The sequence below is a fragment of the Lissotriton helveticus genome, chromosome 6 (genome assembly GCF_964261635.1).
Source record: "Lissotriton helveticus chromosome 6, aLisHel1.1, whole genome shotgun sequence".
NCBI lineage: Eukaryota > Metazoa > Chordata > Amphibia > Caudata > Salamandridae > Lissotriton > Lissotriton helveticus.
In genome coordinates this window covers 1,375,199,806-1,376,343,742 of record NC_136067.1, presented here as the reverse complement: position 1 = coordinate 1,376,343,742, position 1,143,937 = coordinate 1,375,199,806, and the positions used below count along the sequence as shown (strand labels likewise).

Below are 1,143,937 nucleotides of genomic sequence, written 5' to 3'. Positions count from 1 at the left end.
GGAGAATACATTTGATTTGAGTGACTGTCAGGGCTCAGTATAAACTGAGCAAAATCCTTTTTAGTGCCCCTCACCCAGTACACAACACCCTGCGTATTGGAATTCTCCTTGACGTGGCATAACAACCCAGTAAAGTACCTGGCGATCTGGAGCCACAGGGACTCTAAGGTGGTGATACAATGCAACTGTGGCAGAATATTCTCTCAGATCGATGAACAGGTCCATAGATGGGCACATCTGCCACTCTCCGTGGCCGACAGAATAGCCGCCACCAAAATGATAATATTGCCAAAATGTCTTTATCTATTTAACACAATCCCAATCACCCTCACACAAGTGTTCTTTAAATCCCTCGACTCCCTCCTAACCACACTGATCTGGGCTGGCAAACAACTAAGAACAGCATGGGAGATGCTCACTATGAGGATTTACAGCCCTGAACATGCGGCTCTACTATCTATGCACTCAAGTGCAGTATGCACCCTACTGGGTCTCCCCCCTGGACTTCACCCTGCACCTAGCTATTGAATTTGAAGCTGCACATCCAATACTACTCAGAGCCCTGATCCCACATGATATTAATGTTATTGGGTTAACAGAAATCTCCACATTACACTGCACTACTAAGGCGTGGCAGCAGCTAAGTCAAAGAGCAGGCAAATTCCCACTGTAGGCGAGTGCATTACCGCTGACTATTCACCCAGTTATATCGGTCGCGTCGGAAGCAAAGGCGTTAAACTTACTAGCTAAGGAGAAACTTAATGATGGGAGACCTGTTCCCGTACGGCCAGTTTATTGAATGGACAGTCATGACTTAAAGAGGACAAGGCTCTCTGCTGCTGCACTTTATTTACCTGCGACTACTTGCCTCTATCCGTAGCTTATATTCACAATTTCCGGATGAACCCCCAGCACTGTCAGCGCTGCAGATACTTCTAACCACCCCAATCAGACGGGACTTGATTACTAAGCTCTATAACTCATCATCTTCCGACAAAGTCCAGCTCAAAAATCCCCCTAGAGGCTATTGGAACGAGGTCCTAGATAATACCCTAACCCAAGCAGAATGGGCATTCTGCTGCACACAAACAGGGGAGCTTACCTCAAATGGGAGCCTGCGCATTATTCTTTTGAAATACCTCCATCAAAAGTATTACACACCACTGTGACTCAGGAAATATGGTCTTTGTGAAGACGACAGTTGCTGCAGGTGGGGCTCCCCGGGGGCAGACTTCCTGCACCTGGCGTAGAGCTGCCCCGGGATATTCCATTTCTGGGAACAAGTAACGCATGTCCTCACTGAGGTGGGGGCAGAGCCTGTACTCTGTACCCTGCTTACTAGGATATGTGAAAACATTGAAACCAGCTTCCCATAAGCTCGTAGTGGTCAGTTTTCTGCTGGCTAAGTGAGGGGTTGCAAAACACAGGGGACAGCGGACCTATCCTAAGGTGGAGGTATGGTATAGAGATATTGCATACTGCAGAGACAAACTTTGCATATATGCGGAGGGCACTGCCAAATGCCTCTAGACCAAATAATTATTGGATACTGATGACAGAGTATTTGCTTGCACTGTATGGAAGCCCCCCGTTCACATGTAATGACTCTTGCGATGTATAGTGGTTAAGAAATAATGGCTCTTTTCTCTCTTCTTCTATCTTTGTGTCTTAGGGGAAAACTGTGCTGACCATGTGGCAAGATTACAATGAATGTAAAAAGATATGTGGGCAATTGTTGCTTTTTTTCTGGTCTGTAATGTGCGTTTATCTGAAATGCAATGAAACAAAAAAACCTTCAGGCTTGGAGGCCATTAGCTTTAAAGCCTCCCTCAAGGGGAGGCTGGTTCAGGTGATCACGGACAACGCTAGCGCCTTGTGGTACTGCAACAAACCGTGTGGATCGGGGTCATCGACTGTGCAACGATGTTTTACACCTCTGGTAATGGCGTGATCACCAAGGAAAGTTCTTGGTGGTGAACCACCTGGCAGGTTCTTTGAATGCCAGGGCGATCAAACTCAGCTGTCAATGACTAGCGGCAGTTACAAAAAGAGGTGGTGCAAGGTCTCTTCCGTGAATGTGGAGAATCTTGGCTCAATCTGATTGCCACCGGCAGAAAATCTCAATGTCAGCACTTCTGGACAGAGGAATTAACAATGCATCTCTTGCTCGGACACCCGTTCCTCCATGAGTGGTACTTGACACTCCTGTATGCTTTTCCACCAATGCAACTCCTGCCCTGCGTTCTCAAGAAGATCAGGACAGTCATCCTATTGGCTCTGGATTGGGCACGGACAATATAGTGTCCAGATCACCTGGGTTTGAGCATCTGTCCTCTGATCAACCAGCCCATCCAGGGGGACCTACTGTTGCAGCAACAGGTAAGGGTTCTGCACCCAGGCATAAGCAATCTCCACCTTCATGCTTGAAGATTGAGTAGCGACAGCTAAACACCTTCCATTTTCCTCCAGAAGTGGCTGATGCCATCTTAGCAGTCAGGCATCCCTCTACGAAAACTGTATTCATCTGGTGTTGGGACAAACTTGTGGCTTGGTGCAGCACAAGCCTGATTGACCACCTCCAGGCCAAGTTAACTGACATTCTGTTGTTTGTTCTGTCTGTTGCCTGGCAAGGCTTTGCATTGGCCACAGTTAGGGGTTATCTTTCTGTCCTTTCAGCCCTCTTACAGTTACCAGGTCAGCCCATTTTGTTTAAATCACCTGTTGTGATACTCTTTCTGAAAAGGCTTCAATACATGTTCCACCCTTCTTCTTTGGTCTTGCCCCAATCGGAACTCAATCTGGTCCTGACTTTTTTGCTGTACACTCTGTTTGAGCCACTTCCCAGCTGTCCCTTATGACTCCTCTTCATTAAGACTGTGTTCCTTGTCGCTATCACCTCGACATGGCGAGTCAGAGAGTTTCAAGCTGCTTGTGTAATTTCACCATGCACTACGTTGTTTCCAGTCCAACTGTTTCTGTGGACTCGTGTATCCTTCCTGCCTAAAGTTGTGATGCCTTTCCACGCTGTCCAGCCCAACACCCTGCTGGTGTTCTGTGCTCTGCCTCACCCCTCTGTGGAGGTGGAGAGACTCCATTGCTTAGAGCTTAGAAGAGCACTGAGCTTCTACCTTGATCCTACCAAAGAACACTGAGTGGATGATCAGCTCTTTGTGGGGTTCTCTGGAGCAAAAAAGGCAAGGCTGCTCAGAAAAGAATCATCTGCTTGGGCGTGCTCTGCATAAAGATCTGCTATACACTGGCTACAAAAACAGCTTCCAGAGGGAGTGCATGCTAATTGTGCCAGGACTAAAGCTGCTGCCACTGCACCTGAAGTCCCAGCCCTATACATCTGGAGAACAGCTACGTGGACGTTCTTCTACACGTTCAAGAAGCACAATTGTCTGGACAGTCAGGTTTACCGAGACAGGCTTTTTGCCCACTAAGTCCTTCAGGACTTTTTGGTTTGAGTCCATTCACAGACCCACCTCCAAATAGGTACTACTTTGGTATCTGTTGAAAAGGTGAGTAATATGCAGCTAGAAGTCTCTATCAGAAGGACCATTTACTTACCTTTGCTGTTGCCGCCCCCCGCTGACGAGAACGCCGCACCACGCCACAATGCCCACGACGTCCATCGAAGCGCCGCCTTCAGGAGCCCTCCGGAGAAGCGCGGATACCGGCCGCGAAAATACGGCTGAGAACTGTGGAAATTCGGGCTCAAAATGAGCCGTAGTCTAACCCCCAGAGCGTGCGCCTTCTAGAAGGTTGCTGGCAGGTGCTTGGCAGGCGCTTGGGACCCCTGAAGCGCAACAGAGTGCCCGCCGGTAAATCCCCGGTGGTACCTGGCACACGCTGCTCTCTGTTTCCCGCTGGCAACCCCCTGCTTATAGAGAAAACGCAGGGGGGTAGGAACAGGAGAAGGAGCAGGAATAGGAGGGGCAGCCTGCCCAGGGAGCCCCGGGCAGCCGGAAAAGGAAAAGAAGGAAGAGATCCCGAAAAAAAAAAAAGGAAGGGGATTTTGGAAGAAGCACACAGTGGCTGGCGTTGCGGGCGAGGCAGGATAAGGGCACAGCAGAGGTAAGTGTGTGGATGGCTTCCATATCTTTTTAGTAAATAAAGAAGAAAAAAAGAATGTAATTTTAGTCAAAACTGAGTAAGGGGCCATAATTTAAGAGCTGACCAGAGAGCAAGTGGGGAGCAGGTGGATTACCCAAAAACTTATAAAACCCAAATAAAAGACTAATGGCTCCAAAAAGGAAGCAGAGAAATCGCAAAGAGGCCTTAGAGCAAAGCCCAGTGGGAGGAGAACCCTCTATGGAGTGTAGAACCCTAGAAGAAAGCCTGGAGAGCCCCAAAGAAGTGGCCCAAAAGAGGGAAAATATTAAAGGCTCTAAAACTACAAAAGGAGCTATACAAAATAATAAAGGAAGCTCAACACCCTCCAAATTAATAAAGGACTTTGTAGGGAAGCACTACAAAAAATAGTTTCTTCTACCAAGCCCATGGAAGGGGAAGAAGAGCAGCAGAATGAAAATGGTTTGCTAGAATCTAGTGAAGAAGTAGTAGAGGTATCGCAATCGAGGAACTATTCTCTATATATCCAAAACGAAATAATAACAGGACTGTGGCTCTCTTTGTCACCGAAGTTACTCTCACTATATGGTCAGGAAATGGAGGACCAGGAAGTATCTGGCCTAGCGAAAATTGACAGCGAAGGCCTGAGATGTGACCGGGACGATGTATTGGTCCCAAAGGCGCTTTGGCCACACACGAATATAATCCAAACGCATCAGCAGACCTCGAGAACAGAGAGAAGAGATAATTCTGAGAGGAACAGTTTACATGACTTTGACATCTCTGCAACTCCCTCTTCCTCAATTATGGACGTACTTTTGATGCTTCAAAAAACCCGTCAGGGGATACTAGAGGTCACAATGTTAAATAATGGGGTGTTGAAATTACAAAAGGTCCACTTGCAAAAGATAGAGGAGGAATTGCAAGGAATTAGGGGGCAAATGCCTACCTTGTTGAGCCCTGTTCTAGATCCACAGGTGACGGAAAAAAACGGGGGTATAGGAATAATAGAACCGTCACACAGTGTATATGTATCCAAATGCCCAATGTTGATAAAAAGAAGAGAAGGCAATTAGAGATACAGTCAACCAAGGCTGAGCGGGCTCTTAAAAAGAGAGTTATAGAGAAAGAGAAAGAGAAAAGAAAAAGTAGGCAAAAAGGAAAGTAAAAAGGAAAGAGCGGAAGAATTTAATCTAAAAACAACACCACAGAAGGTGACACCTCTTAAAAAGGCGAGAGTAGTGAATATGAGAAAGGGCCGAATTATTAACAAAAGGGAAAGTGTTACCAAGAGACCCACGATGGAGCTATTAAAACCAAAACCAGCTTTAAAATCAATGAATATGGGCAACAATATACAAAAACAGAAGCATCAAAATTATGAGAAAGTAGGACAGGGGCAAGCGAAAATGGAAGTAAACAGTAAACAAGGGGGAACTGGATGGAAGAACCTTAGAACAGATTTAGAATCCCCAAAGAAAGAAACAGAACTAGGTGATAATAGGTGGTAATATTTTGAACCGGCTCATTTAGCAAAAAAAGGGAAAAAAACAAGAAAGCTGGTACCATTAAATAGATCCCAACTCCTATACTCATTCGCAAAGTGCCCAAGCCTGAGGGGTACTGGAACAAAAGATCTGAGACAGGTGGGATTTATAGAAAATATCCAAGGAAAGGAATTCTCAAAAGTGTCTGTTTATTCAGCTTTAGTAAGACTGGCAATTGAGAAAGCAGAGAGGGAGATACTACAGGAGGGTATAAGGTTAGTACCCGAGAAAGAACTAGAGGTAAATATCAACCAAGGTAGAGGCTTCATAAGGTGCCATGCAGGGCTTGGCAAGAGACAGGTGGGGATATGGGAGGAGAATGAAGGGGGGGGGTAGATAATCTGAATATAGTACTAAATAATTCAGCCCTTGGCAAATCCTGGGGTAATTGGAGCCAAAGAAATAACTCAGGTCCATCTCAGTGGCTTCAGGGAGGCATGGAAGAAGAGAGTGGACTAAGTGAGTTTGAATAGGATGATGGGGTGTCGCATAGCCTTAAGTTTATATCATGGAATATAAATGGTCTTGGGGAGTTGACAAAACAAGAAGCTATAAATAAGGGAGCAAAAAATGTGGGAATTCTGTGTCTGCAAGAAACTTGGCTATGCAACGAAACCCCAATTTTTGATGGGTTCATCCAGCTCAATCGTTCAGCTAATAAAAAAAGGTTTGGGCGCCCAGCAGGAGGAATTATGACCCTCCTGTCTACAAAAATTGCAAAGAATGTGGTAGTAATAAATGTAAAATGTAAATGGCTAATTGCATGTAGGGCTTCCCTGCTGTTCTCAAACAAAACTTATGAGAATGTTATTGGGGAGACACCGAGGAATATGGAACCGAAATGAAACATTTTAAAGAAGATCTTGACTCATTATGGGAAAAAGTATGGGTCGGATATATTTTTTATTATGGGGGATTTTAACCACAAATTGTACCCAAAGAAGGTTGATATTTGGCATAGTGAAATCTTGGAGGTATATGGAATAAAAAATGCATGCTTTTTAGCCTGTGATCCCTCAAGCCAGGACTTGGCATTGGGAAATTATTTAGGGACTAAGGGTCTGTTCAGTTTGAATGGAAGACTTGAAAACGATAGCCCAGCACAGAAAACATTTTAAAAAGGCAATCAAAATTGTCCAATAGATTATATGTTTATGTCTGCATGGAATTTTTCCCTCATAATAGGATTTGAGGTACTCCAAATGGAAGAAAGCGATCATAACCCCCTGCAGCTGGTGCTGCAAGGGGGCATGCTGTACCCCCGAGATAAAGTGATCCCACAGCAAATTGAGTACCCTAAAAGAGTGACCACTAGATTAACGGCCGAATATACAGAAAAATTAGAGAAGTTACAGCAGAAGGTAGATTTGGGAACAATAGGGGGGAGAACAGTAGAATGGTATGAGGAAAAAATAGCCCACGTGGTGCTTTGCCTTAGAATCGAATTAACAAAAGATTAAACAAATAAGCACAATCCCATAGTAAAACAACATAAATGGTTTTCTGTGGAATGCCTAAAGAAAAAAAGAGAGATAAGAAAAATAACTAGAAGTATTAAAGTAAAAAATGATGGGATAAGACAACTCTATCTTAATAAACTGAAAAGAGAATATAAAAGGCTAATTACCACGGCTAAAAGAGAGTATAAGGATAAATGCTGGGAAAATCTTCTGGAAGCCATTGAAACTAAGAATTTATGTGAGTTTTGGAAGCTGGTAAGAACTGGCTCTGACCACATGGTGGGGGCAATGAACTGTGTGGTAGAGGAGGCAGCATGGGAGAAATATTTGAAGGATCTTTATAGCCCTCGTAGAGAACCTGACGAAGGAAGGCCTCAGCCCTGGCAAGGGCTAATGGAAGAATTAAAGGCAGACTTCACAGAAAATAATGTAAGAAATACAATAGTGAACCTAAACTTAACCAGAGCAGCAGGCCCAGATAATCTTCCTGCAATAATAATAAAAACTGAGCTAAATTGGTGGGCGAGTTTCTTTTCCCACATGTTTCTTGTGATCCTTGAGTCAGGTAACATACCTAATAATTGGAAAGGGGCAATAATAAGACCCGTGCACAAAAAGGGCAATATGAATGCACCACAAAACTATAGATTAATTAACCTATTGGATATAGGTGTAAAGGTGTTTTAAAAAATAGTGCTGCAAAGACTGAAGGACTGGGTGGAACAGTACTCGATTGTACCGGTGGAACAGGGGGGTTTTAAAGAAGGCCACTCTACGATCGATCACTGCTTCGCCCTCTGGGCAGTGGCTCGTAAGTCAGTTGAACAAAACGGTAAATTGTGCTGCTGTTTTGTAGATTTCAGAGCCGCATTTGACTCAGTTGACAGGAACTGCCTCTGGCAGGCATTAATAAAGAAAAACATCCCAGAGAACTTGCTGGCCATCATAAAAGAACTACATACTGGGAACTGGGCGCAGGTAATCAGAGACACAGGAGGTTCACTGACGCCAAAAATAGCAATTGGGAATGGGCTCAGGCAGGGCTGCGTACTGCCCCCCTGCTCTTTGCAATCTTTTTGGCGGACTTACCGGCAACTCTAGAAGTTGAGAGAAGTGCCAGTCCGAGAATGGACGGTAAGAAAGTGTCCTGTCTCCTGTATGCAGACGACCTGGTGATCATGGATCAGACTGAAATTGATCTCCAGAGGAAGCTAGATGCTTTTAGAGAGTATTGCGAAGGGAGATTTTTAACTATAAATATGGACAAAACCAAAATCCTGTGCTTTGGGAAAAAGGCAACTAGTTTTACTTGGTTCTTAGGAGACCTGCAATTGGAAACAGTCAAGGAATATCTGTACCTTGGACTGTGGTTTGATAGGTCTCTTAAATGGGGCACTCACCTAGAAGCACAGAATGCAAAAGCATTTGTATCAATCTGCGGGTTGAAAAAATGTAATTATGACTATGGAAACATGTCTCATAAACCGGTACTAAAAGCATTTAACACGATGATCCCGTCACAAGTCCTGTACGGAGCAGAAATTCTCTTTTTAAGCAGTATTCGTGACTGGGATCTAGAGGAAGGGAAGTGCTTGAAAAAATTGCTCTCCCTACCCCGTTCATCAATGATCCAGGCAGTAAGAACCGAGATAGGCTCAACTGCCTGGACCATACAGTCTCAAATGCTTTTAATCCGTTTCTGGAAATGGTTAGACACAGATTCAGTCCATAAGGTATCTCAATGGTGTAGAAAGGAGATAGAATCCAGCAGCCTAAGATGGGCTAGAGAGGCAAGAAAAAAGGTATTGTTGACTAGTGATCATCTAAGGGTGCCAATTTGCCAACTATCGTTAAAGGTAGATTTTACCAAGAGCGACCTTAGAAACCAAGGACAAGAAGTGTCTAAAAAGCTGATTTAGAATATCTGAATAAGAAAAAATCTGTTCAATGTTTAAGAGAATCATGACTAAAGGAAAACTGTTTTCCTTATTTGGATATCCTACCTAATCCAGGTCTCAGACAGGAGATCTTAATATTAAGAACGGGCATTAATCCTTGGCTGATTGATGAAGAAGTAAAGGTACAAATGCTATCTAGTGACGGATTATGTAAATGTGCGCTGCGAACTAAAGGTTATATAATGCACATTTTACTAGACTGTCGAACACTGCTAGACCTCCGTAAACGGTACCTATGCCCAATATTTTTAAAATATGATACAAGGCTACGGCTTCATGCGGCAGCACTATTAATGGAACTACCAAATATAGCGATAGCAATTGCATTGGGTAATTACATGAAGGCAATTAAAAGTCCCCAAGAATGGTTTAGTCAGCCTTAAGAGTTTTATAAATTGCTTTTGAGTTTTATGTTAGGTTTTATGAATTTTATATAAACATGAATGGATTGGGTTTTAGAGTCGTATCAAGCCGGGTATAAATTGTATATTTGTGCCCTGTTTTTATTGTATAATTGGTACTTATTTCATTATTGTGAGTGTATTAAGCTCCTTGGTGCTCCGAGAATGTACAAATTGTGCAGTAGTAATATGTGTAATGAGTTTTCCTATTTGATTAAAGACTATGGTCTAAATAAATGATGACTTTGACTTGACTTGACTACTTACCTTTGATATCTCTCTTTCTAGAGAGGCTCTATCCGCAGATTCCTCATCAACCCTCATCTTTTGCGTTCTGTAATTGGACTCTATCCATTAATAAGATCCCAAGTCTAGCAATCTGCACACTGTCAAACAGTTTGCTTTAGACGGCATGGACAGTCTAAAAACAATTGACATCCGGGAGCAGGAGTGGTGCTTATATAGACCAGCACGTCATTTCCAGAGATGAACCATGTCAGTGCTGAGCTTTCCGGCATGCAAGGTGCCGCAGAAAAAGTTTCCGGATCCAAACTAATACCTTGGGAATATTAAAATGGTGAGGAATCAGCAGCTAGATAGAGTCTCTACCAGAAGGAGCATTACCAAAGGTCATGGAAAGCCCTATAAGGATCTTCTAAAGCATCAGGATACATGGTTCTGAGAATGGGGTAGCTACTAGTGTTCAATGTAATTGCTGAGCACAGCTCGGCTGAGACTTTGTTTGCAAGCACATGTTATATTTTAGCACTGTGTTTGATGCAAAACATTTGGTTAACAAGCACTCCTGTGAATGAGAATTGGAAGAGCATTGATCTTTTTTGTTATTCGGACTATACCAAGCCAGGTGCTCTCCGCTAGGGTCAAAAATATTGTTTGGGGATTTCAAATTACCTACCACCTGAATCAGAAAATTTACCCTGAATTTGGGTCACTCACTACAGTCCGTTTGAGTTGGACTAAGTGATTGGTTGAGGACCAGGATCATTCTGCAGAAGGGGCCCATAAATCAGTGACCCGAAAAGGTAGGAGATGTCGGCTGGAGGAGCGAACTGCCCGGCCGTGTGGCGGTAGTTCAGCTAGGACTGAGATTCGGTCAGACTGTTTCTGATTCGTTCAAACTTCTGCATTAAATTTTCCCAGGCATGCTGGAATTTGTGGTTTTAATTTTACTACTGGTTGTTTTTTTAATTAAATTGCAATAAAGAAGCATAATCTGAGCCTCCAGTCTTCACTAACATTCATTTAATTTACCCACAGTGGTCGAATGTGTATTTTTTAACTACTTCAGTCGGGAACAATTTATTTTCAAACAGTTAATCTGAAGAAAAACAGGTGAGTTTGAACAGAAGTAGCACTGTAATGATGCCATAATTAAATGTGTTTTGTTTTCTGCGTAATCCTCATATGTGCAATCTTTCTATGCCCTTAGTGGCGGCTTTTCAGTGTTTGTACCACAGTATTCTAAGTAAACATACCAGTATACCTACGGGATGGCTTGCATGCATTCTTTAGACATGTCATCAACTTAGGTAGGTTCTGCGCTTTTTAGGTCTCACCTTGCGTTGCAGCACAAAGCGCTACTCGCTCGGTGAGAGATTTTTTGGATAAGGGGTTTTCAGAAAGGGACTCGAATCCCCACCCCTCATTTCCCTTGGCTTGCGCCACCGTTTATGCTAAACTGTGGCCTGCCATTGGAAATGAGGGTTTTTTGATGATGCCCTTTCGCCTCCGATCCGGACTGGGTCACCTGCTTTGCTGCTGTCGCAAAGCATTTTCTTATCTTTATGGGGCCATGTGTTTCTAATTAGCGTGGAGGAGCGCACTGTCAAAGGAAATAATCTTGGTTTTGTCAAGCTTTTTTTCCTTTGAGTGGTCGGAGGCAGTGCGTGCCTCCACACTAATTAGAAACTCATGGCTCCATAAAGACAAGAGATCGATGCTTGTTCTTTATTGACCTGGACAATGGCGGCCATTTGTTGAATATGACAGCGATTCACTCTCCCTGCCCCCTCTGTCTTCCTGAGGCCCTGTCGGTGTCAGCACCTCTCTCCCAGCCTACCCCTCCACTTCTTGGCTTGATATACTGTAGTGCCAGTACCATTGCCCCTGCAACTTTCTGCTTCTCCTTTCTTGCAAGGCGCTAAATGTGACAGCGCCTCTCTCCTTTCTTACGATGTGCTGTATGTTGCTGCATCTCTCTCACTCTGCTCTCCTTCCCTCCTCCTCTCACCTTCCTTTCGAGGCGCTTTATGTGGCTACATCTCCATCTCTCTCTCCGTCTTTCTCTCCTCATCCTACCACTTTACTCCCTCCACCTTTCTCCTTCTTCATTTCAAGGCGCTGTCTGAGCCAGCACCTCTCTTCCTCTCTCCTTCCTTCCATCCCTCTCTCTCTCTCTCCTGCTCTCACTTTCCTTCTGAGGCGCTGTATGTGGCAGAAGTTCACTTTCTTGCCCCCTTCCTTTCGAGCCCCTTTATGTGCAACATGTCGCTCACTCCCTCTCCATCCGTTCGAGGCGCTATATATGACTGCACCTCTGCCCCTAACTGATGCAAGGAAAGCGGCCTCAGCGCGCCATCAAGTGTGCGGCATACACCAATATCAGCACGACACACATTTTCTACTTTGTATTCCTGCACATGAAACGTATTATGTCTTTTGTGTTAGCACCCACAATATTGTTACTGCACGATATGAGTATTTTATGCAGCTCTTTCCATTGTTATTGGATAACCAGCTGGCTTCGTGGGCATAGCTCTATTGTGCCCTCTCGGCCTTCAGTGCTGCCCTTCTGCCAGCTGTTTATTGTTTACAAACCCAAGACCTGGTATAGCGCATGGTGTGGTACATCTCTGCCATTGCACTGCCCAATTTCCCGCCACCCGTTCTCACAACCTCTGAGGCAACCTCTGCCGCCCATCATGTTGGAGAGGACGACTCTGCTGCTTATCCTTGCGAGGTCAATAAAACGTTTACAGTTATCTTCAGTAATAATTTCTGTGGTCCGTGATCTGAGACCGAGCATGGTTCCGCTGTACATTACAGATCTGCGAATAATATATGGAAGTAGGGTTGCTTATCCTACATGCAGGCATTTTAGAGAAATTACGTATTACGAGCACCGCATCGCAGTCTGGCTGTGGCCACGGGGCCTCGCACCAGGGGCGGTAATTTCATTACAAGACCGGAGGCTACATTATGCATTTATCCTTTAATAGCAACTCACACAGCCGCACTACATCACAAAGGATAAAGTTCTAGAGTCATAACAAAGGATGTATCTAGGAGATGATCTGCCTCTTTTAAAAGCGGCTCGCCAGCAGATAAGTCACTACTATTACTTGCTCCTTGTTTTTAAGCCTAGACTTGTATTTTGCTTTACTCTATATCTCTATGTCGCTTTATTTGCATTGTATTGTATAACCCAGGTACTTTTATGCCTATTTGGACCTATTTTCAGCGTTTTAAAACTGTTTTTCAGCGTTTTCTGGCAACCTCGCCATGTTCTTCCTTTAACTCTGTGCCTCAGCACAGATCTTAATGGTGGTGGGTGGCGCAGGCTTCCCCCCTCCCATCCCACCCTCCCTACCTATGGACTTCCAATTTATGGTTGTCCACCCCCCTTCTCCCCTACAAAACGCGCGACCGCGCTTCCCCTTATACCGTCTTTCTTACTGTCCTTCCGCCGCCTTAAACGCGGATCTCCGCTTCATTCGGCAGAGGCGCGCCTGAGATTTCAATCCATTTCCTGACTTTTGGATTAGAGGAAAGCACGCTCGCGACACCCGCGTTGCGTGCCTTCCCTGCCAAGCCACTTTCCTTTCCCCCGGCGGCTGAGCTCGAGCACGACTGATTTAGCTTGTCAGTTGCTCTGCTTCAGCCGCCGGGGACCTACGACCACTGCGCTCGTCTCCCTGACTCACCTAGGAATATTTCTAAACACGCTTTTAAGCGTCCCTTCATTTCACCAATACTTCCCTTCTTTTCAACAATACTCTGCTGTAGCCTTAAACTTTAACTTCCCCATTATTTCATTTTTGATTATGCTGTTCACCATAATTATACCCCTTTACCTATAAATAATTACCTTTTAATTACCAAAAAAAAAAAAAAAAAAAAGGGGGAATAGCCTGAGGCTTCACCTGCAAAAAAAAAAAAAAAAAAACAATAAAAAAAAAAAAAAAAAAAGAGGAGTAATAGGGGGATCTGATTATTATCTTACCTGTTAATAGTCTTTCATCACCACACCATGTCTGACGTGGATTCTGATGATGCCACTGCTAGCTCACCTGCCCCCATTGACGATTCGCTTAAAAAATTTCTGCAACAAGAAATTAAGTCTTGCATGATGTCCTCCCTCAGAGATGTCATGCTCTCTAAAAGACCAGGTGACCCCCAGGATCTCCCCTTACACGGTAAGAGACCCAAAAAGACCAAACATTGCGAAAGCACTACAGGCCCTAGCGCCTTTCAAAACATAGGAGGTCCTAGCACCTCACTTTGGATGGGAGGCCACCGCGCCCCACTTGAACCTGATGTCCCTCGGGACACTCCTTTGACCGGTGCCCATGGCGGCACAAATGTGTACGGTGCCCCTCGCGGCTCACTTTGGAATAGTGCTAATCAAACAAATACAAATGTTGGTCTTGACTCCTCTCCCTCCTCCTTGGATGACAACTCCTCCAAAGACCCCTCAGACGAGTTCGTCTTTGACCTGGATGAGGTCCAACATGATCTCAACTCCCATTTCGATCCGGAACCTACTCCAAAGAATATTATTCTAAACCCTATTGGGGAGGAAATGTTTTCCCCCCTAAACATTTCTCACCCCAACAGCTCTAAATGGTTCCCGCAGGATCATGTTTCCAAATTTGTGGCACGCTGGTTGAGAAACCTTCTGGATAGAAACACCAGAAACACAATGAGGTCTGAATCCCCCAGACCTACCATTGATGACAGAGTCTGCCAAACTCCAAACCTAGACCCTAGCCTCATTAAATTCCTATTTAAATTAGGACGTGACCCCAGAAAAGGCTTGGAGAGGGCCCTCAAGGGCTGCCAAGACCGACTCCTGGACGTCCTGGGACCCTTGGTTAGAATCCTAGATATGGCGGAGCAGTCCCACCTCTCCTCTACCCCCTTGAACGTCGACCTCGTTCGAGGCTGGAGCCAAAGGGCTATCGTCCTCCTTGGCAACGCCAATTCTGGTTTGAACATTGAGAGGAGGAGATCTATCCTGAACAAAATCAACCCCAAATTAGGTGACATGGCGGAGAAAGAACCCTCCCAGAACCCCAAAGGCCTCCTTTTCGGAGAGGACATAATCAAAGAAATTGGCAAATACGTATCCACCTTTACTGCCCTTGATAGAGCCCAGAACAACCTGAGACGGGTCTTCAACACCAACCTTTTTGGCCAGGCCGGCAGAAGGGGTCGCTCTTCCGGCCGAGGCAACCAACGACCCTACCCATCCTTCAGAGGAACAGGAAGGGGCTTCTACCCCCCTAGACAACCCTTCTTCCCCCAAAGAGGAAGAGGCCCGAGAAACCGTGGTTCAAGAGGCCGAGGCGCTCCCAACACCTCCAACTCTACAAGTAAGTACTACTCCTCCTTCTTCTATCCCCATAGTAGGGGGCAGGCTAAAACAGTTTTATCATGTTTGGGATTCAATTACCCAAGACCCATGGGTTTTAGAAACCGTCATGGGCTTCAAGATAGACTTCTTACAGATTCCCCTCCAGTCACACCTACCCCACCCCTTTGTCCTCTCAGAAGATCAAGAAAAGATCGTGGAGGAAGAAATCGCTTCCATGCTCGAAAAAGACGCAATAGTGGAGGTTCCCTGGTCCGATGCAAGGTTCATAAGCACTCTGTTTCTCGTTCAAAAAAAGGACAAGGGTTGGAGACCCGTAATAAACCTTCGAGAAGTCAACAAATTCCTAGTTTATCGCCATTTCAAAATGGAGGGTATCCACCTCCTGAGGGATCTCCTTCTGGAAGGGGACTGGATGGCCAAGTTAGACCTGAAGGACGCTTACTTCACGATTCCCATGTACAAGGAACATCAACCCTTCCTTCAATTTGCTTGGAAGGAACATCTCTACCAGTTCCAAGCTCTTCCCTTCGGCCTCTCTTCTGCCCCTTGGTGCTTTACCAAGATCATGAAGTGTGTCGTTACAATTCTAAGAGAGAGGGGTATCCGCCTCATCATTTACTTGGACGATATTCTTATCATGTCCCAATCCCGTTCAGATCTCCTAAGAGACCTAGAAACCTCCATGAACCTGATAGAGAGCCTTGGGTTCATCATCAACAGAGACAAATCCATGCTCTCTCCCTGCAGAACTATAGAATTCCTCGGCTTCACTCTAGACACCACGAAATGTCTCCTCCTTCTTCCGGCCAAGAAGATTGCCAAGATCCGGAAGGAGATCAGATCTGTTCTGAAACAAGAGTCTTTAACTCTCCGCGAACTAGCCAGACTTCTTGGGCTCCTCTCCTCGTCCATCCAGGCCATTTTTCCCGGCCCTCTGAACTACCGCGCACTTCAGAGAATAAAAAGGAAAGCCCTCAATTCAGGTCTGTGGTATGGGGACCTTGTCTCTCTAGATCCGGATGCGAGAACAGAGCTTTTTTGGTGGCTAGAGAACTTAGATGCCTGGAACGGCAAAGCTATCTTTGGCTCATCCCCGGATTTTGTCCTAGAATCAGACGCCAGTCTTCATGGCTGGGGTGCTCGCTTTGGAGACCAGGACACCGGTGGGGTTCGGACCCTATCGGAATCCTCCCAACACATACATTTTCTGGAGTTGATGGCTGGTTTATACGCTCTTATGAGCTTCAAACACTCCATCCAAGGGAGGTCCGTTGTTCTGAAGATGGACAACGTCTCCGCTGTGGCCTATATCAATCGCCTTGGAGGGACGAGATCTGCGGATCTCTCCAACCTTGCCAGGAGACTTTGGATGTTCTGTCTGGAACACAAAATCTCCCTCAGGGCGGAATATCTCCCCGGGAAATCGAACATTTCAGCAGACTGGAATTCGAGATTCCTTATAGACTTCTCGGACTGGAAACTCGACGTGAACGTCTTCAATTCCCTCTCCCTCTTTTGGGGTCCCATGGACGTGGATCTATTCGCCAGCAGGCTCACCTTCCAACTTCCCAACTACTTCAGTTGGATGCCAGACCCGGGCGCTCTTGCTGTGAACGCGTTTCTCCAACCCTGGTCCCACTTCCTGGGTTATGCCTTTCCTCCTTTCGCCATGATTCAGAGGGTCCTTCAGAAGGTCAGATCGGAGCAATGCTCCGTGATCCTGATAACTCCCTTTTGGCCGTCCCAAGCCTGGTTCCCAACAGCCCTGGAACTAGCATGCGACATTCCCTTTCTCATCCCAGCCTCTCCAGGCCTGGTCTCAAACGCAGACGGGGAAGATCACCGTCTTATTCTCGAGGGGAATTTGAACCTTCTTGCCTGGAAAGTGTCAGGCAATCTAACGAGCTGTCTGGACTTTCGTCAACAGCTCTCTCTCTCCTCGGAGAATCTTGGGCACCTGGGACACACCTTAGATACAACAGCATTTGGAAGAAATGGTTTCATTGGTGCCTGGAAAGGAGTCTGGATCCCGTGGAGACTCCTGTCGTGAATATCGTTAATTTTCTGGTCGAACAATTTGACAGAGGCCTTTCCTATCGCTCTATTAACTGCTTCAGATCCGCAATCTCTGCTGGTCACGCTCCTATCAACGGTAAATCGGTAGGTAAAAATCCTATCATTTGTAGGGTCCTCAAGAGTATAAGACTAAGGAGACCCCCTAGGCCTAAATACCAGACCCTTTGGGATGTCAAGTGCATTTTAGACCTTTTTTGTTCCTGGCCAGATAACTCTTCCCTTAATAGAAAGTTTCTCTCCTTTAAGCTTGCTACACTCTTGTGCTTAATTTCCTGTAGGAGGGTTTCTGACATCAGAAGTTTAGACATTTCTAATAGATGTTATGATATGTTTGGTGTCAAGTTCGAATTACTTAGAAGAACCAAAACGATGTCAGATTTTATCTTCTATCCTCGTTTTGACACCTTACCTAAACTTTGTGTGGTTGCTTGCATGAAAGAATATGACGCTAGGATGTCTCTCCTGCGCCCCAATGGCGCAAATCAACTCTTAGTTTCCTTTGTGAAACCTTTCAAACCTGTCTCTTCCACCTCCATTGCTAGATGGGTTAAGTCTACCATGAAGCTCGCTGGTGTTGACCTCTCTAAGTTCCAAGCTCATTCTGTCAGAGGAGCTATGGCCAGTAAGTCCTTCTGGTCAGGTGGTAAGTTGGATGATATTCTGAAAGCTGCTGACTGGTCAAATGCTAATACCTTTGCTCGTCATTACTGTAAGCCTATCGAGCATATGTCTGAGGTGGTCCTTCGGGGCTACGAACATGCATAATGTAGCCTCCGGTCTTGTAATGAAATTGCGATTCTCCTATTAACATGACCAGAGAATCTGGATTTCATTAAAGACACGGAGGCTGACATTATCCCTCCCTCCTCCCTTTCACAACTTGAGGGGTGTCAACTTATTACATCTACATCTTTGATGTATTGTATTTGTGCATGATTTTATGAATTGCTTCAAATGGTTTTAATCTTTGTTATGACCATGTGATGAATTTACTCTTCAGGCTCTTGGTTCTTACTCATTTCTTTCTTTCAGGCAACTCCGTTTAACCGGCTGGCCTTTGACTTGCTGAAGTTCCTTCCTTGATGTTTCATCTCACGAAGTTGTTTCCCGTTACCGGATCTCTCAGTTCCTTTTGAAGTTCTTCCTGCTGCGATTCTTTTAAAAGAGGCAGATCATCTCCTAGATACATCCTTTGTTATGACTCTAGAACTTTATCCTTTGTGATGTAGTGCGGCTGTGTGAGTTGCTATTAAAGGATAAATGCATAATGTCAGCCTCCGTGTCTTTAATGAAATCCAGATTCTCTGGTCATGTTAATAGGAGAATCGCAATTCAATAGGATCCCTCAAGAAACAACGTCAGAGCACAGCACGTCGGGCAACCGAGGAATGGGAAATTGTTCACACTGACAAAGGACGGGTCGCCTGTTACCCAGTAAAACCATAGAGCCGTGTTACAGATTAGCTATTTTTCAGGAGTCCGGCCCTACATTCCTACTATATTTAAAGAAAGGTTGAAACCCCAGGACGTTATTTCTCGACAAGTTGACACATTTTTCAAAAAGCTGTTTTGAATCTGTAACTCCTTTGAGTCGGTGTTCTTCGGGACTCTGCCCTACGTCGGCCACAGCAACCATCAGTGACACGTCACCACCAAATGACGGTCTGCTGAATCAGGGGTTGCCAACATTACAGGATTACCAAATAGGCAAAGTAGGCACGGCCTATAGGCCCCACTCCTTTTAGGGGGCCCTGTGACAACAAATCACAATAATTGTGATTTGCTTTTGAAAAGAAATTACTATCAAGCTTTCTTAAACATTGTTTCAAAAGATAGAAAAAAATGAATCAACTCAAAAAAACGAAAACTTCAAATTAAAGACTCTACAGAGAAAATATTGTATTAATGTAATGTACCCATTAACTTAAAGTACATAAAACAGAGACATCAGATTCACATAACAGTTTGTCTCTTAAAAGTTCACCTTTTGGAAGCTGTCAGCTTATAAAACCAAGCATTGAAAATGCAATAGGTCTCGCCTTTGATTAAGTTAAAGCCATTTGCTTTGCTAATGGTATTGTATAGCAAAGCAAATAGCTTTAACTTAATCAAAGGCGAGACCTTTTGCATTTTTAATGCTTGTTACTGTTGCCTTGAGGCGCCATTTAATTTATTTTTATTTTATTTATTTATTTTGAAGGTTTTATCTAGTGCGGACAAGACCCTTGCGGGTATCAAAGCGCTTTACAACAAATAAAGGAAATAAAGGAAACACACATATAGATACAAAAATATTATTTTTTATATTAGGTCAAACAACCATAACTGTTCCAGCATAGCAAATATCTATTATCCTGCATCTAATAGTTCAAGTGAATTTTGCCAGGAGAATCGATTTAACTTTGTTTTTAAAGGGGTTCTGTCTTGTTTTTTGGGGTAAGGCATTCCAAATCTTAGGGGGCCATTCCTGGGAATGTGCGGGTATAAGTTTTCTTTTTGGTAAATTGTTGTGGTTTCAGAAGAAGTTTATATGAAATCCTGTTGGTTCTGTTGCCGCCCAATGGTACTAGTTTCTCTGCAAGGTATCGTGGTATTTTGTGATGCAATGCCTTGTGTGTTATACAGGTGATTTTCTAAAGGATTCTGGCCTCAAATGGTAGCCAATTAAGGGAATGCAAGTGCAGGGAGATATGACAGTTTCTTTTGGAGCTTGTGATTAGTCTGGCGGCTGCATTGATTGATGCTCTTAGTGGGGCTGTCGTTGTTCTGGGAAGGCCGCAGAGAGCGACACTCCCATATTCCACTCTGGGGATTACTAGAGTTTGGACTGCCTGTTTAAAGTCTTTTGCAGGTATGAAGGGTTTCAATCATCTTAGGGTGTTCATTTGAAAGGCTGCTCCTTTTGTTGCTGCGCTGATGTGCTTCTGCATATTTAGCTTATTGTCCAGAGTAATACCTAGCAATTTTGCAGAACTGATCATGAGCGGTTGGTCGTCTAGTGCTCTTAGGTGCTTCATCCATTCCATGATGGTGGTTGTTTGGTTGGGGGCACTATTAGGAGGAATTCTGTTTTTAGGGTGTTTAATTTTTAGTGGTTATTTGCCAGCCAGGTCTGCGTTTTTTGGAGCGTAGAGTTGAGGGACTTGATGTCCTCAATGTATTGATTTTGATGCAAGCCTGATGTGACATTCTCTCTCTATCAGACCCTTACCAAAAGGGCTGCTTGTGTTCTTCTTAAATGCAAACTCCAGATAGTCTTTCCGGGCTGTGCGAATTATCTTCACCCCCATTATTCAATTTTGGTAAAATTTGTCGTTAGGTGTGTTAGAGAGCCATCCTAAAGACATAGCATGAATTGCTCTTTTTCAGGTCAAGGTGTAATATTAGTTAAAAGAATTAGCATAAAATTTATTGAAAAAGAGGAACTAATCAAAGGAAAAATCTCAGGGAATGAGGAGTAAAAGAGGGGAGAGAGAGTGTGTGTGAATGTGTGTGTGTGTTATTTGATTTTGAGAGGCAGTTCAGTATTAGATAGGTAGCAGGGCAGAAATGAGTGCAGCGTGTGCAAGTCATGATAAACTGTTAATACATTTTACAAATACATTTTTTTCACACATTCATCCATCCAACCATCATTCACCCAACCACCTTTTCACACATCCATCCATCCTTCATCCACCCATCCTTCATCCACCCACCCTTTCATCCATATCATTCATCCACCCACCCTTGGTCACGCAAAACGGTGCCACTGACTGATTATGAAGCAGATTGACTCCAAGTTACTATGCATCCATTTTAAGTGATTGCACAATCCATTATACTTGTACATAAAATAGAAATATATCTGTTATGCAACTGGTAAAGAAACCGGTGCACTGACCCTTTTCCAGCTACGTTTACCTAAACCTAGATTTGCAGACAGTCAATACTGAATCTCTGCAGCGTAAATTCCTTGTCTTTAGAACTTGTTGCTACTTAACATAAGGGAACATACAAGAGAGTGCAGGAAGATAGCGGGGGCAGGTTGTATGGACCTGCCCCCAAGGAAGGTGTTTTCGCCTTCTATCAAGTGTCGCGGGAAGCAAGGGGGTGTAGGGGGTTGCCACCACTACCGTCACCAGTGTTTTCGTGCACTTAGGCTAAGTTGAGTAGGAGTCAGGGTCTCTCCCTCCCGTTACACCCCGCCCCTGGGTCCCTCAGTTGCGCGTCTTGCTCCGTGGGCTGGGCCGAGCGAATGATCTCCTCCTCTGACGTCTTCCGTCTTGAAGCCGCAGGGGTCATGTGACTCCGTCACATGACTTGGGAAGCCCAGTGCCTTAAAGGAACAGTACTCCTCTGGGAAGGTCTGTGACTATAGAAGGGGAGATGGGGAAAGATAATGGGGAAAGTGTTCCGTGGAGGTGTCCCAGGAATGCGCGTCCTCACAGCTAGTAAGTTTAACGACTTTGCTTCCGACGCAACCGATATAGCTGGGTGAATAGGCAGCGGTAATGCACTCGCGCACAGTGGGGATTTGCCTGCTCTTTGACTTAGCTGCTGCCACGCCTTAGTAGTGCAGTGTATTGTGGAGATTTCTGTTAACCCTTTAACCTTAATATCATGTGGGATCAGGGCTCTGAGTAGCATTGGATGTGCAGATTCAAATTCAATAGCTAGGTGCAGGGTAAAGTCTGGGGGGGAGACCCAGTAGGGTACATACTGCACTTGAGTGCATAGATAGTAGAGTCGCCTGTTCGGGGCTGTAAATCCTCATTGCGCGAACGGGAGAGTGAGCATTTCTCATGCTATTCTTAGTTTGCCAGCCCAGATCAGTGTCGTTAAGAGGGAGTCGAGGGATTTAAAGAACACTTGTGTGAGGGTGATAGGGGTCGTGTTAAATAGATAAAGAAATGTTAGCAATATTATCATTTTCATGACGGCTATTCTGTCAGCCACGGAGAGTGGCAAATGTGACCATCTACGGACTTTTTCAAGGAGCTGAGAGAATGTTCTGCCATAGTTGCATTTTATCACCACCTCAGAGTCCCTGTGGCTCCAGATCGCCAGGTACTTTACCGAGTTGTTATGCCACGTCAAGGCGAATTCCAATTCGCAGGTTGTTGTGCATTGGGTGAGGGGCACTACAAAGGATTTTGCTGAGTTTATACTGAGCCCTGACAGTCGCTCAAATCGAATGTATTCTCGGATGATTGGGTCCAATATATTAACGGGTCCCTGACATAGATTACCATATCATCTGCGTACATCGAGAACATTGAGAACGCTATTGGACGGGGTCTAAATCGCTGTGGTGTGACTCTGGCATATTACACATGCCAAGGGTTCCATGTTAGGGTGAAGTGGATCGGTAACAGGGGGCTTCCTTGTCTCGTGCTTATGTGTATGAGTAGGGCTCCAAATGTGATCCTGTTTAACTTGAGACGTGCTACCGGATAAGTATATAGTAAGCGTACCCAGTGGAGAAAGGCAGGAGGCCTCCGGAGTAGTATGGTGAACAGGTAGGACCATTCGATTGAATCAAATGCTTTTGTGGCATCAAGTAAGATTGCGCGGCCTTCAAGGAGGGGTCTAATCGGTAGAAAAATGCAAATATGGTGCACAGGTTCAGGGCTGTGGGGCGATTGGGGATGAAGCCAGACTGGTCAGGGAGGACCATATTGGTAAATAGTGGTTGCAGCCTAGTCGCAAGTATTTTCGCTAATATTTTGGTGCCTATGTTAATTAGGGATATCGGCCGATACAAAGAGCATTGGTTCAGGGGTTTGTCTGGCTGCGAGTGAGTAGTGGAGCGATTGCCTGCCTTATGCCTCTGCGTATACCTTAAGCAAGTTCTGGGCCAGGAAGTCTGCAAACTCCTTGTAGATTTCGCCTGTTAGGCCATTTAGACCTAGGGCTTTGAAACAGGGAGGGAGCATACTCCTGACGTCTCAGCCGTGTCGCCCCTTCGCATTCTGGTAAATGCAGTTCATAAGATTTAGGACAAAGTTCGTAAGTATTACACCAAGGTTGGTGCAAGCAGGTGCTTAGTATAAGGTGTCTCTAGACACGAGACATAGCTCGTGTTTCTGGATAGTATCCTTCATCAGTAGAGATCAATCTGGGGTGGCTAAGAGGCTGCCAAACAATCCAGGCTTCGTTGCCTCTCGGGCGCCGAGGTGCTTCACCTATAGCTCGTCAGCTACGGAGGCTCACGGGAGCCCTAAACAAGAAACAGGGAGGGAGCACACTCCTGACCTCTCAGCCGGGTCGCCCCTTCACATTCTGGTAAATGCAGTACATAAGATTCAGGACAAAGTTTGTAAGTATTACACCAAGGTTGGTGCAAGCAGGTGCTTAGTATAAGGTGTCGCTAGACACGGGACATGGCTCGTGTTTCTGGATAGTATCCTTCATCAGTAGAGATCAATCTGGGGTGGCTAAGAGGCTGCCAAACAATCCAGACTTCGTTGCCTCTCGGGCGCGGAGGTGCTTCACCTATGGCTCGTCAGCTACAGAGGCTCACGGGAGCCCTAAACAGGAAACAGATGAGAGTCCAGTTGGGGTGGCACCAGTTTATATGCTATTAGCCGGTGGTAGAGTTTCTCTCTCTCTTGTTCTTTGTAGCTGCGTGTTGTTGGGGACCAACCGCTTATGGTGTGTCCGCTGCTCCCCAGGTGTTCTGTGGAACATATATGGTCAGGGGGGACAGGGCAAGGCAGGGGGCTGTGTCCCAACGCAGCACTTCTCCGCAATGGGGCCCCCTAGGCAGGTACTTGCGTGGGAGTTGAAGGTTCTTGTGCTCACAGGGCATAGAGGTTTAATGGCTGCCAATATCGTGACGTGGGCTTCAGATCACCCCCACATGCCATGGAGGTGCAGCGTGGCCTCCTACTGTAACGAGGGGGACTGGAGTCGTCAAGGCCCCATGAGCCGCTGGTGCCCCAGGTATGAAGCGCTCTGCGATCCCAGGCCAGTCGCGTGAGGTCCCAGAGCAGCTCAGCTGGGATCGCAAACATTTCCTTTCCAATCCTCCTCTTGGGGCCACTTACCAAGCATTTACTGACAGCTCCACCGCTAGTAGCCGGCGCTGCCACCAATGATGAGAGCAGTCATTTCTTGCAGGTCGCCCACACTTGGCCTGCGTTCAGGCCGTGCCTCGCTCCTCACCTCACTGAGGACCATGCACTATGGCCCCCGTCAGCTGTTCATCAGGCTCTGCATTATTCTTTCAATCTCTGCTAGCTCCAGGGGACAGCCGTCCCAGTAGCAATGTTTTTTTTGGATTGCTGATCTCTTTGATCGGATTATTGGGCAGATGAAGCTCCCCAATCTGCAGAGCCACTCTAGGCTGCGGCCATCTTGCATCGGGCTCTCTAGCGCCCATTCAAGCCAGAAGGTTGATGTGGAGCCAAGACTCCACCGGAGGCCAGAGGTCTCTGATCTTCACCTCTCCAAGATAGCTACCCCATTCCAGAAGTGATGCATCAGTCACCACTGTCAGCTCTGGATGGGAACTAGTGAGGGGTCTGCCACTGACCCAATTGTGGTCCTGCAACGACTGCAGATCTTTTGCAGTCTCTTCTGAAATCTGAAGGTGGTCGTAGATGTCCCCTTGATGGTGGGCCCACTGGGACTTGAGATCTCATTACAGCGCCTGCATATGCCACCTGGCCTGCTCGACCAGCAGGATGCTGGAGGCCATCAGTCCTAACAGCCTCAGAGTCGACCTCACTGAAATCCAGAACTGAGGCTGTAAGATGGGAATCATAAGCTGAATGACCTGGACTCTCTTTCCCGGGGAAAAAGTATGAAACTGAAAGTGTCCAGAATAGATCAGATGAAGGAGAGTGCCTGAGAAAGAGTCAGGTGTGACTTTGGCATGTTGATAGTAAACCCCAAATATCACAGGAGGTTCTCCATAATCTGGAGGTGGCTGACGAATACCTGGGGTGAACCTGCCTTCAACAGTCAGTTGTTGAGCTAGGGGAAGACTGGAAAAGGGAAGCACAGAAAACTGGAAATGCTCCTGACCACAATCCGCATGTTGCACCGATGGGCAGACAGGCTGTGAATATGAAAACTGGCATCCTTCATGTCCTACGCCACCATCAAGTCTCCAGGGTAGAGGGCAGACAAGACCTGGGCCATGGTGAGAAAGACATTGAGAGGACACCCCTCTTATATATGCTAAAGTCATCCGTCCTTCTTGGGCTCCAAAAAGTAGCAGGAATAATAACCATGCCGCACTTCTGGCACCAGCACCCTCTTGACATCCTTTTTGGGCAAAATGGCTGGCACCTCTTGCCTTAAAATAGAGATAGGGTCCTCCGTCAGTCATTGGGGGGTCTGTGAAAGGTGCTTTAGTGACTAAATGAGTGGGAGAGCATACCTCTAGCGTAATATCTGCAGGACCCACCTGTCCTAAGTGATTATCTGCCAACCCAGAAAGAATCGCTTAATTCTGCCTTCCACCGGGTGGCTGTGCTTCATCAAGTGCAAGATAAAGAGGTTTGGCAGGTGGGACTGCGGGGACAATGGTGGATTGGGCACCATGTGGGCGGTGGGCACCTCTGTTGCAACTGTGAAATTGCTGGGTCCCCTTAGGGGGCTGGCGGTAAGGGGTGCCTTGTTCAAAATTGTAAAAAGGAGCATTGGAACTGGTGCATTCGGCGAAGCAAAGAGAATGAGCAGTAGCCCTACTCTCTTTATATTGCTTGAGAGTGGAATCAGCCCAGTCAAAGGGCATGTATATCAGGGAGGACTGGACCTCAGCAGAGAACTCAGTGGGTCCCAGTCACGCATGGCAGCGAATGGCAACACATATGCCTATTGCTTGTCCAAACGAATCAGTGATGTCTATCAGGTCCTCCTCCTCCTCCAGTGCAGCTGGAGTAGGCATAGACATCGAGAAATCTGGGGCTGACACAGGTCTTGAGGTTAGAAGCGGGCCGGAGGCAAGATGGGCTCAGAGAATCAAACTGGTGCGAGGGCGAACCTGCCAGCAGTACTCCAGATGGAGTTCCTCGAGGTTTCTTTGGGCTCCGAAGTGCACCAGAGGGAGTCAGTAGGGTTTCAAAAAGCTGGTGCATGGCCATGTGGAACTCTTTGATCTAAAGCAGGGGGCATTTGGCACCGGAAACACAGTTTGTGTTGACACAAGTTGAGGGACTGACTTCAAAGTTGGTCGTCTTCGGAATCGAGAGGAGTGGAGCTGCCCCCCAACTTCTCAGGTGAATGTGAGTGGCGAGAGGGAGTAGAATCCCACCTCAACTTCTTAAGTTTCTTTTTAGATGAACGTGAAGACTTGGAGTGAGACAAAGACCAGCATCTCAAGAGGCTCAGATGACTCCTTGAAGGAACTTTGGATGCGGACCGCAATTTGGGGCAGCCCAGACACAGAGTCTTCTTATGCTTGGCAATGTAGATTTTCACCTTGCGTTCCCTGATCGCCTTCAGATTAATTGACACATACCTGATGCAGGCTTTGGAGTCGTGGCTCGACCCCAGGCAACACAAGCATACAAGGTGGAGATCTGTTACAAACATTAGTGAGAGCTTCAACAGGGCTTTATACCTGTATTGTTTGGGGTTGACATCCCTGGCACACTGGAAACATTTTAAGGTACAATGTCTGAGAGACCCAAAAAGGGAGATTTGACCTGCACATGGTGGTGCGGAAAGAAAAATAAATTAACATCAGTGCACTGAAGTAGCACCTATATTATTTAATATCTATATGGTCCCACTGGGGCTTATTGTCAGATCATGCAGGTTCAAGGTTGTGCCCTATCCCTATGACACCCAATTAGTCATCTCCTTTGTGCAGGATCCAGATACGGTGAGACCACGGTTGGTGAACTGCATGACGAAAGTTGCTGACTGGATGACTAACAACTGCCTCCACTTAAATGGGGGGAAAAACAGAGATAGCGCCGTTTGGCAAGACTCAGGAGCACTGGTTGACAGATTGGTGGCCTGGTGAATTAGACCCAGCCCCTTGCTAAGAAAAGGTGGTGAAAAATCTTGGCATCAAACTGGATCGGGCTTTATCCGTCATAGACCAGGTCAGCGCAATCTGTGGTACTTGTTTTTGCCATGAGTCTACTCAGGAAAGTCTTCCCATGGCTCCCCTATGCATCGAGCAAATGAGTTACTGCTAGCCAAGCTCCAAGTTGTGCAGAACACAGCAGCTCGGCTGATTTGCAACCTCCCGTCATGCTGGTCCTCCGCTCTGACCTTGAAAGCCCTGCACTGGCTACTAAGCCATTTTTAAACTATGTTGTCTGGCACTACATTAGACTCAGCCTCTACCAGCCTAAGCGATTGCTCAGGTCTGGAAATCACACTTTGCTAAGGATCGCTCGTATATGCACTTACTTCCAGGTTTAATTGTAGATCCTTCTCATATCTTGCCCCACTTCACTGGAACAAGCTTCCTCTGCAGGATCAGGATCCGTCCAAGTAAAAAAAAACAGCAAAAGACGTGGATGTTCGATTGGTTCTAAATTGCACTTTGCTGACTGAGTTGCAAAGCGCTGAGATACCACTTCGGGTGGGAGTTGCTGCGATGTAACAAATGCCTATAACATTACGTAACATAACGTATATTCCAGCATGCCATTTCCAGCGCAGAACAGCGTCAGAGTGCAGGTGCAAGGTGCCACTTTCAGGAGTGGAGAGGTACTGCTGAAACAGTTTGTGGATCTAGTCCGATGTCTGGGGAATATTTAAAAGGCGAGGAATCTGCGGCTAGAAAACTCGAATCAGAATGTTTGATTACAGTTTGTCATGTCCACTGCACATGCTCATCCTATTCTGTGTAATAAAGGAAAAGTGCTGTTCCTACATTTGTTCTAATAACTAAAAAAGAACTTTAGTTGGCAGATCTTTTTTTAAGACCACTTATTCCCTAGTATACTATGTTGACACTTTAATAGTTTGAAACCTGATCAGAATACCTTCAAACCCAGACTCATGATTTGGCTCTTTTGGCAATTCTGTATTGTGTTATCCTTCCCCTCACCAAATTTACATTTTCGTACCTTTCTTTGTTTCTTCATCAGTATCAATACACTTATAAAAAAAAAGGGTGATTTGTAAAAGATTTTCAACTGAGTCTTTAAATCGAAAGTTGTATCTGATGTTGAACCATGAAGTAACAGAATGCGCCTAATTTTATAAAAGTAGTGTCTATATTATTCCACTTATTTATTTTTCAAATATCAGTCAAAGTCTAAAAAAACAAACATGTTAAATAGAGGAAAACATAATATTTAGGATAGATGTGATAGTTGCAGGATAGACAGCTTCATGTAAATTGAATGATTTTGTCAGACAGATTTAGCAGACAGATGATTGGCCCTTCGAGAGAACAGTTGAGGTACTGGTACTTCGGGTAATATACATGTTGCTAAAACCTTTCACCATTTGCACATGACAAGACGTTTTAAATTGAACAACATTCCATAGAAGTTTCAGCCTTGCAAATGTTCCTTCTTCAGGACTTCCACAAAAGCATGTGGCCCATGTCTGTGCAACCAAACCAAAGGGGACTGGTCCAAGAGACGACTCGGAACAGCAAGATGCAGCTATTTCACATATGTGGTAAAAAGCAGAAAAAAATGAAAAGAATGCCTTTAGTTAGTTTAATAAAATTATATTTATTGTAATTTAAGGTTTTACTTTAACAAAGCATTCTTAAGTTGTATATTATCTTTCAGGTCAAGAAGATCCCCAAGTTCACAATACCTGTAACAGAACTAGCTTATTTGGTACATCTTTACAAGTAATATGTTATATTCCAAACCAATCTGCAGATCCACAGAAATAGAATTACAGTAATCTTGAAAACCATTCCTGTTGGCAGTTCATTGACACCCATTCCCACCCATACCTGTGCATCACTCAGGGTGGTCTCAGGAGAGGAGGGACTCAACCAAACGCAATAGTCCTCTCTCTTCTATGCATTAAATTTCAGCGTAACGTCAAGTCTACCAAGAGTCTGGGCTTTGAAGTCATGAGTCCACAGTTCCGAATAGTAACTTCTAGTAGATTCATAAGCCGCTACATTTCTCATTTCTGTCAAAACAAATGCAAGCTTAGGGGCTTCCTTTGAATGCTTTGTGCAAAGACACTGCCCATGTGGGGTCCCACACGGTTTGAGTCAAAGCTTTAGTGTTTACTTCTTGGACTTGCTTGGTGACCCTAACACAGAATTCCTGTACTACAATCTTCGGTCTCACAAAGTACAATGTCACTTAGAGCATTAATGCCAAATAAGCCATAGTATCTACTGATAACTAGCCTTTCCATACAGTTAAGGGCTACATTGTAAGACAGATCATCCCCATAACAGGTGTCACAAAAAGAAAACATAGCACTCTGATGTCTATGGATGATTAGGATGCACTGCAACAAAGTCAGAAAAATTTATCAGGAACTGAAAACTACATGAGTTTTCCACAGTTCTGCAAAAATGACCAAACTAACATGAGATTTAATGTCAACATAGTAGCGGAAAGTGTGGAGATACTTAGCAGAAGGTTAAAGGAAACTGAGAAATTAATAAAAGAAGTAGGCAAGGAAGCATGGGATAGAAGTTGAAACAAAATAGATAGTGACATGCAATTAATCCAAATATAATACTACCCATTGGTAGTTACTCTATTTTCACCTCAGGAATCTCATGTTATGAGAAACCATTGATAGAACAAGATTCTTGTTACTGATGGATGAACATACAATGTTCACTGTACAAATAAGGGACAATGTGCAGAGAAGAGCCCACTATCAACTTCAGCTCTGAGGTGCACACTTTACCCGACCACGGACGCTTACACTACACACTGAAGAATGCTTTCTAAACAATTAAAGCTCTGCAGAAGTATTCTTTGTAGGATTACAAGACGAGTTTGTGTTACTGGGGCATGGATTTTCCAGTCTGGGTGTGTTGAGTAATACCAACTGGTTCCATTGTACCAAATCAATATAACAACTCCTATGAGGCACTGATTTTGCAAATGAAAGGCCCGGACTGGAAATGTAGTGCCCGTGTGACACAGAGCCCTCAGGTAATTCTTCTTGTGTTTAACTCAAAATCATTTCACAATTAAGAAATAATACAATTTGTTTCACAACAGACTCCTTCATGTTTCAATCCTATCAGCAAAAAGCCCACCTCACCCTGAAAGTAAATTAAAATAACATCCAAACATCTTTGAAAAAGTAGCACGTTAAATAACGAGACCTGGCACTAATTTGCCTATTATCTTTTTGACTCTTAAAGTACTATTACAAATTTACATGATTATTTAAATTTAAAATTTAGGAATATTCAAGATGCGCCCCAAAAATGTTTTCATTTATTTTAGGCAAAATAGATTAGGTGGTACACATCAGGCAGGCCATACTCTTAGTTTAGGCCTTGTTTGTAGCTGGTCAATGTATCGGCTGCACTTACTGCACCCTGTAAACACATTCAGCCCAGGCTGAGATATTTACCAGATGCTGTAAATACTTCCTATTTAAAGGTTTTAAATTAGAAGTAAGGTTAACATGTGGAATCAAAATACAACACACTGAATCCAGAATATTTTTTCTTTTTACCAGGCATTTTTCTCTGATAAATTTCAGAAGGTGTGACCTGCTGAAGTGTATCGGGGGAAGATTGTGGAAGTGCAGTGCTCATTACAAAATCTGGAATCTGATACCTATGCATAATCCTGTTTGTGCAGGGATAGGAATTCTGGTGCAAAGTCAGAATAAGGACCTAAATATTGAGCCATAATATGCCTTAGATCAATCTGTTAATAAAAACACAGGCTGCCTGGTAAATTACTGAGTATAACAGTCTTACTGAGTATAACAACCTTCACCGGCTTAAGGTGCTCAGACTTTTCTAACATAACAGGGGCTTAAAATACCTATGTTTATCTGCTCCAATTGATTATTCCTTACAGAAATGATTCAGTCTCACATTACAATTGCCTTAAATGTGATTACACTGCTTCATCAAATCAGGTTACACCTTTCTACAAAAAGAGCATGTGTTCAAATGGCCTCAAGATCAAAAAATGAAACTACCAAACATGAACGGGATAGGGAGGAAACTCTTTTTTGTAGGTGACAAACCCTGTGTAAAGATGTACAAAAGATGTCTTATTAATTCAAAGAAATGGCAAAGGAGGCATCCATATTGATGAGATTAGGAAAATATTCACAGAACTTATAGAGGCCACCAGTAAGTGATGTCACAATAGACCTCAAAACCTAAGCTGTCAGAATGGAACAAGGATGATTCTGGACTACCTAGTGATAATGGTTATTAGCAATGCAGCACTTGGTAAAGAGAACCTTTTTAGGTTGAGCCTAACTAGTGCAGGTGCTGCTCTGCGAGGCACGCTGTATTCAGGTAGGGAATTGAAGCTCTGCCCTTTCTCCACCCATATTTTTCATTGGCTTGTGTCACTGTCCACTGGAAACTGTAGCTGTTCATTGGTCAATAGGCTTAGTAGTCTCTCCTTAGTACCGCCTTGTCTTATTTTGTAACTTCGCATGGTGAAACCCTGTTACGTGTGTTGTTACTCGGTAGGCTTTAAATACAGCCTCCGAAAACAAGGTTTCTCCAATAGGTTTGCCCTGCCTGCTGTTGCAGGTAGGACATGCTCTCTCCTAAAGCTTTTTAAAAAAGCTTTTTATACCATGAACGCATTGCAATAGGTCTCCCATTTGCGAGAGTCAATGACAATGCCTTTTATTTATCTGTTTTAAAAACAACATATAAATTGTCATTTACAATGCCAATAGCTCAAACTGTCCTAAATGCGAGATGTATTGCATTGCAATTGCTTGTTTTCTACAGTTGATGGCCCCTTTAGAAGTGCCAAAATGGCAATTTTGCTCAAAGTATTCCTTCATTAACAATCTTCCTCTAGTTTTCCGAAATAAAAAAGTAGTTTGAACCGCAGCAGAAGCTTTTAGAAAAGTGAAAATTAAACCCAAACTATAGACTCTACTGTGAACTGTAATCCACAGGGAATCATTAAAGAAAATATAGTCATCCCTACTTTTCTAGTCATGTAGTTTTAAAACCTGTCATTCAATACTTTCAAACCATAAGTAATTTTTCATTCATTGGATCATATTTTTCCCTATGGGTTGGTTGGTAGCCATGGGGTAAGGTGCATTATTGCTATGTTTTGGGATTCTGCATGGCTTTGTGAAACTGTGACACATTACATTTATAAGTTTTCTAGACAACAAATGTAAATGTTTTCCTTCATTATGTTTGACAAATATACAAGCCTACTGAGGGTTGACCGATTTACATCAGAATTGGGCTCTAATGTTGAGAGGACAACCAAATGTCACCTGCTCTGTGAGAATGACTACTGCCCCCTCTACCCAGGATATATGTGTGTGTGTATGTGCTGTCAGTAGTAGATGCATAATCAGTAGTCTGGGGACAAGTCTTAAGGGTTTCCTTGCGATAGCCGAGGAGGTTCTACACAGCGGTGTCTGAAGATCCTGTATTACCTCCGCTGACTGCTACACTCACTCAAACTGGGAAGAAGCAATATTGAGGCAGTGCACCGCTGCTAACCTGTGAAGAGAAGCGAACCTATCTGACTGTGTGAGACATTTGACGGAAATTCACAATTCATCTACACTCGAAAGCCAGGTCTACTTGAGTGAGAGAAACAGTTGATAATAGCATGACCAAGCACGACTGTCCAGGATCCACACTTTCACCCTTGGCAGCTTCCCCATCAACGCCTAATAAAGCACCACAAGATCTAGGACCAGGGGAGACTTCATTGCCCCCAGACATCAAGAAAGCGAGCAAGGTTCATACCATGCCTCCTTGTAAGATGTCTGCACCTACCTCAAAAGTCATCCTCTGAGGTTGGGGAAATCCCGACTGACTTTTCGGCTGTCATCATGTACCAATGACTAGATTGAGACTTAGTGTTTGATAAAACAAAATCTAATGACCTCCACACAATGGCGGTATGCTCTCATGGTGTGGGCTTCATTTAAAAGTTTTTACTGTCCCTTACAGCCATGTTTTTCATGCCAGTGAAAGTAAAATTTGGCCATTTGACCGTCCACTCTAAATCGGGCGGGTGGTCCAATGGCAAAAACCTCCAGCAGCTCTTACTCTTTTGGGCCGTTGGAGAAGTAGGTCAACGATGGAGTTGTAGTCTCTAATATGAGTATACTTAAGGTACGCCTGTCTGTATATCAGGTGGGTGGACCACCAGTTTGGTGGGGTGGGTTCTCCGTCGCTGTTGCATTGAAGACCCTTCTCCTCCAAACTCTAAATCAGCCCCATTGTTTTCACTTGCCAAGTGCAGATGGGGATTTCACTGTTGGGGCAATTCATGGACTTCGTAGCAGGAACATTTATTTCATAGCAGGTTCACCAGGCGCACTTCAGAGCAAACATGGAAACTCCAATTGAAAATAAATCACCACTCTTTATAACCCCAAAAACCATTCCATTAGTCTTCATAGTGCCTCTTGAAACAAAGTACTGTGCTTTAGTGCTGCAGCTGCAGATCCAAGGATCCCTGAAACATCCCCCAAAGATGAAAATAAACCCTCAGGTTCAATGTTATTTCTATTTCTAGTGCGCATAGTAGATTTTAAGGCTACTTGGCATTACGTTTCTGGCCCAGAATGTGGTAGTCCCTTCTGGTTTTCATTATTTTTCTTAATTCCACCTGTTATTAATGCCTCTTATGTTTAATTAAGCTTTTTGTGTTTTTAAAGTAAAGAGCTGCGTGGACATAAGCCTTACTATCCACCAGTACCTGCTATAATTTATTCCAACTGTATAACTCTACAACATCTCCTTGAGTATGCCTTGGTTCCTCAGCCTCACTACCTTATGAGAGTCAAGTGCTAAATGGAATACCTGATCCTCAAGTAGGACTGCGGAAGTGTGTGGCACCAGTGCATCCGCAGTAAATTACCTCAATTGTTGTAATTACATTCTGGTAACCTCTTGCAGTCCTGGTGCCCCAATAAAAGGCCCTACAATATAGTTGTCCCTTTTCCTACAGTTCAGGATCAATTGTGTCACACTGGACATAAGCATTATTCATATTCACCCTCTTTGTGACATCCAAATGCCCGGTGTGGATGACTGCTTAGATGCCAACAGCACCCAATTATTTCCGGGTCCTCTGGCATGTCACAACAGCACTACACTCAACTTAAGAATGGATTAACAAAAATAAATTATTCCCAAATCTTTCAATGATATAGGGGCTTAATTAGAGTATGGAGGGGACTGGGAATCTTCCAACCGGAAAATTATTGTGGAGGAAATTTAGCCAATGGATTCATATTTGGAGTTTCCTACAGAAATTGGTGGATCTTTGGTTCCCCCAAAACTCTAAATGAGGACTACAATTTTTAGCAAGCAAACCTAGGGAAAAAGTGTTATAAATAAGTGTGTGGCACAAGAGTATGTGATTTACTTTTTATTTTTTATAACATCTGAATAGTTTTATGATCTTTATGAAGGAATGTTGTTAAGAATTTAAAAGAACTGCAGGTGCTGAGAAATGATGCAGCTTGACTGGTTTCCTGGAATTCAGAGTGGTCACTCATGGAACCAATCCTAAAAAGACTACATTCACACCCTGTACACGAGTGGTACCTAGATTCTCACTCTCATGCTTACAGCTCTGTTATGGACCTGTTACTAACTATCTTACTATTATCTGGTAGTTTCAGGTGTATTCACAATTCTATTCTGTTAAGGTCCCAATGCTGTTTAGTCGTCTTCCCCAAAGTCTGGTACTAAGAAGGTTTCAGAGTGATAAAGAAATGTACTCTTAAATACAGCATTTCGATAAATCTCCAAATATGGTCTGTTGCCCCCTCATTCTTGTTGCATGGGTTAACTGCTTGGATGCCTGGAGATATTAATAATGTAATGCTGGATTAGATCACATCAAATCATACATATTTACACCGGTGGTAATATGCAGATCTTCCGAACCCTGCCCATAGGTTCTATAATATTTATTTTCGACTGCTGCTCATATTGGCATGAGTGTAAGTTTGGGCAAAGGTCCAATAGGAGGGGCAATTAGTTCCTCTTGCCTCAATAGCCTCAGCAAGATTTTCTTTATGTTCTCAGGCCACATGTAAATGTGGGTGTTCCGGAGCCAAGTTGGGACGTCCTCCTGCAAAGAAGAAGGAAAATAGTACATGGTCAAGTCACTTTGCTCAATGCTTCAAATTTATTATAAGATTTTCACATGGCACACAGCTTTTTACATTTCAGTGATTAATAAATGAAGTACAATTATGTTATGATAGGAAACTGCAAATAAAAGGCAGCATCATGCACTTTTTAATAACAGACATAATGATCGTGCTACTAATCCCGGTGCTGTGAATGGAATTTATAAATGGTTATAGAAATAATTTCATATTTAAAAAGAAGTGTTTCACACTCATAAACCCCTATTCTGTAGGCAATGCCTGTAAGAAGCAAGCATTAGCAAAACTAATAGGTCTCACCTGTAAACGACTGGCTCAGCAGATAATTTGTAGCCATGCTGCACAGTATCCAGAATGCTGTGCAGCGTGGCTTAAAAAACAAAAGCCCTTGACTAGGCCCCCTGTGTCATTTTGTAGGTGACCCACACATGTGCGTGCCTACAAAATGATGCAGTTGGTTTTTCATTTTATGTAACGAACCAAATCGGATAAATAACAAAAAATAAAATAAAAGGTGCAAAGTGTTTCTAAAGCGGGCGAAAAGGAAACAACACGGGGGTGGTGGGGGTAATGGTAAAGTGACATATGTGAGGGGGAACGGTGAAGCAACAGAGGGGTAGAGAGTGGGAGGGGGACCGAGAGAAACACAGGAGGGGACTTGAAATAAACAGTGGGGATGCAATAGCAACAGGGGGAGGGTGGGAGCAAAAGCAGCACAGGATTTAGGGGAAAGCAACACTGAGGGTATCGGTGGTGGATCATACAGGTCAAAGAGATTGTGAAGAGGCAATGCTCCATGGGAGGGACAAACACAAGATTGACAAGCTGGTTCAGGAATAAGAAGCAGGCAAATGAGAGTGACAAGGAAAGCCTACCAATGATAAGCAATGGACAGGCTCGTAACCCTCTTTTTTCTAAGTGAGCCACAATATGCCTTGCAGCAGACAGCACATGCACTCTTTAGTAGTGCTTGAATTAAAACCTGTTAGACTGGGGGAATAGATTTGAAGTGACTACAAATATCTGTCTTTAAAGTGGTTTAGGTTCTTTTTATTTCATGATAGTTTACAACGTCAATAAGAGGTGCACAACTTACTTGTTTTAGGGACCACTAATAGTCCAGGATGTTTAGACAGATTGAAGAAATGTCCCATACATTTTTTAGCTCAATCAATGTGGCATTATTTGATAATTACTAAAGAGTCTGAATATTCTGTAGGTCAGAGGAATTGAGACATGGGATCTCTGGACAGCCTCTCTTAAAAAGCATCTTAAGTCATGGTCAATGGAACCAAGACTAAATGAGCTGGGTAAAAATTCTCACCAACTGCTGGAAACTCTCTGCTTAGGTCCACCTCACAGAATTCCAACCCACCCCAAGCACCCATAACCGATTTTAATGTCAGAATATTCGTACACAACAATAGGGAAAACCGCTTGACGCCATGCTCCAGATTGGAATCAAGTAGGGTTGTGGCTGCTCCTTTAAGAATTGCACAATTTACACAAATACGATTATGAAGTATCTGGAAAAGAACCCAGTAAGGCAATAAGGTTGTCCTTTGACCTTACCAAATGGACCACCTATTTTTACTGTAGAATTTCACTGTACATCAAGCTACAGTTATTCCAATTAAAAGAGCATTTTGTTTGGGAATTATGAAAATCTGGTCATGCTAATTTGGTTGTAGAAAGAAGAAATGGCCTTTCAAGTATTGGTCAATTAAGTTTTTCCATTTCAACTGATGTATATGTGGTGATTTATTTACATTACATTTACTTTTTGGTGATTTATTAGGAGCTGTGTGCCACTTACAAACTCCTTCAGATCTAATCTTCGCAACATTGTAATCCTGTCCAACATGCTATTGAGGTGTTACCCAGTCTTTGAAAGAATCGCCTATATGCCAAAAGTCACAAAATATGAATTTCACTACAAATTAATATTTTTCTAGGGAATATCCTTTTCCCACTGGGGTAAGAAATAGATCTCTAAAAGAGCCAGACTATTTTAGACTCTGTGTCTTCGCTAAATCCCATATGTCCTAACTAGTAGAACAGTTGCAGAGACATTCCAAATGCCATGCATTTACTTTATTTAATACACAATCTATCCAAAATAGATTTTTGTACTCAAACAGAAAAAGAAGCCAGAAAAACCAGGAAATGTGTAGACCCTCGCCCACTGAAGAGGGCAGCAATAGGAATGGAAAGACTTGCTGGAACCATGGGCAACTGAACCCACCTTCACGATTTTAGGCAATTTTAATGTTCACCTTGGAAATCACTCCGACACTGACACAAACACATTACTCTCAGATCTGGAAGCAATGGACCTCTCACAACGAGTTCTGAACGCTACGCATATAGCTGGTCACACTTTAGATGGCCTATTTTCCAACTCTGAAGCGACCTTCTTAAAGAGTATTCTCCCTTTGGTTTGCACCGACCATCACTCGATTACTTTTAACAATCAAATTGATAAGAAATCTACCCATAGCACCCTATTAAACACGCCTGTCGTAATCAAAGCCTGGAAGAGCATAGACCACCAGCTTCTCAAGACACATCTATCCCAAACTCAACCAGACACCTCCTCAGATCCCAATCTTGCCACAGCAAATTACTCTAATTGGCTGCATAATGCATTTAATTTATTGGTGCCAAACAAAACACTCTCGAAAAATCGTCAGTCTCCATCAGCCCCTTGGTTCTCTGAACCTCTCAGAGCCCAGAAGAAAGTGTGCAGAAATTGTGAAAGACAATGGCGTAAATTCTATAATAGTCAAGAGAAATTCCTTTATAAAGAAGCACTCACTAAATACAAACTAATGATTGCGCAGGAAAAAAGCAAATACTACATTGCACAGATTGACTCCGCGCAAAACTCTAACAAACAGCTTTATCAAGTAGTCGCTAAACTATCAAACATCTACTTGTACCCCAACCCCTTCACAAGCACTATGTGACTCTTTAGCGAACTACTTTTTTGAAAAAGTGAATGACATTTATACTAAATTCTCATCCCAGACTAATACTGTTGATCAGCCCTCAACTCCTGATACTACTGATCATTCACTAATACAATTTGACAACACCACACCTGATCAGATTGCTAAACTAATCTCCACTATCAAATCAGGTTCTGCCATTGACACTTGTCCCCCGGCTGATCTTAAACCAGTCGCAGAATTGATCGCACCTATTCTATCTAACATCTGTAATGCTATGTTTAACTCAGGCATATATCCCACAATTTGGAAGAAAACCCTCATTAAACCCCTGTTAAAAAAACCTAACATGGACTCGACTGACACAAAGAACTACTGGCCAATAGCTAGTTTGCCTTTCCCCGGCAAAAATCTTTGAAAAAGTGATCAACATTCAATTATCTAAGTATATTGAAGACTATAAATTGCTAGATGAGCCTCAATTTGGCTACCGTAAGGGCCACAGAACAGAAACAGCTCTCATCAAAGCCTCTGAAGATATCAGAATCATCCTAGATCGGGGAAGGACGGCTGTTCTTATATTGCTGGATCTCTCAGCAGCCTTTGACACGGTCGATCACACCACTTTGATCGACCATGTCGCAAAAATAGGCATCCAACACAAAGCTAGAGCCCTGCTAACTTCTTTTCTCACCAACCGCACACAGTCAGTAAATGTTGGCATTTTCAACTCTGCCCAATTGGCCCTCCCGTGTGGTGTTCCGCAAGGTTCATCCTTAAGTCCGACACTTTTTAACATCCAAGTGTCGGACTTGGCTAGAGTCATCAAAGCACATGGGATGGGCCTTACATCGTATGCCGACGATACGCAACTAGTGCTTACCATACGCAGCGATGGTGAAAAAGTAGCAGCTAATTTTCAAAAGGGTATGCTGGCCATTAGCAGTTGGATGACCAGCAACTGCCTCAAGTTGTACTCTGATAAAACAGAGGTAATGATATTCGGCAAACAATCCCCTATCTGGTCCTCTTCCTGGTGGCCTCCCTCATTGGGTCTCCCCCACACCCAGTGACCAAGGTGAGGAATCTGGGCGTATTATTTGATGACAGGCTGACTTTTATCCCTCATGCTAACTCTGTGGTTGCAACTTCTTTTCATAAATTGCGAATGATAAAGAAGATTCTACCATTTCTCCCCTTGAATGCGGGAAAACATTAGTCAGTACATTAGTCATGGCCACCATTGACTACTGCAACGGGCTTCTATTGAATGCCCAAAGTAAGGTCATCCATAAGTTGCAATCAGTTCAGAACGGGAAACAACCTTTACAACGCAACTTTTACAACGCACTACCATTACAACAAAACTTTTACAACGCAACATCCATTACATCGCATGCCATTACAACGCAACCATTACAACGCATGACACTACAACGCATACCACTACAACGCATGTCATTACAACGCATAGCATTACAACGCATAACATTACAATGCATAGTACCCTTACACTATCCAACACTTACCCTACTGTTGCACCCCCTAGAGTTAGAATAGTAATTTCTACCCCTACACTATCCAACACTTACCCTACTGTTGCACCCACCTGGAGTTAGAATAGTAATTTTTACCCCTACACTATCCAATACTTACCATACATGCAATGTAATGTTATGCGTTGTAATGGTATGCGTTGTAAAGGTAGTATGCGTTGTAATGGAATGAGTTATAAAGGTAGTTTTAAAAAATTCGTTGTAATGGCATGTGTTGTAATGGAATGCGTTGTAATGGATGTTGCGTTGTAAAGAATGCGTTGTAAAGGTATGCGTTGTAAAAGTATGCATTGTAACGTCATACATCCGTCCAGAACGCAGCAGCCAGAATGCTATCAGGAACCCCTAAATACAAGTCTACCTCTCATGTCATCCAGCAGTACCATTGGCTCCCTGTGAGAAACCGTATAAAGTTCAAGGCCTTGTGCATTGCATACAAGGCTTCCCGCCACTCCAGACCTGTGTTTCTAAACAGAGAGCTAGTGACCTATACTCCAACGCGGGCCCTGCGCTCTTCTACTGCACATCTCCCCAGGGTTCCTCGCACCAAAACTGCCTCATAGGGCGACAAGCGCTTCATCGTTGTCACGGCAAAACTCTGGAACTCTCTTCCAATTAAGATCAGATCCAGCCAGTCCTTACTAATTTTTAGGAACATGACAAAAAACTGGTTGTTTAATCAATAAGCCCGCTGTTATTTGGTATAAGTCCGTTGTCCTTAGCGCCAAGACACCCACGGGTATTTGAGCGCTTTACAAATCTCCCCAAAAAAAAAAAGATAAAAATGAAGAGGTGGCAGGATTGTAGTGGAAAAAAGAAAGATGGGACAAAATCAACTTTGAGATGGTAGGTATTGCAGGGAAGAGACGCTAAATAAACAAATTCTTGAAGAAACAGGGGAGAGGAAAGACGTGATTAAAGGCAGCATAATTAATGACATATTTACTGTGAAAAACATATTTTACAGTCAATATGCATTTAAAAGTAAATTGTGATTATTCTCTATAAAGGCCTCCAGGAAGGTATTTTGTTAAATGGAATGTCACAGATTACCATAGTAGGTACAGATTTCGTTGCTTGTTAACCTCTTTGACAAAGACTGGCTTTAGAAGATTTTCAATGTGATCATTTTTGGGCCTTCACAGGAAAGATATTTTACTATGGCAAGTGTAATTCTTTATACATTGGAAATTCTTTGGTTGTATGCCTGATCGTTGCCCTGGAGGACGCTTCTGTTCATTACAATAGGATTGAGTTGGCGTTGGTCGCAATGCAATGATAAACGCTCTAGACCTCTTTGGCTCACTGAGAAAGATTATGTGCATAGCCAAAGGTCTGATGCGTTTAATACAAAAACCTGTAAAAAATAAATATGGGCTTATTTATTATGGGAAGTTATTTTTCATTTTTTTTTTCACAGAGGCAACAAAATAAAACAAAACACCACCATATTGCAGATATTATTAGCTGAATTTTCAGAGCTGACTTTTACAATTGCCATCAGGGCATTGCTATTGCCATGGAGGAGTGGGACCTGGAGACCTGGTCTTTTCTTCATTCTCTCCCTCCCATCCCCCGAGGCTTAACTCAACCCCAGCCTTCCACTGTCTCCAGGTATCCTGCTCCACCCAGCCTGTGTTGGGGCAGACCCATGTGCCATTATTGTGAGAAGATTTTGTTACTTTAATAGTGGATTTATATCATTCTGTGTTACAGGCTGTGGTTAGGTACATTAATACATGAAATCTCACGGACTACTTTAGTTTGCAACAATTTTTGTGTTGGCCATCCCATCTGACAAACCTTGGAGGTAGAGATGTTCACCAAGATAATCTTTGTTAGTATCTTTTGAAAGAGGTTGTAGATTGTTTTGACAACTGTAATTCTGTATATATGTGTACTTTCATAACTGTATGCAGGATGGTTGCCAGCTCGTTTGCACTTTTGGTAGGTCTGTGTTGGTTATGGTGTCACACCAGTGGTAAGAGCTATAGGCCTCATCAGTTCTTTGGAGAAGGTATATCAGATTCCATGGGTTTGATCTGTTTATTAAGAAACGTTTTGACAAAGGCAGTAGACCTGACTTGCTTATAGTGAAAAGTATGTGTTGAAGGCAATAGTGCTTTAAGGGTGGCTTGTTATTACAGTATGATAAAGCCTGTAGGAATTTATTTTGCTACATGGAATGTTACAGTTCACTATAATAGACGAGGGTTTTGTTGTCGCTGATCTATTTGGACAAATCATGGGGATAGAATATTTGGACTATGTTAATACTTAAAAGGTACTCTCAGAACTGAATCTCTATTGTTTTGACGCCTATAATGTTGTAAATGTGTAATTTGATTGTGGCATACCAAAACGTATTCTCAATACAGTAGATCTGAGTTGATTACAGTGAGAAGGCGATATGCCTGTTTGAATTATTGGGAAAAGTTATTTCAGATAACAATGGTCTGATCTGCTCATTATGAAAAGTTTGACAAAGGCAGGAGGCATGCTTTATTTTTTTATGAAATGTTTATGTTAAAGCAAGTAAGGTTTAAGGTTCGATTGTTACATCACTGTTTTAAAGCGTGAAGACATTTATTGTGTTACATAAAATCTCACAGATTACCTCTGTATGCAAGGATTTCTTAGTATTCTTTATCCACTTTCATAACCCCAAGGGTAGAAGATTTGCACTGTAATAGTTCTCTCTAGAATCTCTTTAGAAGGCCTGAATGGCTACGTTGTCTGCCAGGATCTTGAAATACACAAATGTACATAGATACATAGACAGGCTTTGGCTCAGCCCTCTTCTACCATTTGAATGAGCATCATTTACATTCTCCTTCCATCCATGACAGCATATAGCATGAGGCAATGACTCAGCTCAATTACGCTATTGGATCTCTGGCCCTGTGAGTGAAGGCATTTGTTTGATAACATATGCACATGTGCCTGAAAATAAATCTGCTTCAATGACAGAACTGGTGCTCAGTCCTTTAGTTTTCCATTTGTTTCCTTTTATAGGCCCCTTTCATTTCTTTCCCTCTCCTCTTTCTATATTTCAGACCATAGTATAGCTTCCCAAACAGTACTTCCTGCTGCTTGCTTGCTGCTCATTTCACCTGCAGTGCGCCTCATCCCACACGGCCACTGTCTCTAAATCTCTAAGACTGCCCTGGCCATTTTTAGGTCTCGGCTAGAGAAACGTGCGAAGCGCGTTCTCGCCAGAGAACTATAGTAATCGTTTCAGCTGACAAAATCCGGCAAAACGAGACAAGAGCTGTGCACGCGCCCAGCATTGTGAATGGGAGAGGGAGCGACAAGAGCTGGCCACGTGCAGATTTGGTCGCGCGCATGCTCACGGCGCCAGCGTCTCCACCGCGCGCCGATAACTGCTCTCTTCCTGGCGCGGGTGATAACTTCTCTTGCAGGTTGTCAGCCGTTCCAGAGCCTTCGCCTTTCCACCGCGTTCCAGTGCCGTCCTAAAATAAACAACGCCGGTGCAGACACCGCAGGGCTACTAGCAATAATTTGCTTTATTCCACAGTAATATCTGAGCTGAACTGTCCTGTGCTGCAGCGAGACGCTGCTTCATCATGTAACTGCGAAGCCGCCACCGTGTGATGGATTCAAGGGGCGCCCGCGGACAGCGGAGGTGCCAGTAAAGGCACGGTGCGGCGCTCTATTTCATCTCGTGAATCTGAGCCCCCTCTCGCATCTTTTCGGAAGAGGAGATTTCAAAAGCAATTAATGCTCTGATTTAGCTGATTCAAAAATAGTCTGCGGTCCTTGCTGTTCTGACAGGGCTCGCTGTGGAAGTCCAAAAGCGCCGTCGTTAAGTTGATGAAGAGCAGACAGCGGCCTTCTCAAAGGTGATCCACCGAGGCCTTCCTCCTGAAGAACCAGCGCTCTTTGTTATCCGTAATGGTAAGCCCAATGACTCCACTCGAAACTGTAGAAATAAGACAAAAGTTCAGTTTCACTGCTTCCGAGGTCTAACACCTACCTAGGGAAATGGGTCTTCGGCTATTATCCAAGTTTAAATAAAAAAAAATAGAAAGGTTCAGGCGTGCAGGCATTTAATTGGTGAGTGTGTCCTATCAGTTACTCCCATTGGGAACTTTTATAGAGAAACGGATGGACAAATTGATGGCATCACTGACGGTAGATGGCTCTAGAGGAAGTAATTCAAAAGTAAAAAAAAGCCTCCCTTAAATAGCACCAACTTTCTGGTTAATGAATTGTCTCAGTGAAAGGTAAGCTCCGTGAGCTCAGTTTGTTTATTACAAATGGCTGAGGCGGCCTTGAAGTATGTTCTCACCTGGTCATTGCTGCCAAATGAATTGTTGATGCACACATCCAAATTTTCAACAAATCGGTAAATGATTGCACTGAACTATGGAAACCTCTACCATTCAAAAGTTTCCATTGAGAATGTTTCCAGCAGAGAGGGAGGTGTGGGGTGGAGGAAGGACAACTGACCAGTCTGTGATCAGTTTCATCTGTGGAGAGTGGGATTTCGTTTTCATTGTGCTAAGAGGTGGTGTCATGACCTTTTATCTGAAGTCCATGTGTGGGAAGTTGAATGTATCTTTGGCCCCTGTCCTCACTTTCCCTGGTCACCATGATCTTCTGTCCCGTTGTTCGTGCCTGTTTTAATGAAAAGCAATGAGCATGTTTTTTTACCGTCTTCCTACTTAATAGCCTGAGCTTTCTCGTAAATAATAATAATAATAATATACACACATACATACACAGATGGCACCGCGGGCACAGGGCTGACGCAGTTATTCACACAGCTCTGATGATGCACCTCGGGCACGGGGCTGACCCAGTTATTCACACAGCTCTGATGATGCACCTCAGGCACGGGGCTGGCTCAGTTATTCACACAGCTCTGATGATGCACCTCAGGCACGGGGCTGACGCCGTTATTCACACAGTTCTATGATGATGCACCTCGGGCACAGGGATGACACAATTATCCACACAGCTCTGATGATGCACCTCGGGCATGGGGCTGACGCAGTTATTCACACAGCTCTGATGATGCACCTCGGGCACAGGGCTGACATAGTTATTCACACAGCTCTGATGATGCACCTCGGGCACGGGGCTGACACAGTTATTCACACTGCTCTGATGATGCACCTCGGGCACAGGGCTGACGCAGTTATTCACACAGCTCTGATGATGCACCTCGGGCACGGGGCTGATGCAGTTATTCACACAGCTCTGATAATGCACCTCAGGCAGGTGCTCACAGCTGTTATTATTCACACAACTCTGATGATGCACCTCAGGCACGGGGCTGATGCAGTTATTATTCACACAGCTCTGATGATGCACCTCAGGCACGGGCTCACAGCTATTATTCACACAGCTCTGATGATGCACCTCAGGCACGGGCTCACAGCTGTTATTATTCACACAGCTCAGATGATGCACCTCAGGCACGGGCTCACAGCTGTTATTATTCACATAGCTCTGTTGCGCTCTCTAATACTCTTTACTAATAACTCTCTCCTACTCACTATCGACTTCTCTACTACTTACTGTGTGTGGGTGCTAATGCAATAGGTCTTGCATATGCACGTGATGAAGCTAATGGCAATGTAAATGACGATGCCATTTATTTATGATTTAAAAAAAAAAAAAATATTGAGCAATGCCAATAGCTCTACCTTTAATGCTGCCGAGACCATTGCATTGTCAATGCTTGTTTAGGTTTATGGAACCAATCATTCATTTATTAATTTTGAACGACAATCCTGCCGCATTAGTATTACACAGCTGTATGCTTACAACCATAGAGGCCGGCAGCAAAGTCGCAGACACAATGCCTAAACACAGCTTTTTGCCTACAACCCAGGGGCCAGCGTAGTAGATTGTATGTACCAACATGACAACAGGAACAAAAAGATATACAAATGCCCACAAGCAAAAGGAAAAATCCTTTCCTCCGTCCCAAAAAGAACAAGCATTAGAAGTGCAATCGGGCTCGGATTTATTTGATTTTCAGCTAATGGCATTGTAAATGGCAATGTGTTTTCACCATGTGTGATGGAGTGTGTGCATGTGGTGTGTAGTGGTATTATGTGAGTTGGATTGTAATTTTACCAATGGTGTCATGCTGTGCTTTAGATGAATATGTTTAAAAGTAAAGTGTACCATACTGCGATTGCTACAAAAGTTAATTGTGGATGCGTTAATTGATGCGTGCACTGATGGCTGGTGGTGTGTGTTTGGTGGAAAAGTGCACTGGCGCCTGGAGGTGTGTGTGCCTAGTGGAAGAGTGCACTGACGGCTGGTGGATGTGTGCTTAGTAAAACAGTGCACAGATGGCTGATGGTGTGTGTGTTTGGTGAAAGAGTGCACTGACGGTTGCTGGTGAGTGCGCCTTGTAAAATAATGCACTGACGGCTGCCTGGTGTTGTACGCCTGATGGTGTTTGTGCTTGGTGAAAAAGTGCATTGATGGCTGGTGGTGTTTGGCCCTGGTGAAAGGGTGCACTGATGGCTGGTGTTATGTTGTTGTGTGTTTGTGTGTGTGTTTGTGTTTGTAGTGGTGAGTCTGTGGGGGTGAGTCTGTGGGGGTAAGTTTGTGGGGTGAGTCTGTGGGGGTGAGTCTGTGGGGGTGAGTCTGTGGTAGTGAGTGTGTTGTGGTGAGTTGTGATGAGTGTGTGGTTGTGAGAGAGTGGTGTGTGTGTGGCACTGAAGCCTGATCTGTGCTGATCTAATCTGCAGGGCTGCTCTGTGTCTTCATCCTTCTTGGGTCTGCAAGCAGCCGCTGCCTGCCACTGAAGCCTGATCTGTGCTGATCTAATCTGCAGGGCTGCTCTGTGTCTTCATCCTTCTTGAGTCTGCAAGCAGACGCTGCCTGGCACTGAAGCCTGATCTGTGCTGATCTAATCTGCAGGGCTGCTCTGTGTCTTCATCCTTCCTAGCTTGTGGTAAATAAATAATTAATTACCGGTACTATTTTTGAATACATTGAATAAAACAGATAGCTCAATAAGTAAGAGACAGGATTCGAGGTATCTGAGTCTAACAGGCTTTAATCAGGCATAAGGGAAGGGACAGGAACGGGATAGCCTGCACGGAAATAGAATGGATGGCAGCTGCAATGCCTCATCGACAGTGCAGCATATATATAGTATAATACATTACATTACATTGCATACAATAGGCGTAGCAGTAGGCGTAACTCGTAGCAGTCGTGAAAGATAAGCATGAATGGGTGTAACAAGAAGGCGTGTACAGGGCGTATACATAGACATGTGGTAGGAAACGTCACAGAAATGTCATGAGTGGGTGGAAACATGGAGGGGGCTACCTGAGAGCAGCTGGGACCTTTAACCTAGTGGTGCGCGCAAACGGGCAATGACGTGTTACCAGGGAGAACTGGGGGCTATGACTTCTACACTAGAAGAGGAGACTAAAGTCTACGGTGTCAGGACGACATGTACCTATAGCATATCTGGTATCTGGTGTTTGGAGTACATGTTGATAGAATCCAAAAGTTATCAGGGCAGAGGCTACTTGACACTAGGACTGGTGCATGCATTATTCTACATGTATTGCATGAGCTAGGAATATTCTACGAATATTAATACAGTATTTCTCTTACATGGAGACAGAAAGACTAGACCATGGCTGGAACTGTTGATGCAGTTCAGTAGCTTAGGAATGCAAAGACGAGAGGCTGGACTGATAACTAGAAGCATAACATACTCTTGGCAGACTGGCAGGCAGAGCTGGGCACCGCGCTGCGCGAAAGGAAGTAAGTGAAGGGTCAGGGATGCAGGTGGGGGCTGCATCGCTCCTCGGAGTGAGTTCAGGAGACTGGAGCTTGAATCTGGTGTCCGGGCCCCTTTTGAGGCCTAGAAACGGGGACAATTCAATGAATTAACGTGCACACTGTAAACGTGGCAACATAGACCTAATACTTGTTGCTTTCACGAGAACTGGAAACTGGCATACTAGAGTTGGACACAACTATAATTGCGTCTTTAATCGATCATAGGGGGATACATATGCATATTTAATCATGCACATATAACATAGGATGGCGAACACGTAGGCACATATAACATTGCAAAATTTACTTTTCCACATTCCCTCCTTGTGCCCTGCGTTTCCATCAGGAAACATCAATATTCATGATACCATCTATCTGTTCATATAGCATCATTTGCTCGTCTCGAATTGTCTTGGAACGGGACTTAGGACTAGGAATACAGGATGTAGCACACAAGCCGCAAATCGCAGGGCCACATTGTAAACAGAGGCAGCAACTGAATATGATCATTACTGCTATACCTAGGAATGACAATACTTTCCATCCCCAGGCAGATATGATACTCCAGAGCCAACCGGACCATGTCCAGGTGCCTGGATCTTGGTGTAACTGATGGGCAATTTTATGAAGTCTGGTTATAGCTGAATAAACAGATGGCGCGTTATTAGGAATGAAAATGCAGCAACTAGATCCGATGACTCTACAAGCTCCTCCTCTATCGGCCAGTATGACGTCAAGAACGAGACGATTTTGGAGCACAACAAAACGCATAGCAGATTGCTCTTCGGTTAAGTTACCTAGAGCGGAAGTAGTCTCATTCACTACTGCTTCAAGGGTTCTGGTTAACCTACGTATTAACTTACTATTCTGGACAGGGCCTATAAAGAAAAAGAAACCTTTATTGAAGTCTTGATATTGTTCTAGAGTAGTTTCAGTTTGATCGATAATTGGGGGCTCGATCTCCCTTCTATGTCTAACGTGTACTAGATGTGTGTTTCTGTGATAATCAGATGGGGCTAGGAAAACTGGTGGCAGTAGGAAGGCAATGTAACATGTTCCATCCCAATCGAGGGGCAGACGAACATATGCGGTCTGACCACAAACAAAATAAGAATGACGTGAGGCTTTGAAAATAGATTTCCCACTGTCACTATACTCGACCACAGTAGTACAATCACTATGTCCTACATGTGCGGAACCGTTCTTTCTGACACATAATTCGCCTTTAACTGGTAGAACTGAAATAGCAGGCAAATCTGGAGTAGTCTCGGACTGAACATTCAAAACCATGAAATTCGAGGAATAATTACCTAAATCATATACTTCATTTTCTAGATCTAACCCTGTTCTATGGGAAAGACCTTGCTTGTCTGGGAAACATGTTCGATTCAGAAGGGACATATCGGTGGAGGATGACGTTAATGTGGACCATGCTCCACACGAACCATTGTGTGAAAACGGATAAGGAAAAAGTGGCAGAACTCCCTTCGGTGTCTGGAAAGGGGGGAGTCGACCACACACCCAACAATTAGTGGCATTGCTGGTCTGGTGTGAATAGTGTAACATTCTGATAAATGTGTTATTACGCATAGCAAGACGATAGGATAACTCGTGAGGAGGCAGGTCACTAAATGTGTGCTCTACTGTAGCATTAGGAAACATATGTACATGTGAAATAGGAAAACATAAATGAAAAGCATAACTTATACATGTAACCATAAGACTCAAAAACAATAAAAAGAATAGAACGATAATACATCTTTTAGAGTTTTGACTAACTCTCTCACTATGTGGGTCTATCTCATACATGTCAGGAACCTGTCTAACCGCTTCACCCGAGAGGGACTTAAACAATTAAACTGGCTGACTTATTTTACTAGACCGGAGTTTTGCTTTATACTCCTGCTGCGGAGTTTTCTCTAACAGGGGAAGTTTAGAGTCTGTGTCTGGACAGTCCTTAAGAATGGGGCAGTCTTTGATAAATGTCTTTGGCCGCAATCCATGGAATTTCTTGATATGGCTGGTATGCACCCAGCCTTTGCGTCCCTCGAGCTTGACGGCGGTCCTTGTTGTCAATAACACCAGCTGGGGCTCCTTCCAACGGGGCTCCAACGGACTTGAACGATCAAAATTGCGCACCAGGACGAAATCCCCCGGAACGACTTCATGCGGTTTCACCTCAGTGTTGTCTGGAAAAGCAGCTGCAACCTGTGAACGACAAGAGTGTAGGGCAGACATCAAGGAAGCTAGGTAATCTGTCAACATATTACTGGAAATGTCTGTAATGTTTCGGGGCATAGGTGTACCCCACATATTTGGAGGACGGCCGAATACGACTTCGTACGGGGACAGACCTGATCTAGAGTGTGCAACCATTCTCATATAAAAAAGGGCAACTGGCAGTGCTACCAACCAATCTACACCTTTTTCTGTACATACTTTGGCAATGCGGATTTTCAAAGTCTGGTTATGTCTCTCCACGAGACCGGCTGCTTCAGGATGGCGTAGACAATGGAACTTCCACTGGTACCCTAACAGAAGGGATACTTGTTTCATGAGTTCAGATGAGAATGGCTGGCCGTTATCTGAATACACGACCCTAGGTAAACCATAGCGGGGAAAATACTCACGAACCAACTGCCTGGCAGTGGTCGCGGCAGTGTAATCTGGAACCGGATATGCTTCTGTCCATCTGGACAAAGCGCATACAACTACGAGGACATACTTAAAACCTCGACATCTCTCCATCTGAATATAATCCATCTGGAGGACTTCAAAAGGGTGGTCAGGAGGTTGGAATCCACCTTGTTCCACCGGGACACTTTTACCTGGATTGAACTGACAACATATCATACAGGTACGTACTTTTTGTTTGGCTGCTGCTCGTAAATGCTTGTTGAACCAAATGTTCTGGATACTGTCTAACATGGCCTTTTCTCCTAAATGTGCTGGACTATGTGCGGTATTAATAATGACTTGAACCATTGAGTCGGGGAGAAACCATGTGGCTTTTCCCTTCGTCAACCATCCTTGATCTGTCTGGACCCCTCCTTGTTCGGACCATTTCTTGATTTCATCTGGAGTGGCATATGACTGTATATCTATTACATCTTGTGTAGGGTCCTTAACTGTCATACAAGTAGTCTGATCTGGAATGTGTGTCGATGTCTTGTTAACTGGAATGTCTGGAGTCTGAGTTGTAAGCTTGGCTGTACGATCTGCTAGATCGTTACCTTGGGAAATGATATCAGTAACTTTCGTATGTGCTTTGCACTTCATAATGGCAATAGCTGTCGGTAAATGTATTGCATCTAACAGAGCTTGAATGAGGAGACCATGCTGAATCTTAGTTCCATGAGAAGTCATGAAACCTCTCTCTTGCCAGAGCACTCCAAAGTCGTGTACGACTCCGAAGGCATAACGTGAATCTGTGTATATATTTACTTTCAGGTTCTTAGCACGTATGCAGGCTTGGGTCAGAGCGACAAGCTCTGCTGCTTGGGCGGACAGGGTGTCAATACGATGTGTTTCTATAACTTCGGTTTCAGTAGTCACTACATACGCGGCTACTAGTTCTCCTGTACTTGTTCTCATACATGAACCATCCACATAAAGTGTCAGGTCGGGATCTGGTAATGCAATGTCTGTCAAGTCTTGTTTTGGCTTTGTCATGGTGTTAACAATTTCCACACAGTCATGTGTGGCAGGATTTGAAGTAACTGACGGTAACAGTGTAGCGGGATTTAAAACGTTGCAGCGTCTGATTTCTATGTGTGGCTGAAACAGTGTCAGTTCATAACCTGTTAAACGTGCAATTGTCAAGTGCTGAGTCTGTGTTCGGTTTAAAAGAACTTCCACGGAGTGTGGAACTTGTACTGTCAGGGAGTGTCCTAACACTATGGAATCACTTTGTCTGATAGCTAGAGCTGTGGCTGCAACTGACTTGAGGCACGCAGGCAGAGCCTGGGCCACTGGATCTAATGTGCTAGAAAAATAAGCACAGGGCTTGTATTGTCCTGCTTGATCTTGTGTGAGAACAGATAATGCAGTACCATCACGTTCAGTGACAAAAAGTGTAAAAGGCTTACTGTAGTTCGGTGTTGCTAGAACAGGTGCTTGGCATAAGGCTTTCTGTAACTCATTAAAAACAAGTGTATGTTCTTGGGTCCAAGGGAGGACCGTCGATACGGCTGCCTCCTGTGTCGTTAACTGTATCAGTGGCTTGGCTAGATATGCGTACTGAGGAATCCATTGTCTACAGTAAGAAGTGAGGCCGATAAAAGCTCGTACCTCCTTCTGAGTCTTGGGTTGTGGAAGATGCGCTATTAACTGGATACGGTCAGGTGTCAACTGCCTACCCCTCTTGGACAGTAAGTGTCCTAAGTAGACCACTTGCTGGACACAGAATTGTAATTTAGAAGGGGACACCTTGTGCCCCATCTCGGCCAGAAAATACAAGACTGTCAGTGACGCACGTTCGCAGTCACGTTCAGAACGGGCTGTGATTAGTAGATCGACATACTGGAGTAGGGCAGTGTCAGTTGGCATGTGAATATTGTCTAGTTGTCTTTTCAGTGCTTGACTGTAAATGCTAGGACTTTCTGTGAAACCTTGAGGTGCTCGTGTGAATTTATAGCTTCTTCCATTTAAACAGAATCCGAAAAGGAACTGGCTGTCTGGATGAATAGGAACACTAAAGAATGCGTTCTTGAGATCGATAACTGTAAAGAACGTAGCTTCAGAATCAATGGCTGTCAAGAGTGATGAAATATCAGGGACTACTGGGTACTGGGGTATGATACATTTATTAAGTTCTCGAAGGTCGATCACTAATCGATATACTGGAGGTGCATTTGGATCGGTACGTTTCAGGACTGGAATGATAGGAGAATTACATACATTGGAGTCAGTTTCTACAACCACTCCTTGAGCAATAAGTTCGTTAATAATTTTGGATAAGGCTGCTACAGCCTCAGGTGGCAATTTGTACTGTCTGATTCGTGGTAAAACAACACCTTGCTTTAGAGTCACACGATGGGGTGTGATATGCATACAACCTACATCAGTTGGACCTTGCGCCCATAAATGCTGTGGTACATTCAATAATCTTGGATCAAAATCACGTAATACATAATGACCTTTAAAATCACGCAAGAACAGTCTTACTCCCTCTGGGGAGCAGCATATGACTGCTCCTAATTCTTTCAATGTCTTAATGCCTAACAAATTTTCTGGACAAGACTTCGTAAGTAACAAATCAGTAGTTCGGGACAGTGGACCAACTTCTAGAGTAACTGGTTTCGATATTTCATTAACAATAGGCTTTCCTGAAAATCCAAGGGAAACGTTTCTTGAGCCTGAGAGCGGAGCCCCGGGAACCTCGTCATGACTGATGGTAGTCCTACTTGCCCCTGTATCAATCAGAAACTTTCTGTCTTTCCCTAATACTTGACTATGCACATAGGGACCCTCTTGATCTACAGGAATCTCGATGAGCGGCAGGCCTACCTCCCTCTCTAGGCTGTTTCATGAATACGGCTGATAATCTGGATACTCTGACTGTGCATACTGGTACATTTGCTGTGTAACATGCTGTGTTGCAGCGATAGGCTGCGGTGCTGTAACTGTCTGCTGTGCATTCTGCGGTGGCTGGGAAGTCTGTAAAACTTGTTCTTGTCTAGGCGGACGTGGTCTTTCTTTGGTTTTACCAGTAGCTATGTTGTGTTTCAGAACCGCACACTCGTTTATAAAATGACCTGGCTGTTTACAGTAATTGCATGTCCCTTTAACGGGAGCTGTAGGATGACTGGCTTGATTCGGACCCCTCTTTTGACTGTCTTGTGGAACAGATTGTGCAACTAATACTTTAATTTTCGTGTCTTTCATACGTCTTCTTTCATGTTCCTGCTCTTCCCTGATTCTGTTCTGGTGATACTGGAGCATCTGGAGCATCTGTGACGGAGTATTAGCTTGCCAGGTACTTTCGACTTTCAGGACTCGATTTTTAACTTGTGGACTTGAATTCTCGACTAGTTTGGTAACAAAAAGATGGGGGTACGATTCACTACTTGTTTTCAGACCACTATTAATAATAAAACATTTCTCAAATCTAGAATAAAAATCACTAGTATCTTCATCTTGTTTCTGTTTACAGGCTGAGATGGCATCCCAGTCTTCCTTTTTCGTGGCTAGTAATCTTGGCAAGACTTGTATTAACAGTTCGGGCAAAACCTTAGCTTTATCCCCAAGACCGGTACCTGGTACTCGTGTATTATCTTCAGCTTCTAGAGCTGTCCAATCTATCTTTTTCTCTCCCACCTCCCATTCTTTTTCTTTTAGTTTTTCATATATGCCCGCAGGCAACAGGACCTTTAACATTTTAATGATATCAAGATACGTGTATTCTCCCATACGGAGCATGTCCTTTAATTCACGGTGGAACCCTGCTGGATCTTTGTCGTGACAGGGAATTAACTTTTTCATTTCTAAGAGTTCCATTTTTGTGATAGGGGTGTAAACAAATACTCGTTCTAGACCACCACCCTCTTTCTTGACTGGATGCACTTCTCGTAACGGATTCTGTCTATCTATGTAGAATGACTTCCTTACTGGGGGTGGAACGTGAACAAAATGTGGATTCAGAAACGTTCGGTATTTGTGGCGCTGTTCTAGAATGCCACTAATTAAATCGGTACCTAGACCTTTCCATCTGTACTGTAGTAACTCGTTTAGTACATCATGTAGAGGACCTGGATCAGAATGCTGAACCTCATACAATGTGATGAGGTGCTGAATCATATACATACCCACCAGACGCTGCTCGGCTGGGGGCAGTTTCAGGAACATTTGTGCCACGATTTCATCTGGAAACGTGGTAGAATCACTAATCCATCGGACTGCTGATCGGGCTAGTTCTTGTTCATGCATGGTATTAAGTTCACTATAACCTATTCGTGATTTCAGAATTTTATCGGTAGCTTGGAACACTTGCTCAAGAGAACATTGTTCTGGCACTGGAGGAGAAAAACTTTTCTCGTAATCTGGACGTGAATGTCTGTCGGAAAGTCTAGTTCTACCTACATACGCTATTCTGTCGGGATTCTCGCTGTCTACCTCTTCACTTGAAGAGTCATTCTCTTTCTCGGTTGCTTGTTTTGCTTCTCGTTTCTCGTGTAATTTTATTATTTCCCTACGAATTTTCTTGTACATACTCTCTATACAGTTTGTGTCTTGTGTTTTCCCTCGGCTATATTGTCACTCCACCTGGTCAGGACTTTCATTTCTTCTTGATCTTTTTCCGGACAATCTTGCTCTCTAATTAAACAGTTAATTAGAAACTTTAAAATCATGAGCTGAGTCTCGACTTTTCTTTGAACCATGGCTTCGTGAACACTTTCTGGATTTGCTCCTGTACAGATAAAACGATATATTCTGTCTAGATGGTCTCTCATATCGGGCAGGGTGTCCAAATAGTCGGTCACCCGTCTTAAACGTAATGAATATATGACCATATGACCTTCGCCTGGAACTGGATCATAACGACATTCGGTAAGTGCTCGCTTGATATCTACGTATGTATTCACTTTTGGCGTACGCTGTAATGCTAGTTCATGTAGCGTCATACGTCTGTGTTGAGGCGGGGTACCAGGAGAATCTCCCCCCGCGGCTCCTAAACTAGAATCGTCAGTGTGTACTGTACGTGCTGGTAGAGTGACTGACGAAACGGGTACATGTACTGTGGGCTGGGCCGGGGGTGCTGTAACGGGTGCTGTAACATGAACTGAACCCACGGAACCAGCAACTGGAGGAGCAGGAATTACATTATTAACGGGAGCAGGCGGAATGGGATTTGTATATTCTGGAACTGTATCGTCCAAATAGGACGAGAGAAAAATTTCAGCTGCGGTCGGTTTATGACGTAGCTTAGTCGGGACTAATGGTGGCGGAAAATTACTGGATGCTTCCGGGGTTGCCTTCGGCAAGCCCTCGGCAAGAAGAGGATACATACCCTTAATAAGGGCATTCCTCTGTCTGTCTGACTGTTCTGCTCTAACTCGTTCACCTACTTCGATTAATTCCCTTTCTTGGGCTTTTTCTGCGGATTCCCTACTTAATTCTGTTTTTCTGAATTCTTTTTCGGTTCTTTTATGAGATTCTTTGCGCCATAACTCGATGGCATCTTTCTGGGACTGTCGGGCTTTCTTTTTCCATAATGCCTCTTCTACTCGCATGATGCACTCGGCATCCCATGTACCTGATACAGGCCATCTATATTTCTCTTCTAGATCCTTGGTATAGTCGACCCATAAGTCTAGATATAATATGGCACTTAAGCCATGCTTATGATACATAAAATGTCCTGGACTGTCCCTAGGCGGGACAGGAACTGATTCTTCGAGTAACCCTTTCCGGGTTCCTATCTGACGTAACTTGGAAAACAGAGGCATTCTAGACTTGAATCCAAACACAATACAATACATTATAAACACAGTAATGAATAGCAAAACAAATCACTCATACCACGATATTAAAATACATTAATAACATTAATAACAGTTCGAACAGAATATTACCTGGTACATTTTAAAACAGAACACATGAATTTCTCGAGAACAGACTTACTAGAATTACTGGATGCACTGCTAAAACAGTACAGAACATACCGGTCCCATAAAGAGACACGTCGGACCCGTATCCACCTAGGTGAATACTTCGGACTGGATCTGTGTACCCAAACCCATCGGACCAGAGACAAATTAATTGACCCTGTCTAGATACTACCCCAGCAACGGTACTCACCGGGCAGCAAGAAACTGGAAGGCCTCGGACTGGACTGGACTGCTACGACGTCGGACTACGAACTTCGGACTTCAGTTACAGGTGGGCCTCTGGATACCTCGGACCTTGTACTCTCGGCTTGGGCTCTGGTCGGGACTCGCCGCATTCCTCACCGCCTCGTCTGGATGCTGGACCGCAGTCTCCGTCTCCTCCGTGGGCCTGAGGGATACTTGAAGCAGAAATATCTGCACGTGCACGGTATAGTTCCGTCACGGCTGCAGAGGGTCAGGGGGCCTGCGTGGCTTCGCCGACGCGTGGGGAAAGGGCAAGTCCCTATTCGGGCGCCATTATGTGGTAAATAAATAATTAATTACCGGTACTATTTTTGAATACATTGAATAAAACAGATAGCTCAATAAGTAAGAGACAGGATTCGAGGTATCTGAGTCTAACAGGCTTTAATCAGGCATAAGGGAAGGGACAGGAACGGGATAGCCTGCACGGAAATAGAATGGATGGCAGCTGCAATGCCTCATCGACAGTGCAGCATATATATAGTATAATACATTACATTACATTGCATACAATAGGCGTAGCAGTAGGCGTAACTCGTAGCAGTCGCGAAAGATAAGCATAAATGGGTGTAACAAGAAGGCGTGTACAGGGCGTATACATAGACATGTGGTATGAAACGTCACAGAAATGTCATGAGTGGGTGGAAACATGGAGGGGGCTACCTGAGAGCAGCTGGGACCTTTAACCTAGTGGTGCGCGCAAACGGGCAATGACGTGTTACCAGGGAGAACTGGGGGCTATGACTTCTACACTAGAAGAGGAGACTAAAGTCTACGGTGTCAGGACGACATGTACCTATAGCATATCTGGTATCTGGTGTTTGGAGTACATGTTGATAGAATCCAAAAGTTATCAGGGCAGAGGCTACTTGACACTAGGACTGGTGCATGCATTATTCTACATGTATTGCATGAGCTAGGAATATTCTACGAATATTAATACAGTATTTCTCTTACATGGAGACAGAAAGACTAGACCATGGCTGGAACTGTTGATGCAGTTCAGTAGCTTAGGAATGCAAAGACGAGAGGCTGGACTGATAACTAGAAGCATAACATACTCTTGGCAGACTGGCAGGCAGAGCTGGGCACCGCGCTGCGCGAAAGGAATTAAGTGAAGGGTCAGGGATGCAGGTGGGGGCTGCATCGCTCCTCGGAGTGAGTTCAGGAGACTGGAGCTTGAATCTGGTGTCCGGGCCCCTTTTGAGGCCTAGAAACGGGGACAATTCAATGAATTAACGTGCACACTGTAAACGTGGCAACATAGACCTAATACTTGTTGCTTTCACGAGAACTGGAAACTGGCATACTAGAGTTGGACACAACTATAATTGCGTCTTTAATCGATCATAGGGGGATACATATGCATATTTAATCATGCACATATAACATAGGATGGGGAACACGTAGGCACATATAACATGGCAAAATTTACTTTTCCACAAGCTCTGCAAGCAGCCGCTGCCTGGCACTGAAGCCTGATCTGTGCTGATCTAATCTGCAGGGCTGCTCTGTGTCTTCATCCTTCTGAAAGCAGCCGCTGCCTGGCACTGAAGCCTGATCTGTGCTGATCTAATCTGCAGGGCTGCTCTGTGTCTTCATCCTTCTTGGGTCTGCAAGCAGCCGCTGCCTGGCACTGAAGCCTGATCTGTGCTGATCTAATCTGCAGGGCTGCTCTGTGTCTTCATCCTTCTTGGGTCTGCAGCAGCCGCTGCCTGGCACTGAAGCCTGATTTGTGCTGATCTAATCTGCAGGGATGCTTTGTGTCTTCATCCTTCTTGGGTCTGCAAGCAGCCACTGCCTACCACTGAAGCCTGATCGGTGCTAATCTAATCTGCAGGGCTGCTCTGTGTCTTCATCCTTCTTGCTCACTGGTGCCTGCTTGTCACACTGCTCACTGGTGCCAGCTTGTCACACTGCTCACTGGTGCCAGCTTCTCACACTGCTCACTGGTGCCAGCTTGTCACACTGCTCACTGGTGCCAGCTTGTCACACTGCTCACCGGTGCCAGCTTGTCACACTGCTCACTGGTGCCAGCTTGTCACACTGTAACTGGTATGGAACTAAATTGCGATTTTTTCTGTGGGTACTGTGTTAATGGGGCCTTTTATTGTATGGCATTTCAAAACATTTGATGGCACAATTAAAATTCTACAAGTTTGTCCGTTCAATTTTATTTTTTCCTTATGTACAGTGTTTTTTCACCCGGGATATTTAAATGTTCTTGTGCAGGTCACAGTGCTAAATAACTCACTACTAAGATTTCATATAATGTAGGATATGGACCGGAGTCCTAAAGTGCTCGAAATCAGTGGCACCTTTACATCTCGGTGCCACTGCCAACCTCTTTCACAACACACTAGTGCGACTGTCTCACAATGGTCACCATTGCTAACTTCTCACACTCCTCTCTGGTGCTAGCTTCTCACGCTGTTCACCACTGATAGCTTGTCACACCGCTCACTGGTGCCAGCTTGTCACACTGCTCACTGGTGCCTGCTTGTCACACTGCTCACTGGTGCCAGCTTGTCACACTGCTCACTGGTGCCAGCTTGTCAAACTGCTCACTGGTGCCAGCTTGTCACACTGCTCACTGGTGCCTGCTTGTCACACTGCTCACTGGTGCCTACTTGTCACACTGCTCACCAGTGCCAGCTTGTCACACTGCTCACCAGTGCCAGCTTGTCACACTGCTCACCAGTGCCAGCTTGTCACACTGCTCACCAGTGCCAGCTTGTCACACTTGTCACACTGCTCACTAGTGCCAGCTTGTCACACTGCTCACCAGCGCCAGCTTCTCAGAAGAGCTAGCTCTGGTATTGCTCACCACGGTTGGCATTTCACATCCCTTCTGCTAGACTCAGACCCTTAAATTGGCACTCCGAGGCAGATTACCTACTATTCAGGAGAGATGTGGCTTAGCAAATGCTTCCAGTCTGCCCCTTTTTAGGGATGGGCCAAGGCGGATTTACATATGGTTCGGCCCTCTCTATCACATCACCATGAGCAAAAAATAGGTGGAATGGAATGATGCCAGTCCGTCTCAGTGACATGGGGGTACTCAGACATCGGACTCATCTTGTGTCACAGTGACTGAAGTTGCACCTCACTAAGGAAGCCTAATAAAGCCCAAAGCCCGAGTCTGCTCGGCACGTGCTGGTCACTCTATTTAATTGCAGAATGAGCACAATATGATTGAATGGAATGTGTTCCAGAATAATTCCCAGTATTCCATCCACCGCTTATGTCTGCCCTTTCAGACTGTCCAGACTATTTTTTGTTAAACTATGTATAATATACTTACATCTTTGTGGGAGATGTTTTCATCTATTGATCTTTTTAAATAGTTATTGGAACTCTGCTTCGGCTCACCACAGTTCCCAGCATGGAGCGATGGATCAGCCTTCTCCTGCCACTGACTCCCCTCTGAGCGAATGATGGTATCTTACATGAAATCAGTACCCTCCAATGTCAGGGGGTGGGATAATATGTGGCTTTTGACAAAAGACATCTATCCTTTTTAACATATTTTTTCTCATTTGTGAGTGCCTGGCAGAAACTCAGACTCTGCTACCGGGCCACAACTGCTGGTTGGAGACTGCCACGCCTTATGCGGGTACTGTGGCCTGCACAGGACGTCTTAATCTTGTTATTAATCAGAACAAAAAGTGATACAGCACTCCAAGAGGAGCAATGGTACATGTGCAAGGATGCTGGAGACGCCACCTTTGATTTTTTGTTTGTTTTACTTTTTCAAGATGTCTTCCCCGTGTGTGCACGTCTACAGGTCCACAGGCACCATCGCTGAATAATTGTCCTTATACACCTACAACGAACATTCTGAGATGGCTGTCTGTCTGTGTGTGCACTCATGGATTGCCGTCTCAAAATGTTTTGTCAAAGTATAACAATAATAATCTATACTTGTAAAGTGAAAAAATATCACCCCTTAAGGTTTCAAGGTGGTGGGGGGCTTAGGGGAGATTGAGTGAGGTGTTGCCCAGAGTCACATGATGCTGATCTGAGCTGCCACCGGCGCCGGGATCGAACCATGGCCTCTGCGTTCTCAAGTCAGCCGATCTGACCTCTGCGCCACACCTCTCCTCAAAACTTTCCAAAGATATTTTGAGCCTATGCTATTCTTCTCCACCTTTCCAACATGGCTGTTCCATTGCTTTTAAACACGTTGGCGAATCCTGGATTGGGAAAGAATTATAATATATGCCAAAGCTAACAAACCTCGGCATAGCAAGTAGCTCTGAAGTCAGGTGTTAAAGGCCAGACCTTTAGGATTTGCCAATGCTTGTTGATCTTCTAACGTGAAAAGCAGAGCTAGTTGACAGAGCACTCAATGTTGTCGGGACGGGGCAGAAAACGGTGAAGCACAGAGTTACATTAATTCTCTATACCGGTTTGCCACATGAAACCAAACAGAAAAGCTGTCCCCATCTTAAAATGTCATAAGGTAGTAAGGTTCCATTCAGGCCCGAGCCCAAATGCGGGTTCTCCTGGCTGACGTAGGGTAAATGGGGCCATATACAGGTAATATTGCCAATATAAATTAAATATTCCGATGTGCGATACAATCCCTCTATTTTTAGACCATGCTTGCCTTTTTATTCGCCCTCTTATGAGCGCATGCTACAGGGGCAGACATGTTTTCACCGCTATGTATCTGACAGATCAATTCACGGGGCGCGCTCTGGCCATAAATGAATAATATATTCCTGGTTCCTTCTCCCGGAGCAGCTGCCAGCGTTTTAGGACAAGCACTCCAACAGAAATCTGTTAATATTTCATCACTTGCCCCTGGCCATGCGCCTTGTTACGCTTCACTTACAGCCAGGCGCTTGACGCTGGCCCTCTCCTGAAACCTGCAGGTGACGGAGCGAGACGGTCTTTCAACAAAGTTGCTAGCCTACCTGCTTCTAAAGTAGATGGGTGCGCCACAAACTGAATTGAAGTTGTCATTGTTACCCAACTGCATGAAATTCAATTAATCGACCTCGGAAGAACGAACCACTGAGTGAGCCCTGCAAATAGTGATTGATCTCACAATGCGGAGTTATCTTTTCCCCATACCACCATTACCTTTAAGAGATGAGAAATGCAAGTAATCGAAAGCGAACGCCACCTACAAAAAAGAAGAAAGACAGTGTGGACGAGCACGTATGAGTCATCTTCTGTGAGCCTCGCCTGCTGCCTCGCCTCTCGTCATTTTACATTGAACGAGCTCACCGCTCAGACCATCTGGATTGCATTACACGGGCACTCTGACAGCTCCTAATTAAAATTAATGGTCTGCCGTGCGCGAAACCGCACAGAATATGCCAAAAATGGCCGACTAACATTACATATGCCCTATCGCATCAAGACTACTAAAAAAACAGCACCGCGACGACCAATCACTATTCAGATAATAAAATAGCGCACTGAAAATGCACGAGCAAAGAAGAATTTATCCAGCACGAAGGAGAAACTCGCAACAATACGGCTCGCAGCTCCTCCCCACTTCGTGGTGACGTCGCCGAGCCCGTAAAAAGGGGTATCTGCACCGGCGAGCATTCTACTTAATGCGGAAGCAATTCTCTACCCTGTTAAACCGTATCTCACGACCCGGCCCTTTCCTTGTGGGATGTTACTGCGTCTTCCTCTGAGGGAAGCAAGTGTAGTATTTGGAGATATTTAGGGCATGTTACCTCTCAGAATTCTGTGGACAATATGCATATGAAAGGGGCCCATAGCTCTGCATATTTCTCCCCTTTGTGCTTCTGAATCAATGAAAGGGTTCCATGGCCAGAGTTAACCAAAGCCGAGGTAGCCATGCCCTATGGTCAGGAACACTCACGGTGCCCCACTGTGCCAAAAGTGTCTGTTGGGCTGCCAGTCACGCCAGCGCTATCTGCCTACCCCATAGTGAATTCAGGGGAAATGCCAGTGCGTTTGAGAGACCCAGTAAGGTATACGCCAGAAATCGTGGGATCTCCATGTCAAAGGCATTGTCTATGTCATTCAAACTCCTTCCCAGAAGCGTTCTAAACGCGGGTAATGCCGAAGCAGATGTGTGAGAGCCAGTGAGACCACATCCCCGCCAACACTCCTCCGTGTGATTTTTGTCCCAGCTATGAATACGTGCCGGTGTGAGATACCAGTATGATGCAACTTTGAAAGCCAATTCGGTACCAGCAGTACTGTGCGCTGTGTGGTGAGCCCTATAATGGATATTCTCCCACTCTTTGTCCGTCAAGGCTCAACCTAATTCCTCCTCCCACCGGAGTTGTCCTTTCGTCCGTCCCCCTCCCTGCCCTGTGGCCAACATGGTGTACAGATCTGAGATAAGGTGCTTATCGTCCGTTTTGCTAACCAGCCATTTCTCGAACGGAGTAAGCGGTCTTGAATTTGCTCTATTTATGATGAGGAGGTAATCCAGTGTGGGAGAAAGTGGTATTCATCGGCTTTAGGCAAATCGTAGTCGTGTCTTAACTGCTCGTAAGAATGCTACCCTGGCTATCAAACAGCGAACCAATCCGCTTACACCTTGCTTCTCTCCATCTCTGGAATACCTCAGATGTACAGCCAGGTGGGAAGTCAGGTTGTCAATAATGGGGGACATTGGGGATGGAAAAGTCTTCAGCCCCCTTCTGAGCGCCACTGTGTCCCTTCCTTCATCATGGCTGCAGTGACTGGTGACGAGTAAAGACCCCAAGTCCTCAATTTGAGCGGCAGCCAGGCCTCTCTCCAGATGTTAATCCCGGCAACCACCTGGTCCATGAAGGTCCAGTGCTTTTCAGACAGTGGTTGATTCCACTCCACAATATATCTAAGGTAAGCGGTCTGTAGGTATCTTTGTATTATAGGGAAAGCTGCACCTCCCTCCTGCTTGGGATTTGACATTTCCGAAAAAGGCAGGCGCGACTTTTTCCCTCCACAAACAAATGTATTAATGGCCAACTGGAGGGAGCGCAGTACCTTCGTTGTCTGCTCTAAAAGTGCGGAATAGTTTAGCTCCAGCTTCCTTGAGATCGTCGGGCTAATAGAATACCCAGATATGCTATCGGCTGTGAAGCCCATTGTAGGGGGAATCTCTCACGTAGCGACTCCTCCTGCTCTGGCGGGGTAGTGAGGTTGAGCACATGAGATTTGCCAGGTTAACTTTAAAACCTGAAAGGGTCCCAAAACTTTCCAGCTCTACCAAGAGAGCAGGAAGGGAGGTGAGTGGGTCCGCTATGACAAAATCACATTGTCTGCGTAAAGGCTTATTTTATGAACGTCTCCTCCAAAGCACAGCCTGTTTATTTGGGGATGATCCCTGATTTCCTAGGCCAAGGGCTCCATATATAGGACAAAGAGGAGGGGTGAAAGCGGACACCCCTGCCTCGTGCTATTTAAAAGGATGAGGAAGACGTCCCATTAACTCTAACAAAAGCTCGAGGTGTCTAGTATATACATCGGATCCACGTCATGAATCTCTCTCCAAAACCAAAACGACGTGAAGAATCGAACAGGTAACTCCACTGTACCCTGTCAATTGCCTTTCCCGCGTCTATTGACAGGAATAGGGCTCTCCTTCCAGAGCATACGCTGTCCATAAGATGGAGGAGATGCTTCCTATTGTCTCCACCTTGCCTAGTGGGAATAAACCCTGCCTGGTCCGGGTCTATCAGCACTGCCATAATCGGACCAAAACGGGCAGCCAGCGCCCCCGTAAATAGCTTCACGTCTAGGTTAAGTAGGGAGATTGGACGGTACGACCGGCACAGACTGGGGTCCTGCTGAGGCTTGGGGATCACGGAGGTCACTGCTTCCGCCATAGAGTCAGAGATCGTGCCACTATCCAGAAAGGAGTTAAACAGCCTCGTGAGGAGAGGGGCTGTTCTACACAGAAGTTCTTGTGAAATAAGGCTTGGTACCCTTCAGCCAAGCAATGGCCAATATGACATCTTCCGGGCGGATGGGCTCGTCTAGTTGACTCGCCTGATCCTTGGGAAGAGGAGTGATATTGTACGTTTTGAGGTATTCACTCACCGCCAGCTGCCCGGTGTTTTCTACGGTGTACAAGGATTGATAAAACCGTTTAAATGTGTCTGCTATCTGACTATCTGCGTAGACATCTTCCCCCGCTGACGTCTTTATCATGGTTATCGCCTCTGCTAGTGTCCGAGTCCTCAACCGATGAGCCAGCATCCTCCCACATTTGTCGCTGCTTAAGTAAAACTTATGTCCATTTTTAAAGTTTAAACTTAAAAACGATCATACACTATCTACAAAACCGCTGCAAGATGGCCACCTGCTGCTGTGTTAAATTGTATTTCTTACAGCTAGCATATGCCTTCCATGTTTAAGCAGCAGCTTATTTTCTTTATGATACTATAATTCTTTTAATTGATCTTGCAAATGTTGCTGTGTGTGTGTGTTATTGTAGTTGTGTAAGTGAGTGCAAGCAAGAATGAGTTGGAGGGTGGATGAATGAATGCATGAGTGTGAGCATAAGTGACAGAGCGCAATAACAGTGCTTAAATCAATTAATGCCTGAAGAGGCACTTGCATTTATTGGCATTGTGAATGCTTATTAACAAGATTTGTCCTGCTTGTTTATAGATTTGTAGGTTGACACCCAGCACAATCTGGTTCACGTACTTGTATTTTCAAAGGTATGATGGGCTCCGTTTGTGGTGTGTATTGTGGTAGTGCAAGTGCAATTATTACTATTGTTGACATAGTAAAGTTTACACTGGCTGCTAATGTCTTCACGGTTTTTGCCTCAACTTTATCTGCAACCACACAATGTTCACAATGATAGAACTTGAAGAAAACTGCATTCACTACAGTACTGAATCAGAGAGAGTGACAGATATTTTTCCTAGAAGATTCAGACCACACCTGCAGTTCCCTTGTATCACTGTTGCTGATATATGGCTGCTTGCCAGAGTTGTCAGGGGAAAAAGGTGATTTCAGAAATCATTATCCCTGTGACACCTACCTTAACATGACAAAGTTAAGGGACATTAAGGCACTTGACACCAAGCCAAATGTTTTTTTTTTATATGAACACAATTATTTTTCTACATACTTTGAAGCTATATTTTGGAGATACAATTTTGTGGGAAGTGCGATTCAACCACCATGTTCCTGCTGCATTGAGGCATTTTATGCACTGGCCCGAACAGGATAACTAATTTGCAAACCCCACCTTCAGTCTGAAAGGATATCAGGTACAAATGCTTACATACAAATAGAGCACATGAACAACTCACCTTGGTGGCATTTGGCAACAGCACAGGAATAAATCTAAAGTTCATGCTTCCTTGATTTATGAATTCAATCTGCATCTAAAACCAGCAAAGAAACCGGGTTAGACCCTACAGTTATCACTGTTCAATGCAACATGGAGTATTAAAGCTACTTTTTGAAATAACAACCTGCACTCATAGGTGTACTGCCACCATGTGTATACAAGCAAGGCCCTCAAAACTGAAAACAGGTGGCTCTATTCCACCCGGAGTGGTAACTATGGGTGAATCAGCCATTCTAAGCGTGCTGGGATCACAGGCTATGAAGATTCCTCACCTGAGTGGAGATATCGGACCCCGATTGACTAGGTGATGATGTTCATCCAGTGAAACCAATGCAGGGACTGAGGAGAGGAGCACAGCCCAGCCCTTGCCTTACCCCTGAAGCACAAGAGAGAGGGGAGTTCAACGAGGAGTTTGGGAGTGAGGAAAACAATGGGCTTCCCGGTCAGCCCCAGGTACTTCCCTTCTCCCTCTCCTCACCAAGCAGCAAGGATGCACCAACCAATATATACAGAGCCCTATGCCAGTGACTTTAGCTTGGGAGAGACATAGCCCCCACCGCACTTTACCAGACTCCTCTACCCCAAGGAGGAATAGTAGAAGACCAGTACTAGGGTCAAGGGATGTGTGAACCCCCTCCTAATGTACAACACTGGGAAGCAACAATGCTCCTACGGCCTTGCCCCAGCATGCTCTAACCCGCCAACCACCTAACTCCCACCCCTGAACCACCAGCTGCCCTTCCGCTAACATCTGCACACCTGCACTGAGTCAATGGAAAATGTCAGAGGATCTTTACCTGTAAACAGAGAAAAACAATCCGAAAATTACTTGGTATTGCTGGGCCAGTGTGTGTACCCCAAAATCGGGGAACAAAACTTGGAATATCCAGAATTTGGTGTTGCGATACCAGCAATAATCAAAAATGTCCTACCTGGATATACTGGTACGAAACTACATCAAACTGGTAATGAAGGTCTGTGTGTCCCCCAAATGATTTACAAAAGCAAGCCTTTATGAATCCAATATATTGCTTTTGCGTAGCGATCACACATGCATGCACATATTTTATTTTATTTAGGAAGTTTTATATAGCGCTAGCCAGACCGTAAGGTATCGGAGCGCTTCACATAATTACAAAGCGGTGCAAAAGAGAGCAAACAAAGCAAAGCACAATGCAGTACAGTACAACGAGACATTCAGGGTACGAGTCGCAGTAGGAGGAAGAGGGAGAGATCCATTACAGGGTTTTGGCAATCCCCATCTGGGCGGGGAGCAGAATCTCTTAAGACATTCCAGGCTGGTTCTATCTGATAGTTAAGGAGCGATCAAGGAACAGGATTTTAAGCTGACTTTTGAATTTCGGGAAGGAAGGAATAGTTCTGATGTGGGGGGGGTGGGGGGGTGGGATAGAGTTCCAAATTTTGGGCGCATTACCAGCAAAGGACCGGTCCTTGGTTTTTTGTTTTCGAGTTTTTAGTGGGATCAGAAGTAAGGTGTTAGAGCTTCGGAGGTACCTGTTCTGACCTGCTTTTTTAAGTTTGGACGCCAGATATTCAGGTTTGCCAGTGTGAAGGTCTTTGTGGGTGAGGCAGGCTGTTCGAAAGTTCGCCCGCAATTCTATTGGTAACCATTTGAGTTCCTTTAGTGCCGGAGAGTTGTGGTCAAATTTCTTTATTCCAGTGACCATTCTGGCAGCCGCATTGAGGGTTGTTTTCAGAGGAGCAAGATGGATTTTGGGTATTCCAGAGAGGATTGCATTACCATAGTCAAGTCTTGACAGCACCAATGCTTGGGTGGCTTGTTTGAGATCATTGGCACACAAAATATGAAATACCAGTATTTGTAAAGTGCACAGCTACCTCCGAAGTGGTGTCCCGGCCCTGGGGGCCCTCGGGAAGATTAAGCAAGCTATTGCCCAGAGTCACATGGTGCTGGGCTAACCTGCCGCCGGCACCGAGGATCGAACCGTGAACCCCGTAGTCCAGAGACAGGCACCTGGCCGCTGTGCCACATTTCTTCCACAAACATGTGTGTGCGTGCCCACACACACATCCACACACACACAGTGGAGGTAAAGTATGGGCATCCGTACTGTAAGCTTCCCTCATATACAGAGGAAAGGCACATAATTGTCAGAGCAGTTCAAGCTTCCCTCCAACAGAGAACAGGACAATACCAACTGCAGCCGTTTAAACACCACCCAGGCAAGGTTCATTTGCAGAAAAACCCATACAGTGCAGGCAGCAGCAGGACACGCTTCTCTGGCATAAAGAACACCTACACTACTACCAACAACAGTAGCGCAAGCTTTCTTCACACACAGAAGAACACTACTAAGAGTGGCAGAGCAAACTTCAACACCATGCTCAATAGGTACAACACAGGCCAGGGTTGTAGTAGGCCTAAATTAGAAGAAACCAACAAAGGGTCGGTGCAGACAGCAGCATCGAGAAACACACACACACACACACACACACACGCATTTATCACACCAAAGGCAAGGGAGATTTTGTCTGGCTGCATCATAGCCAACTAAAACTTACCAGACACTTTACGGGGGATTATTCTTATTATCATTCCCTCCGAAGCACCACATGAAGCCCTCCCCAGCCCCATCCTTGCCACCTTCTCCTCGGAAAGATGTTTCCCACGATGTCTTCCACACCACAAGCATTCTAAGCAATGAGGTACCTAGCAGAAATCAAAACCCCGAACTAGACTCTACTTGTCCTGTGCTGTTTTACAATGGATTCTTACACTCCCACTTCTGCTTCACATTTGCCTCCTACACTCTCGCCTCTTCCATCACTGTGAAGTGCAAAAGGCATCTTGAAAGGTAAAAAAATACATTTACTACATGTGTAATGATGCACGTCATTGTCGAACCACTAGGACTGGCTTTCTACACTGAAACATATTATATGATACTTGTTCTGGAGATTGAAACGCTTGCAGTCTTATACTCCTGTCATGACTAAAGGAGGGCAAATAGGCAAATCGTTAAATACTCTAAATGCTGTGACCACCAAACACTTGGCTAATTTGGCTTAATGGCCTGAAAGAGGAAGTGTAGTGAGATAGCTAAAGTGAAATAATCTTAGAAGGGAGCATTAAAAATAGAAAGATTTACTGACCTCTGTTTAATGAGATCTTCCCTTTTTTTATAAAATGATCCATTAAGTAAAGATTATTTAAAAAAATAAATAAAGCATATGGCATTTGAGCATCCGAGCATTTGCTCCACTGTACTAGGTTTCAAGCTGCACTGCGTCAACCGCTTGAATTAAATCAAGGACTGTTTTGCAAGTGGAGAGGTGTGGAGGGCTGGATTGCTGTTAGTACTGGGCCCATGTGGTCTCAATGGTGAAGAAGTCACTACTGCGTCTTTGGGTTCAACATGTGTCCACAGCGTCTACAAGCCTTACTCCTTTGCTTCCTTATGCTCTTTCTTTCCGTGCAGGACGTTAACATATTCAGGGATGGACAAGTAACAAAACTCAGTGGACAAAGCATAGTATAAACAGGCTCGGCAAAGCCAAGAAGTCTGGCCTTGGCGGGCATGCAAGGATTGTTTTCTTTGCAACCCTATACAATGCAGATTGAACGTAAAATGATTTCGCCAAAAGGGGCATATACTTTCGAAGGGAAAAAACCTACTAAAAGAACCACTACAGAGCTTGGCTGCCAGCTCTGGCACTGAAGCACGCTATTTTTAGGTGGATGTGCACATGTGATCACGTTAAATGACGCAACTCAAAATGCAATGCAGCCAATCCCTGAAGTGTCTTGAGTGCCTGGCCTAAACTGTAAGCTGTTGTGGACGGAAGGAACATGTGAATGCCTCTTGAACAGACCAATGGATGAAGAGGGCTCACTCAAAATGCACGTATTTTTTATTTACGACTTTTTTGATTGCACAAGTAAGGCAAAACTACTAATTCTGCTGCTAGGCCACGCAAAAAACACAATTTTTTTTTTTGTGGCTCTGCAATCTGGCTGGGTCAAGGCTGGACATAAGGCATCCTCACAGCCTGCACCATCAGCTCATACTCTCTTAGCACTGTCCCCTATTCTGCTTTCTGTGGCTTCCAGCAGCATACCAGTATAGCTGAAGGCGCTGTATGCTATAACGTCAAAGTGATGGCAGAACCAGTTCCTTCCTCTGTCATATACAAACAAGCACTGGCATAGCCAATAGGCCTCGCTTTTGGACCTTATAAGTATGCAGCACAATATCCTTGGTGCAACAACACCAACCGTTGCATGGCTAAACACTTATAAGGTCCCAAAGGCGAGACCTGCTTTTCTAAAGGACTTGTAACAAATGATGCATGCGCGTACCTCTAAAATGAAGTTGCAGCGTCATTGCGCTCTTTTCCCTTTTGATAATACTGTACAGCATCGGCGTTTTTTACAGATGCTGTCAAGGAAGAAGAAAAGGGCCTGGCAGAGACAATAGTTTCCAATGCAAAACCTATTGCGTTTGCCAGTGCTTGTCGACTTGGGAATCGCCCTACAAGTCTTGTCTCTAAGAAAAAGTCCCTTATGGAAAACCCTGCGACCACTGCTCGAAGTGGTTTAGTGCAACTCCAACAGGCGAGACGTCATCGCTGGTCCTGCGCAAGTATAAACCCTGCTACTAAAAAATACAACTTAAACTGCACGCTCTGGAAACACGTGAAAATACGAGGCGTACGTAGCGTACATTTTATGCTTCAAAGAATGTAACTAAAATTAAGAAAACGGATATTAATCCAACCCTCTGTAGAAATAAATCACTGCATCTGAAATGTCCAGTTAAGATTACCATAGGAGCATCCTGTCGAGGGGGTGTCCCATGGAGATGAGGTAACGTCTGGGGCGGTACCTGCAGATGGCGCAGTGCAGCCTGCTTCTTGGGGCTGGCCCAGCAGGGAAGGGGGCTCTTCGAGTGACCGGTGAGAGGATGGGCTGTGCAGTTACTTATGTGTGTTTCAGGGGGCTCAATCTGCACTTGAGTCGGGGGGACTTACTCTTTGTACTAAGGTGGCATTGTCTCTGCAGGTGGTACTTGTCGTGGGAGGACGCAGGGTGGTTTGTAAGGATTGAGAGAAGATGTAAAATCGTGTCTGGACACAAGAACTGGAGTATTTTCAATATTATATACAACAACACTGTAGTTGTTGCTTATTTATCCTATGTAAGTAACAACCATTGACAAAGCCAACAGTCCTGACTAGTTGTAGGTGTAATGCTACTTGTATTAAATATCTGGATGCATTGACAGAAGCAGCAAAATAGCAGTCAAACTGCACATTATGCTAAGCACATTTTTTTGCATACCTGTTTTTAAGCCACGCCCTTCATTACTACAGACACACCCTTTGAGAGGCCTGACCTCCCCACCCCCAGTTTTTTGCATCCCACTTAAAGACCTGAACACTCCTCTTAGACGATCCTTAATGGTGACGTGTGTTGGGCATGTGTTAATAACTGATAAGAGCCTCGGATGGGTGCTGGGCCAGGGACGTGGTGCGGACAGCGCCCCTCTTTGGCGCTCGTCCTGAGTGTGCCTGTTGCTGCAGAGTGAGCGGGGTGTTAGCCGCCACCAGCCGAGTGCACCTGGCTCGTTGACTCCTCTTACCCGGGCTGATTTCCTGCGCGAAGGCCAGCGAGATGAGCAGGATCGGTAGCCCGACAGCCATGCAGCTGATGATCTTGTCCGCGGCCAGCTCCTGCCGCAGCCCCTTGTACTTGTTCTCGGTCGAGACCTTCAGCAGAAAGTCCGAGAAGACATACTGGGCGGCGATGTGCGCGATGGCCATGACTGCGGGTCAAGCGCGACTGCCTGTCCTGGGGGCTGTGGGTCAGGCGCGCCTGCCTGTCCAAGGGGCTGCGAGTTGACTGCGCCTGCCTGTCCCGGGGCTGCGGGTGAAGCGCGCCTGCTGGTCCCAGGGCTGCGGGTCCGGCGCGCCTCCCAGTACCGGGGCTGCGGGTGTGCTGCGCCTGCCTGTCCCGGGGGCGGACTGGGTACCTCTGAGAGGGGATGTTGCGGGCTTTGGCTGCGGGGCACTGACAGAGCACGTGTATGTCCCATACACGCTCAGTGGCTCACCGCTCTCCGCCTCAAGATCTCACTTTCACCTCAGCTTCCCTCTTGCTGCGGTCTGCACATCTTTCACTGCCATGTGTGCTGCTTACAAACCAGCACAAATCAGTGTCTGTAACACCGATGCTCAACTCTCTCTGCCAAAACTGCCCTCTAACACGTCCAGACGCCGACACATGGTGATGTAGAGACCAGAACACAACTACCACAACAAAACCTTGTTCTGAACACTCAATTGATAGTCGAATATAATTGCAGTTTCCACCCTTTTATCTCATGTGCGTGGCACGATCATGTCAACAAAGCTCAATGGTTTAATTATATTCAATCGAACTTTACAAATTGAAATGACGGTTTATATAAAGGTGCAGCCAAAGTTAATACAAGGATTATAATCAAGGACCAACAAAGCAGGATCGGCACCCATGGTATTAAAGAAAACAAACACGCGTGCCGACTCGCGCTAAAGAAGGAGGCAGCAGGGGGAGGGAAGACAGGAGGGGGCATGCGCCTGTTTCGCTTCCGGGAACGAGCAGGGACACCATATGTTTGCAAGTTAATTACAAACATTTGGTGTCAAAGCTCGCTCCCGCAAGGGAATTGCCAGACGTGCATGCGTTGCCATTAAAAGCAATGCAATGCGTGCACGTTTTTGGCTGAAAAGGCACATCGATGGCTAAAGGTCTTTCTCCTAAGCAGCGCATGCGCGATGCGTAGGCAAAACCTAAAAAGTAAGCTTTCAAATAGAGGGTTTTAGATTAACTTTACCATTCCTGTGGCACCAATGCTTGAAATGGGGGGGGTTGACACAGATAAGAAGTGATACATATGTAGCTACCACTGTAAAGGGATTTACTACCAGTACAACCACCTCACCACAGACCATTCACCTTTTAAACTGCCATTCAATAGCCCAAAAAGACAAGGCAGTCGTAATGCTTCTATTTCTTGGTCAGAAGACCTTGCTGTTCTTTATTTTCTTTTAACCCCTTCAATGCTGATGACGGAGCGGTTCCGTCATCAGCATCGGTTGGGCTGTGCTGATGACGGAACCGCTCCGTCATCAGTACAGCCCTGGGGGGGGAGCGCTGGCGCTCCCCCCCCCCCCCCCCCCTGTGCAGCGATCTTTTTTTTTTTTTTGCAGGGGTGGCAGCGGAAGACTTTCCGCTGTCACCCCCTGGCCCCCCCACGCATCCTGGTGACGTCATCAGGAAGCGCTGGACGCGCTGGAAGCCATTTCTTTCCAGCGCGTCCAGCAAAGAGGTTCGTGTTTGGTGCTTCGGTGGGGCCGGTTTTCGGTGCCTTGAGGCATCGGGGGGGAGGAAACTGTGTTTCCTCTCCCCTGATGTCCCAATGCACGGCATTCCTGGTGCACGATCGCACACAGCGTCGCGATCGTGCACCAGGAATGCCCCACTAGACACCAGGGATTGTTTTTTGGCATATTTATTTGTCGAGGAAGCGACCCCTTGGGCAAGGGTCGCTTCCTTTTGGGGCCAAATAATGTTTCAGACTTTTCTGCCCCCCCTGGGGCAGATCGGCCGTTTTGTTTGGCCGATCTGCACCCAGGGGGGGGCAGAAAAGCCCACTAGACACCAGGGAGTGTTTTTTATTTATAAAGGAAGCGACCCCTTGGGCAAGGGTCGCTTCCTTAGGGGGATATAATATTTTTCAGACTTTTCTGCCCCCCCTGGGGCAGATCGGCCGTTTTTTCGGCCGATCTGCACCCAGGGGGAGCAGAAAAGCCCACTAGTCACCAGGGATTTGTTTTTTATTTGAAAAGGAAGCGACCCCTTGGGGAAGGGTCGCTTCCTAGTGGCCCTAATATTTTTTTAGACTTTTCTGCCCCCCCTGGGGGCAGATCGGCCATTTTTTTGGGCCGCATCTGGACCCGGGGGGGCAGAAAAGCCCACTGGACACCAGGGATTGATTTATATTTATAAAGGAAGTGACCCCTTGGGCAAGGGTCGCTTCCTTAGGGGGATGTAATATTTTTCAGACTTTTCTGCCCCCACTGGGGCATATCGGCATTTTTTTTGGCTGATCTGCACCCAGGGGGGGGGCAGAAAAGCCCACTAGTCACCAGGGATTTGTTTGGATTTGGAAAGTAAGCGACCCCTTGGGGAAGGGTCGCTTCCTAGTGGCCCTAATTTTTTTATAGACTTTTCTGGGGGCAGATTGGCTGTTTTTTTTTTACCGTTTCTGGACCCAGGGGGGGGGGGAATAGAAAAGCCCACTAGACTCCAGGGTTATTTTTTTTTATAGGGAGCGACCCCTTGGCCAAGGGTTGCTTCCTTGGGCCCATTTGTTTTCAGTATGTTCTGCCGTGTCTTTATTTGGCCTCTCTGCCCTCCGTAGGGTTGCTTCCAGGGGGCCCACGTTTATAATGATTTATAATCTTACCCCCTTGGGGACAGACACCCCATTTGTGACATACCCTGTGACATAGCCTGTTGTAATGTGTGTTTTTGTTTCTTCTAATGTGTATTGTTTTTTTTCTCTTTAGATTGTTGCAGTGTGCGGTTCTGTTACTGGTGGTTCTGTTGTTCTGCTGTTTCTGTAGTTGCATGTGTTTGGTAAGAGACCTTTTTTTTGTTCAATTGTAATGTAATTGTTTATTTTGCAAAGTGTGTAGTAATACGAGTATGTTTTGTTTCTGTTTGTTGTGATTGTAAAACATGTTTTGCATTTGTTTTTGATGTGTCCTTCTGTAGATGTAAGTTTTTTTTTCTTCTTTCTAGTGGGATATCGTTGCCTATTTGCTGTGTCTTTGCAGAGTAGGTGCTGGTGAGTGTAGTTGTGTCTTGTAAGTGAATTGTATATTTTGTCTAAATACAGTTTTTTGTGAAAAAGTCTTACATTTTTTTATCTTACTTTGCGCAGTGTTGGGGTTGTTGAGTTGTTTGTGCAGACTCCTTTATTTGTAAGGATAATGGCTAGCCGCCGGATTACTGCTCAGCAAGTTGTTGGAATGCTTTTTGAGTCTTCCTCTGACCATGGTCCAGAGTCTGACTCTGATTCTGAGCCAGAGGTGGGAGGTGAAGATTCAGGTAGTGAGTTTTCTCTACACATGGCTTCATCTGATGATGAAGACACTTTGAGTGCTGATGAAGCTACTTTTGGTGTGGATGATGTGCCTGTGGTTGGGGAGGACATTGCTGTGGTTACGGTTTGGGAGGACATTGTTGTGCCTGTGGTTGCGGAGGACATTGATGTGCCAATAGTGCGGCAAGAGACATCTGGGCTGCAGCCTGGGGCTGCTAGACTTCCAGTTGGTGTAGTGAGACAAGAGGCAGCTGGGCGGCGGCCTGCAAGACTTGACGATGAAAGTTCTGACCTCTGGGTTGCACCAGGCATGGTGCAGCCGGCATTGCCTGAATTTACTGGTGTTCCAGGGTGTAGGGTGAACACTGAAAACTTTTTGCCTATTGATTTTTTCAAGTTGTTTATGGATGATGTGTTTTGGCAGAGATTGTAGAGCAGACTAATTTGTATGCTGAAAATTTTTTGAGGGTGAACAGTGCCAGCCTTAAGCCCCACGCTAGAGCTACCCGGTGGACTCCCACAAATTTGGAGGAGATGAAAAAGTTTTTGGGTTTAACTTTTTTGATGGGCTTGCTTAGGAAACCATCAATGGCTTCATATTGGTCTACTAGTCCCTTGATGGCAACAGCTATATTTCCGGCAGTCATGAGTCGTGATAGGTATTTGCTCTGCTGCGGATGATGCATTTTGTTGACAATAGTCTTGCTTTGCCACGAGATCACCCTGATTGTGACCGTCTTTTCAAGATTCGGCCTGTCATTGATCATTTGGTTGATCGATTTTCTGAGATCTTTTATCCTGGGAAAGAAATTGCAGTGGATGAGTCTTTGCTGTTGTTCAAGGGCCGCTTGGTATTTCGGCAATACATTCCTAGTAAGAGGGCACGCTATGGAATCAAACTGTATATGCTGTGTGACAGTGAGACTGGATATGTCTCTAATTTCAGGGTGTACACTGGTAAGGAATCCAGGATTAACCCCCCTGGTTGTCCGTCGACTTTTGGAGTGACTGAGAAAATTGTGTGGGAACTTGGTCGTGGATTTTTTAACAAAGGCCATCATTTGTATGTCGATAACTTCTACACTGGTGTGCGGTTGTTCAGGGAATTGGCCAAAGTGGACACTGTTGCTTGTGGCACAATCCGCTCAAACCGTAAAGGTTTCCCAAAAGAACTTGTTTGTCGAAAGCTTGCTCGGGGACAGTGCAGTGCATTGCGTTGTGAGGAGCTTCTAGCTGTGAAGTTTACAGACAGGAGAAATGTCTACATGTTGACTACAATACATGATGAAAGCACTGAACTGCGGACTGTTTGGGGTCAGGTTGCAGAAGTGCGCAAACCTGTGTGCATACTGGACTACAATAAGTACATGGGTGGTGTTGACAGAGTTGATCAGAGGTTGGAACCGTATGCTGCTCTTCGTAAGGCTTACATTTGGTACAAGAAGTTGGCTATTCATCTTTTCCACTTGGCAATCTTTAATGCTTTTATTGTGTTCCAGAAATCTTGTCCCCTGTCAAAGATGACTTTTGTAAAGTTTCAGGAGTCTGTAATAGGCAGCCTTGTTTTAGTGGAACAGGCAGGTGTTCCTAGAGTTGGAGTGGTGGAGGATGTTGCCAGATTGAAAGATCGCCACTTTCCTGATACAATTCCTCCTACAACCTCAAAAGACTTTCCCAGTCGGAGATGTAGAGTCTGTTGGCGAAGAGGTTTGCGGAAGGAGGTTCGCATGTACTGCCCCGACTGCCCTTCAAACCCCGGGCTGTGTGTACCTGCTTGTTTTAGATTGTACCACACGCAAAAGAATTTTTGGGAGTATCAATGAGTCGTAAAGTGAACTGGTTGGTCTTTATTCTGTAAAACTTATTGGTCAGTTTCAAAGTTTGTATTTGTGTAGTCTTTTTAGATTTAGTTGTCGAGTAAGTAGATTTGTATGAATTTGCAATTTGTTTTTGTTTCTCTTTTATTTAAAAAAAAAACTAAAGTATGATGTTGGTTTGCGTGTAGTGTCCATTGTCTGACTGTGTGCATGGTTTGGCGCTTGGCTGCCGGTGTCTGTGGACTGGTGCTTGTCTGGCGGTGTCTGCGGACTGGTGCTTGACTGGCGGTGTGCGTGGTCTGGTGTTTGGTTGGCGGTGTGCGTGCTCTTGCGCTTGCCTGGTGTTGTGTTTGGATTTGTCTTTGGCTGGTGGTGTTCGTGGAGTGGTGCTTGGCTGGCGGTGTGTGTGGAGTTGTGCTTGGCTGGTGATGTGTGTTGAGTGGCGCTTGGCTGGTCGTGTGTGTGGAGTGGGGCTTGGCTGGTGGTGTGCGTGGAGTGGTACTTGGCTGTCTGTGCACGGAGTGTTGCTTTGCTGGTGTTGTGTTTGTGGAGTGGCGCTTGGCTGGTGGTGTGTGTGGAGGGGCGCTTGGCTGGTGGTGTGCATGGAGTGGTACTTGGCTGTCTGTGCACGAAGTGGTGCTTGGCTGGCGGTGTGTGTGGAGTGGTGCTTGGCTGGCGGTGTGTGTGGAGTGGTGCTTGGCTGGCGGTGTGTGTGGAGTGGTGCTTGGCTGGTGTTGTGTTTGTGGAGTGGCGCTTGGCTGGTGGTGTGCGTGGAGTGATGCTTGGCTGGTGGTGTGTGTGGAGTGGTACTTGGCTGTCGGTGTGCGCTGAGTGGTGTTTGGCTGGCGGTGTGCATGGTCTGGTGCTTGGATGGTGGTGTGGGTGGACTGGCGCTCGGCAGGCGGTGTGTGAGTACTTACTTTCTGTTGGTCACTACACACACTGCTAGTTGAGTGACACTCCACACAGTCCATCATTTTGTGTAGTTGCAGTGTCAGAAATGTGGGCGTGTGAAAGTGATGGGCCCTTGAATGGCGCTGTTTGCTGGAGTGAGTGTTGAAATGTGATGGGTCCGCGGCTGGCGGTGTGAATGTTTTGTATGTGTCACGCGTACGAAAGGTGTATGAATGGCCTGTAAAGAGGTTGGTGCCTTGACGTGGCTTTACAGCTCACGAGCTGTGAGTCAGTGGTTCAGTTTATCATACTTTCAATTATACGCAGTGTATTTCATTTTTGATGAAATTACTTGCGTATCCAATTGTATATACTGAATCATCACTCACCCTCGTGCCAAATCCAACCTGTATGTGTGTGTGCTTGCAGATTAGATGGGTGTGCAGTAATAATTGTTTTTTTTCTCTTTCTGCAGTAGGGTGTACCTTGTCCCTTATTGTGATTGTTGTTATGTGTTGCTTTTCCATTCGGATGGTGTCAATGGTCTGGTTTGTATCAGGTATGAAAGGTGCGTGAATGGCCTGTAAAACGGTTGGTGCCTTGTCGTGGCTTTACAGCTCACGAGTTGCGAGTCACTGGTTCGGTTTTTATGCATTTATTTATTGACAGAGCATTTCATTTTTTTGAAATATCTTGTTAATAAAATTTTATGTACTGAACCATCACTCGCCCTCGTGCCAAATCCAACCTGTATGTGTGTGTCTTTGAGGAATAGATAGCCGTGCTTGAATGTTTGACTTTTGAGTAACTCTGTTAAGGTGTGGTATCCTTTTACTCGGGAGAACAAGGGGAACGCAGGGTGGTAGGACATTTTTGCCGGCACGGCGATCCCACGCCAAAAAGTTTGGAAAAGTGCTATTTTTACCTAATTTTAAGGTTTGCAAGGACTTCTGGGTAGGAAAACATTGGGGGACCCACGCATGCCATACCTCCCTGGACTCTCCCGGGTGTCTAGTTTTCAGAACTGTTTGGGTTTGCTACTTTCCAAAGAATACCACCCAGCCCCGGGCCAAAAACTCAGGTGCCCCCCCCCAAAATCAAAGTTATATTGCTTCAGGGTATTTTAAATTCACCACCGTACGATTTGGACCTTTTCCTGTTGCAGCCACTATGGCTACCCACGCAAGTGAGGTACCGTTTTTATCGGGAGACCTGGGGGAACGCTGGGTGGGAGGTAATTTGTGTGAGCCCAGTGATGCCACGCTTTCCCAGACTACAACGTGCGAAAAAATTTATTTTTTTCTGCTAAAATTGAGGTTTGCAAGGGATTCTGGGTAATGGAACGTTGGAGGATCCACGCAAGCCATACCTCCTTGGAAGCCCCCGGGTGTCTATTTTCAGAAATGTGTGGGTTTGGTAGGTTTCCATAGATGGCTGTCTCGCACGGGGCCAGAAACCCAGGTAACCCCTCTTGCAAAAGCTGGTGAATTTAACAATGGTGAAAATGTCAAGTCCACCAGCTTTTGCAAGAGGGGTTACCTGGGTTTTTGGCCCCGTGCGAGACAGCCATCTAGGGAAACCTACCAAACCCACACATTTCTGAAAAGTAGACACCCGGGGGCTTCCAAGGAGGTATGGCTTGCGTGGATCCTCCAACGTTCCTTTACCCAGAATCCCTTGCAAACCTCATTTTTTGCTTGGAAAAAAACAGTTTTTTCACACGTTTTAGTGTGGGAAAGCGTGGCATCACTGGGCTCACACAAATTACCTCCCACCCAGCGTTCCCCAAGGTCTCCCGATAAAAATGGTACCTCACTTGCGTGGGTAGGCATAGTGGCTGCTTTAGGAAAAGGCCCAATTCATACTTTGGAGACCAAAAAATTACCTTTAGCCAAATAATCTTATTTTTTGAGGGGGTCACCTGAGCTTTTGGCCCGGGGCTTGGCGGGCATCGTTGGAAACTACCAAACCCAAACAGTTCTGAGAACTAGACACCCGGGGGAGTCCAGGGAGGTATGGCATGCGTGGGTCCCCCAATGTTTTCCTACCCAGAAACCCCTGCAAACCTTAAATTTTGGTCAAAAAACCCACTTTTCCGTACTTTTTTGGGTGGGATCTCGCTGCCGGCACAAATGTCCTACCACCCAGCGTTTCCCTTGTTCTCCCGAGTAAAGTGATACCTCCCTTGTGTGGGTAGGCCAAAGGCATGTGACTCAGGCTGGGGGGCTTAATTTGTAAAACTTAAATATGACTAAAAACTACTTTTTTCAAAATTCATTTTTGGGGGGCGTGGCCAAGATGGCGGCTTGGTAGGACGTGTCCCGCGGAGGCTCCCCAGGCCCGATCCCCCACCAGGGACAGTAGCGGACCACAGCCTTGACTGAGCCGGCCACAGCGAGCAGACAGACACCCGGCAGTCCTCTGCAGCCGGGGAGCCGCAGACTGGACCTCGATCCCGAGTGCGGCGCCGTGAGGCAGTGAAACCTGGCCGCCGCCGAAAGGCGCGAACGGCCCCGTCCCGCACCCCGGCACCTGGAGGCCCAGCGGGGCCGCTCCACAGCATCGCGGGAACGGGGAAGGCGAAATCAGGACCCCCGGTGACATTCGCGGGGTCCGGACAGCGAAGCTCCGAGCGAGGCGTCCCAGGGTCTGGCGGAGAGGAGGGCGGTGCCAGGCTCCCGGCCCCCAGATCTACGCAAGGCCCCGGCGTGGGCCTGGTGGTGGAAGGCACGGCCGGAGCAAGTTAACGGCCGGCGGCAACAAGGAGCGAGGCCCAGGAGGCGACCGAGAGCACGAGCGACCCCAGCACCGGAGGTAGGGAGTGCGGACCCCCCCCCCCTGCGAGGCAGCGAGAATCCACGGGGCCCGGGGGCAGGGGCGAAGAGAGAACAGTGCGCAGACCGGGGGAAGCGGGGGAGCGGCTGCGGACCTCCCCCTCCCCCCCTCCCGGCGAGAGCAGCGCCGCGGCGCACACATAGAGGCACAGACATCCATCGGACCCATATGAAGAGGGGGCCGTGACTCAGAGACACAGGAGGCCCAGAAACTACGGCGAGACTAGGCCCCTGGAACTGCTAGTGAGGGCGGTGGACCCCGAGTAGCGCAGCACGAGGCGGGAGCCGGTGGGGGACCAGGCGGTGTCTGTGGGAGCCGGGGAACGCAATCCAGCAGCATCCAACTGCGGCCCTACGGACAGTGAGGTACCGGGCCAGCCAGCCCTCGGTGCTGAGGGAGGCCCCGGCGTGGGTCCGGTGGAGGGTGCGCGGCCCTGCTGCGCCACGGGCCGGTGAAGCCGGTCGGCGCCCACAGGGGAGAGGTGAGAGGTGCTCAGGGGGAGGCCAGCGACTCACAGAGACACACACGAGGCGGCGGCACAACTGCGCCTTGGGGACGGCCCGTGGGGGCGGCAGGCCCTAGGAGGTGGTGATCCGAGCAGGCGGACTGTGGCCCAGAGTTACCAAGCGGGCATCAGGCCCTTCATCGCGAGCTGGGAGAAGCAGCAGTATAGAGGACTTGGGGATCGGCCCCAGGGACAAGCTATCGGCCCCTCTGGTTTACGGCCGGAGCACACAGGGACCCCCTGCGGACGTACCTGGAGCATCGGCCGGGCTGAGGCCTGCGGTTGGGTTCACCATGGCGAACCGCAAGGGGAACCGCAACATCTCGGAGATGCTGGGCAAGGGACCCCCAAAGCCTGACAAAAGCCCGGACAAGCCAGCGCCAACGCCCCCCCCTAAGGGGAAAGACATCCCAGTTGGCGAGACACCAGCCACCAAGGAGTTTATGGAAACCCTCTTCGCCTCCCTGAAAGAAGATATCCAAACCTTCCGGCAGGAAATGACCGGGGAGCACAAGGAACTCCGACGGGACGTCGACGAACTGGGGGAGAGAGTAGCGGCCAACGAGCTCTCGGGCCAGGCACGTAGCGAGGAAATAGAACTCCTTCGGCAGGAGATCGTCCGCCTTCATGACCAGCAAATAGATCTCCAGACCCATGCGGAGGACCTGGAGAACCGCTCCAGGCGCAATAACATCCGAGTCCGGAATGTGCCGCTTAAGGCGGAGGGGGACGACATGGCGGGATACCTGCAATCGCTCTTCCGAATGGTGCTGGGGGAAGGAGAGGACTTCGCGGTCCGTATTGACAGAGCCCACCGAGTGGGCCCGGCCCGCCGGACCCAGGGCCCCCCGCCGGACATTCTGGCCTTTCTGCCGGACTACCCTTTAAAGGAGCGCATCTTGAGGGAGGCTCGTCACAAGCAACCCCTCCGCTTCCAGGACCACAATGTGGAACTTTTTCAGGACCTGGCTGCGTCCACCCTACAAAAGCGGAGGGAGTTTAGGGTTGCCACAACTTTCCTGCGTAAAGAGGGGGTCCCGTATTCCTGGGGACACCCGTTTCGCCTGGTCTTTAGGTGGAATGGCGCCCTCCACCAGCTGCGTTCCCTACGAGACACATGCACGGTGCTAGGCATCCCCCACGAGGACCCGCTCCAGGACGACATGGCGGACCGGCAGTCCTCCGGGGCCGGGACAGGCCCCCCCGGGACGTCGAGGGACGGATGGCGGACAGTGCGGCGGGACAGACAGCGGAAGAAGCCTCTCAAGCCCGATCCAGACACGGTGGCCCTGGAACAGGCTGCAGCAATCCATGAAGTATCCAAAGACACAGGCACAGCCTCCTAAGTGGATCCTGGTGAAGGTCGACATCAGCTAAGTTTTGGCTCCTGGTTGGGGGGGGTCGGGGGGCCACGAGCCGCCACTGCCACACACCCACTCATTGACTCATCTACCACAGGCCTAGACTGTCTCATGATTGGCCTGGGACTACGTTCACCAGTTGGGGGGGGAGGGAGGAGGGGGAATGTTGGGGGGGGAGTTGGGGCTTGGGAGGATGGGAGGGGGGGAGCTCGGTGTGTTCACTATCGATTGGCATCTGGTACCAGAGGTTGGGCTGGCTGGAGGATTGGGTCACGGCGGGAGGGACGCACGCATACTTATGGCTGCTGACAGCATAAGTATCCTCTCACTCAATGTCAAGGGACTCAATAACCCCATCAAAAGGAGGGCAGTCATCTCTTTCCTTGAGCGTTCTGGGGCTGAATTATGTCTGTTACAGGAAACGCATCTGTTGGCGAAAGATTGGCACCGTATGAAAGCTAGGGCCTTCCCCCACCAATTCTACTCCGCGACCAGCGAAAAGAAAGCGGGTGTAGCTATACTAGTGGCCAGACACTTCAAAGGGCGGGTTGGGAGTAAGGTGGCTGAAATCAAGGGCAGGCTCCTGGCACACACGATACACGTAGGTACCTCTTCCTTCACGCTAGGCTCCATTTATGCACCCAACACCAAACAGGAGGTTTTCCTGAAAGGTGCGCTGTCTGAAGCGCTTTCGGGCGATATGAGGCTGGTACTGGTGGGAGGGGACTTGAACCTGGTCATGGATAATGAGAAGGATAGGTCCGGGAAGAGGTTTGGGGACTCCGGAGCGCTGTCGGCGACAGGGAAGCAGTGGTTAGGGGACAGGGGGCTGACTGACATCTGGCGGGACAAACATCACACTGCCCCGGGATACACCTTTTACTCTCATGTGCACCACACATATGCTAGAATAGACCACTTCCTGGGTTCGACTGACATAATACCCATGGTTCGGGACATTGACATTACACCGGCGGCACTTTCAGACCACGACGCGGTGACCCTTCAACTAACCGTCCCGCGCACTCCTCCACGTAGGGGCAAGTGGCGACTCAGGGAAAGTTTACTGGCCCGCAAGGGAGTTGTGCAGCAACTGTCCCAAAGCATCACCACTTATTTGGACCAGAACGACACGGGAGAGGTAACCCAGGCGACACTATGGGGGGCACTCAAGGCGGTCATTAGGGGCGAAATCATAGCGATCGCCGCGGCAGAAAATAAGGAGCGAAAAGATCGGAGACGGGACCTGGAGACGCAGGTGTTAGAACTGGAGCGGGTTCACAGCCGGACGGGAGCCCCCCGGATTTGGCGCAAGCTGAAAGCGGTCAGGGCGCAACTGGCGAGTCTAGACCTAGATAGGGCGGAATACGCGGCGCTCCGCCTCCGCCACACGTACTACGTGGGGGGAGACAAGACGGGCCGCCTGCTGGCTAGCAAACTCAAGGCCAAAACCGTCCGCTCCCAGATCCCTGTGATACGCGGAGACGGTGGCGGCGAGGTCCGAGAGGATGACGGCATAGCGGAGGCATTCCGGACTTTCTATGAGCAGCTATATGCCGCCGATCGGACCGTGGGGGAGGAGGCGGGGAAGACCTACCTGGAGTCCATGGAGGTCACCGCCCTTAATGACGTGAACTCCGCCGCGCTGGATGCTCCCTTCCGCCTGGAAGAGGTCATAGCGGCCATTGCCCGTCTTAAACCCCTGAAGGCTCCGGGCCCGGACGGCTTCTCCTCGGGCTTTTATAAAACCTTCTGCCCCCTCCTGGCGCCAGTCCTTACAAAGCTATTCAACTCATTCGAGGGCCAGGGCTCAATCCCGAGGGGGATGTTGGAGGCTGAGGTCGTGGTCCTTCCGAAACCGGGCAAAGACCCCTCACGCTGTGCTGCGTATAGGCCGATTTCGCTCCTCAACGTGGACCTTAAGCTCTTCACGGGCATCCTGGCCTCCCGGCTGGGCCCGTGCCTGCCAGGCGTTATCGACCCTGACCAAGCGGGCTTCGTCCCCTCCAGGCAATGCGCGGATAACACAAAGCGCATCATGCATGTCATAGACAAAGCGTACGCCAACGCCTCGGACGCAGCACTGCTCTCGGTGGACGCCGAGAAGGCGTTCGACAGGGTGGATTGGGGGTTCCTGGAACAGACGCTGGCCAAATTCGGAGTGGGTCCGCGATTCCGCTCCTGGGTGGCGGGATGCTACACGTCCCCGAAGGCGACCATCAAAGTCAACGGGGTCAGCTCTAAGCCATTCGACATCCAGAGAGGCACGCGGCAGGGCTGCCCACTCTCGCCGCTCCTGTTCGCCCTTTATATCGAGCCATTTGCCCAGCGGGTTCGGGACAACCGTGCCATAACCGGGATCAGGTTTGGAGGAGTGGAGCAAACCATCAGCCTCTACGCGGACGACATTCTGGTGGCGGTGGATAACCCTCGGGTCTCTCTGCCGGCCTTCCTCTCGGAAATGACCGCGTTCGGGGCAGTGTCGGGCTTCAAAATGAATATCCAGAAGTCCGTCGTCCTGCCGCTCGGTAGCAACACCCGACCGGCTAACAGGGCTTCGTTGCACATAGGAGGGCTGGAGGTCAGCACCACCGTGCAGTACCTGGGGATAGACCTGACGCCGTCAACCGTTCAAACGGTCGACCTTAACTACACCAGGCTGCTGTCGCGAGTTCAGGGGGACATTGCGAGGTGGAAGCAACAGCCGCTTTCGTGGCTGGGCCGGGTGGCGGCCATAAAAATGTCCCTGTTGCCTAAGATCCTTTATGTATTCCAGACCATCCCGGTCACTCCCCCACTGGGGATGCTGAAGAAACTACAGGATGCCCTGCATCACTATATATGGGCGAATAAAAGGTCCAGACTGCGGCGCGACCTGGCCACGAGGACGACAGCGGAGGGGGGTCTGGGGGTTCCGGACCTCAAGCGCTACTTCCACGCGGCTCAGCTTAGATTCCTACTGGAGTGGTCCCGACCGACTTCGGAGAAACACTGGTTGTTCCAGGACAGAGCCATGGCAGGCCTGCCCCTCTGGAAGGTTCCCTATTTGGCGCACCCAGACAGACCACAGTACCTCAAAAGATCCCCTAGCACCAGGACCCTTTTGCAAGTGTGGGATGCTACCGCGGTCCCTAGGGGCCTGACGACCTTTCCCTCCCCCATGACGCCTCTGCTGGACAATCCGGCGTTCCCCCCTGGCAGCTCCCCGAGCTCATTCCCACAATGGCGACAATCCGAATGTCGCTCCGCGGGCCACCTCTTCGACACGGAGGGCTTCATGACATGGGACGCCGTGACAGCACACTACTCATTGGATAAGCCACTCCGCTACCAGTACTTCCAGCTTAGGCACTGGCTAACGCACGCTGACGTGGCGCCTTTGGTTGGACGCCCCCTCACCCCCTATGAGCGTTGGATTGTGACCAAGACATCGGACACAAGGTCTATCCCAGAGCTGTATCAGATGCTGTCCCCGCCCCCCCCTTCGGAGAAATCTGCTGGGCAGAGGCGCTGGGAGAGGGAACTGGGACGCGCTCTGTCAGCTAAAGAATGGCGAGCCGTATACCACCGTGCTCATCACACGTCCAGGAATACCGCTAGCAGGGAGGCGGCGGTCAAGATCGCCTACTACTGGCACTTGACCCCTGAGCGTCTGCATCAGGGGAATCCGAGCAAAGACCCTAAATGTTGGAGAGGGTGCGGGCACACGGGGACCATGCTACACATCTTGTGGGACTGTACCGAGGTACAGGAATATTGGACAGCGGTACTTAAGGACATAGACACTCACTTTGACACCGACATTCCACGATTCCCAGCTTATGCTGTTCTCGGACTGCCGAACGACCTGACGTTCCCCCTCAAGTCCATGAGGGGAAAACAGATGGGACTGGCAATTGGGGCAGCGACGCAGCACATCTTATCACTCTGGGGGTCCACCAGGCAGCCCACACACACGGGGTGGTTACATCGGTTATGGTACATCATGGGGATGGAGAGGATACAGGCCTCGCTTACTCAGTCCTCCGACACCTTCAGGGCAACATGGCAACCACTTATCTCTCTACTCTCCCAAGAATTCACGGAGCTCACCTGCCCGAGGTATCTCCGGGTCCTGAAATTGGCGGAGGGGTTTAGAGATGAAAAGACCAGAGCGGAACATAAAGTCTAGCCTCTACACAGTACAACCGACCTTAGGCGCTACAGGGAACACACCGGGCGGGAGGAGGGAGGTTGGGGGGGTTGGTGAGGGGGTGGGATACCGTTGGGGTTGGGCGGGAGGGGGGCCTGTTGGGGAGTTGGTGGAAAAGAGTTCGGATGGTCGCAGGGGGGCATGTCCCTCCGCCAAGCAAGCATACTAGGGCGCCCGGACTTGCCTCACTTTATGGACACTCAGAGGGGTGCGCTGCTGGGTCGGGGACGGGCGCCTAGACATAGCTTTTTGTTTCTTCATATACTGTATGTATAACATTGCTTTGTGGAACTCAATAAAAATATATTTGATCAAAAAAAAAAAAAATCATTTTTGGCGTGTTCTGCTTTGGGCACCCACACAAGTGAGGTATCCTTTTACTCGGGAGAACAAGGGGAACGCAGGGTGGTAGGACTTTTTTGCCGGCACGGCGATCCCATGCCAAAAAGTTTGGAAAAGTGCTATTTTTACCTAATTTTAAGGTTTGCAAGGAGTTCTGGGTAAGAAAACATTGGGGGACCCACGCATGCCATACCTCCCTGGACTCCCCCGGTGTCTAGTTTTCAGAACTGTTTGGGTTTGCTACTTTGCAAAGAATACCACCGAGCCCCGGGCCACAAACTCAGATGCCCCCCCCCCAAAATCAAGGTAGTTTTGCAATAAGGTAATGTAAATTCACCACCGTACGATTTGAACCGTTTCCTGTTGCAGCCACTATGTCTATCCACGCAAGTGAGGTACCATTTTTTTCAGGAGACCTGGGGGCACGCTGGGTTGGTGGAATTTTGTGGATCCACGCAGATTCCAGAACTTCCCACCACAGAAATGTGAGGAAAATGTGTTTTTTTTGTGAAATTTGTATGTTTGCAAGGGATTCTGGGTAACAAAACCTGGGGGTAGGCAGACGAGTCACCCCATCCTGAATTTCTCTGGGTGTCTAGTTTTCAAAAATGTATAGGTTTTCTAGGTTTCCCTAGGTGCTGGCAGAGCTACGGCGCAAAAAGAAAAGGTAGTCTTTTTGTCCAAAACGTGCTAAATTTCACTGGGAAATTGAGGTGCGACCATGCTGCGTTTTGCGCTGTTTCATGTCGCAGCCACTATGCCTACCCACGCAAGTGAGGTACCATTTTTTTCGGGAGACCTGGGGGCACGCTGGGTGGGTGGAAATTTGTTGATCCACACAGATTCCAGAACTTTCCACCACAGAAATGTGGGGAAAATGTGTTTTTTTTGTCAAATGTTTATGTTTGCAAGGGATTCTGGGTAACAAAACCTGGGGGTAGGCAGACGAGTCACCCCATCCTGAATTTCCCTGGGTGTCTAGTTTCCAAAAATGTATAGGTTTGCTAGGTTTCCCTAGGTGCTGGCATAGCTACGGTGCAAAAAGAAAAGGTAGTCTTTTTGTCCAAAACGTGCTAAATTTCACTGGGAAATTGAGGTGCGACCATGCTGCGTTTTGCGCTGTTTCATGTCGCAGCCACTATGCCTACCCACGCAAGTGAGGTACCATTTTTTTCGGGAGACCTGGGGGCACGCTGGGTGGGTGGAAATTTGTTGATCCACACAGATTCCAGAACTTTCCACCACAGAAATGTGAGGAAAATGTGTTTTTTGGGTCAAATTTTTATGTTTGCAAGGGATTCTGGGTAACAAAACCTGGGGTTAGGCAGACGAGTCACTCCATCCTGAATTCCCCTGGGTGTCTAGTTTTCAAAAATGTATAGGTTTGCTAGGTTTCCCTAGGTGCTGGCAGAGCTACGGCGCAAAAAGAAAAGGTAGTCTTTTTGTCCAAAACGTGCTAAATTTCACTGGGAAATTGAGGTGCGACCATGCTGCGTTTTGCGCTGTTTCATGTCGCAGCCACTATGCCTACCCACGCAAGTGAGGTACCATTTCTTTTGGGAGACCTGGGGGCATGCTGGGTGGGTGGAAATTTGTTGATCCACACAGATTCCAGAACTTTCCACCACAGAAATGTGAGGAAAATGTGTTTTTTTTGTCAAATTTTTATGTTTGCAAGGGATTCTGGGTAACAAAACCTGGGGGTAGGCAGACGAGTCACCCCATCCTGAATTCCCCTGGGTGTCTAGTTTTCAAAAATGTATAGGTTTGCTAGGTTTCCCTAGGTGCTGGCAGAGCTACGGCGCAAAAAGAAAAGGTAGTCTTTTTGTCCAAAACTTGCTAAATTTCACTGGGAAATTGAGGTGCGACCATGCTGCGTTTTGCGCTGTTTCATGTCGCAGCCACTATGCCTACCCACGCAAGTGAGGTACCATTTTTTTCGGGAGACCTGGGGGCACGCTGGGTGGGTGGAAATTTGTTGATCCACACAGATTCCAGAACTTTCCACCACAGAAATGAGAGGAAAATTTGTTTTTTTGTTAAATTTTTATGTTTGCAAAGGATTCTGGGTAACAAAACCTGGGGGTAGGCAGAAGAGTCACCCCATCCTGAATTCCCCTGGGTGTCTAGTTTTAAAAAATGTATAGGTTTGCTAGGTTTCCCTAGGTGCTGGCAGAGCTACGGCGCAAAAAGAAAAGGTAGTCTTTTTGTCCAAAACGTGCTAAATTTCACTGGGAAATTGAGGTGCGACCATGCTGCGTTTCCCGCTGTTTCATGTCGCAGCCACTATGCCTACCCACGCAATTGAGGTACCATTTTTTTCAGGAGAGCTGGGGGCATGCTGGGTGGGTGGAAATTTGTTGATCCACGCAGATTCCAGAATTTTCCACCACAGAAATGTGAAGAAAATGTGTTTTTTTTGTCAAATTTTTATGTTTGCAAGGGATTCTGGGTAACAAAACCTGGGTGTAGGCAGACGAGTCACCCCATCCTGAATTCCCCTGGGTGTCTAGTTTTCAAAAATGTATAGGTTTGCTAGGTTTCCCTAGGTGCTGGCAGAGCTACGGCGCAAAAACAAAAGGTAGTCTTTTTGTCCAAAACATGCTAAATTTCACTGGGAAATTGAGGTACGACCATGCTGCATTTTGCGCTGTTTCATGTCGCAGCCACTATGCCTACCCACGCAAGTGAGGTACCATTTTTTTCGGGAGACCTGGGGGCACGCTGGGTGGGTGGAAATTTGTTGATCCACGCAGATTCCAGAACTTTCCACCACAGAAATGTGAGGAAAATGTGTTTTTTTTGTCAAATGTTTAGGTTTGCAAGGGAGTCTGGGTAACAAAACCTGGGGGTAGGCAGACGAGTCACCCCATCCTGAATTCCCCTGGGTGTCTAGTTTTAAAAAATGTATAGGTTTGCTAGGTTTCCCTAGGTGCTGGCAGAGCTACAGCGCAAAAACAAAAGGTAGTCTTTTTGTCCAAAACGTGCTAAATTTCACTGGGAAATTGAGGTGCGACCATGTTGCGTTTTGCGTTGTTTCGTGTCGCAGCCACTATGCCTACCCACGCAAGTGAGGTACCGTTTTTATCGGGAGACCTGGGGGAACGATGGGTGGGTAGAAATGTGTTGATCCACGCAGATTCCAGAACTTTCCACCACAGAAATGTGAGGAAAATGTGTTTTTTTTGTCAAATTCTTAGCTTTGCAAGGGATTCTGGGTAACAAAACCTGGTGATAGGCAGTCGAGTCACCCCATCCTGAAGTCCCCTGGGTGTCTAGTTTTCAAAAATATATAGGTTTGCTAGGTTTCCCTAGGTGCCGGCTGAGCTAGGGCTCAAAAACAAAAGGTAGTCTCTTTGTCCAAAGAGCGTAAGATTTCACTGGGAAATTGAGGTGCGACCACGTTGCATTTTGTGCCGTTTCCTGTCGTAGGCACAAGGCCGACCCACACAAGTGAGGTACCATTTTTATCGGGAGACCTGGGGGAACGCTGGATGGGTGGAAATTTGTTGATCCACGCAGATTCCAGAACTTTCCACCACAGAAATGTGAGGAAAATGTGGTTTTTTTGGTCAAAATCTTAGCTTTGCAAGGGATTCTGGGTAACAAAACCTGGTGGTAGGCAGTCGAGTCACCCCATCCTGAATTCCCCTGGGTGTCTACTTTTCAAAAATTTATAGGTTTGCTAGGTTTCTCTAGGTGCCGGCAGAGCTAGGGTGCAAAAACTACAGGTAGGCACTTTTCCAAAAAAGGGTCAATTTGTAACTGCAAAATTTAGTTGTGACCACGTTGCATTTTGCGCCGTTTCCTGTCGCAGTCACAAGGCCGACCCACACAAGTGAGGTACCGTTTTTATCGGGACACTTGGGGAAATTCAGATTTGTAAATCAACTGTTATTACCAATTGAGCTTTCATGCATTTCTCCCTTTCAATGAAAGACATTGTGTAAAAAAAAAATCTTTTTGAAAAATGACCAATAATTCTCATGCTAGTATGAGTATTCCCAATTTTGAAAATGTGCAATTATATACTGTTTCTGAACTCTATAATTTATACCCAATTCAGAAATACATAGGTGTCTTTCATACAGATTATTCCATGTATACATATTCCAAGACAAAGTGCTCTATACCCAGAAAATGAAAAAATACCATTGCAAGTTGCTGCTCAGTTTTTGGATCTGGGTTCGTTGGGTTCTTGGTGAAACTACAAGTCCTATATATCCCCACAACCAGGAAGGACTAACGGATGTAACGGTATATTGCTTTCCAAGAGCTGTCAAAATTAGAAAAAGTTATAGGTGAAAACGTTGAGACAAAAGGCTGTTTTTTTCAACAAATGTTCAATTATTCCAATATCTAACTGTTAGTTTCTATAACGAAACCTTCATGGATTTAGACAAATGACCCCTTTCTGAATTCAGAATTTTGTCTACTTTTCGAAAACGTAAAGCTTTCCAGGATCCATTATTGCTTTCAAACTCATTTCTACCATTAACTGGAAGGAGGTGGAAAGCTCTAAAAATAGCAAAAATAGGCTATGTCCCAGAAAAATGCCAAAACTGAGTAAAAAATGTCGGTTCTCTGACAAAAGACTGTCATTCCCTAAAAGCTGAGAAAATGGAGATTTCAGCCCCACAAACCCTTTTTTGATACCATTTTCAGGGAAAAACCCAGAGGCCTTCATTTGCAGCCCGTTTTTCCCATTTTTCTGAAAAAAACAAAAAAATCACTATATTTTGGTTAATTTCTGGGACCCCTCCAAGGGAATCTACAAACCCTGGGCGCCTTTAGAATCCACATGATGTTGGAAGAAAAGGACGCAAATTTGGCGTGGATACCTTATGTGGTCAAAAAGTTACAAGGGCCTAAGCGCGCACTACTCCAAAACACCAAAAAAAGCCTTAGCACAGGAGGGGAAAAGGCCTAGCAGCGAAGGGGTTAAGAAGAATCTGCCCACTTACCATCCTGTGAATGTACTTTGTATGCAAACCATGTTCATCCTTTAGAAGCATGGCGTCTTCACCTTCAACATCCTGTTTATATTTCGGACTAATAGCAATGATTATCATCACAGCTTTCTGTAAAAAGCAGAGAAAAAAACATACATGAAAACCAGGAAACGTTTTCTTATTTTGGTAATGAAAATTGTACACACAATTATAAAAACAAAAACATTCTAGCATTTTGGTTTGTGCTGACATTATGGGGAGACATGAATATACCAAACTATCTACGACTATGGATAATACTGGGTCTATAGTGGCAAAACGGAATATAGCCAGCCGGTGGGGGGATTCGGTGGCTCCAGAGGTAACGGAATCGGAAAATGACAGGGGCTGGTGCATGAAAACCGAGGGTGGTCTATGAGGGAAGAGGCTGCTCCACAAAGTGGGAGAAAATATGGTCTGTATGTAGGTCCTTTCGGGGGGTTTAAATTAGGGCTGCGCCACTGACACCTACAAAAGGAAGTACTCCAGGTTTCATAACTCCAAATGTGCAAGTGGTGATACATTGTTATTGTACCGTTTACTAAAACTTAATAAAAATATATATTTTAAAACATTCTATTATAAGGATCAGCATGAAAAATGAATAGAGTGACTATTCAATGATTAGCCTTTTCATGTCATGGGAAGCAAAGTGATGGATGGGTGAAAAGAGTGAGGCTGGGTCTATGGGTATCAGAAGAGTGATTTGTACAGGTGGTTGAAGCTGGGGCGCACCAGCACTGAGTTTTGGGGACCAGGACACATTTTTCACCACCAAACTTTGATCCAGAGTAAGAGAAAGAAAGGCATGAAAATGAGTAAAAAGATAGGAAACTGTGACGAGGGGAGAAAGGAGGGATGAAAAAGAACCTCCAGGGGTAAGATAAGGACAGGAAGTGTACGTTGGTGTAAGAAAGAGGCACGAGGTGGAATCAAGCCTAAGCAGCCTTGGAATTCAGCAACCCCAGCATTGGGAAGACCTGGCGACGGGATCCTGGGAAAAAGTTTGGCCTCCCAAACTTATTTTTTCCATTTAGCACTGAATACAAAGTTGTGGGAGAAAAATAACTGGAGGTCAAAAACAGTTCAAAATCTAAGACAATTGCTTACAGATGCAATGCACAAGAGAACTAGGCCTGCTGACCTGAAAGTGTCAGCACTGAAGAGGTGTTGCCTACATGGCGAGTGGGCCTGGAGTCCACAGTGCATTTCTCCCCTTGCGGAGTCTGTGGGATATGGCACCCAGCGTGACAGTATTGGCAAACCCATGAATCTTCTCAAAATATTTTACACTCCCCTCAGAAAACGTTTTCTTGATGTGGTTTATTGGAGCCCTAACATGCAAATAGTCGATGGAGCTAGGCCACAATATAGCTCTCCTGGTGTATCTCTGCAGACTATAATTGTAATTGAGTTAACGTAAGGCTTAGTTAGGGATTAGTCGCTTTTAATATAGTGCCTAATTGATGTATCCTGTCTTTTGTTCTAGCCTGGTGATATTCTATGCTAGCCTGGTGTGGAGTATTGAGTGATGGGAAATGTGTGATGTCAATAGGGTGAGTGTTCTATCCCTGACATTTGGAGTGTATGTCTACAGCTGGGGTCTGAGCTTGTTACATTATAGCTCCTGCTGGGGTTCCCTTATGTCTAACTTGCTCTTCACTGAAGTAACTGGACATGTAACTGCCTGCTTCCTTAGTCTCCTTAGCAACATGCAAACCCAAATGTTACACTAGCCAAGGAGTTGAATGGGTGTCTAATATACTTTATTCATAGTATCAAGACTCATTTTCCCCATTGGATACTTATAACAAACACAATATACAGTATATGTACCTGTGGAGTACAAAACACAATTGCTATTTTCAATTATGATGCTTGATGAAATCTTGGACATGGACTCAGTACAGCTAAACCTTGTGAATCCATTAAGTATGAGAATCCATTTAGGGGAGCATTAATATGGATCTGAGTGGGAACCCAATCTCAGATCCTGCCCTCGAGCATCGACAAAGACGGTTGATACGCCCTCCTCCCTGGAAACCTAGAAGGATCCCCCATCGTCCTTGCCTGTGTCTATGCCCCTCATATGGACCAAGCCTTGTATTGGGCCTCCCTATCCTTACAGATGGCGCAATGAGCCGCTTCACCTTGGGTTGTGGTGGGGATTTTAATTGTGTGTGAGATACTGTACTTGACAGACCCTTCTCCCCCTTCCACAGGGTCCTAAGGTGTATAAGGCTGAAGACCTGGTACACTTGCTCACACATTGGACCCTAACAGATGCTTGACACCTCTGCAATTCCAGCCATAGGTTATCTTCTTTTTTACCCACGCCCTCTATGATCTGTATGCACGGCGCAATTATTCACACAAGGCGCATGCAGCCTGAGATGCTTGAAGATGTGACATTCTGCTTCTCGCTGCGTTCAGTGATCACGGAGTTCTTTGACTACTAGAGCCACAGAATGGGAGCTTTTAAGGTCTTCATCAGGGGTAAAGCATAGTAGCCAGTATGGGCGCGCAGTGCAAGCTAGAGGCGCAGCTAAAAGGTTTAGAGGACTCTCTAGAATCCCTTGAGAAGGTGCAATTGGGACTGTGCACTGTACTTCTCCCCCTAGCGCAGGCACGCACTTATCATACAGAACCTTTGTTGCACTAATCTTAAGGCATATATGGAGCACACACACTTCGGGGCAGGGAAGCCCAGTGCCTTACTAGCCTAGCTGGTGAGACCAGATCAAACCCAGTGTTGCAGGGTTTCTGTACTCACACAGAACTGTGCACAGAGGAGTGGAACCTCGGCAAATTAGGGTGTCCCAAAACTTACCTTAGCAACCAACTCACCCCTTACCGAGCTAGCTACAGTGTCTCATTGGACATATCAAACACCCAATGTTTAGACAAACCAGAACATGAACTTACAGTACCTCAGGGTACGTGGGACTCATGAACACTCTTTCGTTATATTATCATTACAAACCAGAACATGGAGTAAAGAAGACACATGTGCATTTGAAATGTTTATTTACTAATGCCGTCTTCTCAGGCGCAGTATCTTTGATAATACAAGTATACTTATTATCAGTAGCAAAATTATCAGCATAGTTACTAAGACATAAAAAGCGAATGGTGACAGCATGTTAACATGCTGTAATGAATAAGAGTTAACAACACTTATATCTCACCCTCCCTAACACATATATTATATTATTATCTAAGAAGGTCTCTTTGGGTTGTTTTAGGGCGGGCCCATACCTTAGTGTCCTAGCATGAAGGAATCACATCAGCATACACCAGCTCTCTCTGCATGTGCACCGCATCAAGTGTGTTAACAATTCTCGTGCAAAGCAATATCAATCCCGCCTCAAGCCCAAGTTGGCAAAGGCTGCACTTGTGTTATGACTATGAAGGCGTGGAGATCAGACCTCATAACAATTCCATATCGTGTTGCTCCTGAAACTTCAGCACTCTCCGTGCAGACATGTTTTATTAAACAAAGCAGATATCAGAGCAATAACATATTATTCTCACATTCACCACGCCAAACTACTAGGTTGAAAGCTAAGTCAACAAATGAGGGTCGTGTGCAGAAGTTGCAAGAAAGGAAAAATGGCGTTTAAATCTCAAACGTACCTATGCTAACTTAACACGATATAGGGATATATAGGAGTTATACAACACCCCCCCATGATCCGAGAACGGACTAAATAAGGTAACAGAAGTGCCATCACATGAGAGCAGAATCCATTTATAAACGAGCATGAATAAAGATTCAAATATAAAAATTAATGCTAAAAAAAATAGCCCACAAATATACTGTGGCTCAAGCCAATAGGCAAGCAAAAAATAAAATGTCTTGACCAAAAGTCAATAAAATCAAGGAAATGCTATCAATCAGCATGTCAATTTGAGGCAGTGTCTATGATAAGACCGTATATGAAAAGTAAGCTGCAACAGCCTCCAGGAGGAAGTCACTGTCCTCATCAGAAAACAGTTCAGCCATCCAATTTAAAAGATGAAAGGAACATACGTGATCTTCCAGCACCGGATCCTCTATAACCATCAGAGGACAGCTCGGTGGGTTCTCAAGAAAACTTAGTTCCAAGAAATTCTGCGCTGCCGACAACACATCCCAGGGACCCATTAGTCCATGTGCCACCGCCAAGGCCATAACCCTTTCGTCAGAACAAACCAACTCGTGAGCAATGATAGGACTCATCAGTTGATCAAAATCGACGTCAGAAGATGCTGGTCCGCAGAGACACAAATCAATGGCCCAAAGGAAATCACAGGTCAGACAGCGAAATACAGGCTGGACACAGGTGAAATAGGAGAACCGAAAGGATAATCCAAACGCCGTGCTTAGAGTCGCTAACGGCAGTGTGCCATAGTAATCAAGCATGCGGTTGCGAAACCGCGTCAGTAGTAGCCGTGCGTGGTCTTGCACAGGAAGGGCATCCATATTTAAAAAGGCAGAAAACCACCAATGCGCCAGCCGCTAATGCAAGCAAAAACGGGAACCCTCCAAATAAGGATGAAAAAATAGAATGGAAGAATGCAGGGATGACTCCAAATATCTTCTCAAAGGAAGTCACGAGACCACCGCTAACAACTTTAAAAAAATGTGCTAGGCCCGTTGTGGAGGACGCGTTAAAGATAGAACGGACCATGGCTCCGAAATGCAAGGGCAAATCAGTGTTTAAAAGAGCCTGAACCTCCGTGCGGGTGTTAGCAATGTGAAGCACGAAAGTTTCACGGGCCGAGCTCAAGGCCACCTCTTTCTGGGACAATAGAGCTCTTATTCTAGCCATGCCGCTGAATTCTGCTCCCAAGGTCGGTATCTGTGGCCAAATGGAAGACTCCCTATGTTCACGTGTGGGAGGATAAAGAACATTTCTGCAGCAAATAACTCGCTCACTAACCGTTACTATGAAAGCTATACCTTTAATTAAACCACAGCAGTTTTCATTATTGAGCATTAAATAACTACCATTCTCTAACAATTTAAACGTGGGGATGATAGCAGGAACTGGCGTGCCCTGTAAAACGCAAGCCATATTCGGTCTGTCCCTGTTACATGAACCGTGTAACTGTATGTGTCTACACATTAAAGAATGATCTGGCGTCTCAGTACACTCATCCCCTGTTAGATAAACCTCCTGTTCATCCTTGAAACATCTGTATGTGTATGGGAGTGACCAGACCTCATGAAGAAAACCGCTACCTAAGGGTTCAAAACGACCTATTGGCACATATTTCATACAATTTGAAAACTTATATAAAGCAAACGGCAGCGTTATTAAACCGTGGATAAGCCACGTAGCAGCAGTGGTCTCTGCCACAGAAAAAGGTAAAGATTCCAATCTTTCAATATGGAGCATAGAAAATGAAGCATCACGCATTGAAAGCAAGCGTTGTTTGTCTGTCAAATTAAACGGTGCAAATAAAGAGGAAACATTCATGTATCCCCAGGGAACTTTACCCATTTTTAGAGTCTGTAGTGTCCATGCAAACTGCATGATTGAACGTAATTGATTTTGACCATGGTATAATACAGACACTTCATCATGCACAATATCAACAACAGACGACACAATATTATCTAATGTGTAAATTCTAGAGGAAAGCACGTTAATGCTATTGTCAACCACTGCAAGCACTTTCTCAAGATTTGCCTGATCAATAGCCCTAAGGCGTGAAGCAGCCTCAATCTGTGAGAGTTTCCAAATTTCATTGTAAACACCATATAACCACCTTTTAGACCTGCCACTAGCTGGGCCCTTAATGAAATCATTCAAATCCACGTCTGCATTCAGTTTGGAAAGGTGATACTTAACCGCAGGTAAAGTTGAATGTTTCAGCCAAGCTTGACACAACTTGCCAACTGAGTAAGAGGTGACAGTATGACTCAAATCAAAACGGGGATCAGATCTAACAGTCTTAAAACCGTCAGTTATATTTAAAAATCTCTTTTGGCAAGAATCAGCACCACGGTGCCAAAGCAGCCAACCCTTGGGATTCATACTGGAAATGTTAAAGGAGGAATTCAGAAGCAGAGCCTGTATATCTCTAATGGACAATTTAGTAAAATTACTCCAATTCTCATATTCCTCCAACTCCGGGAAAGACGGGGTGTTTAACCTTTTAGATGTAGCCAATCCAAAGCACGTGGTCTGGGAAATGGTTTCATTTAAAAACCACATATGATCTGGGATGAGACATGCACGGTGCAAAGCCTCAGTGCCTTGTACCTGCCAGGCCCTTGAGCCCCAAACTGATTTAAGGTCTATGGTATCCTTCCATAACTCATACCCTCCAGTAACTAATTGATCCAGGAAGGCCTTTGAATATAACAATTTTGTATTTGTAAGTCGAACTTTGGACAGTGGCTGTTTGTGAAATTTAAAATAAAAGGACTCGGGATTGGACTGATTAAAGTCAGTGAAATAAGTATACTTTTTAAGAAACGTTTCTGAACTCCCTTGTGTTGGTGCTGGGCAATGTTCCCACTGAGTAAAATTAACCGCATCCCTTCGGGAAGATGTCTTGTGTAAGAAGTGATTGCCATAATGTTGGTAACAGAACAATTCACCATAATTAGCAGATTCTAAATATAAATCTTCAGCATCAAAAGCAGCATAATATTTCAAATCAGAAAACAAACTTTCCACAGCATTAACATCCCAATCATCAGAACGAATGTTTTGTTTCACCACATCCCCCATATTAACTCTTAGTACATTAGGGACATTAACGACTTCCGTTGGACCATGTATCTGAAAACGAACTGCATCCCACGCGATTCCATCCAGAACAGGCCACGCTGTGATGTTAACCAAAGTCAAGTCTCTTTTTAATCTGTGTGTAGAATGTGAAGAGGAAAGTGGGGCCAAAGTTCCATTCAAATGAGTAATGCAAGTTCTCTCCTCGACATAGTGTCCATTCATAATGCGAAAAAAATAAAACACAAAACCAATTGACATAAAAAGGTAAACTGAAAAAAGGACCAGCCAAATGTATATCCAAGGAGGTATCAAAAAATGTTTTTTAAACAGGCTAGCATATACTGCAATTTTAGAGGGTTTTTCCGAGGCAAGGGAAGCAGAGTCAAATGAAAATCTGGATTCCGTGGCTAAACGAGCTTGCATGTCAGGCATGGACAAATCAGTGGGGTATGTATAGTCTGTCTCATCAAGGTTAGTTCCTGGTAAATTATTCAATAATGGACTGGAAACAGCAGGTAATTCGATGGCCACCTCAGGTTCATTATTAGAAGCAGTGGGCATAATTGAATTTCTCACAATGGAAGGACAGGAAACAGCCGGTGTCATGCTAAGAAGAATCGGCCACTCTGTGTATCTTGACATTGTCAATAGAAATAAACCTGTTTTCCTTACGACCTGGAAGTGGTGGTAAAATGACTGTTCTTGTGCCCTTCACTCCAAGCACTGGGACCGGAGCTCGATAGGAGGGACCAAACTCTTTCTTGTTGTCGATCTTCTCTCGAACCAGTTCTCCAACTTGGGGTAGCCAGCCAACTACCGGGATCTGCAACGCATCATCCGATGTGGAGGGCAAATGTTCCTTTGCAAGAGTGTCTCTCGTCTTTTGTAGATTCTGTAAAACATTGCAATGTTCATCTGCGTCAAAGGAAGTGGCGCGAACCACCGAGTCTAGACCGTCAAGGTCAGGGACGAACATCTTGATGCCAAAGAGCATTTCGTATGGGGTCCGCCCACCCAGAGACCTTCTAGGGAGATTATTAAGAGCACGCTGCACGCCATAGAGGTGAGCCAGCCAGTTTCTGCCAGTGCCTATAACTCGGGCTGTCAAAGATTGCTTTAAATCACGGTTCATTCGTTCAACTACACTATTACCCTCGGGTCTGTAGGGTGACGAAAACTTGACTTGGACCCCCATCGAAGTCATGGCATCCTTATACGCCTTAGAGGCGAAAGCCGGACCCTGATCCGAATGGAAGGTACCACAGGCAAAAATCCCTATAAAGATACGCAAATCTCTGATGACAGTCCGGGAATCAGCGCTGCGATGTGGCCATACCCACACAAAGCGTGTGCATGAGTCAACTGCTACTAAGATGTATTTATACGCAGTATCAGATGAAAATGGACCGCAGTGATCTAAATAAACACAGCCTAGTGGTTTATTAGAAATGTACAACTGAGTCTGAGGCGGACGCGTAGCAGTTGAAGGTTTAATCTGCTGGCATATGTCACACAGAAGGACATAATCACGCGTTTGTTTGTACAGTCCCCGCCACCAGAAACGTAATTGTAATTGAGTTACAGTGGCCGAGACGCCCGCATGCGCAGACGCCACACCTTCATGAGCCGCTGTAATCAAGTCTGCTCTGCGATCCGAGTTGGGAATCAGCCGTTCCCCAACATCAGGAATTGTCACAAAAGGAACCTTTTCGGGACTTAAGTGGTATTTATACTTCGAAGGGAATCCCGGAGGATGTTTACTTCCCTTCTCAGAGGCAGCAATCGCTGCCAAGATGTCGCTATCAATCTTGGTTTTAGACCTAGTAACTGCTGCAACTAAGTATGTAGATACTGCTGATTTCGCCGCTTCATCAGCAAGCGAGTTGCCAACAGCGTGAACTCCCACGCGCTGATGACCGAGAGTATGAATCACATAAACGAGTGGCAACATAGCCTTAAGCTCTGCCACTCGAACCCAGATCATTTTATGTTTTATTGTGCTACCCTTGGAATCATGAAAATCATTTTGAATCCAAAAGAACAAGTTTTCATTGTAAGACTGGACACAGTAGTAAGAATCACTTACAATTAGAGTAGTAACACTTGGATCTGCGTACTCCAAAGCTAGTAAGAGAGCACGAAGCTCTGCCAATTGTGCGGTGCAATCGCCCAGGGGCAACGTGTGTACCTCCCTGGAAATGAACTCATCATTCAACATAGCACCGACCACAATGGCGCATGCGGAAACGTAGGCATGTTTAGAGCCATGCGCAACCTGCGCCGACCCATCAGTGTAAATGATGCAATGGAAGTCTTCCAAAGGTCGCATCGCCAGAGGAGCAGGATGAACGAATTCATACTGCAAGTACTCCTGTGACCGTAAGGAAGCGTCAAAAATAAACATGACATCTGCGGATGACAATGACGCAGCCCACTGTATCCACCGAGGGTGCAAAGCCTTTGAATTTGGTACACTGGCTTTCGTGACTGCCTCTAAATGAGGACAGGGTGTTACCACTAGCATGCGCCTCCCCTGCGACAGAGCTCGTTCCTTTAGAATAGCTATCTGTACAGCAGTTAAAACCTTTTCTATGGTGGGAAACCGCATCTCAGCCGAGGTGTACAAGTGTGACTTGTAAGCAATAGGTACAGTGTCACCTTCATTAAAAGTGAGGTACGTGAAACCCACCGTCCCAGGAATTATTCTTATGACCAGGTTGGTGTGGTTATCACGAGTCAGTAAATATTTAGAAGCGAGCAGATCAGCCTGCAAGGATTGCAAAATGGCTGAATGCTCAGGCAGCCAGCATGATTTTGAGAAAGTTGGTTGTATCAAAGCATACAAATGCTTGATACGCTGGGCATATTCCGGAATGTAAGTTCTGCCGAAATTCAAAAAGCCCAGTAAGGATTGTAATTTTTTCAGAGTTGTTGGTGCGCGCAATTGTGCGCACTTCTCCAAGAAGTGAGGCGCCAAACCTCTACCTTCATTGTTGAGCTCATAGCCCAAAAACAACACTGTGTGTTCAGCAATGTGCGATTTTGCAAAGTTGAATTTGTAACCCATGTCTGCGAAGTTGCAAACAAGAGAATTCACACGACACAGATGCTCCCAAATATCGTCGTCTGTGAGATATATGTCATCCACATACGAAAAAGCATCAGGGTCAAGTGCCTCCAGAATAGAGACAATTCGAGCGGTAAATACACCAGGACTATTCTTGTAGCCCATTGGAAGACGCCGGAATTGCTTTTGGACTCCAGCGCTTGTAAAACTGGTCCATTGGGAGCTAAAGCTGTCCAATCTGTGGGCATAAAAACCATTGGATATGTCAAGCGTTGTCTTGAAACGCTTACGCACGAGACTATCCACTAGGGCAGAGCCGTGGGTATTCTGTACTGCACAGTTACGGCAATGCGAGTTCAAATGCCGGTAATCCAAAACCAAACGATATGATCCGTCAGGTTTATTCACAGTAAAAAGGGGATTATTCATCGGTGACACACACGTTTCAATAACTCCCTGATATTCCAATTGTTCAAGGATTTCCGCGACGGAAGATTTTGCTTCACGTCGAATGGGATATTGAGGTTGAGGCTGCGGCTGAGACCGCAACGGAATTTCGTGGCAAGGCGACAATTTATCCCAACCACATTGGTTACGGTACAGAGCCGGCGCGAGAGCCCGAGCCCACTCTTCTGCAAAATGCTGCGCATGCTCTTTCGAGACAGTGTTCGCGAAACTGGGTAGGATTACCTCCTCCCCTCGCGGCGCCGCGAGCACAAAAGGTGGGGGCCAGTCAGCCTCCGAAAGTAAAATATCATATGTAGAAGACAGATTTTCCCAAAATACACCTTTAACGGTACGCTGTATGTCACCTTCAATTAACAGGACAATTTCATATAGTCTTTCAGGGGGAGCAAGTCTCGTATCCGCTGTTTCTATCACAACGTAGACTTCAGTCGCTGTCACCCTCAGTAGTGGACGCAGCGCCTCTCTGACTATGGTTATCTCCGCCGCGCTGTCCAGCAAGGTCAGAGCCCACGTCAGATTCCGAAGCCGCGTTCTCACTATCTGTGGCATATCGATGCGCTGTTAAGGCTGCGACTTTCTTTTTCGCAAACTGCGGACGCCGAGGCGTAGAATCCTCCTGCTTCACTGCGCCGTCCGTCTGGCGGGACTGACCACGTCCTTGTTGGCCACCACGTCCACGTCCACCCCCTCCTCCTCCACCGGTTTTCTGGGCCGATGTGTCCTGAAAGGAACGAGGAGAGCGTTGATCAGAACCCTGAAAACGATCAGGTGATTTAATCATCGCGCGGTCGCGCAAATCATAAACTTTTTCGGATGGCGCAGGAGCTTGTATTGCAGGAAAAGAACCCTGAGTCTGCATTGTCTGCTTCCCCTGTGTCTGTTTTTTAGGCCAATTTTGTTTCTTGGACTTTGGCTGGGCATCTGTCACTGCAGATTGCCCCTGTGGTTGTTTTTTCTCCTTCACTGGAAAATATTTCAGACCTCTACTTGTGCGGCCAATCGTTTTATAAGCGGCCACCACAATCTTTGCTAACTGGCGGGGTTTGTCGGCATCGGGCAGAGCAGCCAAAGCATTCGACACCTGAAAGTTAACTGCATCTCCTTTAACATTGGAGAGAATGAGATCACTTACAATCTCAAAAGAACCACACAGGCGCATACCCAATTCAACCGCTGCCTCTGGACCGTGATCATTCTGAACACGTCGAACGATTTCAGGCAGGGCAGTCATAGACGGGGTGCCGAAGCACCTTGTATAAACTGCCGCAAAAGTTTTTCCCCAGCTGTCACAGTCAGCAAGTTCAGGAGTAATATCCTTCGGTAGAGTAATCGTCAACATTCTATGTTTATCAGCAGGAGTAGAATTCGGAAAAACCGCCTCCAGTTGATCAAACTTCTCCGCTAGCCAGAATGGGAAGTCATCGTTGTCAACAGGACGCGCACCAAAAACCGAATTTACCATCACTGGATTGAGACGCATTCCGCCTCGTTCCATGGGAGCGGCCGCACCCCCCTGGGGACCACCAGGAAGATGTCGACCGATGTATTGCACTAAAGCACGAATCACGGAAATGGAAACTACATGAAGCCTGCGAATTTCTGCCAGGGTACAAGCCCCGTGATTCGGGTGCGGGGTAAAGCCACCCAATGCAGGCCAATTCGTACCTGGAATCGAGAGTGGACCTAACCTCGCACGGGACAAAGAGTGGGGGAGGGCGCCATCAAACCAAACTCGATGCTGCCAATGATCAATAGGTATTTCCAATGCCCTGTATGGCGTATATTCAGCCGGGACATCCGAGGCGGTGTAGGAGTGGAACAAACCAGAATTAGCGTCCACAGCCGGAAACGTAACCCAAGAGTAAAACAACTCGTAAGGAAACGCCGGATCTGCACTTACCACGAAAATCACAGCCATCCCATCTACTGGGACCTGGTACGTCTGAAGATGGTTGCGTACCGCTACGCGACTATGCTGCGCAATAGCCACCGCTGCCGCCATTACAGAATTGGAAACAAGAAAACACAAAGAATACTTTGTAGCACAACTGGGTAGTAATTCAAAGAAACCGTTTAAGTAAGAATCAAGCTTGAAGAAAGACCTATTTCAAAAAATAGGTAGGTTTCACCAACACCCCGTTTTCCGGAAACGGATGTGAAGGGGTTAAGGCATGAATGATAAACTACTCGAGTGTCATGATATAAGACCACCGAAACCGTTGGGCGCCATGTTGCAGGGTTTCTGTACTCACACAGAACTGTGCACAGAGGAGTGGAACCTCGGCAAATTAGGGTGTCCCAAAACTTACCTTAGCAACCAACTCACCCCTTACCGAGCTAGCTACAGTGTCTCATTGGACATATCAAACACCCAATGTTTAGACAAACCAGAACATGAACTTACAGTACCTCAGGGTACGTGGGACTCATGAACACTCTTTCGTTATATTATCATTACAAACCAGAACATGGAGTAAAGAAGACACATGTGCATTTGAAATGTTTATTTACTAATGCCGTCTTCTCAGGCGCAGTATCTTTGATAATACAAGTATACTTATTATCAGTAGCAAAATTATCAGCATAGTTACTAAGACATAAAAAGCGAATGGTGACAGCATGTTAACATGCTGTAATGAATAAGAGTTAACAACACTTATATCTCACCCTCCCTAACACATATATTATATTATTATCTAAGAAGGTCTCTTTGGGTTGTTTTAGGGCGGGCCCATACCTTAGTGTCCTAGCATGAAGGAATCACATCAGCATACACCAGCTCTCTCTGCATGTGCACCGCATCAAGTGTGTTAACAATTCTCGTGCAAAGCAATATCAATCCCGCCTCAAGCCCAAGTTGGCAAAGGCTGCACTTGTGTTATGACTATGAAGGCGTGGAGATCAGACCTCATAACAATTCCATATCGTGTTGCTCCTGAAACTTCAGCACTCTCCGTGCAGACATGTTTTATTAAACAAAGCAGATATCAGAGCAATAACATATTATTCTCACATTCACCACGCCAAACTACTAGGTTGAAAGCTAAGTCAACAAATGAGGGTCGTGTGCAGAAGTTGCAAGAAAGGAAAAATGGCGTTTAAATCTCAAACGTACCTATGCTAACTTAACACGATATAGGGATATATAGGAGTTATACAACACCAGCACCCCATCACGTCCATCAGGGCAGGCCTGACTCACTACGCCTCATAGAACAGAAGATTCTCTCTGACTTTATTTCTCATTATGGGGACTGTAAGCTTCATCTAATCCCACAGTGGGGTCCTCAGTGGCTCGCTACCTCGATAGTGTGCCCTTGGCATGCATCACCCCTAAGCAGCAGCTGGCTTTGTATGCCCGATCTCTGCAGATGAAATTAGAGAACCATTTGTTCGCTAGTCACCCGGAAAACTCCTGGCCTATATGGACTCCCTTTCGAATTTTACAGAACAGCTGCCACTGCGTCTAGAAACAATGTACAATGCTGTGCTTGACCAGGATTGTAAAGAACACAGGAGTGTGACCCATAAACCAAGTCGGGATTAGGGTTCAAAGGTGTATAAAAATACAATATCCCAACAGGTAACATTCAGAAAGACAATTACTGTGATATGCAAAAAGCATTACACAAGCAAGCACATAAGGAGACAGAAATTCAAACGATTTATATATAATATTTGCTTATATATTTGATTATCTTTAAAATGTCGGACAAGGTCAATTTGAATAATTAGAGCAGCACAGGGATCAACAATTCCAAATGACAACCGAAAGTAGACTTGGTGCTCAAATATATACAAGTGGTGTAAAGCGACGCAAGTGATGGGGTGAACAGCGTGGACGGCGCAACGTGAACAAGGTGAGAATATTATACAGTGAGTGGCTCAGTGTGTGACATAGTTAAGGTGACTTAGAATCACAAATCACAATTTCAATTGAGCCAAGCTGAATATTGCGTCATAAATAGCGCTGTGGGGTCGACGACGTTTAGATCGCAGAACTAGAGAAATTGATCCTAGCAGACACCTCCCTCACAGATGCAAAAAACCTACTTGATAAAATCAACACAACTATCGCCACCTGCAATACTTTCGAACTCAATAAATAAATAAACAAAATACAAAAAGACATTAAATCCTATAAAGTTGAGCAGACATATCCATATTTGAGTGACGAATTCTACAAAACTCCATACACCCTGGCCAGAACACGTAGTTTCGGGACGCTACCGCAATAACCAGCTTATCACATTCTCTGACTCCTCCAACACCTCTGCAGAGGATTCTGATACTGGCTTCGGCCCTGGGATCTCTGGGACCAACAACAGACCACAACCACTGCTGCCGGCTGGTTTTTTAGGACGGGGTCGCGGACGCGGCCAACCCCCACCTCCAAACCGCCCCACAAGAAGTCGACAGTATCAACCAACGTTCGCGGGCGAGCGTCAAACGTGCAATCGATACTACCAATGGGGACCCCCGCAGTAAACACGAACGAATCTGGAGATACCACCCATCTATCAATACCTATTTTCATTTTATCAGACCACACTCTGAGTCACGAGGAAACTTCCCTTCATTCCAGTTGTCTCACGTTTGTTCCCACTGAAAGAACAGATTTCCTGGAACTCCAATCTAATATTTTAAAATTCTTCAGGCGCATCAGATTGAAACAATTTTTCCTCGACAAACCCAACTCTGCAAACCTCACAGTGTCCCCATTCCGCCCACCTTCGACATTCAATCCTCCATCGCATTGCATGCCACTTGAGATTCTCTCTTTCGAACGCTTGGTGATGAAAGACGTCATGACTCTTAAATCACAATCACATTTCACGCCATATAATCTCCCCTTGATCTAGAAACAAGGCCTTCTCTCATTGAAAAACAACGCCAAACTCGTCATCAAACCGGCCGATAAAGGAGGCGGAATCGTGGTCATGGGACTAAACAAATATGACCAAGAGATACAGAGGCATCTCACCAACCACAACCATTACAGGCCGCTGTCCAAAGACCCGCTTGAAGACATCAGATCCAAGATACTTACGATCACTAATGAAGCAAGGGACCAAAACATCATTACAAAGAAAGAATTTGAGTATCTGAATAATCCCAGTCCACGGACGCCGTCCTGTATGTCCTCCCGAAAATCCACAAGGACCAACAGAATCCCCCAGGACGCCCAATAGTTTCGGGTTGCGGATCGATCTTGGAACCATTGGGCAAATATATCGATTCTATCATCAAAGAATTTGTCCCAATCACGGATACTTTTATTCGCGACGCGATGGACCTCATAAACACCATAGAGGACCTACCATTTGATGTAACCTCCCAACTGTTGGTTAGCATGGATATCGAATCCCTTTACACCAACATTCCACATGATGAAGGACTACGAGTTATACAGACCCTGCTTATATCCAGACCCCAACCCACCAAAATACCCACGGAATTCATCATGGCCCTCTTACGCATTGCCCTTCAAAACAATTATTTTTTATATCGTAACACTTTTTATTTGCAGATGAAAGGCGTCTCAATGGGGGCTTGCTTCGCTCCCAACTTTGCGATTCTGTTCGTACACAATCTGGAAAAATGCTTAATCCTCACTCCCACGAATCCCTACAATCAGCATATAAATCTGTGGCGATGATACATCGACGACATTTTGCTCATCTGGACCGGGGATTCCATAACATTGGACTCCTTCGTCACATGGCTCAATCAGGCACAGGAACATTTTAGATTCACCAGCGAGAACAAAAGCAACGACCTTCCATTCCTGGATGTGATAATCCATGCAGAAGATGGCAAACTTGGTACCATACTCTATCGTAAACCCACGGAGAAGAATACCTTACTGGAATACTCAAGTTACCACCCACGTGGCCTACGGGATGGGCTTCCCTATGGACAATTTTTGCGCATCCAACGGAATTGTAAGTGGCGCAAAGATTATTTCAGGGAAGCCGAAATTCTCACCAACAAATTGATCCACGGAGGCTACCCACGACGCTTAGTTACACAAGCCAGGAAAAGGGTATGGTAATGCCACAGAGACAATCCGCTAACTCCACAACCAAAGAAACCAATGGCCAGGATCCCATTCGTGTCCAAGTTCAGCCCTGACAGCAACACAGTCAGTAAAATTATCAAGAGAAACTGGCCCATCCTCAGGGCCCACGAACCATTCCAAAACCCACCCCTGTTCTCATACCAACGAGGCCGGAACATCGCCAGCCACCTGGTCCATGCGATCACATGGCCCCAGCCCCCTAATGACAGACAGACTATCACCGCAGCCTGGGGACTAGATCCTGTTATCGGACACTACAAGTGGCAAAATTGCAGCGTCTGTGATCTCACGCTAAATACCAAGGACTTCACAAACAAGGAACGAATATACAAACTCAAGAGCCACACGAATTGCAGAACACAAAACGTGATTTACGCTATCAAATGCCCTTGCGATCTGGTCTACATAGGACAAACCACCCAGATGATCAAGCAAAGGATCATCCAACATAAAAGCAGGATTAATTGTAAAGTTACAACGGCGCCACTTGTCCCCCATTTCCTTGAACATGGACACTGTGACATTGACATCAGGTGGCAAGTAATTGAAAAACCCACCCTACCCACACGAGGGGGTGACATTAAAGTTCTCTTAAACAAAGCTGAATGCAAGTGGATGACCCTGTGTGACTCAGTCGTCTCTGGCTTAAACACCCCCCCTTTTTCTTTCCCCCTGATACTATCCCCAGCTTTCATTGCTTCCTCTCTCTGTATGTAGCCTTTCCCTAGGCCTTCTACCATCCACACATGGTCATATCCATCGGGGTGCTGTATCGTTTTGATCGCGTTGCAGCTTAGGCACTGTATTTAGCAATCATGTGCCCAGTCATTGATTTCTGAACACTGCTTCAGGGGCTTTCTTGATTGTACATCCTGACATCAACTAGAGATGCTGTTCCTTTTGATCGGTTCCACTGTTCATTCCTTGCATTCATCGATTGTGCTTTCCACTGTTTGCCATATACACACATGTACAATTTGAGTGTGTATATCATTGTCCCCCCTGTACCATTACCTTGTCTAATGTACCCTGAATTAGTTCATTTACCGTCCATGTCTAACTTGTTTTTTTTTTTACGTGGCTCTTCTCTGGTTCCTTCCATTTATGTCAATTATGCTTGCCTTTGTTGCTATGCCTTTCATTCCTTGCATACAGTGATTGTGCTTTCCACTGTTTGCCATACACACAATTGTATATTTTCTGAATGGGTATCCCATTGTCCCCCCTGTACCATTACCTTTTCCAATATACCCAGAATTTGTGAAATTACCGTTCAGGTTCAACTTGTTTTATGACGTGGCTTATAATTGTTTCCTTCCATCCATGTCAAAACTGCCTGTCATTTAAGTCTCCGCTTTTCATTCTGGCTCCACCTAAAAGCTCTGTGCTCTTCGAGCCGCCCTGCCCCTTCAGGCCATACTCCGCCTCCCCTCTCCCAGTCACGCCCCCCTCGCCAATCAGCACTTGTCCTTAGAACTACCCCGTGACTTCTATACGCGGAAGCCAGTGCTTGCCTGATCCTTCGCTAGCACCACGCCTGGATTCATTCGTGCTGCAGACCCGGAATTACTACAGGTACGATCGAAAATCCCCCCCTACACCCACGATCCCCTAGCACCTCAGTCTAAGTATCCCGCTCACCATTAATTGGTTCCCTATATGCCCACAGGTTCCATCGGCCGGAGAGACGTGACTGCTGCCTGTCTCCATATGCCGGACCACTGATGTTATAACCGAATACCGATCACGATTGGTATGCTTGTAGTTCCATTCCCCGCTTCCTGATTCCTCTCTGCTCTTTTCCTGCCATCCTGATTGTGGCTTCCCCACTTCTTTAGGTCCCGCCCGCCAGAGCCCCTCCACTGCCTTGACTGCCTAGAAGTCCGCGCTAAGGCGCTCCGTCGCTTCCTACTTCGACCTAGGTAATGCGTATTCTGACTCCCCCGCCCGCCCACCCCAGGTTCATTCTCTGCACCCCTTTCTCCAACTCTGGCCTTTTGCCTCCTCCACAGATCCACCGGATCCATCACGCGCACCTGCTGACGCGCAGGTCCGATTTATCGCCATCTCTACAGGTACTTTTCACCTGACGCGCCCGCTTTTTCTGCCTATCCTGCGCGGTTCCCGCTGGCCCCTTTGGTGCGACCTACCGGCCTTTCGCCCCCGGCTCCACCAGTTACTTCCTGGATCGCTCTCACCCTCCATGCCCTGCTCCACCTCTGGGTGCCCATCCTTGTAGTTCAGCCCACTCAGCGCGGCTCTTGCTGACCCCTTCTGCGCGACCTCCCTGGCACTTACCCCGGGCTCTACCAGTTACTACCCAGACCGCTCACACCCTCCACGCCCTGCTCCAACTCTGTGCGGCCAACACCTGCCCTTCTATGTGAACTACCGGCCCTTATGCCCCTGGTTCCACGTGCTCTCTGCACCATGTCCCCCAGGTTACATTCGTTCTCCTGACCTCCCCTGCTAGCTGGTAGTCGTTCCCTCCCCTTGTCCTTTCTCAGTCCCTTTCGCCACTCTCATCCTTTCCCTTTCGTCCCACAGCCTTGAAAATTAGACAACCGCGTCCTGAAGATGGTCCTAATTGATCAGGGATCTAAACGTCGTCGACCCCACAGTGCTATTTATGATGCAATATTCAGCTTGGCTCAATTGAAATTGTGATTTGTGATTCTAAGTCACCTTAACTATGTCACACACTGAGCCACTCACTGTATAATATTCTCACCTTGTTCACGTTGCGCCGTCCACGCTGTTCACCCCATCACTTGCGTCGCTTTACACCACTTGTATATATTTGAGCATCAAGTCTACTTTCGGTGGTCATTTGGAATTTTTGATCCCTGTGGTGCTCTAATTATTCAATTTGACCTTGTCCGACTTTTTCAAGATAATCAAATATATAAGCAATTATTATATATAAATCGTTTGAATTTCTGTCTCCTTATTTGCTTGCTCGTGTAATGCTTTTTGCATACCACAGTAAATGTCTTTCTGAATGTTACCTGTTGGGATATTGTATTTTTATACACGTGCTTGACCAGGAGACACTTCCCGCCACCTTGCATGAAGCGGCTTTAGTTTCCATCCTCAAGCCGGGCAAAGACCCTGTAGACCCACCATCCTACCGAACGCTGGTGATATTAAACACGGAGTATAACATTTTGAGTCGGCTCCTGGCGGACTAACTCACCCCCCTTTTCGCCCACCTGATTCACCCAGACCATAATGGCTAAGAATCTGGATACAGCACATCTATAAATATTTGCTGTATATTTCGGGTCATGCAGTTCGGCCCAGATCTGCATGCCTTCTATTGGACCTGCATAAGGCCTTTGATTTGTTGTACTGGATATTACGGTTTACCCTCCCTTATCGTTATGGCTTTGGTGGTTGGCTGATTTGCCTTATTCAACTGCTTTATGCACAACCCGTGATGTTGGTGCGCATTGTCCGGTATATATCTGATGTTCTCCCAATTGAGAGGGGTATGTGGGAACACTGTTAACTCTACGCCTTGGTGATGGAACCTGTAGCGATAAGGGTGCGCCTGGGTGGAGAGAGTTGGGGTATTTTACTGGGTGACAGAACACATGCTGTCTCCCTTAATGCAGACAATATGCTTCTATACTTATGTGATCTCTCCGTGGCCTTGTGAAACATAAATCTGCCCTACAGGAGTTTTATGCAGTCTTGGGGTTGCATGTAAACTGGAAAGTCATGCCTCTTTCTACTTTTCCAGAATGCACCTGCAGTTCAGCAAGCTCTAGACCAATATATAGTGCCCTGGAAGCTCCACACCTTTTGCTACCTAAGAATACACGTTTATCATTCCAAATGGGACCTACTAGATTGACAAATTATGCACACAATCACGACCCTCTGCGGGTAGATATCCTCTGGTGCTCTTTACCCCTGTCACTGGCAGGTAGGATTGCTCTGTCTAAAATGATTATGCTTCATCGTCTACTTTGCTAACCTTCCTCTTTATCTTCCCGCCAAATTCCTCCACCACTTATATTTGTTGTTTGGCAAGCTAATTTGGAATAAGAGTCAGTGCTGGGTAGCACTAACAAAACTCCAGCGACTCCTGAGTATGGTAGACGGGGCACCCCTACCTTTGAGTATTATTACCTTGCCTCCCAGCTACAGTGGTTGACCCGCTGGCTGGCTGCGAACCAGTTTGATGACACCATCTCTGCAGACAGGGCCTGGAGTCTAACAGAACTGTGCCAAACTTTTTGCCCAGTAGGCCCCTCTCCACGCCCCTCCCCCAGGCATGTGCGGGTAGCTCATCAATAGCACAGGCGAGCCCTATGTATCCCCCTCTTATGCAGCAACGATACTGCTGCAAGGACTGCAACACCTCGAAACTCCCTTACCACCATTCCTACACTGACCAGAGAATCCCTGCTCCCTCTACTGAGACGTGTTAAGTCGGGCTCCCCAGCTGACATCTGCCCGGCACGCATTCTCTGTCAGATTTTTACTGAATGCTCAGCCCCCGCCCTTACCCTTCTGAATAACTGCCTCACGCTTGGTTCTGTCCCTTCTCCTTTCAAAACTGCCACAATTCTTCCCATACTAAAAAAAACGGGCGCTGATCCATCCTCCCCGGCAAACTATTGCCCTATATCCCTTCTCCCTTATTTGGGGAAGGTAGCTGAGTCCCATGTCACCCAGGTGCTCAGCTCTTTTGTAGAGGACAGTGATTATCTTGCACCCTGTCAGGCGGGCTTTCGTCCCCGCCACTCCACTGAGAAAGTGGTTATTTCGGTCATGGACCAACTCAGGGAGGGACTTGACACCAACACTCCTCAGGCCCTGGTCCTCCTAGACCTGTCCGCCGCATTTGACACGGTGGACCATTCCATCCTTTTGTCCCGTGTCAAGGCGGCGGACATGGGGGAGCAGGTACTAACCTGGATAAGTTCCTTCCTGGCTGACCGTACTCAGGCAGTCCACCTTGCTGAATTCTCCGCCCCGCCCCGTAGGGTGAATTGTGGCGTCCCTCAGGGCTCTTCCCTCTCTCCCCTCTTATTCAACCTGTACATCTTCCCTCTCATTTTTGCACTGCAACAACTGGAGGTCACAGTCTACAATTATGCTGATGACCTCCAACTCATTTTTAATTTCTCTTCCCCCCTATCAGGCGCCGCTAGCTTCCAGTCCGTCATGCTGTTTATCCGGGATTGGATGAATGCAAACCATCTCAAACTCAACCCGGATAAAACAGAGCTGATCTTGACTGGAGGCAGTGGCAACCCCTGGTCTTCTTCCTTTTGGCCCCCCTCCCTTGGTTCTCCTCCCACCCCTTCTTCTTCAGTTAAAACCCTTGGTATCACTCTCAATCAGCATCTGACACTTCACTCTCAGATTAGCTCTGTTGTTTCCTCTTGTTTTTTCTCCCTGCGTATTATTAGGAAAGTATCCCGATTTTTTTCCCCCTCTGCACTCAAACTGATCGTAATGGCCATGATCTTATCTAAGATCGATTACGGGAACATTATTTACAATGGTGCCCCTGCTTATGCTCTTCAGCGCCTCCAGCTGGTGCAGAACCAGGCTGCCCGCCTGGTACATGGCCTATCTAAATATCATCACTCCTCACCCCTTCTTTTTACCCTTCACTGGCTTCCCATTAAACAACGTGCCCTTTTCAAACTTGGCTGCCTCACTTTTCAAGCTCGGGCGGGAACTGCCCCTGCTTTTATCAACTCTACCATCACCAATTACTGCCCCACTAGAGCGCTACGCTCCTCCTCTAAACCTTTATTAGTTATCCCCCGCTTTAAGAAAAAAAGATCGGGAGGCCAGAAATTTTCGGTCTTAGTGCCCACCTTCTGGAACTCTCTCCCGTCCCCGGTCAGATCCTCTCCTTCCTATCTCGATTTTCGCAGAGTCCTCAAGACTTTCTTGTTCCAACAAGCTTTCAGCCCATAGTCTCCTGCGCCCTCCCCAGCCCAGGATCCCTCTAGCGCCAAGAAACTGCACAGTGAACGTGCGCTTTACAAATATTTTAAAATTCAAAAAAAATTCAAAATGAGGCCCTCGCCCCTATCCGGCAGTGGCGTGCGCTGGATTCCAAAACCTATGCAATGGATTGCCTCCTGGCACCTCTGGCTGCCTTACTTGTCTCATTGTAGAAGTAGCTTGGGAGCGTGTTCAGTGATGCAGAGTGGAAATGGGTCCCTGCATACCCATATACAGTGACCAGGAATACCTGTCTGAAGCTCATACAATTTTACATGGTATCCAGGGCCTAGAGAAAATAAACACTCTTATTCTGGGAGCCGACTCCTCTTGCGCACGTTGCCACCACATCACTGCAACACATGATCTGGTAATTCCCGAACTTCAGCAATTTCTGGGCTGAAGTTACTAACCAACACCGTGACTCTTCTGAGCAGTCAGACCTCCAAAGATGGGATGCATGTGCCTAGGGCCGCTTCCACCGGGCGAGGTTCTACAGGGCCCTCTCTCGCTTTGTCAGCTTGGCCTTCAGGCTCGCGGTTCGCTCTGTGGCGCATCTTTGGAATGCGCCTACCCCTTATAGAACTGAAGCCTGGCAGTTGGGGCTCATTGCATGTGCAGGGTCAGACGATGCTCTGCACGTTAAGAAGTTTGTGGACTTCGCAAATACCTGAGGTTGATGAATTGGAGTGTTCTCCTTAAGGCGTTCAGACCCAGCACAATAAATTTCTCCCGCCAAGTTGTCCCCACACAGTTGGCAACTACTAGCATTACTGCACAAACTGCTCTGACCCCCCTCTGCATCGTTTGCCTTGCGGAGGCAAGAGATAGCTGGACAGACACTACTCCTCCCCACTACTGTTGTATGTGGATCCCGCAGTTGCACGAATAAACTCTTAGGGGCAGATTTACAATAAGTGATGCATCCCTGCATATCAGCAGGGATGCGCCAGTTATTGTGCGTCACGGCAGACACCTCTTGCGCCACCATGGATGCGCCGCATTTATAATGCGGCGCACCATGGGGCAAGAATAAACAGATGCGTGACGCATCTGCTGCCGAAAAGGTGACGCATTGCTGGAGTTGTGTCGCAAGCGTGAAGCAGCTCCAGCAAGGCTCGGGGTGCCCCTATGCCTAACATGCTGCGTCAATCCTTACGCCTGCTTCATGTAGGCGCAGGATTTTGATGCAGCATGGCCCTAAAAGTGACTGAGTGAAATCTTGTAGATAGCAACTGTAAGGAGGCGTTCCTGCGCCGGAACGCACACATGTGGCACACGGCTTTACAACGGACCTATCTCCCTAGATGCGTCACGTTGTAAATACCCCCCAGCAACGGCGGCGCAAATGTTGCGTACGGGGCTTGTAAATCTGCCCCTTATGCTCTTTGCCTCATCATAATCAACAGTGGCACATGTGGAGGAGGAGCCTAACCGACAACCATGATGGCCGCCTGATTCCTCGGCTCCGCCGACCCTCTCACCTTTCTCCCGTTTTCCGTTTTATCCTGTTGCCTATCCTCCTATTGAGTAACGTCGGCGGAACCGGGAGGCGACCCCGGATCTATTGGTGTGTTTTCTTGCTCGATCCCGGCAGTGAGAATACTGGAACGTCTCCGCCTCCTCCTGGCGCTGCGCGGCTGTGGCCGGGTCTTTGTTCTCGGATTGGGGCCGGCCCTGCTCATAATGACGGCCGCCATTACCGGCGGATCGGACACGACGGCGTAAAACTCGCCCTGCTCCCTGCAGCCTGCTTCATCGCTTCACGGGCTCGCGCGCCACTGATGCGGGGAACACATTGTATCGTGTCCTTCACCCGGAGACGTCTTTGCTGGATACTTTGTCTCTCAACGAGCTGGGCTGGGCGCCATCTTACAGCCTGCTCTCCTTTCCTGGGACAGCGGACCCTGGGCTGCAACCGACGACACTGCTGTCTGCCCACATCACGCTGATACTTTGTGCACATGGAGTGTGCTTCCCCTGTGCCTCAAGCCTGGTTGTGCCGGGGCTCGTGTCTGCGCGGTGCCCAGCTGCCTGCGAGGGGTGATGGTGGACGGCTTGTGGGACAGTGCTGCATTAGTTCGCCTTGCGTGCAGAAGGCTGCTGAATCCTCTCTCCCCGATGCACCAGTGCTGATCGGTGACGTTTTGGGCGCCCTAGTTGCTCTGAGAGCGGCTCTACGTACTGCTGCCCGTGGGTTGGGCGACCGGCTAGATGTGATTTCACCTGCGACACCATTGCTTGATCATGGATGCCTCCGGGAGCAGGACACTCTGCCACACTCTGCTTCTGCCTTCTGTTGTTCCTCCTCTCGGGCTGCTATCGGCACGCTGAGGGAGCGAGATCCTACTATTTGTGAGGTGCCGGCTGTACTATCCTTGGGGCGACCTAAAGTTTCCGGAGATGCGATATGGCTGGAGCCACGCAGCCGGGCGCCATGTCTAGCTGCCCTTCCTGAGGTCCCCGGCACGACTTGCTTCCCCATCCTGACGCGGCTCCTATTGACTGGGCTTGTCGATTCTGGAGGATCTTTGTTGTACACTGTTCCTGCTTGTGCCACTGATATCTACATGGCTGTGTATCAGATGGACTTTCCTGGTCGTCCCCCCACTCGGATCTGGATACTTGGCTCGCTCGCCTCCTTCAAGATGTCTACCATGAGGCTGGACTATGTCGCTGCTTCGCATCGCAGGGGGCAGGGTTGAGTTTGCCTCCCATCCTGTCGGGACTGTTCTCACTTGTACTGCTGGGACACTGATGGACTGCCGGGGATCTCGACCATGGGTATTGTATTGGTCGCGGGGTCTGGGATCGGGCGGCCGGAGTGATATGTGATGGTAGTTTTGGGAGTATCCACTGGCCCTCCTCCGGTCTTCTGTGTATTATGTTTTTTCTTTTTCTTCTCTTCTTCCCTTTTCTGCTCTAAATTTCGGGTTCGGTTTGTGGGCGACAGGCACGCTGCTAGGGGGGGGTAGGCCGTAGCCTCTGCATACGTGCAGGGTGGGGGGTTGGGGGTAGGGATTTTGTTTTAAGTTTCAGTTTCTATGGGCCTTATTTCTTTTGTCTTTTCTTGGTCCCTTTTTCTTTTTCTTTCCTTTGGGTCAGTCAGGTGCTTCGGGGTAGTGATACCTATTCTCTCCGCTGTTGATACTGTCACTTTTGTGGATTTGGGTGTACTGAGTCCGTGGGGCGGGCGATGGCCAACATGTACTGTTTTATTGTGCAACTATCCTGATGATTATTCTCCTTTGTTGCTTTTAATTTCTCTCCCTCGTTTCGCTGCTAACTTGCTGGCTCGTTGCCTGCCATTTGCTTTCGGTGGGTTGAATGCATCTGATCCTTCTTATTTACATAACTTTTAAAAATTAACCTGATTCCTCCTGTTCCTAGCGGTCCCGTCTTATTTGAGTTACGTCTTGGACACTTATCGCATGGGTTTTCTTTGGGGCTGCTGGGTTGATCTATTCTTACTTTTTGTGCTACTGACTGCTTTCGAGGCCGGCCTGTATGGTTGTGGGCCCGTATTTGTACGCTTACTATGCACAATAAAGGTTTTCAAAAATTAAAAAAAAAAAAAAAAACAAACAGTGGCACATGTGAAAGTGGCACAGATCTCCTGACATTACCCCATACATACTTATCCTTTACTTACTTCCCTCCAGGCTTGGCTGCCCCCTGCTTCCTCTAGTGCAAGTTACACGGGCATACCTTCTGAGTTACCTTGCCGTCCTTCCCGATAGTTCCCCTAGCTGTTCCTGATTACTGTTCGTATCATAATTCTTGCTTCATTGTCGCACTGGCTCTGGACTCTATTGCATGAACATACTGATTACTTTAATTGCAATGTCCTGTTCTGTCTTTGCCATTTCTTAGCCATGCTCTGATTTTCTCTCTGAGTGTACGGAGCACTGTATTTCCTGTTATTTTTTAGGAAGTGAACAAAATATTAAAAGCATGATAACCATTAAGTACAAGAAACAACATGTATGGAAATAATGAATGTATGTTCACAAAAACTAAATATTGCACGAAGTAATAGAGTCATTAATCATCAAAATTGGTGAAAATAGCAACTGTGTTTAGTATTGAGGGGTAGATAAGAGTAATCAGTTGAGTCTCCCTGCGCTTCAGCATGAGAGGAGGATGATGGGCTCAATTGACTTGGTGCAGTAAGTAAGAGTAGGAGGCGAAAAGTGCAGGGATTAGACAAAAGTACATTTTAAGACGGTGGCAGATGGCATCTGCAATTTACCCCCAAACAGGCCAAAAACAACAGAGCCTAAAGTTTTTTTTAATTTAGTTTTTATAAATCTTTTTATTGGGATTTCATCACTATATTTACATTTGAAACTGCATAAAAAATGCATAAACAATGCAACTCTTGCCCAAAATTGTTTTTGTCATAACTCAAAGATAGCTTATAGGTAATCAACCAGCGAGAGAGGGAGAAGTATAAGGAGTCTCTCTTGATCCCCCTAATAAACAACAGAAGAGTGCATTAAAAAAACAAGACGAAGCAGCAAGAAAGATCACTCTTGTTTGTTAAAAGAACCCTCACTGACCAACCTAGGGGCCGATTAGGATGGCGGTGAATCCGCATCCTCCGGGCCGGCAGAAGCCACAGCCGGCCTGGAGGATGCGGATTCACCGCCTTGGACAGCGAAAACACCACCAGCCACATTGGGATGGCGGTGGGATCAGCGGCGGACGGCAAGTCCGTCCGCCGCTGATCCGCGGTGTGTGTACCCAAATATGGTGGCGGTGTCTGCAAGACACCGCCAGCCATATTATGATGCGGGCGGAAACATGCTTTTCCATGGCGGCTTTTCCGCCGTGGAAAAGCATGTGGTCTTTTGTGTTTGGGGGCCCGTTGCGAACCCCCAGGGTGTTGGGGGGTGGGGGGTGCACATGGGGGGTACCTATAGTACTCCCCTGCTTTGGCATGCACAAGGTGGCAGGCACCACGGGTGCCTGCCAAGTTTGCATGCCAAAGTAAAACATGCATATTTTACATTGCGGCGGGTGCTGCTCAAAGCAGCACCCGCCGCAATGTAAAATATACGGGATGTGACCGCCAGGGTGGCGGTCACATCCTAATTGCTACGGAGGGACCGCCGCTGCCCCTGCGGTCAGTCCCTCTACCTCGGGGGTGGCGGACGGACGCATGTCCATCCGCCATCCTAATCGACCACCTAGTTGGTGACATGCTTCATCATTGGGTTCCCACCAGAGAGGCCAAGTGCCTCCCTGGTGTACCACAACGCCTGATTACAGCGGAGCATGTTTTTCTAAGTGATGCAAGTGTGAAAAAAGTGAACGTAATTTTAATAGTGCTTAGTTCGTCCGTTACCAATTTTATTTGTGGAGAACTAGGCACCACTTAAAAACAGTGTGGTGGATGTTTTAGAAACTGGCTAAATTGACCAGATACATCCGTAGTATCAAAAAAAGGGGTGTGGTCAACATGTTTCTGCCTCCATTCGCTTTTTGCCAGGCTTTCTTCAACACCACGGCGGTATGCGCACGCTAAGCGTACCCTAACCTGTGGTGTAGAAAAAACGATACAACTTACGGTTTGAGTAGAGCCTTCAGCATTATTGAAAACTGTATGTATGTGTGAAGAGAAAAAAAACATACAAAAAGACAGCACAAATCACATAACAGTACATACATTGTGGTTAGCATACTTGGATAATCCCAATGTGACCATGCTCGTGCCATGTGTATGGTGCTCGTCATACTGCCACTACGAGCTCCAATCTGCAAGAATATAGTGCCTAACTATGTTCGTGATGTATATGTAGTTAGCTCTGGCACGTTGTGTTGTTCATGTTCTATATTAAGGTACCAGGCTGTAATTCGTGAGCTAGTTCCTGCGTGGTGTTTATAATCAGAAAAAACGCGTCATAGTTCTGCGCGCTAACACAGGCATTGCCAGTCTTTAAAAGTAAAGCGTAAGGACATGACTGTAATTATAAAATCACAGGATATATGCAAACATGAAGCTCATGTTAGCCTTAGGCTAGGCAGACTAAAAATACAGAGAAAATCGGGCTTACTCAAGGTATCAGGTAACCTTACACCATGGGTCCAGAGGGGGGGGGGGGGGTAGGCGGTGGCTTATAGTCACACGCTGTTTACTCCATTTGCAACCATTATTTTACCTTCACAACGGCTGAAGAGAAATGTGAATCGGTACTCACTACGCCAAAGCTCAGCGCCCGTATGGAACCTGCATACTCCCTTCCTGAGGACCCAGTGGATATCACCACGCTGGGTCTGGGAGTTTTTAAAGCAGCTGTGTGACCTGAACCGCAACGGGGAGGCTTGCGGGGCGCGGGCGATCACGTCCCGGCATGCACATACGTCAGAACTGCGCCCATAACGACTAGACTGAAACGCTTAGAGGCGCAAAGTATTGAATTTAGGAAGCTTTATTCAACTAACATTCGTGAAGAGATGTTAAGTCACAAGTGTTTGCTTACTGTGGGTATCCTCCGGGTAGGCGGACTACATTTACAAGGATTGCGGTCTAGATCTAATGCTTACTTCTCTGAGTATGCATGATGAAAATATTATTTTAATGAGCGCAGTCAGAGAAAATAATTGTGATAAGACCGATATAAGCTCCCATAACATGTTGGTTTGCTATAAGTACGAGTTACTTACCTTCGGTAATGACGTATCTGGTAGAGGCGATTCTAGCTGCAGATTCCTTAACATAGAATTATCACCAGGCGTAAGACTGTATCCGGAACCTTTTTTGCCCAGCAACCCTGCGTGCCGGGGGAACGGCATCACGCGGCTCCGCCCAGGTGTCGCCCACGTATGTGACGTCAGCGAGGTCATATTAGTCCCACCTATGTCAGTTTTCTTCAGAGAACTTTTCTGCGCCACAACGTGGAGCCATCAGATAAAACTGTGGGAGTATGGGAACAGTGTGCGAAAGAGCAGAAAAATTGGAAAAAGGAATGCTGACAAACAACACCAAAAAGAGCAGCATCAACACTGCAGTACCCAAAGGCACAGAAGAAGAAAGAATAGAGCGCAGCCCTGAGCAGCCACCCTGCCAGCATGTAGACAGCCCCTCCCCCAGAGATAAGGAACATAGCAAAATGTCACACAATATGCGGCAGAGCCATGACCCCAACCAAGAACGATGGGGCACCAGTTCCAAGACAAACAGGAAACGGCAACCTCCAAGGCAACCCCGGCACAGAGTGCGACAACCCTCCTAGGGGCAAAGAGCAAGGCACGACCAGGGGACCCCAACTCAGAGGTTAGCAGAGGCCCCAGGACCCTTAGTAACCAAGAGGGAGGGAGGATGAGAACGAGAGGAAAGGCAAGCCTCCAACCTGGAACAGCCAGAACAGAGGGGCACAGGATTATCTCTAGATCCATCCTCCAAAGCGCCAATAGAGGAGGAAGGAACAAGAAACAGGACAAAATAGCCTATCAAAAAAACCAAAGAATACACCCACCAGAGACATAGTCACCCCCCGGGAGGTGAGTGCAGAAGACCAAATGAAAGGTCCTCACAGAACGAGGAGGAAGGGCAGGCCGTGAAGGAATCTGCGGCTAGAATCGTCTCTACCAGATACATCATTACCGAAGGTAAGTAACTCGTACATCAGATAGAGACTACTAGCCGCAGATTCCATAACGTAGAATAGATATCCTAGCTATACCCCAGGGGAAGGAGGGTCTGCAAAAGGACCTCCCCAGCCTGGACATAACAGAGGGTCCCATAAGGGACTAGTCCAACAGACAGGCGAAGAGCTCCTTCCCCCCAGGCAAGGGGGAGCCCCCACAAGCAGAACACTACCGACCCCAAGGGAGGCGTGGGAAGAAGAAAGAAAAAGAAGGAAGCCCGTTCACCCTCAACAAAGGAACCAAGGGCAAGCCAGGGGAGGCCGAAGCACCCCACCCCCCTACAAGGTAACAGAACCTCCAACCAATGCCAGGGCAAGGAGGAGGAAAAGAATAACCTAGAGGGCCCAAGGAAAAAAGGTGAGCCCACCACAGTCCGAAGGCAACAGACCAGACAGAACGGCACCAACAGCAAGAAAACAATTGGAAGCAGGAAGAACAGCCCGGAGCCCACACCCTCCCCAGAAGACCGGCCAGGCTACACCAGGAAGTAGAAGGAGGAGGAACACACCATCACAGCCTCCAAGGTAGAGAACATAAAGATGAAGAAAGGCCCGGACACACCACAGCGAGGGGTCCGTGCACACAACAGAAGCAGAACCAGAGCCACGATGCTAGGTCGCAGAACAGCAGGTCAGACCTAGCACACAGCACAGCGACCCTGAGGAAGACATCCCGGGGCACCACCAAGACAGTCTAATCCAGCAAGGGAAAATTGCACCTGCAACATACATAAATGCCATGGAGAGCAGAAGCCCGAAGGCGACCACAACCCCCCAGCACAGCATAAGCTATATAACAGCTATCACTAACCCACATAGGGTAAGTTAAGTCCCAAGACATGGGAACCCCCAGCAGAGGACAACAGAAAAAAGTCACAGGGAAAACCCCCCACAGAAGGCTTATCAAGCAGCCCAAGAGAAAAACAGAAGGCCTAATCTCAGGGCCAATCTGGGGCAGGTAAAGCAAAAACACACACAGCAAAGAAGGGCAGTCCAGCAGCCAACAGAACGACTGCCTCAACAAGGAGGGCTTGAGTGGCCATAATACACACAGAACTACAACAACGAGGGCGCTTCGCCCAAAAAGGGCATCATCAAGAGCTAGCCCAACTCACCGGTCACTGAGGGGGGGGGAAGAAGGAGGAGGAAGAGGAGGAGGAACACATTGTCCCGAAGCCACGCATGGCGGCGAAGGGCCACCGAAGAAGCCAAGGCACTACCCAGCTCCTCCGAGATGTCCAGAGCGGAGCGCAGAATAAATGCCGCCAGCTCCCGGCCATCTAATGCATGGTGTCGCAAATCTACACCAGCACCCTCCTGAGAAGCTGCAGATCCGAGGGACTACGCCGAGTCCCACAAACAAGAGGTGGCCCTAGCCGACACATAAAAAGTTAAGGGCCCGCAGATCCGCACTGGTCGAAGCAAACATATTGCGGCCCCAAGAGTCTAGCCAGCAGGCCTCCCGGGAAGGTGGAGCCAACAGCGACGGTAGGGAAGGAAAGGCGGTCCGCATCAGGGGCCCACTGGCAGAGGGGTGGAGGAAAAGACACGCGGGTCACGTGGCGCCGGAAGGTGTCGATAGAGAAGGTGTTGGGGCACTGAATCCCCCGTGGCGGGGCACCCCCAAGTCCCCGTCAGTGAAGAATGGAGCGAACCTTCAAAGGGGAGTCGCAGCTCCCTTCCATCAGAGCCCTGGTGGAGAACCTCCAAAAGATGATCCGTGGGGAAATCGGCAGCCGGATCTCCCATGCGCAGAATTCCCACAGCCGTGGAAACAGCGCAAGTGAAGGCTGCACCCGCCTCCGTAGGGCCCCGTAGTGGAAAAAGCAGCTCCTCCGTGGGCAACGGCTGCAAACTAAGGCGGCCGAAGCCAGCCCGAGTGGGCAAGGGTCAGGCCCGACAGGGAGAAAGAGGCTCTGATGAGTGGAGAACTTGTGGGGCCTCTGGCGAAAACCACGGCCGCGGCGATGTCAGGGAGCCGTCCTTCGATGACGCCGGGGAGAAAGCCCTCTGACCCCTGCGGCGACGCCGGCCTTGACTCGCACCGACCTCCGACGAGGCAGCCGCCTGCGTGGAGGAACGAGAGGGGCCCGGGGAGGGACGAGGGGGTCTCCTGCCAATCTCAAACCATGACAAGACGAAGGGGGTCCACCGATCCCTGTTGCGCCGCCAGGGCCAGCAGCTGCCGGTGCCGTAGCGGCGTCACCTCGGCCTTAGACAGGATCACCTTGTCAAAGTGGTCGAGAGGGGCTCAGGGATGTGACCCGAGCCCCGACGACCTCCCGCGACACCACAGGGACTCCTGTAGGAGTTTGTGGTGAAGCAGGGGCGCCGTGGTCTGAAGGAGGGACCCCCGAAGGGCCGCACCCCAATGGCACCACATCCTCCAAGCCTGGATCCGAACCAGTCGGTGCCGCCGCGGAAGGCCTTGCACCGTGCAAGGATTCCGCTGACGTCCTAGGAGGGTAAGGAGGAACCAGCAAGGCCTGCAAAGCCACCGCACACGCCTCCATCTGGGCTCTCAACGCCCCCTCACCGGGAAACGGTGGATAGGGGGACGATACACGGGGCTGCATCACCCACGGCCAAATCCATTGCAGACCGCCATATGAGGGACTGATTGTTAGGTCTGCCATCTGAGAACGGTAATCATCTATCTTGCTGCAATTGCACCTGATCGTCAGATATTGGTCATAGGTGAGATAGTCCCGTAGGGGTCTTGGATGAAAGCTGGAAAACTCTAGTAAGTTGTATTTAGCTGTAGGTTTATTGTAGGTTTTCGTTAACAATTTCCCTTCCGACTTGCTGATGACCACATCCAGGAAGATCATTTCCCCACATGAGGGGCTGTATCCTGAAGGTACCTCACCCTAGGTTGCCTCCCCTCTTCCGTCCTGAGGAAGACCCGCCTGCAGAGGATATCAATTACCCTCATTGCACCAGGGTCGAAACGTCAACACTCTCCCCCAGTGGGCCTGTACCTAATATCATCCCAGCCTGCCTTTTAACAGATTAATGTTCTCTGTGCGTCATCAGAAAATCATGAAATGAATATCTGTAAATCCATAAGGGACAGGGCTATTTGTAAAACTGGTGCCATTATGAACCACAACCAGTTTTACTAAGGATACCAGAATGTGTAATTGATTGGTTATTGAATTTGCCTTTTGGTTTCCCCTCCTTTATATCTGTCCTACCTCATGAGCAGTTTCCTTTTTCACACTCCCCTTGGAGCAACCTCTTTCTCTATGTGGAGCATTGAATATGGCGATCGGTTATAAAAGTAACTAAATAATAAACAGTCACTATTGGAGTGATATTTTGTGCCTTTGTGTCTTTTGAGGATATATACATGTTTGCATTGTAAAGAAAATGGTGGTACATTAATGATACAATGCTAATTCTGTGTGTACTGGATGCCCTTTGACTAATGAATGTTTTTCATAACTGAATTGTAACTTTAAAGAAGTGTAGGACCATTGTTTCTTATACCACACTTCAGGGGACAGCTCATGTCGATGTCCATCGTGCTCGGCGAGTCGGTTATCGGGAAGATAGCTGATTTTTGCCAGTTAACTCTGAGGCTGGAGTCTTTCCCATATTTTTTATTAAATGTTCATAAGGCAGGGAATTGAGTATTAAGGGTGTGCTAAATACAACAATACGTTGTCTTTGTGTAGAGCTATGTGGTCTTCGTGAACCTAGTGCACATGCAGGCCCCCATACCTGCACATCGTGTCACACCTGTCCTCCCAAGGGTCTATTGCGAGCACAAAGAGGAGTGGGGGTAGGAGGCAGCCCTGCCTTGTACATCTATGTTTTGGGAAAGAGACAATGTTACCCCACTGACTCTTGCCACCGCCAAGGAGTTTTACATACGCCCCAAGCACCAGGCTGATGTTAATTTCTCGCCAAGTCTATAGCGACCTGAAGATGTCGGATGCAGTGCTGTGTTCACCTGCCAGGCATTAAGACATTTTGGTTGCAGAAGACAAGGGCTCAGATCACTTCCGTAAATTGATTGGCCAATACGTTAGCCAGGATCTCTCTTTAGTGTTGGCCAATACGTTATCCAGGATCTCTCTTTAGTGCGTATCCGAAAGATGGGATTATAGAAGGAGCACTCCCCTGGGGGTTTACATTGTTTGTGTATGACACAATAGCAGCCCCCGAGACAGTATGGGAGGGTTCCCATCAGAAGTGCCTCCTCGAACAGAAGTTTCAGCTGTGGGAAAAGATGGGAGGCGTAGCACTTAAAAACTCTGTGGGGAATCCATTGAGACTGCTGATGGCTCCCGGAATTCCCTCCTCCATAATCGGGAAGTCCAGTGTCAGCCTATCCCCGGGCCGGTAACTAATGCAGGGGGAGGTCTTTGATAGTAGTTCGGTCTAGCATCTGAGTTTTATTTCCAGTGACCGGGAGCGCTCACTCTGTCTGTGTTCTGGGGCGTGATAGGACCAACCAGCCGCACTCCAAAAGCCGCTTTACCCGCGGTGGGCTGACTCACCCTCCAGCATAGAAGAAATGAATCAGACATGACGACCCCCTTGATCGGGAAAGAGTGCCGGTGTAAGGAACTACTTGTTGCTGCCCAGTAAAAGAAAGTTTTAGATTAATATTGAACTACCAAGGAACTGAATATACAACAGAATAATAAACTGGTGAAAAAACCATGGTCTACCTTTTTAGTGGCAAAGTCACTTATAAAAGACTACGGAGAGAGGTTCTACCATTAGAAGTCCTTTCTCCCTGTTCTGAACAAGTGAAACAGAAAAAATAAAAAAAATAATAATGGGTGGGGTGCTTGATTTATTCTCAGACACTATTATTTACTCTGGGCTGCTTTCTAGTCCATCAATTTGTTTTTCATTTTTTGCCACTTGAGACAACCATCCTTATGAAAATCAGGCTTGGCACTGCTCCAACAGGAACAATGTAGCTACAATTACTGGGCCAGGTCCTCTCTAGATGGGAATGTGAGCAACTCCAGACTAGGTGCAGTCTATTTGGGACTCATCTGTGAGGTGCAGTTTGATTACTATGGCACAGTGTGCACAGGGCTCAGGTCTGGGCATACCGGTCACCAAAAAGGTGGTGGATGGAATGCTTGAATTAATCTCAGCTACTGTTAATTATGCTCACCACATTCCATTCATTTTTTTTGTTTTGCCCACTTTGCAACTCCAGACAAGAACCACCCTTATACACATCAGGACTGGTCCTGCTCCAACAAGAATAGTACAGCTCAAACTGTCAGATGTTACACTTGGGACATCACACGGAGACAACACAAGGATGATTCCCTTTCAGAAGGGATCTGGTCTGGGAAATCATGATGCAAATTACTACTTTGTTGCTAATGCAAATACAGGAGGCTTGCATTTAATTCTACCTCCGTTTACTAATGGAGTCATGCCCCTCATTTTAACTGGATAGGCTAGCAAGGTCATCTGCATTCACTGGCAATTTGTAATTACTCTTGAATTTGTAATCAGGACTACTATGGACAAATTCTAGCCTTTTCCAAAGTGGAAGCTCTCCATGATGGCACAATTTTATTATGAGTGGTGGTAGACACCTGGCAGAGAAGCTAGTGGTCCCAGTGAACAATATGTGGTCACTGGTTGTTTCCTGTGCCTTAAAGCATCATATGTCTCTGACATGTTCTCTTAAACCAATTTATATCATGCCTGTCTGAGAGCGCCTTCACATATAAAAAATCTAACTGAGATCTTCCTCAGAGAAGCAACGGTCACAATCGAGGCAGCAGTGCAATGTGAATGCATGCAAGCGATGCCTAGGGCACTCGTCAGTCCCCAAATGTGGTACAGAAGGGGCTGCAAACTGTCTATTGACTATTAATTATGAGTGTTGGCTGTGACGCTTTGCATGTGACCTGCCTGAGAAAAGCCCGATCTATGGATTCAGAGAATGGCAAACAATTTTTACAGCTGCATTGCAATCATTTCCAATCACAGTGTTGGGCTGTGATAAGGACAATACAGGTTAATGTGGCTCTGTTTAGTTACTGTACATAATTTGACACATCGTGTGTTAAAGTCACATTATGAAGGTCACATTTCCTGATTGTGAGGTTAGTATCCAAATTATAATTTTATTGGATTTTTTCTCTTGAATTGTCATTAAATATTGCACTTGCATTATAAATACCACAAATTATTGAGGCCTGTGTTCCTTTACTCTCAATATTTTTAGTAGCCATTTTTCTATTCTTAGCACGGCACTTGTGATTTCTGACCTGCAACCACTTAGTCCCAGAGGTACTTACTTAGCCACAAAGGATTGTTTTAGCCAGTAATGTAGTCAAAACGTCTCAATGCAGCATGTAGCCATAAGAAAGGTAAACACATAACCAGATAAAACAAATGCAGATAAAGAAGATTTGTAAACAATACACTTGTCATTCACTTACGTCACAGAGGTAGCGCTCCATCCATTTGATGTTGTCGATGCCCCGTAGAATGGTCTCAAACATGTCCATCTGAAAGAAAGTTAAGGTCTGAAATGTAACTTTGGATCACTTGGCACCTAGGAATTGTATATCATTACTCCACTAGGGTGTTAGTAATAAGACCCTGTGAATAACCCTCTTGGGACAAGGGGATCATTCACAGGATCTTATTACCACATACCCCCCTATTGCCATCAACACCCCACTTGTTGTAACTAGCTATTGCTTACTGGCGGAGTGCAGTGAAGTACACTGGTCAGAGGTCGCCGTATGCCCCCACTATTTCACTACTGGGTATCCCTACACGCTCGGGACTGTCCGCACGCTACGAGCATGCGCTGAAAAGGGAATCACCACAGTGGGGGAGTTTTATACTGAGGGTGTATTAATGCCACATGAAACTTTTGTACTTGTACATGGCGCCCCCGACACGCAGTTCCTCCTACATGCACATATAACCAGATACATATGCTCCACATGGTCCGCCGAGGGTATTGAACCTGCCACGAATGCACTGCTTACCATGCAATACTTAATGTGTAATGGGGCACGGCTGACGAAGTGGCTAACCCACGGAATTTGCACTGAGAAAATGGTCTCCTTACAGCCGCTGAGTGATAACTGGGAGGGAGACGTAGGCCGTGCATTCACTGACAAGGAATGGTACACTATACTGTGGTACCCCAAGAAGATTTCTCGAAATCCTAAGTTTAAATGTATCCAATTGATGTTACTGCATAGGCTTACCTGACCCCGCACAGACTGAGCATTATGTTTCCGGGAGCGGACGGTGCCTGCCCGCGATGCCGCACGCCTGATGCGGGGTTGATACATATGCTGTGGGATTGCCCTAGACTGGGACACGATTGGGCGACGATCTGTAGAATACTGACGAATATAACACCGGTGCGCCAGAACGACACGTTGGAATACTGCATACTGGGTCTAGGGCCCCGTGACAAGAAGGGTGGCTCTGCCTGCCTTTTCACCAATCTCGCGCTCCTGCTGGCCAAGAGAGCCATAACTGCTAGATGGAAGGCTACTAGAGCCCCGTCCCTGCAGGACTGGCAGACGGAAATGCTGAGATGGGGTAGGGTGGAAGGGACTGAATTGAAACGTGAGGAATATAGAGGCCTAAGAAAAACACAGATTTCGATGGGATGGTATGCAATGATAGAGGAATATGCTGCGATAGACGTCTTGTCCTGTTGAGGCGGGCTCAGATTGTTATATAGGGGTTTACTCCACAATGATGGGGCCTGTGAGCTCCTCTCGACCCTTGTGGGATATGCTGTGTGGATTGACAGGACTATGCGGACTGCCTGAATCAGTCCTCGGAACCAAGGTACATACAACTGCGAATGTGAGAAATGTGCAGATACTACTGGTGGGTGTATAGGGCTGAGCATGCAAGAGGGGAGGGAGAGGGTGGGTGTGAGTTCTTATTAGAAATATTATGATTGTATTAGACATTGATAGATTTGTTTGATCATGACACGTTGGACCGGATTCTTAGCATAGGAGTAACTGCTAATAATTCTTCGTAACAAATTTTTTTGGGACGCATTAGTGACATTAGAGAACTAAATGATTCCACACAGGGAATATCATGGAATGTTCGATATTGATGTGACGTGATATTGTACTTTACTTTATTAAATCTTTATGTCGGTTGCAAAACCATAAAAGACAGCATTTCATGTGAACAATTAAAAAAGATTTTAACAAGATTGTTAAAAGAATAAAATGCATTGATAAAAAAGATCATTCGCAATTAGTCAAAAATCACAGATAAAAAGATATATTTCATTAAGGTTTTAAAAATTGCATACGAGCCTACCACATAGCAGCAATGAATCGTGAGGTAGCAAAAACTATATGCATACTGGTGTCATGTTTTAAAAGCCTAAACACATCTATACAATGGATGGCACCAAGGTTCTTGCATACTTGCTGTAATTCTCTTCTTCTAATTTTAGAGTAGCCGTGGCATACAAATAAAACGTGCAATTCTGTTTCCTCAGCTAGATCACAAGCAGGGCAGGACATGGGGGCGTCCTTAGACCACTTATTAAGAAAAGAATGCAAGGGCGGCAACCATGACGAAACTGCAAATAGAGTTTCCTGGCAATGGTTAGATGAATAAAGTCCAAACACGGCTCTAATTGGTATATGGTTTTTATATCCAAGAACTGGTGAGCTAAAGAGCCAATTTGGGGTCTTCTGAGATATTATCAAAGTTTGCCTTTCTAAAACCTAGTGGTTAAATATGTTCGCGTGACCCTGGTGTGGGCAATTAGAGGACTTGTCCATAGCTCGGGACAGCCTATCTCATTTAAGCTTTTTTTGATATGCATAAGCCAGGGAAGCTTCGCGGCCCCAGGTAGGCTAAGTACCTCTTGAAGTTCTTCTCTGTACTCCGCTAGCTCGTTTGTTGTCCACAGACGTCGCCAGTACAATAGCGGGCGCCTTGCAATTTCTTGTGCGATTGGTCTCACCCCCAAATCCATGTACAAGGGCAACAATGGCGAGGTTCGCGGAAGCCCTATCAGTTGTCTAAGAAAATTGTTTTCAGTATGCGAAATTGACTTAAAGTTCGAGTGCCCCCAGAGGTCAGCCCCGTAAAGAGCTGAGCTTCTGGCATGCATCTTATAAATCTCTATGGCAGGGGTCAGGGGTTTATGAAAGGACTTTCTATAGTGCTTGGCCAAGCCCCCAGCTGTCTGTATTACCCTTAGATTAGATCTGGCCACTTGGGGTTTCCATGTCATATTTTCATTTAGGGTAAGACCCAAGTAATCCAATTCTGTTACCCTTTCTAACAGAACACCATTCATGCGGAGATTAGATCGAACATTCTTACTGGGGTTGAAAACTATACATTTTGTTTTTAGTACATTGATTTCTAAACCCCTATCCCTGCAGAAATCACAAAAGGCATCCAAGATTTTTTGTAAGCCCATGGGGGATTTTGAGAGGAGCAAGGTGCCGTCTCCAAACATCATTGCAGGTATACTCTTGTTTGCTAGCTTAGGGGCGTCGATGTTCTGACATTTGTTTATAACATCCACCAAGCCATTAATGAAGATGCAGAACAGTGTGGGGGCTAACACGCATCCTTGCCTCACTCCCCTTTTGACCGGAATCCGATTAGTATGTTCCCCGTTCTTACCAAATCTAATTTGGGCAAAAGTGCCAGAGTGTAATTTCCTAAGTAGGAGTATGAGATAAGACGGAAGACCCAGCTCTTTGAGCACTTTCCATAAGGCCTCTCTAGGAACCAAATCGAAGGCACTTTTAAGGTCAACGAAGACCAGATACAGACTGCCGCCCCCATCCTTACTGTTTTCCAGAAGAAGAGCTGCAGCCTGAAAATCTGGTCTACCGTTGACATTTTGGCCCTAAACCCCGCCTGTAGGGGGGAGAGGATATTATTGTCCTCCATCCATAGTTGCAGGCGATCCAAAATGATCCTGGCAAAGACCTTCTGTGAGACGTCGATAGTTAATTGGGAGAAGAGGCGAACCCTTTTTGAATATTGGTATCACCTCTGCACCGAGCCAGGTCTCAGGATCCATCCCTTCCAGAATGGCATTAAAAACTACCCACAAAGAAGGACCCCAGATCTTAGGTTCAGCCCGATACAAGTCGCCAGGAACCTTATCAAGGCCAGCTGCTTTCCCTGGGACTATCCTGTCTAAGGAATTATACACTTCCTTCAAGGTGATCTTTATGCTATCTGAATCTGTATCTGGGAGGACTGTGGTTTACTGCCCCTGGCCAGAGCATTCTTCTGGACTTTGTGCATATAAGAGTTTAAAATGGGCTTCCCACTTTTCAGCCGCTATATTGGGTTCGACAGCTCCCTGTCCTCTTGCAGTCCCTGAGCTTACTATATTCCAAAAAGATTTTAAGTCTTTATTTTCATGGGCCTGTTTGAGATTTGCCCACTGGTCTTCACCCCACGAGATTTTAGCAGCATGAGTAGCATTTTTATAAAGAAGCCTTGCCTTTTTTATTGTGGTACTACACTTTGATTTGATGGCCTCTATCAAGGCACTTTTCATTTTCCTACAGTTTGAATCGAACCAAGATTGCCGGAGTTTGTGGGCACGAGTCCAACGACGTTCTTTCCAAAAGACATCTTTCAGCCTCAGGAAAGCTTGGTGATTGATTTCAGCAACCTTACTCACATGGGGTGCTAAGATATCATAGAGCTAGTATTCTAGCATAGCCTCAAGATCTGGGATAAACTCCCTGTATAAGGTGGCCATTTTTTCCTGGGAGTTCTCTAGCCATGCCCATCATCTTGGTCGATTTGGTCCGGGCTATGTATGGCTCCTGGGGAGATTGCAAGATTTAGCATCAGCCCATTATGGTTGCTGTCCTCACGTGGTATAACAATAAAATCAGAGGCTAACGACCATACTCTAGTCTCCAAGAGTATATAGTCACGAATTGAGGAGTGGGCCGACCTGTTATAGGTAAAACAACCTGGGGAATCTAGTGGGAACCGCCCATTGCATGCTCTCAGTGAATATCTGAGAGTTAGCGCTTTGATTTGGAGGGCTAAAGGGGACTAAGCTCTGATCCGAGGGATGTTTGGCTCCGGAATGGCCCATATCACGTCCTCTTCTGCACTGTCCAAATCCCTAGCTTCCAGTAGGGGCTCAAACTGACAATTCAGATCGCCTCCCAGGATTATCGCAGCACCCACAGGGATATCCGAGAGGAGATCTTCTAGATGTGCTAATATAGGGGACTCTTTACCCATCTTAACAGGCCTAGAATAAATGTTAATTAAAAAGAATTTAAGATTATTGGAAAACGATACTAAAAGGCAGAGGATGTCTGGACTATGTGAGTCTACTTGGCTAACGTCACAATTCAGATGGCATCCCACCCAAGTACTTAGACCACCTGAAGGCCTGCCCCTAGTTCCAGCAATGGCAGGGATATTGAATGATGCAAAGCCTCTATGAACAGGGGAGTCTGTGGCCCATGTTTCTTGAAATAAACATATGTCACAGGAATCTACAAAGGCTCCCCATTCTGGACAATGGAGTTTGTTTTAAATACCAGCCACGTTCCAAGATAGTAACTTGATTCAATGGAGTGCGGTCTGATTGACAGCTGGAGCCTCCATAGCTAATTCCCTCATGGGTGGAACCAGAAGATTATTTACAGGAATTTGATTGCAGGAAGGACCAGCCGGCACTGTAGTTACTACTGAAGTTACCATCTGCTCAAAGGTAGATGGAAACTTGCACGCTGCCTTTCCACTTTCAGTGACAATCTCCAATTTTCCCACTGCCCTCGCTGTATCATCTTCAATTGTTACTAACCCAGCGCTGCTACTTGGGGGCCCTTGGATCAAGAGTCAATCCACCTCCTCCAAATTCTCAAATCTGTTGGAATGGGGAAAGTCAAATTGTTCAGGCCGTTGCATGCCTACCACCAGTCCCCTCCCAGATCGATGAAAAGGCCGTGCTCTAATACCATAGCGGGACCCGACCCCTATACCACCAACAGAACCATAGGTGTAAAAACAAACATTGGAAATGCAATAGGTCTCGCAGTAGGAAAGTTAGAGCTATAGGTGTTATATATATATATTTTTTTATGTATGTTTTTTTTTGTAAATAGCTAAAATCCTTCTTTACAAAGGTAATAGTTATAATTTTTGTAAATGTGACACCTCTAGCATTTGTAAAGCAACATGTTTAGTATGTACGTGACTTTTATGTATTGATATTAAAAAAAATCAATGGCTTTTAATTTTTTTTAATAATTAATACGTAAAAAAAATGCATATTATTTTATATTGCTATTAGCTTAAACTTTATTAAATATATTTAGTGAAGATTTTGTTTATTTTATTGTGGCGAAAATCCAAGAACAGAAGTGCATTTTTAAGATTTAGTTTGACATTTTGAATATTTTTTGTAACATTGGCAAAACATATTTGAACTATTGATGCTGTGTTGGCGCTGAGTGATGCTGTGGTGCTGAGTGATGCTGTGCTGCTGAGTGATACTGTTGCGCTGAGTGTTGCTGTGGCGGTGAGTGATGCTATAGCGTTATATGACGCTGTGGCGCTGAGTGATGCTGTTGCGCTGAGTGACACTTTGACGTTGAGTGATGCTGTTGCGCTGAGTGATGCTGTTGCGCTGAGTGATGCTGTGGCGCTGCGTGATGCTGTGGCGCTGAGTGACGCTGTGACACTGAGTGTTGATGTGGTATTGAGTGGTGCTGTGCTATTTAATTGTTTTATTGAGTTGACTGTTGTGGCGTTGATTAGTGCTGAGTGATGCTGTGGCGTGGTTTTTGTTTGTGGCATTGAGTGATGCTGTGCTATTGAGTGTTGCTGTGGCATAGAGTGATGCTGTTGTATGAAGTGATGCTGTGGCATTGAGTGATGTTGTAGCATTGAGTAATGCTGTGGCATTGTGTGGTGTAGTGTTATTTAGTGTTGCTGTGGCATTTCGACGTGCTGTGGCATTGAGTGGTGCTGTGGCATTAGGGTGTTGTGTTTGAGTGTGTATTTGGAGGATGTAGTTGTTGGTGAGTTGATGAAATGAGTGTTTGTGTTGTTTAGGATGTGTGATGGTGAGTGTGCTATTGCGTTTTTAGTGTGTGAGGGTGAGTGAGGATGTGTGAGGGTGAGTGTATATGTTGAGTGAGGGTGTGTGAGGATGAGGTGTTGAGGGTGTGAGGGTGTGAATGAGTGAAGGTGTGAGGGTTTGAATGTGAGTGAGGGTGTGTGAGGGAGTTTGTGGGTGTGAGGGTAGGTGAGTGTAGTGAATATTTTGTTCAGTGTATTTTAGAGGGTCGAAAATCCAAGAACAGAAGTGAAATTTTAACATTTTTGTTGACATTTGTAATAAAGCTTGAAACTTTGAGAGAACATATTTGAACCAGCGAAGCTGTGGCGATGCTGAGTTATGCTGTGGTTGCGCTGAGTGATGCTTTTGTTAAGCTGAGTGATGCTGTATTTTGCGCTGAGTGATGCTGTGGTTGCACAGAGTGATGCTGCTGTTGCGCTGAGTGATGCTGTGTTTGCGCTGATTGATGCTATGGTTGAGCTGAGTTATGCTGTTGCGTTGAGTGATGCTGTTGTTGCGCTGAGTGATGCTGTTGTTGTGCTGAGTGATGCTGTGCTGGTGCTGATTGATGCTGTGGTGGTGCTGTGGTGGTGCTGTTTGATGTTGTTGTGGTGTTGAGTGATGCTGTGGTGGTGCTGAGTGATGCTCTGGTGGTGTTGAGTGATGCTGTGGTGGTACTGAGTGATGCTGTGGTGGTGCTGAGTGATGCTGTGCTTTTGAGTGATGCAGTGGCATTGAGTGATGCTGTGGTGTGGCGTAATGCTGTGGCTTTGATCGATGCTTTTTTTGTTGTTTCTGTGACGTTGAGTGACGCTGTTTTTTTTGTTTTTTTTGGGCGTTGATGGATGCTGTGCATTGAGTGGTTCTGTTGCGCTGAGTGTTGCTGTGGTGTTGAGTGACGCTGTGGCATTGAGTGAGGTGTGTGAGGGTGATGGGGTGTGAGGTTGATGGGGTGATGGTGAGGGATGGTCAATCAATCAATCAAGGCATTTATAGAGCGCACTACTCACCCGGAGGGTCTCAAGGCGCTTGGGGGGGGGGGGGGTGCCGCTACTGCTCGAACAGCCAGGTCTTGAGCTTCTTCCTGAAGGAGAGGTGGTCTTGGGTCAGGCGAAGGTCGGGAGGGAGGGTGTTCCAGGTCTTGGCGGCCAGGTAGGAGAAGGACCTTCCTCCTGTTGTCGCTCTTCGGATGCGGGGGACGGCGGCGAGGGCGTGGTTGGTCGATCGGAGGTGGCGTTTGGGAGCGTAGAAGTTGAGGCGGTTGTTGAGGTAGCTCGGGCCTTGTTCGTGTAGGGCTTTATGTGCGTGGGTGAGGAGACGGAAGGTGATTCTCTTGTTGACGGGGAGCCAGTGCAGGTCTCTCAGATGTCCGGAGATGTGGCTGCGTCGGGGGATGTCGAGGATGAGTCTGGCTGAGGCGTTCTGGATCCGCTGGAGTCTCTTCTGGAGCTTGGCGGTGGTTCCGGTGTGTGAGGGTAATTGGGTGAGGGTAAGTGGTTGTGTGTGATGGTTATTGTGTGAGTGATTGATGGTGTGTGAGGGTGAGTGGTGTGTGAGGGTGATGGGGTGTGAGGGTGATGGTGTGATGGTGAGAGATGGGGTGTGATGGTAATTGTGTGAGGGTGAGTGAGGGTGTGAGGGTGAGTGTGTGGGGGTGACTGTAAGTGTGTTGTATGTGTGTGTGTTGTTGTGTTGTTGTGAGCTTGTGTGTGTGTGGCAGTGTGAGTTTGTATGTGTGTGCGTTTTGATTACGGAATTTTGCATAGTACTAGAATTAGTCCCTTTTCCCTTTTTTTTTTGTTCGTGCGTAAAAATTGCGGACGCTACCCTGTGCCATAACGCTACCTATGTTATTTAGGTTAGCGTTCTAGTTTATTTTGCCGATTTACCTTGGATTTTGATTGACGTGTATTCCGTCCAATCAAATTGCAACGTTTTCTTACGTAGCGTTGCAATTGCGTCACGTTAATTGGGAAACTTCCAGATCTTCAGGAACCGGCGTATGTCTAAGGCGCGTCATGCTTCCCGCGTTGTAGCCGCGTCGTTTGACAGGTAAGTTGTCAAGCGAATCATTTTTTTGTGTTGTTTACCTAGTGTTTCTTTACTATATATATATTTATTAAGTTTTGTAATGTTTAGTAATGTTTTTTAAAGAATTAACTTTGCGATCGTACTTGGCTTGTGTATGTACCTATTGTACTTTTATGGAATGTTTCTAATTTCTCTTAGTTAATGTATTTTTGCTTACTTTTATGTAATGCATGTTATAAAGAAATGTTTTGGGATGTACTCTTTCTACATGTTGCTATATTTGTTTAGTTGACAATGTGTTATTTAGACGGTACTTTTTTTTATTGTTCCTTGTGTTTTGGTGTTGATTAAATTGTATTTATGTTTTCTTTGTTGTTTTGTTTTCCATGTACTTTCTGAATTTCGCCCACCTTTAAATATTTCTATTTATTGTACTGGTACGTAAAAGCTATATTTGCTGTATATTTTGAAACCTACATGTTTTTGCTGCTTTTGAGCACCAATTCCTTATGTATGTTTTTGTAAGTACTATAACATTTTAAAGCAATACTTATGGAGTGTAAGCTTATACTTTTCAAAACCTGTATTTTTTTATCAAAAATAAATGTTATGTTTTCAATACCATTTGAATGACTTTAAAGTACTATGTATGTTAATTAATGGTCAAGTATACGTATGAAGCCACCTTTATTAATTGTTTATAATTTTTTTGTTACTTTGAGTGGAATACTTTATTGTAGTTTTGGAAGAAGTGCAATTAGGCTGTGAAGTCTCGTGCTTTTGTGATTACACACTTTGTTTGTGTTTTGGTTTTATTCCGGCATTGTTTAATGGTTTATTTTCCCTTACTTTAGTAAGTGCTTTCTGTTGTGAATTTGTGTCCTTTAGATGGCTTTGTCCACTTTTAAATTGTTGTATTATTTGCAGTGTATTCAGATGTTTCCCTATTTTGTGTGCATTTATGTTTTTTGTTAAAAAAATGATTTATTTTACAATCTCTTTCTGCATTTTTGTGTATTAATTGCTGCACTGTCCTCGCGATGCATTACGTTTTTATATTTGAATAGCTACTAGTGTGTAATCCAATTTTTACTTATTAAAATAAATGTTGCCTAACGCTATTTATGTGTGGAGTTGGAGGGTGGAGTTGTAGTTGGAGGGTAGAGTTGTAGGGTGGTATTGTAGTTATAGGGTGTAGTTGGAGGGTGGACTTGGACGGTGTGAGTGTGAGGGTGAGTGGATGTGAGGGTCCGGGGGTGTGTGCTGGTGTGTGAGGGTGATTGAGGGTGACGGTTTTAGTATGAGTGAGGGTGTGAGTGTTGTGAGGGTGTGTGAGGATGAGGGGGTGAGGGTAAGGGGGTGTGAGAGTGTGTGATGATAGGTGTTGGTGAGTGAGGCTGAGAGTTTGAGGGTGAGTGTTGTATGTGTATGTATTTTGCGGCACCATAGGTCAGAATAGTGTTGTTTTTGTTCTGCTATGAGTATGTTCTACACTTAGCGAAGTTGTAATTTAGTAAAGCGCCACCATTAAGATTGGTGGAGATAGAACATGGGTGTTTTGATTTTTTTTGGCTGCACACTTCTTGTAAACGATGACGACTTTCCTCCCTCTTTCTGACCATAAAAACCTTTTTGATAGTACTTTTTGCCTCATCTGCTTTTCTTCCTGCCCATGTCTATAGCAAACATACATGTTTTGAAGCGGATGCCTGACAGTCATATGCTGGACCCCAAACTGTGGTGTGTGGGCGGCTGTGGTGTGTGGGCGGCGGTGGTGTATGGGCGGCTGTGGTGTGTGGGTGGTGGTGGTTTGTGGGCATGTGAGAGAGAGTGTGCGTGGGCGTGTGAGAGAGAGTGTGCGTGGGCGTGTGAGAGTGTGCGTGGGCGTGAGAGAGAGTGTGCGAGGGCGTGTGAGAGAGAGTGCGTGTGCGGGTGAGAGAGTGCGTGTGCGTGGGTGGGTGAGAGAGAGTGCGTGTGCATGGGTGTGTGGACTTGCTGTATCATTCAACTACTGTAAGAGGTACATCTCAAGGTTGTACATGCTGGAGAATATGCTAACTCTGGGCCTTACTCCAGGGCTTGTGCGTGGATTCCAGCCTCTGGAAGACGGCAGCAGCAAGTGCAATAATGCAAACGCTTTTTGTTTTAATGCTGAGTTGTTGTAGCTTTGGACTTGTATGGTGGGTGCTTATACTTCCACACAATGACCGCACAGTGCTACGAATACAATCATATAAAGGCTGCACTCATATGTCAAGCATTGCACTTGCTGTCCGGAGTGATATTTGGTTCCTCCAGTCTGCTCCTGTATGCATATCAAATCCCCCGCTTTTGTAACAGAGTCAATAGAGGACATCAATGCTTGGTCAGTTTTTGCAAAGTTTACTTTCGAAGATGTAAGTGAGAGCTCAGGTTTTGTGGATGTTCTCAACACACACCGCTGCTCGCCATATCACAGCAAATCATTTTGTTTTTCTCAAAACAGATGGATTTTTTTTCAATCAAAAGTATTGTGATGGGCCTGCTGCCATCTGCCTCTTGCAATCATTATGTGCTCAATTTTTCATTGCATGAGTGGATTTGCTTTCATCAGTGATTATTTGTTTGTTATTATAAGTGATTGCCGTTAGTGTTCTGTTTGTTTTGTGAGTCTGTAACATTGTATGTATTTTGCGGCACCATCGGTCAGAATAGTGTTGTTTTTGTTCTGCTATGAGTATGTTCTACACTTAGCGAAGTTGTAATTTAGTAAAGCGCCACCATTAAGATTGGTGGAGATAGAACATGGGTGGTTTTATTTTGTTTTTGGCGTCCATAGCTGTCCATAGCTGGTGATTTGCTTAGATTTCAGTGGAAATTTGAACAAAACAACTCTGAGTGATAAAACAATCATCACTGAAATCCACTCAGTATGGAGAGGGAGGAGGTGGGCTGCCTGCAACTCGAGCGAGTATAGGGAGGAGGGGGTGGTCTGCCTACTAAGTGTAATGCGTGTGGCAACAGAGGGAGAGCGCGGCGTGCGCTGGAGAGGGAGGGGGTGGGATGCCTTGTCACTTGAATAGCTTTGCTCTGTTGGTAGTGGTTGTGCAGGGAGAGAGAGGGGAGGTGCTGGCGGCTGGGGAGGGGGAGGAGAAATGCGAGCCTGGCTGTGTACGGGGGGAGGTGATGGCGGCTGGGGGCTGGGGAACAGATGGCGAAGGCTGGCAAATTAAAAAAAAAAATAGTCTGTTATCTCGAGTTGTGCAGGCTGAGGCGGTGGCGCTTGGAGTCGTGGAGTTGCGGGTTTAAGACGAGATACGGCCGTGAAACTGCAGGGAGAGAGAGGGGAGGTGCTGGCGGCTGGGGAGGGGGAGGAGAAATGTGAGCATGGCTGTGTGCAGGGAGAGAGAGGGGAGGTGCTGGCGGCTGGGGAGGGGGAGGAGAAATGTGAGCATGGCTGTGTGCAGGGAGAGAGAGGGGAGGTGCTGGCGGCTGGGGAGGGGGAGGAGAAATGCGAGCCTGGCTGTGTGCGGGGAGAGCGAGGGGAGGTGCTGGCGGCTGGGGGTGGTGATAGCCGTGGGAGAGAGCCTTGTCGCTTTCATGTGCACGCGCTTTTAATGTCAATGCGCTTGCGCATTGAGCTTAAATTTGACGGGCACTGCAAGGAATCGCCACGGAATCGCAAGTTGGTTAAAGTCTGTTTAAGCCCCTATAGTCTCGCAAGCTCAATGTGCATGCGCATTGACAGGCGAGACCTAATAAGTGAGGGGAAGAAGTCTGATGGTAGAATCCCCATTGCTCCGATTTAAGACTTGTTGTACCAGGTGGGGAGACCTTAAGTTTACAACTACACAATCCCCATTAATGTCCTTAGCCCGATTGCCAATCTACTTTACCCTTCGAGTCATCAAAATGTCAGCTGCGTTGGCATTTGAAAATTGGTATTGCCTGGCCAGCAAGTGGAGGCATTTGTTTTTGAGCTCCAAATGGGTTTCAGTTTTGTCTTCACCCAATGAGGGCACACCAGCAAGGACTAGAACATATGGTACGCTAGCAGGGGGCAGATTAATAAGAGGTAGATCTTGGCCTCGATGACCGTGTAGTATGGGTGCTGCTCCCGAACCTGTGGCGATCTCCTTTCGACGAGCAGAACCGTCTGCCTTTGCCTCAGTACTACTGGAGGTTACATTACTGGAGCTTACTGATCCCTTATCTGCAGTGGTGACTGTAGATCCTTCCCCTCTGCTTTTCACTGCAGATGTATTTCCCAGACTAGTACACAAAGTTGGTGCCATATTACTCCCATGTGTGTTAGCAGGGAGCTAAGTATTAGGATGGGCCGGGTCTGTGCATGTGCAGGTCTTGGATGTAGTGTCCAAACAGGCATGAATCAACGCAAATTCTTCTTTTAGGAGCCCGCTAATTTGATTGAACAATATTTTGAAAAATGAAGCAGCCCATGCAGGAGGCGATAGATCCATATGAATTGGAGGCTCACATACTCTCTGGTCGACTACTACTGGGACAGCGGTTCCATTTTTGATTTTCCTCTTTTTACCCCCCATAGTCTTAGGTTGAGATTGGTGCTTGGCCACACTTGAGTTAGCGGTGGTTTTACTGCACCCTTTGCTTCTGGTAGATGCCCTACATGTCGCATCTATAGTAGGTCGGGTGACTTGGGTGTAGAAAGCTGGCTTTGAATACTATAGCCCCTATCAAGGGGAAGCGATAGATTAGATGGTGACAATGCCAGGGGAAGGTCCGTTGTTATAGACAGTCGGCGCTCAGTGCGCTGGATTTCAGTGGCCACCACTCCTATCGCCCTTTGTAACATCTGATCGATTGATGTCTGGGGCAGAAGTTGGGGGGAGAACAAAGGGGGGGCATGGCATAAGGCTTTTGCAGTTTGTTTGCCCCTACTCTTCTCTATGGTGTCAACTGAGTTTGTAGGGGCTCTCTTGATACTATAAAAAACAACTAGCCCAAAAAGACAGCTTACGTTGGCAAATAAATGATAGAACTTACAGTTGTAATGCTTTAGTCCTTCCTGCTTCTTCAGATTGCAAACCAAAGGGGGTGGCCTAGGCCAGGCTCTTCCGGCCACTGACGGCCAAGGATGGGCCCGCCCTTGGCCCGGGCTTCGCGACGCGGGAGCCCTGTACACCTTATATGCGCCTCCTGGCGCTTGCTGTGGGTGTGGTTGGTGAGGGCGCCGCGCTCGCCGCTGGTGGAGCCGGGTAATGACCGGTTACTCACCGGTAATATTCATTACTCCGAGTCGTAGCCCTCCCCGTCCCAGTCCTAACTACATGAGCATAGCTCCTCCCACCAGAAACTCCCAAGCAACTTGAAACCCATCCCTTCCCTCCAGGCCACACCCATACCCTGAGGCATATAACCCTGTGACCTGCCAATCAACAACCTGTACCCAACAAGCACAAGAAGCCGAAACAGGGAGGGAGGGATGGGAACCTGGACTGGGACGGGGAGGGCTACGACTCGGAGTAATGAATATTACCGGTGAGTAACCGGTCATTACCTCCTCGTCAGCCCTCCCCGTCCCAGTCCTAACTACATGAGCAGATACCAAAGCAATAATCGGCTTCACTCAGTAGCAAAAAACAGACTTTATTAAAGCACAGAAAGTCACACCACCGGAGTAGAACGCAACACAGCGTCCCCAAACCCAGCAGAATCAGTCCCCCCAACCACCAAACGATAATGGGACATAAAGGTGTGCGGAGAACTCCAGGTAGCAGCCCTGCAGATTTCAGCCATGGAAGCCCCCTGAAAACAAGCCCAGGAAGCCGCCACCCCCCGAGTCGACCTTCCCTGAACAGACCCTGGAGCCAACACACCACAGGCCTCATACGCAGCACCCACAGCCCATCGAAGCCAACGACTGAGGGTAGCCCCAGAAGGCTTAAGACCCTGACCAGCCAGGCCAAAGGTCACAAAAAGGGATTCCACCTTACGAAACGGCCCAGTACGTAACAAATAGATCTCAAGAGCCCGCCGAACATCCAAACAGTGCAGCCGCACCTCAACCTCTGAAAGAGGATCAGGACATAAAACAGGCAAAACCAGATCCGCAGAGCAGTGAAAAGAGGAAGGGACCTTGGGAACAAAGGAAGGATCAGGTCGCAGTACCACCCGATCAGGAAAGAAACGTAAAAAAGGGGCCGAACAAAGCAAGGAGCCCAATTCCCCAATCCGCCTAGCTGACGTAATAGCCACCAGGAACAGCACCTTGATCGTCAGAAACCTCAAAGACACCTCCAGCAGAGGTTCAAAGGGAGCCCCCTGCAAAGCCCCCAAAACCAGAGGCAGATCCCAACTAGGAGCAAAGGACCGAATGACAGGCTTCTGAAGGAAGCAACTCCGCAACAAACGGGACACCAGGGGAACCACCGGGTCACAGACCGAACCCCGAAAGGCCCGAACAGCAGCCCACTGAGCCCTCAGGGAGGACACAGCCAGACCCAAGTCAAAGCCGTCCTTCAAAAAGTCCAAGACCAATACTGGATCCACTGCCAACGCAGACCACCCACGCGCCGTACACCAAGACTGAAAAGAAACCCAATGCCGGGCATAGGATTTGAGAGTCGAAGGGCGCCTGGACCTCTGAATAAATTCCGCCACAGAAGGAGAACACCCCAACGCCACAAGGTTCATCCATTCAACAGCCAACCCGCCAGCCTCAGGCGGACCAGACACTCCAGAGACAGAGGGGGAAACGACAAGGGACAAGGGACCACTGGCAACCTCCAGCAAGGCCCCACTGCCAACTTCAATAACAGAGGGAACCAAGGCCGCCTGGACCAATCCGGAGCCACCAGGATCACCGAAGCCCGATCCAACTTGACCTTCAGCAGAACACGCGGCAGCAGGGCAATAGGGGGAAAGGCATACATCAGGCCCCCCTCCCACCGGAAGGACAGGGCATCCACCCTCCAAACCTCGGCAGAGCGAACCAGAGAACAAAACGTCTCCCTCAAGGCGTTCCCCGGGGCCGCAAACAGGTCCACCACAGGGACCCCGAACCGGGCCATCAGGCAGCGAAACACATCCTGAGACAGGCACATGTCCGACAGGGAAGGAAACACCCTGCTCAGGCGATCCGCCTCCGAGTTCAAAATCCCAGGCAGATGTAAAGCCCTCAGAGACAACAAGTGAGACTCCGCCCACAGGCCTATACTTTGAGCCAACAAATTGAGGGAAGCCACCCTCGCGCTCCCCTGGCGGTTGATATAACACACCACCACCGTGTTGTCGGAACGCACCATCACATCCCTCTGGAGGACCCAAGGCAGAAAATGAGACAACGCCAACTGAACCGCCTTCAATTCTCGCCAATTCGAGGACATTTCCGCCTCCGGCACAGACCAAAGACCCTGCACAGACTCCTGACCCAAGACCGCACCCCAACCCAGTACGCTGGCGTCGGTCGTCAGGACCAACCTCACCTGGGACACAAAGGGCGAGCCCTGCAAGAGGTTCAGATCCACCAGCCACCAGGACAACTCCCGGGCGATGGACACACCCCCCGGAACCAACAGCTCGTAATCCAGAGAGGCCGGATCCCAATGCTCAAGAAGATGATTCACAAGGGGGTATAAGTGTAAACGGGCCCAAGGAACAATCATCACAGTCGCTGACATCAGCCCCTGAACACGCAACCACTGGCGAGCCGTGGAAGACTTTGCCCCCAACACCTTCTTCAGTTCGTGCACAAGAGTCAGTCTGCGGGGCTCCGACAGGAAGACCTTCCCCAACCTGGTGTTGAACACCCCCCCAATGAACAACAGTTCCTGAGTGGGGTGAAGATGGGATTTCTCCAAGTTCAGAATCCACCCGAACCGTTGAAGGAGACTGCAAACCTCCCGGGAGTGTGACTGAGCCTGAAGGAAAGAAGAGGAAGAAATCAGCCAATCGTCCAAGTAAGGGAAAACCTGTATACCCTTAGCATGCAACAAACCCACCAAGGGCGCCAACACTTTAGTAAACACCCTCGGAGAGGCAGACAGGCCAAAGGGCAATACCTGGAACTGGTAGTGATCCACCCCCACACAGAAACGCAGGAACCTCTGGGAATCTGCGTGCACTGGCACATGAAAATAGGCGTCCCGTAGATCGAGAGAAGCCAGGAAATCTCCCACCGACAGGAAGGGAAGAATCAACTGCAGAGTCACCATTTTGAAGGACCGATGAGGAATACACAAGTTCACCGCCTTCAGATCCAGGACCGGACGGAAGTCCCCATTTGGCTTTTGGATCAAAAACAGGATTGAGTAAACCCCCCGACCCTGTTGTCTCACAGGCACCCTCACCACAGCACCCTTTGACACCAAGTCCCGAACTCCGTCCAATAGAGCACGACATCTTGCTAGAGATCTGGGAACAGGGGTAGCTTTGAACACATCCACCGGAGGAGTCCCAAATTCTATTCTGTAGCCCAGCCGTACCACCTGTAGAACCCACAGATCCCGAACGAACTCCTCCCAGACAGGTAAAAAAGAGGTGAGGCGACCCCCAACCGGCACCTCCAAGGAATCCATCACATAGTCACGACTTGGAGGGACCTGCAGAAGAGGAAGCACCATGTTGACCCCGGGACTTGTGGAAGGAAGGGACACCCCGGCCACGTCCCCTACCACGAAAGGGCTGAGCAGCCATCTTAGATTGAAACGCCTGCCCAAAAGCCCGCTTATAACCCGCAAACTTCCCTTTCTGAGAAGAGCGGACCGGAGCCAACAATTTTTTGTCCTCAGCTGTCTTTTTAATCAAAGCTTCCAACGGCTCCCCAAACAGCTTAGAGCCCGTGAAGGGAATCTTCATCACGGCCGCCTTCTGAGCAGCTTCCGCCTTCCAAGACTTAAGCCACAACTGCCTCCTAGCAGCAACCGAGGCCCCAGCAGCCGCCGCCGCAGCACTAAGGGAGTCGAAGGACAAGTCAGCCATGAAACGCAACTGCTGTTCCAACATGGACAAAGACTCAGAGGGATCCTCTTCCTGCATGAGCTGCGCAGAAATACCCTGACAGTCCTTAAGAAGCGACTGAACAAGATAGCTGGTGTAAGCATCAGACCGAACAGCCAGATTGGAGGCTGCAAAGGACCGCTTCAAGGCCCCCTCGACACGCTTGTCCCCAGGATCAGAAGGCACCGCATCTTCAGACACCACCAGGCTCTGAGACGCCATACCAGCCAGCAGAGAATCCACTTTCACCACAGCCGGAAACTCCTCCGCGAAGCCCTGCAAGGGATACCTCTTAGCCAGAAACCGGGGAAAGGCATGCCTGTCAACATCCTTCCACTCCCCCTCCAGCACCTTCCTCACAGACGTATGAATGGGGAGGCTTTCCGGATCTTTCTTCAGGTAATTGGCGAAGAAGTCTTCAGACTCTCCACCCTCCACAGGATCAGGGAATCCCAGATTGTCTCGAACATGCTGCATAACACAGCGAAGGTCAGCCCCTTGGACAAAACGACCCTTCACTTCCTCATCAGAGTCAACGTCCGGATCCACCTCAGCCGAGGCATCCAATTTCTGTCTCTTAGGCCCCTTGGGAACATGAGCCACAAAGGCCGCCGCCACAGCAGCCTCAATCATTTTTTGAATATTCGCCATGGAAGGAGCAGTGGAAGAACCAGCGACCACCTCCCCATCCTCACAGCCGAGTTCACGCACGTCTGCACCTCCACCCTCCATGTTGTAAACAGGAGAACAGAAATCCAGACCCCAAGATATACCCAGACCAATCAAAGCAAAAATCCCCAAGGGCCAACCAGGGAAAGCCACCTAGACCTGGAGCCAATCCCTACACAGGACCGAAGGCCGGCCTTCAAACCGCCCTATCAGAGAAGACCACCAAACTACAAAAGGAAAAGACTGAACAGGGCCCAACTGTAAGGATACAAAGAAACCCAGAAGACCCCGTCCCAGGAACCAGTGAACCCAGAGGTAAGAACTCCCCAACTCCCCAGCAGAACTCCACAGCAGAGCAGCAAGAGGCCAAGACACGAAATCAAGCCCCATGCAAATCCCTCCAGTAAAAAACGGCAATAAAGCAAAATTGGACCGCCAGCAGAGGGAGCTCCAACAACAGAAACGCGGGGGAAGAGAACACTAACCCAGGAAACAATCAACAAAGTCGGACTGAACCTAAATATCGGCCCCCCACGGGCCAAACAAAGGCAGTCCCCCCCCCCCCTCCCCGCAACCCCAGACACCACCAAGGATTGCAGGAAGCATAAAGAAAAAGGGGTTAAAACACGGGCTCGAAGAAACGAGCCCCGAGAGTTACAGACAGAGAAGCCAATCCGGCACGCCCTCGGCGTGCTGAAAAAGCCAGCCACACACCCCCCCTCCCTCCCCGGGTGTACCGGCTAGAGCAGGGAACGAACCCGGAAGAGGGGAGGCTGCAGCAGGGAGTCACCACCCCACAGCAGGCAGTCAGGACCCCCAACCCCACGGTCAGGGCCGGTCCTAGGCCTTCTGAGGCCCCGGGCGAAAGGGAAGATGCGAGGCCCCCCTTGTTGCATATTGCGTCACAAGAAGTGACATCACAGAAAGCGACATCGCAGTACTATTGATCTTATTTGGCATCACTGAAGCTAACTAATGTGGATATCAGTAACATGGACAAAAAGTAGAGGGGATTGAAAACACGTGAGCAAATATCAATTTATTATAAAAAGTAGATAAAATTAAATATTGCAATGAAACAAGGTTGAGAGAATGAACACAATGCTTGTTGCAAAATGCAGTGAGGTCACAAACTCCAAACCAGATCGCTTGTAACCACAAAAATGTTTGAACATCTGGCCCATGGCTCTTCTAGCTGACAAGTTAAAACTTTTTGATTCTGCTGGTTTTAGTTTGAAAGTGAAAATTACATAGATTGGTCCAAAGATCGCCGACCTTGCACCAGGAAGCTTAGCACCTACAACAGTGATTACTCAGGATCAGGCACGTTGCCCATTGGGCTCAAAGGGCTTCAGCATCTTTTTAATTGAGATTTTTCAAACAAAGAGTACAGGCACAGTATAGAAGAAAGAGGAGCAATCGCATAGTGGGGTATGAGGACTGTGAGACGGAACAGCATGCTTTGCTATCAAGTTGTAGAGTCAAGGTACCATCATGACGTAACATAACTTAGTAACATTTAATCTTAGTATCCTAGGTCATAGGTGCTTGAGATGAGTAAGGAGCTATAAGAGGACTGGCGAGTGTTGAAGCGCAGAGAATTCTAGAGGAGGCCACCTCACCTACCGGTAGTGAACAGCAATGTAGAGCAGACTTTTTGTGCAGTGGCGAGCGTTACTATTACGTAATCTTTAAGGGTGTGTAATATACCGACCTTGGAAGGTTAAAAGTGTTAGCTTGCCTAGGCACGATTTACGTGTAGGAACCGCAGGTCAGGAGTGAGCATCTGATTTACTGACACATCTTGCCAGTAACGCATAAAGAGCATCTTCTGGTCCATGCCGTACTTCAGGACTAGAGGATAAAATGCATTTTGAAGCAATATGGTTGAGAAGTTGATAGCATGGCCATCGAAATGATCACTGCAAGAAGTCACTCAGCACCACCACAGCACCACTCAGCACCACCACAGCATCACTCAGCGCCACCTCAGCATCACTCAGCACCACCACAGCACCACTCAGCACCACCACAGCATCACTCAGCACCACCACGGCACCACTCAGCACCACCACAGCACCACTCAGCACCACCACAGCACCACCACAGCACCACTCAGCACCACCACAGCACCACTCAGCACCACCACAGCATCACTCAGCACCACCACAGCATCACTCAGCACTACCACTCAGCACCACCACACCACCACAGCATCACTCAGCATCACCACAGCATCACTCAGCACCACTCAGCACCACCACAGCATCACTCAGCACCACCACAGCCTCACTCAGCACCACCACAGCATCACTCAGCACCACCACAGCATCACTCAGCACCACCACAGCACCACTCAGCACCACCACTCAGCACCACCACAGCATCCCTCAGCACCACCACAGCATCACTCAGCACCACCACAGCATCACCACTCAGCACCACCACAGCACCACCTCAGCACCACCACACCACCACTCAGCACCACCACACCACCACTCAGCACCACCACACCACCACTCAGCACCACCACAGCATCCCTCAGCACCACCACAGCATCACTCAGCACCACCACAGCATCACCACTCAGCACCACCACAGCACCACCACAGCATCACTCAGTGCCACCCCAGCATCCCTCAGCACCACCACAGCATCACTCAGCGCCACCCCAGCATCACTCAGCGCCATCACATTATCACTCAGCACCACCACAGCACCACTCAGCACCACCACAGCACCACTCAGCACCACCACAGCATCACTCACGGCCTCCACAGCATCACTCACGGCCACCACAGCATCACTCAGGGGCACCACAACATCACTATGCGCTACCATAGCATCACTGAAAGCCACAGCATCACTCGTCGCCGCCACAGCATCACTCGTCGCCACCACATCACTCCGCGCCATCACAGCATCAATATGTGCAACCATTCAACAACAACTGGTTCAAATACATTCTCTCAATGTTTCAAGCTTTATTACAAATGTCACAAAACGATGTTAATATTTCACTTCTGTTCTTGGATTTTCTTCACAATAAAATACACTGAACATAATCTTCACAAAAGTTATTTACAAAAGTTTAAGCTGTTGCCATTATAAATTACAATCACTTTTATTTAAGTATTAATTAATTAAAAAATTAAAAGCCATTGTTATTTGTAATATCAATACATCTAAGTCACGTAAATACAAAACATGTTGCTTTACAAATGCTAAAGGTGTCACATTTGCGAAAGTTATAACTATTGGCATTGTAAATGACAAAGCTATTAATTTAGCTATTTTCAAAACCAAGACATAAATAATAAAATTGTCATTTACAAGACCAATAGCTCAAACTTTCCTAATGCGAGACCTATTGCATTGCAAATGCTTGTTTAAAAGGTCCACTATACTTAAACGGCAAGGTGCTGTTCTACTAGTAATTTATGAACGTGGTTTCCACTGCAACTGATTTTGCTTCACTTACTTTTTCACGTCTCTGCTTCCTGCCCAATAGCCACCGATGGCTACAATGCCCACATTACAAAGATGATAATTTTGTAGTCCAGGACAGGCTCATTGGAGGCATACATTGCCACCTTCACTAACTTGCCAAATGTATCACCAATATATAAATGAGTCCTGCTTAAAACCTACACTCTTTCTGCGCTTTCTGAAACAGACACCGAAGGCTACAAGGCCCAGGGAAGGGGGCCCCCACACCATGACCTTCCAGCTCGACACAGTGCTATGAGGCCCTGGGAGGGGGCCCCCCTCCCCTGGGCCTTCAAACCGTAACAAGGCACTTCCCAAGACACTGCAGAGAGCTCATCAGAGAGCAAAAAAAAAAAAAACGTCAGCTGAAGGGGTGTGCTTCAATTGTAGCTGTACCTAGCTTAGATGGCAACAGTAAATATATTTTCGATGTGTATGTAATATTGCCCCCCTGTCAGATCAGTACAAGTCAAATATTGCTTATGCATACATTTTAAGATACAAGACACTGCCCTACCAAGATTCGAAGTATAACAAAAGCCAGTTGATCTGGCTGCTCCCTCCTCCCCTCACCCACCTTCTCTTACCTGTGTCCGGCTGGTGCTCGAAAGAAACAAAGGGGCCTCTGTTGCTTGGATACAAAATGCCCAAACAGAGCCGAGAATGGCCGGTACTTAACCAAGGCGCCCGAGGCGCTGCCGGGGGCCCTGAAGTGAGCTGTGAAAGTGTGACCTTTCACAGGGGCGCGAGGCCCCCTGTGTTTTGCTGAGCGCGAGGCCCTGGGCGGCTGCCCACACTGCCCATGCCTAGCGCCGGCCCTGCCCACGGTCCCGCTACAGCAGGGACTCAAAGCAAATGCCTACAAGGTAAAAGAAAAACAGGCACAATAGGGGTTAAAAACGGGCGCTTAGCATCCCGTCTCACACTTACCAGATAGGAGGCCAATTCCAGTGCCCCCCTCGACGAAGACTGCTCGGAAGTGATTCCGCAGAAAAAACAAACAGGTTGTTGATTGGCAGGTCACAGGGTTATATGCCTCAGGGTATGGGTGTGGCCTGGAGGGAAGGGATGGGTTTCAAGTTGCTTGGGAGTTTCTGGTGGGAGGAGCTATGCTCATGTAGTTAGGACTGGGACGGGGAGGGCTGACGAGGAGGTAATGGAGTCCTGGTATGGCGGCGCTGGCGGCCGGACTCTGCGGCGGATGGCGGCAAGATTGTGGCAGGATTAATGGTCGGTAAGACGTCCCATCAAGCAGACAGGGTAGTAGTTAGTAGTTAGCCTACAGGGCAGCGGGACCTCCCACAGCTGACGCCACGAGCGCCAAATCATTGGCAGCGGGGACAGGAAAGGTTGCGCCGCTATATCACCATCACCATGTCTGTCTTTCTTTCCAAAGCTGAACCATAAGCCCCTACCAAACAGACAGACAGTTTAAGTAGCTTTGAACAGGTCCCTTCTTTCATGAAGTCCAGTAATGTATTTAAATCATTCGCCTTTTAAAAGCTGTCAGCGAAATTAAGCCCTTCACATGCCTTAGGATGCCTTAGGGCGGCCTCCGAGCCCTCCAGAGCTAAATCAGCCTCTCGCAATGTACCACCGCGACTCGCGGCCAGACGTCTTCCGAGCGTTTCGGACCACTTGAAGCACTCACCGCCTCTGTCAAAGCAATGCCCAGCGGGTGCTGCCAGAAGCTCGCAACAATGTCCTCGCTTGGTTTTCCAAATCTTCCAGGGAAAAGCGGAAGACCTGGGGCGGATTAGCACGAGACTGGGCACATTGGAAGCCAAAAGCCAAAGGTGCAGGACAGCTCAGCACGACCGCTGCCCTCCGCGGGATCCAAACGAGCCATCATAGCCTCTGATTCTGCCCTCCATCAGGCCTCAAAAAACAGACTTTTCAAAACTGACGCCACATCGCAACAGTAGAGCCCCCGATGGATGCAGGTAACATTGCTTGTCAACCTGTGTACTATGCAATGAAATTATGTGTCGATATATTGCTGTATGCTGTCCGGCTTAATGCTGTGTGTCATTCAATAAAAAAAAAATAAAAAAAAAATCTCTCAACGGGGAGCAGAACTAGTGCTTGAACAGCCTCCCTCATCCTTCAAGTCCTGCAGTATTTCCTCCCAAGCACTAGCCGTTTCCATGGAGTCCTGTCCTCTTTTATCCTCTTTAAGGATGTTAACACCTTCGCATTTAGCCTATCAAAGAAGTTCAATTTTCCATTGGACTATTTGAGGGTTCTTTGCCACCTTCCAGTTCATTGCAAGATGCCTTTTTGCTATAATCAGAGCCAGGTGTTAAACAAAACAATCATGTATTTAAAACCTTCTCCACCATCAAAAATGGGGGCTACATCCTACGGCTATAATTCGTAAAGCTTCCCTAGGGCAATCAGGACATGGATTGGGAGTTAGGGGGGATGGTAAGTAACTAATGACTTAATTGCACCACAACACTCAGGACACTTTTATTCACCCTCTCAATTTCAGAATCCGCACCCAATCACCAATAGTGCTCTCTGACCCACTTTCCTTTTATTTTTTACTATCCTTAAATGACCTTCATGATTAATATTTAGAATGCATTTCCTTAGTTTAATAAGGGGAAATGATTCTGTTTCCTCTCAATAAAAAACTTTATTGGTAAGCTCAGCACTTACATCTCAGCAACTTTGCAAATCAGTATCAAGGTAACATTTTTCAGGCCAACCGTCTTCGGTGTAATGCCTCATGTTCCACCAATATCATATGTTTACCATAACTGTCGATCCTTTCTTCTTTGAAGATTGCACTCTGTTCTACTCAACTTACACTGGCTAGTGCATACTCTTCTTAAACACACTTACTACATTATTTTACATGAATAGGAGCTCTGCTGAGCAAACAACAGCCAAACTATATAAAGTGCCGCAAAATGCAACAGATTTTTTCCCAAAATAGCTGCTCTGCATGATTTTGGTTGGTTTACAGAGAAGGCGGAAAAGGCCAGAGAGACTCTTCAGCCTGAGTGTCACACTTTTTAAACAAACAGAGGAAGAGATATGCATCAAGTATAGGCTAAGTAGTTCAATAATCCTTGATCTAATTGTTGATGTAAAGCCCAGCTTGAGAGACACTCCTTATGCAGTAAGTCCATCTCCGCCAATGTACAGGTGTTATGCAGCTTGCATCTATTAGCATCTGGTAGCTATCAAGATGGGAGTACAGCGGCTGGTAGTGTGTCCCACAGTTCAGTGTAGCGGTTTCCCCATTTATTCCTTAATGCTTTGCTAATGAGGCTCCAATTTTATCGCATAGCCAACTTTCCCAATGTTATAGGGTGTGTAGATGGTACACATGTGTCAATCTGCCCACCTCCGGCACTGAGTATCTACTCCTCACCAGAAAAAATACTCATTCCATGAATATTCAAGTGGTGTGTGATACCGAACATGTAATTACATAGATAGTAGCAAGTTTCCTAGGGAGCACCAATGATTCATTCATATTCAGACACAGTGGCATTCATGCAAGGCTACCAAGTGGAGAATCTGATGACGCACGTATGTTGGGTAATAAGCCTATGTTACATTTCATTGCGATTTTAAAGCACAAACATTTTAACTTTGATGCGTAAAACTATACACTACTGTTTTAGGTGATAGTGCATATGCCATTCGCCCATGGATAATGACACCATATATGAATCCATCCACATGCAGCGAGCATCGCTACAATATGACACATAGGAAGACCTGAGGTGTGATTAAGTGAACATCTGGAATACTGAAAAGTAGATTCAGATGCCTGTACAAGAATGGTGGTGCCCTACTGTACTCTCCAGAATTCTGTTGCAAGTTTGTAGCCACATGTGCAATTCTTCACAATGTAGCAACTTGCAGAGGCCTACCAGTTACTGTATCTAACCCTAAACTGATGATGAGTCAGCCACATATTCCACATGATGCATTGGGAGCAGTAGAGGGCCCACGGTGCTATGCTACCATAGCTGATGATTATTTTTCTGGGTAAGTGAACTATGGGCCCAATACTATTAAAGCAAACTCAAAGGCATATGTGCAGGAAAACAGGAACCAACTTTTATTCGTATGGTTTGCTAGGTATGTAAGCATACTAAATTACATTAAATTATGTCGCTGTGAGTTCTGAAATATGGCTTGCCATATGCGTGCAGACACACAACAAATACAAAAATATGAGGATATCAGGCTATGATTTGCGTTGTGAACAGAAATGCTGTTACCCACATTTACATCTCCAGCACAGCTATGCTTGGTTTCACGCACACTCATGGTGTCACTGACAGAAATACTACTGACAGCGGTCCTCACTCTCAGGACATACTACCTGGCTGACACCTGCTATCGGAGTGGTTTGTAATGTCTCTACAGTATTCGTTATCTGTATGAGTCAACGAGCCACTTACCTCTGTAGTGCCCCATTTCTACTTGCAGGTTGATAGTGCGCCCTGACAAGACATATTGCAATTGCAAGTCTGTTAATTGGTCTTGTCAATCCATCAGTAGGCAGACCATAGAAGTTCCCTACATCTATGTTGTACATGGGTGGTATTTCGATCTATGCATAGGGTCTTCAAAACTTCAGCGAGAATGCAGGGGCGGTGGGTGACATTTGAAAGTGGTGGGGCGCAAAGTGATTTGCATACAGCACCGTAGCGAGCGCAGCGAGCAAGCCCGAACCCCAAAAGGGGGGTTTTGGGGATAACCCCACCCAAGAAAATTTTGAAAAAAAAGGAGAAAAATCGTGCATTTTCAAGTAAATTTGAGAAAGCAGGAAGGTTAATAAAGCAATTGTGGAAGTGCAGTTTTTACATTAATAGATGGCATAACATAGGTAGCTGCTTATTCAGTATAACCACAGAGCTTCATACATTCCGTCCTATTATGCACAGGTGCTGAATTCAGACTATAAGACTTTCATGTAAATCTGAGCTCTAGATGACTGTTAATAGCTCGCTGTTGTGTGTTAGGATTATAACTTACAAACTGCAAGTAACAAAAGGATTTCTCTGACAATCATTTGTAAACCCCAGACAGACTGATCATGATGTGTGTGTGTTCATTGTAAGCTCCTAACATAAACTGAATGAAAATACAGACTGTCTGCGGAGGATGTGAGGAATCCCCGGCTGAATAGAGAGAAAAAGAAAGGAAAAGGTGGAAAACAATGACAAAGAAAGAAAGCAGGGATGAAAAAGAACCTTAAATAGTAAGATAAAGGTGCAGAGAGTGCCTGGCAGTGGATGAAAGAGGCATGAGGTGAGATCAAGAGGAAGCTGCCTTGGTATTTGGCATCAGCCGAAATTCAATAATACCAGTAGTGAACTTCTCAGCAAAACGTTGGGCCCCGGCACTTATTATTTTACAAATTAAGCACTGCCTGGCACACTTTGTAAACCTTGCTGACCACGGCTCACTCTGTGGACGCCTCTGACACCTTACACACATACACGGCAAACCCAACATATCCAGTAAAGCCCCATACCTCTGACGAACTGCAAACCAACTAACCCCCTCACATACACAGCAAACACCAACCCACACAGCATTCTGCAAACCCCACTGACCCAAAACACAATGCAACATCCACCTTCCATGAGAAATTGCAAATCCACTAGCCCCCTGACACTCACCAAACCCCAAGGACCCCAGCACAAACTGCATACAGTATGACATTTATGCCCCTTCGTTTGTAGCACCTAATATACTTTCGGCCAACCTGTGCTGTGCGTGTAACAGAAGAACAAATATTGTGTTTTCATTTGGAGACGCAGATATGTCTTTTTTCAGCACTGTAGTGAGAGCACGGTAGTCTTTTTGTGCTTAATTTATTTATTTGAAAATGTACTTTGTCAAAACCTTATGCATCACACACAAACTATACCGCACAGAGGCCAGACTTTCTTCACAACAACAAGCGTCCCGAGTACCGACGTTCCCATGGAGAGACCACCCTCAAACCCACCATATTCAAAACAAGAACAGGGGGGGGGGGGGAGATTGCGCAGTGCTCAGATGTCCTTGCTTCCTGACACCTCTCCTTCCGGAAAACGATAAACGCGTCGCGTGGCGAAGAGCCATAAAAAACATGACTGACTGACACAATGCAAAACAAATCACTTTCATAACATATACACAGTAAAAATAATATTTGTAAGCCATCTGCTCAATGTATGAATGTCGTAATGACCAGCCGAGTTGCATAAATATTTGTCTACATTATGGCGCAAAAACTCTCAGAACATGCTGCCTTCCTGATGATAAATCCGACAATATAAAAAAGAACTGCAAAAGTTAAAACTGTTTTGCATACAAATCGTGCTGCCAACATCGTTAATACTTGTTTTCATCTACCACATTGCCTCGTATTTGAACAGAACAAAACCTGTCCAGTTTGAACATTGATGGCACACAGAGCGAAATTTAAATTGTGCTCCCAAATGCTCGCAGGAACAGATACAGACAAGGGGTAAAACAGTGGGCTTGTAACAAAGCCACGGGGCTCTGATTGCACAGGCTGTGCTTAATTTTGACATAGGTTCCTGTAATTGCTACTCCTCCCAGCGGGACTGCAAAACCCATAATCCCCTTTGGCAGCCTTGCGTGTTTTAATTTGGTTGACGAGTATTTTATGTGGGAGTTTAAAATGAAGGTGCTCCTTAAACTGATAGTCTGTGCCATAAACCAGGTAATTGTTCACAAAAGAGGACTGAAATCCAAAGTCAAGGGTACAATTACGCAAATGTTGCAAATGTCAAATGTTATTAATAACGAGCAGCATGAAGTATAAAATAGTCATAGGCACACACGGGGCTCGTGCTGCTTAACACCTGCAGTGCAGGGGTGCTGGTTTGTTGGTGCAGGTGTTAAGCAGACTCAGGCCAGCAGTATCTCTTCGAAGCTATCTTCCCCCGCACCTGCTGGGAGAGCGGACACTTCCAAAAAATAGCAACGCGGTCCGTTGCATTACGAGTCTCCATTGCCAAACTAGAAGTCTCGTAATGCAGGGTAGGCCAGGCCTTAAACCTGCAGCCCCATCTCACCCTGAGTCAGTCCAGCCTACAGCAGCCGACAGGGGGAGGGAAGGCCTCTCTCAGCAGGCCCAACAGTTATGGCGCTTCTCGTGCTGCTGTGTAAGTTTTGGCAATGATTATGCGCGCCTTAGCACACCAGAGACAGAAGAACACTTCATCATGACATTAATTTAACAATATGTCCTCCGCTCCACAAGAATCGATTCAATTGATATATAATAACTCAAATATTACTCACTAAAAAAAGAAGTCAGATTCGAAGAGAAGTCGTCGAGACCAGCCCTGGTCGAGACGAGAGTACTCTCTGTACAGTGTGTACAGTCAGTGTACTACGGTAGTGCACTGTGGCAGTGACGATGAGAGTCGGAGCAAAGCTGAGCTCAAGATAGAATGCGACCACTCTCCACACAGCAGAACACCACGAGGCGAGTCGCAGGGGCGGAACCAACCACGTCATCACCAACAGTGCCGCAAATGGCCAATCACTGCCAGACTACAAGAAGTCAGGCACAGTGATTGGCCATTGTGCAGTAACTGTGAGCCACCCACGCGCGGCATCCAATGATGGATTGCCCTGGCGGGTTGCGCGGTGACCGGCCAATCCTGGCGCTGCATGCAGCGCCAGGATTGGCTTCAGTTAGTGTGCCCCCCAAGCCATTGGCTTGGGGGGCACACTAACTGCTCGCCCTGTCGCCTTTGATAACTCCGGGGCTCCTGTTAACCAGCACCCTCCCCGTGTCATTATTGCCAGCATGGGGGGAACATACATGCGCATGCTCGGGCAAGTTTCCGCCCTGAGCAGTAGTTGCGCAGCCAGTATGCAGTGTCTCAGTGGACTATTGTGGACCCTGTCAGTCAGTACTGTCTGTCACACTTAGACCAGCCCCCAGCCCAGCCCCGCCGCCCGGCTCAGCCAGCCCCCTGCACTCCTGTTTCCGTCGGGTGCTGCCGGGATTCCCGGCATAAATCCTGACATTTAAATTTAATTTATACACAGTCACAAATTTAATTAAACGTGCAGCGGCGGGTCCAGGGGGCTGGTGGCGACTTTTTTCAATATTTGTGAATTTTTTTGTCAACCCATTTTTTTCCCTCTATAGCAGGTGCTGAACTTTAGGCATTGATGCTTCCGAGACACCAAATTCTGGGAAATTTTCACTGCTTGCAAGGGATGGAGTATTGGCCACATGGCGAGTACGACGTCTATGTCTTCCCCATGGTTCTCTTGGCCAGACTGCAGGTTCCTGGCTCACATTATGTGTGCTTCCTGCACCCACTACTTTTGCTGGCTATGGGTGTACTTCACTGTGGGACTTATTGGTTGCAATTGTGTGGTTGTATCATGACTCATCATCCAGTGGCTCATCAGGCTGAATTTGGGAATCCTCAATCCCCCTAGCCTTCAGAAACATCACTCTCATGAGCATGGATATATGTTTGAAAATGGAATCATTATTATTTTCTGTGCTATGGCTAAGTAGTATGTGTTTCATTTTGTTGTGTTGATAAAAAAAGTTTGGGAAAATCACATCAGCATGAATGTACTACAACTCCCAGGATGCACTGTGAATGTGCAATGGGTATTTAGTTTCACTGCAATTTATATGTGGGCCGTATTTTATACGCATTTGTTGTTTGATATACACCGATTTACACATTTCTATGCTATATTTAATGTGCTTAGGCAAAGGCTATTATGTATTTGGTATAGTTATTAGAGTCTTGTAGTTAACTTACCTATGATGTGCAAATTGTGCCGAAGAAGTCCACTGACTCTGGTTTAAAAGTTGCTTCTCAAGTTTCTCTTGTGCAGTGGGACAGTGGGTTGACCTCCTCCAGTTGCTGCAGGCTCAGTAGGACGGCTTGCTACCGTTTCCTTTTTCCTGGATCTGAGGTCATACCATCTGTTAGGGATTTCTTGAATCATGGATCTATGTGTGACTCCCCCTGCATTAATTTTCTGCTGCATTGCCTTTCATATTTTTGGGGGAGAATAGGGCTTTCAGAGGGGCAGCCGACCAGCGGGCTCAGTTGGGCTGGTTGGGCTTTGTGGGCTTCTTTTGGGCTGGGTGGGCTGGTTTTGGGCTATTTTTGGGCTTGGGGTATACTTAACTGGACATTTTGGGAAACTACCCACCATTTTGGTGGTAGTGACCCAGCAGCCGGTTGTAGGTGACCTGTGGGCTTCTATATTTTGGCCTTTATATTTTGGCGGCTGTAATTGGCTTCCTATTTTGGTCTTTATACTTTGGCGGCTAAATTTGGCTTCCTCCTTTGGCTTCGTGATCCTGACCGCTAATTTAGCTGTGGGCTGTATACGGGTGTGGTAGCTGTTGTGCCTGGAGCTTTTGGGTAGCGGTGCGGCTGGTGATAGCGGCAGGCACGGGGTACCTGTGTTGCGTGTGGCTCCTTGCGCAGAATGGCGGGTATGGAGGATCCGAGAGTCGTGGAGGCCCTCCGCCTCCTTGAAGAAGTGGGCCGCACGGATATCCTGCGGCCCGGTTTGAAGGTAAGGCCGCCGCGGCGAGCAGTGAGCGACGCCGCGGCGCTCCTGTGCTGGCGGCAGAGTTGCCACGTGTGAGGCGGCAGGGGGCATGGCCAGAGGGAGGAGGATGGTGTGCAGCGCGGCCGCAGGATGGGAGAGGTAGCGCCAAAGGTGAGGCGGCGGGGGGAAGGCGGGGCGTGACCTCGCGGCCTCAGCGACAGTGTGTGGAGGGGGCGGGGGGGGCACCACGAGTGGAGAGGGCATCGGGAGCCTCATTACAAGAGGGGCGTGGTTGTGCACGGCAGCGGGGGCGGGGCTCCGAGGGTCGCAAGCAGAAACAGCGGGAGCGGGTGGGGGGATGCCCCCACGCATTAGAGCGATGGGGGGCATCCCCTCTATTGCTTGACAGTTCAGAAGGAGAGGTGGAGAAGGAGGTGGGGGTTGGGTATTCGGGGGGGTGAATAGGCCGCGGTCCCCTGAGTTGGGTGGCAGTGAGCGCGGTTCTTGGCTCGGGGGGCGCCGGGAGGAGGATTTGGCGGAGAGGGGCCAGGGGCGGGTCTGGGCTGGCGGAGCGCCGGACACGGGCCTGTATACACTGTGGGGTCTAGGCTCGTGGGGGCGGGTGAGGGTTGGGGTGGCCAGTGGGGGGAAGGGGGGCTAAAAGGGGGGTGAATGGGGAGGAAGGCGGGTGTGGGGCTCTGGGGGAAAGGGGGGAGGGGTGTCGGTGCGGCAGGAGTTGGAGTTGTTGGTGTGGAGCGATGGGGAGCAGGAGGGGGGTGGTTGGGGGGCGGGGGGTGGGGCTGGCGGGGTGCCAGAGGAGCGCGGGACATGGCGGGTTAACCCGGCGCGGCGGGTGGGGCATTCGGCGGGGTGGGGAGGGGTGCCAGAGGGGCGGGGTGGACGGGAGGCTCTGGCGGGATGTGAGGACTTTTTAACCCCGGGATGCTGGACTCCACCTATTTATCTCGACAGGAGCGGGTGGTGAGGTGCTCGGGAGAGCAGCATGCGGCTCCAACCTGCTGAGAGGATGCTTTATGCAGGCGGTCCCGCTCCCACGAGGGACCGGACGACAGCGTCCTGCGGGAGGTGGGGCAGTAGGTCTCCACCAGCCCCACCCCAAAGGGTCAAGACGGCCGCCGGGGGACGGGGGTGGAGGTCCGTCAGTGCTGATCGGGACCCCGAGGTGGAGCAGGAAGAGAGGAGAAGAGAGAGTGTGGACTTGGGTGAACTGTTGCATCATTGCAGGGAAAGAGCTGGACTCAGCCGGCTGGAGCCCATGGAGGGCGGCAAGACATGGATCTGGAAGGGCCTCAATTGGATTATGACGAGGACAGCACGGAGGAGGGGGAGATTCGGGAGGGGTCGGGGGCGGGACGGGACAGGGGGGAACAGAGTAATGTTGTCCTAGTGTTTTACAGGCCCACAGAAGGTGCAGATCAGAGAAAGTGGTGGCCTCCCTGCTCAACTGGTTAGGCGGCGGGATCCGGTGCGGACGCCGACCTTGACGCCAGGTAAGGAAGGTTGCGGAGCAGGGAGCGGGTCGGGTGGGGCCCCCGGGTGTCTGTGGGGACAGACGCAAAAGGGGGGAAGAAGGAGTGCGTCTTAATAAAGGCACGTACGTGAGGGACACAGGGTGGGCCCGGACGCGGCGGGCGGCGGTGGGGCCGGGGATGCCAAGCCGGTTGGGGGAGGAAAAGGGGGTACCGGCGGGAAGAAGAGCCATGACATACCGGTGCGCAAGCTGCCGTATATGTGCATCACGAAACCCTTGGGGGCACACCTGTCCCTGACCACCAAAGAGAAGATTTGGAAAAGGGATTATGTGGATATTTTGAAGCTCTTACATCGTGAGCTGATGGCGAAGGAGGGGTCGAAAGAGGAGGAACAGGAACTGGCTAAGTGGACGAAGGTTCCTCTAACCATAGAAAACTGGTCGGCGGGGTTTTTGATCTTCACCAGCGTGTACTGTGAGAAGTACCCAGAGCGGGCGGTCGCGCTTTTCAAACATATGGAGGTGATCCGAAGGGCGCAGGACATGTATGGGGGTTACGCGAGGTCGCACTATGATGAGGAGTTCTAGGCGCCATTGGCGGCGGACCAGGAGGCGAAGTGGGGGAGATTGATTTGGACTTGTATCACCAGACTATGGGGGGGGGGGGCGAAGTTTGGTAAGATGATCTATACGGCCAGCGCCCCTTTCTGGCCCACCCCACCCATGGGGGGGGTGGGGCAAGGAGAGGGTGTCGCAAACACCGCAGTCGGACGTGTTGGGATTACAACAAGGGGCGTGTGGCAGACAGTATTGCCGATTCCGGCATGCATGCTCCAAGTGCGGGAAGCGTCACCCGGTGGTACACTGCTGGGGGGTGGGGGTCGGTACGCAGGGTCAGCAGCCCGCGACCGCAAGCGCACAGACCAGGGGGCAGGGGAGGAAAAGGGGAGCGGGGGCACTGGGAAAAGGCTCATACGCCGGTTGAGCTGGAGTGGCTGGAGACCCTCCTAGCGTCTTATCCACGGACCGAAGATGCGGGTGTGTTGCGCCGGGGGTTCCGGGAGGGTTTCTGTTTGGGATACGAAGGTCAGAGGATTGCCAGGTGGGCCGAGAACTTGAAATCGGTCAACGCACACAAAGCGGTAGTGCGAGACAAGTTGTTCAAGGAGGTGCAGAAGGGGCGGATGGTGGGCCCATTTCAGGAGGCGCCCATCCAGGATTTGATTATTTCTCCTATCGGCGTGGTGCCGAAGAAGGAGCCGGGGCAATTTCGTTTGATTCAGCATCTGTCGTGGCCAGAAGGGATGTCGGTGAACAATTACATATCGACCAAGCTGTCCTCGGTGTCATACTCGTCCGTGGATTTGGCACTGCGGCTAATGGCGTCGGTAGGGGGGGAGCCCTCATGGTGAAATGTGACATTAAGTCAGCATTCAGGCAGCTGGCGGTGCATCCGGAAGATCACCAGTTGTTGGGGATCCAGTTTGATGGGGACATATTCGTGGATAAGACGTTGCCCATGGGGTGTTCGATTTTGTGCGCCTTATTTGAGCGCTTCAGTACCTTCTTGCAGTGGGCTTTTTCCTGGCACACTGGTAATGAGACGGTGATTCACTACCTAGATGACTTCTTGGTGGGACGGCCTGGTTCGGCGGACTGCCAGCAACAGCTGGACAGTTTTACAGAACTCATGGGCTACCTGGGTGTGTCCCTGGTGCCAGAGAAGACGCAGAGTCCCAGTACAGTGCTGTCATTTCTGGGAATGGAGCTCAACTCCTTGGCCATGGAAGCACGCCAGCCGGAGGACAAGAAGGTGCATATGATGGCATTGGTGGACGGCATGTTGAGGAAACAGAAGGTGACGGTTCGGGAGGTCAGATGCTGTTGGGGCATCTGAATTTTGCGTGCCGTGTAGTTCGGGCGGGGCGTACATTGTGCAGGCGGCTGGGTCTGGCGCTGTCCGAACTAACTTTGCCCAATCATCACCTCCGACTGCCGGCAGGGACGAAGGAGGACCTGCGCATGTGGCGGGCTTTTTTGGAGCGCTTCAATGGTGTGCCCATAGCGCCCCCTGAGGACTGGGAATGGGATGTGACCATCTCGTCAGATGCGGCGGGGGTGGGCGGTTTCGGTTTGTACTGGCAGGGGAGGTGGGGTGCGGAGGAATGGCCGCCGCATTGGCAGGGCGGGGGACGGAGCATTGCATTCTTGGAGCTCTTCCCGCTGGTGGTGGGAGTGACAGTGTGGGCGCGTGAGCTGGCGCACAAGCGGGTGATTTTCAAAGTAAAATTCCCATCAGCCCACCTTTCTGGTGGAGTATCGTCACGTGGGAGATGTATCATAAATCCAGTTCTTACAGCACCTGAAGTTGATGCACAGAAGGATTTTGAAGTTCTTTGACCACAGTGATTCACTCGTGATGCCAATGGAGTGCAGTGCGCGTGAAAAAAATGAAAAGTGTGAGATAAAATTGACTCAAAGAACCAAAAATCGGTTTAATTGGTATGGTGCTCTGGTCAAAACTAAAAACAATACCTCAATAGTTTAAAATAATAACTATTTGTTTTCAGATTTTCAAAGTAGACAACATGGCGGTAGTGCAGGTAGTTAACAGACAGTCCGCCAGGGACCCGCAGGTGCTCAAGTTGATGAGGGTGGTTATTCTGAGATGTTTGGAACATGATATTTTGTTTCAAGCCCAGCATGTACCAGGGGTGGACAATGACATTGCGGATGCTTTGTCTCGTTCACAGTGGCAGAGGTTCCATGGGCTAGCCAGCGAGGTGGATGAACACAAGACGCCTGTGCCTTTGGGGCTGTGGTCAGTGGGAGAGACCGGGTCGTACAGCTGGTAAGAGCGTTGGTGGCTGTTTCTACCTGGAGAGCGAACGAACAGGCATGGCGGGAATTTCTGGAGGATGGGGCAGGAGGTTGTTGGCGTCTGAATGGCGAGTGGGGACGGGGAAGTTTTCTGTCCGGACGACCGGGGCAGGGTGACGGCGGCTCAGCTGTTAGGGGGTTTGCGGCATGCCCTACGCGCCATGGGTGAGGACCCGAGGGTTTTTGGGACACATTCGTTCCGCATTGGGGCAGCGACAGATGCGGCAAGACAGGGTTGGGGAGGGAGGAACTCATGCGCTTGGGGCGTTGGAAGTCGGACTGCTACAAGACGTATATCAGGCTGAGGGGACTGGGGATGGAGAACCACGCTTGATGGCGTCTTTCCCTGTGGCTTACATGTGTATCTTTACAGGTGCGGTGGCGGGGTCGGACGAGGCTGTCCTGTCTATCCTCATTTTGGGACATTCATTCGTGAAACGGGCAGAACGTGCAGAGTGGGATAAGAACCGGAGTTTGAATCTGGGATTGGATCCGTGGTTGTTTGTTTGTCAGTGGCAGGGAAAAGGGGGCATGAGGTGGCATGAGCTGTTGCCAGCATTGAATAAGGTGGTCAGGAGGGAAGTGTGTCCGGATGTGCTAGTCATCCACCTGGAGGAGAACGATTTAGTTCAGTGCAAGGGCCTCGCTTTAGTGAAGCAGATGAAGAGGGATTTGTTGGAGGTATGGTGCCAGTGGTCAGGCTGCCATGTCATATGGTCAGAATTTATACTGAGGCGGATATGGAGAGGAGCGGAGCGGCCAGCGGCCATAGACAGGGTTCGTAGGAAGATTAACAGGGAGAATAGGTGTTTTTGCGAGAAGGAAGGTTTGGGTAGGATGGAACATCTGGAACTGCGCTATGGGGCAGTGTACTTTTTTCGGGAGGACGGGGTCCACCTATCTCGGTATGGGATGGAGTTGTACATTGTGCAATTGGCGGAGGCGCTGGTTAGGGCTATAGGGGTATGCAGATATCCAAAGAGACAGGATGCCTAAGGGGGGTCGAAAGCCGTCAGGACGACTTTCGAGTTACGTTTTTTCCTAAAAGTGCAGAGGGGATTTTATGAGGTCTGGTTTACAGTTGGGGTAGATATAAGAAGTTATATAGTTAGGTAGGTAGGAAAGTTGGAAATTGCAAGTTGGTGTTTATAATTGTTACAGGGGGATCCATTTTTAGGGGAGGGGGTGCGGGGTATGTTAGGAAGTATATATTTAGTGAGGTTTAGTTTTGTACGGCACAGGCCAAGGGTATGCATTTGTAAGGTGCACCTGTTTCCAATAAAGCGGCCTTTTACACATCAACAAGCTGGTCTGTCGTATTTGTTGCCCCCCACCCCATTATGGGACAAATAGAGCTTTGGGAGGGGCGGCCGACCAGCGAGAGGCCTGCCCCTCCCGGGGGGGGTTTGGCATGGGGGGGAGGGCAGCCAGCACCTTAGTTGGGCTGGTTGGGCTTTGTGGGCTCCTTTTGGGCTGGTTTTGGGCTTGGGGCATATTTAACCGGGCATTTTGGGAAACTACCCACTTTGGTGGTAGTGCCCCAGCAGCCGGTTGTAGGTGACCTGGGGGCTTCTATATTTTCCCTCCCGCCCGCCCTTTTTTCCCTTTCCTTTTGGGGGGTTGTGCTTGGTAGTGGGTTTGTGTAGGCTGGGGATTGATGAGGTGGTCTTGTTGGGACCAGGTGCATCGGGGGGTTACATTGTATGTGGTTTTCGTTGCTGGAGCAGGTGCTGGTGTGTTTCTGCAGGCCTTTGTGGTGGCGTTTTTTCCTAAAAGTGCAGGGGGGATTTTATGAGGTCTGGTTCACAGTTGGGGTAGATATAAGAAGTTATATAGTTAGGTAAGTAGGAAAGTTGGAAATTGCAGGCTGGTGTTTATAATTGTTGCAGGGGGATCCATTTTTAGGGGAGGGGGTGCGGGGTATGTTAGGAAGTTGGGGGCAGATTTACAATAAGTGGCGCATCCCTGCATATCAGCAGGGATGCGTCACTTATTGTGTGCCATGCCTCCGCCACCATTGATGCCCCACATTTACAATGCGGCGCACCAATGGGCAAAAACTCCAGCAATGCGCCGCTTTTACGGCACAGATGCGTGACGCATCTGTGCCGTAAAAGCGGCGCATTGCTGGAGTTGCGTCGCAGGCGCGACGCAGCTCAGCAAGGCTCTGGGGGGCCCTATCTTGTTAATGCTGCGTCAATCCTCACGCCTGCTTCAAGCAGGCGCAGGGTTTTGACGCAGCATGGGCCCCAAAGTAACTGAGTGAAATCTTGTAGATTTCACTCAGCCACTTTTAGGAGGCGTTCCTGCGCCGGAACGCCCCCCCTGCGCAGGAACGCCTCCTTCTGGCGCAGGGCTGAGATGCGTCACGTTGTAAGTACCCCGCCCCATGGCGCTTCTTTTGCGCTGCTGCTGTGTCACAAAAGTGACGCTCCGGCGGCGTAAAAGGGGCGCAAGGGGCTTGTAAATCTGCCCCTATATATTTAGTGAGGTTTAGTTTTGTACGGCACAGGCCAAGGGTATGTATTTGTAAGGTGCACCTGTTTCCAATAAAGCGGCCTTTTACACACCAACAAGCTATGGTATGTTCTGCCCCCCACCCCATTATGGGCCCAATATAGAACTGCAAGAGATGCTTTTCCAAAGAACGCATCATGTTGGGAGACACATTCTTCCATAAGTACCTATAGTTCTTTTTCAGAAGATGTTATTTTTCACTTTGAACAGCAATCCTTTCCACTTTTTAATAGTAAACTACTTCCTGGATGTGATGTCATCAGACAGGAACAAAAGCATCATTCGCTATGTGCACACTGATTCGAACTGAATGAATCCAGATTTAAAAATTCAACCGCAACTTATTTCATACATACCAAATTGCGAATGCCAATTTGTGATTTGCAAACATTTGCAAATTGGTAATCGCTATTAAGGGGAGAGGGGTTGGCCTAACGGCTAAGGCGCTCGACCTCGGACCTGGGGAACTTGGTTCGAGTCTCAGTAACGACGCCAAAAACCCCCTGTGATTCTGGGCAAATCACTTTATCTCTCCGTGCCTAAAATGAAAGTGTGTCCTCATGTAATGTAACTGGTGCTATGTAAAGCGCTCTGATAACTGATTCGGTTCGGTTCTAGTTCGCGCTATATAAAACTCTGCAAAAAAAAAAAAAGGAAATGTATACATATGCCCCTTTATGTCCTAAAGTAATGACTGTTTGTATGGAATTTACATTTCTTGAATCCTGCAGTCCATCCTTTGTTTTCCAACACACCCAAAACTTTCCTTAATCACTCATCACGTTCCATTATCAACTTTCCTATAATCAAAATATCATCCTGAAAATACCAAATACCTTCACACTTTTTGAAAAGTTGATACATTTACCTTCAGAAGACAGTTGTTGCAGAGGCCCAACAAAAGGCAAATGGCCAGATTTGAAACATCCAATTGGTGCAATAAAAACAAGGTCTATTTTGGAGGAGGTTTGCATTGCATTTGCACCACACAAGGTGGTACATGTGGGACGCAAACCTTAAATAAGATTTATAAAGCTACGCAAAGCCACTTCGGGTAACCCTGAGTGGCTTCATAAATCTGGAGTAATGCAAAACAGCGCACATCGCTGTGCTGCGTTACTCTGCCCTGGGAAGACGTAGAAAGAGGAATACACCTCCCAGGATTGTTTTTGTGCAGGAAGGTTCCCCCTACTGCACAAAAAAAATCCTGCATGCAACACACGCACCCTTGCACCATGGTGCAAGGGTGCCTGTGTAAGTGGTAGGCAGCCAAACGTGCACCAGTGCATGGGCAAGGAGAGAAATGTGCCTTATTGCCTTACATGAAGCACATTACTGCCATTTCCCTCTCACATACTGCACTGCAGCTTCTTGAGTTGCTGCACTGCATGACGTGGTCATAAATAAGCTCCATGGTTTCTTGCTATCTTCATGTAATGGTACTAGGTGGTATGCAGATGCCAAGTTGATTGCGGAGAACCACTTTACCCCTTTGGTCATGGTCAAAAGTTCAATAATTTTAGGCCAAGTAAATTTATCCACCTCAATATTTCTATTCAGGTGTCTTAAGGTCCACACACAACCCAATGTTCGAGCCAGTTTGTTGTGCCATGGCCAAAGGGGAAAGTCATTCTACAGACTCTACTGCTTCTATAATACACTGTTTCTATAGTTTGTCCAGCTTACACTCCACTTCGCCTCTGATGCCTTGAGGAATATGCCTCACCTTATAAAACATGGGAACACCGCCTTCTTTGAGTATAATCCTAGGGGATAATCCTTCCAAGAACCTTACTTTCCTGAAAAACACAAGCTTCTCCCAAACTGATTTATCAATAATAATAACTGGTTAGCCAGAATCCGCTATAACTTCAAAATGAACCCCGCAAATCTTCATTACACACACTGGTTTGTGTCAAACAGATTGATTAAGACTTAGCACATCATAATTAATACAGCTATCACTATTTACTTACTCTCCAACTGATGAGTCAGCCTCTGTTTCTCCAATATGTAATGTAATGTAAAAGCGTACTTGTATAGCGCTACTATCACTCCAAGGAGCATCTTGGCGCTTATACGGAGACCAGAGGTGAAGAAAAAACTGCTTACTGCTCATAACCGAGAAGGATGAGGTATTCAGATCAGAGTTTTGCACAGTATATCTGGTGCACTATAAATCCAGGTTTTAAGGGCCTTCCTGAAAACCGACTCAGAAACAATCTGGCAGAGCTGAGGTGGACGTTGATTCCATGCCTTTGAACCCATAACTGCCAGTGGTTTTCCTCCCTTTGACACCAATCTAAAAGTTGGAATGGTCAACAGATTTGCGTTGGATGATCTTAGGCTACGGAAGGGAGCATAGCGCTTGAAGCCGGTTTGAAGATATTGTGGCCCACGTGAATGAAAGGCCCTAAAAGTAATATTAAAGACCTTAAACAGAACATGTTTGTGAACTGGCAGCCAGTGCAAGGAGTCTAAGGCAGCAGAGGCAGATGATTTCCTAGGCCACTTCAATACCAGCCGAGCAGCCGCAAGCTGGACCATCTGAAGCTTGCGCATGACTGATTTGTTGGTTCCTGCATAAAGGCTATTACAGTTGTTCAGTCTAGATGTAATGAGTGCAACAGCAAACGTTTGCCTGGCTGAATAAGGGAGCAAGTCGAAGAATTTCTTTAGACTTTTTATAATATGGAAACATGTGCCTGCAACTGCCAAGGATTGTTGTTTGAAAGATAGAGTGGTGTCAAACTTTATTCCTAGGTTTCTAGCTGCACTTATAGTATTAGGAGGGGGGGTGGCATTTTCTGGCCACCAAGATGTAGGCACGAAGGGGTTTTGTTTGTCAAATGGCAGGATCTCTGTTTTTTCCGAGTTACACCTCAGGTGGTTGTTATTCATCCAATTGAAGGTCGCTGAGAGGCATTTTTTGAGGTTTTCTCCCGCCTCTGTAGTGTCATTATCCAGGAACATAATAAGCTGTGTATCGTCCGCATATGAGATGGTATTGATCTTGAAGGATGATATTAGCTTAATCAGGTGGGACATATACACATTGAAGAGTGTCGGGCTCAGGCTTGATCCTTGAGGAACCCCTGATAAGAGTGCTTTTCCAGCTGAGTTATATTGTCCTAGTGTGATCACTTGATGCCGATCTCGCAAAAAATTCTTGACCCACTCGAGGACATTCCCAGATACGCCAGATGATGCAAGACGGTCTAAAAGGATGGTATGTGAGACTGTGTCGAAGGCCGCGGACAGGTGTAATAGCACCAGGACTGCTTTCTTTCCCTCATCCAGGGCTGCTCGCAGAGTTTCTGCCATATACAAAAGGGCAGATTCTGTCGAGTGTTGGGCTCTAAAACCTGACTGATTAGAGTGCCATACATTTGTTTCCTCTAAAAACGTGGTAAGTTGTTTATTAACACATTTTTCAGTTAACTTACACAGGGTGGGTAAAAGCGAGATGGGTCGTAAGTTAGAGAGGGTCGTAGGATCAGCCAGTTGCTTTTTCTGGAGAGGTTTTACCGCCGCAAGTTTCCATTCTGGTGGAATCTTGGCTGTGAGAATCGAAGAGTTTCTAATATTGTTGATAATGGGGTTTACAAAATCAATAAGAGCATGTAGTAATTTGGGGGTGCATGGGTCAAAAGGGGATCCTGGTTTGATGGATAAAATGGCCAGACGGGATTCCTAATTTGTCCAGAACACGAGTTATTAGATTGCATAATAATTTGGTCCTGAATTCATTCACCATGAAAAGTACCAAATCTGCAAGGAAAGCTAGGATTTTAATACTGCAATATAGTTATCAATTAGTTTGGAAACACCCTGTTTATGTTTAACTATTTTTTAGCTATCCACAGCTTTGCACACTGATGGAGAAAATTACAATTTCAACTATTTTTAAGCATAGTCTCTCCTGGCTTTTTTTTGGGGGGGGGGACCCTCATCTTCTATTGTGGAAATATAATTCATAAAATATTCTCTCCACTCTGGCCATTTCATAAGTGGTTCTCTCAGACCAGGTAGCAATGCCAGAGAAGGAGTGAGAGAAAAAGTCTGCTCTAAACACATAATTATTCTAGCAGATCAACTTTGTATTTGCTATGTTCTACCAGCAAGAGATTGTAGTGTGCTCATAGCAAGAAAGGTTTCCAAAGTTGTTGCTAAGGAAGACTAGGATTGATCAATAAAACCTCCGACAGACGATTGTCAGCCTGATCCAACTCGATGAAGCTTGGAGAAAAAACAAACAGGGTGGGACGCTTGGAGCATGTTCGGATGTCAACAACTTCAATTTGCAAATCACTAATATGCACGAAACTCTATGCGCGTCATGGGCACATTACAACTAGGCGATGACAAGCTGGACAGATGTTCAGTAATTGAGGATGAATCTGTTGACAGCACAAGCAGTAGTCACGTGAGCTTAACTGGATAATGCTTCATCGTAGCGTGAATTCCTGAACCTTGAAACACCTCTGTGCATATTGACCATTAGCATACCACTAATATCATTAAGACGAATTAGATGTGAGGTTTCTCTCTGAAAGGCTGAATAGCATAGCAGCGATCATCGGTATACCCTGCGCTCATAGAAAAGGGGACAGACTGTCGTCCAATTGTAATGATGATGATGATGTAATGACAGGTAAGTTAACTTCAGGATTTATTTTAAATAAAGAAACCCTGAAAACAGCAGGTGCTCAAGGAAATTGCCTACACAACTGTCACAGGTGAATTATCTTCCACTATAATTCTAAAATAAGAATCTTAACCACAGTGGTGAGAAGCTAGCGCCGTGAGGCTAAAGCTAATTGGCATTTCTTTTTTAAATGCATTTTTACTCTTTATTGCTTTTAAATTGTTATTTCTTGTATTTGCTGCGACCCACTTACTTTTGGCACCATTTTCTCGCTGTCCCCCGGTCGGTCACAGCTTGTTAGTGCCGGTTGAACGGAGGGACGCAACTCCTCCAGTGTATTACCTCACTTCCTGCCGGCTGAGACGTGTATTTAGGCAGATGGGGGCTCGACCGCGCAACGGAAGCGCGCAGCTGGCGCGCCGCCGGCGTGCCGAAGGCAAGCCCATCTGCGCACGTCCGCGGCCGTACGGGCCCAGGGGCCAGCCACTATGCCCATTTTGTGAGTTACTCTGCCATGGAGTTGAAAGAGCTGTATGGAAAGTATGAAATAGCTGATAATATCCGTCTCAGGTTAAATGAGCCAGGTATTTTTAAGCAGAGACTTACTCACCCTGAAATCCTACACAACTCTGCTCCCCCCCCCAATAATATTGCATGCCCTCGATACTTCCCAGAGCAAGGAAATAAAGGGTGTTTTAGTCATGTATCTGAATAGTCGGTCCATGGTGATACACCAACTCGAAATTTATCAACTTCTAAGGTCTAAAAAGCCAGATATTCTTCTTCTTACTGAAACATGACTTACTGAAGAGTCTGTCCTTGACACCTTAGCGGCAGTACCAGGTAACTACTACATCTTGCAAACTAACCGTCCCCCAGGGAAAGTGGGGGGGGGGGTTGCAGTTATCATCCATAAGGATCACCAGTTTAAGTCATTAGGGGTTACCGGTTTTCCCTCTGTTGACAGTTTAGTTCTCAAATTTGAATCCCCTCAGTCATCTTTCACTTGCGCTATTTTTTACAGACCTCCTTATTATATGCCTAATTTTCCCCAGGCACTGGGCAAAATGATTTCTCACTTAACCATCAACCACGCCCGACATCTCATTATTGGTGACTTTAATTATTGGCCCTACGACGAACAGGAGAGTGCCAGTTCAACAGAACTGTCAGATATTCTGTCCGGAACGAATTGCACCCAACATGTGCGCAAAGCTACTCACATAAAGGGGCACACGCTGGACCAAGTCTGGACAGCTAACCTGACGATCTCGACCCCCCTGATCTCCCTTTGTACTTGATCGGATCATCATTTTATTTCTTTTACTCTTTCTGATGTTCGCCCCGCTTAAATCCAATTGACAAAGAACTGCAAGTCCAGAAATTGGAGAAGTGCTAACATTGATTACCTCTGCACACTTTTAACTGCTACGGCCCGTCTGTACCGGAACCGGGTCAAACACAGGCAGAGAACCTCAAGTTATGGCTTGAGTCCGCATGCGACTGCATCGCCCCTCTTAAGTCAACTAAGATTCTGAGACCCCACGACACACAGCGGTGGTTCTCTAATGATCTAAAGACTAAGAAGCTGGCACTGAGACAAGCAGAATGCAGATGGAGAGTTCATTATCTTGCAGAATATAAGACCACTTATACTAGCTTGATGAAAGTTTCATTCTCCAAACCAAGGCAGATTATTTCTCTAAGAAGGTTCTAAACTCAGCAAACAAGTCTAAAGATATTTTTTCTATAGTAAATGAGCTTTCTAAACCAGACAGAATCACGTTGAAACCGACCCCCTCACAGTCCTTCTGTGATTCTCTCAACTCATATTTTATGGAGAAAATCATTGCCATTAAGGCTAGTATTCCGACCTCCGCCTCTTTCACAGATGTTCCCAATATTTGTAGATCTTCGTCCCAGTTGATTTTGATTCTACCCATTTCTCAGGAGACCTTCCTAGGTTTACTTAAAAAAGTTGGCTCTGGTTCCCCAACTGACTGCTGCCCTCCTCACGTCCTTCAGGAGGTTTTTACTAAAGGCCCGGATCCCCCACTTTTTCTTAACAATTCATTTAAGTCTGGCATTGTCCCTAACCTTTTTCAAAATTGCGAAAATTATACCCATTTTAAAGAAGCCAGGCGCGGATCAATCTATTCTCAGTAAGTACCGCCCTATTTCCTTACTACCTTACCTTGGTAAGGTCCTAGAGGCATACGTTTGGACTCAACTCAGCTCTTTTGTCGAACAGTCCCATGTTCTGGACTCTCACCAGGCTGGGTTTCGACCCGCCTATCCTACAGAGTCAGTCATCTTGACAGTTATGGATGATCTTAGAGGGGGGCGGATAGGGGCCTTAACCAGGCTCTGGTTCTACTGGATTTGTCAGCAGCTTTTGACACGGTCGATCATAACATTCTGATTGACTGTGTCAGCAATGCCGGGATCCAGGGTCTGGCTCTGAAGTAACCGGTTTCAATCGGTACGTCTTGCTAACTTCTCCTCTAAGTAAATGGCATTGACCTGTGGGGTTCCCCAGGGGTCCTCCCTTTCTCCGCTTCTTTTCAATTTGTACCTCCTTCCTTTAATCTCCTCCTTGCGAGAAAGGAAAGTTTGGACATATAATTATGCTGATGATCTTCAATTGGACCACACCTGCTTCCAAGCTGCCCCAAAACGGACTCACGGACCTTTCTCCTGCCACACCTGCAGCTTCACCTGCGACAGAGCCACCAAACCTCCAAGGACTGGACCCAACCACCTCCGCTGCATACTCTTCAACACCCGCTCCGCATGCAAACACGCCATCGTGCTCTGGGATCTGCTCGGACACCTCCGCCCCAGACGTGACCTGGTGGAACAACTCCTCGGCGCCGACATCGCCATAGCCATCCCGGACGGCTACAAGATCACCCGCAGGGATCACGCCAACGGAATCGGAGGAGGAATAGCCATCGTCCACAAGTCCACCTTCAAGGTCGCCACCCACGCAGACGACACCCTCAACACCGCTGAACACCTGCACTTCCGGATCCACACCGACCCCAACACCACCCTCAGAGGAACACTCATCTACAGACCGCCCGGACCCCGAGCTCAATTCAGCGACTCCATCGCCGACCTCGCCAGCACCCACGCACTCGCCTCCATGGACTACATCCTCCTCGGGGACCTGAACTTTCACCTCGAGAACAACAACGCCAACTCCGCCACCCTGATCGCCAACCTTGGCCTCAGACAATTCATCACCGCACCCACCTACGCCGCTGGCCACACGCAGGACCCCGTCTTCTCCACTGACACCCACGTCACCTTCGACTCCACTGGACCGACCACCGCTGCATCCATTTCACCTTCAATAAACCAACCACGCACCACCGCACCCAACAGCTACCTCGCCGCTGCTGGAGAAAAGTCACCGAAGACCAGTTGATCACCACCCTCACCCAAAACCCACCCACCGACCCCACCAACCCCACCAACCCAGACACCGCAGCCCACAACCTCAGATAGTGGATCGACAACTGCGCCAACACCCTTGCCCCACTCTAGAAACCCTCCAACAACCACGCCAGCAAGAGAGCCACCTGGTTCACCGACGAGCAGCAGACCTCCAAACGCGCATGCCGGAACCTGGAGACGGTATGGCTCCACGAACGCGCTGCGGACAACCACGCAGCCCACAAGGACGCCACCCGCAGACATCACCACCTCATCAGATTAGCCAAGAGATCCTCCTTCAAAGACCGCCTGGATAACAACGCACACAACAGCAAAGAGCTTTTCAGCATCGTAAAGGAACTCTCCAACCCCAGCTCCAACGCCAAAGACATACCGCCCTCACAAGAACTGTGCAATTCACTGGCCATCTTCTTCCACCGCAAGATCGCTGACATCCATGACAGCTTCAACACCATGACCGCCCCGACTACGCCAGACCCCACCTCCCCTGTGAACACCACCAGCGCCAACCGCCTGACCTCCTGGTCCAACGTCAACGACGACGAGACACGCAAGGTCATGAACTCCATCCACTCAGGATCTCTGTCAGACCCGTGCCCACACCACGTATTCAATAAAGCAGACACTGCCATCGCACCCAAACTACAGAAGGTCATCAACATCTCCTTTGAAACAGCGACATTCCTGGAAAGCTGGAAACACGCCATAATCAACGCCCTACTCAAGAAGCCCAAGGCGGACCCCAAGGACCTCAATAACTTCCGGCCCATTTCCCTGCTCCAGTTCGCAGCAAAGGTCATCGAGAAAATCGTCAACATGCAACTGGCCCGCCTCCTGGAAGACAACATCTTGGACCCGTCCCAGTCCGGGTTCAGACGAAACCACAGCACCGAGACAGCCCTCATTGCCGCCACAGACGACATCAGGCGCCAACTAGACAACGGCGAAACTTCAGCCCTCATCCTCCTGGACCTGTCAGCCGCCTTCGACACGGTCTACCATCGCACCCTAAAGACATGCCTCCTAGAAGCCGGAATCCACGAGAAGGCCCTTGACTGGACCACGTCCTTCCTCTCCGGCAGAACCCAGAGCGTCCGCCTCCCGCCCTTCCGATCCGAGGCCACCGACACCATCTGCGGCGTCCCACAGGGCTCATCCCTCAGCCCGACCCTGTTTAACGTCTACATAGCCCCTCTGGCACAAGAGGCCTGCCAACACGACCTCAATATCATCTCCTACGCTGACGACACCCAGCTCATCCTCTCCCTCAACAAGGACCCGCACACCGCCAAAACCAACCTCCACGAGGGAATGAAGGCCGTCACCGACTGGATGAGGAACAGCCGCCTGAAGCTGAACTCGGACAAGACGGAGGTACTCATCCTCGGACCCACTCCCTCAATCTGGGACGACTCCTGGTGGCCGACCACACTGGGAACAGCACCGACACCCACCGACCATGCACGCAACCTAGGATTCATCCTCGACTCCTCCCTCTCCATGTCTAAACAGGTCAACGCCGTCTCCTCCTCCTGCTACAACACCCTCCGCATGCTCCACAGGATCTACTAGTGGATCCCAGCCGAAACAAGAAGAACGGTGACACAGGCCCTCGTCAGCAGCAGACTGGACTATGGCAACGCACTCTACGCAGGAATCCCAGCCAAACACCTACGAAGACTACAACGCATTCAAAACGCCTCCGCCCGACTGATTGTCAACGTCCCCGGCCGCAGCCACATCACCACCCACCTGAGAGACCTACACTGGCTCCCCATCGACAAGAGGATCACCTTCAAGCTCCTCACCCACGCACACAAAGCACTCCACAACGCCGGACCAGCCTACCTGAACAGCAGACTCAGCTTCTACACCCCCACCCGCCAGCTCCACTCCGCCAGCCTCCCCTCACCGCTGTTCCCCGCATCCAATGAACAACCTCCAGTGTCAGATCCTTCTCCTACCTCGCCGCCAAGACCTGGAACACCCTCCCTACCCGCCAAGACCTACTCGCCTTTAGAAGACTCCTCAAGACCTGGCTCTTCGAGCAGTAGCGGCACCCCCTCCCCTTAGCGCCTTGAGACCCTCACGGGTAAGTAGCGCGCTTTACAAGTACTCTGATTGATTGATTGATTCGACATCAATCTCTCTCCATCCTCTGTGTCTCAATTTCAAGAAACTATGATCTTCATAAGTGAATGGATGAACGAAAATCAATTGAAGCTCAAACCTGATAGAACTGAGCTTATCCTCACTGGCAGGCTAGCTAATCCATGGAACTCAAACTTTTGGCCTTCTATTCTGGGCGACCCTCCCTTCCGGTCAGTTCAGCCAAAAGTTTGGGCTTAGTGATAAGCAACGACCTGTCCATGAAAGCTCAGATCAGCTCGGTGGTCTCTGCTGTTTTTTTTTCAGCTGCGTAGAATTAAGAAGATCAGCAGATTTCGTTCTGGGGAAGCCCTGAATTTAGTTATCTTGGCTTTGGTCATCTCCCGACTGGACTATACCAACTCACTCTATGTAGGCATCCCGGCTTACCAACTCAGATGCCTTCCGCTAGTCCAGAATCAGGCTGCTATACTGCTCTTTCACCAACCTAAATGGCATCACGTCAGTCCACTGATAAAAAGCCTCCATTGGCTCCCAGTGGCCATGCGTTGTGTATTTATGTTGGGATGCACTATTTTCAAAGCTCTCCACGGCAACAGTCCAGCCTTAATCTCTTCCAAGATTCTACGTTATGCCCCCACTCATAACCTACGATCCTCCTATCTGAATCTGTTAGTCACTCCCACTTTTAAACGCAAGAAATATGGTTTCTCCCGATTTGCAGTCTTAGCCCCCCAGTTCTGGAATTCGCTCCCTGTGGAGTTGAGGTCTGTCACTTCCTGTGCACTATTCAGAAAACAGCTGAAGACCTGGTTGTTTTCCCAGGCATATGACAACTAGGCTTCTCCCCTCTGCTGCTACCTTACTTCCACTCCAGCGCCAAGAAACCGTCCGGTGATAGTGGGCTTTATAAATACCTTTAACATACCATACCATAACAATTGCAAACATGCATGTGTACATAAATTACTAACATGACACATTCCAACTTAAATGAGTAATTCAGTACACCAACTAGCCCCAAAGGGTTGGCCTGTGTTTAGTTGAACTTCAATGGGCTGCGCTCGTACACTGGACTGGATGCTGTCCGTGCTCGCTTAAAAGATAATGTACTTATTTGCTAGTTTTCAGTGGGAAGTTTGTTGCGCTGCATCCATGGGCATTTCCTGGGCTTGGAAGAGTTTTGTGGCAGATGCATCAACACCCCAATAACATTCCAGGAGATTAATATATGATGTGCAATGATTTACATTTTTCCTTTGGATTTCAAAAATTTACCTTTGAAACATAATTTTAAGATTCTGAGATATTGCGCTAGCGTTTCCATGATCCGTTTGCAAGGATATTGGTTGTTCGAAAGGCGCAAGTTTGGGCTTTAAAAGCACTTTCCATTGGATAACATTTGCCTAATGTTAAATCTTTTCATACCACCTGGTGATTAGTGTTATAATAGTTTTTGGGGTAATACCTCCGGCTAGGGCTGGGAGACTTCTTTTATATTACTCTTAACTCTACACTAACCAACACGGGGAAAAATGCATACATTGGGGGAGGTTAACAGATAGATTTACTAATACAGTTCCAGTCCAACAAATTTTGAGAGAGCAAATATTGTGGTGCCAGGCATGGAATTAAAATTTACTAGGGAAAAGTGCTTCCATTTGAGTGCGGTCAGGTTTACTATTCCAAAATCAGTTTATAATATCCTTACTCCAGCCCAACAAATACTACAGAAAGTGCATAAATTTGGGACAAGGGGGAGTCAGAATTACAATTCCCGCTACAGACCAACAGAATATGGGGGAACATGTGTATTTTGAGGGACAGTGGTCACATTGATGGCGCCCAAGTAATATAAGTAATCCATTAAAATTGTATCAGAAATAAAAAAAAACTTCTAAAAATCAAAATTTTTACAAATATGCCAGAGTAAAAATAGTTCAAATAAATAAATTACCAATATTTAAAATAAAGATCCCACAAATGACCATTAAGCACACAAACCTAAAAGAAAAGTAATACAATATATTGTGATAATAATTTACAATTTTAAAATGTTATTTTTATTTAACTTTTTAATGGATTCTAATGTAACTGAAACAATACTACTGTCATTCTCCAAATATACCCAGCGACCCATAATAACAATGTAATACAAATTTTTTTTTTAATAAACATGATACAAAATTCAGTATATTTAAAAAAATACACATTACATAAAAAACAGCACAAATAACATAATATATTAATATATATTTAATTTAAAGACTACAACTCAATCCACCAATAAACCCCACATTCCCCCCCAAAAAATGTAAGGTTATAATACATGTATACAAATAAATATTGAGGTCAAACTCTAAAACATTAAACAATTACCAATAATGAATACGTACTTTAAAGATAACACTACCCATCAATACTGCAATACACTTTGCAACCAATAAAAGAAAAACTATTTTCACAAAAAAATAAACAAATAGTTTTATGTTGTAAAATTTAACATAAAACATTGCCAATTGAAAATGTCACATTAATCAGTAAATATCAATTTCAACTTAACAAATCAATAACATTTAAAATACATCAAATAATTCACATATAAATCACCCAATCAGTCCTGTCAAAAGATATACTTATCTGCAATACTTTCAGCCATAATATTTGTAAAGTGACAGTATTTTGACCATGATGTTATTGTCAGGTTTATACGTTAGAGTCAATATTAAGGTGGAGTGCCCTCCAATATATGCTACAAAATCTACACCTTTTATCTGTATCACCCGAGCTGTAACTGATGCTGTAAAGTTTGCAACCTATATTTTAAATATAGTTTACAGGGAAAACAAAGGATTTAAACACATTTATTTCAAAGGCAAACTACCAATTTAGCTATCAGGCCCATTCTAAAGGGTTCAGGGATTAAAGGACCAAATGGGAAATCCTTATAGCACGTATTGACTGTTGACCATTTAATCAAAAGAACCAGATACACCTCTTGACAAGCACCAATTGCAGCTTTCTTTTTCATGGGATGTGCCCAAGTCCTAGTAGGCATATTTCAGGTTTCAGAGCTGAAACCTCCCAGCCACCTCTCCACCAATTGCAATAATTTTTTCTGAGAACTCTGTAATATCCTGGCATGCCCAGTCCATTTTATAGAAATCGTACCTCCACATGTTGAGCAGGAGGCGTTACGAAAAGGGTATAGTTAACAGAGGGTTGAATGTTACTCTTGTGAGATACATTATTATTATTTTTTTATATTATTAGGCATTCTGGGGCATATTATCAAGAAGGGCGTTAAATTATTGCAGCTTTAGCGGCAGGAAACTGCCGCTAAAGCGGCGATAATGGGCTTGATAATATGCCCATGAGAATCCCAATAGAAGCTCATGTTCACACCAGAACAAGGGCGTCTATGGGAATTCACAAGGGCATATTATCAAGCCCATTATCGCCGCTTTAGCAGCAGTTTCCTGCCGCTAAAGCGGTGATAATTTTTACACCGTTTCTTGATAATGTGCCTCTCTGTTTTATATTTACATTTGACATCAGTATCATCATAGAGTTACATATGCTATTTTGACTCATAAAACTATATGGAACCATGATAGAGAACTCAGACACTTAGCAAGGTGTCAGACCTGAAAACCTGAAATGTACCTCTATCATAAGGCGTCAACAGATTTAAGATGTATCCTTACGCGCACCAGAACTTTACATCATAGAGCCCTGACGAAGTTCCACGATTTTATTTTGGGAACGAAACACGTTGGCTGGGTATTCTTTGAATGAGCATGACTTTTTGAATAAAGATATTTCTTGAAGAATTTCTATGGACTGAATCTACTTTCTTGGTGCACCTACGTACTTTCATCATATATAGAAATCTGTATTCAGTGGCACTAAAGGGCGACAAATGCTAGATGATTTGTGCACAATTCTCAATGACTAAAATTGCAGTAATTAAGTGAAGTGCTAGCAAACTAGTCCATTGCTCTGTTCAGCTTCGGTTTTGCTATTTTGACTCATAACTTGAGAGATTTTGACTTAGGTTACAGGTATACAAGAATAAAATGTTGCTGTTTAATATGTGTTGAAATATCCTGAAAAGTACCCCCCCCCCCCCCAAGATTGTTGATCTGCCTGTGTTGTCGTCAAGGTGGGTAATTGGGAATGGTTATTTGCTTTCTAACTTGGGATTAAACTAGAGGTGAGTAATTGAGGTTGGGGTCGGTGGTGGGTAAGTGCGGGTCTGTTTTTGGAGGTTTTGACTTTTTTTAGTATGTTCTGTCATAATATGGGGGAATAGGTTTCCTTAGGGATTGAGTGGGGCATCTATGAGTGTACTGTTGAGGGGGGTCTGCCGAAACAGCGGTTCATTTGTGTCGTTGGTCAGGGGCTCCGGGTGTGGTGTCCCTGTTGGGTTCGTGGTGGTGTGTGTGGTGGAGTTACTGCCATTTGTTGTTGGAAGCGTTGGAGGAGTGCGGTCCATTCTGTGGAGATACAGCAACAACTATTTCCTCGTACCTCCTAGTATCTTATTGCGTCCTCTCTTCCACTGTACCCCATTTCATTACTGTTCCCATCCAGGCTGCCAATGGGGGACTGTGTGTGCGCAGAGGTGCATCGTGATGCCTCGCTTTGCCAGCAGGAGAGCCAGCGATGCAAACCGTATCTCCACTTTAAGGTGTCTCCGGTGTTGGGTCACTCCTAGTGCACTTGTTTCCCAAGTGGCCATGTCAGTAAACCCTGTAATCTCTTGTAATGTGCTGTGGACTGTACTCCAATAGGGTTGTATAGTATGGCAACCCTAAAACATGTGTTGGAATGCTGTGTTGGGGAGCTGGCAGTGTGGGCAGAGGAACTATCTCTCAGGGTAGAAATGTTGGAGCTGTGCTGGTGTTAGGTATGTGGGGTGCATGATGTAGAATTGGATATTTTTGAATCGTGGGTTTATGGACATTTTCTTTGGGTATTCTAAGGCATGTTCCCACTCCTTATCATGTAGTGGGTGCCCAAATTCTTCTTCCCTTTTCTGTCTGAGTTGGGTAAGTGAGGTGGCTGTGAGTTTTCGGATGGCTTTATATAGCCATGTGATGAGGTGTTGTCCTGAACCCATGGATAGGATTGTGTGCAGTACCGGGTTTGTCGCGGGTTTCCGTTTGGTTAGGTCCTACAGTTGTCGACAGTCTGAGGCAATTTGTCTGTGTAGGAGGAATTGCCCATGTGGGAGTCCGCTGTCTTCTCCTATGCAGTGAAATGTAAGGAGTTGTCAACTGCAAACAGGGACTCTGTCTCAAGCAGTTTGTGATCTGTAAATATCTGCATAGTTTGCGTTGTGTAGTGCCCGCTGATACAGGGCAGCCCCGCTAATGGTAGCAGGGGGGGGTGTATAATGGTGTTCCGCAGGATAGGCGGTAAATTGTAGCAGGCAGGATCTAGCGATTGCTACTTGTATGGAATGAGTCTATGTCGGTCGAGTGCCGGGCAAGAGTAGGTGCTGCAGTGCTGGTATCGACAGGGGTCCCATCTCCATATTTGTCTCTCCTAGATTGCGCCTCACTATCCAGCGTGATAGCCATTGGAGTTGGGTTGCCAGAATGTACGATTCAAAAGATGGGGCTCCAGCCCTCCATAATCTATATGGGCAGCTTTGTTAGGGCAACCCTCCGGCGACCATTGCCCCATATCAGAGAAGTTAGTAGGGAGTTGAGTTCTCGAAAGAAGGATCGTGGGGGATAACTGGCAGATTTGTAAAATGATAGAAGAGGACCATTTTCGCCAGGGGTATTCTGCCGACCTGGGCCAGGGGTAGGGATCGCCAAAAACCCACTTGGGCACCTATGCTTTTTGACGCCTTGCGGAGGTTGCCTTCATAGAGGTTTTTGGGGGAGTGATAAAGTCTAATCTCTAAGTAATGATGGGCCCTCTCGCTCCATGTGAGCCTGGCATTACAGACGTTTATGTCCCGGGGGGGGGGGGATCATGGAATAGTAGATACATGGTGGATTTTGTCCAGCTGACTTTTCAACCAGGCCTTGGCAGTGAAGTCTGAGTGTGTGGCCCACAGGGATGTGAGGCTCATCGTGATGTCCCGTACGTATATCAATAAGCTACCGGCATATAAGGATACACTGTGGGTTGCGTCCGTCAGAAGTATGCCCCACGCCTTTCCCTCCTCTCGAAGGTGAATCGCTAATGGTTCCATTGCAAGGGTGAAGAGGAGAAGGGGAGAGCGGGCACCCCTGGTGTGTGCTGGGCTTCACTGGGAAGGGGGCCGAAATGCTGCGGCCAAGACGTATCTGGGATGTACGTTTTGTATATAGCAGCTTCGTGTACGCCATAAGTGTGGGGCCTATTCCCACCCACCGAAGCACCACGAATAGGTATGGCCATGCTAAGGTATCAAATGCTTTCTCCAGATCCAGGATCAAGCAGACCACATTAGGAAATCGGTTCTGCACCTGATCCTGGACATGAAGCAGCCTACGGATATTGTGGGAGGTGTTTCTGCCTGATACGAACCTGCATTGGTCTGGATGCACTAATCGTGGGAGAATCCCGGTGTATTGATCCGCTAGGATCTTACAGAGAATTTTACAGTATGCCAACAGCACTGTGATTGATATGAGGACAAGAGCAGGGGGTCGCAGTCCGGTTTTAGTAACAACACTAATATAGATTCTCACATTGAGTCAGGGAGATTTCCACCATCTTATGCTGCCTTGTATACTGCTTCCAATCTGGGAGCCAATTGTGTGGAGAGTGTGTTGTAACACTCTAATGCTGCCTTGTATACTGCTTCCAATCTGGGAGCCAATTGTGTGGAGAGTGAGTTGTAATACTCTAGTGGCAGTCTGTCTTCGCCCAGTGCTTTATTTCATGCCAAGGCTTGGACCACGTGTTTCACGTCTGTTGGTGTAATTTGTGGATCAAGAGAGGGTCTGTCTGAGAGGGCGACTTGTGGTATGGTCAGAGGAGTAAGAAACCTGGGCCCGGATTCCGGATTCCGGATCGTCTTGTCCTGGGATGTTGTACACCCCGGCGTAGTAGTCGCGGAACACCTGTAAGATCTTTGCTTGTGTATGAGCCATGACTCCTGCAGGGTTAGCTCTTGTTGCCATTGGTTGTGTGTTTGTGCTTTGCCGGATTAGCCAGGCTAATAGTGTTCCGGATTAGTCCCCTTCCCTGTGTGTCCTAGCTGCGTACGCCTTCAAATTGTATCTGCGTAGATCTGCCAAAGCTTTACTTCTGCAGTCTGTGACGGGGATGCCCTAATGGCATCGTTGGCCTTGGACAGGGTTGCCAGCTTGTTTTCAGTCGCTTGCATGGTTCGGTCTAGTGTCACGCGGAACCCTGTTATTTGTCGAATACATGCTCCTCTAATGACTACCTTAAAGGTCTACCACTCTAGCATCCATGAGTATGCTGTGCATTCTCTGTGAAATAATTCTGTATGTTGTTGCCCTGTTTATGGTGGAATACTGGGTCCTTGATGCAGTATTGGGGCAGTTGCCATGTTGGGTACCAGGGCTAGGGGTGGGTGCCACTTGAGAGTCATAATGTGTGCATAGTGGTCTGATAGGACCAGTTCCAAATAGTCATTACTGTGCATCATGGGAATGATCATGGGATGCATAGGATTCGGTCGAGTCGTACCTGCAGATTGTGGGGGATGGAGTGGAAGGAGTATAGCCTGGTTGTCGGGTGTCGAGTCCTCTAGGCATCCAGGAGCGACCGGTGGTTTATCCATGTGTAATAATGTTCTGTCTGTGTATTTGTCTGGGTGATGGGATGGGGGGGTAGGATCTGTCCATGGAGAGGTCTAGCACGCAGTTTTAATCTCTGCCCAGGACCATGGCTATTACATGAATTGGGCTAGAACGCCCGACAGAGAGCCTCATAATCTCCCCTGTTCAGTATTCGGTACATAAATGCTGCCTAATCTATCCATTGGCCACCTAGGAGCCACTCTACAAATGTATATCGCCATTCTGTGTCCACCACCCTACAGGTTTCCTGGAAAGAATCCCGGGTCTGATCCATATCAGCACCGGTAGCCGTGTGCTGAGTACGTGGTGACGCAGAAGGTGCCTCACCAGTGCCTGTGGAGTCTGTCTAGTTCTCCGGCAGGGAGGTGTGTTTCCTGAAGCAATATAATCTGTGCCTGTTGGCATTTGACAAGTAGGTTGCATATCACTTGTACGCTGTGTGCATTCCTGGGCATTCAGAGTGATGAATTTAATATGAGTTATGAGGGTCATGGGGGGGGATGGGTGGTATTATCCCTGTAGGGGGAGGTATTTTTAGGAGTGTCATGTGGATTGTGTTCTTTTCTGGATATTCCCCAGTAAAAGTTTGTTAGAGGCAGCAGCCCATTATCGAGGTTTGCATTGGGAGGTAAGGGAGGACTGGGGAAAAGGCAAAAACTGTAATGGGATAGGGTCCCAATACTGGGGAAATACTGCAACAGGCAGTACGTCCAAACGTAGGGTCATGCGAGCGCACTAGTGTATTATGGGGTGGCGTTCGTGCAAGGCCAAGGCTCAACTGTTGTGTAGTCCATGGAGAATCTTGATGCCCGGTGAGGGTTAGGAGTGTCAGAGGTTGAATTAGTGTGTATGTGCATGTGGTTATTAGTGTGTATGTGCATGTGGTTTGACCTTGCGTGTTGGGGTGATGCAGTGAGAGAAGGGTGTAATGGAAAAAGTAGGAGTCCTCATAGATATCCATAATATGAGTGTGTCCACCGTTTGCGGGGTTACCAATGGCGAGGTGACGGAGTCTGTGCAAGAGGTCCTTGAATTACTGTGGTTCTCTTCTGGTGTGAAGAAGTGGGGCTCGCCTTCTTCATCTGAGATCACCGGGGCGTTGCTCAGTTCTGCTGCTGCCTGTAGGGCCCTTCTTCGTTCAGCAATAATTTGTTCCAGGTCAGGTGATCCTATGACAGTTCTGTGTGATGGAGACCTGGGGTGGTGTAGTGTTTCCTTCCCACGACGATATCTGTTCCAGAGTTCCCATGATGGGGCTTTCTGGGCTGCCTCAGGGTTTGGGTTAGTTCGTAGGTGTAGTTCCAGCCAGTCGCATGCCCTTGAGATGAAGCAGCTGTTTTATCTCCAAAAAAGAATCACCATTGGCGCTGCACTGTGCAGGAGTAGTCTGGGAAGAGCATGATGTACTTGTCCACCACTTTGATGGGTCAGTTTAGTCTGGCAGCTCGCTGTACTGAGTCCCTGTCACAGAAGTGGAGGAGTTTTGTTTGTAATGGTCGTGGAGGAGATCCTGGAGGTAGTTGTCTCGCAGGCACTCGATGGGCTCTCTCCACGGAGAAGAATGCAGTTAATTCTGAGCCTGGTGTGAAAGATTTGAGCCAGTAATTCTGCACTCAGATGAAGGTTCAGCACTCAGATGATACTCCGTCTGGAGTGACCTTCAAAATCGCCTGTTCTCCCTTCCAGCTGTGTAACTTGGGACTGGAGGTCTTGTATAGTTTCCTGTTGCACTTTTTCGCCAAAGGTTGCAGCATGGAGAGGGCCCTTCCCCCCTCTGCAACTTTGTCAGCCAGTTTACGATGGTGGTCTCTCAATAAATCGAGATCCATGGCTAGGTCACAAAGTGATTCTTCATGGTGACCCTCAAGTGTTCGATTGCGGCAAGTACCCTGTCAAATTTGTCCGTTATGGAGGCAGTAGGTAAGGGGTCCATTGTTGTGCGATGGTCTTTGGCTGTTGGGGATGGGTTCTGTGTTGTATTTGATGCTTGTGGTCCCACAATTGCACGCAGTCTCCCCATGATTTGCAGAAGGAGAGGTAGCTTACTGGTGTTCTACTGAGTTGTTGAGTTTGTTTCTCCTTCCTGGGTTGGACTTTGTTCCTTTCAATGGTTCTGCGAGTGCTGGGTTCCCCGCCAGTGCACCGGTCTCAGTTTGGAGTGCAAGCGGTGTTCCCGGTATCTCTTCCCTGTATGAAATTGCTAGTGTCTGGTTCGGCAGGGTCCAGACAGCATAACTGTGGCGACTTGTAGGATTGATGAGGCTACGCGTACTACTATGCCTGCTCACCGATGTTAGGGGTGGTATCCGGCTCTGGCCCCGCACCAATACAGCTGATAGTGGGGCTTGTGTCAGTTCATGATTAAGGTGGGGCGGTGTGGACTACCTTCTTGTGCTGTTAAACATGTCCCGCGACCCTGTAGAGGTGTCAATTCAGGGCCAAAAGAGAAGGTCCTCTCCTTTCTTACGTTCTCAGAGGTTTCAGAGCTGATGCTATCTGGGTCCCTGGCGCCTCGGTTTTGGGGCTTATCGGATCCCCTCCATCAATTTCTGGAGGCCTCCTGGCTTCTCCTCCAGCCTTTTGATCTGTATGTCGGGATTGTGTTGTCCGATTTTCCCGCTGCTGCGTGTGTTGGTGGCGTCGGGTGTAAGTGGTGGGCCGCTGGTTTTTTTGTTGCCACCCGTGGAGCGCCTATACCCTGGTTCTGGCTGTTGGTGGTTTGAGCCCTGCAATTTCTCCCCCCGGTGTGTTTCGCGGCCCGTCACTTAGCTCATGGGCAGGGGATGTTAGGGTCACTGTTTTCTTGAGGGCCTCGATACTTCCACAGTGCTGGCAGTCCATATCTTGGGTTTCTGGGCAGAGGGTCTACTGCTCCTTTTGATCATATACCCGCAATGGTTGTCCCTCTGTGTCTGAATGTCATGGGTACCGCCGTTGGGTGGGGTAAGTGTACCGGATAGGGGATTACGACCTATTGTAAGTTATTGTCTTCCGTCGTGCCTTCCCCCGCAGTTCCGCTTCATCTCTCCGTGGATGAGGGCTGTTTTTAACCCCCTTCGCTGCTGGGTCACTACCGCATGGCTTTCGTTGCTGCCTGCCCTCTGGATTCTGGTTGCGCGCCTCCAAAGCCTCGTTGGTTGGGGTGGGTGTGCCACATAAGTTGAATGGTTGACCGCAAGATATTTTCTTCCGTCATGCCTTCTCTCAGCTGTCAGCTCTGTTCCTCTGTGGACGGGAGCCACAGTAAGTCCCAGTGTGGAGTTTGACCGCACGGCCTCCGATGTCGCCTACACTCTGGCTCTTTGCCGCACATATTCCTGTGTGTGTCTGACCAGGGCTTCGTGCTGGATGGGGTGATGTTTATGTGGTTTTGTCATGGTGCTCTAGGGGGTCTCTAACCGGTGGTTATGGCACTTCAGTTTACCGCGTCACACCAGGTAAAGGTTGCAGGTTGCTAGGTGTCACCATGTTGGGAGCGGATGCTCTCTCTTCTGTTGGCTTTCAGTATTGCGGCATAACTTACCTCATTAGCTTTAATGTGACTGCTGGAGTGTTGGTATCAGTCTGCAACTGGCTCGCTGCTCTGCACTGCCTCATCCGTAAGAATGGATTTCGATGGCCGGGCTTAAGCACGGTGCCTCAGAGAAACGCATCCGCCATCGTGGCTGACTTAGCCACGACCCCTTGTGAGATACATTGTATGCAGACCTTTAAATTGCAGTAATGTAAAACTCATGTTTCTGAATATTTTAGGAGGATGTCTAAAGATCACTTGCCACTGTCCTTCATTCAGTTCTCTGTTAATGTCAAAAGACAATGTATCTTGCTGGGCAGTTAGTGCACATTTAGGTATGTCAATTAGAACATGATATAACAATAATCATAGTTCTCCTTCCAGGTCAAGCAACACGTTCAGTACTGCATGCGTGGGTGATTATGAGTGCTCATCTCACAATAATGATTTGGTCACCCCAATGATTTCTCCTTAAGTGAGCTGGTCAGCCTGTAGCTCAACACCTTAAATTAGTTCCTAAAACATCCTGAGCACTCTGGCGTGCTGCTTCTGTGGGACTCTTACATAGGTGCCTGTTCCCACAATATATAGATACAACCAGTAGTTGGGATGCCTCCGCTGCTGAACACTTTGGTTTCAGAAACAGACCAATAAGTTTGATTCTACTTAAGACAGACAACATGAAGTCCAATTCCAGAAGAAGCAAGGATTTGCAGTGGGCGGGGGGCAGGAACACCGGAAAGCCAATGTGTCAGCCACTGCAGATGTGCAGCTGTATAGTAAAGATTATAGTCTGGGACTTCCAAGCTGCCTTCAGAGGTCTGATGCCAGAGCATGCGCAGAGCAAACATGTTTATGTTAGAGCTCCACGTCAGCCAGTGGCATAACGAAAGGTGAGGGAGCCCCCGTGAAATGTACACAGAGGGGCCCACTCTCCTGATTTAAGCAGGAGCTTTCAGGCATGAGTACTATGCCGAGGGGGCCCCCTGCAGCTCGGGGCAACCCCACACAGCGGGGGCTGCGGGGGCCTGTGTTACGCCCCTGACATCAGCATAAAGAGAATAGAAAACAAGTATTTCAACTATGTCTTGGGCAATTACACAAGTATGTTAGAGAAATAATATAAAAGTTGCAGTAGTAACAGCATTTTGTCAATGATATTCTGGATATCTTTATTAGAGGGAGAGAGCTCTAAAAGGCAAAACAGGCTCTCAAGCCTACCTGAGCCTCTCTAATATGTTTGTCTAGGATATCTGACTTAGCATAAAAAATATGGACACCATAGTAGTGGAATGTGTCATGTTCCCATCTAATTGTGCAACCTGATGATATTGCAATAATGTCACTGAGATCAGGAATACACAGGACATAGACCAGTTCACATGAAGACCAGAAAATGTCCAAATTGCTCCATCACCTTAATTGATAGATTCAGTCCAGGATCAATATTTCTCAAATACAGTAATACATTTTCTGCATATTACAATATGGTATGCACAGTGCTTGCAATAGGTGTGCCTCTGCCCCAGTTCGCAAGATGTTAGCAAGGGTTTTCATAGCCAAGACAAAGATCAAAGAGGAGAGGGGGCGTACATGTCGAGGCCCACCCTCAATATTGTGAAGACTCAATATCACTAGGCCAATGCAAAACCCTAACTGTAGGTAGAGTTCTTAGTAGAGTGATCCATTTCATCACATTTTTGCCCAGGACCAATAATCTAAAAAATGCTAAAGTTCACTTAAAACTGATTGTGCCGAATGCTTTTTGCAAATTAATTGCTATCAATACAGGGCAAGTCAATGTAATGTGTGTCCCCATAAGCATATGGAAGAGACATTTTACGTTATGGAAAGTGTAGCGCCCAAGTATCAAACCACTTTGAATAACAGAGGGTGAAAACCTAAGGATGCGACTGCCGATAAGGTTGCTAGATTTTGGCTCACAGGCAGGATATTGACCACCCATATCCGGTTCTACATTTCTCCACTAAGTTCAAGACCTCATTAAGATCCTTCAAGATGTATGACTTATCATCAGTTATTATCTTCAGCTTTGCTGGTAACAGGACCATATATAGCATCCCCATTAACCACAGCTTGCGTTTTATTACTAGAAGGAACAGCATGGATGATGCATTGCCATAGAACAGTCCACAAAATGATGACCTTCTGTTAGAAAACAAGGCTCTTTGCAGATGCCCCCCCCCCACACTTTTTGCCCCCTTTTGGACTACTAGGTGCTGGTTTTCAACACTGACAGTGAACTGAAGCCTACCAACTAGTAAAACTGTTTATGCGACTCTGCCCCCTTATAAGCCCCTACGGCTGCAGCACAGGCTTGTGCCACCCTGGGTGACCCAAGTAAACTACTGACAGCATCCCTGCCATTGCAGACTGCAGAGCAATGCAAACTGCTCAAAGTCGACTGTGCCCTCACCATGTGTGGCACTGTTAATACTCTATCTTTTTATATGTAAGGCACCCCGAAGAATGCCTCCTCAGCGCAGGAGGCAGGGTGCACTATATTATTAGTGAAGACATATAGATACAAGCCTATACGTCCCTACAGTGGGGTTCCCCATTGGAAACTATAATAAGTGTTACTGGTCCATAGGATAACATAGACTGCCACCTGGGCATTCTCGAGGATGGCAGCTCTATTATGGTACCGCCAAAATATGTCATGTTTGGTATCAAACAACATGACTACTCACCCCTGACACAAATGTCGTGCCCTGGGTGACATGGCCTGCAATCATGTGGCTACCTTAGAGGTTGCCCACCTGGTTGCCCCAGCTTGTCTGTGCTCTGGCTGGCAAGCCAGAGTTTCCCACACCTGCTGGCACCAAGGCAAGATTCTGACCTCCTACCAGGCAGTGTGATCACTCCCAGGAGTCAGGAGCAAATGATTAGACAGGAAGGAGGTCACACTTCCCTCCTCCCAAGCAGGCGAGTGAAGTGGCACATCAAGGCTGTGAGATTTAAAGCCTACCCGTCTCTGATATGTATTAGGTTGACTCCCAGTGGAGAAAACAGCCCTCCTCCTGCTTCAGGCCCATTTGCAACCCGGCGGGCTGGAAATTAGTTATGCAAGGAGGTGTACACTCTTGAAAGGCTAGCCACACCTTCAGTCTGAGCAGCCTGGTCTGTACACTAAAATGTTATTCCTGCCACCTCTATGAGTGGCAGAATAGAGGATTCTGGGTAGAAAAGGTGACCCACACCCCAAATGTGGTCATCTCAGTGGCGGAGTAGCTAGGAACTAGCTGTACATTGGGTACTAGCTCCCAACCCCCTAAATCCCCTAAATCTCGGATTGAAAGGACCCCCCCTGACACCAGGACCTCAGTTCCCAACAACTTATATCAAAGAGGACAGAAGAAGTGCTCTACACCAGCGACAACAAGACTTGGCCAAAGCAGAGGAGGGATACCCTGCACCTGTGGCAACGCTCGCAGAAATGCATGATCGAAACTTGCCCTAGGCTATCTCTCGCCCCCCCCCCTCCCCAGCTAGAGGGACCCCTCTGGAAGCCTGAGGTATCCTCAGACTTCCCTGGACTAGTGGCACTAGTCCCCAGCAAACTCCAGGTTAAAACAATGCTCTGAATCAGAAGAATTGCTAGTCATCGGGTCCTCCGTGGGATCGCCCAATTCCAGATGGTCTAGTGCATTGTGGGAACAGTAGTCCTGCCTTCCACGAAGTTACAGGCACCGACCGCATTCCCCTGGGCCATCGGACATGGAAGTTACTTTCAGCACTGCTTAACCCTGCCAAGGCTTGTTAGTTGCCATTCTTGCAACTGACCCGTTTACTCGCCCTTACATCAAGATAAATTCCATTGGACCTTTGACCGGCATCAGCACCCATACCGTTATTGTCTTTTTGCATTTTTTTCCACCACAGCACCATATCAGTGGTAAAAGCAGCTTTCCCATGGCAACCGCTCAGCATTAAGGACAGCCAGGACAACTCTGCTCCCAGGCTCCATGGGCCAGGTTAAATTGAACTGACTGCTGTGGCTTGGTCCTGGGATACACATCACCATTACCCGGCAAAGGTACAATGCATTTCGACCTTCAAGTGACCGATTGTCACTAGTGGTTTGTCCCATTGACCGCAATGTTACATTTTCGCTGAATTATTTTGCATTGATTTTCTATTAGTTCTAAATTCTATAACTCCAGTTGTATGTATGCAATTCCATTTGTTTTGGTGTCTAAATTAAGATTCAAATACACTTTATTTTTATAAATTGATGTTGGATCTCAATTACTTATCGCCCATGCTGGTGCTCTGAAATGCTTAACACATGTTGCTCTAGTAAATCCTGACTTCTCTTTGTCACACTATCAGGACTGAGCTAAGGATTTATTAGTGTGAATCCAAGGACCATCTTTGGGGTATCATGATAATATTAAATGGTGCGGACAAACACCCACACCACATAATACTCCACTTTCCCTCACCTTGTTACTGTCAAACAAGTAAAAGTCCAGGTCTCTGTAAATAATGAGTCGGATCACTACTTGCCTTGGAGGTGATACTGACAGCAGCAGACACACTGGCACCCTTTACACTGTGTATAATTTAAAGAAACTGTGAGGTGTGATAGTTTGAGGAAGTAACACAGTGGTTCCCAAACTTTTTCAACCTGTGTCTCTCTTGACCCATTGACCATTGCCTGTGGCTCACCAAAGTTCATTTTTGGGGAGGATGGTGGGGGGGGGGGGGGGGGTAAGCCCTGCCTTGGGAGTACTTGCATTTTTCTTTCTGAAAATAATTGGTATGGAGCTGATAAAGTTTTTATGATCATATATGCAGGGTGTTTCGTATTACTAAGGCGGCGACTCTAATAAAATATTCCTAGTTACCCTTCTTTGTCGATGCTTTTTGAAGAGCTTCCTGCTCAAAATGTGTTATCCCACTTACAGTGGTAGATAGCACCCCTATGCATGTAGGACCCATTGCCAAAGTGTTTCAAAACTTGAAGAATATTTGCATGCACTTCCATTTCTACCCATGTCATACGTTCCAAAACACTTGTCTCAGCAGGGTGACTCACGATCTTTTAAACCACACACAGCTTTATTTTTGCTGTCTCCTCCCTAAAATTGCCCCCAAATCAATGCAAGTAAAATAAAATACTCTGATTTTTTAAAACGTCCCTCTTTCTTGCTGCCAAATGTTGGCATTATGCTGTATATGGTGTTTTACTTCCCTGTGCTCAAGGAGAGAGCAGGCCTGTCTGGAAGTTTGTGTACTGAAAGAAATGTGTAATGGACGTACCTATGGTTCAAGTACAAATGTCAATACTTAATAATACTTAGTATGCTTAATAGACAGGACAACTATACTTTCCTATAAACTTGCATTGGTGTAAAATGCATTTGGGAAAAAACGAAACTATTAACAAAATAAATCAGGCATCTTCCGCTTACTTTGGAAGTGTTGAAACGTGGGGATAAAGTGAAATATAGAGGTCATCTCCCTCGACATGCCATCAATTAAGCACTACATTTACAGCTTTAGGCATGTCACTTACAAATCATCAACATCATGCGTTTAAGTCTAATTTGTCTAACTGAAGCCAACAGACCCTTCAACATTAAATGCATTAAAGTGCTTGGTGAGCGGCTCCCCTGGATAGGTTTGACGGCTCCCCAGAGAGCCTCGGTGCACAGTTTGAGAACCAGTTCAATAAAGGCAAGGATGGCTTATTCTTCAATGTTTTGGGAGAGGCCAATCACTTGCGCATCATTTCACCCGTAGAAGCCTTCCGAATCTTTCAACCTGTACTTACAAAATCTTACCTGTTCAGCGAGGTGTAGTACTTTTTTCTGCAGTTTGTAAGAGCTCTGAGAAAATTCACCCAAGAGGCCTTAACTTTTCTAAACGTCCTCAGCGAGCTGCTTCTGATCAGTCTTCAGGAACCCCATACCCCCATTATTGCATATTTGTTACTACTCATATGTGCTCTTTAGTGTTAACAATGACATAACGAATACTGTTCATTTTTATCATGTGGGGCACTTTCTCTTGCTTCATCATTCCAACTGGCAGCTCCTATGAGTGCTCTCAATCAAATACTGTTTGTTTAGTGTTTCCAGGGACTTACCGGGGTCACAGTTAATTTCTGCTGCCTTTCTGGCAGGTGCCACACCAGGGTTAAGCACGCCATGGGTTTAACTCCAGGATTTTTTCCTGCTCTTCTTTCGACAGACACACTGCCTGCACGACACCAGATCAGTGGACACTGAATCAACTCAAACTGTGCTAAAATCATATATCTTCCTATATGTTACAAAAAGGTTCCAAATTATCTCCCTTCCTTCACTTACTGCCCACACCTTTCCTCACTGCAGCAGGGGCTGCCTAATGATCCACAGTTGCTCCTCTTCTGTAGAATGCTTACCTCAGCCCTCTCTTGAAAATTATACAACTCTAAAACCTCTTTCACTACAACTATGCTGATGGCAGCCAAATAATCCTCAAACTGGACATGTTTTCAGACCTAGATTCTTTCTCCCATGATCCTTATCTCTTAGGAAAGAAGTAATGGATGTCACACAATCATCTACATTTCAATTCTTAAAAATTAGGATGCTCGTTTACAAAAAATATGTCTTTGCATCAAGATAGTGCTCACTGACCACCGGAAATAAGACTATCCTCATCCACTACCTGCAAAGTGAAGCATCTAGATGTGATTATGGACTTTGATCTCTCTGTCTTATTTCAGTAAACCAGGTCACCAAAGCCTCCTTTGACACGAGGATCTTGTGATTCATGTAGTTCAGGACACCATCACTTTTGTTCTCTCTTGCCCAAGTGATGTTAATGGACTGTACCTTGATGCTGCAGTCGAGCCCAGGGCAGCAAATCATGCTGTCAGCAGAGCATCTAAAAGTGTTCCAGTTTTGAGTTATTCATTTTTAGAACTAAAAATGGAGAAGTGTTATTTTTAGAAGTTTTATTTCCAATGTTTGGAGGTAACACCGATCAAAACCTGGATTAGTGCAAAGATCTGAATTCTTAGCTAGTTTGTTAATCCGCTGGGTTCTCCTGATATTTCTGTGTGATATTTTCCAAAAACAATCTTTCAATGAAGGCATAACAATATGTTGCAAACTATGCACTCTAAATCTTGCCACTATAATTAGCACAACATTTTGCAGAGACATACTTACTGCAGCTTGAAATCCATTGGCGCGGAGTAAATTATGCACATTTCTCACTTCACGCGCTGCATCCCCAGAATATGTGATGAAGACCTTGCCTGCGAGATGAATGCAAGTCATAAAGGTTAGTACGCCATTGAAAATTGACTAAAATACACTTTGATTTAAGAGATTTAGGGCCAGATGTAGGTGGCCCAATAACGGTCGGTAACGGGCGAAATTCTGTAATTTCGGCCGTTACCGACCGGTATTGGGTTTTTGAGATGTAGGTGGCATTTTTTAAGGATTCGGTATTTTACCGAATCGGTAATTTAAGAATTTGGTAAAATACCGAATTCTTAACATACCGATTCTGTAAAGTACCGAATCCAGGATGTAGGAAGCACTCAAGTTAGTGCATTCCTCAGTTAAGGATTCGTTATTTACCACCAACTAGAAGTTGGTGGTAAATATTGAAAACCTTTGAAAAAGCATTTTTTTTGCTTTTCCAACAGTGCCATGTTGCAGACATACATGCCCTTAGGGCATGTGTGTCTGCAACATGTGCAGCCATGCACAATTGAGGGGTGCAACAGGGTGTCATAGTGACACCCTGCCACCCTTCAATGTTTCCCCCAATTACCGAATCGGTATTTACAGATTCGGTAATGGACATTCATTCCTATGGGCCTCCAGGCCCATAGGAATGAATGGCAATTACCGAATCGGTAAATACCGATTCGGTAATTACCGAAACTTACCGATTCGGTAATTTTTTGGGAAAAATTACCTGCATCCCATTTGCTTGTTCTTAAATACCGAATCGGTATGATTCGGTATTTAAGAATCGGTAATCTGGGATTACCTACATCTGGCCCTTAATGTCTTACTTTAGTTCTGTTCCAAAATTGATTTAACACTCAACTCGCATGACTGAGAGTCAAATGGTAAGAACGTACGAGACGACCAATAGTGAGGCAAGACAGAATGGACACCACTTTTTCGTTTACTATCAGAACACTAGAATGTTGAGAGCTGCAGTGAAGACAATAAATTGTCTCCTGGCCAATAATGGCTGTTACAAACCGTCTGCTCCAAAGTTTTAATGGTGCTCTTTCTGGTTCTACTGGTTTACTTTTTACAAAAGTCTATACTAGTGGGTGTAATATTCAAACAGCACTACAACTCTGTTATCACAGATTATATCAGTTGAGAAAGGCCCTCTCCCCTGTATAGGCCCTCACCTATGATTTAAGCCTATAACTCAGGAAGAGGGCTTAAAACTACCATACAGCACTGTGTAGCTAGTCATAATGCTACATTACGGCATGACCGCCTTACCTGCTGGACACAATATAATAACTGAAGACCTACAGGCTTCTGTTGTGATTGCTCTTCACTGTCCAGTGTGCCACAATAAACACTTTCGACACCACACACTTTTCTTCGAGAACACTGATGAGTACTCCTGAGCATGTAACACTCCATAACAGCTAGGACAACTTGACACATTATTACAATTCGGGGCAGGAAAAGACACAAGTATTAAAACAAAAAAAAACTGTATCCTACAAAGAATGGACCAAAATGGGTGTTGATATTTAATTTTATTGGAACCCTAAACCCTGGATTCATGGGATCAAAGCAAATCTAGACATTTTATTGTCTAAATTTATGTTGCACATGCTTCTTTGTAGAGATTTTCATAGGTTTATTATTTTCTTTTAATGTTTTGCAGTGGGAGTATTTCACTACGTTTTTGCAAGCGGCAGATAATATGATTTCTTATGTAGCAAAAATATAAATTCTCATTCTTAATGGGAGTATTGTTAAGCATTGTTAAAAAAAAAAATTCCGCCACCAAATCCCCTTTACAGAACAGGTAGGAAAACTTGCATGGCATCTATCGGCCTTTTCCTGCCTGACTGTCTCTCTACCGTATGTTTATACCAAGGCAGTGAATTGACAGAGCTTATGATTCCACAAGGCTTTACCTATAGGCTGTTATCTTTCTGGCATCACCCCAGAAAGACTACCTTCTACATGGCTATTAGTCGGGATTTTGATTTTACATCCCAGGGATCATGTTGGAGCTCGAGAAAGGATTAGCCAAGTTGACAGTTTGCTTGTGTCTGCCTTTGCAGTGTTTCCAGTGCTTGCAATGTGCCTAATTTTGCATTTTCATGTTTGCAATGAGACATATCCATCCATGCCTGCCATGTGTCCAAGTGTGGCATTTCCATGCTTGCAGTGTGTCTATGGGCAACATGCCCATGCTTGCAGTTTATCTACATGGTTTTTCCATGCCTGCATTGTGACTGTGGGTAACTTCCATGTTTGCAGTGTGTTTATGCATGACACTTTCGTACTAGCGGTGTGTCTGTGTGGTGTTTCAATGCCTGCAGTGTGCTTACGGGTAACATGCCAAGGCTTTCAGTGTGTCTAAGTGTGGCATTTTCATGTTTGTTGTGTGTCGATGTGTGGATTTTCCATACTAGAGGTGTGTTTATCTGTGACACTGCCATGCATGCAGTGGGTTTTAGGTATGACCCCAGACAGGGCAGAACTAGCAGAGCCAAAGCCCTTATGGCCACGTAATGTTGTTCATTTTAGAACCTACCTCTTTTTTTGCAATATTGTTTTCTACAGAAGGAAACACATAGTTGTGGCAACCCTAAAATGCTTTAATATTGTGCATATTGCAGACAATCTGAGCATCTGCTGACCAAGTGTCTATGAAACATCTTGGCTTGGAGCACTATCAATAATTGCCAGCTGGTTTAAGTGATTGGTGAACAAAAATGAGTTTATTGTTACAACTTCACTTATGATTTCTTTAATTTCCTTTCCTCACATACTGTATGTATTCACTCTACAGCCACGTTTAAGTCCAAGGAATAGCACTATCGAACAGATGGACAGTTTTAGAAGTATGGGGAATGAAGGTCTTCCTTCTCTTTTCCACATGTATTTCACTCCTGTACTCACAGGGACCACGAAAATCAGGTGCTCCTCTTACCTGTAAGTAAAAAGAGGGGGCATCAGGGAATGGACCCTGTTGCCAGCACATCTCCCTTCCCTCATCATTCATATTTTTACTGACCACCCACCAGTAGGCCTTTTGCAAATACGTACAAATAGGTGTCAGTGCATGGACCCAGATCCCAAGCACTGAAGCTAGGACAGGAAGGCTTATGTGGGTAAGTTTGAGGTCTAAATCCCACCCATTATCTTATTTCAGGGTGCTGAATGGTTAATTACTGACTCACCCTTAGCCAATGCCACACCTCACAAGTTGTGCTGGCATTGCTCCATATAAAAGAAGGAACTCGCCATTCTTTAAAATTGTAGTCACGTCATTTGGAATCTGTAAAAAAGATTATTCAAAAAGCAAGTCGGAAAATTAATATTGTTGGCAAGTATTTCAGAGGCCTTAAGGGCAAAGGGGCTGGCTAGGCAGAGTGTGCCCATGAGCATAATCAATGGGCTATGAAGTCCCATGCGGCATGTGGTCTGCAAATGGTAGCTTGTGCTGGCTCTACCTCGACGGTAATAAGAAGGAAAGAGGGTGCAAAATCTTGTCTAGGATGACCATAAGGAGAGTCAGGGGGAGACGCCATGTTGGACAGGGCACAGTACCAAAGAAGAGTATACTTACTGATGTGTGCACCATATTCACGTTCCAAATTTACCAGTGAAAATAGGCACTGGCTAAAAAACACAGATATGATAAAAGTGACATACGGATCAACGGAAAATCATTGACAATTATCATTGTATAGGAGGTTGTTACAAATGGAAGTGGAGGAAGCAGGGATGATAAATAAAAAGCGAGGGGAGTGCCATTTTGAAGTGATGATTCAAAACTTGGTGCAGTCATTATTACTCCAAATAAAAGCTTGGCAACAAAAAAGATCGGAAGGACCTATGGTTCTGTAAATTAGGCAGGTTATTTGGTTCCTTGAGAGACTACTAAGGGAGAACGAAAGACAGGAGCAATGCAGTGGCCTTTTATGTAAAAAGATGGTAAAAGCTAAACAGACAGAGGAGAACAGGTGCGGAATAATGCTAATTGCATAGAGGAAGTCCTCATGTCATTGAAAACAGTTTCTGAGTACACATGGCAAACAACTGCTTAATTATCTTTAAAAATAAGATTTTAGGAAACTATGGGGCATATTACAAGGGTATTGCACCACTGGCGCGTCACTTTTTCCGGCGCTCTGGTGGCACAGTGCCATGCTCCATTATTTACAAGGTAGCGCTGAGCCACTTTGCGTGGATTACAGCCATCTTGTAAATATGGTACTTCTCGACACAATTTTCTGCAGAAAATGGGTGTGCAATAGGTGTTGCTGTGGGCATTCCCAGGCAACTCCCATTGCTTTTTGACACTGCCCCAGATTTACAAGGATCTGTAAATCTGAGCTAGTGCCAAAACCTAACGCCTTCAAAAGAAGGCGTTAATGTAGGGCTCCGAGGAGAAATACTTTTATTTTCCCCTGTTTCTTGCTCCTTTTATGTGTGCTGCAGAATGTTCTATGTCTATTAACTCAAAGCTCCTGTTGTGTTCATGTCCTCTTAAACAAGCATTTGCAATGCAATAGGTCTCGCCTTTGTGAAAGTTTGAACTATTGTCATTGTAAATGACAATGCCTTTCATTTATGTGTTTGAAAACCTGTACGCGATACGTAAACACGCACTTTGTACTAATAGCTGGCAGACTATAAGTACAAAGTGTGTGTTTACGCACCGCTTGCAGGTTTTCAAAACACATAAATAAAAGGCATTGTCATTTACAATGCCAATAGCTCAAACTCTCGCAAAGGCGAGACCTATTGCATTGCAAATGCTTGTTGTTTTTGAGTGATTGCCACCTATTCTTTTTATTTTACTTTTACAACTTTCCCATTTGTATCTGTAACGTGTAAGTTGGTAAATTTCCCCTCATGTATCGTACTTGGTTCTATTGTGAAGAGCTCTGACTTTTTTGGGTATAGTCCACGCTGTATAAAAATGCATTAAATAAATAAATAAATCTTTCTACATCTGTCCCTTTTCCAGAGCTCACGCTAGCTCTGTCCCTTCACACCAGTACTACCTCTGTCCCTTTTTCACTCCATCACTAGGTCTGTCCGTTCTTTGGTCCAGCACAAAAACACTGTTCCTTCACCCCGGCAATAACCGCTTCCTTTCCTCTATCAAGTTTTAACTCTGTCCCTTCTCGCCTACACCAGCTGTGTCCCTTTTTCAATCCAGCACTTTATCTGTCCCTTCACAATTGCACTAGCTCTGTCCCTTTTCACTCCCGCACTAGCTCTGCCCATGTTTGACTCCAGCACTAGCTCTGTCCCTTCCCCCTGCACTAGCTCTGTCCATTTTTCAATCCAACACTAACTCTGTCCCTTTTTCACTCCAGCACCAGCTCTGTCCCTGCACACCTGCACCAGCTCTGCCCCTTCAGACCTGCACTAGCTCTGTCCCTTTTTTCACACCTGCACTAGCTCTGCCCATTCACTCCTACACTAGCTCTGTCTCTTCACACCTGCACTCGCACCAGCTTTGTCCTTTCCCTTGCTCACTATCTCTGTCTTCTCTTCGCTCCACCATTAGCTCTGCCCTGTCTTCAATACTGTATTAGCTCCGCCCCTTAACCACTCTCGAACGTACTCTGTCCCTTTCTCTCCAGCACTAGCACTGTCTCTCCATCCAGGATTACCTCTGCCCTTTCTTCACTCTGTGAAACAGTAAAGGTATCGGATCCTACATCTGACCAACCCGGATCTCAACAATAGGAAAAACAGAACAAGGTGGCTGGACAGGATTATTCGTGAAACAATTCCCCAGACACACAGTCAATCTGTACCATGTGACCACTGGATTTAATTTCCAAACAAGTTTATTTTTCTTTTTTACTTTTATCAGCAATTTTTTGAAACACAAGCACAAACAAAACCACTGTCAATTCAAAAGGTTCATATATACAGTATCTACAAATGCACACATTTACAAATTTACAACAAAGAATCAAACAAAAAATTGGTTAGACACACCAAAAGACAATAACATATGTATAATAATTCAAATAAATTGCAATTATATACAGTGCAGAGATTAGTCCATAAGCAAACAAACGGGCACCAGTCCTAGAGATTGAAAAAACCAAGTGACAGGCGGGGTTGAGATCGAAAACAAGCCTGCCTGTCAACGAAAGCCTGTGGTGTAATGTTAAATAGGGTTGCGAGGCTAGGATACAGAGTGGTGGTATGATTTACATCCTAGCGGCACCCTTTGTTGTAGCCACAGGGTGGTATTGTCGACGCGTTTCGAACCTAAGTATTCAAGGTTCTCTTCAGGACAGGGACTGGGAAACAGATTCTGCACGCGGGCACAAAGATTGCCGTGGCTCTCCCAGGGACAAGCTGTCTGTCTGACCTACAGACAGCTTGTCCCTGGGAGAGAGTGAGCAACACGGACCTTACTGTGGCTTGATTACTTCATTCAGAAAACGGGCCAACTTTAACTGCCGGCCTGAACTGAGGCCAGTGACCGGCCGCTTCCCTCCCTGTGGTCTGCATAGCCAGACCTACACGCGCAAAAAATAATGTGAGCCGCCCTGATACCCGCAAGCTTCTGAAGCCTGACACCACGCCTTAAGTCCTGCTCTGCGCCTATTGCAGGTGTGAACACGATATACCTACGCCACGGCAATCTTTGTGCCCGCGTGCAGAATCTGTTTCCCAGTCCCTGTCCTGAAGAGAACCTTGAATACTTAGGTTCGAAACGCGTCGACAATACCACCCTGTGGCTACAACAAAGGGTGCCGCTAGGATGTAAATCATACCACCACTCTGTATCCTAGCCTCGCAACCCTATTTAACATTACACCACAGGCTTTCGTTGACAGGCAGGCTTGTTTTCGATCTCAACCCCGCCTGTCACTTGGTTTTTTCAATCTCTAGGACTGGTGCCCGTTTGTTTGCTTATGGACTAATCTCTGCACTGTATATAATTGCAATTTATTTGAATTATTATACATATGTTATTGTCTTTTGGTGTGTCTAACCAATTTTTTGTTTGATTCTTTGTTGTAAATTTGTAAATGTGTGCATTTGTAGATACTGTATATATGAACCTTTTGAATTGACAGTGGTTTTGTTTGTGCTTGTGTTTCAAAAAATTGCTGATAAAAGTAAAAAAGAAAAATAAACTTGTTTGGAAATTAAATCCAGTGGTCACATGGTACAGATTGACTGTGTGTCTGGGGAATTGTTTCACGAATATTCCTGTCCAGCCACCTTGTTCTGTTTTTCCTTTCTTCACTCTAGCACAAAGCTCTCCCTTCCCTCGTGCACTAGCTGAGTCCCTCCAGCGCTCTGTCCTTTCACTCCTGCAGTAGCTGTCCCTTTACCCCAGGGCTGCCTCTGTCTCCTCTTCACTCCTGCAGTGTTGTTGTCCCTTCGTCACTCCAGCACAAAATATCTGTCCCTTCATCTGTCTCTTTACTCCAGTAATACTTCTGTCCCTTCGCTCCTGCACTCCTACCTTCGCTCGAACACTAGATCCGCGCTTCCTTCGCTACCACACGCTGACCTTGGCCTGCTGTGATCTTCCATCCTTGTCCCCTGTAGGTGTCTGGGGGGGTTCTCCTCACCCCACCTCTGTCCACGGTTTACACATTGCATGTCCGGAGCAGATGCGTTAATGAGATGAGTTGGGACATTTGCTGTGTCTCAGAGGTTTGGACTGAGTCCATGGCATGTCCGCCTGCACGCGATCACTTGGGGACAAGGAGAGAGACAGGCCCCTTGCTTCACAATTGTAGAGAGCCACCCGGCCTCTGAACAACATTGTAGCAACATACATACATGCACGCCTTCACCCTCGGGACGGGCACGCCCCGAGGTATATAATAAAAGCGCGGTAGACCGCTCGGGGTTCTTTCCGGCGTACCTTATCTCCTGTGTCTGTGTCCAGTCATTGTGCCGAGTATATACTGCACGAGGCCCGGACCCCGCGCACTACACTGGCGACGAGGCCGGTTCCGCCCCCGCGCGTGCCTGGCCACCCTGGAGCTGCCCGCTCCTGTCCTGCTGACTGCCGCCTGCTGCAGCTTTCCTGGCATCATCTCAGGCCGCGGAGCTCGTCCGCCGGCCTGTCACCCCAGCTCAACGTCGGCTCCCGCCCACGCGCCTCCTGGGTCGGAGCGTGTTCAGCCGGCGGGAGCTGCCCGGTGAGTCCTTCCCCGCGGCCCTGCCTGCCCCCCCCCGTGCTGCGCGTGCTGCCGCCTGGGGGGCTCACCCTCCGTTCTGCGCGCAGCGCGAGCGCGCCTCTCTAGACGCGCTGCCCCGGCGGGGGAGGGGCGAAGAGGGGAGACGCTGCACGTCAGCCCCAGGGCCCGTTCACACACGGTGCCTCCACCGCCTGTCTGGCCCTCTGCTCCGCTCACTAGGACCTGCGCGACGGTGCCGGCCTGCTCAGGCCCTGCTCACTGTGGGAATCACTGCTGGAAAGAAAAAAAAAAGAAAAAAGAGAGAGGATAAAGAGGATAGTTAAAGAAGGGGTGATTGGACTAATCAAGCACTGGCAAGTGCAACTGCTGCCTCGCCTGGGGATAGTCACCACACGGTGGCTGATCATCTACAGTCCACGCCACTTCCACTGGACGACGCCCGTGAGCGTCCATTTGCCCTCACAGAGCACTGGTCACCTGCGCAACCGTTTGCCCACCTAGTATCATACTGTACAACCTGCGCAGGGGTGGAGTGATCTATAAGACAGGTCGCCAAAATGTCCGACCCCGCCACGAGTGGCACACCCACTGCGCCAGCCACAACGGCCGCGGTGCCAGGACCCGCTGGCCTTCCTCCACGGCAAGACGCGGGTTCCCACGTGATCAGTCATGCCCATACCGGGGCGGCCCCCATCCCGCCGTTCAGCGAGACTGCGGACCCTGCAACTGCGGCGCCGCGATGGAAGGCGTGGTTGGGGCGTTTAAACCTATACTTTAGAGGAACCCGAGAAACTGATGACACCGTAAAAAGATCACTTTTGATCCTCTATGGAGGCCCTGAAATATACGACCTCTTCGAGTCTCTCCCAAACACCGGTGAGGATGACGACTATGATGCGGCGGTAGCCGCACTGAACACCCACTTTGACCCCCAGGTGAACACCGACTACGAAAAGTTCAAGTTCAAGCGGGCATGGCAGACTGAGGCCGAATCTGTGGACATGTATTACGCGAGGCTGCGCCGGCTGGCCAGCAGCTGCCCATTCGCCGACCCGCGTGAGGAAATCAGAGACCAAATCATCGTGGGGTGCAAATCGAAACTGCTCCGAAAGCTCATACTCAGGCAACCGGGAATCACCCTGGACGCCATTCTTGTCCTCGCCCGCTCCCACGAACTGTCGGATTCCAGAGCAGACGAAATGGAGCTGGCGCTACGATCTCCCATCGCCCCGCAGGCCGTGCCCAAAATGGCGCCCATCAAGGAGGAAACCGTTGACGCAATACAAAGAAGACCGTCGGGCGGAAGACCTAGGCAGTGGCAACCCCGAGACGCTCAGTGTGCATACTGTGGAGGAGACCATGCCGCGACCGCCGTGTGCAACGTAAAAGGAAAGACGTGCTCGAAGTGCGGCAGGCTCAATCATTTCGCTGCCGTGTGCCAAGGAGGAAGATACAGACCCAATGCACAGAGGTCGCGAGGCGGATATGGGTCTCGATCGGCGACATCAAGAGTGAGACAACTATCACTAGAGCCAGAGCACCCGCCTCCTGACACGCAGGCTCAAGGCCGGGGGCCGTATTATGAAGACGAGGAGGACGATGAGGTGTATGTAGTATCCTATGTCAGCAGGGTTGCCACCAGGAAGAGGCCACCACCCATGTGCACAATATCCGTGGAAGGCTCCGAAATCAGAGCACTTATTGACACGGGAGCTTCCGTGAACGTCATGGACTCTGACCAGTATGACCAAATGTCGCCCAAACCCACTCTCAACCCGTCGAACGCCCGAATATACACCTATGGGGGCACAGAACCCATGCCGCTGCGCGGCGTCATCAGCACCACCATTCGCAATGGGGAGTACACGACAGAAGCCAGGTTCCACATAACCGAAGGGAAGAAAGGTACTTTGCTTAGCTGCAACACCGCAGAAGATCTGGGACTGGTCTTCTTCGCCAACCAGGTACACCAATCACACGCCGATAACATGCTTGAAGAATTCCCTGCGCTCTTCAGTGGTCTCGGAAAGCTCAAGGGCAAGAAGGTCAAACTGCACATAGACACTTCCGTCCGTCCTGTCGCCCTGCGACACAGAAGAGTACCATTCAACCTCCGCTCTCAGGTGGAAGAAGAGCTGAAGAAGCTCGAAGATCTCGACGTCATCGAGAAGGTATCGGGACCGACCCCATGGGTGTCTCCACTGGTGGTAGCCCCCAAACCCAAGCAGCCCGGCGCCATCAGGCTGTGCGTCGACATGAGATTGCCAAACACAGCCGTGAAACGAGAGCGCCACATCACGCCCACCATGGACGACATCGTCGCTGACCTCAATGGGGCGAAGTGGTTCTCTAAGCTCGATCTCAATGCGGGATACCACCAGTTGGAACTTGAACAGAGCAGCCGGTACATCACGACTTTCTCCACCCATGTCGGACTTCGGAGGTACAAAAGACTAAGCTTCGGAGTGTCGTCAGCGGCCGAGGTGTTTCAGAACGCGATTAGGGAAGTCCTATCCGGGCTGAATGGGGTCATCAACTTGAGTGACGACATTCTCATCTACTCACACACGCTGGAGGAACACCATGCTCACCTCAGGGCCACCCTACAAAGACTACAGGAGCACGGAATAACCCTTCACAGGGAGAAGTGCTCGTTCTACCAGGAAGCTGTAGACTTCTTCGGCTATCGCTTCACGCGCGAAGGGCTCCGGGTTGACCCAAAGAAGGCGGAAGCCATCCAGAATGCCAGCACGCCCCGGAACTCTACAGAAGTGAGGAGTTTCCTCGGGATGGCCACGTACTGTGGCCGATTCATACCCAACCTGGCCGACTTGGCCGAGCCCCTCCGCGCACTCACAAGACAGGATCAGGAATGGGAATGGACGTGTGCCGCGAACCAAGCCTTCCAGGAAATCAAGGCAAGCCTCCTGGATAAGGCCACGATGGCCTACTTCCAACCTCGTAGGAAGACCGAGTTGGTCGTGGACGCCAGCCCGGTAGGACTCGGCACAGTTCTGCTGCAGGAGTATGGCCAGAATGAGTGGAAGCCAGTCGCGTATGCGAGCAAGGCCCTCACGGACACCGAGACACGATATGCTCAAATCGAGCGGGAGGCGTTAGCCATCAAGTGGGCCTGCCGCCATTTTCACTTATATCTCTGTGGCCAACCTTTCACCGTCGTAACCGACCACAAACCTCTCCTACCCCTGTTCGCTGGATCCTCCAGGCTTGCCCCCCCCCCGCGGATTGAACGTTGGGCCGTTCAACTACAAGGCTACAATTTCACTCTGGTCTTCCGGCTGGGCGCCCACAATCCAGCGGACTATCTGTCCAGACACCCCAATGTGACCAGAAAAGCAACCCCGCTGGCGGATGGTCAAGTGGTGGAAGAGTTCGTCCACATGGTGTCCATGGCCGCCTGCCCAGAGACCCTCACCCTGCAGGAGATAGGAGAAGCCACCTCTGAAGATGAAACTCTGACCCGAGTCAAGAAAGCTCTGGAGAAAGGAAGCTGGACTCGATTTCTGGATGGAGCACAAGGGCTTCGACCGGAAGTCAGCCATGCCAGACAACAGCTATGGCAGATCCGCCATGAGTTGAGCGTGGGAGATGAAGGCATTATACTGCGAGGACATCTCATTGTGGTACCGACAAGTCTTCAACAACAGATGCTCGCGATCGCCCACACAGGCCACCAAGGAACCGCCAAGACAAAAGCCCGTCTGCGCAACAAAGTATGGTTCCCCGCCATGGATCGCATGGTGGATGAAATGGTGCGCTCTTGCCATGCCTGCAACATCACGGGGTCAGATCCAGCTCCGGCCCCAGTCATCACCGAAGAAGCGGCGGACACACCCTGGACTCAGCTGAGCATAGACTTCGGGAGTTTCCCGGATGGCCGGCACACGCTGGTGGTTGTAGACTCTTTTTCGAAATTCCCAGTCGTGGAGTTGCTCTCTTCCACGGCATTCGGACCCGTCAAGAAAGCGCTGGACCATGTCTTCGCCACGATGGGACTCCCAGAGGAGGTGAAATCGGACAACGGACCCCCGTTTCAAGGGCGAGAGTTCCAGGCGTATCTGGAGGGACTAAGGATAAAGCACCGAAAAATCACACCATTGTGGCCGCAAGCAAATGGCGAAGTTGAGAGGCTCATGCGGACCCTCAACAGGGCGCTCCGCATCGCTGTCAACGATGGCGAAGATCCAGAAACAGCACTGGACCAATTCCTGAGTGCATACCGACAGACTCCGCATAGCACTACGCACTGCGCACCTGCACATGTCTTATTCAAAAGGGCACCAAGAGGCAACATCCCTACGTCCTCCACGTGGACCCCGGAAGAGAGGGACAGCACTGCCATCCAGGCGAGGAGGACTGTCACAAACCAGAAAGCAAGTGAGAGGAGACATGCAAAACATTCTGGGCTGCAGGAAGGAGACACCGTGGCGGTGCACGATCGGCACCCCGGTTGGAAATTTAGAACCCCGTTTGAACCGGAAAGATGGATCGTTGAGAAGGTTCGAGGAACAATGGTGACCGCCCGTCTCGGCCAACAGACTGTCACCCGCAATGTGTCCTGCTTCAAAAGAGTGGGGACGCCGGACGGTGTCCTCAGGGACATTGATGAAACCATTGATGCCGGCTCAGGCGGTCTGGACGATGTAAGAACAGGGGACCAAAACTCAGTGCCCCTCCGGAACCAGGACCAGCCACGAGAAGACAGACGACAACTTGTCAGGCCCCAAAGTGAGACACCCGGACATACCTCTTCCGCCCGAGATGAAGAAACAGCCCCGGCTGGGGCTGTTGGATCTCCTGTCCGGCAACACCACAGATATCACCTGCGGCCCAATCCTGGGCCCAGCCAAAGACTCCGAGACTTTGTGTGCATTTCCCCGTAGCCAGGTGTGCGGGCAATCTGAAGCATGAACTAAATTGAAGGAGGGATGTAGAGAGCCACCCGGCCTCTGAACAACATTGTAGCAACATACATACATGCACGCCTTCACCCTCGGGACGGGCACGCCCCGAGGTATATAATAAAAGCGCGGTAGACCGCTCGGGGTTCTTTCCGGCGTACCTTATCTCCTGTGTCTGTGTCCAGTCATTGTGCCGAGTATATACTGCGCGAGGCCCGGACCCCGCGCACTACAACAATCTTTCGTATGACTCAGACAACCTGGCCAGGTGGAGCTCACCTGGCGGGTGGCCACAACGGTGAGCATTGCTCAGAAGGGTCAGAGGTCAAGACCTAATGAATCCAACGCAGAGCCTCCTCATCATGTGAGTCAGGGTGCTTTTGTGTTAGGTCATCTGTAAAACGAAGGTTTTGTTAGCATGCCCCCTGACGCGTTCTAAATCCCACCTCGCTTCGGGTTTCCAGATTCTGCTAAGATTTTGTAGACATTTTATAAATCAGAAAAAATACACAGGCCACGTTTAAGAAACTAGTTTTAGGGAGCTACCTTGTACATAAAACCAAACATGTCATGAAGACGATTCACCCCAAAAAATATATAGAACTTCGCTCATGTATGTTCCCACCCACGTTTTGGGTTAAACTTCTGATTTGTGTGAAATCCACTCCGCTTCCAAAAGCACACCTGGGAGGCTCTGGCAGTCACATGTTCCAACCACCACCATACATGCACCCCCTGCAGGTGTGTCCATGTCAGTGTCACTGAAGTCCCACAGGGAACCCTCTCATGCGGCGGTTTTTGTTCCCGCCTCTTTATGATGGGCCCGTCATGGCGGCTTTTCACCCGGGCCCCTCTTTACTGCGCCTTTCACGGCGGCTGACAATGCTCTAGGCGCTGTTAATCCAGGCACTATTCACGCCCAGGATGTGGTAACAATGCGACATATAGACTCATAACACCACACCCGGGTTCCGCCTCAAGAAAATACCGAGAATTATATTTCCTTCCTGACTTGCAGAAAAGTGGGGATCTTTCAAGTGGAAAAAAATGAAAAAAAGTAAAACAAATAAAAAACATTTTTGGCTGACTACTCGAGGTTGACTCCTAAATACAAAGAGGTGGCATGCATGTCATCCTATTTATTGATTTAGGAGCACAATTTTCACATTACAAAAATAAATATTGGTTTCCCGAATGTGTAGCAAACACACTACAATCTAAAGTTATTAATGACACCAGACCCAGTGTAAACAGCCGTCTGAGCTGAACACGAGGGAGGCCGGTGGGGAGATTTGGTGGCTGTGCTGAACGTGAGCAAAGAATAAAGACCTCTTTATGTAGCTGTTCATGCTTATCTTAATGGCACTCATTTTATCGGCCTCAGAAGGATGACATGCTGAGATGGCTTTGCCAGGACTCACATCGCAGCACTGAAGATACCTCCAAATGTCAGCTACAGTTGTAAGGTACAGGTTGTAGCAGGATCTAAAACATCTGTGAGAGGAACAGAGAAGGTGTGAAGTAATCTTTTACCTGACACAAATGAGTTAGACGTGATTAAAAATGATTAGAGTTTTCACAGCTGTGAAGATGTGCACGCAGGGACTGCCTTTACTGGCGGTGAAAAAAGTCCCCAGAGTATCACGCCGCCAGTAAAGCATCCAATCCCTTGCGTGCACATCTTCTGTCTCCCTGCGTGCACGCTTTGGAATCAGTATCGATTCCAAAAGGCCCTCGTCATGGCGAGAGCAGCGCATGCGCCCTGCTAATGCCAGACAAGGCCTAAAAATGTTCTACAAGAAGTTGTTTCGTATCCGGCTTGTAGATATAATGAAAATGTTCCTGAATGTGGATCTTGAATGGGTAAATGGTGTTACCCAAGTAGAATTTTTGGCATGGCCATATGATTGCATCGATAGTGAGTGTTCTGTTGCAGTGAATAGTTGATTGAGTATTGACATCCTTTTCTTAAAATAATCTCTTGTTTTATTCATGTCCAATTTACAGATTGAATGGTCTTTGCATATGAAGAAACCCTTTATGGATTCATTGGGCTTAATCTGGTTATTGGGTTTGTGGTTGCAATGAGAAGGGTATAGTATTTATTTGAGATTGCAAGCTTTTCTAAAACTCATGTGTGGGTAGAATGCAACACACATAGAAGGAGCAAAATACCACTAATGATTGTTTTTGTGCAGGAAGGTGTCCCTTCCTGCACGAACACAATCATCCCTGCAACGCAGGCACCATTGCATCATGGTTCAAGGGTGCCTGCACTGGTGCTAGGTAGCTTCTTTTGTGCAGACGCAAGGGAGAGCACAGGGGTATGCCTATTCTTAATATGGCACATCTCTGCATGTTTTTTAAATGGTGCGGCTCGGCGCAGCTAAATGGCTTGCAGCCCAGTGCTGCACCATTTCATTGTAAATACGCTACACTGATTCTAATTTTAATACAACAAGGTTTAAGTACAGATTGCAAACAATTGCTTATTTATCTTTGAAAATAAGGTTTTAGTAAACTATGATTTTAATTATAAAACAACAAGTCTTTACGACATTGGTAACATTTCAAAGGACATATTGCAATGATTAGCGTACATGCAGGAACTATTGCAAACTTCTGAGTAATCATCTGACGAAATGAATACAGAAATCAAAAGTTCCATTAGTCAGTACCAATGATGCTGAAAGTAATGCTGCAGAGAACCTCTATTAGTTCCAGTGGTTATTAAACGTGAGACATGAGCTGATTGAATTTTCATTCTCAAATTCCAGTTGTTAACCAACTGAATAATACATTCTCTTCCAAAATACTGGGAAAAATGACAACGTGCTGTGCAACGATGAATCAAAGTGTTGCTATAGATAAAGTTGGGTAGGCCAAGTTTTAAGTTACTTTTTTTCTACAATGCTTTCGCTAAAGTAGCCAGTAATGCATTTCGGCATACTGGGTTCAGTCTATCTTGACTCATTCTGTTAGTAGAATCTGTTGACTTTCCTTCTGTCTCAGTTTCTGTACTCAATTTCAATCTATTGTGTTAGGGAGGATATGTTCTCTTTCTAATAACTCAAGCTCCTGTTGTGTTCATGTCCTCGTAAAAATGTTCTACAAGAGGTTGTTGTTTCGTCTTCGGCTTGTAGATATTCTGAAAATGTTCCTGCATGTGGATATTGAGTTTGCGAGTGGTGTTACCTAAATGGAATTTTGGCATGGCCATATGATTGCATAGATAGTGACTGCACTGCTGTAGTTGATTAATTGAGTATTGACATCCATTGCTTAAAATGATCTCTTTTGTTTTATTCATGCCTAATTTACAGATTGAATGGTCTCTGCATATGAAGAAGCCCTTTATTAATTCGTTGGGCGTAATCTGGTTATTGGGTTTGTAGTTGCAATGAGAAGGGGTTAGTATTTGTTTGAGATTGTGTGCTTTTCTAAAATCCATTTGTGGGTAGTGTTCTCTCAGCGCAGAGTGGTTTACTAACAGACGCCAGTGTTTTTTAAGGACATTCCTGATTCTTGGATGACCACTGTGGAGATTAGTTATGAAACAGATGGACTCATGTTCTACAATTTTGATTGATCCCAGTATAGTTGCCCAATCAATCTTGCGTACTGTATGGTATTTCCTGCCATGTTTTTGATGGATGTAACCCCTGACTATAAGGCGTTGTTTGATTTCCTTGCTAGTGGGATACTTTGCCCAGCACATTTATTCACAAGTTCTCAACTTGGAAAATGTTCTAAGATTTAAGTGATTTGAATAGAACTGTCTACTTGACTGCTGAATTCTCCTCAACATCTATATATGTCTTAAGGCATTCTTGCTTCTGGTACCTTACTTGGTTGAATGAATATGATTCACTTCAAGCATAGTAAGGAATGGGGTCAAGGTTAACCGCTCACATCTGTCTCATGCCTTGACATACTGGGGGGGGAAACGATAGGGTCAGACAAGATAAAGAATGAAGGCGAGTCAGCACAGTGATACAGGGGACATTCTGTCCTAACAGGTCTCTTTTCAGAGCAGCGTCACTGTGCCCTATTTCTGGGTAGTAGAGGCTTGGTCAACTGATTGAGTAAGCCAGTGTGAAATCTTTCCTTCATTTCTATGCAACGGTATTGCCTTGGGCTCAACAATGACATTGCAAATGGACTACTGGAGGAAATTCATCTTCTTGCCCTTCATAGGCATCAGCTACTTTACTCGGTGAGATCTGTCTTGACCACACATTTAGTCCTAAAATATACGGGCCTGACACTTCAGAAGGCCCAAACAAATGGAAAAGTGCTCTTTCTCAATAGCAGTCAGTTCTCCTCCATATGGAGCAGTTGGTGGCTAATATAGGCCACTGATTACCCTACTTTTTTTTGTTTTGCTGGGCAAGAACTGCCTCAACACCAATATCTGAAACATTTTCCAGGACAGTGAAGACCTGATGCTAATTAGGGGGCTCCAAAATAGGTGGATGACACAATTCACTTTCTTGGGATTGTTTTGGGAAGTTAATGCAATCAAAGAGGCGACTATGGCTGCATAGATCGCTACTATGTTTCTGTAGAACCCAGTGAAGGTGAAAAAAGTCTCACCTGGATCTAGGTAGTGGGATCCTCTCCGTCCATAAGTGCGGGCATTATACCTCCAGGGGTAGACTCTTCCTGCAATCCATTTGATGTGAAAGCTAAATGTAAGGACTCACCAACACTGCCCTTATCTTTCGAAAAGAGGTTTGGAAATTTACACTCACAGCTTTACACCTACGTGTCAGTGCAGATTGACGAGTTTCTGGAAGCCCGAGAGGTTGGCAGATGCATTCCTGGAAAACTGTAATTCTGGCTTATAACACCTGGCAAACTGGCCTATAACACCTACAAAACTTTTCAAAATTCGTACTTACCCTAATGAAAATGCATTTCTGCTTGTGAACAATCTCGCATGAGCACAACGACACATTTTAATTTAGTTTTTCTTGTTGCCTTCATGAGACAAAAATATTTCCCAAGGAGAAATCTCCCCCAAAACACCTTCCACGATTACAGGGGTCTTCCCTTCCCACTTACTTCAAAGAAATGAATTCCCACGAATAGGAGTAAAATTTCCAATCATTTCAAGAGTGGGAATATATGCTTGTGAATCCCTAAAAACTCACAGATTTGTGGGTGGGCACAAACCTTCCAGGTCACCCCCCCACATTGGAGCTCATAACTCTTCTCCTTTGGGGGCAGATTTTATTAGAAGATCCCAGGCTCCTATTATACAGTCTTTTCTCACTGCTTTTATTGTAGTTGGCAATATTTATAGCAAAAAAACATAACCCACAGTGCTGCTCTCCTGGGCAGGAAGTAGAAGAACAAAAGGCTGCCAACCCATTATAAACAGAGGGTGTGACAAGCTAAAAGTTTTGCTTTTTACTGCTGAACGTAAATAATCATTTCTGATATGTTTCTTTCCCTCCTTGTCTTCCAGCCTGGCTGCTTTGTTTATTCAATGGGCAGCTTGATGCATTGTATTGGACTCCTTGCTGTGTCTCATATCCCTCAGGCTGCAGATTGATGTTGAAAGAGAATTCTGTATATGTCTGCTCTTGGAGCTGGAGAAATGAGGGGGGGGGGGAGTCAGGGTTCTAATCACCTATGTGTCTAATTCTGTAATTTGAAATTAACTTTGTTAAAAGTTTCCGCTTTGTACATTTGAAGAATATGGAGTGGAAATATATAACTACAAGTTGGGGTGCTGAGTTAGGCAAATAATTCATAAAGAAAAAGTTATGTGATTCTTATTTAGATGTCTTGGTTTCTAATGCAATACAAAAGGCATCGGTGTCATCTTCGTAAAATGTGGCCTCTGGTTTGAGCACCTCTGTTGCCAAACGGATTTCCGATTTTATTAGCGCCAGCCTGCTGGTAGTAGCAGGTTGCACCACCAATAAATAGCCAGGTATCTGTTGGAATAACCTCCGGCTGTGGGTGACTGGAAAGTATGCCCAAGCTTTCTGAGCCCTTTACAAAGCAAACTCCTCCCTTGCCTGAGTCTTTGGAAGGCAGATCTCTACGAGTGCAGTAGATACAGATTGACTCTTGGCCATTCCCTGTACAACAGCAGGTCCATACAACATGGCAACAGAATGGTAAGCGAGGCTAATTTCAGACTACCGTGATTGGAATCTACATTTGCAGGTCTTTTCAGCCCTCAGCGAGTATTGAGGCCTCTTTGAGAGATTTTATGCTCCCTGCTTGACAACTCACTTGCTTCAATTTTTCAGTTGGAAGCCAGATCCGGGAGCATTAGCAACAGATGCTTTTTTGTAAGACTACTCAATGCATTTCCTCCTTTTCAAAAAGATATTCATGACTCTTGCTCAGGTTTGCAGGTAGGCTGCTCAAACTGTTCTAAGAGTGCCGCAGTGGACGACGCCACCGGGGTACCCCTCACTTCTGGAATTGTTGATAGATTTACCTGTTCTGAGTTCCAGCATCAAGGAAAGTGGCCGTTTGTTTGCCATAGCCTATATTTGTACCCTACTGGTAGCCTTTCTTTTTATTGCTACATAAAATTTAGGAGAGTGGTATTATGGATTATGCAGTTTTGCTTTAAATATTAGGCTACAGAAATAAAAAGAGCACTAAGAGAACTGCATAATAGTCACCTCCGTGACTTTAATAAAATCAGAACTCTCCTTCACTAATCAGATAGGTGGCCTTACAATGCACATTTTAGGGGTGACTTATAAATACATAAAAATATGCTTTTTCCATATGGCCAAGGCACTTTTTGTTTAATTTACTGTGCTTTTCTATATGCTGCTTCACCAAGTGTTACTGGAGGATTTTAGAGTGTAACAACATTTACATAGTACAAGAACATAATATGAGTGCAATTAACATTGTTTATCAAAACAATAAACATGAAGCAGGAGGGGGAAGGGGGAGTATACTACCCAAAAGCAGTACATCAATGACTCATAATGGGTAGTAAGCACAATGTAAATGAAATTACAATATTGGCGGCTGGATGTCTTTACTGCGAGCAATGGGAGGAACTTGAGAAAGAGGATGTGTCTCTGCAGTGGAGTTAAACTGCAGTTTAGCCAGAGCACAACGGTGCACCAAACACAGATGTGGAATTCATATAGCCCGACGCCCGGGACATATTGTTTGGGGTCAAGGGCAACAAGTTTTCATGTGTATTTTGTCCTTGGGACAAGTAGGGCCAACCCCCTACAGTACAAACCTGTGGCTGCCAGATTACAGTGCCACATTAAGGATCAGAGAAGGGCATTGTCTGCAGTGAAGGTAATATTTGTGTCCATTTGTTGATGCTGTTCAAAATTGTATTTATGGCTCATTAATGCAAAGTCTTTATTACTAGGGTGAGCGCTTTAAGTAAATGTTGTAAGCTCCGACTGTACTACTGACAGTGGTTCTGGTATAAAAATGTGCACAGACGTTTTCAAAATTTAGAAATATGAGGCCATGTATAATGCTCCCAGAATGCTCTTTGATTAGATGCAGATATTTGCAGAAGCTTGAAAGCAAGATTGAGGATTCTTTGCTTTCAAAATAAAATGTTCACGAAAAAAGCAAAAACATTTTTCTAAACTACTGTAAACTTTTAGGTACCATTTCTTTGTAGCATCATTTAGTAAAATGTGTTGGTGTATGCTAGTATTTCCCAAACAATATTCATAATGAAAATCAGTGCAACCAGTTTTAATAAGATCATGGAAAACAAAAATAAACAAGCATTGGTAAATCCAGTAGGTCTGAAATCGTTGGTGAGGCTTTTGGTTTTGACAATTTGTGACTTGTTTTGGCATGGCTTTTGTAAAACCATATTGGTGTGGGAGCTGTTGGGCCCTCACCACTACAACAAACATTGGCAAAAGCAAAAATAGTTTTGGTCTCAAAAAGCACACATTGCCACAGTAGTTCCTGGCAATAAATACAATGACTGTGTCGAAATGCTCCTTGTGAAAGTACAGAATGCTGTCACTCACAGTGAAGGTAGCCAATAGACAGAGAGAGAGACAGCATTTTTTTTTAAAGTTAAGACCAAACAGAGGCCATCGTGGACACACAAAAGGCTACATAGGCGTACAGTAGGTCACACAGGGGATACAGTTTACAGCAATATCATGGCAATAGGACTGGATTCTGTAGAAACAATTAGATGTCTACCTCAAGCACTGGTCGGCGGGGCTGAGGGGGTTCACATATGCCTCCTCTGTAGTCGTTCCATTTACCCCATATCTCCTCCCATTTTTGAGGGCACTCCCGAGCCACAAACACCACATTCTCTTGCAACATGCACCAGTCCATGTCTCGTTTCCATTCAGCGATTCGTGGAGGCGTGACTGCTCCCCAGAGTCTTGCAATGTTGCGTTTAGCTACCATCTGACCGAGTGTAACCCAAAGCCTGCCCTTAGCCGGAAGGTCTGTTGGCTCCCATATATTCAATATGCAGCGCTTTGCCTCCGGGCGCAACTCTACCTCCCACACTTCTTGCATGCATCGCACCACCTTTACCAGTATATCTGTAGCATTGGGCATTCCCACAGCATGTGAAAGAAGGAACCAACCATTCCACATCCCCTCCTGCACCCGTCACCTTCACTCCTGCCCATCTTTTGCAGCCTAGTGATTGATATGTACACCCTATGTAGAATTTTAAGTTGGATGAGCCGCAGCCTAGAGGATATAGCCACCTCCCTAGGGGATGCCAGCGCGCTCCTCCACTCCTCTTCATCAATTTCCAGACCGTCCACCTCCCACCTCCCTTTGAGGCCCAGGAGTAAATCGGTAAGGTTATTTATCAGTTTCTTAGAGGTGAGTGAGATTGCGTAGTCCGGTATGTGTCCGTCCAACAGTCTATCTTCTAGGGGGGATGCCTGAGGGGGCACTGTACCATGTGGGATGTTCTTCTGCAGAGAATGACTGACTTGGAGGTACCTGAAGTACTCAGTGTCCGCCAGCTCATATGTGGTTTGTAGGGATGGGAAGGACTTGACTCCGCCAGTGCCCCAGAGGTCTCCTATCCGGGAGATACCGATGAGGTCCCACTTTTGGAATCCCTTAGAACGGCCCAGGTGACCCAATCGTTCGGATACCCAGAGCGGGGTAGCCAGATCAGTTGACTGGGGGTGAGTGTTTGATTTGCTCAAACGCTCCATCCATCATCCCCTTTTGTATTGCTTTGTTCGCCCTAAGTGTGGCAGGGTATGCTCAGACGTGAGTCCCTTGCTCACTTGGCCACTGGATTCAAGATAGCCTGGCTGATGAGGATTATGAATCCGAAACCGGTCCCAGGATGCTTGTTTCCGGTCCAGGGAAGACATGGCTTGGCAGTTCGGGCTGGACTGTTGCCATGAGGCACAGGGTCAGACTGATTTGCATATGGCCATGTCTGAACTGGGGTGGCTGAGTGAGCTAAAGAATGGTGATGGATTAAACCCAGATCAGTTGACTGGGGGTGAGTGTTTGATTTTCTCAAACGCTCCGTCCATCATCCCCTTTTGTATCGCTTTGCTCGCTTTAAGTGTGGCAGGGTATGCTCAGACGTGAGTCCCTTGCTCACTTGGCCACTGGATTCAAGATAGCCTGGCTGATGAGGATTATGAATCCGAAACCGGTCCCAGGATGCTTTTTTCCGGTCCAGGGAAGACATGGCTTGGCAGTTCGGGCTGGACTGTTGCCATGAGGCACAGGGTCAGACTGATTTGCATATGGCCATGTCTGAACTGGGGTGGCTGAGTGAGCTAAAGAATGGTGATGGATAAAACCCAGATCAGTTGACTGGGGGTGAGTGTTTGATTTGCTCAAACGCTCCGTCCATCATCCCCTTTTGTATCGCTTTGTTCGCCCTAAGTGTGGCAGGGTATGCTCAGACGTGAGTCCCTTGCTCACTTGGCCACTGGATTCAAGATAGCCTGGCTGATGAGGATTATGAATCCGAAACCGGTCACAGGATGCTTGTTTCCGGTCCAGGGAAGACATGGCTTGGCAGTTCGGGCTGGATTGTTCCCATGAGGCACAGGGTCAGACTGATTTGCATATGGCCATGTCTGAACTGGGGTGGCTGAGTGAGCTAAAGAATGGTGATGGATTAAACCCAGATCCATTGACTGGGGGTGAGTGTTTGATTTGCTCAAATGCTCCGTCCATCATCCCCTTTTGTATCGCTTTGTTCGCCCTAAGTGTGGCAGGGTATGCTCAGACGTGAGTCCCTTGCTTACTTGGCCACTGGATTCAAGATAGCCTGGCTGATGAGGAATATGAATCCGAAACCGGTCCCAGGATGCTTGTTTCCGGTCCAGGGAAGACATGGCTTGGCAGTTCGGGCTGGACTGTTCCCATGAGGCACAGGGTCAGACTGATTTGCATATGGCCATGTCTGAACTGGAGTGGCTGAGTGAGCTAAAGAATGGTGATGGATTAAACCCAGATCAGTTGACTGGGGGTGAGTGTTTGATTTGCTCAAACGCTCCGTGCATAATTCCCTTTTGTATCGCTAAGAACGTTGTGCCAGCCCATGTTGCGTTGGGCAATGTGCCACAGTTGTACTGTGTGAGGAGTTGGCCCCGTCAATTCGTGTCTGCCTAGTCCCGAATACAGCGCTGCTTCGTAGTTCCCCCCAGGTAGGAGCCACCTATCCATGCCGTATCCCGGTTCGTTACCGTCGCTACATGTACCTTGATTAACAGCTGAGAGATGTGCGGCCCAGTAATATCTGCGGATGTCGGCAAAGCTATCCCTCCGTCGTACCACCCCAGAGTCAGTTTCTGCAGAGCTATTCGGGGAGTACCGGACCACAGGAGGTTTCTCAGCGTCGCCTCAATAGCATTAAAATACGAGGATGGGACTAGATCAGGGTAATTCTGTAGGGCATAGAGGAACCGGGGCAGCGCCATCATTTTAAAAAGGGCTGCCCGGCCTGACAGGGTGACCGGAAGCTTTTGCCAGGCGGCGGAATTGCGCTTGAGCCTCTTAAGGGGCGGGAGCAAATTCCTCTCATACATGGCGGCTTTGTCCTTAGATATAAAAATCCCTAAGTATGTAAACCCTTCAGTGGCCACCTTCATGGGACAGTCACGTGGGAGTATGGGGTTTGGACCGTAAAGAACATAAAGAAGGGACTTATTCCAATTGATACTGTACCCAGGGTTCTTGCCAAAGCTGGTGAAGATGTCAAGGGCTACGATTAGCGATTTCCGGGGCCGCGAGAGGTATGGGAGGATGTCATCGGCGTATAAGGAGTTCCTGTCCTCCCAGCCGTCTGTCCAACGAAGCCCCTTCAAGGAGACGTCCTGCCTGATCCAGGTGGCCAGCGGTTCAAGGGAGAGGGCAAACAGAAGGGGCGAAAGCGGACACCCCTGGGGTGTCCCCCTCTCCAGGGTGAATGCCTCAGAGACTTTATTGTTCACAACCACCTGGGCTAGCGGTTCTGAATACAGGAGTCGTATCCAAGAGATGAAGCTGGGGCCGAAACCCAGTTTACTAAGAACCGCCATCATGTACGGCCACTCGAGGGTGTCGAAGGCCATAGCGGCGTTAAGCGACACCACCACTGCATCTTCTCTTATCGTGTGACATCTCCCCAACACCCCATTCAATCGGCGGAGATTAAGTGCCGTATTGCAGTAGGGCATGAATCCTGATTGGTCCGGGTGGACCAGTGTGGTGAGGACCGGTCGGAGTCTGTTAGCTAAGACTTTTGCTAAAATCTTAGGCTCCGCATTCAACAGGGAGATGGGTTTGTATGAGGCACACTGCTCCCTAGGCTTCCCTTCCTTATGAATCTCTACAATAGTTGCTAGTCTTTGGTCCCGTGGCAGCACACCCTTGGTCTTGCTTTCATCGAACATACGCTTAAGATAGGGGCTGACGCTATCAGGCTTGAGCTTGTATAGCTCAATTGGCAAGCCATTCGGCCCAAGCACCTTACCGGAACGAAGATCTCCGATCGCACGCTCTACCTCCGCCGTGGTGAGTGGCGCCTCCAAAAGTTTCCGCTCCACGTCAGAGAGGGCCGGCATCCTAAGATCCGTAAGTAGTGCGACGAGTCCTCCTCTGGGCGGTCAGACCCCCGACTATAGACTGCTTGGAAGTGATGGGCAAATTCAGTGACTATGTCCCGTGGTTCAGTGAGTACAGTGCCGTCTGCTTTACGAATCCCAGCCACCACCTTACTTGCCTGCTGCTACTTGTCGAGCCATGCCAGGAGCTTACCCGCCTTGTCCCCTTGGTCGTATATCCTACCCTCCCTGGTGGCAGTCATCCTTTTTCCTGCCTCCGTTACCATCCCCTGGTACTCCGCAGTTTTTAATGACAATCGATGACGTACCGCCGGCGTATCCTCAGTACGCGCTATCTCCTCCAATTTACCCAGGTTGTTCTCAATCGCAACCAGCTGTGCCTCCTTCTCTTTGCGTCTACCAGCGATTGCCGAGAGGGCCTCTCCTCTAAGGACAGTTTTAAAGGCCTCCCATAATGTAATTGCCGAATCTACTGAACCGTCATTGCTGTCGAAGTAGTTGGTTATGGAGAGGATCAGTGCCTTGCGGAGGTCCTCCTTCTGGAGATACCAGGCATTGATAGGCGCCACGCATCCCTCCCTTCTACCGCCCACGGTAAGGTGGGCCATGACCGGCGAGTGGTCAGAAATACCTCTCGCCAGATGCGTTGCTTCACGCACAACTGTGTCTCGGAGCAAAGAAGTAAGTATATGATCCAGGCGGGAGAAGGAGTGGTGTGGCCCCGAGAAGAAGGTGTACCTCGTGTCCGTGGGGTGTGCTAGGCGCCATATGTCCGTGAGGTCAAACGTTTCTAGGAAGTCCCCCAACCATCTCTGCCCATGAGGTGTATCCCTGGGCGGATGCCTGTCTAATATACCGGAAACTACTGCATTGAAGACCCCCCCTATGAATAGCTGCCCGTCCGGGAGGGTTTACCAAGATCAGTGTACGCCTGCGACTGTAGGCCCGGCGGGACGTATTTGGAAACTAGGGTTAGTCTGCGCCCCTCCCATTTACCCGAGACTGTGGCAAAGCGGCCCTGCGGGTCAGCATCTGTGTGATCAGGAAGGAAAGGGAAGGTACGCCGGACAAAACACCCACCCCTCGGGATCCCGTGGTGAAACCAGAGTGGACTGCCAGCACGTAACCGTACCTATTCAGGGCGTGGCATGTGTTGCCCAACAGATGAGTTTCTTGTAGCAGCACAGGGTCAGGCTGGTGACGCTTGACGAACTGCAGTACCATGGTGCATTTAAGCTTATCCCCCAGCCCGTTTACATTCCAACTCAGTATCTTGAGGCTTTTATCCCAGTTCTTAGCCATATCCACAACTGATGTCCTGCGTAGACCCTGGGACCCTTGCACGCTATCGGATCCTTCCATTGCCTCTCAAGTGTGTCCAAACAATTAGTGCTTCCCCCTCCCCAACTCCCCACAACTCCTCACCCCCTTAAGTCCTACCATCCCCAGTCCGCCCCCCACCCGCAACAGGTCACCCCACCCTCCCCTGCTCGGAAACAACTCCACTTCTCCTTCCCATCGTGACCCAACTGGATTCATTACCCACCCCTGGAACAGCCCCCCACCCTGCTCCCTGCTCTGTAGGTTTCAAACTACCCACTACCCCAATTAGCAGAGCGCCTTTTGCCCAGCCCCAACCCAGGAGTGAGGGAACGCCCCCTCCCGGGTAAACTCTGTTAGGGAAAACGTGCGCCGGCCCCAACTCCAGCCGCCATACCTGTGCTGCCCCCAGACTAGATACCCCTCACATTAGCGGAGCGCCCACCGGGCTCCCCCAGAGGCTAGAGTCTTTGGGCAAATGTCATTACCATCCCTACATTCCCTTCAAAAACCTTAACACATCACAGTACAGTATACTTTACAGTTCAGTAGGGCATGGATCCGCAGTAAGAGTCCTCAGCGTGCAGCCGCAGCACAGATAGTGTCTCATCGGGGACTGGCCGATCTTGAGCGCCACGATCGCTGGCTCCGTATGTCCCCTTCTGATTTGTCTGCAGCGGACCCGGGGAACTGGGCCCGACTCTCCCTCCATGTGTCATGTTCCTGTTGTGCCCGGTCGGTCGGCGCTGCCATGTCAAGCCACTCCTGGACCGCCGCTGGCGTGGTGAAGAACATGGACCAGCCTTCCACGATGATCTTCAGTTTGGCTGGGAAGAACATCATATATTTGATGCCCCGGGCACGTAGCGCCGCTTTGACTCCCAAGAATGAGCGCCGTTCCTGCTGGAGCTGCAGGGTGAAGTCGGGGAAGAACCGGATAGTGGCTCCTCGTACTGTAGGTCTCCCTGTTGCCATGCCACCTGAAGGATAGCGTCTTGATCCCTAAAATTCAGTATTTTGGCGATGATTGTCCTGGGCGGAGCCCCCGGCTTAGGGACCGGCGCGCGGTGGGCCCGTTCAATCGTGAAGATTTTGGACAGCCTGGTGGGTTTCAAGTGGTGGAGGATCAGGTCCTCGAGAAACAGCTCCACACTTTGCCCCTCCATTCCTTCCGGCACCCCCACCACGCGTATGTTACTCCTTCGGGCCCTCCACTCCTGATCTTCAAGTCGGAGGGCCATTTGGCGATGCTGGTGCACAAGCTCATTGATTTGACCTTCAAGACGCTTTTCCGAGGCCTGTAGCGCTTTAATGTCCGTCACGTTTGACTTCGATCTCTCAGTGGTTTTGCCCAGATCTGTGCGGAGCAGGTTCACCTCAATGGAGATCTTGTCCATTTTTGTTTCCAGGTTGGTACCTAGCGCCTGAATCGCCGCCATTATGGAAGTTAGGGAGGGTTCCGCTTGGCCCGCCTGGTCCCCAGCCGTCGCTCCCGCCTGTCCTTGAGACAGCGGCACAGCATACTTGTCCAGTTTGTTCGTCTGGGTGGACGCACTTCCCTTGGGTCTCATGGTGAACAGGCCGCGCCCCCGCAGCGCCTCCACCGAGTGGAGAAGTGTGGCTCAATGGTTAGAGTGGCAGACCCTGATGCAGAGGTCTAGCTCGGGACCAGGGTTCAATTCCCCACCTCGGCGGGTCTTGGGATCAAAATTCCACGGACCTGATAATTCTCGCCTCGGTGCCTATTCCAATCATGGAGTCCCACTCTGCAACTCTGGGCAATAGCTTGCTTAATCCCCCACAACGATAAGGATGCCTGGCCTCCACCTTGGGGGTGCCCAGGAGTGGACACCTCACAGGAAAAGCCAGGATGGGTTCCACAGCGGTATTCGTACAAGCGCCTTGAGACCCTTGCGGGTGAGTAGTGCGCTATACAAGTATCAAATTTACATTTACATTTACATTACCGGGCACGAATGATCTCCGGACGGTAGTAGAGATATCCGGCGCCTCCATCTCCCCCACGTGCGGCCCGTGGCTTCTTGCGGCAGGGAAGGCCTCACCCACTACCTGGGCACGGACCCGCGGCAGCGTCTGCAGCACCTCCAGGCCCAGGGGCAGTCCCCAAGCCCAGGTGTCCTCGCCCGGTCCCACCAGGCTCCAACAAATCTTGCGAGGGTTCAGCCAGTCGCCGCTCCTGGGAATGGCCCTCCACGGGCTCCAGCCCGCACGGCCGCTCCACACTCGCACGGCACCAACGCAGGCCCTTCACTCTATTCCCGGCTTCCTCACATCCAAAGTAGCGATGCGCCTGGGTCCAGGGCCAGTCAACCCCAGTCGCGTACTACAGGGGCTCTGTCCCCCCGGGGTGCTCCTGCGGGATCTGACCGATGCCTTCCTGTGTGGCCGGTCCGGCTCCTCCCCCGCTGCAGCCAAACCTCTGCTCTGCTGCAGTTCAGGGGGTTACCCCCCTCCAAGCGGGGTGTGCGCTGGGGCCTCTCGCGCCCCATCAGGTGAATCCTGTTGCCTTCCGCCTCCAGGCCGGCCCCTCCGTGGAGCCGCAAAACGGCGCCACAAATATCACATTTTGCGCCCCCGGGGGGACAGCGTTGCCTCCCCCCGCCTCCACTCCTCACTCGGGCCCTCCGGGAGGCCGGCAGAAGCACAGCACGGGCGCCGAGTCAAACAGCGGGCTCGGATTTGAGGTCGACCCCCCACAGGCCCGGCGAGATCGGTAGGCCCCAAGCCGGGGGCTCAAGTTTGGTGGCTCCCGGCCCGGGGCTCCAGGCATCAAGCCCCAGGTCCGCCTCAGCGTATGGATGGTCGCGACTCGGCCACGCCGGGCCGCAGAGCTCCGCACCCAGTGTCGCCCGAGGGCGCCGCACATCTTGGGGTCAGGGCGCCGATGGGAGAGCGCCCTGGTGAGGATTCTGAACGGATTTTCACGGGGACAGCTTCGGTCCCGGCGGAGCTCGGGTCTTAAGCGGCCATCTCCGCTGGCCACGCCCCCCCAAGAGAGACAATTAAACAGAAAAAGTACCTGGAATCCCACTTTCAATTTTTTAAAATCAACCACACCATATTTTTTTTGTGATTGGGGTTATTTATTTAACCTCTTGCATTCTTATTTTCAATTCTACGTTTGGATAAGGAAACTCTCCTTTTTCAGAAAGACATACAATTCTTACAACAAATACACATTAAATACAAAAACATATGTAAATGACTTTGGACAAAAACATTAATTATGTCAAATAAACACACATATATTCAAAAATTGCAACATCCATTAAAAAACAACGCTAATTAATTTGTGCGTGTGTAATCAAATTTCTTTTTGAATCAAAGAACTTGCTACTCGATACAACTCATTCAAGAAGCAAAAGAACAAATGATTGCCACTTCCTATACTGAAAATAGTCTGCTTTATCAATTCATTTAATTAATCTCATTAAGGAATATTCCCCCCCAAGAGAGACATCATTTTAATAAACACAAAAGGTCATGGTTAACGCCAAACCTAATTAGGGGCCCAATTATTAAAAAAATGCACCTATGTCCTTGTATTAAGTGCAGATATACGGCTTTTGTGAATTCACAAGACTTTACAGAAGTAGGCCAAGAAATGGTACTACTGGGGAGGAGCCAAGCTGGCGACCGAGATGGCTGCATAGACGCTCGGCTCCGTGAGCCTTCTCACCCCGCGCATACATCCTGGCAATTATCCTGAGCCGTAACGGCATATTTAAGTAGGCGAAGGACAACTTTCACTGACCGTTTGCTCCTGAGGCTTTTACGTGCGGCAGACCCGTGGAAATGTCCCCGACTGTTTTGCGGCCTTCACAGAGCAGGGACCGGGGTGTCGAGTGAGGAGAGTAGCCGGGCGCGACTGCGACAACAGCGGCCTCTGGTGGAGGTGAGGAGTCGGCCGGAGGGCGCCGGAGATCTGATGGGCCGATGGGGACAGTGCCGACCCGGTCCATCTAGCGGAGTGCCTTGTGGGATGTGCGGTGAAGCAGGGTCGAGGGGAGTGCACGATACTTGGCCCCCTTTCCAGTATTGTGTCCGGGCATGACTGATGACTTCTCCCGGAATCAGCGGGCGGCTCCCAGGGAGCGGCGGAGATTTTGTTTAGCCTTTTGGTGGCCCTTCGCTGGGAAGCCTGCCTTGACTTTCGGGGTCCTCGTGGTGAATCCTGTTGCGCCCTGTGTGGGACCCGGTCCCGAGGTGAGGTGGAGAAGGACGAGGCCGGATCAGCTAAGATGGCGGATGGCACCCTCTTACGCAGACCACATCCAGGCAGAGAAGCTGCTGTGCGGGAGAGTCCTGGGGTCTGGCGACACGAGACAGAGCCCACGTCCAGAGATATACTGGCTGCGCTAACAACCCTGCATTCGACCCTGATCCGGGACGCCCGGGATCTGGGAAGAAGGATGGCCGCCATTGTTGTCCCACCGTTCCACACGGGCATAGTTCGATCTCAAGGAAGCGCCGATGTGCCCGCCTCTGCGTCAGTGATGAGTGCTCCAGCTACGCCTATGTTCGTGGAGACGCTGGAAGACCCGGTTCATGAGATCGCTTTGGACAGATCTGTTGTACATGTGAGTGACTCGTCGGGGCACATATCTACTCGGCGGCTGGGGAAACAACGTCGTTCTATGGTTTGGGCTGCCCCGGCGGCGTTTCAGCGCTTACCGGATGGTGTGACTCCTTTTCCCTGGCTGGTGAGACTGTGTTCGGACTGGAGGATGTTTTTGGGGTCGATACTGACACAGACGGATTTCCGCCATGCATATTCGGCTGGGTTTTGGTGGCTGAAGTCCCATGGAGTAACAACACTGCCCGGTCCGCCCGGACCACTTGGACCCTCCACGCTTCTCTGTATGCCGATTGATAAGTGGACGTATGTTGGTACTACTGATAGAAAAGGCCAGGGGTGAGACCGTCTAGGACATAGTGGAACTTATTGTTGGCTGACGGTGATTTGGGGGACACTCGGCGGGGATGTTATTGATTGTGCTATCGGTGATTAATGTTTTCCATGGCTATTCTGATCTTGCTTTTAGAATGTTTACTGTGCGCGGTGGTGGGGGGGGGGGCGGGTGGCCAGATCGATGGCCCTTCCCCACATTTTTCCTCTTTTTCTTCTTTTTTCTCTTTTTCTATATTTCGGGTCTCTTATTTAGGGCGACAGGCACGCTGTTGGGGGGGGATAGGCCATAGCCTTCTGCAGGGATGCAGGGTGGGGGGTAGGGGGATGGGGTTTGGTAATTTGTCCTTTCTTTGTTTCTATGGCCCTTTGTCTTTCTTCCTTTTTGGTGTCGTCGTTTTCCATGTTTCCTACAGTATGTTTCGTTTTGAGGGGTGGGGTGCAGCTTTGCTACGAAACGTGTTTGTTTTTACATTTATCCTGACTCGTATGCCTTACCCCCAATACTTCAAACGTATTTGCACTATTTGCGACTTCCTGCTTCATGCTTGCTATTGTGGGACCATGTATAACCGTATGGCATCGATTCTGATTTTTCTTTATTGTAAAATGAACCTTCTCGAATTCTGACTCTTGCACAGTACGTTTGAATACAAGTTATATCCTGGACACTTATTAGACCCCGATTTTCGGGCTGCTGTATTTTTCTACATTGATTTGCTGTACTTACGACTTGTCTAGCGGACGGCCGGGGTGGTTGTAGGCCCATGCTTGTATTTACTTGTAGTAACAATAAAGGTTCTCAAAAAAAAAAGAAAAAAAAAAAAAAGAAATGGTACTACTAGAAAGTATTTGTGAACTGCATATCAGCATGAGCAAATATGTAGGTGTAAATTTGTTAATGCGAAAATCTGAATGTTTTCCTCCAACCACTTTTTCCCCAATCCTGGAAGAAGTTATATGTCAGCCATTGTCCAACCTTTCTCAGTATGGGAAAAGATTAGAGAAGAGTTGGTGAAAACCCTTAAAACATGCAAGTTAGTAGGTTTGCACAGACTCAAAAGGGCATTGCAACCCAGGAACTGTTGCTTACCATTATCTTCAGCCCCAGTATGTAGATTTGCGGAAAAGTAGCAACATAAAGGAATTGCTAGTATTCAAACCCCACTATAGAAGGAGCCCTGGCATGATCAGAGAGGCTATTTTAGAGCTGTTATATAATGAGATTGCTGCCATAATGTGTCGCCACATTACATGACATAAAAGAGACAAGTGGATTTTGTTACAGGACAAGTAGATTTATGAAGCAACCTGCCACATGGATGAGTAGATATTTTCTTAAATTCCACACCCCTGCCAAACAACATATATTTGTGTCAAATACGTGTGTGGTGTAAATACATACAACATGCCACATATGGTTACCTATGATGCCAAGGTTCATTTCAAGCACCATTTACAATAACATTTGCAAAGCTAAATAGGCCAAACAGGGAGTTCCAATGTACAGCACATGTTTAAGGTGTTGAATACAGGTGGTTTACTACTGTGTTAAAGAGGCAAAGCAGACAGAGCCCTAAAGACAGCGAAATAATGAATAAATGGAGGGCGGGTGGGGACCACGTCAATAGTTAGATCACTTCTCACAGTTTGGAAACAATGCCTGGGAGGATGAGGGAGTGATCTGATAAAGTTCTAGGTAGTATTTGACCATCTGCTACATAAGAGACAATGGATCTAGATAAAATCTATATTGCATGCTCCCTGCACTTTCCTTATCCTCCATGTGTCTAGTAAGTCTAAATCGTCTATTGATTGTCACAAGGAACCCACAGCTGCTCCACAGGCTAGACAAAGTACTTTCGCTCTGTTCAAGGGCAGACCCCTAGCTAAGTTAAAGTGCCTACCCTATAGAAAAGTATTTGTATATATATCTGGATCTATGAAAGATATAAGCATGTTAACATATGATACAAATATATTACCAAAATTAGTAGATCAGTCACAAGAGACAGCTTAACCAGTACTATAATGGGTCACTGTAAGTGTTGGTGAGTTTGAAATCGAACTTTTTTCAAACACAATACAGTTACTCCCCTAAGAACAGGAACTAAATGAAGCATAAAATCTAAGGGATTCCACTAAGACGCCAACGTATTATGTTTCTCATGGTTCTGTTGAATTTTTATGGAGCAGGTTGATGTCCACTTGCTATCTAACGAGACGATATAATGTAAGCCTAACCTTCTTCTGTACTTGTTCCTAACATAATGGCGAAGAGGGAGGAGGCACTTCCTTGTGGTTAGACATTTGTCAAGGAAAGTAGCCGCCGTATGTAGCTACTAATACTCTCCCGCGCCGTGCTAGACCGAAGAGGGTTTGTAATAAAAGAATTACATACAGGTATGAGAGCTTTAAGCCTCAACTCTTTAATGCATATTTTGTAAAAGCAATTGCATGTATGCAGGGACGTAATCAGCCCTGAAGAAACCTGGAGACTCTTATGGGCTTATTAGAAACAGCCGAGCAATGTAAGCAAGTAACAATATATGATGGATGCATTAATTATTGTTATTCATGATGCATCCCAATTTCATAATCACGTTTTAACCATAGCACGGGTACTCATGGAATAAAGAAAGAACTTAAGGGGATACTCATAGTAAATTGCATTTAAACTTGGATCCTTGCACATATCCAGAGAAAGAAACTTGATCAGAAGCTCCCAACTAGTAGTAGAGCCCACCGGAGTGCTATCTACCTATGTGATGAAGAATACCACTATGAAGTGTGGATGCGGTGCCTTCTCTTTTAATAGAAATATGACTGTGAAGAGATGGGTGGTTCTGAAAGGTGGTGACCTGTGGCTAAGAGCTGAAGCACTCCTATGTGTTCATACGTTTTTATCAGGGCGAACATGCATGCTTTGGCTTACTTCTCTGACTATTCTGATGCATATATATTTTAACTTTAACTGCCCAGGTTGTCAATCTATGAAATAATGGTAATTCTGCCGTGGCAAGATGTCCAACATTAAACCCAGCTGAAGAACTGAAATCTTCATTGTCAGGGGTCTCACTAATACAAAAGAACTTGGCACAGAAGCTGAAATATTAAAAGACATCTTTATTAAACTTAATAAGTGAGACTACGTCACACAGGAGCCTTTAGCACCTGAATGAGGCAGTCTAAAGAATACAGAACACAGAGGTCTTTTATATGCTTAGGATTTACAAACTCAGCATAAAAGAAAGGGGCAGTCCTAGCTTCTGCAAGCATACAAAATACATAATATGGACATTCAAGATCTGCAAAATATTAGCCAATAGAAAAACATCATGTAACCAGAATGTCCCCCTTACGTCGTGTTTCTGCCCAACCCATAAGTCAATCAATTACAGCACTTATAGGTCAATCAGTAATGGCAGAACATGTCTGTATGCAGTTAGGCCAGCTAGTGTCTGAGATTGCTTTCAAAGCAAGGACAGAGGAGGGTTTTCTACACGTTGTAGTCCAAAGGGCAGAAACACTTCATGAATAGAGCAGTCTGTGTAAAGGCAACACAAATTGATGACAAATGTAAGATGGAGTCAAAATTAAAGAACCTCAGACCCCCCTTTTGCCATTACACAGGCAAATCCTAAAATTATTTTGCAAACATTATGTATTTCAGTGACTATTGACAATGCCAATAAAACAATAAGAATCAGTCTCCAAACACCAATTCTATACAATCGCACGGGAAATACCCAGAGTCCGTCAAAGCCTCTTCTGGCAGGCTTCTATTGTCCATCAAATCCTGTTTCTGTTGTTTTCTTCCGCATGGGCCTCTTCATTCAAGCCTTTCGTGAAAATGATGTTACTCAGTATCCGTTGGAGTGCCTTCCTGGCAAACACTCACAGCTCACTTGAAAGTCTCAATGTCTCAATGCAGTGCACCAATATCTCTCCTCTGCGGCAGGCACTACAGATAGTGTGCTCTTCATTGATCAAGGGCACAGATCATCTCATGCAGAACCAAGTACTATTAATCGGGGAAGAGCAACAGACTGTCACTCTCAGCAACACTTTCAGGCTCCAACACTCTATTCAGTGTCAGAGGATGCTCGGGCTGCTCTTTCATGGGCACCATAATGTAGTGCCTTTTGCCAATCTCAAATCCTCCGGTGCACTGCACTTCCGTTGGAGCAAAGGAAAAGGGGTTGTGTGGCCAAAACTCAGGCCAAGGGGCTCAAGGGACTGCACACTGTCAGAGGTTAACCAGCACATGACACGTGGGTGGAAAACTGAAGCCTCAAAAACAACAAGAATCCTTCTATTTCGCTCTTTGCACTGAAATTCTGGTTCTGTGGCAAAACCAGATCCTCCTTCTTTGATGTTCAACGCCTTCTGATGAAGCAAGCACAATACATTGGAGATATCACTGCTGGCACGCTGGCGATCGCTGTCTGGGGGCTGGGACTGTAGGGCCAAGGTATGTAGCCCTCATCTGTAGCTGACACTGATGAGAATTAGAACTCATCTTTATCACCGTTCTGCAGGGTATCATTCTTCCTTTGACTCTGGAAGATCCCGCAGAACCTAGTGACGTAGAAAATGTGACACAGTTGTTTCCTTCAATTAAGTACAAAAACAGTTCATTGTACAACAAGGGACTGCAAGCAAGTGGCCTGCAATCTTTAAAGGAGTGGCCATACGTCATGGGACATTTCTGGTCTAGAACACACTGTCATTCTCAAAGGCAATGCAAAGACAAAGGCAGTAGGCAAAACAGTGCCTCTAGCCTCTTTAATTGGGTTTCCATGTGAGAGCATATCCTCTACCATCTAAGGGTAGATAGCGACATGGGAATTCTATCTGAATGGATGTCCTCACACATGGTGGCATTGTCTAATGGGGCAAACACATTTTTTTCTCTAAATGATTACATATTGGTGTTCCTAAATTTCTTATCTAGAGCACCTCAAAAGAGAGATCACATAATACATTTTATCAGGGACATGTAGATACCTCCCTTTAATAATTGTGCATCAGGTGGACTATGCAATACAAAAGCTAATGATCAAAATGCGAAAACAAAAGACAAGAACTAGAGAGTCCTGGTATTTCCATTATTTAAAATACATCTGGTCCATCAAAAATTAAAGCAGCAGAAAAAAGGAACTAAAAAACAAATTAGAATAGGCATTGAATTTGTCATATTCAAAAAAACATTACTGCAGTCTGGAAGTGTGAACCTGAGCAATACACCAACTGGTGAAAGGAATTTGGAAAAGGGAAATGGGACTAGGTAAAAATGAAGCCTTGTTTCCTTTATGGTACAAAGCCATACACTACTTAGGAAGCAGAACAAAACTGACTAATGTAATATAGAAATTAGGTCACCATGTACAAGAGTCACAAATCTATAATTTATCCTTACGTCCAATCAGGATACATACATTTAGGGCTGCCTGTTCCTTTAAGGGAAGAGGACAGTATCGTGACTAATTGCTGATGACACACTTTGATTCTGTATATCTCTTTTTTATTTTCCATCAAATACCATTAAAGCCAAATTTGACATACACTGGTGAAGTGTTGTCTTGTTTTGTTCACAGCACGAAAAATCATATCTGTGAAATTTAGTATCAGCGCAAAAAAAAACAACAAAAAACACACATATGCCAAGCCATCAGATATACGTGCTCTATATCAAGCACAAAAAGCATAGACAAAACAATAGCATATGTAAATAAGCGGTGACACACAACACTATTGCATGCACTTTTATGCACTGTGAACCTGTAGCTCAAAACTGAATATTCAGGCCTGCTTAATTTGTCAGGCTTAAAATCCTCACCCTCCTTTTGACAGCAGATCACCAGTTAGTGGACATTTGGCTATCAAAACACAACTAACGATGTCGCTTCTGACACACAGGACCAGCAGGAACAATTCATAAAAGGATAAAATGCAAAAATATGTAAAACGCACAAACATTTCTGCACATAACACACAAAATATCAACTGTAACAACCATCTTTTGAAAACATGCTAAACCTTTTTAACTTTCCAAAAACTTTTTCACAGACACTCTGCGTGTCCCGTGCGCCAACACCCTTTGAGGCCCTGCTTTTCCAAGCAATAATTTCTCCATCTGTTTACACTTACACCTAACTCCCACCTCACTCTAAGGCTGAAAAAGACAAAAAACCTTCCCAACTCTTTCTAACCTGCAATAACCAACCCTATTTAAAAACACATGATATATATATTACTCCTGTTAGGGGCTACAATTTATTTCTATACTTAGATTATTAAATCAGTTACTGTGAATAATTCGCAGAACATAATAACACACATACCAGTTTTTAGAACAAATGCTTGTTTGCAATGGTACTCATTTCATCTACCTTAAATGGATGAAGGCTCAGTTAGGTCCAGCAAAAGTTAAAACCTTCCACCCTGATATTAAACTCAAACCTCTGCACCAGGCACATTGGCTTACTGACCTATTTAAAAGGAAACCCAAATGGGAACAACCTGCAAATTTGTATTATACCTAAATGTATGCATTTACTGAAGCCTAAAGCACTTTAAAGCTATTGTAAATGGCAAAAACGCCCAAATTTTACCCAAATTCGACTTTGAAATTTGGGGCACTTAAAAATAAATATCCTATAATAATGTTACATATTAATCATCCTCAGAATGTTCTTTACAAATTGCAGAGATTGGGCATTAAAGATATCTCTTGCAAATCCTGAGAAAAATGAGTTTTTCACGCCTGGTCAAGTGAAAATCTATATGCTAAAGTCCTTATTATGCAGTATACCATACCTTAAATTAAATTATAATGCTAGGTCACAGTATAAGTATTAAGCTTCATGAATAGTAAAAAAACGAATTTTGTAGCACTTATTTTTATAACCCAATCAGTTTTGATGATTCCACATATTAAGGCTCTGTAATTCCTTGAATCTGACTTAATTTTCTTTTTTTTATTTTCTCTGTGCCACATAGGTCGACAAACAAAGTGGCCTGGCCTCCCCAGGTCATGTACACATTAACCAGATCAAACTGTAAGAAACTAACTTTCGTCACCCGAAACTGACCTGCAAAGCCAATTTCCCTGATTGATCTTTATCTGAGATTGCCAATCAATGTTCAAGACATCGTTAACTTTTTAGTTTCCTTGGACTTGCCCTATCTTGTTTCAGCATCTGTTACGGTTTCTTTCTTTTTAAATGTTTCTTCACTACATGGGTTAATTATTACTTAGCAACTGAGCCAAGAATTTGCTTAGAGAAATGCTTAAAGAAAGGAAAACCCTTAATTGAAATGTCTTCCTATAATACAAAATAATGAACCTTATTTTTGTAACCTTTTTAAAACACTATTCTGAAATGCAAAGGTTCACCTGTGTTTAACTGGGAAAGTCCTGACTGAGGAAACATTCCTGTCTATTCGTGATTGCTTCGTGTTGCTTGCTTAGCAGCAGCAACAGCTGTTTCCTAGTGTTGAAAACGTGGGCACGGTGGCTGTCTATTTAAAACTAAAACTAAGACATTTCAAGTTTCAAAATGCGTGTGCAATACAGCAAAATCCAATGTATTCAGATGATGTGTTTGCCTGTTAATATCTAATACAATGTATCTAAGGAAAATGCTATAAGTTTATTTTTTGCAAAACACACAATTTCGTTTTTGAGGGCTTTTTATTCCTAGTGAATGTGAATGTTAATTTTATCTTTAAAGCATTGTACATGTGCATAATTGCTTACTCTATAAATTAAATAGCAACATATAGCTATTTTAGCATATCACATGGTTCATTTCTGGATTTTTATTAATTAACTAACATTTTGCATAACAGACTGAAAACATCAAGAAAAAACCACAAACACACATTGAGCTCATTTCAGACAAACAGAAGGGGGTCAAACACTCAGGACACACAATACGGCGCGCTTTTAGCCATGCATTTCGTGAATAGCGGCAACGCCATTCACTTACAGAAATTGCACTAATGGGAAAACCACATAGACATTTAAACACACATTTAACCCACATATCAATACTCAGGACAGAAATAAAGGACAGCCCACAGACTGTACTTAAACCAAACCATTTGTAAATACTAGTTGTAAGTCATATTTACAAGAAACGCTTCTCAATTGTGTTCCAAAAGACTGCAAAAACAGCCCAACAGACTGATGTATGTCCAAGAAGCGAAAATACACTCAATTCACTAGCTTTGGCTAGCAGAACACCAAAAATCGCTCTGCATATCTTCATTCATAAAATTGCACAGTACAAAGGATCCTTGTATGTATTATGTCCATATTTTAATTCCCTGGGGATACAAAATCACCAAGGAAGAAATATGTTTGTAAATCTAAACCTATTTAGATATTCCCTCTAGGGAAGCCGGCTAATTTACTTCATATCACAACATGGTACCTTCCAAAATAAAGCAACACATTCTTCTTATGTGAGCTTTCAAACAGGCATGCCCAAAAATATTGCAAAATATACAATATTATAATCAAAATAGTGCTTAATGTACTTTTCGTACGTGCACCGTTCAACTAAACCAAATAGAGAAAATTCTCCTCATTACCTGTCTACACAAATTGCAATTTGCATATACAAACCTATACAAATCCAAAAGTTGGCCAACACAAATTTCAAAGTTCCAAAGCTACATTCTCAAATTTGCTAAGACCAGGCATCTTATAGCTCACTAATCTAGCTTCAAACTTCAAGGGGTTATCTCTACCAATACACACGCAAATATACGAGCCCTTCGGCTTTGGTAATTTGCAATAACCAAATCAAAAACCAAGAAACCAAACCCCTCGGCTTTGGTAATTGCAATAACCAAATCAAAACCAAGAAACCGAACAAAGTCGTGGGAGCGACCCACTTGTACTTCCTATTTTTAATAATCAAAAGGTTATCCAAATTCTAACTGTCAAGTTCTAAATGACCTAACGGTCTCTTTTTTTTTTGTTGTTAATACTCACGCCAAAAAGGGTTCTCAGTCAGGAGTGACATCATGTGGAGGATCAAAATCAGGAAGAGCAGAAATATACTGGGCTGCAGAGACGAAGAATCTCCAGAATCCCTGTGCACAGAGTACCTTCTTAGTAGAATCCTGTCTTGTCCTCCTCAGTAGCTTTTACGTCGTGTTTCTGCCCAACCCATAAGTCAATCAATTACAGCACTTATAGGTCAATCAGTAATGGCAGAACATGTCTGTATGCAGTTAGGCCAGCTAGTGTCTGAGATTGCTTTCAAAGCAAGGACAGAGGGGGGTTTTCTACACGTTGCAGTCCAAAGGGCAGAAACACTTCATGAATAGAGCAGTCTGTGTAAAGGGAACACAAATTGATGACAAATGTAAGATGGAGTCAAAATTAAAGAACCTCAAAGCCTAGATACTCCATAGATGTTGAGCCACAAAACATTCTCCGCACCACGGCCCGCCTCACTAAGTCTCACATGGATCAAACTGATGCACCTCTGCCCAACTGTGATGGGGGATATTATATTGCTTTACTAAGTGCTTAATATTTGTTATGCTCTCACTCCCACATGTGAAGCTTTAGTTCTATTTCGACCTCTGCTCGAATCGTCTCAAGTTACTGGTGATATCATCTGCTACTGTGCGCTCCCACTGATGTCGAGAGTATTTTTTGCCTACAGGCACTGTTGTGTTATTGTTAAATCAAGAATTAATATTTCTTTTCATGCGCTGTCTTCACACAACTCCTGGGTGGACATTTATACTTCACTGGTCCCGTGATAATTGTGAGGCACTATCTCAAGACTCACCCACATTCTTATTGCGAGGTAAGCCTTTGATTGCTCGCCAATGTCTAATTAGAGACTCAAAGATAACTAAAACCCATTCTTTCTTGAAGACTTGGTATCTAGAGCTCTGTAATCAGGAGCCCTTAGCTTTCCCTCTTGCCGGGAGCTAAGTGCCCCTGTAACCATATGCTGCAGAAAACCTAGTCTGACATTGACTGGCAGTACAACCGGAGTCTGGGCCATTTATGAAATACATTGTACTAGTGCAGTAATACTCTGCTTTTATTGATTCCAGCAGTAGATATCTATCTTAACGAGGCTGAACTGAGAAGCATGAACTTCAGAGCCACTGAATGAACAGTGTAAATTAAGGCATGTAGACGTCCTTAAGGAATAAAGCTACCCTAAAATAATCCATAGCGAAGTACCAGCCTTTTCATATGAGGGAGGCATATCCGAGATTGAAGCAGTTATTCTTTTTACAAACCTACCTGTACATCTGCCTCTGAGTGGGACACAGGTTAATAAGAGTTTGCAACAGAGTTGGATTATATGAATGTCAAATAACATTATGAGAAGACAAAGTTGGTATTGATTAGGGTTTTTTGGTCAGACCCCTGTTCAGTACAGGACTAAGTTCAAGGAGACAAAGGAAACATGAAACATATGGGTCCGAGACGTTTAGCTGCAGCAGAAACTTGAAACGAGGGGCGGATACGAAGAAAGTGGTGACTTTTGAAGTTCTTTTTTACCTTTAGCCAGCGTAGCACATTTTGGAGGTCTGTCCTTATAAAAACCAATGGCCACCCATTAAGCCAGATGGTGCTTCTAAACAAGCAACCCAAAAACATTCAAACAACCTTTCAGGAACCCAGGGATTGTGAAGGCTAAGGTGAAATCCCCATGTAAAGGCCAAAGTCTAGTGCTGGGACATAAATGCATTTTCCTCTAAGTAGGTCAAGAAATATGGTTTGTAGTAAGACTGCAGGCACAAGTTATGTAAGTAGGAATACTATAAGTATTCCAACAGGACTCCGTGAGTTAAAGTTAACACCCTGGTTTTAGACATGAGCCAGAACCCAGAGGGTATGCCACCAGGTGATCTCATCATCCACAAAACCAAAATACTTCTCATTTAGGTTGTACTTATATCCTTTCAATCACCTACAACTTAAATATAATGCTGAGGTGTAATAGCACTTCTCCATTTTCACTCCACTTCACTACATTCAAGTACAGCAACATAATACAAGAGAATATACTTAACATATATTTCAATTAAACATATTTACAACAAAGCACACTCTACAATACCCATGCTCTAACGTGCTTCAACACTTTGCCTAGGATGTAAAATGCTATATAAAATACTAACAATTGACACCCTCCGAACATATTACATTTCTAAAATACACTAGATTAACTTGCACCTGTCCATTCGTAACCAGCAACGTGTTTTCTAGATTACTGGGAAACTCAAGATGAGTATGAGGGATTCCACCGCTGGAGGGAGACACACACATGTTGGAGAGGGAGCTGTGGATCACCCAGTCAGATAAGAAATGGATCCCTTCCACCTCAGGTGTGTGATGAACATTAAAAAGGTAAGGTCTGGAACTCAGATCAAAGTTAGAAATCTTCCACGTTTAAAGCACCTCACCTCTGTGATTCACAGTTGCTTTTTCTGTCACTCCCCTACTAGAAAAAGTCAATCCCCCAATCAAACTGAGGGTCAATTCTGATTCAAGGTAATAAAGGTAATAATCCTAAAGTACTGCTTTGAGAAGGAAAAGCTTTCTTAAGTGGAACTCTATTTTCTTTTTTGGGGCTTCTCAGGGGCGTAGCTAGAGCTTGTGGTGCCCGGGGCTATCCCTCGGATTGCCGCTACTGGAGGGGGGGATGCTGGGGAAAAAGGACGACGAGCACTTGAAAGAGGTCCGAGAGACACGTAGTATTGCCGCTAATAGTTACCTCGATCATGCAAGTTACATGCACATACATGACGCGGTCCAAGGCTACACAGTTGAATACACCGGTGACTGGCAGTACAAGAGAGAACACACAGACAATTGCTTTCTTCCAGACTTGAGGTTCCACACCCCTCTTCAAAGATTAATTGCACACCTGCAGTGTAGGAAGAGTGAGATCATCGACCAGCTCTTTCCATATCCTCGGAGGTTAGGGGATCCAAGGGAGATCCCGAGGTAGTGGACCAGGTGATATCTAAGAATGTCTCCGAGATAGCATCACAGGTTAAGCCTGCCATCATGGTTGTCAGCTTAGTCCTTTAGGGTCATAGGTTCCCTTAGCACCAATAGTTCAGTAAAGCTCTGGTCACCAGTAGCTCTGAACAGTGTCTCAGATCAGGGGATGCTGTCTTAACAGATGTAATTATGTCCTCCAAAATCTTGCTGATATTTTTAATCAAAGAAATCAGTCAGATCATCACAGAGTTCCTAGGAAGATGTAAATGTAAATGTAAATGTGGGATACTTGTAAAGCGCACTGTTACTCTACCCGAGTGTCCTGGCGCTGTAGACCGATGGGGAACCCGTCCTGGTTTTCCCTGTGAGATGGTCCCTTTCTGGGTATCTCCAGGGTGAAACCAGGCATCCCCGGCATCTGTGGGGGGCCGTTGTAGAGATGAGGCAAGCTTAGTGCCCAGAGTTACCGAGTGTGTTACCTGGTTAGAGTAGGCACTGAGGCGAGAATTATCGAGTCCGTTGACCCTGGTCCAAGACCCTGCCGCGTCAGGAATTGAACCCTGGTCCCGGGCCGTTCTCTGCTTACAGGTCTGCTGCTTCTAACCAGTGAGCCACACCTCTCCACCTCTTGCTTTGAGCAATCCAAGTCTGTTAGTCCCCGAAGAATTTCAAAAACCTTTTTTGCCCCATTGTTGGCTCCAAGAATATTATTAGCATAAAATGGCTTTACAGACCTCTCTTTTCATAATCACCTACCACACTCTTAGGACACTTTTTATCTGCACCGGAATAACCCCTGGGCCATTTGCCAATATGCATCAGCCTAACACTTCCATGCGTTACAACTCCGTGTCTTGTGGGGTGATTGACTCAGCCAGCTGGTGGAGGCCTGAACATTTAAACTTTCCAGTGTTGGGTGTTACAGGAGAAAATATGGGCCCCCTGAGGCTGGCTTATGCCTTCTGGCTATTTGTTCAACTGGCGTGCAAGTTCCTGGCATTGCCCAGGTGCCCGTAGTGTGTCCATCAGTGCTTTATTAAAGGGCAAGAAAGGCTCTTGGAAGGTCTGCCACTGAAATCAAGGGAGTAAGCTCGGGATCCGTGCCATGGAAAGAAAGGAACTAATGTCAGTGCATGGAGGTGGCGGCTATGTAGGGTTCCGGCATCACTTTCAGGATGGGACGGAACAGATACAGAGCCGCACGATGGAACCAATCAATGTGCAAGGGAATAGCTGAGAAAAAATCTCTGAATCCAGTCTGGTGCTGGGGAGTAGTCACAGGGTGAAGAATCTGCAGTTAGAACCAAGAATATGGTGAAGCTAAAAGATGAAAGAGATTCAGGTTTTCACCGGTGCCTGACAACACATTATCACTATCACCAATGCTTTCAAGATGACAGGGCCTTGTGAAGCTTATCATAACAAAAACTCTGAAGAACATTTGAACATTTCACTCAACGGGAGACACTGGTGGAATGCTTAAAAATGAGTTAGAGAAAGGCTAGACTACCAAACACTCTATGGGCTAACAAAGATCTACAAGGAAATCCTTAAACTCTCAAGATAACTTTAGACTCTCCATTTACAAACCAAAGTGGATAAGGGTAAATATCATATGAATTAGGAAAATATATTCCATGCTTCAATGACAGTCACTTCTCATTTCCCACGAACAACCGCTCAGGCTATTTCCATAAAAAAGTCAATTTAAAACATCAACCACTGAAACATCAAAAAGTTACAATCAATGATGCACTTCTTCATCCCGCCCCTTCCTTTTCCGCTGCCAATATCTTTAACAGACCCAAAAGGATACTTGTTGTATCAGGAATGCTATGAGAAAGTGGGACTGCGATTGTTTCTCAAAATTACAAAGCGAAACGTTCTGTGATAATTCTTCATTTGAGAAGTATTACACTTGCTAGAAATGCTGGTGCGAATTAGCAAAGGCGCATTGTGCGTCGGTCCGAACACTATGCAAAAAGTAGCAAGATCACTTTATGTAGATTGATAGTTCCCAAGAAACACATTTATTTTTTATTTTATGTGTCACATAACGCAAACTAGACCCAAAGGTATCAGAACCTTCGACATGAGCACCAGTTGCGTTACAGACTGACATATTTATTTTTAGGTCGAGCCTAGGCAGCGCTTGGGCTGCTGCGAGGCATGCAGTGGTGGAGTATGGCTTTGAAGCCTCGCCCACTCTCCGCCCATATTTTTAACTGACTTGTGTCATTGCCCTTCCTAAACGCTGGCTTCCGAGTCATTATTAGGCTTGTTAGTTCCTCCTTGGTACCGCCTAGTTTGTATTTGTTACCTTCCATAACTGGACCATTTACTAGTGTTGTTGCATGGTCTGCTTTAAAAGTCAGTGAGGATTATTTTTTTAATGCTCTTCCCCTATTCTACCCACTAACTCGCAGCAGGCCGCCGAATTTTATTTAAACTTTTACTAATGGCGGTGTGCTTTTAATACAGCGGCTGCGTTTATTTATTTATACATTTTGGCAGCGCGGTTTGCATTAAGCGGCCCCCTTATTTATTTATTGCGCCCCTTTCTTTACACAAACCGCGTCCAAAGAATGGTATGAAGCAAACATTAAAGTGAAAGCATGGCACTTTAGCAAAAAAAACTAAAAATATCTGTTTGTCAACTTGAGAAACTTTAATGTTGGACATACCCCTTTCTATAGCTTATTTAAAGAAAGGGGTGCAGCCTTTATGAATATGAAAGCGCTGCATGGGCGCAAGTAAACAAAAGAAATAAGTAAGCAGGGCCGCTAGTGAAAAAACAAATACTTGCAATGCAATAGGTCCTGCATTTACGAGAGTTTAAGCTATTGCATTGCCAATAGCCTAAACTCTCATTAATGTGAGACCTATTGAATTGCAAATGCTTGTTTTGTTAGGGACAGGGAGATTAAGTGATTTGCCCAGAATCACAGGATGTTGAGCCTCCCTGCCGAAACTCGCACCTGATTCTTCCACTGCGAGTTCATCCTCTCTAGGTGTTAGGCTACATCCTCTCCCACTTCATGTAAGTGGTTTCCTTATAGACATTCCAATTGACCAGTTACATATGTCTTATTTCAGATCATATTGGTAGCAAATGGGTTTTGAACAACTACTAAAAAGCAACATAGACAAGACTAGTTGATTCTAGTTGCATGTTGGAGCTAGTTATTGGTGTCTATTGTTTCAGTTTCCATCTTTCAAGCAGTAGAATTGTCCTTGTGTTTTCAATGTAAACCATATAATCCATCGTTCAAAACTGATTTGCCATCAATGGATCTTTAATTAGGATCCACTGATGCAAAAACTGGAGACGTGTTTAATATTGGTATAAAACTGAATTCCCAAAAGGTATTTGTTTTTTTGTGCTAATAAATATGAAAACATGTCAGTGAGTCCCTCATCAGGTTCAGAATTTATATTAGACTAGCTTCCTTCACAAGGACCTGAGTCTGAATTTATGACTACAAGGCAAATTTTAGGGGCCATCTTTAAATCTGAATAGCCTTATGGCCGTCACTAAGGTGGCACGTTAAAATGCAAACAACAATTAAAAAAATAAGAAATTGAAATGCACCCCCACGTAAATTTCATAAACAGATCAAAGCAATCGACTGAACGACCTTTGAATGCACTGAATCCGAAATGAGCAAACAATGGTGGCCAATCATGTGAGTGCAATCCCAGGTAAACACCGTACACAGGTCAAGTAGTGGACCTCTGAAACTCATGCTAAGAAGCAGCGCTCCTAGACAGAGTGAGCATGATGTATCACATATCTGAATGCAATGACAGAAACAGCAAAATACAAGTCAGTTGACACACCATGGTAACCACAGCTTTTTAGTGTGTTTTAAAACCACGCCCTCAGCGCTCCTAGACAGAGTGAGCATGATGTTTCACATATCTGAATGCAATGACAGAAACAGCAAAATACAAGTCAGTTGACACACCATGGTAAACACAGATTTTTAGTGTGTTTTAAAACCACGCCCTCAGCGCTCCTAGACAGAGTGAGCATGATGTATCACATATCTGAATGCAATGACAGAAACAGCAAAATACAAGTCAGTTGACACACCATGGTAAACACAGCTTTTTAGTGTGTTTTAAAACCACGCCCTTAATTAAATTGGCCACCCGCCTTTGAGAGACCCCCCCCATTTTTTTCATCCCACTTAAAGCCTTGTTGGTATCTATGCTGCCCACTGAAAGCTCTCTTACCTCACTCCTGAGTGACTCGCTCCAAAGTCTCTATATCAGGCAGCCAGGGGTGGTTGATTAGAGAGCAGCACAGCGCCGACTGCCCCAGGCCAAAATGAGCGCGAGAGTGCGTAGCAATGAAGCTCCTGACGCTCACTGCTACGTCCTACTCATCGCGTCGCGGGGGCAGGGCTGGCAAAAATAATAAATTATTTAATGCCGCCCCAGGGCCGTCATTGGTAGCGCTCGCGCGCTACAAGTCTGATTGACGGCCCTGGAGGCTGGGACGGACGGACAGCAGCAAATTCAAACGCGGGAGTCGGGACCGGGACGTTGTGGCCGCAATTTTGGAAGCACTGACCTGACCTGACCAGCTGCTGCTGTTATAACTGCGGCAGTCACACTTCAGGTGCGCGCAGCGCGCACTTTCAAACTGGGCCACGCACAACCTTTCTAATTTATTTGTGGACAGTACACAGTGTCCCCAAAAAGGCCCAAATAAATTATAAAGGCCGCAACAGGCCACCAGTGCCACACGGCGCCCCCGAAATTGTGCCGCCTGGGGCGGACCGCCCCCCCACCCCCCCTAGCTACGCAAAGAACCAGGAATATAACTTTTCATTTATTTCAGCAATAGGCACCGTTTTGATTTCTTATCCACCCCAAGTGCAGCAGCTATGATAAGAGGGAGAAAGCAGGTGGAGTAGAAGATTAGTTCTGGACCCTTGTCTACCCAGCAACAGAATTCCAGATTACTGGGTAATTGACTGCAAAGCTTGTAGGAACTGAAAGAGTTTACCTCCAACTCCTCCCTATTAAGCTGGATGGATTTCAAATATCAGAGGAAGAAGACATTTAAACTTTTAGAATTTCCTCTTCTGTCCCTGGAGGATTGGTTCTTTCTGGAGAGCAGATATATAATGTCACTGTTGTATGCCTTGTATCAAAGTGTGGTAAAAAGGTGCATTTGGCAGACAACATAAACACTGGAATGGTGCGAGTATGATTCCCTGCATCCCCTCAGGAGATGTTGGCCTATAATCCTGCTAGCTCACAGTGCACCATCAAAACTCCCAACCTTACAGAGTAACAAATATGTGTGCAACCTTACAACATGACAACCCTGATCCAGCAAGGAAATTGCGGTAACAGATCTCGAACCTTTTTGTTGGGATCCTCATGCATAACCAAAGAAGTACACAAGAAACACTAACCAAGACTTTACAATATTTATTGTAGCATTGTGTTTCTTGCACAAAATATGTGAGCTGCAATTAAGAGTAGGATTAAACAGATTAACGTAATCAGCATTTCAAGAACAGTGAAAAGAATAAAAACTTCCACCCTTGTGCTAAGAGAGTGTATATATGCTGGCCTATACGTACTGGGTATGTGTACTACTAACAAGCACTGCCTAACCTAGTCTTGCCTAGGATGGGTCAGCTGTCAAATTCCTGCCGGTGAACTAACTCCCTGTTACCTGTTGGTAAGTGTCATCAGGCTGCAAGTCTTGGTGTAGAGCTGGACATCCCTTGTGTTGGTACACAGGAATCAGCTGAGCTGATATTCTTATATGTGGTAACACGCAATGTCATCCGAGTGTTACTCTGTCTAAATAAGGAAGTGGTTGTGTATTTATAACAAAAGAACCCATGTGGCCATGTCACAACCCCTGTTTATGCCGTAATTGTTTATTCTAGTTGGATAGCATTATCGCCTTTCGAACAACAACATAAAAAACATTTACGCAGTGAACTTTATCCCTTGTACTGAATGTTTAAGGTATCGTGATAGAGTGCCTACGAAGTTGGAAAGAAAGCCATGCAGATTCAGTAAATGTTATCCTACATTGACATGCATGCAAATGTATATCAAAAGTCATTGTGTGTTAAAGAGAAGGTAACTTAAGATACGCAAGCATGGAAATGTCAGTGTTTCTTCTAGGCCTATCCTGACCACGTAACATTACAAAACCCTTTACATTTTATACACTACATAAGAACACTGTCAGTTGAACATCGTTGGGTGAACATAAAAAAAACGGTCTGTCATTCTAATGAGATTTCTCATTATATGAAGACATGTGCCCTGCCTGCCTCTCTCACATAAAAATATCTGGGAAGGTATTGCTGCTAGTATCAACCTTATAGTTTGAAACTCTATCGGGGAGTGCTAGCAGAGATGACAATGGACCTTTGATTCTATTAAGGGTGACCCGATATCATACAGGTCTGTACTAAAGGTGCAATGCAACACAAACAGCTCCTCTCACTGGACTGCATCCTTGGAGCCTCACCTTGATTTGAGGAATTCTTTGTGTTCTTTTAATTGTCTTTAACCAAATGCAAGGAATTCAGGCCACTAGTGGAAGGCATTAGATAACAAGGTACCATGGTCATCAGGACCAATGTTAGCAGTCTGTTCTGTTGCTCTAAATGCCAAGTTGACTAGAACCATCAAACAATTTTCAATCCTGTTATTTTTGCAAAAACAATAAAGGCATTTCTTTTTAATTATGATGCATCTTGCAATGACCATTATAATAGTAATCATCTCCCTAGTTTAAAGATTCCTTTAACAAGGGCATTTGGTGGTGACAGACCACATGTTTTAGATTCTGTGGAAGCAATACATTTCTTGGGGTGTTTGTTCTCCAAAATACCTGGTTTGGAAATGATTCTGTAGAAGGACTAATGGATTCTCAGCTGATGGAATCCAGAACCACAAACCCATTTGCCATTGTCAGTTACCTTTTCAGTCACTTTTGTGCACCTCTGTTCCTCATGAGCAAGATAGATAATTTGGGAGATTATACTGTGATGATGATATGCCCAGAATGCCTCTCCACAGTGTTATAAAAAGATTAGGCCTATTCCTCCTAGGGCCAGTCAACCTGAGATTGGGTAGGAGAAGGTATGATTGGTTTTGGTCCATGCTTGCAGACTCTTCCTTGGGGCCAAAACCACTCTGCAAAGTACAACCTCCCTTCTGTAAAAGGTGACACTGAGAACACCACAGTACTGGTCTTTATCTTCTTTCATTGCTGTGTTTTATTGTTGCTGTTGGGATCCATTTGACACTTTCTCGAGTTTGAGACTTTTCTCTTCTTGTGAACCAAACGTTTATGTAAAGGTCTTTGAATCTGGAAATGTAATGTACAGGACTTGGGTGGAATCTGGTGAATGGAAGAGACCTTTTACTGAAAATAGCACAGCAACAACAACTGTGTTTGATGTATCGCATATATCTATTGTTCAAATTCCCAGCCATCTTCAAAGACAATTTGAGAAGTAAAGGGGAAGCCGTGGCTGTATAAGAAGCAGAGAAACTTCGTAGCAGAGAACAATATAATTCCATCAAGTGAAGACCAACCCTGGATTTGGGAGAGTATTCATAATTCTGTTTCACATTTACTAATCATGAAGTCAACTACGAAACTCCCTCGGATAGTCACTAACACACAGAGTCTCTGTGACCTTAGTGGAATTGTAAGGATATTGGGGTTTTGTACTTGTGGTAGGGGCTTAACACAAACCACTAATGACAGGATACCCAGACAGATGTATCAGCAGCTGCTGGATTCCAGCAAGCTTTCAGTTGCTAGCTGATCCATAATATAGCAAACATACATGCATCAATGAGGTCCTCGGAATGTTGCTGACAAAATTAAGTTGTTTAAGTTCAGGCCTTCAACCCTATCTTTTATCATTCATGGTTTACATAATGGTTTTAAACATCAGGCATATGAATTTAACTTATGGGCAAAACACACAGAAGCCTCTGTCCCAAAGGCCACACCATTAAGGGCTGCCTCTTTCAAAATAAATATTGTTTTGCTTGAGTGAGACCATCTCTTATTGTCCTGTGTGAAATCTTAGCCTTCTGTATCCTTCTTTAGATACCATTTAAAATCAAGCATTTGCAATGCAATAGCTCTCACATTTGTGAGAGTTTAAGCTGTTGGCATTGTAAATAAAAATGCCTTTTAATTACCTGTTTGATAATTAACACATAAATAAAAGGCATTGTCATTTACAATGCCAATAGCTCAAACTCTTGTAAATTCGAGACCTGTTGCATTTAAAAAAAACAGCTACTTGGAAAGTGAAAGCACGCATGGTGTGCTGAATGTTGCAGGAAAGCATGTCGTGCCTGCAGTAGGAGAAATTCATTAAAGAAAATAGTGCTTGCAGACTAAATAAGACATACGAAGTAAAAGGGCTAGTCCTCATGGGAGGTTACAAATGAAGACAAGGCGGTACTAAGGAGGGACTAACAAGCCTATTAACGAATCAGAAGCCAGTATTTATGAAGGACCATGACAAAAGCCAATGACAAATATGGGCGGAGAGTGGGTGGGGCTACAAGTACACACTCAAATACAGCATGCCTCGCAGAGCAGCGCATGCGCTGCCCAGGCTCGACCTAATCAGCTCATGCAGGAGGCTCTATTGTACTATGGTGTTGATGGAGCAAGGTGGCAAGACAAAATTTTGTGTACCCCTTGTAAAGTCAATGTTCCATAACGTTAATATTTACTAATGGTATGTTGTGTTAAGTTAATCAACCATAGAGTAAGTTGCATACATTTTTACACACTGGAATACTAATTTTGCCTGCATGATGCTATAAAATTAACTAATATGTGTTGTTATCGTGTTGTGAATTAATGCACAGCTTAAGATATAAACAAACGCAGCTTAAATGTGCTTATTGTATACGTTTTGTGCTAAAAAGTGGTCGGTTATGTAAGTATAAAGCGCATTTATGTAGCTCATTTGCTAGGTAAATACTAATGGGGAAACATTAGTATAGTGGGAGGTAAACAGAAGGGTTTTAATTCCATATTTAACATGAATATGTGAATGTTTCTATGATAGTTCCAAAAGTGGCCTCTGAGGCCTGTAAGAAAATGGCTGCTCGGGTAAACTGTGAGCGAGAGCTGGACAGCGCAGGCGTGCCAAAAGCCTGCAAGTCAGAGTGAACTGCCTGTGCTTGGGGAGGTTCAAGGCTACCATGCCCCGGAACGTAGGATGGGTGCCAAACATGGACGATTGAATGTTCTGGTCCCGGGAAAAAGTCCTGAAGTTGCAAGTGAAGGAAGTAACTAGGCCATGGACTGTCCTAAACAAAGCCCCTTTATTTTTCTGCTGAATCATTGTGAAGATGTTGTTGTAATGGTGAGAAGATGCTCACCCACCCCAAATTGTCGTATCAGAACCTGAATTGGTAATGTTAGATACTCTTTAGATAGATTTAGTTAGGAAATTAGTATATAAAAACCCCTGTTTTTGTCTAAGAGTCGTCGCTTTTTCGATTTCCTCTCGAAGTGCTGCCCGACTGAAGATCGATTCCTGGATGTAAGAGAATTCTAATTTACTCTTTGTTTGTTTTTCAGGATATTAGGATAAGATGAGGGTGTAAGTTAGGGATGTTAGAATGAATTTGGAACTATCTGTTCTTTGCTAAACTTTTAACTGATTTCTAAATAAACGATTTTTCCTGAGCTCTAAATAAAATGATCATTTTGAAATAAAGTTTAAGATTTTACTGAATAAAGAATTAATCAATGCCTAAATGTCAGACACATTAAAGTTTTGCTTTTAATAAAATTGGGAAAATGGAATTTTAAAGCTGGCCTTGTGATTTTCCTATGCCTAATTTTCTTTCTAGCAGATCCATTAAAATGTTTGAATAAAACCATGGTAAAGTGTAATAAACTATAGGGGTAAATAATAACTGATTAGATCGGTTTAGACACTCCACCAAATGTTACAGCATTTTCTCCATTGTGATTCACCAAAAGCCCTGAAGCCAAATGTAAGTGAACAGAGTAAAGGTGCAGTGTTATGGGCCCCACTGACCAATGGTTGTGTGTTTAAAGGTTTCGGGGAAATGGTGAGTATTGATTAAAAATGATTTTTGGAGTCCCGCTGTAGCAGTTATATCTTGTAGCAGAGTAGTGGTTGCTAAGGAAATTAGCTAGGGTTATGTATAAAGTGCTATATACAATTTGATGTATAGAATTATGACTAACATCTGTTGAGTTCGTATTACGTTATATGTAGTTCAGAAAAAGCTTCCAAGTGTTGCGTGAAGCTAGTGCCTCTGTCTGCAGGCAGAGGAAGTGTGGCAAGTAAAGTCGCACAGTGCATTGGTCTGTTTCAAAAAAGGAGTATCGTCGAATACTGCGGTGGTATTGTCGCATATCACTGTTTAGGGACATTAGGTGTGAAAGGATAAATGTATAGTGAGGACAGTCTATGAAATGTTAGCCTTCAAGCACAGGGATCATTGCGTATCCTGATTAAAACTTACTGCTGGGAGAGTAGTAGGACTTAACCCGAGCTTGAAAGAAGGGTAAAGGAGCAGCGTCTAATTTACTAACGATAGAGGAATTCTGTGGTGGGTTAGATGGAAGCGCTGCCTACTGGTAAAACAGAGTTCATGTATATATGAATAGGGTTTTCCGTATGAATGTGTGTAAATGTAATTGCAATACACGTTCTGGTGAAACTCTGGGATTGTCTCTAAGGAGGTGAAAAAGATCTCTGTATGTGCTTTCCTGGAGAAACGAGTTCGTTATTGCCTGATAGAAGGGTAAAATAGGGTAGTGTTATTTTATCAACGAGTCTAAAAATTCTGAGGAGATAAGCGTCGTCTACTCCGGTTACAGAATACTTGTGTGATTGAGAAATCTATCCCTTTATTAGCGAAACAGGCAAATGGTATTGTTTTGTGTAAGTTACTAACTGATTTTGTAAAATACCTTGTAAATACGGCTTCTTGAAAAAACCCTGTAAAGGAGGGGTCAGTCGGCACTGCAGGAGCCGGAGCGCTGGTAATGTCAAAAGTGTCACGCTGGGATTGGTCCTCGTGACCGAGACAGAGTAGGAGCTGATTGGTTCATCACAAAAAGCAGCAAAAGGTATTGGTTAAGCACTACAGTGACGTATCGTGTTCTAATTGGTACATTAGTGCAAACCGCGCTGTGATAGGTTGGTGTTACGGAAACAGCAATAGAATAGTACGCAATCTTTTGAAAGCAGGGAAATTTACTGAAAATGTCATACTACTATTATGATGATGACAAGAAGAAACCTTCATGGTTTAAAGAACTGAAGAACATGTTTGTAAAGGACAAAGAGGTAGTTACGAGAGAGGGAAAAATACTTCCTCGCCGAAGACACCTGCTTCTTATATGATAACGAAATATGGTTACCATACGTGTGTTTGGTTAGAGAATTGGGTACGGTATACCAAGGATGATGGTGTGTTAGCCTTTCCAGAAGGAGGATCTTTTGATTTGGCAATCTTGCGAAATTTGAGAGACAAAATGATGAAACTTGAACCGAACGTAGACCAACTCAATTTGAAGCATTGGTTGAGTGGGAAGATGAGATGCATGAAATGGAAAGTGAGAGGTTGAGCAGGCATATCAGACCAAGAGGTAAAGGTTGAGATTTATGGGGAGAAACACATGAGATTAGAATGCGGAGATGGAGGAATGGAAGCATGTGTGATGGCATGTATCCAGTCAGATTGGTAGAAGAATATGAGGGACAGAAATGCACAGAAAAGAAAAAGCATGTTGAATCAGGGATTCAAATCTATGGTGAAAGTGAATCAGAGGATGCTGTATTAGAAGAAATATTAAATAGGAGACCGCCACCATATCAACCAAGTTCTTTATGGACTACCCCAAATGCCCCAATAGCAGAAGAAAGAGATAATGAAACGCCAAGACAACCATCAAATTTCCGAGATTTCCCTGAGAGAGTAGAGACAAGATATGTCCCAAGTACACCGATAGGAGAAGCTAGAATTACAGGTACTCCTGTACAGAGTAATGACTCACACAAAATTGTGCTAAGTGCTGAAAGACGAAATGATGTGCAACCAAATATTTCTGATTATGAACGTTCTGCACATGAACTGATTCAAAACCTTACTAAAAATATGGAAGCTGTAACTGTCCCAGTAACAATAGGACCTGTGATACCAGTATTTGAAAATCAGAGAATAAAAGAACCAAGTTTAACAATTCCGTTGCAACAGAGTTTGCAAAAAGTAAAAGAGAATATTTATCCTGATTTGTCAGAAATAAGGCGGAATGTAAACGTAAATCCACCAGAATTGACTTTTAATCAAAGTTCATTATGCAGATACCCGGCAGGAGCAGAATCTGACTCTGCAACCCCAGAGAGAAGTGTAGACAAAATAGATTTAACACAAACACCTGTAGGACCATCAGATAAAGAATTAAGTGAATGGATTAAAACCTTAAAATTAAAAGAGCAGCAATTAAAAGTGTTGGATGTGGCTAAACTAAAAGTGGATATGGAAGAATTAATAATTGGAACGATCGGGACGGACAGATTAAAAACATACCAGGACGATGAGCTCATGTTTTTATGTAAAAGCATAACATGGAAAGCTAAGACAATGCATGATCAGCTAGAAGAGGTGGCATGTGAATGTGGAATAGAATTTTCAAAAATAAAATCATTGCAGAAGGCTTATCGGGTAGATTTTGCAGAAAGAGACATTGAGAACATGAATACTGCTGGAAGATTAGTCCAGATAAAAGACTTGATTGTGCTGTTGCGAAAATGGGGTGATGTAGGAAAATGGAGGGTCAAGTGGGCAAAGAAGAAAGAAGAAACTAGGGATAAATCCACATTAGTTTTTCCAATCAAAGAAAAAGAGACAGTGGCAACTGAATTCCCTATGAGAGAGATACCTGGAGGAGGATATGTGCATGTTCCTTGGAGCAGACAAGACATATTGTCATTCACAAATGATTTTCCCAGATTGAGAGAGAAACCAGTTGAATGGTACAGACAGGTAGACAGATTTGTACAAGTGTCAAAAATTTTATGGATCGATTTGGATGGATTGTTTGACATAGTAGTGCCAGCAAATCTATGGACAGAATTTAAAATATCTGTAGATTGGCCCAGAGAAGAGTTTCCCAGAGACAAAGCAACAGGAGCCCCATCACCAGATGTAATGAGAAAATATGAACAAGTAATAGTGTGGCTGAAAAATAAAATACCTCCAAAAGAAACTGGTTGGGTGAAAATAGACAGGACCACACAGGAGCCGAAGGAAACTGTACATTCTTTTTATGAAAGACTGTTGTTAGTTTTTAAACAGTATAGTGGTTATGAGGAGCTGAATGAAAAGGATATGAGCCATTTTATATACAGATTTGTATATGGTTTGAGACCAGAGATTTCAGACATGATTAGACATAGTATGATAGGATGGCAGTTGAGCTCAGTAGATAAAGTACTGAGACAAGCAAAATATTGCAGTGAGGAAATTGATGCGAAACAGAAAAAGCTGAAGGAGAAAGCTATGTGGGCACAAGTGAAGGTAGCGGAGCAACAAGTAGCAAAAATGGAGAATAAGATTACAGGGAATCAAGGTAATTTTAAGAGTAAACCAAAATTGGTAGGGAATATTGATGAATAGAAAAAGAAAATGCCATGTTTTAACTGCGGCAAGTTAGGGCATTGGAAACGAGAGTGTAAATGTCCACCTAGAATTAATGAAGAAAATGCATTATTAAATTCGCAGGTGCAGTTTGAGGTAAATCAACAGCAACCACAGCAACAGCAGATAGCAAATCAGCAAAGTCAGGTGCCGCAACCGCCACTGCCATACAGTGTAAACCCACAGAGATACAGTGCAGAGACAGGATTCAGCGGAGGTGAACAGGTAAAAAGACCGCAAAGAGTGAATGCGTGTCTTCAGTATTGGTTACAAGAGGAGGATGGCAGTGAGCCGGATGAAAGCTTATGGCGGTGCCTGAGAGAGAAAGAAGAGTGTGTACTTGGAGCCACTCTTGAGGTAGATCAGTCAGGTCCATTTGTGAGTGGAAAAGTGAATGATGTGGAAATAACTTTTCTAGTGGAAACTGGTGCTACCCGTTCTACTGTTAGATCAGTGGAAGTCCAAAATCTTCCTCTCTCGGGAGAGTCCATTCAAGTTGTAGGTGTAACTATTAGACAGATAAAAACTCCTTTAACAGAACCAGTTGAAATAGAAATTGGAACTTTCAAAGACATGCATCGATTTGTGGTGTGCGATAGCAGTCCTGTTAATTTGCTAATGTAAACAAAGTGGTCCCAGTTACATACACACTTAACTCAACTAAAAAAATTAGTAAATCGCATACACAAAAATATTCATAGCACCATTGTTTTTAATCACAACGTGTATCAAGGATTCATCCATGAGAAGATACACAAAATATATAAAATATATAAAATATGTAATGCCCCAAAAAATTGGAATAGGGAAGGGTAGTGATGGGATGGTGAAAGTAAAGATTAAGTCACAAAGAACTTACTACAACAAAAATAATACTAAATTAACACAATGGAACAAATAATTCGTCAATTACTTGGATGATTATGCCTCAGATAAAATCGCAAATGATAAATCAGGGAAGAGGCTGAACACAGGAAGGAGTGTCGACGTTTCGACCCAAATTAATGCAGGCGTGGTGTATAGGACAGGAATAGTTGACAGCGGGGCAATGATTCTGAGTAAAAAATGAATAAATTATTCTACAATGGGTCACAAGATCCCTCAAAATCTCATAAGAGTAATAATAATAATTATTAAAAGGCCAAGATGGGGACACACTCATATAATGCGGAACTAGGGAATACATCAAGAAATACATAAGTCACAGAGGGGTAGTTAACAATGGACACATGGTGAGGCAAGTAAGTTTGAAAAACCTCAGAGAATATCTTATATTGCGTGTTGGCCCATTGATGAAATAGCCTCAATTGATCCTACATCGCAGTAATCCACGCTTTTTGTGCATGGCCAAGACAAGGACTCACATTGTAAAATCATACGTTGTCTATCAAATTGTAAAACAATTATATAGAAGAGCGTACCTTGGGGTTGTATAGCAATGCAGTGATTTGGTTTGATAGTAGAGTTTCCAGGGTGGGATTATGTCTGGGAAATCAAAAGCAGTTCTTTCAGATTACATGGACCATGAAAAGTTATTTTTACAATGGTAAAATTTGGCCTCACTAGTTCCGTTAATTTATCAAACAAAACTAGGGTTCAGTAGACACCACGTATTATAAGTATCGGTGCGTTAGAGGTAGTTGTAATATTCCGCATCCAATACATCATTTGAGCAGCAAAAAGACATTTTAGCACCACAGGTATGGCTATGGTAATACTGTTAGTACGGAGTCAGTCATACCACTTCATAATAATGTCTAAGGTATCAGCAGTTGATTATAGCATAAAACCACTTACATGTTCGTGAAAATCGGTAACAGCACGTATAATAATACCGTTTTGGTCACTATCTAATCGTATCTTCAGCCGGTCGTAGTGGGACCCAGAAGATCGTGATTGGGCACAGGAGCTGGAAATAAGTGGGGCAGAGAATTGGTGCCATAGCTCAAAAATATATACACGGGCCCAACAAAACGCCTTCAAAATATCATACCTGCCAGTAAGCGGGAAACCAGCACACAAAATGAGAAATTCGGCTGTGATGGTCAATGCTAGCGTATGCTAGTCACCGCTGGGTGTTATATCAGGGTGTTCATGGTCCGTAGACAATGCCGAATCTATAGGGTTGAACAACTTATTAGTATTGTGATTATCACGCTAGTACACACGTTCACGTACATAGTAAACGCGGAAGCAAACCTGGAATATCATGGTTATATATAATATAACATGTTATAATATTTAGTTCAAAAGGGTTACTTCCGGTGTTGCTCGGCGATGTCCAGTGTTACTGAGGTTTCCATGAGTGGTGCACGATTGCAATTGGCTCACGGTACGTCTTTACCATTTTTTGAATGCGTGGTAATATTTTAGTGTCCGTTGTGTTAACCGATAACGTTACCAATCAATTGTCCGTTTACTCGGCAGATTTCAGTCTTCAACGTTAACACGTTAGGAGCCGTAGAACTATACAGCGGCGGTTGTCTCATCCACCGTAGTCGAAATTCAGCTACCACGCCCCATGATATTCCAGGTATGCTTCCGCGTTTACTATGTACGTGAACGTGTGTACTAGCGTGATAATCACAATACTAATAAGTTGTTCAATCCTATAGATTTGGCATTGTCTACGGACCATGAACACCCTGATATAACACCCAGCGGTGACTAGCATACGCTAGCATTGGCCATCACAGCCGAATTTCTCATTTTATGTGCTGGTTTCCCGCTTACTGGCAGGTATGATATTTTGAAGGCGTTTTGTTGGGCCCGTGTATATATTTTTGAGCTATGGCACCAATTCTCTGCCCCACTTATTTCCAGCTCCTGTGCCCAATCACGATCTTCTGGGTCCCACTACGACCGGCTGAAGATACGATTAGATAGTGACCAAAACGGTATTATTATACGTGCTGTTACCGATTTTCACGAACATGTAAGTGGTTTTATGCTATAATCAACTGCTGATACCTTAGACATTATTATGAAGTGGTATGACTGACTCCGTACTAACAGTATTACCATAGCCATACCTGTGGTGCTAAAATTTCTTTTTGCTGCTCAAATGATGTATTGGATGCGGAATATTACAACTACCTCTAACGCACCGATACTTATAATACGTGGTATCTACTGAACCCTAGTTTTGTTTGATAAATTAACGGAACTAGTGAGGCCAAATTTTACCATTGTAAAAATAACTTTTCATGGTCCATGTAATCTGAAAGAACTGCTTTTGATTTCCCAGACATAATCCCACCCTGGAAACTCTACTATCAAACCAAATCACTGCATTGCTATACAACCCCAAGGTACGCTCTTCTATATAATTGTTTTACAATTTGATAGACAACGTATGATTTTACAATGTGAGTCCTTGTCTTGGCCATGCACAAAAAGCGTGGATTACTACGATGTAGGATCAATTGAGGCTATTTCATCAATGGGCCAACACGCAATATAAGATATTCTCTGAGGTTTTTCAAACTTACTTGCCTCACCATGTGTCCATTGTTAACTACCCCTCTGTGACTTATGTATTTCTTGATGTATTCCCTAGTTCTGCATTATATGAGTGTGTCCCCATCTTGGCCTTTTAATAATTATTATTATTACTCTTATGAGCTTTTGAGGGATCTTGTGACCCGTTGTAGAATAATTTATTCATTTTTTACACAGAATCAATGCACCACTGTCAACTATTCCTGTCCTGATGAAGACCCTCTAGCAAGGTTTACACCACGCCTGTATTAATTTGGGTCGAAACGTCGACACTCCCTCCTGTGTTGAGCCTCTTCCCTGATTTATTATTTGCGATTTTATCTGAGGCATGATCATCCAAGTAATTGACGAATTGTTTGTTCCATTGTGTTAATTTAGTATTATTTTTGTTGTATTCAGTTCTTTGTGACTTAATCTTTACTTTCACCATCCCATCACTACCCTTCCCTATTCCAATTTTTTGGGGCATTACATATTTTATATATTTTATATATTTTGTGTATCTTCTCATGAATGAATCCTTGATACACGTTGTGATTAAAAACAATGGTGCTATGAATATTTTTGTGTGTGCGATTTACTAATTTTTTAGTTGAGTTAAGTGTGTATGTAACTGGGACCACTTTGTTTACATTAACCTTTCGCCCAGGTCCCAGTGACTCCTTGGGTTAACCAGTGTTTCACAGCACTGTTAATTTGCTAGGCAGAGCTATACTGTGCAAGGTGAACTGTGCCGTATATTGTTCACCAGATGGCATAGAATTGCAATCTCCAGATGAAGATAGTTTGTATAAATAGACAATGCTCATGATTGAAGCAGAGCAGGATAAACTATTTCCTGTTTTTGACAAAGAGAACATTCCTGTTAAATTGAAATAGGCAGTGATAGAAAGAGTGTGGGATTTCACCGGAAAAGATATAGGGTTGATGAAAGGGGTTGATCCTGTGAAAGTTACAGTAAAAGAAGGTGCAAGTTACCCAAATATACCTCAGTATAAAATGACTGCAGAAGTAATTGAAGGAATAACTCCAGTGATTGACAAAATGATTGAGCAGGGAATTTTAAGAGAAATAGAGAGCAGTCCTTGAAATTCACCAATTATGGGATTGAAAAAGCCAAACAGAACTTTTAGAATTGTGCAAGACCTGAGAAAGGTTAATAAAATTGTTGTCCCATGTTGTCCAATTGTTCCGAATCAAGCAGTGATTTTGTACCAAATACCTCATGATGCAGAATGGTACACTGTGATTGACCTGTGCAATACGTTCTTTACCGTTCCGTTGCATCCAGAAAGCCAACCAATTTTTGCGTTCCGTTTCCAGAATTGTATCCTAGCATGGTGTAGAATTCCGCAAGGGTACACTAAAAGTCCATCGATTTTTAATCAGCTATTAAAGAAATCGTTAGAGAATTTGAGCATGCCTGAAGAGTCTGTGTTAGTACAGTACATTGATGATCTTTTGGTTGCATCAAAAACAAAGGATGCATGTGTAACTGATACTGTGGCGTTGTTAAATCATTTGGCTGAGGAGGGACATAAAGTGTCTCCATCAAAATTGCAGTTTTGTCAAAATGAAGTACAATACTTAGGTCACAAGATTGCTAAAGGAATCCGACAGGTCACAATTGAGAGAATCAAAATGATACAAGGAATGAAGCCACCTATACCTCAAAGACAGGTGAGAATGTTCCTGGGAATGGTAGGGTATTGCAGACAGTGGATAAGTGGATTTTCATTGATTGCAAAACCATTGCAGAGATTGACAAAGGCAGATATCAGAGACCCTATTGTTCTGACCAAAACAGAGATGGAAGCATTTGAACAGCTGAAAACTAAACTGTGTGAAGCACCAGCTTTGGGAATGCCTGATTATGAGAAAGAATTTGAACTGTACTGCAGTGAGCGAGAAGGATGTGCTTTGTCAGTATTGGTTCAAAGACATGGAAAATTGAGAAAACCAATTGCGTATTTCTCAGCTGTTTTGGACCATGTTGCAAAGGCTTTGCCAGGTTGTCTAAAAGCAGTAGCAGCAACCAGTATAAGTCTGGAGCAGAGTGAGGGAATAGTGATGGGATTTCCTTTGAGAGTATATGTACCTCATTCTGTGGAGATTCTCCTCACTAGAGCAAAGACACAGTACATGACTAACAGCAGAATGACCCGTTATGAGAAAATAATTTTGGGAGCTGAGAATGTGACCATTACCAGATGTGTGAAAGTCAATCCATCAACATTGTTACCTGATACCATTGAGGCAGAAGTGAAAGGTGAGCTTGATCACAAGTGTTTGGATGTTCTGGAGTATTGTACAAAGCCTCGTCCAGACATTAGAGATTAACCTTTACCTGAATCAGACTTTGTAATGTTCGTGGATGGATCATGCTTGAGAACAGAGAGTGGTGTTTTAAGTGCTGCATATGCTGTCTGTACAGTGGCAGAAGTGCTGGAAGCATCTTGTTTGAAAGGAATTCATTCCGCTAAAGTAGCGGAGTTGATTGCTTTGATACGAGCATGTGAACTGGGAAAAGAGGTGAAAGTAACGATAGTGACTGACAGTCAATATGGTTACGGAGTTGTTCATGATTATGGGCAGCTTTGGTCCCAAAGAGGTTATTTGACCTCTGCAGGAACACCTAATAGAAATGCTGAATTTGAGAAAACACTAATAGATGTGATACAGCTACCTGAAAAAATAGCAGCGGTTTAGTGTTCAGCTCATAAAAAGAAGAAGCAGAGGAAAAGGACATTTGGCTAAAATCAGGATGCAGACAAAGGGGAGAAGATGAAATCTGGGTTTACAAAGATGAAAGACCAGTAATGCCCGATAGCATGATCTCAGACATGGCCCGAATGTACCATGGTCAAGCCCACACTGGTAGAGATGCTATGATTCGTCTCTTTAGGCAGACGTGGTATAATCCCAAGTTCAGGATGATTGCTGAGAGTTTGTGCCAGAGGTGCTTAGTGTGTCAGCAATTTAATCCTAACAGGAAAACTGTTGTAAGTTTGGGAACCATAGGACAGGAGGGTGGTCCATTTACAAGAGTTCAGATGGATTTTGTTGAGCTGCCTCCATGCAACAGACTCAGATATGTTCTTGTGATAACCTGTTTGTTCTCTTGATGGGTGGAAGCTTTCCCCACGCGAAGAAACGATGGATTAACTGTTCTTGTGTGAGATAATACCACGCTTCGGGCTTCCGGTGACGATTGAGTCAGATCGAGGCCCCCATTTTCAAAATGAACTTATGCAGATGATCTGTGAAGCTCTGGACATTCGCCAGAAGCTGCATTGTGCTTACAGACCTGAGGCTTCAGGAGTAGTTGAACAGGTGAATGGAACGATTAAGAACAGAATTGCAAAAATGTGTTTAGCAACAGGACTAAAGTGGCCTGATGCCTTGCCACTTGTCTTAATGACATTAATAAGCATACCTGACAGGAAAACTGGATTGAGTCCACATGAGATTTTGATGGGCAGGGTGATGAGACAGGCCTATGTACCAGTTGATAAGTTGTTGACAATTAATGATGACATCATACTGGATTACTGCAAAAATCTGTATGATGTGGTAACTTCTGTGCTCCACCAGGTGGGAACTGAATCAAATTCCAAAGAGAAAAATCCAGCTCATGATATAGTCCCTGGAGACTGGGTTTGAGTGAAAGTGCATCGCAGGAAAATTACTTGGTACCTCGGTGGCAGAGGCCACGTCAAGTTATCTTGGTCAGTACTACTGCAGTTAAGTGTGCTGGACTGAAAAGGTGGGTTCATGCTAGTCACGCCATTTGTGTGCCTGAACCTGAATACCCATACGACGGTGAAAGTACAACTGACTCTGATTCTGAAGCTGAACCAGAAAAAACTCCAGATACTGAAGATCGACAGGAACGTCGACATCTGGAAGTATCAGAAGCCAGTTCTGCGTCTGAATGTGAAGGTGAAAGGGAGATTGTGGAAATACCAGATTCAGAAGATCAACCTGAAGATCGAGAATCGGTAAAGACAGACACCAGTAAAGACGCAAAAGAAAGTGAAGAGAAAATTGTTGAAAAAGAGAAAACTAAAAAGCAAGCTGAAAACTCTGAAAGCAGGAACGGAAATCCTGAGACTGGGGTAGAGGAAGTAACTCACGATAAGGATGAGAGTCCAAGAACCAGTTATGAAGGTGTTCCTAACAGAGTAACAGAAGAGAAAGCTGAATCTGATGAAGATAAAGACATTGTGAAAATAATAATCAATGATACAGTTGAAGATACTTAAAGTGAAACTGATGACAGTGCAGACGAAACTCCATTAAGAAAAAGCCAGAGGAAAAGAGCTTGGAGAGTGGAGCATAACACAGTAGAGCCAAAGACTAAGAAAGTCTGCAAAGGAGACAACTGGCCTAAGGAAACAGGTGGATTGAGATTTAAAATAGTGAACAAAACAAAAGAACCAGAAGAGCAAGTTAATGAAATTACTAGCCAGAAGGAAACATTGGGAAAGAAAATAGAGACTATTCAAAGGCCAAAAAGAGTAAGACGTCCGAATCAGAGGTATAAATCACCTGAGTGGACATACATTGTCCTACCACCAATTGTTGAGGTTAATAGCAGTCAAGAAAACCTGTACAACCCAAAGCCAATTGGGAAAAGTGAGTAAAGAAGTCAACTAAGAAATAAAAGAAAGGTGCTCAAAATATATGATATTAAAGTACAAAGTCTGAAGTACTGTGAGACGGATATTGTAAATATAGGAGAGGTCGGAGTTGACAAAAGTTTGAAGAAAACTTGTTAGAAAAATTTAACTATAGTATATTTCAGAAAAGGATTGACACAAGGTCGAAGAAAACGTGTTAGTGTACTGAGTGGTGTGCAACTTTTAAGTGACATAAGGTCGAAGAAACTGTGTTAGGGGAAATGGCACTGAATAACCATAAAACGAAATGTTCTATTTTTAGAAAATGGTGTAGATGTTGTTCAATATGTATGGGATTGTTGATAGTATTGTGGGTAATTTTGGCTATTGTAATTCCTTTTCAAAGCAGAGTTGCATCAAGATAGGTCAATCAGTGATTTTACTAAAAACACCTTTTCAAAGCTGTTACTAGAATATATTAAAACTATGAATGTTGATGACTGCTATGTATGTGTAAAATTGCCAGCATCAGTGTCAGAAGGGGTGACCTATCACCAACTTCCTCTTACATATGGAGTAACTTGTAGAGTAATTGCAAGTTTGTTTTATCAGACAGGGAAATTGGAATATCATTATTCCAATGTAGATGAAATATTTGCAAAATTAAAAATTGATGGTGCGCTGAATAAAAGAAAACCTGCAAAAGAAATGGGAGAATATTTCTTAGAATTAGATGAGTTGACACATGAGTATGTTTTTAACAATAACTTGGCATGCAAAATGAGGATTGAAGAGAAGGCATTTTTAAACATGGTAGAGGAAAGAAGGATTGAATGAAAAAATGAAACATGCAAAATCTAAATATTTTACATTTGATGATGAGAATATTGAGGATAAGAATGTGAATGTAGCCATTAATATAGATGCTCCAATGTTAGGGAAATTTTGTATTAGAAGAGACAATTCAATGCATGACAATTATTTTGTGGGTGCAAGTCAATGTCAAGACACCTATAGAATTATAGGGGGTTGGGGATTTAAAGGAGGAGATGATCCTGTTTTTCCTGGAATTTATTTTATTTGTGGGAATAGAGCTTACTATAGGTTACCAGACCATTGGTACGGGACATGTTATGTGGGTTTGGTCTTTCCTAAAATTTTTCATGTAGATAGAAGTACTAATGGAAAGCATGAAATAGGTAAAGTTCTAAGTCGAAGAGAAAGTGTGTTCGAAATAATAGGTGATGTATTTGGAGCACTGATACCAGCAGTGGGAACTTCGTTTAGTGCAAATAGAATCAGAAAATTGTCCACAATAGTTGATCGAGTATCAACAGACACAGCAGGAGGATTCCTGATGGTCAATACTGAAATGGTTGCTATGAGAGCTATGGTTATGCAAAATCGACTTGCCCTTGATATAATTTTAGCAAAAGAGGGAGGAGTCTGTGGGATTTTGAAGGTGCAACATTGTTGTACTTATATCCCAGATAAAAGTCAGAATATTGAAAAGTATATTATAAATATTACAAATTTGCTTAAAGAAATTGAACCACTGGAGGTTGAAGGTGTCCTTGAAAGGCTGGGTAAAAGTTTCTCAGCAATTAAGCATTGGTTCTAAGAAATAGGTAGTTCAATTATAGGTAAAATACTAATACCGATAACAATCTTAGTGATAGTAATTTTCCTGATAAGATTATGCTGTATATACAAAGGTAGAAGAGATTTTAGCAAGTCAATAAGAAAAAGGAACGAAGAGCAACATGCAAGAATGAGAGAAAAGAATGAAATAGAAATGGAAGAGATAAGAGAAAATATTTTCAAAGACTCAAAGGAGAAAGATACTAAAGTGTAGATGACACTAAACGGAAAAATTCGAAACATGTTCTGCTAAATTTTTCAAAAATTTGAGAGATGTTTGGTGATAAAATCACCAGATGAGGGAATTGATGGAGCACGGTGGCAAGACAAAATTTTGTGTACCCCTTGTAAAGTCAATGTTTCATAACGTTAATATTTACTAATGGTATGTTGTGTTAAGTTAATCAACCATAGAATAAGTTGCATACATTTTTACACACAGGAAAACTAATTTTGCCTGCATGATGCTATAAAATTAACTAATATGTGTTGTTATTGTGTTGTAAATTAATGCACAGCTTAAGATATAAACAAACGCAGCTTAAATGTGCTTATTGTACACGTTTTGTGCTAAAAAGTGGTCGGATATGTAAGTATAAAGCGCATTCATGTAGCTCATTTGCTAGGTAACAACTAATGGGGAAACATTAGTATGGTGGGAGGTAAACAGAAGGGTTTTAATTCCATATATAACATGAATTTTTGTTTGTTTCTATGATAGTTCCAAAAGTGGTTTCTGAGGCCTGTAAGAAAATGGCTGCTCTGGTAAACTGTGAGCGAGAGCTGGACAGCGCAGGCGCGCCAAAAGCCTGCAAGTCAGAGTGAACTGCCTGTGCTCGGGGAGGTTCAAGGCTACCATGCCCCGGAACTTAGGATGGGTGCCAAACATGGACGATTGAATGTTTTGGTCCTGGGAAAAAGTCCTGAAGTTGCAAGTGAAGGACGTAACTAGGCCATGGACTGTCCTAAACAAAGCCCCTTTATTTTTCTCCTGAATTATTTAGAAGATCATGTTGTAATGGTGAGAAGATGCTCACCCACCCCAAATTGTCCAATCAGAACCCGAATTGGTAATGTTAGATACTTTTTAGATAGATTAAGTTAGGAAATTAGTGTATAAAACCCCCTCTTTTTGTCTAAGAGTCGTTGCTTTTTCGATTTCCTCTCGAAGTGCTGCCCGACTGAAGATCGATTCCTGGATGTAAGAGAATTCTAATTTACTCTTTGTTTGTTTTTCAGGATATTAGGATAAGATGAGGGTGTTAGTTAGGGATGTTAGGAGAGAATAAATTTGGAACTATCTGTTCTTTGCTAAACTTTTAACTGATTTCTAAATAAACGATTTTTCCTGAGCTCTAAATAAAATTATCATTTTGAAATAAAGTTTAAGATTTTACTGAATAAAGAATTAATCAATGCCTAAATGTCAGATATATTAAAGTTTTGCTTTTAATAACATTGGGAAAATGGAATTTTAAAGCTGGTCTTTTGATTTTCCTACGCCTAATTTTCTTTCTAGCAGATCCTTTGCCACTATGGTGGTGCGTCTGAATAATTAAAATTTTGAATAAAACCATGGTAAAGTGTAATAAACTATAGGGGTAAATAATAACTGATTAGATAGGTTTAGACACTCCACCAAATGTTACAGCATTTTCTCCATTGTGATTCAGCCAAGTGTAAGTGAACAGAGTAAACGTGCAGTGTTATGGGCCCCACTGATGAATGGTTGTGTGTTTAAAGGTTTCAGGGAAATGGTGAGTATTGATTAAAAATGATTTTTGGAGTCCTGCTGTAGCAGTGTAATCAAACAGCAATTTGCCTTTTTTTCTCTCACTGGTGCCAACAAAGAAGCTTATTCCCCATCGAGCTATGACTCTCTATTACTTCGCCATTAAATCTTTTATTCCTTAGTATTAAACACTTTTATCCTCCAATCTGTCAGATTTTCAGCTAATTTCCCATCCCTTTGGGTTCCTTTCATGTCCATTTCCTCCATAAAGGCACATCTCTACATATCCCTCTGTAAGGTACCAAATCGGGGTCTCTATGTGTGTAACAAGTGAACTGCTATTCTTATCTTGGCTACCTACAGACTCAGCATCGTAAACGTTCCTTTCATTTTACTCATGTTCACTCGTGATAGGGCCCAGTGTCAGGCTCCTTAAGTATAGTGTGAGTATGGGATTCACATGGAAGTCCACCAATCCTCTTCTCTTAGAGAACTAGACGAGGCAGAAAATCAAACACAGGGTTGTTGTGATCTCCCTGGCAGAAAATGGGCATAAGGCCAGAAAAAGAGTTATACACTGGTTTCAATTGTGACATTCGCACCCACAGGTGAACAGCTGCTCTCAGAAAATGCACGGAGAAATGTATGATAGAGTCTTACAATACAAGGATAGACGGACTCAGGCTATTTGTAAGGTCCAGTACATGTGCCCCTACAGCAATGAAAACAAGACATGTGCAATTCCTGTGTGGGTATCTAGGTCTGGTAATGTGGTAAGCGAAGGGGAGTGATCCTTTTAGGAGCAAGGGCCCTCACACACCCCAAGGGGTGTCATGCTTCATCATCGGGCAGCTCCTTGTTGGGCCAGATAAAGACTCTTTGATGTCCCCACTACATTTCCACTTTTATCTGGAGCCTTTATGACAATTGTGTTATTTGTGCAGCGATTCCTTAGGACTAAATTCTCTTCTGCTTTTATGTTAGATTGTTATCTATATGTAGCTTGAATGGAGTTCGTAAATGTGGTAAGACAATCTTGCCACACAGATAGTTTGAGGGCAGAGACTAGGCTGCCCTGAACCTGAGGATAACAAGGTGATTTCAATTTGAGACCACTTACCACTGTTCCAATCTCAATATCTCAATCCTCAAGAATCAAGACAACCCGATCTTGTTGATCATGCTGGGGGCGGAGCAGGACTCCAAGCCCCAGGGAGCCCAGGACCAACAGTCGCATCATTCCTGTGCCCGAAGGCGCTTATTAGGCGTGTGGGCTTCCCGCTGCGCAGGACACGTCGATCTTGTTGGGAGCAGGACTCCAAGACCCAGGGAGCCCAGGACCAACAGCCACATCATTTCTGTGCCCGGAGGCGCTTATTGGGTGTATGATCTTTCAGCACCACGGGACATGCTGATATTTATTGGTGGGCAGAATTGCAAGTCCCAGGGAGCTCAGGACTAAAAGCTGCATCATTCCTGCGCCGGGAGACGCTTATTAGGCATGTGGGTTTTCCCACAGAGCGGGATACGCTGATCTTGCTGAGGGCAGTACTCCAAGCCCCAGGGAGCCCAGGACCAACAGCCACATCATTCCTACACCTGGCACGCTTATTAGGTGTGTGAGCTTCCAGCAGCATGGGACGCCTATGGGACAGGCCCAGGCCAAGAGCGTTATACAAAAAGGGTTAGACCCATTAAAGTCAGGCCAAGAGCGGGCATGCCTTCGAGCGTTACCGACCAGAAGAGGCCGGACTGGGCTTACTCTCCTCGACTCATCTTCTGTGAATTGTAACTTTTCTTCATCTAGTTTTTTGGCCTTTGTCAAGTACTGTGTGTTTGCTTAAAACATGGGTAAACCGTAAAGCTGGGGACCAGGCAAAAACTGAGTCTAATGCAAAAAAAAAACATGAAAACCGATTAAGAGTAAACCTGAGCTTTCTTCTATTAATACTAACACACTTTCTGACTTTGACTCACGAATAGAGGAGGTGGAGACTCTCCTGACCTCTGAAGCTCCAAAAGAGAAGATCGAAAAAGTTCCCGATATATTTATGAAATATAAGCAAGCAACCATTTCTTCTGTTGATGCTGGTATCATAACGCTGAGTACCCAAGTTTTAGACAATCTAGGTCTATAGAACCCACCCTGCTCCAGCCCTATGAGATATTATCCATTGAAACAAGCAATCCAGCTTCATATCCGCTATCACATGAAATCAGCATTATTCCTTTTGTAATTTGCCAGAACCACTTTGCTTTATTGAGATCGATTGATAATAATAGGAAGCCGTTTGTTTATGACTGACTACCATGACCAACTACTACTACTCAAGTCAAGTCAAGTCAAGATTCTTTATTCGAATTAAAAAAAAATCATAAAAGTCGCAACGTGAGAGAGTATCATAAAATAATAAAATCCCATTTAAAAAACTTTACACAAATTTCCAGAGTTTACAACAGATTATTGTGGCAATTAAGACAAACTAACAGTTCATGGGTTTTCCATCATTTTACGGGTGCGGATGATAAGTTTCAAGAAAGTGCTAGTGCGGAAGACTAATTCTTCAGTATCCAAAGAGAGCAGCAACAAATATGATTCTCCCAAGGAGAGGGGTCTGTGTTTTCTAAAATATGGTGTTAAAAACCATTTAACATATTTTAAATAAAATTTACAAAAGAAGAAAAAGTGCAAATCATTTTGTGTGCTTACTCCATCACAGGGACAAGGTTTACAATGCATTTTTGGACAATAACCCAAGGGAAAACATAACAGAGCTCTTACGTTTCCAGCCCTTAAACGAAACAAAAGCGATCTTTCCCAGTTAGTCATTGGTAAAATAAGGTAGAGAGGTAAGGGATATCTAAACATTTCCTTATTCATGTATGCTACCACAGTTGTTTTTCCAAGTGCCTTCTTTATCCTCTCTGAATTGTAAAGTGCATATAGTGCAAGTTGCATCTCCCTCTTGTCACTGGGCACAATTCTGGTGGTATCCAAGAAGAGATGTCCTTTGCCCACGCTACATAAACTTTTATAGACTCCTGACAATCAGGGAATCTCCATACTTTTATCACAGCTGAGACAGCCGCTTATAATTTTTTGCGTCAGGGTGGCTGCATTATTCCTCCAGATGGATAGCCAAAATGACGCCGGTCTTGTCCCAATAAAATCACAAATAAAATGCAGATTAAGTTCCCTGTGGCAGATATACTCAGAGGTAGAAAACGGTGCACCCAAGATTTTCCTGCAAAATCGATTTTCCTCTAATTGGATGCAATGGTTTTTTGCCAGCCCCATATCTCTGCCCTATACGGAACTACTGGGGCACATTGCAATTTAAATGTTTTTTAAATGGCCTTAGTGGCACCTATTTTCCTTGGGCGGGCTAAACTGAGGATTAAATTGATGGCCTTTGAGAACTTGCTCGTGGAGTGGGCCAGATGCCCAGTCCACGAGCCGTTCGCAGCAAAGACCATCCCTAAATATGGGAATGAGCTGGTAGAGTGTAATTTGTTACCCCCCACTGAAATGGAGTTGAGCTGTCGCTTCCCTGGCCCACACGACATAATAAAAGATTTTCTAAAATGTATGCGTAGGTCCAGGATATCCATATATTCAATGAAGGTTTTCACCAGGATACGCAGGGAGTTTGGGGTGCGGCCCATAAGGACCGCATCGTCTGCGTAAAGTAATGCTGGGAGTAGTTTCCCTTTGATTCTTGGTACGTCTGGGGTTACTCAGCCCATTAATGTAGATAATAAAAAGCAGGGGTGCTAAAACGCACCCCTTTCTAACACCTCGTCCCACCTTAATCTCGCCCGAGGTTTCCCCCCCCCCAGTCCAATCCTTACTTGTGCATTAAGGTTGGTATGTAGAAATGCTAGGAAGTGTACCAGGGGTTTGTCTAATCCATAGTCCAAGAGAATGGTCCAGAGTTTTGCCCGGTTAACTAAACCAATGCGGACGATAAGTCCATGAAAGCTAGGTAGATCGGTGAGGATCGAGCAATGTTGTATTTACCAATTACTAATTTGAGATTCAAACACTGCTCGACCGTACCCAAATACTTCTAAATCCCATCTTGCAGGGATCCAATATTCCGTTTTCCTCTGTCCATTCCAGGACCCTATTATAGAGTACACTCCCCAGGATCTTCAACGTGTTATCCAACAACGAAATCGGCCTGTAGTTGATCGGGTCAGATCTATCTCCCTTTTTATATATCGGCACGATAATGCTGGTTGACCAGGTGTCGGGCATGGGAGCTAAGGGCACACTGTTAAAAACGTTTAATAAAATAGGGGCCCAAAGATCCGGCTTCCACTTAATAAAATCTATTGGGAGGCCATCAGGACCAGACGCCTTGTTACCAAGGCTTTGTTTGATGGCTACTTCAACCTCATGAAGCGTAATTTGTAAACAACATAATTCTCCTGGTGTATAACAGGATTCCTCTTCTAAAGGTGCGGCATATATTTTAGAAAAATGGTTCTCCCATGTGTCGCTTGAAATGGTGCAGCTAATTGTTGTCAGGTGTTGACCCATATTGCGCATATTCCTAACTGCGGGCCAAAAAGATTTTCCATTCTTCCCACCTGCGGAATCAACTAGAGCTTCCCAGCGCTCCATCAGTAGGGTAGCCTTTCGTTCACCCGTCTTGATTTTATATGTCTTCCTAGCCGCTCTTATCTCAACTGGGCACCTAGGTTTAGAGGACAGAGCCTTACGTAGGGCCCTATTTGCCTCTGAGCAACTATGATCAAACCATCTAAGTTCTTTCTCTATCTTGTGTGGTGGCACCAACAAAAGGGATTTTATTACGGAGCATAATTTGGTAAACTCATCAATTTTCCTTGTATAACTCCCATCTGTTGATAGGCAGGAGTTGATTAATTGCCTGTGTTCTACTAGCAAGGTTTCTAATATACCACCACTGTCTACTCCCCTCCATTTTAGCCGTAGATTATTAGTTGAGGGAGTGATATCTCTTGCCCCATGGGCAGTTGCATACGCAGGCCTAGTGCCTACACATAAGGCTACTAATAATGGATTGTGATCTCCAAAGCTTGTGGAGAGAACTTTAGCCTCTATGAGCAGATCTACTAAGCATGTGGACATAAAGATATAGTCGATGGTTGAAGAGCAATCTCTACCTCTAAAAGTCGGTATCTGTTGTTCATCCGCAGAGTGACGCAAATCCATTACGTTAGTGAGAATGTGTTCGTTGATAAAACGTTTCAATTCTGAGCCCCTTCGTGTTGCTGAGTCAGCTTGGAATTTATCCGTGCCTTGAGATGCCCCTGATATTTTCGCATTAAAATATCCTCCAAGGAGGATCCCTATGTCATCGCCCATGAGATATTGTTGAGCTAAGTCTGATATTATTTTAACCCCTTCGCTGCTGGCCCGTTTCCGCCGCTGTGCGGTAAACAAACGAACAGGGCAGGGCCGTGACGAACCCCAGCCGTCATCAGCACACGAGCACCGCGGACCGTGACGGCTGGGGTTCGTCACCAGCATGCAAGGGGTTAAAAAGTTCAACAAGGTTCTTATTAGGAGTTGAAATCGTTATTATAAAAGTTAATCAGATATAATGGTACCTGTCTCTTATATTCTATTATTTGGATATTATGACTGGTGGTCGGTATTGCCCTAATGCTTCCTCCGGTGGTTATCCTAACGCCAATTAATAATCCGCCTGATGCACGGCCAAAATCGGGTTTGGGTGCTGTCACACTAATACAATGATACCCTTCTATGTGTAAGTCGACTGTGGCCCATGTTTCCTGAAGCATTATTATGTCTATGCCACACAGTGTATGTAACCAATCAGTGTCAGCCAGTCTTTATTCAAGCCCGGCGACGTTCCAGCTTAAAATCCTAAGATCTTGACTTTTACTTAATTCCTTTGGGTTGCAGGCATTTGCTGACTTACTTTTATGAGTAGAGTCTATTGACCGCGGATTTGCCGCTACAATGGAGTGATCAGTAAGCTGCATTACTGAGCATGTCAAAATATTTTCCTGCGCCACATTGCCCTCTGCTGAGCTTATTTTTACATGGTATGGAGTTTTCACTATCGGTTGTCCCTCCTGGCAGCTTGCACTAGGCAACTCAATTGGGAGTCAATCTTGGTCGTCCAAGTTGGAAAAAGCCTGTTCAAAACGGTTAAAAATTGGGACATTATAATTGTATCTTCCAAGATTTTGTGTAGTGGATAGACTATTACACCGGAGGGGAGTTATTGACTGTGGGTGGCTATAGAAGAAACCCAAAGGTAAAATATGAATCTCTTCCCTTCCCATGTACGTTGCCCCTGCCCTTTCTAAGATAGTCCTCACTAGCTCAGGAGAGCCAAAATTCAGAACTATACAGTCGCCCTTTACATATTTATTTATTTGAGCTTCCTATCCACGGCACCCTACGCACCATTTTGAAATCTTCCAACAGATGGTTGCCTAGTCCAGTTCTAGTATTTACTAAGTGTAGTGCTTTATTCATTAAAGAAGTCCAATGTTCCTCCGGATTGGGTTCAATCGGTGGGACATTCGAAAGTATGACTGTATAAGGTGTGCATTCTGGTGCTAGGCTGAAATGTCCCTTCCTGCTCTTGATGGTAGTTTCTCCCCTGTCTTGTCCCGCTAAACCATTATTATTTCCTCCTGATTTCCCCCCCTGCCTGAGTAGAGTTAACAGCTATCGGCTGTGCGTTGTCTTTATTGGATTTTTTGGCCTGCGAGTTTTCTACTGTGATAGTATTTCTAGATGCTGAGGTGGTGTTAACCTCTGCGGCCGAGTGTGCTTGTTGTCTGCCCAGAGCTGAAGGACCCTTATTTATTAGTTGGCTAGTAGGCAACAGAATTTTTTGATCTATGGCATTCAGGCGGTTTTCAATAGCCACAAGTTTGTCTAATAGTGGTTTTAGCAATGCGTTTAGCCTCCCCTCCATTTTTGCCACAATTGCATCTTCCAACTCAGGTGAGCGTTGTTCACTAAAGTCTGTCGATGTGTTTATGGGAGTTGAGGTGGGGCTACAAACTACCGTTTGTAGCCCCACCCTCTTTGCCCTCTTTGCCAGGTGTGTTGCCATTTGTTTTTGCCATTTTGCGGGTTTGATATGTTGTAAGCGGTGCCTTCCCTGCCTTTCTTTTCCTTTCCCTTACTGCTGCCTGGACCTTACCCCCCCCTAGCTTTGTACTGTGTCTGTCGTGTAACTCTGGCTGCGACTGGGGAGGGTGGTGGTGTTGGTGACGATGTTATGGCAATGACATGTGGTAAGGCTGGAGGTTCTATAACAGTTATCAAAGGTTCTAGTGGCACTCGTGGGGTAATAATCAAACCTGAATTACTAGAACTAACTTCCTTGCGGTTAGAATTAATATTGATGGGGGAACCTCCCACTGTATCTGGTACTATTGAGTTCCTACGTGGTTCTGAAGAGAGCCTACGCGGTTCTAGAAAGAGTCTTCTCTGCGTCAGTTCAATTTCCTTTATTAGGACCGACTCTGCTCTAATAAGGAAGGCATCGAGGGTGCCCACTACCCCTTGCCCCCTCTTACATTGCGAGTGCACATAATCAGATATATAAACAACCACAGTTTTAGCAGCAATATTCAAATGCACGCTGTTGGAAAATCAAAAAGTCACTGACCATTAGAACGTTTTTACAATGTCCGTGTGTTTGGACAGGGTGAACCCGGTGGGTAGATGTTGTGTTGGTGGCCCTGCCCTGCCTCGTTCTGCCCCGGACGGCCACAGCCACAGACGGGCTTAGCCCGGCGCGACCCGCGGGCGATCCCGCGATGCGGGGGCTGTGCGAGATTTAAAGCCCCTCCGGGCGCGGCAATAACTGTGGCATCTTCCGCCGCTGGGGAGCCTGGGCGCTGAAGTCCTCCACTCGGCGGCCGGTGAAAATTGCTAAGTGCGGCGGCGGGAGGGCTGGTGCAGCAACCAGCGTCAGGAACCAACAATGCCCCCAATAGTCCAAAACAGCACCCGCTTCGCCGGGGCTGTGCGAGATTTAAAGCGTCTCCGGGCGCGGCAATGACTGTGGCGGCTTCCGCCGCTGAGGAGCCTGGGCGCTGAAGTTCTCCACTCGGTGGCCGGTGAAAATTGCTAAGTGCGGCTGCGGGAGGGCTGGTGCAGCAACCAGCGTCAGGAACCAACAATGCCCCCAATAGTCCAAAACAGCACTACTACTCAAACGGAAAGAGTCTCACATGGGGCAACAGAGGAAGTTAGTCTTTCAGAAACTGTAAACAACAAGCTGGACCGACTTAGCATTATGCTTACCTTTTTAACTGATCAGGGAAACGGCTTGCAATGCTGCAGTGGGTATGTGTGTACCAATGGACCATTAGATAATCAATCAAAGCTCAATCAGGGCCTGGGCCCCAAAGACCTGGCGCCAGGGAGCAAAGGCAGTAAAGGTACGGCCGTGAGACCAGGCCCCACAACGGAAATCCAACATGACGGACCAGAGGCAGCTAAAAATCAGCCTTCAAGACTTCGCTCTCAGACAACCTCTAATAAACCTTACTGCTCTTGTCCAACAAGTCACAGGAATGCTGGTCCTCTGTATACTAACCAGCGCTACTTACCTTCTCAGGACTCTTCTGCATTTGGCCACAACATTGGCCAGGGAATACTGAATGGCAAGACAGCACTTTTTTTCAAAACAATTCCCTTCCTCATCTAGCAACGCAATCCTCCTCGAATTCCTTTCTTCCTATAACACACGGCATTTTCGAGCCCCATCCTAGACACATGATCTACATGACCCAGGTCCCAAGATTAAAACCAGGCTTTTTTGAGGACATGGACGCTCTGACCAATGAAATTTATCTATTGGCTTAGGATAAAGCGGAATTGCCTTTCTGTTATCAGAATCCATATTATGCATTCTAAAAGATACTCCCCTGGCACATCCTCCTATGACTATAGTTTGATTACATTGTGTTCAAATTGGATGGCTGAAAGTCTCATGAATTTTGAATTTTTAACTTGCCATCTCCAAGAGGACAACTCATGGGAATAAGGCTAAACTCATTTCTTCCTACCAATGGAAGTTATGGCATGTTGTCTTTTAATTCAAACAAACAGTCCAATACTATGCCCAGTGCTGTCTCTAACTTAAACGTAATAGATTGAGAGTCCTTTGGGTTTGTGTTTTTTTGTTGAGAATGCACTCTATAGAACCAATAGGGATGTCACTAATGCTGTGCCTTGCGGTAATCAAAATTTAAATAAGCTGGCTACAAATGTTTGCACTGATGTACCTTTGCCAGAGAATGACTTGTTTCTGACCACTGTAACAGAACCCAGGAGTACTGGTGCAGTCTGTGCAGACACAGAGGGTGAAATCACAACTGCCTTCAGGTCTAGTGTAAATGCAGATATCATTTCTAGTAGTGGGGATGATGGGTTATCATTCCATTGTACCGAGGTTATTCATACACATTTAAATGATCCGCTAAACCTGTCAGAACTCCCTGGACTATAGACAGCCAAGGAAATGTCATTCATCTATTAACCTACTTTCTTGTAATGTGACTGGTATAATGTTGAAGCTGGTTGACTCTGACTAGACATCATATATTGGGGATCATGATGTGTTTATGTTCCAAGAGACTTGGGCTACCGAGAAAGTGGCTCTAAATGGGTTTACCACATTAAGGGCCAGATGTAGGTAATTCCTATTTACCGACTCTTAAATACCGACGTATACCGAATCGGTATTTAAGAGTCGGTAAATATGAAGGAGGCAGATGTATGTAGGTAAAAAATTACCGATTCTGTAAGAGTCGGTATTTACCGACTCTGTAAATACCGATTCGGTATTTCACATTGATTCCTATGGGCCTTGAAGCCCATAGGAATCAATGTAAAATACCGATTCGGTATTTACAGAGTCGGTAAATACCGAATCCTGCAAGGGTGCAGGGGGTGTCACTTTGACACCCTCTAGCACCCCAAGTACAGGCACGTGTGCCATGTGGCACACATACATGCCCTAAGGGCATGTCTGTGTGTCACATGGCACAGGTGTGCATGCACAGATGTGTATGCACACCTGAATTCGGTATTTTACCACCCAATAGGATTGGGTGGTAAAATGCCGACTCTTAAGGGCCTGTGGCACTCTTAGGAGTGTCACCTACATATGGATTTACAGAATCGGTATATTTACCGATTCGGTAAAATACCGAAGTGGTAAATTTACCAAATCGGTAAATATACCGATTCTGTAAATTCAGACCCACCTACATCTCGAAAGCCAAATACCGGTCGGTAATGGCCGAAATCGGCCGTTACCGACCGGTATTAGGCGACCTACATCTGGCCCTTAGTGTAGAGGTGAAACCACCAGTTACATTTGAGAGGGCTATAGGTGGCCTTTTAATCATGATTAAGAATGACCGTCTAGGTTCCTATATCACATTGCAAATAAATTGCCCAGATTTACTGGGTATTGTTGTCACCTTCCCAAATGGTCTCTGCATGGCGATATTAAAAATCTATGTAAGATCTTCTAAGGCAAGTATTGAACACCCCCACTTTATTAGGTCGAGCTGGTAATGCATCCGAAGGATGCATGTGTCCAGCTGGAGACCTAATGTTGTCTGTTACGGGGGAAGGAGAGACAAGAAGGTGTTACGAGCTTTTTCCTGGATTTGGGTGCGCGAACGCGCACGTTCCGTCCGCGCCGCGCCGTGCACTTCCCTCCCATACTCCCAGCAAGTCAGCCTAATGCACACAGACACACACACACACGCGCACACGCACTTACACTTACTTACTTACTTACACACACACACACACACAAACAGGCACCCAGACAGGCAACCCCCTCTCCCCTCCTTTCTCTTACCTAACCGGGCTTCTCGGGAGCCTCGCAGAGCACTCGAGCTGCTCTGCCATGCCTGCAAGATGCGGGGCTCTCCCCTTAGGCTTGGGGGTCCCGCAGTCTCCTCGCTGGTCTTCACCCGGGCCCCCTCCTGGGTCCCGGGACTTCCATAACGGCACTTCGCTGTCGCTCCGGGGCCGGGCTCGCACTCCGACCTCATATCGAAACTTGGAAATGTTGCGCATGCGCAGTACCACCGCCTCGCGCCCTCTCACGAGGCTGTTGCTCGGCCACGCCCCCCGGCGGCTCGCGACAGAAAGGGGGAGGCGGAGGAAGGAGCGAGGGAGGTGCCACGACCCAGAACTCCGTCAGGTCGCACCAGCCGCCACCGTCAAAAGCCAGTGTTATGTTAATCACCCACAGAAATGTTATTCAAAATATGTGCAGCGAAATTACTCCAATTGGTGTAATATTGGGTGCCAGCCTGTGGAAAAATTTTGAGAGGGACAAAGTTGCTCTTGGTGCGAGAGAGCGGAGTTCTAATGCCGGTTCCAAAGCATCACGAAATAACGCAACTGTCACCAATCTCGGTGTCTCGGTTGTAAATCCGAGTCAGAAGGACGTGTACGCCCGAGGTTGTTGCAGTGTCCTGCACCCGACAACTTCCGGCTACGGAGGTCAGGCCGGTGCCACCCGGACAGGGTAACTCGCCCTTCAGACATGCACACCACTGAGAGAATATGAAGGCACTCTGTGGAGTGCACTACTCTTTGCTGGATACATATACCTATTTTATGAGACATGCTCTTCTTGTACCGCCGAAGGCCAGGTTCTACGCCAGGTGTGAGAAGCTCACGCAGCCCTGTTGTTTTATTTCCTCATTGCACCATCTGGAACCTCGCATACGTGTTTCTACGTATAAATGTAGGATAACAGAAACTAAATAAACCGCGCCATTTCGGGGAGAGAGGGTCCTTACATCTATTGACGATACCAGTCTCCCCCTGATAATTGCAATCTGGCAACTCAAACACTGTACGTGGTCAAGAAAAAAAGACAGCCACAGTTTTTTTCCTAAGCAATAATCCCTTCTTGGGCAGCATCCGACTCCATATATGATTCAAAGTATATCTGTACAGCGCAGATACTGGATGTACAGAGCACGTTGCATTTTCTCCATATAATATGCGGCTCATCCCCTTCACCAGTTAGAAATGGGCTTCGCTGGATGCTGTGGACAGAAAATTGCTCTTCGGAAATCAGGTAATTTCCATAAAACCCATTCGCATCTTGAGCGGTTAGGATGTCTAGTCATGTTTAATGGCTGCTTGCAGGTGGTGTTTTATCGGTATTAGAACTTTCTTTGTTCCCACCAGATTTTTCGGCAACGAATGAGCGCGAGGTTGACAAGCTGTGACCAACGTGACAGAAGTTTGAATCCCACAAAGGCTAACTCCGCACTTAAGCCGTCAGAGTCGATAAACCGGTGGTAGTAGTTCCACTTCTTTGCAGCGCTTTAACGGCAAAACTGAACTTAAGCGCTTGTGTTTATTGTTGTTTTTCCACTGCACACAAACAGCCTATTGTGGGAGACACTTCTAAATGCTCGTGACCTTAATGCAGGCCCTTGTAATCCGCCCAGCAAAGCCCCGCCCCAGGGATGCGAGAAACGTTCGTCCTTGGGCCCCCCTGTAGATGCCCCCCATCAATCACCGGGTCCTCTTCCTGTGCTGTGCTCTGTAATTAAAGTCCATGGCGTTGAGCTCCACTCTCAAAGGCCCGGCGCAGGGGATCTGTTATTGTTATCCTTTCCCAGTCCCTCCACCCCCAAGACTCTGACACCCCGCGCTCAGGGGCCATTTCCTCGACCCCTTCATATGCAGATGTTCGCACCTCGAGTGGCTGCGGGTGGGGTCCTTCCAGGCCGGACCTTTTCCATGGCCAAGACCCCCTGCCAGGGAGCTAGCATTGACGGGGAGGTTCAGCTGGGAGGTGGAGGAGGGGGCCGAGGTTTTATCAGCCCATGCTGGTCTTACCTTTCCTTCTCTCTTCCTTCTGTACAGGGAGGTAAGTGACTCGCCCCCCCCTCTAGCCACTCACTAAATATTCTGAGTTCCGGGTGCGCTGTGAGGAGGAGATCACTCCCACGGGCACCTGTGCACAGTGCGCTTAGCACAGGTGCCCGTGGCCTTATACAGGTGCCTGTATAAGCTGGCTCTGCCATTGTATTTTCAGTCCTAGGGGTCAGGGGACGATGGCTGCTGCTAGCTGTGCAGAACAACTCCCTGCCAGACCCCTGCTTAGAGGCCTGCTCAGTCTTCACTGTCGCTCCTTGCATCCCTGAATAACCTTTTACTGCAGCATTTCCGATCTGAAATAATGTGGTGAAATATGCCACCAGGGGACCTGTGACCTCAGCAGCAGGTACCACGTCCAGTATTAATGGCTTCTATTTCTGACTCAGTTGGTAGATTGAAAAGGCTCGTGTGTTTGCAGGTAAATGTTTCCTTTCTGCTCGAGAGCTGAGAATGATTCTCCCCATATAACGGTGGAACAGAAGATATCTTTTCTGATGTATCTGCGTTACCTAGCTGTTTAAAGGTTAATGCCTTTCACTTTTTACACAATGCTTTTCACTCACTAGCCCCTTCTATTTTTAGGTTTGGCTTGAGGTCCCAAGCACTGTAAATACAACACATATTGCATTACAAATGCTATAGGTGTCACATTTGCGAAAGTTAAAACTATTGGCATTGTAAATGACAAAGCTATTAATTTCGCTATTTTCAAAACCAACACATAAATAAAAACTGAGTCATTTACAATACCAATGGCTCAAACTTTCCTAATGCGAGACCTATTGCATTGCAAATGCTTGTTACTTCTGGAAGAGGTCTTGGACTGAAAATCACACAACCAGAAGGGGGAGAAGTAACATACCTACTCCGACCTCCCCAATCAGTAACTATAACACAGCGAAAGGAGTAGGAAAGTGTTTTTTAGAAGGTGGCACGTTCTCAGTGAGAAAAAACTGACCTCACTCACAAAATTGGGACATGCTTCATCATTGGGCATGCTTACTAACACCCCTGCGCAGACCAATGCCTACGGTGCAGCAAAAGGGAAGGGAAAACAATACAAACAATAAGTTATGGGACTACAGAAGAAAAGTGCAGCCAGTAAAGGTTAAAACTAGCTCGGATGTGTCCCAACTCACAATTTTATTCCAGGGCCATCCGGCTAGGTTTAAAAACGTGAAGGATAGTAGTGATAGAAGTAAATTAAGAATTCTTCACCTACACATATTGGAAAGAATATATTTCACAGATACCTAAACCAGGATCAGAGGGTATTACATTTTGGGATCCGGAGGGTCCTGACGAATGCCAGGGTGACCCGACATTGTGGGTACAATCAAAATGGCAGAAATATGTCGACATCTTGGCAGTAAGGAAGGGTGTAGAAATCCTAATCTACTTCTATCACAACCATCCTTCAAGTTTTTAAACCTAGCCTTATGGCCCAGGAAGAGGGAATACATCTGAGCTAGTTTTAACCTTCACTGGCTGCACTTTTCTTCGGTATCCCAATTCTTATTGTATGTATTGTTTTCCCTTCCCTTTTGCTCCACCCCAGGCGTTGGTCTGCACAGTGTTAGTAAGCAAGCCCAATGATTAAGCATGTCACAATTTTGGGAGTGAGGGCAATGTTTTCTCAATGAGCACGTTCCACCTTCTATGATATGATATGATGCAGATTTATAAAGCGCCTGGTTACCCGGGGGCGTCCCCGCGCTGTTGAGCCAAGATTACTAAGGACAAAGGCTGAGTTTAGGGACCCTGGGGAAAAAGGAAGGTCTTAAGGAGTTTCCAAAACCGCAAATGGCTCGGTTCAACTCGAATCTTCAGCGGTAAGGAATTCCACAGAGTCGCTGCGTTGACGGAAAATCGCCGACCTCTTGTGCGCGCCCTCTTCACTCTGTGGATTATGGCCAGACACTCGTGGTCAGAGCGAAGGGGCCTGTTGGCTTTGTAAGGGGACACTAGGTTCTTCAAGATGGGAGGCCCCTTGCCTTGTAAAGATTTGTGAGCAATGCACAGGGATTTAAACTTTATCCTCTCACGAATAGGCAGCCAGTGAAGAGTTCTGAGGGCAGGTTTTGCTGAGGACCTTGCCAGAGTACCTGTGAGCAGCCTAGCTGCGGAGATCTGAATATATTGTAATTTGTTGATTGTCGCTTCCGGGGCACCCAGATACAGGGCGTTACTATAGTCCAACCTTGACAGGATCAACCCTTGGACTAAGAGTTTTTTTGAAAGGGCAGGGAGAAGGGGAAGTGTTAAAAGTTAGGCTGAAAACCGTCAACATTATCGGCGCCCTCTTGCTCTCCTTAAACCTTTTGTGCGCGTAAAACAGCCGCCATTTTGGACACCATGGCTTCCCTGCTCTCGCCGAGAGCCAGCGCGTCTCTCTCTCTCTCTCCTAACTTCGCTGGCAACCCCCCTGCTTGCACCTGCCTTGAGTCATAAACCCCTCTTCGGCGCTGCTCTGCCCCAGGCCCTCATCCTGTTCCCAGCGCGACACCTCCCTGCTTCCCCGTCATGACCTCCGGCCCTTTTGATACAAACCCCTTTTCCCCGTGTGCCCGTTTGTCTTCCCCGGTCCCAGGCCGACACCTAGCTCTGCCGATACCAATCTCTTGCCCCTCCCCATACAATAGGAAGCTTCCCTCCTCAAAGGACCCCCGAGATGATCAAAGCCCCCCCCCATCCCACGAGATCCGATCGAAACCCGCACACTCCGTGAATCGGCGGAATACCCAGCTGCGCGATGATCATCACCTGTTGTGAACGGGGCGGGGACTTCCACTGTAGCCTTGCATGGGAACGGGCTGGGAAGGGGGGATTCTGAGGATGTCTTTCCGTACATCAAAGTATCAACGAGAATGTGTTACATGTAATAAAGAGATAAACTTGTGTATAAGAGGCCAGGCCTCAGGGATGCAGTTAGAGCACCTCAGAACGATACCTTCTGTCCGTTTTCGTTGTGTTCTCCTCCGGAGCGAATAAAAAACCTTGTTTCCTGCCTTCCAGTCTCCAGCGCCTGCCTCTTCAATAGTTTAACTTCTTTGTGGGTTCAAGAGGCGACATCGCCGGGCAATAATTAAGGATCTTATATTCTGGTTGGTAGTGCCCCCCAGTTTGTATTTTTCCACAATTGGCGTCCCAAGCGTGGGGCCCATCAGCGACCCATGGATCCAGTGGGAGAGGTCCTGACGACAAAGTGAACGACTGCAACGATCGGGAACGCGTCTGTCCGATAGACCCTCGTCTGACAGCCGATCATCCGAACTTCACTGGTTCCGAACAGACCTCTCTCGAGTGATCTACGGTCCTGACTGGGAACCATCAGGAGTGCCGCGAGGATAACGAAGAAGAGAGGACGATCGGGCGCTGGATTCGGAAGTCAGGAAACTGTCCATGCGGTCCGGGTAAGGTCGTGTTACCACGACAAATTGCGAAAAAATTGCTTGATTGCTTGTTTGTTAAATACTAGTATTGCTCTTTTTGTTTATTTGGAGATTCACTGTCTGCAAACGGAGAAACAACAGGCTCTCTCTTTGCAAGCAGTGGAGGATAGGTAGGGCAGACAACCGTGCTTATTTTTCTCCCCCACTCAATAATCACCTGAAACTGAGCTGTTGTTCACAAACTATTGTTTCCTGGAGATTCCCTGTCTGCAAACAGGGAAGAGACCACCCTTTTTGCAGATAGTGAAAAAGGTAGGTAACGCAGATCTTTGCGGACCTACTCATTCTCCCCATTGTTATTTCTCGGTCTTTTGTTATCTTGATCTATGAGGGATTCACTGTCTGCAAACGGAGAAACAAAGGTCTCTCTCTTTGCAAGCAGTGGAGGATAGGTAGGGTAGCAGCCGTGCTTATTTTTTTCTCCCCCACCCTATAATTGCTTGAAACTGAACTGTTGTTCGCAAAATTATTGTTTCCTGGAGATTCCCTGTCTGCAAACAGGGAAGAGACCACCCTTTTTGCAGATAGTGAAAAAGGTAGGTAACGCAGATCTTTGCGGACCTACTCATTCTCCCCATTGTTATTTATTGGTCTTTGGTTATTGTGATCCATGAGGTATTCACTGCCTGCAAACAACGTAGAATAGAAATATTCTGTCTAGTCTTTGCACCTAGTGATAAGATAGGCAGTGCTGACTTTTTAGTCCCTCGTTACGAGCCGTCATGTCTGTCTTCTCCCCACTGATTAGTAGCCTGTTTAGCCCGGACCGCTTATTAGAGATGGACCATCCAGCCCCACTGGAAGGCACCCCTAATAAGGACATGTTCATGAAGCATGGATTGACCGCTATTGCCTATAGTAAACTATGGCATAAATATACAAAACAGGGTCAAGAAAGTCAATGGCCCCTGATAGGATCCTTCGATGATGATAAAATAAAAACGCTAGAAACTGCCCTAGGTAAAAACAAGACAACACCTACTATGCTTGATAGCTTCGGCATGTGGCGAAAAGAAACTGAACAGCGTAAAAAGAAAACTGAGAGTAGGTTGGAAAAAGAGCTGCAAAAAGCAGCCCACCTAGCTGCTCAGAAACTAAAAAAGGAGATAGAGGAAAGAGAGAAAGCTAAACAGAAACTAGAAAGGGAAACGCCAAGCCAGTGTCCGGTTAGAACCCCCTCCATGCTCTACCCTGATTTACCCTCGAAACGACAAGCCAATGAGGACCTGCTGTTAGGTCCTCCTATCATCTACATGCCCCCTCCATACGCCCCTTCTCGACCCTTGGCGCAGCACGCGCCACCCCCAGGTACAAACGAAGGTACCGCCGCAGCGTCGGCCCCAATGGCCTCTGTGCCAGCCGAACCCCTTGTATTAAAACCCGCATCAACGACAACGTTAGACGAGCATGAGACTCGAGGGACTGGCCTTGCAAGAACAAACAGGCTAGACAAAGATGAGCGAGCGGGGATCGACAAAATAGCAAGGACACTGGTAGAAAGGAAGGATGATGAAGAGTACATCACAGATATGTTCAGCTCGTATACAGGGAGTCACAGACGACATTTTACCGTACGACTGTGTTATCATGTCTTGAATGCATACGAGGACCGATATCGAGACAAAGGTCCCGAGAGCCTAAGGACTCTGTACCGGAAGGTCGATATCGGGGATGAGGGCGAGTGTGATGTGTCGGACCTCCTTACGCGTACGCTTGAGGTTTTCCGCCACCTCACTGAACGAAAGCCGGGAGCTAAATCCACGGCCCCCGCAGTGACCGAACCACCAACCGAGCAATCTAACACCATGATGCCGATACGTGAGGCTGCCCCTTACTGGGTTCCCCCTCGAGGTACAGGGACTCACGATGATGCAAACAACCAAGATGCAAAGGGAAGGGTAGTATACAACTGGGTCTACCAGCCATGGGACCGGCAAGAGATACTGACGTTCCGGAAATCTCTACCCGACCTACGTAAAAACCCCACTGCCTTCTATACTGAATTGGGTACAGCCCTGGGTTCAACTATCATGACCCTGGCTGACATCGACTTGTTCTTCGGGTTATGTCTACCAGCTGATGTGTGGAAGCAAATCCGGAAAGTCGACCACCTTGAGCTGTTCGGACATACCTGGTCACAACTCGATGACTTGGACAAACAACGGGGACCAGGACAAAAGCCGTTGAAATCCATTCTAGACCTCCCAGATAAAATTGTAGAGAAATTAAAAACCCTAATCCCAGAAAAGAAAGTGGACTGGTCGATAGTAACAGCCTGTCGCCAAAAACCCCAGGAGGATGTATCGGAATACTTCTCCCGGTTTGAAACGGTGTTCTCCGATTACAGCGGCCAGGACATGACCACTGCAACCGGACACCATCTGTTTGTCCAGAATTATGTTAAGGGCCTATCATTGGACATCTCCCAGAAACTACAGGCCAGCGAGAGTAGTTGGGCAGCCTCCAAACCTACAGCGATTCTCCAAATGGCCCAATATTATGAGCATCAGAAAAATGAAAACGATAGGGCGACAGAGAAAAAGAAGAAAGACTTAAAAGAGAGGGTGATGATTGCCAAACTGCAAGGGGTGACTATAGGACGAGACCAATACCGGGGAAACTACCAGACAAACGTCCCTAAGACTGCATTTCCCCAGGACCGCACTCTGACTCCCTACAGTGGACGCACAGACCTTAGAGATGACCAGTGCGCTTTCTGCAAAGGGACTGGCCATTGGAAATCCCAGTGCCCAGTTCTCCTGGAAATGATCAGGAACAGAGACCCCAGGGATGTAGCAAACGGACCGAGACCTAAGGGACCACAACGAGGGCCCCCAAATGACGCGACTAATGACAGATCAAGCAGACCGAATACGTTCGATCGACCCAGACAGAACCAATATCAACAATCTGACTATGACGACACTCACACCTTTGCATAGGACAGCCAAGGGCGAGGGAGGGATCCAGTCGAGCTCTATGTTGACCAGCAGGGCCCTTATGTCACTGCTAAGGTCCTGGGTACCAAGTCTCCATTTCTGGTAGACACTGGCGCAACACGTAGTGCGTTATCTAAACGACTGATTCCAAGGGCACCCTTGTCTGGCTCACTCATAACATCGACAGGTTTCGATGGAACGCCCTCCACCAACCCTTTGTCTGCCCCGATTCTCTTTGACGTAGAAAACAACACCACCGACACCACGTTCTTGCTTTCCTCCAATAGCCCTGACGCCATTATGGGACTTGACTTACTGAAACACTTCCGAGCGACGATTAGGTGTTCCCAAGATGGAGTTCGAGTGTTTCTTTACGACAACCCCGTTCTGCTTAAACATTGTTCCCCCCGACACATGTTTTCCATCACCGACGTCGACGCGTCCCTGCTTGACACCCTACCTCCGTATCTGTGGGCCAAAGCGGATTCGGACGTAGGGCGTATGTTAATTGACCCAGTGCACATTACTGTCCGACCAGACGCAACACTCCCAAAACTCCCACAATATCGGATATCGCCAGAGGGCGAGAAGGCATTGGTAATGATTATCCAGTCACTGATAGACGCAGGAGTGGTAGAGGAAGTGGTTAGCAACGTTTGCAACAGCCCTATCTTGCCCATTATCAAGAAGCAGGGAGAGGGAGATGAGAAAGCATACCGTTTCATCATCGACCTCCGAGAGATCAACAAAGTGGTGGTACCCCAGTACCCTGTGGTCTCAGACATCACCACCATCCTGACCTTGATTCCATCCACTGCCACCACCTTTTCCGTCATCGATCTCAAGAACGCATTCTTCTCCATCCCCATCCACCCAGACAGCCGATATCTCTTCGGCTTTACCCTAAAATCCCGCTCATATAGGTTTTGCCGAGCCCCTCAAGGCTACACGGAGAGCCCTAGCATCTACAGCCAGGCCCTCAAAAGGCAACTAGACCAAGTCCGGTTACCCGACGGGGTGGTGTTGGTACAATATGTCGATGACATCCTTTTGGCAGCCGACACCACCCCTCTAGCGGTTACCGCCACCATTCAACTCTTGCACTTCCTTGCGGAAAATGGCCACAAGGTCTCCAAGAAGAAGTTGCAATTCTGCCTACCCCAGGTCACTTACCTAGGTCACCTTCTGTCCAAAGATGGACGGAAACTCACCCCTGATCGAATCCAGACCATTCTAGACACCCCTGTCCCTAAAACCCAGAAGCAGGTTCGCTCCCTATTAGGCCTCACCTCCTTCTGCCGACAATGGTTGCCAAACTTCAGCCTCGTTGTAAAACCACTGCTCTCTCTCCTAAACAAAGACGTCCCTTTCCCACTCCCTTGGACTCCTGAGTGTCAAACCTCCTTCACAGAACTACGAGATGCCCTTTGCTCAGCCCCTGTCCTGGGTACCCCTGATTACAGAAAGCCCTTCTCCCTTTACACTCACGAAAGGGAGGGGTGCGCTTTATCTGTCCTAACCCAGGCCATCGGTCCTAAGCAACGACCGTGCGCTTACTTCTCTGCCACTCTTGACCCTGTCGCCAGAGCCTTGCCTGCCTGCCTTCGAGCTGTAGCTGCTGCTGCAGTCTCTATCCGACAGAGTGAGGGGATTGTACTCTCGAATTCCCTCACGGTACTGGTACCCCATGCAGTCGACACCCTCCTGAACCAAACCAAGACGCAACATCTGACGAGTGCACGACTGACTGGATACGAACTAACCTTGCTTGCCACCCATATCACTCTGAAAAGATGCACCACACTGAACCCAGCAACTCTGTTACCCTTGCCAGAGAACGATCCCAATGTACACCCCGTACATGACTGCGTGACTCTTACGGACGAACAGACCAGGAGTAGGGTCGATCTCAGAGACACAGCTTTCCCTGACCCCGACGGGGAGTTGTGGGTGGACGGTTCTTGCATCAAACTCTCCGATGGTACCACTTCCGCTGCCTATGCAGTCACCACGGCTCGAACTGTAGTAGAAACAGCCCGCATCACCCAGCGATCTGCCCAGGCAGCGGAACTGATTGCTTTGACGAGAGCCTGCATCCTGGCAACAGGAACCACGACGAACATTTACACCGACAGCCAGTATGCCTTCGGGGTGGTTCACCATTTTGGGCTCCTCTGGAGGGAGAGAGGATACTTGACCTCACACGGCACACCCATTTTGCACGGGGATTTAGTCTCCGCCTTAATCGAAGCTGTCCTCCTCCCCAACAAACTTGCCGTTATCAAATGCCAGGCACACAAGAAGGTGACAGACATTATTGGACAGGGAAATGCACTAGCCGACATCACCGCCCGAACGACAGCTGAAAATAGAACGACAACACGTATGTACGTGACCAGGTCACAAGCAGAAAACTGGACTGACGCCAAGGACACAATTAGAGACATACAAACGGCTAGCACACAACACGAATTGACTGAATGGGCACGGGTGGGATTGAAAGACGATGAAGGCTGCTGGCGGACAAAAGACACGAACAGATGGTTGCTACCTGATTCATACTTGATTCCCATATTAACCATGGCACACTCCCCTGCCCACATAGGATCAGCCCCCATGATCGAACTTGTCTCCAGGGTTTGGCACAATGACAAGATCCCAGATTCCGCCAAACGCCTGGTCCAACAATGCTTAATATGCCTGCAACACAACCCCGGGAAGGGAACTGTAGTACCCCGGGGGGGATTTGGGGTCCCAAACCACCCATTTGAAGTCCTGCAGATGGACTACATCCAGCTAGACAGATGCCAAGGCCTGAAATATGTACTTGTCGTGGTGTGCGCATTTAGCAAATGGGTGGAAGCATATCCAACCCGTGACAACACCGCTATGGCCACTGCAAAGGTCCTGTTAAAGGAGTTTTTCCCCCGTTATGGCCTCTGTCGTGTTTTATGGAGTGATAATGGCCCCCACTTTGTAGCCAACGTTATCCAGCTCATCCTAAATGGGCTGGGTATCAAACAGAAATTCCACGCAGTCTTCCACCCTCAATCTGCTGGGCTTGTCGAACGACACAACGCCACACTAAAGCTTAAACTGGCCAAAATAGTGGCTACGACGGGCCTGAAATGGCCAGACGCCCTCCCATTGGCATTGCTATCGATGCGCTCTACCCCCACCCGACATCACTTAACCCCTTATGAAGTTGTCTTCGGTCGACCCATGAGCGTCTGGTCTGCCCCGAAACCAACGTCCATTCATGACGTTCCGGATGTCCTAATGTCTGATTATCTGTACAAATTGACTGAAACTTTGTCTGTCCTTCATCAGCAGGTGCAGCAGGCCATCCCCGATGCTTCCAGGGGTCCGGGTCACGCCATCCAGCCGGGGGACTTCGTGTTGATCCGAAACTTTCAGCGATCAAAGAGTTTGGAACCCCGGTGGACGGGCCCCTGGCAAGTGCTGATCACCACTCGGACCGCACTTCGAGTGGAGGGGAAGAAACACTGGCTGCACGCTCATCACTGCAAAAAGGTCTCTCCAGCCCTGGCCACGACAGACACCGTCAACACCCAAGAAGAGCTCCTGAACCAGGACCGACCATCGTTGAACTGCTACCCTGATACAGAGACACTTGAACTTTCAAAACATCCTGACCCCACTGTGCCATCTCGAGAAGGGTATTTCCTGCGTCGAAAGGAGGGAGCTTCGGCTAAGTAGGCCACGGACTAGGTTAAAGGATCTCAGAACGGTGACCCAAACTACCAAGGGTTACCTGGAGAGAGGCTGAAACTAAGTCTGTGGTCCTGCCCACTACCGAGCACCTTGAAGACGAAGATGATGGAAGCGCCAGATATTAAGATGATGGAAGCGCCAAACAAGAAGCCGACTGAGACAACAGGAAATACCCACTACAGAAATCCGAGAACAGACAGACTCCATAGCTCAAAGACAATTGCACTCTTCATCGTAATCCTCCTCTGTTTTCTCCTCATGACTACGCTCTGGATTATGGAAGAACACGCACCTGCTCACGAAACATTCCTAACCACTGCTCAGCCTACCACCATGAAGGAACATTATCTAATTTCGCTCTCTCCTCAACTAAGAGAGAGGCGAAAGGAGTTTTGGAACAACTCTTTCGTGCAGCTACTTCACCAGCACAATCTTGCCACCAACGCCACCAACTGCTGGATCTGTGGGTTGCTACCCCATGCCACTGGACATTCAATACCATTCATCCCTTCACCCTTCTCCGTCCACGGCTCCTGCCTTGCCTGGCTGATCCTCCTGCAAGAGAGCTATACGGGAAATGCCACCTCCAGCAGAGCTGCAGCACATTCTTCTCATGGGGCCGGGCGAAACAAGACAAAGACACACTTCTGCCCGCTGACCCCCAGCGACTCAATCCAAATGGACATTCCGGCCAAAGAACGAATCGAAATGCAGGTGTTCAACAATCCAACCAGACCCACCTTCTCCTATCTGCGGAAACGAACGGCTGCCACTCTGACTGTGGCCCTGACGGTCATCAACGTCACAGGCCACATGTGTGTAGAAGGACTTGGGACACAGCTGGTGGGTCACAGCGCTTGCCGCTTTACCAGAACTTTGGACTCCACGGATCCACCTTCCTTTGTGTCATCCCCAAACATGTATTTCATCTGTGGCACGAAGGCCTACACCTGGCTCCCCAAAGGCTGGGGGGGCACTTGCTACATCTCCTTCGTCCTTCCTCCAACTTATGTGGCCCCAGCGAATCACCACAGACAAAAACGAGCCAAAGACGTTGAGCAAGCCGACTCAACAGGGGCACAGTTCCTCGATGCTATGAAAGGACTCGTCCCCCTCTGGGGCCCGATGGCAAACAGCCGTGCCATCCGACATTTGACTCAGGCAGTCGAGACAACCATGAACATCACAGCGGGCATCTTTGCCAACAACACTGCCGAGCTCCAAGCGGTCCGTTTGGTGGCTCTTCAGAACCGCCTCGTTCTAGATGTGGTTCTGGCGGACCGTGGAGGAGCATGCCGCATTATTGGGGCCAGCTGTTGTACATACATACCGGACAACTCACCCTCAGTGTACAAAGCCATCGAACATCTTCACAGACTCTCTTCGGAAGTTCACCAAGAGCAAGAAGAATGGTCGCTTGGTGGTTGGTTCTGGGACACCGTCAAAAGCTGGGGCTGGAGACTGCTCACCATTATCCTGATTCCCGTAGTTGTAATATGTGGCCTATGCTTAGGAATTCAATGTTTGCCACCTATGTGTTCTTTATGTGCGAGTTGTATTTTTCCCAAAACTGTGGACATTGGAAGCGAACATATGAGGGCATTATATGATACCGAAGTTAGGAATTTGATGAAAATTGACATTGAGTAAGCAAGTTGGCTAGATATGTTGAAAAGGGAGGACTGTTAAAAGTTAGGCTGAAAACCGTCAACATTATCGGCGCCCTCTTGCTCTCCTTAAACCTTTTGTGCGCGTAAAACAGCCGCCATTTTGGACACCATGGCTTCCCTGCTCTCGCCGAGAGCCAGCGCGTCTCTCTCTCTCTCTCCTAACTTCGCTGGCAACCCCCCTGCTTGCACCTGCCTTGAGTCATAAACCCCTCTTCGGCGCTGCTCTGCCCCAGGCCCTCATCCTGTTCCCAGCGCGACACCTCCCTGCTTCCCCGTCATGACCTCCGGCCCTTTTGATACAAACCCCTTTTCCCCGTGTGCCCGTTTGTCTTCCCCGGTCCCAGGCCGACACCTAGCTCTGCCGATACCAATCTCTTGCCCCTCCCCATACAATAGGAAGCTTCCCTCCTCAAAGGACCCCCGAGATGATCAAAGCCCCCCCCCATCCCACGAGATCCGATCGAAACCCGCACACTCCGTGAATCGGCGGAATACCCAGCTGCGCGATGATCATCACCTGTTGTGAACGGGGCGGGGACTTCCACTGTAGCCTTGCATGGGAACGGGCTGGGAAGGGGGGATTCTGAGGATGTCTTTCCGTACATCAAAGTATCAACGAGAATGTGTTACATGTAATAAAGAGATAAACTTGTGTATAAGAGGCCAGGCCTCAGGGATGCAGTTAGAGCACCTCAGAACGATACCTTCTGTCCGTTTTCGTTGTGTTCTCCTCCGGAGCGAATAAAAAACCTTGTTTCCTGCCTTCCAGTCTCCAGCGCCTGCCTCTTCAATAGTTTAACTTCTTTGTGGGTTCAAGAGGCGACATCGCCGGGCAATAATTAAGGATCTTATATTCTGGTTGGTAGTGCCCCCCAGTTTGTATTTTTCCACAGAAGAACCTTCCGAGCGGAACGAAGTAAGCCGAAACAGATGCCAGCAGTTTTCTTGGCTTGAGATCTAAAAGAGAGGTCCTGATCAATCCATACTCCTAGGCTTTTGATTTCATTTTTTGGGGGGGAGAGAGCTCCCATACAGGCAGGCCAGATGGCATCAGGTGGTGATGTCAGTTTGTGCCCCAGAAACATAAGCTCGGATTTAGATCCGTTTAATTTGAGAGAGGACTTACTCATCCAGGCATGTATTTCAGTCAAACAGGAATGAAGGTTTACGAAACACTGAACCTGTTGAGTAAGTGAGACGACAAGTTGGGTGTCGTCTGCATAACTAACTATTTTTATCCCGAATGGGGCAACCACCTCCTCCAGTGGGGACATGTACACGTTAAACAGCGTAGGGCTCAATGAGGAGCCCTGCGGCACACCACAGTGGAGGGGGGTCAAGTTGGACTGTGCATTGCCTTCCCAAACTTGGAAAGTCCGATTGTTAAGGAAGGATGTTAACCAAGCCAGGGCAGAGCCTGAAACTCCGATGTTAAATAGGCGCTGAATTAGGATACGGTGGTTAACTGTATCAAAGGCTGCACTTAGATCCAGTAGGAAACACTTTCCTACTCCTTTCGGTGTGTTATAGAGGTCTTGGACTCTCTGGACCCAAATACTAGAATAGTGTTAGCAGGTGACGTCAATACCACATTTGAACCACCGCTACATAATAGTGAGCTAACAGAAACAGAGGATGAATCATGAGGAATTCCCCCTCTGACAGGAAATTCCAGGAAAAGCCCCTCTACCACTGCTCTTAAATTAATTTTTTGAACAGTAGGCAGAGGTTTTAGGGTCTGTAATGGTTGTACTATCTCCGATCCTGAAATGGCCCCAACATTCAAAAGAGGCTCCCACACCAGCATTATAGATTATGTTATCCTAGACGTGAGGCTATGTTTACTCTTAGCAGATATGAAAGTGGAGCTGCGAACTGATAGTGACCTTAACTTACTAAATCTATTGCTAACAGGGGAATGCCTGAAAATGGTAAATAGCACAAGTTATACACTGGTGCCAGAACCAATTTTAGCTAATAATCGCCGTTATGTGGCATGGCCAAATGTTTTTCAAACAAACAATAATTCACAAATATATGAGCTGATAAGATAAGGGTTCAACTACGCCTGTAAACAGGCCATGACATGCTTGAGAACAGCCGTTAAAGGAATTGATAGGAAACAATTGTTGAAGCCAGTCGCAATTACCACACAACTATGAATATCGCTAGGAAAAACTGGGGTGATAAAATGTGGCCGCTTCCCTAGCTAAAAGCCTGTATGTCTGTTTTCATTTAAGTACTCTCTCATTGAGATCCTTTACTGATAAATGGAATACGGATCTGGTCACAAGCCTATACCCTGCTTAGGCCACAGACAATGAGACCGAGATGCACATATTTTTATTTGTTCAGCATACCTTGGGCCTTGCCTTAAATGGATCCACCCAATATGTCGGCCCCTCTGCTGGACAAGATATTTTGAGGCCCATAGAATTTTGAAAAGTGATCTGTCCCTGGCTATTGTTTTTGCAGTCAGCAAATTTTTACAAGCTGTCTGGCATAGGTGCAGTAACATTTTAAAGGAAATAGTACGTCGAAACATGCTGTACACTAATTATAAATACAACCTCTGGACTATATATTAATTGACAATTAATGTTTTTTTTGTTGTTTTTTTAAAAACTTTTATTGACATAAAGGCATATTAACCAATCAGGATGATACTTTCAGGCTGGCACATTCACAATCGTATAATACAATTCTGGAATCATAATCGGTAGCATCTATGCTGTAGTGTAATCTCGTTCTCCCTTTCTAATCTCTGTATATGCTCTTCCGTATATCCTTACATATGTTACCAGTAGTTAACAATTTTTTATTTACCGGCCCCGTGGTACCCAACATGGGAAACTTTCATGTAACTTCCAAGAGAAAGTCTCCCCCCCTCCCCAACCTTGTGTCATCACTTTGAATTATGTTGCACACTTCCCTTCTCATCAGCAGGTTTCCTTGTCCCAGTGTCTTCACCCATGCAAGTTATTCCAACACGTTGCTGCATTTAATACGGAGAAGCATACCTCCCTAGCCCATCCATCACTCCTCCTCCCCCTCGGAATCCAGTTTGTCTCCCTCTGGTAAGGGTTCACAGATCTCACCCCTATAGCTATTCCATGCTGTCCATATCTTGTTCCATTTGCGGGGGGCAGCTCGAAGGACATACACAGTTCTTTCCGTGACCATCAGGATATCCATGTTTTTAGCCCATCTGTTTGCAGAGGGCACGTCTGGAGCCCCCCATTTTTGTGCAATATCACGTTTAGCTACTGTCATGGCTAGCGTGGCCCAGATTATTCCGTACCTGTCTAGGTCATTGGGGTCCCATACGTTTAAAAGGCATTTACGTGGTTCTGGTATAGTGGGAACCTTAAGTGTCTGGTATATGGTGCGCATTATTTGCCTCCAGCATTCCTGTATTCGTGGGCAGTCCCATAGTGTATGGAGCAGTGTCCCCTCCTCCCCGCAACCTCTCAAGCAAAAGGGGTCGGGCGCTCTATGTATTTTGTGGAGTAGTGTCCTGGTGTAGTAGATGCGATGTAAAATTTTTAGTTGCACCAGTCTAAATTTGGCCGAGATGCCTACCTCTCTTGGGGAGGCCAAGGCTTCATTCCACTCCGACTCATCCATCATACCGATTTCCCCCTCCCATCGTTCCTTAAGTTTTATCGTGGGGTCCTCTAAGTTGTTGATTAGTTTTTTGTAAGTGAGGGACGTGGCGCTCTGCTGCATAAAGTCTGTCAATAGTCTGTCCTCAAGTGGCGAGGAATCCGGCAGATCAGTGCCCGGTGGGATTGCCTGGAGCAGCGCGTGCCTAATTTGTACATATCGAAATGTTTCAGTGGGTCTGAGATCATACTGCTGCTGGAGTTGCGGGAATGGTATTACTGTGTCTTTGTCCCAAAGGTCCCCCACCGTGGAGATACCTATCAAGTCCCACTGCGCGAACCCCTTGTATGCTCTAAGGTTTCCCAGCGACTTTGTGTCCCATAAGGGTGTCATTTTGGTAATTCTTCCTTTCCAGCCCAGTCGTGCCTGTGCTATATGCCAGAGGGTTGCTGTGTGTCGTGTCGGGCCGTGTAGATTTTTAAGCTGCGGTTTATTATACAGTACCGATAGCATGGAGTCTGTCCCTAATTGTGCCCAATCTGCCCTGTACGCTGGGTCGTTTCTCGGGGTGTGGATCCATTGGTTAATTATTTTAAGTAGAGCTGCCCAGTAATATAGCTGAATGTTGGGAAGTGCAATCCCCCCCTCATACCAACTTTTCACCAATTTGTCATAGGCTATTCGCGCTGGACCATTGTTCCAGAGGAGGTTGGAGACCAACGCCGCAATCTGTTTGAAGTATCGCGGAGGGACAGGATGTGGGGTGTTTTCTAATATGTACAGAAATCTGGGGAGTGCCATCACCTTAATAAGGCTGCCCGCCCCAGGAGGGTGAGGGGCAAGGTTGCCCAGTGCTTAACGTCAGCGCGTAGGCGATCCAGAGGTGGTTTTAGGTTGTTAGCGAAGAAATCTGCTTCAGAATGTGCAATGATAATGCCTAGATATTTGAAGGAGGCCACCGGCGCCGCCAGGGGGCAATTTTCCTGTAGTCTCGGTGCCGGACCCTTTAACGTGTAGATCACCGATTTTGACCAGTTCATGGTATAGCCTGACGTCGCCCCATGTGTATTACAAATTTCCAGCAGGGCTGGGATGCCGTTGTCGGGGTCGACCATGTAAATGAGCATATCGTCAGCATATAGGGAGACCTTTTCTTCCCACCCCTCCTCCCATGTAATGCCTTTAAATAAGGGCGTGTGTCTGATCAGGATTGCTAAAGGCTCGAGCACCAGCGCGAAAAGTAAGGGCGACAAAGGGCACCCCTGTCTGGTACCTCTGCCCAACGGGAACACCGGTGAGATGTGTCCATTAGACACTACCTGTGCCACTGGTTTAGTGTAGAGTAGCCGTATCCAGGTTATATATTTCGACCCAAAGCCCATACGTGTAAGCACCTCGAAGAGGTATTCCCATTCTACTAGGTCAAAAGCCATTTTGGCATCAAGGGAGAGGATCACCGCCTTTTCTGTGAGGAGGTGCGACCGTGCCAGTACCCCATGAACCCTCCGGAGGTTCAGTGCCGTACTTCTATGGGGCATAAAGCCCGATTGGTCGGGGTGGATCAGGGTGCTCAGGTGCGGCATCAGACGGTTGGCCAGAAGTTTAGCCAGCACCTTGGCTTCCACATTTAGTAATGATATCGGGCGATATGAGGTGCATTCGTCTGGGGGTTTACCCGGCTTAGGTATAGCCACAATCGTGGCCGTGCGTTGATCCAGTGGCAGTTCTGTCCGCTCCCTACTTTCCAAATACATGTCCAGTAGGGGTCCACTAAGTTCTGAGGCCATTGATTTATACCATTCCACAGGTAGCCCATTAGGCCCTAGTGCTTTGCCCGATTGTAGCGATTGTATCGCCAATTGGATTTCTTCTTCCGAAGGGTCCGCCTCTAAGTCTTGCGCAGTCTCTGGTAGTATGCTGGGGATGACAATGTCTGCTAGCGAGATTGTTGCCATTTGTGCAGTGACGACATGATCTGGGGTATATACGGTTTGAAAATGATGTGCTAAAGTGCGCACTATGTCCTCCGGGTGTGTTAGTATTTGGCCGTCAGTATTACTGAGTCTCTGAATTCCTCTCGCGCCTCCCTCCCTCCTATCCAACCATGCCAGCATTTTCCCTGCCTTGTCGCCTACATCATAAATTCTATGTTTAGTGTTTGCGATGTAGCCCTGTACTGTCGCCCTGAGGTGGGTCTGGTACTGTTGTTGCCGTAGCTGTAGTGTGTGTGTCGTAGTCGGGGAAGGGTCTGTCATATACGCCGCGTTTGCATCGTGGAGTGCCAATTCCAGTTCTGTGAGATCTTTCCGGGAATCACGCTTGTGTCCCGTGATGGCTGCTATTGCAGTCCCTCGTAGGACGGTCTTGTAAGCCTCCCACAGAATCGATGGTGAGGCCACCGACCCATCGTTTTCCGCAAAGTAGTGTGTCGTCGCCAGTTTAAGTTTCTTTCGTATTTTAGGGACTTTCAGATAATTTGGGTAAATGGGGTAGATCCTAGCGCATTTCCGTTCTCTAGTAGTAAGGGTGAGAACGATTGGCGAGTGGTCAGATATGCCTCTGGGTAGGATGTCGATCGTGTCAACCATGCTTAGTCCCTCCCCCAGGAACAGAAAGTAATCTATGCGAGATAAGCTGTTGTGGACGGCGGAGTAAAAAGTGTATTGGGTCGCTGCGGGGTGTAGATGCCGCCATATATCCACAATGCCTAACGCGTCTAAAAAGTCAGGGAGTGGTGTAGTCCCTCTTGAGCGGACCCTGGTGGGAAAGGCGTCCAACGCCGAGTCCATGATTGCGTTTAGGTCACCCCCAATGATTGTGTCACCCTCTGGGAGGTCTAGGAGGAATTTACCCAGTGCAGGTAACGCTATAGAGTGCAGTGGCGGGGGGATGTATACCGATACCACATTAAGCGGCTTACCCTCCCACTGGCCATGTATCGCTGCGAAGCGTCCCTGGTCGTCTGTTGCATGTTGTGTAAGTATAAAGGGCGACGACTTTTTTAGTAGTATCCCTGTCCCCCTGGACCCAGAAGTGAAATCTGCATGCGTTGCCATTTTATATCCGCGCCTATCGAGCGCTTTGCATGTCGTCCCCGCAAGGTGTGTTTCTTGGCGCAGAACCACATCCGGGCTCTGACGTTTAATAGCCTCCAGTACCAGGCCCCTTTTTATTTTGTCTCCCAGGCCTCTGACGTTCCAAGTTAACATGCGCAAAGGGGGCACCCCTACCGTTACCGTGGCACTCTCAGTGGGTGCAGCCTGAAGTGGGTTGGCCATGAGGTCGTTGTAAAAGTGTCGGGAGCAACGTGTTGGTGCCTTTCGCGATGAGGGCTAGGAGTATGCCACTATCTAGGGTGGTAGCATTACGTGTGAAGTGAGTGATGACCAGAAACAAAAACGTGAACAATAAAACTGTAACCCCATCCCCCCTCCCTGCTCCCCTGCTCCATGGACAAAATCCCGCCCGTTTCCCCAACTTCGCAGAGTGCTTTAGTCCTTCCCCAACTATCTTACTTGCTTGTGGGGTTGGTGAGGCCCCTTCAGGCACTAACTGTGCCCACCTTACTCAGCTGCACCAAGTCCAAGGTCCATTGCGGCACCCCCAGGTCTCCTCATATGTAGTCAACCTTCAGATCAGTGCTGTTCGCCCAGAGTCAGCGGATCTTGTGTCGAGTCGGACTCCGTTGCCGCCGTGTCATCTTGATGAGATGGATGGTTGGTCTGGCTGTCCATTTGCGCGCCGTTGCGGTGATTAGTCCGATCTTTGCGTGGACGGTGACGGTGCCCCACTTGCCTCCAACCCTCCAGCCAGTCGTGGGCAGCCTCTGGTGTATCGAAGAACCACGTCTTTCCATCAGCTACTACCCGTAGCTTGGCGGGAAATAGCATGGAGTATGGCAACTCCCTGTCTCGTAGTGATTTTTTTACCTCCGTGAATGATTTGCGGCGTCTGTCTACCTCCGCCGTGTAGTCCGGGAAGAAGGATAAGGTTGCGTTTTGAATCTTAACAGGTGGGGAGACCCTCGCTGCTTGTAGGACTGCATACCTGTCTCTAAAATTGAAGAGTCTTGCCAGCACAGGCCTCGGTGTTGCTCCCTGCTTAGGGGGTCCGCCTGGCACCCTGTGTGCTCTTTCCACTGAAAAGAAGTGGGATAGGCCTTTGGGTTGTAGTTTGTTCTTGATGAGGTCTTCGACGTAGAGGTCCATGGCCCCCTTCCCTTCCGTTTCCGGAAGCCCAAGGATACGTACGTTATTCCTTCGAGAACGCCCTTCTTGGTCGTCCAACTTCTCCTGCAGGAGTTTGGTGACTTTTTCCATGTGTTCCATTGCTATCTGTAGTTCGGACGTGTCTTCCACCAGAGATTTCGTGACCACCTCCACCTGGGATACTCTTTCAGCCATTTTATGGAAGTCCGCACGTAGCAGCGTGACTTAAGAGGAAATGGAGCCCACTGTTGTTTTGACTTCAGTAAGGGTGTTCATCTTCAGTAAGGGTGTTCATAATGTCCTCCAGCGTTATTTTTGCGGCCCCCTCCGTTGCCGGGGTAGCACCCGTGGAGTTGCGTCCATTGTTTTGTGATTGTCCGTGTTGGCTGTATGCAAATTTGTCCAGTTTGGCCTGTGTGGACCCACTCCTGGTGCCTTTGCCCGCCATGGCGTCGCGACTTGTGGAGATCGGGGCCGTCCCTCGTTGTGCCGTGGACTGTTGAGGACGATTACTCCTTTTTCCGTCACGTAGGTCAGGGGACTGTAGGTGGGTGTACACTCCGATATTATGCTCGCCTGGGCAGAAGTCCCTCTAACCCCCTCACTGCCGCCACACCGACTCTAGTGCAGGACGCCTCCGGCTAGTACCTGTGTGTCCTTGCGCTGTCGCCGTCTGGAAGGCTGCTGTAGTGATCGTAACGACTGCGGTGCCTCAATCCTCTACTTCCAGCGGGTAAAGCACTATGTCGCTGTCAGGCACTGGTTGCGTCGTGGGCAGGATGGACTCACGTTAGGTCTCTCGGTTAGGGTTCAGTCGGTCGCCACGCTGCCAGGCGGAGTACCATACCAGTTGCATTCAAGTCTCTCAACGTGCCCCTATGGCGTTGTGATTAAAGATGTGGTCGAGGTCTTGGCAGGGTGTCTCTTACTTTGGCTGTTGTGGTCGTTTTACTGTGAGCGGGTCAGGACAGCCACTATTGTACCACGTTGTCGGGTGCTGCCAGTTATCTCCGCGTTTATATGCGTATTGATGCCGTTCTATGCTGTCCCCCGGGGGCACTCGCCTTCCCCGCAGTCGGCCTCTCACTCGTGCACTCAGATGCACTAACTTGGGGGGGGGGGCAAGCCAGGTGAGTTTCCCGTCAGATCTGTCAGACGTGAGCCCCGGATGACTTTGGTTGATCGTGTACTCCCATGGGGGGGGCTCACCGTCTCTCCGTAATCCGTGGCCGCTCCGCCTCTCCTCCGTCTCCGTGTCCGCTTCTTTCCCGCTTGCCGCCGCACACAGACACCGGCAGGTGTAGCGGGGGCTATTGTCGTCGGCCGCTGCTCAGAGGGCGCCTCCGCTGCTCCGGTGCAAGTTTTGGGCGGTTGAGTGCTTCCGGTGGGGCGCCGGGCAGTGCCTCCCTCTCCAGGCCGGCCCGGTCTCACTTCCGCCGGGGCTTGCGGGGTACTCGAGGCCGCTGCTTCCTTCCCAATTACAGGCCCCAACGCGCCAGTGTGTGGTTCGGCGGGTTCCGGTCCCTGGTTTCAGCCAGAATTCTACCTGGTGGTGCCGCTCCGACCCCGGACCCGATCGCCGCCGCTTCGGGTGGGTGATGTCACGGATAAGAGTGTCGGATTAATAATTAGGCCACAGTGCCTTCAGGAGCTCTCGTTCTAAGCTGTCGCCATGTTGGCCGCTAGCCACGCCCCCCGACAATTAATGTTTTTAAACTTCTTGAGGTCTTAATGTCCAGATAATTAATTACTTGCACTCCGTTTTCTGCGATTCTGTATTGATTGATTACTAGGAGGAATTAATTGTGTATTTATTGAGATTTTATAGTCGTACAGATAGGGGCAAAATTTAAACCGACTTGGACATGTGCAATCATATTTATTAATTTACTTATATATATTTTTTTAGACATATTTTATTATATTACCGTATGTACGTTTTGAAGGTTCGGGGTAACCGAAGTAAAATATTCTACTACAAAAAAAAATAAAAAAGTCTACATCCAGTATTGATTCACGATTACCTGTATCTTGTTCAAGACTGAATAAAGTAACCAAATTGTCTACGTCCCTAATAGACAGATGACTATACATTCTATTCTACTCAAATGCAGCTCTCGATTTAGGCTTCACATTACAATACGTTTGGAGCGGTAGTAAATTGGTAAAGTTTAGTAAATCAAAACAAAAGGATGGTGAAATAAATATTGGATGTAGTACAAAAAGATAGGCCTTTTGATAGTACAATGATTTCCGGCTTGGTTAAAATGTCATCAGATAAATTGATAATACTAAATTGATAACAACCCAATTACCATCTTTCATTTGATTTTCTTTTATTTCTTGGCAAGACATTTTAGATATAAATTGATTGACTGCTCCCTGGGTTTACTTCTAGGTTTTTTGGTTTGTTTTTATCCTTTCTTGAACCTGAAATCTGATCTTGTTGGGCGAACCCTCACTACCTAACGTGCATTTTCCTGAAAACGAACCCGTGTTTGTTTCAATTGTCTGAAGAATCAATTTCTGAGGATCTGGGTAGGTGTTCTATCAAACAATGTGTTTGTTTGCGCAACCAATTTTTAATTTGTATACAAATAATCATACTTCTCATGAAATGTATACACTCTCCCACATTCATAATCAGATTTACATTGTTTCCTTAAACTTTTTTAATCCTGATAGTGCTTCGGATCTTTATAGATTGTATCACATAACTCAGGGATAACTTTGCCCAATTGAAAAGAGTTCAATGATTTTTGTAGTTGTTTTATCTCAGAAGTCAATTTCAGTCAAACAATATGAGCATGCTAACCAATGTTTTCATTATTTGTTGTGGGGATTCTCTCGTCTATTTCCCAGTCTGTGTACAATGCATAATTAACTTCAGTATGATTAGGAAAAATTAAAAGTTCTGCCTCCTCATTTATCACTTTTTACTGTAGGTAACAACTAATTCAGTCATTAAGTTGTGCACTGTCCCGCTTTACTTTGTAATTTGTGTAAAATTCTCCACTGCTTCCAAGTGCCAAGAAGACAATTATGTGATTCTACAGAGAATTTTTCGAGGTCTTTGTGTTGTTTTTTTTTCTGGTGGGAACACATAATACCACCCATTCCTTATGCGTCATAGTTTCTGGAACATTATCATCACATTTATCTTTAGTCATCATTGTAGGTCAAGGTTTTAATTTCATAACACTGTACATTATATAGAAATCTGTGTACACTCCCTACAAGGGCAAGTGTTTATGTTAATGTTGTTGCCTCCTCTAGCTAACAGAGGAAAGGCAGCCATGCCTCATGCTAGCTAGTCTGCATAATGAACTGTCCTGTGCAAACCTTAAACTATGCCCACATCTCTTCAAATGCAGGAACTTTAGCCTCAGAAAACAGATCCTCCACTTTCATGCCCCCACCCCCATCACCATATTCTATTCAATTCTACGGCGACATACATGTATGGCATTTTTTAACTTCCAAAAAAATGTCCTTCAGGTACTCTCAGATGTGTGTCTCCTCCAATAGAATTGTTCCCTACTGCAGTTTCTCAGTTAACCTTCTTTCCACATGCTTTGGCGGTGAGGCTGAATATCATGATTCAAAATAAGGAGTCAGAAGACCTCCCTTACTGAAGTTTAAGCCTTCAACACAACTTCAGTAAAGTCCACACCATTCTTCTAAGTCTACAACATCATCTTTATCAAATCCATGTTTTGCACAAACCTGATGTTGCGGTTTCTGCCTGTAAACTGGACAATTATGCCAAGAGGGCTCTTGAAACAACTGCTTTCCTCCAAGACGCATCAGCAATGGAACTGCCCTTGGTAGAAGGTCACATGACAGCATGTGCATTTTTTGTACCACAGATAAAGTTAAAACCTATCTTCTGGAGGCACGGCTGTATGTTAGATGGCCTCCCAGTTCACAGGAGATTGCAGAACCGATTACAGAGTCATACAGTGTTAAGGACACAATCTGGCGTGATTGACTCCTGAGAACCTGTTGAAGGGATTTCCCGAGTACTTCTTTACAGGTTATAGTCAAAGTGGAATCCAGTGGCCTCAGACGAAGCAGTTGCAGGTCCTGGAAAGTCCCAGGTCTATGATTATCAGTGAAGAAGAACATGTTTTCCAACTGGAAGAAGTTGAAAGACGCAATAAATATGCTTAGGGGCCTTCAGTCACCAAGACCAATCAGAGGCCAACGTGTGGCTAAATTGGCAAGAAGTTGACCAAGAAGTATGTGAACAAAAAAGGGGACATCTGTTTGGAGCATCAAGCCGAGACTTCGCTTTTGTAGTTTTGGGGCAAAGGTACATTTTTTTTTTAAACCTTTATTGGTACACAAGTAAATACAAGTATGGGCCTACAACCACTCTGGCCGGCCGCTAGATAAGTAAAAAATAATGCAATTCAATGTAGAAAAATACAGCAGCTCGAAAATCGGGGTCCAAGAAGCGTACAGGATATAACTTGTATTAAACTTACAGTGTAAAAGTCAGGATTCGAGAAGGCGTTTTTTACAATAAAGAAAATCAAAATCGATGCCATACGTTTATACATGGTCCCACAATAGCAAACATGGAGCAGGAAATCACAAACAGTGGAAATGCGTCTGAAGTAGTGGGGGCAAGGCATACAAGTCAGGAGAAATGTAACAGTCAACATGTTTCGATGCAAAGCTGCGCCCCACCCCTCCAAACGAAACATACTGCAGGAAACACGGAAACGACGACACCGAGAAGAAAAAGGGGGAGAGAAAGGGCCATAGAAACAAAGGAAGGACAAAGTAACAGACCCCACCCCCCTACCCCCCACCCTGCACCCCTGCAGAAGGCTATGGGCTACCCCCCCCCCCCAGCAGCATGCCTTTCGCCCTAAATAAGAGGCCCGAAATACAGGAAAAGAGAAAAAGGAGGAAAAAGAGAAAGAATGAATGAGGGGAAGGGCCATTGATGAAGCCACCTGGCCCTCCCCCCACCACCGCGCACAATCAACAATCGAAAGGCAAGATCAGAATAACCATGGAAAACAGTAATCACCAATGGGACAATCGATAACATCCCCGCCGAGTGTCCCCCAAAACACCGTTAGCCTACAGCAAGTCCCACCATGTCTCAAACGGTCTCACCCCTGGCCTTTGCTGTCAGTAGTAGCAACAGAAGTCCGCTTATCAGTAGACCTACAGGGAAGCGTGGAGGGTCCAAGTGATCCTGGCGGACCGGGCAGTGTTGTTACTCCATTGGATTGCAGCCACCAAAACGCAGGCGAATATGCATGACGGAAATCCGTCCGTGTCAATGTCAACCCCAAAAACAGCTTCCAGTCCAAACATAGTCTCACCAGCCAGGGCAAAGAAGTCACACCATCCGGCAAGCGCCGAAACGCCGCCAAGGCAGCCCAGTCCGCAGAGCGATGTCGTCTCCCCAGCCGTCGAGTAGATACGTGCCCCGACAAGTCACTCATATGTACCACAGAACTGGCCAAAGCGATCTCATGAACCGGGTCTTCCAGCGTCTCCACAAACATAGGCGTAGCTGGGGCACTCATCATTGACGCAGCGGCGGGCACATCGGCGCTTCCCTGAAATCGAATCATGCCCGTGTAAAACGGCGGGACAACAATGGTGGCCATCCTTCTTCCCAAATCCAGGGCGTCTTGGGCCAGGGACGAATGCAGGGTTGTTAGCGCAGCCAGGATATCTCTGAACGTGGGCTCTCTCTCATGTCGCCAGGACACAGGACTCTCCCGCACAGCGGTCTCTCTGCCTGGAGGTGGTCTGCGTATGAGGGTGTTAGCCGCCATCTTGGCTGATCCGGCCTCGTCCGTCTCCTCCTCACCTCGGGACCGGGTCTCACACAGGGCACAACAGGATTCACAACGGGGACCCCGAAAGGCAAGGCAGGCTTCCCAGCGAAGGGCCACCAAAGGGCTAAACAAAATCTTCGCCGCTCCCAGGGAGTCGCCCGGCGATTCCGGGGGAAGACATCGGTTATGCCCGGACACAATGCCGGAAAGGGGGCCAAGCACCGTGCACTTCCCTCGACTCTGCTTCACCGTGCATCCCACCAGACACTCCGTTAGGCGGATCGGGTCGGCACTGTCTCCAGCGGCCCAGCAGATCTCAGGCTCCCTCCGGATGACTCCTCACCGCAACCAGGGGCCGCCGTTGTCGCAGTCGCGGCCGGATACTCTCCTCACTCGACACCCCGGCCCCAGCACTGTGAAGGCAGCAATACGGTCGGGGACATTCCCAGGGGTCCACCGCACGTAGAAGCCTCCGGAGCAAACGGTAAGTGAAAGTTGTCCTTCGCCTACTAAAATCTGCCGTTACGGCTCAGGACGAGTGCCAGGATGTATGCGCGGGGTGAGAAGGCTCACGGAGCCGGGCGTCTATGCAGCCATCTCGGTCGCCATCTTGGCTCCTCCCCATAGGTACATTTTTGGTCTCTAGCTGCAGCCTGCACTGCATATTATGGGCGCTAACGATAGCTAAGTAAATAGAAACTCAGCAAGGTATGTCCCTCCCCCTATAAAGATTCTGAGAATCAGAATGTGTTCAGCATCATCTATCAGAGATTCAAAACCCTAGTTCTAGATCTATATGCAACAGAGGAATTCATCCGACTGTCATTGTTCTGCACAAGTCCTGAATCTCAGCACCAATCCTTCATAAAGCCTAGTGATTAGATAGATGTCTTCCAACTCTTTCCACACTATGCCAAAGATCTAACCAAGACCTTGGAGGAAGAAGCAGATGTGCATTTAGTAATACCCTACTGGACATGATGGGATGTGGATTCTTTTGCTTTGCTAGACGGTGGAAACATCAATGAAAATCCACCATTTTTTCCCTCCTTCTGTGTCACTAGAAATAGTTTAATGTCTTTTCGAAATGCGAGCCTATCAGTATTAACGTTGAGTAGCAGGAGTTGCAATTTTTGGGCACTGATAGCGATTTGGCCAAGGAAATGAAGTAATTTTAATGATTTTCTACATTGCATAGATATAGGGAGTACTGGAAGGTCATCAGGGTGTTGCTTTAAAAAGGGTCACCTGTGAGATCTTGCTGTCAAATACTTCTTGCAGGATATGTTCTCATCGGGCCTATCTGTAGCTTCTGTTCATCAAAGGAAGTCAGAAATCTGCTCAATCTGTTAGACTTGTGCGAAATAATTACATGGTTGAGTCTTGTGGTGCACCTATCTCAAGGGCTCTTGCGCCCACAAGGTACATTTCTTTAGTGCTAGAAGCTCTGTAAGGACCTTTTGAATCACTGGAGTCTGTGGATCTAACGTTGTTTGCCATGAAGCTGAGGTTCTTGGTTTCAATAAAGTCAACAATGCTTGTAGGTGAGTAAGGTTCTCTGAATCATACAGAGCCCTTTTTGGAGATGCTTTAGTTTTTGGATCTAAGAAGGCTTCCGGCCAAACATTCTGTCTATGTTTCCGTCACCCCGGGATATTATTCTGCTAGCTGCGTGCCATCAATGTTGTCTCCAGATGAAGCAAAATGTTATTGCCTTAATGGAAGTAGGACAGTACTGACATATTTATAGAAATATGTTTCTGTCTGAAAATCGGGATGTATCTTGTTTGCAACAATTGGTGTTCCAGGACTGGGAAGAAAATAATCCGCAATAATGTCATGTTTTATATCATACAGAATATCTTCAGTAAAAAGAAAATGTGCTGAAAGAATGTTACACATACTTTATGAGGGATCTCCATTATATCTTTTTTTGTTAAAATTCAAGACAAGATAAACACTCTTCGCTGACATGTCAAAGAACAGAATATAACAGAATATGATTGAAAATGTGTTGTTACAGGCGGAGAGACTCCAGCAATCAAGCAATCATACAAAACAAACAAATATGGCAGCTAAGATAACAAGGAACATATTAACCTGTAATAATTTGGTAGAATCTGTTGGAGGAATATGGTTAAAGACCAGTGTGCACACTGATGAGAGGCATGTGATTCTAGGACAGTGTTTCCTATGAATGAGCAGTGCAAACCCTGAGTAACAGTCTCCTAATCATGCAGTTTTGCCATCTGCATTAGTCCTGTTATCATCAGTGCTATTTTCATTGTTATCATCACCACTAGTCCCGTTGTTATCATCAGGGCTATTCTCATTGTTGTCATGGGCACTAGTCCCATGGTTATCAGTCCTATTCTCATTGCTGTCATGAGCAATAGTGCCATTGTTATCATCAGTTATATTCTCTTTGTTGGCATCAGCACTAGTCCCATTGTTATCATTAGTGCTATTCTCATTGTTTGCATCGGCACTAGTCCCATTGTTATCATCAGTTCTATTCTCATTGTTAGCATCAGCACTAGTCCCATTGTTATCATCAGTGCTATTCTCATTGTTGGCATCAGTCCCATTGCTATCATCAGCGCTATTCTCATTGTTGCCATGGGCGCAAGTCCCATGGTTATCAGTGCTATTCTCATTGTTGGCATCAGCACTTGTCAAATTGTTATCATCAGTGCAATTCTCATTGTTGACATCAGCACTAGTCCCACTGTTATCATCAGCGCTACTCTCATTGTTGTCATGGGCACTAGTCCCATGGTTATCAGTGCCATTCTCATTGTTGCCATCAGCACTAGTCTCATTGTTACCATCAGTGCTATTCTCATTGTTGTCATGGGCAGTAGTCTCATTGTTATCATCAGTGCTATTCTCATTGTTGGCATCGGCACTAGTCTCATTGGTATCATCAGCGATATTCTCATTGTTGTCATGGGCACTAGTCCCATGGTTATCAGTGCTATTCTCATTGCTGTCATGAGCAATAGTCCCATTGTTATCATCAGTGCGATTCACATTGTTGGCATCGGCACTAGTCCCATTGTTATCATCAGTGCTATTCTCATTGTTGGCATAGGCACTAGTTCCATTGTTATCATCAGTGCTATTCTCGTTGGCATCGGCACTAGTCCCATTGGTATCAACAGCGCTAGTCTCATTGTTGTCATGGGGACTAGTCCCATGGTTATCAGTGCTATTCTCATTGTTGGCACCGGCACTAGTCCCATTGTTATCATCAGCACTATTCTCATTGTTGGCATCGGCACTAGTCCCATTGTTGTCATCAGCGCTATTCTCAGTGTTGTCATGGGCACTAGTCCCATGGTTATCAGTGCTATTCTCATTGTTGGCATCGGCACTAGTCCCATTGTTATCATCAGTGCTATTCTCATTGTTGGCATTGGCACTAGTCCCATTGGTATCATCAGTGCTATTCTCATTGTTGGCATCAGCACTAGTCCCATTGTTATCATCAGTGCTATCCTCATTGTTGTCAGGAGCACTAGTCCCAATGGTATCATCAGCGCTATTCTCATTGTTGTCATGGGCACTAGTCTGATTGTTTTCATCAGTGATATTCTCATTGTTGGCATCGGCACTAGTCCCATTGTTATTATCAGTGCTATTCTCATTGTTGACACCGGCACTAGTCCCATGATTTTCAGTGCTATTCTCATTGTTGGCATCGGCACTAGTCCCATTGTTATCATCAGTGCTATTCTCATTGTTGGCATCAGCATTAGTCCCATTGTTATCATCAGTGCTATTCTCATTGTTGGCATCAGCACTAGTCCCATTGGTATCATCAGTGCTATTCTCATTGTTGTCATGGGCACTAGTCCCATGGTTATCAGTGCTATCTATTCTCATTGCTGGCATCGGCACTAGTCCCTAGGTTATCATCAGCGCTATTCTCAGTGTTGTCATGGGCACTAGTCCCATGGTTATCAGTGCTATTCTCATTGTTGTAATCGGCACTAGTCCCATTGTTATCATCAGTGCTATTCTCATTGTTGGCATTGGCACTAGTCCCATTGGTATCATCAGTGCTATTCTCATTGTTGGCATCAGCACTAGTCCCATTGTTATCATCAGTGCTATCCTCATTGTTGTCAGGAGCACTAGTCCCATTGGTATCATCAGCGCTATTCTCATTGTTGTCATGGGCACTAGTCTGATTGTTTTCATCAGTGATATTCTCATTGTTGGCATCGGCACTAGTCCCATTGTTATTATCAGTGCTATTCTCATTGTTGGCATCAGCATTAGTCCCATTGTTATCATCAGTGCTATTCTCATTGTTGTCAGGAGCACTAGTCCCAATGGTATCATCAGCGCTATTCTCATTGTTGTCATGGGCACTAGTCTGATTGTTTTCATCAGTGATATTCTCATTGTTGGCATCGGCACTAGTCCCATTGTTATTATCAGTGCTATTCTCATTGTTGACACCGGCACTAGTCCCATGATTTTCAGTGCTATTCTCATTGTTGGCATCGGCACGAGTCCCATTGTTATCATCAGTGCTATTCTCATTGTTGGCATCAGCATTAGTCCCATTGTTATCATCAGTGCTATTCTCATTGTTGGCATCAGCACTAGTCCCATTGGTATCATCAGTGCTATTCTCATTGTTGTCATGGGCGCTAGTCACATGGTTATCAGTGCTATCTATTCTCATTGCTGGCATCGGCACTAGTCCCTAGGTTATCATCAGTGCTATTCCCATTGTTGTCATCGGCACTAGTTCCATTGGTATCATCAGTGCTATTTGATTTTCTGGATCCCGCCTTGTCTAGTAAGCCTTGTCTACTCCCTCCTATCGCCAAGTCTTCGCGGAGGTCGAGTCTGCCCTGGTAGTATCATCTTACCTAGGTGGGGAGAGGATGCCGATGATGAAGCTTGACACTATTATGCGTGTGAGACATCCTCTTCCACTAAGGATGGCCTTCCCATTCGACTCTGACCTCCACTGAATTTAGTGCCATCGGATGACCCCTTTGGTAACTTAGGCCGTGGTTGTCTCCATGAATCTGTGATTTTCCCCACAGGCACCCTACTTATATGTGATATATGGGTACTGCTTAAAGCCCCCAGAAGATCGAACCCCAGGGACACCAAGTAAACCCTAGACGTCACTGCAGTACCCCCTCTACTGCCCCCTACACACACAAACTATATGCACTGATACCCTGGACACAGCTTACTGCCCCGAACTGCCCAATTCTGCATGCACAGCTCCCAGGAAACTGCCTACAGCCCCAAGAAGACTGTGCCCCAGGGACCACAAGGAACAGTACACTGCAGCACTACCTCTGCTGCCTCCTACACACAATACATACAATGGTACCCTGGACACAGTCTACTGCCCCCCTACTCCTCGATGCTACATATACATCACCCAGGATACTGTCTCCTGCTCCCTAGAAGACAAGACTACCCCATAACTCCAGTGCTACATGCACAGCACCTAGGATACTACATGTTGCCCATTAAGGACAAACTCGAAGGACCCCTATGAAATAATACACTGTACCTCAAAACACCTTCTGCCGCCCCCTCCACACACATATACTACATGCACAGGTACCCTGGTTACAGTCTACTGCCTACCTACTCCTGGATACTGAATGGACAGCACCCAGGAAACTGTCTCCTGCTACCTAGAAGACAAGACTACCACATAACTTCACTACTTCATGCATAGTCCCTAAAATGCTTTCTACTAAAGAAAACCGTCCCCTACCTCCTGACAACACAGTCTCTTTACTCTCAATACCTCATGCACAACACCCCAAGCTACAGACTACATCTCCACATAAAAGTCCACCTTGCCCCCCTAGAATACAGTGCACTGTTCCCTAACCCAGTATGTCAAGGGAAGCCCTAGGGGACTATATTTCGCGCAACCCCCACACTGCAAGCATAGTCCCTAAATCAGAGTACTGCCTCTGAAAGGCTACACAGCCTCTTCCAACAGAATAATTCGCACCAGGGCACAGTGTACTATCTGTACTCCATTCACTCCTCTTCCCCAAGGTAAAAGTACACTACCTTTCCTAAGTACTATACATTGTCCTGGGACACGTGACCACTTCGTTTCAGTTGCCATTCACTAGCTCGTTCTCACCCAGCTCCTGAAATAGTTACAAATGATACAGAAAGACTTCATAACGGGCTTGTTGGTTACTAAGTAAACAGGCTGAGAGAAGTGCTTGTTTCAATTCATTGGATGGTTATTGTAAAGCGAAACATGCCACCAACTGCCCTGCTAGAAGCTGGAGTGCATCTGTACAGTAAACGTTTTGTGGTTTAGAATACAGCGCACAGTACATTAGCAAGCACATGGTTTGTTATGGTGCAGAATTACAGGTTAAAAGCAAATGATCAGCAAAAGGCTTATCGCAAAATAAAATAAACAAAGCTATTTTCAACAGATAGCACTCCTCCTTTGAAATGTAGGTCTGGTAAATGCTGATGTCAACACCCAATTAAATTTACATTTTGAAAACTTCAACCGACCAGGGGCACCAAAGAGCCACTTTGCATGTGTAAGGTCCCTAAGCCCAGTGTGAAACATAACAACAACACTGGTAAAAAAAATAATACAATACTATACATAACACTTTAAAGTGAATATATCTAAGTACTGCAAGAATTTGTTTTTGTTACACAAATTAACAGGATTCATTTTATCCACCTCAGAAAGTCCAAAGGCCAAGTTAGCCCTGCCAGGATCCGGTCACGTGACCCAGTGATAACAGTACAGTGGCCTAATAAGCTGGCTTACCACTTTATTGCAATGACCTTGACACCTAGGTTTGTCGTTGTAAATCCACTTCACTCACTGGAAAGGAGGTATGGTCGGATTATACCATTTTATGTCAAACCAGATAGACACAACAGTGAACCACAAAACACCATGTAGCAGGAAGAGGGAATAGATTTAATAAAGAATTCCTAAATTTGATTCTACGCATCAAATGATCTTTGCATTTTGATGATTGTTGGCCGTGATTCTTCTAACCAGTTGGACAGCTCAGTGAGCTGAGTGCCTGCAGCAGGCATGTGTGTGGAACATGCAAGTCATAAGTATGAATTACACTAGGACAGACAGTACCTTCTGTATTTGAGAGGTGAAAAAATAAAGTACAATTTGTTTACCAATTAATTTTAGTAAATCTAATTAAAGGGAATTGGCATATTTATTATTGTGTTTTGCTCCCTATCAAACGGTAAATTTAATTTGGAATGCTTTGTTCATGTGTGCCAGTAGTTACACAAAGGAGTAAAGGTGCATCAGCTGCAGGCACTTGGACGGTGCATCTGCTTAGGGAACACTTACCATCTGGCCATGCAATGTTGAAACACATTGACAGTGACCAAGCCAATAGCTCTTGCATTGCTGAGACCGATTGGCTTTGCCAATGCTTGTTTAGCTTATACGCGTAGTCAGTTTCCTCCAATGACATCTACTGCACCTTGTAGCATACCATTGATGAGAGAACTACAGTACAATACTTAACACTGCTAAGTGAAATCTTAACCTCGAAGAAGCATTGCTGTGTTTAATAAACAATGCTATAAGACAACACATGTTCAAATAAATAAACCAGAGTCAAGAGGCACATTATATACACACGTACAACAGGAACACATATTATAAATATTTCAATACAACTAGATAAAAACAAGAAAACAGTTTGGACCAAGATTGCATGCATTTTACATTTTTACCATGGAGCATGGTACTGCCTAAAGCAGATGTCTAGTCATTAAGAAATGACTTACATGAATTTTGTTGGCGTGGGTCAACAGGACAGGAGCAGAGTGGATACCTTTCCGGTGGTTCGGTGGACCTTAAGGAGCCCGGAGGTTCAAGATGATTAATTGCAAAAGGATCCTGAGGTTGTGAACCATTGCCAGTATCTTTACTTTGAATTTGTAGCTTTTGGCTGCTTCCTGGAGGTTCACAGGGCTGTAAATTATCTCTGTTGGGCTCTTGAGAAACATTCTCAATACTTTTGTTTGACTGCATTGAGTTATGTCTAGCATCAAAGGAACCTGGGGAGAACCAGCCAGCATCCCCGCGCGGGGTATGCATCAATATAATATAGTCCATGGAGTGTGAGTGTGCTTCGCCACCTCCGCTGTAAGGATGGGAGTCCGAAAACTCAGAATCTGAATTTCCTAGATGAAAGCTGTGACAGTGTTGGCCCAGGTTGGCATGATGTGATACATGGCCAGATTCTTCACCTTCCACATCTTCATTTTTGTAAATGCGATTTTCCAGACAGACCTGAGAGTCATCATTCTCTTCAGGTAAACTTTTACTCATTTCACAAGCTGAAAAGCAAATTGACAAAATATGAGGATACTGATAAAATGAATGCTTTGTGGACTTGTGCAAACGTTTTTAAAAAGAGAAGCAGATAGAGAGTGAGGGTGAGAGAGAGAGAGCTGGGCAGTGGCATCTAGTGGAATTTGAAACTGGTGAGGCATATGCAGAACGAATCAACGTATGCGAGCGAGCGAGGTCAACAACAATGAGGGGGGTTCGGGGGTGGATCCCCCTTGTGAAGATTTTTGTTTTAAATTGGCATCTTTTTGGTGCGATTTTCAGCACTATTTCTGTGATTAATGAACTAAAAATTCAGTTTTTCTAGGCATTCATAAAAGAAAACTCATACATTATTTCAGAGAAAGAATTTCTGGGTTGCCAAGCAAATCTGACTTCTGAAGAGAGCTAGGGTACTAAGCAAGACTGCTTTGGTTCTACCCTTTCCAATAGATAACACTAGTTAGCGATGTGAACAAGTTCAAGGGACAAACCAGGGGTCTAGGGAGAGTCCCTCTCCTGAGAAAGAAATGTAAAAAAGATTGGCAAATGGGGCATTTGAAAGCAAATGAATGCAGCTATAAAGCAAGGCTTATTAAGCAGTGGGAACGTATAGTTTTGAAATAATAAACACATTAAAAACTGTCCTGTATCTTCTTGTATTAATTTGTTCAACAGTTACAGTAATATGTAAATTGCTCTGCATGACAACTTAAGCCCTTTAAAATGTATGCCTGCCCAGTGTCTTGCACTGCATGCAGCATTAACTTTGGAAAAATATGCTCTCCTTCTTGTACTAACGGGGGAGACCAGCAGTAAATGTATGACTGTGGCGGCCTAGTGGTAAGTTCTCACTTGGGTTGCAAATGCAAAAAAAACACAATCAGACTGAGAAGGATTCTGTTGCTGTTATATATTCCCCTCCGATATATAAACAAATGACAGTGCAACTCATATCAAAACAGTGCAGCCGATGCAGTGCTTAAATGTGTGCATAAATACATAAAATAGCTAAACGCACAATAAAAGTGTACTTAATAAATGTATCAACCCTCTCTCGGTTTCGGACTGCCCACCAGGGCGAGTGAAACCGGTCCTGGCTGGTGATAGGATCTGACTGACCATTCTGTCCATGACCTCTCTGCTGGAGCCAGCAAACAGAGGTACAATGCTTTGCCACTGACCCATCACACATACAGCTGTAAATGGAAAGAACACGGGCTCCAGGAGCTATCTGGCACAGGCACACCACGCTGTCTGTGTACAACCCACATATGTAATGGCATGCCTAAAATATGTTCACAAGCACTGCGTTTAACAACATGTTTATAGGGAATTCCCAAACACAGCTCACAATGTTTGTTAGACAAATCGCGCAGCCGGGGCCGACAGGAATAGACGGCTCATCTGCTCCCGTTTCATAATGCAGTAAATCCGTCATCCAGTAAAAGTGATGCTGAAACAGCCATCTGCATCGGCACCGCCGCGACAGCATGCCACAATGACGGCCTGCTGCAGCAAAGCCCATGGCGTGAATAATTGCACATTATCACGCTGTTTGTGAGGGACGCGCTGCACCTCTGGTGGGGATGGATTTCTATCTAGTGTTTTGGTGTGTCTGAATCAACACATGTTTTCCAGGGTACTGTTGTGAAGAAAAAACATATTCACTTGTTCGACTTTAGTATTTATCCGAAAAACTATTTGACCTGCTACATGTGTGCTGTTTCAAAAGATTACTGCATGCTTGGACTGTCGGACTTGTAACCAAGCACTACAAAAGTAACGCAATAACTTGCTTTTATATAGCGCTCACTGTCACCGTTTACCTGTTTTGCAGCACTACAACATTGTTAGCAACACACCTGCATTCAACACTTTTTACGACAATGAACTATCTTTAACAAACTTTCTATTCATGCACAGCATTGTTCAAAGCCAGAGGGAAGTCTGTGACTATATGTTGAAGAGTTGCGTCTGATATGCATGGGGCAGCTAGGAGGAGAACAGAGTGACAGCTACGGCAGAGGGCAGTGAGACACAGCTGAGAGCATCTGACGAGCCAGGAGCTTTTTCTAGGATGTAATGGATCTGGGGATTACCATCGGCTGCCCTTGGATCGCCCATAAGATAACCCACCATCATTTGCATACTGTTGTATGTAATAAACCTGCAGCCATAATTTTCTCCAAACAAAAAATTGTGTGGTGTATTTATTTATGCATGCCTTTTCTACTTTGGTGCGGGTGGGGATCATCCTGCGCCGATAATGGAACTATGCGGCTGCCCGCGGCCCCCGCAGGGGGCCACCCCGGAGGGCGGCCATCATTAGTTTAATTTAGGCGCCTCCCCATCCACGTCTCGGGCCTCCAGGAGGAGTCCCCTTACAGGGCGCGCTGGACACGTCATGTCCGGCGCGTCAGGAGATGGGGAGGGGTATTTAGCCCTCCCCCGCCATTGTTGGGCGTCTTTGCTGCCCGACACGCCGTCTCCCACCCTACCGCGTACCTGGCTTGGGGCAGGCAAGGGGGGTTTGAGGATGTTGTTATGTTTTTTCTATGTGTTTCAGGCGGAGTTACAGGGCGATTTGGAAGCAGTCTGGGTACAGAAGGATACCTCTGCAAGAGCACAATAAGGGTGCCAGAGCCAAATCGGAGGAGCCTCAAGGGAGTGTCCTGGAACAATGACATCGGCGCCTCGTTAGTTCTTCGGGCGGTTGTGGGCCTGAACAACCGGGGGCTTGCCTTGCTACGCTCCGCCCTGAAAGGGGCGCGAGTAATGAGGGACCAATGTGTCACGTGATCCAGTAAGGGGGTCACACCTATAAGGGTAGCGCTGATTGGGTTTTTACACAGTTGCGTGATCCAGTAAGGGGATCACCCCTATAAGGGTAGCACTGATTGGGTTTTCCACAGTGCTAGGCTCATCAGGCGGGCAGGGTAGCATAGGTTAGTACGGCTACCTGCCCTTGGATCGCCCGTAAGATAACCCACCATAATTTGCATACTGTTGTATGTAATAAACCTGCAGCCATAATTTTCTCCAAACAAAAAATTGTGTGGTGTATTTATTTATGCATGCCTTTTCTACTTTGGTGCGGGGGGGGATCATCCTGTGCCGATAATGGAACTATGTCTGAGAGAAGAGAGTGCAGGACGTGAGAGAACAGAGTGCTTGAAAGAAGAGAGGGGAAAGGGGACCTGTAGAACGAAGAGAGTGCAGGAAGCGTCAAGGTGGAGGTCAGCAAAAAGAGACGGAAGCAGGAAAGAGAGCGATTGCAGAACGGAGTGTGTCATCAGGAAGAGACTAAGATATTTGAGTCATGCTAAGCATGTGGCACCAGACAGACGTGTTGACCGGTATTAGATGACAGCGCCTACACAGAAGGACAAAACACAAGTCGCTGCTCGCATCGCAAAACTCGCGGGGAGGATGGGGGGGGGTCACGCGGGGGTGGTGGCCAGGGAATTCAAACATTTTTTAATCCTTGGAGTCAGGGAAGTGTGGAGAGTTTGGATGATGCCAAGGCCAACCCCAATGCCCACATGAATTACTGGCAGTATTTAATGGCTATTCCAGTTATAATAAAAAAAGATCTACAGTGCTGTAACCTCCAGAGAATTTTGTTTATTTGTTCAGCATAGAAAACATTTAGCTGGAGACTAATATTTTAGACCGCACAATAGGTACCTTAAAGAGTAAAAACGTGCAACGTTGAGCGGACAGTGATGTTAAGTTATGCATCCTGGTTGGAAACGTTTGCTTCTAGGAGCTACAGCACAGTAATTCGAGGGATTCCCTATGGGGAGATGGTGAGAATCAGGAGAAATTGCAGTAAGGACACAGACTTTCGGTTGGAACTAGATTCTTTACAGAACAGGTTAATTCAGAGGGGGTACAGACAACAAGATCTGAGTAAAGCAAGGAGAAGAATATTAGGAGTGGATAGGAAATCGACGTGGACACAAAAAACGAGTAGCAAAAATCGTATGTGTCGTGTAGCCTTTGTAACTAAATACTGTGAGAATAGAACAGATATACACAAAGCTTTAAATAAACACTGGAATCTTTTGAAGAGTATCCCACAATTAGCTGCATCATTGGGAGAACGGCCTGAAGTAATTTTCAGGAGGAGTCCCACGGTGAAACAAATGATTAGCAGTAATTATTTAGAGCCCATTAAAGAGAAACCTGTAGATTGGCTAGCCCAGACTCCTGCGGGTTTTTTCACTTGTGGTTCATGCAATGTATGTGATATAGGCATGAACAGGACTAAGAAATTTAAATTTAACACTGAGCAGATACATACAATTAAGGAATTCATTAATTGTAATAGTGAGGGAGTTGTATACGCCATTCTATGTGAATGTGATAAAGTATACATTGGGAGCACTAAAAGGAAACTTAAACTAAGGATACAGGAACATGTCAGATCTATTTTGAATCATGATGATAAGTCACCCATATATCAACACATCAGAACACATCATCAATTGGAGAACAAGATTAGATTTCATGGGTTGGAAAAAGTTAAGGCCTCGAGAAGAGGTGGAGACTGGGTATTGCGATTACGGCAATAAGAGTCGCGATGGATCAGTCGTTGCAGGGCAGTACAATGTGGACTCAATACTGAGCATGAGCTACATTACTTTCTCTGAATTACCCTTAGAGGATATTAATAGGCATAGTCTCTTTTTTAGGAAGTTCAAGTAGTTTAATTAATCATTAATGGTTAATATAAAAGGACATGCTAGGATTACAGTATACGATCTGCGAGCATACTATTATATTCTATCACAAATTATGTATGGACAAGTATTTTTCCATTATGAGTACTAACACCAGAAATGGGAGGGTTGGAAGTGTAATAAATGGTACAGGTATAGGCAATTAGAATATATGGCAATAGTATTAATGTGTGTGAGTTTGAACATTGAAGGAACAATAATGCAGGCTATCTAAGATTTGTGGAAATTTAATAATTTTTAAGAATAGTAGCGTTGGAAATGCAGTAGAGAGACTTTGAGGGTAAAGTGAGATGGGGAGTAGGTTAGTTAGGTGAGGATAATCGAAAGGTTGCAATTAATAGTAGCAGAGAAGGATTAACTAGCCTAGATGCGTGGAGGAACTTGTAGCATTAGACGGTTAAAAGTGTCTTTGTATAGAAACTCGTGACCCTGAATCCAACAGGTAGAAACATAAACATAAACATGAATGAGACTGATTAGGGCGTTTACGTAGTGAAAACCGTGTTCAACAATCCCATTGGTCAATGAGGCACCGGAAATAATAGTAACCGGAAATAATAGAAGATCAGCCATAGGAATGAACGACCGGACCAGAAGGGCAACTTAATATGCGTTTGCATACGAGCAGGGAAAGTGGTGATTGGCGCACGATTAGCAGGCTCAGACTAGCGGAAGTAGTCAGGGAGTTAACAGTATAGCGCGGACCGGAGAGGAGCTTGTGGTAAAGGCATTTGCATATGAGTAGGAGAAGATTGTGATTGGTGCATGAGACAAACGGAAATAACCAGACGAAAAGAGGCAGTCTAGTATGTAGTTTGAATGGAAATTATATAGCGCGGACCGAAGAGGGAAGCTGGTGTGATTTTGGCGCGTAAGGAGAAGAACGGTGATAGGTGGTTAGACAGTTTAAATAACGGTAACCAGAGATGAGGAATTGCACGAAAGCCAGATGAGACGCCCGTCGCCATGGATAAAGACTTCCCATAGAATATACGATAGGAGTGATTCAGGTAAAGAGGGATTGATGACTGTTGTGTATAGCTTGCATGTCTTTAATGCGAACAGATAGTTTAAACAATGGGTATTGATAGAGGCATTGTGATTTATTTCATTTTTTATCAGAACCTTGATTGAAGAGTTGGCAGATTTGGGAGCAGGTGAGGTTATGGACTCTAATAGTATGGTGCAATGAATATGTTAACTGGCATGTCTTTAGGAACTTTTTTTCTTGGTTATAAATTTTATATATGTATTTTCACACAGATACAGAAGCAAAGGGAAATATTGAGTCATCTTGAGATCTGTTAATACTTGTTGTGAACGGAGGATTGTGATAGTGGTAAGCAGTTATTTGGGTGTACGCTGTTGAGGCACAGTATTATTTGCCAAGGAGGAGTATTAATGAACTATTATTGACGGGTTTATATATCGTTTTCAGGGAACATTATAGGACACATTGGAAGAACAAGGGAAGCAGAGGGCGTACAGCTTAATAGACATAATACATAGGTAAGAAATTCATGTGCAGAACATTTGGAAGGGGACTGGCAAGAGGGATAGGTACAGGGTACCGGGAAGGTACAAATGATTGGTTTATATTGTTTACTAGGAACATGATTGTGACAGAGATCTAAAATAGTTGTGAATAGTGTTTTTTTTAACAGGCTTAACTTAATAACCTCTAGCTAAACTTAAGTTTGAGGAATAGGATGTATCAAGTGACAATAGGGTAAAGTATCTTACATACTGATTTGATGTTTTTTTCAGATTTCAAGTACTATTGCTTATTGATTTGATGTTAACTGGATAAAGAAAAGAGACTTAGAGATACGATTTGAAAGGTAGGCGTCATTATATATTGGGAATGTATGCTGGGATAACAGAACTGTATCTGTGATTTAGGCAAATCCTGTGAGCTTTACAAACTCATTTGTAAATTATGTTAGGAGAATAATTTGGTTTAACTAAATGAATAGGATTTGTAATGATATTAGATTGTGAAATAGGCAGGTGTTGCATTGTTTAAAAGTGGAGAATTGTTATTCAGTTAAAGTGAGGCAATACATATTGTTTTATCTCTGATTCATTATTATTTTTTCAACAGCCCTGATGATGTCCTTCAATGGACGAAACGTGTCGGCTGTTTGATGTCATCTTTGATTTACTTGGAACATTGGAATTAATTTAGAAAACTGTCGCCAATGTGTGACTGATTTTGGAATAAAAAGAAAATTATTGGGAATCAACAAATTTTGGACCCTGTGATATTTTTATAAAGTGGATTCCACTCCCTCAAATTATTGGAGTAACATTAGTCATTGTTTGGATCTCTGGACGGTGGATCCTTCTTGGGGTTTGAGGGGACAACGGACCAAGATAAGACATTTTCGTTCGAAATATATTCATAAATTTGGCTGTTTTCTGTGCCACAGTTCTCTGGCCCTCACCGTCACTTCAAATTAGTTTTTTAGGAGCTACAGCACAGTTTATACACTTTGGTACTGCACTAGGTCACTTTCTTTGATGCTATGGTGAGAGAAAGCATGTCAGCGGCCGTAGCGTACAAGCCCTGTGTCCTCCTTAGTTTACAGGCTGCAGCAAGCACCCACCTTCCCTAGATCAGCAGAAAAGCCTATGCGAAGATCTGTTTGATACGCGAAGGAGTGCGGTGCTGACAATAGTGATGTTATATTGCCTGGGGCTATAGGTTGTAGTGCCTGCAATTTGCAAAATCACAGGATGGGAATCAGAAAAATGGCTTTTTGTCATGTACTAAACCCATTTTTCAATGTGGTAAGTGGTTGTCAAATCACAAAATGGGTTTTGAAATGCATAATGTATGCCTATTTGGAATGAGTGGGTTTAGGGCATCCCTTCCAAACTACAATTCAGAATGCAGTCTGTCAATGTTTTTCAACCTTAACATAGTCGCAAAACTTTGAAAAGTTACTAACTCCAAAGATACTGCAGTAACCTATATGCAAAAGCAAAGGGGCAAGTTATGATTCCTTCCCCTTTGTGAATGTTAAATAAAGTTTGTTGTTAAGAAGAATTCTCAAAAAATCTTTAAAAAAATCTATTTTTTTTTAAAGTGATCAACGACATGATGGTCTACTGACCACAAAGGGCCCCTGTTGCCATCTTATATGGTCACAATGTTTTGCGACCATATAAGATGACCACCAACAGAAGTGAGTCGCAATTTACAACCTGCCTCATCAATAGTAATGAGGTAGGTCGGATTGCAGCTTACACTGCATTGACATTTTAGTACATAGGTTGGTTTGCAAAATTCAATTGCATTACTAAAATGTTGGTGCGCAATTTGCGACTACTTTTTGCTAATGGAGTACTTGTATATCTGGCCCATATTTTGGGAAATTCTACATCTATCACTTCTGAGTGACGTAGCACAGTTCAAGTACTTAAGCAGTGAATCAGGTCTCTTTGAGGCCACGACTGAGGAAGTGGATTATCTGTTGCGCCTCATAAACCTTCTGTGCTGATTCGGTAACAGAGGGAATACACCCACCAAGTCTAAATCAGCAGAAAAGCTGACCAGGGCCGGTTTGGGAACCGACTGCTTGGCCAGCCCCTGGGAGGGGGGGAGGGTGCAGCCGAGCTGTTTGGTAGGGCCGGTTTTGGGCGATTTTGTTAGAGGGGGGCGATATTGACAGGCCCCATAACAAAAATATCTCCCCAGAGGCCCAAAACCGGCCTCCACCCTGGTGGCCCACAGGATTTCCATCATCATTGTGCTAGAGTAATCCCATCTGTCAAAATCTAAATAAGGCCCTTTGTCTGTTAAACAACAAAGAATTCAACAGACCAAACAAGACCCCACCGCACTAATCCACATCAGTTAAATGAATATAAAACAGGAAATGACAAATTGCAAGCCCAACTATGCTTGCCAATAGTTTTGAATGAATAGTTTACAACCTATAACATGGCTAATTATTTACATATTGCTCTTCAGAAACCTAAAACACTGCGGGGGATATTCTCAAGAACGTGTGGTAACTACCGCAGAAGTAGCTTAATGCAACCCTTCACATTGCAGTCTATTGGTTGAAAATGACTCTGTGTTAACGTGGTATTCACAAGCTGGCGGTACCATGCGATGGGCTCATGAGAACGCGCCAAATGTCCACCATAAACTCAACGCGATACCGCAAAAATACAAAACACGAACACAAAAAAATCTGCGATGATGCCAATCGCGATATAAAAAGTGACAGACCTGCAATTCCCACGTGTCATGCAGGAAAATGCACCATAAAAGCAACATAAAAAACACACCAAAACAAGAGAAACTGCGTAGCACCATGGAGTCCCCCCGTATCGAGTGCAGAGGGCAACGCGAAACCCACAAGCCCCACAGACTACCAGCAAGGAACAACGGCGTCGGGGAAGGCCAAGGAGAAGAGGGAGAGGAAGACGGGGTGCAGTCCGCAGGAAACCCAGATCAGCGCCTCGGAGGTGACAGACACTAACATCAACTGAACGTAAATATGACAAACATGAATGCAGTCGGAGTGTCCAGGAGGTCTATGGAGGAGGTCAAGAGGCGCTGACATGAAGTGAAAAGCCAAACCAAGCACACACCCGCTGCCAACAGGAAGGTAGCAACTGCAACTGGAGGTGGGAGTCGTGCGCCACAGGAGGAGCAGGAGCAAACAGAGGCCACAGTCATCAGGGTGGAGACGGTGCAAGGAGTTGGGAGTACGGACACACCTCGATAGGACCTGACACAACATCAACAGGGTGAGTAGGGCAGAGGAGAAAATGGGATAAACTAGAAAAAGAAGCAGTCACGGATGCGGAGAAGCGTGGGCCTTTACAGAAGGTGCGCATCCGCCACGCAGAATTATTGGAATCCCTGAGGGTACTAGATTACGCAACATTCACACAGCGGGCCCACAGTGAGGCCGACAAGTCGGGAACATTACTGGTTCGCATTCTACGGGCTGATCCCCCAGCCGTGGTCATACCTCAGCTTATTACAGATAACGGGGACACAATCATTGCGCAGGGTGAGATAAATGCAGCGTTCTGCGATTATTATGCCACTTTATATAGAGCACCTGAGGGACACTCACTACACCACACAGAGGCATTTCTATCTGCCCTCACTTAACCAATGATCCCGGAACAACTGCGTAAAGGACTCGTGGGTCCCATTACCCCACACGAAATCAGAGCTGCAATGAAGGGTCCGCGAAACAAGATGCCTGGTATTGACGGACTACCCATTGAATTCTATGACACGTACGCGGACACTTTAGTGCCCCGTTTAGTGGAATTATATAAGGAAGTGTGGGAGAAGGGCTCTCTATCTGATAAGATGGCACAAGCACTGGTCATTGCGCTCCCGAAACCGGGCAGGATACACACTGACATGGCAAACTACCGTCCATTGTCACTGCTGTCAACGGAATATATAATACTGAGCAAAGTATTAGGGAACAGACTGCTCCCACACTTGTCAAACCTAATACACGTGGACCAAACTGTTTTTTTGCCCGCACGCTTCACGTCCCTAAATATTCGGAAACTACATTATATCCTTTTGGAGGCCCCGAAAAGGTACACGCATGCGGGCTGTATTTCCCTTGACCTACGACAGGCCTTTGATTCTGTATATTGGGAATACATGTTCCAGGCCCTGGGGAAATTCGGCATCCCGATGAAATATGTCACTTATGTAAGAATACTATATAATGCTCCCACGGCACGTACTAGAACGGGAGGACATATATCCCGGGAATACACCATACATAAGGGTACTAGACAAGGTTGCCCATTGTCGCCCCATCTATTTATCTTGGCGTTGGAACCGTTAGCGATATACTTGCACCGTAATTTTTTAGATATGGGGGTCCGCATAGGTACCACGACCCACTTATTTTCAGTGTACGCTGATGATATTCTTATGTACGTGGCAGACCTCCGCAACCCAATGGACACGCTGTTTGAAACTTTCCAGAGATTTGAAAATATTTAGGGACTGGCTTTAAATACCTCCAAAACACACGCGTTTTTCTTTACGGAGCGGGCGGACACTGCGGAGATACACATTGGGAGCACTTCCATTCAGGTTACGCAAGTGACTTTTAACCCTTTCCAAGCTCATGACGAGCTCAGCTCGTCATGCAGTACACTGCTTGTGTGCTCATGACGAGCTGAGCTCTTCATGAACAATGGGAGTCTTGGATCTGCAGCACAGAGGATGAATTGCTGTAGCATTCATGTGGTTAAATATCTGGGAATACAGATCTATAAAAAACACGAGGACATGTTAGAGGGTAATCTGAACAAGGCAATAAGAGCGTTAAGAGCCAGCGTTGCTTTCTGGAGTGCATTACCACTCTCCATAACGGGCAGGGCGGCTATTGCTAAAATGGTCATGTTGCCACGCTTGGTTTGTTACTTCACAAACCTGCCTTTAATTGTGCCGCCTCGCACCTTTGCCATGCTTAAAACTCTGCTCACGGATCTCATATGGGGCAAAGGTAGACGCAGTATCAGCCTAAAAAAACTACTGTTGGGTACTGTGGCGGGTGGATTGGGAGTGCCTGACTTTCGCGCCTACTACTATGCCTGCCAATTGCAATGGCTGTCATACTGGACAGCGGGGCGTAACCTACAAGAAATAGACTACACTGCGGCGGACTTGGAAACCGGGTAGTTACACGCCCTGTTGCTGCCGGGACATAGGATTTTGTTGGAACTCCCCGTGCTACTGCAGACGGCGTTAAGATGCTGGAGAGTGGCATTACAATATACCCAAACGGCGCGTAGGTACGCGGGTAATATACCATTGCTTGGGATCACATTGGCGAGTGGCAGACTGACGAAACGAAAATTAACACTCTGGTCGGAGGTGGGCATCCATACGGTGGCAGACTTGTTTAAAGAGGACACACTGATGGATCATGTCACGTTCCTACACCAGACGGGCGCGCCGGCGTCTATGTTTTTAACCCACGCGGCACTGATCAGGTTTGTTAAGACACACTGGGCTCCTTAGGGAATAGCCCCATCTGAAAACGAGATGATTAAGATGGTGTATTATATGGGTGGCGGGCGACAACTAATAAAATGGCTATACACTGGGATAAGTACACATACGAGAGTTTCCTTGCTTCCATTGAAAGCCCTGTGGAAGGCGGATATAGGGAAGGTACTGACGGAAAGAGAATGGGAGATAATCTTGGCACACCCCACAAAAATTCCCCGCCACGCCAAAATTCAAGTTTATCCAAACGATGGTACTACATCGTGCATATTTAATCCCTCACAGACTTGACAAGATGTTCCCCAGACACAACACTGTTGCCCACGATGCTTTTTGGAGGGAGCAGGTTTCATACACATGGTTTGGGAATGCCCGCATTTACGTGGGTACTTGGATACGGTGCGGCGCATGACAGAAGTTGCCACAAAGTTTACTCTTACCAATACTCTGGAGGAGTGCATCCTGGGGCTCCATACTCGCATCACCACTCACAAAGTGCACTTCCGGTTTGTAAACCTCGCTTTTATACTGGCTATTAGAAACACGACTATGAGATGGAAATCACGCAAAGCCCCGGAAGTTCATGTATGGCATAGTGAAATGTTACGCTGGGGAGGAGCGGAAGGTGCAGCATTGCGCAGGGAAGAATCTAGAGGTCTGCGCAAGACTCCGATATCCCTGGAATAGGAGATGATGATGGAGAGAATACGCACGCAAGAAGTAGATTTGATGGCTTATGATGTAAATATTATAGGGAGAACGGGACGTGCCCCAGAACGATTTGTAAACTGTGGTGGATGGATGAGAAGTAGCCAGCTGTGTGGCCTAGAGGCTTACAAGATATTGCATACCCTTTCAAATTACCTTTGACCTCACCGGAAGCATAGACTAGGATAGGACAAGGCCGTAACCTCGGGGAGGGGGGTGGTTGGGGAACTGTTGAACTGTTGTACTGCATATATTCCACTAAACTTTTGATGTTGGTATTATCTGCTATCCTTCTTATGCTCTATGTATATTGTATAATTGTCTCCCCTGCAGAAGACGTGCACAAACGGACATTCTTGGAGATGCTATGTTATTATACATAGGTGGGGACGGCTGGGCATGTAATATTGTACTGTGAACTTTTGGTAATGAAACTGAAAAACCCAATAAAATATGTTTTTAAAAAAACAGGGTGAGTAACGAACAGGGCCTGGGGGGACGGGGGGTGACTGGCACAATGGCACACATGCACAACAACGTGTATCACACCGCACACCCACAATGACCCTGGATCATATCCCTCATCCCCGTGGCACACTGCAGCACACACACACACAGCAATCACAGCACATCCCATGACAATGTGGTACAAAGTGCAACACTGACACTGCAGAACAGAGGACACAACTGGGTCTGCCCATGCGCAGAAACAGGCCAATCATATCCAACATAGCAGGAAACTGTGAGATGGAAATGTACGTGTTGTAGGGATCGGATTTTATATAATCACGTATTATTGGCCTAATGTGCCCAATATCAATCTGTACACCTATAATCGACTAATTAGCACAAAATGTATTCATTTAGCCACCTAGAATTCACACTCTATGTGTTAGCAATCCTTGGCAAGGCTAAAACCATCTTGTTTCGTTTCTCCGTGCACCGAGGCTGTTTCCCTGAAAGCACGTGATCATGCCTTTTACCCGAAACCTAGACGTCAGCCAAACTGCGCACAGTGTCTGCTAACTGGTAGCTCAGGGAAAACTCAAGGTCGCACCTGCCTTCCTTGCGGGATGCGCCCATTCTCACAAAGCCTGTTCCTGTCCTCCCCGGCTTGAGATAGACTAGGAGGCACCTGGCTGACCTACCCCCGGAATAGTTTAGGCTCAGGATACTGACAATCAATTGTGCCTTATATGGGTATTCCTCTTGGCCCACTGACAAACTGTGTTTTTCCTTCTAAGGTGTCATCTCAAATGTGTGAAACGTATATATGCTCTGTACTTTGAATATGCTAGCAGTCTCCTCTGCGCACCCTCGAGGTCGTGTAGACTGGGGCTCCCCTGTCAGGGTCTCTATTGATGAATAAACGATTAAATCTTCTCCATTGCCGACTGATTTACTATTTGTCATTAACGATATATGGGTTATTGGTAAGTGTGACCCCCGTGATAGGGTCGTCCCCTCCTGTAAGCAGGAGTAGTGGGACAGGGAGGAGTTCTGGCCGAGTGGGTGGACAGAACGAGGATCCTGATTTGAAACACCCGTTTGTGGTATGAAAACAAGCCGCTCCACTCTCGAGCCCAGTATCCCTCCCAGCTGCTGAAGACCCTACGCCGGAGTCCTACGGGCCTAACCCGAGAGTAAAACGGACCGCGTCAGTCTGTTTAGGAGACGGCAGTGGAGAATTCGCAATCGACCTGAGTGCACCAGGTGAGTGATATTTGAAATTGAATTGGATAAGAATCACTTGGAGGAAGTGTTTCTTTTTGAATAAACAGTTGACTGTTTTTCTTTGAAGGTGGCCGGTGAAGCCGGACCACGAGGGAATCTGGGGATCTATCGTTGCGGCAAAGGGGCTGCACGAGTAGAGGCCCCATGGACTTGTTCGGTGAATAATTGAGATCACTTCTGATGCCTTAGCAGAGTACGGTGTTGCTCGCTCGGCCGAATTCTCTCCGAGAAAGCCCTGGGAGCAACTGGGTAAGCCAAGGGGTCTGGAGACGTGTCTAGATGCCCGGCCCAACCAGAACAGGACCATGGGATGGCCTGTGAGAGAGTTCGTGGTTCGCCTATCAGAGGCTCTCAGAACAGTCTGATGACTGTTCCTTTTGGTGAAATTTTGTTGGTCTGGAGTTCTTTTGAATCGATTCCCCGAACAGGAGTGGACGGGCTCTGTTCGTATTTGAAGACGTCATTTGCATTTGAATAGGTTTTGAGAAATAATTGCCTTGCACTGTTTTACAGCACTTTATGGTGACTATTGTATGAGTGAGAGTGAGTGTTACAGAAAGACGCGTTCAACTGTGGGTGTGAGTGTTTTGTGAGTATATGTAAAGGAGCGAGTAAATTAAGTACAATGCCGTGTTTTAGTAAAATGTGTTTTGGGTGCTGCTGTCGGAGACATACGCGGCTCGAAGAAAGACAGCCTGCCCCTCCCGAAGGCAGCCCCAGTTTTGATATGTATACCAAACATGGTTTACAGCCAATTTTGTTTAACACTCTGTGGAACAAATACACTAGGGATAATTCGGATTTACAATGGCCTCTCACGGGGTCTTTTGATGAGAAAAAGATTAATTAAATACAGAATAAATTGTTTATGAAAAAGAGTCGTCAGTCTATGTTTGATTCCTTGAACTTATGGTTGAAGGAAGCAAAAAGACGACGAATCAGGGAAGAGAAGCTGGGAAAGATGAAATCGGGTCAGACGTTCACCCAGAAAGCCATAGCGTATGAAAAGGAAAAGAATATTGAACGAATGGATAGGCAGTTTCGGTTGGAAACTGATAAAAGCTATGTGGCTAGACCAGAGACAGGAGATGAATTAGAAGAATTGTTGGAAACTCGACCGCCTCCCCCTTATGCCCCACAAGGCCTGTATCCAGCCGTGCCTCTGGTACGAGTCGATCAAGCGGGTGCTGTTGCAGCCGCCCGACCACCGTCGGGAATAATTGCTACGCCTCCTGTTGGCAGATCGGGATCCGATGCTCCTCTTTCCCCTCCTTCTCTTCGACAAACTACCTCACCCGTATTATCCCTTCGGCCGGACGCGACTGTCCCCTCTCCCTTGCACCCTGTATTTCTTTCCCCTCCGACTCAGACCACTTTAGACCTTCGGAATATAGGTGGTCCGGGTGCCACGCCCAAACGACCGATGTCTGACTTGAGTGATCAGCGAGCTTTCACGCGGTCGCTGTTGGGACAGGAGGAACGGAGAGCTATTATAATTCAGGCATCCCAGTGGATGCGGAATCCTATTTATACTTTGGAAGATATTTGGAGTACTATGAAGGACTATGAACCCGTTGCACAACAATTGGCCCTGGAGAGCATGACGATCCGACTGATCGCATTATGGGAACAATGTTTTGAGCAAGGATTGCCTCCTCAGATACTGCGTGATATCAGGGATCACGCTCATAAATTTCATCTCCAAATTGAAGAAGTGTATCAGAATGTAAACACCCTTTTGCATTATAGGGAAAGAATGCACCGAAAAAGTGCTGAATGGGGAACGCAACACCCCATGAGGGAAGTACACCCCCTTTTCTTTCCAGAATTACCTGAAATTAGGGATAATGCGGGCACTGTTACTAGAGCACGGGAGGATGCCAGACTTCAGGAACAATGGGTTTATACCCCTTGGAAACGAAGTGAGGTTCTTACGTTAAAAGCCCAGCTCCCTGACCCTCGTAAAAATCCTACAGCCTAATATAAGGAATTGACAGAAGCCGCTAATTCGGCTATTATGACTATAGCTGATATCGAGCTATTTTTTGGTCTCCTGATCCCGGTGGATATCTGGAGACAGATACATGATACGGATCACATTCCTGAGTTGGGAGGTACCTGGAATCAATTAAAAGATTGGGATAAGGAACGAAAGCCGGGTGAGAAACACCGGGATAAAATATTAGCAGTACCAGAAAAGATCATTACCTATATGCAGACTCTCCTCCCTCCGAGGAAGGTAGATTGGGATAAATTGACAGCATGTAAACAGAAAAAGGACGAAAGTGTGTCCGATTTCTTTACCAGGTTTGAGAAGGTGTTTATAGATTTTAGTGGTCAGGACCTTTCTACGGAAGGTGGAATTTGATTATTTGTAAACAGATTAGTCACGAACTTGCTTCCTGAGGTTATGACTCGTCTTCAATCGGCAGAAAGCACCTGGACTACGGCTGCACCCTCTGTTATTCTTAGCATGGCCCAATATTATGAACATCGAGAAAATGAGAGTAAGGAGAAATCAGAGAAAAAGACCAAGGATTTAAAAACTAGGGTGCTATTGCAGCAGGTCAGTAGAGGGAATAATTCAGGACGAGGAGTACGAGGTTCCTTTAAGAGAGGTCAAATGTCAGGAAGAGGAAGAGGGGGCCCAGCGAATATTGGGATTAATCAATGTTCTTATTGTAAAGAGGAAGGCCATTGGAGAGAAGACTGCCCTTTGCTACAAGGACGAATTGGACCCAGTAGAGGTCGAGGAAGAGGTCGAGGAAACATAGATCGAAATAGTATGAGAAGAGAGGAATCACAGCACGAGGGTCCTCGTAAAAATCACATGGATGATCCTCAGACCAGACAGTATTATAATGAAAGCTATCAGAATGACATATACGAAGACCAAGAGTATGCATGAGACAGCCAAGGACAGAGCGGGGGCCATATTACAGTACCAGTAGACCAAGAGGGACCTTATGTAAAAGGAGAACTATTGGGAACATCAGGTAAGTTTTTGGTGGATACTGGGGCGATGAGTAGCTCAGTCGCCCAGGCACTGGTCCCAGGGGCAGCTCTGTCTGGCCAAACTAATGTATCAGTCGGATTCTCTGGGATACCGGTAGTCAGCCCCGTTTCAAAACCTCTGCCTTTTACGATTGGCCCCATTTAAGTGTATGCCCCTTTTCTCCTCACTTCGAATTGTGGAGAGAATTTGCTAGGTTTGGATGTCTTAAAGAAATTACATGCACGTATTTACTGTTCTCCCGACGGTGTGTATCTTACAATGCAGAAACCACCCGTTGAGATGGCTCAGTATTTTGCTAAGAACGAGCGTTTGCCTCCTGAATTTGCTACCATCCCTTCGACTTTGTGGGCGACAGGGGACACCGATGTTGGTCTGTTAAAAATAGACCCTGTGTCAATCACCATAAAACCGAACGCACAGATGCCCCGCATTCCACAGTATAAAATTTCACCAGAAGGTGAACAAGCCTTGCTCCATATTATTCGTGACCTCATTGATAAAGGAGTAGTGGAAGAAACAACTGCGAATATCTGTAACAGCCCAATTTTGCCGATTTTGAAAAAGACCCCGATTGATGGTGCCCCGGATTATAAATCCGCATATCGTTTTGTGATTGACCTTAGAGCGGTTAACAAGATAGTGGTCCCACAATACCCAGTGGTACCAGACATCACAGCAATTCTTACGATGATCCCCCCTACTGCACAATATTTTTCTGTCATCGATTTAAAGAATGCTTTCTTTAGCATCCCAATACACCCTGAGAGCAGACATATCTTCGGATTCTCATTAGGAGGCCGAAGCTTTAGATTTACGCGCGCACCCCAAGGCTATACAGAAAGCCCTAGCATATATAACCAGGCTTTGAAAGCAGTTATAGATGAATTAATTTTGCCGGCTGGTAATGCAATCATCCAATATGAAGATGATATTTTGGTGGCCTCCGATACGGAGGAAGGCTGCAAGGAAGCGACTGTAAAATTGTTACATCATTTGGCTGATAAAGGAAATAAAGTCTCCCTCTCCAAATTTCAATATTGTCGACAGGAAGTGACTTATCTTGGCCACTTACTGTCGAAAGCGGGGAGACGACTAACTCCAGAACGAATATCTGTAATTACTGACATGTCTGTACCTCGTACTCAACGTGACGTTCGTGCTTTTCTTGGCATAACCTCTTACTGTCGCCAATGGATTTCTAACTATTCACTCCGCTCTAAACCCTTGTCGTATTTGACTACCAAAGATGTGCATGAACCCCTACCCTGGACGGATGAATGCCAAGAAGCCTTTGACTCTTTGAAATCTGCTTTATGTTCTGCACCTGTCTTGGGTACCCCGGATTACCGGAAGCCTTTTTCACTTTATGTGCACGAGGTGGACGGTTGTTCCCTTTCAGTGTTAACACAGGGTTTTGGCGGAAAACAGAGACCCTGTGCTTTCTTTTCATCAGTATTAGACATGGTTGCACAAGCCCTTCCCAGTTGTCTGAGGGCCACGGTGGCGGTAGCAGTGGCCATCCGACAATCAGAAGGTATAGTTTTGAATACAGATCTCACAGTACTTGTGCCGCATGCTGTGGATGTCCTGCTAAATAAAACTAAAACCCAGCACCTTACAAGTGCTCGTTTGACAGGATATGAGCTGACACTGTTTGCACCCCATATTACGATTAAGAGATGTGCCACCGTGAATCCAGCAACACCTTTACCCCTCCCTTCTAATGATAAAGAGGATGATATCCATGATTGTATATTTAGAACCGAGGAAGAGACAAAAGGCCGTGTAGATCTTGCAGACATTCCTTTACCAGACCCCCAAGGAGAATTGTATGTTGATGGTTCCTGTTTTAAGTTACCTGATGGAACTGCCACAGCTGCGTATGCAATTACGACTTTGAAAACTGTGGTGGAAACTGCTAGAATTTCACACCATTCAGCCCAGGCAGCTGAATTGATAGCCTTGTTACGAGCATGCGAAATTAGCAAAGGATTGAGAGTAAACATTTACACGGATAGCCAGTACGCCTTTGGCGTTGCCCATAGTTTTGGGAGACTGTGGAGGGAGCGAGGTTTCTTTACTACACATGGCCAAAAGATTCAACATGGTCCTTTAATTGATCGTTTGTTGTCAACTTTGACGTTACCAGATAAAGTGGCCATCATCAAATGTAGCGCTCATCAGAAAATAGTTGATTCTATAGGAAAGGGAAATGACTATGCTGACTCAGCAGCGAAGGAAACGGCCCAGACTAAAATGACTCCCATGATCCCTAGTACCTCAGCTCGGTGGGTGGCGGAAACTTCGGTATTTGATAATACCATAGAGAGTGTAAAAGAATTGCAAAAGGAGGCCACCATAGATGAGGTCCAGAAGTGGGAGAAAGAAATAGGGAAACTAGACAAGGACGAATGTTGGATAGATCGAACAGAGAGACAGCGTTGGTTACTCCCTAATGCCCTGGTATATGCTGTAGTGACTATGGCCCATGGCCCAGCACACATAGGAGCAAAGGGTATTTGTGCTGTTTTAGACTCTGTTTGGAACAACCCAAATATTCCCAAAACAGCTGTACATGTGGTCAAATATTGCCCGGTGTGTTTACGCTATAACTCAGGAGGTAGAGAGCCTGCCTTAATTGGCAATTTTGCCCCACCATCTTTGCCATTCGAAGTTATTTAGATTGATTACATTCAGATGGAGAGAGTGAATAACTTAAAATATGTGTTAGTGGTGGTTTGTGCCTTCAGTAAATGGGTTGAAGCCTACCCCACTAAAGAAGCCACTGTGGTAGCAACTGCTAAAGCCTTAATTAAAGAATATTTCCCTAGATTTTGCTTGCCTCGACTTATCTGGTCATACAACGGAACACATTTCAACTCTGCACTAGTACAGAGTGTATGTGATGGCCTGCAGATTCGGCAGAAATTTCATGCAGCAAGACACCCCCAGTCTGCAGGATTAGTGGAGAAATACAATGGAATTTTGAATTTGAAAATGGCTAAACTTTGTGCTAGCACAGGAATAAAATGGCCTGATGCACTCCCTTTGGCATTATTATCTTTAAGAACAACCCCACACACCAGAACCGGGTTATCTCCATATGAGGTCATTTTTGGGCGACCCCCGAACGTGTGGGGAGTCCCTAGACCGAGGTCCTTTAGATACATTGATTAACCTCTAATGACTACCTGTATGCTTTAACTAAAGATCTGAGTTCTATTCATCAACAGGTATCCGAGACATTGCAGCCGCTACCAGAGGGTCCTGGACATCGGCTGGAACCCGGCCAGTGGGTTCTGGTGAAGAATTTTCAAAGAAAATCAAGTTTTGAGCCGAGATGGTCTGAGCCTTACCAGATCATTCTTGTTACCAGGTCGGCTGTGAAGGTGCACGGGCGGAAACATTGGATTCATGCAGCACATCTGAAGAGGCTCCCTCTACCTTTGCCCTTTGATTTGAAAAATCGCGAAGGAATTCCAAGCCAAGAAGGAGAATCGCCCCTGAGCTTTGTGCCTTTTTCGGAAGCCCAGGAAAGAGGGCAGCCAAGTGAAACTGTGCCCTCAGTTGACAAAGTGGTGATCCAAACAACAGAGACCAGTGTTGAGGGTGCATCACAGAGTTCGGATGTATGTGATGCCGGTGCCACGGAATTGTTCTCTGATCAAGAGCGACCTGGTCACTCCAAATACGACCTGCGGCCCCGAAAACAGGGTGGTACCCCAGATCCCCATGGTAGGAGATAGGGAAAGACTTGAGTTTAGACACGCCGGATAGAGTAGACTGGGGTACTGAGCGAGACACTGGACTGAACGCGTTGAGAGCTTGGAACACTGTGCTAAATAGCTCTGTTCAGCAAGAAAGACTGAGTTGGGGGCTGCGGTCGTTCTACAGAATAAAAATTGTTTGCTGTTTTTGTTCATGAAGATAGACAACAAGAGTCTGCCTGTGAGACTCGGAACGGACACAGGAAGAAGAACCCCTCTGGTGGTGTGCGTGCTTTGTGGATACAGATAGTTTTGGCCTTATAGAACGGGACCGAGTTATATTTGGACTTTTAGAGAGTATGTTTCCCTTTGCTCGATTCGTAATGGAGGATGAAAGACCACTAGCCCCTCGGCGATATATGGTTAATATGCATTTGTTTTCTGGATGGTCCACCAGAGTGAAGGTGGCATTCATTGTGTTTATTATTGTTATTACCATTATTATGATGAGTGTATTTGTATATCTAGAATTTCAGCATCCAGTACAGACATTATTAAGTACTACTGCTGCCCCGGAAGAACACCTCTTTTATTCTTTGCCCCCTCATAAGGCTAGACATAGAGCGACTTATATGAAAAATGCTTTTATAGAGATGTTGTATCAGACCCATTCTACTACAAATAAGACTAATTGTTGGGTATGCGGACTGCTCCCTTCGGTTATGCACCAGCATGAACTGTTTATTTCCCTGACAATGTCTTATTTAGCCAGTTGCGAAGCATGGTTTCAATTATTATCTTTGATGTACTCACATTACGTAGCTGAACCAAAGATATATACTGAAAAGATTATGAAGCCATTTTGAAATACATAGAGACACATCAGGGATTTGATGCAACTGGTAATGAAGGGGAGGGTTCACTGGATCCTAATGCCTGCATGAATTTATATACTGATTATAAGAATATTACGTGGCTAATGGAGGAAATGCAGGATTTTGAACTTTTCAATGATACAATGTATTTTCAACATTTCAAGGATAGAAATGTTACAAATGACAAAGCGTTACCAATCCCCATCATTATTACTACCTCTCCCTTCTGTATACAGGGCAGAGGCCATGTTAAGGTAGGCAGGAGTAGATGTAATTACACCTACACTCTACAAGTATACAGTACCCCCCCTATGATTAACCCGCCAGATGTCTATTTCGTATGCGGTGAGAATGCCTACACATGGCTTCCTCGGGATGGGCAGGAAGTTGTTATCTTTCATTCCTCTATCCCCCTGTTTACATTGCCCCTCCTGATTACCATAGAACTCATCAACTGGTGTCAAAGGAGGTAATAGTGAGCCGGAATATTAGGAGTTATGATCTTGAGGGCACTGACCAAACAGATACTTCCTTACAACAGTTTGAGGACTTTGCAAAAGGACTTACTCCCTTCTGGGGACCCATATTCAACAGTCGCAGTATAAGACCCTTGTCCAGAATAGTTGAAAATGTGGTCCAGACTACTACTGGAATCTTAACTAATATTACAGTTGAGCTTGCGGTGACAAGGCTTGTTTCGCTCCAGAACCGGATGGTTCTTGACTTCATCTTGGCAGATAGGGGGGGAGCCTGTCGCGTGATTGGCAGCTCTTGCTGTGTGTTTATTCCAGATTCAGCCCCTACTAGTCACCTGGCTATACAGAAACTACATCGATTAGCTAGCGAGGCTCACGTGGAAAATGGTACCTGGTCCCTTAGTAGTTGGTTTTGGGGTCTTTTAGCTACTTGGGTTTGGAAGATATTTTTGGTATTGGCAGGGGCCTTTGGAGTGATACTTACTTGCTGTTTGTGTCTCCAATGTGGCCCTGCCTGCTGTTCTTTTTGTGCCAACAGGTTCACGTCTGCGTTGCAGTTTTCTCGACAGAATAAGGTAAAGACTCAGATTATCCAAAAGGAGGTGTCCGACCTCATGCAAATAGATGAGGGGATTTTTGTAGAATAAGAGTATGCGTATTGGCCATATTAGGCCAAAAGGGCCGTCTGTAGGGATCGAATTTTATATAATCACGTATTATTGGCCTAATGTGCCCAATATCAATCTGTACACCTATAATCGACTAATTAGCACAAAATTTATTCATTTAGCCACCTAGAATTCACACTCTATGGGCCAGATGTAGGTAGGCGTTTACCGGGTGGTAACGGCCGAAAACCGGTAAAATCGGCCGTTACCGACCGGAATCCAGGAAATGAGATGTAGGAGGCCATTAATTACCGATTTTAGAAAATCCGAGTCGGAAACATACCGACTCGGTAAAAATGACCCGGTAAAAATACCGTGTCGGAATCTACCGTATACATAAATACCGAGTTCGTATTTTCCGACTCGGTAAATCAGAAACGGTAATAATTGGCCTTGGAGATGTAGGTAAGCACAAAAATACCGATTCTGCCGAAAAACTGTATTTTTTAGTCGGTATTTACCATGGATTGAAAGCAGGTGGTAACCAAGGGAGGGCTATAAAAAAAGTCCCAAAATGCACCTCAGGACCCATGATGGCGGCTTTTTACATCATAGCAAGACGGCAGAGACTACAGGCAGCAGGACAGAGAGAATGGCTAAGGGAGGAACAAGTGTACAGGCAGAGGATAACACTGTTCCAACTGACAGAGCCTGAAATACTGCAGAGGTACAGGCTACACCCAGACACCATCAAGCAATTGATCAGGGACCTACACCCTCTCCTGGACCACCCAACACCCAGGGCCCATGCCATCCCACCTCATGTCCAGGTGCTATGTAGCTTACACCTGCTGGCCTCAGGGAGCTACCAGAGTGTGATAGCTGTAGTGGGTGGCGTGTCCCAGGGCTGCCTGTCCCGCTTCTTCAGGAGGTTTCTTGACGCCATGATGCAGAGGATGGGGCATTATATTTCATTCCCTGTTACACCGGCAGAATTAGCCAAAACCAAGACTGACTTTTATCAACTGGCACACTTCCCGCACGTGATCGGCTGCATCGATGGCACCCACGTCCCACTCTGTCCACCTGCAGCCACAGAGCACATATACAGGAATCGCAAATCGACCCACTCCATCAACGTCCAGGTCATATGTAATGCAGGTAACCTAATCACTGACATCGTAGCCAAGTTCCCCGGAAGTACCCATGATTCCTACATATTCCAGAATAGTGGAATATACACACGCCTACTTGCCGGAGAATTTGGAAATGGATACCTGCTAGGTAAATCACAATGACACACCCTGACACTCACATTAGATCTACGTCTCATGTACTTGCAATTAATGTCTATCTTTCTCCCCCTAGGCGACAGTGCATATGCCCTGCGGTCCTTTGTGCTCACTCCCTACCTCAACCCATCCACCAGGAGTGAAAGGCGATACAACGTGGCTCACAGATCCACACGAAACGTAGTTGAGCGCACATTTGGACTCCTTAAGAGCAGGTTTCGCTGCCTCCACAAGAGTGGAGGTGCACGGCAGTACACCCCAATCATCTGCTGCAAAATAATAGCGACCTGTGCAATGTTGCATAATCTCGCCACCAAGCAAGGCACTGAGGTGGAGCTCACATATCATGAGGACATTGATGACGACCCAGAGGTGGCAGAGCCCCAAGCTACAGTGGCAGCAGCAGCTACAGATGGGAGACTGAGACGGGCAGAGGTTACACAACAATATTTCTGAGTGAGTAAAGAGACACAGGCATGAATGTAACTTTGTGTAAGTAGTTTAATATTCACTACGCCACAGCATTGTTAGCTCACATTGGGCTCACTATATCAAACACTCCATGAGTGTGTTGTCACGGTTAACACCACCGTGACTACAGCCTTGGGTGGAGGGCAAAGTCATTGTTTGTGGCCACGGGTTACAGGGCGGGGCTGCTGTGGCTGTGAATCAATGTTCTCACTCTGGCCTGTCACACTTCCCCGACGCCTGCCACTTCTCCGTAAGTCATGCACAGGAGTGCTTGCACCACTCCTGCTGGTGGACCCCTCGCTTTCGGCAGCACAAGTGTCGCCTCCAGTGCCAGTCTGATGCGCGAGCACTAGCTCCATAGCAGAGGTCATCCTGGCCATACCTTCACTTAAATTGTTGCAGCACTGCACTATGGCATCCTGCATCGTGACTGACCGTCTGCACAGCACAGTGGTAGCAGTCGCAAGCCTGTTCAGGGCCTTGGTTTGCTGGCGCACATCCAAATGGTCCCTGTCCAATTTGTCACACAGGACAGTCATGCACTGTGTAATATCAGATATTCCTGACGCCATGGATTGCATGCTTTCTGCCATTTCCCCTATGCCCTTGCCTACTGCTTCCAGTTTATTATTTGTTGTGCGTACGTGCCTCTGAACCCCCATCATCGCTTTTGCCTGCAGGCGCTGCACCTTCACCATGGTGGCCTCCAGTCCGCAGAAGACACCTTGGACTTGACGCACATCCTCTACCTCCCGTGGCCGTCGCCCTCGGACACTGGCCCGCGTGACTCTGGGACTGGGCTGCTGCTCGGTGTTGCCTCTGTCCTGTGTGTCACCCTCCACCTCCTCCTCCGATGATGTTTGCAGTATTCTGCGAGGGGGCACATCATGGCTCCTTACTCTTCCCAGCACTGGGGATGGTGATGTGGGGGTGGGTGATTGTTCTGCCGCTCCTGTGTCCTGACTACCGAATAGGAGAGGGGATTGTGGATTTTCTGCAGTTGCCTCCTCAGGTATCGGGGCTGCCTGCTCTTGGTCCTGCCCTCCGTGAGATGTGCTAGGTCCGGCTCCTTCCCTCCTCTTCTCTCTGACCTCTGCTGTGCTGCGCTTTGACTCTCCTGTGGACAGACATGGACATTGTGTCAGTAATGTTGTTCACCTGTGTCATGAGATAAAATACACTTCGATTGCACTTTTGCCTGTCTCTCATTTGCCTATGCTACTTGTCTGTTGCTCCCCTTGCTGCAATGCACGCTGACTGCTCTGAGGTATCTACACATGACTACATTTCCCAGGATGCATTGCAGGACATTAGTTAAACCTGTTGTGGAGTCTGATTTGTCCTGTGAGGGGAATAGGTAAATGGGTAAATGATGATGTTCTTGCATCTTACCTGGTTTCTTTGCTCCTCTTGCTGAGCTGTCAGCGTCTCCAATTCCGTGAATACATTCCTTCTCAAGGGTGGATGCCACCATCTCCTCGATGTCGGTGAGTCTGGGGGCTCTGTTTCTTCCTCCTCCTGTAGCAGCACTTTCCTTGCGGTGGGCAGCAAGTTTTTTTTTGGTGATTATGCGGATGTCATACCACCGTTTTTTTAGGTCTTCAAGGTCACGGTGGGTGACACCAATGGCATTTACCTTGCCTTGTATGTCCAACCAGGTGCTGCGTTTGATTGATTCTGCAACATGCAGAGTTTGCTTTCCAAAAATTTTGCCATAATGTCTGACAATCTCCGAAATTAGCACCTGCAGTTCCTCCTGGCTGAACTTCTGCTTCCTTTTGCGCTCTGCTGCATCTCTCTGTGCCTCCTGGCTCTCCATCTTGCAGTGTAGTTTGTATCAGGAAAGGCTGCTCCACACTCTGTCCTCCTGCTCTCCTGACTGTTTGTTTCTGCACCTGCATGGGCGTGGCCTGGCCCAGGTACTGGGGTGTGGTGCTTGGATCTGATTGGTTAGTTCCCCTGTGGCTTTGGATATGGGTGTGGTTGGAGTACCTGATTGGTTCACAGGCACACATGTTTGTCAGTTTCAAATTTTTCGGCGGATAGTTCCGACTCGGTAAATACCGGGTCGGTTTTTACCGACTCGGTATTTTCCGGGTCGGGAGTTGCCATTCATTCCTATGGGCCATGGCACCGGTGGATCAGTTTGGGTTTTTCCGTCTCGGATTTTACTGTGTACCGTGTACGTTTCCGATTACCGACAGGTTCCGAGTCGGTATTTGTTACCGGCATTGTTACCTACATCTCATTTTCCTACTCGGTAATACCGAGTCGGTATGACTCGGTATTTAAGAGGTCGGAAAATAAAATTTACCTACATCTGGCCCCACGTGTTAGCAATCCTTGGCACGGCTGAAACCATCTTGTTTCGTTTCTCCGTGCACCGAGGCTGTTTCCCTGAAAGCACGTGATCATGCCTTTTACCCGAAACCTAGACGTCAGCCAAACTGCGCACAGTGTCTGCTAACTGGTAGCTCAGGGAAAACTCAAGGTCGCACCTGCCTTCCTTGCGGGATGCGCCCATTCTCACAAAGCCTGTTCCTGTCCTCCCCGGCTCGAGATAGACTAGGAGGCACCCGGATGACCTACCCCCGGAATAGTTTAGGCTCAGGATACTGACAATCAATTGTGCCTTATATGGGTATTCCTCTTGGCCCACTGACAAACTGTGTTTTTCCTTCTAAGGTGTCATCTCAAATGTGTGAAACGTATATATGCTCTGTACTTTGAATATGCTAGCAGTCTCCTCTGCGCACCCTCGAGGTCATGTAGACTGGGGCTCCCCTGTCAGGGTCTCTATTGATGAATAAACGTTTGAATCTTCTCCATTGCCGACTGATTTACTATTTGTCATTAACGATATATGGGTAATTGGTAAGTGTGACCCCCTTAAATACATTTTGATCCCAACAGTGTACAAACTGACATCCGACATGTAGTCCACATGTTCACAGTCCAGCCTCAAATTGCAGCACCTCCCAATCTGTCACAATGTACATTTTCATACAGTCTGCATGTAAACAAGAACAATGCGCCAACATACATGTCAACACAATGTCAACATGCATCTCCCCTTCACATTGCAAAGGGACAAACAACACCTCCAACAGAGCAGACCAGACAACTCATCAGTGATGCTGGAGAGGACCACCACACCTCCAACACCGACGCCCTACAACAGCTCATGGACATCTTAGGCAACACACCCCCAGGAGCAGGGCAGTCAAGCTACATAGAGGAGACACCAGCCCCTGCACTGGCCACACAGCAGGAAGCACCCGCTACCCCAGCTGGGTCCCAACACTCCACCGAGGCACACATCGCATTCCAATGCCAGGTGTCAGAATGCCAAAAGGAGGTGGGCGAACAGATGCCGGTGGGGTCAGAGCTCTAGGAAGCCAAACTAGGTCACATACGTGGGTGTCTCTGTCCCATCAGGGACCACCTACACCCCAAAAAGGAGACCCACACTGCGACAGAGACACATGCATTTGCACATGTCCTGTAATGAATCACGCCCAGAGCCCGGTAATTATCATTCACACACCGGACCTACATACGACGACCCAGTCCTCTCCCCTTACGTGTAGCGTGGGTGACCACAAAGCTACACTTCCAGGGCCCTACCCGCTGCCAGCGGGGACATGGTTGCAGCCACTGTACACAGCACAATGTAATGTTGTAGGGCCCGGGGCCCTCATGCATACATTATGGACACACGCAGATAGTTTGTGGGACTGGCTACAGGCACGTGCACTCGGCCCCTTTATTGGCAGGGTCACATGTACAGTGACGCCTGTGCTGGATGTGTGTGGGGTGAGTGTAAGCCAGCCCTCAATGAGTGTTTGGTGCTGGCAACAACTACAACAGTGAACACCATCAAAACGGAAACAGAAAACACCAGCATTACAGAGACAACTGCGGAGCATCATGGTGGTAGGCGGAGCAAGTTCAGAGGTCACCCAATGAGCAAACAGAAGCGACCATGAGCCGTGGTGAACTGAGTCAGTGAAACCTGTAGTGCTGATCAGGGTATCAGGCAGATAAAGGCATCCACGACAGGAGGGAGCAACTCTGATAGTCTGGCAGTAAGACATTTTCTAATCTGGCAGTTGGCGTTTGGAGGTGGTCCTGGTGGGGATGGTGTGTGCCTCCTGCGGTGATGCGACGTCCAGGCCGGTCAGGACTCGATTTGATGTGTGATCCCTGTTGGACCGCAGTTGAGGCCGCAGGCAGCAGACAGCGCAGGGCCACTGACACATGGCATCTATGACCCAAGGCCAACGTCTCAGAGGCCAACCAATATCTCAGCAGACAGGGTCCCTGACTTGAGTTGCACAGAGTTAGTGGCTCCGGATGCACTGCGGCCAGCACAGGCACACCGCCACGGAACGGTGACTTGAGGTGCAGTGAGATAGGGACAAGTGAGCTGAGCGGGCCCTCATTGATGTCCAAGGTGAATTTGGCGGAGTGTTGCGGGGAACAGTGGAAGGGCATGATGCAGAGGGTAGAAGCCGTCCGGAAGCGGCAAATGGAGGAGTGGAATGCTACTGCCTCACTTTTGCCACCAAGTCAGTATCACCGACAAGATGATGACGACACCCCCAGCCCATAGACTCAGTCGCCACCAAAGTTCATCCAGAAAGTGTCCGTGGATGTTTGGGAACAGACTTAGTGGCACCGGAGCTGAAAGGGGATGCAGTCTGCGATGAGGCCTGTACAAAGATATAAAATCTGCCATAAATAAATCCAGACTGAGTTCTGAAAGTGTGACCTACTCGGCCGCAGTGTAGGCCCAAGGCAGAGGTCAGCGCAGGACAACTGCTGTTCAGCGAGCTCCTCCTGGAACTCTAACACATGACTTGGAAATGGCATGTGGGGGTGACTTGTGGTTGACGGAGGTAGGGGCACCAAAGCTGAGCGGGTGTTCAGTCAGCAATTATGCTGTGTCCTGCCTGGTATGGACTGGAATGGTGTGAGGCCGAAGGCGAAATTATCAAGGGCCCATAGACACGTGTGGTTGGGATGCTATGCACAGACTTGGTGTCACCACATCGAAGAGAGTATAGTGATTTTAACTCTGCATTAATGTGTGTACTTGGACATTGTATGATCAAGACTCAGTCTCAAATGTGTGACCTACTCGACCGCAGTGTAGGCCGGAGGCAGCGTTCAGCAGTGGCCCACAGCCACGTGTCGTTGGCTCATGATGCACAGAGTTAGTGACACCAGGGCAGTTGTCGGTAGTGTTCGATCACCTCTGTAACAATGGCCCTTTTTTCCACCTGACAAACGCGTCATACTCTTACACCTCTCCTTGGGTGCAATGATATGTACTCTGCCATTGAAAAATCAAGACTCAGTCCCAAATGTGTGACCTACTCGAGCGCAGTGTGGGCCGAGGGCAGTAGTCTGCTTGGGCCCACAGACACGTGTGGTTGGAGTTCTATACACAGACTTGGTGTCACCACATCGAAAGGAGTATAGTGACATAAAATCACCATAATTAATGTTCTCTGCCATAGTGTAATCAAGACTCGGTTTCAAATATGTGACCTAGTAGTCCGCTGTGTATGCCAGTGGAGTACGTCAACGAGAAAGGAGTACTGCGGGACTGTGCCTCGGAGTCCGTGATGGTCTGAGGAGGCTGCCAAGGTCGCGACACTCGGGCTTGAAGCATGCACCGTCACAAAGTGGGTCCTCTTCGACACACGCAGGTGTCGGCAGGTGTGCTTTGAGGTCTAGGTGTGCAGGGTTGTGCAGGACTGGTTCAGGGACCCGCGGCCGGGGTGCAGCAGGCGCACAGGATCACAGGCAACACCGGTCACGGTGACGGCCTCGTGGTGGGGTGAGGGGCCCGGCCTGGCAGACAAGTTGGGCAATCCGGAAGAGAACCACACCCAGAGCTACGGGCTTTTTATTCACACCCCTACTCTGGCCTGGCAGACACCGGGCCAGCCCACTCCACACACGCTTACAGGAGTCAAGTCAAGTCAAGTCAAGAATTTGTATAGCGCACTACTCACCCAGAGGGTCTCAAGGCGCTTGAGGGAGAGGGGTTCATTACTGATCAAACAACTGATCAAACAACCAAGGAGGGGACGTAACAAGCTACATTTACGGGATATTCCTCACTGGCTGGGGTGACATGGTTGCGTCCACTGTCCACTACACTCCAGACACCAGCGGTGTATGTCGACATGGATATGTGTGTGGTCTGCATAATGCAGTCTGGCCATAACATCCACGCCACACTTGGCATTGTGTACATTCTCATTCATCAGTCACTTGCCTCCTTCGCACATGCCTGATCCCCAACACTTCCCACAATCTGCTATCATGTGGCTGAGGTGCCATGCCGTTGATGGCTTATGTGCATGGCTGGCCCGGTTGCCACTGTAAGTTGTGCTGTCGTGTCTGGTGGGTGGGCATGTTGTTTGCTATGTTGTTTGTGAGTTTGTGATATGTGCATTCCCAGTGTTGTGAGTTGCATGATTGTGCAGTTGAGGTGTGTGGTATGTTCATTAGGTACTTGCCAACGAGCAGTGTATTTCCGTAGGCGCCAGCCTGGAAGCGCTGGTTGATGATGGACTGTCGAAAGATGTAGGAATCATGCACACTGTCTGGGTGGGTGGTGTTAAGGTGGTGGAGATTCCCCGGTGGTCCACTGTTGCCTGCACATTGATGGAATACGTATGCTTTAGGTTGCGCTTATTGTGTGCAGTGTTGCCAGGGTGCACAAGTAGGACATGTGTGCAGTCAATTGCCCCCTAACACGTGCGGAAAGCCAGCTGTGGCATAGACGCTGAGCTTGGTCTCCAGCTGTTCCTGCGCAGTGTGGGGGAAGTCTAGGTAAGGTGGTACCAACCTGATGATGGCATCCAAGACAGTTGTGGGGAACTTGGATTGGGCTGGCTGTGAGTCTCCTCTGACTCTAGCAGTTGTTGGTTGGAAGGTACCAGAGGCCAACACGTGCAGCACGGCCAGCAGCTTTGTCTGAGGTGGAATGTTGGTTGTCGGCTGTATTGGTGCCATCTGCCTGTGGGCAATGGTGGTCAGGATGCGTGGGATGGTTGTCCTTTTGAGCCTGTGGTGGGCACTGACATTCTCTGGTGTTGGGTCTGTGAGACTGGTGCGTTTTCTGAAGGTCCGCTGTCTTTGTCTGCACTGCCTCTGTGGTGGTCCGGGGGGGAGTCCGGGGGAGGGTGTGGCGGTCTTGGTGGTGGTAGCGGTGGATGTTGTGGCCCTGTTGGGGCTCCAAGCTGCATGCTCAGTGGATCAATGGCATCTGTTGGTTGTGGTCTGGGCTCACTTATCTGGTGCCGGTTGTCAACCTTCTTTGCACCAAGTCAGAGCAGGTGTTACTTTCCTACTGCTAACGCGATTTATCGCATGTTTTGTGTTCTTATCGCCAATCTGGCTGGTCGTTGAGAATATTGGGGTGTGGTATTGTCGCGGATTTTTGCTCAGGAATGCCTACTCTGCATCTCATTAGCGATAGTTGTCGGGGTCATCTGTGGCGATGTTTTTTGAGGATGCTATCACAGGAAAACTGGTGATATCGGCTGTTTGCACCAGCTTGTGAATGGTGCGATGAATTTATCGCAACTTTAGCTGCGCTAAAGTGCCAATAACTCGGTGATAGATCCTTGACAAAATGCCCCTGCATTTTAGGGAAAGGCAGAGTAAGGTTAGGCTGCAAACAGGTAACACTAATATTGAGGTGGTCTCAAGTTACTGTTATATGGGTATTCATATTTCTAGAACATTCTCCTGGAAACTCAAGCTGGATAGTCTATAAACAGAGTTGTGCCTATAACTAGAGGCTTGAACTTTTAATAAGAAATATGGTGGACTGGCAGGCAAACCTTTGGTGATTGTGATCTCAGAGAAACTAAACTTTATTTTAGTGTACTCCTCAGTAGTCTATAAAAAACATCTAAACAAAAAATTAGACACACTAATGCATCGCCAATAGATATTTGCTGAACCTAATAAAAGCAACACCTCAGGAACTGTTAAAGTTGGAGTTTTTCTTATTTGTAAATTGGCTCTTCAGGAGTGTTTATTTTAATACTGGAGAGCTAAAACCTGTCAGGGGAATACAATCACAGGCTTCATTTGAGAGGACTGTGTAAGTCTGAGATGAGTAACCAGATGTTTAAATTATGAACTTATTTAGACAATGCAAAATGTCAGTTCTGATGTAATGTTAACTAAAAAGATAAGAAATACAGATGATAAAAGTTGCAATTAAGAATTCAAGCAACAAAGCTTACATTATAGCACCAAGTTGTTTAGAAGAGCTGTTGTGAGTTATGCATTATGTATCCAAAATTATTTCATATTTGCCATGTCTTTGAAAATATGTCCCTGGTACATAACGTATCAATTGACACATCTTTCTATTTTGATTCTAAAATCATCATGGTTTGCAGTTGATAACCAAAATGCAAACAATATAAATTAGGCAACCTAGAGAATAAATAGATCTCTCATATAATATGTATTTGTCCAGGACCGCCTGATAACTTTAACAATTATCTTATGAATACACCTAGGGAAACAAACTTAATTCTGTTGCAGAATATGTAAGACCTTATAACTCTATGTTTACTAATCTACATTGTGCATTTAAAGCTCACTATTAGATATTGCCTTAACAAAAGTACAATATTCTGCTCTCCTTTATTGTTCCCACTACTCAACGGAACACTAACTGATGAGTGAATTGGAGTTCGAGAGGTTTGCGACGTGCAAACAAAACAGCAGAGGGGGCTAAGATACACCTATCCTTAAGGCCATTTTCCATAGCAATAGTCCCTCACTACCAGACATTTTAACTGTCACCAAAGTGTCACAGTGCTGTTCCATTATCACTTGCAGCAATCACCTATCTGTTCCCTATGCCTTTAATTTGGTCCACAGATACACTTATCTTGATCGGCTGCTGAATACGAAATTGTACCACATGTTGAATCTATTTGTAATAGCACAAAATGAAAGAAATGGAACCAATTAGAATATCTTAATAGTAATAGATAACAATATGCATAATACCAAAAGGCCTGGATTTATATGTACAAGTCAGTGTTTCCCAAACTGTGCGCCTTGGCTCCCTGGGGAGCTGTCAAACCTAGTCAAGGGAGTCGTTCATCAAGCACTTTAATGCATTTAATGCGGAAGAGGTTGTTGGCTTCAGTTAAACTAATTAGACTTAAACACATGATGTTGATGTTTTGTAAGTGACATGCCTACAGATGAAAACATAGTGCTTAATTGATGGCATTTCAAGGATGATGACCTTCATATTTCACTGGATCTCCACATTCCCAAAGTAAGCGGAAGATGCCTGATTTATTTTGCTGCTAGACTCGTTAATAGCTTTTTTTTCCAACTTGTTAATAGTTTTGTTTTTTTCCAAATGCATTTTACACCAATGCAAGTTATCAGGAATGTACAGTTGTCCTGTCCATTAAACACACTAAGTATTATTAAGTATTGACATTTGTACTTGAATCATAGGTACTTCCAGTACACATTTCTTTAAGTACACACAATTCCAGACATGCCTGCTCTCTCCTTGAGCACAAGGAGGTAAAACGCCAAAAATGGCATAATGACAACATTTGGAAGCAAGAAAGAGGGATGTTTAAAAAACAAAAAAATCTGAGGCAATTTTAGGGAGGAGACAACAAAAATAAAGCTGTATGTGGTTAAAAAAACATGAATCACCCTGCTGAGATAGGTATGTTGGCACGTATGACATGGGTAAAAATGTAAGTGCATGCAAATATTCTTTAAGAGCAGAAACACTTCTGCAATTGGGCCTACATCCATAGGAGTGCTATCTAGCACTGTACGTGGGATAAAAAAAGTTTGAGAGGGTTCTTTAAAAAAGGCATGGGCAAAGAAGTTAATATTATATTTATTATTATTATTACAGAGTTTTATATAGCACTGGCCAGACCCAAAGGTATCAGAGCACTTTACAACAGTTTGTAATGAGGAAATCACACAGTATAGTAGTAGCAAACATGATGACTCATGGTGCATTGGCAGTCCACGCATTGTATAACAATAGAAGCAAGGAAGTCAATATATTGTCGTAGTAGTGTGCACAGTGACTCGAGCCGGTGCCTCCTTCCCGAGGGGGGGAAGTTGGAAGGAGTCGGGATAGGAATGAGGTAGAGGTCATAAGCATAGATTCATCAAAGTCCCGTTTTGCGAGTCTGTAATAGCGATTCATAAGGAATCTCTATTACAGACTCGCAAAACGGGAATCATGTACAAATCGCAATTTATTTTGCGAATCCTACAGCTTCCTTATTTGTGAATAGCAAATTGCTAATCGCAAATAAGGAATGACTCCCCATTCATTCCTATGGGCCCAAAGGCCCATAGGAATGAATAGGGAGTAATTCTTGATTTGCGATTAGCAATTTGCTAATCGCAAATAAGGATGCGATTTCAAGGGTGCCATTGTGGCACCCCTGAAATGTAAATTTAGCCTGATGTTGCGCACACACATGTCCAAAGGACATGTGTGTGTGTAACATACCACTTTGAAAAATGCACTAAAGTGTCTAAGTTTTCGCTATTTACCACAAAGTCAGACTTCGCGGTAAATAGCGGCCAGAAATAGCGAATTCGCAAATAAAAAATGGTTAATGAATTGCATTTAAGGAATCTCAAATAGAGATTCCTTAAATGCAATTCCTCGCAAATATGCGATTTCGCTATTAGCGATTTTTGCATTTGGGATAATGAATCCCAAATGCAAAAGAATCTGGCCCTTTGCGAGCCCATTTTCCAATGATGAATCCCAAATGCAAAAGAATCTGGCCCTTAGCGAGCCCATTTTCCAATGATGTATCTAGCTGTTAATGTCAAAGTGTCTATGTGCAACAGTGAGACTGCAGCTATCCTTTCGGGAGAGAACGATTGATGAAGAGGTCCTTGAGCAGCCTTTTGAATTTTGGAAAGGAGGGGGTGGTCCTGATATGGACTGGGATGGAGTTCCAGATTTTGGACGCATTTCCAGAGGAGGAATGGGATGGGTTTTTTTGTTTGCGGCTTTTCGGAGGGATGAGGAGTAGAGTGTTGGAACTCCTGAGGTTGTTTGTCTGACCAGCCTTCCTGAGTTTGGAGGCCAGGTAGGCAGGTTTCCTGTGTGCAGGACTTTGTGCGTGAGGCAGGCAGTTCTGAAGTTGGCACGCATTTCAACTGGAAGCCATTTTAGTTCTCTGAGTGCGGACGAGATGTGTTCGTATTTTTGTACTCCGGTGACCATTCTTGCTGCTGCATTAAGAGTTGATCTGAGGAGAGTTGAGTGGGATTTTGCTGTGCCTGTGAGGGTTGCATTCCCGTAGTCTAGTCTAGATAGCACCAGGGATTGAAAAGTTTCTTTGAGGTCATTGGGCAGGATGAAGGGTTTTATTTTGTTTAGTAATTTTGGGTTGAGGAAGGTGCTTTTTGTGTTGGTCTTGATGTGTTTGGCCATGTCTAATTTTGGGTCCAGGGTGATTCCCTGCGATTTTACGGAGTCAGCCAAGGTGAGATTGCTGTTAAGAGAATCGTTTGCTTTTAGCCATTCTGGGACGTGGCGGTTCTCCTTTTTGTTGATAATGCGGAGGATTTCCCTTTTGTCTTAATTGAGTTTCTGGTGGTTTAGTGAACGCCAGTGTTGGACTTCCCTTAGAGTGTTGTTGAGTCTCTGAATGTCATCAATGTAGGAGGTTTCGAGATAGATCTGGGTGTTGTCTGCATAGAGGTGGAAGCGAATGTTGGATTTTTTGAGTATGGTGGTGAGGGGATCCATGTAGATGCTGAAAAGTGCGGGGAGAGCACTCATCCTCAGGGGACACCGCTGCCAACGGGGTGTAGGTCCGATGAGGAGATTTTGATTCTTTGGGTATGATTCTGGAGAAAGAAGGTGAACCAGAGTGAGACCACCTCTTCGGCACCCAACCTTTCTTGAAGTACCTCGATGAGTACTTTATGGTCCACCGTGTCAAAGCCTGCAGATAGGTCTAGGAGTATGAGTAGGCAGCAGTGGCCTGTATCGAGAGACTTGTGTAGATCATCTAGGACATTAAGGATTGCTGTCTCTGTGGTGCAACCTTTCCTGAAACCCGACTGGTAGGGGTCCAAAAGGTTGATGCTGTCCATGTGTTAAGTCAGTTGAAGGAGAACGCACCATTCCGGGGTTTTAGCAAGGAGAGGGAGACTGGAGACGGGTCTGTAGTTGTTCAAATCATTCATGTCCAAGCCCAGTTTTTTCAGGAATGGTGTGACTTGGCCAACTTTGAAGCAGTCAGGTATGACTCCGGTTCTCAAGGAGCTGTTTATGATCTTGGTCCAGAGCGGTGCGAGCTTTTTGGCCAGTTGGGCTGGTATAGGATCCAAGGCGTGTAATGTGGGTTCAGAGGTGGAAATCAGTTTGACTATCTCTGTTTCGGAGATGAGGTTGAAGGATTTTCATTGGTAAGGGGGGTAAATGGGTGTGGTATCTTCTGACCTTGGGGCCGAGCTCCTGTGGGGGGGCTGCCATTAACGTCCAGGGAGAGGTCAATCCTGGTGATTTTATCGTTGAAGAAATTGGTGAAGTTCTCACACAAGACTTTAAAAGCCTGTGTTGAGGATGAAGGTAGCTTGGAAGTTTGTTGCCTGATGAGGTTGAAGAGTTCTTTGCGTTGTTTTTTGCGTTTTCAAGATCGTTGCAAAAGAAGAAGGTTTTCTCACACTTGATGTGGTTTTTGCTTCCTGAGTACTGATTGGAGTTGGTTGAGGAGGATTGTGGACGGATTGTTCCGCCAGAGTCTTTCAGTAGCTCTAAGTTGTCTTCTTTCTGGGTTTATGTCTGTGTTGAATCAGGATCTAGAGGGAGTATTCCTGACTCTTTTTTGTTTTAAGGGGGCTATTTGGTCCAGAATGGAGGTCATAGTGGTGTTGTAGTGAGAGGTGAGTTCTGTTGTGGAGGGATCATCTGAGGAGATAGGGAGGAGAGAGCTTATCCTTTCCTCCAGGTCGTCGAGGGGAATCGGAGTTAGATTATTTGCCCAGTGAGAAGGATCCTGCTTAGGGGGGGTGGCATAGGATTGTTTGGTTGCTGTGGAATAGGATGATGTGGCGTTCGGACCAGTCAATGGGTAGGGTTCGGTCCATCATGACTATGTCAGGTTGGGCAATGATGGCATCCAGGATTGATCCTTTCTTATGGGTTTCCTCTGAGCAGTGTTGGGTAAGGTTGTTGTTGTGTAGGAGTTTGTTCAGGGATTGTATCAGCAAGCTGTTTTCCTCATTCCAGAGAGGTCACCTAGAATTAAATTGCTGGAGTCCCGGAGTGCGCAGTGAGTTATCAGGTCGGACAGGTGTTCTCCGAATGAGGTGGTGTTGCCTGGGGGATGGTAGAGGAGAAGGCAGAATAGTGTTCTGTTGTCATTCGACTTGATGTTGACGGTTAGACATTCAAAAATGTTGTACTTGAATGCTTCAGTGTCCGTCACGGAGATGGTGTTCTTGTGTATGATTGCTATACCCCCCCAGGTCGTTTTTTTCTGTCTTTGTTGATGATTGCAAAGCCTGGGGACACAAGCATGTCCATGATTGGGGAGGAGAACACTCATTTAGCCATGTTTCTGTGATGGACATGATGTCTATGTCGTGGGTAAGGATGGTTTCAGCCAGCTCTGGGTCATGTTTGATGGCTGATCTGTAGTTAATGAGCATGCAGTGGTGGCGGTCCCTCCGTTTTTGAGTTTCTTTGTTAGGGGGGCCATGGGAATATTCATGAGACACGCTGGGGATCATGAAGATCTGGGCGGGGAGCGATCTCTTCTAAATCCAGTAATGACCTGGATCTGTGATTTTGGGGTGACGGTAGACGATGTGTCATAGGAGGCGGCAAGGTCCAACGCTTCGCTCGTGGACATTGCAGCTATTGTTCTTTTGGGTCTATGTGTCGGGTTCAGGAGTGGGGTTGTGTTCCAACATGGCCATAGAGCCTTGGGAGGCCTTTGACGTTTAGTGCTGGTAATAGTGGGAGTCTGGCAAGGGCGTTGGCTAGGACCACAGGGTAAGGAGAGGTTCATTAGGACTTCTTTGAGGCCAAGTATTACCGTTTTTAGCTGGCTTTCCAGCTGAGCAAGACGTTGCATTGTCTACCCTTTGGGGAGGGGGTTGTTCTGGGGGGGTCATCTCGAGGAGGCGAGTGCTTGTCATTGGTATAGTGGCTTTTGGTGTTTGTGCCAATGTTGTCTATATAGGTAGCCGTGGGCGTGGGGGGAGAGGATTCACACTGTGATTCCAGAGACCTCCTTTTGCGTGTCGGTAGCGAGAGGGAGCTAGGTGTCGTTGATTGCGGGTTGGAGGCGCTGGATGTTTGTTGAGGGAGGCAGTGTGAGGAGTGGAGGGGTAGGTGTCGGTCATCAGGGGTTTGGAGAGCCTCACTTGTGACGTACCTCTGGTTTGTGTTGGAAACGGGGTATGTCGAGCGCGTGATTGGTGCGGGGAGGACGGAGGGGAGGTTACGGTCTAGGGGGGTGAGGTTGGCGTTGTATGTATTGGGTGTGGGATTGGATTGTGATAGCATCCAGCGGGTCCGTCTGTCATGGGGTGGGGAGATGTTCAGGTTGGGTTGACATGTTTGAAAGGGGGCATTGCGTAGCGAAGAGAAAGTCAAATGCATCTAGGTTGTCGTTGTTGGCTTGGATCAGGACTGTGCCGTTAAGAGTATATGGTCACGCAGGTATTGCCACTACGCATGGGGAGGTTGGGGATTGCGGTCATCAGTTTACAGCTATAGGGGGTGTTAGTTGTTTTGGTTATAGGGAGATGTGATTTGAGAATGGTGTTCCAATTTTCTGGTCTTAACGCATGGAAAATGAGATCCGTTTTCAGCTGGTCTTTGGAGGAGCAGTGGTAAATGTCCGTGAATAGTGTTTCTGGGTGTTGTCTGATTAGTCTGTGTTTGAAGTTTTTTTTCGCTTTTGAAGATAGGCTGGGGGGGGGAAATAATGGAGAAGGAGTTTGGGCCATGTGGTTTTAGGCAATTATGTATAGCAGGGGTGGGGGAGGTTGAAGTGGCAGATGACATATTTGTCTAAGTTGGAGGGGAGGGTAGCTCCTCAGAGCTCTACTCAGACTGTTAGGCTTTTGCCCAGCCTAACTTTTTCTTGCTGGCATTGTGAGTTCAGCAATTAGTGTCTACACCCTGAGTTAACTGGATTCAGGTTAGGTCAAAATGTTGACCCTCAGCGGACTCCCCAGACTGAAGGTATAGTAATAGAAGAGGTGGTTAAAACGGGAGTCGGTGCTTGATCTTATTTTGGTGGCTTAGGTCTAGCTGTATGGGGGTCCTTCCAAGGTTTCTGCTGGTTGCGGAAGATGGAGGCGGGGGTAAGGCGGATGTCGGGGATCGTTACTACTCGTCTGTGGCTTAGGGACAGTTGGATAGAATAATTTTCTAATTCGGGTTGTAGGTGTTTTGCGGCTGTCGTTTCGGGGAGGGTGTTGGGTTTTCCAGTGCTAAGAATGATAGCTGCAGGTTAGGGGAGGGCAGAAGTCGCCATCTTGGGGCCAGGCATCACGTGAGTGTAAGGTGATGAAGAGTGCTGCGCCTCCCGGATTTCGCGGCCAGCGCTTCAATGCTTGCTAGTTGGCAGCTTCAGAGAGACGAGTTTGGCAGTGGAAGTAGTGAAGTTGGTGAGGAGTGAATTTATCGGATTCAGGAATTAATTTGTGTGTTGCACGCCGCCATTTTAGGGTCAGGCAGCGGGGTCACATGACCTGCTTCTTACAGTTCCAGGATCGGAACATCACTGTAGATAAAAAATATCAGTTCCAAGGAAAAGGTGGGTAGGCCCAATCTTAGTTCCTTATCGGGTACTCACCGGAGTTGAATTCAGGGTGTCGCCGGGAGTGGGGGGAGGGCCCGTAGTACCGTGAGGTGGCCATTAGTTTCGGCCGTGATTGTCGCCTTTAGGTTTCAAGTTGCAGTCCACGCTGATATGCGTCTGGTGTTGTTTGGTATAACTTTTTCAGTTGATGAGTGTTTAATGAGTGTAGGAGGACACCATTTTAGGGTCAGGCAGCACGGTGGCATGCCCGGCGTCTCCCGTTCCTGGGTCCATCGTGATTTTCTCCTTTCTGATTGCAGCTTGCCGCCCAAGCTGATATGTGGCCGGTTTTGTTTGGAATTCGGACATACGATGTGGCTGATGGGGGCAAGGAATGTAGTTGCGGTGAATTGTTCGGTTGTTGGGTGCTTAATGGGTGTTGGAGGATGCCATTTTGGGATCAGGCAGTCCAGTCTCCGCGTCTCCTGTTACTGTGTCGATTTGCCTCGTAAAGATACTTGCAAGTTCCCAGAGAGTAAACCCTATCCCCTGCGATTGTCAGGTACTGGCGAAACTCGCTCAGTCTCTTAGTGAGACTCTGCAGTTACTGATGCAAGGGGGCTCTTCGTTGCATCTGCGTTCTTCATCTTTCAATTTCGGTTTCAGGATTGTATCATTTGAATGTTGAGTGTCCGGTGTTGTTTGGAGACTCAATGGGACTCTTGCGGGTCAAAGCGGTGTAATCCCGAACCTTCTGTTGTGGAGTCCGTCACCTGAACGACCCCTTCCGAGGCGGAGGCAGAGAGGCGTCAAAGCGGTGTAATCCCGGACCTTCTGTAGTGGAGTCCATCACCTGAATGACCCCTTCCGAGGCGGAGGCAGCGAGGCGCGGATCTATGCCTTCGGCGGAGGCTCAACAGCGCAGTTTCGGGTCACCTCCTAGACAATTCCAATCTGGTGATTCTCAATTCTTCGTAGGGCACCGGCAGGGTGGGGGGCACCGAGGATTTGCACATAATAGTGATCCCGTACCCCCAGGAGCTCGCACTCATACCTCTGTCCCCGCGGCCATCTTGGACCCTATGTTGTGTAACTATGAATATTTTATTAGAGGCGCTGCCTTAGTAATACAAAACATCCTGCATATATAATTATAATACCCTCATCAGCCTCATCCCAACTATTTTCGGGGAGAAAAATGCAAGTAGTCCCGAGGCCTGGCCTACATCCCCCCCACCGTCCCAAAAAAGCAACAGTGGGGAGCCATGGGCAATGGCCAATAGGTCAAGGGAGCCGCGGGTCGAAAAAGTTTGGGAACCATTGCTATAATACCTAAAAAAATTGTTAATTGCATATTGGCCTAATACTCCTCTTTTACCAAAAGATACCTGTCCTTAATATTACCAGTGCGAAACCATTGATATTTTGGGGTATATGTCAGCTGCCATTATATTTGAGGAACCTCAAGCTGAAGGAAAGGCTGTAGATAGTCCTGTTGTTATAGGATCAATTTGATTTACATAGCATAATCAATCATAGTGCACCTAATGAGACTTTGGTTGTGAATATTATGAGCATAGCTTAAATTATAAATGGAGTAAAGGATATCTTCAACAAGAAACTTGGATTTTTTAAAGGTTATATGCGTAAAATTGTCCTCCAACCTAACACCATACCTGCCCAACACAAAGTGAAAAGTGCTCCCTTCGCGGTACTAGATGAGGTAAAGAAAATTCTAAAAGGGATTTTTAATAGAGAGGCTTAATTGAGGTATCATCGAGCAAGTAGCGGCATCTAGTTGAATTTTGCCTGCTGTTATCCCAGAGAAGGCCAACGACTGGTTAAGGTTTTGTGTGGACCTTAGGTTCTTAAATCAAAATATTTTGGCTGACACCTTTCTGTTACTCAACATTAATGAGCTTGTTTTGTCTTTGAAAGGTGGTGAGTATTTTTCAAAGTTGGATGTGAAAAATGCTTATCACCACATTTATTTACATGATGAATCCAAACGACTTACAGCTCTTATCCCCATGGAGGGTACATTTCAGTTTACTAGCATGCCCACTGGTATGTCTTCAGAGGCGAGCATAATGGTTGATAGCAAATATTTTTAATGGTATGAACAATATTGTCCATTTTCAAGATGATATTTTAGTTTTACGTGAAACAGTTGAACAACATAGTTTGGTATCGAAACAAGTGTTACAAAGGCTGGCAAAGTTAGGTCTTACGTTGTATCAATATAATGTACATTTTAGTGAAAAAATGAATATTTAGACTACTATATAAGCAGGTGTTAAACATAATATTTTAGATGCTATCTATTTTCCCCCCTTTACCTGCTGATAGGGATCAATTGAGGTCCTTTATGGCCCTCATTAGTATTATTAAAATGTGTGGAACATTGTGCTGATAAAGCTGAATGTCTTAGAAAGTTATTGAGGAATGGCTGGTTGATGTTCATTTCAAATAGTTAATTGTTAAGTTTATGAGAGAAGTAACTACAATGGCCACCAAACTAAGGGGCCGATTAGGATGGCGGTTTTTCCGCATCCTCCGGGCCAGCGGAAGTGTCCGCCGGCCTGGAGGATGCGGAAAAACCGCGGCGGAGACTCCAAAGACCCACCGCCAAATTAGGATGGCTGGTGGGTCTGGAATTCCGTCCGCCGCTTTTCCGCCGCGGTCGGCTTCCGACAGCGGCGGAAAAGCTATAACATGGCAGGCGGTGTCTATGAGACACCGTCCGCCATATTATGATGTTGGTGTAAATATGCTTTTCCACGGCGGCTTTTCCGCCATGGTAAAGCATACGGACATTCACTTTGGGGGCCCGTTGCAGGCCCCCTGGGTGAATGGGGGGTGGGGGGTGCACATGGGGGGTACCTATGGTACCCCCCTGCATTTGCGTACACAAAGCAGCAGGCACCGTGCGGTGCCTGCCGCTTTGTGCATGTAAATGCAACACATGCATTTTTAACATTGCGGCGGGTGCAGCTTGAAGCTGCACCCGCCGCAATGTTATAAATAGAGGATGTGACCGCCACCCTGGCGGTCACATCCTAATTGCCATGGAGGGACCGCCGCTGCCCATGCGGACGGTCCCTCCTACTCAGGGGTGGCAGACGGACGCAAGTCCGTCCGCCATCCTAATCGGCCCCATAATCTTGAGTCGATTTTTCCTGAAGAAGATGTGCCATCTGTTCTTATCACAGATAATGGAACTTAACTCACAGCTGTAAAGTTTCTATTTTTTTTTTTTTTGAGAGTTTTATATAGCGCGAACTAGAACCGAACCGAATCAGTTATCAGAGCGCTTTACATAGCACCAGTTACGTTACATGAGGCCACACTAGGGTCTAGTAGTATTAAGCATAATTAACAATTCAATTTACAATCCCCAAGCCAATGAATTTGTGGAGCGTGCTACAAAGACAGGGCAAAGGTACCATTCAGATGGCGATGGCAAATGGACAAGATGTTGTAAAAATGGTTGCTGATGTGATATGGGCATACCACACTGCGATGAACAGGGTCACAGAAAGGTCACCTTCTGAGCTGATGCGTGGACACATTCCAGGTACAAAATTTGTTCCAGTCTGGTTATAGGTTTGGCTTGTGAATAATGGTTGTAATTTTATGAGTATCAAAAGTGTGGGGCATGATAAAATCAGAGTGGTTGATTGGGTTTAAATCAAGTCATGATGTGATATGGTCATACCACACTACGATGAACAGGGTTACACAAGGTTGCCTTTTGAGTTTATGCATGGATGCAATGCAGGTACACAATTGGTTACAGCTTGGTTAAAGGATTAGCTTTTGAATAATGGTTGCAATACAATGAGTTTCAAAACTGTGGGGCATAATAAATTCAGGGTAGGTGATTGGCTTTAAATCAGGTCATGCTGTGTAAGGGGTGGTCTGTCAAAGTTTTATAGTCCTTTCAAGAAAAAGCAGATACATAGGTTTTGCACTGCTATTGAAAACGGTGAGAAGTACACTCATTTGAATGTAGTGTTGTATCAGAGAGATGGATTGTGTGTGGAGAAGAAGTATGTTCTTGTGTTATGTTGATTAAAGATTATGAGTTGTGTGGCGCAAATCATGGGCAGTTGCTGAATCGCAGGCAATCAGTCTTTCAATAAGTGCAGAAGGGGATTCATGCAATGGTTGTCTTTTGCACAGTTCATATAATGCTATTGTAGAGAGAGTAACACAGTCTTCAAGGGATCGTACGTCTCCCTTATATCTTGATGACTGTTAGATAAATTTGTCCTATGATCTGTTTACATTTTGTTAATTCTTATTTTGTTTTTATTCTTTTTAGTTTTATAAGGGGATGTGTTGTATTGTTTATGCCCTATGTTACTAGAATCTTTATGTTGGTTCTAATGTGTGTGTTACAGACAATGTCAGTTGGTGACTGGCCATCTTGGGATAATCACTCTAAGTTTGTGTCTGCAATAAACCTTCTTATTGCTTCAACATCTCTCAAGTTGTGGCATCCTTCACTGCAATTTATCAAGGTGTGAACTCTGCTACAATGTCTCTGCTATTACCACAAACATTGCCTCTAGAAAGCCCAAATGCATGCAGTCTCTCCTGCCTTAAAACCTACAGATACAGAGTACCTTAACAAGTTAAAAACTGTCTAATTGGAAAATGCGGTCCACTTTTTTAGCTTTCTGATTTGATAAGGGAGAGGGGCTACTTTCATTTTGATGCATGCATCTATTTTCTAACCTTGTACGATCCTGCCTATAAGTAAATACATTATTGTATATCATTTTAGTATAATCAAATGGTCTTGGATAATGTCAGACCAAATACTCATAAAAAGAGAGACTGCCCAGCAGACTCAGGAGTGATCTTTCTCCAGAGCAATACATTGAATATATTCAGTGGAAAATATGCGCAAGGGTGCGTTTTGCTTGTGGGTGGCATTTTTCATTTACTGTAGTGTCTTGCTGGACATGTCATGTAGCAGCCCTACCTAGGGACAGTGCTAACATCTACCCACACTCATCCACAAAGGTGTCACCAGTCAGGTGACCCTTCTAATAACAGGGCATGTGGGCTGGTAAACGCCACAGAGATGCGTTGAACTCAGATTGAAAAATCGCCTGTTGATGAAGGTTTGGGGTGTCTGGCATCCATGTGTACTACCTGGCGGCACATTTGGTGCCCAACAATGATTAGTTTACCAGAGGTTGGGATGATCCTGTCTACTGCTTGGAAACTTTAATTACTGGGCTTTGAAGGCCTCCTTGGCATACTTTTTGGAGGCTGACTGTCCCCAACGACGCCATCATGCACTCGAGTGGCGGTACACCCCTTGAGATGTGGCTTCAACAGCTTTCAAACCTGAGGGCTTTACCCCCATGGGACCGCAAAGGAAATACATATCTAGGCGATATTTACAAAGGGAGTACTTTTACGGAAATGAAAGGTCAGTAAGTTCTGGTCAACACCAAATTTTTCCGCTTTCTTCAGCTGCGGCATGCCCTGTGGTCACACCATTCCCCAGATACCAAACACTCTGAATATATTGCCCCCTTGAGGCCAAGCTTTTAATAAGATGCCTGGGGAAGGGAGTCATATCTATGGTCTAGCAATCCCTAATTATCCATGCCCCTGATGGCTTTGATTCCCTTTGGCAGAGCTGGGTGGGTGAGCTAGGTGACGATGACTGGAGGGAATCCTCTGGAGGGAATCCTCTGGAGGGAATGCCCCTAGGGAATCAGCAATATACTCACACCTATGAATGGTCCAGGTAAATGACCTGCACGCAACTTATCTGTTTCCGCATCTCATGCAGCAGATGTTCTCTACTGCCCAGGCGAAATGCACACGCTGCACACTCCCAGCTGCCAACTTTTTTCCATGTTGAATGGGTCTGCCCAGCCTTTTTGGATGGCTGGGCACGGAGATTTCAATGGTTCTGGGATGCTGGATTAATTTAGCCACCCAAACTGCTGTGTTGGGGCTTGTGGAGGAACTGGGGGTCCATGCTCTGAAAGGACCTTTATAGGGGTGGCATGCCTGGTAGCCAAAAGGAATGTTGTCCACCTGTGGAGGCAACCCACACCCCCCCCTCGATCCAGCTTTGGTGAAAAGGAGTTGACTGCTGAGGCGCAGAAAGAAGCCTGGATATCCTCCTAAAGATGATAAACTGATGAGGAAGTGGTAATCTTATAATGGATTATCATCATGAAGGGACTGGCCGCCGCCGAGATCATAACATGTATTGTTGTAGCTCTGAATGCTCAGCTCTTACTAATTGTAATGTTGGATGGTACTTGCTGCACAAACGAAATAAAATTGATCATAAAATGAAAATATTAGAGGCCAGGGCACACGTGCTTGTGGCCAGTTATGCACCCACCCCACTAGTATCCACATGTCATTACTGTGGGGCCCACTACTTTACATTGGTGACAAGTGGGTCTGATCCCACCTGTGTAAGAACACAGAACTTTCCTGTAGATGGATTCCGAAGCACCTCAACTCCGCTTCTAGAAGAGCAGCGACCAAGGTACTGAGGACATGGCATATCACGACAAGGCAAGGGGAAAGCTTACCCACTGGGGAGGACGACCGTGTCCGCATTAGCACCTCTCCAGCCACCAACCTTACGGTAGCCAGCTCACCATGTCGACCGGTCCAAAACAGTTGGTAGTTGCCGGCCGCAGCCCTTCTTCCTTTCAAGGTGGCTAAGCACCATGTCTGTCATGAGACAGAACACAAAAAAGTTCATAAATCCTGTGTTCCACCACCACAACTCCATACCAGCGAGGCAGTGGCAGACCATGAGCAGCATACGTGCAGCCACCGGCCTTGAGATGAGCCCCACAGATAGAAAAGAGGAAAAGCTAGGATGGGCACGGAGAGCGCTGAGAGTCACTTGGTTTGCACCTGTTCCCGCCACGGGGTGGAAAGGAGACTGTTTGCCTCCTGTGGCAACATTGGAGCACTGGCATTAACTTGCTGGTAGGAGAAAAGATGCACGTCATGCGCAAGAATCGCCACCCTGAGGGCACAGCCCAGCAAAGAGCTGTGCCTACCCGCCTCATATCATCAAAGTATCTGCAGGAGAAGGAATAGCTAACTGCCTCCAATGCGGTCACTGAAATTGAGGCAGACCAGCACAGGAGAAGGGGGGTAGACAAGCTGTAACAGGAGTTGAGGACACCGTGCGCCCTCTAGAGGCCATCTCCCATCAGTCGAGGATACGATAGAGAATGGTTATCTCCCATGGCAACCCTGCTGCAGGTTGGTTCTTTAAAGCGCTGCGCCTCACCTGCCCGTTTGGCTCCTAAGCAACGGTCCCTCATAACAGCCTCCACGAAGCGAGAAGCTTGATGGCACTGAGCCCTTTTGGGTGAAGGGAAGGCTGTATCAAGCCTCCCGCACACCACGCGCCTCCTGGTGGCCACCTGCTACCCTGTGAAAAGATGGCAGAGCACACTTCATGCCACCTGGTGACCGCCTGGCAGTGCAGCTCAGATAGAGAGGCACTGTTCCCATCCCACTGTACAAAGAGCAGCACACTGAAAGAACAACACAGTAGAATGAGTGAGCCTGCAGACGAGCTGCCAGGACTGGGACAGATCACGCTTGGTGCCACTAGAGAGCTTGTGTGCCTAAGGATGCAATACAACCACCGGAGAGGACTCCCAGGCCACTGCCATACTGCTAAATGGACGATGTCATCAAGAAGAGACGGAAGGGTTGAGAAATCCTACTACAACACACAGGGCAGAAATGGCGATACAAAGACTGTACTTACCAGCATACCAGGGCTTCTGGAATAAAAGTGCCGGCTGCTGCAGCAAGTACTTCCAAAATGACGAACGGCAGGATGCCTCAGGGGGATAGAGTTTGAACAACGACCATCAGAGGTCACCTAAGCTGCCTGTCTCAATGAACAATACCATTGCCTGCTCTTAAGTGAAGGAAGAGCCAGTCTCAGAGACCCAGAACACAACCAGGCACAGCAAACCGCAAGCAGACCAACCCCGCTGAGGCAAGCAGACCAGTGAGCCAAGTAGGGACACTACAAATGAGAGATAAGTGCCATGGGAGGATAGCAACAGACTGGTGACTGTCAGCTAAGGCACTGAGGTAAAGCAAATTGGCAAGGTCTGCAATGCCACCAGCTAAGACCAGACAGCTGCCCCGGCCCCAAAATGACCAAAGCTCAATGCCCCATGAGATGAGAAGAAAACTGAAGGAGCCGAGCAGCATGAGGGAGAAGAGCGTTCTGATTTTACTAACAGATGACAGAGAAGAGGAAGCATCCCCAAGAGGCACCCCGATCGCGGGGTGCAACCCACCAATTGGCCCCCACTAAAGAGACTGAGTACCCCAGAGACACAGCATTGGTGATACAAGCCTGCCAGATGGACACAACCCCAGGCAGGAGAAGGCCAAAGTAAAGTGAGGCTGGACAAGAAGGTGGACAGACACACACAACGCCATAACTACGGGTTCATCAAACAACTGGCAACCCCATCTTGCCAGCCCCGGCATTGTGCGTAATCAGTACAACCTATGGAGTATCGAACAAGTGTTGGCCCACACCAAAATTATATGACAAAAAGGGGGTAAAAAGGAGGGTACTGCAGCACTCACTCTGCATTAACATCAAAGTTTCATTGCACAAAAACAATAAGTTCGGTGCACATGATAGATGAATGTTCACCCAACATTCATAAATAAGAACTCCTGTCAGAGGTTCCCTATAAGTCAATGTACATTCATCTGATAGAAGTAAAAACGTATATGTAACAGTTATAATATTGCAATCTTCAAATGTGGTTTCGTCAGTCTTGCTCTTAACAAGTTGTTTATTGTGATTCCAATGGCTCTTTCACATGAGTCTGCACAGTAATTGCAGCCAACGCGTGTTTCATCGCAATATCGGCTTCGTCAGTACCCTCAAAGTGCAACTGTGCCACACCACACGAACCATGCCTGATGGCAGTGACACCTCGAGCTCAAAGTCCTGTGCCACCCAGAAAAAGGACATAGAACCACAGCTTCCTACTGCCCACAGAAGATGGTCCTGGAAGAGGGTCTACCATGGAGTAGGATCTCCAAGTACGTCCCAGAGGAGGAAATGTGCAACCCCTGGCATGACACCATAACAATCCAGAGGAGAAGAGTGTCAGGTTGAGGGCCAGCCACACACATCCACCCATGAAGTGGGAGCTCCAAGAAGGTCCCTAAAGAGGGAACAAGAGACACATGGCTGGACGCCACATAGCCCTAGGGAAAACAAGGGGAGTTTGATCTGCAACTGCCCTGATCATCTCCAAACCGGAGCCCAGCACCCAAAGCAGGTGGTCAGACTACAGAAACAGTCGACCACTGAGAGGCCCTGTTGGTCAGTCCCAAAGAAGGTGCACACTGCTCTATCCTAAAGAAGGAGACAAGACAGGAGCAATGAGAAATCTCGACAGCATGAGAAGAAAGAGAACGGTGTGACCTGCCGGTTCACACTGGGAAACCTGATGACTGATCAAGCCCAGAAGGAGGGAAGATTGACAGTGGTCAGAACTGGAAGGCATGCTTGAGAGGACTCGAATCACTAACAGAGCGCATCTAGCTACACCACTAAGCCACCAGGAAAAAAACAAGGATGGCCTGGCAACAGCCCAGCTGGAGAACCAGGAGTAAGCCACAAGCATATGCAAACCGAGACTCTGCTCCAGGCCCAGCGGGAGATACAAGAGTAAGTCGCAAGCATGTGCAAACTAAGGGGCCGATTAGGATGGCGGACGGATTGCCCCCGCCGGGCTGGCGGCAGCCACCGCCGGCCCGGCAGGGGCAATCCGTCCGCCATCCTCATTGAAATGACCAACCGCCACATTAGGATGGCTGGGTGGTCCGCGGCGGTTGGGAAGACCGTACGCCACTTTTCCGCTGCGGTCGCCTTGCGAGCGTGGCGGAAAAGGTCTAATATGGTGGCGGTGTCTATCAGACACCGCCAGCCATATTAGGATGGGCTGTTTCAGATGCCTTTCCGTGGCGGCATTGCCGCCACAGAAAGGCATACAGTCTTCACTTTGGGGGCCCACTGCGGGCCCCCAGAGTGAAGGAGAGGTGGGGGGTGCACATGGGGGGTACCTATGGTACCCCCCCGCATTTCAAAGTGCAACATGGCAGGCACCGCTCGGGGCCTGTCATGTTGTGCTTTGAAATGCACAACATGCTTTTTAGGTCTCGCCTGTCAATGCGCTTGCGCATTGAGCTTGCGAGAATATAGGGGCTTATCCAGAGCTTACCCATCGGGCGATTCCATGCAGTGCCCGTGAAAAGCAAGCTCAATGCGCAAGCGCATTGACATAAAAAGCGCGTGCACATCAAAGCCAGCCATCTGTTACCCAGCTTGGTACCTCCAGCAGCTCTTCAAAGGTATCCGCTCCGCCCCTTGCTGCATCAAAGGCTTTCATTTCGCGGCCGCGTTTTTTTTTCCTGCCCCTGTTGTGCCGCCCGACTTGTCTAGCATAAGTAAGTCATACCTTGACCTTACTTTTTCACCCCGATTATAAGTGTATAAAGCCTTTCCTGCCGAGCGTTTACATTTTTTTTTTCTGCGCCCGCCCGCCACTCTCCTTGTTTAAATTAGGCACTGCCTCACCCATTTTCTGCCTCAGGTTCATCACAACATGTGACCAACCCATTGTTACTACCTCATTTCACCCCGTCCTCTCTATTACCCTTATCCAACGAGTCTTGAATGTCACCAGCCTGCTATTATTATTATTTAGCGATTTATAGAGCGCCTGGTGACCCGGAGGCATCCCCGCGCTGTGAAAGTTATTGGAGACCGGAGGTAATGAGGAGAGGTACTATTTGGGGAATAGGAGAGTTTTCAGTCTTTTACGGAAGAGGGGGTAACAGGATTCCAGACGCAGGCTGCGGGGGAGTGAGTTCCATCCTGAGGACGCTTTGACCGAAAAGCGTCGACCACCGGTGCGTACCTTCCTGAATCTGGGGACACTGGCCAGGCGTTCGTTGTCCGAGCGCAGGAATCTGGGGGCTTTGTAGGGAGTGACCATATCCTTCAGGGCAGCTGGGCCAACACCATTGATGAGTTTATGGGCAGTGCACAGGGCCTTGAATTCTACCCTCTGCCGCACCGGGAGCCAGTGAAGAGCCTTGAGGGCAGGTCTGGCCGATGCTCTGGAGGGGAGGCCCATAATGAGCCGCGCCGCCGCATTTTGGATGCGTTGGAGTTTAGCCAAGGTGGATTCAGGGGCCCCGAGGTAGATGGCATTGCTGTAGTCAAGCCGGGCAAGAATAAGGCCTTGAACCAGTAGTTTCCTTGATAACGGAGGAAGAAGTGGGAGGATCCTGCGGATGGATCGCATGAGCCCGAAGCAGATTCCTGCTGTTTTGGCTGCTTGGGTCTTCATGGTCAACTCGGGTTCTAGCCAGACTCCCAGTGTCTTGATTTCCTTTTTCGGGGTTGGCACCTCACCGAGGACGTCTGGCCAGACCGAGAGGGGGATGGTTGTCCATTTCTTGCCCATAAGCATTATTTCAGTTTTCGCTCCGTTGAGCTTCAGAGAGGACTCGCTCATCCAGTTGTAAATGTCCTGGAGGCAGTTCAACAGGTTATCTGGGTGGTTTTCAAGGTGGGATAGTGAGACGACCAGTTGCGTGTCGTCCGCATAGCTCACTATTTTTATCCCGTAGGGTGCAACAACATCCTCGAGGGGGGCCATGTAGACATTAAACAGGGTGGGACTAAGCGAGGACCCCTGGGGGACTCCGCTAGAGAGTGGAAGAGGGGCAGAGTGTGAGTTGCCGTCCCAAACCTGAAATGAGCGGCCTGATAGAAATGAGTCTATCCAAGCGAGCGCAGTACCCGCGATTCCTGCCATGGCCAGCCGTTGGAGAAGGACACGGTGGTCTACCGTATCGAAGGCTGCACTGAGGTCCAGGAGGATCACCGCCACTGACCCTCCTGAATCCAAAATGCACCTTGCCTCCTCGGTGACAGTGAGGAGTGCGGTGTCCGTGCCATGGCCGGGTCGGAATCCAGTTTGGGACCGACGCAGTAGATTGTTAACTTCGAGGTACTGGGAAAGTTGCACATTAACCAACTTCTCAGCCATCTTGCTTATACAAGGGAGAAGCGAGATCGGTCTGTAGTTGGCCATGTCCACGGGGTCCAGTTGAGGTTTTTTGAGCAGGGCCTTGACAACAGCGCTCTTCCAGTTCGAGGGAACAGAGCCCTGCGAAAGAGAGATGTTGATTAGTTCCCTGATAGTAGGAGCTATGCTAGGGGACACAGTTTTTAGGAATCTCACAGGGGCCGGGTCAAGAGGAGAGCCGCTTTTCATCTTGGCCAGTGTTGAGACTACTTCGTCCAGAGAAATCGCTCTGAAAGTGGACAGCTGGGGATGTAGGTTGTTGCCCAAAGGAATATCGGCCGCCTCTTTGTCTGTGTGGTAGGTTGGACTAGGAGGTGGGAGGGAGGCTAGTATCCGGGCAATTTTGGAGTCGAAGTAGGATGCCAGTTCGTTACTTCTGTCCGGTGGGGGTGGGTGCGAAGACGATGGCCCTGGTATTTTAAGCAGCTCTTTGGCGATAAGGTAAGATTCTCTAGCCGAGTTGGTAGCATTTTGTATTCTGGCGTCATAGTAGGCGGCTTTAGCAAGCTTCAGGGTGGATTTATAAATTCTCACCGACCTGCGGTAGGCATCCTTACTGGCATGGAGCCATTCCTTTCTCCACACTCTCTCTGCTTTTTTACACTCTTTGCGGAGAGATCGGAGTTCAGGGCTGTACCAGGGGGCCGAGCCAATTTTCCTGTTTTTCTCCACCCGAGTTTTTTTAGGGAGGATGGAGTCGAGGGAGGTGGAAATCCATTCCCTGAACTGTTTGTCGGCAGTGGCCGGGTTGTCAGGAAGGCTAGGGGTTGTTGAGTTTAGGGCTTTAGTCCAGTCCTCTGCCGAGAGTCTGGCCCATGCCCTGTCCCTGGTATAGGTGGCTGGTTTTGGGGGTTTCCTGAATAACCCTGGTAAGTGGATAGTGACCAAGAAATGGTCCGTCCACGGGAGAGGGAGGGACTCTATGGTTTGTAGGGAAGGGCAGTTAGTGAACACTGGGTCTAGCAAATGTCCCTTAATGTGCGTGGCTCCGGAGTTAATAAGAGGGAGGCCATAGGCAGCCAGGTCATTGATCAGGTCAGATGCCCCTGTGTCCAGAGGGTCGTCGAAGTGGATGTTTAAGTCTCCCAGAATGGAAAAATTGGAGGTGAGATGGGCCAAGGATGATATGGTTTCAAGGAGAGCGACCGCAAAAGGGCCAAAATGGCCAGGGGGACGATATACCAATAGGCCAGACAAAGTACTTGTCGGGGCTAGCTGGATGGTAAAGAAGCAGCTTTCGGAGTCCATGATTTGGGCATCGCTAGATCTACAAAATAAGTGATCCCGGAAGATGATGGCTAGTCCGCCTCCTCTGCCGGAGGGGCGTGGTTGAGACTGGATAAGGAAGCCCGGGGGTAGGGCCATGACTATATCCGAATCCGAGTGGTCGGTGATCCACGTTTCTGTAAGGAACAGAATATCCAGGTCGTGGTCTACTATGAGATGATTAATGAGCATAGCATGCATGGGTAGAGACCTGCAGTTTAATATGGCTAGTGTAAGGCCCGGGGGGGGAACTGGGAGTTTGGGAAGTTGTAATTGGACTGGGTTGCAGATACTGCAGCTAGTAAAAGGACCGTTTAGGTCGTGTACATAGTTGCAAGTGCTATCATTAGCAGGTCTGAGACTAAGAAGGTCTCGACGGGAATAGCTTACCCTTGTGGGAGAAGGATCTGGCATAGGTTCTGGCCCTGAGCCCGGTCGAGCGCGGACGGGCGCAGACGGGCTTGCCTTAGGCGCGCCTTCGGCGCGCCATCGTCGCTATCATACGGAGAGATACTCTTAAAACGAAGTAGTAATCCAAGCTTAAAAACGATCCTCGCGCTCAGCTGTTGCTCCTTGAGCCTGCTCTCGACACATTCCCAGACCAATTAAAATCATTAGCAGACAGAGGCTCGGCCCATTTAGCCTAGCAGCACAGGGTCTTCTCAGCCAATCAGATATCGTCTTACATGACGCTGCTTCCTGAGTGGATATTTTTCTGCGGGATTGTCCGGCGGTGCTCCTCCGACCTCCGCTCCGCTTTTGTGAAGCTGGCAGGATGGATTTGTTTTGTACAGTGATACTCATAGTACAACAGTGGAGGCAGAGTTATGCCCGCGGTTTCTCTTCTTGTCTTCCCACCTTTTCAACCGCTCCATCTCTGCTCCACATTCATACCTATTCAGGCTTCCCTCCCTGCTGATTTGCCGTTCTCCCACTCTTACTCCTCCGGACCCTGTGGTCTGCCTGGAAAGAGGACCTAGACGTTTCAAGAGGCCAATTGCCTCGCAGCGCTAGAGGTCTGAGGTTGCCGGTTTACATTGTGCTGTTTTACATCTTGGAGCTCAACGGCCTTGCAGCGCTAAAGGTTCTGTGGTTGCTGGTTTACATTGCCCAGGTTTAAATCCAGGGCTCAGCGGCCTCAGAGCACTAGAGGCTGTGGTTGCTGGTTTACATTGCCAAGGTTAAATCCAGGGGCTCAGCGGCCTCGCAGCACTAGAGGCTGTGGTTGCTTGTTTACATTGCACTATTTTATATCCTAGGGCTCAAATGCCTGGCAGCGCTAGATGTCTGTGGCTTCCGGTTTACATTGCTCAGTTTTAAATCCTGGAGCTCAGCGGCTTCGCTGCACTAGAGGTCTGTGGTTGCTGGTTTACATTGTGCGGTTTTACCTCGTGGAGCTCAACGGCCTCACGGCACTTGACGCTGTGGTTGTTCGTTTACATTGCGCAGTTTTAAATCCTGGAGCTCAGCGGCCTCGCAGAGCTAGAGGTCTATGGTTGCTGGTTTACAATGTGTGGTTTTAAATCCGAATTTAATCCTGCTCCCGCCCCCTTCCCACAGACACTCGCGTTGAAAAAGTTCAGGTTTGTTGGAATCTATTGAGCTGCACAGCAGCCTTTGCAGACTTCCAGCCCCACACTTAAAGCATATTAAACATGACTCTGCACGGCTGCTGTGTGTAGTATTGGAACCAAGCCGGCTAATACCAATACTAAACGTAAGCGCCCGAGCGAGAACCCAAAAACCGCACAGGTCTGTTTAGACACGTTTACGATACTTCATACACTGCCTAACGCACAGGTACCTTGGCACAAATGTGCCTCTAGAATGACCATAACTAATTTCATCCAATGTGCTATTCATTTAAAAGTTGTGTCTTTATGTTGGATTCTTGTATTTTGTTTTACTAAATGTATAGTTACGTAACTTACGTTGTTACTGTCAATTAGCATTCCTATAGCGCGTAATCTGCCATTGGCAGGGCATCACAGCGCCATTCGCCAGTCCCCTACCGAACTATTCCTTCACAGACTAAAGTCGGATTCGGTTTTGTGAAGTCCCTGGCAGCTATCTGCTAAAAGGCGACAATTACCAATAGATAACATTAAAAAAATATTTCAATCTATGATGTGTCAGCTGCAACACCAGAGAATAGAGAAATTGGATTCCGATTCACTCTACAAAGCTGTGCTTCGTCAACTGTAGATGTTTAAAAAAAATAAAAACATCTTCGTCCTATTCATATATTTATTTATTGTGGTATTTATATGGCGTGGACCTAACTACATAGGCAGCCAAGCGCTTCCAATGGAACAACTTCATGAAATTGACAGTTTGTTTTTTTTACAAAAAAAAAATATTGGATGAGAAATAACCTAACATGTATTGGGTCCCGTGATGCCTGCAAAAATTGAGTTTTGGGGGGCAAAGGGACATTTTTTGCACACAAAAAAGTTTTCGCAACAAAAAATCTCTTTCTGTCTGCAACCTTTGCTTGCAAGTTTTGTGGAGGTGGCAAACATCACAACTTCCACAAATTGTGAGTATGGATTTATAATTTTGCACACTGCAAATGTTATACTATTCATGCTCATTTCAGACCTGACAAGTTGTACATAAAGCGTGTTTGTTTCTTCATGCAACTCGGTGCTTATGGTATATGGTTGGGCAACTATGCATTTATCGCACAAAAATCAATAACTATAGCGATGAAATTGAGTGCCTGTCACCTGGCGCTGCAGGTCATGTTTGTAATTGTGGACACTATTATCATCTTGTGAATGGAGACAAAAGACAACAGCGGAGAGTTGCACACAAAAGTGCACACATACACACTCTTTTTTGACCACTCTCCCCATCCGTTTTAACCCTACCCCCAATCTTCTTTGACATCTCTCTTCACTCTCCTGTTTCCTTCTTTTCCATTCTCTGACAACTTTCTCTTTCTCTCCCTCTTAAAGTTTAACTAGCCTCCACTCCCCTTTCCTCCTCCCCCTTCCCTTCCCCTCCATCCCAGCCCTTCCTGCCGAATCCCCTCTTGTCCTGTCCTTTCCATCCCTCTCCCACTGCCCTCCAACCTCTCCTCTCTAAGTCTATCTATTTCCTATACCCCATCTCTCTTTCTCCACACCCTCCGTGCTTGTTGTCCTAGCATCTTCCACTTTAGACTACTTCCTTTCTCTTAAGCTATTAATTTTACACCCAGATGCATTCTGGATGTTGTAGTCAGAGCAGAGAGCCTATCCTCACACCGAGGGGTGAGGAAGGGCCCCCAAACTATTGCATGTGTTTCCGTTTGGAATGCAGTGTATGCTTGTTTTATCTGTCACATTAGCGCAAAAGGTATATCACTTTCCATTATGTATCTTGAATGGAGATTAAAATTGCTCTCACATCTTTAGTCTCTTTGTCTCACACTCTACACTTTTATTTTACACTCGTTATTTTTGTTTCACACTTATTCTTTGGCACACACATTACCAGCCGTCAGTGCACACTTTCACCAGGCACACACACCACCAGCCGTCGGTGCACGCCTTCATCAGGCAGACACACAAGGGCAGCTGTCGGTGCACGTTTTAACAAACACACTCCTCCAACCGTCAGTGTACACTTTCACCAAGCATACACACCACCAGCCATCAGTGCACGATTCCAACAGGCACACATACCACTAGCCATTAGTGCACACTTCCTATAGACACACACACCACCAGCTATCATCACCAGTCAGTGCATACTTCCATCATGCACACACACCACTAGCCATTAGTGCACGCTTCCATCAGGCACACATCACCATCCGTTAGTGCACGCTTTCACCAGACAGACACACAACGCCAGCTGTCATTGCACGTATTAACAGGCACACTCCTCCAGCCATCAGTGCACATATTCACCAAACATACACACCACCAGCTATAATTGCATGCTTCCACCAAGCACACACACCACCAGCCGTCAGTGCACGCTTCCACCAGGCATACACACCAACAGCCGTCAGTGCACACTTTCACCAGGCACACACCACCAGCCGTTAGTGCACGCTTTCACTAGGCACTCGCACACCACCAACTGTCAGTGCACGTTTTAACAGGCACACTCCAGCCGTCAGTGCACGCTTTCACTAGGCAAACACACCACCAGCTATAATTGCACGCTTCAACCAGGCACACACCACCATCCGTAACTGCACGCTTTCACCAGGCATACACACCACCAGTTGTCAGTGCACGCTTCCACTAGGCACACACACCACCTGCCATCATCACCAGTTGTCAGTGCACGCTTCCACCATGCACACACATTACTAGCCGTCAGTGCATGCTTCCACCAGGCAGACACAAACAGCCATCAGTGCACGCTTTATAGGCACACACACACCATTAGCGTCAGGCATCCACAAGCGTCAGGCATCCCAAAGTGTCAGACATACACAAGCATCAGACATCCACAAACATCAGACATCCACAAACATCAGACCTCCACAAATATCAGACATCCACAAACATCAGACATCCACAAGCATCAGGCATCCACAGGCATCAGACATCCACAGGCATCAAACATCCACAGGCATCAGACATCCACAAGCATCAGACATCCACAAGCATCAGACATCCACAAGCATCAGACATCCACAAACATCAGAAATCCACAAACATCAGGCATCCACAAACATCAGACATTCACAAACATCAGACATCCACAGGCATCAGACATCCACAGGCATCAGATATCCACAGGCATCAGACATCCACAAGCATCAGGAATCAGACATCCACAAGCATCACCCGTCAGACATCCACAAGCGCCAGACATCCACAAGCGTCAGACATCCAAAAAGGGTCTGGCATGCACAAGCGCCAGGCATCAGCAAGCGCCAGGCATCCACAAGCGTCATGCATCCACAAGCATCAGGCACCCACAAGCGTCAGGCATCCACAAGCGTCCCTTTCAGCAGCTCTTTGCCATCCTCGTTAGCTTCAAATGTTTCTGGTTCTTCACAAGGCCCCTCCAGCTCTCGCCTTGCTACATTTTACATTGCCACAGCACCACTGAACGTCACAGCACCACTGAACGCCACAGCATCACTCAGCATCGCTCAACGCCACATATCACTCAACGCCACAGCATCACTCAACGCCACAGCATCACTCAACGCCACAGCATCACTCAACGCCACAACATCACTCAGCACCACTGAACGCCACAGCATCACTCAGCACCACTGAACGCCACAGCATCACTAAGCACCACTGAACGCCACAGCATCACTCTGTGCAACCATTCAACAACAACTGGTTCAAATATGTTCTCTCAATGTTTCAAAAAGATGTTAATATTTCACTCTGTTCTTGGATTTTCGTCACAATAAATCACACTGAACATAATCTTCACAAAACTTATTTACAAAATGTACGCTATTGCCATAAAATACAATAACTTTTATTTAAGTATTAATTATTTAAAAAACATGAAAAGCCATTGTTATTTGTAATATCAATACATCTAAGTCACGTAAATACAACACATATTGCATTACAAAGGCTATAGGTGTCACGTTTGTGAAAGTTAAAACTATTGGCATTGTAAATGACAAAGCTATTAATTTTGCTATTTTCAAAACCAACACATAAATAATAAATTTGTCATTTACAATACCAATAGCTCAAACTTTCCTAATGCGAGACCTATTGCATTGCAAATGCTTGTTTAGCATTGCGGCGGGCGGTGCTCTCAGCACCACCCGCCGCAATGTTAAAAATGCAGGAAGCACCCGCCACTGTGGCGGGTGCATCCTAATTCCGAGGACGGGACCCACACCATTATGGCGGACGGTCCCGTTGTCCGACAGGATGACGGGCGGACAAAGTCCGCCCGTCATCCTAATAGGTCCCTAAGTGTCTACCCCATGCTTCCAGGCATAACCATGCAGACATTGTAACTGGCAGCTCAGAGTTCTAGAGAATCCAGACTGAAGGATGCAGGTGCCTTCACAAAGAAAGAACTTAAGCTTTTAGCCACTATCACTCTAAGTTGTTGACGAACCAAGAAGAAATGCCCCACACCATAAAGGAAAGTCGTTTCCACCTGCTATACAGGTTCACCACACAACTGGCAACCCCATCTTGCCAGCCCCTGTCTTGTGCGTAATTAGTACAACATATGGACTATCGAACAACCAGAGTGTAGTCCAACACCATTATTATATGGCAAAAAGGGAGTGAAAAGGAGGGTACCGCAGCGCTCACTCAGGATTACCATCAAAGTATTATTGCACAAAAACAATAAGTACGGTGCACATGATAGATGAATGTTTGCCCAATATTCATAAATAGGAACTCCTGTCAGAGGTTCCCTATAGGTCAACGTGCATTCATCTGGCAGAAGTAAAAACTTATATGTAACAGTAATAATAATGTAATCTTCAAATGTGGTTTTGTAGTGTAGTTCCTATATTCCCAATAGGCTCTGCGTATTGGAATAGTATATCCTATAGTTTAGACATAGGACTGAGGTCGACTAGGTCTCTATCGAATATACTAAACTTAAAAGTGAGTGCCAGCTAGCTCAGAGGTCACTGGAAACTTTCTCGAATACAAAAGAAGGGATTAGTTTCTGACAACCGCATAAACATGACAACTTTGTTTCCCCAAGAATAAACATATCTTCAGATCTTCAGAGTCGTGGAAACAATAGATAAATATTTTACCCCAGTCAATCGTGCATGCTTCGTTTCAACAGAGTTGCAGAGAAATAGAGAGACGGGCATTTTCAATAAAAGGATTTATTGAACAGTCTTCTTTCTCATGCAAGAAAAGTGAACTGCTACAACCGTAATGCAGGCTGCAAAGTATAATGCGTACAGCGAGAATAGAATTATAAAATAATACTGTAACAGCATTGTATGGTTTCTAAGCCATATAAAAGTACATACATAAATACACAGACTAAAATACTCAACTAGTGCTATCTAAAATACGCCTACCCCAATGTACCTAACCTAAGTCTAGTACGTGGGAGGGAGTAAGTATTCGTGTAGCATCGGTTTGGTTTTCTTTGCCAAGAATCTATCCAAGATTTCTCTTAGGGTCTAATCAGCTCCATACCTTAGTTTAGAATGAAGGAGGTCTGGTATTTCTGTCTCGAGATTCGATTTCCCAACATCCCGCGAGGGGAGCTTGGAAACACTGGAGCTGGATTCTCGCCGAGAGAAATGCAGCCTCTTTATCAGTGCGTCAGCTGGAGGGTCGGCTTCTTCGGCACTTGCTGTAGTGAGCTGCGTCGGGCAAGTAGATAGTTGAGCTGCTCCGAACGACAGTGTCTTGCTAGAGCAAGTGAAGGAATACTTAAATCTTGAAGGTGCCTAGTTTGAGGTAAAGTTGGGCATGATAACATCAGGAAAGAACCCCAAGGGAATAGTAGTTCTTTGTAAAGTCCATGAGTTCTTGGACAAATCAATATTCAAGCAAGGGGAGGTCCCTGACTGCTTAAGCCGATTTTCCAAGAAATCGTTGTGACGTTTTGGTAGGGGTGGAAGTAGCCATGTCTGTATTTGGACTGCATGGGCTATGTCTAAATATGGGTATGATTTCTATGCCTATATTAGGGCAATGTGAATTGTACCTATATAAGGGCATGAATCGGGAAATTTCGCTCTGATCCTAGAACGCCATACAACACCCACTCCACTTTATTATGTTCGACATTACTAAGTTCTAAGCACATAAAACATATCTAAAGCATGATGTGTTAAAAAACCCTACTTATATACAGAGAAATGCATTCGAAATGGGTTGTACATAAAAAGAGCATTTGTGCTGTACGCATTTTAAAAGCAATGTTTTCAATCAAAGCACATAGTTTGATATTGGAAATGCTATCTGAATGAATCATGAAAAATACATTTATGAAATAGCTCCTAAATACAGAAAAAAAAATTGAGACCATTCCATGGCAGATTATGTAAACTGTTTGTATTAGGACAAGGTCAAATATTGTCTCTTGGAAGTATTCAAAGAATTCTTGTTCTCTAAGAATAGTTCTACTTTAAGCAGAGTACTTTGTGCCCAAAAAAAAATTCAATTTTGAAAAAAAGTCAAATTGTAGAAAAATATAGTTCCAAAGTTAGAAGCTTGTTTTGAAAAGTGATGGTCGAATACAGAGTCCCATAAAACACTGTGTGCTAACTTCAAAAGTCAGTCTCATTGTTTGGAGAAAACATCAAATCTTCTAAGCTTGTAAAGAATTTGTCTACTACAGTAGGTGAAAGTTGGACTACCTCGTTAAGCAGATCGATTGCACGAAAATGAGAAGCATCGCTGTCAGCGTCAGCCGCATTAGCAATGTTCGAAGGAGATGGTAGCTGTGTGCCTGTTGCTCCACGTATCTCACCGTCAGCAGTTTGCGTCTGTGAGACCTCAATGAATGCCGTCATCAGGATTGGTAGCCGCTGGGGACAACACAATGCATGAGCCGTTACCGATCCAAGCAAAGTATCAACATCCGTTGGCAGGACTGATGGAAGTGTCAGACAGATGTCTAACACGCATTCTTCTCCACATAGCAGGCATCGTAGAACAGGTAAGATGCAATCTTGCCAGATTGGTCGGAATGATAGAAACCACGTGGTATTCAGATCTCGTAAACGAGCCAAGCCCAGAATCTGTATCATGCGCTCAGGACACTTCATTGCCAGTAGAGTGTTCTCTAAAGTTATCTGGGTGTCGCTGGTGGTTTGACTTGCCATATCGGAGCAAAAGGAACAAAAATAGTATTCCTGCTACGAATCCCAAAATGAGAGGCAGGCCGCCGAACACAGAGTACACAAAGTTTGGAAATATGCCGAGGACTGCTTCAAACGGTGCTTACAGTCCAGAAAAAAACTGTCTTAAATACATGTACAATACCACTGGTATCAGACATGTTTAAGATACGTCCTAACATTTCTACGAAATGTATAGGGCAGTTTGTTGATAAAAGGGCATGTATCTCTGTAGAAGACCTTGCAACTTGTAGTTCATACGTCTCTTTGGACGAGGTCAGTGGCACAGTTTTTTGTAAAAGAATGGCTTTCATTCTGCTTAAAGTATCAATTTGTATAGAAGAGATGTTCAGTGAAGGCCATAACTTCGACTCCCCGTCTGTCTTAGTTTTAGGAAACAATACTTGCATACAAGTGACCATGGCTGACACAGTTACGAGATGGGCTATTCCTGGCAACATTCCACAGCAGCTGTGATTATTCAACATAATATAGCTTCCATTAGAAAGCTGCCTAAAAATTGGATCTATCACTGCAGCTGGAGAACCTTGCAGGTGGCAGGATAAGTTGGTCGAAGGCTCCGTGTAAGTTAATACCCTGACATAAAAGTGTACCGCTTAGTAAGCATTTGCAATTTGTACCACTAAGAAATACTTTCCCCCCACTCCAACATCTGTGTGTATATGGTAATTCCCAGGTTGACTTGATGTATTCTTTACCCAACCTTTCATATACGCCAGCTGGTATATGTTTCAAACAATACTGAAAATGGAAAATTGTGACAGGCAGAGTGATTGTCCCGTTTATTAGCCATTCTGTTGCTGGTTTTTCTGAAACAGTTAAAGGTAATCTTTCCAGTTTCTCAATGCTCAGCACCGTATAGTCTGCTTCTCTTTGTGCCAAAGTGATTTGTTTATCTGTAAGGTTAAATACAGAAAAACAATGACGTGGTGTTGATTAGATGCCATGGCACATATCCATAACGAAGATTTTGTAACGTCCACCCTAAAAGCATTATAGAACGCAATTGTGACTGTCCATGCTGTAGCATGAACAAGTCCTGTTCCATTATGTCTATGGCAGAGGATACTATGCTGTCCTAAGAATAAATTCTGGATGACCCATTATCAACTACAGAGAGAGATTTCTCTAAATTAATACAATCAATTTCTCGTATTCGTTCTGCAGTCTCTGCTTGTGTCGCTTACCAAGCTTCATTACAAATGGCATATATACCAACGTATATAAAACGTTTATGACGCAGTTTTGTAGATCCTTGTAAGAAGTCCCTTAAATCAACGTCATCTTTAAGTAAAGATAAGTGTTGTTTTACCTCTGTTAGTGTGGATTTTTGTAGCCAATAAAGGCACAGTTTTCCTACACTGTATGTTGTTACTATACCTGGATGTTGTCTCTGGACATATCTTGGATCTGGCCTAGTGAATGTAAACCCTTGTGTCTTATTTAGGAATCTATCTTGACAGTTATTTGTGTCTGTGGGCCAGATTAACCATTTTTTCCAATCAGAATAAGTTCTGTTCTTAAGTAAAATTGTTTTTACGTCGACCACCCCCTCTGTAGTGTTTTTACTATCAGGTGTAGGTATGGACGGTTTGTTCAAATCTTTTATCTTAGCTAGGCCAAGACAGGATGTCTGTTGGACAGTGTCGTTCAAAAACATTATCTCTGTCCTTCAGTCCGACTTTTCTGGACGCAGGTCTGGTCTCGCATTTCCCGTATTTTTAATCTTTCTATTTCTTTTTCTCCTTCTTTGGTGCTTTTGGGTAGCCTTTCAGAATCTTTGGACCTTCCTCCACATTCACATGGTCTTTTTGACCTTATGCTAGCTCTTGCACTCCAACATATTGCTTCCAATTGGAAATCTTTGACCAAACTCTCCATAATTTGTTGGTGGAACCTCTTGTGTCACTCTCATAGATTGGATGTTGCATTCGCATCCAGCTGTAAACCTTCTCGCAATGTTGAACTCTATTGGTTGCCTCTTACCCTTTATTTAGATCAATTTGCCAAGAAGTCATACACCCCGCTTTCCTGTGACAATTTTAAGCCTCCTTGAACAGTTGTACTCCTGCTTGTAGTTTCATGTTTTAGATTTCACTAATGTAGTTTCTTTTCTTTATTTGTATTTTTGATAAGGTTCTTACTTTACATACTTTCTAAGTATTTGTGCATTTACTGTACTTTATTGCCACCAATTAACTTGCGTATCTTTATTTTATTCTTAACTGTATTAGCATTGTTTCTCATCCCCTTCCTTCCCTATCCTCCCCCCCCCCCCCTAAAAAAAAATTCTCAAAAATGCTTGGGTTTTTTCAATGTGCCACCAGCTGCCTATGTTTTCTCTCACCCATGAATGCCCCTTTTGCATTTTTGTTTGCTGATGTCACCTTACTGTATTAACAACTTTATCTCAATAAAGCTTTCAAACAAAAAAACCCCCATTATTTGTTCAGGGATAATGCAGGCTCGAAATAAAGCTTCTATTCCCTGCACTTGCCAGTCTTTTGTGCCCCAGACAGTTTTTGTCTCAATGTTGTCTCTCCAAAAGTCAAAACCTAACGAGAACAGCTGGGCATAAAAGGCAGCAGAATAAATTTGCTTAGTATTAGTCAACATACTTTTCATTCGTGTCTTATTAACATTTTTAAAGTAAAATGTTTCTGCATTTGAGACAATAAAACCTGAGAAGTATGGACATTTTTCATAGAATGTTTTTGAGCTACCCTTTCGTGGTGTTGGACAATGTTCCCATTCATTATAATTATGAACATTTCTAGGGTTTGCAGATTTTTGCAAATAATGCTGACCATAGTGATTATAACAGTACATTTGTTCATAATCCGATGAACCTTCTAAGTATTCATGTTTTGTAAATTTTTCAGACATCTCTAAGTCTGACATCATATTATTAACAGTCTCAAAATCCCAAACATCAAAACATGTGCTGGGTGAAACAAAGTCAGTCAAGGAAACCTTGAATTGGTGTAGAATCTTCAACAGCTCTGCAGGACCAAAAATGTCATAATCAGTTCTGTCCCAGGCTATACCACCAGGTATAGGAATGGCTGTGATGTTCACTGATGTCAAGTCTCTTTGTTCACGATGAGATGATTTGTGTGGCTTGAGGAGTAAGTTGATGTTCTTACTTGCTGTGTCCATTTTACTATATCTTCCATTTATAAGCATTCCCAAACTTAATAGAAGAATTAGCCAAAGTAGGAGAAATAGTACACCTAGCACAATCCATAGTTCAACCCATGGTGAAACCAGATACGTTTTTTCAAGTTGATGAAAAAGTTCTGTCGCTTGTTCTTTAAAAGTTTTATTTGCTGGCGTCGTTTCAGATTCACTGGGATCCTCGGAAAACGTATCAAAGTTAATGAAATAGCCAAATGCAGTTCTGTCAATTGTAGGTATTGCATCAGGATTACTTGAAATCACTGGAGCTACTGGATCCCTTGTCATAATAGTATAGTCAGATGCTATATCATTGTAGACAGGTGTTTCTTGATGAACTGTTATTTGGGTCTCAAGAGGCACAAGTTCCATGGCTTTGTTGCTTAGTCCTTCTTTTCGCACTGCAGATTCCTCAAAGGTGATGAGTCTTTCAGTTTGAACCTCTTGAATAGTAGCAAGATTTGGTCGTCTGCTACATCTTTGGAGTCCACTTGGCCTACTACTTATGATTAGCCACATGATGTGGTTTTACCAGGTCAATAGATACGAACCTGTTTTCCTTTCTTCCAGCAAGGGGAAGCAGTAACACTGTTCTTGATCCGTGGATTGCTAGCACAGGTACTGGTTGTCTGTAAAAAGGCCCAAATTCCTTCTTATCCGCGATCTTTTCTCTGACTAGATTCCCAATATTTGGAATCCAGGCAAGCCTTGCTGGGACGGGTTGTTCCCCTTCAGTGACTGTTGGCTTCTGCAATGTGTTGCTTTGACTTCTCATTGTTTCATTTAAGTCCTGCAAAACAGCCAAACAGTCTTTGACATCAAAAGGTTTTTGTTCTACCACTGAAGTGTGACGATCAAGGTCCTGGACAATCATTCTAGTACCAAAAAGGATTTCATATGGTGTGATTCGACCCAGAGAACTTCTTGGCAGATTGTTTAGACTACGTTGGACACTTTTTAGATGTTTGACCCACCCGTCACCTGAGCCTAATACCCTAGCTGTTATAGATTGCTTTATGTCCCGGTTTTTTCTCTCCACTACAGAATTTCCCTCAGGATGGAATGGACTAGAACACCGCAATGCGACACCCAGATTGGCCATGGCCTCCTTGTAAGCTTTTGAGCTAAACGCAGGACCTTGGTCAGAATGTAGCGTGCCGACTGCGTATGCGCCGATAAAGACTCGCAAATCTTTTATAACAGTTCGGGCGTCAGCCGAGCTCTGAGGCCACATCCAAATAAATTTTGAGTATGAATCCACTGCGACCATGATAAATTTATAGTTACCATCCGTCTGTAAGGGACGGCAGTGATCCAGGTGAACGCAAGCTAATGGTTTATCTGAAATCAACAGGGGCGTCTGCGCGGGAGTTTCACTGTTGAGACTTTCATCTTTTGGCAGATTTCACATTCCAAAACATAGTTTCTGGTCTGTTTCCTCATGCGTGGCCACCAGTATCTTTGCTTTAATAACGATACTGTGGCGGAAACACCTGCATGTGCAGAGGCAAGCCCTTCATGTGCTGCTAAGATTAGTCCTAATCTATGTTCCATGTTTGGAATTACTCTATCCCCCACTCCAGGGATTCGAGCAAACGGAACATTATTTGCATCAGTTTTATATGAGTATTTGAGTGGAAAGCCTTTTGGTAATGTTTTACCGCTGTCTTTGTTGGAAGCGGTGACAGCTTGCAGTGTTTCGCTGTCTATTTTCGTTTTTGAACGAATGATTGCAGCTACGGAAGCCGTTTGCACAGCTGCCTTCGCGGCTTCATCAGCCAATGAATTCCCTGCAACGTGAACGCCATCACGTTGATGACGCAGTGTATGGATCACGTGAGTCTTTTGTAGTGCTTTCTGTAATTGAACTACTTGTTCCCAAAGCAACTTATGCTTGATTCTGCCACCTTTTGCGTCTTTGAAACCGTTTTGAATCCAGTTCTGCAAGTATTCATTGTAAGATTGAACGCAGTAATACGAATCGCACACCGTGAGTGTGGGGAATTTACGGTCGGTATTTTCAAGCGCCATCTTGAATGCTTGTAATTCAGCTTGCTGAGCTGTACAATCTCCGAGAGATTGCGTTTTTGTGACCATAGGTCAGAATTTACCATCGGGCCAACGACCTTTAACGATCGGGCACGCAGCACTATAAGCTTGTTTACCCCCAATTGCGGGCTGGGCTGATCCGTCTGTATAAATTATACATTTGTACTGTTCTAGAGGCAGACTCTCAGTAGGCAGAGGACATTCTTGTTCGTATTGTAGAAATTCTTGTGTTTTCAAATGGGGTCAAAAACGTATTCAACGTCTGTTGCAGCAAGAGAATTAATCCATTGTATCCATCTCGGATGTAAAGCCTTTGCATTTGGAATGCTCGCTTTTGTCACTGCCTCTAAGGCAGGTACAGGTGTAATGACCATTATGCGCTTACCCTGTGCGAGGGCTCTCTCTTTTGCTACTGCAGTTTGAACCGCTGTCAGAATTTTCTCTGTGAAAGTGAATTTCATTTCAGCTTGTGTGTACAAGTGTGATTTATAAGCAATTTGTACTTTTTCCCCTTCATTAAAAGTTAAGTATGTGAATCTGCATCTTTCTGGGATGATTCGGATTACAAGGTTGCGTACGTTTACGCGAGTCTGTAAATGTGTTGTTGCTAACATGTCTGTTTGCACTGAACGCAAAATTTCTGTATGTTTTTGAGTCCAATTAGTTGTTTTGAAGTCAGGTTTGATTAACTCATAGAGGTTTAACCCTTTCTGCGTAGTTTAGAATGTATGTTCTTCCAAAATTTAGGAAGCCTAGAATTGACTGTAAGTTTTTCAGCGTTTTTGGAGGTTGGAGCAGCGCACACTTTTCTAAAAAAGTTGGTTGCCAGGCTTTTTCACTTGATAACTCGTATCCTAGAAAAAGGACGTTGAGGTGGGCAATGCCTGATTTTTTTAAATACATTTTTACCCTTTAGAGGCGAATCCAAGTATAATGATATTCACTCTGTTCAGGTGCCTGTCCAAGTCATCGTCTGTTAGATAGATGTCATTGACATAAGATAATGCCTCATCATCATACGTTTGTAGTAAATCTGTTACTCTGGCTGGAAATAACCCTGGACTACTCTTGAATCCCTGGGGGAGACGACAGAAGTGACGCTGTGTCCCTATTATTGAGAAAGCGGTCAAGTACCTGCTTTCAGGTGCAATGTTTTGACAGAAGAAACCGTTAGAAATATCTAATGTGGTTTTATAATTTTTACGCACAATGTTATTCATTAGTGCTGCACTGTGTGCATTTTGTACTGCAAAAGTTTTGCAACAAGAGTTTAGATGTCTGTAATCCAAAACTAGACGATATGTATTGTCTGGTTTGGAGACAGGAAACAAAGGATTGTTCATTGACGAGATGCGTGTTTCAATCACCCCTTGGTATTCAAGTTGATCTAATATCTCCCTGACCTGTTTCTTAGCTTCTTGCTTAACTGGATACTGCCTTTGTGCAGTTGGTTGAGTTTTTAACTGGATTTTATGGTGGGGGGAATCCTCATCCCATGCTACTTGATTTTTATATAATGCTGGAGCCTGGGCTACAGCCCATTTTCTGGCATTGGTGTATTTTAAATTAATTGGAATGTGATTGGAGAAGACTGGCATAATGATGTCTTCACCATGTGAGCACTCCCTGACAAATTTTGGTGGCCAGTCTTTTTCAGCTAAGAGAATGTCATAACCCTTAGAGAGCTTCTCCCAAAAGAGTGCTCATATTTTCCTAGTTATGTCCCCCTCCATTCGGAGTGTTACTTCATATAACGTATGGGGTACACTAACCCTGGTATCAGCTGTTTCAACTTGAATGTACTCATTCAAGTCCACTGTCTCCAGATGGTCCTTCAAGATCTTGCGAGCTTCTGCGCTGCGCTGTCCAGCATTGTCTGGGCCCACTCCCCGTTCTTGAGTTGTGTCCTCAAGTTCCTGGCATGTCTGATTTTTAGACCTGCTGCCTTCTTTTTGGTGAATTGGGTTTTCTTATTTTTTGGAACGTGTTGATCGTCTTTGGACTTCACGCGTTCTTCTTTGTGTTCTGACCGTCCTCTTCTTTCCGATTTCTGTGAGGAAGTCTGAAAGGTACGAGAGGAACGTGTATCAGTATCTTGATATCTATCAGTTTTTTTTAAATTATCCCTGTTCCTGAGATTATACCTCTTTTCAGAGGGCTCCTTTTGAGGAGAACTACCTCGGGATTGAGAACGCTTCTCTGTAGAAGTTTGTTTAGTGTTCTCCCACTTCTTTTTGGGAATAGTGAGAGTGTTTTTAATAAAGACCTTTTCAGGACTTTCAGTTAGTTGGGCTTTAACTGGTTTGCCACCCAAACTATCTCTACCTAATTCTCCATAGGATTTCTCAATTATCCTGGCCAGCTCATATGGTTGCTCAGTTACATCAAATTCTCTTAACTTTTGACGGATCGCGACAGATGCCACCTCACCTTTAATATTGGCTAATAATATAGTTGAGACCTGTTTGAAATTGTTCAGTAGTTTCATACCCAGATTTAAAGCAGGCTCTGCCCCATATTCATTTTGAATTTGTTTCAGGACATCTGGTATTACCGCCTTAGACGGCACACCATGTGTTCTTGGATAGATTGCAGCAAAGACTGTACCCCAAGTGCCACAGTCCTCCAGGTGTGGTGCGATCCCCATTGGTAAACAGATTGTTAGACTCCTGTGATTCTCAAAAGGGGTAGTATCGGTAAATACTGCCTCTATTTGAGTAATTTTGTGAGCTATCCAGAATGGAATGTGTTCCCTTTTTGCAGGCAGTTTACCAATGACTGATTGTATAGTTTGTGGTGTGATTTTATTTGTGTTCCCCTGGTAAGGGTTTTGATGTGGAATCCTTATATAGGTTGGAATGTTAGAGTCCGCATGACATATTGAACCAATTGTCTATGGATTCCGATTAGTTGTTTTAGTTGAACTAATAGTTCGGCACCTGTCAATTCTTCAATGTCAGGATGTGGTGTGTAGCTGTCTAGTACCGGCCTTGATGCTCCTGGTCTACCTAGTGGAACCAGCCTGGTAATATGATTTTGATGTTGTATGGTGCCTTTAAACCAGAGCACACGCTCTTGGTATGTTAGTGGAATCTCAACATCCTCGAAAGGAGTGTATTCAGTTGGATGTTCCTCTACTTGGTAGAAGTGAAACACGTGATACTGGATTTGCTTCAGGGAAGAAAATCCATGAATAGAATACCTCTGTCTGCCGATATTCATGTGCCTCTATGACAAAAATTACCCTACCACCTCTTGGTGATAGGCCATTTGTTAAAAGCTTTATAGTGATTGTTTTCCTTAAGTTTTCCGGAATGATTATAGCATCCGGGTCGTCTTGTTGGAAACCTGTAACGTCTAATCCTGGTTGGGCTGCAGTTGCTGCAGCTCCACCGTTCCTGTTTTCAGTCATTTTGTTGGCTGAAACTTTTCAGAGCGAGTTTCACAGGAAACAAAGATTAAGGTGCACAATATTTTGGAACACTGTATCCTTCAAAGTTGAACAAACCAAAAAACTAATACATAGGATTTTTCGTCCTACTCAGTTATGGCGGATATTTGATCCTTTTACCCACTCCAGACATCTATTGGAGTATTTTACGGGAAAAAGGGGTCTCTGTGAAAAGCACGACTGAGTTACTCTAGTATCTAGCATTAAATTAGTGCCTTACCAAACTTTGGGCGCCATGTAGTGTAGTTCCTATATTCCCAATAGACTTTGCGCATTGGAATAGTATATCCTATAGTTTAGACGTAGGACTGAGGTCGACTAGGTCTCTATCGAATAAACTAAACTTAATAGTGAGTGCCAGCTAGCTCAGAGATCACTAGAAACTTTCTCGAATACACAAGAAGGGATTCGTTTCTGACCCAAGAATAAACATGACAACTTTGTTTGCCCAAGAATAAACGTATCTTCAGAGACATGGAAACAATAGATAAATATTTTACTCAGTCAATCGTGCATGCTTCATTTCAACAGAGGTGCAGAGAAATAGAGAGACAGGCGTTTTCAATAAAAGGATTTATTGAACAGTCTTCTTTCTCATGCAAGAAAAGTGAACTGCTACAATCGTAATGCAGGCTGCAAAGTATAATGCGTACAGCGAGAATAGAATTATAAAATAATACTGTAACAGCATTGTATGGTTTCTAAGCCATATAAAAGTACATACATAAATACACAGACTAAAATACTCAACTAGTGCCATCTAAAATACGCCTACCCCAATGTACCTAACCTAAGTCTAGTATGTGGGAGGGAGGAAGTATTTGTGTAGCATAGGTTTGGTTTTCTTTGCCAAGAATCTATCCAAGATTTCTCTTAGGGTCTATTCAGCTCAATACCTTAGTTTAGAATGAAGGAGGTCTGGTATCTCTGTCTCGGGACTCGATTTCCCAACACCCCGTGAGGGGAGCTTGGAAACACTGGACCTGGTTTCTCGCCGAGAGAAATGCAGCCTCTTGATCAGTGCGTCAGCTGGAGGGTCGGCTTCTTTCGGCACTTGCTGTAGTAAGCTGCGACGGGCAAGTAGATAGTTGAGTTGCTCCGAACCACCATGTCTTGCTAGAGCAAGTGAAGGCATATTTATACCTTGAAGGTGCCTAGTTTGACGTAAAGTCGGGCATGGTAACGTCAGGAAAGAACACCAAGGGAATAGTAGTTCTTTGTAAAGTCCATGAGTTCTTGGACAAATCAATATTCAAGCAAGGGGAGGTCCCTGACTGCTTAAGCCGATTTTCCAAGAAATCGCTGTGACGTTTTGGTACGGGTGGAAGTAGCCATGCCTGTATTTGGACTGCATGGACTATGTCTAAATATGGGTATGATTTCTATGCCTATATTGGGGCAATGTGAATTGTACCCATATAAGGGCATGAATCGGCAAATTTCGCTCAGATCCTAAAACGCAATACAACAGTTTCTTCAGTCTTGATCTTAACAAGTTGTTTATTGTGATTCCAATGGCTCTTTCCCATAATTCTGCACAGTAATTGCAGCCAACACGTGTTAGCGCAATCACGGCTTCATCAGGGCTACAAATATCACGAAACATAACAAAAGAATTATCTCATCTAAAATAAATTGTAATAAAATAAAATAAGGCACTGATAACCACCACCAGTGACTTAGATGTGCAACGTGTCTAGCAAGCAAACACGGTGAGCTGTGTGAAAAAGATGTCAGATCACCATATAGTATTTACAGATATTTAGTCAGTTAAATTTCTCATCACCAAATCGATGGAGGAGGGCAGCATATTGGATAAACGAAAAGTAACTAATTACAAGAAAGTGGTGAGAACATTCTTTATGGTGCGTTAAAGTACTGTTATGATAACTACCGACAAGAAGCACAGTGACACTCTGGAATATCGGTGAGCCATTGAGTACCTGCTCACCCTACCTGCATCCTGATCCCGGTAGCAAGAGCATATCTTGACCAAGACCTATCTACCCATGTGGTTGCATGAGCGACTATGTAGTGGCTCGTTATTGGTCTTGCATCGGCCCAGATGTGGCACATATGTAGCAACAAGCAGTCCAATGGCAACCCAACCAAGGTGCCTCCGCAAGCGCGAAAGATGAACTTGACCCTGCCACACCGATAGATGCCAGGAGCTAGTGGGCCTGAAAGAGGAGACTTCTACAGATGGCAGCACGCCAAGACTATCTTCAAGGAGTCAAGCAACACCACAAATGCAGGCTTTGCGATGGACTCCAAAAAAACTCCAGGCGCACCCTGTTTTTGAACTGTTGACAACAACCACAAATCATCTGAAGCATCAGCGGAGTGGACCAACTCCACACAGTGGAAGTGGCTCCAGCTGGTGTGCAGTGAGAAGGTTTTGGACCTCCTTGAGCTTGTGTTTGTGTCCTGTCTCACAGAGTAAAATTTATTTGCACAATTAATTAAAATCATTGCAAGTCCTGTCTCACACAAGTTAAAGTATGAAAGCGAGCAGAGATGTCCGGTCGCAGCTGGCTTCATCAGTCCATGCATCCACTGTTGCTCTGCTGATTGACTCTAGAGACTGATGGAGTATGTGGTATCCAGTTTATGATTGTTTTGTTTCCACCGGTTGGACTTGCTGGCCTTTCTTTTCGATTCTAGGAGAAATGCACTGTCCTGCTACATACGTCGTGCAGCAGCTTCTCACCAACCTCACCCCCATACAACACAGGTGCCGCACATCAAGTGACCCTGGGCACACGTGCTCGTGGCCAGTTAAGCACCCACCCCACTAGTGTCTCTGTCAATACTTTAATTGGTATGTGGGCCCAGGGCCATCTACTTTCCATTAACCTAACCTTTTACAATTCACAATTGTGTTTTTCCGAAAGAACAATGTCCAGAAATGCTCAAAATGTATCCAACAGAAACCATGTACAACTAGTTAAATTTCTTCCAGAAAATTGTGGTTTATATCACTTCCTGTCCCTCCTCGATGCTTCTGTGCTGAAGAAAAATGCTGATCGCGCTATGCACAAGTCACTGTTTGAAATCAGTATACACAGAGCGCAGTACACTGTCCAGCTCTCTGTTCTGGTAAGCCACCGCGGAGCCTGGAGAGCAAGTCATGTTGCGCAACCAGTACACGCTTCCGGAGAGCTCCAGTCAACATGCACAGTAATTACTTTCTTAGACAGATAGGACGACAAACGCACATTTCAACTCCCCCCTGCCGTGCTCCGAGCAGAAATAATGGGACCTAGGGCCAGATGTAGGTCATTTTAATTTACCACCTCTTAAATACCGATTCATACCGAATCGGTATTTAAGAGGTGGTAAAATAGAGGGGGGGAGATGTAGGTATTTCAGGGTCGGTAAATACCGAATCGTTAAGATTCGGTATTTACCGATTCTGTAAATACCGAATCGGTATTGCCCATTGATTCCTATGGGCCTTGCAGCCCATAGGAATCAATGGGCAATACCGATTCTGTAATTACAGAATCGGTAAATACCGATTTTTGCAAGGGTGCAGGGGGTGTCACTTTGACACCCTCTGGCACCCCAAAAATAGGCATGTGCGCCATGTGGCACACAGACATGCCCTAAGGGCATGTCTGTGTGTCACATGGCACAGGAGTGCATGCACACATGTGCATGCACACCTGGATTCGGTATTTTACCACCCAATTGGATTGGGTGGTAAAATACCGAATCTGAAAGGCCTGCGGCACTCAAAGATGTGCTACCTACATATGCTTTTACATACTCGGTATTTATACCGAGTCTGTATTTACCGATTCGGTAATTTTACCGAATCTGTAAATACAGATTCGGTAAAATACCGATTCTGTAAAGCATGCTCCTACATCTCAAAATCCAATTACCGGTCGGTAACGGCCGAATTCGGCCGTTACCGACCGGTAATTGGCCACCTACATCTGGCCCCTAGTTAGTGGCAAGCAGAGAAAGGTAAGAAGAAGCACGACCAACTCCAGGCTTCAAACTCAGCAATACTTACAAAAACGGCCGGGATATGACAGGTAGATAAATAAACGTCGTTGAAACGCAGCGATAAATTATTGTGTGCGCTGGTCAATTAAAAATCACGCGACAACGAAAAACGAACTACAACGCCATGACAGGTGGAAGTTAGAGTCCTTATCACTCAGGTGACTTACCTCTAGAAGCAAGGTACTGCAGCCGTCAGAAGCACGGATTTGGATAGCCCCTATGCCATATGAGGTCACCCGTCTCTCGATGCGTAGCTCTTTCGCTTCCGCCCTCCTTTGGGAGGGAGGGGTGAGGGGGGGTGAGCAGACACCAGACCAAATTGAGAGTGTGCAAAAGGCCGCTTTTATTGAAACAGGTGCATATTTACACCAATACAAACCTGGCAAACCGCCTCACAAAACTAGTCCTCACTAAATAAGATGTTACCTTACAACCCCAAACGTCAGGCCCGCCCTTAACACGTCACAAACCCCGCCCCCACCCAGCACAACATAATTACAATTCAAACAATACCATAACCTGATAATCATTTAAATATCATCCCAACCCACCGCATAACATCACATTCCAAAAAATACCCACCAACAATTTACATTACCCAAAACTTTGTAACCACCCCACGAAACAACTATTTAACTTTTCCAGCCATAGCCCAACTTTAGCAAAAACCCCAACAACCTTCATGTCCCTGCTGACCAATAACGCCCAATTTCCGCACGGCACCTGTTCCAAGCGACAAAGAACAAAATGTTTGTTACCCCATATCCACCTGTTCCGACAAAAAAGACCAAAATTACGGAAGCATAAACTAAATAAATAAATAAATAAATTTAAATAAATAAATAAAAGACCCGGGGAAAAGGAAACAGAGCTAACCGAGAAGAGGGAGGGAGGGGGGGAAATTTTTTTGGATAATCTAAAGAGCTCCCGGCCACCAGGTCATTCAACCTAAAATGGTGGCCGGGAGGAGGAGTCAAAAGAATATATAACTGGGCTCCCTCAGTAGTAACCGAGGGAGCCCAAAACAAGCCCAAATGCAGCCCAAGGCTGGCCTCTGATGACACCCCCCCCCACTAGCCCCTCCCAATCAGCCCGGGGGTGGGGACCTCCCTACGGTCGGCTGCCCCCCCCCAAGCCCCCCTTGGGAGGGAGGGGTGAGGGGGGGTGAGCAGACACCAGACCAAATTGAGAGTGTGCAAAAGGCCGCTTTTATTGAAACAGGTGCATATTTACACCAATACAAACCTGGCAAACCGCCTCACAAAACTAGTCCTCACTAAATAAGATGTTACCTTACAACCCCAAACGTCAGGCCTGCCCTTAACACGTCACAAACCCCGCCCCCACCCAGCACAACATAATTACAATTCAAACAATACCATAACCTGATAATCATTTAAATATCATCCCAACCCACCGCATAACATCACATTCCAAAAAATACCCACCAACAATTTACATTACCCAAAACTTTGTAACCACCCCACGAAACAACTATTTAAACTTTTCCAGCCATAGCCCAACTTTAGCAAAAACCCCAACAACCTTCATGTCCCTGCTGACCAATAACGCCCAATTTCCGCCACCCAGAAAAGAGGGGGAAGGAATTACCCTCCTCTCTTTCTGCCCCCCAAAACTAACCAACCCAGGAACCAGAACACCTCAACCCAAAAAAATTTGAATCTTCAAGCACCTGGAGAGTACCTCTCGCAATTCCAGTAAGTATAAATCCATCCCTATACGAGACAAATGAACACCATCGCTGCGAAAAAACTCCATATTGTCATAACGGATGTCCTTATGGGACACCCGCCCAAAACCCAGATCTCTACAAAAACGGGAAACCTCCAAATTCAACTTCCTTCGCGCCTTATCAACCGCCCTAGGCTTGATCGCGCCCCTCCAGGTTCTTCTAGGGACCAACTCTGTCCATAAGACATGGCAGCCTGCCCATTGTTGACGAATAAGGGAAAGATCTTTCTTCATGGCTCGCAATAAAACCACCCCTTTCACCCCACAAAGGTCATTCTCACCAAGGTGCAAGAGCAGTACATCAGGACAAATACCTCCCACCAACCAAGAATTCAAGGCCGGAATAAGCTCCCTCCAGATCATACCTCCCTTCCCCTTCCATACAACATTAAACAAACGAGAATTAAAACCAAGCGTGGGACCAAAATAGCTTCTTATAGCTTGATCTTCCGCACGCCTAATGAAGGAATGTCCCACTATCCAGATCGTCATGACAGAAGAACGGGGGCCGGCCACTGAACCTGAAAAAGAAAAGCAGCATCAAACTCAAGAAAAATTATCATCCGCAGGCGCCAAACCAGGATCAGTACGCACATAGCGCCTAAAACAGTTGGAAGACCAACGCCCTAAAGACATAATGTCCTGCTGCGACCAACCCCTGTTATGAGCTTCTGTTGCTGCCCCAATCCTGAAAGAATGTGTACCATACTGTGTCTCATCCAGGCCCATGAAGCGCAGCGCTTTACGCAGAACCATGCGCAGCTGATACTCAGTCACCCTGGAACCATCCATATGTCGAAAAACAGGGCCCTCAAAGACGGCCCCCGAACAGTCCCGCAAACGCCTGGCCCACCTCAAAGGACACGTCTCAGGAGGGGAAGAAGCTTCCAGCCAAATGCCCCTCCCCTTGCTGTGTTGATCAGTTTTTGCCCGAGCCAACCAGACGTGCAACCCTGTTTCCAAAAATCGAACATTCCCCCATCCCACCCCAAAAGCAACTTTCGACCCCAGTAACTCCGAAACCCTGAAAGCACCGAAAAACATCCAAACCATAAGAGTAGAAAACAGGCAAACCTCAAACTCATTCAAACAAACTGAAGGCAAAACCTGCAAAACTCGGGCCAATGTCTGCCAAGACAAAGGTTGGCGAACCATGTGTTCCCTACCCCTCTCTCTAGACCAACCTTCAAGCATACGCTTCCCCACCTCCCCTGCTGAAGGAGAATAGCCCCACAGTAATTTGCCCATGAACGCAATACCACCCAATTTTCCAGCAATCGTCACACGTGTCAAACCCCTGTCCATCAAGTGAAGAATGAACTGTACCACATCTTCAGATCGTCTCCAGCCCGGAGCGCGCCAGCCGGCCCCAGATTCCAAAAACTCTTTCCAGGCCAATTCATACGCTGCCCTAGTGGAAACTGCGAGCGAACCTACCACCAGCTGCAAAACCCTGTCTCGCCTACAGTCCACAGATGTTCTGGCATGCGGGTCGGCGTCCTGTCCGCCTCCGAGGCTAGCCCATGGAATCTCTCCCACTGTGAACGAGACAAAGCATCCGCAATGTCATTGTCCACCCCAGGAATGTGTAAGGCCTTAAAACTGATGTCATACGTCAAGCACCCCAACACAAAGACTCGCAAGAGCTTCAAGATGTGAGCATCCCTGGCCGACTGCCGATTGATAATGTCCACCACAGCCTTATTATGAATTCGAAACAGCACTTTTTTGTGAGCAAGCTCCTGCCCCCACAAAGTCAACGCTACCACCACAGGGAAAAGCTCAAGGAAGGCAATACTCCTGCCACCGTTCTTCCACGCAGCAGGCCACTGTTCAGCCCACCATCTGCCCTGCCAGTAAAGACCGAAACCATCACTGCCTGCAGCATCTGAAAAAATTTGGACGTCCCAAATCCAATTCTCTTCTCTGTACAGAGGAATGCCATTGAAAGAGTGTAAAAAGGCTACCCACATCCGCAGATCCTCCTTAACACCTGCTGACAAGCGAACGTGATGGTGAGGTAAAAACTGACCAGACAGAGCTCTACCCAAACGCCTGCAAAAAGTTCTACCTGCCCTGACCACCCTACAAGCAAAGTTAAGATGGCCCAGCAGCACCTGAACTTCCTTCACTGTCACCTTTGCCTTGTTCAACATAACGTGTAAGAGGTCCAACATTTTTTCTTTTTTATCCACTGGTAAGCGTGCCTCCATAACATTAGAATCAATCTCGATCCCCAAAAAAGACATGGTCGCGCAGGGGCCCATTGTCTTTTCCGGTGCCAATGGCACACCTAAAAATTCCATCAGAGTTTGGAATGTTCGCAAAGCATTCTGGCATGCTGAGGAATTGGGAGCGCCTACAAAAAAGAAATCATCCAGGTAGTGAGTCACAAGCTGATGTCCTGATGTGTCGGTGAAAAACCATTGGAGAAATGTGCTAAAGGTCTCAAATAACGCACAGGATATGGAACAACCCATTGGAAGAGCCTTATCCACATACCACTTCCCTTGAAATTGAATCCCCAAAAGATCCCAATCCCCAGGATGTACTGGCAATAAACGGAAAGCAGATTTGATGTCACATTTTGCCATCGCCGCACCAGTGCCGGCAGATACAACCAGGGCCATGGCCACATCCACTGAAGAATAAGACACTGAAGCAGCCTCACCATCAATGAAATCGTTAACTGATGAGCCCTCCGGCCATGACAAATGTTGAATCAAACGAAATTGCCCAGGCTCTTTTTTAGGCACCACACCAATTGGGGAGACAATAAGATTTTCCAAGGGCCAATCATCAAAAGGACCCGCCATCCTTCCCTCACGCACTTCCTTATCCAATTTGTCTTGCACCACCTCTGGATGTTCATTGGCCGACAATAGATTCTTTGACCACCGCCGCAACTGCGGCCCTGTGTAACCAAGACGAAAACCTTCCCGAAAACCCTCCAACAATAACTTAGCAGCCTCGACATTCCCGTAGCCCCTCAGGGCCACAGCCAAGTGAAAAGGATTAACTGGCGTATGAGCCTTTGGGCCCAGTTCCAGAAGTGTGTTTCCCCCCCCTGTTAGGTTGAGGCTGCTGTGCAGGAGCAGGGGCATTGGCTGTCTGTTGTGACCACTGTCTGCCCCCTGTAACCCGAGGCCCCCAACACCTGGACAGTGGGTGCGTTCTACCACATTGGGAGCATTCGTGTCTAAATTTGCAATACTCTCTCGGGCAATATCCTCTGTTAAAATCCCAACAGGTCCCATTGGCAGATTGGACTGACGCAGCTGCACCCACCCCTCCCCGAGTGGGCTTACCCTGAAAGGGCCGTGAAGGTAATGGATACCCACTAGCTGTGAAAATTGTCTTACCACCTGCCGATGCTCCCATAGTGTGTTGCCACAAGTCATTATCCAACTCCCCCCATTTCGCTTCAGGATCCCAAGCCATCCGAGCCCGGAATTCCTCATCGTACTGTGACCAGGCATAACCACTGCCAGTAATCTGCGCTTTTCTGATCACATCCATATACTTAAAAAGTGCCACACAGCGCTCAGGGAATTTCTCACAATACACGCTAGCATATATAAGAAATGCCGCTGTCCAGTTGTCTATGGTCAAAGGAACCTTTGGGCGCTTGGCCAACTCATACTCTTCCTCCTTAGACCCCTCCTTAGACCTAACTTCCCTATGTAAAAGCTTCAATAATTCAACGTACTCCCCTTTCCAAATCCTTTCCTTAGTGGATAGCATTAAATGAGCGCCCAACGGTTTTGTGACGCCCATGTAAGGCAATTTCTTTACTTTAAGCTCCTTGCTGTGTGGGGGGTCCTTACCTACCTCCATGGGCTCCGTAACAGTCCCAGAATCCACCTTAGAACCCACCCCCCCGCCACTCGTACCCACTCCTTGATCCTTAACATAACGACCCTTGTGGAGCTTAAGATCCACACCCTCTGAAGGAGGATCCCCCCCGTTCCAACAGAAACCATCAATGGCTTGTCCCGCGGCCCAGCAAGCTCACCTCAATTCAATAAAGGCAGTTGGGCCGGCCTCTCTCTCCATGCCATCTGTTCAACATCAACGCCTGATCGAGGAACCCTCACCGCGGGGCCGCTCTCCCGAGTTGGTCTGGAAACTGTAGCTCTCGGACGCACCACCACCGGTGCCTGTAAAACATCATCAGAAGCGTGAAAAAGCCCCCCCCCTTGCAGCCTCAGCACGTATCTCGCCCTCCTCAGGGCTCTCCTCATCATAATCTAAAACCAAAGATTCCTCCAACTCAGGAGGGGCCAACACCTTTGACGGACTTCTGAAACCAACCCGGGCCTTACCAGCCCGTACTGACATTTGAGGCGGGGGAGCCGACTGGACTCGTCTGTACTCCCCCAAACGTTGACCAGATTTGTACAACTTAACCAACGATGAATCCCTTTGTTGATGAGAAGAAACATGTGGGGCCAGCGAGGACGCGCCGGTCCTGCTTCTGCCAACCCCGCCGATATCCAGAGAACCTGACAATGGGGCCAGCGAGGACGCGCCGGGTCCGCTTCTGCCGACCCCGCCGATACCTGTAGAAAGAGAAGTTGGGGCCAGCGAGGACGCGCCTGACCTGCTTCTGCCGACCGCGCCGAGATCCTGAAAGGAAGACGTTGGGGCCAACGAGGTCGCGCCTGACCTGCTTACGTTGACCGCGCCGGGGTCCCTCGCCGGTACGGGGTATGCCGCGCCAGGCTCCACCCTCCCTTTTCCTCGGTGTAACTGGGCCGCACTCCACCCTACCAAGTCTGCCTCTCCACGACGCTCTCTGACCTGCAAAGAAAAAGGCTGAACTGATGTGCCGGGACCCCTACTACCAGAACGGCCAAAACTATCAACACCACTAGCCATACAAAAACTAGAATCCTTAAACTGCACTTGACCAGCCTCCTGAGAAACAGACCCCTTAGATCGACCCGACAACCCCCGCCGAGGAGGGGAAGGCTCCACGTCCTCACCACCACTACTCCAGTTCAACAGCTCCTGAACCATCTGAGAAGCAGGTCCCGATGCTAGACCACTCTGCCCTTGCTGCTGAGAATCTGAGCGGGGCTGTCCCATCCTCCCAAGCGATCTGCCCCCCACAGGCAAACCCGGAAAACTCAACGTGCCCCCAAAACCACTCAACATATCAGTCCCCTGGATAGGTGTAGCCCTGCCCGCATCACGAACCCCTTCTGCCCATGAAGGAAAAACATCCAAACCCTCCCAAGATCTAGCACCCACCTGCCTATCGCCACTCTCCTGCAAAGGTAAATTAACAGAACCACCCATAGAAGGCTCAATGAACCCCCCGCCTGACCCAGAAACGTCCTGCGGAGCACACAACAAAACACGGCCAGCCCCCTGCCCCAGTAAACCTGCCCCCGCCCTCTTCTCAACCTGCGCCCACTCCCCCTCCCCCACAGAACCACTGAGCACCGACAGTACCTCCCCCCGGGTTGAGACAGGGGGGGAAAACAACAGGGGGCTATAAGGCACAAAAGCAGGCCCAGACAACATTTGCCCAGACTGCACTGCACCACAGGCAACATCAGCAGCAGGTACAAAACCCCCACCAGCACGGGCCGGCGTCGAAAAACGTTCACCACCAGCCCCTTCACTCACAACTGGAAGTGCCACCTGTCCAGCAGACTTACAAGCCCCTAAATCCGTTAAATCAATAAACGGGCTATCCAGCCTGGAAGCCGGCAACACAACTTCACCGCCAGCGCGAGGCACGAAAACGTCAACGCGCGCATGCGCACCAACCGCCAGCCCGACACTCAACTGCTCCGTGTCAGGAAACACGGAGGCAGAAGCCGAGCGCTTCCTGCCTCCGCGCTTACCGGCCCGCTTGCCTCTGGCAGCTGGGACCGAAAGCGACCTCACTGGCAGCCCCACAGACACCAGGGGAGCCGGCACCACACCCTCCTCCAATCCCGCCTCGCGCGGCGCATCCGGTTCCCCCCCCGCATGCGTCACGGTACCAGGGGCCGCTCTTCTAGAGCGCGGGCGGCCCCTCTCACTTACCGCCTCCCTTCGTGACTTCTTCGGCGAACCACACGCCGCGACCACCGCCGCAACACGCGCCGAGGCCTGCCGTCGAGGACGCGCCGCTCCAGGCACGTCACCTAACACAAGGTCCAGGCGTCCAGCCTCACTAAGAAGGCGGATCGCCTCAAGAACTCGGTAATCCTCACCAGACATGTCAAGGAAACACCACAAAATTCAAAATTTGTAGATAACTAAAGAAATTTTTTGGATAATCTAAAGAGCTCCCGGCCACCAGGTCATTCAACCTAAAATGGTGGCCGGGAGGAGGAGTCAAAAGAATATATAACTGGGCTCCCTCAGTAGTAACCGAGGGAGCCCAAAACAAGCCCAAATGCAGCCCAAGGCTGGCCTCTGATGACACCCCCCCCACTAGCCCCTCCCAATCAGCCCGGGGGTGGGGACCTCCCTACGGTCGGCTGCCCCCCCCCAAGCCCCCCTTGGCCGACGACGTCAAGGTGTACAGGAAGTGACCCGGCTCTGCAAGTGAGACACGACAGCAGCGCAACTGTAACTACGAAGCAGCTGCATGCAGACGGGCTGCTGTCCCTGCCCCTCCCTGCTCTCTGCCCCGGGCAAGAGGGAGTGAACCAGGAAGAGAGAGGTCTCCTCGGCGGCCTGGAAGCATCCACGCTTTCGCTGCAGGAAGTGGCAAAAGTGTTCTCACAGCGCACTGTATACAAGGCAGGGAAATCCCCGACTTTTGAAGCAAGCGCACCCGAGTGTGCACAATTCAAATTACGTCACTTCTAATTTACTTAGAAACCAAGGCAGTTGATAGGAAGGCAAGCCCTCTGAATCTCATGTTGGTTGTGGACTTACCAGTGTAAACAAACCCGTTCTCATGGCCCTGAATCATGGACCTTGGGTTAACGGAGATGACATGCTATTATGTATAGAGTCCTTCGGTTTCCTATGTGAGTAACTGATGAAGCATAGATTGTTTCTTTGCTTTGACAGACCTGGTTCTAGGTTGGGTGCAGGTGGGAAAGGCTCTCCCAAGATAGCCCTGTGCCCCACCCAAGGCCCATTCACAAGCACTAAAACATCTTTTGTTATTTTTCTTAATAAATCAATCTCACGGGCCTGCAGCCTTGCTTTCAAAGCCTAACTGTGCCTTGGGCTACCTTAAGTGCCTGGGGACACGGTGAGATCACTGGGGATGGTTGATGTTACTGTTCATGTCTAAAGAGAAGGGGTACGTGAGACACACCTGTAGCACCTTAGTTGCAGGGGCAGTGTTGGCCTAGGCCGCAGAGTGGGGCCTTACTAACTTTGCAATACCCACACGTAGACACTATCTCTCAGTTAGGGCCGAAGACCCCGAGCGATCTTGCGCCCATTTATTTATACTCAGGGGCTGCCCCGCCCCTGAGGTGTATGCGTGCGTGCGTGCGTGTAAGGACGGGCCGGGTGGCGCCGTTACTACATCCCTCCAAACTCACGGATCAATAGTCCCGGTCATGGGAGTCTCTTGAGGGGACCCAGACCCCATACATAGTCCTTGAGTCTCTGACCTGGGAGTCGGGTTGGGCCTGAGATTGCATCTTTGGCTCCGTTGACTCTCCGTTGCTCCCTCCCCTCTGGATTGCTCTACTGGGTCCGGGGTTTCTCTTGGGGCACCTTCCAGTGTGTCGTTCTTCTCTGGCTCAGGTCTTGGCGGGGATGCTTCCCCTCCTCTATGACTTGTCGGCATCTCGTCTGTATAATCGCCGCCCTCCTGCTCCGCATCCTCAGAGGCTTGACTGGCATCTTCACGCCCCCAGGGGACGCGTTTGAACCATGACACGTTTTGTGTGACTACTCTCATGCCTCGGGTTGCAGATATCATGGTGCCTTGGATATTAACAATCTCCCACACGTCGGGCTCGTAGGCGGTGTCATACTTCCAATTTAGATGTCTGTTTTTGAGGACAACTTTGTCACGGACCACCAGGGACCTGGGTTGGGCTCTCCGGGCCCGACTGGCTTTATCATTGGTGCATCTCCTCCTGTTTTGAGTGGCATTCTGGTCTAGCGCGGGCGGGCACCAGGAGGGGCCGTTCGGCACACAGTCTCTTGGCACTTTCTTGAACAGCAGATGTGCCGGGGCGCATCGGGTGATGGAATGAGGAGTCTGCCGATACGCGTGCAAGAACTGGGATAGGCATTCCTCTGCGTCTTCTCCCCTTTCTACTCCGATCTGGAGTGCTCGGTTCAGAGTCTGCATGAACCTCTCAACCTCCCCGTTTGCCTGAGGCCATTGCGGGGTAATTTTCCGGTGGTGGATGCCTCTGGCGGCCAGGTAGGTCTGGAAGTCTTTTCCTTGAAAGGGTGGACCGTTGTCTGACCTTACCTCCTCTGGCAGGCCCATCATAGCGAAGACTCGTTCCAGTGCTTTCTTCACGTGCGTGAACGCGGTGGAGGGGAAGCGTGAGTACGAGTCTATGATCACAAGTGTGTGGCGTCCATCCGGGAAGGACCCAAAGTCTATGCTGAGTTTCGACCACGGCTCGTGACACGGGTCTTCTGTGATCACAGGATGAGGGGCTGGGTCCTGGCCAGTGATTGTACATGAATGACAGTTGCAAATTTCCTCTTCTACCGCGGAGTCCATGCCGGGGAACCACACTTTACTGCGCAGCCGAGCCTTCGTCTTCGATGCTCCCTGGTGACCTTGGTGGGCAAGGCGCACCACTTCTTTCTGCAGATTGGATGGAATCACAATTGCCGTACCGCGGAGGACTACCCCATGGGGCCCTACACTGAGCTCACTCTGTGCCCTCCATATTTGCTGTCTAAACAGTTGTTCCGTGGCCGTGAGGGCGCTGACCCCGTCAAGGAAGTGCTTCCAGCTACGATTAGTCAGTGAGTCTTTCACCCGGTTGAGGCACTCATCTTCGCTCGTGGCCTTTCCAATGGCATCCAGGGTGAGGGCGGTGGGGCACGGCTCCTGCGACAGCATCCTCACAAATTCTTCGACCTCCTCCGTGCCTTTTATCGCCTGATCATGAGCAGCCGTGCCAGGGTGCCGTGACAGGAAGTCCGCTGGGTTATCAGCTCCGGGACGGTAGATGACCTCGAAGCGATACGTCTGCAGCTGGACGGCCCACCTCTCGATGCGGGGAGGGGCAAGCCTGGCCGTCCCTGCGAACAACGGCACCAGGGGTTTGTGGTCCGTGACAACTGTAAATTCGTGGCCATACAAGTACAAGTGAAAATGCTGGCACGCCCACTTGATGGCTAAAGCCTCTCGTTCGATTTGTGCATATCTCATTTCCGTAGCGGTCAATCCCGGCTGGCATAGGCGTTGGGCACCCATTCGTGGGCTTCCGTCTTCTGCATTAGGACTGCTCCAAGGCCAACCGGGCTAGCATCAACGACCACTTCCGTGCGCCGGTGCGGCCTGAAGTAAGCCATGACTTTATCGTCGATCAATGCGTCCTTGATTGCCATGAATGCTTCATTTTCCTTCGCAGACCATGTCCACGGTTGTCCGGCCTTGGTCAGCATCCGTAGGGGTTCCGAGTGGGACGCCAAGCTAGGGATGAAGCGGCCACAGTACGTGGCCATCCCTAAGAAGCTCTTGACCTCGGTTTCAGACGTTGGTTTCGGCGCTGACCTGATTGCTTCCGCCTTCTTCGGGTCCACCTGGAGTCCATCCCTCGAGAAGATGTACCCGAAGAACTCCACCAATTCCTGGTAGAAGGAGCACTTGGCTCGATGTATGGTGAGGCCGTAATCAGCCAGGCGCTGCAAGGTGGCATGAAGGTGTACGTGGTGTTCTTCGAGCGTCTTCGAGAAGACCAGGATGTCGTCACTTAGGTTTATGACTCCCGAAAATCCCGATAGTGTCTCCCTTATTGCATTTTGTAAGACTTCAGCGGCAGACGAGACACCAAAGCTTAACCGTTTGTACCTCCGAAGGCCGACATGCGTAGAAAATGTGATTATGTTGCGACTATCCGGGTGTAGCTCGAGCTGGTGGTACCCGGCATTCAGATCCAGTTTCGAGAACCAGCGGGCTCCGTTTAGGTCTGCTACGATGTCGTCCATCGTGGGCGTCAGATGCCTTTCGCTTTTCACCGCTTTATTGGGTAGTCGCATGTCCACGCATAGGTGTATGGCGCCAGGCTGTTTGGGTTTCGGGGCGACCACGAGAGGCGACACCCAAGGCGTCGGGCCTGACACCTTCTCTATGACTCCCAATGCCTCAAGCTTCCGCAACTCCTCTTCCACTTGCGGTTGCAGGTGAAACGGCACCCGTCTGTGTCTCAGCGCCGTTGGTCTCACTGTGTGATCTACGTGTAGTTTGAAGGTCTTTCCTTTGAGACGGCCGAGTCCTTGAAATAGTGCAGGGAAGTCTTTCAGCATCGCATCGGCGTGCAACTCATGCACTTGGCGTGCAAAGAACACAAGTTGAAGATCCTCGGCTGTATGGCAGCTGAGCAGCGTGCCACGCTTTCCTCCCGTTACGTGGAACCTTGTCTTTACCTCCTGGTCATTGCAGGCGGCCACTACTTCTATTACCCCTCTCAGGGGAAGCGGGTCATCGCTGTCGTAGGTATAGATTTTGGCTTTTGACGGCGCTAGTGGCGGGCGTGGGGACAGTTTTTCGTACTGGATGCTGTCCATCACATTTACTGATGCCCCTGTGTCGATCAGAGCCTGTACTGGGGAGCCTGCTATGGTGATCTCGCACATGGGGGGCGGCCGCCTTCTCGACCCCTCTCTTCCCACGAATGATACGAAGAAGACGTCGTCATCATCATCCTCCAGGCGAAACGCCGACCGTGAGGCGTCGCTGCAGGGTCCAGGGTCCTCTAGCGACAGTTGTCGCACGGCCTGGGCGGGGCTTCTCGTGTTTGGCCTGGGGCGGCGACCGCCGCTACTGCGGCACACTTTCGCGAAGTGGTTGGGGTTCCCGCAGTTCGAGCACATCTTGCCTTTCGCGAAGCATCTCCCTCCTGCCGGGTGGTCCATGCCGCAGTTTGGCAGTTCGGGCTGGACTGTTCCCATGAGGCACAGGGTCAAGGCTGATTTGCATATGGCCATGTCTGAACTGGGATGGTGTGGAGTGCAAAAAAACGATGGATTTAGGCCCAGATCTCTGTACTGGAGTGAATGTATGACATTGTTCTGCATTCTGTCCAGCAACTGTTGTTTTGCATTTGTCACCCCGAGTGGGATGGGTATGCTCAGACGTGAGTCCCATGGTCTCCACACCACTGGAGTCAAGCTATCCTGGCTGAAGACGGCTGATAGCCAGAAACCGGTCCTAGGATGCTTGATTCCGGTCCAGGAAAGACATGGCTTGGCAGTTCGGGCTGGACTGTTCCCATGAGGCACAGGGTTAAGGCTGATTTGCATATGGCCATGTCTGATCTGGGGTGGTGTGGAGTGCAAAAAAACGATGGATTTAGGCCCAGATCTCTGGACTGGGGTGAATGTATGACATTGTTCTGCATTCTGTCCATCAACTGTTGTTTTGCAGTTTCCACATGCGGCGCGTGTCGTAGTCGACGTGTTCCCTCTCTGCGTCGGTGGTCGTCGGTGGATCACATCCACCTGTTCTTCGTTGATGGTCGGGGTCTTTGCCGCCATTCCGGGACGGTTCAGAGCGGCCTGCATTTTGTCAGCCCTGGCGTTGGAGAGCTCGTGCGACCTTGCAAGAACGAGGATTTCGTCCAGGGATATCCGCGGTTGCCTCAGGATGAGGCGTCTGAGTTGTACCGACCTGCAACCCTGGATGAGTTGCACCCATATTTTTAGTCTTTGATCCGGCAGCTCGCAGGCCGTCACAAGCTTCCTCAAACTTGCGTAGAATGTGTCGATGGATTCCGATTCACCTTGTCGCACTTGGCGTAGTTTGAACCATCCGTAGTCAGGATTTACCCGTGGGTCAAAGTATCGATTTAATGCAGTGACCGCAGCGTCGTAGTCATCGGCTTCACCTCGGTCTGGTAGCGTCCCGAACAGTTCGTGGAGTTTGTCCCCACCATAGCATATTAGTAGCGAGCGTTGCACTCTACCATCAGTTTCTCTAACTCCCACAAAGTAAAGGTCGAGGCGGCCTATCCACAAGCGCCATCGCGCTGCTGCCGTAAACGGGTCAGAGCTCACTGAACGGTGAGAGGGGCGCTGCCAGTCCATGGCCGGGAGGGGCTGATGTGGTGACTGCTGCAGGGCCTGGGGCATTTACGCCCGCCTGAGGTGGCCCAGCCTGTTGTGGGGCCTGTTGCATCGCTGCTGCTGCGCCTCCATTTCCCACAGGTTGCACGTTCATGCTGCTGGGCAGGTGGGCACGTGGCAAACGTCTGCCGTGGTAGAGTGCGCCTCCCTCTGTGAAGATAGTGGGCGGAGCTACTCCGCGGTACGTCCGCGCTGTGAATTGCGCCGTGCGTAGCCTCTAGGATCACCCTTGGTCCTGTGGGGCTCACTCGCGCTGGGCGTGGTGATGAGTGTGTGGGAGGCCTGGTCTTTCAGCGCTGGTGACTTTTGGTGCCTTATCTCGGCCTTTGGCCGCAATGCACGTGTTGTGCTGGCGATGTGTGAGCCTTGAGGCGTGGAGCACTTTTAATAGGGCACTGCTTCCTTTGCTTGCAGGAGCCGAGCACAGCTTAATCATGTATTGGGGCCGGCCGCTTAATCGCGTTTGTTTTCTCTCCTTATTCTTTTTAAAAATTTTTTAGACGATGCGGGAGAGGCACGGGGGCCGATCCAGTCCCCCCAACGCGCACAGAGCCCAGCACATTTGGCAGGAAGGAGCGGAAGGCAGGCCGTCCGCTCAGACCGTCGGTCACGGCCGGGCGCGTCACTGGTGCCGCGGGGCTGGGCGGGGCCGCCACGCGCTGGCCGCAAGACTCACAGGGGCTCACCTTAGCACCACGGCCTGGTGTGAGGACAGCACCAGGGTCATCGTGTTGTCGGCAGGATAACCGGATGGCAGGGCAGCGGGGTAGGCACCCGCGACAGTCATCCGCACGCCGAGGGCTCAAGCGCGGCAGACGCGAGCCCTCCAGGCAAGGGGCGGACACGGCGGTGTGCTTCCGTGGAGGCGAGGCGTGGGACAGACCCGCCTCGTCGCCAGTGTAGCACCTTAGTCGCAGGGGCAGTGTTGGCCTAGGCCGCAGAGTGGGGCCTTTCTAACTTTGTAATAACCACACGTAGACACTATCTCTCAGTTAGGGCCGAAGACCCCGAGCGGTCTCGCGCCAATTTATTTATACTCAGGGGGTGCCCCGCCCCTGAGGTGTATGCGTGCGTGCGTGCGTGTAAGGACGGGCCCGGTGGCGCCGTTACTACAACACCCATGAGAATGCAAGCTCTCATCACACGATAATTAGGAGAAAACTGCTTGATCAAGGAGGCTCAGCAGCCATAATCCTCCTAGATCTCACTTTAGTGTTCGATACAATGGACCACAACATCCTTGCTGGAAGTCTACTGAAAGCGGAAATTTCAGGACTAGCCTTTTCTTGGCTAATGTCGTTTAGTGAAAGCAGGTCTTTACATCCTTAGACGGAGCTTATACATCAGAGATCTTTCTTCTAAAAATGCGGAGTGCCTCAGGAGTCGTCTTTGAGCCTTACTCTATTCAATGTTTATATGAGGCCACTTGCAGAGATCGTTCATCCATTTGGGATATCGATACTGTCCTACTCAGTAGGGCCGTTTCTACCATTAGGCAGGACTAGGCAGACGCCTAGGGCGGCAAAAGGGGGAGGGCGGCAAAAAACATGAGTTTGTGCTGACCCTATCCAACATTTCACAAGGCTGGTTCATTTGTAACCAACCACGCGTGTAGCCTGTGCTCGGTAGAGAAAGCGCTTCTCAAAAACATAACACAAGCACCAAAATGCTGCACGGTCATTTGTGTGCCTTTTAAAAAGAAGTTTTCTCTTTTATCTGCAGAGAAGAACTGTACTAAAAGTCATGTGCTCATGAGCGAGAAAAGACTTGAGGTTTGATAACTATTGAAATTCCAATTTAGATGTACTTAATGATTTTCCTAGTAGCATGGTTTTATGGATATACTTGTTGCTGTTTTTTGTGTGCAATGGCAAGTTTTGTCATGATCAAAGAACATTTTGTACAGCGCTTACAGGGGTGAGGTTTCTTATTCCAAGATAAGCCCTTTCTTTCGGAGCATGTAGGCCGTCTGTAGCAGCTGGGAGTCCTATGGGCTAGATTTCAGACTAGGTCACGTCACACCGACGGAAGCGTTTCCTTCAAATTCGGGAGCAAAGGCAAGTTTACATTAACCAACAGGCTACTTTGCCTGATGCTACAATGGGAAACGTTGTCAGAAGAACAAACATGCATTAGTGGAAGATTACGAGACGTTAGTGCACACTAGAAATGTAATGCGTTACACATCAGCAAAATAGGCTTTTTATCTGTTTACAGTCTTTGGCCAGGCCCAGTGAACTATGGCATTGTGCATGCTGAGTGAGCAGGAGAGATTCATGTATAGGAAACAGGTTTAAGTGAAATATAAAAGAACTATGGGAGATGACAACAAGAAATACTAAACCCATAGATAAGATCTGGGGAGGTGTCATGAAGGCGTGCGTTCCCGCAGGGCACTGATGTCTTCCTGTTTATGCGAGGCACTTTCTAAAGTGCATACAGTAAACTCTGGTTGTTTCCAGGGTTAGAACATGTGTTGCAGAGAGCACCACTTGATAACAGTGGGAGGTGACTGCCTGTCATTCTAGTTATGCTGCTTGCTGGACATCCTCAGAGAAATTCCGAGTTAAGTGTTTGTACTTTTTTTTTTGGCAGTTTATATACCGCAAACTCGACTGGAAGGTATCAGTGCACTTTACAGGAGCACCAGTTGCATTACAGAATTACAGACGGACACATTCATTTTTGCTCTTTTCTAGACACGGGAGATTAAGTGATTTGCCAAGAATCACAGGATGATTGAGCCTCCCACCAGACTCCAACCTGGTCCCCAGCTTAAAAGTCACCATAAATTCACCTAAAAACAAACACACATCTGTGCCCTGCACAAACACGCACCCACGTCATAGGCCCCTGTATTTGTAGTTCAATGATTGCCCATTCAATAAAATAAAGTGCATTCCAGTTATTGTGGGTGAATTCGGTACACTATATCTGGGCTGCGTCACCTGCTTATCAGCATGCGTAGAACCGGAGTAATGTTCCTTGGCACCCACGTGCCTCACCTGTCAATTAATTCTTCTAGCCTGGATGACAGGGGGAGAGAGTGATGGTAGTAAAAGGAAGGGGGAGGCATTTTTCAATTCTTGCCTAGGGTGGCAAAACACCTAGAAACGGCCCTGCTACTCAGACGACACTCAACTAGTCTTCTCTTTCACCTGTGGTTCTGAAAAATCTGGATTCACATTCTAGTACTGGACTCGAGAATAAAAACTTCGTCGAAATAGGACGAATTTGGTATCAGAAGACCGAGAATGACGAGTACATCAAGTACATGTATTTTCGGCATATTCGAGTGACGATTTCACCTCGAAATCGTCTTTTACCTTCTAAACCCTTAGCTGCATGTTGCCCTTTACATAGGCCTTAATCCAGTTGAATTTGATTCCACAAGGACACATACTCCTTAATCGACTTCTCCCTGACCCCAGTACAAGTTAGAACCATTGCCCCAGGCCGAACTCGTTAGGTCAGTTCCCTCCCAGTGGCCGAGCAAGATAGCATCTAGGCCCAACCAGCCATAAAACCATTTCAGCGCGCACACCTGCCATATCTCGCTCACATCTTTCTCCACTCCTTTCCTTCACTTCCTTTATGATGGGGAGGTGACTATTTTTATTAGGGGTCTAGCGATATCTGATGAAATGTTGGGCCTTGCCGGATGATTTGTTATGGGCAGCACGACGTGAAATATGTACATGTCATCATGACTCTGCTTTTCTTTTGTAATCAGTAACCATAAATGAAATACCACGAATCCAAGGAATGTTTTGCCCAAGGCTGAATATTATGTATAAGAAGGGAAGCCTAACTTCGTGAAAGTGTGCAGTCTCCTGAATATACTCGTATTGTACTTCTAGGACCCTGTCACCTTGGTTGCAGCCAATAACCTAATCTTTGACTTCACCTGGAAGACTCCGAGTTTCTGTGGGTCTGACTCAGGAGAACCCGAGGTCTCTGGGTGTTGATCCCCTGGCACCGCTGGGTTACCGGTTCTGTGCCGGTTCTTAAAAACCCAGTACCTCAATTGGCGCCCAGCGTTTGGGGCGATTCCAGTGGTACCAATCAGCCTGAAGATCGTGAGGAGCTTCGTGTGAAAATTCCGGAGGAGGGCCCACCACCTCATCGACCCCTGCATGTCGAAGTGGTCCGAAGGTCTTTACTGCGAGGTTCCCCGCTTCCAGACGGCTACAAGGACTGCTGCCCTGGCTATCGCCCTGATGTTGGACCCTTGAAATTTTCGGTAGAGCGAAACGCTGAGACGAGTCTTCTGGTGAAGCCATCGATATTTTTCAGTTAAGTATAAGTGGAGCGTCTCCCAGTCCTTAGTTGGACTTACTTTGTGGTATCTTGGAGATACAAAAGGTTTTTATTGGTACTTGCAAGCACCATAACCGAAGGACTCGTGTATTCACGAGAAATATCGTAATCGATAAATCCTTTGAAGTTTTGGAACTAGACTAGAGAGCGAGGATGCCTAGTCTTAGACTCTGGAATTGGTTTTATCTTGGTAGTAATAATAGGGACTCCCGATTGGAGGACTCATGTCCGGTTCCTCCAGTTGGAACTCCGACTTACGAGCTATACGCTAAACATGGGGTAGGCCCCATCGTTTACAACGAGGTATGGATTAAATACACTAGGAAAGATGGTGTTTTAAAATGGCCCCAATATGGTAGCTTTGATTCTGAAATCTTAGACAACCTTGAAGTTAAACTCTTCAAAAAGAAAGCCCGGCCGGCGATGTTTAACTCTTTCCGCTTATGGCGCAAAGAAGCCAAACAAAAAGAAATTAAATTAGCTAAGAAAAATAAGAGAGAAGGGGGACTTTCAGTAATGCAAGCTGCCGTGCAGTTTAAAGATAATGAGGAAGAGCAGATAAATGAGCAGTTGCACAGGCAACGTAAAATGGCAATAGATAAGTGTTATCCAGTTTTGCCGTCTCTTCAGCAAGGGACAGCAAAAGAGCGTGAAAAAGACCAATTAATGTCGCAATTATTAACTTCACCACCCCCCTATGCGCAGAATGCCACAGCACCCCCGCAACCTTTAGTTGCACAAGCTGCGCCTCCGGCTCTTCCACAGCACCCACCAGCTGTTCTTCAGCTGGCTCCTACTTCTTCGGTGCAGCCTCCTCCAGGCCCACCGACCACTTCTGTTTCACCTGTGTTTTCTACGATTTTGCCTACTGTACTTTCTACATCTCCTAATGCCCCCTCTACGATTTTGCCTAGTACCACATCTATTATTCCCGATACCTCTTCTGCCATCTCTACCCCCGCCTTATCTCACCCCGTTTTTTCATCTGTTTGTCCTTCAGTTTCACCTTCCCTTCGGCAGAAAATGGCCAGCACTGTTACTAATCTTCTTTTACCTCTTTTCGGGTCACCTGCTACGACCCCTAACATAGGTAGAAGACAGTTGCGAAGTCAACTGCCTGATTATCAAGAGAGAGATTCCCTGAATAGTTTAGCTCGGAAATGGGTCCTGGACACTGCAAAATATGATGTACAGTCTGTCATGGAAGTTTTCCATCAATGGGAAGCAGCGACACAGAGATATGTGTTCGAACAGATGTGTGTCTTTCTTGGCGAAGATTTAGAAGACAATGATCAAGAATGCATCCCACAAGAGATGTGTCATGTACGATTTAAATTTGGAGAGGGTATGATTGTAGGTCCCGATGTGGAAAAAGCAGTTGAAATGCTATTTTCATATCGAAGTAAGGGAAGCAGTTCTGGGTCACCATCGGAATCCAGTGCATCTAGTAGGAAAAAGGCACGACAATACCCTATGAGAGAAGTTCCCCCACAATGGAGAGAGGGTGACGCGACAGCTGTCCCACCTGTCCTGCCCCACTTTCACCGCGTATGGGTACATGTCCCATGGAAGCGAGCTGAAGTTTTAGCACTCAAACAAACACTACCAGATCCGCGTAAAAATCCTGCAGGGTACTACAAAGAATTGTCGCAAACTGCTGGGTCATGTATAATGAATTTGGCCGATATCGATATGTTATTCGGGAACGTTGTTCCACAGCCTTTATGGGGAAAAATTCGCCATGTAGATCATGACCAGGAATTAGGTGACACGTGGGTTAATATTACTGCTGCAGATGCACGACAAGTTGGTGGTGCTAAGCCTGAGCCTCTGATAGCGGAACTACCTGGTAGAATAGTAGATTACATGAAAACGATAATGCCTGCAATACGCGTAAATTGGGATAAGTTATCTGCATGCAAGCAAAAGAAAGAAGAAACTTCACCAGATTTGAAGAAACATTCATTGACCACAGCGGTCAAGATATGACCACAGAAGGTGGTCAGAGATTGTTTGTCGATAAATTTGTGCACAACCTACTTCCAGACTTGTGTAGGAAATTGAAAGATTCGGAAAGTTCTTGGGCAGTCTCATCGTCAGCCCAGATATTAGCCACCGCACAGTGCTACGAGAATAGAGACAAAGATGAGAAAGATAAAGTAGAAAAGAAAACTAGAGAACTCAAAACGAAGGTTTTACTACAGCAAGCCTATCCGCCACGTGGCGGTGGTAATAAAAATAATAATGGTCAGAATAACTACCAGAACACTTTTCAGCAGCCTCAGAGAAACTTGCAAAGATTCGATTACAATCAAAACCGCGTAGGTCCCAATCAGTGTTTATACTGCAAACAAGAGGGTCATTACAAATATGACTGTCCTGCCCTACCACAACGTGCAAATGGAATTTCTGGCGTAAGAGGTCGTGGTAGTCAGCAAGCGCCTAGAGGTAGAGGGCGTGGAAACACCCCTCAGGACGCACGTCCCCTTCCACCACAAAACTCTATGAACAGGTTTGACCAGCAAAATAACGTATCTGACAGGACAGCTCAATACTACGTTGACGAGTATTACACAGAAAATGAGCAGTGGGAGAGTAATGATTGCTAGGACAGCCTAAGACAAGGAGAGGGAGTTGTTTCAGTTCCAGTAGATCAGAGTGGACCTTACGTTGAGGTGATTACATCGGGTGTGTCAGAACCTTTTCTGTTGGATACTGGTGCTACAAAGAGTTCTATTATGCACTCCAAACTCCCTGGCGCACCTTTGTCTGGCGAAATGAACGTTTCCGTAGGTTTTTCTGGCGCCCCGGTTAGAAATCCGATTTCTGACCCTTTATCTCTTTCTGTTGGTCCTTGTGAATTCGAAGCACCCCTTATTTTGACAACAGGTTGTGGTGAAAATTTGCTAGGATTAGATTTGCTAAAAAGATTGTATGCGACTTTGTACTGTTCCCCCTCAGGAGTACAACTTACTTTAGGTAAGAAAGTGGTTTCTCCCATGTATTTGTCGAGAAATGCACTTCCAGCAGAATTGGCACTTCTCCCAGATATTCTTTGGGCTACTGGTCCGAATGATGTAGGTCTTTTAGAAATTCCACCGTATGTTGTAACATTGAAGTCGAATGTCAAAATGCCACGAATTCCCCAATACAGAATATCCAATGAGGGCGAAAAAGCTTTGCTAGCGATTGTTTACGAGTTGATTGAAAAAGAAGTAATTGAAGAAACACGAGGCAATGTTTGCAATAGTCCTGTTCTGCCTGTTTTAAAACGAACTGACCCTTCTCAGCCACCTGTGTATAGACTCGTGATTGATCTTAGAGAAGTAAATAAGATAGTGGTGCCACAATTCCCAGTTGTCCCCGACATTACAACATTATTGACTATGATTCCAGCCTCTGCCACCTGGTTTTCGGTGATTGACCTGAAGAATGCTTTCTTCAGTGTCCCGATTGCCGAGGAAAGCAGGGATATTTTTTCCTTTCGTTTAGGTGGTCGCAGTTTCCGCTTTAAACGCGCCCCTCAAGGCTACTGCGAAAGCCCCTCAATATACAGTCAAGCTCTGAAAAGTCAGCTTGACACAATGGGTTTGCCCAAAGGTTCCACTCTCGTACAGTACGTGGACGATTTGCTCATCGCTGCGGATACTGAGAAAATATGTAAAATGGCCACGTTGGCATTACTGCGTCATCTATGTGATCTGCATCACAAGGTGTCACTTTCCAAGCTTCAATATTGCCGACAAGAGGTGACCTACTTAGGTCATCTCTTATCGAAGGAGGGGAGGAAACTGACCCCAGAAAGAATTCAGGCAATAGCAAAATTGCATGTGCCAAGAACGCAGAGAGAAGTACGCGCTTTCTTGGGCATTACATCGTACTGTAGACAGTGGATTCCAAATTTTTCGTTATTAGCCAAACCCTTATTGGCACTAACGTGTACAAATACACCCAATCCCATTCCTTGGTCTGATGAGTGTCAGAAAAGTTTTTTCGAATTACGCACAGCATTATGTTCGGCCCCTGTGTTAGGTAACCCCAACTACAGTAAACCTTTCACATTATATGTCCACGAGAAGGAGGGCTGTGCATTGTCTGTACTGACTCAGTTATACGGAGATAGACAGCGGCCATGCGCCTATTTTTCATCAACTTTGGATCCGGTAGCACGAGCATTGCCAAGTTGTTTAAGGGCCACAGCAACAGCAGCTGTTTCTATTCGACAGTCTGCAGGTCTAGTAATGAATAATACACTAATCGTGATGGTCCCGCATGCAGTAGACACGTTGTTAAATAGGACCAAGACACAGCATTTAACTAGTGCTCGACTGTCCAGTTATGAATTGACGCTACTAGCAAGCCATGTGCACATAAAAAGGTGCAGTACCTTGAACATAGCCACATTGTTACCGATTACAGAGGAATCGGATGCTTCAGAACAGCACGATTGTTTCCTCAGAACAGAGGAAGAGACGAAAGGGAGAGTTGATTTATTCGACACTCCTCTTGCCGAATGTGATGGTACATTATGGGTGGATGGTTCATGCTTTAAACTCCCAAATGGTAATGTGACTACAGCATATGCTGTCACAACTTTGCGCACAATCATTGAAACTGCGCGAATACCACATGGTTCAGCTCAAGCCGCTGAACTCGTGGCACTGACGAGAGCATGTGTGTTATCCAAAGGAATGAAAGTGACTGTCTATACCGACAGTCAGTATGCTTTTGGAGTGGCTCACAGTTTTGGACGATTGTGGAGAGAACGTGGGTTCCTGACTTCGCATGGAGCTAAGATTCAGCATGGTCAGTTGGTGAATGAGCTTCTTGAATCACTGTCGTTGCCCCTGAAAGTAGCGATCATGAAATGTAGTGCTCACAAGAAAGTGACTGATGATGTTGGTCGTGGAAATGCATTTGCTGATGAAACTGCTAAGGGAACTGCAAAGAATATGATGAGCCGAATGTATGTTGTGAGCCCAGAAAGACGGACTGGTGATGTTGGAATATGTGAAGACACGATAGAAAGTGTGAAGTCCATCCAAGCTGAGGCCACGGAGAAAGAGTTAAGCATGTGGAGGGAAAGTACAGGGAGAATGGATGCGAATGGTTGTTGGATTGAATCGACAAAGCAACCGAGATGGTTGTTACCCGATGCATATGTGCCTGCAGTGGTTACAATGGCTCATGGGATGGCCCATATCAGCGCGAAAGGGATTTGCGAGTTGTTGGCCCCAGTTTGGAAGAATTCAGGGATTCCCAAGTGTGCAGAGAATGTTGTCAAGAATTGCCTGGTATGTCTGAAACACAATCCTGGTAGGGGAACCCCAACTCCAGCTGGTCATTTTGCACCTCCTACGTATCCGTTCGAGGTTTTGCAGCTAGATTTCATACACATGGAGAGGTGCAACAACTTAAAATACGTGCTCGTGGTTGTTTGTGCCTTCTCAAGATGGGTAGAAGCCTATCCCCTAAGGAACAATACTGCCTTGTCCACAGCGAAAGCCCTTGTGAAAGAGTTCTTCCCCAGGTTCGGAATGCCTAGAATGGTCTGGTCTGACAACGGAAGTGAATTTGTGGGTTGTGTGATGAAAAGAGTGTGTGAAGGGCTAGGCATTAGGCAGAAGTTCCATGCTGCAAATCACCCCCAATCAGCTGGATTAGTGGAATGTTACAATGGCACGCTTAAACTTAAATTGGCCAAAATCCAAGCGAGCACAGGTCTTAAATGGCCTGACGCTCTACCCTTAGCACTCCTATCCACCAGAATGACTGTGCATTCGCGAGTGAAACTCAGCCCCTATGAAATAATCTTTGGTCGGCCAGCCAACATATGGGGAGTGCCTAGGCCCACGAAGTTTAGCGAGCTGCAACACCCCATTCTGCTTGACTATTTGTATGAATTGACGGCTAAATTGCGTGTTTTATATCAACAGGTCCACAACACCTTGCCTCCGGTCTCTGAGACACCGGGTCACTCCATTGACCCCGGTTCCTGGGTGCTTGTCAGAAACTTCCAAAGAACAAGAAACGACCAGCCCAGATGGACCGGGCCTCACCTCGTCCTCCTGTCTACAAGGTCGGCTGTTAGGGTGGAGGGGAAGGCCAATTGGGTCCACGGGATCCATTGTAAGAAAATACCCTTCCCTCTGCCACATGACCAATGGGTCCGGACAGGAGGCACTGACTCAGAGCGCACAACTGATGAACGTGTAAAAGAAGCTAATCCTGATTGTAAAAGTGGGAACGTTTTTCAAGACACTGCGCCACCATCAGAATAATTGAACTCTGTGGAACCTGAGCTACTATTTCTGGACCAGACAGTACCCGGGAAAAGACGCTACAAATTGCGACCAAGAAAAACAGACTAAAGTAAACGTGATTTATTTTATGATCCGAGAGAAAAACCTGTGGACTAATAAAAAATGTGTTTTTTTCCCCAAATCCTATTTTTGAAAGTGCAGATTCTCCCATCTAGGTAACTTGCTTATTTTTGTTTTTCTTTGAACCGCCATCCGGGTTCCGCTTCTAGGGTCGCGGTTGATTAAAGACTTTTGGGTGCAGCTAACGACGATAGGTCGCTGGTTCCAGTTGGTCCAAGGGAGCTGCCCTAGACTGACGGAAGCATCCTTTAGCAGAAACAACCTACCGCCGCGGGCAGCACCTTAGAGAGGATGGAGTTTCCTGATGTGGAGAGGCCTGCCAAACAAATGAACTTTAAGCAGAGACTTTTGAAAACAATAAGGAAGAAATTTTTTATAATAATGTGTATTTTTATGCTATTTAGCGTAATGGTCTTTTTGATAAGCTATGTTTTATTCTCTTTTCATGTGACATTTGCGCCCACTACATCACCCATACCTCCTCCTACTGTTTCCTCTCATTCTTTCCACCCTTTGCCTGACCACGAATCAAATAGGAGATTAGAGTTCATTAATAACTCCTTCGTTCAGTTATTACACCAACACCAACTTGTAATGAACACAACCAACTGTTGGGTGTGTGGTCTCATGCCCCACACCACGGATAAAGGTATCCCCTATTTGGTCCTGCCATTTAGTCACAATGGGTCAGTATGGGCATATAGGACAATGTTCATATATGCCGAGAAATCCAACCCCTACGTTCTGTAAAAGACAACCTCAAGACTAGCGCCCTAGTCAAGGGTATAGTTGACATGATCAAGGAAGTAACTTCTTACGAAGATACCCCGGATGATGAGATACTTGCATATGTAGGTTGGAATGTGACCGGATATGGCATTACATTAAGTGAGAAACAGCAAGCCAGGAGATCGTCCCCTATCTGAATCGTACCCCATCAAGGTCACCTGTGTCTGCAAGGTATTGGTAGGAATCCCAGAGCTCAGCTAGGGAAGAGTGTCTGTACAGAAACGTACGTTTTTGGATCTCAGACTTCCCCTGCCTTTTTAGCCGCTAAGGGTACTTACTTTATCTGCCATGATAGAGCCTATACATGGTTGCCCCCTGACTTCTCGGGCTCATGTTTTGTTTCATTCCTGTTACCTCCCACCTACACAGCAGCGGCGGATTACCATCGGACAAGGGTAGTTAGAGGTGTTCTGAGTAAAGAAGACACTGCAGGTCAAGAATTTGGTGACTTTGCAATGGGTGTCCTGCCGTTCTGGGGAGCCATGGCTAACAGCAGAAACATAAGGCAATTGACAAGGGTAGTTGAATCCACCGTGATTGAAACTGCTGGTGCCCTTAGTAACCTGACTGCTGAGCTCCAGTCGGATCGATTGATGACCCTTCAGAACCGGGTCGCTTTGGATGTAATACTGGCGGACCGAGGTGGAGTATGCAAATTGATCCAGTCCAGTTGTTGCATTTTTATTCCAGATAATGCTCCGACAGTGTACGGGGCCATCTCCAAACTACATAAGATTTCCGAATCTATTCATGTGGAAAAAGGAGATTGGTCGTTAATGGGATGGTTCTGGGAACTGATATCTGCCTGGGGATGGAAAATTCTGATGGTCATTGGGATGGTCTTAGCCATTCTTTTCCTGTTCTGTCTATGCATACAGTGTGCTCCTGCAATATGTGGCCTCTGTGTTACATCATGTGTAAGGAAACCTGTGTCAAGACATGAGCTCAGCACTAGAATGATGTTGCAGCAACATCTCAACGACTTTAGGAATATAGATCTGGACTCAGATTAACATGAGGATAGATTAATTGCCTATGTAAGGGCAAAAGGAGGGTCTGTGGTTCTGAAAAATCTGGATTCACATTCTAGTACTGGACTCGAGAATAAAAACTTCGTCGAAATAGGACGAATTTGGTATCAGAAGACCGAGAATGACGAGTACATCAAGTACATGTATTTTCGGCATATTCGAGTGACGATTTCACCTCGAAATCGTCTTTTACCTTCTAAACCCTTAGCTGCATGTTGCCCTTTACATAGGCCTTAATCCAGTTGAATTTGATTCCACAAGGACACATACTCCTTAATCGACTTCTCCCTGACCCCAGTACAAGTTAGAACCATTGCCCCAGGCCGAACTCGTTAGGTCAGTTCCCTCCCAGTGGCCGAGCAAGATAGCATCTAGGCCCAACCAGCCATAAAACCATGTCAGCGCGCACACCTGCCATATCTCGCTCACATCTTTCTCCACTCCTTTCCTTCACTTCCTTTATGATGGGGAGGTGACTATTTTTATTAGGGGTCTAGCGATATCTGATGAAATGTTGGGCCTTGCCGGATGATTTGTTATGGGCAGCACGACGTGAAATATGTACATGTCATCATGACTCTGCTTTTCTTTTGTAATCAGTAACCATAAATGAAATACCACGAATCCAAGGAATGTTTTGCCCAAGGCTGAATATTATGTATAAGAAGGGAAGCCTAACTTCGTGAAAGTGTGCAGTCTCCTGAATATACTCGTATTGTACTTCTAGGACCCTGTCACCTTGGTTGCAGCCAATAAACTAATCTTTGACTTCACCTGGAAGACTCCGAGTTTCTGTGGGTCTGACTCAGGAGAACCCGAGGTCTCTGGGTGTTGATCCCCTGGCACCGCTGGGTTACCGGTTCTGTGCCGGTTCTTAAAAACCCAGTACCTCACACCCAAAGGCAGAATTCCCCCCACTTTGCTCTAGGCTCTTGCCAGAGAAAGTTGCAGGTTGGATGAACAGCTCCTGCATTAACCCCTTGCCTGCGGGGCTAATTCCCCCGCTGTGCTGGGGGACGGGGGGGCCCGCACAGCGCCCCGGTGCTCATGACGAGCTGAGCTCGTCATGAGCCACGGTGGACGTTTGCTCATGACGAGCTGAGCTCGTCACGGCCACACCCGTTTCTTCAGAACGTGCAGCACAGCGGGGGAATTAGCCCCGCGTGCGAGCGTTCTGACCGTTATGATGAGCTCAGCTCGTCATAAGCGCACGGCCACCGTGGCTCATGACGAGCTCAGCTCTTCATGAGCATGGGAGGGGTTAACTTATATGGAGAAAAAACGCAGCTCATGTTGCTAGGCAACAACTTGTCGCCCTCAATTAATTTCAATTGGCCAAGTTGTCTAGGCTCCCTTCCCACCCCATAAAATGGTATAAAGTGCCTTGGTATGTGGCTGGACAAATCCCTGAACTTTAACACCCAAGTAGTAAAGCTGTCAGTGATCTGTTTTGGCCTACTGAGGATGCTTTAAAAAATTATTCCCCTCCTAACTCCCATCGCAAAGAGGCAGGTGGTTCAGGCCATTAATATTTGTCACTTGGACTACAGCAACTCTTGGGTGCCCTGAAGACCACAATAAGAAAACTGCTGGTGATCCAGCGCTCCTCTGCCTAGCTGCTGTGCAAGCAACCTAGATATCATTCCGCCTGACAAGGCTTTGGCGTCCAGTGGCGGAGAGGATCAAGTTCAAATTCCTTTGTATTGCCCAAAGGGCACTCCTCGACAGAGGGACCATGCTCTCCCTTACTTTAGTAGCCCCCTACCTTCTGGGTAGAATTTTGTGCTCCTCCATGGCCCATCTACCCATAGTTCTGGTACGATGCGAGACCCGAGGGCATCACGTTCCTTGATGAAAGCTACCACCTCTGTAAATTCATGCGAATCCCGAATGAGAGCTGGAAGAAATGCATAGGGGTGTTCTCAGCACTCATGGGGTGGTGTTTAGCGCATGAGGAGTACTGATAGGTAACTCCAGGGCCTTGAACTACACTTCCCATGAGGCTAAGGGGTTGTGTATGCAGTGCGTTGAGGAAAGGCAGTCATGTTTCTGTGCACAGAAAGTAATAAAAGAAATGGAAAATAAGAGAATGGTGCAGATTATTATTGGATTCCTAGCACGTTTGACACCACTCAGCATTTCCTGAACCTTTGGTTTTTGTGTCAAAGCTTTACTTGGGCGTAAATCAGATGATGTGTACAGAGAAGCACACAGGGGTTTTGGATACAGAATCTGCTTAATGCTCCTCCTTGGAGACTGATTGATACTGCTTCCTCAGCATTAAAGCGGTTGCTGGATATAGCGGTTCTATTGAAATAATGCCTCTCCACGTAAAAACACTTAAAAAAAACCTTCCAAATTGGTCAAGACATTACCTTATTATTTTGAAATTCTCTAACCTCCATGGTCATAAAATAAATATTGGTCAGGGCACATACAATTCTTAAGAAACGTTTTATTGAATCCTGGGATATTGAGCTATACATGAATAATGCTATGACATTAATATGCATATGAATTGTTGGAATTTTGCAAACTGAAAACATATCTTTTGCCATTTTCTAACAGGAGTGTCTAGAAATTCAAGTGGTTAGGTTCTTTCCCCTGCGATGCTAGGCTGGCAGAAACATAGATGGGTAGTATTACACTTCATAAACCAGCCTACAGGAGCTAATTTCATTTAAATACTTTCTGGATGGTAACATTCTTTGTACTATTTCCTTTAGCTCCTATATGTGTAAGCTATCACAATGGATCCAGGGATATAGAAGGAAGAAGGCTTGATGAGTTGTAATTGTTCCTCAGTGCCTAAACAACATCCAGTTGTTTTACTTTTGTTTGTTACCCGTAGCAGTGATCAGACTGATAGTACAATTTATAAAGAGTCGTAGAGGTAGACATAAACAAGAATAATTAATGTATGTTTGTCCCTCTTTTCAGATCAACTTCCCCGCTGTTCCCTCCCTTACACTCCCTCACTTGATCACCTCAATCATCGTTGGTATCACAGCAATTCGGAGTTGAGGGTATTGAGAGGTGGATCCACTCTGAGCAACGAACCAATACTGAGAGGCGATCAATCAGATTTTGACAAGTTCCTAGGATCAGATTGACAAAATGTGGAGGGTGCTCTTTTGCCTACCATGTGCCTAAACTTTGGAATTGTCTTCTGCTTTCTCTTAGATGAGATAAAATTGAACTTCCCTTCCGCAAATCTTAAAAGAATTGGCTCTTCCAGACCAGATCCCTTTAACCCTCTCTAAATCGGTTGAGTCGCACTACCAGCACTGGGATGCCTAAGAGTAGCCATGCACTATATAAGTGCAGTACAGAATAGGATAGTGACAAAAACTTTCACTGGCCGAAACAGCATAAAGGATTATGACAGTAAGTAAAAATGTGTATATAATCAGCAAATGCATCTTAAACAATTATCTTAGTATTAAAGACATTATATACACCACATAAGGGTAATCCTTATAGTGAACTAACACAGCACCGTTCTAGTGAAGGGGACATGCACAGATAAACCCAAACAGTAAAGGAAAAATAAACAGAAGCTTGCTACACAATGGTGCAAACTAAATGAGCAATGGCAGTCAACTCAATCTTATGCCCATTTGCCATTCCATTTAATCAAGCATTAAATTATGTTGGCATCAATGTTGCGGCCCATTTGAAGATGATTTGGGGTTAAGCCTTCATCAGACAGAAGGAAGGGATACCCCCTCCAAAATTCATGCATAAGAAATGATGCATACCATGCCATCAAAAAAATGCCCTGGTGTGTTGTCCAACCGGTAGGTAAGTATCCAGGTTGATGATCCATGATACTCTAGCTCCCATCCAAACAAAAATAAAAGGTGGACTATCATTTTAATTTTTACTCTTTGTGTGTATCTGTCCACATCGGGGAACATCCTTTACGACGCAACTTTTACCACGCAGTGCCGTTACAACGCAGGTTTTTCAATGCAAGTCATTACAACGAATTGTGCTGGGGGGCGCTCTAGGATAGGTAACAGTTTAATTTACTATCCAACACCTTCCCTACTATCCACGGGGACTGGAGTTGGAATAGTAAATTAAACTATTCACTATCCAGCACCCCCCAACGCAAGTTGTTGTAACGACTTGCGTTGAAAAACCTGCGTTGTAAAGGCATGCGTAGTAAAAGCATGCGTTGTAACAACGTACATCCGTCCACATCACCTTCATGAAAATTGTGCCGTTTTGGTTCACCTTTAGGAGCACCCTAATGTGGTATATATGATTTCTTGTTTAAGAAAATAGACATAGTCTACTTATAATAGTTAACTATAATAGTTAAGCAAGAAAATGTCCACTTTCTAAAAGTGGCATTTTCAAACACACCATTTAAAAAAAACTTCACCAAAAGATGTATTTTTAAATTGTGAGACCCCAAACTCGAAATCTCCCTATACAACCAATGAGAATTTACACTTAAAATATATTTTAAGGCAATCCCCATGTCACCCTATGTGAGAGATACTTCTTGCTATAGTGAAAAACAAAATTCACAGTATTTCACTATTTGGACATGTAAAACACACCAGTACATGTCCTGCCTTTTAAATACACTGCATCCTGCCCATGGGGCTGCCTTGGGCATTCCATAGGGTTGATTTGCATGAAGTTAAAGGGAAGGATTGGCCCTGGCACGTGGGTGCACTTACTGGGTCAAAATGGGAGTTTAAAACTGCACTCACAGACACTGCAGTGGCAGGCCTGAGATATGTTTGCAGGGATAATCATGTTGGTGGCACAATCAGTGCTGCAGGCCCTCTAGCAGCATTTGATTTACAGGCCCTGGGTACACCTGGTGCACTTTACTAGGGACTTACTAGGAAATCAAATAAGCCAATCATGGATAAACCAATTACAAATACATTGTACACAGGGAGCACTCGCACTTTAGCACTGGACAGCAGTGGCAAAGTGTCCATAGTCCTAAAACCAGCAAAAACGAAATGCAGTATACAGTCATAAAAAGGAGGCCAGAAGCAAAAAGACAGAGGATATCATGCCAAAAGATGCCAGGTCTAACAGCTGCTTTAACTATGTCAAAATTTGGCCTCACCCGATCTTTAGAAAGTGTGCACCTTAAATGTATTACTCACTAAACAACTATCTGGTATTTCTCGTTATTGACTGTCATTCCTGCCTCCCTCAACCTATCCACAACTTCTGGTAGAATAATATGTTGTTCTATGTCTCCATGTCAGCACTAAAACCAGCAATGCCATCCTGGAAGCATAAGAGATTGAGGGGCATATTACCAAGCAATAGCGATAATTATCCCTATTGCTTGGTTAGAGACAAAATGTTACCGCTGAGCTGCGGCGATTTTTACCACAGATAAACCTTGGTGTTACCAAGGTTTATCGCAAATGCGATAAAAAACGGCCGCAATGCATGAATATCGCTGAAAAGTCAGCGATATTCATGCATTACCGAGCTAATGCTCTTAGCCATGTTATCCACCTCCCATTGGATAACATGGCTAAGAACTGCTCAGGGCAGGTGTTAGCTTTTGGAGATATTCGCGCTTAGCGCGAATATCTCCAAAAGTTGGTAATAGGAGATAGCGATGTTAGCGACTGTTTCCAGTCGCTAACATCTTGGCACGCCCACTTTGCATGTCATTAGTGATAAATATCACTGACATGCAAAGTGGGGCCCAAGATGGTCGCTATCTCCTACTAGCTGTCACTAACTGGTGTTAGCGGCAGCTAGGTAATAGGGAGATAATTTTATCTCCGCTTTCTTGGCTTTTAAAGCCAAAAAAGCGGAGATAAACCCCCTTGATAATATGCCCCTGAGTGCTTTGCTCTCTTTTATTTTAATACTGTGTTGTAAATTCTTCATGTGTCAAAATATTGCTATGAATGCATCAGAGTTAGCAGCACATATATTGTTCTGTGACAGAGTTCTTTTCACCAAGAGAACAGGATCACTTTCTTTGGGATCAAGTTTGATATACTGCAGCTTCTTTTGGTGTCTCCAGACTAGAAGGTATGAACATTGCTGTGCAACTTATATTTTGCTTATAATGGCCCACCCTTTAATGAAAATTGCATAACCAACACCCTTGTACCCACTCAGATGGACCTCGGGAGACTCAAGAAAAGTTATTTTTGTAAGGAAAAACCTGCTCAAACACCCCATATCAGTTAAAGTGCAGGGCGAACACAAATATTCAAGGATGATAACAATATGATCATCCAAGGGTATCATGCAACTACGAGGATCCAATTGTTTACCATCAGCTTTAATTTGAAAATTCATTATATTTATCTCTTTTTCTAAACATGTCATGCAATATTTTTCCTTTATGTAAATTTCTTTGCACACATATGGGCCGCTGACAATATCGGGCGGAATTGCTTCCTCCCAACACTGCCTCGTAAAAGGAAATGACGACCTCCGGTCGGCGGTCCCAACTGTCTGATTTGGATGCGACCAAACACTGTTTGGTTGCATTCCGACATTTCCCTATGGGAGCATATGTTAAGGCTGTAAACCGGCCGTAGTACATGCTCCCATAGGGAAATGGGAGGTGGTGTTAATTCCTCCACCCCATGGCAGGCACCTCAAGATGCCTGCTACGGGGTGCAGGGATTGACAGGGGGGCACCACAGGTGCCCCCTCAACCCCCAACTGGAGGACGCGCACACAAGCAGGCCCTGCTAGGGGCCCCGAACACGCTTTCCGACAGGGTTTCAAAGTTGGAAAGGCCGGCATGGCAACCCTGCCGGAAACCGTACATCATAATCCCAGGGGTGGAAAGACCTCCCTTTGGGATTATGGGCTGGCCTCCGACTGGCGGACGGGCTCCTTGAGCCTGTCGTAAACCAGCCGGAATGACCGGCCCATTTCAATTCCGACCAGCTGATTCATAATCAGCCGGTTGGAATTGAAACTGACGATGGCGGTCAGAAAGCCTCCGACCCCCATCATATTAAACCCCATAGTGCCTTCTCTTCACACTTTTCTGCCATGCCAAGGTTCTCACAAGCATAGACAGGGCTGTTTGCTACATTTACCTCATTACCACAGCTAAACCATTTGAATATGAACATTTTGTGTGCTGACTTTGGCTTGCTTGTGGATAGTTAATCCACAACACTAAACCACGGTGAGCAGTCAAAATAACGACATTTTGATATCGATCTCCACCAATATCGAGTTTTTATTATCGTAGGCAGGGGCTGTGCATCCATTGGGGCGCTGGGGCGTGCCCCACCTGGCCAAGTCGCACCACACGCAAGCAAAATACTAGTAGCAAACTAACAAACTTTAATGTACTCGTGAGTCGCTCGGCTCCGCTCAGGCAGGCATCAGCGCTGAAGGGGGGTGAGGCGGGGCTGGCTGCGGCAGCAAGGACAGCTGCAATAGTGGGCATGCTCGATTTTGTGCTGGCCATTTTTATGACCAGCCTGAACATGCGCACTACAGCCACCTCCTAAGGACCAGGAGAGAGGGAGGGGGGAGTCAGGACCCGAAAGGCCGAGGGTTGCTTCATGCAACAACCCCGGTTTTCTAATGGGCGGGGCGTCTCCGTGCCCTAGCCAATCCTGGCGCTGGTAATGCAGCACCAGGATTGGCTGCCTGAGACACCGCGCAGCCTGAGGGCTGTTGTTCATATGACCGGCCCAGGACAGAGCAGAACAGAAGGCGCCAAGCAGCCCCCAACGAGGGACCCCAGCCCAGGTGTCAACAGAAGCGGTGTGGATCAGGTAAGTTGTGATTTTATTTTATTTTAAACTCCCCACCGCGACCCCCACCCCCAACCCCCGGACCCCCAACCCCCCCGTTTTGTGAGCCGCGACTGAAGACATGTGTCGTTTTGATCGCACCAGTGTGGCTTTAATTCGACTATACAAGCCTGTCTCTAATCAGCCCTGGGGGGCAGTGAAAAGACGGGGTTCTGCGCCCCTCAACGATAGTGTTTTCAGTAGCACCATGAGGTTGGTACAGTGAGCCTCGGCTATGGAGGTCTGTGGGCGCAGTGCTAGGACCAAGGCACGGCACACGCGACCAGTTATCTTTCGAGGTTAAGAACTCGAAGCCTGTCCAAATGGGTAATAACATAGACCCTGACATGTTCACCAGGGGTAGATGCCGTCCAGGAACTGCAGGTGCTTTAAATGTACAGCGCTTACCTTTCAGTAACAGGGAAACCACAACCCACATAGTCACAAAGTGCCTGGAGGTCAGCAGCGAGCACTGCTCAAGAAATCTAAGCCGCCAGTCCCCGGCTTACTCATTGCCTCATGTGTTAACTCTTTCAGTCAGAGTGAATCGTTCACCCAATCTCTGAAAGGGCAACTCAGTTCACGGAATCCGGTTCAGCAGCGTACCACTTATTTAACCATTCAACCTTTTCACTTACGCACACAGTCACTCCAGACTATTAACACACACCTTCACTCGCCCACATTCACTCACCAAGGGGAAACATCCTTTACCACGAAACTTTTACCACGCAGTGCTGTTACAACGCAAGTATTACAACGAAAACCTTTACAACGCTTTACACTGGGGGGCGCTCTAGGATAGGGAATAGTTTTAATTTACTATCCAACACCTTCCCTAGTGTCTATGGGGACTGGAGTTGGAATAGTAAATTAAACTATTCACTATCCAGCACCCCCAAGTGTAATGCGTTGTAAAGGTTTGCGTTGTAATACTTGCGTTGTAACAGCATGCGTGGTAAAAGCATGCGTTGTAACGTCATACATCCCTCACCGAGCGTCAGTCGCATGTTGTCACAGCCAGTTATACTCCTGACTATAATATGAGTTAGCGACTCATATTAAAATATATTTTAGTGACCTGACTTGATTTTGAAGTTTACAGCTTGTTCATATGTTTTTTAGGTCTCGCTGAGTCAGCGCATGCGCTGCGAGACATTTTGTAAGCTGGTTTTAAAAGCGCTGCTACCAAAGGCTTGGCCACCAGCTTGCGATTACGCGCACAAGCACGCGCGCCTCGCGCCACCCCTCCCCGACCAGTTCCTGGCATCGGAGATTTAAATGCTTCTTAGCAGTGCTTTCGCGCGCAGGGCGCGCACACAAAACTCCCTCCGCCTCTCTCTCTCCTGCTGCAGCCCCCATCTGTGCATTCCGGGCGGCCAATGCTTGTTTGCGATGGTGCGTGGTTTGCGCATACCTTTATTATGCACGCCCGCTTTCCTCGGAGTTGTCACTCCCCCACCCGCCACCGCTGGGGCTGTTAAGCAAGCAATGTTTATGCATCTGGGGCTGCAACGATAAACTAAATGTTGTAAACAGAACCATGCACGTACCTCCCGAGCACTTTGGAGACGTTGCTCTTCCAGAATTGCTTCCTTCTAGAATCGCTCACCATTTTCCCCATGCATCACTCAGCCCACACCGCTCCGGCTGTTCCTGTTGTACTGACCAGCTCTAAGCAACCCTTTTCTCCCCCTCCCAGAATCAGAAGGCGGCCATATGGTGGGGTAGACATTCACAAGAGACAGTGGTGGCCATTGGCTGTCCGAGCCAGTGGGTTGGATTACTCAGCCAATCGTGAGTCACATTACTTCTAGTTGCTTGCTCGGAAGAGGTATGGAGTTTCGATTATGGAAACTCGGAAGCCAGAGTGTCATTGTGGCTTCCCAGCCTGTCAGTCTGAGCTATATAAATGAGACTGAACAACTAAACCCTCACTCCATGTCACCGTGCTTCATTCTTTGACGCTCAGCCTTCTTTTTACTCAAACTGGTTTCAGTTACGAAAAGCTCATGACAGTGTCACATTTTGAGTATTATTTTCACCTAGGTTGAGATCTTGTATGTTGTTTTACTATTACTGTAGCATTAGTATTTCTCTGACATGGGAAAATACCGTATGCATTGGTGTTTTTTTTTGCAGTTTTATATAGCGCAAACTTGATAAGCACCAGTTACATTACGGACGGACATGGACACATTGTATCACCTTAGGGCACTCGGCGACAGTTCGTAATTGTCTCACTTTGAACCACACAGAGTTTGGTATGTCAGGCCTTGGCTAATGGGTTTTAAGGAATTAATATGATTATGTTTTAAACGCAGGTGATTTAAATTAAAGTTAATCGACTGAAAACGTTTTTGTCGGACACAACAAGTACGAATGCAACAATGGCAATGTACGTATCAGAAGTGTGTTAGCAGGCAACATTAACTGCTGTTAAAAAAAGAAAGTGTCTGATTTTCTTAGGTTGCGGTCCCTGAGATGTACGCATACTAAACGTCACGGTTTCCTTTATGTTTTTTCCTTGAACGCTTTAAACAGCACACACCAGTAATCATGTTTTTCTTTCCCTTTACACACAAGCCAGTAGGTCTCTGACAACCCACGTATATAATCAGGCAAATGTTCCTACTTCCAGCACAGCGCACACCTACTTCACATTATGAGGAACAAGCACTGAGAAGGGGTGCGCCCAGACCGTGACAGGCTGTGTATGATGGATGGCTGACACTGAGGAGTATTGCAGCCGGTTCCTGCTTTGCGCAGTCATTCTGACAAAACCCGGATCCCGCAGCCTCTACGCTGTTTGCTTTCATCATGGACCGTTTGGACATGTGGAAAAGCCTGCATTGCTCAGTGCGTGTGCAAGTGCACGTCCACCCGAGCACTGCTTATCCAAAAATAAACGCGCGTGCCTTTTTTTTTCCCACAGCGACACTGGCGCTTTTTGAAAGTTTAATCACGAACAATAGTTTTGATTTATCAGTCACCGTCAAAAATTATAGGCGTCTGAATAGGCGGCGGCAGCCCAGGACTCCTAATCGCAGACCGACACACTCAGCCTCCAAGGATGGGGGTCTTTGGAATGGCCTGTGGCAAGGAGAGTACCCTCCCCCGGAAGTTGGGGCGCACCATGCACACTTGTCGTCTGTGAGGTTGCAGCTCATCACTTCTGAGTGGTTCTGGCCTTCTTGGATGGAGTACCCCTAGCCCTTCTCTCCCGTGCTAGAATCCATGCATGAACTGGGGGGTGGAGGGGTTCTGTCCTTTTCACTGGTGCTGGTATCCTTGGATAACAAGCAGGGCACAAGTCGTAAACAAGCATTGGAAATGCAATAGGTCTCGCAATAGAATAGTTAGACTTTTTTCTTTTTGCAAATGGAAGAGTGGCGTTGCGTGGATGAGTGGCGTTGCGTGGATGAGTGGCGTTGCATGGATGAGTGGCGTTGCGTGGATGAGTGGCGTTGCGTGGATGAGTGGCGTGTGTGAGTGGCGTTGCGTGTGTGAGTGGCGTTGCGTGTGTGAGTGGCGTAGCGTGTGTGAGTGGCGTAGCGTGTGTGAGTGGCGTAGCGTGTGTGAGTGGCGTTGCGTGTGTGACTGGCGTTGCGTGTGTGAGTGGCGTTGCGTGTGTGAATGGCGTTGCGTGTGTGAGTGGCGTTGCGTGGATGAGTGGGGTTGGAATGCAATAAGTATAGCATTAGAAAAGTTGTAGTTATTGGTGAGGGTGAGGGTGATTGAGGGTAAGGGGGTGAGGGTGATTGAGGGTAAGGGGGTGAGGGTGAGGGGTTTAGGGTGAGTGAGGGTGAGGTGTTGAGTGGGGGTGAGTGAGGGTGAGTGAGTGTGAGGGAGGGTGAGTGAGGGAGAGGGGTTGAGGGTGGGTGAGGGGTTGAGGGTGAGAGGGTGAGTGAGGGTAAGGGTGAGGAGTTGAGTGTGAGTGAGGGTGAGGGTGATTGAGTGTGAGGTGTTGAGGGAGGGTGAGGGTGAGTGAGGGTGAGGGTGAGGTGTTGAGGGTGAGTGAGGGTGAGGAGTTGAGGGTGAGGGTTAGTGAGTGTGAGGGGTTGAGTGTGAGTGAGGGTGAGTGAGGGTGAGGGGTTGAGGGTGAGTGAGGGTGAGGGTGAGGCTGAGAGGTTGAGGGTAAGTGAGGGTGAGTGATGGTGAGGCAGAGGGGGTGAGGGTAAGTGAGGGTGAGTGAGAGTGAGGGTGAGTGAGGGGTTGAGGGTGAACGGTTGAGGGTGAGTGAGGGTGAGGGTGAAGTGTTGAGGGTGAGGGGTTGAGAGTGAGTGAGGGTGAGGCGTTGAGGGTAAGTGAGGGTGAGTGAGAGTGAGGGTGAGTGAGGGGTTGAGGGTGAACGGTTGAGGGTGAGTGAGGGTGAGGGTGAAGTGTTGAGGGTGAGTGAGGGTGAGGGGTTGAGAGTGAGTGAGGGTGAGGCATTGAGGGTGAGTGAGGGTGAGGGTGAGTGTGGGTGAGGGTGAGTGAGGGTGGGTGAGGGTGAGTGAGGGTGAGTGAGGGTGAGTGAGGGTGAGTGAGGGTGAGTGAGGGTGAGGGGTTGAGGGTGAGTGAGGGTGAAGGGTTGAGAGTGATTGAGGATGAGGATTTGAGGGTGAGTGGGGGGTTGAGGCTGAGTGAGGGTGAGGGTGATTGAGGGTAAGGGTTTGAGGCTGAGTGAGGGTGAGGGTGAGGGGTTGAGTGTGAGTGAGGGTGAGGGTGATTGAGGGTGAGGTGTTGAGGGTGAGTGAGGGTGAGTGAGAGTGAGTGAGGGTGAGTGAGGGTGAGGGCTTGAGGGTGAGTGAGGGTGAGTGAGTGTGAATGAGGGTGAGTGAGGGTGAGTGAGGGTGAGTGAGGGTGATTGAGGGTGAGTGAGGGTGAGGGTGATTGAGGGTGAGTGAGGGTGAGTGAGGGTGAGGGTGAGTGAGGGTAAGTGAGGGTGAGGGTGAGTGAGGGTGATTGAGGGTGAGTGAGGGTGAGTGATGGTGATGTGTTGAGGGTGATAGAGAGTTATAGAGGGTGAGGGGTTGATGTTGAAAAAAATTTTTGTTAATAAAATGTCTGACGGAAATCGCCACCTGAACGCTACCTACATTTACCAGGTTAGCGTTCTAGTTTTTTTTTTCTTTTCCCTACCGTTACGTTTTATTTTTGATGGACATTTTTTTTAGCCAATCGGAGCGCGACGTTTTTGACGTCGCGTTCCGATTAGCATACGTAATCGGTGGAATTCTCCAGAACATGGAGAATAGCCGGATGCGGAAGGCGTGTTCCTGTACGTGTGCTGTTGGTGCGTCGTAGGATAGGTAAGAGATTCCCTCGACGTGTTTTTTTAATATAATGTAAAGTAGTATTGATAGTATGCATAAAATAGTTAATAATTACGAGTGTATTTATATAAATAGTGACATATTTTGTTAGCGATTGTAATTATTTTAGTTATTTATGTAATTTATATGCAATTAAGTGTTTTATTTACTACATATAGTATATTTAAGTTAACGAATGAATAGGAGTGTATTTTTAATACTGTTGACATTGTATTTTTTTGTTTGTAATATTTCGAAATGATTAATATGTCGTGTAATTAAAGTCTTGTTTTTATTAATCGATATGTAATGTATTTATTTTCTTAAAGTGTTATGTAATGTATTATTAGCAGTTGTTTGTAATTTGACGTACAAGAGCTGTTCATTGAGTTTCTAAGTACTCTTTTCGCCATGAATATTGTACACTTAAAATGTATTAATTGTATTACGATTTCTTTTGTGAAGCTAAGAGACATATGTAATGTTTATTGATTATTTTTTGCGCTGAATCCAAGTTGCGTAATATGTTTTTAATACTTGATGTAATTCCGTGTGATGAAGTGCTATTGTTATATGCCTACGGCTTTTTGTGTAACTCATGACAATTGTGTTTAATCCGTCCGATTTACGGGATGAATAGTGCTTGTTTATTACCCAAGTTAAAAATAGGCTGTTTTACTTTTGTGTTTGTACATCCTAGTCCTCGCATCCTGACTGATAATTCTTCGTTCTTTTGTTGGTGTTATTTTGTCCTAATAATTGTTGGTTTGGTGACCTGAAGCTTGATAAACATCATTGCGCGTATTTTTACTTTGGTTGTTATTTTCTAGGATGTCTTTCTGTTGCGTATCTTGAGTATGTATTTGTAGGGTGAATTAGGCTGTTAGTTTATTAGGGTGAATTAGGACTCAGGATTTCTATCTTGGAGTTAGAGTGTGGATTAGGATAGTTTATTTCTATTATTCCTTTTGTTGTTGTATGTGTGTGTGTGTGAGGGTGAGTGAGGGTGTGTGAAGCTGAGGGTGTGTGACGGTGTGTGAGGGAAGCTTGCACTGCTGCTGTCGGTGCTGTACCTGTTCCATGTGTAAGGGAAGCTTGCACTGCTGTTGCCTGTGCTGTACCTGCTCCGTGTGTGAGGGAAGCTTGCACTGCTGCCGCCTGTGCTGTACCTGATCTATGTGTGAGGGAAGCTTGCACTGCTGCCGCCTGTGCTGTACCTGATCTATGTGTGAGGGAAGCTTGCACTGCTGCCTGTGCTGTACCTGATCTATGTCTGAGGGAAGCTTGCACTGCTGCTGTCGGTGCTGTACCTGTTCCATGTGTAAGTGAAGCTTGCACTGCTGCCGCCTGTGCTGTACCTGATGTATGTGTGAGGGAAGCTTGCACTGCTGCCGCCTGTGCTGTACCTGATCTATGTTTGAGGGAAGCTTGCACTGCTGCCGCGTGTGCTGTACCTGATCTATGTCTGAGGGAAGCTTGCACTGCTGCTGTCGGTGCTGTACCTGTTCCATGTGTAAGGGAAGCTTGCACTGCTGCCGCCAGTGCTGTACCTGATCTATGTGTGAGGGAAGCTTGCACTGCTGCCGCCTATGCTGTACCTGATCTATGTGTGAGGGAAGCTTGCACTGCTGCTGCCTGTGCTGTACCTGATCTATGTCTGAGGGAAGCTTGCACTTGTGCTGTCGGTGCTGTACCTGTTCCATGTGTAAGTGAAGCTTGCACTGCTGCCGCCTGTGCTGTACCTGATGTATGTGTGAGGGAAGCTTGCACTGCTGCCGCCTGTGCTGTACCTGATCTATGTTTGAGGGAAGCTTGCACTGCTGCCGCCTGTGCTGTACCTGATCTATGTCTGAGGGAAGCTTGCACTGCTGCTGTCGGTGCTGTACCTGTTCCATGTGTAAGGGAAGCTTGCACTGCTGCCGCCTGTGCTGTACCTGATGTATGTGTGAGGGAAGCTTGCACTGCTGCCGCCTGTGCTGTACCTGATCTATGTGTGAGGGAAGCTTGCACTGCTGCCGCCTGTGCTGTACCTGATCTATGTGTGAGGGAAGCTTGCACTGCTGCTGTCGGTGCTGTACCTGTTCCATGTGTAAGGGAAGCTTGCACTGCTGCCGCCTGTGCTGTACCTGATGTATGTGTGAGGGAAGCTTGCACTGCTGCCGCCTGTGCTGTACCTGATCTATGTGTGAGGGAAGCTTGCACTGCTGCTGCCTGTGCTGTACCTGGTCTGTGTGTGAGGGAAGCTTGCACTGCTGCTGTCGGTGCTGTACCTGTTCCATGTGTAAGGGAAGCTTGCACTGCTGTTGCCTGTGCTGTACCTGCTCCGTGTTTGAGGGAAGCTTACATTGCTGTTGCCTGTGCTGTACCTGCTCCGTGTGTGATGGAAGCTTGCACTGTTGCTGCCTGTGCTGTACCTGCTCTGTGTGTGAGGTAAGCTTGCACTGTTGATGCCTGTGGTGTACCTGCTCTGTGTAAGTAAATGGAGAGGAGGGAGAGAGTTGGAAGAGAGAGTGAAAGAGGCAGAAACGTGGAGAGTAAAAGAAAGAGCGAAGGAATATGTAAGCTGAGAGATGTGGCATAACAGAAGGATTGGTAGTGCGGGCACTGCTGCTTAGGGTTTCTGCGCGATTTGTGTAAGTAAATGGAGAGGGGGAGAGAGTTGGAAGAGAGAGTGAAAGAGGCCGAAAGGTGGAGAGTAAAAGAAAGAGCGAAGGAATATGTAAGATGAGAGATGTGGCTTAACAAAAGGATCGGTAGTGCGGGCACTGCTGCTTGGGGTATCTGCGAGATTAGTGTAAGTAAATGGAGAGAGGGGAGAGAGTTGGAAGAGAGAGCGAAAGAGGCTGAAACGTGGAGAGTAAAAGAAAGAGCGAAGGAATCTGTAAGCTGAGAGATGTGGCATAACAGAAGGATTGGTAGTGCGGGCACTGCTGCTTGGGGTATCTGCGACATTTGTGTAAGTAAATGGAGAGGGGGGAGAGAGTTGGAAGAGAGAGTGAAAGAGGCAGAAACGTTGATATGAAAAGAAAAGAAATAGCGAAGGAATCTAAGCTGCGAGATGTGGCATAACAGAAGGATTGGTAGTGCAGGCACAGCTGCTTGGGGTATCTGCGATATTTGTGTAAGTAAATGGAGAGGGGGAGAGAGTTTGAAGAGAGAGTGAAATAGGCAGAAAAGTGGAGAGTAAAAGAAAGAGCGAAGGAATGTAAGCTGCGAGATGTGGCATAACAGAAGGATTGGTAGTGCGTGCAACGCTGCTTGGGGTATCTGCGAGATTTGTGTAAGTAAATGGAGAGGGGGGAGAGATTTGGAAGAGAGAGTGAAAGAGGCAAAAATGTGGAGAGTAAAAGAAAGAGCGAATGAATGTAAGCTGCGAGATGCTGCTTGATGTATCTGCGGGATCTATCACGTTGTTGGGCCATTCACATCACTACACGTAGTTTTTTTTTCTTTAGCACAATGTTTTGATCCCCTTTACTTTTACTGTTGGCAACTGCTGATGATGATACAGTGGGGAGTAAAGCGAGTACCAGTTTGACACATCCTCCATGTTGGTTGCTCCCGTGAGGCATTGCCAATACCCCTCCCCCTTTTGTGCACTCGAAAAGTTTTGAGGGACGGTGAAGTACAGCACCAGGGATTAATGGGCACACACACATATGGCTTTAGGAATGTATAGTTCAAACTAAATGTGACAATAGACACTGAAACTAGTAGTAGGAGCTAACACATCCAGTACTAGGCTTATCGCAATTTATAGAAAGAAAGGGATAGTTCACCTTGCAATAAGGTCAGGCACATTGTTCATAGCTGCCTGTGCTGTACCTGCTCCGTGTGTGAGGGAAGCTTGCACTGCTGCTGTCGGTGCTGTACCTGTTCCATGTGTAAGGGAAGCTTGCACTGCTGTTGCCTGTGCTGTACCTGCTCCGTGTGTGATGGAAGCTTGCACTGTTGCTGCCTGTGCTGTACCTGCTCTGTGTGTGACTGAAGCTTGCACTGTTGCTGCCTGTGCTGTACCTGCTCCGTGTTTGAGGGAAGCTTGCATTGCTGTTGCCTGTGCTGTACCTGTTGCATGTGTAAGGGAAGCTTGCACTGCTGCCGCCTGTGCTGTACCTGATCTATGTGTGAGGGAAGCTTGCACTGCTTCTGTCGGTGCTGTACCTGTTACATGTGTAAGGGAAGCTTGCACTGCTGTTGCCTGTGCTGTACCTGCTCTGTGTGTAAGGAAAGCTTGCACTGTTGCTGCCTGTGCTGTACCTGTTCCGTGTGTGAGGGAAGCTTGCAATGCTGCTGCCTGTGCTGTACCTGCTCCGTGTTTGAGGGAAGCTTGCATTGCTGTTGCCTGTGCTGTACCTGTTGCATGTGTAAGGGAAGCTTGCACTGCTGCCGCCTGTGCTGTACCTGATCTATGTGTGAGGGAAGCTTGCACTGCTGCTGTCGGTGCTGTACCTGTTCCATGTGTAAGGGAAGCTTGCACTGCTGTTGCCTGTGCTGTACCTGCTCCGTGTGTGATGGAAGCTTGCACTGTTGCTGCCTGTGCTGTACCTGCTCTGTGTGTAAGGGAAGCTTGCACTGTTGCTGCCTGTGCTGTACCTGTTCCGTGTGTGAGGGAAGCTTGCAATGCTGCTGCCTGTGATGTACCTGCTCCGTGTTTGAGGGAAGCTTGCATTGCTGTTGCCTGTGCTGTACCTGTTGTATGTGTAAGGGAAGCTTGCACTGCTGCCGCCTGTGCTGTACATGATGTATGTGTGAGGGAAGCTTGCACTGCTGCTGTCGGTGCTGTACCTGTTCCATGTGTAAGGGAAGCTTGCACTGCTGCCGCCTGTGCTGTACCTGCTCTGTGTGTGAGGGAAGCTTGCACTGTTGCTGCCTGTGCTGTACCTGCTCCGTGTTTGAGGGAAGCTTGCATTGCTGTTGCCTGTGCTGTACCTGCTCCGTGTGTGATGGAAGCTTGCACTGTTGCTGCCTGTGCTGTACCTGCTCTGTGTGTGAGGGAAGCTTGGACTGTTGCTGCCTGTGCCTCACCAAGATTTGTCTAAGTAAATGGAGAGGGGGGAGAGAGTTGGAAGAGAGAGTGAAAGAGGCAGAAACGTGTAGAGGAGTAGAAAGAGAGAAGGGATCTGTAACCTGAGAGATGTGGCATAACAGAACGCTCGCTAGTGCGGGCACTGCTGCTCGGGGTATCGGCGCGATTTGTGTAAGTGGGTGACTGAAGAAGAGTGGGTGAATATATATGTCTGATGATAGTGGATGTCTGATGATTGCATGTCTGCTGGGGTGCAGGGTCAGTACAAGTCAAGCTGTAAGTTGGTGTGTGTCAGAACTGGTTGCCTCGGGGCCAACGAAGTCTGTTGCGAGGAGTGGGGGGCAGCCTTTGATGTGCGAGAGAGCTGCCGTGAAAGGCATGTAATTAGGGGGGAGGAGAAGTGGCGCTGGGGTGAATGGAGGGAAGGCAGAGAAGGGGAGGGGGGATGAATGTGACCCGGCGGGCAGGGGAGGGGGTGAGCGGGGAGAGCGGCATGAAGGTGTGAAAGCAGCAGGGGCCTGGAGTGGGGCTAAGATAACTGAGACGGCGGGCAGGGGAGGGGGTGAGCTGGGAGAGCGGCATGAGGGTGTGAAAGCAGCAGGGGCCTGGAATGGGGCTAAGATACCTGAAGCCACTCGACACGGCAGGCAGGGGAGGGGGCGTAGCGGGGGTGTGGGAGGAGTGCGTCTGAGGGATGTTAGCGCTGAATCCAACTTGCGTAATATGTTTTCTATATTTGATGTAAATCCGTGTGATGAACTGCTATTGTTATATGCCTACGGCTTTGTGTGTAACTCGTGACAATTGTGTTTAATCCGTCCCATTTACCGGATGAATAGTGCTTGTTTATTACCCAAGTTAAAAATAGGCTGTTTTACTTTTGGGTTTGTACATCCTCGTCCTCGCATCCTGACCGAGATTTCTTCGTTCTTTTGTTGGTGTTCTGTTGTCCTAATAATTGTTAGTTTGGTGACCTGAAGCTTGAAAAACATCATTGCGCGTATTTTTACTTAGGTTGTTATTTTCTAGGATGTCTTTCTGTTGCGTATCTTGAGGGTGTATTTGTAGGGTGAATTAGGCTGTTAGTTTATTAGGGTGAATTAGGACTCAGGATTTAAATCTAGGAGTTAGAGTGTGGATTAGGATAGTTTATTTCTATTCTTCTTTTTGTTGTTGTATGTGTGTGTGTGTGTGTGTGTGAGGGTGAGTGAGGGTGTGTGAAGCTGAGGGTGTGTGACGGTGTGTGAGGGAAGCTTGCACTGCTGCTGTCGGTGGTGTACCTGTTCCATGTGTAAGGGAAGCTTGCACTGCTGCCGCCTGTGCTGTACCTGATCTATGTGTGAGGGAAGCTTGCACTGCTGTTGGCTGTGCTGTACCTGTTCCGTGTTTGAGTGAAGCTTGCATTGCCGTTGCCTGTGCTGTACCTGCTCCGTGTGTGATGGAACCTTGCACTGCTGCCGCCTGTGCTGTACCTGATCTATGTGTGAGGGAAGCTTGCACTGCTGCTGTCGGTGCTGTACCTGTTCCATGTGTAAGGGAAGCTTGCACTGCTGTTGGCTGTGCTGTACCTGCTCCGTGTTTGAGTGAAGCTTGCATTGCCGTTGCCTGTGCTGTACCTGCTCCGTGTGTGATGGAAGCTTGCACTGCTGCCGCCTGTGCTGTACCTGATCTATGTGTGAGGGAAGCTTGCACTGCTGCTGTCGGTGCTGTACCTGTTCCATGTGTAAGGGAAGCTTGCACTGCTGTTGCCTGTGCTGTACCTGCTCCGTGTTTGAGTGAAGCTTGCATTGCCGTTGCCTGTGCTATACCTGCTCCGTGTGTGATGGAAGCTTGCACTGCTGCTGTCGGTGCTGTACCTGTTGCATGTGTAAGGGAAGCTTGCACTGCTGCCGCCTGTGCTGCACCTGATCTATGTGTGAGGGAAGCTTGCACTGCTGTTGCCTGTGCTGTACCTGCTCCGTGTGTGATGGAACCTTGCACTGCTGCCGCCTGTGCTGTACCTGATCTATGTGTGAGGGAAGCTTGCACTGCTGCTGTCGGTGCTGTACCTGTTCCATGTGTAAGGGAAGCTTGCATTGCTGTTGCCTGTGCTGTACCTGCTCCGTGTTTGAGTGAAGCTTGCATTGCCGTTGCCTGTGCTATACCTGCTCCGTGTGTGATGGAAGCTTGCACTGCTGCTGTCGGTGCTGTACCTGTTCCATGTGTAAGGGAAGCTTGCACTGCTGCCGCCTGTGCTGTACCTGATCTATGTGTGAGGGAAGCTTGCACTGCTGCTGCCTGTGCTGTACCTGCTCTGTGTGTGAGGGAAGCTTGCACTGCTGCCGCCTGTGCTGTACCTGATCTATGTGTGAGGGAAGCTTGCACTGCTGCCGCCTGTGCTGTACCTGATCTATGTGTGAGGGAAGCTTGCACTGCTGCTGTCGGTGCTGTACCTGTTGCATGTGTAAGGGAAGCTTGCACTGCTGCCGCCTGTGCTGCACCTGATCTATGTGTGAGGGAAGCTTGCACTGCTGTTGCCTGTGCTGTACCTGCTCCGTGTGTGATGGAACCTTGCACTGCTGCCGCCTGTGCTGTACCTGATCTATGTGTGAGGGAAGCTTGCACTGCTGCTGTCGGTGCTGTACCTGTTCCATGTGTAAGGGAAGCTTGCACTGCTGTTGCCTGTGCTGTACCTGCTCTGTGTTTGAGTGAAGCTTGCATTGCCGTTGCCTGTGCTATACCTGCTCCGTGTGTGATGGAAGCTTGCACTGCTGCTGTCGGTGCTGTACCTGTTCCATGTGTAAGGGAAGCTTGCACTGCTGTTGGCTGTGCTGTACCTGCTCCGTGTGTGAGGGAAGCTTGCACTGCTGCCACCTGTGCTGTACCTGATCTATGTGTGAGGGAAGCTTGCACTGCTGCTGTCGGTGCTGTACCTGTTCCATGTGTAAGGGAAGCTTGCACTGCTGTTGGCTGTGCTGTACCTGCTCCGTGTTTGAGTGAAGCTTGCATTGCCGTTGCCTGTGCTGTACCTGCTCCGTGTGTGATGGAAGCTTGCACTGCTGCCGCCTGTGCTGTACCTGATCTATGTGTGAGGGAAGCTTGCACTGCTGCTGTCGGTGCTGTACCTGTTCCATGTGTAAGGGAAGCTTGCACTGCTGTTGCCTGTGCTGTACCTGCTCCGTGTTTGAGTGAAGCTTGCATTGCCGTTGCCTGTGCTATACCTGCTCCGTGTGTGATGGAAGCTTGCACTGCTGCTGTCGGTGCTGTACCTGTTGCATGTGTAAGGGAAGCTTGCACTGCTGCCGCCTGTGCTGCACCTGATCTATGTGTGAGGGAAGCTTGCACTGCTGCTGCCTGTGCTGTACCTGCTCTGTGTGTGAGGGAAGCTTGCACTGCTGCCGCCTGTGCTGTACCTGATCTATGTGTGAGGGAAGATTGCACTGCTGCTGTCGGTGCTGTACCTGTTGCATGTGTAAGGGAAGCTTGCACTGCTGCCGCCTGTGCTGCACCTGATCTATGTGTGAGGGAAGCTTGCACTGCTGCTGCCTGTGCTGTACCTGCTCTGTGTGTGAGGGAAGCTTGCACTGCTGCCGCCTGTGCTGTACCTGATCTATGTGTGAGGGAAGATTGTACTGCTGCTGTCGGTGCTGTACCTGTTCCATGTGTAAGGGAAGCTTGCACTTGGAACTGTTGCCTGTGCTGTACCTGCTCCGTGTTTGAGTGAAGCTTGCATTGCCGTTGCCTGTGCTGTACCAGCTCCGTGTGTGATGGAAGATTGCGAGATCTGGCATAACGGAAGGATTGGTAGTGCGTGCACCGCTGCTTGGGGTATCTGCGAGATTTGTGTAAGTAAATGGAGAGGGGGGTGAGAGTTGGAAGAGAGAGTGAAACAGGCAGAAACGTGGAGAGTTAAAAGAAAGAGGGAATGAATCTAAGCTGCGAGATGTGGCATAACAGAAGGATTGGTAGTGCGTGCACCGCTGCTTGGGGTATCTGCGAGATTTGTGTAAGTAAATGGAGAGGGGGGTGAGAGTTGGAAGAGAGAGTGAAACAGGCAGAAACGTGGAGAGTTAAAAGAAAGAGGGAATGAATCTAAGCTGCGAGATGTGGCATAACAGAAGGATTTGTAGTGCGTGCACCGCTGCTTGGGGTACGACAAACAGGAGATGGTGACTAAAGTTTCAACAATGAGGTTGGAAGGCAGAAACGTGGAGAGTTAAAAGAAAGAGGGAATGAATCTAAGCTGCGAGATGTGGCATAACAGAAGGATTGGTAGTGCGTGCACCGCTGCTTGGGGTATCTGCGAGATTTGTGTAAGTAAATGGAGAGGGGGGTGAGAGTTGGAAGAGAGAGTGAAACAGGCAGAAACGTGGAGAGTTAAAAGAAAGAGGGAATGAATCTAAGCTGCGAGATGTGGCATAACAGAAGGATTGGTAGTGCGTGCACCGCTGCTTGGGGTACGACAAACAGGAGATGGTGACTAAAGTTTCAACCATGAGGTTGGAAGGCAGTGAAGTGAAATGTGAGGAGGCACCTCTTCAAATTGTAAAACAGACGGAGGGCATTGCTGTGGGGAGGGGGTGTAGGAGAAATGCACATGGCGGGCAGGGGAGGGGGCGGAGCGGGGAGAGCGGCATGTGGGTGTGAAGAAGCCGGGGCCTTTGAAGTGAAGCTAAGCTTCACTTCAAAAGGTGTCGGAGGAATGCGGCAGAGGGAACAGACGGCGATTGCGGCTGAGGGAACTGATGTGCACGAGCTTTTAAGCTCAATGCACATGCGCATTGAGCTTAAAAGTCACGGGCACTGCAAGGAATCGCCAGGATTCCTTGCTTCTTAGTTAAAGCTTGTTTAAGCCGCAATAGGCTCGCAAGCTCGATGCGCATGCGCATCGACAGGCGAGACCTAAAAAAGAAGTGGGGGGACGCTGTCACCGGAAGTGACGTCACGACCGGAAGTGACGTCACGAAAAGTGCCGCGCTCCTCATCCCAGAGAGGCCAAAGAGTGAAGTCCAGCTGTTTGGCAGGGGGGATGGCGTCCTCCCGGTAAAATAAGTAGGGGGACGCCGTCCACCTGCGTGATACCCCGACTCGAGCCCTGATAACAAGCATTGGCATAGCCAATAAGTCTCACCTTTGGGAACTTATAAGTGTTTAGCCATGCAACAGTTGATGTTGTTGCACCAAGGATATTGTGCTGCATATCTAAATACTTATAAGGTACCAAAAGTGAGACCTATTAGCTATGCCAATGCTTGCTAATTGCATCTTGTTGTGGCGCCTGGAAGCCACACTCACGGCGCTAACTCTGTGCTGGGTGTGCTACAGTCACTGGGTCTGAAGCTGCCCTTAGGCACTCTGTGCCACACTGAAACAAACTAATACACATATACATGTACGCGCACGCGCCAACAGGTAGCATACATGATTCATTTACACGCACGATACATTAATGAACTCATAAATTACTTTATAAATTCATAAAGCCTCTAACACACCTCATACATAGGTACAACCAGAAACGTATCATACACACATATACACTCACACACAGTAACCTAAAGACACGCCCCATATATAAGCATTCACACATTGGCGCTCGCACACAGGCTTGGTAAACACATACACATTCTGGGGCAGACACACATACAGCACAGCAGTCCACACGTTTGGCACAGGGTTCCTCTGCTAAGGACAGACAGACACAGACATTCTGCTAAAATATTAGATTTTGTTTTTGGTCTGGAGACAGGGTCGCCTGCGCTCCATAAGCCCCGGTCTGTCTTCGGAGACACAGACCGGCACTGGGGCTAGAAGTGTGTGGGTGTTACTTGTTGCAGGTCTGCTGCCACCTAGCAGCCTGAGGGCGCTGTGCAGCGTGAAGAGCATGGGTGAGGCACGCTGAGGCGCATCATCTCCGGGGTGCGGGGCTCCACTCCTCACTTGTGTTTTTGTGTGTGCAGGCCTGTCAGCTTTTGAGTTCCTTTTCTCGGTTCCCGTCCCAAAACACAACCTGCTTGGCTGCTTCTCTCCCAGGCAGACCATGTGGAACCTGCTGATACACCTATAGGGCCAGGAAGGTGTCTTGTTCGCTTATTGCGGCTGCCCGAGGCCACCGCAGGAGGCCACTCAGGAGGGCGGCCCTGTAGTACCATCGGGCAGCCCACACCGTGAAGAGGCAGAGACTCTACTGGAGTCTAACCCTGGGCGAAGAACTACGCTCCGTTCGCGGAGCTTGCGGAGTTTTGGCAACTCCGAGTTCTACGGAGAACGCGAAGCTGTCGATTACTCCGCGATCCGGTGCGTAGCGTAGTTCTCGCGCGCTGAATAACATTATCGCGTGCGCCGGGGTAAGTTCGCGCGATATTTGACGCGATCACGCACTTTGGCAGTGCGAACGAGAAGATGAGTTCCCCAACATGTCTAACACACAGCTATCTCGAGCATGCAGGCAGCGCCCCGAACACGCGCACCGCGCTCCCGAAGACGAAAAACGGCGAGCGAACGGGTCTAGCAAGCTACTACGCATGTCCGCGGAGCTACGTGAAGGTCGCGGAGTGCAACTGCGTCTTCGCGTAGCTCCGCGGAGTGCGGCTCCGCGAACTACGCCCAGGGTTACTGGAGTCCCCTCCTGGGCCGCTGTCCCTTCGCCAGGCCAGTCACCACTCACTTAACTCGCGCGCTGACCCCTCCACCTATAGGGACACATCCGGAGTTAGGAGGACAGAAGTAGTGTTTGGTGCCGCACAGCACAAACAGGGTGTACACCGGCTTTAGACACTGGCATCGTTTACAAAGAAAAACGAGTTTAGACAGTGCTGGCTTGAAGAAAGTGAAAAGCATATGTGATGTTTGTAATGCAGGTAAGCTGGGATTTAGTGTCACTACACTGTACTAGCTGTTGTGTCATTGGGCTCCTAACCTGTGCAATATCCAGGGATATTCAGAGAGCTCCCTCCCTTGCAGCTCGTAGGACAACGCTCGGAGTGCAGCAGACAGGGCTCACCCCTAAGCCACTTTTAAGAATGACGTGTAGCTCCAGACTTGATTTACACCCAAAGGGCCAAAAAAAACCTCACCCTTCACTAAGGAGCTTCCTTCCAGACCAGGAACTTTACAAAAGGTGCTCCATTTCTTTTCATAGAATCACAAGCCAGGAATCAATAGACCCGTTCGGATGCTACCGTTTCCCAGTGTCTGACAGGAGATTATAACCTAGCCTAAAACGATTTGGAATTACAGGAGATAATAACCTAGCCTAAAACGATTTGGAATTAATAACAGGCAGTAATAATCTGGGGTGCTCAGTGCTCCCAATACTTCTAAAAATACAGTGCTGGTTAGAACCGGAGGCATCTGAGCGCTTCACACCAGTAGCAGACCATATTTGCAGGTTACATCGTTACAAAGGACACAGTAATAAAGCACAGCGACATAGCTACATATTCGGTCGAGACAAACAATAAGGACTGATGCTAAAGGGAAAGAATAGCCATGGCAAGCGATTCAGGAGGATACATACATACATGTGGGAACCAGGTTGACACCATTCAGATGCCACGGTAGCTTAGCTCCATAATGTCTGGTTGAGGCCGCTAAGCTTGGACAAGTGGCTTCAGTTAGGACAGAAGCATCTGCCCCTTTAGCCTTGGTAACATGGCGACTGTGGGAGTTGACACCATTAAAGTGCGCTGTACCTAAAAGGTTGAGGGAATCACTGGGTTACAGCACAAGGGGCAAAGGTGTAGCAAGGAACACCAGGCATTCCCAGTATTCTAGAATGGGCAGGTAGTGGCCATTCGGTTCCCTCTCCTTCGTTCCCACTGACTTGTCTGCTCCCTGGTACACACTAGCAGAGGTTGGGGGGGACCCAGACCTCCCCAGGGTTGCTTGGTCCAACTTTGAGGAACAGGCCAGACATGTCACGATTACTGAATGAGTAGGAGTTTTTATTGCCGGTGCAAAGTTACAGGCCAAAGACCAAAGAATGGCGGCATGGCCCCTGGATTTCACGGGCGGTTTGATTGTTGTCAAGCTTCTCAATGCTTCCGCAAGCTTGCGCAGGCCGTAAGGCCGCCGAGTTCGGGACAGGTTAGCATCCCTCCTTACATTTAGAATTCCAACAGCATAGTAGTTCACAGTACATGGGAAACTTTTTCCCAAATCTGGCACGAGGTTGACAGGGCCAACCTGCCGGTTGGGTCCCTTGTGCAGGTGTAGACTCAAGTGAGTGCTTGGTCAGTTTGAGCCAGATTATTATTGTCCATCCGGCATTCGCAATATTCTGGAAAGGGCAGGTACTTGCACTGAATGTTCCCATCTGGTCCCCACAGACTCTTCTGCCCCCTGGGTGATCCTTCTAGGGGTCACAGCCTGAGACTTGAAGGGGCATCTTCTGCTCCGGTGTCCAAAAGACGTTGATAGTCTAAGCGGGGGTAGGTGGACCACGAAGGGCCTGATCACTCCTGGGTTTTCCATAGGTTTTGGGGTTTAACTAGGTGGGAACTTTAAGTCTACACTCATTAGGAAGCACCCGGCATTCCTCCACCCGTTTAGGAGAGATAAGTATTAGGGAGTGGGTAACGGACACCGGCTCTTCAGCAACACTGTTCCCCGGGGGCACGCTTGCTGTACATACAGAACTTAAACCACAAAGGTACCAAGGAGCAACAACTAGTAATTAGGTTTAAGAGGTGTTCCTGGCCTCACAGCTGTGTGAGGCCACTATCAATCAGAGGTACGCCCAGGTGAGATTCGGGTGCTTCTTATGATTCTCTTGACCAATGCAGTTTGTGGATGTGTGTTTGTAGGATGTTGCTTGGGGCCAACTGAGTGGAGGATTTTTTCCAAAGTCCTTGGGTCCATTCAGCATTCCTTCAATCCAAGTAGGGCGGTCAGTGATACACAGTATCAGCGAGTGGGTAACATATCCCGTCCATCCAGCAACAGCGGGCCCCGGGGGCACGCGTGCTTTACAAAAACCCAGAGCTGCAACCGGGAAAGTGCCAAGTGGCAACAACCAGTAAATAGGTTTAAGATGTGTCTCCATGGCTTTTCCGCTGTATGAGGCCAGTCTCGATTGGTGGTACGCCCAGGTGGAAATTGGGTGCTTTCCAAAGATCCCATGAGCACTGCGGTTATGGGAGCACACCAAGCGGACTGCAGGTCATCCTGTGCTGCCATCCCAGGAAACGGGGACATAAGGTGTCAAGCACGAAAGACTTTGTAATAGAGCACCTGGCTCGTTCAGTGTGCAACAATAAATTAATTCAGCTGGGCAGGTTATTTTCCACCTCTGGAGCTGCTCAGTGTGGGCAGGTGAAGGCCCCACACCCCGATTCGTGAACATGCTAGGGTGGGGGTAAATAAGACTTAGTCACTCCTTTGTTAGGCACCATCGCATTGGCACTAGGCACTGTATAATTCAGACTCCCTGTGAGCCGGTATGCCTAGGGGTATTCACCAGAGAGGGAGCTGAGCTGGCGACCCCCATAAGGACTAAGGGATGCCAGGCAGGGGCAGGAGTGCCCCCCCTTGCTCATTGTCACATACTTATAGTTATGGACATTCAGGTGCGGCATGATTTGGGAAGCTTAAGGACAGTGCAAATGCTATAGTATAATCCTCCTCGCCCCACCAGCCTATAGTAGGCAGGCGTGTGGGAGCGGTCAGCTAACAAGTGGGCTGCTGTCCCTTAGAGGTGGGGCACAGGTGTGCAGTACACACAGTGCTGGTTGGACGGCAGCTAGGTGAGATTATCAATTTCAAGGGGCCAGGTGTGCCATAGGGTCTGAACCCGCCCCACCCAGAATGACTCGGGGCAGAGTCATGCGAAGCAGTGGAACTTTCCTGTAGCAGGATTACTTCTTGGCACAAGTCACTTGCCTGAAAGGCCTCTGTCAGGAGATTCTGGTGGTTAAGGTCAAGGGTGACTGGGATATAGATCGGGTCTCCTGCCCAATTTTGGCAAGAGTCCTGTTTATGAGAAGTTGCAGGTGAGATAGGAGCTGTTTTGGTGGGGGGCCCTGTCAGCGACGGTGGCTGCTGCCAGAGCTGTGGCGGAGTTACAGGGCGATCTAGAAGCAATTGGGTACAGAAGAGTACCTCTGCACGGCACATAGGGGTGGAAGAGCCAGAGCCCAGGAGCCTCATGAGAGGTTCCTGGAAACCGTGTCGGCGTCCCGTTTGTCCTTCGGGCAGTTGTGGGCCTGAACAACCGGGGGCTTGCCTTGCTACGCTCCGCCCTGAAAGGGGCGTGAGTAATAAGTGTCACTTGATCTCGGAGGAGGATCACCAGAAGGGGCATCACAGATGGGGTTCACCCCAGTGCTGCTTGGCTCATCAGGCGGGCAGGTGGCGAGTATGCTGCCTGCCCTTGGATCGCCTGTAAGATAACCCACCATATTACATAACGTTGTATGTAATAAACCTACAGCAGTTTTTCCCAATAACAATTTGTGTGGCGTGTATTTATTGGAATTCATGCTAGGTGCTTGGGGGGTGGGGAGTGTCGCCATGATGGTACTATGGTCTCAGGAGAAAATCTACCTGACACTTTTCTTCACCTGGGCCGTTGACGCGCGAGCAAATGGACTTTTCCCGGACTCCCGGACTATTTTACTGCTGCTGAGCTTTGAAGGTACAATATGACTGGTGAATAAAAAGCAGTAATTACTAACAATGCAAGTTTCTGCATTTATGCGTGGGGTACTTCATTTTACCGCCACTTTCTGTTGGTGGTAACATTGATAGTTTTGCTATGTGATAGATAAAATGTGTGTTACTACGATTACCGCATGTTTAGCGCATTTTTGTGTTAATCTACAGTGAGTGCATTGTTGTAATGTTGTAACAAGCTAGGTGACACGTCCCGGTCTCATGGCTGACATCCATGTTTTGTGTGTTTGGGGGTGCTTGTGGTGGCGGGGGAGGGGGTGCACATGTTCTGATTCACAGCCAGCACAGAATACTGAAAAACAAAAGGCACTGATGGCAAATTCACAAATGCAAATGTGTTTACTTCCCATAATGTTTAGTTGTAGAGCGCTATGTTGCCCCCAATGTACCCCCTAGTGCTATTGCCAGATTACAAATGATTAATATTTCCTAAGTCAAGGCTAGGCATTTTATCTACCATGCATTTGGTCTCTTTTTTTCCTGAACAATCAAAGTTCTGTTCCTTTTAAGTAGTGCACCGCACCGTCATTAGCTAATTCCACGCAATTCTATTTCTAAGCCTGTTGTTGAAAATGCTCCAAGCTGCAAGCGAAGCACAGGCTCTGTGGTCTTTTTTGTGAGTGTATTCAACAAAACAGGTTTCTTTTCAGAGTTTTTGACTCTGCGCATCTTAAAAAAGAGATTTCACTCCTCCAGTGCATGTCACTCCGGCATCTAGTATCTTTTAGGGTAACATCCTTTACAACGCAACTATTACAACGAAGTACCTTTACGACGCAACCATTACAACGCAACTTTTACAACGAATTGCGCTGGGGGGCGCTCTAGGATAGGGAATAGTTTCCAACACCTTCCCTACTATCCACGGGGACTGGAGTTGGAATAGTAAATTAAACATCACCACCCCTTGTTGTAAATATTTTTGTCCACCCTAAGCGTGGAAGGGTATACTCAGATGTGAGTCCCTTGCTCATTGCACCATCAGGATTCAAGCAAGACGGGCCGAAGACGGCTGTAATGCCAGAAACCGGTCCCCGGAAGCTTGTTTCCTTCCCAGTGTAAGAATTGGCTTTTGTAGTCTGGTCTGCCCTGTTCCCATGATGCACTGGGCCAGGGACAGACTAATTTGCATACAGCCAGGTTCTGAAACTGGGATGGTGCAATGAGCTAAAAAACGGTGTTGGATCTAGCCCTGATCTCTTGACTGGGTGAGAGTATTCTGCTTAATTCAGAGACTCTGTCCATCACCACCCCTTGTTGTAAATACAAGCTGCAAGCGAAGCACAGGCTCTGTGGTCTTTTTTGTGAGTGTATTCAACAAAACAGGTTTCTTTTCAGAGTTTTTGACTCTGCGCATCTTAAAAAAGAGATTTCACTCCTCCAGTGCATGTCACTCCGGCATCTAGTATCTTTTAGGGTAACATCCTTTACAACGCAACTATTACAACGAAGTACCTTTACAACGCAACCATTACAACGCAACTTTTACAACGAATTGCGCTGGGGGGCGCTCTAGGATAGGGAATAGTTTCCAACACCTTCCCTACTATCCACGGGGACTGGAGTTGGAATAGTAAATTAAACTATTCACTATCCAGCGCCCCCCAACGCAAGTCGTTGTAACGACTTGCGTTGTAAAACTTGCGTCGTAAAGGCATGCGTTGTAATAGCATGCGTTGTAACGTCATACATCCATCTTTTAGGTCACTTGAGTGTGTGAGAATGTCTCATTGGAGTGTGAGAGTGTGGGTGACTGGAATGTGAGAGCCCGGAGGTACTGCAATGAGATAGCACGGGTCATTGGAGAAGTAGATAACCAGTGAAACCCGCTTCCACTTTTTGGCTACTTTCTGTTCATTCCTTATGCAAATGAAAGGTTGGTTAAATACTCAATGTTTTCTTATGGCAGGAATGTTTCCACTTGTAAAAGGTTTTTAGTCTGCAGTAATTGTTGTGACATGTTAACTATGTCCAGGAATGCCTACCTCAAGCTGTAAAATACTTGCAACATGCATACTTATCGTAGCTTGTACTGCTGTGCTTATTTGTGTTCTTTGTGGGACAAATGACTCACTAGTTACGTTGTGAGATCCGTAAAATAATTGCCAAAACACAAGTAAAGCAGATTTTTAAACAAGAAAATATTCTGCCACTCAGAAATGCAGATGAAGCTTGTAGTATTTGCATTTATAATATATTTTATTGGATTTTCTTTCTGTTCTCTAATCTTCTACAAATAGATGGTCATGGAAATTCTTTATTTTCAAAGTAAGCTTTCAAAGACCTTATGTGGATAAAGTAGGCTGTGTATTGTGTAACCATCGAAGTACTTGGTTGTGTGTGTGTCCGTCATGAAAGGCACACCGTTGAGCAGCAGAAATGTAAACTGGAGGTTTTTTTTACGACCGAGGATGTGGTAAATAAACGAGGGACTGTGCATTACAAGAGTCTTATTGTTGATGCGTGCTCGATAATTAGCAAGTCATTTACCCAGGCCTTTAAGTGACATTGTATTTCTCCTCTCTAGTGTATTTTTGATAGGAATTATAAAAATATTTCTAGAATGAAAGCATGTTACAGCATTTGATGATTTAAATGTTCATTAGTCATTCGCAGTAATGTTTTATGCATCCCAGTTATATTCTGTGCATTCAAACCACGAACGAAACTTTTGTTTGCCCTTAAAGTATTCTTCAACCCTGTCGTATGCTATGGATTCAAGATACTTACAGCGCTTTAATTCTGCACCCCTGTCATAACGTTTGTATACAAGTCATTTACAGCGCTTTCTATTAAAGTATTGTGGATTTCTGTCATATGCGATGCATTCAAGTCATTTATACTCTGAAGCTACGGGCTCTGCCACGCGTGATGCACCTCTGAGAAGCATATACACTGAGTGCCAGCACTGGGCCTAGCTTCAAAAACATAATGATAGAAATATTTCTGACACTAAGCCCTGCTGGCACACAGCGTGTATATTGCTCAGAGGTGCGTGGCACTGGTAGGGCCTAGCTTCAGAAACATTTCTTTCTACATGTTGATATATGACATCCCTTTATTAATGTAATAACTGCACTTTCACAATTGCTTTATTGCTTTATTAACCTTCTTGCTACTTAAATTTGCTTGAAAATGCACCCTTTACCCACTCTTTTTTCAAAATTTTCTCGGGGGAGAACCCCCCCGAACCCCTCTTAAGATGTTCAGCATCGCACGCTCCGCTTGCCACTGTGCACTCCGACAGAAGGTTTACGCCCCACCACTTTCAAATGTCACCAGCCACACCTCATCGTAGGGACAGAATATCGAAGTCAAGAATATCGTTGACCCAGAATATCGACTGCAAGGTAAGTAATATCGATGTATTTAATATCGGAGAAAGTAATATCGAAGTAAGTAATATCGTTAGCAAAAACAATTGTTGTAAATATTATCAATTTTTTTTAGTGTTATATATTTAGTATGTATTTTATATGTATGTTTACAATTTTTCATGTTTTTCATTATTTTTAAATATATGTATTAAATGTTTAGAAAATAGTAATTCTTTTTAACATAATTTTTTTGCGTTTTAGTATTAGAGCGGGTTGTGAGTTTATAGTGGAATAGGGTGGGAAGTAATTTAATTATAATTAATAATGTGATTTTATTAATTTTTATTGATAGTTGATTTAGTGTTAATTAATAATTAATTGGTAATTAGTTTTTATTAATTGGTTAATTTATAATTATATTAATTATAATTAATGTATATGAATTTTTAGTTATTGTTGTAAATAATTTTCATTGTTAATTAATTGGTAATTATTTTTTATTAATGGATTAATTGATAATTAAATTAATTATGTTATTTTTAATGTGTAACGGGTTGAGAGTGTATAGGGGAATAGGGTGGGAAGTAATTTAAATATAATTAATCAATTAATATGTTTTTATTTATTGTTATTAATAATTAATTTATTGTTAATTAATTATTAATTGGTAACTACTTTTTATTAGTTGGTTAATTTTAAATTATATTAATTATAATTAATTTATAATTACTTTTCATTTGTTGTTATTGTTAATTAAATTATTGTTAAATAATTATGACTTGGTAATTAATTTTTATTAATTGATTAATTGATAATTAAATGAATTGTGTTATTTTTTATGTGTAGCGCATTGTGTGTTTATAGGGGAATAGGGTGGGAAGTAATTTGTTATTTAAGCAAATATTAATTTGATTTAATAGGTATTTATTAATATTTTTTTGTTAAATAATTATTAATATGTTATTTATTTTATAAAAAATATGTAATTGATAAGTATGTTAATTTAACTCCTACGCTATTTAACACTTTCTCTACTGTTGCACTCACTGGAGTGGGAATAGTAATTTTTACCCCTCCGCTATCCAACACTTTCCCTACCTTTGGACTCACTGGAGTGGGAATATTAATTTTAACCCCTCCCCTATCCAACACTTTTCTTAGTGTTGCACTCACTGGAGTGGGAATAGTAATTTTTACCCCTACGCTATCCAACACTTTCCCTAATGTTGCACTCACCGGAGTGGGAATAGTAATTATTACTCCTACGCTATCCAACACTTTCCCTACTGTTGCATTCACTGGAGTGGGAATAGTAATTTGTACCCCTCCGCTATCCAACACTTTCCCTACTGTTGCACTCTCTGGAGTTGGAATAGTAATTTTTACCCCTACGCTATCCAACAATTTCCCTACTGTTGCACTCACTGGAGTGGGAATAGTAATTTTTACCCCTACGCTTTCCAGCGCGTTTCCCTACTGTTGCACTCTCTGGAGTTGGAATAGTCATTTGTACCCCTACGCTAGCCAACGCTTTCCCTACTGTTACACTCACTGGAGTGGAAATAGTAATTTTTACTCCTAAGCTATCCAGTGCTTTTCCTACTGTTGCACTCTCTGGAGTGGTAATAGTACTTTTACCCAGACACTATCCAACGCTTTCCCTAATGTTGCAATATGTGGAGTAAGTATATATATTAATTTATATGTAGATGTTTAATTAATTTTAATATATGTATTAGTTATTATTTTTGTAATGTTTTAGTATTTATATCTATATTTTTTAAATTATATGTATTATTTACTTATTTTTACATTATTATTAAAACATTTAACAAAACGATATTTGTAACCGATATTTTTGACAACAGTGTTTTTTCCGGTATTTTTGTACTTACCTTTATGTAGATAGGACTTCGACATTTTTGTCTTTGATATTTCTGTGTCGATATTATTGTAGGTCGATTTTTTGTATGTCGATATTTTGTCAGACATTCCTAAACCTCTATATTTTTTATATTTTTAACAAGCCAAATATGTTGCCCCACAAGAACCTTCATCGTTTTAGCCCAGTCCACTGTGTGCATGATCCCTTTAGCTATTGCAGCTTCTTTCAAGTCAGTTTTTTTTGCATGTAGCTTTTCCTATATGCATGTCTTGTTTGTCAGCAGAGTCACCCAAACTCACAAGTGTTGGATAGTCCCCTAAATAGAGCTGCGTAGTTTAACACATCATTTCTTAATTGCATCCTACCAAATAACCTGTATCATTCTAAAATTGCATTAGTTCTCACAGAAAAATGATGTTCTAATTTGTTGAATGTAAGTTGGAATATTGCACTTGGTTTTCTTGTTCTTTCTTCCTTCATAGACGTGGATATTTATTTATTTATTTATTTATTTTAAACACTTTTAGAGCGCGAACGAAGGCCCGTGGGCATCTCGGAGCTAAGTATCTGCTGAATTCAACCAAGATGGAAGGTGGGATCCTTGATTAAAAAGCCAGGTTTTGAGGTGCTTTCGAAAGGACCAGAGGGATGGACTGTTTTTTATGGCTGGGGGCAAAGTATTCCAGAGCTTAGGTGCTGATACGAGGAATCTTCTATCGCCCCAAGAGACCAGTTTGGTTTGGGGTACCACCAACTCGTGCAGATTGGAGGATCGCAGGGACCGGGTGGGCCGGTAGGGAATAAGTTGTTGAGTGAGAAAGGCTGGTCCCTGGTTATGCAAAGCCTTATAGACAATGCAAAGCGCTTTACATTTTATTCTATTCCTGATAGAAAGCCAGTGGAGTTCTCTGATGGTTCCCGACACTGATTGAAACTTGGGAACATCACCCAGCAGTCTGGCAGCGGCGTTTTGGATAACTTGCATTTTGTTGAGAACTCTTTCTTGTGTATTCAAGAAAAGGCTCACCTACACATCCTTCTACCCCCAAATTGTGCAATAAAACATTATTTTATTAAAGGGGAAAACTGGCCGCACCCCACAACCAGAAAGTTTAATCCACTGCATCGTAGGTAATCTAGGTTCTCCAAGTTCATTGAAAATGGTGGGGGTTGAGACACCTGCCATTATAGATGAATTAGGAGATAAATACAATTTCTAGAAAACTTGTAGACTCAATCACAAGGCATTGTAGAGTGGTAATGTAACAACAAGAATATTACCATGGAAACAGGAAAAAATAAACCAAAAATAAGCTAACATAAGCTAACAAAAATAACAAAATGGGATTCCGGATAGAATCAAATTGTCTACTACTACTACGAATACTACCACTGCTACTTCTACTACTATTACCACTACTATTACTACTACTACTACTGCTAATAACATTGTTTTCCTTACCTATTGGCACTGTGCTATTTTTCCAAAGACAGGGAACTTCCTTCCTTCACAATGAAAACACAGGTATCCAGTGACAGTTGGGGTACATAAAAGATAGTACCCCCCCCCCCCGTCAGCCTTAAAAGGGAATTACAAAAAACAACTAAGTAATGGGTGGAATTTTTAATACATTCCTTGCGTCACTTTGTTGTTTGTAGCAGTTGCCGCCCTAAGTGTACCAGGTTTGCCCAGAAGTGGGTCTCGTGCTCCTTGTGCCATGATCTCAAGCTGCAATGATTGAGGCTTAAATAGGCTGAAACCAGTCTGGGGTTGCCTGTGTTGCCATCAATAGGGGACCAGCCCGGCAGTTCAGGCTGGACTGTTCCTATTGGAGCAGGAGTGAGACAGATTTGCAAATGACTGGTCTCTGTCTAGAATGGAACAGTGGCCAAAATAAAGATGGCCTGGATTGCAGCCCGAACACTTGCCAGTGGCTGAGAATAATTTAAGCATTCCTTCCATCACTTTATTGTTTGTTAGGGATCAGATTACAGCAGAGTTCCTGCTGCATCATTGTTCTAATTGTACCATTTATCCCTTTCTTACTTAGCTTTCTAAGGAAGTGCCTTTTGAATTGCTCTGGCAAATTTACTTTCAAGCATTTACTTTATTCCACAAAAATGTATTGTAAATAAATCCAGATTAAACAGGCAGCCCAGTGTCTAGTTTAGCCAGCTGAGGAGCAACAAGGCCGCTCACAGTCTGACCTAGGACACTTGACCACATTGAGTAATATATACAAATCACTTAATGCCACAGTGGCTCAATTGCCTTGTTTGAGAAGCTGTTTAACAATGACTGAACATGTACATATTACATAGAGACTGCACCGTCTAGTTAGAGTTAGAATGTTATGGGTGCAATTCCAGTGGTGGCTGGCATCTATGGGGTGAGGGGCGGTGATTGTGTGGCGCAAATAATATTTAAAAAACTTACCTGAACCGATGTCCTCCGTCCTCCGCTCTGGAACTCTTCTCAAAAACTGGATGCAGTGCGGGCACCAATCATGGCTCTACTCTCATGCTGTGAGAGCAGCATCCTGATTGGAGGGAGTGGCCTCACTCGCCACTCCTGAGGACACTGGAGCCCTGCACTTACTCTAACCCAGCTGCCTTAAAGGTTTCAAAGTGCGCATGTGTGACTGGCCGTCTCAAGACAGCCGGCCAAAGGGGCATGCACACTTTGAAAAGTGCACAATGAGCCCATCCTCCTTCCTGCTGCTGTCATTCAGCAGCCTCCATGCTTCTGTCCTTACACTCGGTTCAGGATGGGAGGATGAAAAATAAAATGGTAATGAATTACCATTTTATTTTTCATCTTTGGGGATAAGTTAAGTGGGGGGACACACCTTCGCTCCACTGGAGGAGCCGCCTTTTTGTAATTCATAAAGCTATTTATGTGTATTGGTTTTGCTTTTATATGAAAAAGTTGGTTTTACACTCTCACGGATAGATTTTCCTCTGAGTAAATCTACTCATAGTGTGAGAGCAGCAATGAAATGGTAGTTTCAAGGCTCGAATGACCAGTGAGTGTGCACACCAACAAGGGTATTCACCAACTCCTCTTCAAACCCTTTCCAGCTGGAAATATTGGAAATTTACTAAAGACAAAGGCTGGAAAAAACATTTATAGGGAATGAGTTTTTATTTGTGGGTAAAATATTTTCCCCGTTGAAAAAAGCAAAGTTTTAACTGAATTTGCACTTGTTTATCAGATTTTCACATGAACTAAAATATATTTCCTAATGCAAAAATGGAATTCACAAATGTTTACGAGCAGTATGCCTGAAAAAGAGACACTGTTGCAAGTTTCCAGGCACACCTCTGTAAACCAATGTGAACTCTTCAAAGTGGTAAATTTACGTTAACAGGCAGGTGCACGTTTGTAACTTTCTTAAAGGGGGCCCAAATTAATTGTATTACATTTTGGTGCGTGATAATAGCTTTACAGTGCCCCTCTATTAATATTTCTTTCTAGGTTCATACAGGAATCAAACCTGTTTCTATTAAATGATGCCTTTGAAAATGGTATTTAAAGTTTTCCTTAAAAATTAAAAAATACTTTAATAAAACTAGCTGCAAACTATGCGTTTATTTCAAGTTGCCAATATTTTCCAGGTACATTTTATTTTGAGAGCAAATTGCACGACAATTTAGCGAAGCTATCTGCATCCTTGATCCCCTTTTTCAAATTGCAAATATATTTTCGAGGTACATAGTATTTTCAAAGCAAATAATCACCAATCTTGCTTCTATTCTTCCGCATTTATTTAGAGGTGCATTCTGATTGACCACAAATTGTTCTGTTTTGCAGAGGTGTACACATCATTACTCTGGGACCACTGTAATAAATGCAAGTTGAGCTTTCAACTTATTGTTTCTCCTTAGAGCTCTTCTAACATTACAGGCATTGCAATAATGAATCATATATACAATTATGAACATCCTGTAAAAATAGATTCATTGCTTGACTGCACAGCAAACACTCCCCTTTGCACCTATCATACTGCAGTAGTGTAAACTATCAGGTAAAGGGCTTGTGCAGCAGGATGCTGGGGCTACATGTCCATTGGAGAAAAGAATCTCAAAGACTTATTGTCCTTTGTGCCTAACTGGATGTCCGGGCGATAGGAATTCCACACCCCAGCAGAAAGGTAGCTAGATGAGACTTGATTGTATCTGACACCACAAACTGCTGTGCTGATTTGAAGACTGCCTTTGTTTTCCTACTACTGGAGTCTGTGTCCTTTCAAATGGTGAAATCCGCCAACACAAAATAATTCAAATTTAGTGGGTGGTAGTGAAGACTAAGTCAATTTAGGTTAAAATTGCATGATTGCAGGATTGCATAGGACAGGGAATGGAGCCTTCTGTTGTCCTCCTGGCACAGTTGACTCCCATAAGTGTGATGTCTTAGCCACAAGGCCCTGAACAGTGCCACCCATTAAGTTCTCTATTCTTTCCATTTTGAGGAGTGAGCTTTTATCTGGACCTGAGTGGTCTCTGGATGTAGGCTGACAAGGACACTGTAACCTGCAACATCTTGGCATGGTGCACGAGTTTCCAGCTCCTATTTATTTTTATTTTTATTTTATTTTCAAGAGTTTAATATAGCGCTGGCTAGACCCGGAGGTATCAGAGCGCTTTACATGTGTATCAGATCATAGTTACAGGTTACAACATAACAAAGGTTACATAGTTCTTAGAGCATGGCGACAGAGTTACTGGTAAGTTCGAGATAAACAAAAAGCACAAATAGGTAAGGGGAAAAACAGGCAAGGTGAGAGAATCAGGGGAGAGGGGGTTGGAGCGGGGGAAGTAGTCAGATAGTGAGGGCGGGAAAGAGGAGGGTAAGGTGAGAGACACAGCATGAGAAGAGGAGGGGAAGGGTGATGGGTACACAAACCGGTAGACGAGTCAAGGCAAACGTCCAAAGTCCAGTGAGCTGTGAACCCAGGGGGGGGTGGTATCATTTCCCTATCTCTGTTGCGAGAGGCTCCCTTAGCGCAGTGGACTCTCTCAGAGAGGTCTCTGAGACTCCAAGGCCTACATACTGGATCCTTCCCCAGAAAGGGGAGAGGGAGTGCTTTGGCAAGGGGTGCCATAACATAAGTGTGAGTGGCTCCCTTGGCGCAGTGGACTCACTCAGTGGGTTCACTGAGACTCCAGAGTATAAATATTGGATCTTTCCCCAACAAGGGGAGAAAGAGTGCTAGGTCAAAGGGCACAAAGGACAGGGGGTAGGCAGAGTAGCAGGCAAGGGGAGAGAGTTCGGGGGAGAGGGGATAGGAGCTAGGGACGAGACAATGAGGAGAGACGAAAAGAAGTCTGTCTAAAGACCGACTGGGTAGGTGACGACCAAGGAGAGAATCCACGGCCTATCTCCCCTATAACTAAACTAAGTAGCTCCATCGGGCGTCAGACAAAATAGTTCAGTCCCAATACATTGAGAGAGGAGGGAAGGAGAGACATAAATAGAGGGCGGATGCGATAGGAGACTGCAGGAGAGATGAAAGGAAGTGCCATAATGTGGTTCAGTAATATATAGGAAAATAAAATCAAACAAGTAAACATTATATCAAAACAGTCAGCAATACATTAGGGGAGGAGAGAGAGGAGCGAGAAAGTAGTGGTGGGGAAGGGAGGAGGGAAAGTGAGGTTGGCTGGACCCAAAGGTATCAGAGCATTATACATGAAGATCAACAATGAATCATACAAGATCTACAATTATACAATACATAAAAAATAATAGGCAATACATTAGGAGAGGAGAGAAAGGAGAGAGAAAAGCATTGGAAGGGGCGGGGGAGGTGGGAAAGGGAGGAAAAAGAGAAAAGACAACAAGGAGAGACAAGAGGAAGTCTGTCTGAAGACCGACTGGGTAGGTGACGACCAAGGAGGGAATCCACGGTTCATCTCCCCTATAGATAAGCCATGTAGCTCCATCGGGCACCAGACAAAATAGTTCAGTCTCAATACTTAGAGAGAGGAGGGAAGGAGAGACATAAATGGAGGGAGGATATGGGAAGAGACGACAGGAGAGATGCAAGGAAGTCTGGCTTAAGACCGACTGGGTAGGTGACGTCCATGGAGGGAGATCCCCGACCTGTCTCCCCTATAGCTAAACTAGGTAGCTCCATCGGGCATCAGAACAAAATAGCTATATCTCAATTAACGAGGGAAAAATCGTAGATAAACAGGGTGGGGACTAGGACAGGTGAGGGCATAGGTCATTAGCAGGAAAGTGGAGAAGAGTAGAGTGGGATATACCTAATAGAAAAGTCGTTCCAAGATGGCTGCATGTTTGACAGTGGTGATTTGGCTCAAATGTGTAGTCCTATCGCTCTTTCCATGAGCTTGTCTCTATGGTTAAGGTCCTCTCTCTCTTACCGTGGGTTGCAGTTGTTAGTCCTTTGTTTCTTTTTAGTACTGTGTAGAGCGAGGTGGTCCTATGTCTTTGATTATGGCTCGGTGTGGAGAAGGAACAGCCCTCTCGATGTAGTTAGTTAAGTCTGCCATTTTGAGGGGAGGAGTATCTGGTATTTGCACTGTGTGATCAAAATGGTGGCTTAACCATGATTAACGGGCTCTTGATGCAGTTAATAATCCAGTGTTGGACTGAGCAGGAGAAAACGAACTAACAAAATGAGGCAAAAATAAGGGAAACATCCCAATTAACAAATAAAAACAATAAGAGATCTGTGGGTCCGGTTCCTTGCAACACGCATCGCTTAATGATTATTGAAACGTTGTGCAGATTAGAGCTCAGCGAACTTTTGACTAAGCAGGCATGATGTGACCAGATTAACAATAAAACAAAAAGTAATCAGTGTGTCCGGATCCTTGCGGGACGCAACCATTTATGTGGGTTGAAATGCGACCTGTTAAATAAGCAGGCACGATGTGACCCAAATACACTGAGTGCTGCCGCCTGCACCGATCCAGGATGCAAGAAGCCGGCGCCAGGGGGAAAGGTTTTGAGCGGTGATTATGGCAAGAGGGAGGGAAAAAAATATCGGCGTTTAGAAGCTGTGACCCTGCCAAGAAGATCATCGGGGGTCATGAAGCCGCGTCAGTCGTCACTCCTCATCGGCGATGAGGGAAGATGGACTCTGGTCTGGGGACTCGAGCTCCCATTGCAAGGGGAATCAAGAGACTGGGGGGAGTCGGAGTGACCGGTCCTGCACTGCATGCTCCTTCTGACATGGGTTCTCACCCCGGGACTCCCGCTCTCCCTTTCCGCAGCGGCAGCTCCCCTGCAGAGACGGGACTCCCGCCTCAGCAACCCCAAACAATGCAGCGCTGCTTCCAGTGAATGCCTCCAGCGATGCGTCCTCCTCCTGGGACAATCTCATGCAAACCAGGTGAGGGTGTCCTACCGATTCCCTGCTGCACTGCCTCCAGTTACAGCGCCGACCCGGGGGCCCCAACCAGCCAGCAGAAATGTGGGCTAGCTTGGTCGAGCGGAGGGTCGCCACCTTCGAAGTCATGCTCCTGAAGCGGAGAACTCCTGTCGATCGACTCAGGTACAGTTGTTTGAATCCACATATCTGTAGCAAAGTAGTTCCTATGTTCCGGTGCCTGAAGCAGCAGGACTGGCGAGGGCTAAACAGGAATATTTCAACAGTTTCGGTTCCCAGCCTGCGGAGCTCCGTTCTTGCGCTCCTCTCCGGTCGCCATCTTGGGTCGCCATCCTCTCCGGTCTCCTCTCCGGTCGCCATCTCTCTCAAGTACCTCCATACACTGTCCACTTCTTTGTATTGACTGCAGTGGTGTTCACTAAACTTGCTTTCACGTGAATTGAGCTTACACGTTGCTCATTTGCCTGTAGTGGTCCATGGATCCAGGTTCAGTTTCACTGATCTACACTATACGTAAGCACCATTGGTCAATCATTGATATAGATTTAACATTGAACGGCATATAGCGATTAGTGTCTAAGAACTACAAAAAATCTGGACTCCGATCTCTGGCTAGGGAGGGGCGAGGAGCTCTGGTGTTCCTTGTTAATTTACATTCTATGTGTAGCATTTAGTTCTACCTGTAATAAAGTACTTTTCTTTTTTTAAATAAAATTAAACGAGTGACTGTACGATGATGTAGTAGGGTATTTAGTTGTTTTACTGTGTTCTGAGTTTCAAGCCCAAACCACCACCTTGAGTAAATCTTTACTCTGTCTTGCTCTCCTGGAAGAAGAATGCTAAAGAGAAATCCAGTTTGGGCCATCAGTACAGTGGCCCAGGATGCCATTGTGAAACGTCTTCAGCTGTCGCAAATGGAGTCCGGTAACTCCTAATTGTCCAGGGACCCACCCAATGTGGTCTCACACGTGTGTATTTGCATGCAGACATACACGTAAAGTTAATTGTGCACAGACACTTGCAAACACACATATAGGTAAACCAACTGGCGATTTCCAAAACTGGCATGGGTGCAGTTGCCCATGCACACTGACATACCAACACTAGTTCAAAGGCACATGCCAAAAAACATTCATGTGCATGCATATACATTTCGTACATTTACGTGCAAGTGCGTGCATGATTGTATATGCATGTGCTTGAACCTACACATGAATTTAAATATTTATTGTTTGGTTCTATGAACCATTAGAAAGGTAATACAAAACAATTCAATTTTAAAATATAAAAAACAACATAAAATGCTTACCATGCATTTTCCAAAATGTCAGCTCATTGGCCTACTTTTAGCCCTTTGTACAAACATTTGAATTATGTTGATGACAAGGCCTACCAATGAATGTAAGCTGAAATAATAATAAATGATCTGTTAAAATTGTGGATTAACCTAACATTGATTTTGTCAGCTCGCTTGCACAACAAACCAGGCTACCAATTGTGGGTTGTCAGGTTTCACAATGTAAGTAATTGATTGAACGTACGATCAAATTGGATTTTTATTTTAACATTGGACTCATCCATTTCCTGTTCATTTCCAAAAGAGGAGGTTATATACAAACAATATGGCATTTAAGAATCAAGCTTATATCCACAGAGTCAGCACGCCATTTTAATTGATCGCCTCCACTGTGGGTCAAATTCCTTAAAGCTAAAAAAACAGAATTTAATTCTAATAAATATTAAAACATCAGCTTTGTTTTTTTACAATATAATCACTAATAAAAAATCTAACACACTTCTGGTTTGTGACAGCCAGATTATCTTCCTCAAATGAAAGAGCCATTAGTTGTTAATTATACCTTTTTCACATTTGAATTATTGACCGAGTGTATTTCCAGATCCAGATTTAATGTAGCTAAATAACTATTAAAGAAACACACCCAGGGAATGATTCTCATCTACTACTTTAGAAAAACCTCTGACCAAACCAAGTACTCCAGAGTTCCCAAGCTGGACTCCCTGAATTTTAATCACACTTTTAAGAAGCTAGCCCTCGCATCTAAATCTTGCCTAACACGCCTAAGTTCTATCCTCGTTGATCTTCAGCAGCAATGCTACAGGGCAGATAAATGTTCGCACAATAGGGATTACATTAGGTTAATACAAGCCACTTGTTATGTTTATGTTGAAGGGCTTCTCGTCCATCACTAACAGAGGGGAGAAATGTTGCCTTTAATAAATATCAGTTCAAAAGACAGAGTTGAAATGTTTAAGACCGCTCACGAAAATACTAAATCAAAGAGTTTAATTTTTTCATATAAGAGAGGTGCAGATGGCACCCACTTCTATCAGTGAACCATACTCTTCCGTACCTATGATGCTGAAACTGAGCCAGAGATTGATTCTCAAATAGTCCCAGTCCCAGCTTCTTTATAATATGCACAATCATGACCACCAAAATGGTGTTATTGGCACACAGGGGACAGTGGATTATTTCTCCACCCATATGTGGCAGAAAAGCATGCCCCAATTCCACTTCATTCAGATAAAATAATAGGGGTGCAAGGATGCATCCTTATTTTAACCCTCAGGTTTCTGCAGTTTTTGGTGAGAAAATATTTTTAGTTCCCTAGCTTTATTCTGATCTATGTGCTGGAATAGAGTTGTAGGTTAGCTCTTAAAAGACCACTAGGTCTACGCCAAGTCTTAGTTTAAGCAATAATCTCCCCCTAACACACAGTCAAAGGCAAACTCGAAGTCCATAAAACAGGCAAGGAGGGTTGCCTTTGAAAAGTGAGGTCATTACCATAACGGGGTGGGCTACTAAATTAGCAGAGGTCGTACTGCATTGCTGGAAACCATGGGGTGATCTTGTTAGCTAGAGTATGATTCCAACTCAGTCGGGAGGACCTTAGCATAGTGCCTCAAAATTTATCAAGACAATAAGTCTATAGTAGAGTGAGATGAATTCCCTTTCTTGTATAGAGAATAAAGTATAGTCTCTGTCCATGAATTGGGAGTGGTGGAGAAATTGAAACAATCATCAAAGACTACATAAAGTTGTCAGGCTCACAACCAAACATCATGTTTGCATAGTACTCTTGGTAAACCTTTTGATCCTAGGGCACCATCAGATCAGGTGGATAAGATCCAACATTTGATATCCTGGACTGTATAGCCACTGTCAAATGATAAACAAAATTTCCCATAATGCCTAGGGCTTCAGTGGCTACAGCATGACAATTGATATATTGACACAAAACATTAATCAGGATGTTGCTTGCTGTTGAGGTTGACCCTCCATTATCAAGGTTGTTCACATATTGCCACACACTTAGAGAAACATTGTTCATAAAGATGTAAAGCCGCCTAAGCAGCCATTTTCCAGCATTATATTGCTTTGTCGTCCAAACAGGTTTCCTAGACGTCGTCCACCTTTCTACCTCTTTCTCAGCTGTACTATAATTATGATATTTTTTCAAATTGACCCTCCCTATTTACTGCTTTTTGTATTCCCCACCCCTCCTGGCTGTTGAAAACCACCATTTATTAGTAGGAAGATTATTACTGTTGTACTGTTATTTCTCAAAGGAGAAGCTATACTGCACAGAATTAACACAAATGCTTTTCCCCATAAATCGGCCACAGTAGATACAGACAATTTCAATCGGAAAGCTTATTCTTAGCTCCTTAGAGCACATCCATTTTTAAGCCTAACTTTGGACTTTCCAGGCCAATAAACTCTTCAATGCGGACCAACCCAATCCATTGCACCAGTTAAATATAGGTGATCAGGCTAATTACCTCAAATTTTATAGTTACCCATTTCAAATAATGATCATACTCAAGTCTTGTGACAATTTAAGAATCCTGATTCTGGGAATAAATGTAAAGAGAAATCTGGATCAGCAATTTAAGTGATTCCAACAGAGCGAACATTAAACACAAGTGTGAAGGAACACAAACTGCTAGCTCTCTATAGGTGTGCCTTTGTTATCATCCTTTACAGGAGATATACAGGGGCATATTACCAACAAGTAGCGATAATTATTGATAAATAGGCTTAGCGACGATTTTTTTATCGCTGCCTATCGCTGGATATGTTAGCGGAGAAAACATGCTATTAGCAACGTTTTTCTCCATTGTGCTAAAATATCCAGCGATAGCGGCGAAATGCGTGAATATCGCTGAGAATACAGCGATATTCATGCATTAGAGACAAAATGCTCTTAGCCATGTTATCCACCTCCCATTGGTTAACATGGCTAAGAACTGGTCTGGGCAGGTGTTAGTATTTGGAGATATTCGCGCTTAGCGTGAATATTTCCATCGCTACGCCTGCCTTGCTAATAGGCGATCGCGACGTTAGCGACTGCTTTCAGTCGCTAACTGGTTGGGTATGCCCACTTTGCATGTCATTAGCAATAAACATCGCTGACATGCAAAGCGGGCCCCAAACCGCTCGCTATCACCTAAAAGCTGTTGCTAATAGGGCGATAGAATTATCGCCGCTTAGCGGCCGAAAGCGGCCGCTAAAGCGGCGATAATTGCCTATCGCCCTGCTTGATAATATGCCCCACAGTTTTTACTAACCTCAGGAAGTGGCAATTCATTAAGACGCCAAATCTGGTGTATGAACATAATATTGAGGAAGGTTAAAAAAAAAGTACATCTATATCTTCTAGAGCTGGCTTTAAGAGCCCCCACATTTCACGAAAATAATTGGTACTCGTATTCAATATTAGCTTTAGCATAGTAGTTGATCTTCATCTTTTGGATACTGGAACCATCCAATGGGTAGTCGTACTAGGTCTGAAGTGGCACAACTTCAGTCTCCCTCATGGGACTTTCGTTGTTCCATTGCAATACTATTCCTGACCTTGAACATTTGGCAGTCAATTTGAAGCATGCAATTTGGAAAAGATTAATTAACACCTGCCCTCTGTAAATGTAAATGTGCTGGATTTGTAAAGCGCACAGCTGCTCGTGAGCGTCCCGGCGCTTGCTTAGGGAACCCGTCCTGGTATTCCCCTGTGAGAAACCCCGGCAGGGTGTCCACAAGGTGAAAGCCAGGCATCCCGCCGCGAGTGGCCGTAGTGGAGATTAAGCAAGCTATTGCCCAGAGTCGCAGAGTGTGACCCTGTGAGTTGAGTAGGCAACAGAGCGAGAATTGTCGAGTCCGTGGAATTTTTGAGCCCGAGACCCGCCGAGGCGGGGAATCGAACCCTGGTCCACGGTCGATCTCAGCTTCCGGGTCTGCCGCCTCTAACCACTGAGGGTAATCTCATAAAGGAGCTCACTGGTTTACCGGACTTTCTATGTGAAAGATACTTTTTGGGCAAGCTCTCCGGCAGTAAAATAAACTTGCAGTTATCTGTGAAAGGTTTGGTAATTAAACTACTCCAGTTTTTGGAAATATGTCTTTGTCATAAACATAGTCCATTGTATTATGACTTATTCAGGCCACTTTATTGTTTTTTTAAATATGATCATGGGCAGAGGGTTCAAATTGGATGGAAGTATTAAACTACTATGGCAGTACTGCAAAAAGCCCAAAGGAGCTTGGCGCACATTTTATCTACCTAAGGATAAGTAGCGCTACAAAAAGGCTCCTTGTCCTTGTATAACCGAGGCATTAAAGAAGCCCACTCAAAGTATTTTGCTGATGAACTTGCTAGACCTAATAATATACTCAAAGAGGTTTTTAAAATCACAAAAAAGTAATAAAACCTTCTTCTCTTTTCTAGGCCCCTGGAAGCATTTCCGAAACTTTGCTCTCAACTCTCAGACTTTTTTGAGACAAAGATTCTGAGCATTGTCTAGTTCTTAAAGGCTGCGGACACCAATAACAGCACTAAACGTATGGGTCAGTCGGCCTAAGTGCATCAAATGCTATTAATAGCTGTGTGACTGTTTGGTCTGTTGATCAGGCCCCACCAGGGCCTTTTTTATTTTCTGCTCCTTGTCAGAGTTCTCTTCTATTTCATTGGAGGATTCCAAGCGGGTTCTTATAGCTTGCAAGGCTGGCTCCGCTGATGACCCCTGCCATCCCCAAGTCTTGAGGGCTATTGTGGAGGCTATAAATACTGGGACCATTGAAATCGGCCTGTATTTGGCCAGAACAGATCTATCTGCTGAAGGTTTTTTGAGCAGAGGAATCAACCTGCCAATCTTACAAGAGCTGGGAACAATGGCATGGCACAGAGAGTTATTTAACAGCACATTCAGTGCCATCTCAAGAAGCTACATTGGCTATCAATTCGGACAAGAGTAAGGTTTAAGGGATTGGTGCTTGCTCGTAGAGCTTTAAATGGATTTGGTCCTAAGTTTTTTTGTAAGCAATTTCTTTTTCACTCTTTGCTCTCCAGAACCCTATGTTTGGCTAAAGTACTGCTGGCTATGGTGCCTGTAGTATTGTGGGATGTAGTCTAGTGGTTGGGGGGTGGAGTCAGAGGGAGGAGCAGGAACAGGAGGAGCCGGAGAACAGGAACCAGGGACAGTCAGAGTAGGGACAGGGACAAGCATGGATGTGCAGTAATAAAGCTCTAGTGTTAGCAATCCACAGTGTCTGTGATTATTGTAGCACGATGCTACAGCTGGCGACGAGGGTGGGATGGGCTTGAACCTAGCCCACAGAACCCCACAGAAGAGCCCTGTCCCCAGGCAGCCTCGAGGAGAAGGAAGTGCCGCCCGAGGAAAACGAAGTTGCTATCTGAAGCAAGAAGCCAGTAGCAGGTGACCCTGTTCCCCCAGCAGCTGAGAGGGATCCAAGAGGGAGCTGAGGCACCGAGCGTTAAAACGCTCGAGGAAGCAGAACCCTTCGCGCCAAAACGCGACTCACGCAGGAAGCGTGCAAAGACTAGTAAGTGCTGCACGAGCAGAAGTCAGGAGCCCACTCTGACTCTGCCAAGCCCCAAAAGAGAAGAGAAAGTGCCTCAGCGTGGAGGACGGTGCCCCACGAGGATCGCCTGCCAAGCGCTGCTGAGAGCGCTGAAAGCGGAGCCCGAGAGAGATTCGAGGTCGGAAAACCTCACGCCCGATGCGTGAGGTTTGGCACGGTGCCGGTGAAGGAGAGCGGGAACTTTAAAAGTAAGGAGGAATCGGGAGCCCACCCCGATCCTGCCTAATGCCCTGGTCACAAGAGGGCGCCTGGGGCACTGTGGAAGCCCCGTGAATGTGCCCCGAAGTAAGAGCGCTGTTCGCGCCAAAAGAAACGGAAAGTGCCCGAGTGAGGTGAGGGCTGAAACGGACTGAGCGAGGGATCGGGAGCCCAACCCCGACCCTGCCGTGCTGCCTGAGTATAAAGACGCGGAGCGGAGACTGTGAGAGCGCTGTGAGAGGAAGCGCTGCCCCGCCAAAAAACATTGTGTTGCCCCGATGGAAAACCTCACCCCGAGGCGTGAGAAATGACATGCCGGTAACGAAGAATAGTCAGGAGTTTGCCCCGACCCTACCTGGATGTGCTGGAGGCCCAGGAGTGTGTGAGGATCAAGAAGAGTTGCTGCCTAGAAGGGGACCGGCTGCCGGTGAGTGCCGGGGAGATTCCTGTGAGTGGCAGACTGAATGAAAGCAAGTCTCGTGAGGGGTGAGATTTCAGGCGAGCGGCCATCTTTGAGTCAGGCGGATTTCAAGGACACACCCTGTGTGATTCATAGGCGGCCATCTTGGAGTCAGGCAACAGCCAGAAAGTGAACAAACAGTGGCAAGAACAAAGTAAACAACCATTGGTAAAAGGAAGTCAACAAGCATTGGTGCATGCAAAGACAGGTATCAGCCAAGAGTAAACAAGCACTGGTACAAGTAAACAAACATTGGTAAAAGGAAGTCAACAAGCATTGGTGCATGCATGGACAGGTATCAGCTAAGAGTAAACAAGCACTGGTACATGCCAATAAACGAGCAGTGATACATGCACTAAGACAAGCATTGATACATGCGAATCAACAAGCATTGATACGTGCAAAGAAACAAGCATTGATCCATGCAAAGAGACACAAGCATTGATACACGCAGATCAATCAAGCATTAGCGAACACCAAACGAGTGCTAGCGAAGGCCAAACAAGCATTGCCAACGTCCCAGCACATGACCGGACCGCAGGTTTCGACTAAAGAAGATCAACTACGAAGGCGAGTGAACAGCCCGCGCCCTGCGAATATGACCCATCGAAATCCTCCTCTTATGGCGGGGGAAGAAATAACACAAAGGTTCGATCCCTGCTTTGAAGTACCACCCCCAGGGGTGCCGACGGACACCTGGAGTCTGTGTCTCAAACGAAACCAATGGCTGGCCACATTGAGTGATTTCCTGGACGCCAATGGTGAACAAAGAGAGAGAAAATGTCTAATGCTGCTCCTCCATTTGGTGGGCCCTGAGGGCCGGTGCCCAATCAAAACATTTTCCGAGGAAGACACAGACATCTATAAAAGACTCCAAGAGAAGCTATGTGCCCGCCTCTCCGCACAAGCGGAAGTGGATCGAGAGTGCATCGCTTTCAACACAGCTCGGCAGGAACCAGGTGAACCACTGCCTACTTTCATCATTCGGTTGAAAAACCTGGTACAAGGCTGCCACTTCAACACCTTCACGGATGAGGACGCAGTTCGACTCCGGATAATTGAAGGCTGTGCAAACCCCGACACAAAGCTCAAGATCTTGCGAGGACAGTGGTCGCTAGAAGAAATAATCAGGAAGGCTGAAATTGGAATGCACGTCAAGGCAAGAGACAAATCAAGGGACCCGAATCTGAAGGCAAATTATCAAGTCGCCCGGACAGATGAAACTCGGAAAACAGACAAATCAAAAAATAGAGAGAGGGAAGGCAGACCAATGAAAAGGCAACGGGAAAGACACAATGACAAGGAGTACTCTGAGTCGATCAGTCAAAGGACAACCTCAAGGAGTTCTTCACTCTCAGGGTATCATCCAAAGTCTGGCCAACGGGAGAGACACAGTGACAAGAAATACTCCGAGTCAATCAGTCAAAGGACAACCTCAAGAAGTTCCTCACCCTCAGGATGTCATTCAAAGTCTGACGAGGAGGGAGCCCTATACTCCGAGTCAATCAGTCAAAGGACAACCTCAAGGAGTTCTTCACCCTCAGGATGTCATTCAAAGTCTGACGAGGGGGGAGCGTCCAGTGGGACAGATCGCACCCCTGGACAAGATGGCAACTCACACAACAAGAGAGTAAGGAAGACAAACTATAGAAGGAAAGCTCAAAATGGTCAAAACTGGAAGTCGGCGCAGGAACACTCTTCGTCAAGTTGTGAAGATGAGTCTGAAGGAACATCATCCAGTAGGAGAACACATCACACCCACATCATGGGTATCCGAGCACCAAGTAAGTGTGAAGAAGAAATAGGTCGCATAAGACGAACCGACCCTCCCCAACAACGAACAGGAAAAGACCAACGCATCAATGACACCGGGGACAACGAAGAAACTGAGAAGACGTCGTTGACATGTGAGAAAGGCAAAGATGGAAAATCTCAAGAGCAAGCACAAAGAACAAGCACGTGGTTGCTGAACAACTTCTCGGATGAAACAATGCCAAAGACAAGTCGACGAAGGCGCCCGGAGAATCGTTTTAAAGACAACCCTGAGTCACCAAACAACGCGTCACGGCCCACTTATTTCAGACATCCAGCACCCGATACACCCTCAAAGGAACGCTTCAAAAGGAGTATGGCCAGGAACTCCTCTGATTCAGAGAGCGCGTCCGTTCGATCCTGGAAGTCGACAAAAGACTTCTCTGACCTAGAAAACACGTTTATGGCCAGGAACTCCTCTGGTTCAGAGAGCACGTCTGTCCGATCCTGGAAGTCGACAAGAGACTTCTCTGACCCAGAATGCTCATCTGTTCAATCCCGAGAATTGACCGAGTCATGGTCCCAACAACAGTCATGGCGTCAACCACTCAAACGCACCATGGAACCAAAAGACACCCTTCACATCAAGAGCAACACGTCACACACCAAGGACTCTGACCACTCAGTCATGCCACAAGACAACCCGTCATGTCAGTCACAAGTATATCTGGACACAGATCAGACACCGTCACCCCTGAAGGGGTCCGCGAGGCTGACTCAAAGGACCTACAGAGGGAAAACAGAGACAGTGGACCCTGGTCACCGGACGGGAAAGGGCCAGCCAGTCACTCCGCAAGGAAAACCGGACGCGTCAGTAGAGAGTGATCATCAGATGAGAGAGAAACATGCCTATGCACAGACGGCTCACGAGTCTGCCAGACAACCCGAGGCTGTGAATGAATCATCGAATCAAGCCAAGACAGTCTCATCAGATAGCACCATACTGTCTGATATGCATGACCCTGAATTGGAGGACAGTGTTGCCCTCAACAGGGCAAGACAAACGGAAGTAAAAGCAGATGCGGGTACTCGGAAGAGGACCAGAACATTATTCACTCATGAAAGAGATCGAGCATCTGAACTAACAGTAGCTACACCACTGGAAGGAGACATGCTGACTGCGGAATGTGAGAGCAGACAGTTCACACACAACGTGATCAAGAATGCCCCGACTAAGACAACCGGAAGATTGACCAAAGTCAAGCCCACCGCGGATTCAACACTACTGAGACTTGAAGAACAGGCTGTCCGCCGACCCGTGTGGTGGATTGAAGAACTACGAACACTGAGGACATTAAGCTCATTTTGTTAAGAAAGGGGGAGATGTAGTATTGTGGGATGTAGTCTAGTGGTTGGGGGGTGGAGTCAGAGGGAGGAGCAGGAACAGGAGGAGCCGGAGAACAGGAACCAGGGACAGTCAGAGTAGGGACAGGGACAAGCATGGATGTGCAGTAATAAAGCTCTAGTGTTAGCAATCCACAGTGTCTGTGATTATTGTAGCACGATGCTACAGTGCCTAAGACAAGGAGGAAGAAATGGGGAGGATCCTCCTTCTCTGCGCTGGCCACTGCTAGCTGGAATGCTCTCCCTCTGCACCTGCGGGCTATTAAGGATGCAGACTCTTTTAAACGTAACCTGAAAAGCTGGCTTTTCAGTGAAGTTTGTGTCCCCTCCCATATACATTGTGGAGTGGTGGTCTACACACCTGCAGCGCCGGGACACTCCTTGGAAAATCTGCGCGCTTTATAAGCTCTACTTTGATTGATTGATTGATTGATTGATTGATTGAAGTAATATCTTTAGATCCGAGGGGCATATTACCAAGCAATAGCGATAATTATCGCTAAGCTTGGTTAGCGGGCATTTAAATATCGCCGCGCTCCGACGATTTTTATCGCTTAGGAGCCTTGATATTATCAAGGTTTATCTCCTAAGCGATAAAAATCGGCCGAAATGCATGATTATCGCTGAAAAGTCAGCGATATTCATGCATTAGCGAGCAAATGCTCTTAGCCATGTTTTCCACCTACCATTGGATAACATGGCTAAGAACTGCTCTCGGCAGGCGTTAGCTTTTGGAGATAATCGCGCTTAGCGCGATTATTTCCAAAAGTTGGTAATAGGGGATAGCGATGTTAGCGACTGTGTCCAGTCGCTAACATCTTGGCACGCCCACTCTGCATGTCATTAGCGATAATCATCGCTGACATGCAGAGTGGGCCCCTAAATGCCCGCTATCGCCTATTAGCTGTCGCTAACTGGTGTTAGCGACAGCTAGGGAATAGGGCGATAAAATTATCGCCGCTTTAGCTGGAATTTTTCCCGCTAAAGCGGCGATATTGCCCTTGGTAATATACCCCTAGATGCTTTGGACGCCCATGGCTTGACGATACAATAAATCTTCATCGATGAAGAACAGATGTCAACCAACCCCAGCACTTGTATTCAAGATAAAATGCCTGGGGATATTTCTTGTGGGTACTCCCTTGAGAGTCATGCTCCCTCCCACATGTCTAATTGAACATGCGTCAGAGTATCTAATCTCACATTGTTCTTGGACTTACAACACTAGACTGCCATTTACAGGACTTTGTTTGATAGGACATAGATCACATTGTCATACTAAATATAACAAGACTAGGCTTCAGCTCATTAAATGAAGTAGCAAGGTGATTAAGCCTTACAGCAGAAGTTCTGAAATCTGAGGGGCAGATTTATGAAGGCCTTGCGCCGCCGGTGCGTCACTTTATTTGACGCAACGGTGGCGCAAACAATGCGCCCTATTTACAACGTGACGCATCTAGGAGATGCGTCACGTTGTAAAGCCCTGCGCCATCAGGAGGCGTTCCGGCGCAGGGTGGCCGTTCCGGGGCAGGTGCGCCTCGCAAAAGTGGCTGAGTGAAATCTATAAGATTTCACTCAGTCACTTTCAGGACAATGCTGCGTCAAAAGCCTGCGCCTGCTTGAAGCAGGCGTAGGTCTTAACGCAGCATTGTGGAGATGGGTCACCCCCGAGCCTTGCTGGAGCTGCGTCGCGCTTGCGACGCAGCTCCAGCAATGCGCCACCTTTTCGGCACAGATGCGTCACGCATCTGTGCCGTTTTTGCCCCATGGTGCGCCGCATTGTAAATGCGGCGCACCATGGGTGGCGGAGCAGCGGCGCAGGATGACTGGCGCATCCCTGGGGATGCGCCAGTCATCATAAATCTGCCCCTTGGTTTTTAAATTGTAGGCTGTGAGTACCTCTTTCACCTACATTATTATCAGGTGTGGTGCAATAGGTTTTTATTAGACATTGTGCAATGGTATCGGCCTACGCCAGGTCTGCTGGCTGCAGAGGTGTGTTGATTAAAGTGACAGCTCTTGGAAGTTGGTCAAGGGATGCCTTATCAACAAATAGGTCATATGTATTTGAAGAGGAGTTTAACGGTTCCAATGGATATGGCAGTCCAATAATTTAACAGAATCCTCTTTTGAAGCAGCTTGTTTTTTTATGCAAAGAGAGGCAAGCCACTAAGCTTCATTACTATCCCACTCTGCTAGCTGAAAATAATTAGAAATATAGGTATTGTGACTAGTAATGGGCTTTTAGTGCCTAGATTTTATTGCAGACTCACTATGGAAGACAAAGAGGTTTCTGCAACCCCACCTTGAACTACCAACTTTTATGAAAGTTGTATCCAGGAGTGGCACTGGGCCTTCACAGCATGATTTATCTGTTGTGATAAAGTATTAACACCCATGGTAAGGGACTCTTTTGGAGTGTCTTATCAGACTTTTTAAGATCGTCAACACTTATTTCGATAGGACTTGGAGGGTGCTTAATTTATTTAAAACAGGAGACCAATCACATGATGCTTGCTTGTATTTTGTCTTTGCTCAATCGATGGAGTCATGTAACCTTTACAGCTTGGCATCAATAGCTACTACATATCTGGCTAGAGTTTGTATTAATTCCACTTGAATGTAACTCTTGTTTAATTGATCAAATATGGCTTTAGCAGTAGCATCCAGAGTGGAAACAGTAATGCCAGCTTGTACTATGAAGGCTTCAACTCCATTGGTAACACAGTTTTCTCTACTCCTTGGTGGTCGGAGCTCCCTACTATTTATATCAGCCACATACGATGCATGCTATGAACCAAAGAGTACCCATGAGGCATGAAAAGGTTACTAGAAGAAAATCATATTCTGCTCTACTGTAGTCACATTGCACGTAATGATTTCATAGCCCACCTGTGAAGACAGGTGAGTCTCATAGACGAAAAGCAATTTTTCTCAAGTGTTTTACCCAGAAGAATTTCTGGCCCTTTGTCAGCTTGATGACATGATGGCAGCACATTCTGTGTACTTTGCACTCAATGTGTGCCAAACTATTGTGCCACAATTGTTACACAGGGTTGTTTGGGATAATCACAGAACCTTGTGTCTCCTTGGATCCTCCTCTCACTTATAATCACTGCTCAGCCATTGCTTCAACCGCAGGAGCAGGCTTTGGGAAATAAGCTTCAAATAAAAAAAAAAACCAGAGCCAAGCAAATTTGAAGGTGAATTGCTCATGTGCCACCTGGGGATTTGTAGCACAACTGTAGGACAGGATAGGTAGTTGTTGGTGTTCTTTCTTTCAGCTCTCTAAAAGTCTGTCCTGCTTTACCAGATTGTTTAAGATTAATGTTGGTAGGAAAATGGGTTCTAAACTAAGAAAAGTCCCAGTTCACGTTGCGACCATCGCATGTGGACCTCTGCTGTGTGGGGAGCCTCAATAATTGAGTCACACACACTATGGAGCATATTAGCAAGAACCTCGTTAAAATTATCGCCGTTTTAGCGGCAGGAAACTGCTGTTAAAACGGCGATAATGGGCTTGATAATATGCGTTATAGAATTCCAATAGAAGGCCAGGTTAGATGTCCTGCACATCTAACTTGGGCTTCTATTGGAATTCTATAACGCATATTAGCAAGCCCAGTATCGCCGTTTTAGCGGCAGTTTCCTGCCGTTAAACCGGCGATAATTTTAACAAGGTTCTTGCTAATATGCCCTTATGAACTTAGTGCAAATTAGATAATGAGCTGCAGCATGTAGTTACTGCCTTTTAATGTAAGGTAGCTGCCTGTGGACAGTTAGTGTAAGGGGGTTTTGATAGGTTGCAAAGGATATGTGTAGATGTGGTGTGCACAGTGCATACTGAGTGTATGGATTAGGGTTAGCTTGGAGTACACCTGTTGTGATTAACTATATTGGGACGAGAGTCCATTTTGGATCCGGTGTGCATGGATAATCCACAAGGTAGAGCATGAAGTGATCCTGCCAGGAATGTTGATTGTATAACATTCATGAGGTCTTCTGAAGTAGACTAGGCTACTGTCAGAGGAAGACATTTTACAGATTCCCCTTTGAAGTGTAGGGACGTCCCCTGCCCAAATCCTGTCTCATTCTTCCCCAAAGTTAATGCATTCTGTGGTGTGTAGTTGTTGAGTATAAAGGCCTCTTCCTCTTTTGACTGGGGTTGGTTTTGTCCAACTAATGGGGTACCTAGCCTGGCTGTTTCCCATTGGAGCAGGACCCAGGCAGATGATGTAGCACAGTGGGCAAAACAATGATGGACTTGATTACCAGTGACTGAGATTCTTTCCAGCAACCCATCAATCACTTTTTGTTTTCCTCTGTTCAACCCTAAGTGTGACAGGTATGCCCATACCTGGGTCCCCTGCTCATTGTCCCATAGGCCTCAAATTGCACCGCATATAGGCCAAACCTGATCTGAGGTTGCTTGGAGAAGATTTCCAAAGTTTTTTGCGTTGGATTTGTGTAATTTTTTTAATGCAAAACCTTTTGGGGGATTTACAAAACAACGCAAATTTGTATTTGCGTTGGTTTGTATGGAAAAGTAACGCAAACCAGCACGAAGCACTGCTTTGCGTTACTTAACGTCAAGGGATTGTTACGTGGGTGGGGAATGGGCATTCCCATGCAACCAATCATGCTTTTTGACAAAAAAACCCTATCTGGTAACATTAGTAGACAGGGTATTGCACCAAAAAATTAACGCTGCTGGAAAGCAGGTGCTAAAAGGAGAGATGTTTTCATTTCTCCTTTCTTTTCTGACTTTGCATGTGTGCTGCACTGTACAGCACACATACAAAGTAGGGAAAGTTTCAAAACGTGTCTTGTCATTATGTTTTGTACTGAAAAGGCACCCTTCCGGTACAAAACCTATGCTAGACTCACACACATACCCTTGCACTATGGTGCAAAGGCATGTACGTGGCGCTCAACAGCCTAATTGTGCGCCAGCGCCAGGGAAAGAGTAGGAAAGTGCCATAACTCTTTAGATATGGCACTATCTGCACTCTCCCTGCCACGCAACGCAGTGCAGTATCTTTGGGTGCTGTGTTGCTTGACATCTTTGCAAATATGGGCCCCTGTGTTTATATTTCCTTTGATCCTTGCATACATGTTCTCTTTGGTATTTTCATTCTTTAGAGGCACACACCATTTCCAGGTGCCTCCGGATTGGTTTCAATAAAGTAGGAGATTTGATGGGCAAGTAAAGTTATGGGCAAGCATAAGGAAAAGAATTAAAGGACGGTAGGTGTGGTGTTTTTTCCATATGGTCAGATTACAAGCGTTCTTCACTTATGGTCCTTGAGCAATATCGAGGCCTTGACAGAGATGGTGTGAAAAATCTTCTCAATTATACCTGATTTTATCAATATAGGTGAATGTTAGTCCTTTTCTTCTTCTGTAAGCTTATTGATAAAGATACCAGCACATAGGACAAGTGGAAAGGAGGGATAGTATAGAACCATTGTAGGTACTGGGGGAGAAAATCTGGAAGCTTAAGGCCTGATTTTGTGTTTGGTGGATGAGTTACTCCATTACAAACGTCATCTATATCCTTTCTGCCTTTTCACAAGAGCATCAAAACCGGTCTCACTTATAATAAGGCAGACAAGATATCAGTTACATCGTGATGGAGTAACCCACCCACCAAATTCTAAATCAGACTGGTAGATCTTCCTCTCTATGGGCCTCATTTATGAGGCCGTGTGTCACTTTTACGCCGCCGGTGCACCAGCAGAGTAAAAAATGTGCCTTGTTGCACCATATTTACAAAGTGATGCATCTAGGTAGATGCGTCACTTTGTAAACCCCTGCGCTACATTATACCTACGCCAGGTATAATGTATGCAGGGGGGCGTTCTGACGCAAGAAAGGGTCATAGAAGTGACGCAGTGAAATCTATAAGATTTAATTGCGCCATTTCTAGGACACAAATGCGTCAATTTCTTACGCCTGCCTCACAGCAGACGTAAGACTGACGCAGACCCTTTCACATGGGGCTTGCCCCATGTGAAAGGACACATTGCTGGAGTTGCGTCACTTTTGTGACGCACTCCAGCAATGCGTCACTTTTGCGCCATACAGATACGTCAGAAATACTGACGTATCTGTAACTCCTTACGCCATGATGCGCCATACTGTAAATATGACACATCATTGGTGTCGCAAGGAGGGCGCAGTGAAAAGTGACGCATCGCTGTTTTCACGCATCGATGCGTCACTTTTCATAAATGAGGCCCTTTGTCTGTGACATAGCCAGATGCATGTTGCCTGGATGCAACTTCATTAGACAGCAGAGGCTAGGACAGATGATATTTTAGCTTTCCAAGACTCTTTCCACACAGTGTGAGTCTAACTATGCTCACAGTTCTCTCGTATCCGCCCTTAAGACCGTACGCCATAGGATGGTTTATGCACTTAAAAGTAGACCGAAATCTAGCTGTCTGTCTAGATGCAGATTTTTCTTTACAACATTAGATATCTTACATGGCCAGCACCTGTTTCTCGGAGCTCAAACTTGTAAAGAAAACCATACACCACATCAATACGAATGTTTGCATTCCAGCTGTCTTGGCTCTGATCCAGTTTCGTTTTGATTACAGCAACTCCTGTTACCAGGGACTTCCTGACAAACCCATTAAAAGGCTTCAGTTGTTGCCCCTCTGCTCATTATAGGCACCCCACAGTGACAACACATCTCGTCCATTATTGACCACCTGCATTGGTTACCTATAGGGAATTGGGTGGCATATTACCAACAAGTAGCGATAATCATCGCTATATAGGCTTAGCGACGATTTTTTTATCGCTGCCTATCGCTGGATATGTTAGCGGAGAAAACATGCTATTAGCAACGTTTTTCTCCATTGTTCTAAAATATCCAGCGATAGCGTAGAAATGCGTGAATATCGCTGAGAATACAGCGATATTCACGCATTAGCGATGAAATGCTCTTAGTCATGTTATCCACCTCCCATTGGATAACATGGCTAAGAACTGGTCTGAGCAGGCGTTGGTTTTTGGCGATAGCGGTAATATTTCCATCGCTACGCCTGGCTTGCTAATAGGCGATAGCGACGTTAGCGACTGCTTTCAGTCGCTAACAGGTTGGGTACGCCGACTTTGCATGTCATTAGCGATAAATATCGCTGACATGCAAAGCGGGTCCCAAACCGCTCGCTATCGCCTAAAAGCTGTCGCTAACATCAGTTAGTGACAGCTTGCTAATAGAGCAATAGAATTATCGCCGCTTAGCGGCCGAAAACGGCAGCTAAACCGGCGATAATTGCCTATCGCGCCCTTGGTAATATGCCCCAGAGTTCTGTTCAAGGCTCTGGTGATTGAAAGTAGCACATTGCCACAAAAAAATAAGACCTGCTACCAGCTGTCTCTTTTTTAAGGAAAGTCAAACAATTTTTCCAGAAAGAAACTTCAGAACTGCTGTTCAGGCCCTCATACTCTTGAATCTGGCTGATGGTAATGTTCTGCTCCTTGTCCTCTCAGATTGCACACTGGCATCAATTATTGGCATCCTACAGGCCGCAGCACACCTCATCCAGAGTCTGAAGAAAAATGATCACATCAACCTCAATCTGATTAAGCCTCGGCGGTAAACTCCACTCCGTTCATGGAGTTTGCTGAGATGTTCACACTCCGCGCTCCACGGCACCTTGCAGACTTTTTTGCTCACCTGCCAACAGTAAGTTAGCGAGCGTGAGTGAGGAAAATCCAATGCGAGACCACTTCTCTGTGAGATTTCTCAGTGCGTGCGGTTGCTACCGATCGCATTGAGAAACCTTCCATTCATGTTGAGGAAGCTGCCGCTTGAGTAGAACTTATACTCGAGCAGCAGAAAAAAGCAATGCTCTCTTGCACTGTGTGAGGTGCCATTCGCGCTGATTTTACAGTGCGGGACAAACACCCAGCACTAAAAATCAATGCAAACTGCGTGAGGTAACCTACTCCACTGCACGCGGAACCCCGTGTAGCTTGGAAGAGTTTTTATGTCACTTCTCGGAACTCTACGAACTCCACCCAGGCTTCATTCTGATGGAACTCCATTGACTCCCCTTGATAGACCACACTAGCTTCAAAACCAGTTGCATCATTTACAAAGCCATCACGAGCAGCACCTCCCTTATCTTGTAAACAAGCTTACCATCTCTGGTGGTTCTCGGCATACCCACAGTCAGGATGTCATCAGACAGCAGTCTAAAAAAGTGTAAAAAAGAAAAAACAAGGCAAAAAGCCTTTTCCATTTATGCTCCCAGGATCTAGAACAACAACCCTGTATCAATCAGGACCACCCCAAAACTTCTCCAATTCAGGAAAGAGTTAAAGATTAAGGGGCATATTATCAAGACAGGCAATACATTTATCGCCGCTTTAGCGGCAGAAAACTGCTGCTAAAACGGCGATAATGGGCTTGATAATATGCTCTATGGAATACCAATTGAAGCCCATGTTAAATGTGAAGGACATCTAACATGGGCTTCAATTGGAATTCCATAGAGCATATTATCAAGCCCATTATCGCCGTTTTAGCGGCAGTTTTAGCTGCAGTTTTCTGCTGCTAAAGCGGCAATAATTTTATCGCCTGTCTTGATAATATGCCCCTCACTTCTTTAAAGAACACTAGACCACAATGCATTAACCGTCCACAACCCAGCTTCCTCTCCTATTACTCAGTGTCTGTATGCTCCTTTTTGACCATGTACAGTGATCCACTGCCTTTGACTTGTTTTGCACTACAGAAATACCATATGGATATATTAATCAATACTGTGCTATCCACGGTTCTGCCTCTTAGTTTATAGCCTCCAATTTCCATCTCCTCTATCCAAACTACTCTTTGTGCTCCTATGAACAGTTTCTACTGGACTTTCCCAAATCCCGAACAGCAACGTTCAGTGATAGAGCTTTTTCTGCAGCTGTGGTGGAAACATGTCTTCATAAAATCAATCTTCCAGTTATGGAGGCATGCCCTAAGTGTCAGGGCAACAGTGTTAGAGACTGAGCTCATGTGTTATGGTCCTGCCCTGCATGGAATTATTCTGGAGTCCCTTTCTGTGCATTGAGAAGTTTATAGGTCAGGAAGTTATTCTTAAACCTCGGTTGGCCCTACTTGGCAGTATCCACCACGAAAACCAATCATGTCAACGGGTAATCATAATTTGATATTTAGGAAGGGGCTGGTGGGGCTTTCACTCATTTCACCACTGTAGACAGTAGATTCCCACCCAATGTACCTATTGTGGATGAACACGATGAGGAGGGTTTCCCAGCTGGAAAGGTTTTATGCTTTATGAAATCGGACAGAGCATGTGCGAAATATTTGATGATGTCTCATGAAGGGTTTGGCTGTGTACAGCTGGAATGCGTAGAAAGATTTTCACACATAGCACTTTTAGTACAGCGATCAGAAGGTGAACTGGATGCCAGGAGGAAAAGGTAGGAGGAACAGAAGGAGTAATATTGTAAAATTTCAATGTCACAGAAAGTAATTTAATTATTATGATGGATATGGATTCTGTTTTCCTGTGAAGTACATGGATGGCATGAACTCACTTTTATATCTATTCAAATCTTGTAAAATGTCATTTATTTTAGCTGTCGTTCAGAATCTAATTATTATTATTATACAAAATGTTATAAAGTGCACATCTACCCCATTGGGATTTCACTGGGTTACAACATCAGGATGGGTTTATTCCATATTGATTTCATTAAAATAACCAAGGGGCATATTATCAAGGACAGGCGATACATTATCGCCGCTTTTATCGGCAGGAAACTGCCGATAAAGCGGCGATAATGGGCTTGATAATATGCTTTATGAATTCCAATTGAAGCCCAGGTTAGATGTTCACACATCTAACCCGGGCTTCGATTGAAATTCGAATCGCATATTATCAAGCCCATTATCGCCGCTTTATCGGCAGTTTCCTGCCGGTAAAGGGGCGATAAACTACCGCAGCTTCCTTGAGAATATGGCCCTCAGACTTTCCAGCCAGTGTTTTGGGCCCCACAAGGATGGATTATTTCCTAATACCAGAACTTCTGTCTTCTCTCCATTAAGTTTGAGGGACTGATTGTGTCTCTGTGCAGATGACAGTGAAAAAATCATTTGTCTGTCATCTACATATGAAAATAAAGTAAGACCACTGCTTTCCACTAATTCTACTTAAAAAAAGTAATTTGAAAAACATATATAGTTAGCATAAGAGGAGTTTGCAAAATGCATACATTTTACACTACACACATTTACAATAATGATGTGCATATTGTACCCGAGTCACGAGTGAATGTGCATGCATAACCAAAGAGTTGTAAAGTTCATATGTTTAACTGACACTTTGTGCACTTCAATGATCTAACTTCATATCTTTGAGAAGCATCTCGTTTTCCTCCCAAAGACAAACATGTTCCAGGTCTCCTGTGAAATGCATTGAGTTGATTCTTAGAAGGACCAATAGGTACACAATGGGGAGAATAATCAGTTCTATTGAAATGAGACTAGTGTGTCTAAAGCAGGACAGATGCTTGGATTTGGTCAGTAGTTTCTGTTGTGCCACCAGCCTTTCAGTATACATTTCATACATGTACCTGTGCACCTGCAGTCTTGTGGGAGCACCCCTGCACTTCTAGCATGGGTGGAGAGACTACATGCTAATCTCGTGGTCATGTCTTGATATTTTTAGTTGATTATGTTTAGTGAAAATCGTGGGAAAATTGGTCCTTAAGCAACTACAATAAATTGTCAAATTAAACAATTTGCTGCATCCTTTTCAAGCGGGCTTCAGAATAGGACACAGCTCAGCGCTGGTTGTTACATCTGTCCTTGATGGCCTGCAATGGGTTGTTGATACTGGAGGCAACAGTATATTATTACTGCTGGACCTGTAGGCAGCCTTTATTACAGTTAACAATTCCATACTTCTTTCCAGAATGAGGAACCTAGACTGCAATCATCTGTCCATCACATGGAGTGAGTTCTTGCTTCTCGAACATAAACCAATCTTCTCCCACCTTTCAAATCAGATAATACCTCACCAACAGCAGACTGCCCCAGAACTCAGTCCTTCCACCGCTACTATTTAATGTCTGTGTGTCACCATTGAGCCATCTGCTTCAATGGAAATACTTAAGGTCCTCAGCCTCAACTGTTCACCTGCTCCTGATGTTGCCTGGAGGTGCAGGATACAAAAGCTGCACAATGCTCCAAAGGCCTGAGAAGCAAACTTTACGGGGCAGCTTATTGTTTTACGGTGCCTCATCTGTTCACCTACACCTGATGCCGCTCATGTTCTAACTGTGCCTGGAGGCGCATAACACCAAAGGCTGCACATTGCTCCAGCTGTGTGGGAAGCAAACTTTATGGTGCAGCTGCCGAATTACGAACCCCAGTCTCACCTGTTCACCTGCACCTGCTGCCACCCACATTCTAACCGCACCTGGGGCGTGCCCGGGTCAAGACCGGATCAAGACCGGGCCGTCTTCTCCCAGCATCTCCCAGAAGAGGCTGGGCTGAGCCCCCCTCCGTTGGCCTTGTGTCTTCTTGGGTCTTTCTTCAGGTGAGCATTGCCCTACTGCTTTTGTGGTGTACTTCCCACCAACCCCCTGACTTTTTCAGTTAACATATTTGGGGCGATTGGGGGCCCAATATGGGGAAGCGGAAATTGCAGGGGGACAAGGAGATAGACCCTAAGCCAACTCGCAGCACCACCCTTGACCCCTTCTTGACACGAGCAATAGGGGTGATCATGAAAGAAATTGATCTTGCTAAGCGGCAATTATCCTTGAATGCGGGGAAGGGTTCTAGTATTTTGCCATTGGCTCTAGCAGTTCAATCAGCCCTCCACTACTATTAAGGGCCTGCTTATCCTTCCAGTACATCCCCTGTGGTTCAGGAGCATCTGGCTGTGAATGCCTCGCCTTAAATAACAGAGTTTGTGATCCTTCGATCAAGAAAAGCACTACCCTAAACAAACTGGGAACACTAAGCGACAGGTTAACACCTCAAATCACAGGGGTCCTTCTGGGGCTCATCAGGATGATTTGGCATTTCCCAATCCAGGTTTGGATGGTATTTTGGACAGACTCAAAGATGTTATCACACAGTGTGTTGTCCCATTGGTGGAGAGACTATATAAAGTAGAGACTGCTGTTTTAGATTTGACTAAGTCCTGCACTACCATTAACTCTAACATCAATTCTCTTTCCCCCTTGAGTTCTGCCAACTCAGCTCTTTCTGTTATTGCTGGTATTCAAGGTGGCATGAGTAGATGCCCGGGTACTTATTCCTCCCTCTCCGCCCCTAGTCTCTCTCCTCCTGATGAGGTCAACCACCATCCCAACCTACCACCGATGGAGGCAGTTGTGGCTCTTCAACCAAGTCGAGAACAGCCCAATAGCTCTTCGGCTACTTACCGTGGTGGTGTGCCCCATAGGAGTACAGGAGAGGGCTACCCGTCTGATAAAGGCCTAGATAGTGTGCCTGCTGCCCTTAACTGCTGATCATGACCGGGGTTCCTCAACTTAACCCTAACGCCAAGGACTCTACGCTCCAGCTGAATAATAAAGTGTGTGACTGGTTGTGTCGAAATGGCAACTTTAACATTAAAGAATGCAGTGACATCTTTTTTATGAGGAGGGTGGGGTGGGTAGGCCCTGCGGCCAAAATCCTGAAGGGGGATTGTGTGGTCATCAGTTGCAAGTCATCAAGTTTAGCTGGGCGCTTGATCCACAGCTCGGACATGCAACAACCACGGGATAAGGACATAGATATTCTCCCGCTTGGTTTGTTTTATTGTCAAGTGCTCCATACCCGCATGCCAGCGCCACCTCTGGGCTCACAAACCCTGGAGAATACACTAGTGCCCACAACAAACAACTTTCTCCTTTCTGTCAGATCTGGATCTTAACGACTGACTCGTGGGCACCATGTCTCACCATCCCGCCCGAAAGCCAGTAGGCCACAACTGTCATCACATCCCGTAGTGCCACGCCTCCCCTCCACCATGAATCTACAATGAGGCTTCTCTGTTGGAACATTGCAGGTATTAAAACTAAGCTCTTAGATCCTGAATGGCTTAAGTTCATCTCCCAGTAAGATGTAATAATGCAACAGAAAACTTGGGCCCAAGAGATGGTGACATGGAACGGCTATGAATGCTTCGCCATTGAAGCTTCTCCTTCCCCAGGCCATAGAACTCAAGGTAGATTATTAACCATTGTTCGCGTTTCCAAACACCTTAGGGCACAGGTCTTTCAATCTGTGGGGTGTGACCCCCAGGGGGGTCGTGGGGTCCTGGGAAGGGGATTGCGCATTTTCAGGCCTCACTTCTGTCAGGGATCTAAAATATGTAAAAAGGAAAAAGACAACCGTATGGGACACTTCAATGCTTCAGACGAAGTCCTGTGCTGTGTAAGGAAAAGGCCAGACAGGTAAAACAATCCTTCATGCCAGGGTGCCTGCTTGCCTGAATGAAATACAAATGTGCCAGTTAATCTGCAAATGTAAAGGGTGCTTGAGAGTGGTTCTAGCTTTAATTGCTTGAATCACTCCAAGCATTGTGATGGCAAAGATTTGTTATTTTTTTGTGGTAGTACAAAGAGTTAACAACAGGGTTGTGAAGTGCATGCTTTCAATCGTAATTGCATTTACACAGCACTTAGCACCCCTGAGGAGGTGTTGAAGGGACAGTTATGAACAAAAACAAAGTACTTATGGTCTGGTATTAATAAAATCTACATTTTGGAAGCTCAATTTTATCCTAAAACTGTTTGAATGTGTGAGTCATTATTTTATACTTGAATTACATGCATTATAAGATAGACTGCTACAAACTGTGCAAAGTGCTTTCTGTCACAGGCCGTGACCTCGTAGCATTAAAAATACACAAGTCACTATTCTCCACTGCATTAACCAAATTTAATTTTGTGGCTCTCTGGTTACACACAGACCTCTGCGGTGCATTAACTAATAGAGGTTTCCCAATGTACTACATTGCATTTTTCACGTACAACTTTTTAACCCCTTCCGCGCTCATGACGAGCTCAGCTCGTCATGAGTGACGACGCTCGTACGCTCATGACGAGCTGAGCTCGTCATGTAACGTGGTATTTACGAAAACGCAGCGCACAGCGGGAAAACCGCGCGCATGTGGTTAAAATGTATTTTTCATTTAAGCTACCCATTATTTTATATGTAGCTACCCGATGGTCGGTCAATCAATTCACTGCCCGATGGTGCAAGATCTAAAAAACTAACAAAATATTCGGGGCTTATTTATGAGAGGCTTGCGCCGCCGGTGCGTCAAATTTTTTAACCTCTTGCGGCATAAGTATCTCAATCATATCTATGAGGCGACATAAAGTCACCCTAGGTGGCTTTGCATGGCCCTATACATATGTATTAAGACAAAGCAGTGCAGGTCACTGAGTTGTCCTACTCTGTCAAGGAGGCATTCCATGGGCACAGTGGTGGGTTTTCCCATGCAACACCCATGGATTTTGACGCTGCCCCAGATTTACAAAACCATGTAAACCTGGGGCAGCGCCAAAACCTTATGCCTCCTCACAGCACACGTAATGAGAAATGTTTTCATCTCTCCTCGTTTTTTCCTCTTTCCATGCGTGCTGCATTCTGAAGCTCCCATAGAAAGAGGAAAATCCCTCTCTGGATTGTTTTTGTGCGGAAAGGTGCCCCTTCCTTCACAAAAACAATCCTGCCTATATTGGCCCTAGGCAACAATTTGTGCGCCAAAACATTGGGAAAGGAATGCAATGCACCATATTTCATAAATAAGGTGCATTCCTGCCCTTTCACATTGGCATACGACAGCGCAGCAAGAAGACTTGCGGCGCTGCCCGACGCCAATTCCTCATAAATGAGGCCCTTTGTTTTTAGCCACACCGTCGTTCCCCCACGCTCACTTACCTTTGGTAAACACTGTTTAATATTATTTACCCACTGTAAAGATGATTTGCTATGGGAATTGGGGGCATTTATGGTTGTCTATAGTTGTCAATGATGAGGAGTACCAAGTTCTAGAAATTTTTGTCAGGAGGGGGTCCTTATGCCTAAAACTTTATTAACTGGGGGGTCTCGGCATCAAAATGTTTGAGAAACTCTGCCCTAGGTTCTTTCCAGTCTGCTCTGGGCATTCTGTGATCCAGCTACTATGGTTAGTAGCCTCCTGTGAATTTCAGTTCTTTCTATTCAACTTTTAAAACTCAGGGGCATATTATCAAGGGATTTATCTCCGCTTTTTTGGCTTTAAAAGCCAAGAAAGCAGAGATAAAATTATCTCCCTATCAGCAACAGGGTGCTAACACGCAAATTCGCATGTTAGCACCCTTTTTCTCTACGCTTCCCCTTGCATCTCTAATGAGATGCAAAGGGGGCGTTCCAGAGAAAAATAATAGGAGAAATGTTGTTAAGCGACATTTCTCCTATTATCAAGGATTTCGCTAACCCTGTTAGTGATAAAAAAAGCAGCGCTAACCGTGGTTAGCGCTGCTTTTTTTACACCTGGTATTTTCCTGACTTAGCCATGATATCCTATGGAAGGTGGATATCATGGCTAAGTTTGTGAGCCCCTATCATCAAGCTAACGCCAAACTTCGAGAGATTATCGTTGGTTTTCCAGCGATAATCTCTCATTTGGCAGTTAGCGTGAGGATTTTTATCACTTCTGAGATAAACCTTGCTAATAGCAAGTTATCTCTGCGATAATTTCCGGCGATGCTTAGCGTTAAACAATTCGTTGCTAAGCCTCGTTAGCAATAAATATCGCTAATCGTTGGTAATATGCCCCTAAGTTTGAGACTTAAGTAGTCAGATTGAGGCTCTATTATTAGGGCTGTTTATCCTTGAGGCCAGGTCACTTTCCAATCTCAGGTGCTTCAACCTGATACTGGGTGGTGATTTTAATGTTAAGTTGGGTTTGAATCCCACTGTTCTTAACCCTTTTCTGGCCAACAACTCCTTCTCTTGCCACACGACATCCGATATCAGGGGAAGGAATTCATTCTACGCCCTGGGTCATGCAGGTTTGTGCAACGTGATGGATATGGGGGTAAATAGTTTGAGCCAAAAACCTAACTTTGTAGGCGTTCCCTATCTCTGTTTTTAGATGACTTTGACTGCCTGAACACCTCCATTATATCTATTATGCTGGAATTGTCAGGGCCATGTAGGACCACCCAACCTGGTTGGTTCGACAAAGGTGTAGGATGGCTAACAAGCAGCTCTGTGAGGCCCTCAATGCTGGGCCCCGTAATCAGCAAATTACTATGATAGCTAGAGCAGCCTATAAGAAAGTCACCGGGAGAAGGAAACAGCAGCAAACAGCAGGGTTGTTGGGCAATCAGCAATGGGAAGCAGGTCTGTTCGGCCTACACAATGACACAAGGTTTGCCCGTTACCTCTGACCAATGGGTGGCGCATTACAAAAAAATCTATGCATCTGGAAGAGCAGAGTCTTCAGTTGAGTCAGTGGAGCCCCAACTATTTCCATTGTGGGTCAGTTGCTACATCAATGAGATCAGCAATTCTAGCCAGCCCCTCCAACAAAGTGCCTGGTCCAGATGGGGTTACCTATGGACCTTTAGAAGGTGGAGATTTCCCCTTTTGGCACCTCTCTTAACTAATGCTCTAAATGTAGCTGTCAGGTCAATATTCCCTCTTCTAGGAAATCTGCAGTAATTGTGCTGGTTTTTAAAAAGGAGAACAGACAGGACCCCAGCTGCTATAGACCCATCTCCTTATTAGAATCACTCGTTAAGTTAGTGGGGCATATAATTTTACAATGTATCGGACATTGAGCCCAAATCAATATTATCCTATGCCTAGTCCAGTATGGTTTTAGGGATGGCAGGGGTACTATGGAACAGTGCCTAAGTCTTAATCTGCCAATTGGGAAATATTTTGTTCCCATGCTGGAGTATTTTTTAACATTCATAGACTTGAGTAGTGCCTTTGACCGGGTAATCAGATCAAAGCTCTGGAGAAATGCAACTGTTTTGGGGCTACTCCAGCCACTGATCGATTTTGTCAGAACCCTCCAGACTGATGTAAATGCCTCGGTCAGGTATGGCAAGGGGGTGGGGGCGTACAGATTCCTTTTGCCTCCCTCGGGGGGTCAGGCAATGCTGTGTCTTAGCGCCCATTTTTTTTATACATCATTGCCCTGAATTCCTTCTTAACAGCAAATGGTATAGACCTGCCCACAGTAAAATCCGTACCTGTACCCTCCCTGTTGTATGCTGATGACGCAGTATTACTGTCTCATGCAGCTAATAGTCTTAAGGGACTTGTCGATCTTTTTTTGTCAAGTTAATGGACGATCTAGAATTGGACCCTAACATGTCAAAAACACACCATGTGGCTTGTGGTAAGCAGTCATTGAAAACCAGACCCATTACCATAAAAGGGAAGGTGATCTCTAGGGTGGCTGCCTTCCCTAATTTGGTGGTTACTTTTGACCAACAGAATAACTGGATGCCCTCAGCCCTGCCTTGCTAATCGGTGTACCGTACGCGATATAGCCAAGCGTGTGAAGCTCTCTTTAGATTTGCTTCTACTGTGGGTGGTATACCTATCCTACCATTGTTGCAAGTCTATCGACTGAAATATCTCTGTGTTGCTATATGGAGCTGCTATTTGTGGGTACTGATATTGTGTGAATATCTAGCATGAGGCGAACCAATTTTGCAGGAAATTGCTAGATCTGGGATCTAATAGTTCTACTCCCTTTGTTCATGATGAACTGAGTTTGATTATGTGGAAGACAATGCAGAACCTGATCTGTTGCTTCTGTGGACTGATGTGTGGTCTGAGGAGCATACTGCTTTTAACAGGGATGTGATTGAAGATTCCTTTGGGTGTACGTTTGGCCACGAGATCCCGTGGTTTAACTATATTAGGTCTATTGCTTTGTCCTTGGGTCGCCCAGAATAGTTCACTAGCCCCCAGTTGTTAAAAAAAGGTCCCAGGAGGTTATTTAGGGACCTGTTCCTTAGCAGCAAGAAGGAGAAGAGAGAATAAGGCTCTGGAAAACCCAGCTTCGAGATACTTTTGCTCCTGAAAGCCAATTCTCGCCCAGAACCTTACCTTTCTTTTGTCAGACACCCTTGGGAGAGATCACTCCTCGCAAAGTTCAGTTTGGGCACTATTCATTTATTTGCTTTCCTCTGGGTCAATTCAATGTTAAGTCCATACTAGTGTGCCCCTGTGAGGGTTGCTCACATCAGACACTGGAGCATTTGGCTCTAATTTGCAGGTATTATGAATCCCTGCGCCACAGGTATCTTTTACCTATTTTAAAGTCTATCGGCGTCTATCAGTACAGGACAGCTTTCCTTTATCTGTAGCTGCTAACCGATCACACTGTGTCTTTTACTGTTTCTTCCTTTCTGAAAAGTGCCCTGTACTGGAACAAAGTTATGAATTCTATGTCCGGACTGGAGGCGAGGATTATGCTGTAACTTCCTTTATTCCTACAGCCAGCAGTGTTCAACTCAAACAGATAACAAACAAGCATTTGCAATGCAATAGGTCTCGCATTAGAAAAGTTTGAGCTATTGGTATTGTAAATGACATTTTTTTTATTTATGTTTGTTTTGAAAATAGTGAAATTAATAGCTTTGGCATTTACAATGCCCATAGTCTTAACTTTCACAAATGTGACACCTATAGCATTTGTAATGCAATATGTGTTGTATTTACGCGACTTAGATGTATTGATATTACAAATAACAATGGCTTTTAATTTTTTTATTCATTAATACTTAACTAAAAGTTATTGTAATTTATAATGGCAATAGCTTTTGTAAATAACTTTTGTGAAGATTATGTTCATTGTATTTTATTGTGAAGAAAATCCAAGAACAGAAGTGAAATATTAACCTCTTTTTGTGACATTTGTAATAAAGCTTGAAACATTGAGAGAACATATTTGAACCAGTTGTTGTTGAATTGTTGCACAGATTGATGCTGTGGTGGCGCTGAGTGATATGGTGGCTACGAGTAATGCTGTGGCATTCAGTGATGCTGTGGTAGCGCATAGTGATGTTGTGGTGCCCCTGAGTGATGCTGTGGTGGTGCTGAGTGATGCTGTGGTGATGCAATAGATAGATAGAGTGAGTGCGATAGATAGATAGAGTGAGTGCAATAGATAGATAGAGTGAGTGTGATAGATAGAGGGAGGGTGATAGATAGATAGACAGAGTGAGGGCGATCGATAGATAGAGTGATGGCGATACAGTGAGTGCGATAGATAGACAGATAAAGTGTATTTATGTTGCATTGAGTATAGAGTAAGTATGTGGCATGTAATTATGTAGCTCTGAGTGGGAATATGGGGAGTGTATGTTTTATTCAGTAGAGAGTAATTTTGTGGTGTGTAATTATGTGGCACTGAGTGGTATTTGGAGTGTATGTTGCATTGAGTGCAGTTTAATTATGTAGCATATAATTATATGGCACTGAGTGGTGTTGTTTGGAGTGTATGTTGCATTGAGTGCAGTGTAATTATGTAGCATATAATTATGTGGCAATGCGTGGTATTGTGTGGAGTGTGTGTTGCATTCAGTAGAGGCTAATTATGTGGTGTGTAATTATCTGGCACTGAGTGGTATTTGGTGTGTATGTTGCATTGAGTGCAGTGTAATTATGTTGCATATAGTTATGTGGCACTGAGTGGTATTATGGGGAGGTTATGTTGTATTCAGTAGAGTGTAATTGTGTGGCGTGTAATTATGTGGCACAGAGTGGTATTATTTGGAGTGTATGTTGCATTGAGTGCAGTGTAATTATGTAGCATATAATTATGTGGCACTGTGGTATTATGTGGAGTGTATTTATGTTGCATTGAGTAGAGTGTAATTATGTTGCGTGTAATTATGTGGCACTGAGTGGTATTATGAGGAGTGTATGTTGTATTCAGTGGAGTGTAATTGTGTGGCGTGTAATTATGTGGCACTGAGTGGTATTGTTTGGAGTGTATGTTGCATTGAGTGCAGGGTAATGATGTAACATATAATTATGTGGCACTGAGTGGTATTGTGTGGAGTGTGTGTTTCATTCATTAGAGTGTAATTATGTGGTGTGTAATTATGTGGCACTGAGTGATATTTGGAGTGTATGTTGCATTGAGTGCTGTGTAATTATGTGGCGTGTAATTATGTGGCACTGAGTGGTATTTGGAGTGTTTGTTGCATTGAGTGCTGTGTAATTATGTGGCATTGAGTGGTATTTGGAGTGTATGTTGCATTGAGCGCAGTGTAATTATGTGGAGTGTAATTATGTGGCACTTAGTGGTATTTGGAGTGTATGTTCCATTGTAGAGTGTGTGAGGGTGCAGAGTGTGAGGGTGCAGAGTGTGCAGAGTGTGTGGGGGTGTGGTGTGTGGGTGCGGTGTGTGGGGGTGGGGGTGTGTGGGTGCAGTGTATGAGGGTGCAGTGTGTGAGGGTGCAGTGTGTGTGAGGGTGCAGCGTGTGTGAGGGTGCAGTGTGTGTGAGGGTGCAGAGTGTGTGTGGGTTCTAATTTTGCACAAAAAATATATATAAAAAAGCAGTGTTGTGGTAGGGGGGGCGTTAGCAACAATGTGCTCTGGACGAAGTGCTAACAAATGTGGCATACACCGGCCCTAGTGCACGAGTGCATGCTTAGACAGCCGCTTGCGCCTGCCGCAGTACATCCTCTTACTCTTGGGATGATCAAAAACCTGCATTTCCTGAAATGTGCCAGTGAAATAAAAAAGCATTCGTTATTTCAGACTGTAAAAACATGGTTGTGCTTATACTTTCTTAGGCTGTTGCTTTAAGGCTCATAGCTGTATTGAATACTATATTATCACTTTTAAGAAATATTGTGTGTGTCCACTGTTTGCCAAATAACAACAAGCATTGGCAAATGATGAGGGAGGTGTGCCTAGATTGAGTGACCACATGAGGAGGAGGAAAGAGGGAGGAACAGGAGAGGAGGGAGCAGCAGCCGGATGTGGCATAACAGCCAAAGCAGCTGACCGTGAAGCTGGGGAACCATGTTCGAATCTCGGCGTTGGCTCAAGCATCCTGTGATTGTGTGCAAATCACCTAATCTCCCTGTACCTGAAAAAGGAATGTGTCCATCTGTAATGTAACTGGTGATCATATAAAGCGCTCTGATCCCTTCGGGTCAAGTTGGTGCTATATAACACTGCAAAGAAATATAATTTTAAATAAGCAGTGTGGTGAGCGGTATGAGGGGGTGGCTTGGTGGGGGTGGCACAGGGATAATAAGTGGCGTCAAAGGCGCAAAAAACAACTGTGTTAGCTGAGGGGTCAGCACGAGGAGATTGTGGTGGCAGAAGCTTAATAAACACAGAAGCAAAGAGCATGGTAATTGAAACTGCAGCTGTAAGCCTTTCATGAAGCCAGTGCAGGAAGTAAACAGTCCACTGAGCAGCGGTCAGGCGTGGGATAATGGCCAGAGCAGCCTACCTTCAAGATGGAGAACCAGGTTCGAGTATCGGCTCAGGCATCCTGTGATTGGTGCAAATCATTTAATCTCCCCATGCCTGAAAATGTAATGTGTCCATCTGTCATGCGGTTTATGTAAAGCGCTCTGATCACTTCAGGTCCAGTTTACGCTTTATAATTTTCCACCCAAAAAATATATACAAAAAAACAGTATTGTAGGAGCTGTGGGGTGGGGGGACAACACTAAGTGGCGACAAAGGTGTAACAAGCTGCCAGACGCCCGTGTGCTGGGAGGGGGAGGGCTATTAAATGAAGTGGGATAAAGCGCTCCGATCCCTCCAGGTCGAGTTGGTGTTATATAACACTGCAAAGAAATATAATTTTTTTAATAAGCAGTGTGGTGAGCGGTATGAGGGGGTGGCTCTTGTGGCATGCGTTTTTCACTGTGGGTATTTAATTGTGCTGCGTTTTTTGTAAAAACAGTTTCAATCGGGTCGGGGACAATCGATATTTGCCCGGCGGTATTGCCTCTGTGACCCTCTAGTTATTTAAATCAATGAAGAGGCAGGCGCTGGAGACTGGAAAGCAGGAAACAAGGTTTTTTATTCTCTCCGGAGGAGAACACAACGAAACGGACAGAAGGTATCGTTCTGAGGTGCTCTAACTGCATCCCGGAGGCCTGGCCTCTTATATCCACATTTATGACTTTATTGCAGATTACACATACATGTTTAAAGCTTTGATGTGCGGAAAAGACATTCTCGGAACTCCCCTTTGGGCCCGTTCCCACACACATTTACAGTTAAAGTCCCCACCCTAGTCACAACAGGTGATGAGCATCGCGCAGCTGGATAATCCGCCGATTCACGGAATGTGGGGAGTCTGATCGGATCTCATGGGGTGGGGGGGCTTTGATCAACCCGGGGATTCTTTGATGGGGGAAGCTTTCTATTGTACGGGGAGGGGCAAGGATGGTATCGGCAGAGCTGGGTGTCGGCTTGGGAACGGGGAGGACAAAACGGGCTCACGGGGAAAAAGGGGGTTTGCATCTAAGGGCCGGAGATCATGAAAGGAAAGCAGGGAGGTGTCGCGCTGGGAACAGGATGAGGGCAGGGGGCAGAGCAGCGCCGAAGAGGGGTTTATGACTCAAGGCAGGTGCAAGCAGGGGGTGGTCAGCGTGCAGGCTTAGTGAAGGCAAAGGGCTATGTCAGGGGCCAGCGGCATGCAAAAGGGTTTGTTCTGATCGGGACATCTTAAAATGGCGGGCGCGTACGACAAAGTGTGGCATCAGGGGAAGTGGCAAGATGGCGCAGATAATGTTCACCAAAACGCACTAATTTTCCACAGTCCTCCCTTTAACATTTTCAAGACATCTTGCTGGTTCATTTTCTACTCGGGTCTATTGTGGTGGGCATGAGAAAGAAGACCGGTAGGAACCCTAGAAAAAGAGTTGTAAACAATACATTTTGAGGTTTCTAGCTTTTAGGAGGTGCACCTATTTGATAAACTTTGATAAATTTGTTCAGCAGGAAAGTCATAGGAATGAAATACAAAAAAACGGCGAGCAGCAAGTACATATCATAACGTGAACTGGCAGGTTAATACATGTTTCAGATTCGGTTTGGAGCAGGATCAATACAATGGCGGCTGGGAGAGAAATGAGGCAAAAAACGGTGATTGAGGATGTCAAATGTTCGAAGTTTACGAGTTCTCATTGTTCTTTGTGGTCTTTCGTTGGCGCTGTTGAGCACCGGCGGTGGAGCTACAAGTCCAGCTCTGTTCTAAGTTCTGCGTTGCAGGGCACGACCCCTTTCCTCGCGTTTCTGGTCGGAAAGGTCCTTTTCGCCCTGTGTCCTTTGAGGTGATTGTCAGAAAGTTCCGATGGGAGAAGAGCGTTCAAAACAGTCCATAGGGTAGGTCAGAGGAAAAAAAGGGGGATGGAGCAAGGCCAAATTAGGAACAAACCAGGGGAACGAGAGACTTCAAATAGGCGGGCGTGTGACGGAATTCAGAGAGCGGGGACTTGTCGACAGGCACTGGACGTCGAGCAGGGGCATCAGGTCGACCCTTTCTTTTCATGCCGTCGAAAACAGTGCCTCGTCCTGCAGCTCTTTTCAGTCGTGGTCTCGCCTTGGCTAATGTCGCAGGTGTCCCTTAGTCTGCAGTCAGGCCTCGTGCTCCCACATCCGGTCCTTCTCTCCTCCAACGGCAGTACCCTTAAACAAGTTTGAAAAGACAGTCTTTTAGAAAAATTTGCGGATGAAGATAATCAAAAAGTCTATTTCTCTCCCAGCTCCAGGCAAAGAATGAAAATGTCCGTTATTTTTAACGTTCACAACTGGCATATGAATGACCGGTGGCGGACCTGCTGGATTTACTATGACTTTCCTTCATAATCATTTATTACAGGCATGACAGTTCATCTGATGGTAACCCACCTTCGGGAGACAAATCTGGCAAAGGTATGCCGTTCTCTAGAGTTTCACATTTACAAAAGGGTACAGTGAGTCGTCAACATGGTACTACACAGGTATTTTGCTGAGAGACGAACATGGCTAAACATTTCCTTTCTATCGGTGCATCCTGTTTTTCAACTACTGCGGGGTTCATTTTGACGATTTCTTTACCTTGGTCTAGTCTGTTAACCTTGTAAAACATCATTCTGGGTCCTACGTAACCTTTTACAGCCCGGTTACTTAACTAGGAAGGACAGGGGTTTTATGGGAAACAACCAGGGACATAGACAGGGGAGGTAACGGGGGTGATCGTTTTTCTGGTTTGGGTATTGCGGCGTTTCGGGGAGGGGAGGGTCGCGTATTCTGAGGTCCTTGTTTTATACTATAGGAGCCGTTGACATGTAGTTCCCTCATTTCGGGCCAGATTAGGGAACCTCTGTCGTCTTACCTGTCCTTTCCCTTACGGCCCAACCTGGGTTCATTGACTTCTATCGGAAAAGGAGAGGTAATGACGCGGCCTCAGGGTGATTGTATTAAAGACAAGCGTTTGTGCAAATACTGACGGTATTTGAAGCCAATTAGGTGGTGTGCTAGGGGTGGCAATCTGCCAATTTCGGGGCTAACCACTCGGAAGAGTGGTAGTGCAAAAATAGAGAGAGAGAGAGAGAGAGAGAGAGAGAGAGAGAGAGAGAGAGAGAGAGAGAGAGAGAGAGAGAGAGAGAGAGGGAGAGAGAGAGAGAGAGAGAGAGAGAGAGAGAGAGAGTGCAACGGCAGGCTAAATAGTACACGTGCAACGGAGAGGGCGGCAGTGCATTCAAGAAAGGCTATTTAGTGCATTACACAGTAAAGGGTATTCACGAGTCCACGGTAGAATCTTGTAATCATGCAGTTTGAGCATTAGGCAGGGTAGAGGGGACGTGCTTTGAGAAAAGGAAAGAAGAAAAAGGAGGTACCATTTTGTCGCACTTTCTCGCATTCTCGGTCCTTTGACCAGTTGGGTCAACGCCTCAGTCACACACACACACATTCCCTCACAGTTTCGCATCATACATAACGTGGGTTCATTCGTCCGGTCTGGTTTAAGGGTGATCACTTTTTATCAGGTTGTGCTAATTTTTCGGGTTTGTTCGATACGTGAGTAGTTTGCAGGCGTGCTTAGACACCACCCTGCGGCGCTAGTCCGTTTCGTGTATTTAGACATGGCTAGGTCTCAGATCTTCGCCACACCTTGGCCGTAATCTCTGATGTAACCTGCAGAGGGAGGAAAAAAAGGGGGGGGGTGGGGGAGACAGCATTCGCGCGCATTCAAATACATGGATTCATAAGTCTTTTACTTACCTCTTACTCGTCTTTCCTCCTTGGGGCAGGGTCCCCGGGGATATAGTTTTCGGAGTCGGGGGGCGGTAGTGTGTTCATGTAGGGCGTGTGCGGGGAAACATAAGAAGGAAACCAGAGGTGCCTAGTGCGAGGTATCTAGTCAAAGGATATATCTCACTATCGGGATCCTTAAACCTCTTTCAACGCTGTGGCGTTCTAAAGTTCTTCGGTTCTTGGGTCCCTGCTACTTCGGAACGTTGTACTTTACAATATTTACATTATTTCATTTCACCCTCCTTTTACAGTCCCTCATTTACACCATCCGTTTTACCCATCCTTGGAAGTCACGGTCTTCCTCTACGCGAGAGTTCATGAGTCAGTCGCGTACTTTTAAGTCGGAGTGTCGTGTTGTCGATCCGATCCGTCCTCCAGGGCTGGGCAACCATCTTCCTTTAACCTTAAAGAGAGAGCAGAGTAGGGTGCACAGAAAAAAGAACTTTCCTACCCATCCCATATTGTTTTAAAATAAAGCATGCAATACCCGTCCATAGTTTCAAAGACTTTATTTTGCAAATTCATTTCAGCATATGGATTAGGAGGGTGTGGTCGTATTTGGTCGGTCGTGGCAATGGCTAAAGTGCGTACAGTGGGGGGGGTGTCGTTTGCAACAGTAAAAACATCGGAAAGTTTTACTCATTCATTTGTAAGAGACTAAAACGTCTATTAATTGGCTGGGGGTTCGGGGGCATATATTTTCATAATTTAGAAACATAATCATAACAGTTGTAATCAGATTTCCTATATGCATACCGTACGTATGCATCGTAAATGAGGTTTACATTAGTTATAAAAATATAATACATTGTATATTCGTAATCAACATTTGTAACGGGGATCTTTTCATACTGTTCGTCGAGTGAGCTCTCCTTGTCTTTTCTAGCCAAGTGTACAAAGGATCACAAAAATCTCAGAACATCAAGTTTATATTAGTGCGAAGGAACACCACGAGGTGTTCGTAAGTTCCGATTGATACCAGCGCCATTTTGGGCGGGGCCGGCACAGTCCGGAAGAAGCATCAGGGGGAAATGTTTCCATTACTGGCAGTTTGGACCAGAGTCCTTTTCGGCAGTTCTAGAATTCACGCTAACAGAAGGTGTGGCAATGTCATGTTTGTTTCGTTGGCGATCGAAGCAGCCGTCCCTTACCGGAAACCTGCAAAGGCCGAAGGCTCCGCCGGGGACTTTTGTATGATCTTCAAGGCTGCGGAGATGCTGTCGGAGATGGGGGCTCGTGCTCCATGGGACAAATGTTCGAGTTGTATGGCTGGCCAAAGTTACTCTAGTGGCCGGGGCCCGCCTTCCAGCGGATCCAGACGCCATTTTGAGGCCCTACAGGGGCCATTCTCGTCGAGTTTGCAAGAATGAAAGAGACCCTTCGGAGTGAAAGGAAGAGGTCCCTGTTTTGTGAGAGCGGGACGTTCAGCTGGGGTGCAGCTGTGATGCCCCCACCTGGGGGGCGAGGGAGACTCGTTCACATCGTCTCCTTCTCCCAGTGCACTCCATGCCGCTCCTTTTCATCGCCCCGCATGAAGGCCTCTCCACATCCGGTGTTCCCCAAGTGCCACCATTGTACGTTCGGTGCTGCGCAAATACTGGGGTGCCACCATTGTGTGTTCGGTGCTGCGCAAGTACTGGGGTGCCACCATGGTGTGTCCGGTGCTGTGGAAGTATGGGCACCATCGCCTGACTGGGGGTGTTCGGCGCCGGGCTGGGGGCTGGGAAACCTCCTACCGGTGGAGGTGGGGGAGGCTCGTCCGCGTCGCCTCTCCCTCCCAGCCCAACTTGGACAAATTGTTGTGGAGGTACGTGCAGGACATCCCGCCGTCCAGGACTGCTGCGGCTGTGACGGAAGAGAAAAGGAAGAGGCGCCTCGCTCTCCTCTTGACATGTGGCGGGACTACCTTAGTCTTTCCAGGCCCGTTGCGGCCGGCCAAGGAGACATGTGGCGGGACTACCTGCAAATGCCCAGGCTGCGGGCTCCTGCCTCTCCTCCGGCTCCCCCATACGTTAAGATTTCCTGACCAAGAGTTGGCGGCGGGGCTCGCCTTATATGGGTTGCCGTTGGTTGGGCGTAGCCGTAACCCTGCCCTACTTTGGAAGGTTCCAGAATGGGGGGGGGGGGCGAATGTTCTGTTTGACTTCCATTTTCTACAGTTTATCGTTATTATTCCTTGTTTGTTGTGTTAAATTAAAAGTTCAAGTTTATTAATGTTCTACGGATTTTGTTTTATCATTTCTTTCTTTCCAGGTTGCTTTTATGCTAAGTTTCTGCTAACAGGGGTCGAGTAACACGGAAACACGTGTAGAGGGGTGACGCAGATTTGTACATTACATATACACGAACTCAGACGGGGGACAGTACAAGTACGACATACAAAGACCCAAGACAAATATAAAAACAGTTATTGGTCATAATTATCTCTTTCCGTCTGTGAATTTTAAACGAGGCTGGGTTCCCGTCTTGACATTGGCCGACCTAGGAGAACTTGATCATGCCGCTGAGATTTTCCTGGCGAAATCTGTGCCATCGGGCATAATCAAACGTGGTAGTTCTGTCTGGTCTGTCTATGTAAGTCGGGTTCTTCTCTGTCTCGCGCCTTTTCTCGTACTGTCGGTCTGTCGTTCTTGTCGGCCCTTTGCCTTTACTCACGCTCAGTAGAGTCGGGCATTGGGCTTTCCAGTGTCCGACATACCTACAAAAAGCGCATTGGTCTGACCCTAAGTCTGGTCGTCCTTTGTATAGTGTCGGGGGATAAGTTGTGGGTAGCGGTGTCCTGGGGTTGTCCTGTCGGTATATTTCCCTACTTGGTTTATCCTCGTCTTTTCTCTGTCGTCTCGTAGCCTCTCTGCGCCACATACCGAGACTGTCGAGCATAATTGGCGTCGTCTTATTATTTCGAAGGGCTATTTCTAACGTTTCTATTTTATCAAGGTCAAAGGATCCTGCCAGTGGCCACTGTTTGTCTTGGCTATCTTCGGTATACCTGTGCCATAATTTATTATAAGCTATGGTGACTAACCCATAGTTTATGAACATGTCCTTATTAGGGGTGCCTTCTAGTGGAGCCATATGGTCCACCTCTAACACCCGGTCCGGGCTAAACAGGCTATTTATCAATGGGGAGAAGACAGACATGACGGCTCGTAACGAGGGACTAAAAAGTCAGCACTGCCTATCTTATCACTAGGTGCAAAGACTAGACAGAATATTTCTATTCTACGTTGTTTGCAGGTAGTGAATACCTCATGGATCCAAAAAAACCAAAAGACCAACAAAATAACAATGGGGAGAATGAGTAGGACCGCAAAGATCTGCGTTACCTACCCTTTTCACTATCTGCAAAAAGGATGGTCTCTTCCCTGCTTGCAGACAGAGAATCTCCAGGAAACAATAGTTTGTGAACAACAGTTCAGTTTCAAGCAATTATTGAGTGGGGGAGAAAAAGAACAAGCACGGCTGCTACCCTACTTATCCTCCACTGCTTGCAAAGGGAGAGAGAGCCTGTTGCTTCTCCGTTTGCAGACAGTGAATCTCTAAATAAAAATAAACAAGGCAATACTAGTATTTTGAACAATCAAGCAATCAAAACAAATTCTTTCGCAACTTGTCGTGGCAACACGACCTTACCCGGACCATGTGGACAGTTTCCTGTCTTCCGAATCCAGCGCCCGATCGTCCTCTTTTTTTCTCGTCTTTCTCACGGCACTCCTGATGGTTCCCAGTCAGGACCGTAGATCACTCGAGAGAGGTCTGTTCGGAACTAGTGAAGTTCGGATGATCGGCTGCCAGACGAGGGTCTATTGGGCAAGAGCTCTCCCGATCGTTGCAGTCGTTCACTCTGTCGTCGGGACCTCTCCCACTGGATCCACGAGTCGCTGATGGGCCCCACGCTTGGGACGCCAATTGTAAAAACAGTTTCAATCGGGTCGGGGACAATCGATATTTGCCCGGCGGTATTGCCTCTGTGACCCTCTAGTTATTTAAATCAATGAAGAGGCAGGCGCTGGAGACTGGAAAGCAGGAAACAAGGTTTTTTATTCTCTCCGGAGGAGAACACAACGAAACGGACAGAAGGTATCGTTCTGAGGTGCTCTAACTGCATCCCGGAGGCCTGGCCTCTTATATCCACATTTATGACTTTATTGCAGATTACACATACATGTTTAAAGCTTTGATGTGCGGAAAAGACATTCTCGGAACTCCCCTTTGGGCCCGTTCCCACACACATTTACAGTTAAAGTCCCCACCCTAGTCACAACAGGTGATGAGCATCGCGCAGCTGGATAATCCGCCGATTCACGGAATGTGGGGAGTCTGATCGGATCTCATGGGGTGGGGGGGCTTTGATCAACCCGGGGATTCTTTGATGGGGGAAGCTTTCTATTGTACGGGGAGGGGCAAGGATGGTATCGGCAGAGCTGGGTGTCGGCTTGGGAACGGGGAGGACAAAACGGGCTCACGGGGAAAAAGGGGGTTTGCATCTAAGGGCCGGAGATCATGAAAGGAAAGCAGGGAGGTGTCGCGCTGGGAACAGGATGAGGGCAGGGGGCAGAGCAGCGCCGAAGAGGGGTTTATGACTCAAGGCAGGTGCAAGCAGGGGGTGGTCAGCGTGCAGGCTTAGTGAAGGCAAAGGGCTATGTCAGGGGCCAGCGGCATGCAAAAGGGTTTGTTCTGATCGGGACATCTTAAAATGGCGGGCGCGTACGACAAAGTGTGGCATCAGGGGAAGTGGCAAGATGGCGCAGATAATGTTCACCAAAACGCACTAATTTTCCACATTTTCACTGTGGGTATTTAATTGTGCCATGCGTTTTTCACCGTGGGTATTTCGGGCTGTTTTATAGTTTAATGTGGCTCTGTGGAGTGGTGGAAGAGACTGCAGGCATTTGTGGTGGTGACGGAGCACAGGAAGGAAGACTCGTCAAAGATAAAGATCAAATGCAGAGGCCCATGAAAGGAAGGGGGCGGAGAAGAGCCGGCTGGCGCACGAAGTGTCTCACAGATGCATGGTGGCAAATGGAAGCATGTGCACAACACAGAAAAAGTCAAACAAGTTATGCAACATCACCTAAATACATCTCTAGTGCAATGCACGCATTCGCATATGTTTTGGCCGTTTATAGGGTCCATCATCCTGGGCCTTCTGCCGGACATTCATTCACAATGCTGCCATGTACCTTCTGCTGCAATGAACATCTGTTCCCAAATGTTTATTATTGTATTAAAGCAGGCTAGATGTCAAGATTTACAAGTTGAGTGACTGTTTACTATCATTTAGGGCGTCATATTTTTTTCATATTCCACAGATAACAAAAGCTTCATTAGCATGACTAGAGAGAGTAACTAAAGTACACATTCTTAGTTCATTTTGACGTTAATTAAACACCGTGGTGGTTATAAATTGACAAGTTTACTAGACAAGGGTTCAATTTATGAATCAGTGTGGCCCGTTTCTTCGGTTGTCTGTAAACAAGCCGCCATTTCCTGCAAAACACTTGCACAGCGGTCTGTGCAAGTTAACAAAAAACACCAAATTGCAAATTCGTGACACTTAAAAAAAGCCTTTGATGCAGCAGAATCTGCATTAAAATAAACAATAAAATTCAAGTAGCGGTTCGAGGTCCGGTCTTTATGCCCTTCATCCTTCTGAGGCCAGTTAGACAAGTTACAATTCCTGGTCTCTGCGGTGCCTACGGGCGCCCAAGAGACATGCGCGGGGGTCAGGCGCTGTCTGGGGAGGGGTGAAGGGGTGTTCTTACAGTTGGGTATAGACAGGGCTTTAAGTGGGATGAAAAAACTGGGGGTGCTGTCGTGTATTTCTATAGGTTCTGAATCAGTCCCCCTATTCCTGACCCTATTCTTATTAAACTAACTATCAAGTTAACTAACAGTCAGCCCATGAGGCAAGAAAACCCCCATGATGCAGATACCGTTATCTGACGCAGTCACACTACGGCACAGGAACGTGTTATCTGATTAGGTCATAACGCTTGAGATCTAATTAGACAAGCGACATTCCTCCAGCCCCTGATAAGGCATACGACGTTCTCATAACAAATCAAACCTATGACAACCTGGAAAATCCGTGCGGCCATTGTTTTGATTTCACAGAGAACTTTAGTAAAGAATGTGCTAACGAGCAAGTCGTATGACATCTTTATTGACGTATCTATGTCCATCCTTACGTCAATCTCGGCACCTTTAAGGTATAAATATTGCCGACCTTGCCCTATGCAAACACACGCGTGGTGACAAGACGGAGCAGCCATACTTGCCGAAGCCGAGAGCAGGAGCAGACCCCGCTGGCAGCAGCCCCGCCTTCCTGACGCGCTGAGAGACGCGCTGCTATCTCAAGCCGAGAGACCCAGCACCGGCGTTTCTGGGCAGCCCTCGCAGGCAGCCTGGAATATCGAGAGCAGAGAAAGAGATACTATTCCTCATCCATCCTAAATTCCAGGTACAGAACTGAATAACCCCTCACAGAGAATTCTTTAGTTATTCACTTGGCAAAAACAAACTTAACTTAAACTGTAACTTTCTATTCCCGCCCACGCATTAGACTTAGGTCAGGTACACGGGGTAGGCGTATTTAGAAACACCAGTTGAGTACGTTTAGTCAAATGTATATGTGTATGTAAATATATTTTAATCATTTTAAACATCATATGGCTCAGAAACCATATCAATGTTTTTACAGTATTATTTTATACTATTGCTTTTAATGTATGCACTTTACTTAACTATAAGTATTGCAATAATATCGATCCATTTCTCATGTATGAGAAAAGAGACTGATCAATAAATAACACCTTTTTATTGAACACGCCTGTCTCTTCCTTTTCTCTACATTCTGATGAGACTAAGAATGCACGTACTGACTGAGTAAAATAATTGCCTTGTGCTCACACGACTCTCGAGATTGACTCTTGATTAGGGGAGAGCAAAGTTGTCATGTTCTATGGTTGTCAGAAACTAAATCCCTTCTTGTCTAATCAGGGGAGTTAATTCCTTCCTTGAACATTCGAGAAAGTTTCTAGCGAACTCTGAGCTTAGCTGGCAAACCCAAAAATTAAGTCTAGTATTGACAGTAGTAGACCTAGTTAACGTCTGGCCTAGGCCTTTACTGCTGTAGGTACTATTCCAATGCGCAGAGCCTATTGGGAAAATAGGAGCTACACTACATGGCGCCCAACGTGTTTGGAAAGGGCGATAAAACTAACGTAAGACATTTAGAGTAACTCAGTCGTGCTTTCTCACTCAGACCCCTTTTCCCAAATACTCCAAAGACGTCTGGAGTGGGTGAAAGGTTATATCCGCCAGACCTCGCAGGAGGGAACTCCTATGTATGGTTCTTGGTCAAGTCAACGTTGAAGGATAAACAGTTCCAAAATATTGTGCATCTAATCTCTGTTTCCATAAAGAAACCTGATCTGCAAATAGACATAATACCATCCTGTCTGTAAAATGGGAGACAGTGATGAAGAAAGAGAGGCAGTTAGATTAGCTACTGAACTCGCAGATGCTGATGCTACCATGCAAGCAGCAGACCCGAATATAACACTCATTCCGGTCATTAAAAGGAGATCTATAACCTTAAAACTTATAGAAAATGGACTGACACCTAGAGGTGGCACAGTCATATTCGTAATCGAGGCACACGAATATCGGCAGACAGAGGTATATTATTCATGGATACATTTTCCAGCAGCTAATGCTGTAACAAAGTACTTCCACTATTACAAAGTAGAGGAACCTCCTAATGAGTACACTCCTTTCGAGGAGGTGGAAGTACCACTCAAATTCCAAGAGCATTTGCTCTTATTTGATGGCGCCCTAATACATAACAATCACATTACAAGGCTCGGTCCTTTAGGAAGACCAGGAGCAACGTGGCCGGTCTTAGCCGGATACACACCACATCCAGACATCGAAAGAATGCCTGCAGCAGAGCTGTTAATACAGCTAAAACAACTACTAAAAATTCATAGACAATTAGTTCAGTATGTAATGCGGACTTCAACAATTCAGCCAGCGATTAAACTTCCACAGCTGACCCCTCACCAGGGGAACACAAATAAAATTACACCACAGAACATCCAATCCTGCCTAGGTAAAGTTCCGGCTAAACGGGAACAGATACCATTCTGGTTGGCACAGAAAATCACCCAAATAGAGGCGGTGTTTCCTGACACCACCTCGATAGAAAAACACAGGATTCTGACTATATGTCTCCCAATGGGAATCGCACCACACATTGAGGACTGTGACACTTGGGGTACAGTCTTTGCTTCCATCTACACAAAAACGCACGGTGTTCCATCCATTTCGGTAATACCAGATGTGCTAAAACAAATTCAAGATGAATACGGTCCAGAACCTGCTTTAACTCTTGGTATGAAATTACTAAAAGACTTCAAGCAGGTCTCGGCTATATTATTAGCCAACATAAAAGGTGAAGCAGCAAACGTGGCGATCCGCCAGAGGTTAAAAGAGACAGATATAGCAGACCAACCAGCTGAAATTGCAAGAATCATAGAAAAATCCTATGAAGAACTAGGCAGAGATAGTCTAGGTGGAATACCAGTAAAACCGCAGCTGACTACAAGTCCAGAAAAAATATTTTTTAATAATAATAATTCACCAAAAAAGAACTGGGATGGAAACAAACAATCCAATCCTAAAGAAAAGAAATTCCAATCCCGAGGGAGGTCTCCCAGGCGAAGAGAGAAATCTCCAAACCAAAGACAGAGGTCACCGCAGAGTGACCCCTCGGGGAATAGATATAACCTTAGAAATAGGGATAATATTAAAAAACCTGATAGATATCAAGACATTGATACACGTCCCTCTCAATCTTTTCAGACTTCCTCGCAGAAATCGGAAAGAAGAGGACGATCAGAAGAGCACGCCAAGTCCAAAGACAAGGAACCTGCTCAACAAAAAAAGAAATTACAATTTCCAAAAAAAGAAGGTAGCCAGTATCAAGGTAGTTAAAAATGCCGAGAATACTGAGGACACAACTGAAAAACGGAGAATGGGCTCAGACAATGCTAGACAGCGCAGCAGAGGTGAGCATAGCTCGCAAAGTCCTTATGAATCATCTAGAGACAGTGGACACGAATGAATACCTTCAAGTGGAAACTGCAGACACCAGAGTTAGCAAGCCCCACAAGATATACGAGATAACATTACGTATAGAGGGAGATAAGACTAGGAAAATAAGGGGACTATTTTGGGATAACCTCTCCAAAGGCTATGACATCCTTCTAGCTGAAAAAGACTGGCCACCAGAGTTTGTCAGGGAGTGCCCTCATGGCGAAGAAGTAATTATGCCTGCCTTCTCGAATCAAATACCGATTCATAAAAAATACACACTTGCTAGAAAGTGGGCAGTGGCCTTAGCACCTGCTTTATATAAAAATCATGTAGGATGGGATGAGGATTCTCCTCCTCACAAAATCCAGTTAAAATCACAACCTACTGCACAAAGGCAGTACCCAATTAAGCAAGAAGCTAAAAAACAGGTAAATGAAATACTAGATCAGCTAGAATACCAGGGGGTGATTGAAACTTGCACCTCACAAATGAACAATCCTTTGTTTCCGGTCTCCAAACCAGACAATTCATATCGTCTAGTTTTGGATTACCGACACCTTAACACATGTTGCAAAACCTTTGCAGTGCAAAACTCAGACAGTGCTGCACTAATGAATAACATAGTGCGCAAAAAATACAAAACAACCCTGGACATCTCCAATGGATTCTTTTGTCAAAACATAGCACCAGAGAGCAGATATTTAACTGCATTCTCAGTAAATGGCACTCAAAAACAATTCTGTCGGTTAGCCCAGGGGTACAAGAACAGCCCGGGGGTATTCTCAGCGAGAGTAACAGAATTACTACAACTATATGATGATGAAGCATTATCTTATGTCGATGACATTTACTTAACAGATGATGACTTGGAGACTCACTTGAAAAGGGTGAACACCATAATACTTGGGTTCGCTGCAGAGGGTTACAAATTCAACTTTAAAAAATCCAGAATTGCCCATCTGACGGTCCTATTCTTAGGATATGAGTTATCAAGTGAAGGCAAAAGCCTGGCAGACAATTTCCTAGAGAAATGTGCCGTAATCCAAGCTCCTAAAACACTAAAAAACCTACAGTCAATTCTAGGCTTCCTAAATTTCGGAAGAACATACATTGCAAATTACGCAGAAAGGGTCAAACCCCTTTATGATCTAATTAAACCAGACTTTAAAAGATCCAATTGGACTCAAACACACACAGAAATTTTGAGATCCTTACAAACAGACATGCTAATTAAAACAAAATTAGAAACACGTGATAACACACGCAACCTTGTGATCCGAGTCATCCCAGGGAGATGCGGATTCACATACCTGACCTCTAATGAGGGAGAAACGGTACCAATTGCATTCAAATCACACATGTACACAGAAGCTGAACAGAAATTCAGTAATACAGAAAAAATAATTCGTGCAGTTCAAACCGCAATAGCTAGAGAAAAAGACATAGCTGACGGTAGACATATCACAGTCAGAACAGCAGAATCAGCCTTTGAGGCACTAACAACACCGTGTAATTTACCAACAACTACATTGAGTCCAGAATGGATACAATGGGTGAACTCAATCACAACGGACAAAGTATACTACTACTTTGATCCAGAACTAGAAGAATTAAAAAATCTAAAATATGAAAAGACGTATCCTCTGCCAATCGACATTCTGCCTCTACGACATTACGCCTGTGTAATGTATACAGACGGACATGCTCAACCCTCCGTTTGGGGAGAACAAGCATACAACCCCACATGTGAGATTACAAAAGAAGTGTGGCGCGGAGGTATATTAAAACCTCTATTAACAAAATCACACTCAGTAGAAACTAATTCAGAACAACAAACTGAAATAATAGCATTGAAAATGGCGCTAGATAATGCGGATCGCGAATTCCCGACACTTATAGTGTCAGATTCATATTACTGCGTCAAATCATATAACAGCGATTTGCAGACATGGATTCAAAACGGTTACAAAGATGACACAGATGCACAAATAAAACAGAAACTGCTCTGGGAACAAATAGCTCTTTTACAAAAAGAACTACCAAAGACTCACGTGACTCACTCACTGAGTCATCAACGTGATGGCGTTCACGTTGTAGGGAATTCATTGGCTGAAACAGCCGCAGCGGCAGCCACTAAACCGGCTCCCGTAGATCGAAAAAAGCGTACATTAAAATACATTGACGGTGAAACAATGCTGGCGGTGAAAACGTCATCAAAAGGCGACTGCTCAGCGTTACCGATCAACTATCCACTCAATTATACATACATAATCGATGCAAACTCCGTCCCTTTTGCTCGAATCCCTGGAGTGGGGGATAGAGTGATTCCAAACATGGACAGGAGAAACTTGTTAATCGCAGACGCACACATGGGCGAGGGTCTCAGACACCTTAAATTAAAAGATTCTCTGGAAGAATTACAATCACGGTACTGGTGGCCAGGCATGAGCCTGCATTACACCATGTTTGTCAAAAACTGCCCAAACTGCAACAGAGATCGCAGTGGGGAGAGAAGCAGTTTAATACCTCGTCGTATCAAGGCAGATAATACTACCAGCAAAAAGAATGGCTTGCGATTAACATATACAGGCTAGTTTCCACTTATAATGTAGATCCTCAGCACTCGGCTGACGCCAGAACTGTTATAAAAGATTTGCGAGTCTTTATCGGCACATACGCAATTGGCATGCTGCATTCGGACAATGGTCCTGCTTTTAGCTCTCGGGCTTATAAGGAGGCCATGGTCAGCATGGGCGTGCAATTGCGGTACTCTTGTCCATTTCACCCTGAGGGGAACGGAATTGTTGAAAGAAAAAACCGTGACATAAAGCAATCTATAACGGCAAAGGTATTAGGTTCGGGAGCTGGGTGGGTCAAACATCTAATAAGTGTCCAACGTAGTCTAAATAACTTGCCAAGAAATTCTCTGAAGGGATTCAGTCCGTACGAATTATTATTCGGAACTAGGATGTTGATCTCTGACCTTGATAGTCAGACTTCAGTGGTAATAGAAAAAACCTTAGATGTCAAAGACCGTTTGGCTATTTTGCAGGACTTAAACAAAACAAGAAAAGACCTGAGCAACATACAGTTGAAACAACAGCCAACGACCACTGAAGAATCACCACCTGTCCCAGCAAGACCTGTCTGGATTCCAAAAGTCGGGGATCTAGTCAGGGAGAAGATCGCGGTAAAGAAGGAATTTGGGCCTTCTTACAGAAAAGCAGTTCCTGTCTTGTCTGTCAACGGGACAAGATCAGTTGTACTACCGCCACTTGCTGGAAAAAAGGAGAACCGAGTTGTATCCATCGACCTGGTAAAACCACAACATGTGGCCGATAACAAACGGTAGGCCAAGTGGACTCCCAATAAGTAGCAGAACACCAAGGTTTGCTACCAGCACAGAGGTCCTAACAAAAAGGCTCATCACATTTGAAACGCCTAAAGAAGAACAAGAAGGACTATGCAACAATGCAATAGAACTCAGACCTCTGAAAACCCAAATAAAGACATTTAGCAGAGACACACCAATCTATACTGAAGTACCAAGTGAAAATGCAAAAAACAGAAATCCTGAACCAATTGGAACAATTGACAGAACTGCATCCGGTTACTTCATCAACTTCGATGATTCCTCTGACGGCTTCAGTGAATCAAAGACACAGCCATCATCAAAATCCTTTAAAGACAAAGCTAAGGAACTTTTGAAACATCTGAAAGAAACATATCTGGTTTCTCCATGGATTGAATTTTGGGTGGGTTTTGGTGCATTTATCCTCATACTTTGGCTCATCATGGTATTTACTTTGGGACGCTTCATTGAGGGAAAATATGCTAAAATGGACACAGCAAGTCAGAACATCAACTTGATCCTCAAACCACACACATCTTCACACGTCGAGAAAAGAGAACTTTCTTCAGAACTTTCTTCAGCCAACTTCACAGCCAATCCGATACCTGGTGGGGTAGCCTGGGACAACACTGACTATGAAATTTATGGTCCGGTCGAGATCCTGAAATATCCACACCAAATCAAGATCTCCTTGAGTGACTTTGCAAAACCAAACTCATTTGCTGATGATTGGGACTTCGAAAGTATTAACAACATGATGTCTGACTTAGTAATGTCTGCTAAATTTACAAAACATGATTATTTGCAAGGTTCTACAAATTATGATAGTATGTATTGCTATAACCACTATGGTAACCACTTTTTACATAAATCTGCACAACCTAGAAATGTTTTAAGTTATAATCAATGGGAACATTGTGCTACACCTCCAAAAGGGAGCTCTAGAACCGTATATGACAAATATTCATATTTTTCAGGTTTTAACATAAGTAATGCTGAAACTTTTTATTTTAAATTGTCAAACAAGACAGGGATGAAAACCATGATAACCAACACAAAATTGATATATTCAGATTCATTCTTTGAAAAAATGAATACCTTTGGATTTGATTATTGGGACAAAAATGTTGATTTGAAAAGTGTTTGGGGTACAAAAGAATGGCAAGTACAGGGTATAGAAGCTTTGTTTAGAGCCTGCATGATCCCAGAACAAATGATATTTTTAAATGACACTGTTCAACAAACCACCTGTCTTGGCCTAGCCAAAATCAAAGATTTAAATAAACCGTCTATTCCAAAGCCAACAATGTTTAGCAATAGCTCTGATACAGATGAAGAGATAGACGTAAACCATATATTAAACCAAAACAGAACACATCCTGATTGGAAACAATGGTTGATCTGGCCCACAGATACAAATCACTGTCAAGATAGATTCCTGAATAAAACACAGGGTTTCAAAATGACCAGGCCAGACCCTAGATATCCCCAAAGACATCACCCAGGGATAATAACAACCTACAGTGTGGGCAAATTATGCCTTCAATGGCTACAGACTTCCACACTGCCTGAAATTAAGCAACACCTAACTTTACTTACTGATGGTGCTGACTTGCGTGATTTCATACTGGGACCACGCAAACAGCGTCAAAAGCGTTTCATAGCAGCCTCTGTATATGCAGCATACAATGAGGCCTGGAAGGTTACTCAAATTGAGACAGCAGAAAGAATACGGGAAATTGACCGTATTAATTTGGAAAAATCACTTTCTGTAGTGGACAATGGGTTAATGACTCTGTCCTCCAGAATTTTTTCATTGGACAGCATTGTGTCTTCAGCAATCGATATATTATCGCAAGACTTACTGTTATTACAACATGGTCAGTCACAATTGCGTTCTATTGTACAGCTTGGCTGGACGTTACAAAATCTGCGTTCAGGCTATGTGCCTTGGCGTTTAATCAACACAACGTCACTATTCCAAATCTTTAACCTTACTGATAGACAAATCGGTATGGCGCAAAAGGGTGCTGATTATACAATCTTGAGCATTGAAAAACTAGAAAGATTACCGTTGACAATGTCAGAACGACCTGTCAGTGAATGGATAATCCACGGAATCATAAATATTCCAATCTCAACCTTCAGGTTTCAATACTGCCAAAAATATATACAGGCTGGCATGTACGAGAAATTGGGAAAAGGGTACCTTAAAACAACTTGGAACCTGCCCTATTCACATGCATGTGTCAGTAATAAAGGACAGAAAGTGTTTCTTAGTGGCAACAATTGTGCTATGTCACTAAGCGGCACGCTTCTGTGTAACGGAATTAGTTTGCATGGAGCCTGTGAAGGGAATTCATACAACCTTTCATGTCACCAGCAAGGCGCACCTGCAACTGAAATAGAACCATTCTTTCAAAGACTCTATAATGGGAGTTACATTCTTATTGTAGACCGCAGATGTTGCAGTCTTATGCCCGGGACTCCTTATCTAGTAACTACAACGGCGAAGGTCAAGTGCTGTGGACGTTCTTTATTCCCCAGCTCCTTTCCAGACAGGGAGGCAAGGGCATGGCCCAGTTTGAAAATTACTTCTATTCGAATAGATACTTTAAGCAGAATGAAAACAGTGCTTCTTCAGACGCCTACAAGGCTCACGTCATCAAAAGAAACATATGATCTACAAGTCGCAAGGACGACTGCAGAGATACATACATTATTATCAACTAATTCCCCCGTACATTTCGCGGAAATCCTGAGCGAAATCTTAAATATTTCTGATACCACTGGGGTCTCAAAGGTATTTAAGACAGTATTTTCGATGGCATTAACACCATTCAAAGCCATACTGGGTATTTTTCCAGATTTCGTCCATTCGATTTTTGGCGGACTTCCCCTGATCCTGGGACTAATTGCAGGAATCCTATTCCTAGTCCTTATTTTTCGTTATGGCAACCCATGTCACAGATCAAACTCTCGCGACAATGGAAGATACGATCCTAGCCATTGGATACCGGGACCGGATATCAAAAATCCTGGGACTCTCCCGGCTTAGAGACCTGAACATGACTTGGTTTCTATCATTTTGACCAATGTGGCAAAGGTGTGTTTTACCTGTACTAAGGTGTCTGCTATGCGGAGAAGAATGCGTGTTAGACACCTGTCTGACGCAACAATCGGATGCGCCAGTGGATGCAGATACACTGTTGGTTCCTACCAAGGTTCACGCTTTGTGCTGCCCTCAAAGGCTGCCAATCCTGATGACGGCATTCCTGGAATCTTCACCACTACGATTGAAGAGTAGTGAAGTTCAAGATGAAAGCAACATCGAACAGGTACGACCTTCTGTCAGCAATGCGAATCAGAATGTCAATGGAGACAATCATGCGCACGAATGCATGGTTACCCCTATTTCCGACTTAGTGGAACTTTCCCATGAAGCTGTTGACAGTTTTTTCGAAAGCCTGAATGATATGATGTTCTCTCCAGAACAGAAATAGAGACTTTTGAGTAAACTCGCACACGGCGTTCCCTGAATTCGGCCTTCAACTTTAAAAATAAAGTTACATGAACAATTTCACTCCAGCTCACGGACAGCAATATTTTTCAGCAAGCCCCTTAAAATATTTTTCTACATATTTTTTTCCCGGGACACTGATCTTCTGCTTAAAGTAAGAAACTATTCCTAGAGAACTAAAATTTCTATTTTTAGATACTTTATAGACTTTAGCTGCTCGCTGGGATGTTCACGAATATTTTATTATGTGATGAAATGGTCTCGAACTTCCTTTCTGTATAGCCATATTAAGAGCCATTTCATGTGTATTTCTCATATACCAATAAGCAATTATGCATAAAAATGCGTGTTTACTTTTGCATTTAATTCATAGCTTAAGTGCATACAATATATATGACTGTAATTTTTCAGTATATTTGAAAATTTCGAAATGCATTTATGTATTTTGGGGTGGTAAGGTATACACTATACTCTATAGTATGTTGTACTATGTTATACTATGCATAGATTAGTAGATATGACCATAGTTAGCGTGGAGTGGGTGTCGTGTATTTCTATAGGTTCTGAATCAGTCCCCCTATTCCTGACCCTATTCTGGTTAAACTAACTATCAAGTTAACTAACAGTCAGCCCATGAGGCAAGAAAACCCCCATGATGCAGATACCGTTATCTGACGCAGTCACACTACGGCACAGGAACGTGTTATCTGATTAGGTCATAACGCTTGAGATCTAATTAGACAAGCGACATTCCTCCAGCCCCTGATAAGGCATACGACGTTCTCATAACAAATCAAACCTATGACAACCTGGAAAATCCGTGCGGCCATTGTTTTGATTTCACAGAGAACTTTAGTAAAGAATGTGCTAACGAGCAAGTCGTATGACATCTTTATTGACGTATCTATGTCCATCCTTACGTCAATCTCGGCACCTTTAAGGTATAAATATTGCCGACCTTGCCCTATGCAAACACACGCGTGGTGACAAGACGGAGCAGCCATACTTGCCGAAGCCGAGAGCAGGAGCAGACCCCGCTGGCAGCAGCCCCGCCTTCCTGACGCGCTGAGAGACGCGCTGCTATCTCAAGCCGAGAGACCCAGCACCGGCGTTTCTGGGCAGCCCTCGCAGGCAGCCTGGAATATCGAGAGCAGAGAAAGAGATACTATTCCTCATCCATCCTAAATTCCAGGTACAGAACTGAATAACCCCTCACAGAGAATTCTTTAGTTATTCACTTGGCAAAAACAAACTTAACTTAAACTGTAACTTTCTATTCCCGCCCACGCATTAGACTTAGGTCAGGTACACGGGGTAGGCGTATTTAGAAACACCAGTTGAGTACGTTTAGTCAAATGTATATGTGTATGTAAATATATTTTAATCATTTTAAACATCATATGGCTCAGAAACCATATCAATGTTTTTACAGTATTATTTTATACTATTGCTTTTAATGTATGCACTTTACTTAACTATAAGTATTGCAATAATATCGATCCATTTCTCATGTATGAGAAAAGAGACTGATCAATAAATAACACCTTTTTATTGAACACGCCCGTCTCTTCCTTTTCTCTACATTCTGATGAGACTAAGAATGCACGTACTGACTGAGTAAAATAATTGCCTTGTGCTCACACGACTCTCGAGATTGACTCTTGATTAGGGGAGAGCAAAGTTGTCATGTTCTATGGTTGTCAGAAACTAAATCCCTTCTTGTCTAATCAGGGGAGTTAATTCCTTCCTTGAACATTCGAGAAAGTTTCTAGCGAACTCTGAGCTTAGCTGGCAAACCCAAAAATTAAGTCTAGTATTGACAGTAGTAGACCTAGTTAACGTCTGGCCTAGGCCTTTACTGCTGTAGGTACTATTCCAATGCGCAGAGCCTATTGGGAAAATAGGAGCTACACTACAGTGCTCTCAAAGGGGCGTGGTCAGTGTAATTAGGGGCGTGGCTTTAAAACACTTATGCTAAACATCTGTGCTTAGCTTAGTGTGCCGCCCGACTTGTATTTTGCTGTTTCTTTCATTGCATCCAGATATGTGATACAAGTAACATCATACCTACAACAAGTAAGGACTATTGGCTTTGTCAATGGTTATTAGTTGCATAAGATAAATAAGCTGAAACTATGGCTTGTTATATAAAATACTGAAAACGCTTCCAATTAAAGCCCTGGTGACACCATGACAATCTTGCTGCTGCAGAGTTTCAAGAAGAGAAGGGAAATCCATAAATAAAATGACTCTTTAAAGGATTTCCATTTCTCTACAACGCTCACCTGGCATGACGTCATGCCGTAACTTCTCCACTGGTGAGAAGCAAGCAGTGTCTTGCTGTCTCCAAACGGGTCTCTATCGGGCTGTTTTGTGCCCTGAAACTTTTTTCCGGACTGCAGTGACAGCAGGCTCTCACTGCAGTCCTGAAAAAAACGGACCGCCTGTGCCAGGGCTCAAAACAGAGCCCGATAGAGACCCGTTTCGAGGCCCCCTTTAAAAAACTGCCGGTGCTCAGACCCCTTAAGACCCGGCCCACTTAAAGCCCTGTGTATACCTCTTGCTTACTTGAATGTGGACACGAGTCGGACGCGCGCTTTTTCAGTGTCAGATCTGTCCTTGTGAGCGCGCTTTTGCTGCTGGCTGTTTGCTGTGAATGTGTGCGAGCGCTTTCGCTTTCCGTGACTCGCATTTCTGCCCAGCCCCCCTCCCAGCGCTGCATTGTTTTCACGGCCGGCCTCCGGCCGTGACTCGCATTTCTCCTTCCTTCGTGCCCAGCCCCCCTCCCAGCGCTGCCTTGTTCTTATTGTTGTGCTCCCGAGGCACTATGGCGTGTACTGCTTGTACTGTGTATTGGGAGGGGGGTTACACAGGGTATTTTATTTTATTTATTTAATGCGATTTTATATAGCGCGAACTTTACCCGAAGGTGTCAGAACGCTTTACATAAGAACCAGTTGCAAAACATAAGGACTGTGGATTACTGCGTTACATAAAAGATACAAACAGAAAAAAAATGGCAAATGTACAAGATTTGGCTTTAAAGTGTGTAGGGTGGGTGCGTTATCAATGCAAGTCAGGTATGCGCAAATACTGGGAAATGGCAGAGGATGGATGTTTTGCCGGGCTCGGCCCACGGACATGTAACTATCTGTGAAGGATTAGAAGTACCACAGAAGGTTTAATGAGCGAGGCAGCCACGGGAAGAGGCAGCGACAGGTCTAGTTACAGGGCTAAAGGGAGGGGGGGGGGGAGCCGGGGGACGAGACCCTCCAAGAGAAGGAATTTTCAGATAAGGAGAATGGGGTGGGCTGGCTATGAGCCATTGGGCGGTCCCTCAAATATGGTCTGTAGGGGTGAGATGGCGAAAGTTTACCTAGCACTCCGCCTTTCATCTTTCCAAGGCCAGTTACAGGAATGACTGTCATTTCTTGTACGGGAGAAGGGGGGACACTGTCTGGGGCGGTAGGAAGGGAGTTTATACAGTGAGAGATGCAAGGGAAGCCGGAGCTGGTTTGCACAGGTGGGGGCAGAGCAGAATGTCACCTTCGGGAGAGGAGGGGGCCCCTCGAGGCGGGTGGCGGTTCGGACGCTTGGGGAGTACGAGTCATACTCAAACAAGGAGGAGCATAAGGCACAAAGACAGGGAGCCGAAAGTGCAGAGAAGCACACAAGCAGTACACGCCATAGTGCCTCGGGAGCACAACAATAAGAACAAGGCAGCGCTGGGAGGGGGGCTGGGCACGAAGGAAGGAGAAATGCGAGTCACGGCCGGAGGCCGGCCGTGAAAACAATGCAGCGCTGGGAGGGGGGCTGGGCAGAAATGCGAGTCACGGAAAGCGAAAGCGCTCGCACACATTCACAGCAAACAGCCAGCAGCAAAAGCGCGCTCACAAGGACAGATCTGACACTGAAAAAGCGCGCGTCCGACTCGTGTCCACATTCAAGTAAGCAAGAGGTATACACAGGGCTTTAAGTGGGCCGGGTCTTAAGGGGTCTGAGCACCGGCAGTTTTTTAAAGGGGGCCTCGAAACGGGTCTCTATCGGGCTCTGTTTTGAGCCCTGGCACAGGTGGTCCGTTTTTTTCAGGACTGCAGTGAGAGCCTGCTGTCACTGCAGTCCGGAAAAAAGTTTCAGGGCACAAAACAGCCCGATAGAGACCCGTTTGGAGACAGCAAGACACTGCTCGCTTCTCACCAGTGGAGAAGTTACGGCATGACGTCATGCCAGGTGAGCGTTGTAGAGAAATGGAAATCCTTTAAAGAGTCATTTTATTTATGGATTTCCCTTCTCTTCTTGAAACTCTGCAGCAGCAAGATTGTCATGGTGTCACCAGGGCTTTAATTGGAAGCGTTTTCAGTATTTTATATAACAAGCCATAGTTTCAGCTTATTTATCTTATGCAACTAATAACCATTGACAAAGCCAATAGTCCTTACTTGTTGTAGGTATGATGTTACTTGTATCACATATCTGGATGCAATGAAAGAAACAGCAAAATACAAGTCGGGCGGCACACTAAGCTAAGCACAGATGTTTAGCATAAGTGTTTTAAAGCCACGCCCCTAATTACACTGACCACGCCCCTTTGAGAGCACCCCCAGTTTTTTCATCCCACTTAAAGCCCTGGGTGTACTAAAGTATACAAGAGGTCTTGAATGCTCGACCTAAAAACTAGTACTCCCAAGGTGCTCTGGGCAGTCCATAATGTCCACCAATCAGCATGCCTCTTCATCCCCGAAGGCGTGTACTTCCTGGATCATCTCCCCTTTCTTTCCTGCTGCCACGCAGTTAAGTTGTTTTTTCTTGTTTCTCCCTCATACCTTATGTGTTAGAGCTTGAATATGTGCTTTTTAATGCTCTATTTATAATTGTGTTGTTGGATATTGTTGGCTTTTGCTTATTTTGGCGCCAGTGCTGCTGTTTGCTGGCTGTGTGACAGGCTGTGTCAGATTCTCACACAGGTGTGGGTTTTGTCTACTCGCGTCCTAGTCTCTAATCAGCGGACGCGGTGGGGGGGGGATCCCGCCACGGTACCGTCTACCGGCCCGCGGCGGCTTCCCTCTTACTCCGGTGAGAGCGTTTCTGTTGAGCAGCGCTGCGGCAAGATTCTGTTTGTTCCCGCCGCGGTACCGTCTACCGGGCCGCGGCGGCTTCCGCTTACTCCGGTGCAAGTGTTTTATGAGGCAGCGCTGCGGTGCATTTTTTGTTTGATGTATAGGCTTTGAGGGGCCGCGGGAGCGCTCGCGGTAAGCTCCGCTCGCGGCCCGTCTCCGCCGCATAGTGTGTCTCCTCGCTGGGGGGGCGCGTGTGTCGTCTCGCTGGTCCGGTCCGCTTCCTGTGGCAGGGACCATCGAGTTGGAGCGCGCCTGCGAGTCAGAGACGCAGTGCATATAGCAGAGAGTCTGGGACCTTGACACCTGTGTTCAGGTTGATTCATTGGCAATACATACCCAGCGGGACACCCCTTGGGGTCAGACCTTTGTCGTGAGGCAATTTGGCAAGCTGTGGATATTCCTGAAACTCACTTGCTGTGAAAAGGAGCAGGCCCAGACTTTGGACACCCGGTGAAGGCAGGGTGAGTCGCCCCTTCTTCTGACCAACCACAAAATTTAGCGCTTCGCGCCTTTAAAACCTGCCTTCTGGCCTGTGGAAGGGAATAGTGCTATTTTCTTTGCGCAAGAAATTTCCCAACAAGCAATGGAGGCTGAGTACTTGGAAGAAGAGACCCTCCAAGTCAGTTTTGAAATGCGGTCGATACGTCTATTCATAGGGCTGTAGAGGCAGCAATGGGGCCCTTTGAGCGCCGCATCATGAAATATGCTTATGCTATCCAAGCCGAGCAGCCCAAGTGCGCTGAGAAGCGGAAGCTTGCCAAAGAGCCTGAACAAGGGGCGTTTGAGCGTCTGACGACTGCGTTTCTGGCAAAAACTCGGCGTTTGGAGCAGGATGTAACCCCGGAAATCCCGGAGCAGCCGCAATTCACTGGTGACGGTGATGAGGATTCGGAAGGGGACTCCCTGGGCGAAGCAGGTCCGTCTACCTCATGGTATCCCCACATCAGAGCCTTCTGCTCAACCCGAAGGGCCCGCGGACAAGTTGGTCCCCGAGGATCTGGTGCATCCTCGTTCTTCTGCATGTCTTCCCTCTCCTAGGGTGACGGCGTTTGTGGCGAGTCGGCTTCGCAAGCCTCTTGAGAAGGAAGTTAGGGCCTGCCTTAGGGCTGAGTGCCTCCGACCATCCTTACCAGGCAAGGTGGCCATTACACCAGAGGTCGACCAGAAAATGGCGACTTTTCTTCAGAAATACATTAAGGACCCCAAAAAGGGTATCAACAGGTCCTGGAAAAACTGCCAGGACAAGCTCCTGGACTTGACTGGCCCCCTTACGAAGATTCTGGAATTGGCTGAGGAGGCCAAGGCTTCGGGGTCTGCCTTGTCTCTTGAACGCATATCTAATTGGGCTCAAAGGGCAATTGTCTTCTTAGGAAACGTCAACTGCGCCCTCTTTACTGAGAGGCGCCGCTCTTTTTTGCTCAAAGTGGATCCCAAGCTCGGAGACCTGGCCTCTTCGGAGCCGGGCACGGTTGCAGATGGCGGCTTGTTCGGGGACCCTTTCATAAAGGAATTGACGAAATTCGTCTCTACATTTACATCTCTGGACAAGGCGCAGACTTCAATAAAGAAGGTGTTCCGCCCGCATGTTTTCGTCAGTGCCGGCCGTGGCAGGGGCCACTTGGCCGGCAAGTTTTACACGCAAGGCCCCTAGAGAGGTGGAAAGAAAGCCACAGATCCCGGAAAGAGTTCTTCCAGTCCTACCGTGGCTCCAGAGGCAGAGCTGGCAGAGGTCGAGGCCAGCAGATGGCCGGTTCAGGTGAGTGCCTTTCCTCTGTCACATTTCGGGGTGGGGGCAGGTTGGCTCTTTTCGAGAGCAATTGGAAAACCATTACCTCAGATACCTGGGTGTTGCAGACCGTAAGAGGCTTTCAGGTAGAGTTTTACGGGACTCCTGTGCAGGACGTTTGACCCCGACCGCTGTTTTTCACAAGAGACAAGTCTGCTCCAGTAGACAAGGAGGTGGCAGATCTCTTGCGGAAAGGAGCGATAGTCTCTGCTCTCTTGCATCCGCTGGGTTTTCTCAGCAACATCTTCGTGGTGGACAAGACGGATGGCGGTCAACGCCCCGTCATAAACCTCAAGGATTTCAACTAGTGGTTGGTTTACCGCCACTTCAAGATGGAGGGGAACCATCTACTACGCGACCTGTTGCAACCTGGCGATTGTATGGTCCGTTTGGACCTGAAGGATGCGTACCTTACGGTGCCTGTGTTTCCCCCCACCGACATTTCCTCCAGTTTATGTGGAGAGACCAGGTCTATGAGTTTGTAACCCTCCCCTTCGGCCTTTCGTCGGCACCGTGGTGCTTCACGAAGGTTCTCAAGCCGGTAGTGGAAACGCTGCGGGGGAGAGGTCTGCGTCTCATCGTCTACTTGGACGATATTCTGCTGTTGGAGCAGTGCCCAGAGCGGTTGGCCGAACGTCTCATATAGACTACGGAGTTGTTGCAGCATCTGGGGTTTGTCATCAACGTCAAAAAATCCCTTCTGGTTCCTTCAAGGCAAGTGACCTTCCTAGGGGTTACCATCTATTCGGTAGCTCGGACCCTAAGCCTTCCTCCCAGGAAGATCATCAAGATCCGCATGGGAGCTCCTCGGACTCTGGCTCGCCCCTCCACTTCGCTTTGGCAGATAGCATGAGTGGTGGGCCTCTTGTCCTCGTCCATTCAGGGGATATTTTCCGGTCCGCTCCATTACAGAGCTCTTCAGCGCCTCAAGGCATCACATCTCCGCAGGGGGCTCCAGTACTCGGACCAAGTCCCACTCACGGAGGAAGTGCGCAAGAAATGAGGTGGTGGCTCGACCATATGGAAGCCTGGAATGGCAGATCCATTTTTGGTTGTGAGCCGGATTTGGTCATAGAGTCCGACGCCAGCAAGCTGGGTTGGGGAGCTCGCTGCGGGGACTCCTCTACAGGAGGAAAGTGGTCTTCCGCGGAAGGCCAGTTGCACATCAATTGTCTGGAATTGATGGCCGGGTCTTTTGCCATTCGCTGTTGGACCAAAGACAAGGTCTTGTGCAACGTCCTGTTAAAAATGGACAATGTCTCGGCGGTGCGTTACATCAACCACCTGGGGGGGACGAAGTCCAAGGCATTAGCAGATCTGGCCAAGGATCTGTGGATGTTTTGCCTGTCCCACAATATTTCTGTATCGGCGGAGTATCTTCCAGGAGTCGCCAATGCAGTGGCAGACCGGTGCTCCAGGAGTTGGACGGATATGAGCCTGTGGCAGCTTCGCCTGAGGTCTTTCAACGACTCTACGAGACGTGGGGTCCGTTTTCAATGGATCTGTTTGCGTCCAGGTTGGACCACCAGCTGCCGAGGTTTTACAGTTGGAAGCCGGACCCTCTTGCAGTGGCCACGGACACCTTTCTACAGGATTGGTCCGCGGAAGCGGGCTACGCCTTATCCCCATTCGCAATGATCATGTGACTCACGACTCAAGTCCGCAGGCAGCAAACGAGAGTGGTCAGGATTACCCCGTATTGGAAGCCTCAAGTGTGGTTTCCAGTTTTTCTGGAACTTTCTTGGGATTCTCCAATTCTACTACCCAGAGATCCTTTTCTTCTGAGGGATCCCCAAGGTCTTCCCCACCCCTTCTCCAGCAAGGGAGGATGCCCCTCGTGGCATGGAGGATTTCAGTCATCGCTGGAGAGTCGGCGGATTATCGCAGGACTCTCAGAAGCTATTGGGGGCGGCATGGGCAGACAGCACCAACAAGCGATATAAATCGGCCTGGGCTCGATGGGTTAGTTGGTGTGTTCAGAACAACCAAGATCCCATGGGGTGCAATGTGGTAGCCATTCTCAATTTCTTGGCATCCCCGGCGTCTCAAGGCCTTGCCTACAGAACCAATAAGTCTTATCGATCAGCGATTTCTGCTGGTCATGTGCCAGTTCAGGGCCATCCCGTGGGAGAGCATACAATGGTTTGCAAATTATTGAGGGGCATCCGCTTGACGCTCCCTCCGGAACCCAGGTACTCTTCTTTGTGGGACGTTAACAAGGTCCTTCATCTGTTCAAGTCTTGGCAGTCCAATTAATACCTGTACAGGAAAGAGTTGTCGGCAAAACTAGCAATGCTTTTATGCCTGGTCTCATGTCGTAGGGTCTCAGATTTTAGAGCCCTAGACATTTCCGGTAGAGTGTATACTCTGCAGGGAGTTACCTTCCATATTGTTAGGACGAAATCGGATTCTAGGATCATTTCTTATCCATCTTTCGATCATTCCCCTAAGCTCTGTGTGGTTAGATGTCTTAAGGAGTATGAGAATATGACGGAGGAGACGCGCCCGCCGGGCGAGCATCAACCTTTGATCTCACTGTGTAAGCCCTTCAAGGTGGTTTCACCACCTACTATAGCACGATGCGTCAGATGGGTGATGCAGAAGGCGGGCATAAATGTCTCGCTGTTTTGCACCCATTCTGTGCGAGGAGCCATGGCGTCGAAGGCCTTCTCCCTGGGTGCCAGGTTGGAGGATATCCTGAACGCGGCAGACTGGTCATCGGACTCGATGTTTAAGAGATTCTATTTTAAGCCAGTCATGGATATGGCCTCGCTGGTGGGGAATAAGCTTTGAACCAGCATAATCCTCGCATCCGGTCCTGACATAGAATAAAAAATGTCCTAGTAACCATGACGGAAAGTTTCAATTCTATTAAGGACGCGGAGGCGAGGATTATTCCCACCCAGGGCTCTTGCGAACTCCTGTTCCCGCCCGGGATTGAGTTTTTTGCTAGCTTCACCTTTCTTTTGAGTGAGCGAGGCCTCGTATGGTATAAGTATATTTTTCTTATATTGGCTATTTTAGATGCATGCCTTGTGTCATCCTGCTTCTGTTCTCTGTTGGCTTGTTGATTATTCTTGGTTGGAGAACAGAGTCATGGGCCTCTGGTTCTTTCTTTCAGGATCTGATCGAACCAAGAACGAGTGACGTGTTAGAAATTGGTTCTGGCCGCAGTCTCGAAAGAGCAGATAATCCAGGAAGGACACGCCTTCGGGGATGACAAGGCATGCTGATTGGTGGACATTATGGACTGCCCAGAGCACCTTGGGAGTGCTAGTTTTTTGTTATCTGTTTGAGTTGAACACTGCTGGCTGTAGGAATAAAGGAAGTTACAGCATAATCATCGCCTCTGCGTCCTTAATAGAATTGAAACTTTTCATTCTTAATGTGTGGCAGTATCTTTTAACCGAGGGTTGATCCATTTTTATGAAGTATAACGTTTTTATATACTCTATATATATACTCTAACCTTGGAGCTGTGAAGTCTTAAACTGGTTTCCGCCAACTTTTATTAATGTGACCGTTTGTTGTTTTTTTTATTGTATGTTTTATATTTTATGTGGATATGTTTTATGATTATATTTTATAATCGACTAAAGATCTTTCTATTGATTCATAACATATCATAACACAACATAACACAACACATAACATAATAATAAACGTTTCTACTCCTTGAAAAGGCATCCGTTTTTCTCAAATAGTTAGTCTTATTTGCTTAGGCCTTTAAAAGAATGGATGCCTCGGACCAAGACACCATCCTTCAGATAATTAAAAAAAAAAACTGATTTAAGTTTCCATTTATATAGGACGAAGAATTGGACACGAATAATTGTGTTGCTATGGGGTAGACTCTCCAATTACATCCTGTTTGGAAAAAAACACTTGCTTGCTTATCTCACACTCTTCGTTAGACTCATCATCTGTTCCATAAGCTCAATTTACATTGAGGATTTACTCAGACTGATAGATCAAAGGCTTCAATGGGTTTTATATCAAAAATCTTTTGGATGAGCGATTTATTTCAGATGTAGTCAACAGTGATTGAAGTGAGTGAGTACTAATAGGATCTGCTTGCCACTACTTTTATTTTTACTGTAATATTATTCCACTGCATTTTGTAGTAATTTTTATAGATGTGGTATTTACTTTTCAGGTAATGCATAACTATTTTTATTTTACAACTGTACTTGAGACTGTGCGAAGTGAGTTGTTTGGCTTGTGTTCATGATGTGATAAAAGGTTTCTAAGCAGCGAAGGTTTCTAAGCACTAGTTTGTTTGATCAACTCTCCCTTGCTGTTTAGTACAGTTGTATAGCACATACCAAGCATAGATATCCTGAAGCTTTCCTGAAAATGCAAATATCAAAAAAGAGAAAAAATTGAACATAATAATAATGAAGCATAATAAAATATAAAAATACAGAAGTTCTCAACTAGGTTAGTAAACAAATTTATGCATGGTCTTTCAATGTTTTCCATAAGTGCAAAAAGTCAAGGAACAGATGAAGGAAGATTTGCTGGAAGAAAATTCCAACCCCCCTGTGAAAGACTGACTTAAGGTTTTCCGATTACAAAAAACGGGGTATCTTTGCCTGAACTATTTCTTGGCTGTGAAAGGATGATTGCCACCCAGAGACTGCTAGATTTTTAGTCAGATAGGTTAACCTTCCATGAAGAACTAACCTCCTTAAAGACTCAACAGGGTCACTTAAACATTGGCCTGGGTAAAAGGGGAGGCCAATGAAGTAAGTGTGAGGCAGGGGTGAATGGATCACTTGTACCTCTCTATTCTAGAATCCCTCCCTGTCCACCCATTGGTCATTGGTCATGGTTCAGCTACTTCATCTATGGTGGCCCCTCTGCACACTATCCAAGCTGACAGATTATTCACTCCACATCAAAGATATGCAGTTTGCTGGTTACTGTTTATGTTCTCAATTCAACACTAAAATATTCGTAACTGAGGTTGGCAAGTTTAGATGCACTTATTCATGTGTCTCACACCCACCACCTGTCTGGTTTGTTAAGTGTAACAAATACTGCAAAAACTATAATTTGACATGATTTTTTCTGAGCAGATTTGTTGGTGCATCTGCTGACTGTCAACTTTTTATTCACTGTGGTCAAAGCATTCAAGTTGAGTTCCCCATAATCTATGGACATTCCCAGGGCTGTATAATGATTAGTGACCATGTTTGAGTGATGCATTATCCTAAAAGTTGTACTTAGATTTGATTGCCATTATAAAGAACAGCTGGGTCCACTCTCCCACTAGACTAAACGACTGATTACTCCTGGTATAGGACTTTCTAACTTCAGGATAAACCTGATTTTGTGAGTTTCCAAATCATCCAAACAATCACAATTTAAAATGAAGGCACCATGAGGCTTAACCTGTGCATGTCCATCTTGAATAGCTGCAGATATTGCCAAGTGGCTAGTATTTTAACGCATTACCCAACATTTCTTTGTCAATATTAATGTAAATATTTGTAAGTGCATCAAAATCCTATATTCATTTCAATTTGAAATGTATACTTAACAGTGCGAATAAATAAAGAAATAGCAGCAAAGGTGTTTTAGAGATGTCTCAGCTGTTTCTAAACTATGAGTAACTGAAGCAGCATTGCCATGCTAAAAAAGAATATATAGGATTTATAAAAAATATGTTTAAGCTCCTGTTTCTGTTCTTTATAAATCTGAAAACGTGAACAAAAACCAGTAGTTTTCTCTGTGAGCGGTGTCGGTCTTAGCTGCCGCTCAATCGTGCCCCATCTCCAGACTAAAGTTGAAAAATGGTGGCTATTGTAAATCGTATCTACAGTCATAACTGAACATCGATAACAGGTGGGTGAAATTACCATTCATCAATGTTGGCATCTGACATCCTATGTTACCTCTCCTTTTGAAGTGCTACATTAAAAAAAAAAAGAGAACTTAAGTCCAATGTAAAATGTTCTGTTTTAATTACTAAATTAAGAAAGTTAAACAGTTTTAGATGTAAACTTGCAACGAAACAGTAACGTAAACGAAATTAAGACTTTGAATGTGAAACTCAATATAAAAAACCGGTAGAAAGACATTGCTGTTTTTTTTGGTTAACCACAATTAACTCACACATGAGACAACCCAAAAAGGTAAAACTATGTTCAGTGTCCCCCTTAATGAAATGTAAAGAAGTGCATAGTAACTCCACTCAAGAAGTCTCCGAAACATGTAGGAAGTAGTTTCATTAGCAGTAAAGTACATTTAAAACACCGGTTGTACAATGGTAAATGTTATATAAAAAGGATGCAATTCATGGCAGCGCCTGGTAATCAGTTTAGCAGTAGCATGAAACTAAAATGCAATGGTTTAAAACCAACAAGTGGTTACAATGTTCATTAAATTAACATCTTCAGACATAATGGACCAGTATTTATACTCGTTACTCGTGTATTTCGAGGCAAGACGTCTTCAGATTTTCAACCTTCCAGTTTTCGATGGTACTCGAGGGATTTCTTCTTTTAAAATCTCCATTAGATATGTCCACTTTAATACCCAGTGAACAGAATTATATCAATAGCTGCAGAGCAGTGGACACATTTCTGGCTCACTACATCACATGATTCCAGAAAGAGACGACTTACAAACATCTTACAGAAAATCAAAAAGTGCAAAATCGAACCCATCAAAGCAAAAAAGAAAACATGCTTGGTGTAAGCCATTGAGAGGTCACTGGTGTTCAGAACTACACAGTTAGTCCAATGGCACGCAGCAGAGGGGTCGTTTTCTGTGCTCTGCTGCTTGGCTTTTCACATGAGCAATGAGTTTCCTCTGCAAAAGGCACCCATATATATTACATATACAGGCATATTTATAATATATACATATATATGTATAAAAACACAAACTTTATCCTGATTTTTTTTCTCTAAAACATGAACACACTGATTTCTTGATTATTTTTCCGATTAGGAGGCCACTTTTGGATAACAACACTCTCATTGAGCCGGGTGGAGGTGAATTAAATTCATACAGGATTTAAGTTAAGAAAAATGAAAATGGGAAAAGCGATAAGATCCGTTATTGGCACTGAGTTAATATTTACATTGAAGAGAGGTTGTTGCAGTTTACATAACATCAATACAATGCATTATCCATTATCGCCAAATTGAAAAGTCACGAGATTTGAATCTCTCCTGAGAGAGGACATTCAGACATAAGAATGAGTGGTCACAAAAAAGGTTGGAAAGTTGATAACTTCAGAGTTGCGTGCAATCTGGTGTTGGAAGGTATGGCTTCTCAGAGAAGCCTGCCACTTAAATGGAAGCCACAATATAAACCTTATGTCTGCCCTCTCTAGGTGATTGGCCAGGCTTCTACAGATTGTCACCAGGCTGATATTGGGGTTCTGTGGCCGTGAAGTAGTCTTCCAGGAAACCTTGCAGGTATTCGAAAGTTGGCCTCTCCTCTGGATCTTTCTTCCAGCAGTGGATCATGAGCTCATGCAGAGAAATTGGACAATCCTGGGGACAGGGCATCCTGTACCCACGTTCCACTTGCTCCAAGACCTCTCGGTTATTCATACCTTAAAAAAGGAAAATAACACAGTGTCAGAAAGTGCAATCCATTGGAAGAACTATTGAGCCACAAATATTTCATACATAATTAGACTGTATACGGTGTGTTGTGTGTTTTGCTTTTGAATGCACTCCCATCCTTTTTTGGCAGATTGTAATTACAGACACAGAATAACAGGCAGTTTTCTCGGTTGTCTGCTGTTCTACCTAGTTGGAGAACCTTCAAGATACAAGCTTTATCATGCAGTGATGGCATAGCTACTAAACATAGGAATTCACATAGAATAAACAATGTGTGTAATGAAACTTTCAGTTCACCAATAAGTGGGTTTATAATGATATAGATAGATATCTTCCTTTACTGATATTGGTAAGGGTCCTTTAATGCTTAAGAAATGTTATTTTGAAGTTAGCATTTTTAGGCCTTCATTCTGAATAGCCTGGTGTTCCTCCCGATAACTCCACCTCCACCAGGGTTACTGTCACTAGGGTACTGGTAACTCCAGAGGGCAGAGTTACTGGGGACTACAAGTGCAACATCAGGGTCTCCTTGCAAATGAGAATACATTGGAGGATTGGTAATGCCCCCATTGAATAATTCACCCAGATTTGGCTGTTTTTATTAACCAAAATCCCTGGGTAAAGGTAAGCAGATCCATGGTGTTCCCACAGATCTCATAACTTTAATTCTTTTATTGTTTTCTTTTTTTATAAGTCATTTTCATTTGCATCAACAAACCAAAAATGGATTACAATAAACAAGTCCCATCAAATACATTACCTTATTGGTAAGGGGCAGAAGCTCCAAAGAGACAGTAGTCTTGGGGTTACAGAATACAAGGATATTCAATAGCAGCCGTTATATTTCTGTAGACAGCATGGAAATCGTTGGTAACAGCAATATAAACCTGACATAGGTGTAGCTAAGCAATTCACAGGGCAGGTGACCCTTCACTGTCAGCATTAGGGGACTGTTGTGAGTGCAGGTAATTAAGGGAATCATTCAGCAGATCACACCAAGCACCAATGTCTTCTGCTAGTTTGTCGTCATATCTGCATTGCTTCCCACAATCCAGATAGCAGTCACAGTGTTTTGGAAGTCAGTAAGATTATTTGTCATCACCGTAATCTTTGGGGAGATCTACATCTGCTTTAACTCTGAGACTGCTTCAATAGGGAAACAGCATTTACAACGCTGTCATTACATCGCGTTACACTTACAACGCGGTCGTTACAACGACCGCGTTGTTAGAATGCGATACCTTTACATCGCAAGTCATTAGATCGATTTGCTGTAGGGGCGCTCTAACCTAAGGAATGGTTTAATTTACTATTCCAACACTTTCCCTACTTTTGCGCACGCTGGAGTTGGAATAGTAAATTATACTATTCCTAAGTCCAGGGCGCCCCCTACAGCAAGTCGATCTAATGACTTGCGATGTAAAGGTATCGCATTCTAACAACGCGGTCGTTGTAACGACCGCGTTGTAACAGAACGTGAAGTAATAGCATGCGTTGTAACATGCTATATTCCTTCAGTAGGAGTACAGTATGGTTGCAAGGATTTTATTCATTTTAATTGACTAAAAGCGATTACATTGATATTTCAAATCTCGAATCAAAGCACAAACCAAGTATTGAGGACTGTCTCCATGAGTTGATCCAATTGACTCTTTACAGCAGCATAAGCATTGTACTAGGGAAAATCTGTATAAAGACTCATGACTTTATTTAGGCCTTTGAAGGTGTTCTGCCAGTGGGCCTTATTTAGTTCTTAGCAGGCATTCTGCCATGGGTGCTCCATGCAGTGTCCCAGTCTCTGCCACATAACGTCTCAGCCCATCATGCCATTTTTTTATATCACTAGGTGAACATGCCTTCGCAGTAGTTTTTCCCTTTGTGTGTCAGAAAGAGGACCATGTTCCCCATGACATGTGTTTTCCGCAGGTGGAGTATGTCGGGTTTATATTTTTGTGCTGCCCTCATAATCGCCCCCCTCTTTATCTTCTCCAGGAGACCGTTAACGTTCCATGAAAGAACAGCCACCCATCCTGTGTAGGTGGGTGAGTAAGGGTCAGTCATTAGGCCATAGACGTGGTCATATCTGGGACAATAAGAAGAGGAAATTAACCCTCCCCTAACCCAACCCAACACTCCCCTATACTTAGCTAACAAGAAGTAGCTGTTGTGTTGCAACTAGGGACAGTAGCCAACTGGGCAATACTAAAGTATGTGCATTCCCCGCCGTACAATTCCCCCCCCTCAAAAAACACTAATGCCAAACCTACTCCTCTCCCCACCCTCCATTCACATAAACTATAACAAAAACAACAATTAAAGAAAAGGCAATCTGGGGCATGGATTACTAGCCAGCCCTTAGCACCACCACTTTGTTCCAAGATGGATAGCTGGACACCTAGTAGCGTTTACTGGAATGAGTCAAGCTGGGAGTCTCTGAGAGGATAGAAGGAGATCAGGCGCGGCAGTGTTCTGCGCAAGGTCTACCTCTGACTCTGAGGCCAACCATCTCCCTTGAGCGCCACCTAGACCCAGCGAATGTGCCCTGCACCTTGCACCCTCAACACTGGTTTCTTCGCCATGGGGCAGTGCTCAAGCCTCCAGGAGGTTATCCATCACTCCCCTCCCTAGCACCCCCTCCTCCGATCCCCATCCACTGGAAGCGTACCTCGGTTCCGCAGATTAGGTTGTTCCTCTGCCCAGTCCCATGCTGCCTCTGGGGTATCAAAAATAAAGTTTTGTCATTGGGCAGGGAAGAGGAGCATATAACGAACATTTAAGCTCCTCAGCCTCTGTTTCTTCTCCTTGAAGGACCTTCGTTGTTGCTTGACATTCATGGTATAGTCTGGAAAAATCATTACTTGAGAAGATTGGTAGGTGGGAGTCCCAAGAGGACATGCCACTTGGAGAATAGCACCTCTATCAGCATAGTGGAGGATGCGAACAATGAAGGGTTGTGGCGGGGAACCCTCCGGGGTTTGGCATGAAGGGCTCTCTCGATGATGAAGCAAGGTGAGACCTCGGAAGTCGGTACCCAGCTCCTAAGCCAGTTTGGGTGTGGCTCCCTCCACACCCTGCATAATGCCCACTACGTGCAGGTTGCTGCACTGGGATCTGCCCTCAGCGTCCTCTGCCCTTTCCTACAGCTGACTGACCAGTCTCTGCAAGGCAACCCCCCAGGATTCATGACATATAATGGTGTCTTCCATTTCGGACACTCTGCTTTCCAGTTGTGTGGTCCTGTCCGCTGTATTCCGTAGATCTTGTCTAATGAGTGATAAGTCGACTTTCATCGCTCCATCTTGTCCTCCATCGTTACCTTGAGGTCCTGAATGGCTTGTAGAAAGGAGGCCGTATGGAGGCTCTCTGATCGGACATCAGCCCTTCCCGTCGCACCCTCCTCCTCCGGTGGTGTGGGTGCTTAGTATATTTGTCCCTCTTTTGTTGGGTCTCGGGAGCTGTGGGTTTGTCATGAAACATAATGAAGCGGCATATCTGTAACTCCCTCCAGAGCTATACGCACAATGTTGCACTTGCTGGTGGTTTCCCTCACCACATTAGCACCCCGCAGTGTACTAAGCGACCTTGGTTGCCACCCTGCTGCTGCTGGACCATTCAGGGATCCCACTGGGGCCTTGTCAGTCTGCAGTACATCCTGCGCCCCTGTTGGCGCAGCCCCACTTGTGGCACCTGCAGTGCTGGGTATTGCCCCCTGGTTGATTCGCTGGTGAGGTATTGAACTTCCATCTCAGGCCCCAGGGCTCATTGTCGCCGCTGCTCAGCAGGGCTGCACTCGAAAACCACCGTGGAGCTTGAAGGAGAAGCCGGTGCTGGCCGAGAGATGGGGCTGGGAATGGTGTAACAAAGATGCAGCCAAACAGGGATGCCCCTACTGCAGAGGCCCCTGTTGCCCAGCCCCCGTCAATGGATCACCATCTGTGAGGATGTGGGAGGAGGGCACTGAGGGGAGCAGGCAGAGAAACAGGGGGGCTCCTTCAACAACTGTCTCTGCAGTCTCTGGGACTCACAGTCCTGTGGCGGCACTCCGACGTGGGCTCTCACCAGGCAATCACAACGTCAGAGGATCGGAGTCTACCAGATTCCAGGCAACTTTGGGCCTAACCCCTCATCTCCTCCATTTGGACATGCTCACCCCAGAGACTGCAGGCCCCTGTTCTGGTCGTAGGGGACTTTCGCTCCAGCTCGATACCGTGACTTACTTTCTTCGGCTCACAGGAGCTCTTTCTGTTGTCAGTAGGGCAGGGCAGTCTCCTGGTGATCTGCCGCACATGCAAGGCAACGCCCCACCGTGGCCTCACCAACCAGTTGTCCACAGGGTCTGGTTTAGCATCACCGTGGGGGTCTCCAAGTGTAGGCACTTAGCACCCGTAGGGAGCAGCCAGGAGGTGCCAGAGGTGACCTCTCTCGAAAACGCAGCTCCAGGATGTTAATGGAATCCCGAGGGCCGCGTGCTTCGGCCATCGGGACCATGTCCCCTGCGCTCAGAGGCCCACAGCTGCTCCTAGCGGGCCTTACAGGTTCACCATGTCTAGGGACTCACATTAGCCCATGAAGTCTCAGGGAAAGGCTCCGGTGTTGGCAGATGATGTTCATGGTGGAGCAGAGCTCAATTACAGAGAAACCACCATGCTCCGCCTCCAAGCCATGCCCCCTACAAGTTGTTTTCTGTGCCTGCAAGGTGTACATATTTATTGTTGCATGCTAGGAATAGGTGCTATCCCTTGCTTATTTTCAAGAGGTGAAGATTTGTCCCAAATACAGTGCTTCCACTTTAAGAAAAGCAATACCCCACAGACAATGATCAAATATCTAATTTAGCATTGGTAACATTCACTGGGCATGCTGAATATTCACTGTAGTGTACAGGGGTCATTTTGTGCTGATGAATTTGGGATTCCTAGGATAGGAAGTCACAAGACTGATGTTTTAATGTTGACCAGCAATAATAACAAGTCCACAATATCAACTACCACTATATTGTCAAGGTAATCAGAAGTGGAGTTAAGAACAGTAAACCTATATTTCCCTGGATATAGGGGTAACCAATACGGTGGAGTCCATATTTGTGCAGGTCGATATTTTGGTTTTCCATATTGTGACATACATCCCCCTTGGAACAGCCACATTTTACCAATATTCACAAACATATGGGGAATTTGTCATACATTTAATTCATATGAACCTTTAGTGACCTCTGACTAGAAGTGGAGGATATGTGGGACTATAGTATAGTTCACCTATTTGAGGGTCCTGTGTGATTAACTTGACATTGCTGTTATTCCCGAGTCCTGATACTATTGACCAAAGGTATGCCTCCCCAACTCTAATCCATAAGGTTACCCTTGAGGTAGGGTGCACTGAAATGCACTAGCATGGGTTCTAGAGGGCAATTCCAATGTGAACTACCTGTTAAGCAGTCAGTCTATAGGAGTCAGTCAGTACCCACCCTGGATTATAATCAGTGGCAGCCCAGGTACCCTAACTCAACCAGATGAATTAAGGTCCAACACAATACCGAAATGATGTTGAGTTTCTTAAACTTGAGCTTTCTGTTGTCTATGAAGACCAAAGTTATTAAGGGCCTACCAACATTGTGAGATATCAGAATTTCTCATGCGACCACTCACCAGAGGTCTCAAAGTTAGAGCCTCATTTATACCCTGGAGGTCAGCCCGCTGGCCTGTCAGTAAAGTGGAGGCCATGACCGCTCCTCCCCTGACAACGCACTGCCTGCCAAGCGTAGACATCCCAAGCTGGCATCTCTATGCTTTCATTTGAGCCGCTGATGTGGTAGCTTCACTCACGGCAGTGAACTTTGTCAAGTGAGGAACATGGGGCCCGATTCACAGAACTAACTTAAGACAAAATCCAAAACTTACTACGATTTTGGTATTCACAGAAGGCACTTACTCATTTTGGTATTCACAGAAGGTACTTACTCATTTTGGTATTCACAGAAGGCACTTACTCATTTTGGTATTCACAGAAGTTAGGACTCCTAACTTTAGGACTCCTAAATGCCTTCTGTGAATTCCGAAAGTCTTAAAGTTGGGATTTTTCTCAGTTTAGGAGTCCTAAAGTTAGGAGTAAAGTAGCACAGGGCTAATAGATGAACATTTTCAGTGATGATGTTCAGGCCCAAAGAGAGCAGCATCCAGCAGATGAAAATAAAAAGCTGCAATCTACTGGCGAGAAGCCCCAGTTAGAAACCAATCTTCCTCGTACACTGCAGATAAAGCCACTGAATCTGCTTTTGTCTTTCCAAAGTATGGAAAATAATTTTTGGGGCCATCCTTTCCAAAATAAGGCATTTTGCAATGCTCATAATCTGCAAACAGTAATCCCATTTGAAAGGTCGATGCAAACTCCTCAAATAAGTGATCAGTGACCACCAAAACCCACTTAGCCACATGTGATGATTAGTTGCAGAAAAGTGCAAAGGATAACAGTATTGTGGATAAAGCACGCACAGAGGCAAAAGGTTTCAGATATTGATAGTGAAATCTGTTGTAGTTTGGGTAAAAATACTTGTATGTGGGTGTGCATGTAGTCATGTATGTTTATTGTTCTGAACAGTGTCCTGACGTGATCAAGCGTTTTCCGTCTGGGAAACCAGGTTCCTGTATTCCAAGCACAGCCAGAGATGAATGGACTTCAATTGTAACAATTTGAGTTGTTTACCACAAGTGTCCTTGAGTCAAAGTGCTATTGGGCCCCAAATTGGATAGTTAAGTGCTTACATTTACCACTGGACTCTCTAGGTTGGGGAGCAAGCCAAGGCTTACTCGATGAGATGACGTAGATTTAAAGACCTAGAAAGCAGTATGACACCTTAAAATCACTTAATAACCTATTGTCCAGTTTGTGCTTTATTTTGCAAAAAAATAAAATGAATACTTTGTACACACTACAAAAATAAAATACACACAAAACAATTATCAGTAAAGAAAACCGGAAGTCTGTAGCTCCTCCCTGTCGAGACAAACCCTAAACACTAGAATGCAAATAATGCACAATAAAAAGAATTTAAATGGTGCCACGGCCAATGAAAGGTGTCCTTGAAACGCAAACCCGCAACCCTGTAACCTCAGAACACCAGTCTCATACTTCCAAGGACAGATATTCCAGTTGCTACACTTCAATGGGGAAAATGTAACTATTAGAAGAGCAGTGGTTTTGGTCTCAGTTATTAGTAAGGCATTCAAACAGACTTTCTGTTGCATGGGGATTGTCATGTTTGAAGCAGGCTCAGCCTCACAACATGTGAAATCTTCTCCAGGGCTAAGATGGTGATGTGCAACAGCAGAAGGTGATGAATAGTGACCCCTGAGGAGTTGGTAGAGGGTGCCCACGTGCCCTGAAGCAATCATGTCCAATGATAGCTCCTAGGAGACCTCGCACCTGGTCCGGTATTTCACAGCAGGCAAGCGCACATCCCGAAAGTTGCAATGCAGTCTCTTTTTCACTGACAGGCAGACCCCACTCCCTGGGATATTTTTATAAACCGCCTACAATCCCAATAAGGAGTTTAGAAACAGTTGTGTCACAAGCTAATAGGTATCATGCACTTTCCAACTTGGATACACAGGATTGACCATCAGTTGTGGCATCCAATATACAAGCCCCTGATAGGCCAATGCCAAGCACACCACCTAGACCTAATAGAACTCTAGAGAGGTTAATCACATCTAGAGGTAGCAATGGAGCTAACGTGAGTATCATAAGCTGGAATGTGGCAGGTTCACCCTCCAGACTTGACAATCAAGAATGGCTAAACATGTCATGTTCCAGAAAACCTGGGCCACAGAAGATCTGTATATCGAAGGGTTCCATTGCTTTAGCGTGACAGCCCAAATACCAAGGATGGGCAGACCATCAGGAGGACTATTTATAGGGATTATTGTGGCTGCTGGGGGGAGTTTTAAGGCAATTCCAACTCATAGCCTAGACTTCCAGGTAGTGATTTTTAAAAGACGGATTCACTTTCATTTAGTACATTTTTATAATAATGATTCTCATTCTGTCCCAAATTAGAGTTTTATTAGGCTTTTCGATTTCATTTCAAACCTGGATACACAGTCTAATAAGGGGGATCCAATAGGCACTCTTTTGGGGGGTGATTTTAATGCCAAAATTCCTGGCAAAGGACATGAAGGAGGGTTGGTTTATCCTGGGCAATCTGCACGCAGAGGCTTGGAACTTGGCCGGCTTATAAGATCGCATAATCTGGTCAATGTCATGGATCTGGTGGCAGGGTCAACCATAAATAATTATCCAACTTTTAGGGGCAGGGGCTGTAGCTCTACAATAGATTTTGTTTTCATGTGTCCCCTGATTGAAGAACAGTTAGAGACAGCAGAAGTAATTCTATCAGACTTCGGAGACCATAACCCCATTAAAATACAGATGAATACTGCCCCCAGACCGGCTTTCCAGACTGAATGCAGGGCCACAAACCTGATGTTGTCAACTGACAACTTAAGATTGCACTGGAAGGGGGTCGATAGTTCCAAAGTATTTAGGGAACTAGCCAAGGAAAAAATGCATCTTATCAACTCTTGCCTCTCACTGCAATCCTCACACGCAACGATAATTCAGGATTTTACTAACCTGTGTCAAGCGATTAAAATCCTTCTTTCCAGACCTATACCCCAAAATGAAAGCAGCCCCAAATGGTTTATTCACGATAGCACGATAGCAAACAGGAATCTACGTAGGGCACTTACAGCCACCCCAAGGTGTACAATAGAAGTCCAATTGGCCAGAAAGAAGTACAATGAGGTGGTTGCAGGCAGAAAGAAGGATCTCTTGACTGAACGCTGGGAAATACTCTCTGAGGCTGCCAACCAAAAAAAGGGTAACATTTTTTGGGCAGCAGTAAGGGATCTTCGATCCATGGGCCAGTCATCTCCCCCGATTAGCTGCAATATCTCCAGTGATGCATGGGTCAAACACTTCTCAGAAATCTATGCCACACCGGTATTAGGTGGGGAAACCAATGCTCCCGGCAGCCCTGTACCCATAGAGATAAGTATCTCTGAAGTCGTAGAAGCCATCAATCAGAGCCTAGGTAATAAAGTGCCGGGGCCAGACGGGCTCCCGATTGATCTAATCAAGTGGAATCCGGATTTCCGGGCCCCATTGTTATTGAATGTTTTTAATAGTCTAACTCTGGCAAATTTACCAGGCACTTGGGCCAGGAGTATAATAGTCCCGATTTTTAAGAAAGGAGATAAATCCCTTCCATGTAATTACAGACCTATATCCCTAATAGACAACACCCTCAAAATATTAGGGCGAGTTCTGTATAATAAAATTTTGGCATGGACAGAAGTAAATGCTATTTTAGACCCATGCCAGTTGGGCTTCCGGGGCAAGGTTGGAACAATTGAACAGTGTCTCAACCTAAATTTAATTGTTGGAAAGTATACCATCGCACGGAGGTCCCCGATTTACATGGCATTTATGGATCTGTCCACAGCTTTTGACCTTGTGAACAGGGCGAAGCTGTGGACAATCCTTTTGGCAGGAAGGTTGGATGAGATGTTGGTATACTTTTTAGCGTACCTACACAAAGATCTCCAGGCCCAAGTATGGATTGATATGGGAGGTGAGGTTTCGGGGACAATTGATGTAGGTACGGGGGTCAGACAAGGTTGTGTTCTGGCCCCCCTACTCTTCATTATATATATTAATGGGCTGAATAGCTCCTTGAAAACAGTCACCCAGGATGTCCCCAATATAAATGGGAAGCCCATCCCTGTGCTCCTATACGCAGATGATGCGGTCTTTATAGGCCGCACCCCAAACTCCCTGCGTATTTTGGTCCACAATTTTAATAAATACATGAATGAGTTGGACTTGCGAGTACATTTTAAGAAATAATTTTTAATGTGTAGTGGACCAGGAAAGCGTGAAATAGGCACCATTACAATAGACGGCCCAAAATTGACCTGTTTTCGATCATTTGTTTACTTGGGGCTGGCCTTTCATGCGAACGGCTCCTGGAGTGAGAGCTCAGTCCAGGAGCAAGTTCTCAAAGGCCAACAATTCGATCTTGAGCCTGCCACGTCCTAAGACTACTGGGGCTCTCTTAGCAGTCCAGAAAATCTACAAACTTCAGTGCACTCCGGTGGCCACATACGGTGCCGAGATTTGGGGCATAGTTAACCTGTAGGTATCCAACAGGAAGAAAACAGGTTCTGTAGGAAACTGCTGTGCACCCCAATCTCGACCCCTCAATATATATGTCATAAGGAGCTTAATATTAATTTTATATCTGATTTTATCAGTGCTCGACCTGCACTTTTTTGGACATCAGTGTGGAAGAATCAAGCAGCATCTCTGACATGGCAGATTATTATCGATTGCTTAAAATGTGATAAAGAGCTGGAAATCCCATGGTTAGGAGGCGTGCTTCAAAGTTTGCGTAGTGTTAATAAAGAGAATCTTTTCCTAGATCCCACCTCAGCAGAAGCAGTGCCAAAAAAGGAACTGCGGGACGCTTTATATTCCCTATATAACAGAGAGCGGGATGTCTTGGAATCAGGGGAAATACTCGTGCGCAACTACATGTCCATTGAACAGCATTGCCGTCCGCTTCACATATATTTGACTTTAGCAATGAGCCGTTGGGAGAGGAGCCTATTGTTCAGATTAAGAGCAGGCACAATCAGATTTGCACTTTGCTTCCCTTTTGGCCATAACCCATATTTTAACCAAAGCCCATGTCCTTGTGATGGGAGGAGTGACCAATCTATTATACACTTTTTATTCTTTTGTAAGTACTATTTTAAATACTCCAAGCGGCTTTTTTATCCCTATTTTAAAAGGAGAAGCCCGATTACTATGGATGTGGCCGATCAGTGTATATTAGCATTTAGATGATGTAGAATTGATTTTCCGCACTAGCACTTTCCTTCGAATTGCGATAAGAACATGCAGGTCTATGATGGACCCCTGACCACTTGTGATATAATTGGGAAATGTTTTAATAGTTTTAATGCAAAAATGATGGCTTTGCACTTTACATATATGAATTTTATACTTGTATGGATTGTGTGCGATGTATTATGGATTTGTGCTTTTATGCGTACTATGGTATCCGAATAAAGTTAAACTGACTGACTGACTGATATACGGGAATACGAAAGGATGCTTCTTTACAAATTCTCAAGGAACTCCTTAGAACAAACAAATGGCAACAAACTACTGCAATCCACTTTAATATGGAGTCTGTCACTTTAGTATTAAAAAGATATTTCTTCCAACTTGAGAAAAACGTACACCACCAAATTCAAGCCACTTCTATGGGGACTGCATTTGCCCTTCGTTTGGCCTGTGTCATAAATTTAAAGCAAAATATGTAGATTCTGAAGACAATGACTACCAGGGATCAGTATAACTATGGCGGTGCTACATTGCTGACATTCTGATTACATGGAAAGGCAATAAGACGCAGCAAAAAATATTGTTCATTGAGTTAACAGCTAAATCCTTATTTTTGTACTTACATCTACTTATTTCTGAACTTAGATCTTCTTTGATTTAAGAATTACATGTACTGAAGCCAAATTAATAACAAGAATTTTTTGAAAGCCAACTAATTGTACCAGTTTACTGAGATTTGGAAGCTTCCACCCAAAAGCGTTGGTGGAAAATCTATCATATGGCCAATTATTATGACTGAAAAGAAACTACAGCAAATAGAGACCATTTAACACTCAAGTAGAATAATTATCATGGAAACAAAAAAAATACTCTAATAAGGCTATTAGTAAAGCAAAGAAACATTCCAAAAATAACCACTGTGAGGCACTATTAGAAACCATTTCAAATCGAGAGAATTGTCTTTGTCACAACGTTCACACTCATCTCTAATAATGTACAAAAAATTCATAAAAATAACTAATACATAATTATTCCAGCCAACTAACTCTAGAAACTCTGCTATTTGCTTTGAAAAGGGCACATAAGGTTAGAGAGATTTTGATCCATACTCGAACAAAAAAGGTCTGTGTCCAAGAACCAATAACAAAATACAGCTTGCCACCGGTGGCCGGCCAGGTTCCATGTGGTCACTGCAGTGTCTGTCCCTTAACTACGCACATAAAAGAGTTACAGATATACTTGAAATATAAATGGCGACTGAAGGCGCATACCAATTGTAATACAATATATAAGATGACTTGCCAATAAATATATTGGGAGGACAACATGTAAAATTAAGCCCTGATTAATGAGCACAGCAGTCCCATCCAATCTTGGCGTATTAACACAAAATTGACAGCTCATTATTTACAAAAGTGCTGTGATGCCAATAGGCGATCTTGGGTTATCCGGGAACCATTACAAATTAATCCTAAAAGGCATGACAAAAGTTTTGAAAAAGAAGATGCATATTCAAACCAAAGCCATGTATTACAGCCCTGAATGATAACATACCTTGGTCAGTATTGGTTAAAAAATTATCATACATAAGGACAAAATTGAATTGCTTTTGAATATGAGTTTCAACAACAGTCCTTAGCGTGCACCACATGTCTATGGCTAAATGAATCAATTATTATGTGTGAATTAAACAAAATACAATTGAATACACTCATCTCACTACTAGAGTTTTTGGATTGGGGGATGAGATTCGGGATATGCCGAGTAAGATTTACAGTAAGTCATTGACCCGGGTTCTGGTCAATGGTAGTCTTACATCTCCAGTTAAGATAGGTAGGGGGACCAGACAGAGCTGCCCCTTGCCTCCCATCCTCTTTGACTTATATATTGAACCCCTAGCGCAGAGTTTGAGGCTAAATATGATATCAAGCCATTTATGGTGGGTGCCTTTTCCAGAAGGGTAGCCTTATATGCAGATGACTTGATGTTGTAAACCATAAACACAGAAGTTTTACCATGGCTGATGGAGGATGTGAAAGCCTTTGGGAAGTTGTCTGGTTATGAAATAAATAACAGAACAACTGAGATAGTGGTTTGGAACCAGCACCACCAGGTGACTCATATATCAAATGAACTGAAGTACTTGGGATTAACAATGTTACATGATTTGGAGAAGCTTCCTGCTGTAAACTTGGAGAGAATTTCGAAAGAGGTAGATACAATGTTAAAAAATAGGGCAGAATCTCTCACTCACCCTCTACAGCCAAGTAAATTTGGTCAAGATGTCTATACTACTCAAATGTCATATTTATTTGCTAATATACCTCACGAGTTTGACAAGAAAGCTCTTATAAAGATACAGGGAACAATTACACTGTTTATTTGAGCCAATAAGGGGGTCAGACTCTCCTGGAAGGAGCCGAGGAGGAGAATTTGGGAGTGGAGGATTAGGGCTTTCGGATTTCCAACTGTACTGTTGGACGTATCAACTGAAGAACTGCAGAATGCTTTTGCTCTGCTCAGATAGCTCATTTGTGGGTCTTATTTATAGAGCAATGTTGAACAGCCAGCCTGAGATGGGCTGCATGCACACATTTGGGGCTCCCAAAAGCTTTCAAGAAAATGTGGTTGAAGTGCTTGAAGGCAGCAGTGAAAATGTGGTACGGGGTTCAGTCCCTCATGGGGATTCCTTCCTATAGTAAATGGTCACCAGTGTGGGATTCACCGGGTACTCCGGAATGCTTGCTAGATGGTGTACCAAGACCCCTGAGGGTAGCTGGCACACTGTACTGGGTGTAGATAGCGGAAAGCAGCAAGGCTCTCTCTTGGGATACTTGGCAGGAAATGACCAACGGAACACTGTCAAGGTTTAAGTTCTACCAGATTCCGCTTGGCTTAAAAGTCAGAGGAGAATTGAAAATGATCAGAAACCATGAAAGAAGGAGGTTTCATGCTGGTATGGATATATGGTGGCAGCAGCGGAAGAAGACATGCGACCCCCCTTCCAATCTGGTTTGGGAAGGATACTTGTCAAGAGCGGATATGGAAGAGCTAAGGCAAGTATCTATAAGCATGCTTTTTTCTGTGATTAAATCTGCTGCTCCAAGGAGAAACCATTTCTACACTTTGCATAGAGTCTACTGGACCCCAGAAAAGCTGACCAAGATAAGAGGTGATGGGGAATGTAAATGTAAGCAGTGTGGATCTCGTGAAGCAGAGGATGTCCACATGTTTGCCAGCTGCCCACACTGCCAGAATTCTGAAAGACAGTGGGTAAGACGATTTCTGACATCTTGGGACAGGATATAGAGGTAACACCCACGTTGATCATGCTTGGTGTGATACAGCAAGGTTCTGGTTTGGGGAGCCTGTCAAAACTTTGAAGACTGTTAATATTCTCCTTCATTCTTCTGGTAAGGAGGGAGATATGTAAAGTGTGGTGTCAACCTCTTCTTCCAACTGGGCGAGAGTGGTGGAACTCAGTGAGATACTTTAGGGAATTGGTCAATAAGTCAGTCAGAATAGGGCTAAGGCAGTCTGGAACTTGTTGTAATTGGATGGTTGTTTATGACGTTCAATGATTATACCTCTTGGTCAGTTTCAGGTACTGGTTGCCTGAAAATTGACCCTGATATAAGCAAGGAGAGTGTGCGGGTTAAAGAGGGTGGTTGCTTATTCGAGGTGATATGAGGACAAAGAAAAATGTAATTAAAAAAAACTACTTCAGTGACATGTTGAATTAATAATTATTTCTGATTAGGTAACGTCATAATTTCTCAAAATCATAACTGCCATCCAAATCATATCAACTTTATTCGATTCAAACAAAGAATCATAAAAGCTTACAGTTCAGTACAAATTTAAAGATGAGAAGAGTTAATCAAATCATTAAAAAACAGGAACAGTAAAAACGCTTGCCGATTTAAAATGCAGCAGTTAAAAACTTCCTTTCAGTGATAACAGACCTCAAGAATCTTTCCACTACCACACATGTAAACAAGTCCGGAAGCAATTGTAGGTATAAGTAGGCTGGTCTGAATTGTCTAACATGTAATGATTTCATTAGAGGCTTTATATAAATAATCCTTAGGTCTGTATAAAATGTGCAGAAAACCAGTACATGAATAGTTGATTGTTTAGATATCTGGTTGCAAGGACAGCATATTAATTGACAAGACCAATTGTTGGTAGTGGGAAAGGTTGTCAAACGATGAAAAATATCTAACCTAAAACGTGTCAATACAAATCTATGTTGAGCATTTAAAACACCAATAAAATACGGTTGCATTGTGTACCAGATCAGTACCATTTGTTTATGGTGTACGGTGGGCTTCACAAATTCCGATGTTAATCTCTTTTCTTCTAAGTTGTTCAGGCATATTTTCTTTAAAGATGCTCTTGATATTTGCAACAAAGATTCAGGATTATCGTAATATTTAGAATGACAAATATCCTGCATAAAATTCTTTATGTACTTCAGCCATGGAATATTCAAGGCATGGTCGGCACCACAACAGTCCTGTACAATGGCTTTGTTAAAAAATAAAAATAAAATCAGGCCTGGTAAACATCCCTGATCTTGCACAATGGCTCGTCTGTTTAAAGGATCAGATGCCAGATCCCGCAGCTGGTTAACCACTGCCAATGCATCGGGCTCGCCGCTCATGGTAGGTGTGTCGATTCTTTATGTCCAGAGCTTGTACCATAGGAGCACTGGCTGCACCCTTATTAAATCTTGTAGATAAGTTACGCCCAACTCTGCATGACACACGAAGTTTGAGCAACTGGTTGGGAGCCCCAAAAGATTTTTAAGAAACCCATTTTCTACCAGCTGTAAGGAATCGACATCTACGTGTCCCCACAACTCAGAGCCGTACATCGCTACTGATCGGCATTTGGCGTTATAAATGCTCATCATATCCCTGGAAGATTTATGTCCCATTTTCCTAGAAAAATTATTCAGACCCACAATTGATCTGAGGAGCTGCATTCTTCTCGATTTCACTGCACTTTTCCAGTTACCATTACTATCGAAAAGGATTCCCAAATATGAAAAAGTTGATGTTTGGAGTAAAATCTAATTTCCTATTAAAATCTTGCGTCCCTTTGCTAGCTCTCGACCAGCTTTCATAACGTACGTTTTACCTATATTGATTTAAAAGAACCAGGTTCTCCAAAAAATGTACAAATTTATCTAAAAGATGCTGAAGGGCATCAGGGGTGCGGGCCATAAGTACCGCGTCATCCGCATACAATAATATTGGTACTGGCCTATTGCCGATTTGGGGCAGATTGATACAGGAGTCCACAAGGGTGCTGCCCAAACCCTTGACATATAAGTTAAATAAGAACGGCGCGAGCACACACCCTTGACGGACCCCCTTCTTAATGTCATCAGGGCTTGTGCATTCACTATTCATACCATATCGGATCTTGGCAGAGCTCATTGAATACAAATATCTGAGGAAGTTGACGATGGCACGGTCAACGCCTATCGAGGCCATAATAGACCAGAGTTTATCATGGGCGACACAGTCGAATGTGGAGGTCAAATCCACAAACGCCAGGAACAGGTTGCCCCCTTTTATTTGTGGGTACTTACTCACTAGCTGGCATCCAAGAAGACTAAACAAAGAAACAAATTATAAAATATTTTTTTATTTGTTTCTTTGCAAAAAACTGATAATGATGACTACTGTCTTTCAAACAACACTGAGTTTCATACAACAGTAGGGTGCATCGTGTAAGGCTACCACTTTTAACAACATAAGTGACTGCCAGGAAAGAAGAGAAAGAAATAAGCAATACGCTCTGTTTTGTTCTCTGTAACTGCTTATGGTGACATCTATTCTGCTGCACATATCATTGCTATGGACTTGTTGACTGGATTATACTTAAATTAATTGGTCAAGATCATGTAATAATAATAGATGTCGGCGAAGCCCAATAGCCACAGCGTGGCACCGAACTTTTTTAAATAATACACATTTGCTGCATTTCATCTTCTATCAATTTATATTGAAAGCAAACAATAGATATACAAGGCTTTCATATTTCCATATTGACAACATCCATTATATGATGCATAACTATGGGCGCTGACACGACATGTCTCTTGCTGCCACGTCACACATTGATGTGATTGTGTCACTATGTGGTGTAGATGCCAGTTGAGCGGCTCCGTGAATGTGGATGCAGACTGCCTTATTGTTTGTAACACTCAAAAGCATATTAAATGCTTCATTAGTGGAAAATCATAGTTTCAGTGGCCTGGGATGTAGTTCCTGGGAAAAGGCATAGACCCCAAGGGACAATATGGCAAAAAACATGTCAACCATGGGCAATTTTGTACATAGATTTATTACAGTAATTTTAGTGTGAGCATTGGCTTACCTGGATATGGCACTCGTCCCTTAGTAACGAGTTCGGTCAATAAAATACCAAAAGACCACACGTCTGATTTGATTGTGAACCTTCCATATAGTGCTGCTTCTGGGGCTGTCCATTTTATGGGGAACTTTGCACCTAGTGAATGAAGTGAAAGTCTTAGCAGCTGCATTTGTATTATAAAACAGTAGTAGCAATTGCCTCACCAACAAAATGTCCTGTCCATAAAGTTGTCCAGAGTGATTACAAGCAATGAAGCATGCTATCAGCTACGCCGATCACTATGGTCAGTTTTTGTACTTGTATTTTCTTAATATCTACCCTTTATTACAATTTGATCAAATCTACACCAGAAAATATAATAAAAGTCAAATTGCAAAATCTTTGAAAAGTAAAAGAACCCACTTAGCCTTATTGTTAAAGGAAAAAATACCTTAAGTCACATTGAACAAATGTGTAGTATACAATATCCATTTACATCAATTAAGAATACAACTTTGACAGTCTTAAATATACAGAACAAGAAGAGTATTTATCATTTATGACACATCTACAGAAAAAACACATTATTCTAGTTCTGCAAGTCAGAAACCTATAAAATGTTTGTTAAATCTGAGGCCGGCAACATATGAACAACTAAAGGCATGGATGAAAACACGTCTCATGCATCTGCATTCATTTTACTGATAAGAAAAACATGAATAAAATATAAACAAATAATATTCAGAGGGTGTACAGATTTTGCTATTCCACTTCATAACTCACAGTTCTTTCCCATGCCAAAGAAACAGTCCACTCGCACCAACAATGAAAATTCAGATATGTGATTTTTTTTGTACAATTGATAGTTATTGACCTAGAGCCAGTAGAAATGAGTATTAATAGTAATGGATCCTGGTTTGCATTCACAAGAATGTTCACCCAATTGTGTGCATTAACATGGAACACAAGAATTTGGCAAAGCCAATGTGCCTGGCTTACCTGCAATAGACATAATAGGAGGGGGCTGGAAGGTGCCATTATTCTATGCATTTGAAATTGTGAAGCAAACTATAGCCGCTTCACCTGCGACATAATGTAACATCTGCAACATGCTGTGGCTATGGTAGAATAGACTTCATAAGAGCGGCCATCGGACAGCTACAGCTAGCTTTCTGTCACTAGATGCTAAAAAAGAAGGAATGATTTGTTTTAGTAGCAGCACCTGCTCCTCCGCTATGGTGGAGAACCCCCCCCCTCCCCCGCTGAGAACCAGCTGAAGGAGGGAAAAATAAAATAATAAAACCATTTTATTTTTGTTTCCACACTTGAGCCAGCAAGCCAAGTCTGGGCGGGGCCATGACGAGAGCAGGGGGAGGAGTAGTGCACACTGTAAGTGCTCATGATGGTTTAGCTAGCTGTCTAAGGCCCACTAAGCCGTAATGAGCAGTTTGATCTCTCTCCACCTGAGCTGTGTTGTACAGCCGGCTGGAGTTGAGGAACAGGCTCCTAGGACCTGAGCGAGCGTTAAACAAGCCCGCTCAGGCCAATCACAACGTTGCTCTCTCATGCTGTATAACCAGTCTGAGAGCAGTGCCGTGATTGGCATCTAGAAGCCTGGCAGTGCGCACCAGCCCCTGGATAATCGGAGTCCGACCGGAGCAGAAGAACCCAGAGACGGCAGCAGCAGGTAAGTCCTTCTTTTGTTATTTAAACCTTCCCCCCTCCCCCCGTTAAGAAGAGTAACCACTCCTGTTTAGTTGTCTCCCATATGTTGATACTGATCATATTCAACGGGTAATGTTAACACTTAACTAGAATTTATTTCGAACAAAAAATAACACAATATATGAATGTACTTAGAGAGAAGCACACCGCAATATAATACTAGGGTCATTGATTATTAAAACTGCACAGCATTTCAATATATCACACAACACCAAATCTGCCACTATTTGAGTGAATGGTGAAATGCGTTAAATATACAAGTCCTGTCTTATTCTGCATACCACGACAAGGGAAACTTGAATACAAAATTTAAAAAACACGGTGCCTGACAGTGATGTAAGGTCTTTGGGATCTAGAAACATCGGTGTCTCATCAGTCTATTGCAAGTAGGTGGAGGGGCCCCTAGGGATAATCCTGTAGATGTATGGATGGTAGTGTATCCTTCAATATTCCACAGCTTCTAATCATCTTAAGGGGTAAGGGAGTAGGTCAATGATGACTAGTGGGTTCTGAAGAATAGTTGGAAACTTCTCAAAAGCCTTATCTGATTAAATCCTAGGGAAAAGGCTTTGTTTAAGAGAAAAGAAGGGGTCCTGCTAGAACGGTCACGTCTTTCTCAATGTGGCCTTGTCTGACTTCTAGAACAGTCGCATTTGTGACGGACACAAGGGCGCGTATTACAGATTGGGCGCACTTTCCATGTTTGCACCATGGTGCACCTTAAAGCAGGTGCGCTGGCTGCAAACATGGAATGTGCGCCCTATCAGGAAGAATTTGCTACCCCCGGGCTGCCATGAACTCGTGCTGCCCCCAGGGCACCACATTTAGGAGAAATACGGAGCAGCTGTTTTAAAGCTGCTCCGTGTTTCTCTGTGCAGGCGGCTGAACTTTTAAGAGGGATTACCCCCTTGCAGGCGGACGCAGTGAGTGACTTCACGCCTGCAAGGGGATTTCTGTGGCAGCCTTTTAGAGGGCTGCATTTAGAAGGGGCACTTAAAGTGTGCCACCTCTTTGTGGTGCACTTTTTAATGCACCTTCTAAAGGCATGTTAGTCTCTGTGCCCATGTTGGTGTTATGACGTGGACACAGAGGCAAAGTGATTCCCTCATTTGCAAGGGGCCATGCCCCCATAAAAATGAGGGAACACCCTCTGGTGATAGTGCTAGCGCTTTATGTGCACCAGGGCTATCTGTATTACAGTGGGGCCACATAAGCATATGCCAATACCAAAGGCGTAGCTAGCGCTTATGGTGCCCGGGTTTATCCCTCAGATTGGCGCCCATGGCAGGTAGCGGGGGGGGTACGTATTTGCTCGCCAACCTACAGGATGTATACTTTACCCAATCAAACTTGATTCCTGGCCTTATCTGTAATGGTAATGGCCCATCTGTATTTCTACCACTGAATCTTTGGTTTATTTCTATTACTTTACTTTTAAATATTACAAAATGGATTCAGATATCCTATGACCAATTTTTTGCTTGTATTCTACATGTCCTCTTTCACTGAATACCCCACGCTCCTTTATACTCTCACTATGATGGTGTTACTCTTTCTATGGGTTTCCCAAAAAATGATTGCTTTGTTCTTACATCAGCTTTAATAATCTTCGACTTTTAGGTGTAAATGATTTGTTCCCACGTTCAACCAATAAACGGGACCATCATCAGGACAGAAGAAGTGAATTAGGACTCGTGTATGAAGGAAGGTTTAATACTTTGTTATATGACTAAACGCTCATTAATATCTTATGACAGTCTCTATGGCTTGTATTTTTAACTCTGCACACTTTAAAGGGGGCCAAGCCCTATCGAAAGATTACTTGAATGCACCGACACATAGAAAGTGTGGGCTGGGATGTGATCTCTGATAACCAAAGTTTAGTCAAATGTGGATCAGTGGTCTAGGCGGTCAGGTTTTTTTTAGCCAGTTCCAAACACTACAAAGGCTGTGATGTTGACTTTTGTTCAGTGCAGTGTTTACAGTTGTGCACTAGCGGTGTTAATCTTTTGAACCATAAACACACAATAGTACCACCAGAATTTTCTGGCCATTGCTCTCAACCTGTCAAAGTTGTGAGTCCCCTGACAATGAAATCGCAGGCCAACTCAAAATTAAGATTTACATGTTTCTGCCAGCGTAATTAACTCTTAGGACCTTGAAATTGTTTTAGTGGAGCCAGCCAGGCCCTCAAATGAAGGTCATGTGATTGCAGACCCACAAAGACAAATGGGTGGAGGTGCAGGGCATCGCAGTTCACTCAGGGCACAGAGACAGCTTCACTCCATCCACAAAAGTACTTGCATTCCTTGTTGAAAAAAAGTGCACTGTGCAGTTGAATTGACTGCCAGCCCCCATGATTCTTTCTCGCTCAACCCTGAGCAAACACAGTCTCAGGTGCGGCCGGTGGGGGGGTCAGGTCCGGTTATGGATTTCGCGTGCCAGCAGCTTTCTGCCAAATTGCTGGGGCAGAACTGTGTTCCACTGCAGGTAAGCAAAAGGCTGCGGAGGTCGAGTCTGTGAAGTCACAGGCTACTGTGGCGTGGCGAGAGCTGGCTACCATTCCCCATCAGCACTTACACTAGTGCAGACTATAAAAACATTAGGAATTCTGCCCCAACCCCGCTCGTATGGAGGCATTAGTTGAACTAAATTGAAGAGTGCCTGGCTCGACTCACAATGTAGTCACTAGTGACGCTCTAGCCACGTGGTTTCGGGTGCCTAACGCACAGATCACACCACAGCAGGGCTGTCACGGAGAGCCATCCAATGCTGCTCTGCTAAGTGACGCTGCTGACCTGTGTGAACTTCTGTTATAGGGCACAGGCAGGCAGGTGATTATGACCGCGCCACAACTGCTAATTTATAAAACCAATAAAATAGCCAACGTAATAGCCGATAAATTATACCCACTTCAGGGGGCACTGTCACGCACACTTACTTTGCGAGTCTCTTTTGCAGCAATTCGGTTCCGGCCTGCCTCATGGCCGCAACAACCCCTGCCGCAACTCAAGCGTGCCGCGGCCTGCCGTCCGGCGTCGGCCTGGGCAGTCTTTTCAGACTCCCAAGACTCGATTTCACTCCCAACGAGAGCGCATAGCAGTGGCGCGTGTCACTGGTGCATTTTCAACGCGGCTGGCCAAAAACGATGCCCAGGGCCATCATTGGTAGCGCTTACGCGTGCTACAAGATTGACGGCCCTGGGACCCACTGGGACACTGACACTACTGTCCCCAAATAAATGATAAAGACTGCCGCCACGGGCCACCAGTGCTGAGAGACCACCGCCAACAAAATAGTGCAGCCTGGGGCAGACCAATAAAACAATAAAAGACCATTGGATGGAGAGGGCTGGCTGAAAGCCCTTATGAAGTAGGTACAATTATACCTATCATTTTAGGAAAATCAAAAGAGCTTGGCTAACGCCAAACCTAAAACACAAACTGTGGGATTTACAGAAGTTCCCTCTACGTGCTGGCAAAAAAGAAATTTCCACTCCTATGTCACTCTGTGTCCTCTCTTGATACAGCAGATGTCAGAAATGCCACTCCAGTTCATCAGACGAATTGTGTCTTTCTGATGAACGCATTTACCACAACTTTAGTCAGTCACACGTCCCAGTCAGTCATTAATACATTAGAATATGCATTCAATAACGACACAAAGTAGCATGAAGGCAGCTCAAGTACACGAATCACCATTAATAATCTGATCTGCAATCCACTGATCCACTCTGTCAGAGAAGCCCTCGCACTGTCAGAACTCCATCCAGCCCAGGAAGATGCTGATCATGTCCACACACTGAACTGGGGGTTTCAATGGTTCCACCTCACACAAACCTTTATGTAAACACTATAGGCTGGCTGCTCACTCTGGCCATGTGCTTCAGTGTTCCAAGGGTGCCTCGAACTCTGGGTTGAAGTTCGGAATGCGTCTCTTACCACGTGCAATAGATGCGATAAATCCATTGATTACGTGACCTACCAGTGACCATAGCAGAGGTGCTAGAAGGACTATGTCAGGTATAGTGGAAGGCAGCAACACAGAGCCCCAATGCAGTTTGGAGAATGAAGATGAGGCATTCTGTAGATCCGCCTGCCGCAGCGCCACCCAAATAGGGTATGCAAGTGACCCATCAACCACCCAATTGCATGCTTACCTGATGCATGGTTATCAAAATAACACAAGTTTATTTATGAGCACATCCCATTCCAATGGAAAGCAGAGGTTGGCCTGCATTTTAAAGCCGCAGCACCTTTGCTACAACGCTGAAATCTATGGACAGGCATTTATAAACCCCAAGGGTTACACTTATATTCTCTCTTCATCGCCCAAAAACTATAGCAATTTAAGAAATCAGTTCTTTGCCACCTTCAAGGTACCAAGTGACCACTCCACATACAAAGGAATCATAATAACTCCAATGACTCACATTTCAGGCATCCGAAGGAGCCCTCTGAGAGAGGTGAACATATTGCCAGGCCTACACTTCCTCATTCTTAACATGTATAGATTTTTCATTTCTAAATATAAGTAGATGATTGAATGCAATAATGTGCATTAAATATCAGGTCCTGATGAAGGAGTGCACATACGATTAATGAGCCACTTGCATATGATGGGGACCACTAGGAGATACCTTACAAACATATACACCTTTCCAGGTGCCCTTTTAAGCTTCTTATACACTATTTTTCCAGAAATTCATTTGTACCTACACCCTGGGCTATATTGTTACTGCTTTCATTGCATGGCAGTCTCAGGCACTTAACAAGTACTGTGGAAACATGTTCCAGTCATTTTTAGTCTGCACACAATTATCTGCAATACTGAAAAGGTATTTTGAAGAACTTTCCTCAAAGCATGGGCTCACTGAAATCCACCCCTAAGGAACAATGTTTATTTGAGGGCAAGTGTCCACATAGTCGCAACATAGGGTGACACCTGCAGGAGCGGCTCCTCCACTTGTAGCCCTACAAGCCCCAGAGCTGAAAAATAAAATAGTAATAACGTTTATTTATTACTGTTTTATTTTCCAGCAACACATTCTGAACTAAGTGCCAGGACAGGGCAGTGCCAGTGCTGCTGAGTGGCAGCAGCAGAGAGACTTGCACGTTAAAATGTGTATGTCTCTTTGGCCGGCCATCTTGGGCCAGCCAGCCAGACATCTGCATTTTAAAGTTCTCTAAAAGCTGGATTAGAGAAAGAGCAGGCCTCCAGTGCTTTTAGGAGTGCTGAACGATCCAATCATCGCGCTGTTTTCAAGCTGTGAAAGCAGCGCTAGGATTGGGTAGTGCAGCTTCCAGGGCTTACAGAAGAAGCTGGAGGGAGGCGGACATCGCATGGCAAAGAAAGGAAGGTACGTTTATTTTATTATTTGTTTTGTTGTGCCTCCCCACCCTCAGTACATGCCAGCTGCCACTGGAAACCGGACTGTGCTACACCAACTATTGCCTTCTGAAAGGGACCATCCAGTACCTCCCAATTCAGTGTCCTTGAGCTCTAGTGATCACACTTGCAATTAAGCCAGAAGGCATCTATGGGTCTTATACTTGGAAAGGTACATGGCCAGACGGCATCCGTAATGCAATGGGGATTTACTTTACTTTTACAATTGTTTTCGCAATTATAAAGTTCAAAGCATTGGCAAAGGCTCCTTGCGAATGAAAGTCTCTCTCCGTTGATTGGTGTGTGTGTGTGGTGCAGGGGCGCAACTAGACCAGACCTTCGGGGCGTGGGGGCGAACACTTTCAGCAAGTGTGGGGGTGAAGCATTTCAAACAATGGGGGCAGAGCTATCCATAGAGCCAGTGGGAAGGAAAGTTGTGACAAACTATGACATTTAAATATATTGGACAAACCTAACTGGATTATGATTGAAAGATTGGCGTCTATTGTTACCCCTAGATTCCTCACTTGGACTCAGTTGTTTGGTTCCGCCAGGGGCGACTCCTCCATTTGAGCGGAAGAGCATTGCCCCACAAACTCCACAGCAGAAAAATAAAATGGCAATAAAGTTAATTTATTACTGTTTTATTTTTCAGCGACCTGTCCTGAACTAAGAGTCAGGACGGGGCGGGCCAATGCTGCTGAATGGCAGCAGCAGAGAGCTATGCGCTTTAAAATGCAAATGTCTCTTTGGCTGGCTGTCTTGGGCTGAGCGGCCAGACATGCACATTTTAAAGTTCTCTAACCCAGCTGTTTTAAGACAGCTGGGTTAGAGAATGCTCAGGCATCCAGTGCTCTTAGGAGTGCTGGGAGAGCCCACTCTATCCAATCTTAGTGCTGCTTTCATGCTGTGAAAGCAGCACCAGGATAGGGGAGTGCAGTTCCCTGCGTCAATGCTTCCTGTGAAGACATGCAAGGGAGGACGATGGCACGCTGCAACTCAGCAAGGTAAGTCTATTTAACAAAAAATATGTGTGTCGCCCTACCACCCTTAGTACAAGCCAGCCGCCGCTGGGTTCCGCACCTGATTGCTGAGGTCATATTGTTGATGGGTGGTGTTTGATCCATTTGCCACTAATTAGTATTTCAGTCTGTGACATGTTTTTTTTGTTGCTGTGGTTAGAGCTCATTCTTTATTTGCCTGCTTGAGGCAATGTCCATTTAAATAAGAGTCAAAGTCATATTATCTTTCCTACTTAAATTTGATTTGTGTATTATCCGAATACCAATAACAGTTGTGATTGCAGGAGGAGATTAGGTCTGACAGAGAGACAAGACACATGTTAAATAGGTGGAAGTACCGTTAGGTGCATTAGCTGTGAACTGAAAGGAAAAAATGAGATGATGATCTACCTAACAGAAAACATACAATCTGCTCCCACTCGATCCCTGCAGTCTGATTTTATCAAGTCTCTGTCGATGCTTGGGATAATGAGCAGTTTCAAAGGCAAGGGAGAGTGAACAAAAAATGCATGATTGTACTCCAATGTAGATTTTTTTTTTAAAGATCTTTCTATTTTTTTGACTAAAACATATGTTATTAGCCAGATGTTAAAAGGATCTCTTGATTCAAAGGGGGGGGCGTGGTTTGGGCGCCGACTGGGATGGCGGCGTGAGCCCGGAGCTCCGTCCCAGATCCCACATTTCTCCTGGAATCCCTCGCTGAGGAGCCTGCGAAACGTCCGGAACCTTTGCCCCCCGCATCGGACTCACCAAGGAAAGACTTGGGGAGACGGCGGATGCCCCACGGCAGAGCGGAGAACCGACACGGCGCTCCTGAGGGATTGAGACCACGGCCTTAAGATGGCGGCGGCTCCGGTCGGAGGAGGAGGAACGACGGACCATGGCGCTTTCCGCGCAGTGAATTGAGAGCTGCTGCCTGGTGGGAACAGCGGTACAGAGGCCCGACCACACGGAGGGGGCTGCCGACGTCCACGAACAGGAGAGCGCTCGGCTGCTCCGCGGCCGGCGACCAGGAGGCCCTTCCCCCCGCCGCTGTTCTCGGCTGCCTACGAGGAACGGGCTGCCCTGTGGAGCTGGGCGGTGGCGGCAAGGCCGGCGCTGGAAAGCGGATAGGGGCAGAGAAGGCGGAGGTCACTGGAGATGCGGAGCGGTGGCACTGTGGAACGGACCCCCGGAGCTGAGGCTGGTCGGTTGTTCGGCGGGGGGTCCTGAGAGAGAAACCCTGACATTTGGAGGGTCTTGCAGTGAGAGCGGGGAGCGGGACGCAGGCTTTTGGAGTGACTGGTGTGGGGCTTCTCCCGCTGGCGCAGAGCTGATTCGGAATAGCGCTGTCATCCACACTCAGAGTGACCTGACCCGGGGGACGCCGGTGAACGTCGCGTCGGGCGGCTGAGGACCCCTGCAGGGCTTGAAGCACAGATTTGGGTTGGGAGCTCCGCGGAGGTGGAGGGACTGCGGACTCCTTTCCCCCTTCAGGCTTTACCCTCTCGTGTGGGACAGGGAACACAGTAGCGGGGACTCCGCTGCAAGCACAAAGATACGGGGAGTCTGGACCCGGGTTCGAATGACGCTGGGCCCCGCCGACTGCTGAGAGGTGGTTTGCTCCCGAGAGGAGCGAGTGAAAGTCGGCCATTTTGATGCTTGTGTGATCCCCCTCGCACCGGGCGATCCGCGGCTGGAAGAAGAGAGCTGATACCCGGTGTGCACGCACTGCTGGAAAAGAGGGGCATCCTTGCCCAGGGAGTCGGGGCTAAGGCTGCACAATCCGCCCTTGGGTGCTGTTGCGAGGGCACGAGTGATATCCAAGATGGCTGATGTCGGTGGCGCAGCGGCGGCAGGGCTGACTCAGGATCAAACGAATAAGCTGAGCATGGATGGCGCGCTCCAGGAATACCCGGATGCATCGGCACAGGAACGCAGACTGAATGCACGCCTCGACAATATACTGGAGGCGATCACAGCGACCAAGGAGACGCTGCACCAGGACATAGCGCAGGTAGCCACGGGGCTGGGCCTCCTGAGGGCGGATCACGCCAAGCTCTCCGATAGGGTGAAAGAAAACGAACTGCTTCTCCAGGAGCTCAAACCGGCGGTGGTCACTGCGGAGCATAGCCTGTCCGATATCCTGGCCCGACTGGCGACGCTGGAGCGACGAGCGGAGGATTCCGAAAGTCGCAACCGCAGGAACAACGTAAGGGTGGTGGGTCTGCCGGAAAAAATCGAGGGGGACGATGCAGTGGCGTATATGGAGAACTGGTTCAGATCCACCGTTGCTCCTGAAGGCTTATCTCCGTTCTTCTCGATTGAAAGAGCGCATAGGGTCCCGTCTCGTTCGCCCATGCAGGGTCGTCCCCCCAGACCGATGGTAGCCAGGCTCCTGCATTTCAAAGACCGTGACTTATTGATACAAAGGGCGAGATCCGAGGGACCCTTCCAGGTGGACAATAGCTCGGTCACGATCTTCCCGGACTATACCCAGGAAGTTCAGAGGAGCAGAGCAACGTTCCTAGCGGTCAAGAAGGAAATGAGAGAGGAGGGAATACAATACTCGCTACTCTTTCCAGCTAGACTGAGGCTGATTCTGGATGGTACAACCCAGTTTTTTCAAACCCCTGATGAGGCCTGGTCGTGGCTAGAATTGTACAGAGCAGGAACTGACCGTCAGCACAAAGGCGGGAAGGAGAAAAAGAGACCAGTTCAGATCCGCAAGTCTCAGCGGATCCGCAAACGAGACCGACTCAAGCAGGCGATGAGAGAGGACCTGATGGCGGCGGAGAGGAAGTGAGCGCTGGCTGCAACGGCAACTATCACGGGGTCGCAGCGTGGAGAGATGGAGGAGGACTCGGACTCAGAGGGCGGGGGAAGAAAGTCAGGAGGAGAACTCTCTGAAGCTGACAGCTCTGCAGGACCGACGGTCACCCCGCAGACAGCAGATGGACTGTTTAATGAATAGTATGGGGGCATAATGCTGGCCCTCCGCTGGTGCACATTTATCCTGATGATTGGCGTTTGGCAGGTACTCTGTTGTAACTTTCATATGGGATCGTGGGCTTGGGGTGAGGGTTGGCCTGCCCCGGGTCGGTACTGAAGCACCCCCTACTGCCCTTAAGGCCTCCTGTGGTGACTGCCACAGGATAGTGGAATGTGTGTGATGTTACAGGTTTGGATGGGGGCTACAGCAGTGCTATTAGGTCCTGTCCTGGGGAGTGGGGTTGGGGAAGTTTGTTGGGGTGTTTTGGGGGGAGGGTATAGCTGCAATGATGTGGGGGGTAGGTTAACACTGCTGAGGTGGAGGGGGGACGGCAGCGATGGGGTCGTTACCTGATTTAAAGTGCCTCACATGGAATGTTCGTGGACTCAGGACTATGTCAAAGAGATACAAAGTGCATACCTATCTGGTGAGGAGGGGTGTTCAAATTGCTATGTTGCAGGAAACTCATTTAACCAAACAAGAGTGTGATGCATTGCAGAAAAGGTGGCGTGGCCATGTGTTTGGTACCTCTTATTCAGCGTTCGCAAGGGGGGTGCTGGTATGGATCAGGGCGGGGATCCCATTTCAGGTCACGAGTCAATTGGTGGACCCTGGGGGTCGGTTTGTGGCGGTGGACGGGAGGCTATATGGCTGTGAGGTGGTCTTGTGTAGTGTTTATGCCCCCAATGTTGATCAGGCCCGATATTTTGATGTTCTCACGGGCTCGCTGGCCCACTTTCTGGCGGGCCCCATTATACTGGGAGGAGACTTTAATTCAATCACCGATATAGCGTGGGATAGGTCACACCCACCACTGGCTGACTCCCCGGTGCGTAAACTGTCAGAGCGCAGGAGGGACTGGCAAGAGTGGTGGGGCCTGCTGGATGTGTGGAGAACACAACATCCTACTGTTAGGGATTACTCCTTCTACTCGTCACTGCATGCTCTACATGTCAGAATAGATTCCATACTGTGTAGCGCCCCCATAGCAGCCATGGTGACACACACTGAATACCTTGCTAGGACCATCTCGGACCACAATCCCTTGTTGATGGCGGTAAGATGGCAGAGGGTGAGGTCTGCGATCCCGACATGGAGGTTACGGCCAGATACTCTGGAGGACTTGGTGTTTGGTGACAGGGTCAACTAGGGTATAGCGCTTTATTTCAAAGAGAACGAGGGCTCGGCCACCACGAGATCGATAGAGTGGGACGCGATGAAAGTGGTGGTGAGGGGTGTATGCATGGGCAGCTTCTCGAATGTACGGACAACTGTCCTAGCGGATCTGGAGAAGGCGGAATGTGTGCTGAGAGAGATTGAGCGGTGTAGGCCTGAGCGGCCAGATCTGCAGGGTCGACTGCTGGAAGCAAGGGAGGTGGTGGCGAGAGAAACGGAGAGACTGCGATGCTATGACTACAAGCTATACCTCACGAAAGTTCATGCGGAGAGGGATAAAGTGGGCACACTGCTAGCGAAACTTGCTAACCCGGAACCAAGGAGTGGCCCGATTATGTGTATCAGAACCGACACGGGGGAGGTGGTCCATTCTCCAACGGCAATATTGCAACGCTTTCAGTCGTATTATACAGGCCTCTATGATGCTCAGTTGGAGGCGGGGCCCTCCGAAATAAGTGACTATTTAAGCACGGTGCAGCTCCCGGTGCTAGATGAGGAGACGGCGAAGGATTTGGGCGGCCCGATCTCCTTACTGGAGATCCGAGGGGCTATTAAGCAGATGGCCAGAAACAAGACACCAGGGGTAGATGGCCTGCCAATTGAGTTTTATGCGAAGTACATTGATGTATTGGCGCCCAAGTTACTAGCAGTGTACTCGGAGGCGTGGACTCTGGGGCACCTCCCAGTCTCCATGAGAGAGGTGCTGGTGGTACCACTTCTGAAGCCAGGTAGGGATGCGCTGGAGGTGACGTCGTACAGACCCCTCTCTATGCTGACGGTGGACTACAAGATCTTGAGCCGTATTTTGGCCACCAGACTGCTACCTCACATGACCATGATGATACACGATGACCAAGCAGGGTTTATCCCTACTAGAAACACGGCCATCAACACCCGCAGGCTGATCCGTATACTGCAGGGTGCCTTGAGCTCGGACTGTGCGTCGGCTGTATTGTCGGTGGATATTGAGAAGGCTTTTGACAGCCTTGAATGGTGTTACCTAGATGGGGTGCTAGAGAAGTTCGAACTAGGTGGAGGGTTCGGAAGATGGACGAAAGTTCTCTATTCCTCTGCCACCGCTAGGGTGCGACTGGGGTCACTCATATCTTCCGCTTATCCGGTACGCAGAGGGACTAGGCAGGGATGTTCGCTCTCTCCCCTTCTGTTCGCTCTCGCGATGGAACCACTGGCGGCGCAGGCCAGGATGGGGGTTTCCTTTACCGGAATCCGCTATAGAGGGAGTACTCATTACATCTCGTTGTATGCTGATGACCTGTTGCTGTATCTGGGAGACGCAGAGGCGGCATTAAGTGGGGCCATGGGGCTGCTCTCCTCCTTCGGCGGTTTGTCGGGACTTAAGGTGAACTGGGCTAAGACTTGTGTTTTCCCCCTGCGAACGGATATCCAGCGCCCTCCTCTTGCAGTAGACGTGATCTGGGCGGACAGATGCTTTACGTACCTGGGAGTCCGGATCTATCATGATGCGGCGAGCCTCCTAGAGGGCAACATAGGGCGGTGTATCAGGGGATTGCGTGGCTGCATGTCCTTCTGGGCCTCTCTCCCTTTGTCGGTGCAGGGTAGAGTGGCATTGTTAAAAATGGTGGCTCTCCCTCGGCTGCTGTATTACTTCAGAACATTGCCTATCTTGATCCCACAACGGATATTTAGGGACCTGAGGTCGATGGTTACTGAGTTCCTCTGGGGGCATGGCAGACGTAGGGTGGTGCTGCATACCATGACTAGACCCAAACTCGAGGGAGGGATGGCAGTGCCGGATTTCGAACTATACTACCTGGCAGCCCAGCTCCAGGTTCTAACACAGAATGTCGCTAGGGAATTTAGGGGACCTGATCGGATTCGTGGGACGGGTATCCAGAGGCACGTCCTCTCCTATATTGTTATGCAGCAGAGACTGGCATTAAGTGAGCTCACCTTAGAGGAAAAAACCCTCCGGTTGTGCTGGAATAGGAGCCTGAAGCGGGCACGGGTTGCGCGACCTTATGCCCCGGAGATCCCTCTCGGGATGCTGACGGCGCTGCCGCACGGGGGAGATTGGTCTCCGTTGTTGGAATGGGAGGAGCTGGGCCTACAAGTCGTAGGTGATCTGTTTGCGGAGGGAGTAATGGCCCCGTTTGAGGTGCTGCAAGGGCAATTTGGCCTCCCGGACGGGGGTTACCTCCTGCATGCGGCAATATCTGCAGCGATGCAAAAACACTGGAAGGTGGGACTGACGGAGCCGGATGCGACCATGGCCTGTCAGTACGTGGTGATGGCCGCGGGTACGGTCAAGGCGGTAACCTGTCTCCTGTCACGGATGCTGAACGAAGGGCTAGAACCGCTCACGGCGCTGAAGGCCAGATGGGAGGAAAGTATAGGCAAGCCTATCCCGGATGCAGAGTGGGGTCACATTATAGCACGAACATGGAAGGGTAGTAGGAATGCTAGGTTCCAACAGGTAAATTTTTTCCTTTTGCATAGAGCTTATCTGACCCCGGGGAAGCTCCGCCGGCACTTTCAAGTGCATGACGCAGCATGGAGGTTGAACTGGATCATATGATGTGGGACTGTCCAAAGCTGGGTACATACTGGCCTGAGGTGGGTGCCCTTCTGAACGCGATCACGGATAGGGAGGTGGAATTTGACATGGCTGCATGCCTATTGCTTTGGTTTCCTCACACAGCGAAAACGAAAGTCACAAGCAAATTCATTGATCTGGGGCTCATGTTGGCCCAGAGGGAGGTTACATGGCGCTGGAAAACCAAGGAAGGCCCTGCGGTGAGGAGGTGGACGAATGAGTTGTTGAAATGGTCGAGATGCGAAAGTGTACTAAGGATGCGGCAGGCCACCAGAATGGGGAATGAGAGGGGCCTGGAGAAGGCTAGGGCTTGGGAGTCGATTGTGAAGGCCTTGTGTGATTATTTAACAGAAGATGAGGAGGAGAGACTTTCGGAGACTGAGGTTCCATGAGACCAGAGGCACGACCACTTAATCATTATTGATGGCGCGCCATTCTGTCCGAAACCCACAGTCACAACCCACATCAGCAGCAGTTAGGGGGAGGGGGGGAAATAGGGGAGTTCACTGACCACCCTGGTAGGGCTAGGAACGCAGGTAGCGACGGGAAGGGAACATGGACAGTCGTCATATTAGTGTATTAGCGGGACCCTGTTCCACAGATCCAGTGGGTTCATGTGTTGCTCACATGGTTGACACGGCTCTTCCAGGGGGTGTTAAGGAGGAGAGGGGGAGTTGTTGAGGGGAAACAAAAAGCAGATACATCATTATGTTGTTGACCAGATACCCCTCTGTAACATACTAGGAGACCTTTTGTTGGACTTTGAACTTGTGCCGCCCGGCCTCCGGGATGTGGGCTGATGGGCTGTGTACAACCCTGAGAATGTATGGTACCCTGTATTGAGGTGGTGAGGTTGGTTGATTTCTCCCAGTGTGTTGTCCATGATTCTGCAATAAAAACAATTAAAAAAAAAAAAAAAAAAAGGATCTCTTGATTCAAAGCATATTTGATTTAGGGAGGGTTTTATGTAGGACATTTAGATTTCCTTTGGAAATATACCTCTATTCAAGATGATGTTATCAGTTTGCCTCGATTGCTTACCAAGCTATACAGGAGGACGCAGGTCTGCTGTTGATTCTGCTGGCCTACAAGTGTTTTCAGCATTGACGAGGTCTTCTGTGGTCAAGAGGCTAAAAGTGATTAACTGTAGTTGTTTCTTTTTGTGTTATATGGTTGTTAGATTTGGGGGTCTCTAGTTGGCACAGGTAGGTACTTGTGACAAATAGGGACCATTGCCTCTAGTCAGGGTAAGGGGTACACTCCTAAAACAACCCCTGCTCACCCCCTTGGTAGCTTGGCACGAGCAGACAGGCTTATCTCAGAGGCAGTGTGTAAAGCATTTGTGACCACATACAGTAACTCAGTGACAACACTACAAATGGATACTACACAGGTTTTATATAAAAAAAAGTATACTTTATATAGAGTTACCACAAGACCAATAAACGACAAAAATCCACAATACTGTACTTTTAGATGGTAGTTTTAGCTTAGTTAAGTTCAGTTCTTAAGCTGCAACACTTTGCGTCAATGTACCTTACGATGCGGTGCGCTTCCACAACAAGTAATGTTGCAGCGATGGAAATGCAGCAAAGTTCTGGTGCAAAGAAATAAAGACGACGCTCTCTCCTTGGTGCGACACTCTTCCCGGAGATGCGAGATACTTTACAAGATGCGAGCCGCGACCGGCCCTGCAACAAGCTTCCCAGTGATGCGGCGGCATCTGTGGCGACGTCGATCCTCCTGGCGATGCAAGTTGCTTCCACAACGATGCGAGCCGCGACAGGCCCTGCGACACTCTTCCCGGTGATGCAACGGCGTCTGCTGTGACGTCGATCCTCTTCTCCAGCGATGTGCCGCGACAGGCCCTGCGACATGCTTCTTAGAGATGCAGCGGCGTCTGTTGCGACGTCGATCCTTCTCTCCTACGACACGCTTCTCGGTGATGCGTCGGCGAATGTCTTCTCCGGTAATGCGGGGCGATTCGTGTTGTGAAGCAGCAGCGGCAGTTCTGTGACACGCTTCTCGATCTTGAGTCGCGCTTCCAGCTCCTTGCGACACGCAAATCCCCCACAAAGTCCAGCACAGCTGCAGGCACTTCAGGAAGACTTTTGGGGAGCTGGTGGGTGAAGTCTGTTGTCCCTGAGACTTCAGCAGGAGGCAAGCTCTGTTCCAAGCCCTTGGAGATCCTTCACAAGTTGAAAGTAACGTACACAAATTTCTTTCTCCTTTCTTTGGCAGTCAGGCAACCACTGCAGGCCAATCCCCCAAGCAGTACTTCAGCTTAGTTTCTCAGTTTCTTCAGGTTCCTCTACTCAGCCAAGGTTTCTTCTTGTAGTCCAAAAGTGATCTAATTCCATGGGATCAGCGTCCCAATATTTATACCCCAAAATCCTTTGTTCTCTGAGGGGAGAGGGACCTTTGCCTAGTCCAAACCAGTTCTGGAGCACTCTGTTTACCAGACTTCTTCTTTCTTTTCACAGTGCAGGGCAGAAACATCAGACGCCCCACAGGAGGTGGAGCTAGCATTGTGGAAGGCAAGCACAGCCCTGGAGCACTTTGTTGACAGGATTCCTTCTCTTCTTTCAGTGTGCAGGGCAGAGACATCAGCCGCACCCCAGGAGGTGGAGCCAGCGTTGTGGAAGGAAGCACAGCCCTATTTAAGGTTCAGCTACAACTCCTCCCTCCCATCAAGATGCAGATCTCTCTATTCACCACTGGGTTGACTCATCCTGTCTTTTGGAATCCCCCAGCCCTGTCACTAACAAACTCCATACAAAGGAATACACAACCTAGCAGAGGCAGGCTTGAAAGGTTAGGCAAGAAAATACCTACTTTCTAAAAGTGGTATTTTCAAACACAGAATTTTAAAACCAACTTCACTAAAAGATGCATTTTATCATTCTGAGTCCAGGCATACTAAACTTGAATTTCCACCATGTTCTCTGAGTCAGTTAGGATTATAAGAATGTAATAATCTAACTTCCCATTCTGGCCTATGGAGAACAGGTAGCCTTGCAATAGTGAAAAACGAAAATGGCTTTAATTCACTATTAGGACATGCCACACACACCAGGGCATGTCCTACCTTATACTTACAATGCACCTTCCCCTTGGGGCTACCATAGGGGTGTCTGATATGAAGAAAAGGGAAGGTTTAGGGATTGGCAAGTGGGTGCACTTGCCCAGTCAGTATGACAGTACCAGACTGCACGCAGGCTCTGAAATGGCAGACCTTAGACACATTTTACAAGGCTGCTTCTGTGGGTGGCACAACCAGTGCTGCAAGCCCAGCAGCGGTACAAAAGGGGATGGTGATGGACGGAGCATCAGAACCAATCAAACACTCACACCCAGTCAAAAGATCTGGGTTTGATCCATCACCGTTCTTTAGCCCACTCTGCCACCCCAGTTCAGACATGGCTATATGCAAATCAGTCTGACCCTGTGCCTCATGGGAACAGTCCAGCCCGAACTGCCAAGCCATGCCTTCCCTGGACCGGAAAAAAGCTTCCGGGGACCGGTTTCTGGCATTCCAGCCGTCTTCAGCCCGGCTTGCTTGAATCCAGTGGCAAAGTGAGCAAGGGACTCACGTCTGAGCATACCCTGCCACACTTATGGCGGCCAAAGCGGTACAAAAGGGGGTGGTGATGGACGGAGCATCAGAACCAATCAAACACTCCCACCCAGTCAAAAGATCTGGGTTTGATCCATCACCGTTCTTTAGCCCACTCTGCCACCCCAGTTCAGACATGGCTATATGCAAATCAGTCTGACCCTGTGCCTCATGGGAACAGTTCAGCCCGAACTGCCAAGCCATGCCTTCCCTGGACCGGAAACAAGCTTCCGGGGACCGGTTTCTGGCATTCCAGCCGTCTTCAGCCCGGCTTGCTTGAATCCAGTGGCAAAGTGAGCAAGGGACTCACGTCTGAGCATACCCTGCCACACTTATGGCGGCCAAAGCGGTACAAAAGGGGGTGGTGATGGACCACCAGCAGCATTTGGATTTACAAGCCCTGGGCACTCCTGGTGCACTGTACTAGGGTCTGACAAGTAAACCAAATAGCCAAACATGGTACCACTGATTAATACATTAATTTATAGTAGGGAGCACTTGCACTGTGGCACTGGTCAGCAGTGGCAAGGTGCCCAAGGCATCTAACACCAGCAAAAACACATGAGGCAACAGCAAAAATGGAAGGGAGACCCACGCCAATGGTGCCAGGACTAACAATGGTGAACTGAGCTGTGCTGCTGAAATTGTGGTTGAGCAGTGAAAAGGCAAGGTGGGAAACTGAAACTGGTGAGTGGGAAGTAATTCAGGTGTGCCTTGCAAACAGCAAGGGTCAGTGGTGAAGAGGCCTTTAGCTATGTTGTCAAGAGACCAAGATGTCCTATGATACTACCGTTTCAAGTATTATGGTTGGTGTTTATGTTTATGTTTAGATGCTTGTAAAGCGCTCGAATGCCGAAACGTCTTGGCGCTGAGGTGTGGGGGTGGAGAAAGGGTGGGAGCGTAGCCTAAGTGGTGGTAAAAAAGCCACGTTTTTAGGTTCTTCCTGAAACACTGGAGGTTAAGCTGGTGTCTCAGGGACAGAGGCAGTTTGTTCCAGAGCTTGGCCGCGCAGTATGTTATAGCTCGGCCCCTCCATCTGGCTCGTTTGAACTTCACTGCTTCTATGAAACCTTGACTGGCCGACCTAAGGGCATGTGAGGGGACGTATGGTGTAAACAGTTCTTGGAGCACCCCCCTGTTTATTGCCTTATATACCAAGGTTAGAGATTTTAATTCAATGCGCTGTTTAATGGGCAGCCAGTGGAGTGATCTAATTCCGGCAGAGGTTGGCTGTCCTCTGTGCAACCCCAGGAGGAGTCTCGCTGCCGCATATTGCAAGGACTGCAATTTTTGCAGTTGGAATTTATCAATTCCTAAAAACAATGCATTCGAGTAGTCCAAATTTGATAAAAATAGAGCTACCACCACTGTTTTTTGGAGCTCTTGGGGTATGAATGGAAAACGTTTTCTCAGAGGTTAAAATTTAGAAGGAGAAAACATGACGAGATGAGACGGTTCACCTGCGCACCAAAATTCAATTTGTTATCGAAAATGATCCCTAAATTTCGGACCTTTTTGGCAGGACAAGGGCATTCTCCGGCCTCAGATGGCCACCAGGCCGGGTTCCATAAAGGTTTGCCTGGCCCAAACTCCATCACTTCTGTCTTCTCTGTGTTGATTTTCAGATAGCTCTGGCACATCAGGCCATGATGTCGGTGAGGCAGGCATGAAACCTAGTTGCTGTGGTCTCTGGCTGGTTAGTGATGGAAATAATGAGCTGTGAATCATCCGCATATAAGACCAACCCGAAGCCATGTCTCCTTATTAAGTCAGCCAGAGGGGTGACATACAAATTAAATAAGGTTGGTGATAGCGCAGATCCCTGCGGCACTCCACAGGGGAGGTGAAAACTCTCAGACTGCATGCCATCCCAAATCAGCTGCTGCTCCCTTGCCTCCAAAAAGGAGGACAGTAGGTACAGGGCGGTCCCTTCGACTCCTATATCCCTCAGCCGCTGCACCAAAACCGCGTGGTTAATGGTGTCAAAAGCGGCTGATAGGTCAAGGAGCACGAGGACTGCCATTCCCCCTGCATCTACAGTTCTGTGGATCTCTTCAGCTGCGAGAATTAGTGCCGATTCCGTCGAGTAGCGTGGGCGAAAACCATGCTGTGATGGATCCAGCAGATTGTTTTCGTCGAGATATTTAGTAAGCACTCTGTTAAGTTGTTTTTCTAGCACTTTTGCAGTAATAGGGAGACCGGCTATGGGTCGGTAGTTCTTAGGTTCTCTAGGGTCTGAATTCAGTTTTTATAAGAGAGGCGTAATGGCTGCCATTTTCCAAGTTGCAGGGTAACGGTCGGTGGCTACAACTTGATTCATAATAAGGGCCAGATTTTTGCAGATCTTATGAGCTGCTTGGTGCATAATAGGGGGGCAGGGATCAGTGGGTGCGCCTGATTTTATAGGCTGAAAACAAGTCCGTTTACATTGTGGCCTGATATTGGGCGTTATCGGGTCCAACGATCTAACAGGGCTTGAGGAATATTGTATATTTCTCTCACCTTCTCTTGAAAGTAGTTTGCCACTTTATTACATAGAAGTTGATCTGGCTTGAACGCTTTGTCTTGCTGCGGTTTACCCAGCAAATTAACTGATTTGAACAGTTCAGTGGTGGAATTGCCCGCCTCCTTTATTTTTGCAGTAAAAAACAGTTTTTTTGCAGCAATGATTGCTTCTTTGTATACTAGAATAGTGCGGTTATAGAGGGCTTTCATGTCATTGTCGTAATTTTGCCAACATTGGCGCTGCGCTCTCCTACAATTGACTTTCAAGCTTTTAAGTTCGGGGGTATACCAAGGCGAAGACGTTTTGACTCTTTTTACTGTTGCTAACTTCTTAGGCGCGACTTTATCAGCTGCTGATATTAGCCAGCCATTGAACTGCTGAGCTGCCTTGTTGTTATCAGAGTCCGGAGTTGTCGGAAAAAGGTTAAACGCCAACTCAAAATCCCCATCCTTGGTTTTGTCCCATCGCCTGATTAATGCCTTTGAGACTTTGGCTTGGGCTCCCGGTTGTGTCTGGGTAACTTTAAGTTTAAAATGAATGGCCTTATGGTCTGTCCATGGTAGAGCTTGTAGGTTGGAAACCATGATATCAGGGTCACTGGTGAAGATCCCATCCCGCTTATGGCCTGCCAGGTGGGTGGATCCATTTATCAATTGTCTGAGGTTGAAAGCCTCAAGATTGTCTAACAGCCTAGCAGTGTTTGCGTTGGTATTTGCTTCTAGGTGGTAGTTAAAATCACCAAGAATCGTAGGAGGGAGCGGGTCAGTGTAAGATTCCAAGAGCGTCAGAAGGGCTTGGGAGAAAGCCCCTCTAGTTCCCGGTGGGCGGTAAATCAGTATCCATTGAAAGATCTGAGAGTTATTCAGTTTGATGCGGAAATCCATTGCTTCCGCTGGGAGGGTGGAAATCATTTCAAGCTGTACTTTGAAATGGTTGCGATACATAATCCCTATCGCTCCTCCTTTGCCAGTCCATCTATCATGAGAGAGGTAGGCATAGCCCTCTGGAATGGCAGTGTTCCAGTCGGTGACTGAGGAGCTGTCTGCCATTTTTCGGTTAAAAAAACTAAGTCTAGTTGAGAGAGTTGGATGAGATCTTCCAGCTCATATTTATGCTTAGCTCCCGAGCGGACATTAACTAGCAGGCATTTAATGTGTTCTATCGCTATGCCATTGAAACCCCGACTTCTGTTGTTGTTAGGCTCTTTCTCCTCCCCTCCTTTCCTTGAATTGCCTGTGGCCATGGAGCCCACCCCAGTGTTAGCAAGAAGTTTAAATGTGCAGTTTGGCCAGGGGTTCTGGCGCTGGTCGCGTTTCAGGCGGTGACGGGCTTGGCAGCGGCGCGCCTGCTGCACGGACGCTCCAGCGTGCGTGATATAGTGGTGGGTCCAAAAAGACTAGAGCGTCAACCCCAGTGCAGTGCGGTCCCGACTGACTTCCGGGTACCGCAGGGGGCGAGCGCTCGATAGGAGTTGTAGTATCAGGTGAGTATAAAATTTAACAAACATGCCCACAAAGCAGCGTTTATGCCGTGTCACGTCTAGTACGGCTAGCGCGTGAAAAATGAACTGATTTCTGATGTGGAATCAATTCCCAAACAGTGCAATTTTATTAAAAGCAATGCAGTATATTTAAAAGAGCAGTGGCTATACAGACTAAGCAAGCCCCTCGGGTCTGACACAGTCTCCAAACAAAAATGGCAAAAATTAAAATCCTACCACCCACACGCTGCGCGGTCGCTCCAGTGCGCGTGATATACAAGCCCCCCGGGTCTGACACAGTCTCCAAACAAAGATTTTCCTCTGAACTCTTCCAGAGGGGCAGTTTGTCACCAGGTCTACAGGCCCCTCAAATGCTCTCCCTATTCAGATTTCCTCTCCCAATGTACGGGTTTTTGGCCACTTTCAGCTGTTCAGGCTGCAGCTCAGCTCTCCAGGACATAGCACTAGTCTCCCTGTAGCAAGGCAGACATCAGGTCTTGTGGTTCATTACCTTTGTCCACAAAAACAACTAAACAAATACAGAGTGGAAAGACCATAAGAGAAGCTATATTGATTTAGGAAAACATAATATTGCCCGAACATGCTGTTGGAGCGGAAATGTTCCCTTCAGGTGTTTAGTCACATTGCCCTGTCCTGAGTGCCCGATTGTGAGTATTTGGTATCTCAGAGTTTGATTTTCACGCTAGCCTCACGCTAATCTAGTGTATGCGCAGATGCCCATGCTTTACCTTGATGTGACTGAAGCCATGGACGTGTCATGTGACCAGGAGAGGCCCACCAAGCATTTCCACATTTTGCTGACGGTGGACTAACGATCCTGTTACATGTATAACATGTAGATTAGTGGTGCAGCATACTGTGTTTTGTGAATCCATAGTCATCAGCAGACCTTTTTATCTATGCTCCAGGAGTATCAACGGCACTGGTGTAAAGTTCTGCTTCATTGCGCTAACCCTTGGGGTAACTTCCCAAGTGTGTGTTATGCATGTATATGTACGTGCTTGTGTAGCATGTACAACATGTGCATGAGCGTGCAGGTGTAACGGAGGCCTGCGGGTTCCAATATGGAAGTCCCTAGCCTACTATTTCGCACAAGATGGAGATGAGATTGTTTTCCCAGACAGTGGCGGTGCTTTATTGACATTCCTGAAGCTGTAGGCAGAAAACGAAGGGAGACGAGAGGAGTTGGCCTAAGGGCTAGGGCGGTCGACCTCGAATCTGGGGAACTGGGTCCGAGTCTCTGCAATGACACTGAACACCCTGTGATTCTGGGCAAATCACTTAATCTCCCCATGCCTAACAAAAATGAATGTGACCTCATGTAACAAAACTGGTGCTATGTAAGGCGCTCTGATGCCCGATTCGGGTCAAGTTCAAGCTACATAAAACTCTGTTAAAAAAAAAATGAAGTAGGGAGGGAGGAGCCAAGACTGCTTTAGGGATTCATCTGAGGCCTTTTGTTGAGAGGAGCTGCTGATTGGTCTTTCTGTAGCACTTCCATCGAATCGGTATTGCCCATTGATTCCTATGGGCTGTGAAGGCCATAGGAATCAATGGGAAATACCGATTCGGTATTTACCGAATCGGTAAATACCGAATCCTGTAAGGGTGCAGGGGGTTTCACTTTGACACCCTCTAGCACCCCAAATACAGGCATGTGTGACATGTGGCACACATACATGCCCTAAGGGCATGTCTGTGTGTCACATGGCACAGGTGTGCATGCACAGATGTGCATACACACCTGAATTCGGTATTTTACCACACAATAGGATTGGGTGGTAAAATACCGACTCTTAAGGGCCTGTGGCACTCTTAGGAGTGTCACCTACATTTGGATTTACCGAATCGGTAAAAATACCGATTCGGTATTTTACAGAATCGGTAAATTTACCGAATTGGTAAATTTACCGATTCTGTAAAATAATGGCCCCTACATCTCAAAAGCCAAATACCGGTCTGTAACGGCCGAAATCGCCCGTTACCGACCGGTATTTGGCTACCTACATCTGGCCCTTTGTTCTTTGTGCCTCTGTTGTGGGTACTTCAGGCTGGAGGCTACCCTGCTAGGATTAACATTACTCTAGTCAAAGGCTGTGTCTGGAGAACAGCCTAAATAGGACACTTGAAAGAAGAACTACCCAAACCCCGTTCTGAGATTGCAGACAGCAGATTCAAATTACCTGCCTGCTTTGACTTTATAAAAGTGAGAGCCACTGACCTCATTTTTCCAGCTCCAAGTCCTCTTTTAACAAGGAAGGCAGTGTTTTATAGTGTACTCTGAGGACTGCTGTGCACCCAGAGCGGGTGTCTGACAGTTAGCTTCCCAGATAAGAGGGGATATCACCTGAAGTCTTGCCTTGCTGGAAGAGCTGCATCTGACTTGAATAGCCTGCAAGCCAACCTGACTGCCTGTTGAGATAGGGAAAGATCATGTCAACCCTACAGAAGGTGTGACTGTCAGAAAGTGCCAGAAACAGCAAGACCCTGGTGCTAAGGGTTAACCAGAAGGGAGAATGCAAAGAGCGACTGGCAATACTGAAAGAATGGATTCAGTTCATTCAAAATTGTGATGTCAGGTTGGAATCACAGTGCACTAAGAATTATAATGACAATCGCAGCTGACCTTCGCATCAAAGTGAAAATCTGTGTCCATGATGGTTGTCGTCATCAAAGCCTAGACCTCTGTCGGTCCCCCTGCCGCATTTACAAAGTAAGCCCTGTGACTACCAGCAGACTGCTGTGTTCCCGTCTACGTGTCAGCCCATCTACTACTCATTATCAAGTGACCCAGCAGTAGGTCCGATACCTGCTGCGGCCCAACCCAATGCCAAAGGATTTCACGCTGCCACTCTGGGGGCCCCTTCCTGCTGCAGACTACCCAGATCGTGGGCTGTTGAAAGAACATGGAGATGTATGTTGTGGTGATACTGTATCAAGGGTATTGTATTGTACTGATTGCATGCATTATTGAACCTGGGCATTTACACCCGAGACTTGATTCATGTTGCACAAAACTCCCTTACCCAACACAGACCTGACTCAACTCACAAGAGGGGGGAACCCCGGGAAATGGGAAAGAGAGGGCACTATCCCAAGGTGCAGTAGCCCAAGTACCATTGTATATTATTGTACCTGCCACCATTGCCTATGCCAGTACTCCATTTTAAGTATGTATATAAAAATACTCTTCTTATCCAAGTAAAGCACTGTGCTGGGTACACATATATTGGGATATATTTACAATGCCCCTGCAGCACTTTTACACTGCTGGAACATCCCTTTTTTGATGCTCCAGAGGTGTAGTGTGCCGGGCCATATATACAAGGCAGTGCAAAGCCACCCTGCGTGGCTTTTCATGGCCTTGTAAATATTGCATAAGGCAATGCTTTGCTCTTTGTGGAAGGGGCATTCCATTGGTGTTGCTGTGGGTGTTCCCATGCAACGCCCATGATTTTTGACGCCGCCCCAGATTTACAACAAAGCGTAAATCTGGGGCAGCACCAAAAACGAACGCCTTCCCAAAGCATGCGTAACAAGGAGAAATGTTTATATTTCTCATCGTTTTTTCCTCTTTCCACATGTGCTATATTCTGCAGCACACACTGAACGAGGGAAATGCCGCCGTTGATTGTTTTTGAGTAGGAAGGTCTCCCTTCCTGCACAAAAACAATCATGCCAACAAAACAGAAACTCTCTAACCAGGTGCAAGGGTGTCTGTGTTGGTGCTCAGCTGCAGTTTGTGTGCCGGTGCTGGCAAAAAGGACAGGAATGCGCCATATCTTGTAGATATAGTGAATACCTGCCCTTTTCTTTTGACGTAGGGTAGCACAATTAGAAGGCTTCGGCGCTGCCCTACACCAAAATATTGTAAATATGTCCTATTGTGCTGCTGACTGGCTGAATTCTGAGTTTGTGCACCCCCACTCCACCTCCCTGAGACTCAAGTACTGAAGGGGTTGTACCTGGCTCAGTTTGCAGAGCTACAGTAGGATGGATTCCAGTACATCAGAGACAAACATATCCCACCCACAAGTGGAAGCCAAGTCGCCCATGCTTGCCTCACAGCCCCCTGAGCAGGCTTTGACACGTCCTCTAATGGAAAGGATGTATATTCAAACCGACCATCTATGCACTGTGTACCTCCTAACTCTATACACACACTGCCACTCACTGTATAGAAACATTTGTAATGGGAGTCAAGGGCACAATGGGTGCAGATGGGAATGGTGCAAGATATTTGGCACTAAATGCATTAAAGCAAAGCAGCTAACACAAGCTGATGACTTTGAATAAACAGTGTTCTAAAACCACTTAGTTCTGGACATCACCATTACTCCAGAACACAAGACATAACTCCATGTGCTATTTTTTAAGCGTTAATGCACATTTATATAGCGCTTTGAAGATTTTTTGAGCTGGATGTTTGGGTGTGTTTCAATCCTTCTGATACGTACTTTTTTGGCCTGGTTTGAGAGTGCAACTGTCGCCAGCGCTTGCACGATCAACAGAAAAAAAGAGCTTTTAGGGGTACCGCTGAGAGAACGTGTTGCTTCTGCCCACGTTTTTTACCTTGAAAACAGCACTTGTTGGTTAGAAGTTGTGTGCTGCTGCCAAGAAAGAATGCTTGTTGCACTCCTGGTGGGTGCTCCCTTACCTAACAAGGCTGCCCCATTAAAATGTAATGACCAGGCAATGTGCAAAAGGAAGGGCCCTCGATCATGATGTGATTGTCTTGGCTAAGAGTATTGCCCCATTAGCTAGCAGTAGTACGACTGGTAGAAAAAATGATGAATAGAGCTTGCCAATAAAGGTTCTTCCCTCATCCAAAAGGGCTGTGAGGTCCAGAATGATGATGCCACAGTGGTGTCGGAGCCTTGCTATGTTTCTCTTCCCTACTTGCATTTGTGACGTGCATAAAACACTCCCTACCTTTCTGACCCTACATCAGATGTAGTGGTTGCTGCAGTCATAGCCTATGATGGTCCAATACCCCAAAAGCCTCCTGCAAATCCTTCCTCCCGCACCAACCCACAGCCTCAGTTCACTCTCCACTACTGCAGCAGCTCATACACAACCAGCTCCCCTCTCCTGCACCAGCCCCAAGAAAAGCAGCTCACTCTCCCTTCCAGTAGCAGCCCCTGCAGTGCCCTACTGTTATGATGCTCAGTGGGATAGATGCTGGTCTGCATTGTGGCTTCAGTAGCAGCTAAACCACGTCTGGCCAAAGGTGGACCCCCTCACCCGATTCCTCCTTCACAGCAGCCATTATGAAATCCAACAGGGATCGGGTGCGGGGTCAACAAGTACATCTATAGCATGTGCCCACCACACCACACACATAGGCTGCACTCCCCACTTAGTTCGCACGCCAGCCAACAGCCTCAAATGTAGTGCTTCACGTGTAGCCAGCTGTGCTCGTTCCCCCTCCTGCAGCCTTCACCTGCTTTACCCTCGTGTACCACATACTCAGTCCCTCCCAGTTCATCCCCACAGTCTAAGGCTGATCTCGCCTACCACACCAGCCCCCACAGCCTCAGCCCAAACTCCCTTCCTGTCCCATCGCTGATGATAAAACAATGTTTATTTAGACCATAGTCTATAAACCATGCATAAAACTTTAGATCCACATAGTGATAACATAATAAACCGCATCTGCCCCATCTCACACCCTCAGAACACTCTTCCCTCTTGCACCAGCCTGGTTGCGGATGAAACTGAATAGGCATGTAGTACTACGACAAGAGCAGATATTCGGTGTGTGCAATTGTAGACATATGTGCATGTTCATGAGTGTCGGGTAGTTTAATGTGTGAAAGGTGTGCCTGTGTAAGTGCTGGGTGATTGAGTGGTGTGAGTGGTGTTAAGTGCCGAGTATAAGGTGTGCTCATGCTAGTGCAAGGTGAGTGGTGTGCCAACGTAAGAGCTGAGTGATCAGTGTGTCCATGTGAGCCGAGGGTGAGCTGTGTGAACGTCAGACAATGAATTCCTAGAAACTCTAAGTAACTCAGCACGTCATTGAAAGTTGGTAAGTGGAGTTTTGGGTGCAACTTAAACTAGGATTATTGTGACATCAATCAGGGACTAGGGGAGGAGTAAATACATTATCAACTGATCCTGCATCAAAATGTCAGCCTTTTGGACATGCCTAAAGTAACTTTTCTAGAGGCGGGAGAGACACTGAAGGCCAGAGTCAGATATTGAGCTCTCACTCGGAAAGATGTATTCTTGGAAATTCAAGCAAAGTCATATGGCTTCTTCTAAACACCCCCTTTTGTCAATCACTAACCCTCTGCCCCTTCATATAGTGCCTAAATTGTGCAACGTGAAACCAGGATACTGGGGGTCAGTTTACCTGCTCGACAAAATGGTGTTACTTTATTTTACTGTGCTTCCTTTTCTTTTATAATCACATTTGAGACAACCTAAAAAAACTCACTTTAGGATGTGTGTTGTGCAAAAACCTCAAATGTTGCTACATATGTCATATTATCAAACTAGAATGGCATGGTTAGCACAGTGACGATTTATTTAGGCCCAGATCTCTGTACTAGGGTGAATGTATGACATTGTTCTGCATTTTGTCCATCAATTGTTGTTTTTGCATTTGTTGCCCCTTGTGGGACGGGTATGCCCAGACGTGGGTCCCGTGCTCTGCATGCCACTGGAGTCAAGCTATCCTGGCTGATGAGGTGAAACCCTGAAACCGGTCCTAGGATGCTTGTTTCCAGTCCAGGGAGGACCTGGCCTGGCAGTTCGGGCTGGACTGTTCCCATTTGGCACAGGGTCATGACTGATTTGCATACGGCTGGGTTCAAACTGAAATGGCATGGTGAGCAAAAAAAAACATGGATTTAGTCCCAGATCTAAGTACTGGGGTGAATGTATGACATTGTTCTGCATTCTGTCCATCAATTGTTGCTTTTGCATTTGTCACCCGAGAGGGACGGGTATGCCCAGACGTGGGTCCCCTCTCTACATGCCACTGGAGTCAAGCTATCCTGGCTGATGAGGGGTGAAACCCCGACACTGGTCCTAGGATGCTTGTTTCCAGTCCAGGGAGCACCTGGCCTGACAGTTCGGGCTGGACTGTTCCCATTGGGCACAGGGTCAAGACTGATTTGCATACGGCTGGGTTCAAACTGAAATGGCATGGTGAGCAAAAAAAACATGGATTTTAGGCCCAGATCTCTGTACTGGGGTGAATGTAAGACATTGTTCTGAATTCTGTCCATCAATTGTTGTTGCATTAAAACCCAGCACCATTCATATGATACCTTACTTGTATCTAGAAACTATGGGATAGATTTACTAAAAACTCATGCAACTCAGCACGGCAACCAAAGTTGCTGTGCCTTGCTGCATTGCGTTAGAGGGAGAGAACAGGACAGGTCCATATCTATTAAGATATGGAGCTTTCCTGCTCTTTCCCTAGCACTGGTGCACAAGCAGACTGTCTAGTGCCACACGCATTTGTGCACAATAGTGCAAAGGTGTTTGTGTCATGTCTAGCATAGGTTTTGTACTGGAAGAGTACCATTCCAGTACAAAATACTATGCCTAGATATCCTTCAAAACCTTTCCTACAATCCAAACTCTCTACCCCCTAACAGCTGCACTCTCCTACTCCCCCCTACCGACGTTACTGACGTCCAGGACCTAACGGACCACTATCTCAACTCCATGGCCTCAATAATCAAAGAGGCCGCGCCAATGCAATTGAAAAGAGTATCCACTAAGATATCCAACCCCTGGTACAACGGGAGTCTCAATGAAGAGAGACGGGCTATGCGAATGGCTGAGCGCACCTGGAGATCAGTCCCCTCGGCACTGCATCTCAAAACTTTGAGGAAAAAGAGAAATACATATTTCAGGAAAATAAAACGCTCAAAGTCAGAGTTCTTCAGACTCCAGCTAGACCAAGCAAAAAACCGTCCAAGTAAACTGTTCGAGCTAATCCGATCTCAATCTAAGGAACAACCCCCAGCTATAGACAATATGAGCACTACTCCTTCCTGTGAAGATTTCTCATCCTTCTTTAACAAAAAAACTGACAATATAAGGAGAGACCTCGTCAATGACGCAAGGCTTTACTCAATACACAACTGCATAACTCCCTATAAGCTAAAAAACAATGCGACCTGGTCATCCTTTTACACTTACTCAGAAGAAGAAATTAACAGAATACTCAGCACCCTAAAACCATCCAATCACCTCACTGACCCTCTTCCTGCTAACGCCGTAAAAGACTTCATTCCCCTGCTACTCCCACTCTGGACTAAAATTATCAATAGCTCACTACTACAAGGAGCCATCCCGGACTCCCTCAAAGTGGGACAAGTTACACCTTTACTGAAGAAACCAACAGCCGACCCCACTGATCTAAACAACTACCGGCCGATTACCAACATTCCCACTCTCGCCAAACTCTTAGAAAAATGCGTCCAATTACAAATGACAAAGCACATAGAACACTTTGATCTCCTCAATCCATACCAATCAGGCTTCCGAGCTGGGCACAGCACTGAAACCGCTATGACTCACATAATTGACGATGCCATCCAAATCTTAGATCAAAATGATACTTGCCTCCTCATCCTTCTTGATCTCTCGTCAGCATTTGACACAGTGAAACATGAGAACTTACTCGATCTCCTAAAGACAAGAATGGGCTTCTCTGGGACTGTGCTTCGTTGGTTCACTTCCTTCCTACACAACAGGTCCCAAAAATTCAAGAGCAAAAACATGATGTCTTCACCAGTACCGGTGTCGTTAGGTGTCCCTCAAGGATCCTGCCTATCCCCTACTTTGTTCAACCTAGTTATGGAGCCTCTCACCACCCTGCTACAAACATCAAATGTACACTTTCACATGTACGCCGATGACACTCAAATATATCTCAAGTTACATTCCCCCAAAGACATCCTGAGTCTGAACTCTACGATCAGAAGCACCCAATCCTGGCTGGCCGATAACCACCTCAAACTCCATGCTATGAAGACTGAGTTCCTCCTAATCTCACCCCCCTCAAAAATATCCTCCGCCCAAACATGGCTTAAACATCTAACAGCACTCAATGTCCAACCGACCATCGTGGACTCAGCAAAATCCTTAGGCATAACACTTGACACCAACCTCAACATGCAGCAGCATATCAGCAGGGCTACCAAGGGGGCGAACTTCCAAATAAATACCTTGAGGAAACTGAAACCTTTCCTCCCAGCAAAAGACTTCCAAACAGCAGTACAAGCTTTAGTCATTCCTCGCATAGACTACGGCAGCGTGGCCCTCTGCGGCCTCCCCTTAACGACAACTGCACCCCTCAGAGCGTCACTAAATGCGGCAGCGAGACTCATCACTGGATCAAAAAAACACTCGCATATCTCCCCTGACTTCAAATCCTTGAACTGGTTGCCTTTTGAAGCCAGAATACAGCTGAAAATTGCCTGCATGACGCACAAGGCTATTCACCTGAAATCACCCAGCTACCTCACTCATAAGTTGACAATTTCAGGGGGGTCCAGAACTACCAGGAGCTCAAACAATCTTCTGCTGAAACCGCGAAGATTCCGGAAGGAAAAAACTTACAAACGCTCCTTCTCTGGAATGGCGCCCAGGATCTGGAACGCACTGCCTCCTGAAACGAGGCTCATCTCCTCCTCCCTCCTTTTTAAGAAAGAAGTCAAAAGTATCCTTATGGCTAAATACACTTGAACAATGCGTTTGACCTACACTGCGAACAGTACCCCAGTATTTTTATTACGATACAGCCTATATATTCCTCTGCACTTGTGTTTTGCCCTATATTAGTCTAAAATGCTTAGATCCTTTGTTTTTTTTTCCCCATCTCTGGATAGTTACAGCGTTTTGTTGTCATACGCTCCAAGTATGCCTTGCTACCTCATACCTGTACTATACGTATTATTTTTCCTATGTACCTCATCGTGTTGATCTTGATGTTGTTTACACATGCCTCTGTAAAGCGCTCTGTTATCTGCAAAGATCTTGTTCGCGCTATATAAAACTCTCAAAATAAATACTTTGGATGTGTGCTATACAGTGCAACACGCATGCAAAATCAGAAAAAGTTAAGAGAAATACAAATATTTCTTGTTTTTAGCACCTGCCTCAAAGAGATGTCATTTATTTGGTGCAAAACAAACTACTACTGTTAGCAGATAGGGCTTTGCATAAAAAACGACGCAAAATAAAGCAAAGCAGCGCAAAGTGTTTCTTTGTGTTACTTTAGGGCAACTTTGGAAGGCTGCAAAGTAAATTACAAATAAACATTTTACCCCAGTTTGCCTCACTTTTGTGACACAAACCTGGGGCAGAGTTTTAGTTTATATGTCCTTCAAGCTTCTGATATTTGTCATTTATTGCAGCAATTAATTCTAGTGTTGTGAAGTGAAACATTTTCACAATAAACAAATATATTTTTTGAATTTGTAAGCCTTTGGCACATTTTTACATGACATTTTACATACCATGCAGAGGGCTAGGTTTGTATTATGGCGCTTAGAAACCAACCTTTAATTTGCTTACCTCTAGATTGGCACTCCCTATTGATTTTCTGCTTGCCCACTTGTGTATTTTTTCTGAAATACATTCTTACATTCTCCCCCTGGAGGCCAGTTTTAAAAGCCCAGGGCCCCTTCTGGTGCATTTGTCACTTTCCCCAGTTCTCCAAGCTTAATTGGAGCAGTCACAGGGGAGGCTTCAAGAGAGAAAGAAAAAAAAGAAGGAAGTGGGAGGAAAGGGGAAGATAGAGAGAAAGAAAAAAAAGAAGGAAGTAGGGAGGAAAGAGGACGATATAGAGAAAGAAAAAAAAGAAGGAAGTAGGGAGGAGAGAGGAAGATATTGAGAAAGAAAAAAAGAAGGAAGTAGGGAGGAAAGAGGAAGATAGAGAGAAAGAAAAAAAAGAAGGAAGTAGGGAGGAAAGAGGAAGATAGAGAGAAAGAAAAAAAAGAAGGAAGTAGGGAGGAAAGAGGAAGATAGAGAGAAAGAAAAAAAAGAAGGAAGTAGGGAGGAGAGAGGAAGATAGAGAGAAAGAAAAAAAAGAAGGAAGTAGGGAGGAAAGAGGAAGATAGAGAGAAAGAAAAAAAAGAAGGAAGTAGGGAGGAAAGAGGAAGATAGAGAGAAAGAAAAAAAGAATGAAGTAGGGAGGAAAGAGGAAGATAGAGAGAAAGCGATCAGAGAACAAGAGTAAAAAACAAGAGGGAAGAGAGACTGGAAGTGAACAGGGCTGGTTTGAGCATTAGTGTCACGGCTGCTTTTCATTCCCCCGTCCTGCCCTGGGTTTAACGCATGGATAGTCAATAAGTGGATGAGGAAACACGAGTGCAGTTTAGTAATTCCACACTGGCTTGTTCCCAGAACAGAATCGGCCTTGCTTTTATTCTTAGTACCGCCTTTGGCCAAACAAAAGAAAACATTACGGGCAAGCGATTAAGTGACGCTATAGATGGCTGGCCGCCAGAGCTTGAAATAATGGAGCACGAGAAGGGCAGGTAGGTACCCTATTCCAGAGTACCTGCTTATTTCTAAGTAGCCCGGCGTTCTCCAATTGATTTGAAAGTATTACACCATAGCTGAGATGTGTACGTACTTTACCTCTAAAAAAAAAACAACAACAAAAACGCGAGTGCAGGTAACTGACAGTACCGCACCATTTAAAGCACTGGCTGGCCCCTTCCGCGTGAATATTTTACGTTACCTGAGACTTAAATCGAGGACTAATTATTTCGAAGCCCTACGGACTTTTAAAATTCACTTTCTACGAAGCCTTCTACTTACTGCCTTGAAAAATGCAACGGGCACAATTATCTCTTGGCTCAAGTAATAATCTGACTCACCCCGAGGCACCAGAAAAGGAGCGCAAATATCAGGTTGGGATAATAAGAAAAATACCGTGCTCACCTGCAAGCAAATGCGAAATGTATACGTTACAAATGTGTGGGAGTAGCACCACCGTGTGGGCTTTTCTGGAATTTTTGTAAAAAACGAAAACTGTCCTGGCTCGAACTGCCCAGGACTCTGCAATTGCATTTATATAGTGCTTACTTCCCGTGATGAGGCGCGTTGAAGCATTTTAAGAGGCGTTGAAGCACTTTGCGGCAGGCAGCACGCTATTCTGGAACCCAGGGTTATAGTTAATCCAGCGGTTATCGGTTACTGTTGGTTATTAGGTTTCTATCCATGGAATGATGTCTGAGCCGTTTACAGAAGTACAATAATAGAGATTAAACCAGACAGGCATGCAATTTACACACAATATACTCAGAGAGCGAATGCATGCAGAGGATGGAAGTTCAGGAGGGTATCTCTTAGAACAAAGAAAGGAGAGAAAACAATCGAACTTTTTCAGTCATTTGGAATGTTCATGCAGGGTTCTAGGATTATATTTGGTAGAGGCTTTTTGAGACACCTTGCAATTTGATAAAGAAAAACTGTTGAAAGAAACAACATTACATAGATCCATGTCCTGGGCAGATTCCTTATACATGTGAGCTCGCATTTAGAGATCGTTTAAACATTTAAATCCTGAGCATGCTGTGTGAAAGGCCATTTAAACAGTAGCAGTTGGTGTTGACGAAGAGTGCCAGGGCGGGGGCGGGGGGTGGTAGGATGTCAGGGACAACAAAATAAAAAACTTACCAGCAGCCGGCTGTGTCGCGCTCTTCTGCTTCTCTCCTCCGCAGGCCCAGGCTCCCAGACTCCACTTCGGCCGATCACGATGCTGCTCTCATGCTGCTGGTGGCAGCATGAAAGGAGCATTAGGATTGGCCGGAGCGCCATGAATTTGTGCTCTCAGTTAGACTGGGCGCCTGTGCCTGCGGTTTCCAACCCAGCAACGCAGCGTGGGTTGGAGATCGCTTCAGGGCTCATGGCTGTTTGGCCGGCCTGAGACAGTGAGCCAAACTGTCATGCACACTGACAACAGTGCCCACAACTCCTCTTGCAGCCTGCAATTCCCCCATGGCCCGTCCCAAAAGAATCGGTAGGAAAGGAAAAATAAAATGATAATAAAAAAGTGTTTATTATCGTTTTATTTTACTTTCCCTCCATTTTGAGGCAGCTGGCCGGGGGAGGGGGGAGCCACGTATCCGCCATAGAAGAAATCCAGCACTGCATTAATAATCCACATTTGTAAAGCGCACAATCACCCGTTAGGGTCTCTAGGCGCTGGGGGCCGTCGGGAAGATTAAGCAAGCTATTGCCCAGAGTCACATGGTGCTGGGCTAACCTGCCGCCGGAGCCGGGGATCGAACCGTGATCCCCAGATTCCAGCGTCAGTCGCATTGAAACACAATCTGCAGTAACCCAAGCTTGGTAAAGGATGTTCATACTATTCACCTACCTATTTATAGACGTGGTATAAGATGACAGACTAGGCCAGAAAAACATAAGCCCAGAGGACCTGCACAATATATGATGGGATTACTGACTGCATGTCAATGTTTAGTAAATTACTACTCCAACATCGGCGTAACTGTGCTATACCTGAAATAATCCCAACTGGTCCTGACACAGTATTACTCCAAGTACTTAAAAATTAAACTTAAGTCTAGAGCTTTTGAGAATATTTACATAGGAGAACTCCCGTTCCAAGCTGTAAAGTGTTAATCAGATCCTAGGAAACTGTGACAACTCTTTCAAATCCAAGTAAACTCTGACAAAGCTGCTGATGCAATGTACCTTAAAATCACCAAGCATCACAATTCCTACATTTTTACAAGTCATAATCCCTAAATGTCACCGAAAAGAGTTGTTCTCTTCAAACCAAGCTTTAACCAAAATTGCAGGCCCATTGCATACTTAAATGGACTGTCAGCCCCTAATTTACCAGACAATGTCCCAAGTGTAACTCCCAAGTCACTATCTCACTTCCAATTACAATGGCCTTTCTGTAGCCAACAATCCTACAATGGGATAACAAGTTGTAGTGACAATGGGCTTTGTGTGTGTCTAGGTAGGTGATAAATGTATTAAAGGCAACATGCCCAAGTGGATGGTGTCAGATGACTGTAGAAGTGATTTGTGGATGCACACTGCATCTTAGTGCTGGTCTTACATGATAATAATTGAAAGAGACGCAAACTTAAAACAGTGTTTCGCCCGTTTATGTAGTGTGATTCCTTAGAGCGCCAGGCACTGATTATATTTGAGTTTAAGAGACATTTATTTGCTGACAGCATACACTGCAAGGACACTGTCGTTGTAAACACCATCACTCTGGTGATGGTATTTCCATCCAACTGGCAACAATTACAGGGCAAAGCACAGTTTTCTACCCACTTACCTTTATCACAGCACTCCTGTGGGCAGAAATATTTCCACTGCCAGAGTGGGTGGATCGCGTGGACTCCGATCACACCTCAATGGGTGGATACCCGTGGGTGGGTTAATGGGCCACCTACAATATTGTATTGCAGAATTACCTTATGTCATCAGGCTTTGACTAAGGGATGGACTTCATAACTGGAATAACTCCATAAAATGTATGTACGTTTTGACCTTTTAGATTAATTGTATGTTTATATATTTTTTTTATTCAAATGGATGTGCATTACAAATCAATAATGTTTGGGGTCCAAGTAGTACTCCATCTTAAACAAGATAAAAGCTAAGCATGTCTGATGTGAGTTGCAGACGTATGTTTCAAAGTAGATTGCCAAACACGAAATGGGCAACCCAATAGACATTTGGAAGCTTGGGTAATGTACAAGTTCAGGAAAGGATGCCCTCAAGGGATACTTTTCAATTTCTGAGCTTTCTGTAATAGAAAAACTTGAATTATCTTAAGCCCTAAGTAGTGGCTTATTCACAACCAATGTCAAAGTAAATTAGTAAATTGTACAGCAAAAATGGGCAAAGTTCAACAGAAATATACAATTCAACACGTGTGTACACTTAATCAGGTTTAAATTTATGTAAGTAACTGTATTCTGAAAAGGGTACAAATAACAATCACATGACAGCAAAAGTCACTAAGATGGACACTTTTTCATATAGATCTTTTAACATGACACACTTCTACCCTAGCCCATTTCATGAATTAATTGACAGGTAAGGCATCATTGACATGACAATGAACAATTCCTGACAGATTGTTGACAAAGAAAACGGGTCAAAATGTCGACGTTTCGGTCTTTGGAGTGTCGACATCTATAAAACCATCCTCAGGAAGTGAATTCTTGTGTGTATTGAAGACCCTGAATAATATGGAACCAAGTTATATGTTCCAGAACCGTACAAATCAGCAACCAAAATTCAAAGGTGCTCCAGAGATCAGAGTAAAAATGGTAGTCACCATATAGGGACAAATGCTCATCTCGTAGTGATGTTGATCTTAGTTCGAGTAATTCATTTCGGTTGAAATGGATTTGCGGTAGATTAGGTAACTCTCGCATTAGTCATGAGTCACCAGCATCTTCATAGTCGTCCTAGTTTATCGGATCAATATTATTACCATATTATTCAGGACCTTCAATACACACAAGAATTTACGTCCTGAGTATGGTCTTATAGATGTCTGGACTGTTCCCATGAGGCACAGTGTCAAGACTGATTTGCATACAGCTGTGTCTGAACTAGGGTGTCGAAGTGAGCTAAAGAACGCGGATGGATTCAACCCAGATCTGTGACTGGGGTAAGTGTCTGAAAAGTTTCAGCGTTCCGTCCATCATCTCCTTGTTGTTTGCCCCAAGTTGGCAGGGTATGCCCGGACATGGTCCCTTGCTCACTTTGCCACTGGATTCAAGCTAGCCTGGCTGGTGAGGGCTGTCAGCCCAAAACCGGTGCCAGGATGCTTGTTTCCGGTCCAGGGAAGACATGGCTTGGCAGTTCGGTCTGGACTGTTCCCATGAGGCACAGGGTCAAGACTGATTTGCATATAGCGGTGTCTGAACTGGGGTGGCGAAGTGAGCTAAAGAACGATGATGGATTCAACCCAGATCTGTGCCTGGGGGTGAGTGTCTGAAAAGTTTCAGCACTACTTCCATCATTTCCTTGTGTTTGCCTTATAGATGTCTTCACACCAAAGACCAAAACATTGACATTTTGACCCATTTTCTTTGTCAACAAACTGTCTGGAATTGTTCATTGCAATGTCAATGAAGCCTTACCTGTCAATTAATTCATTAAATGGGCTAGGGTAGAAGTGTGTCATGTTAAAAGATCTATATGAAAAAGTGTCCATTTCAGTTACTTTTGCTCTCGTTATTTATTTGTACCCTTTTCAGAATACAGTTTTTTGCATCAATTTAAACCTGATTAAGTATACACCTGTGTCGAATTGTATATTTCTGTTGAACTTTGTCCATTTTTACATTTGATTTGCTATAAAATTTACTAATTTACTATGACATTGGTTGTGAATAAGCCACTACTTAGGGCTTAAAATAATTAAAGTTTTGAAATTACAGAAAGCTCAGACATTGAAAAGAATCCTTTGGGGGCATCCTTACCTGAACTCAAAGTAGATTGGGCCTTTTGAAAAAAATCTATGAGAAAAGCAAAAGCTTCTGTTGACAACAGATTATCCCTCAGTTGATTTATGGGCCTATGCCTGTGTTAAATAGTTATAATACAGTGCTGTAGACAAATTATATGTAAAGAGGAAGTTTATAAGATGTGGGTGTTTATTTCCAGAACTTTGCTGAAGTTTTGAGGCACTGGAGATTGCTGAATAATGTAGAACCTAGAGGAGAACCACTTACAGGTAGTTTAACTCACATTGGAGTAGTAAGCAGGACTCTAAGAGTGTGTGCTATTGTGCTCATCTCAGAAAAGGGTGTAGTGTATATTAACAAACTATGGATGGTTGTTCAATAGGGCCTAGCAAAAGGAGTATTATCAGTGGTAAATGCAAACCTCTTGCCTTAACATTGCAGGTCATTTGAAGTCTTTAACCCCTTCGACGCTCATGACGAGCTGGGCTCGTCATGAGGTAGCCTCCTCGCACGCTCATGACGAGCCCAGCTCGTCATGAATAATGGGTTTTTGCATTTTCCAGCACACAACGGGAAAATGCGGGGCGTTAAAGAGGTTAAGAGGGTGATCTAGCTAAGGTGAATAGTGTGCAAACTCATTTTTTGGAGTGAGTTCAAGGATTAAAAAGTGGGTGACCATATTAAAGAGTATGGAGGCACTTTGTTTATAAAGTGGGTGGACACCAGTAAATAGAGGGTAACATCATCCAAATGTGGGTGACTTAACAGATATGCTAAATGTTCAGCATGTGGTGAAAATGTATGTCCATTATCACCTGATTGGTGATAGAAAATTGCCTACAGGCGTGACTTGTTGAATTGTTTCAAGTACGCAAACCCTATAGAATGCTGTCACAATGAGTGGACAATGTCACCAGTGCAACGAGATACCCAATGCACACAACAAGATAAGTAAAGCAAAAGTGTGTCACTGTAGACACATGTAAACCCTCAATACAAAGCTGACAGAAATAACAACAACGTCTTTTTGTTTGATGTAAAAGTTTAGGTCTTCATTTAATTCTTTCAACAAGCCAGCCGACACGCGTTTCTTCGCATGTGGAAAAATATTTCTGCGACTCCTCAGGGCTGTATAACAGTGAAAGCAAATGTAAAAGTCGCTCCGTCGGTGATAATTCCGACCCGGCAGGGCCCGTGACTTGAATGGTGATGTGTCTGGTATATGAAAAGCGAACTCGGGGAGTGAATAATCCCTCGTGTTTTGAAGCTGCTTGTATGTGACAGCAAGAGCCGGTGGAAATCCTGCGGGTCGCCGTGTTCCTGGCAGTCCACTACCAGGATTATTCACTCCCAGAGTTCGCTTTTAACCTGCCTGCGGGGCTACATGAACATGGATCATACGCTCTGCGTCTGATTAGTATTGAGGCAATTTGGGCTCCACTGCAACTTTCAGTTTGACACTTGTTGAAAGACATACAGGACCCCATACCGGAGGTTTCCCTGAATCTGACCCGTTTTTTCATATACCAGACACATCACCATTCAAGTTTCGGGCACTGCAGGGTCGGAATTATCACCGGCAGAGCAACTTTTACATTCGCTTTCACTGTTATACAGCCCTGAGGAGTCGCGGAAATATTTTTCCACATGCGATGAAACACGTGTTGGCTGGCTTGTTGAAGGAATTAAATGACGACCTAAACTTTTACATCAAACAAAAATACGTTGTTGTGATTTCTGTCAGCTTTGTATTGAAATTTACATGTGTCTACAGTGACACAATTTTGCTCTACTTATCTTGTTGTGTGCATTGGGTATCTCGTTGCAATTTCACAGTGTGTTGGTTTTCCATCACTCATTCTGGGGGGTTATAGGGCTCATCCCCTCACCCAGTTGCACCACACCGTAACCTTTTATCCCCTCATACCTTTGCGTCCACAGCTAGCAGAGCGCCCAGCAATTCCCCTTAATCTAAAAACCCTTTCACAAATACATTGACAATGCCACCAGTGATGTAATCAATTATGTAATTTAACATGTAATGAGTGAAATAATATGTGAGGTCATAAAAAATGCTTCATGGGGGTGTAAGTTATAGCTCACTCAGTAAATTATAACTTGGGAATTTCAGCGTTTTTTTGGGGGGTTTTAAATTTGAATCTAGTTTCAACACCTAACTATAAATTTACTTTTACCTTTGTTTATTTTAGTGAATTTCTGTCTTTTTAAAATCATATTCAGACTTGAGGATACTCGCAACCCCCTTGGCAAACTTGTTGCCAACGACCTGTGGTGCATCCTGCTGTGGCTGCCCTGTTCCCTTTCTAGCAGCTTCGTAACCCCCTCCAGTTGTTCCAAATGCTCAGTTTTGCATAGCCAAAGGGTGATCTCAACAGGGTGTTGGATGTAGGGCTTGACATCTAGCCAGGACCCTCTCCTGTGGGTGTCCAACCCCTAGCTGAGCCAATGCTTTTCCTGAGTATAGCAGGAGGTTGGCCACATGGTCTCGCCTCCAACCAGGCCAGTCACCCAACCTCCTTATGGAAAGCTAGCAACCTGCTGTGCAAGACCGAAGGCCCTGGGCATAGGGGAGTTGGTCAGAAGGGCCAGGCACTTCATCCAGCCCCTCATCCCGCAGCCACCAGTTCCTCAGCTGCACACATTCTTCAGCACCATGCAGATGTAAGTTGGCCCTGCGACTGACCCATAACAGGTGGCCAACACTTAATGAGCACAACCTACAACCTGCACAGTTGCATTTAACTGCAGTTTCTGGTCTATGACCAGAGCCTTGCATTTTTTTAAATGTAGTTTCCCTCCTTGGGCTTTTTCAATGTTTTTCTCCAGAACTTAGGGACCGAGTGCTCCAGTTCTAAAATGGCGTCTGCAATATTTTGTTTAGAGTCGCAGGCTAGTTAAACAGGTCACTTGGTACCATTATATTGAGATAATGAGAACAACTTGGACTGGCCCACTGTGTGAGAGTTATGGAATATAGGTTGATATTCCAAGTCACTTGTAGCATGAGCTTGTGAACTGGGCACAATAAAGTTTGTTTATAAACCCCTCACACACCAACCTGGTTGGTGTCATGCTTCATCATCGGGGTCCAACCAGGCAGCCGAATGCTGTCTGGTTGTGCTACAACGCCTGACTACAGCGGAGCGGGTGTGGTGCAGTAGTGTGATGAGGATGAAGGTGGGTAGTAAAATACACCTCTGGGGATCCTTGCCCAATGTTTTATTCATGGCGGCCCAGGGTGTGAGATAAAAGTATGTGGTGCAACTACAAGTAGAAAAATTATGACTACTTAGTTGGCTAAGTGTAAGCGGACTACATGTTTCAGTCCCAAGAAAAAGTGTGCGGGACTTTCGTCAGGACCAGGTAGTGAGTGGCAAAAAGTGGTGCCACGTGTGGTTCTTGTCCAACACACGCGCTAAGGTGTGTGGAAGAAAAGTTAAAACGCAGTTGTAAAACTTACATATTCTGCAGGAAAGCGAGAAAAATCTTCGCTAAGGGTTCTAGTCCAGAGGATCGGGGCGTGGGGAGAAGTTCTCCCTTATCAATTTGATCGTGAGGAGTCCTCTGCGGCAAACCTAGTCTGGTGCCCGCGGCGTCGGTGGACGCCACGGGCACCAGACTAGGTTTGCCGCAGAGGACTCCTCACGATCAAATTGATAAGGGAGAACCTCTCCCCGCGCCCCGATCCTCTGGACTAGAACCCTTAGCGAAGATTTTTCTCGCTTTCCTGCAGAATATGTAAGTTTTACAACTGCGTTTTAACTTTTCTTCCACACACCTTAGCGCGTGTGTTGGACAAGAACCACACGTGGCACCACTTTTTGCCACTCACTACCTGGTCCTGACGAAAGTCCCGCACACTTTTTCTTGGGACTGAAACATGTAGACCGCTTACACTTAGCCAACTAAGTAGTCATCATTTTTCTACTTGTAGTTGCACCACATACTTTTATCTCACACCCTGGGCCGCCACAAATAAAACATTGGGCAAGGATCCCCAGAGGTGTATTTTACTACCCACCTTCATCCTCATCACACTACTGCACCACACCCGCTCCGCTGTAGTCAGGCGTTGTAGCACAACCAGGCGGCATTCGGCTGCCTGGTTGGACCCCGATGATGAAGCATGACACCAACCAGGATGGTGTGTGAGGGGTTTATAAACAAAACTTTATTGTGCCCAGTTCACAAGCTCATGCTACAAGTGACTTGGAATATCAACCTATATTCCATAACTCTCACACAGTGGGCCAGTCCAAGTTGTTCTCATTATTATATATCCAGGGATGGGACTTGCCCCTGAAAACCCTCGCTCTCTCCAGTGATTATTTCACCATTATATTGAGACCAATACTGCTGTACAAAATGGTTGATGAGAGAAAATTCTCCCTGGGCCAATCAAAAGACCCTATGTTTTCACATTTTTCATGTACTGCTGGACTCTAGCAGGACCAACTGTCCAGATATACCTAGCTTTTTCGGAGCATTAAAAATAATTTTGTGGCAAAAATATCAAGAAAGAAAATATTATGAAGGTAAGTTTATATAGGGAAGCATAGGTTTATTATTGTTAACCCCAGTTATATGAATCTTGACATTTTATATATCTTCAAGATATGTAGATGTGGACTTAAGAATAATAAATCTATACTTACCAATATGCATTTACTTTCTTGATATTTTGTTAATCTATATTTAACACTTGATCTTTAGGCCTCACAATATTTTTGTCTTCAGTATTCTGTCCTAAATCTTAATACCAGATTAGCAGCTTTTTCTGAATCGTAGAGCAAACTGTCCTATGGGAACTAACATGAGAAATTGCACTTTTGAGATCCGCCTTTCTCCTGGCGCCCGCATATTGGATCAACGCAAAACCTTCCGTGAAGGAGCTAAAGTTGATGAACTTTTTTTAGGAAAGTTTTGTGCAGATTTGGCTCTAAAGATAATAAAGAAAAAATAAATGCATTTCCTATGGAATCTCTGACTTAACTGTAACTAGACAGTGGGAACTATTCATGACCAGGGCCTTGATACGGTCAAGTAAGGCTGTAGCCTCAAGACTCCGCTGGCTAAGAAGATGATGCATTTAGGATCAATGTCAAGAGCAGAAGTCCTGTGACATCCAAACTCTGGAATTCTGATTATTTCTATAATATTACGAAACAACATATCTTCTGTCTTCCTCTTTTCGTTTTTGGCACTAGCGTATTTATTTTTGTGTTTTTGCAGATGCTCTGGGGGGACGTGCAGTTGCCTACCCTCCTCTCTGTTTATGTGTTAAAGGCATTTAGGATCAAACCTGGGAAAATGGGTGGCGATTAATAGCTGGTCTCATAGATACTGTGTTTCTATACTTTAAGAATGGCCATCATTTACCAATTCTCATGTGGAGAGTTGCGAGACTAGCAAAGGGGCATTTTCCAAGATGTCAGGTCTTTCATGTGACATAAAGTAAGAGTTGATGAGTCCAGCTAACAGAATATGTAAATGTAAATGTAAATGTGTAGTACTTGTATAGCGCATGAATCACCCATGAGGCATCTCGGCGCTTGTACGCATACCGCTGTGGAACCCTTCCTGGCTTTTCCCTGTGAAGTGCCCACTCCTGGGCACCCCCAAGGTGAAGCCAGGCATCCTAGCGTTGTTGGGGCTGTTGTGGAGATTAAGCAAGCTATTGCCCAGAGTTGCAGAGTGGGACCCATGATTAGAATAGGCACCGAGGCGAGAATTATCAGGTCCGAGGAAATTGAGCCCAAGACCCGCCGAGGCGGGAATTGAACCCTGGTCCCGGGCAAGACCTCTGCATCAGGGTCTGCCGCTCTAACCATTGAGCCACACAATATCAGACTTGGACTAATAGGAAGTGAGCTAGTTCCCCCACCTCTGGTGAATACAAATACCTGGAACAAAGCAGTATCTCAAAGGCATGTACTTTTAGTCTCCAGAATCAAATCAATATTCTTTTGCTGACACTGTATTGATCTTTTTCTTGAAGTGCAAGGGAGACTGATGAGGCTCTTAATGCGGGTGCTGGGGGTTAGTGAGTCATTCTGATGACACGCATGGCTGCTCATACAGCCTTTAATTGAGTTGGGACTTTTAACATCAGAGACTACAAAGAGCCTTGGCACCAAGAGTGGCCAGTGAGACAGGGAGTAGCTGATGAGTCACTTTAGCCAGTGCAGACTGTCGCCAGCGCTGAAATCCTTGCGATAACAAGTCGGCGCTCAGAACTTAGCATTCTCAGTATCAGGCCGCACAGTGTACAACTGAAGAGATCATCTCCAAGCTGCCCTGAATAATGTAGGAGACCAAAATGTGATTGTAGCAGAAAAGGCGGCTTCAAAATATGATAGTGGGCAGGGCCGGCTTTAGCGCTGGCGGTGCCCGGAGGGTCAATCTTTTTTGGCACCCCCCCAATGACCTCCTTCTCCACAGATTCTCTCATTAACACCCTCCACCAGTGCCCCTTATCTCTCAATGTGCCCCCTCTGACATACATTTAATGTTTTTATAGCACTACTCATAGTTCACTAACACTCAGTTCTGAGATCTGCATGCTACATGTTCTTCGCAGCAGGCACATTAATCCTCTGCGCTACTTTACGATGAGTCAAAAGTGCCACCAGACAAAACTCCGACCTCTCTCCAACAGGAACATTAATCACCAGAGTTATCTTGACATTTTTTCTATTGCCCGAAAACTGCTCCACACACAATGAACTCTGCAGCACTGCTTTTAAACCCATAAGTTATTTTTGAACACCGCGCCCTGGAGGTCAGCGCCAGGTTTAGCTGCATTGCGAGGGGGCCAAGGTCGCTGGTTTTGCAGCACACGCAACCAGTCACCGCAGCAGCTTCAAATAAGAAACGTGTATACGTCACCACCACATACAGAGTATCTGACAGTTAGCCCTACCACATATAGAACTTTAGCTGCTATGAAACGGTAACACACTATAAAACGATTTTGGGCTGTTAATACAGTGTAGACCGTTCCTATTGGAGCAGTGCCAAGAATAATTTGCATGGGGAGGTCTCCTGACTCAAGAGGCATAGTGAGCAAAAAATGATGGCCTGGAATGTGACTCAAGCAATTGCCAGTGGCTGAGGTTAATTCCAGGATTGCATCCATCGCTTTTTTTGTTGTTGTTGCAGATTTCCCCTGCAAGCAGCAAATGTGGCATAATTGATTGGGGAGAAGGCAACAAAGTAGCTGTTTGGTCCAAATGTGGCATAATTGATTGAGTAGAAGGCAGCAAAGTAGCTGTTCGGTCCCCTTGAAACAGTTGCCATTTTTTAGCACTAGGGTCATGCTTGGCCCTGAAGAGGAGGGCCCAGCAGTGGGATTGCATTCTTGAGACCACCTGCAGGTTCTGGATGCCATAGAGCAGGGGGGATCCCCAACCTCTAGTTGGCATCAAGCAACGTATGTGTATGACTTAAAATAGTGAGCAACAGGCCCTTCTTTACTGGACCCTGTTGTTGTATGTTAGCAAAAAGATTGGTAGAACTTAATATTACATTGTATTGCACTTGGATATAGAAGTAAAAATTTGCTATTTACACGCCACATCTAAAATAAAAACTATCAAGGCAAGCTGCGATCACTTTTATCTGTATTCTAAATTAACAAGTTGTTGACAGGAAGGATCACCGTTCTCCTAAAGGATTTTTGGGGGAACGTATTTGCACAGAGTGCATATATATATTTTTTTTAAACATGGCTCATTTAATTTGCCAACGCATTGCTAGATTTAAAAAAACATTTTATAGGGGAAAAAAAAGTTCCTCATAAACATTTTTGGGAATTGTAATAGTAAATGACCCCTTCTATAGCCAGTGGCAGCTGGCTTGTACCGAGGGTGATGGGCGGTGGGTGCCCAAACAAAAAAATTGACTTACCTTTTACCTTGCTTCTTTCACAGCATGAAAGCAGACCCAGGATTGGATAGAGCGGCCTCTCACAGCGCTCCTACGAGCATTGTAGGCCTGCTCTTTCTCTAACCTAGCTGTCCATGATAGCTGGGTTAGAGAACTTTAAAATGCACATGTCTGGCTCGCCAGCCCAAGAGGGCCAGCACAAGAGACATGCACATTTTAAAGCGCACAGCTCTCTGCTGCTGCCACTCATCAGCGCTAGCCCCATCCCGTCCTGACACCTAGGACCCCATTAGGATGACGGGCGGACTTTGTTCGCCCGCCATCCCATCGGAAAAAGGGACCGCCGGCCATAAGGGCGGGGGTCCCGATGGTGGCATTAGGATGCGCCCGCCACAGTGGCGGGTGCATCCCTCATTTTTAACATTGTGGCGGGCGGTGCTCTCTGCACCGCCCATCACAATGCTAAAAATGCATGTATGCATTTGCATACACGAAGCGGCAGGCACCACGTGGTGCCTGCTGCTTCATGTATGCAAATGCTGGGGGCTACCACAGGTACCCCCCGTGTGCACCCCCCACCTCTCCTTCACTCTGGGGGCCCGCAGGGGGCCCCCAGAGTGAAGACTGCATGCCTTTCCATGGCGGCATCGCCGCGACGGAAAGGCATCTCACCAAGCCCATTGTAATATGGCTGGCGGTGTCTACTAGACACCGCCATCATATTAATCCTTTTCCGCCCCGGCCGCAAGGCAACCGGGGCGGAAAAGCGGCGGACGGTCTTTCCGTCCGCCACGGTCCCCCTCACCGTACTAATATGGTGGGGGGAATTTAGGTGCGGATGGCGGGCGGATGCGCCCGCCAGGCCGGTGGTGGCTACCGCCAGCCTGGCGGGGGCAATCCGCCCGCCATCCAAATGGGCCCCTTAGTTCAGAACGGGTTGCTGAAATATAAAACGGTAATAAATTCACTTTATTACCATTTCACTCTTCAGCTCTGAGTCTTGTGGGGCGACGCTCGTCTATAGCACACTATGCAGTGACGTTGTTCAAAGCCTGTACGATTTACAGACCACTTTACAGAGGGAGTTGGGAGTTCGAACTAAGATATTTATTGGAGGATTCAGAGGCAAATAGTTTATTTGAAGGACTCGAAGAGAGATTTATAGGGGTTTAATTGGTAACACCAAAGGGATGTTTGGAGTCAGATGGTGCACCTGTAAACATATTAGTGACATTGGTTAAACTTATTAGGAATTAATTACCGCACAGCAGAAGACATGGAGAGGGGGATAGTTACCCAGCTGAAAGAATTTTGGTGACATTTAATGACACGTACATTTTTATACACACACCTTTAATGCATATCTGTCTCCAAAAGCAACTGTTAGGAAACATAGCGGTACATGATCATTTAAAGCACACAACATCTCTCACCTTATTCACAACATTGTAGGACGGAACGAAAATTAAGACGGATGTATAGAAGTTATCACACCAAGGAACTTTGGGAAAATAGTGGCAAATTATGTATTTTAGAGCACATTATGCCACAACATTTGGTGAAAAACTTGATTGAAACCACACCCCTACCCTTAGACAGGGTAATAAGTAGTCATTTGCCAAGGGGTTCTTTGGAAATGTCTTGTGAAGGAGACATTGTATAACTTATTAGGCGAGTAACATTGGTCAATATTTGATAGCATTTAAAGTCCCATTTTAGAGGAGAACTTGGTGTTCTCCAATACAATGAGTATTATTGACAGGAGAGATGTGGCGCAGCTGCCAGAGCAGCTGACTCCTGAGCGCGGGGCTCACGGTTCGATCCCTGGCGACCGCTCAGTTCAGCATCATGTGACTCTGGGCAATAACTCACTTAATCTCCCCGACGGCCCCCCCAGTTTCTGGATACCCATAGGGGTGATAAGTTAGCACTTTACAAATGTGGAATTATTATTATAGTGGAGAAGTGTGGCTCAATGGTTAGAGCGGCAGACCCTGATGCAGAGGTCTAGCCCGGGACCAGGATTCAATTCCCCGCCTCGGCGGGTCTTGGGCTCAAAATTCCACGGACCTGATAATTCTCGCCTCGGTGCCTAGTCTAATCATGGGTCCCACTCTGCAACTCTGGGCAATAGCTTCCTTAATCTCCACAACGCCCCCCACAACGCTAAGGATGCCTGGCCTCCACCTTGGGGGTGCCCAGGAGTGGACACCTCACAGGGAAAGCCAGGATGGGTTCCACAGCGGTATTCGTACAAGCGCCTTGAGACCCTTGCGGGTGAGTAGTGCGCTATACAAGTATCAATTTACATTTACATTATTAGAACGAGTAATGTTGTGTCAAATAGGTCCATTTTAGCACTTTAGGACAATAGCATTTGTCAAAGCAGGGCTTAAAGAGCACTTATGGTTTGGAACACATATTGAATATGGCAGTACAAAAATATTAGTTAAAGCTTGGTACAATGTACAGAACACTTTAAAGGGGGCTTGGACAATGAACCTCGAAAGGAATTTCCGTTGTATTTGGTGACAGACAACTTGTTACTCATGTGAGCCCAGTTATGTTCGTGAAAAGGTAATAGAGTACAAGACAACTTTTCTATGGATCTTGAGTGCTCTGCTTCGGAGGAGATATACTGCACCAGAAATAAATTGTACTATAGAGGGCCTGTCACATTGGTCTATACATGGCAAGAGTTAAATATCACTTTGTAGAGTGGTTTGGGTGTTTTCTTCCTAAAATTTCATGGTGCCCCAGTATCCATATTTCGTAAGTATACATACTGCCATTTTTGACTTTTGTTGTAGTACACACACTTTCCAACTTGCATAATGCCCCTCCAAAGTAGCCCTTCTGCAATGTTTCCAGTGCTTCAAACAGTCATTAGCTTTCACCTTACAGGTTTGCATACAGCTTTTTGTCCCAATTATCTCACCATCTTCCAAGCTCCCAATAGTGTCATGCTATCCATTACTGTTTGTTTCAGTTCGATAAACTTACCACTCAATTAGTCCACAAATACATTGTGCATGCCTACAAGCTCAGGGAAATATATATATTTTGTATCTGATGATGCATGTGGAATGGGCCTGACCAGCCCCCTGGCTAGCACACTCTGACTGCACTGATGCTGTGCTCACACAGGCTTGGCAGCTAGGCTTGGTTCATTTGCATAAATCCTGACTGGCTATTTGGGTCATTTGTCTTACCGGTGTTAAGCTGTATAGTTGATAGTGGGCCACTATGGCAGGCTGGGTTTTTTTGCTGGTGCGGGATAGCGTTAGCAGTCAATCGAATCAAGTCTGTGGCTATGGACAATCACACAAGGCACAGAAAGAGCAGCTAGTAATTCAGGTTCATGCTATCACCCCTGTGCGGCACTTTGAGAAGTAGGGAGAATTCAGTGGTCCACTCAACCTGAATGTAGTGCCTTCCGTTCAATCAATCAATCAATCAATCACTCAATCAATCAATCTGGATTTGTAAAGTGCGACTATTCTTCCCTGAAGGGATACAGGGGCTAAGAGTATTGTAGCGGGGCTCAGTCTGGTCATGAGTCCTTTTCTGAATTCCAGCAGAGAGGTTGAGGTCCGTAGGTGAAGTGGGAGGTTGTTTCTAGACTTTGCAGCAAGGAAGAAGAAGTGTCACCCACTGTTGCTGCGGTGGATACAGGGTGTGTGGGCGAGGCAGAGCCCAGACGTCTGGAGGGAAGGTAGAAGTTGGATCGGTGGTTGATGTATGCTGGTGCTTGGTTGTGGAGGGCTGTGAAGGGATGGATCAGCATCTTGAACTGGCCTCTCCTCTGGATGGGGATCCAGTGGAGCTTCTTGATGTAGGGGGGGGGTCTGCTTGGGGAGGTCCAGGATGAGTCTGGCCGCTGTGTTTTGTATCGCCTGCAGTCTCTTGAGGCAGTGTGCGATGATTCCTATGTAGAGTGTGCTGCTGTAACCTAGTCCCATGGTGACCAGGGCTTGTGTAAAGGTGCATCTAGTGTCGATGGGGAGCCACTTGAAAACCTCACGAAGCATACAGAGGGTGATGAAGCAGGCGAATGAAAATGCATTGATCGTTTTTCTCATTGTGAGCTTACTGTTGAGGAAGATGCTGAGGTTGCGGGCATGGCCAGTCGGAGGCTGTGAGTGTCCAAATTCTGGGGGCCACCAGGTGTCGTTCCATGGTTAGGTGTTTCCAATGATCAACACTTCTGTTGTCTTTGTCTGTGTTGAGTTGTAGGCAGTTGTTTCTCATCCAGTCGGCGATGTTCGTCATGTTTGACGTTGAATTGTGGCTGAGATTTGTAGTGACAGGACATTTGCCCAACAAAGATATGAAGGTAGAAAATTGGATAAAAGATAATATAATATAGCCTTCGAGCCTGACCTAGCAGGCTCTACCGGCCATTAAAGGCCCGCTCCCTTGTTAAAGAAGGTAAGGCCTTAAACAAGGAAGTGGGCCATTATTGGCCAGGTAGAGTCATCTAGGAGGGCTCTGAGGCTATTAGAGCATTCCACCGCTAGAGGGCAGAATGTTCTAATTACTAAAAGCAAAAGCCTCTCTGAGCCCGAAGGGGTTTCAATCACCTTGGGCACCGAGAGGCCTTTGTTCACAGCAGCAGCTGTGAACAAAAATAACATTGGAATGTTGCTCTGCGGGCTTTTACCGACACATAGAAGCCCGGAGCACTTCATTGTATTCAATAGAGTGCTGTACATTCCAATGTTCTAATGAATATTAACGCATTAAAGCAATTCGATTTTTACTGATCACGCAGTTACAATCATCTGTATATTATACATCTTTATTATTTTCTTTCTCTCTCCAGAGGATATTCCCTAATCTTTTATCTTCTGTCTAAACAACTCCCGTTAGTTCCATAAGCCCAATGATCAGTATCATAGTGGATGTTCCTTCACATCTCCAGAAACCTTCTTGTGACAGCCTCTTCACAGTACAGTATAGAATGTGGCCTTTTCTGATTCTCAAAGGTGTGTGATCAAATTCTCCTCTCCAAAGATAACTGAGAAAGAAGAACGTCAAATGTTACTTCACTGACTCTTGAGAACACAAGGTCTCTCATAGGAAATCCCCCCCCCCATGCTCCTGGAGTTTCCAAAAGAGCTCTTTCTATGGTGCATTCTCAGGACAAGCTGTTCCGCTTCTTGCACTATTGCTGCTGCTCCCTACAATTAACCACATTGATTAGCAGTTACTTCTTGGGTGCGGCTCTCTTTTATAGAGAGATGCTTTCGAAGTTTCAAACAAGATTTTGCAGCATTTGCTAGTTTCCATGAGATCCAAGATAGCCACGGGCACCTACTGATTGGACAGGCTTTGGCAAAATGTCTATTACAGCAACTCGAATGTTGGTGACAGCAATGCTTCCATCTACAAGCCCGCTCCTAGGAATCAACAGCCCACACACAATGTTGGGAGACCGCAGGTACTGTCCATGCAGGCCTGGGGTGACGATCTACTCTTAGGGACACCCCACTAATGAAAGCGCTTTCTTATCCTAATGATCATCTCGTCTTTTTTCTCGGGTATGGGCAAGCTTTACTGCTGTATATTAATCACTCATCCTTTTCTCCACTTCCCAAGCCTTCAGTTTATTAATAGTACAATGGCACTCCTAAGCCACATATACAAAGTCGTACATTGTAACTCACACAGTAAACGTAGTGTGGTAGACTGAAACGTTTTATTCTTTATCAGGGGCAACTCCTCCGTTAGAGTGAAGGAGTGTCGCCCCACTAAAAAATCCCCCCAAAGATGAAACAGAAATTGTAATTAATTACTATTTTATTTTTCATCCCCTGTGCCGAGCCGAGTATCAGGACAGGGGTGAGGCTGCTGCTGAGTGACAGCAGCATGTCACTCAGCAGGGAGGGCTTGGGCTGGCTGTGCACTGTTTAAAGTGTGCCAGCCATTTTGGCTATCTGTCTTGGGACGGCCAGCCACACATGCGCACTTTAAAACTCTCAACCCAGCTTTCTTAAAACAGCGGGGTTGAGAGACAGTGCAGGCCCAGAGGTCGCTGTGGAGCGCCGAGTGAGGCCGATCCCACCAATCCTGGAGCTGCTCACACTGTATGTGAGCAGCGCCAGGATTAGGCAAGGCAGTTCCAGCATCCGGTTGCAGTGATGGAGCGGCCCGGAGTGAGGACGTCACATTGAGTCAGGTAAGTTTTATTTATTTATTTTGAATAATATTTCCTTTGTGTGCGCGCCCTGCCTCTCCATCCCGGTAGAAGCCAGCTGCCACTGTTATTTATGTGTTTAGAGGTTTCACCTAGCGCTGTGTGTCTACTCACACTTATTTTAACGCAGTGCCGCTCCAAATAAATGTCACAACAATAGGGATTTAAAGTCCAAGCAGCTGAAGAGCCAAGACTCTACTGAGTATTCCTTGTTCACTGGTTTTCTATAAGTAATGAGACAAAAGGCTAAGTTGAACAGAAAAGTTTTAAAATAATTTTCTGAATTGCAGGTGGTTGAGTTAGGCTCTCAATGTGAGGTTCAGAAAATTCTGGAGCTTTGGGCCTAGAATCCTTAGGAAATTGCTTCTATGTATTCTCTGAAGAAGGCATGTTTGCAACTAGAAGAATATCCTTTGAGGCTTCAGGGCTGGTGCTCCTTTGATGGGGTCAGGCTTCTGACCATTGTGCAGCCAGTCTTTATTATTTTGTTTATTTCAGGCCTCTTTACAGCTTTTGTCCCTCATTACACAAACCAGCTGCTCTAATTGGCTCAATTGAGTTTATTTGGGGTGGGGCGGGCAGAAGCAGGCGACATCATTGCCGAGAGACGAGAGTCTGACTCCGGCATGTGCAGTATTAGACTGCCCGACGGATTGGTGCCGCCTGCCTTCTACAGCCGGGCACCATGATTCCATCTTACACAACCTGTGTGGCCAGTGGGCAGAAGTAGCAGCCTTGACACCGGTGCCATATTATAAGGCCTGGTTTTCATAGGGAGCTGGTGGTGCTGCACACGGCGCAAGAGCACAATCAGTGAAAGGCCCGGGGCAGCTATAATTTCCAACTTGAGAGGTATGCAGTCAGAAAAATCGAAGGAACGCTTGTTTTAAAAAATGCAAAACAGAATTAATTGAATCATTGTTACCAGGCCCAGTTAAAAAGCACAATTGCGTTGTAGTGAATAGCCTGACTTTTATGTCTTGGTTCAGCCTTTTTTTTTTACCCCACTCTAGAAGCCTAAATGGATATGTGCTTCTTCCAGGCGTGTGTTCTTGCCCTATAAACCGAGAGAGAGGGTGCTTTTGCAATAAAAGTAGTGCTGTTTGTAATTCACTGGAAGCTGATGAGATGGAAATGTTTTCATTTATTGAAACGCCCACATGAAACTTCGTTTTTCTCAGCTGTGCGTGTTTAAAAGTGAACTCCCTGTTCAATTTCCGAGCTTGTTATATAATTCACAATTGTATTGACGTTGCTTTGAAAGAGCTGAGTGTTTTTTCTTGATTTGGCTTTCTTCCACAATGGAAGTATAAGCTGAATCAAGAAAGAAAAGTCAGACCAGTCATGGCAACGTTGATGCAACTGTGAATTATACAATTATAAATAAGCTCTGAAGTTGAACAGGGAGTTCACTCTTAAATATGCACAGCAGAGAAGAACAACGTCCTTATGTGGGCATTTCAGTAAATAAAAATGTTTCCATCTGATCAGCTTCCACTGAGGTCAAAACAGCACTACTTTTATTGCAGACTTACTCTTCTCTCTCCATACTATAAAGTATGGTGACAACACACATTCATGTCATTCGTAGCAGTGTTTCTAGGCCACTCTTTGTATTTTGTTCACTGTATTGGCTCTGTAAAAATGTGTTTTAAAGTTAGTGGAAGCTGGATGTGTGTGTGTGTGTGTGTGTGTGGGATTGTGTGGGGTCTCTAGGAACAATGCACGAGTTGCTTGGCCTTTAGTCGCTCACGATGATTTTCACTGATCAGAAGTAGCACTCACTACGGAAAAGATTTGAGACCCCTGGCCTATACCGATTATTCTACCTGTTTGTGATTCTGCTTGCTCTGCAAATAAGAGTCAAACTCTTTCTTTAGCTCTCACTTTGAGTATAGCACGTGCCGTCCTAAATCTAGACTCTGCGTGCAACCTCCAGGAACCCAAAAACACACAATCCATCAAGGTCTTAGCGTTACTCAGGTACTGCAGCGGCTAAATGAGGAACAGATGCTCGGAGTCTGAAGTACAGTAGAAGAATGCACACATACATGTATAAAGAGCGGATAGGTTTTCAACATTCCTCTCTGAAGCCAGCTCTAGGGGGGCAACCACATTAAAGCCAAGGTAAATGTCTGGGTCATACTGCCACATCAAAAGGCGACTTCTAGATTTATGTTTCAAAGAAAAGTATGCGTCCATCTCCCTTGTGGAATACAAAATCTGTGTATTGGTCTTTCTTTTTAGTTCTGATCACTGCCAGGACAAATACATGCATTGGCAACGTGAACCACTTATGTATTTTAGATGGGGCCACTGCATTCTTCTCTATGTTTGCAGTCAGTATTTTTTAAGGGTTTCATGTGCAAATAGGTACTACGGGCCCCATTAGGATCGTGGGAGGGGGCGATCCACCCACCATCCTTGTAGCAAAGACCCCCCCGCCATATTACAATGGCTGGGGAGGTCCGCGGCGGAACGAAAGACTGCCAGCCGCTTTTCCGCCCGGTCGACAAGCCGACCAGGCGGAAAAGGGTTCAATATGGTGGCGGTGTCTGTTAGACACCACCAGCCATATTACAATGTGGGCGGGAACATGCCTTTCGGAAAGGCATGCAGAGTCTGCTTGCGGGGGCCCATTGCGGGCCCCCAGGAACTCTGGGGGGTGCACATGGTGGTACCTATGGTACCCCCCATGTATTTCAATGAACAACGTGGCAGGCACCGCGTGGTGCCTGTGACGTTGCACATTGAAAGGCACAACCTGCCTTTGTGGCATTACGGCGGGCAGTGCTTTGAGCACCGCCCGGCGAAATGTTGCAAATGTGCCATGCGCCCGCCAGTGTGGCGGGCACATCCTGACTGGTGGGCGCATCCTAAGTGGGAGTGCGGGACCGCCGCACCCTCAGCGGGCGGTCCCGTTTCCTCGGGGTATAGCAGGCGGACATACTAATGAACCCCTAAGTGTTATGAACAATGCCACATAAAACTAAGAAAATACAGAAAAACGATTTGAAAACAGGATCTCAGGTGTTGTGCTGCAATGATGCTGCTTAAAAGCTCTCTTCATTCACCACATCAACTATTTTCTGAATTGTTGAAAAGGGCCTGTTTTTCTAGTATCCTTGGGGGAACATTCAATCCCAGACCGGATTCTAGTAAACAAAGCTTCAAAGTACCTAGTACCACAGACGCCAAGTTACAGCACCTCAGCTGACTGTCTCAAGCACATTCATGAACTGCAGACCAGAGTGCCTCTCCTGGCCTGAGTAACTCAACTGTAGGTTTCACTGGTATCCCGTTTTATTTGTGCCCAGCACGCATGACAACAATGTGCGTGTATATTGATACCAAGGCTGTTTGAAAAGTTCTGAGACCCAGAACGAGGCTCAGTGGTCCGTGGGTCGCACCAAGTGTGCCTTCCTAGGACATGTGACTACTGTCCATGTTGCGACATAATCATAAAGCAGAGGTGGCAGCACACCTTTTTCAGCACAGAACAGGCCCTTTTCCTGTCCTTTAAAAGTGAGATTTGTTCACGCCTCACCCAGGTCAATTTCCACTGCCATGATGTGCTTAGAACCTGCACCAACATACCTGAGAGAGTGGTGTGTGCAGGGGGAGAATATAAGGTGGCTGGCACTGTGTCTCTATGTTGAAAGCAAGTGTGTGACTGTGAGGCCAGTGGGATCCAAGGGAAGCAGAAACCAACCCAAGTGCTGGAGTGGACTCTATGCCTTCATGATCATTTTTAAAACACCATTGGTGCGCTGTGCCCACGAAAAAAGAGAGGGAGCAACATAAGAGGTGATTTGAGTGCTGGAGAGGGCCCCACTGCCTCAAGATCACTGCTTAAACCATAACCGATGCACTGCACTAACCAAAGACAAGGAGGAAGCAATAGAGTCTCTGAATATGTCTGTGGCCTTCAAAGACTAGGTCTGGCAGCTCATGTTCTGTGCTGCCCCTATCGACGAGTGGATAGTTTCCAAAATTGAAGAATCTCCTGAATGGAGTGTGGGCTCTTCATTTGTTTGGGAGGGAGCTTTCACTTTGGCCTTTTCCTACACTAGAACATCAATCACCAGTCGAGGGCAGCATGGAACTCCCCAACAACATCAAAGGAAGGTGAGGCCACCACACACAGTCAGTCTCTACTCCCTACATTGCCCCCATGGGAGGCTTTGGACGGCTCGCCTCGGTACCCTGCATTTCAAATTTTAATGGGTATACTTGATTTTCATTTTGCAGTGCCATAGTAGGCCAGGCCGTGGGAAAGCAGTAGTAAAATGTCTCCACCACCACAGTTGTGGCCCAGTCATTGTTTAACCCCTCCCATGCTCATGACAGAACCGTTCCGTCACGAGCCTCGGGTGGGCTGTGCTGGTGACGGAACAGTTCCGTCACAGCCCGCTCGCCGCGCCTGCATGGCGCGAATTCCGCGCCTGCGTTGACGTTCTGAAGAGCGGGCGGGGCCGTGACGGAACCGTTCCGTCACAAGCACAGCTCACCCGAGGGCCGTGACGGAGCGGTTCCGTCACGAGTACGGGAGCGCCGCGCGGCCCCGCCTCCCCCTTAGCGCTGCGGCGGAATAGCCGCCGCAGCAAAGGGGTTAATGCCCTCTGTCCCTCAAAAAGGTATTGACACACATAGTGCTTGTTGGACCTAGATTACCCAAGCCTACATATGGTAGCTTGGCACAGTAGTGGTCTACAGCTAACTCCAGGCGTTGGCTAAGTACTTACACAGCTTACCCACAGTAACACATTGATGAACCACTAAAATAAAGACACAACACCTTTGTTTGCAAAAATACCGTTACCTTTTATAAAAATAATATGGCTCTTTGGATTTGAAAGCATACAGGTTATCACATCAATTGCTTTTAGGAATAAACATTGCACTTTTACTAGAGAAAATAGTTTTCACTCCTCCAGCTGTGGAAAAAGCAGTAAATCATATACTTTTATCAGAATTCAGCAGTACATTCAGAGAACTTCTTGGATAATTAATTGAAGCTCCTAGACTTCACACTCTACAGGGGTATTTTGCATTAATACACAATGACATCAATAACTCTTTACTACAGCCTACCAATTCATTGGTTATGTTAACACATCTAGGGTTACGTTGCCTAACCCCTTCTCTCCTTTGTCACAGAACGAATCTCCAGGGAAGTAGAAAGGTCAAGGCCCTTTTCTCTGCTTATGGACCTGTTTAAAATAGCTGTCAACCTTTTATCCCTTTTTACCCAACACTTCCCTCTTCACACTCCCACTCTCCTTACTGTCTGGGTGGCAGATATGCCACAGTCCATAGGCCTTCAGCTGGTACCCGCCTCTCAAGCTCCCCCGATCAGCTGTTTCCCTGCACTGACGTGGGAAGAGCCTTGCCGGCCTCCTCAGCCCAAGCGCGCGTTCTCCTGTCAGCGCTGGCTAGGGGGCCTCGTTTCAGGCTTAACGCGGTGATTTCCTGCGTCTGCGGATCACCAGGGGTTAGATGGGCGGTCGGTTGCCCAAGCGCTAGTTCCTCCAGCAAGCGCTCACAAGTAGGGGGTTCCGCTGTCAACGCGGCGCTCCGGAAAGTCGTCTGGCGCCACCTCAGGCAACCCGATGGACGCGCTGATCTCTGGGGCATGCGCGTTCCTCGCAATGGCTCCACCTCTCAGGTCGCGCTGCTCGTCGGCGCCTGCGTGTTCCTCCCCGGACCTCGTCTCGCAGGGAACACTGCACCCCTGGGCCTGCTCGACCCTAGGCCCCTCCTGCTGAAAGAAGCGGTCGCGCTACTGGCTTGCGCGGAAGCGTTTCCTCGCTTCTCCTGACGCGCCTGGTGCCCCCGGGGTCCCGCAGACGGACCACACTGCGCCGCTCCTCACACGCTGCTGCTTTCCTCCCCCGGCTCCAGAAGAAGTACCTCACAGATCGGGCACTCGCTCCTCCAGGTGCTCCAGGCTCCACAGTTCCCCAACCACCTCAAGGCGCTCCAAGGGGACCACAAATGACTCGCTACCCTGGTAGGTGCAGCGCTGGGCAGGGCATATAAGACTGAGTTTCAGAAAGCAGATCCTGTCAGTTTCTACAGGAATGCTGATCCAGAAGGGTTTTTCTTCTCACGAAGCTTGTTTTCTTGGTCAATAACTGTTGTCTTGAGAGAGGGATCGGTCAAGGGCTAAAGGGGGAACAATCCTCTGAAGTAACTGTCAGCCTCAAATGACAACTAGCTGCTCTCAGTGTGTCCACCTCCTCTCACCACTGCCTCACTCCTTTACTCTGGGGTCAGCACCAAATGGCTGCTGGTCACTGGCCTTATATAGGGTGGCCTGAGACCTGCAGAATTCTCTAGGGTATTCTAGAAAGTTCCCTAATGTTAACCTATGGACCTGTCCTCCAGTGGTGTCCGTTATGGCAGTTGGTGGACACCATCTTAGGTTTCTTGAGATCCCTAGATTTTCAAGGGGGCTGACTAGGCCTCACAGGTTATGAGGGAAAAATGGCGTCATCGCCAAGGAGCACCTAGCCTCCTGACAGCATTAAAAAAATTCCTGATGGACATATGTAAAAATAAAAATAGAAAGTCTGGGAGGCTAAGGGGGACAAAAATAAATCATGGTGGTTAGAGTCTTCCCAGAAGCAGACAGGTCTAACACGCGTCCCCCCCAGCTGAAAGTGGGGAGAACTACCCAACCCCTTGGGAGTCCTCATCACTAAGGCGGAAATACCTGGATAGACCGTCTGCATTGGCATGGTCTGCCCCAGGTCGATGTTCCACCCTGAAGTCCATTCCCTGTAGGGAGATGGACCACCTTAGCAACTTGGGATTCTCCCCCTTCATTTGCATCAGCCAACGAAGGGGGCGATGGTCAGTCTGAACTAGGAAGTGCGAACCAAACAGGTATGGTCGCAGCTTCTTCAGAGCCCAAACCACCGCAAAGGCTTCTCTCTCAATTGTACTCCACCTCCTTTCCCTGGGGAGTAGTCTCCTGGACAGGAAGACCACGGGTTGATCCAAGCCCTCATCATTTAGCTGCGATAACACTGCCCCAATGCCATGTTCTGACGCATCTGTTTGGACAATGAATTCTCTAGCAAAATTAGGGGCCTTGAGAATGGGAGCGGAACACAATGCTTGTTTCAAGGTCAGGAAGGCTCGCTGGCAAGCCTCCGTCCAGACTACCCGTCGGGGTTGCTTCTTGGAAGTAAGCTCAGTGAGAGGGGCCACAATAGTGCCATACCCCTTCACGAAGCGACGGTAATATCCAGTGAGGCCCAGGAAGGCTCGGTCCTCTGTTTGAGTCTTGGGGGGCTCCCAGGCGATGATAGCCTCAATCTTTGCCTGGAGGGGCTGCACCGTCCCTCTGCCCACCAAGTGACCTAGGTACACCACCGACCCTTGTCCGATCTGACACTTGCTGGCCTTGATGGTCAAGCCAGCCTGTTGCAGGGCATGAAGAACAGCTTGCAGGTGCTGCAAATGGTCCTCCCAGCTGCTGCTGAAGACAGCAATGTCGTCCAGGTATGCAGCAGAAAAAGCTTCCATTCCCGAAAGGACCCTGTTCACCAGCCTCTGAAAAGTGGCAGGGGCATTCTTGAGCCCAAAGGGCATCACACGAAATTGGTAGTGTCCCTCAGGTGTAGAGAAGGCTGACCTTTCCTTCGCCTCCTCAGTAAGGGAAATCTGCCAGTACCCTGAAGTTAGGTCAAAGGTACTTAAGTATTGGGCAGCTCCCAGCCGGTCAATAAGCTCATCCGCCCGTGGGATAGGATGTGCATCAGTTTTAGTCACTGAGTTCAAGCCTCGGTAGTCCACACAGAATCTCAATTCAGGTGTGGTGCCTGGTGGGGCAGCTTTTGGTACCAAAACCACCGGGCTAGACCAAGGGCTACCAGAAGGTTCAATCACCCCTAGCTCCAGCATCTTGGCGACTTCACTTTTGATGTTGGCCTTCACCTTGTCCGACAGCCGGTAGATTTTAGATTTCACAGGTGGGCTGTCTCCTGTGTCCACGTCATGGGTACACAGGTGGGTCCTACCTGGGACAAGGGAGAACAGGGGAGAAAATTGCTCCAGGATCTGGCGGCAATCACTTTGCTGTTCAGAAGTCAGGGATGGCGAGAGAATCACTCCCTCCACTGATCCATCTTTTTCTTTGTACGAGAGAAGATCAGGGAGAGGTTCACTTTCTTCTTCCTCTGCTCCATCGGTCACCAGCATTAAGACAACCTCGGGCCTCTCATGATGTGGCTTGAGACGATTGGCATGCAGCACCCTGAGGGGCTGCCTTGGGGTCTTAAGATCCACCAAATAGGTAGACTTCCCCTTTTTCTCTAAAACCTCAAAGGGGCCTGTCCAACGGTCCTGGAGGGCATTCAGCTCTCCAGGTTCCATTACCCACACTTTCTGTCCAGGCTCCAGTTCCACTGGGTGAGCGTTGTGGTCATACCACTCTTTCATAACTGTTTGGCTGGCCTCCAAGTTGTCTGAAGCCTGCTTCCACAACTTAGCCATTTGGCTCCGGAAGGCCAGCATGTAGCTCACCACGTCCTGGGGAAGCTTCCTGGGAGTCTGTTCCCATCCGTCTTTCACCAGGCTGAGAGGTCCCCTTACAGGGTGCCCATACAAAAGTTCGAAGGGGCTGAAGCCCACTCCCTTCTGTGGCACTTCCCTGTAGGAAAACAAGAGACAGGGTAGGAGGATGTCCCATTTCTTTCGTAGGCTCTCAGGAAGACTCCGTATCATACCTTTCAAGGTTTTGTTAAACCTTTCCACAAGACCATTGGTTTGTGGGTGATAGGGAGTAGTAAACCGATAGGTAACACCGCACTCCTTCCACATGGCCCGCATGTATGCTGAAAGGAAGTTAGTCCCCCTGTCGGAAATGACCTCCTTGGGGAAACCCACTCTGGTGAAAATCCCCATCAGGGCCCTTGCCACTGCAGGTGCAGTGATGGTCCTCAGAGGTATTGCCTCTGGGTACCGGGTGGCATGATCCACCAAAACCAGTATGAACCGATGTCCAGCTGAAGTTGGTGGATCCAATGGCCCTACAATGTCGATGCCCACCCTCTCAAAGGGGGTGCTAACGACGGGTAGTGGTTCCAGGGGAGCTTTTAGCTTCACCCCAGTTTTCCCACTGGCTTGGCAAGACACACACGTCCGACAATATGTATCCGACGCCACTTTCATTCGAGGCCAGTAGAAATGGGGGACAAGCCGGGCAAAGGTCTTGTCCTGTCCTAGGTGTCCTGCCAATGGTATCTCATGAGCCAGTTCCAGTAGAAAGGCTCTAAAGCATTGAGGGACCACCAAGGCTCTGGCTGAACCGTGGCCAGGTGTCTTGGGCTCACTGTAGAGGAGTCCATCCTCCCAGTAAATCTGGTAGCTCCCCTCAATGTTTCCCGCTGCCTGGGCGTTGGCCTGTTGCCGCAGCCCCTCGAGAGTAGGACACTCTTTCTGAGCTTTGCAGAACTCTTCCCGGGAAGGACCTCCCTCCACATGCCATTCAGTGGGGATGGGTAGGTTTTCCAGGGAAGCAACATTCTCCCCGGTGGACTCCAGATCCACCTCCGCAGGTGGTCCAGTTGTCTCACGAGGTGGAGATGTCGAGGCAGGGTCCTCCGGCCTCCTGTCCTTCTCCTCTCTGGCAGCCGGCTGGGCCATTGTTCCAGGCTCCAGCGTCAATTAACTCCCCCTTCGGGCAGTCGCGGACCTTGTGCTGACACAAGTCCAGTCAGGGGGTCCCAGCATCTCAGAGTGAGTCTGGTACTCCACCCTCCTCCAAGCATTGTGCTCCATATCATTCCCTAACAGGCAGTCAACAGGCACGGCAGGGCTTACGGCAACTCGAAGTGGACCTGCAACCCCTCCCCACTCAAAGGGAACCTGAGCCACAGGATAGTGGCCCAATCTGCCGTCAGCCATTACGGCGGGATGGAGTACATCTGGGATGACCTGCTCTGGAGACACCAGCTGACTCCTTACCATAGTCATGCTGGCTCCTGTGTCTCTCAGAGCCTCCCCTCTTCGGCCATTGATGGTGACCCACTGCTCATACTTAGTAGTATTAGAGGGCAGCTGGGTCTTGGGAACCATCTCTTTGTCTCCCAGGGACACTAAGGTGACACCCGCCCGCTCCCCTCCATTAACCAAAGGTATCTCCTCCCCGAGCACTACACTAGTGATTCCCGGGGCTTTTCCTCCAGTGGGAGGGGGTGGTCTTTTTGGGCACCTCACATCTCCTTTATAGTGTCCCACACCACCACACTCAAAACAATGAACAACCCTTGGCTGCTGGCTTTGGCCAGGGGTAGGGTTGCGAGGGGGGTTACTCTTGGGGATGAATCCTCTGCCCCTTCCTTGCGAAGTATTTTGTGGCCCTTTTGAGAACTCCCTCTTAGTTTCCCCTCCCTCTTTCCTCTGGGGGGCGCCCTGTCCTTGCTTCTGGGAATTCCCTCCAGTCCCCTTAGTCGACACCCGGGTACTAACCCAGATGTCCGCCTCCTCAGCAAGCTTCCTGGGGCTGGTCAGCTTGCTGTCCACCAGATGCTGTCTTAGCTCGGGAAGACACTTCTCGAGTAGGTGTTCCTTGAGTATGAGGTCATATAGTCCCTCATAGTCCCCTACATCGCTGCCTCTTACCCAACCCTCCAGGGCCTTCCTGGAGTAGTCCAAGAAATCTACCCAGTTTTGCGTGCCCAGCTTGTAGCTGCCCCGGAACTTTTGCCTATATTTCTCAGGGGTCAACCCAAACTTCTTGAGCAGCGCTGATTTCATAGCCGGATAGTAGGTCTGTTCACTCTGGTCAAGAGCCAACAAAGTATCCCTGCCAGTGGGGGGCATGTATTTGTATAACCCACCTCCCCAGTGGACTTCCAGAATCCCATGGGCCCTTAGCGAGACCTCGTAGGCGGCTAGCCATTTAGCAATGTCGTCACTGGGTACATAACAAGCCATAATATCTTTTGGTAGGTACGGTCTAGGTTCTTTGATGTTGGTCTGGGTATCGCTGCCACCATTCTCTGATTTGGGGGATCCTCGGTTTAGGGCTTGTAAATCCATCTCTTTGATGGTTCGCTCATGTGCCAACCTCCTATCCTCCCTTTCCATGTCCATCCTGGCTAGTTCTATTTTCAACCTCCTCTCCTCCCTCCTATCTTCCAGCTCGGCTTCGGTTAAGCCCCTGTCTGAAACACTGCTGCTTGCCCTTGAAGGTAACCTGGGACCTGTCAGAAGATTCCCTCTCCCCATTTGGTTCAGCAATGCAGCCTCAGTAACAGTGTCCCCATCACCCACTTCCATTTCTGGTTCCTCCCTTAGGCGAGCTTCTAACCATGCCCTTATGCTTGTCAGCAACTCTCCTTTCTTGGCACCTTTATTGAAAAATACCCCGTTCTGCTGACACCAATCCCTGAGTTGGGCCACAGTATTGGCTTCCAACTCTTTAAGATTCACCTCCAGCTTTGCCATGGTATAAAATTACTCACAGGAGAAACCCACGAAGTGACTTGAGGTTAACCTCCACCCACCACCAGAAGTAAATTTAGAAAAATCAAAAATATAAATTAGGAGGGCCGCAGGGAGAAAACTCCAGGTGGGGTCTCGTGGTTGTCACTGTGTTACTAATAAGTGAGTGTAAGTACAAATCCGTGATCCCACCGCTGAAACACCAATTATGTTGGACCTAGATTACCCAAGCCTACATATGGTAGCTTGGCACAGTAGTGGTCTACAGCTAACTCCAGGCGTTGGCTAAGTACTTACACAGCTTACCCACAGTAACACATTGATGAACCACTAAAATAAAGACACAACACCTTTGTTTGCAAAAATACCGTTACCTTTTATAAAAATAATATGGCTCTTTGGATTTGAAAGCATACAGGTTATCACATCAATTGCTTTTAGGAATAAACATTGCACTTTTACTAGAGAAAATAGTTTTCACTCCTCCAGCTGTGGAAAAAGCAGTAAATCATATACTTTTATCAGAATTCAGCAGTACATTCAGAGAACTTCTTGGATAATTAATTGAAGCTCCTAGACTTCACACTCTACAGGGGTATTTTGCATTAATACACAATGACATCAATAACTCTTTACTACAGCCTACCAATTCATTGGTTATGTTAACACATCTAGGGTTACGTTGCCTAACCCCTTCTCTCCTTTGTCACAGAACGAATCTCCAGGGAAGTAGAAAGGTCAAGGCCCTTTTCTCTGCTTATGGACCTGTTTAAAATAGCTGTCAACCTTTTATCCCTTTTTACCCAACACTTCCCTCTTCACACTCCCACTCTCCTTACTGTCTGGGTGGCAGATATGCCACAGTCCATAGGCCTTCAGCTGGTACCCGCCTCTCAAGCTCCCCCGATCAGCTGTTTCCCTGCACTGACGTGGGAAGAGCCTTGCCGGCCTCCTCAGCCCAAGCGCGCGTTCTCCTGTCAGCGCTGGCTAGGGGGCCTCGTTTCAGGCTTAACGCGGTGATTTCCTGCGTCTGCGGATCACCAGGGGTTAGATGGGCGGTCGGTTGCCCAAGCGCTAGTTCCTCCAGCAAGCGCTCACAAGTAGGGGGTTCCGCTGTCAACGCGGCGCTCCGGAAAGTCGTCTGGCGCCACCTCAGGCAACCCGATGGACGCGCTGATCTCTGGGGCATGCGCGTTCCTCGCAATGGCTCCACCTCTCAGGTCGCGCTGCTCGTCGGCGCCTGCGTGTTCCTCCCCGGACCTCGTCTCGCAGGGAACACTGCACCCCTGGGCCTGCTCGACCCTAGGCCCCTCCTGCTGAAAGAAGCGGTCGCGCTACTGGCTTGCGCGGAAGCGTTTCCTCGCTTCTCCTGACGCGCCTGGTGCCCCCGGGGTCCCGCAGACGGACCACACTGCGCCGCTCCTCACACGCTGCTGCTTTCCTCCCCCGGCTCCAGAAGAAGTACCTCACAGATCGGGCACTCGCTCCTCCAGGTGCTCCAGGCTCCACAGTTCCCCAACCACCTCAAGGCGCTCCAAGGGGACCACAAATGACTCGCTACCCTGGTAGGTGCAGCGCTGGGCAGGGCATATAAGACTGAGTTTCAGAAAGCAGATCCTGTCAGTTTCTACAGGAATGCTGATCCAGAAGGGTTTTTCTTCTCACGAAGCTTGTTTTCTTGGTCAATAACTGTTGTCTTGAGAGAGGGATCGGTCAAGGGCTAAAGGGGGAACAATCCTCTGAAGTAACTGTCAGCCTCAAATGACAACTAGCTGCTCTCAGTGTGTCCACCTCCTCTCACCACTGCCTCACTCCTTTACTCTGGGGTCAGCACCAAATGGCTGCTGGTCACTGGCCTTATATAGGGTGGCCTGAGACCTGCAGAATTCTCTAGGGTATTCTAGAAAGTTCCCTAATGTTAACCTATGGACCTGTCCTCCAGTGGTGTCCGTTATGGCAGTTGGTGGACACCATCTTAGGTTTCTTGAGATCCCTAGATTTTCAAGGGGGCTGACTAGGCCTCACAGGTTATGAGGGAAAAATGGCGTCATCGCCAAGGAGCACCTAGCCTCCTGACAGCATTAAAAAAATTCCTGATGGACATATGTAAAAATAAAAATAGAAAGTCTGGGAGGCTAAGGGGGACAAAAATAAATCATGGTGGTTAGAGTCTTCCCAGAAGCAGACAGGTCTAACAGTGCTAATCATGCACTTGAACTAAATAGAGGGAATCTTAGTCAAGTTAATCTTCCATTTGCAAGCCTAGATAGAAGCACGTATACTTTACACATAATCATGTATGCATGCGTGTTTTGACCATCTCTTCGAGGTAGCGTCTCAAAGCCTATCTCTTGGGCAAGATGAATACACAGGACTCATTTTGGTTGAAAAACATAGGAGAATTAAGCACCTTATGGTTTTATGAAAAGTCACCACAATAGAAGTTTTGGCAACAATATTTTATGAAATCACCCAAGATTTAACACCCCTCTGGACCCCAAGTCATTAAAAGGATATGCAGCAAAAGTTTGGAAGATGGAACAGGCAATTCCGAACTCTTCAGCCAGTCCAAGTAAACTTGACCTCTCTTTTCTACACCCTCCTAATAGCACCTCCAAAAGGTTATGTATCTTGATTTCTTCCCATCTTGGAATATATCAGATTGCAAAAATGGATGCAAGAGACCACGCCAAAGAAATTGCAACTTGCTGTTTTCTTTGACTCTACCAAGGGGTGCCTTTAGTGTCAGATTGAGCTATAGGTCGATCTACTTCCTGAACAATATGTTCAGTCCCTCCCCATCCAAGGAAGTTTTATGAAGCGTACCCAAGCGTTAGATTTCATAATCCTAGAATTTAGGCATCGAAACTGGAGAAATCGACTTAGTGACAAACAGGAATACTTCTCGCCAGTACATGTCTCTTTTTGATTGTGATGACCTTACCTTGCCGTGCTGTGTACTCATTGTCTTCAATCAGCCTTGCCAGCCCAAAGTCTGCGATCTTGCAGATGAGGCCATTCCCCACGAGTATGTTGGCAGATCGCAAGTCCCGGTGGATGTAATTCATTCGCTCAATATAAGCCATGCCTCCTGCCACCTGTTGGAACAATACAGCATGTATAATGCAAAATCAAGGCCAACTTCTACATCAGAAATTATCACTTTTTTGGTTTCTTTTTCTCTTTTTGCACATACCTGTGCTGCCATGTCCACTAAATTTGGCAACTTTAAGTTTCTCCCTTCTCCATCTTTGAGGAAATCTAGTAAACTTCCTGAAAATGCAAAACATGTACAGTGTTACAGAAAGTTGAGATAACGTTAAATACATCTATTAAAATGACTTAGGCGTAATATCCTGTCAATGGAGTACAGGTTACCTGGAACTCAAAACAGGCACTGAGCATGTGAAAATAAGGGGCATTGAATAACGTCCCTTACCGCTCTTGCAGAAGTAAGGTGAAACCATATGTACTATAGTTATGGATTATGATCAAGACATAGGGTTGGGGAAATCAACCTCATATCCAGTTTGAAGCTAATATTTGTTTCTTGGAAATGTGTAGGCATTATTATTATTAAAAGAGTATCTCTTTGCACCTTTATAAGTGGGCAAGTCCATTACTGGGCAAAACGCGGTCCCTGTGGTGCTACAACTCCAAACCTGAGTGCCAATAAGGGTGCAGCTCCATTTATGGGTGCTCTTATAGTAGTTCCTAAACAGAAGGTCCTTGTATTCCTATACTCTTTTGAAAGCGAGCAATACGATCCATAATTAGCATTCTTAGGAAGAAAATTATTTATAGTCAGATTGCATAAACTGTTCAGGGAGGGCACTCAGTTGCTACTTAGCATGCATTATATAACTTATTGTGAGGGAAAGTTCATGAAATCTGTTCCTTTCTGCACAGGTCAGTGCTATTTTGCAACAGCCAAATCAAACTGAAGCTAAAAAACATACAGCCAGATTCATCAAAGCAAAATCGCAAAGGGCCAGATTCTGAGAATCTGGCCCTTTGCGAGCGCTATTTTTGCATTTGGGATGCATCATCCCAAATGCAAAAATCGCAATTCTAGAAATTGCTAAATTGCGATTATTTGCATTTAAGGAATCTCAATTTGAGATTCCTTAAATGCAATTCATGAACCATTTTAAAATTGCGAATTCACAATCTGGGGCCGCTATTTACTGCGAAGTCTAACTACGTGGTAAATAGCAGAAACTTAGAAAAATGCCATTTAGTGCATTTTTCTAAGTTGTATGTTACACACACACATGTCCTTGGGACATGTGTGTGCGCAACACCAGTGTACATTACCATTTCAGGGGTGCAACAGGGTGTCCTTTGGACACCCTGGCACCCTTGAAATTGCTTCCTTAATTGCGATTCGCTAATTGCTAATCGCAAATAAGGAATGACTCCCCATTCATTCCTATGGGCCTTTACGTTAGGGGGGTGGTCCGTCCCGTCCTCCTCCGTCCCCGGACGGCCACAGACGGCCCGCCCTTTGCCCGGGCTTAGCCCGGCGCAGACCGCGCGCGGGCCCGCGACGCGGGGGCTGTCCATTATTTCAAGCGCCTCCGGGCGCACAGGTGGCGTGGTGACCTCCGCCGCTGGGGAGCCGCTAAGGAGCCTGGGTTTTGTGGTCCTCTTCTCGACGGCCTGCTCGGGTGGTAGGGAGAGGCGGCGAGAGGACCAGTAGCGCAAGGAACCCCCGAGTGTCAGCAGCAGGGAAAGGCGAAGGATTCAAGCCCCCACAGTCCAAAAAGTAAGTGCGGTAACACCCGCTCCGCCGAGGCTGTCCATTATTTCAAGCGCCTCCGGGCGCACAGGTGGCGTGGTGACTTCCGCCGCTGGGTAGCTGCTAAGGAGCCTGGGTCTTGTGGTCCTCTTCTCGGCGGCCTGCTCGGGTGGTAGGGAGCGGCGGCGAGAGGACCAGCAGCGCAAGGAACCCCCGAGTGTCAGCAGCAGGGAAAGTCAAAGGATTCAAGCCCCCACAGTCCAAAAAGTAAGTGCGGTAACACCCGCTCCGCCGAGGCTGTCCGTTATTTCAAGCGCCTCCGGGCCCACAGGTGGCGTGGTGACCTCCGCCGCTGGGGAGCCGCTAAGGAGCCTGGGTCTTGAGGTCCTCTTCTCGGCGGCCTGCTCGGGTGGTAGGGAGCGTCGGCGAGAGGACCAGCAGCGCAAGGAACCCCCGAGTGTCAGCAGCAGGGAAAGGCGAAGGATTCAAGCCCCCACAGTCCAAAAAGTAAGTGCGGTAACCCCAAAAAGTAAGTGCGGGAAAGCCATTCATTATTTGCAATTAGCAATTAGGGAATCGCAAATAAGGAAGCAGTAGAAATCGCTAAAAATATTGCAATGTCTACATGCATCCCGTTTTGCGAGTCTTTAATAGCGAATCCTTAAAATTCGCTATTAAGGACTCGCAAAACATGACTATGATGAATCTGCGGGATAGCCTTCTAATCTATAATATTGTGTTAAACAGTTTCAGATTAGTCTACCTTATGTAGAAGAATAGCTTCTTAATATCTACAACGGCTTGGTTGGGGAAGGCTTGGCCAAGTGTCTGTCGTCACCATAGAAGAATGTAGGAGGTCACTAATTATTGAAAGTGTTAATATAAGTGAAAGTATAAATGATGGACACCATTAATAATTGCTATCTCTTTAAGAGGAAATTGAATAACTTCACGTTTGTGGGGTTAAGCAGGGACGGATGAAATGATGGATAGTGGATGAGATCCAGGATAAAGGTGAATGCCCAGAATTAGTTCTATACAGTGAACTATTGTTTTCTGATGTATGATCGAAATGCAGCAGAAATACAAACATCATTTACCTATATAAAATGGTTTGCAGCTTGAGTCTACTAGATGCATAGTTCCGACATCTAATGATTGGGCTCAGAATTGTATCGAACAAGCATTGTCAAATACAATAGGTCTGGAGTTTGGCAATTCTTGTTTTGTTATAGTTTTTATGAAACTTTATTGTTCAGAAAGCCGCCAGGCTCTCAACAATTAAAACAATTGGCTAAAGGCAAAAAAAAAAATTGGGCGCACAAAATCACACATTCCCATAGCACTCCCTGGCACTGAAGGAAATATTTTGTATGTGGATGTGCTCTTTATGAAAAGGCTTTGCTACAGTAAGGAGTTAGGTCCTGGGACGTGAAGTTGGTTGGACCATCAAATTCTCAAAAATATAAAGATTACCAACTCCACACTTCTTTCTTTTCTCTAAGTTGTGAGCAACAAACCAATATTAATTTTGAGTTTGTTGGGTATCCTTTATTCTTACCCTTTAATATTTTTTTTATTTCATAATTTTTATCTTTCATGTATGAGAAAAACACTGTACATTCTACACAATTTTACACATATATACAAAACAATTCTACAACACATATATATACATTATGTATACATTTCACATCTGTTTCTTTTACCCACAAACAGTTAATCTTTACACGGTGTCCTAAAAGTAATTATAACTATAAAAAACACCAATAAAGGACAAAGTCACGCTCAACTGAAGGTTAAATGGAATTCAAATCCATGCTCTGGTCTGATTAACATTTATTGTCATTTTTGTTTCTCCCCTTCTATATTATGAAAAGGCAGCATGCCTTAATTCATAGTGAAGTCAACTAATAGCTGAAGTTGGCTGACACTTGCCGCCTGTTGGGGTTGGGGAAAGGAGAATGTGAATGACACAACCACAGACTAATGGATGAAGTTTGACTGAAGGCTGAAAACCCTGTAGTAAATAGGTTATCCACATCATTTTAGTAAAATCAATAGGTCTTTGCTAACACATATCTAAAATAAAAAGACAGATGGTTTGGCATTGGCTGACAGCCTCTTACCTTTGTGAAAGAAGGAAAGATAGAAAGAAGGTAAGAAAGACAGAAAGAGGGCGAGAAAGAAAGAAGAAACCAGGATCTAAGAAAGAAAGAAGGATCAAACGAAAGAGAGAAAGAAAGAAGGATAGATAGAAAGAATGAGCAAAGAGAGAAGGATAGAAAGAAGGAAGGAAATAAAGAAAATATAAACAAAAATGAGCGTATATTCATTATTCATGTAAGCTGCTGTCGGTATTATTGTCGTCCTTCAAAAAACTGTGTTCTCTACAACTTTCTCTGAGTAGCTCCAGAGTTGATGCACTGTTGTTATTGAAGTGTCCGCATTTTCATAATTTTTTTATTTCACATATACATTATTACACAAAGACTGCTGACCATTCATCGAATGCACACCACATGAAGTTGCTTACATATCGGGATAGCTTACTCAGAATCAACCCACTGAGCTATCTCAGCAGCAAGCAAAGGTGTCACTGATTCCACAGTAATGAGCTATCTACCTGACTCATGAATGTATTCATAATTACACTCTTAATAGGTTATTTCACCTGCATCAAAAGAATCCATTTTTATTCTGTAAATTAACTATCTCACTGCCGCATGAAGATAACCGTAATTCTAGTTTCAGATACTAGCAACCGTTCTCCGCTTTTTCCAAGAGTCAAAGTATAAAATATTGGATACTAAAACAAAAATTACCCCCATAAATAAGAGTGTTACAAATGTGCTGAAAATGAAACGCAATAAAGGTGATCTTTTTTCCTGCGCTAAGTTTACTAGAAAACCATTTGTGGAACTAAGCCCTGGATAAACAATTCTGCAGAATAGTCTGCTTATGAGTTGACATCCTATAATATTGAGGCTTTCAGTTTGTGTATCATATTAGAATAGATAAATAATGTAACGTTTTGTGTGCATAGTAAAAAGGGGATAACATATTAGAGAACCGTTTCCAAAGGGCAGAATTGTATGTCTATTTGTATAGCACACTAATCACCCTTCATGGCATCCAGTTATTTGAGCAGGAGCGTAGGTGAGTGTTACCATAAAATAAAATTGAAATGTAAAAAAAAAAAATGAAAACCAATTTTTTACAATATATTACTGAAACCAATATTTAAAAAAACTAATTTCTTAAAAATGATATTACTTACGCAAAAAATAATATTTTTTAAACCGATATTTTGAATTCAATATTTTGTCTAAGTACCACAGAAACCCTTAGGAGTAGATATTTTTGAAATTCCTTTTTCAGATAGGCTTTGGCATCCTGGGTGAGGACATACCAAAATACCTACACACTTCATGGACATTATAGCCTTTTAAAATGGTCTAAATATGGAAAACTAGTATTAGTTTGCGGATAATTCAAGAATGAAATGCCACACAGTCATTCAGACAAACTCATAGCCTGTAAAAAAAACCTCCAATGAATCTCATGATCAGCCTTTATCTTTAATATAATTAGTGTAGGACACAGGCAGCGGGCCTGCCTTTAGGGTTCTTTAAAGATAGGGCACACAGTATATGACGTCTGGTCCAACTTTTGAAGATAGGACATGTTAGTATATAGCCACATATCTCCATAATAGTCAAACTCATATACCGAGTCTTGCCAATTCAAGTATTCTAGTATGTAAAGTGAGTTACAAAACACACTACCTTGATTAGACATGCTAACTCTAATGGGCCCATGTCATCCAAAATGCCGCAATTAGACCAAATTGGTTTCCCAAATGTGCATGGCAACACGTATCTGCAATCTTACCGCTAAGCGAAGTGATCCATCTTTCAAATAGCCAGACGTGTCCTCGAGTACGAGACACGGACATAAACGTTTCCGCAATTAAATACCTCACCCTTTACATACTAGAATACTTGAATTTAAATGAACTCATACTGAGTTTGACTATTATGGAGATATGTGGCTATATACTAACGTGACCTATATCAAAAAGTTGCATACATTGAGGCAACTCTTGATTTTCAGAGTTTGCCTATTTGGATCAAATTAAGATCCCATACAAGCCTGGAGCTGAAATATTTTACTCTCCCAGCGGATATTGTCTATTGTGTAATGTGGGATGGAATTAACACCACATGAAAAGTAGGTGATAATATGATTACAATTGATGTGCAAGCTGTAACTGAGAAGAGTAGACCCATGTATGACGTGGTTGTTCTGATTATACTTCTGTGTCTTTCGTTGCACAGATCTCTACCGGAAATATTAGAGGTATTTGAGCAATTCCTATTTATGAGGTTTAATTTATTATTGGTTGGTGTCCATTTCACTTTCTCGTCCTCTTTTCGCCACTGTTCACACTTATTGGAGACATAGAGGCTTGTCCACATCAGCTAATGAGTTTGGCTTGGATTGGTTCGTTTTCTGCACCTTCCGGTTTTCAGTTTTCAGCTTTAACACATATCGGAGAGATATATGAGTCTTTGAAACAATGGGATTTTATTCATACATATGTGTTTTCGCCAAGACCCAGATGCAGGGAATACAGGGTCCCCATCTGACATCCTGATTATGAGACTTTCTTTTACTGAATAATTGGTGAACTCTTAGAAATAAGGTTTTAGGGATCCACTCTGTGCATGCTTGTATATATGTCTCCAATTTGTAAGTGGAGCAACATCAAGTCACGGGGAGACCTTCATAGATTTCTGTACACCAGTTTTCCGTATGGTGTCACAATGGCCAGTTTCCATTTTTGTTTTACTCAGCCTTGAGTAAGTCGAGGGACAAATTCCCAATGTTTGCGACAAAACACGTGTTGGCTGACAAGGAATTTTGTGAAATAAAAGAAGAAAAAGAACAAAAAGAAGATACAAAGATTATCGAATACTGTTTTTCTAATATATGCATACTGTTATGGATTACTATTGTGTTTAACTGCAAGACGTGTGCTGAGGATTGCATTTATCATACACTTTCAGAGGACTGTTTCCAAGTGTGTGGATTTCTGAGTCTCTCTCAAGAGTCTGAAGAAACAATACAAAGGAGGGTTCAGTAGCAGGACATAAGGCTTGCTTAACACACTGAAGTCAGGAGCCATCAAAACAGATCAATGGCGTAGCCTGCAGCAAGCTTTCTGCGCATTATTAATGGATGACTGTCTGTCGATTGATTTGTCAAGCGTTCTTGACATTCTTAAGGAGAATTTTTGATTCACTTCAGAATATACACCTGAAAGCAATGAATGAGTCACCGAATATGAAAAATGTCCAAGAGAGATGAGCCAATGAGTACAAAGTGTGACTCAAGGCGAATGCTACGGTAGGATACTGTTTTTCTGTCAAGCAGCAATGCCAGATATTGTTGCCAACGGTGAAGTTCTGAGCTGATGAAGACAAAACACAAATTAATGCTTTACTGGGACTATCACAACCTAATAAATTCACAAAATCATAAAACATAGCTGGCAATATAATCCTCAATGCCAATAACCACAAATTGAAGTACTCTGTATATATAGAAACAAATCCTTCAGATAACTCTGATAAAACAATAAAATATCTTTAAGGGCTTCACATCGCAAGACTGACGTCAATAATGCTAACCCTCAATTATATAGGCTCCACAATATTGACTATAACTATACTGTTAAGGTAAGCATATATATAGAAGCATTGATATACTATACTTAACTCCACAGCTACTTACCTTGATAATATTTTGGTAGTCAACATTGTGGAGGTAATAAAGTTCAGGTTAATATAAAACATCATTTATGTGGTAGAACACCATCATTCCATGGAAGACAAGAGGGCCGTGACTATAGCATATCGGGGGCCATATTTGTCTAAGGTAGAACAGTTTGACCATACTAGGTCCTGTGTTTAAACTGCTTGTCTGTGCAAGGTGTAGCATCTGAGCTAGTGAATGGTTTGATGTGTGAAAGCAGAACCAAAGGTGGGGATGGACGGAGCGTTGACAATACAAGCACTCACCCCCAGTCAACTGATCTGGGTTTAATCCATCACCGTTCTTTAGCCCACTCTGCCACCCCAGTTCAGACATGGCCATATGCAAATCAGTCTGACCCTGTGCCTCATGGGAACAGTCCAGCCCGAACTGCCAAGCCATGCCTTCCCTGGAACGGAAACAAGCTTCCTAGGACCGGTTTCTGGCATTACAGCCGTCTTCAGCCCGGCTTGCTTGAATCCAGTGGCAAAGTGAGCAAGGGACTCACGTCTGAGCATACCCTGCCAACTTATGGCGAACAAAGCAAAACCAAAGGTGGTGATGGACGGAGCGTTGACAATACAAGCACTCACCCCCAGTCAACTGATCTGGGTTTAATCCATCACCGTTCTTTAGCCCACTCTGCCACCCCAGTTCAGTGAAAGCACATGTCTTGCTGCATATTTGTAGCCGTTGGCCCAAACTCATTCTCTACCATGTCAATGTTGCCCAAAGGGCAGGGCGTTGATCCTGCCGCATGTCAGCAGAACATAGAAGTGACACAATATATACTGAAAATAAAAGGGAGTATCCCTGAACTGAGCTGTGGAACATTACAGTGTGCTCTTCAGTTGTCAATAACCACTCACTCAAGGTTAGGGCCTCGTTACCCTTGTTAGTACTGCCCTGTAATTATTATTGATATTTATTACACCTGATAAAATGCAACTCTGTTGAATGGGAACTTCTCAGGCGTGATAAATACTACCCAAACTTTAGTTTTAGGGAGTGTCATGCAGGTTTTAGTGCTCATTATACCAAAGTCTGCTAGTTCTGGTAAATACAGGGCATTTTTACCCCAATAAATATCAGCAGTCTTGACCTGCCAATATTTATCATATAATTGAGATATGTGCAGTACCAGCAGTTCCTAGACATATCGCAGTTAACCGGGTCGCTTGTAATTAGGGCCATGGGATGCTGTGTGCGTTTACTACATATGATTACAGTGACCATGAGCAATCTCCAGATTATGGAGAATCTATTTCGGGTGGATGGTTTCCATGCAGAAGAAAAGGCCTAAACTGTTACGTGAGATATTGCGTCACATTCCTGCATAAACCTATAAACGGATCTGACATACCTTTTATCATATAGACAGAGCAACAGAAATGTTGGGCAGTGGAAGAACAAATTATGCAGTAGGGTAGTCTAATTTATGAGGCAAATAAAGGTAAATTATGCAGCAACTTTTCCATTAAATGTATTATTTACCTGTTTCACTCAAAAGTACTTTAGGAATGAAAGCGTGGGATCTAAAAAAGAGATGCTACGTATTTGTGCCTCTTCTGAAGTCAGAGTGCCCTGAAATAACTGCAGCTTTAAGAACGGGTTTGTGATGTAAACCTACATTTGTCCTAATAGTGACATAAATATCATGGCAGAGAAAGAATAACTCTATTTACGCTATTTAAAATTAATTTCAGTATTTAAGGTTTTTGTTGATTGCCGCAGGCAAAAGCCACTCTCCCAGTCCATCATGAGGGTATGGTTACACTATGTAAACAACCTAGTCGCCTCTTTAGATGGTTATTTATACCAATCAACAGCAGAGGTAACCAGTTAACTTTTGTTAAGTTTCGGTATCACATTGCTCCACATGTGCAACAATCTGAATAACATTTGAATGATTTGAATGAAAGAGTGGTAACTGCACCAAATTTATATTGCTGCAGAAAATGGACACCACTTGTTTTCAGTGCCCTTTTATTAACGGCCCCTGTGGCCTCTCATTAGGAAAATTGGAAACATAGGCCCTGATTACGAGTGTAGGTGCTATTTAGCACACCTGATAAAAAAGGTACGATGGGGAATAACCTGCCGATTTTAGTGTTTAGCGCACCAAAATCCACATGGTATGGTAAATTATGTTTATATTTCCCCTGTTACGGCAGTGTTGAGCTGCCTACATTTGACGAAACGCAAGGTATTTAATGCATCCGATGAGTATCAGATTTGTTAAAATCCTTTTAACTCTTAATTCATGCTAATAAATTATGATCATTTTCTCTTTACAGGTTGCTACCTTGTTTGTTGGTCCTGATGATGACCCTTTCAACATACTTTTTTTAGGGTTGAAACGTCGATAAATACACTAGAGGATTGGTTTCAATTATGATGTTGTACACACCATACTCTGATTCAGAATTGTGTTGTTGAAATGTATATTTATATCAGCCCCTGTGTTTGTATCTATGCTTTGTATATAGTGCTTGCACACTTTAGTTCACTCGTTCTCTTTCACGGAGTCATTTTGTTGGTGCACCATTTTGTGATGCAATGTGTTTGCACACATTAGAGATGTTTTTACAGTAAGTAAACATGATTAGATTTTTTTATAAAACGCAATCCCCTGATGACTTTTTGGATTTGCAAAGGAAGTTGAGGCTTACACTTCCCAGAGGGGGGCAGAGTTTTGCTATATTCCTGATTTGCCCCAGTTCCCTGGGTTACTGGGCCTCCCTTATTATTTAGTACTCCTTCTCCACTGGTTCCCTCACTACCACCCTCCAACAGTGCCTGCCCATCTTTCCATAGCCCTTGTCTCAAATACACTTCATTTTTTTAAAGCGCTGGTTGGGGTAGGCTTTACTAATAAGAACTATCTTTCTACCCAAACAAACCCTTTTTAGCAACATTAGTAAAAGATAATGAAAGTCTGGGGGGAAAACATAGGGGCATATTACCAAGCTATAGCGATAATTATTGCTAAGCTTGGTTAGCGGGCAAAATTATAACGCTGCACTCCGACGATTTTTATCGCTTAGGAGCCTTGATATTATCAAGGTTTGTCTCCTAAGCGATAAAAATCGGCCGAAATGCATGAATATCGCTGAAAAGTCAGCGATATTCATGCATTAGCGAGCAAATGCTCTTAGCCATGTTATCCACCTCCCATTGGATAACATGGCTAAGAACTGCTCTGGGCAGGCGTTAGCTTTTGGAGATAATCGCGCTTAGCGCGATTATTTCCAAAAGTTGGTAATAGGGGATAGCGATGTTAGCGACTGTCTTCAGTCGCTAACATCTTGGCACGCCCACTTTGCATGTCATTAGCGATAATTATCGCTGACATGCAAAGTGGGCCCCTAAATGCCCGCTATCGCCTATTAGCTGTCGCTAACTGGTGTTAGCGACAGCTAGGTAATAGGGTGTGAAAATTATCGCCGCTTTAGCGGGAAAAATTCCCGCTAAAGCGGCGATATGGCCCTTGGTAATATGCCCCATAATGTCCTAACCTCTGCCAAGCAGTTTACATGCAGCTTTTTGATGACAATTCATACCTCCGTGTGCTACATTAAGATTGTAACTTATTAACTGCAAGTAACAAAAGGATCTCTGTGACAGAAGCAATAACACACTGAGGTATCCAAATAAAATACAGGTCTGTGACATGCACGGTGTACGTTCTTTGCAGCAGGCAGTTAAACCCTCTGCATTACTTAAGGATGAGCCAAACTGCCACCAGACAAAACTCTGATCTCTCTCCAACAGGAACATTAATCACTAATCTTAACATTTTTATTGTTGCCTGAAAACTGCTGGACACAAATGGAACTCTGCAGCAGGTACTTTTAAACCCATACAGTATTTTTAACACAGCACCACTCCCTCCCCCCAGCTCAGCGACAAGTGCTGCTGCACCGGCTGCACTGCCTTAAAGCCAGCCCTTAATTCATATAATTCATTTTTTCATTGCTTTTTGCATGCTTATTTTGTAAGGTTTTAATCTTGCTGTATTTTGATCAGAGATTTTTTAACTCAGATGTTACCACTTAATTCCCTTTCAGATTATGTGCAGTGATCGGAAGCTAATTTTTTCATGTCTGCACCAGAGCAAACATTTTGAGGTAATCACTGTGGCTGTAAAACAATCGCAGCAGCTGTCATATACGCCAAGCCAACAACACATATCTGACCTTTGTTCATATACTCGGTGACGATGTAGATTGGCTCTTCGGACACCACGGCGTACAGCTGCACCAGCTTGTCGTGCTTCAGTTTCTTCATGATTTGTGCTTCCTCCAGGAAAGATTCCGGCGACATTGTGCCAGGCTTCAGGGTCTTTATTGCCACTTTTGTGTTTCCGTTCCAGGTACCTAAGCGAATGTACAAACATGGCGTCAGCTGCCCGCCCAGGAGGAGGAATGACAGAAGGGCATGCAGTGGTACTAGTCACATGCAGTGGGTTAGCGCTAGGGTGACCAACTGGCATGGGTGCAAATTCAGGACAGTGAGTGCAAAAATGCAGGACGAAGGGTCAAAATTCAGGACAAAAATTCTGGACAGAAGGTCAGAATTCAGGCAGAGAATTCGGGACAAAAGGTACGTTTTGCAGACACATCAGAGGGAGTTGCGTAATAGTGCATAAGTAAATAGACCACGAACACAAGATCAAGTCAAAAAAAGTTTATTTTAGGTTGAGAGAACCTTGCACTCACTGCATCTGTTGTGTATGCGAGTGAAACACACCTGCGTGTGCATAGTAAAAAAAAAAGTGAAGAAAAAGATCAAAGCTGAAGGCTTCTCAGATCTTACATGCCCCCTCTCCCCCACTGGAAAAAACACCTGATCCAAAATGCTCCCACTGGGCAGAGAGGCCCGTTATCATTCTGTGTGTGCTAATTAGGCCGACATACAGAATGATAATGGGCCTGATAGCAGTCTGTGCCTGGTCGGGGAGGGGCTGCTGAAGACCACAGATCACAGCAGAAGCGTGAGCTGGCCCCTGCAGAGAGAGTTACAGGCTGCTTGCAGGGGGCAGCTCACGCTAATGTCTGAAATTACGGACAAAAGGCGTCCGTCGAAGAAACCCTTATGGACAACGGACAAGAGGCCCAAATTACGGGCAGTCTGTGAAATTTACGGACGGTTGGTCACCCTAGTTAGCGCCAAACAGAGAATCTAAACTCGAATCTTTTGCTCGGCGCTGTTTATGCAGTCATGCAAGTGAAGCCATACGCATCATGCGTGAGGGTTTGTGGTTACAGTCACTCCACTTCCGGGTCAATAGGTATTAATGGGGGTGAAAAAGGAGAGCCATGAAACAAAAAGCAATAACTGTACTAGAAAACACAATGAATGCAAAGGTAGCAAGTCTTTTTCTTACAAATGTAGGATACATTTTCATAACACAACACAGTGTGTGAAGGTAAGTGCAGTGAACTTTACTTCAGCGTGTCTATCAGTCTGTCTGTCTGTCTGTCTATCTATCTATCTATCTATCTATCTTTCTATCTATCAATCTATCAATCTATCAATCTATCAATCTATCAATCTGTCAATCTGTCTATCTGTCTATCTGTCTATCTGTCTATCTGTCTATCTGTCTGTCTGTCTATCTGTCTGTCTGTCTGTCTGTCTTTTGATGTATTGACGTCTTGCATCCCCATAGTGCGGAGGTGGAGTCCTTTGCTTCCACTGTATGTGCCTAGGATATAGAGCAGGAAGAACTAGGATTAGGTTTACCTTTCATATTTATAAGGCATGACTTTCGCCCTACGGTGTGTCTTGGCGCTACAGTTGATAGTTTATTGAAGTGTACAAAAAAGTGATGGATGGAATGCTTGACTTAATCTCGCCACTGGTAATCACTCGGGCCGTATCACAAACCTAGCCTGGCATTCCCATTGGACTGTTCCCACATGGTCAAGACTCATTTGCGTATAGCTAGGTCCCAACTGAGGCGGCATGGTGTGTAAAATAACGATGGACTGGGATGCGGCCTGAGTAATTACCAGTGGCTGAGATTAATTCAAGCTTCCCATCCATCACTTTTTGTATACTTTAATAGGTAAAAGTTCAAGCTTGCCTGAACAGAAGTCCTAAAGAGGACTCCGAAGATGGTGTCAGCGTGTGCTATTATGAAAACAAGCGTTAGGGTACACTAGCAAAGAAGACTGTTTTAAAACACATTTGGTATCACTCAAAGATCCTGCAAAGATGAGCAAAGAACAAGAAACAGGAAGGACAACCCTTATTTTTAATGAATTTCTTTGTATGCTTCTTATGCGATGCTTACTAAGAATGAATGAGTAAGCACTTTGGTTGTGTTTGGTAGCCTTTGCAGGACTGCTACACTGTTTCTGTCATTGCAGTACAGCGGGCGGCCCAAGTGTGCAATTAGAATCTTCTAGGAAGAGCAGATGATTGTATATGTGAAATGGACCATGCATGGCATTTCTGCATCTGAAGAACGAGGGATCCCTGTCACTGCACATAGTGAAATAAATGCATAGGAGGAAATGTGTTTGCCAAAAACGATTAGAGATGATTTTGCATATGGGAATCAGCTCGAGACAATAAAGGAAAGAAGTCAATGCACACAGAGCTCCCACCCAGGGAGATGTTCCCTTTGGTTCCTTGGTTTGGGAAACATAGGATTTTGCATTGGCAGTGGCGTAGCTAGGCCTCTGGCCGCCTGTGGCGGTCCCTGCGTTTGCCACCTGTTTGGGGGGTGCTGGCGATTCCTGCGTTTGCCACCCCACAAAAAGGCCACAGTTCAGAGTGGGGGGGGGGGGAGGGCCCACCGCCCCCACCTTGTTTGCTAAGCCACTGTACATTGGCAACTTGGGTAGGATTGCCACCAAGTCTCAAACAAGGAGCCAACTTCTTTGAACACTTGGGGATGAAGCCTTTTCCAATGCGACAAAGAGTTGATAAAATGTGCCACAATGCACTATGAAGCAATGAACCCCGCTGCATAGGAGGAAAACAAGTGAACATTTACTAACACACAATTTTTTCATGGGATCCAGGGGTGACATTGTAGAAGCCGAGGAGGGTGAAGTGGGCGCAGGAGAACAGCCTCACTTCTCTCCAGTAGGCCAAGGCTAGTGCTCAGAGGCCAGCGCTAGAGAACCATTGGTTTTGGCTTTGGTCGCAGCATATGCTCCGGCAGCAGTTTGTTCCCAATTGACAGATCACACTGTCAAAGACATTTCCCATTTATGCTTATGGTGAAGTTTTCCCATCAGAACTATTGCAAGATTTATATCAGAAGCCCAACAAGGCATTTTTGCACAAAATGTTCACTAGCTTGTTTATAAGAATCTAGTCATAGTAACTGCGATGGCATGCACAACAATGATCATCATACATTGGAGTATTTCTAAACTCTTACATTTATTGCACATATTAATTGTACAAAGGCTGACCACTCTTTGGTAATTCTTCCTTGTACAAGAGATTTACCAAAATTGGGTAATAATTTATCAAGACAACATCTGATCTGGTATAGAGAAACTACCTATATAAATAGAAAGGTGATGTAATAATACATCCCTTGCCAGATTCAAATATAAAATCGATATAAATGTACACATTTATAAAGGTTGAAACAATGGCCCAAAACCTTCAAAAGTGCGCGCTTTTTTATTCAGTCAGTCAACTGAGAGGAAAGAAGGACCCAAGGCACCAGAGGTTAAGGTGTTGTCACACTGCAGGAATAGAAGATGCACACAATAGAGGATATTGTCCATCTAAGGACTAGATTATAGCATAAATTAGAAAGTCAGTTTTTGCAATCGTTAAGTCGATGTACCACTCAGGAGGTGCCATCTTGGAACTTGCTTGCATCTCTTCAACAAAGAACTGACCTGCTTTCTTACTCATCAGAAAAATGTCTGTGTGCCTGGCCTAAGTAAGACAGCCATAAGAGGACCTGTGTGTTGTTCAGACACTGATACTTTCTAAAAGATTACAAACTTGCTGGTGACTATACCACATGTAGATTATATCGAAGAATCCAGTAGCTGAGTTCCAAGTGGGAAAACGATAGTGGTGCAAGCCATATTTACAGACGATGCCTGCGGGAACCAGGAGGAGCTGATTCTGGAAGATCACTACTGTCTTGCATAGTGTGATGCTGACAGCTTCCTCCATTAATGATTAGTTCTGAAACATGTTCTAAGAACTACATTTTGTGAGCATCAAAGTCTCCGGACCATAACTTCCTTATTTTTTACATCTCAATCGTACGGAGTTGTGAAACACTTGCCACTTGGCCAATGCCGCCTCATCAGAACTTTTCCATCTTCACCTTTGTGACAGTGCTGCTGGGCTGTGCATTTGCAAAATCTACATCATTGACTTCAATTTTGCTTGGAGGCCTCTCCCTAAGACTGACCAAGCTTGTGGAACTTTCCTCAGCAAGTACCTATAGTCTGCCCATTACAAAAGTGAATTTGCTTCACCAAAGTATCAAAGGCAGAAGGTAACTTTGGTGACTGGGACCATCCTCCCAGCTTAGGCCTTTCATATTCCATCCCAATCTTCCATAGCCTCTGGCCAGGTCTCACTTGAAGGACCATTTACAGCATGTACCTTTCGGGTAGACTTTCATGTCATCTTAGTGGCATGGGTATGTCCGGACGTGGGTCCCATGCTCACTGTGTTCCTAGAACTAAGCTATACCTAGCTGACGAGCCGATAACTAGGGCGAGACCGGTCCTGGGTTGCTTGTGTTCTGGTTCAGGGAGGACCTGGCCTGGCAGTTTGGGCTGTACTGTTCCCATGAGGAGCAGAGACAAGACTGATTTGCATATCGCCGGGACCAAACTGAGGTGGAATGGTGACCAAAAGAACGATGGGTTGGGATGCTATACTGAGCGATTGCCAGTGGTCAGACAAATTGCAAGCATTCCTCCCATCACTTTTTTTGTGTTTCAGATGGTCATGTTCTCCCATAGCCTTCCATGATTTAGGGGTCCACCGACTTCAAAGTAAGCTGGTGAAGGGATATTTGTAGTATTCTACTCAGATTTTCTCTCCTCAACTTCAATGTATTAGATGGAAGATGTGCTTTTAAAACTTGAGGACTTTATAGTTTGACTGGCTTTCAATTGTGCGTACTGATTTCTACTCCAATGACAGAGTTAAGCCTTTCAGCTCAGTGTGTGTAGCTATGAGTGGATGGCAGGGGTCTTCAAGGAGACCTTCAGACTAGCTTCTGTTTGGAAACCTCTGGAGTTTATCACTGCAGGATTTAAACCTGTGTCCACTTTTCCACTGCTGCTCTACCAGCCTGTTATGGACTGTGCTGCATCTTCACACCTGCATCAATTTAGTATTAACTGTGATCAGGCCCAGATCTCTCCCTGCCTATGCAAGCAGAGAACTTCATGAGTGTTGGCAGTTAGGTGAGCATGGTAACCCATGATACACGGAGAGTTTGCATATGTTTGCGCTGTTTTGCCCTGGAATGGGACTATTGACTGACATGCAGGTTACTATATTGTGCGATGGGCCATCTGGAAACTAACTGCGTAAAATAGAGACTAACGTTGTGACTAGTACTTGTCTGATAAATTAGGATGCCTTAGTTGGGGCCTTTGGTACCTTACTGGGCTTACTTAATCTGGATAAAAGACTGTTTTACAGTATGTAAACAGGCATAAAAATTTACTGGGAAACAAACAACTTGTTCACTCTATCGGAATGTGGAGACCTTTTCATGACGCGTCATTTGTTAGGGTACTTAAATTGTAAACATTCTGCATGTGTTCTATCTTAACAGCTGACTTCTTCTAAAACATACCAGTTTTAGAAATATTGGCACTCGCCACTAAAAATGCAAAGTACTGGTTTTCTAAAGCTGCAGGGTACCCTTTTCAAAGCACTGTTTGGGAATTAAAACAGAGCCCTACTCTGAATTCACCTCAATCGCGGGCCAGTCCTACCTTTGTTTTTACTGTCTGACGGTGAATCTTGGTTGAAGACACCTTGCAGGTAAGTTAGCAGAAGGCAGTAGGAAATGTAGTGATGGAGTCTGGGGGCTCGTGGCAGATTAAAAGGTTCAAAACTAATACAAGGTTTCGAGTAGTTCAATGAAGAGACTTTTTTCTGATTGTGCACATTCTTATAGTTGTTTAGATTTTGGCTAGTATTTGAGCGCCTCTGTGTGTTCATTGCATAGACTTCAGATATTATTGTTTGATGTGATGAAAACCCTCACACTTAGGACTTTGTGGGGTTTTTTGTGGGGTGAAATCATTGCATGAGTTTTCTGAAACATAGTTACATTCCTACATTTCAACAGACTGTAGTCAGAACAATCTCCGATCTCTAGGCAGGACTATCTCTGAGTCACATATTTACTTTGTACATCAGCAAAACCTCTTGGTGAAATGACCATATAGCCTCTTCTGTTATGGCAGTGAACCTCGTCATAAACTGAAGCCCATTGACCAGTGTCTGTGTTTTATAACGATAAATAGTTAGACCTCAGCAACTTTAAAGGAAAAAGCAACACTTTCTGCAAGAAATGCTGACTTCAAAGGAGAATCCAATGGCATAGTTAGCTCCATAGCAGAGACAGTATTGTGGCGCATATTACGTGGATTATCTGCCAGATTTCAAATTTCCTCCCGAAAAATGATAGATATTGCACTGCCACCAAAATCTAAATCAGGCACTGTATCTTTCCTCTTAGAGATTAAAAACTTTTAGGATTCATTTAAAATGGGCATCGTGTATTTCAATTGATTGGGCAAAATGTGGCGTGTACCATAATTTTAAATAAAGGTGAAAAAACAAGAAATTTTCCTCCAAAAGGCTGGAGGTGAGACAAGTACGATAACAACTAAAACCACCTCCTCTGCTGGAGATGGTCGTAGGCCCAGGTAAAGCTGGATGTGAACAGGGCTTGGCCTATCACGCTCAGGTGTTCTACTAGGTGAGGTGGCAGGCGGATTGATCCAACAAATCATTGTCTGTGTGAAGATGTTTCCATAGATCTATCAAACGTCAGCGTCTAGACTGGACTGAGGCAGTCTGGGCAATCACCAACACCTCTTAGCCTCTACCGACAGAGGGTTCTTAGTGTTAATACAGCTATACGAAGACACAGGTTCAGTTTAAGTTTAGCTCTGATTTATCTGTTATCATATCCCCAGTGTCTTGGTGGTCATGCTAAGAAATATAAAACAAAAAATGACCTCCAATGTACCTGAACAAATCTTGTTCCATGTGAGGGAAAACACAGGGAACATAAGCTAACCTTGCTGCAAACAAGAGACTCCACTATTTCCTCCTTATTCTAAGTACCACAGTCCGATCAATTCCTGTGGTTAAATTTAGCTACAGGGTCAGGTAGGGTTCGTACCTGTAGCAGTGGGCGAAACTTGGCCTTATACCATCAACTTGATACTTAGCCACAGAGAACATAATGCACCAAAAATTATTAGATTGGGGGGGGGGGGGTAGGATTAGGATTTAGGGAAAGTGTGTAAGGTTAGGTTTGAAACCATTGTTTGGATTTGGGTTAGCGGAAATTATGTAGTTGGGATAATCTTTGGCGTTTTAGAATTAGTTGTTTCTCTACCAATTAGATTAGGTGGAATTCTAGAGGATTCAAAGCCCATAACTGCTGGAAGATTATTCTCTAGAGTCATTGTGCTCATGGCATAAATAATATTGCCAGTTTTGATGGCTGAACTACCATCCTTTCTGCCTTAATGGACATCCACATAATGTATTTGAGGCTTTGTGACTGGAGAAAATCCTGCTCATGACAAATATCCCTTATTTATTTCTGTTTATTTAGAATTATCAAATAGATTTTCGATGTCTTATTCCTACAAACTACAGATATCTTGTGAAGCTCCTCTTGTAATTAAAATTTTGTATCCCTTTAATTATCTGGGTGGCCTGCCATTACACTTTAATGGACATATTTATGAAACAGTTGTGACGCCCTTGCGCCATGAAATGGGGAGCAAGCGTGACGCAACTCTTAAGTTTGATTTATCAAGCCAAGCAAGGCCACCTTGCGCGGCTTGATAAAGCTAGAGTAAAGCAACACAGCGCAAATCACCGTGTTGCGTTACTCTGCCCCACGGAGGCGTTCCATAGGGGGAGAGTGGGTGTTCCCACACATCCACCCATGGATTTTGGTGTATTCCCAGATTTACCATCAGTGGTAGACCTAGTAATGTGTCAAAATGCGATTCCTCCCTAGGTGAGGCATAATGAGAACAAATATCTTTATTTCTCTGCGTTACTTACACTTTCTATGTGTGCTGCATTTTGCAGCATACATAGAAAGAGGAAATTGTGCTGGAAGGTGTCCCTTCTTGCACAAAACAATCCTGCTTACAGCGCAGGCACCCTTGCACCATGGTGCAAGGCAGCCTGCGTTGGCGCTAGGCAGCATATTGTACACCAGCGCTGGAAAATGCAGGAATGTGCCATATATTGTTAAGTGCAGCAAATTCCTGCCCTTTCACTATCGCGCAGCACAGGGCAGTAAGGTGACTTGCTGCGCTGCCTGATTATTTGTTAAATTTGCCCTTCAGTGTTTTATGCAAAAACTACAGGTGATGGACAGAATGCAGAACAATGTCATACATTCACCCCAGTACAGAGATCTGGGCCTAAATCCATCGTTTTTTTGCTCACCAAGCCATTCCAGTTTGAACCCAGCCATATGCAAATCAGTCTTGACCCTGTGCCTCATGGGAACAGTCCAAACCAAACTGCCAAGCCAGGTCCTCCCTGGACTGGAAACAAGCATCCACGGACCGGTTTCGGGCTTTCAGCCCTCATCAGCCTGGATAGCTTGATTCCAGTGGCATGGAGAGCATGGGACTCACGTCTGAGCATACCCGTCCCACTCAGGGTGACAAATGCAAAAACAACAGGTGATGGACAGAATGCAGAACAATGTCATACATTCACCCAGTACAGAGATCTGGGACTAAATCCATCGTATTTGTGCTCACCATGCCATTCCAGTTTGAACCCAGCCATATGCAAATCAGTCTTGACCCTGTGCCCCATGGGAACAGTCCAGCTCGAATTGCCAAGCGAGGTCCTCCCTGGACTGGAAACAAGCATCCAAGGAACGGTTTCGGACATTGTTCTGCATTCTGTCCATCAACTGTTGTTTTTGCATTTGTCACCCTGAGTGGGACGGGTATGCTCAGACGTGAGCATACCCGTCCACGCCACTGGAGTCAAGCTATCCTGGCTGATGACGGCTGATAGCCAGAAACCAGTCCTAGGATGCTTGATTCCGGTCCAGGGAAGACATGGCTTGGCAGTTCGGGCTGGACTGTTCCCATGAGGCACAGGGTCAAGGCTGATTTGCATATGGCCATGTCTGAACTGGGGTGGCGTGGTGAGCAAAAAAACGATGGATTTAGGCCCAGATCTCTGTACTGGGGTGAATGTATGACATTGTTCTGCATTCTGTACATCAACTGTTGTTTTTGCCTCTGTGTTTTATGCCTGGTCTTACCATAACCAATTGCATGGTTTCAAATGTGTTTGCTACCTAATTTCCTGGGAGTGAGAGTCTTGACATTCAATAAATAGATAACATTATAGAGATGTCAAACCAAATATATCTAAATGCTTTACATAATTTCATCTGAACACGTTATTACTGCTTTAATCATACATGTAAACAAGTTCTTAGGAGATCCCTCCAAATTTGAATGTGATGTCTAGCCTTACCAAGCCACACTTCTGCGAAACACCCCTGACCAAGCTTCTGTTCCAGTAACAATGACTCTCGTGCAACTTCCCATGCATCTTTAGCCAGTCCGAAAGTTTGTGGGGTGTCATTCGAAGCAATCACAGTTAAGTTAGAACACAAACCATCAGCTTTCTCTGCAGAAAAGGAACATTAATGAAAGAGATGCTTACAATCTACATTTGAGCATGCACGGCGAAAGATGAAAGGTGGCATCCTTTTTTCCCTAGAGCTGCGTTCACTTTATTTTCAAGCACTCATGCTGGTGGATTGAAGTTGCTGAATTATACTGCAAGCCAATTAAATATTACTATTTTTTTTAAATATATAAAATATTTAGTATGCTGTTCAGATAATTCTTTGAAATAGGATTCTCTATGACACCATTTTGAGATTTAAAAATAAAGTGTGCAGCAAAACACATTGTGTCAGTCTTATCCTTGTGATTGACAACCCGATGCGCCTCTGCTCAATCCTACTTCGGCTTCTTGACCACGCATGCCACCTTCCATCTTCCACGTCGTCCTCCCATTGACTGGAAGGTTAGTTTAAGAAATAGATGCTTCTCCGTACCCATCCATACTTCCCCAAACTGCCCATTTCCCAGTCGCTTGATCAGTTGCAGGGACTCTCGTGGAATTTCCCAAACATCTTTGGTTTTGACAGACAGATCAGTAAGCCTTGGCATCCCTTTATGGCATGGGACTACTAAGCGGCAGCAAAGACCAGCAGCTCTCTCTGACAAGCCAGAATGAAGGCAGCAAATGGCGAAGGAGGAAAAAACAGAGAGAAAGAGAAGCGTAACAAGAAACAACACGTTAACAGCAAGCTTCATAAACCAATGACACTTGCAAAACCTTTACCTCCATCAAGTACATTGGCAGCACGACATAAACATCTGTAAAGGTTAGGAAATGAAACAACAAAACACAAATACAGTACTGAAGCACAGTTTATTGGTTATTATCTCCTGGATCCTGATTGAAAATAGACTTTCCCACCAACACTAGTTCAAAATTCACGAGTCCTGTGTCAATTTGCACCTAATCGCTTAAGTATGTCCTTGCTGTGACCTCTAAAGTAGTTGTGTGGCTTCTTTAAACACCATATAGGTGCAATAGATAAAACAAATTTTGAAATTTCCTCCTTTCCAATCATCTTATATGTCTGTCTACGGTACAGGCTTGCGACAGTGTGTCCACTCGCAGGTCAACTTGTGTTTGAAAATGGTTTGTTTCTACGTCAGTCTGGATGATCGTACAAGTTTTCATCTCTCAGACTGTTGACATTTTACCCTACTATTGCAATTATCGTCCAACCTCCCTATTCCCTGTCGCGGCTGTGTTAGGAGTAAAAAGCCTGGTCCGAGTTACTCCATGTTGAAAGTACCCTTTTCTGGTTCCTCAGCACAAACTAGCTTCTCCAGAACACTCCAGATGAGTCTTTGATGCTAGCTTCCCGTGTCTGAGTGAAGATTTTGCCTCTGCTATTCCAGCTCTGTACTTTGACCTTGCACGGAATTTGTTCAGAATATCTACATATCTTTCCACTCTGAGCTTCCCATTCTTTCTCTCTAGGTTTTATTGGAGCCTCTTCTCCTGGTGTTTGCATTCTTTGTTTCATAAGAGGTCTGACTGCATCTTAGCTCAATCACTGAATTATGGAGAGACCTATGAGTATGGGTTCCATACAGACGGTTATGTGAGTACGTTAGTTGCTTCTGCACATTCCATTTTAGGTGTTCACACTGCTATACATCTCTAGATCCACACAATTACCTCAGTTGTTTATTTTCATGAGTATCTTAGATGTATAATTTTAATAAAAGTCAACTGTGGCAGCATTTGCAATGCACCCTTCACCTAACTGGGTATTTTGGCTAGAGTCTGTCATTTGATTTATTCTGTATATTTGGTTGACACTGGACCGTTGAAGCAATTGCTCCTTGATGGGCTGTTTTTTATCTTCATAAATAATGCTTGCTTCTCTATCTAGTCTACTTCTATATAACCTTACAGTATGGCTTAGTACAGACACAGTGCCCATACACTAAAGTAGCCATTTCTCAGCACTGGGTAAATAAACACAACTTTGTAAGCTTTTGAGCTTAAATACAAAGACTCAACTATTTTATGTAGCATTTAATTCACATATTTTTAGGAGCGATCAGGGGGCCTGTCTCTCTATATGCAGAAGAAGACCCAGTGTGTACTTTTATATGGCAACCATTTTACTGACAAATGTGTCATTTGGCACCCGTTATAATTCTTTGGTGAGGTGTTTTTTATTTCAGCAGATATAATATCTGCAAATGCTTTTGAAGTAGACATACTTAAAAACAAGTCCCTGTGCTCTGAAGGTTTACATTTTGATTAAGGCCAGTGGCGTAGCGTGGGGGGTCCACAGAGGCGGCTGCCCCGGTGCAAAATTATTAGGGGGCGCAAAGTTTTCAAAGAAAGTATTGCGCCCCCTAACCCTTGGACAGTTTGCACTTTCTGAACTAATGGTTCACGGGTAAGGGGGCGCAATACTTTCTTTTAAAATGTTGCCCGGGCACTGGCAACCCACGTTACGCTGCTGAGTAAGGCCATCAAACTCTAGAGGAATTCATGATGAAATCCCTCTGTTTGCAGCAGTCATTATGATGTCCTTGATACACAAAGACACAATCAATGGGCTGTTTTTATCAGTTCTCATCATTGTGGTTACAAAGGGCGTCTATCATCCTGCAGCAGTATGGCAGCCATGTTTGCGGTACACGTCAAAGAAAACAGAGAACAATAACGTCAACACTTGATTTGAAAGCCATAACAGCGCACCATTTAAAGGACGTTCCCTACTTTGAAAAGTTGTCAGCAACTTGTCAAGCTATTTCGATTCAGAAATGTGCTAAAAGGCTGAAATAAATACACTACTTGAATATTTCAGATTGAGGAATGATTGACAAATTAACTGGGTAGGGTAGTTCTTTGGGTATGATTGCTACATGTAAGTTAATGATTCTTGTTTAGTGACAAATCAGAATTCGTTAAGTTTGAAATTGACAAGTACACATTTAGACAAAGGAAGAACATTCAACACACTCAAGATGGAGGCGGTAAGAGTGCTTGACAAAACGAAACTGAAGGCAATACCATTCAACACAGACGACAAAGACGTGTAGAAGGACACACTCGCGATAACTCAAACAGGTCCTGTGTAATCTATAGGACTCGCCACTGCTGTCCACAGAATCCCTGTGGACATTCGACATTTTATAAATTACAGAACCTTCCTTTGGGACCACTTCACTGATTTAAAGAGAATAGTGATGCATTCACATGCTCTACAGGCCATTGACAGTGACTGAGAATGGAATGCTTGTTTTAACTACACCTAAAGAAGAGACACTGTGCCCTCCATCTAACTCCCTCCCTCCATCACCAATGGCAAGATCACACTTCAGTGCGGACAAGACACTGGTTAGAGCACAACATGACAATGAGAACAACACTAGAATGCAACAAAGCAAACATAGCCGTTCGGAATGTCCGCAGGACCCATTCCCACCAAATGCTTTAATGAGAAACATTGGTCATCACAAACAAAACTAAAAACAAAACAGAAAAACCGACTGCCACTCTCTGTTCAAGGTAAGCAATAAAAGTGAAGGACTGACTCTCTATTCTTATTTCCACATCCGCATATCTTGATGACATAACTATCAATACATATTTTCAAGCCACGTAGATGAGGGATTAAGAATAGTAAATCCATCCTTACCTCTATATGCTTACTGTGATGACATAGTGGTATTCGATTTCTACAGGAATTCCTAATATCCATGACCTCTAAATTCTGATGTACAACCTATGTTCAAGGACATGAGTTTGTAGTAAGGTAACTGCTATACTTGCTTACGTATGATTATGCCGCATGAGAACATCAGTGGCTTGAGAGATGGTTCTAGTTAAAAAAATTGCTTTTGACAACATGTGCCTACAGCTTTGCTAGTGTACTGGTTTATCTCATTGGTAATTTCCCAAAATATTTTTGGGGGCTAGGAGACACTGTAGTAGGTAGAGTAGCCCTCTGCTTAAAGCAACAATTTACCAGGCGTGGAAGACACTCTGGAGGAGGGGCACTTAAAAAAAACACATTCTACCCTGAGAGCGCAGTCGTGTTCCACTGAAAACTATTTGTATCCCACTCACGGGCTAAATTTAAGAAAAAAATCTCAATGCAACAACATACAATGATCCGTAACTGCCATTAAAGTCTAAAACATGAGCAGAAGGCAGTGAAATACATTTTTTGTCTATAGCCACTTGATTTGGCCCATTCACAACTCCTTCATTCATGAACAAACGAAGATACTCTCATATATAAAATGCATTTTTTCAAGGGTACCTGAATAATGGTGAACCAGCTGCTGAAGAGTTTCAAACTGGGCCCGAGTTGTGATGTAGTAGCCGCCATTGTCGAGTTTACGTATCTTATAATGTTTTACGTGGTCTCCTTTCATATCGTCCCAGTCACGAATAGATAGTGAATAGGCACCTAAAAAAGCAGAACAATTGAAATAATTACAAACACAATCAACGCTGTGCAAAAAAACATAAAAGTTACCTGAATCATGATAATCTTCTGAAAAGGTAGGCTATACTATGCCATTTTGTTGAGGAAATAAAAACAACATATTACCAACCTTTGTACAATGGTATTTTTACAAAGGTTGGTAACACTTTGTTTTTATTTCATCAACAAAATGGCATGGCATACCACTTTTTTGCTAAAATAAAAACAAAGTATTGCTATGGAGGTCCAACTAGGCAAAACATAATACATCCATGATCACTGTATTAGACTGTAACTATGCATTTGTCAGAGCTATTAAAGTGCAGTTCTCTAAAATTGTGTTAATCAAAGGACTGTACTGGAATCCATTAAGTTGTGCACTGCCGGAGGACAGGTATTCTTTTTTTATACTTGTAGATTGATGGGAAGGGTTTTTTCAGAGAGTGGATGAGGCGTTGGCGGTATTTATTTTGTAATTTGCCTGTGGGGAAGGGTGAAACTGGAGAATGATGGTGTTGGGCAGTAGAAGGGAAATTTTTTTCAAATTCTTTTTTCACATGTTTGGTGCGGCTCCCTCATTAGGCCTCTGCCCAACGTGCATGTTGAAAGCATGTGCACATATGAGGGGTCTAAATTCAACATAAAATTCCCTCTGCAACCGATTTGATGTCACTCAGAAATGCTTGGTGCAAAACATCCCCTTAATTCACAGCTACCCATCTATAATATTCAAAGTTAATTTCAAGAATAGTTTTAATCTACAGAAGCACCATATGTTGTGCACCACATGAGAAAGGCAAAACGAACAATTGATGGACAGAATGCAGAACAATGTCATACATTCACCCCAGTGCAGAGATCTGGGCCTAAATCCATCGTTTTTTGCTCACCATGCCATTCCAGTTTGGACCCAGCCATATGCAAATCAGTCTTGACCCTACACCCAATGGGAACAGTCCAGCCCGAACTGCCAGGCTAGGTCCTCACCTGGACTGGAAATAAGCATCCTAGGACCAGTTTCGGGCTTTCAGCCCTCATCAGCCAGGACAGCTTGACTCCAGTGGCATGGAGAGCACGGGCCCCACGTCTGGGCATACCCATCTCACTCGGGGTGACAAATGCAAAAAGAACAATTGATGGACAGAATGCAGAACAATGTCATACATTCACCCCAGTAGAGAGATATGGGCTTAAATCCATCTTTTTTTGCTCAGCATGCAATTCCAGTTTGGACCCAGCCATATGCAAATCAGTCTTGACCCTGCGCCCAATGGGAACAGTCCAGCCCGAACTGTCAGGCCAGCATTCCGTCCATAATTTGTTTGCAAAGCACTTTTCACCCTAAGTGGGATGGGTATGCCCAGACGTGGGTCCCTTGCTCACTGTGCCACTGGATTCAAGCTAGCCTGGCTGATGAAGGGTAATACCCAGAAACAGGTCCCAGGATGCTTGTTTCCGGTCCATGGAGGACCTGGCTTGGCAGTTCGGTCTGGACTGTTCGCATGAGGCACAGGGTCAAAACTGATTTGCATATGGCTGGGTCTAAACTGGGGTGGCATGGTGAGCAAAAGAACAATGGATTTAACCTAGATCTCTTGACTGGAGGTGAATGTATGAATTATTCAACATTCCGACCATCATTTGTTAGCATAGCACTTTTCACCCTAAGTGGGAAGGGTATACCCAGACGTGGGTCCCTTGTTCACTGTGCCACTGGATTCAAGCTAGCCTGGCTGATGAAGGGTAATACCCAGAAACAGGTCCCAGGATGCTTGTTTCCGGTCCAGGGAGGACCTGGTTTGGCAGTTCAGTCTAGACTGTTCCCATGAGGCACAGGGTCAAGACTGATTTGAGTAAGGCTGGGACTAAACTGGGGTGGCATGGTGAGCAAAATGATGATGGATTTAACCCATATCTCTTGACTGGGGGTGAATGTATGATTTATTCAGCATTCCGTCCATCATTTGTTTGCGTAGCACTATACACCCTAAGTAGGATGGGTATGCACAGACGTGGGACCCTTGCTCACTGAGCCACTGGATTCAAGCTAGCCTGGCTGATGAAGGTTAATACCCAGAAACCGGTCCCAGGATGCTTGTTTACGGTCCAGGGAGGACCTGGCTTGGCAGTTCGCTCTGGACTGTTCCCATGAGGCACAGGGTCAAGACTGATTAGCATATGACTGGGTCTAAACTGGGGTGGCATGATGAGCAAAAGGAATCACTTACAGAATATCGACAATCAAAATATAGACCTGCGAGAATATCGCTGACCAAACATAGAACACCAGAAAATCGAATTCCTATCTACAAACAGGTAAGTACAAAAATATTGAATACAAAATATCGTTGTAAATAATATAGTTTGTTAAAATATCGAATTTTTAAATGTCTTAAAAGTAATGTAAAATTAATGAAATAATAAATATAATTAAGTAAAACATACTTAAAAAAAGTTAAATACCCTTAAAATTAATAAATAATGAATGTGATAAAAAAGAGAAATGTGCATTTTAATTTTTTAATACATATATATATTAACTTAATATTATTTAAAAAATTCAATATTTTAGCGTAATATAGCAGCTGGGTAAAATTAACTTTTCCCACTCCACTGAGTGCAACAGTAGGGAAAGCGTTGGATAGCGGGGGGGAGGTAAAAATTGCTATTCACACTCCAGTGAGTGTAATAGTAGGGAAAGCGTTGGATAGCGGGTAGGTAAAAATTACTATTCCAACTCCAGTGAGTGCAACAGTAGGGAAAGCGTTGGATAGCGGGAGGGTAAAAAGTACTAATCCCACTCCAGTGAGTACAACAGTAGGGAAAGCGTTGGATAGCGGGAGGGTAAAAATTACTAATCCCACTCCTGTGTGTGCAACAGTAGGGAAAGTGTTGGATAGGGTAGGGGTAAAAATTACTATTCCCACTTCAGTGAGTGCAACAGTAGGGAAAGTAATGATTTAATATTTAAATAAAAATAAATTATCAATACCAATAAAACATTTATTAAAATTAATTAGTAATAAGAAATACCTATTAATAATTAACAGTAGATTAATTATCAATACACAAAAATAATTTCAATAATTACTTCATTACAATTACATTTCTTCCCACCCTACTCCCCTATAAACCCACAGCCCGCTCCAAATAACAAATGAATACAATTAATATAATTATCAATTATTCAATTCATAAAAAATAATTGCCAATTAATAAAAATGAATGGCTAATTAATAATTCATTAACAATAAATTCATTTTTAATACCAATAAATAAAAATAAATAGTTAATTACAATTAAATTACTTCCCACCCTATTCCCCTATAAACCCACAACTCGCTACAGAACAAAAACGCTAAATTAAATTACAAATAATTAATAATTCCTAAAAATTCATAATACATTTACTATAATTGTATTACTTCCCACCCTATTCCCCTATAAACCCAAAACCTGCTACGGATTTAAATTACGCAAAAATTAAATAACATAAAATTCATTACTTTAAAAAAATTCAAACATACATTACAAACATATTATATACTTTTAACACATACACTAACACTCAAAACACTGTAAAAAAAAATCGATATTTTTAACAACTATATTATGACTGACAACATTATTAACTTCGATATTATAAAAATCGATATTTCTTACCTGAATTTCGATATTTTGCACCACTATATTTTCGCAATTTTATAGTCTGTTAATTCTATATAAAAAAATCAATATTCTGTTCAGCTGATATTTCTTTTTTGATATTGTGACTAGTTACCGAGCAAAAGAACGATGGGTTAAACCCATGTCTCTTGACTGGGGGTGAATGTATGATGTATTCAGCATTCCGGCCATCATTTGTTTGCGTAGCACTTTTCAACTTAAGTGGGATGGGAAAGCCCAGACGTTGGCCCCTTGCTCACTGAGCCACTGGATTCAAGCTAGCCTGGCTGATGAAGGGTAATACCCAGAAACCGGTCCCAGGATGCTTGTTTCCGGTCCAGGAAGGACCTGGCTTGGCAGTTCGATCTGGACTGTTCCCATGAGGCACAGGGTCAAGACAGATTTGCATATGGCTGGATCTAAACTGGGGTGGCATGGTGAGCAAAAGAACGATGGATTTAACCCAGATCTCTTGACTGGGGGTGTATGTATGATTTATTTAGCATTCCGTTCATCATTTGTTTGCGTACCACATGAGAAAGGGGCATGAGAGGAGACAAAATGGGCTGGCTAGGGGGCGTCCAGCCTAATAAACCCCCAAAATTCCCTGCGTGGGCCTTTATCTTCCATGTGCACAGGCATGACAAACTGTGCCATCTTTCAGGTCCACAAACTAGTCCCTTTTTGAAGGGTATTAAACTACAAAGGGAGATAGGTGGGGTAAAAAGCACTGAAGTCTAGAGAAAGGAAGTGAATAGCGCTTCACAAGTAAAACATGCATTAAGAAAGGTGCCTTGTGTGTTCTGCTCCTTACACAGACCAAGTCTCTACCCGAGTATTTGAAGCAGTGTAACAGTCGTTTCCTCATCCTTCATGCATGCAGTGGATGCATTTAATAGGATTATGAAAACTGCAGATTTTTTTTAATTGTTTCATAAATATCTTTTCTCAAATTTAAATATTGTACTGCACACAGTACCCATTCCGATACATATTCTGCGTGAAATAGACAGACTGAAGCACTTTCCCGCATGTAATACACCAGTTGTGCCTACAATATTTAGTTATAGGCTAGAGGAAAGGGATAGCATTGCTTGCCATCATGATTAAGAATAAGACAGAAAGCAACAACGTGTATGTGGCAACTTCATTTGTCCGTTTTTTTTCTGACTAATCCTATGACACACCCTTACAACCACTATCCTAATATAGGCAAAAATGCCAAATATTCGTGTTAGAGCAAGATTGACGCCAATGGATGTGCCCCATTGGTAGTTTTCAGCAGACAAAGGATCTTTTATGCCGGTGGGAAAAACATGGGATTTGCAAAGTAAAGCAATTGCTTGTATCAATGAAGATAGGTGTTTATCTGTGCAATACCAGTTTCTTGAACTCACAAACGAGTCAGATGAAATGTACTGATGCCGCTGAGTGGAAAATCGAAATGTGGGAAGCTCTTCAGAGATTGCAAATAAAATACACTTGCAATATATACATATTTTTAATTTATTATTTCTCTGTAGAAGATATATTTCTTTGTAGAGACTTTAGTGTTAGAAAAAACTCTCATCTTTCTCTCGTGTTAGAACGTTTGTCAGCCCACTGTAAAGAATAAAGGAAATAATGCACCAGGGTAGAGTGGGTGAGGAGGAGGATGAGTAGGGAACAAATCACCTCCTTGAGTTAACAAAATTCTGTAAAGAATGCCTTTTGACATCAATAACAGTGCAATGTTTATTTAAGGCACAGCGATGAAATGGTAAACCAAGAATAATTTAAATGAATGCCAGATTTCAAATAATGTCTGTGGGTGGTTAGCGGGAAATTCTTCAGTATGTCTTCTTTTTTTTTCCACAGGAGGCAAAGTACCAGAATGGCAAATTAGAGACCCTTGAAAATGTTTGTGTTATTGTTAGAGAGACACAAGCTCTAGTTTATCAATATCGATGAGAAAAGTCTAGTTGTAGTCAGAGATGGGTCGGGTTTGCCCAGACCCCTCCAGTGACGTTTCTAGTACAACACATACGACAAGGAACTGGCTGCTGAGTTTTAATATCTGCTATATATGCTCTCATACCAAGTGAAACATCTATCAAGGTCAAGAATGACCTTGGTACAGAATTGAGAAATGAAGAAAGGCGAGAAAAATCAATCAAGTTTCCATCAAGGTCTGAATGAACATGCTGCAGAAATGAGAAAGGAAGAAAGGTGAGAAAATCCTCAGACGGGAACCTCAGCTGGTTTTGAAATAATGAAACCAGAAATTGCAGAACCTTTACAGGGAGCAACAATTCTGCTGTGAGGGTTCAATGAATAGCTAAATACCTCTACTCTTGATGGACAACAGCCTCACATTGCTGGCACAATTCACTTTTCTACAAATATTTCAATAAAAATATTAAAAAAAAAAAAGAGGTGGTTAACATAGGCAAGTTGAAGATCCAGTTGATTGGCGGGTGTTCCTTTTACAAGATGCTACAAATTAGCCTAGATGGCTGTCCATTGAGAATGGTCCATGAAACGATGGGATCTTCCCTTGAGAGCTTGTTATATATACTGCAGTCTTCTGAACTCTTGAAAAGAGTTGATGAAGAGGGGAATTGTTTTTCAATTGAGTTCTCAAAAGGTATAATTACAAATGCTCTTAATGAGTGTGAAGGGGAACAAAGTAGTGTCTTTTTAAGGTGGCTCATTAGAGACAAAAAATTAACTCTGCCCTGACCGCTGAAATCAAAAATTGTAAAGCTGGAGAAGAGAAGCCTGTCTGCCTCCACGGCTTGCTGGGAACACAAACTGATCCTTCAACCGTCAATTCCCAACTTGTGCATGCGATTTTTTCCTAGGTTGCAGAAAGTCATCTTGTTTCCTGTGGAGAATATTAAAGCTCAAAGCTGCTGGTCCCACTTGCAGAACCCTCCCCCCAACACAGGAAGAAAAAAGAAACAAAAGTTCTTATGAAAAGGGTAGGTTGCTGAGGAAAATACAATTAGTCGGATACCTCCTTCGCCTCAGTCTGGCTTTATGTTCCGAGGAATAACCTTGTACAAAATGGGAGAGTGTCTTCTCACCATTTTGTGTAGTGAGAAGTGACATCTCACTAGGGTGTTTGGACAAAATATTGAGCCAAAAATATCATGTGGACTAAATATCGAGGATAAAAATACTCTGAAGGTAAGTTTCTATATGTAAAAAACGTTTTCTATACTTAAGTACCTTGATGATAGATATAAAAGTAGAGTAAAGGATAGTAAATCTATATTTACCTTTTGCACTTACCTTCTCGATATTTTGGTCCTCAATATTTGTGACACGATATTCTGTCCACAAAATATTTTTAGCTTCAATATTTTTTCAGACAACCCTCACCACATCAAAAGTAAACAGAAAATGTGAACTTCAACAAAGTTCATTGGTAGATACATTTCCCAAAAGACTTGAGATCACAAATTCAGGCAATTTTCATAACTTTAATAAGTACTTTAAATAGTATTTATAATAGTCATGGTACTGCTTTCATAGTTGTATGCAATGTGAAATGATCATAATTGGGAAAAGTATACTGAATTTCCAATAACGTTACCAGATTTTGAGGTGGTAATCACTGCACACTGTCAACCACAGGGCAAGATATAAGTAAAGCATAACCAACCTACCTTTGGTGGTCTCACTCTCACGTATGAGGTAAGTACCTCTAGGGTTTCCAAAGGATAACAGCTGCCTCTCAGCATCCTTTCGGCCAAGTTTGCCAAAGTACCACCTTTGGTAAAATACAAATAATATATTAACATACTGACAAACACATCAATATAGGTTTCAGAAGTGAACATTGAGGTCCATGTGCTAATAATGAAGAATGCAACAATGAATAATGATGTTCATGGAGACACATTATAAAGAAAACTGTACTTTAGACTCCTTAACAACTGTGAAGAAACCAGTATGAGGAACATCAGAATAAGGAAAATCTTTCACAACAATCCTAAACGTAACCTTAACTATCATCCTGAAAACAGCCGTAAATCTAAACCTGACACCACCCAGAAACCTAACTTCAAGTCTACATCTTACTTTAAACCTACCATGAAACATAATGTTAACCCTAAACCCTAATTCTTATCCTTACCCCTGTATCTTACCCTTACTCTAACCAAAACTGAACCATAACCAGAGGCCTAACCATGAACTCTAAATGAATGCATATATCAAACCTAAACTTTAAAATAATCCCAACAAAAACCCCATATTTCAAACAACTATCCCAAATCCTTTTGCCAGGGTAAACCATCCTTTTTTATACATATAGATCACCCCTAATGTAGGCCTAAACAGGCTGGAGTGCAATGTACTTAAACATTTGGACATGTACTATTCATGTTTACCTGTCATGATAGTGAAAACACTTAAATTAGTTTTTCACTACTGCAAGACCTACCTTTCCCATAGAATAACATTGGTTTCTCTACATTTAATAAGTGATAACTTTCAATTGGGAGCAAGTAGGAATGTTGAGTTTGGTATTCAAAGAATTATAATTTAAAACTCTCTTTAATTGTAAAGTCAGATTTGTTGTCACAATTATGAAAATGGCACTTTTAGAAAGTTTACAACATCAACAGTGCCACAACTGACAAATCCTTTCAACTTCAATTCATTTGTGACCACTTTAATCAATAAAGGTGGACACCATTTATACAGACAGTGAGACAAAGGGAGAATAGGTGTTGGCAGAATGGACCATCTCTGATATGATGAGCGGGAGGAGCTTTCACCTACCACACACTCAAAGGCTCAGTCAAATACACTCACAAATGGTTTTGACACTAGTCCTTTGTGATACTAGACAAGCTGTGGCCAGGACAGGGAGACAGAAAATTCCATGCACCTCCTGGAGTGGAAACCTCCAAACTTACTCCTACTCCAAAATGAGTACCAGGTATAAATATTGGATCCTCAGACCCAGCTCTTCAGTACACCTCTGGAATTGTGGAAGACTCAGACGGACTGCTGTGCTGATCCGCAAGAAGGACTGCTACTCTGTTGCCCTTCTGGCTGAATGAAAAGGACTCTACCTACATCTTGATCCCAGCATCACCAAAGTGACTCCAAGGGCTTGTTGCCTGGCCTCCTGATCAGAGCCTCAGGGACAGAAAAGGTTCCAACTGCCTTGAATCCAGCACCTGGACTCTATCTGCTGTGAGTCTTGCTCCCCCCCCCCCCAAGTGGTGCCACCCCAGTCCCAGAACCGTGGAAGTCAGGCTGAAGGTGCTCTGCCAGCTCAGTTGTGGTCCCAGCAGAATAACACAGCACAATGTTTCGAAATCGCTTTGAAACCCCACAGCAGAACTGCTGCATGACACATCCTCAACACAGGACCTCCGCAGCAGCTCGGAACCACTGTTGTGCTGCGCTTCTCGATGCAAGTCTTTGTATCAAAGCCCCGCAGCTCTAACTGGGTCCCTGTATCCAGCTTGCATTCCCTCGTGGTCTTCCTGAACTTTTTACTTTGTCCTGGTCCGCTGCAACCAGATAACCTGAGTTGTCGCTTTGTGCTTTTAGGCACTATTTTTATCAAAATCTTTACAATTGCATGTCTCCGGTTCTCCGGATTGGATTTTTATCACTTTGGTCTGAAATAATAAATCAAAATATACTCTTTCTTTCTAAATTGGTGTGGAATTTGCCTTGTGTTATGTTATCACTTTTATTACTGTTTGAAGTGCTGCATAAATACTTTACAAATTACCTCTAAGTTAAGCATGACTGCGTGTGCCAAGCTACCAAAGGGTTAAGCCAGCTTAATTTGGGGTTTACTTGTGACTTCGCCCTGACAGAAATTGTGGTTGCTGCTCGAGTAGGGTTTCAACCCCTCAACCAGTAACCCCATTTCCAACACTTAACCTTACCTTTACCCATGTACTTAAAATTACCCTGACTCGCAGCTAAACCCTAACTCCAGTCTTAATTTTAAACCTACACTCAATCTATCTAAAACCTTGACCTTAACTTAACTTACAAATAACTCAACAACAGACCTTAACCCTCCCCATCACATAATCCTACCATAGTCGTTTTCCGACATCTAAACCCAACCCCTAGCCCGGTAACCCTGACATTACGAAAAGGACGGGTTTCCAATGTTTGTTTTTTCAACACACCTCAAACCAAATATTTTCACGTTTCTTCATTTTATTTTCCCCATCTAAGGTTTCTTTAGTATGTCATTTGTACAGTATTATGTATTGATATATTCATTTGTACCTATGAAGGCTAACTTCAGTAAAGTTTTAACCTGGAGAAGGTTACAAAAATAATAATGAACAGCTGGGTGGAGGGAGCATGAAAGGGGGTAGTGGATTATGTTTAAGAACATGGAAGAGAAAAAGGAATGGGGTGGAACTTGAATCACTAAAAATCTTTTCTTGCCATTATTCCATTATAGCTGCTGTATTGATTCGAACTAAATGACCGATTAATCAGGTACTGTCAAGATAGTTCACTGGGCTGATAATGGATATGCACCTAGTGCTTGGTGGAGATCTGTAGGTCACAGATTTGAACCCTAGCCAGGACAAAGGCTGTCAATGCCTAATGTTTATATTAACATCTCTCCTAGCATCTCTTACTTGAAGTAAAAAGACAGAAGTAGTCATAACATATTTATATTTATCATTGTTGTTGATGTCATTCAAGATGTTTTCATAGTTAATAGTGTCTTCTACATTTTAGTACCAGCAGATTGTCTCATAAAAGCTGTGCGCTGACTATTAACAATTACTTACTATTTATTTTAATGATCATAGGAGCAACAAAATAAGCCTGTAATAAAATCGGCAGTGGGGTGACTGCTGTTAATTTGAAGGTACCTTAGCGCTTGTAAGTAGAGTTTGCTGTCAAAGAATACATTGTTTAATTGCATCCCCTTACTCAGTTGGAGTAAACCAAGAGAGGGGAAGTGCTCTTGCTTATTTCTGAAAAAGAAGGGCCTTATTTAGTCTGTATGACTGAGTATCCTGTCCTCCAAACTCTAAATAAATCCCCAAGATTTCTTAAGATTAAGTTAGTCTCCTGCAGTCACTGAAGGGAATCTCTGGAAGTAGTTGGTGATTTGTTAAGCATGTCCATGCGAATGTTGCCTTAGTACCTTATAGGACTGCACACTGGATTAATTAGCTTCTAGAAAAATAGGTATGTAACTTGCTCTGAAGCCAGGAAAAATTAGTCTCAAACAGTTCCATAAAATTATGAGACACTCAGTGCTGTAGGGGACTGGTATATGTACATGAAGTACTCAAATTGTGGGTGCGAATTGCGCACAAGATTTTTGTGGCCAGCCGGTCATTTTGCAATGCAACATACAACACATCACAAAATGTGCATGCGCAGAGGGGCACAAAGTTACCTGCCAAATACATATAAATTAGGCCGGCCGCTACTTGCAATCCTCTACGATTGGTTATGACTGCACGGATTTTGGCCTACAAGCAGTGGCGTAACAAAGGCCACTGCAGCCCCCGCAGTGAGGAGGGGGGCCCCAAACTCCAGGGGGCCTGAGAGCTCCTAAGTGAATCCGGAGAGGAGCCTATCTATGTACTTTGCAGGGGGTCCCCTCAAGTTTTGTTGCGTCACTGCCTACAAGGCCCAGCAGACCTCTATCCGTGTGCTAATATTCCAACTTTTTTTTTTATTGTGGCCTGACTCTTTTGAAAAAATAAGTTCTGCTTTTAAAAAATGTTTTCGTTTTTGGAAGACATACCTGGAGCGCCCGCATCCTCTTCTCCCTGAGGTAGCCTGACTTAATTCACAAATGGAAAATTGTCCCCTTTGTGAATCATATTCCGCCCCCCTTACTCCCCCCAGCTCGGTGTTGCTATTTAATCAGTGATTTGTGGCTGCAACTGCAGTGCCAAAAATAAAATAAAATTTACCTTATTGCCGTATCTCTCCATCTCTATTCCACTTTAGATGCGGACCAGAACAGGAAGCACCAAGCATCCCCTGAGCCAAACACAACGCTGCAATGCAGCGTTGTGACTGGTCTGAGCACCATGGTTCGGAGCTCAGCCAGGGAATGGGGGCCTGAGCATGTTCTCCACCCAGGCTTATATGCAGCCTGGGTGGAGAACATGCAAAGTGCGCATGACTCTTTGGCCAGCCCGAGAGTGACGACCAAACAGTCATGCACACTTAGAGTAGGCAAACCACTCTTACCCCAGCTCCTGTGTGAGCAGCCCAGCACCGCCCTGCCCGCAAAGGAGAAGGAACAAATAAAATGATAATAACATTGAGTTATTAGCATTTTATTTTTCCTTTAATTACACTGCTTAAAAGTAATAGGGCCACGCTCCTGCGCCTTAGCAAGGGAGCCGCCACTGACATTTATAATCCCTCCTAATTGCGATTTGGAATGAACTGCAACACCAGTTTTGACAGTCATAAACACTTTTCCAACATAAAACACTCTTTTGTGGTCGCAAAGTAGCAAATTTGTGTGTTGCAGGGTCTGTGACCTAGAAGGGTTTTGTGTATCTTCTTGTGTTTTTTACAAAAAAATTCTATACTGGCTCACTTTTTCTGTCTTATAATGCAAAGTACGTATTCCTTAATTCCAGGTACTACAAATCACCCTTGTGTTTGCTTTTTAAATCTGGGATTTTTGTATTCTCATTTTAAGGATCAGTGATTGAGAAGACTTTTAACAAGTGTCCTTTCCAGAATGAAGATGTATTCTCAAAATGTCGTAAATAATGTGGTGAATCTGCTGGGCCCTGATGGTGCAAGCGAATTATCCATGGCCTAATGACTCAAGTGCAAAAATCACACTGGCACAAGCAGGAAAGAATACGTTGATTATCTAATTAAAACAGAACCTCATATCCTCAAATATAAGTTTATCGTTTATGATGAGTCCATTTGTTTAAATTCTTTTTGGCAGGCATTTTCACACAATATCTAACTGCAAACTGCATTGTCTCCATGTGCATGTGTGAATTTAATGGGGCCGTCGAATAAATGATGTCACAATACATCTTAACCCCCTCGGTGCTGATGACTGCTCCCGGTCGTCATCAGTTACGGTGTGTGTGTGCTGATGACGGCGTGAGCCGTCATGACCACGCCCGCGATCGGAATATGCCGCACAGGCGCAAAATTCCGGCCGCAGCCAGGGGGTTAAAACCCAAGCTGACCTCATCAACCAAAACAACATTCTAGAACTGTTGCCGATCGATAGAGATGCAGGAGGACTATTCGTTCTGTTGGCAGGATGGCCCTTTAAGGTGTGAAATTGGCATTGGAGGCGGGAGCTAATCCTTAACAGTGTGAGCTTCTGCATTCTGAGCCACCCCAATTCGTATGAGCATGTGAGAAGGTAGCTCTGACGTCATAGCCATTCAGTGCTTGGGATCTGTGCTCATGGTTTGACATTAAAGTGGGCACTTGGCCACTAGGAACTGACCTGGCGCGGAAACACATATTGGCTAGACTTCTCAACACTGTTTCAGTGGCCATATTACGCAGCATGCCTGACCCCATTCAAATTCCAAAGCTATGCTGTTTCTGGTAAATTAAGGCAATATTTACATATGCCATGCACATGACAAACGTGACCTATGGACCCTTTCTACAACCTGGAATGCGTAGGTGCACCTCGTGTGCAGCCATATTTCCCAAGAGGTGCAGTATGAGCCCAGAAAAATAAGGTAAGTGGTCCTTCTAGTTTGCGAGCACTTGTTACAAAGGGAAATATTTTGCACACTCCTATCACCTGGGGAATTGGAGGGTCTTACCACTGCTACAGCAGGCCTGGTATCCATTAGCCTTTAGTGGAGCCGGGGAGCGCCGGTGCTCCAGAGCAGCGATGGATCGACAGCAGACTTGCTACAGATTTTTAAATTTACTACAACTGACATAAAAAGAGCAATAGAAGAAATACTACTAACATAACCCAGACCTGAGTGTAGCACAGAAACCATTTATTGCTGGGGGACAGTATTACTCCACTCCATGCCTCCACCCACAATGGGCACAGAGAGGCTTGAGAGCTGGATTAGCCATTCTGCCACTCTAGCTTTTTCCAGGTGGGCTGCAGGCTAAGGGGGGTGCTGCCAGCGCAGGTTGGACTGCAATGACCCATCCATGCCCTCAAAGCCGCGTTCTAGTTGTGGCCTCCCACATAATGGGGCTGGTTTGGTCACTTTCATCAGGGATGTATTTGGTATCTAGTCTGGGCCTTACATTGATTACCCACTGACATTGATGATACAATCCATGACCTTGGCCACACATTGACTGGCATTCTGAAAGGTTTAAATTATTTTTCTCCTGATAAATGGTACGAGTTGCCCAAAACGCACAGAATCTCTAATCTGACATCGAAACATATCTAAATATTTGAAATTAAAATGTTGATTGCTTTGAATGGAATAAAAGGATTTTCGACTGGAGAGAGGCATATTCGTGGCTATTATAACGTATGTGTGGTGTCCTGCCTGGACTGCGGAAAGTTGTAACCCCGCGAATGTATGGTTTTAATTACCTACTAGGGGGTCAAGGCCAATAGGATTACACTCATGTCTTAAAACATCGAAATTGAGCTTGTTTAATGCGGGAGCGAGGAAGATAATTCTTTTGCATACATACATAGCAGCAGAGAAATTACGATCAATACCTTTTATCTGTAGACTAAAAAAGACCAATCATTTTTAAAAAGTTCTGAAATGATACATTCTATTTTCAACTTAGTTCTTCTTCCTAATGACAGGTCCCACTCCCCAAGGTATAATACCAGAACTCTGAGTTTTAAATATTGTGCTACATAAACACTGTAGCTAGAATATGGACTACCAAAATAAGGTGACGGTAAATATATGCAGTAAAGCCTAGATTTACTATTCTTACCTCTACATAAATGTAAATTATTATATATGTACCTTTAATGCATGTAGGTGTGGAGTGAAGAATAGTAAATCATGGATTAAGGATACAGACAAGTTAAACAACGGAAGTGATGCAGCCAAACCTTGAGGTACACCTCACTTGCAGGGGTGTGGCTTACAGTGAAATGGTGGTATTGCTGCAAAGAGGGTTCTTCTGCCTAACAATGGCTGAACCCACATTAGACAATTTTAGTAAAAGAAGAGCTGTAAATAGTAGAGCCATACCCTCCATCTTGACAATGTGAATGTGTGAATTTAATGGGGCCATCGAATAAATGATGTCACGCTTTCCCAATAGAAGCTAGGAACCAAATTATTAACCCCTTCGACGCTCATGACGAGCTCAGCTCGTCATGAGTTACGCCTCTCGTACGCTCATGACGAGGTGAGCTCGTCATGAACCGCGGGTTTTTTAAAAGTGCCGCGTACAGCGGAAAAACGCTTAGCACGCATGCGGTTAAGATGAACAAAACTACCTTATACGTAGGGGAATCTAAATATTTGCGAGGAACCAAATAGCTAAAATCAGATGTAGATATTATTTGAAATGTACAACCTGTCTTTACACAGTCATGTTGGCCATTAATTACCAGCTTCATTTTATCATTTTTTAGTTGTGTGGTCCATATCTGAAAGGTACGCTGTTCATGCCAAGCTGACCTCCTCATTAATAAAGTTGTCTACTTGCGCTTCTGAAATCAGAATATTCGAACAAGAACAAAATGGAAGGGAAACCTACTCCTCTGCCTGGATGGAGTCAACGGGGGCCACATAGTTGCTGGGAATGTATCCTTTTCCACCAGTTGTCAAGGAACGTGCTTCCCACCAATCCCCTTCCCTGGAGCATGGGCAAGAGAGATAGAAATAGAGAAAAAAAGACAAAAAGAAAGGTGCATTAATTAGCATCATGAGTCAAATTTGTACAGAAAGCATATTCAATCAAACATAGTCCAAAACAAAAACTTTCAGAAGAAGTTTATTAACAGATGACAGTTATCATGACAAAAAAAAGATATCGCAATAGCATCAGTGCATCTTCATTAGGGCACTTTTGTGACGCGTATGATAACTACTATCCTGCTGGCCTTAAGGAACAGGTGTTGCTCAAGCCCACAGGGAGCAGCTGCTATTAGGATAGTAGACAATTTATGTATAATTTTGGTATTTTTTTCTGAATAATTCACCACACACTTTACATTGCTTCCATCAACAAATTGCATTAAGGTAATCTTAAGAGGTGTTAATAGATGTAGCTGAATTGAAGATAGTTCACAGAAAACCTTATGAAAAATTGAAACAAGGATGAAAAATTGTAGAGAATTGCAAATGTTTTTTAAAAAATAATTCTGAATATTTTTCAGAATACCCACTCTATTTGCATGACAGTTCAATCTTAGGTGCTGGACCAAATAATATCACTAAATAATGTACTTTATTTTATAGTCTAAATCAGTGTATGTCCAAAATTTAAGAGAACATTCCCTCACTTTTCATTAGTGGGCAATATATAGGATTTTAGATGGAAGTCCATGCTTGCTTTATATAGTACTACACAAAAAACAATGATGATGATAAGTATGAAGATGATGATGATGATGACGGTGGTTGTGGTGGTTAACCCAACACAGTGGACATGATGTTCCACTCCCCCTGGGGAAGATTCAATACTATCATTTTCAAGTTAAACTCACAGAAGTTGTAGAAGTTGTAGGCAGCGACATTAATATATTAAAGTGGAGGGCAACATCTCCATGATGGTTGGAGTGGTTCCTTCAAAAACAACTCAAAGAATTTAGAAGGCTTATTGACTACCAATCGATAAGAAGGTTGGGATGAGTCATAGTCAATGAGTTGCAAATCACCTGGTGGCTTACGGTGAAAGCATTCAGAATTGTATGCGAATGTGGAACCCCCACATATCTCATTCGCTGATCAGTTCGCACAGACACTCAGTGAAAGAAGGGACGTCACAGGGACCCATGCATGATATAAAATATATGTGCTGTCTCCTTGGAACTACTTTCCACTCCCATTAGGACTCATGTTCCTCTGGCACAAAGAAAATATCTGGACGCTCAATCAGAGCCCTCATACAATGGTGCTGTAACGCTAGACGGTAAATATCGATACTGCAGGAATTCTTTTTTCCCTGCATGTGGTACTACCACATCATTATGAGTTCTACAGATCTTAATGGGAGCAGATGCAATCATGCTTCAAAATTCTAAATATTGCAGATTTTGCCTGAACACATTTTCCAATTTTTTTCCTGGCGAAATTTGTGCAGGGAATATTGTTGTGTGTTTGCACCAGTAATCCCACATCATGTTGAATCCCTCTTTTTCTCCCATAGTGGGATTACCGGCCCGAATATGGGTGCTGATGTTTCATGCCACAGCCCTCACTGTCAGCATAAATCTGTCCTACAAGTTCTTCTTGATCTTCCCTACCACCTACACGCACCTCGCTCATAAACGCTACCATAAACTGAAGTGAAGTAATTTATACCCTGGTGCTAGTGCAAAAACAGTCCCAATGGTAAGTGAGCTTTTTTCTGAAATGCCTGAATCATTTGGTATTGCAGTTGTGCTGTATTACAGATGCAATGGCAAAGAAGTCACCAAGAGGCACACTGACTATGCGCCTATAAGAGGTGGTGCAAAAGTCAGGGCATCCTCCAAGCATGCCCCTAGTACCACTTTGTTTCTACAAAGGTATGTATTGATGATTGTATTATTACTTGAGGTGAGAGAGACAAGCTCATGTAATAATAATATTACCTAAAGCAGTCTCTAGGATAGACCTAAAAAAGCATAAAGTTAGAGAGAAAATACAGATGATACAATGCTCAGATGAGGTTAGAAGGGAAGTGCAGACAGTCAAAAGGTTTTGTGTTACAGGAAAGGGCAGATTCCTCCCCTACAATTTTCCAGGACAGGAGGGTACTATGCTAATTAAATTACATACACGTAAGTAACCACACTCTGCCTACTGACTGGAATTTGTTGTCATACAAGATGCAATATTATGGTCACTATTCTTTATACGAACCCAGTTGTTATATGACAGTGTTTCAAAATATTGCATATTAATACATATGGGAATTCCTTACGAAAGGGGGTATCAAAAAATTGAGAGACAATATGAAGAGGCGAACAGTAATTTCGCAATATTCCATTTTTTTTAAAAATAAAAAATTCTTGAGCCATAAATTTAACACACTACAGTACAATCAACAAAGAAAAAGATGGGGAAAAAAGGAAGAATAGGTGAAACATAGATTGTACATGAATTATACATTGACGTTGGAAATGTTTACTTCACATAGTTTCAATCCTTAGATGCTTCTGTCATAGTTGGAAAATAAAAATAATATAAATAAACACGGTATCGGAGTAAAGATGAAATACAAAAGTACAAAGAATAACAACAATTTTCCATTTTTTAGGATTGACATATATAAAGTGACAGTGCCCCATTAATCCCATTGGAGGCTAGCCCAAATCCTATTAAATTTAAGCAAGGAGCAAGACCCTCTGGCCTTAGCCAAAGCAAATTCCATCTCATACACCTGCCAGAGCTGAACCCAAACTTCACCAACATTTGGACCAACATTGTTGATCCAGACTCTAGCTATACATAGGGCACATCCCATGATGATAGTAGCTAAAAGATTCGCATACCTTACATCATCACATTTGATCCCCTGGAATATTTCTTTTTCAGTAAGCTCAAAGTTTTGGCCGATAAGTGAAATAAGGGTATTAGAAACCTCACTCCAAAATATTTTAAGCCTGGGGCAATCAATAAACATGTGCCTTAAGTCTGCAGCAAAGAGTTGGCATTTCGGACAGAGTGACTTAATAGAGGGTCGAGATACAGCCCATTTAGCAACAATCGCCAGCAATTTGAAATTACAACAGCATGTACATTGTCGGATGCTGTTGTAATTTCAAATTGACAGAAGTTACAGCCCTGTCCAGTGCACCCATTGACTCCTGTATTTCCTCAGCCGTTATATCGACCCTAAGAGTCCGACTTAGTTTGGTAGCTATCTGTATGCTATCATCATTAGCTGCAGCAAGAAATTTCTGATAAACAGCGCAAATTGCGCCTCGGCCGGAACTCATGTATATTCTCAACAGTATTTCCGATGGATTTGGCGTAACTAATAGCTTTTGACCGCTGACAAAAAATCCCTGATTTGTAAGTACTTCAAAAAGGTATTCTGTGCGAAAATACGGGAACAGTCTCCTCGCCCACGGTGCTCTGGGAGGCGTACAAGGCGGTTCTGCGCGGCGCAGCCATAGCGGCGATCACTGGCCACAAGAGGGATTCCAGGGCTGAACTGGCTAAATTAGAATTGGCACTCCATGCGGCGAACACTGCCCACATGTCAGACCCCACCCCTGGCAACGCACACACATTACACCTACGACAGGAGCAGCACCGGGCACACCTCCAGATGACTGTTCAAGGTCATTTGGCGAACACCGCACACCGAATCTATGACGTTGGGGATAAGGCCGGGAAGATGCTGGCGTGGTTGGACAAAAGGGGCGGCACTAACAGAGGGATACAGAGATTGTACGATCGTGAGGGCCGACTGCAGACACACCCGGACATCATAGTTCGCACCCTAGCAGGCCACTTTCAAGACATATACACCCCGGTTCGGTCCGTCGTGGAACAGGAGGCGCTGGCCTCGCTTGAGCACATCACTGTCCCGGAGCTTCCGCAATCTGCACAACAAGAACTAGACACGGACTTGACGAGGGATGAGATCCAGTTGGCGATCCTTGCGTTACAGTCCGGCAAAGCGTTGGGGCCCAACGGGATCCCTGTAGAGTGGTACAAGGCGAATGCCTCGGCATTGGCCGGCCCACTGTTGGATATGTACACTGATAGCGTAGAGAAGGGTTCGCTCCCACTTGATCAGCGCACGGCCACGATAGTGGCCATCCCGAAACCAGGCAAACCACCTACTGAATGCACCTCTTATCGGCCCATTTCCTTGCTGAACATTGAGGCAAAGATTTTGGCGAAGCTCCTAGCCAGTCGCCTCACTCAGCACCTGAGTACTCTGATACACCCCGATCAATCGGGCTTCATGCCACACAGGAGTACAGCTCTGAACCTGCGGAGAGTGCATGGGGTACTGGCGCGGGCGCATCGACTATCGGACCCGGCTGTGATTCTATCGCTGGACGCCAAAATGGCGTTCGACATGGTAGAGTGGGAATACTTATTCGCGGTCTTGACCCGCATGGGCTTCGGTCCGAAATATCTTGCGTGGGTGCGGTTGCTCTACACGTCACCGATCGCGCAGGTGGCTGCGAATGGTCGTCTTTCGCCTCCATTCCCATTGGGGCGCGGAACTAGGCAGGGGTGCCCTCTGTCTCCCCTTCTTTTTGCATTGGTACTGGAGCCGTTGGCAATTCTGCTTAGGGCAACACCATTATTCCAAGGCATTGCCTGGGAGAGCGGCTGGGAAGACAAAGTCTCCTTATATGCGGACGATATGCTAATATACATGGTCAACCCAGCCGAGGGAGTCCCGGCCCTACTGGCGCTGTGCGATAGGCACGGCCAGGCGTCAGGGTACACCCTGAATTGGTCCAAGTCTATACTGTACGTACTTAAGGGCCCGAACCCACTTCTACCTGACGACTGCCCCCTGACAGTGACAACCACCTCCTTTAAATATTTGGGAATTTTCGTTACCGCTGATGCCGCGGACTTTTATACTAAAAACCTGCTACCACCTCTTGTGCGCTTACGTGCAGACATAAAATACTGGGCGACTCTACCGTTAACCCTCCTTGGGCGAGCGGCACTGTATAAAATGATGGCACTCCCGAGGTTTCTGTATGTGCTGAAAAACTCTCCATATATAGTACACCAGCGATACTTTATGCAGGTTGCTGCGCTGATCTCCAGCTTGCTATGGAGCAATGGCCCAGCAAGGATAGCACAAGAAAAACTGGTGAAAGGCTGGTATGAGGGAGGGATTGCGTTACCCAATCTCCAGCTATATTATTGGGCATCCCAACTTAAAATAATTAATCATTGGATACACACCCCACGGGAGGACCCCGCATACAAGGCTGACTGGGCACAACTGGGGACAGACGGCATGCTTGCAGTATTGTACACTCCGTCGCGTGTGAGGGGCCTACTCGGCCCGACATTCCATACAGCGACACTATGGCACACAGCACAATCCAGACTGGGCTGGAGGGGGAAGGTAACCAAGATGACGCCACTGTGGGACACTGCAGCGCTGGGTAACCTGCGGTCCTGTAAGGGCTTCACGCAATGGGACCGCATCGGGATCTCAGTGGTTGGAGACCTCTGGGACAAGGGCGAGGTGCTTCCATTTACGCAACTCCAACACCAATATAGCATGGGCTCCGCTGAGGCATTCCGATATGGGCAGATCAGACACGCTCTAATGCAGGCAATTCCACCTGAAACCACACTCCCTGACTCGTCACCCCTAGAGGACAGGTTGCTGACGGAATTTATGGAGCAAAAAGCGACCTCTCTCACTTATAAAAAACTGCTCAATAACCTGCCAGAGCCCACTCGGACACTTAAGGACCGGTGGGTTGAGGAACTTGGGGAGATGGATGACACGGAGTGGAACGAGGCCCTTGCATCACCACGAGAGGTGGGCATATCGGCAAGGTTTCGTTTGGTACAACTCAAGATCTTGCATCGCACCTACTACACCAGAACACTTCTCCACAAAATACACAGGGCGCCACACCCTTACTGCCTCAGGGGATGCGGGGAAGAAGGTACTCTGTTTCACACACTGTGGGAATGTCCTCGAATCCAAGAAGTGTGGAGACAGATCATGCGCACAGTCTCTCAGCCCATTGGAGTGTCGGTCCTACCTGAACCCCGTACATGCCTTTTGAACATCTGGGACCCTACTGACTTGAACAGGTATGGCCAGCTGTGGGTTACTTTAGCTGTGACCGTGGCAAAGCGTGATATCGCCCAAAAGTGGGGTGCCCCGGACCTACCTACGGTGGCTGGCTGGACCAGATATATGGACCTCCTGATGGTGAAGGAAAGGGCAGTTTATGTGTTACGGGCCTGCCCCCGTAAATGGAATAAGATTTGGTTGCCGTGGAATAAGTATAGGGGAGAGCCGTGTGCACCCTTACCGGAGGGTGAGGATTCGGACTCCGATAAGGACGATGAATAAACTGTATGGGTGCATGCACTATGCATGGAGGTATGTGGGGAGGGACCGGGTGATGAAGCCTACCGTTGACTGTGAGACTATATACTTCATTGTCGAGTGACGACTTTAGTTGGGTTCTATAGTTTCTTTTGTTGTTTGCTATACGTTGCAATTGTTAGGGTCAAGTGATTAAGCCTACTAATACTCTGCCTCACCGTTACCATCAGGGTATGGAGCTGAACGCTTTCTATGTAGTAATTGCTTCTGACAATCTCATGCCATACTCAAGATGTCAAACGATATATGTTGTATTACGATCTATCTTGACATTTGTTCCTACTTATGCAAACAATAATCTCCGAACGTGCAATGTATATGTTATTGAAATTATGTATCCTGTATTCCTGACAATAAAGTTTTATAAAAAAAAAAAAAAAAAAAAAAAAAAAAGGTATTCTGTAATAACCAAAACTTGGCTTCTAATGAGATGAAAGACCGAAACCCGCGTGTATCGTACAGTTGTCCGGTCTGATTGATGCCGTTACGTAGCCGGCTTCTTCTGATAGTATCTTAAAATATATTGGGCAGTATAGGATTGCCCTATAGCAGCGTATAATAACAAAGCTGGGGTAAAGAGTATTGCTTACGGATGTCCTGTCAATCCATGGCAATATCTCTTACTACCTTCAGCTTAACTCGCTTGAAGTAGTTAGGATTGGAGGTCTTGCATAACATGAACCCAGCCGACGGACCGCAAGCTAACTAATAGGACAGCAGAGCCGGACCAGCATCCTACCCGGAAAGCAAGCCCCGAATCTGGACCAGACAAGCAGCCCAGTAGTAGAGCTTGACTTCTGGAAGCTTAAAACACCCTTGTGTATAGGGTAATTTCATAAGCCGGAGAGCCCTCCTGGTGCGTCTATACCCCCAAATAAAACTGCCTATAGCACTGTCTAATCGCTTGAAGAGGGACCGACGGACCCAAAGAGGTATCAAACGATATAAGTATAAACATTTTAGGCAATACATTCATTATGATTACGTTGCACCTCCTAAATATGCTGAGAGGAAGCCTGTGCCAGCTGCGCAATTTAGCCGAGACTGTTTTGAGTAACGGTTCGTAGTTTAAAGAAACAATGTCGTTGACCTGACTGCTAAAACAAACACTGTGGTAGGTGGCTCTTTGTGTTACCCCTAGTGCGAGAGGCAGGTTATCAGGTTGAAAGTTTACAATTGCCTGAGTATTAGCTAAGTTCACCTTATAGCCGGAAGAGGAACCAAATATCTCAGCCTCTCTCGTAATGTTAACTATAGCTTCTACAGGGTTAGCAGAGAAGACTGTAATATGGTCTGTGTATGCAGTAACCTTAAGTTCCACGCCATTGAGACACACTGGAGGTAACCCTCCATTCTGTTGCAGATGCCTTATAAACGGCTCGATATAAAGTGCAAACATTAAGGGGGACAATGGACAGCCCTGCCCCTCGTTGGGCTGTACAAAGGGCAATGTCATGCCATTCAATTTGATTGCTGCTACCGGCTTCTTATGAAGCTTCTGCACGGAGGAAATGAATCGAGAGCCAAGACCAAATGTTAGCATAGTCAGCCAGAGAGCTTCCCAAACAACTCTGTCAAACGCCTTTTCTGCGTCCAGCATGACCATCCCTATCCATAGATTAAGTTTGCCGGAAACATTGAAGGCAGATACAGCAGTGTTGATGTTTTTTTTATTTGCGGAGTTTTATATAGCGCTGACCTGACCGGTGGGTATCGGAGCACTTTACAACAATTACCGGACATGTGAAACACAAATACAATGATGCGGACAATCCCGAAAAACAGAAACTGAGAAGTTACAATGCTAGGGCTAGCTGACGTATAAGCAAGGCAGAGTGCTGAGTCAATAGTTAGCGCTCCAACAAGACCTCTGAGTCGTCATATTTCTGTCAGGGACATAGCCATGCTGCTGCGCCGCGACTAACTTGTTAACAGGAGCAAGGCGTAAAGCCAGGATCTTAGAAAAAAGTTTGGTGTCAGAATTAATTAGGGATATTGGATGATAAGAACCTCTGTCATCAATTGGTTTCCCCTTCTTAGGGAATACCACAATATTAGTAGTACTCCATGAGGCAGGAGCGTCGCCCCCGCTAACGATGTCCATACTCAACTGCGTGTAGACAGGTACAAGTATATCCCTGAAAGTTTTATAGAATTCAAGCGGAATAGTGTCCTCACCAACCGCTTTGCCTGAGGGCAGAGATTTTATAGCATCCTCAATGTCGACTGGTTCTATATCTTTTTGCAACCCTATAAAGTCAAAGGAGTCGAGTTGAGGCAAGTGACCCTCCTTTAAATACGCAAGAAAAAAGTATTCATTGAATGGTTCAGACTCTGAATATAAGTTAGCATAAAATAATCTAAAGTGCTAATTTCACAATATTCCACAGACCACTGGAACATTATTACCAGCTGGTACACACGTTGGGAGCAGTTCGCATCACGCAAAGGCTGTTCTGATTCGATTCTGATCATTTAACATGACCCTATTCTGACTGTTGAAAGGATGGCGACTCAGAACGCTTAAAGAACAAGAATCTGATTGGCTACTCTTTCAACCTATGAGAAGAATATTCTTGTGTTAGAACTACTGTGATGCGCTAAAAGCCACGGTGCGAGGCATGATAATGAGCATCAAAGGTAGACAGAACAGGGAAAGAGGCAGGAAGATAGCAGACCTGGAGAGAGAAATCAAGACACTAGAATCAGGACACATAGCTAACCTAGAGGACAGGAACACCCTCACGACCCTAACAAAGAAAAAATACGAACTGAACAAGATCCTGAGTGAGAGGGCAGGGACCTGGGTCAACAAATACAAAGCAATAAACCTATGCTCAGCCAATAGGGCAGGGAAGGCTCTGGCGTCATACCTCAAAGGTAAGCGGAGACAACACACTATAGCAGCGGTCAAAGACAGGACAAACAAATCACATATGACGAATAAAGGGATACTTGACACTTTCAAAGACTTCTATGCGCAGCTATACAGGGAAGACGATACACTAAGTGCAGATGGGGGCAAGGACCTGCTAGATCGCATCACGACACCAGAGCTGACGGAAACCCAAAGAGAGAGGCTGGACACTGAAATAACAAGCGAGGAGATAAAAAAAAGCATAACAAGGCCCCAGGCCCTGACGGCTTCACAGCCAAGTTCTACAAACACTTTATCGCCACACTCAGGCCAACAATGACATCTGTATTCACAAGCTGTGTACTTAAGGGGCGGATGACTCAGTCGATGGCAGAGGCCAACATCATTGTAATCCCTAAAGAAGGCAAGGACACACAACACCCCAAAAATTACAGGCCAATCTCACTCATAAATGTGGATTGTAAGATATACGCCAAGATACTAGCAACCAGACTCAACTCATACCTACCATCCCTCATACATTGCGCTCAAGTGGGGTATCTGAAGAACAGGATGTCACACGATAACACAAGACTACTCTGCCACATAATCAACCATGCAGCAAAAAGCAACAACGCGGCGGTCATGATCGCCCTGGACGCTGAAAAGGCTTTCGACAGGGTATCATGGCTGTACCTAGACGAATGCATGAAAAAATTCGGCTTAGGCCGCAACTTTAGGAAGATGGTAATGGCCCTATATAACGAACCCAAAGCGCGCGTAGTAGTGAACGGAGGCACGTCAGAACTCTTAAATCTGGAACGAGGAACGAGGCAGGGATGCCCGCTCTCACCAGCCCTCTTCCTACTGGCCATAGAGCCCCTTCTGAGCAGGATACGAGCGAACCCGGACATAAAAGGGATACCCATAGAGGGAGAGACCTTCAAATTAGCAGCATATGCTGACGACGTCCTCATTGTAACAGAGGACCCAGAAAGATCCATCGCGGCCCTAATGGACACTATAGATCAATACGCCCAGGTATCAGGATATAAATTGAACAGGGAAAAATCGGAGTGCAAACCACTAAATATCCACACCAACAAGACAATGCTGGGGTCCTCTGGACTGACCTGGCAACGGAAAGCCATCAAATACTTGGGCCTGCTCTTCGAGAGAGACCTGCACACCACATTAAACCAGAACGAACAAGCCATCCTAAACAAAATCAAGGAGAAACTAGAGGGGTGGTCTCCAAAATTTACTACATGGTGGGGGAGGATAGAAACCATCAAAATGATGGTAACCCCAATGGTCAACTACTTGCTCAGCATGCTACCGCTAACCAATACAACAGACTTCCTCAAAAAACTGGACAAGCTGATCAACACATTCCTCTGGAGAGGGAAGAAACCCAGAATCAGCCTTCAAAAGCTCAGACTGCCCAAGACACTAGGAGGCCTTAACCTGACAAAGTTTCAGCTTTTCCAAACAGCATGCATAGCAAAACAGGGCCTGGACTGGCTAACGCCAAAGAAGGACTACACCCCTGCCTGGCTCTCTCTGGAAAAGAGAATTCTAGGAGGGATGGAACCCGTGGCCTTACTCACAGCAACGAAACACCCCGCAATAGAACAAAACCCAATACTAAGGAACACAAGGCGAGCCCTACTAAGAATAGATAAGCTACTAGACACCAGCATCAGGCAGACGCAGCTAGAATCCCTCTGGCACAACCCTAAAATAAAATACAGGAACAACACACTAGACATGCCCACTTGGTACAGACACGGCATAACCACAGTAAGCCAGCTACAGCATAAGGGAACCCAGGCCACCTTCGACACACTCAAGGAACAACACAAGTTTGAAAGCGCAGACCTTTATAACTTCCTAAAGATGAGAGTAGCAATCACCAAAGCAAACATAACTGATCACACACCCTCAATACTGCAATATGCCACGAGCCTAAACATAACAAGACACCAAGTAGCACACATGTACAAAGCCCTGTGCCCCACCACCTCTAAACTTAACCACAGAATCACAGCCCATTGGGGAACAGTGGCAGGGAGGGAACTAACTGACAAGGAGGACGCCAACCTCTGGTCATCCACATCAAGAAGGAAGGTGACAACAACACTAGATCAGACAAAATTCTGGCTATTACACAAGGCCTACTGGACCCCAGCCAGACTAGCGGCCATGGGTATTAGAGAAAACGACTCCTGCTGGAACTGCAACAATCAGAAAGGGGACCTGGCACACCTCCTTTTCCACTGCATCAAGGTCAGGAAATTTTGGGACTCGGTTAACACACTGGTAAACGATGTCACAGGGGCCACCCTAGCACTTGACTTCCAACATCTAGCACTGGGATACACCGACCCTTCCATAAGATCCGAAATGGACAGAGACCTGACTGACCTCCTGCTCACAGCCGCGGTCAAGACGGTTTTAAGAAACTGGAAAGACACAGCGAAAACCACCTTCAAAGCCTGGTTTAACTGGGTCATTTTCCTGCGGGGGGCTGACAACATTACATCCAACAATCTACCGAGCGCAGGGAAGAAAAGCGAAATGTGGCTCTCGCTGGACAACTACCTGTCCTCACACAAGCCACCCTGAAGACAAACAACAGGGAAACAAGCCCCAAGCAAGATGAGACACCACTGACTAGACTACTATGATCGCCTACTCTGCTAACTAGCCGGGCCTCTCTACTCTTTACTCTCTCTGCTCTCTTTCTCTATACCTCTCTCTCTACGCCACCGGGGGAACGGAAGGACAATTGGACAATTCAGCAAGGAGGAAGGGGGTATGCCAAGAGGAACTGAAGAAGAAGTGAGAATAAAGTGGACAAACGGCGGCAAATCGCTACCTAACCGCCCCTCCCCCCCCCACGGGGCCCCTCTCCCTTTTCTCAGTTATCTCCCATGTATATCCTGTATATCCTCTGTACCATGTAAATATAATTTTCAATAAAAATTCTACTGAAATAAAAAAAAAGAACTACTGTGTTTGGCTTCTGCGATCTTTTGCAGTCTATGGTGGCGTGCTCTCTGTACATCTGCATGTTCTGTGGACAGGCTAGAAATTTGCTCGTTTCTCTAGCTCCTCCTTATAGTGGATTTCAGAGTTTTTTGTAATGAAATTTTACAAAGCATGGAGATTAAAAATAGCAGATTAAAGCCAATTTGCTTTTTTAGCTACATTTTTTTTAAGACAAGTAGTCCCCTCTCATCTTAGGACAGCCGAGTCATGTATTTGTTCACGTTTCATCATAATCCCAGCTCTTCCTCACATTGGAATTCCGTCCTCAGACTCCCAGAAACACATTGCAGTAAGATTTTGATATATATTATCGCTTCATAAATTCCTCTACTGCAATTGATACATGTAGGTTACATATGGATGTGACTTAACAGGGATTGTTATTGAAACATTTTGCCAAATGTCATCCAAGACACATTTGGGTGGAATAGCTATAGGAGTATACAGTGACTAGCATTATCAGGTGTTAACTGAAACCTACTGAATAAACATTATGTTTGTATGACGGTCAGCCCTCAAATGTGTCGTTGTCACAGACCAACATCTTTCTGAGCCCTTGTCAACTTTCTTTCACATGAAAATTTTATCTACCTACAAGGTGTTTCTTGCCAACAGCAGGCGGGAAGGAACATTCCAGTGACATTTTGTGCTTTGAGTGGTGACACAATGGCGGCACAGATGGAACGCCTTTCCTGCTAAACATACACAATACCTCTGTGTGGGAGTCCAGCGGTGATTGGCTGCTTCACTCCTGACAATTATGTACTAATGGGGTTCATTAAGTGTGTTTTACATGCATTAAGGGTTTCTTGATTTTAAAAAAATGTACATTCTTGTGACATCCCTAATTAGAATCAAAGGGTTCTTTCTGTCATTGAGGGTGAAGAAAAAGAAATGTACTGGGGAATAGGAACTTTTCTAGAAGTGTTGTGTCTAAAGCTACATTTTAGCCAATGTTATGGCTTCAGGACTGGGATCTGCAACGTTAGACACCTCACCAGAACAAAGCAAGGTTAAGCCCACTCAGCCTTTCATCATTCCAAGGTCAATAAATAGAGGACCATCTCTTGTTATTTAGAGCACTTGAAACAAGCAATGATAGGGTGTGAAGAGTGACATAAAAGACAAGTATCTTCCAAATTTAGTTTAAACTCCAAATCCTAATCCCTGTCCATTCACAAAATATGGAACGCTTCCATCTAGGGGACAGCTCAAGAAATGGTGCATAAGAAAACAGTGGCGACTGCTCTAACCTCAAAGCAGTGGGGCAAATCAAACGCTGGGAGGGGAGGCGCGGAGGTGAGGTGAAAATGATAAATTAAAAGCACTTACCTGCCGCTCATTCACCGCCATGGTGCTCCTCTTCTGACATGGTGCACAGGCTCCCAGGGGCCAATCACAGCGCTGCTCTCCTGCTGGTACTACCAGCAGGAGAGCAGCGCTGTGATTGGCCTGAGCGGGCTCAACCAATAAAGATGGCAGGCCAAACCGACATGCGCACATACAGTGCACAATTCTCCTCCACCCTCAGTGACGCTCCGTCACGATGGCCCCACCCCTGCCCCATGGCTGCAATTGGCACAGCTAGAAAAGTAAAATGATAATAAACTGGCCTTATTATCATTTTATTTTTCAGTGGGGCGACGCTCTTCCGCCATAATGGAGGAACCACCCCTGTAAGTAAAGCAGTATTATGGAATGCTTAAATTCAGGAACCCCGCAGTTCCTGGCCCTCTCTAATTAGGTAATGTCTTGTATTTACTCCCATATTCTCCCAAATATGTTGGTCCTGATAGTGTTCAACCTGTAGGCTGAGCCACTTGTGACTGCCCGGCATATGCATGGCATCGTATTGCACTAGTGTACAGAAGGCACCATCCTAACACTGGAAACTGACTCCACAAATAGCCTGAAAATTCTGATCCCCACACCCCTCTTATGTATAGACCTGGATGCTGTAATGAAATTGAAGCCCAGTGAACATAAAACTGAATTCCTCACTTTTTTGGGGGTCCTGGACTACAAGGCCCAGACTGCAATTGTAAAGGAGCTGGTAAATGTGGAGCTTTTCCTACATACAAACTATTATCTTCTCAAATTTGACTGGTTCTCTCGTGTCCTTTTAACGGGCTAGCACTGCTAGTAGGGAAGAGTTTAATTTGCTGGAACTATCGTCGTTTGAGCAGTTCAACAACCGTTTACATAACTTTGAAGGTTTTGTTAGGACCATGTTCGAGTCTATAGTTGTCAAGTTAAAGGCTGTCGAGTCTTCATATCCAATTTTATTGGATCCTCCAACAGATCAAAAGTGGTCTGTTCCAAATGTCGAATAATTGTTGTTACGCAAAGCAGGTAAATGAGCTGAATTGAGTTCCCAATTGAGTTACCACCTCTCTCAATGGGGCTGAGGGGGAGAACATGGTTTTTGGTATTTCTACTCTTCCTATGAAAAATCCCCTACTCCCCCCCTCTGAGTATCCTCACACTTGTGAGCTCCATTGAAATTACCACCAGAGGCTCCTCCTTTTGTCACCATCCTTAAGGATGTTCCTCTTTTATGAGATAAACATGGCCAGAAGAGTGCCATGGGTGGGCAATGGACGCAAGCAATGTATCATGGCTTTGTCCTGATTCCGCCCATTTGAACACCAGAACACCAATACTATTAGTACACTTGATCATGATTTGGGAGACTATACTAATGTTAAAGGCTAAAATAGTTTTATCTTTTGGGCTAGTGATTTTAACAAATGACCTTGCCATCTACTCTCTAATGTTGTTTATGGAGTTTTTAACGCTAGTGGAGAAGATCAATTCGATCTTTGTTGTGATCTCCATGGCAACGCACTTCATAAGTTTTCATTAAATATAATCTTGTCTTTCCCTCTGATATATGACCTTCCTCCGTTTCTCCGGTAACCACGTTCAAAGGCTGGGATGCCTCTAGCATTATTGATTATGTTATATTCTCTGAGGATATGTCTCCTTCTGCATCTAATTCTTTTGTTATAGAGAATTGTGCTAGTGATCATAACCCTCTATCAGTATCAATTTGTTTGGGACAAACATCTAAATTTACTCTTGAAAGGCAGCAGTTTGAGGTTTCCAAAAACAAACTGGTGATATTGAAATGGCCAGTGAGGACCCCACCTGCCTGGTATTCTGATTTACTGTTTTTAAACAAGGCAGAGTGGATGGCCTGCTAAGATGATGCTGCTGATGTCACATCAATCGAGAGTTCTTTTGACTTGATCTGTAGAGCGACTTAATCATTATTGACAATCTCTGGGTGTTCTTCAAGGGCTAAGCAGAATTATTTTTATTTTGGGGGAGTTTTATATAGCACGAACTAGACCCAAAGGTATCAGAGTTCTTTATATGAGCACCAGATGCGATACAGATGGACACATTTATTTTTGTTAGACACTGAGAGATTAAGTGATTTGCCCAGAATCACAGGCTGTTGAACATCCTTGCCGAGAACTTGAACCCAGTTCCCCAGCTCCAAGGTCGACCGCTCTAGCCGTTAGGTCACATCCTCTCCCAAACAGTTGGTTTGGTCCAGCTTGTTCTCGAGAACAGAAATCGTATGATTGCTTTCAAAAAGACAACATGTAATCAAGCAGAAGTTCAGGACAGGGTACAAAACAATCTCTGCTTGCTAGGAAGTTCTGCATAAGGGAGGAAGCTTGGGCATCGTTATAGCCAGTAAGTGCCACTAACTAAAAAATCTGCCTTTTGGAAAGCCATTATCTCTCTGTAGTTTAATGATGCTAATGTCCCAGTACTGGAAACTTTGATTTCAGCACAAAAGCGAGTGGACTATTGTAGCAGTGGTAATTCTTTCTATGAATCGGAAATTTTATCTGTTAGTGGTACAGCTCCGCCTCCAGTTTCTTCGCGACTTTGTTTATCCTTTGATGTATCAGAGGTTATCATAGCAATTAATAGGAGCCAAAAGGATAAGGCCCAGGCCTGGACGTGGTTTCCATGAATATTTACAAAAATAAAATTGATTTTTGCGTGTCGAATTTGAGCAATTTTTTAAGGGTCCCCTCTAGACTTGCCCTGCCCTTGTCCTGGTCCCAACCTATAATTGTTCCCATTTTTAATAAAGGTGATAGATCAGATCGTAAGTGCTTTCGCCTCTTTTCGCTCTATGACTCCATAGACAAAGCTGTGACTAGAATTTTATTGGCAAGACTAGAAAACTGGGCAGAGGAGAACTCTGCAGTTTGGTTTTCTACATAGACTGGCGACTGTCGCACAGTGTTTGAATTTGTACCTGATCTAGCAAGTATGCTGTGGCCAAGAAAGGATACCTACAACTTGCATTTATGACCGAAGTAGTGCTATTGACTGTGTCAACCTCTCTAAATTATAGTCCATTATACTAGCTTACTGGTTGGAGGAACCTACAGTTTGCTATTTATGAGAATTGCATTCTGGTGTTTCTGTCAAGGTCTATTTTAACCGGAACGGTGGGTGCTCTGACCCTTTTATGACTGAGAGAATTATTTGAAAATACTAAAAGGGTAACTGTTCCTATGGTGTGTCTCTCAGGAATAGTGTTCTCACTAACCCATAAGGATGTCATGCTTCATCCTCGTGGGGTCGGCGCTGCAATACCCCACGGGCCCCATGAGATGGCTCTTTGGAAGAGATCTTTTAATAAAATAGCTGTGATGATGAGTGTGGGTGTGTGGGATGAGTGACGTGGTGAATTAAAACTACCTAAGGGGTACCAAAAAATAAATGTAATCCGGGGTCCCCTTGGTAAGGGTAAAAATTATGTGTAGATTGCCTTTCTTCATAATTGGAAGCAAACAATCTATCAATGTGTGTAGATAGAAGCAAGGGTTCTGGACCTTTTTTAGCTCCCTGTCCCCCCCTTTTTTGTGATTGATATGACAGAATTGTCCGTCAGGGATGTCTGTTGGCACCATTCCTTTTCACCCTTTACATTAATAATCTTGAGAAATTTCTGGTGGCTAATGGACATGATATGCCGCAGGTGGGTGCATGTCCATTTCGAGTCTTGTTGTAGGCACATGATATTTATTTATTTAAGAAGTTTTATATAGCGCTAGCTTCACCCGGGGGTATCAGAGCGCTTTACATTTGCATACAAAATATTTTGGTGAAAAGAAACAGAACAATTGATATAAAATGAAGCAGTTATACATGGTCGACTAAAAGAGTCAATTGAGCAATGCAGACAAAAACAGTATAAAAGTGCATAAGGGTAGGTTCAGTGGACATAACGCAGGAGGGATAAAAGTATGTGAGAAGGAGAGGGAGGGGGAAAGTTAAGGATGTAGAAGGCGGAGGTAGGGTGGAGGGGGGTCAGGAAGGGGAAGTGTTGGGAGTGAGGGGAAGGAGCGGAAGTGTTTAAGGGAGGAGGGGTGGGTAAAACAAGTATAGTAGGAAAGGGATTAAGTACCCCAATATTTGTTGAGCAGGTGTATTTTAAGGCATTTTTTGAAACTTATGTAGGAAGGGGTACATCGAAGATCTTTGGGGAGGGCATTCCAAATGCTGGGGGCCTTTCCAGAGAAGGAGCGTGATTGAGATGCATTTTATTTTAACAACGGGGGGACGAGAAGGAGAGAGTTTGTACTTCTCAACGTCCGGGCGCAGCCTGCTTTGGTGAGTTTGTTGGAGAGGTAAATTGGTGTCTTTTGATGAAGGGCTTTGTGAGTAATGCAGGCAATTTTATAGGAGGATCTGCCTTCAATGGGAAGCCATTTGAGGTCCTTGAGGGCAGGAGAGATGTGTTCTGAACGCTTACAGTCAGTAGTTAGTCTGGCCACTAAGTGGAGGACAGATTTGAGAGGGGCTGGGTGAACTTTGGGTGTTCCGGAGAGTAAAGCGTTTCCGTAGTCAATCTTTGAAAGGACAAGAGATTGGATAACCGATTTGAAATCTTCTGCTGGAATGAATGGTTTGATGTTTTTGAGATGCCGGAGTGTGAAGAGTGCTCCTTTTGCCGAGTTTTTTATATGGGTATCGAGCGCAAGCTTACTGTTGATGGTGAAGCCAAGAGATTTAACTGATTCGGCGAGGGAGAGAGAGCAGTTAAGGGCATTAAGGTCCGTGATCCATGCTTGAATGGGGAGAGGGTTGTTTTTAGGAGAGAAAAGAATAATTTCAGTTTTGTTTGGATTAAGTTTGAGATGGTTGTTGAAGAACCAAGATTGAATTTTGGATAGGGCAGTGTTGAGGTGTACGATATCAGAGTGGGATTTGATTTTATAGTATAGTTGGGTGTCATCAGCACACAGTAGGTAGTTAATTTTGGCTTGTTTAAGTATGAGGGCGAGTGGTTTCATAAAGAGGTTGAAGAGGGCAGGAGAGAGGATAGATCCTTGGGGGACACCGAGGGATACAGATGTGGGGCTGGAGAGGCAGTTTTGAATTTTTATTTGTTGGGTTCTATGTTTGGAAGTAGGAGCTGAACCAGTTAAGTACAGTGCTATTAAGGCCGAAACGATCTTTGAGTGCATTGAGTAAGGTTGAGTGGTTAACTGTGTCAAATGCAGCAGTGAGGCCGAGAAGGATGAGGATGCAAGTCTACCCTTTATCCAAGGCGAGGTGGATGTCATCAACAATGTTAAGCAGTGCCGTTTTGGTGCTGCAACCTTTGCGGAAGCCGAATTGTAGGGGGTCAAGTGGGTTGTACGTGTCAATGTGCTTATCCAATTGAAGCCGGGCACATTTTTCAAGGTCTTTGGAGAGTAGGGGGAGGTTAGAGATAGGGCGGAGGTTGTTAGGGTCATTAGGATCGACTTTGGGTTGGGCGTGATTTGTCCGAGTTGGAGGGAAATAGGGACACATCCTGTGGAAAGGGAGGTGTTAATGATATTTGTCCAATAAGGGACAGTGATGTGCTTTAGATCTTGGATGAGAGCGGTTGGGAGTGGGTCTTTTGTGTGAGAGGACGGTTTTAGTTTGGATAGGCTGTTAAAGACTTCTAGTTCGGAAACAGGGTGGAAATTCTGCCAGGAGGCATTATTTTTAAGCTGAAGGTTGGTGTGGAAAGGTTCAAGATGGGTAGGTGAGGGAGGGTGAATGGAGGGGGTAGGGGGTGGAAACAGGGGGAAGTGTGGTGTTAAGGTACTATTCAGAGGACATTGGGGGGAGGGAGGGAGCTGGGTTTCAAGGAAGGATTGAGCAATCTTGGCAATTCTTTGGGAGAAAAAGTTCGCAATTTCTTCACATTTGCTAGAGGAGGCCATCAGGTTGGGGGATGCAGGTGAGGTTTGGTTTCTCACGATATTGAACAGTTCTCTGGGTCTGTTCTTGGCACGGGAGAGTTGTAAGCGAAAGAAAGATGCCTTTTTGGAGAAAATGTGTTTTTTGTAGGAGGATCTAGCGGTTCTAAGGAGGGCGAGGTGGGAGGGGGACGGGAGTTGTCTCCATGTTCTTTCAGCAAGTTTAAGTGAGCGTCTTTCCTTGTTAAGGTCAGCGGTAAACCATGATTTAGAGGGGACTTTTTTTGCGTATTAGGTTTGAGCAGGGCCAGTTGATCTAAGACCTCGACAACAGTTTTGTTAAAGTGTTGGTAAGTTCGTTTGCATTGAGAGAGGGTGGAATGAGATGAAGTTGGGTTTGAAGTTTGGACTCCAGTGTGCCAGGAGGGATTTGCTTAAGGTTTCTGGACATCATCGTGGTTTTATAGTTTTTAGCTGGGGCGGGCGGGGTTGGGGGGAGATCGTGAACAATATGAGGTGGTGGTCGGACCAGTCGATAGGTATGATGTTGGATATAGGTATCAAGTCAACGTTAGATATGATGGCGTCAAGGATGGCTCCTTTGGAGTAGGTAGGGGAGTGGCAAAGTTGTTTGAGGTCGATAGTCTCAAGGAGATTAGTGAGAAGGCTGATTGTGAGTACCTCGAGCTAATTCCAGTGAATGTTGAAATCTCCTAGGAAGAGGTTTTTGGAATTTGAGAGTGATGATTGTGTGAGAAGGTCCGATAGTTCTTCGGCAAAGGGAAGAGGCTCACCGGGTGGGTGATAGATATTATGTAGTCGTATTGGGGGGGAGTTTTTCATCTTAAGTTTGGCTCCAAGGTATTCAAAGGTAGTAAAGCCTGTGTTCTTCACTAGGGAGAGTTGTAGTTCGCTTTTAAAGTTAATTGCTAGGCCACCCCCTATTCTTTCAGGTCTGTCTTTCCTGAGAATGGAGTAGCCAGGAGGGGTGAGTAGGTCAAGGATGGGGGTTGAGTGATCTTTGAGCCAGGTTTCTGTGAGAAAGGCGATGTCGATGTCGTAGTTAAGGATGGTTTCTGATAGTTCGGTTGCATGTCGAACAGCCGAGCGGCAGTTCACGAGCATGCATGACAGGGGTTTGGGGATGGTAATGAGGGGAGGGCATAAGTAAATGGCGGTAAGTTGAGGGGGGAGTCTGGGGGAGCTGGGTGAAGAGTGGATTCTGCCGGTCCCAATGATGACCGGGATGTTGGAGTGAGAGAGGGGTGGATCATTAGGTGGGGTTTTAAAGAATGGCCAATGGGCTCCAGAAGCCACTTGATTAATTTGCTTCCTTTATAGGCCAATTTGACCTCAAAACGAACTTGACTAAAACTTTCACCATGACTTGTGCCTCTATCTCTGTGAAATCCTGCTCTTATACAATTAGTGGTGTACAGATCAGTAATGTTTGCATCTTTATGTATTAGGGAATCCCAATGAGTTCTGCTCCTAGCTGGGTTCATTTGTGTAGTGGCAGGCAGCAGCCATTTGACAGGGCCATAGAACAGTTTTTAGTTTTGCATCCAAATTAAGATTTAAACATCCTAAGGAGATTGTTACAGTTTATAGAAGCAAATGTTTATTTGTTGCCAGCTACGGCAAGGGTCTGCTGGGTTACACTGATGCAAGTAGCTTGCAGAAGATTCCAAAAATGTGTTTTTAAGAAGGCTGTTGGTGGTCCCGCAGAGTTGCTCTATCTATATTTCTCAGTCGGAACTGGGGGTGACCTATTTGGAGGACCTAATTACACTCCATCTTCTGTTGCTGTAGCTATCGATCGAGATATAGCCGAAGGCGAGCTTTAATAGGATGGCACTCCAGGACTGCTTGCTGTTTGATCATGCACTTCGGATTCCCTGGTTGTGCTACATCAAAACATTTGTGGCCATTTGCGTAAACAGGAGCTCTTCAATGAGCCTGATTCCATCAAGGTCTCCGCCAAAGGCACTGTTAAGTCCATGTTTTTAACATTCTGTAATGATTTTAGACCATCAAATAAATTCTACAAATCTACGGTGAGAGCTTATTCTCTCCTAACTACTGATGCCATAGAGCCGTATTTTTCATTTGAGGCTTCCACATAACATAGATATCCTGGATACCTGATCGGAGTCTACAATTGTACCACTTTTTAAGTAAGGGCCTCGTGCCAATCCTGCCTGTTACCACCCTATCTCACTCCTTGATTCCTTGGTAAAAGTGATAGGGAGAATTCTGTTGAATCGCTTATAAGAGTGGGCTGACCTTACAGTATGGTTTTCAAAGGGACCTGGCGACAATTGAGCAGGGGTTAAATCTTAACCTACTTATTGGTAAGGAATATGCTACTTACCAGTATGCATCTGTTCTTGGCATAGAGGGCTGCAGAGTGGTACATTTATGAATAGATCGCCATCTGGTGTTGGGCTCGGATGATTGCACTTGTTTTTCTTCTGGAGAAGTCTTTGTCGTCATAGATGACTCCTCCTCTTGGTGTTAGTGCGCATGGGCATCGGCTCCATCCTTAGATTGTTTTGCCATAGTAGGGTTAGATGGAGTAGTGTAGTATAATACATAAAGATATGCCCATGTAAATGTATCTAAATAAGATAATGTTGGGACAGACACAGGTTTCCGGGGAGGCAGGGAGGGCATGTACCACTCTGCAGCCCTCTATGCCAAGAACAGATGCATACTGGTAAGTAGCATATTCCGTTCGAGGCATATGGGCTGCAGATGATACATTTATGAATAGATTGTACAGCAGTTACCTCCCTAGCGGTGGTCACCAGTGTATGTCGCAACTGTTTGAAATAGAGTTTTTAATACAGCTTGGCCCACTCTGGCTTGTTGTGTAGCCTGTACATCAACACAGTAGTGCTTTGTGAATGTATGTGGTGTAGACCAAGTTGCTGCTCTACATATGTCATCTAGGGGAATGTTCCCTAAGAATGCCATAGATGCTCCTAGCTTTCGTGTAGAATGAGCTCTAGGAGGAACAGTTAATGTTCTCTTTGCTTTAATGTAACATATCTGTATACATCTTACAATCCATCTAGCGATGCCTGCTTTAGAGATAGGATTGCCCTTATGTGTTGGGGAAAATGCTACAAATAGTTGTTTAGTTTTCCTGAAGTTTTGTGTCCTTTCTATGTAGTATAAAATGGCTCTTTTGACATCTAGTGTATGTAGAGCCCTTTCTGCTACCGTCTGTGGCTTTGGAAAAAAGACTGGTAGCTCCACTGGCTGGTTGATGTGAAATGCTGAAATTACTTTAGGCAAGAACTTTGGGTTTGTTCTAAGAACCACTTTATTCTGGTGTAACTGTAGGAATGGTTCTTGTATTGTCAATGCCTGTAATTCACTTACTCTCCTGAGTGAGGTAATGGCTATAAGGAACGCCACCTTCCATGTAAGGAATTGTATCTCGCACCTATGCATAGGTTCGAAGGGTGGTCCCATTAGTCTGGTGAGTACTACGTTGAGCTTCCAGACCGGGGACGGTGGTAATCTTGGTGGAATGACTCTTTTAAGGCCTTCCATGAAGGCTTTTATCGCTGGCACTCTGAACAGTGATATATGCTGCCTGTTTTGTAGGTACGCTGCTATAGCTGCTAAATGTACTCTGATAGATGTGTACGCGAGATTACATTGCTGTAAGTGTAGTAAGTAGCAAATAATCTCCCTTGTTGATACGTCCAGAGGGTTGATATTATTAGTAGTACAGTGTATAGCAAACCTCTTCCACTTAGCTGCATAGCATGCTCTGGTGGTGGGACGTCTCGCTTGTTTAATTATCTCCATGCAATTTGGGGGTAGATCTAAGTACCCAAATTCTAGGATTTCAGGAGCCAGATCGCTAGGTTCAGTTGTGTGGGATCTGGGTGCATTATTTCTCCATGGTTCTGTGTAAGGTGCATGGGTAGAATTCTTAGCTTTTGATGTGGCACTTGTGAGAGTTGCAGGAGCGTGGTGAACCACGGTTGTCTTGCCCACGTGGGTGCTACTAGTATCATGGTCATTGAGTGTTGTTGCAGCTTCCTGACCACTAATGGGATTAGTGGGAGAGGGGGAAAAGCGTATGCAAATTTGTTGGACCAATTTATCCATAACGCATTGCCCTGCGACAGGTGGTGTGGGTACCTGGACGCGAAGCTTTGGCATTTTGCGTTCTGATGAGTGGCAAAGAGGTCTATCTCTGGCTGTCCCCATCTTTGGAAGAATGGCTGCAGTATTTGTTGGTGCAGTTCCCATTCGTGTATTTGTTCCGACTGTCTGCTTAAGATGTCTGCTATCTGGTTTGGACTCCTGGTAGGTGTTCGGCTAACAGATAGATGTTTTGAGGAATGGCCCATCTCCAGATTTCCTGTGCTAATCCGGATAGTTGGAGAGAGTGCGTCCCCCCCTGTTTTTGAATATAATACATTGCTGTCATGTTGTCTGTTCTGATCAGGACTGCTTTGTTGGCAACATGTATTTGGAAGGCTTTCAATGCTAGAAACACTGCTAGTAGTTCTAGATGATTGATGTGCAGTCTTTTTTCCTGCACACTCCACCTTCCTTGTACTGTGTATTTCTCCATATGTGCTCCCCATCCTGTGAGTGATGCGTCCGCTGTTATTGTCACCTGTGGAATCGGTTCTAGGAACGACCGCCCCTTGGCAATATTTGTTGTGTTCCACCACTTCAGAGAGCGGTGTGTGCGGTCGTCTACCAACACCAGATCTGTAATCTGTCCTTGAGCCTGATTCCACTGTGTCGCTAAGCATTCTTGTAGCGGACGCATTTGTAGTTTGGCATATGGTATTAGCAGTATGCAGGATGACATCATCCCTAATAGCTGCATGAACACTCTTGCTGGTAGTGAGTGTTGTGGCTGGAATCTTTGAATGATTGTAAGCATTGTCTGGATTCTGACTCGATTGGGGTATACTTTGGCTTTTTCTGTGTCTATAGTAGCCCCCAGATATTGTTGAACCTTGCTTGGTTGTAGGTGTGACTTTGTGTAGTTCACTGTGAACCCTAGCTGGTGTAGTAGCTGAATTGTCTTTTGTGTGTTTTGAAGACATTCCTCTTGTGACTTGGCTTTTATTAGCCAGTCGTCCAAGTATGGGAAGACATGTATTTGTTGTCTTCTTAGGTGAGCTGCCACCACTGCCAGGCATTTTGTGAACACCCTTGGTGCCGTTGTGACACCAAACGGAAGGACTTTGAACTGATAATGTTGTCCTTCTACCACAAACCTGAGGTATTTCCTGTGGGCTTTGTGAATTGGGATATGAAAGTAAGCGTCTTTTAGATCCAGTGTAGAAAGAAAGTCCCCTTTCTTCAGTAAAGGAACTACCTCTAGAATTACCTCTGGGTGATGTAGGTGTAAAAGAGGTTTGTTGCTGGCTTGTACCTGTATTTTTGGATCCTCCTCTATAGGTGGACCTACGAAAGGAACCTCTTTGTGTCGGCTGTTGCAATGCTCCCATTGATTTAGCCGTTTCCGTATCCTTTTTCATCTTTTCTAAGGCCTCATCTGTCCCTGTGCCGAAAAGTGTTTTCTCATCAAAAGGTTGGTTCAGTAATGATGTTTGTACCTCTTGTTTGAACCCTGAAACCCTGAGCCATGCATGTCTCCTTAACATGATGCTTGTGTTTATAGATCTTGCTGCAGTGTTTGCCGCGTCTAGGGCGCACTTGATTGAAGTGTTAGTAATTAACTTCCCTTCCTGTATGAGTTGATCTGCTCTCTTTTGATGTTCGTTAGGGAGATGTGTGATGAGCTTTTCTAACTCATCATAATGCGCTCTGTCATACCTTGCAAGTAGTGCTTGTGTATTAGCTATGCGCCAGCTGTTTGCCGCTTGAGATGCTACCCTCTTACCAGAGGCATCTATTAGCTTAGACTCTTTGTCAGGAGGTGGAGCTTCTCCTGTAGATAAAGAGTTTGCTCTCTTACGAGCGTTTGTGACTACTAGTGAGTCTAGAGGAATTTGCCCTTTAATGAATATTGGGTCTTTTGGAGCTGCCCTATATTTCTTATCAATCCTTGGGTTCAGTACCCTAGCCCTCACTGGGTCTTTGAATATTTCTGATGTGTGAGTGAGAAGGCCCTTAAGCATTGGTAGTGTTCCTGATGTTCTTTGTGTAGTAGGTAGTGTTTCTAATAAGAAATCCTCTATTTGAGGTTCTGCATGTAGTTCTACCTTGTGGTATTTTGCTGCTCTATTAATGAGTTGCGCAAAACCAGTATTATCATCAGGAGGTGAAGGTTTTGAAGGATACAGTTCAGGGTCGTTATCGTTATCTGACCCTACATTGTACTCTTCCCATGGGTCTGCCTCCTCTGGGATTGTGTCTTCATCATCCCCAGGGTGTTCTCCCTCCCCTGTGTCACTTTCTACATCTGTTGTAGGTGTAGATGGTCGTGTGGGAGGAATATTTGGCCTATTGTGAGGAAGAGGAGAAGAGGGTGTGTCTCTAGGTTTTGGAGAATGGGGAGGAGTTGTATTTGTCCCCATTGTTCTCTTCTTCGGATGAGTCCTGTCGTCCGACTGTTCATTCTTCCTCTTTTTAGGTAGTTCTGTGACTACCTTGCAAGTTTGTGGATCAATAAACAGAGTCTTTTGTTTAGGATCTGTTTTATATTCCTGTGTCGGTACCGCAGCTTTCGGGTCCGAAAGGTGTTTTTTCTTCTGACTGTCCATTTGTGTTTTCGGCACCGAGATTTTATTCGGATCCGATGTTTTCGGTGTCGACGATGTCCCCGGTGTCGAGGGTGTTTTCGACGTCGAAACGTGTTTCGGTGTCGACATGGACTGTTTCGACTTCGAGCTTTCTTTGACATGGAGCTTCGGTGTCGATGTGGGTCGTCTATCGGAACCACCATGATGGGAGACCGAGTGTTTCGGTTTCGGTGCCGGGCCCGAAGGCGGGGCGTCGGAAACTCTTTTCGGTTGTCTGACCGGGCTCGAGGGCGGGGTCGACACCGTGCGGGGTCTGTTCTTTGGTAAAGGGACGTCGTCACTCACGGTTTGTTGGACGTCGATTTCCTCGACGTCGGACTCGTCCACTTCAGACCCCGCCTCGTCGGCCTCTTCTTCCTCCTGTTCTGGGTGCTGGTCCTCGAACAGCTCCGGGATTGCTTGTGACTGCATTCTCGATACCTCGTGTCTTCGGGCTCGACGGTTTCTAATCGTCGATTTTGAAGAAAATGCTGCACAGGCCTCACAGTCCCTGGATTCGTGTTCAGGGGACAAGCAGAGGTTGCACACTTCGTGTAGGTCCTTGTGTGGGAACTTAGCACTACACGTTGGACATTTTTTGAATGGAGTCCTTTCCATGGACTCCGGGCTGGACTACGTCGAGCTGGTCTTCTCGTAGTCGTCGTTCTTCGAAACGCGTCGAGATGGAATTGGAGTCGCGTTCGATAACAATACCGTCGAATTGGAAAGGGTTACGCGCCGAATATAACCTTCTTTATTGAAGTCGGTCCGGAGCTCTTCGATCCTCATCCGAACCCGATGGCGGAAAAAAACAATCTAAGGATGGAGCCGATGCCCATGCGCACTAACACCAAGAGGAGGAGTCATCTATGACGACAAAGACTTCTCCAGAAGAAAAACAAGTGCAATCATCCGAGCCCAACACCAGATGGCGATCTATTCATAAATGTACCATCTGCAGCCCATATGCCTCGAACATATACTTCTACGAAGAAGGGCCATTTGTTCTTAGCCTTTGACTAGCACGTTTGATTGCATTCTCCATAGTAAATTATGGGCAATTTAATTAGAGCTTGGGATGGATCCATCGATTATAGCCTTTCTCCGAGAATATACTCTGGTGGCAAGGCTAGAGTACGTTTAGGTTTTGGAGATGAATTCACCAGCACTTATGAGCTTGAGAGAGGGTCAGACAGGGCTGCATGCTTGTGCCCTTTCTATTTACCTTGTACGTAAACAGACTGGAGTCTGCCCTAAGAAGCACTCGCAGGGATCATCCGCAGATTGGCCATAGACCCATACATTCTTTCTGTAAGCTAACATTGCCTTGCTTATGTGTCCCGTACTCTGTTGGGGCAGCAGCAGCTACTTAATGGCTTCGTCAGCTTTATGTCTGATCTCAGTCTGACGGTTAATAGAGGGAAAATCTTCATAATGAAGTGGGGGAGGCAAATCCAGAGTGCCGTGATTTTATGATAAGTAGTGTTAAATTAAGTTTTAGCCCGACCTTTTGTTACTTGGACATTTTATTTGACGATCGTGGTTCATGGTTCCCAGCCGTAGACAACAGGAAGCTGTATTTTAATAAATCCATCTCTGCGTTGCTTAACTTTGCTAAGTTAAGCTAGGCAATAAGCTAATTAGGGATATGCCAACCATCTACAACACTGTGTATCTGTGGCACTATACGTGGTGGGAATCTGGGCTTTAGTAATACCACTCCGCTCCAGATGATGGAGAACGCGTTTTTTAGGAACCATTTGTCTGTCTCAAACAGCTGTTCCGTTTTTCTTTGTCATGCGGAACTAAGGGCCTTGTTTTTATCTGATGTAATTAATATCCATGCATAACGTCAGGACCAGTGAATATACAAGTATAAACCTTTTTTTTTATGATTGTCCTAAGCTGACTAGCTCTGGAGCATTTCCCTGGTTCAAATTTGCTAAACAGTTCTGTATGAAATTGGGCCACGCTGAATACTTAGAAACACCAAATGTACTGTATACTGTGAGTAGAAGTGATCTAAAAAATGAATACCACCTCTGCACCGGACTCTGCCACCGCCATCCCCGAAGGTTACAAGATCATCAACAAGGACCGCGCCAACTGACCAGGAAGAGGCATAGCCATAGTACTCAAGAACACCCTCCACCTCACAACCAGCACTGACGTCCACTCACCCGACATGGAGCACTTCCAGATGCAGACCAACAAAAAAAACACTCTTTGAGACACCCTTGTATGCAGACCCCCTGGAAACCCCGCCCCCTTCAACAAATCCATAGCCAACTTCAGTGCACACCACGCCCTGGCCTCAACAGACTAGATTCTCCTCGGCGACCTCAATTTCCACCTGGACAACCCCAGCGACCCAAAGACCTCATCTCTACTGGAGAATCTCACCTCCATCAGAGTCAAACAGCTGGTCACCTCCCAACGCACGCAGCAGGACACACGCTCAACCCCATCTTCTCCGTCAGCAACAATATCTCTGGCAGCCACACCTCTGAACTCCAATGGGCTGACCACCATTGCATCCACTTCTCTTTCCCCAAACCCACCCAACGCCACTACGCCTACTGCCACCTGTGCAGAACCTGGAAAAAGGTCTCCAAAGACCAACTCGCCACAACCCTCCGCAACACACCACCGTCGACCTCCACTAACACCAACATATCGGCACACAACCTCCACTTTTGACTCTCCGACGCACCAACACTGTGGCTCCCCTCAGGAAACCCTCTAGGAAACAGACTGCCAAGAAAGCCAGCTGGTTCTCCCCACCCTCCAAGAGTCCAAATGCACCTGCAGACCACTTGAGAGAAGATGGAGGAGCAGCAAGACCCCAGCAGACCACGCAACCTTAAAAACCGCTGCTACCTCACACCACTGCCTAATCAGAGCCACTAAGAAAACTGCAATACAGAAAACGAATCAACAACAACACACAAAACAGAAATTAAGCACAGCCTAAAACTGAATGAGGGCCTGAAAGACTGGCTGCTCCCACCATGGGGCGGTGAACAGTATTGCTTACCCCATCCAGAACTGCAGGTTTAGAGTGACATCTGGTTTTAACAAGTTGTATAGTTTTGAAGTATTTTTTGTCCATAGGAGAGGGTTTTAGGCTCTCTGCTCAGTACAGAAATGGAGCCAAAGATCCTCATTAGAAGTTAAGGGCTACATTCTGATCGTGTGCAAACATGAATTTAGACAGGGATCAGAATAATGGGTTGTGTGATGAATGTCACACCCTTGTGGTAATTCCAGAAAAAAAAAACAGTTTGTCAAAGCTGCCGAAATGTTTCAGGACAAAGTGCCTAGAAAAATGGCAAAGTATGCAGAATTCATTGTTAAAAAACAATTCTGCATATTACGTCATTTTCACATTAAAATTCAGAATAGTCGGTATTTACAACATGTCGTAAATACCTCGCACTGTGGTAAATACTTCACACTGTGGTAATGATATTCTGGTCATTTATGCATGCCAAATACATCACCCTTTTCCGACCAACTTGTAATGAAGGTCTAAGGCTCCTATTATACGAGTTGAATTAATCCTATTGTGGCCAGTAACAGAAGTGACCGGTCCCTTTCGATGGATTTAGGCCCAGATCCTTGTATTGGGGTGCATGTATGACATTGTTCTACATTCTGTCCATTAACTGTGTTTTTTGCAATTTTCACCCCGAGTGGGCTGGGTATGCTCAGACGTGAGTCCCAGGCTCTCCACACCACTGGAGTCAAGCTATCCAGGCTGATGAAGGCTGATAGCCAGAAACCGGTCCTTGGATGCTTGATTCCGGTCTGGGAAAGACATGGCTTGGTAGTTCGGACTGGACTGTTCTCATGAGGCACAGGGTCAGAGCTGATTTGCATATAGCCAGTGTCTAACCCAGGGTGGTGTGGAGTGCAAAAAAACGATGAATTTAGGCCCAGATCCTTGTACTGGGGTGAATGTATGACATTGTTCTACATTCTGTCCATTAACTGTGTTTTTTGCAATTTTCACCCCGAGTGGGCTGGGTATGCTCAGACGTGAGTCCCAGGCTTTCCACACCACTGGAGTCAAGCTATCCAGGCTGATGAAGGCTGATAGCCAGAAACCGGTCCTTGGATGCTTGATTCCGGTCTGGGAAAGACATGGCTTGGTAGTTCGGACTGAACTGTTCCCATGAGGCACAGGGTCAGAGCTGATTTGCATATAGCCAGTGTCTAACCCAGGGTGGTGTGGAGTGCAAAAAAACGATGGATTTAGGCCCAGATCCTTGTACTGGGGTGAATGTATGACATTGTTCTACATTCTGTCCATTAGCTGTGTTTTTTGCAGTACAGAAATGGAGCCAAAGATCCTCATTAGAAGTTAAGGGCTACATTCTGATCGTGTGCAAACATGAATTTAGACAGGGATCAGAATTATGGGTTGTGTGATAAATGTCACACCCTTGTGGTAATTCCAGAAAAAAAACAGTTTGTCAAAGCTGCCGAAATGTTTCAGGACAAAGTGCCTAGAAAAATGGCAAAGTATGCAGAATTCATTGTTAAAAAACAATTCTGCATATTACGTCATTTTCACATTAAAATTCAGAATAGTCGGTATTTACAACATGTCGTAAATACCTCGCACTGTGGTAAATACTTCACACTGTGGTAATGATATTCTGGTCTTTTATGCATGCCAAATACATCACCCTTTTCCGACCAACTTGTAATGAAGGTCTAAGGCTCCTATTATACGCGTTGAATTAATCCTATTGTGGCCAGTAACAGAAGTGACCGGTCCCTTTTGGATAACAGGATTTGTTGTAGCACTGCAGATCTGGAGTATTTCACCCAGAGAATTTAGGGTCATATTAGCAAGTACCTCGTTAAAATTATCGCCGTTTTAGCGGCAGGAAACTGCCGCTAAAACAGCGATAATGGGCTTGCTAATTTGCGTTATAGAATTCCAATAGAAGCCCAGGTTAGATGCCCGCACATCTAACCTGGGCTTCTATTGGAATTCTATAACGCATATTAGCAAGCCCATTATCGCCGTTTTAGCGGCAGTTTCCTGCCGCTAAAACGGCGATAATTTTAACGAGGTTCTTGCTAATATGCCCCTAAGTTTTTTCAACCAGATGAAGGTTCTTGATGAAATATTGCACAAAAACACACGTTATGCCCCCTAAATCTCTTATGTACAACCGTCCCTGAGTTACTAATGCCCACAATAATGCTGCAATGGTGCGGACAGGTGGCATATTCTAAGACAGAAAAACGTCAGCCTCATAATCTGCCCCATGATAGAGAAGCTGCCCTGCCTGATACCACCAGAGACCATTGCTAACAAGGGAGCTATGCCTGTTCACTCTTACCACTGTGGGAGAAAATAACACATTCCAGAGGCGACCGCTGCAGTTAAGAGTGGTGGGCCAGGTGAGGGGGGATTTCGAGAGACAACCATGAGGGAGAATTAAATAAATAATTAATTTTCCCTCGTGGTCATTTCTTGAAATCCCCCCTCACCTGCCCACCCCCCTCTCCCCCACTGCTCTTACCTGCAGCAGCCGCGGCTGTTCTGGGGTACAGACTAATCAATGAAATTCCTCGCATGTGCTGGCTCCAACGACAGCCGGCGAACGGAGACTTAAAAGTGCTGGTTCAAAGTGGTCTTGGTCATGCATGTGAGAGACCGAAACCGACATGTCTGGCAACTTCAGAATCAAGCCACATAAAATGAAGGCTTTCCTCGCTTAACCCAGCAGCAGAGCTAAGGCAATTAAAAAGAGAGGTAAGAGCCACAAACTAAAACAAAACAGCAAAAAACACCTTTGCACTATTAGAACCCTTAACAGTAGGCGCTGACTATGGAGTTTGATTTTGAAAAATCAGGCAATGTCAGAGTTACAGTCTGATTTGTTCAAAAGAAAACATTAAACTATGTGGTGAGAAATACATGGAACAATAGTAGATGCTCCGTCAATCATCTCCTTGTGTTTGCTTTTTTTGCCCTAAGTGGCCAGGGTATGCCCTGACGTGGGTCCCTTGCTCACTTTGCCACTGAAGTCTAGCCTGGCTGATGAAGGGTGTTACCCCGAAACCGGTCCCAGGATGCTAGTTTCTGGTTCAGGGAAGACCTGACTTGGCAGTTTGGCTGGACTGTTGCAATGAGGCACAGGGTCAAGGCTGATTTGCATTTGCCTGGGCCTGAACTGAGGAGGCGAAGTGAGCTAAAGAACAATGATGGATTTAACCCAGATCTGTGACTGCGGGTGTGTGTCTGAAAAGTTTCAGCGCTTCGTCCAGCATCTCCTTGTGTGTACAAAAGAAGATGGGGCCAGGGTCACAAGGGGAAAAAAGCACATGCATCTTTGGTCCCAGCACTCTTTTAGATCTGGAAGTTTTTCCACAATTGTGCATTAGGAGGGAGCATGTATACATTTAAAAATAGAGGGTAAGTAGAAACATAGAAAATTGACATTTTACACCAGTGCTTGGCTGCAGAGGCCTAGTGGGTGAAAAACAATGGACTAGAATGTGGCCGACCGATCACCCGTGGCTGAGATTAATAGAAGCATTTCATCCATCCATCATATTGTAATCCTATGTCACATGCCGAATACCGGTTAGTGTGTACTGTTGAGCTTCGTTTTTGTCCTTGGCAGCCATATTTAAGACAAGAAAATGCTCCCCTCTTTTATTCAAGACTGGAAAATACTTTTGTTTTATTTAAGCAGTGTTCCCTTTAAGAATTTGAAATCAATTTCAGGCTTAGTTAAAAAATTTCTAAGGCTAATAACTTGTACATAAGTAGACAATTTTGTGGTGTTCGCAGACAAGGTGGACACGCATGGACTATTAATCTTGTTTAATCTACCACAAACGCGATTTTAACAATCATTTAAAGAAAGCTAGTACTTAATTTTTTATGTCCTTCCCTGAGGACAGTTATTGTAAAAGTAGCTCTTGGTTTTATTAGTGGATCCGGGAATCAATGTGATTTTATGAAGCACCACTAAAATGATTAACTTTATCATTAATCGGGTTGGAAAAATGAGGAAATTCCCTCTTGCAGTTTTCTCTTTAGTAAGGCAGGTTGTGAGTTAATATATATATATATTTTGTTTTTAAAGATGTTTTTATTATTTGAAGAACATCAGTTACACATATATTAACCTTTGAAACATCACATCACAGTTATTCCATGTTACATATGTAATACAATTTCACTTCTTTTCAACCATCTATTTTTATCTGTTCCATTGCTTCTCCTTCATCTCACTAGTAGGCGAAGTACACAATTCACCTCAGTACATGTTCCATTTGCCCCATTTTTTTGATCCCCATTTTCCCCATTGTTTTATCCCTTTTCTTAGGGCACCCTCTGGATCTGAAGACCTCCTTTTCTGCAATCATGCATTTATCTAGTTCCTTTGCCCAGCTTCTTGAAGATGGCACATCAGCTGCTCCCCAACCAATAAATGTATATATTTTTTTATCAGATTCACAGGCACCCCAAAAGCCTTGGAAGCTAATGGGCAACTATCGCTCCATCAGCATGGGGTCTGAGCAGGTGGCATAGTTAGACTCTTGTGCTAAGATTAGTGCAGGATATCGGCATGGTAGTAGTGTTCACCTGCCCTGGGCCTAGCAACACGTTGTGGAGGGCAGCAGACCATCTTGGACAGAAGCGGGCAGCCGAGTTCTTCAAATTTCCACTGTACCCAGATATAATCTTGGCATCGGCTGACCAAAGTTAAAAGCTTCAGATATCATTCCTACACTGACCTTACACTTATTAACCAGACCTGTGAGGCCAGTGCTAAACGTCTACTGCCACAATGACCGCCAGGGATCCGGAAAATGCTCATCAGATAGGGAAGAGACTGTCTGGGGAATTTACAATTCTGGATAGTATCCACACACAAAATAACTGGCGTCACATGTTTCTCCACACCGATAGGGAGGTAGGAATACCAGGTCCTTTTCCTCATGTAATTTATGCAGTTGGTAAATGGCGGGAGGAGGAGTGCTGCGGTGGGGTGAGGGCAGAGCCCGGCTGGACCATGCTGGAGAAGCAGGAAGTGGAGGAGTCAGTGGGAGCTGGGGGGCGCACCTCTGCCTTAAGGCCTCCTGCGAGGAGCCATCCACGGTGTCACTCGCTGAAGATTCAGACCTGGTGAAAATGCTCAGATATTTGAGGAGCCCCTCAGTCCTGGTCCCTGCCACTTGAATTTGCCCAGAGCCATACCCCTTATGGGGATACCACTCCAGGTATCTTGTAATGAGGCCCTACAAGTCTAACTAAAAAAGGATGGTGCTGCGGTCCCCAAAGATTAGAGAACCTCATTGGATGCGCAATCGTATTGGAGGTAAATTTACTTCTTAATGTTTTATATATAGTGTTCAGGAAGCCTTACTGAATTTACAAAATATGTCATTGTCCCACTCACAGGAAACATCACTGACAGCCTCTATACTGCCCGGTGTACCCCTGCAAGGATTACTAATGCCGAATAACATAAGCTACAACCTTGTTTGGGACTGGGGTACACTCTAATGCAGAAGGGTTACTCTAGGAAGACTTTTTATTGGCTAGCTTAAGGATGAGTTACACAAAGCTCTCAATATTTGAGTCCTAGTCCTGAATGCACAGCCTTTGTCGCGTGGCTGATGATGGTGTGAGGTGACACATTGCCTAGCCTACCTCCAGCTCTGAATCTCTTTACTATTAGAAGGAGCAAAAAAGAATGACGTAGGGCTTGGAATCTGGTGAATTGATAAAAGAACCTCTCAGATGCCACAGCCTAATGATGTTTTCATGCCCATACCTCTCACAGTATAATACTGGAAGTTGTATATTTCAACTGCAGTGCCATGACACAGTCCATAACCGGTGGATCTAACATACATACCTCTTTTAGACTGTGAAATGAACAAGTGTCTTTGTGAAATGCCACCAGCGATCCCATTATACAAGTTATTCTTGGCTTATTAGTGGGATAAGTCATGGGCGATGAAGGATGTTTCTAGACCCTGAATTGCTATCACAGCCCTTCCAGATTTTCCAGGGATACCATCTGTCCATTTTTATCAGACTTGTGCAACCTGTCCCTCAGGACTGCTGCTGTACCAACTAAATGGAAGCAAGCTCTGGTTGTACCGCTTCCCAAGAAATCTATGGCAGATTCAAAACCTGTGAGCAACTATCGCCCTATTTCTTTATTGCCTCTTCTTATAAAACTACTGGAGAAAGAGGTCAATAAGCAGCAATATAGCTGACTAGAATCCAATGCAAGTGGCGGCTCGCATGACTCGCGGGTTGGGGGTCGGGTGGGTGTATTTTTGCACGGGGGTGTTAAAATGTTTACTTTTTTTAACCTTACCTGACTGCTTCTTCTCGTGGCCGGGTCCCGCGTTTGGCGTTTCCTGCTGCTTTCCAGGAACAGGAACAGGCATCCTCCCTCCTCTCCCCTAAGTCCACCACAACACTGCAATTGCAGCATTGTGATTGATGCAGACAGCGCCCAGCCGGGCACCTGTAGTGATGCCATTTTCTCTATGAAGGCAGCATGCAGCCTACATAGACAAAATGTACAGTGTGCATGACTGGTTTGGTCGGCCCCAGAGGGCCGACCAAACAGTCAGGGCTCACAACAACTGCTCCCCAACCTGCCCACCGGCCCGCCCCCAACCAGGCATACCTTGCCTTCTGCTTTGTCGCAGTGCGAGAAGCAGAAACATAAAATGGAATTTAAAATATCATTTTATGTTTCTGCTTCTCACATTGCGAGAAAGCAGTGGGGTGACGCTCCTCCGCCCTAATGGAGGAGTCGCCCCTGTCCAATGCTCTGCATCAGCAGACTTACTCAGGCTTTCACACACAGCACAGTATGGAAACTGCTTTATTGGCTGTACTGGGTGATCTCAGATCAATCCTGCACCAGGGCTGCTCTGCCTTACTGGTGCAACTTGAGCTTCGGCCTGCAACATAATCTTGCATACTACTCTTATCGCTCATCTTTTCAATAACAGTATTTCAGAATTTGTAATCAAGCGCTCAGTTGGCGGTGATCTTTTCTGTCCAATAGGACTCAGTCTGTTTCATTTCCGCCCTCTCACTCTTCTTCCATATATAAGCTGCAGAGTTTCTCAAGACTTCTCACTTAGCCCCACTTTGTTTAATATTTACATTGCCTCTCTGGTGTGTTTAGTATGATCTTTTGGAGATGATAGTCACATTATTGTATTCACAGTTGATAATTCCACTGTTACTTAAGACTGCTTCTGCACCTGTTTGACATTGGTGGCTAAATGGATGAAAAACAATGTAACTGAACTCTAAGAACGACAAGACGGAAGTTCTCATTTTTGTTAGGCTATCTTGCCTTTGGTCAATACTTTTGTGTTCCACTGATCCTTTACCTACCTCTGTCCCTGTAACCTCTGCAAAAAGTCTATAATTTCTATTTGATTGTAGTGTGTCCTTCTCCACTTAAGTCAGTCAGTTTGCTGCCACATGTTTTCTGTTACTTAACATGCTGAAAAAGGTTATTCCTCTCCTGCCTCTATTCATTCGTAAAACAGTAGTTCCATCCTCCATGGTTTCCTAACCTGACTCCAAAAATTCTCTTTACCGTTGAATTCCGATCTTACTTTCTTATTGCTTACAGTTTACTCAAAATGCGGGGACCCAACCCATTTTGAATCTTCCTCCCTGCTTATCGGTCTCTGTGTCTTGCTATTAACTTAACAAAAGGTCTATTTGCAAAGTCTTTTCCTTAGTGCATCTGGCTCTCAACAACTATGGGCCTATATAACCCAGACATAAATACCTTCCCTATTGTCCCATCCATTCCGATTCAGAAAAACTGCATGAAATAGAAGTGTTAGTGCTAACATGCTACTAAACAATTGAGAAGAAGGATTTAGACATAGAGGAATTATCGCATTGACATAATTACCCTGCAAATGACGTTCATTTAGGAATTGTTAAATCCGTTAAAGCGCATTGTGAGGCTTTAGAAGCTGTTGTTTGAAACATCTACTTAATGCTCCTACCTGGCGGCCAAGACATGGAACTCCCTCCCCACCCACCTTCGGCTGACCCAGGACCATCTCTCCTTCAGGAAGCAACTCAAGACCTGGCTGTTCGAGCAGTAGCGTCTCCTCCTCCTCTCAGCGCCTTGAGACCCTAGCGGGTGAGTAGCGCGCTTTACAAATGTTGTTGATTGATTGATGTACCATGATTCAAGGTATTCACAAGAACTGCATCTTATCTCTTGATCATTAATGAGAGGCATACAAGCCTAGCAATTTTATAATAAATTTAGTGTTGACCCAAACTATTCAGTCCTCTACAAGCATGAGACCAAATATGTTGAAGAACAGTGAAAAGTGGTGGGCAGTATCTTATACCTGAAGAAATAGCACATGCACGGCTTGCATAAAAAAGGATGGGAACCCTTCCCAGGTCAAACCCTTTCAAAAGAGTCTGCTAGCCTGGTCTAATCAAAAGAGTATATTTTTCTAATTAGTGGATAGATTATCTGCATCAATGATCTTATATTTACTGGGAAGTCTGAAGATTTTTCCATAAATTGGTAATTTCCCATCCAGGTAGCTAAAGAAGAGCTTTGTTCATGTTTAGAATTGGAGAAGACCCTGGGGAAGTAACTTCAAAGTCCAATGTCCAAAAAGGAGAATGGGTTAGCTGCCCTTCCAATTTGTTGAAGAAATGGCCTTTCTTAAATGTGTTGATTGATCTTTTTTAACTCAGTGGTGAGCATATTTACGTACTCCTCAACATAAATGGAGTTCTTAATCGAATGTCCGAAATTGAATTGCCATTTAATATGAGATATTTAGATGTTGATATTGGCTTAGGACTCTATATGCTCAATTTTAGTTTAAAGTTGTATCGTTTTGATGATGCTTTAAGATTCTTTATATAAGTTTTTGACAATTTGTTTATTAGACAATGCCTAACAAACAATATATGAACTACAGTTAGCTAAAGAAGGTCTTGTTCATAAGAAAGACAGATTTGTAATAGTTAGCAGCCAATGGCTACAACAGCGGGACTTCACTAGTAGGAACAGGTTTGGAAGTCTGCCTGTGTCTGATGGGTCCCACCGACAATCACCATTGTTTGTCAATTGGTGTTGAATTGGCCAATGGAAGAATGCCTTACCGACCAATATCAACCACAGGGTTAGAGGCCTGGAGGAGGAAGGGCTCTACACTTTCAAGATAGTAGCCCACTGATGAGGCACTGTATGAAGTGTAACGTAAGCATGAGAAGGAAGTGCCTATGAAGAGGATACCACTCAAGCAACTATAGGAAGGAAGACCGTATGGAGTGCAGCCAAGATCGACGCAGAAGCTCACAGTTAGAAATTAGGAAATACGGCTTTTCTTTAGCACGGACAATGTAATAAAATACTTGAGTAGACTGCATAAATCATTTTATTTTGAAATATTAGATTACAATATGTCTCACTAGTATTTAGTGTACTGTAGAGATTTGATATGGTACATTACGCATGCTCTAGCCCAATATGCAAATAACTCAGCCGTGCAAATGTGCAGAGATACTCAGAAATAGAAACCGCGTGGATGTGCAGGTTGACACATTCAATTAACAGAAAGAGGCTAAATTGCACAACACAGCAATTCTTGAAAGGATCAAAGCACTTCTGCTTAATTTCCAAGCGTGTGAGCGGCGTGGGACTGTCAGTTGAGACGAGGGACCCTGTAGGATACAGATCTCAAAACTGCTTACAAATACAAAATTCTTGCATTCGAGATACATTTTTTTTGTTTCTGTGTAAGGCAAAATATATATTTTTTGCCCTGTAACTATGCCAGCTATGCAGATACGCTTCAGCATACTCCAAAATTGGCCAGCCCAAGGCTAACATAACGATGGATGTCAGTTATTAAACAGGCAATTATGGGCTCCAGACATCAATAGGCTGTCTCATGGGCTACTAGACTCCCTACTGGGCAGCGTGTGTGTGCATTTTGCCCATACCGCTACTATTCAATTTTTTTATGCTGTTTCTGGGTACATGGTGCAGTGGCTTTTTCCTTGCCTGGTCGCACATGCGCATTAAATCCAGTCACTCTCGCTTTGCTAGCCGTGCCTTTAGTGACAGCGCAACAGGCTTGGGAGGCATGAGAGCACAAAAGACTGTGTGCTGCCTGTTCGATATCCCCCGTCTGTCTGTGTCCCCCGGAAGCAGTCACAAATCAAGTATTCCACTGAAAATCTTTGAGTCATAAATATATGTCCACATATTCGAGGACAATGTCATTTAGTGGTGTAACTCCAGTCTACAAATGTTTGTGGAAAGTGTATTTTGGGTAGCTTTGCTTGCAAGTGGTGAAAATAAAAATAGAGACAATGAAAATAAAGACATGTAAGCGCGAGTGCGTGTGATGCATTTTCCTGTGCAGCCAGGGGCGGTTACTCCATTTGAGCAGAGGAGCGTCACCCCACAAGCTCCAGAGCTGAAAAAAAAATGGTAATAAAGTTTATTTATTAGCATTTTATTTTTCAGCAATTCATACTGAACTGTCAGGACGGGGCGGGCCCAGTGCTGCTGAGTAACAGCAGCAGGGATCAGTGTGCTTTTAACTGCACATCTCTCTTTGGCCAGCCACCTTGAGACGGAGAGCCAGACATGCAAATTTTAAAGTGCTCTAGCCCAGCGGTCTGAGGCAGCTAGGTTACAAAAAGTACAACTTCCAGTGCTCTGGTGAGCACTGAGTGAGGCCTCTCTATACAATCCTGTCGCTGATCTCAAGCTGTGTGAGCACTGACAAAATTGAGTAGTGAGGTTCCTGGTCCGGAGCTTCCTGAAGACACCAAAGGGAGGAGGATGCCGTGCTGCAAGCAAGGAAGGTACCTTTTTTTTGGGCCCTCCCACCCTCGGTGCATGCCAGCCACTGTGTGCAGCACAGCGTATGGGGTATTGACAAGCAAGAAGCTTTAACAGACTGAACACCCATCAAGACACTTTGCTGTGCCAAACCGAGGCCCACAGAAGGCCATATGGACCACAGCATGAGAAGACATAGACCTGTTAAGCTGCTAGCTTTCTGCTTTCTCACCCATCAGATAGGCAAACCTAGGCCCTCAGCCTCGGCAGCAACAATGTGCCATTAACCTTGGAGGAGTCTAGCTTCAGCCCCATTACCAGGTCTTTCAGCCAAACAGGGAGATGAGGCCCAATGACCGCAGTCGGCATCAGACCTGTGATCTGCATTCTGCCTATTCCCAGCTTTGTACTATATATGAACAATTGGTTCTGTAGGGAAGTATATAATTTATTTAGATCATTTATATCCTGGTAAACTAGGAAATACCAATAAATAGAGTGACACATATATCTTGTCAAACGAAGAAAAAGATTCAATACTGACACAAAATGAATGTACTTAGTGCGATATATTAATGTTTCATACATCGTGGAACACAAATGTTACTTATTAAAAATAACCACAAGACTGTTATGTAACATAAATAACATGCCATACAAAATGTGCTTCGCATGTAACATAATACAAAACTTGTGACAATATACTGAAAAATAAAAAGATATTCAATTGGGCGTCAGTTTATAATTCTTCAATATACTCAAGCATATTCCCTCATTTCATAATAGATATGCAAGGTAATGGTACCAAACACCTATTCTTATTGTCGATGTTTCGACTCTTTCCACTAAGTGTGTTCAGAAAAACATCACAACGGGTCTTCCTCAGGACTAGAGAGAGTACATACAATACAATATAGAAAGGATGGCTGAGTGAGAATTGCGCTGAGTTGTGACAAAATCTATAGTTGCAATAAGGTAAGCTCCAAGGATAAGGTGATGGCCATCCACCATCAACCAAAGGTAAAGAAAAATCAATACCAAATGTAATCAGAAGACAAAGTATATCCTGAGCTAATAGCAATAATCAATAAGGTCCTTGAATGAATCACAATCAAGATGGTCTTCGTATCTTCATTTATTATGATGTAATTCTTCTAACAAATCTAACCGCCAACACGTGTTTCGTCTTTAGTGGTGTAGACCACAGACTTCTTCAGGGCTATTGCTAGACTGACAAGTTATTGTTGAGAGGGAAATGTTATCAACGTCTATTTAGCGGATTATCAAGATTATAAGATCTGGAGGCTCTTGAAAAAGTAGATCACGATTTGAGCAAATCTTCACAGTCACAGTAGAGCCCCAAAATGACCTCGGACGCGGTGTGATCCGACAAGAGTAACAGAAACTGGCGTGAGTACATACAGCCTAGTCAAGATAGTAGCATCTGTGTGCTGGTCAGAAAAACACAATCCTCCTCAAGATATCGGAGAAGGTGATAGATCATGCGTATCCAAAGATAAGACGGGTCCTCAATGGGGATCTTGTAAGAAATTAATTCAAATGGGATTACAAGGTGCTACTGTGTTAGGTATCGAGTAGAGGTTCACAAATACCTCATTGATCCACAAAGGATTCTGTTAGCATTCTGTGCCGAGAGATGGAACAAATCCAACCTATGGCGTGTAGCTCCGGCCCAGCTTTGAGCAGGAACTTTCTAAAGAACTGGAGATTGCACAAAATGTCATATGTCTCTGGAATATGCAGTTTCACCTAAACTTCATGGGTGCCACACCTTGATTATGTTCCAAAGTACAATTGAATTTTCCACAGTTTAATAGGCTTTGTAATTTCGAAATCTCTCTGGCAACGTGATTTTAATTTGAGCAGGTACAAAGCCGGACAATTTGTGCTTCGTTAAAAGTAACTAGTATGTGTTTTACTATGCATTACTAAACAGAAATGATGGCCCAGGTTTATCTTCAGGGACCATAAACATTTCCACAGCAAACTAACCCATTGAGATAAAATGGGGTTAAAACGTGTGCCCTGCAGGCTACAAGTAAACCTATCCAACCAGCACATTAATGACCCCCTCTGCATCTCACAGAGATTAGAATTTGTCACCTCTAAGGTAAAGAAGGTATGGGAAACATCCAATGCAACTGCCTTTACATCGCATGCCATGACAACGCATGCCATCTTAATACATGTCACTACAACGCATGCCATTACAACACATTATAAGGTAAGTAATGGGGATTTTTTTGTTTTTGGGTGGGTATGGGTTTTGGGGTACATGGGAATAGTAATTTTTACCCCTACACTATCCAACACTTTCCCTACTGTTTCATTCACTGGAGTGGGAATAGCACTTTTTACCCCTACTCTATCCGGTACTTACCCTTCTGTTGCATGCACTGGAGTGGGAATAGTAATTTTTAACCCTACAGTATCCAACTCTTACCCTACCGTAGCCCAAAAAGTATTATGCGTTGTAATGGGATGCGTTGTAATGGGATGCGTTGTAATGGTAGTTTTAAAAAATGCGTTGTACTGGCATGCGTTGTAAAATCATGCAATGTAATGGTAGTTGCGATGTGAAAACTGCATTGTAAAAGCATGTGTTGTAATTGTTTGCGTTGTAACGTCATATATTCGCAGGTATTAGATGATATCAGTGCCATCTGCAAATCAAGAAAATGTGCAATATTAGTTCTCTGTGCATAATGCATAATATAAGAACCCAGCGGATGTCTCGACACCAGAGTAGAGACACACTGTGAGAGGTCTGCAGATGTGCATGATGGATGTCAGGACGGAAGTACTCTTGTGAGACATCTGCGAAAATCTCAGTACAGGGACACAAGTCCATCTTGGTGGCCAGAGGCCCTTGGAAAAGCACCCATCCCGACGGACCACGCACGGAACCTGGGCGTCATCCTGGACTCCTCACTCTCAATGAACAGACAAGTCAACGCCGTTTCATCATCTTGCTTCAACATTCTTCGCATGCTCAAAAAAACATTTCGCTGGATCCCCACCGAAACTAGAAAAACGGTCACCCACGCACTGATCACGAGCCGCCTGGACTACGGAAACACCCTATACGCCGGTACCACCGCAAAACTTCAGAAAAAACTCCAACGCATCCAGAACGCATCAGCCAGACTCATACTAGACATCCCGCATAAAGACCATATTTCTAGTCACCTGAAAAACCTCCACTGGCTTCCCGTTAATAAGAGGATTACATTCCGCCTCCTAGCCCACGCTCACAAAGCACTTTACGAACTTGTACCCGAATGCCTCAACACACGACTTTCCTTCTACACCCCCTCCCGCCAGCTACGATCCTCCAACCAAGCCCTTGCTGCGGTACCTCGCATCAACAAAACCACCATGGGAGGAAGATCCTTCTCCTACCTGGCAGCTAAAACCTGGAACTCACTTCCCACTCACCTTCGCCTCACTCAGAACCACCTAGCATTCAGAAAGCAACTTAAAACTTGGATATTCGACAAATAATTCCCCACCCTTCTTTAAGCGCCTTGAGACCCTCTGGGTATGTAGCGCGCTATATAAATTATTTGACTTGACTTGACTTGACTACTATGGCCAAAGACTGAGGTGCTTAGTCAGAACTCTTCAGACGTTTCAGGAAAGGAAAATCATAACAGGTTCACTGTTACAGCTCTGCCTGTCCCAATCTTAGTTTATGAGGCAAGCTAGTACAGGAGTATATTATGAGAGCTCAATGTATGTTAGTCGTGGCAAAGTTCTGCCTGATGCAGGTCTACATACAAATCGATTTCGAGAGTTTTGCTAATGTCGAAGGACCTCATTAGAGTTTGGTGAAGTGGGAGATCCATTTAATATTAGCGGAGCTTATACCCTGCATTAGTGGCTTCCAGACCTCAGTAGGGGCCTGATTTAGGTATTGGCCGTGGAATACTCCTTCACAAATGTGACGGGTATCCCGTCTGCAGTATTACGATCCTATTATATCCTTTGGAGATCGTAATGAGGAGGACGGGAAATCCGTCACGTTTGTGAGGGTGTATTTCGTCTGCCGAGATCTAAATAGGGCCCAAAGTGTCAAAGTAACTGCTGGGTTTTTCAAACAAACTCATGCTTTGAGAGTCTGTTAATGAAATAAAATGAAGGACATGCCAGCCAGACAAATATGGTCCCCTATAGACATTCTTCTGTGCCTAAAATGCATCCGCCGCTGTACCAGGGGATACATTGAAGGCAGGGAGATCCTCACCAGGTAGGCTGGGTTCTTTATCGATTCTGCCCCTCTCTCCGAACAGAATAGGCAGGTGGATCTCCCACAAAACTTAAAATGAGTGCCTAAATACTGGGATATCAGTGCATGCTGATACATCCACAGAGTATTGGGGAGCTCTGCAGATGTATCAGTAGCGGAAAGGCACGTGTGGTGTAAATCAGTGTCGAGATGTGTTGTGGGAGCCTCAGCACTGGATTAGTATTCCAGATCAGTAGAGTTGTACATTTTGAGAGTCATGATAGTTCCTGTTATGCATGAGTGCTTGTCATTGCTTTTTCTATGACACAACTATATATCATAAGCAGCTGTGGCCTGAGCAGGTAAGAGCAGTGGGGCCGGGTGTGGGGGGATTTCAACAGATGACGACGACGAGGGAAAATTATTTATTTATTTAATTTTCCCTCGTGGTCATCTGCCGAATCCGCCCCCCCCCCCAACCCGGCCCCACTGCTCTTACCTGCATGGGCTGCTCCTGATCATAAGTTGTGCAACCAGTGTTTTGAATGCACAGTTTCATAAGTGCTTAAGATGTTGCTTGTTTTTGAGAGAGTGCCCCAGGCTTCCATTGTCAGACTCTGAAGTATTTGAATCGTTTTTTTAGCTCCCTTTTGGAACTGCCTGTACCAACAATGCTTTTTCAATGAATGTATTTGGGGAATGATCCTGTTTCGCCGTTTTACTGTTACAGTGTACTTTTTTATGTACTCCTCCTGTGATCTCATACAATTGCTGCTGTGCTCTGTAAAGCGCTATGCATGTATGTGTACCGTAACTACATCACCATTGTATCGGCAACTTTCCCTAATGTCCTTGTATACCTCGTCACATACTGTCACCATGTATCGGCATTTACTCCACATGTATCTTATGTAGTTGCTGCTTATGAAATTCCTTGTACACCTCGTCTCTTTGTATCTGTATTTACTCCAAATGTATCTCAGGTCGTTCCTGCTAGTGCTAACTCTGTGAAGCGCTCTGATGCCCTCGGGTCAAGTTTGCGCTACACAAAACTCAATAAATAACATTTAAAAAAGAAAATTACCCGCACCATTGGGACTCGTTTTCCTAGGAGGAGAACACCCAAGCACCACCCCGAAAGCATAAAGATCGCTTGGTGCAATCTGAGTCTGCTGTGAATACTTTTGTCAGGACTACTTTTGTTTCCTAGTCCGGCCTGCCATTAGAATCATCCCAAGCTTAAATTTCTTTTAAGTTATCCATTGTCACAAAGGTCTTTCATTCCAGTATGGATCACCATGCAGGCACTCAATGCACCTGCTATGAATAAATGACATGCATGCTTCAGGAGGTACTTCTAGCAAAAAAAGCTTTGCTTAAAGTCGCAGACACTTAAATCCCACATTCCTGGCTGTTTCCCAACAGAACTGATGCTCCCAGACATATTACTCGTCCAGGTTATTTAGTGGAGAAGAAAGTAGGCAGCTTTTTGAGGCCACTCCTCGTGATCTAATCTCCTGGAGTGTCAAGGTTTGTGTTTTTCTTTTATAAACTATTTCCTGTTTATGAGAACTAATAAAAAGGATGTGTGGGAAAAGTTCAGGACTTTGCTTTTGCAAACTTCAGCAAGTTGTTAGAACAAAACAACGTTTCTGAATTTCATAAAAATTGATTTGCTGCAGAAAAGACATTCCTAAGTATACATTTTGCAAGATAAAAACAACTGCAAACCATCTTTTATTGTTGTAGAAATTTAGTAAAAAGTAGGATTTTGCGGGGAAAATGCTACCTAAGGCATAATTGGACAAAAAATAATAACTCTGCAATCTTCTTGAAGTACAAAGAAATTAACTTCTTCCAATTCTGCCAAGGCAATGAAAACCATACCTACCTCCACAAGAAAGCCACTGTCAAAACACAGGAACACGCCCTACTATATTGAAATACTATACATTCACCAATCTTTTCAAAGTCAGATTATGGTTTTCATTAGAAAATTCCTTCATTTTGTAAACAATTATGTACTTGCTGGCAAATAAACCAGAAAAAACAACTTGCATGCTTTTTCACACTTACGAGCTATTGAGAATTTGAAACTTTTCTCCTTTCTGGAAATTTAGGTCATCCTCTGTTCTTGCTTCATAATCGTAAAGTGCAACAAAAAGAGTTACCCCTGGGAAGAAGAGGAAAAGGGCAGCAGTGAAAAACAAATATTGACAAACTTACAAGAGTGGTCATCTTGCAAAACGTTTCGCTGGTTTAACTTTTGTAAAATATCCAAAGATTGTACCAAGACATCGTACAAGGATTTCGATGAATAACCGGAAACACAGAAAACACTGGATTAGCAAGTTATTTCTCTAGTCCTTACTACTCATAATGTTATCATCCATACTAATATTATAAAGAGAGAGCCCAAACCTTTGAGGCGGGTAATCTCGGTAACCACAGCACCAATCACAACACCCAATACAGCGTTGGAAAGGGCAGTTGCAGCAAAAGGACATAGGCTATGCAGACGTAAAAAAAAATGTATTAAAAAAATTGCAAAAAATCCATACTATACTATCATTATCCATACTAATATTATAAAGAGAGAGCCCAAACCTTTGAGGCGGGTAATCTCAGTAACCACAGCACCAATCACAACACCCAATTCAGCGTTGGAAAGGGCAGTTGCAGAAAAAGGACATAGGCTATGCAGACGGATAAAAAAATGTATAAAAAAATTGCAAAAAATCCATACTATACTATCCATATCCATACTAATATTATAAAGAGAGAGCCCAAACCTTTGAGGCCGGTAATCTCAGTAACCACAGCACCAATCACAACACCCTATACAGCATTGGAAAGGGAAGTTGCAGCAAAAGGACATGGGCTAAGCAGACGGATAAAGAAATGTATAAAAAAAATGCAAAAAATCCATACTTGACTATCCATCCATATCCATATCCATACTAATATTATAAAGAGAGAGCCCAAACCTTTGAGGCGGGTAATCTCAGTAACCACAGCACCAATCACAACACCCAATACAGCGTTGGAAAGAGCAGTTGCAGCAGAAGGACATAGGCTATGCAGACGGATAAATAAATGTATAAAAAAATGTGCAAATAATACATACTATCCATACTAATATTATAAAGAGAGAGGCCAAACCTTTGAGGCAGGTAATCTCAGTAACCGCAGCACCAATCACAACAACCAATACAACATTGCAAAGGGCAGTTGCAGCAGAAGGACATAGGCTATGCAGACGGATAAAAAAATGTATTAAAAAAATTGCAAAAAATCCATACCATACTATCCATATCCATACTTCCATACTAATATTATAAAGAGAGAACCCAAACCTTTGAGGCGGGTAATCTCAGTAACCACAGCACCAATCACAACACCCAATACAGCGTTGGAAGGGGCAGTTGCAGCAGAAGGACATAGGCTATGCAGAAGGCCACCATATATATTATTTTATTTTGCAGAGTTTTATATAGCGCAAACTTGACCCGAACTGAATCAGGTATCAGAGCGCTTTACATAGTACCAGTTACGTTACATGTGGACACACATTCATTTTTCTTAGGCACGGGGAAATTAAGTGATTTGCCCAGAATCACAGGATGTTTGGCGTTGTTACCAAGACTCGAACCCAGATCCCCAGGTCCGAGGTGGAGCGCCTTAGCCGTTAGGCCAACTCCTCTATGCATTTAATAGGTAAAAGAACCGTGCCAGCGAAGTAGTCCCTTGTGGGCGTGTCTGCGTTGTGCTGTGGGCGTGGGCGTGACGTACGGCCATCACATCGTGGGCTGTGGGCGTGTGCTGGGGGCGTAACAAATGCTGGGGGCGTGACTAATGCTGGGGGCGTGTGTCCGCCCTTCATGCCATGTGAGTCGTACATACAAGCGCCAATTACGTTGCTGCGCAGCATCAAGGGGCATGCTAGGGGCGTGACACGCTGGGGGTGTGACATGCTGGGGGCGTGTGCTACGTTCCGCCCTTCATGCCATGTGGGTCGTACATTAATCAGAAGATCGTCTGCTGTGGCCGTGTGCTGGGGGCGTAACAAACGCGTTCACCTGGAGGCCTGGTAAGTAATGTTACTGCAGCCTCTCCTGCGCGCTGTTACTGAAATCTCTTTCAACGAAATTACACGCGCCTGCTACCATCAACCAGGGCTCTAGCCGGGCTCAGGCGGCGGATCAGTACACTAATTACACGCACCTGATAACATCAACCAGGGCTGCAGCTGGGCCTCAAGCGGGGGAACACGCGCCTGCTAACATCAAACAGGCCTGCATCTGGGCCTCAAGTGGGGGAACACGCAAATGAGCGTGTCTGCGGGGACAATTACTGCAGCCTCTCCTACTCGCTGTCACTCAACTCTCTCATTAAACGGATTTACCCGCGGCTGATAACTCTCTCATTCAACGACATTACACGCGCCTGCTAACATCAACCAGGGCTGTAGCCGGGCTCAGGCGGCGGATCACTACACCAATAACACACGCCTGCTAACATCAACCAGGGCTGCAGCTGGGCCTTCTCCGTCCATATTCTAATGAAACAAAAAATGTTGTCTACCACGAGATTTTAAAATAAATTGCCCTTGAAAATACACACATTACACACATTCTATTTCATACCCGGACAACGTTGGGACGGGCTGCTATGAATCTAATAAAGTAGCCATTTTTACATTCATAATTGCTAATGGTGGATCAGATATTGTGGGTCTAAAGATGTAAAATGTTGCTCCCTTGCAGAAAGTACATTTATTGATAATTTACTGTTCTGTAAATTTGCAGCACGAAAATAGAAGACATGAGTCCTCATACTGTAAAAGAAGGTAAAGAACAGTCCTCTCCTGTATAAGCAGGGTGACAGCCAATGAATGTAGTGGACGGGGCTACTGCCAATCACTGCACTGGTGGGTGGGACCCTTATGCAAAGGACATGCTCCATGAAAAAGGAGTCCCACCTCTTCCACTAAAAGGAACAGTGACCAACTGTGCCATTTTGCAGCAGTAATGTTCCTGCTTTCATTTTTGGGGCGGAGGGCAAGGGGGAAATGGCCAATCTTACAGAGAGTCGTTGGAATATGGCATATTGACAGGGTCAACCCTGGAATGCCTCTCGCGGGCTGGACCGCACTCACCGCCCAGTGGAGTCATTTCTGCTGGGTGTTTGACTTGATCACCCAGTCGGACAACATTACCTGCAACATTTGTAATTTGTATCTACTCAATGAACAATTACTTTTTTTAGGTTTTCAATAATCACAGATTACGATTTTGATGCCACTTGTTATTTATGAACAGTTTCATCTTTTAACATTTTCTCCATAATCTATTTATTTAGAAGGTGGACAGAACTTTTAGTCAATGAAAACGTGAGATGGATGAGGGGACACAGTGCTCTGTGACATAAGTAATTATCCCAGGGGTCTGTAATTGATGTAATATCATGAATGTACTTACACACAAGCACAGACACACACCCTCACTCTCTCACTTGCTTCAGCATAACTTTCATAATAATAATAAGATATTGGGGATTGGTAAATGTGGCTTGCGGAGTATTCACATGATGGGTAATATTTAGAGTCTACGTACCAATCTCGTACATAATCCAATAAGCCATTCTCAGCTTTCTAGCTTTAAACTTACATGTGCCCCTTTATGCTTTGGCTTCTCAGCCAGATGCCTCTACCACTGAAGGCAAATGGGAGCCCTCACTGATTTCAAATTAATTGTGATGAATCCCACATCAGGCCCAGAGAAATGAGCTTGCCGTACTCTACCCCCCCCCCTTATAAGTCAGGAAACTAGCTAAATCATTGGTGCGATCTGAAGAGTTCCCCCTAAGATCTCCAGTAACCTACCTTTTTCCAATAAGGGGGTCCTTTTCAACAGTACATGCTGTGCCAAAGAAGTCTGCCACCTTTTCATAACATCTATGGAACGGAAGTTTATTTGACATATTATCTTTGGTATCAAGTATGTTAGATGCAAATGATTAAACTGGATCTGTTTAAAGCAGGCATTGTGCAGGGCTGGCCCATGCTTTATCCTCTATGATGCACCCTAATTCCCTCACAAACCCGGTGCGATACTCCTTCTCCTTAGCGTTGGAGGACACTGTGAAAGTTATGCATAAATGCACATCAGTTTCCTGCAAACACACAGTTCTCCCGTTGGTATCATGAGCGGTCATTCAGTCATCTTTTCTGGAAACTCTGACCTGGTTGATCTAACCACAGCTGCTACTTCTGCATACAGGAGGTAACCTCCTGAGCAGTATCTTCCTCACATTCCATATTCCACATAACTGATCCAACCCCAAAGAACCTGATTGTCCAGCTCCACACCTCAACTTTTAAAGAAGCACATAAAAGGCCACTCCAGCTTCCCAGGTGCATTGAATATCCCTTTGAAAACTGATTTGCCCCATTTCTTTGTATATCTTTGCTTCGGCTGCCCTGTTTGCTCTAAATCTTCCCATGAACCTAAATAGACCATTTAAGACTTGTAATAATGCAGGTCTGGTCATCAAAATATCCATCAATTTATTAGTTGAGATTGCACTCTGACCCATTCTGGTTGGGGTTTCCTCGGGTGGAAATAGGTTGTGGCACAGTTTGTGGGTAAATATTACACTGCCAGAGCCCCTCTATCATACAGCGGAACAAGCATCTTCAGTGTCACACTGTGGACAAGCATTCCAAAAAAAAGGTTCAGCAGTATTAGGGAACATTGACTCTGGGCTCAACCGAAGCATAACCAGAAACAAATACAATGTTGTACTTTTTTCACTATCGCTAACCAAAATCCCATCCATGTCTTCCGAGCAGTCAATCCATATTTAAGTTTGTCAATCTTCTCGGCGTGAGAATGAACATGCATCCCTAAATCCTAATAACACTTCTCTGACTTCAATGATAGTACCTTAAAGAGTCCTCCTACTACCCCCACTTCAATTGTAGTATTAAAAACAATCCTTCCCCAACTTCAACAGTTGTCCTATCAGTTCAACTCTAGAGGAATGCAACACCTTCTTCTTGCTAAACCCCGAGTATAAAAACAGCAACTAGGTTAACTATTAAGCTACTAAAGGAATTTGACTGAATGCCCCACTATATGTTTGATTTCCTCAATTTTTGAATAGCCCGCTTAATATCTTGCTCTTTTATAATTACTTCAAGCGACTAAAAGTATACAAAGCCAGGAATTAACTCCAATTACCCTCACGGATTAAACTCTCATTACTAAAAATCATTCTCTCCCGATGACTGATGCATCCAATATTTTGAGCCTCTCTAACTAAGAATAACATCCACACAAGAACACTTTTGGTCTTTCCCCATTATTATACTGCGTATTCACATATAGCCTACGATAGTGTTTACTCAAAACGTCAACACAGTTTTCATCCTGTATTCTTTTTGAGGCCTGTGTGTTAGCCATTCCTAGATTCTGAATTATCACCCCTTCCAGTTCCACTGTCTCTCCTCCATATCTTTAGTATTCCAGCTAAAGCCTTCGTCAATCTCCAAAGCAGAAGACATAAATATCTTGAACTGAAACCTTGAATTCTGCTAAACTAGTTTCCCTGGAATCCTTCTCTCCTTTCAAAGGAAGCTGCTATCTTGATCCTCGCTGTCCTCACAGGTGATCTGACAATTATTCACTGTCACTAAAGATGCTGAATGGGAACCTTTCTCCAGATCTACTGTTCTCATCCCACACACATAGATTCAAGATGCAAACAGCTGGTAAAATCTGGTGCTGCTCCCAGTTGCCAGATTCCACATTAGATCAAATAAATTCTGTGCATATTTCCTCGGGTTAATCTTTCCTGATTTCAGGAACACATTTGTTATGGCGTGAAAGTTTTATTTCAAAGATTCAGGACTGGCATGTAGGTCATTCTCACTACAAGCACATTTAATATTCAAAATGTAATTCTGCTTCCAAAAAACTCTTGACACATTTTGGGAAAGATTTTCTTCTTCAGGAGAATTATAGTTAAACCTAGTAAACAAACATAACACAACATAAGGAACATTTTATTCGCAATTAATCTTCGGTTCATTGTCCATTTTGACCAATTTATATCAGAATTCAAATGATAAATGTAGAAAAAATCATAGCTATGGTTAAACACACTTTGGTATCAAACGAGGATAGACATCCCTCCTCATGTTGGTTTCTGATCACATGGTTGTTTCAATACTACAGTAAAATGGCATCCTTTCCCAATTGTCTTTTTCCAGTTAATAGACTGTAAGAGTCACAATATCTGTCTGTTTACTAATAGATACAACACTTTATGGAACTTTGTGGCCTTCAAATCTTCAGTGTCTTACTTGTTTATAGATTCATACTTCCCAACTGTGTTGTAAAACGCATGCCCAATCTCTCTCCTGAGTTAGTCCACACAGGATACTTGTTCCTAAGAAATCCACCCAGCATAAAGCCCATTTTAGGAGCATCCTCTGTAAATTGGCCAGGGTAAAAGAGATTAGAGGGAATATGACTCTTTACTATGCATGTGATAGATCGCATCCCATTACAATGCGGTCGTTCGACTGCGTTGTTACATCGTGAAGCATTACATCGCAAGTCATTACAACGACTTGCTGTAGGGGGTGCGCTGGATTTAGGAATAGTATTATTTACTAATCCTACTCCAGTTTGTGCAACAGCATGGAAGGTGTTCGATTGTAAATCCAACACCTTGTGCCCCCTATAGCAAGTTGTTGTAACAACTTGCGATGTAATGCTTCACGATGTTACAAAGCGGTTGTTGTAACAACCAAATTGTAATGGCATGCGATCTATCGCATGCAATCTAAACGCTGTGTCCCGATTAGAGGTTAAGTGGGGCCATTTAAAAGGCACATGGGCTAATGCATGTGCAATTTGTCCAGCCAGTTGCAGCAGGTATCAAACAAGGGATTGGCAAGCGGTCCATTTTCTCCCACTTAGGCAGGGGTGATGAGTTACAATGCAGGATGTATTTGTCAGCTTTGACAAGTACTGATGTTAGTACATTTGCTTCCTTCAGAACCCCCACTTCTAAATTTACTAAGATATGGACTGTGTAGTTCATAGGCGTGTAAATAATGTGGGGTGTTTTTCTACTGTGAGGTTAACCAGTTTGATAAAATTGACTGCTTGCGTTCTAAGAGGTTTACGTTGAAGAACTGGTTGTTCTTAAAACCAGGATGAGTGTCAATCTTTTGTCTGGCACACATCTGCTCTGACTGCACTGTATCACTGCAAATTCTCTATTTCCAGTGCAGGCGAGAACAAACTGCTGCACTGGGAACTATGCCATAGTGAATGATGTAGGAGAGTAGGATCTGCTTACTATGGTTACCCCCACTTTTTGCTGGTGCTTCACTGTTTCTCGACTTTAGTCTGGCTGGGACCTGCTATTCAGGACCCCAGATGCTTCCTCTCTAAAATTATTGCATGTACTTTATGTACACTCCAGATTGGTTACTGGGTTACCCTTGTGAGTCCCTAGTATATGGTACCTTAGGTACTAAGGGCATAGGTACCCCAGAGGCCTACCAGGGTCTGAAGCATGTATTATGCCACCGGTGGGAAGCCTTCCAAAATGGCATCACAGGTCTGCTACTGCAGCCTGGGTAAGGTGGTGCATGCACCCCTTACTAAGATATAGGTTACCTATATCTACCTTTAATCACTGACACATATAAACCTATAAGTCACTCCTGTGGCAGGCCTTATCAACCCTGAAGGCAGAGTGCTTGGTTTTGTGTGAGAGGGTGCCCATGCATGAGCAGGCTCCATCTGCAGCTTTCGGATTCTATTCTCTGAAGCTGCTCTGTGATGTAGCCAGACCATATACTCTTAAGTGCATTATAACCTCGCTGTGAATGCTAACTTTGGAATGGCTGCATGGAAACATGTCGTGTTTGGTGTCAAATACTTTGTAATCCTACCCCCGCCAGTCCTGGCGGCGGGGTTAGAATTCCACCCTTCTAGAGGGAGAGACATGTACACACTGACCTAACCCGTGATAGTTTAAAAGAGCCCTCGCATCACAAAATGGATGCTGCAGCCACAGACACGGGTCTGACCTCCTGCTGCTGGACGAAACTTCACCTCCCAGACAGGCTTTAGTGTATTGGGACTGGGTGGGTGCATTCAGAGAATGCTTTTCAGACAGTGCTGGGGGTACACTTCGTGTCACTGTGCATATCCCAGTTCAAACCGGTTGCAGGGGCACTCAGCCCCTGCTCTGACGCGAAACTGGACAAAGGGAATGGGTGTAACCACCCCTCTTCCCAGACCCTCCCATAGGTGGGTCCCCAGAGTATGTCCAACCCCCTTTCTTAGTATAAGTATGGGACCTCAGTCCTTAGGACTTCATATAACACCTAGAAGAAACTCTGCAACATATATCCTGGAACTCTGACATTTTACATGAATAGAAGATGGAAGAATTTCCCTTGGGGTCAAGGAGTGACTCCCCGGTTCAAACAGGCACCAAAGAAGCATCTTGCCAGTCTGCATTTCCAAGACTCCTGCCAGACCCCGAAATATTTGCGACTCAGGACATGGACTTCCACACTTCACAGAGGCCGACACGAGATCCCAGCAAAGCTGAGACCCACAGCCCTCACGAGTGACGTGGGACCGGAACTCCTGAACACCGTTCACATTTGCTAGTGCATCCACTTCCCGGTCTTTCCCGAAGATGTGCATTAGGCTACTTGTAGTCCAAGCCCGAGAACCATCTGCACTGAAGATTGTGGGCCTACACTCCCCGAGTGTTCCGTGAGCCCGCTTCTAGCATTTCTGCCTGGGGCCCCTTCGCGATCCCTGGTCCGTCGACTGGTGGGTCCCCATGAAGGTAACTCTTCTTTCCTTTGGGCTTCCCTGGTTGCTCCAGACGTGCCCTGACTCCCCACCAAGGGGTGAGTCCATCAGACCTTGCTGGTCTGCACCGAAGCCAACCTCTGCTTTCTGGGTGGCTTGCTATTGCCAAGGCTTGTTGGGTCCAATCCGGAAACCCGACACCGCAACACTAGACATCCTTCGTGGGACAGCTCGAATCCAGCACCTGGTCATCATCAACGCCTCCTGGTCCTCGTGGCTGAAGAGTCAAGCTTCATCTTCTTCACCTGAAATCACCCGACACCGGTGGGCATCCGCTCATCGCTTTCCTGGTCACTGTCAAGCGACCCAGACTCTGTCCCCTCTGCTTTCAGGTTCCTCACATCTCCGATCCACCCGGACACTTTCCACTTGGTCGCCAGCAGCACTTTCAGCAGCTCGCCATTGAAATCGACAACGAAACCTGACACGAAAAGACACCTATGCACCCGGCTTCCCTGGGTGAGGTAACTCGAGTAGTCCGGTGCTCCCGTGGGTGTTGACTCTAAATCCTCCTAGTTCTAAAGGGGTTTGCTCCAAGTTCTCTTCAAAGTGTCCTTAATCTTTAAATTTCCAACTGCAACTTTCCCCATAGAAGTTAATGATGAATCTGGGCTGTGTTTAGACACTGCACGTGTCCCCCGTGGGGCCCCTGTGTCACTACCTTGGGTGGTTCCTTGTGGCCCCAGCGGTTCAAAAGGCTCTAGGCCTTGTATCTATGTCAGTCATGGTTCGTATACCACTTTCTTAATATATGGTTTGGTAGGCACCTAGGGCTCAACATATATTGTGGTAATTTACTGTGTGCTAATTCAGATTACTGAAAGTACTTTTGCCTCTAGCCTCATACAGAGAATAGAGGGATGTGTTTAGAATATATACATATATTTTATATATATACCTGGTGTGGTTCTACTTTCATTTGGTCATTCATGAGATTAGAGACTGGTAAAACAACCTGCTTTACATTCCTTCAAGGCTTAGCCTGAAGGCTGCTCTCCACGGCTACCACTAGGATCGCTTTCTATATAGGTTGTCTTTAAACCTACCATCAATAAGGGTCGTTTGGACTGGTGCAAGGTGCTCACTAGAATAGTGGACAGCATATGCCAGGCCAACTTCTCACAAATGACAGAAGAGGTGTTCGAATCTGCTGGGTCCATTTCTAGGTCTCGCCTAGCGAACGCAGCTCATGTGCTGCTTTGCCTTGGCGAGCCTCTATTGTTGTCGATTTGGTGCGCAAAGGGAGACAAAACATGTGCGCGCCGGGACAGGAGATGTGCACGCGTACGGACAGGAGATGTGCACTCCGTATGAGTGCACATCTCCTGTCCCCGCGTGAACACAGGGCGCGCATGTCACGCTTTCACTTCCCCCTCCCCCAGACGCATAGCATGCTACTTCGTGGGAGCGCTTTGATGGGTTGAATTTAGAGTGACACTTCGAATTTAGGCAACACTGTTTATACCATTCAGAATATGCATGCAAAAATAAAATTGGTTTTGATGCAACTGTAGAGAAAATGAAGCAACTGTAACAATTTACATCCGGGGGTGTATTTTGAGGTCGTGTTTATTTAAATGTTTGTTGGTTTTGCTGAACTAAACTAAAGTGATCTAAGGTAATATAGTCAACCGAAAAAGTAACTTTCATAATGTTACAAGAATGTCTAGTTGGCCTTCGTCTGCACTCACAATTCAGAGAGAATGAGTGTCCGAGGGTGTCTCCAACGATATCTAAGGATGAATTCAATATTTCCGTTTCAAAAGCTCTGAATAAAACGAAGGTGCACACTATGCATGTTTATAGAAACTGCCCCTCAGAAGCAGATACTTGACACACTCGCCTACCAGTTGCAATCAAACCGTGATTTCGTAGCCTCTGCTGCCATCTTGTGTCGCTTTTTATTTCCGGCTTTAAAGCACTCCGTTGTCTGCGAGTGGTATTTGCGACGCTTCTTGGTCCGGTGGCAGGTTAGCCCAGCACCATGTGACTCTGGGCAATAGCTCGCTTAATCTTCCCGACGGCCCCCCAGCGCCTAGAGACCCTTACGGGTGATTGTGCGCTTTACAAATGTGGACTTTACTTTACTTTGGTGGCAAGTTTGGCTTCACAGAGCTTCAGCCATGCACAATTACGAAACGAGAACTAGTATTTGTGTGTGCATTGTTAAAGTGGCCTTGGCGTTTCTTCAAATAGGGCAGGGCAAGATGCAAGAGAATAGCACAAGGATTTGGTTTGAACATGCAGGTTTTTGACTCCCAGACTCCTTAAAGGGTTCAGTTGACTATGATGAATGAATGGGTTGGGTAATGGGGCGTTGGTAGACTGCTGCTTAGCTGTAACATCTAACTAGTGTCTAGCAGGCCCACCTCCAATTTGACTCATTCATTTGCACGTGAAGTTGTCTCCTGGGCATCTGACACACAACTAACTGTATGCGTCACCAGACTGTTTACGGAATGGCAGATATGACATTTGTTTTGATTACAGGAAACAGAGGTTTAAAAAAGATGTTAAAAAGAAGCGGTGGACATGTGTTATCCCTACGGTAACTTTGTTCCGAGGTGTGTGACCGTGCACATTCCGATGGCTCCAAATGGGACTTCTGGAAAGTTTTTTCACCACTGCTGGCCCCTTGGTTCTCGCTCGTGGACAAGACCGCATGTGTGTTGTTTCAGTGAACGATCCCAGCATAAACAGTATGAAAAAGGTCTCTCATGCATGCAATTCACACAGATGTGAGAGTGACACTCCATAAACTGTAAATTACTCAAAGTCATCCAAATAACAATACAACAAAGGAATTAATATTCCACATTATCCAAATAAACTCGGCATTTATAAACAAAAACTAAGAGAACAAGCATTTGTAATGCAATAGATCTAGCATTTAAAAAACTTTGACCTATTGGTATTGTAAATGACAATGCCTTTTAATATTGCAGGTTTTTTAAACACTTAAATTAAGGGCATTGACATTTACAATGCCAATAGCTCAAAATATCGCAATTGCGAGACCTATTGCATTGCAAATGCTTGTTCACTGTGCAGGCGACAACCAGCCCGCCTGTGAAAGGAAATGGTCGAGATCCACCTGTAGGCAGGTGCAGCAAACAACCGCACCAACCTTCAAGGGGGTGCCTGTGGGTGTAGTATCTGCTTATCTTGCTTGAGGGCACTGCACGTTCTCAATTCTTCATGTTCTCTCGGTGACGTAGGTATGAGCTCTAGCTCTGGATCTTTGTTTAACCATTGGTCTAACCAGCGTGGCATTTGCAGTTGGGTGTCAAGGAGTGCAACCTGCTTCCAGGACCACATAAAACTTGTAACTAAACAGCTACTATAAAACAAACGAAATAGAGTGGAACAATAAACTTCCAAGAAGAATTCAAAGCCATCAAGGAAGACATTTGCAAAGCCACACCGCTACAAGGTTTTAATCTCATAGCAATGAGCACAGTCACCTCTGATGCTAGTGGCAATAGTCTTGATGCTGATCTTTCGCAACTTGAGCCAAATGGGCCAGAAGATAGTCTTGTGTTCACTTCACATTCCCTCTCTCCAGCAGAATAATGCTATTCTGTTCTCAAACAGTACGTATTGCCGAGTGTCTGGGCAGGAGATCAAAAAGTGTGAGCACTGGAATTAATCCTGAGGATGGACCATTTGGCACTTACTAAAGTTCCGACAACCAGTCAAAGCTCCCTTTCATATTGCCACAATATCAATGAGATTGCTGGATTATAACTAAACAGTGCTCTATGTACCAGGAGAAAAACACAGGCTAATGGATTAGGATTGTATGATGAATGAATGGGAAGAGTGTCCTGTGCAAGTCTGGAAATGGATGCACATGAAACAAATGAGATTACTAAGAATGAATAAGTGTTATAGCAGGGATGGCTCTCTAGTTGATGTGAGAGAGTATATTAACCCGTTCCGTGCACGCAGACGCGAGCACTCCCTCCTTGGTGCTGCACACAACCGTTGGCTGACGCAGCCCTGGACACTCTTCAGAACGCCCGCACTGCGGTGGAATGTCCACCGCGGTAAACGGGTTATGGAAGGATGGCCTAAATTAAATCCCTTAGAGAAGAACTGTGAAGTTATTGGGGAAGGAGTTTCTCTAGCTAGCGCTATAGAAAACCTATAAATAAATATATAAATAAGTGAATTAACTGAAGGATCATGGATCCTGCAGAGAGGAGGTAGAATTGTGCCTCTGCTGGAAGTGAGTGACAGGATTTGATGGATTAGGTATGAAGGTTTTCTTGGCATTGTAAAGGCAAGTGGAGAGTGAAAGGCCAGCATTGGTGACTAGGTATAAATAGAGAAACTGGATGGTCAGTTCGGAAGTGTGCTGAGTATAAAAATCCGGATACATCCTAAGCTACTTTTAGACTACCATTATGTCCACTGAGGTGACCTAACACTCCTTGGGAAGTATTAGATGTTGACATTTTGTGGACCAAGCAAAATACAGAGGGAAATGTAAAGTTTATTATTGTATTGATGGATTTCTTTTGCAAGTTAACTGAAATTGGAATTGTGAATAGAGTGGATTAAGTTTTGACGTTTTTGAAGTGTGCCAACCAGAAGGGTTACTTAAATAAGTCATTAGTGACAATGGGCTTAAGTTCAAGTCTGAAACATTGGGAAAGTTTTTTAATGTCCCAGAATGTAGTTGTATATATATAAACATATCTTTCCTTCATCTAGGGGACCAGGGTGCTGTCTGAAGATTTAATAGGTGATCATGGGGATGTAAAAACTGCCATCAAGAATAGGAAGTACTGGAAAGTGAAGGTGAGGAAGATGATGTGGGCATCCCATTTAACTACCACCTTGAGAGGCTGCAGGCTATTATTCTAATCTTGGGTGGCATTTGCCATTGGGTGTCGTGGAGGACAAAACGTGTACCACATCATCCGATTTATGGATGGGGTCACTCAGCATCTGCATCTCTTATAGGGTACTAGTTTGTCCCAGGGGCACAAGAAGTCGGTGCAAACCCCTGTTGTGCTGGAGGGGCACTTCCAAAAATAGGATGCCTGAGGCCCTTTCAAAGTGGTACAAAAGGGGGTGGTGATGGACGGAGCATCTGAACCATTCATACACTCACACCCAGTCAACAGATCTGGGTTTAATCCATATCTGTTCTTTAGCCCACTCTGCCACCCCAGTTCAGACATGGCCATATTCAAATCAGTCTGACCCTGTGCCTCATGGGAACAGTCCAGCCCGAACTGCCAAGCCATGCCTTCCATGGACCGGAAACAAGCTTCCGAGGACTGGTTTCTGGCATTTCAGCCTTCTTCAGCCTGGCTTGCTTGAATCCAGTGGCAAAGTGAGCAAGGGACTCACGTCTGAGCATACCCTGCCAACTTATGGCGAACAAAGTGGTACATAAGGGGGTGGTGATGGACGGAGCATCTGAACCAATCAGACACTCACACCTAGTCAACAGATCTGGGTTTAATCCATCACCGTTCTTTAGCCCACTCTGCCACCCCAGTTCAGACATGGCCATATGCAAATCAGTCTGACCCTGTGCCTCATGGGAACACAAAGTGGTACAAAAGGGGCTGGTGATGGACGGAGGCTCAAGGCTGATTTGCATATGGCCATGTCTGAACTGGGGTGGTGTGGAGTGCAAAAAAAACGATGGACTTAGGCCCAGATCTCTGTACTGGGGTGAATGTATGACATTGTTCTGCATTCTGTCCATCAACTGTTGTTTTGCATTTTTCACCCGAGTGGGATGGGTATGCTCAGACGTGAGTCCCATGCTCTCCACACCACTGGAGTCAAGCTATCCTGGCTGAAGACGGCTGATAGTCAGAAACCGGTCCTAGGATGCTTGATTCTGGTCCAGTAAAGACATGGCTTGGCAGTTCGGGCTGGACTGTTCCCATGAGGCACAGGGTCAAGGCTGATTTGCATATGGCCATGTCTGAACTGGGGTGGTGTGGAGTGCAAAAAAACGATGGATTTAGGCCCAGATCTCTGTACTGGGGTGAATGTATGACATTGTTCTGCATTCTGCCCATCAACTGTTGTTTTGCATTTGAGCCCCTTTCAGACACTCCTTACATTTCCCAAGGGTCCCCAAAAATCAGGAGTGTGCTGGGAGCCCCTTTTTAGGGCAGCTACAGGCGGTAGTTTTCTGAGAACGTTGTCTGGTGGAAGGCCCACAGCTTGGATGATGGATCAGCATTTCACCTGTGCCCCATCTCATGGTCAGGATTGGCCTAACATGGTGACCTGCAGCATGTCATTCTCTTACTGCCACGTATAAATGCTCAGGATTCGGGCTCCCCCCCATCTCATCTTCATTCTCTGCACCTCTGTGCTTCTTGAAGATGTGCAGCCTCGACATCGAACCCAGAATATTGATGGAACACAATATCGAGGACAAAATATTTAAAACAAATATATCGATAGGTAAGTAAGTTGTTCCTAAATATTTTTGTATCGCAATATTCTGAGAGTCGATATTCAGTAGTGCAATCCTTCTTGAAGAACAACCAGAGACCAAAGTGACCCAGGCTATGTTCATGCCTGTGACTCATGCCAAGCCAGAAAATAGGCTGAACTTCTCTTGGTTTATGGGTCCTATTCTATCAAATGATATGCCAAAAGTTAGTTTAATACTCTATAATGAGGTCATCCTTCCTCTAATCCCCATGCCAGGGATTTTCTGCAGTTCTCTCTGTCATAACACTCATACTTCTTCAGCCACAGGTCTGCTAGGATTCATCCAATAATGCACCGGCAAAACTGTCACTCACCTAGGTCCCAGCCTAGACATAGTCAATGACTCATTTTCCCTTCCTAACAACGATAGACTTTTTCTCTCAGTTTATTGCGTAAACTAACTGGGAGACCCATGGGTCTCTGAAAGACAACATCCAACATGGCCTCCATACACACTCTCTCATATCGGTGTGGGGAGATCCTTACATTTGCTATCTGGTTGTCTGGCCTAGCGGTGGAGGAAAGGGCAATGCCTGAACACAGCCCACAGAACACAGATTCAATATGTGCATTATTTTGTGTAAATGATTGTGGTTTTGCTGTTTGTTAGGGCAACACTTTGACTGTGAGAAGCTCCTCACATGTATCATATTTTAATACAAGAAAACAATTTCATAATCACATACTTGAAAGAAATTCAACCTTGGAATTACAGAATCTAGTACAAGAAAATATTTCAGAGAAAAAGACAATAGTATTTTTTCTACAACTGAGATGGCCAGGAAAGGTCTCGACACCTGGGAAAAGGGAATTTCACATAAAGTGAGGATGTCACAATGTTTGTGTTATTTGAAACATTGGTGTTTCTACATGTAATATGGCCTTGTTCCTTTTGACTATTGTACCACAGGATATCAATAGTTTATTTGCTAAATAAGTGGTATGCTTTTTTTGGATAGTTTTGAGAACAGACAAAAGAAGTCATGTTTAGTTTAGCACGTTTGGCAAAATGACTATATATACTTCATTAAAATGAAATTAATTTCTTAGTCTAATATAACTTGAAAAAGATAACAAATGTGCATTATGCATTTGAAGTTGGTGTCTAATAATAACTCTATGGATTTTGCCACTTGGACTAGTTAGGGGAAGATACGCTTCTCTGACAGCTTTCTAGGCTACTGTCGTACTGGTAGAGAATGGAAAGACAGACAAAGAAGTAAGAACATAATTTTCTGGGGATTAATCTTAAATCGGATTAAGTTTAAAGTGCGTACTGACTTTTTGCGACCAGTCTTTCATTGTATACTATGTAGTAATAGTGCGAGACCAGTCTCTCGCTTTTTGTGAGATACCTGCACTCACAAACTAAAACTGCACCAGCACTAGCAACACTACACTGGGAGCGGCTACATTGTGGTACATAGTAATAGATTACATCACACCATCTTTAGTTGCAAGGGATGGTGGAACAACCTCCCTGATTAATAATAGTCTCTATTTGCATTCCCGGGCAGTACATTAATAAATAAAATCCTAGCTGGATGCAGAAAGTTATCCAAGGCACTGCCTTTGGAAAACTGCCTGCTTCCTTCCCCTTTGGTCACCCTACACGATTCCCAAAAGGAAAGCTGTCCAATCGACACAGCTTCCCCTCTACAAATGTTACCACCTCCTTTGAAGAGCCAATAACGTTTCAAATGTTTATGACCTCAATTACTGTGACAAACCATTGGTGCATACCATTTGAAATCACTCTCAGCAGGGGACGCCATTTTCTTTACCATTCCTACCTGCAATTCCGAATCTTCACTAAATCCATACTGCAAGTTGGAAATGCTTTTCTGAGTCTAAAAATGGGTTTAGCACTTAATAAAAATCCATTTTGTGGTTGCAAACACCCTGAAGTTGTGAAATGCAGGGTTGGTGACCGCAACAGGGCTTTGTACATCTGGTCCTGTGTTCCCAATGGCCCTGAAACAGTGCCACTGGAGCTCAACATCCTCGATGGGCAGCCTCCTTGGATCAAGTTTGGTATTTTCCACCGACTGTTGTGCATACATATCCATGAAGCCCCCCAGTGATTGAATATAGTTTATAGATTGTACAGGGTAGGGGATGGGTCCAACTCCTGGCAAAATTAACAGGGGGACAGGGTCCATGCAGGACCAGGTAAATGCTGTGCGTGGGAATTGTTTTGGACTCCTACATACTTTTCACAGACTATTTCGGTGGATATCGGTTGCGTGGTGGAGGAAGGTTGTCCAAGCACTGACTATCAGTAGGCTAGATTATGGCAATGCATTGTATCTAGGAATGGTTGACTACTTGTGTACACGTCTCCAATCTATTCAAAATGCGACTGCAAGATTGATTTTCAATAAGCATGGAAGAAGAACGACTATCGCCTGTTTTGAATTCCCTTCACTGGCTTCAAGTTTGTAAAACAGCCATCTACAAGACACTCTGCCATGCGCATAAAGCGTTCGATGACACAGGTCCTGAGACTTAGTGTGACCGAGTTGCTTTCTGTAAGCCAGTGCGTGCTCTCCGCTCTTCTAAACAGGCTCTGGTTACAAAGCAGGCAAATTAAGAAATCTGGAATAGGTCACCACTCTTATAATTATTTGTCAGCTTCTTATTGGAATATCCTGCCTCTCAATCGATGCCTGATTTTGGATTTGTTAACTTTTTGTAAGATGTTGAAGAATTGGCTGTTTCCACTTTAACGGCTTCTGCATTGTATTGAGTTTGTGAAAATGAGGTCTAGCGCCGGGATATCCCTCAAGGGATAATTGTGCGGTTTATAAGCACCTTAAACAAACAAATAAATAAATAGACAACCAGGGCCCAGTGACTGTAATACTCATTGACAATTTAAACATCCTATCTGATTTATACATGTTTGGGGAAAAAAGTAATATGCAATTTCTAGCACTTATATATGAGAAATTAATTTTGAGACATTATTTGTGGCACTAGCGGGAACAGTTTTAATGTTTTTGTTTCACATTTTTAAACTCAGTACTATGAAGTCAGATTTATATTGTGGAATATGCTTTTTGCAAATAGCACTCAGACTTCTAAAAATCATTATATTTGTGGTTCAGTCTCAATGTAAAATACACTTTTCTGTATTCAGTAACATATGAGATTCAACTTCAAAAATATTTTTCTAAGCCATTTTTCAACACAATTCATGGGTTTACATTTAAAAAATATTTCAGTAATAAAAAGAAACATATAAATCCCATTCAAAACATTTGACTATTTCTCCATAATTTTACCCCCTTTGACAATTGTCACTGTTAGAAATGGGGTTTCTGGTTGAGTAGGGTTTGCACCTAAGCCAGGCAGAACCCACCACTCTGGTGTGGACAAGTCAGTTACACGACAAAGATAACCTGTGCTCACCCTATGGTAGCTCGGCAAGCTGCAGCCGGCATTATTCGCGTTGTGAGGGGGCGGGGGTCCGCAGAGGGGAAGGTTTAATTAAAAAAAAAAGTTATCTCACCTTTGCCGTCCAAGTCCGGTCGCGCGTCGTCTTTGCTTCTCCGCTGCTCACAGGAAGCAGGCAGCTTCCCTCCCCTTCCCTAAGCCAATCACAACTCTGCAATGGCAGCATTGTGATTGGTTGGGACGCCGACCACACAGGCGTCTATGTGGAGGCCATTTCCTCCATGTAATCTGCATGCAGCCTACATGGAGAAAAGGGAGAGTGCGTATGACTGGTTTGGTCAGCCCTGAGGCCGACCAAACAGTCAGCGCCCTCAGACCAGGCAAGCCTCTCCTTCCCTGCCCTAGAGCAGGACCACCCACCTGCCCGCCCCCAACCAAACCCTTCTGCTTTCTCACAGTGGGAGAAGCAGCAACATAAAATGGTATTTATAATACAAGTTTATGTTTCTATTTCTCGCACATGCGAGCACGCAGGCGTATCCTCAAAGGCAATGTGTAAGCATTTGTGCAACACACTCACATAGCAACACAATGCATACACCACAAAAGAGACTACACACATGGTTTATAAAAATACCTTATTATATTATACCCACATTAAGTCCAAAACGGCATAAATACATTATATGCATTTTAGAATATTCATCTTTTCAGATAGTACTCATTATCCTAATCAAAACAAGACCAAAATGATTAAAAAAACTGTTCTAGTTATCACAATAAATGCCTGAATGGCACACAGTGTTTAAATATGCATTTGCTTCCCTTAGCGACTTTACGGTCACAGGAAATGCAACAAATAAACATCAAGCTCCGAAGCACCTTTGCTTCAATCAGGTTAATTATGGCAAGTAGTCTGTGGAAGGACAATGATCCCTGTTGGGGATTGACCAAAGGACTTCTTAAGGGTGGGAACAGGCAAAGCAGCACTCCGACAATTCCGTGGAATGGTACCTGTTTTCCCAACTGATTAACACACAGTGCTTAACTCGAGGGGCCGCCCCGTCGTCCCTTGGGACCGTGTGCCTCTCACTACTGCCACCCGCTCAAATGCTGGGTGTTAGACCTGGCATCCTTTAGCGTGTTTCCCCCTGTCTTTTTGCTTTCTGACTTCCTGTTTTTGACTCTGTTTTGCTGGTTTCATGTCTCTGCGCACGTTCTCACTGCTGTCCAGGGTTAAAGTGCAAGTGCTCCTATTGTAAATTTTATTATGGATTGGTGTTTCCATGATTGGCATATTTGATTTACTGGTAAGCCCCTAGTAAAGTGCACTGAGAGTGCCAGGGCCTGTAAATTAAATGCTACTAGTGGACTTGCAGCACTGATTGTGCCACCCACATGAGCAGCCTTTCAAAGGGTTCTCAGACTTGCCACTGCAGTGTCTGCATGCAGTTTTTACTGCCATGTCGATTTGGAAAGTGCACCCACTTGCCAGGCCCTAACCTTCCCTTTTCTTACAGGTCATGTAAGGCATCCCTCAGGTAGGCCCAGGGTACCCACCTGGGCAGGGCGCAGTGTATGTGAAAGGCAGGACATGTTCTGGTATGGGTGACATGTCCTGATAGTGAAATATAGTGTGGGTGACATGTCCTGATAGTGAAATATAGTGTATTTCGTTTTTCACTACTGAAAGGCTATCTATCCCATAGGATAGAATGGGAGTTTACTTATAACATCTTATGAGTATATCTTTCCATTGGGACAAGATGGAAAAATTGAGTTTAGTATGCCTAAACTCAGAATGTAGAAATGCATCTTTTAGTAAATATGAGGTTTATGGTCTGTGTTTGAAAATACCACTTTTAGAAAGTAGGTATTTTCTTGCTTAGCCATCATGTGTACCTCTGCTGGATTGTGGATTGACTGTCTGGCTTTAGAGTGACAGGGGCTGGGTATGTGTATTCTGTTCAGACAGTAACTGGGGGGTGTTGAGATCAGTGTCGACTCCTCCGCTATGGTGGAGGATCGTCGCCCTACTGCTTTCTTGAAGTGTGAGAAGCAAAAATATAAAATGATAATAACTTTCAGTTATGACCATTTTATGTTTCGTTTGCGGGCATGCGGGTGGGCAGGGACTGCTCTGCTAACGGAGCAGGGCAGGGGAGGAGAAGTTTGCCCACTCCGAAGTGCGCAATGAATGTTTGATCGGCCCTCTCGGGCACACTTTCTGTTTCTCCATGCAGGCTGCATTACAGCCTGCATGGAGAACATGCCCACCCCTCCAGCCCCTGGGTAAGCGCCGTGTTACGGCGCGCAGACCAATCACACCACTACATTGCAGCGTTGTGATTGGCCTAGGGGAGGGAGCCTGGCTGCCTGCTTCCTGTTCCTGGAGTCAGAGACAGGAGAGCAGGAGCAGAGACAAAGGACCCGGCCTAAAGGGAAGTTATTGTTTTTTAATTATGCTTCCTCCCGCATGCCCCTGGCACGCACCCCACTCCTGTTCCCCCCCCCCCACCTGCGAGCCATGCCGGCCGCAACTGGTTGAGGTGTGTTGTGCCTCTCCTGGATAAGTCAGGGTTGGGCTGAATAGACCTGGGATTCATTTAGAGAAGTGGGAGGAGATTTCCCTGCACCTGAATAGGCCTGGTCTGCCTTGGACAATGCTGTCTCCACCTCCTGCCAGGGAGCTGGACCAGAGAGGACAGAACGGGTTTGGGCTGAGCACAGACATTCTCTGCCCAAAAGAACAAAGAGAAACTGAGCATAAATATTGGGGCCCAGACCCCAGAACTTTAGAAATCTCTTGGACCAAGGAACCTGCCAAGAAGAAGAGCTGGAAGAGCTGCCAGGAGGAGTAGTAACCCTTTACTGTGTTGTTGCTTAGTTGGGTTGGCCTGCAGTCGCTGCTTCTGCCTTGGGCAGTGAAAATACGGGACTGAACTTTCTTCACTTGTCACGGAGTATCTCCAAGGGCTTGAAATAGAGCTTGCCTCCTGTTCACGAACTTCAGGGATAGCAAAGAATTCACTTACCTCTGAGTACCGCCTCTAGAACCATGGGTTTCAGTTGCCACAGAGGGGGAAAGCAGCTGACCCATCACTGACACTGCTGCTGGCTGGGTCCTGAAGGTAGCGCATAAGGCACCGCTGCACTTCGCACTGCAACCCTGGTCTCACCGACGATGACAACTGCTGCCGCCACCAAGCCCCTGCTTGTACCGCAAACTGTGGGCACTGCACTCCGCAACGCCTCGCTTCATTCTGCTGCTCTGGTCTCACCGATGACGTTGTGGCACGCTAACCTCAACACCAGTGACTGCACCGTGGTTTGGGGGCACTGCTTGTAGGTCACACGAAGCACCACCCTGTCCCACACCACACTCTGGGCCAACTGACGCTAGCTCCCATCAACGATGACCTGTCAGCACCGCAATGAGCACTGCCCTGCCTCGCACCATAGCACTAGTTTCACAGACGCCGCTGGACAACCATCACTGAGCCGCTGCCTGCACCACAACTTGAGGGCACTGTAACGCTACACTTTACATTGCAACCGCGACGGTTGCTGCGACTGGCCCGCACCAACGCGGTCGGCCGGAACCAAAGGTACTGTTTACGCGTCTGCTGACACTGACGCCAGTCCGCACTGACGCGGTTGGCCGGAGCTATTGGATTCTGTTGTTTTCAGCACCGCGGTAGGCCCTGACAGAGCTACCAGCTTTAAGGAACTGCATTTTAAAGTCATTCTTGCAAAGTGCACATTTTTGATTTCTGTATGTTGGTCTTTTATCATTTTGGTCTTGTTTGCACAGATAAATATTGGATATTTTTCTAGAACTGGTGTGGTGTCCATTTGCAGTGTTTTCACTGTATTACTGTGTGTTATGTGTAAATGCCTTAAACATTGCCTCTGAGATAAGCCTGACTGCTCGTGCCAAGCCACCAAGGGGTTGAGCAGAGGTTATTTTAGAAGTGTATCCCCCTTATCCTGACTAGAAGGAAGGGTCTCTATTTGGACAAAGGTGCAAACCATTGCCAACTGGAGACCCCCATTTCTAACATTGGTTGTCAGTGGTGAGGCTAGGACTTACGTTAGCACTTGACCTACAGTGATTGGTGTACACTACTACCATATCGCAGACAAAATACTATTTATTTTTGGTTTATTTTTTGATCTTGCCCTTTGTTGAGAACTTGAACTTGCTTTGCATCATGCCTGAGTTAAGAGCAGCATCTGTTGCATCCTTGGAAGTGGCCTTCAGGCGGAGAGGTTAGAAACCTACAACGTGAAGGAGCTGAAGGCTATTTGCAATAACCTCTAAGTCAAATCAGGGGCCTCACCAGAAAAGAGGAGCTACAAAAGGCGCAGCGGGCCTGCTTAGCAGCCAGACATGCCAGTGAGCAGTCTGGAGATCTCAGTGTAAAGTCAGAGGAGCCTATTCCTAGGGTGGATGTGCTTTTGGGAGGGGGGGAACCCTCCAAGTCAGGCAGCAGTGGCTGGAGGACAGGCGGGAGGCAAGGACGTTTTAACTAGAGAAACTCTGGCTGGAAAATGAGAGGGAAAACAAAAGGATAGCCATGGAAGAAAGGGAGATGACCTTGGACCATGACCGTGGTATTAAGGAGCTGGAGGTAAGAAGTAGGTCCAGCGCAGATGGTGGCAGCAATTCCTCAGTGTACTCAGATAGAATTGGACACATCCTCAAGAATGTAGGAAAGGAATTCAAGAAGGGGGATGACATACAACGGTGGTTTGGGGGTTATGAGGCATCTATCCACATGAATGGGGTCCCTGAAAAGAAGTGGGGAGCAGGATTGTGGCCTGTTTCCCAGAAGAGGGGAGGAAGTCTTCATTGGCTTTGGGTAAGGGGCAGAGCCTCATCTGCGCTCACATGAAGGAGGCCCTTCTTACTAGGTATGGTCTCACTCCTGACAAGGACAGGTATCAATTTAGGTCCAGTAGGAAAACTGATGCAAACACTTGATTGGAATGTGTAGATTATTTTTGTAGGTCACTGGATGGTTGGGTGAAGGGCAGTAATGTGACAGATTTTCAGGAGCTCTACAATTTAATTGTGTGGGTGCAGTTGTCTAGTCTATGTTTTGCAGAGCTGCGCCAACACTTGACTGATAGTAAGCTGACTGACCCCACGAAACTTGCTATTGAGGCGAACAGCTGGATGAGGACCAGGGTCCACAAGTAGGTGTACGGGGAGACTCCGCCAAAGGGGGGCAAGGTCCCCAGCAGAAGAGTGAGGGGGACAAGGATAGAATACAGGAGTTCTCTAAAGGGCCCCAAACTAATACCCAGGGCAAAGGTTCCCATCCCCCAGGAGATCATAAACAAGGGGTCGCTTCAGGGAAGTTCAGGTAAACCTGCAGAGACCAGCCCCCGCAAGTGCTGTGCCTGTGAGCAGGTGGGTCACTTGAAGGGGGACCCCAAGTGACCCAAGAGGGCACAACCACTAGAGCTACTGGCTTTAAGGAACTGCAATTTAAAGTCATTCTTGAAAAGTTCATATTTTTGATTACTGTATGTTGGTCTTTTAACGTTTTGGTCTTGTTTGCCCAGCTAAATATATATATATTTTTTTAACTTTATTTTTCCAGTTTACACATTAACACAGTGACACAGAACTGGCATCCTTTCATTGTATGTACGCAGATCGACAACCTCACTAGCGGCACTTAGGCACAGCTAAATATTGGTTATTTTTCCAAAACTGGTGTGGTGTCCTTTTGCAGTGTTTTCACTGTATTACTGTGTGTTAAGTGCAAATGCTTTACACATTGACTCTGAGATAAGCTTGACTGCTCATGCCAAGGTACCAAGGGGGTGAGCATGGGCCAACTAGATTCCCTCATTTCTAACTCCGGGAGACTACACTGGACAGCCTCACTTCGTTTTTGGGAGTGGCGGGGACGACAGCCTTGAATTTTGGTGCAATGCGGTCTGTCCTCCAGGAGCAAATGCCCTGGTGATCCCTAGCCCTAATGCAAAAAATAATAGTTGATGGACAGAATGCAGAACAATGTCATACATTCATCCCAGTACAGAGATCTGGGCCTAAATACATCGTTTTTTTGCTCACCATGCCATTCCAGTTTGAACCCAGCCATATGCAAATCAGTCTTGACCCTGTGCCTCATGGGATCAGTCCAGCCCGAACTGCCAAGCCAGGTCCTTCCTGGACTGGAAACAAGAATCCTAGGACCGGTTTCGGGGTTTCACCCTACTTCAGCCAGGATAGCTTGATTCCAGTGGCATGGAGAGCACTGGACCCATATCTGGGCAAACCCGTCCCACTCGGGGTGACAAATGCAAAAACAACAGTTGATGGACAGAATGCAGAACAATGTCATACATTCACCCCAGTACAGAGATCTGGGCCTAGTTCCATCTAGCCCAGTCTTGCTCCTCCCTTCGGGTTTACAGCAAGTGACCGGCGTGGCCGCACTATGTGGAGTTCCGCTCCATTCGGGTGGGTAGAGGCAGCACCTATCTGGGATATCCAGGTTGCCTCAGCAACGCGTGTGCAACAAAGGTGGGTCATTGGGCCATGCACTCACTGCCTGTGTGGCGTAATTTGGGAAAGGGAAATGCCGTTCACTTGGGAATCACTGTTGATTCGGCACACACTGCCTGTACGGTGCAAGTTGTCAGAAGGACTTTACGGCCCAGTGCAGCAGTTGGCCTTCCACACAGGAAGCACTCGATCCGGCTCAAAGCAGAGTGCTGGATTTGTCCCAACACCACCAGACGTACGGATCGTTATCAAAATCCGCTGCTGGACTCACCAGGTGCAGAGTCCTACGGCAGGGTCAGCATGGGGGTGGGGGGTCTTTGATGGCCCTGAGATCCCATAAACAGGAGGGCAATCAAACAAGCCCTTGGAGGGCTCTGGTAGGGTACAAAAGCAGGTAGGCAGGCAGCAGGCCAGCACATAAGGTAAGATGCAAATTGGCAGTTCCTCCTGCAACCCAGCCATCAGCAGGCAACAGGCCAACACTGCAAAGCAGTCAACAAAATGGTAGTTTCTCCTGGCAGCACACCAGTCCTCCTGGCAATGTGCAGATGTAGAGCCAGCAGTGTCTGATTAGAATTCCTAAGCAGTGCCTAAAACATGGGATCAGAGCCCCAGTAATTATACTAAAAAATGTCTTTGATGACAAAGGAACCCTTAGAAGTGTGCAACAATCCCTTTCAGTCAAGCATTGGCTCCTGAAGATCAGTAGGGGGTAAATCAGCCCTTTGTGTGAGGACAGTACACAATCTATACAAATGTAAAGTGTGAACCACCTCTACCTTTCCCAGCCCAGGAAGATTATCAGTATGCAGATGTATCCCATGTCACACCCAATCCACCTTCTTGTGCTGTGGCTGCCTGGAGAGTATGCACATAGTGTAGCTGTCACCAAGCCCAGACGGGTATTGGAGTTAAGCTACAAAGCACAAAGAGTCATATCCAACTACACAAGTAAGCAAGATTTATCCCCACTATTCCAAATATAGCAAACATGGCAACACCACTCCTTTCTGATCAGGAATTACCACTTAAAAGTATACAAGGCAATTCTAACTGCTTGCCTATGAGAAGAGTGGGCTTCAAAGTAGTGAAAAGCACAATAGGCTGTTTGTCACTACCAGGATATGGCACACATAAAGGCACATGTCCTGTCTTTTACTTACACAACACCCTGCCCATAGGGCTACCTAGAGGATACCTCAGGGATGACCTATGTGTAATAAAAGGGGAGTTAGAGGCTTGGCAAGTAGTTTTAAATGCCAAGTTGCAGTGCGGCGCCAGGCCGGAGACAGGTTTGAAAGTCTACTTCTGTTGTTGGCACAAGCAGTGCTGCAGGCCCACTAGTAGCATTTAATTTACAGGTCCTGGATATGGTATTCCACTTTACAAGGGACTTACAAGTAAATCAAATATGCCAAACAGGTGAAAACCAATCATAACTTGTTTAGAAGAGAGAGCACAGGCACTTTAGCACGGGTTAGCAGTGGTAAAGTGCAAGAGTCCTAAAGCCTGCAAAAACAATGTCAGAAAAATAGGCAGAAGAAGGAAAAATGTTTGGGAATAACCCTGCAAAAAGGGTCAGGCACAAAAATCAGTGTCCAATTTCTGCTGATCAGTGATGTGGGGCAAAGTTAAACAAAGTATTAAGTAGGTATAAGCTACAAAGCACATAGAAACAGTGCTTATAGAGCTGTAACTGGACAATATAGTGATTCATTGAGATTGATGTACGGATTTCCAATTATTTATTTGTTTTCACAAATGAACCACCCTTCATGAAATTTGATGAAAAAGGTCTTTCTGAATATGGAATCTAGGTGTTAAAATGTAAGGGCAGAGGGCATAAAATGGGATTTGTCAATGGTTCAGTGATGAAAAGGACTGCATTAATGGCTGCTAAACGGTTGCCAAATTAAAAAATATATATTTCGCAAAAAATACAGCTTTTAAAGATACCTGAACTAAAGAAGGAAAGAGATGTGCCAGGTCAAAATAGCTCTTCATTTACAATGAGAAATATAGTTGCATGCACTTGCAGTGTGAAGGTAGAGGAATTTTGACTGAGGTTTTAACAGGTATTAGACCACTAGACACACACTTTGTAAATAACATACCTGTTCCACCCCTTGTGCGGAGGGTCCCTGTGTGGGAGGAAGAGTTCACACCACCAAACACGGTGAGTCCAGGCCCTGCCGTTCCATGGAAGTTGTTGTAGTTTGGAATGGAGGTCACCGTGAAGCTGGGGTAGTGCTGCGGCGTAGGGTCTGTGCCATAGCGGTAGCCTAAACTTTGGGTTAAACTGCCGTCCCTTTCATCTGTCAGTTTGGTTGCTTCTTTATCCTTGCATTGCACACAGCCCATTATCTATATCCCTATGGAGGAGAAAAGAGAAAGGAAGGGTTTTATATATGTATCACATAGAAGTATCATTTGACAGGAGCTGGTCCATTCCAAGAAAGCATTTATGATATATATACAGTTTAGATACTATATTTTTCTCTTTAATGTTATTTGCTTACTTCACATTCTGCATTAGCATAGGTAGCATTATAGCGCATGTTTTGAGCAAGTGTATAGAACATATGATGACATTGGTATGGCATTACAGTCCTACTGGCAATCTTACACCTTTACAACTGGTTTTGGAAATACTATCAGAAATCAGAATCTGATTCCGCTTGTGATTATGGGTCACATGTATCAAAATGAATGTTGTGTTTACCAAATAGCGATTTTTAACGAATCACTATTTGGTAATTGCAAAATGCTATGTATGTAAAGAATCGCCAAATATTTAGCGATTCCTAAATGTAACCAAATAGCCATTCATTAAATAGGTAATCGCTATTATGTAATACTAAAGGCCCATAGGTGCGAATGGTTTTGCATTAGCTAATTTGTGATTACCTTATTGGTAATCACAAATAAGGTAATGCAAATTCGAGGGTGCCTGGGTGCCTAAGGCCCCCCCACTAAAACCCCCCAAAAAAAATTGCATATGGAAAGTGCACACATGCCCTATGGGTGGGCATGTGTGCACTACATAACACTTTGAAAATGCATTTTTGTGCATTTTTCAAAATTTGCATATGATTACCATCGAATTGAAGTGGATGGCAATAGTATTTTACTAAATGTACAGTTTACATTTAGGAAATGCTTGGCACATGTGCTAAGCGAATCGCAAATTGCGATTCCCTATTTGTAGTTGCAATTTTAGGTAATTGCTATTATTGCCATTACCTAAAATTGCAACTACAAAGCCTTTCATACATCTTGAAAGGCTATTTTGCATTCACAAACGGCCAAAATTACAGATTCAACCATTTGCCAATGCAAAATTGTTTGGTACATGTAGCCCAAAGTGTTTTGTGTATTGTGGTGTGCTCCTATGCTAGGTTATGCAGCTGTGTTTTATTTGTTAAGCTTCTACTGTTTCGCATCTTTCCAACTGGTGCCACAGTTATCCCTAGAGACCAGTTTGATTTTGGTTGAGCTGATGTGCCCTAGGTGGTGGCTTCTGATACTGTGTTGGGTATGGTGGATGCGTCTAATTGATTAAGCTGTGAATGTATGTATGGATTTGCTAGTTGCTTATAATGGTCCATGTACCTAAAAATCTTACAGAAAACATCTTTGAATTTGCAATTTTTAATTTTGCGAATTCGTAATTGATCATTTTTTGTGACCTGGGAACGTCTTGTAGTTCCCGAATTTGTTTTGCAAAATTTGTGTTGCATGCTATGCCTTTGAGGACTCAGTTAACTGGTAGTGGGTGCCTGGCTCATGTTTGGCACTACCAACATTCCTATGAGCTCCAACAAGAGAGAAATGTTTGTCAGGAGATTCTCAATTCTACGTAGGCATGAATCATATTTTTCAGTGTGTATGCTGAATCTGGGTTCCAGAGAAACTTGCTACTCGCCGCAAAAGTGCTTCAAGGGGTTGTAAGCGATATATAAATACAATTTACAGTGACAATTGCAAAATATTGTTTCAGGACTGTATTAGCTTACATGACTTTGAAAGGACAGGATTTTACAAATTCATATGCACAATCTTAATTAGAAAAACAAACACCTGAGCAGAGATGAGCGAAGTTTCAAAGTCGTCGACCTTGAAACTTTGCAATTTTCTTTTTGATAAACTGCACCAACTACACCCATTGACAAGTTCAGGAAGTTTAGAAAAGTTATTTTGGATCAACGAAGGTGCCATGTGTGGCAGTGGAAAGTTTCAAACTGCTGGGCTCTGCATCCTTTTCTGCTACCATAAGATGATGGATGGGATTTCCTGAAGTGGTGAAAGGAGATGATGCAGAGAAGTGGCGGCTATAGGGTGTCCTCACTGCCACTCAAACAAGAGCGAGGAAACAATTCTCTGAAGCCTGATGTCCTATCAGTTTTGTACAGGGCACATAGATGCACTGAGAGCTGAGCGGGCAACTTAAAACTACACCAGCCTCAGGAGAATTCAGAAAACTTTGTCAGGTAGGCAATCATTGTGCCCACACCTGTACCTGTGGAATCCTAACAGAGGTGCAAGGCGACAACAATTATACCTTAAACTACATAAAAATACTTCAATTTAACATATCAAGAAAAAGAAAAGCAATATAGAGGAAAAAGGAGAAGGGGGATTAGCAAGATACCCATGTGCAACAAAGACAATTATAAATTCAAATTCGTACAAAATGTATTAATGCATTTTCTTAAAATACTCAGACACATAAAACAATGACGGTCAACACAGTACACAAACAATAAAAATAATCAACAATACACTGTGTAATCAAAAAGGTGATTGTGAGAAGAATTTGTACATAGATGGGGAGTTCTGAACAAAGCTGAAACAAAATAAAAACATAAAAATGCGTTGTTCATTAGTTGCGGCCACATATATCGTCGACGACGTTTCGACCGTCGTAAAAAATTCATGGTCATCATCAGGACAGAAAATTAGCTACCTGAGCGCCAAGAACAATTTGATAAAACATCTATTTAATAGGAGAAGGAAGATCCAGCCCGAGTAGCTGAAATAAATTGAGAGCTCTCAAGAAGTTGGCTGAAGAGAAACTATTGGAAAAAAGATAACGAAGATTTCATTCCATCTTTATAAGTTGGACCCAGAATCGATCAGCCCACACAGAAGAATTCAAACAACCGACCATGGATTCAAGGGATTAAAAAGAGCCAATTCAATTGGCAAAGCGCAACTTCAGAAGCCAATATCGTCTCAGAATTTCTTGGCAAAATAATAACTATTTGATAAGTAAGGTTCAGTCACGAAAGGTCAAGGGGGATCAGTAAAATTCATTAGTGCATGTCCACCAGGCTCCGAAGTTGCGCTTTCGCCGGGATGTGAAGCGCAACTTCACATCTATATTGCTTTTCTTTTTCTTGATATGTTAAATTGAAGTATTTTTATGTAGTTTAAGGTATAATTGTTGTTTGTTGCCTTGAACCTCTGTTAGGATTCCAGTGTTTTCCCCTGGTTTCAGGTTGTCAGGGTTGCCCCTGTTGTCCACAACCACACCTACATGTGAGCATGCAATTTAGAATATGCTAGTGGATTAATGCTGCCTTTTATTGAGACGGATCGTCACCTAAACGAGGAACACCTCAGAGTTCCTCTCTTTGATTCCAAACTCCTGCAATACATTTGAATTGCTTGAAAAATCCTGCGGCAGTATTATTCGCCACACATGCCATGTCTTTTCTGGTAAATTCTCATCACAGTTCAATGGATCCCTAATAAGGAAAAATAACCTGCTCCCTTCTCACACTGAGAGCTGTTTAGAATGGAAGAAGAAGTCGAGAGAGACTAAATCCTTCAGCAGTTGCAACTCTAGAATTAATGGCAAAGTTGATACGCGCATGCCCTCCAAAGGGGTCTGAGCTATAACGGTTTCTTACTTGGTTTCATGAAGAGAACCATGGCAGACCTTTACACTTCTAATACTAAATTGACCAGTCTGGAATTTCCGACCCCTTCTCACACTTTTCTCAAAAAAAGGGCAGAAGAAAATATATAATATAATTCCTTTCACTGTGCCTCTTCCATTCCTCTTCCAGTTGAATATACCAGCTGGGGAGGGAGCGGGCCCCCTTGGCTGCAGCTTTCAACATTTACAAACCTACCACATCAAACTTTTCCTACATTAGGTTTGATTTCAAATAGAGATGTTGTCCCTGCATGTATTCGTTTACCACCCCGCTATCTTCAAAGGTGCGAAGACCCAGTCAGTCTGTAATACGTAAAACCTTTAACGGTGGAGGCGGAAGCTGCAGGGAATAACTGAGCGAATGCTCTGAAATTGCATTATGTCACTTAACCTCACTCCGTAGTTGGACCAAAGCGAAGCATATGTGTTCACTTGGCATCTTGCACTACGAGTAACTCGCTCCATATGTTGGTGGAGTCACTTAACAGTACAGCTGGCACCAGAGATGCTTCGGGCTTTCAGGCTATTCCACAAGCTTGCAGTGTACATTAGGTCTGTCTCTATCTATAACTCTGCTTTCCTACCGCTTTTCTTGACTGGTAAAGATCTCACTTTTTGGTGAGGGAATATTAGGAGTAAATTTAATGTCTGATATATCCAGCAATATTCTATTTATTTAAAATTTACAATGGAGAGGGGGCAAGTGGCATTCATAATTGGAATTAATTTAGCATACCTTTTTGTGTATGCAGGTTTTGCAAACTGTTAGACTTTGGTGTCCTGGATGTTTTTTTGGGGGGGGAATAGGGAGGTATGTAGAGAAGTGATGGAGTATAAGGAGAGAGAGGCCAGTCCGCGGAGGTACCAACATTGCTTTTGTTTTGATTAAAAAAAAGCCTTCTAATGGGTGGAACCTGCAACTTTGCACGTATTCTTAAATTCTGGCCACCATTTTGAATATGCAAATGACGTGCTTAGCTTACAGCTTCCATTTAAAAGGCTTTTTGGCTCAGCTTATTATTTTAAGACCGTTTGACAAATATGTACAACATTTTGCAGACATGTATCATGTTTAGATTACGCTTAGTATGAAAAATTTCAAGCAAGCGACCCAATCTGGTCACTGCAGCCCAAATTCAAAGCATGTGTGGGAAGCTAGCTGCAGCAAAGTATCTGCCTTGAATTTGTCACCCACACCGGTACACCACCACATGCTTACATGCAACCTTGCTGCACTGGGGTCGGTCAGAATGTGCATTCAATGCCTGCTGCACAGGCAACAGCAAACACTGACCAACCCAGATCTCGTCAGTGATGCATAAGTGTGTTCCGTCTTTGACCCACCTGCCACCTGCCTCAAAGTACTGGTCAACTAATTTAAAATGAATAGAGGATAGCACACTAACAAACAAATACAGCCCATGTCTCACTACAAATCAGGCCAACATTGGCCTATTATTTTCCCTAATGGACACTGCCAAATAGGCCTGTCAAGTCAGTACAGTGACGCGCATAGATCATGTTATGTTATGTTATGTTATGTTCGATTTATATAGCGCCAAATCACCGACAGGTCTCTTAGCGCTTTGGGAACCCGTCCTGGCTTTCCCTGCGAGATTACCCCTAATGGGCATCCCCAAGGTGAAGACCAGGCATCCCGCCGCGGGGGGGCCGTAGTGGAGATTAAGCAAGCTATTGCCCAGAGCTGCAGAGTGTGAACCCATGATTCGAGTAGGCACCGAGGCGAGAATTATCGAGTCCGTGGACATTTGGGCTCAAGACCCTGGTCCCGGCCTGACCTCTGCATCAGGGTCTGCCTCCTCTAACCAGTGAGCCACACTCATGAAGTAAAGCAGAACATATTCTCTTACAGGTAAAAAAAATACATGTATGTAAACATAATATCTAAGCCTTGGGGCCCTTGGTATTCATTAATAAAAATGCAATACGTCTGTTGGGGCTTGTTTCGCTGTCCTGGCACACTGGCATGTAGTTTGATCCTGGAACAGGTTGAGCTGTTGTTCTTGCAGCAAAGGTTGGGATTTTCAAACTTCAGAACATACAGGTGAAATTTGAATAAGAGAAACCATTTTCAGGTACAAACAGTCCTAAACTACTCTTGGGTCTTGTAGGAGGCATTTGATTTCACCTTTGCATAGATAGGTGAATTCCCAACACAGTGAAGAAGGGCAGTCTTGTGCTCTGCACCATGAATGTCAGTGTATGCTAATGGTCAAGGAACATTCAATGACACACTTACCAAGTGACTTAATAAAATACTTTGCAAGAACCTGGGCAACAAATCCCAACTGTAAGGTGCACTAACAGCAGAAGGTAGGTGGCTTCATCAATGCACAAATCACATGCAAGACATAGTTATGTGAGTAATAGTAAATGCGATGATCTCCTTCACTGGCAGGAAGTTGCTTCATCCCCAAAGTAAAATGTTTGGTGGGGGTTTAAGCTACAAGCAGTTCTTTTATGAAGTCTGGAGTCAATCTTTTTACTCAGAGTTCTCGGTCTCTGAAGGACTCTGCCCTATGCCTGCAGACCCAGCAACAAGCTGAGAGAGCACAGACAGTAACAAACCATCATCCTCCAGCATGTGCAGATTCATGTAGGCAGGCACTGGGCTATCCTACTAGGTACCTTCCAATATGGCAGTGAGCAAGAACTGACCACCCAATAAAAGGCAAGCTTCTTACACAATTGTTGAAGGTTCTCTCCAGCAATTCTACCTTCAGAAAGTCACACTCACCTATAGGGCAGTCTGGCAGTGCCAGACGGGCCAGTCTGACAGATCAGTGAGTGGGTTGGTGTTTTGGCTGTTTGTGGGTCTGTTTCATGGTCTGCCGAGCTGGTTTTTTACTGTTGATGTCCCTCATATTGCCACAAACATTGCCTGTTGCAAGCACAAATGCATGCAGTCACTCATACCTTGCAAAACACCTATAGAGCTTATGTTTACAAGTCCAAAGCTGCTACAATTTACAAATGTGGGCCACCTTTTTAGCTGTCTGATTCGCTAATGAGGGACATTTTTACTTTGGTACCCTGGCCAATTTTATGTCCCAGTCTGATGCCGATCACACTAGATAGAAAGTTCAATCCGGAACAGCTCTACAGTCCTGTATCAGTGAACATGGTGGCTTATGCAGCCAGTTCCAGGCTCCAGCTAACTTCTTGGGAAAAACACCAGGCTAACATTATGAAAATGTTGCTTTTGCGAACAATAAACTTTCTATTTTCACAACAAGCATCAAATAAGGGCTGATTCTTGAAGCTGTGACTGTATATGACAATGTAGCTGGAAGACAGCAAATAAATGGACAGCTGGGAGGCAGCGGCGTAGTGTCGGTTGTCAGCGCCCGGGGCGGACCGTTAGCACTTCCCTTCCACCCCCCTAGTATTGAGACCCTTATGCCCAAGCACATCTATTAGATTTTAAGAACACTTTAAAATGTTGTGCCCCTAAGAATTTTGCGCCCGGGGCAACCGCCCCTATGGTCCCGCCCACACTACACCACTGCTGGTAGGTAGCAACAAAGTTCGCTGTGGCCTGCTCCTCACACAGCTATACAGATAAGAACATTAAATGCACAGAAAAAAACCTAACTCACAGACTTTTTGACTGGGTAAGCTTTTTCATTTCTCCTTTAATATTATTTGAACATTCAGTAGTTTTATTTTTAACCTGAGCCATTTTGCAATGAGGGTCTTAACCGGAACTCCCTAAACTGTGCAGTGCAAAAAATGCCCTCCTTCCTCACGTCACCCGACACAGCGTGAACATTGTGGCTGTTTTCATGAACGGTTACTATAGTAATAATAGTAATCACACTGGCGTTGGCCTCAGCTATAATCACTTCCAGATTGGGGAGAAAAAGACGCAGAAGAACGAAAGGCGCGACCATTAGACTGAGGCCGACATACATACTAGAAAAAAGAATACCCAGGGAGGTCGCGAGACACTCCTCAATATTTTTTCTGAACTGTGCCACAAAATGTTAAGTTAGTTTTCTCCGGTTATGAATAACCCAAAATGAACCTCCATTGTCTAACCATAAAAATGACTGATAATAAATACGAAATTTGCACGTGTTAACGTTGCCTTACTCTAAAGGTGGGTTTAAAGTACCTGATTTCCTGCTTTATTATTTATGTGTGCAAGCGCAATACACGCACTACTGGTATCACCCAGTGAGATACCTGCCTCAGATGTACGTCGTTACAATGCATGCCATTACGACGCAACTTTTACAACGCAAGTCGTTACAACGACTTGCGTTGGGGGGCGCTGGATAGTGAATAGTTTAATTTACTATTCCAACTCCAGTCCCCGTGGATAGTAGGGAAGGTGTTGGATAGTAAATTAAACTATTCCCTTTCCTGGAGCGCCCCCCAGCGCAAGTCGTTGTAATGACTTGCGTTGTAAAAGTTGCGTCGTAATGGTAGTGCGGAGTAACAGTTGCGTTGTAAAGGATGTTTCCCACCTGCCTCATATTGCAGTAGAAGATGGGGACGCTCACCAAATCTCACTTCAACATATCCTACCACACCCCCGCACACATATACGGAGGCATGAAATAAACAACATTCGCATTACTAATTTGGCCTGGCAAAGAATGAGGAAATTAGCTCACAAATTGCCACTCTACGCATCAGCACTGCCTCTGCCACAACATCCAGCCCTGTCAGTAGCTCAAGAAAAAGTGAGTATGTCACTGCTGCAACAGGTTGGGATAGATGCGATGGGAGACTTATATAAGGACGGAGTATTTATAGAACCAGATGATCTAAACTACATTAGCAATCAAACTCTTCTATTTAAATTCGCCTATCATAGATTGAGAGGAGCAATAAAAGCTTTTTATCCATCCTTTCCTGTAGAACCCGAAATATTCCACACTCTACAAATGATCATAACTACATTTATTTATAATATACATTTAGTTACCAAATTGTATGTACAATTGCAGATTGATATAGCGGATACCACACAGAAGGCGCAGGAGAGATGGTCAGATGTATTAGAAGCACCCCTTGTTGACGAGGAATGGGCCACCTGCTGTGCACTAACAGACATGCTTACCCCAAATGGTAACTTACATATTATACATTGTAAATATCTCCATCAAACATACCATACACCAGTTAAGTTAAAGAAATGTGGACTCCGCGCTGATGCATGCTGTAGACCATGTAGCGCCGATGATGCTGACTTTATACATCTAGCATGGCACTGCCCACAGATCAGAGAATATTGGGAAAACCTAACTGGAATCCTAAGTGTAGTGTTGGAAACCAAGATAGATTGTACAATTCGTATATGCCTACTGGGTCTTGTACACATTTAAGATCGACCAAGCGTAAATTCTGTGTAATAGCCCTTCTATTGGCAAAAAGGCAGATATCTATGTATTATAATGGTAAGAAATACCCCACATGTAAACAATGGTTGCATGACATGATATACTGTAGAGACACACTACAAACCTAAGAGGAAGGACTTCCAACAAGATCCAAACCCAAAGACTGTTGGATGCCATTAACGACTTATTTACAAACGCACTCTATTGATGTACTAAATACCAGTATGTAAAGTGTTGTACTTTGATTGTATATACAAAATGTAACTGGATGATGCGTTGTGCTATGCACAATTGAAATGGATACCAAATTGTACAGACAGCGTGTGCCTTTACCAATCGGTTTGTTTTCTTTTCTTGTATGATTTCTTGTTTAAAAAATATAGTTTAAAAAAAACGAAATTAAATACTGGATGCTCTCAGCCAAGATTTGGATTGAAACGCTCAAACTCCACCTAAAAACATTGTTTTTACATTTTGTGCCTCCGCTTATATAAAAAACTTGAATCTACGCATCTTGATTAAAAAATATAAATATATCTATTTATGCATGGCTGGCTGTTTTCTTGTGATTCTTCATCTTCTAATATATTTTTTAATATATATATATTTATAAAAATATTGTTAAAGGTATTTTTATGTGCACCTAATTACATTAAATCTAAGACCATCTTTTGTATACTCACCTTCACATAATATTATGGTAGAACAATATTAAAGACTCAAAATGTTGGTACTATACCCATGCAAAAATGTCTACGGGTTGGCAGATTCGTAAATCGTGAAATTTATCCTCCACTTCCAACACATTTGTATACATTTTAATCGAGGTTCATCCAAGTTTCAGCTTATTGTAATCTTTCATTATATACAGTCAAATGCAGTCTTTATTCTTTGCTTATATTTATTCCAACTGCTGCTTCATGATGATGGCTATCTGTTCTCAAGCAGATTTAACCGAGCTCCAGGTCCTCCTCAATTGTCTACCCAGCGGCTTCGACTGGAATTATGGAAAGCACCACCATATCCCATGTTAGCAGCATCTCCCATCCACTAATCCAAATTATGTCCATGCCCATTCGCTTTGAGTAAGCTCAGGAAGAGTTTTTGCATTACCTGGACCTCCTAAAGTGGGAACCCACCCGAGAGAGTACAATACAATACACTGCAGCAAGAGAAACAGAAGTGACTGCAGAACAGTTTCAAATAATTTAATTTATGTCATGATTTTCCTTTGTAATTTGTGTATTTATTTGTGATACATTTTTACTGAGCCTTTTACAACCTAGGAGAATTTACGAGATATTAAAGGGGTGAAAATTCTAGTGAGTGTACAGCCTCGTAAAGTGCTAAACTGAAACATATTTAAGAGTCTCCAATTGCTGAAGAGATTTCTCTAGGTTATGCTTCACATAAGCTTCCTTTGTGAAGGCGGCTCTTCGCAGAACACCCACTAAGGGAATATTTCTCACAACAGAGGATGACATTTCCAGGAAGTGACCATGAAAGTGGATTGAGTTAAACTCAGGTGTTCCTTTGCTGAAAGACCATGTTCTGAACACTGTGCACTGAATGACGTGGATGCAACTCAATTATAATGTGGAGGTTAAGCTGGAGAACTGCCAAGACGTCTTCAGGACAAATCCACCATGCTACTAGTGTGTCCTTCTGCTTGTCAGCTATAATTATGCTCCACTTCGTTTGTTTACAGCTAACCCGTAGACATTGGCTCTGTAGTATTGCGCATGTGGGACACGATGCTTCCACCTCTGATTGCAAGGGTAGGAAACAGCCTTTACCACGTATGCCTTTATCATGAGGGTACGTTTTCCTACATTTACCATTCAGTACTTTACCATGCAGCTAAGAAACTTTTTAAATAACATCGTTTTTATATTATTATTTTTTTTAAGTGGTTTTGTTGCGGATAGAGTAAAAGGACGCAATTGTAATTACAGTCTTGAGGGTAGGTGGGGTAAAGGGAATTAAGGGTGTTTTTAGGATTTAGGGGTGGTGAAAGGATAAGGGTAAAAGGGAGGTAAGAGTAAGAGGTATGGATAATTTTAGGGTTCAGGGAGGTCGAGGTAAAGGGGGATAAGGGTGATTTTAAGGTTTAGAGGTGGTTAAAGGATAAGGGTAAAGGGAGGCAAGAGTAAGTGGTAAGAGTAATGTTAGGGCTCAGGGTCGTAAGGGTGATTTTAGGGTTTAGGGGTGGTCAAAGGATAGGGATAAAGGGAGGTAAATGTAATTTTAGGGTTCAGGGAGGTAGAGGTAAATGGAAGTAAGGGTGATTTTAAGGTTTAGAGGTGGTAAAGGATAAGGGTAAAGGGAGGCAAGAGTAAGAGGTAAGAGTAATTTTAGGGCTCGGGAGGTAAGGGTAATTTTAGGGTTTAGGGATGGGGACAGGTAAAGGGAGGTAAGGAGTAGAACAAGAGGGGCTTTAGGGCAGTGTCCCCCAAAATAAAATAATAATTTGTGTATAAACACACACACACAGAAACATATATTCACCGAATAAACAAAGATTAAAGTGGCGTTATAGTCCGGAATTGAAATTATATCTTAATTTTAAACAAATTAAATTACAAATTCACTGGAAAAAAACAAACGTTAAAGTAACGTGACAGGTTGAAATCTCAGTTAAAACATACAGTTTTAATCAAACAAATCCACTGAAATTCGCGAGGTATAGATATCTCAACTAACTATAACTCATACTCTAATGTTTCCGATGTTGCAGTCATGCTATGGCTGAAGTCATAGATGATGTCATGAGTGATGATGCAATGTATGGAATGTAGTGTATGGCACACACCTGATGCCCAGCATATGCTTGAGGTCCAGGAAGTCTCATCACTGGGGCGGAATCTCCGCTATGGGAATTCTCATAGCAGCCATTCCGCCCCTGCGTGCGAAGACTCCCCTTCGACTGTGAGCCCTCCGCCACCAGTGCAGAGGCCCATTGTGACTCAGGTTTCTAATGTGCAGTGTACCAACTAACAGCTGAGACAGCCTGTCTGAAAGCGTATCGAAAGCGACAGAAGAGCCGCATGGCGTCATAGGGGGAGAGAAACTGTGCCTAAAGTGGACTTGGGTATGTGGAACTTCAATATTTTCTGACACTGTATAAATTATTTATCTAAGGAGACCTCAAAAGCTTGAAATAAGAGTCAGCAAGAGCCTGATGAGTGCGCAAGGGATTCTTTTTATTTGTGATTTCCTTTTTAAGAGACAGGACAGTCAATGCGGCCCATATGCGCAGCAATCTGTGCAATGGCAGAAGTATTTTGGTCTGTACAGGCATCCATCAGAAGGGAGTCCCAACACAACAGGGCCTGGCTGAGGAATTAATATTCATCAACCATTCTGTCAGAGCCATGCTGTGCCCATGGGGAGGGGGCATTGCCCAGAGCTGTGTATTACATCTGCTGCTGGGCAAAACAAGCCCTCATTTATATCAAGCCAGTGAACGCATCTAGCCAACAGTTGTGAACTACATTTCTTAATACAGAAAAAATTAACCTTACAGTACAGGACAGAACAGAAGGCCAAAAAATACACATAATGCCTTGCAATTTGTACTTTGTATTTCTACAATGATGGTACATAATTTGTAATTTCACATCGATGCAATCCATTTGTGACACTTGTAGCAATTGAAGCTAACACAACATTTTTATGTTATCGACAGATATCCACCCTCCGACCCCCACCTTAGCATAAAAGCAGGGCCGGCTTTAGCTCTGGTGGCGCCCAGTGCAACAATGTTTATTGGCGCCCCCCTCAATTACCTCCTTTTCTGTGGATTCCCTCACTACCACCCTTTAACAGTGCCCCTCAAGTCTACATAACCACTCGGTCTCAGATGCATTTAATTAGTTACATAGCGCCACTCTTACCAGTGTATGGTGTCAGAGCACTTTACATCACACACACATTTCACAGAGACAACCAATCACACGTTTGTAAATCAGTGTATAGAAAATGATACATTCCTTGAAAGAAAATTACAATCAAGCTTTCTTAAATTGTTTCCAAAAGAATTTTTTTTTAAATGAATCAACTCAAAGAAACTTAAACTTTACATTAAAGACTCAATAGAGAAAAGTACTGTATTAATGTAATGTAAAGGTTTATTAAAATTGTTGGCTGGTTAAATGAAAAACATATAAGGAGATAATTTGCAAGGGGAGACCTCGAAATCTCGACTGCCTAGAAGCCCTCCACAGGGCTTAATCCGGCATTGATGGTGGGTGCATTGTGAATGCAGGGTGGTGAAGATTGAATTATTTTGTTCAGTGTAGATTGCATGCAGTGAGTTGCCTCAGGAGGGCTTACTTGAGCCATAAGGACTGCAACCTTATGCCATCACACCTACCCCTGTCCAGTGGATTACACTGCTGTGCTAAATATGGCGGCTGCTAAAAGCCATCAAAGACCAGATCAGTGACCCTGTAGCAAACTAAACAAACAATTATTGTTCCAGTAATTCCACACTTTTAAAGGCAAAATAATAGATCAGTAGGAAAATACAGGCACAAACGGAATTGCGACCCAAAGGTTTGCCTCCCGATTTAACATAAAAGATAAAGTGAGGCCCTTTCAACAGGCCAAACTTCATTTTGGCATTTTAGAACATCATGGGCACAGGGTCAAGACTGACTTGCAGATGGCTGGGTTCAAACTGGAATGGCATGGTGAGCAAAAGAACTATGGATTTAGGTTCAGATCTCTGTACTGGGGTGAATGTATGACATTGTTCTGCATCCTGTCCATCAATTGTTGTTTTTGCATTTGTCACCCCGAGTGGACGGGTATACCCCGACGTGGGTCCCATGCTCTCCATGCTACTGGAGTCAAGCTATTCTGCCTGAAGAGGGGTGAAACCCTGAAACAGGTCCTAGGATGCTTGTTTCCAGTCAGGGAGGACCTGGCCTGGCTGTTCAGGCTGGAGTGTTCCCATTACGCACAGGGTCAAGACTGATTTGCATATGGCTGGAATCAAACTGGAATGGCATGGTGAGCAAAAAAAAGGATGGATTTAGGCCCAGATCTCTGTACTGGGGTGAATGTATGACATTGTTCTGCATTCTGTCCATCAATTGTTTTTGCATTTTAGAACATCATGTCCTAGTCTAGAATTAAAATAACCCCACTGTTTTTAATATGTTTTTAAAATAACCCCACGGATGCATCTGAATCAAGTACTAACATCTCAGTCTCATTAACACATCCTTCAGCTTCTGTCCAGCAGGCTGCAGCCAGACCTCTGTCCCGCAAACCCAACATGTTCCTTAATGCTCGACACCCTCGGTTTTTTAATGGTCGGTGCCTGTCTCATCGCTCTCACAGATGATGCACCATTGTTTGGTGGCTCAAAGAGCAGACCTCTTACACACTGCAGCCTCATTAAATTCAGATACAAAAAATATTTTTGTGTTTCCGGGAATTTGTCTGGAAGTTCACAATCGGCTCAACTGATGTGCCCACTCAGAGCCCACTCGATTCCTTTGCGGGTGCTGGTAGAACTGCATGATTCCTGCTCAGGTGGGATCCATTATCAGGGCCCTGGTCAAGGAAGGACCCTAAGAGGATAATGAGTTTTACGTTCACACACATTTGAAATTGCAACTTTGGCTGCTTCAGAGCAACAATGAAGATCCTCTTGACAACAGAAGACTTGTCAAAGGACACTGACTGAAAGTTAACTCTCGTAATCCTTTTTCTTCTGCAACAACTTCAAACTAGGATGTTTGGGATTCAAAGTATTTGCAAATTGATATTTTGTTTTAACTGTAACAATTTTGAGAACATCAGGTGCTTTTTATTCTACTTCATTGCAAATTTCCTAATTTTTATTTTCATAATGTTTTGAAAAAGAAATTCTTCTGCAGGTCCAAGCCTTCTCAGATGTCTCATTAAACGGATAGCTAAAAAAGGGCTTCCTACCCCATGAAGCACATACATACCAATACATGTGCACTATTAAGGCTCCACCAGGGCTGCAATGCACTTACAGTCCAATTCCTAAAGGGATTTTACTAGCTGGATTTTCCAGCTGGAAAAATTGGGTCTGGTATTACCGCACCCGGGAAATTCAGTTGCGTGAACACCGTGTCAGTTATACTAGAGCAGAGTGATATCATACCTCTGTTTACTGCTCCGTTCAACTTCTAATTAACCCCTCTTTTGTTTTAGTGACTCGAATGACATCACGTTTGAATCTATGGGCTTTATAATCGCCCCACTGCCTTAATGAGCATGTGGACATAATTCACCATTGCTCTCTAACCTACGTGTACTTTCAGCCTCTTTGCTAGCAGACAATGCAGCAAAGATACCCCAAAATGTACTTTACCCAAATATTCGAGGAATGGAGTCACAATAGTAAATTATACCGTCCTTGGACATTTGGGTGTGCTTCCATGCATCAACTCTATTATTAAGGCTAAACACTGAAATATGGGTACTTCTGGGAGACACACATTTGAGAGTAAGCGCCAAAGCTTAGAGGACGAGAAGTGGGTAGTAGTGTTCCATATAGAGATGCTGGGGAGAAGTTCCCGGTTGAAAGTGACTAACTAGTTAGTGCTATCCGACGTACCAGATTCGTACTGTCACACTGTGAGCATGTTGGCTTAAACTGTACCTTCAGCCTTTGAACACAATATGTTGATTGCAGAAGTGTTGCTTTCTGTATAATTTGGTTGGTGAGCCCGTCCAATGTATTCATCATCAAAATGTCTTACCTTTATAAGATTGCCAACCAACTGCGATAATAATATTGAGACTGAGGCAACATTTGAAAGGGAACTGCGACGTGGACAAAAATGATTGATAGTTGCTAGCGACTGAATCAGCACCGTAGTCCATGGGTCTCTTTCTTGAGAAACTGGATATTTCAAGACTCATTTTCCTATAGCCAGCCTTCACAACAGTGAAAAAAGACTTCTGAGGCTAGTCTTTTCACAGTAAGGCGGAATCAACTTTACATACAATATGTGTAAAATCCACCACATAACCGGACAAGTTCAAGCTCCACACCACGAAACACCTTTATGACCAACACCTTACAAATCAGGACATTACTTTTCCACATGGGACAACTTCTCCAACTTATGTCAGTAATGAAATTTCTTCTTTTTTTTTGACTCAGAGAGAAGAGCACATTAGTGATTGAACATCCCCCAACAGGGCCGGTGCCACTCTTCTTTATATATTTCTTTTTAGGAAGGTGGATTACCTAACCAGAATAAAACGTATCGTCTTGGAATATCCAACCTTTTTTAACTCACCCCCACAGCACCACTCACTATCTACACACACACAGGCCACACACCCCCACTTCATCATACGGCAAAGGAACAAAAGATCTCCGATAAAGAGCCCCTTCGCGGGTGCCCGTTGAGCATTGCAGCGCCGGCTCAACGAGGAGCAGGTGCATATGATAAAGCATGACACCTAGCTTGCTGGGTGTGTGAGGACCCTAGTTCCGCAAAAGCGGGATCGCCGATCCCACTACCTCCTTTCTTTCTTCTCTCCCCCCTTTTTAACTCACCACCACTAATTAGCTGGTAGGTGATTTTCTAGCTCAGAGGAACAGCTTCCTTTTTCTTTGTAGTAATGAAATTTTCTCAGGGTACAGTGTCTTTGACTAAGTAACTTTACCACTTTGCTGACATATAAATTATTTTTTTAAATATATGAACTATCACATGTTCCCTCTAAGAAGCACCGAAGTATCTTCATGCAGACAACAGGAAAGGTATGCTTTTCAGATACAGTCTGGTAAATGAAGAACCAAAACAGTGAGCCGTGGAACAAATGGCTAGAGCGAGTCCACCTATCCAGAGGTAACCACAAATAACCTTTGCGGCAGAACACAGCCTCAGCCGTGTCAGCCATGTTTTAGAAACACAGTGCATCTCTAACAGAATTAAGAGATTTTCCATTTCATTTATTTATTATGCATGATAAGGATCATAAGCAGAGTGCTATGTGCGCTGTACGTTATCGACGACTTAAAGTGTGTATGCATATATATTTATGAGCCTATACTGGGCATAATGCACTCTAGTGGTTTCTAGTGGACATTATCACCCTGAAAGAATATTGCAGTCTTTCATATGCGTTTGATGCCTCACATATAAATACATTGGTGTTCTACATGGTTTGACTGCACTTTGTCAAATGTCAACCCACAACAGATGTGGACAAATCTGGGGGGCGTATTATCCAGGATGGGGCTGCTTTCAACTAAAATGATGGACGAAGGCAAATAATGCCTGCAAAAAATAAATAAAATGACCCTCTGCTATTCCTCTCCTACCTAGATGCTCTGTCTGGAGAAAAAACACCTATAAGCGAGGGAAATCTCTAAGAAACTCTTGCACAGTCAGTATCATGTTGAAGAAAAAGTGATAGAGAGCATATAGATATCGTCATTGGAAGAGATCGGGCAGCGTAATGACAAAAAAGCAGGTTTCTGGGGCTGAGATGTGTGGACTTGAAGATAATTCTATTTAACAGACCTAAACCCAGCAAGCCAGAGGGAGTGACTTTCATCTTATAAAGGATAAACTACCACGCGATCAACTAATTAGTCAAATTAAAAACATCTTTAGTCAGTGACCACCATAGAGCTTATACTGCAGAGTGAGGTATGCGAAATGGTGTAGTCCCTAAAAGTGTAAATTTTTCATAGCTCTGAGATGGCATTGATGGAAGTTTCTTTCGAGCAGAATTCTATGTTAGGGGACATGTTAGCAATCTGATAAACTGTACACCAGATTGAGCAGATACTGTTGTGAATATCCAAGTGCCTCGTCCGGTGCTTAATTTGAGCCAGTGGTTTCCGGTTCCCAGCTCCGGCGCTTTTCATGACCACCAGTTAAGGACTCATTCATTTACAGGGAGATTAAGTGATTTGCCCAGATTCACAGGATGTTGAGCCTGACGCCAAGACTCGGACCTGGTTCTTCAGCTCCGAAGTCGGCAGCTCTGACCATTATACCACATCCTCTCCCAACTTTCATGGGTTAGTAGTTGATTCTGTTTTAGGCCGCACTAACAGGAGAAATAGGCTGGTGCAAGCTACCTCCTGGCGAAAGCCCCAACACTTATTTTATTTTTTACAAATTAACCAATGGCCTCTTCCTTATGACCACCTTTGCCCCCCCTCCATGAAGCCTCTCATATACTCTTGATTCCATGGTTGTGGAATCAGGTCTTCCTCGTGTGACGGGGGCTCGCTGACAGTCTCATTCTAAGCATTTACCTCACTATAGGTGTACCTTGACTCCCGCTGCCCCCAGTTTCTACAAAGGAAGGAGAAGCTGTGGAGAGATGGGGTGTATGCAGCTTATAAAACACATTACTCTAAGAATAGGCCTGCAGCCTCATCTCAGGTTTACATATTGGTACACACATAAGCGACTGAGAAGCCATGGAAACTTTCATTTAGAAACATAAGCATTCCTCGCTCAAGATTGACTGTAGATACCTCCAGATTTGTTCAAGTTAAGTCACCCACTGAAATCTAGACTCCAGTCGCGGAGTGAGTTCAAATGTCCATTCATGAATCCCAATTTCTACTGTCTAAATTTGTTGTCAGGTCTTTCTCAAAGACAGTTTTGCTTTGTACCGATAACATTAGATCTAAAGGTAATTGAGCATCCATTCAGGTCAGCAGTGAAGGGTACACAAAATCAGTTAGCGGCATACACCAAAACCCTTTATATATATATATATATATATATATATATATATATATATATATATATATATATATATATATATATATATATATATATATATATATATATATATATATATATTCACTGAAAAAACCATAGGTTATAGACCATATATAGTTAGGAATTAGCATTTAAAAAACCTTATTTTACTCACACAAAACCATTGAAATTCCATATATAGTTAGTTGCACTAACTATATATCGCGCACCCGCAATCCACTGCTGATGATGTCACATATTACATCATTCATGACATGGTCAGTGACATCACTGATGACATCACTGATGACATCTCAAATGACATCACTGATGACATCATCTAGTGTCTGTGTGTTTTTGTAAAGTTTAAATACGTTTTACATATTGAAGAATGACTGGATGTATGGAAGACTGAGTGTGTGTGTGGCTGGCTGGGAGGTGTGTGACTCTGTGCATATCAATGTGTACTTGTATCAGTGATTGTATAAGAGAGTAAGTATGTGTTAGTATATGTGTGAAAAGTATGGTGTTCTGTGTTTAACTATAGATGAGGAAATCGAAGTGTGATTGATTCTTCACAGGACTGACTAGGTGTATGAGTGCATATGATAGTGTTCTAATAATAAGTGACTGTATGTATGAGTAATTGTATGGGTGAATGAATGAATGTGTGTGTAGACGTACGAATCAGTGAGTGCGTATGTAGTAACTGGTATTGGTGTGTCATGATGTCATCAGTGATGTCATTTGAGATGTCATCAGTGATGTCATTTCAGATGTCATTAGTGATGTCATCAGTGATGTCACTGAAGTATGGTGTTCTGTGTTTAACTGTATAGATGAAGAAATGGAAGTGTGATTGATTCTTTACAGGACTGACTTGGTGTGTGAGTAACTCCATGGATGAGTGGCAGTGTGTGACTGTCTGCATAGGTGTATGAGTGCATATGATAGTGTTGTAATAATAAGTGACTGTATGTATGAGTCATTGTATGGGTGAATGAGTGAATGTGTGTGTAGACGTAGGAATCAGTGAGTGCGTATGTAGTAACTGGTATTGGTGTGTCATGATGTCATCAGTGATGTCATTTGAGATGTCATCAGTGATGTCATCAGTGATGTCATTTGAGATGTCATCAGTTTTAAGACAGTTTAGTCACTAACCCATGCACTCAGTGACACACATTTAATCACTCACTCATACAGTCAGTCATGCACCTACTAAATCCTTCATCAAGACACTTATACATCCACTCATTCTTCAATATGTAAGACATATTTTAACTTTACAGAAACATACAGTCACTGGATGTTGTCATCAGTGATGTCATCAGTGATGTCATTTGAAATGTCATCAGTGATGTCATCAGTGATGTCACTGACCATGTCATGAATGATGTAATATGTGACATCATCAGCAGTGGATTGCGGGTGCGCGATATATAGTTAGTGCAACTAACTATATATGGAATTTCAATGGTTTTGTGTGAGTAAAATAAGGTTTTTTAAATGCTAATTCCTAACTATATATGGTCTATAACCTATGGTTTTTTCAGTGAATTTTCAAGGTTTTGTAAATGCTAATTCCTAACTATATATGGTCTATAACCTATGGTTTTTTCAGTGAATTTTCAAGGTTTTGTAAATGCTAATTCCTAACTATATATGGTCTATAACCTATGGTTTTTTCAATGAATTTCATTGGTTTTTTAAAAGCTAATATCTATAGCTGTAAAATGTATTCTTCTTTAAATACAAAAATATATTTTATATGTTTATTAATAATTTTTTTAAAATATTTTTTTGTTTCGCTCCCGGTCCGCGAACCGGGAAGCTTTCCGTTAGCTCAAATAGATGCCGCGACCCGGTCCGCGAACCGATAAGAAATCAACATAGTGACGGTATCGCGTTGCCGCGAAATGCGTCTTGTGACGTATTGCGTTTATTAACGCTGCCTTTTGCTTTATATAAGTTTTCAAATTGTATGAAATATATACCAATAGGTCGTTATGAACCTTTAGGTAGTGCTTTTCTTCATGAGGTCTGGTCGCTTCCATACACATACAGATGTTTCAAAGATGATCAAGAAGTTTATCTGAATGGAGAGGAATGCACTGAGACGCCAGATCATTCACTTATGTGTAGGCACATACAGTTACACGGTTCATGCAACAAACACCGACCAAATATGGCTTGCGTGTTGCAAGGCACGCCAGTTCCTGCTATCATCCCCACGTTCAAGTTGTTGGAAAATGGTAGTTATTTGATGCTCAATAATGAAGATTGTTCTGAGTTAATTAAAAGTATTCCTTTTATCGTAACAGTAAGTGAACGGGTTATTTGCTGCAGAAATGTTCTATTTCCTCCCACACATGAACATAGGGAGTTTTCAATCTGGCCACAAATACCAACCTTGGGAGAGATTTCAACGGCATGGCAAGAATAAGAGCTCTTTTGTCTCAGAGAGAGGTGGCCTTGAGTTCGGCCCGTCAAACTTTCGTGCTTCACATAGCGAACACCCGTACAGAGGTGCAGACCCTTCTCAATTCAGATTTGCCTTTCAATTTCAGCAAGATGGTTCGGACTATCTTTAACGCATCCTCCACAAAGGCCCTGGCGCACTTTTTTAAAGTTGTTACCAGTGGTCTCGTGACTTCATTTGAGAAAATCTTTGGAGTCATCCCTGCTTTCTTTCATTCTATTTTCTCCACTCTGCTTCGTGGATTGGCATTTTTACTTGCATTACCAGCGGACGCTCTTGTGCTTTTTTACATTTTTAAATATGGATGTCCCTCCTATGCAACCTCCCACCCTGCAGCTGCTGACACTGTTCCGCAATCGCATGCTAGAATATTATGGCACAATGCCGTTGGCGATATTAAGCACGGCATATGGATTATCTTTTCGATTCTCCTACTTCACCTGTGTCCAGCCTGTATTTCACTGCCTGACCTGTGATTTCGATTGGGCCATTGATTTGTGTCTCTGCGGACCGGTTTCTCCTGACGTCGACTTTAATCAGCTGATGACTCCTATCATTACTCACGAGTTGGTTTGTCCTGGCGAAAGGATTATGGCTGTGGCATTGATGCATGGACTAATTGGTCCCTGGAATTTACTGGCGGCAGCACAGTCTTTCTTGGAACAGAGCTTTCTTGAAAACCCACCGAGCTGTCCTCTGATGGTGATAGAGGATCCGGTGCTGGGAGAGCACGTATGTTCTTTTCCGCTTTTAAATTGGATGGCTGAACTGTTTTCGGATGAAGACGGTGACTTCCTATTGGAGGCTGTTGCAGCTTATTTTGCATACACAGTTATGTCATAGACCTTTTTCATGTTTGATATGCTGAGTACTAGCATTTCATTGACAATTCATTGACTTATTTGTCAAGTTTTTATTATTTACCTTGCCTATTGGCTTAAGACTCGATAAAGTACTTGGCTGTTTTATTTTTCTTTAGCATTAAATTTTCCTAGTTTTTAATGCTTTACCTTGCGGACCGTCCACATATAAACTTGCAATCTGCTCTCATGAGATGGCACTTCTATTATCTTATTCAGTTCGTTTCCGGATCATGGGGAGGTGTCATCTAGGTCCTGGATATCTTTACACCGTGTTAAGTTAGCATGGGCTCATTACCGGTTTAAACGCCATTTTTCCTTTTTTGCAACTTCTGCACACGACACTTAGTTGTTGCTTTAGCTTTCCACCTAGTAGTTCATCGTGGTTTACATGAGAATAATATGTTATTGCTCTACTATCTGCTTTGCTTGTTAAACTATATCTGTACAGCGAGTGCTAAAGTTTCAAGAACAACACGATACAGAATTGTTATGAGGTCTGATCTCCACGACTTCATACTCATAACATAAGTGCAACTTCTGCCAATTCTGGGCATGAGGCGGGTTTTATATTGCTTTGCCGAACACACATACACAACAGTTGATGCGGTTCACATGAAGAGAGAGCTGGTGTATGCTGATGTGATTCCTTCAAATCTAAGACACTAAAGTATGGGCACGCCCTAAACCAACACCAAGAGACCTTCTTAGCAAATAATATAATATGTGTATTAGGGAGGGTGAGATATAAGCAGCCGCGGGCCGTGGAGGGAGTTACGGTGAGGCAGGGAGGCGGGGAGGGGGAGAAGCAGGGTGGAGCCCTCTCTACCCTGCCCCTCCCCCTCCCCGCCTCCCTGCCCCACCGTAACTCCCTCCACGGCCCTCGGCTGCTTATAAGTGTTGCTAACTCTTATTCATTTACAGCATGTTAACATACTGTCACCATTCGCTTTTTATGTACTAGTAACTATGCTGGTAATTTTGCTACTGATAATATGTGTACTTGTATTCTCCACCCTGCTTCTCCCCCTCCCCGCCTCCCTGCCTCACCGTAACTCCCTCCACGGCCCGCGGCTGCTTATAAGTGTTGCTAACTCTTATTCATTTACAGCATGTTAACATACTATCACCATTCGCTTTTTATGTACTAGTAACTATGCTGGTAATTTTGCTACTGATAATATGTGTACTTGTATTATCTAAGATACTACGCCTGAGAAGACGGCATTAGTAAATAAACATTTCAAATACACGTGTTCTTCTTAACTCCATGTTCTGGTTTCTAAGAAATATATAACGACCGACTGTTCATGAGTTCCACGTATCCTGAGGTACTATAAGTTCATATTCTGGATTGTCTAAACATTGAGAGTTTGTTATATCCAATGTGACACTGTACCTAGCTTGCTAAGGGGTTTTTGATTACTAACGTGAGTTTTGGGACACCCTAATTCGCCGAGGTTCCAATCCTCTGTCCACAGTTCTGTGTGAGAACAGAAACCCTGCGACAGGGGCACCCCCGACCCTTGCTGGAGCTTCATCACACTTGCGATACAACTCCAGCAATGCGCCACCTTTACGGCACAGATACATCACACATCTGTGCTGTTTTTGCCCCATGATGCGCCGCATTGTAAATGCAGCACACCATAGGTGACGGAACAGCGGCACAGAATGACTAACACATCCCTGGTGATGCGCCAGTCATCATAAATGTATCCCTATGCTTCTTATCTTGTTAGAGATGAACCGCCATATGTATCATCAAAGTTTTTTGCATTTCCTAAATAGCGAACTTTAAGGAATAAATAGCGATTCTTTACCATTCCTAGTTTGCGATTAGCTATTTGCTAATTACAAATTACCCATTCATTTCCTTCATTTCCATAGGGCGGTTGGACTCACTTTTAGCTCGAACGGCTGAATGGATTTCCACGAAACTTGGCAAAATTGTAGGGACTGGTAGCCCGATGTGCCTTTGCTATGTCTCAAGATATATGCTCCAGTGGTTTTTACGAAAATTAACTTTGAAAAATATATATTGGGCTACATTGGCCTATATATATGTTGGAGCCCAAATGTAGCCCAATGTAGCCCAATGAAGCCCAATGTAGCCCAATGTAGCCCAAAGATGGCCGCCAGACACACAAAAAAACAAATGTAGCCCAAATATCAGCCAGATGTAGCCCAACTATAGCCCAGTGACAGAATGACCAATCAGCTTCGCAAACCTCCGTTACGCGAAGCGGAGCGCTGTTACAGATATATATCTTTTTTTGAACGTTAATTTCTCAAAATCCACTGGAGCACATATATTGAGACCTAGCAAAGGCACATCAGGCTACCAGTCCCTAATATTTTGCCAAGTTTCGTGCAAATCCATTCAGCCGTTCGATTATTATTATTATTATTTTTTTTGCCCCGCGGGGCCCTTTTAAAACCTCCACATCAAACCTAGGGGGTCAGCGAGGATCTACTATGCCCCCTTATGGTTATTTCCCCCTTTGTTTTGGCCTCCTCTTGTCTCTCGATCCTACCGAGAGACAAGATGGCGGCCGCTACGGACTTTTTGGAATGTTGACAGACGCCAGAGAACAAATCAGCTTCGCTTCACAAAGCTCCGTTGCGCGAAAAGTACGCGTCCTGGGACGCTGCCCGGTCCGCTGTTACAGATATATATCTTTTTTTAAACGTTAATTTCTCAAAATCCACTGGAGCACATATATTGAGACCTACAAAAGGCACATCGGGCTACCAGTCCCTACAATTTTGCCAAGTTTCGTGCAAATCCATTCAGCCGTTCGGGCTAAAAGTGAGGCCAACCGCCCTATGGAAAACTCAATGTTAAAAACACGTTTTGGGACCCCCCTTTTTTCTCGGCCCCCCCTTGACGAACCCCCCCCAAATTTTCAAGGGCTGCTCAGAAACAAAATGTGCCATTTTCCTGGAAATTTCAGCCAATTCCGTCCACAAACGCCAAAGTTATTAGACATAGAATTTTCAAAAATCCCATAGAGAAAAAATCCTAACTATATATACCTACTGGCGACCGCCAGTAGGTAATATATATATATATATATATATATATATATATATATATACACACAGAAGAGAGTACATTTTTAAACTAAAAAAAAGACTAATATCTCTGCAGGTACTGGAAGCTCATACCAATGGGTTGTACCATGGTATACCGACACTAACAATATCGTGGTACAGGAATATTGAGGGTAGAATATCGAAGACCAAACATCAAATTGTAAGTGCATATAGGAAAGCGTATATTTACTATTCCTAACTCCACATGTGTGTACCTTCAAGATATATGTACCACCTAGATACATAAATGTGGAGTTAGGTATAGAAGATCTAGACTTACTTACCTGTCTATATTTTTACGATATTTTGTCCTGGATATTCCGTCCCACTGATATTGTGGGTTCAATGTTCAGGGTGCACACCCCCTCAATGTCCTAGGGTATTTATGCTGGCTTCCAATTGAAAAACTGTAGGATAATGGTATAACAAGGCCAGATAAACGTTTATCACATCCTCGTTTTAAAGACAGAAATGTCTCTGTTATAGGGAGTGGCGTTGGTTAAATCACCAGGAGTCAGAACAAGAAGGAACAGCCATGTGAACATTAGTTAGTCAGATCCGGTCTCTCAGTAAAGAGCGAAAGTGTTGGGCTCTCGCTCAGTCTAACATGGGGTGAATGCTTCCATGAGGAGGGCAGGTTGCCGTCAGGTTCTACTTAACACCTTGGGTGCTCATGACGGGTCACAGTAGTCATGTGCTCATGACGGCCGGGAGCCGTCCGAACGTTGCCGCTCCCACCACATGCGGTCAATTCCCCGCCTGTGCAGGAGAATTAATCAGTGGGCGGAGTTCGGACAGCTCCCGGCCGTCATGAGCACACGCCTACTGTGACTCATGACGGCCTGGAGCTGTCCTCAGTATGGCAGCGCCACGCCCAGCCCCGCCCCCTCTCGCACCGTGGGGGAATTTGCCCGCAGCGAAGGGGTTAAAGAGGATGAGGCGTCTAAGAGATCTCAGCCTGGGATAGAGAAATTTCCAAATATGAGGGTGTTTGATGCTAATATGTTTCGATCTATGCTTATTTTTGGGCTGCAAAGAGTCACTTGTTATTTGTAGTATGGGCAACATTGATTTTATTGCTCCATAAACACATTCCAAATTTAAGCAATTCAATTACACAAAATGAGATGAGCCCAATTACTAGCAATAGATAATGCAACTGTCACACTACAAAAATTACAATACCAAACCTACACTTTTAACACTGTCATTAGAGCTCGCACATCCTCCGAAAAGTAAAAGCAAATCTTACTCCACCATGTGCGTCAACTCCTGTGATGTGGGACGTTGGGTATGAGTGTTGTAGTTGTAAAGCACAAACCTAGCTAAAAAAAGCAGCTGGCGCTTTACATAGTCGAAGGCAAACATGCAGTCAACGAGTAGTAGAAGAGGTAGCTTGCTATACCACCTCATGACCCCTCCTCCTCTATGCCTCGCCTGAGGCTCCCTCGTCCCCTCTACCTCAATCGGCTCACCGCGAAAGACCCAAGAGAACTGTAAAGTCCGCTTTTGAACTTATTCTCCCTCAATCGGCCTCCCTCTGACACTCAGCTGTACTCTGAAATGCTTACATTTTGAACTTTTTCTGTATCTCTCTTTCCTTGCCATACCATGTACTTGTGTCTCCTCCTCATCTTGTTGTAAAGCGCTCCAATACCCTCGGGTCTGGCCAGCGCTATAGAAAACTTCCAAATAATAAATAAATAATTGGGTTATTACTGCATTGTAATGTTGTGTTCTTTAAAGAGGCATGTCTCCAACTCCTTCCTAACTTTGAGGAGCATTGGAGCAGTGATGGGTGATGCTCTATGTCACTGTTTCAGCATGAATTGGTTGGTATCACTCTTACATCTCAAGTAAGGGCTCTGAAATCCATGCGTCTTCATAAAAAAAAAGCAAGAGAAGTGTTTCCGACCCAACACTTAATGCTGATATCAGGGAAGAACTAAACAGAGTTCAGAAATTCACAATAAAAGGGTTGAACCAATACCTAGTGCAGTTCCTGAAGAAGGCCACATATTCGTCCTCAAAACCTGGCTGTGATATATGAGTGATATGGGGGTGCCGTAATGTCTGTGATTGAGGTACCAATATGAAAGGCTTTCTTAGTTGGGGTTGACTCTGGGATGGTCTCTTTCTCCTTAAACCAGTAACAAATACTCATAAACCCTGGAGTTATGACCAAAAAAATCTCAAATGAATATAAGATGAGAGACTCCGCTATGTTAGAAGTGTTAGGCCAACCACCTGTGTCATCCTTAAGCACGGAAGAATAAGGAAAACCAAACTTATAGGATCAGCATGTCCCCAACTTGTGGATAATTCAATATTGGCGGGGCTGTGAAAACCTTTCATGAGGTCACATCTGGGATTTAGAAAGTGAAAGCCATACCTTAGTGACAATGCAGAGCGGGTCACCACAGGAGGATTGTTAGTGTCTATTGTGTGTCCCACCTTGCGCTCAGAATCTCTCCTGAGGAGCATTAGCAGATCAACAGAAGGAAATGTGTCAGAACATCACAAAACCTGTGAAAGGACCCTTCACTCCATCAAAGTGCTGGTATCCACAAAACCTGACAAATGTCAGCATATCCTGAGCACTTAGGCCTCTCTGCATAAATGTCCCTCAAAGAGATGAGGAGGCTGTCACCAAGGGAACACCAAAGGTAAACAATGCCAACTATATTAATTTCTCAGTGGTCCACGCATGTCCAATTGTTGAGGCCCACAGTTTTCAAATTAACTGATTTCTGAGTGTTTCTTGGTTACACAGAGCCAGTGATAATGGAAGTTGTACAACCCTCCCCTCTTTCAAAAGGAACAGAATTTGAAACTGCATTATAGAGGTACTGTGCCAATACTTAATGTGTAAAGAAATAAGTGCCAGGATCCATTTTAAGAGACCACAGCAGCTTGCACCACCCATTGCGCTACTAACAACATTTCAGACTTTTTATACATTAAAAATGACTAATACATGCCACCCAAGCTTTTTTTTGCAGCTTTGGGTGGCAGGTTTAGACACTTTTAATGTATATAGAATTTTTAAACAACACATTGTTGTGTTTATCACAAATGTGGACAAACAGCACCACCATATGGCTGGCTGTCATAAGTCCCGGTGTTGACAGTTAAGTGCCAGTGTCGAGTAGGGAAACCAGCGGCTCAAATTAAGTACTACGCTATGTTTTATACGTATTTTTCTGCTGTACACTCTGTAATTCAAAGGACATATCAGAAAAATCGACTTATTCTTTCAACCTGCACAAAGGAAGGTGCTACACACATTCTGCTTCACTTAGACCACTTAGGGGCATTATTCGCGATGGCCCCATGTTTGAGTTAGTGTACCCCATATGATGCAGATAACACAGTGCAATATCTGTTCACGTCTCCTTTTGTCTTGTTGGTGTCACTGATCAAATCATAGGAGGCACGTAACCTTCTTGTAGTCCCCTTGATCCCTGCAGAAAGACTGTGGGCTGAATCACAGTCCTTTTTGGTCAGGCAATTACAAGTCCTTGGAGGTAAATAATGCGGATTTTAGGGCATACACTTTTCACCACTGTAAAAAGAAAACAGGGTCCCCCCCTCAGAGTTTTATGTAGCGCAAAATTAACCCGAAGGCATAGGGTATCAAAGCGCTTTACATGAGCACCAGTTGCGTTACACAATGACACATTCATTTTTGTTAGGCTCGGTGAGATTAAGTGATTTGCCCAGATTTACAGGATATTGCGCTTCACTGCCGACACTCAAACCCGGTTCCCCAGATTTGAAGTTTACCACCCTAGCCATTAGACCACATCCTGTGGGATGGGTATTGTGATTTGTGAATGTTTAAACAGAAAACACTGCAATTGAGGTACAACAAAACAGTAATAAAACACCACAGTAAAATAATATTAATGCAAGGCAACACTACAAGACACTGACAAAACATGAGCACAACACAGCAAAGCAAATACATAACCACAAAAAGTCACCACAATACTACAATAAATCAGCAACACATCGACCACACAACAAACCCATACCACAACAAATCAACAATATAACACATCGACATAACATAAATAACAACACAAACAACTAAAGATACACAATAATACAACAAAACACAGTAGCAAAGAACACCATGACAACAGCATAGGGAAACACAATAACAGCATGACAACAAAACCCAGAACCTGCAACTTCAATGCTGCTGTGTTTTGGGTTGTGTTAGATTATATTGCATTTTGAGTTGCGTTGGTGTAGTGTGTCAATTTGTGCTTTTGTATTGTTATGTTTGGTTGTTTTGCTGTATTGTGTTATTGTTGTATTGTGGTGCATAGTGTTGTGACATTATGTGCTTTTATGCCATTTTTGTAGTGTGTCACAGTTATGTTGTTAACATATAATGTAAAAAGTTTGTTTTATTTGTTATTTGTTTTTGTTGTACTGTTACTTTGTTGTTCTGATTCATCACTAGGTTGTCTTTCATTGTCTTGTTGTTGTGTTACTATCTCATTATGTTGTGCCCATGTGTTTTTCTTGTGTTCAGTTATAGTTGTGCTATGTAGCTTCCTTTGTGGACTTCAACATATGCTACCTTTCCAGCCCAAGACAAACAAGATGCTAAAATGTAGCTGTCGTTCCTCTACATGTTTAGTAAGGGTGGGTGAAATATGGGCAATTTCTTTTTGCATAATTAAACTAAACTTTAGAAAAATTACATGAATTGCAAATCTGTTGCTTTGTGCAATATTTTAATGCGTCGTTGTGTCCATTTTGGATGCAATGACATAATGTACGCTTTAAAAATAGTGCAAATAACACAAGTGCCATGAACAACAGCAGTTACGTGTTCTATTTGTTCTTGTTATTAACCTGCTTCCTCAACAGGATTATTACCCAAATTGATTTAAAATTACTCGACTTGGCATAACTTTGCATAACAAGGGTAAGATGAAGTACCAGAAGTTACATGAATATACCAGCGTAATGAAAATTTCGCCTAAGGCTAATGTGTACCTGCGATCAATCAACGTGAAACCATGTAACTAATCAAGCCTTAAAGGAGGCACACACAAGGTAGCTTTATGTGACCGGGCTCGGTTCACCTATCTTTCAGTGGTAGTTGGGTCTGGTGGATTAGTGGATTAATGCGTCCACTGCATGGGCCTGTGTTAGACCTCATGGTCACAGGTTCAGATCCCGGCGAGTCCACTCAGCCTTTCATCCATCTGAAGTCGATAAAATGAGTACCGTTGGGTAACAATAAACATATGTAATTCAGCACCAAGTTACCTATGGAAGAACGTGTGCTTTACAAATACACGCTATGTTATGTTAGTATGCCACACATCTGTTGTTAATGATGACGTATGCTGTGCCATGCCACAGGAGTAGTGACTGCCAAAGCATCTGTCTGTTCAGAGTTAACATAATAAATCATAAATGACACGGCTAGACTCAAGATGCCACTTTGCAACCTTGATGCTTTTTGGAGAAAAGCCCTGAATAACGAAAAGGATTGAAGACGTCTTCCAGTCTTCAGCGTCCCTCGCGCTCCAAGATGACGCAGTGCGTGCGCCACTTCGGCTCTTCAGAGCTGCACCTGGGGGCTGCAGCCAGGTAAACGTCCCTGGCCTTCCATGGCGTGGCTTGGCATTTGCTGCATGCCTGAATGGGGAGAAACCGTAACCCCTTAGTCACACGACGCTCCTAGATGCTGCACCGTGAGTGAGCAGCGCTACAGAAGTGGAAGCCAAAAGATTCCTAATGAACTAATTCATACCCTAATAGGGTTAGACTCACGGGCCCGTTGACATTGCACCTGCGGACTTTGTTCTTACATTTGAAACAGCTCCCCCTTATTGTACACTGTCTCACCCTTGCTGCCCGCCTACACCTGTTTGGTGTATTACCCTCCTAGTTGTATTTTGTACTGTATTTTCTTTCTCTCCCTTCCTCTTAAGGATAGTGTTATAGATATTGCTTTTGTCCTTCCTCTGTTATCCCTCGGGATCTTGTTCGCGCTATATAAAACTTTATAAATAAATAAATACAGAACCAAAGATTTGGAAGGGATTTGTAACCTCAGGCCTCAAGGCCTTCCAAGCACGTCGCTCCACCTCCCCTCTGCCAAGTCAGAGGTCTCGGCGAACGCTCGGAGAAATGCCACGCAATTCTCTCGTGAGCAAAACTCTGAATGAAAAGCGGTAGCCCTTAGCCTCCAAGATACTTGGCATTAAGAACAGCTTCTATTTTTATGTCCGCATTTTCCCTGTGGCGAAGAAATGATAGGGTCGATGCTGGAGAGCACACATGGAAAGCTGGTCCGCACCGGGAGATAGCTAGTGTTTCAGGCGCTTGCCGGGGGATGTTAGCGGGAAGCGGGAACTCTGCTGCCTGCGAAGTGCCCTGGAGTCTCTGGTGTCCTTTCCTTACTCTGCCATTTAGGCCTGAGCCCCGCGGCTGCATCACATACAGCGAGCACTGCAAGCGCACCCGGCCTTGGCTCCCACAGAATCACTCATTTGTTTGAAGCAACATTCTGTCTTTTGAGGAGGTCTCAAAGAGTCCCAGCAGCATTTGAAAAGCGATGACAGTGCTGGGGGTAAACATCGTTTACAACGCGGTGTTTACACCGCAGTGCCTTTACAACGATGCCATTACAACGCAAGTCATTACTACGACTTGCGCTGGATGGCGCTGTTGGGCAAGGAATGTTGTAATTTTATATTCCAACACCTTCCCTACTGTTACGTGGACTGGTGTTGGAATATAAAATTATAATATTCCAAAATCTGCGCCCTCCAACGCAAGTCGTTTTAGATCGCGTTGTACTGGCATACATCCGTGCTGGGGCCGGACTGGGATAGCACATAGTCCCAGGCACCACAGTGGCCCCATTAGCGATTCAGATAGCTAGAATGTGGCCTACATTTCCAAATAGAGGCGATTTTGAACGGATAAAGACATGCTGTATACAGGGCACATGTCCTAAAAAAAAAAAAGGTGGGGAGCTAACCAAGTTAGGGAGTATGCAAGTGACATCATGGCGCATGCTATCACAGCGCATGACATCACGACGCGAGACATCGCACATGGCATCAAAGAAAGTGACTAGACGTGACATCACAAGAAATGACATTGCAAGAAGTGATATCAGGTATTAAAACCTTGCACATGTTTATCGGGTATATCATGCATACATTTAAATGCTTTATAAGATTTAACAAATGAGATTTTGTGTCGTGGTTGTGCCAAACAAGTAGCGCAACCCAGACGCTAAATGTGAGCCTTCAACTAATATATAAAGAAAATTAAAACCTTGCCACAAAGAAATTGGCAACAAGGAGAACCATTGTAGTAAGTCTGTTGCCATGTCTGCATTTTAAAATATTTTATGGTGTTAAGGCTTCTGCTGCACCCAGTGCGCAATAATGACACCCTGGAATATTTTATACTGGTACTGGGGCCCCGTGAGAAGAAGGGTAATCCTATTTATAGGTTTGCTAACCTTGCGCTTCTCCTAGCTAAAAGTAACATTACCACAGGATGGAAAGCCATTAGGGCTCCATCCCTGCAGGAATGGCATCCGCAAATGGTCAGGTGGGGTAGAGCGGAAGGGTCTGAATTACAAAGAGAAGAACATAGGGGTTTACGTAAAACACCGATATCTATGGATTGGAATGCAATGTTGGAGGAATATGCCGTGATTGACATATTATCTTATTGAGGGACCATGAGTACACTTGCCGAGCCCCAGACCATAGGTAGTGATCACACAGGTCGACAATAGTAGTGTTTTTAATTATGGAGGGGTGCAGCATGCACTTAGGAATACCTGTGGAGGATATATACACGAAGGACCATGTTCTGGGCATGTGACTATATTGCTAATGGGAAGTGTTGGTCCGGCTTGTGGGGAGAGGGAGGAATACGTGACGTTATTCCGCACACAAATACCCTGCATACCATCACTCCGCAAAAAAAATACCGCAAGTACTATTACTCCGCAAATTAAGACAACGAAAACTTTTACAACGAATATGCCTTTACCACGCATGCCTTTACAACGCAAAGGCATGCATCTTAAAGGTATACTCGTTGTAAAAGTTGTAAAGGTAATTAAGAGTACCCTACCCTACCCTACCCTAAACTCTAATGTAGTACCCCTGCACCACCCAACCTTGACACACAGTCCTTTTCGTACATTTACACTACCCAGCACGACCCCCCAACACTACCATAAAGCACTTTACTTCCCTACACAAACACTACAACACTACCTTAATACACTACCCCCAGCAATACCCTACACAAACACTACAACACTACCCTAAACCCTAAACACTTCACCCAGCATGACCCTACACTACACAAACACTACAACACTACCCTAAACCCTAAAACACTTCACCCAGCATGACCCTACACTACACAAACACTACAACACTACCCTAAACTCTAAAACACTACAACTGAATGACCCTACACTACACAAACACTACAACACTACCCTAAACCCTAAAACACTACCCCTGCATGACCCTACACTACAACACTACCCTAAACCCTATAACACTTCCCCCAGCATGACCCTACACTACACAAACACTACGGAGTGATGGTATGCGAGGTCAATGACCTTGTGGAGTAATGGCATGCGGACTGAAAGTCCGCGGAAAAAAGATGCGGAGTAAAGGTTGATTACCGAGAGGGAGGGATGGGGAAGTGTGTTGTGGTAGAATAGTTATGGATTGAGGTGATTTGCTTTTGTAAACTTAAAATGGCATATAAGACTGTTTTCTGATAAGGGCGAGTGTGTTGCAAACTTACATTTTGTTTTACAGACATGGACCTATTCCATAGTACTCAAGAACTATTGCAGTGTTATTTACGAACTGTATCAGATCCTCAGAGATATTGTTGTGCACGCTGCATCTTTGATGTACATGTATACGATATGTGCTGCATTTGAGAAATGTTAATATCTTGCCTTTTCCTTACAAGGACAATTGTTGTGAAAAGTCAATAAAAAGATATGAAAAAAGGCTTCTGCTGCAGAGGTGCCCAGTAAATCTCAGGGAATAATAATAATGGTGAAATAACTCTGGAGGTTAACTCATTTGTTGGAGACATCTGTGTTTTTGTGTAGTCCCAGATGTAATGCCTCTCCTGCAAAGCACATCATGTAACATGCAGATGACAGATTTTTATTTATTGTAGCTAGGTAAGTGGGTTACTGCTTTGAACACAGAAATCCTTTTGTTACTTTGTTACTCATAAAATGAAATCCTTCTAATATTCCACTGTGAGCTATGAAGGACATGCGACTCCTGTGCCTTGTAACTCTCACTGTATCATGTAACACATCTTCCGACATTGATTTACACACTTACATGATTTATCGTCAATGTATAATATGTATGTTATGTACAACTCTCAGATAGCCTGCATTGGGATGAACAGCACTATAAAAGAAATAAAATGATGCTATTTAAATTGTTATTTGGGTAAACACTGGGAAAGACCAACACAATTGACGTTCTTGCGGTGCCTGCACTTATATACAGGGACTGAAGAAAGCTAAAAGCATGCCTCTCAAGTACCTGTGAAGACATAACAAGGTGTGTGCTTTTGTTTCCCCTCCGTTGCATTTGCATTTAAGTGTGAGGTTCCAGGCCGGGTCCAGTCAGGATACTCAATCAAAAGGAGGTCCGAAGGCCCCTTAACTTTGGCCCAACTGGAGGTGAAAATAAAAAGCCCCCCGCACTGTCTGCACGTTGCTGCTGGGAATGGAAAGCAGACAACGTGCAGGTGCTGGTGAACGATTCCAGGTGTATGAAAATGACACCGGGACAAGTTCAGCATATTTCCGTAGGGCCCAACTTCTTGGCAGGGTGGACGGTGCCCACCCAGTGAAAATAGTGGGTGGACACAGTGTACCCGTGTGTACCTATGACTCGTGCCCTTACCGTGTAGGTGTTTTGTAGTGTATTGGTGACTTTATTTGTGGTAATATCAGAGAAATTAGCAGTAAAAATCGGACCAGCAGACCATAAAATAGGCCCACAAACATCCTCAAAAAAAGGCCCACTAACTGACCTGCCAGACCAGCCCCTCGGGCACTGCCTGATTGCCCTATAGGCCAGTCTGACCCTGGTTTGTACCTATTCACTTGCAACTTTCTTTTCTTCCGTGGATGCGTTGTCCCGAAGGAGAACCACCCTTATATCATGGCTGGTTCCTCCCTATCTTCACAATAATATGCACTTACAGCAGCCTTTTACTGCAGGACATCTGCATACGCTTCCACTGTGGTACTCTCCCTTGAAATTGGTGGTGATACCTAGATTTACAAGACTGTCAATGTTCCCAAACTTTCACAGGTGGTCAACCATTAGCACATTAAGTCATCAGTCCACTCAAGTAAATTTGTAAATATAGGCCTTCCACCACACTGGTAGGAATTACGTTTTTACAAAGGCAGCTTGCTCATGGAATATTCTGCCAATTCGGAATCTGTGAATAAGGAATCTGAATATCCTTGCGCATGGTGAACATTTGGCCGCCCAAAGTTGAACGAGTAGTGGAAAACCAATTTCAGATCAGGGCCAAGGCGTTGTGGCCACATTACTTAAATGGAGGGGACAAACTGTGACATCCTTTGAGAATAAAATGTAATTTGAAATGTTATTTTATGTTCAAATTTTCCTATTTCTCCTATATTTCCTCAAGTAGAAGGACCTGGTATGAGAGATGTTAGTTTCTACATTGGGTCCACTGTAGACCGCGGTGTTGCCAGGGTTCTCGTGGGCTCTAGTGCAAGCAAGGAAAATGCCCCTCAGCTGCTGTTTAAGTAGTAAAATACCGCAGTAATCAAGGTGGAGTAGATCCTCGTGGTTTTTTGGCCCCGGTGCCAATAAACCTGCTGCACCACGTTATGTTAAGTTAATTGGCTCTTGGTATAGAGCAACGACTCGACTCCGAAGGAAGATCTACGCACTCTGACAGGCAGCAAATGAGAGAGGCAACTAGTTAGAACAGCAACGTTTTAAGATGTTTTTTAAAACCATAAAAACTGGGACATGCACAAAGAAACAGAGGGAGCCTATTCCAGTGGTGCTGGGCGAGATAGTAAAATGATTGGCCACCACATTTTGAGGACCATTGATAGCTACGCCCAGGGTGCAGACCTAGGAAGGTTCTCTGCTTAATAGCATGTGCACAAGTCTCATAGCAATACATCTCATTTTGCAGTTAACAAAAAAAACAAGTTGGTTTATGTTATGGGTGGTTGGTGGGTCTTATCTGCCAGTCATATCTATGTACATGTTCCATTTGTTTAAAACTTCAAAGCGCTGAATCGCAAAGAAAAAAAAAGGAACGGTTGCTAAAAAAAAAATATGCAACATCGGCAAAGTGCCAAGAGCTGCTCCAGCACTGGAGCTGATCAGTGAATGCGGTGAACTGGGAAATGTCCAGATGGTGGGTCTGTGGCACAAATTCATGATTTACGGTCTAGTTTTTTCTATGACTAGGTGTGACGTGCTCCAGGAAATTCAAGAGTAAGTCACATCGACTCACAAAAAGCTCCCCTATGTGTCTGTCATGTGTGTGTATTGGCTGGTTATGTCTATAGATACACTTGTACACAACAGCATGCATTTACCCACTCCAATGTTAGGTTAGCCGATCTAGTCATGCCTGACACGCTGTTATATTATAATCTTTAATTCATGACGTTTGTTTGCAGTTGCATTTTCACAGCCATTTATACTTCTGACAAGGTGCAGACACACATGCGGTGGACGGCTGGTAGGCCACGTTGTACATTTTGGACCATGAGTGAAAGCTCTGTGGGATAGAATAGACTTTGCTCTCTGCCTCAGTTGGATAAAAAAATGCCTCTGCCCTCAGGCAAACTCTGGCCAGTGACTTTCTGAGACCCCGATAGTTGATATTATCAATGTGCTTTTATACAGAGATGGCTTCCATAGATGTTGCCAATTTATAGGTTTCGCTAGGGGCGTAGCTACCTTTGGTGCAGTGACACCGGGGCCCAGAGCCTTGAAAGGCCAGTTGAACCCTGATAATTGTTGTATTTACTTCTTTCAATAACATATCACCTTCGTAACCAAGACAGTGGTAATGTTACTTTCAATTTTGGTGAAGATGGTGTCGGAACCACTGTCGACTGAGGTTACAAACCTATTTATGCAGTGAACTCAAAGCCAATGAAATAATGAAATTGTTAAGTAGAAATAGTGGGTGGATGAAAGCATACTGTTTAGGTCTGGTGTTAGCCAACATCTTTTGATTTTACTAAAATGTAACGTCTTCTATAATGCAGCTCAGCAAAGACGAGACGAACCCAGAACTGGTGCAAGTGTATTTACTGAAGCCCAAACACCAAGTCAACCATGACGTGTTTCAGCTCGCGAAGGGCCTTGATCACATATATATATATATATATAAAAACAAACACCAAAATCAAAGAAACAACAAATAATTAACAAAAAAGACAAAAAAAACAAAAAATAAAAGCAAAGGAAGAGAGGTACAGTTGTTGCAATGGGCAACACAATGCAACATTGACCTCAATGTGAATTTCTAGTTAAATGCAATTAGTCACTTTATGATTACTTTTCTAACCACAGGACTGGATCCTAGATTCAGTCCTTGGACATCTCCTGTAAACGGTTGAGTAAAAGTGTTTTAGTTACAGTAGTGATTTTTAAGGAATATTATTGTATTTTAAAAGTTGACACTTAGAAATGTTTTCACATAGAATTATCAATGTTATCCTATAACAGGAAATTCCTTTAGCAGGTAAGTAGTGCTATTGTCACTTTTTCTTACTCAGTGGTGGATCCTGGATCCAGCTGTGGTGCATCTCCTGTAAACAGTTGAAAGAATGCGTTTAAGTCATACAGGCAATTTTTAAGGAATATTTTTAGAATGTGAAAAAAGAAACTTTTCTGGTGAAAACCAGACAATGGATTCCTATGGAAGGAAATACAAGTTACTTGTAAGTATGGTTAGAATTACATTTCAGGGTCAGTGCCCGGCTAAAAGATGCAGCACTGAGTTCTCTCCTGATAACAGGTGAGTAAATCGGAATTCGTTGTTCAGATGATTTTAGGTGAATATTTTAAAGTTCCAAAACTCCACACTTAAAAGAATTTCTAAGTGAAACCAGTCAATGTTAGCCTATGGAAGGAAATTCAAGTTACTGGTAAGTATGGTTAGAATTACTTTTCAGGATCAGTACTGGGATCAAAGATGCAGCAGTGAAGTCTCTCCTGATAACAGGTGAGTAAATCGGAATTCCTTGTTTGGCTGATTTTAGGTGAATATTTTAAAGTTCCAAAACTCCACACTTAAAAGAATTTCCAAGTGAAACCAGTCAATGTCACCCTATGGAAGGAAATTCACTTAGCAGGTAAGTAGTTTTATCATTACTTTTTCTTACTCAATGGTGTATCCTGGATCCAGCACTGGTGCATCTCCTGTAAACAGTTGAAAGAATGCGTTTGTCACACAGGCGATTTTTTAGGAACTTACTCCGTGCTGGAAGTGGGTTGACCCATAACCTCATGCTGTACGCTGCAATGAGTGGAACAAAAATGTAAATGACACAAACTGCAGAACATTGGATTACTGGGTAATGGATGACTAAAAGCCCCATTACAAAAATGTTAAATGGCACAAACTGCAGAACATTGGATTACGGGGTAGTGGATGACTAAAAGCCTTTATAAATATGTGTATGTATGTGTTTGTGTGTGTGTGTGTGTGTATATATATATATACACATACACACACACACACACACACACACACTAACACTTACATACACATATTTTTTAGGGCTTTTAGTCATCCACTACCCCGTAATTCAATGTTCTGCAGTTTGTGTCATTTACATTTTTGTAATGGGGCTTTTAGTCATCCACTACCCCGTAATCCAATGTTCTGCAGTTTGCGTCATTTACATTTTTGTTCCACTCATTGCAGCGTACAGCATGAGGTTATGGGCCGACCCACTTCCAGCACGGAGTAAGGTCACAGTAAGTAATGGCATGCTGCACTTTCAAAAGAGCACACACAATAGATACCTGCAGAGTCAGTGGCCTCTTTGGCAATTTGTATTTTTGAAGAACAAAAACATATTTTTGCTTTCAGCCAATTATTTTAATACCGGAAATGACCCAGGAGGTTCCCTAACAATAATGTTTAAAAAAATCACACAAAAAGCATTGGCAAAACCAAAAGGCAGGCAGCCAACGTAAGCCTCTTGGATTTGCCAGTGCTTGTTTTACAAATGTGACAGATGGTCTTATTGGAACTGAAGGCCTGCACAACTGGCCTTCACTGGAGACCATAAGCAGTGCATGACGGGGGTGCACATTATAGTTACCTCTCTGAACTATAACTGGCAAATCAAAGGTTTTTTTTTGGTCTATAAAGATATGTTTTGGTTCTATTTCAACACCCAACTGTAACATCATGTTACCATTCTGTTTGTCTGTTCATATAGTGGTCTGTTTTGGTGTTATTCACATTTTTCTTCTGCCCCCTACAGCACACAGCATGTGGCAGTGGCATAGGCAATGGCGGTCTCTCCAATAGGGCGGAGGAGCGCCTTACAGTTTCCAGATGGTCAATCCACTTCAGTTACAATCCATCATGCATTGCCATCCCAGGAATAGTAAAGAACATGTGGGATCAGAAATGACTGCATGGGATTTCCAATTCTGATCTCCTTTCCTCACACATTAGTTCATGGAAACATATCTTATCGGTTGTCCTATCGCAACTTGGAATCGTGTGGGGTGGCATCGCCTGGGCACACCAGTCCACACAAATTGGAAATGACCCCTTAGTGCTTTTAATGGAAATTATGTACAGTTATGACATTACAATGCACATACGAGTTTTGGAGTAGTACTTACAGCACTTAGTTCTTATTTTATTTAACAGTTTATATAGTGTTTTTTTCCAACAAATTAACATCAAGGCACTCTACAGAGAACAATTAGATACATATGTAAGAGTACAACATGTCATGTGCTGCTTTACCACGCACTATGAAGAGGAAAAAAGAAAGAAAAAAAAGTACGTAATAGCATATAGATGCAACTGGGGAATTGGGAGGAAAAGGGAAGAGGAGAAATGGGGAGGGAGAAGAAAAATAAATGAGGTGGGGGGTGGAGGAAGTGGGTAAATAAAGAGGGAAACCACTATTAAATACCACAGACAGAAGAGGACCTTGTATATAGTCCTATACAATTCTTACATCAGATATTATACATAAGATCCACCATGGTCAATGCTGTGCTCGTGGCAATGTCGATTCAGGGAAGGTGGGGGCGTTTGAGGGTTATTTTGAAGCTGATCACAAAGGTGTCATACATCAGGTTAAGGGTATTCTAGTTGAGACATGAGGGAGTAAAATGATATGGAAAGGTTTGAAGAGGAAGTTTTGTTTGTGTTTAAAGGCCTGAGTTAGTGTTTGGTGGATGAAGGACATCTGTCAAAAAGCAGCAGATATGTCTGTCCTATCTGGGTGCATGGAGGCCCAATGTGCTCTAAATGTGGCAGATGGGACATCCCCATCTTTGTCGGAAGTCCTGCCTCTGAAAAACTTTAAACCAGGCCTAACATCTACAAAGGGAGGTGATTTGATGAACTGATTGGGAGGCTGTGGAACAAGTGGTTATGGGAATTTTGAAAATAGTACCGATGGCAAAGATAAGTACTCTATAAGGGTGTAGGAAGAAGTAGTGGAGGGCCTAGATGCATGCTGCTGAGGACTAAGAGGGCCATATTGTAGACAGGACACAGCTGTGGTCTGTGCCATGGTGCACCTTTAACTGGGCGTACTGGGTCAGTGTGTCCAATCACAATGAATGTGCTGCCACCAGGTCCTATCCTAGCACATTAGTGAAAAGTAAAGTGAATGTTTGATGCAGCCAGTCCATCTGCCACTGTGCAGGCAACAGCTCAGCCAGACTTTCAAGGGGTGGGGAGGGGGAGCGAGAGATCCACCTACATGGGCCTGTTATGTGGGACAGTCCTGCCTGCAGGGGATGTCTTGGGTGGTGGGACCCATGAAACCCCCTTTCCAGCCTTCCAAGATATGATGGTGGGGGAGCACACTTACTGTGCACCATCTCTATGTGGGGCACAGTCAGTTCGCCTCCTGATGGCCTTTTTGACCACATCTGTAACATGCCACAGGGGCACAGTGTTTCTTTGTGTACAAGGAGCCACATACTGATGCCAATGAGAGAATGCCCCCTAAGGGTCGCAGGGGTGCTATAATGGCACTGGAGCTATCTGTATTACAGATGGGGCTACACAAGTGACTATGGCCACTTCTGTAAAACCAAAGTACCCTGAGAGCACAAAATGCAGCCACACATGATCATTGCCCTCCAAGGGCACGGTTGATAGTGTAGCCCTAGGTGTTTATCGGGTTCTTAACAAAAGTATTGTGAATACATGCTATGGATGCAGCGCAGGTGGCACTCAAAGTGGAGAGCAAAATGTTGTTCCTGAAATGAATCCTGAGGGGTTTACAGCTATAGGGCACAGGGCATGATATTTGCGGCCAGTAAAGGGAAAATAACATATTTTCAGTGCAGTGTAAGAATGCAAGTAGATGAATTCAGTCTTAGCAAGCTTGTGCCATAGGAAGCATCCGTGGTGGGGCTCTCGTCAGGAGGCAGCTTCTACCAGCCCATTTCTCCTGTTAGCGCCGCCTAAAACAGAACCAACTACTAACCATGAAAGGTGGGAGAAGATGTGGTGTAATGGCCAGAGCTGCCGACTTCGGAGCTGGGGAACCCTGTTAGAGTCTCAACGTCGGCTCAACATCCTGTGATTCTGGGCAAAGCACCTACTCCCCCGTAAGTGGATGTGTCCCAACTGGTGCTCATGAAAGCGCCAGTGTTGATGATTAAGTGCCAGTGCGGGGCACCGGAAACTACTGGCTCAGATTAAGCACTGGGAAGCATGTAACTAGCCATCACCGTAGGACAAAGTGGAAGTTGCTCTTGTATGTTTGAGTGAGTCCGTGCAGGAGAGGGAAAAGAATATGTAGATACAATCGGTAAAGGAAGGTCTGAGGTGAAATTTTAATTATGCTCACGAAATATGTGCAATTTGCATTACACAAAATTTGCAAAATTGTTGATTTCTGCATTAGGCTATTTCTTGTCAATTTTTGCTTGAACCAATGCCATGGGACTTTTTAGTGCAAAGTATGCCGTCACGTGAAAATTTCATTCAGGATACAGGTAAACCAAGTGTCAGGCCTTTTGAAGTCATTTTGCCTAACTTCATGTACTTTTCATGAAATGTTGCTACACAATATGCAGTTTCATACATGCCTAGAGATGATGATGGGTCTGTTTAATCAGAGCCTAGATCACCAAAATATGCAATTACCACTAGAACCCCAATTAGTTAAAAGCATGCAGAATCGCCTGCATTTGGAGATTACCTAATTGAGCAAGTGCATACTCATGCTCCTCTGCAGGTTTCATGTTTTTATGTCAATCAATCAATCAATACATTTGTAAAGCGCGCTACTCACCCGTGAGGGTATCAAGGCCCTGAAGGGAGGGGGGGGGGGGGGGGGGTTGCCACTACTGTTTGAATAACCAGGTCTTGAGGTGTCTCCTGAAGGTGAGCTGGTCCAGGGTCAGTCGTGGGTGTGCGGGGAGGGAGTTCCATGTCTTGGCTGCCAGGTAGGAGAATGATCTTCCTCCGGTGGTGGCTCTGCGAATCTGTGGGACGGTGGCGAGGGCGAGGCTGGTGGAGCGGAGCTGGTGGATGGGGGTGTAGACCGAGAGGCGGTTGTTGAGGTATTCGGGGCTCATGTTGTGGAATGCTTTGTGTGCGTGGGTGAGCAGCCTGAACGTGATCCTCTTGCTGACGGGGAGCCAGTGCAGGTTTCTCAGGTGGGCGGATATGTGGTTGTGTCAAGGGATGTCGAGGATGAGTCGTGCGGAGGCGTTCTGTATGCGCTGAAGCCGTTTCTGAAGTTTGGCTGTGGTATGTATATTAGCAAAACAAAATGGCACATAACAAAAGTACACTGTAACAACATTTAAACCACATTTAATCAAACCTGTATTATAAAAAGAGAAATTTGCACAATTGTAACCTTTTGGGCTCAATCCACGTAAAATAAAAATTTACTGAAGCTTCTACGTATTTCTTGAGTTAATCTCCCTCAATCACAGAATTCACAAAGGGCTCATGGACTCCTCCTGGGAATCTCTGCCAGGTAGAGTTTCACTGAAATTATCCTAAAATTCTTTGTGAATTTCATGTTATTCTCATGCATAATAATCTGCGCATTCACAAACATAGTGAATGCACACTTATGTTTAAATGTGCCCCATAAGTATATTGGCAGCTTGGAAACATTCCCACACCCGCATTTTGACTTGCTCTATTTCCCCAAGAATGTTAAAGGTTTTCCCTCCCATTCCAACCCCGGATATAGATTTAGGACTGCCCTTCATAGATGGAAATCCCTGGCCGTACCCGGTGTAGAAGTGTGCCTGCTAAAAGTTTGTGACTGCCCAGAAACTCACGTATTTGTAGCTGCTCGTCCGCTTTTACAGACATCCCCACCCTGGAAGGCCAACAAATCGCCGCCATGGCTTGGGTCACTCCCTGAAAATATTATGCTGTTTTGATATAATATTACATAGAAGTAAATCCTTTTGCAGTGTAAATTCATAGTTTGTAAATATGAAACATTAATTTACACACTATATCTCTCTCTCTCTCACTCTCTCTCATATGAAGTATTTTGAGGGTCTACATTCAATCTACCTGCACAAATAGCTTTGTAAATGGGACCCTGTATCTTCATTTCAACAAAACTTTGCAGGGGATGAATAAGCATGGAATAGAGTATCAAATAAATAAATAAGTCAAGTCAATGCAAAGTTTATTGTGTAGATTACTGACAACCATGACGATATGAAACAGTTAAAAAAAGACATAATAAATAAATGTATAGACGTTGTCAAAATAAAGAAAAGTGTCCACCTTTGCTGCTGTCATTACTATTAATGTGATGTTTTCAAAGGTGAAAAGCAGGGATTATTATAAGGTGCGTTCAATTTACAGCGGATCACTACTGGGGTGTTACTGGTACAGTTATAACCCTCTAAAGGCTTCCTGCTTTGACTTTCTTTTTGTTTTTTCTTGCACATGCTCAAAGCTGACTGCGCAATGGACATCCATGAGGGTTACGGTAATGGCATCATGCTGAGCCACTACAACAAAATATGAGATCCCGCAATGGAAGAGGCTAAGGCGAGGGCCTATAACCAGCCCATATTTATTAAAACATTGCAGCGAGTAACTACAACACTTTTTTTTGCAGTTTTATGTAGTGCAAACTTGGCCCAGGTGCATTAGAGCACTTTGTAAGAGAACCACATTAGTTACTCTTTTAAGAGATTTGGCGAGACTTACAAGGCGTTGAGCCAAGGCTAAGAGTCAAACTTGGTTCCCCAATTCCAAATTCAGCAACTCAAGCCACTAAGCCACATCTACTCCCCACTTCACCCTGGATGGATCTTGCTCACCTGCTTTAAAGCAACCTTACTGATGTAAGCTGTAGACCTCTACTTTGGTGGCAGTACTACTGCCTATGAATTTAGGCCTCCCATGCTAAAGAAGAGTTCATCCACGCGCATTGATATAAATCAAAACAAGGTCTCAGTGCAGCCAAATAAGGCTGACTGGAACCAGTAGTGGAGAAAGGATGCCATGGTGCATGCAAAGAAATTTACCCTTTGACTGCTGTTGAGATAGCAAAATATAGACATTATCAGGATTCAAAATATAGACATTATCAGGATTCAATGAGCCCATCAGGGCTCTGGATCTCAGTGCCACTGCACCCAGTGCTAAAGTTGTGCTGATGATTTCCATCTGCTTGGCACCTGCACTTAATTGTAAGCACAGGGGGGCAGATTTACAATAACTGGCGCATCCCTGCATATCAGCAGAGATGCACAGTTATTGTGCGCCGCAGCTCCGCCACCGTGGATGCGCCGCATTTACAATGCGGCGCACCATGGGCCAAAAACGGCACGGATGCTTCACGCATCTGTGCCGTGAAAGTGGCGCATTTCTGAAGTTGCGTCGCAAGCGCGACGCAGCTACAGCAATGCTCTGGGGGGGCCCTATCTCCACAATGCTGCATCAATCCTTACGCCTGCTTCAAGCAGGCGCAGGGTTTTGACGCAGAATAGGCCCAAAAGTGACTGAGTGAAATCTTGAAGAAAATTTCACTCAGCCACTTCTGGGAGGCGTTCCTGCGCCGGAACGCCCCCCCTGCGATGGAACGCCTCCTTCTGGCGCAGGGCTTTACAACGTGACGCATCTGGGAGATGTGTCACGTTGTAAATACCCTGCACCATGGCGCATCTTTTGCGCCGCCGCTGCGTCACAAAAGTGATGCAACGGCGGCGTAAAAGGGGCACAAGGGGCTTGTAAATCTGCCCCACAGACTTCTGGCAGTCTGCCACATTATGTCACTGTTTGTCTGATTTAGAGATGAACACAACAACAGTTGTTTATTAATTCAAAATACATTAAAAAAAAAGGACTATAATGCCTGCAGCACAAGCCATTTTTATAGCTTTGGGGTCCTGGAATAGTCTGAAATGTCACACTTGTACGAGTGTGATAATTAGTAGTTGTGTTGGTACTGTTATTGGCAGTGCTGGCAGTGGTAATGGGTAGTGCGATCTGTGGTAGCCTCCTGATGAGGGCCCTGGCACTTATTGTTTTACAAATTAAGCACAGACCGCACCTGCTGCACCAATGGAAGCGACACCCCTGACTGGAACTGACAATACAGCGAGCAGCCCTTTCGGTATGGTCAGCAAATGAGAGGCAGCGAGAAAGGGGCGGTCTCCAGAGCCCTGTGATGGATAAGTGGGCCTAGTCTTTCTTCACTTTCATGTTCAGAGGGAAAGAAACATGAGCACAGAGAGTTGACGGTAGGCAATGGAGCAGATCGGCAGAAAAGACCAGCAAAGTGTGTGGATCGGGAAGCCGGAGCACAAAGCACAATGGAGGGAAAGGCTGAAGGAGACAAGGGGAGGAAGAAGAAAGGGAGACAGACTTTGGCACTAACTGCGGTGGGAGAAAGAGCACATTGTATAGTGCGTTGAGATGTCTTGAGGTGGCCTTCAGCTTCCAGTGACCAATACCAATGGCTATACCTTTTGCCTCAAACAGACACATAGGCATCAACAAGAAGGCACTGGGTCTCTCCTGGTGACAAGTTGGATGAGGATGTGATAAAGTGGGCCAAATGTGAGAGCATGGCGCTGAAGCGAAAGGGCGAGAAAGAAGCTGCAGGAAGTACCCAATTATACTGTATTGTTATGTTATGTCGATTTGTATAGCACACTAATCACCCAAGAGAGTATCCAGGTGCTTGGGCAGGTGTGCAGGTGTGAGGTCCCCAAGGTGCTCATATGAGGAGCCAGGGCTACAGCTTCTTGCGTAACTCGAGAAGTGAGGAGGACTTGAGATGAATTTCTGTTGCCTTTTGAACATCAGGGGACCCATGCCGGTATAGAGGAACCAGCTGGCGGGGGGTGCACAGCACATAAAAGATTTGTGTAGGGATCTAGAGGCACAACCAAAAAGGGGTGAGGGAATGCTGTAGAAAGATGTGGAAAGAGTTGTTTTTATTCTTTGTTAATTTTTCTTTCAAGTTTTTATGTTATTACGTTTATATTGGTGCATAGAAAATTGAACCTGTGTAATCCAACTCACAACCTTAGCTGAAAAACACACTGACTACAATAGAAACAAAGTTATTGGCAAATAAACCTTCATTGTATAGTGCCTAAAAAGATATTGCCAGACGTGACAAATATTGCAGTTAACCACACGTGCACATTTTTCTTACAAATAATTTGACCCAAGTATATTAACTTGTTGTAAAATCAATAAAACAGATTTAAACATAAAAACACAGCCTAGGTTTTTCAGTCATAAGTATGGTGGATTCTGGGGTTAGGGATGTACTTTGAAACAAGGACACAGCAATCTAAACATACAAAGTGGCTCAAACATACAAAGTGGCTCAAAACACAGAACTGGCTTAAGAAGCCACATGTTATGGGAGCCACTTGCCACAGAAGCGGGAGCACCACTGCAGCAAGGAGACACTGGGATCTGAGGACTGGAGAAAGTCAATTGGGCATAGGAAGAACACTTGTACTGCCATCTGGCCTTCTGAAGGTCTTAGGCTACTGGCCTTTCAATGTATGTACTCAATTACTTGGGTGCCAAAGGTTTATGGGAAAGTGCACTGAAGACTTATCAGTTCTGAAAAACAGAAGCTGAGGGCTTAAGCATGCAGAAGGCAAAAACTACCACTACATTTTTTGGCCTAAGAGGAGACAGGTCTATATTGACATGCTCAGATTTACCAACATGCCTCTGAAAGGCTGGTAGCAATGACAGGGAAGCATTTTTGCAAAATTTTCCATATCAATTTACCCAGGTGCAGGATCCAAGCTTAGTTTATAATTTGCATTTGGAGGTGTGTAGTCAGGGGCATAGCCTCAAGGGGTGTGTTTGGGGTGTTACACCCCCCCCCTAAAAAATGTATTTTGTGATATATAGTTGGGTGCAGGCGCTTTCAGTCGGGTATGGTGAGGGGTCTGTCGGATTTCATCAGGAATTTTTACACACACAGACAGAAACTCACATACACTCTCTCCATCTCTCTGTTTGGATAGATTTCAAAATAGTAGGTTATTTTACAAAATAATGTGCTTTCTCTCACTTACAGCTACCAATCCACATTCCTCTCCCTTTTTGCTGCCCTTAAGCCCCTCTCATGTGCCCTGTTTGTCATATAATGTATTTTAACATCATGTGCCAGCGTGATTGTTGGGAGATCTGAAGCTCACAACCCCGATCTTACTGACCAAGCTACACCCCGTGTGTAGTCCTGATTTTATAATTGGATAAGCAAGACTACAAGTCCCACAATGCAAAGAAAAAACCTGGACTGAACTGGGAGTCATGCATGGACCTGGGAAAGCCCTCAGAAACTTGGCAGGGTTGTGTGAAGTTTGACGGGGGAATGCTAAGAAAGCTCCTGCAATAGACACCATTCTGCAGGAAACTTCACCCTTACAGAACTGAGCAGACAACACAGTTTGTCAGGTATGTACATTGTGCTTCCTATGATTTTCCTACATCAATAAACGTATAGCATGAAAAGGGAAAAACGAAAGCATAGTTGCAAAATGTCCTAGGTCTACTTATGACTAGCTGCTCCACTTCAGGAAATTTCTTTGCATTATGGGACTTGAAGTCCTGCTTTTACCTACTGGTTATCCCATTTTTAATGGGATAACCAAGTCCCGTAAAGCAAAGTAAAATTAACTGGATTGGATCAACTAGTGACGCTCGGACCTGGGAAACTTGGCAGGGCTTTGAAAGTCTATACCAGGGGTTTCCAACCTTTTCTGTAATGAGATCTATTCATTTTTAATTAATAGCCACTGACCTACAAATATTATTAGAGATGTAACAGTTACCACATCAAACAAAATTACATTAGTTGCCACCATATAGAAAGATGAACAGAGGCGCTCTCTCAATGTAGAATTCCCCATAATGGGTAATACATAACAACCATAGGTGCAATGACCCTGGCACTAAGTTAATAATATTAGTAATAAATCTCCCCAATATGGTTTAATTTTGTATTTCCCACTCAAATATCAGCTTTAAATTGCTTTTGAAAATTCAACATTTTTTCCACACATCAGCTAATAAGCCGCAGACATATGCTTTTCCATTTTGGTACGCCTCTATTAAGTCAACGAAGAACAAGCTTCTAATTTAGTTGACTAGCCTGCACGCAGGAGAGCTACTTACAGTTAGTTGGAGCGCTACCAGTAGCTCACAAACTACTCGTTGGAGATGCCTGGTCTATACTGAGTGATGTTCATTAACATCATCGTTTTGCAAATTATCAATTTTTAAACCTGAAAAGTTCTACCTCTTTATGGTCACAGGAGGTCTGCAGGTATGCCAAAGTCTAGAGTTGTCAATTACAAGGCGATCAGCTTGTTGAGATTCTGTAAACATCTGGTAAGAGCAATTCTTTTGATTGCTCCATTGGAACAATCTCTGAGGTTGACTAAGCTGGAATCATGGGGGAAAGAAAAAGCCTTGAGACTGGTTAAAGAGAAGAAGCTGTGAATGGCTTTTTGAAGACCTCACTGTACGTAGTAGGAACAACAGTCGGCATCCTAAAACACAGCCGGAAGAGCGGGGTATCAGTAATGCTAAAGCCTCTCATTAGGAATATCTTGTGGTCAACAACATGTAAAAAAATGTATTAGCCTCATTAATATTTTTTGCCTCCATTAACTGTGAGTAATTCATAGCCGGTAGTCTTTCCAAAGTGTGGCCTATTAAAACATCAAATGGAATGTTAATTACACACTCAATAAACATCTACCACTGTAGTCCATCAACCTTAATCGACGCAGTCATTCTGCCCGGTTCCATGCGGTTAACAGTACTTAATATTCTGCAAGCCAGTTGTTCAACAGTTTGGTGCACGCTGTACATGATATCATTAGATTCTCTCCCCTGTTTTAGGGGTTTTTCAGGGTCAATTTCTTTATTATGGCTCTCACTGAGAACAACTATTGTGAATACCAAACCCTAAATTAGGGTAGTCACTACTATGACATAGCTGTTTGCCATTGTTGCTACGTCATAAAGGAGTAGTGTTGTAGAACAGAAAGCAGAGGCTGAGGAGGGAGGAGGGGGAAGGAAGGCACTGAGGGCGGTAGGGGTGGAAAGCAGGAAACCAGGGGCTGCATCATACATAGGGCGCATTTTCCTTGTTTGCACCTGGAGCACCTTTTGAAAGGTGCTCCCTGCACAAACAAGGAACATGTGCCCTATTAGGATGAATGCCCTGCCCCAGGGCAGTCGGGAATTCGCACCGCCCTGAGGGCAGCGTATTCATGTGAAAAACAGAGCGGCTTCTTTGAAGCTGATCTGTGCTTCACAGTGCAGGCGGCTACCCGCCTGCACTTTCAAGGGGGATTAGAGATCCCCTTGCAGGTGGGTGCAGGGATTATCTGCACCGCCTGTAAGGGAATGTCTGGGGGTTCATGAGATCCCTTTCCCCCTCCAGAGGGCTGCCATCAGGGGGCGTACTCACAGTGCGCCTCCTGACCGCTTCTTTGCCTCTGCGCCCTCATCTGTAATACGGCAGGAGCACAATGGATTCCCTATTTGCTCGGGGCCATGCCCCAATGCAAATGAGGGAACGCACTCTGATGATAGCGCTGGCGCTTTATGTGTGCCAGCACTATCGGTATTACAGAAAGGGGCGCACGAGTGTCTGCGGCCCCTTCTGTATACCAAAGGGCCTCGTGTGCGCGCAAAGCGGGTGCAAATGGCCGTTGCGCCCCCAGGGCACTTCTGTAATAGGGCCCCAGGTTTTATTTTTGATCTTTTGGAGCAGAGATTTTGTTATAAATGGTACCCACCCATTAATACTTTGCACATGAGCAGATTTTAAAAGCAGGGGAAGATGGTTATGGGCGCCATACGTAACATACAATTACAGATGGTTGAAAAGTTATTAACAGGGTTGTTTTTCACCTTGGTGTTCTGAGTGACATCATAGGCAACTTGAGCTTTGCTCACGTTGTCTATCTGACCTCACTCAGAACTAACCCTTGGCGTGGGACTACGCTACACTCGCGCAGTTTGCGTAGTTTGCGCAACTACGCGCTACGCGAATTGCACATAGCACAGTGCAAAAATGCGTAGCATAGCAGGCATTTTTTGCTTGCACCTGGCCCTCAACATCAAGTTGGCGACCGCGAGCAAGCAAAATAACATCCCAGCAAGACTTTTTCCTCGTTCGCGATCAGCAACATCAAGTTGCCGATCGCGAGCGTGGAAAAAAAACCTCCTGGCGAGATTCTCAACGCTGGAAGGTCAGGTTTCTCATTGTGAGTGGTCGCGTATACTCGCAACGAGAAACTACCAGTCCGCGTTGAGAAAGCTGCCGCTCGAGTAGAAATCTACTCGAGCGGCAGAAAACGACTGCATGCACTGTGCAAGATGCGGTTTGCAATGATTACACAGCGCGGACAAGCATTCGGCACTGTGCAATCACTGCGAACAGCATTTTGCACAGTGCACTACGCAGTTCGCGTAGCTTGCGTAGTGCAAAGTGCGCTACGCGTAGCGCTACTACGCGAACTACACCCAGGGTTACTCAGAACCCCTCAGTGAAAAAAATCCCTGTTGGTGACTGCTACCTATTTACAATTCTATAGGTTATATATAGGTCGGGCCGAGAGCCACTATTGTGAATACCAGATTCTAAATGGCGTTCTTTCACTGCTATGACTTGGCAACAGTACAAAGCAAACATTGCTTCCTGCCTGGCTCTGTCTTGAAGGAATGACAGGCTGCTCTGCCAGTGATCGCAGAGAACTTGTTAGTATGTTGCTAGCTCTCTGCTCTGATGGAGGCTGATATCAAGCTCACTTCTGGAGCTGAGACTTTTAGTCTTAGGGCTCTGGGGCATGGAAGCCATTTGAGGCTAGATAGGGGTTGCAGCTGCAATCTCTAACTTGCTCCCTGCTAATCCTGGCACTTCCTGTGCGACCCGTGGCCTAAGAAGGGGCAAAATATTTGCCTCTTCTGAGGCCAGGGATTGCAGAGGAAATGGCAGAGGTAGCATGGAACAAGTTAGAGGTCGCAGCTGCGACTCATAACCAGACTCAAGGACGTCCATGCTCTGGGGTACAGGGGCTTGTGTTTTTGGGCTAGTGCCGGGATGCCTGATGGGCAACTGTACGTGTTATAAATCTGATTTGATTGATTGATTGATGGAGAGCAGAGAGCACTGGTTAAGGAGAAGGAGGGAAGGCACAGAGGTTGGTAGGAAGGGTGGCAGGATGCCATGTATTTCTTTATCATTTGGGATATTGCGAGGCCATGTTATGTAAGGCTCCCCCATGATTCGCATGCCCTTCTGTACGAGATGAAATCATGTCCACATGATGTTGATGGCCATACATAACACAAAATTATAGATGGGTGAAAAGTGATAAACATGGATGTTTTTCACCAAAGGTTCTTAGTGACATCATGGACGACTCAAGTTTTGCTCATTGTCTATGCGATATCTCTCAGAAACCTTTGATGTTTACCGACTTTTATGCATCTATAACTCTAAGGGGCAGATGTATCAACATAACCATTTGCGATTTCTAAATAGCGATTTTTAAGGAATCGCTATTTAGAAATCGCAAAATGGCATGTATGTAAAAAAATCGCAATTTTTTTGCGATATCTTAATCTTCCTTATTTGCGAATTCTCAATTTTAGAATTCGCAAATAAGGAATAATTTCCCATTCATTCCTATGGGCCAGGAGGCCCATCGGAATGATTGTGAAACACATCTCAATTTGCGATTCGCAATTTGCTAATCGCAAATTGAGAATAATTTCAAGGGTGCAGGGGTGTCTCAAGGACACCCTGCTGCACCCCTGAAATGTACATGTGTGTGCATATGGCGCACATACATGCCCTATGGGCATGTGTGCGCGTCACATGGCACCTTCAAAAATGCGACATTGTGCATTTTTTGAAGAATTCGCAAATTACCATCAACTACAAGTTGGTGGTAATTTGCGATTTCTTAACCAAAATTCGCAATTCAAAAATGCTACATACATAGCATTTAAGGAATCGCAAATTTTTGCGATTCCTTATTTTGCGAATTTTTGATGCATGCCAAAACATGCAAATAGACCGTTTGCGATTCGCAAAAGGCTTGATACATCTAGGCCTATATCTTTTTCAGGGATCAGAGGATACATGTGTATGACTTACAACAGTTTTGAGGCCACAGTGATTCCATTCCCTGCCGAGCCAATGTCAGTTCCAAACCTGATCAGGATTTCTTAGCATCACGTGACATCCAATCAAAACGCAACAAGTAGCCAAAGCTTAGGATACAGGGCCACTGGACAATGTGCTAACATACAGTATTTTTGTTAAAAACATATAAACCACACAGGATGCAATCCTACCGAATTATTATATACATTGGAAATACATAATCAGAAACAAATCATACCTGTCAAAGGACAACAGACTGTTTCAATAAACAATCATATCTACTAAATCATTGGCATTAAAAAACTAACTTTAAACAAAATGAAGCTGATATAGTTCATTGTATTCTTTACAATTTCTTTGTGTTTTTATTGCAAGTTGTTTTCAGGACATGTCAAAATTACAGCGGCAAAAAGAAATCTTCAAACTGAACTACTGCACAAAAGACAACATGCAACATTTTCCAGAACTGGAATGTAAAACACTGTCATTGAGTGGGAAAATGTAACACTGGAGCTATCCCACCATCTTAAAATAGTCCCAGAAGAGGGGCCAAGACTTTAAATAAACCCACAGTGGGAACCGCAGAGAACTGCAGCATCTGTCCTATGGGAGAGCAGGAATGCTGCCAACTCACAACAGCCTATCCACACATAAAATCATGAACAGTGCTTCTAGTCCTTCGCTCCTCACCTCTTGCAGAGGCCTAGATTTCTCAGTTTTAATAACTTACTTCTTGAGTGAAGAGCAGTGGGCTAATTTTTCAGGAAAAAGAAACACTGTCCGGCAAGAAAATAGCTTGCACTTCCATCGTTGGCACCTGCCTTTCAACATTAACCCCTTCGACGCTCATGACGAGCTCAGCTCGTCATGAGGTACACCTCTCGTACACTCATGACGAGTTGAGCTCGTCATGAACCGCGGGTTTTAAAAAAACTCAGCACACCGCGGTAAATCCTACCGCGGCTAAGGTGTTAAGGTGCCCTCTCAAAATCTATTCATGATGCACTATGTACCTAAGTGTGGAAAACCACACATTTTTCATCACAAAAATAATTTAGGGCCTTTACGTGCTAATCTTTCCCTAAAACCAAGCACCACAATCGGAGCAATCCTGGCTTAGAGATGGCTGCTCTCTTATTGGCTTTGCGAAGCGGTCCCTCCCCTACAGTCGTCTCTCCTGCACCTGGCGTCAAGGGGTGACAGGGCCATAGACACACATGAGGAAAGGTAAGGTTTTGAAGGTGTGCTGATTGGAGCCTAAACTATATCAAGCCCGTGTTAACCTTCCCTCCCTGACTCAGTGAGAAGCTTAAGATGTTGATGTCTCCATAGCCAGGTGCTATCTGGCACACCCTGATCCCTGGGAGGGGCTTCCGGGAACACTATGTGGGCTTGTTAGAAGGTCGTGAGACGAACCATTTACGACTGCAGTGAAACCAGAGTTGTGTGAGGCATAATCTGCGAAAGGCGATGGAGAGAAGGGCGCACGTTATGTTCGGCAGCAGCAGGGTTGCAATATGACTGAGATGAGGTCAACGGCCCACACGGAGTGTACTCAATCCTGTTCCTTGGACCAATGCTGATGGATAGGCAGCTGCTGTGAATCTTGTTGAACTTAACCATTGAGTTGTGTTAAACGACTGGCACAGTACGGATGTGACTTACAGAATGTCACACAAGCACAAGAAGATGGATGCCGGAGTCAAATCCTTCTTTCATCCTCGACAACTTGCACACAAGCAGGCTCTGAACGACTTGGAATCAGACGACTGTGCAGAGAACCAAGTCCATAATAAAGTGGGAGATTGATGCTATGTTCTATACCTTCCCTTCATGCTCAACACAAGAAATGAGCAGGTCAAATCAGCAATCAAACAAGTTGGAGGCTCTAACAGGCAGAGTGGTGTCTTCTCCATGCAACGTAGGAACGATTTGGCCTCTTATAAGACTCAAGCACTGTACTGGAGAACTCTGTTGGGGAGTTAAATGAATGACATCCTTGTGTGACCACCAGCATGTTACTTATGGAAAGTCTGAAGCTTTGGACAATACTCGCAGAGTGACACAGATCCACACTGTGGGACTGGCTTTCGAGTACGTTCCGAGCAAGATCCTGGACATGTAGACTCCACAGGAGGTTGAATGTCACACATGAATTATCAAATGGGGAGAAATGATACAGCATGCTTCCAGAATGCAGTGCATGCAGCTGTAGGCCGCCTTGACAAAAGGGTGGTCCCCGAAACACGTCTTGGCTATTTCCTTGGAGGTGTGGAATAGTTGGCCAATACAAGATTATGAACTTGGAACTATTAACAGTAGAGTTTGTTTTAATTCATGAACACAATACAGAATGTGTGGTGTTCGACCTCCCGTAGAGTCTACTTCTGCAAAAGTGCACCATAGGGGATTGGTGCTGGAGGTGATGACGATGCCGGACAGTCATTTCCTTGTCACCCTGAACTTTAACTTGAAAGATTGTGGACATGGTGGCAAAGCAACAGGAGTATATGCTGTTCAATGCTTATTAACCTCTTGGCTGCTGCCGTCGGCCAACGGTCGTCACGTGCACTACCTTGGTAGTGCTGCGAACGTCCGTTGGCCAACGGTGCCCCACCCGTTTTTCAAACGTTCAGCACTGGAGCTGAACATTCGACGCAGGCAAGGTGTTAAGGATGCTTTAAGGTTTCCCACAATACCTTCAGTGGGCAAACAAAAAAGTGGGAGGGGCACTTTGATGCTAGTCCTGAAGGTGCCTGGGAAAAAGGATAACATCTACAAAAAGTTGATTGAACAACAGCCAAAGCATATGAGAGTTCACGGTGGTGTCACTTTCTTCAATGCGCTTTTCTCCAAAATCTTGGAAAAGCAGGTTAAGGGTGTAATGGAACAATAGTTCAATATATGTTTGGGCTGAAAGGTTTTAGAGAATTAGGAAAATGCTTTTTACCTTCATTAGAATGGGTAAGAAAGTGTTATAATTATGGGTAGGCAGAATGTTTTATTTCACCTACAGAATTGGCGGAATTTGGCGACTCTGCCAATCTTGTAAGATGGAAATTCGGGTAAATTCCACCAATCGCCATGTGGTGGAATTGTTTCTCGCAGTGCTCCAGAAATACGAGTGTAAGTGAGTTTTGGTGTCTTCCAGTGTGATTATCTAACGTGGGCAGTGACGGGCATTTGTGAGTGTTTGCGTTCAGAAGCCTGTACCTCAAGTAGATTTGCTACCACTCAGGTAAATTTTCTACCTGGGTGGCAATAAAATCAACTTGAATGGTGGTGAGGTCGTGCGCACGCCATAGTGCAGTTTGCGTGTTTTTCAGCACTGTTCACGCTATTGATGATAAATTACAACGCGAACACCGCAATGAGCATATTTTGCGTCCATTGGAGGAACTCGATGGAATCTCACAGAATTTATATGGTACTCAGAGGAATTCTATGAGTTCCCTAGTTATAATAGTGGTAATAGAATGAAAACTGAAAACTAATAATATTGTACAGTGCTTTTGTGAACAAATTATCAAAGACGGTGCTAGGAAAGGGTGTAAAACGTATCTGTGCCGTACGGATTTCTTTGCAGACTTAATTTTGAATTTCTGATGCATTTTGTTGGCTTCACATGAAGCTTTGCGGTAGACACAGCAGTTTGCTTGCTGGGCTTGTATATCCTGGAGGTTTCAGATGTTTACGCCATCTGGCTTTGATTTATTGGCTGGGTAGTTTGTGTCTTTTTTAATTCTTTGCTTTTTCAAGCGCAAATTGAGACTGCTGGTGTGACCTTTTCAAGAGAGTTAAATTGTATACGTCTAAGAAAATAAAACAGTAAATGGCAGATGAGACGGACTGGTGATATATCAAAGTTATTAGCAGGATTACAAGCAGCTCGCGACTAATATCTAGACATGTCACATCAAAGCGTCCTCCTGATCTAACAGATAACGGGAAGGAGAAAACAAAATCTATATCAAAGGAAACATTCTTGAAAAGAATAACAATAGTTTGCACTTACCGCTTTAGCGGATTGTATTTAGTGGAAATCTAGTTCCAAAATGATGCATACTACAATAGAATAATTAGGACAATTTACCAGATATGTACATTGTCAAAAATAACGTACATAGGCTTGTGTGTTGCGGCATGCTTGAAAAGGAGATATATTTCTTGAGGCACTAATTTTGTGGGTGAGAAACATGGTCTGAAGGGATAGAGGCTAGAACTCAATTTTCATAATGAAGTTCACAGAAATGTAAAGCGATAGACTATTAATCCCAACTAAAGAAAGGTATACACCCTTTTCAACCCAGGGAGTGGTCAACCACCTTGATGTCTTAACCTTTAGGAAAAAGGTCTTGGAGAAACATATATAAATTAGAAAAGAGACAGGTTTTAGAGTAAGAGTGGCAGTCCAGTTGAAGGCCACGAATAGGCGTACAACTGAACGGATGATGGTAAAAACCACGGCCAATGCAATATACGGGAAACGAAAGACAAATCAGGCTACAATCTTCTGCGAAACAGTTTTTACACAGTGGCTCAAGTTAGCTGCAAGCGATTTTCCTTTTATCTGCTTGTGCAATATATGGAGTCTTTTTGGAAATCATATAGTGTTACTTAAGCAAGCAACATCCTGAGACATTCTTAGAAGTTTCTACAAGTTCCATTCCATATATTACTATCGGCACCATTCTATGTTTGTGTATCTCACATTAGTCTCATCTCAAAATACATTTACTGCTATTTCATACTAATTTATCCTTACCTGAAGAGAACTAATCAATACTAGTGCGCTTCTCTTTGTGGTTTCCCCCTCTACTGCTATACCTGGCCGATCCGATCATGATCTTGAAATTGAACCTGATCTGATCTAGGACAAAGATAGGTAGATTGAGGCACTTGCTTCAATTGCTTTCAGATGGCATTTCTCAACTACACTAAAGTAGCATCCACTTGACCTTCCACTGAGAAGGTTTCATGGTCAGAGTCACACCAATATTGTGATGTCCTGTCTCATGTCTTGGGTGTTTCAGTCATGGTGTAACAGGGGCCGTGGAGGCAAAATAAGGTATTTATACTTAACAGAAATGTACGTCCACATAACCAAGCTACCCCTCGCCCAAAATTTCCTTTTTTTTGCCTGAGATTTTGCATTTATTGTTTCTGTTACTTTTTTATCACCCTGATGTATGCCACAACAACATATCCCAAAGTTGCTGAATAGGCTTGGAACACTCTTCTTCTAGATATCAGTTCAGAACACACTTATTTTGGTTGAGTAAAACTCTGAAAATATGCTTTTTCCAATTGTCTTGATCTATCCATCAGTTTCTCCACTTATAGATTGCAGCACCAGGATACCCGTGGGTAGTTGTGTGCTTAATGAATTAAAATCAAACCAGTCAGTCAAAATTCTGGTAGCAGTTGCATCACATTTCCGATTCTGGGCGTGCATATTCACCCTAACTTAGATGACAGGGCAGTAAGAACAGGGTACAAAGGGAGAGGGGCAGATAAACAGTTTCTTCAACTCATTCTGGGGGTTGTGTCCAGCATGTTCCTTTCTTTAAATTATAAAACAATCATTTTAGCAACCTGGACACAGTGTTGGGTCAAGCGTCCCCTTCTTGACACAGGGTGAGCTTTTGAAAGATCACTGCTCACAAAAAAGCAAATTGACTATAGCTTGGTGACCCCGTTGTAGATAATGCCATACGCTACCTTAACCTCTTGGATGCTATGGGAATTCCCCTGCTGTGCTGGGATTTCGTGATCCTCATAGGTTCATGACGAGCTGGGCTCGTCATGAGCGTGCGAGGAGGCTACTGCATGACGAGCCCAGCTCGTCATGAGCGTGGAAGGGGTTAAGGATGAGTCCTTTTCAACCCACTTTGCTATCTCAGTGATGTAGCTTAAGCTTTGACATCTATGGCATAAACTTTGATCAGCCTCTCTGTTCCATTCAATGGGCTCATTTTATGACAAGCAACATTTATGTTGCCTCCTAAGATGTTCCAATCACAGATGGTACCAGATTAGACATTAAAGCAGCAGAAGGTCAGAATGTAATGTCTTCACCTCACTTCAGTTAGGGGTCTTTAGGAAACAATTATCATGCATATTATAAGGCACATAGGGCCACACGTACGAAGCATTTTTGCGGTCATGAGCAAACGAACTGGACTTTTCCCACTGGAAATATGCTTTTACATATGTACAAAACACAAACTGAGATTCGGTAACACGTTACCAAATCGCAATTTGTGTTTGCAATTTGGTAATTGGAGGGGACGTGTTTAGGACATCCTTTCCAAATACCAAATCTGAATGGGAAGTATGTATGTTTTGCAACCGAATTACGGTTGCAAAACATTAATATTTTACCGACTCCTTGATTGAGGTGGGTGACCTATTCGCAAATAGGAACCCCTACCCCAATGAAAATGGAAAACAAATATTTTTTAAGAGCAAGCAGTGGTCACATGGACCACTGCCCACTCTTCAAAATTAAACTGCAAAGTTACTTTTTTTCTTTTTAAGTGCATCCTGTTTTCCTTTAAGGAAAATGGCTGTATTTAAAAAAAAATGTGCTTTACTAAAAGCAATTATAGACATGGTGGTCAGCTGACCTAAGCAGGCCACCGTCCCAGTGATGGCTGCAATTTCTAATGGGTCGCAAATTGCGACCTACCTCATTAATATGCATGAGGGAGGTGTATTTGCGACCCACTAGGAATCGCTAAAGAAACTCAAAAGCAATTAGGAAATGGGTATTCTTAATGTTAGTACATCTGGCCCATACTGCTGTCCTTTCTCTTTAAGTGGGGAAGTGAGAGATCACTTACAAGCATCCAGGATAAAAAAATGTTTTAAACAAATGCATCTGCAAGTATCTTAGACTGAGCCATGCAGCATCATGTGGCCTGTGATGAGAAGAGGTGGGAATGAGCAGTTATCAATTTAGTTCCTACTGCAAAGGCTTTTGGGGCACTGCCACTGACTCAGTGCTTAATTTGAACAGGTGGTTGCTGGTGCTCGGCAGTGGAACTTAATTATCAACTCCGGCGCTTCTGACTGTCTGCCACAAGGTGGCGCTGTCTGGTTAATTTATAGATAATCACAACAACAGTTAATTATTAATTCAATATACATTAAAAAAAATTACTGTTGCCTGACACCCAACCGTTCGTGTAGCTTTGGAGGCCTGAAATAGTAAACATTGTCACACTTGTAGTGTGATGGTTATTTTTTGTGTTATACTATAATGGGAAGCATGGCAGGGGTAATGTGTGGGGCAGGTTGCAGCGGCCTCCTGACGAGAGCCCTGGCACTTTTTTTTTCTTTACAAATTAAGCACTGCACTGAATAACAGAATATTTGTGTTCTGATCCCTGCTGGGGAGATGGGAAGTCTTGGCTCTCAAAGAAACCCTTTCAGTGTTCCTTCTGTTATGATACAGACTACTGAGCAGCGGAATAGGACGCGTGCTTAGAAGCACAATGCCAGAAAGCAATGACGGACAATCCTAGTGAACTGCACATTATATAAATAAAACTGTTTTACCAGCAGTCACATTATAACCCTATTCATATTCTTAGGGCTTCAGCGCTGCAATTACATTTTTACACACTTTACGCAGCTACCTAATTTGAGATCAAATTTAAATAAACGCACTCCATAAATGTGATAAATAACAGTGACCTCCTTCTGAGAAAGGCAGCATCGGTATTTTTAATACTCGCGCAAAGCATAAAATGAGAAATCCATTTGTTTGTGAACACATATGCTAATTGCTCAGCAGGGGCACAACTTGAGCTGGCAATCTTCCCGGGGCATTTGCATCTGAACTAAGTCAAAACTGAAAGATTACACTCACAACAGAGGGGCTTTTGTACAATCAGTTGGGTGCTCAATGAGGCCTGAGTCTAGGGGACTGCTGGGAGCATTTTGAAGAGAATCACTGTGTTTTTATCTGCAATATTTAGGATGTAACCCAATTTCCCACCTCCTCTTCGCTCGTCATTTTTTTGGGTGTTAAAGGATAAAGCACAGGAAAGAAAGAGGCCAAATAACTATGCTCTACCCACATTGTTCTCCCTGTTTGGTCTTAAATCTAAAAAAAAAACAACGGGGCGAGCGCACCTCGGGCCTTCTAGCCGTTCACAACCTACTGCCCACCCACCATGGACACAACAGACCACCTTTGGCGTTAGAACAGCCTCAGTTTATTACATTATTCAAAAGTGTGAGACAAAGCATCTTTCATCATTCATGTTTCAGGACATGCAGCTATCTTATGCATAATTCATCCATTTACAGTCAATTCTGTATTATGACCAAAGATAACTCATCTTACAGTCATAGCCATTATTGGTTGCCCATACATCACTAAGTCCATTGACATGACTCAACAGGGCCTTGGCTGGGTCTGGTGGCTTAGTGGACTAATGCGTCCACTGTAGGCGCCTGTGTTCAACCTCAAGGACACAGGTTCAAATCCCGGCGGGTCCACTCAGCCTTTCATCCTTCTGAGGTCGATAAAATGAGCACCATTGAGTTGGGTAACAATAGGCATCTGTTATTCAGTGTCAAGATACCCACGGGTGAACATGTGCTTTACACATACACACGTTATATTACTGACATCTGGCATTCGCGGCCCCGTGGCCATGCCTGGGCAGCAAGTGCCATGTCCGCCCAGAACTTACCATCTCATGGCCCTTTACTTGCCTACCAGGGCCCCTGCAGTGAGGAATCCCAAGTACCCTGCCTGGGCATTGTTGTTCTACCACCTGTGATGCCAAGTTCTGGCTACACTGGCGGTTGTTACCTGCCCCTTCGTTATCCCTGCCGTGCGCCATCCCAAGGACCGAAGCTTGGGCGTTCTCTCGTCTTCTCCCATGGGATGCAGAAACAATCTTTCTCTTGCTTTTTTTATTATTTGGGTGTCATCCACTCCCCTTTTTTCATGCCCAACTTTCTCTGCAGATATGACACCCGTGATTGTGTGGTGTGGAAGGGTAGAATAACGATTGTGGCAAACACTGAAGGCCCCCCCTTAGCAGAGCCGCCTTTTGGCAGAGCAATAACCCTGCCCCAATAGCCCTGATTGGGTGCTTTACAACATGTGGACCAAACCGTGCAAGCCTCCTGGCTGCATGTCTCTCTATCGCCACCCACAGGAGGCATTAGTCGCAGTCCCCTCTCGGGTCCGGCTAACGCCTCCTGTGCCTGTGCTCTTTGTTTGAGTGTTCAAGATCCCAGACAGGAGGATTTCACCATCAAAGATGGCTGTCTACATGGCCTTGTGCTTACGCTAACTTGACTTGACGCCTTTCCGACTACAGGAAGTATGCTACCGCAGTCACAGGTAGGAGGAGCTTGAGAGACGACAGCCCACCTCTGCATACTCAATCCTTGTCCTTGACCTGTACTAGCGGCAACAGCTGCTTCTTCCTCTGGGCAGACATTTAGCCTAGGTAGAGGAAGTGTTGCTTGGGAAGTGAACATGGATGACAGCAGATAGTGTTCTTTGCAGATAATGGTGATCTAACTCACTTTGAAAATGACTGAAATGTAATTTCCTAGTACTTGGCACAGGTTTCTTTGGTTCGATGTGTTCGTACTTGTGCAGACCCTGATAGGTTGGTGTTGGTCACTTTGTATCAAAAATCCCAATGCCAAGATTCCCCATCAAAACTGCCTTGAGTTCAGAACCTATTAGCAGCAGGAACAATTGCTGCAGTGACAGGTGATTGCCTGCAGAGGGCATGTGTGACGACTGCAGTAATACTGCCCCAACTGGCAGAAAGTATATAACAAGGTTCGATTGGCCTAAAACGCAATCAGGCAGTGTCTGAAGGGCTGGTATGACAGATCAGAATGTGGGACGGTTTTTTAGCAGATTGTGGGTCTGTTCCATGGCCAGGTGGGCTGGTTTCTACCACAAATGTTGCCCGCAGCACACACATATCAATAGAGTCTCCCATTTCTTGCAGAATATCCATACAGCTTGGCTTTACAAGTTCAAAACTATTGTTTTGCAAGATCTATTGTTACAAATCCTTAAAAATATACACAGAGGGGACTCTGGCTCTATCTCAAAGAGTATTTCTTTTTCACCTCTTGCTACTGGCTGTTTGGTGGGATGTATGACGGTACAACGCGTGCTTTCACAACGCGTACCGTTACCACGCAGGTTTTACAATGCAAGTCGTTACAACGACTTGCATTGGGGGGCGCTGGATAGTGAATAGTTTAATTTACTATTCCAACTTCAGTCCCCGTGGATAGTAGGGAAGGTGTTGGATAGTAAATTAAACTATTCCCTATCCTACAGCGCCCTCCAGCGCAAGTCGTTGTAACGACTTGCGTTGTAAACCCTGCGTGGTAATGGTACCGCGTTGTGAAAGTTTCGTTCTAAAGGATGTTTCCCGTTTGGTGCATTGTTCCACCGCCAAAGGAGTGCATGCAATGCATGAGGGATTATTTTATAGCTGAAAAGCTCTCTCATTCATTGTACAGTTTGTTGCTTCATCCAAGAACACTTTATATCAGGTGATAATGTTGTACTGTTTATTTTACAATAGTGGACAGTGCCGGGCAAGTCATCTGGGCCTATTACGCATAGACGCACATGGCCTGGCTTAAACCCACATTACCGATCCTGCCCACACTTCTTCTGTTTCTGGTAGGAATTCCTATAAATTGCTAACGCAATGGGTATTGATTACTGCCTCTTCAGGTACCTGGAGAGAGGAGGAAGAGTGAGCTTCCCATTTTGAGAGCAGTATGAATATCTCTCTGGCCGAACCTGCTAGAAAAGTTATTTTCTTCATTTCTAAGTATTTTATTGTTATTCGGGGTTACGAAGATAAGGAGAGGGGGGAAAGGGGCGGAGTATTATACAGTCATAATGAGAAAGATACTTGTAAAGCAAGAGTACAATCAAGAATACACCAAATATAGTCGGCCGGCTATGGATCCAAATACATTTGTAATTACAGGAGTATTGATTGAAGTAAACCCCCGGGGGTAGGGGGACTATGGGAAGAGGGAGAGAGGTATGACATACAGGTACCCCAGAAAGAGAGAGAGTGATAGAAGAAAAAGTGAGAGAGAGGAAGAGAGATGTCTAGATTGAAATACTACTAGGGATGTGATAGTATGTTGGGTTGAGTCAGCCCCAAAGTTGATGGTCGGGGATAATGTAGTTTAAGAGTATTTATTTTTTGGATGTATAGGTCTAATCTATACCATAGTTTCTGAGAAGTCTGACTAGTGTATGCAGAGTTATTGAGAGTGTTATCCGCGCTTCTAGTGAAGCTAGAAATGTTCTGCTGCTCTCCACCATCCATCTCTCTTACTGAGTTGCTTCCTTGGCAGGCGGCTCTCGCAGCAGATGGAAGTCTATTTCCCGTGTGTACGGCTCTGGTTTTCAAAACAGCTATGTGGGCCTGCTGCAGTGCCTCCCATCACACCGCACGAGCCTCGAAAACTTGGACGCCTTCCCAGGCCCAGCAGTGTCATTGGACCCAGTTCCCCGATTGACGTTAACAACGCAAACTCCTGAGCACTCAACGCGTAGTCTGTGAGGAAGATCTTATTCGATGTGCGTGACCACCCCATCTCACCCGCGCACCCCATAAAAACTGATCCGCAAAAAAAAAAAACGCTACCACAAGAATCAGACTGCTGAGTTGGAAAGCCGTAGCAATAGTAGAGCCCTGTGGTAAAGGGTGGAAACTGGAGAAAAACATTTGCGCCCACATTCTGGCAGCAATTGTGTTGTTGGACTGGACTCAAGTTTGTAAAATGTACTCCTCTGTGTTTTTTAAAGCGTTCTTTAACATCATAAAAAGAAACCCACAATTAAGAACTCTTTGCATCCTGGTCTTAGTGTGTTGTACATCACAACGGATGTTCAGAATGTTTTTTTAAATCCCAGAGCTGAGACCTGGCTCTATGCTAGGCTCTGGACGCTGCAACAAAATCGCTGAGTATTTACCTCCAGCAGTCAGTCCACGCCAAATATAGCTAAAGGCCTGGACGGCGGGAAAAAATTCCAAGAACCACCAAAAGTTGTGACAAAAGTCATCACAAAGCCACAGTATGCCGTGAAAATGAAGGTTATGTCTTGCAGCTTCCATTTTGTTCTGAATTCTGGGCTGGTTATGAATTTCACCGTGGGGGGCATTCTCAGCCAGATTAAAGACTCACAGCACTGCACATCTGCATTTGAACATCTGAAATAACCCGCCACACCCCCCTTATTCCCTTTGTTTCTTATGTGGAGGTAACGGCGAAATCAATCACTATGTTGAACATTAGTAAACAAAATGGCCGCTAAATCTGGAGGGGCTAATCAGTTTTGTGAAGAGATTATCAAAGACTTTGAAATATCTTCTGTAACAAATGAGCTTTCACAGCCCTCCAGAATTGTAGACTATTGGTGAAAAATCCCCATCTGGGGACCTGAACACGAGAGGTCTTCCAACCTCTACTCCACTCACAACTAGATTTAGCAACAGATCTTGAGGATCACTGGATATGAAATCATGACCAGCGTTGTACGGGCAGATGTATTTCCTCAAACACAGAGGGGCAGTATTAAGGGGCAACGTAAAGACCAAAGAGTTCTGAAAATCACCCTACGCATGCCAAGCAGCCCATCGTAACCTTGTCAACCCTATGTGACAATTTCATGTGTTTTCAATGGCTGGAATCAAGCAACACGCTTGTAACTGAGAAAAAAGCTATAACAGTGATCTGCCGGGCCAGCCCAAATGGGTCTAAGCCAACAAAGTCAATGCATAAGTTCCAAGGAAAAAATAACCTCTTACAGTGGGGAGCTGTATTTATGATGTCTGCATGAAATTATGCACTTTGCACAATTGTATGAGATTTAGTTTTGGTTTTCAGGGGCACGACGTCCCAAGCTAAAGTCCCCCAAAGGTAGTAACTCAGTGACACTGGTGGTTCTGGAGGCTATATTGTCCCATAAAGGATTTCTAAAAACGTTAAATTATCCTTGCGGCAGATAACAGAAAAGGTCTTCAACTGTATTTACTCAACGAAAAGGTATTTAAGAAATATTAAGAGTGGGAGGCTCAAACCTGACTGCTGATTATTCTTTAAGATCATGGGTACCGCTTCCTCAAGTTTGTCAAGTAAATGTATTTGCAAACTTTTTTTTTTTTTTGATGGTACCACACTTACATAGCAATTTAAAATACTGCGATCATAAATACGTTTCACCCTTCATCGTGCATAGATATTAGATGGCAAATCAATAGCAACATTCGTACAGACAGTTTTTAGAAAGGTTGACACCACAGGGTATGGACAGGAATGCACTTGATATGCACTTATGCTGCACGTATTCTCTCCATAAGCATAATGCAGGCACAGATAGCAGGTATGGTTACTGAGGATGGAAACTGACAGAGGCATCTAATGTGAGGAGATAGGCTCGCAGCGGTTGCCATATGTCACGGGGTCTGGAGGTGGGCGGCTGCAGGTTGGCAAAGAGCTCGCTATTAGTATTACAATGTATTAAGCTATTAATCCATGTGTTTCTGGTGGGTGGATACCTACTGCCCCATTGTATATCGATTTCTCTTTTGGCAAGCAGTAAGGCAATAGCTTGAGGGAAATCTTGGACGTATCCCAAGAGTGCCAGTGGTGGAGAGGGTGCAATGGCGGTTTGAGTCATGCTTACTAAATCGGTACATTTTTCTCACCAATACGGTGCTTTCTTACTGGATGTCCACATCATGTGGGCAAATTCTGCGATTGGGGAGTGGCATTTGGGACAGTCGTGTGATCAAGTTGGATGTAGTCAAAACTATTTAGCTGGCGTAGCATATGCTCGCCAGATATATTTAAAATGTATTCATTTATGATGGTGGTTAAGGGATATCAATCGCATTTGAGCGCAGGATTTATAATATTGTGAGTCCATTAGTGTGTGTCCTAGGTCCTGTTCCCAGGTGGTACGTATCTTGGCGACCCGAGTAGGGAGCAAGGCCAGGCTAGCGTGATAGAGTTCGGAAATTAAATGATCCCCTTCAGTGTCCCTAATAATCTATGTCAGGGGTGGAAAGTCAACTGGTTCTATGAGGTAGCTGGGGATCTGGGCTTTAAGTTCTCCCTACAGCCATCTCAGCACAAAAATGTACAGCAGGGTCGCAGTTTGGAAGAATGTATCCTCCGTATGTGAGAACACATGTCCGTCGGGGAAGAGGTCACCAATTGTGTTCAGGGAGTATCTAGAAAGAGCTTGCTGGACCAAAGGCTCTTGTGTGATGGGCCACCGAGGGTTGGCAGCTAGAGGAATGGCTGAGGAATAAAGTAAATCGTATCCAGTCATTCGAATCAGCCGCTTCCAGGCCCAGCTGGTTATGGATATCGTTTGAAATTTGTGCGGGTCACGTGGCAAACCAGCCGGTAGCAATGCCGTCAATGGTATCAGAGCAGCCAGGTCAACCTCAGGCTTAGTGCAGGGTATCCGAGCATTGGAGTGATACCAGTGATGGGCAAAGCTACATTGTGCCAATAGATAGTAGAGGTGAAAGTTAGGGACCCCCGCGCTCGTACGGAAGGACCATTGTGTCCTAACGGATTCTCTGCTGTTTGCCCCCTCAGATAAGGGGTCTGAGAGTGGTGCGGAGTGTTGCAAAAATGTTTTAGTCAGTGGGATAGGGTTGCTGTGAAATAGGTACAAAAACTGAGGCAAGACCACCATTTTGATATTGGCTATTCGGCCCGCCAATTTACTCGTAATCTGGATGCAGTCGGCGAAGGAATCCTACTCTTCAAGAGAGACACAAATTGGATACAACTTCACATGATCTCTAAAAACATTGGCGCCCTTGACCTGGAACTGTTTCCTTGAACAGGCCATGAGGTAGGCTACGACTAAATAATCGAACATCTATTCTGCCAGGATCACTGCAATGTAGATGGGAGTCCTTTTCACAGAAGAAGCCATAAGAGTCACCGCAAGAAAGTAAGCTGTTGTCTGTCCCTGGTAACAGAGCCAGATGCACTTGATTTAAAAAAAAGAAAAAAAGGGCTTATGCCACATTAGATGCGTCTATCTCGGTAATACTCATGAAACCCCGGTTGCAAAAGCGAGAGCTGAATAATGAACTACCAAGGTTTCACATGAATGAACAAAGATGAGAAATGCAGAATGACAGCAGAGAAGACAATACTCCCAGGAGGCTGAGCTAGTATGCATGCATCAACTCAAGTGGTACAAATTGGCAATCAGAAAGGCAGAAAATATTTACTATTACAAAAGGGTAAAGAATTCCAAAAGAAAATAATCAGAGTCTGAGATTAACTAAAAAATACACTAATCTGAGCTTTCTGAAGAATGATGTAATGTGCTGTCTGGCTTCTCGACAAAATGCACAAATGGAATTGGGGTGTGTGAAATAACAAATTTTACCTTGCAAAATGTGAAAATGAACCAAAATTGCACATGTTGATCGTTGGTATCTCAAATAACTCTTTTCCGAAAGGACATAAATCAGACAAGCCACCAACAAGAGGCAGATTCGTGTATTTGATATAATTTGGCAAGACATTTCCTAAGAAAACAAGTCACCTGTGGACAAACATTGTGCAAAATCTTGTATAACTTAATTTTAATACATTTAATAATTTCACGTGATGTGATATTCAAGAATTTTGCACGCACAATTAGAATTTCATACTGGCCTCTAGGGAACATAAACTGACTCCTTATATCAATGATAAGTACAATGATGAAGAGTATTGCATATTCACTGCCTTATGCCCCAGACCAACCCCATCATCTAAGACATTTTTAAGACATATTGCACATAAAAGGTCAGATTTAGAGCTTGGAAGATGGGTGACTCCCTCACAAATGTGATGGATATCCCATCCCCCTGTTTACAAGAGCATTAGGATATAATCCACCTGCAATAAGGCGGATGGGATATCATCACGCGTGTAACGGTGTATCGATACATCAAACTCTAAATCAGGCACATGGTTCTTATCCTTAGGAAAAAGAAAATTGATCAGGATCTCCCATTAGTCTCTCACGTAACCTCAATGTATTTACATGTTGCTATAAAGTCAGATTTGTGGGTATGTCTCAATATATTTATATAATAATCTTTACTTACACAGGAGTCAAAAAAGAAACCCCTTGAACTTCTGTCCATACCAATACTCTCTGACTCTTACTAAACCTCTTTGAGTGCTGTGGACTCCCAAAGACCTATTCCAAACTTGTCAAAGAGTGTCATAGAGCAGTGTGGAGTAGAGTGTCAGAGTGGAGAGGCATAGAGTGAAGTGGAGTAGCGTAGTGTGTCGTAGAATAGAGTGACGTAAATTGTCATTGAGTGCAAAGAGGGAGTGGCGTGGAGCGTCGTAGAGTGAAGTAATGTCGTAGAATGGCATAGAGTGGAGTAGAGTGCGGTGGAGTGGCATTGGATGGAGAAGAGTGTTGGTGGAGCAAGGTTTAATGCAGTAAAACATCATAGAGTGGAGTGGAGTGGAGTGTCGAAGAATGGAGTATAGTAGAGGGTAGAGGGAGTAGGGAGGCCTAGAGTAAAGTGACGTTTAGTACAGTCGGGCAGAGTATTTTGGTGTAGAGTGCAGTGAGTGCATTGGATTTGAGTAAAGTGGTGTAGAGTGCATTGGCGTAGGGTGCAGTGGTTTAGAATACGGTGGCATAGGGTAGACTGCAGAGGCGTAGAGTGGCGCAACTTAGAGTGCAGTGGCGTAGAGTCGAGTAGAGTGGCATAGAGTGCAGTGGCAAAGAGCAGGTTGTTTCAAATTAGAGTGGAGTGGTGCAGGGTAGAATGCAGTGGCATAGAGTAGACTGGCGTAGAGTAGAGTGGCATAGATTACAGTGGCGCAGCGTTGATTGCAGTGGCATAGAGTAGCCTGGCGTAGAGTGCAATGGCATAGAGTGCAGAGGAATAGAGTGCATTGTTTCAGAGCAGATTTAAGTGGTGTAGACGGAGTGGTGCAGGGTAGATTGGAGTGGTGCAGGCTAGAGTGCATATATGAGGGAGAGGGGTTGGCCTAACGGCTAAGGCGCTCGACCTCGTACCTGAGGATCTGGGTTTGAGTCTCGGTAACGACGCCAAAAACCTCCTGTGATTCTGGGCAAATCACTTAATCTCCCCGTACCTAAAAAAAATGAAAGTGTGTCCTCATGTAACGTAACTGGTGCTATGTAAAGCGCTCTGATACCTGATTCCGTTCGGGTCTAGTTCGCGCTATATAAAACTCTGCAAAAAAATAAAAAATATATAGTAGTGGTATAGAGTAGTGACGTAGAGTGCACTGGTGTATAGTGCACTGTTGCAAATTGGAGTGGCGTAGAGCGGAGTGGTGCAGAGTGGAGTACACTGGCGTAAAGTGCAGTGGCACATAATGCAGTGGCTTAGCGTATATTGTTTGAGAGTAGAGTGAAGAGGCGTAGAGTGGAGTGCAGTGCTGCAAATAGCGAGAACTATTGCATTGCAAATGCCTGTTCAATTTGTCTCCACCCCATCCCTGTTCCCCACCTGCCCCCATCCCACCACTATGTCAACACTCTAGCCGCTACTGGTAAGCACTGATGCACAACACTGTGAAATGCGCCACTGCAACTCGTGTTCACTCTGTCTTGTGCTCAGCACACCGGACAACTGTCAACTACATATGTGTGAATAGCGGGTGCTGTTTGGGATTTCCTTCAATACTCCTATTTAAAAGATACGAACAAAAAGCAAATTCGCATGTACCTTATAGCATTTTTTTAATACCAGACCAGAACCAATATATGACACACGTTAGCTTGGAGGGGCGCACAATCAGATCCCCCATTATGAAACACCACCAAGGGGGAAATCTCTGCCCTATGGGCTTTATCACCAGTCGGCGGAAGGTTGAATCAGAATGCTTCCACCAAAGAGGCCCTCCATCACATCTACCCACAACCGTGGACATCAGTCTGCCACTGAGAACCAAAATCCCCAGGAAGTCATTCCAAGAAGTCAAGGAATTATAAATGCATGCTACATAAAAACTGTGCTTCATAAATGAGGCTCCCGGTTTTCCGTTTTTACTGATTCTTACAGATAAATACAGACAGAAAACAATTTATTTTCCTGTCTGTATTTATTTTTAAATGTGGATAAAAACGGAAGTTGGGTTGTTTTTGAGTGATTCTAAATGTTGTCAATCATGACTGCCAGGCCAATAGCTGTGGGTGCAGATTGTCAGGCAAGGAAATAAAAAAAATAGGGATTTTGGTAAAGAACTTTAAACAGCAGTAGATTTGCACATCCTTGATACTAAAATTTACATATTTTCTTACAAGTGCATATTTTACCATCTGAGTGTGTATATATAATTGAAACCTGTCAGGCATTAACTGGTTAAATAAATGTAGAAATATACACATTTCAGCTTCATTTTGTCACAAACCCTAAAATAAATATGGATAAATACAGGTAAAATTAGCAAAACATAAATATGGATAAATACCGACGGAAATTACAAAAATATAAATACCATAAAACCGGGAGCCCTATTCATAAAGTAACACACAAAATTGGTTTAATCAGTTTCTTACTTATATCAGGTATGAATCACACTGAAGCTTTGAAAGTATGAACACTTACCAGACTGTCCCCCAAACAAATGTAATTTTATATACACCACATCGCTCCTAAAAGAGATGGAAGACAGGTCCTGCAAGAAAAAAAGAGCCCACGTCAGGAAGTTGTACGGCAAGGGAAATATGTATCATAAATCATTTTAGCCGGTGCCTTTGTGCAGCATGTTCTTGATGTCTTTCAGCTTTCCTCACAAAAAGCGCGCGCAGCCCTGCTAGCCCATTGTGGAATGCGAACATGAACACAGGCAGAATGTCCTTTTGTTAATTACTAGGCCGCGGGCAACAATGGCGGACGCTCCGTCTGTTCTCACGTTTAAAGACTTGCTCGAACAGTCATTATAAGTCGCCTGCCCGTTAGAAATGTTTTAAATGCGTTTTGTTCTAACTGTAGGGGGCTCAAAGACCTATAACACTCAATAAATAACGCAATAGAACTGGAAAGCGTCACACAGGACAAACTGCATGCCCAAAATGGCGGAGATTAAATAATGACGCAAATTAAAAAGATATTAGGAAAATATTTTGGGATCAGAAAGATGAATTGCTGAGGGAAAAAAGTAGGTCAATATGGCGGCCTCCGAGGAACAGCTTAAAGGAATATGATACAGAGCTTCAAAGCAATAGGTGAAAATGTATGGGTTGCGTGATCGAGTCCCTCAGGCAGTGCTTACGGATCACACTCATAAACCCGGAAGTGCACACACAGCGAAACAGGGCCTGGACTGGCCAGGGCTTTTGTGACTTTACTTGGGTTATTTGGACTCCAGATTAAGCATTATCACTGGCCGTTGAAGATTTCAGAACAACGTACTAGTAATTACTGTACCATAAATACTCGTGGATTCATTACAAGTCCTATGTAACCCTGAATGGAAGCTACCAGTTGAACTGGAATTACAAGATCCACGGCAACTCTGCGTATCAGGAATATTTGACTCAGAGATTTCGTTTGCTCACATCTTTGGGTGAAATATTGTACTAAAATATGTGGAAATTGGTGCAGTAATGCAGATTTCTGGCTGGCGGGTGTTGCTGATTCCTTACACCCTTCCCAGTGCTTAATTGCAAAAACATATGTGCCAGGGCTCTCGCCAGGAGGCTACTTCAGCTTGAACCACACATTGCCCCTACCATACTGCCAATGACAGTAACAGCACAACTACTAATCATGACCCCAGGATGGCTACCACTGTGTTCCCTACCACGTCGTGCTACTCCTCTGAGAAACAAAAATGGACTTCGATCAGTCCTCGAACACATCCCCCATCCGGCCTACCCTTCAGGATACCAAATCTGTCAATCCTACCTCTGACCGTGGAGACCTAGCTTTTTGGCCGATGCCCAGTGGAGCTACTTGATAGCTATAGAGGAGATGGGCTATGGACTACCCCTTCGGCTGTCACCTACCTAGCCGGCCACTGGGCAGACCTTACTTTGTCTCTCCATTGTACTCTCCCTCCTACCCCTTTACTCCACCCACTTTCTCTTTTATACTCCATTTATCCCTCCTCTTTGCTCTTTAATTGTTTTCTCGTTAAGACCTAGCCTTTTGACTGATGCCCGGTGGAGCTACCTGATAGCTATAGAGGAGAAGGGCTGTGGACTTCCCCCTCGGTCGTCACCTACCCAGCCGGACTTTGGGCAGACTCTCCTTCGTCTCTCCTTCCATCCTATCTCCCTCCTATACCTTTACCCCACCCCCTTTCCTTTCTAAGCTCCATTTATTTCGCCTTCCGACGTTCTTGAAATGTTTTGTTGCAACTGAGTTAACTTGTAACTGATGTAATTTTGTGGAACCTTATGTAAAGCGCTCTGATACCTCCGGGTCTAGCCAGAGCTATATAAAACTCAAATAAATAAAATAAAAACATATAAATCACACTCCTAAAAAGTGACAATTTGGACTAATCCAGGCCCCCAAAGGTATAAGAATGACTTGAGCGGCAAGTAATAGTCATTTTTTAATGTATATTGAATGAATTATTAACTCGTTGTGGTCAGATATAAATTAACTAGACAGCCCCCACCTTGTGGCAGACTGTCACAAGTGCCGGTGTTGACAATTATGATTAACAACCACAGGGGCTGACCACAAACCCCGAGCCCGGGACAAATACTTATTATATCAAACAAAAAGGCTCAGGGGAAAAAGAAAAAAAATGTTAAAAATTGTAAAGATATCCAATATGTAGGTTAAAGAAGCCCTTCACAACAGCCTAGCAGTATCAAAATTATACATTTATTTATTTTTCATTTCAATGGTTTTGTTTCAACATATAAATAATCTCAAGCAAGAAAAAAGCTGGTATACAAAAACAATACATATAAATCAGACAGGTGGCACCAACAATACAAATCACAAAAAAGGAACACCATAAACATAAATACTGTGTCCTTATAAGAAAATTTTTTTTAAGCCACAGAGAAGCGTCGACGGCGTTTCGACCGATGCGTTATTTAACGGTCATCTTCAGGACTCAAGCCGGCTTCATGCACGTGGAAATTGTTTGCTGTCGTTTGAATCGAGTAGGTGCCTACAGGCGATGAGTCGGTGATAAATTCGGGTCATTGGGTGACCAGATGAATTACTTGAAGATTTCCACTTTGCAGTAGCTACAAATTTCTTTGTGAATTTACCCGCTTCTTTGCGTTACTGAACAGTGATTCTGGAGGACCTAAATTCTTAATTGGTTTACCTCCTCACCTTTTAAAGTTGAAGATCTCTATCTCAAGAACAAACTTTGAGTCCTGAAGATGACCGTTAAATAACGCATCGGTCGAAACGCCGTCGACGCTTCTCTGTGGCTTAAAAATTTCTTATAAGGACACCGTATTTATGTTTATGGTGTTATAATAGGTGTTGACAATTAAGTACTGGTGCCGAGCACCGGAAACCACGGGCTCAAATTAAGCACTGCCTTCCCCTGTAGTGGAAATTCCAGTGGGGGAATACTGAGCAGAAAACGTTCAATTTGTTAAGGGCCCTTTACTGAATAAAACACAAATCCACTTTAAAACCTCTTAGAGTATTTTATTCATACTGTGAAACTGGTGCTTCGCTCCATTACATTTTTAAAAATGGTACACAAGGCACTTCACGCTCAAGCACCTGCTTTCCTACTATATTAGTTTATAAAATATATTCTTGGAGGACCTCACTTCGATCAAACTTCTGATTTCCCCACATTCCATGTACAGAAGGCGACTAGTTTAGATGTTTTTCCTTTGCAACATTTCTAAGTGTTGTTCAGGCTGAGATTTGGCTCAGGCAGTTCTGCAAACAGCCCACATGGAGAATGTATACAATGCCTAACTATCTTTATACTCTCACTCTATGCTCTGTCTCTCTCTCCCGTTTTTATCCACCCCTTCTTTATCAGTCTCTTTCTAAGTCTCTCTTTCTCTTGCAAACTCTAGTCTTCTTGCATACTTGATAAGAGATTAACACTTAGTTGCTATGCTAAAAGAACTCAGTAACAAACTTTAATACTAAAGTAAGAGCCTTTTACCATTGTCCCTCTGCGCAGGAAGTAACTGCATTTACCATTAGAAATCTGAACAGGAAGTGACTTCACTGGTTTCACACCATATATATATCTTTAAAAGAAGTCAAGAACGAGGACTTAATTTCCCACCATCTATCTGTACACCACCCACCACCCCTGCACTCCTCCCCCGCCCAGGACCTACTTAATGGCAGCCGCAGTCGAAGGTACACCAAAGGTAAGCCTGTCTGCGCCCATCTGTGCCTGTACTGTGCAAAGCATCAGAAACCTAGGTCCCCCAGCTACCCTGCCACACTCTGCTGAACTATCAACCCAGACTGCAACTTGCCACATTGCACCACACAACACGAAGGGAGCGTTTACATGCTCCTCCTGAAAGTTCTCATGCACCTTCCCACACCCTAAACCCACCACTTCTGCACCAATAGCACCCAGAACCCCACTTGCTCACACTCACATAAACAAGCCACCTGCTCACGCTCACACAGACCAATCACCACCCACGCAACACGTCACACTTACATCCTCAAAGATGACTTGCTAACCAAACACGTCACAGAGGGATGGGATGTACTGCACAACTATACTTAAGACCTGTTCTTCCCCTCAGAATCATTGCTAAAGCCAACCTCTACACTTGAAATCGCTACAGCCATACCTACTGGCTACAAGATCGCCAGACAAGACCATCAGCATAAGGCCAGAGGCGGAGTCACCATCATATTCAAAGACACCATCAGCTGCAAGACCTGCACAGACACCCCACCAGCTACTTGGAAATGCTTACGTTCAAGATACGCATCACAGCCAACTAGGCAGGATCATCGTATACAGAACTCCAGGACCCCGAACTAATTTTGTCAGCCACATCACAGACTTTGTCATGCCCCTCATCATCAGCATCTCCATCCACCTTGGTGACCTTAACTTTCACTTAGAAGAACGCACCTAACCAACGGCCCTTACAGAAATCATTGGAACCCTCTGCCTCATCCAGCAGGTTATTGAACCCACCCACACTGCTGAAGACCTATTGGTCTCAATTTACTTCTCAATAAGCAACATCACAGTTGACAAGCCAGCAACTATGACCTGGACAGACAACGCCCTCATTAGTTTCAGCATGCCCATCCTGTACTGCCACAGACCTACCACCACCGAACCCACTGCAGCAGGAAAACCATCGCAGAAGAGGACTGGACTTCCACCCTTTTCACACACCAGCCCAAGCACACCAGCAACTTACCAAAAGCCATCACACACTTCAACAGTTGGATCATTGCATGGGCCGAAACCCAGGCTCTCCTCAAGTGCAACCCAACGGCAACTGCCTGACCAGAGGCCAGCTGATATACAAATTAGCTCATGCTGACCAAATACCACTGCAAACAACTCGAGCGCAAATGGAGAACAAGTCGAAACACAAAGGATAAAGGCATCTTCAAATCTGCCCTAAGAAGCTACCAACAGCAGATAAAAGCACATCAAACCCACAGCTCTTGCAGTCCACATTGACACCGGCATAAACCACAGCAAGGAAATCTTTGCCATCAAAGATTTCATCATGCTTCCTGCCGCCTCCAGAAACACCACCCCCTTACAAGACCTTTGCAACAAGCTCTCAGAATTCTTCTGTAACAAACTTACCTCCATATGTGTCAACTTCGACCCTCAAATGGATTCCGTCACCATTGCAACTCAACTTCCCATCATGGCCAAAGACCAAACCCTGACTTTATGTCTCACTGTCACCACCATCGTAACCACCACTATTATGAGCATCATCCAATCGGTTTCCCAATCGACCCTTGCCTCCACCACACCAAAGGACTCCTTCCTATCAGCGAAGTATTAACACCCATCCTTTATGCTTCCATCGACTGAGCCACATTTTGAGACACGTCTCAGTCACCCATGCTCAAGAAACCATTCACTGACACAGCCGTCTCCTACCACAGACCCATCTCCATCCTACCATATTGAGCTAACGTATTTAATCAACCAACTCCTCACTGACCACCTCAGCAACCACCAGCACCTTAATTCCATGCAGTCTGAATTCAGGTTCAACCATAGTACAGAAACAGTACTCTTCGCCGCCACAGATGGCACCCGCAGGATCCTTGAGAGAAGAGACACTGCAGCCCTTATTCTCTTGGGCCTCTCTGTAGCATCTGACATGGTCTCACAAACCATCCTCATCAAACACCTGCATGAGATTGGCATCCTGACCCATACGCTGCTACATCTGCTTCTTCTTAACGGGCAGAACACAAGCTGTCATTCCCGCATCTTATTCCTTGGAAGCCCACAAACTCATCTGTGGAGTGCCTCAAGGTTAATTGATCAGCCCCACCCTCTTCAATGCATACATGATGCCTCTAGCCAACGTCATCCATGCACACAATATTAACATCCTCTCCTGTGCTGATGACATGCAACTATTTTTTCCCTCTAGGACAAGACCCCCAACAAAAGAAACAAGTTCACCGCCTGGATGACCAAAGTCACTAACTGTACGAAAGCCATCTTTCTCAAGCTCAACACTGACAAGACAGAAGTACTGATCTTTGGCAAGAACACCTCACCAGGAGACTCCACCTGGTGGCCAGCCGAACTCAGACCAGCATCCACATCCAGCACCCACACCAGACAATTCGAAATCATCATAGACAGCAAACTGGACATGGCCGCACCAGCCAAAGCTGTCCGTGCATCCTGCTTTCACACTTTGAAGAATGCAGAGGAAGACCTTCAAATGACTCCCAAGGGGACGCCCTAGCGAACTGAAGCACCTTTGAACCCAGCAGCGGCACTGTGAAAACTACAGCGGCATCTTTTTTAAAGGACTCTGCCTACCTCTGCCTACCTCTCGCCGCACCCGCTCCGCGGGTGCCGCATCGTTTGTTTGGACACCGGGGCACAGCCAGGGGACTGCAGCAGGTTTACCGGGTGAGTGCGGTCAGCGGGGCTGCGAGCGTGCAGGGGACTCCATTTCCCAGGAGTCCCTGCTAGACCATTTCCCAACTTCCGGTCCGCTCTCCCCGCTGCCGCCCCCCGCCTCCCTGCTGTATTTAAGTCTCCTCCACTCTTCCACCTGTGGGACGCCCTAGCGAACTGAAGCACCTTTGAACCCAGCAGCGGCACTGTGAAAACTACAGCGGCATCTTTTTTAAAGGACTCTGCCTACCTCTCGCCGCACCCGCTCCGCGGGTGCCGCATCGTTTGTTTGGACACCGGGGCACAGCCAGGGGACTGCAGCAGGTTTACCGGGTGAGTGCGGTCAGCGGGGCTGCGAGCGTGCAGGGGACTCCATTTCCCAGGAGTCCCTGCTAGACCATTTCCCAACTTCCGGTCCGCTCTCCCCGCTGCCGCCCCCCGCCTCCCTGCTGTATTTAAGTCTCCTCCACTCTTCCACCTGTGGGACGCCCTAGCGAACTGAAGCACCTTTGAACCCAGCAGCGGCACTGTGAAAACTACAGCGGCATCTTTTTTAAAGGACTCTGCCTACCTCTCGCCGCACCCGCTCCGCGGGTGCCGCATCGTTTGTTTGGACACCGGGGCACAGCCAGGGGACTGCAGCAGGTTTACCGGGTGAGTGCGGTCAGCGGGGCTGCGAGCGTGCAGGGGACTCCATTTCCCAGGAGTCCCTGCTAGACCATTTCCCAACTTCCGGTCCGCTCTCCCCGCTGCCGCCCCCCGCCTCCCTGCTGTATTTAAGTCTCCTCCACTCTTCCACCTGTGGGACGCCCTAGCGAACTGAAGCACCTTTGAACCCAGCAGCGGCACTGTGAAAACTACAGCGGCATCTTTTTTAAAGGACTCTGCCTACCTCTCGCCGCACCCGCTCCGCGGGTGCCGCATCGTTTGTTTGGACACCGGGGCACAGCCAGGGGACTGCAGCAGGTTTACCGGGTGAGTGCGGTCAGCGGGGCTGCGAGCGTGCAGGGGACTCCATTTCCCAGGAGTCCCTGCTAGACCATTTCCCAACTTCCGGTCCGCTCTCCCCGCTGCCGCCCCCCGCCTCCCTGCTGTATTTAAGTCTCCTCCACTCTTCCACCTGTGGGACGCCCTAGCGAACTGAAGCACCTTTGAACCCAGCAGCGGCACTGTGAAAACTACAGCGGCATCTTTTTTAAAGGACTCTGCCTACCTCTCGCCGCACCCGCTCCGCGGGTGCCGCATCGTTTGTTTGGACACCGGGGCACAGCCAGGGGACTGCAGCAGGTTTACCGGGTGAGTGCGGTCAGCGGGGCTGCGAGCGTGCAGGGGACTCCATTTCCCAGGAGTCCCTGCTAGACCATTTCCCAACTTCCGGTCCGCTCTCCCCGCTGCCGCCCCCCGCCTCCCTGCTGTATTTAAGTCTCCTCCACTCTTCCACCTGTGGGACGCCCTAGCGAACTGAAGCACCTTTGAACCCAGCAGCGGCACTGTGAAAACTACAGCGGCATCTTTTTTAAAGGACTCTGCCTACCTCTCGCCGCACCCGCTCCGCGGGTGCCGCATCGTTTGTTTGGACACCGGGGCACAGCCAGGGGACTGCAGCAGGTTTACCGGGTGAGTGCGGTCAGCGGGGCTGCGAGCGTGCAGGGGACTCCATTTCCCAGGAGTCCCTGCTAGACCATTTCCCAACTTCCGGTCCGCTCTCCCCGCTGCCCCGCCCCCTATTTTAGTCGGTCACCTATTTATTGCCCCAACACTCCCGCAGCGCGGGACGCAGCCCGGGCGAAGACAGGGCAAAGACTGGGCCGTTTGAGGCCGTTCGAGGACTAAGAGGTCTGGGCTGGGCCACCCCCCTTTGGTCTCAGCCTCATTTTTATATATTTTTTATAGGGTGGCACATATTACAGTTTTATTGTTGTATGTATATGTATTTTATTTATTGATCTGCACCCTGTAATATGTGTTCACGGGGTAGCCGGAGTAAAACCCTTATGGCTGCTAGCCACTCTAATAGGTCCATAGATGATTTCCTAGTCAAAACCAATTTGGCTATTGACGAGGAAATCAGCAAAATGCAGCATAAGGTCTCTCTAGAACTTGATGCTGCACGTAGGCTGTCGGCACACATTGCCAATTCCAAAAAATCTTCCCTGGGGAATATCGCATCTGCCCGTACCCCCGATCGTTCTGCCAACCCACGACCCCTGCTAACATCGGTTGTAGTACACCCCGTTCCCCCTACTATCCCTTTGCACTCCCCTTTAATTTCCCAACCTAACCCAACTCAACAAAATACTGGCTCCGTCCCTCTGTTTAGCATTGCTGGCCCCTCTTCACTTCCCAAAGTAAGACAGGCACCTAGCCATTGCAGTGCTAAAAAAGCGGCAGCATACAAAAAGAAATGCCTTGCGAGAACCTTACATGCTAGGAAAAAAGCTAGAATAGCAAGGCTAAAGTTTTTTAACAGTAGGCGGGCCATGGGGTCTTATGTGGTGCAAGATGTTAATCCCAAACCAACACAAAATGTTTGTAATGGGGAAGTTACCTCTGAAATAGCTAGTATGGTAGAAGATGATATTCTTATTATCTCTCCTAGTCAGAATAACATGAACATTCCGGAGGGTCGGGCTATCGGTCCCGAGCAGGTCAAGGATGGTGATAGCGAATTCCTCCAATTAGTCTGGGGAACGCTTAAGCAGTTACTTTCCCCCCTAGAACTTAGGCTCTCTCGAATAGAGAATAATCTCCTTGAGATGGATAAGACCATAGTTACCTTGGCTAGTTTGAGCCTTAAGGAAATGGAAGCCAGACATCCATGTACGACCGCACCCACACCACAGCCATTAGAAATAGAATCTGTTCACCCACCCCCACATCCAGCCCTAACCATCCCTGAGACTCTACCTATTTCTAAACCTATTCCAAAACCCCGTACTACTACTGCAAAAACTACTGTACCTACCCCTAGTCCAGCGGTACCTAAACTTTCCTATCCGCATAAAGCAGCTTATAGGCAGAACACTGATACTAGGGCACCAACCAACCATACCCCTAGGCTGCCCCTGACGCGTAATCCAACACGTCAGGTTAGTCGCCATAACTTCCGCGGAGGGTTTATTGACCTTCCGCCAGAAGCAGGGTTGTATGTTATTATTCTAGCCGGTGTTCCAGAGTTGGGTCAAGAATCCCAGGAGAATGACCTTTCCTTAAAAAACAAAGTCATTCACTGGTTGAATTCTAATAAACAGCTCCCCGATCATCTAAGAAGTAGTGTACTTATGGTCCGGAGAGTTCCCTGGATTGGCCGCACTCATAAGTCGATAGCTGGTGACTGTGTAGTTGTTTCATTTTCTGATCCCCAGACTGCCCAGTATCTTTGCGCATGGCCATCTTTTGAGGCCAACTCCACAATAGTAGTGAGGCCTCTTACCTTTTTTTATCCTCCAAGGCAACAACTAGTGTGTGAGGGGCCATGGACCACTGTTAGGAATGCTAGTCGCCCGACCCATAGATTTGTTGGACAAAACCAACCTAATTGGTGGCAAGGGTTTCCAACCTCTAATAGGTTTGGATGTTTGGAGGAGGTGGATTGACTTGTGAGGTTTGGACATACACCGCCTCCTAGATTTACTCTCCACCAACGGAGACCTCCATCTCCAAACCTATCCAATGTTAAGTCACCGTTATTTAATAACCCGGGCGAAATTTTTGATCCGGTATCCATTCCTACTCCGGCCAAAAGTGAGGTTAATGGTGTGTCACTGCTACCATGTGTATTGACTAGGGATTGCTCATTAAGAATGATTTCCTGGAATATCGCAGGACTACGGGGACGCCTGGAGAATGACGATTGGGTCAATTTTATTGACTTACATGACATTGTCATCCTTCAGGAAACCTGGTCAACTATTCCATTGTATAGGTTGGGTTACCTGAACTTCTCTAAACCAGCAATTAAGAGCCCCAAGGGTAGGGCCTCTGGTGGTCTTACTATTTGGATAAAAAATAACCTGGGCTTTCATGGTAGGGAAACACTGGTGGCGTGTGTGGACCTTTTATGTGTTAAACTGACTAAACCTAACACCACTGATATCCTTTTAGTGGATGTCTACGCCCGTGGTCATCAGGGTGGCAAAAAACAAGCCGTACTGGACGATCTGGATCTTCTATTTAAGAATTTTGGGACTGACCAGATCGTAATAGTAGCAGGAGACCTGAACACCCCTATTGAGCCCATCTCCACTTTGGCAGAGGATGTGGGCTCTGAGGAGGACATTGTATGGGCAATTCCCCCACTTACTATTGTAAAGGGTGTCAGGGGCACTGAGGCAGCCCTACATTGGCTGGGTTTTTGCTTAGAATGGGGCCTTAGGGCCGCCAATGGACGTACACGTTCTGATTGCCTTGGGTCTAACACCTTCGATAACGGTTTGTCTTCAAGCCGTATCGATTATATACTAATTAACATACAGTATTGGTCCATTGTACAAGACATGGTGATAGTGTCTCGCCCAGAGAGCGACCATAATCCCCTTTTACTTGAGGTTTTGGTCCAAGGTATGGGGGCACCTGTTAGGAGCTCTAATAGTCTAACATCCGATGTTATTTTGTGCGATAACAGGCGCCGTGTGAAATGGCCTAGGGTGTTGGAGGATCCTATACTTATCTCATTGATTGAGGAAGAGGTGCGGGACGTGTGGAATAGAATGCTTCTGCTATCTCCTGCTGGTAACTTAGACTCCACAATTACCAATCTTCATGAGGAGTGTTTTTCGACTCTTAAGAACCTCCTCACGAAACCATCCAGGTCTGCTAATACCAGAGTATACAAAAAATGGTATAATAAGAAATGTAGAGCCGCCCACAGTAATTTACTAGCTGCCGTTAAGGCCAGGAACCTTGATGCAATAAGGTTAGCAAGGCAATGTTATAAGCGCACTATCCAGGCTGCTAAGCGAGAGTGGGATGATTCCTTTTGGCTCGACCTCCTTGGTGCATGTGATTCCCCTAATCCAACTGATTTTTGGTTGATTATAAGGAGGGGAAAGGATCCCGCTGCCCAGATTCCGGTAAACCATGTTTCTGCTCAATCGTGGGTGGACTTTTATACCGCTCAATTTAATGACCCAAATGTTGCGGAGGTATTACCGATTAAACCCGCTCTACCACCCCAACTATCACTGACAGGAGACAGACTCTTGTTCTCGGAATCTGACACTGCACTTGCCCTCGAGTCAGTCCAGTCGGGTAAAGCTCCTGGTATTGACGCTATCCCCGCTGACCTTTTTAAACTTAAACCTGACCTGTGGATCCCTTATATAACCCTACTGGCAAATAACATAGCCTCAGGGGCCGAGATTCCTTTCTCATGGAAGGGGGCAGAAATTCTGCCAGTACATAAGAAGGGCGACCGCTCCCTCCCCAATAACTATCGGCCCATTAGTTTGATCGACTCAATTCAGAAAATCGTGTCGAGAATGATCTTGGCAAGAATTCTGGACTGGATCGATTCAAATAACGTACTTTCCCCTATGCAGGCGGGTTTTAGGTTTGGGACTAGCACTGTGGACCAAGTTTTTCGGTTTACACTACTTTTTTGGAAGGTGGTCCTGCTGGGTGGAGGCATGTTATTTGCTGCATTCGTTGATCTTAAGTCGGCCTTCGACTTAGTGCCTAGGAAAAAGATGTGGGAGGCTCTCAGTCGCATGGGTTTTCCGCCTGAGCTTTTGATTTTAGTCCAGCGTCTTCATGAGGACAACTATGCCCAGGTTAGGTGGGGTAGTCAGGGGCAGGTGACCAAACGATTTCCAGTACAACGAGGGGTGCGTCAAGGCTGTGTCCTTGCCCCCACGTTGTTTCTTTTATTTATTAATCAGGTCACACAATTTTTTGTTAACACCCAGTCGGATGCTCCTAAGCTGGGTGGTCGAAATTACCCCATGCTTATTTTTGCAGATGACACCCTTTTGCTCTCTAAAACTAGAGCTGGGCTTCAGGTAGCCCTGAACAGATTTTCTGAGTTCTGCACTTCGAATGACTTGCAAATAAACGCGGACAAAACCAAATTTATGGTTTTTTGTAAAAAAAATCCTCCTAAGTGCACAGTTTTCTTAAACGGAGTCCCCATTGAGCAGGTTAGGACCATGACATATCTTGGAGTAACCCTAGATCACCGTCTCACTTGGAATCCCCAAGTGGAAACGTCCAAACTTAAATTTAATAGGTTGGCTGGCAGTTTGATTCTTGAACAGAGAAACTCGTTAACTAGGTGTGTTACCCCTGTTCTAAAAATTTATGATGCGAAAGTTGTTTCTGCCACCCTTTACGGAGCCGAAGTCTGGGGTCATAAGAATCTTTCCAGTTTGGTAACTGCCCAGAATAGGTTTTTACGGAATCTGGTTAGTCTCCCCCAGTCTACCCCTACTAAACCCCTACTGTTGGACCTTGGCTGCAGACCAATCGACGAGATGGCCCAGTACCGATTGGTGGCCTTCTGGCGCCGTCTCTGGTCCACTCCCGAACTTGGTCTGTTTACCCAAGAGTTGGAGGAAGTAAAACTCATGTGGGGGGCACACAAATTACAATGGTTTGGGGTAGTGAAAAACACATTGAACCTGATGGGCCTTCCGGAGCTCTGGTCTAATCCAGGGGGGTCCAGATTTCCATCTAAACTTGAGTTTAAGGCGCTCTTCTGGGCTTGGAGAAAATCCATTCTTGTAAACCAGTCTTGTGACGTTAATCTAACTGGCTCTTTTCTAGTTCACAAGGCTGTCCCCTCGTTAGAACAGTACTGGGACCTAATCACAAGCGTATTGGATCGAAAACTTTACCACCAGTTTCGAATTGGCACCTTGCCCATTAACACTTTTAGAGCAAAATGGGACAAGTCTGTAGGAAACAATTGCCCCTGGTGCCTTGACCAGGAAGAAAGTGTTGGCCACTTCTTCTTTGGTTGTCCCATCTATGGAGCACCAAGAAGTAAGTGGTTAAGACCGATTTGCCTGACCCTTAATAGTGGTGGCTATCAAAATGCACTCCTGAAACTTCGTACTATTAGATCTGAAACCGTAGTGGTATGTGTTGCCAAATTTTTGAAATGGGCTTGGCTGATTCGATCCAAAAAATTGGGTGTCCCCGTATGTTGATAACCCTCATTCAGAGACACATAGTATCCTGTATGTTCTTTTAATTTGCGTCCTATTTGTTTTATTATACACAGTTGTGAAGCAATTCTTTATTGTTCCTAGGAATGAAATGTGTATATTATTATTGTAAAATGTTTTTTAATACGTATGTATGATTGTACACTGTCTTTTATGAATTTTTAATTCGAAATAAAGACTTATCGAATCGAATCGACTCCCAAGTAACACGTGAAAAACTGGGACTCACACCCTTAGTCACAAGCAAGTTTGACTATGGGAACATCCTCTGCACTGGAATCATTAAGCTGCTCTCCAGAAGAATATAAACCATCCACAACTCAGCAGACAAACCTATTCTCAACCTCCCACACAGAACTCACATCACAGCACACCTCAGGGAGCACCGCTGGCTCCTGATTCACAAACGCGCTCATTTCAAACTCCTCACACTCACATTCAAGGCACTACACAACTTAGTTCCCACCTGCTTGAACAGTTGCATTTCCTTGCACCAACCACCCAGACACCTCCGCTCCCCAGGACTCCTACTCGCTCCCATGCCGCTCATACACAGTACCAGATCAGGAGTGTGGGGGTTTTCTTATATCGCTCCATCGCTCTCATCCACCCTTCTTAAAATGTGCAAGAGGCTTAAGGCCCAGCTTGTCATTTAACGACTCCACCCATGGCAGGGCTAGGTGCACACAACTGCTCAGCACTAGAATACTCTCGCGGGTGATAGTGCACTTCATAAATACACATAACATAACAACATATCAGCCTGTGCCTCCTCCACAGATTACATTTATAAATACCACGTTGCAGTGATTGTAGTGTAGTGCAAGAATTGTAAAAGGTAGTCAGACGGCTCACTATGAATAAAGCCTGACATTCAATTGAAAGTCATTCATAACTCACACCTACTTCTTTATTTCAACTAACCTTTAAATCAACCTTGCAATTTTTCTTTTCAAACCAATCCTAATCAGATGAGGGTGCAAGAGACATGGCAACATTATGCTCTGGTAGGTTGTCAAATTCATGGTTGTAAAATGGAAGGAAATGTGGATATTATTGGGTGTGCCTCATTCACCCAATCCTTCTTGGCTTCTGATATGAATAAATGGTACAAGCGACATTATGAACAAAAACACCTAATAACACAACTTGGGATGCAAATTAATTGAATATGTGCTATTACTGTACTCCTGCTGCGGTTAGATGAAGGACCGGAAATGATCTTAAGGTTTAAAGATTAGAGTAAATATCACTTATTGGAGAGCATCTTCGGTCTGCTGTGTTTTGTGAAACCACTACGGTTAACTGGGAATTCAGTCGAAACCATGGAAAATCAATCCATGCCCCTTCCTACCTCTTGACAAACTCTCACTACGGAGAGTACAACTAGTCTGTAAATACATCATTTAGGAATCATGAGGCGAGTGAATGCGGCCCTATTAGAATTTTCCCTAATCCATTGAGTCCTTTCTCTAATCCTTGGTAAACATTGGTACCTCTCTTTTGTTTTTATAAAAAATAATTGTATAGTTTTACCAGTATATTTATTCTTAGACAACCAGTCTGCTCCAACATTGCTCGCAGTGCTCTGAAATGTTCTGCTATAGCATATCTCTATCTTATATAGGACACATCTCAAAATAATAAACAGTTTCATGGAAGAAAGACTCATTAATCTGATGATGCAGCTTGGTGCTCCAGGCATTTGGATCACAAGGTGCCTAGAGGAATTCTCTACTGGGGACAACGTTGCATCCACCATCTACAAATGCGTTGAAGAAGGTGACACTAAACTCTTTCGACAGAACACATACCAGCGGGTTCAATTTAAGATCCTCAGAAATAAAATATGGGCGCCTGACACAATTCTGCTGCATTTGAGCAGATTTCACTTGACAGGCCTCATTGCTTTTGGCGGATCTTGAGTCGGTCCATCTATATGAGCAGGCAGAACTTTAAATACTGGGTAGGAGAAGAAGTAGTTGCTTGACATCATACAGACCACAGAGAGAGATGGCGACATGCCAGGGCACACCGAAGGAGTTTTCCCCAGAAATGTTAACTAACCATACCTGGGTATGCTTCTACGTTTAACATCTGGATAACAGCAACATACGAAGATAACACAACATCGCGTGTGTTTAAAAATTCACTACTTCTGTTGCTTACCATTTTTTCCAATTTTATAGTTCAGTTAAATTTGCCAAGCTTCGGGTTGTTTCGCAAATTTCTTTGGACTAAGATAGCAACAAACTGGCCTGTTATTTCGATGAAAAATAGTTTTTATCCCCCTAAAGATTCAGCTGCTTATTAAGAAGGCAGGTGGTCCTCAGTTCAAAGACTCCAGATTATCAACAGTCTACCTGAATTCATTCACAGTCAGACCAGCGCCCTCACTTACTTGTGCCCTCTACTCTCACTAAAGTGTCCTGGCATGAGTCAACTCACAGACTCCAACCCCCAGATGCATCAACAACCCATTTAGCGATTCCTTAATAGCGAAAAATACCGATTCGCTATTAAGGAATAGCAAAATGGAATGCATCAAGAAATCACTAAAAAAATAGCGATTTCTTAGAATTCCTTAATTGCGACTCGCAAATTGCGAGTCGCAATTAAGGAATATCTCCCCATTCATTCCTATGGGCCTAGAGGCCCATAGGAATGAATGGGAAGACAATCCAATTTGCGCATCGCAATTAGCGATTCGCAAAGTGAGATTCCGTTTTCAAGGGTGCAGGGGTGTCCAAAGGACACCCTGTTGCACCCCTGAAATTGATCTGTGCACATATGTTGCGCACACACATGCCCTTAGGGCATGTGTGAACGCAACATGAAACTTTGAAAAATGCACTTTAGTGCATTTTTCAAAGTTTTTGCAAATTACCATGAAGTTGTACTTCATGGTAATTTGCGTGCCCTATTAGCGAATTCGCTATTTTTAAAACTTTCAAGCTTTGCATTGAGATTCCTTAAATGCAAATAATCGCATTTTAGCAATTTCTCAATTAGCGATTTTTGCTTTTGGGATGATGCATCCCAAATGCAAAAATACCGGTCGCAAAGAGGCAGATTCTGAGAATCTGCCCCTTTGCGAGCTGATTTTTTTTATGCATCTAGCTGCAAGACCTTTATTCACTCAGCTGATTTTGGGACACTGAAGTTTGCAAAAGAGTACTTGCAAATTATTTTTCATTTGCAACTGTAATTAGTCTTTTTTTAACTTCATTGATGTTTTTTCACCATATTACAGTAAATGGTACACCCCAAAGGAGGCAGCTGAAGTGACATTTGTAACAAAGGGACTGCGATAAACATTGCCCACATTGAAAAGGATTCGTACACATACACGCGTTTAAGTATAAACCAACAGTGCAGTGTCCAAGCGGTTAGAGTGCTACAAGAAACATCACAACAGATAGTGGCCCGGCAAGTGCTGTAATCATACATGTCGGCTAGTAATGAGTCTGTAATACAAAATAGTGTCATAGGGGAAACCAGATGCCACTAAGTTGTGATATGAAGGGAAGGAACGGGGTGTAGGTGTCTGTCGTGTCAATACAAAAGATTAGGTTCTCGATCCATTCCTCAATTTTTGGAAGCAGGCCTCTTCAAGAGCTCATTGCGATCCTCCACTTGGCCAGTAGGAGAACCAGGGCTGTAAATCATCTAATGGGGGAGGGAACCACTTTCACATACATTGAACTAGCAGTGGAGCAGGGTCAGTTGTATGTTGTCTCCAGCGGCGGCTCATCCGTTATGGTGGAGAAACATTGCCCCACAGCAGCATAAAAACTTGTAAAATAAAATTATAATAAAGCAGTTTTATTTTATTTATTTATTTATTTAATTTTTCATGACCTGAGCTGAGCCGAGTATTGAAGGCGGTGCCAAGGCAACAATGGAGGGCACTTGCAGTGGTGGGTACTGCAAGTGTGCATGACGGTTTGGCCGGCTGTTTGACGCGCTTAGATGTCTCCAACAATAGCACTTAGATATCTCCAGGCTATTGCTGGAGAACAGCAGGCACAGTTTCTGTTGGAGCATAAAACCAGCCCGCTCCGCCCAATCCCAGCACTGCTCTCATGCTGGGTAATAGTATTACCAGCATGAGAAGATCCTCTGGATTGGCGCAGGGGAGTCTGGGAGCCTGTGATCCGGAGAAGAGAACAGAGGCGGCGAGGCAGCAGGTGAGTTTTAATTACAATGTATGTATCCCCTGCACTGCCTCACCACTTTTCCCTCCTGGCAGCCGCCACTGGTTGTCTCAAGCTCAGCCGGTGTTTCACACCCCTATGCCATACCCCAGGACACCACTATTGATCAGTATATTTATAAATTGATTGTGAAGTGATGGCTGCTTTATTAGTATATAGGTGAAAAAGTAATTTGTCTATAGGAACTCTATTCTTTCCAGTAATCTCACGATTGCCCTTAAGTAAATGGTTGAATGCCACTATGTCGAGACTATCAAGAATATGGACCTGAAATAATATCGCATCCACTACCCCCACCTACCACTCCTTTGTCATGGTAATAGTAACAGACAAAGTCATTGGCTGGTGTCTGCTTCGGGCTGCTACGTTGACTCAAGCCATTGCTTGCGTTCTTCAACGCTGATACCCATCAGGTCATCATCCAGTCTACTATACTTTCGAGACTGGATTATTTCAATTCTCTTTGGGCGCCCACCAAGCAGGGATCCATCCCTACAGAGGGCACAAAACATCACAGCTCGGATGGTCACTGCCACACACACAGAGGGAACCCCGCTTCGGATTTAATCCGGAGCTATTGTGCCTGATACTGTGCTGAAGGGGCCCCCTGCAGCTCGGGTCCCCCCCTGCATTGCGGGGGCTGCGTGGGCCTGTGTTACGCCCCTGTTCCAGCCTCCTACGAAAGCTCCATTGGCTTCGGGTGGAGAAGAGAATCCACTTCAAGGTAATGTGCCTCTCCCACAGAATTTTGCTCGCCCAAGCTCACACCATTTTAGCCAACCTTCTTACTCCTTACATTACTAATCGCTTGGTGCGCTCATCAGACCAACACTTAGCATGTGTCCCCCGTGTCAAAGGAGCGCAGGCTGGAGGCCGATCATTCCGTGCCCTCACCCCTGCACTCTGGAATGCCCTCCCTTGTACTATAAAAGGCATCCAAATCCATGGGGTCTTCCGGAAGGCAACAAAGACCTGTCTCTTTCCAAACTAAGCCCTCCACATTAGTCCTGACACCTTTTCTTTTCTCAATGTTGGTCTTTTTTGAATCAGCACTGGGATGCCACGCCATAGGCGAAGGAGTGGATGCAATACGTTTTTCATGCAATATATCACAGGTAAATATAGTGACTGTACGCCTAAGGAAATGAATGAACCTGGAAAGCTATGAATATAATTCCACAGGTGGTAAGCATGTTATATGATCTATTGACTTAGTATGTGAAGAGAAAGACTTGCAAAGTTTTGGAACAAATCTACCCATTTTAGATGTCATTTATACTGTTGACCTTTAAAACCATTGCAAGCAATCCCTGTTGGTATAATTCTTTAAAAACAGTTTTATTAACACCAGTTGAATTTTATGGGAAACATCCTTTACAACGCAACTTTTACAACGCAGGTGTTACAACAAAAACCATTACAACGCATTGCGCTGGGGGGAGCTCTAGGATAGGGAATAGATTTAATTTACTATCCAACACCTTCCCTAGTGTCCACGGGGACTGGAGTTGGAATAGTAAATTAAACTATTCACTATCCAGCACCCCAAAGCGCTATGCGTTGTAACGGTATGCGTTGTAAAAACTGCGTTGTAACAGCATGCGTGGTAAAAGCATGCGTTGTAACGTCATACATCCAAATTTTATTTTCTGGCATAAATTTCATGTCATAAATATAATTTACAAACATATTGTAGCATTCAGTGCATATTTTATAATAATAACTCCACAGGGGGGATGATAATTTTATAAACAATAATTGGTCCATGATATTCATTCAGACAATATTCTGTCTAAAATATTCTGCTGTTACACCAACTTGGGAATGCATGCCTGGAGGAGCCTGATTAGCCCTCTCTATTTGCTAGAAAGATATTAAAGGTTAATGCTTTGCTCAAAATAACCCAGTGTTGATGTGACCCAATCTTTTGCGGTGAGTATGGCCTACTTCGGTCCCTGGTCATTAGAGGCTGACCGTGGTCATTACAGCTACCTCAAAGCTGGATTCAGAAAAAATACAGTCTTCCCACAGCATTACAGCAATATACACTTACTAGGTGTGCTCTATGTAAAACACTGTGCCATTTATCAGTGTCCGTCGTATATGAAGAATTTTTTTTCCATATACAATATATTTATATATAAATTACAGAGCACAACCACTTGTTTGTCTTTTACCTGTCTTTGTAGTCAGTATGATTTTAATAAACCCAAATTGACACAATATAAGTAAAAAGTTATTTGTAAACAAATGTTGGTAGCAATTTAACATAAACTAGAAAGCCTTTAGGAGTCTTGATGTAGTTGACTTGAAGTGCAAATCGAAGAAGCAAACGATGAATATACATAAAAAGTTTACCTGCTGCATCACCGCTCTTCTGCTTCCGACTGCAGCACAAGCTCCCAGACTCCCCTAAGGCCAATTCTGACACTGCTCTCATGCATGAGAGCAGTGCCAGGATTGGCCTGGGCGGCCTGGATGTACGCTTCCAGAGAGACTGGGAGCCTGTGCCTGCTGTTTCCAACCTGGCAACGCAGCTCGGATTGGAGACAGCTCAGTGCTTTTCCAACCTGGCAACGCAGCTCGGGTTGGAGACAGCTCAGTGCTTTTCCAACCTGGCAACGCAGCTCGGATTGGAGACAGCTCAGTGCGCATGTTGGTTTGGCCGTCCTAAGGCGGCCGGCCAAACCGACATGCTCACTGATAGCAGTGCCCACCACTCCCCCTCTGTGACTGCCCCAGAGATGGACCCGCCCCCAAGACTCGGACTTCAAAGTTGAAAAATAAAATGATAATAAACTTGTTTTTTATCATCTTTTTAGTTTTCAACTTTTGAGGCTGCTGGCGAAGGGGGGCGACGCTTCCCCCGTCATCGCGGAGGAGCCGTCGCTGACCATTTCTCTCCCATAGGCTGCTCCTATACAGTACAAACACAGCATACTGGGCTGTCAGAACTTGACATTTCCACTCTGCTAGTTGAGGAGGTGATGAAGAGCGGATGCCAGGGCCGGACTGGCCGTAGCGGGCACAGGACGTTTCCCCGGTGGGCCACAAGGGTGCGGGCCGTTTTTGTTACATAAGTCTCTCATTGTCTGTTATAGAAGTTAAACACCACATTTAGACATTCTCTTCCCACAGAGCTCAGGTAACATTTTCGTTCCCTGGACGCTATCGCCAGAAGTGAAGCCCGTTTTCTTCAGGAAGCTCTTGTTTTAGTGAGCATGTACGACTCCGCGCTAGCTTAGAGCTGGGAGTGGCCGGATTTCTATTCAAGAGAATCATTTCACCGTTGACCCTGTGCAGTGCGTCAAGATGCAGGTGGCGGCGCCTGTGCACATACAGCGTGCTTCACCATAGGGAATTCTAGAGGGCTCTTATTTTCAGTATGACCAGAAGCATTATGTCTCTCGCCAAGGACGACCTAACTCCTTTTCTGTCCAAGTGGAGTAGGAACAACTTGCCCTTTAATGACCTTCAACTGGTCCTTGCTCCGAGCAGTTGAGGGTCATTAAAGGGCATCGCCAAAATCTCACATCTTCTTGCCACTCCCAGATTCCGATCAGAGGAAACAAAGACTTAAGGTAAGAGACAAACCGTTTGTTGAGTATTTTTGACTTTCTCAGGTTTGGGACTTTGTTACAGATGTCAACCCATACATGCTTTGTTGAAATGCGAGGTATGACTGTCTATGTGAGGAAGGATACTATAATTAATCTTGTATATAGTACAGAATTCAAACTGAGTTTTTGGGCCGTTAATGCGAAGTGATTATTAAAACACACCAAAGCCTATTTTGACCAACCTTAGACCAAAGACTGATTAAACCCTTTAAGAGTTCAACTGTAGGGGGAGGAGCCAAGATGGCGATCGGAACAGTCGCATAACCGCCTCGCTCCGAGATCCCTTCCTCCTCGCCGCCTATCCTGTCTTTAATCCTGATCGGGGTGTTCCGAATCTGGTTACCTGGGAAGAGCCTTCACTTACCGTCTTTTTCCGGGGCTCTGGCGTGCAGTGGTTTCTGCGTTCTGCCCTTGTAACCTTGCTGGCCTTCCCGGCCCTGACGCCGGGGCCTCGAGTGCTGTGTCTGCCCGGAGGTGTTCGGAGTGCCGGCGGCCCGGAACCGCTGAAGAGACCCGATGGTGGGAGCCTGAGAGCCGCGAGCCGGAAGCGCCGGAGCGGAACCACCCCCGATGGTGGGCCACCTTGCATGCCTGATTGCCTGCCGGCCCGAAGAAGAGAAGCCGCGTTGTCCGGCACCCCCCGGGTGAGAAGCCCACTCCTGTTGATTGTCCCGCCTGGGATCCGGTGCAGGGCTCCCCCGAGTGTGGTGGGGAGCACGCCCGTTCTTCTGGTGACTCTCCTTTCTCCACCGAGCGCCTTCCGCCGCGGATCGGCTGTGTGTCCTGGGGCGGCGGCGGATGCGACAATGGCGGCGGGCGATATGCTCAAGATGGCGGATGGCCCCTTGGAGTATCTTCCTCCTGGAGACAGGGACGTTGCTGCACTTGCTCTCCCTAGACTTCGTTTGATTCGGGCGACCCCTACACGGAGTACTGTCTTGTTAGCCCTGGGTGCTCTGCGGATCGACCTGTCCTTGCACTGCCGGGACTTGGAGTTGCGGATCGCCGCCATGGTTGATCGGCCATTTTGTGACGCGGTGTCGTCTCCCCGAGTTGGTATTGTTGAGACTTCTCCGGCTGCTGTGCTGGGATATCCGGCTGGGTGTTCGATTCCATGGGATCAAGTGGACCCGGTGCCGATGCAGCAGTATTTCTTACATCCTGATTTCTTTGCTTTGTGCTGGACTGCCCGGACTTTGTGCTTGGCCACGTGGATCTTTGGGTTACTTCTGCATTCTGACTGCTGCCGAGTTTTCCTGGCTGCTTTTTGTTCGCCGAGACGGTGTTCCGTGAAGATCCCACTTGCTTTCCTTGACTGGTATGGACCCACTGTATCATGCTGTTTCCTGGCCGTGGCGGGGTCTGGCAGCTCTGCTTTTCATAGAAGTGGACAGGGATGATCGTGCCTGGGTGCCTGCGGGACTTTTGTTTTGTTAATTGGTGTCTCCGTGCCTCATCATTTGGACAGTTCCTGTCTCCATCCTGTATGTAGGCTTTTCTCAGTGTCCTTTCTTTTTGACCTCGACTAGTGATCCGTTATTGCGGGTGGGGTGGTGTTCTGTATTTCAATCGCTGGCTCCCCTCCTCTCTTCTCTCCTCTCCTTCTCTTCCCTCCTTTTCCTCTCCTTTTATCCCTTTCTCTTTTTTCCCTTTGTTATTATACCCTTTCTCTCTCTTCTATATTTCGGGTGACTCTGGGCGACAGGCACGCTGTTTAGTGGGATAGGCCATAGCCATTACAGTGATGTAGGGTGGGGGGGTGTTTGTTATTTTAGTTTGTTTTCTTCTATGGTCCCTTTTTTGCTTTCTTTCTAGGGGGTGGGCTATGTCCCTTTGTTCTTTCTCCTTCGTTTCGTAAGTGTCTGCACTTTCTCCTTTTTCGGGGCGGGAGGGCGGTCTATGCGGTGACCCATTTACTTGTTTGCTGCGATTTGTCCTTTATTTTTGCACCTTTGATGGGCATTGGATGTATCTGGGCTTTGCTCTACTGTGGTGATTTGATTGCGTAGGGGGCTGCATCCCTCTCGTCCCCCCCCTCCCTTTTTCTGAGTATGTTGCATGACACATTGATAGATATGGCTTCTGCCTCCTCTATACATCATAAAATGAAACCTTTCTTATCCTGGCGCTTACGGTGTAACGATCTCATTACTCGTCTATCCTGTATTCATCCTACCGTACACATTGATGTTGTTCTCTTTTGATTCTCCTGATTTTGCGGCCGGCCCTTGTGGTTGTAGGCCTGCGCTTGTACTTGTACCTGTTTCTCAATAAAGGTTTTAAAAAATTTTTTTTTTAAAAAAGAGTTCAACTGTAAGGCTTTCAGGGGGCTTAAACTCATGAGCTGTTTTACCTCCTGGTAACTGATGACCTGCTGGTAACACAAGATTCTCTGTAATAAAATAATTTGCTCATTGAGCTATTTTTCATGAAAAGCAAATTTATAACCCACACCTGCTCAAATTATGCTCAACAGGACAGTTAAAACTCTGAGATATGCTATGCTATGAGTATTCGAACAGGTGCATCGACGCTGGAGGTAAGGTTCTAGGGGTGCTGCAGCACTTCCGAAATAACCATGCTGGAGTTAAGAAGGTGAATGAGGAATAAACATGTCTTACAATTTTGTTTTTGACTCATCACAGAGGTCAAATATTAGATTCTGTCTTCTGACAAATTGCTGCTTTTTCTTTTAACCAGTTGGCTGCTGCCGTCGGCCAACGGTCGTCGCGTGCACTACCTTGGTAGTGCTGCGCACGTCCGTTGGCCGACGCTGCCCCACCCGTTTTTCAAACGTTCAGCACTGGAGCTGAACGTTCGACGCAGCCAACGGGTTAACATGGAGATCGATGTTTAGTTATTTTTCTCTGGCTGCAAAGTGAGTGACTGTTGTCGACTGGGGAATCTGGAAGCCTTTATGGCTCAATGGGTGCGGGGGGGGATCTTTTGGTAGATGAGAATGGGACACAACTCACAAAGTTCCAATTCACCAGGTGCTCAACAGGGCACTGGGGTCGGTAGGTTTGCCTCCCACAAAATATGGTTCCCATTCATTTCGTATTGGCGCAGCGACCACTGTCGCAAGTATGGGGTTGGCAGGGCAGACGGTTCAAAGGATAAGCAGATGGAAGTCTGATTGCTACAAGCGTCAAGTGAGATTGAACATGTTGTATGTACCCCCTGTTTAGTTACAGGTAATTACCTTATTCTCCTATCAACACAGGTGGTGGAGAGGTTAGTGGAGCCAGCCGCTGGATACTTCATTGCCTCCGGTCTACACTGGAGCAAGAGACGTTACAGACGTGCTGGTGTTGGGCCACACCTGTGTGAGGCACGTAAAGAGATTTTATTCTGCAGGTGACTACGCATCACGAGCAAGGAAAGATGGATATCAGCTGACTTGCTGTGGTCAGGAGGGGGCTGCGCTTGGCTCACTGGAGAACTGCATTGGACAGAATGTTGCCCCGGAGGCTTGCACTTCCAGGGGTGATAATTGTCCATATGGGAGGTAATGAGTTGATGGATCTAGGTCGGAGAGACTTGTTTGAATTGTCTATTTCTGAAATGTATTGGTTTGCAAAGAAATTCCCAGAGGCCATAATTGCATGGTCCAATACAGTCCAGAGGTTGAGTTGGAGAGGTAGTAAGTCGGTAAGAGCCATAAATGAGTGGGTAAAATGGTTGAACCGGAAGGTGGGTAAGTTGTTCAGGACAGCTCGGCTGTCGCCATACTTCATGGGTGCATCAGGGGGGAACGTTTTCTATTACAGGATGGAGTGCACATGTCTAAAGAAGGTAACGCAATGTTTCTGGAAGATTTGCTGGCCTGGCTAGGCCAGAGTGCAACATCTGTCTGGGAGGCAGATAGTCAGTGAACTATTCTGGTCTGTGGCAGGTGAGGTCAAGATTGGGGGGACACTTCGGGCCCTTTACGGCATCCTGTTTTATCAAATTTAACATCTGTGTCCCTGGACCCTCCAAGGGGTGCTGCCACCAGGTCGAAAGAAGGTGGCAGGGGTGCAGGGGGTTCTAGGTGGTCACTGACACGTGCTCCTTAACTGTCAACCACCAGCGCAGGTGCGTTTGGGCACAAGCTAGCACAGGCCCTAGGGGACGACAAACCTGGGTGTAGGGAGAGCCCGCGGTAGGTATCCTAAGGGCAGCCAGGCCCCCTGCACAAGAATTTCAAAGGTTTGAGACATTCCCGTAGGGAGGGGAGAGAGAAGGTGGGGCCCCTCCCCTAAGGGGTGGCCCCGTCTTTTGGGTCGGAGGACGGGGTAAAAGAAGAGGCAGAGCTAGCCTTGATCTCACGCGGAACAGTTATGGAATATTTTTGTTGGCTGCACAGGCACAGACTAGTTATGAATAGGTGATTCTCATGTACTAGAGTCTCTGTTAAGGCTAGGTCACATTTGTAAACAAAAATGCAAATAATGTGGTTATTGTGTAAAATGTTATAAAATGTTTTTTATTGTGTAAAAATAATAACAAATATGGCCAGGGGTCTTACGACCCCTATCCCCCCCAAAAAAAGAAACAGGCTCATTGCATTGTTGGGACATGGGGGCGTTTAGGTAATGGTAAGTATTGATGGGACATTGGTGACTCCCTGGCCATATGTGATTGGAGTTATGTGAAGATTTTCCAAAGTATGAAAGGAAAGGTAGTAAGTTAGGTCTGTTTTCTAACACAACCAAACTTGAACTGTACACATATTAAAAAATACATCAGCGAATAGGAAAGCACAAATTAAGCACTTTCTTTTGTATTCCGGAAGAGTGAAGGAAATAAATATTTTATTAGTATTAAAATAAATCATGACACTTTACCTGGTAATGCGCAACCGATAAGTATTCACTGAAACCCGATTTCTACAAATTATCATTTGTATGCTGTATAGTTTTACCAGTAAAACTGAATATCTATGCAGATTTAGGGTCCATTTTAATGTAAATGACAGTGTGCTACCACACCATGCTTTAAGACAGCTGGGTTGAGAGGAAGTGCAGGCATCCAGTGCCCTTGGGAGCGCAGATAGAGGTTGCTTCCTCCAACCAGGGTGTTCCTCACATAGGCATGAGAGCAGTGCCAGGATTGGCTTGGGAGCCTGCCTCAAGGAGAGAAGATGACGGAGGACTTCACCTCGTGGCAGGTAGGTAAGTGTTTTATTTTATTTAATGCATTATTTCCCCCCCCCCCCACCTGCTCCATCACCCTCGGGACATGCCAGCCGCCACTGCATGCTTTAGTAATATATTTGTGGCAGTGTGCTCGAAAATGTACCACCACCTACATACCACACCCTTACCACTCTCCTGCTGAATGGGCGAGGCTCATTTGATAATCTTGTTCTTTGTGTGATGGACAGAATTCTAACAATCCTTATGACTTCAGTGGTGCAATACTGATGGCAGCAGCCTCACTCTGAAAATTGTTCCAGCACCACTGCACCTGTGTCCAGAGAGTGAATGCTGACCTCTCCAGCAAATGCATTATCCCACGATTATTATACCCACAATTATTATACCCACTAAACATGCTGGTTATATACAAAGAAACTGGTTTCATACAGAGATCATAAACTATGTTCCAACTATTCATGGTCTGATTTTTTGCTGTACGACCTATGTACGTGCTACATGTTACGAAATCTCAAGTTGGCGGGGGTTTCAGAGTACATCTTGAGTGTTAACCCTGAAACCAATCAGGATAGGTTGAAAGTTGTGTTGCAGCTTTTAGTTCCGAGGTGGAGATTTTTGGTATGCCGCAGATGCCTCAGACTTCCTGATGTGCATGTTTTTTCCTTAGACAATGAGGTGCAAATACCTTCAAAAGGATCCAGGCTGACATGAGTGTGCAGAGCACCTGGAAGGGAACCTATGTGATCAGTCTTACTGCTACATTCAGGATTACTTCTAATGGGGCTGTTTAAATAGCAAGACGGCCCGTGAGCATTGATATCCCATATTACACCATTTCCACTAGTGCATGGAACCTCAGTGAGTATGAAATGTTTTATCGGTACAGTGTGCTCTTTGAATCACTCTGCCTTTATTTTTTTGTCACAGGCATAGTAGGTGATGGTGGGGTACTTCCCGGGTGCAAGAGCTATAGAACATACCTAGAGTGAGGTTGGGTGGCCTGTAATGTCGCAATCAAGGTCTAACTCGGAAACCCAAAATTAGCTTTGGATTTTTTTTCCAAGCAACCCGGCACTGCAGGAGGCTGCAAGCAGAATGGGTCTGTAGGGGATGTCATAGTTGGGTTGTTGTATCCTATTTTGCTATGAAAGCAGTTTCCCAGTCAAGAACCTAAGGGGGAAATATCAGAGCAGCACAATGGCTGGCTCAGCCCTGGAAGCAAGAACAGATTTCATTTTCAGCCTTGCCAGGATTCGACATACCAAAATTCCCGCGAGGCAGATGAGGGAGGGGATTTGTTTATTTGAATAAGAAGTCGAAGCGCCTTTAATGCCGCTCAAAAATGTTTTTTTTTAATCAACAGCACACTATAAATCAAATCGGGAAAACTGAGAATGTGGTGGAAATTGCATTTACCCCCTGCTTTGTCTAGTCTTCAATCCTTCCCTATTCTCCAGCTCACAATTCCAATTATCATACCCTTCCAATTTCAGAATTAACAGCAAATATAAAATTTCCTTTTATCAGTTCACATTCCCATTATGCATAGACCTTTTGAATTTTCAAACGCCATTGAACCCTTGGATGCACAGGACCTGCTCATCAATTATCCCAGGATCCCCTGGTGAAATGAGAACATGTAAGCAGTAATGCCTTGACTCAATGAGGCTTGCTAAAGAGAATACGAGGGAGAGAGGAAGAGCGAGAGAGAGAGACGGATTTTAGGGGTGATTCCTATGAGAATATATTATCACTGGTAAAATGTGAATATCTGTAGAACACATAGCACTCTGAATGTGCCAATGAATTGCACCAGCCAGTGCTGGCAGCTTGAAAGGACCAGAATTTGGGCTGGGATTTGTGGTTCCATCAAGGCCCATGGGACCAAAAAACACAATGGGCTCTTTCAAGATGGCCCATCTGGCAGTGCCAGACTGCCCAAAAGGCCAACCCAACACTGACCTCTGCCAGCATTCCCGAATGCCCGTGCTGCTAAATACCAAGACGGCCTAATCTTGATCCCATCTCATGCCTTTTTTTTCAGCCAACCTACAAGTCCTATTTCTTTATCTTACTCCTGCAGATTCATTACCATTCCCGTTTTCTCCTTTTGTTTTACCCTTGTCCTATTTGTTTCTTCCTCCTTTATTCTCCTTTCGCACATTTGCGAGGAAATGCATTTAAGGAATCTCTATTTGAGATTCCTTAAATGCAATTCATTAACCATTTCTACATTGCGAATTCGCAATTTTTGGTCGCTATTTATTTATTGCGATTCTCACTGATTCCTTATTTATGGGCCTAAAGGCCCATAGGAATGCATGGGGAGTTATTCCTTATTTGCGATTAGCAATTAGATAATCGCAAATAAGATTGCGATTTCAAGGGTGCCAGGGTGTCCAAAGGACACCCTGTAGCACCCCTGAAATGTAAATTTACACAGGTGTTGCGCACACACATGTCCAAAGGACATGTGTGTGTGTGTAACATGCAATTGAGAAAAATGCACTAAAGTGCTTTTTTCTATTTTTTCGTATTTACCACGAAGTCAGACTTTGTGGTAAATAGCGACCAAAAATTGCGAATTCGCAATGTAGAAATGGTTAATGAATTGCATTTAAGGAATCTCAAATAGAGATTCCTTAAATGCATTTCCTCGCAAATGTGCGAATTCTTTATTAGCGAATTTTGCATTTGGGATGATGAATCCCAAATGCAAAAATTGCACTCGCAAAGGGCCAGATTCTAAGAATCTGGCCCTTTGCGAGCGCAATTTCCTTTCATGAATCTAGCTGAAAGTGATATGATACAGTCTAACATATTGGTCGTCTTTTAGGAAATAAAACTAAAAAGCTTCAACCTTCCCATTATAATGAACACTTCGACTTTTGTATATTTTTGTTTATGAATTAAATATATTTCTTTATTTGTTTGATGTATACTTGTTTCTTTGTTTGTATGGTTTTGAGGTTCAAATCGTAGAAACAGCTTGTGCAGGGGTCCCGGCTTCCAGTAGTTATTCAATGGAAGTCCACAGAAGTCATTTGCACATGAAATGCGTTAGGCCAACTCCTCTCCCCCAATTTAGTGCTAGGAATGGCAACATGGGTATTGCCAGTGGGGCAGAGGACTGGTGTCTGGAACCTGGAATGGTGAAAGGACTTTCAGTACTCCAGGCAAAATAGAAATGTTGCTATTGGAGCGCTCCCTATAAAATCGAGGAAGACACATTTTTGGGCCTTTTGAATTTATTTTGTGCTGCAGCTAGGTCATACCCTATCACCAGGTCCGCAGGAATTATATGGCAACAAAGGGCCAAAATATACAGAGGGTTGGCAAAATTATGCAGCAGGAAAAGCAAATTATGTGGTTAATGTGAGACAATCTGTGACAGGATTATTTTGTTATTTTCTCATTTAAACACTATTAATACTGTCTTAGCACAATTGAAACTCAATATACCAGTTTAACGCGTGAATACAGGAATCAGAAAACAAATTATTGTTCCGTACCACATTTTGGTATTTTAGTAACATTGACCTATTTCAGCTAGAAACATTTTTCGGGTGAAATCTGCAAGTTATGCAACAGATGGTGGATGATGTGGCAAATATGGCAAAATCCATAATAACGCCGAAAAAGCTACTGCTGCAGAATCACATAGTTGCAGTGACCCTGCCTATCGCTGCTGTCTACTTCACCGTATAGATGTGCCAGTCCTGATTGGAATGTTGCAACTTAGTGGATATTCAGAACATTCCTAAGTGCTTTTTCTACCAGTGTGTGCATTTAGCTCTAATACCAAAAAACAGACAGATGCAAATGTGCCAATTAGTAGTGAAAACAGACTTGCAAGCACATTTTTTTGCAGTGTAGGAGAATTAACACCTTCAGCGCGGCATGAATTTTCGCGCTGTGCTGAAAGTTCTAAAAAACGGGTGTGGTCATGACGGAACGGTTCCGTCATCAGCACAGCTCAACCGACGCTGATGACGGAACCGTTCCATCATAAGCATCGAAGGGGTTAATTTTTATGCCTCAAAAATAGTTTCCAACTGGAGGCGTTATATATGGGCTAAAGTGTCGCTTGCTGCAGATTATGTGGATACTGCAGGCCACAAAGCAGTTCACTGACCATACAGAGAAATAAAGGCAAAGGTGCATTATAAGGTCATGGAGCTCAAGGTGATTTGCAATGTAGTTGTAATGTAAGGCAGAGCCAGGGTATATTATTCTTTATAGTAAATGGCACACTATCACTCTTCCTACAAACATCTTAAATTATTTGGTCTTGCTCCTCCATATAAAAGGGAAAGTATGGTTGCAGACATGAAAAATAAAAGCGGAATCTGTAGTGTGAAATTAAACACACCAAAAAGCCGTTAGTATGTTTTGCAAAAACATAGCATCAGTGTAATGTAAATTCTATTTTTAAAAAATGAATAATTATTAACGCATAACAGATGGCTTATTTCTTTCCTAATCAAAACAACTTGGACGGAGCCGCAGAGAGCGATACCACTTAAATTGACTCACCTAGCTAGTAGCAAGGAGCAAACATCCAATGGATTTTTAAGAAGAACCCTCACCCACCAACCTAGTTAGTGGCATGCTTCATCATTGGGGTCCCAGCTGTGCTACGACGTCTGGTTACAGCAGAGCGGGTTTGATCGAGTGAAGTGAGTGCTCTGAGGGTAGGGTGCTCAGAGAGTGGTGAGATTAAAAATGTCTCTAACATATGCCCTGGTGAAAAACTTTATTAAAAGGGTCTTAGGATATGATTACAAATAATATTGGGATATATTGAAGAATAGACTGTACTTCTATATCCCTTAAAACTGGTCAACATGGTTCAGCCTCTTCCATTAGTTGTAAGGCTTTCATTAGGACCAAAGTGTTGAAAAAAACAGGGAATTGGTTACAGATGTGGAGGTAACCGCATGTGTGAAATATCAGCACACACCCTAAAGTTTGCTGTGAGTGTTGTGGGAAAACCGTACTTACGGACCCATTGCTTGGATTTGTATCTGTAAAAAGAAAACACACAACATCAAAGACATACAAAACATTTACAAATAAATGCAACTGCCGTCAATTTTACCTTCTTTTCATGCTGCGCGTTGTGCAGTGCTCTGATGCTCAGGGTGAGTCAGGTCTAGTGGTGATAAATGCTGTTGAACAGTGTTGCCTGCGCCGAACAGCGGTAAATATGAACCATCACGTGTGGTTGTAATTGCAACATGCATAATTAGAATAAGAAGGTAAAATTGATGCCAAATGCATTTATTTGTAAATGTTTTGTACATCTTTTATGTTGTGTGTTTTCATTTTACAGATACCAAACCACGCAGTGGGTCCGTAAGTAACCATGCATATGGTTACCATTAATTGCATTTCCTAAATGCCCCATTCGCATTTTGGAAATGCTTTGGACATGTGCTTTAGGAATCTCAAATAAGTAATGCCTATTTGCGAGTCCTAAATCGTGGTCGCAATTTGCAATGTCTACAGTGTAAAATTCGCTGATTGCTACCGGGTTTGGCCCTTTGTACATCTGAAAAGGCCATTTAGCATTTCTTAATGGACAGAAATAGCGATTCGGCCCGTTAACCCCTCCCATGCTCATGACGAGCTCAGCTCGTCATGAGCCACGGTTTCCGTGTGCTCATGACGAGTTGAGCTCGTCATGACCTTTAGAACGCTCGCACGCTGGGCAAATTCCCCCGCTGTGCGATCGTTCTAAAGAAACGGGTGTGGTCATGACGAGCTCAGCTCGTCATGAGCACACGACCACCGTGGCTCTTGACGAGCTGATCTCGTCATGAGCACCTAGGCGCTGCGCGCGCCCCCCCTCCCCCCAGCACAGAGGGGGAATGTGGGTAGCAGACAAGGGGTTAAGAAATGCTAAATGGCTTCGAGCATCTGGGCCTAAGTTTGCTAAACAGTTTTGGTGCATTGCAGATGTGGTGCTATGCAGAGTTGGTGCTATGCAGATTCGGTGCTATGCAGAGTTGGTGCTATGCAGATTCGGTGCTATGTAGATTCGCTCAGCTCTTCATAAAATGTTATCTCATCTCTCTATTTCATTCAGTGCATCTGTTTCCAATCCTCCTATGACATCCTATTATCTCCTGATATTTCCTTCAGGCGTATTTTACACTATGCTGAGGTGAATTCTGCATTCTGCATTCCAGTATGTCATATATTTTGAAAGTTTATATTGTCATTTGCCTGAGGAGAATCGAATCAGTTACAGTCGAAATACCGAACCAGGATTCTCTTGAGGCAGAGCTAATCCGATCTTTCATATTCTTATCGGTTCAATTCGAATTCATCAAATGAAAACAAATTATTGCTTTGTGAGCTAACGCTGGCGGAGACGCACAGCATGCACGTTTCTATCAGTACCAGGACCGTTGGGATGAAGATCATGTATAGTTTCTTTGTATCCCTTCAGTGGCGTAATGTAAAATGTGCCCCCCCGCCAAAATGTGATGAGGGGCCCCTGAGTTACCCATATCGCACAGATATTCATTATTCTTCGGCTGAATAGGACCCCATGAAAGTTTGGGGGACCCTTGAAGGGGGCCCCCAGCACCACAGGGGTTGCAGGGGGCTGCATTATGCCCCTGTACCAGTTATTTTTATAATGTATTCTGCTGCATTTTCACTTTCAGGTTCAGTGGCGGCTCCTCCGCTATGGCGGAATAGCATCGCCACCCTGCTGGCCAAAAATAAAATGATAACAAAACAGTATTATTAACATTTTATTTTTTCTCCAGATGGAGTTGAGTCTTTGGGGGCAGGACCATGCCATGACAGGCACAGAAGGGGAGTGGTGGGCAGCACTGCTGTCAGTACACATGACAGTTTGGCTGGCCGTTTTAGGACAGCCAAACTGTCATGCGTATTTACATTTTCCCAACCCGAGCTGCTTTACCGGGAGGGGAGAACAGCAGGCATAGGCTCCCAGCGCCCTTTGGAGCAGAAAACAAGCCTGCTCGGGCCAATCCCAGCGCCTCTCTCATGCTGGTACCAGCATGAGAGAGGCGCTGGGATTGGCTGTGGTGCGTTAGGGAGCATTAGCACGTACACAGCAGGAAGGAGCAGAGTGGCGGTTGGCGAGGTGCAGGTAGGTTATTTTCTTTTTTTTGTTTATTTTGTAGACCGTCCGTCCCCCTACTCTTAACCCCTCTCCCGCCCTGCCACTCTGCCGCAAGACCAGTAGCCACTGTTCAGGTTTCATGATAAAAATATTGTCAATTGCTGAATTTACAAGACAGAGTTCATGCTTTTCACCCAGTGGTGTTGTAGTGATTTTCGGAGTGGGGGGATTTGGGGATGCTACCATTAACGTTACGTCACTGAAGTCATAGGGATTGTTAACAATTCAAGATTCACGCTAAGAACAAGTGTAGCAAACGAAGCACTCCAATTCACCAGGAGAGTAGTAAGAATGTGGTATGTAGCTGGTGGTGCATGTCAGAAATATATTACTAAGGCATAGTGTGATAGCGCACTGCCATTTACTGACGGCACATTTTTCATTGAAGAGGCAATAACATTGCATTTGACATAGTTTTACCAATACGATAATGTGCATAAACGATAATGTGTGGAAATCCGGTTTCAACAAATATTTTTCATTTGGACATCACCCAAATAAAGTGTCTTCCTTTGTTTTAATCCTACTAAAATCTATTTTCTATCACACGCCAGAATTACAAAAATTTAAATGTGCTTCATTTGTGCTTTATCAACTGTTATGTTCTCACTGCTTAGTTTGTAAAATAAAAAATGTAAGTGCCAGAGACCTCATCAAGAGACCACTGCCGCTTGCACCATCCATTGCCCCTTCCAGCGCTGCCAGTAACAGTACCAACATAACTACTAGCCATTAAACGCATACAAGTGTGATAATACAGGCTATTCCGGGTGCTTGACACTATAAGAACGGCTTGGGCGGTAGGTATTAGTCCTTTTTAATGTATATTGAATTATTAAACAACTATTGTTCTCATTTCTAAATTAGACAGACAGCACCATCATGTGGCAGACTGTAATAAGTACCGGTGTAGACAATTAGGTGCCCGTCCCGAGCACAGGAAAACACTGGCTAAAATTAAGCACTGTTTGTTCTGAAATATTCGTACAGTTCATTTACTGATATTTACATGTTATTGTGTGTTAAAAAATGACATTCTACGGCCTCTCCTTTCACACTCCCTGTACCCCAGAAAGATGGTCAGATAGTTCACTTTACAAAATCCTCTAACTTTGTAGCAAGTGGAAGAAAAGTAAACACAACCGTACTGTTGGTAAATTGGTATTTTAGGCATGGCAGGTCATGAAAGTTAAGAGTGCCTGCAGAAGCCTGTGGCCAGTGGAAGTACTCTAGCCACATTCAGGAAGCTGTACTTGGTCCATGCTCTGCAGAAGGGAAGCGCAAGAAGCCCCAGGGGAAGCTGAGATGAGGAGGAAGGTCTGACTAATAAGAAGCAAGGAAAGAAGAGTGACGTCGGAGCCAACCAATGATAAGGAAAACCAGTAACCGGGAAACCTACTGCGGGTAGCTGCGCGCATTATAAGTTTAAATAAATAAATAAATAAGTAATGATAAGTAATAGGCGGGCTAAGCCCATTTTAAGCTCTTTTTTATCTCAAGAGATTTTGCAAGCACAGGGCAAGTGCTAACCAGAGCTGGTGACTTTGGACCAGGTTCAACATTCTAAGCAAATTCTTTTATCTTGCTGTATCTAAAAATAAAAATGAACATGACCATGCAGGATGTAACTGATGCTCATGTAAAGTGCTCCAATACCTTCGGGTCGAGCTCACGTTATATAAAACTGTAAAAAAATATTAATTAAAAAAACTTGTTGGAGTAGGCTTCAAACTCCTCCCTTCAGGAACTATTTTGTGAATTAAGGCCATAAATGTTGGCGATTCCAAAATGACACCTTGTCTAATTTCTACTTTACCTCCTCCTGCCCATTTTTCTTTTAATCCTCACCCAGTGTTTCGTGACATCCTTCATTAATGTAATGTTGCGACCGCACAGTTGCGGTCTAGTTGATCAGCGCACGTAGACGTGCGCATACGCGGTGGCGCACGGCGCCGCGTACGCTATAAAAATAAAGGTGGGCGTGTCCCCGAGTTAGTCGGGACCACGCGACGAACTAAACCAGGTGTCCGTGTGAGTCCCTTATTGCGCGCCTTTGGCCTGCGCGCCCCCAGGTTATACAGACCTGACAATGGCGACGAGGGGTGTCTGACCCCACGCTGTGCCCCCTGCACGGCCCGTACTGCATTGGAGCGCCGCCCTGGCCCCATGTGCTGCCCCGACTGGCCCGGCGAGGCCCTGGCCGAGACCCGGATGAGGGTATGAGACTGCGGCCGCCACATGTGCGCCCGGCCACGCATGCACGTGGCGCCTCCTGGTCATAGCGCCTGCAGAGGATGACGCGCGGTAGCGTTGCACGTTCACGCTAGACTGCGCCACGTGCCCAGCAGCGACTGGCCTGCCGGTGGCGCCCATCCCCACGTGGAGGAGCCTCGCATTCTGACCCGGAGTGCCCCTAGTGGAACCACCTGTGCCCGCGCCGCGATGACGGCCATCCCCCCGATCGAGCCCTTTGTGGTCGACGGCGCACCTGCCTCTTTGGCGCCGAGATGGAAAGACTGGACAGAGCGCCTCAACTTCTACTTTGAAGGTGCGGGAACGGCGAGGGACCGCCGCCGAGCACTCCTCCTGCACCTAGGGGGTAAGGACATTCACCGCATTTACAAGACTTTGACAGAGGCCACGCCGCACACTTATGTCACGCTACTACAAGCGCTTAACGCTTACTTCGAGCCCATGGCCAGCAAAGACTACGAGCGTTTTCTTTTTCGCCAAGCCCGGCAGGAGGCTGATGAGTCTCTTGATGCTTTCCACGGGAGGCTGCGGGAGCTCGCTAGCACTTGTGGATTCAGGGATGAGCAAGAAGAGATACGTGGTCAGATAATTCAGAACTGTTATTCATCCGATCTCAGGGTCAAGATTCTCCAAGAAGATGGGAAGCCCCTTGCTGAGATCCTGAAACTAGGCCGCTCCAAGTAACTATCGAGAGCGAGAGCGTCACACATGGAGGCAGCATTGCACAGGCCAGTAAAAAGTGAACAAGTCAACGTCGCAGAACAAGTGAATGTCGTCCGCCCCAAACAACGGTCATTCGGAGGGAAGAAGCCACAGGAAAGGCGGAAGGAATGCGGATACTGTGGAGGCACACCTCACAGAGCAAAAGATTGCCCAGCAAACGGCAAGAAATGCAGCGCGTGTGGGCGTTTGAATCATTTCGCCTCGGTATGCAGGTACTCGAAACAGAGGGCGGAGGCCGCGCACGCCATCAGAGACAGCCCAGAGAGCGAAGATATGGACGACGATGTCCATGACTACCCCATACACTATGTGTTTGCCATCGACCATCCGGCCAGAAAGAAAAAGCGCCTCCCGAAGTGTCGCATAAAAGTGAACCAGCAAGAGGTGAGAGCCACTATAGATACAGGGGCCTCCATCGAGTTGATGGCAGCGGACGTGTATAACCAACTGCGTGACAAGCCAACCCTAAGCAAAGCAAAGATCCGAGTGTTCGCCTATGGGCAGAAAACCCCAATATCACTCATCGGGTGTTTCAAGACAAATATCTGTCACCAGGACAGGACAGTCCCCTCCACCATATATGTGACAAAAGAAGGGAGCGGCATGCTACTCAGCGGAAAGGCCGCCGAAGAACTCCAACTCATCTTCTATGCCATGGCAGTCTTAGAGGATGAACTCGATGCCATCATCGAAGAATTTGAGGACACGTTCAGGGGCATCGGGTGCCTCAAAGGGAAAGAGGTATTGCTACACATTGATCCATCCATACAACCCGTGGCACTTCGACACCGGAGAATTGCTTTCCACCTCCGGAAGAAGGTGGAAGAAGAACTCGAGAGTCTCGAGAGACAAGGAATAATCGAGAAAGTGGATGGGCCCACGCCTTGGGTGTCACCGATCGTAGTAGCGAGGAAGCCTAAACAGCCAGGGCAGGTTCGCATATGCGTGGACATGCGCCTGCCCAACGCCGCAGTCAAGCGAGAGCGTCACCTGACACCCACTGTTGACGACATATTGAGCGAACTCAATGGAGCCAAATGGTTTTCCAAGGTAGATCTTCGCTCGGGCTACCACCAGCTACCACTCCACCCAGACTCCAGGTACATCACTACCTTTTCCACCCATGTGGGCCTACGCCGGTATCGCCGCCTCAACTTCGGCATATCGAGTGCTGCAGAAGTTTTCCAGAATACTAATCGTGAAGTGCTCAGCGGACTCCCAGGCGTACTCAACGTCATTGACGACCTGCTGATATATGCCCAGTCTGTGGAAGAACATCACCAGCGGCTGAGGGGAGTTCTACAAAGACTAAAGGACTCTGGCCTCACCCTGCACCGCGAAAAATGCCAATTCCTCCGCAACACCATCAGTTTCTTCGGATACACATTCTCAGACAAGGGCATTGCCCCCGATCCAGAGAAGGTCAAGGACGTACAGACAGCTCCCGCCCCGACAAACATCTCCGAGGTGCGGAGCTTTCTAGGAATGGTCAATTTCTGTGGTCGCTTTATCCCGGACCTCTCCAACATCACCCGACCCCTCCGCGAGCTCACGAAGACATCCACCCCCTGGCAGTGGGGAAAGGAACAGGATGACGCATTCCGAAACACCAAGGCAGCCCTATCGGCGGAGAAGACGCTCTCCTACTTTGACCCCTCCAAACAGACCAACATCGCCGTCGATGCCAGCCCTTTCGATCTGGGTGCGGTCCTCACACAACGTCAAGGAGAAGATGACTGGGCACCGATCGCATACGCCAGCAGATCGCTGACAGAAACGGAACAGAGGTACTCTCAGATAGAACGTGAAGCCATAGCTATCCACTGGGCGTGCAGACATTTCCACATGTATGTGTATGGGCACCCGTTCACCGTCTCAACAGACCACAAACCCCTAATTCCACTATTCAGGGGGACGGTATCGAAACCACCGCCCAGGATTGAAAAATGGATTCTGCAGCTGCAGGAATATGACTACCTGCTAGAATTCAAACCGGGAGCCACCAACCCAGCGGACTTCCTATCACGCCACCCGAGGGCAGCCACCCCGGGAGAAAGAGAGGATGCTGAAGACACTGAGTCATACGTGAATGCAGTGGTTGAAAGGTCCAGACCACTCCCCATGAGTTTGGACATGATCATTGAAGCCACCCAAAATGACGAGATCTTCCAGATTGTCTCGAATGCCATACGCACGAACGAGTGGAAGACGCTCCAAGCGTCATTAGGCAAGAGAACACCGCAAGCGAAAACAGCCCTGGAAGCGTTCTTGAGGGTCAAAGAGGAGCTGTCAGTTGATAGCCAGGGTTGCGTACTAAGAGGGCCCAGAATCGTGATGCCGGCTACTCTCACCCAGCAAGCCATTGCCCTTGCTCACCGAGGACACCAGGGAGTGGTGAAAACAAAAAGCAGACTTCGTGCCAAACTATGGTTTCCAGACATGGACTCACAGGTGGAACGGGCGGTCAAAGAGTGCCAGTGGTGCCAAGCAGCGGGGCTCCCAGAAAACCCGCCCCCGGTCATCACAGAAGTTGGCCCGGAAAAACCATGGGAACACGTCAGCGCCGATTTCGGTCACCTGCCAGACGGAAGACACATGCTTGTCATCATGGATGACTACACGAAATATCCAGAGGTGGAAATTGTTACCTCCCTCACAGCAAAAGAGGTGATCGCCAAATTTGAGAAGACGATCGCAACCCATGGCATCTTTGTGAGAGTCAAGACCGACAACGGTCCCCCCTTTCAGAGCCAGGAGTTTGCTGAGTATCTAGCGGAGTGGGGGATTCTACACCGGAAAATAACGCCCAGATGGCCGCAAGCAAACGGAGAGGTGGAAAGGTTTATGCGCACGCTGAACAAAACCATCCGAATTGCCCATGCTGAGGGAACATCGGTGGAAAAGGGAATCTACTCCTTCCTCCGAGAGTACAGGCTTACTCCACACCGCACCACTGAGGCAGCCCCAGGTCCGTCCACGATGGGACGCATAATCCGAGACACCCTCCCAAATCACCCCACCTGGAACCCCACCAGTGCAGAATCATGGAGGACTGTGTCCAACAGGAAAAAGTCAAATGACTATGCAAGCTTCCGGCGAAGGTCCAAGGAATCATCTATTGCCGAAAATGACCGGGTCTATGTCCGAGACAGGTATCCAGGGAGCAAGTTCAGGCTCCCGTTTGAACCACAACCATGGACTGTCACTGCCCGGAACGGGACCATGATCACCGCCCAGCGAGAGGGAGAAACAGTCACCAGGAATGTCTCATTCTTCAAAAAGGCTGCCAGCCCCCGGAATGACCCACCTAGCTCGGAGAGGAATGAGGGATCAACAGCATCGCCAGCCCGGCCAGGAAGCAACCAAAGCACTCCCGAAGCCGCAGTCCAGGATTGGGACGTAGACTCTGCAGATGAACCACGAGCCTCCAGCACCCCCAGTGCCGCTCTCCCCAGGAGCCCCCAGAGCCCTCTGGGCACGAGCACTCCCTGCAGTGAACCACCCCGGAGAGTGCTGTTCCGTGGCGAAGCAGCAGGCTATGGACTGAGAAGGAACCCAGCGCCCTCCTCCCAGATGGCCGACTACGCAGTGGGCTGAGAGACCGTGAAGAGACTAGAGACTGGTAACAGGCCGGATGGCCAAGTTTTATTGTTTATGTTGGACACTCAGAGCGATACCATTTTGTTGAGGGGGAGGGGTTTTTGTTCATACCAAAGGTGAAAAGGAATGTAATGTTGCGACCGCACAGTTGCGGTCTAGTTGATCAGCGCACGTAGACGTGCGCATACGCGGTGGCGCACGGCGCCGCGTACGCTATAAAAATAAAGGTGGGCGTGTCCCCGAGTTAGTCGGGACCACGCGACGAACTAAACCAGGTGTCCGTGTGAGTCCCTTATTGCGCGCCTTTGGCCTGCGCGCCCCCAGGTTATACAGACCTGACAATTGCCACGTTCATGTAACATCCTCTCTACTAATCGTTAAGCAGGCCACCTCCAAGTACTTTGTTTGGCACCATGTGAAGTACAATTTTGAGCCTCTCTGCCTCCCATTTTTGGCAGACAGGCAGCAACACTCCTTTTCGTAGAGCTCGTACAGAATGTCCCCGACCTACAGGTGGCGCAATAGGCAACCGCATGGGCATAGAATATGCCTGGCTCGCTTTAGATCTAAATTGAGCAAAATAAAAGGATAAAATAGTGAAGTAAATAAGGCTGCTGCACATATATTTTTTTGTCCTATTTGTCTGACCAAATTTAGACTTTCTCTTTTGAAAATGCTAAACACAGCTCTATTCCATTTAATTTTGGCTCATCATTTGCATATTATGTGTTTGCTTTCATCTTGTAATTTCTTCAGGCTGTTGCAGCACAGTAACCAAGGTCTCTGGCACCCAGCTGAAAAAAGGAAGGTGCCAGGCAGAAACTCTTTGAACTAGAATAAATGTTAGTCAGCTGACAATGCCACGTCGCGCTGAAGAGTTGCTGTTTCCCACAATGCTGTGGAGGCCACATGAAAACAATGGTGTACAGAATCAAGCCTTTCATCAGAGGTAAGCTACAGAGGTGTGTGCGTGTGTGTGTATGCATGCGTATGTGTGTGTGTGTGTGTGTGTGTGTGTGTGTGTATATATATATATATATATATATATATATATATAAATATATATATATATAAAAATATATATATATATATATATATCAGCAATTCAGTCCACAAGGTAGGAATGAGGCGCCACACCAGATTCAATACGGGTAATTTAATTACCAACAACAACGCGTTTCAGCCACAAAACGGCCTTTGTCAAGTTGTTTCTCTCCTTCTCTATCACTTTTTATATTCATGACGACATAATAGACATAGAAAAAACATTGCGGTTTACATTCACCATGATTTAAATCACCAAAATATTTTGTCTCATAAATACACAATTTGATTTAAATTGATAATTCACTGCATTTGGGAATAGATGTGTTTTGTGTGTTGTAATGTGCCTCAATGCATGATTTCACGTACTGATTCGAATTACAAACCAATGTCTGTCCAATTCATAGAAATAGAAAAAAAATTCCGACTTGCCGCTTTATTATTGTAAAATACACAAGATGATAGACAGAATGTTGCACAATGGCAAAACATTCACCCCCAGTCACAGATCTGGGTTTAATCCATTGTTATTTTGCTCACCAAGCCACCCCAGTTGAGACATGGCCATATGAAAATCAGTCTTGACCCGGTTCCTCATGGGAACAGTCCAGCCCGAACTGCCAAGCCATGTCTTCCCTGGACCGGAATCAAGCATCCTAGGACCGGTTTCTGGCTATCAGCCGTCTTCAGCCAGGATAACTTGACTCCAGTAGTTTAGAGAGCACGGGACCCACGTCTGGGCATACCCTTCCCACATAGGGTGAACAGCAAAACACACAAGCTGATGGACGGAATGTTGCACAATGGCAAAACGTTTCACCCTCAGTCACAGATCTGGGTTTAATCCATCGTTATTTTGCTCACTAAGCCACCCCAGTTCAGACATGGCCATATGCAAATCAGTCTTGACCCTGTTCCTCATGGGAACAGTCCAGCCCGAACTGCCAAGCCATATCTTCCTGGACCGGAATCAAGCATCCTAGGACTGGTTTCCCATGAGGCACACGGTCAAGGCTGATTTGCATATGGCCATGTCTGAACTGGGGTGGTGTGGAGTGCAAAAAAATGATGTAATTTAGGCCCAGATCTCTGTACTGGGGTGAATGTATGCCATTGTTTTGCATTCTGTCCATCAACTGTTGTTTTTGCATTTGTCACCCCGAGTGGGACGGGTATGCTCAGACGTGAGTCCCGTGCTCACCACACCACTAGAGTCAAGCGATCCTGGCTGATGGGGTGGTGGAGTGAGCTAAAGAATGGTGATGGATTAAACCCAGATCTGTTGACTGGGGGTGAGTGTTTGATTTGCTCAAACGCTCCGTCCATCACCCCCTTTTGTATTGGACTCTTCCCATGAGGCACAGGGTCAAGGCTGATTTGCATATGGCCATGTCTGAACTGGGGTGGTGTGGAGTGCAAAAAAACGATGAATTTAGGCCCAGATCTCTGTACTGGGGTGAATGTATGACGTTGTTCTGCATTCTGTCCATCAACTGTTGTTTTTGAATTTGTCACCCCCGAGTGGGATGGGTATGCTCAGATGTGAGTCCCGTGCTCTCCACACCACTGAAGTCAAGCTATCCTGACTGATGACGGCTGATAGCCAGAAACCGGTCCTAGGATGCTTGATCCCGGTCCAGGGAAGACATGGCTTGGCAGTTCGGGCTGGACTGTTCCCATGAGGCATAGGGTCGAGGCTGATTTGCATATGGCCATGTCTGAACTGCGGTGGTGTGGAGTGCAAAAAAAGATTGATTTAGGCCCAGATCTCTGTACTGGGGTGAATGTATGACATTCTTCTGCATTCTGTCCATCAACTGTTGTTTTTGCATTTGTCACCCCAAGTGGGACGGGTATGCTCAGACGTGAGTCCCATGCTCTCCACTCCACTGGAGTCAAGCTATCCTGGCTGATGACGACTGATAGCCAGAAACCGGTCCTAGGATGCATGATTCCGGTCCAGGGAAGGCATGGCTTGGCAGTTCGGGCTGGACTGCTCCCATGAGGCACAGGGTCAAGGCTGATTTGCATATGGCCATGTCTGAACTGGGTTGGTGTGGAGTGCAAAAAAACGATGGATTTAGGCCCAGATCTCTGTACTGGGGTGAATGTATGACATTGTTCTGCATTCTGTCCATCAACTGTTGTTTTTGCTTTATTTTTGTGGCACAAAGTTCATGTAGTATCGAGAGTTTTACAAAATAAAACCCATTTGCAAAATGGAAAATATATAATTGTAGTACATTGAATGAGTACATAATTTATACGGAAACATATAGATGCATCACCGCACAATCATAATTCGTGCCCAGTGGCATACAATTTCTATTGTGTAAAATATCACTTGCCCAAAATGTCATTTGATGTGAATTCAAAGTCAAATATGAGTTCATGTGAGACAATGTTCTAACTATTCCTGATACTTTCTAATAGAATATTGGTGATAGATGAAGGGATAGCTGGGGTATCTGAAACTACTGTTCTCAAGTGGTGCACGGGGTGTGCAAAATTAACATGTGTTAAATTTTAATTCTTTGGATACGTAAGAGGATGACGGAACAAGGGTTTGGAATACCTGGTAGGGTATACTAGACGCAGGGACCGTAATGAAGGGATTTGTATTATCCCAACAAGCAAGTACAATCTTTCGAGTGATAAACCAGGCCTGATTGGTTCCTGCAACTTCGTGCCCAATAGCAGAAATAAAAGAGCAAATGCCCCATCGTCCAACATCCTGATTTACGGTCCTAAGTGTTAAGTGCACCCTAGGTTAAAAAATATTTTTCAAAGGTTATGGTCACAAAAAATGGAATAAAACAAAAGCCCCTATGCTAATAAGATGACCAAAAGGTGAAAAAGGAGAATTCTTAGAAAATAGCGAATTTAAAAGGACAAAAGTTCAAAAACCAAGTTTCTAGGTGACAGATATAGCAACATGAGCACAGGGATATATTATATGCCTATGTGGGTATACAATTCTTCCTCCTTATTAAGAACATAAGGGGTTCTTGTGTTGAGATCAATAATGTATTTCGATTTGAGAATGCTTAATTCTTTTTCTCGATCTCCCCCTCAAATGTGTTTGAAGATTCTGTCAATGGTGCATAATTTGAGCAGTTTTCTATCACTATTGTATGCATCATAGAAATGCCTTGGTACTGGATAATTAAAATCCATGTTGGTGATGGCTCTTTGGTCTTCCAAGATGCATTTCTTCAGGGCTAGTTTTGTGCTGCCTGTGTAACGCAACCCACAAGGACATTCTAATAGGTACACCACAAAATCGGTGGTGCATATGATAAAGGTATTGATGCAGTTTTCTTTGCCATTATGCATTTTATATGTCTTACAAATGAAGATAGATCTGCAGGGTCTTACAGGCATTGCACTTGTGGAGTTCTTGTGTGGTCTGCATTCAAGTAGTGGTGGGTTCGATGTTTTGATAGCTTTGGAGCAGTTTGTCCTTTAAGGATTTTGGTCTGCGGTATGTGATAACTGGGAAATTCCCAACAGTTTTGCCTATTACGGAGTCTGATTATATGAGACTCAAGTGTTTTCCCATTAGGTTTTTTTAGTTTACTGGATCTTGCACTGAATGTTGATATCATATGTGGTGGATCCGTACCACTTTGTTTTATTTTCAAATCTTTAGAGGCAAAAAGAACATCTGTATGTGTTACATTGAGCAATTTTGTATGAGCCTGATTATGGTATGTGTGAAACTTAAATTGAGATTGTTCTTACTCAGTGTGTCAATGAATTTTATAGCATGATCTCTCTCACCGCCCTAGATGATGAAGAGATTATCTACATAGCAAAGCCAAAGTGGCACATGTTTAGTGTATTGTTCATTGGGTTCACTCCATACCACTTGCTCCTCCCACCAGACCAGGAATAAATTCACTAGGCTGGGGGAGAAGCAAGGGCCCATTGCTGTACCTGACCTTTGTCTGTATAAGGTCTTCTCAAATAGTAAAATCTTTTCTTGAAGACAAAAAAACATCATTTCTTTTAGCATTATTATATGATCACATTTTTCAATACTCTGTTTCTTCAAATAGTACATGCATGCTTCCACTCCTTTGTGTTGAGCTATACATGTATATAGGGAGCATACATCTAGGGGAAATCTTTAGTTACCCCTGTTCCCATTTGATATCATGGATATTTCTCATGAAGTCCTAACTATCTTTACAGTATGATCTTAGATATGTTACATATGGGGCCAAGAAATTATCTAAAAAATAGAGGTGTTTTCCAGTAGGCCCCCATTTGATGAAACAAGGTGCCTTCCTGGTGGTCTAGTGGGATGTTTATGTACCTTGGGCAAACAGTACACACAGGGTACTTTAGGATGATTGTTTTCTTAGGAATCTGTGTTCATCACCGTTCAAAAGACCTTGTTGCCACCAATTGTTTTACATATTTGAATAATTACTGACGGTGCAGTTGTATGTTTTCCATTCAAGGACTTCATAACATTTTTGATCGGTGACCCGCCAACTCATAATATCCTAAATCATGCAGCATTGGGTAACTTATTACGAATATTCGTGCCTGGGTAATTGTAGCTGTGGGTGTTATGTATTATCCTTGTAGAGGAATTCCAAATTAACAAAGACTTTTTTTACATTACTGCTGGCAATGCTGCACTGACGGTATCGCAGCTAATAATCTTGCATACCGTAGCCACTAATGTAAACTTGTCTGAATAATATTAGTAGCTCATGATGGTTTTCATTGAACATAAGTAGCTCTCATCAATGAAAAGCTTGGAGACCCCCTGGGATAATTAATGTTAAAAGTGTGCAAATGTAGTCCTTAGTTCCTGCCTCTGTTCCGCCCACCAAAGTCTAAATGTGTCCTTTAATCACCATATGTGTGGGATGAGGTGTGCCCTGCTTATCGTGTCCAAGTCCAGATTCATTATTTCCCAACAAGCAGTGTGACAGAGGCAGTGTTGTGAAATAGGATCAACTACCATGGTCCTGTAACCACCTATCAGAGTATATTGGAGCTGTTGCCCATTTTGAAGATGTTTGAACAAATTATAGAGAGACAGAAATATCAGAAATTAAATATTGTGACACAAAAATATTGTGATGCACAAATATCGTTGACAAGAATATTGCTTTTTGAGGTAATATAATTTTAAATAATATCAATATTTTCAATCTCATTTTCAATGACATAGTGGGTAAGAATATTGCTTTTCTAATTATTTGAATGTTTTTTAGTTGATATATTAATGTTATGTGTTACTATTGTTCATATCAATGTTCCTAATGTTTTTGAAATATAGCTTGTAATTTAAGTGATTGGAATTTTGTATTTAATTGTTTATGTAATTTATGGTGTTGTAACTGGTTGTAGGGTTTGTAGGGGGATAGGGCGGGAAGTTAATTTGAAATTAATTAATTATTAATTATTTAATACATTTCATTTCATTATATGAGTGATATTTATTATGTAAATCATGTAATACTGATATATTTTTGTTATATGTCATTTGTGGGCTGTACGGGTCTGGGTGGTTAGTTAATTAGGTAATAAGTAACAATGTATTATTAATCATTAATTAGTTATTTAATTGATTTCTAGTTATGTAAAATATGGATTTCTTTTATATATATTTTAGTTGCAAGATGCTAAGTTTGTAGCAATATAGGTTGAAATTTAAATGAGAAATAATGAATTCACTATTCGTTATTATCTGTAAATTAATTATTTAGGATAGTATTTGTAAAGCGCACTATACCCGAAGGTGTCAATTTAGTTGAATTTTAGATATGAAAATTATGGAATACTTATTTATTTTAATTATATTTTAGTTGCAGGCTGCTCCGTTTGTAGTGATCTAGGCAGGGAAGTTAATCAAGTAGTAATACATTAACAATCATTTATGTATTGTCAATTATTTTATTGATTTTAATTATGTAAATTTTGGAATACTTATTATTTAGTTATATTTTAGGTGTGGGCTTTTAGGTGTATAAGGTGGCAAGTTAATTAATAATTGAATAACAATTATTTAATAATTGATAAAAAAATATTGAATAGTAAATATGTAAATTGAATGTTTTTCTTTTTTTTTTAAACCTAAATATATTTCATGTTAATTAATCATTTTTATATTAAGAGTTTAATATTTTTCTACATTCATGGTGTTACTTACATATGTAAAGTGTTTCAACTGAAGTACTTTCCCTACTCTTGTTTAGGCAGTAGGAACAGTAAAATTAACATATTCGCAGTTCAACCCTTTCCCTATTGTTGTGCTGTTTGGATTGGAAAGAATACATTTAACCCATCAGAAGTCCAACGCTTTCCCTACTGTTCTACAGACTGTAGGTGGGTAGTAAATGTTACCCCTCCAAAGTCCAATGCTTTCCCTACTGTTGCACAGATTGGAGTTGGAATAGCAAATTTCACCCCTCCAAAGTCCAACACTTTCCCTACTGTTGCGCTGTTTGGAATGGGTATGGTACATTTTACACCTTTGAAGTCCAACTCTTTCCCTACTATTGCACTATTTGGAATGGGAATAGTAAATTTGATCCATCAAAAATCCAATGCTTTCCCTGCTGTTGCACAAACCTGAGTGAGAATAGTACATGTATCCAACGCTTTCCTTACTGTTGCACTGATTTGAGTATGAATAGTAAATCTAACCTCACCCAAGTCCAACACTTTTCCTAATGTTGCATAAACTAGAGTGGGAATAGTTTATTTTAATATTCTTTTACTCATATAGTTTTCATAATATTGATTAAACAGATTTAAATCAAACAACCCAATAACCATCAAAGACAAATTCCAAGGATGCATGAAGGATGTGTCCATCTGGATGAACAACAACTGTCTCTAACTCAGCACACACAAGACAGAAGTACTCATCTTCGGGAAAGGCAAGGACACCCTATGGAACAACGAATGGTGGCCACGTAAGCTGGGTCCTGCCCCAAAACCCACAGAACACTCCTGCAACCTCAGCAGCATCCTCGACACCCAGCTAGCCATGAAGAAGCAGGTCAGCCCGGTCTCTTTCACTTGCTTCCTCACCATCCAAGTGCTCAGGAACCAGGCCAGGCAAACTTTCACACAAGCTCTCATCACCAGCAGACTTGACTACGGCAACTTCCTCTATGTAGGAATCACTGTCTGACTCATGTGGAAACTTCAAACCATCCGGAACACAGCAGCCAGAGTCTTCCTTGACCTCCCCAGACAGACGCACATCACCCCTCACCTCAGGAAACTCCATTGGCTACCATTCGCAAAGAGATATCAGTTCAAACTGCTCATCCACACTTTCAGGGAACTAGACAACCAAGGACCGGCATACCTCAACAAACAAGTGAATTTCTACCAACCTACCAGGAACTCCATTCCGGATCCCTCTCCCTGGCAGCCAGCCAACGCATCCGCCGGTCAAACAGCGGATTGCCATTCAATCCTTTTACAGTCCTGAGGAAGACCCGCCTTTAGTTGCACCGAGCCAGCGCATCCATTAACAATCCTTTTACAGTCGGGAGGAAGACCCGCCTTTAGATGCACGAGCCAGCGCATCCATTCAAGGGTCGAAACGTCGACGTTCTGTCTATGTATAGGTCCACACGGAGTTTCAACCGAATTAGAGAAATAATATATGTTTGAAAACAACTGTAACGTAAATGTGGACACCTATGATGAAATAGAGTGTATATATGTGTTTACATATATGTCTTTTATTTGAATTTTTGTGTATCACTAAGTCACCAGTCACGACCTTACCTTTTCATTTATACACTGTGTTGATGTATTGTTTTTGTTTGGACAGTTTCCTTAACAAACTTGAGTATCAAATCGGCTGCAAGGCACAATACTAAAGATTTGTCTAAAAAGGTCAATTATGGTCAGATGTGTGTTTTCCTTTGAAGTTTTTTAGTTTGAAATGTATTTTCCGGACATATCATTCAGAGGATAGGTCTGTTTCAGGATTTATTCATATGCTTTCAATGTAAATGTAATTCCCAACAGAACCACTGTGTTTGTCTAATTGGTCAAACAGCGGAGGCTGCTCCTTCTGCCACCTGGCAGCTAGGATTTCGAACACTCCCCCCGCACCTCAGGGCCTCATCATCGCTCCAACAGTTGAGGAAGGACCTCAATACCTGGATGATTGACCAATAAGTAAAGGCAGCATGATCCAGCAGCAGGACCCCACAGTGCCTCGAGAACCTCACGGTCAAAGCAGCCGTGCTCTACAAAATTTTTTTATATTATACAATTTGCTTTTATTTTCACATTTATTTTTTAGGAAGTGTGTTTTTGGGGTTTAACATTTTTTATATTTTATTTATTTACCAAAATGAATTAATATCTTTTTTGTTATTGAATTGCTTATATTTTTTTGGTTTTACTGTGTATGCATTTTATATATATATATGTGTTATATATATATGTATTTTATATTATAGATACGTATACACACTCATACACAACTTTTTCATAGTATTACATTTTAAATATCTTAAAAATAAATAAAATGAAAAATAAATACTTTTATTTAATTCTGTTACACAAATTATATACTTTTTATAAACAAGGAAAGCGGCACTCAAAAGCGGTTTGTAAATGTTATTTATTCACTATTAACACAGAAAATACCAAGCCAATGCAATTTGACTATTCAGTCTTAATCTTGATCCCGAATTGGGGTTGGAGGATGTAAGTGCATTAGCCAATTATATTGATTTCCTTTAAAAAATATTTTGGAGGGATGATATTAACGTAAACAATATTTTTTCAGATATTTGTGTACTTACCATTATAAGTATAGGATCACGATATTGTAGTGAATTATATTTATGATACAATATTTTTGTCAATGATATTGTTTACTACGATATTGGGCCTTTTGAATTCAAGGAAGACCGATGTAAATATGGCTACAAAGACCTTCTTGTGTCTCCTGAGTAATCAACAGAAAGGGTCTCTTATCAGAGGAGTCTCATACCAGGCAATCCAAGTAAAATAACTTTGCTTTTTTCCCAGCTTCAGGGTGAATGAAAACTCTGCTCCAGCCAGATGTAAAAGAATATTGCTCGGGCATAGAGAAGAATGGATTGGCTTTGTAAAAAAAAAGTATCTTTATTTTTAGGCGTCTTTTGCTCTTTCCAAGTAATAAAAAAATATAAGCCCTCAAGTCCACCTGCAAGAGAGCACAGGTAACAGCTCGAGCTTTCTACTTAATCAGAGTGAAAATGTTTTCATGTCTGGGACTGCATACGTGATGGGCACCAAAGGGGCAATAAAAAACTTTGTGCTGTAAGTACAGAAGTGGATTTAAATGAAAAATCAGTGCAGTCAGCAAGTGTAGCCAGGTTCACATCAGTGGGCTGCCCATGTTCCACCATCTTACAGTGTTAGACATGCGAGGGACTGCCTGGGACTCCAGCAGGTATTTGGTTTAAGATGTCAGCCACCGGTCGTTGCCACAACTTTCTAGACAGTAGAGATTTCGGGCCTAATTACAATGTCGGTCGGAAAGCCTCCGAAGCTTTCCAACCGACATTGTAGGTTTCAAGTCCGACTGCCATATTATAATGACGGCGGTCAGAGTTTAAACAAGCCGGGGAATCTGACGGGCTATAGGAGCCCATCTGCCAGTCAGAAAGGCCTCATAATCCCTTAAGGACGGCGTTTCTGCCATTGGGATCAAGATGGCACTTTCCAACAGCAGTCCATGTTTGCCTTTCCGACATGGAACTACTAACAGGCATTGTCTTTTGGAGGCTCTGCTCCCTCTGCGGACTATGCATACTGCCCTGGGGCCCTGCACCACGGTGCCTGCCTCATAGTGCAAGGATGTTTGGGAACATCCGTTTTTCTAATGGAGCTTATGCTGCGAGCGTCTTCTGCCCGCCATACAAGATCCCGGAGAAAAATGGATGTGACTGACTGCAATGTGTGCGGTCGCATCCAAATGATGCAGTCGGAACCGCCAACCTGAGGTCGGTCAGTTGCCCTTCTGCAACGGTCCGCCCGACATCGTAATCAGGGCCTGTGTGCTTCTGGTGCAAAACCTTCTTTTTGACTATAAGGGGTGGTAATGATGAAAACACTTTTAATGCTGACTTTTCTTAATTAGTGCAAGCACATACATCACTCTCTAATGGATATTCAGAGATTTTAAAGGATGCACTCTCAATTAAAGATGCACAGTAAAATGAATACATGGAAAACGTATTATACAAAAAATATTTTTGCTATGTTCGAAAAAGCCAAAAAAGCCATTAGTTAGAACAGAAGTTGGTAATTAATATGAATGAATAAGCATCCACTAAAAAGCTCCAAAACAAAAATATAGGCATACTAGACATTCAGACCGAAATGGCAACAATTTCATTTGTGTTACGCAATAAATGTAACATCTTAATTTCTCCATTCACACTCACATGAATAGGCAACAAGACACTGTAGGACTGAATGAATAGCCCCACAAAGATTATTCACTAGCTCTGTGAAATGTCATTAGAATAGGGGTTGCCAACCTTTTTTGTAATAAGAGCTACTTATGCTCAATGAAAATCATCCCGAGCTACCAACATTATTAGTGTTGTAATTGTGACCACATCAGACAAGATTAAATTAGTGGCCCTCATTTGCAAGACTACTAGCAGTGATCACCTCAGTGCACCAGGCAGGGTTTCTAGAAGTAATGTAAAAAGGCTTTCTCTATTTGGACTGCCTCTACATGGGTAATACTTAACACCCATAGCTGCATTGCCCCTGGCACCAATGTAATAATGTTCATAATAAGATGCCACATGATTTACCACTCAAATATCCCCTTTAAATTTATTTTGGAAATGTAGCCACGTTTCTTCAAACCTCATTCAATGAGGTTTGAAAATGTTCGTCTCAAATAAACTCTCTCAATTTTAGTGCACTTATTATTTCAACCAAGCAAAAGCTTCTAATTTTGAAGGGTGGGCTGCACACAAGAAAGATACTAAATGGTAGCTGGAGAGCTACCAGTAGCTCAGGAGCTACTCGTTGAAGAAGCCTGCATTAGAATAAACAGATTTTCTGTTGTCCTCATCAATGCTTATTCATCTATTGATATAAACATTTTCAATGAAGCACAATGTAAACTGCTGTGAAGGGATTCACAGAAACATGTGACTCAAATCTCATTTTGCTCAGGCACAGGTTCTTGAACAGAACAGGGACATCAACAGAATGAGTTGTGTTTGTGTATAGGTGCTCAAACTGTTTTGTGCGCAAAAAGAATAAGCACATTTTTAACATGAATGGATTTATGAAGCATATTTGCATATGCACGCAAAATCTTTGTTCATGATTGACGCTCCAGGGCTTGTTAGCAAGTGTGACGTGCAGATTTCAACTCAGCACTCATTCCCAGGGAAGTGTTTTAATAAGCGCTGGGTGCAGCTGTGGTTCTCCTTTGGGTATCATGAACAAGCACAGGACTAATGCAGGTTTATGCTGTAATGCAGGCTAGGGGCAGAAATGTTCTATCTGCATTTCAGATGCCATTCTTTACTGCTGATGAACTACATGAGAGATGAATTCCAGAATCACATTTCCATCTCTAACATAGAGGCAGAAATGCAGTAATTAATTTGTTAAACAAAAGGTGCTGGGGCTCTCATCAGGCGGCAGGTTGCACCAGTCCATTTCTCCTGTTAACGCCACCTAAAACAGAGCCAACTACTACCCATGAAAGTGGGGAGAGGATGTGGCATAATGGCCAGAGCTAGAGAACCTGGTTCGAGCCTTGGCTTCTTCTCAACTTCCTGTGACTCTGGCCAAATCACGTAATCTCCCTGTAAATGCAGGTGTCCTTAACTGGTGCTCATGAAAAGCGCCAGTGTCGATGATTAAGTGCTGGTGCTCAGCACCAGAAACCACTGACTCAAATTAGGCACTGTAGAAATGTAATTTGTCCCAGTGGCATGTACAATCCTGCACCGCCGTAGGCAAAATGAATGCAGAAGCCTGCTGACATTAGTAGGTTGCAAGCCCTGCACCCTTGTGGATCATGGGACCTAATGCATTTCCCAGTAGCCGGAGTGCACCAGCTACTTTGATATGTTTCAAAGACAAGTCTAAAACTGCTGGGCCTATTCATAAAGGCATTTTGGCGGAAATAAAGTAGTACTCTTTTACTTATTCTTACATGCCTTTGTGAAAAAATCCCCAAATAATAGGACTGACTGCTCATGGAACATTCAGAAACAATTAGTACAAATAGAAAAAACTGTGCCCTCGTTACACCTTTACTAATACAGAGTTGCACGTTTTTGGGACAATTTAGAAAGGCATGGAAGAGTCGACAAAAGGGTACTTCTGAAGTACTGCTTTCCATACTCATAAAAGCTTTTGTGAATTAGGCTCTGTGATTTCCTGTTGGTGTACCTCCATAATTCAACAGGTCTGTGACCTAACAGTTATAGACTTCCCACTGACAAATGTCTTTTTGGTTTTCTGCAATTTAGCCCCAATGTATTTACCTTGCACAAAAAGACGGGAAATGTAACTGACAATCAAATCTCAATTCTGAGTTTTCAACATTCCTGCATAGAAAAGTACAAATTATGCAGTTATGCGGACCACAGAAAACACATGGAATGTGATTGTATGATAACCATACGAAGCAGTAACTGTTGATTTGTTGACAGTCTAAGTCCTAAGATTAAATGTCATTTTTTGTTGTGATTGTGTTGGTCAAAACTAAGGGGCTCATTACAATGGCGTAACTATCACCACCGCTGGGCCGGCGGTGGGGATCGTTCCGCCATCACAATAAGATTTACCCACTGCCATATTAGGATGGCGGTGGGTATCGCGGTGGACACAAAGTCCATCCGCCGCTTTAACGCCGGTGGCAATGGTAACAATTTCCTGGCGGGCAGAGCAAGGCACCTAACATGGTGGCAGTGCCTAGCAGGCACCGTCCGACATAATAGGATGTGGTAAATGAAAGGCTAGTGGGGAGTGGGTCTAGGGGTCTGATGCGGGCCCCCCTTGTGTCTACGGAAGATGGGATGCACTTGGGGGAACCTATGATACCTCTGTGGTGTTGTGTGTCATGCATGGAATCAGGAACACTGCTGTGCTCCGGATTCCATGGATTGACAGTTATGACCCAGGTTATCTGATAAGATGTAATTTATACTGCTCTTCAATAAACCACTTCAACATCACTTTCCTAACTTCAGAAGAGACATCATTTCACTGGCGACGATTGGGCAACGACCCTAAATCAACCTGGAGTCCCCACCTGCATCATTGAACCTCGTCTGATGCGGAGGATCACGAACTACCAAGAAAAATTCATGACGGTGATTGCGCTGTGTTCCAGGCTGTGAGCGCGTATGGAAAATGAAAACGCCGTTTTCTGAAGTCTTCGTGAGTAGATACTGAACAATTTTGAACAATTTCCTGATTTTCGGGTGAGTCGCGCTCCTCGAGCTAGTGCGCATGCGCAAGAAGTACAGCGTCTGCACAAGTCTGTCGGTGCGCGAGGTGCACGAGGTGCGCATGCGCAAGAAGTAGCAGCGCGAGCTCGTGTACACCAACGTTAACCAAGCCTGAACTCGCGAGTTTGTACGCCTGTGCGCGAGCCATGCGCGAGCATACCCGAATGTAAACAAAGACCAACTACTCATGTGGATGATGTCATAACGTCATTCCACGCACGGCGGCCATCTTTTGGGAAGAAAATCCCATACAAAGTAAAGCAAAGCATTGAGCATTTCCAAACATCGCGCAAACAAGCAACTTTCTCGATCTAAACGAAATTTATACGTCCATCTTCAATATAAACTAAATTAATGCACTTATCTTCAATATATATTCTTTAAAAAGTCATAACCTCCGTTTAAACTCAAAAAAAAAAATATATATATATATATATATAATAATAACAATATATTAACAAAGAAGAACTCCACATATTACATTATAATGGAGAGTTTTTCTGCACCACCACCATTCCTACCTAATCCAGGCGAACCAATTCTAGAGTGGAAAAGGTGGAAGGATGGTTTTCATGCTTACATTGAAGCAATTGGAGGAGATGACTATACTGACAAACGCAAACTAGCCATCTTAAAACACTGTTTGGGTGCTGAAGGAAGACATGTCTTGAGTCATTTACCTATATCTGCTGATGGTGTATCTACTTCGGAAAGTACAATTGACGTTTTTGAGGAAGCAATAAAACAGTTAGATAAACAATATATTAAAAAAGTCAACATTGTAGTTGCCCGTCACAAATTCTTGAGTAGGGGACAATTACCAAGTGAATCCGTTGACTCATTCGTGAATGACTTAAGAGTTTTAGCATCCAAATGCAAATATTCAACCTTTCATGATCAGATGCTGCGTGATCAAATGGTTCACAAAATAGCTGATATCAAACTACAAGGAAAACTGTTAGATACAGAAGATTTGACTTTAGATAAAGCGTTAGATATCGCTCATCGTTTTGAAAATATGAAGCTTGGAGTAAAAGAACTCGCAGAGAAAAACATTGCCGAAGTCAACCTTGTAAAGAAAGCAAGTTTTGAAGAAAGACCTTTCAGAAATAGAAACCAACAGTTCCAACAAGGAAGAGAATTTGCATGTTTCAAATGTGATAGCCCAGATCATTTAGCAAATGACAGAAAGTGTCCAGCAATTGGTCAAATGTGCAGATATTGCAAAATGAAGGGTCATTTTAGCAAAATGTGCAAGAATAAGAACAAGTTCAAAAATAAGAGTTTTAGTCAAAAAAAGAATTCTGATGAACATGTAAATGAAATTGATGACGATTATTTAGAAGAAGAATTTCTTTTTGCAATATATGAAGTCAATGCTGGTGAGAAAGACTCACCTTATTGCACTGTGAATGTTGGAGGAAAGGAAATTAATGTCATGGCTGATTCAGGGGCAAAACGCACTCTCATTGGTGAAGAATGGGTGAAAGAATTTCCTGGTTTAAAATTATCTCCTCCAGACATAAAATTACTTGGATATGGCAAGAAACCCATTGATATTCTTGGTTTCTTTAATACGTCCCTTACTTTCAAAGGCAAAACTATTAATTCAAAGGTTTATGTAGCCAAAGATGGCTCTTGTTTGTTGGGTTGGCCTCAACAGAGGGACTTGATGATAAAATTAGATCCCAATCATCCAGAACAAGTACTAGGGTATTCTGATTTGATCATGAATGTAGACTCTGATCTTGGTTCTGAATGTAAAAAAAAATTTCCTATGGTTTTTTCGACCTCCAAGTTAGGTCTTTTGAAAAACTTTGAACACAAAATCATTCTACGGGAAGATGCCATACCAAAAGTTCACAAAGTTAGGAATGTCCCCTTACATTTAAGAGATGCAGTAAAATCTGAACTTAAAAGGTTATGTGATTTAGACATCATTGAGGAAATAGAATCCTCTGTTTGGTTATCCCCAGTCGTTGTCGCTCACAAGCCCAACGGCAAAGTAAGACTCTGTGTGGATTTGAGGGATTTAAACGGGAATGTTTGGGTGGACAGACATCCGCTCCCCAATATTAATGAAATGTTCACGAAATTGAAGGGGGCATCAATTTTCTCCACTTTGGACCTGTCAAATGCTTATCATCAGATAGCATTGCACAAGGATAGTAAGCATTTGACATCCTTCATCACTTCGGAGGGTGCTTTTCGATACAAGAGGATGCCTTTCGGCCTAATATCAGCATCTTCCGTTTTTCAAAGAGTCATGCATAATCTTTTTAAGGATTTTGTTAATGTCTTGTACTTCCAAGATGACATTTTGATTTTCGCATCCAATCCAACTGATCATTCCGAAATTTTGTATAAAGTTCTATGTGTATTACAAGATAGTGGTCTAACACTTACGAAAGAAAAATGTAAATTTGGTGTAACTTCTGTTGACTATTTGGGGCATACCATAAGTAAAGAGGGCATTTCCCCGAAAATGAATTTAGTCAAGGCTATAGAGTTAGCTCCAGATCCTGTTGACAAAGATCAGCTCAGATCTTTCTTGGGGCTTGCAGAATATTATTCAAAATGTATTCCCCTATTTTCCGACAAGACTGTAAGCATGAGGAACTTGATGAAAAAAAATGTCCAATTTCTTTGGGATGATAACTGCAAGAAAGAATTTTTATTGCTAAAAAAAAGTATCATATCTGCACCTGCGTTAGCAACGTTTAACACTGCTAACAGTTCAATTGTCATCACAGATGCTAGTAACGTAGGAGTTGGAGCAGTATTGATGCAACGTCAAAAAGGTCAATTGGTGATGATTGGGTTCGCATCTCGACCATTGAGGGATGCAGAGTGCAAGTATTCCACATTAGAAAAGGAAGCTCTGGCTTGCTGGTGGGGCATTGAATACTTCCGCAAATATGTGTATGGTACTGTTTTTAAGCTTTGGTCTGACCATCGTCCGTTAGTAGATTTATTTACTACCAAGGGCTGTGGCAAGGCGACTTCAAGAATTGCCAGATGGTAGTACAAGCTTCAAGACTTTCATTTTAAAGTGGAATATATCCCTGGCATTAGAAATGTCTTAGCTGACTGTTTGTCAAGATTGCCCGTTCCCGATGACAAGATTGTGGAAGAAGATAATGATGATGACAATGTTGTGTCAATTTGTGAAATCTCCAAAGGTTGCATTGGTGAGGATATTTGGAAGTTGGCATGTGATAATGATTCTGTTCTTAATGATGTTTGTGATTTTGTAAAAAATCAATGGCCTCGTAAAGAGCTGTTATCTGATAAAGTTCTTCCTTTCTTTCGTGTTGCGCAAGAATTATCCATTGTAGATGGTGTTTTGTTTAGAGGTTTACAATTAGTAGTCCCGCATGAATTACAACCTAAAATCTTAGACATGGCTCACGAAGGTCATCCAGGGATGACGTCCATGAAAAGAAGGATTAGGAGTGAATTTTGGTGGCCAGCAATGGATAAAAGTATAGAACGTAGGGTTAGGGGCTGTCTCGATTGCTGTTTAAGCGACAAATCACAAAAGCATGTTAAGTGTGAATTATTTCCCATTTCTAGACCTTCACGTGTTTGGGAAAGTGTGTCATTGGACATTGCAGGTCCTTTATCGTTTAACAAAAATGTGATGTATGCAATAATTCTAGTAGACCAGTTATCTCAGTGGCCTGAGGTAAAGATGGTGTCTAGTATAACATCTAGTGTTGTGATCAGGTTCTTAAACGAAGTGTTTGAAAGGGAGAGTTTTCCAGAATCTATCACTACTGACAATGGGGTGCAATTTGTATCCTTAGAAATGAGAGAATTTATGGAACGCCATGGTATAAAACATAGGCGCGTGTCAGTGTACTATCCCAAAAGTAATGGCATTGTAGAGAGATGGATCAGAGTATTTAAGGAAGGTCTGCAACTTGCCTTGCAGGATGGGAGGGATTGCAAACAGACCATTAGTGAAGTTCTGTGGTGTTATAGAAACACACCCAGGAGCATGGGTGACCTGTCTCCTTTTGAAAAAATGAGAGGGAGGAGGTGTAGTTCCAACTTGTCTCAACCTTGGATGAGAATGCTTGGATCTAAGAGTTCTGATGACGTTGATCGTGCTCCTGGTGGTAGTACTTTCCAGTTCAGTGTCAATGATTGGGTCCGTGTCAAGAAGTGCAGGAATGTCAAGTCTGGTGAATCTCGGTATTCCAGTCCTTTAAGGGTCATGCGTGTTGGAAGACAAGTTGTCGAGCTGTCAGATGGAAATGTGTGGAATTTGTCTAGAGTTGTTAAGGTTCCAAGGTGGTTGTGGCCCAAGGATGTGTCTCCAAGATCTAAAGTTTCTTCTGGTTTGATGTCCTCCAATGGGGCAAATAATTGGAGGAAATTCTCAGATTCTACGACCCTTCACTGTTCTCCTGAGGTTAGGTCTTCCTGTTCTTCTGCTGTCAATATGCCAGTCCAACGTGCACAGAGGAAATGTCGTGTTCCTGTTTGGTCTAAGGACTATCATCTGTATAGATAATCCAATTTGCATATTGCATATAATGTTTTCCAGATATTAGTATTGATGTGTTTTATTTCCATGATTCTCAATGTATAATATTTGTTAGTTCTTGTTATTTATCTTTTCTTTGTGTCTCTGCAATTCTTCCTTCACGAAGGGGGATGTGTGGTGTTGTGTGTCATGCATGGAATCAGGAACACTGCTGTGCTCCGGATTCCATGGATTGACAGTTACGACCCAGGTTATCTGATAAGATGTAATTTATACTGCTCTTCAATAAACCACTTCAACATCACTTTCCTAACTTCAGAAGAGACATAATTTCAACCTCCCTACTTTTCGCTGCACCAGGTGGCAGGCACCGTGTGGTGCCTGCCATGTGGTGCAGTGAAATGCTAGATATGTGATTTTCACATCGCGGCGAGTGCTGCTGTCAGCAGCACCCGCCGCAATGTTAAATTGCAGAATGCGACCGCCACCATGGCGGTCGCATGCTAATTCACGGTGCGGGACCGCCGCATGTCTGGCGGACGGTGCACACACCGCAGGGATGGCGGACGGGCTCAGGTTTGCTGCCACCCTAATTAGTCCCTAAATGCGAATATAACTTGTCTTGCGTGAGTACTGAATTTGTTGGAGCACTTGTCTCTAAGCCTGTGTGTGAAACCCCTGTGCAATACTATTTAAATACCTGTTTAAATTGGGGGGTTTCTATGCTGGCCTGAACTAAATTATAAAACTGGGGATGTACATTTTGTGAAGGAGATAGTTGGACAAGATCTTACGATTCGAAATTGGAAGGAGGGGTTGGGTTGATGACCTACAGAAAAGGTCTACCCTCTACACAGTTTTAGATTTCCTGCCAGCCTCAGGTGTTCCAAAAATTATGAAAATAGATGCATATACATAAATATGGGCGCTCAGTCAGCACTCATCGTTTGGCCTGCTCAAGTGCCATTCACATTTTGCTTCTGCACAGCATATCACACAACATGAAAAAATTGATTCCACCACAGTAGCATGGGACAATGAGAGAGGCCACTTCCTCCAGAAACTACGTTGCAATGTGCATGGCAGTATTTAGATTGAACAAATGTTTATAGCTGCCTGAAAAGCAGTGCATTTCGATGCCAGGGATAGTTTGCCTGGACTGCTAACTTACTCCTTTATTTTTTACCTTTTTTTGCATATTGCAAGTTTGCAAAAAAAAAAGTACTCTAATCAAGGACAGGCATATTGGCTTTGCCAATACTTGTTTTAAAGAAAGCACACATGGCTTCCCAAAATAGCACATCTGGAGAATGTGATGAAGCAGACCACAGCACACCTTGTTGTCAATTAGTTCCAATTTTCATCATTGGTTTAAACAAACTATGCAATATTGTACCGTGAACGCGCCAGGCACGGAGCCTATTTTTAAATGTCATCCACGTGGCTGCAGCACCTGTTATGCTCTGCATCTACCAAGGACAATAATTGCCCACATAGTAATGCAACAAAAAAAGAGACTGAATAAAACTGGCATGGGAATAGCACAGATGTCTCGCATAACTCCATGGAAAATATGAAGCTTTCAATAACTGCGTTTAATTTCGTATTACATGCGGCCTGTGTGCCAGGAGGCCCAATCGTGGCACGAGCGTCTCCATCCCTGGGGGAAATTCTCATACACTACTGCTCTCTTAATAGACTCTGAAAGGGGCGCCACTGGAGAACCCTCGTTGCTGTCTCTCAACAATGTGCAGATTGTGCGCCACCAGCACACACACATTGCATTATAATGGACTGGCACGTGAGGCCCTCGCGATAAATGGTGACGTCTGTTGCGTCCAAGCGCCGTCGCAGCCGCGGATAATAGGCGCGCGCCAGCTGATGCGCCGTGCGTACGTGACTTGCACGCCGGCTGTACGTGAGCGGATTACTAACTAACCTGCCGCCAGCCGAGCTGAGGAAGTCCCTGTCTGATTAGCTTCAGATGCTTAGAGGCGCCCTGGAGCATTTTAAAAACCGGATCACTGGTACTTTCATGTTAAGAGGAGGAGTGGAACTCGTCAATGGGAAGAGGCGACTGGCATGGCATCCAAATCAAAGGGGCCTCCTTCGTTTTTTCATTTCATGTATTGCTTTTAATCGGGAAGAACGAGGTAAAAATAGTGTTTCATGTTGGTGTGACGTAAAATGCATCTTTTTGAGTATTTCAGGCACCGGAAAAATCGCAATGCCTGTTCCTATAGTCAGGGCCGACGCTAGGCATGGCTAGTGTGGGCAGCTGCCCAGGGCCTCGCGCTCGGCTGAAAGACAGCTTCACTGTGAAAGGCCACACTTTCACAGATGACAAATGTAATCCATTTAATACAGTTTTCAAATATTCTTTTATATTTTATTTATTTTTGCAGAATACACGAATTAGTCGGTAGAGAGTCATAATTTACAAAGTACATATACACTGTTACAAATCATAACATAAATAAACCAGGAGCTAGGTAAAATAAGCACAAGAAGATCAATAGCGGTACATACATAAGCATACCCAAAATTGATTTAACCATACAGTATAATAGCCCAAGATTCAACAAATATCAATAAAATCTGCATGGAAAGATAATTAATGAAACAAACAGTCAAATAACAGACTCTAGATGGTTAGTGACTCTGCCCCAAATTTGTTGACCAAGCTTCTTTTTTCTATGCCCCTTAAGGGCATATAAACTATAATCCATATTATGTACTGCGAAAAAGCGTGCCCTCCATAATTCAAAAGAAGGCGGTTCCTGCTGTAACCACCAGGAAGCTATTACAAGCCGATATACAGCTGTAGCTAAAAATATTAATTTAACATGTTGTTGTAGTAGATCTGGCGTTGCCGACCCCATTTCTACAACTAATAATATCTGCGTAGCACTTAATTGTAATGGCATACCCAAAATGGCAGATAAATAATTCTCCATCTGTGTTAATAAAGTTGTTAGCCGCGGGGACCCAAAAAAATTATGAAGGTCATCCGCAGATGGATATCCACACCGAAAACATTTCCCTATAATATCGCCCTGCCATTTGGAGATCTTATCGGGTGTGTAATATAAGTTAAAAATGGATTTATAATGCTGTGCAGATAACTTTGCCGAAAGAAATAAATTCATGGCCATCTCCAGAGAAATTTCTATCCGTATATCCTGTATCCCTAGTTTAATCCCCCATTTAGCATTTTGTTGATTTAAATCATTCACTTTAGCACCTAACATGTGGCCATATAACACTCCAATTTTTGCATTTTTTATATTATCTTCTATCAAAGGGTTAGATTGAAGATTTATTGCTTTCTGAGACAGAAATTTCCTGATTTGCAAGTACTTCACAAAATTCTCCCTGGGAAGATGGTATTGCTCACGAAGTTGCTCAAAGGATTTAAAGCAGCCATCTCTATAAAAATCCCCCAATAACCTTAATCCTTTTTGCCACCATACATACACCACCCGATCCTATAAGTCGATTGGCAAGAATATAGGAGATGTCAATGGTGTATACCAAGAAATTTTCTCTATACCAAACATTTTCCTTAATGATCTCCAAATCTTATATGTCGCGATCATGACCTTAAAACGTGTAAGTTTGTAATAACTCCATTCCTGGTGGAAGAATAAACAGTTTTTAGCCTTCACGCCCAATAGCATCTGGTAAATTGACGGGCTATCTGCCAAATTCGCAGGACCTATCCCTGTTAACAAAACATTCATGCCTTGAAACATACATAATAATAAAAAGTGAAGTCAGGTACCGACCAGCCTTCTAAATTTCTTGGTAAGATCATATATCGCCCGGCACGGCGGGCCTTGCCCCCAGCCCACATAAAGCACATACAAAGAGTCTGAAGCTAGGGGCGTGGCTTACGCGCTGAAGCGAGATGGCGGCTTTCCCGTGAGCTCTGGAGAGCTACGGATTCCCGATGACTTTCTAGCCTCGTATTTTCCATCCCGAGGCCGGAATTTGACATAAATATACAGCGGAACATGTTCGCCGTTGCAGGTGTGCAGTCCCGGAGCTTTTAACTCCGTTTTTGGACCCGTACGAGCCTTTCGTCCAGCAACTGCATCGGGACGCGCGCGGCCGCCATTTTGAACGGCCGAGCCCGCGTCTCTTTGCACGAATTCGCTATCACCTCAGGCTGCCTTCCTGAATTATTCTATACTCCATGCTCTGTTTACCTCGCACTCCTTCATAAGGTATGGCGCTTTTTCTACACTGGCTGCTCCTTTTGTGGCTCACTTTTCCTGTCACGACTTGGTAATAGCAACCGCCATTTTCCAATTTTTCAATTCTGATGCGAAGGTGTGCTGTGTACCTTGTTTTTTTCTTCTTCTACTACCGTGATGTGGTGCTTCATTGATACCACATACTCCTCACTTCTTCAATGAACGCTTTGTTGCTATGTTTTTTATATCGATTTCTGTGGTTCTCCTCACCTCACAATTTTGCAGAGTCTGACTGACCTATTCTCTGTTACTACATTTGTGTGGGCTGTGCCTCAGGGATATTGAGCACGTTGTTTGAGTCATTTTGCTCTCACTTTTTGGACATTTTCTTCGTGCCTGGTGGTGTTTTTGTGCTGCTTCTTTCCAACACTCGACTTCTTATTCTGCGTACCTAGTGTGCTCCTCTACTGCAACAATGGTGCATGTCGCAGGCAGCATAAGGTCGTCTAACACAGGCACCACGCCCAAACGCCTTAAAAATGACCCTCCTTCTCCGATTCACAAATCCCAGAACCCTATTCTGGATTCCATTTTAGAGGAGGTTAAGGGTCTCCAACCCTTTATGTCTGCCACCAATGAGAAACTCAAGCAGATTGAAGAGAGGTGGATTGTTATGGAAGGCAAGGTTTTGAATCTGGAACAACGTGTCAGTGATATTCAGGATGTCTCTACTAAGATACCCCTGCTGGAAAAGGAAATTCAACAGCTTAAACTACACACAGAGGACCTTGAAAATCGCAATCGTAGGAACAACCTACGTATTTACGGAGTTCCGGAGAATCTTGAGGGGTCTGATATGGTGTCTTTTGTTCGTAAACTTCTACATGATCTACTGGACCTCCAACCGAATGCTCATCCTCTAAATATCCAGAGAGCTCACCGTCTCGGACGTCCCACTTCTAATTCTTCAAAGCCTCGTGGTATTATCCTCCTTTTCCTCGAGTTTACTGAATTAATGACTGTCCTCAAAGATGCCAGGCTCAAACGACGCCTTGTGTGGTCGGGTCATAATATCTTTATCTCTCAAGACTTGTCAAATGCGACCAACGCCCGACGTAAGGAATTTCTAAACCTCCGTCCTCAAATGCGACAACTAAATATTCAATATGGAATTCTACACCCGTGCTTCTGCAAAATTACCCATAATGGTCGTACCCGCACATTTGATGATCCTCAGAAGCTACACAAATACCTGCAATTTGCCTCTGCACCTAACATGGATGTTACTACCTAATGCCTTCTTTATGCTTCTTTTGTTTCTCCTTTCCTTCCGCCTTCGGCTGAATCATCGTGTTGTCTCTAGCCTCAACATGTTTTCCTTCTATTTGTCGTGCTGTTCTTGGTTTTTCTCTACTTCTCGCCTGACGTTTTAGGGGAAGTCTGTTTCTCCTTCGGCGTCTCCTCGCTCCAGATGTCTTGGTGTTCTCTTCTCTCTCAGATCTGGCATTCTTGCCTTGATTTGTTTACTTATTCCTCTTTCTTCTCCTATCTCTTTTCTTTCTTCCCCCTAGTCTCTCTTTTCCTGTTCTACCAATACTTATTTTATCCCATTTTTTCCTTTCCTTTTCATTCCTTTTTATCAGTTCTATTTCTTGATCTCAGTGTTATGTTCCTTGCTATGTCGTCCTTGGTGCTTTTTGGCATATTTCTTCAGACTAATGTGCTCTTGTTGGATACTGTTTGTTTTTGTAATCTTTATGTTGCTTATCTCTTTTATTTTAGTCGTTCTCCTGCAGTGTGTTCGCCCCAGATGTTCGTCCCCTTCCTTACCTCCTGTTCGTCCCCTTCCTTACCTCCCACCATGTGTAACCTTGTCACGTGGAACGTTCGTGGTCTGGGTCACCCTGTCAAGCGTCAGAAGGTATTGTCACAATTATCCAAGCTTAATTCACAGGTTGTTTTTCTTCAAGAGACCCATTGTACGGATTCAGAATCTTCTAAGCTCAAGAGACAATGGGTGGGTCAAGTTGTATATTCTCCTGCTGTCAACAATAAGGGGGGTGTTGCAATTTTATTTCACAAAAGTTTATGTGTCCAAATTCTCTCCTCAAAAGCTGATACTGAAGGCCGATGGGTTATGGCTAAAGTTGTGCTCCAAAACAAAACGATGGTCTTTGTGAACATTTACGGTCCTACTCGTCCTGCTCCTGAATTTTGGAATGATGTTAAAGTTCTTATTTCCTCTATTGACTGCCCCAATATTGTCGTTTCTGGTGATTTTAACCAATTGATGGATCCCTTTTCTGACAGACTCTCTGCAACTAAATTTCGTCCTGACAAAACTCATAAATGTTTCCAATCTGCTATTTCATCCCGTCCCCTATACGATGTATGGAAAACTTGTAATCCTGATACTATGGAGTATACGTTTTATTCGAATGTACACCATACTAGATCTAGGATTGATTATATTTTAGTTAGTAAGGCACTCCTTCCCACATTACACAAATCTGAAATTGGTTCTATTTTCATCTCGGACCATGCCCCCGTTTTTGCAACCCTTGACGATGGAAATTTAACACGTTCCTTTTGTCAGATACTGTCTATATGAAAGAGGTTCAGAATTTTATAGCTGAGTACTTCACTTTTAATGTTCCAACGGACACCTCTGTTCCCAATAATTGGGATGCTTTCAAAGCTCCCCTGAGGGCTTTTACAATCTCTTAAGTCTCTAAAAAAAGAAACTCAATTCAATCTAAGTATAAGGAGCAACTTACCTCCATTAAAAAACTGGAGCATTTGTATTTCTCCTCCAAAAACTCTGATGCCCTCCGTAATCTCGTTAAAGCGAAATCTGAACTGAATAAAATTGCTACAACTGAAGCGTGTAACACTCTGTTGAAAATTAAATCTAAGTTTCATGGAGGTCAGAATAAGGCTGGTAAAATGTTGGCGAATTACCTAAAAATTAAATCTGAGCGTAAAACTGTGGGCCCTATCCTGAATGATTCTACAAACACACTAGTTTCCTCCGATGAAGATATTGCAGAGGTTTTTCATACCTACTATCAAAATCTTTATACTGATGACACACACCCCACCGGTCAAACTTTATCTTCTTTTTTTGAAGGTCTCCCCCCTCCTCCTTCACTTCCTGATGAATTTGGTCAATTAGAAAAAGACATTTCCTCTCAAGAAATCCTTTTGGCCATCAACTCCTTAAAAAAATCAAAAGCTCCTGGTCCTGATGGATTGCCAATTGAGTTTTACTCTGCCCTCCATGCTATTTTTGTGCCTAAATTACTGCAACTGTTTAATTCATTCATTGCTGACGCTAAGGCCTCAGGATCTTTCTTGGATGCACTCATCGTCATACTTCCCAAACCTGATAAGGAACATTCTCAGTGTAAAAATTATCGCCCTATTTCCTTAATCAATTATGACTAACATTTTTGCTAAAATCCTCGCCTCCCGTCTCGACTCTATCATCCCACTTTTAATTAAAACGGACCAAGTTGGTTTTGTCAAAGGCAGACTTGCCGCTGACAATGCCCGTATGTTCGCTAATGTCATCTCCCATAGTAAACACTTTAAAGCCCCTCTAGCTGCCTTATCCCTTGATGCGGAGAAAGCTTTTGACCGCATTAATTGGCAATTTATGTTCCGCTCTTTGCAATGGTTTGGTTTTGGTCCCTCTTTTATCTCCTTGATTAAACTCCTTTACTCAGCCCCCCGTGCCAGTATTTTTGTTAATAACCAATTCTCTAGGTTCTTTCCCTTATGTAGGGGAACGAGACAAGGTTGCCCCCTATCCCCGTTATTATTTATACTATGCCTTGAACCCTTTCTTGAACGTATCCGCTCTAATCCCCAAATAACTGGCTTTAAAATTTCCTCTGTTGAAACTAAATTATCTGCATATGCAGATGACATCTTAGTCTACATGTCTAATCCTGTTACGTCACTTCCCCATTTTCTAAACGAAGTCCTTCTTTACTCCTCAGTCTCTGGGTATAAACTCAACTTATCTAAAACTGAGGTACTTCCCTTAAACTCTACTTGCTATCAATACATATTTAACTCCACTGATTTTGCATGGTGTCCCTCCAAAATCAAATACCTTGGCATTTGGTTCTCCCCGTCCCTTATTGAAACTCTCAAAGTTACATTCACGTCACTCACTCAGAAAATTCAATCCCTTCTTCAAAGTTGGTCCCCCTTATTTTTATCTTGGTGGGGTAGACTTTACACTATCAAAATGATGATTACGCCTCACATATTATATACTGTATCAATGCTTCCTATGAAAATTCCTAACGTTTATTTTACTTGTTTAAACTCCATTTGCTCCAAATTTTTGTGGAATAACAAGCACCCTCGCATTGCCTTACATAAACTCGTACGTCCTAAAACGGAAGGCGGGGTTCGTTTCCCTCATTTTAAACTCTACCACTCTGCCTTCCTCATTAAGCAATCCTTTTCTTTAGCTTTTGACTTTCATAATTCCCCGATTCCTAAATGGATTACTTTTGAACGATCATTGTTACAAGGTTTTTCGTTTCAGCATACTGTTTTTATGTCCAATTGCTCATTTTTATCTAAGCATACAGTTTCAAAATACTCACAAACTATATTGCATGATATATTTGCTAAAGATTTATCTCCACTCCAGTGTTTTTTGTCATCTTGTGTCTGGTACAACAAATTCCTCAAATATAAGGGCAAATCTTTCTACTACAAGTACTGGAAAGAAAAGGATATTGTATTTGTGCATCAATTTTTCGCCTAGGATGTCATTATTTCTTTTTCTGAAATGCAAGTTTTGTACAACTTACCCATGTCTTATCTCAAGGAATATACGATTATTACTAATGCTATAACTTCGTATTTATCAACCTTTCCTCCCTCTGATACCTTACCCTCATTTTCTCCTTCCTCCCCCCTTTATCCTTTATTCTCCCTCCATCAACCTAAAGCTGCTCTTGTCTATAAAATTCTGTCTTCGAATGTTCTGGAACGGTCTAAGTCAGCTACTGAGCTTGCTTGGGAGTCTGATTTGTCCGTTTCTCTTTCTGTTGATGAATGGAATTGTTTATGGAGCAAATTGTTTAAGATTTCTGTTGCAGCCCACATTACTCAATCATTATATTTTATTTATCATAGATCTATTCTCACTCCTCTTAGTATTGCCAAGTTCTCACCCTTTTCTACTGCTCTTTGTTGGTCATGTTCTTCACTTCCAGGTTCACTCAAACATCAATTATATGACTGTCCCTCTGTTTTAGCTTTTTGGAACTCTGTTTGGGATATTTGCATGCGCATGTTTCACTGTTCTGCTCCCTTATCATTCTTGAATGTGTTTTTGGGCTCTGACTCAGTTGATATTGATATTGCTCCTTCTAGTGCTAGATTACTGGATTTATTCATTGCTCTTGCGTTTAAAGTAATTTTATCTTGTTGGAAAGATAATTCAAAATTATCTGTTCTTACTTGGTGGAACTTCATATGTGATGAACATAGGATTGCTATTGCTTCCTCCTCTTCTGTCTCCTCTAAAGTCAAATCTGATCTTCTTTGGCTCCCCTTTTCCAACTATCTTTCATCCTCTCCTCCTATCTGATTGCTGGGCCTTTACATCCTCTGATTTTTCTTTCTTTCTTCGTCTCTTTCTTCCTTTCTTCTTTCTTCGTCTCTTCTTTCCCCTCTTTCCTATTCTTCCCTTTTATCTCTCTATCTTTTCTTATCTTCTTTTATTGATGAACCGTTATTTTATAGCTTTTCTTTGCCTCACATGTATTTCACTTGGTTCTCATGTACTTTTTTATCATCTTTGTAAAAAATTTCTTAAACTGAAAAAAAAAAGAGTCTGAAGCTGTGCCAAGCTTGCTATGGAGATTTCTAAAGAGACACACCTAAAAAGATATATAATATTTGTGGCAGTATCATCATTTTTAATAGACTGCAGCGCCCAACTAACGAAAGATGTAGACATTCCACCTGATCCAACTGTTTCCGCACCCCTGATATTAGATCCTCCCAATTAGACTTAACCAAGGCCATTGGAGAAACCCTTAGCTTAATCCCCAAATAAATAGCCTCTTTACAAACCCGCGAATACTTTGGCAAATTAGCACATAATAACTGGGTTTTGGCTGCGTTCAACTTATAGCCAGCAACTGCACCGAAGTTCGCGGCTAAACATTCTATCTCCTCCATTGCAGCTGCAGGGCATGGCGTGACAATTGCGACATCGTCCGCATAAGCTAGGACCTTGAACTGATAATTTTTCATAACCACCGGAAAAATCCTAGAGCTAAATTCCAACATTCTTAAAAAGGGCTCTATATACAATGAAAATAAGAGAGGAGAACAGGGGCAACCTTGTCTGGTACCCCTCTGTATTTGAACCAGACACGAGTCCCATGGTACTAATACGGGCAGTAGGTTGGAAATAAAGCGTCTGAAGTGATGTTATAAAATCAGGGCCAAACCCCCTTCGCCTCATTACATCCCATAAAAAGCACCATGAGACCCGGTCAAAAGCCTCTCGGCATCCAATAAAATTAAACATAATGGCTCCTGAGTAACATTAACAAAATCAAAAAAAGTGATCACCCGGCGGACATGATCCGCCGTTCCTCGTTGCGGGATAAACCCATGCTGTGTAGTAGAGACTAAATTAGTGATCACACCGGACAGCCTATTCGCCAAGATCTTCGAATAAATGTTCCCATCCGCATTCAAAAGCGAAATTGGGCGGTAGGACTCAGGAAGGTTCGCAGGTTTTCCTTTTTTATGAAAGACTACTATACATGCCTCACTCTAGCTCCCCGGAGGTGCACCCGTCTGAGCAATTCTCATCGTCGCAAGGAGATCGGTTTTTAAAACAGAAAAGAAGGTCTTATAAATTTCCAGGGGTAACTTATCTGGTCCTGCAGCCTTGTGTACCCCGGAGCCTCCCCCCTTAAGAAAGCCCATGCATCCACCAACCCATGTGCCATCATTAATGCCTGCAATGCCTTGAACACCCGTGGCTTCCGACCACTGTATCTTTCTTCTTTATTACATAGAATAATCGGGGCTAAATTTATATTTAAGTCTCCACAAAGAATCAGTGGTGTAGGCCAAGTAACTAGCTCAACATTCAAAAACTCTAGAGTTGATGCTTCGTAAAGATTTGCCCCATAAACAGCACAAACCGTAAAGGTTACCCGACCTACAACACATTCTGCAAGTGCCCATCTTCCTAAATCATCAACTAGAATTTTACCTGTTTTGCCTATATGCTTCTTTCCCAAAATTGCCACCCCTCTCGACGTACCTGAATACTTAGTACAAGCGATAAGATTAAATCCCAACTCTTCGAGCAATCAGCGTTTTGACCATATAATATGGGTCTCTTGGAGACAAATTATATCACAGTAAAGGGCACGTAATTCCTGTGCTACCCGGCGTCTTTTATCTATTGAGTTCAGCCCCTTAACATTCAGGGTGCCTATCCTAATACCCCTACCAGCCATTTAACTGTATCATCTTTCACTAAACTAGCTCCATATACCGACTGAAAGCAAAACATACTTTTACCAAAGTGACTCATTTCCGACCAATATTCATGTATTATTTTATATTTTCCCCCTCCCAACAGCACCCCCGACTCCACTCCAGTACCCCCTTCCCCCTACCCTCCCACCCAAAGTGAGGCTTAAGGACCATATCCTCAGCGATGTCGAGGTGCTTTGACCGACCCTCCCCCATTGACTCCCCCCACCACCCTCCTGTGTCCCTCTTTCCCATATTTTGACTAATCATATCTCAACAAACCCTGTGAAAACAGGGAAAAGTAACATACCATCTACTACCCTGTCTTTGTCCAAATGATATTATGAACTATAAATTCACATAAATTCAGACATCATCATATTTAGTGTAATTACATAAAATCCATTACATTTGCCCACATTGATTATTCTGTTTACACCTTACCATACTTGCACAATTTCACCATTGCCTATTTAATGAAGAAGAACAAAAGAAAGACAGAGTGTCCAACAATAACTCAAAAGAAACATTGCGCACACTTCATGGGAAAGAGGGAGAACAATCAAGAGAGAAAAAATACAAACAACCACATAGTGATTAAACCCTTTCTACAGAATACAGCAAACAGAGCGCACCCCACCCAAGGGGTATCTTGCCCGCTACAACTACATCATGTACAATACTTTTACTTTTTGGCGCTCTTCTCCAAGTCCGTTAAATAGTCCTGTGCAGGCTTGGCAGAGGTAAAATACCTTGTTTGGCCTTTGAAAATGACCTTTATTTAAGGGGTTGAGCAAGAAGACCTGAGCCCCCTTTACTTGAAAAGGAGCAATCAATTTCCGCAATTGCCATTGTTCATTCACAGTAGCAGGGCAAAAATCAGGGCGGATAAAAAACTCGCACCCCATGCCACTCCGTTTTTTTCCTGGGTGTGCCAAATCGTAGAGTGCTTCACACAACAGATAGTTGTTCAAACATATTAGTATTGCCCTGGGATATGAATTCTGGTCACCTTGCCGTTCTTTCCCATGTTGGCGCATCACAAAGGGGAACCTATGTGCACGTATCACTTCCATTTCCCAGTTCCATACACTCAATTCTGTTTTTTAAATATATAGACTTATTTTATTTGTATATTTATCTTTTTGTCCTTGTTACTGATATCCACGTTAGGTCTCTTCGGGGATGCCAAATAAGATCAATTGTCCTGCGATGTCAATTTCTGTGATGTCACTTCTTGTGATGTTACCAACGGCGGCTCCTCCACTAGGGCGGAGGAGCGTCGCCCTACTGCTTTCTCACAGTGCGAGAAACAGAAACACAAAATTCTAAAACTACCATTTTATGTTTCTGCTTGTCGCACTGCGAGAAAGCAGAAGTGTTTGGTTCGGGGCAGGCGGGCGGGTCTGCTTTAGGGCAGGGGAGGAGTGTCTTGCCCACTGCTAAGGGCGCTGACTGTTTGGTCGGCCCTCCGGGACCGACCAAACCAGTCATGGGCACTCTGGCCTTTCTCCATGTAGGCTGCAATGCACCCTACATGGAGAAAATGGCCTCCCCATAGGCGCCTGGCTGGTCGACGTACCGCCCAATCACAATGCTGCCATTGCAGCCTTGTGAGTGGCTTAGGGGAGGGAGGCTGCCTGCTTCCTGTTCCTGCCTGAGGCAGGAAAGCAGGAGAGTAGGACAGGAGCAAAGGCAACGCGAGACCTGGGAAGGTAAGTTTATTTTATTTTTTTAATTACCCCTCCGCGCGCGCACCCCTACGAGACACCCACCTGCGCATCATGCAGGCCGCGACTGGATGTTACATGCAAATTAGAGGGGCCTCACATCTTCCCATTCGCCCGGGGCCCCAGAAGTTCTAGGACCGGCCCTGCCTATAGTGTTAAAAGAGGAGATGACCGACACCCACTGAATGTTGTTGCAGCCTTCAGTGACATCAGAGGTTATCTGGGGGGGGGCATTTCTGGTTCACTTAGCTCTGCCAATCCACAAGCCTTTCGCTCACCCTATCAGGAATGGAGTTTAGCAGTTTCCAGAGCTGTAGATTAGGGAACGGGGGCTGGGTGATCTACCTTTCACATTTTAAATGTCTAACCCATAGCATGTTCAGGCAGTGTATGTTGTTTAGTCCTTTTGAGTATTTAGGAAGCAGGCAGGGTACAGCTACTTCCTCAGTAGGAATGGCTAAGCATTTCTGTCTAAAAGCAAATGAGGCTGAATCCAACCTTTTTTTAGGTCAAAATAAACATCAGTCTAAATCGACTCCATAGGAGGTGTAGACAAATGAATGGTGTTTGTACTCCTGAACTTCTATCTGCTGACAGCTGCAGTTAAATTTGGGTGGATACACAGGTCCTCCACAGTGTTCCACCTTGCCGAAGACCCACTCATGGGCCCAGGGCACCTGTTATCCACAATTCTTCCTGACCATTCATGTACATTTCTTCTCTACTCAGCTCAGCTCTTCTTCTGGCTGGCTTGGCTGAGGAGCAATCCTTTCTCTTCTCCACGGTCTTTAGTGCTTATAGTGAAATACTAGCTTCTCACAGAGACAAAGCCGTGAACTACAATTTAATTTCCACAGACCTGCACTCTTCTCATTAATTTCACAGCCAAGCAAATGCCTAACCAGGCCATCTTCCTTTTCCAAAACACTGAGGCAAAGCCTGCAACAGCAACAAGGTGTGGAATGGAATGTTTGAATTACTCTCATCTACTCGCTCTGTGCTGCATTCCACTTCATATTTTTTTGCCCACTATGCCACTCTAGACAAAGACCTGCCTTATGGAAATCAGTACTTACCCTGCTCCTCATGGGAACAGTCTGTCCAAACTGCCAGGCCAGGCCCCTCTAGAAGTGACCCCAAGACTGGTTTTGCTCTCCTTTCGGCAAGTCAGTAGAGTGTATCTTGGGTCCTATGGCACAGTAAAGATGGGAACCAAGTCTGGGCATAACGGTCGCACTTAGGGCATCAACTGCAATAAAAAGGCGATGGATGGAATACTTAAATTAATTACATCCTCTGGTAATGGCTCCGGCTACCTTCAGTCCATTGTTTTTCGCCACTCTACCTGGAAACCTGGGGCAATGGTAAATGACAAATAATAGTAGTTCACTGTAGACTGATTCACAAGGGAACAATTCAGTGAATCTGTGGATGCAGCTGCTTCACACGTTACTCAAGTAGGTTTGCACAGTGTGTAAGTTCCACTGTATTGCTTGTTTGGGCCAAATCCTCTCAAGTCACTCTAAAATACCTTATTAAAATAGATTTTTTTTTAAGTAATTGTGTGCTGTCTTTCTAACAACTGTTAAAGCTATCTATCATCTGTACTTTAACAACAGCATGTGACAGGTCCATGCATGTTAATTATAGGAGGTTCTTAATGATATGTGGATAGTTCACCGCGTTTTACTTTTTTTGTTTATCCCTTTAACGTCCCCTACCCAAAATACGCTGTAGTTTGTTTTGTGCTGCTCTTCCATGGCAGACAGGTCCCCTAGTGCTTAATTTGAGCGTGTGATTTCAGGTGCTCAGCACCAGCACTTAATCATGAGCACCAGTTAAGGACACATTCACTTACACAGAGATTAAGTGATTTTCCAAGAATCACAAGATGTTGAGCCAACACAGAGACTTAAACCTGGTTCCCCAGCTCAGACGTTGGCCGCTCTGGCCATTGCACCACATCATCTCCCCACTTTCATGGTTAGTACTAGTTGGTTCTGTTTTCGGCGGCGCTAACAGGAGAAATGGACTTTCTAAACCTGTATATCCTGTATTGTGTTTTAATTTTGTTTAGGTCCGGCAGTGAAATGTACGTCAGCATCTGGGTTTCTGCACGAAGGCCGCATACCATCTTTCATTGTACAGTTAATAGGTGTGATATTGTATCATATGCTCAAAGCACAGATTCCATTTAAGTGAATACACGTTGGGTTCTTCTAGCCTCTGCAAACACTTCCATGTATCTGTCTCATAAATTTGTATAACCAGATGCAAAGGATACTGCAACAAAGTGCTAATTTCAGTTAATTCAGAATGTCAATCATTAGTGTGCTCACAGGCGTATTAACAATCTTACAGAGTGACATCTAACTCTTACATGTACCATGCACAATTGTAATCCTGACTTTATATTTTGTGTTTGATTGTGATGAAAAAAATGAATAAAAATAATTCTTAAAAAAAAAAGTATTATTGTGCTAACTTTCCATGAAAGTAGCCTGAGTGTTTTGTGTGGGTATAAAAATCATAAATATCTACATGTACCAACCCTACCTTACGCCATCATATCAAATCTTTAGATTTTCTAAATTCCTCGACTGACAAGTGAAATTAGGGGAAAAGCATACGCAAATGTCTCATACTGTTTTATTAGTAGAGCATTACCCTTGCTCCGCTTTGTAGATACCAGGAAGCATTATCTCTGCAATTTTAGTTTCCTTTTGTAGTGAATAAGTCTGTGTGTGGGATTCTCTACTGATTGGAATGTCCTAGATGTCACCATGATGTGGCACTCACTTACCTGATTCAGCAATATTTCGATAAAGGATTCAGATGACATCATTATTTATTTTGGTATGTTTGCCTGGAGACCAATACCGTGCACACTGCTGTCTGACATTCCTCTGATAATTGTGGTAAGTATGATCCTCCTGCTCCATTTTGTAATCCATGATTCTTGGTTGTCTGTTCTACTGTGAACCACCTTCTTTTATAAGACACTGCATTGAATCCTTCATTTTAGGGAGTTGTCTACCTTGTCTGAAACAACCACAGAAGCTTCCCGATTGCCAGGCATCTGTTACCATTTTCTCTGTAACCACTGCTGAAGTGGTTGCGTGTTCAATTAGGAATTGGGAAATAGTTTGATACATTAAGCCATCCTTCCCAACAGTTTCATCTGTTCTCTTACAGTCAGATCCTGTGCCGTCACGTAAAGGGAATTCTTTTATTCCGGATGGATGCAATACACTTTGACTTTGGCTCCTCAAGAATGTTTTCATAGAGGATGGAACTAAATGTGATTTCTTCTGAACTATTGTGAACGAAAAGAGAAACACCAGCTCCACTCATCATCTGTGTTTCTTGCACTTTTTTGGGAGAGCCCCCCTGATCAACCAGTCCTCCAGGCAGGGGCGGATCCTTCCTTAGGGCGGAGGAGCGTTGCCCAACTGCTTTCTAGCAGTGCGAGAAGCAAAAACATAAAATGGTATTTTAAATACCATTTTATGTTTCTGCTTCTCGCGCTGGGAGAAAGCAGAATGGTATGCCTGGTTGGGGGCGGGCAGTAGGGTATGCCTAGTTGGGGGCAGACGGGTAGGGGAGGAGTTGTTTGCCCACTGTTGTGGGCCCTGACTGTTTGGTCGGCGCTCTGGGACCGACCAAACTAGTCATGCACTCCCTACAGGCGCCCGGCTGGGCTCCGTCCGCAGCAATCACAACCTCAGCCATTGCAGCTTTGTGATTGGCTTAGGAGAGGGGAGGGAGGCTGCCTGCTGCCTGTTCTCCTGAAGCAGCAGGAAAACGTGGGACACGGCCAGCAGCAGAGGCGGCCCGGGTCCTGGTAAGGTAAGTTTTATTTTTTATTTGTAAATTAATCGCCCACCCGCCCCTCCACCTGCGAGTCATGCGAGCCGCGACTGCCTCTAGGGAAGGGTAAACATGTTTTCCCTCACTTCTGAGAGGAGCAGCTCCTACCAAAATACAATTTGTGAACACTAGGAGCTGACTGGATGCCACAGGGTAAATTACACACAAATGGCTTGTTACATAAAACAAGTTCTAATCTTTTAAAATCTAATTATTAGTCACATGTGCTATTTGAAACACATGAAATAAGTTTTACATATGGCAAGATTTTAAGCTACAAACTAATATAGGGTTAAGCCTACATGATGGAATAAATATTTTTAAAAATCATTTAAGATTTGAAGTTCAGTTGAAATGTAGCAATGATTGTCCCTAATCTCAAACTAAATAATTCCCTCTGAAAATTCTATGACTTCTCAGTAGACCAGAACTTTTAGAAATATTAAACGAAATTGGAATTGGAACCTTCCCAAGTATTTATTATTCTGGATTACCTTTTTCATCTACGCTTTCCTACAGAAATCTCCTGAAGAGATTTCAGTTGTGTGCCTTCTTTGGGTCGGATAGTGTTTTCATAATGTTAATGTATAGATGTTTGTGCTACTGTTTTAAAATTTCACTTGTAAACAAACCAATAAAGTAGCAAACAGAAAGTAAATAAACCAATAAAAATAAAAAACAAGAAGCATATTTCCTTTGAGAATGGGTAGGCATGTTTTATGCTTGGTGCATTGGTGTATAGAAATATCTGCCTTGTTAGATCTGCAGTCATCATGCAGTCACTTTCCGTAATCAGGATACCCGTGATACCTAGCTCCCGAGGTTCCAGAACTTTCACAGGTCACTGTGCTCCAACTGTGGCAACTGGAGTTGCTTACCACCATTTAGTGCTTGGTGCCTTGAACCAGGCACATTACACAAGAGTCGACGGTCGATGTTAAAAAACAAAAGGTGATTCCAGTGCCTGCCCATTTGAGTGCCTACACCGAAGGTGATTTTACTTAAAGGAGATTTATCTAGTAAAAAACAACTTGGCAAGAGGCCTCCTTGAAAATGTAATCAAGTCAGCACTTATGTCACTGTCCTCTGGAGGCTGCTGCCTATTGAGATATGCCCTGTGAATGTCCAAGGCATAAAGACAGAGAAGAAGCCGATTTCAATATTACAAAACAGAATTTTACTACTGTAAAAAACACATATGTGGAAAACAGTGAGGGCATTACAGTGCTTCTGAAACTTGGACCTCCGGATATCTTATAGACAATATTGGTTTATGTTGATAAAGCGAACTTGCTGGCAATTCTAACTCTACTGTGTTATAATTAATAACATTTTGGTGTGTTTACTGTGATCTCCAGTTAAGGTCAAAGAGCTTAGGAGAAAGAAACTGTACGGCCAGGCCTAGGTCTGGCTGGCCGGCTCAGCTGTCCCCCCTCCCCATGGCAGTATTCCAGAGAATCCAGCTGTCAGAGACCCTATGAGGGCCTGACTGAGAGGGATTCTCTACACCGTGAAGGCAGATCAGATGAGCCAGGTGCTGGCGGGCGTGCAGCCAGCCATTCTTCTTCTTTTCAGCGATGAAAGAACCTACTGAAAAACTACAACTCCTTCAACTCCATGACAAAATCTAGACCACACGTGCAGTTTGTTGCTCAGTCAATCAAGCCTATCTGAAATAGGCAATAAAACAAAATGCGATAATAAACACAATCCACCAGTTATTTCTCATTATAATTAAGGCTCCCTGTTTTCCGTTTTTACTGATTTTTACAGACAAAACATTTATTTTTTTGTCTGTATTTATTTTTAAATGTGGATAAAAACGGAAAATGGGGTGCTTTTTTAGTAATTCTAAACACTGATTGCCATGACTGCCAGGCCAATAGATGTGTGGATTGATAGATAAGGGGGTTTAAAAAGAAAGGAATTTTAGTAAAGAGGCTTTCATAGCAGTAGATATGCACAAGGTTGATACTGAAATTTGCATATTTTCATATAATGCACTGATTTATCTTCTGGGGGTGTTCACAGCACTGAAATCTGGTAGACATTCAAGCATGAGCGCAAATTTATAGTTTAAATAAATGTTGAAATATACTCATTTCAGCTTAATTTTCCCATGAAACCCAAAATAAAAATGGATAAATACAGACACGAATGTCAAAAAAATAAATACAATAAAACTGGGAGACCTAATTATAATCATCAACATCTTCACAGTACTTTGTTTGAAAACAGTGTTATTTGCACCAGGGAGCCAGTAGCGGGCACAAAATTACCCCAAACTGCACACAATTTGTGCCAGTTAGCTCGTGTAATGAGCAGCTAGTTTTCACTGTAATATTTTCATCTGCCTGAGCATTTTAATAACCCCTGCACACAGGTTGGCACAAGCAACTACCACTAGTTAAAGCATGGTAGCAAGGTGCAAATTAAATTTATGGTAATCTGCAAAATTTTCTGATTATGCTCTTTTTGCCGTTGAGTGCCATTTTGAGGTTTCATACCTACTATTAATTATTGTGCTTAAAGGACAGAATGCCAAGCCAGATGAAACTAGTTACTTAACATGAAATTTGTAGGATCTGTTAGTGAGTTGTGGTCTTTTTGCCTGCTATGATTAATGAAGACAATGCATTGGAAGACATACATTAATATAATGTATTCTCATAAGCTCTCTTTCAAAATACCTGCCATATCCTAGACATTCCTATACTGTTGTTAAACCAAAATGACTACTTTCTAAATAGTTACGTATCTTTTCTTAACTGTTCTTAACTGTTCAGCTACAACCTTAAAGCTGATTGGCTTGATTTAAAAAAAATCTGAATGCCTGAATTCTGTGAACTCAATCTGGCTGATTCAACCAGAAATCAGTGATATTTGGAAAATGTGAACTCAAGTATAAATTGTCTCTTGACCAATAATCATAGATGTCTTGTGTAGAGTAATTCAGATATGAAATCCAGAAAAATTTGACCAGAGCAAAACAATAATGTTTTAAAATAGTGACTGGGAAATTATTGATACACATTATTACAAGATTGTTTCTTAAAAACCATGTCAAATATGCTTTTTAAACTACAATAAAGCACTCTATCCAAAAGGACGATAAGTTTACACCAATGTTGTGTTTCTAAATGTGTTTGCTCAAATATTTATAGCCAGGGTTAAAAGAGGGAAACAATTTAATGTTCAGAGATGCTGAATTTCAGTCTGCCATTACGGACATTTTGCTTTATCTCTTTTAGAGATGGGCTGTGCCGTGGCCTTGCTGGATTTAGCAGTAGGAAACCAAAGTGATTCCATGCTGGGGCGCAACAGAAAAGAAGACATTGAAAAGTTGTTTTTTCCTGGGAGGAATTAAGATATATATATATATATATATATATACACATACATATACATACATACATACACAATAATACATGAAAAGTGGAGAACAATAAGCAATGCCAATGGACACATCAACAGACAATTAGACACAGGTACAGAATTCAACGAACATCCCCTGCTATAACCAGAGGTCACTATTTCCTTTTAAAATATTTAAACGTAAACTTGCCCTACACTTCCTCCACTCTATTTATTGCAGAATAAATGTCATAAGTATAATAAAGCAGATTCCAACATTTCGGGTGAAATGAGGTAGAATAGAGCCAATATCAAAGCCATACATAGTTGTGCGAATATACCGCATTTTAACACATGCTTTTTACCCACAGGGAATTACGAGCCCGTTGTAACCATGCCTACCATTACCCCGCAAGTCATAACGACTTGCGGAGGGGGGGCGCTGGATGTTGGAATAGTATAATTTACTATTTCAACTCCAGTATGTGCAACAGTAGGGAAGGTGTTGGATTTTAAATCCAACACCTTCTGGCCCCTCTGCAAATCATTGTTCCGACTTGTGGAGTAATGATGGTATGCGTGCTTACAACGCGGTCGTTGTAACGACTGCGTTGTAATTCCTTACGGGGAAACATTTTCGTGGTAAACAATGTTTACCTAGTTGTGCAATTGCTATTACATTAAGCAAAAAATGTTTACAGTATTGTGGAATTTCATCATCTGTGCCAAGCATAATAGTCTTAGTAGTTATAACCACATTAAATCTTGTTAAATCTGGGATTGCACCGACTACCTGATTCCAAAACTCGCTTACGCTTCTATATTGATCGAATATATGGACTTCGTCTGCAGACTCTGCATAACATCTGGGACATTTCAAGTCCATTCAGAATTTACATTTTTGTCATTTCAATGGTGTCTAACATGTTCAGTAAAGTAATTTGAATTCCTGTTGACGAAGCACAGAAGATTTAAAAATTTCGAAGCCCTTTTGAAATGCATTAGTAATATCTATACAGCTAACAACCTGTCCTAACATAATCAACCATTTCAGGGCCATATTCTCCAGATCATCTCCTCCATTATCCATAAATCTTTTATAGAAGTCTCTAATTTTAGCTACAAGTCATAATTTAGCTCAGTTCGTTAGCATTTTATCAGCAAAGATGTTAGGGGGAAACTTGTTGGCATATAATGACGAGGTAATTTGAAGATTTACTCCCATATAACCTAAACCACTTGTCCCAAAAATTAATAGCACAAATTATGGTCTTCAAGCGCACCCTCTTCTGATAATTTGGACCGCTTTACACTAAGCAGAATTTTTTCTGAAATTCTGACCCATCCTCATTTGAAACATCATGGCAAACATATCGTTTACTTCAGCACAACAGTTTAAAATCTGCTGTGCCATTATTGCCCAATGATATAGCGTATAATCTGGTTGGGCTAGCCCACCCCTCTCAATCTGCATTTTGATAAATCTAAATGCTCTTATAATCCCATATTAAGCTAATAATTGCTGATTCAAGACGTTGAAAGAGTCTACTAGGAAATATTAAGTGGGACCGATTGAAATAAATATAAAAATTTAGGAAGCAAATTAATTATAACAATATTACATCGCCCCATTGTAGAGATGTGCAATAGGTGCCAATTCTTGAAATACCTGCAACATTTTACAAGTAGAGATTCAAAGTTTATCTTGATGATTTGGCTTACATTACAGCAAATCTTTATCCCAAGATACATAGCCACCTCTACCAACCTCGTAACATACGCTTGAGTCATTTAATTCCATATCATTTTTTTGTCTTCTCAATATTAAGTTTATAACCAGAAATGTCTCCAAATTTACTTGCCTCACTTTCAATTGTTCTTATGGCCAGATTAACATTGTGTGAATATACAGCGATGCCATCGGCATAGGCTAATACCTTTAAATTAACATTATTAAGAGAGATTGGGGATATATTCATATTTCTTTTTAGTGCTAGCAGATAAGGTCCCAAATATAATGTAAATAATAGAGGAGATAAGGGGGAACCCCGTCTCATGCCTTGTGTGGTATTAAAGGCGTGTTCCCCATAACGACCACACGCACTGTTGAGTTGACATACAATGCCTGAATGTAGCTGATCAGCTTACTCTCAAAACCCATATTACGAAGAAGAATGCATAAGTATTGCAATGACACACCATCAAAGGCCTTCTCAACATTCAATAAAATCATAGCTACATTTTTATTTAATATTTGTGCTGTATGAAGCATAGCAACAGCTTTGTTTATATGTATAGTGGTGTCCCAAACTTCAGCAAATCCATTTTGTTCTCAGCTCACCACCTGCCCCACTACTAATGCAACCCTACAAGCAATAATTTTAGCATATATTTTTGCATCTAAATTAAGTAGAAAGATTGGTCTATAAGACCGACAATCCTCTGCCCGCTTGCCCTTTTTAAGGAACACTGTTATATTGATAATGTTCCATGACTCAGGAAGTCCAAGCCCCTTACCTATATCGTGTACTACCAGTAGCAGCACTGAAATCAGCTCTGTAAAACTTTTTTTATAGCATTCAACAAAGATTGCATCTGGCCCTGCCTACTTACCACTGGTGAGTGAAGATAGCTTGCAGGATGTTGGCGCTAGTGATTTCTCTATCTAGCGTTTCTGCATCTGCTGGTGATAATCATGGTACCCCAGTAGTATTGAAATACTCCAAGATAGGTGCCTCATCAGTGTTTAAATAATCGGTATACAATGACTTGTAAAATTCCTGAAATACACATCAGATTTCATTAGAGTTCTTATGAATATTACTTCCAGAATCCTTGATTTTGTTAATCTTGTTATTACTGGATTACTCTTTCAACCTATATGCTAATACACAAACAAGTAACTCCCCATACTCCAATGTCCTCTCTTTCCTAAGTAAATAAACAACCACAGCTTTTTCTCTGAGGTTATGGTTAATTTTCAACCCTACTTCCAGGAGTCTTCTATATATATCCCCATCTATACACCACCCTGCTTAACAGCCGCAGCATGCAGAATTGAGGCATCTGCAACTACCTGAGACCTTCCTGCAAAGTCTGCCCCAGGATTTTTTGTTTTTGTTTGGCTACAATGGTCTGTCGTCATACCCTGGGTGTACGCCTTCATTGTGTCCCATACTACCTTTATTGGGGACCTATTTATATTATTTTGAAATAAAGCTACTAAGGTCAAGCACATAAATTGAATATATTACTGATCTTTAATCAGGGCTCTATCAAAAGTCTACAGTCTGGATTTCATACTACTGCCATTTAGTTTAATACAGACAAAGAGTGAATTATAATCAGATATAACCTTAGGGTAGATTTCAATGAGGGCTTGCTCCACTATGACAGATGTCATAAATAACATATCTATGGTGGGTGTGAGAATAAATTGTAAAACCATTCTTAGGAGTGTAGCCCCGCGGAGCAACACCTATGGGTTGGACTAGTGAGCTCCACACACCAAGAAAAGGGTCTGGCCATGTTCAGAGTGGAAAGAATAGTGCACTCTGGGATTGATAGTTACCACACTTCACAGGAAGTGGTCATCAGGCGGGAGAGGACCTAGTAGCCCATTGGCCAGATAAAAAACAGTACCTCTAATCTCTTAGTGGACATAAAAGTGGCACCCTTGGCACCCAGTCCAGAGATCACTACTGTACTGGGAAAAGACCGAATAAGGACTTCCTTGCTGCTCTGTGGACCCAGCAAAGAGAGTATGCACCAAAGACTGTCCCCAATGACTGACAAAGAGAAGATTGTGCCTGTGGTGCCGACTTGTGGAAAAGTTGCCCACGAGTGTCAGACTAACGTGACTCCAAGAGTCAGCTGCTACTCTGTTACAGCCACGTTGAAAAGTTAAAGGATTGGGTCTGGGCCCAAATACTCTCATCTGGTGCATTGGTGTTCTGGGAATGACCTTACACACTACAGACATTTGTATGTTGTACTCTTCCATACACAGGCATCTACTACTCAAACTCTGTCCACTACTGCAGAATGTCCTAGCCCAATTCATACCCATCACCCGCTCGTCTACAGTACGCCAGAATTCTTTGTTTGCATTCCATGCCATCAAAGTAAGTTTAATGCAAAAGTGGAGGTATGGGGCACAGCAAAGAATGGTGCAATGAATTAATTCTTCAATGAAACTGTTTTGTTCTATCAAATGATACAAATAAAGGTATTACCTGCTATTAGAAGTCTTCTAGCCTGTCTCTTTTCTTGGTCGTCTCGTTTGAGTTCAGCGAAGACCGGGTACATCCAGAAAGCTCACAGCTGTAAAAAGGTAGAAACACATTGACTATGAACGACTCTGGAGGGGCTCAACAGTTCAAGCAATGAGCTGGAGTAGGCGAGATACACCCCCCATCCCCCACCCCCCTTCTGGAAGCCTCTGGCACACAATGTAACACAAGTATGGTGGATGATTTTCCAGTCACAAGGCAGAGGTGTTGGAACAATGGGGTTTACCCAGAGGAGGGCGAGGGGGCTGGCTATGGCAAAGGTGGTCCCCACTAGTATTTTTTGTCAATACATTTGCATGCAACATTTGCATATGCAAAAGTTGCAATACATGTTTTTCCGGTGGTCCGGGGAAAAGGATTTCCCCCTGAATTATATTCCAGGTGGAAGTAAAAGAGAAAAACGTTAGCGTTGCAAATGTACACATTTCGGTAGGATTGGCGCCGATTGTCAGCCTGCCGACATTCCTCGACAGTAACTGCAGAGTAGTAGGAGCATATTTGTAAAACTACGATTTGCAAATGTGTCCATGCGTATTTTTGGAGGTCAATGGGTATTGGGAATCCCCTAAAAGTAAAAAAATATACACAAAGCTTACAGGGAAGCCTATGATGTAGTAATCTTTACTTCAGTAGTTTTTGTGAATCAAATTGCATGATGTCAAATTAGGTCATTGCAAGAAAAAAAGCTGTCGATTGTGTGCTTGCTTTATTTTGAAGAAATCAACCGTGAGTATGGTTATATGTTGAGAGCCAAGCCTCCTCTACAGTGACATTTAGTGATGATGCTGGTAACAATAGTGCTTCCTGAGCAACATCCGGTGCACGGTCACTAGAACAACACCGCTGAAAACATGTTTACAGAGACCGTTCTTCTCATTACAGAGGGACGATAGAGTTTGGTGATCCAAATGTTGCCACTGCCGTGCCTGGAAATATATTCTGCAGCACTGTAAGGTACCAAGGCACTACAATGCTCACTGTAAATTCCATGTCAAAGCTACCAGCAGTACCACATAAGATCACCAAGCAGAGATAACAACCTTCCAACCACACACCCTACATGATGTATCTTGTTTTCCATGTAGGCAAGGCCATCAGTGTCCCAGATAGGGGCAGTGAGCACTATATAAAGACTGCAATACAATATAATACTGTGACCTGGCAGGCACAATTAGCGATATGTACTAAAGCGTTTTTAAATAGGCACAGAATGGTCAAAACCCTTTCATACATCTAGCCTATTGAGTCTTCCTTAGCAGGAAAGATTCAAGGAGGTTCCGTGCTGCCGGAAAAATATAATTTTGTTGCTCGAAATCTCCCGGCAAACATGGAGATACTGTTTCGCCTTTTACCTGTAACTTGGTGACACCTGTCAGAGTCTACCTTAAAAGTGCAAACACAAGCAAAGGATGTCTGAGCCCAGTACTCAAAATACACTTTTAAAAAAACTGACTGTCCAAATGTATCAAAGGCGAGAGAAAGAGTAAGAACAACAACACTTATATTGTTTAGGTGACTACTGTGATGTCTGATTTATATTCTTAGTTATCACATTTCCATAGGAAAGGAGCTTCCTGTCTGTATATATATATATATATATATATATATATATATATATATATATATATGAGAAAAAAACACTTAAATGCACAAGATATAGTTTAAAGTGCTAATTATAACTTGCACCCCACCATTCACTGTTTACCACATCACGTAATACATCACTCATGACATTTTGATGTCACTGATGACATCTCAAATGACATCACTCATGATATCACACATGACATCTCTGATAACATTAAATTGCATTTATATAGCGCTTACTACCCGTGATGAGGTGTTGAACATTATAGTCATGTACAGCAGTTACTGTGTCTGGGTGAGTGCATTGAATGGAAATGGCATAAGCCCTGGAGGCAAGTGCGGGTGTGCATGTTGAGAATTAAATGGTACGCTGTTTAGAAACCAGTACGTTTTGGGGCACAGGTAGTACTCTGTGTTAAATAAGGTAAAGGCTTAGCGCATCTGATATGGGCTACACAGGTATGTTTCAAAGTAGGTTGTGGCTTAAAGTCAAAGCCTGTTGCAAAAAATCTAAGTAGAGCTAAAGCTTCTTTTGACAATATATAATCCACCAGTGGCTGTATGGGCCTGTGCTGAATAGTTGTAATATAGTGCTGCAGATAAATTCTATGTCACAAGGATGTTTATAAGGTGTGGGTGTTTATTTCCAGAACTTCGCTGAAGATTTTGAGGCATTGCAGATTGTTGATTAATGCAGAATGTGGGAATGAGACACTTATTGGAACAGTACACATGGCACTAAAGTTGTTTGCCATTGTGCTAATCTCATGAAAGTAGGTAGTGTATAAAGGGTTGTCTATAGAGCCTGGCAGATTGTGTCTACTGAGGGGTAAATGCATAGCTTTCAATCTTTTGAGTTAAACTTGCATGCAGGTCATGTGAAGTTTTAAGAGGGTGATCACGTTAAGCTGACTAGTGTAAAAACTCTTTTTAGGTCAAAGTCTTCCAGAAAGCGCATCTGCCTGGTTTGCATATGGCTTCTTGTAGGCATTCAGAGAGCTTCCTCGAGAATGCATTTCGCCCATTGCTTACTATTGGCTTTGAGGTTTGTAACTCACAGTTGCATTCTTTCTATTTGCTGACTTTACTTGCTTTAGGCTGTCCAGCTTGAGCTCGTCCCTCCTGTGAGCATTTGTTCTCTATACAAGCCTTTAAATCTTGTTCTTATCTTGCCACATTTGCTGTGCATGCAAAGACAGGTCAAATGTTAGGCTTTGTCTAGGAGGGAGCTTGGTATTTACTTTTCTTTCTCAGACTTCAAAGTGAGAGAATTTATGTGACAATCCTGCTGAGTACCCAGGTTAGAGGAGAGGGTGCTGAGAGTTATTTTTTCTAACACTTTTTTTGTAATTCTGAAGTGTGGTGGAAACAAATATGTGAATACAATCGAAGCACATTAGTATGAGTAGGTGATGACATGTCTACTCATTATGGTTTGTGAGCATTACAACTGTTTGTTGGTGCAAATGTAATGGTCATTTCAATTGAAAATGTGTTGTCTGTAATGGCAATGGGCTACCACATGCATACTCGACGATACATACTCCACTTTACACCACTCCACTCTACAGCACTGTACTCCACTCTATGCCCTTCCACTCTACACCATGTCACTCCATTCTACTACACTCCATTCTAAAACACTCTATGACACGCCACTCGACTCCACGCCCATCCACCCTACGCTACTCACTCCAAGACACAACACACCACTTTACTCTATGCCACTCCACTCTATGCCCCTCCACTCCACTCCTTTTACCCCACTCCACTCCAATCTACTACAATCTATCCCACTCAACTCCAGTCTACCCTAATACACTCCCTCCGTTCCAATCTACCACAATCTAACCCATTCCACTTCACTACAATCTCCCCAATCTACTCCACTACAATCAACCCCACTCAACCCACCTTAACATCTCATCCCTAAGCCCTTCAAACCTACCTCATTCCGCTCAATCTACCCCACTTCTCTCCGATCCAATCTAACCCAATCCACCCACTCCAATCCACCCAATCTACCCCACCCCTATCTAGCCACTTCAATTTACCCCACCCCACTCTAATCTACCCCGCTCCACTCTTCTCCAATCTACCACAGTCTACCCTACTCCAATCTACCCCTATTAACCCAACTCCATTCTACCCCACTTCCTTCCACCCAATGTACCCTGCTCCACTCCACTCAACCCCAATCTACCACACTCCACTCCGCTCCATCTACCCCACTCCACTTCACTCCATTCTACCACACTCCACTCTAATCTACCCCTCTCAAGTCCAATGTAACCCACTTCATCCCAATTAACCCCACTCCACCCCCACCAATCTACCCCACCGCAACCCAATCTATTGAAGTCCAATCAACCCCAGTCTGCTCCACTCCAATCGACTCCACTCCAGCTACCCTGTTCTACCCCAATCCACCCCACTCCAATCTACCCCATTCCGTCCCCATATACCCCACTCTAGTCCAGCCCACTCCAATCTACTCCACTCCAATCTACCCCACTCCAATATATCCCACTCCCATCTACCCCACTCCAAACTACCCTACTCCACTCTAATCTATCCACTCCATTCCAATCAACCCTACTCTAATCCATCCAATCAACTCCATTCTACCCCACTCTATTCCAATCTACCATACAATAATCCCCCAATCTACCTAAACCCTTATCTACCCCACTTCACACCAATCTAGCAGACTCCACCCTAATCTACCCCACTGTACTCCACTCCAATCTACCTAAACCCCACCTCCACTCTTCCCCAAGCTACCTCACTCGACTTCAATCTACCCCTATCCACCCCTCTCCACTCCAATCCACCCCACTCCACTCCAATCCACCCCACTCCAACCGTCTACCCCACTCCACGAAATCTACCCAACTCTACTGCACCACAATCCACCCCACTCAATTCTCTCACTCAACCCTAATCTACCCCATTACAGTCCATCCCATTCTACCCCACTCAACACTACCCCAATCTACTCCATCCTACCCCAATCTACCCCAATCCACTTTACTCCAATATACCCATTAAACTCTACCACAATCTACCCACTCAAATTTACCCCACTTCAATCTACCCCACCCCATGTCACACCCCTAAACTTTAGCCATGCTGAACAGCAGCCACACTGGTGTACAACATGGATAAAAACATTGCCAAAGACAGTAGGTCTCTCATTGACGAGACCTATTGGCTTTGCCAATGTTTGTTTCTTTGTGGTTTGAAAAGCGGTGACTGACCAAATTAAAGTCTGTTGATGCATTTTGTTTGTTATTGGGTGAATACCAGTAAAAAGAAGGTAAAGTCCACCAATGCTGGATGACTACAGATATGCCATGTGTCCAGCAAGTGGTCAAACGTTATGTGCATTATAAAGTGATTGGTGACAGAAAATTGAGCACAGGTGTAGCATGTTGAATTACTTCAAGTCCACAAACCCTGTCAGATGCTGCCACAATAACTGGATGATGTCATCAGTGAAGTCATCAATAATTCATTTAACATGTTATGAGTGATGTTATATGTGAGGTCATATGCAGTGCATGGCGGGTGACCAGCTATATTTAGCTCAGAAAACTATAACATGTGAATTTCAGTGTTTTTTTGTTGTAAATGTTAGTTTTGATTTTATTTCAGCTCCTTACTATAATGTTTTCGTAACCTTTTTTTTCAGTGATTTTCGTTTTTTTAAAAATCATATACAAACTTGAACATATGCCATTCCCCCTTGGGCAACCTGCAGCCAACACCCCTGATGCACAAGGTCTTTGGCTGTGCACAACGGGGGTGGGGGGGGATTGTTTACCTCGGGTGCCTGTCCTTCGGTCAGTTCCTATGCGCAACCCCCTCCTTCAGCTTCCCAACTCCCGGTTGCACACAGCCATCGGCCATGCACAGTGGGGGCTTGGCCGCGGAGCCTGCTTTACAAGGCTGTCCTGCCCCCATTGCCCATGACCTTTGGCCATGCACAGTGGGTGTTGGCACAGGAGCTGGAATCTGGCCAGGCCCTCGCCCAACCCCCTGCAGCCATCCAACCTCCGCTGCACCGTCTGAGGTGCGCAGAGGGGGCCTGGCCACAGGGCCTGATCAGAGGCCAACCACCACACGGAGTGCCAAACCCACCACTGCGCTCAGTGGAGGGTTGGCCACAAGGCCTGCCCTTGAGCTATGCACAACACAAGGGTGGGCGCAAGCTATCCAACCTCCGCTGCACCGTTTGAGGTGCGCAGAGAGGCCCTGGCCACAGGGCCTGATCAGAGGCCAACCACAACACGGATTGCCAACCCCACCACTGCGCACAGTGGAGGCTTGGCCACAAGGCCTGCCCTTGAGCTATGCACAGCACAAGGGTGGGCGCAAGCCATCCAACCTCCGCTGCACCGTCTGAGGTGCGCAGAGGGGCCCTGGCCACAGGGCCTGATCAGAGGCCAACCACAACACGGAGTGCCAACCCCACCACTGCGCACAGTGGAGGGTTGGCCACAAGGCCTGCCCTTGAGCTATGCACAGCACATGGGTGGGCGCAGGGCCAGGCCTCCCGTCGGCCCTCCGCCTACCCTCCGGCAGGTGCCCACCCTGCCGCTGTGCTTAGCCTTCTGCAATGTGCAGAAGTTTTATGACCCGGTGCCCAACCCCCTGTTGACGGCAAACCCTTACTGCGCATGGTCACGGCATGTACAGTAGTGGATGGTATGACCAGACTCTTGTATTTTCTTTTTTTAATCGATACCGCAGTACTGGTACCGCAGTACCTGGTACCAAATGCTGGTACCACGGTACCAGTGCCCTAAATTTATTTTTTTTACTTAAGAGTTCGTCCCAAAGGGGCCCACCCATATGGCCCTATGCATAGTGACAGACAGCAGTTATAGTACACAGTTCTATTATGGACCTTGTTGAATACCCATTCAATAGGACTAAGAACAGACTTATTGTTCACAGTAGAGTAAGTGGAAATCTCAGCATTAATCAGTAACATCTGGAATTACTCTAAAACGCTTCTGTTATATTATGTAAATCATAACCAGTTCGGCCATAAATAAAGGGGTGAGGGGCTGGGCTCTCACAGCAAACATGCAACTTCAAGAAACGCTGCTGTGTATCACTAAAGGTAAAATGATTCTTTAATATCAAATATAGTTATATAAAAAGCTTATTATGTACACTCGGCTGAATCTTTTCTTTTACTGTTCCCAGAATATTTACTTTTGCCCCATGCTAGTGTGCCTAACAGAGCCCGTGGTGTCATGTTTAGCACAGCGGAAGGATAACCCACTGTACTAACATTAAACCTTGGGCCGGTGAAAGCAATATGCGCAGGGCCACTGGAAGTACGTGATTCTGCAGCGGGAGTGTGTTCTGTAACTTAGATTTGCCAAATAACCTTAATAGTTGTTGAAGTAACAAAATAACAGGATAATACTGTTTCGGATTGTCTACCTCTCTCTCGAGTGATTGGTTAACTACTGTGAATTAAGGAGCCATCTTGAAATTGTGACATCACTTTAAAAAAAAAAAAACTTGCACCAGAACCCACACTTAAAAAGTGGAACATTCTCTTAACCAAAGTGACAGAAAATGTTGATTTAAATTTTTTTTGTAAGCTATAATAATGGTTTAATTCCAGTATTGTTAGCTACAAAAGACTACTAGCGTTTCTACACAGACTTTACTAGTGTTAAAAATCTAGTAAAATAGCTGGAAGATGTTGTGTTACACTTAAAATCACATTTGTATATATTGGCAGAGTTCTTTATTTTGAAATAGTAATGCTGTTGTTTTAGCGTCTCTTAAAACACACCCACCCTTAATCCACAGCTCTCAGCATAAAACTGCCAACTCAGCATAAAGCAGACAGAGAATGTAAATCATAGCTAATACCAGGCGGTGAGATGGACTTACATATGCATACGGGTTTATCTCTCCCTGCATGACTTATTTGGGTCTGAGGGGTTGCTGTCTACCTGTGAAGAGTTATTCAGGTGCCAAGGAGAAAGAGAGCACCTAAAAAGCAAAATACCATTTTGCCGGAAGCTCCTTAAAACCGTGCATTGGAGCTGTGTACTGGTTAAATATATCCTGGCTTGCATTAAAAACATTAAAATGTTTATTACATCCAACATCCACCGATTGGTCGATAGAGAGCCCCTCCTACTAATTTCATTTAGTACAGTTTAATGCAGTACAGCATCAAATGTGAGCATCGGTGTCAGGAAGCTGTGAAACTTGTGAGCGGCAAACCATTCCATGGGATACATTTAAGTGAGGCGAGAAAGACTATCCGGCCCTTTGAAAAAACAAATGCGAGAAATTCACAGTAAAGTGTCTAAATATCAAAACCTTACATTTTAGAGACACTCTGAATGGGATCTCATGAAATAATCTAATTCTTAAAAGTCTGCCTCAGTATCCAAGAACATTAATCCTCTAAAGCAGGAAATATCATTTTGGCAACCAGAGAACTGCATGCTTGGCAGAAACACTAGATGCAGCGCATACAACTGTTTACAAATAGTGCCCGTCTCAGATGTCAGTGTCATGCACAAAATCACGCCGTCTCCATCTGTGTCTCGAGACTGGTGACGTGGCGCATGCGACAGCTGAGAGTCCCAGGGATTAGGAAGAAGGGCGCTGGGGAAAGCATATTGATGGTAATTATAAAATCAGAATCACATCACCGAGCATTAATGTGTCCGGTGACGCATCAGTGGCACAGTGGGTCCTCCAAAAAGCATTGTCAAACGTGCATCCTGTATTGACTAGTCAGAGGAATCCAAAGTGGTGTATGTTACTGTTTGAAGGAAAGGGCAGCAAACGCACGCGACAGCACTTTCTACATGCCAAAAATAACATTTGTTAAGCTCTTCTCACTGCCGCAGCCACGGCCACCATGGGAAAGATGACAACGTATTGAAAACACAAAAGGTGAAGCGCCTCTGAATTAGTCTGCTTCCGAATACGTGTTCACAAAGTATTTTTTTTTAATTGATTTTTACCAGGGGTCGTAGCTTGGTGGGGGGTGAGTCTCAGATTGTCCAAAAATATAATGTTAACATACAAAATACCACACGCAAGGAGCATGAGAAGGGCTCAATGGGTAGGGAAAAAGGAAAGGATTGCGCACTTGTAGGGGTACTGAGTGAGAAAAATTACAATATTGTGTAAAATAACCAACATTTTTGAAGACTTTCAAAACGGAGAGAGGGAGAGTGTGTGTATGTGTGCGTTTTTGTCTGTGTGTATGTCAAAAGTCGTAGTGGAATCCAACAGACTCCTCAACAACTCCGACTGAAAGCACCTGTACCCAAATATTTACCAGAAAATACATTTATTTGCGTGGTGTAACACCCCAAACAAACGCCCTGAAGCGACGCCCGATTTTTACATTTTATAACACAAACTGCAGCAATAGATTTGCATGAGCATACAAACTGCATTGGCTGTTGAATACAGTGCAAAAACATGTCAAGCTCCTCTACCAGGCCCGGACTGGCCGTTGCGGGCACCGGGCAATCCCCCGGTGCGCCGCACGGGTGGGGGCCAGTTTTGGACCCCTGGGGCCGTTTTTGTCACAGGGCCGTTTTTGCAGCATAGCTGCAAAATCGGCCCTGAAACAAAGTCGGCCAATAAATCAGCCTTATCCAGGGCTTTAAGTGGGATGAAAAACTGGGGGGTCTCTCAAAGGGGCGTAGCCAATGTAATTAAGGGCAGGCTTAAAAACACGGAAGCTAAAAATCTGTGCTTAGCATAGTGTGCCGCCTGACTTGCATTTTGCTGTTTCTGTCTTTGCATCTAGATATATTATGCAACAAGTAACATAAGACCTACAACAAGTCTGGACTATTGGCTTTGTCAATGGTTGTTAGTTGCATAAGATAAATAAGCAGCAACTATGTCTTGTATATAATATTGAAAACACTTCCACTTAACCCGTTGAACGCGGTGCAAATTCCGCTGCGGTGTGGGTGAAATAATGGGTGGGCGTGATTAGGACGGCCCCCGGCCGTCCTCAGCACACATCCACCATGATGTCAGATGACTGGGGGCCGTCCAATGCACTGAAAGGGTTAAAGCCCTGGTAACACCACAACAATGTTGCTGCTCCTGAGTATCAAAAATAGAAGGGAAATCCAGAGAGAAACTGGCTCTCTCTAAAGGGTTTCCCTTCCCCTACAACGCTCACCGTGCATGACGTCATGCCGTAACTTCTCCACTACTGAGAAGTGAGCAGTGTGAGCAGTGCACTTCGATGTGCCTGCACTACTGCATTCTGTAAAAAACAGACTGTCTGTGCAGGGCACAAAACAGGCCGCTAGAGACCCGTTTCGAGGTCTCCTTTAAGAAACTGCTGGTGCTCACATCGGGTGAGATCCGACCCACTTAAAGCCCTGGCAGTATCCACCTCTGCATGGCCAAAAGGATTTACGTCCTCTGTAAGACCTCCATGCGATATGGGCTGGACATAGTCTATGATACCTAATATGTTGTGAGTGGGCCCCAAAAGTTCCAAGACCTGACGATTGCAGGCTGCAACATGGCATACGCCTCAGATCGATCGTACAGCAAAATCTTTTCAGCCAATCACCTTTTTTGGACGGTGCACCAAATATTATCTCAAGGCTTTGAATAAAACTCGAAGATTTACTCTCATTAATTGAACAGATTGATTACATCAAAACACGTCCACAGCATTTATTAAACAATGACTAAACAGAAAGGTTCTTATTCACAAGTCGAATGTCGAACCACATTCATATGTTTGGTGTCTTCAAAGGCTGTTAAAGTTCGTGTGGTATTTCAACAAATCCTCCGAGTATTAGGCTACTCCACCGTTCTTGGGGACTATCAAAACAGCAACAGTTCAGGACTAGAAACCACCCGATACTTCTGTAAGCCCATTCACGTACATATCTGGCTTTCTTTGAACAATTTATATTTAGATCAAGGCAAAAAAATATGTTTAAGAAAACTACATTGCTCATGGTCAATAAGTCCACATGAAATTTGTATTTTTTTACATTTCTGTTGTGTAGCTGTTTTAATAGTAGAATGGCTACACTCATATGTGGGCTGTCGGTGATAAATGCAAATTCTATATACATTTCTGTGCATGTTCAAATGGAACATGACATGTTAATATAGAAACAGAGTCTGAATGAGGAAAGAGTTATGTAGGATGGTATAAGTCTACAGCAAAGAAGTGGGCATGTCTGTGGAGTGACAGGGAGGTATATAGGTGCATGTTTGAAGGAACATTCCTCAGGTTCGGAGGAATATTATTTAAGACCTTGGGTACTGCCACAAAGAAAGCACCCCGGAGAAGGGTAGCAGGTCTCCAGTGCTCCAGACATTGATTGTCTACATACATGTAATTTAGGTAATAAAAGAAGGTGAATTATAGATGGACCTCGAATACCAGATACATTCTAAATGTTAACAAGTTAGTTAGCGCTAATATCTCCCAAAAATATGGGTGATTTGAGTATGATCCAGTTTTGGTTAGTAAAGAGGACCGCCATGTGGAGAACAAGAAATCTATGGCTCATTATAGGTGACCCATTTTATCATATTTTCTTTTCGAATTACAGGATAAGTTTTGTATGCAATCACCGCCTCAGTGCCTACATCACTGCTAATCTTTGATATCCCCTCAGTTTATCTAACAACCCCCTTGAATCCTAAATTACGCTCAGCGATTCACTTATCAATTTTTACAGGTACAAACACGTTTCTGCAGCATAACAGTGCTTTGTCTTACTCTCTGGTGTTCTCGGTCTGTCTTCTGGGTTAGTGGCAAGCCAGATCTTCTATAAGTCTTCAGTTTAAATCATATTCTCATCTTAAACTGGTTAGTCAAGAATAGTTTTTTTCTCCATTATATTATTGTTTCTGACCGTGTCCTTTTTTTAGTGAACACACATGAAAAGTAAAAAAAAGTGAATATGATAAAAGTGGATCGCCCTATTGGCCATTGTACGGATTGCTCATTTAAAACTAAAAGGCACTTTAAAAAACATTATCGTTAGAAGCATATTTTGCTGGTAAGAAATGTAATAATAAATTGAACAGAGCCTGTTAAAGAAAGCTGTGTCCTGATTGGATTAATGAAATCACGGCTGGACGGCTCAATTGGTTCCGATTCTCTGGGGGCCCACACTCTTCGGCGTTGCAGAATCAGACTCCTGTGGTTACGGCTCTTAAGTGCATCGCCTGCTAGGCTTTTCACAGCACAACTTCGAAGGTAGCACTTAAATTTAAAAAAATCAGGTCACTCCTTTCAGCGGTTCGACGTGTGAGTTCTCAAAAAGAAGGGAAATTGCGTCAGTTTTGATGCTCTCCGTTGTCTCCTGCGAAGTAAAAAATATATCAGACAGGATTTCCCCAGCCTGTTTATATTTGTTCAGGGGGAGGGGGAGACCCAGAGGGAAAAGTGAAGTTCCTGGCATCGACAAAAAAAAGACGCTCAAGAATAATAACAATTTATTTACATCTGTCAGTGTCATGCATTTTTTGATCTTAAAGATTATTTTCAGACCAGCAGGAAGCACCATTAAAGAACTGTTAAAATGCGTGTATGTTTGAAGAGGAGGTGCAAATAGGTCGTTAAAAGTGGTCAACAGACTCAGAAGGCTTACGAACACTTCTAAACGAAGCATTGGCAAATCCAATAGGTGTTGCCCTGGCAAGATGGTGCGATGGCTAATCTTTTTTTATTTTTATTTCAAGCAAACAATACAAATGGAAATAGAAGAAAATAACATGCAGCAACATGAATAGGGCACTCATACGCCCTCTATAAAAAATGTAAAATAAAAAAATAACCATTGTACATAATATTAATTGAACAGAGTGGGTGTTTTCATGCAGACGGTGTACCTAGAACATGGGTGGAAATACTTTTCATGTAGCAAAATAGGATTGTTGCTGGCTCAAATGACACATACAAGGATGACTAAAAAAATAAAAAAGAATAAAGAGTGCAAAGAAGATAATGAAAAATATTGGCCCAACAGCCCTGGCACCAAGATGCATTTCTTTGTAGGCAGGCGTGTGTGCACATATGGTCAGAAGAAAATGTAATCACTGACGGTGCAAGAGTGCCACCAGCAGAAATGGGCTGACCCATTGCTGCAGGCTGTGGTGGGTGGAAGCAAAACTTAAATGACTGTTGATTAGACCAATCGATGAAAAGGGCTGACCTAAAGCCCCTCTTTTTATGAAATAACGTGTATTTTGTATGTATTCACCTTTAGTTACTGAATACATGAAGATGGCAGGCAGATCTATAAGAAAGAGTACATATTTCCTACAACTGAAGCTCTCAGCAGTATGGCCCCAAACCCATACAGTCTGCCTATAAGGTGTGCGCAGGTGAAACGGTATGTCAAGAGCCACAGTGATGTCACAGTTAATGGAGGAAGGACGTGTGGCTTTGATGATTTCTAATGTCAAGTTCCTTGCTTTTTAAAACTGCTTTTGTGGCTTATTGGGATCAGAAAACATACCTTGAGGTGGTATGGGGAAGAAAGAAAATAATTCTCATTTTTTTAAAAACTGGGGTTTCTGCATAGGGTTTCTGAGCAAGTGTGCATACAAGGTAACAATTAGTATTTGCCATCCACTATCCCAAACTAACATAAAGCTACGAGAACAGCATATATAAATATATACAATGGACCAAGAATTTAGCTTGGCTCTAAGCCACAGACGACTAGTGTGTGTATTGAGGCCAAGTGGGAAGATTGAATGTTTTTTTCTGGACACAAGGAGAGACGTTAGATATCGAAACATCAGCTAACGCTAAAAACATCATCGAACCTCTTAGATGCAGGGCAAGTTCAGAGTAGCAGCCGGCAAGTGACACCCTAGCAGAACCATGCAATTGGCAACTCCCAACTCCAAACTCAAGGAACAAATCAATGAAACACATTCCCTAAATTTAGTTCACTCCACTTAACTTGGTACCCTATGTGCCTGCCAGGTTGACTACATTGATAGCCCTCTCCTCCTTTGATGCTATTTTATTTTGCATCGACATTGGACCGAAGCTGAACCACAACCCAACTACGCGCACAGGGCACTCAAGTAAGCGGCATAACTTGGAATCCTGGTTCCAAGGGCTTCACATGTAGTGTAGGGTAACTAGGCGCCCCAGATGTCCCTGGACCGTCCTGGTTTTTCAATGACCGTGACGGCGTACCGACACTTTGATTAAATAAATACATGTCTTTTAAGAGAGGGGCGGGAGAGCATGCACATTAATCGCAGAGCACGCTCACGTTTGGACCAGCCCTCTCCTCACATACGGAACAGCGGTTCTACTATGAAAAGAGTCATCGGCTGTGCTGCCTTGCTTCGTTCACGGAGCACAGCAGGTTTTAATGAGGGGTGAATCAGCGTCCACAGGATCACTGGGACTCATCACAGCATAGGGGAGGAAGTGTGATCATATCACAGAGGTTCGCTCAATTCTGTATACACCGAGTCAAGAAAAGGGCTCTGAAAATAATTACCAATGGCATTGCTCCACCACCTCCAGCTCCCTCTTTTAGAAACACTAATTGAAGCTTATCTAGTTCTGTATTTTGTCATTCGTATTCTGCTACTTGTAGTCTTGTTTTACAATTATAAATGTAGGACTAGGCGTCCTAGAACACGAAGAAAACCAGACTGAATATGGGCTGGTCGTAACTTTTTTGCCTTTTCCGTGTTCTGCGGAGAACGCAGAGTAGGCAAATCTCTGCACACTCCGCAGCAGAGCAGAGTTGGCCCGCCGCCCGCCTCCACCCCCTACTAAGATATTTACCAGTAATTAAAAAAATAGAAAGAGGCAAGTGATTTTTAGTTTTTTTTTAATTACTGGTAACTTATATCTTAATAGGGGGTGGAGGCAGGCGGCGTAGCGGAGCTCCACAGAGTTTGTTTCCAACTCTGTGGCCCTCCGCGTAGTCATGCTTCGCACACTACACCCAGGGTTAGTACACACTCTCTGAAACACCTTTTTTGTTTTACTGTATGTAGCCTGTTTTAATAGATTTTTAGGTTATGCCCTTGTAGCCCGAGGTTTTTGGTACTATCCATCCCACTCTAAGTGGATCCTGCAAGAAATCTCTGCCAGGAAGCTCCTAAAGGCTCATCTATTCTAACCCTAGCATGGGTAGCTATGGCCTTGCAGGTTTGCCTGTCTCAGCGCCGGGAGGCCTTTCAGGGTAGCTGTGTACTATACAAGACATCTTGAATAGAATAGAATCCTTGCGATCCTTCAACATGCATGGTAGGTGCCTACACTTAGGTCTATAACTATGTCTTTGACCGTCCCTGTTTTTAGGTTGAGCCTACTAAACATTGCATGCGCTGTCTCTTGCGAGATATATTGTAGACTTACCAATAACAGAGAGGGGCTTAGAGCCCACCCATTGCTTACCATTGGTTGGCTTTACTGACACTTTAATTCTCCTGCTTCTCATTGTATGGCTTTTCTGTTAAACTAGTGTTTGTCTATCCCATCCTCTTTACAAAATCTTTGATCGCCTGGTTCTCATGCTCACCTTCAGAGAACTACTCTTTTCTTTTTATGCAAAGCACTCCATGATAAAGCATGTGTTTTCCATCTCTCTCCCACATGTGATTCCCTTCCACACATTACACTAGTCCGTTGCTTTTTCTCCCCATCCCGCCCGTCGTGTTGCTTCCCCACCCATGCGCAATCCTCTCTCGCTGTTTTGTTTAATGCCCACACACACTCCTCCAGTTGCTTGCCACCTGTGTGCTTCTCGTTTCATTCACTTTAAAGAAAAATTGTCAGGATGAATTTGCACAACAAAGGTGGAGACTTCAGTCCGTTGCAGGCAACGCTACACGAATGAATGCCACGCTATTTTATAATTTTCTATGGTGTTTTGTGTGGCGCTACATGCAGATGAAAGCTGCTCTACTAATTACAGGCCCCGGGCATGTATTAGCTCTTTCTCACCCAGCGAGCTCCAATCCGTGTATTAATATGCCAATCCGGAATGTTCCCTCTTAAAAGGCCCGCCTTCTGTTCTCCAGCACGTGTCTGAGCTTCTGAGCCTTCTTTGTGCGATGGAAAAAATGAAGGAGTCCCACTTCTGAATTCTTAAGTGGCACCAAAGGATTTCCTTGTCTCCTGGTGCACGGCCTGAACCGAGAGCCTTCCCCTGCTGTGCAATAAACAGCTCAGCTGTCTGCGTCGAGAAAAAATACATTTGATACTCTGAATGTCCTCGGGGGTCTCAGCTATTTCAAAAACGGATGTTTACAACTGCAAACTGAAGGCCTTCACTGGTTATTTCGACGTGGTCGGAAAACAAACGTTATAATCTGCAGCCTCGGAAGCAGCTGACGGTTCTGGGTTCTTGGCTGGCCTCCTCGCAATACTTGCTCAGGGAAGTGCACAGCTGTAACGCCTGAAACTCTGTATTCTCCTGTGACGCATTTCCGGTCGAAGACGAATGGCTGCCGTGGAGTTTGTGAGGGGTCATTTTAAAATGCTTAGTCATGCCGAGACTCTCTTCAGACCCGTATATCATAGCACTATGTCCGATTGTTGTAGGTGATTGGAAAACAGCACAATGAAAATAATACTAAAATTCACTGGCATCGTTTAATAAACGTGTTTCCCATTTAGGGTGGACGTTGGGACGGGAAACTCCCATGGAACATAGAATACTTTAGAAATATTACAAGGCACACGTGGGTGGGGAAAAAAGACAACCGAGTGCACTAAATGTATCGAATTCTGTGCACAACCCACAAAAGTCAAATCAAGGGGATTTCTATAGATCACTGAAGATCTTACACCTCTAAGGAATAGGATCACCATGCATTTTATTACAGGCATGCTAGAAAAGCAAGGATTTAGCAATATGTTTGCAGCAGTAGATAATGCACCAAGATGGCGGCTCATTTTATATATATGAAATGTCTTCCAAAAGCAAAAAGCACAACTCAGCTGTTCCTACTGCATATTGCCAGATGACATGATTTGCTACATGTGTGATATCGGACAGGGAAGCACAGTTTGAATGTACATTTTGGTCTGCTTTTTTGTGGATCTCTTATTATACAGGTGGGAGGATCTTCTGCTCAACCCCCACAACAGATTATAAAATTGAAAGGGTGATTTGCTGTTTGGAAGCCACGCCACGCCACTCACCTTGGGGACTCTGAGATCCAGCCTGCTGAGCCGCTGCTGCTCGCCGGACCCGCTCCGCGGGTCCCGCTTCGCGGTTACAGCAGGTGTTGTTGTTTGCTTGAAAGGGGCATCACCTGGTGACCGGCAGGGCTGCGAGGAAACAGCGGGTGGACTCCACGGACCAGGAGTCCCCGCGCGCCCGTTCCCAGCTGGGCTCCTCTCCCTGCCGGCCCCGCCCCCTTGGTGACTCAAGCTCACCTACAAAGAGGAGTAGACATACCCGCTGCGCGGGAGCGCGCGGGAGGGCGCCGGGAGAAGCCCGGGACAAGGGCGGGACCGTCTGTGGCCGTCCGGGGTCGGACGAGGTTGGGTTGGGCCTAGTGTCCTGGTTCATTTCATATCCTGATATTTTGCCATACATAATACAATACGTATTAACATCTGGAGGCCCTAACACCAGCCCCTAATCATGGCCCTAAGATCTGGCAAACAGCGTCTAGTGCATATCAAAACCTCAGAGGGTGTTGTTTCAGGTCCCCTAGATGCCTTTATCACTAGAGCCTCAGGAATATTAGAAAAATAAATTGAACTGGTTGAGCACAGATTGTCCCTGGACTTAGTCACTGGGAAACGCTCCTCAATAGGTGCCTTGGCCCGTGTTAAAAGCCCCCTAACTAATGCAGCATTTAACTGTATTTCTACATCAGACTCCGATGTAATAGTCCATGTGGATGGGGTCGAAGTCATAACACCCACGACTAATGAAATCATGGAACTGAACTCCGATAATAACATGACTAGTATAGAGGTGGATAGCCAATTTATTGAGGATGATAAGTGTAGTTCGCCTGGAACCTCACAATCAAACGTTCCTATTGTACCCAGTACTCCCGTTCAGCTATCATCAATCACCAACCAGGTTTCACAAAAAAGAAAACATGTTTCAAGCCCACAGGAAGACAAGGTACAAAAACAACTTAAAATAGATCATGTTAACAGTTCCTCTCACCCCCAGACTACCCAAGCACCCCCAATAGTGTACTGTCCATCATTGGCCCATTCCGGGTCTTCTAACCCTTGTCCAACATGTCTTAGCAGTGACGACGTCTTGTTGGCAAAGATGGAAGCAATGTTTAAAACCTTATTGCTTCCGGTCTTAGAAAGTACCAAGATTATGTCCGCTAAAATAGATGTCCTGGAAGCAGCGGTTAATATTAATATGGACTTCCTGCAAAATTTAACAGCCTCCGGCATTAAGTCAAGGGGCCCTAATCCCACAGTGGGAGCTAACCAAAAAGGGGGGATGACTACAACCATCCCCGCAGGGACACCAACTACTAATATAAATAAGAAACCATTAATAGGGGCAAATACAACATCTGCCACATCGACTACTGTGAGCCGAGTCCATACTAAAGATACACCCAAGGCTAAACATCTAGTGGCAGCTAATAACGCTCAGGGGAAAAAACATCTAGCGAATGGTGTATCAAATCAACCAAATAACACCCCAGTACATACACCTACAATGGGTAGGGACAGTAAAACCCCTTATCCAGACAGAAACAAGAGGACATATAATAGAAATACACGACATCCTCCTAGGGTTAACTTACCTCCGGAAGCGTCACAATATACCATCGTATTAACAGGAGTGGCCCCCCTAAGAGAGGGTACTAAAGAATCTCAAGGGGACTTGCGGAATAAGGTCTTATTCTGGTTGAACAAACATCGCCCACTTCCCCCGTCATCCCCTACCGAAGTCCTCTATGTAAGGAGAGTGGATTGGGTAGGGAAGGGCGAAAAAGATCTGGAAGGGGACTGTATTTTAATTTCATTCAGAGACCCCTGGGTAGTGGATAAAATCCAAAGGAAACCTAGATTTGCTCGCTTGGGTGATGTTCAGACCTTACACCTTGGTTACTTCTACCCCCACACATTTTCAAATAATCATATGGGTCCAAACCAATGGAAAGTTAAAGGGGGGAGGCACCGAGAGCCCACAACTCCCCACACTCCATTTTACCCTCCCCTCTATAACCATTTTGAGGCACTGTCAGACCTAGAATGGGTTGACTGACTATGTGCACCGACCCAGTCACCAAATTTAGCTATAGTGGAAGGTGAAGGTGTACACATTCCATTCACCCCTACCTCAGATCCAGCGAAGGAAATGCTGTCCTTGCCCCATAATAAAATCAGAATGCAGAGGGGGCTGGGGGGGGTAAATGCTGCCAATCCCAACATAGACGAAATTAGATTAACAGATGCCTGCCTACCGAGTCTCCAATCCCCTCTCTCTGTCAGCAACAACCATGCAGAGATAGATTTATTAACTTCACATATGGTGTCTTGGAATGTTGCTGGAGCCAAGACCCGCTTGGCATCTGAGGACTGGTTGGAGTTCATAGGTAAATACGAGGTTGTGCTTTTGCAGGAAACCTGGGCTACAGCTCCGTTTTACATGGCTGGATTTATAAACTTTTTTAAACCAGCAATTAAAGGTATAAAAGGGCGTGCGTCAGGAGGTTTAACCATATGGGTAAAACAGGCCTGGTGTTTCTCAGTTTCTGAATTGTATGTGGATAACCCTGATATACTGGCTATAAGGTTGAGCAAAGCAGGGGGGCAGGATATGCTCATTATTAACATATATTCTAGAGGTCTCCCTGGCGGACGATGCCCCAAGTTGATAGGTGCTCTAGACACTTTACTAACGGGCTGGAATAAAGGCACATTTATTATGTTAGCAGGTGACATCAACTGCACAATTGAGCCATTGTATCTGCCGGAGGATAATTGGGGGTCTGAAGAAGATGCCACGTGGAAAATCCCTGAACTTTCCAATAAAATTCCAGTCAGAGCAACGGAGGCTGCTCTGAATTGGACAGCTTTTTGCCTCACTTGGGGTTTAAGGGCCGTGAACGGTCGCACCAAATCAGACATTGGAGCCAACCCCACTTTTGACAATGGTGTGAGGAAGAGTCGTATTGATTACATCTTTATAAAAATAGAATATTGGAGCGTAATTGATGATATGGAAATTGTAATGCGCCCAGAAAGTGACCATAACCCCTTGTCCCTGAAATTCAAAATGAATGACCTGATAAGATTAGGGGAACCAGATCCGAGGGGGCATGGGGTTGTAACCATATCAAATGACCGGAGGAGACTGAAATGGTCAATTATATCAAATGATGTAACGATACAGGCCAACATTGAAAACGTGGTGATGAATGCTCTAAATAATCTGAGGTCTGTTGTTGTTGAGAGGGGCCAGGGCGAATTTGATAAAATGATGGGCATACATGATAAATGTTTCTCCGAGCTTAAAATTATCTTATCAAAACCATGTAAGTCTAACACTGGGCACCTGAATGCACCAAGAGCTAAATGGTACAACAGAGAGTGCAGAGAGGCCCATAGCTATCTTATAGAGAAAGTTAAATCTAGAGACTTGAGGGCAGTAAAAGTTGCCAGGCAAAGGTATAAAAGAGTTCAATGGGAGGCAAAGAAGGAATGGGAAGATGATTTTTGGGCAGACCTTCTGGACGCTAGTAAATCTAATAACCAGATTAAATTCTGGGATATTGTTAAATGTGGAAAGGATGGTGAGTTTCGTACTCCGTCGAACCATGTTTCCCCGGAAGACTGGATAAAACATTATTCCACCCAATTCTGCCCAGTAGTTGTTGACCCCATGTCCAGTTCGACCCTGCTGCCGGCAATACCCTCTGGCAATTCGACCATGTCTTTTACTGAAGCAGAAACAGAGCTTGCATTAGGGTTAACAAAGAGGGGGAAAGCACCTGGGTTGGATCAAATCCCAGCAGACCTATTCAAAGCCAATATAGGCCTCTGGGTACCCTATTTAACAAGCATAGCTAACACCATAGCGAGAGGTGCCCGCATCCCTAAGACTTGGAAGGGGGCGGAGATCCTCCCCATACATAAAAAGGGAGATAGATCTAACCCAGGGAACTATTTGCTCGTATGATCTTGGCGAGGGTTCATGGGTGGATGGAACTCGAAGGAATACTGTCCCCATTACAGGCGGGCTTTAGATCTGGTACAAGTACCATTGACCAGGTCTTGAGGTTCTGTATGATCTTTTGGAAGGTAGTCACACTGGGCGGTGGCACCATCTTCGCTGCTTTCATAGATCTGAAATCAGCATTTGATTTGGTGCCGAGGGGAAAATTATGGCAGGTATTAAGGGACCTGGGAATGCCGGGGGAATTAGTGGAAATGATCATTAGATTACACGAAGACAATTTTGCTAGGGTAAGATGGGGGGCACAAGGGCAATTCACGGACTCTTTTCCAGTTTCACGAGGAGTCCGCCAGGGGTGCGTTCTCGCTCCCACCCTATTCCTACTCTTTATAGATCAGGTAGTGAAATTCTTTGGGTCAATCAACACTGATGCACCGTCCCTGGCGGGGACTAAATTCCCAATGTTGATCTTTGCTGACGACACCCTCCTCTTATCAAAGACGAGGGGTGGTTTACAGAGGGCTTTAAATCACTTTGAGGAATATTGCAGTCAAAATGACCTTCAGATAAATGTGGGGAAAACAAAGTTTATGGTTTTCTCCAGGAAAAAACCAATACGCAGTAGTGTACAACTAAACAGGGTTAACCTGGAACAAGTTGACATGATGACGTACCTGGGGGTCACTCTGGATTGCCGACTGTCCTGGAAACCACAAATAGAGACCCAACAGCTAAAACTGGCCCAACTGACCGGTTGTCTCTTGCGTGAGCAAAAGAAATCCATCACTAAAAGGGTTGCCCCCGCCTTACAAATCTATGACGTTAAAATTAATGCTGCGACACTCTATGGAGCAGAGTTATGGGGCTTCATGGACCTCTCGAGCTTGTACAGAATTCAGTGTAGGTTTCTTCGCAACCTGGTGGGGCTGCCCCAATCAACTCCACAGATTCCTCTTTGCCATGACATGGGTTGCCTTCCAATAACGGACATGGCAAGATACAGAGTAGTGTCCACTTGGAGGCGCTTATGGACCTCGGAGGATTTGGCCCTTTTTGCAAAGGAGCTAACCGAGGTGAAGGCTATTGGGGGTTCTGAGCGAATCCCCTGGCTTCGCTCGGTGAAAAAGAGCCTGTGTGACATGGGCCTGAGTCATCTGTGGGTCTCGCCAGGCACTAACAATTTCCCCTCGAAAAAGGAATTTAAGGGTTTATTTTGGGCCTCAACTCGCCTTTCTTTGGTACACGCCTCTAGTTCTGAAAATCTGACGGGGCGTTTTTTAAGTTTTAAATTGGATCCGGCCCGTGAGACATACTGGGATCTTATCTCCAGGCCAATGGACAAAAAATTGTACCATCAATTTCGGGTGGGCTCATTACCCCTTAATTCCTTTACATCATCTTGGAGCAATAACTCTACTAATCTTTGTAGTCATTGCCCCGGATGTAAGGAAACCGAGGGCCATTTCTTGTTCGCCTGTCCTCAATATAGAGAACCTCGTTCAAAATGGCTAAAACCCATCTTCAAACGCATGCATTGTAAAAAATCCTCGGACGCAATATGGGCTTTAAAAACAAACACATCTGATTTTACCGTGATATGTTTGGCCAAATATTTAGGTTGGGCATGGGCAATCAGAGCTAGAAGGAATTTAATTGCCACATGATTAAAAAAAATGTGTAAACTGTATAGTGCCCGGTAGCAAATGCTAATCTAAAATTTTTTTTTTTAAGATTTGTCATATGCAATGTCTTGTTTCTCTCCAACAATGGTTTAATAACTTTTTAATTGTGGATTTTAGATCTACTGTATACTTGTTGTTAACAACTAGACTTAACTAATTTTTATAAGATTTCGTAAAATGTGGTGATTTTGAAACTGTTTTTAAATGTTTTGTCAAAACTGTCTTTTATGATTTTATCATCGAAATAAAGACATTAAAACCTGAAAAACCTGAAAGGGTGAACCAGGAATTTCCTGAGCTGAACATCTCTGACTTACTGATTTTCACTAAAATAACACTCTTCAGTCCTCAACTAATTTGTTGTCATTCTTTAGTCTACAAGGTTATAAGCCCATTTATTCCCATTAACATCTTACCCTGTCTGATAGAAAATCTTGCAGGTTCTCAAAGAACCAAGGTCATTCGAAGAAAATCAAGTTACATATGTACCAAGCAAAGTCAGCTCATAAAAGACAAGCAAGACACTAAGACACAGGCAGTCCCTTGGTGCAATACTGGTTCCTTGGTACGGTTTTCTGCTACACATCTCCATTAGCAGCGTAAATTTTAACCTTGATTCATCAGTGTTTATAAAATTCAAAAGTGACTGAATTCTGTAGTAGTAGGGTACTTTCTCTTCCCTGCTCAGCAGTGCGGGTTACATTCCATGTGTCCCTCTAGAAATCTGTTGTTTCTGGTACGTACTTCGGGGTAGTGCCCGCTCCTGTGATGGTGGACTCGGAACCCGTTTATGAAGTTTGGGCGATTCTGATCTCTTGTAGGATGGGCAGTACCTTTCAGTGTTTGTTTGGCTGGAATGGCTATGGAATGGACAAACTAACTTTAGACCACGCCTTGTAGGTCCATGCTCCTCGTTTGAGAAGATCATTTCACTGTACACAAGGGATGTTTTGTGAGGAACAGAAGGAGTTAATTTGGATGCATGGCTTAGTTATCTTCTTTGCTGAACATGTGTTGACGTATTTAAACTTTAAGGAAGTGGAAGAGAATGCTTCCCAAATTATTCTGAATTAAGCCATTCTAGTGTATTCAAGGGGCGCTCCAGTGATCATTGGATTACCATCTGTCAGAAGAAGCTACATCTTAATGTAACATTTTCCGTTCTATGAAAAAAAAATATTTCCTTTTTGCAAGGCCTTATAGAAGACAATCATTTCTTGTGAGTTTGGGGAATGAACTTCCTTTAAGAAAGTCCCTATTTTAACAGGGAAGGTACAGTGCCCTAAATTGAGCTCAAGAGAGAGGAATTTCCTTTGCTTACAAAAGACTCCCTAATTTCACCAGGGCTACAATTTTAAAAAAAAACATACTTTATTGAGTTTACAGAGTGCTACGTCATCCGTGGGCTTGAAGATACCCAACACCCAGACAGTTCAGCAGAAAACGAGTTAGTGGTGAAATCTCTATTCATATAAGGTAAATTCAGAACCCAGGCTACTGCCTGTGCAAGACATTAATATTTTGGCATCCTCAAGCTATTATGAACCCGTTGCAGTTTGGTGATCAGTCAATGTCTGTCTGCTACATTAGATTAAAAAACATCCACATTCAACCCACCCTCTTCCCTTCCATCTGGCACCCCCCCAATTAAGTTATAGGAGGACAGAGGCTTGATTCGTCATTGATCTGCTCCTAGCCGGGGGTCTCATTCAGTAGGGCACATTCCTAATCGCCGTGTCTTGTGCCTAGTAGGGGTGGGGGGCGACCACAGCTACTTTCTGGAGTAAGGAGACGCGTTTACTATATGCATTGTAGGACAGGGGGTTCGTTTGTGGTCTGAGTGCTGCAAACTAACCGTGGATTATGTCAATTTGCTATTTTTGAAGAGACTCTTAGATTTGAGAAAATAATTGCAGAAATTAAGATTAGATCTCACCATATATTGACATATATGAGACATGCATGATGTTACTAATTGAGTAATGGTATTCCTCTTTTTCTATTTGTTGATCTTTGCATAGTTGACCATTGCTGCACAACGGCTCGTCGCTCTGTCTCTTCCCCTTCTTCAATTTACCTGGGGTAGCCATCACTCTACAATTACATTGGAGGTTTGAGGTCCTGTGGGATGCGGTGTGCCTACATTTCGACGGGAAACATCCGGAACAACGAGGCCAGAAGCACGAGATCCGTAAGCCCGTAAGCCGAACGACGACTTGTCCAAACAACGACTTTGCTTTAACCATGCACATGCGTGGTTACGGCAAAGTCCCTCTAGTGTTCAGGATGTGCAAGGAGAGAGGAGCGTCGTAAAGCAGACAGGACAGGTAAGAGGGGTTCAGGATAGTTTTTAGGGTGTGGGGAGGATAAGTGTAGTTTTTAGGGGGTGGAGGGGTTCTGGGTAGATTTCAGGGGGTGGGAAGTTCGGAGTAGTTTTTAGGGGGTGGAGGGGTTCAGGGTAGTTTTTAGCGGGTGGGGGAGTTTGGGGTCGTTTTTAGTGGGTGGGAAGGACCGGTGTAGTTTTTAGGGGGTGGGGGGTTCGGATTAGTGTTTAGGGGTGGGAGGTGTTTCGGGTAGTTTTTAGGGGGTGGGGGTTCAGCGTAGTTTTTGGGGAGGGGGTTTTTGGGGTCGTTTTTAGGGGTGGTGGTTTGGGATAATTTTTTAGGGGGTGGGGGGATTCGGGGTAGTTTTTAGTGTGTGGAGGTTCGGATTGTTATTAGGGGTGGGGAGTGTTTGGGGTAGTTTTTAGGGTTGGGAGGGGATCAGGGTGTTTTATAGGGGGTGGGGGGTTCGGGGTTGTTTTTATAAGGTTGGAGTGTGTATTTAGGGATCAGGGGGAGAGCGAAGGGTGTGGTGACCTTATGCACGGAAAGCCATTTACCATGCATGCCTTTATCATGAAAATTCATGGTAAAGGAATGCGTGGTAAAGCAATTCCCTTTTTAGACGCGGTCGTTATAGAGACCACGTTGTAAAGGTAGGCGGGGTAGAGGAAGTCATTGTTGCGACATACAACCCTTTTCGGCATTCCATGATACCCCTGCGGTGGAGCACAGGTACTTACATTTTAAAGTTGTGAAACCTAGTCTCTATCAGGAATTGTCTAGTATCATCTTGTGCCATCATGGTCACAAGAGAGTGTTCCCTCATTTGAAAGGGGTGTGTCCCCATGCAAATGAGGTACCATTTGTTACTGCAGCTGGGGCATATATTACAGCCGCAGGATCAAAGAAGCCGTTAATAGGTGCTCTCATTGTATACCACATAAGGTGGTGCAGTCACTGTGGCCGCTGAGCATGGTTGGAGGCAATGGTTTTCTGTGGAGCTCCCAGGCATCCTCCTGGAGACAGGTGCAGTCATACACTGCACTCCTTTGTAAGGGGATTCCTGCTCTCTCTTTAAAGGGACCAGGGATTGCCGCCTACATTGAAAGGCAGGCAGTAGGCTTCAAACAGCTGGTCCATCTTTAACTAATGCACTGTTCACATTGTAAGCGCAAGTTCGGACATACTCTGGGAAGGGCACTTTTTTTTTAATGGGCTTTCGGTGCAGCTCCCCACCGAGCGCACCAAGGCTGGGCTATGCTTCAGTGTAAACAGGGACAGTGTGTCTGAACTGTATCAAGAGTCCAGCTGTCGGTTTCTGAGCAACTGTGGTGGCTCGGTAATCTCACTGGAACTCAATGGGATTCCACAGGTAGCGTTCCCTTGCAGATGTGGCAACATCATAACATGGGATAATTGTGACGGTAGCTGATTAGTTTCACACCTGCAGGGATGTATATGCATATGAGTAAAGGGATAATGATCACTTGATTTCAATATGATCCTGCTTAGGAAGTTGACTGGGAGGATCATCCCTTGAGAATGGGGATCTCAGCTGGCTGCCTCTACATGTGAGCTGTTCTTGGGAATGGGGATACGGCCCTTTAAAATGGAGCCTTAACCGCTACTGCGCTACCGCGGTTTCCCGTTGTACGCGGGAATTTTAAAAATGGCTTGATCGTGACAAAGCCAGCTCGTCATCCGCGCACCGCAGGTAACGTTGATGACGAGCTGGCTTTGTCATCAGCATCGAAGGGGTTAAGCAGGTATGAGGGAACAAGACCCTCAGACTGCAGAACTGACAGTAAGCCGGCTGGAGCTGCAGGTGGACAGTTTTGCAAACAACATATGAGCCCTAACAGCTTAAGAAGAGAAAAGTGAGGGTGAATATTTCACCAGGACCTGGAACTACCAGACTTCCACAAACAGTAAGCAGGCAAAGTAGAGTACCAGAATAGTATAGTCAAAATACTGCATGACATATCGTTTACAAGAACATTGGCCCATTTGGACTCAATAGTAGAAAATCTACACTGAATGGGATATTTTAGTAAATTATATGTATATACTGTCAGCCAATAATTCTGCATACAATGTTCTGCCATCTAACCATGGGCAATGCGTAGGAAGCTACTCTGTAGGCCTAGGAACAAGCGGATGAGACAGGTTGCAGGCAGGGATCAAGCTGCTGTGGTACACACAGTGATTATAGGCTTGCTTGAATTGTTCAGAGCACCTGTAAATGTAAATGTAAATGTAAAATGTAAATTGATACTTGTATTGCGCACTACTCACCCGCAAGGGTCTCAAGACGCTTGTACGAATACCGCTGTGGAACCCATCCTGGCTTTCCCTGTGAGGTGTCCACTCCTGGGCACCCCCAAGGTGGAGGCCAGGCATCCTTAGCGTTGTGGGGGCCGTTGTGGAGATTAAGCAAGCTATTGCCCAGAGTTGCAGAGTGGGACTCCATGATTGGAATAGGCACCGAGGCGAGAATTATCAGGTCCGTGGAATTTTGAGCCCAAGACCCGCCGAGGCAGGGAATTGAACCCTGGTCCCGGGGTAGACCTCTGCATCAGGGTCTGCCGCTCTAACCATTGAGCCACACTTCTCCACTGTAAGAGACACAGGGGTTCAGTCCTTCACACCAACCCATACACCCTCCGAGTCCCTCACTGTCTTATTGCCCACAACGGGTGAGGTCCCACTGTATCCTGATGGTGAAGGTGAGAGAATCCCACAAAAGGGATGCTGTGTAGGTGGATGAGACCAAGAGGGTGGATGAGTCCAAGTGAAGTTAGGAGTATGTCAAAGAATACCATGCCAGAAAATCAAAAATCCTTTAGCCTCAGAGCTCAATAATGGTGAATGTCAGATGCATGTGTAAATGATATACATTTAGAAGGCCCATCAGTCGATAGAGCTCTGCTAGTGTCAGGGTCTTGTGTTCTGAGGGTCAACGAGGTGACTTTGCAGGATTTTGTGTAGGACACACCTCAGACCTGAATCGGACTTAGTCTGGCCGCAGTGGCAACCAAGGGTTGGCAGGCGTCTACGGCAAGAGCAGCGCTGAACACAGATCACACCTATACAGGTTTGGACGCAAACCACTTAGGAACAGCATGCAGTTGTGATCCACACCACCAAATTGCTGATCCCTTAAAGGAGCATGTCCCGGCAAGAGGGTGGGAACACACAGAGTGCTCCTCCTGCCACCACACTTCCGAGGAACATAACGCAGTGCAAGCTAAATCGGCAGGTATGCGTGCATTCTTTGGCTAGGCTGCTTTCAACGTTGTTTTTTTTACTCCTGTACGCCCAGTTCACTCCCGACCGCCCTTCAGTCTTTCAATCGTATCCTATTCTCGTGTCTCCCACAGAGATTCTTGTCCGATTATATTGGCCCAGATGTACAAAGCTTCCCGTTGGCATGTCTTAAATAGCGACTCCGTAGGAACCGCTATTTAAGAAATGCACAAGGATGTGTACTTAATTTACGATTCCCTAATAGTGATTCCTACAAAGTAAGAATCGCTATTTGGGTATCATCGCAAATATGAAAGGCCATTTTATTCTGGCCTACGGGCAAAATAGGAAAAGGTTTGCATTGCATAGATTGTGAATTTCTAATTGGAAATCACAATTTAAGAAATGCAAAGCCAAGGGTGCCTTTGGGCTTAAGGCCCCCCTGGAGGCACCCAAATTTCTTAGTGCACCTGTAAGTGTACATATGTCCTAGGGGCATATGTGCGCATGTCTAAAAAATGCATTTTAATTTTGCACATGGTTACCATCAACTTCAAGCCGATGGTAATAGCATTGTCTAAATGACCAATTTGCATTTAGAAAATGCTACGTACATGTGCTTTAGGAATCGCAAATAAGTAATCTCCCCCCCCCCCATTTCAAGTACATCTCCCTTTCCTTCCCCTCTTTGCCCATCTCCCCAGGGCCTTTCCATACCAGGAAAGAACAATACTGGTTTTAACCTGGAAATTCTAATGTTTAAATGACCTAGGTGTCTTTTTACGAGGCAGGAGAGCATCTGTGGTGTACCCAAGCCTGTCACTAAGGGCTCTGGTCTCAGTAATGATAGGTAGGCGAATAGTAGGCACCGATTGGATCTGGGACCCTCGATATAATAAAGGCCTGAGGATGACACTCAGTCAGTGGAGTGAGATGCAATGCAGAGTTGTGTCCCTACACTCGAAAAGACAGGTCGAAGCACTGATAAACGTGTAGTTTATTTTCGAAAGGTTACAGTGGACTTCAGAGTCTCTGCCCCACACACACTTTTAACCCAAAAAACTGAAAACAAACAAGGCAACTAGCTTTCTCCGTGTATGCACCTGGGTCTGGAACAACACCTCTGCATCTGTCAGGAATGACCCAACCCTGATCCGGTGTAGGAAAAATCTGGAGATAGGTTTGCAATATATAAATGCAACATGTATACTGGCACACCTGAATCAAGGCACGTTTGTCACCGGGGATGCACGTCACTGCCAATTATAATACAACGCCCCGCCCCATGTGAGAGATTGAGGAACCGGCACTGTTGGATGGGTCAAAAATGGACTACACCTGTTTCCGTTATGGGAGGGATTATAGTTAAACAAGAGTGTGATGCTAACAAGTTGGATGTCGAGAGCTGCAGGTTCAGGGGTCTTTGTAACTGCAGAATGGTTCGATAGAAGAAGGCTGGCAGACAATATGGTCAAGGGGGGGTGCAAGAGATGCTTACAAGAACATCGTATTGATGGTTCATAAAAGTAATGTGGGCCCAGATATGATTGAAGCAACAGAGGATAGCATGTAAATGCATATATCCAAGAAGTTATGCAAGATGCAATGCAAATAGGCACAATCAAAGAGATTGTAGCAGAAGACAAAGGGGCCTAGGGTGGTCACAAGGGTCCATCACTGATGAGAACTGGATGTCACAGAATTTATTCTATACCCCAATGTGCATGGTTTTAGGTATCCAGAACGATGCTGGCACTCTTAATTCATGAAGATTAGCTCAGGGAGGCAAAGTTTACTTACAGAAACTGGTCTAATTGTGTGAAGGAAGCAGTTTGGAGGGTGTTATAACCAAGACACAGGACATGGACATACATTTGTGGGTGAAAAGAACGGCTTCTAATTCAGGAATTATGTATTCAGTCACATAGCCACTGAATCACAAGACAATCTGGCTATTACTTTTGCTAGGTGAAGACGATTCTGCAAGCGGCGAGGGACATTTGTCTGCCGGAGTTTCCATATGGCAGCCTCTTGCATCTCCAGCTGCTGATACATTATGCATGCGGGGAGCGATTTTTATAAGGTATGGATAATGGCTGGAGCAGGCGCTGATTGACAGCCTAAGAGAGCTCTTGAGCCCTTCACAAATCACAAAACAGATCCCAAAATGAGAGCAGGGAATTATGGAAAGTAGCCCTTCTCTCATTTGTGTCACTGCGGACAGAGATGGAAGTACATTATCCAGTGACTGATCAGGAATCAGGGTGCAGTCTGACATCATAACTACATCAAATTATGGGAAATTTGCACTTTAGTTCCACTCAGTCAATGAGTAGACATTTTACTTATGTAGTTCTGGATGGTGTAACCAATTCAAATGATTTTTTTAATGGTCTGCCTGTCTAAAATACGCTGTAGCGGGAATGTAAGATACATAAAAAGTGCAACATAAGCACTTTTCAACGCTGTTGTCCAGTTTGATGGGAAGGAAAGGTTGATGGTTTCTGGCTGTTATGACACTATCTCTATGAAGTACCCCATTTCAATCCTATGGAGGGCCCTGTGTTCATTTGTTCCTGTGTCTTCAGTAGTCAATCAATAACTGATATGTGCCGGTGCAATGCTCACAAGGCACAGAATTATTAATCTGTGATAATATTTATTCATTTATTAATTCAAAGTATCTATTGTAGCATAAACTTAGCGACCGGGCAGCAGAGCGCTTTACAAGAACCAAGTACACTATGGACAGTTACAGAGGATGTGGCGCTGTAGCCACAGCTGCCAACTTGGGAGCTGGGGATCCAGGTTCGAGTCTCAGCATCAGTGCAACATCCTGTGACTCTGGGCAAATCAGGTAATCTCCCCGTGCCCATGGACAACACCTGGATACCGTCACGGGTGAGAAGCTACGCTATATAGATCTACAAACAAAGAAACCAAAGACACTGAGAGGAGTTACCGGTAAGTTCAATCGGGAAAGTATAATCAAAAGAAGTGAGTTTTCAAGAGCTTCCTGAAAGCAAGAAGGTTAGGCTTTGGCCGTATGTGGTCCAGATTAGAGTATCCTAGTTGTGTAACATATTAGTAATCTGGAATAGTACTGAGTAGTCCAGAATTGAGAATGTTAGTTGAGTAGCATTAAGGGAAGAGTGTTGTAGGAATCGTCCACAACACTGATTATGCCAAAGGACACAATGGCCATTATTAACCATGCCATGAACATATATATGCCTCAGCAAAGAATAGCAGGCTCCTAAATACAGTGCAAAAAATGCTAGTCATTGCAAAGGATGTGTCATGAGACTGAGAAACAATGTTCATTGGGAATAGCACCCTATACGGGAACCTGGCAGGCAGAGCATGTCCCTTGAAAATAAAGGGCAAGAGTAAGAATGTCCGTCATGAACAGTGGAAGAGAATAATCCCCCTCCCCCAATCCCACCTCACACCAGATGGGGTTCAGAAATACTGTGCCAGGAGAATATTGAAATAAGAGAAAAGTAGTGTCAATCAAGTAACTATAAACCACGGCAAATCAACTGCGAGTTGCTAGCTGCTTTGTGGTGATCTGTTCCTTCAAAACAAACAGGTCTTGAGTCCTTTACTGAATTCCAAGAGCGATGAGACAGCCCTGAGGTGCAGGGGAAGGTGGTCCAAGCTTTGGCCACCAGGTGTTGAGAAGGAGTGTCCTCCCCTGTTGCTTTGGTGGATCCGGAGGGTGTCTGCGAGGAAGAGGGAGGCGAATTGTAGTATCTTGTTGGTTGGTGGAAGGTCATGCATTTGTTGATGTACACTGTTCGTTCGTTGTGCAGGGCTTTGTATGCATGGGTCTGCACCCAGGGTAGCTTCATGAGGTGCGGTGTGATGTGGGTCCGTATGGGGAGGTCGAGGATGAGTCTTTATTCTGAGTTTTTTATGGTCTGTAGTCTCTTCAGTAGGCGTTCAGTGTTTCCAACATAGAGTGCGTTCCCATAGTCCAGCCAGCTTGTGACAAGGGCCTGCGTGATGCCCCCTTATGGTGTTGACTGGGAGCCACCTGAAGCTCTTGTACTGCAATTGAAGCATATATTTTTTTACTTTACAGTAAAATCTCAGTGGGGGAAATAAACTGAGACGTTAGGATTTACTCTTGAGTATATGCACACAGTAGACAGGCTTAAGTGCTTTGCTGATTTATCCTTCTGCCCTGAGAGCTGCATCCACTTCTAATAGCTTGGCTGCCTCTTTGTGGAAATGGAACAGAGAGGTCTACCCCATCTTTGATTGCTTTGGTTAAAACCTTTGTTGGCATGAAGGATAAGAATGGACATGATGCTGTCAGTAGAATGGCTCTCATGCAGAGTGAATAGTCCAAGGGCTGTGTGCTGAACTGATTCCAGTGGAAGTGCTCCCACCACAAAATGATCCAATTGCAGCTGCTTCCCCTTTTTTCAGTTCCACGGAGAAAAGCAAGAACGTTTTCATGGAAGGTAGCCGAGGTTTCCACTCTAGATCAATTTTTTAGGTCTAGCTATTAGCTGTCTGGTAGGCAAAGGATTGTTGCGGACCACACCAAAAACTTACAGTGGGCTTAGAACCTGCCCACTGCTTACCATTGGTTGGCTTTTTTGTCACTAATTGCTTGCTTCAAATTGATGGCTTACTGTCCTCTTCTTTTGTTTGTCCCTCCTCTGGGGCATAGCCTCTTTACCATGGTATTGATTGGCTGACCTATGTTCTTTGACTGCTCACATTTAGGGAACTAGTTTCTTCTTTTTCTTTACACACTCCATGAGAGTGCATGCCTTCCCAGAATCACCTTTGTGCGCAGCTTCTACACCACCAAATCTCCATGAACTGCATGCCAGCGCCCCCTCTGAAGATGTCATATGTCTGTTGATGTATAGGTAGCCTTCCACCATCAGTGGTAACGATCGATGGGGAGATGTCTCACTGTGCCACATTTATAATCGCATTTTTAGATGAAAGTATACCCTTGGACCTTATTAAAATTGATTCATGAACGAGATCCGCAGGTACAATAACAATTTGTAGAGGGGATGTATCGCAGTAAAGGGCACCATGAGCATAGTGCGCTAGCATCAATTTTGTGGGAAAGACAAATTTAGATTTATTGAGCTATACCATAAAATGTAATGCTGAAATTTCTAGAGAATGTTGTATGTGTCAAATCAATTCTCATTACATTTGAATTCTCAACATGACATTTTCAAAAGTATAACCCCCCCAATTCGTCCCATAAGGTGTGCCCCAAGCATATTGAATCAACATTATGGATGAGACAGTATATCGAAGACAAAGTATTGAAAATGAAATATCGACACGTAAGTAAGTCTAGATTTTCTATACCTAACTCCACATATATGTACCTACGTGGTACATATATCTTCAAGGTACAGTGAAGTGAAGTTAGGAATAACATAACATTTGCAAAGCGCACATTCACCCATGGGCATCTTGGTGCTGTATAACATATGTTTATAGTTACCAAACTTAATGCTACTCATTTTATCAACCTCAAGAGGATGAAAGGCTGGGTGAACCTGCTGGGATTTGAACCTATGACCATGAGGTCAAACACAGGCCCCTCCTGTGGACGCACTAGTTCACTAAGCCACTACACCCGGCAAATAGCAAATGTATAGGTCCTTGGGCTTTTAAGCTGTTTCTTATGCAGACGATACGCAGATTATCGTCTCTGTATCAGGATCCCCACCTGACACTTTGAAACATTTCCACGCCTGCCTCCATCAGGTCAGGGAATGGATGACCGCTAATTGTTTAAAACTTAACTCTAGCAAGACAGAAGTCCTACCTACTCTTTGGTGCACATACTAACTTCTGGTCATCTGATATCTGGCCCCTGGAATTTGAGCCATTACCGACGACAGTGACCAAGGTTAAGAACTTGGGAGTCACTTTTGACTCCAAACTTTCATTCGAAAACCATGTCAACCAGGTTACCTCCCTGTCTTTCTATACGTTAAAACTCCTACGAAAAATCCTCCCTTTGATCCCGGTTGAGCTTCGTAAATTAGTGGTCTCAGTGCTTGTCCTTTCCAGGGCAGCCTACTGCAACGGGCTCTTTATCAACCTCCGGAAAAAATGCCTAACGAAACTGCAGGGTGTGCCGAATGCAGCAGCTAGGCTCTTGCTGAATATCCCAAGACACAGATCTGTGTCAAAGACTCTCAAGGACTTACATTGGATGCCAATAAACAAACGTATTGAGTTTAGGGCTTTATGTATTGTCTTTAAGACCATACTGGGTATAGGACCAGGTCTTTTAAAACGAAACTTGACACCTATATCCCAGCACGTAATCTTTGTTCATCCTCTGCACATGATCTTATTGTTCCCAGGGTGAATAAATGCTCCTGGGGGGGAAGAAGCTTTGTACTGGGCACAACTAAATTGTGGAACTCTCTACCTATAAAATTGAAACAGGAGACACATCTGTTAGCCTTCAGAAAAGCGTTAAAGACCTGGTTATTTATTCATTAAAATGCCTGCGAACCCTTCAGTCAAAATTTGGTCTCAATGAGTAAGCGCCTCGACACCCTAGGGTGAATGTTTCGTGCTCTATACATCGCCATTTCATTTAATTTATACTTCACTCTAAGCACCTAACTTTCAATATTGTGTTCCTCGATATTCAGTCCTCGATATAAGTGTGACACGATTTTGCAGGTGTCGATATTAAGTAGTACAATCGTCACATGAGTCTTCAAGCATGTCTGATGGCGTGGCAAGGGCTTTACTATAAGTGAGTAAGATGGGCACCTCTGTCCTTAGTTGAGAGGCAAAAAATTACCATAACTAGGAGATAGTAGGTCCCTCATGCACCTGGGCTTTGGTGCCACTGCACCTGCTGCACCAATGATAGCTATCTCGTGAGTGTACAATAAATGTTTCTTACATGGTTAAAATCATGTAAAACTTCATATAAGTGCACAAAGGGAGCCATGCCAATCCTGTAATTTAAAAAAATACAATGATGTAATCTGTTTGTTGGATTAGTAATCTCCCTTGAGGATACCACCAATAAGCGAAACGCCTTCCTGAAGGAATTACTACATGCTCTGTTTACATGGAAGGCCCTTTCACAAATATCACTCGAGTATTTTGTCTGAGCATTCACAGATGTGCTCTCTCCGGAGGAAAGAGCGTATTATTAGTCGACGTGGCCAGTCACAACTTGAAGTTTTAGCAAACGGAAGATCTATCAAGTGACTTTCCACTAACATTCTATGGTATAGTAATTGCAATTATATAGCAGTGACTGCCTCTGACAAGGTGTCAAAGCGCTTTTTCGGCGAGTAGCATGCTACTCAAAGACCCATAAAGGATTAGTGTTGAATAAGTATAGTGAAATTTGAAAGTAATTAGAATGGTGGATAGGTTAGTCAGCTATTTGGATTGAGAAGGATAGTGCAGAGATAGAAGAGGGAAAAATCTTTGTATTTATATAGCGCTTGCTACCCCTGATGGGGTGTTGAAGCGCTTTGTCGGGAGAGTAGCACGCTACTCCGGAACCTATAAAGGATTAGTGTTGAAATAGTATGGTGAAATATGAAAGTAATTTGATTGGTGGGTATGTTAGTTATTTGGATTAAGAAGGATAGTGCAGGGAGAGAAGAGGTAAAATGTTTGCATTTATATAGTGCTTTCTGCCTCTGACGAGGCGAAAAACCACTTTTTCCGCGAGTAAACACGCTACTCCGGAACCCATAAAGGATTAGTGGTGAATTGGTATAGTGAAATATGAAAGTAATTTGAGTGGTGGATAGGTTAGTTAGTTATTTGGATTGAGAAGGATAGCGGAGGGATAGAAGAGGTAAAAAGGTTTGCATTTGTGCTTCTTGGGCACTGGGTGCATGGGTGCATTTCAAGAGGTACTCCTCGGCCTCCTGGGGCACCAAGGTTAAATGTTTTCCTGTGGCCGCTTACCAGAAGTCGTGCCAGTTTTTAGCTGTATGAAGAGCCGCTTCTGACTGGTGTGGGGTTCTTTTTCCGCTCTCTCCAGAACAGGGGCCTCATTTATGAGGCCGTGCGTCACTTTTACGCCGCCAGTGCGTCACTTTTTGTGACGCACCAGCAGCGTAAATATTGTGCCTTGTTGCACCATATTTACAAAGTGACGCATCTAGGTAGATGCGTCACTTTGTAAACCCCTGCGCCACATTATACCTGCGCCAGGTATAATGTATGCAGAGGGGGCGTTCCCCGCCAAAAAGCCTCGTACAAGTAACGCAGTGAAATCTATGAGATTTCACTGCGTCACTTCGAGGACGCCGTTGCGTCAAAATCTTGCGCCTGCCTCACAGCAGGCGTAAGACTGACGCAAGCCCTTTCACATGGGGCTTTTGCCCCATGGGAAAGGTTGCATTGCTGGAGTTGCGTCACTTTTGTGACACACTCCAGCAATGCGTCACTTTTGCGCCATACAGATACGTCAGAAATACTCACGTATCTGTAACTCCTTGCGACATGATTCATCATACTGTAAATAAGACGCATCAGGTATGTCGCAAGGAGTGTGCACTGAGAAGTGACGCATTGCTGCTTTCACGCAGCGATGCGTCACTTCATAAATGAGGCCCCAGGAATCTTGAATTATTCCTCCGACCTCAGCGCTGACTTGGATCTCAGCCTCGGAAGCACTCGCCGTTGATTCTGCTCGAAGGGGAGAGAGAGCTGATGCCTGTGGACATGTTGGAAAGGAAGCGGGTTTACCTCATGCAGTTGCGACCCGCCCTAATGTGATCGCTTACACAGTGAAAGGTTGAATATAATGCAATTTCGTTCAGTTTTTTCCCCTCACAAGTCTAAGAAGGCCGGACGAGTTGCACATTACAGAAATGTCGATCAATAGCGCTGCAACTGACAGGAATGGAAAATTCAATGTTAACACACTTAGCATACGACAAAAGGGTTTCTATATCCAAGCGGAACACAAGGCACCGCTTTACAGTTCGTGGTTGGGTGTCGGCTATAGGTTGAACTTTCAAGAGGAAACATGGGAGACCGAGGCTGCTTTTCTCTGATATTTAAGTTTGTAGAGTCCCTACTTTGACACGCACACGCATGGTCCGCCGAAAGCTTTAGATTCAAATAAAATGGCCACAAGGAAATCCTGGAGGGTCACAGGTGAAGTTAATCTTTTTTGTCTGAAAGTTTGGTAATAAATGCAGCAGCGAGAGTGAAGAGGTTGAATTCATAAATGCTGCAGAACTGACTTGCAGTCAACTCCTGGGTACCCTAGAGTCCAGCATTCTGGAAATGGGAGGGGACACGCAGTATGAAATTGCTACCTGCTCAGTGCTTAATTGGTGCTGGTGCTTAATTGCCGATTCATAAAGGGGGGTGGTGATGGACAGAGCATCTGAATTAAACAGAACACTCATACCCAGTCAAAAGATCAGGGCTTGGTCCATCACCGTTTTTTAGCTCACTGCACTATTCCAGCTCAGAACCTGGCTATATGCAAATTAGTCTGACCCTGGCCCAGTGCATCATGGGAACAGGGCAGACCAAAGTACCAAGCCAATTCTTTACTGGAAAGGAAACAAGCTTCCGGGGACCGGTTTCTGGCATTACAGCCGTCTTCGGCCCGGCTTGCTTGAATCCTGATGGTGCAGTGAGCAAGGGACTCATGTCTGAGCATACCCTGCCACTCCTATAGTGGCCAAAACGATTCATAAAGGGGGGTGGTGATGGACAGAGCATCTGAATTAAACAGAACACTCATACCCAGTCAAAAGATCAGGGCTTGGTCCATCACCGTTTTTTAGCTCACTGCACCATCCCAGCTCAGAACCTGGCTATATGCAAATTAGTCTGACCCTGGCCCAGTGCATCATGGGAACAGGGAAGACCAAACTACCAAGCCAATTCTTTACTGGAAAGGAAACAAGCTTCCGGGGACCGGTTTCTGGCATTACAGCCGTCTTCGGCCCGGCTTGCTTGAATCCTGATGGTGCAGTGAGCAAGGGACTCATGTCTGAGCATACCCTGCCACTCCTATAGTGGCCAAAACGATTCATAAAGGGGGGTGATGATGGGCAGAGCATCTGAATTAAACAGAACACTCCTACCCAGTCAAAAGATCAGGGCTTGGTCCATCACCGTTTTTTAGCTCACTGCACCATCCCAGCTCAGAACCTGGCTATATGCAAATTAGTCTGACCCTGGCCCAGTGCATCATGGGAACAGGGCAGACCAAACTACCAAGCCAATTCTTTACTGGAAAGGAAACAAGCTTCCGGGGACCGGTTTCTGGCATTACAGCCGTCTTCGGCCCGGCTTGCTTGAATCCTGATGGTGCAGTGAGCAAGGGACTCATGTCTGAGCATACCCTGCCACTCCTATAGTGGCCAAAACGATTCATAAAATTAGGTGCTTAATTGCCAGCACCGGGGCTTATGACTGCCACATGGAAGTGGTGTCTGCCAATTTAGGTACGAGCACAACAACTTCTGTTTATTATTTCCATTTCAATTTACAATTATTAGTATTTGCCTCCACAGCCATTCTTATAGCTTTGGGGGCCTGTAATAGTATGAATGGTCACACTTTTAAGGGTGTGATGATTAGTAGTGTGTTGGTGCTGTCATTGGCAGTGCTGCCAGGGGCAACGGAAGGTGCAAGCTCCAGTGTCCTCCTGCCGAGAGCCCTGGCACTATGTTTTTGACAAATTAAGCACTGTACCTGCTACTCAGAATGCAAACGATCGTGTGCCAACATCTTCAGCACATGACGGTTAAATCCTCTGGCATACAAATGGGAATACTAGGTAGCAATTTCATTTATTAAAGTGGTGTTTCGGGATGTGTTCAGGGCCACTGACTGGAATTATGCGGCAGGGGAAGGTCAAATAATGTGTTCGTGTTCACTAAATTAGGCAGCAGGAAAAATCTAATCATGCAGCATAATGCGGCACATTTTCTGATAGTGTTACTTCATTAGTTTGTCACTTTCACACTTGTTAACAATATCTGGGCATAGATTGCACCTCACTAGTACCAGCTTAACACCAAAATATAGCAATAAGGAACGGAAAGGTGACCAGTCCCAAGGCTTAATTTGAGACGGGGTTGCCGGTGGGGGGCTTATTTTTCAGAACCAGCACTTATTTTTCCCAGCATTCATTTTCATTGAGAAAATGACTCTGACTTATCCCACTTACTCTTCACATTTGCCAATTATGTGCTCCAAAATTCATGACTGAAGCAATTTTCATTATCGATTAAGCACACTTACAGATTTTAATCCGCCATCAAATGGCATATAGACAAATGAACATTGATAATTGTCCAATTGGTAAAAACCTGTGGACCTAATTCTCAACAACAATATATGTGTTTTAAAAAAATGAAATATCCAAGTCATCTGGCAAGGTATGGTATACTTTGCTACAATATGTTTTCATGATCACTATATTGATTACTGCTAACAGGTAGGTTTTGAGTTGTGTACCAACCAATATCAATATATGCAGCGGCCGCTCCTCCACTAAGGCGGAGGAGCATCACCCCACTGCTCTGTGAGCAGTTTAAAAATGAAAACTAAAATGATAATAACCAATGTTATTATCCTTAAAGTTTTCTCTTCCTGCTGAGGTGCGGGTGGAGAGGGGCTGGCCTGGCCAGAGCCGGGGCCAGGGGGAGGAGCGGTGAGCACACTCTAAAGTGTGCATGATGGTTTGGCAGGCCAAACAGTCATGCGCCCTTTCCACGTTCTGCACCGACTGGAATGCACAGCCTTGGTGGTGAACATGCACCGGCTCCCAGTCCCTCTCTGAGCACCAAACCACGGTGCTCAGACCAATCACAACGCTTCTGTAAGGCAGCGTCATGAATGGCTAGGGGAGTCTGGGAGCCTGTGTGCTTCCTGGTTCCTGCTGTCAACCGAGGTGCTGAAGAGGACCGAGAGGCGGCGGCTAGCTGACCTGCAGGTAAGTGTTTTTTTTTTTAATTCATTTAACCTCATACCCCCGACCTGCCACCCCATTAAGTACCGTCCACCACTCAATAATATACAGCGAGAAAACAGGTGGCTATACATTATTTTGTCATTAAAAAAACAACAAACATGTTTCAGAGAATCCAAACTTCACTAAACAATGCGAGTAGATGATTATGTTTGGTTGAGTTGTGTTAAATTGGACTCTTACGATTAGTACAATCTAAACCCTAGTCTCTTGTAAACTTACTATGTTGTTCCATTCTAGTGGCAGAATATCCTTATCAGCAATGGATAAAGCCCCATTACCATCAGCAAGGGCAGCAACATTTCACTCCTTCTAGGGTGCCAAAAACCAATCCACCGTCCATGCGAAGACCCCACAAATACCCTCTTTCAGTCCCTGCAATGAAGGCATTCCCACATTTCTTCAAAACCATGGGGATGAACAAGGTGGTGAAACCTGCAAACTCAATCAAGCATTTAATCTACTGGTGAAACCATGCTCTGTATTGTGCCTTAAAGATTTATCTGAAATCCATGCTACGAGCACCACAGAATCTTAGGAAGTGTATTTTCTGAAATTCAATGTTCCAAGTCTCAAGATAAATTGAAATGCCGTTTCACCTCCTTCAAAAGCAACCAACGTCAAATCTTAATGTGGTACTAACAAGTACTTCATTACATAACTACAAGACTCAAGCAAAATCCAAGGGAGGAACTCTTCCAGAAATGAATAGGCATATGTTGAAAATCACAACCATCTTCATGACAAACAGTCAAGAAATATCACACCCATTACATTAACCTAACCACAGCTTGGCAAGGTTAGTAGATGTTCAGGTAAAATGAGTTAATATATACACTCTTTGATGATGTAGCGGTACGCGAAGTAGTGGATGCAATATTTTTGCAGATTATACTACTATTCCATTTGCATTGATCAGCAAAAGTGAACTCTTTCTTCAAGGGTCGCAACTTCATAATATCCTTAATCAATCAACAAGGAATTTTAAAGCGTGCTACTCACCTGTGAGGGTCTTAAGGTGCTGGGGTTGGGGTGAGGGTGGTGGTCAGCTCCAGTCAGTCGAAGAGCCAGGTTATGAGGGGCTTCCTGAAGGTCTACAGGATGGGGGGCGCGTCCAAGTTTTGGCTGGGATGTAGGAGAATGTTCTACCACCTGTTCTTGCTCTGTGGAAATGCATGGGTTCGGAGAGGGCAAGGTCGGCGGATCAGAGGTTCCTCTTGGGTACGTGGAAGGAGATTCTGTCATTGAGATACTGGGCCTAGTGTTGTGGAGGCATTTGTAGGTGTGGGCGAATATCTTGAAGGTTACTCTCTTCTCAACAGGGAGCCAGTGGAGGTTACGCAGGTGTTGGGTGATGTGTTCGTGCCGAGGGATGCCAAGGACAAGTCTGGAGGCTTGTGTTCTGTTGGTCTGGAGCTTGCGGAGCAGAGACTTGTTGATTCCGGCATAGAGGGCATTTCCGTAGTCTAGTCCGCTAGTTAACAGTGCATTGGTGACGGTCTTCCTTGATGCTGGTGGGGACCCATTTGAAGGTCTTTCGGAGGATGCAGAGGGTGTTGAAGCAGGTGGAGGCAACAGTGTTGACCTGCCAGGTCAAGGAGAGGGCGGAGGAAAGTACAATGCTGAGGTTTCAGGCGTGGTTCGTGGGGGTTGCCAAGGGCCACCCGGTGTTGTCCCATGCAGAGGGTGAGGGTCCGAGGACGAGGACCTCTGTCTTCTCTTAGTTGAGCTTCAGGCAGCTGCTGCTCATCCTTGATGCAACATCCTTCATTCCATCCTGTAAGTTGTGTCTGGTGGTGATGGGGTCCTTGATGAGGGAGAGGATGAGCAGCGTGTTGTCGGTGTAGGATATAATGCGGAGTCCATGCTGTCGGACGATGGCAGCAAGGGGGTCCATGTAGATGTAGAAGAGGGTGGGGCTGAGCGGCGATCCTTGGGGTACTCCACAGTTGATTTCTGTGGGTTCGGAGAGGAAGGGTGGCAGTCTGAATCTTTGGGTTCTGCGTTGAGGAAGGAGCGGAGACAGTCGAGGGCGGTTCCCTGTATCCTGGCGTTGTGGAGTCTGGTTGTGAGTGTGCAGTGGGAGACGGTGTCGAACGCTGCAGAGAGGTAGAGTAGGATCAGGGCCGCGGTGTGCCCTTGGTCAAGGAGGGTGCGGATGCCGTCTGTGGCAGTGAGTAGAGAGGTCTTGGTGATGTGGTTGCTGCGGAATCCGGATTGGGAGGGGTCGAGGATGGAGTTTTCTTCAATGAATTTTGTTAGTTGGATGTTGACGGTCTTCTCTGTGACTTTGGCCGCATAGGGGAGGAGGGAGATGAGGAGGAGGGAGATGGGTCGGTAGTTCTTGTGGTCTGTGGGATCTGCCGAGGGCTTCTTGAGTAGGGGTCGGACTTCTGCGCATTTCCAGTCGACGGGAAAGATGGCGGTTTTAAAGGTGGCTTTGATGGTGCGTTTAAGTGCCGGAGCGATGGCGGCAGCGGCTCTGTGGAAAATGTGCGGGGGCAGGGGTCCTTGGGGACTCCTGAGTGGATGCCTTTCGTGGTCGCTGTGGTGTCTTCGCTGGTGACTGGGGTCCAGGAGGAGATGGTGGGTTGGCTGGTGTTGCTGGAGGAGGGAGCGGTTTCGGAGTCAGGTGTCTGGTCGTTGAGGTTGTTATAGAGGCCTTTGATTGTCAGATGGAAGTAGAAGCCAAGCTTGTTGCAGAGGTCCTGAGAGGGAGTGATGTTTGTGGTTTCGCTGGGGGGTTTGGTGAATTCCTGGCTGACGCTGAAAAGTTCCTTGGAGTTTTTGGAGTTGGCCAGGATCTTGTTCTGGATGAAGGTCCTTTTGGTGGATCTGATGTGTTGGTGGTATTCCGTCATAGCATTCTTGTAGGTGGTGCGATCTTCCGAGGTTTTGCTGTTTCTCCAGTTCTTTTTGAGGCTTCTGCAGGTGCGTCTGGATTCTTGGAGGTCGTGGGTGAACCAGGCGGCCTTTCTGGTGCACTGCTGTCATGGTTGCGTAGGGGTGTGAGCTCGTCTGCGCAGTTGGTGATCCATCTGTGGAGTACTTTGGCTGCGAGGTTGGAGGCGTCGAGGTGGTGGGGGCGTCGCGGTTGAGGGTGAAGTTGAGCTGTTGTCCTCTCTTTCTTGCAGTCGCGGCTCCTCTGCCATTGCTGAGGAGCGTCACCCCACTGCTTTCTCGCAGTGCGAGAAACAAAAACATAAAATGGTAATAACTTTTAGTTATTACCATTTTATGTTTCCTTTGGAAGCAGGAGGGTGGACGGGGCTCCTCTATTTACGGAGCAAGGCAGGGGAAGAGCTGCAATTCAGCATTCTGATTTGTGTGAGCGCCGCAGTTCGGCGTTCAGACGGGGACAGGAAGCCTGGGCTTGTTCCGTACCAGGCTGTGTAATGCAGCCTGGTGGGGATCATGCAAAGTGCGCTTGACTGTTTGGCCGGCCCAAGAGGGCCGGACAAGCAGTCATGCGCACTTAGAGAGTGCAGACCACTCCTCCCCCTGCTCTGGCCATCCCTGCCCCTCCACTGACTGCATGAGGAAAAATGAAATGATAATAACAATACGTTATAGTCATTAGATCTTATGTTTTGGTCAGTGGGTCTACACTCCTTTGCCTTAGCAGGAGAGCTGCCACTGTCTAAAACTAATTGCTCTGACGTGGCTGCAAATGCAACTTGTTTGAAACTATATAACACTGAAATAGTTTATTTCCTTCTGAATCTGACACCGTTCCCGTTCCTATGACTAGTACATGACCTAAAATTTCATCACACAGCTGCATGAGCTGTTTGTTCAACATAATTTCGCAAAAACGACATACAATTATACTGGCTTGGGTCAGACAGTGCCCCCTGTGCAAGATTTTTTTATTTTTGTGTGAAACAGTTAAGCAGAGTCACAAAATGCAACATTTCAGGAAAGCTTGCAAACTTTGTGTAACACAGAATTTGCAAATCTTTTAAGCATTATTAAAATTTTGACCAGGACTTATTCCAAATCAAATAGACTTCTAAAATAGAACTTTGCGCTGGATCACATCCTTCCTAAAAAATTGTAAGCAGCTATTCAACTAGGATCTTTCTTTGCTAGAATGAAAAGATTCAAATATGGAGTCCATCAGAAATCGTCTCTGTTAGAGAGATCCTCTTCAACACCACAAAAGCACAGCACCAATCACCACATAAATGTTGATACCCCCAGATCTACATTAAACTTCGGAAGACATAATGAAAACGCTGCATGTGGCAAGCCACCTCGCTCAGCCGAATCTGCCTTTGCAGTATAAGGCTTACACATAGCTCATGGGCCTTGGATTGCTCTTCTCCTTTTCATGTTACCTGATTCCATAGGGACAGATCAAATGCCAGTCGATAAATGGAGCCACCAAGAATGCATTCAACATTGGTCATTAAATTTGTAGATTCCTCTTCACAAATTCACCTTACTCTCAGAGGTCTTTTCATAATCTCTGCGACTATCCAGAAGAAAATAGGGGCCTCACTTACAAGAGGCCTGGGCCGCCGGAACATCACTTCTTATGACACTCCGGTGGCGCAGGCCTCTCAATCATATCTAAGAGGTGACGTAAAGCCACCCTGCATGGCCTCACAGATATGGAGTAAGTCAAGGCAGCGCAAAGCGAGGCGTTCCATGGGCATTGCAGTTGGCTTTCCCATGCAACACCCTTGGGTTTTGACACATTTCCAGATTTACAAGGATCAGTAAACCTTGGAAAGCGACAAAACTGTGCGCCTCCCCAGGAGAGGCATAATGAGGAGAAATAACTTTATTTATCCTTGGTTTTTCCTCTTTCTAGGTGCGCTGCATTCTGCAGCACACATAGAAAAGGACAAGGGATCCATGTTCTTTTTTTCAAGAATAGTGACCTTTCCTGCGCAAAAACAATTGTGCCAGCAACACAGACATCCTTGCACCATGGTGCAAGGGTGCCTGCATTGGCACTAGGCACCAGTTTGTGCACCGGGGCAGGCAGAAAGGACAGGAATGCGTCATACTTCATTAATACGGCTGATTCCTGCGCTTTCTTTTTGTGGCAGGGCAGCGCAGCAAGAAGCCTTGCAGCACTGTCCTGAGCCAAAAAGTTGTAAATAAGACCCTTAGTATCCAAGAGCCTTCTCCAGGGTGCCTGGCTCCAACTTTGCCTGAGCTGTGATTAGCACATCACATCCGCCTTGACCATTATACTCTTGATCCTAATTGAGTACTCAAAGTGCTCCATGGTTACACTACATGATTTCTCCTGATTTACTAGCATCCAGGCCTCCGAGTGAAGCCACCATGAATCTGCTTGCCTTTTGCCCAAAATATCCAGAGGCAGATCCTTCCATGTAACGCCCTCTTCACTCTGGAAAGCCATCCCTGTTCACAACTATCTTGAGTAGGGCGTCTTAAAGTTTAGGAGGGATGCAAAACTCATCTCTTCGGCTCAGCCTTTAACCAATTGCCATATGAGCGCCTGGACCCACATTTGGTGGGTCAGACCACTAAGTAAATCCCCTCCCAACACAACTGCTTATGTACAACCTCTGAAAGACCTTGAAATCATTTTTTCCCCATCAAAAACTTTGTAATATGGACACCTATATTCCCACGAAAACTAACTCATGCAACTGTGAACTTCCCTCGCCCTACCGCTCCTATCATGCCTATCACTCCCTTATAGCACAGGCCAGAAGATTATAGCTACACACATCACATTGCAAAAACAAAAATAACACATCATTATTTAGCATACAACAGCATAGCATAGTGCAATGCAGTACAAAGTAGCAGTAAACTGATAACAATCAGTATTTCCACTCAGCCCTGGGAACAACACACATTTATGAGACTGAACTATTTTGTCTGATGCCCGATGGAGCTACCTGGTTTAGCTATAGGGGAGATGGGCCGTGGACTCCCTCCTTGGTCGTCACCTACCCAGTCGGCCTTTAGACAGACTTCATTTCGTCTCTCCTTGTTGTCTCTTCCCCTATCCTCCCTTTCTCACCTTCCCTGTCCCCTCCCCTCTACACTCCATTTATTTTGCCCTCCATGTTCTTTAAATGTTTCCCATTGAGACCTAGCTATTTGGCCAAAGCCCGATGGAGCTACCTGATAGCTATAGAGGAGATGGATTTTGGGACTTCCCCCTCGACCGTCACCTACCCAGCTGGACTTTGGGCAGACTTTCCTTCGTCTTTCTCCCGTATATCCCTCCCACCCCTTTACCCTTACCCCCTTCCCCTCTCCACTTCACTTATCTCGTTTTCTATGCTTTTGTAATTGTTTGTCTAGCAACTGATGTAAATTGGAACTGATGTAATCTTGTAATTTTGTGGAACCTCATGTAAAGCGCTCTGATACCTCCGGGTCTAGCCAGCGCTATATAACACTTAAAATAAATAAATAAATAAATAAATATTAGTTACTGGTTAACTAAATACAGACAAACTGCAATCCAGACAGGCATGAAACTGGAGGTGCACGTTATCAGGGCAATTCATTGCTTTTGTGACCGATCGAGAGCACAATGAGGCTCTCACTGTGAAGCTTAAAAGGGTTGGCATTTAATTTCCAATTTCAACTCAGTCGTTTATTGTATTCTGTTTAACACCACACAGTAAAAAAAAAAAAAAGATTTTGACCCACAATAATGTTTGTACAATAGTCTAATAACAATCGAATGCAGACTCTTGGCAACGAAGTGGCGCTAGGTGTGAACAGAGATAATGACAAATATACTAACAAACAAGCGATCCAAACCGACAAGGTGTCCACGATGCACTGCAGAAAATAAACTGGTATTCTTTGAATCGCCATGTTTTGGCGGTGTTCGAAGTTAAGCACTGACGTCTCTGATTTTTATATGTATTTTTTTCCATGTGCTCGAGATTAGGATGTCCACAAAGCAGGCTACATTTTGACAGCATCTCGTGCACAGTGGAAGAGTTTGTACTTTAAAAACATAATAATAAGCACTTATGCCACCGAATGTTTAAATTGTGCACAGATTTTGGTGACAAGAGCCCACCACCCCGACAATTTTTTTTTAAAGAAACGCTTTAACACCTTCCATGCTCATGACGATCTCAGCTCGTCATGAGCCACGGTGCTCCTGTGCTCATGACGAGCTGACCGTTAGAACGCTCGCATGCTGGGCAAATTCCCCTGCTGTGCGAGCGTTCTAAAGAAACGGGTGTGGTCATGACGAGCTGAGCTCGTCATGAGCACACGAACACCGTGGCTCATGACGAGCTGAGCCTGTCATGAGCACCGGGGCGCCCCCCCTCCCCCCAACACAGAGGGGGAATATGCCCCGCAGGGAAGGGGTTAAGGTTGTAGTCTGTCACTGTGAGCGGACTCGATTGTGTGTGTTTTTGTTCCTTATTGTTGACACCACCGCTGATTAGAGCTCGCCCTCCTAAATTTAAATGCACTCAGTCACTGGATGTGTTAGCCGGAGTAGTGAACACGTGATGCCTAGCCAGGTTCAGATGAGGCGGGAGGTAGGTAGTTCTTTGTTTGTAAAAGAATAAGTCCTTGGTGCAAAGATTTGCTTAGAAGTCCGCAGTTGGTTCGAATGAATGTTGGCGTGCCAAACACCAAGGCTAATTAGTCTCGATTCCACCTCATACTTCTTTATGTCACCACCAGACACCCACTACCTCTTTATCTCAATCTTGCTGGGTAACGCTTTCCCCATTTGTCATGTTTTTTTTTCCATATTTCTTTTCCTCCTCCTTTCCTCCTTGTGTTTTCCTCTCTCTTTAGCTGGGTCAAAAATCTCAAGAAAGTCTACCAAAGGGCCCCACCAGGAATCACTGGCTCAAATTAATGTATGAAAAAATAATTAAAACTTTATTGGGTGCATTGATCCGTGGTCAAACACTTAATACTTGGCATTCAGAAGACATGTTGTCATGCTGTGTCACACTCTACAGGCCACCAGGCAGCATCTAAAACCTGATCTGGCCTTATGTTTGTTATGCTCCAAAATAAGAAGTCGTAAAAACATTTATTACACAGATAAGAGCCTGGGGAAAATCTTTTTTTTGTGAGTAACTGTTTCAGCTGGATGCCGGCAGAGAAATGTTCCTAAAAATGATTGGGAGGCACATGAAGGCGAACCTCAACCGTTCTTGCCTAATATTCCTGCACACTGCTGTTAAATAGCTCTGGCTTAAGGATCCACAACATGCATGTTCAGTGGGTTAATTGATCCGTTGAAGAAAACCACGATTCATTTTCAGTATCTGTGCCGTGTCACATCAGCACATGCTATTTGTTACGGTCTGACTTGACAACACAGCTGTCTGCATGACCTAGTTACCAAGGGCCTAATTACAAAGTTGGCGGTCCCTCCCGCATGTTCCTGAATGGGAAGAAATGCACCATGTTGTGCATTTATTCCCATGCAGGAATTGGGGGTGTAAAAATACAGGGGGTGCAACATGTGCCCCCATGCAGAGAGGCAACAGGGGGCCGTTTAAGGGCACCCTTACTTGTCTCTCCACCACCCTTTCCATAGCGGGCTCACAGCTATGGAAAGGATAGCAGGGAGGCAAGTCGTAACATGCTTGCGGCACCGCCAGCATATTGCAGCCTCTGACTGCTGTGCCACCGCTGCGGGATCACAGACCCCAGTGGTTATAGCAGTCCTGTGGTGTTTCAACCACCACATTCGAAATGCGGTGCACAGTGTCACAGTGTGGGGTTGGGAGAACTGCCACCACGGCTACGGAGGTCCTATGGACCGCCATAGTCCTAATAGGCCCCAAGTACTTAAAATATACATAGAGTGGGCTTTGCCAATATAACATTTCCGCGGAACCCATACAATTGGATGTTTGGTGTATCATTGCACCTCACACAGAGTGCATATAATACAATGCAAGAGGGACTATTTTACACACTGAAAGTATGCTGAATTATCACAAAATTGATTCATTATGTCATAAATGTATTGTATACAGAAAACAATTGCTTTTTGCTTTTGATTTAATTGCAGCAGGCATTTTAAATGTTTTACTCAGGACTGAAACAGCAAGCCAGGCCTATTGGCTTTGCCAGTGCCTATGCTGTCGTATTAATTCGTCACACATTTTATAACTTCTAATTATAAATATGCAACTCGTGGTACCGAGTGACATGAAACAGAAAACACGTTGTCAAAGAAGGCACTAAGTATCCAAATCATCCCGGTTACTCATTTAACCACACCAACAATTTATGGTACATAAGGCTTCCCCACGTGTTCTTCCCCTTCTCAGAAGAGCAGCGCATGGAAGACAGAGCCGGACTGGCAACTCAAAGCAGCCCTGGGAATCTTGTCCAACCTGCCCCCCGCTGCTTTTTTATTTTTAATTTGGGGACGATATTGCAACACTGCTGAAAACTGGCCCCCCATTAACAAAACCTGGCCCCCACACCTGCAGAAATCGTCCCCCAGCCTCCAGGGGAAACGGGCGATGCCTGCTACGGCCAGCCCAGCCCTGATGGAAGAGGACTAATGGATGGAGGAGTCATGTAAACCTGTTGCTAAGAGCTTCAATCAACACAGCAGCTAGACTCATCACAGGCTCCACAAGAAACTGTCACATCTCCCCTGACCTCAGATCTCTTAACTGGCTACCTTTTTTAGCCAGAATTCAACAATAAATCGCATGTATGTCGCATAAAGCCATACATCACAACACTCTGAGTAATCTGACACAGAAATTGGTGCCTTCATGTGGCACCAGAGCCTCCAGGAGCTCCAGTAACCTTCTACTGAAACCACAACTATTCACCAAGAAGAAAACATACTACCGGTCCTTCTCGGGGATGGCGCCCAGGATTTGGAATGCAGTTTCCCCAGAAACCAGACTGATTCCCTCCACTAAAAAAAGAAGTGAAATCGCTTCGTATTTTTTTTTTTTTAAAGAATTTTTATTGCAGGAATATGTAACACAACCAGTGACATAATGCACATTAAATAGGTCAGCGCAACATAATATAGTGAATGTCAATCAAGTATGTTGAACACAGCCATTCAGCCCATATCCCGGAGGTCGGGCGGCGCTAGTTTCCGACATCGTACATTCCTCGGGCCAAGCCCGACAACATTGTGAGTACTGCAGGAGCTCCTCTCTCCGCTTTTCAACCTTAAAATGTGGAGCCCCCACCTGCTAGCCTGTATTGCTGTTCCTGGCCATTTGTGTGGCCCGTAATCTTGGCGTGAAATCGCTTCTGATGAAGCAAAGCTTCGCATATTTTGCGACTTGCCATATTCATGAACCTCGTTTATGTGTAACAAGGTAATAATTTGTATGTCTTACTAATGTTTATTTTATGTTTAAACGAGGTTTCCCGAAGCTTGCAAATGTGTTTTACTAAAACGACTTATCGGAGTAAATTAAAATGGCCGCTGCTTGTATTTAGTTACTGCGCATGCGTCAGCCACACTCACGTGTCCTGACGTGTCTGCAGAGTTGGAGGGAAAATTATGCGCATGCGTAATACATAGCTTTGCCAATAATGTGGTACTGCTCGTGCCACTGCTCATGTGTTCGTATCTGTGTAGCTAACATTTAGACTGCATAAGTATGATTCTTAGTGATAAGTTGAAAGTACAAACCCTGTGATGTGTTTTCATAATGTTATTTCTATGTATTAATTTGTTCTCGCTTACTTTTCATGTACCACGGGGAATGGGGGTCTGACTGCACCAAAAGCCATCTTGGAGGTCCCTTCTACGCATGTGCGACTTTCTGGGGCACCGACAACCTTGGCTGATGGAACACCGCCAGTTGGCAGTGATGGGCAAGATGCTCCTGAGAACTGACCTGCAACCTCAGCAGGACGGAGTCACATGTCCCTATTCCGAAACAATGTTATATCTCTATTGTATTTCTCTGAGTTTTCTCATGGGAACCCCAATCTTGCTAGGCGGTACCCAGTTATGTAAATTAGGCATCCAAATAGTGTGTTGTGATTGGTGTGTTACCCAAATCCTACCTTAGGACCAATCGAAATTGGGGATTCTGACACTTTGCAACATTTGGGGGGTGGTACCCTGTCCCAAAACAGTATATCTACCCTGGGTTCACCTAGGGAATTGTCCGACTTGTCTGGTTTAGCTGACCTGTCACTGACCCATCGTACTCAATAGGTGACTGAAGATACAGAGCGCTGCGGAGCACTCTGTCCGAAATTGACCATAGACTAAGGTTTTACTGAACCTTAAAGTGCTGGCGGAGCACTTTGCTGGGAGTTCGCTGACCCAATCGGGGTCTTGATCGATAGCTGCAGAGAGGGTGGAGCGCAGGCGTTGCTTCCAAACTGCGGGTGCGGTCCTGTCCTGAGCGGTCCTGTCCTGAGGGTTTGCTGTCCTGTCCTGAGGTCCTGTCCTGATTCCTAATCTGAGGGTATCCTGTCCTATCCTGGGTGTCCATTCTGCACCTGCTGTCCTTTTGAGGGGTATCCTTCTTGAGGGTTTCCTGTCCTTAACTGACCCGTGGCCAGGGTTTGGTTTTCCACACCAGTCTATGTAAATACTGCTCTAAATTCTTTAAACTTGCACCTTTCTATATCTCTGACTTTTGCTTCAATAAAGAGACACCTTTGCATATGTGATTTTTTTCATGCTTTTGCCGCAACTATTGAAACGAAAAGTAATTTGCATATTTCTTAATATGTTCCCATGTTACCCTACCTTTTAGAAATCATATTTTGTATTGCAGTTTGTCATTTCCTGATATGGTCTAGAACGGCCTTACTTAAACTGTCTAAAGAGTTGTTGCCTTGAATGCATAGCATTCCCTTTTTCATCTTATATTAGCATTTAAATGATTACCCTGACTTTATTTCTCTATAGTTATGTACTTTTCATTATCTTGGTTATTGATTGCCTTATTCTTGTAAGTTTGATGCTTGATGAAAACGAACTTTAGATAAAGCTTTTAAAACTTCCAGTTGTCCGTGGTCATTTTACAACAGTATTGAATGTCATTTGAATTTGCATTTGCTGCTTTTCCTTTTACAGCTAGGCCCCTGATCAGTTGAGGTCATAGGTACCCGTGTCGGTGGATGGTAAGTCGGGTACACTGAGTAATAACGGTAGGGAACACACACAAATGGTAGCAGCCCGTGAAGTCGCCTGGTCAATGAATAGTGAGAATTGAAAGTATATGGGCCCTGAAGCCGGAAACGGCGAAATCATTGGCTGGGTGACCTCGCGCGCTCTATCAGTTTTTCTGGTAGATCAGAGGGTGGTTAGGGACTAGCTAAAGGTTAGGTAGGACTAGTTAGACTAGTTAAGTCGGTAGCTGCTAGTATATTAATGCTGCTATAAGAGCGGTCATTCCGAGAGACCTGATCAATCTCTTGGGAATACGCATGAATAATCTCTTGTAAAAACAATTCATGAACTGTTTTTTTATTATTATTCTTGTTCTTATATTGTTATATGTATTAATCCATGCATTTGTAAACCGTCTCGTATTGTGTTGTCCGAACTCCCCGGGGAATTGAAAGGGCAAGTGGTGAATAGAATCCATTGTCCTGAGGTCACAGGCTTAAGGAAAGTTAGGTGCAGGTTAGGATAACCGGGAAGCACTAACTAGGGTTTTCTGAATACATGTGTGAATAAATGTCAGTAACGAGGTTCATTGGCAAAATTCCCATAGTGGCGTAACCTAGTAAGGGTCACATCGGAAGAGTAGCAGGTTCCTCGGAGCTAGGGTGAAAGCAGAGGGGTCCGCTGGGAAACCTTAGACTCGGATATATCCCGGAGAAGTGGATGAGTTTAGGGGAATAACAGGTTCACCGATGCTAGAGTGAAGGGTAGGCGGAAGAGATCTGCCCGCAGCGCGTGAAAAGTAAATGGAAGTAGTTTACTTGCAGTAAAACAAAGCTATCCTGTCTAGACACTTGAGCACTGTGGCGAATGTGTATTCGTTGTTAAATAACCAAGCACTGAGCACTTTAGAAAGAAAGAAAGTTTCCGTTACTTTGTGAAGGGAGGGAGTCAGCCGCGAAGCGTCTCTGACGTCACTCCGTGCCGCGCTGGGATTGGTAGAAACAGCGGGCGGGTAGCGGGGCTGGAATTGTAAAGGAGGGGTGAAGCGCCGGAGCGTGAGGACAGTCTCACGAAGGGGCCGCGCACCCATTGGCCGAAATTATTTGAACGCGTGCACCTCATTGGTTGCACGGAATTACAAGACGCGTTCTGATTGGAGGTGACTTTGTAAACAGAGTTAAGCGTAGAAATCGTATGTGGCACTCGTATTGTCCAGAGACTAGACCCGATCCAAGAAACCAAGGGTTTGAAAGGGATCAGTGGAAAGCTAATAGATACGATATTATGTACGGTACCAAGAGAAAGATGTCCCTTGTAAATAGGGTAAAGAATTATTTTAAAACAGACAAACGGATTAAGTCTAGAGAGGGCGTTACTATCCCGCCACCGAATACTCCCGCCTCATTCATGATGTTTGACCGAGGGTACAATACCTGTGTGTGGTTGGAGAATTGGGTAAAGTACACAAAAGATGACGGAATATTGGCTTTTCCGTTAGACGGTACTTTCAATGGGAGGATTTTATTTAATTTGAGAACCCGAATGAATGAATTGCATCCCAGACCGAGACTAACGCAGTATGAGGCATTAGAGGAATGGGAGATTGAGGCTTTTGAAAGAGAAAAACCCCGGATGGACAAAGGTCTGACCAAGTGGTACCCAAGGCTGAAACAAGAGACTAGGGACAAAAAGATGAAACAGTGGAGGCAGAGCATGATTGTTGAGGGTCTGTTTCCCATGATGCCAGCAGGTAACCCTTCGGTGGGAGAGAAAAGGACAGAAAAGAGTAAGCATTGGGGAGCCCTTGGGGAGTCAGACGATGAATTATTAGATGACATCTTTACGAGAAGTCCGCCCCCTTATAATGAGGGAGCCCGACCTTCCAGTACAGGAGAGAATCCCCAGCGTCCATCTGTCAAGGAGGAGGACAGATCCCTATGTAGGGGGGAGGTGGCCAGGTGTTGCCCTATTTTGAGAATCCCGGACCCGCGGAGGTACGGAATATATATCCCAGTGTGCCCGTGAGCCCGGAGGAAAAATATTCCCGTGAAAAGCTCTTTTTCCCCAGACCTCTTTATGAGCACGAAGAAAAACCAGCGAGTGCAGGAGTGCCCTTTTTACAGCCCCCATATGGAGAAGAGCGTAGGTCATTTGGCACAGGAACTTTGTTCCCAAAACCGAATTATGGTGGGGGACCAAGTGAAACGCATCCTACTGCCCCGAGTTTTACTCCTCACCTGACCCCACAGATAATGCCTGAACGAACATTAGGAAGGATACTGGAAGAGAGGGAGCAAGAAGTTCTAGCTAGACAGAGAACAGAAATAATCCAGATAATCTCCCAGTTAAACACCAGTCCTGAAGCTTTGACTATTCCGGTAACAATCGGACCAGTGGTTCCGTTGTACGGGAATAGTCAAGGAAGTCCGAACCCTCCAGTTATGAACCCCATAATGGCCCGGCCGAGGCAAGAGCCCCTAATAATAGATGACCAGTCCAGTGAGTGTGAGTCTGAAGTTGCGTTCTTGGACCTGCCCAACAAACAGAGTGGAAAGGGAGTGCCGAAGCGGCAAAATCCTTTTAATGCGAAAGAAATTAAATTAGAATCAACATCAGGTACTAGGAGTGTCTCTTTGGTAACCCCGGAAGAAATTGAAAATTGGAGTCGTGAATTAGAAAAACAGGCTCCGCAAACGAAACCTTTAGACCTCTACAAACTGAGAGTAGAAATAGAGGAATTAATGGCAGGAAATGTGGGATTAGACAGATTGAATACCTATTCTGAAGAAGAATTGCTGTTTATGTGTAAAAGCCTTACCAGAAGTACCAGAGTACTCCATGAAAAACTGACAGACACCGCAGCTAGTATGGGGATAGATATTTCAAGATCCAAGCCCTTACAAAAGCCTTACAGAGCTGAATTCTCAGACAAAGATTTAGAGAACTTGAATGTGTCAGGGAGGAAGTTGCAAATTAAAGAGTTGCTTGCAGTTTTGCAAAAATGGGGAGACGTGGAAAAATGGAGAAGCAGGTGGGCACGAAAGAAAGATGAGGCTCGATCAAGACAAGCCACCCCTGAGTTCCCTTTGAGAGAAGTAGACAAGCCCGAAACATTATGCCCCATGCAGGAAGTACCAGGTGGGAGGTATGTGCACGTTCCGTGGTCCAGGCAGGATATTGTGTCCTTTACTAACGATTTCCCGAAACTGCGCGAGAAGCCAGTTGACTGGTACCGGCAAGTGGAAAGGTTCGTAAAGGTGCAAAAATGCCTGTGGAAAGACCTGGATGGGTTTTTCGACATTGTGGTCCCGGTCGATCTATGGACCGAGTGTAAGATTGCCATAGCATGGCCTAGTGAGGAGTACCCGAGGGACTCTAACACAGGGGAGCCGTCCATTGAAGTGATGAAAAAATATGAACAAGTGATTCAGCATTTGAAAAATAAGGTGCCAGCAAAGGAAACGGATTGGACCAGGATAGATAGAACAACGCAGGAGAGAGAGGAGACAGTCCACTCCTATTATGAAAGGCTGTTGCAGGTGTTTAAAACATACAGTGGTATAGATAACATCGAGATGAAGGACATGACACATTTCATTTACAGGTTTGTAAATGGTTTAAGGCCTGAAATTTGTCAGTGGATAAAGGATAATAAAATCTGTTGGCATACCAAAAAGGTAGACGAGGTCCTGCGGTACGCAAAGTACTGCGAGGACGAGATGGCAGAAAAGAAAAAGGCTCTCAAAGAGAAGGTCATGTGGGCTCAGGTGAAGCTCGCAGAACAGCAGGAAAAACAGTTGAGTAACATGGTCAAAAACACTGAGAACAAAGGTCCTGTGGGTGGGGGAGGAGGTAAGCCCCGGCCCAAAATGAGCAGGGAGGAGGCTATGAAGAAATTTCCCTGCCATCAGTGCGGCGAAATTGGACACTGGCATAACGAGTGTCCTTACTTGCCCGATGATAACCCCAAAACACCTGATTTAACTCCACAGACGCAGAAAGAAAGACCAAGAAAGACTCAACCACAGGTAAAGACAGTGCAGGTGCCCCGAGCACCCAAACAAGTACATAGGGGGAAAACGACAGAGGGTGATGAGATAGAAGTCTGGGAAAGCAATGAGAACAGAAATGCAGCAACTTCGCAGTATCTATTAAATGATACCTTCCTTTGTGATGACCAGTACTGACGGGGCCTGAGAGGGGAGGACGAGGAGTGCGTACTTGGCGCCTCCTTGCCGGTAGACCAGTCCGGACCATACATTGAAGGAAAGGTTGACGGAAATGATGTCACCTTTCTGTTGGACACTGGCGCTACCCGTTCTACTGTGAGAACAGTGGACGTTCCAAACCTACCCCTCTCGGGAGAAGCCATCCAAGTAGTAGGTGTATCTAATCAATTGATTAGTACTCCTGTTACCAAGCCCATGGAGATCTCAATTGGAAACTTTAAGGAAATGCATAGGTTTGTCGTTTGCGACACCAGTCCAGTAAACTTACTGGGACGTGATTTGCTGTGCAAAATGAACTGTACCATCTTTTGCACACCAAAGGGTGTTGAAATTCAGACCCCAGATGAAGATGGCATTTATAAATTAATGCTGATCAGACCTGACTCAGAAATTAAACGAATGACCATGCAGGATTTGCCCAAAGAACTACAAGAAGCAGTGAAGCCAGAGGTATGGGACTTTACTGGGAAAGATGTAGGGTTAATGAAAAACGTGGACCCCATACAGATAGCAATAAAGGACAATGCAGTATACCCCAATACTAAACCCTACAGAATGAATGCAGAAGTGAAAGCTGGTGTTACTCTGGAAATACAGAAATTGCTAGAAGGAAACATCATACAGGAGGTAATGAGTAGCCCATGTAACTCCCCGATTATGGGCATCAAGAAGCCTAGTGGCAAGAACAGAGTAGTGCAGGATCTACGAAAAGTCAACAAGATAGTAGTCCCCTGCTGCCCTATTGTCCCGAACCCAGCAGTGATTCTGTATCAGATTCCCTGGGATGCTGAGTGGTTCACTGTGATAGACCTGTGTCATGCATTCTTTTCCATTCCCTTGCATCCAGATAGCAAATTTCTTTTCTCATTTGCCTTCAATGGTCACGTGTATTGCTGGAACCGGGTCCCTCAAGGGTACACAGAAAGTCCCTCTATCTTTAATCAGATCTTGAAAAAATGTTTGGAAACTTTGGTCTTACCTGGAAACTCTGTCTTAGTGCAATACATAGACGACCTCTTGGTGGCGTCTAAAAGTCATAGGGATTGGGTGATTGACACCATTGCCCTACTGAATCACCTGTGTGAGAAGGGACATAAAGTGGCCCCTGACAAATTACAGTTCTGTGCAAAATCGGTGAAATATCTGGGGCACCAGATAGAGAAAGGTGTCAGAAAAGTAACATCGGAAAGAGTGAGAATAATTCAAAAGATGCAGTTACCCCGTACTCAGAAAGAGATCAGAATGTTCCTGGGTGTGATAGGATACTGCAGGCAGTGGATTCTGGGATTTGCAGTCCTAGCTAGGCCCTTGATAAAAATGACCAAGAGAGGAACACCTGATATTGTAGAATGGAATGATGAAAGCTTAACGGCCTTCACCAAACTGCGAGATTGTCTGTGTACAGCCCCTGCATTGGGAATGCCAGACTATTCCAAAGAATTTGCCCTATTCTGTGACACTCGCGATAATTGCGCGTTGTCAGTCCTAACTCAAGAACATGGCACAACCAGAAGGCCTGTGGCATATTTCTCTGCCACCTTGGATCCAGTGGCTGCTGGATTACCAGGTTGTCTGAAAGCAGTAGCTGCTACCTGTGCCAGTTTAGAACAGAGTGAGTCAATTGTCATGGGACATCCGGTAACTGTGTATGTTCCACATGGAGTGGTAATTTTATTGACCAGAACAAAAACTCAGTATCTCACCCCTAGTCGGCTGACTAAATACGAGAGGATTCTTGTAGGTGCTGCAAATGTAAACATTGTTAGGTGCAGTATTCTGAACCCAGCCACCTTACTCCCCGACCCAAAGGATATGGAAGGGGGGGTGGATGATGAACATGATTGCATTGATTTAACAGAGTTCAACACCAAGCCACGCCCAGACATTAAAGAAACGCCATTGCCTGAGCATGACAAAGAATTATTTGTAGATGGTTCATGTCTAAGGCATGAACAAGGAGGCCTGAGTGCTGCCTATGCGGCAGTCTCCTTAGACAAAATTGAAGAAGCAGGTTATCTATATCACATAAAGTCTGCACAAGTAGCCGAATTGATCGCTATGATAAAAGCCTGCCAAATTGGGAAAAACTTACGCATAACAGTGTATACTGACAGTCAGTACTGTTATGGGGTTGTGCATGACTTTGGCCAGTTGTGGCTACAGAGGGAGTTCCTGACTTCATCAGGTACCCCTATTCGAAATGGAAAAGTTGTTCAAGACCTTTTAGAGGCAATCCAGTTACCAAAGGAACTGGCAGTGGTAAAATGTGTTGCTCATAAGAAGAGCATGGACACTGTATCACTGGGAAACGATTTTGCTGATCGAGTGGCCCAGTGGTGCGCCAGAGATCGGTATATCGTAAATCCAAAACGAGGGGGGCCAGGAACCAGCTGCCAACTTCAGGTGTTTGAAGAAGTGCCTACATGGGATGAAGTGAAAGAGTGGCAGCAGGCGGCACCTTGGCAAGAAAGAGAGAAGTGGAAGGAAGATGGGTGTAGACCAAGACGTGTGGATGGTGTCATCTTAGGTCCAACTGGTATGCCTGTGTTACCTAGACACCTACTTAGCACAATGGCGAGGTTGATACATGAAGGATCACACATTGGTAGGGATGCCATGATTCTAGTGTTCCAACAGACTTGGTACAGTAAAAAGTTCAGGAAAGTAGCAGAGTCCCTCTGCCAGAGGTGCCTGTCATGTCAAAAGATGAACCCAGGGAAGAGGACTGTGGTGGAACTGGGGAAAATTGGGAGGTCCGGGGGTCCCTTTGTGAGAATACAGGTTGATTTCATCACCATGCCCCGTTGTGAAGGGAAGCGATATGTCCTTGTCATGGTCTGTTTATTTTCGAAGTGGGTGGAAGCTTTCCCTACTCCCCAAAATGACGCAAAAACCGTGGCTAAGTGTTTACTGAAAGAACTGATACCTAGGTTCGGGGTTCCAGTCACTATTGAATCAGATCAAGGCTCACATTTTCAGAATGAAGTTATTGACGAACTCTGTAAGGCCTTTGGAATTTCACAAAAGCTTCACTGTGCCTACCGTCCAGAGGCTTCTGGAGTAGTGGAACAAATAAATGGAACTATCAAAAACAGACTAGCAAAACTGTGTGATGCATCTAAATTGACCTGGGTGAAGGCCCTGCCCCTGGTCCTGATGGGACTCAGAAGTGTTCCTGACCGCAAGACAGGCCTAAGTTCCCATGAAATCATTATGGGAAGAGTGATGAGACAAGCATGGGTGCCAGGAAGCAAACTGTTGAGTATTACTGATGATTTGGTGCTTGAATACTGCAAGAGGTTGGGTGACCAAGTGCGTTCTATCTCTCGCCAGATCGGAGAAGACGCCATCCTCAATCCAACGACTCCTCTCCACAAGCTGGTCCCGGGGGACTGGGTGAAGATAAAGAAGCATACTCGGAAGAGCTGCCTGGAGCCAAGGTGGGGAGAGAAACGTCAGGTGATCCTGGTAACTACCACAGCAGTAAAGTGTGCAGGAGTTCCACGCTGGGTACACGCCAGCCACACCCAGAAGGTATTACCAGACGAGGTGCCTGAAGCAGAAGGACGTCCAGCAGAGGACTCTGCAGGAGCCAGACCGGAAGTAGCTAACGACGTACAGCCCAGTACCAGTCGAGCTGCAGGATCAGCAGACGTTGGCCCAGGAATAGTTGATAACGAACTACCAAGAGCCCAGCCTGCTGAAGGGGTCCAAGAAGCTGAGCCGGAAGTAGCTGAAGACGAGCTGCCAAGCATATGGCCAGAGGAGTGGATCCCATTGATTGATCTCACTGAAGACCCCATTCGAACAAGTGAGCGACTTCGGGAAGGTAGAGAGTGGACTAGAGAGGAAAAGCAAGGCACAGGCGAAGAACCTCAGAATCTTGAGATTCACATCAAAACTGAGGAAGGAGAAGGTCAGACAGGGACAGAGCACGTGATTGATACAGAACAAGTGAATACTACAGAACCAGTGCCCGATACTGAACAAGTGAAGGATACTGAACAAGTGAGGAATACAGAGCAAGTGATTGATACTCCTCCACTGACTCCGGATATCGGGAAGGGACAGACTAGACATAGCGTAATAGTTCGAGCAGAAGAAAGTCCAGAGATCGAAGTGCTCGAACAGGATCAGATAGAATTAGAAGAACGTGTTCAGGAAACAGAGTCAGAGACACTTGAAGAGCAAACACATAATTTACCTGAACAAGGCCAGATTAGTAACCAGGCAGAAGAAATAGATGCGAGTCCTGGAATTAGTCAGATAGGAGAGGAAGAAACTGAAACAGAATTGCCACAAGTTAATGAAAACAAACGGGCAAGAGAAGGAAACGAAGTCCAAGTCCCAAAAAAAAGACTTAAGAAAAGAAAGCATATTGAGCCTAGATTCGTGAAGAAATTGAGACTAAGGATAAAGACGGTAGAAGAAAAACGTGCAGAAGAAAGGAGAAGTGCTCGCATAGCCGAGCAACAAGAAGGTACTTCCAAAAGAAGGAGTGATCGAATAAAAAGACAAAACAAGAAGTACAAGTCACCTGAATGGACACTTGTGTTAGAAGAACTTGAAGATCTTGATATAACTGACGTAAGCGACGGAGAGCCCGTCCCTGAGTACACTGACGAAGAAGAAGACGAGCCACCGTGAATTTGCACAAAGTAAGATACTCGTGTAAAGTCACAAAGAGGGGTCGAGAAACTTCAACTGAGCCAAAATGTCTGATTCAAACGTGAATGGTAGACCTAGTCGCAGCTGTTGCAAAACATGCTGCAAGGTATGTGTCTGTAGTGTAGTTGTCCTGATATTAGTTTGGATAGGACTAACAATTTTCATTCCCTTTGCTGTAAGTAAAGATACTAATATTGTCCCTACTGAAATTGTAAATACTGACAGTGAGGAGCTGACAACACAGAGTGTAGCAAGACATGAAAGAGCACTGAGACAAACAAATCAAGACTTAGAAGCATCAGATGAGGGAGGACTACATTATCATGGAGTTAAGAACAAGACACACTTAAATGTTTTCGCAAACTTGTTAATACACTATGTAGAGACTATGGAAATTGAAGATTGCTATGTCTGCATGAAGCTACCTACCTCTGTAGCTGAAGGCGTGACATACCATCACTTGCCGTTGACATATGGAATCTCCTGTAGCATTTTAGCTAGTTTATTTTACAAAAGAGGACCGTTACAGTACTATTATTCTAACAATGACGTGATCTTTTCTGAGCTTCCTATACGTGGGAACTTGAATCCTGTACATACCAAAAGTGACGTTACTCGCTATATGGGCGAATACTTTCTGACTATAGGTAATATCGACATAGGTGACGCACACAGAGATAACCTGACTTGTTCTTTGCGTGAGCAGGAAAAGATGTTCCTGAACATGGCAGAGAAAAGGAGAATTAAAATACAAAAGAAGGCTAATGACGAAAGTCAGAAAAAGCCAAGATGGGCAGAGAACATGGAAGGCACCTCAACTGGTGGGGCGGGTCCTGCTCTGTTGCTGGATTTTGAAAAGAAAGGCAAGCTATGTCTTCACCGCGAGAAGACTAGCTATTATAATAACATTTTCATTGGTTCCAGTGAGTGCGAACATAATTACAAGGTAATTGGAGGTTGGGGTTTCAAAAATGGGTCAGAGCCTGTGTTTCCTGGAATTTATTATATTTGTGGGGACAAGGCTTATTTCAAATTGCCGGATCACTGGTATGGAAGCTGCTATTTTGGCATTGTCTTCCCGAAAATATACCATGTGAATGGAGTTGCTGGAAGCAGTGAAAATACTAATGGCTTAGTGCGTAGTAAAAGAGAAAGTGTAGGTGAAATTATGGGTAGTATTTTCAGTGCACTGATACCTGGAGTGGGAGTGGTTCTGAACACTCACAGAATTTGCAAATTGTCCACTATAGTGAATGTGTTGTCTACTGACACCGCTCATGGATTTCTGCTGGTCAATACCGAAATGGTTGCGATCAGATCAATGGTTTTGCAGAATCGACTTGCCCTTGACACCTTATTAGCGAAAGAGGGCGGAGTCTGCCGGATGTTGAAGGCGCAACATTGTTGCACTTATATTCCGGATAAAAGTGTACAGCTTAAAAGATACGTGAAAAACATTACTAATTTGGCAAAGGAACTCAAACCACTCGAGGTTGATAGTGCCTGGAAGAGACTGGTAGATGGTCTCTCAAATGTAGGTCATTGGCTTGCTAGCGTAGGTAAAAGCTTATTGTTCAAGGTACTGATGCCAATTGGAATTATAGGTCTCATCCTATTTTTCATATTTGTTTGCTGCAAATGTCGGAAGCACACCAGAAAGCATGAAGTGAATGCAAGAGGGGTGAAACGAAGTGTGGATGAGCTTGAATTAGAAGAGATGAATAATCAGATCTATAAAAAGGTGAAAAGTTCTCACCCTACCAAAACTGAAAGAGAAAAGCTAGAGCGATTGTTGGAAGAGATAGAGCTGTATAAAGTGTGAAAGAAAGTTGGCATCTGGTTCCATTTATTTTGTGATGATAGTAAATATCATCAAAGAGGGGATTGATGAAGCAAAGCTTCGCATATTTTGCGACTTGCCATATTCATGAACCTCGTTTATGTGTAACAAGATAATAATTTGTATGTCTTACTAATGTTTATTTTATGTTTAAACGAGGTTTCCCGAAGCTTGCAAATGTGTTTTACTAAAACGACTTATCGGAGTAAATTAAAATGGCCGCTGCTTGTATTTAGTTACTGCGCATGCGTCAGCCACACTCACGTGTCCTGACGTGTCTGCAGAGTTGGAGGGAAAATTATGCGCATGCGTAATACATAGCTTTGCCAATAATGTGGTACTGCTCGTGCCACTGCTCATGTGTTCGTATCTGTGTAGCTAACATTTAGACTGCATAAGTATGATTCTTAGTGATAAGTTGAAAGTACAAACCCTGTGATGTGTTTTCATAATGTTATTTCTATGTATTAATTTGTTCTCGCTTACTTTTCATGTACCACGGGGAATGGGGGTCTGACTGCACCAAAAGCCATCTTGGAGGTCCCTTCTACGCATGTGCGACTTTCTGGGGCACCGACAACCTTGGCTGATGGAACACCGCCAGTTGGCAGTGATGGGCAAGATGCTCCTGAGAACTGACCTGCAACCTCAGCAGGACGGAGTCACATGTCCCTATTCCGAAACAATGTTATATCTCTATTGTATTTCTCTGAGTTTTCTCATGGGAACCCCAATCTTGCTAGGCGGTACCCAGTTATGTAAATTAGGCATCCAAATAGTGTGTTGTGATTGGTGTGTTACCCAAATCCTACCTTAGGACCAATCGAAATTGGGGATTCTGACACTTTGCAACATTTGGGGGGTGGTACCCTGTCCCAAAACAGTATATCTACCCTGGGTTCACCTAGGGAATTGTCTGACTTGTCTGGTTTAGCTGACCTGTCACTGACCCATCGTACTCAATAGGTGACTGAAGATACAGAGCGCTGCGGAGCACTCTGTCCGAAATTGACCATAGACTAAGGTTTTACTGAACCTTAAAGTGCTGGCGGAGCACTTTGCTGGGAGTTCGCTGACCCAATCGGGGTCTTGATCGATAGCTGCAGAGAGGGTGGAGCGCAGGCGTTGCTTCCAAACTGCGGGTGCGGTCCTGTCCTGAGCGGTCCTGTCCTGAGGGTTTGCTGTCCTGTCCTGATTCCTAATCTGAGGGTATCCTGTCCTATCCTGGGTGTCCATTCTGCACCTGCTGTCCTTTTGAGGGGTATCCTTCTTGAGGGTTTCCTGTCCTTAACTGACCCGTGGCCAGGGTTTGGTTTTCCACACCAGTCTAGGTAAATACTGCTCTAAATTCTTTAAACTTGCACCTTTCTATATCTCTGACTTTTGCTTCAATAAAGAGACACCTTTGCATATGTGATTTTTTTCCATGCTTTTGCCGCAACTATTGAAACGAAAAGTCATTTGCATATTTCTTAATATGTTCCCATGTTACCCTACCTTTTAGAAATCATATTTTGTATTGCAGTTTGTCATTTCCTGATATGGTCTAGAACGGCCTTACTTAAACTGTCTAAAGAGTTGTTGCCTTGAATGCATAGCATTCCCTTTTTCATCTTATATTAGCATTTAAATGATTACCCTGACTTTATTTCTCTATAGTTATGTACTTTTCTTTATCTTGGTTATTGATTGCCTTATTCTTGTAAGTTTGATGCTTGATGAAAACGAACTTTAGATAAAGCTTTTAAAACTTCCAGTTGTCCGTGGTCATTTTACAACAGTATTGAATGTCATTTGAATTTGCATTTGCTGCTTTTCCTTTTACAGCTAGGCCCCTGATCCGTTGAGGTCATAGGTACCCGTGTCGGTGGATGGTAAGTCGGGTACACTGAGTAATAACGGTAGGGAACACACACAAATTGGTAGCAGCCCGTGAAGTCGCCTGGTCAATGAATAGTGTGAATTGAAAGTATATGGGCCCTGAAGCCGGAAACGGCGAAATCATTGGCTGGGTGACCTCGCGCGCTCTATCATTTCTTATGTCTAAATTTACCGGATCCATGTATATTACCTGTTATACGATTCTTAATTTGTATGAGACATATTTGTATTACTCTATGCCTGGTGTGTTTCTTATATTTACCCTGTAAAGCGCTCTGACACCCGCAAGGGTCTTGATTGCGCTATATAAAACCTTCAAAATAAAAAAATAAAAAACAAATCTTCCCTATCACAAATATAAAATCATTACTGGGTGTCCTACTACACACACCCCAACACCGGATTCCAAATCCAGTTATTTACAATGATGGTTCTCAGTACCATAATGACCAGCCCAATGGTTATCCTTTACTTTCCAAATGATAACTTGGGAAAGAATCGCTCAAGTGGGTGCATAGATGCCATTATTATAGGTTATGATGTGTGCGGATTCATTGTAAGGTAGAACAGATCATTGTGGGCATAAAAGCCCAGTGTTCTGGTCTGCTGTCCAGTATTTTTTCACCTTTATAATTGAGCTACAATATTTAAAAGAATTAATGGCCACCCCCTACACACCCATCTTTGCTAGGCCCTTACATTTCATGAGATCCTTAAAAAGAGAAAAAAAATGTGATACTAGTTTGATGGAAATATGTTAGAGGCAGGCAGTGTGGTCAGGGAAAGAGATGCTGTTGTGCTGTTTTACATAGGTCCACCTTTCTGCCACTTCAACGAATGACATGCAGAATCTGGGGTAGCATTCGCAGGATGGGAGCAGTTCCCCCTGCCAGGCAGATATGGTCACAGGACCCCTGTGTGTGAAGAAGTCTGTCTCTCTCTCCACACACATATCATCCCACCAATGAACATGCGAATTCCACCAAGACAAAGTGAAGAGTGAATGACTTGAAAGACTAAAGTGTTATCCATGTATTATGAACAAGAAACTCAAGAATGTCACAATGACCAACCATTATCACCATAAATGAAGGTAACACTTCAAACCGTGAAAGCACTCAAAAGGTAACAAAAGTAAAAGAATCTAATAAACCAGAAAAGATTGACTTTTAGCATCTGTCACAAACGGTCTAGTGTGCCTGGTGAGTCATTCCAGGCTTTAGGATGCATGCTGGAAGTCAAAAGAATCGCCCCATCCTCTTCCTCCAACCCTCCTGACTATCAAAGTAGAAGTAGGATAAAGAATTCTACAAGGTTCATATGAAATATTCATTGTTCCTCAGATAGTTTGGAGAATGTACATTAAATGTTCTGGGCGGAGCCAAAATTCGCTTTATCTATAATAAACAACAATTAGAAAGCATAGTGATAGACCAAACATCCATTTGCAGGAAGTGAGAGGGAATACTCCTTTGGGCGGAACTAAAGCCCGCTCTATGTATATTAACAACAATTGAGGATCTTTGTGGGGTGAACGCAAGCACGCATTTGATGCTCAATAAAGGTGTCCATACAGAGCAAGCACAGTACAAAGAAAACTGTAGAGTGCCCAGCAATAAATTATTCTAAGGGATTGTGTGCAATGAGTAAATCAGAGGTCAGGTCAAAGATGCCGCATATGCTCAGACACCACCTACAGACTGAAGTGTTAACATTGCAGTGCATTGTGTGGAGTACAAGAGGGTACAGAGAACCGCCTGATAGAAGAAGGCTCTGTTCATTGACAGTGTGAGGCCCCGGCCGGCAGCTGTGCACCAATGAGCGGAGAGTTATGCGATGAAGGGAATTCGACAGTATCTCTTGATAAATATTCATTATGCTCGAGATGGAAGCACTACAAAGGCTGCAGCTTCTAATTGGATGGAGTTTAGATGTCCACGTTAAGTGAATCGTGTTTAAAGGAAATAATGAAAATAGCAAAGACTTGGCAGGATGTGCTACCTGTCTGATGTAAACAAACCCAAACAAACACACTTGTGTTACTGTACAAAATACATAGGTTAATGTGCAAAGAACTGTCACTACATAGAAATGTACTATACTGTATGTAAAATTGTTTACTTTCCCACCATACACATAGGTACAATTGTGTCACACATACGCACACATACTTGGTACAATAACAAACACATTCTAAACGCGTGTTACTGTGCAAACAACTTAAATATTATACAAATTATGGATTTGCAAACAAGGTGTCTTGGCAAAAAGAGCCCTACTATGTTCAGATTGTGTTTTTGTGTAAGTAACTGTGACATATTGTGTGCATCTCTGCTTTAGGGCATACAATAATGTGCTGCAGTGCACACAGTATTTGTATAACATACAGAAGCGTGATACTCAGCACAATGGTAAACACGATTGTGTTGCTATCTAAACAACCTTCAACTTTCCTGAAACAGAAAGGGTGGATGAGTGCACAACTGTACGCCCGCACACAGTCTCTTCGTTAAGGCAAGTTTTAAGATTATTCACATCAGGCTCCAACTAATCTGTCATCAATTCCTAATACACTTCAGCACAGTTTTAACTGCAATATTCATCAAAACAGTCGAGGTGTGTTTTGCACCAAAACAGTGTTTTCTCTAAGCTGAAAAAATAATACAAATCTAATGCTGTTGTGCACCTTGAGGCCAGGATGTTGTTCAGAGGTGAAACATTGTCAACATTTGAATTATTTTGAATGTATCTCCTGATCACCAGATTGAATAGTTCAAATAGTGTACTGACAGTTCACAAAATGTTGGACTCATCCAAGAGCTCATTCGAGAACACAGTCCGTGTGCAATCACGTTCTTGGATAGAGTATCTAACGATGCTGGAAGTAGTCAACATTTGCATAATCCAGTTTGTTAGCAATTTGATCAAAAGGTGATTCTGGGTTGTAGCACAATTAACGTCGTTTGCATGCATGCAGATTAGTATCTCACTAAGATTGCACGGGACATTTTAGCTAATGAAACAATTAGCATTTTTAAAGCCTTTGTCAAGATGATGCAAAAAATCTCTAAATCTCTTAATAAAGCTTTCTCTGGAGTAGAGTACACTTTTCTGAAAACCAACACCTTGTATCAAGAACGTGTTTGGAAACCATGAATTGTACAAAAAATCTTTATTCTTACACTTATTCGTGGCTATCTTTTCATTGATTGCAACCATACCAAAATTATAATGAGAGCAATTATCAGGAACTAAATTTCAAGAAGACCTTGCTGAACCTTACTGAACTCATAAAAAGAAAATCAGTCAATATGCGTAGTTCGTTAGATACTGTTCTCTTTTTTGATAGTCCGAACCTGCTTAATTAAACAATACCATTAAGACTGTCTTCCACCTGTACACATCAATCCGTAACAAGACCCGGCTGAATTTTTATATTGTATACATTCCTGACAAGATAGTTAGATGTAAAATAATCAAGTGTGCTACCCTAATAGAATTTACTATAAACCGTTTTTATGAGCTTTTTTTTTTACACATTTTTTTCTTCTGTTATTTCTTTGGCCTGGGCCAACCACCTCTCAAGGGCGAAACAGATGTTTACTACTTTGCCACCAAAATAAATATTAAATATATAAATGCTTAAAACACATGCATCATTATGTGTATGATGATGCAATGAGTTTTTGGATTAGCCAACAGTTCAACATTTTAAGACTTTTCTTAATAATGAAGCATTAAGAAGAATTTAATTGATGTGTCCCCCTTCCCTTTTCTTAGCAACTGTTATTGAACTGTGGACATTTTGTGTAAGTGTAGCACCAGCCCCCCAAAAAACACAGAATATTTCTTCTAAATTATGACTATTTGTACATAACCTTCACCTCCTTCATGCCCCTTATTTTTCTTTCTCCCCTTCTTCAGTTCCATTGCACTCGTGTAGCTCTCCGTGCCTCTTCTATCACCAGAGAGACCACTATCCTGCTCTTGGCAAACGCTCTGTCTTCTTTCTATGAAAACTGTTCAACACTTTTCCCTCATATGCAACACCATGTCACGAGGCTCTTGAGCCACTCACTACTCCAAGGAATGTTTCCCTACCTTCTTTGGGCAGATGCTGTCTTACAACCAGCCAACCCCTCCATGCTCCCAACTACTGCCCTATCTCAGGGCTCTACATTTTCTTCAAAATCGTTAAGAAACTAGTCTTAAAAATATGTATACACTACCTCTCCAAATATGCTTTGCAAAATCAGTTAGCTATTCTCTGGGCACATTCCACTAAGGAATTCCTCTCCTAAGTCACCAGTTTGCTCACTGTGTACTACTACATCCATCTCTCCTACATATAAACGCCCTTTGATCCCTCAGCTGCCTTCAGTACACTTGGTCATAAAACTGTGCTAACATACATGTCTAAAATTGACAGCTGGCACTCTTCATTCAACTTCAAATTAGCATGCCCCTCTCACTCCCTGCCATGGTGCTCATTCAGTTCAATACCCATCTAACTGAGATTTGCCATCTTTTCTCCGCTTTCAATTGCACAGCCCTCGCTATTATCATCTGCTCAAGATTTTATGCAATCAATGTCTAATAATAAAATTAAATAACTCGTAGGCAGTAGTTGATAATCAACTAAGAGAGCACACCTTATTTCCTGTTAGCGTGTCAATCACATCAACCAATCATGCAGAAGCCTGCTTCAGTCTCTCCCACATGCCCAATTTGTGCACTTCCTTGCTTTGTTGTCAGACCCACTAAGAAGAGAAAATACTCGTGCTGCAGCATGACAACCCTGTCTGCTTCCTAGTGCTCGTCCAGCAAACAAGAGATCTGTTTGGAAAAAAAATAGGATTATGGTATGATTGTTTACAAGGAAGAAAAAAAACCTCCATCACTAGGTTGAGGCTTATACTTCACTGTTACTCCAACAAGCTGACCTCAGCCTCTCTTCTACAAAATACACTAACAGACAAGTAGGAATCAGGGGTCACTAAAAAATAGGATTATGGTATGATTGTTTACAAGGAAGAAAAAAAAACCTCCATCACTAGGTTGAGGCTTATACTTCACTGTTACTCCAACAATCTGACCTCAGCCTCTCTTCTACAAAATACACTAACAGACAAGTAGGAATCAGGGGTCACTGCCAAAGTGAAAAATACAAAAGTTAAGAGGGGTCAAGGTGAGTGGAGACTAAAGGAAACTGAGTTGCAGTAGTTTCAACGTTACTGTCAGATGTTTCTGCTACTTTTCAAAAATAGTTTTTATACTCTTTTTGCAGCGAATTAGCATTTCAATTGTGTTCCTAGTGAATCTGAATGCATCTAAATTGTAATTTGTTTTGAACAAATTCCTTACATTCACCACAAAACATATTTTGTTCCCCGTCCCAATATTCTTCTCTGCACTCTTCCTAAGCTCTCCTACTCGCAACCATATTGCTTGTTGTACTATTGATCTCACTTATGATATTTCTTTAAAAAGCAACAACCTCGAGCCTTTTTGACAATTATTAGCATGAATGCGCAGAATTCTCAATTGTGGAATATAACCACGCGCACAGAAACCCAAAAACAATATGACTTATATTTGCATTTGGCAGCAGTTTCTGCTAATCGGATCCCAGCTCCGGAACAGAGTTGGCACTGCCTAGGCCGGTGGTGGTGGAACTCATGTGACACGCGCTTCGCTCTTCTTGGAAACAAAATATGGAACAGCCCAGGAATTCACTTCCAACTGTGCACACGATTGGTCACGTCCCTTCAAAAGGAGTGCAAGCATTAGTTGTGTATGCTGGGAAAGACAGTACCTAAACTTTAGGATGCACGTGCACACACCCATCTTCCTGCTTATTTAGAAAGGTCCTTTTTGAGCTACTTCTGGTTTATCCGAAGATATGCCTATGGGCAATCAAGTCTTGCTAGCTCACGGAGAGGGCAGCAAACCTATTACTCCACACAGAAACAAGGCTAATTGAAACATCAGATCCAAAGAGGGTTTGAATAAGGGACTGTAGGTGGTGAGCCTCAACCTCACTAACAATGACAAAAGACTCTAATGGGGGTCCCCTTGGGGAGAAAGGAAATATCATTCTGATCAATCACATAAGTCATAGTCAACTTATGATAGTTGAAAATGGATGCAGACTGTTTGAAACACTGTCTAACCTGGATTATTACAGAATATTGAATAACATCTTTAAAAAGATTGAATCTGAGAAACCCAGAAGTAAATTCTTCCTGTGGCAAAACAGTGGTTTGGTATTGTATTCTATCCACTGTTCTAAAAACAGATTATTTCCCGCTCATTGTTGATCTCAAATTTAGACAATTCTGTTCTCACCCGGTGTTGGATAATCCACCTTTGAAGTGCATCTCAGACATAGCATGTTGTAAAGACCGCATAATATTCAGTAGTCTTGCCCGAAATTTAGGAATGCTTATTGAATCTATTTCTTTTTTCATGGAAAGACCATCCACTCACTGCTCAAGTCATTTCCTTCTGATTGAGGTGAGTGGATGAGAAAGGCAATATCGGCTGTATATGAGATGTAGCCCGAGCGAACGCGGGCTCTAAGGCCAACAATATAGCTCCACTTTCACCCCACTCATCAAGATTCAGTGACCACTCCAACAGCAAGCAACAGTATGATTCCTGGTAAGTAAATATTAATTGCCATGAGATCTAATAAGGCTAACGACAACGTAGATCCACAAGTGCTCAGAAGGGAGTGAGCTGCCACTGGTTCACACCGGACCACACAGGAAAAAGACCAGCAACACGACAAAGCTTTCCTCCACTATAATCACACAACTACAACCTGAGTAGCTGCAAGAAGAGTTGAATAAGAAAATTGACTGATGACCTTTGAAAATGAGCAACAGAACTACTTTACAGGTGGTCTAACACGGCTGTTGCACAATCAGATCCCAGTGAACAGGATGATCAACCTAGGGTAGACAAAACCTCTCGGTCCATACCACCAGGGAATTATTTTTTTTGTGATTACATGATCTGGCAGAGAAGCTAAAGTTGTTCTAACCAGACATAAAATGGGTCTGCCTGATTTCAAACGATTAATGTAATATTATATTGGTACTTCTTCTGTTGGATCAGTAAAAAGTATCTGGGCATAGAACACACAGATCTTAACGTACTGGACTGGTGACAAAAATCCATCTCAGGTACATTGTCTTTAACTTTTGAGAGGCATGTAAATGTCAAAAATATATCTAGGATACTTGGGTAAACAAACATATCTAACTGCATCTAAAATCAAATACCTCAAGGGTGAAAGTCTTTGCCATTTCACACTTCATAGTTTCTGCATGAAAAATGTTATTAAATTATTTATTAAATCCTACGTGCATTATAATATAACTAACTATATTGTTGGATTGTTAGATTCACAGCTTAATTAGACTTTTTCTTTTATTCATAGTAATTTATGTATTTTATGTTGGCTGCATATACATTTGTATTGTATACATTTGTATACATTCTGTTTCATTTGTATGTTTTTATGTTTACAATGTTTAATAGATTTATATCCGAAATAAACATTAATTTGAATATTTATGCCAGAAGTTAATCAAGCGTGTATGTGGTCTGCAGATATCAGTGGTCCATGTGAGGTGGCAGAGTTAGTTGAAATGTAAAAGAAGGAACATAGAAGTAGCCTGAATATTCCTTTCCATATCCAGTAATATAGGTTACACAGAATCAAGCAAATAAACAGTTTGTGGGCTGCAAGTTTGTAAGAAAAGGTGTCTCCATATGCCAACCCGCAGACCGGGTTTTCACCAGGCCACACTGACATGACCAGTGTGGTGCGTACAGTGGTAAATGGTTGACATATGCAAACCAAACAAGGGACAGCAGTTGTGAAACGAGAAACCAAAAGGTCAGTTGTGACCCTTGCGATTTTCATAGGACATTCATGCCTTCTCAAATGAGTCTTTTGTGAGTGTGTAAACACAAGAGTAAGATGGGTAGGCACCAACACAAAATGAAAGGAGGGTGTCATGTTACATTTATGAACACATGAGGATTTAACGCATGGACAAATTGTATGATCAGTTCGAAGGCTTAAGGAAGTTTCAATTTAATTCTACAACGAAAGACTGGAAAGAATTAAACATCTCCTAATTGTAAATGTTCTTTGAAAACTAACCCAACATGAGATGTGTGCGACGATCCAGTCAGGAAATAAACATTTAGTTTATCTTGGATGTAGAATGGGACCCTATCCAATACAGATTTCTGGGTCAAAGGTGTTGTTCGGGATAATGATAGGCAGCTGATGCCAGCATTTCAAGTAGAAGAAATTAGTTTATCCCATAGTCTTTGATGATAGCTAATGAAACATTTAGGGGATTCCAACATTGGCTGTGCCGACTGCTTATGTTGCAAGCAAAACACAGACTTGCTGAATTCGTGGGAAGATTTAATTGAATTATACATGCATGACAGAAATATAATTTAATTGGGCTTTCAAATTAAGGACTAAAAACCTTAAAAGAATGCAGTGTTCGGCAGTCAAAAAAATACAGTATTTTTTAAAAGCAAGAAAACATCGGCTTTTTCATTTTTCTTTTTTAGGAAGAAGCTGTTTAAAAGCCATTTTATTACATAATTTAGTTGCCAGAGCAGATGTCATTTCCACAGAGGGTCCTGCTTTTGCAAAGAGATTGTGTTTAAAGTAGGATTTATTAAAACTTCTATACTTGATCATATGATTAGGTGTTAGTAACCAGGTCCAGCCCCCTGGGCCACAGAACCATCGAAACAGTGTCTCCCATCGCCTCATCTTCATATCTAGTGTGGGTGTTTCTGGCTAGTGGAGCACTGAACACATTTGCTCTTTATCTCCCTAGGCAAACACACCCTGATATTGCAGGCCTCGAATAAGATACGTAAATGTTAGAGCATCAACCTTTCAATGATATCGGACCTAACTCGAAGAAATAAGGCTTGTCCCAGGAACTTTGCGCTCTGTGGTGGACTTACAAAAGGAGGATATTTTGTACATACAGCCTACCGACTTCCTTTTGAATGCCCAGATGAAGACGATCCAGCCCGACAAATCATTCTACACTACAAATCCAATGCGAGGTTGGTGCCAAGAGGATATTCCAATCAAGAGTCTTCGCTGTTAGTGGCGGGTGCAAAAGATGGCCAATCTACTCCTGTGCTCATCTTCACTGATTTCTCTGAAGAAAGAGTAAGACATCTCGGGAAAGAATCACACCGTTGGCTTACGGCATATCAATTTGGTTGAAATTTAGAAGCCTCAAGCAACCAGGGGTGGACTGGCCATGCTGGGAATTTCCCAGGGAGGCTGGAGGAGTGGATGGAGGGTTTTTGGAGCGGTGCTGTAATATCGGGCCCCAGTAACAAAAGCAGCAGCGCTTCACATTTGCACATGCACTTGGGAAACAGTCCCAGTTCACAAAAATGAAGTACTGATGCCCATCACCTGCAACCACCGCCACAAGTCAAACTGTCAGATCCAAGGTGTTCTACTCACTGATTCATATGGAAATCTTTGCTTATTACATTAAAGCAGTTGCTATCCACATGAGTTAATTTTCTTTTTTTCACAGCCAACAAGGTATAATCGGCAAGCATTTCTGCCAAAAGTTAAGGGAGCCGCATATGCCTAACAAAGGTGGTGCCCAAATCACCACAGAATATCAGGTATGCCACTAACTTGCCACACATAGCTAAAGACATTGCCAGAGAAAATGTTAAACAGTGAGCATTTAAAAAGGAAAGGGACAGTGCATCTATTTTAAAAAGACAAATGCATGCATGATAAACTGAAAAATAGATTGTAGATCACATCATGTAAAAAAAAGCTTGCATTCCTACCTAATTATTGCGCATGGATCTTAAGTATTTACAAACATTGTGGAGAGACTTACAAGTGTAATCAAAGGTGAAGCCCATAAGTAGCAGTCTGTGTTAATAGAAAGAGCAATTAGCATCAAAGGGCAGAGTAAAGGGACAACAGTGTACATAAAAAGCGTGCAACATAATAGAACTGTTAAAAATCAGTCAAAAGTACTTGTAAAGTTGGCAAACTGAAAATTGAACCTGTAAATTTCAGTTTTTATTTGCACTTAACTAACTAGAGCAATGGTTGTCAATTAGGGGTGGGCAGAGGTAGCAGTCACTTCCCAATGTTTTCTCTTTAGTACCCAGGGCACTACCCAAGCTACTCCTGGGCTCAGAGATCACAGAGGCAGCAGCAAGAACAGAAAGTAACAGCAGCTCCTATAGCCCCATATATCTTCTGTAGCTTTGACCTCTTGCGCTTCACCAAGACCGCAGCAGCAAACTGGAGATGGTTGAAGGATGGAGGGTGACACACTAGTTGCCCACATCCCCAACACCCTGTATTTGGATAGGAGGCCAAAGGATGCGTGAAATCGCTTCTCCAAACCCCTGGCATTTTTTGGAGAGACAATGCCCGTAGTCACAACAGAGGTCATAGCAGAGGGATCCAAATTGCAGTTCGCCCACAAAATCACCCTCATTCAATCAACAAAGGGATGTGGGAGAGAGTATTAGTAATTCATTAAGAATGGGAGAAATGGGATCCGTGGTGATAAAGGTGGGCTTTATAATGCCAAAAGCAAATACTGCATATAAACCATTACAAGGACCCTAAGCTCTTTTAGCAGTTTCCCCTTACCAGTAGTACAAATAGCCTAAATTTAAAATAGGCATTTGATCATATTTTGAGACTCTGGATTTTGTGCACAACCCTTTGCATTCTTTTTAACGTTGCATTACTACATCGGTTATCTTTAATCATAATTAGGGTTACCAGTATTATGGTATTTGTTTTTTTTAACACTTCTATCTGAGTTTTTTCCATATTTATTTTTTGGGCCATCTTATTGTTATTTATCCATATTTATATTGTGTTTTGAGAATAAATTAAGCCATAAAATGGTATGTTTCCACGTTTATTTAACTTAAACGTTCATTCATATGTGGACGCCTGTCACGTTTCAGCAAATTAAGCAGCCACATATAACAAAACATTTCACCCACAGACATATTAGTATTATACTACAAATATATGTTTACATATGCTGGTATTTAAAGAAATCTCATCCTGTTTTTTAACCTTCACATGCTGCCTATCTGCTCAGCTTTTGCCTGGAGAACATGAAAGACAACATGAGTTTCTTTCACAACAACCACAATTTTCAGTATTTTTCCACTTTTATAAATAAATACAGACAGGAAACACATTGTTTTCTGTCTGAATATATCTGTAAAAATCTGTAAAACTGGAAAACTGCGAGCCTCAATCATAATTTAAGAATATTTTGGGCAGCTCCCAAATACTTTTGAATTGATTTATTCTTCTATTTGCAGGTTAGAAATTACGTCAAAGGAGAAAAAGGCAGACCTTAGCTGATTTTCCTAGTTTTGTACCTTCTGTTACATCAAAATACAGGTAAACTGGTATACTAATACTAGCCTGGCGGTAAACTTGCCTTACATTGCTTGCACCTGCACCCAAACTAGTTCCCGAAAGAAATTCTATTAAAAAAACTGGAATTTTGCAGAAGAGAATGCTCTGACTACCACAGATGAGACGCTTGCTTCTCACGGCTTTGAATAAACTTTCTGAATGGGGTACTAATAATGTCCGCTTGGCATGTCTGTGGCCTGTAAAACGGTGCAGCTGTTCCACAACTGAAACCCTCCCTGTACGGAATAACATTAAAACCAAACAATGACTGGCTGCGACATAACTCACACTCACAGGAAGCAATCACACAGCTCGTGCTGCGCAGAATGTGATGCCTCAGCAGCACGTGGGAGCTGCATTCTTTGCAGGCAGAGGCTCAGTTCCGGGGGAGGCTGGGTGGCTGCGCCCGTTCAAAGATGATAACAGGTCTCTAACCGCCAAATCACGCACTAGAATGACAAACAGCTACCAAAATGGGCCCTGAGGGTAAGCCTCTGCTACTCCTGGAGCACATTTTTATTAAATAATTCAGCACGCGGCCGTTATTGCCATAGAACAGTAATGAACTGGCTTCTGTCGAGTCACGTGCGGACTACGGCAAGATGGACGCCTGCCTCGAAGAGTTGGCTTCCTCGCGCGCAGCACGGGCCCGTCAGGTTCTCCGTTTCGGAAGAAACCGCAGTTAAAGGTTAGTTCATGGGCGTCCGCAGAAATGTTTCCGGGGGAGGGGGGGAACATTTTAACTTCATCACCATCTTCCGACATGATTAAGCACAAGTATTAAATACATTTTTTAAAAATCTAATAAGACAAAGAGCTTAAATAAACAAAGAAACCCATAGGGGAAGAGAAAAATCTTGTGAGGCGCCACACCAGAGGACCTGGCAAATACAATAAAACAAAGGAAAAAACTAAAAATGGCCGGAAAAAAACAAAAAAAATCTAAATCAGGTTGATGTGGTTCTAGAGCATGGGTACTCACAAACTTTCTCTCGGGGCCAAATTTACAGTTTGATTTGTGGCCGAGGGCCGCACCGTTGGTGGGCGGGGTCAGTGGGGGAAGGGGGTGGGGCTAGAGCAAACAAAAAAACCTAAGACCATGAAGTTGAACACATGCCCCTGCAGCGGACGCCTTCGTCCACCGAGACACCAGACCAGTCATATACACACCTTTCTTTCTCTCTCTCTGTCTCTCTGTCTCCCTCCCTCTCTCTATCTCTGTCTCCCTCCCTCCCCCTTTCTCTCTCTCTCTCCCCCTCTCTCTCTCTCGGTCTAGCTCCGTCTAACTCACTCTGTCTCCCTCTGTCTCAATCACTCTCTCTGCCTCTCTCCCTCTGTCTGTCTCCCTCCCTCTGTCTCGCTCTCTCTGTCTCCCTCCCTCTGTCTCTCTCTCTCTCTGTGTCTCCCTCCCTCTGTCTCTCTCTCTCTCTGTCTCCCTCTCTCTCTCCCTCTCTCTCAGTCTCCCTCTCCCTCTGTCTCCCTCCTTCTCTCTCTGTCTCCCTCCCTCTGTCTCCCTCTCTGTCTCCCTCTCTGTCTCCCTCTCTGTCTCCCTCTCTGTCTCCCTCTCTGTCTCCCTCCCTCTGTCTCCCTCCCTCTGTCTCCCTCCCTCTGTCTGTCTCCCTCTGTCTGCCGCCCTTTGTCTGTTTCCCTTCCTCTGTCTCCCTCTGTCTCCCTCCGTCTCCCTCTCCCTCCCTCTGTCTCCCTCTCTCTATGTCTCCCTCTCTCGGTCTCCCTCTCGGTCTCCCTCCCTCTCCCTCCCTCTGTCACCCTTTATCTCCCTCCCTCTCTCTCCTTCTCTCCCTCTGTCTCCCTCTCTGCCTGTCTTAGTCTCTGCCTCTATCTGTCTGTCCCTGTCTCTGCCTCTGTCTGTCTGTCCCTGTCTCTATCTGTCCCTGTTTCCATCCCTCTGTCTCCCTCTCCGTCTCTCTGCCTGTCTGCCCCTGTCCCTGCCTCCATCTGTCTCTGTCTCTATCTCTGTCTGTCTGTCTCTCTCTCTCTCTGTCTCCCTCCATCTGTCTTCCCCCCTTTCTCCCTCTCTCTTTCTCTATCTCTCTCTCATTCGTCTCTCTCTGTCTCACTCACTCTGTCCGTCTCCCTCTCTATGTCTCCATCCCTCTCTCTCCCTCTGTCTCCGTCCCTCTGGCTCTGTCCCTCTGTCTCCGTCCCTCTGTCTCCGTCCCTCTGCCTCTCCCTCTGCCTCTCCCTCTGTCTCCCTCACTCTCTGTCTCCCTCTCTCTCGGTCTCCCTCTCCCTCCCTCTGTCTCCCTCTCTCTCGGTCTCCCTCTACCTCCCTCTGTCTCGCTCCCTCTGTCTCCCTCTCTCTCTGTCTCCCTTTCTCCCTGTCTCCCTCTCTTTCCCTCTCTGTCTGTCTCTCGCTGTCTCCCTCCCTCTGTCTCCCTCTATCTGTCTCCCTGTCTGTCTGTCTCCCTCCCTCCCTCTGTCTCCCCCTCCCTCTGTCTCCCTCCCTCTGTCTCCCTCCCTCTCTCCCTCTTTTCTCCCGCCCTAACTGTCTCCCTCTCTCTATGTCTCCCTCTGAATCCCGCCCTATCGGTCTCCCTCTCTCTCTGTCTCCCTCAGTCTGTCTCTATCTCCCTCCCTCCCTCGGTCTCCCTCCCTCTGTATCCCTCCCGGTCTCTCTCCCTGTCTCCTTCCCTCGGTTTCCCTCCCTCTGTCTCCCTCCCTCTGTCTCCCCTCTGTCTCGCTCCCTCTGTCTCCCTCCCTCTGTCTCCCTCCCTCTGTCTTCCTCCCTCTGTCTTCCTCCCTCTGTCTTCCTCCCTCTGTCTTCCTCCCTCTGTCTGTCACCCTCAGCTTCCCAGGTACACATACAGCCTCACCCCAGTACTTCACAGGTCTTTAAAAGACTTTAAGAAGGCTTTGTTGTGAATCACCCGGCCCCCATAGAGCAGAGTGTCTGACCGCGCTGTTGCGGTGGTGTTTGCTGATACTCTTTAATTTAAAAAAAAAAAAACACAGGTAGGATGTCTGCAAGGCACGTTAAAGGCAGAAGGCCCATTGTCATTCTTTATGTGATGATCAGCAGCAGACAGAATGACAATGGGCCTGTCCACAGTCTGCTTGAGGTCGGGGAGGGGCTGCTGCAGCCTCTAGAGTTCAAAGAGAAGTGCGAAAGGCCCCAAGTGAGAGAACATTTAAACTCCTGGGGCTTCTCGTAGGGGAACAGCACAGCCTAATGTAGTTGTGAAAATTATGGGGACCAAAGGCTTCCGTAAAAGGAATGTTGACGGCCTCCCTGTGCGCTGCCTGAGTGATAATACCACATTGTCACTGGGCCAGCACCGGACGGACCGGCAATCCAGGGGGGGCAAGCGCACCCCCTTGCCACCCCCCTGAGGACGGCCATGGGTTAGTTATGGTTGTTCAGCGGATATAAGCGCAGATAACTCCTGAAAATTCGCCACAAACACCAACATAACTCCATGTTTTACTCATCATAGATAGTTTTTTTTCTATTGCATTGATAGAGTGGTGTACTGAGCATGGCAGGTGGTGTGCTGACAAATTTCTGGGATTTTCTGAGTTTCTTTATCTGCAAATTTTAAGATGCACCTCATGCACTGGCCATCAACCAATTGAGCCGTGCATAACACGGTTTGGCTGGAGGGCGAGGAAGTGAGACCCAGTGTCCATCTCACTAGGGGCAGCCGACCCCTTTCACCCTCCCCCTCCCCCAGGTGTTCATGGCCCAGACTCTTTTTTTCTCCTTCTTTTTTTTTGTTAATGGTCGGTTTTAGAGCATCCATGCAGACTCGTGACCACTTGTAAACCTCCACAGAATTTGCAAAACCATTGCTGGGTCTGCAAATTTGGAGTTCGAAGGCACCTCTGAGATTTCCAAACCCTGCTTAAGGTTCTACGATCCCTGGCGCACAATCCATTTCTTTTTCCCCCTACTTTTTTGTATTTTATTTTCTCCCAGTGGCCCCATTGGGGCCAACGCACCGGAGCTAAAAAGTTAGGTGAATCTCCCTCCCCTTGGTATCATATTGCACCATCATTTTTGTCCAGAACACAGGGATCAAGCCTCATTTCCTGTAATAGAGACTGCAACATATTTTTCAGAGTTCTGCACTGTCTGTCCAGTTTTAACGCTACTGCTCCCAAGTCCCTAGTCAGTTTAATTAAATAAGGGAAGCTACTGCTTCTCTCCCCTGCTCTACTTCAGCCACCATATTGGGTGTGAAGTAGATGCATCTCTCATGTTCTAATGTAGTATTATATGATGGACTGTTTTTCCACCCAGAAAATGTGAACAAAGGAATGGACATTATGATGTTATAATATGCTATTTTGACCACTGAACGATTATGAATATATCCTTTTGTCATCACTAGGTATTCTGGAATGGATCAAAAATGTATGATCGGAAAATTTTCATTATAGTATTAATCATCTGTTTTTTCGATGAATTCTTATGAGTCATTTAGGTTAAATTAAACGCAATATACTTTTTGTTAGTCACATGATGCAGGCGTAATAACAACATCAACATCAGAGCTGATTCGAGGGGATGCAGATGAAGAGGCAGTCTCTGACCCGGCGAATTTAGGGGCTAAGAAAGCTAAGAAAGCTGCAAACGCAAACGCAAATGCAAACGCAAATGTAAATATGAGTGTAACTCACAAGGCTGGTGAAAAAACACAAACTGCTTTAGGGTCTGTTTTGGCTTCTCCCAGTGAGGACGTTTTCTTCACAGGCAATGACGAGGCAGATGACGAGGATGAGAGTGAGAATAGTAGTCCGGATTCTATGCCAGACTCAGACCTGGAAACAACTGTAGGCTCCGAAGTAGGTATTGACTCAGATATAGAATCCGATAGTGCTTCAACCCCTCTGGAGAGCGACACGGAGTCTATTAATCTGGAGTATGAGACTGCCCAAAAAGTTACTAAGGTGATACAAAAGTCTGCTCCCACGGAGATGAATAAGTCAGTATTGAAAAGCAAAACTAAGGGTAAGAGTAAAACTAAAAAAAATAATTCCAGACAAAAGAATTCGGCCAGAGCACCTCGCGGGATTCCTGCGAAATCAGTCGCAAAGAAACTTGAGTGGGACAATACACTGGAAAGCCACGCACTGTCTATGGGGGGGCCCGACAACACAAATATGGGCACTTTAGACGTTAACTCTCAGGGGACTGAGGGAAGTGCCTCTAATTTTGAAGTACTCCTATCTACCCTAAAGCAAATACAGGGTGAGGCTCGAGCTGAGAGCCAAAGGGCAAGTAGAAGAGCCAGACATGCTAATAAGAAAATTCAATCTTCATTGCATAAGATTAATAAAATGTATGAAGAAGTGATAGGGAGAGTATCCGAGGTGGAGGACAGAACGGGCAAATTGGAGGATGATGTTGTGAAACTCCAGGACACTAAGAGAGAACAGGCATCTCTCATGTTCTAATGTAGTATTATATGATGGACTGTTTTTCCACCCAGAAAATGTGAACAAAGGAATGGACATTATGATGTTATAATATGCTATTTTGACCACTGAACGATTATGAATATATCCTTTTGTCATCACTAGGTATTCTGGAATGGATCAAAAATGTATGATCGGAAAAATTTCATTATAGTATTAATCATCTGTTTTTTCGATGAATTCTGATCAGTCATTTAGGTTAAATTAAACGCAATATACTTTTTGTTAGTCACATGATGCACGTGTGTGTCTGTGTGTGTGTGTGTATGTATATATTGTTAATTAAAATGGTAATCTGTTTTGAAGGCTTTCGGTCAGCCCTCTCCTCCCACTGGACAGATTGAGTATAATTTTTCTTCCACCTGCCACAGGACAAAGGGGTCTGCCATTTCTACTTTGGCTCTGTTCAGTTCTAGGCCTGACTTTCAACTAATATTTCTTTAAAAAGATTTTTGCAATGGATTACTCATTACTTTTTTTTGCCAATAAATTCACGTCACCATTAGAGGATTAATGTTTTACCTTCTAATACTGTTAATGATTATTACATATGCCTTTAAATAAATAAATATGTAAATCACTGAATGCTTGTCAAGACCAAGTGTGTTGGCTTTGCCAATGATTGTTTTCTATATCAAGGATGCATAATTTGTAGATCTGCAGCTGCGGACAATACCTTGGTATCTTGCTAGCAAGAGGTGTATTGCTGGATTACAATATCAAAACTACTTTAGTAAACTGAATAGTAGGTAAAGAATGTCAGTGTATGAGCATTCCACAATCTCCGAGATGTATACAGGGTATTAGAACACTGGAATGTTCAGGATCTCCATTGAAATCAATGGAGTGCTCTGGGCTTCTAATGGCTGGTAGAAGCCTGGAGCTTCAACATTCTAATGTGTATTCACAGCTGCTGCTGTGAACAAAAGGACTCACGGAACCCGAGGGGATTTTTACAACTTAGAACATTCTGCCCTCTAGGGGCAGAATGTTCTTACCCTGCATAGCGGGTTCTACTGCCCATTAAAGGACCGCTCCCTTGTTAAAGGCCCTTCCCGACTCTGGAGCCAGTCTTTAATGGCCGGTAGAGTGAGCTATGGCGGGCTCTAAGGTTAAAGTATAAATATTGACTGCAGAATGCCAAACATACAGACTTCAATAGTTCGAACAAAAGCTGAGCATGGTCATATTGTATGGTGTAAATATTCCAGTTAGGCTGCTCCTCATGTTTGGTACCTATCAATGTAATGTGCGGTGTTGCTTTCCAAATTGTGATGTTGAACATAAAATCAAGCAATGTGAAAATTATGGTAAATGCAAGTAAAAAGTGCTTGGCTTTGGTACTGTTTTGCGGTTACCTTGTCTCACATATGCAGTCATCTAAACATGTTAAGTAAATCACACTGATCTGTTCCAAGATGAATCAAACAGGTAAAATCAAATCAAACAATTCTTTATTCAAATTTATATTCAAATTCATAAAAGATACAAAAAACAACAACAACATATGAAATCCATGCACTATTAAATTCAGACCAAAAGAGCCTTACAATGTGTTTTAGGTAAAAAATAGTTATGATAAAAATCGATAAAACCATGCAGAACAGACATGTTTAAAATAGTAAAATCTTAAAATACTACTGGAGAAATTTGCAGAGAGGATCAGAGTTTTAAGGATCAAACAGGGCATTTTTGAACACCTTTGAGGCAAGTCTTTCTGCGGCAGAAAAACCAATGTTCAAGTGGAATAGCTTTCTAATAAGGCAATCAAATTATCACTGCGTGGTACCATGTATGGGACTTTATAGTAACTTTTGAGCCATTCGAGATAGATTTTTTTTTGCGGAATTGTGCAAATTAAGCAGCGCATATTTCTGGCTAGTGTGGTAAATCCGTAATTATGAGACTACACAGCAGCTGAATCGCTTAATTTCAGTGGTCCTCCTTTTACCCAAGCTACTATATCAAAAAGGTCTGTGTACCAGGTCAAAATTTGCATACCCACATTTCTTCGTCTTCAGTCTGTGACAGGGTCTGTTAAAAAACGAGTGTAGGCGCGTTGTGTGGTTGGTGAACAAAGCTGTGGTTTTCTAACTAATTACGTCCTCGGAGCTGTTTGATCACCCACCTTAACACAACTCAAACACACAAAGGGTAAAAACTCGAAATCCTAACCGCCAAGACCTTAATGGCAAATGAGTTAGCGCATGTGAAATGGTTGCCGTAACATTCATGCTTTAAAGGGGGTGTGGGTAGGAGGTGGGGAAGGAAGTAAGAATAAAACCACTAGTCAGGTTCCCATCTAGACAACAGCTCTGCAAAGACTTCAGTGGAACCTTTTTTGCAATGTGCACGGTTAGCTATTCCAGTAAACTAAATGTCTCTGCAACACATGGAGTAGACCATAAGATCTGAGAACCATGTGGGGCTGTGAAAAAGTGCCTCCTCTTATTATGTCAGATTTATAAAAAATGCACAGTTTTGAAGTTGAACATATAACTCTGCGTTTCCTCCTTGAAGACTAAGACAAGATGTCTTCAAGGCAGACAAAGCAGTCTTTGTTGCATAAAAACATATGCTCAATCTCCTACCCCAGATTTGGTGTCGTAGTCAGTTCAGAGCTCCCGGATTTAATCATGTGGCCCTTTGCCAAGTCTGAATACCAATATATTAAATCACCAGGAACATTGACGTCACGTGGTTCTCATATGAGACACTGTATTGTGGTATGGTCTATGTGTCTCTAGCCTACACGTCTTATTGCGAATTTTTACTGATCACATTGGTAATAAGCGCTTGACTGGCAATGGTTTGTTTATCGATGTGAAATATGGTATGTATGTCAACTATTCCGCAATAGATCAAACTACTGCAAAGTCTGCACTGATGGCAGTTGTAGTACAAAAAAACGTTTTAAGTCTAGGACGTTTTAGTCAAGAGCTAGTGCATGAAGCATGAAAGACGCTGGAATAATTAAACAAAAGTTATAGGATCTCTTAACCTGTCCATGTCATTGTACAAAATGTTCTCAACACCCAGAGCAGCTCTTCAGGCCTTAAAAAGGTTTTAAACCTTTTCCCCTGCTTTTGTTACTTCATCACCCCACATAGGACATTTTCTAGGTTATGGTGTAGACAGTAAAGAAAGACTACTCTAGATACATCTTAGATCGAGGCCTACGATTTTACAGATTTACTCATTTATTTCTGTTTTCAAAATGGCAGGTACATCTGGGTAGCTTTCTTTGGCACATGCATGTCTAACATCATTCTAAGACCCAATAGCAGAGTGGGGATTTTGCGGGCAAAGGGAAACTAACATTTATTTCCTCTCGGTCTCCAAAATCCCCAGTAAAAATGAGAGTGTTTGGGACACTTTTTCACACTTGTTCACCCGCCTGAAGTAGGTATACGTTTTTTAAATGAATAGCTGAGGGCAAAATGTGAGCCTTATATATTTGAGAACAACAGATGTATGTCTTCGTAGATGTTCATCTGAAAAACAATGCCAACCCCTCTCCCAATCCGAAGCTCTCTACTGTGAACACTCATTTTCCTCCCTAATAATACTTAAAGCTGCAGAAAATACAGTCAACTGAACTTCTGCGGTATTATGGGCCAGATGCGTACACCAAAAGACACATATATATATTCGGTGAGTCAAGCACAATCGTTTGCAGACATAGAAGCAATTTGTTGCGCATGAACACAGCAATTTTTAAAATGGTCATTGTGTCCTTTTCAAACACTGGCTTCCTCTAAGCAAAGACATAATCTTTTTGTAAATCCTTTTTTAAATTTTTTTTTATATATTTTTTATTTTATATCAGCAGACAGTTATACAAAAGGAAAAAAAAAAGGAAAACTCCCTTATACATGGACCAAGTGAAAAATCATTATATGCAATAACATAAAGAGACAAAAATAATGTTTCAGGCACTTAAAATAATCAATCAGTAAAAAGCACTAAAAAAATCAAATCCATTTTGAGATAGGAGCCCATATATTTCGGCCAAATGTTTTCTTTTTTGTCCCCTTTAATTTATAAACAGCTTTCTCCAATTGATATATAGATAGTAATTTCAACTGCCAGTTATTAAAAACCGGTGGATCAGGGTCTAGCCATCGAGTGGTAATACAAGATCGATTTGTAAATCCTAATAACGTTTCCAGTTCAGGAAAACTTCAGGTACTTACAAAGATTGAGGCATAATCACAAAGGCATTTTGGAGTCAATAAAGTAGTCCTCCTGTATTACTCTTATGTGCCTTTGTGAATATACTCCCAAAGTATTTAAAATAGGAATTAAATGTGAACATTCAGGGAATATTCATAAACAATTAGTACAAGCAGAGAGGACTGTGCCTTCTTTACATTTCTACTAATAGGTATGTAGATGTTTCGGGCTGATTTACAGAGGCATATAAGAGTACGTAAAAGAGGCATCCAGAAGTACTGCTGGTCATACTCTTAAATGCTTTTGTGAATCGGCACCAGCTTTGAAAAAACACAAAACTTCCACAACTAAGAAACTGCTTATTTTGAAGGTGAGTTATTCCACCCTAGTGAAGTTGTTACTTTTAACTACTGCCACTTACCACACTGACCACCGATATCATACACCCCTTGCTGGAAGGCAGAAGGTTCTTGTAGGTAGGGTGGGGGCTGAATATCTCATTCTAACTCCGGTTTAGCAGGATTCAAAAAGCAGATGTAATTTACCTCCGACATGAGGTCCCAGAGTTCTTGGTTTCAAATAATGCATAGACACATTATCAAAGGACTGCTAAACATATGGCAAACATTGCTTCCATTGTGCAATGAGGGTCGCTAATTCAACGTATTCTGAAGGGTTTATTAGTCAATTACTATAACCTCGATTGCACTATTGTGTGGAAATGACTCTTGTGCCTTCTTATGTGCATTTTTATAAAAAAAAGTGTGACTCTTGGCTAAAACTCTAAAAAATCTGTGGGTAATGGACAGAAAAAAGAGTTTAGCAAATTGAACAGGTAACTTATTTCAAATAGGGCTTTAATGGACTATTTACAAAGGTATTTTGGAGTATGTAAAATAATGCTGCAGTAGTACTCTTTACGAACTCTTACATGACTTTGTGAATTGGTCACAAAAGATCTCAAATGTAAATATTATGGGATTATTCATGGACTATTTATATATTGTTGTTCAAATAGAAAGGACTGTTTCCTCTTTGCACTATTACTGGAAGGGAGTTGGACATTTCCGGATTGATTCACAAAGACATCTCACAGTACATAAAAGAGTACTCCTGTAGTTCTACTTCTCATACTGATAAATGCTTTTGTTACTCAGCCCCAAAGATGTTAAAGATGATGTTTTGTTTTCCCGGATCTGTATTGAGCATCAAACAGATGTTCAATTGCCAGATGTACGAAGGCTTCTTGGGGTCACATAGGTTTCAAATCGCAGAATCACAGTTTTCAACCTACCACATTAATATTAATCAAATATATAAAATTATGACCCACTATGAATCAGTTTAGGAAATTGGGTTACTGGTTGAGGGGGTGAAACCTTACTCAAGCAGCAACCACAAATCTTGTTAGGTTGAAGTCACAAATAAGCCCAAATTAACCTGTGCTTAACCCTCTGGTAGTTTTGCACAAATGCAGTCAGGCTTAACTTAGAGGCAATGTGTAAAGTACTTATGCAGCTCTTCAAACAGTAATAAAGTGAAAACATAACACAACAAAAATTCAACACCAATTTAGGAACATGGAGTAACATTTTATAAATTATTTGAGACCAAAACAACAAAATCCAATCAGTAGAACAGGAGATATGCAATTTTAAAGATTCAAACGAAAATAATGCCTAGAAGCACAAAGCACCAACGGCAGTTATCTTAAGTGCCAGACTGAGACAAAGTCATTATTTTAGGCCAACTGCAGTGGACTGTGGGGTGGATACAGGGACCAAGTTAGGCCCAATCAACAAAGTACCTTAAATCCTGTTTGCGGAGCACTGCGAGGTCCCACATGGAGGATGTGTCATGCAGCTGTGGTTCCCATGACCTGCAGGCTGCATTGCAAGATCCTGCGTCAAGGCTGCATCCCGCAGTGGTGATTCCAGGGAGCTAAAGGGCTGCGATGCAAGGCCCTGTGCTGAGGAAACATCGCGCAAATGTGGTTTCAAAGACATGCGGAGCTGCGAAGCAAGGTCCTGCTACCGGGAGGCGTCACACAGCGTTGTTTCCGAAGAGCTGTGGGGTTCTGTGTCAGGGATGTATCATGCAACAGTGCTTCCAATGAGGAGCTGCAAGGTGATGGACCCTACTACATTGGTTCTGCTTGGAACCACAGCTGGGCTGGTAGAGTATCTTAAGGCCCAATGTTATACTATGGGAGAGGTAGGCCTTGCAGTGGTGGAAGATTAATGTAAGCGTTTTCACTACTAGAACATGTAAAAGTTTAATATACATGTCTTGTCTTTTAAAAACACTGCGCCCTGCTCCATGGGCCATTTAGGACCTACCCAAGGGGTGACTTATATGTATTAAAAAGGAAGGTTTAGACCTGGCAAAAGGTTTATTTTTCCATGTCAAATGGTAGTTTAAAACTGCACACATGGCATGCCAGAGAGGTTTAAAAGGTAACTTAAGTGAGTGTCACAAGCAGTGCTGCAGGCCCAATGTAGCATATGATTTTCAGGCCCTGGGTACATGTAGTACCACTTTACTAGTGACTTGCAAGTAAATTAAATGTGCCAATTGGGTGGGTGTGAGCCAATGTTACCATACTTTTAGGCAGTGAGCATGCACACTTTCTTCATATTCCTGAATATAATCATACGAGCACTTAAATACTGCATCATTCCTTTTAACGCATCTATAACTGCTCTTTTTCCACTACTATTTATCATTATTTTGTACTAAATTCACAACTTTAGCATATTTATTTAATGACTGTCATACTTATTTCAGTATGCACAAAATGTAATGCTTCCTAGAGGTACTGATGTTCTTTTTAATATATTGTTTGCTAGGCTTGGCTCTAGCGGAGGACAACACTAGTACTTGGTTGATAATATTAAAGACCTGAAAAATCACCGGCTTAAAGAACACTACATTATTAAGTAGAAAAACTGCACAAAGCAGCTACCCCTCCATCGTATGTGGGCAGGGTCTTTGTCTTTAAGGTTGTCTAGAGCTCTGCTCCTTTTTGGTGAGCTTCGTGCTTTATCAATATCACATTCATACATGCAATAAACAATTCAATCTTAAAACATACTTATACATCTCCAAGCTCTTCTGCATTATTAAACTTATAAACAAGCCCTGATGCATCTCTTTGTCGTGCCTGATCTTCTTCAAAGCATCTTTTCTCCTCGGTGCTTTAATCAAGGACCACACCGTTGACCATGCTATGATGGAGTCTGCAGCCATAAACTCCGCTCTAGTACCACACTGCTTTATCAAAAGCAGATTTTCATGTAATTCACTCTCAACTATTGAATTTTCTGCTCAAAACCAAATACCTCCTTGTGCCCAAGATCTTCCCTGAAGAACAACCCTTTATCAAGAGTGACACCTCATGCAACGAAGTGTTAGTATTCCTGGTAATAGGGAAATCTACTCTGATACTTAAATATTTCAACCAATTTTCATAAAATTTGCTATTGCTAGGCCTATAAGCAGATCTTTCAGCTTACAGTGATTCTAGGTGCTTTATAAAAACGTCAGCATTTTTAGAAATAACGCTAAATGTCCACATCAATAACTTGGTTTAATTAGTCTGTGGAGCAAACCAAGGAAAACTTTGTGTTCCAAGGCACAAGAACATCTCAGTGGTAAACGTCATATTTAGATGAAGCAACGCCCTCTAGGAGTCCGTTTTATCAATCAAGAGCACAGCATGAAGGCCAGAGCACCAGGATTTGTATCTTTAATAAGTATGTACGCTTCATTTGATTATGCGTAATTACTGCTCAAATTACGGCTGTATGCTCACATATTTTTCTTTCCTGTCTCCAGTTTCTATAATCAGTGCAACTACAGCCTGGGGAGTCTGCAAAGCATATGTGTAACTCAAAACTCTGTCATCAATATGTATTCAATTTATCATACTAATTGTTGCTGCTACAGGTCTGGTTGCATGTAGCGGTATACGAAGTCCTACCTTATACAGTTTGTTCAGATTACAGGAAATCCCTGTAGAAAATAGCAAAAAAACATGGCCCACTCTTGGCAGTGTCCATATCCATTTTAAATGTTACATAATTTATCCCCCTCTCCTAAATGTGTGTATAATATATATATATATATATATATATATATATATATATATATACACACACACACACACACACACACACACACAACCACACACACAGAAAATATTTATTTAGGAGAGGGTGTGCGTGGCCTCCCTTCCCGGGCATTGGTGAGGCCCTGGGGACTGCATCCTCCAGGGCTGAGGTATAAAATGATGGGAAGGGGGTACGCAGCACCCCTCGCCCTGCCTTATTTTGCCCCGAGGACACCATCCCCCGGGCCTATAGCCTAAGGAAATTATAACTTGCCCTTGCACAATGCACTGCTCATTACCCCACATATAACACCACTCATGACATCATTAATAATATCGCTGCAATGTTTGCAGTGAAACTATTGATGAGAAAACTGTGCACGGTGAGGGTGCGAGTTATTGTTACCTTAATGCACGAGTTATAGCTCGATTATATATATATATATATATATATATATATATATATATATATATGAATATTTATGTATTTATAGACATATAGACATATAGAACCATTCATACATAGTCAGACATGTAAGCATTTTAAGGAAACAATACAGCTTTTCAAGAAAGTTGAGTAACAGCACATTTTAATACCCATTCTCATATGGTACAATCATTGCTAAAGAAGAGACAACTTATCACCAGAAAATGGATTCTGGACCCAAGTTTGTATTTTTCTTTGCTCTTGTTATCTTCAACATTATTAACCAGAAAGATGTACCAGCCTATTAAACATATGACAGCTGAGGCCAATAACTGAGGCTCAGTTAACAAACACAGCACGTACAAGAAAAATAGACTTGTTTACTAGCTGAGTCACAATAACAGCGTGAAGCAAAATCTTGCTGGGCAGCTCTTTCACTCTTTTTATTCCAAAGCTCACACAGTCCGAAAGCTCTCCAATTAGCTCGCATGAATTTTAGCTGCATACACTCTGCTGTAACAAGCTAGATTGATGACACAGATCAAGCACCGGAAGTGCTAATTTAAAGCATGTCTCTGCCATAGTTTGGGGCTGACAAGTGTCTTAAATAGTTGGTGAGCTGCGTTATCTGAGGCAGTTGTAAATGCTTGTTTGTTACCGGGCCTTTAATTGAATGAGCTGCTTTTGGCTGGAAATGCAATATCCTTTGCTGAAATGCCCGAAGCAATTACAGAAGATAACATAATAACATAACACAAAGGCAAATAAAAACACGACATAAATGAACCAGGTCACAACATAAAAAGCAGTCAGAACAGAAAACACCACAACACAGCCAAGCACAAAAATAGCACAAAGCAATAATGCAGCACCAAAACACAATAGTACAAAAAAATCAACATATCGCCAACAAAACAAAATGAAACAACAAATATGCACTAATACTCTTGTCAAGCACCACCCCACAAGCCTGTTTTTATAATACGTCAATAAAAGGTGTTTGTAGCAAACATTGCTTTACTTATTCCCAGGACATATGTTAGTGCCAGCCAAAATTCTTTTGTGAGCTGGTTGTGGGTCTTTTTCAGGAATTTCACATTACCGCATATGATCGATACATTTATTTGTTTATTCAATAAATAAATAAATGTATGCAGTATTCTCAGTACTTTGTGTGCCATTTCCATTTGTTAGCCTAAGGAATCGACTGCAGCAATGGGAGTAGGTTTTTGTGTACTCCTACATTACCACTCGCCATGTTCTATCTTTTCTGTGAGAGATAGAAGATCTGTTATTGCCCATATTCTGTGTGCTCTGGGAAATGTTGCTGTTGTTGGGCAGCATCTATTCTGTTTATGAGGGCAACGGATTTTTCCTGTGATCTACCTCATATTTGTTTGAAAGAATTCTGCACTGCAGCCTGCTGTGTTCTGTACATGTTCTGCATGTAATGGAAGCTTGCTTTGCTGCTGCTCCTGCCATGTCTGTTTTTTGTGTTGAAGCACAACTTACACAGTTGCAGTCTGTGCAGCACCTGGTCTGTTTGAGTGAGGGAAACTTGCATTTAATGACTGTGCTGAAGTGCTTAATTTGTAAAATATTAAGTGCCAGTGCTCTAACCAGGAGTCCACCGCAGCTTGCACCACCCATCGCCTTTGTCATCGCTGCCAAAACAACTACTAACCATCTCTCTCGGCATGTAAATGCGACAGTTCACTTTATTCCAGTTCCCCAAATCTAACAGAATGGCTGGGGAGGCAGGGATTAGCAATTTTAATGTATATTGTATTCCGAAACAACCGTTGTTCTGCTCCTCGCTAAATTAGATGAGCAGCGTCACCATGTGACCAATGGAAACCAATGAAGTGCTAGTGCTGAGCACCGGCTCAAATTAAGCACTGCTGTGCTGTACCTTTTGTAAGAGAGTGAGGGGAACCTACCCTGCTGGCTGTGCTGTATCTGTTCTGTGTGTCAATTGAAAACTCGCACTTCTGCTTTTCATGCAGAGATGATCCTTTCAATTTTGCACTGGTGCCGTGCTCATTTTACCAGCGGCACCTCCTCCGCTATGGTGGAGTAGCGTCGCCCCGCCTGCCAGCTGCCAAAAAAAGAGAAAATTATAATAAATGCTTGTTTATTATCATTTTCTTTGTGCTCTTGGAGCCGAGGCTTGAGGGCGGGGCCAGGGGCAAAACAGGCTGGTGGAGAAGTGGCTGCACTGCTATTCAGTGTGCATGATGGGCTGGCCGGCCGTCTCAGAATGGCCAAACCGCCTTGTGCACTGAAGCTCTTTCCAACCGTAGCTGCGTTGCAGGGTTGGATAGAGCAGGCACAGGCTCACAGTATAACTGGGACTGCAAATCACTGGTGCTCAGGCAAATCCTGACGCTAGTTTCAGCAGCATGAAAGCAACGTCAGGATTGGCTGCAGTGGACTCGTCTTTAAAGGAAGAATGCACTGTTGTTCCATCTGGCCCGCTTTTCTGTAAGTGAAGGGAACAGGCAAAGCTGCTTCCTGCACCATAGAAATAGACAAAGACAGAAAATCAGATTGTGAGAGCGCAAAGGAGAGAGTCTCCGTGTGCACATGCGCATTAGTTACCTGCTCCATGTGTATTGGAACCCTGACCTTATTATGTCTGAGGTGCTCAGTTTGCGTATAAACTTAAAATCATCTGAATATATCCGAGGCCAGGACTATAGGGGGTTTTGACCTATGTATTTGCTTGAATGATAATGCTGTTGTGAATATGTGTTTCTTATTGGAAAGCCTGCTACACTATTTATTGTCCATTGCTCTGCCTCCATGTCTGCTATTGGTCACACTTCTTGCATTACTGACTTCTTTTCCCATCTGTAAGTTTTGCTTTTCAATGCATAAAATAAAAAATAAAGTTAAAAATAAAAAAAATATGAATATACACCAGCCAAGACCACCGGCTTTGTCAATGCTTGTTTATAAAGGTTAGGGACCAATACATGATACGGGAGGAAAGATGCTTCGGACACAAGTTTAGTCATAAAAGATGCTGTCCAAACTGTTAGTCAATACAGTTCCCGCTGTGCAGAGCGGCTCGCATTCTGTCAAATAATGGCATATCTCTTTGAACCTCTGTGTACCTCAACACCACAAATGTCTTGCTTGAGCCTCCTCGCTATAAAATAGAAGGGAAGAAAATATATAAAATGCAAGGATGGAATTGAGGGGTGTCTCCTCCATTTGAGCGGAGGAGGGTCTCCCCACAAGCCCCAGAGCTGAAAAATAATATGGTAATAAAGTTAATTTAATACCATTTTATTTTTCTTTAACCCCTTTGGGGCTGATGACGAGCTCAGCTCGTCATGGGCGTAACCTGCCCTATGCTGATGACGAGCTCAGCTCGTCACGTAACGCGGGTTTTTTAAAATCGCAGCGGGAAAACCGCTAGCGCGCATGCGGTTAACTGACCCATCCTGAGCTGTCAGGATGCAGCAGGGCCAGCTCTGCCGAGTGGCAGCAGCAGGGAGCTGGGCGCTTTAAAATGCATGTCTCGTGACATGGGCTTTTTAAACTTCTCTAAACTAGCTGTCTTAGACACCTGAGTTAGAGAAAGTGCAGGCCGCCAGTGCTCTTTCGAGTGCTGAGAGAGCCTGCTCTATCCAATCCTGGCTCTATTTTCATGCTGTGAGAGCAGCGCCAGGATTGGATAGTGCATTTTCCTGCATCTGGAGCTTCCTGGCAGGCACCCATGGGAGGAGGAAGTCGCACTGCGAAAGTAAGTGAATTTATTTATTTATTTATTGTGCCCCCACCCTCGGTACAAGCCAGCCGCCACTGTGGAATCTGTTAGTAAGTGGCAACATTGATTGATCTTGCAGAGCATCGGTGTGGCTCAATTATATGAACTTGCACAGCGCCGGTGTGGCACAATTACACGGGCTCGCACAGCATCAGCAAGGTTTTTCCTCCAATACAGGCTGTGCAGCTCGGTTGCATGCCTTTGAAATCACAGACCACAGACCATGTAGATTGCTCGAGGACGGAAACCGGAAGTCTGCTTCTTCGCATAGCTGCTCGAATAGGAATAAATTATGTACCAGCAGCACCACAGAGTTTCCATTGTCAGGCGACCTTACCAGTCAACCATAAACATTTCCTCTTCATGTCTAGAGTTTCTAGAAAATGTCTAGATTTGTTTCTACTGAAACCCCACATCATTTTACTAGATGTTGCCTGAAAGGAAACTGAGAGAATCTTGTGGATGAGCATCATTTACTTGATGTAGTACATTTTGTGCTGACACTTTTCCCTCCACCACCCCCAAAAAAGTACTTTTCAAGTACAAAATGTATATCCCCAACACAGGGGAAGACCAATCACGACCAATATGAGGGGAGACCTAGCCAAGTATAGAGCAGATACCACAAAGTAGCATGAACGCAATGTCATGATGATTGCACGTGTAATATTAAGGGCCCTGATCTTTTTACAGCAGCAAGTAGCACATGCACTGGGAAACATCCTTTACAACGCGGTGTTTACACGGCGCGACTTTTACGACGCAGCCATTTCAACGCAAGTCATTACTACGACTTGCGCTGGATGGCGCTCTTGCTTAAGGAATAGTTTGAATTTCTATTCCAACACCTTCCCTACTGTTAGGTGGGCTGGAGTTGGAATAGAAAATTAAATTAATCCACAATCCAGCGCCCTCCAACGCAAGTCGTTGTAACGACTTGCATTGTGGAAACCGCGTTGTAGAGTACCGCGATCAAAAAGATCGCGTTGTACTGACATACATCCCATGCACTTATTACATGAGTGTGCTGCTGATTGACCTACATCTGGGTAATATCCACGTATAATATTATTGAATAACCTACATCAGTCTAACTACTACATCGCAGGGGAAGTATGTCATTATTGCTTCTTTCCAAGCGATAATTACTATTCTTAACTCTACATCTACTTACTTCTACTTACTGGTGATGTAGAGGTTATGTCGATGTAATGGATGCAATACCATTGTCATCTAAGTAACACATGAAATGGAGTGGAGGTTTACCATGGTCTATCAGATGACCGTCTGCACATGGAATGTTCTGTGTACTTTGTACATATCCCTGCAGTAGTCATTTGGCTCTGCTGGGTACGTAAGAAGTCCATACCCAAAATTTCCAGTATTGCAGAAAATTTGTTTTGGTTCTACAGCCCACAGAGGGCTTACAGACCCTAGGAAGGGATAGCATTTTGCATAATTTCACATCCTTCAAAGGTACCACCCACTTTCACACAAGGAAAGAGATCTTTGCTTATTTCAGGCAGAGCAGACAGAGCAACAAAGCTTCCTGTGAGATACACTACCGAGAGGCACGCCTTGAGCTTGTTCTCATAGGTCTTCCGCTATCACAATTTTCATGAGGTGTTTTTGGCCCCAATACCACAAATCATTTAGAAGCGCTCATGCCTCACTCGCTAGCCACACTTAAATGCTATGATTCGTTTCTCACAGCTCTGTAATAGGGTACAGACTCTTATGGGGAAGTTGACACACAAAAAAGGGAATTTAACCTGACCGCTGAATGCAAGGTCTAGCATAATCTAACATTTGCGGTACAAGCCTAGTATGTCACTAGACACAATTCACGATTTCACAAAGTCGATCACTCGCACCCACCTTTGAAGTTTCAGTATCTGAGGATGAACACTAACATGGTTGGTAGCTTCAAGCTTGCTGTAGGGTTAGGGTCTGTTCAGTATATTGTTGTATATTGTTCAGCATGAACTCTTCCTGAGGTAGAGCCATAGAGTTACAGTCAGTGGTTGGCTTTGAAACCCCGTATGGATTTCTACTTTGAGTCATTCTGCAGTATGTACATGCCAAATATATACATGCCAAATAGAAGGTTGTCTGGGCCAGTTCTGGCTAGTGTACACAAGAGGACTGGAAATACTGCCGAAGGCCCCCCTCTCCCCCCCCCCCACCCCCCGGTTGATCCACTGTACTCGTGCACAGATCTGACACTGTTTTGGAAGCAGTAAGAGCTCTAGTACCACATTCTAGGGACAGTCTAAGATATAGAACGCCATCTTATAAATGCATTGTTAGTCAATTTGTGCTATCAGCTTTTCCACTTAATTTGTTGTGAGGGTTGCTACCATAAAAACACTAGAAATCCATTGTCAGCACAATGAGCGTGATAGGCTGCTCATGTAAACTTGGCTATTAAATGATTACTCTCATATGGTAACTAATTGATAACCAGAAATATCGAGGGCGGGAAAGGGGGTTTAGAGTCATATCTAAACGTCCTGCGGTCTCTAGTTAAACATGAGTAAATCTTCTAGTTCTGAAAAAAAAACATGAGTAAATCTACATGAGTAAGGTTACTCCTACACTTTGTAGTAAATTTGGGAACGGTGGTAGGGGGGCAGGGCTGGGAGGGGTTTAGAAAGAAACAAAAGAAAGAAACAAAAGATGTACATTGTCAGTGCTGGTCATCAGCCGCCGTCTCTCCTCTGATGCAGGAACAGGAAGCACCCAGGCTCCACTGGCCAATCGCAGCGTTGCACTACAGACGCATTGTGATTGGTCCGAGTGGCAGGGTTCGGCGCTTAGATGGGGACTGGGAGTCTGTGCATGTTCTCCATCCAGGCTGTACAATACAGCCTGTGGGAAACATGCAAAGTGCCCATGACTGTTTGGTCCACCCAAGACGGACGGCCAAACCGTCGTGCACACTTAAGGTGCAGCAGGAACCACTCCTTCCCCTTTCCCAGGCTGTAACAAGCCCAGCTCTGCCCCAACATGCCCCAACCCCAACCTAGCTGGCTTCTTGTTGAAGAAGGAAATGATAATAACGAAATGTTATTAACGTTGCGTTATTATCATTTTCTTTTTCTTTTTGCACTTAGTGGGGCAACACTCCTCTGTCTTACGGAAGGAGCCAACCCTGAAATTTACTACTTTTGGATATTCACAATTTACAAGTGTAAACGTGCTACAAAATGTAAGCTTACATGTCTCAACCCCCTAAAACCAAGGAGTTGTGTCTAATTTATCAGTGTAAAGTTACTATTTGTAACTTTTCACACATAGGCAGAGAAATCCGCCACGAGGATGGAGCGCTCCCCATGGCAAAGTATAGGGAAAAGATACAAACTTTATTAAACTGAAAAGAAAAGTACAATTATTTCCTTGTTTAATTGTAATGTAATTAATTTTATATATTTATTTTATACGCAAATATATATATATATATATATATATATATGTTAATTTTAATAAAATTAAATTTGAAATATTTATTAAAAATAAGCCACCTAAAGTAAAATGTTTAGATTTATTTAACCCCTTAATTGCTGCCGTCGGCCAACGGTCGTCACGGCCACTACCTCCCCAGTGCTGCGCACGACCGTTGGACGTCCAGTTCAGCACTGGATAATGGACAGCGCAGCACTGGGGAGGTTTGTTTACAAGCTCTAAAGGGGTTAATATGCATTCAAAATATTAAACGTTTTGTATAGAATTTTTCAAAATTTGTTTATTCAGAACTATAAAGTTACATTTATTTTTACATTCACATAATATTATTATTTACATCTACCATCATAATTATTTTTAGTCATTTTTTAAAAATACTTAATTAAATTTGCATATATATATTTAGGGCAAAATAAATTAATGTATTTCAGCCTTATGTCCTATGGGGCTTTAATTTAAGCATGTGCCTCAATTATTTACCCTTGGAGGGTGCTGCAATTCTAATGATTGGCCATGTGTGGTGCTGGACTTACTCCAGGTCTGAGATGGAGAACATTTACTACTGTTTTTTGAGTTTTTAGCTGTTGTAACTTTAGACGTGCAGCGTGTGAATAGAAACGGGCTTACTCATTTGTTGGTGGAAACATGTCCCTCCATAAACAGCTTCCTAGCTTTCCCTACCTCCTCCTTACACCTCTCAATACCCCACTTTTTAGTAGTGATTTTTCCCTGATTTCCAAACACTCCCTCCTGCCCCTACATGTGTGAGACCTCCACAGTCAGGCCGAAATCTCTGCTATAATAGTATTTTGTAGTACTACAAAATGTACAATAAAATACAGTTTAGGCCCCTGAGTATTCATGACTTGAGCTAAATTGTAGCTACTTGAATATATGGAACACCGCCCCCTCAGATGCTGCCATCAGAGATGCATTTCAGAACTGAGCTGCCAAAATTTACTAGATTATAATAATTTCACAATATTAGGGAAATTCAAAATCAGCATAAAGAGGGCAGAATTAAATATTAACGTCATAAATCTGTATTTATTCCTGTTGAGGCAATTACTTGAAACCCAGACTCACACATAAGGCCATATGTTGGGTCTGGGGAGTTACTGATAGTTTCTTGTTTGATCTCCCCAGCCAATGACATCGACAGATTAGGGTATCTGTTTGTTGATCACAACTCCTACTGACTACCATCCTGTTGACTCTCTGCGAGCCTTCACTAAAAGAGCTTGGAGAATGCATAATGAGGAACATTTCATTCACATATAAAGGAAATGCTGATGACTCTGTGGAGAGCTCCAATTAATTGAAATGCAAGATTGAGCCAGGCCCAGAGAACCAATTTCAGTTAAAACAACTACCAGTTACACAAACTCTGCAAGAAAGATTTAACAGATAGGGTCTTGGAATCTGAAAATGTGCACCTAAAACGATAATCTGGAGGCCAAAAGCACAACCCAAAGGCAGCCGAAAAGCATAAACCAACGCTTATAACTCAGAAGATTCAACAATCCTGCACTAGAGTTGACCTGTTAGCACTAGCCCAGAAGGAGTTTTGCCAGATCTTAGATGAAACCGAAGCACAGAGTGAATTTATCCCAATCAACTGCCCACACAATAATGTTGTAAATCAATGACAGGTTTCTTTGCACAAAAGATAAAGTCCCTATATGCAGAAATAACATATAGCTGGTCTATTATACCCTCAGGTTATACTCCTTGAGAAATTTAGAATGGATTCCCAAAGGGATGGGAAACTTTTCCCTCCGATAAACTTTACACAGATTACGATGGAGACATATGAATCCTTAGCCACTGGTGTCAAACCCCAGCTGTCTGCCGTGCTTACACCTTTATGGAATTGCTATTAATGTAACCTAAACATACAGCTCTATGAAAAGGCATTTGCTAGTCTTTTACTCCAAGAGTGCTGCAAAGGTTATTGGAAATGACGAACGTCTTCCCCTCCTGAAAAAAGCCACAAGCTTATTGGTGCAGTTGTTAACTACCACCCACTTTCATGACCACCATATCCCACAAAATTATTGGAAAGGGCTGCAGTTCATAATCACCAACCTCATCTGGAGGCATATGTTCTTGTAAATGTGCATGAGCTCAGATGGAATGGTTAACCCAATCCTATAGGTTTTGGATGGGAGTAGGATGACAGTCATGCCAGAGAGTTGATTTTGCTTGATCCATCAGCTATTTTTTAACACCGCTGACCACAACGTCCTCCCCTCAGTCTGTGAAAAATTGGAGAAACCCTATTGAATTGGATTAAACCTCTTTGACTAATAGGACTCTGGTTGTGACTCTGTTTAAACTTTATGTGGTGTTGCTGGTTGATTTCATATATCATCAAATTCTCTGACTAGGCTGTTGACAGTCAGATCCTGTCCAATTGAATCCAACTCTACTCAGAGAAGGTGGAAAGATTGCATATTAACTACTGCGCATGGATACCAGGATGGACCACTCTTTCTAACAAGCACTGACACAGACTACAGGCCTAGTCTTGGGAAGCCTACAATGTTTTTCAATTATATTTTATACAGACATATGAATAAGATATTAAAATTTTAAACGTAAAAAAGTGTACATTCAGCCATGTAAAAGTGTAGGTGCACATTTGCAAAAAATAAGTAAAAAATAACCCATCACAAAAATGTTATCAAAAAAACATTATTAGAAGCAGAAATAAAAGCAGACATTGGCTCACTAGCCATTGCACAAAAGTGGACTACTTTTTACGCGGATGTGCACATGTGCATAAGTTAATGCCGTCACTCAGAGTAAAGAGAGCCAAAAGTTGAAGAGCACTGACCAATTGTCTCATGCTGTGGTAGGCAGAAGCAAAATGTGAATGACCCTTGAACAGACTAACAGGTATAAAATGTTAACAGGAATCTTTTGTATGTAAATATACATGACTGCACTTTTATTATGAACATTTCGGGAAACATTAGAGGACACTAAACTAAAGCTGTCCGTAAGTCACACCTAAATATAGAGTTTGGTGGACAGGACACTCCACCAAAAAGGTGTGTGTGTGTGTGTCTGTGTGTCCCACCCTCTGTACTACAAGAGCACTGAAGCCAGTGGCACTCTAAGCATAGGGGTCAGGACTTCCTTGTCCCAAACCCACCAAACTCTAAATAAGGCCTGGAGTTGAAAGCTGAGATTATGATTGTCGGTGCACCAGCAGCCCCTTGGCCCTGTCTCTATTCAACAGCCAAGGGCTATGCTCAGCTCAAGTGAGCCAAGCATAGAACCCTGGAGTTACAGTAGATGCTGATGTTACAAATGGTGCCAGTTGTACAGACAAGCTTTACCAGCTCAAAAGAATTTGTTTTCCTCAGCCTAGTTTCTTCCTGATCTGAGTTGCACTATTTCACCATTGTTTATTTTGACACTCTATGTACCTTCTTATGTTTCTTCATCGCCTTCAAAATACCACTGCAGTGTTGTTTCTTCAGTCTCTAGAACGTGACCAGGTGGCCACGCCTTGATTGATCTTCAAGAGTTGCACATGGAGGAAAGGGTTCACTGCAAGACCATAACTATGGCCCAAAGGGCTACCAATCAGTAAGGCCTGGCATTCCTGTATATGAATACCCTGAGATCTATACGCATGCGGGCACCCTGTCGCTTAGTAAAGCCCTGGAAACGAATCTTTTCCCTGCTTAACCTCAATTCTTTGCTGCTGTTCCTTCGATTCTGCTATCAATTATTTCTTTTCAGTCCATGAGGCCATTTTGCGATGAAGGATGTGCTCACTACTTCCATACAACATACCATAACATGATCTGTTCTATTCTACCACAGTAAGCTGGAGAAGAGCGTGTGCTTAAATGAACGCATGCATACTCGTTGAATGCTTTGGTGAACATGTGTCATCTACCCATAGTAAAGATGCTGCTGGATACCAAGATGAGTACTTGAAAAACAAAAGACTTTTCTGCGAGCAAGTAATGTACAGGAGTTTCCTTCAATAATAGCCAACAACGATTGAGCTAACAAAATGCATGGCACACGTACTGCAATTCATTTGAACCGTCGTCCACATACACTGTGACAACATATTGCAACTTAATAGCACCCCAACACAGAATGCACCACGCTGAAGAGAACAGGATGCCTGCATTGCTTAGGTGTTCTGGTCTGTCAGTACTTAAAAGAGAAACGGACAGGGCCCCCAGAAAGCTTGGGATAGCCTTTTAAACGGGAATCAAAGCGGTTGTGGAGGTGTGTAGGTGTGTTCTGGCCATGCATTGGACCTTGTAGGCCTAACAGTAATGGACAAAAAACAGAAGGGCATGGGAAGGAAGAGATTTTAGGGAACAATCTGGCCGATATTCAAGAACAGCTGGCGTGCTTTGTATTTTCCAAACCAATCTGCAAAATCCAAATAAAACAAGCATTGGCAATGCATCGGTTTTGCCTATGTGATGACTAATAAGCTTCTTTTTATCAATCAGCATCAAGGATAATGGAGAGAGCTACCTTGCAAGTATCACAGGAGTGGAGAGGATGTGGCGCATCAGCCAGAGCTGCTGACTAGAGAGCTGGGGATCCCGGTTTGAGTCTCTGCAGTGCAACATCCTGTGATTCTGGGCAAATCCCTTTGGGTGATAAATTGGGCTATATAAACCTGCTAATTTAATTTAAAGTATCATGCAAGCCGAAAAAGCTGAAAGATGCAAAAGTTTATGAAAAAATTGTTCTACCAAAGCGGATGTTAACAGTATTTCGGCTTTGGGAAAACTTTGAGAAGCAGAGGAGCAACAAGCATTGGTAAATGCAGGAAAATATGCTACAACCAATAGAAATGGAGAAATAGTAAGAGGCAAGAACAGGAGGAACCAATGAAATGCCAGGAAAGTGAGGTGGCGGATGTAAGCCCATTTTAAGATTGATATTAAAAACAATAGATTTCACAAGCACAGCACAAGCATTTAGCAAGTGAAATCTAGTCAGCAATCGATATACCTTTCAAAAGAACAAATGTATTTACACAATGTGCTTCTGAGAGATGGGCATTCTTTGATCAGGATTCTAATAGAAATTACGCTTCTGGGGTCAGGCTGAAGTATTTAACACTCCTATAGTGTCTGACTTGAAATAGTAGGGGTGAAGGGAAAGTTCTTAAGTGTAAATCAGCATTTACCTTCAATTTTCAGATGATGAGACACTTCGTTTACATGGTCTTTAAGACTACAAAAAATTATAAATCCCAAAACATCTCAGACAAACAGAGCAACTTGATCTCCTGTTTCCACTAGATCATATGAAAGACCCCTCACCCCCCCCCCCTAAATGATGATATGATAACTACAATGTCTAGAAAAAACAAAGAGCTGTAAATGGCATCAACTATGGAAAGTAGACAGCCTGGTTAGTGACCAAGTCAACAGCATTCTGCTTACCTATGATAGTTAATTATAATTGGTTCAAGCATCGACATCTGAAGTTTGATGTTGCTTTCAGATTCTTATGTTTATTGCCATATCTTAACTCGCCTTTATTTTGCCTTAGGTTTTACCATAGTTTAGACAGATATTTTAATGGAGTCTTGCACTGTATGCCACACAGGTCCCACAAAGAACACCAGAAACTTCATATTTAGTTCGGCACAATTCTTTCTACTGAATCTTGACAGTGAACCTTCTTAACAGAGCAGCCAAGGTGAACATCTGGAGGTGCTGTTGGGTTACATACACACCCTCACCTCCCAACAGTACACGCAGGCTCTGCAGAATTCCTATGTGCACTTACCAATCCAGCCCTGGCAGACTCCTCCTTGGAATGTCTCTTTCTGGGGTCACCATCTAAGCAGCAAACTGTTTGGAGAGTTCTAGAAGGTTCTTTGCAACAGTAACATGCCACCTCTCCTGGAACATGCAATTCTGGCCAGCTCCAAAGATAGGTGCTTTGCCAATTAGTTCTGCAGAAGGGTCTGTGTCCATTTGCGGGGACCGGACATTTTCCCAGTGGCCCGGAAGGGTGGGGGGCGGTTTGGACCGGTGGGGGCCGGGTTAGCAGCGGTGCTGCAATATCAGCCCCGTCTACCAAAAGCAGCTGCAGTGTTGTTTTCCACGCACCCCGTTCCCCATCCCCCTGCGGCCGGCCAGTCGGTCTGACTCGATTACCAGGACCGGTTTACGTTCCCAGTTGTAATTGTTTGCTATACGATTGGCTGCATTACTTAGTAAATCATTTTGTAGTACTAAGAGGAGAAGAGAACAAAGTGTTTTTCTTTCAATGGGCTGGAAATAACAGGGATCTCAAGTGAACAGCATTGTGACCAGAAGGGGGGTAAGAATTTACAGTGTCTGCTTATCTCCCAATTGTTTAGTGCTTGGACAGTCAATCTCAAGGTTCCTGCAACATTCTTTGAGAAACACTGGACAGATACAATGATCCTTTTCTAATCCAAGAAACACTTTAGCAAGTAAAGCTTTGCCAGCTTTTCAAACACACTGGAAGGCATATTGGAAAATTGCTTCAACCAGGACTCCAGTGATATATCAACACAACACAATCATCCTCTCGCTGCATTGTAAAGACAGCGGGCCTGGTGTACAAACTGATTGATTTAACAGCTGCAGAGCCTGCAATTAGCAAACTCACAGGATTTGCAAAGCTAAACTCATGGGTTGCAAGGCACTAAAAGTAGAATTTAAGTTGAAATTGTCTTTCTGTGTCTTTTGCGCCCCATTCTGAATTTCAAAGAGGAGGAAGCTTGAAAGGGACAACGCAGCTCCCTTTATTATACAGAATGGCATGTGTCTATGGTTTTCTACCTCTACCTCTACCTCCGTTTTGGTATCAAACCACTGAATTGACACTACACTCGATGGAGGGTAGTAACAATCGAAAAGTGGAAGCTGTCCATGTTGACAGTGGTGGCTGCTGTGGAACGGTGAAAGTGAAAAGAAATCACTTACCTGGTTACCACCACCGCCTCTCCTCCGTCCTCTTTTCTTCCTCCTGACTCCCGGAAGCAGGAAGCTCCCAGTCTCCCCTAAGCCAATCACGATGCTGCTGTCACAAGCATGACAGCAGCTTCGTGATTGGTCTAAGCAGCCTGTTTAGCCGCTCAGGCAGTGCCTGGGAGCCGTGGGACAGTTCTCCAGCCGGCTGTGCAACACAGCCGGGTGTAGAAATGCTAAGTGTGCATGACGGTTTGACCGGCCCAAGACAGGTGGCCAAACCATCATGCACACTTAGTAGTGCCCATACCACTCTTTCTCCTGTGAACCAGCCCAGCCCCGCCCGCCTCAACCTAGCTCCGTTCAGAAAAATAAAATAACAATAACAATGTGTTCTTGTCATTTTATTTTTCCTTGTTGCACTGCTCTGAGAGCAGTAGGGCGACGTCCCTCCGCCTTAGCAGAGGAGCCGCTGCTGCTTGTGGAACAGCTTTCACTTCCTGAATGGTAGCTGGAGGCCTCAGGGGTGAGGGCAGACAAAAGTCCACAGGCCACTGCCTTGGGGTCAAGGTAGGGCTGCTTTCAAAAATAAAGTTCACATGCAGGGAAAGTGAAAGCATGAGTGGACGCGTGCTTCCTCTTTCAGGTATCCATTCCTTTACTCGCATACATTTCCAGGAGGTCACAAAAGGCATCCAGCCTCATGACTATTAAAAAGGCAGGAGGTTTTGAGTCCTCCTGCCAATGAGCATTTTGTATCTCGACTGATTAGTACATCAATCAGATCACACAATGAGTCCCATGTCTCAAACCAGTTGGTGTACTAAAAACCTCAACAAGCTCCCAACCTTGGCTTAGTGCATCATACCTAAAATTACTTATTTTGGCCTGGCTCTCCTAGCCTTTACCCTGTAGCATTAAACGCTCACAAAAAAATTAACCTAAAAAAAAAAAAGAGTGCTAAACGGATTTCACTTTGTAACAAGACAGCAAACTAATATGTAACATTTTATCTAAAAAAATTAGAAGACCTACAAGATAAAACAACTAAAATAAACATCAACCTGCAAAAAATTGACAAAAGAACCTCAGTGGTTGCTTTTTTACTTTCTTTTTGAAAGTGAATTCTACACCTACATAATCTAGTTTCATCACAGCTATAGCTTGCTGACTTCATGGCTATCCTTGCGCACCCTTACAGGAGTGTAACGCAGGGGGCTACCAGCCTTCAGGGGGCCTCCTTTCACTCTAATATCTGTAAGATAAGGATTCTCAAGGTACCCTCGCTACATTTTGCAGGGAGGGCCCATCACTTTGCATTATATGCCACTACACACGTGCACAAGCACATTTTCCATTCCTCTACATATTTCTGTTTTCTCATCATCGCTGAACACAGAGTTCTTTCGGTGGGAGGGTGGTTCTTATTAGCCACATGCAATGGCTTATTCCTTCTGCACCCCTAGCCTTGTGCCTGATCTATGACAATGGAGACATCATCTCTGAGATCAAAGCTGCAATCATCCAGGACTTAGGTACCGCTTGTTCTTGATCAAGCGACAAAGTCATTACCATGGTCCACAAGTTCCCACAATCCATACCTCTTGCCTACATCTGGCTTCACTTATCGGATAAATACAGACTCGTCCTCTGGCTATCCACAGTTCTTGGATCATTCTATGCCTATGTGTGAGTTGGCTTGAAGTTTAAACTCATCATCTGTACAGGGCTTTTGATGTTTAAAGACTTTTTTAATTTGATCAAATACACAGGAAGTAACATGTGGCTCCAATTTCTTTCAGCGAGGCAAGAATCGTTTACAAATGCATTGTCTCGTGCGGATATACGTCATACAACAACTGTCACAGTCAGGTGACTTAGCCATCCATTCTGTCAGTTCAAATTTATAAGTTCAGCTTCATCATCTGCAACTTAGCTGCTTTATTAGTAACTGAAAGATGAAGTAACTTTACATGGCGACCTATTTCATTGACCTTTGGGAGTTCAAGGTCAGTGGAAGCTAGGGGGCGTCACTCGCAGTAGTTTGCTACTTTAAATCAGCAATGGCATAATTTAGCTCTGATTTTCATTGCTGCACAAGGAAATGATAATAATAAGTTTAGAATTAGTTCTAGGGTGGCTTAAGCCAAGTCTGTGTGGAATTGATGTTTATGCTCACGATATAGTGCAAAGTTCAGATGTTTGTAAAGTTGCAGAAGTTTGGCAGGGGTTGAAATTTCCAGCATAAAATTTTTTTTGTGCAAGAACAATCCAGCTAAAACTTTTGATCCATGAGAAATCTCCAGCTAAAAGTAAGTAACGCACACACCTACCGCACAAGGATTTGAAAAAATGAATTGTACGAAGTGGGCATAAAAATAGTTACCCAACTGTGTAAATCCTTAGAACCCTCAGTCTTCTTTGAAGGTAATTTTTTCTACCTACCTATCCCTCAGAAGACTATTTTCACGGGCCTCCTGGCAAAAGATTCTGGAGCAGATTATATAAAGTGTACAGATTCTGAGTGATTTTGCCCTATTGAAAGGCAACAACATTTTCCCAACAATCGAAGTCAAAACCATTTGCGACGACTAACCAGTCAGTTGACACAAATATTTTGCAGGAGTAGGCTACATCTGTGCAGATTTGCCAGGTATATCCAGCCCATATTTCAGGACTTAAGTTTCAAGGTCAAGTAAATCTGACCTTTTGTCCTGCCCAATGTCCAATCCTGAAAATCTATATTACCTTTCACCCAATGCAACTTTTTTTTCTCGTTCTCAGAAAGGCATCTATTTATAATTCTGATTTTCTGACATACCTGTATGGCTCTTAATTAGCGATGGGCAGAATATTCGTTTCCTCCGGTGGAATTAGTGGAATTTTGGGGCGCTCTGCATTACGCTTGTAAAGCGGAGTTCCAACCAAATTCCGCCAGTTGCCATATGGCGGTATGCTTTCTTGCACGAGGCTCTGGAAAGGTACGTCGACGATCGCGAGAGAGATTTGGAAACCCTAAGCACGATTTCCGGTTGCTAGGAGGACATCCGCCAAGATTTGTCTAATTCTGGCGGTCGCGACCGCTTGCGGCCACAAAGGTGCCACTCAAGTAGAAAATCTACTCATGCGGCAGCAAAATGAACTGAAGTAGCTGTGCCATGTGGCTCAATGCATGGTGCCATTCACGCTGATGTTTCAGTGCAGAACGCACTACTGGTGCTAAATCACAGCGCGAGCAATGTAACATGCCTATTTCCGCCCACTGGCGGAACTCAGTGTGATTTCACATCGTTTTTATTTAACCCACCTGAATTCCACAGAGTCAAAATCAGTGAGTTCGGCCCACTCCTGCTCTAAATGTCAGGGCTGGTACAGGTATCCCATGTGCCTAAATAGACTGGTAAGGTGGGAAAAGCAGCACAGCCAGATAAAGTTTGCCAAAAAGAGCATTAAGGAAATTGTCTGTTTAAAGTGTGTTTTAGCTATAGTGGGTTCATAGATTTTAAAATCTCATGCTGGCCTGTTAGCAAAACTCTCTAGCACAGATCTCGCAAACTCAAAGAGAGAGGCCCAACTATGAGATAAGCAGAGTCCAGACAATCTGTTGAGCATATGGAGCAAATCACTAACAGCTCTGCTAGCAAACACACTCTAGTTACAAATAAGTAAAGATAAGCAGATAAAACAGATCTATCCAAAGTAAATTTGGCATCATTTACAAATGCCTTATATTTATGCAAATCTGGGGGTTGTGTTGTACCAAACATACTACCCGAAGAAGCACAATCCTCAGCAATGGGGCCGATTCACAATGGCATTTCGAAGTATGTAAAGTAGTACTCTTTCTGTACTACTTTACATATTCTAACATGCCTTTGTGAATTGGTCCCAAAACATCTAAAATGGGACTATGCGGGGAATATGTAGCTACAGGTAGAACAAATACAAAGGACTGTGTATTATCACTGGTTTAATAATGGGGTAAAAACGTTTTGGAGCTCATTCACAGAGGCATGTAGGGGTATGTAGCAGAGTACTCTGCCAGTACCATCTTGGTAAGTTGCAGCGCCAGGATACCCGTAGGGTGACAGTTTTTGGGCTATATAAATTTACAATACAATATAATACTCCGGTATTACTTTCTTTACTACTTCTGTCAGTTGGCCCCAATGGTTTTTAAAGGGAACTCCTGTGATTTATTAAAAAACATCCCTCTACAGGGCTGCTTGAGGGGTGGGGTAGGTGGTGGGGTACAGCCCAGGCTACAGAAATCATCCTGGGCCCTACTGCACTGGTTGACAGTGCCTGGCTTCAATAAGGACCAATGCCCGGTGGACATGATCGATGGACGGCTATGTCCTTTGGGTACCTCGTGTGTTTAAAAATACCCATTGGCAATGCCAATAGTGTGAATGTTTCTACAGTGTATGTAGAAATGTATTTCACACACGGTTTGAAGAAACGGACCTCACTGGCTGGTGATGTATGACCAGGGTTGCTACCGTACAGCATGTCGGTAGGGCACCTTCTTTCAAGCCACAGGTTTTTCTAAACTATGTTGTCAAATGAAAACCTAGTACGCTCTATTGGTGGGAGTTTTATTGTAGACCACAAGTGTTGATGTGGTAGGCAGTGGGAGACCCAGGGGATTGAAGCATGATGAGGTGACAAAACTGAGACCTAGGAGTTTGAAACATTAAGGCAGATCAAGAAGTGCGAGGCCCAGGACAGGGCCACTCACAGACAAATAGTACTGTAGCTCCACACATGGATCAATTCTGCTTTATTGCTGGGTAATCATAGGTAGAAAAAAACTGGTCATGTCAGGGTCCAGTAGAGGCCATATATAAAGGAAAGAGCGATTATTGGACGAGCAGCCAATATTCTAGTTCAGTTATAAAATAAGATTTATCTAAAAACTATGACTGCAGAATCAGCAGCAAAACGAATACTAAGAACAAATAGTGCAAAGTGCATAAAAGTGCGACATCTAGACTGATGCATTTCAGTCAGGTTTACGACCTTCTGCAAAGGGACATCTCATCGGCCATTTTGTCTCACCTCTTTATAAATGCAACGGTTACCCACAGTGCAACACACAGCATGTTACAAAACCCAGATGTATGCCTGCACAAAGCTTCAAGAATAAAACAAATGGACGTAAAGTATGTTAGGCAAGACCAGAGGCTTTACGTGTTTTTTGTTTGTTTTTGTAAATATGTTTATTGTTTTTTTACATGAGAAAGCCAAGAAAACAGTGACATATACAGAGGAACACCATGAATGGCCCCAGGTGTAATGGGTGATTCGAGTCTGTAGGACATTGTGATTCAGATACAGAAAGCGAGAAGAACAGTAGTGTATTATGGTGAGATACGGGCGCCAACAATAGCGTAAATACCCCTGTACATCACATGTGAATGCATACAATGTGTGGTTATTATTTAACAGATACTGAACAGGGGGAATGGGATACAACAAAATGAGGACAAAGAAAGCAAAATATAGGGCTAACAGTTAGTGATGTGCCACCGTGATGCCCCCCTACTCAAATCCCCCCGTACACACCGTACACATTAGCGAGGAAATGTTACGTATGTCAAATGTGCAAACGCTGACTGGTTGTGGAAGAAGTCGTTAATGATGGTTCATCCTGACTCTGTAGGTATGAGTGACCCAAAGGCTTTACAAGTTCTACTATTTATTTCCCACTATTTAATAATAGTGTTGAATTTAGGCCTCTGTGGCTGACCTGCCATTCTAACACACGAGAGGAGGCCTAGCCACTGCTCCCTTGGCGGAGTACGCGCTTCCCCATTTAGAGAACCCACCTCCTTCTCACATTTCTATGTAAAGATAATACATTTGCTGCTATGGAGGTTGCCCATTCATAGCTTTTGAATGCCAGGTGGACTGTAATGTTGATGTGGCCTGCTCTGCAATTTTTTAGCTATCAGGCAAGAACACCCCCAAAGAAGGGATTGTAGCTGGGTTTGCAAAAAAAAGTCCCTGATGCAGAGGGTGCTATCGGCCTCTGTGTCAGAAACATCTCAACATTTATCTTTCTGGACAGCAACCATTGCAACGTGGTCCTAAGAAGCAAAAAAACAGCAACCATCACTGGGCCCCAAATATAATGGGGTGACTGCCACTGTGACCCTTAAGTCCGTTGGTGGCGGACCACTGGGTCAATGGTTTCTACTGGTGGACCAGTGGTTCCACTCCCCCTAAATGTGATGTAAAACTGAAAATTTGGCAGGGCGTGAGCACCACCAACTTATGGTGGGGCCCCCTTCCTGCCAAACTCTAAATGGCCCCAAAACCTTTTAGACGAATCACAATCACTTGTTTACGGAAGGTGCCTATTCTTCCAAGAGACTCATTTACACGTGTGAGCGTCAGTACTAAATTGTAAACCTAAAAGAGAGGATGTGGCCTAATGGCTAGGGTGGTCAACCTCAAAGGTGGGGAACCGGGTTTGAGTCTCAGCAGGGACGCTCAACATCCTGTGATTCTGGGCAATTCCCTTAATCTCCAAGTGCCTAAGAAAAACGAATGTGTCTGTCTGTAAAACAACTGGTGCTCATGTAAAGCTCTCAGATATCTTCTGGTTGAGTTCGGGCTATATAAAACTCTGGACAAAAAATAAATGACCTATGTGCTTGGGGCATGATGCAGAGAGATTTAGCTAGAGAAAGCTGGGACATACTCTTGCAGTACTCGTGGTTTGCTCCTGACTTCCAAGAGTTAGTAAGAAGTACTATAAGAACAGGTCCCAGTAAGTTCTTAATGAATCAGACCATGCCTGTGGACCAAGAATCGTTCATGTGTGTACAACCCTTGTCTTTAGGAGTCAGGAACTTGCTTGATTTTCAGGATATGCACACTGTAGGATTTTGCATAAAAAAAGTATAATTAGGATTCGGATTAGGATTTCAGTTGCTAACCTTGGCGAGAGTTGATAGAGGGCTCTAGACTTGTTTCATTAGCCCTTTAAATACTGTCCTGCTACTCATGAGTATAAACAACAAAGGAACCATATTACATTTCTCTGATATTCTAATAATGTCCCAAGTCGGAATATGGTTTAGGATGAACAGTCAGAATTGGTGAGTTATTTCAAAAAATGGATTTTATGACTTATGTTTGTGAAAAATATTGCTTAATCTCGAATCAGAAGATAAGGTTTGGATATGTTTCCCAATTCAATTGAAAAAGGATTTCTTAAACATAGTTTTCAAAATATGAAAACAAAGATATAATCCATTCTTCAAAATGATTCTCTCTCCCTCAGGACACTTGCCTTTTCTTGTGAGATTTTCTTGGGTCCCTCTGGCTCCGATGTATTAACGAAGAGACAGGAGGCACAAAACTTAATAAAAGGTTTGTTTTATTAGAGGGAATAAAGTTCATCTTTCCAAGTGATGAAAAATGGAGCTTCCCTGTTTAAACAAACTATTTATTAAATTGACAATCTAACATTCATATTTCTTCTGGATTTAGTAGTAGTCTCCAAGCCACATGGGTTGGTTACTTATTTTAGGAAGACTTCAAAAGCAGGTAAGTGGGTCCTACGCAAAAGAGCTTCTGTTATAACCTGCCTAAAGCCCCTCATATGATCATTTGCAACAGAGACCCTGGCCAAGAACAAGGCATGTTTATATGGCAAGTATCCTCAGTGAGATATACAAAGGTGATACGTTTTGAGACATTCACATCCCATGCAGATCTTGGATAGAGTTTCTAGCACTTGTATTTCATCACTAGCGCAAACACCACACAAATGTTCTCCCCTGTTTGTCCTCCAGAAGGTTTCACAAGCTGGGGCATGCAGGGGGAACATTTTTCGCAAAGCCCTTCAGATGGGGCTTCATGCATTGCTTATTATCTAAATCACTAAATTATACATTTTCCACTATGGACCACATTTAGAGGCCATAGCAATGGATATTTTCGAACAAAGCGTTTCATTGGTACCCAATTTGTCATCTACAGGGCGTGCGCTCCACCCCCGCCCCTTTATCTCTCCTTTCATAGAGTCTTGCCTCAGTTTCCAAAAGAAAGGTTGCACTCTAGTCCCAAACATTTAGGTACCATCAATAGATGGATCTGCATTCTATTTCACTGTCTGAATTTACATCAGATTCTGTCAATTTACCGTTTCCTAGAGGCCTTTCAATATATTTTGAATTATGTATGCTATTTATTGTCAGGCGAACAAACCCGGGTTTGGAATGCAACATTCTTCTTTGACCAGAGGTTTTGCTTAGCGTGCTATAGGATTTTCAACATTGTGCCCATTAATAGTTACTAATATATCCCAGATCCCTCAACTACTTACTTCCTTTCTTTCTCACTGGAAGTGGTTTGTGTTATACCCTACTTAGTTGTTACTACTTGTATTCTAGCCCTGCTGCCTCTAGCTGCTCAGCCAGAGTGTGAGTTGGTCATGGAATGTTGGTGTGCCTGTGATGCGTGGAAGGCCTGGGTGTCTGAGTGGATGATGAGTGTTGGCAGTTAGAGATGGGCTGAGCAGCTAGGCAGGCTGCTCCTGGTGGGGCTGGTACCACACTAGGCTGGCTGGAGTCAAGACTGATGAAACCTGAACTGAAGACTTAATAAAGAAGACTTAAATATACATCCTGGCTCCTGGTGTCCATCTTCATAGGACACAACATATTTTGGCGATGAGCGGACTTGGACCCTTGAGACTCTTGGTACAGCACAGAAACAAAGGAACTACATAGAAACTACAAGTGAAACCAAGAGATCTAACAAGCTACTACAACCACAAAGTATGTATTTGCAGGCAGGCCAGCGCCAGCCCCACCAGTGTCCTTCCAACGGACAGCCCCACCAACCAGCGTCATCTACAACTGACATTACAGCCTGGGAATACTACAGCCATCTAATGGATTACAGTGAGTTGGAGGAGTAGTTCAACTACAACCGCATTTGGTGTTCCAGCCACAAAGGATTACAGAGAGTTGGAGGAGTGGTCACACTACAGCCACATCTGGTGTTCCAGCCATGTTGTTACCTTCAGAAAGGTTTGGTGAGTTGGATGGGTAGCTTCTCTACAGCCAGTTGTTGGTGTTCCAGCCACAGCGTTCTACAGAGTCTACTGTGTCTTTAAGATAAAGGAACAATCTGGGATTCATCGTCAAAAAGAGGTCAGAACTAACAGTGTGCAGTGGCTGCACAGATGGAGAATTTTTGGTGCTTAATTGTCATTTGCAGCGATTTAGAGTGCCTACAAGACCATAGTGACTTTTATTGAAACAGTATTGTGTCACAACAATCTCTGTGCAGTATTTGCACAGAAGTTTGATGCCTGGCAGGAATTTTAACCTAGGTGAGTTTCAAGAATTTCTACCAAAGTCAGTACATCAATTTAATACTATGTGCTAGAGTACTGCAGCCTGTTTAAAGAAATGTGTTTTAAGAAACGTGGGATCTGCCCCTGGTTTATCAACCTCTGGATGTCTACTCTAGAGGTGAAGTGCCTGCACGGTGTCTTTTGGCACTTTGGGGTGTCTGCATGTTGATTCCTGTCTGCATTGGAGCAGAGCAGAGAACCACAGTGACCGTGTCTTGCACAAGAGTCTGCAAGAGTAAGGATTGGCAGCGTATTGCAGTTGGTACACTGTTTTAGTGATCTTGGAGTCTACACACGACGCTGCACTGCTTTTGGCATTTTCATAGCCGAAGTGGTGTTGAAGTACCGAATCTTTCTACACTTATTTAATTGATATTTTACTACTTGTTATGCGGCACAATACGGAGGAAAATGCTCAAATCTACATTTATAGTGCTTTTGAGGTGAGCTTTTCTGCAGCGTTCAACTGTTAGTTTAACTGCTGTTTTGAAAATTCAAAAGCTGAGGCGCGAGCTACTTACAGCGCATGGAATCTTACCTCAGATGCTTCCATGTCGTGTAGATCCTAGATCGTTCTTCTGTGACGCTTTACCATTCTTCAGAGGCGTTTTGGTGCATTCACGTGCCGGGAGTCACCCGGCATAAAGTCACAAGCGTGCCGCCATCTTGTGGTTGGCGGCCTTCTCCCCATTTTGCCAACCACGCTGTTTTCTTTTGCAGCGATAAGGTTTTCATTGAACTTTATAGTGTCCAGGGACAACGCGGAGTCTTCACGACTTTATTATCAACAGCAATCGTCTATTTTGGAATATTCTTGTAAGAACCTTCGTTTCATTGCTGTCGGGGGTAATGTACTTTGGGCATGTTTTGATTCCTGAACATTTTGAAGTACTGTCGATTTGGGAATCCTCCTGGAGTTTCTCCGTTTCAAGTATGTCGGGGGTAATGTACTGGGCATGGTTTTTTTTCTATGCTTTTTTTTCTATGTCCAGCATGTTGAGGTGAGCTATGGTGAATTTTTAGTTTTCCTTCTAGCCGCTCACTTTTATCTTCTGTCAGTCTATTTATGAAATTTCATCCTCACATGCAAAAAGGGTGTTCTCGCTCACAGGATCTTTTTGGTTTGCTTGTTGCACAGATGTGTTTTCTAATGAAGAAGAGGATCTTTCTTTATTTTTAAATTCTGGCAGTGCATGCTTGTCATCAGACTGCGTTTTGAGCCCCTCTTACAAAATGTGTGCGTTTTTTTTTCTCCACACCAGAATGTCCCTCTTTAATTTTCATCTACAGTTTGGTCTTTAACTTATGACAAAGGGATGGTATTTATTACCTTTGTAATTGTTTACGTAACTTGGGTGTAAGTGTGTTTTAATCTTTGTACCCTTATGCAAGGGAAGTTTTTTTCTGGCAGAGTTAGAGTTTAAGTTAATAAGTGTTTCTTAAGTAGCACTTTTGATGTCGTGATGCCACAGGTTTACCTTTGTCTGAGGATGGGTTTTCCTTGATTTCCTGTGGGTGGTCATTACATTGTTCCCTTTCATGAGGGATGGTTATGAACTAACAACCCTATTACGTTTGACTGTTTGTTACTCCTGCATGGGGTATGTAACATCTACAAGGGGTTTTCGCCATGGGTTAGTTCCCATAGTTATTTTGCACCTAGGTTAACTCTTACACTGGGTTGGGATATGGATTTAGTCTCCATTTACAGTTGCGCGCAGTACCAAGGTACATCCCTACTTGGGTGTTTCTATGGGTGACGACCCATATACATTTTGTTTCCTTACATTTGGGTTTGTTGTTGCAGGGTGTGTTGACCTTTGCGTCTGTATGCATTTGCTTACAGTGTTTACTTCGAATGTTACATTTTATATTCTTACAGAATTGCACTATTTGCTCACTCTTCAAATAGTTTTCATATATTTGCATGGGGGAGGTGGAATTGTTGCTCCATTTTATAATGCTGTATTGTAACCATCCTTTCTTGTTTTAATGGTTTTCTCCTCTTTGATGTTCTGTCTTTTGGCTACATCTTTGAGATTCGTTCCATTACCTACTTTACCTGTGTATAGTTCTCCCACTGTTTCCTTTTGCTTCTGTTTAAAGAAAAACAGATAATGTTATACCCTACTTAATTGTTACTACTTGTATTCTAGCCCTGCTGCCTCTAGCTGCTCAGCCAGAGTGTGAATTAGTCATGGAATGTTGGTGTGCCTGTGATGCGTGGAATGCCTGGGTGTCTGAGTGGATGATGAGTGTTGGCAGTTAGAGATGGGCTGAGCAGCTAGGCACGCTGCTCCTGGTGGGGCTGGTACCACACTAGGCTGGCTGGAGTCAAGACTGATGAAACCTGAACTGAAGACTTAATAAAGAAGACTTAAATATACATCCTGGCTCCTGGTGTCCATCTTCATAGGACACAACAGTTTGCTAAGTCATGAGTCTGGCTATCACTGTCATATTGAACAGATGTAAATGTAAATATAAATGTGTTGGACTTGTAAAGCGCACAGCTGCCCGTGATCGTCCCGGGGCTGAAAACCCTGCTCAGGAACCCGTCCTGGCTTTTCCTGTGAGATGATCCCTTCTGGGTATCTCCATGGTGAAACCAGGCATCCCCGGCGTCTGTGGGGGCCGTTGTAGAGATGAGGCAAGCTTAATGCCCAGAGTTGCCAAGTGTGATCCCTGGTTAGAGTAGGCACCGAGGCGAGAATTGTCGAGGCCGCTGACCCTGGTCCACGACCCTGCCGCGTCGGGAATTGAACCCTGGTCCCGGGCCGTTCTCTGCTTCCGGGTCTGCCGCCTCTAACCAGTGAGCCACACCTCTCCACTTAGAGATAGGAGCCCAGGCAACAAATACTTGATTATCTTGATGTGGACAACAAACAGTCTTGATTTTTACTACAGACACTGGTGCAAGTATTATATCCCTCTGTCCTGTGCTATTGGGCACATCCCTTTCTTTCTCAGGAAGGCTTCTAAGCAGTCCTGCATTAGGATCTGGCAAGAGGTTCCACCTCTTGATTCTGCAGTGTCCAAGAGATGTTTTTACCACGCATTCAGTTTCATTGAGTACTTTTTTGAAGTAGTCTTCCATGAAACGGGGCTGAGTGGTGTCTGAATTACATTATCGCAGGTATTCTTGGTCTTTTAATTGTTATTAGTCTGTTCAAATCCTTTCTTCCATATCCATTCCAACAGGTTTTATTTTTCTCAATTTGCAGCTCTTAAGCAGCAAAGAATCCAATAACACTAGCCTACGTGTCCTTAATCAAAGCCAGAAATCCCACGATGTTAGTAAAAAAAATGCACATTTGATATGACTTAGATATTCTCTTTTTTATGCCTCTTCCTGTTTGTCTCCGCCTGCCTGTCTGGCTGCCTGTCTCTCTGGCAGCATAGTGAGCTAGCTCTCGCATAGCAGAAAGGGATCATATTCCATACGGCAAGTATGTCAACCTCTGCTGGTAAATAAAGTTAATAAATTAAAGCATGCTGCTACTCTTTAGATAACTTTTTACCATGAAAAATTAGAACACTCATTCTTACCATCACTGAAAAAAAAGACAAGAATATTGATACACTTGTATTAACCATCCACAACTCAGCTTCCTCGTCTATTGCTCAATGTCTATAAGCTTGCCTTTGACAATGTACATTGCTTTGTTTCTTTTTGGCTGGGTTTGTGCTATACAAATAACATATACATGCATACTTACACACATAGACTTGACCCACATGAACTACTAACTTGCGCTATGCTGTCTGGCAATACTTACATACACAAACTTACATTCATTTGTGTTTATCATTGATTAAATCAATGGTTCTTAACTTTTTGACTTCTGGTGACTCCCAATTAATCATAACTGGAACCTGGGACCCCCCCGAATCATTATAGAATCTGCCCCCCTCCCCCCGCCACCTCCACTGAGTCATGACTGCTAGCCGAGGGGCCCAGACTAAACACTGTCAATTTGAACTGAAAACAATACACAAAAATACAGAAAGAAATTCAAATAAATACACGAATTATGACATTTTATTTAATTTGCAAACACATATAAATAGAAAAAAAGGTCCAAATTTTAATATGAAGGTTGGAGCTGTCAATTGAGGCCCTTCATCATCCCTACTATATTCTGTTTAACACACTTGCACTGCTCCCAAAAATTAATTTTGAGAATACTAATTGAATTTTTAGTGTCCAGTTTCAAAATCCTTCACATTTCCAGTATGTTTTAAAGTTTTCAGTTGTACATTTAGCTTATTTATATACACTTTATTAATATGTTAATATTATTTAATTTTCCCCCAGGGGTCCCCAGACCACAGATTGGGAAGCACTGTATCAGACCTTTGAAATGTTGGGAGCTCCATTGAAGACAATTAAGTGGTTCATCATCAATAATGAATTGTATTGGCCTTTTGCTACCACTTTTCAATGCTTGCCTTACTGTTTCGGTCTCTTTATTTCACAACATCCCATTCTCAGCGTTTGGAAAGTTCCCATAGCATTATAGCCCTTTTGCCTTGGGCTATAAAATTGTTAAAGGCCTCCTCTGTTGTTATGGGGCCTAACCTGCCTCGGGTCTATAGCTCATGAACAGGGCCATCAATAAGCAATTTAGCTTTTCGCAGTGAGCTATAAAGCTACGTTATGGCCCTTTGTACTGTGCCACATCAGAGAGCTCAGTTGAGCAACAGAGTACATGTTGAAGAAAAAGAATCATCACAGAGTTTGTATCCAGTTTGATGAAAGGACCAACCTAAGCGCAAGCTTTCCTCAATCGCTCTCCTTACCAAGGCAGGTGCTCAGTCAAAAGCTGAGTGTGACTGCTCAGTCTTCAGGAGTCTCCTGGAATGAAGATCATTGAGTTCTCATGGAGAAGTGGACCCAGTTTGCTCCTGCGTCAGGGGCCCTAAAATCTCAATTATCTGCCTCTTCGCTTTTGTCTCTTGAAGACTTCTTGGTGGATTAATCAGAATGAGGCCGACCACATGTTCTGGGTAGCAAGGTGTAGGATCCTAGAAGTATTTACACTTTTCACCCAGTAGGCCTAGTGCCAGTGCTTAAAATGAGCCAGTAGTTGCTGGTGGTGCTACCTCCATTTAATTTTGGAGACTGGCAATTATTTTTCCTCAGCAGACCTTGCCCCAGAGCACGAAAGGGAACTACCTAGTGCATTCTACCAATAGGTTTTATTTTGCTTCTTGACTCTCTTGGGAAATACTCATGTTTGTTCAGGTTTCACTTGTTTTGCAGTTTTATATAGTGAGAACTCGGCCCAAAGGTATCGAAGCACTTTACATGAGCATCAGTTACATTACACAACAACACATACACTTTTAATTTTTTTAAGCATGGGTAGATTAAGTGATTTGCCCGGAACCACAGGATGTTGAGCCATTGGCAGACTCAAACCTTAATGCAGACTCAAACCTTAATGCCACAGATTGAAAGTCGTCAGCTCTGGCCGTTATGCCACAATGTATTGCATTGTATTGTAATTGCATTTATATAGTCCTTACTACCCCTGACGAGGCGTCAAAGCGCTTTTTCAGAGAGTAGCACGCTACTCCGGAACCCATAAAGGATTAGTGTTGAGTTAGTATAGTGAAATATGAAAATAATTTTGAGTGGTGGATAGGTTAGTCAGTTATTTGGATTCAGAATGATAGCAGAGGGATAGGAGAAGGAAAAAGCTTTGCATTTATATAGCACTTGTGCCTCCTGATGGGGTGGTAAAGCACTTTTTTTTTGCGAGTAGCACGCTACTCCGAAACCCATAAAGGATTAGTGGTGAATTAGTACAGTGAAATATGAAAGTAGTTTGAGTGGTGCATATAAGTCAGTTATTTGGATTGAGAAGGATAGCGGAAGGATAGAAGGGGGAAAAAAGGTTAGCATTTATATAGTGCTTGTTACCCCTGATGGGGTGTTGAAGTGCTTCTTTTTTTGGCGAGTAGCACGCTACCCCGGAACCCATTAAAGGATTAGGGTTGAATTAGATAGTGAATTATGAAAGTAATTTGAGTGGTAGATTTTAGTCAGTTATTAACAGAGGGATAGAAGAGGGACAAAGATTTGCATATATATATTTTGATAAAAAAGCTGGAATCAAATAAAAATATAATTGTCCGCCAGGCAGACAAAGGCGGAAACGTAGTCTTATGGCCACGAAATATGTATATTGATGAGGCGGAATCCCAACTAAAGGAGCAATCTTGTTACAAAAGGAGCAATTTGTCGGCAATTAGACTTACATGGCAGGATCAAAACTCCAAATTGGTTGCGTGGAGAAGCGGCAACCTAATCTCAAAAGAGGAATTTGGCTATTTAAAGAAGGAATTTCCGGTTATACCATTGTTCTACTTACTTCCTAAGGTCCATAAATGTATGGACAAACCACCTGGGCGCCCAATAATCACCGCCATAAACAGTTCAACTGAGAACATTTCAACTTACATTGACTATTTCTTACAAGACAGTGTCAAAAATGTAAGATCTTATGTACAGGATTCTTCCGACTTTGTGCGTAAATTGAAAAATATCAAATGGAATTCAGAATGTTTACTCATTACACTAGACGTAACATCTTTGTACACGTCGATACGCCACAATGATGGAATAAGAGCTGTCAGCCATTATTTAAATCAACTGGCGATTAATTTCTCTGCCCATAATACTATGTTAATCTCCATGATTAAGATGTGTCTGGAGCAAAACGTTTTCCTATTTAACAATCAAGTGTATCAACAGGTCAGAGGGGTGGCCATGGGGGCCTGTTTTTCTCCCAGCCTAGCGTGCTTGCACATGGGCTGGTGGGAGGAACAGGTCCTCATGGGGCAACATCGGGCTGCCATGCAAAATCATGTCCCACTATATTTAAGGTACATAGATGACCTTTTCTTGATTTGGCAGGGAACAATGGATGATGCACTTTCATTTGTGGCAAAATTGAACAACAATGATTTAAAATGATTTAAAAAAACAAAAAAAAAAAAAAAAACTTAGAATTCACATCCACAATTAGCACATCGTCAATTTGCTTTCTCGACATAGAAGTATACATAGAATCTGGAGAGTAAGCTACAAGATTATACAGAAAGCCTACAGCAGGCAATACAGTCCTGCATGCAGCCAGTCAGCATCCTCACCATTTGATACGCAGTATCCCCTTTGGGGAGATGCTGCGCATCAAAAGAATATGCAGTACTGAGGCGGAGTGTATCAAAGCTCAGGAGGCGAGTAAATTACGCTTCCTAGCCAGGGGTTATTCAGCTAGTGTGTTACAAAAGGCAATTGATCGTTCGATAAATATACCTAGAGAACAGACACTATTACCCAAATCACTCCCTAATACGGCTGATATAGCTTCAACATCAGGCCCTCCAAGAATTATTGTCACTTATAGTCGACAGCACAAAGAGATTCGCAAAATCTTTTCCCGCAATTGCAACCTGGTGACAGAGGACCCTGTCATCGGAGATACAGTGGGCAGAAAACCAGAAATCTCTTTTAGAAAATCTACTTCTATGGCGGACAGATTAGTAAAGAATTATCTAGAACAGCCGATTCCAGATACCTTTATGGCTTTGAGGAAGGGGTTCAAAAAATGTTCAAGCTGTAAAGCTTGCAAACATGGCTGTAATAAGACCCAATATTTGACACCCTTTAAAGATGTACCTGAGATGTTATGTTATTTTACCGTAGGTCTCGCTGCTAAAGCGCCGGGATACTCTTTTTGAGTCGCCGCGCGCTATACAAAAATAAATTTAACATAACATAACATAACATAACCTGTACCTATATCAAAACCGCTCACCTGCAAAACGGAATTTGCGGTTTATGTGTTGCAGTGTCCTTGTGAGCTCCGGTATGTGGGGAGCACTCAACTGCCGGCTCACAAGCGTATACTGCAGCACTTAAGAGCTATTAACACTAAAGGCCAGTCTTATCCGGTAGCACGTCACTTTGAAAGTGCACACAACAGTGACCCCAGACATTTACTGTACTATGTCATAGACAGTGTAATGCCATTAAAACGAGGGGGTGACAGAGATGCACTATTACGGCTGCTTGAAACTCGTTATATATTTAGATAGCCGTACCCCCAGGGGTCTCAATGCTAGTTAGGATCTTTACACATGTTTATGATATCTTTTACAGATGTCATTTTTAAGAACTATATAGGATCCTTAAAGCTTGAAAGACACTTGTTTATATTTCACTGATAGGCTGCTAACTGAAAAATATTTCTCAATGTAATCCAATTTTCTGTTTGCTTTTTGCTCTTCTATTATCTGGTCGGATATTATCTTTTATGCAACTAATTATCAGAGGGAGGGGCTCCTCCTTTTTATACTTAAAGATACAAAATTGCAAAAAAAGAGTAAAGAAAAAATAGTTTTTATGAATTGTTATTTGCACTTTGCACTTTTTTTTATAATTTTGCACTATGCTGAAATAGCTGCTCCTTGCCACAATCTGAGGTATATCTATGGTAACTTTGAAAATCGGTACATGTACTTTTCATAGATCCCCACTTGGGGTGTATGTATATACAAGTTTTATATTTCTTATGAAAGCAAAGGTCTCAAATGAATTTGAAGTATTATATCTCATATGGTATTTACATATCTATATATTTTAGTAGATTTGAATATATGACCTTAGCGATGTTTTGCACATTTTCTCTTAAAATCTATTGTATTATATAAATTTTACAATATATTGAGACATAACTCACTATGAGTTATATTTTTAGACACAATATGGGGGAAAGGGTGAAATTATTTCTTCAATCCCGTTTTTTCTCCTAGTCTTTCTTTTGTTTCATTGATTAGAAACTTATGACGTGTATAGGATGTGTACTATTAGTCCGCCCTTTATATTTACTATTTATACCTCACCTGTGACTTTGCATTCACATCATGTGATCAAGACTGTGGATACAGTTGAAACGCGTCATGGCGGCTTGCTAAGCTTCAATTTGCACGAATAAAGACACCTTTGATTTGGCATCAGATTTGGGCTCCACTCTTCGTCATTTATCCGGTTTCAACAAAAAATTGGTGGCGCTGCCGGCGTCTGGCGAGTTTATTTTCATATATAATAGCGCTTGTTACCCCATATGGGGTGTTGAAGCGCTTTTTCGGCAAATAGCGCGCTAGTGCGGAACCCATTAAGGATTATTGGTGAATTAGTATAGTGAAATTTGAAAAGTGGACATGTTAGTCTGTTATTTCGATTGAACAGGTTAGTGGAGGGATAGAAGAGTGAAGTCTTCAGACTTTTTATTAGGGGAGTCATAGCAGTAGTTGGAGGGTTGGGATGAGTGAAAAGGGATGTGGAGGGCAAGAGTCAGAGGGAAGAGTTTTGAAAGGCTTGTTTTGGGGGATCAGTATAGTAAAAGAGGTGTCAGGTGGTGCAAGGAGCGGTAGAGTAGGGGAGAGTCTAGAAAGGGCTATTTTGGCGATCCTAGTAGTGGTATGGGATTTGGGATGAATGAGAAAGGGAGGTAGTGGATATATTGATAGAGGTATAGGGTGAGAAACAGGGTGAGAAATCGGCTAGTGCATTGGAAAGAGTAGTAGAAATAGGTCTGAGATGAGTCAGAGAGTTGAGGTAGAAGATATATTGAGAGAGGTATAGGTTGAAAATAGGGTAGTGCTTTGGATATTCTGAATTAGAAGAAAGTAATAAATATATAGATCCATAAGTACATGGAAAGTTTATATATAGATGCATAAAGGAAGTAGGTACGTGTACATGTAGATTAAAGATATTGATAGAGGTAAAGGGTGAGAATAGGATAGTGCCTATATGTATTTTTTTTGTAGGAAAGTAATAAATATATAGATCCAAGTACATGGAAGGTATATAGATGCATAAAGTAAGTAAGTATAAGTAGATTAAAGATGCATTCGATAAACTCTGGTTTTGAAGTGTTGTACTTATTTAAAAATGTATATTTTTTTAACATAATTATTCTACATGTTATTAAAAAAGCAATACACATACATAGGTACATACCTATAGTAAAAATAAATGCTTATATACAGAGGGATACGCTGTATATTCCGGTTTGCGTATGGTGCTTATGTGAGGAAGAGCTCATTCTTGAGTAGTTTTCTGAAGATAAGGTGGTTGCCGGTGGATCTTATGTAGGGGTAAAGAGTTCCAAATTTTGGCTGCTTGAACAGAGAAGGATGTGCCACCCATGTTTTTTTTCTTGTATCTTGGAATTATGAAGTGAGGTACCACTCTAGAGCAGAGGTTCCTATGATGAATGTGTTTGGTGATTTTATTCCTGATGAAGAGCGGTCCCATTCCATGCATAGCTTTGTGGGTCATACAAAGCAGCTGAAACGTGGAGCTTTTGGCAACCGGGAACCAATGCAGGGGAGATGTGGTCTCGCGGTTTGATATGCTAGAGTGGTCTGGCAGCCGAGTTCTGAATCTGTTGTAGTCTTTTCATAGTCGTTAAAGGTGATCCATGGTAGAGGCTATTTGCGTTATAGAGTTTGGACAGAACAAGGGAGATGGTAGCTTGGACCTTGTGTGGGAATCCCAAATGGGGGAAGATTTGTCTCAGAGTTTTTATAGTAACAAAGCTTGATCTTACTAGTTTGTCCACTTGGGCATTCATCGATAGCTTGGAGTCCATGGTCATTCTGAGGTTTCTTACTTCCTTCGATTTTTTAAGGAGTGATCCCAGGTCATCAGGCCAGGCGGCAAGCGGGTCATAATGTTTCCAATTGCCACACGTGAGTATTTCCATTTTGGAAGCATTCAATTTGAGATGGCTCCAAGTCATCAATTGATCCATGGCTCTGAGAAAACTGAAAATTGGCGAGTTTCCAATGTCTTTAGGGCATTCCAGTTTGAGGAGTAGTTATAGCACGTGAGTTGAAATTGATTAATAAGTACCAATAATGACTTCATGTAGATGTTGAAAAGTATGGTCAAGATGATAGAGCCTTGAGGGACCCCAGCTTTTGTGGAGTACGGTTTGGATGAGAAAGGTGGGGTATGGATGAAATTAGTTCTGTTTCAACGGTAGGACGTGATCCAGTCTAAAGCAGTCCCCTCTATGCCTGCTTCACAGAGTCTTTATATTAAAGTGTCATGGTCAACCGTGTCAAAGGTAGCCAAAAGCTCAAAGAAGAGTAGCGCAGCAACCCTGTTGCAGCCAACTGTGTTCTTCAAGTCATCCCAGATGGCAAGGAGGGCAGATTCTGTGCCTCTTCCCGGACGAAATCCTGTTTGGAAGTCTGAAAGTATGACATTCTCTTCAATGAATTGTGATATTTGGGCAAATGCTGCTCTTTCTATCAGTTTGCCTAGGAAAGGTCCATTAGTAATGGGTCTGTAGTTGTCAGGGTTCAGCGAGACCAAGTCTTCAGTAAAGGGCTATGTAGGACTTTTTGAGTTCTTCTGGAAATATTCCGGTAGTTAAGGAATCGTTGATGATTTTCTTACTGGAGTGGCAGCAGAAGTTGTCAGAAGAATACTCTTGAAGGTTTGTGGTGGACATGGGTCAGAAGGGCTGCCATCAGGCCTGCTTGCTTTGACCAGGTCCATAAATTCATTGTGTGAAATGTGCTAGAAGGAATGGAGAGGCTGAGTTAGAGTATTCTTGAATTGTTGTTTTGTAAAAGGGTTAGTGCTTGTTCTTGGTCTCGGTTTTAAGTACGTGTCCAACGTGTCTGCTTTTTCCGTGTAATGATTTGCCAGTGAAATCTTGAGTAACGGGATGAGTTCCTTCTAGGCAATTTGGTTTGAGAAATTCATTGAGTATTTTATAGAATTCTTTATTTGCACATTTAGCATTTTGAATTCTGTCTGAATAGTACTTTTTCTTTGCTTTATGATAGCTGACTTGTATAATCTGTTAATTTTCTCTAGGGGAAGTTTGTCTTGTTGGTTTTCTGTTTTGAGCCAGGCACGTTGCAGCTTTCTAATTTGTAGTTATGTCTTTTATCTCTGTATTTCTCCAAGGTGCTTGTTTTCTTTTGTTATGCTGTGTGGTTCTGAGTGGTATTATGATATCAAAAGCTTCCTGTAGCCTCCCATATTCTCTCTTCATTTAAACTAACTCCAGCTGCTTTAATCCTAATTTTAATGTTACATTTGCTGAAGTTCAGGTTCTACCTGTAACTTTGCCTAATTTACTTCTATTTCTTAACACCAGCTTTCAACTGTCATATTCCTGTGGTCTCCACACTTATTCAATCTCCTTGTGACTATGGAAATTCTACTCTACGATTAGCCCCTTCCAAATCTATCAAAGAACATCAATTAAACCAAAATGCAACTGGCCACTTGATGTGCAAAGTTCCCAAACCCCAACATTCCACACCTTTTCTGAAGCAACTTCACTGGCTTCCAATCCACAAAATAATTGTCTTTAAGGCTATGGTCATTCTTCATTATGATGTTTATCAGCTTTTCCACATTTCATTGCCTGTTTTGACTGTCACAAGGTCACTCATACATACCCTTAGTTCAAATGACGAATTCTTGTTTAGTGTCCCCAGAACCCAAAGTGCTACTTTCAACGACCGTGCTTTTTCTGTATCTCCCATAAGGATGTGGAACACTCTGCTTGCGTCCTCAATCATCTCTCACTCTCTTCAAAAAGCAGTTAAAGACCTGTATATTTACAAAATAAGCCTGTGACACTACTGCTGTATATGGAATTGGGGTTGTTCCTGCACAATGAAACATCAATCCATGTTTGCTTTATAAGTAACAAATATTCCACATGAAAAACTCTCCTCTCAGCAATAGTTCTACAAAGACCGTTGGTAATAAATTCTTGCACTATGACAGCACTTTTCAAGATATCATGATTTTGTCTTGTAGACAATAGAAAGAAATATGCAGATGGCAAATTGCTTATTTACTGCTTTCTTAAATTGAGACAGATTACAGTTCCTGTACAAGAATCAATCTGATAATATGATGGCTTATACAACCGGGACATACATCCATCTGTTTTGCTGTCCAGTTGATTGTGTCCTCAAACTACAGAGCTAGCAAATTTTTCCTTGAACATCTATATGCACGTATTTAAATAACGGAAAGCTGGTGTTTACTTGCTCGGGTCCTCATTGACGTCAGGCTTTCGTTTCTAGTGGCAAAATGCAGGCCATCATTGGCAAAGTCAGTCTCTAACTTGTTTACCATCTGAAGGAAGGAATATTTCAGCCTGGGCCAAAATGATAGCATCATCTGTGAACACTAATGAGGGAACTGGCTGGAACCCAAAATCCATGAGCCATGTTCAAGAACAGCACGAGTATCCATACTGATATATACGTGTGCTCCGTCCGAGGGAGGTTGCTGTCTGATTTAAAAGTTGGAGCTCTGGGACCTATTTACAAACTGCACTTTGTAGTACGTATGTAGTACTACAATAGAACTATAAACACACTACAAAATGCTTTTCATAATCTACATGTGGAAGTCTATGCCTGCGCTTGTCCTATCTTTTAACTTTTGTGTGTGCAGATATCTCCGGTCTCTGAACAGGTAGGAATTAGGGGACATAGGCAGTGGCTGGAAATGGGAAAGACGGACACCTATAGGGGAGGGGTTTAAGGAGGAGTAAGGGAAGGTTAAGCGCGGGCTAGGAAGTGGTTTAAGGAGGGACTTGCACCCACCCATGAAAGTAAACCCACTCCTATTCACAAACTGCACTTCTATAGTTACGACTGCCAAAAAGGACACAAAACAGTCATAAATGTACTCTTGTTCAGAGCTGAAGTAAGTCCAGCACCACCAATGGTCACTCGCAGGTACTGCAGCACCCTCCCATAAAAGATAATGGTGGTCGGGACTTAAAATATAAATCCTAAAGGAAGTGATGTTACATTGAAATAACGTATTTAAAGTCGGTAAAAATGTAAATCATAATTTAATGTAATGTAGAACACCAATCTAAAATAACTTATTTTTATTTGAACATATTTTAATGACTTTTTTAATGTAAAAATTAAGATAGATTAATTTTATTAAACCATAATTACATTACTTGCAATTAATTGTATACATCACTTTAAATAATTTTAAATACGTAATACAAAAGATAATTTATTCACTTTAGGTGAAAAGGTTTTATTATTTAAACTTTTTTTAAATTAATTTAATTATATTAAATGTATTCTAAACAGCAATATCATAAAAAATGTAAAGACATAATAAATGGTTCAGCATTTTGCTTTTTAATGCACATTTACAAAAAAAACAACTTTACCTATTTTTTCAAGTTTAATAAACCTTTTTACTTTTCCCTACACTTCACCATAAGGAAACTTCACAGTTTGGGTGGTCGCCACTTTTGTAGGATATACTGATACATCAGGAATAACATTGCAACAGGGTCCAAATGTGTCATTCAAGGGCTGACATCTTAAGTCAGCTTTATTAATGTCACCAGATGGAAATATAGGATCATATTACGCATGTTACCAATTATGAATTTTTATATTACATATTTATTTCTGGGTAGTTAGCTAGAAAAAGCTGTTGTCTCAAAGTACAGCTAACAACGGGCATTGATTGGAATTTGATTGTTTACATTTTGTTTACCTTCCATGAATACATTTCTGATCATACAATGGACAATGGTGACAGGATTTATGTGATTCTGCGGCTTCAGTCATTACCACAAAATTGTGGATTCATCATATTTGGAACACAAACTGCATGCTTTCAAGAATTTACAATAAATATTGTTGCTTCTAGCTCAAATGGATGAAAATAATATTAGCAGAGAAGGATCCCTATAAAATGCATTTTCTGCTGCATAATTTGGATAACCTACTTAGAGCGAGGTTTAGGATTGTGGTTTATTCTTTTTTTTTTTTTTTTTAAAAACCTTTATTGTAAATAAGGTGGACACAATTACATGTTAACAGAAACCACATCCGGTCAATATCACAGAGACGGGCAATGCAAGTCAAAAAATCAATACACATACCACCCGCCTCCCAAAGTCCACACCAACACCCAGGATACGGTTGTACCAGAACGGCACCAGGATAAAAGAGGTTATGTTTTCATTTTTGTAAGGGTTCAGAGATAGAGCAGGATCCGACATCATACAATCTAGCAGCACCAGAGAGAGGGAACATCGCAATTCAGGATATACACATTTGGGACCGCTGCAGGCAGGGCGCAGACATTAACGCGCACTAAACAGGATAGGCAACAAGCAGCACATCACGCCCTCCAATGCAGCACACGCCCGCTGAATCAAAAACGAGACACGATGATAACCTCCCCCATACTGGCCTGAAACATAAAAACATCCGATAAACTACCTACTACTCGGAATCCCAAAAAGAAGAAAAGAAGAGAAGAAAAAGAAGCCCAAGCAAAGCAAGAAAGAGAAAGAGGCCCTAGTAACTGAAAAAGGGAAAAAGAAAAAACAGAGAATACCCACCACCCTGCACCCCTGCCTCCGGCTACGGCCTCCCCCTCAGCAGTGTGCCTGTCGCCCGCTGTATGAACCCGAGATTTAGAAGAAAGAGAAAAGAAACAACCACCCGTCCAGACTAAAAACCCAAGCGAGGGAGAAAAGAAAGGAAGAAAGGAAGAAGGAGATAACGCCACAGCTCTTATGAAGAGAGGAAAAGGGAATAGAAGGTCATAGAAAATAACAAAGAAAAATAAAAAATAAACCCCCCCCCCACCCTACACCTCTGCCGATGGCTACGACCCAACCCCACTAGCAGCGTGTCTGTCGCCCCCTAAACTACACCCCAAGGAAGGGAAAAAGACGGAGGAGAATGCAACGTCCCCCGCCCCGCTCGCACAAGGCAACACAAATCTAGTACACGTAGGTCCACGAACTGATACACGTAAGCGGCATTAGAAAGACATAGCATTAAAGCATCTCCCCATCAGTAGCTGGCCGAAGAATCCGCCCCACATCACATGGAAAAATTCAACCCTGCCCCGCTTTAACACGCCCGTTGGCGCGTGACAACCGAACATTCGCCCCACCATACAATGTCCAATGATCAGAGTTAACAGGAAAACAAGGCAACGCCAACACCATGCGAAAGTTCTGCAGCAGGGAACCATCAAGACACAACCAACGATTGTCCGAGTTCAGCAACAAAGTACCAAGCCAGCCTTCCAGATCACGACGCCGCCAGGGCAACAAAGAGTCGAAGGCCATGTCAGCCGGGTGCACAGGCGGTGCAATTCGAATGGGCAAAGTCGGTGTTCCGTGGAAGTGGTCCGCCCGAGGTGTAGTTGCATGCCCCTCTGCGCCACTCATGTGATCGGCTGTGTGGGACTTATACGCCACACCTGATGGAGCCCCATAATCGATCATCTCCAGGCGTGCAACAGTGGATCCGAACGTTGGCGCAGTGCCGCGAGCTGCGCTTACAATCACAGGATTAACGTGACTCCCACCCGTCGGAGGAGCAACAATGGCGTCCAGCTTTAGTCCAAGCACTCTGACTCCTCCCACCCAGGCAGCATGGAGGGAGCCGAGAGCAACAAAGAGGTCCCGACCCGTGGGCTTCATCATATGTTTCTGGGCCAGTATCAGTCTTTCAGGGTGCAGCTCCTCACACAAAACGGCAACAGAAGCCCTGTCAAGTGTAGCCGATAGAAGAGCCTTGGTAGATCCACTAGGCAGGGGTCGTCACTATCATCAATAAGTAAGGGCAAGCCGCCATAGCCCACATGAATGTGCACAAACCGTGCAGTCTCCGATGCCCCGTGCGAGGCGCAGGCAGAAGTGGCGCTGTGAGACACAGAAGGCTGTTACAGCGGTGAACCCTCCAAGCACATGCAAAATCGGCAACCTTTGCTGCACTAACCACTGGAGAAGCAGGGTTCACAAATATGGTCCAATGTCGACACGGACGGTAGTGCCGTGCCCAGCCAATATGGTGGCCCCCTTCTTCACCGATCCACACAAGCAGGATAAAAACAGGATATAGTCGTGCGGGCTCGCAACGAGGGAGTCCTGAAGCATTGCAGCTGTGGCCGGAATAGCGCGCTTACCCCATCTCCGTCAGCGCGGGAAATGTGTCGTCCCCCGCAGTCCCGACTGGGAATCGTCCAGGCCCGCACAGCCGCGTCCTCAATTAACTGCGGTAGCCGGAGCCGATCTCCAGCACCTCCGGGCGCAGCCCGACTCCGCCTCAGCCCGGGCAGGGAGGAGCCTAGGACGGGTTCTCGATCACGCCAAAACACCGGAGTTGCCGTCAAGTATGCCCCAGACCATCCGGCATATTATCGTGCCGTTCACGAGCCTGTGCGAGCGGGAGCAGGCAGGATTTCAACAGGATTAACGGTGCGGGCAGCGGAGCTCGCTGTCTAAGCGGCCATTCCGCTGCCCGGTCAGCCACGCCCCCTCTAGGATTGTGGTTTAGATTATGATTTGAGTTTCAGTAAGGTTAAATTTTAAGGATACATATAGAATTGCTGTCAGATTTATTTTTATACTAGTCTTTATAATGGCTTCTTTACAACTGCCAATACAGTTGAAAATACATACTCTCTGATTAAGGGTCATTCATAATCTATTCTTCAGAAATGTTTTCTTCATTTTTGCACTCATTATTCGCAGATTCACCACATGAAAGGCGCTGGTTTTAGGCATGCAGTATATTGCAAGATGGGTTGTTGGCTCCACGTGTCTCTTCCACTACGGTTTGGATTTGAGCTGTATGGTGCTTTCTGTCACAGCTGGTCTTTTGGCCTCAGCTAGATTTCTATTCTGAATCAACAACCTCAGTTTAACAGTACACAAATGAGACATCTCATTCAGTGAGCATTTCTCAGAAAAGATTACAAACCTTTTCCACGAATCACAAGGTTATCAATGCTAAAGCGGACACAGCTGAACCACTCATGCTGTTGTAAATATTTTATTATTCACTTAATGGAACATTCTATTTTCAGAAAAAGTGCCAAAAATACTTTACGGTTATGCTAAATCACAGGACTTCTGGAAGTCACATTGCCTCGATTACGCCATGGTTCTACTTCCCATATCAATTTAAAAAAAAGTTAATGCACAACTCAAGCATGTAAAGATATGTCTAAGATAAAGACTATTTAGGCTAATTACATGTTATATCTATTCATAAGAATAACAGGACTGTCAAGGTTGGACACAGGTTGATACCTGTATGAATGTGAATTCCTACCACTATGCTGTTGGCTGGTTTATCTGGAAAACCTGGAGCTAGAATGTGCCTCTTTTTTCCTGTATCCTTCCTTCTAGCTCTTTCTACTCTTTTATTCCCCCTCAAACCTTCAGCTTACACCGACAGGGTCTTGAATGTTCCGTCACCAGTGGCGTAGCAAAGCGAGGTGGGGGGAGGGCGCGCCGCCCATGGCGGCATGAGTTTTGGGGGCGGCGGCATCTTCCTCTTACCTGCGGCTGTTGCGGGGCGGCAAACACTGGAATCTCCAGCACCTCCCCCACTCTTATTTGCGACCACTGCAGGGCTGCAAACGTTGGGACCGCCACAGGCGGCCAACGGTCTGGCTAAGCCGCTGTCTGTCACCAACATTCCACCTCCTGCCAGTTGAAGCATAGAGACCTTTGGGGACAGAGTGGCCCCTTGGTGGCACTGACCTGTTATGAAATGAATTGTGCTTCATCTTTATGGATATTTCTCTTTTATTATACCACCTGGACTCGAAGATAAGAGTTCTGTATTCAGACTAGGGTGACCATTACCAATGATTATCCCCCAGGTTATTTTTATCCTTTGTGTGCATGCTGTTTGCTTTTGCTTCCACCCAACAGGGATAAATAGAGGTATTTGTCAGTCAGTCAAAGTTCTTTATTCGGAAGTAAGAAGCAGCCATAAAAGTGCAAACATCTCAAAGAATGCAAGCTAAAAAATAATCATGCAAGATGAATACATGCACACTGTTATTAAAAACAATATAAAATCGAACTATTTTGCTAAAGAATAAGTTATCAATAAAAGTCAGTCAAAGCACATTGCGCTATGTGAACGAACAGCTGATCTTAGAAATGCGCCCACATGAAAATTACATTTGATATCCCCCAGCTGTTCAAGATAGTGCAAAGCTAGTCTACAATGCAGAAAGTAAGCATCCTAATGAACGGAATAAAAAATTGTTTTGTGTATTTCAAATTAAATTTGGAAACAAAAAGAAAAAGTGTGATTGAGTGGATGTAAAGTCACACAGGCAGGGACAGGCCCTAACATTATTGTGATAAACCAGAGGAAAACCCAGTCAATAATTATTAATAAATAACTGTACCAGCCCTGAAACGGAAAATTACAGATGTTTCCCATTGAACAATTAAAAGCCCAATGCACCTATATGGTTCAAATGTAAGCAAACCTCAATTAAGGCTTTCTTGAACTCCATCATATTAGTAAGTGGAGAAGTGTGGCTCAATGATTAGAGCGGCAGACCCTGATGCATAGGTCTAGTCCGGGACCAGGGTTCAATTCCCCGCCTCGGCGGGTCTTGGGCTCAAAAATTCCACGGACCTGATAATTCTCGCCTCGGTGCCTATTCCAATCATAGAGTCCCACTCTGCAACTCTGGGCAATAGCTTGCTTAATCTCCACAACGGTCCCCACAACGCTAAGGATACCTGGCCTCCACCTTGGGGGTGCCCAGGAGTGGACACCTCTCAGGGAAAGCCAGGATGGGTTCCACAGCGGTATTCGTACAAGCGCCTTGAGACCCTTGCGGGTGAGTAGTGCGCTATACAAGTATCAATTTACATTTTACATTTACAATTTACATCATATGCCTTAGAGGTATTTAAAATACACAGAACAGTAACACCCAGTACATAAAAATGTAGATGAAACAATTGCCAGTAGGGGCCATATCGACCGTGTAACAGGCATATACTCTTGCACCCCTGGGTTACTTTGGTATTACAGAAGGGACCGCGGACACTTACAGAACCTTTATGTTCTGCTGATCGTGTGGTGCACATACAGCACTGGTGAGCCTAAAGGGGTGCTCCATCATTTGCATGCAAGCGCGGCCCCATGCAAATGAGGGAATTTGCCTCTGCACAGGCACCATATTATGGATGTGGTTGCCAATGCAAGAGGTGGTACGCAGGCATTGTGCCAGCCAGGAGCACCCTCTGAAACGTGGGAAAAAGGGTTACTTTGGACCTCTAGACGTTCCCTGCAGACGAGATTTCATGCCCCCCTTGGAAAGCTGGGTGGGTGCCACCTGCACTGTGAAAGACAGAGCAGCTGCTTCAAACCGCCTCTGCCTCTCACTAATGCGCTACCCTTAGGGCAACTGCGAGTTTGTGGCTGCCCTGTGGACAGTGCATTATCTTTAATAGAATGTACTGTCCCTGTTTGTGTCCAGCATACCTAGTTTTTTGTGGAGTATTTCTTTACTGGCATTTTGAATATCATTGTATGAAACGGTACTGAATGCGTACATTATGTGAAATAATACAGTTGTGTTGCATACCACAAGTTCACTGAAGGAAGTTTGATATATATAGAGTGTATATAATTCACTCCTTGCTTTTAGCAAGCTTGTATACAAGCCTACGTGACAATTATTACAAATATTCATTATTTAACCGCATCAACGCGGTGCAGATTTCCGCGGTGCGCTGAAGATTTAAAAAACCAGCGGTTTGTCATGAGTGTACGACGAGCTGAGCTCGTCATGAGCGTCGAAGGGGTTAACATACCTAAGAAAAAATCCAAAAACTGTTGATAGTGTAAAAGAGACATTGTGTGGTAGATAGAGGCTTTAGCACAGTGCGTCAGTTGCGGCGCGCAGAGGGTGAGAGGTCAATCGTTCAGGGCGATTCATCTATGCCCAACATACCTAGTTAAAGGTACGCCATGGCACAAACAAGGACAGTGTGTCCTTTACATAATGTGGCCCTAGATGGGTGGGTCCATGTCCAAACTCATTACACTGGGAGCACATTAGGAGCAAAACTGTCCTTGAACGTATTGATAATCCACCCCACCTCCGCACATAAACCTGCTACAGGAAATAATTAAGAGATAAGCAAACCCATTAACTTTTTGCCTTTCAAATTAATACACAGGAAGAGAATCCAGCTCTTTATAAATAGCATGAACCTAACTCTTTGTGAGGGTGGTCCTTTTTCCACTTGTGTTTTTAAGGAGTGCACTGAAGAGCTTTTGCCTAACATCACAGAATTTATTTTTAGTTTCTTTAAGCCTAGATCTAGTCCTGATTCAAGGAAGAAGACCTGGGTTATTTCCTTCTAAAAAAGCAGTGTTGGCCTGGCCTTGGTAGGCTGGTACAATTGCTAACTTCTTTTTCTGTTTTATTGAAAGATTGTGCTACAAAAAGATTAAAGAAAACGTAGTCAACTAATATGGCAGCCACATGCCTGCAGTTATAAATTAGAAATTTAAGAAACATTCACTGTTGTGTTTTTTATATAAAAGCTTCTTAGTTGGGCCATGCATTCTTTTATTATTATTTATATAGACGACAAGGATAAATCAACAAATAACTAAGCACTCAAATTGTGGGTGACTGCAGTGTTACCGTTTCACCTAAACATGTTAAAACTTGAAAAAGGAGATAGAAAATAAATCACCATCTAACTGGGCACCCGAAGTGCAGGCAAAATAAATAAGCAATATTAAGATAATATTAAAAGTAACTAAATTGAAAATGCACACTTGGAGCCAGGTTCATCACTGTAGATAAAGGAATTATTTATAAGTGCATTTGAACAGTGGTATTTCAAAGTATTGGGAGTCAATATGTATAATGGGCTGACCCATTGCTCCATACTGTATGCTGCAGTGAGCGGAAGCAAAATGGGAATTACAGTTTAAGAGATCAGTGGATAAAGCCTACAGAAACCAAAAGCCCAACTATGTATCTTTATTAGATATGATTTTTTGGGGAAAACCATAGTCTTTTGAAACAGCTGAAGCTGTCTTAAAGGCCAGACATAACAATCCCTTAACCTTACAGAATGTAAGAAGTAATGACCCATAGGGAACATTCCATGTTTATTTCCAAGTAGTGTGGGAGTGTGGCAATCATTATTAACCAGGGTTATCAAAATACGCTTATATACCTTCTATGATCTGAAAAGTAGTGCCCCGGATCTGTTGATCTTATTGATTTTAGTGGTAGCTTCAGAAACCCTTAATCCCCCCATCTATGCTGACCAGACTTCTTGAGATGGAGGAGGTGTTGAAACAAGTTGACCATTAGGTTCGTTCTTTTTGTACTGAAGACAATTCAAAGTCTGTGTGGGTGAGATGTTCTCTCCACCGGCCGCAGCATTCTGTGGTGTCCCACAGAGATCTTTGAGATCTTTGCATACCAGCCTGCTTATTTAAAAACAAAACCCTTTTTACTATAGCCTGAGAGCCCAACATAGCGGGCTCTATCGGCCATTAAAGGCCTGCTCCAGCGTTAACAAGGGAGTGGGCATTTATTGGCCGGTAGAGCCTGCTATGGAGGGCTCTAAGGCTATTAGAGTATTCCGCCCCTAGTGAGCAGAATGTTCTAATTTGTAAAACAAAGGGGTTGAAATCCCCTCAGGCTCCGTAAGGCCTTTTGTTCACAGCAACAGCTGTGAACACACATTGGAATGTTGGAGCTCCGGTCTTCTACCGGCCGTTAGAAGCCCGGAGCACTCCATTGTTTTAAATGGAGCTCCCAACATTCCAATGTTCTAATTTGCTTTACACCTCTGGGGATGGCTTCCACAATTATGAGGACCACACATCAATGTAGTTTTCTTGACCAGCTGGCTGTGGGATCACCTGGCCTTCAAAATGTAATTCTGACCATTAAGTTTTGGATAAACACAAATTGGCTAAGCTTAAACAAAGCCATTTGCACCAGAATCAAAACTTACCAATATCACAGCCCATTCCTATAATATATGAGCATTTCCATGATAAACAGAGACAATACTTAATTGGTTGTCTAGGACATGTTGAGAGACATGCAGGTTAATTTTGTTATAACATCTGCCCACTACTACATTAAATTGCTAAGACACATATTTGGCCGTTTTTATGTGCCATGCTACGACTACTAACTAACTATGACTCCCTTACACTTAGCACCATTAATAACCCTCCATAAATGACAGAATTTCAGAAATTAATTAGCATGTACAATGGGTAACATTCCCAATGTGGGCTATATCATTATGACAGTGACAAGGCTTCAGTGGTCACCTACAGAGGGACGTGTAAGATTTAAAGATTTGACACTGACTAAAAGCTCTATATATGACCATGAATCTCTGTACATGAAATACAGATTTGGGGCATGTAATGGGACTACCCTGTGTGCAAAGGGGAAGCTATTTCTAGAGCCACCACGTAAAATAAAGTAGATGCAGGAGTCTGATTAGGGGATTCTCTGCACTTTCCCATACAGAAAATCAGGATCCATATAATGATGATGATAAGAATGTAAAAAGTCCTAAAAGAAAGCTGTGATCAGTGCTTGAATAATTAGCCACGTTGGTGTAATAACCCCATGGTTTTTTTTCAAATTACCTCTAATACTGGCAGATCCCAGTTATAATATCGCTGCCCTCAAACACCAGTTAGCCATTCAAAGCCTAACAAAACCTGTGTAACCATTAAAAGAAGATGAACTCTGACCTACGAAGGCATATGTTAAGGTTGAACGTGTGAAATAGGCAGAAATGGGTTATGTGGTGGGCGTGAAATTATGTTCAATTCCATTGAGGCAATGCCAACAATCTGAGTATGCCAAGTAACTGATCAGCAAGAACACAACAATCAAAGGAATTGCATATCATCTACGCAGAATTTTGATAATCGCAGTGCAATCGAATGCTGGTGGTATTCCACAGAGACTCCCAGGCTGTGCTAGTGTGACCACTGTTTACATGTGTTAATTTGTGCCAGTGGTTGCAGGTATAGGGCACTGGCACTCATTTTTGGGGACCGGGAGTTACTTTGCAACAACATACTTTGACCCAGAAACAAGAGAAAGAAAAGGGAGAAAGGAGGGGGGTGGGAGGGAGATGAGGAAACTGTGATAAAGGGAAAGAGCAGCGATGAAAAACCCTAGGCCATAAGGAGATGAGGAGACATGAAGTACAGGTCGTTGACAAAAAAAAGGCATGAGATTGAATCAGGTGTAGGAAAACTTGGTATTTGCAACCCTGAGATTCGAGATTGCAGAGACATAAGTAAAACTTTGGCCCCTACACTTATTTTGTATTTATTTAAAACATTAAACATTGATTGTTGCACATTTATATTAGTTACGTAGTTGTCTGTTGCTCAGGGGGGCTGTTTGACTTCCTCCCGAGCACTAATGAGAATGTGTACATTTGTAAGTCACCTTAAATGTATGTTAAGCTGTTTAAAGACGGGTACTTAAGGTGTCACGTGCGTGAGCTGCACATCTTAAGCGGATGGAATGCAGGGAAGAAACAGATGTGCAGCGACAGGGCCATTCCTAGCAGCGGGACACAAACAACTTTAAAGCGATAATATGGCAGCATGTGCAGGGAAAGAGGCAACCAATGACAGGCTTTCATGGTACGCATGTGCACGGGAAAGAGGCAACCAATAGGGCTTTGGGGTGGGTGGCCGACCAGCAGGAGGTCTGCCCCTTCCGGGATGTTTTGGGACAGGGATGCAGCCAGAGCCCAATTGGGCTTGTTAGGCTACACTTGGGCTAGGTTTGGGTTGAGGGGTATTTAGCTGGCCATTTTGTGTCGCTGGCCACCATTTTGGTGGTAGTGACACGACAGCCGGCTGGGTGTCAGGGCTAGGTAGTGATTTTGTCTCCCTCTTTTTTCTGGTCTTTAAGACAGGTAGCAGTTGGATAAGGGTTACAGGGTATGTTTTATTTAAGGTGGTTGGATTTGTTGGGATCAGGTGCACCGGGTGGGGAAGCATGTACTTATTGGTTGTCGCTTGAAGCAGGTGCTGGTTTTGTGTGCGGATTGTTTTTTATTTGGGGCGTTTTTCCTGGGTAATAGTTGGTAGATCTCTTTACTGTTACAGTTTATTTGTTGGAAACGGTCACTCCAGGAGCACGCAGGAAGGGGAAGTAGCGTAGGAAGGTTACATAGATAGCGAGGTTAGGAAAGGTTAAGAAGTTACAAGTTTTTGGTGGTTTATAAATGGTTGCAAAGGGAAAACTTTAGGGGAGGGGGTGGGGGTAAGGTAGGAGGAAAATATTTAGTGAGGTTAGTTTTGTACGGCACAGGCCACGGAATTTGTTTGTAAGGTGCACCTGTCTTCAATAAAGCAGCCTTTTTCACACTAAAACGCTGGTCTGTGGTCTGTGCTGCACCCCCTTTTTGGCCCAATGTCAGGCTTTCATGGTACTCACGTCTAGGGCAACAGGCAACCAATTACAAACGTTTCTCCCATGTTCACAGGAGCATGGGAGATATACAACTCGGGCAGGGGAAAGTCAAGAAGAGCGCTGAAGTTCAGACCGGGCGCCTGAAAATACATTGGTCTAGTATATGCATGGGGAATGAGTGGACAGAGTAGTCGTATAGCCACATAATTGATTGATTAAATTCCAAAATGTCTACTGCCCGTTCCAGCACCTAGCAGGTGAACACGCACCCTATACCATGAGGTGGCTTCTTCAATATCTCCACTTCGAGCAGCTGGTCGGAGTTTGTCTGCTAAAACCCGGAACGGGGTCAGAAATGGGTTGTATTGGATTTTTATTCAAAGCCTACATGTTAAAGTGGCCAGAATTTGTCAATATGCAAAAAAGTACCCTTCTGCCTCATCGAATCTTGTTTGTCATCTCTCCTCTTTGGTAATGAATTTATTTCATATAAACAGGCACACAAACCCAAACCGGACATTGGGCCTGACTTCTTCAACCGGGCATTGGGCATGTCCTCGTCATTTATTGGTCTCCAAGTGTCATTCACATTTTGCTTCCACCAACAGCATGGGGCAACGGTGCAGCCGCTGTCTCTTAACTCTGAGTGAGTGTTTTTTTTGCCATGCACATCTGCCTAAAAAGTAGTTCACTTCAGGTCAGTCTCTGCTTTACTTTAAGTTTAAAAAAAATGTCTTTTCCCAATTTTCCAATGTCTCTTACTTTTTTTGCAAACTTATACATGCAACCTTTAGGCGGCAGAATTGTTACTATTAATTACTTTTACAGTGTTATTGTCTAATGCATAAAAAAAATGCATGCATATCAAGGCCAAACCTATTGACTTTGCCAATGCTTGTTTAAAATTGCATTTCAGACTAAAAAATGGCACACTCCAGTTACCATAAGGACTAAAGAAGTTGAGGTAAACATCTTTTTTAACCCCTTCGACGCTGATGACGAGCTGGGCTCGTCATGAGGTAGCCTCCTCGCACGCTCATGACGAGCCCAGCTCGTCACGTAACATGCGCTTTACAAAATCTCAGCGTACGAGCGGAATTCCGCCCGCACGCATGCGGTTAATAACATTGAAAGCATTAGTGAGTTAACAATGACTTTTATGCCAGGTACTGCTCACTGTGTGTATTAAAAATATTCCATAAATCCGAGGCATCGTGCCCATTGTGTCAAAAAGAAAGCAGCATTGCCGAGTGAATTAACCGAAGCACCATTTTGGAAGTCGTCAATTTAAGACTTGACACAAAAAGGTCTTTCAAGGGGAGAGTTGTGGTGCAGCGGCCAGAGCGGCGGACTTCAGAGCATGGGGCTTACAGTTATAACCCCGGTGCAGGCGGCAGCTCAGCTCAGCTCAGCATAATGTGACTCTGGGCAATAGCTCACTTTATATCCCAGATGGCACCCAGCGCCTGGATACCCTTAGGGGGTGATAAGTTGTGCTTTACAAATCTGGAGTTTATATTTTTATATTTTAAATATTATTGAAATTGGTAACTGGAAAGAAATTGACAGGAAAAGATTTACAATTTATTATAAGAGGGAGAGAGATGGGGAGTTAGTAAGTGGTCTGAACAGCAGAAACACAAACTTATTTAGCACAGGAGAATCATTAGCACCCATTGCCTCTGGACGTCAGTGGTGAAGTAAGGTTGCCATGGTCTGTAATGCAAGCCATGTAAATGGTCACCCCATCTCTTGGTCTGGTACCGTACCAGAGCTAGAATTGGGGTGCACGTGTCAAAAGAAGCATTTTCCGGAAGTCCACGGGTCTTGACCACTTCCAAGTGCCAAGCATTGGCAAAGCAAGTAGTTTTTACTATAAATGCCAATACACGTACACACAGGCCTTCACAAAAGCCGTCCATGCACAAATGCTGTTTATCGTATTAAAACCTGCCCTATTGACTTTGCCAGTGCTGGTAAACAGTAGCAAAAAATAATAGCTTTCTGGATAGAAAGTACAAAGGGGATAAATAATTTTTCTGCAGGGCAGAATGATACACCAGATATCCAATGGCATGAGGTGAGAGAGTAATACTCTCCCGTGTGGCGTCAAAGCCCACCCTATGTATAGAATAATGAATAGGTAACAAAACCATATGCAGACAGATGCACAGTGAACCCAGACCTAAAACTGTTCTAGTTGCCTAGGAAGGAAGTCTTTAATACCACTGGAAACGGCCTCCTGTCATGCAAGCACTATTAGTGCAAAAGAGTTATTATGCATGGCTCACAATAGAGTTAAGCTGAAAGTGTGATCAATAGGAGTCAACCATTGTGGGCAAATGTTGCAACAGAACCTTGCTGAACTATAGTTTCCAGGAATACTAAAGCAAATGCACAGAAATGACAGCCTTGGAATGACTTCCGTTTACATTCGTAGAAAGCAAGAGAGTCCGGAAATGAAATCATGGATCATCTGATGCGCTTCCGTCTTGCTTTCAGTTGCAGGCAGGGTAGTTGTTGGGTCCATTTTGAAGAGTCTTTAATAGAGAGTTCACATGAGTAGCAGGCTTCAAACAACCCTAGGTGTCACTTATTCAGAGCCTCGGACCCTTGACGCTTGTGTTTTATACTTAACAAAAAGAAATGGTTCAATGAGGCTGTGATCATGGTCAAGGTACAATTCCAAGGAATGATGCCTAATGCGTAGAAAGTAGGATTCCTATACCAGTGCCAAGAAAGGACTACTGAACAAAAACCTGTCCGTCCAGGCTGACATTTACTCGCTTGTAATGCACATATATTCCACATTTGAGACGCTGCATCAATAAACTCTTGACAGTACGGTAAGCACAGCAAGACCGAAACAGTACTATCCAAATGGGCCTGTGACTAACTGCGGATTTGTCGTCACAAGGCCTACATAAATGCAGCTGTGTTCCTAGGTTCGCTGGGGCAAATGGGGAGTGTTCCTTCTACAAACTGTGATTAGGCATTGATGACCTTCTGCGCACTGTGCAGGGCTCGAGTCGGGGTACCATCCGGGTGGACGGGGTCCCCCCCCACTTATTTTACCAGGAGCTCGATTACTGGAGCAAATGGAGCCACACATTCACTCTTTGGCCTCTCTGGGTTGAGATCGGAGCTCATCCAGAACGCTGCTCACGCGCTCGCTTCTCTGATGCAATCGCATCTAAGGGGTGAGTGAGGGAGGCAATGAGTCTGATGGTGCAAGCCACCCTTTGTGACGTCACTTCCTGTCGTGACGTCAGCGTCCCCCCACTTATTTTTTTAGGACTTGAGCCCTGGCACTGTGGCTAGGCAGTGCTGATCTGCATGCAGTGACACGGCATTGCTGATCTTTTGTATATGGTGGCTAAGCATTGCTGATCATGTGATGATGCATTGCTGATTTTCTGCACAGTTCCCAGGCAGTGCTAATCTTCTGTATATGGTGACAAAGTATTGCTGATCATGTGACTAGGAATTGCTGATCTTGTGCATACAATGACTAGGCATTTATCTTCTGTATACTGTGACAACGCACTGCTGATCTTTTGAACGCTTTTACTAGGCAGTGCTAATCTTCTGCACACAGTGAATAGGCATTACTGATATGCTATATATGGTGACAAAGCATTATTGATTGTGTGACTAGTCATTGATGATCTTCTGCACACAGTGACTCTGCATTCCTGATCTTCTGTATATGGTGACAAAGCATTGCTGTTCGTGTGACTAGGCATTGATAATTTTCTGTATAATGTGATGAGGTATTGCTGATATTCTGCAAACTGTGACGAGGCACTGCTGATCTTCTGTATATGGTGACAAAGTATTGCTGATCATGTGACTAGATATTGCTGATCTTCTGCACGCTGTAATTATGCATTGCTGGTCTTCTGCACACTGTGGCTAGGCATTGTTGATCTTCTGTATACTGTGACTAGGCATTGCTGATTTTCTGTATACTGTGACTATGCATTGCCGATTTTCTGTATACTGTTACTAGGCATTGTTGATATTCTGTGAATAGGCATAGCTGATTATATGTATACTGTGACCAGGCATTTATGATTTTCTGTATACTGTGACTGGACATTGCTAGCCTTCTGTTTACTGTGAATAGGCATTGCTGATTTCCGTTTACTGTGACTAAGTATTTCTTATCTTCTGCACGCTATGACGAGGCATTGCTGATCTTCTGCACATATTGGCCTAGGCGTTGCTGATCTTCTGCACCCTGTGACTAGGCATTCCTGATCTTCTGTGTACTGTGACTAGACATTGCTGATCATAGACAATTACTCTCTACTTCTGCCTGGAAAGCATAGGTGGATGTACTTAATTTTTTTGAAAAAGCATAGTGTATGTCTTCCAGCCTCCCAAACCCTACTGTGGCTGAGCGGGGGAAAAAATCATTACTGACAGTAATTTCTGCGACAGACAAGAAGCAATTCTCCATTGATCTCTAATATCGTTTTTCAAAATTCTCTAAACACTTCTCAAACATAATATGCGAACTGTAGTTTTTGGATGATTGTTTGTGACCATCTGCCCACTGCTACTGCAGACAATAAAGCTGACTCTGTGACAGCATCTGCAACATGACGGCCTCAGTAAAGTTGCCCTTGGGTAACCCTCAACATTTGTTCGGCGTCCAAGTCATAATCCAACATCTGCGGCTTTGAAAACTGGCATTCCTCAGATTTCTTTTTAGTGCATAAAGGGTTTCGACAGTTTACAGTACACCCAAACCCTCCCTCTCTCATCCCAACACACAAACAAGCCAGCGCCCACAACTGTCTTTGGTGTCTCAGTAAAGATCGGCTATAATAACTGCCTCAGTAGTCAGAGGAACTGGCCGGGCAGTTCGTGCTGAACTGTTCCCATGAGTAGCAGGGTCAGGACTGATTTGCATATGGCTGGGTCCAAACTGGGGTGGCTTAGTGAGCAGAAGAATGATGATGGATTCAACCCAGATCTGTGAAAAGGGGTGTGTCTGAAAATGTTCAGCACTCTGTCCATCATCTTATTGCGTTTGCAATGTTCGCCCTGGGTGGCCAGGGTGTGCCCAGACATGGGTCCCTTGCCACTTTGCCACTTGATTCAAGCTATCTTGGCTGATGAGTGGTGATATCCCGAAATCGGTCCTTGGATGCTTATTTTCGGTCCAAGGAGGACCTGGCTTGGCAGTTCGGGCTGGACTGTTCCCATGAGGCATAGGGCCAGGACTGATTTGCATATGGCTGGGTCCAAACTGGGGTGGCTTAGTGAGCAGAAGAAGGATGATGGATGCAACCCAGATCTGTGACTTGGGGTGAGTCTCTGACAAGTTTCAGCACTCCGTCCATCATCTTATGTTGCTTGCACTTGTAGTGTACCACCAGGGCTTGCCACAGTAAAACCAAAGAATCAGTTACCGCAGCATCTCCCGCTGGCCTAATGCTTGATTTGATTAGCAATTGCATTCATATAGAGCTTCGTATCCCTGATGAGGCGCTGAAGAACTTTCGGTGGCTGGCTAGCAAGCTCCTCAGCACATCTTAGACCATGTGTGAGAGCTCAGTAGGGCGATAGGGCGAATATAGACTTTGATTCTTTGCCCACTTGGACAAAGCATTGTCAATGCATGCACCTGCGTGCCTGATGACCTGTTTGGATCACTTAACCACTTTCTATGCGAAACAATGTACGCAATGAAGCAGACACTGGCAATAAACACAAATCGACTCGTGTCAGACTGTATTACCAGCACAATCAAAGTCCTGTAAAATCACTGCATGTAAATGAGACACTGCATCAATAAATAAAGTGTGTCTCTCTCAGTTTGACTACATTGACCAGGCTGTGTTCTACGAGGTAAGTCATCAAGTAGGAGAGAGCGAAATAGCATTTTCCTCCATGAATTTATGCAAATTGTAAAGAAAATTACACATGATGCATTTTGGGGTATGCACGGGTATTCTTCACATTTAAAAGTAACCCGACATACTAGCAAGGGTACTGGTTCACAGAGAAAATGTCTTTCCTGACATATTTTCTAGTCCAGTCGGCCTTCCTGAGAGACATTTACTGCTCGAACTAGGCATCTGCAGCAAAAAATTGTGAAAATTTTGACACTGGCATAGTCTGCAAAATGTTGCTCAAATTTCATAAGGTGAAATTGTGGAATTTATTTGAGTGTAACGGAGAATTTCACACATGCCATGTCTTTGGGGAACACGAGAACACAGTCAAGAGTTTTGCATTGTGCTCCGCCGTCTATGAAGCCGGACTGCCAAAGGACTTAGAATAAATCTTATCTGATGCAAGAGGGGCTCGGTATAAGTGGGCTATGCCTCTAAACCTCTTGAGCTACTCATTTTTGTAGGGTGATCCTATTGAATTCAAAGGGGATGACACATTTTAAGGGGGTGAGGAAGGTGTTTAGGTCGCACCCACTGAAGTCTAGGGAAGCCCCTTCCCTGGGAGGTTGACAATGAGTCCAAGTAGGGTGACATTCTGTGCATGACACTGAACTGATTGCTAATGTTCTTCTTTGAAGCAAGGACCCCTACCAGGAGTGGAGAAGGAACCAAAAAAACATTTCTGGCAAGAATGTTCAGACCTGGCCCAGATTGCAGTGTGTGGGCATAATGGACAAAATCGGACTTGTACAGGGAGCTTGGGGAGGAGATTCACTCCTGAAAGAAAATGTAAAACAAAAGATGGGCCTAGATTCCGCATTTTCCACAACGTCTCAAATGTAGAGGCTAAACTGGAACGATGAGTTTTGGGTCTACAGAGCTGCACCGCTGCATCACATACAACTCTAAAAGCAGCCTTCTACACTGCAGTGCGCTGAGAATATGTGAGAATTCCTGGACGGCCAATCCAGCCCTGGAAGCCATGTTGGGATTTTACATTCTGACCACTGACATGCAGGAGGAGGTGACTGGCTCAGCAGTTGAGAGAGGGGTGCACGCACCAAAAGGAATATAAATGGAGCAAACTCAATCTGCAACGAGCAACAAAGCAAACACGTTTTGTTAAAGTGCCAAACTACAGAAAAACTTTGCACTGGGGTAAAATGGAGCAAACTTGTTTTGTACTACTTTGCTCCTTATGAAATGGGGACTTAAGAAAAGTGACTCCACCTTTAAATGAGTCCGATCTTTCGCATTTGAAAAGCAAAGCAATTCAGTGTGACTTATATTTTAGCCTTTTCTAAGGAAATGAGGCGCAATGGCCTGAGCTGCAGACCTGGTACTGGGCAACCAGGCTCAAGACACCGCCTCAATTCAGCATTCTCTCTGATTGTGGGAAACTCACTTAATCTTCCGGTGCCTAAAAAACATAATGTACAATGTAATTTGACGCTATGGAGATGCCACTGGGTAAAGTTTGTACTATATAAGCCTGCAACGAATAAGTAAATAAATATGTATTTAAGCAAAGTTTAGGGCAAGGCCGGTTTGCTGTATTACTTATTAAGCAAACAGCAAAAAAAGCTGCCCTCTGGATTTCCTCCATTTCTAACCCAGGAGAAAGACTTTGCGCAATCTTTGCAAACCATCTTTTGAAATCTCCCTTGAAAATGTAATAATTTTGTGTGCAGGGACTCGTTCAATCATTTGCAGACATCATGACAACCATTTCCACAGCTACAATAGCATTCATGTGTTTTAAATATTCGCTGGCCACAAAAAAAGTCCAACATGCCCGCCAATAGTTTACAACTTAACAAGCCGGCAGCCAAAGTTAAATTACTAAATTGATTAGTACATGAATGGAGTCTTGAATCTAACAAGGGAGGAGGCAGTGGGGAGGGGGATCACTTATTCTAATCAGACCACCATGGCCCACTTCTATAACGAACTCCAGGCCCTTACATTTGCTTGGCATGAGTCAGGCATCTTAGTCTTCCGGTAAAATGGCACCGTGGGTGGGCTGAGCACATTCCCCGAAATCTGCAGGTCATGGGTTCAAACCCTGACAGGGGTGCCACTCTTGGAGAGCAAGGCAGGGAAGCATAACTTTACCAAATACCATACACACCACCCACGTCAATGCAGATACATATCAAGCTGTGGAAATGTACCTCCTAGAATTGTAATTACATTATATAGTGCTTCATACCCTTATGCAGGGCACCGAAGTGCATTCTCGGATACTTGTTCTGTGTACACCAGTTGCAAAAGGAAGAAATGATGGACAGAATGCTGAACAATATAAACATTAACCCCAGTCACAAAGATCTGGGTTTAATCTACTGTTCTTTTGCTCACCACGCCACTCCAGTTTGGACAGAGCCATATGCAAATCAGTCTTGACCCTGCTCCCCATGGAAACAGTCCAGTCCAACCTGCCAAGCCAGGATCTCCCTGGATCGGAAACAGGTATCCTGGGACCGGTTTTGGTTCATCAGCCAGAATGGCTTGAATCCAGTGGCGCAGTGAGCACGGGAACCATGTCTGGGCATACCCGTATCACTTAGGGTGGCAAAAGGAACAATTGATGGACGGAATACTGAACAATGCAAACATTCACCCCCAGTCACAAAGAACTGGGTTTAATCCATCATTCTATTGCTCACCACGCCACCCCAGTTTGGGCCATCCACCCTGCAAGTCTTGTGAGTGTGGAGAGAAGATGGATGGCCAGATGGGAGGGATGTCAGAGAAAGGACAGAATTGACCTAATTTTCTGCATCACACTCATCCCTCCGAGTATTGGAAAATGATGTCTAGTTTTGATTACAGTGATAAATAAGGTTGGGACCTGCAGGGATGGCCCATATTAAAGTCCTCCAAGATGTCAGCTACCAGTGGCAGATCTCTGCATGCAATGTCTGCCTCTCCTCTTTGGTGCCGATTGCAGATTGCCATGATATGAATTTGTAAATGGACCCCTCAATGGACAGCTGTAAGGTAATCCTTTGTACCAGGCTAAAGAACACAGTTGCAAGTGTGTGCCAGACATATCCTGGCGGATGCATTCGAGGAGAAAACCGCTAAGATCTTGGAAGGCTTAAAAAATTCTGTGCCGCTGGACCTCGGCTTGGGAGCTCCGGTTAGCCTGCCCAGTCGACCCCGGCCGGTTGTATCTGACTCCGGCTTGGGAGCTCCGGACGGGTCACCCAGTCGACCCCAGCCGGCTTGGGAGCTCCGGTTAGCCGGCTTGGGAGCTCCGGTTAGCCCGCCCAGTCGACCCCGGCCGGTTGTATCTGATTCCGGCTTGGGAGCTCTGGACGGGTTACCCAGTCGACCCCAGCCGTGCGATCTAGCCCCTAGATTGGGAGCTCCGGACATTCCTTCCGGTCGACCCGGGCTGAATGGACATGCCCTCGGTTCAGAGGCTTTGGTCATTGGGGCCGGTTCAACCTGGCTAAGCAGGCTTGCCTCTAGTCAGGCAGCCTGGGCTGCCCAGAGTACTTCGCCCAGTCTGCCCCGGCCGAGTGGTCATGCTTTCGGCCTAGGAACTCCGGAAGCGGTGGCCAGTCGACCCCAATTAAGACATTTCCCCATTCCATCCTTTGAGGAGTTCTGCAGTTTGGCACTTACGGTGTCCTCTGGCTCCCCGCTTGACCCATTGCCTCCCAAATTCTGGAAGACATTTCAGGCGGAACTTTTCCAGCCTCTGTATTCCATCTGCCTCCAGTCTTTGAATTTGGCAACGGTCCCTGAGTGCTGGAAGTTGGCAGTCGTGTCACCACTGCTTAAGAAACCGACGCTGGACCCTGCCTGCCTCTCCAACTACAGGCCAATCTCCCTGCTCCCTTTTCCTAGTAAGATCGTGGAAAAGTGGGTGAGCTCACTTTCAGGCTTCCTGGAAGAAATCGGATGGTTCGATGAGGCGCAGTTTGGTTTTCGCCCTGCGCATGGAACGGAATCCGCACTGGTAACCGTTCTGGACAATCTTCGTTCGCGTGTCGATAGTGGTCGGGCAGCCTTTTTGGTGCTGCTCGACATGTCGGCCGCGTTCGATACGGTTTGCCATCGGACCCTCATCAGGAGGCTGGAGGAGTGCGGGGTCACAGAGGGGGCCAGAGAATGGCTGGTATCCTATCTCAAGGATCGGCAGCAGATGGTCTCGCTCCCCCCGTTTCGGTCAGAGCCGCGGAAAGTAGGGCAGGGGGTTCCACAGGGCTCGGCCATCAGCCCTATACTCTTCAATCTCTACCTCCGCCCTCTGGTCCAGCTTATAAAATCCTTTGGTATCTCGGCCTTTAATTACGCCGATGATACCCAGCTGGTCTTCTCCTTGGAAGGAAATAATGCGATCCCGCTGGAGACATTCCATCGTTGCATGGCAGCTACAGCTGACTGGCTTAGAGCCAATTCCCTACAATTTAACACCACAAAGACTGAGGTGCTCCATTGCTCCATGGATCGAACTCCGCGGGCACTTCCAGAGAATTTTTGGCCCTCCACCTTCCCTGAGACGGTGTCGGCTGCGAAGTCAGCTCGTAACCTAGGGGTGATTTTCGGTCCTAACCTACAGCTGGACATGCACGTTAATAAGACCATCTCTTCGTGCATGATGCTGCTACGTATGTTACGTAAAGTCCTGCCCCATCTCCCTGTATAGGCCAGGCCGGAAATAGTTCGCGGGACCATACTGAGTCGCTTAGACTATTGCAATGCGCTACTTTTGGAGGCACCAAAAAACCTGCTGGGAAAGCTACAACGGGAGCAGAATATGGCCGCTAAGCTGGCTCTTTCTCGCCCTCATCTGAGCTCCTCCACCCTAGCCCTAAGGGATCTACACTGGTTGCCGGTGCACTTGCGGGTAGTGTACAAATCGGCGTGCCTAGTATTTAAGGCGGTACACCAACAGGGCCCAGTGCCATTGCTAAATATGTTTGCCTGGTATTCTGCCCCGCGGACCCTTCGCTCTTCCTCGGCCCTATTGCTTGTGGTTCCGAGGTTCCAAAGAACTAGGATGGGTGGCCGCTCGTTTAGTGTCGCAGCGGCCAAACTTTGGAACTCCCTGCCACTCTCTTTGAGAAGTCAGAGGGATTACCTTCCGTTCAAGAAAGCCCTAAAAACGCATTTGTTTGCCTAGAACTGGTTGAGCAGTGGTGGTGTGGTTGACTGGATCTCAAGCGCCAGGATGCCCTTGGAGTGACAGGACTGCGCTATACAAGTACACAAAATAAATAAATAAATAAATATTTCTATTCATTTTGTATGACCCAGTTTCGGAAATGTTAGCATATAATTCAGTATAATATGGGATTACACAGGCTTGATTTATCAGGAAATGCATAATAAAAGTAGATGTGCTGGGAGTCACTCCCTGAGTAGTCCCCCCAAGAAGACCGATTGTTACTAGACCCAATCCCCGACAAGGCGATCTCTCTCACATACATGAAGTTAATGAATAAGCTCCTGACCCTCTGGGACGGCTTAGGCCATCTTGGGAAATGGACTTGGGAATGCTTGAGGATGACGATTGGCAGGAGGCAATCCACAGCCCCAGGGAGATCGCCATGCAGGCGCGATTCTGACTAATACAACTTTGTATTATGCATAGAGCTTACTATTCCTGTACTCTTCAACATAAGATCGGGAGGGCGGCCACAGACCACTGTGTTTGAGGTTGTGGTGAAGCCGGCACATTCATCCATATCATCTGGGACTGCCCCAGAACCCAACGTTATTGTTTGAGGGTTGCCGGGGTGATGTTGGAGGCTCTGGGGATATGCATCCAACCGGAGGCACGGTGGCTCCTGCTAGGGATCACGGGGGAGGATCGATGGCCCACACACCCACACAGACATGGTTACGGTTGGCTGATGGGGTTGGCAAAGTGCAATATTGCATGACGGTGGGGAGCACAAGAATCACCAAAACTTTCCGGCTGGATTTTGGACATGGACTGGTACAGTCTAGCAGAAAAGGTGGTTTACAAGAGTAGGGGCTGCCCTAAGAAGAGGGATAGGATATGGAGCATGGGAGAAATACAGGTCCTCGGGGGGGGAATGGGGGGGACATGGTTTTGGGAGTGTTTAGAAGTGAACATTTGCAATGTGCTGACCTGTTTGAGGTATGTGTCTCCGTCCACATATGTATTTTGATACTCTCCCTGTGACGGAGGCTGCAAAATACATGTTTATCTGATGCTTGTTGTGTATCTGGTTGGATCGACCTGTTAAACAATACAAAAATATATTTTTTTTAAATAAAAAATAAAAGTCAATTTGGTCCCGAACAAGAGCCCCCAGCACATGTCTTGCCCAGGGTCCCAAAATCCTTAAGACGACAATGGTGACCAACAATGTTGTTTGGTTGGCACATATCTTTCTGCATCCGATGCATCTCCTCTTAGTAATAAGTGACATTGGCTTCCTGAGTGCTACTTCTTTTGCTGATTGCAGATTGCCGTGATATTAAATTGAAAATGGACTTCTCCATGGACAGCTGTAAGGTAATCCTTTGTTCTAGGATAAAGAACTCAGTTGTAAGTGTGTGCCACGTCCAATGACAGCAATCTGACTCTATCTAGATATGGACTTTACATTACAGAGTTCCTGGTCCACCCATGCAGGTCTTTCTTGATCAATATCTCCTTGCTCTTAATTGTTTATGTTCAGTTCTCTTTATTGAGGTTTTCATTTTACCAAACATTTTATAATACAGCCATCAATCTTGGAGGAATTTTTTGCAGTTATAGAAGAAGAATACAATCTTTGTTTCTACGCAATGCTCAAAGCTATGGTTAGGTATCGGTTTGTGATTTTTGATCTAAGTATAGTGTACTATTAAATATGTGTATAGTACGTTGATTCCTATTGTACATTTAGGTAAGGCATAAACTGAATTACCCCAAAATGGAGCCAAACCATCAATGATCTTTACTTTCTCCATTTAGATTTTTAAACAGCAATACCATTTCATTCACCTATTACGTAAACCAAAATTGCTAAAATGAGAAAGAAAAGGACTAGAAAAGGAAAGTGTATATATATGAGGCTGTATCACATTCAGAGTTGATCAACCAATTCGTGATCCCCAGGTCAAGGCCTTTCAATGCAACAGGATGGCTATAATGTGATCCTAGTATCATCCTAATAAGGATAATCCTTTCACGGTAGCTTTGCTTGCAGTCAATATGCATCTAGGTTATCCCATAATTTCTTATCATCTAAACACTGAAATGTAGAACCCTTCAACCACAAAGCACCACACCTGCCCAAAAAAATACACCCAAGACCAACTGGAATGTCGTGTTTGTCCGCTGGTCTTTCTTCATGTTCATAAGATGGATTTTGTAGTTATTGCCAACAAGAGCCGGTCCAAGGTCTTGAAGGAGGTAGCTGGCAATCTCATTGGAATCTTGGCTGCTGTATACTTAAAGATACGGTTGAGAATCATTTTCACTGCTTTTATTCGGTCCCTCCACGTTAATATTGTTATGTATTTTCTCAAGTTATTCTGCATGATTTTCATAAGACCTGAATTCAGGCCTGAGGATTGCTTAAAAGATGTGAGTCATACACTTCTTGTTTTCCAGAACACATTGTTCACCGCTATTGCAGCATCATTTTGAACTCCCCTAGAGCTGTGTTATTTTGTGCTGGGGAGCCATGGGCACAATCAGTTGTGTAAGTCACAGGGACGGAATGTGCCTTGTGTTGTACAGTGCACATACATGAAACTTACCATCATAATTTAGATTTAGAGGTGATGCAATATGGCACGGAGGCCTCAATACTAATGGCCACTTGATTCCGATGGGCGCCAGTTGCTTGCCCCATCAGAATTAGGGAACCTGCAGAAACGCTGCAGATTTTTGGTTGCTGAAAGTAATCCAAATCTCCAAGTGAAAATTGGACAAAAATAAGGATTTACTATAGTAATAGGAGCCAGAACTGCAGATTCTCCCAGCAATTCCTCAATTCTTAGTGGACGCTCAAGGTCCAACTCATATTAGGCTGGATTTGCCCCAGCATGGACTTTCAGGTCCTTGGTGCCAGTAACTCCAGTGGAAGAGGAGCTACTGGCCCATTTCATGGGCCACATGTCATGAGGGTCTTAGACAAAAACACATGTTTTTAAGGCTTTCCTAAACACTAGGTTTGAGACCATCTCCCATGAACAGACCTACTGCAAGAATATTCGAAGCTTGGTCAAAATTGATTTTTTTATTTGGGCACTCCCACTTTACTAATAACAAGGATATTTCTTACAATATGGGCCTTCTTGTGCACATGTTTGGTGGCACGGTAAGGCTGTTACCGACAACATCCCTGGTAACGCAGTTAGTAGAGCGTTCACGTTTAAACACCACAAAAACACAAATCCGACACATTTTGCTACCTCCTCAAAAACTAGGATAACCAACATACACAAACTAGCAGATCATGGAATTATGCAATCAAATTGTCCTCTCAATTGCAATAGAAGCAACTAATTTGACTATTTTATCCACACGCAACCAGACAGGACAGATATTTCCTTAACATGAGGTAAGGCATTAATCCTAGTGATGGTGTCAAATGAGTGCAAGCTGAGGAGGCCGGGGCAGGAAGCTCTGATGTCTGCACACTTCACAAACTGCTATATCTGGTGCCCACAAACTAAAATACAATGTTTTAATTACAAATCAAGACCTTCAAAGTTACCATACTCTTTTCAGTATGTAGCTGAAAGCATCAAGTTAAGAAACCCTGTCCAGCAGCAAAAATGGATCTATCACAAACGTACACTAGTAAGCACTCTGCCATATTCCTGGCAGAGGGGGCGGGGGTTGTGTGCTAACTTAGGGCCTTGTGCCCTTCTTTAACCCCCCAGCCGCTCGCCGACTGGCCCCCTGATTGGAGGGTCCTTAGGCTACTTTGGGGCGACCAATCCTGTTTGCCCCTTCTTTCGCTGGCTTTCGCGATGGGGGTGGGTCTTCTCGCCTCCGGGCGGCTTTTGCCCCGGGCCCGGGTCTCTTTTGCTCTGATCAAAGGATGATAAACTTCAGAAGAGGATTTTCAAATATTTCCCTCAATTCACCCAATTTTCCATGAACCATCCAAATGATCATTTTATAAAATCTATGGACATATTCACAATTGCTAACATAAATACTTCAGAATATATTTCTTAGCATGGTGGATAGAAGACATTCCGTGACAGCACACCGGCATCTTTGTGACTTCATGTTGTTGAGATTCACACCTGTCCTTGGGTAACTCTCATATAAAACAATACCAGAGTGGAACTAACAGACTAATGAACTTGCTTTCAGCTAATGTTATTTGAACAGCCCCAGGATATTTTACTGACACAGACTCTGAAAGAGTATACAATCCACGAAAGCACAGATTTCTCAAAACACAGTAGTCGCAGTAAGGAGTCAAGAAAATATTTCCTTCAGGAATTTGCTGAAACCAAATCTAATACCCTAAAAAAAATCTAAATGTGAGGCAGGAAATGATCAGTTTAGTGTCATCGGTACATGGTGTTAACTGCGGTTTAACACCCTAGCAGAGAGAGACATGGTTCAAGAAACAAATACCATGCATGCTGCGTTTTACTTAAGTTCTGTGCAGGTTTTATAGAGTGTTTGTTACATAAAAATGAATTACAAGCATCGTCTACAAATTATTAGGGTACATTTATTTTAAATGAAAGTATGTCAACTTCTAAGGCCCTAATATTTAAAGAGGAATCTATCTAACAGAGTTGACTCTTTGCAACCCGGTTAGACAGTGGTAAGAAGTGGGCTGTTGACGTGCATTTGTGGGTGGCTCACTCTCTTGACTGATATACCCCACGGTGGAAACCACTACATCTGTGACAGATCTCAGTCTATGTGCATGGAGGATTATTAGGGACGTTGCCCATATACACCTTGTTCAAGCCCATCAGTAGGATCCTTGCACACATATATGTGACTTGTTTTCAGGAAAACGTGACTTGGTAGATGCGAAGTGAAGTGAAGTGAAGCAAAACTGGTTGAAGCCTCACCTGGACTCGATGATCCGTGCCTTTTGAACAGTTCCTTAGACTCCCATACTTAGGGGGGGGTTCAAAACGTTACTTGATAAGACCTTAATTTCTTTAAATACTCCAAGATAAACAGTTTCTTGTCCCTGCTACCTCAGTTTATTGCATGACCACGTTGCCAGTTGACCACATCACAGCCTTTTTTGAGTCACTGGGTTGTGAAACCATGCAATCCAATCTACTTACCCTTGGACTGCTGAAAAAAATCCAAATAGTGCAGAACACAGTATCTCAGATGCTGGAGATGCATTTATTGCACTGGCATTGAATGCAACAAGTAAGGCCTTCCATTAAAGTTGTAGGCGCACCATCAGGTGACCACGATGCCTCCTGAAGTTTTGTTCTGTAATGGACCGCGACATCTGTGTATTCGATTGATTCCGTGCACAAACGACATTGACTGTATTTTTATGGTGCAGTCCTTGCTAGCCCTCAGTTTATCAGTAAGTGCTGCGGCACAGGTCTGTTTTCTGCCGTCAAAGTGGCTTCTCCGCGGCGAGTCAGATACGCTTCGGGTCCTCAGGAATTACACCAGATGGGTAAAGCTTGATGTTCCAAACTGTTCTATCTGTACCTTATTCACTTTAGCTTCTTATTGTATGCACTACACCGGATTAATTATGTAAAGTGTTTGCATGCCATCTTAGGTAGGAGTAAAACCATTGTTAAACAAGCACTGGCAAAGCCATAAGTGTGGCCTCAGCAAGCTGGTCTAATGGCCCGTTTTTTTATTGCAAGAATATGGCACAAAAAGTAAGAAGAAATATGCATCATCTCAGAGTGGCCATCTTATGCTCGCAATGAAAATGTTACATTTGAAAAATATTCACCAATGCAGCTGTTTTACTAGAGCTGTTTTTTAAACATCAAGGCTTTTTTTATCTTTGCTAGGCATTTTTATAATTATTACTTGTGACGGAGACAAGAAGAAATCACCACCTAACCAAGCCATCCTTTCAAAGACAGCTACAATGTCATAATGTGACTTAAAACACTTTGTAACATAAACTATAAGAATGAGTGCAGACAAAATGAATAGCCAGCATTTTAACTTGACATAAAAAAAACTTTGAGCTAGCTTCCCTACTCCATGGAAAATAACTATTTTAGGTAGATGTGAAAAATGTACACAGGCTTTGTGCAGTCATTCAAAGTAAAAGAAGACAAGTGGTAAGGAAAGCTGACCTTTTACCCCATGCTTTATGTTGCTGTGGGCAGAAGCAAAATGTGACTGACAGATTAACAGACCAAAAGGAAGATGCCCGCTAACCAAAAGGCCTTTATTAACGTAGATTATAGGTGATATATTTGGGGGAAAACGGCAGGGGCAGCTACTCCATTACAGTGGAGGAATGTCACCCCACTAGCTAAAATGCCCCCACAGATGAAAAGTAAAATGACAATAAAGTTAATTTATTACCATTTTATTTTTCATCAACCCGTCCTGAACTGAGTGTCAGAAGAAGGTGGGTCTGCTGAGTGACAGCAGCAGGGAGGAGTGGTTGCCTGTCAGTGCACTTAAGTTTAAAGTGTGCATGTCTCTTTGGACGGCTGTCTTGCGACGGCCTGCCAGACATGCTCACTTTAAACCTCTCAACCCAGCTGTCTTAGACAGCTGGGTTGAGAGCAAGCACAGGCCTCCAGTGCACTTGGGAGCACCGAGAGGCTGCTCCCTCCAATCCTGGTGCTTCTCTCATGCTGGTTAAGAGCATGAGAGCAGTGCCAGGAGTGGTTAATTTAGGTGGCTGAGGCACCTTGTGGAGCCTGGTCGAGAGGAGAAGAGGTCCGGCGTGAGGAGGAGGTATTGTGCAGCATTCAAGGTAAGTGGCTTTTTATTTTATTATATTTTAAAGCTAGCGCAAGTGCATGCACCCACTCATTTGCCTGCCTCACCACTATGGGAGTTGCCAGCCAGCCGCCACTATCAAACAGCTAAAGCAGTCTCAAGGGCCATACTTAAAAATCGACTGATTTCAAAATATGCAAATAGCAGTCCTCAAGGGTGGATGATTCAACTTAGCACACCAGAGACAGTCCCTGTCCAGAACCTGGGATTTTTGTGGGAAGTTCCTGCGTGCCACGAGCCCTTGGAGGCTCCCCAGAGACATAATTAAAGGGCCACAGTCCTCACTCGCCCTGAGCCACACGCCCACGCCCACGCCCCTGTGCTGCACTAGCGGCAAAAACGGGCACCGTGGACTGCACATGTAAATGTCGCATGTCCCAAGTAAAACCCCTTTGAGCAAGAGGACATTCCTGGAAATAAATCGTGTTTAAACATGTAATAACTAGTCAAGTGCAACTATAGTGCCCGGGCATTCACCAGCAGAGTTACTTAATGTGGGCTAGCAAAGCAACTCTGACAATTTCAGCCTATGCTCAGAAATGTATTTTTTCAAAGGATGTCAATTTCGCTTTCTGACACTTGCGTTGATTTATTTGACCACGAATTGTTTTATTTTATGTGAGGACAAGATAGCGTGGCTGAACCAGATCAACAAACCCAAGGGAAACTGCTCTGAAATGTGCATGGGACCGGATGATGAAGCATTTCATTTTTTGTCTAGTTTTTGAAGCGGTCCACTTCAGTCATCTGACTCGTTCTGCTCTTCTTATGTGGTTCACTTCAGCTTTACCCCCAACAGGCCTTGAACTTTTCAAAGGATGTCACGCGCCCCAGCTACACTCACAATCAGAGCGATTCTTCCCTGGGCGTGGGACGCGGGAAGTGGAAGACGCCGCCTATGCACTGGTGCCATACCAGGGACTCTTCAGTGTTCATATCTGGAAAAGTACAGGTGGTCGCTTAATCAGGGCCTCCAGAATTATGCGGCAATGAAGGAATACATTATGTGGAAATGTGGATTGAATTATTTAGTAACAAAATGCAAAAGACATAATGTGGCACATTTCTATGACTATTATTTTGCTGGCATGTCCTTTTAATTCACATTAATACTGTATGGGCAGATGTTTCACCACGTTAGTCTAATACATGAATCAGCAACTAATAGTTAAGTATTCAACATTAACAATGGGTCTGCTATGGCGCAAAACCAAATGCAGCATTTCTTTTAGTAACTTCTGATGTTGCAGCTAGAAAAAAATGTTTAACTCTGCAAATTGGGGAGAGGATGTGGCCTAACGGCTAGGGCGGTCGACGTCAAATCTGGGAAACCTGGTTCGAGTCTCGGCAACGACGCTCAACATCCTGTGATTCTGGCCAAATCACTTAATCTCCCCCTACCTAAGCGAAAAACATACAAAAAAATAAACGTGTCCTTATGTAACACAACTGGTGCTCATGTAAAGCGCTCTGATACCTTCTGGTCAAATTTGCGCTATATAAAAACTCCGAAAAAAGAGATTAAAAAAATATTCAGTAGGCAAGACAATATCGGTCATGTGCAGTAAATCTCTAATTATGTGGAAACCCCATGGACACAATGTCCTTATTCTTTTGCCTTTAATGATTAATCATGGAGATATAGCTGGACACAGCCGAGGATCGATATTTAGATGAATGTGTTGGGAACAGAAGTAGGGGTGCAGTGTGCTGCACCACCCCTATATAACTATGCGGGAGGGCAGTTAGTGGATGAGCAATTAAGAGACCTTTAAATTTTATTTTTAAATTGTCGCATGTGCGGCGCTTCAAAGAAAAGTCTAATGTCAGGCTATGTCTTCTAACAAGTTGTGCTTATTCTTTTAATATAGAGGATGTTGTTTATTGTTACTTCTCTGACTGCAAAGTGAGAATTTTGTAAAGTGAACTATCTGCCGATCTTGCAGGGGTACAGGGAGAATGAAAGTAAAGGCTGTAGGATCACATTTATTTATAACACAGAACAACATTTAAATACCTGTAAATGAACAGTACGAATATTTCAGAATATTTCAACAATCAATAAAGTGCAAATGAAGCCCATTGTTTTGTAATTCTGGTGTGTGATGGAAACCACATTTTAATGCGATCAAAACAAATTAATACACTGTGCAAATTAAGTATTCTCCAAATCCTGATTTCCACACATTATCATTTCTGTGCTATATCATTTTAGCTGTAGCTTATTGTATGTTTACAAAAGTTTAGCGGCCATTTCAATGGAAAATCTGCTGTATGTAAATGGCCATGTGCTACCACACTAAGCTTCAGTATTGTATTTGTGAAACAGTGCTCCAAAATGCACCACCAGCTACATGTTATCCCCTTATCGCTCTGCTGCTGAAAACGTTTGCATATTGTTTTTTGTGTGACACTTGGATTGTTCACAATCTCTATGACTTCAGTGATGTAACATTGATGGTAGCACGCCCACTCTGAAATTCTTTCCAGCACCACTTGTCGGGAATCCCTTAAGGATAAATGCGGAGTCCCCATTGGTTTATCATTGGTCTTGAAAAGCACAAACCTTGAAAGACTCCTTCCCTTAGCCGACAAAGCATACTGCATAAAGCACAAGCGCAGCAGAAGAAAGGAAAGTATTGAGTTCTGCCTGAATGCTGCAGGCAAATTTTTCGTTTGAGCGAATAACATAAAGGGACTTCGATCCGGACAAAGAGCGGGATCAGAGGAGCCAGTAAGCTTAAGTGGTTCAGTCAAACAGTATCTCTTGCTAGGGAAGAAGAAGGAAGGGATCCTGCCAGGTGACGGTTCCACGCCGAGCGGTACGTGACAACCATCTAGTCCCAAGGCAGCAGCGACCTGGCGAGCCACAGTAGATCAAAGAAACGATCAGTCATCTCGCGTTGATGAGCCAGTTGGAGTCAAGTCCTTACTCAACAGGGATCACCACCAGGGTGGAGAACCTGACGGCAGCTCGACGGCAGTTGCCTAGAAAAAGGCAGGGCAAGGGTGCAGCCAGAGTGCTTTCTGTCAATGATGGGGGCGGTTGAGTTGCCTCCAACTGTGTCATCTCTGTCAAGCGTGTCAGTAAGGACAACGTTCCAGTCCCCTATAGATCAGTGGAAACTACAAAGGTTACGAAATGTAACATAAGATAATATGCATACGGCGAAGGCCATGGTACAGGCCCTTTATCAGAGATGCTTTGCAGGAGAGAGGCAGAAGGAAGGGGTAGTCGAAACATTATAGAGGAGAACAGCAATGGGCAAGCGTAGAATGTGTGCATTGCAGCAGCTACCCCGGCTCATTCTTATGGAATTTCACTCAGCAGGCTTCAAGAGTTAAATTTCCTCTCTTTACACTCAATGGCTCATGAATTAAACTGGCATACAACGTTGTTCACTTTGTTTCTCCAAGAATAATATTAAGATGAATTGGTGTCCTGAGAGTAGGCTGAAATTGTATTTTGTATACACCCATTAAATCCAGAGTGGATTCTTTTTGAGTATTTGTATATATCACTCTGTATCGCTTACTCGTGTGCCATAGCAGCTACAATGTTAGTATGGTTCTGATAGAGCAGAGGAACACATACATTATGTGTCTGTTCCTACACCAAATACTGGGGTAAAGGCTTGGCGAGGAGGGAAAACAAATTAATTAAAGAAGTATCAAACTCCCAACAAGTAGTTATTGTCAATATCACAAACGTGTCCGGAATAGTTTTCTGCACTCTCACAGCACAAGTGGGAAGTTGCATAAGCAAAAAGAATATGTACCCCTACTGCCTCCTTAATTTTTAATAGATTAGTACTTGTGCAGAGACCTGTTCCCTGATTGGAGGTATTTTAGGGACAATTCATTCTTTTATCCCTGGAGTCATAGATACTGTCATAGCTACCCGCCATCCCAGAAACAAAGCATGGCAATTCAACTGAATCTGTATTCCACCAGTCTGCACACACATGTTGTAGAACACCAGACCAAAGAGTGCAATGCGAGGTTAAGTTACAAACACGAAAGCTGGCAAATGACACCGTGCACTGTCTAAAATCAAGCAAGATGGAGTGTTAGGCCACGATATGGCCAACACATTTCCCTTTTGCCCATTAAATAAGAATAAACTCCAGCTCATTAACAATGAGGCAGCCAAATGTACTCTGAGGTCTTTCTTGGCTTGCTTCACCCGCTGCTGCATTGAACACATTGCATTGTCTCCCATTGGCAAAGGGGATTGTTATCTGATTTTCTTAGTCACGTCCACAGAGTTTTTTTTAAGTCACAATACACATGAGGAATAAGGTCAGATGCTATGTTCCTGGCTGTCCTCTTTGGTCCATGGACACCTCTTTTCTTTTGATTCCCAGCTTTGGTGTGGTGGGAGGGAGGGCCTTTTCGGCCTCGACAACCAAACTGTGGAACACTTCTAGCATCTCTATGCAGAATACAACCCTTGTTGCCCTTCGAGAAAATCTTGAAGACCTAGCTCTATGATCAGTAACATATATCCTCTATCTTCTTTTTCCCTCAAATTTAGGGCACCTTTAAGCTAGCAGTGTTTGCAGTAAAATTATAATATAACATAAAACTTACGACACCTTCCTAGTTGACCTGGCTGTTTAATTTTCTCTTCCACAGGTTTACATCCTGCTTTCTGCTTTATCACGTCTTCCACAGTTCTATATCTTGATATCACAGTCCAAGGCCGATTTCTCTCGGGTCTTTTCAGTTACTACAAAAAAGGAAATTGCCTATTCTTCACTTGAATAGTGTGATGGACTTGACAACCACATCTGTAATAGCTAATCAGGAGCTTAAGGTATTGGAGTTTACTGGAATGCCCTGGCCAGGGAGCAGTACTTCCGGCAAAAACAGTTTATTTCAGTTTTTAAGACATGCGAAAATGAGAATTTCTATTGTAGTATGTTTGTGCACTCAATGAGCCCTGTAAACACATATTTTGCTGTTATTTGCTCTTGGGGAACTCCTGGCTTACTCCTGACCCCAGGAATGAGTCAAAAGTACTAGACGAGTAAGTCAAACCTACTCATAAGAAAAGGCCATATTTAGAGATTGGTGGGTGGGATACTCTGATAAGATGTGTCCACTGTATTATAAGTAAGGCACCCTGTTTTCACTCATTTTTACATATAAATACAGACAGAAAACCATTTATTTTTCTGTCTTTATTATTTTTTAAATGTGGATAAAAACATAAACGGGGTTATTTTGGAGTGGTTCTAAATGTTGTAAATCATGACTGCCAGGCCTATAGCTGTTCAGATTGACAGGCAAGGGGGTCAAAAAATATGGGGATTTTAGTAAAAAGCCTTAAACAGTAGTAGATTTGCACAACCTTGATACTAAAATTTACATATTTTTTTACAAGTGCATATTTCACCATCTGAGTGAGTATATATAATTGAAACCGGTCGGGCGTTCAGGCACAAGTGCACATTAACTGGTTAAGTAAATGCAGAAATATATACATTTCAGCTTCATTTTTTCACAAAACCTAAAATAAATATGGGTAAATACAGCTAAAATTAGCAAAAAGTAAATATGGATGAATACAGATGGAAATGACAAAAATATGAATACCATAAAACTGGGAGCCCTAATTAAAAGAGCAATAGGATGTAATGCAGTTGTAATAGGGTGAAGAGGACATCCACCACGTTTGTGATGGAGTATCTCGTCCGCCAAACTCTAAATAAGCAGAAATTCTTTGTGAATTGAGCCAAAAGCTTTCTGGATTTTAACCGATCTGTGACCAATTAGATTAACAGCAACTACTTCCCTTTCTCACACCCTATTTCGTGGGTTCGATTTATAGTGTCTGCCTCAACCACTGCATTCAAGCCTGCGAGGTAATGGGGCAACATCAATCCATAACTTTCTTAGAAGGGCAAATCTAATATGGCCTCTCTCTCACTTAGACAGCGCAGGTCTGACAGATCACTACAGCTATTCTGGTTAACCCAAGGCCCCCCAGTGCTGCTTCTAACTGATAAGCTCCCAGAAATGTACATAATTAATTTTTTTTAAACTGGAAAATCAATAAAATGACAAATACATTAAGTTGTAGAAAATAATGTGAGTTCTTTGTGCAAACTGTGAAATGCACATTCAGAGTTGATAATGTTATGCATATTTAGTAAAGATCTTCTATTTTGTGGTTTTGCTGAAATCAATCAGCCAACTAAGCCAGTCTAACTTTTCCCTCTCTCCAATTGTATATTACATCCACAGTCAGTGATGAAAGCTGTGAATAAATTTAGTGGCAGGGCCTGATATCAACAGTTTTACAATAGTGCTTAGAGGGAGCCTGGTCTGTGATCCTGGGTTAGGACACCGAAGTTATGGAACTACTTGTGACTAGCTAATTTTTTCAAGCATTTACAAGTTCACTTAAATCGTAGTGTTGTGCTAGTATATTGTGGTGGAAATATCGACCAGCAAAAAAATTGCATCCATGATATCCCCTACTAATGTATCAGCAAGATAATTAGATGTAGAGTTAAGAATAGTAAATCTATACTTTCCTCTATGTCAGTTAATCAATCAGGGGTTTGTAAAGTATGGCTACTCACTCGTGAGGGTCTCAAGGCGCTGGGGAGGGGGCTGCAGATTTGTCTGGGTGCTGGGTTCATTCAAAGAGCCAGGTCTTGAGGTCCTTCCTGAATTGGGACAGTGATGGGGATTGCCTGAGGCAGAGGGGCATGGTGTTCTAGGTCTTGGCGGCGAGGTAGGAGAAGGATTTCCCTCTGGTTCTGTTCCTGCAGATCCGTGGGAAGGCGGCCAGTGACATTGGTGCGGAGCAGAGGGGTCCGTTGGGTGTGTGGAATGAGAGGCGGTGGTTCAGGTATGCGGGTCCGGCGTTGTGGAGGGCCTTGCACGCGTGGGCGAGGAGCTTGAAGAGTTTGACTGGGAGCCTGTGGAGTTAACGCAGGTGTTGTGTGATGTGGTTGCGGTGGGGAATGTTTAGCACAGTCTTTCTACGGTGTTTTGAACGCTCTGGAGCTTCCGGATGAGTTTCTGGGTGACTCCAGCGTAGAGTGCAAAGCCTATATAGGATTCCCCTGACTATATAGTTTTTGTCGATATTGTGGATGCGATATTCCGGCACACAATATATTGACCACGATCTTGTGACATAGACCCAAAATGCTATCTTCTAAAAAAACTCCTCAATCCCCCACTAACTAGCTTGTGCGCTTGTGCTCCTCCAACATTACTCGAGATACTCGAATTACTGAATCGGATTCTGAAACTATATTTTAATCTGTAAAATAATTGATATTCTCAGGTTGATTCAAAGATATTTAATGTGGGAAAATTCTAGCTCTGGGAATGCCGTTCAGAGAAGCGCCACAAGGTAATCTCTGGAATATGGCATTAGTTCAGAGGTCTTCAATCTGTGGGGCGCGACCCCCAGGGGGGTCGTGGAGTCCTGGGAAGGGGGTCGCAGATTCTGTTGGAGCGTGCAGCAGTTCCTGGCGTCAGGCTGATTGAGGCCGGGTGATCACGGCGGAGGCCTAATTCACGCCTCATTAACAAGTAAAGGTCTTCTGAAGACCTGTGAAGTACTTGGGTGTGCCTTTCTGTGTGTCCCGAAGCGGTTTCAGCCGGGCTCACTTACACGTGCTGGGGAGTGGGGGGGGGGGGGTGTCTGGGGGAGGAGGCTGTAGCCCTTCGAGTTCAATCAATGGACTTAGCTGTGGGGTTTATTTTTATTTTTAACGTTTTATATAGCGCTAGCTTAACCCGTAGGTATCAGAGCGCTTTGCAAACACACATAGTAAACAGCAGAAGGACATTACAGTCATTGGTTCAAGTCCCACGAGCTCTCATACCTGGCGCCTGTGCAGGAGAAATGTGCCTGAGACTGTTCTTCACAGTGAGGTGTTTATACAGCCTGTCTGACCCCCCCCCCCCCCCCCCCCCCCCCAAGCAGGGAAGCACAGAGATGCCCTCCCAAGAGAGAGGAAGAAGAAGGAAGAAGACACAGAGAGATACTGACCCCACCCCCATGAGAGAGGCACAGAAAAGGTGGGTGGATGAAGGATGAATGTATGTGTGGATGGAAGGATGAAGGGTGGGTGGGTGGATGGATGGATGGAAGGAAGGATGAAGGATGGATTTGTGGATGTAGGGATGAATAGATGGATGTGTGAAAACGTGGGTGGATGAATGATGAGTGGATGGATGTAAAGATGAAAGGGTGGATGGATGGATGAAGGATGGGTGGATGTGTGAAAAGGTGGGTGGATGGATGGATGAAAGGGTGGATGGATGAAGGATGTATGTATGGATGGATGGACAAAAGGGTAGATGGATGAAGGATGGATGTATGGATGGATACAAGGTTGCATGGATGAATGATGGATGGATGGATGAAAGGGTGGATGGATGAAGGATGGATGGATGAAAGGGTGGATGGATGAAGGATGTATGTATGGATGGAAGGACAAAAAGGTAGATGGATGAAGGATGGATGTATGGATGGATAAAAAGGTTGCATGGATGAATGATGGATGTGTGAAAAGGTGGGTTGATGAATGATGGGTGAATGGATGGATGAAAGGGTGGCTGGATGAAGGATGGATGTATGGATGGATGTGTGAAAAGGTGGGGGATGAATGATGGGTGGATGGATGGATGGATGGATGAAAGGGTAGGTGGATGGATGAAGGATGGATGGATGAAAGGGTGGATGGATGAAGGATGTATGTATGGATGGAAGGACAAAAAGGTAGATGGATGAAGGATGGATGTATGGGTGGATAAAAGGTTGCATGGATGAATGATGGATGGATGTGTGAAAAGGTGGGGGGATGAATGATGGGTGGATGGATGGATGAATGGGTGGGTGGATGAAGGATGGATGTATGGATGAAAGGGTGGATGGATGTATGGATGGAATAATGAAAGGGTGGATGGATGAAGGATGGATAGGTGAAATGGTCGATGGATGTGTGGATGGAAGGATGAAAGGGTGGATGGATGAAGGATGGATGTATGGATGGATGGGTAAAAGGTTGCATGGATGAATGATGGATGGATGTGTGAAAAGGTGGGTGGATAATTAGATGGGTGGATAGGTAAAGGATGGACGTATGGATGGAAGGATGAAAGGGTGGATGGATGAAGGATGGATGAATGTGTGAAAGTGTGGGTGGATGAATGATGGATGGATGGATGTGATGAGGTCTAACAGGCGCATTTATGGTTGTCGATAGTTGTTGATGATGAGGAGTACCAGTTTCTAGAATCTTTTGTCGTAAGGGGGTCCTTCCGCCTAAAAAGGTTTTACAAGGGGGTCTCGGCATCAAAAAGTTTGAAGACCTCTGCATTAGTTGAACCCGCGCAAACCCTTCCTCTTTTTCTTCTGTAACTATGCATGTGAAGTATTTCCCAATGATTCTTTGTAGTTCTCAAACACTGTCATTTAATATATTTGGAAATGCCTATAATTCTTGCGCTCAGACGCCCCTTGTGGTTTTGTTTGCCAAGCGTAAAGTTTCTGTAACAAATTATGAAAAACACTTCACGAGTCAATTTAATAGAAATGTACTGCTTGCTATGGAAGTGAAAAGTCAACCAATTAAACTATTAATGGTTTGGCTAATTCTCATACTAAATTAATAAATACAATTGACCCATCAACGCCTAGGGAATAATGCACAAGAATAAACGAAGACTTTTCAAAAATGGCCGCAGTAATAGTAAGTAGCGCCTGCCTGCGGGCGCCTCTCAGTGATGTCTCTCGCAGGGCAGCAGCTGTTCCATGGCCCCTCACTGACGCACTTCCCTGGTTCTCACTGCACAATTACAGTTATTATTGCATTTTTGAAAGGCCAGTTCCCCTTGGGGAGTTTTCTGCTTGTTTTACAAGTGGTAAAAAAAGCATACTAACTTTAGGTAGGGTGCGTGAAGAAGTGCATGGGGGCGAGGGGAGGGGTGTTGGCACACCATATGTTGGGACAATTTTTACCACAGCTGCCTCCCTCAGACTAAGGCCCCACCCTACCTCTATCAATATTTACCCTTATCCACTCTAATCTCCCATTGGTTTTCCTCCTTCTCCCTGTTGCTGCAGTTTGTTTCACCGCTCTCTTTCCCTGCTTCGCAGCTCAGTGGGTTAAGTGTATGCTGCTGACATGGAAGTCACAAATACAAACCAATGCAGGAGCAACTCAACTTTTCGTCGTTCCACTAAATTGACAATACCACTTAATTTTGGAGTGCTTAGAAACGCCAAAACTAGTATTAAGCGCCATAAATTAGCTTTAAATCAGCCGCCTGAGTGTGGATAAACATACAGAATAATGATTGTCTAAAAGAATAGGTATATGCAAGTCAGGATTCCCTTACTGCGTTCCACCGAAAGGCAGTATCTAGAACGCACAGCGTTTCACATATTCCCTTTCTGGCCTTCAGCTTTTGACTGCTGCTAAAAAACGCTTGGATGCATTTTCAGTTTTTTTTGGGAAGGGATTATACAGTACTAACTCGACCGGAAGGTGTCGGAGCGCTTTACACGAGCGTCAGTTGGGTTACATTTATTTTTGCCCAGAATCCCAGGATGTTGAGCTTCCCTGCCGAGACTCGAACCCGGTTCCCCACCTTTGAAGTATGTCAATCTGTCCGTTAGGCCACATTCTCTCCCAGGAGAGATAAAGAAGCGTTTTTATCTTTGTTCATTGAAAAAGCAGCACCGGTTTTCTATAACACTGACTCGCGCGCACAGGAAGTCAAGTCTCAAAACCAGAGTCCTTTGCTTTGAAAGCAGATGAGTGAAACTCTTTCACTCTTCGCTTGTTTGGCGCGAGGCATTTATTTCCTGCCGCGCGTGGTCTCGGCCTTCTCTTCTCGTGACTTGGTACGGTCCTGTTTCACAGAGGCGAGCTGATTCGTGATCAAACGGAAGGGAAACACGACCAATTAATGATAACTGGAGACGTAATTTTGCTTTTTTTTTAATATCACGAACCTGGCAGCATTCAAGCGCTTTACAACAGAGCCAAACTATATTACACATTTTTTATTAGGAACAGGGAGAGATGAAGAGATTTTTTTCGGAATCGCCGGATGTTGAGCTGAGGCGAGTATCCAAACCTCATGTGACAAAGTCGGCAGCTCTAGTCAATAGGCCACAATCCTTTCAAGTTTGTAGCTTGAGGTCTTAAAATGGTTATTAAAACATTGGAACGTTAAGAGCACCAATACAGGCAATAGAGCGGCTCAGGGCCAATAACAACTGGAATAGACCCTCTGCTCCAATATTCCATTGCTTCCCTTTCTGTTTCTGCCTTTTTCACATAGGACAGTCTATCAGTTCGTTCAGGCAAAAAAAAAGTCTTAACTCTGCAGCGATCCCACCCTCCACTGGTTTCTCTGCCTTTGATGTATCTTCAAAGAGACTCTGTATAGTTCTTTAACTCTCATCATTTAAAAACGGAATCATTTTTAGTGCTCTATACAACGAAGCCACAGATGTTGTTTATTTATCTTAGGCAACTAACAACCATTGACAAGTTGAATTCATAATGAACTGTTGGTGTGCTCATCTACAAATTAAACAAACAGCGCTACCATGTGGCAGACTGTCATAAGTGCAGGTGTTCACAAGTGCAGGTCTGAGTACCGGAAACCACCTGCTCAAATTAAGCACTGGAGATAACCTGTAGCACCATCATTACACATGTAACATAGCTCCAATCCACACAGCTTGATAAAGGCAGCCACCTCAAGAGCACTTCAATATTAAGTTTTACTTCATTTCACATTAGGCAAAACCACCAGCACGATCAACTCCATGGCAAGGATCCAAGCCAACCGCATGAGTACAGGATTCCCACCTCAATAGCACATCATTCCTCCCAGAAATTCACATCTCATTAATCCAGGTGAAATTAACTAAAACACACCACACATAACATGCATGAAAGCCTGGTAACTAGGTCTCCAAACTTAAAACAGACACCAATTGCTGAGCAATACAGACCCGTGCAATGGAGCAGTATGAAACATCCTGCAGAGTACTTAGGCATACACATGCATAAATTCAATACAATTCATCAGTCAACCCCAAGTGTATTCAAGTACGTTGTTTGAGGCATTAACATGCAGTGACTTTTTTCTATTACATTAGGTACTGGTGACATCACAAGAAAAACAAGCTGAGTGTGAAGAATCCAACAGCCTCCATCAGTTCACACACAGTTTTGAGAGCTCGAATGCACTTTCTGTATTGCTTTTAGGATGTGCTTCTTCACAAAAATACATACGTGTACATATACATTCAGGAGCTTTCAATCAGCCCCCTTCGTCTATTGGGCTGCTCATGTGCATTCACATTTGCTTATATCTTCCATAGCTTACAACATGGGGGAATAGGTCAGCTCACTTCTGCTTCAGTGTGAGTGATGGCATTTTGTTTGTGCATATTTGCATAGCTTCTTAGAGAGTAGACCACTTCTGTTCCATGGCTGATAGGCCAATCTCAAATGACAATATAGAAAATCACTAGGCAACATATATAGATCACTCAAATATTGTAGAAGACCTCAAATTAACAATAATAAAGTTAAACTCAATGTACCAATCAATTATTTTTTTTTAAAAAGCTTAATTTTATTAGTACAAAAATTTAAAAAGATGGCTCGAAATACATCAATCGACTGATGAGACAAATGCAAACAATGACAGGACAATGCTGTATCACATTACGATTAATGAAACTGTAAATGCTTGATCTCGTGGTCACACAATATACAAATAAATTATCACAAAAATAAATGTAACATCACAATAAATGAAGACCATACATATAATAGAACGTGACGAGCCACACAAAAAACAGAAAAAAACAGAAGGTTAATAACATGATGTAGTGGTGGTTCTTCAATGTATCAATGCATTGAGTTTAGCTTTATTATTGTTAATTTGAGGTCTGCTACAGTATTTGAGTGACCGATTTTTTGCCTAGAGATTTTCTATATTGTCAATTGTATTTTCCCTGTCCTAGAATGTTCATTAGTTACAAGGGGTCCTTATTTTCACATTTTGATAGGCCAATCTCTCCTTTCATGTTTGCTTTCATTCCATTTTTTTTAAACGTATTTTTGTAATGGGTCATTTTGCATTTATTTTTGCAAACATACGCATACCATCTTTAGATGGCGACACTATGACTTGCTATTACTTTCAAAGTTTTAATGCCTGTTGCATGTGTTTGCAAAAGTCAGACCCATCGAGTTTACCAATGTTTATTAACGTTATTAACACTTGCTAAATAGCATACCACAAATTAAAATGCTGCTTGATGAAAAAACAGGAGTTATTATTATCGGCTCAGCAATATTCGAGGCATCCAATCTCTGCAGATACAGAAGGGAGCCCAGCAACGACGCTTACATTATAAAGAATGACTCTTAAGGTCTTCATAGGTTCCCTCCTTTCATAGGACTATGACATTCTGTCTATAGAAGAGGGCTTCACAGGATCAAACCAGAAGTAATTGCTCTAAAGTGAGGGGGCATTTCTGTCCCGCTCAGCGAGGACTAAAACCTGAGGACTGTGTCTGACGATCCCTGTTATTAGACCCTTGAAGTTGAAGCTTTAAAAAAATATATATATATCGAGGAGCGTGCTACTTTATTCTGATACATGTATGCTTTAGCTCTCCATGTCTATATTCCCCCACTGACCACCTTTTGAAGCAATTGTATTGTAGTGTGGTCCTGAAGAAGGTGACTAGAAAAAAAGAGTTTCTACACCGAAACGTGTGTTGACCGTTCTTTGAGAATGACTCCAGTCCACAACACTACAACGGCTAAAATCAAAATTGTTTTCCTGTTGTACTTTGTGTTTGTGTGTGTGTAGAGTGGATTGGTCGGAGTGTACAGAGAGTATGATAGGTGGTGATTCTGGATGGGTGCATGAGTGAGTGAATGTCATGTGGGGGTTTATTACATTTTAATGTGTTCATTGTGTTTAATGTACAGTGTTCCAGCCAAGCAATCTATGGAATAATATGTTAAAAGTATGTGAAATCAATTGTGCACTAATGTTGAATATATTTTTTGGTGATATTAAGTCAGATAAATAATAAGAAATAAAGAACAAACTATGTTTGATAAATGAATAAGCATTTTGAGTAGAAGCAGGGGGGTCAGAACCACAAGCAGTGATTAGGCATTTAAGAAAAAAATACAAGTCAAGTGGGATTTTGCTTATTGTTTATTGGTATTTTTGCCCCCTTGTCCCAGACCTAAAACTATAGAAGTAGAAGGGTACCTTTTCTCTCAGGTGATATTCGTTTTATTGCCCTCAAAATGTTGGGATGTAAATGTACTGAACCTGTGACTTGCCTGATTCGGGGTATGTGCTCAGCCACTGAACTATCTTACTTTACTCACAGTTATTTCTAAGAAATCCACGTCACTGCTGCATAGATTCTGTCACACTCTCACATGCCTGCCATCCCACGTTTCCTTCTGAAACTCCCTCAGAATTAACCTGATGTGTCACGCAGGAAGATCTGACCAAAAAAAGGGGATGTTCGGCCCACACAGGGTTTCGAAACTTTAAAAAATAAGTATCTCAGAAAAAAAAACTCCTGGGTTCTGGATTAATTTGCAGAAGAAGGCTCTGTTCTGAAAATGTGATTATTCATCCCACTTACAGTAAGTGAGACCTGGGCTGAGACCGCGTTAAGTTGACCCTAATCGATACAAGATGTGCCCTTAACACATCTGAAGGACACTTATAGTCTTGAACACTGCGGTTTATGGTGGTACATCACTTACGGATACGCACATCTATTCATCTCAGAGAAAACACCTTAGTGCACTCCGTAAGGTCAGGGAGCAGAAGGGACATGTCTCCTGGTGCAGGTGTGACGTGCCACCTGGTGCAGGTGTGACCTCTGTTCCTCTCAGAGAAAACACCTTAGTGTACTCCGCAAGGTCACGGTCCGGGTGCAGGTGTGACGTGTCACCTGGTGTAGGTGTGACCTCTGTTCCTCTCAGAGAAAGCACCTTAGTGTACTCCGCAAGATCAAGGTCTGGGTGCAGGTGTGATGTGTCACCTGGTGCAGGTGTGACCTCTGTTCCTCTCAGAGAAAGCACCTTAGTGTACTCCGCAAGGTCAAGGTCTGGGTGCAGGTGTGACGTGTCACCTGGTGCAGGTGTGACCTCTGTTCCTGTCAGAGAAAGCACCTTAGTGTACTCCGCAAGGTCACGGTCCGGGTGCAGGTGTGACGTGTCACCTGGTGCAGGTGTGACCTCTGTTCCTCTCAGAGAAAGCACCTTAGTGTACTCCGCAAGGTCACGGTCCGGGTGCAGGTGTGACGTGTCACCTGGTGCAGGTGTGACCTCTGTTCCTCTCAGAGAAAGCACCTTAGTGTACTCCGCAAGGTCAAGGTCCGGGTGCAGGTGGGACATGTCATGTCACCTGGTGCAGGTGTGACCTCTGTTCCTCTCAGAGAAAGCACCTTAGTGTACTCCGCAAGGTCACGGTCCGGGTGCAGGTGTGACGTGTCACCTGGTGTAGGTGTGACCTCTGTTCCTCTCAGAGAAAGCACCTTAGTGCACTCCGCAAGGTCACGGTCCGGGTGCAGGTGTGACGTGTCACCTGGTGCAGGTGTGACCTCAGTTCCTCTCAGAGAAAGCACCTTAGTGTACTCCTCAAGGTCACGGTCCGGGTGCAGGTGTGACGTGTCACCTGGTGCAGGAGTGACCTCAGTTCCTCTCAGAGAAAGCACCTTAGTGTACTCCGCAAGGTCACGGTCTGGGTGCAGGTGTGACGTGACACCTGGTGCAGGTGTGACCTCTATTCTTCTCAGAAAGCACCTTAGTGCACTCCGCAAGGTCACGGTCTGGGTGCAGGTGTGACGTGACACCTGGTGCAGGTGTGACCTCTATTCTTCTCAGAAAGCACCTTAGTGCACTCCGCAAGGTCATGGTCTGGGTACAGGTGGGACATGTCACCTGGTGCAGGTGTGACCTCTGTTCCTCTCAGAGAAAGCACCTTAGTGTACTCCGCAAGGTCATGGTCTGGGTACAGGTGGGACATGTAACCTGGTGCAGGTGTGACGTGTCACCTGGTGCAGGTGTGACGTATGTTCCTCTCAGAGAAAGTACGTTAGTGCACTCGCATGGTCATGGTCCGAGTGGAGGTGTGACTTGCCACTTGGTCCAGGTGTGACATCTGTTCATTTCCGACAAAAGCACCTTAGCGTACTCCACAAGGTCACGGTCAGGGAGCAGAAGGGACATGTCACCTGGTGCAGGTGTGACCTCTATTCATCTTGAGAGACAGACTAAGTGCACTCCGCAAGGTTACAGCCCGGTTGCTGATGTGGCATGTCACTGAGTGCAGGTGTGAGATCTATTCCTCTCGGAGAAAGCACCTTAGTGCACTCCGGAAGCTGAGGGTCTGGGTGCAGGTGTGACGTGTCACCTGGTGAAGGTGTGACATCTATTCATATCAGAAAAAGTACCTAATTGGACCCAGCATGGTCAATGCCCGGGTGCAGGTGTGACATATCACCATAACCTGAATAACTAGCTGCACAGGTAAAGGCTATAAAAGGAGGATTCCCCCATTCATTATAAATGCTGGAGGCTGCTCCTGTCAGCAGGGAGAAAGCTATGCCGGTCCCCTCTCACCTCCCTCTGTACGGGGGACACACTGGGTGCGTCGCAAGGTTGAACACTCAGGAGTCATCCTATAGGGCAATGACGGATCATTCTTGTTAAGCTGCCACAGCTTGGTGGCACCAGAAAGTTCTCAGTCCCATGTTCTCTAGAACACTTGCAGGGCCACGAGCTCACCTGTGAAGGAGATCTATTCAACTGACTTGATCTAGTTGCCTCAGATTTCAGATGACTCTCGCAGCCAGCACCTTCACATTGGTCAAAACCCCTAATGGCGCCACACGTGCTCAACCTGGTCCTAGTTAGATGGATGAGGTGCAATCTGAAGAAATGTGTTCTGCTCTCTACATCTCCTCTCATCTGGTTTCCAAGACAACAGATGCGGTGGATGTGGCAAGACGTGGCCGCTGTCGCCTTACTGAGCCAGGCAGATGTAAAATATCAACCTACTGGCTCTTTTTATACAGTGGAAGCCCCGCCCCCCAATAAAAAAAACCTCTTACCTCTCCTTTTTACTTTTGTGAGTTCTTGAGAGGAAATATTTACTATTGAGGTTTGTGGTGCAGCTGCCATGCTGGAAGATGGATGCAGTAGATTTCAAATTCCATTTTAAGTAGCTCCTCCCTGGCACCTCGAAAACTTTAAAAAATGAATATAGACCATGAGAGATTAGTGCCATGGCATAAAATGACTGAGGGGGTGGAAGAGACGGAGTACAGTAACTCTCTTTCAACAATTTTACCTCATTTCCTGCATTTGACTGTGGAGGGTCATGATCAAACTGGGTGACACAACACCATGTTTTTAATAAGCAGGCAATGGTGAACAGTCTACCTAGGACCTTGTGGAGAGGACTCTGATGTATGACTTCTTTCTGTGGTGCATATCCCACCGGTGAAGAAGTACTGACGGATCCCACTGAGGGGGCAAGCTACGCATGTGTGGCACCTAAAACTTGAGAAGGGGGAGACCTCATCCATGCCTGACATGATCAGGCTCTGAACCTCTTCAAAGGTTGACCCAGTAGAGAGGGCTTTGTGTGAAGGACACCACAAGAGAAGACGAGGTCTCAAGGGATGCCTTGGGTGAACTTGTCAGGTCACAAACTTATGTCTCCTCCTACTTCCCTCCGCACAGGAAGTGCTGAAGAAGTTCTCCATTAAAGGGCGCGCAGCCATGGTCGTAGTGGCCCACATTTGTCCCTGGCGCATCTGGCTCTCTCACCTCTTGCTGGAAACTTGTTATGTTATGCCATGTCATGTTATGTAGGATATTTATAGAGCACAGTCATACACGAAGGGTGTCTGGGGGTTTACGATACCATAGAAAGACTGCTAGAAGAGGAAGACACATAAGTGAAAAACATAAGCTTTTTCCAAAAAAAGATTGTGGGAGGAGATAGCTGTACGCTCTACATGCTGATTATTCAAGAGCAGAAATGGAGAACGATTTTCCACCTTTAAAAGATTTTTGGAGGCGGGGATCAGTCAAAGATTAGCAGAGTCTGAGTGTAGAGCCCATGTTACATGTATGAACCCATTTTTGTTAGTTTGGTATTCAGATAATCAAGTGTGGGTCAAAAAATACATTTGTGAACTAAGCAGAGTTTAACCCCTTCCGCGCTCATGACGAGCTCAGCTCGTCATGAGCGACGACGCTCGTACGCTGATGACGAGCTGAGCTTGTCATGTAACACGGTAATTTTAAAAACGCAGCGGGAAAACCGCTAGCGCGCATGCGGTTAAATATAATTCTTTTCTGGATGTTAAACCAGTGCATTATTGGGAAGAATAGGGGTCACGGGAAGAGAAACAGGAAGCTGGTGGGCTGGTTTTGAACTGTTTGAAGTCTATGCAGTTGATTGGTGCTTATGCTTAAATAGAGTTACAGTAGGCATGTCTGGAGCCAGGGATGTAGCAACTTTTATGCACCTCAAGATCGCCTAACACATGTGAGATCTGAATTATATCCCCAGGCACTTCCCTCGCTGGAGGAAAAATCTTGGATCCAGTAGGGTTAGAAAACAGACTTCTCACTTCTTGGTACCAGCTAGGTTAGAAAGTAGACATCCCAGTCCTATTATACCACAATATCATGGTTGAAATATTGACCTGCAAAAAATATTGCATCCCACAATATCTACTAGCAGAGTCATTAATGTAAGAAGATGTGGAATTAAGAATAGTAAATGTATCCTTACCTGTGTATAGATAAATATAATTTGAGATCTGATTCTTTACAAAGTTATTCCGTTTTATCGTGTTCATTTGACAACGCCGGCATCAACAATTTTGTGTGCCATAAGGTTCATCAATGCAGTTTAACAGTTCATGTATTACTTTAATGTGGGATTATGGGATTGGTAGTCCCGTCCTGCCTGATTTCATTATGTTCGGGTGGTTATACACACTAATTAAAGTACACATTGTGTGCACTCATTTCCTATATGGCACTGTCATCTTCAGTATTTTAACAGTGTTGGAGTTAGCTATTGTGAACTTATTTGGATTAAATAGCAGTGTGCTATATAGCCAGTAACAGTGGCATCACCAACATTAGTCCAAGTGCTCTGAAATGTTTGGGGAAAAGAGATGAGTTTTGCGTAATTTCCGGTTTACCATGCAGTTAGCAGCATGATTTTCATATTCATTGTATTAGTGCCACCGGAGGGGGTTTGCGCTATACTTTTAAAGTTTGGTAACATAATAATGGTTGTTCCAATACAATGGATGAAATGGCCATACATTCTCAGTGCTACTTATTAATTTTACAAATTATGTATGTACAGGTTGTTCTGGTGGATTGCTGATGCACTTTGCACTTAATAGGCACATCGTAATGCATTATATGTTCTCTCTGTATATATTCTATTTTGTGATACCGCAATTGCAATTTCCACTTTGTGTATATCATGTTGTATTGCACTTTGAATGTAACTTTATTTATTCATGTGTTTGAACACATCATGTGAACAATATGTTCTCTATGTCTATGATTGGGACACAGTATATATTTTAAAGAAAAATGGCGCTTACCAGAAGGAGAAAGGCTGCTGTGTCAGCCGAAATGCGTCTCTCCTTTCTGCTGGGTCAGAGGAGGTCCTTTTATTAATAAAAAAGCCTTAATCCAGCAGTCCTCGTGTGCGTGCTGCTCTCTTCCTTGTGAAGCAGGAGTTGTGTTGTGATATATATATAGTTTTTAAATATGTTGTTTATGAATTGGTGAAGACTGTTTTTACATAATATTTATTGTAATTAACAGAAAAAGTATTTTAAATAAGTAATTATTATTTATTTATTCATCTATTTATTCAATCAATATGCAACAATTTCAATGCCCGTTATAGTAGTTGAAGTGAAGATCCCTTTTTTACTGGTTTTACTTTTGTACAAGTATGTATTTATACAGACATTAAAACAACTGTTTTGAAAAGGTATTATCATAATGAAAAGGCATGTTAGAACAAAATGCAAATAATGGGCATTGTAAAATTTCAAAACACTATGTGAAACTGGTGAACAACCTTTACAACGCAACTTTTAACACGCAGTGCCTTTACGACGCAACTTTTACAACGCAAACCATTACAACGCATTGCGCTGGGGGGCGCTCTAGGATAGGGAATAGGTTTAATTTACTACCCAACACCTTCCCTACTATCCACGGGGACTGGAGTTGGAATAGTAAATTAAACAATTCACTATCCAGCGCCCCAAAGCACTATGCGTTGTAAAGGCATGCGTTGTAAAAACAGCGTTGTAAAGGCATGCGATGTAAAAGCATGCGTTGTAATGTCATACATCCTGTGAAACTATGTCTTCCATGCCTATTCCATTGTACCAATCACCAATGCACTGGTCAATTTAAATGTGGTGGGAACACACATCGGTGTTTTCATGTGATCAAGGTCCAGCTGGACCGAAACCCGTTATGGCTATTAAAAAAATATACTGAAGCACTAACCTGTGGTCTGCTTGAACCGAAAAATATTGCGGTACATGAGCTGTGAACTAAGGAGACATATATATATATATATATTCCAAATTCTCCGTCCGGCGCCAGCGCGTCGTCAACTCGTCTCGGTTGAATAAACAAGGGACGAAAAAGCCGAACCCGTTGTGGTGCAAATTTCACACATATATATATATATAAATATATATATGTTTTTTTTATTATTATTTATGTTTATTGTTATTACGTTGATGTTATTGTGGTAGTGGATACGACATTTTTTCCACCATGTTGTGCCATTCCACCCTAACAGCCTTTGTCAGGGAAGTAGTACCCTAAGCACTGCACAGTGAAACCAAACACCTGGTTGCACCAAGGCAGGTCAACGAGCTCGATTTCTTGTCCAGTCAGTGTTAGTCTTTATTAGTTTAACATATTTAACCCTGCTCCAATTTAAGCAAGCACTGAAGACCCACCCCTTTACTGAACACTATATCGTGATGCAGTAACATTCCGCTTCTGCTCTTAGAAACCAGTTACCCCTCCAATCCCACCTTAACTGTGTCTTTGCCTTGTACAGTTACTTTTGAGGTCCCGCCTGTGACGGGCGCATGCACTCTCGCTTGCGAAAGATATTGTAAACAATAAGGGGCTTGCTGATTACTGTACTTCCGCTGTGGTTGAGGTACTACTTTGATTTTTTCATCTTCCCTGTCTTCTTTGTTGAATCTCTTGCCATTTGTAACTATGTTTTACTATGCCACACACACTTCAAATAAGCCAGTTCTCTTTTAAATGGATCTTTATTGTAACAACAGATACTTTTATTGTGACAGCAGATGTTATCTGCTTCCAAATGTATTTTCACTAAGACACAGACTTGGGCACAATAGCTTTTTTATGTCATAGGATTTTTTGCCAACTGTCATATTTTCTTTCTTTTTCACCCATGGGGAGATAAATTGATTTGCACAGAATCACAGGGGTGCTGGACACCCAACAAGCATTGGCAAACCCAATAGGTCTCGCCTATAAGTCTATTGGTTCTGTTATTGCCATTTGTTCATACTGTACAGCATGGGCATTGCCGACTTTGGCAATGATATGTAACCATGATGTATATCAGCATGCCCGCTATGCAGCTAGGCTAAAAATAGTATTAAAAAAGGACTATGATGCATCGAGCGCTAATGCACATTAAAAAAAAAAATGCAAGACTGCATTACATTAACTCTGGCTGTGTCATAGATTTTTTTAATTTGTTTTATTCACACTGCAAAGCAACAACGCTGCTCTACAGCATGGCTACAAAACATTGCCAAAGCCAACAGCATTCATATGCAAGATGTAATGGCTTTGCCAATGCTTGTTTACTAGGTTTCTGCTGCATACATTCCACATACATAAGTACATGTTCAGATCAGCTGTGCTCAAAAACTGCCCTATAAAAAAATCCTCCCTCCAGCTGTGTGTGACTCAGAGAAGACTAGGCTAGCCTTTTTTGAGTCTCACAAGTGGACAGGACAAATCTCTTGTGTGGTTTTGTAAAAATAAGTTTGGGATTTGCATGGATAGACTCTCGCTTGGGACTTAAAAATGGCTCTGTTCATGTTCTTGAAGAACTACGTTGTCCCAATATGCTTGCTGACACGAAGTTGGTTACACAGTTGCCCACCCCCTTTTGGACCGTACAAGTGAGTATATATCAGATAACCAGGAATCAGCTTTAATCTGACTGAATAGGCATGAACTTATTTAAACCACAATAATGCGGTGCTGTTTACTTATCTCACTGTGTGGGCCCCAAACGTTGACCTAGTGTCACTCGAACTAGGAGGTTATGTTTTCTTTTCATTTACCTAAACCCCAAGATGCTCAATGAACTAAGATCTCTGTGTGACCCTTAGGTCCCGCTATGAAAACAAAACTGAAGTATTAAGCATGATATAAATAAAGTTGTTATTATGAAACGTGGACAAAAAGGAAATATCATATCGTTAGGAAAAAAACGAGTGCAATTTCTCAAATTCTGGGCTGCTGTTTTCTAGCAAACATTAATGTGCATAATGAATGAATGTTAGAGTGGGATGAATTAAGGTGTTTACTACAACACCGTGCAATATGAACCTTACTTTCGCCACACACCTTCATGAATGTCAATGGGGGGGGGGATTCCATTTGGTAACACTGGGGCTACCCTTGCTACCCTTGTCTCAGAGGTAAGGAAGTAACTGGGCTCCAAGGGATATGTTTACTTTTTATAAGTTTCACTAATGTTCCTTCCCCTAACCCCCCCCCCCCCCACACACACACACACACACACCGAAAAAGGAGGCTATTAGGAGGCAGGTGATGAGACCACGGTTGTCATCAACAGTCAAAGGTTGGGCAGTACCACTTCAACTAGCCCTGGCACTTTAAAGATTTGACGTCCAGGGGTACTTTTACCTCTTTCAGCCAATCAGTGAAAAGTTATTCTGGTGAAAAAACTCGGACTGAAGCACAAGAGAAAAGATCACCATCTCTAGTGGTTCTCGGGACACCCGCAGCCAGAGCACCTTCAGATTGCAGACTAAGAAGTGTAAAAAAAAAAAAAGGCAGCAGGAGTTTTCCATCTATGCACCCAGGATCTGGAACAACAACCCTGTATCCATCGGGAAACCCCCAACCCTGCTCCAATTTAGGAAAGAGTTGAATATGCACCTCTTTAAAGAACACTACATCACAATGCATCAATCGTCCACAAGCCAGCTACCTCTACTATTACTAGTTGACTTTATGCTTGGCGCTGACCATGCAAAACACTTTGTTGCCTTTCAGCTCGGTTCTCGCTATAGAAATATCATATACACACGTATATACATACAATAGATGCCTTTTAAACTACTCTCTGCACGTCAGCTCAGAGGGCTGCCCTCGAGAGGCTGAATAATCAGCGCATTTCATAACATGGCACATTTGTGTCTTCACACTACACAGTGTGATCCTGGTACAGGACTGTGAACAGACTCCAATCAGCAGCAGATTCAGGCATACAATGCTTATTTATGTTCATTTATTAAAGGCTTTGTGGAGCGCTGCGTGCCACTGGGTGGCCTCACAGCACAGAAATATGCTGATGAACAATAGCGCTTTCCTATGCCTTGCAGGGGACCAAAGCGCTTTTTACATGGCCAAGTATGCCTGACAAGAGGCTACAGAATTGTGTTGGGAGTAATTTGCAAAGTATGAGATGCCATTGTAATCCAAGCTTGCAAAGACAGGCGTTCAGCAGGTCTAGGCATCCAGTCGGAGTCTCGTGGTGGCAGATGTACATGCAGGGGGTGGTGGTAGCGAGGCCGCCTTCGCGTCATCTGCACTTTAAAATAATCAGCTTCATTCATCATAAGATGGAGCATTGAGGAATGGGTTAAAAGCAGCGCTTTAAATAGGCAGGTACTGAGTACACAGCACTTTTTTGTTTCAAGGAGAGTACCTACAGTACTTCTCAAGAGAGACGTATTATTTTTAAGTGGCTTGTACCGGCACTTCTCAGACAAAAAGCAGGTACTCTGATACAGTGTACCTGCACTTCTATTTTTTTCCATTTCAAGCAGATAAAAGGCGAGGGTGAGAAATGACTCCATCCGGGCCTGGGAGGCTGCAGTCAGAGGCCGCAGAGGGAGGGTGAACGTTCAGCCAAGGAGGCTGTGCACAGGCAGGAACAGCACAAGGCCTCCGAAGGCTCTCTCCCTCTGTTTCTCGTCGGCCTCTGTTTTCCCTGCTCGAAAAAGATCCTTTCCAGCCACAATGTAGCTGTCTGCCCACAGTGACATTGACCGGGCCGGCCTTGCATTTCACCAGAGCCCGGCTCCTTCCAACAGACCCCTCCGCCCATGTGAGCGCTCTGAATCTCAAACCTCTGACTTGGCATTTGTGGCACTGGTCTGCGCTCACGCAATTAATCTAAATGATGCGCCACTTTTTTACCCTGGTTCATCTCACGCTCAAAGCCTTCCCCCCTCTTTCGTCTTCATCTCGCCGGGTTGTTAGAAAATCACTTTTTCCAAATGCGGTGTAGATGTAGTATACTATTGGAAAGCACGTTTAATTTTCCCCGAAAAAGAGCTGTGTACTTCAGCTGCCCCCACCTACCCCAGTACCCAGAAGGAAACTCGGTGCCAGGCTGGCACTTTACAAATCTTACACGACATAACCAGATGTAACAATATAAAAACATCACAAAAACACCCGCTTAGTTCAATGCATGCAATAAAACAACTGAAGCTTGGCGTTCAGGCGGTGTCAAACGAACCCCAATTCTGCTCTGAAAAGTTGACCTTTTTGCAGTGGGAGGATTTTTTAGATGGCCTAAGCTCCAACACGCCCCCCTCCCCCCCCAACCTTGGCAGGTACAGGTGGGCAGGGGCACCTGGTATATTTCTCCTACTGCTACTGTAGTTAGGTTGAGAATTATTTGCAGACATCAACCAGACATCCTGGGCCGCATTTAGGGCCCTTGAAGCCTGATGTACAAGGTCCTTTGTCTCCTGCACCAGGCGCTGATTTACGTGCCACCTGCATGGGCACCGGTTGCAGCAGCTTGGGTGGATGTCATCAGCGTCTCCCTGCAGCCCAGCCTGGCATGGAGGGGGGGAGAGTCCCCTCTGCCTGGGCTGCAGAGAGATAATCCTGCCAACAGCAGACAGCAGCCGTGCAGCCACGGGGGCACGCACGACGCTCCACCCCGTACCCACATGGAGCAACAAAACAACTCGGCCAGGGGATAGCGGCTGGACCATCTGCCAGCTGACTGCGCCGTGCCCCCGGGCACCACCGAGGGCGCCTATTGTGACAAACCCGAGGGAGCATCCCCAACAAAAAGCCAACAGACAAACGCACGCATGTCGAACAGGAGCCCCCCCCCCCCCCCCGCAGCTCCCACGCTGGGGGTCTTCGCAACCCCGACCACTAGATGAGAGGAGGCGAGGTGCCCGACCCCGGAGGAAGAGCCGGTGCGCACCTGTGCCCCTAGCCTCTTGTATTTTGTTTACTCACAATTGTCACTTTTGCCTCACGCAACTTAACGTTTGCTTTTGTAATTTGTTCTCTTGTCATTTTCTCCCTCATGTATCATCACTGTTCCTACTGTGAAGAGCCCTGACACCCTCGGGTAAAGTCCGCGCTATATAAAAACGCATAAAATAAATAAATAAAATTAAGAATTAAAAAAAAACTCCCCCGTCCCCAGCACGCCTTGCTGCGGTCCTCTCTGCAGGATTATCAATAATAAAGCGCGCGCCTCACCTGCCGGGGGCCAGCGCCGCGCGCTCCCCTCTCACATCATCGCGCCCCGTGCTCGTCCGCCGGCTGCAGGGGGCGCTGCGGGCCGGGCTCCGTCCGCTGGGCTGGGCTGGCGGGGGTCTGGAAGTCAGAGGCTGGTCTGTCCCCGCGCGCGGCCCGCCGGCCACAGCCTGAGGTGGGTGGACTGCGGAGCTCGGCTGTCCCCGGGGCAGGCAGGGCCTCCTCCTCCGCTGCTCCCTGTGCGTCCGTCTGTCTGTCTGTCTGTGCGGGCTCTCTATCCCGGCTCAGCTCCTGACAGATGGTGCAGCTGCAGCTCTGCTCTATCCGAGCACCCCCCCTCCAGAAGGAAGGAAACCCCTCCCCCCTGCAGCCGCCCCTCCTACTCCCCTCTGTCTCTCTCCACCCAGACCCCCGCTCCCCTACAGAGCTCCGGCGCTGAGTGACAGCGGCGCCCGCCTATGGCGGCGCGGCCTGGAGGATGCTCCGATCTGCGTGCTATTGTGAGGATGCAGGGGACCAGGAGGGAGGAGAGGGAGGCAGGGCGGGCTGGATGCTGCGAACGCTGCCAGTGACTGCCGTGACCTCACCATCATATGCTGCTCTGTGTAGCACGGGGTTGCATTTATGTTTTTTATCGTGTGCCCCCGTTCTGCGATTTTGGTGGTTAGTTCCTACCAATGCCCCCCCCCTCCCCGGCCTTTTACTTTGTCCCACCCTGTGTGGATGTTGGCTTCGGCTGCGGTTGACGGTTTTGCATTGTGTACATTTCTCATCCCAGAGGCTCCCTCCATTTTCAGACTAGCTGCTTCATATCACAAAAAAACGTGCATTTTGGACCTCTTTTCACAGCCCCTTTCGTTGTGTTAGATTACACCACCTCAAATCCAGGTATTGACCATGCAGTTTTTTGTTCAATGGCATTTAATAATTGCACCATTTTTTAATGTTAATTAAGGAGTGTATAATTTCCTCCCGATACAAATCTTGAAATTGTCGTTTTAAACGCCTTAGGTGTTCAATGTCAAACAAAAACAGACACACAGTGGGCTCTGTCGTAGAGTATACTACTGTGAAATCCGTGTTCTAGAAAGGGCACCATGGGCCCAAACTCAGGGAAGGCAATGGCCTATCTACAGGACTGGCTTTAGGCCAGTGCGACCAGTGCGGCTGCACAAGGTGCTGACCTGTGGAGGAGGTGGGGGCTGACCTCGGGGTGTGTTGTGTTTAGCAATAACTTATGATTGGAGAGATGAGGGGTACTTTTGCCCGGTGGTAGTGAGAGAATCCGAGGAGGAGGTCATGGGGTGGGGGCACCAAAAAGTATTGTCTGCCCTGGTTGGTTTGTAAGAACAGCCATCATTGGAGAGACTTGCGGCCATGGGCCAGGAGTGTAGCTTGTATTGTTGCAGCAGGTGCAGTGGCACCAGGTCCAGCGGCCTGAGTGCCACATTGAACCCTGATTATTGTTGGTTTTCCTAGTTCAAACAGTGGCAACGGGGCCCATCTCCTTCCTTTCGTTAGGGCCCAAGACACCCTGGCAATGCTACTGCCCTGGGACCTGGTACCACTGCACCCACTGCATTAACCCTTTGCATGCTGATGACGGAACCGCTCCGTCATCAGCTGCGGGTGCGCTGTGCTGATGACGGAGCGGTTCCGTCATGGCCCGCTCGCCGCTCATGCGCGGCGCGAATTCCGCGCCTGCGCTGAGCATTCTATTGAGCGGGGCGGGCCATGACGGAACCGCTCCGTCACAAGCACAGCCCAACCGACGCTGGTGACGGAGCGGTTCCGTCACCAGCATGCGCCCGCCGCATTTCCGCCCCGCCCCCTTAGCACTGCGGCGGAATAGCCGCCGCAGTGAAGAGGTTAATAGTTAGACATCAACACAAATGTATTAACTTAGTGGTTGAAGTGTAGAAAGAAATTACCTGATTACAATGGGGGCGGAGTCATTGAGTGTTGGGACGAGAAAAGAGGCATGGCTAAGAAAAAAATCCCAAAATTCTGTAATGATTTTGTTGGTCTTTCAGCTACAGGCAGCTGTATAGAAAATATGACACACCCAACTTAAATGAAAAATAAACACTTTGTTGAGGTAGGAAAGTTCAGTTGCTTAGGGCAATCATATCTGATGCCAGTGCCTCACTGATCTGAATCATGGTTGGTGCACTAGGCAATAGTGACATGCATATTACCATACTGTGACAGAAAGCATCGTGAATATGCAAGTCATTAGATTAAAAAGTCTATTACACACAGAATAAGATACCTCGCTATAGTTTAAAAAATGATGCTGTAAAATGTGCGAAAAGATTCAGTGTTTAAATGCTTACAGTACTTTCAAAAGTAATATTTTAAAAAATGTGCAATCTAGATGTGCCTAGTGCAAAGCCTTTTGTTTTATAGATTTTCATTTAAAAGATACACCATGACAGTGCTTAATTTGAGCTGGTGGTTGCAGGTGGGGGGCGCCAGAACTTCTTTTTGGGGACCAGCACTTATTTAACCACACTAGACATTTCCCAAGGCCAACAGAGGGAAAAACAAACAAAACGATAAACTCTCGATAGGAAATTGTACCATCAATTCCGAGTCGGGACACTGCCCATTAATTCATTTACTTTCAAGTGGACAGGGAATGCAAATAATAAATGTCCTTGGTGCCCGGATCACGTGGAAAGTATTGGCCATCTGTTTTTTGCCTGTCCCGCCTATCAAGCCCCGCGTTCAAAATGGCTCCAACCCCTATGTAGTAGGTTGAACAGCAGGGGTCATCTCGAAGTCTTGTGGAAGCTTCGTACTATTAGATCTGAGCTTGTTGTGGTTGGTGTGGCCAAGTTCCTAGGCGGGGCGTGGTTGATCCGTATTAGGAATCTGAAAACCTCATAAATGATAATGTACGAAGGTTTTTTACTGTATAGTCTTTTCAATTTTTTTTAAAAATTCCATAAATGAACTGTGAATCTTGTTTTTTAAACATTTCATGTATTGTACGCTGTCTTTTATGAATTTTACTTCGAAATAAAGACTTAATGACTTGACTTGACTTGGGAAAAACAAACAAAACGATAAGACAGAGGAAAAGTAACTCAAAAATCCGTCACCAAGGTAGAAATCAGACACTTTAAAAAGTGAGGTAACGTGGCAGGGAGCGAATTACAGTGAATTAAAGAGGCCTGAGGTGAATTCGGGACTGTGCACCTTTGTTATTCATGCTCTGACATTTTATAGCGACAGCAGCGGGTGTCTGAGCAGCGCTTTGAGCACCGGCCCCTATTATTTCACAAATAAAGCACTGCACCATGATGGCTCAAATGACTCTATCAATGAAATACAATCCTGCCTCCTACGCAGCCCTAAGATTTCATGATGAACCATTTGCACACACTTACATTTCTTTTAGGTAGCAGCCAGGAATCCTGGATAGAAGGCAAACTTCTTATTTCTTCTTTATCTGTCTGTCCATTCTCTCCCTTTCTTTCCGTTCTGCCTGAGGGAACTTGAGGGGCACATTAACCACCCAGGAGCAAAAAATTGTAATCAAAAAGTATAGAAACTCTTTTAGTAAACTTAATATAGCTTAGGAACATGGGTCCCAATAGATCCCACCCACTTCAACCTCTGCATGGACTGTATAGATGCCTTAATTTATAGTTTGTTTTTGATTGTCCTGTTGCAGTAATCTAAATAATAACCTTGTCTTGTTTCCAGACATGATATCTGATTATTGCATTGTAAGTGTCATTTCCTCAATACTGCTTCCTGTGTGGTCTTTGCCCAGGTAATTTTGTCCAGTGCCGAATGGGTGTGGCCAGTGTGGCCATTCCTGCCCTTGTCCATTAGATTTAGCACATCAGACACTTAGGGCTTTTGATGTCACTTGCACTTGACTTCTCAGGAATATTGATTCCATGATTGTCTCTCTTCCGATCATCGTTCATCAGACTGATCGCCCTTTTCATCACTGTAAATGGGAGATTAGAAAGCCTTGTCATGTTTAAGGGTGATATTGTTGAAATGGGAGACTTTTTTGCTCATATTATGATCTGTTGACTTAGACATGACCAATGATACCTGGAGCATTTGTAATTAATGTATTCTGGAACTCATGGATTTCCACTTGACATTGAGCAGTAGATCACCAATTGTCATCGGTGACATCTCCACTTCTCCAAGGTATTCAGCGTAAACCCTAAATTTAAATATACCAGTGAATGAATAAGATCATCCCCACTTTCCAGGGCTTGGGTGATCCTCTCTAGTAGAACCACTCAAAGAGGTGACATCCTTGCTACTTGTTCCAGGAGCACTGATTGCACATTCCTACATACCCGAAGCAGTCAGAGTTCTTGGAATGAACTGTGTCAGAGGCCAAATCCACCACTCAGCATTTTGAAGTGGCTGAAAAGTGGAATGTACTAGTGCTATATAAAATACCTAAAGTAAAAAGATGATTTCCTCTTTAAAACGTGATCAGACTTTTGGATCGTGTCATCAACACGCGAGGGCCTGCAGAGAGTCTTTGGGAGCCTCTTTTCATCTTGTTTCCACAGCATCAACTCAGACAGGCTCATGCCTATGGAGCTTTGTAAGCAATTGTGGTAGTGCAGAAGGACTAGCACTGTGCTTGAGTTAATGATTTTAAATTATATTTAACATTGGAGCCTAAATGTTTGTTGGTCAGAGCTCCTGAGCGACAAAAGCCCAAACTATTAATCTTTGCCAACATTACAGGAAATAAATACAGGAGTAATTTCAGCAATACTCTTTAACAGAGAAAGTAACAGTCTGAGTTTGGGTTGCAGTGAATTGATTTCTGAAGAGATTTTTAATGAATTTGTGATGAGGTTTCCTCATGTGGTGTTTTGGTTTTGATGCACCTGCTTTGAAATCTTGCACAAACCCACTGAACTACCCCCAGACCCACCAACAAAGAATAACGTTGGTGCCTCAAATTTGGCAGCATAACAATTTAATTTGGGTACGTGGGATGGAAAAGTACTCTGCATGGTAAGAGACGTGTACCCCTGGCCTGAGTTTCCAACTGTACGGATGTTTGGATCCCTAATGCTGATTCTTTTGTAATAGCCAGGGGCTAGGCAGCACAAACGTGCTGGTGGCTGCATACCGTGTGGGGATCAGTGGCAGTGAACAGGACCATTTTTACCCTGTGTCACTCGGGTGAGGCCTACAGGCTGACTCACCTTTTTAAAAGTTCTGCTGCTGTGTGCCCAACTCACCCTTGGCCTACATCAGGTAGATGTATGGTACTGTATAGTAGATGGGTAGTGACTCTGTGCTGGATGTATGTGTATCTGGAAGGGTACAGGTCAGGAATAGAGCAGTACGGTCTAGTGCATGTGTGGATAATACATGTACCAAGTCTATGTATGCCTGAGAGGAATACATGGCATGAGAGATGTAGTGCTGTGCAGTGCATGCACAGGTATTGCATGTGCTGGGTGTATGTGTGCTTGGGTGAAGTACAATACATGAAGGGTGAAGAGTTGTGCAGCGTGCACATAGTGCATGTGTGTCCTGGCAGTGCATGTGTTTTGAAATAGCACATTCTGGTTAAAGATAGAAAAGCTTTGGTGCTAAACCGTGCACACAGACTGAGTGTGTGTATGTGTTTGTGTGTGCTGAATGCATGTGTACATGTGAGGGTACAATTAATAGAATTATTATTACTGAACAGAAAGTGTGCTATGGATGCGTACTGAGTGAGTGTGCCTGCATTGGTACAGTGTATGGAGAACCCTGGGTTCCATTTAGGGAAAACCAGGCCCGCCTGGTGAAGACATGAGGAGGAAAGGAATCCCCCAGATGGATTTGTTTATTGCTGCATTCCTGTGAACTTGGTGAGGACACACTGGGAAGAAGGGACATACTACCTTTACATCTTAAAACACTGCTCTTTGATTCACTGATAGATCAACAGGGGTCTGTACACATCTCAGAAAAGAAGATGGGGCTCATAAAGTGTAGGACTGAGGGTCTGGGATTAACCCTTTGATCCACATATCACTGTGGCTGACAAACAGGTGTAAAATTTGGCCCTTCCATGAATTATATTGTTGACCATCAGCTTTGAAGTTGTTCCTGCTGAGAGAGTCCTTTTTCATGAAGGAAGATGAAAAGGTGAAGTTCCCACTTCAAAAGAAGCAGAAACCCAACATAAAACTTCAAAGATTCAGACCGTAAATGTCATTTGGTGTCTGAAAAGGACTACAAGACGGGGGGTTGAGTGCCCCAGAATTTGTCATCTGCCAAGCAGCCAGACAGGCTGTGTGAGGAGGGGAAGCACTGTAAGACTTCTACCTGTGACCAGGACTGGGGATCAATGCCTGCTAGTCTCCCTGTTGGGTGAGGGGACACCACCCAGGGACACCAAGACAACTTACCCTTGAGTCTGGAGCACTATCACCTGCCTTCTTGCCAAGACCAGTGTGCCCTTTGATGAGGAGTAGAGGGTTGGAGGGAGTGAGGTCCTGCTGGGAGCCCTTCCGAGAGGCATCCCTGGGTGAGGTGTGAGGAGAGCGACTGTTTACCGATCGGGTTGTTATCCATGTGGAGGAACAGTCCAGTGTTCCAATATGCCAGGAGAGGGTCATCATGATCTCAGTCGGTGAAGTGCACTATGCAGGAAGCATCAGGCCCACAATGCTATACCATGGTGACCCCATATGCCAGAAGAGGCCACAGGTGAACCTAATTTGGCCAGAGTATGAGACTTTTTTTAGGGAGCCGCCCGAAGAATCTCAGTCCGATAGTGAGCCACGCAGAAACTCCATACCCCAGAAGGAGCGGCCAGTATCGCTGTGGCCAACTGTTCGGGCCATGGCCTGGACGAAAGGATCTAGCCTTCCATCTGCGCTTGACTGCTTCCCAGAGGATCTCAGGACGCTGTTGAGGACATTACAAACTCGCCAGAGTGCCAGTCGCAAGCCGAAGAAACCTCCCTTTTTTTTGACAGGGGCAGTGCAACTTCCCTTTTGTATCCACTGAGTGGAAGCAGCTCTGATTGCTAAAAATCAACTGGCAGCACTGCTTGACAGGAAGAACCCATGTTGCTGGCTGCTGCCGTGTCCATCGCAAGTGACATTACTTCACCATACAGGATCTGGACGGGAGCACCCAAGAAGAGGCCACTCAGTGTCAGGTCTCGTTCGACCTGTGCTTGTGTTGAGCCCTTGCTGGGCAGAGACTTGAAGGAAGAATTACCTGAGTAGTTCTTCCTGATGGTAGCAGAGCGCATGCACGAGTCTGCGGCCAACCTGGACGCAGCAATTACAAAAGCTGCATTTGAGTTTGAAGCAGTGCTAGGCTTCACATCGTGTTTGTTCGAGGTTTACCTGGCCCCATTTCCGTTCCAACTTCATTACTATGGAGCCTCGCTCCCCGCATGCATTTGTTACCCTGATTATTGATCCTCCTGGGATTTCCTAATTGAGCCCCTGCTCCCCGCATGCATTTGTTTCCCTGATTGTTGTTCCTCCGTGGATTTCCTTTTTACCTCACTGAGTTCTGCTCCTGGCATACAGTACTTGGCATTTTCCCAACATTTTGTGGAGGACTTAATAATCCCTGCCTGAGCTCTACCTCCATATCTAGGACCCTGCTACTTACCTACAACTTGTGGCGTTTCTGTCACTTGAAAAGTACTGGTTGCTGTCTGCTCTTGCCTCTTGCCTTATGGGGGCCATTTGTCATCAGCAGACTGCATTAGATTTTCCACCCAACCCATTCTTTATCAGGTCAGTACACTGCGCCTTCTGCTTCAACAAACTTATTTGCTCATTCTATGCTCCTCTATAAGAGACTGATAGATAATGGAGGTAGCAACCTGATGGTCCTGCTCATCTGTTCTTAGGATTGCCACACTCAGAATTCCCTGGATATTCTTACCTCTGAGAATGTATGCTCTCTGGACAAGGGGTGGGGGAAGGCTTTCAGGCCTTTGATGTTCATGTGAGGGGTGACTGATTTCATAAGGGGTAAAAGAAACCACATTTTAGTAAATTCCTGTGTATGCAATTATACATTACAAGTATGTTTCTTATTATTTCTTTGTGATTATCATAGGAATCACAAGTACCATGAAACCTGCGTCATCAGATTGGGATATGGACCTGCCAGACATACCAATCCTGGAGTTTTGTCTTCTCTTCCTTCTTTTCCTCTCTTTTTCTTGCCCCTTGTTATCTTTGGGTATATTCCTCAGGCACTCATGTTCTTTTGTGAGTACTGGAGACTGTTCCTAGGAGGTATAAGGAGAAAGATCTTCACTCCTATAGATTCCAGGTTTCAGGTGAGTGGAGACTTGACAGAAAGCCAAGACAATAAACTTATAAACTGCCTGAGTGAAGATGGACCAAAGAAATCTCTCCCAAAAATCAACACACGAAGGCTGAATTAGCATGATACAAACCCAGGGGAGAACTGTGGGGGAAGACACTGGGAACAATACCAAAAATGCCACCTTCATATATTCTGCCAGGACATTTCTTTGCTCCTTCTGGGGGTTCTTAAGTACCAGCACCTTGGGAAAACAGCCAGTTAGTCTAACTGTTTTGACCCTGAGTCCAGTGCCATTAACAGTCCCAGAAAGTTTCAATGGTCATAATGCTAAATATAGTGTCTTTATGAATCAATGTACTTTACAGTTCCTTTGCCGGCCCACACCTTTCCCTGATGACGCAGCAAAAGTAGCTTTCACCATTTCTTACTTAGTGGGATAGGCTGCCTCTTGGACCGTTCCTCTAGTGGAAAGTAATTATCCTATATTGTATAATTTTCAGTTGTTTAAAGAAAAAAATGCATGGAAAATTTGCTAAACATGCTTTCATGAGGGCAAATTATACTGAGTTACTCAATCTAAAACAGGTCACAAGCTCCCTTTTGTCCTATGTGACCAACCGTAATAGGTTAATTGCAGAAACCCAATGGCTGTAGAAAAAAAGGACATCACTTTTTAATCAAGTGTTGCACAATGACCTTAAAGATGTCCTTTCTCAAACTTTAGACCATCTAGAGGAGTGCTCTGCGATCATTGATTTAGTAGTCAAATTAGACCATAGACTAAGAGAAAGGAAGGGAGAGAAGACTAGAAAAGACGTTTCATGTTTTGGTGTGTCACAAACAAAATCAAGAAATACGTACTCCAGATACTAGTGAGCCTGTGTAGATAGGGAGCGGGGGGTGGGTGCATGGTCCCTTGGCTCAGGATGAAAAAGAACAAAGGCGTCAGCAAAATCTATGTTTGTATAGTTGAAAAGATGGTCCTTTTGCCAGGGATTGTTCCGTAAGGCCCAAAACGTCTAGAAAATCTGCAGCCTTGATTGACTTTTCAGACACACACAGTAACCTAGTGGAAATCTAGAATGCTTGGAAGGAAAATAGATCTACCCTCTGAGTAATGCTTGTCATACGAACTCACATTGTTTAGCTAATGCAGTATAGCACATTCCCAAACACTTCACTATCAATGTTACTCTGGTACTTTCTGGACAAAAAGGCAAAAGCACTAGTATTTTACCTGATTCTAGGGCCACTGGTAATTTTTTTGATCTAACACTGGCTCAGCCCATGGGCGTAATTTTCCTTCCTAAGAAACAGCCAGAGGGTGTCAGGGCAGAAGGCAGATGTGAGCTTTCTTCTAGACTTATGACATACTATACCACTGATATGATTTGTGACAACAGGCATTCTGAGACCATTCATCTTGATATTATTGATATGCCTGTATTTGGTGCTATTCTTGGGGTTCTGTGGCTCCAACAACATAACCTCCCATATTGATTGGATTTCTCATACTGTAACTTTTGATTCTAGTTTCTGCCTATTACATTGTTATCAAGAGGCTGTGGAGTGGAAAAAAAACACTTTTTTGTAACAGTGCTGTCACAATCGGAAGTTCGGCTTTGCCCAGTCAATATTCCAAATTTGGTGATGTGTTTGACAAAGTGAAGACCACAGTGTTACCCCTGCATTGTAGTTTTGATTGCAGGATAGACCTGCTTCAGGTTTGAGAATTACATGCTAGCCACATCTGTGCTCTGACCCGACCTGAAACCCTACATCTGAAAGAATACTTTGAAGAGTTACTAGCTTGTGGATTCATTCGCAATTCATCTTCCCCAATTGCATCGCCTATATTTTCTGTACCAAAAAAGAATGGAGAATTGCTGGTATGTATTGATTATAGAATCTTGAACAAGCCCATGGTAAAAACAAATATCCATTACCAGTCATTCCTGTATACTTCTTGATCAGGTGAAAAGTTCCACTATATATACAAAATTGGATCTTAGGTGTGCCTATCACCTGATTAGGGTTTGTGAAGGGGATGACCAGAAAACTGGCTTTTGTACTAGGTACAGTTTGTTTGAATATTGTGTAATACCTTGTGGTTTGTGTGACGCTCCTGCGGCCTTTCAATTTGTTTTATAAATGAGGTACTAAAGGAATATTTGGATTTGTTCATCATCCTGTACATAGATTATATCTTGATCTTTTTGCAAGCAGAAGAACATGTAATCCATGTAAAAAAGGTGTTGCAGTGTCTACGTCAACACCATTTGTTTGCCAAACTAGACAAAAGGGTTTTTCATACTACCAAATGAAATTTCTTGGATTCATCCTTTCTCCATCCGTTATACATAGAGATCCCAAGAAAACTGAGGCGGTTTGGCAGTGGCCCTGTCCCACTTTGGTGAAAGAAGTACAATCCTTTCTTGGCTTTCCCAATTTCTATCTTCAGTTCATTCCCCATTTTTCAGACATTATAACATCTATTATGACATTGTTGCATAAGAGAACAATGTTTACTTGGTCCCGAGAGGCACAAACTGCCATTCTGTTTCTCAAAGAACAATTCACCACAGCTCCTACATTGAAAAATTCGGATTCTTCCCAGCCCTACTATGTTGAGGCCGTTGCCTCTCAATATGCCGTTGGTGGAGTTTTGTCCCAGCAAGATGTGTCGTCAGGTAAAATGCATCCAGTCGCCTGCTATTCCAAAACATTGTTGCCAGCAGAACAAAATTACTATCGCTCAACAAGAAATATTGGCTAATAAATATGGCATTTCAGGAATGGGGGCATTACCTTTTAGGTTCATAGTATACCATTACCTTTTGTTCTGATCACAATAATTTCTTTTTGTAGATCATCTCTCATATTCACACCCCGGCAGATGAGCTGTTTTTTTTTTTAGTGAATTTTACTTTGTGAATATGCATCGACCTGGGGAAAAAAATGGAAAGGCAGATGCGTTTTCTCATCTTGACACTCGACACAGTTCTCCACCACTGCCACGGACATACATCATTCCACCGGAAAGAATCATTGGGGGCTGCAATAGCAACAGTGATGAATCAGACATTTTTGTGGATGAGTTATCTTGTTACTAGACCTTGAATCCTCAGGATTGGCTGAAAGATACCCTGAAAAGCATAAATGAAAAGTTCTATTACCATGTGTAAAGACTATACAGCCCTACCCTTATTCGGAACAAAGGGTGTTATACTGGTGTCACTCTGCCCCTTTAGTAGGGCACCCAGTGGAGGAGAAGACAAAACAGATGTATGTACATTGGTTTTGGTGGGAAGGCTTGTCATAAGATGTACAGGTTTATATCCAGACATGTTCTGTTTGCGCCTGTCAAAAGGCATCCCATTCATCACCTGCAAGTCTTTTACAGTCTCTAGATATTCCCCCTACCCCATGACACACGATTAGCTTCCAGTCAACGGCCTCACTACTATTTTAGTGATTGTGGATTTGTTGACAAAGATGGCACATTTCACACCATTAAAAAAGGTACCTACAACAAAGGAACTAGTCAAGGTTTTAATTAGTCAGTTAATCTGCTTACATGGGCTACTTACTGTGATTGTTTCAGATCGGAGACTGCAATTTGTTTCCAAGTTCGGCCAAGGGGTTTGTTCTGCTTTACAGATAGAACATTGATTATCTCTGCATACCACCCACAAACCGATGGCTGAACGGAACACACCAATCGATCTCTTGAACAATAAATACATTGCTTGTTGAGTACGTGTACCAGTGATTGGGTACAGGCATTGCCTTTAGCGGGGTTACCCTATAACAATAATACACATTCTACAACTAAAATCTCCCCATTCTATTTTTTATTTGGATATCACCCAAAAGGATTCCCCTTCAAGTTCCTCCAGAACTGACCACTATTCCTGCAGTAGAAGCACATCATGAAAACCTCATAAAAATATCTGAATTGAGGCAAATGCAGAATTAAAGCACAACAAGGAACAAATGAAAGCACAAGCAGATCACCATCAACATTCAGCATCAGGGTACGACATTGGAGACCGGGTTTGGCTGGCAACAAAGAATGTCAGACTGTCAGAACCACGTAAATTGCAACTACATTATATTGGTCCTGTGGCCATGAAATGCTCATACACGAGGTCGCATGCTTGAGTCAGTGGCCACCCCAGACGTGGCAATTATAAAAGCTGTGTTCAAGTTTGAAGCTGTGATTGGCTTCACGTCATGTTGGCCCCATTTCTGTTTTAGCCTCATTACTATTGAGTCCCCACTCCCTGCATGCATTTGTTTCCCCGATTATTGATCTACCTGGGATTATTGATCCACCTGGGATTTCCGATTACATCCCATGCTCACTGTGCCACTGGAACCAAGGCATACCTGGTTGATGAGCCCAATAAGGGTGAAACCAGTCCTGGGTTGTTTATGCTACGGTTCAGGAAGTTCCTGTCTTGGCAGTTCAGCTGGACTGTTCCCTTTGGAGCAAAGTCAAGACTGATTTGCATACGGCTGGATCCAAACTGAGGTGGCATGGTGGGCAGGGAACAATGGATTGGGATGCTGCTCGAGCAATTTCCAGTGGCTGAGATTAATTCAAGCATTCCATCAATCACCTTGTTTCTTGATACCCAAAGTGTGATGGGTATGCATAGATGTGATCCTGTGCTCACTGTACCACTAGAACCAAACTGCACCTGGCTGGTGAGCCCTAATAAGGATGAAACTGGTCTGTGGTTATTCATGTTCTAATTCTGTCGCTCGTAATTCCTCAGGGCTTGCTCGTTGCCAGAATGTTCCACCTCCAGTCACCACCAAGTCTGTATTGCCGTTATGGCGCAGATTATTGATGTGGCCAGGTGAGGGAAGGCTGGTTGGGAAGGAACTGTGGGGAGGGCGACCTGCAACAATAAAAAATAAAATACGTAATTTGTTCTTACAACCTCCCCTTTGTATACACTATGGGGTCGATTCCGATCCGGTAAAATCCCCGGCCGTTTCCGTACGACTCGTACGGACGCCGTACGACCGGACGATTCTGATCCCGATCGTCCGACCCGGTCGCGATTCGTACGGTACACGTCGATTCGTACGGAAAAGCGCACGATCACCTACACACCGTACGGCGCGTACCCCCCATGATCGCAAGGGTACGCGCCGTACCCCTGTGATTATGCGGGGTACGTGCCGTACACCCAGCGTACATGGGGTACGTGCCGTACACCCACCGTACATGGAGTACGGTGCGTACCCCATGTACGCTGGGTGTACGGCACGTACCCCGCCTGATCGCAGGGGTACGCGCCGTACACCCACCGTACATGGAGTACGGTGCGTACCCCATGTACGCTGGGTGTACGGCACGTACCCCGCATGATCACAGGGGTACGGCGCGTACCCCTGCGATCATGCGGGATACGTGCCGTACCCGGGGGGGGCGTTCCGTACCTGTTTCGGCGCGAACTCTGCGTTTACGACTTTTCGGCTCCCGTAGGAAAAGGGTCGTACGGTGCGTACCCGACACTAATCGTACTTGCTGGGTCGTAAAAACCAGCCACGAACAGTAGTGATGTCGTGTACAGCGGGTTCCGAGTGAGACTCGTACGGAGATTTGAGTCGTACGGAGTCCTGTACGACTCGTACGGAGTTCGGCTCCTGGTACGGATCGTACTTCGTCGTACGTACGGGACGTTTACGGGTACGATTCGTACGGGAAAAAAACGCTCCATACGACGATTCGGAGCGCATTTTACCAGATCGGAATCGACCCCTATATATTTGTATGCCAAACTAATCACCTGCACCCTGCACCGCAGACTTGTAGAGATTGTTAGGTAACAGTAGGATGGTTTTTGTCTCTACAACATGATACGAGGCAATCAATGAGAACACGTACATATAAATATATATTGTACAGTCTGTTATTGCACACAATTATACTCCTATAACTCCTCCTACCTACCTGGTCTAACTCTTTGGATGTCTTGAATTGACCTTGGATGTATGCTGCAAAAGAGGGTAATATTACTCTTGCATGACTTGAAAGTGTTCTCTTACCCTATGGATTTCCTATGATCACTCAGTTCCATGGCTTCCAATGCTGTATGTTTTAACAAATGTGAGACCTGCCTAGCAACATATATGCATTGATGGTTCAATCATTTTTCTGAAAATTACATTATGAAGTGTGAACGTTAAAATTAGCGCGATGCTCCTACCACCTGAGATTGGGCCAATCTCGATTATATTTCTGATTCACAAAGGGAATGCACTATTCTTCCTCAGTCCGACCTTCAGCGTTTCTTTGTTCGGCGTTCATTGAACTCACCGAAGACACCGCACATGCCCAGCAGTACACAGAGCCGAAGACACGCTGAAACCACACCTCTAGCAAACAAAAATAGCGAGCGCGCGGTCAACAGAGGGGCTCGTTTTATACACAAGTCCAATGGCCGTCATGCTTGTGTGTCTGGGATTTGAAGTACTTAGGCGTGTCTGCTAATACACAATAAAACAGAAATAACATAGGCTTGTGATTTAACATAGACTTGTGATTTCTTTCATAATGGCAACATGGCAAACAATAAATAAGAAACCTATGATATAACAATAAAATAAAATAATTGTGCTTATCATGTTAACCTCACGTGCTACAATACAGTAGTCTATGAGTGAACATTCACATGAACCTTACTCTCTTCGTTAACAATTCCACCAAAATTTGGCCAGTGCAAATGGTTCATGTATCTTACCACACAGTTGATTAAAACATGTTTGACAGAGATCCTAGAACTGCATGGTTTGACAGAGATCCTAGAACCACTGCCTAAGGCCATGACAGATTTAGGGAGGGTCTGGCCTCGCAGTTTGGGCTGGGCTGTCCTCATTGGAGCAGAGTTAAGAAAAATTTACATATGGATGGGCCCAAACTGAGGTAGCACGGTGGGTGAAAAATGATGCAAAGGGTTGCGGCCCAGGAGATTGCCAATGGCTGAGAGGAATTAAACCATTCCATCCACCACCTTGCTTTTGGTTATCTACATATAAAGACACCCTCAGGCAGATACTAGTATGGACACCCATACGTAGGTTGGCAAAATACTCTACACACTTTACTGAAATGAGTATAATGGTGTTTAACCTTATAGCCATACTTACAACTATATCTATATGCGTCACCTCAACATTCTGCAGTATTCAACAAATACAATGCCTCAAAATCTTTAGGTAAGGTTTGTAAATAAACATCCACATCTTATAAACGTCCACTTTATACAGAACTTTTCGACAGCGCTCGATAATGACTATTTAACATAGACACGTGTCCAGACATCCACCGGTAGTTAATCTATTCTGAACACAAACTTTGGCTTTTCTCACAGATTTTTCTACAGCAGGCTTTGGCTTTAAGTAATAATCCACTTAGAAATATATATCTTCAAATAGCACCAGGTGTGCTCAGCCTTTACCTTGTATAATATGCAGTACTCTGCCAAACTCTGGAACTCAATGCCATTGGATCCGAGACTCGATCCTCTAGAAGTAAGATTCCGTAAAAATCTCAAGACCTGGCTGTTTAGGCAAAGTAAGTAGAACCATCTGGTTCCTTAGACAATTCTGACTATACTTGACTGGTGACTGATGCCTTTTTCTCCAGGGCGGGAACACTCCTTGAAGTAACCAGGCGCTTTTCAAATCCTTTAACATAACATAAATTACTGCTTGTTGTCTGAATCTTTGCTGGTAGGTAAACCTTGCACCATAGAACAGTCACCGTGCATAGCCAGACTTGGCCCCAGGGCATATGTCTTTCCATTCTATGCACCCACACCTGTACAGACAGTAAATGTAAGCGGTATAGGACTGTAGGCCCTTCACTGCCAGGCTTCATTTTTAAAATTATTTAAAAGGTTACAACGACATGGATGATGTCATCATTGATGTCATTCATGATATATTTTGAGATCTCATCAGGAATGGCATCAATTATGTCATTAACGTATTTTTTTTATTTTTATTTTTTTAAGCTTATATAGCGCGCAGCTACCCCCAGTACTCCCGTATGAGGGATTTAGTATGTGAAGTCTTAAGCAGAGAATGACAAGGTGCACGTTAGTTCACTAAACTTCAACTGGTAAATTTCAGTGTTTTTAGAGTTTTTAAATGTTAATTCTTAACTCATTTCAAAACATATGGCCTGATTTATTTTTTGATGGTTGGCCCGTCCTCTACCAGAGTAAAGTACTTGGTCGCCTTGATGTAGATTCCAACAGCCAAAATTAGAGATGTCTGCTAGCCTAGCAGATATTTCTAGCATCGGCAGGAACCGTTGTCACAGCAATTTCTGTCAATGCACTGTAACTTTTCTGTATGGCTCCGTCAACATGACAGAGCTGTATGGCAAAAGTTCTAAGTTTTATTTATTTTCAAAACGAAAATCCCAAAGTGTGAGTTTCTTTTTTAAACTAACCCCCCCCCCCGCCCCCTCCCCATGGGAGTTTCCTCCCATAGCAAGGCTTAGTGCCCATTACCGCAAGGGTTTTCCTGGCCCTGACGAGTATTGAAAAATGGCTATATGTCTGTCCATCTAAATTAGGTGGGATAGACATATAGCTAAACCTCCAAAGGCACTTACTTCATTAGACTGTTGGTGAAGTTTGACCACAGTGGAGACAGAGTAGTCTCCATCATCGTCAAACTATGGTCCACCCACATTTAAATTGGGCGGGCGACCATAGCCTCGGGGGGATTCCATCTTTGTTGGGACAGAGTTTCCTTTCCATACCAATATATAAATCAGGCTCTTAGCTATAACACCAATTTAACCTTTGATTGCCAAACAAAATAAAGTACATAACAGCTTGTACATTTTTACACAGATACAGTGAATTAGCAAATGTATCTTGCATGCATGATCAGACCATTGATGTCAACGTTTTGGTTGTACAAAGCTGATTCACGTTAGGACCATTATACCGATCCATTCAACCAAAGCCCCATATAACCTATAGCATCAAGCCAGTGTGCAGACTAAACCGCAGTACTTCTAATTGAACAAGCATTAGCAAAGCTATTAGGTTTTGCCTACGCAAGATCTATTGAATTTGTCAATCTTGTTTAGACATTGCGTTTGGCTTTGTTAATGTTTTTTTTAGAAAAGTTGCACAACAGCATGGGAGGGGGCAAGCAATTTGAGGGAGGGACAGGGTAGGAATGTTTGGACAAGAGCGCAGACAGAGGCAATCAAAAGGATGAGGAGTAAGCAAAATCACAGGCAGGTGGGAGAGGGGGATGGACTGTAGATTCATGCACTCAGACTGTGCTTGAAGAAAAGTAAATAAAAAAGTACACACAAAAGCGCACGGCCAGTGGAAGGGCACTGGCTGCAGACAGGAAGCTGTAGCTGGTTCTTGCTCCATAGCAGGGGCAAACACTCTAAGCCCCAGGAGGAAGCAGGAGGCGCTGCCCAATAAGAAGTAAGGAAACAAGAGTGACATCAAAGCCAACCAATGGTAAATAACGAGTTAAGTAATGGGCCGGCGCTAAACCCCCTTAACCGCATGCGTGCGGGCGGAATTCCGCCCGTACGCTGAGATTTGCGAAAGCGCACTTTACGTGACGAGCTGGGCTCGTCATGAGCGTGCGAGGAGGCTACCTCATGACGAGCCCAGCTCGTCATCAGCGTCGAAGGGGTTAAACTTTTACAGCTAGATGCATCAAACAAAAATCCGCTCGCAAAGGGGCAGATTCTCAGAATCTGCCTATTTGCGACCGGTATTTTTGCTTTTGGGATGCATCATCCCAAATGCAAAAATCGCAAATTGAGTAATCGCTAAATTGCGATTATTTGCATTTAAGGAATCTCAAATTGAGATTCCTTAAATGCAATGCATGATAGTATTAAAAATAGCGAATTCGTTAATAGGGCACGCAAATTACCATGAAGTACAACGTCATGGTAATTTGCAAAAACTTTGAAAAATGAACTAAAGTGCATTTTTCAAAGTTTCATGTTGCGCACACACATGCCCTAAGGGCATGTGTGTGCGCAACATATGTGCAACATATGTGCGCAGATCAATTTCAGGGGTGCAACAGGGTGTCCTTTGGACACCCCTGCACCCTTGAAATCACAATCTCAATTTGCGATTCGCTAATTGCGATTCGCAAATTGAGATTGTTTTCCCATTCATTCCTGTGGGCCTCTAGGCCCATAGGAATGAATGGGAGGTATTCCTTAATTGCGAGTCGCAATTTGCGAGTCGCAATTAAGGAATTCTAAGAATTTTTTTTAGTGATTTCTTGATGCATTCCATTTTGCTATTCCTTAATAGCGAATCGGTATTTTTCGCTATTAAGGAATCGCAAAATGGGTTGTTGATGCATCTGGGGGAATGTCTGCAAGAGATTTTGCAAGTGTCTGCAGACGAAATCTGAAAATGGGCTTGATGATGAGCGACAGCCACATAGTATGCTAAAACAATCCACATGGGTTATATTTAATAGGGACGTGCCTGAGCCAGCACATACATTGTACAACTGTAATGGGGAGTGCCTGAGCCAGCACATACATTGTACAACTGTAATGGGGACCAATCCTCAGTGTGAAAATATTTAACTCTTCTTGGCCGTAATAAGACATCCGTGTGCAGGCCTCAGCAATTAGGAAACGTCAGCCAGCTCTCCCTTCTAATAAATGTTACTGAATGCAGTGATAAGATATAATGTACTAAAGTGAAACACTTCTGCATGGTAAGTAACTACACTGAATTGTGAAGAATTGTAATCATATTTTTATATGAAGGGTGTTGCACGAGTTACATGCCAAATATGTTTATGGCCCATCTTGTGCCAACTCTTCTAATTTGCTGGCTCGCTTACCTGTGACACCACGATTTCCTTCAAACAGGTATGCGGCTCCAAATGCATCTTTGTGCTTTGTTCAAAATAAAGTCTCAGCTGTGTTTTTTGTCAGAGGTGCGCGTCTTTGGTTAGCAGCGGTACACTGTCACTTTAAGCAGTGCAAAACGATAGAAATAGGCAAGTCAACAGAGTTCCACACATTTCGAGACCCCCCCCCCCGATTTTGAGTAATGCATTAAAAATCATATATTACTATGGAAATTACCGATATCAAGTGGTAAGGAAATGTCTACGGGTGTGAAAAAGCCGGTGTGGTATTAGCACCCACACGGCCATCTTTGTTTTCATATTTTCTTGTGCTTGGCCTTTAAATCCTAGTGTAGTGCCACACCTTCACTAGTCCTTTGGTATGTTTTTTATTAGATGATATGCTGAAGCGACAATCCACGAAATAAAAATTCAACAAGATTCCACAAAAATTGCTTCAGCCTGTAGTCAAGGTCAAGTGAGAACCAAATAAACTAGCCAAACTGTTAAATCCACCCTTTTCTCAGTTTCCCCTACAGAGTAAATATGGGCGGTTTTTGTATCCTAATTTAGCTCTGCAGGTAAATAATATTTTTTATTTTTTTTAAATGGCGAATTTCGCAATTTCGCATTTTGCGAAGAAGTTTTTCCCAGCACTTACCCCCAGATGCATCAAGCATCCATTTTGCGATTCCTTATTAGCAAAAAATAAGGAATCGCTAATAAGGAATAGCAAAATGGTATGCAAGTAGAAATCACTTTAAAAATAGCAATTTCCTAAAATTCCTTAATTGCGATTCGTAAATTGCGAGTCGCAATTGGCGAATCGCAAATTGAGAATGCGATTTCAAGGGTGCAGGGGTGTCCAAAGGACACCCTGTTGCATCCCTGAAATTGATCTGTGGACATATATTGCGCACACACATGCCCTTAGGGCATGTGTGTGCGCAACATGAAACTTTAAGAAATGCACTTTAGTGCATTTTTCAAAGTTTGTGCAAATTACCATGAAGGTGTACGCACTTTAGTGCATTTTTCAAAGTTTGTGCAAATTACCATGAAGTTGTACTTCATGGTAATTTGCGCGCCCTATTAGCGAAATCGCTATTTTTTAAACTTTAATGCATTGCATTTAATGAATCTCAATTTGAGAGTCCTTAAATGCAAGTAATCGCAATTTAGCGAATTCTCAATTTGCGATTTTTGCATTTGGGATGATGCATTCCAAATGCAAAAATACCGGTCGCAAAGGGGCAGATTCTGAGAATCTGCCCCTTTGCGAGCGGTTTTTATTAGCTTCATGCATCTGGGCCTAAATAACTGCAACTCATGGATTTAGAATGCAATTCTAAATGAACGCTTCACTCACGCTGTACTTTCCTGGATGTTCACATGTCGTCTAGCCTAGGTCACAACAGTGAGAAGAGAGGCAATTCATACCAAAACTATGGTGACGCATTCGCTTAAAAACACGCACCATTTCCTTCTCAGGCGGCACAATGCGTACATTAGTTGGGAGGGGCTGGGCTGGGGGGGAGGGGGATAACACAAGCCATGATAATCCTGCTGACAGTGACTCTCGCTTTCCCAGGCTCTCCTTTTTTCACAATATCTAGCTTTGAACGGCAGTGCTTGGAGTTCTCAGGCAACCTCCCACCAGTCTTCAGGGGTCACCATTTTCCCACCTATTTTTTCACTAATTGGCAGCGCAACGGATGTTTTTGGATAAAATGCTTTAGAATCACTAGCAGTCGACGGCGCAGCCTGTCTTCCAGATAGTGCATATCTTAAATGTCTTAATTGGTCTCCTCGTTTGTATTTCAAAAATTGCCTGCAATGCCATACCTGAAACAGTAATATCACTTTATTTATGTGTACAATTATACACTTCTCAGTATTACATTTACAGCAGAGGGGCAGGGGAAAATCTAATAACCCAGGCATTGTCCTTCCTACTGCTGGTGTCAGCTGCATGCAGGTAGCAGCAGGAAAAACAAGCATTTGCAATGCAACAGGTCTCGCATTTGTGCGTGTTAGAGCTATTGGTGTTGTAAAAGACAATGGGGCATATTACCAAGGGTGGCGATAGGCAATTATCGCCGGTTTAGCGGCCGTTTTCGGCGATAATTCTATCACTCTATTAGCAAGCTGTCGCTAACTGATAGCGTCAGCTTTTAGGCGATAGCAAGCGGTTTGGGGCCCGCTTTGCATGTTAGAGATATTTATCACTAATGACATGCAAAGTGGGCGTACCCAACCTATTAGCGACTGAAAGCAGTCGCTAACGTCGCTATCGCCTATTAGCAAGGCAGGCTAAATAATCCCGCTATCGCCAAAAACTATTACCTGCTTAGACCAGTTCTTAGCCATGCTATCCAATGGGAGGTGGATAACATGGCTAAGAGCATTTCGTCGCTAATGCGTGAATATCGCTGTATTCTCAGCAATATTCACGCATTTCGCCGCTATCGCTGGATATTTTAGCACAATGGAGAAAAACGTTGCTAATAGCATGTTTTCTCCGCTAACATATCCAGCGATAGGCAGCGATAAAAAAATCGTCGCTAAGCCTATTTAGCGATAATTATCGCTACTTGTTGGTAATATGCCCCAATTACTTTTACCTATGTGTTTTGGCTTGGAGTGTAGTGGATGTATGGACAGAGACGCAGCTGCAGTACTGGCTAGAGGACCGAGAATGGGGAATTACCAATGGGACCAGAGAAGCTGCTGCAGCACTGCTGAGAGAACTTAGAATGGGGGAGTTACTGAGGGGACGAGATAAGCAGCTAGCAGCACGGTCTAGAGGACTACGAATGAGGAATTACCACTGGGAACAGAGACACAGATGACGCACTGCCTAGAGGATTTAGAATGAGGAATTACCTCTGGGACCAGAGAAGCAGCTGCAGCACTATCTAGAGGACTTAGAATGAGGAATTACTGACAGGACAGGACCAAAGAAGCAGCTGCAGAACTGCTCAGAGGACTTAAAATGTTAAAATTACTGACGGGTCCAGAGAAGCAGCTGCAGCACTGCGTAGAGGACTTAGAATGAGGAATTACTGATGAAACCAGAGATGCAGCTAGCAGCAGTGTCTGGAGTACTTAGAATGAGGAAGTATCACTGGGACTAGAAAAGCAGCTTAGGACTTAGAATGGTAGGAATACAGATGAGACCAGAGAAGCAGGTTGCAGCACTGTCTAGAGGACTTAGAATGAGGATTTAAAGATTGGACCAGAGAAGCAGCTAGCAGCGCTATCTAGAGGACTTAAAACAAGGAATTACTGACGGGACTAAAGAAGCCGCTCCAGTACTGCCTAGAGGATTTAAATTATGGGAATTACCGAAGGGACTAGAGAAGCAGCTGCAGCACTGTCTAGAGGATTTAGAATGAGGAATTATTAACGGGACAAGAAAAGTAGCTAGCAGCACTGCCTAGAGGACTAAGAATGATGAAGTAACATTGGGAACAGAGACACAGCTGCAGCACTGCCTAGAGGATTTAAAAGTGGGGAGTTACCGATGGGACCAGAGAAGCAGCTGCAGCACTGTCTAGAGGACGTAGAATGAGGAATTATCAACGGGACCAGAAAAGCAGTCAGCAGCTCTGCCTAGAGGACTACGAATGATGAATTATTATTGGGAACAGAGATACACCTGCACCACTGCTTAGAGGACGTAAAATGTGGGAATTACCAATGGGACCATTGATGCAGCTGCAGCACCGTCTGGAGGACTTAAAATGAGGAATTACAGATGAGACCAGAGAAGCAGCTAGCAGCACTGTCTAGAGGACTTAGAATGAGGAATTACCACCGGAACCAGAGAAGCAGATAGTAGCACTGCCTAGAGGATATACAATGAGGAATTACCGAAGGTACCAGAGAAGCATCACGGTCTGGAGGACTGAGAATAAGGAATTACCACTGTGACCAGAGACACAGCTACAGCACTGCCTAGAGGACTTAGTGTGAGGAATTACATACACAACCAGAGAAGCAGCTAGTAGCACTGCCTAGAGGACGTACAATGAGGAATTACCGACCGGACCAGAGAAGCAGCTGCAGCACGGACTGGAGGACTATGAATGAAGCATTTACACTTTGACCAGAGACACAACTGCAGCACTGCATAGAGGACTTAGAATGATAAATTATCAATGGGACTAGAAAAGCAGCCAGCAGCACTGCCTAGAGGAGAATGCAGAATTAACATTGAGAACAGAGCCACAGCTGAGCACTGCTTAGAAGACTTAAAATGTGGGGATTACCAAAGGGACCATATAAGCAGTTGCAGCACTGTCTAGAGCACTTAGAATGGGAAATTAACAATGAGACCAGAGAAGCAGCTAACAGCCCTGTTCAGAGGACTTAGCATGACGAATTCCAGACGAGACCAGAGAAGCAACTAGCAGCACTGTGTAGAGGACTTAGAATGAGGAATTATCGACAGGACCAGAGAAGCAGCTGCAGCATAGTCTAGAGGACTTAGAATAAGAAATTACCAATGAGACCAGAGAAGCAGCTAGCAACACTGTCCAGAGGATTTAGAACGAGGAATTACCACTTGGACCAGTGAAGGAGCTTGCAGCACTGCCTAGAGGACTTAGCATGAGGAATTACTGACGGGACCAGAGAAGCAACTAGCAGCACTGTGTAGAGGACTTAGAATGAGGAATTATCGATGGGACCAGAGAAGCAACAAGCAGAATTTCCTAGATGACTAAGAGTGAGGAATTACCACTAGGTCCAGAGAAGCAGCTGCAGCACTTTCTAGAGGACTAAGAATGATGAATTACCACTAGGACCAGAGAAGCAGCTAGCAGCACTATCTAGAGGATGAACACTGAGGAATTATAACTGGGAATAGAGTCGCAACTGCAGCACTGCCTAGAGTACTAAGAATGGGAAATTACCACTGAGAACAGAGACACAGCTGTAGCACTGCCTATAGGACTTACAATGTTGGAGTTACCGATGGGACCAGAGAAGCAGCTAGAAGCACTGTCTAGATTACTTAGAATGAGGAATTACCACTGGAATCAGGGAAGCAGCTAGCATCACTACCTGGGAGGACTTAAAATGTGGGAATTACCGATGGGACCATATAAGCAGCTGCAGCACTGTCTAGAGGACCCTGAATGAGATATTACAGATGAGACCAGAGCAGCAGATAGCAGCACTGTATAGAGGACTTACAATGAGGAATTACCACTGGAACTAGAGAAGCAGCTAGCAGGACTGCCTAGAGGATTTAGAAAGAGGAATTACCGACGGGACCAGAGAAGCAGCTAGAAGCACTGCCTATAGGACTAAGAATGAAGAATTACCACTGTGACCAAAGACACAACTGGAGCAATGCCTGAGGACGTAATGTGAGGAATTACAGAAGTGACCAGAGAACCAACTAACAGAACAGTCTAGAGGCCTTAGAATGAGGAATTGCCGATTGGATCAGAGAAGCAACTAGCAGCATTTCCTAGAAGACTGGGAATGAGGAATTACCACTAGGACCACAGAAGTAGCAGCACTGTCTAGATGACTAAGAATGAGGAATTACCGCTGGGACCAGAGAAGCAGCTAGCAGCACTGTCTAGAGAATGAAGAATGAGAAATTATAACTGTAAACAGAGACACAGCTGCAGCACTGCCTAGAGGACTAAGAATGGGGAATTACCACTGGGAACAGAGACACAGCTGTAACACTACCTAGAGGACTTACAATGGAGGAGTTACCGACAGGGCCAGAGAAGCATCTTCAAGCACTGTTTAGAGTACTTAGAATGAGGAATTACTACTGGAGCCAGAGAAGCAGCTAGCAGCACTGCCCTGAGGACTTAGAAAAAAGAATTACCTCTGGGACCAGAGAAGCAGCTAGCAGCACTATCTAGAGGACGAAGAATAAGGAATTACTACTGGGACCAGAGAAGCAGCTGAAGCACTACCTAGACGACTTATAATGGAGGAATATCAACGAGACCAGAGAAGCAGCTAGCAGCACTGGCTGGAGGACTTAGAAAGAAGGATTTACTGATGGGACCACAGAATACACTTTTAGTGCTGTATGGAGGACTTACAATGGTGAAATTACCAATGAGACCAGAGATGCTGTTAAAGCACTGGATCCGGATTGACTCAATTTAAATGTCTGCACTTTGTCTGTTTTACATAGAATAGAACATTGACTCGAGCAACAACGATACATGTTTGAGGAGACAGTTTAATTCGGACCTGTACAACCCTACACTCTCATTGGATACCAGTGCAGGAGCTCTACAAACTTACACTCTCATTGTATACCAGGGAAAAGGAGGAGGGCTGACTCGGACGGGAGCGAGGGACAGAGAATGAAGTGGGAAGCTGCTGCTACAGAGAATTCTGTAGGCAGCAGCAGGCCGCGGGGTCCTCCCTCCCCATGTTTATATCTGGAGATGCCAGTGTCTGCCCAGCCAGCGCCCGGCTGCTACTGCCCCAGGGCATTTCTTTACATGTAGGCTGGTGTCAGTGCTAAGGAAACTTCAATTTTAGCCCTGTGCCTTCCCCTTTACATGCCTTTGTAATCTGTATCTTCAACGGGCAAGCAGTGATCTGGGAGGGGTGATGGGGTGGGCTGCAGAGACAGGTGAAGTTGCAGCGTTGGCAGTGGAGTGCAATTGGAAACACAAAAGAAGCCACAAAAATGAGCAAGCGAAGATAAGTGTGAAGCGCATTGTTGTTCAAGCAGCTGGCAATCCACAAGAAAGGAAATAGTGCTCACCGAGTATCATAAATAACTGTACAAGAAGAGCACACGTAACAAGGGCAATCCCTAGTGGAGGTTACAACAACCCAAAAGGAGGGACTAGTAAGCTATTTAACCAATCAAACGTCAGCATTTACGACAGACAGAAAGAGGAACTAATGGCTGTGCTCCAAGCCCATATTCTAGATACACCAAGCCTTGCAGAGCAGCGCATGGGTTGCATAGGCTCGACCTAAAAAGTGAACAGTCGTCTTAGATTGGGCTGGGGCTCACCAGGATCAGTCTGGGACTGAAAAAGTGGGCCCCATTAGCAAATTAGAAACCTACAAAATTGGGTCAGGTTTGCAAATTGGGGCAGGTTTGAATTTGTAAAGACACGTTGAGTAAGTATTTAGCAATGTATGGATGACTGCATGTATTTGAGCTTGCTACAGATAGTTGCTGTTTTAATATCACTGAAATCAACAGTAAAAACTGACCCAGCAGACCACAAACAGCCAAAGAACGAGGCCACACACAATGACCGGTCAGACTAGCCCCACTAGCACTGCTTGATTGCCTTGTAGGCCAGTTCGACTCTGGTTACCACTGAACCTTGGCTGAAGTAATAGTGAAGCTGGTGCTCCGCCGACAGGACATGCACAATAGAAAGACTTTCACATGGACAGTTCGACCGCCACAGGCATGGACTGATATTCTTCTAATTACAGGATTTCAAAGTATCACCACCCTTCTCTAAATCAGGTTTTTATTGCAATTTATTACTTCTCCCAGGGAGTTCATGGCTTTACATGGGATGAAAAAGTTGTGGGGCCTCTAAAAGGGACATGGCCTTATGAGCTTAACAAGGAATCCTTTCTAAGAGGTGTTGCCTTTGTAATTAAGGAGGTTCAGACAAGTTGTTTATAGACTACAATGAGTGCTATAAGTTTGCTTCCTATGTCCAGCCGGACATGGAATATTTATTTGGTCAATGTATAAAATACAAAAACTAGAAACACAGCAAAATTACACGGGGGCACAGTCCTGTACCCAGTGTGAGGGAAAGAAAAAATGGAGAAAAAGATAGAAAGAAAAGTGTTTTTTCAGGCAATAACTTTGGAGCGAAGCGTGGCTTGCATTTTCAATATATTGTACATCAAGCTCAAGACAACAGTATCTACAACATATAAACACAATTGTAAATTTGCAGCACTGTTTGTGAAAGTCGACGTTTCGATCCCAAGCTCCTATACTAGCGGGATCATCATCAGGACTATTAAATGATTGCCTGGTTGTTTAAAAATGTCGCCTTGACGTAGTACGGAGTGGAGTTCCGTGTGTCCAAGATCTGGGATCAGGGTAATGGTAAATATTCCTGCATGTCCTGGTGGTGACTATTCAATTAAGTGGCATACGCTGGGTTTCTCGATAGGGCCCAGGGGGGGCTGTCGCATACGGTCGCGGTATGGTTCCTTACGGAGCATAATTAAGTCTCTTCGAGCGTTGAGGTGGTGGTCAATCTGCCTGGTCAAGCACAGTGGCAGCAAAAATGGGAGATGGTTCGCGGTATGGTTCTTAATGGAGCTCAATTGAGTCTCTATGGGCGTTGACATGGTGGTCAATCCGCCTGGTCAAGCGCATTGGTTCCTGCCAATGCGCTTGACCAGGCAGATTGACCACCACGTCAACGCCCATAGAGACTCAATTGAGCTCCATTAGGAACCATACCACTACCCCCCCCTGTTTTTGCTGCCACTGTGCTTGACCAGGCAGATTGACCACCACCTCAACGCCCGGAGACTTAATTAAGCTCCATAAGGAACCATACCGCGAACGTATGCGACAGACCCCCCTGGGCCCTATCGAGAAACCCAGCTAAAAGCTGTCTGTAGGCAAGACTTAATAAGAGATTAAAAAGAACAACTATTTGCAGCAGGTTTGACAGAGAAGACAATGCCACCATGTCGAATATCAGCAGTGGAATTTCACAGGCAGCGTGACGGACAAGTACATCTGCCACACAGGTGGGCGGAAAATATATCAGCAAAACTCTTTGAAAGCCTTTATGATTCCCTTATAAGTCCTACATGAGAAAAACATAGCAAACAGTTTTCATAATGTTTGAATGCTACATCATATCTAAGTAGAAGGAATTCACTTAAATTCTTTTACATTGGTAAGCTGTCCATCTTGACTAGACTGACAGCGCTCCTGTCTCAGCTTTCCGTTGCCCATAAATTGCTATGTTTGTTATAAGCATCAGAAATAGTTTGCTCTCCTTGCCACCTAGAATGTTAATGAGAGTGTCCTAGTTTTCACTCAGGAAAAATCACACGTTCTGGTACTGATTGCATGCTTTGTGGCCCTTTTTCCAATGTAGTGCAAGCAAAAGTTAGTTATAGTACTATAGCCAACAGGTAGGCAACAAGGGCCTGATTCACAAAGGTAACTTACACTTTTGAGTATGTTTACTACTTTTCGGTATTCGCAATCTGCACTTTTGTAGGAACTCAAGGCCGGACTGGCTGTAGTGGGCTTTTCCCCGGTGGGCTGCCAGGGTTGGGGGCCGGATTTGGGCCCCTGGGGGCCGATTTTGTTACAGGGCCGTTTTTGCAGCATAGCTGCAATATCGGCCACAGTGACGAAATCGGCCAAGCACTTTGCCCGGGCCGGTTTTGGTTCCCAGTCTGGCCCTGTAGGAATGTGCACATTTATAGTCACTTACACTTTTGCAGTAAGTCAAGCACTACACATGCCCAACCACTGGTACTGAAACATTCTCTTGTAAAAAACAATGGAGGTAGGGACTTACTACAAAAGTGTAAGTTACTAAAAAAGTGTAAATTACTACAAAAATGCAATTTGTGAATACGGAAAAGAAGTAAACTTACGCAAAAGTGTAAGTTACTACAAAGTGCAGTTTGTGAATAGCACTTTGTAGTAAGTCTTTTAGTGCTACTTTAGTACTATAACAAGTACTAGAAAGTTCAGTTTGTGAATAAGGCCCAGATAATGGAAGAGCCCCATTGGACATTCCTAGCCGTTGTGCAGACTCTTCCTCAAATGCCTTTTTGTGTTCTCAAAATATGAAATACCTAAGGGACTAAGGCAGAATCAACCTCATCACCAACGTGCAATACATGTACTCAAAGTCAGGTTCAATAAACATGAATTAAATGCCCTGATGGAAAGTGACTCACTGCAGAAGGCATCAGCATTACCCAAACCTTGGATTTGTTGGGTGTCAGTCCTATGCAACAAATCTGACAGGATCAGCAAGAAAATAAAAAAACACAAGTAGCAACTTGTAATGTAGAGTGTAGCAGAAAGTGCTTGTCCCTAGGTACAATGCTGGTATTATCAAAGGGGGAACATCCACGACAACGCGGTCAAAACACCACGCTGCCATTACCACGCGTCTTTTACAACGCAAGTCGTTACCACGACTTGCGCTGGAGGGCGCTCTTGACTAAGGAATAGTAGATTTACTATTCCAACACCTTCCCTACTGTACGTAGGCTGGAGTTGGAATAGTAAATCTTACTATTCCTAAGTCCAGCACCCAACAGCGCAAGTCGTGGTAACGACTTGCGTTGTAAAAGATGCGTTATGATGTACCGCGATCTAAAAGATTGTGTTGTAACATCATACAACCGTAAATTCAAGAGGAACAAGTAAATAAAGGGAGACTCAGCATTGATCAGCACACCTTATCTGAGAGGGTCAAAAAAATGAGAACATGCCAGGACTGCCTTGCACAGTAGTTTAAGAAAATAAGAGTAACCCAAATATCCATGTCAACATGGGTATCAAGTGTAAACCTGGAACAAGTGTTCATAGTGAACTCATTTAAAGAGCTATATGATATAACAGGGGAATCTTGTATTGAGTCAATCAAGCTGGGGAGTGTTCAGCAAGACAGAAACATTCTATCACGAATCAATCCCAGCAAACAGTCATTTAAAAGTCAACCAGTGTTTCTCATATTTCGCAGCGTGGGAAATTGCGCAGGCACACCACCTTTCAAGAGCCCCCCTAGAAAAGAGAACGTTCTCTTTATTTCACGCTTCTATTTCTCCATCTCAACCTTTAATATATTCAATATTGTTTGGCACCATTGGGCTTAAATTGGCAGAAAAGTGGGTAATAAAATATATATCTGTTCTGGACAGGGGTTTCTTAACTATGTCTTGCCCAGGGGCCCTCAAAGCATTAAGATGACACTGACACAAAAAGCAAATCTTCCAATAGAACCTGGGGAAGTAATCATGTTATAGCCATATGGTAGTTTTTACACAACTTGGTAGGCACTATCTATTGCTGGCTGATGGTTGTCACTAGCCAATTGTCCCCGAAAGCTTGCCTTGTCGCAAGTCTTCTTTAACGCAATCTCCATTACAGTAGTCAGACTTGTAGTGGTCAGCAAGGCAATGACAGGCACAGCATGGACCAGCACGGCAGGAAGCGCGTCTACGCACTGCAAGGGTTCACACTGTCGGTGCTCTGAGCATGCGCACTCTCCATTCTTAGGCTTGTGCTCCGATGGCGACCACCACATGGGAACCACTAATCCCTCTTGGTTATTGCCAGCAATACCACCTTTTCAAATTCCTCATAAAGCTTCTCCATTTTTTTTTCTTTTCTCCACATGTGTTTGCAAGACCTTATATCTTAAATTCCCTTGTTGGTTTCAAGTAAGTTGCCAGATTGCAATATATAGGAACTACACCTAGCACTGGTACCAACAAATCCTGGGCGTCAAATATTGTCTTCGTTTTGGAAAGCTAAGCTGCCTGGGTTTCTAACTCCAGAGAGAGGCAGGTTCCTCAATGACAACAGACTGGTGGAGAAGACCCTTCTGAGGCTTCATGATCACTCGGTTGTGAGATGCTAGATGAACCATAACCTGTGCTGTCTGAATAATATGGGTAGATATTGTCACAACTCTCTCCGTACTTCTTATCTTGCCTATACTCATTATTCTAGTATTTTAGTCATCATGTTTTAGGGAAACTTCAGCTGGATATGTGTGTTCATTTTCACAGTCCAGTAGAGGATAACCCACGCCTGCTGGGCTACTGCCAAAGAGACTGTGTGTTTAATGTGAGATAGCTAGATTTTGCAGCCAGCCCTTATATTTTCCTTTACGTTTTTTGGGCCTCATTTATGAAAAGTGTTGCATTGCTGTGGTAAAACAGTGATGCAACACATGTCACTGCAGCCTCCTTATCACACCATGGATTTGCCTTATTTATTTACGGCGCTCCATGTCGCAAGGTTTGACTGATGCGTCAGGAATCCTGGCTTATCTGTTGGGGAAAAACTCATGCATTGCTGGAGTTGTGTCATACGCATGATGCAACTTCAGCAATGCATGGGAGAGGCCTATACCTATTGCACTGCGTCACCCTTACACCTGCTATGAGGCAGGCATAAGGGTTTTGACGCAGTGGCAACCTAGAAGTGGAGCAGTGAAATCTGATAGAGTGCACTGCGTCACTTCTACGAGGGATTATTGCCAGGGTACGGCCACCCTGCATACATTATACCTGATGCAGTTATAATGTGGCACAGGGGTTTACAAAGTGGGGCACCTGCCTAGATGTGTCACTTTGTAAATATGACGCTACTTGGTGCATTATTTACGCAGTCTCTGCATCACGAAAGTGACCAAACGGCAGCGCAAAAGTGTTGCAATAAACTTCTGGGGGATTTGATTCTGGGCAAGTGTTATCAGCCCAGTAGGTTTAAATGTGTTTGAGACCTGACGTAGGGCTGAGTTGATCCCTTTTACTTCTTTAGTTATACTCCAGCCAAAAGTGGAAAAAATGCTGAGGCAACCTCTTGCTAGAGACAGGCAGGAAACAGAGTTCACGGGCAGGTTGAAGATTGCCACGTGTCGCTGATAAAGTAGATGCCAGCTGCTATCACTTGGCATTACTCAGACGTGTGAGGAGCCACATCTGACGAAGGTGGAGGCCTCCTATTTTAGGGTCCATTTAAGGTTCATGTGAGGCTCCTATCACAATCAGGACAGCGCTGCAAAAACGTTTCAAATGCAGATGCTAAGGGCTGTAATATCTAAATCAAACCTGTGAAGTAATTGGCCAGCATTACAACTTACCTGCCAGCCCACTACTCCCTGGGCCCTAACCTTCTTTCCAGCTCAAGCAGCAGTAGAGCCTCACGTTGCTCATTGACTATTATCTTAGTGTATTACATGTAATGGAATTATAGAAGTACAGCAGTGCTTAATTTGAGCCAGTAATTTCCCGTGCTGGCACTGGCACTTAAATGTCAACACCGGCACTTATGACAGTCTGACACATGGTGGTGCTGTTTGTCAAATTTAGGGATGAGCATTTTGTCTAATTTAGGGGTGAGCACACAAAATTACTATTACTACCTGCCGCACAAGCCACTATTATTGCTTTGAGGGCCTTTAAAAGTCTCTATTGTCACTCTCATATGAGTGGGATGGTTAGGAGTTGTGTTGGTACTGTCATTAGCAGCGCTGTCAGGGGCAATGGGTGATGCAAGCTGAAGTAGCCCCCTGATGTGACCCTGACACTTATTTTATTTTCCAAATTAAGCACTGACAGGAACTCACTATTCCAGAGTTCCTATTTGCTACACATAGGTTGTGGCACTCTCCAAATAAACGTATTGCATCTCTGATGAGAGATGATGGTACACAGAAGTGCAGGCATTCACTTAACCTTTTCCGTGCTGATGACGGAACCACTCCGTCATCAGCCGCGGTGGCGCTGTGCTGATGACGGAGCGGTCCCATCATGGCCCGCCCGACGCGCCTGCGCGGTGCGTTCTATTAAGCGGGCGGGGCCATGAAGGAACCGCTCCGTCATGAGCACAGCTCAACCGCGGCTGGTGACGGAGCGGTTCCGTCACCAGCATGGGCGCGCCGCGCGGCCCCCCTGCCCCCTTAGCGCTGCGGCGGAATAGCCGCCGCAGCGAAGGTGTTAAAAGCACTGATTCAGAGATAGAATGTCTACCAAGAGAAAATCTACTGGAGATGGGCAGACTTTAAGAAACCTTTAGCCCTCAAGCCTCTCTCCTGATGCTGCCCAATGCTGGATAACAGTGAGGTGGTGGGTGGCAGCAGAAACCCTCAATCCGGATTATAGCGGCCTACAGGGATGCCCAACAAAGTAAAGTTCTGAATCAGAAGCGGCCACTTTGCAGTTACAGGAATTTTTTCAAAATTGAGGGCCAAATTATGCAGCAGCGTCAACTAAATTATGTGGGCAAGAATAGACAAATAAGCATCAAACGGTAGCATATTCTTGGGCAGTGTTTGGCTCATTTCAGCGTAGATCAATTATTTCTGGGCATGCGAATTACCACATTAGTACCTACAGTAGTCAGCAACTGAAAGGTCACCGGTTAACCTTTGCAATGCGCCTCTTTTTTAGTAACTGTCCATTTGTTTGAGAAGTAAACCCTATTTTTGTTTTAATTTCCAATGTATGCTGCACCTGGAGAATTATGTAGCAAGTGCGATAATATCATAATTATGTGGAAAGCTCAGGAATGGCAACATTGTATGTCTCCAGAGACCCTCTCGCTGTGCTATGTGGCAGGTGATGTGTTATTAGGAGTAGATGTATGTGGCACTAATATAGACTGATTAAGGTTTCCTTGAGTACATGGGGCAGATGTTGGGGGAGTTGTCTACTGGTGAAATTGATAATCACTAGGGTCGCTGGATTTGTGATTCTGTGGCCTTGGAATTTTCTGCATAATTATAGATTTGCTACATGTAGGACAGAATCCATCACTTGCTGCTTACTTTTCAGATTTTAATGAAACAAAATGTCGTCCCTTGCTCAAATTCAAACAGATAAAAAAAGAATACTAAAAACGCTGCCACGTATGTTGCTGCATAGGGGGGACCCTTGCAACGGTTAACTCAGGGGAGTAGCGTCAGGGTAGTTGCTCGGGTGTCTTACACCACCTAATGGATGAATGCTCTATTAAGTGGTTTGGTTAGAGGGCTCCCAGTCGGATATGGATAGGCCTCCCTCTGATTTCACCTGGGGGTTTTACATAAAACACAAACACAGTCAAAAGCTCCCTTTCTTTTTTTCTTTTTTTTCACTCTCTCTCTCTCTCTCTCTCTCTCTCTCTCTCTCTCTCCCCCCTCTCCCCTCTCTCTCTCTCTCTCTCTCTCCCTCTCTCTCTCTTTCTTTGTTCTAGTAGCATCCTGGCTGGGAGGTTTCTGGAGCCTAGCACCTAGATACCAATGCAATGGGAGTCTAACACCTAGATGCCAATGCAATGGAGGAAAACAAAGGCCCACAGCTAGTTATCACTTCACCAGGCTTAAGAGAAATTATGCTTTCGAGGCAGGTGTTTGACTTTAGTCAACCACTGTATATAAAAGATATTCATAACCAGTGAGATTGTCAGATATATCAGTCTCTCTGACTAAGTACAAGTACTTACTATTTTTTTTTATTTAGTACTATTATAGTGCTGCTCATTCCAGTGTAGGGTATGAGGCTGCTTTACATCAATGCTCGCATTAGGATGTACGACGTTACAACGCGTACTTTTACAATGGGTGCCGTTACTACGCAACTTTTACAACGCAAGTCTTTACAACGACTTGCGTTGGGGGGCGCTGGATAGTAAATATTTTAATTTACTATTCCAACTCCAGTCCCCGTGGATAGTAGGGAAGGAGTTGGATAGTAAATTAAACTATTTACTATCCTGGAGCGCCCCCCAGCGCAAGTCGTTGTAACGACTTGCGTTGTAAAAGTTGTGTGGTAACAGTACCGCGTTGTAAAACCTTCGTTGTAAAGGTTGTTCCCCCTCGCATTATACAGAGACAATCAAAGTAGTGTGCATAAATCAATGTACAGGAAATGTTACATAAGAAAATGTGGGTTACAAGGTGTAGGAGTCTCATATCATCCTTACTGGTAGGAATTACATGGCCATATTATAGACATGGCCCTGGGGGTGCAATGGGCATGTGTGCCTGCTTTGTGCACCCCCTGGGTACTTTAATGATACAGAAAGGCCCGCAGATGCTTGTCCACGATTGGCGCTTTGTGCCTTAGGGTGCCATTTTACACTTTATGGTTTGGTATTCATAAATCTGGGTCTACTGAATGGATTTTTGTTGTTTTGATCTTGTTTTACTTATTAAAAGTGCTCTATTTTTCTAACTTGGTGTGGGATCTTTTTGTCTGGTGTTTATCAGGGCCAGACTGGCCGTAGTGTGCATTGGGCGTTTGCAGGGGAGGCTGGAAGGGTGGGGGCGGGTTTTGGAGCAGTGGAAAGTGGCTTTGTTACTGGGGAGAGGTTTTGTAGCAACGCTGCAATATCGGCTCCAAGTAACAAAAGCAGAAGTGCTGGGGGCCAGTTTTGTTAAGCAGCAGTGCTTCAGACTGCATTACCCCCCGGGGGTGGGGGCTGGTCTGACAAATTGCCTGGGCTGCTTCAGGTTCCCAATCCAGCCTAGGGGACTAATTTATGAGCCCTTGCGTCACTTTTACGCCGCTGGTGCGTCACATTTTGTAAAAAGTGTGCCTCGTTGAACCCCTGCGCCACATTATACCTCAGGTATAATGTATGCAGGGGGGGCATTTTGACGCAAGAAAGAGTCATAGAAGTGACACAGAGAAATCTATAAGATTTCACGGCGCCATTTCTTGGACACTAATGCGTCAAAATCTTACGCCTGCCTTATGGCAGGCGTAAGACTGACGCAGGCACTAACAACATGGGATTTGCCCATGTGAAAGTACACATTGCTGGAGTTGCGTCCCTTTTGTGACACACTCCAGCAATGCGTCACTTTTGCGCTTACAGATACGTCGGAAATACTGACGTATCTGTAACTCCTTGCGACATGATGCGTCATACTGTAAATACGACGCATCATTAGTGTCGCAGGGAGAGCGCAGTGAAAAGTGACGCCTCGCTGTTTTCACGCAGCGATTCGTCACTTTTCATGAATGAGGACCCTAGTGTTTATACTGGTTTACTGTATAAAGTGTTGCACAACTACTTTACACATTGCCTCAAAGCTAAGGTGACTGCTCTTTGCCAAACTACCAGGGAATAGCACTTCAAACTACATTCACTTCATGGTCGGCTTCAACTACCACAATTTGAACGCTGTAAGAAATGAAACTTTGAAAATCATGTCCCCAAACAAACACCAAAGTATTTAATTGCTGTGGTCAGTTGGTCTTTAAAGCCCCAACGTAAGGGTCACATTATCTGGGGACATTTATCTTCATTGCTATGAAGATAAAAGTGTCTCGACTATGTCTCTCTGAAAACAGAAACACTAATTTGATCTATTCCAAGATTTATTACAGACATGACCAAGATGGCCGGTTAAGTTAACTACATGCTGCTTGCTGTGGATGACCTGTGGGTCAACAATGACAAAGAAGATGAGCATCACCCATTTATTAACAAATCCAATTTAGTATACTAAGGGGCATATTCTCAAGAATATATCACGGACTTATCGACACTTTATCGCAGCCAAAGTGGTGATAAATGTATTGCCCCATTCACAAGCTGGTGCTAACAGCCCAGATCATCAGTTTACCTGCGATAGCCGCCGCAAAAAACATCGCCACAGATGACACCGGCAACTATCGCTAATGAGATACAGAGTAGGTGTTCCCATGCAAAACCCGCAACAACACCACTCCGCAACATTCACAACGACCAGCCAGATCGGCGATAAGAACCCAAAACAGGTGATAAGGCGCGTTAGCAGCAGGAAATTAACACCTGCTCTGACCTGGTGTAAAGTCAGACGACAGCCTACACCAGAAAAGGGAGAGAGAGTGCCGACACTGCGCATCCAGGTCTCACTGCTCACCTGCTGGCACCGGTGTGATTCCAACCACGTGCACTGCAGTTCACCAGGTCCCACATCTGAAACAGATGCCTCATCTGAAACAGAGTCCAGATACATGAATGGCAGAGTACATACAATTGCACACACCATCATCTCCGGTCCGCCCCTGCACACCCAGGCAGCTGCACCCCAGCCCCTCCCGCCGCCCAGTAGTGCTTGCCCACCACTGCACACCCAGGCAGCTGCACCCAAGCCCCTCCCGCTGCCCAACGGTGCATGCCCGCCCCTGCACACCCAGGCCTCACTACTCACCTTCCGCCACCGGCGTGTCTCCAAGAGGACTCACCACAAGCTGGTGCAAGCCCGGAGCCCGCGAACATGGCACCCTCCACATCATGCAGGCCCGCGGCACCAGGTCTCATACTTGATTCCGGGTCTTGATTTCGCTATGGCAGAGGACATATCAGTGCACACTGCATTATCGCAGGCTGCACACCTGCTCAGCCCTTTTAGGTGCCACTAACTCTGTGACCCACGTGGTGGTAGGCCCGCACTGCCCGCTGGCTCAGGCCTACACTGCGGTCCAGCAGGGCTCACAACAATCGTCACCAGTCCGGACCACCAGGACGGGGCATCATCGCAGGCTGCACACCTGCTCAGCACTTAAGGTGCCCCTACCTCAGTGCACAGAAAGTCACCGTCCTGTGGTGGTGTGCCTGTGCCGGCCACAGTGTATCCAGTGCCGGTAACTAGTCAAAATATCGAGATTTTTTTATCGACTAGACATTATATCGAGTCAAAAATGTAGAATAGACATAATATCGACTAGACATAATATAGACTACCAAAATATAGACTAGAAAATTTTAATATCGAATAGAATGGACATATTATCGAATCAAAAATATAGAATGGACATAATATCGACTAGACATAATATAGACAACAAAAATATCGAATTTTAGGTAAGTTAATATTAAATTTGATCTTTTGTGTAATATAATTCTGTAGCGGGTTGTGGGTTTATAGGGGAATAGGGTGGGAAGTAATTTAATTATAATTAATTAAATATGTTAATTTATTTATTGTTATTTATTTTGAATTAATTGTTAAATAATTATTAATTGGTAATTAGTTAAAATATAAATGTTAATTAATTTTAATTGATTAATTGATAAATATTTGAATTTTAGTAATTTATTTTCTGTAGCGGGTTGTGGGTTTATAGGGGAATAGGGTGGGAAGTAATTTAATTATAATTAATTAAATATAATCCAATAATGTCCAGCACTCTTTAACAAAGTGAAAGTGATCTATTACTATACCACACAATCATAACAGTTTATAATAACAATGTTATATCAAGGTATTCCATTCATTGAGTCTTGGTAAATGATGAGTCTTCAGTGGAAAAAGTAGTAAATTCTTTATTTGATTCAAAAAGAGGGTTCTTTCTTCATAAAAACAAACTGTAGCCGATGCCTACGCGTTTCGTCCAACAAGGACTTCTTCAGGGCTACAAACAACACATATATACATTATTCACACACTATACATATCTCATAGTCAACACATATCATCAATTTAATAAAAAGCATATACAATATTTACAAACTTTATACATAATTTACAATTGTTCTATAGTTATTTTGAACCATTTACAATTCCACTGAAGCATTTTCTCTCTAAAAAAAGTATTAGATTCTATATACTTTTGGCAAGGCAAGACTAACTATAAGGTACTTTCAAGGTCTGGTGGGTAGCATTCTTTCTCTAAAGCAACACTGAAAAGTTTGTGAAAACATTTTTTTTCTATTTTTCTTTAAATTTTCTTTGAAAGCAACACACTGAGAGAAAGGGATCAAAGCCCTATTGGTATTTCTATAGATCCCATGTTCTATTTTTAGCTGAAAGCTATTGCAGTTTTCTTTTATAAATTTAATCATCTATATTTCAGCTATTGTAAAAGAAGGAACATATATATATGCTATTTCTTACCAATTCAATAGCTGTCTTGATTTCTCGATATATTTGGTAGAGGATTTTATTGGTTCTCCTTATAGTCACTTATTTATATGAGTTACTGCCTTAGTATATTTGACGCGATCCTATGTGATTACTGTGCTATAAGAAAGGGAAGGTTTGTTCAGTTTATATGAGTGTCCACCCTCTAGAATGTCTCAAATAGCAAAAGGAAAATAACATTATCCACATTATCTATTGAACACACAAATGGCCATTTTATAGTCCACAGTTTTTTGCCTACCTTGTGAACATAGAGTGAATTTTCTCCTGATATACATCTCTTTGATCTTTCAATGGTGTAGAAGACTGTGGTACGCTGGGTTTTTATAAATCCAACATACTGCAAAAAATAAGTGAATTTGGATTTTATTCATAATATCCTTTGTGAAACAAGTTAATACTTATTTTCACCAAGAATACTAAGTTTTTGTTTATTCTATCACATTATTCTATCATCATATTATCGTGACAAATGTTTGTAACCTGACATATGTTCATCAGATTTAGCAAAAACAGTATGTTATCACCCTATTATGACACAAGGGCAAGTCATATATTGTTAGATACTAAAAACTAAGTGGAAAAGGGCTAATCCCATACATACTTTGCATTGTTAAAAGAGAGAGCAAAGGTATATGAGTCCTATTCACTATTGATGTCCCTGACAGTATTATAGTTTAAAACACGATCTTATTTTGACAATCTGAAAAAGGAAAGAGCTTTTAGCCTAAAAAAGAAGGATTTCAAAACAGAGTAACCCCTTACACTTACTTGTGTCCGCTCTGACAACTGGCTTCGTGGCGTCGTATCCACCGCAGTTTGCGAGGATACACGCTATTCCCCGAGTTTAAATAGCCCGCTTAAATTCAGCCATTGAAAGCAGCTGGATGTATTTTGCACATGGTCGTTCTTTCCGTTAGCACACGCACACCATCTTTAAATGTGCATAGGTACCCGGTTTTATGCAGTTAATGGTAACGATTTTCTATATAAATATCCATATTTTATTGTGATCCACGTAATTTATGAATTATTCTTTAAGGCGAAGCCTTGGTTCTCAGTTTTGGAATTGATTTTGGTTATTATATACGATAATCAAAGTCACCAATTTTAGTTCGACATTTCAGCGTGCCGATGTTCTTTGCAGCAACACACAGGCGCCATCTTAGAGAAGTAGGACAATGCATCATTATATTCAAATAGTGGCAAAGATTCGTATGAATGCCCAAGTTCTAATTCCACCTATAGTTCTATATACAGGGGGTCACGTAACCATTAAATCATATCCATACTATTTCCATTTGACCGTTTATATATGCTCAGAAATTTTATCATGTTTTAGAACGCGATCCTAATTTTAGTTATCACTGGTATCGTTATGTAAGTATAAATACGATAATTTCCCAAACCAGTAATTCGTGCAATTGTTGATAGAAATGCCTATGAAACAAAGGCAAGATAAATAATCTATAGTGGTTTACCCTAATCGTCAAATTAATTATGGGCGCCATCTTTGAATGGTTAAATTATCATAATTTTACCATATTTAGCCAATAAACCACACGATTTTTTAGATGGACAATCACCATCCAGACAATGTTGTACAGTGTGAATTTAAGTTTCATTAAATGTTCCATGGGTCTTGTACTAAATTTAGTCAAAGTAAAATGTGAAAAAATACATTTATATTGTATATGTCGGTCAAATACGATTTTTGATTTCAAGAGGCAATTTAAACATCGTCGAAATCGCATTATTATTTATCTATAGTTCCATAATTCATGCATTTAATATGTAAATGAATCTATGGAGCATGCCCGATCGACCGATTAAAGGTCTAGCCCATTTGTAGTTTTATGGGAGTTTATGTTTAGATAATAGTAATTTTATGTATTCTGGTCATCTTTTTATGACAAGACCCCAACCTACTAGTTATAAATTCAGAATCGGGCAGGTATATAGTGGGGTATATCATTGACAACATAACTTGCCATTTGGACCATCATATGATTTTGTCAGTATTTGTTGGAAGATAATGAACACATCATAGGAAGGGATGCAATTCAATATTGATGTTAAGTCCTCATGTTGTCGCCCGTAGTCGACAAATCCATCCTGCTTCAGCTTTTCTTAATTGTGTTTCCCTATTCCCTCCCCGCAATTGGCTTTTTATGTGTTCTAGAGCATGGAACCATATATCACTTTCCAATGGATGTTGTTCCTGTATATGAACAGCTACAGGCTATTTTGCATCTTTATTTTTGATAGCTTGTACATGCTCCTGAATCCTAGTTTTCAAAGTTCGAACACTACTTCCTACATAGATTTTGCCACAAGCACAACCCAAAACATATACTGTATGAGTTGTGTTGCAATTTATAAAAGGTTCGTATAGTGTATCTTTTAGAGGTGTTATATTTGAACTCAATTTTTTTATTGAGTCCAATCTTGCACACTATGCAGGACCCACAGACATGAAATCCCACTGGCCTAGTTGGTAACCAATTTTTGGAGGAGGGTCTATTGTTGGTGTTTGTCACATAGCTGGGGCATAGCTTTTTCTTAAGGGTTTCCCCTCTCCTATAGACCACCTTGGGTTTATCGGACACAGATCCAACCGGCATAGGGCCAGACTTGAGTAAGTGCCAGTTCTTACGGAGAATATTATAAATATGGTCACTGTATGCATTAAATTCTGTTATGAACAGTACCTCATCTCTGTTATTGTCATTTTTGGAGCTATTTTCTTTGGGTTTAAGGGTAGTTTTGCGTTCTACTAAAAGGGCCTGAGATTCAGCTTTCTTTAGGCACTGTTTTGAATATCCCCTTTCCCCAAAATTGTGTTTAATGGTTCTAAGTTGTTTCTGGAAATTGTGATTTTCGCTACAGTTCCTGCGGGCCCTGATCATTTCTCCGTAGGGTATTGCATTGATAGTACTTCTTGGATGAGCGCTAGAAGTACTATCAATGCAATACCCATTAAACACAATTTTGGGGAAAGGGGATATTCGAAACAGTGCCTAAAGAAAGCTGAATCACAGGCCCTTTTAGTAGAACGCAAAACTACCCTTAAACCCAAAGAAAATAGCTCCAAAAATGACAATAAAAGAGATGAGGTACTGTTCATAACAGAATATAATGCCTACAGTGACCATATTTATAATATTCTCCGTAAGAACTGACACTTACTCAAGTCTGGCCCTATGCCGGTTGGATCTGTGTCCGATAAACCCAAGGTGGTCTATAGGAGAGGGGAAACCCTTAAGAAAAAGCTATGCCCCAGCTATGTGACAAACACCAACAATAGACCCTCCTCCAAAAATTGGTTACCAACTAGGCCAGTGGGATTTCATGTCTGTGGGTCTTGCATAGTGTGCAAGATTGGACTCAATAAAAAAATTGAGTTCAAATATAACACCTCTAAAAGATACATTATACGAACCTTTATAAATTATAACACAACTCATACAGTATATGTTTTGGGTTGTGCTTGTGGCAAAATCTATGTAGGAAGTAGTGTTCGAACTTTGAAAACTAGGATTCAGGAGCATGTACGAGCTATCAAAAATAAAGATGCAAAATACCCTGTAGGTGTTCATATACAGGAACAACATCCATTGGAAAGTGATATATGGTTCCATGCTCTAGAACACATAAAAAGCCCATTGCGGGGAGTGAATAGGGAAACACAATTAAGAAAAGCTGAAGCAGGATGGATTTGTCGACTACGGGCGACAACATTAGGACTTAACATCAATAATGAATTGCATCACTTCCTATGATGTGTTCATTATCTTCCAACAAATACTGACAAAATCATATGATGGTCCAAATGGCAAGTTATGTTGTCAATGATATACCCCACTATATACCTGCCCGATTCTGAATTTATAACTAGTAGGTTGGGGTCTTGTCGTAAAAAGATGACCAGAATACATAAAATTACTATTATCTAAACATAAACTCCCATAAAACTACAAACGGGCTAGACCTTTAATCAGTCGATCGGGCATGCTCCATAGATTCATTTACATATTAAATGTATGAATTAGGGAACTATAGATAAATAATAATGCGATTTCGACGATGTTTAAATTTCCTCTTGAAATCAAAAATCGTATTTGACCGACATATATAATATAAATGTATTTTTTCACATTTTACTTTGACTAAATTTAGTACAAGACCCATGGAACATTTAATGAAACTTAAATTCACACTGTACAACATTGTCTGGATGTTGATTGTCCATCTAAAAAAACGTATGGTTTATTGGCTAAATATGGTAAAATTATGATAATTTAACCATTCAAAGATGGCGCCCATAATAAATTTGACGATTAGGGTAAACCACTATAGATTATTTATCTTGCCTTTGTTTCATAGGCATTTCTATCAACAATTGCATGAATTACTGGTTTGGGAAATTATCGTATTTATACTTACATAACGATACCAGTGATAACTAAAATTAGGATCGCGTGCTAAACATGATAACATTTCTGAGCACATATAAACGGTCAAATGGAAATAGTATGGATATGATTTAATAGTTATGTGACCCCCTGTATATAGAACTATAGGTGGAATTAGAACTTGGGCATTCATACGATTCTTTGCCACTATTTGAATATAATGATGCATTGTCCTACTTCTCTAAGATGGCGCCTGTGTGTTGCTGCAAAGAACATCGGCACGCTGAAATGTCGAACTAAAATTGGTGACTTTGATTATCGTATATAATAACCAAAATCAATTCCAAAACTGAGAACCAAGGCTTCGCCTTAAAGAATAATTCATAAATTACGTGGATCACAATAAAATATGGATATTTATATAGAAAATCGTTACCATTAACTGCATAAAACCGGGTACCAATGCACATTTAAAGATGGCGTGCGTGTGCTAACGGAAAGAACGACCGTGTGCAAAATACATCCAGCTGCTTTCAATGACTGAATTTAAGCGGGCTATTTAAACTCGGGGAATAGCGTGTATCCTCGCAAACTGCGGTGGATACGACGCCACGAAGCCAGTTGTCAGAGCAGACACAAGTAAGTGTAAGGGGTTACTCTGCTTTGAAATCCTTCTTTTTTAGGCTAAAAGCTCTTTCCTTTTTCAGATTGTCAAAATAAGATCGTGTTTTAAACTATAATACTGTCAGGGACATCAATAGTAAATAGGACTCATATACCTTTGCTCTCTCTTTTAACAATGCAAAGTATGTATGGGATTAGCCCTTTTCCACTTAGTTTTTTAGTATCTAACAATATATGTATTGTATTGTATGTCGTTTTTATAGAGCGCATGGTTACCAGAAGGCATCCCAGCGCTGAAAATGAAAGATACTCTGAGGGAGGGGGGGAGTCGGATAGAGGAATTAATTGGGGAAAAGGAGAGTCTTTAGTGTTTTCCGAAAGCGGAGAAGGGCAGGTTCAGCGCGTAATTGTAGGGGAAGGGCGCTCCAGTGAGAGGCAGCCTTCACCGAGAAGCTACGACCTCCGGTGCGAGTTTTCTTGATTCTAGGCACCGAGGCCAGGTACCCTTTATCTGATAGTAAGGGTCTGTTGGGTGTTGGGTTTATAGGGGTAACTAAGTTTCTCAGAATCGGGGGACCCTTGCCTTGCATGATTTTGTGGGTGATACAAAGGGATTTAAAAATAATCCTCTCACGCACAGGAAGCCAATGAAGCGCTTTGAGAGCGGGTTTGGCAGATGCTCTGAGTGGGATCCCCATTAGTAGCCTGGCAGCGGCATTTTGGATTTGCTGCAGTTTATTGATTGTGGCTTCAGGGGCTCCTAGGAAGATTGCGTTACTGAAATCTAGTCTCGAGAGAACTAGGCCTTGTATCAGTAACCTTCTGGAATGAAGGGGGAGGAGAGGGAGAACTTTACGGGCAGAGCGAAGTAGCCCGAAACAGGTGCCTGCTGTTTTGTTCGCCTGTGTTTTAAGCGAAAGGTCCTGATCGAGCCATACCCCTAGGCTTTTGATTTCTGTTTTTGGGGGGGGGGAGGGTCCCCTAAACAGGCCGGCCAGATAGACGAGGGCAAGGTTGCTGTTTTTTGGCCTAACATCATGACTTCTGTTTTGGAGCCGTTTAGCTTGAGTGCAGAGTCGCACATCCAAGCATGGATTTTAGTTAGGCATTGATGGAAATTATCAGGGCATTGGTGGAGTTGCGACAGAGAGACGACCAGTTGGGTGTCGTCGGCGTAGCTAACTATTTTTATACCGAACGGGGCGGCCACGTCCTCCAGGGGGGCCATGTACACATTAAATAATGTGGGGCTCAGGGAAGAGCCCTGCTGCACTCCACACTGGAGGGGTATTGGGGCAGAATGTGAATTGCCTTCCCAGACTTGAAATGTTCGGTTGGAGAGGTAGGATGTTAGCCACGTTAGGGCAGACCCGCCTATTCCTGCTTCGGCCAGGCGTTTAATCAAGATACGATGATTCACCGTATCAAAGGCCGCACTAAGGACCAGGAGGATCACTGCCACTGATCCTCCTGAGTCCAGAATGCGCCTAGCTTCCTCCATGACAAAGAGGAGGGCGGTGTCAGTGCCTTGGCCTGGGCGGAATCCTGTTTGGGATTTGCGCAACCGGTCGTTGGACTCTAGAAAGTGGGAACGTTGGTGGTTCACCACTTTTTCAGCAATCTTGCTGAGGCCGGGGAGAAGGGATATGGGTCTGAAGTTGGCAAGCTCTAGAGGGTCGAGATGGGGTTTCTTCAGCAGGGCCTTCACAATGGCCCTTTTCCAACTTGGGGGCACAGTGCCCTGTGAGAGGGAGAGGTTGATAAGGTCAGTTGCCGGGGTGGAGATGGTGGCAGCTACCTGTTTTAGGAAGCTCATCGGAACGGGGTCGCAGGGGGAGCCACTCTTAATACTAGTTAGGGTTTTGATGAAATCCTCCTCGGAGATTTGGCGGAAAGTGTTCAACTGGGGGCCTGTGTCCCTGGGCAAGTTCTCGTTCTCGTTATCTTGTAGTGAGGGGCTTTCAGTTTGGGGGAGAGAAGATAGAATGTTTTTTATTTTCTGATCAAAGTAGGTAGCTAAGTTATTGCACTTAGACCCCGAGGGGTCGAGGGGCACCGGAGGATCGGGAATCTTCAGCAGTTCTTTCATGATTTTATAAGTCTCTCTCGCGGAGTTTGAGGCATTTTTAATTCTGTTGTCATAGAAAATGGTTTTAGCGTTTCTGAGGGCGACTTTGTAAGTTCTGATCGCGTCGCGATAGGTGTTTTTATTGGCGGTGTCCCAATTTCTTCTCCAGATACGCTCATGCTTTTTACAGTACTGCCTTAATATTCTGAGCTCAGGGGTGAACCAGGGGGCAGAGCCCGTTCTGGTCTGTTTTTTACGCATAGTTTTTTTTGGTAGGACCAAGTCCAGTGCGTTAGAGAGCCAGTTTTTCAAATTATTGTCGGCTACCAAAGGGTCCGAGGCAGGGGACGGGGTAGAGTGTTCTAAGGTGTCAGACAACTTCTCCACAGAGAGTTTCGACCACATTCTATCGTGAGTGGAGGTAAAAGGCATTTGAACCGATTTAAGGGCGACCTGCCAGGTAAAAATCAGAAGGAAGTGGTCTGTCCAGGGAAGGGGGGACGGAGGGCTGCTTTGGAGTGACCTGATATTGGAGAGTATTGGGTCTGAAAGGTGAACTTTGCGGTATGTGGCTCCTGTATTCAGGAGGTGAATCTCATAGGACGAGAGATCAAGAAGCAAATCAGTGGCTGCTTTGTCGGAGGAATCGTCGAAATGAAGATTCAGGTCACCTATAATGGTGAAGTTGGGGGCAGATGAGGCTAGGACAGTGACCGTCTCTAGAAGGGAACTAGAAAAAAGACCTACAGTCCCTCGGGGGCGATATATAAGGAGGCCTGTGAAGGACGAAATGGGGGAGAGTTGGAAGTGGAAATAGCAGTTTTCGGCATCCGGGATTCCACCATCCTTCATCCTGCCTGTTAAGTGATTTTTGTACAGGATGGCTAGTCCGCCTCCTTTACCAGAGGGTCTGGGCTGTGAGTGGATGAGGTATCCCGGGGGAAGGGCGCGGACAATATCAGCGTCAGAGTCAGTGGAAAGCCATGTTTCTGTAAGAAACAGGATGTCCAGGTTGTAATCTTGAATCAGGAGATTAATCTCGAGAGAATGTTTCGGGAGGGACCTACAATTCAGTGAGGCCAAACGTAAGTCAGCGGTGGCTGGGTGATGGTACCGCGATAGAGGAGAGTCTGTACTACAAAGATCGCGGTGCGTAAGCGTATGTTCATACTTAGGCGTCTGGTGACAGTGTGTAATCTTGCGTGGTCTCAAGGAAAGGAGCTTACTTCGGGAGTAGAAGATGGGGCTAACGGGAAAAGAGGGCATAGATTCTCGCCCTGAGCCCGGCAGTGCCCGGACGGGCCCAGACGGGCTTGCCTCTGGCGCGCCTCCGGCGCGCCCGCTGCGCGGACGATAAGTGTGGTCCATTTTGTTTTTGTAAAAGTTGTTTTTATTGCATTTGAAAAAAAAGAATGAAATTGAGAGAAAGACAGAGAGAAAACAGGCGGCAACATTGCAGTTTTAGACACAATAACCCAGCAATACTCCCGACGTATCCAGTCAGAGCTACAGGGTACATTTCACCGCATAGAGCGGGATCAAGTGAGTCATTGGTAGCTAGGGGTTTCAACTGCCCGGAGTTCCACATTGTCTCTGCCGAGTCTTCCCCGAGAAGGCGTCATCGCAGTATACTAAGGTCCTCGGGATGGCCCCCGGGAAAGCCAGGGTCCCCCCCAGCAAGCTAGGCCGCAACAAAGACAAAACCCCCCTAAAACCCCTTCCCTTCCCCCCTCCCCGGTGTCCCCCCTCCCCCCTCCCCATGTGGTGGCGCCAGCCAACAGTATCTCCCTGCACTACGCAGTCATAACAATCATGCAGTTAAACCTGGAAAAGGTGGAGCGCTCGCAGAGCTGACGGGCAAACAGCAGATGGTAAACCATTCGATAGGAATCTGACAAGCGGACCCCATCGGAACATAAAGTTCTTAAAATTGCCCAAGAAGATATCTGCCAATCTCTCCATGCTCATCAACCTCCATAGCCTTGCGTGCCATAGCGACATAGCCGGGGCCTCTGGTTTTTTCCAGGCCGCAGCCAGGGTAAGCTTGGCCGCTCCGAGACATAGCCACATAATCTGTTTGTCTGCTTTTGTTTGATGCTCCAGCAGTGGATCTCGGAGACCCAAGACGACAAAGGATAGGGAGTCCGGGATCGGGTATCCCAACATGTCTCTGATATGTGACAGAATTTCGGTCCAAAAGGGTCGAATGATTGGACAGTCCCACCAGATGTGGCGAAAATCTCCTAGTAGGCCACAGCCCCTCCAGCAGCGATCCGAGGTCGCTGGGAATATGCGGTGAAGTTTCAAGGGGTAAAGGTACCAATCAAACATAGTCTTGTAATGGGCATCGCGGAGGTCCGCCGAGTGATTGTGGGCCCTAATGTCCCTCCAGAGTCCCTTCCATTCACCGTCCTCTACTTCCCTACCCAGCTGACCTTCCCAGTGTTCCATATAGCGGGGACGAGGGGAGACCATTGTGCTGAGCAGGAGCTTATACAGAAAGGAGATCGTGCCCTTCATCGTAGCAGTCCGTAAAAGGAAGGCCTCAAAGGGCGAGGGCGAGGGCGGTCTCGTAGCTGCCTCTCTTAGACCAGGGGAGGTCGCCCAGTGAATCAGCTGGGCATAACGGAAGCGTTCCGTGGGTGGCAGACCATAGTCCCTCATACAGTTGGAGAATGTGAGGGGTTCAGTGCCATGAAATAGGTGTGTAAGGGCCCTACACCCGCCCTCTCTCCAGGGCCGAAACGGCCCTTCCTGCAGCGCTGGCGGGAAAGCCGGATTGAAGTGCAACGGAGTGAAGGGGGAGGGGAACGACGTCCAGCGCTCGTCCCCTGATACCGTGTCCCATACCTTTAGAACAGTGCCAGTGGGGGTGCTGATGTAAGCATTCTTAGGTCTGTCTGGTTTGGGCTTCCAAGCCAGGTCCCATATCGACCTCCCAGCTACACTCCTATCCATGTGTAGCCAGTGTTTTTCAGATTCCTGTTGCGACCACTCTACCATGACCCTCAATTGTGCGGCCTTGTAGTACAGGTGCATATCTGGGAGGCCCACTCCACCCTCCTCCCGCGGGCGCCTCAAAGTCGCATAAGCGAAAGTGTGATCCATTTTGTAGTCCTCTGGCCCCAACTCGGCCGAAGCATCTAGCGCGCTGTCCTCACCCCTCACCCAAGATGGCGGCCGCTGATTGTGCCTGGGGAGGAGGTGAGTGTGATCCTGCTGGGCCCGTAAATCGGCCCGGGAAGGACGTCAGGAATCCTAAACAGGGATGGTTCAGATACTGAGGGGGAGGGAACGTAAGGAAATTTACAAGCGGCGATTTTAAAAGTTGCACAGTGAATACAGTTAAAAAGCGACAATTTTAAAATATGTATATTAAATACAATTTAAAGCTCTATCTCCCGGCTTCCGCCTCAGGAGAGTGATCTATCAATGGTCAGGTGGCTTTTTGCGCGTGCTTTATAGTCCTCTGGCCCCAACTCGGCCGAAGCAACTAGCGCGCTGTCCTCACCCCTCACCCAAGATGGCGGCCGCTGATTGTGCCTGGGGAGGAGGTGAGTGTGATCCTGCTGGGCCCGTAAATCGGCCCGGGAAGGACGTCAGGAATCCTAAACAGGGATGGTTCAGATACTGAGGGGGAGAGAACGTGAGGAAATTTACAAGCGGCGATTTTAAAAGTTGCACAGTGAATACAGTTAAAAAGCGACAATTTTAAAATATGTATATTAAATACAATTTAAAGCTCTATCTCCCGGCTTCCGCCTCAGGAGAGTGATCTATCAATGGTCAGGTGGCTTTTTGCGCGTGCTTTATAGTCCTCTGGCCCCAACTCGGCCGAAGCAACTAGCGTGCTGTCCTCACCCCTCACCCAAGATGGCGGCCGCTGATTGTGCCTGGGGAGGAGGTGAGTGTGATCCTGCTGGGCCCGTAAATCGGCCCGGGAAGGACGTCAGGAATCCTAAACAGGGATGGTTCAGATACTGAGGGGGAGAGAACGTGAGGAAATTTACAAGCGGCGATTTTAAAAGTTGCACAGTGAATACAGTTAAAAAGCGACAATTTTAAAATATGTATATTAAATACAATTTAAAGCTCTATCTCCCGGCTTCCGCCTCAGGAGAGTGATCTATCAATGGTCAGGTGGCTTTTTGCGCGTGCTTTATAGTCCTCTGGCCCCAACTCGGCCGAAGCAACTAGCGCGCTGTCCTCACCCCTCACCCAAGATGGCGGCCGCTGATTGTGCCTAGGGAGGAGGTGAGTGTGATCCTGCTGGGCCCGTAAATCGGCCCGGGAAGGACGTCAGGAATCCTAAACAGGGATGGTTCAGATACTGGGGGGAGAGAACGTGAGGAAATTTACAAGCGACGATTTTAAAAGTTGCACAGTGAATACAGTTAAAAAGCGACAATTTTAAAATATGTATATTAAATACAATTTAAAGCTCTATCTCCCGGCTTCCGCCTCAGGAGAGTGATCTATCAATGGTCAGGTGGATTTTTGCGCGTACTTTATAGTCCTCTGGCCCCAACTCGGCCGAAGCAACTAGCGCGCTGTCCTCACCCATCACCCAAGATGGCGGCCGCTGATTGTGCCTGGGGAGGAGGTGAGTGTGATCCTGCTGGGCCAGTAAATCGGCCCGGGAAGAACATCAGGAATCCTAAACAGAGATGGTTCAGATACTGTGGGGGAGGGAACGTGAGGAAATTTACAAGCGGCGATATGACTTGCCCTTATGTCATAATAGGGTGATAACATACTGTTTTTGCTAAATCTGATGAACATATGTCAGGTTACAAACATTTGTCACGATAATATGATGATAGAATATTGTGATAGAATAAACAAAAACTTAGTATTCTTGGTGAAAATAAGTATTAACTTGTTTCACAAAGGATATTATGAATAAAATCCAAATTCACTTATTTTTTGCAGTATGTTGGATTTATAAAAACCCAGCGTACCACAGTCTTCTACACCATTGAAAGATCAAAGAGATGTATATCAGGAGAAAATGCACTCTATGTTCACAAGGTAGGCAAAAAACTGTGGACTATAAAATGGCCATTTGTGTGTTCAATAGATAATGTGGATGATGTTATTTTCCTTTTGCTATTTGAGACTTTGTAGAGGGTGGACACTCATATAAACTGAACAAACCTTCCCTTTCTTATAGCACAGTAATGACATAGGATCGCTTCAAATATACTAAGGAAGTAACTCATATAAATAAGTGACTATAAGGATAACCAATAAAATCCTCTACCAAATATATCGAGAAATCAAGACAGCTATTGAATTGGTAAGAAATAGCATATATATATGTTCCTTCTTTTACAATAGCTGAAATATAGATGATTAAATTTATAAAAAGAAAACTGCAATAGCTTTCAGCTAAAAATAGAACATGGGATCTATAGAAATAACAATAGGGCTTTGATCCCTTTCTCTCTGTGTGTTGCTTTCAAAAACAAATTTAAAGAAAAAGAGAAAAAAAATGTTTTCACAAACTTTTCAGTGTTGCTTTAGAGAAAGAATGCTACCCACCAGACCTTGAAAGTACCTTATAGTTAGTTTGCCCTGTCAAAAAGTATATAGAATCTAATATTTGTTTAGAGAGAAAATGCTTCAGTGGAATTTTAAATGGTTCAAAATAACTATAGAACAATTGAAAATTATGTATAAAGTTTGTAAATATTGTGAATGCTTTTTATTCAATTGATGATATGTGTTGACTATGAGAAATGTATAGTGTGTGAATAATGTGTATATGTGTTGTTTGTAGCCCTGAAGAAGTCCTTGTTGGACGAAACGCGTAGGCATCAGCTACAGTTTGTTTTTATGAAGAAAGAACCCTCTTTTTGAATCAAATAAAGAATTTACTACTTTTTCCACTGAAGACTCATCATTTACCAAGACTCAATGAATGGAATACCTTGATATAACATTGTTTATTATAAACTGTTATGATTGTGTGGTATAGTAATAGATCACTTTCACTTTGTTAAAGAGTGCTGGACATTATTGGATTATGTTTGTTTGAGACTTGTTAGTCTTAGGGAGGTCGAGGGGTTTTGGATCTCCAGTCCCTAGCACCTAAATTGCTTAGATATAAATTTGACACTAGTGGATAAGTGCAATTGTCTATAGCCCCAAACCCCTGTGCTCGGTGTGTGTAAAATTAATTAATTAAATATGTTAATTAATTAATTGGTAATTATTTTGAATAAATTGGTAATTAATTTTTAATTGATAATTAATTGATTGTTAATTGATAATTAATGTTAATTAATTGTTTAATTGACAATTATGTGAATAATTTTTTTTTCTGTAGCGGGTTGTGGGTTTATAGGGGAATAGGGAGGGAAGTAATTTAATTTTAATTAATTAAATATGTTAATTAATTAATTGATTGGTATTTATTTAGAATAAATTGTCAAATAATTAATTGGTAAATAATTAATGTTTAATTGATAATTAATTTTTATTAATTGATTAATTGATAATTATGTGAATAATATTATTTTATTTTTAGTAGTGGTTTGTTGGTTTATAGGGGAATAGGGTGGGAAGTAATTTAATATAATTAATTAAACATGATAATTAATTAATTGGTATTTTTTTTAAATTAATTGTTTTCTAATGTTTAATTGGTAATTAATTAATTCTTAATTGGTAATTAAAATGTATTAATTGGTGAATTTATAATTATGTGATTTATATTAATTTATTTTCACTACAGTGGGGATATTAAAATTTACCCCTACGCTATCCATTGCTTTCCCTACTGTTGCACTCGCTGGAGTGGGAATAGTAATTTTTACCCCTATGCTATCCAACGCTTTCCCTACTGTTGCATTCGCTGGAGTTGGAATAGTAATTTTTACCCCAACGTCATCCAACGCTTTCCCTACTGTTGCACTCTCTGGAGTTGGAATAGTAAATTTTACCCCTACGCTATCCAATGCTTTCCCTACTGTTGCACTCGCTGGAGTGGGAATAGTAATTTTTACCCCTACGCTATCCAACGCTTTCTCTACTGTTGCACTCTCTGGAGTGGGAATAGTAATTTTTACCCCTACGCTATCCAACGCTTACCCTACTGATGCACTCGCTGGAGTTGGAATAGTAAATTTTACCCCTACGCTATCCAATGCTTTCCCTACTGTTGCATTCGCTGAAGTGAGAATAGTGATTTTTACCCCTACGCTATCCAACGCTTTCCCTACTGTTGCACTTGCTGGAGTTGGAATAGTAATTTTTACCCCTACGCTATCCAACGCTTTACCTACTGTTGCACTCTATGGAGTGGGAATAGTAATGTTTACCCCTACGCAATCCAACGCTTTCCCTACTGTTGCAGTTATTGGAGTGGGAATATTAATTTTTACCCCTATGGTATCCAACGCCTTCCCTACTGTTGCACTCTCTGGAGTGGGAATATTAATTTTTACCTCTACGCTATCCAACGTTTTCCCTACTCATGCACTCGCTGGAGTGTGAATAGTAATTTTTACCCCTACGCTATCCAACGCTTTCCCTACTGTTGCATTCGCTGTAGTTGGAATAGTAATTTTTACCCCTACGCCATCCAACGCTTTCCCTACTGTTGCACTCTCTGGAGTTGGAATAGTAAATTTTACCCCTACGCTATCCAATGCTTTCCCTACTGTTGCACTCGCTGGAGTGGGAATAGTATTTTTTACCCCTACGCTATCCAACACTTTCCCTACTGTTGCACTCGCTGGAGTTGGAATAGTAATTTTTACCCCTACGCTATCCAACGCTTTTCCTACTGTTGCACTTGCTGGAGTTGGAATAGTAATTTTTACCCCTACGGTATCCAACGCTTTCCCTACTGTTGCACTCGTTGGAGTGGGAATAGTAATTTTTACCAATACGCTATCCAAAGCTTTCCCTACTTTTGCACTCTTTGGAGTGGGAATAGTAATTTTTACCCCTACGGGATCCAACGCTTTCTCTACTGTTGCACTCGCTGGAGTGGGAATAGTAATTTTACCCCTACGCTGTCAGGTTTTTACCTTACCGCGCCTGCCTAGACTGTTAAAACTACAACTTCCATGAGCCTTTGCTACAGGAAGTATATGGCTGGTGGCGCCCTGGGGAAGGTGCCCATAATTCTGAGTCCATTGTCAGTTGTGTTGGAGTGTTTCCAGCCGTCGTTTGCATCAGGAGCCGCTGCTCTTGGTTCGGAGCGATGTGGTTGCGAAGCCAGTGCTCATCTAAAGGTACTTTTTTGTGTAAACGCTGGGAGCCGTTGCTCGCGTTTAATCCTGCTCGTTTGTTTCTTTGATCTAACCGGAGGAGGTGCATCGGCTGATGCGTGCCGGTATTCCTAACGAGACTAGTGTTTGCTCTGATCGCGGAACGTTGTGGCTGGTAGCTGCGCGTTGCCGCGAATGGTGTTTTGCTTTGTGAAGGAGTTTTCTGAAATTCCTCAGCAGCGGAGCGTAGTGGGGTTCTACACGTTACCGTGAGCAAGTGGTGTTTGTAAGTCTGGAGCGGAGTGGTGGTCGAAACTACCCGCTGCCGGATTGTTTGTTCAGTCACTCTGTTTCTTCACGAAGAAGCGGAGCATAGTGGTGGTCGCAACCACATGTTACCGTTTTGGTATATCAAAGGAACCCACAATATACGGAGCTTAGAGGTGGTCGCAACTTCAAGCTGCCTTGAAACGTTATGAAATCGATTTCCTTTTAGTCTGGGAAAATATAGTTTATGGTGCATAATTAGAGTGCTTCAAGAGACTACACTCTCTAACTCTACCAAGGTTTTGTGTTCATCTGGGGGAGCGGACATTAAGGAGTCTGTTCAAAACACGAGGTTTATACAAAAAGGGTCGTTATGAAGTTCACCTTCACATAATATGGTGTGTAGATACAAGGGTCTTGGTCTTTGGGTGTTGTATACAGAATCCTTGATATGGTGATAACCAGTGTGTTTGTTTACAGGAGGCTGGACTAGGACTTTCTTATTATTGCTGGAAGAATGATTACAGCTAGATAAGGTATAGGAGTTCTAGCGAGAATTATTGAGTGTAGTGTTGTATACTGCATAGTATTTACATATGTTCTGTGTTTTGTCATTTCAGGTCCCTTGTCCCTGCTGACCCTTTCCCTTCCCCGGTCCTTTCTTCTTCATTTATCCCTCACCTGATGGTTCGGACACCCTGTGTTTTATATTCGGGGTGTTGGTAACATCTGGAGGTGGAACCATATATTCATGAACCGGATCCTGCGAGGCGGGCCCTGACATACGCTATCCAATGCTTTCCCTACTGTTGCACTTGCTGGATTTGGAATAGTAATTTATACCCCTACGGGATCCAACGCTTTCCCTACTGTTGCACTCGCTGGAGTGGGAAAAGTAATTTTTACCCCTACGCTATCCAACACTTTCCCTACTGTTACACTCTTTGGAGTAGGAATAGTAATTTTTACCCCTACGCTATCCAACGCTTTCCCTACTGTTGCACTCGCTGGAGTTGGAATAGTAATTTTTACCCCTATGCTATCCAACGCTTTCCTTACTGTTGCAATGTTTGGAGTGGGAATAGTAATTTTAACCCCAACACTATCCAACGCTTTCCCTACTGTTGCACTCTTTGGAGTGGAAATAGTAATTTTTATCCCTACGCTATCCAATGCTTTCCCAACTATTGCTCTCACTGGAGTGGGAATAGTAAATTTAAATTTCTCGCTATGAAATGGAAAAAATATTGTATATGTTTTGTTAATAATATGTATATATCGATATATATATATATATATTTAAAAATATATATTTTTTTAAGTTACAATAATTATTTATTAATTTTAAGTTTATTTAAGTATTTTAAGTATGTTTTAATTAATTATATTTATTATTATAGTACTTTAAAATTACTTTTAAGATATTTTAAAAAATCGATATTTTGACTGTTTATATTTTTTCCGATCGATATTTTGGAGTCGATATTTTTGTACTTACCTGTTTATAGATAGGAAGTCGATATTTTGGCATTCTATATTTTTACCTCGATATTTTGGTAAGTCGATATTTTGACTGTCGATATTATGTCAGTGATCCTCCAGTGCCACCAGGTCTCTGCCCTAAAAGTCATGGACCCTCTATGATTGAGTATCGTAGTGCTGACGCCATCATGTTACCTCCGGGCCTGGGGAATGTGATGTTGCAGGGCCCTAGGCCCTCATGAAGAAATAATAACCACACGGATACACCCAGATAGAGACAGTGGAAATGGCGTAGAGCACGTGCGCCTGGCCCATTTTATTGGCAGGGTAACATGTCCTATGACGCGCGTGCTGGATGGGTGTGGTGAAGGTAGTGGCTGTGGCATGCTGACAACTAGACCTGTGATCAGCAGATCACTACAGGGAAGACCTGGGACCTGGGCCCCCCCTCCTGTGAGCATAAGCAGAGTGGGCTGGCCTGGCGTATGCCAGTTCAGCGTAAGGGTTCGAACAATGACCCCGGGGCTCTGGGCGTGGTTCCGTACTGAGCTGGACAAGGAAGTAACTAATGTGTGTGTCCATGTTGTTGTGTCGGCGCCACCCGGACCGCATTCGGCAATGTGTCACCCGGTGACCTGGATATGGCAGTCCATTTCGAGGTCCAAGGTGAGTGTCGCAGAGTGTATCGGGGACAGTGGAAGGTGATGATGCAGAGGGCAGAACCAAGCAGAAACCGGCCATATGGCAGAGAAGAATGCTACTGTGTCCTTCATACCACAAATGCAGGTTCATCTGCATCTTCGTCCACTGCAGTTTCATGTGCCTCATGTGTGGGTGATTTTGTTCTGTCTACAACACTGTGTGGCAGTGATACCTCAGGAGCCGGAGATGAAATGTCTGCGGCACTGTGTGGCACTGACACTTCAGGGGGTGGAGATGTGAATGTAGTGGTAGCAGCCGCATGCACCAGTGCCAGGCCTTGTGGCAGCAATGCCATGAGGATGGTCTTGAGGTCATTGAGGAACTCAGCTACCTCTGGCTGGTGTGCAGCCTTGGCAGCTGCTCTTTCCGCCTGCGCCCGCTCCATGGTCTCCATTAACGTCCGCATGTGTCCCAACTCTCGTGTGACATCGCTAGAGCCACTCTGACTGGACAGTTGTTCTAGCCATGGATCATTGGAGACTATGGAGCTTACTGTGGGTGTTCGTTAGGGACTGTGAGTGGTCCCTACTGAATCTGATGGGACTTAGACACCCAAGTATGGCATCTAGTTTGGCTGCTATGCGGTCGAACCCCACCCGCACCTGTTCAGCCAGATTCTCCTGCCACCCGAACACACGGCGTTGGAAGGCCAGGTGTTCTTCGTGGGGGTCCTGGATGGCAGCAGTGGTGGTGGGTGCTGCCTGCTGTGTTGTCTGTGCAGGGGGTGTGGTCTCCTCGTAGCAGCTGGGTTGCCCTGCTCCTGGAGGTGGGCTGCGGAGGCTCTCTACGAGCTGTTGAAGGGCATCAGAGTCGGAGGTGTGGTGGTCCTCTTCATCATCAGAGAAGAGAGATTTGGGCTGCTCTGCAGAAGGTGTTGGACTTCCCTCTGCAATGTGAAGGGGAGATGCAGTTTAACATTGTGTTCACATGTATGTTGTCGCATTGTACATGTTTACATACAGACTGCATGACATGGTACATTGTGACTGTTTGAGAGGAGCTGCCTATTTGATGCGGTACAGTGGACATTTCAACAACATCACAGATGTATGTCTGTACTTGTACATTATCAACTCACATTTCTCTGCAATGCCAAATATGATTGGCCAGTTTGTACACACGTACGGCACCAGTTGTGTCCTTTGTTCTGTTGTGGACATGTTGCAGTTTGTACCACATCGTTGTCAATGTTGATGTGCTCTGTATGTTATGTGTGTGTGCTGCATTTTGGGGAAGTCGCACCTTTAGCTCTGATTTTGCTGCCCCTTCTCCCTTATATGCAGTGTGCCTTTGACTTCTGTGCTTGTACAGTGCTGGGATTTTGCATACTTGGGTACATTGGTCTCTTGGTGGGAGTTGGGGGTCTGGGACATGGTTTGTCCGCAGATGTGCTATACTTAATTGTGCATGTGTGCCATTGTGCCCATCTCCCCCGTTCCCCCAGTCCCTGGTCGTTACTCACCCTGGTGCTGTTGTGTCCGGTCATGTTGCGCAGTGTCCGGTCCCCCTACTCCTGCCACCGTCTCCCCACTGATTATTGTGGACACCATTTCCTCCATCTCGTCCAGCTCCTCCTGTGGCGCTGGACTCCCACCTCCAGTCTGCATTGCTGCCTTCCGGTTGTTTGCGAGTTTCTGCTTGGTTTTGCACTTGACCTCTTCTATTGTCCTCTTCAGCACTCCGACTGCATTCACATTGTCCACGATATACTGCCATATTCCATTTTTTTTGCCAATGATACAGTGGAGGTGATGAACAGTAGTTGATGGCGTTCTACCACCTCCGTTATCAGGATCCTGTTTCCTGTGGACTGAACCTCTTCTTTCTATTCTTCTTCTCCTTGGCCTTCCCTGACCCGAGGTTCCAGGCTGGGGCTGTGTGGTTCTGATTGTCCTCTGTACTTGCTCCGGCAGCATCCATTGTGGTTTGCTGTTGTTTGTCTTTTGTTTGAATGTTTTTTTCTACTTTTATGGTGATTTTTCCCGCCTGAGGTGTGGGACTTGCAGGCCTGTCGCTGGTTTTCGGTGATTTTTGTATCGCGATTGGCCTCATCTCAACTTTTTTTGCATTTGTGTTTTGCATTTTTGGGACGTTGCAATGACTTTATTGCGGACATTTGACTTGGTATCGTGAGCCTATTGCATGGTACCGCCGTGTTGAGAATACAACGTTAACACAGCGTTATTTTCCCACGATAGACTGCGATGTGAAGAGTTGCGTTAAGCTAATTTTGCAGTAATTATCACACGTTCTTCAGAATACCCCCTTAAGTTTGAACACTAACGCCACTATTGAAAAAAATACAGCTAATCACTACATTGTTTATATTCGCAACACAGAAAATACGCCTTTACATATTGCCACATTTGTTATGCTGGCTCAAGATAATAATTGTACATTCCTTCCTGGCCGCAGCTGTTTGCCGCAGATGTGGCAACATTGAGGTATGGCATGTATTTTATCTGCCCTAAATTACATCCTCATTTGGAAATTGTAGACCAAGCATGGACGTCATTTAATGGTCGCCCGAGGGTTGCAGCTACTACCATTGGCTTGCCCCTTGCTACCTCTCCCACTACTTTTGCAACCCCTGGCCTCAGAGGTGGCAAAATCACTGCCTGGAACAGCTTGCTCTAAAGGATGGCATTTGGAGCTCCATTTTCCTGGAAAAAAATTATTACACAAATAGTGAGCAATATTATTTACTATTAGTGTGATAAAAAATGGAGTATAATTTGCTGGAATATGGTCCTATCTGACAGCTATGGTATGTAAAAAAATGCTTTTAAATGTATGTTATATCCGTGCTTGCTGGTGAGTGTGTTTATCTGAGAAGGAGTGCGTAAATGTATGTGTAATTTTAATATGTGTGTGTGTGTGTCACACTAAAGGGCAAATGGTATGTGATGTCACTTCCGTTACCCTTGGCATTTTGGTGAATTGAAGGCCATGAGACCAATGGCCCGATTCACAAAGGTACTTATGTGTAGTAAAGTTACGAGTGCAGAGTCTCCAAACTTTGGCAGAATCTCAACATTCAGGTGGAATCTCGGCACTGAAAACTGCAGTGTTGAGATTCCACCCTGAGTGCGGAGACACGTAAGTACCTTTGTGAATCAGGCCCCAAGGGTTTAAAACAGGGCGACAAAATCAAGTCAACATCAGTAAGGAACTAACCCTACTTGTGCAAATGGAGATACAAACAAGTGTTCAAGGATGTTCTAGTTGGAACACCCATTTGCGTTCTAGTGGGTCCCAATAAGACCTTCGAGCTACTCCCAATAAGAATCTCTGTCTTGCTTGAAAACAGGCAGTTTGCATAAAAGCAAATAGCACTTATTCAGAGGCAAATACCACATATCTTGGGACCAGTAGCGGCTGGTCTGCAGGCAGAGTGGCAGGATAGGGGAGGGGAGACCGACAACAGGGAGGTGAAGGGGAAACAGACAACGAAGGAAACATTTTTAAAAAATTCAAAAAGACCTTATCTGCCGCCCGATATTATTCTGCTCCGTGTTCTCGCACAAACACACTGGCTCCCAGTGTCCCCTTGAAAGCAGCGTCTGGATTGGCCAGAGCACTGTGAATTTGTGCTCCAGGGAGATGGGGAGCCTATGCGTTGCTGTCTCCAAGCCTGCAACACAGCTGGGTTGGAGACAGCTGATTGCGCATGTTGGTTTGGCCGTCCTGAGACTGCCGCCCAAACCAAAATGCACACTGACAGCAGTGCAACCACTCTCTCTGGTCACTGCCCACGTGATGGCCCCACCCACAAGACTCGCCAGCCCTCAGAACCTGAAAAATAAAACGATAATTTATTATCATTTTATTTTACACGTTTTGAGGCTGGCAAGGGGGCGACGCTCATACGCCATAGCGGAGGAGCCGCCACTGGTTGGGACTTTAAAACTGAAACTGAATTAGTAGCAAGATTGTAATACGGGCCTTAGTAATATGTTCGCACATTTGCCATGACTTCTAATAAAAGTGGCATAAGAAATACTCATATTAATACTATAATATATGTCATTCAATGTTAAATGCTTATGTGGATGCTGTAGGCGGTGCGAAGATATGTGAATATATTTGCTCAGCTCTTTGCATTGAGTGAACTTTAAAAAAAGAAAACAATACATTATTTCCTTGGAAACATTGCTGAATTGTTAGAGACATGTTGGTTAATTCAACATATGGAAACAATTTAAAGTTGAGTTGTGTTTACTTTTTAGATTTCCTCACGTTGCTTTTGCAGCACTGTGGTTTATCCATGTTAACAGCTGTTTTTAACCTCGGCAAGTTTGACTAAGTTACCTGGGGGCATATTAACAAGGGCTTTATCTCTGCTTTTGTGGCTTTAAAAGCCAAAAAAGCGGAGATAAAACTATTGCCCTATTTACAAGAGGGTGCTAACATGCATAATCGCATGTTAGCACCCTTTTTCCAGACCCTTCCCTTTGCATCTCTAATGAGATGCAAAGTGGGCGTCACTGGGCGTACTCCTAATGGACTACCTTGTAAAATATCACTGATATGCACATCGCAATATTTACAAGGCAGCCCACAGGATTTTAGCGCACGTTAGATTTCGGGGAAAACTGTGGTTTTCGCCAAAAAACTAACGTCTGCTAAAATCCTGACTTACCTATGCTTAACATAGGGGGTGGAATATGCCGATAGGGCCGTATCAGCAAGGTTATCGCCGTTTTGCAGGGAACATCACTGAAAAAACAGCGATGTTCCCTGCAAAACAGCGATTTCCCCGCTATCGCTGGATTTCTTATCGCCGTTGTGAAAAGCGTTATTGATACAGCTCTATCACGGCGATGAAACCCAGCGATAGGATAAACATCGCTAAATGCACTTAGAGATGTTTATCTCTAATCGTTGTTGATATGCCCCTATATCCTGCTACTCACAGTGAGTCTTGCTCCCCAAAACAAACTGTTACAATATCTTTAAAATGTTATTTTGTCTGTATTTGTTTTGTTTTCTATATATTTCACGAATCAACTGTTTATGGGTGTGATTCACAGAAAATGTGTATATCTGCACATAATAGAATTGTCCTTGTGATTTTTGTGAATTAACATACTCTGAAGGATTCACAGAATCCCAAAGGTATACAATGTAAACACATGCAAATCATAGACTTCCAGGCATACACATGGGTCACTATGTGTACTACTGTCAGTTTGGTGGACTGGCTATTGATATATGATTGGCAAAAATGTGAAAAAGCTAAATATTTATACTTTACTTTCTCCAAAATGAAACATTTTCCACCTATGAGAAATGTTTTTTAAATGATCGGCTTTTACAGGACACTGGAGCACAGGATTGGGATATACCAAGGGGTCCAAGTAAAAACACAAATTATGTTGTCAGCAATCCCCTCTACTCCTCCTGCTCTTACAAGACATGCTACAAGGAGGGCCTACTCATGCAGGCTACGAGTAAACATAAGCAACAGTCTCTCAACTCCCCATTTTTATGGTCCGACTTGACAGTGCATCTGTTGCCAGACAATTTGGTGAGCATTATTAGAGATAGACTTTGGATCCACCCTCATGTTGGCCATGAATACATGTTTTGATTGGGCAGAAATTGTGTACTTCCACAAAAAAACACGCAGTGACGTTACAATGCAAACAATTACAACACATGCCTTTACATCACGGTTTTTACATCACAACTACCATTACAACGCATGATTTTACAACGCATGCCATTACAACGCATTATTTAGAAACTACCATTACAACGCATAATACTTTTGGGCCAACAGTGGGGTAAGTGTAGGATAGTCTAGGGGTAAAAATTACTATTCCCACTCCAGTGAGTGCAACAGTAGGGTAAGTGTGGGATGGTGTAGGAGTAAAAATTACTATTCCCACTCCAGTGAGTGCAACAGTAGGGTAAGTGTTGGATAGTGTAGGGGTAAATATACTATCCCCATGTACCCCAAAACCCATACCCACCCTAAAACTAAAACAATCCCCATTAATTACCTTATAATGCATTGTAATGGCATGCGTTGTAATGGCATGCGTTGTAGTGACATGTGTTGTAATGACCTGCTTTGTAATGGCATGCGATGTAAAGACAGCTGCGTTGTAACAACTATGTTGTAAAGGTAGTGTGTAGTAATCTCTGTGTTTTAATTGTTGTTTCCCTCCAGGCAGCTGTGAACCATATCTGCATCCATAGCATGGCATCTAGGATAGCGAGTCCCCACTACACTGTCCCACTTTGAAATCTTTGCTGGAGTTATATATAGATTAGACAGCGTTTTGTAATGTTGAGATTGTAGGTTCGAGGCGCACATAATTGACCCTCCCAATTTAAGCGATTTCAAGAAACCAGAGTCCATCATCTCAAATTTTGTCCGCCATTTTCCATTATGCTTATCCATGTCATCTGGGACCCTTTCCAGCAAACAACCATATAACTGCGAGATACTGGGGCAAGTGTTTTTAACCAATATTTCCAAAAGGGGGATTCGATCAAAGCCCGCTGCCCCCTGCCTTTCTCGTAAGAAATCCAGCAGCTGAAGATATTTAAAAAAATCCCTGGGCCCAGCATTAAATCTTCTACAGACCACCTCAAAGGGTGCAAGAAGATTCTCTGCCAGGTGGTCCCCAATCCTACCACATCCCCTGCGTCCCCACCTAGCTGAGCAAGTATTGTGAAATATACCGGGCAGTTTTTCATTCCTGATCAAGGGGATGTATCTGCTATACCAGTCCACCCCCAATTTCTTCTGGATGTATGTCCAGTTTCAAAATGCGGCAAGTTGCAGCAAAAGCCCTGACTCTCTCCCGAATTCTTCTGCAATCTCCTCAACAGCGCAAAGCGCCCTGTCCGGATCACTGGTAATTATGGCCACATCATCAGCATATGCCAGGACTTTTGTATCCTAATCCTGTAGACTGACGGGCAAAATGTCAGGAGAAGATTCCAGCCTCCTAAGAAAGGGGTCAATAAATAGTGCAAATAGCAAGGGGGAGATGGTGTAACCCTGCCTTATGCATTATATGCTCATTCTCAGTGCTTAATTTCTAAAACAAAATAAGTGCCAGGGCTCTCCTCAGGAAGCACTTGCAGCTTGTACCACACTTTGCCCCTGCCATGCTGCCAATGATAGTAACAACGCAATTACTAACCATCACACTCCTGTAAGTGTGACAAGTCAGACTATTTCAGGCCCCCAACGCTATAAGAATGGCTTGGGCGACAGGTGATAGTAATTTTTTTAAGTATATTGAATTAATAATTGGCTGTTGTGGTCATCTCAGACAGCACAACCTTGTGGCAAACTGTCACAAACGCCAGTGTTGACTGTTAAGTGCAGAGCACCTGAAACCACCAGCTCAAATTAGGCACTGCTTTCTCAAATGTCCATACTTCCATCAGTGATTACAACGTTGATCAAGTAGCTACCTTATGCTTATTTCATCTTGAATTGTCTCAACTTCAGCCATTGCAATTTCTCCTAAAACAATAACAATAATATATTAATAAGTATAATAAGTAGTGTTTACGGCGATGAAGATGGCGGGAGTACTCTCCAGGACCTGAATTTACATGACCTTATACTGCTGGACCAGAGATTTTTAGTCCTGTTTAAGAATGTTGGCCTTATACTTTGTAGAATACCGATTGCCGCACATGGAAGGAATATTCTCCACCTTTTAGACCCATACTGCATGGGACCTCATAAAGGTTATAACTGGAAAGTGGTGACGATATTACCAAAAGAACCGTTTATGCCCTGATGAAGTCGTCGGGTGATTTTTCTCCGAGACAAAACACGTGTCGGCTGCCTGGCTACATTCGGTGATGTCAACTATACTGAATCATCATTGCGAAACATTACTTCAAATTCCTGCATTTGTGACAAAGAAAATAAGAAAATAAAGGAACTATCACTGTGAACTATCGAACTTGAATGTTCATTTGTACTGATCAAATTGATATGATTGAATCTGATTACTAGGTTCTGTTTGCTCGGGAGCAATACTTTGTTTATAGAGTACTGACATGTTGAGAGCTTAAGTGCTGACAATGGAGTGGCTCAGGGCCGAAAATTGCTGTTATGGAACTTATGTTTGGACATGCAATTAATTGGCAATCTGTTTCTCGCTGTTTATTTTATAGCAATCAACCATCAGTGGGTGGAATGTTCTAATAACCTTACAGCCCTTCTGCCTCGCGCTTCAACAGTTGTTAGAGGCCCTCTCCCTTGTAAGTACTTGTCTGCCTCTCTGGATTGGAACTCTGGAAAATAACCTCTAACAAGTGTTATAGCCCTCAACAATGGACTATCATTAGGGCTCCTGGTTTTATGGCATCGATTTCTTGCTTTCCCGTCTCAATTTATCCATATTTATTTTTTAATTAGTTTATCTGAATTTATCTGCATTTATGTTTTTTTCTTGGGAAAATAAGACACTGTGATCAGTATTTTTATATGTATTTAAACAGAAACACACATTTGCTATAAGTGATATTCCACTTGTTACTTTTTTATGTTTATTGGCAGACTTGAGAGCTCACAGACACACAATTATAAAATGTGTGTGCTGTGTTTTCCAGGTGCCACCTTTAACAGCAGCAAAAGACAGCTACATTAAGAAAAATACTGTAAAGTATTTTTGCTTGGTTGCGTTTGATAATGTGGATTTTTATGTCAATACTTCATAATCTATACATCCTCACTAATCCAAAACAACTGATTTTATCCAAATTGTTTCCCTCTGCTAAAAGGTCTCATCAATGCCAGTGAGACAGATATTGCATCCACTTAAAAAATCTGCCTGTAAGTCCTCCCTACACACACACCACAACGCGGTGAAAAAGGAAATAATTAAGAAGCATTAAAATGGGATGGCTTTCCCTGCAGATAAAACTTTCCCAGGCAGGCTGGAAATTTTCAAGATATAGTCTATGGCCACAAATGATCAAATAGTAGGTGTTATGGCCAGATAATATAGTGGGGGAGGGAGAGGGAAAAAGCTAGGTCCACCCTCCTGTTGCAATAGTAAACCTACAAATCCGGTATGACCGGATAGGGACCTAGCTGGGATGTAGATTCTCACTCAGTATGAGCTATTAAAAAGTACCTGACTAGTGGGCCGAAAAAACTTTATTCGGGCTCCTAGTTGGTCTATTAAAACAGGGGTGAGTCTCTAGTGGGCATATGTGGTCTCGAGGGGAGGTCACAAGGTCTACTGACCAAGAGGAAAGGCATTCAAAGTTCCAGTCGGAACCCTCTCACCCCGAATAAGACCATGAGGCACATTGTTGCTTAAAATACAATACTATGTGACTATTATGTACCATACTACGTGACAATTTTGTGTTGTATGTATTACTAACGCCTGCTTATTTTTGCAGTGTGTAATTTGTTTCACTTATCTCACTGTAGGTCACTTTGGAGTGGTACACACAAGGCGGGACCCTGTGTTGTCCTGAAGAAGAGCTTTGGGGAAGCACGAAACATGTTGACGTCTACTAGGGACCACTAACGCATTTGGATAGGCCCACTAGAGACTCACCCTGGCTTTAATAGACCAACTAGGAGCTCAAATAAAGTTTTTTCTGCCCACTAGTTAGGTACTTTTTAATACACTCCACTCCACCACACCACTGCACTACACATAGCTCCTCACGATTAGTGCTCCTACGTCTCGTCGCAAGTCGTAGCACGCCTCTGCCTACAGCGGGTTGAGATGGCCCCAATGATGAAGCATGTCACCGAGGGGAAACCCCGGTGAGTGAGGGGACTCAAGAAAGGAAAGCTTTCCTTCATTAAGATTCTCTAGCTCATACTGAGTGAGAATCTACATCCCAGCTAGGTCCCTATCTGGTCATACCGGATTTGTAGGTTCACAGATAATATAGTTAGCCTTCAGAAATCCATTTGTCTGTCCTTATTTTGTTGAGATCAAAGCTGCTATCTGTTCAGCCTTTCACGCGAGTGGAGCCATACAAGTCATGAACTTACAAAAGTCAGGGAAGTGATCGTGCCCAGATCCAGGGGACACAGGTTTAAATCAGGGTAAGGTCTTTGGGGACCCTTGGCATTTGCTGATCATGGTTCCGTATCATGAAAACGTGACTGAAACCAGACCCAGTGACGTCAAGTTACCGAATCACATTTTCCTTCTGTACATGGCAAAATGCATTTTGCCTGTCGCCCGATGGACTGTTTGCAACCAGTAAAATGCTAGGTACATCTGGCCCTTTATCTAGCATGATAAAAACGTAGCCCACATCAATATATGCCAGGTTTATATAAGGAAGGCTACCCTACGTCCTTCTGTAGTTAGTGAGGTTCTACTGGGAGGGAATAGATGATAATGTGAGGGCTGAGACTCTGGCACATTTTATGATTAGGGTGCCCTCTGTGTTTATGAACTTGGAAGAGGTAGGTAGGACCATTCTTGAAGTAGTCAGTGGCGTAGGAAGGGGGGTGCGGTGGGTGCGGGCCGTCCCGGGTGTCATCACTGAGAGGGGTGACAAAATGGCAAAAATATGTGTTTAACACATATTTTTGCCATTTTGTCAAGCCTGGGGTAACAAGAAATGTTCCACACTCGGTACCACCTGACCTTGCTACACGACTGGATGTAGTCTGGGGTAAAATCTGTTTTGACAGCGTTATATTTTTATAAGCATCATTGCTGTACATTATGAAGTGTATAAAATGTTCAGGGGTAGATATGATGCAAAAGAGTTAAAGACATTTTAGGGCTGTAGTTATTTTTATCTGGGAGTCAGCGTTCTTAAATTAACATATTTTACAGGATATTTATATGCTAGAGGATTTATATTAATGTTAAATGAATTCGCTTTTTATAGGCCTTATGTCTCATGTCTGTAAATTCATTTGATGTTCATAGCCAATATTATAGACTGTTTGAAGAGTCAAGGATAGAAAGGAACATTTGAAATGGTGAATAACTCTGAAATCCCTTTTTACACCTATGCACTATACCCATGGCGTTCTTCAAATCAACACCACTGTCTGCCAAATGTTTGTTCTTGGTCCTCCACAGCTTTCTGTGATCATATCCGAGATGTGAATTTACCACTCGTAGATGTGTATTTGGCACAGCATAGAGGATAAATCTTGCACACCTGCTTTTGAAAAGGAAGAGATGATAGAAATATTTATGAGTAAGAGGATATTGAGATAAGGTGAGGTAAATACAATGCAGATATTTCCCCAAAGCTAATGGTTTTTTAGGTTTGGCTTGACAGAACAGCTGTCCATAGGTCACACTGGGGCATATTTACAAGGAGTTAACACCACCATAACGTCACTTTTTCCAATGTTCTGGGGCGTTAACTCCTTCACTTTGTTTCCAAGGAGGCGTTAAGCCACTTTAAGAGCTTAACGCCGCCTTGTAAATAATTCCCCTTTTCACGCTTCCTTAGCCTGAAAGGGGCATGCAATGGGTGATGCAGAGGGTGTTCCACCACAACACCCATTCCTTTTTGACACTGCCCCATATTTACAAGGTATGGGGCAGCGCCAAAATACCACCATGGAATATCTGGTCTTAAGCAGGTGATACCAGGAGAAATGTTTTATTTCTCATCGTATTTTGCTCTTTCCACCTGTGCTGAATTCTGCAGCACATATAGATAGAGCAAATCACCTGTAAAGATTGTTTACGTGCGGTAAGGTGGCCCTTCCTGCACATAAACAATTGTCGCTGCAGCGCAGGCACCCTAGCAAAATAGTGCTAAGGTGCCTGCGCTGGCGCTAGGCAGTTTTTTTAGCACCAGCGCTAGGGGTAATGCAGTGGTGCGACACATTCTTGTGAGTATGGCACATCCCAGCATTTTGAAACTGTCGGAGTGCGGCGTTACCAATTTTGGAGTAACACCACGCTCCACCAGTTTCTCGTCACTGTAACTATGCCCCACTGTTTTCCGTTCTATACAAACATTTGAAGCAACTTTTGGCTGCACTTTCTTATTTGTATTAAACACTGATTTACGAACACCCCCTTAATTTGTGTGTTTTTGCTTATACAGATACAGATTGGCTCTTCCTGGACTTAAAATAGCAGGTCTTTTAAATAGGCAAAGATAAGTACTCCTAAAGGACCTTGTAATAATATTAAATCCTGATTTCATATCTAGGTAAGACCCCTCCAATAAGTCAGAGCTCTTTTCCAGTCAGCACAATATTGTAAACGACTAGACTTTTCCTAAATTACAGGTTGGAGTTGAAAAGCCACAACATCCTTTAATATCGGGACAATTGCTGTTTCTTGAACCATCTTTTACAAAAACTTTGAAAATTGCGTAGAAGATCATAAGTTTTACCCAACTGTGTAAGTAGGATATCTACAATAAGGAAATTCCCCACAAGCAATATTAAAGGCCAAAACAGAATCTGACATGTACTAATCTTTACCATTGTAGTTACTGCTCCAGAGTCCAATGTGGACATCTTCATACTCAGGAAAATGATGAACTCGCTCTCTGCCTACAGTTGAGACATGTAGGTTCAAATTAATCCTTAAAGGCTACCCTAATTTCTGGTGAAGGCAAATCTAAACACAATTTCTCCCCCCCCCCCCCTTTCTCCTGCCTCACTTATGGGTTGTATCTGTATGTAAATTATCTTAAACTTAAGCGTTCTCCACTCTTTATCACTTGGAACCACAACTTCCTTTTTCTTTTCTAACATGGAGCTCTGAAGAATATATAACTGGGTCAGAGTAGTCACATTACATCTCTCTTTTGGGCACGACAACATGTTTAAAGTTTGGAATATGTTTTTTTGAAAATGTACAGCATAGATATTTACACATAACATTGTATTATTACAGACAGAACCCACAGACAAGTTTTAAAGATAGACCGTATTTTTTATTGGCCCTGAAGAAGGTGACAAACCGAAACGTGCGTAGGCCAGGAACACACATCTGTGAAATCCACCTAAGAATTACGTCAAGAAAACGATTATTCAAAAATTAAAAAGACGAACATATGCTTGTGCTTTGGAATGCATGGATACAAGGCAAATATAATTATTGCAGTGGGATTTTCACTGAAGATGTGGTTTTTCTGTGATTTTGTCTGTATAGTATGATAGTTGGTATGTATGAGAGGACTGAAAGGTGAGAATGGATGAATGATACTTGTGGGACACCCCCGCGCCGCACGGCCACCAGCTGCTGCGTGTGTTTCCCTCTGCCTGCCTTCTGCCTCGCCGCCGGCCTCGCTGACGCCGTGGTCGCTCCCCCCTGGTTTTCCAGTTGTTTTGCCCATAATTTGTGCTTGTTTGTTTCTGCCGGCTGTTCGAGTATTTAGCTGTTTTTCCTTGTTTTGCCCGTAATTTGTGCTTGTTTGTTTTGGCCGTCTGTTCGTGTATTTAGCTGTTTTTCCTTGTTTTGCCCGTAATTTGTGCTTGTTTGTTTTGGCCGTCTGTTCGTGTATTTAGCTGTTTTTCTTTGTTTTGCCCGTAATTTGTGCCTGTTTATCTCATTGTAGCCTCTGTGCCGTGCCCAGTCTCCTTCCTGATTGATCGCCGCCCTCCGCTCCCGCTTCCCGCCACCGCCTTTGGCCCCGCCCCTTTTCTCTTCTGTTCCCTCCCCGCTCCCGCCTCCCAGCTGCTCCGCCCACCCGCGCACTTCGCCTTAAATGGCGACCGTGCGAACGCGCAGCGGGCGCGCCGATTGTGCGCCGAAGGCGCGCCAAAGGTAAGCCCGTCTGCGCCCGTCCGCGACCAGATCGCGACCAGCGCCAGGACCCCTGGCCGCCGAAGACCCCGGCCGACCCGCCTGACGTACTCCGCCGCCACCCTCATCGCACTCAACACCGGCCGACTCCCAGAATGCCATCAAGCCACCCCACGGCGCACCCACGGACCCTTCAGCTGCCACGCCTGCAAGTTCACCTGCATCCGGACCTGCCTAGCACCAGCACCCACCAAGTCGAACGCCAGCAGCACCCACCTCAAGTGCATCCTGCTCAACACCCGCTCCGTCCACAGACACGCCATCGAACTCTGGAACCTCCTAGACGCCACAGCCCCTGACGTCGCCTTCCTCACGGAGACCTGGATGAACGCCTCTTCAGCCCCCGACATCGCCATCGCTATCCCAGAGGGCTACAAGATCGTCCGGAGGGACCGCAACGCCAACCAGATGGGAGGAGGCATCGCCATCATCCACAGGAACACCATCCGTCTCACGACCAGCACCGACAACACCCTGACCACCGCCGAACACCTGCATTTCCAGATCCACACCAGCCCGAACACCACCCTCAGAGGCACCCTGATCTACCGACCCCCGGGACCTCGCACACAATTCAGCGAGGACATCGCCGACTTCGTCAGCCCGCATGCCCTCCCCTCCGCTGACTACATCCTCCTAGGCGACCTCAACTTCCATCTGGAGAACAACAACGACCGCAACACCAGCACTCTGCTCGACAACCTCGCCAATCTTGGACTCAAGCAACTGGTGTCCACCCCCACCCACCTCGCCGGACACACACTGGACGCAGTCTTCTCCTCCAGCCCAGACATCGACTTCAGCCACGCCACAGAGCTTCAATGGACGGACCACAGCTTCGTCCACTTCACCTTCACGAGAACGACGACCCACCGCCACCAGCAACAGGCCGCCCGCAGAAGCTGGAACAAGATCACAGCAGACCAGCTCGCCACCTCCCTGAGCCAGCACCCTCCTGCCAGCTCAGCGAACCCCAGCCAGGCCGCCGACAACCTCACGAAGTGGATCAGCAACTGCGCGGACGAGCTCGCCCCGCTGAGGACCCCGCCCAGCAGACCCGGCAGCAAGAAAGCCCCGTGGTTCACCGACGAACTCAAGAGCTCCAAGAAGAACTGCCGAGCCCTCGAGAAAGTCTGGAGAAGGGAACCTACACCGGACAACAGGACCTCCCTCAAGCTTGCCACCCGGAAGCACCACCAGCTGATCCGCGCCGCCAAGAAAACAGCATTCAAGGACCGGTTGGACAACAACGCACACAACTGCAAGGAGCTCTTCAACATCGTGAAAGAGCTCTCCAACCCCAGCGCAGGAAACAACGACATCACCCCATCGCAAGACCTCTGCAACTCCCTCGCTTCATACTTCCACAACAAGATCTCGGACATACACAACAGCTTCAACAACCAACCAACGCACACCATGACCGAACAACCACCCCCCACCACCACCCTCCACGCCTGGACCCCGATCAGCACCGAAGACACCATACGCACAATGAACTCCATCCACTCCGGATCACCGACCGACCCCTGCCCTCACCACGTCTTCAACAAGGCCGACGCTGTCATCGCACCCCACCTGCGGGACATCATCAACACCTCCTTCGACACCGCCACCTTCCCTGAGAGCTGGAAACACGCCGAACTCAGCGCTCTCCTCAAGAAACCAACAGCGGACCCCACTGAACTCAAGAACTACCTCCCCATCTCGCTCCTCCCGTTTCCAGCCAAAGTCATCGAGAAGACCGTCAACAAGCAGATGGCCGCCTTCCTCGAGACAAACGGATCCCTCGACCCCTCACAGTCAGGCTTCCGAGCCAATCACAGCACCGAGACCGCCCTCATCGCCGCCACCGATGACATCCGAGCCCTGATGGACAATGGAGAAACAGCGGCCCTCATCCTCCTAGACCTCTCCGCGGCATTCGACACTGTCTGCCACCGCACCCTAGTACAGCGCCTCAGCAACGTCGGAATCCAGGACAAGGCGCTGGAATGGATCATCTCCTTCCTCGACGGAAGAACACAGAGAGTCCGCCTACCACCGTACAAGTCAGAAGCCTCCGAAGTCATCTGCGGCGTCCCCCAAGGGTCATCTCTGAGCCCCACCCTCTTCAACGTCTACATGAGCCCCCTCGCAGCCATCGTACGCAAACACAACCTCAGCATAATCTCCTACGCCGACGACACCCAGCTGATCCTCTCCCTGACCAACGACCCCGCCTCCGCCAGAGCCAACCTGCACGAAGGGATGAAAGAGGTAGCCGAGTGGATGACGACCAGCCGCCTGAAACTGAACTCTGACAAGACGGAGGTCCTCATCCTGGGCTCTTCACCCTCCGCCTGGGACGACTCCTGGTGGCCTCCCGCCCTGGGCACCGCACCCAAACCGACAGACCACGCACGCAACCTGGGCTTCATCCTGGACTCCTCCCTCTCCATGACCAGACAAGTCAACGCCGTCTCCTCGTCGTGCTTCAACATCCTACGCATGCTACGGAAGATCTTCTGGTGGATCCCCACCGAGACCAGGAAGACCGTCACCCAGGCCCTCGTCACCAGCCGACTGGACTACGGCAACGCCCTCTACGCCGGGACCACCGCCAAGCTCCAGAAGAGACTCCAGCGGATCCAGAACGCCTCAGCCAGACTCATCCTCGACATCCCACGAACCAGCCACATCACCGGACATCTGAGAGACCTCCACTGGCTCCCCGTCAACAAAAGAATCACCTTCCGCCTCCTCACCCACGCACACAAAGCCCTACACGACCAGGGTCCGAGCTACCTCAACAGCCGAATCAACTTCTACGCGCCCAACCGCCACCTCCGATCAGCCAACCACGCCCTCGCCGCCGTCCCCCGCATCCGAAGAGCGACTACGGGAGGAAGGTCCTTCTCCTACCTGGCCGCCAAGACCTGGAACTCCCTCCCTCCCGACCTGCGCCTGACCCAAGACCACCTCGCCTTCAGGAAGAAGCTGAAGACCTGGCTGTTCGAGCAGTAGCGGCACCCCCCCCCCCCCCCCCCCCCCCCCCCCCCCCAGCGCCTTGAGACCCTACGGGTAGGTAGCGCGCTTTATAAGTGTCACTGATTGATTGATTGATGATAGAACCTTTTTTTTCTTATCGCTTTGGGGGTTTTTCACATATGAATTCATGTTCAGAAAAGTGAAGAAATGTCTTTCTCCTTTATGAAATAACCTTGTTAATCTTTTCTATGTAATGTGTTCATCAATGGAAAAAAAACTTTTTATAAAGAAAGTGAAAAAATACATTTATATAAAAAAACGAAATATATAAAAAAAATTGGTTTTTGATAAATAAATACAATATAAATGAAAGCCATTTTTCTTCTGTGTATCTATGCTGTACAGTGAATACTATAACTAGAGCTATTGCCAGTGTTTAAATTAGATAGGCCGGATAAGGGGTTGCTCTATTGTGTATTTGTTTTTTTTCTCCCCTCCTCTTAGGCCTCAAAGAAAATGGGGAGTACCTTAATGCAAGTGATTGCATTACAATGCGCAAGAGACTATTTCATATTTTTAAAATGCAATCCATCATAACATATTCTATTCCCCTCACCCATGCATTGTTTACAGAAAGCAGACTCCTCTTTGTAATTATTTACTGCATTATGTTTTTAAAAAAATTCTTCTGCATTGAGTGCATTACATTATCATCACCACTACTATCTCCATTACCATTACCACCACCATTAACAACACCACAAACATTACCACACCTATTATCCCCAATATTACCACCGCTGCCAGTTTAACCCAAGCTATTACCACCAGCATTCCCTCCAGTAATCCCATCACCACCATTGTCACCACCACAGCATTTGAGCATGCTTGTGTTTGCACATTTTGGCACAGGAAAGCCAGACTGCGGGGAGCTAGAGTCTCCATTTCTGGGTACTATCTCCTCACCAAAATCTGGCAATTACGAGTTTGGTTCTCAGAAGGGTAAATAATCAGAGTCCTTTCCCATTTATTTTTACCCAATTCCGGGGACAAATCTGCTGACATTGTCTGCCTGCTCAGAGCAGGCAGAAGATGTCAGAGGGGGTCGAAGGTCAGGACTGAGGTAGGTGAAACCGGGCCTGGTTTTTCTGGACCCAGAATTACACGGTGCGGAGACCCAGAACTACCTGTAAAGGCCCTGAATGGTGTCCCACCCAATGTTAATGCTCCAGGTGGGATACGGCAACTGGTGATGAGGGCCAAAGGGTCTTTTGGATATGATAACGAGCAGAAACGTCAAACTGTTATTTGATTTTTCTGAAGCTTTATATAGTGTTGTTAATTACTTTTTTAAAGACAAATAAATAAAACATGAATTTGTAAAATGCTCTAATTAACTATAGACAAACTATAATTTAAATAAAATAGTGCATAATAGTAATGATAAAGAGAAACTACCGTTATCATTTTTCATTTAGAACTTGATCGCATTCCTTTACGTCACTTACATATTCGATTTTCCCAGAACCCTTTCCATTCTAAATATAAACTTGTTTCTTTCTTCTGTATATTCAGCCCTTTGTACTGGTGCATTTCACAGTGAGTCGGCTGCTTTCCTATTAATGTGGCCAGCACAGCATCACTAATCTGTCAGGGCGTAATCTACTTTGCAGTTCTTAGAGACAGTGTGAGTGGAGGATGACAGGAAAACCACAAAAGCCTGGGGTAGCGTAACAACATTTTGTGAAACACTAAGTTCAATTAGGATTTGCAAATAAAATTACTATCTCTGGTAAGATATGACAGCCCCTGATCCTCAGATTCAGAATCTAGAGACATGTATGCATCTGAAGGACTTTACGTCCATAAAGGAAGTAGCACATGCCCCTGCAGTCTCTGAGGTGCAATGGGGTCCTTGTTCTCCAGGGCCCATCCAACCCTTTATTGCCCCTCCCCCATTCAGCCCAAGACCAATGAATATCTGTGAGATATGGGAGACTCAGGTGACCCTCATCACATTTTGCATGGGTTGGGCATCGCTGTGCATAACACCACTGCATCCATAGAAAATCGGGTACTGGTAGGAACACGAGTGCTACATGGGAATAGTAAAAAGTGGGTAAGCCATGGTTTTGCAGGTAGTGAACAAACTACAAGTTGTAAACTTGTGAATAGTCAAAAACATTCCAAATGGATTTATGCCCCATTGTGGGCACCAATGCTTGCATCCATGTTAGGCTGACACAAGGTTGAAAACTGGGTGCTAAACACACAAACACCACAATATTTCATTGGGGTGCATATAAAGGAATTCTCCACCCTGAAAAGTATTTTCCTGGCTGTGAAAAAAGGGGAGTACCGTGCGTATATTTTCACCGTAGTTGGTGACTCCGGCTGTCAGCAGGCGGGAAGGTGGGGCAATATATGGATTTCCTTGTACTCTCCTGATAATTTTTATGACTCCACAGAAACCTGATAAAATCCTTAGAAGAAATGATCAGTAGTATTCCATTTTCAAAAAATATTTGACTCTAAAGATAACTTCTTGGGATGCAGCATATGGCCAACGGGGCCCAAAAGAAGTGTTGTCTCCTGTTGCTATCATGAGGAAGAGCCTGCTTACCAGTCTGCAGAGAGCATGTGCATGTCTTTAAGTTGCCACCAGAGGTATAGATAATGTGTTCAGCTTAATCCATGGGTATATCTGGGAGGTAGCTAGAGGAGGTTATCCTGAGTCTGGAACTTTTGATAGCATCCTTCTACCAAGCTGTTCAAACAATTAGCATGTTTGAAGCCCCGTTCATTACCCCAAGAACAATATTGACTTCGACTTTGGAGGCCTTGGAGCCCATTGCTCATGCCCTTGCACATATGGACATGCTGCTATGAAAATTTTCGTTCCTCTGCCCATGTTTTCTAAGGCACAGGCCCTGAACCCTTTTATGGCATTAGAGTGGGTAGTATTGTGTGTTAGAACATTCGAATGTTGGAAACTCCATTAAAAACAATAGAATGCTCTGAGCTTCCAATTGCCAGTAGACGCACGGAGCTCCAACATTCAAATGTTGTCCTTCTCAGCTGTTACTGTGAACAAAATGCCTCACAGAGTCCAAAGGGATTTCAATCCCCTCAGCCTTCGTGAAGCCTTTGGTTAATTTGTTAGAACATTCTGTCTTCTAGTGGAGGAATGTTCCAATAGACTTATAGCCCTCCGTACCTGGGCTATACTGGCATTGAAGTTCCTCTCCCTTGTTAATAGCCCTTGCCTTGGGCTCAGGCCTTTAACGCTGGAGCGGGCCTTTAATGGCCAGTATAGCCTGCTACAGCGGTCTTTAAGGCTATACTAGAACCAGCTGTTAACATTCTAGTAACGGAAACTAAAATCTCATCAGTACAAACATGCATTGCCCTTTAACCCCTTCAGCGCGGGTGACAAAGCCAGCTCGTCATGGGCGTTACCTGCGCTGCGCGCATGACGAGCTGGCTTTGTCACAATCAAGCCATTTTTCAAATTTCAGCGCACGGCGGGAATTCGCGGTAGCGCGGAAGCGGTTAAAGTGTAGCAATAAAAGCATATGCTGAAATTTGATGCAACTGTTTCCCTGATCCGAGTAAGGATATGTGCATTGTCTTTGGTGTTCTAAAGTTGCGAGCTGAGCTTTGTGAAGAACTTCCATTGAATGACATTGATTACCGGCCCCCATGATAAATCAGTTGATGGTATCTAGCAACTAAGCTCTAACTAATGTTAGAGGTTATGTGCTCCATTTACAAAGGGCCTCCGCACTCGTGGCCAAGGACGAGTAGTCGTGGCAGGGGCCCTGCACTCATGGCGGGACCTCTGTAATGAGAAACTGCAGTGCAGACGAGTGCTAGGCCCCTGCACTCGTGGCGGGACCTCCGCAATGAGAAACTGCAGTGTGGAGGACCCGCCACGAGTGCAGGTGATCCTGCCACGACTACTGGGCCCATGCCACGAGTGCAGAGGCCCTTTGTGAATCGAGCCCTGAATCTCCGGCCCCGAAGCAGCCAGAGACTTCTGATTTTCTTTGCTAATCATTAAAGCATTTTTTTTATATATAAATCAGTGACTGGACACCCAGTCAATAATTGGTATTGAAGTGTTGTATTATGTTCTGTGTGTCTGACCTTGCATCCCTTCCTTGAGTAAGCCGTGGGCTGCTCTGCCTCATCATCTTGAGAGAATCAAGCACTTAAAGGGACAGCGTAGTCATTCAATTTGAGATTCAATACTTTTATGGGACAAGGTCAGCAGCGGTACATGACTCCACTTGTCAGAATTGGGTGCCTGTATCTTCTGACCCATCCCAGGAGCCAGGCGTCACATACCTCAACCTGCTTTCTGATTGTAGTTAGCACATTTGGGGCATCTTATGAATCATTGGATGCCATTAAGACAAGTCTCTCTCTCTCTCTTCTCTCTGTCTCTCTCTCCGAGCAATGGAGCTGGTAGTGTTTGTGCTACAAGGCACAAAATTACCCGATAAATGACCTTTCACTCTCTTGGTCTTTCCTTGATTTCCATATCCATCCTTCCTTGTCTGTTGGTCTCTCCCTATCTCCCATCGCTTTTTTACGTATCTCTTTCTTCATTCTTTCCTGTTATCCCTCGCCATTTTGAAGCAGATGGCGGGTAGCTTGGATGCTATAAAAGAATTTGAAACCACAAGAGCAGCATGTGTTTTAATAGTCTCTACAGCGGTGTCCTTGTCTACGACCTTGACACAGTGGCCCATTCCTCTGGGTGCCAGTGTGAGTGTCAGTGTATTTTTATAATAATAGAGGTTGAACTAGTTTGGACAGGGATGGACAAGCACCTGTCAGTGCCTGTTCATCCCTATCCAAAGTAATTAATCTTTTATTATTCTGCTAGGTATTCGTAGAAGTGCACTACCACCAATGCGAGGATTTTATAAAGCTGCAGAATTTCTGGAAGGCGTCTTTCTGCATGGATTTTGTTTCTTGCAGACTGAAGGTCTTGTAGAGAGATTGTTTCTCCCAGGTCCCTTATCTGCAAGTGTTGCTGCATCTCAGCATCTGGGTCACCCTGTATCTGTAGGTTCCACTGCCCACATAAACTAGTGAATTAGTGTATGCCACCCTAGTGTTGCTATATCACATTTTCCAGGATAGATGTATTCACCTAGTGTTTTTTGCTAGCCAAGCACAATTGGTAATGTCATGTTGTTTGTGACTTGCTAATGAGATGCTGGGTGTTCTAAAGGCCTTGTATCACTTCATTATCATACCTGACGTGGGTGTCTCCTTGTTCCTGTGTTTGTCTCCCAAACAAAGATGTGACAATTTTATGCTCCAGTGTCCACCTATTTCCTCTCTCAATATCTTTTAACTCCACCCCCTCCCTTGTCAATGATTTCCTTATCCCAGAAACACATGCATCGATTATTCCCATTATAATGGCCCCTGTTCTAGAACATGTAGCCGCTGTGAGTGTTGCCATTTGAGTTTATGTGTGGGTGACGCTGGAATCTGGGGACCACGGTTCGATCCCCGGCTCCGGCGGCAGGTCAGCCCAGCACCATGTGACTCTGGGCAATAGCTCGCTTAATCTTCCCGACGGCCCCCAGCGCCTAGAGACCCTTACGGGTGATTGTGCGCTTTACAAATGTGGACTTTACAAATGTGGGTGAAGTTGCCAGTGTGGGTGAAAATAGTGCTGGGGGCTAATTTCTGCAGTACGTACATACAACATTTGAGGCAGTGTTGAAACATTAACTCAACAAACAGGACGTACCTTTTTTAGAAGGGAATCTTAAGACCCTTGCCTCCCCATCTGGGATCGCACTGGCCCTTTTAAACTTATTTTGACATCACATGAGAAGGCACAGCCTGCTTCTGTGATAGTCATGAAGAGGCACGCAACGTGCTACCACTAGGTGGCGCCAAAAGCTGACGCTGCCTCGAAATGCATCCCTGACATTGTGTTTTGATCGATCTGCACATACAACAAGAAAACCAGGGTCTTGCGTGATGTTTGGGAGCCAGGCCCCCAAAAGCTTCTGGCTGATCTGGTTGTACCTCACATATAAAGTTATATCTTGGGAAATGATTTATCCTGATGTTGTATGTGGTTTGTGAGCTGTAACTCACTCTGTACTGGATAGAGCAGGGCATAAGAGGCTGAGTCTGGTGTTTGATGGCAGTACCTGGACATAGGAGGCAGCATCTGGACGGTGACAGGGTCCCTGGCTATGTAAGATTCAACCAGGACATACTTGGTTAAATTTAGCACGTGATGGGCATATGTGGCAAAGAAAATCTATTACACGGCAGGCATTGGCCACGTGAAGCTTTCCCTAGCATAAGCAGCTGTTTTTGCATGTGGGCAGTACTGGGACCTCTGACAGCTATTCCTAGCAGATGATTATTAGCCCTGGCATATCATTTGAACCTTTGCCTACTAAGTGAAAAATCTTGTTTTTAACTAGCCTTTGTTGGCCCTTGTTGCCCTCTAGTAGTGCTGTTATAATGTACTACTATTGCCTAGTGTTATACTACTGGATTTATCAATCTCCGAATGTTAAGAAAGTGAATAAGTCATGCTGATATTTGAAGGTTTGGCATACAGGTCACAAAAGGTATCTGAAGTAAGTTTTAAACTTATTGACCTGTTGTGGGCATACAAAGGAGAAAAATACGAAGATAAACTGGCAATATGGTGGCAGTCATGAGCACTGGAGGCTATCCTTAGGAATACAAGATAATGCCAGGGCCTCTGCAGGGAGTTGTCTTCCTGCTTGATATGGCCATGGTTTGTTTTCCCTTCCCCGGCCTTGATGTCTTGCAAAGCGAACTCAGGTACATAAAATATCCATTGGGAGGCCCACCATAAATAAGGTGAACCTCCTGGTGCATGAAAGTGTGTGACCTTGTGGGAGACGGTTGTCACCTTTTACTCACTAGCAAAGGCTTCACTGGCAGACAATCCATGGTTCCCCACCTCTAAATGGGCAGTGAGGGTCGCCAGCTTGGCAGGCAGGAGCACAACTGATGCAGAGTGACTCTACCATCCCACCAAGCTTTAAATTATCGCCAAAGTATTGATTTTGTTGAAGAGGAATCTTAGGGTAAATACAAGATGGAGAATGGATGCCATTTTATGAAATGTATCCAAAAGGCCTCTAAATGTCCACATAGTGTCACTAGGAAGTGCAGGGAGGCGGGTAAACATTGTACAGGCAGCTGTTGAACCAGGACAAATGAGATGCATATTACCCCTGTATAAATGTATATATCATGGAAACCCGCTGGGTAGCCATGCGCTCTATAGGAGGAAGTAATAATAATAATAATAATAATAATAATAATAACAATAACCATTCATAATTCTTCCAGCGAGGTATTACACTCAGTTCTGAAGGGTAAGTACAGATTGTAGACAGCCCAGACGTTAGCTACGAAGACATCCCAAGAGACTGGGGAGATGTGCAATAGGACTGATAACCCAAAATGTTCTTGGAAAAAGAGGGAATTGTGGAGTGAGAACAAACACCGATTATGGTTGACAGTCAGTGAGAAGGCATTGAATGGGGCAGATCAGATATGCCTGATGTTCTCTGTTAAATCCTGAGCGTATATGTGTATTTGAGGCATTTATTTTGTTTGTTGTATTTGTCATTCATACTTCCTTTCGGCCAGAGTTTTAAAGGGTCTGGAACTGTCCGGTATTGAGTACTGGCACTTTTTTAATTTGAGAGGGAGAGTACCTGCACTTCTCAGAAAAAAAAGCAAGTACTCTGGTACAGGTTACTTGCACTTACATTTTTCTATTTCAAGCACTGCTTTCGGCTCCCTCAAAGAGTGCAGGGTTGGAGTGACAGGCTGGAGGGCTGATTAGTTAGACTGGGAGTTGGTAGGTGTCCCCGTGAATTGTCAAGCAGGTGCAGTGTGCCGGTGTTGCTCTCTCTGCGTGTATAATAAATCAACACATCTTTATCTCTCGCACTCTTCAAAACAGCTTTATGTTGGGGAAACAGCGACGTTCAGTGTCCTTTATCATTTTTGATCTGCCCGAATGGTCGATATCGTAGTCAAATAACCTATTTTTCAACTTTAAAAGAGCAGCAATTGGTAGAAACGCGTGGCTTTTCCCAAACCTTCTTCGCAGCGTCTTTTTTGTTTTTACAAAACTGTATTTCATTTACTTGTTATTTGTTTTTTTAGTTAAAAATGTAAGATTTATGCTCGATTTCCTAATACATAAAGTATTCCAAAACATAATTTCACAATGAATATATTTCTTGGATTATCTAGATGTCCCAGTAATATTTTTCAAGGCAAGTTAAACCAAACAGAACACGAAACAGAAGAGGATGGAGTCCAAGACTCCTCTGTAGCTTTCTTAAGTGCCTCTCCAGTTTCCATGTAAGTGAAAGCATTGATGAGATGCTAAGCCAGATGTCCTAAGATTCTGGTTTCAAAAAGTGGTCCAAAATTGCGACCCGACTTTTTGAGACTATTTAATTTTGTGAACCGACCTATAAACAAATAGGTTGGTTTGCATTTTAAGAAATTATAGGGTGTCACTGAACAATTTGTCTAATTTATATTAATTAGGAAGGGCACAATTTGCAACCCCCCCTATGATTGGCTATAATCACAGGGATGTGGCCCGCAAGGAACAGCAGACCATCATCCTCGTGAATTGCATTTAAAAATCGAAAGCAGCCCAATATCCTTAAAGAAATCAGGGCTACTTTTAAAAGAAAAGTTTTCAATTTTGAAAAACTTTAGTGACAGTTGGCGGTGGTGTTCTGGACGACTGCCTACTCCCTGAAGCTGCCAACCTGATTGTCCATGGAAAGGGGTCCGAAGAGGACCCCCTTCGCCTTTGCTAATCAATTACCACCCCGCCTTGGGAGTCAGTAGCTTATGACTGGTTTACAAATAGAGTTACAAGGGAAAACGTCAACACATAGGATATCGATTTGGCATTTGGAAGGGATGCCCCAAACATGCCGCTTCCAAATATCGAATCCGTAACCATTTGTAAACACATTTTGCGATTCAGAGAACATTTTCAGAATCGTGAAAAGGTGTTCAGTACATGAAAAAAACTTTTTATCAGTCGCGACTCGCAACCCCTCTGATTTACCGAAATGCAGTAAAAAGCTGTGTACGCCTGGACCCTTGTCGCAAAAGAATCCAGAAACATAACTGATCGTAGTTACTTAATTTGTGACAATAGGCTTGTGGCACAATATATAATCATCACACACTGTTGCAATATACGTCCTCATAACTTTTTATTAGAAATTGTTTTTTTTTAGGTTAAGACCTCAGGACTCACAACAACCTGAAATTGCCCATGTTGAATGCGCTAATTTAAAAAAATGAAATTGGGGGCAGAGTGCACTAAACACTTGATTGTTAATGTTTACAAGAAGTGGGCGACATTCTGCTGACTGGTGTCAGAATAATGTCTCCCTCTCTCTGAGCTTCAGGCTGAAGTGTGGAGCCACCTACGCGCGCTCTTCACCACAATGGGCCTTGTACAGGTTCGTCGGAGAAATCAGATATGGCGCTGCTTCCGGTCGCTGAGCCACGAATACAGAGCGGCGCTCTCGCGCTTGCCGGAAGTAAAGCGTTTCATTATGAACATTCATAGAACGTTGGTTACTGTGTGGTCGGAACCGAGCCTTTGCACAGTAGGGTTCATTCAACACGAAATTTCAATATATTTTCCTGATATATGTGTGGGCGCGTGCGTTGCTACTAGTTCTACGGTAAGGCGATTCTAGGTGGCCGCCTAGTACAACAGCAGCAGCGAGTGTGTCTCTGAAGGATGAAATGTAATCTCATTGTCAGAGAAGTATGTGGCAAATTGTCAGTTTCTCCTGATGTACCAGTAATCTTCCATATTAGTGACTGAGAAGGAAAGATTAATTCTTGGGAAATCCGTAGACGACAGCAATAAATATGGGTTCACATATTATTGGCGATGGTACAGTGCAAAATCTAACATAGTTGGGATGCTTGGGTGGGGATGACATTTCAAATGGGTTGAGGTTTCATCACAGATCCAGTTTTAATTTGGATTGTGAAGGTGTGCTATCACATGTATATGTGGGTACAGTATAATGTATATAACACTCAGAAATATTTAAGGTTAGTGCCCTATTGGTATCAGACACAGGTGTCAAGTCACAAACGACCAGGAGGTCCTGTGTGTATATGAACCATCATCAGCATGGTGATCTGATGCTTGGTTTTGATACAGATTCAATGAATGCGGCTGTCGGAGCCCCCCCGCAGGGTGCCAATCCAGCAGGGCGGCCCTGTAGTGCCATTTTGGGCACCGCCCACCCACTCTAGTCGTTGAGGGCTCCTACCCAGGTCGCCACTGTGGCGTCTTTCCGGTGCGCCAGGTGGGGGGAGGGCATATAAGCTTCCCCCGCCCCTCCTGGTGGCCTCTGTCGCCCATAAGATAACCCACATATGGCATACTCTTGTACGGAATAAACCTGCAGCAATATTTTCCCAATATAAAAATTGTCTTGTGTATTTATTCATTCTTGCATGCTCAGACCGGGGGTGGGAGAAGTTGCGGATAATGGCACTATGATGCAGGAAGGATCTTTTGTTGCACTAGACCTGAGCCAAGCTAGTTACAGGAGGTCAACCTGTGGTCCAGCAAGTGCAATACCTGAAGTATGAAGAGGCTAAAGGCATAGCCAAGACTGTACATCGTGTATAAAGGAGACCTGCTACTTTCAGTAGCGGCCGGTTTCCTCAGAAAAGGGGGGACCCGGAACGATGGACAACCAAACCAGAAATAAATAAAAAAGAACATACCTGCTCCTCATATGCTCCTCTCTGGCTCTGTGCACTGCAGGCACTGGCTCCCGGAATGCCCTGCCAGAATTCCTGACGCTGCTCTCATGCTGAGCAGCGTCAGGATTGGCCAGGGCGCTCTAAATTTGCGCTCTCAGGTAGACTGGGAGCCCGTGCCTGCTCTCTCCAACCTGGTAACGCAGCTTGGGTTGGAGTCAGCTTCAGTGCGCATGATGGTTTGGAGACGGCCAGCCAAACTGTCATGCTCACTTACAATAGTGCACCTACCACTTCACCTC

The 1,143,937-nt window shown here is 45.0% G+C and overlaps 2 protein-coding genes across 6 annotated transcripts; both read right to left on the bottom strand.

Annotated features, from left to right (window-relative positions):
* Window positions 1-34,397: 34,397 nt before the first annotated feature.
* On the bottom strand, window positions 34,398-386,219 carry TRAF3IP2 (TRAF3 interacting protein 2). 2 transcript variants are annotated; one of them, XM_078649137.1, is made up of 7 exons: window positions 386,114-386,219; window positions 309,990-310,544; window positions 195,203-195,291; window positions 128,279-128,347; window positions 91,845-91,961; window positions 65,760-65,834; window positions 34,398-35,315 (listed from the first exon to the last, which is right to left on the bottom strand). In XM_078649137.1, exons 2-7 carry the CDS (start codon window positions 310,534-310,536, stop codon window positions 35,169-35,171), a joined length of 1,044 nt encoding a protein of 347 aa, XP_078505263.1. In that variant the 5' UTR covers window positions 310,537-310,544; window positions 386,114-386,219; the 3' UTR covers window positions 34,398-35,168. The 2 variants fall into 2 exon arrangements, with proteins under 2 accessions (XP_078505263.1, XP_078505264.1); XM_078649138.1 differs by lacking the exons at window positions 195,203-195,291; window positions 309,990-310,544; window positions 386,114-386,219 and adding an exon at window positions 151,000-151,054.
* Window positions 386,220-518,614: 132,395 nt separating this feature from the next.
* Window positions 518,615-1,059,992, bottom strand: FYN (FYN proto-oncogene, Src family tyrosine kinase). Of its 4 annotated transcripts, none has more exons than XM_078649135.1 (14): window positions 1,059,504-1,059,992; window positions 876,462-876,549; window positions 792,179-792,248; window positions 720,170-720,427; window positions 692,811-692,907; window positions 646,240-646,338; window positions 638,220-638,323; window positions 630,733-630,882; window positions 626,325-626,480; window positions 616,787-616,966; window positions 605,223-605,299; window positions 604,971-605,124; window positions 537,550-537,681; window positions 518,615-520,235 (listed from the first exon to the last, which is right to left on the bottom strand). In XM_078649135.1, the coding sequence occupies exons 4-14, from the start codon at window positions 720,414-720,416 to the stop codon at window positions 520,027-520,029; spliced, it is 1,605 nt and encodes a 534-aa protein (XP_078505261.1). In that variant the 5' UTR covers window positions 720,417-720,427; window positions 792,179-792,248; window positions 876,462-876,549; window positions 1,059,504-1,059,992; the 3' UTR covers window positions 518,615-520,026. The 4 variants fall into 4 exon arrangements, with proteins under 4 accessions (XP_078505261.1, XP_078505259.1, XP_078505262.1 ...); XM_078649133.1 differs by lacking the exon at window positions 626,325-626,480 and adding an exon at window positions 626,917-627,081 and having other exon boundaries at window positions 1,059,504-1,059,843; XM_078649136.1 differs by lacking the exon at window positions 792,179-792,248 and having other exon boundaries at window positions 1,059,504-1,059,911.
* Between the last annotated feature and the right edge of the window lie 83,945 nt (window positions 1,059,993-1,143,937).

Coding starts and splice junctions, on each gene's coding strand:
- TRAF3IP2 (XM_078649137.1), bottom strand. CDS start 310,536: ATGAGTAAAAGTTTACCTGAAGAGAATGATGACTCTCAGGTCTGTCTG. Junction 128,348..195,202: donor CCAATGGATTTCAAGCTGCA/GTAAGTATGTCT, acceptor ACTTTCTTTCAG/ATGGACATGTTTGAGACCAT. Junction 91,962..128,278: donor TGGAGCGCTACCTCTGTGAC/GTAAGTGAATGA, acceptor TGCTTTTTACAG/AAAGCTGTGATGATAATCAT.
- FYN (XM_078649133.1), bottom strand. CDS start 720,416: ATGGGCTGTGTGCAATGCAAGGATAAAGAAGCAACCAAACTGACAGAT. Junction 627,082..630,732: donor GCTGGTTCACCATTATTCAG/GTACCCTTGAAA, acceptor CTGGCTTGTCAG/AGAGAGCTGCTGGTCTTTGC. Junction 616,967..626,916: donor GTTTGGGGAAGTATGGATGG/GTACGGAGAAGC, acceptor ACATTCGCTTAG/GTACCTGGAACGGAAACACA.